Genomic DNA, 1,054,446 nt, shown 5'->3' on the forward strand with positions numbered 1-1,054,446 from the left:
AAAATAAAAATTAAGTTAAGAATGAACCAATTTCAATAATAATTGGAGGCAGGGGAGGGTCGGGGGCAGGAGGCAGACGGGATGTGTGTTGACAACTGTTCAAGGCGGGTGATGATGATGGGTGAAAAGGGGTTCGCCTTCCCATTCTCTCTACTTAGGTGTATCTTTGAAATTTTTGTGATGGAAAGATCGGAAGGAGAAGGCAAAGGAGGAAAAGCAGCAGCAGCTGGCTTGCAGACCCAGAGGAGGCCCCAGGCACAGGTATGAGAGACAGGATTGGGATACAGGTCTCTCTTCCTCCGGGTATCATCCTTCGCTGTGGCTGTGCTTCTGTCCTCCAAGCTCCTGTCCCCCGGAATCTACACTCGCCTCCACTCATTTACATGGTCTTCACGCTCAGACCTTTGACCCAAGTAACACCATCCCAGGCCCTGCCTCTTGAGTAATGTCCCATGTTCTAGAACATTCCCCGGGTGACAACGGGGGCCCCTCAGAGCTGGGCTCAACTTAACTAACCCGGTTGGCAAACCCTAACCCATGTGTGTGATAAGCCGCACACTGAGCTCTTCTGGGACATAAAGTCCTTGATGTTTCTTAAATCACACCAAGTAGAGTCCCCTGTGAGGAAGGATTTGCCACAGGTCCCAGGAGACATCTCAGTGGAAATGTCTCCGCTCCGGAAGCCTTCCTGTGGCAGGTGGAGGCCAATGCAGATCACCCTCTGCCCAGAAAGATTGGTTCCATTCTAAATGACCCCTCTGAGGATTCTCCCTGTGGCTGCGATCCTCCCATGAATCACCGCAATCGCATATAAACATTCATCGCACACAAAGCATTGTAGTACTTCCATACCCCAGTCTTTCCGAAACAATTCACAGCATCCACACTGGTGACGTCCACCCAGTTTTAGGGATAAACAAGCCTAGATCTTCCAACAGGAGACCTCAAGTTTCTCCGCCCCCTCCCTTCTTGTGCTGTCTCTTTCCTACTTGCAGACCATTAAAAGAATGATATTTGTAATGTAGATGAGGCCAGTCTTTTTGTACAATGTTGACAGACAAGAGGAAGATTCCAGAGAGAAATGCCACAGCAGCAAATGAATATAAATGATGCTTTTCCACTTTGTGCTTATAAAATGCCTTTTGTACCAGAATCTCAAAGCTCTCCAGGAAGCAAAGCTTTCACTGGCACTTTCACTCCGGGTAAACGTGAATGGTCAGAGCCACTCAAGTCATTTGTGATAAGAACAAAAGTCCAGACCCTTTTAAAATGCAATATCCTTGCCTTCTGGGTAGTAAACAGATGTATGTAGATGGATAATGACATCTGTGGATTCTGGCTTCATTTCCTAGAGAGGAAAAATGTAAATAAATATGTAAAAAAAATTGTCATATGTGGCTAACACCCATGGTTCATCCAGTGGTTTATCATTCAGCCCGACCTTTACATGCAGTGGATTCTATTACTGGGTGCCTTGTGACTGCGCGACGCCGAGAAAGTAAAATGCCCATGCGAAGACAAATACAGAAATGTTTAGTAAAAATGTCTGTCCCGTCGGCGGCTTTGACATCTGACACTTTGGCACTAAGTGATGCCTTCCTTCTGTTGTCTCCACTGGAAGGCTCCTTGTAAATGCTTAATAGCTCAGCGATTCATTAGGGTCTGCAAAGGCCAAGCCCTTAACTAGAAAGGCAGAGAGGGGGACCCACAGGCAGAGCCTGACTGAGGGATTGATTTGAAGATTCATTTGAGAATTCCTTCCTTCTCACGCTTAGCCGAGGGTACGTGCACAGCGGGGACCACCACTTGGGCTCCGGCCACCGAGTTGCCTGAACAGCAGATGTTTAGTGACTTTGAAACTGTTTCTAGGGTTCATTTAGGGCGACGATCAGCTTCGGAGGATAAAACTCACAAAGACTAAGAGCGTTCTTGCTGTGAAGGTAATACCTAGCAGAGACAACCTGCCCCTACAATCACTTGCATTGTATTCTGAAAGTCAAGACTAAGAGCTTACAAAAGAATTTGAGTTCTTCCGGTATCTAGAAAACCAACTCCTTCAAGTGCCATCAAAATGGTTTCCAAAGAGTTTCAAATAATTTGCCTAAATGTTATTAGTCTACAGAACAGCACTTAAATAATTATCACCTAAATTAAATAAGGTATCGTGTAGTTTTAACCAAGAGGGTCTTGCTATATTATGCTGGTAAATTGCACATCAAAGTTTGCATTGTCTTATACTTTAAAATTCTTCTACTCTTGTTAAAGCGTAAAGGAAAATACTGCATAGATCATTAACTTGATAACTATTCTTGACTTAAAGAATAGCTGGCAAGTGGTGTTTGGTACCATGGTGTGCCTAAACAGTCTTTCTAAAAACAGCTGTCTATAAACTTTCTTATCACACATTATTATTGGTTCAAAAAATGTTCTGGACGTGCAGCCTCAATGTCTGTGTATTTACTTACTTGTAAATGTCCCAGTCACAGTAGTACATTAACATGAAAACACAAAAGTAGAAAACAATATTTAAAATATTTGTGTTTTACGTGTTGACTTCAAACTGGTTCTGTTCCACTGATATTCTTTAAACGAGAGTAAAGTGGTCACACGATTTTATTTTTGTGCCTCTTGCTGGAAAACTTTGTGACAACAACCTGAAGTGTCCTTCTAAGTTCAGTTTATTTTAAAACTCAGTTGGAATGGCTGCCGTTACTTAAAATATCTCAAAAGGCAAGTAAATAGGAGGAATCACATGGTTTCAGAGCTTACCAAGTCCAACTGCTCGTTTCACTTGTAGCCATAGACGATGCAAACATTGTAGCTAAAATTTGGTTACACTTCCAACTTCTTTGGGTCCATCAGTCTCTTGCAAACCAATTACATGGTGTCAAGGAATAATTCAGATCTATTAAGTTAGTTGTTTTGCATGCGATTTGTTTACCCCTAGGTGAGGAAGAAAGGTCAACAGACTGTTGTCAAGGAGCAAAATTTAAAACAGGATGCATAAGTGAAAGCAGAGAGGAAGACACCTGCTGGCAGCTGGGAATAGTGAACTTTGCAGGCACATGTTTGGGGTAAACAAATCAGTTGGTGGCTGACAAAGAGGTCAGTCTGGGCATTCTAAGAATGCCAATGAGTGGTATTGAAGAAAACAATTACCACGTGGATAGGGTTTTCACAAGCCTTCAGGGTGTGCAGGGCAGGCTTGCGGTCTCTGTATGATGTCTGCTCTGCTGTCTCCCTTCTGTCCTACACCGCCTTAGGTAAAACAGATCCAAACCACTGTCCTCCTTAGAAGTCCTCAATACACTTGTTTCCTTTTCAAAAAAATGTTTAGCGTTTATTTTTTAGAGAGGGAGAGAGAGGGAGGGAAAGAGAGAGAGTCAGCGGGGAAGGGGCAGGGAGAGGGAGACAGAATCTGAAGCAGGCTCCAGGCTCTAAGCTGTCAGCACAGAGCCGGACGCAGGGCTGTACCTTGTGAAGCACGAGATCATGACCTGAGCTGAAGTCGACTGAGCCACCCAGGCACCCCCCTCAATAAATTTAAAACAAACTCCATTTGGAAGAGTTTTAAAGGAGGTGAGAAATTTCAGCTCTCAAGTTGACTGTGTGGAAATGAGTTTTTTTATACACAGTATAGGTCAGTTTTAGCAACAAAATCACATAATGTTGGAAAGATTTGTAAACATTTATTTTCAAAAATGCTAAGGTTTTTTTTTTTTTATTTATTTATTTTTTTTATTTTTGAGACAGAGAGAGACAGAGCATGAACGGGGGAGGGTCAGAGAGAGGGAGACACAGATTCCGAAACAGGCTCTAGGCTCTGAGCTGAGCTGTCAGCACAGAGCCCGATGCGGGGCTCGAACTCACGGACCGCGAGATCATGACCTGAGCCGAAGTCGGCCGCTTAACTGACTGAGCCACCCAGGTGCCCCTTTTTTTTTTTTTTTTTTATACCAATGACTTTTCTCACTCGCTGTTCAGACACCACCTTTATCTCGGAGGAATAGATGAAGTCTGTTTATTTTTGTGAAATTTTCTCCGAAAATATCCTAATGACAGCTATGTGCCATCACAGAAAAGGTGAGGAAATGTGGGACACTTTTTATAAAATATTGTAACTCATTCTTTAAGCTCGACAATTCTTTTTTTCTTTAATCTTTTTTTCTTAACGTTTATTTATTTTTTTGAGACAGAGAATGAGCGGGGGAGGGTCAGAGAGAGAGGGAGACACAGAATCCGAAACAGGCTCCCAGCTGTCGGCACAGAGCCCGACGCGGGCCTTGAACTCACGGACCGCGAGATCACGACCTGAGCCGGAGTCCGACGCTCAACCGACTGAGCCACCCAGGCGCCCCTTGACAATTCTTCTAAGTGTTGCAAGGTGATCTGTGAACTGTGTTTGGTACGTGAGATTTTCGAGATCACCCCTCATCACAGAATTCTGAAAAGATTCTCCTAATGGCCTTGTTTTGTCATGCTGTAGCACTATTCAACTGGCAATGCCCTGGGTCGAGGTGGTCTCTCGAAGACTAAACGTTACGTGGATTAGTGCAAGGAGGTCTCAAACTGCACGGGCCACACTTCCACTAAACATTTGGGACATTCTTACCCTTAAAAATGTTTTCACAGTTTACCTGAAATTCACATGTAACTTAGCATCCTGCATGTCGCTTGGGAACCCTGCTTGTAAGTCGCTACGCTCGGGGATCATTGGTTTTGGCTGCAGGACCCAATCTTACCTGACTGATACGTGGCCCAAGGAAGGCTGCCTGTGTCAATCTGCATATTCACTATCAGCAAGGCTTAATTTTGCCCTTACTTTCAGATTAAACGAGTACCAGTTCTTCCTGTGCCCCAGCAGGGTGTCTGTGGTCCTAGGCCCCGGGGGTCAAGAGACTGTAATCGTGCTGAAAATGCAGATTCTTGGCACTAGACTAGAATATGGATTTTGAATCTGGAGATGGCCGGAGACGTTTCACAATTTCCTCTGGAGATTCTGAGACAAATTAAAGGTCCAGGGGCCCAAGACTGCAATTCAACTTTCTCTAAGTTCGCATGGGAGTCGGAGACTCATCCTGCCTTTGCCGTTAAACTGGCTTGGTCTGATGTGCAACAAGTCAATTCCATTCTCCTGTCCAGACTGCGCTGCTCACATCTGCAGAGGGATGGGGTGGCCTCAGATAATCTCAAATCCGTCTTCCAGCTCTGAGAGTCCAGGACCAGGAGTCAGTAACCCAGGGCCTTCCAAGGTCCAGCAAGCAAAGTAAACGAGCGAGGGCGGGTAGGTGGAAGACACTGGGTCATGGAGGGACTGTGGCAAATTGAAGTGGTCTCTGTATGTTCTCCTCTCTGCAGGTGGAACTCCGAGGGCCCTAGGCACATCGGCCATACAGAGAACTGTAAACGTTTCTGGCAAGATTTCTAATTTTGCTTTGGAAAATACTGTGTGCCGTGAGTCACTAAGCAAATTTATGACTGGCGTTTCTCTGAAGTCATCATGTGTGCTGGGAGGATATTTTAAGTGCAGCCTAACCTACAAATTGAAATTTGTCTTAGAATGGAACAGACTGCGTGAGAATATGAACTTTAACAATTAATGGCTGACACAGCAATAGTTTGGAGACACTTCATTAAACATTTGTAGCTTTGATTTTGCAGATTAAAAAAGATAAAACTGGAGCCAACAACATTATTTCAATGTCTCAAACACTCTGATAAGCATTTTAAAAGCCTGTCATACTAGTTATTGTAACCTCTGTGGCCTAAAAGCTGAAACAGTTTAGTGTGCTGGTGCTATGCCTGGTGTTGGTAAGAACAGATGATCAGATGGGACACTAGCCCCCGAGGAGCTCACAGGAGGCAGGAGGTGTCAGGAGAGACTTCTTAGGGGTGATACCTGAGATGAGTCTTGAGGAATAAGCCAAGTGAGGAAGGGAAAGGTATTCTAAGAGGAGGAAAAGCACCAGTAAACACAGGCTTCTGGAACAGCTTGTTGAACAACTGTAAGAGGTTCATTCATTCAACAAACACTTCCTAAGTGGTGAAAGCATCGGGTACTGGGGAGCCAAGTAAACACCTGAGAGTGCTGATTGGTTACAAGAACTGATACCGACAAGGCAGAGCAATCCATAGATGATGAAGTGCACCCCGAGCTGGGCTGGGAGCTGGGGGATAGGGAAGGAGGAGGAAGGCCGACACTGATACAATACAAAACCAAATATAGATAAGCTTCTTAAAGTGTGAAATTCTGGAAGTAATGATCCATGTCACCCACAACATTAAATTTCAATCACTTACATCAGAAACAGTAACACAAACGCACACACAGATCACTTAAAGATGTCTGAACAGAGGAAAGAAGGCAATTAACAAGCACTCAGAGCTGGAAGAAGGATCCACCTTCTGTAACTCACGTGGGCCCCGTTTCTCCTGCCCTGAGGAGTCCCCCTCCCTGACTGCCCACTTCTGGCTGGTTCTAACCCTGGGAGGGGCCTCAGGAAATCCAGTCCCTCCTCCAGTTTCACTCCACAACCGGTGCTGAAAGTCACTGGTCCCCTCACAGCCTGAAGACCCCTTCTGCTCCCAGGACCCTTTTGGCAGCTGACCTCTCTATGCCGAATTTCTGGGTTTCTCTGTATCCTTCCTCTCTACCTTTTCATAGGCCATTTCCAGCACATGTTTCTACTAAGCAACATCACCAAGGGTTCAGGAACCTACTTCTCAAGAAGACCACAATATATTTGAGTCCTGAAAAAAGAATTGCTGCTGCCTCAGAAAAATCCCTTCTTACGAAGAATTAGACAGACTTAAAGATTATACAGAATTTAAAGATTACTGGAAGCTAAACTCTAAATGTGTTTAAAAGCTTAATAAAAATGGTATTTTATAAAATAATGCATACTCAGAAAGAAAATTGGAAAACAAAACTTTAAAGAATAAATTTTAAATCTCTTCATCTGATCTCTCAGACATGTGTTTATGGACACACAGAAAAAGACATGTTTTAAAAATTAGGATCATAATGCATATTTGCTTTCTAAAATGTTATCATTTACCATATCGTGCACAATTTACATGTTCTTGAACATTCCTGAAAAAGAATAGTTAAGCATAAGTTAGTGGTATTATATACCAAAAGAGTCACCAATCTTCCTAATGCTAGATAAGTTAAATTGCATCCAATTAAAAAAATTTTAATTTTTTAATGTTTTTATTTTTGAGAGAGCGAGATAGCATGAGTGGGAGAGGGGCAGAGAGACAGGGAGACACAGAATCTGAGGCAGGTTCCAGGCTCTGAGCTGTTAGCACAGAGCCTGATGCACGGCTCCAACTCATGAACTGCGAGATCATGACCTGAGCCGAAGTCGGAGGCTTAACTGAGCCACCCAGGCGCCCCAATTGTGTCCAATTTTTTTACTGTAACAAATAACAACATATTACCCTGCAAAATAGGACTACAAATACAAAAAACGATAGCCAAATCAATACATGTTGAAGTGCCTACAAAATGTACTATAATATCTAATTGTTAAATATAATTTGTAAGAATGTTTTCTTACATTTGAAAACAGTTTGTAAGTGGAGCTTCCTCAGTCAAGGACGTGTGAATATGCACATAACGGGTTATCAGAGCCTAATGTAAGCTACAAGTTAAGAGAGCCAAATAACCAGCAGGTGAAATTAATTTTTCAAAAAGCTTCCAGTATCTTACAGCAATTACGAAGGATGTGGCCGCATTTAACTACGCTTGATAGGACATTAGATGCGGAGTTTGAGCGTAAAAGAGCCTAGCATCTCCCAACTTTTCACAGGGCCCTAGCTATTTCTCTACCTCCTTGCTACTCAAAGCACTGGCATCGTCTCCTGTTAGTCCGTTAGAAATGCAGAATCTCAGGCCTATCCCAGACCTATTGAATCAGAACCTGCGTGTCCACAAGAACCCCACGTTGTTTCCTATGCACGTTAACGCTGGAGAAACCCTTGGATCACCCCAGAATGCCCTTTGCTAGCTCCCTGGGGCCTGACAAATAGCGTGCATTCCGCAGATGCTCCACGAGTCACTAGGCAAACGAGGGACCTTGCAAAACACTGGTGAGGTGCCATCGCCCTTGAAATGCATCCCTTTAGCAAAGGCGGAGGGTCGTCCTCCCCACGGAGCCCCGCCGCTGCTACACTTGGGGCTGCACCCACACCGGCATTGTGATGCTGGGGCAGGACGCCGAGCCCCTCACCTGGGCACCGGGTCTCTCCCTCACTGGGCCTGTCTGCCCCTCGCCTGGGCACCTGCTCTCTCCTTCCCTGGGGCTGTCAGCCAGTTTGTAAGCTGAGGGGTCACTGACGGCTGGAAAGGCGGGAGTGCTAACACTTGGCCACTTTATTTCACGGGAGCCGGGGTTAAACGGCCACCCTCACCTCCCCGCCCACGCAAGGACGACCTCGGCGAAACTGACATCCCAATGCCCACGTCCCGAGAACCGTTGGCCAACAAAGATGAAAAGCGTGCAAGGGGTGGAGCCTGAGAATCAGGTACCGCGAGAAGTGGTCTCCTGAAGAGGCTCCGACAAGCGCAGGCGCACTACAGCTCCCGCCCCTGCCGCAAAGGTGGCTGCCACTGGAGAAGGCGGAGCCGGGCCGCTGGCATAAAGCTCGCGAGATTTGGACGCGTCTCCGCACCTCCTTCCGGTCAGGAACCGGAAGTGCAGTGAGCGGGGCGTCTCTGGCGCTGGCTCTGCCGTGGCACCGCGCCGCTGGGCCCGGTTGCTGCCGCGGCTCCTCGGGTCCCGTTTTGCCTCGCCTACTCTGGGCCGAGGTGATGGGGGACTCCAAGGAGGCTGGGGCCGAGTCGCCGCCGGCCGGGGCCGCTGCTCGGGGAGGGCTCAGCCTCCTGTCCCAGGGAGAATCCGAGGAACCTTCAGCACAGGTGAGTCCGCCCTGGGGCGGGACCTGCCGGGCTCCGGGGGCTTCGGGCCCGCTTCGCCGGGGAGGGATGTCACGGTTCCCGGCGGCTTCGGGTGCCTTCTCCGCGCCTCCCGGGCAGTCCCCCAAACGGAGTGGAAGCCCGCGTGTCTGTCGTCAGGTATTCGGGTCTTTGCGGGCAAGTTACTCCTATCACAAGCAGTTCTGGCTTTCCACTCGGTTGTAACCGAGAAGTGAGTTAGAGACGGTCTCCGCTCTCAAGGAGCGAACCCGTAAATACGTGGTTCCAGAATGTGACACAGTCATGCAAAGCTGGAGGGTAAAGAGAGGGTGTCGGGGGCTGGGGGGAGCTCGCCGACATGGGAAGGAGATAATCCTGGAAGGGTTGCAGAGTGTCTGCCGGGCCGAAAAGGGAGCGCGTGAAAGGTTAGTGAAATCGGACACTGAGCTTGCTTGGGGGTGTGCGAGTGAAGAGTGTTGAGGAACCCCAGCGCCTTCCTATGAAGTTAAAGGTTGAGAGAGTGTGTGTAATGAACTGACGACTCAGTTACCAAACGTTTGCTTGAAAACAAACAAACAAAGCCCCAGGGATGCCTGGCTGGCTCAGTCGGTAGAGCATTTGACTCTTGATCTCTGGATTCTGAGTTTCAAGCCCCGCGTTGGGCGTAGAGCTTACCTAAAAAAAATGAAAACAAAAAAGCCCCAGATACCGTGTAACAAGCTACTTTCTAAATGATATTCAAGTGAAAGTAATACATCTTGAATAATGAGCAGAGATTTTATCAAATCTCACATTTCATTACTGTAACGCTATTGACTCTTCCTTGGTTCCTGCTTGACCACTGTCTTAGCTGATAACCGTAAACATTATACTCATTGACTTTTGTTTTTCTTTGAAATTATGTGAAAAACAGCTAAGTAAATGCTTGCGTTTCTTGCCATTAGAAACATGTAGCACATAGTCTTGTGAAGCCTGACGTGGTGGGATTTCTTTTTCTTTTTTTTAAAGGTGGCATTTTAAATTCCTAGTAGTGTCATTAAAGTTTCGTCCAATGTGTTAATTAGGGATCAGCTTTATTTCTTGGAGGCAATGAAGTGAAGAGCCGAGCTGTGGTGAAATACTCTTCTGCCCCTCCTCGAACAGCATTTGCACGCCTTGAAGAGAAAACAGACTTGAAACTCCCACCTGCCAACTGGTTGCGAGAGAGTGCCAAACTAGGGCCGGCAGGAACTACCATTCTTGGCAATAGTAAGAAAAGCAAGCCATTTTCAAGGTAAATATTAATCAGTGGCGTTTTTACCTGTCTCCCAGCAGCACCCCCCCCCCAACTCTAATATTTGCTTTTTCAGTTTAATTTGTAATGCTCGTCATCTTGGTGAGATTTCCCTCTAGGAAAAGGTTGTATTTGACTTTCAAAGTCCTCTTCCCCCTCCTAGAGAGCTTATGTTCCAGTCTGAACATATCAGTTGCGAATACTTCTTTCGGGTCTGCATCATGTTCTGAACAGATCTCCGTTTTAGCCACTAAAATTCAATCAGCCGTTTTATTTTTAGCCAATCTGCCTACCTTTTGACTGTGTGGATACCAAGCATCAGGGGTGGCACCTGAGGAGGAAAACCCTTAACACTACCTAATCTGTCCTGGGGAGTTTTCATTAAATGGTGCTGGATTATTTGGTCTGAAAAAGCCTGACGTAGAAAGCCAGCATGTTGGGTGACCTACACTCTGACACTTGCTGAGTCAGTTGCTGGAAATTCTGCTGATGGTATTTAAGGGAGAGAGTGGCCTGGATTCTTACAGAGAAACCTCTACTAACATGTAGACTATTTAATGTGTAGGATTCTCTTATTTTTCCTCTCTGTGATTGAACCTAAAATATGTCTATATAACATACAGCAAGAGCCATAAATGCATTAATACCTAATGAGTTCTGGGGCGCCTGGGTGGCTCGGTCAGTTAAGAATCTGACTTCCTGATTTTGGCTCAGGTTATGATTCCCTGGTTAATGGGATTGAGCTCTGGCTCCACACCCAGCCCAGAGGAGTGTAAGATCCTGTCTCCCTCCCCCGCCCCCTTTTGTCCTTCCCCCTTCTGGATTTCAGTCTCAGTCTCTCTCTCTCTCTCTCTCTCTCTCTCAAAAAAAAAAGAAAAAAGAAAACCTAATGAGTTAGTAGTTTAGAAATCATCCTGATGCCTCAGAAGGTAAAAGTTATGTTTGCAAAATGTTGCAGCATTATTTATACTAGCAAAAAGTTGGGAGTAGTCCAAATACCTTCCTCTAGGAGAACGACTTAATAAATTATATGTCAACACAATTAAATATTATGAAGTGATTTAAATTTTAGTTACATCGATTGTGTGCAAACAGTGCGTTGAGTACTTTATATGTTTATCTCCTTTAATTCTCAAAACAGCCCTTTGAGTTAGGTTCTGTTAACTGATTTTTAAATGGAAAAACTGAAGCTTAGAGAGGTTAAGTACTTGCCCAGCCTGCATGGTAAATCATCAGCATGTGAAATGAGGTGGTCCTAGGTAAGTATTCTGAACCTCTGCTGCTTACTAACTGAAATGTGGCGACCTCAGCTGCTGTTCAGACTTAGAGATTATCGATGTGCCTCACGTGGTACCTGACACAACATTTTTTTTCTTTTCTTTTTCTGGCTGAATTAGTGTCAGGTTCTGGTTTTTTTTGTGTGTTGTTGTTGTTTTGAAAAAGTAGTTTTGATTGTATATCCCTAGCAACACAATCCTAGAGACTAAAATCCTGATAAACATTTCTGTTTATATTTTTCTTATCTCCCCACCTAAAAAAGAATAGTATCTTAAAGTGGTTTTGCTTGGAGGTTTTTTGGGGATTTGTAATTACAAAAAAAAATAATTGTTAATTTTTTTCTAGATGTTTCCTATTGCTTCTAACAATTATTACTATATTCTATCAAATCTAAGACGTGATTCTTAAGTCGCATCATTGTTCTGTGTACCACTAAGAAGGAAAGGCTACTCCACTCTAATGGCTGTAGGCAGACTGATTTCAGAGATGGTAAAATGTGGAAAATGTGTATCCTGGGAGTGATGAAATACTGTATTGTAAACTCCTACTTATGTCGTCATGGGCATGACGGTTGTGGCCTTTGTTCCCCCCATTAGCTTTGGAATGGCGTACGACTTTATTGATTCTGTGGGAAATGATGTGGACGTCGTTTCTGACTCTGAAGTAAGTGTCTTTATTGGGGACTGTAGTTGGGGTGTTTATGCCCGGGATTTGTAGCATGCTGTGTTCCGTAGCCTTGAAAAATTACTGGTGAAATAAGGTACAGTTATCTGATTATCGAATATCTCTTTTGTTAATAAAGTCATGCTCGGCCACCTCTCCTTTCAGAAAGGAAGGAGCAGCGCCCAAAACACTGGCAGTGGCAATATAGTGATATTGGTGGTTGTATTTTTATAGTAGCAAGTATAGGTGATTATGTTTGGGATGATTTATATAATGTTACCAATTGAGAATTAAAAATGGTACTTAGAATCTCCCACTCCTTAGTTGGGCGGTTTTATTTGATAAGCTGAAAGCCTAGGTCCTTGTGAAAGTGTGACCTACACCCTTAACTTTAGGGAATTCTTTTGTGTAAAAATTAAATCTTTGTCATTTACATTAACGTAGCACGACTGGTAAAGTGTAGGTGATTGTGTTTGTAAAGCTCTGTCTTCTGTATGTTTGTATTTAGCTCTTCGTGTCCAGTACAGTTTGTATAACCTTAGGGGAATGAAGGTTATTATGCTTTCAAACCATGAAGATTTGAAAGAGCTCAAGTCACACTAATAAGGTCTTTTTCTTAAACTATGTCTTCTCTTAATTTTTCAAAGAACATAAAAAAGCTCCTGAAGATTCCCTACAGCAAATCCCACGTGAGCATGGCCGTACATCGCATCGGAAGGACTCTCTTATTAGACGAGTTAGATATCCAAGAGCTCTTTATGAGATCGTCTCAGGTAATACTTTTTTGTGGAAAAACAACCATTAAAGCATTATTTTAATCCAAAGAAAGGCTTGGGTGGGCACGCAGTCCAGCACTTCGGCAGCTAAGAAGTAAGATGTTGCACAGAATGTAAAGAAGCTTTACTAAAGAAAAAAATAGAAAAGAGAGTGAACGAAGAAGAAACTTCCTGGTAACTAACAGCCAGGAATCTTGCAAGGAAAAGGGAGGAACCCAGTGAAGAAAGTTGTGAAAAAAATGGAAATTTAAGGGAATAGTTAAAATTTTTGAAAGATCCTTTGATGTCTCCATTGAAGAGATTCTCATGAAACACGACTGCCAGGAAATGTGAAAAAGGTTAGAAGTTCTTCCAATGAAGACATAGTTATTGGAATTAATTGGTTTGCTGAAAGCAGAGCTTCTCAAACTATACCTTGATAAATGCCTATTCCCAAACCCCCCATGTGTTGATGGTGGATACTTTTTATGTAAAGCGTAATAGCAATGTTTCAGTTTCTCAAGGCTTGCGGTCCGTTTCTGTACTCGGACTGTTGGCCGTTCAGTCTGTACGTGTATGCTTGCCGCTGGTCAAGCTCTCGGGACGTGACAGTAAATCACAGTGGTCGTTTGCTGGCAGCTTAGAGTTTTGGTGTTGCAGACACATACACAGATAATTTCAGTGTGGTATACACACCGGGGCTTATTCCAGGTACCGAGGAACGTGTTACAAAGAAGAATCGCTTGTCTTAGCCTGGCTCACAGAGAAGAGAAAGACAGATTTCCCAAAAGAGGTGATGGACGTTGAGTCTAGAAAGATAGTGTTTGAGTATGTGTTTAGGAAGTAGCATTCAAAAAATAGAGTATTTCCTGTAAAAGAGTAGCGGGTGACAAGTTGTTTTGACTACAGGTTTGCTGTATTTCTCGTTTTCTCTTGTCACTCAGACCGGTGACTGGACGTGGCTGAAGGAGTTTTATCAGAGACTTATCGATCAGAAGTGGCAGAGGAAGAAGAAGAGCAAAGAGCACTGGTATCAGAAGGCTATTCTTTCCAAGTTTTTATATTACAGGTACTTGGCGACTTGTTTGCATTTCCCTTAAGGAAGGGGAAACTGATCCGAAATTTAATTTTAAGCTCGTAAAAGTAATAATTGAACTTTTGCAACTGGGGTATTGTTGACCTTGCAATGTCTTGTTTTCCTTTTTGTAACGGGATTTATACTTGATCGTGGACTTTGGGTTTTAAAAGCTGGTAGACCGTTCCGTGAGGTTAACTTTAGTAACAGTGCGATACTTTTCTTTTTGACTGGCCAGTATCAATGGCGATGGAGCTGCTCAGCCCGTCCCCTCTGCTGCGGAACAGCAGGGACCGTCCAGTTCAGATCAGGCCACTGACTCCGATGGGGCTTCCTGGCCCGCCCCCTTTGAAATGCCTTCTTCAGTCTCTGAGGATCCCAGTGCTTCCAGTCAGGTTAGTTAGTCCTTAGATGTTAATTCAGTAAACTCATTTAAGAAGACAAAACCGGTGATCTTGTTAATAAAAATAGATGAATGGGAGTAAAAAAAAAATGCTCTAGTTTATGGCCTAAAGTTAATTAGGAAAAATACTTTTTTTAGACTCTCAAAACAGAATCTACAAAAAATACTATGAATGGCTAGATCAAATTTTTTAATTCAAAAGATTTAAAAATTTTTACCAGCATTTAAAGTAGCTTACCAGTATGTTTATCAGTACCAATTATCTCCTGGAAGTCCTAAGAGTAGTGTGTAATCTGGTATATCTTAAACTTTAGATTTATAATAAATGCCTGTCAAATATTGAGACTCACAGGACTGTTTGTAAGTGAATACTGACCTTCTTATCTTAACTTGTAGATTGTTAAGTGTCAAACTGCCCTTAGGATTTCCTGGAGGAAGTTCCTGAGACTTAACCTGCGTTAACGTTGTAAAGCTTTTAGAAGGAAGAGAGAGTAGAGTGTCTGTTTTGTGTCTTATTTTCTGGGATTCTTCTTACTTCTTGTTTAGTCTTTTTTTACTGTGTCTTATCAAAGAATAAGGTAACTGCAGAGATGTAAATTGTGCATGTCTGTTTTTAGGAAAATGTACTGACAAGGTTGAAGAAGATAAAGTGGGATTTTTAACGTGGTAAATTGTGTTTTTTCTCTTGTTCTATACTGTCAGGTATTGAACGTTATTTGTCCAGATTGGTGCTATCCTCCCAAACTATAGGGTACAGGAGGCAAATAGATTTAACTTGATGTGAGTTTTAGTAGGTTTTGAGATGGAGAAAGCTAATTAAGCTATGTAACGTATTTAAGTTTTTTCCAAAGGCAGGCAAGCTATAATGAAAAGGAAGGAAATCATTACCGTGCAAGTTCACATGGTGCTGACCTCCAGGACGTGCGGGTGTTGTGTACATGAGAAGGGGCTGGGTGCTTCGTGCCAGCAGGGTCCCATGTTCTGACCTGGGTAATGATTACATGGATATTTTGTCTGAGAGTTAGTCCTTCTGCCATCGGATTTCGTTTATGCACTTTCTTGTATGTGACTGTATCACACTGACAGAGTTTTTAAAAACTCATCGAATGTCCCTTGACTTCAAACCCCACACGTTACAAAAAGACCACGTAACGGAAATACCTAATCTGCCACCCATCTGCTCGTCTCCCAGCCTCCTCATTCTGTCCTTCCCTTGTTTAAGGCTCACTGTGAAAAGTCAGGGAAACTTTTGAGAATCTACAGACTTGTGTGTGGAGGAAGCGAACCGGCATCTGCTTGATGCCTTTTACGCCGCGTGCTCTGTGCCGTGTGTACGTGCACATTTTTTTCATCCTTGGAGCTTTGTGTGTATTAAGCGTTGATGGTATCGTCTTACAAAGAAGTAAACCAAAGTTTGTACAAGAGGATGTTCGCCCGCGGTCACAGCTGGTGAAATCTGAGTGAGGATCTAAACCCTGAACTTTCTGACTTCAACCTTGCGGCAGCACCCCACACGGCCTCCACGCCGTGTGCTCCACGCGTGTTTAGAAGGGCCCTGGGAGCAGTAGGGTTATCCGATTATCCTGGCAACGGCACGGTCCTGAGCACTGCCAGCCTGCCATAAAGATATTCTTTGACAGAGCATTTGATACAATATTACACTGCCTGAAGTTCAAATTTAGAGATTTTTGTTTGTGAGTTCTTGTTCCCAGAACGAACCTTGCTAGTTTGAGGCCCGTGTTAAGCAAGGATGGAGCTAAATAGGTGTCTGGGTGGCCTTGGAGCCAAACTTTGATTGAGAACGTTAGAACCTAGAGCCCGGACTCCCGCTAACGCTACCACCTGACGAGTACAATTTGGGGATTTGGTCCAGAGGTTGGTAACTTGTCTGGATAAACAAAGTTTTGAAGTTCTTTTGGGACTCTTGAAAGAGATTACAAGACACAGCAAAAGCAGTGGAGGTTCTCCCCCGCTCCCACCCCACCCCAACCTCACTGTGCTTGTACTCGAGTATACGCACTGCCCGGGCAGGTGCTGAGCCGATGAGCACACACGTAGGTCAGGAGGTAAATTCCTAGAACAAGCCGTGCACGTGGCACGTAAGCTTTCCGATCTTGGGATCTGTGGCGGCATTGACGGTAATGCTTGAGGCAGTTGTCCCCAGTGGTTGAAATTTGAGCGGTGGACTGAGTTGCCAAAGGTTCCTCTGCCTTAAATTTTTTTTTTTTTTAAGAACATATTCCACAGATTGTATTAAGAATAAAACGTATTCAGAGATTAAAGAAGTTTGAGAACATTGGGTTTTATAGAGGGGAAGTTGATTTTTCTACTACAGAATCTCTTAGAGGCTTTTTTTTTACATAATAGGCATTGGTATTCTCCAAAGTCAAGCCTGTAGTGAGCGGCAGGCTTCAAAGCATCCTCTGGAAGTTCTTCACCGAGTATCCTAGGGACTCGTATTCTGTGAAGCACACATTAGACAGCAAAACTAGAGGCTGTTCTGATGACGATGTCTCCAGGATAATACGGCTGAGGGTCGCCTGGCTGGCTCAGTCAGTAGAGCATGCAACTCTTCATCACGGGGTTGTAAGTTCAATCCCCATGTTGGGTGGAAAGATTACTTCAAAAAAAGAAAAAGAAAAAGAATATATATATATATATGGCTGAGGGTGTTTTGTTGTTTTTTTTTTAATTTTTTTTTTAACATTTGTTTACTTTCGAGAGACAGAGTGAGAGCAAGGGTGGGGCAGAAAGAGAGGAAGACCCAGAATCCAAAGCAGGCTTTAGGCTCCGAGCTGTCGGCACCAAACCTGACACAGGACTCGAATTCACAAACCATGAGATTATGACCTGAGCCGAAGTCAGATGCTTAACCAACTGAGCCACCCAGGCGTCCCATATGGCTGAGGTTTCTTAAATACTTTAAATTCAGTAGAGATGGGGTGGGCTGAAAGAGCAGTGGTATTCAAATTTATCCAAAAAAGAGAAAAATGTTAAACCTTTGAAAGCTGCAAACAATCTTTAATCTTTATTTGAGATCTAAGTGTGATTGGCTTATTAGAATAGCTGTAATACTTAAGAGCTGAAGCAAGCCACCCAGTGGTGAGAGTTAATGATTTGTAGTAGCTTTAATTCACAAAAATAGATTTGAGGTTTATGTTTTGAATGTTTAGGTAATACTCTTTAGGCCGTTTGTAAGAAATGATGGCAGCGGAGTCACTCCTATCCTTGCACTTTTCACAGGGAAGTGAGCCTCTTGAACCCTCATACATAGTGGGGCATGTGGCCTCAGCACCCAAAGAACAAAACCTGACTACTTTATTCAATGACGGGGAGAACAGTCAGGTATGCTTTCCATGGTGTCCGAATCGAGACACCTAATCCCCAGTCTACTTTGCCATTTAAAAACTGGTCTGAATTGGAATTTGTAGGGGGAAAAAATCCACTCGATCCTGAAAATTGCTTTCTAAACATCTCTGTGATCTTCTAGCTCTGTGACTTTAATTTACTTTGTCTTCTTTATCTTTTTCTAGTTTTTCTGTGACTCATGGGGGGAAATTATGGATCTCTTGTTTACTATGTAATAGTCTTTCCCATTTTGTTTTAAATCAAAGGGTCTTAAAAACGATTTCGTCCGGAACATCTTATGGACATTTGAAGATATACACATGTTAGTTGGCTCCAACATGCCTATATTTGGAGGAGGCAGATACCCAGCAGTCAGCCTACGTCTCAGGTAAACCAAAAGGATATTCCTTTAGAGTCTGTGTTTCATCTGCTTTCACTAAATCTCTTTGGGCATTATCACCTTTCTCTGGGTTTTTTACCTTCCTCCTGGGCCCCATGAATTGAGATGGGCACGGTAAGGAAGAGGGGTGCTATCATCAGCAAATGCTGAAAGCCCTGTAGCTGGGTTTTCATTCCAGTCCTTAATGAGTGGAGTTGGAGATCTGTTGCACAGGCTTAGTCTTCTGTCTGAATGTATAACTTGTAAGAATAGGCTATCATTAGTTAGGGGGATAGTTTACCAGCTTCCTACTAACTGATTGTGAACACTTGAGTTAGTACTCCGGAGATATTTTGGCCAGTGTGAATTATAACTTGGGCATTATTACACACGGGTGGTTAGTCTTTCACCTCAGGTTGTATGAGGAGCATGCTGTAGGCTCACAGTCCTCTGCTATCGTATTTACTTCTACTCTTAATGAAAACTTGTATGGATTCCTGTTAGAAACTCAAGCGAAGCTTATGGAAAGATGTTAATACGCCGCGTGAGCTACATGTGTGTGTCTCATCAGAAAAGAAAGCGTATGTGGCATTTTTCATCTGGGGAGAAGTGGTGGAAGTCGGTCTCCGATGGTTTTATTATGGAACATCTCAAACTGAATAATCGGAATTGTGCATTTCTAGGGACAACAACAAGCCGATTAATGTGCTAACTGGAATTGACTATTGGTTGGACAACTTGATCTGCAACGTACCAGAGCTTGTGATGTGTTTCCATGTAAATGGAATTGTACAGGTAAGTAAGACACAGTGTGACTTTTCTAATTTTCTCTCAAATGCAAATGGGTGTGGAGAGTACCTTGCCAAATTTCCCGAGGCCCTTAAATACCAGGCTGTCTTTTCAGCAAGGAAGATGGCTGTAAATAAATGAATGAGCGTTTTCACCTTTGAGTGGGTGATAACAGAATTCCAGATATTACAGGAGTATAATTTTACAGGTAATTTGTGGGAAGGTCATAATACGTGGAAACCTACATTTGTAATCCTAGATCTCTGATTTTAACGCCAGGCACTCATAGTAGTTAATTACCTAAAAGTGTCTGTAAGTGGAGATATTTGTACACTGAACAGCTATCTACTTCGTATACGTGGAGTTTTAAGGAAAGACTCCAGCAATAGTGTGTAAAATCAATTGCTTATATAGCAGATTGTTATGGAGCTGGTGGTATTATGAGGCACTTTATCCCCATTGCAAATGTTGGGGGAAAACCACTACCCAGAAAGGTAAAATATTAATGGGAAATAGCAGGGTGCAAAGAAAAAGATAGGAGACCATCGATTATGTGTTCGAAGTGCAGTACACACACAGAAGTCTGGGTGATCGGGGAAGGTGAGATCACTTCTGTTTTGGTCTAAAAGAAAGACTTCCTGGAAGAAGTGGCCTCTCAACTGGGTCTTGAATGATAGCGTCTCGGAAAACAAGAGATGAATGTTCTAAAAGACAAATGTAAGGTGTAAGTAAATGAAGGGATTGATGATAAATACAGCTGGGGGACACAGGATTCACGTAGCAGAATGGCGAATAGATTAGAAAAGCTGGGGTCAAATGATGGAGAGTCCCGGATTCTGAGTTAAGAAGTGTGGGCTCGGTTCACTTAATAATCTGGAATCTGTGAAGGCTTTGTGTCTGGGAGGTGAAATTCGTTGTGTTGGAATCATAATTTGGAGAAGGCACGAGAAACAGACACAGAGGACTTGGAGACAAGACTGGGGAGCCTCGCGTTATCGCGAGCAGCAGGATGGACTTCTACAGAGGGAATACTAAGAAGTGACAACAAGAATGGCCAGCATTTACTGAGTACTTGTTTTGTTCCAGATGCCTTGTTAAATGCTTTACCTGCATTGCTCATTTGATCTTCGGTGCTCAAATACCATTATTCCCTCTTGATGAAGAGGGAGACTTGAGGATCAGGGCGCTCAAATGAGTCGCCCAGGGCCACATTGCTAGTAAGTGGTGGTGCCAGTATTTGAACCTGTGTCTGGCTGAGGCCATCCTTTTAACCATTGTGCTCCAACCCAGGGGCCTGTTAACACACTTGCTTGGGTCCCTTAGTGTATCGGGATAGGTGGGATCTGTGTATCTGTCAAAGAAAGGAAAAGAAAGGGGGCGCCTGGGTGGCCTAGTCGGTTCAGCGTCCGACTTTGGCTTAGGTCATGATCTCACAGTTCGTGAGTTCGAGCCCTGCCTCGGGCTCTATGCTGACAGCTTGGAGCCTGGAGCCTGCTTCAGATTCTGTGTCTCCCTCTCTCTGCCCCTTCCCCACTCATGCTCTGTCTCTCTCTCTCAAAAATGAGTAAACGTTATAAAAGAAAAAAAAGCAAGCTTGTATATGATTCTGATCTGCACCCTGGGTTGGGAAACACTGTACCATTATCCTAAATGGCAGCCTTTAAGGAGAGGCTGGGGCAGGAGGGGGAGGTGCGTCAGAGGGAATCCCAGAGCCTGGGGACTGGAATAATGGTGGTATCCTTGCCTGAGATGGGACACTGAATTGGTTTAGGTGAGGAAGGGGGTCTCTCTGCGATCGTGTGTTCTGCTTGAAGAAAGCATCGAAATGCCCGTGAGCATTTTGAAGTTGCAGGCTTTAGAGAAGGCGGGGCTAGAAAGAGAATCTGAGGCGCCATCTGCTTGGATACTGTTGAACTTCATCACCATGGGAATCTTCACCTCCAGTGTTGGAGCCTTTCCCCATGTGGGTGAAAGGGAAGGGGGCATTCAGAGGGAACGAGATCCCCAGTAGCACGGTATACAATCCAGGAGAAGAGCATCTTAAGGAAGGAAGTTACAACTTGGGGCTTTAGGTGAACGAGAGGGATGAAAACCAACCTTGGGAGACTGTTGGTCTTATTTTCCAATGGCTTTGGAGTTTCTTAAAGTGTGGTGAGAGGCATTTAGGGAAGTGTGAACAGAAGAGAAGCTAGAAACATGGAGATCCTCTAAAAGTCGTGGTAGTCGTGTCCACGCAGCCTGCGCTCTCACTGCCGCCTCCCAGCCCTGTCTCCCTGTCTGCAGAGGGGTAGAGTCTGTGGCCTCAGGGAAGAGGACGGTCTACCGAGGAGACTGTCCAGGGGAGTCCAGTGTCTGGGGGGGAAGAGCTTGCTGGGTGAAGTCTGCCTTGTCTACCACCCTCCCAGGTGAAAACCACTAGGTGGAGAGAAGAAAGGGTGTGCTATGAGCTGCTGCACGTGAGGACCGGAATAGGATCCCGCCTAAATCTGTGGTTCTAAATTGGTGGTGATTCTCGCTTGAGACTCACTCCTGCGGCAAGCGACGGCATTGCCGACAGGTGGGTCCCATTTCCTTCAGGACGCTGGAGCCATAAAAAGACTGAGAAGCAGCGCTTGGAACTCTTCCAGGCCGCAGAGATCTCTGACTGCAGGATCTATGCATTTGGTTCCTTTTTAGTAAGAGAAGTGTTGCCGCCTAGGTGTTTTCCTGAAAATGTATTCTGTGTTTTGCAGAAGTATGAAATGATCAAAACAGAAGAGATTCCCAATTTGGAAAACTCGAACTTCTCTACGAAGGTCATAAAAGACATTGCACAGAATATTTTATCGTTTCTGAAATCTAACTGTACCAAAGAAGGACATACCTATTGGCTGTTTAAAGGTAAACGAATTCTTGAATGACCAATAATGATTGAGCGACTCCAGTAAACTGAGGTTTGTTTTCCTTTTCAGCAAGTGGGAGTGATATAGTGAAGCTCTACGATCTCACTACTCTTTGTGAAGAAACTGAAGACAAGTACCAAAATCCGTTCACAATGCCGGTGGCTATTCTCTTATATAAGTGAGTGCTTGGAGAAGTAAACTGAATTAAATTTTAAGGTGTATGGCCACACTATCTAGGTTAAATCTCTTAAATACCCTTTCGGTTTTTGTGGGTTAAGAGACGAAGTATGTATATATGTATACAGACTCTGTCGCTGTCCACTTGTAGGGGGTGAATGCCATATTCAAAAGATACGGTAATGGTTTCTTGTATTTCGTATACTATTAGAAGGTAGGAGGAGTATGCTTATACTTGAGTCTCGCAGAGAATGAGGAATGGGTGTGAAATGATACAAATATTTTTCTAGGGTTGCTTGCAACATGATGATGAAGAAGAATCAAAATAAGAAACACTACGGGACTATTAGAACATTGCTTCTTAATTGTGTTAAGTTGTTGGACAAAAGCAGACATCCTCAAGTAAGATTAACATTTACGTGTTCTTGAAAAACAGCCTAGCACTCTGATAGAGAATTGTTGCCTACACATTAAAGCTGCTAACGCATAGTCTGAACTGCCCCATTACGGCAGCCCGTGACCACATGTGGCTGCTGAGCACTGAAAATGTGCTTCATCTGAATTGGGATGTGTCTTAAGTGTAAAATACACATTGAATTCCGCATGTTGTGTGTACACGTCGCATGTTGAAATGATCATGTCTTGTGCAGTGGAACAAATACATTAACATTAATTTCCCCAGATTTTATTTTTTATAATTTAGGCACTAGAAATTTAAAATTTCCTATGTGGCTGGCTTCCATTACATTTCTCTTGGATAGCCCTCTTCTCTAAATTTAGGACTCCCGTAATTTTAACTGAGTAGTGCTGTTTTTTTCCTTTTGTCTTACCGCGTCTAGAAGGCAGAGAAACTATTTTACGGTATCTACAGTATCTTTTAAAAGATCCATTTACACACGTGGACCTTGTTATCACTTTGTTGTGTAAATTAGGTTCGCACTCCATACTTAAATGTACACAGCCTCTCTCAAAACAATCCTTGAGCCGCGTGCCCCACGATTTCCCATTCTCCTTACCCTCAGGTGTCTGAATCCGACAGCGGCTTTGTGGTTTACTGCTAGTTGTATCCCATTTACATTAGAAAAAGTTGTGTCACATGTGCACTTTTTTTTAAAGGCCCAAGTTAATTGTCGCCACATCCAGTTTGACTATAACAGTTTATCCTAGAGACTAAACCAAGAGAAAACTTTTTTTGAAGAAAAGTGGCAAAATAATTTCTGACTTAAATATTTAATTGATGGAGGTGGTGATATTTTGTGGAAATTGGATAGTTTATGTGAAAGTTGGAAACTGGTGTTAAAATTATTGAATGTGATCAAGAATTAATAACAAATAATAGAGTGGAATAATGTAATACATAAACACTAATTTTACAAGATGCCCGGATGGACTTTTCCTTCATTAAGCTAGTGGAGGTTTTTTTCCCCCTAGAACCAAGGATCCTGTAACATGTATTAGTTGCTTATTAAAACCCTTATTAATTCATAGCTTATAAAGAGAAATTCTGGTTTCTCAGTTAATATGGAGTGTTCTCTTGCTAATACTTCAGTTAAAACACTACACATGTGAAAACTTTTGTCACCAGTTGCCCCCTTTTTTAAGACGGTGGGCTGGGGATGGAATAATTTCGGGAAATAAACATACCAACCCAGGAAGATTTTATGGCAGACCTTTGACTTGGGACCAGTTCTTTCTGAGTGTAACGGTCTGGTGGAAAAAGCCTGTTGCAGACCTCCAGAAATCTATTAGTACAGTAGTAACATTCATTCTGCTTTAGAATGCTCAGTTCTGATGATAATCACACATATTTCTTTTTTTTTTCTTTTTGTAAGATTATTGCTTCAGCCAATTACATGCTTTCAGAACTTTTTCAATTAGATGAACCTAAAAAAGAAGAAAGTTCAGAATCTCCTTTAAATGAAAATTCTGATGAAAGTTACAGTGAAGAGGAGGAAGAGCTGGCAGACAGCGATGAAAATGGATCCTATGGCACCGGTTCTGATCCATCAGATGATAACAAAGCAGTAGCTATCATTAAGTCTGTTGGAGAATTGTCAGTTCCGGAGAAATACAAATCCATTCATCAAATCCGAGTAAGCGTTTTTGTTAAAGTTTTACCAGTGGTTAATTGAATACAGCTAGCCTCTCAAAAGAAGGCATTACTTCGGGAGATCCTTTATGGTCCACGGTCAAATTTGTAATTGCCCCAGGGTAACTGATCCAACATGCAGACCGATGGCGGGCAACGTGCAAATCGCACATCAGTATACTAATTTTTATGTAGGAGACTTTCCTTTGCAGTGACCAGCAGGTAGTCCTGTCTCCTCACTAGGGTCTTCCTTCTCCGTTTCTGGGTTGCTGGGAAACTGCATATATTGCTTGGTGAACGTAGAATAAGTAGACAGGAGGTGGCTCATTGGTCCATTTGCGAGGAACCTGGTTCCTTATCCCAGGGCTACAGGACAGGACTTTTTCAGTGACTGGACCATGTCAGCTCGATTGAACATATCTCTGTCCTGGTCAAGGTCTGGTCGACTCAGTGACTGGGCCATGTCAACTAGGTTGGACATACCTCTGTCCTGGTCAAGGTCTGGTCGACTCAGTGACTGGGCCATGTCAACTAGGTTGGACATATCTCTGTCCTGGTCAAGGTCAGATAGACCCTAACAACTTCCCACCCTTGGATTTCTGGTGATGTGGATTGCATTGACTATTCTTCTACCGTCAGTCTTTCTCCAGACATTAGAATGAAGTTTCTCTTTCTGAATCATAACTACCTTCCAGTCCACCCTGTGATCAAATCCAAGTCAGCCTTAAAAGACACTGGCTATTCCCTGAACTGAGTTATGGTCCTATTTACAAATCATCTCTTAACGTAAGCTCAGAGTTTAAACTTTCAGGTGGAAACTTTATATCCGGGGAAGCTTTTAGAGGACCTCGCTGTCCCCATAAAACATTGCCTAGCTTTTTGACTTCCTGCACTCTCCCTCTCCTTTACCTTCCCCTCACCGCCTTTTTTCCTGCCTCGAGCTCGTCAGGATCATGCCCAGTGGAGGCATCTGCCGTTGCTTGTGCTCAGCACGTCCCGGAAGTTTGCGTGGTTGCCTTTCTCTAAGCCTTAAATCCTCATGAAAGTGTCGCTCCTTTCAGAGACCTAGACCACTCTGGCTAAAACCATGCTGTATTTTTCTGTCCTTCATGGAGGTAGTGATCTGTCCCTGAGGTTTGTGTTTGTTTTCCTTTCACTAAAACAGAAGCTCCCCGTAGGTATGGACCTTCTTGTGTCTCCTGTGTCTAGAACACATAATAGGTGCTCCGTAAATACTTGATTAAATGACTGTGGGAAGTTACTGTCCATCCGAGTTTTCGTGCACTTTCAGCTTGAACTCCACAGTAGAGTTGAAAAAACTGTTTTCTCTGATTGTAAACAGAACTTCTGCAATCAATAATTTAATGTATTTGGGGAACTGCGTTGTAAAGACCCTGGATTTATGGGTCTTTTAATTAAAAGATTTTAAGTAGGTGATAATTAAAGACGTAGTGATATGTTAGTTGACTTTTTTTTTTTTATACATAGACCGTGATTTTTATTGCTATCCGAGGCACTCAAAAATACAGTCATGGTATTCCTGTAAATGGGTCTTTAGTGAGCCTTGCCTTATAAAACGTACTGTTTGAAGTACAGTCAGCATGGCTTCCACACCTCCGTTTCAGCCTCCTGTGTCTGTGGACAGATTACTTCACATCTGTGCTCGCTGTAAAATGAGAACAGTGATTCCAGCCTTGCAGGAGTCCCCAAAAGTGACCTGCCTCACAGAGGCCCCTACACATACTATCACTTAGTAGATGTAGGTCGTTAACTGGTTCTGCTCCTACTTAAGCACATAAATTATACGCCGAGACCACTGGCGATCCTTGTTAACTTATTGCCAAATTGGGGTACTGTTAACTGCGTGTTGCCAAGTAGCCGTGCTGACCGGGGGCCACATTGCCCTCTGAGATGGGGTACGCGTTTACCTAAAACATTACGTTCTTGCTGTGTCGTAACAGAATTATGTTTAAAACTTTAAGAATTGAAAGTCACATACACTTGGGAAGATCTTTTCATCAGGCAAGATTTTTGTTGATGCTTGTATCAATTTAATGTGCGGTTAAGGCGGTACGTTACCTCACGAAGCTGAATGCGTAAGCAAATGTTGAAGTTATTGACGTGTGGAGTTTTAGTAATTCCCATGAGCCGAGAGCTGTGGAATTTGTCATGGGGGCGGCCTACTAATCACTTGAAATGTCTGTTTCTGAAGCCCAGTTGCACCTTTCCGGTTTGCCATGACACCGAGGAGCGCTGTAGACTTGTGCTCAGCTATGTTCTGGAGGTAGGCCTTCGTTCAGTCTTCACTGTTTCGGTGAACTTGCACTTGGTATGCACATGGCACTTGTTTGTTGGTGACTAAAGTCTATTTTCAGAGTGTAAATTTTCCTATATGTGTTCAGTGCCTTGTATCTCGTTGACAGTTGACCTTCCGTTATGTGTGTGATAACTGTTTCTCCTTGCTTAAAGGGGCTAAAATCTGTGGATAGCAGCATTAAAAAAGAAAGCGATCTTCCTGCAGCTGACCCCAACACCCCGATCCCATTAAAATATGAAGATGAATCCACAAGGGGGGGTCCTGAGGGTCTGGAGAAGCAGATGGCCTTGTTTTTGGACAAAAGTAAGTTGGATTGATGTGCAAATAAGGACTCTTCTATAGAATGGTGTACTAGTCCTTTATCGGTGGCAGACTTCTGTCAATTAAGGCATTCATTGAAAGGAATTCAGGAAAAGGATGCCATGTGAATGGAAAGTAGGGGGAAATACCGTTTCATTCAAAGTATGAAACAGAGGATAATTTTGATCCTTTATAGCTACTCCTAATAAGTTCTCCTTCCCCCTGCAGCAAAGAGCTGATGCCTTCGGCCCAGTAGGGTTCTCCTAAGAAATGACTTCAGTTAAAGCAGCTGAGTGTTGAAGAGCAGACTTAGGAACCAAACTGCCTTGCTTCAAATCTTGGCTTTGCTAGGGCAAGTTCCACTTCTTTGAGCCTTGTTTTCTCTCCAACTGGAGACAGTGGTGCCTGTTTTAAAGGGTTTTATATGGATCAAATGAATTAATACATGTCAAGTGCTTAGAGTCTCGGCACACGTGAGCCCCATAGAGTTGTTGGCTGTTGTTACCCCGTGGTTCTTGAATAAACCAGAAAGGTCACTTATACGTTGTCTGGTTGGTTCCTCAGGAAAGTCACTTCATGAAGAGCATGTGGACTTTTGAAAAGTCTGTCTTGTTTAAAAAATGTTTTGGAAGCCTGTGTGTATGAAATACCAAATGCTTTCCTGACTTTTCTTCTCTTCATGAACATAAGTTGTAGGTGGGGAAGTAAATTTATTTCCCTGGCGTTGATGTAGTGCTTGCTGTGTGCCAGGCTTGAGCCCCTCTGCAGTGAGAACACCAGGACTTGAGACATCGCTGCCTTTTTTATGGTATTTTTTTTTTTTTTTGAAATGCCTTTTCTTCCTTCCTTTCTCCCCAACTCAGCTGTTGAAAATCCCGTTGATGTATGTTCAAGATCTTTATGCTCCCGTCTAGTCAGAATTGATTCTCTTAACCACTTTGTCCTTGAGCACTTAATTTTGTCTTCTGCTATAGTTAGTTGTGCCGAATGGTTTTCTGCGCGCACACCAATATGGTTGTGAGCGAAAATTGTGTCTTCTTCATCTCTGGTGTTCTCGCAATACCTCGGGTGCAGAAAGTTCATGCGGTAGCAGAGGGAAAAGAAATCCATGCATTAAAAGAAACCATAATAGAGATTGTGCCTTCATTGCTTTGAAAGACTTGTGTCGTTGCTGATCGAAAAAAGAGAATCTTGAGGCTGAGAGACTGGGGAGGGAGGGTTCCTGCAGCCATTTTGTTTTCATCTCTGTACTTGCACTTAATCGATTTTGCTGTGGTTTATGTTAGCAGCCCGTCTGCACCTCTGCTCTGGGAGATCTTCAAGGAAGGAGGCCATACAACAGCATGTCACTGTTTCTGGTGCCTAGGACAGTGCTTGGCACAAAAAATGACCATTTGTTAGATGAAGAAGATAGTAATAGGCTGGACTTTAAGTAAAGAGTGTTCCTGGGAGAGGAAATAGTCCACTGCGGGGGGGGGGGGTGTGGAAAAAATAGGCCTCTGTGTAGGCAACAAGCAGTAACTTGACTTTGGCCGATGGGTAGTAGGGGTGGAATACCGCGGAGGAAGACAAAAACGTCCTGTAGGAAGTGGGGCTAAGGCGCATAGACAGGATTTAGTAAGAGGTGAGAAACCATTTCAGTGTTCTAGAACAGGGGTTCCACCGCAATTAAAGTTTGTTTTAGAAGGGTAAACTTTCTGGCCGGTTGGCATGTAGACTGGAGAAAGGACGGGCCAGTCATGAGTTTAGTTACATGTGACCCTGAAAGAGAATGACAGAGTTAACGGCTGCAGGGAGCAGAAAGCCTTCAGAAATCCCAATGAGGGTCCATTGAAACGCTGCCATTATACTCTATTGTTAAGTAGTAAAGCACAGTAGTTACCGGTCTTGTTGTAGTTATGCTACCTAAACCTGGACTGTTTCTGGCAAGAAACAAATTATTTTTTTATGGTGAGACTTAGGTTCAAATAAAACGTGTTGCCTTCTCTCCCCCTCTCCTGTCATAGTGGGCTCCCTTCAGAAGGGTAATTATTCCAGCCAATCTGGAATGATCCCTGGTTCTTGGCAACATAAAATGAAACTCCAGCTGATTCTCAAGTCATCAAAGGCCTATTATGTTTTGTCTGATGCTGCCATGAGTCTTCAGAAATACGGAAGAGCGTTACGATACATTAAATTAGCTTTGCAGAGCCACGGTAAGTCACTGTAAATTAATATGTTTAATAGGCATCGGGAGGGAGAACAGAAAAGGCATCTGAATCACAATGGAATTTCACTCCTGTTTCTGTTGTAAAACTTAATTTTGAAATAACTTTCTGTTCTTGAGTCTGTTACTCAGTATTTTATTTTCTGCTCTGAGTGGTTAATTATCCCTTCCTTTTGACACCTAGGAAGCCATATGTAACGTAAGAAACTTCGGTACAGTGGTACGAAGCTCTCAGCTAGTAACAGATTTTCTTAATAATCATTATGTTAATTTTTCACGCACCAGTGTCTTTTCTCTTTGCCGTCCTTTCTGCCTAGATACTTACTGCTGCCTCTGCACCAATATGCTTTCTGAAGTGCTGCTGTTTCTTTCTCAATATTTGACGCTCTGCGGTGATATCCAACTAATGCTGGCCCAGAACGCAAACAACAGAGCCGCACATCTTGAGGAGTTTAATTATCAAACAAAAGAAGACCAGGAGATCCTGCACAGCCTCCACAGGGAGTCCCCGTGTCAAGGTGCGTCGGCCAGGCCTGTGACGCGAACCGACCGGGGTGTGTCCGGAGAAGTGGCGGGAACGTTAGCGTTCCAATATTGCAGTTCTGTTGTTCTGCTCTCTTAACTTTAAAATCGAGTGTGATTCCGTGTGTATTTGTGCATAAAGTGGTTTCGAAATCGTTCTAGTTGTAAAATTAGAAATTCTCAAATAACGATAAAATAAGCTCTAAGTCAGCTGTGTTGACCTTTTACTCCTCTTTCCGTCCAGGTTTTTCTAGGTGACCTTGCAGTCCACTAACCAAGCCGTGATTTTCTTTTGAAAAGGAATTAACAGTTGGAAAAAGTGAATGAATTACCTTCTGAATGATTTCCAGGGGCTCAGATACAGAGATCATTTTTTAAACTTCATTCATAGCTGACTATCTTAGGGAATATATATATATTTCTTCTGGAGTTGTGAGATATTAAAGCTCTGAAATCAGAGTATTATTCCTAGCGGCTGTATCGCTGCCTCTTTCGGTACAGTCGTCAGCACACTGCAGTTAGGGCAGTAAGTGAGCCAAGAGATCAGTCCTTTTACTTACCATGGAATTGTCTTCTTTTGCTCCTGAAATGTTTATTACCTGATACCCACCTCCCAAAAACTTTTGGACATGTAATATCTAGAGAAGTACACTGGGGAGAAATGTAGTATTTCATTTTTTTGCCCTCTCTCTTCCCCTTCTTTCCTTCTGAGTTTCTCAAATGATCATTTTATTTTCATAGACGCAGTGAGAAAACCTTCAGTGTGTTTTTACCACTCCCATCAAATTAATTTCATTGAAAACACTTGTTTGTGAGCGTGGCATTCTCTCATGTTCCAGTGTTAACGGCAGTAGCACTCCCTTTTCCCTTCTTGAATGTTGAGCCCTGCACTTAAGTCTATTCCATTCCCACTCCATAGCATGTTTAAGTCTTTGAGCTCAAGTCTTTGAGGTAGTAGCTTCTTCAATGAGTTAAACTTACATCGCAAGCCATAATGTACTTAAATAGCCTCTGGTAGCAATCAGAGCTTTATTTCAAGAACTATTTCCATTGATTAAAAAGAAAAAAAAAAGATTTACTCTGTATCCACAAACAACTTTAGGCTTGTACCAGTAAGCAAGTGTACTTGGTAAAATCCAGGTCTTGGGAAGTTTTTGGTATTTTTAGGAAAATATTTCTTATTCAAACATTAATATCCCAGGAAAATATGGTTTTTTAAATAAAGGATCTTTCCTTTGAAACTTAATTTTAGTTGCATTGATTGAATCTTAGGTTTATACAGTATTAGATTTATTTTGTGGTCTTAAAAATGTGAGATTATGTAGATACTAAGGAAGAAGGGTTCATGTGACTCACGGTGATTTTTTTTTTTTTTTTTTTTTTTTTAAGGATTTGCATGGGCAACTGATTTGTCTACAGACTTAGAGAGTCAGCTTTCAGTTAGTTGTAAGTGTTATGAAGCTGCTAATGAAATCTTGCAATTTAGTGACTTAAAAAGCCAAAACCCAGAACACTATGTACAAGTATTGAAGAGAATGGGTAATATCAGAAATGAAATCGGTGTGTTTTACATGAATCAGGCAGCTGCACTGCAGAGTGAGAGAGTAGGTGAGTATCTCTTTGGAGTCCTCTTTATTGCCTATTCTGGTAGAAAATCATGCTGGTTTTGTGGTTTCGGCAAAGACTTGTGGCATTTGATTTTGTGTATAAAGGGGTGCTCTCTTAAAGAATCTTTTATTCTTAAGTTCTTGAGAAATAAAAAGCCATTGCCCTTTGAGAGTCCTCATTTCCATGTCCTCCTTTCTGCATCTGATCCGTTCAAAAGTGAAGCGCACAACCAGCCGGTGCTAGGCTCTCCCCTGGGTATGCAGCTGAAACCTAGTTTCTCTTCCGTGTCAGGAAGCCAGATAGAAATGTAAATCTTTGGAAAATGCCATGAGCACAAGTGCAGTCCAGAAGAGTGGGGACAGAGGTTCGTTGAAGGTGTGAGGTTCTTGGAGGGCTTTTGGGGAGAAGGTGGTTCGAGCAGGTTGGTACGTGATACACAGGATGTCGGCAGGCAGATACGGGAAAGGGGGTGCTGTCCACACTGAGTAGGCAGCCTAGAGAAGGAGCCAGAGGTGGCGCGGTCCAGTGGGTGGTGAGAGTAACGCGGGGGCCTTGTGTGATTCAGGCACAGGCTAGTGGATTCAGCTGGGCCCACACCGAGTTTGAGATACCAGCGGACATGTGAGCAGAAGGTCTCGCTCAGTTGTTGGTTAGGAACCTGGACTTAGAGCTATTTGGGATAGCAAGGCGCAGGTTGGGGAATCGCTCGGATGGAAGGTGGGGGGATAGTTGGAGCCGTGAGAATGATGGCAATGTAAAGACTGGACCCGGTGTGAGGAGGCGAAGAGCTGAGAGGAATGAGGACAGCAGGTAATCCGAGAGCGAGAGAGAGAGTGAGTGTGTGTGTGCGCGTGCGTGCGGTGGTCTGTGGCCTGTGCTTGGCACGAGAGATACAGAGGGTCCGCGCTTTCTACAGTGTTGCCGTATTGGGAGGTTTGGGTGGCTCAGTTGGTTAAGCGTCCAACTCTTGATTTCAGCTCAGGTCATGACCTCACGGTTCATGAGTTCAAGCCCTGTGTCGCTGTTAGTGCGGAGTCTGTTTGGGATTCCCCCTCCCCTCCCCCCCCCCCACTGACTTGCACTTGTAAAATAACTTTAAAATTTTAAAAAGAAAATGTTATTATATATATATTTTTGAATGTTTATTTTGAGAGAGAGCTAGCAGGGGGAGAGGGGCAGAGAGAGAGGGAAAGAGAATCCTAAGTGGGCTCCCGGCTGTCCGTGCAGAGCTGACACAGGGCTTATCCCGGGAGCCGTAAGATCATGACCTGAGCCGAAATCAGCAGCCTTAACTGATCGAGCCACCCAGGAACCCACATGCGTATTTTTGATTGAGAAGTAAGAGCCTGTGCTTTTAAGGTGCGTTTGGAGGAGGACGTTGGTGGTGAAGGAGCATCAAAGCGATAGAAACCTAGGAGGGTTGGATACAACACAGATTCCACCTCTCATAACTCCATGGGACCATGTGTTTTGAATCTTCATAACATCGTGCTTTGTCAGATAATTTTATTGGCTTGTTTTATTAAGAGTGAAGAAGGGCCACGTTTTCATATTGTATTAGTCTGCTCAGGCTGCCATAACAAAATAGCATAGATTGGGTGGCTTAAACAACAGAAATTGTATTTCTCACAAGCTGGAAGCTGGAAGTTCATTATCAAGGTGCCAGCAAGGTTGGGTTTTTCTGAGGCCCCTCTCTGTGGCCTGCAGATGGCCACCTTTTAGCCATGTCCTTAGTTGGTCTCTCTGTGCAAGCCCTGGTGTCTGTGTCTCCTCGAAAACCACCAGTCATGTTGGATTAGGGCCCATCCTATCCTCCTCGAGCTGTAGTTGCCTCTTTAAAGGCCCCATCTCCCAATACAGCCACACTGGGGGTAGGGCCTCACTGTGAATTTGAGGCGAGTGAGGACAATGATAGCAGCTCAGCAGCTCGCCGTGGTGACTCCGCTTGGCCGCTTCCTTAGCCGTCCTGTCCCTGCCCTCCTCCCCTCCCCCCCTCCCCCCCTCCTCCCCTCCCCCCCCCTCCCTCCCTCCCTCCTCCCCTCGTCCTTCCCTGGGACACACGGGGTTTACACTGATGTCCGCTTACGTGTGGTTTTTTCTTTTTTGTGTGAAGTGAGCAAGAGTGTGTCTACTGCGGAGCAGCAGCTGTGGAAAAAAAGCTTTTCTTGTTTTGAAAAAGGAATCCACAACTTTGAGTCAATCGATGATGCTACAAACGCTGCCCTTTTGTTGTGTAACACGGGGAGACTCATGCGAATTTGTGCGCAGGCGCACTGCGGTGCCGGTGATGAATTTAAGCGGGAGTTTTCACCGGAAGAAGGCTTGTATTATAATAAGGTAACACACCTGCTTCCATGTCGGACGTCATCCACTTCCGCCGAATCGGCCCTCAGCTTTGCCGTGGCTCCAGGAAAACACCATACATCTGATGAGAGCTGTGGCGATGGTGTGTGACGAGACAGTTACAAGGCTTAGAAACCGACCCTAGGATGTGGAGAATTGAGTATAGAAGCTGGCGTGTTGAAAAGACGATCAGTGGGTTGTGTTGGCATAACCAGAGAAGACATCAGGGGGCAGGCGGGGTAAAGGCTGACATGAAGGGAAACTGGGAAAGTGCCAGGAGAAGATGAAGGAAGAGCCTTTGGGATGGGACGGGACGGGACTTGCCTCGCACGATACAATAAGTAGGAAACAGAGTAAACGATGGACATGTGTAAACATGTAAAAAGAATGGTTTTTAAATGTATAACAGAAAGCAAAATTGAAAAGCACACCACAGTCTCGTGAAAATATTTGTAACCTATGACAGGTCAGAGGTTAATAAACCCTTCATATATAGGGAAGAGTTAAAAACCGTCGAAAATAGGGGCGCCTGACCGGCTAAGTCGGTAAAGCACGCTACTCTCGATGTTGGGGCTGTGAGTTCGAGCCCCACATTGGGCATGGTACTTACTTCAAAAATAAGATAATCATTGAGAATAAATGGCCCCAATAGAAAAAAAGGCAAATAATCTTGAACAAAAAATTGGTGCACGTTAAAAAAAAATGGTTAAGATGTAAGAAATTTCAAATTTTACATTTTTATGAAATTTAAAAATTGAGTTTCTTTTGTCTATCAAATTACCTGCAGCATAGGAGAGGGGGAAGGAACAGGCGCGCTCCCTTAACAAGTACTTCAGAGCTCTCGGAGCATGCTAGTGAAGCATGGTCACAGCATGCGAGGTTGTAAAGGGAAAGTGACTGTGTTTCAGGGGGTTTTTCCCACTTTACAGATACACAGAGAGTAGATAGTTACAAGACATGTAGAAATTATTGCCGGGCGGTGGAATTAAATGTGATTTTATTTGCTTAAATGTAATGGGCATGCCTTTCAGGCAGGGGGCGTGGGGGGTTGCTTTTTTATAGTCAGGTAGCAGCGATTTTTTTATCCTTAGACTCTTCTAGTTATTTTTTTTCTCGTTTACTAGTTATACAAACAAATTTTCGTTTAAGAAGGAGAAAAACGAGGGGCACCTGGGTGGCTTAGCCGGTTGAGCGTCCGACTTCAGCTCAGGTCATAATCTCTTGGTTCGGGAGTTCGAGCCCCGTCGGGCCCTGTGCTGACAGCTCAGAGCCTGGAGCCTGCTTCCGGTTTTGTGTCTCCCCCTCTCTGCCCCTCCCCTGCTCATGCTCTGTCTCTCTCTCTCTTTCTGTCTCGAAAATACACAAATGTTTAAAAAAAAAAAACTATAAAAAAAAAAAGAAAAACCAAAGGAAGAAAATGCATCCTCATGCATGAGCAGAAGTCAGAAAGCACCAAGGCTTAGGGACTTGCCATGGAAACGTGGACTGGCGTGCGGTCAGCCACTTTAAGTAGCTTTTCTTCAGTGAAACCGTTTCATAGATCGTTTGTTCCTTTCATAATATTGCCCTTCTGTAAATTGTCCCCAGATCAAATCAACATCTGGGTGACTTAAAAGGATGTTTTATTTGATTTAATTTTTAAAATTTTTTTTTTTTAACGCTTATTTATTTTTGAGACCGAGAGAGAGCATGAATGGGGGAGGGTCAGAGAGAGGGAGACACAGAATCTGAAACAGGCTCCAGGCCCCGAGCTGTCAGCACCGAGCCTGACGCGGGGCTCGAACTCACGGACCGCGAGATCGTGACCTGAGCCGAAGTCGGACGCTTAACCGACTGAGCCCCCCAGGCGCCCCAAGGATGTTTTATTTTTAGTATGCTGTTGGCATAGATTTAAACTGAGTGAGAACTGTGTCTTTCCCTCCCCGCACAGGCTGTTGATTACTATTTGAAAGCTCTAAGGTCCCTGGGAACGCGAGACATACACCCAGCCGTTTGGGATTCAGTGAATTGGGAATTGTCCACTACTTACTTTACTATGGCAACTCTGCAGCAAGACTACGCGCCATTATCTAGAAAAGCTCAAGAGCAGGTAATAATATTTGCTGGGCTAGAAAAGGAGTCTGCAACTTTCAGCCTTTAACAGATACTGAACATATTTTCCTTAACAAGCAGTATTTAAATACTTTTAAGATTATAGGCTTGTCATCGTTTTCTCCTCCCCCTTAAAAAAAACCCAGATTGAAAAAGAAGTCAGTGAGGCTATGATGAAGTCCCTGAAACACTGTGATGTGGACTCGGTGTCTGCTCGACAGCCTCTTTGTCAGTATCGAGCTGCGACCATCCATCACAGGCTGGCGTCCATGTACCACAGTTGTCTGAGAAATCAGGTACTGCCTTTCCGACCTCAGTTCGATGCCAAGTCCATTTAGAAGCGTTCTGGGTGTTGGTCTTCCATTTCAGTGTGTGTTTGTAATGCCGCGTGTTCTGTTAGCTGCTTTCGAATAATTTGGAGTGTAGGTAATTTTTCCCTCTCGCCTGCGCTGCATTTTTTCCTCTTACAAGTTGAGTGGGTATTAGTTGACCCAGTTAGGTCCCCTCTGTGTGCTCCCCCTCCCTGCTGAGTCTCCCTCCACACCCACCCAGAGTAACTGCCGTCCTGGACTTTTTCGTTATGTACCCTGTTGGACCACTTAAAACAGTGTGTTTACGTTTTACCTGGTTGTGAACTTTATAGATCAGATCATACCGTACACAGTCTTCTGTGGTTTATTTGCCTTTCCCTGGACGTCGTGTTAGTGACATTCCTCCCGGTCAGTGCATTTTCTAGTTCAGTAGCGCTCATTTAATGACAGTACCACAGTTTGTTTATCCTCTCTGTGATTCCTGAACTTTTGGGGCCTTTCAGTTTGAGGCTATTAGGAATAATCTGTGATTGTTAATTATTTATTATTTTTCATTAATTATTGAAAGCTGTGAACAGCCTGGTACATGAATCCCGGTACTCAGATGCATGTGTGTCTTAAGAATCCGTTGCAGCCCAGGTTGATGGTGCATTCCTCCAGAGAGGTTGTGTGGCTTCTACCAGGAATCTTGTGTTGGAAGATTCTCAGGGATGTTTTTTGTTTGGTTGTTCCCCCCCCCCCCCCCCCCCCCCCCCGCCTTTTTTAAATTTGTTTGTTTTGGTTTTTTTGCTCAGGACCAAGATAATTTGTCTTGCAGTCCCTTGGGCATAGGCTGCGTTCTGGGTACCCTCAGCCTGAGAATATTGTCCTTTTGAGGTCCAGCTTAACCACAGAGGATTTCTCTTCATGTTCCACTGCCCCTGGACTCTCTAGCCCTTGCCCCGGGAGGTCCTAATCAAAATTCAGGCGTGTCCAGGTGGCCTGATATCCCCAAGGCAGAAGCAAGCCTTAGCGTTCCAAGACCGTGCGATGGGGAAAGAATTTTCTTTTCAGCACATGGTGCTAGCACAGCTGGATGTCCACATGCCAGAAGAATGCACTTGGACTCCTACCTCACATCATATACAAAAATAAACCAAAAGGGAATTAAACACCTAAACGTAAGAGCTAACACTGTTGAAGACTTCTAGAGAAACAACACTAACGTTTAGTGATCCAGAGACTTAGTTAAGTAGTTATTGTGAAATAACTGAAATACTGTGAAATAACTCAAGGCTTAGAATTTGTTTTTGATTCTAGGTTGGTGATGAACATCTTAGGAAGCAGCACCGGGTGCTCGCAGATCTTCATTATAGCAAAGCTGTTAAGCTTTTTCAGCTTCTGAAAGATGCTCCTTGTGAACTCCTTAGAGTGCAGTTAGAAAGAGTGGCGTTTGCGGAGTTTCAGATGACCAGTAAGTCTTACGTTTTCATTTCTCATGTTTGTGGGCATCGACTTAGTGTGGGATCCTCTTAGAGTGAGGCAGACCCGGAGATCTCTCTTGATTATAAATAACGTTTTCTTTTTAATTTGCCATAGTTGATGACTTCGGGTAGGGGCCAGAAGTCTCTACACTTTTTGAAGTTTAGAAAATAGATTTGATTACGTTCAGTGACCTATTTATTTCATAGAAATAGTGAAACGTAGCCCCCGCTCCCTTATTTGAAAAAATGGGGCAAGTCAGTTGAGACCATCAGAGATTAAATCATCACGAACGACTTAGGAAGGGAGAAGCGGTGGTAACGGAGCGGTGAACCCCTTGAAACACGGTGGGTACGGGCAGCGGTGGATTGTGGCAGCAGAACCGTAGGCCCGCGCAGGGCACAGATCCGTGGGAAGGGAAGGGCTGGACGAAAGCGAGCGTGCCCGCTCTGTCCGGGCTCAGCCACAGCAGGGAGCAAGCTGCTGCCGCACACAGAGGGTGTTTGCCCGCGTTCTCTCACTCGCGCCCACCTGCTCCCTTGTGCAGAGGGGTCCCTGGAGACCTAGCTCTCGTGCGGTAGAGACCCACGTTCATTTGAAGTATGGCTGCTCATTTGGTTTTCTTTCAGTTGTTTTCTTGTATAAAATTAAAACAAACGTGCTACTTACCCACGTGGAGGACTCTTCCAGGGGAGTGTCCCCCGAAGGATGCACAAGGAAGTCGCGGCACTGCGGGCGGGGCGCGGGTGGCCGGGAGAAAGTCTCTCACCCGGCTCTGATTTAGACTTGGCGCATCTGTGAAAGCATGGCCTGTTCAAAGCCGGTTTTAAAAATCCTGTTTACTGAGAGTACGTCTGTTAACATTTTGCCATCCTACGGCAGGATTAACCGCCACACTCTCTGGGAGCGGGTTTTGGGTGACCTTTCTTGATTTACATCTTTGAATTTTCTGCCATGTTTGAATTCCTTCGAGAGAGCAGGCATCATTTTCATAAAAACAGTAGATAGTGGGAACAAATTTGCTGAGATAGGATAAGTATGGTTAATTTCCCTTTAAAAATTGAGTACCAAAAAAAAAAAAATATATATATATATATAGAGTGAGAGAGAGAGCGAGAGCGAGAGCGAGAGAATAGAATAGAAACATTTGCTTCCAGCTGGTTTCTTTGCCTTAACACTCAGGTCTTTCAGGGAGGTTGGGTTGTCACCCTCACAGAACCAAATGGTGCAGCAGGGAGACGTTGTGATTTTTGCTTTGTCTAGGGATAATTACTGAAAGCTGGATTGAGAAAACCTGTTGAGATTCTCATGAGCTACCTTTACGGGATTCGAAAATCAATGTTCAGTAATACATTGACATTGGAATGGTTTCTAGATTTATATTGAAAGGGATGATCATTTTGTGCTTCATACTGTAGGTCAGAATAGCAACGTTGGAAAATTGAAAACACTATCTGGGGCTCTTGATATAATGGTGAGAACTAAACACGCATTCCAGCTCATCAGAAAGGAGCTTGTAGAGGAATTTGACCAGGTAAATGGAGAAATATTTATCTTTGGTTTTTGTGTGCCTTAAGCTAAATGGTGAATGTATATAGTGGGCGTATGGTGGGGGTGAGGTATGTATATTGTGTGTGTATATGCATATGTAAATGTATGCATATATATATGTGCTTTGCGTAAAAACACATTAACAGTGATGTATTATATTTTCTTGGTGGAATTATTAAACTCTTTAAGTTGGAACTATACTTTGTGTTAAATACTTTTTTCTTTAACCACGTAGACCTTAGTAAGGCTCTGATAGTGTAACGTCTCTGTTTTCTTTTATGGTTTTTTTTTGTGTGTGTGTGTGTGTGTCTTTTTTATCATTGTTCTGGTTTTGTTTTGTTTTTTTTAAAGGAAGTGACTGGTTGTTGGGTTTTTTTTAAGTTTTTTTTGAGAGAGAGAGCAAGTGCCAGAGGGGCAGGGAGAGAGTGAATTCAGAGCATCCCGATGCGAGGCTCGAACTCACAAACCGTGAGATCGTGTGAGTCCAAGTCAAGAGTCCGACACTGAACCGACTGAGCCGCCCAGGCGCCCCTGTTGTGTTTGTTTTTAAGAAAGAGGCACGTAGCTCTTGTATAACTTCCGGTAAACTGCCAGGGAGCAGTTGAACGATGAATGGGCTTCAGCAAGCTCCTTGGAAAGCCTCTCTGGTTTGCCTGGCTTTCCAGCATTCATGCCACCTTCTGCTGGGGCGAAAAGCTTCCCCGAGTCCCCATCGCACGCCAGCCTGTCCAGCCCCGCTCTGTCACACCCCGTCGAGCATCCGTTTTCCTCCTGCTCTGTCAGTGTGCACTCGGGGGAAGTAGGTTTCCATTCAGGATTAATTCCTACATAAGTGCCTGTTAGGTGTGAGACATTTTTCTCGGCTTTTAGTCTGTCGGATGATCTCCAGGATGAGGGGCTCGTCAGGGCCCCTGCCACCGACGGGCTGTGCCTGGGGGAAAATGACCTCGGGTCTGCTTTTGGTTTGTTTTGTTTTTTGGCTAAAACGTTTATGGGGTGGACAGCACCGCAGCCCCATCCCTGGGTGCGGAGCCGTAATCGTCCGCTAGCTGAGGCGAAGTGACCTTTTGTCGTTGGTAGCCGAAGAGTGACGAGAGCGCTCCAGCCGCTGATCCTTCGCCTGGTCTCAGTCGAGAAGAAGTGATCAAGCTCCTCAGTATATTTGAATCTCGGTTGTCATTCCTTCTCCTTCAGTCCATCAAACTGCTGTCTTCAACTAAGAAGAAAACGAGGTAAATGGAATTGTTCTCTGGAAATTTCTTCTCTAGCACCTTACTTTGTAGAAAGGTAATTTCTACTGACCCCGGGAAAGGATAGGTTGTATTTGTTCTTGTTTTGTATGTGGGCGACCAGGGATTTAAGTGGTGCTGTGACCTGTTAAACCAGATGAGACTCCTCGCAGTGTGGCCTATGATACAGCGAAACTGTAGAAACAGATCTTGCTTCTAAGAGTAAATACCCTATTGGTTTTAATATTTGCCCTGAGAGAGATGAATGACCCTGGAATGAAGACCTCGACTGTTTCTAATAACCCTTCTGAGCATTGTCTTTAAGTGGGAAGTCAGGACTACAGTTTTGATACCTGGCACCAAATGCACCGATAGAAAGGAAGCAGATGACAGAATGTCAGAATCCTTGTAATGCCCAAGAACTTGGTGAAAAGAGTGAACGTCTTGGCAAAAAATGTTCTTCTACACCTGTATCAGCTTATACAATTCTGTTGTTTTACCAGACTTCTTATATTGGCATTATTAATTTAACTTGGAATTCTAGCAGTGAGTACTGGATCAGGAAGGTAACATAAATAATGTCTTTTTTTATTAATTTTTTTTTAATGTTCATTTATTTTTGAGTGAGAGAGAGTACGAGCAGGGGAGGAGCAGAGAGGGAGACACAGAACCCAAAGCAGGCTCCAGGCTCTGAGCTGTCAGCATGGAGCCCCGACGCGGGGCTGAAATCCACAGACTGGACCATGAGATCATGACCTGAGCCGATGTCGGACACTTAACCGACTGAGCCACTCAGGCGCCCCAATAATGTCTTTCCTTTTAAAATATACATACAATCTGGCCATATTACAAAATTTGGAAAATAAGGGGAAAAAATCATTCATCTTAACACATACGTTGTCAGTTATCCCATGCATGTTTTACCAATTTATAATCTTCAGATACAGGTAATTTTTGTCTCTATATTTTTTTATTATTTTTTTAATGTTTATTTGTCTTTGAGAGAGAGGCAGCAGGTGAACAGGGGAGGGGCAGAGAGAAAGAGAGACAGAGAATCTGAAGCAGACTCCAGGCTCTGAGCTGTCAGCACAGAGCCCATCTATATTTGTTTTAATTTATACATAGTAAAATTTACTTTTTTGTGGCATACAGTTCTTCAGGCTTTAACAAACACTTAGAGAACTGTGTCTCCTGCCAAAATCACCATCCGGAACCGCTCTGTCACTTCAAGAATTCTCTTTTGCTGCCTCTTTGTGGTCAGCCCCAGGATTTCAGGGAGAAAGCGTGCTGTCTTTTACCATTAAGTGTAGCATCAGCTGTGGGTTTTTTATAAATGCCCTTAATCAGGTTGCAAATGTTCTGGGGTGCCTGGATGGTTCAATGAATTAAGCGTCTGACCCTTGGTTTCAGCTCAGGTCATGTGATCTCACAGTTTTGTGAGTTTGAGCCCCATGTCGGGCTCTGCTCTAGCTGGTGGCACGGAGCCTGCTTGGGATTCTGTCTCACTGCCCCCCACCCCGCCCTTTGCCCCTCCCCCACTCACACTGTCTCTGTCTCAAATAAACTTAAAAAAATTTTTTTTAAGTTGAGAATGTTCCTCTCTGTTCCTAACTTTTATCATTAGTGGATGTTGAATTTTTGTTAGATGCTTCTGGTCTAAGCATTGAAATGACCACATTGTTTTCCTTCTTCAGTGTGTTAATGTGGGGCTCATTGAGAGTTTTTTTTTGTTTTTTTTTTTTTAAGGTTAAAGCAGCTTTGCATCCCTGATATACACTACACTTTGTTGGGATTTATCATTCTTCTTAATATCCCTGGGGTTTCGTGTACTAATACTTGATTTTTGTGTGTGTTTGTGGGGACGATTCTCTCCTGTTAGTGGTTTTGTCTGCTTTTGGGAGTAGAGCCTGCTGGCCTCATGAAATCAGTGTGCCCGTGTGTCCTCATCTGATTTTTAGAAGTGTAGAACTATTTCTTCCCTAAAGCTTTGTTAGAATTTACCAGTGAAAGGATCTTAACCTAGAGTTGGCTTTATTGAAAATTTTTCACAAAGAGTTTAGCTTCTTTTCATAGATAAAATTTTCTGAGTGAATGAAAGTCTTTTTGTCTGTTGTCAGATGTATAGGTTCACAGTATTCACTTACTATCCTGCTAATGTCTAAAGGTGTTTGTAGTGGTAGCTTTTTTTCATTCCTGATATTGGCAACTTTGATCTTTTCCCCCCCCCCCCCCTTGGTCAGTTTGGTTAGGAATTCATTGGTTGTATTGATTTTTTTTTTTTTAATTTTTTTCTAATGTTTGTTTATTTTTGACAGAGCATGAGAGGGGGAGGGGCAGAGGGAGAGGGAGACACAGAAACAGAAGCAGGCTCCAGGCTCTGAGCTGTCAGCACACAGCCCAATGCCGGGCTCAAACTCACAGACTGTGAGATCATGACCTGAGCCGAAGTCGGACGCTCAACTGACTGAGCCACCCAGGCGCCCCTCCCCCAGCAGTTTGAACCTGTTGTTCCTGGGTGTCTTGTGATGGTTTCTTCCCTCTTCGGTGTTTTTATTTCTCCTGCTCCATTGTCTCCTGTTTCTCCATGGTCCCAGCTGTTCCTGTGCCAGACTGATCTTCTGCATAGCTGTTATGAGTTCCCTTGCCTTTGCACCCTTTTTCGGGGCAGCAAGGGTTCAGTGTGATTTCTATTAACCTATCTTCAGGTTCGCTGATTCTTGATTTTAGTCCCTTACAGTTGAACTTGTTGAAGGCATTCTGTTTACTGTGCTCATTTCTGCTATTCTTACTGGGTTCTTTGTGTGGGTTCCACCTCTCTGCTGAAGCTAGCCAGTCTGTTCTTACGTATTGTCCATGTTTTCCATTTGAGCCTTTTGACACAGTGATCCCTGTCCTTCTAAATCCCCTGTCGGAGAGCTCCAGCATCCGTGTCCTCTGAGTCTGGTTCTGCTGTCTTACACGTGTGGTTTCCTTACCTTTCTACATCTCTTGATTGTGGGAAACTGGACATCTCAGACTGAGGGGCATCATTTTCATCTCTCAGGAGTTTTTACACCTTTAGGAAGGGGGGTTGAGTTCAGTTTCCTAGTCTGGAGCTGAGCTGTGATTGAGATATTTTTTTGTCACTGCGGTTACTTTTTCACGAATCACAGGCTTCAAGTTCTCGAGCAGTGCCTGGGCTTAGTGTGGAGCGGGTCTCCTGACATCTATCTTACCATCTACTCCACCTTTCGCTTTAGCATTTTCATGAGGAAGGTGTGTGGCACTTCAGAGAGGCTCTGTCTGCACCCTCTTAGCTCTAGTCCGGAGTCCTTGTTCCGTTCCTACTTGTTCTTCGGTGCGTCTAGTCTGTTGTGGCGGGAAGGGCGTTGGCCAGGCCTTCTCCTTTAGTTTGGGTAAACCTCTCTTAGGCAAAAACTGGGTCTCTGAGTCTCCGCGTTGGGCCTCACAGTGCCCCTGCCCCAGGGGAAGAGTGTGCCCACCCCCCCCCCCATTCACTGCTCTGTCTGCATCGACTCTCACCAGTGCCCGAAGGCTGACATGCCTTGTTGCCCTCCTCTCCCTCCTACCCGCTCCGACTCCACCCTGCAGATTAAGGCTTGCTTTTTTTTTTTTTTTTTGCAACTTGATTTTATTTTATTTTTTTAAATTTTTTAACGTTTCTTTATTTTTGAGACAGAGCATGAATGGGGGAGGGTCAGAGAGAGAGGGAGACACAGAATCTGAAACAGGCTCCAGGCTCTGAGCGGTCAGCACAGAGCCCGACGCGGGGCTCGAACTCACGGACCGCGAGATCGTGACCTGAGCTGAGTCAGCCGCTTAACCGACTGAGCCACCCAGGCGCCCCTATTTTTATTTTTTTAATACAATTTATTATCAGATTGGTTTCCATACAACACCCAGTGCTCATCCCAACAAGTGACCTCCTCAATGCCCATCACCCATTTTCCCCTCTCCCCCATCCCCCATCAACCCTGTTTGTTCTCTGTATTTAAGAGTCTCTTATGGTTTGCCTCCCTCCCTCTCTGTAACTTTTTTTTTTCCCCTTCCCCTTCCCCATGGTCTTCTCTTAATTTTCTCAGGATCCATATATGAGTGAAAACATATGGTATCTGTCTTTCTCTGCCTGACTTATTTCACTTAGCATAATACCCTCCAGGTCCCTCCATGTTGCTACAAATGGCCAGGTTTCATTCTTTCTCATTGCCAAGTAGTATTCCGTTGTATATATAAACCACATCTTCTCTCTCCATTCGTCAGTTGATGGGCATTTGGGCTCTTTCCATAATTTGGCTATTGTTGGGAGTGCTGCTATAAAGATTGGCCATTCCCTGGAGAGGAGGATCTGGGTGGGGTTGCCTGCCCCTCTTGTAGCTGTAGCTGGTCCCGTTGCCCAACCCACACGAAGGGCCATTTTTAGGACTCTCACCAGGTTTTTTATGTGAGCATCTGGTGGGGTCCTTGAAGAAAAGCCTATAAGGCCAGGTGACCTCATCCTATACCTGCAGCTCCCAGGGGCCCCAGGGGCCCCACGCTCCCTCACTCGGCCTCTCCCGGCTCGTTCGCTGTTGTAGCTAAATCCTTAGCAGTTTCAGAGTCTGCCGCAGGCCAGGAAGTACTTCTCCCTCTCCCTGTCTGTCCTTAGTCTGCAGCCTCGGTGGCCCAGCAACCCCAACCCTTTGATAGATTCCAGCAGTCCCGAACTCCTGATGTGGTAGTTTGTCCTGCTCTGTGCTGTTGGGTTTGTCCTAAGGGTGGGAATGATGCTCTAGCTGTCTCCGTTCTGAGCAGAAACCCCTCCAGTAAATGCTTTCGAACAATCCTCTGCGGCCTTAAGGAGAGCGTTTGTGGGGCGGAGCACTCAGCGTCGGGCACCTTCTCCGCCCTGTCCCTGCTTCTCAGCAGGGGGTGGTGGTCCGGGCAGCGGTTGGCAGACACCCCACCTTCTGAAGAACCAGAGAGGGAGAAGGCGGAGGGGACCGTGCATGTGGGGACACACGCAGTTGAAAAAGTTAGCGCTTTTCCTGTTTAACGGCAGTGGAAATTTTGAAATGTTTTATTGGTTTCCACAAGGTGGCGACATAAATATGTGTGAGAACCACCAGCTCTTTGTGGGTTTTCGCAAATTGGTGGTCTGAGTAATTGGCCAACGGGTGACAGTTCCGTCCTATGGTACCTTTTGTAAACATACCTGTCCTCTCCTCTGTGTGTGGCCTAAGTAGTTTTATTTTAGTGGAGGGTCTTCTGACCCGTCTTCTCAGGTTATTAATATCCTGTCAAAAAAAAACGCTTAAAGTTTTTGGGTAGGATGCATGAAGTCCTCTTGTGCTAACTTGTGTTAATTTTTTCAAAATTTATCGAAGACTGTTAAATGTGGTATTCGTGTGCATACAGTTAATATGTTGATAGGGCTCCAAAACAGACTGGTTCCTGAGTCCGTGTGTCTCTTGTGTGTCACTGGCCGGCACAGGAGATACACGTGACTTTGTCGCTAGGAGGGAGACCTGTGCTGTGGCCCTGCTACCTCACCAGGAGTCCAGGAGCGTTTCTGTCTGGAGTAAAAGGAGATCAGAGCTAGACTTGAAAAGAAAGGAAATGCTAGTAGGTTTCTGTTTTGTTGATTTTTTTTCTACCCACCCCACCTGTGCTTTAAAAAAGAAAAAGAAAAACTGAGCTTAGCAGTTAAAAATCTTAATTTTTTTGGGTGTCTGGGTGGCTCAGTTGGTTAAGCGTCAACTCTTGGTTTCGGCTCAGGTCATGATCTCGTGGTTTCATGCCCCACGTTGGCCCCACATTGGCTATACGCGGGCAGCACAGAGCCTGCTCAAGATTCTCTCCCTTTCTCTCTGCCCCTCCCTCACTTGCACTGTATCTCTCTCTCAAAATAAATTTAAAAAACTTTTTAAATAAAAAATTTTAATTTTCTTTGAATCCTCTTATGACAATTTCCTCTTATGACAACCATGTGGTTCTGTTAGAAATGCTTTTTTGGTGGGGGGAGTGGGGCTGGGGCCTGGGTGGCTCAGTCGGTTAAGCGTCCGACTTTGGCTCAGGTCATGATCTCATAGTTCGTGGGTTTGAGCCCTGCACGGAGCTCTGTGCTGGCAGCTCAGATCCTGGAGCCTGCTTCGGATTCTCTGTCTCCTTCTCTCTCTACCCCTCCCCTGCTCATGTTCTCTCTCAGTCTCTCAAAAATTATGCGTTAAAAAAAAAAACAATAAAAATGCTTTTTTTTTTTTTTTATGTTTGAGAGAGAGCATTTATGTGAGTGGGGGTGGGGCAGAGAGGGAGACACAGAATCTGAAGCAGGCTCCAGGCTGTGAGCTGTCGGCACAGAGCCTGACACCGGCTCAAACTCACGAAACTCCAGATCACGACCTGAACTGAAGTTGGACGCTTAACTGAGCCACCCAGGTGCCCCTATAGAAATGCTTGTTTTGTGTATTGGGTTGTGCTTTTTCTTTTTGGATTAAGAACTTATTTACCCTTGTACTGTAGTTTTAATACTCATTACTTTAGCAGATTGGAGCCTCTTGACCTTTTGGTGGCTTTGGGGTTTCCTAGAATTGAAAACTATGAAAAATTAATCTTTGAGGGTTTGGGAAGCTCTTGACCATGGTGCAGAGGGCAGATCTTTTAGATTTATGGGCTGTGCCTGGCCAGGTATGTACATTTTATATTTTGTTAATATTAGGGGCACCTGGGTGGCCCAGTCGGTTAAGGGTTCGATTCTTGGTTTCAACTCAGATCATGATCTCACAGTTCATGGGTTCGAGCTCTGCATTGGGTTCTGCACTGATAGTGAAGAGCCTGCTCGGGATTCTCTCTCTCTGCCCCTCCCTTACTTGCATGCATGCATATACTGTCTCAAAATGAATAACTGAAAACTTTTTTAAGAATGGCATATATATATATATATATATATGTATATATGCAAATAATATATATGCATATGTATTTGTTAAAATTATTAAAAAGGAAAACAGAGATGTTAGCTGCCTTTGGAAGAAAGATAAGCTTTTGAAATGTTGGGGCCCTTCTTGTCAGAGTTCATGGTTCAGTGAGACTATTGATGAGAGTTGATTAAGGATGGGAATCATTTGTAGAAATTGGATGATGATTTAAGATTCAGAATTAGGATCAGAACAAATCTCAGAGGGTTTTAAATATATGATCCCAGCAGCCATCTATTATCTTTAGGCACTCAGCTAAAGTGTGGCATCATTGTCCATGAAGAATTAATTTTTGGAGCACTGGTTCTGATTAAGTACTGTTGCCTTGATTTGTCAGAAAGGAGTTAAAATTTTGTTTTTAATGTTTTATATTTGAGAGAGAGCATGAGCAGGGGAGGGGCATAGAGAGGGAGACACAGAATCGGAAGCAGGCCCCAGGCTCCGAGCCGTCAGCACAGAGCCCGACGAGGGGCTCGAACTCATGGACTGCGAGATCATGACCTGACCCGAAGTCGGACGCTTAACCAACTGAGCCACCCAGGCGCCCCCAGAAAGGAGTTTAAATTTCTTGTAAGATTATCAGAGGTTTTGCAAATGTCAACCCCAGCCCAGAACTAAAACCTAGCCATCTTAGGCCCAGACTGTACATAGTGAATGCATTTTAAACAGTCGCTTTACTGTGCCATGGGTGGTTTTGAGAGGAAGAGAGATTTTCCCGATTAAAGAAGTTGGAATAAGAGGGAGAAGAGAAATGAGGTTCTACAGAGGGTTCTCCAGGGAAGACCTCCCCACAGTCGCGTTAGATGTGTGCTCGTTAACAGGGCTGAGGGGTGTCAGGCTCAGCACGGAGGAGGGAGGAAATCCTGGGTAGCTTTCCAGGCCCCAGGCTGCCCCAGGCTGGATTTTCGTCGTAGCGTATCATCGGACATGCTGTTTTCTTCTTGTTTAATGCACTCCCCCCTCCGCGCGCCCCCCCCCCCCCCTACTGCTACCTCAGTAGACCGAAGATGCCATGAGCACGGGGACTCTGCTTGGTGGGTCTTGTTCACGGCCACGAGCAGTTCCCAGTACATAGTAGGCACTCAGATATTTGTGAAGAGAATGAACCTTGGTTTTAATTGACGTATTGAAGTAAATATCTAAAAACGGGCCTGGGAACAGTGACTGCGAGAAGGTAAGCACGGAATAGGCCTTAACGGACCACCCGCTTCCCTGTGGGCAGTGACGGTCGGGGACTGCTTATTTGGGTTTCTTTCTGGATCGTCGGTGGACCTCACTGTGCACTTCTGTTTTGTTTTTGTTTTAACGCGGCAGTAATACTGAAGAGGATGTAGTCCTCAAAACCAACAAGCAGATTTACTCCCAGCTTTTGAGAGCTACCGCTAACAGAAACTCCACTCTTCTGGAAAGGATCGACGTCCTCATCCAGTTGCTGGATCAGCTTGCTCGCGGCGGCAGTGGCGGCCAGTGACTCGGCCTGAAGCTCCGTCCGCAGAGACGCTGTCAGTGCCTTCTGCTCTTGGGGGCCGGTTTGTCCATTCGGTGCTTCGTGTCATTAAATAGGAGGGAAAGCCTCTCCTGTCCCTAAAGACAGGCACAGCAGTGGAAACACAGTTCTCTTTTCCCGTCGCGGACACATCGCGGTTGAGTTCTTTGCTTCATTTGAAGTGAAGGCAGAACCAGACTGAAAGCCCCCGGCGTTGGTTTTTCAGAGACATACGTGGTGCCTCCGTGTTCACACCCTTGCTGTGATGCAGCTGCACTTGTAAACAGGTTTCAAGTCTGTTGGGCTCCATGGGTTTAAGACAGAATTATTTTGGATGATGTTACCGTGGTCAGGGGAACTTGGATCCAGATGCCTTTAGTGGTTCAGGTGGGTTCAAGAAACATCCCGCGTCTACGGCGCTTTCCGGTCGCACGGAAGGCGGCCCGCCCTCCCCCCGTGTCGCGGGCTGCGCGGTGTTGAGTTCGGGGCGCGCTCTGAGAGCGCCCGCTTCTCTCTGACTGGCTGGGACAGCCGATCGAGGATAGGTACTGCTCCCTCTTTCTTTCATTGTAAACTGGAAACTGTGAATAAGGTAAGAAAACTATTTTGAATAAATAAATTATTTATTTAAAATGTCTGTTATTTTTCCTGAATTTCACATTCTGCACTTTGAGTTTTGATTTGAACTGGTTTAATCAATCTTCCAAAGTGAAGATTAAAACATTAAAAATCTCTGCCATTCACCGCATCGTCACAGAACGGGACGCTGCTTACACCTGTCACGCACGGCTCTCGTCTGGGCGCCCGCGCGAGCTCTGCTTTGTCCGTGCCCACCTCGCGCTGCCTACCTGCCCTGGCACCACAGCCTCCGTTTCAAAGAAACAGAAATCGGGCAGGCTGTCTCCCGTCGGGTTGACGGCAGGGACGTGTAGACGGGAGCCCGCTCTGCTGCCACGTCCGTCCGGCTGGCCCCGAGTGTGGGCTCGGCCCCGAGTGCAGGCTCACCCCCGACCTTCAGCGCCTCCCGCAGCCCCTGCGCCTTGGTCAGTAGCCCCTCCGCTCAGTGGCCGTGCCCTCTGGAGGAATCTGAACCGTACCGGAAAGTTGTCTGGAATAAAGCTGGCCCTTTACGAGGTGCTTTCTCGAAAGCGCGCCGAGCTTTTCAGGTGTTTTCCTTGGCGGTGAGTTGACACCTGTCCCAGCTTGACGGGACCGTCGCTGGCCCTGTCCTTTGTCTACTTCTTTGTTATCTGGTTTGCGTTTCCTTGGGACAGATGTGCATCCGTTCTCAAAAACCACTGAAGGCATTTAAAGTTTTAACTAAGTCGTGAAACAGATGTACAAAAGCAGACATCGTCCGTCGGGACAGCTGTCCCTCCGCTTCCCCTGCGGCGAGTGCTGTCCTCACTGGTCCAGCCCGCACACTTCCCCTGAGAAGATCCAGTTTTGAAGTAAGCTGGCATCAGGATGTCGCGTTCCCGGTCTTGTCTCCTGGCCTCTCCTTGGCTGAACAGCCTTTTAGTCGAGGAATATTCGTCTCTAAGCAAGAAGATGGCAATTCTAGCCGTCTTCACTTGTCGAAACAATAATATGAACGTTCCCTACAGGGGGAGAAAAAAAGTCTGGCTAAATGTTGTAATTTGCCGATTTTAAATGAGTGCTTCTTCAAGTGCTTGAGCCTTGGCTGGTAGGTGGGCAGAATCGTGCTATTTGTGGCCTGATTGTTGAGACGACTTGCCTTTCAGTTAATTTCAGTGCAGGGATGGAGAGAAGGTGCCAGGGCCCCGGGGCTGGAGTCAGAGGCAGGGGTCGCCGGCAGCCGCCGCGTTGACCCTGCTGGGAAGGACACAACGGTGAGCTTCAGTTTCTAGGACTAGAAATGTGCAAAGTAGTGTGGGCCTTGGCACTCCGTCGGAGTTGTGAAGATGGAGAGGAACGCGTGGGGAAGCCTTCCAGATGCTGTCCGTGAGGGAAACGTAAGTTACCACGCCAGCAAGTGTGGAGCGCAGTAGTGGAGCTTTTCCGCTGAATCCCTAAGTTTTCAGGGCAGTAACACCGCTCCTGTGTTCAGGGAGCCGGATCTCCTTCCGTGATTGGATCCTTTGGCCACGGCTACGTCCCCATCCAGCCATGAAATCGGTACGGGGGTGACGGGTGGCAGGAGGACAGGGATGTGTCAGGATTTTTTTTTTTTTTTTTTAACCTTTCCTAAAAATGTCCTAAAATCATTTGGTAATTTTTTTTTTTTTTTTTTTTTTGGGCCTGTAAAACGGACTTCTAAACCAAGTATTTGAAAAGTTAAGGTAATAGCTTCTTCCACTGGGTTTTAGCCCTGTTTGTTTCGGTTACTAAAGATCTGGTTTATTTTCTTTGTAAAAGACCCGACTTTCTCTCAGAAGAGAAATCCCTTTCTCCACTTGCCTGTTTTTCTCCTTACATGTTCAGGGTGGAGGCATGGACGTCACAAATGTCAAACCACCTCCCTGAGATGGGCTGCTTTGGAAATAAGCCATTTGAAGGAAGCCAAGGCTGGTGCTGTTTGTCCTTGGCGTTAACCACTTTCCAGTACGCATTTCCTTTGAGCAAGAAAACGGAGTTGTGTGCGTAGGAGTAATAGGCTGAATCTATATTTCTGAAAGGATGGTTTTGTGGCTCTATTCCTGGAAATACCTCCGTAATCTTCATTGGATAAGAATCAAGTACTTGATTTCTGTTGACATCAAATGCAAACACCTGCAAAGCAAGTAAGAAAGTGAGACCGGCATTTCTGAAAACCATTGATTTTTAGATTAATTTTAGGAATGAGCTAAGTAAATCTGTAGCTTTGCACCAAATTCTCTGGGCTTGAATTTCTTAATTTTCCACATGATGGGACCCGCCATGGTCATACAGGGCCGAGGCAATTGAGAACAGCTTTTAACAACTTGGCCCTCTGACAAACCCCGGGGGGTGGTAGAAGCCACACCAAGCTGGAAAGCCTCTACTCACGAGGGACTCTTTGAAGAAGTAAATTAACTGTTTTCTTCGGTCATAAAAGGCAGTGTCCAGAGGACTTGGAATGCCAGGAAATCCTTCCGAAATCAGTCTGGGGTAGCTTCTCCCTTGTTCATCCTCTGTGTAGGCCTGATCCTTGTCGCTGTCATATCTCCAGTACTGATTTCCTGAGAGCCAAACAAAACATGCTTATATGGCTTATTACCATTTAATTATGGACGACGACAAAGAGGCCCACTTTCAATCTAGGGCTCTGCCAACCGTGATGTTTCGCCAGGACCCCAGAAGAAGGCAGGACCTCAGCATCTGAGTGAAGCCTCCACTCAAGTGAATGATTCTCCAGGTCTTGAATTACTTCTAGATCGGTTCTGACAATCATTGCCGCTATTAAGATGTTGGTTGCCTTTTGCAGGGCACGCCAGCCCCCTGGGTGCTCATCAAAAGCAAAAACAAAATGACAAATCGTACGGTCTTTTTCACATAAGCATCATCTTTTTTTTTTTTTTCCCTTCTTCCTATGTAGTCTCATGATCTTCCTTTTACGTGTTAGGATCCCAGGGGTGGCCGTGAATCGTTTTCCCACCATAATAAATATAAGCCCTCTTTTTACAGAAAACAATCTCGATGCTTATGATCAGGTCTTTTAAAGATTTTATTTAAGTAATCTCTACACCCGGGGGGGGATTAAACTCAACCCCGAGATCAAGAGTCACATGCTCTACCAACTAAGCCAGCCAGGCACCCCAGCTTTTTGTCAGGGTTGTAGAATTCTGCGGTTCGACTACCAACTCGGTTGTACAGATGAGGAAACCCGAGAAGCCCTGAAGCACTTCATCCGGATTCACGGCCCAGGTGGGACCGGTGCGGCCCGAGACTCCCTTATTCCACCCCGGCGACTCGACCCGCTGTCCTGTGAAGGCACAGCTCGTAATGTTGCTCTGTTTCAGTTCACGATCCAGATGCCTATTTCGTGCTCTGAAACAGCACAGGACTCTTCTGGACTCTCGTTGTTAGTTGCTCATCCTGAACCCTGGCATATGGTCAGCATAAAATAGAATAAATCTACTGAGCTAGAGGTTTTTGTGTTCACAACCTACGTCACATCACAGTTCCGTTCCGTAGCAGCCGCCCACGCGAGCTCCCTCTCGCCCTCGGCCCCTGCTTCTACCCCCGTCCCCAAAAGGTTTGCCTTTGAGAGAAAACAGTGACGTTTGTCCAGCCAATGGCGCAGTTCACTCTAACTGGAATATTTGAATTTAAAGTATTCTCGGCCAGTTAAGAGGTTTTTTACAGCTCCGAGACTGAAATACACGTGTTATTACAGCAGTCCCCCACGATGACCTAATTCTGTAACGAAGAGTCTTTGTTGCCCGTGGAAGCTCTCGTCCAGGACTTCTTAGGACCCTGAGAGATGTGCTTCCAACTCTGAGAGCCCTGAACTAGACAAGTCCGCCCTGGGCAATTTGTTTCTGTAACTGCACTCCATTCTTCCTTTGTGCGATGTAAAGAAAATTAAGGCCAGATTCATGCACTGGTTTCTTGCGGCAAAATCCGCACGCAGCTTCCTTTGGGTTTGGCTCTTGCCTCTCTGACTCCTGAGCCATTTAAGGCCAGAGGGTCCTATTGCCAGGGCTCAGGCAGACCGAGGGCACACAGCTTACCTCTGGGGCAGTTCGGGGAAGGGAAAGAAAAAGCAGCCACAGAATCTTGTTTGTGCTTAGACTCCGGGCATTTGGTTTGCAAAGAGCCAGCCTCCGTGACACGGGCAGAGGCCCCCGGGCAAGGCGGTCCTGGCCTGTCTTCTCTGCGCATCCGCTGACCCCAGACCCCCGCCTCGGTCTCTGCCTCCCAGCAACACACTGATCCTCCCTGCTCAGAAACTGCCACCGACGCCTCACTGCCTGCTGGCTGAAGTCCAGCCCCCAGCCACGGTGCTCGAGGCTCTCGGGGCTCAGGCTGACCCTGTCTTTCCAACCTAATCTCGTCCCGTGTGAGTGCCCTGCCCCTGAACCCCGCGGGTTCAGCTGACATCTTTTCCCCTCCCTCTAAAGCCTTGCTTCCGCTTCCTGTGTCTTACCCCCCACCCCCGTCCACACTTCCCCCATCACACCCCCACTGTCCCGGCGGGGCTCCCGGGGTCCCACATGGCCTCCGGGTCTGGGTCAAAAGCCCTGACTTCTGGGTGGCTCCAGCCTCTGGTTCCAGGCGGCCGTGGTCACCTTATCTGCTCTCCTTCACCACAGGCTTCTAGCGGGGGGCTTCTAAGGCTCCTCCTCTCCGGAGGAAGAGTTAGCTAAAACTGCTGTCGGGGGGGCCCTTTCTTACAGGTCTCGGGCCACCACCTCTGCCTGGCACAGCCGGTTCACTCATTCATTTGTTCATGTGACGCATTCGGCGCCTTCATACCCTGTGCTCAGAGCTTACAGTCCGGTGGGACAAGCCAGTCAGGTGAGTCATTGCAAGAGCACTAGAAGATTCCCTGGCACGGGGCTCGAAGCCCTCGTTCCGAGTGCGCCTGTGTGATACAAGAAATCGAGCCACCCGGGAGAACCTCTACCTTTAAAGAAATAGCGTTCGTCTCTTCTCCACGTCCAGAGGTGGACAAAAGCGTCTATGTTTTGTGTTGGGATTCCACGCCAGCCACTGAGGATTTGGATGGGATCCCCGTAGCGTGTCCGGCTGTTTCGATTTTCGTAAAGCCAGTACCAGGCGTTGCGGAAGAAATACGTGCTAAACCTCATCATCACTGCTCCGTATTGGTTTCTCTCTTTGCGAATCCAGTCAAATGCGGTATCAAACGATCCTTCACATGAACCTTCGAAAAAAAAAAAAAGTCCCTTGTCACCTGTGGCAAAAACCAACTGTTGCTACTTTCACGTGTGATTCAAATAGAGATCATTACAAAGCTGGAGTTTTCGATTAAACTTTTTTTTTTTTTAGCGTTTATTTTTCAGAGAGAAAGAGCGCGAGAGGGGGAGGAGCAGAGAGAGCCGGAGACACAGAACGGGAAGCAGGCTCCAGGCTCCGAGCTGTCAGCACAGAGCCCGACGCGGGGCTCGAACCCACGAACCGCGAGATCGTGATCTGAGCTGACGCTGGACGCTTGACTGACTGAGCCAACCAAGCGCCCGTCTCTTCAACGGTCTTAAAGCCAGACGCCACACGAGGCTGGAAGTAGGCCTGCCCGGAGGCGGGGGGGAGGGGGGCCTGCAGCCCTGCTGGCTCCCGTGGGCCGTTCCGGCTCATCTTGGTTCTCTCAGAGGTTCTCTTAGAGGCGCTCCCGGGCCTCTAAGTGTCGCCATGCGGATGCTGGTCATGTGATCACCTTCACCACAGCTGATGCCTCCTGACGGCTGGCCTGACCTCATTAGAGGCAAGAAGCTTGGTTCTGGGCACACACCAGAGTAAGACTGGCTCTGAGGGAAACACGTGCCGTCCTGGCACCGCTTACTCTCCCCGGAGGCCCAGGGCCAAGAACATAGGGTCCGAGTGGAACAGAAGGGGGTGGTCTCTGTGTTCGGTGGAAAAGGGGAGGGCAGCCCGCTTTCCCTTCAGCCTCCAGGCTAAGCCATTAGTCACTTCAGTTAACTAACCATTCACACCTTAGACTGAAAGTTGATCCTCCCTGCTCTTTGCTTTGGGACGGCGGGAACCTTCTCCCTGGGGCACCTTCTCCCTGGGGCTTCCGGGATCTGTAGCTCCCGGGGGAGGGGGGAGGCCACCCCTTGGGCGGCCCAGTGCTGTTTGGAAAACCGCCAAGCCCTGCTCCTTCCTCCCAGAGATGTGATGTAGCACGTGAAGCAGAGGCCACAGGAGGGAACATCCTTGCCGGTGGCCACCTGCATCCCAGAGCTAGAAGGCAGCTACTGCTGGCTGCTCTTGGAGTCGTACTGTTCCGTGCTCTTGGGGGGCCCGGCCTCCCGATAGGGAGCGGGGTCCTGTTGAGTGTCCTCTGGGAGGTCCGAGGATGATCTCCCAGAACAGTCTTACCGTACAGCTTCTGAATGGCTTTTCTGTCCGACCAGTCCAGCTCAAACGCAGGCTCCTGGGGAGTATAATTCGGCCGCATTACGGATCCTGTCCTGTACGTGTGAGGCAGGCCGAGTACGTGGCCGATTTCATGGACGGCCACCTAGAAGGGGACACAAACCACGGGTGCAGTGCCGACCGTGGGCGTCCGAGCGCCTGCCAGCGGCGGGCCTCGCCAAGGGGAAGGGGGACGATGGTGAAAATCGGGGAACCTTCCCAGAAGGCTGTCCGCTCTTCCCTGAACTCCAGCCCACCCTGCACCGCCCTCTGCCCGGTCACTCTCCGTGGCCCGAGACCACTTACTTTGAGAAGGCTGATGCCCGCATCACTGCTGGGAGGTGTGAAGTGCTCATCATCGTCAAAGTGGATGTCGCCCAGGCGCCAGGCATGTGCAAACTCCTGCCCGCTGCCATCAAAAACCCGGGGACAGCCCAGGTGCCGGCCTGGCAAGGGGACAGGGAGCACAGACACGTTCCCCAAAACGGTCACGGCCTCGAGGAGCTTGTAGTCCAGGAGCGGAAGCCACAACTCGCCTGCGCCACAGCGTTTTGAAGTCTAAACACTAAACACGCAGACTCTGTGGGAGCCCAGAGAAGGGTGCGGGGCATGGGGGTGCTATCAAAAGGCAAGATCCGAGTTGGATCCTAACAGCTGACGGGTCAGGACAGGAAGAAGGTGCAGCCCAATGATCACGTCCCCTTGCACGAACGCTGGGGACTTCTCACAGCAGGGAGTCAAGGGAGTCAGCAGGGCAGCCCCTAGCACCCCTCGATCCCAGCAGGGGCGCCTGCAGAGAAGTTACTTTGTCCAAACCCACCTGGCTAGGAGGGGTCAGTGCCCTGGCTCGTACCCTGCTGAGCTCGCTCCCTGCAGCAATGCTCACTGGGCTGACCTGCTCCAAGACCAGCAGTGAGGGGCCTTCACTGATGTCCCCATGTGACTCCCCCCGCCCCCCGTCCTGTGCAGGGTGGCGTGCCCGCACCCTTCCCGGTGAGCTGTACTGAAGCGCCTACACAGGGTTTACGACATGACCACGCGGCCGCCAGGGGCCGTCTCGGGACACCCCGGGAGGCAGCGGTCGTGGCACCGCTGGACAGGTGACCAGGGCGGGGCTCCCTATGCTAACCGGGCCCTGCCTGCGGCCGTGGGGGCCGGTGCCCGGGAGCCCAGGGTTGGCTCGCCGTCTTCGCCCTTCTCACCTCGTCCGAACCCCAGTTTTATGTCCACCGCGGCCCCGGGGGCGGCGAGGTCCTCCCGGAAGTCCAGCGGCGTCACCTCGCTCCACATCCTGAAGGCCAGGCTGAGGATGTGCCGCTGCTCGTCCACGGACAGCTGGCCGCTGGCGCCCTCCCCCAGCAGCCGCCACGTCAGCGTCCTCTTGGCGAAGGCCCGGGTGTCCCCGCGGGGCGCGGCGTCCTCGGGCCGCGGGCTCCGTGGCGGTAGCGGCCGCGCGAAGCGCTTGGGCCGCACCCGGGGCGGCGGGGACGCCGGCGGCCGCGTGTCGGGGACGCCGCAGCGCGGCCTGTTCATGGCCGCCAGCGTGGCCGCGTCCAGCCGCCCGCTCGCAGGCAGCGCGTTGACCTTCTGGAACCTGCGCACGGCCTCGGCCAGGGCGGCGGCCCGGGGGCCCGCGGGCGGCGCGGCGGGGCCGGGGGTCCGGGAGCCGGGCCCGGGGGGCGCGTCGGCCCAGCCGTACTTGGACAGGAAGCGCTGCGGAGAGAGGCGGCGAGCGGTGGGGCGCGGGTGCGTGGGGTTTACGGAATGGGCGGGGGGGCGGGGGGGGGGGGCTGTGTGTCGCTACGCGTGTCTGCAGCCACGGGGCGTGGTCACCCGTGTCGCGCGGCACGGCCAGCCCGTGGTTATGGGTCGTTTGCGGGAGGCCCCCCGCCCCCGACCTGAGGCGGCGTGGGTGTGCCCGCGCATGCATGTGCCCAGCTCTGCACGTGTCCTAGTGTGCACGTGCCTGCGTGTGCGCAGGCTTGCACGTGCACGGGTCCGCCTGCGCACGCGCCCCCGTGTGCACCTGCCGGCGTGTGCACGTGCCTGCGTGTGCTAGGGTTCACCTGTGCGCGTGCCCCCGTGCGCACCTGCCTGCGTGTGCGAGGGTTCACCGTGCACGTGGGCACGTGCGTGCGGCTGGTGCCGGGGCTCCTCCTACCTGCGCGGCGAGGGCGTCCGCGATGGGCTGGGCCCGGCGCAGCGGGGGCGGCTCCAGGTCCGAGCGGTCCCGGCTGTGGAACAGCGGCTCCGGCCCGGCGGCCCGGGGGGCAGCGAGCCAGCAGAGCAGCAGGCTCCGACGGAGGATGGAGGCGGCCAGCATGGCCCGGTCTGCGCGCTGCCCTCCGGCTTCGCTCCCGTCTCCCTCCTGCGGCCCGGGCCCCCGGGGATGCTTTTATAAGCAACACTTCCGCTCTGGGGAGCCGTGCGTGTCCGAGGCCTTCGCAGCCAGGTCTGAAGTGTGCCCGCCGGGAGGCCCTGGCCCTGCCGCCCTTTGAAGACCCCAGGAGTGCCCTTCTCGTTGGGGTGAGAATGTTTGCCCCGTCCTCAGGTAATTACATCCTGCCCTGGCAGCCTCGTGTGGATTCCGTTTCTGTGGTGACGCGCTCCCGGGCCGGCTGGCTGCCCCGGTGAGCGGTGGAATGTTCGCGAAGTCCGGGGGTCCTGTCGGTAGAAGTGCAAAACCTGGCCGCCAACCACCTGCTGTCGCTCACTGCACCTGCGGCCTGACTACCTGATCATCAGTTTGGTCACAGCGTGGGTCCTTTCTTTTCTTGGAGGGCCCGGGTTGCAGATCTTGTTTCTCGGATCTTTTCTTGTTCCTTTTTATACAAAGGATGCTTCATCAGTATAGGAAAACGTAAAATTAAAAAGTGCTGAGAATCAAGGAGGAAATCCAGTGATTCAGAGGGTGAACATTTGGTGAACATTCTTGCAGGTACACGTATTGTGTACGTTCACGGGGAAGTACGTGTGTATAGTTTTACGTAAACCGTGTTCTCTATTAGCTAAAACTCGGTGATTCGAATGTCACGGGCAGCTTCGGTGTTCGTGAACGTAGGCGTTTGTCTTCCTAGTCAATGGCTGTGTGGTGTCCTAGTCTGTGGGTCAGGGATTTTTATACGAGGGTAAACTAGGATCCCTGGAGGTTCTAGAACGGGCCCCTCTCAGTTCACCCTCACAAAGGAGTCTTTTGAAGGAGGGGAAGGGAGGGGGTGGAGGGTGGAGAAGAAAATATTACGCAGGGCCAGGCTCAGCTGCGTGGACCTCGTAACTAGTCACGTCTGGAGAGGCTGGGAGAAGTGAGTGAGGCCCTCCAGGCACTTGGCTGCAGGTGAGAGCTTCGAATGTCAGTGTCAAAGGTCTGAAAACAGCAAGTGTGCAGGTGTGGGGCTGGCCCTTAGCGACTCCTTCATCAAATCCTCATGACCGTTCTAGGGACAGGGAACCTGGAAATAAACGGGGTGGACCCATTCTTTGCCATCAGGGAACTTTTTTTTTTTTTTAATATATATTTTTTTAATACTCATTTATTCTTGAAAGACAGCACGAGCAGGGGAGGGGCAGAGAGAGAGGGAGACACAGAATCCGAAGCAGGCTCCGGGCTCCGAGCTGTCGGCACAGAGCCCGACGCGGGACTCAAACTCAGGAACCATGAGATCGTGACCTGAGCCGAAGTCGGACGTCAGACACTTAACCGACTGAGCCACCCAGGCGCCCCCACGGAACTTCTATTCTAAGTGGAGGAGACAGACAATAAACCACACAATGAATGAAAAATTCAAACAGTGACAGGGGCTAACGGTGTAAATCAGAAAAGCGAATGCTTTGGAGGTGGGGAGTCCATATTAAGATGGGCGGGAGAGACCTCTTGTAAAGATGAAATGGAAGCAGTGGAAGAAAAGAGAGACACTGTCACGTGTGACTGGGGATTCATGTGTGGTGTGGGCGAAAGAAAGGACAAGTGCAAAGGCCCTGAGGCAGGATCCGGCCGAGTAGCAGAGGGCCGGTGGAGGGTCAGTGAGGGGGAGGGGGAGGTGAGAACGGAAAAGAGAGGGTGGATGGGAAGATGACGAGGGACGTGGAGGTCGGGTAAATTGGATTCTACCCTAAGTTCAGTGGAGATCTTTTGAGCAGGAGAGTGGCTTTATTGATTCGTTATTTAAAGAATCCTCCCGGGGTGCCTGGTTGGCCCAGAGGACCAGGTGATTCTTGATCTCAGGGTTCAGTTCGAACCTCATGTTGGGTGTAGAGATTACTTAAATAAATAAACTGAAATCCTTCCAGTTGCTCTATGGAAGGTAGATAAAAAGGGGTGCAGCCCAGAGGCAGGTGTAGACGGCACCGGCTGGCCTGGCACTCCTTCCTGGGTGTTCCCCGCCCCAGCAGCCCTTCTGTGCTAGGTTGGTCTGTCTGATGGCCCTGCAGCCCGAGACCTGTCACGGGGCTCCGGGACACTGGCGTTCCAAGGCAGGGCACAGTACTAGGCTGTGACCCAGCGGGATCCGTTCCTAGTGAGGTCCCAGGAAAGGGTGTTTGGCCTCACACGGGGGCTGCGGCGGCGAGGCCAGCACCTGTGACATCAGGGTGTTGTGCTCAGTCAGCTCCGGTCAGCTCGGAGACCTCTGGGGCCGGCCACGCACCAGGTGGGGACACAAGAGCGAGCAGGGTTGGGGGGGGGGGACGTGATCAGAAACCCTCCCAGGGCTTCCCGGGTGTAATCGGAGACCCACCGAGGGAGGGTGACGGGGAGAGACGGAAGAAGGAGGCCCCTCCGGGTCGGGAGGTGGCAGTTTTAATAAGCGAAGGGAACGTACATTCCAGGTTCGTCCTGGGCGGCGGGCGGGACTAATGGATCCCTGCACCTGCCCGCTGGATCTTGAAAGCTTATCAAGAGGCTCTACCTGGGCCGAGTCCCGTGTACCCTGCGGGTGTTTTCAACCCCACGTCACCTTTCAAGGCTGTGTCCTCAGAGCAGCCGCCGGGAACGGGAAAGGCAAGAGGAACAGAACCCACGTTCCGGGGACTGGGAGGGGGTGAGGGGCCTCCGGGTGCCCGGTCCCGCTCGCGGGTCAGTCAGCAGTCACGTCTTTTAGATGACCTTCTCCAGCAGGGCCCTTCTGGTCACTAAGGGCGGCTTACCGTCAGCTGTGTCCACAGATCCCCCTCCCCACCCCCCCCCACCCCCGACTAAAGCCCTCTCCCCGTCTCCTACCGACGTGATCTCCCAGCTCCCTGAACCGGCACCACTGGGGTGAGAGGACTCGCGGTCACCCCTCTGGGAGGAGCCTGGCGGAGGGGAGGGAAGCCCGGGTCCGCAGTCAGGAGACAAGTGTGGTTCAGGGTGTGGAATTTCTCATTACCCTCACCCCCACTTCGCACACTCGGAAGCAAGCCCCAGGCACCTGTATAATTCTGTGCGTGAAGATCCTACTGGGGGTCTGCACAAGATACACGCGTTGGGAAGCAAAGCCAAGCATCATCCTGCCTTAAGACGGAGCGACAACCCTGTGTTATCACATTTCCCCGGGCAGCCTTCACGGTTTCAACGCTGGCCTCGTTCTCTCTTAACTTCTAAGTGGCCTTCCGAGCCGAAGGCCCATCCGAACGCTTCTGTAAAAAGCGAGGAGGGTGAAAGGCAGGCTCGAAATGACGCCAGGCGGCACGCAGGCCCTTTGCCCTTCCCACGTTGACTGCGGCGCCGGGGGGGGGGGGGGACGGAGCCGGGCGGCTGCCGGTCCCCACGGCCGCGCCCACGAGGTCCGCTCTGCTCCGGTGCGTGATTCCCACGACGGGCCCCGTGAAGCTCCTCTCCCCTCGCCTAACTAGACCTGGCCTGGCAGGCGCTCCGTTTCCCGCCATCAGGACCCCTGCCGGCGCCGGCGCCCCACTCCGGTGGCTTCTCACTGCGCGCTGTCCCGCCTGCCAGAGTTTTTGTCAGTTACGTGCGGGCGTGTGTAGAACGTATATAAGCACATACAGCAAACCCGTGGGTTGCGAGGCACTTGTTCGGCACCTGTGTCCGCAAGATGAGCAGACGTTTCGAATCGATTTTACCTTGATAAACGAGCGAGGTCTTGCAGTAGGAGTCCCATGATCACAACTGGGCCGGTGGTGGTTCTCTCTCTCTTGCTCGCTCGCTGTGGGATTATGGGTGATCATCTCCCACGCTCAGATGCTCGGTCTCAGGCTACAGCTTTTGGCAGAAATCGGTGATTTTTCGGAACATTGGAAGGTGCCCACAACTGGCGTTAGTGTATCTTTTTGTCACTTCAAAGCACCTATGGACGGTCCTTTGCTTTTCCAGACCAGAGTGAGCTGAGGCACGCTTTGCTTCACTCTAGGTCATAGGACAGGTTCCCTGTTAAAGTTGCGTGAAAACAAAAAGAACCCATTGAGCCAACAGACGGCAGTGATTCCGTTAGAGTGAAAGTCGTCCTACACAATAACCCTCCTCTCTCTTGTCCCTCTCACACCAGCCACGAAGGTTTTCAAAGGGAAGTGCAGGTTAATTTACTTTATATTTTGTGTCTTCTTTATTATTTTGTATTACGGTATCGCAGTCCTTTTTACCTGAATATTTTGGGGTTGTGGAACGAATCATCCGAGTTTCCTTTATTTCTGCTGGGGAAATTCGCTTTGATATACAAGTGCTTTGGATTACAAGCAGGTTTCCGGAACAAACTAGGCTCGCAAATCAAGGTTTCGCTGCGTGTAACCGTGACACGTCAATCACGTGTCCGTTTACACGTGTCCCTCATATTTATCAAAATAGTTCACGTGTCCATATATGGTGGACGGTGAACACACATCTGAATAAATGGCTACACAGTGTTGCCCGTGTGGCCAAAACCAAGCGTAAGGGCACTGTTCACCTTCCCACGTGATTGGGGTTCTTTTCTGTTTTGTTTTGTTTTTTTTTAATTGAAATCTCAAATTGTGTTTTCATTAGAAGATAAATCCTAAATGTTTTCTCTTGGGGAAACAAAAACCTGTGAAGGTACAAGATTTAGAGCAAAATGTTTCTAAATATTACGCGTTTCCCGGGAGGCTGACATTCTGAACATGGGACAGAATGGAGAACTCTGTGGATGAGTGAGTGCGGGTGTCCCGAGAGCTGATGTCACACAGCCTGGGTTCTGCGGGGTCAGAGAGACCCATCGGTGACTGTTCACCCAGCAAGCTCCGGCCGGAGACGGGGCATCGGAATGTCAGGTCTTAAAACGTGCGCGACAGCTGTCCGTGAAGATGACAGTGGGATCGTTAGGGCTTTCTGACGCAAGGGTCTTGTTCCGGAACATTGTTCTTTTCTGCTGTGGTGTGCGGTTGGCCTCTTGCGGCTCAGGGCCACGGGACTCGGGGATTGTTGCTTTTTCTCTGGGAGTGTTCCTCTCCCCGATCTTCAGAGCCTTTGAGTAGACTGACTGGCTTCGCGAGGCTCCCAGTGTTTGATTAGCTAAATCGCTTACTCCAGGTAAAGTGGATTTTGAGGAAATCCGTTAGCTTTAGCAGGGAAAGTGGCAGAGAAGAGCGTGCGATCTACAGTACAGACGGGCGGCGGGCTCCCGGTCGGTGCAGGGCGTTCCTTGTCTCTGAGCTGGGGGAAGGGTTTGGCTGGAGGCTTCCAGAATCTTCTGAAATGTTGAGATGTCGTGATCCGGTTGTCAGTGGGAGGACCGAAAACGTTTTTCCCCCTCAAGCATATGTCATTTACGAAATGGGTTTGCATATTCTCAGCACCTCACCCACCGCGTGGCATTTTGAAAAAGACCTTCCCTTCATTATTCCCATGGGAGATTGAAAATTTTTTTTTCCAATGTTTATTTTTGAGAAAGACAGTGCAAGTGGGGGAGGAGCAGAGAGAGAGATGAGAGACACAGAATCGGAAGCAGGTGCCGGCTCTGAGAGCACAGAGCCTGCCGCGGGGCTCGAACTCATGAACCGGGGAGATCACGACCTGAGCTGAGGTCGGACACTTAACTGGCTAAGCCGCCCAGGCGCTCCCTGGGAGATTTTTAAGCCTGATGTACGGTGAGGGGTCATTTCTGGCTCTGAAAGTGCATACACCTGTCAGGAGGCCCGGGTGTTTGGGAAACCAGTTGCGCGAGGATGGGCCTCTTGTGACTTAGCAGCCTGGGAAAAGGAAAGGTTCTTCCTGCTCCCCGACCTTCTGCCTTCCTGCTCTCTGCACTGGGCATTTCGGTCGATTTCCATCACGAATAAACCTTCTACCCCCATGACTGCCCCCCCCCCCACCGCCCCGCCAAGTTCACGCATGTCTTAAACGCATGGAGGGCTCTGCGGCTTGGGGCTCCTGGTTCCCCGGCCGAAGGGGGCGTGCTGAGGTTGCTAGATGGCCGCGTGGGAGGGAAGCCACGTTCACTGCTTGCCTGCGCTTCTCTGCCCAGGTGGGTGTGAGATGCTCCGAGATCGTGATGGCTATTGATTTGGAGATGATGATCGCCATCGGCGTCTGCTTACTGATGGCCGCCTGGGTGCTGATGTGCTGTTTCCTCTGTCTTTGCTGCCAAGTGTCCAGATCGCTGGAGTGAGTGGGAGAGGCGGAAGGGCAGAGAGGTATGTGTACTCGGTGGTGTGATGTGCCCTGCTGACGGCCTCCAGTTGTAAGAAACGGGCTTTAAAAAAAAAGACACCTAATCTCCCGTTTATCATAAAATCTCCGAAGGGAAATATGACAGTGGCATCGGCACAAAAGGCAGGTGACTTGGAGAAGGCCATCCGCGGACTTGGCTGTCACCCGGCTCCCTACTGTCCGGCTCCCAGCGACAGAGCCTCAGAGAGCGGTCCTATGGCAGTGGTCCGGAGAGGTGGCCTGGCCCGCGTCTCCCGGCCCCAGCCCCGTTGTGTGAAATACAGGCTGTCTGTGTTGAGCTCGGGTGCCTCTGACTCTGTTCTTTCGAGGGGTCTGCAGGCAGCCGTGCCGTCTCTGATCCCCAGGCCCCTGGGACTCAGGTGTCGGGCCCGTGACCAGACGATCACGTCTGCCATCCCAGCACCGCTTCCTACCGGATACGCCTCTAAACTCAGACGTAGCAGTAAGTGCTGAGCGGTATTATTTATGAGAATATGTGACACGCTGCTTATCCACCACCACCGTCAGCTCTCGAGGGAGCTCCACGGGGTTCCAGAAGCAGTTTTCCGAGCTGCGGGGGACACGGCCGGGGAGGCGGGAGCTCACCCCCTCCCGACAGCTGGGGAATTGCAGCCCAGAAGGCACGAGTGAGTCTCAGGAGGTGTCAGGCAGTACACGGGTGACAGGGAGATGGGGCTCCGAGAGGGTCACTCCGCCCCCGCCCCCCGCCGGGTGCCATGCTCCCCCCACCCCGAGCTTCCTGGACCCTTGGGACTGTTAACTTGCTCCCTGTCCCCGCAAAGAAGGCCAGGCACGGTCCATTGTGGAAGGGCTGGTTCCTGTCCTCACCTGGACACCCTACCTGAGTGGGGGCTCCTATGTGGCAACTTTGTAGGAATGTGGGGGGCATGGGGTCAGGGGCCGTGTGCACATGGGACAAGGGGGCAGGGCAGCAGGTGGGTCAGAGGCGGTGACGTCGTTTTCTGGTATATCGTGCAGCAATCTGGCGTGGCTGTGACCTCCAAGCACACGGTCAGGGGACCGCCTCACCCAGCCCGCACGACAGCCCGGTGTGGCACAAGCCGTGCCCTCCAGTTAAGGCGGGTTTAGCCAGCTCGGTCCAGGGGGTGGCGTTCCGTCCGAGGCTGGCCTCAGGACGTTGCCCCGGCAAGCCCGGCGTGGTTGGCACAGCTTCCTGGCAGCTGCGGGCGCCCGCACGGCCGGGGCAGAGACCTCAGGGAGGCTCAGTAGGCGGGCCTCGGGGCTCCTTGGCCACAGGGGCTCCCGGAGGGCACCACCGCGCTGCCTGGGGCCGGGCTCCTTGAGAATGGCAGGGATTCCGAACTCCTGACTCCAGATTTGACTTTCTCATCAGAGAGAAGCGGTGGGACAGATTCTGGCCTGTTTTCAGAGAAATGACTACAGAGGAGAACTACGGGGTCACCGCGGCACCTGCAGGATTCTTGTTCAGGTCACGCCAAGACTTAGAGAACTAGGTATTCCCGGGTTCATACTCTTCTGCTAAGGTGGCTCTGATGTGAGGTGGCTTACGAACGCGGCTCGTCTGGGCCTGCGTGCTTACGTACACGAGTCCCCTTCGTCCGCCAGTCGCACGCCAGCCGTGTGACCCTGAGCAAGTCCTACGATGCCCTGAGCCTCCGTTCCTTCCTCGGAGAAATGGGAATAATAGTGGTGTCGGCTCCTCAGGGCATCAAGAGGAACGGGGACGAGGGGCAGAGCCCCGTGTGCGGGGCTGTGGCACGCGGGAACCGCTCACTATCGCACGCCCTCCAAAGAGACAACGTGCGGGTAACGCAGTCCTCTTTCCTGCACCGGCTCCCATTACTGAAAGACAGACGGAGGTTTCATTCAACCCCGCCCAAGTTCCCGGCCAAGATTTTAAAAGCAGAAATAAAGTTGGGGGTAGACTTCTGAAGCCTCTCTGCGGGGCACTGTGCCTGCAGATGAACCCTTCTTAAATTTTTGTTTGTTTATTTTTGAGGTGGGGGGGTGGGGAGGGGCAGAGAGAGAGGGAGACACAGGATCCCAAGCAGGCTCCAGGCTCCGAGCTGTCGGCACAGAGCCCGACGCAGGGCTCAAACCCACGACTGAGAGATCATGACCTGAGCCGAGGCCGGCCGGATGCTTCACCGACTGAGCCCCCCAGGCGCCCCTGGACAAACCCCTTCTAAGTAAACTGAACGCCCCCCCGCCTGTCAGATGCCCGGCCTGACCTACGCTGCATCTGGTTTCCGAGGGAAAGAACCTCTCCCCATACGCGGACCGCAAGTGTCCACAGCGCACACAGCAGGAGCCTGAGGGTCCTTTTTAGAAGATGAATGAAACTACTTCCTACGCGGCAGATTTCATCATTCCCACCAGGGCTGGCGGATCTCAGGACGCGGGCACATCGGTTTCCTCGGCGAACACGGCTTTGCGTGAAAACAACAGGCAGCAAGTGACAACGCGGTCAGCTCGGGGAGCCGGTGCTTTATTTGGTTTCCTTCCTGCTGCCGGAGGGGCGCCGGCCAAGCCCGACGCCGGCCCCGGGGCCCACCCCGCTCCCGGTGTCCCCACGGGTCCGCGGAGGCACGAGGCAGAAGTCCGGGGAGCCCGCCGATGCCTGGCTTCCCCACAGCGGCGGTGGTGCGTCGCCCGGGTCCGGGACAGCCGCGCGGCCGGAAGTGCCAGTGACTCAGCAGCCGGGGGCCTGAAGCGCCAACCTGAGGCCCTTGGCCAGGGCTGGTGGCGTGGGGCTCTCGGCCGTGCAGCTCACAGGCAGGCCCTGGGCGGCCAGCGCACGGGCGGTGCTGGGGCCGATGGCGGCGAACTGCAGGGGGAGAGAGAAGGGGCCTCAGTGCACCTGCAGGCCGGGCCGGGAGCGGGAGGGCGGTGGGGCAGGGCCTGTGGCCTGTCCGGACGTCACTGCTCACTCGTGAGCTCCTAACGTGTGTGCTCACGCCTCCCGATGGGAATCCAGCCCCACACCCGTGCGATGCCTGGCCTGCACAACCTCCTTACAGCCTCCCCACCAGCCTGCGGCTCCGGTGCGGGGCCGGGGTGCCAGACCCCGGCACTGGTGCCCGCCGCCTTGGCCACACCTCCGCACGCCTGGGTGGGGCCCAGTGGAGCACAAGGTCTGGAAGGCACCCTGGGCACGCGGGGGCCCCGACGGGACGCCCCCAGGAAAATGGAGCAGTCGAGAGACCAGGCCCTGGAGCCAGAGGGGCAGGTTCCCATCCCAGCTCCGCAAGATCGTGGCCGTAGCAGGTGACCCTCCCTCTCTGGGCCTCTGTCTCTTCGTTTGTGAAACAGCAAGGTGAACGGGCTTCCTCGGCTGCCGTGAGGGTCACGTGGGGCAGTGTGTGTAACCACTGGCTCCCGGCACCAGAAGTGCTCAGTGACCGCCAGCGGCTGCCGGGAACCCTGGTGTTGTTCCAGACCAGAAAGTCCGACGGCATGAGCCCGTCGGGATGCCGGGTGAGCTGTGAAGCCGCGACGCTAAGTGAAAGAAGCCGGTCCTGAAATCCCACAACAGGCAAGTCCGTAGAGACAGGAAGTCGGCTACTGGCTGCCAGGCTGCCCAGGCACGGCTACCACGTCCGGGGGGGCGGTGTGGTGCAGGGGGACAAGAACCGGGGCGGCCCGGCACCCCTGCTTATCCCAGCCTCCAAAACGGTACCCGCTCACTCCGTGCCAGCCGCTAACACTGAGCGCTTGAGGGTCTAATCTTTTTAATCTTCTGTCCCCAAGAGTCAGACAACGTTCTCTTTCCCCAGCGGCCTAAATGCGAGTCCTGGGCCTCCCCGTAACTCACCATATGACTTTGGCAAGTCATTCAACTTCTCTGGGCCTCAGTTTCCTCGCCTGTAATAAGGACAAAAGTCCTGATTCTGCTTGATTTCTACCCCTGGAACGGTGTGAACATCCTACGAGGTATTGCCTAGAAGTGTTCCGTCAACGGGCCGTGGCTCATGTATCACCGAGGCCAACAACGTGGACTGAGGCTCCCTCGGTTCAAACTGCGGCTCTCCCTTCTTCCTGGGAGACCAAGGGCGAGGCGCACAACTCTGAGCCTAAGTCCAGCTGCAAAATTGGGAAACGGCGCCGGCCCCGCAGGTGTGCTACGAGACATCCTGTGATCAAAGGGAAGAGCCCTCACTCCGCGTGAGTTGGGACAGTGCTGGCGGCCTGTCCCGGGGCTCCGGGTCACCTCCGCCCTCTCCTCGGTCCCTCTGCAGCTGGCTCGAGAGCATTCCCATTACCGGCCCCCTAGGCCTGGTGATACGTGTAGACTCCTGACAAACAGAGTCCCTAGAAAGTGGGACTTTCATCCTTTGAGTTAAAAGACACGAAAAAGGGGAATGGCTTTTTGAAAAGATTCCAGGATGAATTCCAAGATGCTCAGATGGGAAAATGGGAAAGGATGCTCATGTGCGTGCCAGGCTCTGGCTAAGGACTGACTTGAATTTTCTCATCGAATCCTGAGACTAATCCATCAGGAAAACCCCTTACTCGGGGTTTTGCTTTCTGTGGTTTCAGTTACACACGGTCAGCCGTGGTCCAGGACCAGATGACCTTCCGTGTCCCGTGTGGTCAGGTCCGGAGTAACCTCACGCCTCCGTCGTTCACCCCCCTCTGCTCAGCACGTAGGCCTTTTCTCCTCTCTCGTCGTCACGAGAAGGGTGTGGTAGAGGAAGATATTTTGAGAGACCACGCCAATGTAACTTTTATTACACTGTATTGTTAAACTTTTATTGTTAGTTATTGTTGTTAATCTCTTACTGTGCCTAATTTAGAAATTAAACTTTACCACAGGGATGTCTGTGATAGAACAAAATCTAGTATATCAGGGTTCGGTACTGACCGCAGTTTCAGACATCTGCTTGAGGGTTCTGGAACGTACCCCCCACGGGGGGTGGGGACTACTGTATACATCTGTACAGGCCACAGAGAGATAAGCATCATGTTACAAATGAGGAAACAGGCTCTGAGAGGTTAAGTAACTTGTCCAGGAGCACCAGCCAGGAAGCGGTGCTTGGGAATTCTAGAACCCTGCCTTTCCAGTGCTCCAGAGCTGGCATCAGGGTGTCTCCTGGGTCAGGAGTGCTCTGACTTTACATGGAAGCTCTAGGATAATTAGTAAAAATTTTTAAAAATCTGAAAAGACCAAAAGCCCACTGAATACCTCACCTTGATTCGACCAATGTTGTCACCAGATAACTCTTGAATATGCTTGAGGCTGTGGGTGAGGCCAGAGGGGCTGAAAAACGTGATGCTCGCTGGGATGCCCTGCAGGGAGGAAAGATCAGTCTGTTGTCGTAGGTCAAGGGGAGAGAATGTTCCCCTAGTGCCGTAGCTGGGCCCTCGGGCCACATGAGGCAGACCCGAGGATCCACAGCAGGAGGGTCCCTGGGGGACGTGGCCTTCTCTGCTCCCTGGAGGCCGAGTTCACGGGAGGCGCTGTGTAGAGAGCAGGGTGCCATTGGGGAGGCTGGGCGCTGCTCCTCATGGTGCTGCCGGCCGGAGGACAGGGGCACTATGGACCCACATGCCCGGCCCAGTGGACAGTGTGCCTCTGCTCATGTGGCCAAAGTGGCACTGATCAATACGGCAGCAGGCCAGCCCGGCTCCCTGTCCGCTCTGCACCCCTTCTGAGGACGCAGAAGACAGGCTAGCTGCGTGGCCTTTTGGTTTGCACTAAGGGGACATCCAGAACCAGCAAGGCATCTAGAAGCCTGTCCTAGGAGAGGGATGGGAGGTCTTACTGAAAACAGGAGTGGAAAACCTTGACTCAAACAGGCTCCGCCCACTCTCCTGTCTGAAGCCTCCAAAGGTCCCTGTGACCTCCCAAATTCAACGTAGACCCCTCCGAGGGCTTTGTGGGCCTTCCCAGTATGGGCCCAGCCTCTGCCCCTATAGCTCCGCCAGCCCCCTGCACGACATCAAGGCCCCCAGCTGCCCAGGCTTACTATGTCTGGGATGCCATGCATATGGCTTCGTGTAAATTATCTCCTTTAATCCTTACAAAAACCTTGAGAGAGCGGTCCGGTCCCATTTCACAGAGGTGGAGATGAAGTCACACTGCTGGGGATGGGGGAACGACGCGCAGGTGCCCGCCCCGCTGGAGGTCTGCCGGGGAGCACCACGCACCTGCTGAGAATAGTAGCTGTGGAGGTTCACCTGGATTCCCGGGTGTGGGACCTTCTGATAGACGATGATGCTTTCCATGGGAATCCCTGGACACGAGCAGAACCAGGAAACGGGCTTTATTACACGAGGAAGGCAGCGGGGTCCCTGCTCTGCAGGGCGGTCCGTGCAGACGGGACAGCGCAACACAACTCTCCCGAACAAGCAGCCGGGAGCTGAGGTGCAGACCCGCCCGGGCGCCCGGCCGGCCCTCGGCAGCCCGTGATCCTGACCCCGCGGCCTAACGTCCTCTGCCATTATTCCCGGTAGCGTTCAGGAGACAGAGGACAACACCAAAGACACACGATCTCTGCTTTAACGCAAGGGGGATCGTTACTGGGTCTAAGATCCTCCTGGGGAATATTCTTTACGTGGGTCACTGGAGATCGAGGACAGAGGGCGGGAAGAGGAGAGCCGCGGCTCCGCGCGTTTCTTGCCTTTGGAGAGCCGGGCCTGGTGCCACCTAGCGTCACAACGGCCCTGGGCAGCAGGCTTTGTGGTTGTGCCCATTCCGCAGGCGGGGATGTGGACGCATATACCTCGTGTGACCTGCCCTTGCTCACACAGCTAATGAACAGCAGAGGGAGAGTTCAAACCTGGCTTAGTCTCTCCTGAAGTCTGCACTCCAACCTGCCGATGACCCTCTGCTCTCAGACCTGCCCGTGACAGAAGGTGTGCGGGCCACACCCCCTCTCCCCTGCCCCCCAGCTGTCCCAGCACTTGAGTGGCTGGGGCTGATGTGCCGCCGGGGCAGAGGGCTGGTCTCTAGACCGTGCCAGTGGAGTGGCGAAGGCTCAGTGACACTCTGTGGGCTCCTGAGGGGCAGCCCGCCCCTGCCCCCCACCCCTGCCGCGGCCTCCTCTCCCCAGGGGGCTCTACAGGGCTGACCACAAACACTGACCACGAAGGCTCCCGGTAGACCCGAGGAGGCGGACAAGGGAGGAGGTGACCACGAGCCCCAGTGCATTCCCATCACCTTTGTCCTTGAGCATCTTCGGCAGGATTTCCCCTTTGACGGTTCCACAGGGAAACAGGAGAGGCAATGCTGGTGACTCCCCTGCAGATAAATAACCGGACTTTGTGAACGCTTTTGAGAAGGGGGTGCGTCTGCACAGGGGTGGGGAGGAGCCGCTCCGGGCCACCCGGCATCTGAGTGGGAAGAAGCGCTGACCTTGCCGTAGGAAGATCACAGGACGTTTGGCCGAGGCGCTCAGAAAACGGGCGTCCCCACAAGCCGGGAGCCACCCCCCCCCCAGGCCCCTCCGGCCCCCCTGGTGCTGACGGGGCGCCTGAGCAGCAGGCATGAGCTCTGCCTGTCACTGGAGTCAGAAGGCCAGAGGCTGGGTGGTGTCGGCACTGCAGACGCCCCCCAACTCGGGAGGAGCCGTGGAGGCGACAGAGGTGGCTGCAGCCAGGGCTCATGCCCCCGAGGTGGCAGGGTTAGGGCAGCCACCCACGGCCCGGCACGCACCCCCAAACAGAGACAAGCTGCACGTCTACTGTCCCCGTCAGGACGGCGGCCACCCGGCCAGGGGCCCGAGGGGCCGCTGGGCGGCCATGTAGGGGCCCCGTCTGCTGAGAATGGCCCTGCCTCTCGCCTCCACTCCCCATCTCCGCTCCAGGAAGACCTAAGGGTGTGTTCAGTCCTAAGCTCTCTGCAGAATCGTGAAGATGGCGTGAAATCCAAACACCAACTCGAGACAATACCAGCCAAGAAACCAGTAGGTTGTCACATGTTAGAATCCTCCCCAAATGTGAACATTTTCATAGAACTAACCATTTCCCCCCATATCCAGCCATCCATCCATCATCCATCCAGCCATCATCCAGCCAGCCAGCCATCATCTATCCAGCCATCATCTATCCTTCTATCCATCCAGCCATCAATTGGAAGAGGTTTTAATGGCTGTTGCTTACGCACACTTCTATACCCATAGACCTCCCTGAACACCTCTTTGGAGACTGCAATTACAGGAGGGAGCAAAGCAAGTTCTTTCCATCTAGCACCATCTCCATGGACACCCAGTTAAACAACAGGAATAACTGTAGACTTCTTTTGAGTTATTAAATAATTATATATTGGTGAATGTTTTCTTTGAACTGTTCTGTAAATATCAGCACTGATATAAAAGAACATAAGGAATGGGGAAAATTTTAAATGTAGATGATAAACGCCCACTGATTTCTTTTTTCCAGTGTGAAGAAATGTTACATGCATGACACGTGAGATCCATAAAGGCATATTTTTAAAGCCACGTTCAGGTGCTATTTTCTTAACCAGAGCCCAGGCATCCCTCCAGCGTCGGTATCTCTGTGGGTGTTAGGTGCTGGGGCAGGATTCCAGGGGCCAAAGCTTTCCCACAGACCCCAACCACCTGTTCTGGGCGGCTTTGAGAATCCAGCAGGGAAACCACGGGCCCGCCTTGTCAGCAAGCCCAGCCCTAGCAGTGTGCAAGGGGCCTTCGGAAGATTCCAGAATCTGCCCTTTGAAGCATCTCTTCTGAAAGTAGCAGAGTATCGAGCTGCTCATATGCTTATTCTGTGATTCTTGGCCACTAACAAGGGAGATGGGAGCTTAGCATATGTGTCCTAGAAGAGGACAGACGCCTGTCTTTCCTCACTGCACCACCAGGGCCTGGAGGGCCAGGCTGCACAGGCCCAGTCAGCCCAGCTGCCCTCATGAAAACCTGAGGCACCATTATCCAGGGAGGAAGACCACCACTGTCCTGGTTGAATCCTCTCCTGCTGCTGAGCGGAGATCTACCACAACGATCCTTCCTGGGACCTAACCCCCTTGGAGCCAGTGGCAAAGAACTCATTCTTTTCGGGGGATAAGTTTATTGCCTGCAGAGTTTTAACACAAATAGGCCAACGCTAAGTAGGTTAACGCCGAAGCTGTCTGATTCCGCAGAGGCGTGACGTGTTTCCTGGGGCGATAAGGAGAGATGGGGCCTGGCAGGGGTCTCACCCGACACAGAAGACACAGAATGGGGACTCACACGGCTCCGAGGCTGTCCATCCCTTTAACAGGAAGAAGGCCGGACTGCGGGGCTGTGGGGGCTGAGGACAGCAAGGGTGCTGGAAATCCCAGGAGAGGGTTGTACGGTGGGACAGGGGACTCTGTAAGTAGTCGCTGTAGTGATTAAGGTAACAAGACTGATTTTTTACAAATGCCATTTCACTGGAGGACACACGCGTGACTATAAAGCTCAACAGTTGCGAGGTGAGCAGGGATTTCAGCCTCCTAGGCGCTGCTGTGAGAAGCAGGCCGTGCGGGCAGAGATGCTCATGGTGTGGAACCCGGACAGTGAGGCTGATGGCGAAGGAAGGAAGAGCCGGGCAAGTCTGCGAGGCTGCGGGAGCCGTCTGCCTACCAGCGCCGAATCCAGAGGACATTTCAAATAGCTGCGCTCCCCTCTGACTCAGGCGGACCCTCTCTCCTGCAGAATGTTGCAACTGTCTTCCCCCTTTTGCCATTTTAATTGCTGCTGTCTCTTCCACTAGAGGAGATACCCTGGGAGGGCAGAGTTTTCTATGGTAACAGTGAGCTATCTGGTACGCGTAGGTGGCTCAGTTGGTTAAGCGTCGGACCTGTGGTTTTGGCTCAGGGCATGATCTCATGGTTCCTGGGTTCAAGCCCCACATCAGGGCTCTCCACTCTCAGGGTGGGATTCTCTGCGCCCCCCTCTCCCTGCCCCTTCCTCTCCATCTCTCAAAAAAAAAAACCACACACAACAGATGAAATGAGTTCATAGCTTTAAGTGCTCACAATGGCGTCTGTCACAGAGTAAAAGTGTCAGCTAAAGTAAGCAATAACTATGAACTGGCCTGTTCACTCTAAATACTGGAAGTAGATTCTTAGCTTTTCAAATCAAGCTTCAGATCTTACTGGGGAAGGAAATCATTAATGCCTTGGTAAAACCAAGGTTAAAGTATTAGCAGTCAAGAAGGATTCTTATGTGGTATTCTAATTGCGAATTAAAAATTTATTAGGACACACAGGCATGCCGGTAATAAATGAGAAGTCACAAAGGCTTTGCAAAGAGTGTGGACCCGTGTCTGCCGAGATAAGGACAGAGTAGGCTCCTATCTACCCTCACGCCGTGAGGCAGTTAATTGAAACACCAGTGTGATATCTCAGAAATGACACGGATCCTTCCTGACTTGTGTATGCAGAGCAAGGAACACCAGCTTGATGGCTTTGCACCTGATGATGAAGAATGACTCAATTTCCCTCCGTCTCTTTCCAGAACTAGTGCATCAGCTGTGAGGACGGCCAGATCGTCTGCCCCAGGAGCAGGCGGCAGCCACCTGTTCCATTAAGGAGTAATTGTCGTGCCACCCACAGAACCCATCATGAGTCTTCTTAACCAAGGCACTTGATTCCACGGGGAATGCCAAGAGCTACCGGTCACAGTGATTTCTACATGAAGACATTAGAAGGGCTCGGTTACCACTTAATGGTGACCATAATCCCCTGAAAACATCAGAAATAAAAAGCCTGGAGTTGGATCCTTCTGGAACATATGCACCCACACTATGAACGGCTGGGGGAAGAACCCAATCGTGACATTCTTCTCGCCCCAGAAGAGATGAGGCTCAGTGACCCTCGAAACAGTGCCATGGGCCTGAGGACCCCGAGGTGCCCGGGACCGTGCTCACCCTTGGACCCCCGGCATAATTCCCGCTGGTGTTTCAACACCTGGCTGGGCAGCGGTGGGCAGAGGTGGGCAGAGGCACTCCCATGCTGATGCTAAAGGGCTTCTCAGCCCCGACAGGCCGGCCGGCATTGGCCAAGCCCTCCCCTGCCTCGCCCTCCACGTGCCCTCCCGTCGAGTTGGAACAGTCCGACAGCATTCGGCAAACGCCGCGTGGGAACACCTGTGTGCCGGGCCCCTTGCGGGGCTGGGGGGGCACCAGGGAGGAGGCGACACAGACCAGTGACCCTCACAAGGCCAGAGTGGGTTAAACGACAGAGGAGATACTAACGGCATGTGTACAGTGAGCGGGTGCCCGAAAGAGGGCCGGGGTCTTTGGGACAGTAATGTGTAGAAGGAGCACAGCCTATGGCAGCCCTGTCGTGAGGGGCTGTGCTTAACGGGAACTACACGAGGGACGGGACGTCTGCGGGCAGCACCGTCGGGGGGGGGGGGGGGGACAGGCAGAGGTGGGAGGGTTGTGCAGGAGGCTGGACGGGACGACGTGTCGGGAGCAGCCATGGGACCGGCCACTAGAGTCGTGGGCCCTCGACTGTCGTGTCTGAGAGCCCCCGAGGCACCGCGGTTCGGGTGGCGTGGTGGATCCCAGACCCGAGGCAGGAGGCCCGGAGGTGCTGCCCTGGGACAGGAACACCGTGCTGGGTGCCCGGTCCTCCTCCCCGGCCCAGGCCAGCACCTGCTTCGACCAGGCTTGGGCCCAAAGGGTCACTGGCTTAGGGTCACGTCCACTGTCCCCGGGGCTTTTGGGAGTGTCTGGGAAACACACTCCTTTAGTAAGAAGAGCGTTTCTCCAAACTTAGACCTCACCGAACTAAAGGGAAGAGCAGGGCTGGGGTGGCTGCGACCGGAGAGGAAGGGAGCACCCTCGGTCCTGCTGCCCTGCTCCCTGGCCCCCGGGGGGCCACCACACTCGCATCTGGCACGTGTTGTCTCTGCGTACCTAATACGTCGTCATGCTGGGCCCGTGACGTGGGGTGCTTATTCGACCCGCTTTTACCGATGGGGAGGGGGCAACGAGGGCGCAAGGGCAAGTGTCTGCAGCTGGGCTAGGCTGGGGGGCGGGGGAGATGGCGGGGAGGACTGCTCTGCGGGCACCCCTTAACCTTCCCGCCCCTCTCGCTCCAAGTTCCCCAGAAGCTTTACTTCCATCAAGGGTGAACCCCTCACGGAAACGCAACATGTCTGCAACCAGCGACACTTACTAACGGTGGCCACACGCCGTCCGGGGACGCGCTCGTGGGGGTGGGGGCCGCTCTGAGGAGGGGAATTCAGAGCAGGAAGCAGCCCCTAGGAGAGAGGAGGAGACAGACACAGGGACGGTGCCCGGCGGCGCCTGCCCGCCTCCACTCCCTCTAGAATCACCACAGATGGTCTCCCTGTACTTGTCGCCATTTTGTTTTGTGTAACGTTCGCATTGTCCCGAGTCCTTTGGTGGAGGGGGCGGAGAGACTCGAATCTCAGGCAAGCGGAGACACACATCGGGACCAGGAGCCTGGGGTCCCAGGAGCGGCTTGCACACGGCAGACCGACCCCCGTCACCACGGAGGATGCACGGGGGAGACGGGCCCTTCCCGGGGCGACGGTCGTGAGGCCAAGAAGCCAATGTGAATAAATGGCCTTCACTTGGGGGTGAGCCTTTTCTACTTACTGGAACAAATGTATTCTGCGAGCTTTTCTGCATTTCCACAGCTCTCTCCTTCTGTGTCCAGGCCAATTTTATTCACTGGAAAACAACCAAGAAATGCACGTTTTCACATGGCCATCGAAGACCTCTGTTCCCGTGTTGTTAATGTGCGAATACAAAGGCACGTGCTTTACGAATCACAGAGAAAGTCTCTCCTGAAGGCTGGTACCAGAGGCCCACGGGCACTGTCAGAGGTGAGGGTGCTGGGTTCTGGCCCCACCTTTCCTGGACGTGTGACTTTGGGTCATGCCCCCATTCGTCTGCACCCCACTGAGCTCACCTACAACACCAGACGCCAGCCACGTGGGACCTGCTTTAAGGAATCCAGGAGACGGGGGGAGCAGACCGCGGCCACCTAAGGCCTTTCTCATCAGCCAGTAGGCAGGTGGTGAGCATCTGGGGTTTATTACTTCTCACAGGGCAGAGACAGCCCTCCTGTTGTTAGGGAGACAAGGCCAGCCCCCCATCCAGAAAGGTGTCGCGGGCCGACGTGGCCAGACTGAAATGGAAGGGACGGCGGGAGAGGTTTCATAGTGACCCGCCGACGGGGACCCACGGCACCGCGAATGCAGGTCATCTGGGGCGAGGGGCATCCCAGCTGCTTTGAGAGACCGCTGTCACGAAGGGAGCAGAAGCAGACACCCGGGCTCCCCTGCCCTTTGCCACGCGGGGAACACTGGCCACCGCGGAGGATGCTGATGCAGGAGGGGCCAAGGGCACACCTCCGTCAGCTCCCAGTACCTGTTCACAGGGTGTGGGCCTTCCATTTAGGCCACGGACCACAGCTTTAACGTGAGCACCAGCAGCTTTTAATTTACAGGTCACTTCAAGTGTCCTGAGTCCGGGGGACAAAAGTCACATGCAGCTGTGAACTCTGTTCAGGAACAGAGCCCCTCTGAATGCTGCACGGCCAGCCCAGGCTGGGCCGCCTCCTCTGATTGAACTGGGGAGGTCTCAGTTCACCAAAAACCCTGAAAACCTCCCAGGAACTGAACCGGGACATAAGTACTTAGTGTCGACATTCATACGCTTTCTTCCTGAATTAACTAGACGAGAGGAACCAGACCCAGAACCTGGCCTCTCCCATTGCCGCCTGGCTGTGCGGAGCGAGGCCTGACGCATTTCGTCCCCGCACATCCCGGGGACGTCTGGTCCCGAGAGGAGGCGGCTGGGACCCTGAGCTGTCCAGCGCCTGTCCTGTCTCTGCGAGCACAGGGACTGGGCTGTGCGGCCTGCCTGCAGCCCACAGGGGCTCTCAGTAAAGATTGGGTGGGGAGGCGCCTCGGTGGCTCAGTCGGTTAAGTGTCCAACTCCCGATTTCGACTCAGGTCATGATCTCACGGTTCGTGGGTTCGTGAGATTGAGCCCCACATCGGCCTCTGTGCTGACAGTGTGGAACCTACTTGGAATTGTCTCTCTCCCTCTCTCTCTCTGCCCCTCCCGTGCTCTCTTTCCCTCTCTCAAAATAAACTAAAAAAAAAAAAAAAAAAAAGATTAGGGGAATGAATGTTTGCCAGAAGATCTCAACCCCTGAGGCGGCAGGGCTGGCTCAGCTGTCAGGGGTCCGAGCATTTCAGCCAGCACCCGGGCCAGGCAAGGCCACCTTCAGGGCCTCCCCAGGTGACAGGGACAGGGCAGCTTAAGCTTATTCACAGCGGGGGTGGAACAAGCCAGTTTGATCCCGGACAAACCTGCCATCATGTTCTTTACATTTAGGAGGTTGAGGCAAGGACTGCCACAGGGCATCCAGTCCGGGGGGAGGGGGGGGGGCTCTTGCAAACCAGGGGGTGAGCCCCCCCCCCCCCGCTGGCAGAGGCCTATGGCGAAAGGTACCGTGTGGTTATGTGAAGGTAAGACAATTCTTAGTGCGAAAGCACATCCGTAAGAGTCAGCAAATGGGCTTTGAAGACATTTTAACAAGGTTAGGGATAAGAAGACCTCAGTATTCTCCCAGAATGAGTGGGGAAACAAAGCAATGAAAAATACTAAAAAAAAACGGATAGGGTTTAAAAGTGGAAGGACATCTGCGTGCTTAGGCCAGTGGGTCATGGTGGCTTTGGAAAATGCAGTCAGGGATTTGAATGATGTCTGTACCACTTGCTTTTCTTTTTACACGTTTGTTTTTAAAGTTTATTTATTTATTTTGAGAGAGAGAGAGAGAGAGAGAGCATGAGTGGAGAAGAGGCAGAGAGGGAGACAGAGAATCCCAAGCAGGCTCCGCACTGGTAGCCAAGAGCCCGATGCGGGGCTCAGTCCCACGAACCACGAGAACGTGACCTGAGCCGAGATCAAGAGTCAGATGCTTCATCAACCGGGCCACCCAGGCTCCCCATCTGTACCACTTTGGAGGCGTGTGACTGGTAAATCACACCTCCTCTCTTAGGCTTGGTTTTTTTAAGTCAGGAAAATGGGCTTAATAAGACCTTCCTTGTGAAAAGACATACATAAAGTGCACGGCACAGTGCCTGACGTGTGACGGGGACGCAGAAATGGCAGTAGGACTTACACGAGTAGGTGTAGATGGTAATTCATTCCGACGGTGCACATACACACCTCAGAGTGAAGTTACCTTACACAGCGTCTGTCCGAGTCCTGAGTTGTTCAGTGCTAAGCTGTGTTCCACAGAGGAATTGTTCCGGGTCGACAAGGCCAAGTAATGAGGGCCACTCAGTGGCTCCCAGGTACCAGACTGGCAGTCAGATGGGGGAGCTAGGGGACCCCACTTCTGGGCGGCCAGGGAGGCGGCTTCCCCCCAGGGAGGCCGGCTGAGCCGCAGGGGATCAGCCCGCAGCCAACCAACGCTGCTTTTTCGATACAAATGGAAATCTTATTAAGCAGAAACTTTCCAACCAAAATGACATTCCCAGAGATTTTATGCAGACCAACAACAGACTTACAAAATAGTCTCCATCTATTAGTAGTTAATAATATCTACAGGACTGTGAGTCGAGTCAGTATTTATGAAGAGACACAGACACGTTTCCTTGATGGACCTTGACTGCTTGCTGCTCACCGGACCCGGTTTCCATTTCCACTGTGAGACACATCCCTACCTTTCCGTCTCCGGCCCTGATCCCCAGCTTCTGGGGGAGCCAGAGGGGCTCCTGTGAAAAGGCTCCCAGTCACCTCGGTGCTCACACCCCTGTGGCATCCCCTCCCCTTGGGTGTGGGCTGGACTGACTCCATTTACACAAAAGGAAGATGGCAGACGGAGATGGTGTCACTTGCAAGCCTGATTACGGAAAGACTGGCTTCTGGCTTGGATGCTCTCTTTCAAGCTGGCTCTTGGACTGTCTCCCAGCAGGGCCGGGAGGTGGCCCTTTAGAGAGGACCACGTGAGGGCTGGGGGGTGGATCCACGTGCAGGGTCTTGGAAGCAGAGCCCCCGAGTCAAGCCTCGAGGTGTCTGCGGCCTGGTGACAGACCCTGAGCCGGAGGGACCCAACTAAGCCATTCCCAGACTTCTGCCTCAAGGAAACCGTGAGCAATTAGATGCTTGTTGTTTCTAGCCACTACGTTTTGGGGCAATGGGTTACGCAGCAGATGATGACTAACACACGGGCCTGGATTCCTCTGGCTGTCAGTGTTTAACGTCCTCTAACTCTCCAGTCTCTTGGCTGAGCCTCAGGATCAACAGAAATGTCCAGGCGTTCAAGGAAGTCCTCTTCCCTGCACCTGCCAGAGAGAGCTCCTTGTGCACATCGTGTCTGCAAAGTGAACTAAGAAGGTTCCAAAGTTGGGTGATTGACTTCCATGTTAAGACCGATTGGTTTCTCCAAAGAGATTTTTTTTCCTTCTCTTTCAAAGTAATCTCTGCGCCCAGTGTGGGGCCCAACAGAGCCGGCCAGGGTCTCCTCTCCCAGGAGATTTTTCTACAGCTGCGAAATTCGAATTACATCTCTCCTCTGGTCATAATGTTTCTAGCATTTAGAACGCGCCCTTTTCCTTCACAGCTGAATGAACAGGGAGCAGGCCGGGGCCAGCGGGTCCCCATCGGACCGGGCCCTGCCGCCTGGGCCACAGGGGATGCCAGCTCCATCTCAGCTTTCTCTTCCCATGTCACCGCTTCCGCTGTGGGGTTTTCTTCTCACTTGACAGAACAGTGAGATGCAAAGCACGAGACCAGACTGGAGGCAGCACAAGAATCAAAATGGAACAATTTACAAACACACTGTCTTTGATGGTCGGAAATTGCCTCTATGATTTGCTTCCCTCTTCTACTTCAGAAAACAGCAAAAGAAGGTGCAAGCAAAGTCTTAACTGATTTGGGGGGGGGGAGTGGGGACGGTTTCCTTGGCAACCAAGGCCTGACTCCCCCTCTGCTGATCTGCAGGGCTCCCAGGCGCAGGTCGCACTGTACTGAAAAGCTAAGCATCAGCTCTTAATTAGACAGGCAGCTCGCAGCTGGTGTCCGCCTTACGTCATTTTGTTCTCTGGAAAGAGGGCTTTTCATTTTTAAACTACTTTCACTCATGCCGCAACTTCCCCCAGTGTTTCAAAATTCATTTGGACAAACTGAACTGTTTTGCAACAAAGCTGTACATTGATTTACTCATAATTGCTAAGCATTGTTTAATGCTTACTTTAAAAAAAATTTTTTTTTAAACGTTTATTTATTATTGAGAGACAGAAAGACACAGAGCATGAGCAGGGGAGGGGCAGAGAGAGAGAGAGAGATGCAGAATCCGAAGCAGGCTCCAGGCTCTGAGCTGTCAGCACAGAGCCTGACACGGGGCTCGATCTCACGAACCGTGAGATCATGACCTGAGCTGAAGTTGGTCACTTAACCAACTGAGCCACCCGGGCACCCCTAATGCTTAGTTTAAAAAAAGTTTTTTTTAACGTGTATTTATTTTTGAGAGAGAGAGAGACAGAGAGACAGAGAGAGAGGGAGACACAGAATCCGAAGCAGGCTCTAGGCTCCGAGCTGTCAGCACAGAGCCTAATGTGGGGCTCCAACTCTCGACAATGAAATCATGACCTGAGCCGAAGATGTATGCTTAACCGATGGAGCCACCCAGGTGCCCCAAATGCTGAATTTTTATGTTCATTTGTAAGGTTGACTTTTAATGATTCACTGTTTACCTCTGTGCTTTAAAAATAACATATGGGGTACCTGGGCGGCTCAGTCATGATCTCAAGACTCGTGAGTTCGAGCCCCGCGTCGGGCTCCGTGCTGACAGCTCGCAGCCTGGAGCCGATTTCAGATTCTGTGTCTCCCTCTCTCTCTGCCCCTCCCCCACTCACACTCTGTGTCTCTCTCCTTCAAAAATAAACATTAAAAAATTTTTTTTAAATAACAATTTCAAGACTGTTTGGATAAGGTTGAAAGTATTTTAAAAATGATAAAAACCATTGTAATACCACCATCTGGAGATAAATACCTTTAGTGTTTGGCTATTTCCTTTCAGGTTTTGTTCTTACGGTAGTAAAAATACATAACATAAAATTTACCATTTTAACCATTTAACTGAGTAAGTGTATAACTCAGCGGCATTAAGTACATTCATAACCACCACCAGTATCCACTTACAGAACTTTTTCATCCTCCCAAATAGAAACTCTACACCAAATTAAACAATAATTTCCTACTTCCCCTGACTCAGGCCTTGCAAACCTCTACTGCACCTTTGGTCTCTTTGAGTTTGACTGCTCTATGAGCCTCATATAAGTGGAATCATACGGCATCATTATCTTTTTGCATCTGGCTCATTTCACTTAGTGCAATGTTTTCAAGGTTCTTCCATATTGTAGCAGATGTCAGAGTTTCCTTCCTTTTTTTTTTTTAATGTTTATTTTTGAGAGAGAGAGAGAGAGAGAGAGAGAGCTCGAAAAAGGGAGGGGCAGGAAGAGAGGGAGACAGAGGATCCAAAGCCACAGTGTGGGGCTCAAACTCATGAACCATGATCACAACCCGAGCCAATGCCAGACATTTAACCAACAGAACCACCCAGGCACCCTTCCTTGCTTTTTATGTCTGCATGATGTTCTGTGGCCTGCATATGCCACATTTTATCTCTCCATTTATCTGTCAGTGGATATTTGGGTTGTTCCCACCTTTTGCCTGTTGTGACTGATTTGGTTACGAACATTACATACTCCGGCAAGTATCTCCGTGAGGCCCTGCTCCTTTCAGGCTCCTTGGAGGATAGAGAGGACTCTCTGGTATAGTATAGTCCCTGCATTTTTTGATTAAAGTGAAATTATATCAGATATCTATCTGTATTGCCTCCTGCTTTTTCCTTAGTGTTATATATTGTATCTTTCCTATGCTATAAAAATCCTTCAAAATCATTTAAAAAGACCCCCTAGCCTCTCTGCTCCCCCCGCTCCTTTTGAACGTTTCGGTCCGAAGGCCCTCAGGTGGGGCAGAGTAACGGGAGTGTCATTGTGGAGGAGTGACCGATGTGAGGTCAGAAACCCTGTGAGGGTGGGACCAGGGGAGACCGATTCCTTACAGGGACACTGGTCAAATAGGTAAATGTATGAGGTTTCTCCCTGTCAGAGATGGGGGCCACAAATATAAAAGTGAAAGACCCAGAATAAGCCCCGTGGTGTCGGACTGTAATTGGGGGTGGTGGAATAAACTCATGGTTTCCACTATAAATGAGGATATGTGAACATTGGGGTGTGTGTGTGTGTAAAATTATGTATTCCCTGTCTCTGTGTGCTGAAAATGACTGTGAGCAGTGAAGTCCAAGGGTGATGAATACACCGAGCAGCCACATGACGGCTGCTAAATACCCCTCTCCGCTGATAGGAACCCTGGTTCTTAGGGAAAGTGCTTGATTTCAGGGCTGTGACAGGAAAGACAGAACATACCGGGAACATCCTTTTGCACCAGCAAAGGAGGAAGTACTCAGAGAATGATGGGACGTGCCAAAAGGACACAGAAGTCACCTTAAAGGGGTTGCCAATGGCCACATCAGGGATAATTTGAGCAATAAAATAAATAGACTTAGTAATGGGTTGTAATCTTTAAACGAGGAAACCACGAATCCATACTGATATAAATAAGTAATTGAATAAATTGACAGTGTGATGACAATTAATCAGGGGCACCTGACCGGCTCAATAGGTACAACATGTGGCTCTTCATCTTGGAGTTGTGAGCCCAAGCCCCACATTGGGTGTAGAGACTACTCAAGAAAAAAAGAAAGAATACATTATCATATATTCTCAAAGTACCTCCCCACAAAGCACTTATTAATTTCAAGGGGAAAAACAGTAGCTTCACAGTGGAGAAGCCTCACATCACCTAAATCAAGGGATGACAAAGGACATTCCCAGTAAGAGAGCAAATTGGAATGATGGGTGAGCGTCAAGGAGAAAAACAGCATTGCTTGTGATATTCCTGCCAGACATATATAACCTGAATGAATGTAATGATGAGAAAAATATCAGACAAACCTGAATTGGGGGACCGTCTACAAAACAAATGGTCCGTACTCTGAAAGTGTCAAGGTCACAAAGCCAAAGACAGATGGAGGCATCGTTTCAACCTGCAAGAAACTAACAAGACCTGACGAGATGTATGACGTGATTCTGAACTTAACCCTTCAGCTATGAGAGATGTTAGTGAGAATTAGGAGGTACCAATATATGTGTGTTAATTTCTTAAATTTGATGGTTGTGGCTATACAGAAATGTCTTTGTGGGGAATCTACACTCAAATATTTGCAGGCGATGGGGGCATCATGTTGGCAACTTACTCTCCAGGAGTCCAGGAAAGACTGAGTTCTTTGTATTGTAAGTTTTCTGTGAATTTCCTTCCAAATAAAAAGTATGTAAAAGAAGAAGCTACATAATCATCACATAGATGATTACTGTTTCCCTATTGGGGGCTTTCCTTTTTTCATGACTATAACTAATGCTAGGATATAGTCTCACATCAAAACCACTTCAAGGGTACCTGGGTGGCTCAGTCGGTTGAGCGTCCGACTTCAGCTCAGGTCATGATCTCACAGCTCATGAGTTCGAGCTCCGCGTTGGTTTCCGTGCTGACAGCTCGGTGCCTGGAGCCTGCTTCAGATTCTGTGTCTCCCTCTCTCTCTGCCCCTCCCACACTCATGCTCTGTCTCTCTCTCCGTCAAAAATAAACATTAAAAAAAATAATAATAATAAAAACACTTAATTTCCCCTATTTTGGATTATTACCTTTGTCTAGATTTATCAGAAAAGGGATTAGTGGGCCAAAGGGTACAAACCTTGTAATAGAGCTTTTAAAATTTTTTCTTATTTTTTAAAGACTTTATTTTATGGGTGGGGGGATGGGCTAAATGGGTGATGGGCATTAAACTTGCTGGGATGAGCACTGGGTGTTATATGTAAGTGATAAATCACTAAATTCTATTCCTGAAATCATTATTGCGTTGTATGTTAAGTAACTTGGGTTTAAATTAAAAAAAAGAAATTTAGTTTAATTGAAAAAAAAAAATGAATTTCAATATGGGGACAAACCCAATGCAGAACGCTGTGTGAGTTTATAGGGTCCTGCCCTGGACCCACTACATAAGCCTAGTCAGAGTTTTCTGGAGCCAGGGTACCATGCCTCTTGAGCTGATAACTTAGGCACCAATGAAAAATTCAAAATTTCCATTGTAATAGAACTTAAGAACTACATTGAATAAATATTTAATAACTGGAAAAAAAAGATTTTACTTCATTTTTTTTAAGTAAGCTCTATGCCCAACATGGGGCTTGAACTTACAACCCTGAGATCAAGAGTCCCATGCTCTACCTACTGAGCCAGCCAGGTGCCAATGTAATAGAGCTTTTGATACATACTGATCAAGTATTTCTGAAAACATATGAACCAATTCTTAATGCTACTTAGCAATATTTGAATATATTTGTTTCACTGTACCCTTACCAGCGGCATTCTATACTTAACTAGTTATTTGTAAATTTAATAAGCAAAAAATCGTATTTTGAACTACAGTGTTTTTTTGTGTTTTTTTGTTTTTGTTTTTGTTTTTTTAAATAAACAAGGCTAAGTCATTGCGGAATGAAAAACCCTTGGTTTTCTCTCCTGTACTCTCTGCTACTACCATAGTCATGCTTTGGTACTCTGGTTAGCGAATGTGGGTTGGGTTGGATCATTTGCTCACAGAACTCAGGCAAATGGTTTGCTAACTATTGCCTACTTATTACAAAGGATATTTCAAAGGACACAAATGGAAGAGATGCGCAGAGCAAGGGGGGCGGGTGCAGAGTGCTTCCACACCCCCTCCAGGTGCACCACCCTCCCAGCACCTGTCTGGGGCACCATCCTTTTGGGTTTTATGAAGGTTTCATTACACAGGCACGATGAATTACATCACTGGTCGCTGATGATTAACTCAACCTCCAGCCCCACTCTCCTCCTTGGAGGTGGGGGAGACAGGAGACCACCCTCTCTAATCCCAAGGTTGGTTCCCCTGGCAACCAGCCCCCCCCCCCCATCCTTTGCAGTTTTCCAAAAGCCACCTCATTAATATAAACTCAGGTGTAACTGAAAGAGGTCTGTTATGAATAACTTCATCTTTCTTATCACTTAGCAAATACCAAGGGTTAAAACCTCCTCAAGGAGCTTTGTGCCAGGTACTGGGACAAAGACCAACAAATACATAATATCGCAATAATTCTGTGGCCTTTTACCTTTACCTGCATTGCTTACCTAGAGAAGAGGTAGCACTTCCAACCACGTACACTGACTTAGCATTCCACTTTTCTTTCAGAGAGTGTTTCCAGACTGTAAAACATGGAATGATATGTGAGTTGCAGATATCATGGTGGCCATTTGCACTGTTGCCCGAGGCTGCCTGTTCATCCTAAGACGCCTGTGAACAAGGCAAACTATTAATGACCAAATATAAAGAGAAGCACCTCGAACTAAAATTCCATTTTTATTCTGTTCGTATTCAGCAGGCAAATTTTTAAAAATCACCTTGGTAAATGTTTCAGTATGCCGTGAGTAAAATATTAACTCGTTTCCACAGTTGGCACTAGAAGCATTTTTAGTGTGTACCAGAGAACAAATATGACTTGAAGAATTGATTTGAAGGGTGACATTAAAAATTTAAAATCTAGGGGTGCCTGGATAGCTGGGTAGGTTGGGTGTCTGACTCTTGATTTTGGCTCAGGTCATGATCCCAGGGTCGTGGGATGCTCTCTTTCCCTCCTTCTCCTCCCTTACTCACAGATTCTCTCTTTTTATCTCTAATAAAAAAAATTTTTAATGTAAAAATCTAGACTTAATAAAAAAATTTTTTTTTAGTCACATCTACACCCAACTTGGGGCTCAAACTCATGACCTTGAGATCAAGAGTCGCATGCTCTTCTGAATGAACCAGCCCCTAAAAATTTAGACTTTTAAAGAAAAAGTCACTGGTCATTGAAAGGTGGCAACTTAATATCTAATAAAGCAATCCAACTGGTTTTATTTGGGACATAAATCTAGAAGCAGTCAAGAAGCTGTGATCTCCGAGGAGAGGACTCATGTTTCCATTAGGTCAAAGAAAGATAATAAATTTCAAGTTCATAGCAGACACACTTTAATGGAGAACACTACCATTTTACGACAAAAAGAAACATCTCTAAATGTGGATTAAAGAACTACAAAGAGAAAATGGGTTGTACGAATACATCAGGCCACTGGGGGTTCAATATTGAGCAGTGTTCAGTATTGAACACTTTTTTTAGAAGACAAGGAAATATGCGCTCTCCCTTCTTAGAATCCAGTTATGAGCAGAACTCTCCCTTATATTTAAGTGTGACACAACCCTTTGCACTCCCATTGGAAATCTCCTTTTCTTTTATTTACCTCTTTTTAAAGATTTTTATTTTTTTTAAGTAATCTCTACACCCAGCATGGGGCTGTTGGATGCTCTACCGACTGAGCTGGCCAGGTGCCCTGGGGGTAATTTCTTTTCAAAAAGTAACCGGAGATTGAGTTTCACCTTCTTTCCTCCCCAACCCATGTAAATAATGTTTATCTGAAAATTACCTATCGCATGTGAGCAAACCATTCTCCGAGCCTCGTAGCTGATATTTCTCTTTAGCAGGAGGTGAATGTGTATACACCATCAAGAAGGTGATTTTTTAGCTTATAACGGAAGCCTAATTAACTGTAGAGAGACAATAACCATTCACCACTGCCACTTATTCCCCACTAGCCTGCCATGTGCCAGGGAACATCCTGAATGCTTCTTTTTGGGACTCAGACTGGTAGCTGGAATCACCAGTCTACAACTTACAGACCCTGTGGTCTTGGCAAGTTTCACACCCTCTGCTCTTCAAGCTCTGGTGAGTCATATCTACCTCAGGGGTAAAGCATTTAGTATGGGGTCTGGCACAGAGAAGGCACTTGGTAAGTTTAGCTAGCTAGTAGTTAGAAGTGATGATCCTGGGGGCACCTGGGTGGCTCAGTCAGTTGAGCATTTGACTTCAGCTCAGGTCATGATCTTGCATTCATGGGTTCAAACCCCGCATCAAGCTCTGTGCAGACAGCTTGGAGCCTGGAGCCTACTTTGGATTCTGTGTCTCCCTCTCTCTCTGCCCCTCCCCTGCTCATGCTCTCTCTCTCTCTGTCTCTCAAAAAATAAAAATAAAACGTTAAAAAATTAAAAAAAAAAAGAAGTGATGATCCTGGGATGGAAGGATTATTTATTATGCCCACTTTACAGACAAGGAAAGCAAGGCTCAGTGAGGTCAAGGAACTCGCCAAGGTCAGAGTGGCCATCTGAACCCAGGCCTAACCTGCTGCAAAGCCATTCTGTAATGACCCCTGACTGCTGCCTCCACTGCTTAGAATAACTAGGGCTGGTCACGCCTGGGTCTGAAGCCTGGCTGTGCACCGACTGGTTCCATGGCCTTGGACAAGCGCTTCCCCAGCCTCAGCTTTGTCATCTGTAAAACAGGACCACCGTACATATGCCTCTGGCCAGCAGTCTAGTAATAAATGAGGTAACAAACGGAAAGTATTTAACAGGGCCTGGTACACATTAGGCACTCCATAAATGTTAGCCACAAAGTGGTCTGACTGCAAAGACTAACGTGGCTGTTCAGTTTGAAACCTGGGCCCTGTTCACATGTTCTGATGGCGAGAGAAGGAGGTAGGAAGAAGGGTTTAAGGGATGGTCCTGTCATTAAGTGCCTGGCATGCACGGACCATTTTCTCAAAGTTGTTGGGTCTTTTCATCATCCCCTTGAGGAAAGAGACTGCAACCAGTATATGCTGAGGACAGAGAGGATCACCTGGCAGGTGAACTACCCAGGGACTGGGGACTTCAGGAGCCAGCCCTGTCACCTGTGTCCCAAAGCAGTATCTGTGACATGGCACCACTAGGCGTAGTGGTAGAAGGCTACCGGGTTAATGTGTCACTTTGTGTGGGACATCAAGAGTCAGCTTATAAGGAGAATGGTCATTTTCTGCTTCCTCCAAAGTTTACACGAACGTGAAGTGACTTGGTACCTGAATACTTTTTTGAACTAAAAGTCACTGAGATTTTTCCAACCTGAAGGGCAGCTATTTCTGGAATCTGATATCCCCAGTGGGAAGAATTGGAGTAAATTCCAGTGGAATTCACAACAGTGTCTCCCCTACCTTCAGGTTTTGGGGTTTTTTTTTTTTTTTTTTTTTTTTTTGAGAGTGAGAATGCTAGCAGGGGAAGGGGGACAGAGAAGGAGAGAGAGAATCCTAAGCAGACTCCACACTCAGCACTGGAGGCCCATGTGGGACTTGATCCCACGACCTGAGCCAAAATCAAGAGTCAGGTGCTTAACTGACCGAACCACCCAGGTACTCGCCCTCCCCCCACCCCCACTTACCTTCAGTTTTATTGTCTTTCTCCAAACACAGTTCCACTGCTTCCACTGCTCTGGGGCTGGTAAAAATGAGGCCCCCATAGCCTTCAGGATGAGACAGCTGCACACCAAACAGTAACAAAGGCGTTTTACATAAAGATCAAATTCAACATTTCCCAGAATTCCAATGTTTTACAAGAATAAATTCCATCCATCCATCTATCCATCCACCCACCCACCGGTCCACTCAGCACCTATTGGAAGCTTACTAAATGCCTGGAACTGTGAACCATTCATGTGAATTCACCATTCATGCACTCAGGCGAATGCAGGTGAATTCACTGTTCATGGCATTTCCCTTGAGCAGCTCACGGTCTAGGGGAGGGACAGGAAAGAGGACTGTAGGGTGGCAGGTATGACAGGTGCAGAGAGGGACAATCTGGCCCAGCCTGGGCTTGGGTGGGGTGCAGGCAGGAGGGCAGATTGGACCTGCGTCTGTAATAAAACTGGAATCTTCACCATGTGAGATGGGTGGGGTTATTGTCATCTCCTAGATGAAGACAAAGCCTAAGGAGATGGCCCAACATGAGTGGCAGGGCCAGGGCTCAAGGACATGCCCGTGCCCCTCCTCGTTCTGTAGGGTGCTTCATGAGGGCTCTGGAAGGCCCCCAGGGAGCACGCTGGCTGGTGGAGATGGGAGATGACCGTGTGGAAACTCTGGTATCTGTATGAGCACGAGTCTAAGACGTGATCTCAAGCGATGAGGTCTTTGGTGCCTTTCAGGGCTGCTTATGGAAGAGCGTGCCTCTTGGGGCCCCGCTTACGTGGTTCCCTCAGCACTCAGCCCAGTGCCTTGGACGGAACAGATGCCAGATGGATGTTTGCCAGGTAAATTACTGAATGAATAATGCAGTATTCGGCCCAAATCAAAAGGAAGAAACATGCTTCCGTACAGAGCTGCTGGCAGGGTTGTGCTGTGCACAGCAGGAGGGGTGACCCTGGCGCTCACACAGGTGTGGGGCCCGGGAGCAGGGCTGGGCACCCCAGTCCCATGGAACCACCCTGGCTGTGGGCCCGCGTGTCTAGAAAGGAGCTCTGGGGGAGGCGCCCCGAAGGTGCTCCGCCCCTGGGGCCGGTTGCACACTGATGAGGTGGCCTGAGCACTGAGTCTTTGATGTGAAATGTTTGCGAGTCTTTCCTGAGGCTTTGTCCAGCAGGATCTACAATGGCATCACCGGCAGCAGAGTGGACGCCCTGCGCAGCAGCCTTCTTACTTGCTGGGGGCCTCGGCTGAGTGGCCCAACCTGGGGCCTGGCTCTAAAACGGGATGGTAACACCCATGCGGCGCGTGGTCAGGGCGGGCAGGTGAGTGGGAGGGCACACTGGAAGGGCCCCACTGCTGAGAGCCCCCTGCAACCTGCTCTCCCGGCCCCCACAGACCCCACCTCTGGGACAGGGAGGCTTTCTGGGGGAGCTGGTGGGGACTCACGGGCGGTCCAAGAGCCACCTCCCCTGGGGCCAGGTGAGGCTGGGCCACCCCTGTTTCAAGTTTGCTAGTGAAATGAGGGGATGGTGAAGAAATCCTTCCGGTTTGGGTGGGCAACGATTCTACAGAGACTCAGAAATTATGGTACTCGGACACTGACAGATCTTACCTTCTCAGAAAAACTGGAAAGAGACAAAAACTCAAATGATAAAACAGGGATCAGAGTGGCTTCAAGTCCATATAATCCTAGTTCCTGCAAATACAAGAATATAGTTCTGCATTGGCCAGGGTTGTGTGGAAAATAAGGAAAGGGTCACAGTCACGACTTACTTGGTGTCGGCCCCGTAGAGGGTTAGCAGATACCCCACCACCACCCCTCACCGTCGTAGTAAGACACTGTTAGGCCTCGCGGGACCAGGAGCCTCAGGCACTTACCCTGATATATGGATCTTGGCCACAGTCATCCTCCTTAGGGTCTTTTAGTAAAAGAACCTTCATTATCGCCTGGCAATCCTTACAGGGTGCTGTGACAGAGCAGGGAGACAGATGGATCCTAATTAGAGCTCAAGGACTCTTCCTGAGCAGTTATCGATGGGATAGAAGCAGGGGAAGAAGGTAATCAACTGCTGGCTGAGGGGACCTGTCCCTCGCCCACAATGACTTAGCGTTCACGTGCTTGTTCCTTCTGAAGACCCTGTCGCTGATAAGGCCAAGGGACAGCATGCTGGCACTTGATATCACTCGGAAAGGCAGATGAAAGCCATTAGGGAAAGCCAGTGTCCGGGCCACACATTTAAGGCTCATAAATAGAAGCGATACAAATTTGGGGTTGTATTGTCAATAATAGAGAAATTATTTTAAGGAAATAAACAATTACTTCTGTTTCAGGGTAAACATACTAAATAGTTCATAAGCTCTTTAGGAAATAATTCTATTGACCTTTCTACTTTTCAAATGATGGGTTATAAATGTTGTCAAATATTATGAGAAACCTTTCGAAAGTCATCTAACGACCTGGAAAAGAATTCGTTGATATGTATCAAGAGCCTTGTATATTTCATACTCTTTCTTCCTATAATTTCGCTTCTAAGAACAAATACGAAGGCACTACTCATAAATGTGTGCAAAAACTAACATGAAGATGTCCATCCTGGTATTCTTTTTTTTTTTTTTTTGAGATATAACTGACATAGGACACTGTGTAAATTTGTAACTGTCAGGTAGTTAGCTGTTCATTTGATACATTTCTATACTGCAGTGTGATGACTACAGTAGTGGCTTTACCATGCCTCCTAATTATCTCTTTTTTGTGGTGAGAACAGTTGAGGTGAACTCTCCCGGGAACTCTGAGGTTTATAATACAGTATTGTTGACTATAATCACCACGTTGTCCATTAGGTCTCCAGGACTTACTCCTCTTCTAGTGGTAAGATTGTATCCTAGTATTAACAATGGGAAACAAAGTAAATGTCCAACGTTGAGGGAATGGTACATCATTAGATGAAATCATTAGAAGAGTCATTAATAACTTAATTACATGGATCACCAAATAATGTTAAAAAAATAGGATGCATGAATAGTGTGACTTTATTGATCTTATATATACATATATATGAAAGGATATGCATCAAAATACTACTGATAATTATTCCTGGGGGGCAGGTTAGGGTGATTGTTTTCTTGTTCACCTCTTCCTGTATTATCCACATTTTTTTTTTTTTTTTTTACAATAGACATTAAATTCTTTTGTATCCAGGCGTAGGGTGGGGGTGGAATTTAATATGACTACCCCAAAGGCCTCAAAATAAATGCTGCTGGAGAACTGTGGAATAAATCCTGACTGAAATGTGGATTACTATCCCGTGAGTAGCATGAGGCCCACCAGTTACTTACTAACTACTATGCAAGTGGTTGGTAACAGTCAAACAGCACATATTGTTTCGAGCAGAAATGTGTTAACTTTGAGAGCCATTACTTGTTATTACTGAATAGGCTCTGGAACATTATAATATCTGCGGGGCGTCTTAAGGAAAATCTGGCTCAAAATGAATTGCTTTGTATCTAAGCAACCAACCCTGGGTGAACAAATAATAATTATGAAATCAAGTTCTAATTACTGCTGCCACTGAGCTGTTAGCTACAGAGACTGAGGAAGTAGGCAGTATTTTTTCTATTGTTTCCTGAGGTCGTTGGGAATGGGTCTGTCTTTTGGGAAACCGGGAACCCGCCTTTCTGAGATGGTCATGCTCACGTGTCAGCCCGGCTAGGATCTAGTCCCCATTTATTCACGAGCGCTGACCTAGGTATTTTGGAGACACAATAAAATCTATCATCAGGTGGCTTTTAGCCAGGGAGATTATCCTAGATAACCTGGGAGGGCCTCCTCCGGTCGGTGGAAGGCCGTAAGGGCAGAACCCAGGCTTCCACCTGTGGACACAGCTTCAGCTCTGCCTGGGCCGGCCTGCCCTTCTCGGAGGCTTGCGCCCTGGGTCTCACACTTGCATGAGGCAGTTGCTTGCGGTAATCCTAATCCATATCCCCCACCAGTTCTGTTTCTCTGCTTGAACCCTGACTGATGCCGATAGCCCCTTCTGGGGCTCCAGGAATCTGTAGGTCACTGAGTGGCAGGTAAAACTGAGCATTTTCTGTTGCTGCATACGTGTTTTCAGGCACACAGAACGAGCAACGATTGAGGGGCTTAAAAGATGGAGGCGTAATACTGTTGGAAGGAAGCCGTTCTGGGCCACCGACCTCAGCCCCAGCCCATCCCCGCCACAGTTGTAGGCTCTGGGATATGGGACCCCAAGTTTTCAAAGGATATGTTAGTGTTGCTTTCAGATTCGAGGAGCCAGTCTCTCACAAAAATGTTTCTATATTGTTCTCAGGCAGTGACGCCTGGAATCTGCCTCAGGGGCATTAGGTCTGCATTATTTACTGGGGAAGGGGGGACAAGTTCAAGTACTACCAAGTGCTGTAAGGTGATGTAGGAGAGGTGACCGGGTGCCGATAGCTGGTCGCCTCCCCAGGGCCACCTCTGAGATGGCGTCTTAGTTGAGATCAGAATGACAATGGCAGTGGGGAAACCTGTTCCAGTGTCAGGAAGGGGGCGGGCATGTCCCCAGGAGAGAAGGGTAAGTGTGGCTCCAGTGCAAAGCACAAGGCGGACTTGGGCCCCACAAGAAATGGGTCCACAGACGGGCTGCAGCAGGACCAGAAGCGATGACACTGGTTTGCGCTTCTGAAGGGTCTCTGGCTTCCGTGGACACTGGGCAGTGGCACCGTTAGGAAGCGGCTGGATCGGGGATTCACAGTGAAGACAGAGTTAACAGGATGCAGTGACGTAATTCAGGGTGAAACCATCGGTCCGCGGCCTGATGGTTGCCGCTAGGCGAAAATGTCTTTCTTCTTTGAATCCCACCTAAGCTTGAGGTGTGTTCAGTGTAATCCTATCACTGAGGCAACAACTATTTCTAAACAGTTACTGTGTACTAGGCACTGGGGATACAGTACGATTCCTGCCTCATCTTTACCGGAGGATAAAACCGACATTTTACACGTAAAGACGATGACAGAGTGGGTGTGATAAGCCCGACAAAGAAAAAGTCAAGATGCCATGGAGGCCTAACTGGCCAAGTCTTACTTGGAGTGGCAGGTGTGGCCAGCGTCGCCACTGGCTCCCAAATACCCAGTCTGCCCTTTTCTCTCATAGAAATGGACTCCCTTGTCGTTAACAGGGCAGGGCACGTGGTTGCCCCAAATGAAACCGTGCCTGGATGTGGCCTGGTGACTAGGTTCTGGCCCTCAGGACACAAGCGAAGGGCAGAGGGTGGGGGGTGGGCGAGGCGCACACTTTGTGGGTCCTGCCCTTAGCGGGAAGTGCCACGCCCCTACTCTCTCCCCCTGCCTCCCTGCCGGCTGGAATGTGGATGGGAATGTTCTGGACCTTTCCTTGGTCTGGGAGAAGTTGCAGTAATGCCATTCTCTAAACCCTGATGATGGGAGAAAGAAAGCCATTTGGACAGAAGCCATTCCAGGCACAGAAGTCATCCCCCACGTGTAGGGCAGCTGACGCCATGCACACGAGTGCCTGTGGAAACACGTGCACCTCAGCTGCCCCGTGAGCCAGGCCTCCCCCTGGTGACCATTTCCTCTGCTAAGGGCAGTGTCTGTCACCCAGTCCCCAGGCCTTTGCGGCAGATCCTTTGGCTCTGCAGGACCTTTTGGGACTCCCCCTGTCCACTCCCCTCCACCCCCACGCCCTGTAGACCTTTCTCTGAGCCCTGGGATTCTGCCCTGGGCCGAATGTGCTTAATATACAGTGAATGGTACCAGTCAATTAGTGGGGAATCTAGTCTCAAAACATGATCAACTTTAATTCTTAAATGACTAAGAAAATGAGTGATGTGTTAGCAGGACTATCTCTGTGCACTTATCAGGTGATGGGTTTCTCACTGAACTTGATGACATGGGGCGCTAGCCAGGCACAGAATCATCAGCGGTGGTTTCTCTGAATGTTGCATTAGAGGTGCTGTGAGCACGGGCAGAGAAGGAATAAGGGTAATAATCTGATTTTTAGTTCTCAAGTCCAGTAGCACAGCTCACGGAATCTCTTAATGGTTATTATCCTGGAGCCATCAATTTTATTACCTAAGACAACCACAGGGAAGAACCCAGAAGAAGTATTTTCTCTATTTGCGGTGGGTAGATGGGCTTTGCTTTCACGTGTCTGCGTTATTAATCTAAGCACTCTGTACCAGAGTGATACTTTTTATTTTCTGTTCTCCCAAACCCTGGGTGGGGTCTGCAAAGGATAGGAGAGGCAGCACAGCCTAGGCGTTGGGAGCACAGCCTTGAGAGCCAGCCCGCCTGTCTGTGAATGCCACCCGGCTCTGCCACTTATCAGCTCAGGGACTCTGGAGTTCTGTCCTCTCTACGGCAGCTTCCTCACCCATAAAACGGGCCGACCTCATCGTTTTCATACAACTGAAGCATTCAGTCAGTCTTTGGTGTATGGTAGGTGCTCAGTAAACGTGTCAGTGGTCATTGTTATGTCCTCTGAGTCACTTGGCACCCCGACAGCTCGGTAACGCAGAGGTTTGCCCCACTTAACAGAGGAGAAACAAGATCACATCGTGGGCGGTAAAGCAGCGTCAGATCCCTTGCCCCTCAGTCCTGCGCCTGCTCTGTGATACCACACTTCCCCGCCTCCTGTTACCCTGCAGGAGGAAAGGGCAAGCAGAAATGAGAAAGGGCCGGGAGAAGTAAATCCGTCAATAAGAACCTTCCCACTCCTGTCGAGATCAGATCCAAACTCCCTGATATGACCCAACGAGGCCCGGCAGGGTCCAGCCCCGGGGTCTCCACTCCCGCCTCTGCACTCCGGCCGCCCCAGACTTCTGTCTCTCAGGCTCGCCCTCCTCAGGGCTTCTTGTGCCAACTCCTACCCGCAGGGCCTGGGTAGGGGTTGGCAGGCGAAGTGGGGAGGCGTCCCCTCGGATGTGTTCTGAAGGTGGGGCCAACAGCATTTACTGGGGCTGGTGCAGGGTGGAGGAAAGAGGAGTTGGGTTTATAACCCGAACAGCCGGAGGATGGGAGCCCTGCCGGGGCATGCGAAGGGATGGGGACAAAGATTCGTTCGGGACGGACCATGTTTGAGGATGCCTGTTCCACACCCGTGCGCCTCAGCCCGTTCGTTCGTGTGCTGTGAACGGCTTACAGGCATGCCTGCGGGCTTGGTCCTCTCGGCCCCCGGGGCAGCTGGTGGGGCCCAGGGCAGCCAGAACCACGGCAGCCCCAGCCAGGGCCGGCTGCCTTTACCTGGGAACTGTATACCTCATCTGTTTACCACGACGTGCTGTACGAATGTTACAGCATTTACTAGGTCCGCTGCAGTGGTAAATGAGTCGGACAGTCCTGGCACCAAATGCCCAAATGGAGAAACTGGGTAGGCAGTTTGGGCTCCGGGGGGAGTCGGGTCAAAGGACAGGGATTTGGGCAGTGTCAGTGTGTAGAGGGAGTCTTCTGAAGTCCCGGGACCTGGGTGACAGGGGAAGGAGGCCCAGGTCAGAGCCCTCCAGCACCCAGGCAATGCCAGGTCAAGTTGGGCAGTGGGCAGGGGAGACCCTAGCAAAGGAGAAGGAAGGCACCTCTGCAGAGTGCAATCCCATCGATACCAGAATTCCAAAGACTCGGGGGGCTAAACAGCAGACATTTATTTGCTCACAGTTCTGGAGGCTGGGAGTCCAAGATCAAGGTGTTCTCACGGTTGGTTCCTGGTGAGAGCTCTCTTCCCGGCTTAGGGGCGAGTGCCTCCTGGCCGTGCTCACGTGGTCTTTCCTCTGTGCACAGAGAGAGACCGCTGGTGTCTCCTTTTCTGGTAAAGGACACCGGACCCACAGGATTAGGCCTCCACCTGGTGGCTATTGTATTAGAGCTTGACCTCCCAGTGACCTCATCTAATCATTACTGCTTTTTTTTTTTTTTTCCTTTTTTGAATAGGCTCCATGCCCAAAATGGGGCTTGAACTCATGACCCTGAGATCAAGAGTCACATGCTAGACCGACTGAGCCAGCCAGGTGCCCCTCTTCAATACCTCTTTAAAGGCCCTATATCCAAGTAAAGTCACATTGGGGATTAGGGCTGGAACATATGAATTGGTGGGGGCGGGGGGGGGGGGGTGCGGCACAATTCAGTCCATAATAGAGCAAGTGCCAGAATAAAGTAGAGGTAAAGACGTAGGTACAGGAAGGGAAGACGACTCAGTCTTGCTCTGAAGAGGAGAAACGAGGCCATCACTGGCAAGGCAGGCAGTGGGGTGGAGAGTCGTTGCAGGGGTACCTCCCCACCCCAACGCACACATATGGGAGATACCAGGCACCGAGCGGGCAGTTCCGGATGATGGGCAAGTCAAAGAGAACCATGCGATGCGCTTGGGGAGCAGCTGAGCCCGGTTCTTTGGCAGGACTTACTCTTTGGAGTTCCTGGTGTGCCGTATTCTGCCTTGCTCACCTTGCAGAAGCTCCTGGATTTTACCAACAAGGGGAACTAAGAAAGGACCGGCTGGCCTTCCAGGCCAGAAACGTGGCTCTCAACGAGACAGGGAGGGGCTCTGCAATCCTACTTTCGTTTACCCAAGATACACTGAATCTCTTCTGTGTGATGCTGGGAACTGGGTGCTGGTTAAGGGACAAATAACACTTAACACCCACTCTCAAGATGCTCCAAGGCTGGTGGGGGGAGACTGACAACCACAGAACTGTGAGCTAAGTGTTGACAGAGAGAGAGAGAGAGACTGAGAGAGACAGACACACACACAGAAGTACTGCCTACTGCAAACTGCCAGCACTCAGAAGAAAGGCTTTAAAAGTCTGCATCGGGGCCCAGGGCTCCTCTGATTCAGAATTCATACTCTGCTGTGGCCGATGCCTTAGGATGATGTGTGCACATTCCAGCTACTTTGTATGGAAGGTCTGGTGACATTAAAACAGGAGTCCAGCAGCGGATTCGTGCCGAACAGGTTGGAGACGGGTAAAGCCAGCTGAGATGCTTTTGTTGACTAGAGCCTGGAGTATTCTAGGGATTGGGGCGGCGAGGGGGGGCGGTTCTCAAAAAATGAACGATGCCCTTCTCGGCGATGTGCATCTCCACACAGGCTCCTTCAGTTGTTCCCATCAAGAAGTTCACATACCCGTCATCCGGTCGCTTGCTGTGGAGAGCTAGCAGTGAAATGGTAAATCCCTGCACTTGGGCTGTTAGGCTTTGAATCCAAGATTTATGTGTTGAAGTCCTAATCCTCATCCCTCAGAATGTGACCTTATTTGGAAACAGGGTCCTTGCCATGTAGTCAAGTTAAAATGAGGTCATTAGGGTGGGCCCTAATCCAATAGGGCTGGTATCCGATGACAAGGGGAGAGGCGGACACACACACACACACACACACACACGCACGCACGCACGCACGCACTGGGGGAAAGACCTGTGAAGATAAGGCTGAGATCGGGGCGAGGTATTGACAAGCCGAGGGATGTCAGATGGCCAGAAAGCTACCAGAACGGGGCGGGGGGAGAGGCACAGAGCAGATGTCTCCTGACAGCCCTCAGAAGGAACCAACCCTAATGACATCTTGGTCGTAGAATTCTAGTCTCTACCACTGACTGAGACAATATATTTCCACCGTATATACTGCCCAGTTTGTGGCACTTGGACACGGCAGCCTGGGGAGCCAGTACAGCCTCAGGAATTCTATTATCCCTGCATTTGTCCCGAACCAAGTTGAAAGCTCCCTGTTTGAAGAAACTCCTGCTAACCTGCCTCGCAGCAGGAATAGGAGGGAACCAGGAACAGGAAACAAGCGGGGCTATTCCCAGGCTTTTAAATAAGGAGGATTGTACCTGAGCCGCTCTGGACTTTGGGAAGAGGCTCGGGGGAGGGGAAGGGGTTTGCGCTGGGGGGCGGAGGCCTGTGTTCTGGTCTAGGCTGCTCTGCTCTTGGTCTCAGGCCCTGCGATCGTGCAGTGGACGGGACCCTCTGGACTGCTGGCTGTTTGACGGACTTCCTTCCCCACAGGGGATGCTCGGTAAATATTAGTTCACACTGAGGGAAAACAACACTTCAGATTTACCCAGCATCTCCGGAGCAGGGGAAATGATCTCTTTTCCTTACACAAACAGAGAAATGACTTGATCAAGACCACTTCGCTGCTAAGAAAGAGCCAGGTTCTCGAACGCACACTTTCTAGCTGTGTCCTGCTGCTCTCTCAACAGTAACAACAGCTGCCCTTTTATTAAGCGCTTACCCTGTGTTCTTTAAGGGGCCAAGCATTTTACATGGCAGGATCTCCACCCCCATTTAGACCAGCAAGGTAGGTATTATTATCCGTATTTCACCAAAGAGGAAACCAAAACTCTGAAGGACTGAGCAACGTACCATAGTCACACAGCACAGCTAGTGGCAGCGGCGGAATTTAAGCCAGGCCTACCATCTAGGCTCTTTTAAGATACTCTACACCCTGACCATGACCTCAACCCGGGAGCTAGTCTGAGGGTGCAAGTAAGGCTTTCCCCCCGATCTCTTGTCAAAGCCATGCCTGGAAACTTTGCAAAATACCAAAAAGTATAGGTCTTCAAAAAACAGTAAACGTAGAATTATCGTATGATCCAACAGTTCCACTTCTGGGTATATACACCCCAAAATTTAACAGCAGGGACCTCAACAGGTATTTTTATGTCCAAGTTCACAGCTTATTCACAAAAGTCAAAAGGTGGTGGCAACCCACGTGCCCACCAATGGTCAAATGCATAAACAAAATGCGACATATACGTACAATGGAGTATTAGTCAACCCTAAAAAAAAAAAAAGGAAATTCTGACACCTGCTACAACATGGATGAACGCTGAGGACTTTACACTCAGTGAAATGAGCTGCCACAGAAGAATACACATTATATGATTCCACTACAATAGCCCAAATTCATAAAGGCAGAGAACAAAGTGGGGGTTTCCGGGGCCCGTTGTGCGGAGGGTAGGAACTGAGGAATTACAGTTTAGTGGACACACAGTTTGGTTTTTGCAAGATAAAGAAGGTCTGGGGATGGATGGGGTGACTGTTGCACAATAATGCGGATATACCTCGTGCCACTCAACCGTATACTTAAAAATTACCCGTGCTGTCTGAGCGCAACTCTGTTCATACACTGGCACCATGCCTTCCGAGTCTTTTTTCTAATTTGAGCCTTGTGATAGGTGTTTTTTTTCCCCCCTACAGCTTCCTGTCTTGTACGTTACAGGAAGATGTTTTTGCACAGTTGTGGGGCCCAAAGGGGTCATTTTAAGCTACCCCATCAGATGTGAATTCCTGATACGCGGGTCTGCCAGCATCCATATGGTGGCCTGGTAGCGGAGACTCTCAGGAAAGATGAAACTTACAGAAAACACTCATGGGGACTTGGGCTCTGGCAACCCTTACGTCACCCTGACTCCCATTTCCTGCTGCCGAAAGATCACTGAGAAAGGGTCTGCTTAACCCTCTGGGCAGTAGCCACCTCACTACTAGGGGCAGTGCCTTCCATTTTTAGGGTCACAGCTCTCCAACCCACTTTCCTCATTTTACAGAGGAGAGAATGCTTAAACCATAGACCTTCTGCTCAGAAGGTGAGAAATCTGATTAGGAGCTGAATTTTATTTGGCACAGGTGTTAACAATCAGGATGGACCTTGTAAAACTCCAGAACCCCGGGGGGCTCTTGCCACGTAAAGATCTGACAGCACTGGGCGGGGAGGTCGACTGGGCCACAACCGGCTGCAGCAGCACCATAGTCCCCTCCACTCTCTATTCTCTCAAAGTAGGCTCTGGTCTGTAATTCAGATTTCCCCACTGGACCCGAAGCATTGAAGGTTAAAGACACTTTCGGGTCCAGAAATGCGCTTCAAGAGCGTCGGCTAGGGGCAGGGCTTAGGGGGGGATTCGTTCAGTCGCTGACATGGTTATGCCACTGACGGTGTTGGGGTGCCCCCTCGGGGCCGGGCCTGAGCCTGGCGCGCGGGCATCTGTACGCATCCGGCGACCTTCCGTTCGGGGCGACCGCTGCCCCGGAGGCCAGGGACCCCCGCCCAAGCCAGCAGCGGCCTCGGAGCTCCGCTCGCTACTCGTCACGCTCCCGCTAGGCCTCGGTGTCATCGTCGGCACCGTGGGCGGCGACACCTACCTCGCCGGGCTGCAGAGGCCCGAAAGGCTAGGGGCAGGGGCACTCGGCGGGCGCCCCGTCGGGGGCGGTATCTCGCGGTGCCAAGGAGCCGGAGATGCAGCTGTGGGAGCTGGGAGCCGGGTGGGAGGCCCCCTCACCGCGTGGCCTCTGCTGCCATGGAAACGGCCTGCGCGCGGCCGCGAGGCACCAGCGGCGCGGCCGGGGTCTGGGAGCCAGAGCAGCGCACAGCTGGAGTTCGCGCATGCGCACCGACGCCCAGGCCCGGGGAGGTGGGGCCGAGAAGGGTCGAACCACTGAGCGAAGGGGGTGGGGAGCGTAGTAGGGAGTAAGGGAGGATGGAGGCGGGGGAAGGAAATGCCAAAATAGGACCCCACACTGGACTTGACTCCTAGGTATCAGGGCCGTGGAATCCAGCAGGGGTTCTGAGGTTGACACCGACTCAGCGCCGAGGTTCTTCGTGATCTCTCACCCCCTCGGCTTGCATGGGTGGGTCCGGTAGGGCGGGTTGGAGGGAGTTGCGCAGGCGCAGTGAGGCTGGTATCATGGCGTCCAGGGCCAAGCGGCGTGCTTTGGGTGGTGGGGCTCCGCGGGTTCCAAGTGTTCCGGTCCCGCGAGACGAGGAAGAAGAAGAAGAAGATGAAGTGGAGGACGAGGACGAAGACGATGAAGACAGTGACGAAGAAGAGGATGAAGACGACGAGAGCGTCGACGAGGTGAGAACCACAGTCGACCCCAGCTTGGTTTAAGGCTGGGTTCAAACTTTCTGGCCGCCAAAGCCTTGTGACTGTGAGCTGCTCGGAGTAGCGACCTCCAGTACCTGAGGGTCTCTAAGCAGAAACTGGAGATGATAAACTAAGTCTTTTTGCACATGGCAGACACGGAAATTATTTTCAGACGTCCTACTCTGCCGGGTCGCCCCCCCCCCCCCTCGGAGAAAACCCGCCGCAACACTTCTCAGTGGCTTTTTTTTAAATTTAGTTCCAAAGCTAAAGCCCCAAACCCGCAGTAGACCAACAAGGGCCTGCAGTTTTTTTCTCTGCCCACCCTGCGGTCACTCCGCCCGGCTCTTGTTCCGTGGCTCACTCACAGCGGCCTTCTTTTCCTTGAAGGCCTTCTGTCCGTTCTACCAAGACCCGTATCAGAGGCTGGTCTTCATCCTGCAGTGTTTTCCATCCTTGTTTAGATCTCCCCTAAACAGTGTTTCTGCCTCCGGGGCGCCTGACCTTGTCCCGTTCACCAAGTCCGGGTGATGGGTTCTCCTAGAACTGGGTTCCTGTGTTTCAGAATAGCTCCTGCCGTGCTGCTGGACATTATAGGTACTTAATATCTGTTGAATGAGTAGTTAGGATTGAATGATCCTTAAGAGCACTGAATGCCCGATGGGTGCCTAAAACTTAGTAACGCCCAAAGCAGAATTTGCATTTCATGCTCCGGCTTCTAACCTTTGCCCTCTTTCTGTAAATGGCCCCCATATTCGCCAGTTGCTCAAACCCAGTAGTTTAATTCCTCCCTTTTGTCATCCTGCATCCAGTCTATCAGTAGATCCAGTTAGCTTTATCTTTGTCTCCAGACGCTTTTCATCATTGATTCTCCAGCATGTTAGTGCACACTTCACCGCCTGCCTGGACTCCTTCAGTAGCTTTTTTCCATTCTTGTTCCTGAACCGTCTCTCTCTACACCTGAAGCAGGAGAGATCTTTTATTTATTTTTTTGTACAAGATTCTAGGAATGCTAAGTACCGTATTTTGAAGTTTATCTTTTTTTTTTTTTTTTTTTTTTTAGTAATCTCTAAGGCCACGGGGCTCAAACTTACCACCCTGAGATCAAGAATCACACGCTTTTCCAATTGAGCCAGCCAAGCACACCCAGGGAGATCTTTTTTAAATGTAGGTCTATTCCCTCTTCCTTGTTCCGAATATTCCAGTGACTTTCCATTTCATGAATGAGAAAATCAGAAAGGCAGCTTGAGTGGCCACAACAGAATAATCAAGAGTGATGGGAAATCAAGTCAGAGATAAACATGAGTCAGAAGGGTGGATTCAGGGTTAGGGCTGAGACTGGCGTGGGTATATGATAAATCTTGAGTGAACAGAGCCTTCTCTTACGAAATAGCTCTTTGGCCCCTTGCCTTGAATGTGGTCTCACCTTTTTTCACTTAGAGCTTTAATTGGCTATTTTGCTAACTTTGGGTTGCAGAAATCAGTGCCTCTTGCATTAACATGGATAATCTGTTGCACTCTGGTGGTTAAAATCATCAATGTGGTAATCGTCATTGACATAGTAGCATGAGAAAATAGGCATTTTACATATACCATTGGAGTATAATTTGTTGCCTTGTCTTTGGAGGACAATTTGACGGTATCTATCAAAGTTTAAAATTGTTATGTATTCCCTGATTCAGTAATTCTACTTGTAAGAATTTATCTTCTGATAATAATGATAATACATGCTGTTCCAGGATCTGTATACATTGTATTAACTCATTTAACGTTTATGTCAACTCTCTGAAGTTGGGAATTGTCACCATTTAAGACTGAGGACACACAGAAAGTTTAAGACCGCACGTGTAGTGCAGTCTGTGTAGGGGAAAGAAGAAACAGGAAATAAATTTGATGATGTGTTGAAAACTTCCTGAAAGATTAACTTACTATTGGTAGTAACCTCTCAAGAGTAGAAGTTGGGGGGTGGGTAATAAGAGTTCAAGCCCTAATCTCTGTGGTCTTTGTAGTGTTTACCAATGATCTGTATCACTTTTTTGACTGAAGAAATTGTAAGGCTTTCAAGGGCAGTTCCGCACACTTAGTGGACAGAGTCCTTTATTTGAAGGCGGGGGGGGGGGGGCTTTTAGTTTCTGAGATGTTCACTATCCACAGCTCATTACTGTGATTAAGAAATCCATGGGAATTATTTTGGAAATTCAAAATCTGCCTTAGATCTGTTTAAAAGGAAGGAAGTGTGTGTGTGTGTGTGTGTGTGTGTGTGCGCGCGCGCGTGCGTGTGCGTGCGCACACTTGTGGGCAATAAGCCCGATTTAAAAAGCAGAGTGATAGGCTTTGAGGCAGCTGGCAGAGATAGAAAGTGGGTATGCGAACTTCAGGAAATGGGTGGGGGTCCTGAAAAGATGAGAAGAAGAGCGCTAGGCACGTTCAGTGCTCCCGGCCGTGTGGTTGGGGCTCTTGTTCGTGCTTATTCGAGACCCTCAGAGGGTAGCTTCAGCAGAAAGGGGAGTTTGTGGTAAGGGTGCAAGGGCATCGTAGACCTCCAAGGGCAGGAAGTAGCTGGGCTTCTGGAACCGGCTGGGGAGCCTGGGATGCCGTGGAGAACACGAAAAGTCTTTCACGTTTGTCTTTGCTTTACTGCTCTTTGTTGCATTCAAGATATTTGGTTCTTTTTCTGTTCCTACTCCATATAGCAGAGAACAGAAAATCAACAGCTTCTGAGATTTGTCGTATTTCGTCTTAATTCTAAATCCTGTCACTTGGGAGTGAGTGGCAGGGCTCTGTTTTACAAAGATGGCTGTTTGCCCTGAAACATGGCGGTTGGGGAGGCCGTTCCCAGGGAAAGCGGTGCTGGGCACATAATCCATCGGGTATCTGTGGCAGTGGGGCGGCCAGTAATAGCCTGGGACAGATGTCTGAGGCTTCTGTCCAGACGAGAAAATAGAAAACAACACCGGAAGGGTATTGTTTAGAGAAGTTATTCCTTTATAAGGAATACCTGACTAGTGATGAATTGTTTCGTGGTTTTGTTTGGAACACCCTCCTTCCCTCCGGGTTTTGCCGCTCACATCTGGCCGAACCTACCTCCGAGGGTCAGGATTTGACGTTTATAAACTGACCTTGATATTCAGCCCTTGGCAAATTTGAACAGCCAAGGGAATGCTTAAATATACGCACAGGCAGGGTGACTAGGCAAAGGCACGTGTGATTTTCCTCCGCGGCCTTCTCCGGCTAAGACCCAAATTCCAGAACCTGCTAAACTTGGAAGTATGGGGGAAAACACTATTTCATCAGAGCCCCCAAATAAGTGTGTCACTTAGCAGGCAAGGTATGACACAGGACTGACCTTGTGGCAGTTTTAAGTCTAAGCCTTCTCACTAAAACCCAGGCCTGATGTTGTCATTGTTTTGCAGAGGATCAAGGAGCCCAGCCACACACAGCTTCCTTTAGTCTCTTGCACTCACTCACCGGTTTCCTCCTGCCTTGGGGCCTTGGTGTGTGCAGTTCTTGGTGCCAGGAACTCTTATCCTCATGCCCAGCTCAAGCATCCCTTCTTTTTTTTTTTTCTTTTTTTTTTTTTTAATGTTTATGTATTTTTGAGACAGAGAGAGACAGAGTGCGAGTGGGGGAGGGGCAGAGAGCAAGGGAGACACAGAATCCGAAACAGGCTCCAGGCTCTGAGCTGTCCGCACAGAGCCCGACGCGGGGCTCGAACCCACGAACCATGAGATCGTGACCTGAGCCAAAGTCGGTCGAGCGTCCCTTCTCTAAGGGAAGACTTTGTTACCTGTTTTCCAAGCTGTTACGGCACCGTGCACCTGTGTTTTATAGCACGTATAGCTGCAACCTCACGTTTATTTGCATTAATGTGTTCTTCAAGTCTGTATTCCCCCCTAAACCGTACCCTCCACGAGGGCGGGACCATTCCTGCTTGCTTTGCTTACCTCTCCATCGTGAGTGCCTGGCACGGTGCTTGGTACGTGTGGCACTCGGTCAGTACCTGCCAAGGAAATGAAGCGTAGCCTCGGAGCCGTGGGCTGAACCAAACTGTAGGTCCTGCCAGGGACTTTTGAAGTGGTTGTGCTCTTCGTTCGCCCTTGCAGTCAGGTACATAATTTCTCCTTGGCGGCTGCTGTGGTGGTTTTCTGTGGGGCCGACTTGCTCTACTTTGAAACTAGATCACTCAGTTTTTTGTTTCTCAGGCTTTTGTGTCAAATGAGGAGATAGTGTGAAGGTGCTTTGTAACCTGTGCAGATGGCAGTCTTGGCACTTTTCTTGCCTCCTTAAAGCTCAGGCAGTGATAACATTTTCTTTGCGTCCTTTTTCTGGCATGTTCTGTAGATAGACATAGAGCCCAAAAGAATGGAGGGAGCAGGAGAAGAAAAATCTGCCAAGTAGAAAATAATGCCTGAATTATCTTAGGAAGTTACGTGTGATGACCTATTTTGTGTGTTATTTACAGGAAGTGAACGTTGAATTTGAAGCGTATTCCATCTCAGATAATGATTATGACGGAATTAAGAAGTTACTGCAGCAGGTATGGTCTCTGACTCTACACAGAACTTTGCTCTTCTGAGAAAATCCAGGCCATTCAAGCAACGCCAACTAGGTCAAATTCCATCCTTTATTTTAGAATTCCGTTCCTATTCTCTGGACCCTGCAGAGAAGGAAGAATGGTTTCCCTTCTTTTCCAAGGCTAACATACCCTGTTTTTTGCCTCATTAATATGTTATTAAGTATCTGTTGTCATAAAATCTTTTCCTTTTCATGTGCTAATTACTTGAACAACTCTTCTGTTTTTCTCTAATTCACATCCAAACTTGGTGGGGTAGAAGTTTTGTTTTGTTTTTTTTTTTAAGTTTGTTTATTTTTGAGAGAGACTAAGAGACTAGAGCAGGGGAGGGGCCGAGAGGGAGGGAGGGAGGGAATCCTAGCAGGCTCCACGCTGACAGCAGAGAGCCTGATGGAGACTAAAACTCCTGAACCTGGAGATTATGACCTGAGCTGAAGTAGGACGCTTAACCAGCTGACCCACCCAGGCTCCCCGGGGCAGAAGAATTCTTGCGGAAGAGTCTGTCCCGAGTGCACCAGCTGGTGCTACAAAATCCATGCTTGCTTCTGCTTCTAGTCTCCCTTACCCCGTTTAAGGTGGCTCCAGTGTCCTAGTCACATTCTTTGGCCTTAGGTCCTCCTCCTCCTCCTCTCTCTTTTCTGCTCTTTTGGCTTCTTCTCTCCCACACCTCCTGTATTACCACTGCCTCTTACATTTCAGTGCTTTTGGCTTGGATGCTCCTGGGCTTTTCCTTTCCTCCTGGGTTGTCTTTGTGGTCACATCGTGGATATTGCATTATTTGAATGTGGATATTAAAAGTTTTATTAAAATTTTTGCTTTGATTTTCATTTAAAGTAAGTATTTTTCCTCCTTTTAGCTTTTCCTGAAGGCTCCTGTGAACATTGCAGAACTAACTGATCTCTTAATTCAACAAAACCACATCGGGAGTGTGATTAAGGTAAGCGGGACGGTTGTTTGTTCTTATCAAATTAGTTCTTTGGCCTGTTAAGGTCCTCCTGGTGTTTAGTTGGCAGGCCAGGGGCTCAAATTGGAAAGAGGTGTAACTTCAGGAAGAGAGACTGGTTAGAAGCCATTCTAGTAATTTCCAAGATTATTGAATGCAGGGACCCAGGAGTGGCAACAGACGGTGAGAGAAGGGGGTGATTCGGAGGGTGTTTGGGAGATGAGATGAGATGTGATGGGGTTTCGTGAGTGGCGGGAAAGGAGTCGAGGGTGGCTCCCAAGCGTCCAGCTCGAGTGACCGAGATTGCAAACATGGAGGAGGGGCAGGTCGGGAGGGAACGCGAGCTTGGGAGTGCACCTGTCGTGTTAGGTCTGCCTGTGACACACGCACATGAGGTGTGAGCCTGAGAAGACTTGGCCCCTCTTAGCAGATGGGCGCTTGCCCGGGAGGGCGCGGGCAGACCCTGCCGATGCCGCCGTTACTCCCGAGCAACTGGCAGAGCCCGCGGAGGCGCCTCCGGTGGGGGCGGGGGTGGCCCGGGAGGGAGCATTTGGGGGACGCGCAGCGGGAGGGTGAATCCCGCCTGTGCGCCCAGCCCCTGGCGGTGCCTTCGGTTACCTGTAGCTGCCTAAGTGAAGCGTCCACAGTTTAGTGTCTTAGAATAGTAGGTCGTCTGTGTCGCCCGTTTGGACAGAGTTCAGTGAGGACAGGACACGCCTGCTCCGTGTCGCGCTAGCCCGAGAGGGTCAGCGGGGGCTGGAGGGCTCCCTTTCAGGATGGCCCACTCACACGACTCGCCCAGCCGAGGGGGGTCTGTAGGCGTGCTGACGACGCTGCCTCCGTCTTCGGTCCTCTGCCTTGTTTGCGCCTGCACAGTGACCTTTGGGACTGCGCGGTCTGGGCCCCGTGGAGGTTAACGTGCCCCCTGGCCGGAGTGCGTGAGGCCTTCTGGTCTTCCATCAAGGGGCGCGCGGAAGGCCCCGCTTTAGGTGACCGCCCTGTGACCTCCCCTCTGTGCCCCGGGCGCCGGACCAGCTGTAGGGTAAGGTCCGGGCTTTGTGGAGAATGGCTTCACCGCGTGAGATCGTTTGTTCACCTGATCCCTCGGACAGGAAGTTACCCAGAGCAAGACTCCGTAAGTGGTGTGGAGTGGCTTGCTTCGGTTTTCCGTCTCGTGTGCCTTTTCAGTCTGGGGGACACGTTACCGACCCTCCTCTACCTTCTGACCCTGTCCTGTGACCTTCCAACAAGCGGTCGCTTTTATCCTTGACACCGCTTACTGTCGGTGACGGGATTCAGCCCTCCCTTGGATGATTTCCCAAACGGCCCCATGGCTTCCGCGGAGGTACTTGAGGTGTCCCAGGGACAGAGGTTGGTGTCCTGAGGAGAGGACTGCCCAGAACTTTCACCGGAGCCTCTGGGACTGGGGAGTTGATTTAGACTCTTCTAGAGAAGACGGTCCGTCTGTTGGGCTGTGGAGGGAAAAGGGCGGTGGCGGGGGAGGGCCATGAGCTGCACTTGTGGGTTGTGTAGAGAGGCTCCACTTGTGGTGGAGTTGCTCAGGACTTAGGTGCAGAGAATTGTTTTGAACCAGGAGGCTTCAGGGGTGAGGGGAGGCATGGGGGGGGAGCTGTGAGTGGGCCAAGCAGACGGGGGGGCTCTTGCTGGGGGGGGGGGGCATGTGGAGGAGACCGAATGGGATTGGGACTCCAGCCCCACGAGAGGCACCCCCGTGTGACGTTGATGGTGGACGGCCTGTCAGGGAGGAACATTGAGCGTGCTCCGGGGAATCTTGACTGCTTATGAGCCCAGTGACCATTTGGGGGTGGTTTTTTTTTTTTTAAGTAATTTTTGTGCTCAATCTGGGGCTTGAACTCATGACCCCGAGGTCAAGAGTTGCATCCTCCTCCAACTGTGCCAGCCAGGTGCCCCCATTTTGAGGATTTCTTAGGATTTGACACTGAAGGTTCCTTTTTCGTCCCCTGGCGTTCCGTTGGTCGGTACTGCGTGTGTTGCCACGGTAGCTGGGAGACCTTGAAAAACGGTCTCGGGTTGATCTTAAGGGACCAAGGCTGGCATGCATACCCTTTTCTTTCTTTCCCTCTCTCCTTCCTGACCAGACATGGCCGGTCCTCTCACGGGCTGTTAGTGCCCTGAGTTACCTTCTCAGTCTCCATTAGCGTATCCACGTGATTACCTGAAACATCTCTCACCTTGGCATATAGTTTTATTTCCTAGGCCTTCGAGGCCTTACCTGAGCCACCACCCCCTTCCTTGTTCCCGCAGGATGAAACCGGTGGTCATTTACAGCCCGGGTCCGCAGGCGTGCGGGCCTTAAAGCCTGGTGGCCCCTTTGCCCGTCTCCTCCGCCCCGTTCAGCGTGGCCGGGCCCCTTTCAGTCACTGAGGTGTGACTTCCGGTGCCCACAGAGGCAGGTCCTGCTGTTCTCCACTCTCGCCCGGCGGCACCCTGCCACCGGCGGTGCGTCTGCTCCCTCGGCCTGCCCTCCGTGAAGTGGTCATGCTGAAGCGGGTGGCAGAGCCCTGTAAGCCCCTTCCCACGGGACGGTTTCCAGGACAGCGGGCAGCTGTGGGTCCCTGCTGTCCTTCTGGGGGAGAGCAGCAGCCTCCTTCTCATTTTGTTCAGCACGTGGTTCCCCAAGGACTCAGTCCGTGCCGGACCCCGCGCTCGGTACTGGGGATGCGCGGAGAGTTCGCAGCTTCAACAAACAAACAAGCAGCGTGAGGCGGTCCGTGTGGAGGGCGCGCTGAGGCCGGCAGGGGAAGGGCCGTCATCGAGCCGGGAAGTGCAGGGTAGAGGCCGGCATTTCATTCTTGGTTCTCAGTTCTTAATTCATTTCCCTTCTGGCCCTTCCTCTCCCGCGCGCGTGGTAGGCGTAAGTGGCACTCGGGCCTTGTCCTCCTTCACCGGGGCTCTGGAGTGTGGCTGTAGGTGAGCCAGTGTCGCTAGGGCTGGCTGCAGCTGGATTGCTTGGAAGACAGAGTGGCTTCTTTTAAGAGGCTTTAATTGTTCTGAGTTTTTTTTTTTTTTTCTTTTTTTTAACGTTTATTTTGGGGGGGATGGGGAAGGGGCAGAGAGAGAGGGAGAGAGAGAGAATCCCAAGCAGGCCTCTGTGCCGTCAGCCCAGAGCCTGACGCGGGGCTTGATCTCACGAACCGTGAGACCATGCCCTGAGCTGAAGTCAAAAGTCAGACACTTAACCTACTGAGCCACCGTATCTAGCATGAAGAAACCTGGAGCAGGAAGGGATCATCCACGGTGTAAAACAGGGGAACAGAATCGAGGGAGGTGAGCCGGTAGGGCCACGGCCACACGGTGCTTAGCGTGCGATGCTTCCCTACGGTGACGACAGCCGAGGAAAGTTTGTGAAAACCGAAAGAGGACTTCGTATTCTGCTGCTTCCCAAACATACAACTCTGATTTCTTTTTCAAACAGCAAACGGATGTTTCAGAAGACAGTGATGACGATGTGGACGAACATGAGATTTTTGGATTCATAAGTCTTTTAAATTTAACGGAAAGAAAGGTTAGTTTCACTGGATGACTGTTCATTAGACCGAAATCGCTTGTATTTAACACACGATGATAGTTTTTTATATCAAATAGCGATGCTATAAGGGTACAGACCCTTGTGAAATCTCACTGTAATCTTTTTTTAATACGAAAGTGTGTGTGTTACGAGTAATCTATGCCGTTCAGGGCCTTGAGTCCCTGTGAGAACCATCGGGCACTGGTGGCCTGGTGTCGGTACCGACACGGGAGCCGATGGCGCTGCTGTCCCTGCGGCCCTTGCTTTGACCGTGAGGCTTCGTTGCTTCCCGCCACGGAGGGCGCTTCGTCACCTTCGCTTGGGTTTTCATCCATCTCTTTGTTGACGGGAGTTCTGGCCAAAAAGGGAAAACCGGCTGTTTACGGAATCAGGTGCAGGTTACACTTCACCTTCAGGTTTTAGATGGACTGGAGTTGCCACGCCAGTGTGTGCGTGTCCGTGTGACCCTCTCTCACCGCTGCTCACGGCCGGTACACAACCCGGGTGGCGATGCTTCCGCAGTCAGCACTGAGGAAGCGTGGGAAACCGAGGACGTGGCGGGAAACCGCCTTTGCCGTGAGACAGAAGTCACAGCTCTCACTGTCACGTCGCCTCGTCTTTGCTTTGCAGGGTACGCGGTGTGCTGAACAAATTAAAGAGTTGATCCTGAGCTCCTGTGAGAAGAGCTGTGGGAAGAGCTCGGTTGACCAGCTGGACGCGCTTTTCAACGACGCCTCCAAGCCCGTGGGCTTTCTCCTCAGCGAGAGGTTCATTAACGTTCCTCCTCAGATCGCGCTGCCCATGCACCAGCAGCTCCGGTAAGAGACCGGGCCACGCGCCTCCGCACGGTTTTTCCCCGGTGGGTTCGGCAGAGCGATGCCAACCGTGTGTGTGGGGCGGGGGCAGCTGGAGCGGCCAGAGGGGAGGCCGTGTCCCGCGAGCCCTTGATTGCTTGTGGCCGTAGTCTGAACGGCCTTACAAGATTGACGGGGGTACAGGAACAGCTCATGTGGCCTCTTACCCGTTGGACTAAGGTTTCCCCCCCTCTTCCCAGATTTCTGTAGCATGGATGAGGTGCCAAGCGATACGCCAGTGACGAAAACTGGGTACAATTCCTAGATTCCACAGGGACGTTTTGTAACTAAGGAAGCGGTCCTGACACTGTGTGTCTGGCTTCTCAGGGTTTGTTGCTGTCGTGTTTTTATATTACGGGGTGGGGTGGGGGGGGGTTAGGTTTCCACCATTTTAACTGTAAGCAGGGCTCAGGCTCGGGATTGACTGGACCTTGAGGTAGAGCGGGGCGGAAATACAGACCGGCCCCCGTGCCGCGCAAACGCCCCTGCTCCGGGGCCACGGCGCTCGCGCGCTCCCGGTGGCGCTTGGTGGGAAGGGAACTGCCGGCCACGAGGACCCCCGGCTGCCGTGCGGCGGGCTTCTGCCGCGTGTCCTTTGCTGCGCTTCGCCTTTTTTCTGATCCGCTGGAGCTCGTGTTTGTTTGGTTTCACGGGAGGGTGATCTCCCTCCTGATCCTCTGTTAAGGAAAGCCAGAGGCTTTCCGTCTTTGTTCAGCCAGATGCAGAGGGACATTGTGGAGTTTCCAGAAGGAAAAAAGATTTAGGTTGCATTGCCACTCCACAGACTACTCTAGAATTTAGGGCACCTGTGTCCTACCGTGCCCTTTGTGCAGCAGGTCAGGAGTGAGTTCCAGACTCTAGTGCCGGGAGCCTAGTAGTCACCTGCTCCGAGGGCTTTGGTTATGGCTCTGTGCCTTTGTGGCTTTTTGTTAATATCTGTCCTTAAAAATGCACCTTCTTACATGTTGATGTCGAGTGAATTTGAGACTCGTTATTTACCGCGTATCCACAACTCAGCATCATCTGACTCCTCAGACTACTTACTATAAAACACTGCTGTAATTAATCGAAAGTGCAGTGGACTACAGAAATAACACTCGGTGCTTTAGAAGTGTCCAGACCTAACGTCGGTTCATTAAGCCTGTGTCAGACACGACAGAACCCACCGAAGAGGCCTCACTGCTTTTCTCTGTGCTCCGGTTCGTGGATTTCATGCATTTCACCTGACTCAGCAGGCAGACCTCTGTGTTACACCTTTTAGGAAAGAACTGGCAGAGGCACACAGAACGAACAAGCCGTGTGGAGAGTGTTCCTTCTACCTTCTGATTAGCAAGACGTTTGTGGAAGCTGGAAAAAACAATCCCAGAAAGAAACGGAGCAGCCAAGAAAAAGATGAGTTAATGTTTGCAAATGCAGAGGAAGAATTTTTCTATGAGGTAAGACTGGCCCGTTTTCACCTATTCGTTTAGATGTCAGTAAGGATCTTGACAATAAGCAGGATTTGTTGCTCTCCCGTTTATGTCAAAGTCCTTTGAGTATGGCCACTCTTCCTCCATACTGGCAGCAGCTGGCGGCTAACACAGGGCCTACACCTAGTAGGTTCTCAACAGGTTAAGTCGCCAGCTTCCCCCGGCCCCGTTGGTGACGAGCCTGGGGAGGAAAAAAGCTATGAACGCTCAGTGGTGGTCAGGCACTTACAATATGCTGACTAGAAGATGTTTAGTTCTAGAACCACTCCGTGAGGTAGACGTTAGTCCTGGTTTACAGATGGGGACGTGGAGTCCGAGGGAGATGGGAGCCATTATCTGAATCACGCAGCTGGTTGATGTGGAAGCTAGGGCAGGCCCATTCTCCGCCATGATGGCTCACACGCTTCTCCCTGCCCTCAGTCCTGGATGTCCTCCCGCTTTTGGGCTTTCTGGCACTTTCTTCCTGTAAAGGTATATTGTGCTACGATGGACCACCAGACACCAGAGAACGTGCTTTCTCACCCTGACCTCGTCTCAATGTTGAATCTGAGGGGTAACTTACTTTCCTGGATTAGAGGATATCCATCGCTATTAAAAAGACGCCCACTAAATACTAAAACACTACCAGATTCAGCACTGCCCTGGTTTTTCAGGAATAAATAGTGAAAATGTTTAGGCCTAAGCAGCACCTTAGACATTGTTTCAGGGAAGTATGTATGTATGGTTGGTTTAAGATGGCCTGGTTATGCAGACTTCCCTGTCGTCACACGACAGCTTTATGCCAAGGGAGCAGCCAGGACAGTGAGGAGAGACCAGTGTCTGAAGACCATGCTCATTAATTGTCAGATGTTAGGAGTCTTTCTTTCACTTTGCTGTTGCAAGATTATTTTGAGAATCAAATGAGATCATGAATACGAGCAGAATTATAAATACTGATAAATGATGGTGGCAGTACTCTCACTTAGCTGCCGTTCCCCTCATCGCGATGGGGCACCACTCTCCTCGCTCCTCCTGACTGCCCTGTCTGAGCTGTTTCTGTGTTCTGCTTCCGTTCGCCGTCATTCTTAAACATGTACCAAATACTATTCCTGGCTGCCACGTAAATGAGTTTTGCCTTTAGGTTGGCTGAATTTTTAACTTGATATATTTGCTTTAGAAGGCAATCCTGAAGTTCAACTACTCGGTGCAGGAAGAGAGCGACACCTGTCTGGGAGGCAGGTGGTCCTTTGACGACGTCCCGATGAAGCCCTTGCGAACTGTGATGTTGATTCCAGGTGACAGGATGGACGAAATCATGGGTAAACTGAAAGAGCATCTCTCTCTCTGACCCATTTCCCATGGGCAGCAGGGGGCTGGTTTTCGTTTTTGTAAAATTACCAGAAAACAGCTCAGATTACTGAAAAACTCATCACTTTATTCAGATTAAGGTCCTCTACAAAAAAGTAGGGTTCTGTCACCTGTGTCTGTGACACATTTACAAAATAGCTTTTTTTAAAAAAAAAATCTGGTCGAATTACGAATGGTTGATGAAGAGCTTTTCCAGTAAGAAGGAAAACGTGGAGTAGTAATTTAAAGAACTCAATAAAAACTTCCATTTTTTATTTTTAAATAATGTACAAAGTGTAACTCTTTTCGAGACTCTCTTGTGTGGGGTACGATGTCCGTATTCAAGTTGAAGGTCCTCACCTTGCTCCCGTGGATCAGCCGTGCGGCCCGGCTGGGGTACTGGCTGCACAGCACGCTCTAAGGGGAAGGTGCAGACGAGTCACTGCAAGGCGCACCTTTGCTCCGCGGTTTCCGGGCACTTCTCACACACGTTCTGTTCCTTCTTCATGGTTGACATGGGTGATAGGTGATCCATCACCTGGTGTAGAATATCCTTACTCTCACTGGGAGGCAGGTTACTGAAATAGTATTGTGGTGCCAGTTGCATAAATCTGTGGAAAACAAAGAGATGAGACTCCTTTCTTCTTGGGTGAGAGATACCAAACGTTACGAGTGGGTCCTTCCCACCCCCCGGAGAATCTACTTGTGGAACTGCTATTTAATTTGAACTCCTCAGTCTCAGTCTGCTTTTGGAGAGTAGATACTTCCTGTGGTATGCAGGGAACCCGTCCAGCTGCATTTCTAGAATCTCTTCTCTAGGGTTATGCCACACAGTGGAAGACGCCCACCGCTAACCACCGGGGGAAACCCGTACTCGCCCTAAGGCCCATCGTCACAACACGTCACATCAGCTGTTTGGGGAGCACTCTGGTGAGAAAGAGAGGGAGTATCTTTGCCTCTTCCTCTTATTAACTGATGCCGCTCCGCACCCAGCCACTGGCTACTTTGGGTTCCTGCCTCGACGTCACTGTGTCCGGGTCCAAGTGCACGTTCAGGTGGACCCAGCGTCTGTAGTAGCACCCGGGAGGGGATGCTACTCCTGCTTAAAACTCTCTAGTCGGTTCCTACTGCACTTAGGATAAATTCCAAGCTCTCGTGTGGCCCGGAAGCCCTCCACCTCTGGGTACCTGCCCGTCTTCCACCTCCCCCCTTCACCCCTTCCTTCCCCACTCGCTCCAGTCTTGGCACATCCGTTCCGAGCGGTGGCTCAGCCGTTCCTCCTCAGGTTTCCGCCTGCAAACACTACTTCTCTGCAGCTTTTTGTTCCTCTTAAGATACTTTATACTTTGTTTTGTACTTCTACACTGTATTCTTTAAAAAAAATTTTTTTTTAAAGTAATCTCCACACCGAACATGGGGCTCAAACTCATGACCCCAAGATCGAGAGCTGCACACTCCACCACGGAGCCAGCCAGGCGCCCCCCTGCGCTGTATAGTTTATGCTGTGTTCTCAAAGGCAGGAACGTTTAGATAATCATCCACAGAGACCTGCCATTAGTAAGTACTCTCCATGGAAATTCAGATTGGTGCCAGCATAAACTTCTACCTGAAAATGTAATAAAAACTAAATTTGTCATTTACTCAAGTAGGAGTTCAAAAGAACCCCTTTTTTGTCCGTTAAACTTACAGTTCGGGAGAGATTTCTGAGGTAATCCTGATGTAGTTGTTCTCTGCTATGCTGAACTTGTGGAAGAGAACCCACTCGGGCATCTTCTTGGTGATGGAGTAACCGGACCGGGGGTGCAGCTGGGCAACCTGCTTGTGGGTCAGCATCAGGTAGTTACCCGATCCGTCCACATCCCGAGCAATCTACAAGGCAAAGGTTTTAAGAACAAAGACTTTGTGTTAATATGGAGATTGACGGACAAAAATGTTTTCTTTTAAAGAGTCCTGACTATTTTGGGGCGCCTGGGTGACTCGGTCGGTTGAGCATCTGACTCTTGGTTTCGGCTCAGGTCATGGGTCTCAGGGTTCATGAGTTCGAGTCCCATATTGGCTCTGTGCTGACAGCATGGAGCCTGCTTGGGATTCATTCTCTCTCTCTCTCTCTCTCTCTGTCTCCCCACCTTCCTCTTCTCTCCCTCTCTGCCCCTCCTCCACTTACTTTCTCCCCTTCAAAATAAACTTAAAAAAATCTTTATGTAAAAAAATTCCAAAGTCTTTCATATAAAACAGTGAAAACTACAAATCTGCCACCCAAGTTTCCTCTTTTCAGATCTAAAAAATAAGCCAAAACTGTGTTTTGCCCCAAACTTTGAGACAGTGACGATACTAACTTTAGTATGGGCAGGGCAGTAGGTGAAAGACAGCAGTGCTACAAATGTTAAATGTTTGGGTCAAGGAGTAACCTTGCCGCGTGACGGGCAATGTACTCAAACGTCCGGTGTTTTGTGCCGGATGTTCTAGCTCATCTGACACAGTAACGCTGATGTAGGGCCTTTTCCCACACAGGTGAGGAAATCCACGTTGAAGTGCTGTGTTTTTTCTTTATGAAGACTAGAGTTTGAGTGGAAATACCCCAGTATTTCTCTTACTATGATGGGAAGAGCATGCTTACACCTGTAACGTGCTGTAATTTAGGGGAGCTACATTCGGCAGCCTTCATTTTGGAAAAGAAAGAAATGAGATGTTATCTTTATTTCTTTGTTGGGTATTAGTATCCCCCGTTAAATATGAACTAATTTGTGGGGCGCCTGGTGGCTCAGTCGGTGAAGGGTCTGACTTTGGCTCAGGTCATGATCTCATGGTTTGTGAGTTCAAGCCCCACGTCGGGCTCTGTGCTCACAGCTCTGTGCCTGGAGCCTGCTTCCCATTCTGTGTCTCCCTCGCTCTCTGCCCCTCCCCCGCTCACGCTCTGTCAAAAAATGAATAAACGTCAAAAATAAAATATGAAATAATTTGCAAACCGGTGAAGTGAGGGACTGTGTCTGATGTTCAGCCAAAAAGTGTTTTAATAACTTCCCCTCTGTAATGAAGAAAGACCTTTTGTCCTTTTGGACGAAGTGAACATATTCTGTCTTGGTCCTTAAGTTCCCTCGAGAAAATGTATATTTAAATATTAAATCTTTAGTAACCTAGAGGCTTCTCGGTTTTATTTTACTTTTTTTTTTTTTAATGTTTATTTGTGAGACAGAGACACAGCATGAATGGGGGAGGGGCAGAGAGAGAGGGAGACACAGAATCGGAAACAGGCTCCAGGCTCTGAGCTGGCAGCACAGAGCACGACACGGGGCTCGAACTCAACAGACCGCGAGATCATGACCCGAGCCGAAGTCGGACGCTCAACCGACTGAGCCATGCAGGTGCCTCTATTTTACTTTTTTAAATAAAATTTTACTTGAGAGAGAGAAAGAGCCTACACGCATGTGTGTGGGGGAGGGGCAAAGGGAGGGAGAGAGAATCCCAAGCAGGCTGTGTGCTGTTAGTATAGACCCCAGCGCTGAACCCACGAATGGTGAGATCACGACCTCCAACTCAAGACTAGTATGCTTAACTGACTGAGCCACCCAGGTGCCCTGGTTTTCGGTTTTAAAGTTAACATCAATCAAAGAATCATCCTAAGTGAGAGATTCCTAACAGAATCATGGGAGATTTGGTAAAGACCCAGCCCGAAGACGGCCCTCCCCGTTCTCACCTGCATGAAGTAGCCGGACAGAAGAGCTTTCTTTATGTTCAGAGCGTTTTCCTCGGAGCCAAAAGCAGGGTCTGCGCAGGGAAGCTCGATTCGCTTGACAATTTCCAAGAGTTCAGCTCGGATGACGTCCGCCATCCTGAGTGCGCAGCAGTTGAGGAAGTGGTCGTGACACCACTTTTCAACACAGTCTGGGAGGGAAAGAGGAGTAAAAGAAATGACTTGCCATAAGCGGTAAGAGCCCAGGCCAGGAACAAGGCAGGATCTCTGTGTCCTCTGGACTCCTCCCCTAAAGAGGCGGTCACCTAAGTGACTGGGAGGGAGGCTGCGGTGGTTCCGGGACCCCGGCGAGCTCCACGAACAGCATGCTGCTGGCACTGACCAGCGAGTGGGTCACCCTTCGTCTGCAGCTCTGAAGGGGCACGGGAGGCTGGCCCCGACTGACACCCGTCTTGTGTACACGGCAAGGATGAACGAGGCCCCAACGTTTGATCCAACTAAGGAGAAAAGCATACGGTAGAAGTCCCCTGAGCCGTGAAACTCTCTCTGCATGTTTATAAGAAAAGGATCACTACTGGGCCGAGCTGGAAATCGTGGGAAGCTCACCTTCCTGCCCTAGCTGCAAATTTGTATTGCAGTTCAGTCACCTGGTTCAGCGCGAAGTTCTTTCGTGCCACCTGCAGTCACTTAGGGTGGATCCGGCGTTCTGCCTTGCCCTGGTGGTGCCCCCGGCCTTGGCACAGTGGGCAGAAGAGCCCGGCGGTGCGCTCAGGCCCACTCAGCGCGACAAGAGCACGTACTTGGGCAGACAACGGCCACCCACCCCCCCTTGCTCTCAAAAGAGGCCACCAAACTCCCCGTATCTTTTCTGGCTCCACTGACAACTTTTCCTTGTCAGCTGTGAAAAATGAGTCCCCCGCTCTACAGAATTCTGCCATTCAAGCGGCTGTCCTGTCTTCCAGTTCACTTCCCATCCTATCGGAGCAAAGGAGGTATAAGACGCTTCATGGAAAACGAAGGTCCCCTTGCAGGAAGGGAACTCACCGGCTGCCTTCGGGGGCCCAGCCTTCACCACACCGCCCTGGCCTGTCGGCCCCTCGGGCGGCTCTTCCCGTCTTTATTAATGCCGAGCACTGGAGTCGCCCACGTACGTGTTTCCAGTTCCCTTTCCGCTGGGTCCCTCTCCTGGAAACCCACGCACTCGTCCTTTCACATCAGGACTTCTGCCTCCGCTTTCACACGCGCCCTTCTGCTCTTTGCACAACTCCCCTCCCTCCTTGACCGACCTGTGGCCTGGTTCTCTTCTCCGGCCTCCTGCGGCACACCTGTCTACTCTTCCTGTTATCTGGAGCGGGGATCTGTTCGGCTTTGCTCTCCATGTCTGTGTTCTCTCTCCGTCTAGTGAGTGTGCAAGTCAGGGAACGCACCAAGCACAGCTCTGACCCAAGGGCACTGAGAGATGGCAGTGCCCTTCTCCCCTCCCTGCACCCTGGAGGACGGGAGCTGTGCTGTGCAAGACTCTGGGTCCCCATGTCATCGTGCCCAGGCACAGCAGCCAGTGCACTTAGGGACTCGGGCGCCATCCGCTAGGTGACCAGCAGGGCTGGAGGAGGGTGAGTTACCAGCTCGGTTTTATCTGGGGAGGGAAGGGTGGAAATGAGTAGGTTTCTCAGAATCGTAAGCATTCACTTACGTTCACTGGTGGAATTCAGAGCCGTGTCCTGGTAGGCCTTGTAAATGTTGATGAGGGTAAAGTGATCTCCTTCAGGATGTAAAAATGTCTTCCAACAAGTCAAGGCAGCCTCCTCAGCTCCACGCGGCAGATTAGAAAAGCAATTGGGAGCTTTAAGACACAAGAGGTCACAAGGTCAGCAACCCTGGAGCCGCTTCATGACCTTAGCACAACGCAGAGGGAGGGGCTCGCCACTGTGTGCAGAACAGCTCCTGTCCGATCCTCTGAATAAAGGTTATTCTTGCTTACTTAGAAGTCAAGGGGATGTAGGGTGAGTTCTCATGAACGTGTCTCTCCCTTTTCACGTTTGTTTCCCGCAGGTCTGGTCAGCAGAGTTAACAGCCTGCTGGTATTACCATCAGAGCAGGGGCACCCGAGACGCTTCGAGGGCAGTGGCTAGAACAGGATGGGAACTTTGAGGTCTAACGCGGCACGGCCTATGGCCTGTTCTGCCAGTAGAAGAACGAACTAAGACATATAAACCAAGAAGAATGAAGGTGGTAGGAAATAAAAGAAACACCTAATTCTTTGGGGGAGAACACTCCCAGCAATGCATTTTTACTTCAATGTCTGATTAAGAAATTCACTGGGGTTTGATTGATTTTTTCATATCAAGATAATCCTTATAACTTTCTACCTTTCAAATCTAGCAAAATACTTCATTATCACTTCAAAAGGTGAAGTGGATTACTGCCTCCGTTAGGTACTTCATAAAATACTTCAAACGGACCTCATTTAACTCTGTCCCCGGGACAGCCTCACAACGCGGAAGAACAGCCCTTCAGGGGTACCTGTCACCATGGCGGCGATCGTCAGCATCTCCTCTACGCAGTCGAATTCACAGGACGCTAAGATCGACTTTGAGAGTTGGGGGTCAAGAGGAAACTCCGACATGATGATCCCAAACTCCGAGAGATTCCCGTCATTGTCCAGCGCCGCCAGGTAGTCCAAGTCTTCCAGAGCCTGCATCAGACTTTCCGGCGCTAGCAAAGAAAAAGGCAGCAGCAGCTTACGTCATCTACAGCCAAGAGGGCGTAACGTACTGGACCTCCCTTCCCGCACCAAACAACCCTACGGGGCAAAATATGTGACACAACCGTTTACGAGACAACGGACGTCAGGCCGTGAAGGACAGTGATTCCTGAGAGGGGGACGCTAATGAAGTGAGCCCCGTGGCTGCCCAGCTTAAGGCCTGGGGAGAGTTTCCCGCCTGCAGTGCCAGCGGGGACCCAGGTGGGGCCTGCCAGACTCCCTGAGTTATAAAGATGGTGCTGAGCGTGTGGGGAGACAAAGGCGGCCGGGGCCTGCAGGTGGGGGAACACCTGACAGGAGAGAGCCACAGACAGGACTCAGAAGATCTCTGAAAGGTCCCCTCGATGCATCGGCAGAGCACGTGTAAGAAACTACGTCAGGCCGCAACAAGAACCATCCAGACGATTAGACGGACGGTGCCTGATGCTCACACGGGATCTAGGATACTGTCCACTTCTACCCACTGGGCTGGGAAACCTCACAACTCAGGGGCCCTGGGCAGGAGACACGGAAGGGACGAACTACCCCCCCTGGACGTGCACCGCTCCACTCCGCCAAACAAACAAAACCAGGATCTGGAAGGATCATCCTGCAGCCAGGATAAAGGTCAGGCATATTTATAGGAATACAAAATATCCAATACCCAACACAGCAAAGTGCACAATGTCTAGCGTCCGATAAAAAATTATGAGGCATGAAGAACAGGAAGATCCAGTCCCATAATAAAGAGAAAAATTAAACAAATGAAACTGACCCAGGACTCGGATGACAGAAATAGTAGACAAGGAATGTTAAGAGCTATTTGCCAGTGCACAGAAGGACAGAAGGCTGATTTTTCTCTGTATCTATGTTTCCCCTTTAAGTTTATATAACGTCAGTAATGGTGTGGTCATTATATATGTTTAATCTCCACCGAAAAAGATAACCCACCTATTCAAAACAAGGTATTCTTGCCCTTGTAGAATAAGATTATATTAATAAAAAATACAGGTGTTTTTCACCTGTCTAGTAGGTGACAAAGCAATAAAAGCCGCAGAAAGAAGCAAATCACACACTATTAAGCTGCTATCCTGTTCTGTCCCCAAAATGGAAGGATATTTGAGCACGACTGGATAGCTTTCCTTTGTCTGAACTCCAGCATGTGCCCGCTGAGCAGGAGACAGACCATGGGGACCTGCGAAGCAACTTTAACCTACCGGATCAGGGAGTTCGAGGTAACAGACAGTAAAAATTTCCTTATTTGCTATTCAGACACTGCTAAGCTACTTGTCAGAATTTCAGGCAACTCGCGTGACCAACTCGGATTTGATAACGTCCCCTCTTTCCTAACAAGACACACTGAAAACACCGGGCGACACTACTGTGGGTTGGCAAACAGTTCGCTGCGGCTGCCCGTGGTTCAGCGCGTCTCCAGTCCTTTCACTGCAGAGCAGAGCAGGTGACGGGCCTGCTCTCGGCCTGTGCCACCCGGGCCGCAGGCAAAAGCAGTGGCCCCAGCGAACGTGCCCGGACCTGACACAGGTTGGAGCACAGTTTTCATTCCCAGCTGGGAGAAGAGAAGTTGAACTTCCCTGTTGGTATTGAACTCCGTCACTGAGACTGAACACGGAGCACAGCAGGGCTGCCCAGGAGGTCCCCCGCCCTCCCCGGGCCCTGACGCCTCGGTCACGCCTGGGTGCCGCACGGAGCCCTGGCGTGCTCCTCATCCGTTCTTGGGGACCCCCAGGCAAAGAGGAGACCTCGAGAAGACGGTCCCGGGAAGGAAACAGATGGGCTGTTGAAGGAACAAGTCCGAGGGTTCTGTCAGTGAGCCATGAGATGGAGGAACAGCTGACTTGCCCGAGAAGGTACGAGAAGCGGGAAGGGAAACAAGCCTCGCAGATTAAATGCAGCTGGAGGCGTGAGGAGCTCACTTACAGAAAACGGTGTAGGAACAGTTTCTATAAATCAGCGACACTGGTGCGTTGTACGTTACAGGACCTTCAGCAACTGTCCCTGTAAGCATCTGGCTTCATGACCAGGCTCTGTTCCCAAAGGGCACTGCTCGTCCCCGTTTTCATGCCCTGCGGTGGAGGCTGCACACAGGATTACCGGCAGAAATGACTTCTTAATTCTGCTCCCACCCTCACACCAGAAAAAGAGAGGGTGTTCCTGAGGCTTGATCATATTAGAAGCAACAAGTTAATGAATGTAGATTTTACAGGTGAAGGAACTAATAATGAACTGAATAGAATTTGCCGATATTGCATTCCACACTTTAAGACCTGTCCCCAGTGTGGCTCCTAAAATTGTCTTAGCTAAAGATCAGGCTTAGAAGAGGCTCTTTATGGCAGTGTCGCTTAAGTGTGATCCATGGGAAATACTGCTAACAGATGTCTCGGGCAGAACAGGGCAAGGAGCCTCTCCTGGTAAGCGGTCCCCAAAGCCAGGGCTGGTCCCTCTCCTCCCACCATACTCCTTACCCTGCTTTCTATCCGGTAAGGATATAGCATCAAAGTCCAATCGGAGTCATTAGAATTCAGAAGGATTTTCGAGACAGGGTGGCCTCCACTGGTAAACGGCAGAGACCCATTTTCAATGCCACACCCACTCCTTTCTGGCAGGAGCCGAAGTCTTCTGTACCCAGCCTTGCTGTGGCCGGGGCTTTTGGACAACGGCAGTGCCCGCCTGGCACCATCTGCAGCACGAGGCGGGGGCGGCCCGGCCCCTCCAAGCTGACCTAGCTGTGCGCTCAGACTTCTCGCACGCCCCCTCTGCCCCTGACCGTGCCGTGGAAGGAGACCCAGACCAGACAGCCACGGGCACCTCCGTCACTGCCACCCCGGCACAAGCCTAGGGAGCGACCACGAGGGGAAGAAAGGAGCCGAGGCTGCTCTGTTGGCTGTTTGCTGATTGACTTAGTCTCTTATAAGGATGACACTCAACTCATTCACTCCCTTCCTCCTAAGCCACTCATGGCTTCTTGTGCTGCTGGCACTTGCAAGGCCCTGAGGGCAGGTACACACGTGGACGGGCTCAATCGTGGCCTTCAGAACTGGCGGTCTGAGGAGGGACATCGACACAGAACCCAACAATCCCTTTCCAATGTGCTGGGAATGTGGTTTTACCTAGGAGTGTGCCTCCACTCCCAGAGAAGCATGTGAGCTGTACCGTGTGACCGCCTCCTACACTGCCACCAACCTGCACACAGGGCTGACCGGTTCAGGGTGGGCCCCTTCTCAAACAGAGCCGATGACTCTATGGTGGGAGTCTTAGGAGTCTGGACCCAGAGAAACCGGGATTTCCAAGGGCTGACTCGGGACATCCTAAGGCTCAAGGCAGAACACGGCCAACTTTCTGCCTTGTGGACTGAAAAGAGAGAGCAAAGGAGAAGAACCAAGAGAGAAGGATATGGTTCACGGGAGCCATGTTGGGCTCTGCGCGGAAGTGTGGAGCCTGCTTGGGGTTCTCTCCCTCCTTCCCTCCCTCTCTCTCTGTCCCTCCCTCTCTCGGCCCCTTCCCTGCTCGCACTGTTTCTCCCTCAAAATAAAAGAAGCAAGTAAACGTTTTTTAAAACTGTAGCTTCTGGTCCCAAGTGGTTTTAGGACTGGGACTTGGGCATTGCGTATGCTGCAAAGTCCACAGAAGGAAGAGACTGAGCAATCAGATGGCTCTGGGTTCACACCATAGACTCTCAAGTCAGGACTTTTAGGTTAAGAGTTTGATTCTGAAAATAGGAAGGAAACGCTTCTGCTTCCCTGAGTTTCAAAGGACATGCTCATAAAGCCTGGCATTTGCCTACTTCCTACCCCCTATACACGGCACTTTTGCATAATCTTATTTAAATCTCTTTTCCCCAAGTTCATTTATTTTGAGACAGAGCGAGAGCACACAAATAGGGTGGGGGGGAGAACCCCAAGCAGGCTCCACACCACCAGGGCGGACGCTGATGCAGGGCTCGGACCCGCGAACCGTGAGATCATGACCTCAGCCCAGATCAAGAGTCAGACACTTAACCGACTGAGCCACCCAGGCGCCCCCTCATTTGAACCTCTTTGTAACCCCCTGACACAAGAGGGCAGACACTGTATCCTCATGCTACAGATGAGGAAAAGGTAAGTGACCTGCCAAAGGCAGAGGCCTGAGCGGCCCAACTCGGCGAAACGAGGATGTGAGCCCAGGCCTCTGCACCTGGCAGCACGCCTCCTGGCTCCACGTCCAAGCTCTGCTGTGACCCACCGCGATTCCTCAGAGGCAGCCCGCTGCTGCCTCCCAACGCCTGTGGTCTGGTATCTGCTTTTCCCACCACGGAAACTGCGTGGTGTGCGCCCGTCCGCAGCTTAGGGCCCATGTGCCTGTCGCAGAGTGGGGGTAGGAGTCATGCAGGTGGTGACAGACATAGTATTTACCGTGTGCCTGTGCGTTTCTTTAAATTTTTTTTAACACTTATTTTTGAGAGAGACAGAGCAGGGACAGAGCTCATGGGCAGAGAGAGAGGGAGACACAGAATCTGAAGCAGGTTCCGGGCTCTGAGCTGTCGGCACAGAGCCTGATGTGGGGCTCGAACCCACAACCCACGAGATCATGACCTGAGCCCAACTCGGACGCTTAACCGAGCCACCCAGGTGCCCGTGTGCCCATATTTCTAAGGGCCCCATGCGTGGTAACTAATTCATCTTGACAATTCTATAAACCAATTACTCTGATTACATTCCCATTCAGATGAAGAAACAGACCCTGAGAAAGTGACATAATGCTGGATGTGACACAGCGAGCCAGGGGGGCGGGACCGGAGCCCTGGCAGTCTGCTCAGGAGCCTGAGCTTTCGGTGTCCCTCTGCCCTGGCTCCCCAGGGACGGCCCGCTCCCATGTCTCGTCCCAGCTTAATCATGCACCCTCGAACGCCCCTTTGACCCTCGAACGCCCTGGCCTGGCTAACAAGTCACTTGCTCACAGGACCTATGAAGAGCCTGATGCGGATCAAGAGCTGAAAATGCTTCCTTCCATTCTGCGCCTTATACAATCTCTCCCGTTCTCCGCTTCGCTTTCTGAAAAATTACTTTGTCGCTTCCAGCATCTTCCAAGATCCTCATTCAGCCGCCCCTGGGTTGTTCTACTTTATCTGTGCCTCTTTTTCCCATGCCCACCCGGCCACCTGAATACTGCAATAAACTCCGCGTGGCCTCAGACACTCATTCGGAAACCCACGCTGGGCCTTCCTGCCGGAATGGCCAGACCACCTGCTCACCTCTGGGGCTGTCTGGGGGCAGCGGGCAGCGGACGGAAGCGTCCTTGGCGAGGCTGTGCCACTGTGAGCATGGAGTCTGCAGCCCACACTCCCTCTGTTCTCCTCTCAGTACAGACTGTAATGTGTAAAGACCCTTCTGTGAACCCCGAAGCAAAATATCATGTGTCCAGGGACACAGAGACCTGCACGCGTGCTTCTCCAGTGGGCGCACGAACGGCTCTACCGTGGTGGCCAGAGTTCCAGAAGATCCTGATTTCTTGACGCCTGACTCCTCACCGCAGATCAACCCACTGCAGCATCTTCAATCCCTCTTTCTGCCCACACGGATGCTGGCCTCTGCAGCCCCGACTTTATTCCGTCCCTGCGTTCTCTCCCGTTTTCTTGAGCTCTCATCCTGCACATGATGTCTGGCAAGTCTGTGTGTAGGGGTTCATCTCTCCTAGATCATTCTGAAGCCAGTGGTCTGGCCACCCCCAAAATGGGTTCTGCCTCCTGATACACAGATGACCTCTGATGTAGCCCAGCGCACCGCAGCTAGTTTGTCTCCAGTTGCTGTGCGGGTGCCATCGCCTTCCCGGAGGAGGAGACGTGGTCCGTCGGTCCGACGCCTCCCGGTGCAGACTGCCAGTGATGGCGTCGCTCATGATGGAGGCCAACAGTCAGCACTAGGCAGGAAAAACAACTGGTTCTTTTTTTTCTTTTTTAAGAGATCAGTATCAAGGGAGTTCAGTGAATAGCCTGTAGCCTAGTTATGCCAGATTCATTTTCACATGGCTCATGAGGCCTGAAAAGGGTAACACGTTTGCTGCATTTGCGTATTTCAATTAGCAGCTGAATTAATGCAGCAGCTGCAAGCGTCATCTTTATTTCCTTCTAAAACGATGAGTCAGACTTAGTCCACAGTTCTCTTTTCCTCGAACACAGCAGAACACGGGTGTGTGCACGCTGTCAGGAGACAAAAAGGAGCTGCCCCACTAACCCTCTGTGCCCAGTTCTCAGCTCCAGGCAGCGCAGGGGGAGGCTGGCGGGAGGAAGTGGGGTCTGCTGCGGTTTGCCGTCTGCTCTTTGGAATCTTTGACGTTACAAAGCCTGCTTTTCTTCTCCCTTCCTGGCAAGGCCACCAGACACCTACCGTCTGGAACGGGAAGACACCCGGGGACCCGACACTTGGTGACTCTGGGGCCGGAGCGATGAGCGGCACAACTGGAACAGTGGTTTTCAGAAACGAAGCACGTCTCTGCAGAGCTCGGTCCCCAGAAGCTCTCGGCAGGGCTCACTGTGGCCGACGGGCTCTGACAGAAGCCGAGCCGTCTGAAGCTGAGGTCACCGTGAGAAACCTGAGAAACGGGGACGCGTGGCCCAGACCCTCGCTTGCTTCCTCAGCAGCCAGAGGAAAAGCCGGGAGAAGGACGGGTGGCCGTTTGACAGCCCCGGGGTGGAGGCTACCGGGATATTGTCCCCCGGCCCCGTCGGACTCCCCACGATTCCCGTGACCCCACACGGTCCAGTAAGGCAAGTGCGCTGAGCCGAGGTCGCCACACACACACTACAACCTTACGTCCCCAGAGCTCCTCCTGCCTAGGTCGGTGCACCCAGCAGACACGCATTCCTCGCTTCGGCCGGTGACCCAGGAGCCGGGCCCCAGGAACGCTCTTCTCAGGCAGGGAGGCCGGGAGCCAAGCAAAATCGGCTCACGTCCCCCGAGGCCCGCGGGAAGGTGGCGCCGCGTGGCCGCCACCCAGGTGCGAGCCCATTTTCCCAGGTACATCTCCTCGACGCACATCCTACTCCGGCTTCTTCTCTGTCCTGTCTGCGTCTCGGCTCCTCTGCTGCTCACCCTGGAGAAGGTCTTCCCGCTGCCCTGTGCTCTGACACCTGCATCCTCTAGGCCCTTAGGGAAGCCAGTCTCCCACCCAAGGACAGCCTCTCCGGGGGCTCCGTGCCCCCCCCCCCAGGTCATGGTGGCTTCCAGGGGCCCCGCACATGGTCCTGCAGACTTGGCACAGTGGGCAGATGGGGTAGGGGGGCATGGACACTGCAGAAGAGCTGTCCGCAGTCCTTCTTCTGGAAGGACAGAGAGCTCCCGGGAGGAAATGGCTGCAGAGGAAGTAGATGGATTTCAGAAGGAGCAGCTCGGGTCCCTCTCCCTCCTGGAGATCCCCCTGCTCCTTAGGTGGGAAAGTCTGCACTGAAAATCTAAGACCCCAAAGGGTTCCCCAGAGTAATTGATTTTTCACGGTGTTTACTGGGAGACTTTTGTTGTAAAACTCTGAAAGGCTCCAGGGAAGGACGCAACACTGGTGCAGAGCAAGGTGCACCTGCCGGGCCCTCAGGGTGAGGAAACTTCTAGAGATGCTCCTGGGGCGCCCTGAGGCGGCAGGTGCCTCTGGTCCCGCCCACGCCAACTTCTCGCACCCTCCGCACAGGGCCGCGCCACTTAGAAGGACAAGCTGTCTCCACTGTCGACTTTGCACCTGTCACCTTTAGAGCACCTTCCTCTTAACCCAGTCCAAATTCTACCAATCATTTTCGGAAATGTTTGAGAAAGAGTTACTCTAAAATAACGTACTTCTCGGGGTGCCTGGGTGGCTCAGTCAGTTGAGCATCCAACTTTGGCTCAGGTCATGATCTCGTGGTTTGTGGGTTCGAGCCCCATGTTGGGCTCTGTGCTGACAGCTCGGAGCCCGGAGCCTGCTTCGGATTCTGTGTCTCCCTCTCTCTCTGCCCCTCCCCTGCTCATGCTCTGTCTCTGTCTCTCAGTAATAAATAAACGTTAAAAAATAATTTTAAATAATGTACTTCGCAAGTGCTTGTAAATCCTACCAGCACTGCTGGGCAAAATGACAGAAAAACAGGAACAGAGAGAAAACATCCCAAACAAAGAAGAAATTCCACTGTTTCCAACTATGCTCTCTGCTTACACGATCTTTTGTGACTCTCTCGTGTGCATGTGATACAGAACCCGGATCAGTAGGTTGTCATCCACCGCCCCCCCCCCCCCCCCGCCCCCCACCTGCCACCGTCTGATACACATACTGAAAATTTCAACCACTGGCCTAAAGTGTGAAAAAAATTAAGGACGTTCTTTTTATCAAAGCACAAGTGAACTAAGTTATCAGTGAAGGGCAACCAATCCTTTCAGTCAGGACCCTCCATGGGGGACTCACGTACCCACTCTGTTTCGGTGAGGTCAAGCTGCTGGTCCGAGAACAAAGCAGCGGTTCCCAAGGTAAAGACGCCTGGACGCGGGCAGGGGCAGTGGGAAGGGGCTGCCTGTGGAAGAGACCTCTCTCGGGCCGGGACTGGCCACCCCTGCCCAGCTGCCCGGGCTCCAGGGTCCAGATCATTCTCCAGTGTCAGGGCAAGAAGTTCCTACAGGTTTGTCGAAAAATGACTTCAGAGGACATGTGCCTCTAACGGGGACAATGCTTGTACGACCAAATCCCCGCGCGCCTGCCTGTGCCACTGAGTGCCACCTGCTCTCAGGCCCGGGCCCGGGCAGGGGCACGCGTCTCCGCCACGTCTCCGCCACGCGCCCCGAGAACACTCGAGCACACAGCTACCTGGTCTGTTGATGAAGTCACAGTGGCCTAAGCCCGCGATGTCTATTCTCTTCACGAACAGCACCATGCTGGTCAGGTTCGCCTCCTGCATCTCAGCTGGCTTGAGCGGCCGCATGTCTTTGGAGGCGAACTCCTCAGAGTACAGACGGAAGAGTTTTCCTGGAAGAAACCAAGGGACATGGTTACGATGGCTCCCGGTTGCCTGCCTCTGGGAATTTGCGGCCGTGTTCGTGGCCGTGGTGCTACCTGGAGAAGACGAACCGACAATCTGCTTGCGTATCTCCGCTTGGCTTTGGCTGATGGGCTGCGTGACGAGTGAGTTCGCTCTGATTCTAGGGTTGTACACCTGTGAACGGAAAGACAGCATTTTTAGTGTCACAGCGCTCAAGATGTCGCAGGCTCGCCGGACCAGAGGGGACTGCGTGGTCCAGGGCGCTTTGCGAAACGCCCAACTACAGACTCGTTTTCTTGGGATGACATTTGTTATTGTTTCGCTTGCCCTGAGAGCGAAACTGCTAGTGGCTTGATAAATGGATTTAGAGACTGTCTGCTTTCAATGTAGGTTCAATAAACACAGGGCCTCTGCACCATCTCCCGAAATGCTGGTGGTGTCGCTTCTCAAAGCACGACCCTGTGAACGATGACAGATCGTCACATGCCACACAGAGGAAAGGATGATCACCCGCCGGTGCTGTGTCTCTTCAAGGTTCCATTCAAGTTGTGATCTCAGCGGTCTGACCTTGACAACATATGCTGAGCCCTCCCAGTGCTAGGGGCTCAGACAAAAACGGCATATGGCACCAAGCGGGGTTTTTCCTACGGGTGGTTTGAGGGGGAAAGTGACAGCCCTGGGTTCTCTGAATGGTGGACTAATTCAGTAAGAGCCCAAACCGGTTCCCAGGGAGCCTTCAGAACGGCTGGAATTGCTCTGTCACAGTAACATACTGCGGGGACCCAGTTTCCTAAAGGGGTAAAAGGTACGTAAACCTCTAATGATGTGAAATGGATCAATACCCTGGTACGTTTCTTTTCAAGTTCTTAAATGCTATGATTCCTTAAAAGTTCCAGTGTCTTTGAGAGCTTGAGATAGCCTACTTCCATTTTCCTAATTTTTTTTTTACTTAAAGGTAGTTATAAAAGTATTTTTAAAAATTTAGGATAGGATTTCATCCTGTCAACATTAAACCCAAAATCTGATAAAATTAAAGCCAGTGTACTCGAAACCAAATTCTGGTAAATCACCAAGAGAAGATGCTAATTACTTTGAGAAAGGGGGTCCCCCCAAGACACTCAGGAGGATGTACGTAGGAAAAGACTGGTTCAGGAGTCGGATCCTTTGCCTTGCTAGCACCTTAGCTAAAGAAAAACCACTGACAAGAAAAGCCATCACCTTTCCGCTTTAGTAGCTGTGTCTTTTCTCACAGCGTTTTCCTCTGGCACCTCAATTAGCGTGGGGATTACCGACAAGCTAACGAAAGGCAGTAGTGGGTAGGCAAGACTGGTCACCGGCCGCGATAATCCTCCTGTGTGCGCATGGGCAACTCAGAGACTCATCAGATCACAGAGTTCATCCTCACGTCCTGCTCGATACGATGGCAGGAACCCAAGAAATGGATTCTCGATGCCCACCAGCAGGCTATTTACGCACGTGACAAGAATTTACCTTTCTCCTTTCCACACCCACGTCGATGACAAATTTGACTGTGTTACTCCAGATCAAAGACTCTCCGGAGCTAGTGGTTAGCACCACTCTCCTCTGATAAACTTGGCATCTTTTTTCTGTTTCCTCATTTGGCTTGAACAATGCACATTTCTCTTCTGGGTACAGAGGAACCACCACCAGCTCCCCTAGATCTGGGTTCAAGTTAGATCCTTCTTGACAGACAATTTCATAGGCCTTTTCAATATCCTAAAGTAAAAAAAATAACATCATCCATGAGAATAAAATATGTTACAACTTCATCACTTTAAAAAAAAGATGTCTAAGTTAAATAAAACTACAGGCAAAAGGTACATAATGTATGCAGGGCAAGAAATACCTGTGTTGTTGTCTCTGTGAATCATTACATGAAAAGAAGACCCGACTAGATGAGTACATTTCTTTGGGGAAGTTAAATACAACTTATAAACAATTTCATTGCTTTTCATCCAAAATGGTCTTCCTCTTGGGAAATGTACTGCCCGTGCCTTTTTATGCATTTATCTTATTTTTCTAGATTGATGCAATTTCTCATATCCATTAACAATGACAGGTAAACAGAAGCTATCCTCATATTGATGGTGACGCATCACTGTGCTTTAATGGTGGAACAACTAAGAATTCTAAAACAATCTCTGGGTCTGTAATAAAAGCATATACACACCCATTCTGTAACCAGGGTTTCTGGGTCACTCTGACCCATTAGCCTTTAAGATAGTGTAAATGGAATGAAGTCGGCAGGAGACAGTCACTGCTGATTTACACACTGTGGCATGATTCAAGCATGTAGAAATATCCTTTTAAATTGTTTCACTGACAAATGTATTGGGGGAAGAAAAAGTAAGTTATTGCCCCTAAAACTACGCATAAGTAAGGGGGCAAAATGCTCCAAAGGCAAGGCACTTTAGATACTATTTTTCTTTCTTTTTTTTTTTTTTTTAACATTTATTCATTTTTGAGAGCGAGAGAGACAGAGTATGAGCAGGGGAGGGGCAGAGACACAGAATCCAAAACAGACCCCAGGCTTCGAGCTGTCTGCACAGAACCCGACGCGGGGCTCAAACTCACGGAGTGCAAGATCATGACCTGAGCCGAAGTCAGATGCTCAACTGACTGAGCCACCCAGGCGCCCCAGATAGTATTTTTCCATTTCTCAAATACAACTAGATTTTTAGGACCTCAAATAAAAGAGGTGTCATTTAATGTAACTCTTAAACCTTTGGAATTTATGTTTCTGAAGTTTTCTACTTTCTTCAGGGCCCAGCTAACAAACTACCGAATGGAAGAAGTCTCATTTCGTTCATCAGATTGCACTAAAAATCTACATGAAAAAGATGACTTCTCGTGACCACGAAGAGTTTTGAAGACCTAAGACCTATTCCATTTTCCAGTGTCCAGCTCGTTCTCCTTCCTTCCCTTCATCTGTAGAAGAGGGTTGAGTTGACTCATGGTTTTGTAGGGGACACATCTGCCTAGAAAAATGGCATCACAGGTCTCTAAGGCCGGGGGAGAGCTGTTTGAAAGTGACTCCCGGGCCTCCAGGAGGCCCCAGGAAGCAGGGCAGAGGCTTCCACGGGAGCAGCTGTCAGGGACACCCTCCCGTGTAGACCCCCTTCTTCCGCACAGAGGTGGCGTCCTTGGGGCAGATTTCTACCAAGCCAAGAGAGTACCTGCTGATCATAATAAATGAAAACTTGCCAGTTGGAGCACTCAGAACAAAATAATTTCTCCATATTTCTAATTCTGATCACATCACCATTCCACATGCGGACAGCCTATTAGAAATTAGCAGGAGGAGGACAGAGATGTGGGCTGTGTCTCCTGTCCCTGGCTGCTGCTCGGCCCCCCAGGACAGGCCCCATTCCATCCCTCCCGGATGACCCCCCCTCCCCGCCCCGCCGCTCCTGAACAGGCTGCCACAGGCGTTCCTGGAGCTGGAAAAGGAGGCTGATTCCAGCAGCCCGCTTGTGGGCAATTATTTTTCAAAATAAACCTTCCAACTGCACTCAAACATTTCTTATTCTCTTCGGATACTCTTTAAAAAGTGATTTGGGCCACTCAGTTTTTATTTGCTTCCCATTGCTAAAGCTTTGTGGTTGTAGGTGGGTTCTAAGGTTGAGTTTTGTTCTGAATGGAGAACGAAAAAAAGAAGAAAAGAACTCTTCAAAAGGAAAAAAAAAAAGCAGAGCAAAATAGACACTGACAGTGTGCATAGTGTAGGCGCTTCAGGCTCAGCTAACAAAGGATTTGAGGCCATAACCTTCAGAATTTGAAGGAAAAAGAAAGCTTAAAATACTGTTCACTTTTTTTTTTTTAATTTTTATTTTTGAGAGAGAGAGAGACAGAGTGCGAGCAGGGGAGGGACAGAGAGACACAGAATCCGAAGCAGGCTCCAGGCTCCGAGCGGTCAGCACAGAGCCCAAAGTGGGGTTCGAACCCACGAACCGCGAGATCATGACCTGAGCTGAAGTCGGACGCTCCACCGACTGAGCCACCCAGCGCCCCAAAATACTGTTTATTCATTTCCTTCTTACTCAATGTGTCTGTGCACTTACCTACGTGGGGCCTTCCTAAGTCACCTGCAAAGCCACGGAAAGCACGGTGACACATGCAGGGAGATCCCCGGCCCCAAGATGAAAAGGCCCAGAGTGACGCAAATACGCAGGGCATTTCCCAGAAAACCTTCCAGGCGACAATGCCGTCCTGTTTAAAGCAGCACAGCCATGTGGCTGCTGGCACCATAAATCCCAACTTCATTTTCTACTTCACGTATTTCACTTTTTTTTTTTCAGGTTAAAAGTTAAAGGATAAGGAACTATAAACACTGAGGGCTCAAAGTCTCAACTGAGTGTCAAAACACAGGACGGCCTGTGATGATGGGGATTAATTCACAGCAGGTTGAGGTGCTGAGCGAACGGTTATAGACAACGGGAGGTACCCAGTGCTCACCAACCCAAAATGTGTGAGGGCATTTCTACAATTTCCACTGTATCTCTTAAGGGGCGCCTGGGGGCTCAGTCAGTTAAGTGTCCAACTTCGGCTCAGGTCATGATCTCACAGTTCGTGGGTTCAAGCCCCGTGCCAGGCTCTGTGATGACAGCTCAGAACCTGGAGCTTGTTTTGGGTTCTGTGTCTCCCTCTCTCTCTGACCCTCCCCTGTTCATGCTCTGTCTCTGCCTCAAAAATAAACATTAAAAAAAATGAAAAACAAAATAAAACAAAATAAAAATAAAACAAAATAAAAATAAAACAAAGTAAAACAAAATAAAACAAAATAAAATAAAACAAAACAAAACAAAACAAAACAAAATAAAACAAAACAAAATAAAATAAAATAAAATAAAATAAAATAAAATAAAATAAAATGTATCTCTTAAAGGGCACCTGGAGGGCTCAGTTGGTTAAGTGTCTGATTCTTGATTTTGGCTCAGGTCATGATTTCACAGTTTGTAGGATCAAGCCCTGTGTGGGGCGCTGTGCTGACAGCACAGAGCCTGCTTGGGATTCTCTCTCTCTCTCTCTCTCTCTCTCTCTCCCCCCTCTCTCTGCCCCTCCCCTGCTTGCACTCTCTCTCAAAATAAACATTCAAAGATTTTTAAAATAAAAAAAATGTATCTCTTAAAAAATGACAGTGCATTTCTGTTAATGTACTGAACTGCTTGGATTTGCTTTCATGGGACATTTGACTGCTGTGGCAGGTTTTAACATTTTATATGGAAATCAAGAAAGTTTCAAATGGTATGGGGGGTGGGGGTGTGACCAACAGCGGCTAACATGGATTTCAGAGCAAGGCACATTTGTCGAAGAGAGAAACTGCGAGACCACAGGAGAGGGAGAGGCGTACCTTAATGGTAATCCTGGCAGAAGTGGTAAAGAAGAAAAGGGAAAAGTCCGGCAGGAGACTCAACTGCGTCCAGCCTGTTAGGTGGGACACGGGGACAAGCGAGCCCGATGCCAGCTGTGGAAGGCGGAGCTGGACTGGGAGAGAAAGCTGGTCCCGGCAGAGGTTTGCTGGAGCCAGCGGGACGCTGGCGACCCAGACCCGCCGTGAGCCGGTGCACCAAGAGGAGCCTGGCTCACGGGTTCCAGGGCTGGCCCCAGGTCAGACCCGCGGCACCTGCCCACCATCGTGGCCTCGCTCCCAGAGGCTCGGAACCGTAAGATCTGCACGCGAGAAGTTTTTTTCCAAAAATCAATTTTTGTCTACTCTGACTTGAAAGACTACTCATTCTATCAGTCTTAATTATCCTTCCTCCCTCCCACCCAGAAACTTATGTCTTCTTTTTCACCTGGTGACTGACCATTCATTCCGCCAATCTTCCCTTCCTCAGGCTTCGCCCGGTTACACTGAGAACCTGTCATCGTCCTCATGGATCCTTCCCCTGGCCGCCTGTTCATCTTACCACTTTCCTCAGGACTTTCTTGAATCATGCAGGCTTAGGAAATGATCACAGAATAAATCGCTATAATAGGGAGAAGACCTCCTATTGAAGAAACTGTATGGTCCATACATGAGAAATCGCTAAATCTATGGTAGTTATATATTTGAGATTCTGAATTACTTTCTTTATGGAAGCAGGTAAAATCTACGTTGTGAGAAGGCTGTCTGAAGTTCCCGAAGCCGGGAGGGCCCGTCGTCCTTTATGCTTTAAACATCAAGCCGCGTAAATACTTTGCAAGTAGTTTTGAAAGATGTGAGTACTTAAGGCTCTGAGGGAGAGCTGAGACACTTGTCTTTGCTCAGCTGGTGCCTCGGCCAACATCAAACAATCTCCCTTTCCCTTTGTGGTTTCTGCTTAATCACTGGAATCACTACGTACTGGGGTCATGGCCAGCTAAAAAGTAGCACTTTTACTGAGTAGGATGATGAGCAGGAAAAAAAGACCAGGAAATTAGTCCCTAAGAAGAAAGAGATAATCCTTGAGATTCTGGGGGCTTCTAGATTCAGCCAACAGAATACTACAGGGGAAGTAGGGTCGGGGCATAGCCACAAATAAAAACGAAACCCAAATCCACTGCAAGCCTGATGGCACCTTGACCCATATAAAAGCAGTAGCAAAGATTCAGTTACACATTTCTTTTTCTTTTTCTTTTTCTTAATGGTTTATTTATTTGGGGCACCTGGGTGGCACAGTCAGTTAAGCGTCCAACTTCAGCTCAGGTCATGAGTTTGCAGTCTGTGAGTTTGAGCCCGTCATCAGGCTCTGGGCCGACAGCTCAGAGCCTGGAGCCTGCTTCCGATTCTGTGTGTCCCTCTCTCTCTCTGCTCCTCCCCTACTCAAGCTCTGTCTCTTTCTCAAAACTAAATAAGCGTTAAAAAAATTTTTTTTTAAGTAATAAAGTTTATTTGAGAGAGAGGCAGCATGAGTAGGGGAGGGGCAGAAAGAGAAGGAGAGAGAGAGAATCCCAAGCAGCGCAGAGCCCCACGTGGGAGTCGCACTCAAAAAACCGTGAGATCAAAACTTGATCCGAAACGAAGAGTTGGACCTTCACGGACTGAGCCAAGCAGGCGCCCCTCAGTGATACATTTCTAATTACTCTTTTGAAATCACATTTTCCAGAATCCATGTGAGATCTTTCTCATCCTTTTTAAAAATTTTTTTTTTCAACGTTTTTTATTTATTTTTGGGACAGAGAGAGACACAGCATGAACGGGGGAGGGGCAGAGAGAGAGGGAGACACAGAATCGGAAACAGGCTCCAGGCTCCGAGCCATCAGCCCAGAGCCCGACGCGGGGCTCGAACTCACAGACCGCGAGATCGTGACCTGGCTGAAGTCGGACGCTTAACCGACTGAGCCACCCAGGTGCCCCTCTCATCCTTTTTTAAAAGGACCCCAGTGCAGGGAGAGAGTCCTCTGGGTGTGCTAGGCATTATACTTTCCCGCTAACACTGCGGTGACGACTGGAGGGGCATCCGTGGGATGGGTAGAGGCCTCCTCTCCGGCACACGCCCCCGGTCACACGGGAGACAGTGAGAGCATGACGGGAGTCGGCGTGCATCTTCCCTCCCGAGACCCTCTGGGGCAGACGGACACTCGGCCCGAGCCTGGTGTCAGCGGGTCAGCTCTGGGGACCACGGGCTGGAGGCCCCCAAGCTGCCCCCCGGGCCCTCCGTCCTCACCGCCTGGGACTGCAGAAGCACTTCTGTGCTCTCCTTCCAGAACACGTTTTGTTTGCCCTGCCTGCGCGTCTTCTCAAGTATTTAAAACAAGCAAGCGTTTCAACGGCGACTCAGCAAACTGAAACCCGGACGTTCACTATTAACAGCCTCGCCACAGGGTCAAGAGGCTCCCCGCTAAGTAACCCAGCTCCGCCGTGAGGTCAGAATATTACTTACTTGTTCACAGGCCAGAAAGACCACAATGTCTCCCTTCTCACCGGACTGGTGAATTTCAAAGATAAGGCGTAAAATGGACTCAAAAGACTCCTTCTGGGCCCCGCTCAGGTACACAACCTCCACGGGGTGCTGCTTCGTCACTTCTATGAGAGGCACGTTTCCGTAGTAAGAAATGAGTCTGCTGATCAGGTGAGGGGAGGAGTTAATTACAAGCTTCAGTTCGGGTCTCGCCATTAAAACGTCCTTAAGAAGGCCAAGTAACACATCCGTGGCAATGCTTCTTTCGTGGACGTCGTCTAAGATGATGACCCCGTAGCTACCCAGAAACGGACTGGACATCATCTCCCTCTGCAACATGCCATCGGTGCAGTACCTACAAAGAAGAGGCGGTCAAGTGAGCGGCTCTTGGGAGACACCAGACGACGACTCCTGCCGCCACCACAAACGCCTTTGCCGTCCCCTGACTCACTCAGGAGTTAGTGTGATAGAATCACCAGTTACTACTGACTCTCGTCTAAAAGCAAGTTATTTAAATCTATGCCTCTCCCGTCATGTCAGATGAATTATCCCCTTCTCAGCAAACTCCCTCCTCCAAGCACCGATCTTCTAGGAAGAAATGTTCCCGGCCAGGAGGAGGCAGTGTGTGGGTTTTGTAAATAATATCGAGGCTTAAATAAAAAGGGAAGATGGGGATTTATTTAAAACTCCACTGGACTCAGCAAAGCCTGGCCTTCCAGATTATATAATGCTAAAGGAACACTAAGGCTCAATCTTAAAGGTATACGGACCTTCGATTTTCCCTATAGCACAGAGATCTACTTCCTACCTTGCGTTCATAAGATCGCATATACAGTGCTTAAAAAAGCACTGTTCTGATGACTATGTAAAAATATATATTTGGACACTGTTAAAGTTTCATCAAATGCAGTTTATATTTAAATTCCTAATACAAAACTCCTGAAGGCTAAAAATGAAATCTAGAAAAGTTTTATTAGTTTCTGAAATGAAATATATTGCATTTGACCTTGAATGAAAATCTGAGTAATTCTTTTACAACCTGTGTTCTAGAGGGTCCATATTTGAAATTTATGTGTCATTCTACAGAACATCTTCATACATAGTTAAGAAAGACTATTCTAGGTATATAATATTTAGGTATATCTACGGTTTCAAAAAGGGCCACCAAAAAAGCCTAAAGAAGAACTAAATTGTTACATATAACGTGGGGGCGGGGGGGGGGGGGGAAGACAGTGGTAGGCATAAAGATTGTATTTACTAAGTGTCTATTACCTACCTAAAAGATTAGATACTAAGGGGTTACAAAGAAAGTGGAAAAGACCATACCAAATACAGGACCTTGCCTTCCATAATCGGTAGTTAACCTTAAACCCTCTCATTCAAACAGCCATTCACTCCGAGCTTATTAAAAATTATGGCTAGAATTAGATGTCCAAGGAAATGAATCTGGTTCCAATTTACCTTTGTAACGAGAAAGTCGCGAACACAGACAAGGGGCTTAAGCGTGTCGGTCACACGCGTGAGCTCATCTTGCCCCCGCAGCCCCCCTGCGAACAGGGAGAGCGGGCACCCCATCTCACGGACAGGGAAGCGTAAGCACAGAGAGGTTCGGGGGCTTGTGCGGGGCTCTGGTGAGCAAGTGGCAGAGACACGCATTTGACAGCCACGTCGCCTCCTTTTCAGAGCGTGGAAAACCGAGGGGGAAAATGGGGGATTGCTTTCTTTGATCAGAGGGGGCTTTGCAGTAGCTGTGGCCTCTTTGCTGCCACTCCCGCTCTGTTAGCCACAAATCAGAGTATCTGCTGACACCGCACCGGCTGGGGGCAGGGGGCGGGGGGGGGGGGGGGGGCGGCGGTCGTCAGGGTGGGAAAGAAAGAGCAGTCTCCCAGCAACAAGAAAAACTGCCAAGTGAGGATAAAAAGACAATGTGAGGGCCGGGCCCCCCAGCAAAGGCAGCAAAAGGGGGCCAAAGCGGGACCCCAACTCCCATCCACCTCCTGGATACACCTGCAGTTCAGCCCCCCTGCAGCCGAGAGCTACTTTCCAGAAAGAATGCTACATGCACGTAAGAACGAAACAAATGTCAACATAAGTTGTAGTTCTTCGTGCGGCCGCCAGGATTGAATGCTTGGGGGGCGGGGGCTCTGCCATAAAATAATCCCCTAGAAGCTACGTCCCAACACATAATAGACGTTTAAACAGGGAGATGGGTCTTCCACCTGCTCTGACAACATTGTTCGATTTCTCCAAAATTATTTATCTCCATGGCTTTCTAAAAAAAACAAAAAAAACCCAAAAAAAACAAAAAAAAAACTTAATTAAATTTACACTTGATCCATAAAAGATAAAAATACTGTAATACTTCATTTTGGAAGTAACTGTAACCGAGAGTCCCTGCCAAAACGTTTCCAGATGGCATTAAAGATATAAAAATACATACATTAACTTTAGAATATAGTCAGAGCTGTCCTTTAATTACTACCGCGAGCATGTGAAAGGCCACTTCAAAATGTGAAGGGTAAAGAATCAATCTGTCAAAGTTAGGGACCCTTTACTCTTTCGGGGACGTAGGTCCTGCCCTGTCCGCCACCGGCAGGGAGGTTTGTACCTATTTCATCTGTATCGTTTACAGACCCTTTGCATAATAGAGTTTATGCCTAGGTACTAATTTGAGGCCCTGGCTATCAAAGCAGAAGGTGACGAGCCTATCTTCGAGAAGTTCAAGTCATAGCGCTGTTGACGGAAAGATCCCTCCTGGTTTAACACTAGCCTGACGCCCTGCGTCTTCTGTTTTTGAAGATAAACACTTGAGGGGAAGCGGCTCAGTACCACGCAAATGAGTCACACGGGCTTTCTGAACGGGAGAAGTCCCCAGACTCTTGCGCTGGAGGATCAGGGCCCTCTGGCTGGCTCGGGGAGGGCACCGCTCCTTCCTTCCGCTGGCAAACTTGCTGATGTGAGATGCTGGGGAGTCCGAGGAGGAGCACACCGGGACCGCTGTCCCATACCACGGCACGGCACGGAGCACCGCGTGTGCACCCTCCCTGCTGGGGCAGATCTTCCCCCACGGTGGGCCCCACAAAGGAGTTACAGGTGTGCAGATACGCTGTTCCCAACACACTGGTCTCCCCGGCCCTCGGGGCGTCCAGGCCGCGCCTGGCTCGGCCGAAGCCCACGGGATGGCCAAGCAGCCTCGACCATGTCCTTGAGGTGCTGCTAACTACTTTCCACGTGGGCTGTGATGCAAAACTCCTTGAGCAACGCTGCCTCAGGGGAGGGCTCTCCCCCGACTTATCCTGTCTCTTGTCCCTTTTCCTCTGTGTGCCAAGCCCTTGGAGCCCCCGGGGCAGAGGATATCTCCCGATAAGTAGAGATAAGAAGAGGTCCCCCTCTCGCAACTCGTGGTGGCTGCTGAGAAGACTCTCTGGAACCGGGGAGGCTCCGACAAGTGCGGCCCGGAAAACGCCGGTCGAACCTGCCACGAGGAAGGCTGGAATCGAGGAGAGTCCGGCAAGCACCGAGCTTTCTAACTGACACTCCAGGAGCGGGAGGGAAGCCTTCCTGGAGGAGGTGACCCTTCGCGGCTGGAGGGAATCCGCCCCGCCGGGAAGAGGCGTGGGCATGCCAAGCGCAGGGCGCGTGGGCACACAGAGAACCACACGGACTAGGTCAACCTGGCGGCCGCCCAGGTAACTGGTACCGACCCGTCCCGGGGAGGAGCTCGAGAAGCATACGCCGGACGGTCTCTGGGTCCAAACTAACAAGGTCGTGGCCGTCCCCCGCGGGTTACAGGGCGACATGGGAGGAGTGGAGGCGGGGGCACAGCAGGGCAACCCCCCACCCCCCACCCCGACACCGACCTCAGGATGGTCTCGCTGGCGCAGCAGTTTTCAAAGGGGATCACGTAGCCGACTTCGTGCCCGATGTTGACGTCCATCTCGTCTGCCACCCGCAGGGCGAGCTGCACGGTGCTCTGGGGGCGGACCTGCGTGCACACCACGCCCCCGTGCTGGTAGCGGACGGACAGGCAGTACTCGGCGCACCACTGGGGAACCTTCAGCGGGGAAAGAGGACACGGGATCAGCCTCCTCCGGAAGGAACTCGCTCCCTCCTCCGCCAGGGAAACCGCTGGTCGTGCGGCGGGGCTGCAACGCACCCGGGTTAGGGACACTGAGCCATCGGTGCTGAGGCACAGGGTGATTCCTGGAAAATCACTGAATAGAGTTAGGACCAAACACGAGGTTGCAGGGGCTGTGAGAGTCTGACCTCTTCCGGATGGGGGGAGAAGAAAAAAAAAAAAACAAAAAAAACCAGATAAAAATAAAAGGCAGAGTTAAAAAAAAACAAACACATTTTTAACCTCAGCTGTGTTTCTGAAAAGACTAATGGATTTACAGACGGTCATTTTCTTCCAGTTGCAAGAAAGATCCATGAGACCTATGGCTTCTGGTATCGACTACTGTGTCTTAAGCAAGGGAAATATTAAATAGCACCTCTGTGACTCCAAATTAAAGCATTTACATTTAAGCCTAAATGGCTGTAACAAAATAACCAAATAAGCCTCAACACATCCCTGGTAAGAGAAGCTAAGGTACACTAGCATTTATCATACACAATGTAAAATGAGCCCGGGGAGCTAGTCAACCACTCCAGCCAGGTTTGGAAAGAGTCGATTCCGACGCTGCTGCTGAGTCATTTACACTAAAAATCCATTTACTGTATCAAGTTCGTTTGTGCGAGAATTAGTATACTAGAAAGTACCTGTTTCGGGGCGCCTGGGGGGTTCAGTCAGTTGAGCATCCGACTTCAGCTCAGGTCATGATCTCACGGCCCGTGAGTTCGAGCTCCGCGTCGGGCTCTGTGCTGACCGCTCAGAGCCTGCAGACTGTTTCAGATTCTGTGTCTCCCTCTCTCTCTGCCCCTCCCCTGCTCATGCTCTGTCTCTCCATAATAAATAAATGTTAAAAAATTAAAAAAAAAAAACAATAAAAAAGAGTGCAAGACTGACCACACACACACTGTGCTTAATGTAAGGACGTTTGCGGACATGGCCCAGTGACTAGATGAGCACAAGTCGTGGCTAATTGCAGGGAACCCCCTCAAACGTGGCTCTGACTGCAGACCTCGCACAGCCCCCTCGGAACAGCCACACGCAGGGAGCAGCAGTAAGCGACAGACACGCCGAGGGAAAGGAAACAGGGAATCATCTGGCCCGTTGTGTACAATTTCTCTGGTCCTACACACCTTCTGGATCACTCCAAGCCAGCTAGGGCTCATCGATAGGTTTGGTGCCTTAGCAAATTGTGGACATTTCATGATTTCAAGGCAAGAATACAGCTTCACAGGGCACGCCCGCCCGCCGCCCGCACCTACAATAAACCCCGTGCCGTTCCTGCCCGGATTCTGATCCTCGGGAAGTGGCTTTGGCTTTGTCCTAATATACCTTAGCCTCTTACCAGCGAAGTATGCACCTGTTCGAGATTTCATTTCTCTCTTCCACTGTTTCTCTGTGGGAGAGAGTCCCCCTCCCCTCCCCCCCTCCCCCCCCCCCCCAGTATTAAGAATGTATCTAAGTTGCAAATGCCAGAACTTGGAGCACTTAAGTACCTGCACCCTTCGATCCATCATTTGGCTTTACTCCTTCCAGAAAGAAACACTGAGTTCTAGGCCACTGTGTGCCTTAAGTATCCTTTTAGAACTTGGCATAAGCTGTGCAACCTGGTGAACAAAATAGGAACCTGCCCCTATGACACATGAATAGAAGAAAATAAAATAAACCCATCTACATTTTGATCTGGGAGTGTGGGCAGTAGACAACACCCAAATTCACGTATTTGGTCTAGAAACTCGCCCTACTAGAAATTACGACTGCAAATAGTTTCATTCTGAACTCACCGGACAACCGTTTCAAACTCCCTCAACCCAGGTTTTGAATGCCATTGCCCGGACTGCGTGATGTGCCACATGTGTGAAAGCCCGAGCCGGGAAGCACGTCTCCGTTCTGTCCCAGAGCCCGGCTGGGCCGCCTCTGGGCCGGGCGCGGTGGGCCATGAGTGCCGCAGTGCGCGGTGAGAACGTGCGTCCCCCGCTCTCGTCTCCTGCCTGCAAGGAGATCCCCGGGACGCTGGCCCGTGTGCGGCACGAGACTAGGTGAAAGGAGTCCTCTGAGTAACCAGAGTCTAGTCTACCTCGAGGCTCCATCAACGCAAGTTAGTAGCCGGACTTCTACGCTGTACAAAGTCACAAAGGGAAGAAAAGACACTCTGTTCTCCAGGCAGCAGGCACGGAGGCCGGTGGCTGTGACCTGGGAGAGCCGGGACCCGGGGTCCTCGGGGGGCCCGATCCGGCAGGCCCAGGACAGCAGCGGCAGCAGCATCCGTGTGCGGGCCCACGGCTGCCACTGTGGCGAGAAGACAGCCACGTGAGTTACATCCGTGGAGCACTTCCTGTCCTTCCACCCACTGGCAGAGATGGTCTCACCTCATCGAATGGACACATGCAGAAGTGAAGTGAGCCAGACACGGCTCTACCCCTGTTAATATAGCCTAGTCCCGAAGGCCTCCGAGCCCTCAGGTTATGTCACTCACCTGTCAGCGACAGCCTGGTTCCCCTTCTGCTCTGTAGGACCACGGAAGGCGCAGCCAGAGCCATGGCTCCGATCGCTCACTCTTATTCCAGTGCCAGAATCATAGGGACCCAGAGTTGAAAGGCACCTAGAGGACCTCCGATTCACCCCAAGGTATGCGTCCCTACAGAAACATTCCCGCAAAGTGACCACCCCTGAGCACGCTCCTAAGGCCACCCCAGGGGACCCACCATGTCGGGACACACTACTGAGGAGTGGGTCCCCCGCGGAATTAAATGTCACACGTCCCTGGATACCATAATTTGTACGTATCTCGACAGTGAGTGAACACAGGTAGAATGTACCAGCAGAAAATGGTGGACAAGTTTGCTCAGTTACTGAGGTGGAGATGTTCTATACCATAGAGTTTCTGAATTGAGGTTAAATCTCAGGTACATCACGCTTACATCCCTCACTAACTCGTCCACTTCCTGGGAAATTTCAGGACAAAAGCCAGAAAGCAAGAAGCAAAGAGAAGAGACAGTTCTAAAAATATTTCGTTCTCTGTCGGGCTTTTTCATAAAGCTGCCCCCAGAAAAGGCAATAGGAAAAGGTCCTATAAATGTATGAAAGGTTGTCCTATTTTCCCTCGGGCAGTCACAAAACGCCAGCCGCACCGGAGAGAGATGGAATTTTTTGGACCCTGCAAAATGTCTGTGGTCCTCTTTAGAAGGCTTGGGTCTAAAGACAAACTCTTGTTTGAAAGGCTGAAACTCTGAGGAACCAGAAAATCATCTCGGAAGCTAACAAAAATAACCGGGCTGTTTCCAGAACCGAGAAAACAACCGATGCTCCCGATACTTAATTTGGTTTAGAACAGGCCCACTTTCCCATCTCTTTAGATTTCCCATGCTACTTAGATTTCTCTCACCCCGAAGATACACACCGACTTCCCGATGAACAGAAAACAAGCATTATTTGTGAAAACGGTTGAGAAGTCGAAGACAGCATGAGAGACCATTGCTAGCTATCGACGTACCGTATTCCACGGTGTGGGGTGACAAGTCTTGGCTTTAGCGGTCGCAAATTCTAAAAGAAAACTCAGAGGGTACATATTTGGTGTTTTCCTAACAAAAGAGCGGGCTAAAGCAATTCTGAAACTACACAGAGCGTGCATTCCAGGACTGAACAAGTAACGATACCACATATCGTGATCACGTGTCAGGTTCCTCACGGTTAGAGAAGGGAGTTATTCAGAGGCAGCAAGACGGGCCACAGCGAGCCCTGTGCTGTGGAACTGGCATCAGAGGCACCAGCACGAATTCATGGTTTTGGAGACTCAGAGAGACAGAAATAAAGACAGAAATAGAGAGAAATGCAGAGAAATAGAGCTACAGACAGAGAAACAGTTACAGGGGGGAGACGGAGAGGTAGCACACATACCCACACACCTGCCTCCTAGCTCTGTTACCTGACGGGGCCTGGAAGCCACGACGAGCTGACGGCAATGCCACTTGGTGCCCAGATCTTGGTTTCTAAGTACAGTTCTCCACCTAAAGGGACCAGGGCTGCCTGAGGAAAACGGCTGTTTCTTTTTTTTTTTTTAATTAATGTTTATTTATTTTTGAGAGAGAGACAGAGCATGAGTGGGGGAGAGACAGAGAGAGAGGGAGACATAGAATCCGAAGTGGGCTCCGGGCTCCGAGCCGTCGGCACAGAGCCCGACGCGGGGCTCGAACTCGCGGACCGCGAGATCGTGACCTGAGCCGAAGTCAGATGCTTAACCGACGGAGCCACCCAGGCACCCCGAAAATGGCTATTTCTAAGACTGGAACAGGGAACACACTAGATGGGCCTGTCACGTGCTACGGGGCCAGAGAGCAAAGAAACGCGCCAAGAATGACAGGGACCGTCAGAAGGACGCAGAAGTCATCCCGCAGGCCACGTCGGGGACAATCCGCGCAACAAAATAAATGGGCTCGGTACTGAATAAGGAAAGAATTTATGAGTCCACATTGAAACGAATAAATGAGCAAATAAACACCGAAGAGGAAGTTCAGCTTTACAGAAGAATTCCGAATACTAAACGTAGAAGGAATGTCAGAGTTAGAAAAGTCACCACTTCAGTTGGCACCTGGCACCAGTGTCCTAATGTCAAACAGTGATCTGAGGATAGTAACACCAGCAGGTGCACGTGTGACGAGAAGCGTACTTTACATGGTCTCAAATTACCTCCTGTATCTTTTACTTCCATTTTTTTTTTAATGTTTTTATTTATTTTTGAGACAGAGAGAGACAGAGCATGAGCAGGGGAGGGGCAGAGAGAGAGGGAGACACAGAATCTGAAACAGGCTCCAGGCTCTGAGCTGTCAGCACAGAGCCCGACGCGGGGCTCGAACCCACAGACCGCGAGATCATGACCTGAGCCTAAGTCAGACGCTTAACCGACTGAGCCACCCAGGCGCCCCACTTTCATTTTTTTAAGTGAAACACTGACTTTTTAAAAATTCCATCGTGTAAAAACTCTTGAAAATATCTCTCAGAAGACTTATGCAAAATGCTCGTCACAACACTTGGGAAAAGCAAAATCCCGGAAGCAACCCAAATGCCCATCATCAGGAGAAAGGATATATAAACTGCGGTAGATTCAGGCAAGGGGCTACCATCAAAGGGAAAAGCAAATGAAGCCCAGCCATAAAGCATCAGGATCATTTGTGGTTCTCAAAGCTCGGTTTCGAGACCGTCAGCATCACCCGCAGGTTTGTTAACCATGCCAGCTCCCCTCCCCACACCTATTGGACTAGAAACCGAGGCCGGGCAGGAGGGTGGGAAATGGCAGGTGGGTTTTAGGAAGCCTCCAGGTGAGTCTGATAGGCTCAAGTTAGAGAGCCACTGTTGTGGATGTATGTCAGTAACACCTGGGCAGGACGGGCTGGTGTCAGAGCACAATAATATGTCCCTTTACAAGTGAAAACTGGGGACACCTGGGTGGCTCAGTCGGTTAAGCGTCCGACTTCGGCTCAGGTCACGATCTCGCGGTCCGTGAGTTCGAGCCCCGCGTCGGGCTCTGTGCTGACAGCTCGGAGCCTGGAGCCTGCTTTGGATTCTGTGTCTCCCTCTCTCTCTCTGCCCCTCCCCCACCTGTGCTCTGTCTCTTTGAAAAATAAATAAACCTAAAAAAAAGTGAAAACTGGCTAACCAGAATAACAGTGCTCATAACCAAAAAATATGGTAAATCTATAAAAAGAAAAGCAAGAAATAATGAATCCAAGTTACTCCATGGAGGAAAGAGGGTAAAATATGGGGAAGGCAGCCTCTGAGAACGACAGTGTTTTACTTCTTCAATTAGGCAGTGGGTACGAGAACCTCCTCACAGCTCTTTTTTTTCCCTGTTTTATTTATTTTTGAGAGAGCGAGCAAGCAGGGGAGGGGCAGAGAGAGCGGAGGACAGAGGATCGGAAGCAGGCTCCGTGCTGACAGCAGAGAGCTCGATGCGGGGCTCAAACTCACCAAATGTGAGACCACGACCTGAGCTCCAGTCAGACGCTCAACCGACAGAGCCCCCCAGGCGCCCCGCATCTCCCCACCTCCTCAATGATGGGGAACGATGGCGACTTTACAGTGAAGCACAAGACAGCCACCACCTTACCGAGGCACCAAACTTAATTATAGCATCAGGGACAGAACCGTTATGCCTCCGCAGAGGCTGCACCGAGGAGGCTGCCACAGCACCTCCACGGTCTTCTTGCCACAAACGCACAACTGGAATTTAATCCTAAGGAAACATCAGACAGACGCCGGCTGAGGGATGTCCTACAAGACACTCTTCCAAAATGTCAAGGTCAGGAAGGACAAGGAAAACCTGAGCCCTTTCAGACTATAGGTGGTTAAAGAGGAATGACCGTTGAGTGCAACGTACTTTGGATTCTAGACCGGAAAAATGTTTTGTTTTTTTTTTATAAAGGACATAAAAAAATGGAGGTGAGAGAGGGAGGGAGCCAAACCATGAGAGACTCTTAAAAACTGAGAACAAACTGAGGGTTGATGGGGGGTGGGAGGGAGGGGAGGGCGGGTGATGGGCATGGAGGAGGGCACCTGTTGGGATGAGCACTGGGTGTTGTATGGAAACCAACTTGACAATAAATTTCATATTTAAAAAAATAAACAAATAAAAATAAAGCACATTAGTGGGAAAATCGATGAGATTTGAAAGTCTGTAAACTAGAGAATCATGAAATGTCAATGTTACATTCCTGACTTGGATCATTACAGTGCGGCTGTGCTCTGTTTGTGCTAAATATTTGCTGAAAGATTTGGAGGCAAAGGGCCTCGGCCTCGTATCCTCAAAGTTTGAAGGGTTCAGAATAAAAACTGTGCGTGTCTGTAGGTGTGTATGTGTGTGTGAGCGTGTGTGTAGGTGTGGGTGTGTACGGGAAGAGAGAGAATGGAAAAGCAAATGTGGTGAAATATTAACATCTGGGGAAGCTAGGGAAACAACATGGGGAAAATCCTGGTCCTGTTTTTGCAAACTTATTCTAAAAATCTGAATTACTGCAAAATAACAACTTTAAATCACTTTTCAATTTTTTTAACGTTTATTTATTTTTGAGAGAGAGAGAGAGAGAGAGAGGGAGACAGAGGATCAGAAGCAGGCTCTGTGCAGAGCCCGAGGCGGGGCTCGAACTCACCCTGAGAACTGTGAGATCATGACCTGAGCCGAAACCAAGAGTCAGCCGCTTAACCAACTGAGCCACCCAGGTGCCCCCGATTTTAAATAATGTTCAACTTGCCCTTTGTCCACAGTAACCAGGAATATTACGCCCACTCAGTTTTCAGCAGGAGCTACTTGCCAACACGCCAAAAGCATTCATTGTAACAACAACTCACCCTAACGAGTAACAGTTCATAGCAAACCCTTGACATTGGCAGCCGAGTTAAAGAAAAACCACCTATTGTCCAGCCTTCCTCCCTTCAAGTTAGAACAAGTAAGCCCCAAAGGTAACAAACAACCTGAATGTGGCAATGTATCGTAGAAAGTCCTCTTATAATTCCAACTCAGAAAAGTATGTGACATTAGTTAGTCAAATTATTCAATCCCTCTGGGCCACTGTCAGATCATCTTTATGGTCTATTTTAATTCTCATTTTTCATAAGAATCCATGCATGAATTTTATAACAGAAATACTGCTTGCTTTATAATTTAAAGGTAAAATATAGATACCACTAAAATCAAATCTAGAAGTTCAAGCAGAACAACAGCGGCCTGGACAATAGACATTTTTCATGAACTATTTACCCTAATAGATCCCGAAATGTATGACCTCAGGCCAGGATGATATGTGACCACTTCCTTATTTCTCATAGTCTGGAAAATAAAAATTTTCTTGTGCTGTTGGATTTCTGGAGCTTAACCGGCTTCACCAACAAGCATGTCCAAATGCCTCGATCATCAGACTGCTGGACATGTAAACAGAGCAATTAACCCCCAAGTCTATGACAAGCAAATAACATTGATCACATCTTTTAAAATATGTGATGAGGGGCGCCTGGGTGGCTCGGTCGGTTAAGCGTCCGACTTCGGCTCAGGTCACGATCTCGCGGTCCGTGAGTTCGAGCCCCGCGTCGGGCTCTGGGCTGACGGCTCGGAGCCTGGAGCCTGTTTCGGATTCTGTGTCTCCCTCTCTCTCTGCTCCTCCCCCGTTCATGCTCTGTCTCTCTCTGTCTCAAAAATAAGTAAACGTTAAAAAAAAATTAAAAAAAAAATATGTAATGAAATAATTTGAATGGATTTTTATCTACCATTCTAGAGAAAATGTTGTGGTGCCCTAAACACAATCAACACCCACATACATAGAATTAACTGTTATTCAGCTGGCTTTAATAAATAAAACTAGGCAAGTCACAACTGCTGTGTCTGCATTGCTAATGCTTTGTTTTGTTTTGTTTTGTTTACATTGCGATCCAGGCCTATCTCAAGAAACAAGAAAAATCCCAAATACGAAATCTGACAGCACACCTACAGGAACTAGGAGCAGAGCAACAAAGAAACCCCAAACCTGGCAGAAGACGAGAAATAATGAAGATCAGAGCAGAAATTAACAATACAGAATTCACAAGAGCAGGAGCTCAATGAAGCTAAGAGTTGGTTTTTTGAAAAAAGAAACAAAATTGATAAGCCTCTAGCCAGGCTTCTCAAAAAGAAAAGAGAGAGGAAACAGATAGAATAGAGAAATCACAAATAGATAAAATCTCAAACGAAAACGGATTTGTCACAACCAATCCCTCAGAACTCCGAGCAATTATCAGAGGATACTGTGAAAAACTGTATGTCAACAAGCTGGACAACCTGGAAAAAATGGACAAATGCCTAGACGACCAGATTATTATTAAAACTGAACACCGTGCTGTGACACTATAATTACTTAAGTGACACAAAAGTACCACATAAAGCAAATGGTATTTCGTAGCGGCTACTCACCTGAGAGCTCTTGCCGCATTTAGCATCTCCTGAAACGATCACAATTTGATTTTGAAGCAGGTTCTCCATAAAGGAGTATTTTTCTTTCCATATTGGAAGATCCTCTCTTTCTTTTAGAAGTTTGTAATAACGTGACGAATAAGGCAATCCATCAAAAGGGTTAAGTTCCAAGTCCTCGCAGGCCAAAATCCCCTCCTCATCCCCATCGCTGGAATCAAGGGATTCTGGGAAATAGCGCTTCTCGGACGCAGAGTTGGGACCTTCCAGCTCTTCTTCTTCCATCTCGTCCGAGAGGGAGCTCAAGCAGCCGGCATCCTACATCGGGTTCCTCCGACAATCACCCGCCGCCAACAGGGTTGAAAGTCCACGGACGCAGACTCCGGTGTCCTAACTGCCAAGACTTCAGTCCGCGGTCTGGGCAAGTTGAGTGCCTCAAGTCTGCATCCGGTCGCCTCCGCTGGGTCCCCTACGGTCCCGGCTCGCGAAGCACTCTTGAGCACGTTAAATGACGGTCAGTAAACCACGCTACCAACAGACAGACAAAGAAGGAAAATCAGATACAAGGTGTTCAGGAGAAAAAGCACAGGTGTTCAAAACAAAGGCGTTAACTGGTTTTTTGCTCTTCTTTCCCGGGAACTGGCTACGGTCTGTCATTTCTGTGGCCTATTTGAAAGCCCAGGAATAATTCAAGGCTCGCTCTTCAAGTTGGGGCAGCTGCGGTTTCCTCCCCGCCGGCCTGGAGACGGTTCCACGCTGGACCTCGTGCTCTCGGCCTGACCTCGATCGCAGGCCCTGACAGCAAAAGCAGCAACCAGGGGATGCGGTGGCTGTTAGGCCCCACCACAGGGTCTCTAACGCCACTACGGGAGATGCCGGGCCCTGTAACAGGGAAGACTGTCAGGGCCCAGGGGGGGTGTTCCCCTAACACTGGTTACCAGACAGTCTCTATTTTTTTTTTTTTTTAATTAAGAAACCCTCTAGTTTAAAAGAGAGTATTTTTTTTAAAACTTCATTTTCCATTTGCCTGTGCCAGTTGACAATGTCAGGCAAGGGAGGTGGATTTTTTTTACACCAGTAACGTATTCCCTACCTGTCAGGTAAGTGATCTTCCAGTCAGGAGTGATTTTTAAAAAATCCACATCAACATTGCTGAAAGTAAGCGTCTTTTCACATTAAGCAGGTGAACACACGAAAAAGTCAGAAAAACTCAAGTAAAAAAAGAGCAGAGCATAAAATGCCATTCACGATACTGTCAGTGAAATTACTCTTTTTACAGCACTCCATTTACCGTAACTATTGCTTTAGACTGTTGGGGCTCAAAGGGCTAACTCCTCAACCTACATAATAAAAAAGGCTTCCCCACTGGTCAAGCCAGGCTCCAGGGAAACAAACACTCCAGAAGCCCCTGCTGAGTGCCTTCTCAGGGCCTCCATTAATAAACCAGCCATGAGACACACACATGAGGATACTTTTGGGGTCAGGACCAAGAGTTTTAGAACTCACACAAAAATAGGCCAAAAGAGGGAGAAACTAATAACCAGAGGTGGGGGGGGGGCGGGGAGGGGAAGGATGTTGGAGCTCCTCAAAGGTAGAGTTCTTCAAAATTCATTCTGGAAGCCACTGTTTCCAAATTAAACTGGAGTTACAACGATGTAATAACACAAATGTAATATGGATTAACGGCCCAGCTCTTTGCCACCCCCCTATGGGTGGCACAGAATAGATCCAAGAAACACGATGGCTTGAGATCACAGGACAAGCTAACGTTGAGAAGGCATCCAAGAATCAGAAAATCCCAATGCTTAAGAGAAGTTAACATTTAGTTTTATGTTCAACTTTTGCTTTATTCTGATTAGAGTCCCTTCTAGGGGGTTCTCATTTGACAGGTAAGTTAAATTGTTGCCATGACTGATGATTGTTGGAAGTACTATTTCTGAACTGTTTTACTTCAAAAAAGAAAAAAAGCACAGCTATTATTTTTACCAAATATACACCCCTGAAATGCTTCTCTTAGTTTTACAATACTCCTTAAAGATGAAATTATCCTGTACTCAAAGTAACATTTATAAAGGCTCGAGCACTTTGAACCCCCAGGGAACAGTCAAGTTTTCTGAAGAGTCATCTTTCTAGAGACCCCAGGCTCCCCTCGCCCCTTCACCACACGTACACTGTACAGCTGTATCCACCCATTTCTCTGTCATGGTGGATTCAAGATGGCGGCAGATGCTCTGCCCCTGCTCCCCTGGAGAGGCGGACTCTATTTCCTCTCCCTTTACTCTGAGCTGGCCCTGTGAATCTCTGCCATCAAAAGAAGGCAGTCAAGTGATGCTGAACTACTTCCAAGATATTCACATGCCTGAATCACCCCCGTGGGAGCCGGCTGTTATTGGGTGAGACGCCCAAGCCACGTGAAAAGGCCGCTGGGAAGAGACCAAAACTGGGCTTCTGCTGACAGAAAGCACAGGCGTGTCATGTGGGTAAGCCACGGATAGCGCTCCAGCCCAGTCAGGTCTCCAGATGCCCACGGGCCCAGCCAACACACCAGCCAGCAACAGCAGCACCCACAGGAACCCAGTCAACCCCGAAGAATTGTGAGAGGGAACACAGGGTCACCCACCGCTCCTGGAAGCTACTACGTTCCAGGGTAGTTTGTCGTCTTGCAGCAACAGATAACCAAAGCTCTGCCTACTAAAACGATCTAACTCTCTCTTCATGCCTCAGGGTCACCATTACGTCAGTTCCTAAACAGAACGATGTCCTCAGACTTCCCTTAAGCGTCCACGGGTCAAAGGCCAGACTACTGGTCTGAAGAGCCGCTTTTCTGCAGAGATTCAGTCCCCACGTCCCACTTTGGTCAGTGAGCTTGCCCCGTGAGGCCTCCCTCTGCTTCTCTAACCTGCTCTCCTACCTGGCATGTTAGAAACCAGTTAGGCTTGTTTGACAGGAAGACCTGGAAGGTCGAGTCCTCAAAGGGTTCTATATTGACTCCAGTAAGTCTGAGCAAAGCTATGAAGCGTGTGACGTCTATTTTCACTACTCAGATGCACTTCTTGCCGCTCTATAGTTCGGAGTTTGGGATTTTCGACGGGGCAGTGGCTGAGCCCTCCCTGCATTTATCCTGCAACTGACGTGAGCCGTGTCAATATTTTCTGGGATATAATTAAATACACATACAAGAGATCCATGTTTCGGCCTTCGGCAAATTTAATAATACCATCCTAAGTAAGGGAAAACAAATATTGTAGGTTACGTGCCACTCAAAATAAAATTTAGTAAAAAATGTTCTGTTGCCAGTAGAAACTACGTTGCACTCCAAAGAATCGGAAAGATTGGTAATTTGCTCCTTTTCAAAGCTATCTTACCTATAAACTGGGGACTGCATGATTTGTCAAGGGCCGCCCTTTGAAGTGAGTCTATTACAACTTTTAAACGAGTACTTATTAAAATACTACAGACCTAACGTAACACGAAACCACCTCAACAACAAAGAATCAGAAGTTGATGTAAGAAGAGCTACATCTTAGTCACTCAGATGCTCGGCTCTGGCGCAGTCATTCTAGAAACACAGTTCACAGAAACGGAAAGATAAAGTTTGCAAGGGGCTAAGTAAAACAAGGTCGTGAAACCTGTCCGGAGAAACTCTGGTTTAGGTTTCACAGTTCAATGGTCCTCTTCTGCATTTTTCTCCGTGTTCGATTTACTATAAATATATATTCCTCACACCGATCAAATTCTCAAATATACAACTTCAGGACTTCACGGAGATCTAAAAGGGCCAGTGTGGTCTCACCCGGTCTCACGGCTTCAATGCCATCCACACGTGGGGGACTCTCACTTATAGGTCCTGTTAATCCTGGCTCTTAAACTTCAGTCTCCTGTGTTCAACCACCGACTGGTCACCTCCACCTTGGACATTTGACAGGCATTTCAACATGTCCTAAACCGAGCTCCTGATGTTTACTCCAGAGCCACAAGCCGGGTCCTCCCCTTCTCGATGACTTCCTCCCTTTCAATGGCTCAGACCCAAAATGCTGAGGTTATTCTTGATTTCTCTTTATCTCAAATTCCCCTGCCTACAAAGATGTGCACATCCTAATCCCTAATCCCTGGAACCTGTAAATCTGTACTTTGCATGCCGTCTTCGTGAAGACGTCATGAAGTTACAGACCTCGAGACAGGGAGCCCATCCCGGTGAGTCCAGTGTAATCTTGAGTCCTGAAATCAGACGACCTCTCCCAATTATAGTCAGAGGGAGACAGGACTATGGAAGAAGGGCCAGAGGGATGCCGTGTTGCTGGCTTTGAAGATGGAGGGAGGGCCACGAGCCAAGGAGTGACGTGGGTGGCCTCTGAAAGCTGACAAGGAAGTGGATTGTCTCCTAGAATCTCCAGAAAGGAACACAGCCCTGCTGGTCCCTCGGCCTTAGCCCAGTGAGGACCTTGATGGACTTCTAACCCACACAACTGTCAGATCGTTAAGTTACCACTAACTACGGCCACTTGCCTGACGACCTGATCACGTCAGTCCTACTTCCAAAACGCCTCAAGCACTGTGAGCGGCTGGTCACCTGGACCGCTACGGCAGCCTCGTGACTGGCCTTCTGCTTGCACCCTTAGCCCCGCTGTCACTCCTCAACCCAGTCGCGGCGACCCCGTTCAAGTCAGCACGTGGTTCCTCTGCTCAAAGTCTCTACCGGCTTCCCAGCTCCTCTGACTCCAAGGAGAACCCCAAACACTTAACAGGACTGATGGGCCCGGTGGCTCCGCCCTCATCTCCGACCGTCCCCCTTGCTCCCCCCACTTCTAGCCCCGTGGCCCCCTCGGTGTTCCTCGGACACCCTGACGTGTGGGCCTGGGGACATCATGGCTGCTCCCCTCTCTGAAAGGCCCTTTCCGCAGGTGTCCCCACGGCTACCACCCTTTCTTCGTGAAGGTTTTCTCACACGCCCACCCGGCGAGGGCTCACCGGCCACCCTAAACTTTGACCCACCCCCCCCCGTGACCCAGACCCACTTCCTAGCCTCTCTTCCGGCTTTGTTTTTTGCCCCTTCATGCTCACCACCGTCTAACAAGGTATGTATTTGTACCTGTTTACCTCGTTTCTGGTGGAAGGCCAGCACCACTCAGCAGAGCTGTGTCTCTCTTGCTCACGGCCGTCTACGGCAGAGTCCGCGTGCTAAGCCTGTGTAAATATTGGTTGAGTGAATCATGTTAGCACTTCAGAGATATTTTTGTTCAGCTTCCCAAGTTGCCCCACGTTGTGTCAGGGACAAAGTCCTTCAAAGCGCCTCGGGATCTGGTTCCTCCCATGTGCCGGGGCCTTCATTTCACGCCGAGATGCTGGTGACAAGCTACTGTCACTAGGCTTCCGGGTTTCTAAAGGCTCTGGCCCGAAATGCTGGTGAATTCCCAGGTTCCAAAACTGAAACGTTTGTACGGGCTCTTGGTCTTCCCTTGAATCACACACCCACGCCACTGTTAACTCTTGTTTCCACACCGAAGGTGGGTTTCTCTCGAGCCTTTCAGAAGAGGCACCGAGCTGCCCTGAGTGGTGATGGAGGTGCACACCATGCTTGGGGCAGGCCCCTGACCTTCAGAGCTCCCGGAGATGACCAGTTCTGGGGAGCAACGTCCTTCCGGATTAGGAAACTACTCAACCATCTGTGCTTATTATCCTTTCCCCACGTTTTGAGTCTCTCTACTCAGACTGTTATCGGAGTGCTACCTACCCTCTCGGGTAATTTCCACAGTCTGAGCTCACATACAGTGGGTGCTGTTAGCGATTAGAGGCTGAGCAGATAATGACCGAATCGCTTTCTGTTCTTCAGGGATCTTCCACTTTTAAGACTAACATCTGTTTCATTACAGGTACTATTCATGATCTAAAAGGTTCGCCCTGTCCTCAGGTTTTCTCATCCTCCACGCCTAGATTTTTGGTCTTTCATTCACTTGTTTGGCCAGTACCTGAGGGCCCACCAAGTGTCTGTCCTGTAGACACAGTGGTGCCACAGAGACAACAGGCAGGTTTGGGTCCTGTCCTCAGGGAGCTCACCGTCCCTCGAGGCAGAGCACGGGGTGTGAAACACGGATGGTCTGGGACACGCGGACTTAGTCTTATGGTCAAGGAACTAAAAGAAGGAGGATGTAGCTGGTACCTGAAAGGAGAGAGAAGGTTCTGGTACAGTTGCGCTCACAGAGGAGACGTGGCCACGTCACCAGAGACTCGATGTGCTACAGAGATGGTGTTTTATTTTAAGTGCCATGGGCCAAACTCACCCGGTCGTTTCTTAACCCAAACTTTTATGTTTTACACTTTTGGTTTTCTTTATAATTCTCCTCCTAAATTTGATATATTACTCTATTTGTTAATACTAAAAATTATAATTTTCTTAAAGTCATTAGTGAATCAAGTTGTAGGAGAGCTGGTAACAGTTGAAGGCAAAGGGCAGGATGGAACAGAGAGTGGGGTTATGATCTGGCTTAGCAAGCAGGGCAATAAATCATTTTCACATAAAAAAAATCTTAAGATTAAAAACTAAATAACATCTCTTGAGCATTTTAAATCATTTTCCCATAGTCTATGAAAATAGTCTGTTCTGTGTGATCTAATTTACAGCCAGTCCCTTTCACGTCCACTCTTTAGAAAAAGGGTTGTGGGAGAAAAGGGAATGAACACACACACACACACACACACACACACACACACCCCTTACCTTTCAAAAAATTATTCTTTTTATAGGACTCCCAAATCTGTTGTGACCCTATTTGACCCATGAATTTTTCTTTTAGAATCAGTGTTAGTTTGTATCGAAACCTTAAAAATAGTTTAGTATCTATTTAATGTCTCTTCGTATTCTGTACAGCAGTAAATGTTTTATTACTAATATATTTGCATATAGGATCAAACAGAACCAGTCATAAAAAGAAAAAAAAAACCCTAAGGATGAATCTTCTATAAATACTAAGCTTCATAAGTTGTGCTTTTGTCATTTGTATCCCCAAACTCAGATATTCCCCAGTGTCCCAGATTTCTGGATCTCCTAGGAGAAACACTACCCTTGATAAAGTGAGCTCTGATCTCTATTATGATAGTCTAAGGGCTGAAAAATAAAAAGCATTAATTCTGGCCATTTACGGGAGCAGCATAGTAAAAGGAGACCTCTGTCTATGCGGAATCTTTGGAACCAAGCTGTAACACTAATGCAAACACTCAGAACACGCACTCAACACGTTTACTCAGATTTTCACTTTGCCCTCTTGCTCTAGGTTCACGGCAGACTTCCTAAAGTCAAGATCCATTTCCAAGCCCTCTTTACAATTCTATGAAATAAGACAGAAGGCTTTGTACAGACGTGATCAATAAATATCTGCCGAACTAATAAACAATATCCTTGTAACCCATAATTATAATGTTTAGAACACAGAAGGTTAATGAGGCATTACGAGTGACTAATAACTGTCTTCAGGATAAAAGGCTATTATTTTTTAGAGAACAGGATCACTGATCCAACATTCCATGCCAATTCTATTCAAAATGCTTATTTGTGGCAACATAAAGAGCTTGCGCCGCATGTAAATCAACCCATTGCTTCCTTCATTGAAGAAGTCTTGCTATTAAAAATGTCAGCTCAGCAGAACAGTATGATTAGTGCCACAGTCTACTGACATCTGGCACAAGCCCCTTATCTCACTGCAGACCAGTAACAGTCTGTGGATGGACACCAGTTCGCAGACCACACTTTGAGAAGCACGGTTCGATATTGCTACTAGAGTTGGACCAGTAACAATAATGGTAATGACGATAATTCTATCAATTAGCCTTTATAGAGCGTGCTTATTGGGTGCCAGATGCTCTAGGTACTTAAACACTTTGTATGGATTATTTCATTTACACTCTTAAAGACCCCATGAGGGTTCACTTTATTATTTCCATTTTTCAAGTGGGGACATGTAAGCCATCAGAGCTTTAGTTAATTTCTCCGGCTTCTAAGAGCTCGTCTGTGGCAGAGCAGGGGCGTGAAGTCGGGAAGTCTGATCTCAGCTTAACCTCAGTTAAGTGCAGAGTGGGTGCCTGACCGCGTTGGGCCACACTGCTTCCGGACTGCACACAAGAACACGGGCTCACGCCGGAACACTGTGGGCTGAAGAAACACTTGACGCTATGGGGGATGTCAGGCAGGGTGGTCTGGAAGAAATACCATACGACAGAAAACGTGTAGTTCCCTTATGGAAAGAAAAACGTTGAAGATGTTTGAAAACCATGGTTGTAATCACCCACGTGGAGTTACAAATATTTAACATGTAAACTTTATCTCCCAGGCCTGTTTTACTTTAATTGACACAATGGGCTTATATCATTACTAGGACTTTTAGAAGGTTACCCCGTTGTTTGCTTTTGTTTTAATTGGCTCGGAGCTCCCCAAAGCACGTCCCTTTGGTTTCTAGCATCTACTTGAAACCTTTCTTGGACGAGATAAAAGCTAAACATTTATTAAAAAAAAAACAAACAAACAAAACAAACTTTACTGCCAGACTTCTAACAAGTTGACTTTGTTTTGATCTTAAGTAAGCAAATTAAATCAACTGACTTTATTTTTTTTTTATTATTATTTTTTTTTTTTTATTTATTTTTGGGACAGAGAGAGACAGAGCATGAACGGGGGAGGGGCAGAGAGAGAGGCAGACACAGAATCGGAAACAGGCTCCAGGCTCCGAGCCATCAGCCCAGAGCCTGACGCGGGGCTCGAACTCACGGACCGCGAGATCGTGACCTGGCTGAAGTCGGACGCTTAACCGACTGCGCCACCCAGGCGCCCCTCAACTGACTTTAAAAACACGCAAATTTCAAAAATGATTCACTTTTAACTCACTATTGGTTCATTCCAAATACTGCTTGGGGGCGCCTGGGTGGCTCAGTCGGTGAAGCATCCGACTTCGGCTCAGGTTCATGATCTCGCTGTTCGTGAGTTTGAGCCCCGCATCGGGCTCTGTGCTGACAGCTGGGAGCCTGGAGCCTGCTTTGGATTCTGTGTCTCCCTTTCTCTCTGCTCCTCCCCTGCTTGCACTCTGTCTCTGTCTCTGTCTCTCTCAAAACTAAGTAAACATTAAAAAAAATTTTTTTTTAAGTTAAAAAAAAAATACACCTTGAATAACCAGTCCTGCGCAATTAATATAAGAATCCTATGTTCCACTGGTAATTTAAGTTTTTTTAGACTTATATACAGGAAGATCTCCCAAGCGCAATCAATACTTACATATCATAACAACCTATCACTTCTCATATGCAAATTCAGAAAGGGTTTTATTAGAATCTCAAATGACTGGGCCATTTCATGCTTTCAATATGGCTTTGTTTTACTGAATAATACTCTAGAAACTAATATCTGAGTAAAGGTCTGCTAAAATATTAATTTGGCTTATTTATGCAGTCTAGTTAGAGATCTGAGCAAACGGGTGAGATCTAGGAAAAGCTGAAATCTTAAGAATAGGTTACTGCAGCCTTCACTAGGAAGTTAACATTGTTATTTTACCTCCAACAAATACAAAAGGAACTTACACCCACCTTTTTGTAAAGACGGGATTTGTTTGGGGTATCACCCTAACTCCTGAAGCTACGTTTTGCTTGAATTATTCCAAATGGAGATTGTGAAAAACCACAAATATCAGGAAATTGTCTTTTCTTAACAAAGTAATGGATAGTCACTTTTCAGTAACTTGAATAAACCAATAATAGTTTGATAAACTGTGTCATGCATTCTATGGCAGGTGGAAGAGAAGAGAATTATTCCAGGCAATGCCAATGCATGAACCCCCTCAAGAGTAGGGATTCTGTTTTATTAATCCTCCCACATTTTGAGCTTCCTTTTTTGGCCACGCCTCTTTCGTCCCCTTGGGTTCTTCCACTGCACCCACCGCATGTCAAATAACCGTGCACCCCAGGGTTCCATCCTCGACTCTCTCTTCTCGTTCCACGCCCTCTCCCGGGGGAAAAATTGTTCATATTTTTGCTTCGATGACTGAATGCTTCATCTCAAGTTCTACCTTAATCTCAGACTTCTTTCTTTAGGTCCTGACTTACATGTCCAACTACTAGTTAAGGGACAGCCCCATTTAGAAGATGGGCATTCAAAGGAACTGAACTCATCCCGTCTGCACTTCTCACACTCCTTAAAAATAGAAAAGCCCTCTTTCCTTCTTTTGTGTTCTGGATTTCAACAATTAGCAGAACAATTCCCCCCATCGCCTGGGCATCAACCCTCTTCACATGGCTTCTGCCTCTTCACGTCCTACAGCCCCAAACTGGCTGTTCGGACCTCTCTCCCTATTCACGGCCCTCCCAACCGCCACTGTGATTTGACCATTTCTTCATGGGATTACTACAAAGCCTCCAACTTTGTTTTCTTCTGCCTCTAGTTCTGGCTCTCCACCAATCTGTCCTTCACATGCAGCCAGTGGCCCCTTTCAAATGGAGAAGTGATCACGTCACTGACCCAAATCCTTCTCATTACCTTCACGATAACAATCTCACTCTTTGGGTTCTTTCTGATTTAATGCCCCTCAACTCCACTTCCTTCTGTGCTCTTCTCGTAAGTTCTCTCTGCTCCAGCCGCAATGAACTCCTGCTTAGAGTTGCTTTCCTGTGCCTCTGTGCCTTTGACCAAGCTGTTCCTCTGCCCAGGAAGCCCTCACACAATCCATCAGTCATTTCCTAGTCCCTTTACGAAGGGCGATCCCCAGGAAGTACCTAACATGTTACGGATGTTCAATAAACGTTTGCTATACTCCTGCAATGACAACCATTTATGTTTAAGGAGTTCTTTACAATATAGGAGATATTTTCACTCATATCTATAATCACATTTAATTGACTTTGATTTTCAAAACTGGACCGTGAAGACAATCACTGCAGATCTCATTCTCCCCAGTTATCCACGAGGAAATATGGCTCCTAACTTTCCAAAGTGGCATAGCTCAAAATTAACGCAATCATCCCTGACTAAAAGCTTGTCCTTTTTTATTATTATCCTAAATTATGAGCTGAAAAGCCACGATGAGCTAAAAGGGGGTACTGGACTTAGCTCCCCAAATGTTTAATCAGAGGCACAGCCCCAGGCACATCAAATGACAGAATACTCTACAAGGGCGTATAGTACAGGGCCCGGTGCCAAACCGGCTAGTGCCCCCAGTAGGCGAGAGAGAAGTGCATTTTGTGAGCATTAGCCTAATCCTGGAAGACTTTCCAGATGCGGGGGCAGCAGCATGGGCCTGATGCCCAATTACACTACGAATGAGTCAACGCTGAAAGAGCATTCCTTGAATCCAACTATTTGAGTGCAGACCTCTACAGGTCTGAAGGACAAAGAGGAAACAAGCAGACTCGAATCCGTTTTCCTTGACTGAACTTTTGTTAAGCTTCAGAAACGAGTGGAGATGGGGGCGCCTGGGCAGCTCAGTCGGTTGAGCATCCAACTTGGGCTCAGGTCATAATCTCGATTATGTGTTGATTTTAGGGGATAGTGTGCTTAGGGGAGAAATAACTGACTGAGGGGGTGAAAGTGGGGGAGGGAAAGGTATAAACACATCTAAAGACGATTCGTGGGTTGGAGCCCTGTGTCAGACTGCGTGCTGACAGCTCGGAGCCTGCTTCGCATTCTGTGTCTCCCTCTCCCTCTGCCCCTCCCCAGCTCGCAGTCTGTGTGTGTGTCTCTCTCTCTCTCCCAAAAATAAATAGACGTTAAAACAACTAAGACCAAAAAAAAAAAAAGTGGAGAAAGAGAAAAAAGTACCCTTACTCTGGCAAAACAAAAAACAAACAAAAATCCAGTAACAAAAATGAAAACTTCCTCTGACTTATGATACTAAGGCTGGGAAACAGCAGTAATTTGCTTTTCTTTCTTTTAAAAAAAAATCATCCTATTTGCGTTAAATAACGTTAACTTCCTATGACAATTATGTTTACTTTGAATTGCTGCAGCTAAGAGATTGAAGTAAGAAAAAGAGAGGCTATGTCTGTCCCTTCACTGCCACCTTATTCCCTGGTGACAGTGCTTTGGTTTGCTATGTTTAGTTAAGCCATCAGCAAAGAACATAATGTAACTATTCTATCTAATTTGATGAGCTTGGCAATTTCATTAAAAATCAGGACTTTATTGTGTTTCACCTGGCCACCAATTACATCCTGAGCAGGCCAATGAAAGAAATAGAAAACATGTGGCCGGAAATCCCCAAAAGGGGCAACCAATACCTTTACCGTTCATCTCAACCCCTATCCCCTTAGCAACTTTCTGACCTCAGGATAATGAAACATATCCCTTTATCTAAAGCAATTTCTCTAAAACGCTCTTTTCACTCGTTGGACAAACACAAGGACACCGTACCAGGTGCTGGAGGGAGAAAGAGAAATGAATGTTGTCTTTAGATGTGTTTATACCTTTCCCTCCCCCACTTTCACCCCCTCAAGCAGTGATTTCTTCCCTAAACACACTATCCCCTAAAATCAAATGTGGCTTTTCACAGTTGCCACCTATTACCTGAAATATTTCAATGCAAGACTTCCTCAAGGTCAAGTTCGTAGCCACTGATAAAATCATTTTTCCATACCGCTAAGCATAAAGTACTTTCCCAACACACATTTCCATTTTTCCAACCTTAAAATCTGCACGCAACCACCAAACTCTTGAGTCCTTGTTACTTCAGCGTGGAGATCTACAATATTGTTTCTTCGTTCTTTTTAAATGCAAATACCGAATCCTTTCCCGCTTGAGAAAAGACAACCCTACCTCTTTTACGTGTTCATAAAGACCAGGTTTTTATGACTCTCTTGTCACTTTGATTATGATATTACTAATGGACACCGCTATGTTGGTTTCTTGGAGGAAAAGACCAATTCACGACGTTGCTAATGGTTTGAAAACTAGCGTTTGCAAACACGGGTACTCCAGAAGCGCTGTTGACCTTAGATGCCGTTCGTCTGAAAATGCATCCCCTGTCTCTAAGTTTCAGGGAACAGGTAATTAAGGTGCCGTGAAGTGTTTACTTTCCAATCTGAATTTATTACTTCAATATTTTAGTTCATGAGTTATGGGTTCTGTAGAGATCACACTGCTTGTCAATACCCACGCATAAACCTTCTTGCTTTGACAATTAATCTGAAAAAGGCCCAATAGAGTCCGAGAGAGGAACAGCCTAGTTTGGTGGAACATAATAAACGTCCATTCCCATCATAGAATATATGCTTCTCAGGTCCAATTAACCTCTGAACGATTCTCTTTCTAAGAGGAAAGCAATTTACCTTGGCGTCCTTGTCATCTACGGAGTGGAAATCTCTCTAGTGGCAAAGAATGAGTAATGGCTTACACGACCCAAAAAGGGCTCTCTTCATTTCCCTCCGGTGCTGTCTAGAGCAGCGGTAGGAACTGGCAGAGGGGCCATAATCGGCAGATACCAGCACGAAATCAATCATGCAGTTTCCACCCGCCCGCACTTGCCTTCTCAATCTTTTTCCTGCCTCTCCTCCATTTTTCTTCCCTCTTTAAGGCTGCTCGTTTTTCTTTTTTTTTTTAAATTTTTTTTTTCAACGTTTTTTATTTATTTTTGGGACAGAGAGAGACAGAGCATGAACGGGGGAGGGGCAGAGAGAGAGGGAGACACAGAATCGGAAACAGGCTCCAGGCTCCGAGCCATCAGCCCAGAGCCTGACGCGGGGCTCGAACTCACGGACCGCGAGATCGGACCGCGAGATCGTGACCTGGCTGAAGTCGGACGCTTAACCGACTGCGCCACCCAGGCGCCCCAGTTTTTCTTAATCTTTGACTCTCTCTCCTGGTTGTTTGCATTTTTACAACCTACCAGACACAACCTCCTGTGATCCTCAGAGCTTCCTTAACAGCACAACGGGCACCAGGACTTCAAAACCCACTTATTAGGATACTATTGTGTGGGGTAATGTTACGTTTGTTTAACAGCCCTCTAAAGTTTTGGTACAAAATATGTGGACTCCGCAGCTCAACCGAAAACGGGGAGGACTGAAATAAACAAAACACACACACACACACACACACACACACACACACGCACACACGCACACACGCACACGCACACACACACGATCCAACCGGAAAGATCCAACCCCAGGCCCACTGCCTGAAATGTGATACTTGGGATGACAGTGCAATGTGGGGCACCGGAATTCTCCTGGGTTTCATGATTCCAGGGACACATTTGGCCCACCGCCGACCACAGAAAAGGCTCTCATTGGCTTTACGCTTCCCATAAATGCGGCCCCGGGGGACCACCCTCCCCGGGCCCGGCCGACGCCCCGGCTGCCGAAGGAGCCCCTGTTAGGAGGGCTGGGGTGCCAGGGTTCGCTCCTGCCGCTGACACGCGGGCTGCGGGAGGCAGCAGCGGGGACGCGGCCCCCACCCGGGCGGTTCCGGGAGTGGGGGCGGGGTCGTCCGGGGCCAACGGGCGGGCAGGGGGGCCCGGGGCGGCGGGGGGCGCGCCGAGTCCCGGCGGCCGCAACAGGTGCGCCGCGGCCGCCCACCCGCCCCTCCCGCCGCCCGGCCGGCCTTTACCTGCAGCGGCGGCTCCCGAGTCCGGGGAGGGAGGCCCGGGCCCGGCCGCCCTTCCCAGCCGGGCAGGCCGAGCTCGCCGGACGCACGGACCGACGGACCGACGGACACCTCGGGAAGGAGACTGGGGGCCGGAGGCCCCCGCCCCGAAGGCCCGGGCACAGACCCCGCCGAGGGCGCGAGGGCTACTGGGGGGGGGGGGTGGGGGGCGCGACCGCCCGACCAGGCCTCAGGGGCAGAGTCTCCAGCCGACGACCGGGTCGTCGCCCTCGCTCGGGGCCCCCGGCGACGCGCGAGCCCTCGCGCTCGCCCGCGTTTCTGGGCGGTTTTGGTCCCTCCCTCTCGCCGTCCTTCTGGCCCCTCCTCCCCGCCCTCCGGGTTGTCAAGGCAACCCGAGCGACGCCGGCCGCGGCGGAGAGGCGTTAGAAGGGGCGGCGCCGGGGGCTCGGCCCTTGGGGGCCCGGGAGCGGCTGACCATGGAGCCCCAGAGTAAGGGGGCCCGGCGGGGCGGGCCGGGGCCTCTCGGGGACGAGGGTGGGCGCCCCGGGCGCGGTCCGCCGGCTTTTGACACGGAAACAACGGTTCTCCCCCGTCGCGCTTGCTTTTCTCTCCCGGAGGGAGCAGAGGGGCTAAAGCTGCGGCGGGAGGCCCGCGGGGTCAGGAGCGCCGAGGGAGGGCGCTGGGAGCCGGAGGGACGCGGAGCTGGGGAGTGTGGCCCGGGGGAGGCAGCGCCCCCGCGGCGTGCTTTCCTGAAATTGCAACCGAGCAAATCCGTGCACTCTCAGGACCACGCTCATTGTTGTCATTTTAGTTTAGTCCGTTTCGCTGTAAAGAGCCGTCCTGCTTCTAAAACGTCAGCAACTGAGCAGGCAGCGAGGCTGGGTCTGGCGTTTACGACGGAGACCCCGTCCTCCCCCGCCCCCTCCATCGTCGCTGATTTAAAGGAGAAAAAAATGGGGCTTTTGTCCAAGCTTATTCGATTCATTGCTAGGGGTCCTACGAGGTAGGACAGTCCAAAACAAAACAAAACAAGAATCCTTTTCCCGTTTCCCACATTGTTTGGCAAAAGGTGGGCAGTCTGGAGTGGCGAGATCTAATACGCGCTCCAACTTATCTGGGCTCCCCAGCCCCCAAACCTCTCTAGGGCCGTTGTGCTCTGTCCTCCTTTTCCAAGCTAATGCCTTGTTGCTCCTTTTGCTCTTAAAACAAGAACAGTGTTTTCTACGGACACTTGGAAGGCCTTACCTTTATAGAAGGATACATCCCGTTTGACTCTCAAAACCAAGTCGTCTTTTCTTGGACAATTTGAGGAATGGAAGTAATCAGACCAAATCCATTCTCTGGGAGAAAGGCTGGCATTTTAAAAAGTCATTAGTTTCCAGCAAGAAAGTTTTAAAGGTTGGTTTCCTTTCTTTTCACTCATTTTGCTGGGGCAAAGCTTACAAGTTGTGAGTTACAGTTGCTTGAGCTGAATTTATACACTATTTCTGCCATTTGCATGTATCTCACTGGATGCTACGTCTTTAACGTAACTTGTTGAAAGATGCTGAATGTGCGCAACAGTGCTAAAATGTTTGCGGTCAAACTGATGCTGGGCTGTGTATGTTCTCTGTTTAGGGAAGAGATGAAATGAAATCTATCTCTTAGAAACAGCCCCTCTATTCCTTCAGATATATGTTATTGTTTAAATGTGTGAAGTTTACATTTCAATTAATTCAGTGCTCACTGTCTTTATCCACTCACTCATTCAAAGTATCTATTATGTTCCAGACACGGCTCTGGAGATCAGGAGTGGGACGATGAACAGGGCAGTGGTTGGGTCATCCCCGGAAAACCCGGGAGAGACCCGGGGAACAAACCTCGCCTCTCTGAGGTCTGAGACTGGGGGAGAGGAGATGGGCAGAAAGCTTCTGGGAGGAAGTGATAGGAGGCCTGCAGAACGACCCAGTGAAGAGTAAGGAAAAAGGGTGGACGCAGAGGGAACCCCTGATATATAGGCCCTGAGACTTGAAGGGCGGTGTGGGTTTGAAACTCAAGAGTAGGAAGATGAGTAAAGCTGTAGCTAGGAAGACTCGGGCGTTACAGTGGCGTAGAAAAAAGAAGTCTGGAAAAGCCGACAGGAGCCAGATCATGAAGGCTTTATAAAACTATGTGGGAAATGTATTATGTGTATGAATTATACACTTGTATCCCATTGTATTGGGTTTTGAGGTGGGTGGAAAATTTTTAACTAATCCGTGCCTGGGGAACAACTGTACGTTTATTCCTTTCCACATATTCTTAAATGCTTTTATCAGTTTAATGCTTTTATGAATTTAATGTTATAATCCAAACAATCAACATTTACCTTAGGAAATTTTTTTTCTTTTAAGATTTTCTTTTCTTTTTTAATTTTTTTAATGTTTATTCGTTTTTGAAAGACAGAGAGAGACAGAGCACAAGCAGGGGTGGGGCAGAGAGAGAGGGGGACGCAGAATCTGAAGCAGGCTCCAGGCTCTGAGCTGTCAGCACAGAGCCCGACGCGCGGCTTGAACTCAGGAACCGCGCGATCATGACCTGAGCTGAAGTCAGATGCTCAACTGACTGAGCCACCCAGGTGCCCCAAGATTTTATTTTTAAGTAATCTCTACACCCAAGTTGGGGCTCTGACTTATAACCCCAAAATCAAGAGTCACATGTTCCACTGACTGAGCCAGCCAGGTGTCCCAGGAAATTCTTTCACAGTCTAATGAGCACCATTTTGGATAAATATTTACTAAATCATTTGCTGTTAGTTAATATTTAAAGGACACCATTAAATGAATTTTGTTTTTTAAGTTTATTTATTTTGAGAGAGAGAGAGAGAGAGGGAGAGAGGAAGGGGCAGAGAGACAGAACACAAGTGGAGGAGGGACAGAGACAGAGGGAGAGAGAGAATTCCTGACAGTGCAGAGCTTGATGCGGGGCTCGAACCCACGAACCTGTGAGATCATGACCTAAGCCGAAATCAAGAGTTGGACACTTCACTGATTAAGCCACCCAAGCACCCCACCATTAAATGATTTTTAAGGTTCCTTTTAACTTCAAAATTCGTACCTAACTTTCAAAATTCAGATTTTACCTGAAACTCACAATATTTCATCCTCTCAAAGATATTGGAGAGCACTGAAGATACACTATTAACAAGTACCGTAATTATAACTACAATTAAACTATTGTCAGTATGATATTAACAATATGTTGTCATTATCTAAGAAATTGTAAGCCTTGCGTTTACATGACACCTTTTGTTAGTGATGGGTTTCAAAGAACATTTTACAGCTACAGTTGAATGTACCATCAGTAAATTGATTGAAAGGAAGGATCCTTCTTAATTGCTTTAAGGATCAGACATATACCCAAGGACACCCCAAGGAACTGCGAGAGTCAGTCTTATCCATTCTGTTTCCACACACTTAGGTTTCTATTACTCTTCAGAATGACCTTTATTAACTGAATCATTAAAATCCAATAAACATAAACTCTTCAGACCTCACAACTGGTTCATACTCTGGCCATGGGCAGAGGAGGACAGGGGCTACCACTATTATACAGAATAATAATAAATCAATGAGCCGAGAAATGACTCCCCAGGGTAATGGCAAATTAAGTTCACAACCTTGGGCTGTTCAGAGTGGTTTTGGCTCTTGGCTTACACATTTATGTCTTTAATTATTTTCTTCCTAAACTACACTGTTGGAAAGATAACCCACATATGAAATAACATGGGAAATATACGTCAAATTTTTTTCTGGATTTGTTTTTAGAAAATATTGAAGTTCAACCGTACTGTCTCTTTCCTAATTTCCTAGTGAGTGACAATACCAAAAGGTAGCTTTGGGGTCTTTACCCTGGCTTTCGTGATCTTTCCTAACCCCACCAAATCACCCTAAGCAGACACACAATCGGTGTTTATCAAATGCAACATCAGGATAAGCCCCCAGCGCCCACTTAGGACCCTGTTGAACTGCCTACTCTCCGTATAAAAAAATCGGGGTCCAGCTTAGACCAGGCAGCAGCTGACTGACACATACCTGCCCTTGAAAAGAAGTGCTCAATGGGGATCTAAGTTCTTCCAATGACTAAGAGACTGAGGCATTCACTGAAAGGACTGAAGCCTTCTCCAGACCTGTTTTTCTACTGGTCTAACATCTTTGATAGGATTACACCATCTTCCCAGTCATTCCAGCTGGAAATGCAAGAGTCATCCTTTACTCCTCCGTTCCACTCACTACCCCTCGCGCCACCCCACCCACCAGCGTGCCTGTTTATCGCACCTTTAAAATACACCCGAACGTGCACCTTCCCCTCCCTGTTGGAATCACCGGGATTCCAAGCCACCATCTTGCTAAAGCCACGAACGGAGGCTTCCCTGATATCTGCAGTTCCTCTCCTCTGCCCCGTCTGTGCTCTACCCGGAAGCCAGAGTGACCTCTTCAAAATAACATATTACCTCGTGCCACTCTTCTGCCAAAAGCCCTCTAGAGTTGTTGTAATGATCTGGTTGCTGCTTCAAACTCACCAGGTGTATGATAGATAATGATGCTTCAAGCGATGGGTGTTTTACTCCCTTAAACATAACAAGCTCCTTTCAGGGCGGTGAGTCTTTGCACACACTTTTTTCCCCTCCTGTTCTGAGGGTGTTCCGACAGGTCTGACTCAACATCCTCTGGTCTAAGCTTAGCCATCTCCTCCTTTTCTTCTTCTTCTTCTTTTTTTTAAGATTTCTTTTTTAAGTAATCTTTATACCCAACGCAGGGCTCGAACTCAAAATCCTGAGCTCAAGAGTCACAGGCTTTACTGACTGAGCCAGCCAGGCGCTCTATAGCCGTCCCCTCATTGAATCCCTCCCTTACACCCTAAAGTAGGTAGTGCCCCCTTCCTCATGTTATTCCTACCTTTGTGGTTTTTCTCTTCCTGATCGCAATTGTAATTCTTGTGTTAATTTAAAAAAAAAAAATCTGTTTTCCCCACCAGATTGTAGGATTGTGGAAAAGGGCCCTGCCTGCCATTCTGGCCCTAGTGCCTGACGGGAAGTAAGCCCCGAAGAAGCATTTATTGAATGGCTGGCACGGCTGTTAACAGCTGAATGCCTTATCTAACTTTATTTCCTTGAGAACGAGGTGTAGTTAAAACCAAAAGCCATTTTGCTCTGCCACAGAAAGGGCTGTGCTCCAGAGGAATCTGAAGTGGAGATTGTTTCAGGTCAAGTTCATTCAACTCAGGCGCTTGTAAATGTTAGCTTGGTTACACACACGGCCTTCCTCTTCACCAGCCTCAAGGAGACGTTTCGAGAATCTCATTTTATCCAATAAAATTAAGGAAATGGGCAAGCCATCTTATTTTTGAGACCAAAGGCTCCCCAGATCATCCACCCAGCGAAATCTGCTCACTGCCATGAGATACTGGTGTGTTAATTACCTAAGAGACTGGTACGAATTTAACAGTAATTACATAAGCCCAGGATCGTTTTTTTAAAAAATCTGTTTAGCAGGGTTTTTTTTTTCTCAAGTAGTCTTGACCCCTAAAGAATATTAATTCTATCAATTAGGTTATAATTTAAATATTATCATTAAGAAATGCACATATCCCTCTCTCTCTGCCCCTCCCCCTCTCATGCTCTGTCTCTCCAAAAGAAAGAAATGTTAAAAAAATTTAAAAAAAAAGAAATGCTTATATAAATCAAGTTCAAAACTTAGGAAAAAACAATTTCAAAGCAACATCTTTTAAATAGCTGTAGTTTCAAATCCCCATCAAAAGGCTAAAATCATGGCAATCCTGACCTCCGGATGCTCAGCCAGCCCCGGAAAGGGGGCAGATCGACTTGATGGTTGCCACTGGGTCCCACCAGGAGCTCGGGTTCACCTCAGCATTATTCCTCGGCCAAGTCTATTCCTGCTAACTTGGATTTTACCTCCACTGGTTGGGAAAAGGGAGCGCTGTTTGGACGCGCCTCCTCTCCGGAGGACCCGCCCGGTCGCACCCAGGAGCTGGGCGAGCCAACCAGGCTCCAGGAGGGGTTTGTGCACACCCGCGTCAACCCGGAATGGCCTGAATGACTCATGGAGGACCGAAGGTGGTGCGAACTCCTCACCGAGTAAACAACTCACAACCCTGTTCTTGCATTTTTGTGCTCGCAGGGCTGGTGACAAGCCAGGGGCGTAGATGCTTATGGTTGGGAGCCTCCAGCTGCATTGGGGGGTTGGGGGGGCATTTCTCTCCTGGGAGGTTGAAGGAAGGGAGGAGGCATTCCTTTCTCCTAGACCCCAGGTGCCAGTTCTTGTAGCTGTGCCCTGTCCCCTTTCAGGTTGTCAGGGACCCTTCTCTGGTCTTGTGTCTTAGGAACACGGTCTCTCCTTCTCCTCTCCTGCCTCCCAGTCTCAGTCTGGAATGCACTCACTGCCCACCCACCTGTCTATTGGTTGAAAACAAGTCTTGGGGCCCCTGGGTGGCTCAGTCGGTTGAGCGGGGGACTTAGCTCAGGTCATCCTCTCACGGGTTCGGGAGTTCGAGCCCCACGTTGGGCTCTGTGCTGACAGCTCAGAGCCTGGAGCAGGTTTCGGATTCTGTGTCTCCCTCTCTCTCTGCCCCTCCCCCACTCACGCTTGGTCTCTCTTTCAAAAATAAATGCCTAAAAATAAAAAAAAAAACAGTGTTTATAAAAAAAAAACAAACAAGTCTTGCAGGGGCCTGGGTGGCTCAGTTGGTTAGGCATCCAACTTCCAGCTCAGGTCATGATCTCATGGTTTGTGAGTTTGAGCCCCCCACCCCCACCCCACCCCACCCCACCCCACCCCACCCCACCCCCGCATTGGGCTCTCTGTTTCTTAGCACAGAGCCTGCTTTGGATCCTCTGGCCCCCTCTCTCTACCCCTCCCCCCCCAAAAAATAAACATTAAAAAGAAAATTTTAAAAACGGAAAACAAGTCTTGGACCTCACTGTCTCTTGGAAACTTTGCCTATTTCCCATCTCCCAACCTAAATCAGAGTGACTTTCTCCCTCTTGGGTTCTGGGTCTGGATTTTATTGATACTTTTATTATTCTAACATGTTGTAACCGATATATATATCTGTTCAACTCTCCCATTAGAAGTTAACTTGAAATGGATCAAGAGATCAAACATAAGACCTGAAATTTTAAAATTCCTGGAAGAGTGGTGCTGGGTGGCTCGTTGGTTAAGTGTCCAACTTCGGCTCAGGTCATGATCTCATGGTTCATGAATTTGAGCCCCGGGTCAGGTTCTGTGCTGACAGCTCAGAGCCTGGAGCCTGCTTCAGATCCTGTCTCTGTCTCTCTGCCCCTCTCCTGCTTGCTAACTTGCGTGTGCTCTCTCTCTCTCTCAAATATAAATAAACATGTATTTATTTATTTTACATTTATTCATTTTTGAGAGACAGAGACAGAGCACAAGTGGGGGACAGGCAGAGAGAGAATGAGACACAGAATCTGAGGCAGGCTGCAGGCTCCAAGCTGTCAGCACAGAGCCCGACACGGGGCTCGGACTCACGAACTGTGAGATCATGACCTGAGCCGAAGTCGGACGCTTAACTGACTGAGCCACCCAGGTGCCCCAAGTTTTCTGTTCCTTTTTAAAAAGCCTTTGACGGGTGCCTGGGTGGGTCAGTCAGTTAAGTGTCTGGCTTCAGTTCAGGTCATGATCTCATGGTTTCTGAGTTCAAGCCCTGCTCAATGTAGAGCCTGCTTCAGATCCTCTGTCTCCCTCTCTCTACTCCTCCCCCACTCTCTTTCTCTCTCTCTCTCTCTCTCTCTCTCAAAAATAAACATTAAAAATATTTTTTGAGATAGATACTAACCTTATTGTTTTTCAGCCTACTTTTTCAAATATGTGCACTGAAGACTGTGAATTTCCCTCCAAGCCCAGATTTAACCAAAGTCCCCACGTTTTTATTTTTTGTGAAATTGTATTAAAGCATGACATGTGTGCAAGAAAGTGCCCGGTGTTAAATATACAGGTTGATGAATTATCCCAAAGTAAACACACCTGTAACCAGCTGATAACCACACTTGTAACCCAAATCAAGAGACAGCTATTAGTTCAAAGCTTGAGTCTCCTAATATTGCCTGTTTCTTTAAAGTTCATGCCGGATCATTCCGACACCTGAATCACTTATAGGTTCGTCTCTCTTTTCTGTTTTTCAGTTGTTTGGTCACGTCTCTTGGCATTCCTGGATTTTTTTTTTTTGTTGTTGTTGTTAATTGAACACTCAACTTTCTTTGTGAAAATCGTAGAGGTTTTGGTAGTCGTTATCCATAGAGGATTTCATTTACTTTCGTCATCAGTTAATTTAGCTGAGGGTGGTCTATTTTCAGTTTGCATTTATTCTTAGGATGTAGCCATTTCAGGGATCTGAGCTGAAAACTCGGGGTCTTTACTAGTGCCCTTGCCTTTCAGCAGGCCTTCTGGTTCATTTTGGCTCCCGGCACCCGACACCGCCCAGACTTCTGCTCTTCTGTGCTCGGCAAGTTCGTCAAGTGGGTCTCAGGGGGCTCACTGTCTGTGCTCCCTTTTCTCTAGGGAGAAACCACCCCTTAAGCCTTGGTTGTTTGGGGGGAATTCAACCCAGTGTTTTTGTCTCCCAGCTCAGTGCGCCCGTTCAAAGCTCTATGATATTGCTTTGTGTTTGTCATCCACGACCCAGTGATGATTCAGCAAATGCCAAAGGTCCAATGTAGGGGGATGTACGGCCAACTTCACTATGAGTTAACAGTGCAGAGCCTGCTTGGGGTTCTCTCTCTCTCTCCCTCTCTCTCTGCCCCTCCCTTGCTCGAATGCCCCTCTCTGTCTCTCTGTCTCTCAAAATAAATCAACTTAAAAGATGGGGCGCCTGGGGACTCAGTGAGTTGGGTGTCCGACTTCGGCTCAGGTCATGATCTCATGGTCTGTGGGTTTGAGCCGCACGTCGGGCCCTGTGCTGACAGCTTGGAGCCTGGAGCCTGCTTCAGATTCTGTGTCTCCGTCTCTCTCTGCCCCTCCCCAATTCCCACTCTGCCTCTCTCTCAAAAATAAATAAACTTTAAACAAAATTTAAAAAGAAATGAAAAGATCTACGTCCTGATTTCAGTGGCTCAGATAGTTGTAATGATAGGATATTTCAGGGTTAGCTTGTCCCCTCTGTGAATTATGAGGTGGGCTTTTCAGATTGGACGTAGTCTCCTTGGGCACTATAGCTACATGAATATGCACCTTGTCCTAACTTATGCTTATGCATTCTGTTCTGTGTGTGTATGTGTATGTGTATTTTTTTTTTTTTTGAAAATGTTCAGAGCCGTAGAACAGTTCAAAGTCATACAATGAACACTTCCATACTCTTCACATGGATTTGACTGTTTACATTATGCCAGAGTTGATTTTTCTCTTTCTCTTCCTTCCCAGATACACACACACACACACACACACACACGCACTTTTTGAACCATTTGAAAGATGCACACACCATAATACTTCAGTCCTCAACACTTTAGCATGTTTTTCCCAAGAACCAGGACATTTTCTTCTGTAACCACAATACCACAATAATACACCCCCAAATTTAACATTGATACAATAATATTATCTAATGTTCCGTCCCTATTCATATTTTCCCAGTTGTCTTAATAATGTGCTTTATGGTTGTTGTTGGGTTTTTTCTTTTTAAATGATTGGGACCCTTTTCAGGATTACACTTGGCATTTAATTGTCTTAGTCCTTCAGTCTTCTTTAGAGCAGTCTCCGTATTTTTTTGTTTCTTTCACGACACTGATATTTTTGAAGTGGCCGGGCCGGTTACCTTATAGAAGGTTCCATGCTGGATTTGTCTGATTGTCGCCTCATGGTGTTTTGAGTCAAATATTTGTACCGGGAATGTAACGTTACACAGACGATGCTCTGTCTCTTTCGATGCGTCTTATCAGGAGGTCCATGATGCTTGTTCTGTATCCTGATACAATGTCACTGCTGCCACTGAAACAGAAGAGACGAATGTTCTGGAATGAAATGTACTTAGGAGTTGGGGAATCTGTTAAGAAGACAAAGACTCGTTTCTCAAGGCTGCCAGGACTGATGCTACAGGAGCCGGTCAATTTGTATTGCTTAAGCCACAGCTTGGCTCTTCTTACAGGTAGAGGGTGGCAGGTAGTATGAAAATGAAGGACATGCCCCTCCTCCCTAAGGCACCTCCTAGCACAAGAGAGACGCTAACATGTATGAAAGAATTTTCCAGCGTGATGGGAGAGAATATTTTTCAGCTTAGGACTAGAACCCAGATGTGAGCATGGCAAGAATAGTGACTCAGGGGGTTGGTAATTGGCACAGACCCCACTCTCCATGTTTTTATTTTCACTGCTTCCCAGTATGTACTCACGATTCTCATTACATCTGTTTCCTCCTTGCCTTCCACATTCACTGTAGTCATTCACATTTCTATTCCCTCCCTCATGTTGACTCACCGGAGCCCTACCCTGCACTGCCCCGCAGGACCTGTGGTAGCCTGCCTCCAAGATGGCTCCCTGTGAGCCTTCCTGCCTCCTGGTGTTCTCACCTGTACCCTGCCTCACTGTGCCAGAGTCGGTCTGTGTGACCAATGACATATGGCAGAAGTGGTGTGTCACTTCCAAGATTAGATTATAAAAGGCTGGGGCTTCTGTCTTGGGCTGGTCTTCAATCTCTCTCTTTCTCCCTCCCTGCCTCTCTCTCTCTCTGTCTTCTTCTTCTTCTCCTTCTCCTTCTCCTTCCCTTCTCCTTCTCCTTCTCCTTCTTCTTCTTCTTCTTCTTCTTCTTCTTCTTCTTCTTCTTCTTCTTCTTCTTCTATCACCTACCAATTGCCATGTCATGAACACACTCAAGCATTCTATGGAGAGACCTACATGGCGAGGAACGGGGCCAAGGATCAGAGAGGACTGACTCCTGCCAAGAGCTCAGCGAGTGAGCTGGTGGGCAGATTCTCCAGTCTCAGCCAAGCGGGGAGAGGACAGCAGCCCCAGCTGTCAACTTCACCATAATCTCTGAAGAGACTGAGCCAGACCCACCCAGCTGAGGCATCCCAGACTCCAGACCCTCAAACACTGTGAGACCATTATTTATATATGTATATGTGTGTGTATATATATATATATATCATATATCACATATATAATCACATATACGAGCATATTATCTATACTACATTCCTCTCTGTTCTGTACTTTCCTTTTTTTTCACCTAACGTTATATTTTGCTTTCTTTTTATTACCATGGTTTCTCATACTTTAAACAACTATATAATATTCCATTGTATAAATTTGCCATAATTTATTTAACCAGTCCACCACTGATAGGCAGTTTGTCTTTAGTCTTTTGCTACTGTGATAGGGTGAGTCAAAACATGTCAACAGCTTAATCCCCTGAACCTGTGAATGTGTCCCCTTTCATGGCCAAATGGGCTCTGCAGCTGTGATTAAGTTAAGGGTGGTGAAAAGGGGAGATTAGCCTGTATTATCCAGGTGGCCCCCATGTAACCAATCACGAGTCCTTTTTTAAAAGGGAGGCAGGAGCTTGAGAGTCAGGATGAAGGTGTGAGCGGCGCTTCGGGTGATAGAAGGTTGGAACCAGAGAATGTGGGTATCCCCCAGAAGCTGGAAAAGGCTCGGAAATGTACTCTCCCCTAGAACCTCCGGAAAGAACAAGCCTTTGATTTTAGCTGGGCGAGACCCATTGTGGACTTCTGGCCTCCAGAACTGTAAGGTAATGAACTTGTGTTGTTTTAAGCAGCTATGTTTATGGGAGACGGTTACAGCAGCCGCAGGAAATGCACAGCTACTATTACGATTATAAACAGAGTTGCATTGAATTATCTCGTACGTTGCACATTTTGCATTTTGTGCAAGCATACTTGCAAGAGAAACGCCTAGATGCAGGATTGCCCACAGGCAGTGTTAGTTTGGTTCAGTCCCACTTCCAACGGTAATTTTTGTGAGAACGTCTTCCACAGCCTCTCCAATGAGTGCATAAACTTTTGGATTTTTACCGTTCAGCAATTGAAAAACGCTAATTTCTTTGAACGAGCTAATTATTACTACGTACTCCTCATCCGCACACCGTATTTAGAATCTCCGTCAGAGGTAGGACTAAGTCCTTGTTTCTATTTTATTCCATGCTGTTTGCCTGTGTCCCTCCTATTACCTTACATAGAGCGGGCTCTCTTCATAGAATGATAAAAGGATGTATATCCAAAGGTATCCATTCTGCAATAGTGGGCAAGAAACGTTATATAGAATTCATTTTACCCATCTTTCTATCCAACAAATACCACGTCTAAAAACATTTCCTCTGTTTTGGACAAAAACATCCTTCATGGTAACCGTTGCTGAGTGCAGAGTTAAGGAATGGTTGCCTGCCCTCATTGTGTCCCCTGCCCCCCCTTTTTGTTGCTGTTTGACTGATGGATGGAAGGTGGGATCACCCACGGGTGGCCTCCCCCTGCCTCTGTGCCCCAGACAGCTACCGCAGACCTTTCCCCTTTAACAGCAACACGATCCCCGCTCCTGGAGGTAGCCCATCTTACTGCTTATTTGCACAACAGCTAAAACTTGTTTGTGCCCTATTTAAGGATGAACAGCCTCGCCGCAGACTGTAACCTTCTGCTTTTCCGGTAAAGGATGAAACCTCTAGAAACTTCCACCTCCTTCCTTCTCTTAGCTTGGGAATGGTTCCTTAGGTTTCTCCCTATCTATTTACACTGCCAGCGCCTTTCCTGTTTTTGAGATCTTAAAACTTCACAGAACGAAAAAGCTGTCCCTTTTCCTAAAAAACGGTGGAGACTTTTCGTTGTTTTAAATTCGTTTCTTTTGTTTATAATGTAACCCGGTTGGTTTGAAATTTAATTAAAAACGTTGTTTGGCAAAAGTTCTGACCCGAGAAATCTCCTGGGTCATCACGTAAGCTGTTAGCTAAAACTTAACTACATAGCGCTTAGCCTCAATGAGCATCAGTGTGCACATTCAGAATTTTCAAAACTTGCAAGAGACCACAGAGCTTAAGTATTTTTTTTTAATGTTTATTTTTGAGAGAGCGAGAGGGACAGCGTGAGAGTGGGAGAGGGGCAGAGAGAGAGGGAGATAGAATCCGAGGCGGGTTCCAGGCTCTGAGCTGTCAGCACCGAGCCCGACGCGGGGCTCGAACTCCAGGACTGTGAGGTCATGACCTGAGCCGAAGCCAGACGCTTAACCGACTGGGCCACCCAGGTGCCCCACAACCTAAGTATAGTAAGTCCTGGAAAGACAAAACAAATCTATTGGCAATGAGCCTAATTATGAAACTTCTTTGGTTACGGACAGGGGTACAACAGGATGAAGCCTTTTTTTTTTTTTTTTTTTTTTTAATTTTTTTTTTAACATTTATTTGTTTTTGAGACAGAGAGAGACAGAGCATGAACCGGGGAGGGGCAGAGAGAGAGGGAGACACAGAATCGGAAGCAGGCTCTAGCCATCAGCCCAGAACCCGACGCGGGGCTCGAACTCACATACTGTGAGATCGTGACCTGAGCTGAAGTCGGAGGCTTAACCGACTGAGCCACTCAGGCGCCCCCAGGATGAAGCCTTTTAAGAGAAACCCATGACTTCCGTCCTCTTGTCATTCTGAATCGGTGGCTGTTAATACCCCACGAAGACTCTGAAGACAGACTGGTGCTTCTCCATCCTTTTCTGATCGCGTGTGCCCACTTTCTGATGGTCTCTTATTCCACATGAGACCTAACCGTGAGTCGTTTCGCGGTCCACCAACAGGAGGGCGCATTTGTGACGCACGCTGTCCGAGGGCCTGGCGCTTCATGTGCCGATTTGTTGATCATCGTGGGGTCGTGACTTGATGACCCACGACTGTAACCTGAGGTACACATGATGGGAACGTGGTTACGCAGGAGAACGTGATGACGCACGAGCACTGAGGCTGTTAGCGCGAGAGTCAGGTCTGTTTGTCCCAGCTGTTTCTGCTAGAGCTTTCTCCCGGTGATCGTGCTGGCAGCACCACTGCTTCCAAATGGCATCTCTTCAGCTTGAGTTAATTTTAGATAAAGATGAACTAATATCGGGATAAGCCCTGGGTGTTGTATGTAAGCCAGTTTGACCATCAATTATATTAAACAATAATAAAAAAAAAAATGAACAAATGTACAGACATGTGGTCGTCCCAAGGACTTTTAAATTAGCATTAGAACTAGTATTTCTAAACTCCCTACCTCCCCACTACAGTGTGGGACACTACTCTTCTCCCTTAGGAAATCAATTTCCTATGGACAGTATTTTTTTTTTTCCCCCAACACAGAATGTGTAACAGTCTAAACTTCCATTGCTTTTTCGTTTTCCAAAGCTCCACTATGCCTATCTTTATGCCTTAAAAAAACAACAACAACTCTGTAATCTCTTATGTGGCAATTTCCACACCCCACTCCCTGCCTCAGCTAGGTGGTAAAAGCCCCAGGAGTACAGGAATCACACCTGCCTGTTCACTGTGTCACCAGCATTTTCGCAGCGTAGACACTTCGTTAGGGCCTTAAGGATTGAATAAGTAAATGGAAGTGTGGAAAGGATTGAAAACGTCCAAGATGAGAGGAAACTTCTAGTGCTATGGATAAAGAAACATTGACCCAAGGCAGTGTTTCTTTACCATATTTTCATCATTTTTCCTCAGGGAGAAAAATGCTGAGAAAAATTAAATACATTGAAGGGAATTAAATATTCAGATAACGTTGAGCTTTGAAAGGCCACTGTAATAGCTAAGATCCCCCCACCCCCACCCCCACCCCCACCCCCACCTCCAGGAATTAATTTGGGACCTATTGTTCAAGTGGAAGGTCTATGATCTGAGGTCTGGTCTCCTATTTCTCTGTGGGCTTCCTTTTACTTCCTGAAGATTCGATTGACCGTGGAAGGGTAGGGGAGGAGGGTGGTTGTCCTCAGAAGTGTGGTTTGCGAGCTCCTGGGTTGGGTGAGGCATGGAGGTGAAATGAGAGCATTTCTGGCAATGAACTTGTATCCTATCTGCGGGAGGTTTGGTGAGAAGGAGCCAGGGAGACTGGAAGCGGTTGGCAGAACCTTGGGAAAGACGGGTAGATCGAGTTCTACCAGGAATCAATCCAGGAATATTAAACTTGACAATGATGCAAAAGCGGCTTTGCCCTGTGTGGGGAGAATTGCCCCTCTGGGGGACAGATTCATTTACATCCTCTGTTACCACTGGTTCTGTTCAATTTAGCGTGAACCAGGCTGTGCAAGACAAGACTGGAAAACCCGAAAGGGCGTGATGTGAACGTTGCATATTTTTTCCCACTGAAGCACAGATTTTTTTTTTTCCCCTATAATTTATAAGTAACCGGCATTTTCAAATTTTAGATTGCTCTCTATTAACTACACAGTTTGTAATAACTGTGATTAGCTGTTTGCTTCTTTCCTCACAGTTATACTATTTTGTTCCTCTGGGTATGAAAAAGGAATGAGAGGTTTCTAAATAAGATTTTTATCAATGGAAAGTAGGAGCTGTGTGCATTTCGTGGAGAAGGTAGTCTAGAGGACAACCTTTATGGACCCGGGGCAAACTATATTGATTGTGTAATGTGTATATTTGGGGGGGGGGGAGGAATCTATAGTTAAAAAAAAGCTTGCCACTTCATTATTTATAACAGCCAAAAGATGAACAACTCTGTTCATCATCAGATGAACAGATAAGCAGAGGGTTTATACATAAAATGGGATACGTTTCAGCCTTAAAAAGGCAAGCAGGCTACGGCCTGGATGGACCTTGAAGACCATACGCCAAGTGAAATAAGCCAGTCACAAAAGGATAAATGCTGTCTGATTCTACTGTCAAAGGACAAAAATAATTTAGGAATGCTTGTCCTTTGTTTAAGAGCAAATAAGCCACCGAGGGGGGACTACAGTGTCTCTCAAGCAGTGGGATACTCTTCCTGAGGCATTTTGGGCGAGAGTGAGTTTTATAGAGCTTTAGAGGAACCATGCAGGGCAGGGTGTGATTGGCTGGGGTGCATATGTGACCTTATTTAGAAAGCTCTAGGCGGAAATAAGTAGAGCCCAGAGCTGGCTCAGCATTTGGCATTTCTGGTCAAGTGGGAGCAGTTACTGGAACACAAAAGTTGGGTTTGCTGATCTGGCACCTGGGGCTGGAGTGCCTCTAACGTGGGCCTGGAAATTTAGTTCTTCTCTTCCCTAGAGCAGTCAAATCCATAGACCTAGAATGTAGAGTAGAGCTTGCCAGCAGCTAGGGAAAAGGAGGCGCGGGTGCTGTTTGGTGGCTAAGCATAGGATTTTAGCTTAAGATTAAAAAAGAAAGTTGTGGAGATGGGTAGAAGTGATAGTTGTTCAGTAACGTGAGTGTCCAAAACACCACTAAGCTGTATACATAAAACGGTTACAGCGGGGGCGCTTGGCTGGCTGAGTCGGTTGAGCGTCCGAGTCTCGATTTCAGCCGAAGTCACGATCCCAGGGTCATGGGCTCGAGCCTCGGGTCAGGTTCCACACGGGGCACGGAACCTGCTCAAGATCCTCTCGCTCATGACATGAGCCGAAACCGAGAGTTGGATGCCTAACCCACCAAGCCACCCAGGTGCCCCGACGGTGACTAGAGTTGAGATTTCTCAACCGATCCGGTCAACAGACAGAGGACGTTGAGACCATGTCTCAAAGTGCAGGGGAAGCGTATAGACTCGGGCGGTAACTGCTGCCTCTTGCACAGAACTGTGCTTTAAAGAAAAAAAAAATTCCCCTTTTTTATAGAAAATCAGGAAAATATGCGTAAAAAACTTTTGCCACTTAATGGGAGAAATTTAAGCTAAATCATGTTCAGCATCTTCATCCTTAAATGAAAAGATGATTTAAAAATCTCCAAGATTACTACTTTGTAATTGATCAGCACAGAACCGTTGAAACTTTGTTCAAGAAAAAAATTTTTAACTCCCTGTGTTTTGTCCCCTTGGCGAGGGGCGCTGGTGAACATAACAAGTGATTTCAGACACTGTGAACAGACTCGGTACAGGATGCAGGAGAAGAAAGCCGTACATTTAGCCTGTACGTTTTGCCTTTTATTTTTCTGAAATTCAAGTGCAGCCTGAACCTTGAAATCTCTGGCCTCTGAGTCTCTCAGAACCGCGGTGGTACGTTAGCTCAGTGGTAAAAGTGAGATGTGACTTTTGGGAAAAAGTGAAATGTGTCCTGATAGCCATTTTGATGAGACACCTGGATGAATTGTTTTTCAGCCCTCCCTATTCGGTAGATTTATTAAGTAGAAAATTTCAGGAAGGTTTTGTTTGTTTTTTCTGAAAATGTTTCCTGGGGTAAAACTTTGTAATCTTTTTTTCTGTCTCCTGGAGTAGTCCTAGTAATAAATGCAGATACTATGGAATGATTGTTTTTGGGCAGAAGGCCATATAAATACTTCGGGTTTTCTATGTGACTTATGTACAGGGTCCACAAACACTGTGAAGACCATCGTCCTAAATAGCAAATGTGTCCGAGTTGGGCTCGGCCACTGTGGTTGCTGTTGGCCCAGAGCGAGCCCTGGGAAGCAGGTACGCCAGGGAGCAGTGGTGCAAAGCTTCTAGCAATGGTTTTGCACACTGCTTGCCAGAACTCCAGTCTATCAGCAGATTAAGGCTTTGATATTAGGTGAGGCTTTTTGGTTAAGGCTTGTATGGGTTTATATCCAATTAAAAATCAGCTTTCAATGTATTAAAGAACCCTGTTTATTTCAAAGCAAATTTGGGGGATGTCCACTTTTGTTCTTTCGTGGTGCTACGTACTAATTTCACGGCCCATCTGATTATTTCCTCCATGAATCAGAAAATCCTTGGGTGCATCTCCCTGCTTCCCCTCTCTTGATCTTGGCTGCTCTTGGCCTTGTGCACTTAACTGCGAAGTCGATTCTAAAATTTGTATTTTCACAAAAGTTGTTGAGATTTCCATTGGGATTAAATCGATAGGTCATTCTTTTTTTTTTTTCTTTTTTTCTTTTTTTTTTAATTTAAATTGGTTTCCATATATCGATAGGTCATTCTGCGGAAAGCTTTATGGTAGCGAATTTTCCAATCTCCGAGCTTCATTTAGTTCCTCATTTCTTATGTCTGTGGTACATTCTAAAATGCTATGATTTTTTTCCATTAAGGCCTCACATGTTTCATAGATTGATTACTAGTTTCATTGCATTTTCAGTGCTATTGTAAATTGTTCGAATTGTTAATGTTTAATTTTTAAAAAAACGTGCATTATTTTGAGAGAGAGAGCATGCGTGTGCACGCAAGCTGGGGAGGGGCAGGGAGAGAGAGAATCCCAAGCAGGCTTGCATGGTCAGCACAGAGACCGACATAGGGCTCAGTCTCGTGAACCATGAGGTCATGACCTGAGCCGAAATCAAGAGCCAGATGCTCAACTGACAGAGCCACCCAGGCGCCCCCAGTAATTTGTCTTTCAAGGGGCTGATCCATTTCATCTAATCTGTAGGCTTTCTAAACAAAGTTCTTTTTAGTAGTATCTTTTATTAGTCTAATGTCTGTAGGGCCTGGAACATGCCCCCTTTCTTTATTCTGGCTGTTGGTAATCTGTGTTTCTCCCTTTTTCTTGGTCAGTCTGCCTAGAGCTTTAACCATTTGATTTCTTCAAACAACCAGCTTTGGATCTCGTTGACTTTTCCAATTTTCTGTTTTAAATTTTACTGATTTGTCTTCTATATAGTCTTCTGCTTGACTTGGGGTTTATTCTGCTTTTCTCTGCTTGAAGTAGATACTTAGATGATACTTTTCTGATGTAATAACTTAGTGCTATGAATTTTCCTCTTAGCACAAATTTGGATAAGTTGATTATGTTTGTTCAGCTCAAAATATTTTCTGGTTCTCCTTGAGATCTCCTCTTTGACCCACACAGCCTTTACAAGAACATTGTTGAGGTGTGCCTGGGTGGCTCAGTCGGTTAAGTGTCTGACTTTTCCCACCACCCCCCCCCCCAAATTTTAATTCAAATTCTAGTTAGTCAACATACAGTGCAATATTGGTTTCAGTAGTAGAATTTAGGGACTCTTCACTTGCATACAACACCCAGTGGTCATCACAACAGTGGCCTCCTTAATACCCGTCACCCATCTAGCCCATCCCCTGCCTACTTCCCTCCATCAACCCTCAGTTTATCTCCATGGTTCAGAATCTCTTGTGGTCTGTTTCCATGCCCCTGCACCCCCGCCCTTTTACACTATATACAAAATCCTAGAGGAGAACACAGGCAGCAACCTCTTTGACCTTGGCCACAGAAACTTCTTACTAGACAGGTCTCTAGAGGTAAGGGAAACAAAAGCAAAAATGAACTACTAGGACCTCATCCAGGTAAAAAGCTTCTGAACAGAAAAGGGAACCATCAACTAAACTAAAAGGTGGCCTACAGAATGGGAGAAGATATTGCAAATGGCGTATTGGATAAAGGGTTAGTATCCAAAATCTATGAAGAACTTAACACACTCAATACCCCCAAAACAAATAATCCAGTTAAGAAATGGGCAGAAGACATGAATAGATGCTTTTCCAAAGAAGACCTCTGGGAGACACATGAAAAGATGTTCAACGTCAGTGATCATCCGGGAAATACAAAACCACAATGAGATACTATCTCAGACTGGTCATAATGGCTAAAATTAACACGAGAAGCAACAGGTGTTGGTGAGGATGCAGAGAAAGGAGAACCCTCTCTTGCACTGTTGGTGGGGATGCAAACTGGTGTAGCCGCTCTGGAAAACGGTATGGAGTTTGCCCAGAAAGTTAAAAATAGAGCTACCCTATGATTCAGCAATTGCACTAGTAGGTATTTCTCCAAAGGATACAAAAATACAGATTTGAAGGGATACATGCACCCAGTGGTTATAGCAGTATCATGTACAATAGCCAAAGTATGGAAAGAGCCCAAATGTCTATCGACTGATGAATGGATAAAGATGTTGTGTGTACACACACACACACACACACACACACACACACACACACACACAGACACACACACGCTGGAATATTACTCAGCAATCAAAATTTTTTTGCCATTTGCGATTATGTCAATGGAGCTAAAGCGTATTAGGCTAAGTGAAAGAAGTTAGAGAAAGACCAATCCCACATAATTTCACTCATACGGAATTTAACCAACAGAAAAGATGAACATATGTGAGGGGAGGAAGTGTCTGACTCTTGAATTCAGCCGAGGTCTTGATCTCAGGGTTGTGAGTTCAAGCCCTGTTTTGGGCTCCCTGCTGGGAGTGAAGCCTACCTTAAAAAAGAAAACAAAAAGGGGGCACCTGAGTGGTTTAGTCAGTTAAGCATCCGGCTCCTGATTGGTTAGATTGAGACCACATTGGGCTCTGTATGGACAGTGTGGAGCCTGCTCGGGGTTCTCTCTCTCTACCCCTCTCCCCTGTTTGTGTGTTTTCTCTCAAACGAACAAACATTAAAAAAAAATTTTTTAATGTTTTTTTGAGAGAGGGCAAGTAGGAGTGAGTCAGACACAGAATCTGAAGCAGGTTCCAGGCCCTGATCTCTCAGCTGTCAGCACAGAGCCTGACATGGGGCTCGAATTCACGAACTGCAAGATCGTGACCCCAGCTGAAGTCAGACACTCAACCGACTGAGCCACCCAGGTGCCCCTGAATAGACACTTAAAAAAAAGAAAGAAAAGGTACATTGTTTAATTTCCATGTACTTGGCAATGTTCCAGAAATATTTGTTGGTTTCTGGTTTAATTCTGTTATCAGAAAATGTACTTGGCTTGATTTCTGTTTCAATTGTTTAACATTGTTGGGGTTGGTTTTATGACCTAGAATATAGTCTGTTGGTTGCATCCTGCCCTATTGGTAATTCTTCCACGTTTTGACTTTGTCTCAGTTTGCTTGCTACTTAATTTGCTTGCTATTTCCTTTTTAGGTCCTTGAGCCATTGCCACTTATATTTTGTCTAGAGTTTCTCATTGTAATCAGGGAGAAGGATGGGCTGTCACATGAATCCCACATCTTGGCCAGCACCATAAACTCTCAACACACTTTTTTTTTTTTTTTAATTTTTTTAATGTTTTATTTATTTTTGAGACAGAGCATGAGCAGGGGAGGGGCAGAGAGAGGGAGACACAGAATCTGCAGCAGGCTCCAGGCTCTGAGCGGTCGGCACAGAGCCCGAGGCAACACTCGAACCCACGAACTGTGAGATCATGACCTGAGCCGAAGTCGGACACTCAACCGACTGAGTCACCCAGGCGCCTCAACACATTTTAAAAATACCTTTTCATCCACATTGAATAACAGCAGGCCTATAAGTATCTTTTCTTACACTTCCCTTGTTGGGTTTTGGTATCAAGGTTATTTTTATTTTAACCTGATAAAATGAACTGGGGAGTGTTTCTTTTTCTGTTCTCTGAGAGAGTTCGTTTTTTTTTTTTTTTTTTTTTTTTTTTTTTTTTTTTTTGTATGTTTCATGGACCATTTTGGTGAAGCCATAGGAACATGGAAATGTTAAGGGAAGGTTTTGACTACTGATACAGTGTGTTTGCTATGTAGAAAATTTGTCAGTTTTTCTACCTTTTTTCTGGAGAAATTGTGTTTCATCTATACAATCTATTGGCATAAGATTATAATTGCATATTATCTTTTGGAAGTCTTCTGATCTAGAGTATGATCCTCTTTGTGTGCTGTTAATTTTTTTTTCCTTGCTAACTCTTGCTAAAGGTTTGTGAATTTTATTCTTCTTAAAGAACCGATAGTTAGCTTGGTTGATTCTATTATGGGTTTCTTTTGTATTTTGTTCATTTCTGTTGTGTTTGGGAGTTTATCTTTGGGAGTTTCTTTGGGAGTTTCTTTTGGAAGTTTCTTTGGGAGTTTATCTTCTACTCATTTACTGACTGATGCTTAGTTCATTGATTCTACTTTTCAGTGTTTTTCTAAAGTACATGTTTAAGACTATAAATTTACTTTTAAGAATGGATTCGGCTGTATCCCACAATTTTTAAATTTTTAAAAATGTTTTTATTTATTTTTGAGACAGAAACAGAGCATGAGCAGGGGAGGGGCAGAGAGAGAGGGAGACACAGAATCCAAAGCAGGCTCCAGGCTGTGAGCTGTCAGCACAGAGCCTGACGTGGGGCTCGAACTCATGGACTGTGAGATCATGACCTGAGCTGAAGCGGGATGCTTAACCGACTGAGCCACCCAGGCATCCCATACAGTTTTTGATATGTAGAACTGATCATGAATTTTCCTTGTAATTTGATCTTTGAACTATGGGTTACTCATAAGTGTGTGCCTCAATTTCTAAAATGCGGACCTTCTCATTCTTTGTTTCTCATTGTTAGCTTATTGTTAGAGATTATGATCTGTATTCTGCTTGTTTAAAATTTCTTTGCCACTGAAACGTGGTTAATTTTTTTGAAATTGTTTCACACTTACACGAAAGGAAGTCTCTTTCTGCTGCTGTTAAGATACTGTGTTCTATACGTGTCCATTGAGTCTTTTTTCGTAATTTTGTTAAAATCTTCAGTATCCTATTTTTTACTTTTTCTATTGCCTATGAGATGTTAAGTATCCCACTATGATTATGGATATGTCTATCTCCTCCTATTCTGTCAACTTTGGCTTTCAGTTTTGGGACTATATTTGGGGCATAGGATTTCAAATAATATTTTTTTTTATAATTTGAATTCCTATTTATTTTTTAGTGTTTATTTTTGAGAGAGAGAGAGAGAGAGAGAGAGAGAGAGAGAGAGAGAGAGAGAGAGAGAGAGAGACACACAGGGAGTGAGTGGAGGAGGGGTAGAGAGCAAGGGAGACACAGAATCCGAAGCAGGCTCCAGGCTCTGAGCTGTCAGCAGCACACAGCCCGATGCGGGGCTCGAACTCACGGACTGTGAGATTATGACCTGAGCCGAAGTCGGAAGCTTAACTGACTGAGCCACCCAGGTGCCCCTTGAATTTCTATTTAAATGTTTTTCTTATTTATGTATCTTGTCAACTGTGCAAATGATTAAAATAGCTACAGTGGCTTCAGCTGCACTCTACTGTGCGTATGTGTATGTTACATGTATATTACAATATTCTTCAACCCTCCTTTATCTTTATATTTTAATGTTTACTTATATTTGAGAGCGCGAGACCCCAAACGCAAGTGGCAGGGGGGCAGAGAGAGAGGAAGACAGGATCCTAAGCAGGCTCCAGGCTCCGAGCTGTCAGCACAGAGCCCATCATGGGGCTCGAACTCACAAGCTGTGAGATCATGACCTGTGCTGAAGTCAGACACTTAACCAACTGAGCCACTCAGGCGCCCCATGTATCTCTACATTTTAGATCAGACTCTTGTAAACAGTATGGGATTGGATTTAACAATTTTTAACTGAATCATCTAGTCAGTTTGCTTTTATTACCTATCCTGCTGTTTTTGGATCCTGTCTATGTGGTTGTGTGTTTGATGTGTATGGTACGTGTTTGATCATCTTGTTTTATGTTTTCTACTTGTTTCCCCTTTCCCCTGATTTCCTACCCTCTTTGGACTGGGGGGATGTTTTTTCTTCTCTAGTCATTTGGAAGTCCTCTGTTTTTTAATTTTTCAGTGGCTATCCTACTAATCTTAAACATGCATATTTAAGTCCTGAAAGTCTCAAGTTTACCTCCTGGGTGATACAAGAACTTTAGAATACTTTAATTCCTCTGGAGTTCTGCTATTATGGCCTATCTAAATTTATTTCTTCGCTTTCCTCTCATTTTGAGACAATGTAGATTCACATTCAATTGTAAAGAAATAATACAAAGAGATTCCTGCACTCTTTACTCAGTTTCTCCCAATGGTAACATCTTTCAAAACTAAAATACAGTATCAGAGCCAGGAAACAAACAGACATGAATGCGATCCACTGATTTTGTTCAGGTTTTACCAGGTTTACATGCACAGGTGTGTGGGTGTACTTTGTTCTCTGCTCTATCACATATAGGGCTATTGTCCAGATCGAGAACAGTTTCATCAGAAAGATCCTTTGTGCTGTCCTTGTTTAGCCACAGACCCTTGCTTCTCTAACTCCTGACAACCACTAACCTATTCTTCACTTCTAATTTTGTGTTTTCAAGAACTTGATACAAATGAAACCATGTAGTATCTAATCTTTTGAAATTGACTGTTTTCATTCAGCCTAATTTTCTTGAGATTCCTTCAAGTTGTTTTGATCTATTTTAATTTTACCATTGTTGTTTTTATATTTCGTGGGAAATTACTTTTATTGTTTTACACCCTTCATATTTACTTTTAGCCACACATTCACTGTTCTTTTACCCTGTTGCTCAATTCTTATATCACTCGGGATCTCTTTCTTCCTGCGTGAAATACATCCCTTAGTATTTGGTTTCTTAATGGCCTCCTGGGGAAAACTGCATAACTTTCTGTGCCTTGTAAGGGGTTTTTATTTCATTCGTGTAATTTTTTTTTTTAAAGGAACTTTTTAATTGAAATATAAGCTACATATAGGCAAGTGCATACAGTTATAAGAAACCTACAATTTAAGATGATGAAAGTACAACTGGGTGAATTTTTACATAGTTAATATAAAAGAAATGGAGTATTACCAGCACCCCCACAAGCCTCTTTTATATTCCCTTCCAGTTGCTACCTTCCTCTCTCCCCCACCCCAAATTCCCATCCCATCCCTATAGAATAGTTCTGACCATTTTTGCTTTTTATAAATGGAACTTTACTCTCTTTGTCGGTCTTCTTTCTGTCAGCATTAGCTTTGTGAGGCCCATTCATGGTGCTGTTCATAGCAATGGCTCGTTCATGTTGTATAAATTCATGTTCATTGTTGTATAAATTCCATTTTAGTAATATTCCATAATTACTCTGCTGGTGGTAGAGATTTGGTTGTTTCCACTTTGGGTCTGTTATAATCAATACTGCTGTGAACTTTCTTGTACGTCTCTTTTGGTGCACATGTGTATACTTCTGTTGGCTACACGCCTGGGAGTGGAAGTGTTGTTTTGGAGAGTACATTTAGGAGATCTTGCTAAATTTTTCCCACACTGGTTATGTCCGTTTATACTTCCACACGTGGTGTATGAATGCATCAGTTGTTTCCCATACTTCCCAATAATTCCTATTGTGTCAGCTTTAAATATGGTTTTAATTTAGTCATTCTGTTGGGTATGTAGTAGTGTCTCATTGACTTAGAATTTCCATGATGCCTGTATAGGTTGAGCATCTTTTCATATATTTTAATATTGGCCACTTGGATATTCTCTTTGGGGAAGAGTCTGCTCATGTGTCTTGTCTCAGTTTCTCTTGAGTTGCTGGTATTTTTAAGTTTTTTTTTTTTTAAATTATTTTATTTATTTATTTATTTTTTGAGCCAGAGAGAGAGCAAGCAGGGGAGGGGCAGAGAGACAGGGAGAGAGAGTCCCAACCAGGCTCTGTGCTGTCAGTGTAGAGGCCGACGTGGGACTCGAACCTACAAACTGTGAGATTGTGACCTGAGCCAAAACCAAGAGTGAGATGCTTAACCAACTGAGCCACCCAGGCACTCCTCTTTTTATTATTGATGTATGGGAATTCTTAAATATACTCTAAATCAAAGTCTGTTGGTTAGGTTTTCTTAGTGCTTTTTCATTCTCCTAACAGGTTCTTTTTCATAGAAATAGTTTTAATGTAGTCTAACTTATCAGTCGTTTTCCTTTATAGTTAATGTTTTTGGTGTTCTTTATAAATTTCTTTTGCCTCCCTGTTTTTAAATTATCTTTGTTTCCCTTCCCTTATGTTCATCTGTTTTGTCTCTTAAATTCCTCATATGAGTGAAGCCATATGATTTTTGTCTTTCTCTGACTAATTTCACTTAGCATGATACCCTCCAGTTCCATCCATGTAGTTGGAAATGGCAAGATTTCATTCTTTTTGATTGCCTTGTACCCATAAATACAGAGAACAAACTAAGGGTTGCTGGAGGGTTTGTCGGAGGGGGGATGGGCTAAATGGGTAAGTGGCACTAAGGAATCTACTCATGAAATCATTGTTGCACTATATGCTAACTAATTTGGGTGTAAATTTTAAAAAATTAAAAAAATTTTCTTTTGCCTAATCTAAAATTATGAATATATTCTGTTATGCTTTAGAAGCCTTTTCACATTTACATCTATAACCTGGGTTTTCATGTAGGGTACACATTTTTTTTTTTTTTTTTCATCTGGCCATTCAGTTGACTTAGCACTGTTGTATTAAAATGACATCCTTTCTTGACCATTCTTCAATGTCCCCTTTTTTTATAAATCAGGCACCATAGACCGAGATGGGTGCTTTTATGGCCTGTGAGACCTTTAACTGATTTGTCTGTAATTTGTTGTTGTTGTTTGTTTTTGTCCTGGGAACAAGAAGCATAAAACACAGGCCCTGCTCTTAAACTGCTGATAGTCTAATGTAGGAATCCCTTAAATTACTAGTTTCAACATGATGTGGTGTGGAAGCAAACCATGTTAAAACTGTACTCATGTTTATGTTTTTAGAATTAATCTGTTAAGATTCACTTGAGTAAAGAAATTCTATAGGAAGACTGTTGTCATAACTGAAAGGTATTTTGCATTTCATTACTTGGATTGTCTTTCTAGTGTACCATACATGAATATATCCCTAAACATACATTGTTTAGTTTTACCTGTTTGGTTTTACTGTGAAATGGCATTAGCCCACATGTATTCTGTACTGTATTTGTTACGGTTCAATTTAAGCTTTTAAGACTAATTACATTTTAGTGATAGAATTTCCAGCAGTAGGAAAAATTTTGTGCCAGATGGTTTCCATTAAATCGGTAGTTCCTAAGATCTCGTATACGGCATCATTGTAGATGGTATTAAGACCAACATTTAAAAATGATCACTTTATATTTTAATAGTGTCTGTTGGTTAAAAGCATAGTGTTGGTTTTCCAATTACTTCTAGCCCCAAATTTCAAGTCAGTGTAAGAACATTTAGGTCAATTTTCCAGGTGGTAGATACTTTGCTCTTCTTTGTAGCGTGGCAGAAATGTGGTGTGGGGTACGCTTGGATAACCGTGCCGCCTACAGTGCCTTTCCTGGCCCAGGGAATGAGGGAGGAGCATTCATCGTTGCCTCCTTTTGGTCAGGGCCACTCTGCAGTCAAGGCGAAGTTGCTTCCTGAAAGAAAGTTACCGTTGGCTGGGACAGCAGCAGCACACTGGGCAACAGCATGGAAGAGGTGAAGTGTGTGTCAGGTTCACTGCTCTTCTGCTGCGAATGCCTACTTGCCAACTCGGCATCTTGGGGATGCACGTAATTCAATGTCAACAAATCTATGATTTCTCGGATTATAAGGTGAAGTCCCACCCGTGTCTGGTGGTACCACCCATCTTCTCTGACAAATGGAAAGATAAAGGGTGGTATCAGGCGTGCTTGTTGGGGCTCTGGATTGAGAGCCTGGTGATCATACTATGCGTCGTATCCTGAGAAGGGCTTCAGTTCCAGAAAGAGTATGTAGCCAGGAGGGTGGGTTTCCAAGGGCAGAAGAGCAGCAAAAGGCAAGGCGTAGAGCCAGAGTTGGGGGTGGAGGCGAGTGAGCCTGGGGAATAGTCCTCATCCAGAGCGAAAGCGCCAGGCCACAGTACATTTTATGGTGGTAAGTGGGGCAGATTTTATCAAGTCACACAGTCCTCTGTCTCTGGGGAAGAAGCAGGAATCCACAAGACCTGACCGTGCCTGTGGGAGAAGAAGAAGCGCCGATAGTCCGGGAGAGTTCCACAGGAGTTCAAGTGTGGGAGGGTATGAGGATGAACTATCCATGACAGCCAAGGACCAGGCTAGAGGAGAGTTGATCTGGAGAAAAAGAAAAGTTCATTTTTTAACCTGTTAAGTTTGAGGAGACTGTGCAGGAGGCTGGGATGAACAACAACAGAAAAGCTAAGTGACCGTGCCAGGGGCATGGGGCCTTACCAGGCTGGGGACAACAGCCCAGAGCTGTCGGGGAGAGCGTGGGAGAGAGACAGAATGGCTGATTCTGCACATAGCTAAGGAGAAGGGCAGAGGCCACAGTTAGTGACGTTGCTGGTACAATATGGCCTTGTACGTAGCATTTCGTAAATATCTGTTGAAATATTTTTGAAATACCGGTGCAGACACTGGATGGCAGAAATTTAAAAGGTGTAGTGACATTTGAACTTCAGGAGGTGGCGCTTCTGGTACACTTCACCTTGGAATATGGTTTTATACGCGGAGGTAAAGGAAAAACTTGCAGCAGTCAGTCGACTTGAACTAGAGCCCAGCTCTTTACTTCTCAGCCTCCTACCTTGTATGGCTGCTGCTTAGTATATAATTTTTAATAAGCATGGCTTGAGTTCCCGCTCCCACTGTAAATTAGAAATCGGCAATGGCTGTTTAAAGGCTTATCAGTGCAACTGGAGGCAACAGCTGGCAAGCTGGCTTGGAGGGAGGAGACTGGAAACAAACTAAGTTGGTGCTAGAGTACCGTATGTTGCGAAAGAAACAGGCATCTTTCAGACTGTGTGTGTGGCGGGGGGGGGGGGGGGGGCAGGTGATACGGTTATATGTCCAGTTGCAGGATGAACAGCGGGCCAGGTCATAGCTGGTGCCACATCTTTCCCACAGTGTTGAGTAAAGGCTGAGAGAAACCTAGCCCTGAGGGAATCTAGCCATAGGCAGGAAGTATGGCGGTGGTGGGCAGGCAGCTGAAGGCCTCAGGGATGCCCGGCTGTTCGTGGGGATGGAGTTGTGGGCAGAATTCTAGTCTCGGATGAATCGAGGCTGATCCTAGAACTCAGTGGATGGAACAAAACTGACTAGAGGAGAAGAGTGGGGGAAGGGCCACAGGAGGACAGCTAGTACTGAGTTAGCACTTGTGTACTGAGCTCTATCCAGAGCACCCAGTAGCTGGAAGGTGGGAGAACCAGGATTCCATCCCAGTCTGTCTCCGGAACTCAGGCTCTTCACCCCCAGGCCACAACAGTGGCTGGAACTGCCCGCTGTTGCAGCTTGGGTACGGCTGATGCTGGCCCTGCAGGCACACTGCCATGGGTCTTACTGAGCTGTGGATCCCAGCACCATGCAGCTTCCCCCTCCGGGGCAGCTCAGTCCTGGAGTCCAGCTGGGCCGAGACCATTTGCCCAGATCCCAGGTGTCTCCTCTGCGTGGGCGTGTGTGGGCAGAGCTTCTCTCTTCTGGTTTCAGCAAAGACCACTTCTCTTCTAATGGAGATAACCTGTCATGGGGCATCCCCCTTCCCCCCCCCCTTCCCCCCCCTTCCCCCCCCCCCCCCCCCCCCCCCCCCCCCCCCCCCCCCCCCCCCCCCCCCCCCCCCCCCCGCAACACCCAACTCGTGTCTTTGCTAAAAGTCCTCCTATTTTACTCTGTGATTATCTTTTCTGTAACCTTCCTTTATTGCATATGTCCTCGTTTTTAAGGGGGGGATTATCCAATTCTTCCCTCCCTGCTCCATACAACTCTAAGCTTCATGAAGGCAGAGGCTGCAAATCCCAATTATACAAAGAATTGACACAATTCCATTGAAAGGAAAAAAAAAAAAAAAAAGCCTGACTAAAAAATGGGCGTTGCAACTGACTAGGACTTTTCTTAAAGAAAATATACCAGTGGCCGACGGTTCTAGGCCTACCTCGGAGATATTGTGGGTTTGGTTCCAGACCACCACAATGAAGCAAATATTGTAATAAAACAAGTCAAAATAACTTGGGGGGTTTCCAGCGCATATAAAAGTTATTTTTACCCTATATTGGAGTCTATTAATTGCAATAGCATTGTGTCTAAAAAAAAAAAAAAAAAAAACCAACAATGTACATAATTCAATTTAAAAAATACGATTGCTAAAAAACCCTAACCATCATCTGAGCTTTCAGTGAGTCTCAGTCTTTTTTTTTTTTTTTTTTTTTTTTTTTTTTCCTGGTGCAGGTCTTGCCTCAGTGTTTCTGGCTGCTGACTGATCAGGGTGGTGGTTTCCTAGGGTGGCTGTCACAGTTTCTTAAAATAGGACGATGAAGTTGGCCGCATTGGTTGACTCCTTTTCCTTTTACAAACAATCTCTGCTGCATGCGGTGCTATTGGACAGCATCTTACCCACAGGAGAACTTCTTTCAAAATTAGAGTCTGTCCTCTCCAACCCTGTTGCTACTTTATCAATTAAGTTTATCTTCTATTCTAAATCTTCTGTTGTCCTTTCAACAGTCTTCACAGCATCTTCACCAGGATCAGACTCTACCTCAAAAAACCACTTTCTTTGCTCCTCCATGAGAAGCAACTCTTCACCTGTTAAAGTTGCGTCACGAGATGGGAGCCGTGTAGTCCTGTCTCCAGGCCCCACTTCTAGTTCTGGTTCTCTTGTTATTTCCACCACATCCTCGGTCACTTCCTCCGCTCAAGTCTTGAACCCCTCAAAGTCCTCCAGAGGGTTTGAATCAACTCCTTCTAAACTCCTCTTGTGACATTTTGACCTCTTCCCATGAAGCACCAATGTGTTTAATGTCCTCTAGATCGGCCATGCCTTTCCAGAAGGTTTTCAACTACCGTTGCCCAAATTCATCTGAAGAATCAATGTCTATGGCAGCTATAGCCTCATGAACTGTATTTCTCAAATAACGAGACTCGAAAGTCAAAATTACTCCTTGACTGATGGGCTGCAGCACGGATGTTGTGTTCACAGGCATAAGAACATTAATATTGTCCATTTCCAGCAGAGCTCTTGGGTGACCTGGTGCATTGTCGAGGAGCAGTAATGTTAGGAAAGGAATCTATTGGTCTGTTTTTTTGAGCAGCAGGTCTCAATAGTGGGCTTAAAATATTCAGTATACCGTGTTGTGAACATGTGCTATCATCCAGACCTTGTTCCATTTATAGAGCACAGGGAGGAGATGTAGCACAATTCTGAAGGGCCCTAAGATTTTTGGAATAGTCAATGGGCATTGGCTTCAACTTAAAGTCACCAGCTGCATCAGCCCTTAACAAGAGAGTCAGCCTTTCCTTTGTTTTATTTTTTTTAATTTTAATTTTGTTAATGTTGATTAGAGAGAGAGAGAGACAGTGTGAGTTGGGGAGGGGCAGAGAGAGAGAGGGAGACACAAAATCTGAAGGAAGCAGGCTCCAGGCTCCGAGCCATCAGCACAGAGCCTGATGCATGACTTGAACCCACAAACTGTGAGATCATGACCTGAACCAAAGTTGGACACCGAACTGACTGAGCTACCCAGGCACCTAGCGAGTCAGCCTTTCCTTTGAAGGCTTTCCTTTGACTTCTCTCCAGCTCTAACACAAACAGTCCAAGATGGCATTTTCCTCCAGTAGAATGCTGTTTTGTCCGCACTGAAATTTGTTCAGTGTGGCCACCTTTGTTATCGTAGCTAGACCGTCAGATGAGTTGCTACATCGGCACTCACTCTCCACCTTGTACTTTGATGTTATGGAGACCGCTTCTTTCTTAAACTTCATGAACCAACTTCTGCTAGCTTCAAACTTTTCTTCGGCTTCCTCAGCTCCTTGTTCTGGAGTAGGCTTTGGCTTAGGGCGATGTTGTGGCTGGTTTGATCTTCTGTTACCACTAAAACTTTCTCCATGTGGGCAATGAGGCTGTTCTGCCTTCTTGTTATTCATGTGTTCATCAGAGTAGCACTTTTAATTTCCTTGAAGAACTTTACCTTTGCATTCACAACTTGGGTGTTAGGCTGCAAGCGAGGACTCTTGTGCCAATCTTGGCTTTCAACCTGCCTTCCTCATTAGGCTTAATAATTCTAGCTGGTTGTTTTTGTTTTGTTTTGTTTTTTTTTTTTTCAAGTTTGAGTAATCTTTACACCCAATGTGGGGCTCGAACTCACAACCCCAAGATCACACATTACATGCTCTACTCACTGAGCCAACCAGATGCTCTGGTCATTTTAGTTTTTGATTAAAAGTGAGAGATGTGGGGCACCTGGGTGGCTCAGTCGGTTGGGTGTCTGACTCTTGATTTCAGCTCAGGTCATGATCTTGCAGTTCGTGGGTTTGAGCCCCATGTCGGACTCCACACTGACAGTGCTGAGCCTGCTTGGGATTCTCTCCCTCTCTCTCTCTACCCCTCCCCTGTGCATGCATATGTTTTTCTCAAACCGGTTTTTAAAAGTGAGAGATCTGTGACCCTTCCCTTCACTTGAACACTTATGGAGGCTTTTGTAGAGTCGGGCATTAATTAGCCCAGTTTCAGTATTGCTGTGTCTCTGGGACTAGGGAGGCCCAAGGTGGGGGGGTGGTAGAGAGAGAGAGAGAGAGAGAGAGAGAGAGAGAGACAGACAGACAGACAGGAACAGCCAGTCATTGGAGCAGTCAGAACACACACAACATTAAGTTAACCTCAGTTAAGTTTGCAGTCTTAGATGGGCGTGGTTTGTCATGCCCCAAAATAAGTGTAATAGTCATACCAAAGATCACTGATCACAGATCGCCATAACCGATGTAATAATCATGAAAAAGCCTTAAGTATGGTAAGAATCCCCAAGAAGTGAGACACGGAGACGTGAAGTAAGCAAATGCTGTTGGAAGAATGGCGCTGATAGACTTGCCTGCCACAGCCTTGCCACAAACCTTCCATTTGGAAAGACCACCGCCTCCCCCACATCCCCCACCCAAACCCTCAGTATCTGCAAAGCACAATACGATGAGTTGCGCTTGTACGTGGAAAGGTGCTCAAAGTCACTACTCCTCAGGGACATGCAAATCGAAACCGCAGTGAGACAGCACCTCAGACCTGATAGATTGGCTGTTGCCAAAAAAGACCAGAGCGAGCAAGCATGGGCGAGCATGTGGAGGAAAGGGAACCCTGTGCCCGGTTGGTGAGGACATAAACTGGTGCAGCGACGATGGGAAACAGGATGGAGGTTCCTCAGATTAAAGGGGCCCCTGGGTGGTTCAGTTGGTTAAGCATCTGACTTCAGCTCAGGTCAGGATCGCACAGCTCGTGAGTTCGAGCCCCACGTCGGGCTCTGCGCTGACTGCTTAGCCTGGAGCCTGCTTTGGATTCTGTGCCTTCCTCTCTGCCCTTCCCCTGCTTGAGCACTTGTGCTCGCTTGCTCGCTCTCTCTCTCTCTCTCTCAAATAAATGTTGAAAAAAATTAAAGGAAAAAAAAAAAAAAGAAACAGGGCACCTGGCTGGCTCAGTTAGTAGAGTGTGTGGCCCTCAGGGTTGTATGTTCAATCCCCACGTTTGGTGTAGAGATTACTTAAAAATAAAATCTTAAAAAAAAAAAATCCAGCAATTTCACTGTTGTGTACATATCAGAAGGACACAGTATCACGATCTGGAAGAAATGTCTGCACCCCCATGTTCATTAGAACATTATGATAGCCAGACATGAAACGACATAAGCTTCCATTAACAGATGAGTGGATAAAGAAAATGTGCTATATATTTAAACATACAGTGGAATATTCAGCCATGATAAAGAAGGAAATCCTATCCTTTGTGACCCCATGACTAGACCTTGAGAGCATTTTGTGAAGTGGCATAAGTCCGAGAAGGACAAAGACTACACGATCCCACTTGTAGGTAGAATCTGAAACTGAACTCCCGGAAACAGAACAGGTTGGTGGTTGTCAGAGGCATAGAGCTGGGGAAATGGATGAAGGTAGTCAAGGGTAAAAACTACCAGTTAGAAACCCTGGGGGTGTAATGTAGAGCATAATGACTATAGTTCACTCTACCACATTGTGTATTTGGAAGGTGTTAACCTTCTCATCACGAGGAAAATTGTAATGATGGGAGATGGTGAATATGAACAATCTATCCATTGTACTCCTGAAACTAACACAAGGTGAGGTCAATCATATGCCAGAGAACTGGGAAAAAAAATACTATTTGATGAATGAATACATAAATGACTGTCTTCAATTAACTTTGATGAGTTCTTAGTTGCCATGTAGGTTATTCGATCACAGTCCTGTCTTCTAAACTGCATTCAGCATGGGAGGAGACTACAGGCTTGCTAGGAACTTAAGTCCCATTCCGGGGCAGACCTAGGTTTTGTGAGTTCTGGAGCTATTTGGGGGGCCCACTTTGAGAAAAAGAATGGAAGTTATAGTCTATGTGCTGCCGAAGTCAGCACCAGAATGGAAATTATGAACATGAAATTGGTTATGAAGGTGTATACTTAGAATGACAGAAAGCACAATTAATTAAAGATATAAAAAGCTGCCCAAATAAAAAATGCCATAGAAATCCAGAAGGAATAGCATTTTTATTAACTGTTATTTCTGTTGTTTTTCTCACATATTCTGGCTGCATGATAATGTATCACCTTTTTTGTATGACCGTGATCTTGGAGTTTTGTGACTAGAACAGAAAGATAAGTTAGTCTTTCCATTAATGTGGTTATCCAACTTCTTGTTCTAAAATCATTAGACTTTTTGCTTAATGCTCTTGCTATAACTGTGTGTGTTTGTTTTTTTTACCCTAATGAGGGTCACCAGGAGGAGAAAGTTTTGTATATTTTCTTTATCTTCTCTCATACACCTAGTAGCTAGCACGATTGATTGGCGGTAGGTTTTCAAACCACAGGAAGCCACCATGGTCCTTCTTCCTGGAGTAGCAGGTGTACTTGTATATACATTGAAACATTTTTATTGTTTAATATAAATTTTTTTTTTTGAGAGGAAGAGCAAGGATGATTGGGGGGAAGGGGCAAAAGGAAAAGGAGAGAGAGACATCTTAAGCAGGCTCCATGCCGGGCATGGAGCCTGATGCGGGGCTCAATCCCATGACCCTGGGATCATGACCTGAGCCCAAACCAAGAATTAGCCGCTAAACAGACTGAGTCACCTAGGTGCTCTGAAACATTTTTATACTAAAATAAAAACAGGAATATCATAGAATGGAATGAAAAATACATTAGTTTTTAAAGCTCAAAGACTAGATTTCATAAGGCTATAATTTTGAGTTCATATCTCAACACTTTAGAAACCCGATGACAATCTTAGATTCTCTTATAGTGCTTCCATTTGTGTTTAGATTTAATTGAATGTAGTGATTTTTTTTTTTTTTTTTTTTTTTTTTTTTTTTTACTTCATTACCTAACTGGAATTTAAGACCCACTTTTTATTGAAGTACGCCATAGACACAGACATTCAGGTTAAGGCTTACTGAATTTTCACAAAGTAGACATACCTGTACATCCAGCACTGAGGTCAAGAAACAGAACTTGAGGGGTGCCTGGGTGGCTCCATCGGTTAAGAGGCCGACTTCAGCTCAGGTCATGATCTCATGGTTGGTGGATTCGAGCTCTGCGTGGGGCTCTGTGCTGACAGCTCAAGAGCCTGGAACCTGCTTTGGATTCTGGGTCTCCCTCTCTCTCTGTTCCTCCCCCCCCCCCATCTTTCTCTTTAAAACAAAACCAAAACCAAACAAAAGAACTTGACCACCATCCCAGAAGATCTCCTTACAGTCCCTTGTACATACAACCTCCACTCCACTGCCTCGATTTCTAACAGTATGGTTTAGTTTTGCTTGATTTTGAACTTTAAGTAGAGCCGTTCAGTCTGTATCAGTTTGCCTCTGGCTTATTTCCCCCAACGTTATATTTATGACTCCTTTGTATTGCTGTGCATAGTAGCAAATCCTTCTTTCTTACTGCTGTTTCTTTGTCTGAATATACTACAACTTCTTTATCTGTTTCACTGTTGGGCATTTGGATAATTTTTGTAGCCGGGCTGCACGAATAAGTGCTATGATCCTTCTAGTTCATGGCTTCTTGTGAACATGTGTCTGTGTTTGAGTCTAAAACTAAGCGGAATCGTTGGGTCGTAGGGTATGCATGTGATCACCTTTGGTTAGACACCGCAGTCTACACACTCACCAACAGTGTGTGAGAGTTCTAACTCCTCCGCCTCTTCACTAGCACGTGGTAGTGCTTTCTCCCTCTCTAATTGTAGATTTTCTGGTACCCATGTAGTGGTGTTTCATCGTGGTTTCAATTTGCACTGCATCGTTTATAAAGTATCGATGGTTCAGAAAAGATTCTTCTTTACAACTTGTTTTGGTAATGTGAAATTTGCAGCATTGTTATCAGATTTGGGAAGACCTCTAAGTTTTATTTTATGCATGAACTTTAATATTTCAGGAAACTTTCAATACATAGATTCTAGATGAATAAACTGTGATACACCCACACAATGGAGTGCTATGCAACCATTTTTTAATGTTTATTTATTTTTGAGAGAGAGAGAGAGAGAGAGAGCGCGCGCAAGCCAGGAGGGGAGAGAGAGAGGGAGACAGAGAATCTCAATCAGGCTCTGTATTGTCAGTGCAGAGCCTGGTGCAGGGCTTGAACCCACGAACCGTGCTTAACCAACTGAGCCACCCAGGTACCCACCCCCCCTTTCTTTTTTTTTTTTTTTTTAAGAATGAGCTGTGTGAAATGATAAGGGATAATATATTTTTTTGGCAAATGTTAGGATTGTCTGCTAAAATAACATTATATTATACCTTATAGAAACTGAAGACAAATTATCATCAGAGTCTCACAATGTGGTTACTAGAAGATCAACCTACAAACATCAATGGCTACATTTCTATATACTAATAATAAATTGTGAGGAAGCATAATTTTAAAATGCCATTATTATATACACTTCAAAGAACCCTAGAAATACATCTAACAAAATATGTCCGTCTTATATACAGAAACTTTCACAACTTCATTGAAAGACTGAGACTCAAAAGTATAAAGACTTAAAGGTAGTTAGGCTGAGAATTGTAAAGTGACCAATTTCTAATCAAAATGGTGCTGGCTATTGTATCAATGCGTGTGGGGGGGGAATCCTATGAAATTGGATTGTTATCTCACTTTATATGTAAAAATCAGAACCAAATGGATTAACGGCTTAAATGTAAAAAGGGCAAAACTTTACTTTTTTTTTTCTTTTTTTTCTTTTTTAACGTTTATTTTTGAGACAGAGAGAGACAGAGCATGAATGGGGGAGGGTCAGAGAGAGGGAGACACAGAATCTGAAACAGGCTCCGGGCTCTGAGCTGTCAGCACAGAGCCCGACGCGGGGCTCGAACTCACGGACCGCGAGATCGTGACCTGAGCCGAAGTCGGCGCTCAACCGACTGAGCCACCCAGGTGAAAAAGGGCAAAACTTTAAAACATTTGGAAGAATATGTAGGAAGATATATTTCTAAGCTTGGGATAGGAAACAACTTCTTTCAGAAAGGTAGATCATAAAGTCAAGAAATAAGATACAATCTTGTAGAAATTCCACATTTGCAACATCAGACAAAGGATTAGCCTCCAGAATATATAAAGAATTTCTACAAATGAATTAGGTATAAGCAACCAATGGAAAAATAAACCGCGTATAGAAAATGAACATTTTGCAGAAGAGGGAACAATTTTTTGGCAAATAAAATTACATAGAGGCATTGAATCTCTTTGGTTAACAAGGAAATAAAAAGACTGTAATGAGATGCCATTTTACATCTATAGGATTGGTGATAATAAAGAAGTCTGATAACATGTTGCATAGACTATGGATCAACAATTCTTACACTTGTAAGAGCGGAAATTTTTATAATCAGGTTGAGAACCAACCAGAAAAAAGGGTGGACATTTATTTACCTACGGACAAGCAGACTTTATTCCTAGATCTCGACTCCTGAGAAGCTCTTGTATGTGGATACCAGGAGACCAAGAATGTTCATAGCTGGACTGTTTACAGTAGCAAAAACCTGGAAAAAACCATATGCCCATTGTCAGAATGGCTAAGTAAATTATGGCATATTCACATGATAGACCATAATACAGCAACGAAAAGCTATTCACAACTTGATAAATCATAATAGCAAAATTCAATGAAAAAGCAAGTTTTAGAAGACCATACAGTTTAATATCCTCTAAAGTTAAGATAGCAGCAAAACTAAGTAAGTAGGGCTTCATATAAACAGTGTTAAACAGATCATAGGGCGGGGGTGTCTGGCTGGTCAGTCAGTGGAAGATGCGACTTTTGATCTCAAGGTCATGAGTTCAAGCCCCATGTTGGGCATGGAGCCTAGTTAAATAAAAAAAAAAAAATCATAGGAATAACAAACACAAATTGGTGGTCTTATCTCTGGAGGATTAAGGGATAGGATGGAGACAGCACACAAGTCAATCCCTGGTATTTGTACTTTTCTAAGTCTTTAGCTGGTGGTTACTTTACAGCGTCTGCTTATGTTTATATATACTCTACATACTCCAGTGATCCCGAGTGTTACCATGATGAAAAAAGCAAAATTACTAAGAAAGATTTGGTCTTGAAATATATAAACCACCACCAATTAGAAGAGAGAATATAGGAAAGGAACTCCCTACGTGGCATTCCAGGAATAAATCTCATCGGAAACCTGCAGGATCTATGTGAAGACAATTTTGAAAGTCTACCGAGAACCATAAAAGGAGACCTGGAAATGGAAAGGCTTTTTTTTTTTTTTCTTAGAAAAACTTATTTCATAAAGGTGTCAATTCTCCTTGAGTCTATAAATTTAATGCTTTATGCAGTTTCTGAAGTTTTTTTTTTCTCAGCCTAGATAAGTTAATTCTAGAATTCATATGGAAACCAAAAATAAAAGTGACTAGAACTGAATAGAAAGCTTCGTAAATCTGCCTGGTACAGGTATATGAATGGACATAAAGGCCAATGAAGCAACCAAAAAGGACAAATAGACTATTTCTTGAAGAAATAATTATTATATGCTATATATAATTATTACCAATCGGGATGAGCTTGGGATTGTTCAATATGTGATATTGGGGGAACCAGATAGCCATATTTAAAACCTAATTTCAGGGGCTCCTGGGTGGCTCAGTCGGTTAAGTGTCTGACTTTGGCTCTCAGGTCATGATCTCACAGTTCGTGGTCTTGAGCCCTGTGTCAGGCTCTGTGCTGACAGCTCAGAGCCTGGAGCCTGCTTCAGATTCTGTGTCTCCCTCTCTGTGCTCCTCCCCCACTCATGCTCTTTTTCTCTCTAAAAAATAAATAAACATTAAAAAAATAAAAAAACACCTAATTTCAGAATGATCTGAGATTTAAATGTTGAAGAAGTAAATCTAGGAAAAAAAATAGGAAATTCAAAAATAACCTAGGAGTGGGAAAGATCTAAGCGTGACTGAACCTACTGAAGCTATAGATGAACTTGACTGTCTAAAGAGGAAGAAAATGAAACTGTGTAAAAATGGAAAGGTGGAAAAATGTTAGTTCATCTTATAAAGAACTTAATATGTGAAGGATTTAATTTGTAAATTGAATATGTAAAGAATTTCTACCATTAATAAGACCGATTATGCAATAAAATAGGCAGAGGTTTCAAATGGACATTTTGTATATTTTCTAAAAGCAAATGCAAATGGCTTTTAAACATCAAAAAACAAATGTTCTATCTTAAAATGTTCACTCTTAGAGAAATGGCAATTAAATAACAAGAACTGAAAAATTAGCAAATGAACAACCCAGTTAAGAAATGGGCAGAAGATCTGAACCGACGCCTCACCGAAGAAGATGCTCATGCTCGGATGGGGAATAAGCAAGTGAAAAGATGGCCAACATCCTTTGCCATTAGGGAATTGCAAATTAGAGTGACAATGAAGTAAAACCAAAACAAACCACTTCATACCATTAGAATGATGAAAATCCAAAACTCCAATAATACCAAAGGCTGGCGAGGATGTGGAGTGACAGAAACTCTCTGTCGTTACTGATGGGAAAGCAAAATGGTGTGGCCGCTTTGGAAGACGTTTTGGCAGTTCCTTATGAAACTAAACCTGCTTTTACACAGTCCAATCACGCCCCTGGGTATTTACCTAAAGGAATCGACAACTTATGTCCACGTAGAAATCTGCACGTGGATGTTTGGGGGAGCTTTGTATATAACTGCCAAATTTGGAAGCAAATCCATTCGGCAGGTGAATGGATAAATACGCTGTGACATGTCCAGACTATGGTATGTTATTCAGTGCTAAGAGGAAATGAGTTACTAAGACACGAAAAGACATGGAGAAACCTTCTGGGGGCGTGTTACCAAGTGAAAGATGCTGATCTGAAAAGACAAAACCATGGAGACTGTAAAAGGACCAGTGGTTGCCAGGGGTTGGGGGAGGGAGGAGGGATGAGGAAGGGGAGCACAGAGGATTTTTAGGGCAGTAAAACCGGCAAATCACTCTGCATGACACTGTAACGGTGGCTACGCTTCATTCTACATTTGTTCAGACCCACAGAATGTACGGCATCCAGAGTGAGTCCTAATGTAAACTATGGACTCTGATGACGACGTGACAACGCAGGTTCATCAGTTGTAACAAACGTACCGCTGTGGCACCAGATGTTAATAGTGGGGAAGGCGTGCACGTCTGGGGTCGAGGGTGTGTGGGAACCCTGTACCTTCTGCTCCGTTTTGCTGTGAACTTAACGCTGCTCTAAAAAACCAGTATATTTAAACAATGACAAGAAGATACCGTTTTGAACTCCTCTAAATATTTGACACCCTGTATTCCTGAGGGTAGGGGAGTAGGGATGACTTTTGCAGGGGCACAGAAGGAGTGTCTTATTGATCCAACTTAAAAATGTATAGCCTCTGACTTAGCAATTGCACTTGTAGGAATTTACCCTACAGACCCATTCCTAGGTGAGTGAAAATGTATACGAACCCAGGAAAGACATTGCGTCCGTATGTATAACAGGTAAAAGACTGGAAATGTTCTAAAAGTCCTACCCAAGGGATTGGGTTAAATACAGTACATTCATAAAATGGCATCCTTGTAGGTATCAAAAGAAAAAGTAGAAGGATAATTCAGTCTCTGGTTGATGGCATGAAAAATGTTTGGCAGAGTTTTAGCTCTGCCACGCGTTACTGGTGATGCCGCGTACGTTTTTGAGATTTTGCTGTCCGATTTGCTGTGATTTCCATCAGGTTTCCTTCCTGTAGAATCATTTCACCTTTCTGTGGGCCAGGGCAATCACAGATACTCAGTATTAAATGGTTTGTCCTCGGGGTGTTCATGATAGTAACAATTGTGAATTTCCTTTAAGTTTTTTTTAAAATGAGAATTTAGCAAAACATTCAGTATTTTCCCAATCTTCCTATGATTCACTTCTCTTCATTAATTGGATTATCAGAAATCCAGAACCTATTCACTTTATTTGAGATTTATCCCTGCCATTTAATCAACTGCTGTATTGAGATCTAAAAATTTTTCTCTTACAAGTTGCTTCCTAATGTCAAAAAAATTTCTGTTAATTTCATTGCTCCTTTTTAATCACTTATTTCATACTCTGATAATTTTATACTTTTCTTCTGTACGTAATGGATTGAAATCCTTCCTCTATGTCCAAATCTGAAAATTTTAATTTACTGAACTAGTCTAAAATGACTTTTCCAGATCGTAGTTAAGATGACATAGTCAACCTTTCTTAATTTTTACAGCCTTAAAATACTTAAAAATAATCTACATATCATAAAGTATGCCTTTCAAATGTTTATTTTGAGCGAGAATGAATGAATGAGTGAATGAATGAATGAATATATGAATCCTAAGCAGGCTCCGCGCTGTCAGTGCAGAGCCCAATGTCGGGCTCGATCTCACCAACTGTGAGACCATGACCTCAGCCAAAATCAAGAGTCAGACACTTAACCAACTGACCCACTCAGGTGTCCCTAAAGTATGCCTTTAAAAAAATTGTACAGTCCAGTGTTTTTTTTGCTCTGTCTCCACAGTTATGCCTATTCTGGACATCCCTTATAAATAGAATTATACAATACGTGGCCTTTTGTGAAAACTTTAACCTTTTGAATAAACTCATGTCTTGTTTTCAAAGTTTTCTTCTCATAGAAAATATATTTCAGAGTGGCTAAAATGTCCTTGTACTTTAAAATGTGCTGTAGGGTGGCTGGCTGGCTTGGTCAGTGGAGCAGGTGACTCTTGATCTTGGGGTCGTGAGTTCGAGACCCACGTTGGGTATAGAACCTACTTTAAAAAAAAAAGTTCTAAAATGTTGTGCTGCAAGAGTTCTCTGCTTTGTTGGTAATGGGCAGGTCATCTCACTTAAAAAAATCCTTAGACTTAAAAAAACAATCCAATTTGGCGTAGGTGTTTAAAATACTGCATCTAATATAAGAAAGAATAACTGTTGGAAAATCCCAAAGTAGTCAGCAACTTTGGGAATTGGGAGGACCTCTTCCTGATGTGATTTATGGATTAGTTTCATCCAGAATTTGTTGTAAATGCTTGCTAATGTTGTTGAAGAGCGCTTGAAACGGTCATCTTTCCTGAGAGTGACATCACTGATTGCAAATGTGCAACGTGGGTTACGGTGGTCCAGAGCTTCCTTGAGTCTGAGCGACTGCCAAAACTGCATTTGAATTCTCCTTGTGTGTGCCTTAATTCCGGAGGAATTTTGGCAGACAGGTTAAAATTTGGTTTCCTGCATAACAAAGTGGGGTTTTTTGTTTGTTTGGTTTTTTTTGTATCTTAGAGTAGTATACACATAATGGCATATGGGAAGCAATTCTCTACTGCAGAATTGGCATCAGTAGAGGGTTATCTGATGTCTGGGTTTTTTTTTGTTTTAATTTTTTAACGTTTATTTTTGACAGAGAAAGAGCACGAGTTGGGGAGGGGCAGAGAGGGAGACATAGAACGCGAAGCAGGCTCCAGGCTCTGAGCTGTCAGCACAGATCCCAATACGGGGCTCGAACCCACGAACTGCGAGATCATGACCTGAGCTGAAGTCGGAGGTTTAACTGACTGAGCCACCCAGGCGCCCCTATCTGATGTCTGGTTTTGATTTCTCAGTTCATTTTGTTCAAGTTTTCCCTTATTTTGATTTTTCGTGAGCTGTTTTGGATAAATAAGTCAGTGTTGTCCTTTCATTTTGATAGTTTTCCAAGCACTCGTGTGAAAATGGATCAAATCTAGCAGTTTGAGGATTTCCCCATATTCTGAAGGGCGTCACTTGTTACTGTCTCTGATGGGTAATCCTCTTTGATTTAACAATTTAATACCCTCAACTACTCCTTTTAGTATGTCAGAATAATATCATGTGTTCTTTCTTGTCTGTTCTCTTCAAGGCAATGGTAAAGCACAGTTTAGTTTATGTGTAATCCAAGGAAACATAGCCTCCTTGTGTTCTGTGACATCTGATTTCTGAGAGTTCTTAATATATGTAATTCTGACAACTTACCTGGTGTAGGTAATGGGTGTCTTGTTAAAAATATTTAATCTCAATTAAAAAACCCCTAATACATACATTCATCTGTTGTGGAACAGACTAGCCAAGATCTCATAACCATTTCATCTTTAAGTTTGTTTTAGAATACCTATCTGAGAAGCATTTTAACAGATTTCTTGTTTTGATTCTCTGTAAATTGAGATCAGGATTTGGCAGGCGAAAAGCTGGCATGCAGAGTATATATAGCAGAGGCTGAGAGTTCACGCTGCTCAAGGAAGTCAACACATTTATTCACGTGAGGCTGTGCTGACACATTGTTTTCTCTTTGGAAATTCTGTTTTGTGTTTGATTCTCCTAATCTTATCTATTCTGTTGTTCTTTTTATTATCAGGATTTTCTGGACTATTATGATTCTTTTTGAAATAATTTAAATGGGAGAGGTTGTTTTTTCTAGCATTTTGAACATCCTGCCAATTTTTTGTTAATGTTTGTTTCCTTTTGATAGAGACAGAGCACGAGTAGGGGAGGGGCAGAGAGAGAGGGAGGCACAGAATCCGAGGCAGGCTCCAGGCTCCGAGCTGTCAGCAGAGAGCCTGATGCAGGGCTCAAACTCACAAACCATGAGATCATGACCTGAGCCGAAGTCGGATGCTTAACTGACTGAGCCACCCAGGTGCCCCCAAGGTCCTGCCTATTTTTATTCTTTCAGTCCTCTCTTTAGTTTCCAGTAGGATCCTTACTTTCCAGTGTATTTGAATTTTGGAATGATCAATAATTATAGAAAATAGAAAATGTATCTGAAATTAAGGCAAACACAAGAGCAATACAAATGCACTTAAAAATTGCCCACCGTGTTCAATCGAACCCCATAATTATGTAATCAAATTCTTCTCCTACAAATAGTGAATTATTGATGGGATGTGTAGGAGTTTTTCACTGGAACATTTGTTTCTTCAGGCTACTTTGCTGTATTGGTGGCAATTTTGCATGCTGTTTTATCTGGAACTGTCAGACTCTGCGGGCGAGATGCCTCGGAGAAGTGGAGGTGTGCATAGCAATGTGCACAGCCTCCTGTTCAGTTCCTCCTTGCTATTGGAAGTAAGGCTTTGTGCTTGTGTCCCACAAGCCAAGAATGCTGACGTTTCGTTTCATGCGATTTACTGCAAAAAGAGAAAAGTATGGTGTGTTTATAATTTGTACACGTGGCTTATTGGGTATATTTCTGACAGGTGAAAACTTTGGTTTTAATTAGTTATCAACAAGATCCACATCCCCGGCTTCAGATTTTAAATGTTGGATGTTTGGGAGAGTTTTTCCGCAGACTAGCTTCTGGCTCTCTCCACCTCACCCTCTTTCCCTGAAAGGCCCACTCATAGGGCCAGCAGACCCACTCACCCTGAACTGTGTGACGGGGGGTGAGTCCCTTAAGTGCATCCCCGGAAGTGACCGTTCTGGGGGGTGGGGGGCTAGCATTACCACCTCACTGGTCCACAAGAGTGACTTTGAGCTGCATAAACACCTTCCCAAACCAAATGTGTTTCCAGCTCAAGGCCCCTTTGCTAGAAGGAATACCGGTCCCTGCAATACCACCAGACCCAGGGGAGGTGGGCAGAGGGGAAGTCGGAGTAGGAAGAGGGCGCTCTCCTAACAATTTGGAGTTCTGACGCCATTTGCAAATTTTACCAGAAAACGTCTTGCCGTGTGAACACATTGCTAAGACCCCTTGCAAGGGGCACATGTGCGTACGAGACCCCGAAGATTTAGGCTTCGTGAGCTTTGTAGTAAACGTCCTTCTTCATTATTTCATGGCTTTGGGACCCCCTCCTAGGTACTTAATAAATACGGGTTCATTTGGACAATGTTTGTCTGTTGGGCCCCCACCATGTGCAGAATCGCCAGTGTGAGCGTTTTGTGGGGGCCGCCTCTGTGCCAGGGAGGCTCTTTCCTTCATGCTGCCCCGGCCGCTGCAGTAGCCATCTGAGTCCGCTCCAGTGTTGGTGCGGTCAAGGTGCCTTAGCCCAGCCTGGGGAGCAAAGGAAAACCATTTTCTGTAGCCGGGGAAGCCCCTTCGATGACCGGATTCCTGGGTGCTGTGATTGTACTGGGTATAGCTGTGCCCCACTCTTGCATCTTGGTGGAAATCTATTGCCTCATGAGGACAAAGGTCCGCATCAAGAGTATTGGAATTTGGGGGCAGACCTTCTTTGGTCCTTTTTCCCCACTGGATCCAAACTACGGCTGATGACACACGCGTTTACGAAGGTCTTGCTCAGCTAAGAGCACTTTCCTGAAGCTTTCTGTACCCATCTAGGTAAACGGTCAGGCCCACTGGCCAGTAAGTAGGCCGAGAGCCGACCTTTCTGGCCCAAGGGCCCCACTGCTAACTCAAAAGCTGCTTTAAAAGAGGTTTGAGGGGCGCCTGGGTGGCTCAGTCGGTTAAGCGTCCGACTTCGGCTCAGGTCATGATCTCACGGTCCGTGAGTTCGAGCCCCGCGTCGGGCTCTGTGCTGACAGCTCAGAGCCTGGAACCTGCTTCCAATTCTGTGTCTCCCTCTCTCTCTGACCCTCCCCCCTTCATGCTCTGTCTCTCTCTGTCTCAAAAATAAATAAAACATTAAAAAAAATTAAAAAAGGTTTGAAATGTTTATACTCTGTGGATACACTGAAAACCTCTGAACTGTATGCTTTAGATAAATGAATTTTATGGTATATCAACTCAATCTCAATAAAGCTGTTTAAAAAAAGTTTAACAAAAAGTTCAGTCAGGCTGCTGAGTCGTGAGATAGTACCAGCAGAGACCAGAGGAGATGTCCACACGTCTCCAGAGTAAGTGCCTGATGAAGTGGGCTTGGCAAAGGGTAGGGTGATGGCCCTGGGGGATATTGGGCAACTTTACCTCCACAGAGATGTCTGTAGAAAATGCCAGGTTCTCGTCTCCTCAGCTGCTGTTTCAGGGCGTATCTTACCATCTATTTCTAGGGTGGTTCTGAGACTTGGGTATATGCTGGAATCACCCGAAGTCTGTAAAACTCTTGAGGCCTCAGCCTCAAGAGTTTCTGCTTCAGTAGGTCTGGGTCAGAACGGAGAATCTGCATTTCTCACAAGTTTCCAGCGATGAGCCGGGAACCACACTTTGGGACCCACTTGGCCTATGGCTGCCAGAGCTCACTGTCCTGAGGTGGGGGGTGGGTGGCTGCTAAGTCTGGCCTCTGCTGGGGCAGCTCATGGTTTGCATCAGGCTCTTGGTTGAGGTGGAATCTCCAAGAGGCCCCCCCGGATCCAGCGGACTGGTGGGAGCTGAGGGCTATCGAGTGATTTTCAAACGGCTCTTCATGCCCCTTTAGTAGAAAGGAGCTGCCTCGGGGCGCCTGGGAGATCTGGGAGGCTGTGTGGGTGGTCTTCAGACCCCTCCCTGCCTACTTTTCCACCAGATCAGCTCTGTTCTTATGCCAAGTGTACTGGGATCCTATAGATGAATTTGTTTGAAGAATGGGTTCCGTTGCATGGACAATAGTATCTACGGTAACAATCTGGATTCTGGGCTCTGGAAGAGGAGGGCTCTAGAAGATTCCTCTGAGGGCCGGGTTCCAGGGAGCCAGCAGGACCGGGATGCCCCTTGGTTGCCGACTTGTACGCACTTTTCCGTTCCACGTAGAGTCACGCCTCCAGATCCAACACAGCTTTGTGATTAAGAGCTCGAGTCGGACAGAGGAGGGTCCAGCCACTCCCGGTCGAGTGTCCTCCTACCTCCGGGAGGTCTCTGTGCCAGATCTAGTCTTTCTTTTGGGCAAGGATTCTGCCATCACCCACGGGTGTTTGTGAGCCCGAGATGAGACTTGCTCTAAAGCCCTCAGCACAGCATCTGGCTCAATGTCAACGCTCACACAAGTATGAGTACTGCCATACTGGTTTGGTTATGTGGTGAAAAGTATAACGTTATTCTAGAATCAAATAATTACACGTAAAATCAATATGGATTCCATATCACCGAAGAATTTCAATAGTTATGGATTTTTTTCCTCCTGTAGTGGGAAAAAATGGGTTTTTAGTTTTAAAAAATAGGAAAACTAATTACTAGAGCAACGGGTAAAAAATAGTTGAAAAGGAATAATTGCAGGGCACCTGGGTGGCTCAGTCGGTTAAGCGTCCGACTTCAGCTCAGGTCACGATCTCGCAGTCCGTGAGTTCGAGCCCCGCGTCGGGCTCTGGGCTGATGGCTCGGAGCCTGGAGCCTGCTTCCGATTCTGTGTCTCCCTCTCTCTCTGCCCCTCCCCCGTTCATGCTCTGTCTCTCTCTGTCTCAAAAATAAACGTTAAAAAAAAATTAAAAAAAAAAATAAAAGGAATAATTGCTTGAAACGATAACATTAGCAGAAATCACTCTGGTACTTTTTGTCACTTGCTCTGCTTGACAAAGGATTTCTGTGAAACACTCCTATTTGCTATAAGTATCTTATTTTTTTTTAATGATGTTTTAATAAAAACTCATGCTTCATCTCGAATGATTATTCAGCTCCCAGACAAAATTAAGTTCATTCCAAGTAAGAAAGAATATATGTTCTACAGCAAGGCAACGCTGGGGCTTGGGGACAGTTACTCAAGGAATATTCAAGGAATTTAAGTCTTGAGTTTTTTATTTAAAGGAAGTATGATCAATTATCCTGTCTCTGGCAGAGTGCCATGTGAGGCCACATTCTTATTTCTTCACATTTGAAATTCAAATCAGGAGGAAAATGGAGATACAGTAAAACCTTGGTTTGTGAGCATAATTCGTTACAGAAACACGCTTGTAATCCAAAGCGCTTGTGTGTCAAAGTGAATTTCACGAACCATTGGCTCAGTTGTGATCATGTGGGGTTCAGTGTGACGTCCTAGTCTATTGTGAGACATCACCTATTAAGTTAAAATGTATATCAATTTTATATATATGTAATAAATATATATAAATATAAAATATACATAAATATAAAATATAAATATAAATAATATAAATATAAAATAAATATATAAATGTAAGATATAAATATAAAATATATATAAATATAAAATATAAATATATATAAATATAAAATATATATTGATATATATTGTATATTATATATATATATATAAAAGTATTGGTTTTAAAATGTTTGTACTTTTAAAAAATGTTTATTTTTGACAGAGAAACACAAGTGGTGGAGGGGCAGAGAGAGACAGACACATGTGCGCGCGCACACACACACACACACACACACACACACACACACTCACTCACTCACACACAGAATCCGAAGTAGGCTCCAGGCTCTGAGCCATCAGCACAGAACCTGATACGGGGCTTGAACTCACGAACCTGTGAGATAGTGACCTGAGCTGAAGTCGAACCCTTCAGCAACTGGGCCACCCAGGTGCCCCTAAACCAGTAGTTCCATAGTACTTTTTTGGTTTGGAGGAGGGACATCAGCCAGGGTGAGGATTGAATATATTTGAAAGGGGATTCAAAGTGTTATTCTGTTGAGGATGTCACTGTAGAAAAGTGAAAAAAAAAATCAGAGGCTTTCTTTAAGTTTGTACAGAAAAGAAAATTCTTTGGAGATTTCTCTTGCCTGCTCTACTGTTGAGCCATCATCTATAATGCAGGTTGTACTAGCATAGAAAATGGGAACGAGTAGTCAGGTTGACTGTTATGTATGAGCATGAATAATCTTTAGTTTTCTTTCTTTCCCACTTCAGGTCAAGTTGAAATTTTTTACTCTAGACCAAAGGCCTTTGTCGGGTTTGCAGAAAATATAGCACAGGTGCATGGGCTGTGATATACTTACTGAATATGCTTGTAATGGTCTGAAGTAATTATAGCAATTTTCGTGTTTCACCCTTATGGTCAGGCCTTTTGAATAAATTTAAAGTGGTAATAATTACAAGGGCGAAATGATTGTGTGATAACCTGTGGGTGTGTTCATTTAGCAATTTTTTTGTGCCAAAAAATTGAAGGGACTCGCTCAGGTTCCTTAAGAAAATATATGGCACGCTAGAGGGAAGACGGTTCTAGTAAACCATTATGAAGGAGAAACGGGAACGCATCATGAACTTGTGTATCTGGGAGGCATAGAACTCACCAAAATCTTCAGGTTGCGCTACATGACATTATGGGTGGGAATCTTATGAGCTGTACTTCTGCCCCTGCCCTCTGTGCCGTCACAGCATAGGTTTGTTCTTCATGTACTGTCAACCCCACGAGAGAGACACCGTTGCTCACTTTAGGCAGATGATACATTTACCCACACGTGTGCCATTTTTAGCACGCTTTATTCCTTTGCGTAGACCCAGATTTTTGTCTTGTATGATTTCTCTTCTGCCTGAGAAATTTCCTTTAATGGTTTTTATAGTTCAGGGTTGCCGGTGATGAATTCTTTGAGCGTTTGTTAGTCTAAAATAACCTTGATTTTGCTCTTATTTGATAAAAAAATTTTTATTTTTATGTTTATTTTTGAGAGAGAGAGAGAGAGAGAGAGAGAGAGTGAGCGAGTGAATGTGAGTGGGGGAGGGGCAGAGAGAGAGGGAGACATGGAATCCGAAGCCGGCTCCAGGCTCCGAGCTGTCAGCACAGAGCCCCACCCTGGGGTCGAACTCATGAACCACGAGATCATGACCTGGGCCGCAATGGGACGCTCAACTGACTGAGCCACCCAGGCACCCCTTCCTTGGATACTTTCTATTTTGTGATTGCCTAGATAATTTCTGAGGAAAGGTCCTCTGTCCTTGTTTGTTCCTCGGGGTTGGTCCCCCACCCCCACCTCCACCTATGGCTGCTTTTAAGATTTTTCACTAAATTGCTGGGTATCTGGGTGGCTCAGTTGGTTAAGCGTCAGACTTCGGCTCAAGTCATGATCTCACAGCTCATGAGTTCGAGCCCTGTGTCCGCCCCTGTGCTGACAGCTCAGAGCCTGGAGCCTGTTTCGGATTCTGTGTCTCCCTCTCTCTCTGCCCCTCTCCCCCTTGCGCTGTCTCAAAAACGAACAAACATTAAAAAAAAAAAAAAAAAAAAAGAGATTTTTCACTGAATTTCAACCATTGGGTTAAAATCTACTTGGCACGGTTTTCTTAAGTTTATTCTTCTAGGGGTTCTTGAAATTCTGGATCTGTGGGTTTATGTGGGAGATCTTTGGCTATTATTTCTTCAAATAATTTTCTGCTTATTTTCTTTCCCTCTCCTTCTTGAACTGCAATTACCTGTAAGTTAGATGCTTGATGTTTTCCTTCAGTTCACTGATACCCTGTTAATTCTCAGGGTTTTTTCTGTCTACACTTCATTTTACCATTAAAAAAAAGTTTTTATTATTTAAGTAATCTCTATACCCAGCATGGGGCTCACAGCATGGGGTTCAAACTCGTGACCCCAAGATCAAGAGTCTCACACTCCATTGACTGAGCCAGCCAGGTTGCCCCATTTTACCATTTTCCAAATTGCTATGTCTCCTAATTTATTGATCTATTTTTCTGCCATGTACAATCCGCTGTAAATTGTATTCAGTTTATTTTTCATTTCATATTGTATCTTGAATTTCAAACAAGTCCAGTTAGGCATTTTTTTGGTCTTCTTTCTTCATCATGCTCGTGTTTTTATTTTCTTGAACACCTAGAGCATACTTATAGGTCAATGTACTGCTTATGAATTCTATTATTTATGTCATTTCTGGGTTCATTCCTATTGATTTTTCTCCCTCATTATAAGTAATAATTTCTGCTTTTCATATTGGTGATGCCTTTTTCTAAAATAACTTATTTTTTATAATCTAGATTTACAAAAAAAAAAATCACAAAGCTAGTACGTGGTTTCTACATAACCCACATCCAGTTTTCACTCTTAAAGTCTACACTTTATTTATCTTTCTTTAGTTTTTACCAGATGCCTTTTTTTCCTCCCATGATTCCATCCAGGATACCACGTTATATTTAGTCGTCTGTCTCCTTGCCTCTTTAAGTGGTGGTGGTTTTTCCAGACTTCTCTTGTTGTGGATGACCTCGGCACTTTTGAGGAGCGCGGGTGTTCTGTAGAATGTCCCTCGACGGGATTTATCCAACGTTTGTCTCAAGATTAGGTTGAGTTTATGGGTTTGGGGGCAGAAGACCAGGTAAAAATGCCATTTTTATTGCACTGATGTCTCACTGTTGATGTTAAGTGTAACCACCTGGGTGGGGTAATGTTTCTCAGGTTTTTCCATTAGAGTCCCCTTCGCCCCTCCTGTCCCTCCTGAACTTCACACATAACCAGGAACGAGGAGTTATATTCACCTCCTCCAGGGCAGATCTTTCACGTAAGTTATCTGGAGTCCTGCATGGAGTCCTTCCGCATGGGAGAACTGTTGCTTCTTTTGCATTTATTGATCCATTCGTATCAGAATGGACTCATGGGCATCTCTACTTTGGGTTATGGACCGGTACTTCCATAGTGTTGCTCAAATGTTCCAGCTTGAGTCATTGGGAGGTTTTCAGTTGATGCCTAGGTCTCTATGGCATATGCTCACCATTGTGGGCTCTTTGTTTTTAACCCTTAATTTAATTTCTGGCACTATAAGATGCTGCTATAAGGCTCATCTTGTATGCTTCCTGCCCCGTTGCTAGAACCAGCCCTTTCTCCAAGGGGTCCTGGTTTCCTTAATTGAAGAATGGCATTAGAAACCAACATCTAGGTGCTAACTATGCTTGTTGCTAATGGCGTATCGTTGCTTTTAGGACTTCTCAGCTGACAGAGCAAAGAAATCTATAGGAGCGTATACACACGCAAATATATGGACATCTGAGTTAAGCTACACGAGTTCATACCGATGTTCCAATTATAACTTAACATGTGGATCATTCCAGCCTCTTCTCCTTGCTTATCTATAAACTCTACCTTCAGTAGCGACACATATGGTTCTCACCATCTGCCATTCATTTACTTAACTGTTCAATTCCCCTATACATGCAGAGCAATGAACAATTGTGGGAAACCGTGTTATCATCTGGAGTATAGTGCTTGCGTGTGGTTTCTTTTCTCTTTTGATTTGAGACTCTGCATATTTCAAAGTTACCTAGGGTGGAACCCTTTCCCCCTACCCATCAATGAGGTGGTTTCATACATTTGTAACAGAATTAAAGACTGTTTTGTCATAGTCTGCATTCCACCTTGGGCATATCCAACTATCTAAATGATTAAAAGTGCATACAGGTGCATGTGGGTGGCTGAGTGGGTTGAGCGTCCGACTCTTGATTTTGGCTCAGGACATGAACCTAGGGTCATGGGATCGAGCCTCGGGTCTGCCTCTACACTGAGTGAGCCTGCTTAAGATTCTCTCTTCTCTCTCTTCTCTCTCTTCTCTCTCTTCTCTCTCTTCTCTCTCTTCTCTCTCTTCTCTCTCTTCTCTCTCTTCTCTCTCTTCTCTCTCTTCTCTCTCTTCTCTCTCTTCTCTCTCTTCTCTCTCTTCTCTCTCTTCTCTCTCTTCTCTCTCTTCTCTCTCTTCTCTCTTCTCTCTCCCCGTCTCCCCCACTCGCACGTTCTCTCTCTCTCTCAAAAAAATTTTAAAAGAAGAACGTGCATACGTTAAGCTTTGCTGTTCAGTAAAGTCCTACAGTTTTTGACAAGTGCGTAATATCATCCATCCACCTTTACAGATTCACAAAGAATAGTTTCACTATCCTAAAAAATCCCCTGTGTTTTACCTATTCATCCCTCCTTCCCTCCCCTGACCCCCCTGGCAACATCCTATGGGTGTATCCTTTTGGGACTGGCTTCTTTCTCTTAGCAGTATACATTTGAGATTCTTTCCATGGCTTGACGGGTCATTTCTTGCCTTGTTGAATAACATTCCCCCGTAGGGCTGTACCATAGTTCTTTATCCATTCCCCTATTGAAGGACCTACGGCTTCCAGTTTTGAGCACGAGTATACCTGTTATAAAGATTCTCACACACGTTTTTACGTTGACATAGGTTTTCAAATCAACTGGGCAATTACTTAGGCTCTTGATTGGTATGTCATATGGTAAGACTATGTTCAACTTTGAAAAACCCAAGAAGCCCACCCCCCCCCCCCCGCCCCCAAAAGCGCCGCCAAATTGTTTTCCAAAATGGCTGTACCAACAGCAGTGAATGAGCATTTCTGTTGCTCTAGGCTCGTGTGTAGTATTGTCAGGGTTTTGGATTTCATCTATTCGTGTAGGTTTATAGTGGTTCTTTTTAATTTTCAGTGTCCTATTGAGTGATGTGGAGCGTCTTTCCGTATGCTTATTTGCCATCTGTATGTCATTTTGGTGAGGTATTTTTAGATCTTTTGCCAATTTCGGAATTGTTTTCTTATTGTTGAGCTTTAAAAAGTCTTACTATATTTTGGATACGAGTCCTTTATCTGACAGGTTTTGCAAATATTTCCAAATGCCTTCATTTAAAAAAAAAATATGTAATTTATTGTCAGATTGGCTAACATACAGTGTGAAAATTGTGCTCTTGGTTTTGGGGGTAGATTCCCGTGGTTGATCGCTTACCTACAACACCCAGTGCTCATCCCAACAAGTGCCCTCCTCAACGCGCATCCCCCATTTTCCCCTCCCTGCCGCACCCCCGCCCCTGCCATCAGCCCTCAGCTTGTTCTCTGTATTTAAGAGTCTCTTACCATTTGCCTTCCAACGTCTCTGTTTGTAACTATTTTTTCCCCTTCCCTTCCCCCATGGTCTTCTGTTAAGTTTCTCAGGATCCACATAAGAGTGAACACATATGGTATCTGTCTTTCTCTGTATGACTTATTTCACTTAGCATCACACTCTCCAGTTCTGTCCACGTTGCTGCAAATGGCCAGATTTCATTCTTATTGCCAAGTAGTAGTCCATTGTATACATAAACCTTTGTATGTATAAAGAAGATAAAATCTTCTTTATCCATTCATCAGTTGATGGGCATTTAGGCTCTTTCCACAATTTGGCTATTGTTGAAAGCACTGCTGTAAACATTGGGGTACATGTGCCCCTGTGCATCAGCACTCCTGTATCCTTTGGATAAATTCCTAGTAGTGCTACTGCTGGGTTTTAGGGTAGTTCTATTTTTTTTTTAATTTTTTAAGAAATTTATTTATTTTCAAGAGACAGACACAGTGTGAGTGGGGGAGGGGCAGATAACAAGGGAGACACAGAATCCGAAGCAGGCTCTAGGCTCTGAGCTGTCAGCACAGAGCCCGATGTGGGGCTCGAACCCACAGATGACGAGATCATGACCTGAGCCGAAGTCGGATGCCCAACCGACTGAGCCACCCAGGTGCCCCAGGGTAGTTCAATCTTTAATTTTTTGAGGAACCTCTGCACTGTTTTCCAGAGCGGCTGCACCAGTTGGCATTCCCACCAACAGTGCAAGAGGGTTTCCGTTTTTCCACATTCTTGCCAGCGTCTGTTGTTTCCTGAGTTGTTTATTTTAGCCACTCTGACCGGTGTGAGGTGGTATCTCACTGTGGTTTTGATTTGTATTTCCCTGATGATGAGTGACATTGAACATCTTTTCATGTGCCTGTTGGCCATCTGGATATCTTCTTTGGAAAAGTGTCTATTCATGTCTTCTGACCATTTCTTCACTGGATAATTTGTTTTTCGGGTGTTGAGTTTGGATACTAACTCTTTATTGGATACGTCATTTGCAAATATCTTTCCCCATTCTGTCAGTTGCCTGTTAGCTTTGTTGATTGTTTCCCTTGCAGTGCAGAAGCTTTTTTACCTTGATGAGGTCCCAATAGTTCATGTTTGCTTTTAATTCCCTTGCCTTTGGAGATGTGTCAAGCAAGAAATTACTGCAGCTGAAGTCAAAAGGGTTGTTGCCTGCTTTCTCCTCTAGGGTTTTGATGGTTTTCTGTCTCACAGGTCTTTTATCCATTTTGAGTTTATTTTTGTGTATGGTGTAAGAAAGTGGTCTAGTTTTACTCTTCTGCATGTTGCTGTCCAGTTCTCCCAGCACCATTTGCTAAAGAGACTGTCTTTTTTCCATTGTATGCTTTTTCCTGCTTTGTCAAAGATTAGTTGGCCATATATTTGTGGGTCCGAGTCTGGGTTCTCTATTCTATTGGGCTATGTCTCTGTTTTTGTGCTAATACCATAGTGTCTTGATGATTACAGCTTTGTAGTAGAGGCTAAAGTCTGGGATTGTGATGCCTCCCGTTTTGGTTTTCTTATTTCCATATTACTTTGGCTACTTGGGGTCTTTTGTGGTTCCATACAGATTTTAGGATTGTTTGTTCTAGCTTTGAGAAGAATACAGGTACAATTTTGGTTGGATTGCATTGAATGTGTAGATTGCTTTGGGTAGTATTGACATTTAACAATATTCTCCCAATCCATGAGTGTGGAATGTTTTTCCATTTCTTTGTGTCTTCTTCAAGTTCTTCATAAGTTTTCTATAGTTTTTAGCATACAGGTATTTTACACCTTTGGTTAGGTTTATTCCTGGTACTTTATGGTTCTTGGTGCAATTGTAAATGGGATCAATTTCTTGATTTCTCTCTCTGTTGCTTCATTATTGGTGTATAGAAATGCAACTGATTTCTGTACATTGATTTTGTACCTTGCAATTTTGCTGAATTCATGTATCAGTTCTAGCAGCCTTTTGGTGGAGTCTGTTGGGTTTTCCTTGTAGAGCATCATGTCATCTGTGAAAAGTGAAAGTGTGACTTCTTCTTTGCCTATTTTGATGCCTTTTATTTCATTTTGTTGTCTGATTGCTGGTACGAGGACTTCCAACACTATGTTAAACAACAGCGGTGAGAGTGGACATCCCTGTCGTGTTCCTGATCTCAGGGGGAAAGCACTCAGTTTTTCCCCATTGAGGATGATATTCACTGTGGGCTTTTCATAAATGGCTTTTATGATGTTTAAGTATGTCCTTCTATCCTGCCTTTCTTGAGGGTTTTTATTAAGAAAGGATGCTGTATTTTGTCATGCTTTTTCTGCATCTATTGACAGGATCATATGGTTCTTATCCTTTATTACTGTGATGTATCACATTGATTGATTTGTGAATATTGAGCCAGCCCTGCAGCCCAGGAGTGAATCTCACTTGATCATGGTGAATAATTCTTTTTATATGCTGTTGAATTTGATTTGCTAGTATCTTGTTGAGAATTTCTGTATCCATATTCATCAGGGATATTGGCCTGTAGTTCTCTTTTTTTGCTGGGTGTCTGTCTGGTTTCGGAATCAAAGTAATGCTGGCTTCATAGAATGAGTCTGGAAGTTTTCATTTCTTTTCTTTTCTTGTCTGTCTGTCTTTCTGTCTGTCTTTCTGTCTGTCTTTCTGTCTGTCTGTCTGTCTGTCTGTCTGTCTTTCTGTCTGTCTGTCTGTCTGTCTGTCTTTCTGTCTTTATGTCTGTCTGTCTTTCTGTCTTTGTCTTTTTCTTTCTGTCTTTGTCTTTTTCTTTCTGTCTTTGTCTTTTTCTTTCTGTCTTTGTCTTTCTTTCTGTCTGTCTGTCTGTCTGTCTGTCTGTCTGTCTTGGAACAGCTTGAGGAACTGCTTTAAATGTCTGGTGGAATTCTCCTGGGAAGCCAGGCCCAGGACTCTTATTTGTTGGGAGACTTTTGATAACTGATTCAATGTCTTCACTAGTTATGGGTCTGTTCAAATTTTCTGTTTCTTCCTGTTTGAGTTTTGGTAATGTGTGGGTGTCGAGGAATTTGTCCATTTCTTCCAGGTTGTGCAGTTTGTTGGCATATAATTTTTCATTGTATTCTCTGAAAATTGCTTCTATTACTGAGGGATTGGTTGTGATAAGTCCATTTTCATTCCTGATTTTATCTGTTTGGGTCCTCTTTTATTTTTGAGAAGTCTGGCTAGGGGTTTTTAAATTTTATTTATTTTTTCAGAAAACACTTTTAGTTTCATTGATCTATTCCACTGGTTTTTTTTGGGGGGATTCTATATTATTTATTTCTGCTCTGATCTTTATTATTTCTCTTCTTCTACTGGCCTTGGGGTTTCTTTGTTTTTTTGCTTCTAGTTCCTTTAGGTGTGCTGTTGGATTTTGTATTTGGGATTTTTCTTGTTTCTTGAGATAGGCCTGGATTGCCATGTATTTTCCTTTTAGGACTGCCTTTGCTGCATCCCAAAGGGTTTGGACTATCCCGTTTTCATTTTCATTTGTTTCCATATGTTTTTAAATTTCTTTTTTAGTTGCCTGGTTGACCCATTCATGCTTTAGTAGGATGTTCTTTAACCTCCATGCATTTGTAGGTTTTCCAAACTTTTTCCTGTGGCTGATTTCAAGTTTCATAGCATTGTGATCTGAAAATGTGCATGGTATGATCTCAATTCTTTTCTATTTATTGAGGGCTGTTTTGTGACCCCACATGTGATCTATCTTGGAGAATGTTCCATGTGTGCTTAAGAAGAATGTATATTCTGATTTAGGATAAAAAGTTCTGAATATATCTGTCAAGTCCATCTGGTCCAGTGTATCATTCAGGGCCATTGTTTCTTTATTGATTTTCTGTCTGGTTGATCTGTTGATGTACGTGGAGTATTAAAGTCTCCTGCTATTACCATATTCTTATCAATAAGGTTGCTTATGTTTGTGATTGTTGTACATTTGGGTGTTTCTGTATTGGGTGCATAAACATTTATAATTGTTAGCTCTTCTTGATGGACAGACCCAATAATTATGAGATAATGTCCTTCTTCATCTCTTGTTATAGCCTTTAGTTTAAAGTCTAGTTTGTCTGATAGAAGTTTGGCTACTCCAGCTTTCTTGTGACTTCCAGTAGCATGATAGATAGTTCTCCATCCCTCAGTTTCAATCTGAAGGTGTCCTCAGATGTAAAATGAGTCTCTTGTAGACAGCAAATAAATGGGTCTTGTTTTTTTTATCCATTCTGATACCCTATGTCTTTTGGTTGGAGCATTTAGTTCATTTACATTCAGTGTTATTATTGAAAGATACGGGTTTAGAGTCATTGTGTTATCTGTAGGTTTCATGCTTGTAACGATGTCTCTGGTACTTTGTGGTCCTTGCGACATTTCACTCACAGAATCCCCTTAGGATCTCTTGTAGGGCTGGTTTCGTGGTGATGAATTCCTTCAGTTTTTATCTGAGAAAACCTCTATCTCTCCTTCTATTCTGAATGACAGGCTTGCTGGGTAAAGGATGCTCGGCTGCATATTTTTCCTCTTCAGCACATTGAATATTTCCTGCCATTCCCTTCTGGCCTGCCAAGTTTCAGTAGATAGATCTGCTACTACCCTTATGTATCTACCCTTGTAGATTAAGGCCCCTTTGCCCCTAGCTGCTTTCAGAATTCTCTCTTTATCTTTTCTTTGCCAGTGTCACTATGATGTCTTGTGCAGAAGATCGATTCAAGTTGCATCTGAAGGGAGTTCTCTATGCCTCCTGGATTTCAATGTCTGTTTCCTTCCTCAGATCGGGGAAGTTCTCCACTATGATTTGCCCAAGTACACCTTCAGCCCCTTTCTCTCTTCTTCTTCTGGAACTCCTATGATATGGATATTACTAGGTTTCATTGAATCACTTACTTCTCTAATTCTCTCCTTGTGGTCCAGAATTGTTTTCTCTCTCCGTTTCTCAGCTTCATCTTTTTCCATAATTTTATCTTCTAATTCACCTATTCTCTCCTCTGCCTCTTCAATCCGTGCTATTGCCACCTCCATTTTATTTTACACCTCACTGATAGCGTTTTTTAGCTCCTCATGACTATTTCTTAGTCCCTTGATCTCTGTAGCAATAGATTCTCTGCTGTCCTCTATGCTTTTTTCAAGCCCAGGGATTAATTTTATGACTATGATTCTAAATTCTTGTTCACTTACGTTGCTTATATCTGTTTTGATCAATTCTTTAGCTGTCATTTCTTCTTGGAATTTCTTTTGCCGAGAATTCTTCTGTGTTGTCATTTTGGCGAGTTTTCTGTCCCTTAGGTGTTTTAAAGGCTTGTTATGTGCCCTGCACCTGTGAGCACTGCTATATGAAAGAGGGGTCATACACTGTCCAGGGCCTGGCCCTTCAGGAGGTGTTTTTGGAATGTGTTACTTGCTCTCTGTTGTTGTGACTCTGGTTGCTTTACCTCCCTACTCGTAGTGATGTTTTGGACCCTCCGCCCGGTGTGCTTTGATTTGTTCCTTGAAGTAGCCCTGGAAAGGAAAACAAACCAACCAGAAAAAAAACCAAAAACACCAGCTGCAGCAAAATAACAGGGTGGGGGCGTTGTTCATGGAAGAAGCCTTATCCCAAACAAAAAGAGAAATGACAGGAGCAGGGGAAAACGAAAGGAAAATTGACCAGGCAGAGAAACTGCAGGACTTCATCCAGAGAGAGACAGAGAGAAGGGAAAATAAAGGAGATCTAGAACAGGTATAAAGAGAATAGATTAAATATGTCTGCTTACACAAACCAACAGCCAGAGTAACCAGACCAGAGGAGGGAAGAGATATAGAAGAAGAAAAGGAAGGGAGAATATATACACATAATAAGAATTGTCTGAGAATTAAATCAGGCAATGCGGCGGCGCTGGTCTGGAGGAGGGGCCTCTGGTTTGTCAGCATCAATTCCGCTCCTGTAGATACGCACTTAGCAGGTGCCGAGGGGTGTGGTTTGGTGTGGGCGGGGCCCGCCTCTGCTGTGGGCCCGCCTCTGCTGTGGGCCCGCCTCTGCTGTGGGCCCGCCTCTGCTGTGGGCCCGCCTCTGCTGTGGGCCCGCCTCTGCTGTGGGCCCGCCTCTGCTGTGGGCCCGCCTCTGCTGTGGGCCCGCCTCTGCTGTGGGCCCGCCTCTGCTGTGGGCCCGCCTCTGCTGTGGGCCCGCCTCTGCTGTGGGCCCGCCTCTGCTGTGGGCCCGCCTCTGCTGTGGGCCCGCCTCTGCTGTGGGCCCGCCTCTGCTGTGGGCCCGCCTCTGCTGTGGGCCCGCCTCTGCTGTGGGCCCGCCTCTGCTGTGGGCCCGCCTCTGCTGTGGGCCCGCCTCTGCTGTGGGCCCGCCTCTGCTGTGGGCCCGCCTCTGCTGTGGGCCCGCCTCTGCTGTGGGCCCGCCTCTGCTGTGGGCCCGCCTCTGCTGTGGGCCCGCCTCTGCTGTGGGCCCGCCTCTGCTGTGGGCCCGCCTCTGCTGTGGGCCCGCCTCTGCTGTGGGCCCGCCTCTGCTGTGGGCCCTGCTGTCGTTCTCTGAAGCCCCCCCTTGTTGGTGATGGGGAGTAAAATGGGGACACCCCAGTCTCTCCTCCACGGACTGGGTGTCCCAAACCACTCTGTTCAGGCCGTCCTCTCAGTGCCGCGGGGGCAAAGGAGGCGGTTTGTCCTGCTCCACTGACTCCTGTGCCCTCCTGGCGCTCAGCTGGGATTTAAGCCCGGATGCCTTAAAGGGTCCCGCTCCATGCACCCCGGTTCTGGGGAAGTGCCACTCCGTGCCACAGATACGTGGCCTCTGGTTGGCGGGTGCAGGCAGTCTTTGTCCTTTGAACGGTTATATACCTTCTTCCCACAGCACTCCAGGGAGGGGACTGCCCTCTCCCACTGGGGACTGTGCCTCTGAACAAGTTACCCCCCTCCTCCGCAGGTACCCGAACTGGGCAGCTGGCCGGGTCCAGAGAAAGCCCCACAGTTAGAGATGGGATCTTGGTCCATCCCCGTCCGGGGTTTTTCTCTTGTCCAGATACGGTCCTACGCTTCCCTCTCTTTTTCTTCCCTTTGTCTCTGCAGAAGGGGATCCCTCCCATCCATGCCTACGAAGCTCGGTTTCTCTCTCCCAGTTCAGAAGTATGCACTTATGGCTCACCAGGTTCTCCCTGTGAGCCCCTGGAGATGTCTTTGTCGCTCTGCAGACTGGACTGTTGGAATTCAAAGTCCTTTGGTCTCAACACTGCTGTGTTTGAGGGACGAGGGAACTCCCCCCCCCCCCCCCCCCCCCCCCAGTTCTCTGCCATGTTGGATCTTGTGCCTTCATTTTTTTTTTTAGTGCTTATTTATTTTTGAGAGACAGACAGACAGAGTGCAAGCAGGGGAGGGGCAGAGAGAGAGGGAGACACAGAATCCAAAGCAGGCTCCAGGCTCAGAGCTGTTAGCACAGAGCCCGACGTGGGGCTCGAACCCACGAACTGTGAGATCGTGACCTGAGCTGAAGTTGGACACTTAACCGACTGAGCCACCGAGGGGTCCCAGGGTATTTTTAATTATAGGTGGGGGCACACGGGGAAGTGCCAGGTCAGTCAGGAGGCAGAGGGAGTGAGGAGGACCCTGGGAAAGAGCCTTTATTGTGGTCTCTGTGGAGGAGGCACGACAAGGCAGAACCAATGGGTTAAGACGGCTGCTTTGAAGAATTCGCATGGACTCTGGGGCGTAGGGGCTGACCCTGGGTGGCTGGTATCTGACAGGTGGTTCGGGCAGGTGGATATTGGCCTAGAGGTTAAGAGTCTAGAGGAGGAGGGAGGAAGTGTGTGTTCTGGGATGGCTAGTTTTCATATGAAAGGTGCCCTGGGAGGGACCGTCTCCCTGGGGTCGGTGAGGGCCCCCCCAACCCCCAAGTCAAAACTTCAGAATGAAAAAGGCGTGCCTACTGCGAGGGTCCATATCCCCCCCCGGGTGGTGGCTTGCCTTCCTTTGAGTTTGCTGATCTTTGTTGGATCTTAAACTGCATGGCTAATAACTTGGGGAGTCTTTCCTTCAGAGAGCATTTGCCTCTGCCCTCAACATAGTTGAGGGGCTAAAAGGAACCAGGGCCCCTTTGGATCCCCTGGAGAGACTCCTTTAGAGCTGGAGAGTCCGGCCCCACCGCTGCTTTCTTGCTTCTCGCTGAGTCCAGAGCCCCAGCATACGGCGGCTGTATTCCTCTGGCCTGGTGGTGACTTTATGTGCTGCTGGCTGCAGATGAGGCCAACTCGGGTTCTCCCCAGTGCTCGGACTCCCTGCTTCTCTGCCTCTGTAGGTTCCTTCCTTCCTGATTCCTGGATATTTCTATGTTGGCTTTGGGACAATGAAGCACAGGTCTCTGTTCCTGTTGGTTCCTGATAGATCTGAGCCCTGTGCACATTTTATGTTCTTTTTAAATTGGGCTCGGGGTGAAGCACGGGGCTGTCTCTGGATAACTCTACCTCTGGTGAGACCAGCAGTGCCTCAAAGGGTGTGTCCCATCCTAGCTGCAATGATTGTGGAGTGGAGGGTCCTTCGGAGAGTCACGTGGGTTTTCTTGCTTCATGGCCGGCCCCTTACCTCCCTGGCGCTCACCTCCATCACAGTCCCGCCTGGATTACTGCAGTTGTCTCCTGACGGGTCTCCCTGCTCCTTCCCTTACCCCACATTGGTCTGTTTCCAATATGGTAGCCAGAGGGATCCTGTGAAAACATATATCAGATTGTGTTGCGCCTATACTCAGAACTCTTGAGTCACTTCCCATCTCATGCAGAACAAAAGTCAACGATTTTGCAGTGACCCAAAGACCCTGGAGATATTCTCTCCTGTCGACCCCCTCACCCCCACCGACTTCTCTCCCCTCATGCCTCTTATTCTTGTCTATGATCCTGTAACAGACTGGCCTCCTTGCAGGTGAGGAAGCATGCTGGGCTTGCTCCTGACCAAAAGGTTTTGCATTCGTTATGCCTGCAGACCGGAGCACCCTTCCTCCAGATGTTTCCATGACTCTGCTCTCAGCTCTCTGGGTTCTTGATCCTTGCTCAAAAGTCACATCCTCAGTGGAATCTTCCTTGGAAACCCCAATCCTTAGCTTTATTTTCTTCCTTAGCACTTAGGATCACCTTACATACCATATATATTTTTTTTAAATATCAACTTTACTGAGATGTAGTATATATATAATACAGTAAGTATACAGTTAGGTGTGTTTCAACAAATGTACTCACATGTGTAACCATCACGTCAGTCAAGATTTAGAAGCCAATTTGACAATAAATTATATTAAAAAAAAAAAAAACCTCTAGAGCATTTCTGTCACTAGAAAATCCCCCCCAGGTGCCTGTGTTTTCTTGCAGACACATTTCTAGGCCATCACTGATCTGAATACTGTCACTGTAGGTCTTTCCCTCTCCTAGAACTTCATACTCAATAGAACTTCACTCAATATGAACACATACATCCGGCTTCTTTGACTCAGCATAATGGTGTTGAGTTTCATCGGCTACTGCGTGTATCAATAGTACAATAACTATTCGGGGGCTCTTATGAATTAACTATTCCCTTTTATTGCTGGGTGATATTTCATTGTATGGACCTATCACAGTGTCTCCATTTACCCACTGGTTGGTATTTGGTATGTTTTTCAGTTTTTTGGTTATGAATAAGGGTTCTCTGCACGTTCATGTACACATCTGTGTGTGGACAGAAGTTTCATTCTCTTTGGATAGATACCTAAGGGTGGAACTGGCGTTTCATTGTGTAGTTTCTGTATTTCACTCGATCAGAAATTGCTGAACTGTTACACAAAGTGATCGTACGGTTTTAGATTTCCACCAGTAATGTAGGAGCGACAGTTCTGCATCCTTGCCAACACTTGGAATCCTCAGGATCTTTTATTTTTTGTCATTCTGGGCATTTCGTCATTTTACCGAATAGCCAAAGCAATCATGAAAAACCAGGGGCACCTGGGTGGCTCCAGTTGGTTGAGCGTCCGACTTCAGCTCAGGTCATGATCAGTTCGTGAGTTCGAGCCCCGCGTTGGGCTCTGTGCTTACAGCTCAGAGCCTGGAGCCTGCTTCGGATTTAGTGTCTCCCTCTCTCTCTGCCCCTCCCCCTCTCATGCTCTGTCTCTGTCTCTCTGTCTCTCTGTCTCTCTCTGTCTCTCTCTCTCTCTCTCTCTCTCTCTCTCTCTCTCTCTCTATGTCTCAAAAATAAAAAAAACTGGAGGCATCCCAATTCCAGACTATATATATATATATATATATATATATATATATATATATATATATATAATCTGTAACATATATATCTATATATATCTATACCATATCTATTTATCTATCTATAACAAAGCTGTAGTCATCAAAACAGTATACTAGCATAAAAATAGACACGTAGGTCAATAGAACAGAATAGAAACAGAATAGATAAACCCAGCAATAAACTCCCAATTATATGGTCTTTGACCAAGGAGGAAAGACTAACCTTTGGGAAAGAGACAGTCTCTTCAACAAATGGTGTTGGGAAAACATGCAAAAGAGTAAATGTTTTTAAATCTTATATATCCATACTAAAGAAATCTTTGAATTTACATTGAATTGCTAGTGGTCATCTGTGGGGAGGAGATGATAGGAGTAATTTTATTTCCTGTTTCAATATTTCCGTATTGCCTTTTTTTTTTTTTTTTTTAAACAATGAGTAAGTATTGCTTTTATATCAGAAAGAAACGCTATCACCATTTTTGGAAAAAGTGTGCTTAATCCAGAGAATTCTTTTCAAAAATTTCCAATATCTGAATAACTATCTTTTTGTTTTTTTGAAGGCAGTATGGCATACTTTATAAAACTCATTTGACTGGATGTTACTTTGCCTTTAAAAAAATGTTTTATTGGGGCATCTGGGTAGTTCAGTCGATTAAGTGTCCGACTTCAGCCCAGGTCATGATCTCGTCGAGGTCTGTGGGTTCAAGCCCCGTGTCGGGCTCTGTGCTGACAGCTCAGAGAGCCCGCTTCGGATTCTGTGTCTCCCTTTCTCTCTGCCCCTCCCCTGCTCATGCTCTTTCTGTCCTCAAAAATAAACATTAAAAAAAATTCATTCTTAAAAAAATGTTTTATCTATTTTTTAAAAATGTTTATTTAAAGAGAGAGTGCAGGTGGGGAGGGGCAGAGAGAGAGGGGGACAGGGGATCTGAAGTGGGCTTTGCACTGACAGGGTGATAGCAGCAAGCCGTATGTGGGGCTCGAACTCACGAACCCTGAGATCATGACCTGAGCGGAAGTGGGACACTCACCCAGCTGAGCCACTCACCCAGCTGAGCCACTCAGGCGCTCCTTTATTTATATTTTAAAAGTCTGCTTATTTGTTTAGAGAGAAAACACAAGCAGGGGAGGGGCAGTGAGAGAGAGTCCTAAGCAGGCTCTGCGTTATCAGTGCAGAGCCCAGTGCAGGGCTCCAGCTCACAAACCGTGAGATCATGACCCGAGCAGAGATCAAGCGTCAGATGCTTAACCCGCTGAGCCACTCAGGCGCCCCTATTTTGCCTTTTAATTGAGGTTATGCTTGAAGGCTTACACGTGCTAGTTTTCATTGGCAGGGTGAATTTTGTAATCTCTGTTTAGAAAGGGGATCTACATTTACATACTCTAGTAAGATGGTGTGAATGAAAGCAAAAGCTTGTGGTTGAAGGATAATTTCAAGTCAAGATCTTCTAAGCATTTTTTTGAAATTTAAGGGAAGAGTCGGGGTGGGGTGGGGTGTGTGAAGAAGGAAAGATGTTGAGGAAGGGTGCTGGCGAGGGTAGAAGGGGGAAGGGGAAAGCCACGCTGGAGGCTGGCCAAGAGGATGCAAGAAATTTATTTGCCTTCAAGCTGAGATCAAAGCTGTACATTTGTAACAAGTGAAGGGAGGGGAAGGAAATCTATTTCAAGCTGTTTCTTACACATTGGAGGAGACTCTTTGGAAGGACAACCATGGCAGCAGCTGCTTCTGAATTTTGTTTGCTGAACAGTGAACAGACTTAGTTACCGTTTACAGTGAAGTGTCTGGTTATGAATCTTGGCCATGGGCACCTGGTGGGAGCCAAGAAACTGGTGATCTGAAGAACCAGAATCACAAATCAGGCATTAATTACAATAATGGTCACTGTTCCTTGCATTTGTCAGAATAAGGTCCCGAGGTAGAAATCCCTTTCCCATTTCCCTCGTCTGCAATCAGCAGATTTCAATTTCCAATTTTCGTAAATTCGATTGCTGTGAAATCTTTTAATTGCTCTCTCTGTTTGTCGGTGGGGGGGGGGGGGAATAGACTTCATTGGCATCCTACGCCTGCTTTCTGAAAGCACGTAAGCTAAGCAGATGCGTGGGAACGATTTTTCTACTGCTACCATTAAAATATCCCGCCATTTGAAAAATATCCTGCCGTCGCACTCTAAATGTATCTGAGACTTCAGGGGCATGCTCTGCGCCCAAAGAACGTAAACAGCAAGTTGACTTCTCATACTGGGTTTGGGAAGACTGTGATTTTACAAGGATTCATTATTCGTCTCCACCGAAAAGCTCTGGAGCGCCACACGGTCCCACACGTGGGGAGGAGCACAGACTTCGGAGTTAAGAGACCTGGGCTGAGACTCCTCCCCAGATCCCAGGTTCGTGGCTTTCAATAAGGTGCTTTACCTCTTAGATCCTGTCTTTTCCTCTCTGTTCCTCACCTGTGCAGAGGGAGCATCGGGTCGTGGTGACGTTTAGATCCACCGTAGCTCGGCCGTCCGGTTAAGTGCCTTGCGCAGAGCAAGCCTGCAGTAAACCGTAGTGATCGTATTAGGCCAAAGAAATAGTTCTCCTATTTAGTCTATTACTTGTGACCCATATGGGATCCAAGCAAGGTTTCCACTTAGCAAAAAGTACAAAGTAAGTGAACATTTTCAGAAGCATTCCCTCTGTCTCATGTGGAAGCCCCTTCTACATTTTCAATCACTTATCGGTATTTCACGTTGTTTTTCTCTTCGTAGGAAACCCGAGAGGGAGGCAGGTGGGCATCCGTATCTAGCCCCCTTCTCCTGAGGAGGGACACCTGTGGTGGAGCCGGGACACGAAGCCGTGGTTCCTGATTCTTACTCTGGGAGGTTTTGTCTCGTTGATGTTTGTTTAGTTTTGATTTTTGTTTGGTTTCTCTTTTGCCCCCTGAAAGCTTATGAGCAAAGTGGAGAGAAGCAGCTTTAAGCAGTTTGCATTTCATATTATTGATCTTTTTTTTTTTTTTTTTTTTTGAGAGCGCCAGCAGGGGAGGGGCAGAGAGAGAATCTCAAGCAGGCTCTGCACTGTCGGCACAGAGCCGTGTGGGGCTTGAACTCACGAACCGTGACGTCGTGACCTGAGCCGAAGCCAAGAGTCACACACGTAACCGACGGGGCCACCCCGGTGCCCCTACATTATTTTCTCTTAGTACATGGTGTCTTCTCTGCCCACAGGCTGTGCTATATTGCCCCCCGCCCCTTCACACCTCACTCGAGAGCATTTTACTCCCTCTCCCCCACCCCCCAGATGCACCTGCCACCTATGGTTTGTGTGTGTTTGGCGTCCCTCCTCTCAGCATCCTCCCCCCTCCGTCTGGGTTAGGTTTGTGCTATTGGGGTGTAGAAGGTGTCCCACAAGTATGCTGAATGAATGGATGTAAAGTAAACTTATTCCTTAGAAGTAAGTGCAATCCAGAAAATCTGCTGGGCTCTAAAATGGTCAATAAATTGAGCCGGAGTGTAATTGAAATGTCTCAGGCTGTGAAGCATCTGCATTGACTTACTGGCTTACTTTTATCAGGCTTGTTTCTTCATATACATGTAAGCTCACGGACAGAGAATCGAGGCTGATAGTTGATCTTAACTGAATTTTGTTTTCATTAAGAGTAAGTGAAAATGTGCAATAGCATTTTGTGTTTTTTTTTCCACATGCAGTGCTGTAATGACAATAAAACTTACCCCCCAAATCAGCCATAATTCTGCTCTAGTTGCCTTTCATTTTTCTAAGTTTTTCTGTATATGTATCTGTATATTTTGTATCATTAAAATCCTTGTCTTTGCAAATCTGTATTCTTCCCTGAGCATAGCAAACATACTGACATTAGTCATATTCTCCCATGTGGCTTTTTAGTGGCTAAGTTTTCTTGCAGGTAAATGATGTACCACGGTGTATACAACGCATTTCATATTCTTGAACATTTAGATAATGTTTGTGGTTCTTACTGTTATCGATGATGCTAAGGTGATTCTCTTGGTTTTTATGTTCTCATTTGGGTATGTGTGTGTATATTTAAATGTAGGGAGGGGGTGCCTGGGTGGCTTAGTCGGTTAAGCGTCCGACTTCGGCTCAGGTCATGATCTCGCGGTTCGTGGGTTCAAGCCCCGCATCGGGCTCTGTGCTGACAGCTCGAGCCTGGAGCCTGCTTCAGATTCTGTGTCCCCCTCTCTCTCCAGCCCACCCCTGCTTGTGCTCTGTCTCTCTCTCTCAAAAATAAATAAACATGAAAAAATTATTTAAAAAAATGTAGGGAGGTAGTAGATGGTTCTAGAGAGGTTAAGGGGGCATGGCTCTGGTGTCGTGTGGCCTGGGTTCAAAGCCTGCCTCTGCTGCTTCCTGGATGCCCTTCCTGGCAAGTTATGTGACCTCCATCCACAGTCCATTTGCAAACTGGGGGAAATTCTAGGATTTCAAAGGGTTGTTATAAAGAATAAGTGATAGGTAGTATCCTCGATCCAGGAGATGAGATGCGATCTATAAACTGCTTAGAACACGGTCTGATACAGAGTGAGGGCTCATTAAATTGTGGCTATTAAGTAATCCAGGTGTAGGGCAGGGATGGAGAGAAGTGGGAGCACACACGAAATAAGACCGGCCATGGTCGTGCTGATAATTGACGAAGCTGGGTGCCAGGTGCGAGGGCACTGGGCTTTCTTCCCACTCTTGTATGTGTTTGAATGTATTTTTTTATTATATTTTTACAACATAAAGCAAAAAGCACGCACGATACAAAAACACTTGAGGTTCCAAATTGATTTTTTGGTTTTGGATTATTTTCTTTGCACATGTTTCTAGGAGAGGGGTCACGGGGGGGGGGGGTGTTTTATAATCCTTGTTGAATACGGCCAAATTGCTTTAGTGAAAGCATCGTTTACAGGACCATCCACGATCTGTAAGTAAACCAATTTTATCACAGTCTTAAAGAGTGCAGGGGTATTAACACTTCATTTTTTTTTTAAGTCAAATTTTATAAATAAAATGGTACCTTCGTTATTGTAACATCTCCCCCCCCTTCTTTTTTTTTAATGGACGGTATCGTTGACCCACAATGTTACCTTAGTTTCGGGCGGACAGCCTAGCGATGGGACAAGTTGATACGTTATGCTGTGCTCATCAGGAGTGTAGCTCCCAGCTGTCACCACAAATGCCGTTGCAGCGTCATTGGGTCATTGGCTATATTCCCTCTGCTGTGCCTTTTATTCCCGTGACTTATCCTTTCCATAACTGGAAGCCTGGATCTCTCCCCTTCACCCACTCGGCCCGTCTACCCCCTCGCCTCCGGCAGCCGTCAGTTTGTTCTCTGGACCCATGGGTCTGTTTTTGCTTTTTTGACCTTCCCTTTTTTGATTAGTAGTAACTTTTTGAACATTTTCATAACTGTATTTACTGGTGGTTATAATTTTTAAAATTTCTCTGCTTCTGTCCTTGGTCCTTTCATCTATTAGGGTTTTGTAAGATTCCATTTTATGAAAGTAATAGGATAGTTTGGTAGAACTAAGCTCATCTGGGCCGTCACAGTTCATTTTTAAGTTAAAGGAGAAACAGTCATCACTACGTGGCTATTGTGATATTTGATTGAAAAGTCCTTCTTCGGTATGTGCTCACGGCACACATTTTTGAAACTTCTAAAATCCAGGGTGTAGAAATGATTACGATCTCCTTGTCGTATTGATTTGGAATATGTTTTTGATTCATGGTTGCTATAAATATATGGTCAAGCCATGATGAATTGCTTCGAGGTGACAGCCTCCACAGTCGTTCTTTATATAGCGTCCCCCTCAGTGTGCTGTCATCTTCATTACAAACCATCTGCCACCGGAGACCAGGCTGCAGATGTCCCTTGTCAATGAAACTTGACCTCCGTAAATTTGCAGGTGTCTTTGGAAGGACAAGGAAATGACCATTCCGTTTTTATGGTATTCTGTATTTACCGTGAATATACTCCTGTCTGTTTTCTCCACCATTTTCTGCTGCCCATCCCACTAATCACAATTTGCCGATTCCAGTATGGACCCTGATCACTGGTTTTCTCTGTAGCCTTTTATTTATTTATTTTAATGTTCATTTATTTTCGAGAGAGAGAGAAAGAGCACGAACCGGGGGAGGGGCAGGGAGAGGATCCGAAGCAGATTCCGCACTGACCGCAGAGAGCCCGATGCAGGGCTCCGACTCATGACCCACGAGACCATGACCTGAGCCGAAGCTAGATGCTTGGTTGACTGAGCCACCCAGGTGCACCCCCTCCCCCCCCCCCCACTACCTTTTAAAACACTACCATGTGCCTCTCGTTGGGATACTAGATAATGTGATGTTTTTACTAATTCATCTTGTGAGTTTCTTTTTATAGGGCTGGCACATTTCTGTCGCATTATATGACTAAAAGCTTTTTTTAAATGTTTATTTTTGAGAGAGAGGGAGAAAGACCTTGAGTGGGGGAGGGGCAGAGAGAGAGGGAGACACAGCATCCGAAGCAGGCTCCAGGCTCCGAGCTGTCAGCACAGAGTCTCACGCGGGGCTCCAACTCGTGAACCGTGAGATCGTGACCTGAGCTGAAATCGGGCGCTAAACCACTCGAGCTATGCAGGCGCCTCATGTTGTGTTGTATTATTACAACCCATATCTAAAAAAAATTAGGATCCCAAGGCCTAATACTGTACAGCGGTTTACTTAAACTTTACAGTATTCTGTGTTAAAACCTATAATTTGTAAATGATAGCTTTTAAAAATGGATTTCTGGTGTGCTCGAGAGCCATATTTTATGCCGCCATAGGGACTGAATGGTGACAGCGTATGAAGGCCTCTATATTTTATGTTCATATTATTTATTACTTGACAAATGGCAGGAGGGGCATAAAATTGTTTTATTTGTCAGATTTGCATAAGAACTTTCTTATGAAGAGCATTTATGGCACATAACGCATACCTAAATCCTTATACAACTGTCCTTTGGCGGTCTGCCTTGTCTTTTTCCCTTTTCATATTTCGGAAAACCTTTTTTTTTTTTTTTTCCTCTTTTGTTTTTTCATCAAGGTGTAATTAACCTATAACATTAGTTTTGGGTGTACAACATACTGATTCGATATTTGTGATCCCCACAGTGAGTCTAGTTAACATCCGTCCCCGTACGTAGGTAAAGATCATTTTTTTTTTTTTCCTCGTGGGATGAGGACTTTTAAGATCTACTCTTAGCAACTGGGAAGTTGCAGCACGGTCTTGCTTCCTGGGGTCGCGGTGTGGTGCGTTATATTTCCATGACTTATCTTATAGCTGCAAGTTTGTCCTCTCCTCCCCTTTACCCACCCCGCCCCATGACCTCTGGCAACCACCAGCCTGTTCCCTGTCGGGAAGCTTCTCAGGTGAGATAAGTTTGCCACGATGGAAAGAACCTACCAGCTGTTGAAGGGAACCTCGCAAAGTCGAAGATAGGGTTTTTTCTTTCCTTCTTTGTTGGTATGTTTAGGAAAGTTAAAGTTTAAGCCTGAAATTATGACGTGAGATTACGTGATCGGTTAGATTTTGACCCTGGCGGGTGCCTGGGTGGCTCAGTTGGTTAAGTGTCCAGCTTTGGCTCAGGTCATGATCTCGTGGTTCGGGGGGTTCGAGCACTGGGCTCTGTGCTGACAGCTCGGAGCCTGGAGCCTGCTTCACATTCTGTGTCTCCCTCTCTTTCTGCCCCTCCCCTGCTCACCTCTGTCTGTCTCTCTCTCTCTCAAAAGTAAATAAACATTAAAAAAATTTAAAGAATGTTTGACGCTGTTTATCAGACTTAAACAAAAATACCTTCTAAAAGATCTGATACTCTTAATCAGGAAAAAGAGTTCTTGCTCTCTTTTTTAATGTTATTTTGAGAGAGAGTGCGAGCAGGGGAGGGGCAGAGATAGAGAATCCCAACCGTGCTCTATGCTGTCAGCGCAGAGCCCGATGCGGGGCTCGAACTCACAAACTGAGATCATGACCAGAGCCAGAACTGAGAGTTGGATGCTTAACCAACTGAGCCCCCCGCCAGGTGCCCCCGGAAGAAGAGAGTCCTAAAAGTTCTATATAAAAAGTAGCATCTAACACTGTATCCAAACTATGCTGGAATTAAAATAATAAAAAAGTAGCATCTAACTTGTGTCTCTTAATGTGTGTGTGTTCGTTTTATAAAATTTATAAAGAACAATTCCCCAAGTAGTGTTTCTTATGGTAGAAGAGAAATACAAATGTGGATAGGAACATCCCGGTTAAATAAACCGCAAAAAGGTGAGCTTTTGAGGTTTTCAAAAACGTTGATTTTAGTCACCTTCAGAAAGATGATTACTTATCATACCGCCGGTAGGTTAATCCTGGAGTAGAGTGAGCCGGGCCTGTGGTCCTAGATATGCTTCCCTCCCTGTGCAATTCTCGGTTCCCTGTAAAGCGTGGGGTGACCAAATGTAAACCTAGAGGAACTTGTTCACGTATTGGGAGTGAACTCAGGTCAGCACGTTTCTCCAGTAGGATGTGTGCACCTTGCCCTGGTACGAGTATTCATATAGGGTCGTCTCACTATTTAACCCGTGTTCTATAACCTCTTCTTCACCTGTTACTGCCCTCCTCCCACCCCACCCCCACCCCCACATCTCGTGCTGGACGGAAAGAGGCCCCTGGCCGGCTTCCTTCCCACACGTGTGGTGTCAAGGTGGACCACAGCCAAACCTCCCTCTGGTCTTGGTGCCCACTCCGGGTCCTGTGCTCTTCTTAGACCACGTTCTTTTTCGTGGACCGAGTTCCGACCCCGGTGCTGTGAGGGGATTGGCCTACTTCTCCCTCCTCTGTGCGCCCTCCCTGCACTGCGTTGAAACAATGATCGCCTGCCCTCGTCCACTCTTCTTCCTAATTTTGAAATTTCCTGGGGGATCAAGTTGGTTCACAAGTGAAACCTTATTTAAAAAGAATGGTTTGACCAAAACACACTTGTTTTTTTTGTAAAGTTGATTTATTTATTTTGAGAGAGAGATGCGGGAGGGGCAGAGAGAGGATCCCAAGCAGGCTCGGCACCATCAGCCCAGAGCCCGATGCGGGGCTTGAACTTGAGTCCGAAGCTAACCGACTGAGCTGCCCAGACGCCCCCAAAATAGACTCTTATCTAGAGAGAACAAAATGGTGGTCACCAGAGGGGAAGTGGGTGGGGGATGGGTGAAATAGGTGAAGGGGACTGAGAGCACACTTCTGATGAGCCTGAATGATCTCTGGAATTGTTGAACCATTACATTGTACGCCTGAAACTAATAGAACGCTGTTTGTCAATTACACTGGAGTTAACATAAAAATAGAAGAATGGTTTGAAGAAATCTGTAGCTCTAACGAATAGATTATTCACCCAGCTCTACATTTTATGTCTCTGCTCCCGAGTGGCAGTATGGTATAGGGTTGAGAGCTAGGGACCCTTGGGTGCCCGGGTGGCTCAGCCGATTAAGCAGCCTCTTGATTTCAGCTCAGGTCATGATATCACAGCTCGTGAATTCAAGCCTCACATCAGGCTCTGCACTGACAGCTCCAATCCTGCTTGGTACTTTCTCTCTCTCTGCCCCTCCCCCATTTGCATTCTCTCTGTCTCTCAAAATAAATAAATTAAGTAAGGGACTCCTGAGCCAGACTGCCTGATTCTGCCGATTACTACTGTGTGAACTTGGGCAAGTTCTTTAACTTCTCTGTGCTCAGATACTTAAAAACAATTTTTAATGTTTATTTATTTTTGAGAGAAAGAGAGAGAGGGAGGGAGGGGCAGAGAGACAGGGAGACACAGAATCCGAAGCAGGCTCCAGACTCTGAGGTGTCAGCACAGAGCCCGACGCGGGGCTAGAACTCACAAACCGCGAGATCATGACCTGAGCCGAAGTCGGACGCTTAACTGAGCCACCCAGGTGCCCCTGTGCTCAGATACTTTATAATGAGAATACTAAAATTCCTTGTAACATATAGTTGTAGTGAAGTTTAAACAGATAAGTATATGGAAAGCATCTATGAGAGTGCCTGGCACAGAATGAGCGCTATATAATTTTTGCTGTTCTCCCAGCCACCAGGCCCGTCACTTGCCATTTCTGACCGTTCTCATGCAGGCTCCGTGTTGACCCAGGCCTCTGTTCCCTTGGCATGTTGATGGTTTGCACTTTGGCTAGTGACGTGTTCGTATACATATTTTAGGATCCTAAAGCCAACATCCTAAAATATGTGTATGATCAGGTCACGACAAAAATACCAGAGTCTTTATCAAAGAGAAAATACAAACTACATAGTATGTATATTAATACATATGTATAAATGTGTAAGTATATATAATGTTGTCCCTTGTCAAATGACTGTAGGTTGTTCAAAGACCAAAACGAGCTTGCTCTCATCCGCTGTTTATTTTTGGGTCACCTGAAAAACCCTCAGGTCTTACCTGGCGAGAACACTCATTCGTATCCTGACCATCCGAGTTCTGTTTGGCATTAATCGCTTTCTGCCAAAAGCATCTCTTACCCAGGTTGAGATTTGCATCGTGGAAAGTTTTTATTGTTAAGCGAGGAAGACTTAGAATATCCCCACTGGTCGGTGCACGGATCTTCCCTGTTCTGGTAACTAAAGCAGGTGCAAAGTGACATCTCCATCGCAGCCCGTTGCTGCTACGACGGCCGCGCATTCGTGTGGGGGCAGTGAAGTCTGGATTGCTCCCCCCCACCCCCAAAAGGGGGGCAGCCCCTCAACTTTTCCAAACACCACACATTTGCCACTGAGCCAGATCAGGGGGAGGGCTGGCGAATAGTAGGGGGTCCTGCCCGTGCTGAGACTGTATCCGGATGGGGGCATGTTGCCAGGTCTGGTGGCCCTGGGGCCGAGCTCAGGGATAGAGGTCTGACCATCTGTGGCCAGCGCTAAGCTCTCGGATGGAGGTCTCTGGTTATTTGCCTGTGTTAATGATTCGCTTGCGTAACTGGGAATATTCTCTTTTTATTCCTGCTGTCAATTTGTGGCGAGCCATTTGGTTTTTCCATTTCGAAATTTGGTGTTCATTTAGGGTTTCTCACCCCAAAATCTTGATTTTTAGTGGGATTCTAAGCTGGGCTTCTTTGGAATAGAAGTATTATGTGGCTTCTACTTATTTGGGGGGTTATCCATAACAGCCTGTCAGTCCTGGTCTTTGGATGGTTTTAGAAGGTTCTGGAAAGAAAAAAAAAAAGAGTTACTCAACAATGGTGTCCTAACCTCAGGTGTGAGTCTTCAGGATATGTCAGGCGGCGTTGCTGGGATTAAATGAGATGCTAATACAGAAGGGCCATTGGCTGGCATGTGGAGGGTGTGTGTTCCTTTCCCCACAGATACTAACATACTAGTTAGTATGTTAACATTGAAATAGGTTTTTCTAAGGAAGCCCGGAGCCCCGTAAGAGTAACGTTTATCATTTTTATACTTTTTAATATTGCAGACATTTCAAAGTTATTGAAAATTGTATCCCCCCCCATATACCATATAGGTTTAAAACGCAGGCGTTTTGCCAAATATGTCTTAGATTCTCAAAGAACTGAAACCCTACAAATGTAGAGGTCAGTGTCCCCTCCCCATCACAGCTCTGTCCCTTCCCCAGCTTCGAGGTAACTCTACCCAGGTGGTAGGCATTCTTCCCATCCACGTATTTAACTTTTATGCACATGTGCGTATTCATAGATGATATCTAGTGTTCTAAACACTAACAAGCGGTAGAACGTAGTGTGTCCTTTAAGCTTGTGTTTTCCACTCACTGAGGTTTACGTGTGTCACATGTAGCACTAGTTTCTTTCAGGTGCCGTGTAGGATTTCATTGGACGAAGTAAGCCGGAATTTATGTAGCCACTTCCCTTTTTTAAAAAAAAATGTTTATTTTTGAGAGAGTAAGCGAGCAAGCGGGGGAGGGGAAGAGGGCGTGGGGGACAGAGGGTCTGAAGCGGGCTCCGCACTGACAGCAGTGAGCCTGATGGGGGGCTCGAACTCACGAACAGTGAGATCATGACCTGGGCCAAAGTCGGACGCTTAGCCGACTGAGCCACCCAGGTGCCCCTCTTGAGCTACTTACTGTGTTATTTAGTCATCACAAGAACACTGTGTTTTTGACTGTTTCAGAGCATGAACTTAAACCCAGGTTTATCCCATTCCACCATGCCATGCTTTTAATAAATATTAGGAAAATGAAGTCGAGAAACGTGAGCTTGCAGGCTGCCCTTGAGAGTATCTCTGGGAAGTAAAGGACTGTGGTGTTGTCTTCCTGGCCTGGAGCAGGCAAGGCCAGGGCAGCCCTGCCTTCCTCAACAAGGGCCACGCTGCCAGGAGGTCCCCCGGGTCTGCGGAGCCGGTGGTGGGTCAGCTACCCGAGGACTGGCTTAAGGGAAGCAAAAATCTTTTCTTAATAACAAGTGTGCGAAATCAGTGATACTTTGGAGGCCCGAAAGGCCCCGCAGGATGGGCAGAGGTCTTAGAAGGAGTTTAAGAACCCAGCCCTCGAAGAATTTAACAGTCTCGCCCGAGTGGGTGAAGCTAACATGAAACACAACCACCGAACCCTGACCAACCTGGTGTGTGCTGGGCCCCTTGTCATCTTTCATAGCAATGGGATAGTCTGTGTTTTTCTCTGCCTCTTGCTTTCTCATTCGGGAATACCTTCTGGAAATCCTCTCAAGGCATGTCGTGTAGAACTAGCTCCTTTTGTAAAGGCCATATTACATTCCACGCTATGGACACGTCATCATTTATTTGTTCCCTTAGAATCGGGTCATCTCTCTGTCTCTCTTGCTGTAAGCTGCTAAAAACTGTAGCACTTAATGCCCTCGAATAGGTGTCCCTCTGTGCTTTGATTTCTGCAGGCGTGGGATGGCTGGAGAGAAGGCTTACATGTCTTTTTAATTTTAATACATGCTGCCATATTGCTTCCTAAAAAGACTAGAATTCCTATTTCTCAACCACCAATGTGTGAGAGTGTCCCCTCCCTGCATTGTCACCACCAGTAGTTATGATAGGTCTTCTTGAGTGTCTGACTGGATATAAAGTTATACACCGTTGTCATGTGGCCAGTGGGGAATATGAATGTCTGTTTTGGACATTATGCTAGCTGTTTGTTTTTGACATTTTTTGGTGCACAGCTCATCTGTTGCCTGGTTCGTTATTAGCGGTTGGGTTTTCCCTTTGGTTCGTTTGTAAGAGCTGTTTGTATAGAATAGATACCAATCCTTTGTCATCTGTGCTACAGATACTTGGACCAGGTATATTTTTCTATCGGCTCTGTTAACCGGCCATTTCACTGATGGATTATAGCGGCATACTGAGTTTCATTAGCTCAAAAGCAACCTAATTAGTCTGGTATGTTAACCATCATCGTGGAAAGGTCCGTAAGTGAAATATGGTGTTGATGGGTAACGGTACTATCTACTCGTTCAGGTGTGGGGTAGCTCACTAACATCACCTGAATTTTCTGTCGCTTAAGCTTTTCAGATGTTCTCCAAGCAGGGCAGGGGGGCGGGGGGGGGGGGGAGATACTCACACGTGTGCTTGATGTGTGGGAAAACAGTCTGATCTCTGAGCAGCTATAACGCACTCAGAGGATCTCTGGTCCTTCCGGAAATGGAGTCCTGAAATTCTGTATCATTCTTTTTTTAGAAATCACACCATCCTCAAAGCCTCATCCACCTGTTGTGGGCAGAGTGACTCATCACAGCATTGAATTATACTGGGATCTGGAAAAGAAAGCAAAACGGCAGGGACCTCAAGAGCAGTGGTTCAGGTTCTCGATCGAGGAAGAAGACCCCAAAACGCACACTTACGGTATCATTTATACGTAGGTGCAGTGTTAAATTGCTTAACGTTTTGTTATGATTTCCTGATGAGCTGGAATGGTTTCTATCATTTCTAAAAGGACTTGTTTTGGGGCGCCTGGGTGGCTCAGTTGGTTAAGCGTCTGACTTAGGCTCAGGTCATGATCTCACGGTTCGTGAGTTCGAGCCCCGCGTCGGGTTCTCTGCTGTCAGCACAGAGCCTGCTTTGGATTGTCTGTCTCCCTCTCTCTGCCCCTCCCCTGCTTGTGTGCCTCTGTCTTAAAAAAGTCAATAAAAACTAATAAAAAGAGAGAGGCTTGATTCTACTCCTATTTTAAAAGGATTCATTTTCAAATGAAAGAAAAGAACGAGTCACACCATCTGCACGACTTTTGCGAATTATAGAAGCACGAATTTGTGCTTTTGGGAATTACAATTTTTGGAAGATAAGTGTTAGCACCAACTTTGAAATTAAACCTCCTATACCTTTGAGAGCTTCTTCGGCCTCTGTAATATTCTAATGGTATATTTTAAAACTCTGAAACGTAGAGACAGAATCAAGAGAATCTGAGAGGAGGTGCCGTCAGGCCGCTGGGTTTGGAGATGGCGGCTGGGCCCCCAGGTCTACCCTGGATGCCTTCTGGACCACCTGTCACATCGCTGTCCTTTGTTCGCTCTTTCCAGGCCATGCCGGTTCCCGGGTCAGGGCCTTTCTCATTACCTTTTCTTTGAAGGCATTTCCTTCTGTTCTCGTATGGCTGGTTCCTTCACACCACGCAAACGTCAGGTCAAGTGTCCCCTCCCCAAAGGTCATCCAAAGTGGCGGTCCTTCCACCCAGGCATCCCCTCTGTCAGGACTTGATTGCTTGTGTCTTATGACATTTGGCTCTGCTGGCTTTGTCCAGTTTGCATGTTCATTTTGTCTCCCCACCAGTATTTAAACTCCATGAGAGGCAGGAAAGATTTCTGCTTGCTTAACACCCTGTCCCCCAGTTCCTAGGCAGTGGAGCCCTGACACACAGTGGGTGCTCTAAATATCTGTCGCACGAGTTAGTAAATGAAATCCTTGGGGGCAATCAGGAAGTCCTTTTTCTCTTAGTCTGCATTTCAACTCTTATTCCTTTGACAGCTTTGCCACTTGCAAAATGACTATGTTAGGTATACCAAACATGAGATAATAATAGGGTCTGGAACTGAAATGAGTTTTGAGGTCATTGTAGATTTCGTATCCGGTCGTAAGCAGTAACACAGGAAGATCCTGTGTATCTCTGGCCCGTTTCCCCGGGGCTAACGCTATGGGAAACTTGAGCACAGCCTCACAGCCAGGATGCTGGCACTGGCCTGGTGAAGGGACAGACTGGCTCCAGCATGTTGCTGGCCTTTCCTCAAGGTGGCACCATGAGCATGCGAGGTATTCACAGAGCCTTCCACTGCCCTGAGTGATGATAGCCCAGAGATTTAATGAACAATTCTTTGTACCTAAAACAAAAATAAAACAACCCCCCTAAAAAACCAACCAAAAAAAAAAATCCCAGAAAACAACCCCCAGACGCATTTATCTGAAATGCAGTTAATCTGAAAATAATTCTTCGCCCGACTACTTAAAAATGTTCTTTTAATTATGTCAGGTCGTGTGTTATTCTCTATCAGGTAGTTTCCATCTAAAAGCATGAATTCTTTTTTTAATGTTTATTTTTGAGAGCAACACAGAGTGCGAGTCGGGGAGGGGCAGGGAGAGAGGGAGACACAGAATCCGAAGCGGGCTCCAGGCTCCGAGCTGTCCGCACAGAGCCCGACGCGGGGCTCGAACTCCCGAACCGTGAGATCCTGACCTGAGCTGAAGTCGGACGCTTGACCGACTGAGCCACCCAGGCGCCCCTAAAAGCATGAATTCTGATATTAGAAGTGATTCGTATGGAGAAGGGAAAAGACTTCATCCCCTCCCCCCCCCCCCCACCCCATTTCCCTCACACACACTTGCACTTGGGCAAGTGGGGCCCTACTGGATATGCCTCCACTTGCTCTCGTCTCCCTTGTGGGGTGGCCAGGTAGAGAATGTCCCCAGCGAGACCGCAGCCACGCGCCCTGGTTTCCAGGCGGAGGTGTCTGTTTCCCCCCGGGGACCTGAGTGCTGTCTGGCTGCGGGATTCACCAGGACGAGGTCCTGACGTTGCGGAGCTCACAGCGAGGCCTTCCGACCGCCACCCCCGAGAGCCTTCTGAAATGCTTGCCTTCCCTCGGAGAACTGATGCCAGAGCTTGCCACTAGGTGGCAGAATCAGACTGTGTTAATCTTGACCTCTTTTGCTCCATTACACTTTCTCTCGGTGTCCTTAAAACTGGCAAGGCCGGACTTTGAAAAAGCGGTTTCGAATATCTGACCTTGGAATGATGGATGTGAGAACTTCTTTTTGACTTGCCAGTGTCCGTTCCCGTTCACGGCCAGCCAATGCCGGTGTCCTCTTTGGCGTGGGCTGTCCTCACAGCCAGTCACCCAGTTTTGTGAGATCTCCCTTTGCAGATGCTCCCCCACCCCGCCCCTGCTTCCCCTGATGATACTGTGGCACTTCCCCCCCATGAGGGTGCCAGCTCTATCTCCTGGACCATTCATCTCCAGGTCCTACGACCATCTAGCACATTTGCTGACGGCACTGGCCTCTTGCCCTTTCTTCTGGCCTTTTATCCTTCCCTTCTGTCTTGCTACGTTAGCTTTGTTAATCTTCCTTTTTTCAAATTCCCTTCCGCGGAGTCTCCATTTCTGGAAGGATGAAGGTCCAGCTCTTCAGACGATGCCTTTCACAGTTGGCCCCGAACCTGCCTTTCTGGTTGTCTCTCGTTTCTGAGCACGAATCTTCCAGTGAGATCTGTTTACTGTCCTTTGAATAGGCCTTGACTTCTCCTGCATGCGTGGTCAGCCGGTTTCCCTGATCGGACCAATCTCCCTGCCCCTCCCTTTCTTCCCTGCGGTCAGACTCAACCTGGACTGAATAACTCTTTACTAGCCTATTGTCTACCCCTCTAAATTCCTATGGCAGCTGTGCATTTTGTTCATGAATCATTCATTCATGGTTATCATGCATTTCATTCAGTCAGTCAGCGTGTATTAATGAGTATCTGTTGTGGGCCAGACATCGTTCTGGATGCTGGGGATGCGCACTGAACAGAGAGACACCATTTCCTCCCTCATGCTCAGAAAAACAATAAATAAGAGACAGAAGTGAAAATAGAGGGTAGGTCAGATGGTGATAAGTGCAGGGAGAAAAAGCATAGGGGAAGTTGGGGGTTTGGAGCAGAGGTAAAGAAGGCTTCCCTGAGAAGGTAACATCCGGGTAAGAAGGGAGGGATGTCTGGAGCCTTGCGAGGATCTGAAAGAACATTCCAGGCAAAGGAAACAGCGAATGAGATGGGCCTGTGCCTGGTACGTACGTGACAGGAACACTGAGGAGCGGAGGGAGTGAGGAGAGCCACGTAGCACGAGGTCAGCGAGACGATGGCAGGTAGTCACCGGGGTCCGTGGGCCGGACAGAGCTGTGGCTTCTACCCCGAGAGACGGGAAAGCCAGCGGAGACCATTAATCTGAGGAGCGGCGGCCTGGCAGATGCTTTCCGACGATCACCCTGGCTGCTGAGGCGGGAACAGGCTTCGGGGAGGTGCTCTTGCCCTAAGTGAGGTGGGGGGTTGATGGAACAGAGTGTGAGCAGTGGTTGAACTCAGGATGGTTCTAAAGACAGACTGGAAGACTTTGCTGGTGGCTCAGATACGACATGGGAAGGAAGGAGCGGCTCCAAGGGGGCTGAAGCTGTGTCTGCGCCTCCGGGACAGGAGAGCTGTGCGGTGTGAAACCTCAGAACCTCTGTGCTTTGGACAACAGTTAATTTCCCCGCACGAAATCCCCACTGTGTCGGCCGTGGCTCCCCTCCACGCTGTCCTTCTCCCACATCCGCCTGGGCTGACGGAGCCGCCTCTGCCTGACTGTTGACAGTCACTGTGGCGGCGGGCAGAGGCCAGGGCACGCTGTTTCTGGAAGCTTCCATCCAGAATGACACGTTTCACTCCTGCTTCTGCTTCATTGCTCGAAGCAGATCCTACAGCTGTGTCTGGGTTCAGCAGGACAGGGTTACGGAACCCTCGGGAGGGCACCGAATATTGGGGAACAGTGATCCAGTCTTCTGCTGGTGGCACCGAGGCGTTGGGCCCGGGCAACTCAAATAACAAAGATGGGAAGACGGGGAGGAGCAGAGCTCAGTTGGGACATGGGCTGGAGGTGGAGACATTGGAGCAGCTGGGGGAGATGGGGCTGCGGGAGGGTCAGGGCTACAGAGATGAATTTCAGAATCGCCAACGGGAGACTGGATTGGAGCTGGGGTGGGGTTGGGGGGAGCATAGAGAAACGGGCAAGTCTGGCAACTGAGTCCTTAGGTGTTCCAGTATTTGGTTTCTTTTCTTTTTTCTTTCCTTTTTTTCTTTTCCTCCCTCCCCTCTCCCTTCCTTCCTTCCTTCCTCCTTTTTTTCTTTTCTGTTTTCTTTTCCTTTCTCTTTTCTTTTCTTTCTAGACAGAGACAACACGAGTAGGGGAGGGGCAGAGAAAGAGAGGGAGAGGAATCCCAAGCAGGCTCCGGCTCAGTGCAGAGCCCAGCACAGAGCTTGAACCCACAAACCGTGAGATCGTGACCTGAGCCGAAATCAAAAGTCAGATGCTTAACAGACTGAGCCGCCCAGACGCCCCTGGGATCTTGTTCCTCACGTTCCATGTTTGCTGAGCTGCTGTGTCAAATATTTGCTTATTGACTGATAACGAAAATACGGGCGTGCGTTATGCTTTCCGCTAGATTGTTTTGTCTGTTTAGGTACCGCGCCTGGGCTGTGGGAAGTTGTGCTTCTCCCACAGGCTTGCTGCGCGGCCTCTGCTAGTCCCCCCCGCGGCTGGGCTGCGGTCCTTGTGGAGTACGGCCGCCGGCAGCAGTGTCCCTGGGGCCCTGTGTGTGTCAGGTGCTCTCCTTGGGGTCCTCTCGATGGAAGCGAGAGCCTCTAGCCTTCCATTAATGTGCTCAGTAACTTCTGCTTTCAGAACAGTTGTGTAATTTCTCTTTCCAGGGGTTACGAAGGAGCTGCTCGCTTCAGGGCGACGATATTTGGCAACATTGGTTTTTTTTTTTTTTTTTTTTTTTTTTAAATTTTTTTTTTTTTAAACGTTTATTTATTTTTGATACAGAGAGAGACAGAGCATGAACGGGGGAGGGTCAGAGAGAGGGAGACACAGAATCCGAAACAGGGTCCAGGCTCTGAGTGGTCAGCACAGAGCCTGACGCGGGGCTTGAACTCACAGACCGCGAGATCATGACCTGAGCCGAAGTCGGACGCTTAACCGACTGAGCCACCCAGGCGCCCCAACATTGGGTTTTATCGGGGGCACTTTTGGCTTCATTTTGGCTCAACTATGTTGAGTCTTTGACCCTTGACATCGAATTCCACTGAAGCTGGGATATTATATTCAATTTGAGCTCCTAAAGGTCTTTTCATGTGCCACAAAGCCAGGGTTCATTTTCTGATTCACGTACCTATAGATATGGCTTTACGCTCACCTAATGACAAAATCCACTTAACTCTTGAGACCATGTGCCAGCCTGATACATTTTAGGTGGTGACGATGATGATCTTTGGACCATGCGGTTTTTCTGAATATTTACCTTGGTTTTAGAGGTTTCACTTTGATGGCAAATATAGTTATACCGACTTTCAACCCTCCTGTTTTCTTGGATTCGTAATTCAGATTTTTTTTATTAAACACATTTTTTTTGACGTTTATTTATTTTTGAGAGAAACATGGAGCGTGAGCAGGGGAGGGGCAGAGAGAGGGAGACACAGAATCCGGAGCAGGATCCAGGCTCTGAGCTGTGAGCACGGGGCTCGAGCTCACGGACCGCGAGATCACGACCTGAGCCGAAGTCGGATGCTTCACCGACTGAGCCACCCGGGTCCTCCCCTCCAATGTTTTTTTCTTAATGCTGTTGGTATCATTTCTTCACTGTCTTCCTTATCGTTTCTTCTTTGTTGATGTGTATCAGTTACCCCTTGCTGTGTAACAAACCGCCCCCAAACTTAGTAGTTGTGCTTAAAGCAAAAAAATCATGTGTTTGCTCCCGATTCTACGATTTGGGCAGGGTGGGGAAGGATGGATGCGTGACCTGTCCTTTGCCCTCAGGGCCCTCGCGGTCTAGCCTCGGAGACTGACCACAACCAAGACGGGGTTGTAGTAGAAGCAGCCCGTGTTCACAGAGCACCTCCGCTTGCTTTTTTAGGGACTCTCAGAGCGTGCCGATTCGATCACCTGGTATCATCATGACGCGTGTCTCCTCTCATCTAGGGGATATGCGACAAAGCATGTTGTGGAGGGTCTGGAACCATGCACGCTGTACAGATTTCGGCTGAAGGTCACCAGCCCCTCTGGAGAATATGAGTACAGCCCGGTGGTCTCGGTATCTACGACCAGTGAGTACACGCACGCGGAACTCATTTGCCTAAAAGTCAGCGAAGACGATAGGAGGTGCGGAGGGAAAAAGATCCCGCCTGTTGCCCGGCCTTCCTGGAAACAGACACGGGTCCACTTTCGAACACCGGGATGACATTATTTATGGGCCGGGCCTGGCCGGCGCGTTGAGGGAAGTCTCCTTGTGCTTTAACAAACGGGGAGAATCGTGCTGGGGCCGGCACCGCCCTGTGAGTGCACATTCAGTACAAAAGGGTGGGGTCCCCTGTCTTGGGAAATGGGCCGCAGGGGTGTGGGCCGAGAAACAGGCTGCCTGTTTGGGTGTCTTCAGCGGAGGAGGTCTCCAAAGCGGTTTGTCCGTTTTGGACAATTTCAGTTCTGTGTCTTGACACACACATCTGATTTCCGGCGATGCTGTGAGTGAGGAAAACTGAAGAGCGTGGCTTCCACAGGTGGGGTGGGTTGTGCCGCCTGTGACCAGTGCGTCCTTTCCCCAGGTCACGTTTGAGGGTATGAATATTTTCTGTGATCGGTGATTTTTTTTTTTTTATTATGAATGAATGAGTGAAGGAATGATTTTTAAATTTATTTTGAGAGAGAGCGAGTGGGGGAGGGGAAGAGTGAGAGGGAGGGAAAGAATCCCAAGCGGGCTCTGCTCTGTTAGTGCAGAGCCCCACACGGGGCCCGAACTCACAAACCACGGGATCGTGACCTGAGCCGAAGTCAAGGGTCGGAGGCTTAACCGACTGAGCCACCCAGGCGCCCCTCTGTGATTGCCACTTTAAAACGTTTTAAAGATGTGTGTGTGGTAAAGATTAAAATGGTCAGGAATGTTCTTCGTGGCCTGCTCGCTGAAAACACACATCTTTTTTGAGTTGCACAAAGAAAATCTTCCTCTTGTGAGTAAAGGTAATTTAAATGTATTCACTTAGAGAGCATGAGCAGGGAGGGGCAGAGAGAGAGGGAGAGGGAGAGGGAGAGAGAGAGAGAGAGAGAGAGAGAGAGAATGAACCCCAAGCAGGCTCCATGCTGTCAGCACAGAGCCTGATGTGGGGCTTGAACTCATAGGCTGGTGAGATCATGACCTGAACTGAAATCAAGAGCCAGATGCTTAACTGACCCACCCAGGTGCCCCTCGTAAAAGTTAGTTTAAAGTTTTAGTGAATATTGCATTTGGCATGTTTGTGTACACGCACACACACGTACGTATATATTATATATATATCATATCATATGTATATATGATTCAGGTTGTGAGCCTCTAAGACCTTCATTTGCAAACAAGGCACTGGGGAGTTGGGTCTTAGCTTGGCAAACTGAGAATTCAGCGGCAGCCGTGAGTCCTGTACCTCCCCCAAGGTGCTCCGCTCACTGCGAAGGCACAGAATTTCAGAGCAGACTTTGGAAGGGAAATGGTCAGTTACAGAGACACAGGTCCGGAAAGAGGGCTCGTCCTTAACGTGGTGGCCACGAAAGCATTTTCTTCATATGGGGGTCAGGTTGCTCCTGGAGCTTTTAGGGGAAAGAAAGGAGGCAGAGCGTGGCCTCTGCTGTGTTGAGGGCAGGCACGGGGAAGGGAGGAGCAGGGACGGGGGGAAGGTTAGCCAAGGAACCTGCTGTTTGAATAGAGTCTCTGTGGGGGATGCTGGGCCAGCATGCTCCCCGCCGTCCTCTCTCCCCAGCTGCCCACAGGCCACCCCCACACCCCACTGCCTTCGCCCCTGCTCTCTGGAGCGTTCCCACCTTGGAGCCCCCCGTTCCCGGCACCCCTTCCCCTCCTGCCTGCTGAGCCCGCTCCACAGGTAGAGCCTGGGTGGTTCCTCGTGCTCCCCACCGTCTGCCATGTGCCTCCCTCAGCACACAGCTTCGTCTCACCGCTTCTCATAACACTCTGCATCTTATTTTATGTATTTTTCATCCTCTTTGTCTCCCACCAACTTGTGTGCTTCTGAAAGGAGGCTGGGATGGGACGGTCATCTAGCATGTAGAGGCCCATCGCGCATAGTGAATTTTTTTAAATGTTTTTACTTATTTTTGAGACAGAGGAAGACAGAGCGTGAGCAGGGGAGGGGCAGAGAGAGGGAGACACAGAATCTGAAACAGGCCCCAGGCTCCGAGCCGTCAGCACAGAGCCCGACGCGGGGCTCAAACTCATGGACCGCGAGATCGTGACCCAAGCTGAAGTTGGACGCTTAACCGACTGAGTGCCCCCCATCTAGCATATTCAAAGTACCACCTGGAATCTTAGAAGTCCTGTCTACCCATCCAGCATGTAGAAGTCCACAACAAATGGGTGGATGGGCGGGGGGTGGAAAGGCCCAGAGGCAGGATTAGGATGAGGAGAAACACTAATTGTCTCAGTTCACACTCACGTCTCTCGGGAGATGGGCGTGTTTCCCCCCTGGCTGGGGCGAGTCCACGTGAACCGGCAAGGTGAGGGTGAACAGGACGCAGGACCTGCCACGGTGAACCTCGGGTGGCACTGGCATCTTTCGTCATACCACGTCAGAGTCAGGGCAGGGGCTTCTGGGCCTTGTGGCCAGAATTGACCGGGTGTTTGGGTACCATTGGGAGCTCTTTAGGAAGGGCAGAAACCTTAGTCCCTTTCAGCTGACGGGGATTGTGCCGCCTTCTCGCCAAGCTGGCTCCCGAGAGGCGGCCACGGAGAGCTGGTCCAGTAGTCCGGGGCATCCGTCGCTGCGGTCCGTGGCTTCCATGGGTCATTAGACAAGACCTGCTGCGGGGACCAGGCGTGACGGAGATGTGGTTCCTGGTGATGACCGGGGTACTGGGGCTTGCGGAGCACTCCTCTGTCAGGTCACAGCACAGTGCTGCGGCCCAGATGCAGCCTCAGGGGCTCTCCTGGGTGACGAGGGTCAGGTACCGTCTTCCTGCAGGCTGCTGCTCTCCTGCTATTATTATATTTATAACACCCACAGCAGACTCCCTCAAGGAGGGCAGATCATGCTAAACAAAGAATTACAAATGTGAATATTCTACAAAACCAGTAAAAATGATTCTGTGGGCTGATCATTTGCATTTAGCTTGAAAGTGTTTTAATGAGTCGCAAAAGCATGTACTTTGTTTGAATAAAGGATGCTCAGCTTTTTTTTTTTTTTTTTTTTTGAATTCCAGGTAAAGTACAGGAGACTCTTGCTTAAATGAGGCATGCAGTTTTAATCAGTTGGGCCCTTAAAAAGAGAAAAACAGCTGCTGCTTGCTAATTGGCAAATATCTCCTCCAATGAGCTCATCATTTATTCACTGCTTCTAATAGAGACTTAAATTCCACCAAGAAAGTTTTTCCCCCGTTGTGATATCTGCTGGCATACGTGTGGCCGAATGACCCTTTTACAGAACAGGGCGATGGCTTTCTGCCTTCTCCTCCTGGGTGGCCCCTCATGTGGTCCTGCCTGATGAGTTCTGTCCAGCGTAGGTGAGCATTCCCGGACATCCTCCCCACGGGCAGTATCCATTCTGTGTCTGTGTGTTTGTCATTGCAACACTCGGGGTAAACATTAGCTAAACAAGCCCACAGAGGCAAAGCCCGCCTTCTTTATAGTCAATTGCACTTGACTGATGGCAGTCCCTTGGGCCAGGCCCACAATGTCTTAAAGGATTCAAGGGTAGGAGGAGTGGAGATAGAACTGCTCTGCACTGCGAACATGAGCCTTTTCATTTCTGTTTGTCTGTCAAGTTCGCATAAACCGGGACTGTTCCAAATTCCTTGGTTGATTCACGTCTGGTGCGAACCCTCAGAACCTCTTTGCCTTCCTGGCAGTTTTCTGAGACGGGTTAATGAGTTAAGGCTGCGGATCATAGTTTTTTATGCCCCGAATGATGGTTCTTGCTTCCTTTTGCTGAATGAAACTCAGCAAGGAATGATGAACAATTATGCTGTGTTCCTTCTCTTCCATGAGACGTCCTTTTGTTTTCAGATCAAGTTACGAGGGCACTGGCTACCTCTTGCAGAAGCCGGACTAGGCGATACGTTCATTTAAATTATGTGCTACTCTCAAAATACTCCAGTCTTGGCTGCACGCAGCACTCAAGCTTCTAAGCCCAAAATGAGCTTCTTCCGTTTCCCGATATTTGCACGCTGCGGGGCTTTGTGGGTAGGACGCACCAGGGGGTGGCCCCTACTGGGACAGCTGTACAGGTCATGTCAGATGATGCAGATTGGAGGCGGTCGGTGCATAAATATGCTGGGATACCGCGAGTGCTTTTAGAGCTTTCTTTAAAATCTCAAGAAGTTAGCACTTTTCTGGAGCGTTTTAGTCTCTGGCATTCCCTTTCATCGAACACTTTGTGAGGGGGATCCTAGTTGTTTATTTAAGAAGTCTGCTTATATTCAAGATTTAATACGATTGGAAGCATGCGATGGCTTGGTCAGCTACCTCCCACCCAAGGAAGGAGCGTGGCCTTGTGAAAAGACTCGTTTTGAGGTCCGATGTTGCCCACTGGACCTTGGACAACTCGCTCAGCCTTCTCGGCTCTCCATTTTGTGTTCTGAAGAAGAGTCTAGGAAGCCTTGTGTCGAGTCCTAGGTAGAGCTTACTCAATAGGATTTGAGTTAGGGTGCCATATTCTAAAAGTTAGTAGGACTAGGATGAGCTTCCTGTGTTCTTCTGGATGAGTCTATGCAAATTGCTTGTTTTTGTATTTTTAGTGGGGATTGAAGTTTGAGAGTCACAGGAGGGGGGCTATTTGGTGGGGTAGCAGACGCACAGTTGCCCTCCTGCTCTTCTCCTCCTATCTGAAGAAGAAAGGGAAACCTTCCATGGGTTTGTCTACTCAAGTATGGATGGGTCACCTAATAGATCACTTGCAGTCCGTATTACTCTAGCCCAGAGTTTCTCAACATTGGCACTGTTGACATTTGGGGGCTGGATTGTTCTCGTCCTGTGTGCTGTAGGATGTTTGTCGGCATTCCTGGCCTCTACCCAACAGATGTGACAACAAAAAAACATCTCCAGACTTTGCCGAATGCCCTCTGGGGGCATGGGGAGGGTGTACAAAACCCTGCTCCCTTCCCTAGCCCCCAGGTGGAACCCCCAGGCTAGCCATGATCTTCCTGGGAAGGCCCGGGGACAGCGGTGGGTCCTGTCCCTTGACATTTTATCATGATACTTTTATTTGAAGCTTTTGGCCTAAAAATATGTGCGGAATGATGAAAAGGAAGTACAATGTGGCTAAAAAAATCTTTAGGAGATTGGCAAGCTCTAGCAGACAAAATTGTTATTTCAAAACGGTTTTAACTTGGCTTAACTTTATTTTTACCAGAAGAAAGGGTATCAGTTAAAAGGTCACTCTGATAGCGATCCCTACATTCTTCTGTCCCCGGTTTCCCAGCGAAAATCCTCCAAGGAAACCGGTAGGAAAGTGGCTCCAGTGCCCAGGAGCTGACATCCCACAGAGTTTTTCTACCATAAGGAGCAGGAGCAGGGAGTTTTACATCCCACCGGGCAGCGATGCGCAGGGGGCCTCTGCAGAGAGGGTGGTGAGGTGGTGGGTGGGCCCCAGGAAGCAGTCTTGGGGGCAGTGTAGGGGGTGGGTGTTTTAGGGTTTAGGATACTAAAGGGAGGGGAACGTGCCTGTCTTGTTCTCTCTGGTCAGTGTCAAGACCGGACGTGTGAGTTACTTAATGAACGTTTGTTGAATGAATGAATGAATGAGACCTTTGAGCTGCCGGAACTGGGGATTATCAACTCCGTACCCATCTGGGTCAGGTGCTAAGTGCGTGTAGGGGGCTGGGCGTAGGCAGAAGAGCATGGTGGGGCTGTGCCGCATAAGGGCAGCCGCCACAGCCTGATGCCACCAGCTCGACCACAGACCCGTGTTGGATATTAACCAGGTGCCAGGTGCTGTTCTGAGTGCCTCCCTTGTGTCTCATTGAAGCGTAAGTGTTCACACAATCAGGACGTCCATGTGAAACAAGTCAAGTCGTGGAACAAATGCCTTGAAAGATGGGCTTCCCTCACCTGGTCCTTTTTCCTCCCACTCTGCTCATTTCTGAACTTCAAGCCTTTTCTCCTCTCTGAGGAGTTCCTGTTCTCCAGCACAGACGGACGCCCTCCCTTCTGCCCCACTTCCTGTTGTGCCTTGAGTATTTTGCAGAACCCTCTTCCTCGCTCTTCTCCACTTGGCAGGCTCTCCCCCACAATCGGGCTTTCTCACGGCGGTCCCCCTCTGTGAATGAGCCCTTCCTGCCCCCGGAAGCTCAGGAGAGACCAGGCCAACCTGAATGTTACATTCTTGGGAAGAACTGAACTTTAGGATTTCAAGTATCAAAGCAATTTAAAGCAGATTTTTTTTAAAGGTTTTATTTTTTAAAATTTATTTTTGAGAGAGAGAGAGAGAGAGAGAGAGAGAGAGAGACAACCAACATGGGAGGGGCAGAGAGAGAGGGAGAGAGAATCCCAAGCAGGCTCCGCCCTGTTAGCGTAGAGTCCGACGTGAGGCTTGAACTCCCGAATCGTGAGATCATGACCTGAGCTAAACCCAAGAGTCGAACGCTTAACCGACGCAGCCACCCAGGCGCCCCTATATCGAAGCAATTTATTGTTTCTTCAAGCAGTTTAGTGACTCTTTGGCAAACAAGACCATATTGTGACGATAGTGGGGCTTTTCTTGGCTCATAAGAGGCATGTATTAAGTCTTAGGAAATCTGAAAGGATTATTTTCACATATCAAAACCACACTCACAAAGTAATACTCTTATAACTCGAGACTATCCCAGGTCCTTAGGACCATCTAAATGTTCTTAATCTATGGAAACAAGGTCTTTTTCAGTAAAAGAAGTTCAATAGGAAACCGAAGATCTCCTTAACGGAATAGCCAAGTGCCTTCTTGGAGGTGAACGTGTGAGCATCCACTCCAGTCCACTGGGTGGGGGGCGGGGGGGGGGAGGTAGCCAGGATGAATTTTCCTTCTGTGATTTTGGATGACTGCTTTCCATCTTCTTTGTTCAGGAGAACCCATAAGTAATGAGCACTTCCATCGAGCTGTCAGTGTGAATGATGAAGATTTGCTGGTTCGAATACTTCAAGGAGGGTGAGGGAAATCTGCCTTAAATTTTTTTTTTAAATTTTTAATGCCCAGCAAGTGCGTAAAATCACACTTACTTCCCCCAGATTTTCCATGCCTTCGACACTGCTCCAAAATTGATCTCCGGTGACTAGTGTGAGTTCAGCATAGTGAATAAAGATGACCTTTATGCCCCGTGTAAATCCTATATTTTATAATTATCTAATGAAAATTGAAGATGAAAATGAGAAGTCTGGGTGTCCTGTGTTCTTTCCCAGAAATAATTTCTGACTCTGGCTTCTCTGCCATCGCGTTTAGGCACCTTTCACCCCCAAGGTGCCCATATTTATCTAATTCCTGATGAAATTAAGGAATCATGACATCAGCTGTTTCTTATTCAAACGTTGGTAAAACGCTCAAAGAAAGGTAGCAAACACAGTGGCTACCGATGGGACGTTTGAGGCTGCCTCCTAATGCAAAGGGGACAATGTGACTTAGATTCTTTTTGAATATCAATAGTTTGGAGTGTGTGAGAAGACAGGTCATTTGCGAGTAGGGCTCTTAAGTTGGAGAAGAGAGGCATCCCACAAAAAGCCAAGGCTTCTAAACTGGTAGAGTTTAAGAGCTCTGCTTTCCTCCTCCAGTGGCAGCGTTTCGTGTCCGTTAGGTGAGATGGGAAATGCCTGTCTCCCCCAGTGTGTGCTCGTGGTGGACCAGTGTCTGAACCGAAGACCGTGTCCCCTGCTGTAGGCGGGGGAGGTACTCCTCACAGAGAGTTCCATCTGGGGGCATCATGGTTCTGAGTTGAAGGGACTGCTTAGTCTAAGTGAAATCACAACACTTTTCTCTCCTTGTGCCTTTGAATCCTTTTAAAGGACTAGGCAGGGCAGTGGAAGACCACAGAAACTTAATGGCCCAGAAGAAATTGGAATTTTTGGGAAAACGCATCATTGTAGCCACCTGTGCCCCGCGCGAGACATCAGCGGTGACTCTCCGGGGAGCCATGCCAAGCACGTTAATCTCTCTTCTCCGTGTTTTTCCCAAGAAACGTTAAGGTGGATGTTCCCAATAAGTTTGGCTTTACCGCCCTGATGGTCGCCGCCCAGAAAGGATATACCAGGTGGGGCTCCTCCTTTCGTATCTCTGAGTGGTTGAACCTTTGTCTTTCCCCAAGGGCTCCGGTCAGAATATGGGCGGGGAGGGAACAGAGCATGCAGGAACCCCACTCCTTCTCCCTTTTTCCAAAACTGTGCCGTGTAAGGGCGGAACAAAAACTAAGCTGTGTTTTTTTCCTTTTTTAACTTATTATTTTTTTCTTTTTTTGATGTGTTTTTTTATGTCTTTATGTGTTTTTTCTTTTTGTTTATTTTTGAGAGAGGGAGCATGTGTGTGAGCGAGTGGGGGAGGGGCAGTGAGAGAGAGAAAGAGAGAGGGACGGAGGGAGAGAGAGAGAGAGAGGTGGGGACAGAGGATCCGAAGCAGGCTCTGCGCTGACAGCAGAGAGTCCGATGTGGGGCTTGAACTCATGAACCGTGAGATCATGACCTGAGCCGAGGTCAGATGCTCAACCGAGTCACCCAGGCGCCCCTCAGCCGTCTTAATCACGAAGTTCTACAACAAGCAGGAGGCCATGTAAAAATGTATAAATCCTATGGTGAGGAAGAGAGGTAGCCACTTAATTGTATTTTGTAATATATTTTATATGTCCCAGGAAAACTGGTTATTGGAATTTGAATTTCTTTAGAAAAAAATAGAGCGGAAGGGATATTGATTCTGGAAAACAAACTTTCCTGATAGGTTGCTAAGATATAATTTTCACTGACACACTCCATTATCTCTATCCCACGCAGAAGCATAAATACGAATAGCTTATTTTTCAATCATGTTTATATTGAACTACTTAAGTGCCCATTTTGAAAAAAAAGACCTATATTTTATCAAATGCTGCCGTTCGAAAATCTATTTAAAAGGGTCATTAAAGTGGCAGTGGATTAGTTTGATAGTACAATGTGTTTCATGTGATATACTTTGTTTCCAATGAATAATTCATGTGAGGGATAGACACCCCCCCCCCTTTTTTTGGTGTTGAAGGGGTAGTTTTCTGGTTTAAAAACCTCCTGCCTTTGAAGCCAGCTGGCCTCTGAAGATAGAGAAGAAAGTATGGAGATGGGTCTTGAATGTAGTGCTGTTTATGGTTAGTGCATCGTTGTGGGTTCCTACCCATCAAAGCTACGGATCTAGTGACATTCAAATTTGTCTCCTTTTAGGCTTGTGAAAATCCTCGTTTCTAATGGCACGGATGTGAATCTGAAGAACGGGAGTGGCAAGGACAGGTAGGTGGCTAACGTGCCCTGAAATGTCCCCCGACTTGTGTGACTAGGCTTGTGCCCAGCGGGTTTTTGATCCAACCCAAATATTTGATGCAGCTTCTTTTGACAGGCCTGTATCCCAGCCGAAAGATGTCGATGACAAAGGCTGGCTTGTTCATGTGTATACTCACTCCTTCGTTCAGCAGGGTGTTTATGGGCCACAAATTATAACGCACGTACCCTCAGTCAAAGATACGACCCAAGAACTTTGTGCGGTAAAAGCTCGGGGTGCAGTGTGGGAGAAGTTTTCGAAAAGATCGTGCAACTTGGCAACCTATATTTAGAGAGATAAAAGAATGTTCTACAAGGACTTAAAAATAATCACTGTTCTAGCGATTAGGTTTAATTAACTGATTAATTCTAAGCAACCAGTATTTGTTGGGTAGAACGGCATGGAAAACGCAAGGGCTTTGCTCAAGGAGCTTAGAGTCACATCAGAGTGCAGCTCAAAGGTGTGTGCCCTACAGACTAGTGTCTAAGGGTGGCTACAAAACACTGGTCACCTTTGGTGGGCCACAAGGGAAAAATAGCAATTCCTAAGCTCAGAAAGCCTAACCCACTACAGGCTATGAACACACACAGTAATGGATTTTAAGGGATGCTTAAAACAATCCCTTAAAAATTTAAAAAGTTTTCTGAGTAACCCTTGGGTTAATTTGGAATTAAGCCTTCAACTCAAGAAGTTTGAAAAAGAATAATACCAACTTAAAGAAAATACGGACCTTGAGAGGTAGGAAAGAGGAAAGAAAAGGAGAAGTTGATTAGAAAACTGAAGGATTGTTTGGGGCACCTGGGTGGCTCAGTCACTTGAGCGTCTGTCTGATTCTTGGTTTCGGCTCAGGTCGTGATCCCAGGCTCATGAGGTTGAGCCCTGCATCGGGCTCTGCGTTGAGTGTGGAGCCTGCTTAAGATTCTCATTCTCATTCTCATTCTCATTCTCATTCTCTCTCTCTCTCTCTCTCTCTCTCCCCCCTCCCCCTCCCCCCCCCTCCCCCCTCCCCCCTCCCCCTCCCCCTCCCTCTTTCTCTCCCTCTCCCTCTCTCTCTCTCTCTCTCTCTCTCTCTCTCTCTCTCTGTGTGTCTCTCTCTGCCCCTCCCCTGCTTGTGCTTTCTCTCTAAAAAATAAAGTTAAAAAAAAAGAAAATAGAAAGATCATTGAATAACGTAAGAGCAAAAAAACGCAAGCTACTGCATAAAAAAAGCTACACAAGAAAATGGACCAATTTATTACAAATCTAAGAAAAATTAGAATTTTGAAATGGTACATAGCCATCGTTAGAAGATCTTTTGGAAATTTAAGAAGAATAAATAGAATTTTGGAAGGATCCATAATAGCGGCGATAGAGGAAATCTCCATGTAAAAAGAAAATGGTGCACTTGTGTCTATGTTAGTAGATTTGAAAATTTTCTTTTTCAATCTCTTCGATGATACCTTTTCTGAGAAAATTTACATGACCAAAACCAACCCTATCTATCTTTTCGATGATACCTTTTCTGAGAAAATTTACATGACCAAAACCAACCCAAGGCGCAGAAAATCTGCAACAACCAATACCCATGGAAGACATGAGAAAATTATTAAAGGATTACCTCCAGCACAGGTTCTGTGGCTTGATGGTTCTACCCATAAGCTTGCTCAGATTTTAGGTACCGATGACTTTGAACTTTTCCAGAGCAGAGAGGAAGTTGGAAAGTTACAGAGGATAACCTGACTGCTAAAGTCTGATACAAAGAAAGCTGCTCATGTGTTGATATGTACATAGGTATTGATGTCTCTTCCATCCCAACTCAGAGGATCATGCAGGAGGGTAAGGAGGTCTAAATTAGGAAATTTCTTAATATAATGCTTCCTGTTAGTAGACCAAAAGTGAAAACCTGTGTATGTGTAGACACAAAACAAAAATTTGGTGCAACTCGCCCCTTTAGTAGTTAAAGTATCTTTGTCTTTAAAGTGCAGGATGCTGAGGCGCCTGGGTGGTGCAGTTGGTTAAGCGTCCGACTTCAGCTCAGGTCACGATCTCATGGTCCGTGAGTTCGAGCCCTGCGTCGGGCTCTGGGCTGATGGCTCAGAGCCTGGAGCCTGCTTCCGATTCTGTGTCTCCCTCTCTCTCTGCCCCTCCCCTGCTCATGCTCTGTCTCTCTCTGTCTCAAAAATAAATAAGCGTTAAAAAAAAAAAAATTAAAGTGCAGGATGCTTTCAGTCCTGTCACAGCGTCTGGTACATGAGAGGACCTGCCTCTGCTGATGAAGTGAATCCTTTGATTCCATCACACCAAGTTGTGTATCGTGGAAGACGGTCAGCCGGTATCCTTCTCAGTGTTGACAGATTCCTTTTAAAAATTAGTAGTGAAGCCCACGAGAGTGGGTGAGAGCCAGATAGCTTGATGTCAAATCCAGGTTCCTCTATGTTCGGGGCGTAGGACGTTGAGCAGGTTACTTAACCTCTCTGACCTCAATTTCCCCGTCTACAAGATAAGGGTAACAGAAGTACTTCGAGAATTGTGAGCCCTTAACAAGTCAATATATGAAATGCATAGAACGGTGCTTTGGCATCTGGTAACTACACGTTATATGTTATTTCGTGATCGGTATTCCGGAACACCGATCAGTCTGGCGAGATATGAAATGGAGTAAGAGTCCTGCACCTTCCTTGCAGTCCCCAAGAGAATCAGCTTTCAAATACTTGGGACTTGATAAGGAGGTTCGGTAAAGGGGCCAGCTACAAGATAAAGGAAGAAATCGTCTTAAATAACAGCAATAACCAGTTAATAAATATAATGGGGGAAGCAAAATAGAATAAAACTATCTAAGGCAAGTGAGAAATTTGTATTCAAAGCCTATAAAAAGTACTGAGAGATCTAAAAGTTTAAAAAACAGGGACATATTCCATACGCTAGAATGGCAAGACTGAATCCTGTAAAATTTTCAGTTTTTCCCAGATTAATAATATATTGACCCAGTATAGCCTCACAAGGAATTATTCTTGGGAGCCCATCAAAATGGTTTTGTGATTCACCTGGAAGAACGAAGGGATGACAACAGCTATTAGCTTTGTTGGAGAGAAGTGTGGAAAGACTTTGGACAGTTATTAAAATGCCTTATAAAGTTATAGTAATTAATGTAGTGTGATCCTGGCATAAATAATTGGAAACAAAGATCTATAGTGTGAAATAGAAATAGGTCCCCATGGATGTAAGAAGTTTATGATGATGGGGGCAACACAGCCTAATGAGGAACATGTTAGAAAAAGCTATTTGAAGAAAAATTAAATTCTGGCCTTATATAGCCATGCACCCAAATAAATTCCAGATGAATTAAGAATTAAATGTAAAGGGCACCTGGGTGGCTCAGTTGGTTAAGCGTCTGACTTTGGCTCAGGTCATGATCTCACCGTTCGTGGATTCGAGCCCCGCATCGGGCTCTGTGCTGACAGCTCAGAGCCTGGAACCTGCTTTGGATTCTGTGTCTCCTTCTCTCTGCCCCTCCCCTGCTTGCACTCTGTCTCCCTCTCTTTCTCTCTCTCTCAAAAATGAATAAACATTAAAAAAAATAATTAAAAAAGAATTAAATGTAAAAAACAGAACCATAGAAAACACAGTATATATCTATCTGATCTTGCAATGGGAAAGGCAAAATCATAGATATAAGTCCCTAGGGAGAAGATTAAAAGCACCTAACACATTTAAAAAAAAGCTTAATTACAAAGTTAAGGATAGTCTGGGGGAAAGATTTGCAAATACATTATAGAGAAATGACTGGCATCTTTAATCCGGAGAAGATCCACATACAACCCCCCCCCCCCCCAAAGATACATAGTAGAAAAGAACAGTTTACACAAAACGGCAATTCATAGCAGAAAATATTAAAAAGCTAACATGCAGAACTGCTAGTAATAAAAATTACAAGCGTATTGTCATGTTGTTAATTAAAAAATGATAGTAGGGGCGCCTGGGTGGCTCAGTCGGTTGAGGTCAGGCCTCAGCTCAGGTCATGATCTCGTGGTCCGTGGGTTCGCGCCCCACATGGGGCTCACTGCCGTCAGCCTGTCCGTGCAGAGCCTGCTTTGGATCCTCTGTCCCCCCTCTCACTGCCCCTCCGCCGCTTATGTGCACACGTGTGCTCTCTATCTCTCTGTCTCTCAAAAAATAAAACATTAAACAAATGTTAGTAGTGCTGGTGTAGGTGAATTAAATGGGCTCGTGTTACTCGGATGCAGTTGACCAAAGTGTAAGTTGATGCACTCTCTGTGGAAAGCAATGCATCTAAAGGGAGCCCGAAACAGCTGCGTGAAGCATTGGCGGTCTACGTACTTGCAAGCACCGCGCGCCTTGGGCAGGTCAAGGGCCCGCTGGCTCTCTTCCGGGAGTCTCCGAGAAGTGAAGGCCTGCATCAGGATACAGAAGTGTGGACGTCTGGTTCCAGCCCAGCCTAGGCTTGGGTCTCAGAGCTGGACATTGTCTTTATCACTCAGAGACTTTGTAGAACTGCCCTCTTGGGAAGACCTTCCTCCCCCCCAACCCCCGCTCAACTCTTTATTTTGAAAAGTTCAAACATTTAGCGAAGTTGCAAGAACAGTGCGAATGAATTTCTGCATACTCACCACCTGGGTTTGGCAGTTGTTGAATCTTAGCCGTATTTGCTTCTCTGTCTACGCTTTTAGTAGCTTTTAACTATTTCGAGGCTGGTAGGCACCATAACCCTCCACCCCTCAATGTTTCAGTTGCCTAAAAACCAGGCCGTCGACCTGCATAACCTAAGACACTTCACACGAATTCCTCGACATCGCTGATGCTCCCGTCACTTATTCAGGTCTCCTCACTTGCCCTCCGAAAGGTCACCATGGCTTTATTGGGGAGGGGGCTATGGGGCAAGACCATGATCCAACTAAGGCTCATACATGACATCTGGTTGTCCTATCTGCTTAATCTCTTTTATTCTAGACTGGTCCTCCGTCCATGTTTTTTCTGGTTTAAATATTTTATTTTTCTCCTAGCAATGACATTTTGACCAGTTATCCTATAGAATGCTCTCTGTTCTTGAGTTGCCTAGTTGTCTCCTATGTGTGGAGGCAGCGTTCACCTTGTTCATTTGTCCCTTTATTGCCAATGAAGTTAAAATTAGGTTTAAAGGCTTGATGAGGTGCAGGTTAACTTTCAGAGCTAGTGTTGTGACTATCCATCAGGAAGTCATGTTGGCCCACAGTTGGTGATTCTGGGTTTGCTCATTTGGTTCAAGTGTAATGACTAAACCTCTTCTTTGTAAAAATGTGGTTTCCCACTGAAATCAGCAAATTATCGACGGGCTGATCATTCGGCATGGCGTGAGTGTCCTGTGCTCCCTTAACCTTTTACCCAATAATTTTGCCATCCACTGATGGTCCTTGCCCAAATCAATTATTTAATTTGGAGTTGCAAAAATGTGACTTCCTAATTCTGTAATTCCTTCCATGTTGATTAGCTGGCAGGCTTCTATGAAAAAGGGCTTTCCCTCATCAACTGAGGATAGTCTACATTTCATTCTACAAAGGCAGACTAAATGTTTAATTATTTTCTTTAAATACCAATATTTAGAGTATGGAATTGGCCAAATAGCCATCTTCAATAATGTCAAAGGAGTTATTTTCTCCCCTCTATTTTTTTTGAATATCTTCATGGACTCATGGATATTTTTAAATCTGATGTCTTACTCAGTTACAGTGATACTTTATTTTTTTGTAATTGCAATATAATTCACACACTCCTTTAAAATTTGGCACTTAAAGAATGTATTAACAAAGTTGTACAACCCCTGCCACTGTATAATTCCAGAACATTGTCAATCAGCCCAGAAAGAAGCCCTCTACTCCTTGGCAGTCCCTCCCCACTTCTTCTCCCCCAGCCCCTGGAAACAGCTAATGTTCCGGTTCTATCCCTGTGGGTTTGCCTGTTCTGGGCATTTCACGTAAATGGAATCATAAAATATGCCTTTTGTGTCCAACTTCTTTAGTGCAACGTCTGAAGGCTTTTTTGTATCGTGGCACTTACATCAGTTATTTTCCTTCTTTAGGCACAAACAATATTCCGTTGCACAGATCTGCCACCTTTTATTTATCCATTCATCAGTTGATGGACACAACATTTCACATGAATAACCTTCGGGCAACTGCACTTACAGCTAATGCTGCTTCTTCTATCTGTTGCAGTCTGATGCTTGCGTGCTATGCGGGACACCTGGATGTGGTGAAATATCTCCGAAGACACGGCGCTTCTTGGGAGACCAGAGACCTAGGAGGCTGTACGGCTCTGCACTGGGCCGTGGATGGAGGCCACTGCAACGTGATCGAGTGGATGATAAAAGATGGCTGTGAGGTACGGGATCTTCCTTGTCAACTACACCTGTGTCCTTAAGACCTTGAAACTCTGTTCCACGGGGTTGAGGGGAAGCAGAGTCTTATGTGGATGCCCTTGATTAGTTCAACTTAGAAATGCTGCAGAAAGTTCTCCGACTTCTCGGTGAGAAGGTTCCGGAAGCCTTGGGAAAAGAGATCACCGTAGAATTGATAGGATAGTGAAGTTTCAGATTGTCATGGAGGTTTGTCTTGTGTAGGAAAAAACAAAACAAAACAACTGATGAATCCAGAGCTGGACCTGACCATGCTTCCATTTTGGTTGTTCCTTTGTTCATTCAGTCATTATCTGTTCGCTCGGTCTGTCAGCAAAACTTTACTGAGCACCTGCCACGTACCGGAGACTCTCTTAGGTGCCGTACACACAGGATGTCAAGAACCCTCACAGCCATAGGGCTCTTTGTTGCCCTTGGAATTAGACTGTCTTTATTCTTGGGTTGCTTTAAAGATTCTTCATCACAAAACCCTTCCAAAGAGCAAAGGGATCATGTCACAAACAGAGCATTTCAGCTCCTAGGGCCTTTACCTTGAAGCGGGCGGGTGGGTATCCTTCTGGTATTTTCATGTTATCAGAAAGTACAAATTTGGTTTAGCAAATAGGATCGGCATTGTTTGGACTTCTGCAGCTGTTTGAAGGTCAAGAAGAAGGATTAGCTCAATCATGGTGATGGCTGATAACTTTGAGAACTTTAGCGCAAGACTGGAAAGAAGTTAAATAAAAATTTCAAGGCCTGGAAGTAAGGAATCGTGGCAAACAAAATGCTGTCCTCACTGAGATTGCCAGATGGCGGAGAGCACTGAGAACTGAAACCGTTGACCTGGAAAATAAACCCAAACTGGGAAAAGTCATGTCTCTTGGAAGATGTGGGCGGATTTGTTCTAGCTTGTCCCTGAAGCGTGTTTGAGGGAAGCCCAGGCCTAATTGTGGGGTCTCACTGGCCCCTGCTGATGCCTTCAGCGGCCTGAGGAAGGGGCCCCTTGAAGGAAAAACTTCAGTCGTTAAGGTAATTCCTTTTTATTACGTTTCTTGTTATCTTTGTTTTAGAAAGCTGCACAAGAGGTCGGAAGGATTAGCCTGTGGGCCTCGGCGGCAGGGCCGGGCCCCACCCGCCTTGTGTGGTAGTGAGAACCTCAGTCTCCTCGTTTGGTTTATGATGAACTCTGCTCATGCTTTGGTCCCAGTAAAAGTCTGTAGTTAAAAATGGAGGTTGACCTTTGCTGAAAGAAGGGCGTGTCTCCGCCATGATTCTTTAAATACTGTAGTTTTGGAAGCATAGGCTTTCTGGGCTTCAGATACGAGCACACTTATTGGGGGTAAATTTTCTTTCCTTAGCGCTGGAGTTACATGAATGTGTCCACTGAAGATCTCTACGTGGCTGGCGGGGGGCGGGTAGATGATGTCAACATGAGTGCCTCCGTGTTTTTGGCAGAGGGGTCACCCATTGTTTGGGTGACTTGGCTTTAGGAGGGATCTGGGAGCCAAGCAGGGCATTGGGGCCACCCTTCTGGAATATGATGATTTTATACCAACAGCGGCTGACTTGTGTGGGGAACCATCTCCGCATTTAATGAGCCATGTGACCTCGGGAAAGGCGTTTGACTTCTCGGAGATTTGGTTTCATCATTTGTAAAGCATCAATAAAAGCACCTACCCCTAGTTCACCCTCAGAACCAAACGAGAAAATGTGGGTCAACGTTCACCGGAAGACCGCATAAAGCACGATGTAAAACAAGGCGATTATTTTATTATTTAAACATAATGGAGTCTGTTGCTCCAAGGTTATTTGTTATTTGCATGAGAAAGAGGTGCAAATCCTAATGATGTTGCAGAGGATAATCTCATACATACAAATAACCTGCAGCGTTCCCAGGACTTACTGGCAGTTTCTGGTTATGTTATTCCATTCTAGTGTTTTACTAACATCTTTGTGTAATCCTTCCGTAACACAATTAGGGGTGTTTGTGCGTGTCTGTGTACACACACACACACACACACACACACACACATTTTTTTTTTATGTTTATTTTTGGGGGGGGGGAGGGGGGGGGGAGGGGCAGAGAGAGAAGGAGACACAGAATCCGAAGCAGGCTCCAGGCTCGGAGCTGTCCGCACAGAGGTCCGTGTGGGACTCGAACTCACGGTGAGATCATGACCTGAGCCAAAAAGTCTGACGCTTAACCGACTGAGCCACCCAGGCGCCCCAAGGGCGCTTCATTTTTTCTATTCCGTCTTTCAACCTTTTGAATGAAACGTAGATGAAGATACCAGTGAGAGGTCCCGGGGCCTCCCCGCACCCTGTACAGGTGCCTGAACACAGCACCTCACTGCGTGTGAGTGTGTGTTCTGTGGGCACGGTCCCCTTGCTCCTCTCCGTGTCTCAGTCCTCTCCAGCTCTCCAACTCGGGGGGGGGGGCGGGGGGGTTGGGTCAGTCACCATTCCTTTGTAAGTTTCTGATGAATACCTTTAGGGAAAAGAGACTGGACTCAGGGCAGCTCTTCCTCTGGCATAAAGGTAGACGCTGCGGACACGGGCTTGGGATGGACCCCGCTCATGAGGGTGTCTGCGGTCTCAGGAAACCAGAGGGTGGCCTCTCTGCTGATCGAAGCGGGAGCGGACGTGAACATGAAGGATAAAGACGGAAAGACCCCTCTAATGGTAGGCCACCCTTCAGAAAACAGCCCGGCTTTGTGTGCGCCATTGGGAGGAGAGCCGCTTCTGTAATTAGCCAATTCTTGTGAATTCGGCCGTGCGCGAGCCCTGGGCCTTGGCTGCCTGTATGTATTCCCCACCGGCCCGTAGTGAAGGCATGACAAGGTCACCACAGTAGTTTTGCTGTCTTCCTACAACTCTTTCCTTAAGGATTACCAGCCCCAGCCCCCCTGGGCCTTTGCAGGGTCCCAACAGATCTGTTAAAGCAAAGGACGTGCTGCTTTCTGTGCTGGTCCCGCCTGGCGTTTCTCTCTCGTGTCCTCTTCGTGGGGAGAAAGGCAGACTCTGCTTCCGTGTCCCTGGCGCTCAGCTTCGCCGCAAAGCCGCGGTGGCCCCGGCTGGCTCTGCCTTCCGGAGAAAGCGGCCGGCCGATTTTCCGGGCCCGCCTGCACGGGGTCCACGCTGACCGCCGGCCGCGTCCTCCGCAGGGAGGGCGGCCTCTCTCACACCCCGCTGACTTTTGTCTCTCTCAGGTGGCCGTGTTGAATAATCACGAGGAGTTAGTCCAGTTACTTCTTGACAAAGGGGCAGACGCAAGTGTAAAAAATGAGGTAAATAACTCCATCTTTATCTAAAGGCTTTCCCTGGAGGAGAAATATATACATATATACGCATATATACCTATATACGTATATACATATGTATATACGTGCACATGTATATATATACGTATATATGTACACGTATATACGTATACACACACACACACACACACACACACACATGCATACGTATAATCTTTGTTGTTTTCGCTTTCAGTTCGGCAAAGGTGTCCTAGAAATGGCCAGAGTTTTTGACAGACAGGTTGGGATGCTCTTGGTGATTTTCAAGGCTAATTTTGTGGTACTTTTAACATAAAAGAACCCGGACCCTTGGATTACCTTCATCTGTTTTTGTTTCTCTAGAACGTGGTCTCCTTATTAGAAGAAAGGAAAAGAAAACAAATGGCGAAGAAGCCCTCTGTCTGCTGAGCCGGGCCCCACTTAGCCCGACAGCCCCGGGGAAACAACGTCCCACGTTTGACTATTTGATTTTATTTCTTTGATTGGTTTGATTTTTTTTTTATTTGATTATTTATTTTCGTTGAAGGTTCACCGTGACTTTTGTAACGTACAACTGTTTCCCACTTTGAAATACATCTTTTTACCTACGCACGCGGGCCTGTGGTGTCCTCACTGGGCGTCTCCGGCATGGGGATGTTTTCTTGCACTTGGGCCTTTTGGAGTGAGACACGAAACAAAATATTTATGCACTGGAGCTGCACAAACATACATGGATCTCCCACTTTCCGCTTCTGCCCCCCCCCCCCCCCCCCCCCCCCCCCCCCCCCCCCCCCCCCCCCCCCCCCCCGGCTGTCCTCTGAGCCGCTCCGGGACCTTGTGGAAATTCTTCCCCTCATGTGTTTTCAATTATGACCTCCCCTCCCGACTCCGGGCCTTCCAGGCTGCGTGGTCAGGCTGGTGTTCCCTCCTGGAGGGACAGCTCCTCCCGAAAGCCCAGGAGGCCACGTGCAAAGCTTTCTCCTCAGCTGTTGGCCTCACATCAAAGCACAAAATCCATATTTCAAGACTCCGATTCCACTCTATTCGAGGTGTTTGGTGGAGGGTCAGTCTGTTTTAGAACAGACCTGTCTGAGAATGTGTTTGCATATACTTCGGCCCTGACAACGAAAGGCCCAGCCTGCTGGCACAGTGACGCCTCTGCCGAAGAGAAGCGTCTTACGTTCCGCCTTCAGAGCAGCAGAAGGGTTTTTGATGCCGCTCACGCGGTTGGGAGGCCAGTAGCAATGAACCGGAGGTAGGTGTGCTGGTTGGGAGCTTAGGCACGCGTGCGCGGGAGCTTGAACGTGGCAGACACACACACCAAGCGGGCCAAGTGGGCTAGCGGACCGCGTGCGTTTTGTGGCTCCGGGGACAAGCGGGTTAACTCAGCCCCGTGAGAAGGCCAGCTACGAAGGTCTGCCCAGGAGTGGAATTTTCTCTGTGAGGAAACACCGATGAAAAGGTAATTAAAGCTCTAAAGCTCTGGGGGGAAGGGCACAGAGAAAAAGCACGATTTTCTTGATGTTGGCAATGCTCAGCTTTATTCCACACAGTTTCTAGAATATCCACCTCAGGAATTGGATTCGTGGGTCATAGATCGTCCCTCTCCTTACGTACTTCATCAGTGTTTTACCTTTTGTACAAAAGCACATTCCTTTAAATTTGCCAGGTTAACTTTTTATTTTTTAGAGAAATCATGAGCTGGGGGGGGGGGGAGAGAGAGAGGGAGAGAGGGAGGGGGAGAATCTCACACAGGCTTCATGCTCAGTGCAGAGCCTGATGAGGGGCTTGATCCCACGACCCCGGGATCATGACTTGAGCCAAAATCAAGGGTCAGACGCTCAACCGATAAAGCCACCCAGGCGCCCCTGGATTAACTTTTTAAATCTCTCTCAAAAATCAGAGCACAGAGTCACAACTCTCCAAGGCCCCCGCGTTTCGCCCCCAGGATCAGTGTTGAAATTCATCTCCATTTCGTTTCTCAGTCTGCTGTAGATCATAGTCACAAGCCCCCTCTGGGGCAAGAGTACACATCCCTTCTTACTGACAAAACCTTGGCAACATCGTCCCATCTTCCTCACAGAAGCCTTGGCCACATAATGGGGTGACTTTGGTCAATGAGATGTTAACGGAAATGGCTCCTGCCCCTCTGAGCAGAAGTTTAAAGATTCCCCACGTCTCTCTTCTGCCAGGAGACCAGCTGTGACTCAGAGGGAGGCTGCACCATCAGCCCAGGGCCCCAAGGAGAGCAGAACTGGTGCAGAGACGGATGTGACCCGTGAGTAAGCAATAATCCTTGGGGTAAGTCACTGAAACTGACGGGTGGTTTCTTATCCCAGTGTAACTTAGCCGAAAATGACTGCTTCCGGGATCCTGTCGTACACTTGTGAGTTTAATTTTCCACAAATGACATTCGCATCTCTCAAGCCCTATGGTTTCTGGCCTTACTCAGATTCTTAAAAATTCAGGAATAGAAACTAAATCTTCCCAAATGTCTTTTCAGCGTCTCTGGTAACCCTAATAAGGCATATTTCCCTGAAGTCTGTCGATTTGGTGACTTGATTAGATCTTAAAGGATTGAACCATCCTTCTCTTAAAATAATCTCACTGGAGATTGCAGTGGACTGCTGGATTCTTCTTGCTGGTGCTTTGTGTCTTTGCTTCTTATTTTTTTTCTTTAATGAGATTAGTGACTTATCTTGTGTTTTAATTTTCCCAAAGAAGCAACATATGGCTTGTGTTCTGCCATTTGGAATTTATTTTGTGGCTTAACGTACAAAATTATATATATGTGTGTGTGTGTGTATATATATATATATGTATATATATATGAAATTTAATATATATAACATAATATATAATATTATATAATGTATACATAATAGTTTTATGTATGGTTCTGTGTACCTAGTTTTCCAGAAGCACTTTGAAAGAAGGCATATTCCGTATGTTTGAAGTATCCCAATTTGATATTAGTTTGATGACATTATTAACTGAGGTCTTCTAGGTACTTATTTTTTGCCTACTTGCTTTGATGTGGGTGAAAGGTGGTAAGAAAAAGAGACCCCTTGTTACCATTCTCTAGATCTATTTTTCTTTGTATTTTCTGCAGTTCTTTTTGAAGTTGGATTCTATTTTTCAAAAATTCATAAGTTTCCATTAAACTTAGGTTTTCCTTCTGGGTAAGTCTGACGTCTACATTTCTACCCCCGCATGCTTGGGTTTTTGAATTTCTCCCCTTTGTAAATGAGGTGACTTGAAAAAATTATTTTGCTCGGTTATACACTTTACATTGTTCAAAACGAGTGTCTTGTCCTCCTCCCCTCTGTGTCTGTTTAAAGACACCTTTCTTGTGCCATCACCGGACTGGTTCACGTAGACTGGCAGCACCTGTCCCCTGACCCCCCCCCCCCCCCCCCCGCCCACTCATTTTAGTGTCTTATGTACTGTTCCAGAATTTCCTTGTGCCTCTATAAGTGGGTGAGATTATAGACACATTTTTTTAAACTTAAACTTTATTTTTGAGAGAGAACAAGAGCAGGGGAGGGGCAGAGAGGGAGAGGGAGAAGGAGAGAGGATCTGAAACGGGTTCGGCACCGACAGCAGTGAGCCCGATGTGGGGCTCGAACTCACGAACCTTGAGATCAGGACCCGCCCTGAAGCTGGACGCTCCCCCAGCTGACCCATGCGGGTGCCCCTAGTCACATTTTTCCACACGAGGGTTTCCCTTTCCCCATTTTTGCAACGTTGTCAGTAACGAATGAGACACGTCTTTACGTTTACTGTATACCATTTATTGGATATAATATTCTTAACAAGAACTTTTTCTACGGAAATAGCAGGTTGTCACCTGTAGAGCCCCAATATGAGAACTGTGTACAAAAGTAACAGACTGTAACATAAAAGGTATGTGAAAAAAGTTAGCAAACCGAAGCATTATAAATGGATGAAGCACTATGAAATTAATGGACTGGTTTGTTGAGAAGCTGTAACTTTGTACTGTGCTGAACAGCCTATAGCCACGAGTTAAAAAGAGTTGGACTTAACGGTGTGCCACGGGCCTTCCTGACACCCTCCCAATCTGACCTAAGAGAAGGTCAGAGAACAATCTGCTCTGCCATCGCTTGTCCTGCTGGGACTGTTAGAGGGTTTTCTGTCTTTCTCATTTGATGCTTTTTTTTTTTTTCCCCCTATCACTGTCCTACTTAAGTACTTGCTTATAGGCCATGAACATAGATGTTTTTCGGTTTCCTTGTAAAACTAAAAAGATCACAAGGTATTTATTATTTTGCCTGGATTTGAACTGTGCTTCAACTGAGGACTAAATTATTTTATGGAAGGAGACCCACGGGGCGGGGGGGGGGGGGAGCCTAGAAGACATGTTTTTTTGCAGATGATGTGGAAGGTCAGGGTGGGTTCCAGAATATTCAACCTGAAAGAGCTGAATCCACTGAGCATTCCTTTCAGTGTGTGGTAAATCTCCTGGCTGTCACTGCCCACGATGGACTGCTGTCGCGATTTTATACGCACTGTTTCTTCTCCTAGGTTTTCCTCACATGAAACACTCTTATGGCTGGACTGGCTGCTGTCGCCGCTGTCCCAAGAGTAAAGAGGGGATTTTCATCCACGTGGAGGTAGATTGCTTCTGGAAGCATCCTCAGTGCCCGGAACTGGTTCTTAGCCCGGGGCTTACCACTCTTTCTTAGAGTGTTACTCGAATTGCTATCAGAGGTTCCAAAGTAGGTTTTAAAGGGACAGATGTCAATAGGGACTGGAGAGGGTGCCCAGGGAATCGTGCCATCCTAGACAGACGGATTTTCTGTGGCACGATGTTGCCTCGAAGGGGGACTCTTGCTGGGTTCAGAGCAAGGGGCATAGCTGGTGGGCTTGTGCCGTGCTGACACTCCGGAGAAGGCTGGGCTCGTGGGGGTAGTGACACAGTGTCACAGTCCCCGCTTTGGGTGACCTAAAGTAGCTATGACCACGGCAATCTGTCACCTTGGAGGGTCCTCTGGAAAAGAGGCTCGCCTCTGAGTGATGAGACGCAAACAGGTGGAGTAGCCTCCTCTGCCTTGTGTCCAGATGTGTTCGCGGGCCTGCTCCTGAGTCGTGGGGGGAGGAACTGTGGCAGCCTAGGGCCGGCCTCCGTGGGGTGGGGGGTGGGGGGCCATGAAACAATGGTACCTGCACTGTCCCCCGCCCGCCAGCCGTAACGTATGAAGTCTGCAGCTTGAGAATCACGCCTGGGGGTCAGCAACTGGCTGCGTGAGACTTCTGGGGAGGGTCGGTATGACGTTTACCTGGGTCACTTGTGGTTAGCTGGGGTCCTACCGATAGCGGTGAGGAGGGATCTCTGCCCTGGGCCGGCTGCTCCCAGAACACTGGAGAGGGAGCCCCGCCCCCCCCAGCACACGTTTTACATGAAATCAGCCTCACGAGGAAAGTGTGCGAAGGGGTCAGCTTGCACGAGAAGGCTGCGGCCTCTTGCCCAGGCATCTCGTCCTTTCCGTTGTCAGGGTCTCATTGGCTCAGAATGCTAATTTAGTAAACATGAACGGAGAGACGGCAGGAGGGGGCCGGGGCCTTCTCAGCTGGCCCAGCACCAGGGGGGATCACAGGCTCCTAAGGACAGTTTGACACTGATCAGAGCATTAGCTGCTTTTCTTTTAGGGGATGCATAGATATGTTATATTGATTTGCCAGAGAACAAGGGCCTATGGGTTCAAGCCTGAGAACTCATACTAAAGTTAAGAAGGCATAAAAATGTCCCCTCGGAGACCAGTGAGGAGCATTTATTCTCATGTAGTTTAATTTGTTGCTTTTGTGGTTTCTGTGACGTCATCCCACATGTGTAAGCTGGAAAAATTCACACTGGGAAGTATAACCTCCGTATGCATATTTTGACAATGGAAAATGTTATGCATTGTTTCTCTTGGTTGCTACCCATCTGATTCCATGTGTCAGGAAAACAAACTGTTACCAAAAAACTCAGGAGATAAACTCTTAAACAGAATGCCTGGAAGATTAGCCATCTATTTTCCAGTAAGTGGGGTCAGAGGACTACAAGTATAATGAGACAGGGGAAGAAAAGTGACCACCCTCAGGGCCTACTTCGTGTCTAGACACGTTGAATTTCTCAGTGACGGCCTTATAAGCTCACATCAACTCTTATTCACGCCTATAAAACTTTAAAAACATATTAAAAAAATAGACTGGCACTGAAATAGAAGTATTGATTTTTGTTGCCATCATCTATAAGGCTATAAAAAGGGGGGGGGTTCATCTTTCCCCCATCCCCAAAATACCTGGCTCTTTTCCTATGTTCTATTAAAATGGAAGTTATTGCTAAATATAATTCTGCATCTGGGGAATACTGTTCCTTTAATAATATCTGTATATTGTAAGGGGATGTTAGGTTTAAACAAGTATCCAGAAATAACGTGTATGGCTCTATGAAAGCAATTACTACTATAGAGATACAAATGTGTCATCAGCTGCAGCTCCTAAATGGCTATCGATGACATTGTGTAAGATCACAGCGTTAACCTTTTTTAATACCAGGCTATTCCTGGTTCTCTGAAATGGAAGCACAGGAATTACAGTTAAGGACAAAAAAAACAAAACAAAACCCCCAAAACAAAAAAACCCCAAAAAACAAAATTCACACCCTCTTCCTCCCATAGGAGGAGGGGCTAAAATGACAGATCCAAGGATTTGGGCATCTGTAAAGACAATACCCACATAATGCACCATAAAAATTCTGTAAACTTTTCACTAGCATCGGGTTTGGCCTTGATACAATTACTAAGTGTAATATCAGTTACCGTAATTCCGTAGGTACTCATCAGCAGTAACATTTTCTAACATGGCTTTACCTTTTTCAGAAATTAATAATTGTATGATACAGATGCATGCTGTAGGAGTTGGAATGTTTTAGCGCTGGGCTCCCTTTTGTGTGTTTGTGACATGGCTTTATTTAGTTTATCCGCGATCGTGATTACCATGTTGCCTAGATACGGTGGGGGAACACGGGGAGAGTTCAATGCAGTCTTGTTTTCTGGAAGGCAAACTGATTCTTGGTATATTTGGTCTCTCTGCTTCAAGGCCTGGAAAAACCGTTGAAATGACCCCAGTTGAAGTCTTTATCACAAAACACTCAGAGTGAATTACAGAACTGTTGTCAATTGCCTTCCAGTGTCAAAATGAGTCACATGTGACCCCTCTAGAAGACAGAGGCATAATGGCATTTTACCTCGTCTGAGTATTTTTGTCATTTTCATGCCATTAGACGCAGGCAGCTTCAAGATCGTGTGGAGAAATGGCTCCCCAGTCAGACATTTGAAGAGTAAAAGGTTAAAGGGGACGCGGCCCAAGAATGCATTTCATGAATATTTAGGATTAGGAAATTGATTTCCTCATCACCTTCTGTGCCGCTCAACAGGTAGGTTGCAAATGTTTACACTAAAAATATCTTTTCGAGATTCCTGCGGCCAAGCTGGGAAAATAGAATGCCCCCCTAAGTAACTTACGAGTAACTTAGGATTCTTTGTCCTAGACGAACGGTGGATGCAGCCTGCCTCATGGCATCCATTCGCTTGTAGTTTTTGCAGGCATACGGAGTCTGCCTAATTTTTAATAAGTTTGAACCTTGCAATGAAAGATTTTTATCTACAGGATTGATTCGCTAGATCTCGTTACTGGTTCGCAGCCGAAAATAGTTATGGTCCCAGGGAAAGCCTCATCCATCCGTCTGAACACAGAATCACTGTATTACGGTTGAGAAGACAAGGTGGTAATTTGCTCAGCGCCAACCGTACAGGGAGAGATGCACGTCTGTGGTGCCTGGGCAGGAGCCTCCTTGTAGAAACGCCACTTTTCCCCATCTAGATAAGACGCGGAGGCCAGCACCGTGCGGAGGGCAGTGTTTGTGCAAAGCCACCGGCTTTGCCTGCTCTCCAAATGTGCTCACGGCTGGTGAGCTCACGGTCAAGTTTCTGCCCGGCCTCCTGTGTTCCAGGCTCTGTCCTGGGACAGAGCTTAAAATTCCTTCCTGCAACTCGGGGTCTCTTCCCAGCTTCCTGGCCCGAAGCCAGATCCTTCCCTGCTCTCCTGGAAGCTCAAGGTGTAGCCGCTGGTGGGCGGGGCCAGGGTCTCCCCGACAGCCACACCCAGCCTGGACTCGAAGCCCCTGGCTCTAGCTCGAGATCAGGGGTTCCAGAGAATCACTCAGCATTCATTCTACCTGGGGTCTCCTGGGCTGTGTCTGTGCCATAACCACAGCCACGCATGGTTGGGGAATGGTTCTTCGATAAAGCCTCGATCGGAAAGTGAACCTCCTGTCCAGAAGCCCATAAAGCATGATATTTCAAGTTCACTACACTACTGAAAGCACACAAGCCTTCCTTCCGTGGAAAACTCAGTGATGGTAAAAATGCCTCCCACAGTGCACTGCACTGTAACAAGCATTTGGCATAAATTAATAATTTACAAGTACCTGAGCAAGTATACAGAGCACCATAGCACAGCACAGCACCAACGGCAGTAGCTCGAAGTTCTCAAAATAATGGTGTTTTAAACATTAAAAAAAAAAAAAATTCTAAAAGTTGGTACAAAAACACAAAACTCCCAACTGGAGTTGAAAGATAGTGCAAACTTCTGTCTTCACTGTTGGAAAAAGATGGCGACTTGCTTCTCACTTGGTGTAGGCAGCGTGGGTGGGTCTGGGCACTTGACGTGGGTGTTTCGGAGCGGGTCTGCAGCGAGGGAAGAGGAAACGAGAGGGTGGGTGGAGGCCTTGGAAATGGCCTTTGTGGGTATACAGATGTCTGCAGTTGGGTGTCTTTTCCTGCCCTTCACTGAGCCTTTGGGAGCAGACCTCCCCCCCACCCCCACAAAGAGGGTTGCAGGTCACATCCGGGACCTTGCTCAGGGCTGCAGGGTTGCTGGTGGTTTATGCCAGCTGGCCACCTAGGGGAGCCCTCACCGAAGCCATCCCTCCTCTCTGCAAGCAGACTCTAGAACAGTGCGCATTCAAGAAAAATGGGAGCCAGGTATGTAATGGAAAGTTTTCTAGTAATCACACGAGAAAAATAGTAAATGAAACAACGGGGCGCCTGGGTGGCTCAGTCGGTGAAGCGTCTGTTTCTCGGTTTCGGTTCAGGTCACGATCTCAGGGTTTCGTGAGTTCGAGCCCCGCATTAGGCTGTCTGTGCTGACAGCTCAGAGCCTACTTGGGATTCTGTCTCTTTCCCTCCCACTCTCTGCCCCTCCCCCACACATGCTGTCTCTCTCTCTCAAAAAAAGATGAAACAAATTTTAGCAATTTCATTTAACTCCATACATTCACAGCCGCAGTATTTTGATATGAAAAGGGACAGAGCACGAAGTCGTCCCCGTCCCGTGTCTGCCTGCGGGGACCCGACTGGCCCGTGCATTTCCAGGGAGCAAAGCCGGGCATGAGGGATCCCTCCCAAATGAATGTGCAGGACATTCTTCTCCTTCAAGAGCAAGACCAAGATGAGCTTGCCCTGGGCTCAGCGACTGGCAGAGGTGACAATGGGCCACTGCCGGATGGCCTTTACAAAGAGAGCCCTCCACTCGTCGTGTCCACGTAAAGCCGTGCTTTTCCCTTTTGAGCAAGTAACTTCAAGATGAGCACACGAAACCACAGCCAAATAACTAGGATGGTCTGCAGTCTTTCCGTATTTCTGCCCTCAAGAATTACACCACTGTTCTACCCCCTTTGACCAGAGTTATCTTTGGGATTTATTAGGCAGCTCTCTGAGGCCAAACATTTTTCCCAAGAGGGGTAATGACATCACGAACGTCTTCCCCTTTCGAGACACTGAATTATTGAGCCCAGGGCCTGGCCAACACACGACCTTTGGTTCTTTTGAGCTCATATAGCAAGCTTCCTGCCAAGGCAGGGCAGTGTATGTCCAAGGAGTGTTTTGGCTGTGGGTTCGATCTACCCACTGCGGGGAAAGAGGTGGGAGTGGGGGGGGGGGGGGTGGCCCATGTGTAGCCTTTGTCCCTTCCCACAAGCACGGAGGAGCTGCCTGGTCGCCACCCTGCATGGCGTTTCCACCGTCCAGAAACAGCTGCACGTAACCTCCAGAGCACAGTAAAACGTAAGAAAAAAATTGTGAGCATTTATTACATTTGTTTTCATCTAACTTCTATCATGAGAAGTTATGCATAACTATTTAAATAGGGGCTTGGTTTAACACCCAGCTCACAAAATTCCTGGAAATTGATTAGCTCTCAAAAAGCAGTGTGGGTCTGCCCCGGCCCACAGCCCCTTCAACCCCCCTGGGTCAGGAGGCTGCCTTCCCGTCCTCTGGGACAGGGTGAGCGGTGGCCACAGCTGGGGTTTCGTTAGTTGTGTGGAGAAGCTTCCCCCTGGGTACCACGTCTTTGGGAGCTAACGCCTCATGCCTTCCTTATTCACCTGGGCCCCTCCAAGCTCACCTCCTTTCTCGGGACTGCAGGGGTCGGGCAGAGTTTGTGCGAGTTGAAGACTGCGTTGGAGGCGTGCTCAGCCTTCGTGGGATCATGCCACTTGGAAGCCGTTAATGTGCATCCCTTTGGGGGACACGGCCTGGCCCCTATCCGGTTCCACTTGATCTTGGTTTAATCTCTTAGGGACACTGGGGCCCTTGCTAGAAGCCGCATGGGGATCCTGGGGAGTAGAAGCTCATGACGGCCTCCGGGTAACGTTCCTCTCTACCTTTGCATCGGTTTTATGCTGTTCCCAGGTACCAGAGGTAGAGAGAGCCCGGCCTACGCCATCAGACCCATGTCCTGACAGGGGGTGGAAAGCACCGGGGGGGTGTGGGTGCCCCACACGGTTGTGGGGAGAAAGAGGCCCGACTGTTACACCAACCTGAGCGGCACCAGGCAGAGCCCGGACTCCGGCTGCCCCAGGGCCCTGGCGGAGGGGCTGGTGAACCGGGAGGTCTTACTCAAAGGATCTGCAGGCAGAGGCTTCTGAGGAGGGTTTGGCTTCCGAGTTCCCTGCAATAAACCACAGAATTGTGATCATATGATCACCCGTCTCCGTGAACTGGGACACGACCTCGACCTCAGAAGTGGGAAACAGAGCGTGTAAGCAGGTGCTAGGCCACACAGTTCTCACGTCCAGAATAAACTTTCTGAACACCTTCTCTCCCCGTACAAGTTGTTGATCTGTGTTAATCTCCTTGCCAACATCTGCTCTGACATTTCAAAGGTTTAGCCACAGCATCGCATAGCTGCACGCACTCAAATGAGGGTCTTTGGATGCCACACCAGTCACAGGCCTCGGGGGTGCTGTTGACACTGGCGTTTCTGGGCCAGCGCTACCCGCAGGATGTAAGCTTTCCTGTGACCTTAAGCTTCCTTTCGATCTGTAAAGGCCTAAAATCAGAGATGGGTGAAAAATCTCGTTTAACGCCATTTATTTAAATTTCCCAGAAGTTGTAACAGAACTCCTTCAACTCTGGATGAAGTCGCCAACTTTTCGTCCGTCACTATGGGGTCCGAATAGCAAATGTTGATCCAGATTGCTGAGTGAAATGCACTGAAATTCTACCAAAATCCTTAGTTCAAAGAATCACAAGCTCACATGGGAAGGGATGCTGAGAAGGAAAATCCAAGACCGAGTGTTTTGAGGGACAAGTGTAACTCTATAAGGAAGAGAACAGAAAGGTGTCACATTGATCAGAGCCCAGCGAGGGAGCCAGCAATAGAAAAGCGAGCGTGAACTTGGGCATTACATTGGGTTTTATTCAGAGACAGATGCTTTGGGACTGTGTCGGCCACTTGCCAACTCGGAACCTATCTCAGAGCATTGCCATGTAGACTACAAAAAAAAAAAAAAAAAAATGCAGGGCACCTGGGTGGCTCAATTGGCTAAGTGTCTGACTTTGGTTTAAGGTCATGATCTTCCAGTGCATGAGTTTGAGCCCTGCGTCAGGCTCTGTGCTGACAGCTTGAAGCCTGGAGTCTGCTTCAGAGTCTGTGTCTCCCTTTCTCTCTCCGTTCCTTCCCTGCTTGTACTCTGTCTCTCTCAAAAATACACATTAAAAAATTTTTTTCACATAATGCCTAGGAAGCTCCCAGAACATAATTATTAATAACATAATAATGAGCCTTCCCTCATGCCACAAATCTTAAAATGCTTAAGGGAAATAATCAGAGAAACAAACAGTAAAACCAAGGGTTTTCAGGGGACTCTTTCCCTGGTTACCCCGAGGAAAGGGGGGACAGAGGGATACCTGGGGTGGGAAGTCATTTTAGGTGTTGACAGTTCCCTCCCCTTGGCCCGTGGTGGACACAGGTGCCGAGACACCTTCTTCTCTGGTGTTTGTGGCCTAGAAGCAGTCACAAATGCACCAAAAGCTTACAGGAAACTTTGCTAGGACCCAAGGGAGACGGGACATCCTAATAAGCAGATGATCTGCCTGACTGTCCTATGCCATCCTTCCAAGACCACTCCAGATGATTTAAAAACCCTCGACTTGAATTTCTCACAGCACCCATCCCATTAAAATGACGTTTCCTCAGCACACGGAGCTCAGCTGAATGCAAACGTATCACCAGCATGTAGCCTATCTTCGTAAGCGAAGGTAGCAACCCCAGAAGCGTGTGTGGAATCACAGCCGTATGGAAAACACGCCAAGTTGAAACGACGGGCAATGGGCCAGTGACCGAGGGAAACACTTGAAGGTGCCATTTCTACACCAGCTCACGTGAAAAGAAACAAACTAAAGCAAATTCCTTGACTAGGCATTAAGACCGTCTAACGTGCCTGAGAACTGGAGCACTGGAGTCAGGCCGGTGGTTGATTCGGCCAGGCTCTGCAAACGCAGGTGTTACTTAGCCTCTGGAAGTTGTGGAGAGGGGACGCTAAGAGTGTCTTCCTCCTGACATTGATGTGAGGAGTGGGAGACGCTACCTAGAAAGCAATCAGCACAGGTGCTACTGCTATGGCCTATTACCGATGGAGTCAATTGACCATCGAAAGGTACCGTCATCCTACCGCCAAACTTCGGGTAATGAACTATGGGAATAACGCAAGCCCCGCTTCCTGTAAGATGGCAGAAAACCACGGGCAAGATATCAGTGTGTGACGTACAAGTGAATGCACGCACCTATAAAACGGAAAGGCTCTGAGGTTTAAAGGCTTCATTCCTAAGTGACACTAGTTTTGCTGCTAAGAATGAATGAACGTCTGGTCTTGGTCATAAAGATAACGTCGGGTTTTTACGGCAGTGGCGGAGAAAAAGTGAGATCCGTGTTCTAATGCATCGTAATGCATTTGGTTCTATCATGGAAACTTAGGACATAATTAGCTTGGCCATTCATCCTGGTTTGTTTGGGACATTCGCAATTTACATTCATGGACTTAATTATTAATCGCAACTCTCAGGTCCTGGTTTAGAGGATAAATTGGATGGTCGCCATAGCGACCAAAGCCCAAACAGTGGAAATGCTGATTGAAATGTTGATGAAACCCTGGGGTCCGTGAGGCTGCAGTCCGCTCTGAAATCGGTCCCGCTCACAGATGCTGTCTAGGTGAGATGCCCACTTGTTACCAGGGCAAAACTGGCACAGGGGAACAGTGGAGTCAGTGCAAGATGAAGGCAGCCTCCCTTTTTAAGATATCTGAATATCTCTAATATTTGGGGGGAGGCATTAGCTGCACAGGCTGGGACCTTGGAGGGAGGGGTAGAATTCCCATGCTGCCTTTTAGGCATTGCTCTTCTTGCTGCCTTTACCTGAGCCTAGGTTTTCCAGAAAAGTCCAGTCTGACCATGAAGCATCATCAGAATGGAGTGGAGAAAGGACTCTAGGCCAGGTTGTACACACTCAGTAAACATTAGGTTTACTAATTGTTTACTAATGTAAACAATAGGTCCCATAGACTTATTCTCATGTCATTTTTAGAATTTTCTTAAAAATATTTTAATGTTTGTTTATTTATTTTGAGAGAGCGAGAGCGAGTGAGCATGAGCATGCAAGCAGGGGAGGGGGAGAAAGAATCCCAAGCAGGCTCCGTGCTGTTAGTGTGGAGCCTGATGCAGGGCTCGGACACACCAACTGTGAGATCGTGACCTGATCCGAAATCAAGAGCTGGATGCTTAACCAACTGAGCCACCCTGGTGCTCCAGGCCTATTTTCCTTTTAAACAAAATCAGGAATTCAGACCCCCATTTCTCTCCCTTTTCAACTTCCAGATACTGGAGGAAAATCGAGATCTGCTATAAAGTAGAATCGTCTCATCTCTCCATGTTTGCTCGTGTGTTAGCAGCAGCTACACATTTCAAAGTTTTTAGAGGGTTGAGAACAAAGTTTTTTTTTTTTTTTTTTTTTAAATTTTTTTTTTTTTTCAACATTTATTTTATTTTTGGGACAGAGAGAGACAGAGCATGAACGGGGGAGGCACAGAGAGAGAGGGAGACACAGGATCGGAAACAGGCTCCAGGCTCCGAGCCATCAGCCCAGAGCCCGACGCGGGGCTCGAACTCACGGACCGTGAGATCGTGACCTGGCTGAAGTCGGACGCTTAACCGACTGCGCCACCCAGGCGCCCCGAGAACAAAGTTTTAAATTCAACGGGAGCCCTCTGCCTTGACCATCATCATAAAGAATTCTCAACTGTTATCAACCTCCGCGTAAGCGAGAGTAAATGCATCCTGCATATCCGGAGACCTCTCCACAGGAAGGCCAGATGTTATCACAGGAAGATGCGAGAGACGCCCCTGATGCTGACACCGGGCCAGGGGCAGCGTCAACCCCACCATCCATACTCGGGCTCTCCGGCTCTGTGAGGAATATGCTTCAAGATGACTCCAAGGATAGCCGGTTCTCAGGAAAATGTGCAATACCTTTTCTTTCTTCAGAAAAAGCAGGGGTCTTGACAAATCTGCTCTCGACAGAACACGCTTACACCCGTCTGTAAGGTGACCCTTCTTTCTGAAGCTACCTGAGAACGGTGACGTAAAGGCACATAAAGGGGCAATACTCCATCTCCGAGGAGACCTTACAACCCCAAACAAATACATATGAAAAGGGTGCCAAGTGTCCAGCAGCCTAGGGTGAGCAAAGGCCAAGAGAAAGGAGAGCATGGCCCCCGTGGCCAACCTGATGGAGCATTGAGAAGAAAACCAGCTCCCCCTTGCTTGGGACGGGCGTGGGGAGGAAGCAGATACTGCGAAGTGTCCAGGGTGAATACGCAGCAGTGTAGACAGGCCCAGCCATCGGTGCAAGCCTGCAGCAGGGCCGGGGCCCGCACAGTCTATGCTGGAAGCAGGGGAGGCCAGACCGCTGTCATCCCGCAAAACCCTGAGCAGTGGCCTAGACTTCCCCTCAGTGGTCCTGCGACTGGTTTTCCAGGAAGAACTCCCCACCTTTCAGGAGTTTGGACACACTAGGAAAAGGACGACAAGCTAAGTCCCCACCCTGCCAAAATGTATCTGCACAGAAATGAAAAGGGAGGTGGTGAAACTCAAAAGAAAAGGGGAAGAGAAAAACAAAACAATGAAACCCAAGGATGAAGATTGTACTGAGCAAAGGGCTGTGAAGGTCCTGAGGGAAATGAAGAAAAGTTCAAGGGGGTTCAACAGTAAAATACAGACCATGGCAAAGGCTACACAGCATATATATAAATGGTGTCACTTAAGGGATCTGAGTAGAGATAGAAAAAAAATACCTAGATTTTGTAAAAACCTTTCTGAGAGAAAGAGTGTCAAATCTATGGATTAGAAGGGCACACCATTTCCCCGGGGGAATCGAATCAGACTCTTCAATATTAAGACACAACCTATTGAAGTTACTGGACAGCCCGGTACAAAATCATACCACTTAAAAGGGCAGAAAAAAGCCAGCTTCTGATTTCTCCAGGGAAGACTGAAGAAGCCCATGTGTAAGAGTTTGGGAAAAACTAAGTGAGATCCGTTAATTTTATATGCAAACTATTGCTGAAAAATGAAAGCAACAGTCAAATGTCTTTGAGCATGCAAAGCTTCTGAGAATACACTTTTCTAGAGCTCTTGTAGAAGGATGTACAACAGACTGGACACCAGCTAGCCAGGAAAGGAATGGATAGGTGGCACAAAAGATCATCACTGAGCATTGAATCCTTTCAGTGTAGACCCGAGTCTAACAAAATTGTGGCAATTATGGGTATCGAACAGAATGTCACAAACCAGGATAATGGAGACACTATAGAACTGACCACAGTTGGGAACGGAGTCTCCCAGTTCTGGTAACATGGCAGGCTGGTTATTTTGACCTATTCTCTCTCTAAAACCACTGATGTTGTTGGATGAAATATATTTAATTTTTTTTCTTTAAAGCAACAAAGAGCTACAAGATAGTAAGATATCAGCAGGTCAGCATCTAACTGGAAGCAGCAGCTAGGAGTGGTAAGTATCAGACAGATGCTGAGAAGGCATCTGCCAAGTTAGGAAAACCTAAGTTTTGATTTTGATACCCTTTTATGGTGAGGGATGCAGGAGTCAAAGGTCAGCACCAGCCCAAGTTTAATAGGAAACTATTCCCTTCCCAACCCTTCCACTCTAAAGCCGGGCTCTGCAAAGACTCTACCTCAGGTAAGAATGTTTTGGAAGTGAACGCACAGTATTGCTTATCCCTAGGAGACTGTAAGGAGGGTTCCCTTGGTGCTAGGCAGATCCATGTAGGAAAATAAACCTCTAACCACAAATTGCGCTTGAGGACCCGAAGTTGAAATCACATTACCTGGGTGGTCACTAAGTCCCCAGCCATTTAAAGGGACTCAAACTGAGAATGCCTCCAGGGCACCAGGCAGAGGCAAAATACATCCTCTCCAGGGGATCACACCTTCATCCTAGATCTCAAAGAACTCTCAGAGAGTTTTCTAGATAATTTTCCAGAAAAATGAGCAGCTCATAGTAAAAAAATTACCAAGCACGTGAAGAAGCAAGGAATTGTAAAGGAAACCCCAGGAGTGACACACTCAGAGACTTCAGATTTTGGAATTATTGGAACAAATTTTCTATGTTTAAGGAAATGAAAGACAAGCCTGAATATATGAATAATAAAGACAATTTCTAGAAACAAAAAAGTAAAATATAATTGTACCAAAGATAATAAAATACCTAGGAATAAACTTTACCAAGGAGGTAAAAGACTTGTACTCTGAAGACTAAAACACTGATGAAAGAAACTGAAGATGACACAAACAAATGGAAAGGTATACCATGCTCATGGATTGGGAAGAATTAATACTGTTTATAAAAATTTTTTATCTTTATTTATTTTTGAGAGAGAGAGAGAGAGGCAGAGTGTGAGCAGGGCAGGAGCAGAGAGAGGGAGACACAGAATCCGAAGCAGGCTCCAGGCCCTGAGCTGTCAGCACAGAGCCCGACGTGGGGCTCAAACCCACGAACCACGAGATCATGACCTGAGCTGAAGTCGGATGCTTAACCGACTGAGCCACCCAGCTGCCCCGAATTAATACTGTTAAAATGCCCATACTACCCAAAACAATCTGCAGATTCAATGCAATTCCTATAAAATTAGCAGTAGCATTTTTCACAAACTAGAATAAATAATACTAAAACTTTGTATGGAACCACAAAAGACCCTGAATAGCCAAAGCAACCTTGAGAAAGAAGAACAAACCTGGGGGTGCCACAATCCAAGATTTTAAGATCTACTACATCAAGCTATAATAATCAAAACCGTGTGGTACTGGTACAAAAATGGACACATTGATCAATGGTATAGAACAGAGAACTCAGAAATAAACCCATGCTTATCTGGCCTATCTATTGACAAAGGAAGCCAGAATAATCAATGGGGAAATGAGTCTCTTTAACAAATGGTGCTGGGAAAACTGGACCACTTTCTTATACTATACACAAAAATAAACTAAAAATGGGTCATAGACCTAAATGTGAGACCTGAGATCATAAAACTCCTAGAAGAGAACAAAGGCAGTAATCTTTCTGACATTGGTCTTAGCAATATTTTTCTAGATATGTCTTCTCAGGCAAGGGAAGCAAAAGTCAACTATTGGGACTACACTCAAAAAGTTTTTGCACAGCAAAGGAAACCATCAACAAAATGAAAAGGCAACTTACTGAATGGGGGAAGATATTTGCAAAAGACATATCCAATAAGGAGTTAATATCCTAAACATATAAAGAACTTACACAACTCAAAACCAAAAAAACCTACTAAAACTCGGGCAGAGGACTTATAGACATTTTCCTAAAGAAGACCTACAGATGACAAACAGACACATGAAAAGATGCTCAACATCACTGATCACCAGGAAAATGCAAATCAAAACCACAGTGGAAAAAAAACCCACGATGAGATACCACTGCACACGTCAGAATGACTAGTATCCAAAAGATAAGCAATAACAAGTGTTGGTGAGGATGTGGAGAAAAAGGAATCCTCCTGGACTGCTGGTGGGAATGTAAATTGGTGCAGCCACTCTGGAACAGTATGGAGGTTTCTCAAGACATTAAAAATAGAAATACCATACAAGGGGTGCCTGGGTGGCTCGTTCGGGTAAGCATCTGACTCTTGGTTCTGGCTCAGGTCATGATCTCATGGTTCGTGGGATTGAGCCCCACATCAGGCTCTGTCCTGAGAGCGCGGAGCCTGCTTGGGATTCTCTCTCTGCCCCTCCCCTGCTCATGCTCTTTCTCTCAAAATAAATAAACTTAAAAAAACCCCATATGATTCAGTAATTCTACTACTGGGTATTTATTTACCGCCCCCCCCCAAACCCCAAAACACTAATTTGTAAAGATATATTCATGCCTAGGTTTATTGCAGCATTATTTACAATAGCCAAGATAGGGAAGCAACTCTGTGTTCATCGACAGATGAATGGATAAAGAAGATGTGGTATACGTGTATGGTGGAACATTACTCAGCCATCAAAGAAGAATGAGATCCTGCCATTTGCAGCAACATGGATGGACCCAGAGGGCATGACGCTAAATGAAATAAGAGCGAGAAAGACATATACCCTGTGATTTCACTTGTGGAATCTAAATGTGGAATCTAAACAACAAATGAACAAAATGTGCAGAAACAGATCCGTAAGTACAGAGAACAAACCTGGTGGTTGCCAGTGGGGGGAGGTGGGAAGGGGGATGGGCAAAAATGGGTAAAGGGGAGCGGGAGGCACAGGCTTCCAGTTACGGAATGAGTGAATCATGTGGATGAAGGGCACCACGCAGGGACTACAGTCAATGGTGTAATGGCAGTGCATGGTGACAGATGGGGGCGGCACTAATGAACGTAGCCTGACATAGAGAGTTGTCGAATCACTCTGTGTGCACGCGAAACTAACGTAACATTCTGTCAACTCTACTTCAGTGAAAAAGTTAAACACAGTTGAACGTAAGTACAAACTGCGAAGCTAACGGTACCGTTTTACCATCTGTATAAATCGAAAAACATGGCATCCTATATGTTCATTGGATATCCACGTATGTAAAAATATTTAAAAGGGTCTATAAAAAATCAAGACCAACCTACAAAAGTGATTGCATCTGAGGCAGTCATGGTGACTTTGTACTGCTTTGTTTTTACTTTTTTTAACAAAAGGAAACGGTATGCGTGTCATATCTGAGACTTAAGTAGGCGCATGCACAGAAAAATGTAGCGATGACAATGGTTATTTCTATGTACTATAAACGTGGGTGACTCCTAGATTATTTTCACTTTTCTGTATTGTAGACATCTTGAAAATTAATGGCAACAAAAAGAAAAATACGTTCAACCTCTGGGCCAAAGTAAAAAACGAAAAGCGGAAGGCGTAGGTTATGTGAAAAATACAAATATGGAGAATGGTACAAATCAGAACCGATGAGCACAGATAAAAATGCAGGTTTGGAGGGAAATTCCTAGAATTCTGTGCTTATGGGACAGCGTACGAATAAAATAAACAATAAAGTATGAATAGAAATGGAGTAAGGGTCTAAAGAGAGAAATAAACCTAAAGAAAGAGGGAAATGATCGAGATAAATGGAGAAAATAATACATTCGAAAAATGGCTAGTTATCATTTAGCAAAGACGTATTACACAGGCGCACTAGTAATATTAGCTATTTTCATGTAACGATCCCAGAGCCCAGGGATGCAGGTGTGCTCTCTAGCATGTGCTGGGGAGCAGGAGGGAGCACTACCATGGCCTTGCGGAAGGCACACTGGCCCCGGGAAAGGACGAAGCAGCGAACATATGGGGTTGAGGGTAACTCAGGTGGCCCTCTGGAAAACGGGAGTTGGGTTCCTACTTCAGTTTATACACCAAAATCAGGGGCAGATGGATCAAATGTTTCAGTGAGGAAAAAAAAAAAGATCACGAAAGAATACGAAAGAGACAAAAATGTATTCTTTGGGAGGGCACGCCTTTCTAAACATGACCGTAAGAGATGGCAGAGGAGACGAAAAGACAGTTTACGAAAAAGGAAAATAAACACAAATGGATCTTAAGCCAGCAAAAAGAGGCCCAGTCTCATTTATGGGGAGAGAACCGTGGATAGCATTTATTGTTATTATTTTTTTTTACCTATCATGTTGGCAACGATAAGCAAAATCTCTGAACACCGCGTTGGTGGGGACTTGGGGAGTAGAAATCAGCGTGACTCCTTTCGAGACTGGTCCACCTCTCAGGTCACAGGGCCTTTGAACAGCAATCATGTTCCTCAGATGTCGCCCCACAGACATCCTTGCTCACCGGGCCCCAGGTCCCGGGGCAAGAGCGTGCCTCTTTGATGCAGCAAATGACTGGAAACAACCCACGTGGACCTCAGCACAGGTTCAATAACTTAAGGGATGGCTCCACAACGAAATTCGAGGTAGCCACTGAAAAGAATGAGGCAGACCCCCGTGTCATTGCCCGGGAACAGGTGAGTGGAGGCCAGGCCATGCCACCATTTGAGTTCCAAACAAGAATCTGCAATAAAACAAGACTGACAGCAAGCTGGCAGGTGCTGAGGGTGGCTGTCAGGCAGACAAGGTTTCTCTGCACTCTTTTCTCCCATCTTGCGTGTGTGAAAATTTCCGAATTTTCAATAATCCCTCTCTGCAGAGAGAGACAAAGTGGCAGTGAAGCTTTCCTCTGGATCCGAAGTTGTCTAGTAACAACGACTGCTTCTGAGAAAAGAAGCCTGGAGGCAGAGGTGGGAAGGAGACCAAGAGTTTGCCGAGTAACCCTTTGTACTGTTGGAATTTGTAATAATGGCTACACATTACCTATTAACAAATGCAAAGGGTGAAACAGGCATCCATTTTTTTTTATTTTTCCAGTATAGCTCGCGCGCTTATGGGAACAGAAATGAGTGGGGAACAAACATCCCTTAGAATACTGTTACCGTGTGAATGGCTTCCCTCTCAAGTTATTTCTCTCCAGAGCGAAATGGGTGCTTCTGCGTGCAAAAGATGCTTTGAAAGACATCTGATGGGTTTGTCGCGCGAAGAATTGGCGTGTGATATGAAACCAAAGAAATTTCAGTTAAGATTTCTGGAAGTACTGGGCGGGTGGTGGCAGGGGAGAGGTGAGCAGGAGTCCAAGACCTTGGTAGCTACATTTTAGACTCGCGGGAGGAAGGGACTCAAAGTTTTATTAAGTCATGACTCGTGGAGGATGGCAGGCCCATGGGAATAACGGATACTGTGACAAGGCGTACTTTTTACTATTTAAAATTCGCATCCATTCTGCGTTCTTTCCGACGCACCTACTGTGTTCAAGGGACTGGACGTGGGTGTTTCTGCAGGTGCCTAACTCAGTCCGTGCCTTCTGAAATGGGCCAGAGAGAGTATCGAGGGGACTCCAGGCTGAGGCAGCAGGTGAGCGAGAAGACTCCCGGGAAGACTGCAGGAAAGCTCAGGGCAGAGGACATCTGGGCCAAAGGGGGAAATCTGGAAAGCAGCGAGCAGCCATGGGAGGGCTCTTTCCAGCACGTTGGCTCAGCTATTAGCTTTTGGGTTGGGCCTGGTGTAATGAAGGCTTTTTATAAAGATCAGTTTCCTCGTATTTCAGCTCCCTTCCTTGGGAGAACATCTTGACAGACGGATTTCCTTTTCTCATTACACGTTGGCATTTCTGATGAGCAAGGACCTAAATCATCAGATTTCCAGGCCCCGTGAGTGCTGGTTTAAATCTCAGACACCCGCACAGGCCAGAAGGGTACAAGTCCTTATTCATTCGGATGCTGAGTTCATTCCATTGAAGGAGGACTTTGAAAGTCAGGGCTCAAGCTCTAAATTCATTTGTCTCGTGCACATCTGTATCCTGACAAAGCACCCACGAATGAGTAGCTATTGTTTACCAGCCCGTGTGAACCGTTCAGCACTCTGTTGGGGGGGGGGGTGGCTGGGGCGGGAGCGCCATTCGGAGCTTCTCGAAACAGGCCTCTCCTCCCTCCGCGGCCACTTGAGCAGAGTTTGGTTGCTTGGCAGCCTTTTCTCCGTCAGAAGAGACTGCACAAGGTTAGCTGTTCCCGTTTTACAAAACACGGCTTGTCGTATGTTCTACAGACACCGACAAGGTGTTAGAGGAGGAGAAGCGTCCTGCCAGAAACACCGAACCGGCAATCTCCACCGCCACCGAAAACGCACGCGGCCTTCTTCGTGTTCAACACGCAGCTCCGATGCCATCGTGGTCCTGAACAAGGGCTGGTTCCGGGAAAGACCAGCGAGGACAAGAAGGACCGCGTTGTGCAAGCAAAAGGCAAGAGAAACGCAGGATTCTCTTGTTGCAGACCGAAGCCTCTCCCCGCTGCCAGAAGGTTTCCCCCTTCCCCCCTGATCACCTTGTATCTCCGTGGCAAAGCGGGAGGGGAGATGAATGAAAGATTCCGGAGGTGCTCAGTGGTCTAAACTATGCAAACCAGAGCGGCCCTCACTGTGTAACCAGAACAGTCTCCGCTTCCTTCCCATCCAGCTACCCTCCGCTTTCAGACCGCAGGGGGCACGTGTGGCTTTGACAACGCACTGGCTTCCCCACCTCTGGGGGCCTCACTAGACAAGCTGTTTGGCCTCAGTCTGCCCCGTTTCATCCCCTGTAGAATGCGGCCAAGGAAGGCATCGGCTCCTCGGCTCCGAGAGAGGGTCAGAAATGCCCGTAAAATGCTTCACTGGGAGCACCAGCCATACATTTGGTGTTCAATAGATGTTTGCTATTTTAGAACAACTTAAACTACAAAGAGAAAGCTCCTTATGCCAAAAAACAGTTAGTAAAATAACACATTCAGACACAGACATGCACACATAAATGCATTTATACACTATTTGGTTATAAGAATAAAAACTGAAATGAATGAATCCCGTCATTGCCGTGTGGATGAAATTTGTGTCGTGCCAGAAACAGGGTTGGCAAATATTCTCAGGGGCCTAGCAGCAAAAGTCAGTCTGAGATATGGGTCCAAGCGTTCTTTTTTGGTTCCTATTGTTTTCCTAAAGAAGCTGATCTGGCTGGAAAAATAAACTCGGCCCGTCAGTTCAGTAATCTAATTCACCGATGAGACTGCAGGGAGGACAAGCACTGCCTAGCATTTTCCAGGAAACCAAGGACTTAAAATAAGCAAAAGTGACCTGAAACCAAATAGGACCACACATCAGCATGTATAGTTCAAATGCCACTTTAAGGGGCAAACCTTAAAATAAAATACAGACGATAAACGCTAAGAGAGTGATGCTTTCGTGAAGTTCTCGCTCTCCTGAAAAATGGCCCATCCCTGAATTGAAGGTGCCGCTTCTGCTCTCTTAGAATCCCGGCACGTTTCAGTTTGACAGCAGAAAATTGTGTTTCAATCTGCTGCTACTTAGCACAGCCCTCTCTAGCTGTAATTTTCTGGGAGCAGAAATCTTTTTTTTTTTTTTTTTTTTCAGAAATATCTATTTCTTAGATGTGACGTTGAACATATTTTTCTTTAAATCAATTCATTAAATTGATTCATGGGAATAAAGCACAGAAAGGATGTCAGGTGGAAATGTCTAGAAATCTAAGGGAAACCCCGAGGGTTTAAACGTCCCTATTGGCCCATCTTCTCTTCCAGAAGCAAAATCATACACACTGGTGTTTGGCAATTAAGAACAGGCGTGTCCTCATATTTTCTGCTCTTTTGAAGGTCACACTTATCGTTACGTTCAGCTTGAATGGCTGGAGGCCCCGTCTTATGGGACAGCAGGACACCCCGTCCGTGCCCAGACCCATCTTGGTTCCCCGCCTGGCGTCTCTGTTTCCGGCTGCTGCCTGCCTCCTCCCCCACTGGGCATCTCCGACCTGACCCTTCAGGGTGCTACTCTCTCCCTGGACATCAGCTTCTCCTTCATTCTCCAGCCTACTGGAGACTGACTCTAGGTCACAGTGGTGATGGTGTGTGTGCTTCCCTGAAGGTTTGAGGACATCATAGGGACCAGCCCGCAGAAGAGGAAAACACAAAACTTGGTGTCAGACGTTTTCACTCCAGGGGCCCCTAGCTCACCCCGTGTTTCTGGCATCTCCCTGTCTCCTTCCTGGAAGTCAGGTCGGTTGACTTCACGAACAAAGCCTGCAGTCAAGAAAGGGCTTCTCTGGGGCACCAAGGTGGCTCAGTTGGTTACGCACCCGACTTCGGCTCAGGTCATGATCTCGCGGTTTGTGAGTTTGAGCCCCGCATTGGGCTCCACTGCTGTCAGCATGGAGCCTGCTTTGGATCCTCTGTGCCCTTCTCTCTTTCTGCCCCTCTCCTGCTTGTGTTCTTTCTCTCTCTCTCGCAATATTAACATTAAAAAAAAATTACAAAAAAAAAAAAAAAAGAAACTGCTTCTTTCCCTGGATTATTCTGTGTACCCTTCTGCAGCCAAGCGCTGGTCTCTCCTCTCCCGTGGCTGGTGTCTGCTCACGCCTGCTGTCTCAAGCGGCTTCTTCCCCAGAAGGTACTTTCAGACTTCTGCTCAAGACCCACACTTGCTAGGTGCTTCTATCTTCTTCCCTTAGTACACATTACTCTTTGTCTTTAAAAAATTACCATAATGGTAGAATTGACTTTTTGCGGGGGGGGGGGGGCGGGGAAGGGGGCAAAGCGGATTGATTTTTCACACTATTGTAGTCCGAGAAAAACGACATAAAATATCTTCAGAACAACCATCACCAGAAGGTCTCTCAAAGCCGTCTGGGGTCCACCCACAGCCACCTCTGGAACTTCCCCTGTTTTTCTTTCCTCTTTCCTCCCTTCCAGAGTCTGAGATGAACCCTACTGGCAGCAGCAGCAGGTGCAGGAAAAGTCCCTTGCTGCTTTGAAAGATACGTGTAATATGCAAATGTATGCTGATTGGTCTGATCCCCTCAAGAATGTGTTTCCTTTAGGGCAGGGCGGACTCAATGCCACTAGAATGGGGGCATTCTAGGATGCTCCCGCCTACACATGCACACAAGGTGATCACACACCTCTGTGACCCCTTTGGTTTTCATTATTTTACCCTGTTCCCAAGCCCACTCTTTGCCTTTCGTGCTGTGGGGATCTTGGCCGCAGTCAGCTAGCTAACAGCTAGATGAACGCCCTGGATTAGTTTCCTCTAAAATAGCTGACAGGATGAAAAGGAAGCGAAAGGTTGTTTCCTTGATCAAGGCTGAGGAGTTAGGTAGAGAAGCCTGCGTGCCGAGGGCCATTACCCCGCGAAGGAAAGGGACACAGGAAGGGCACATTCGTGGACAAGAGACGGAGCTGATCCCAGTGTCTTACATTTGTAGAAATCAAATAGAACGTTTGCTGGAGAGATCCAGTGTTTTCTATAAAGAACTAATCCTTTCGATGGGGCGTACATATTACGTTTATGATAACGTTTTCCTTCTGGAAAGTTTGGATGGTAAGTTTGGACGCACGAGGCACGGCTAACCACAGTGTGTTGGTCAAGCTGCGTGGGGCAGGGCACGGGGACTCTAAGGTGCCACATGTCAGTCAGTGGATTCAATCTGTGATGGCCAAGTAAGAGCCACCTCCAAATATTCGCCACACCTGCATGGAATTAATTTCAGTTTCCTATGTGTGACGGGAGAGAAAGCGTGAGCTTAATGTCTATCATATGTCTCGGAAAAGCTCCAGACACACACCAGCCTGGAGTGAGAAATGTGGATTTTTCAGTTCCTAATGTTTAAAGGGTAACATTTCCTTGGTTTCACAAAAACAGAATGGCCTTTTTGGGGGGCCTGTCTTAAAGGAAATCTTGAGGGAGTGACTTCTGTAGGCATTCGCTGCTGTCAGGAAAAAGGGATTCCAGCAAGTAGAAATGTCTTGCCTCAGATCCCATGGTCTGTTAAAGACAGTCCCGGTTTGACATGGTGGACTGATAAGTTGCTTGAAGATACACGAAAAGGCTTTGTATAAGGGACTCTGTGGGGAAGAGGCTTACGGGCTCGGCAGAAATCTGAAATGTGCACACAAAATATTGAGGTGTGGCGCGTTTTCTGAAGGTTCAAAAGCTTTCATCAGATCTCGAATAAGTCCATCGCCCAAAAGGTTTAGGACATGCCCACTGCCTTCCACCAACGTAAATCCACGTCAGGTTAGAAAAACAGATGTAAAAGGACTCTCAACAGCCAACGAAACAAACAGAAGAAACTGGAGGTAGATCTCGAGTGGTATTGAAACGGAAGGGGACTTTGCAAGCACAAAGAAATGGGAGAATTCACAAATGGTGAATACATTTAATGTTCAAAGCTGGAAGTCCTTTTACAACCCAAAATATCATAAATAAAATTCAAAGATGAATTAGGGAAATGTTTATAATAAATTACCGGAAAAGGATAAATAGTCCTCATTAAGAAAATAAACTCTTACAAATCAGGAAGAAAAACTCTCTCACGTAGAAAAACATAGGCAAGGGGTAGGAACAGACAGTTCACAGAACAAATACAGGTGATAAATAGCAGCTGCGTGTTGGAGCCGCGGGTACTAGCCCATGTCAGCCAATCCCTGCTCCTCATTTAGTGACATCACGTTGATTGCTTGAAACTGGCCATGGTGGGATTTTTCATTATGGCAGAGAAATTGCCGAAAAATCAAGGCTTTTCGTGTTTTGTTTTGTTGACAGCAATGTAACAGCACACCATCGGTTAAGAGATGTATAAAAAGCAGTTCAAGTGTAGCAGTAATCAGAGAAATACAAAAAGAAATGAGGTCTGGACAAGATGAAATAAGCACACTACAACCTACACCTCCTGCGAATTACCTCCTGCACCTCCTGCGAATTACCTCCTGTACCTCCTGTGAATTACAACAAAAAAGTTTCGAGAAAATCCACAGAGCAACTTACAGAGACTCTGAAAGCTGGAAAAAAGTAAGCGGACTGCCTACAGACCTTAGAACCCACAGAACTACCCAATAGTGAGTTCTTGTTTTTGGTTTTGCCTTTTTTATATCCTGGCCTGGGCTCTGGAGAGGCTCCCAATCTGGAAATGCCAATGGCACCAGACCAAAAAGAGGCTCGAGGAAAGCCTGCTGTCTCTAGCCCAAAGATGTGGGAACAGGGTGACCCAGTAAGAGTGAAACGTTTTGACCATACCTCGCTCCAGGTGGGCACGCAAAAGCCATCCCCTCTGCCCCCCCAGCTGGGCACCACATCTTGGAGATGGTAGAGCCCTGCTTTCCAATCCTGTTTACGATACGTGGCCACATCTCTTCCCTGGAACAGAGATTGTGGGAGGAACTTTTTGGTAGATGTCTCGTCGCCACAGAGGCCAGAAGGAGGTGGAACAGCGTTTTTCAATTGTGGAGAGAATAGTCAACCCAGAGTTCTATACCCAGTGAAAATATCCTTCAGGATTAAAGGCGAGATAGACATTGGATGAAGGAAAAGCAAAAGAACTTGTCGGCAGCAGACCTGCTTTAACAGAATAGCTAAAGAGAAGTTTTTCAGACAGAGAGGAAATGATAGTAGAAACTCAGAATATCAGGAATGAAGGAAGAAGAGAAAGGGTGGATATATAAGTAGATGTAGGAGACCACTCTTAAGTTTCCAAACTTCTGCTTGATGGTCGAAAGCAAAATTGCAGTATCTGAGGTGGTTCTCAATGTACAACACGCAAGACATCGATGTGATAAAGGGAGGAAGGAGGCTAAAGACACCTTGAAGGAGGTAACGTTTTTCCACTCCACTTGAAGTGATAATGTACTAACACAAGTAGACTATGTTAAATTAGGCACATGTGGTGTAACCTTTAGAACAGCAGTTTTTCAGTGAGATGACTTTGTCTCCTTGGGGACGTCTGGCAATATTTGGAGATATGGTTACACATGCTACTGCCATCCAGTCGATGTAACCCAAGATGCAGCTAAACATTCTACGACACACAGGACAGTCCCATTCAACAAAGAGGTATCCAACCCCAGATGCCAGCAATGCCGAGGTTGAGAATCCTGCTTTCCAGCAAGTGTAGAGAAAACTATACGAAGACAAATCTCAAAGAAAACTAGAGATAAATCAACACAGAATACTAAAAAATGTTAGACTAATCCATCGGAGTTCAGGGAAGTGGAGCACAATAAACAAAAATCAGAGGGAACAATATGAAAGTGGTAGACAAATTCTAACATCAATGATTGCATTAAAAGTAAATGATCTAGACATCTGTTAAAAGGCAGTGACTGATGCAATGGATGACCCAACTACATGCGGTGTCTGAGAAACTCACTTCCAATAAGATGACAGGTACGTTAAGGGTAGAAAGGTAGGAAAAGATAAACCTTGCAAACACGAATCAAAAGAAAACTGAAGTGGATATATTAGTATGAGATAAAGTAGATTTTGGAACAAAGGTAATTACCAGAACTAAAGAGGGACATGACATAATGGTAAAAGGGTCCATTCACCAAGAAAACACAACAGCTCTAACTGTGTCTACCACAAACACCAGAACTTCAAAATACACGAAGGAAAAACTGATAGCCTGAGAAGAGACACGTCTATAGTTGAAAATGTTAATATCCCCTTTCAGTAAGTCATGGAACCACTAGACAGAAAAAAGAGATTTTTTTTATATCAAATTGGCAAAGCTTTGAAATGGTAATACTTAGAACTAGCAAAGTTGTGGTCTCTGTACTAATGTGGAAACATAAATATACAGAGTAGTCCTGAAAAAATATTTAGTTTCTGTATTAAGAGGCTTAAAAGGGTTATAGCATTTTTCCACCCAACATCTTCACTTTTAGGAATCTCTCCTAAAGGAATAATTAAAGTTTCCCAAATTTATCTGTCTAGACCTTCACAACAGAGCGATTTATCACAGCAGAACTTAGAGATGTCCGAAATTGCCCACTAATCGGCAAGTGCTTAAACAAAAAGTATTCTTTATACATGTAGAGTGCTATGGTTCAAATAACATTTCTAAGAATTTTTAATGCCATGGCAAATAGGAATGATTTTAAGGCAAAAAAGTAGTATATAAAGCACTGTGCATACAGCACAATGTAAATTATGTCAAAATACACATCATAGTTCGGTACAGAAATCATAGAAGTGTGACGATAGCAAAAACTTGCCAGGGATTATTTCTCTGTGTTTTTCATTTGCTTGTTTTTACTACCTGTTCCCCCATGAGTTTTCTATTGTTAAATGACGTCTTGTTCATGGTTATAACACACAGAAACTGTCGCTTCTGAAACAGCCTAAAAATGAGTTGATAAATAGAGGGTCTAATACCATGCTGTATCTGGTATGGAGAAACTCAGTGGGTGAATTCTTGCAAATAGTTTTGAAAATGAAAAATGGGGGCACCTGGGTGGCTCCGTTGGTTAAATGACTGACTCTTGATTTCGACTTAGATTATGCTCTCATGGTTCGTGAGATCGCGCCCCGTGCTGTCCATGCGGGGCCTACTTGGGATTCTCTCTCCCCCTCTCTCTGTGCCTTCCCTGCTCACAATCTCCCACTCCTCTCTCTCTAAAGGAATAAATAAACTTAAAAAAAAAAAAAAGAAAATGAAAAAGGGTAGGAAGGGATGCCCATTAATATTCCTAAAGTGACCATCTTCGTTTCATTGTCCAGGCCTCACTATTAGCAGTGGCCCCGCCATTCTCAAAAGTGTCACGGTGTAGGTGGTAAGTTGCATGGGGACCCTTACCATCCTGAACAGAAAAGTATTCTAAGGAAACGAGTACGTGTTGCATCAGGACTATACGTCAAGCCCTAAATGCTTTCTCTCTCAACCATCTGAGGAGCTGAATTATCTCTGATTCATAAAGGCCCCGGCAAGCTAAGCGACTAGACGTGGGCAAGTGGCAGGGTCTGGATTTGAGTGGCATCCATCACAGCAGCGGCGGAAGGCATACCTGGGCCTGCCGAAGAGCGGGGTTGGCCGGCAGGGGTCTGGCGGGGACGAGGGGTGCACCGGGAGCCTTCTGGAGAGGCGGGAGCACTCGCTGAGGCGAACTGGGCGGAGGGGCGGCGAGGGCTCTGAGGGGTCCGCTGATGTCAAGATTCTGACACTGTGGCCACCTCCTGGCGTTGTCCTGCAGGGACGGAGCAAAAGCCATGGTGTCATGGGTCTCGCCTCCTTAGGAGACAGGGGGGCTGACTGGTCCGCTATAGCTGAAGGGGCCGGCGGTGCCGTTGCACGAGAGGGAATCTATCATCATTTGTTTAAACGTCACAATTGTAGCAGAAGCACCCCTCCTCCCCAGCGTGGACTAGCAGGATCGATTTCTACGTGAACTGTAAAAACTGGTTTCATTCGTTAACAGATAGGCACAAGGCAACTAAGCAAGCACCAATGATTGAGGACACACACCAGATCTCTTGGAAGTGAGGAAGGAGTTGTTCAGCGAGGCGTAAGGATGCCTTCAAAGCTCAGGGAGAACTGAGGAAGCCCCTGGCAAGGAGGATGGAAGCTTCTGGAAGCTGAGGCGAGGGGCCCACACCTGGAGCATCATGTCGTACACGGTGCCCCTGCTTTCAGGGCAGACCCGAGCAGATGCAGTGTGGGCCGTGTGCCTCAGGCCCCGCCTCTTTTCTTCCTTTCTCTCTTTCTAAAAACGGCTTTTTTAAGGATCCATGGACATAGGGCTAACGGCACATACTGAAACCGGACAGCGTGGAAAACTGTGACACGTGTCCACACCGATGAAACCATCAAGATGTGCAAAATAGTGAGCGTAAAGCCGTCACCCCTCCCCCGCTGCCCTCCCTTGCAACTACTGGTATGCTTTCTGTCCTCAGAAAATAGTTTGCATTTTCTAGAATGTCTTACAAATGGAGTTAGAGGGTAGGTGCTCTTTGTCAGGCTTCTTTTACTTGGCATAATTATCTTGAGATTCATGTTGTGTATATTAATAGTCCGCTCTTTCTTGCTGCTGAATAGCATTCCATTGTGTAAATATACCAAAGTGTGTTTATCCTTTTACCTGTTGATGGAAATTTGGGTCGTTTCCTATTTTTGGCTCCTCAAAATTAAGCCGCTTTTTTGGCTCTCGCGGGTAAAGCTAGCTGTTCTTGCTCAAGTCCCACATTTGGGGCTGAGAGGTGGTAAAGCCTGTTAGGAACGACAGTCTCCTCTTTGGAGCCCAATCGTCCACACTTGTAGATCAGGTAAGACATGGGAGATGAGATAGTTTATTTATGGCTTACTGAATGTGTGACGTTAATTAAAAAAAAATTTTTTTTAATGTTTATCTATTTTTGGCAGAGAGAGAGACAGACAGACAGAGCATGAGCAGGGGAGGGGCAGAGAGAGAGGGAGACACGGAATCCGAAGCAGGCTCCAGGCTCCGAGGCGTCAGCACAGAGCCCGACGCGGGGCTCGAACTCACAGACTGCGAGATCGTGACCTGAGCCAAAGTCGGACGCTCAACCGAGCCACCCAGGTGCCCCACCGTGATGTTAATTTTTAAAATCATTTGTCATCAGAAATACTTGATGGGAAAACTAAATATTGGACTGAAGTCTGGTGGTAATTCATGAGGGAGCCGGCGGGTACTCTGGGTTAAGGAGCCGGTTCTTTGAAACCAGAGGGTCGACAGGGTGTCCACAGCCCAGAGCTGGAGCAAAAGGGGTCCATCCACAGGCTCAGCATAACTCCTAGAAATGCACCGGGAGGTACAGGGCCAAAGAAGTTCACCCAAACCTCCGCAGCGGCATCTGAAACCGTAGGAAGAGGAGGACCCAGGAAAAGGAAGACTGGGAACCTCCTTGGGAGGCAGACCCAGTGGGCTCGTCTGGGCGACTGGACGGACCATGGCTCACAATGTGGCACACACATCACACAGGGGACCCTGCCCCTAAAGGATCTAGTGGGGCATCCGTGGGGCACAGCGGGCCCCCTTGCGGCCCTTGACCATCACCTCACCAAGCTTTTGTGGAACTCAGTGTGTGCACGCTGCATTTCAGGGAACTGTTCCCGCTGCAGATCTATCTACAGATCTCAGAGATCGATTCCCGCTCAAGCTCTTGTTGAAAAACACTGAGATACAGGTGTCTCGCTGTGCACACCGACCTCTCACGTCTGTTTACAACTTACCTTCGACATATTGGAATGTGGTGGCTTCCTCATCAGGCCTTTGCTGAGGTGGCTGAGGTGAGCCTGGCCAGGGTTCGAGCCGCGCGACGGCCGAGAAGGGCGCACACACCTGTGAGCAGTCCCGTTAAGCGTAAACCAGAGCTTTTCTCCCTGGGTTGACTTAACTATTTTCCTCTTTGGTTCCCAGTCTCAAAAAACAACTTACTTACTTTAACTCAGTGTGGACAACACGCAAAGGACAAATTATCTAAACATTCTTGCAGGATTAAAAAGTAAATATCGATCCCCGCCCCCCACTCCCCGTCCCCCAAAGCCACTATTCTGTTAAATTAGTTCTTGCAATCCGCACATACGTGGCTTTGTGACACCTGGGAGATGTTTTATAGAAAGCTGGCATTTCAGCAATAATGCCTTTGAATATATTTGGGTCAAAAGCTACCCCGGCTGATGAAAATATTTTAACATCCCATGTCTTGTAAAAATTACTGAGGTAAGGGTGGGAAACAATACAGTGGGACTCATTAACACCCTGCTTATTTATATAAAAAGCAGCAAATCATTGAAGGCAAAGGAAGGGAGGCAGCTGGTCTGGCAGAGATTTAAAAAAAAAAAACCCAAACAACAGTTTCACTATCTAAACTTCTGACCTCTTCTTTGCTAAGGAAAACAAAGTGCAAAGAAGGTTGGTTGCATGTTCTTTCAAATGCCATTTCTGGAAAAGAGGACCCATCGCCAAGATACCTTAGCTTTTCGATGGTGGTTTTTTTATCTGTAAACAGCAGGCGTATTAGCGTCTTCCTTTTCAGATAAACTACAAATCCAGCAGCGAGAAGACACAGGATCGTCACCAGGACTCCTATGGTCAAACCTTGGTTGTCTGAAACAAGACGCATTGATTGCACTCAGGGAAAGAGGCCGGGAGAATGATATATGGGAAGTGTCAGATCGTGACATTTACGGCAACGCGAGCTTTGAAGGAAGGCACAGCATCGGAGTGAGTCCCTGAACGATGTGCTGATAAATTAGTCTTACTTCAAAGGTCACGCCTGAGGTTCTGTCCGTGTCGCCCTCGTTCATTTCTGACAACAGGAGCCTAGCCTGGCAGGTGGGACCGCAGCCCTGATCACACAGCCCTGCCCGCCCCCAGCACGGATGGGGACCCCAGAGGGGTGGCAGGGAGCCCGCACGTCCCCAACTGTGACCTTCCCAGTCCCCATCACAAATGCGCCCCTCTGGGCTCTCTTCTTCTCTCATTCCTTAGCGCTGAAGTCTGTGTTTTTGTTTTGATTCCTTGTATTTTTTTTTTTGAGACCAAGACTTTATTTCAGGACATTGTCAAGCTAGAAGGTGAAAACAAGGGGCGCCTGGGTGGCTCAGTCGGCAAAGCGTCCGACTTCGGCTCAGGTCGCAATCTCACAGTTTGTGAGTTTGGGCCCCGCGTCGGGCTCTGTGCTGACAACGCAGAGCCCGCTTGGATCCCCTGTCCCTCTCTCTCGCTGTCTCTCTCTCTCTCTCTCTCACAACTAAGTGACTAAATAAATAAGAAAAAACAAACCTCACCCAAACTCCTCGCTGAAAGGAAACACCCACAGGTTTGGTTTTGTTAGATTTTTGTTTGTTATGTTCGTTAGAGCCTCGAAACACAGCGTTTGGAGGCAAACCTCTCTCTCTGGGAGGGTGCTGCTTATTTTCTCTAAGGAAACACCCCCCTTTCTGTGATTGGCTCCCATTTTGTTCAGTACAAAGACACCGAGGTCCCTGGAGGGTGCGGGAGAGAAGGAAAAACCAGACTTTGAGGCTGGTTTCCGAGCACGGCCGTGTCGGGGGCTGCCCGGAGAAGGCTCTGCCTGCCAGTGTGGAGAGCAGTCGGGACCTGCGACAGTCGCTTGCCGCTCCCACTGCTCTGTGGCTTCCTCGAGAGCCGCAGATGCGGGTTCCTTCGTCCCTGTGTCCCCACCAGCGACAGGATGTGCTTCCCACAGCAGGCCACAGTCGCCTCAGGCTGCTGGTGATGGTGGCACCGGTGACGTCCCCTGCCCAGGCCCTCCCCCGCCGTACCCACCCCCACCCCCCGCCCCGGTCCCCTCATCCGGTGCAAGCACTGTGTCCTCGCGGCCGCCCCCGCGTCGGCCCTGAGTCCCACGGTCCCCCTGCCCATCGCGGCGCTCGCCAGGCCACGCTGGACCCCGGAAGAGCAGCAGGTGCACGGCAGGTGTCCCGGAAGCACTTGCCACGTGAACACCGGGCCACGGCAGGCTGGCGGGCCGTGGGGGCAGGGGGGCCTGGGACACGGTGCCCCGCACCTGCCTCTGGGCTGGGTGTTTAGGTGTCCTTTCATGAAGGGACGGCGGCAGTGGGTGGAGTCACCGCCCCACCCGTGCCGATCGATCGTTGTGGTTTGCTTACTTGCCACGGGGAACAGCAGACGGCCGTGAACCCCCAGCTTTCCTGAAGCCCCCAGACCCGAGACCCATGGGTCGTATGTGTTGACACTGCAGACAGACCCAGAGCGTTCCGGCCCGTCCTCTGCAACCCCCTCCGGGTGCCATCCGCTGGCCTGCCGCGGGGGGAGGGGGGCAGTGCTCCGTCGGATGAGAAGACTGGAACCCCGCTGGTTTTGCATGACACTCATCAACGCCACGTTAGAACGTGGACGCGGGGCGGCCGGAACGCCGCGGTCAGGGCGGAGAGGTTCGGCGAGGGCCGGGGACGCGGGGCCGGGCCCCGGTTTCCTGCCTCTGGGAGGGATGCTCACTGGAGGCCAAGACTTTCTGGGCCTTTCTGTAGCTGCTGCGGGGCCGGAGACACACCCGTATTTAAGCCGAAGGAGGACAGGAACTCACGGCCCCTCCTCGAGACACCGTCCCCACAGATGTGCCCACCGGCAGCTCCCGGGCCTAGCGAGCACCGCACTGGCTGCCCGGGCTGCAGCGCAAGGTCCTGTCTGTCGTCCAGGGGACTACGGTGACGCCACTGCCGGTCACAGCAGGACTTGAGGACACGTGACGTCCGCTGTCACCACATCGGCCACCATCGGGGGGGCCTGGGGCTCAGGCGAGCCCTGAGGTGTCCGCACAAGTGGGCTCGGGGGGGGGTGTGGGCCCTGTGGACCCCTGGTTCCTTTCTCGTCACAAAGGACACCGTTCAGACTTGCCTCTTCGCTGCCTGACAAGTGCTCAGACAGAACAGCAATGCCCCGAAGGCCATTTCCCAAGGTCATCCGGGGAGAAAAGAACTGGGGCATCGAGCACGGCTGCGATGAACTTTTTAAGGGGGAGACGGACGTGGTCTCCGTGATAGCTGTGTGACGCTGGGTAAGTGACTGCGGGTGAGTGACTCCCCTGAGCCTCAAGTCCTTTATGCGACGAACTCTGCCCTCAGGGTCAGGCAGGGATTCGAGGAGGTCGTGCATGTAAAACGCCCCGCTCCCGGGCTTGCCCCTGACAACTGCTCAATAAATAGAAGCAGTTGCTTTTACTACTGTTGCTGCGGGGACCGGGGACCAGGGACCGTTAGCCTTCACTGAGAGGAGGCGTCTCTCTAGGAAGGGCTTTAAGGGACAGTCGCCTCCACACCGCCTGGCCCCTTCACACCTCTCTTGGGAGGGAGAGGCTGGCCTTGACCAAGCCCTTCCGTCTCATTCGGGAGGATCCCCCCCTGGCTTTCCACTGCCCCCCCTCTCCACTGGCTCAGCGCCCACTCCCAGGGACGCCCTGGCCCCACTCACCTGCCTGCCGGATGGGGCCGCTGTCTGTGCTTCCCCCAAAGCCAAACTTGTCACAGAAGGGAGGCGCCCAGTGGGCCTCGCAGTGGCAGTTCTTCCTGTTGTTACACACCTGTCCGGGCAGCAGGGGAGAAGGACAGCAAGAGGGAAGCAGCATTAGGACCCACCCGGCACACGGGGTGGCGGTCAGTCTCTGAGCCCTGATCGGCTGCTGCACCAAAGCAAAGGCCCTGTGGTCAGAGTCCCCATCAGCCCTGATACAGCCGGGGGCAGAAATGTCGCTGCGAGCCTAAACCCCAAACGCAGCACAGGTGAGACCAGAGTCCGAGGCTGCAGATAAAACATGACCTGACTGGTAGGGGGAGGATGGAGATTATTGGGGTTCGTCCGCTACATCCACCCCTTTCCTTCTCAGTCAATTGCCATGTCCCTCTTTTGCAGTGCAGCACTCCCCCCTCCTCCCCATCTGACCATGATGAGGAGCCCCCTCTGTGGTGAGGAGTGACCCTGCTGCAGGGGTGCGGAATCTGAGGTCTTGGGCACAGCCCCGCTTCCTTCGGACAGCAGGCTCAGAGAGGCTGGTGACCTGCTCGGACATGTCGTGCCCGAAATGCCCATCTCCCTCTCGCAGGCTCCCAGCGGCCCCTCCTTGGCGCCCAGCCCTGAATGAGCACTGGGCACGGTCTACCAAAAGCTGGTGTCCTCGTGACATGAGAGGGTGGCCCTCGCCCATCGGGACAGGGGTGCCCGAGAAAGCGGGAGGGCGGGCGTTGCTCTGGGTGGGGGGCCCCTGAACGAGTAGCCTAGCTTGGAGACCAGAGCACTCCAGGGAGGAGCCAGCTCCGGCTCTCCTGATTAGCAAGGGTGACCGATGGAGGCTGGTCCCCAACCTGTCCTGGCTGTTCGACTTGCTGCTATCACACGTGGAACTCACCGAGCCACTGCATGAACCCGCGGAATAGGAGCACAAACCCAAGAGGATACTATTTCTAGAGACTCGGAGTGCATGCTTTGGGAACACGGGATACAGGCAAGTGGCTACAAAGAATTTCTGACCAGTTTGGAACGGGTGGGACAATTGGGAACGGCTGGGAATCGCTGGCAGGCCGGAAGGGTTCTGAGCTCAGATGGCTTCTGAGGGTCCGAGTTTCTCTTCCGCTCAGGGAAACAGACTTTACGTCGTAGATGATGCGCTTTGGGTGGTTTATAGAAGGAGGTCAGTGCAGAGCTACTGGGGTGCACACGCCCCGAAGGCCTCAGTCCTGCATCAAAACACTGCTGGAGGGGCCAAGTGCATATTTTAATATTTTAAGGCAAAAATAAAATGCTTGCAGTGTATGTCTTATTTGTAATGTTTCCCTGCTTTGTACTGATTTTTTTTTTTTTTGTGATGAATCAACCACCTGCCCCAATTGCTTAAAATAAGGCCAACAGTCAAGATAACCCGTGAGAAGCTGGAAAGTATATTCTTGATAAGCTGAAGCCACGCAGAATTAACTACTGAGTGGCACGGCCTGTGCCGGGTCCGAGCACAGATTACCGAGTCTCGCCTGTTTCTCAGCGATGCCGCTGCTGACGTAACACCCACCAGGATTCAGGCACCGTCCTGGCCACACCATTGCGCACAGTCTCCCAACGCAAACCAGAGTCGTGTGCCCTGTTTGCAGCTTGTAGTAGAGAGACCGCAACCGGGACACCCCACTGGGAGGCGCTGCTGGTGAGCCTGGCCTCACTAGGGGAAGGACCGTAGTCAAGTCATTCGTCACCAAGTCATGGCGGCTACTCCGCCTACCCAGAAAATATGGGCCTTTCCTCTCCAGATGGATGGGCCCCCAGGGCTGTTGCGAAGCGAGGAGTCCAGGGACCCCGCCCTGGCATTACTACGAACCGGTCATGCAAGCTTGGACAAGCACTCTTGCCACCTGGGTCTGGGCGTCTTCATCAGTAAGATAACAAGGCTGTACCAGATCATCTCTTACAGCCGTTAGAAAGAAATCTCTGATGCCACGAAGACATAAGAGGACTTCCTTTTACAGTGACAGTCAGCAAACCCATCTGACATGGCATCACGATCCTTTCCGGTTCCAACGCAATAGTAACTTCACGAAAACCCCCATAATTCTGTGTTAGGATCACTGGCGAGTGTGTGCAAGTTTTAAAAATAGAATTGGGAGCATGATTTCTGCAGAAAAGGTTTCAGAAAAACAAATGAACCACTGGCGTGGCTAATCAAGATTAATCGGGTTCCCTGGGAAATAATTAAGCCCATCAGGAAAAATAAATTCTGTTTGAAACAATTAGCGTCCTCTTCTCTCCTAAAAAACTCTCTGAGCTGAACTAACAGCCTTCTTGGGTTGAAATGCACACTGTACGTGATTTCAAGAACATGTGGTCAGTATGTTCTGTCTTCTTGGTCTTAATTCCTTCTGGAAGTATTTCAGTTCAGACACATATTCTGAATCGTGGTTGAAAGGAGGACAGCTCTGTTTGAAACGTTAAAGCAAAATCCTTCATGAAGGAAGGTTAGTTTTAAAATCATTTTGAAGATGACAAAGTCCTTTTTTAAAAAAAATCACAGGATGTTCATTTAAAAGATCATTACTGCTCAGTCTGATTCTCTTTGTTAAATAAAAGTCACATTTCTTATGCTATGTAAAGGGCAAAGAAAATTAGTATCTTTAGAAGACAAGATTGAGGTGACTGCTGTATTTCTTAGAAGTTAAAAAAATAGGGATTGCAGAGTCCTTTAAAATGAATGATTGAGTGCTTAATGTGGACTGGCTATAAAAAGGCAGTTCAGCCCACTCACCCCTCTGCTGTGGCACTGCTTGGCACATTCATGAACGCCGAAGACACTTATGTTTTGACATCGACGATTGAGGCAGATCTGCAGGAGGAGAAAAACACGGTAAATTTGTCAGCCCTTTTCCGATCACGTGCACAGGCACATATCTGTGATTTAAAAAGAGAAGGCAAGGAAAGCTCGCGGAAGACTCTCTCCTTTCAGTGAATAGGCTGTAGCACAAGGACGGGCTTTCCATTTGACTCTGACCTGGAGTCTGATGCCTGCCTCCAAACTCAGCACGTTTCAAGACTCAGGTCAACGTGACTCAGGGTCAGCGTGGCACTTTTATACGGTTTCAGTCAATTATGAGATTACGATAACTGATTTTCTCAGGGTTTTTGTTTAGGGCTTGCAGTGAGACGTGTGAATTCCAGCGTCCGTCGCCTCCCCTCCCCCTCAATGGCCCCTTCCGTTGAAAGATACAGGACGGGAGAAATGCACCAGCCCTTAACCTAGGGCCTGTGCAGACTCAGAGACTCCAAGAAATCCAAGGTCCAAGGACCTTTTGAAGGCGATATCGAAATATGGGAACTTTTCCAAATTACTGACTGACAAGTATTATCATCGATGACATAAACCATCAACAGAAATGCTCAGCAGAGGAAAACAGGCAGCTCCCTTGTGTTTATTAAACTTTGCAGAGGCAGTAATTTGCTGAATGACACCGGGTTGGTTGCGAGAGTTTAGTCTCATTTTAAAGGTGCATAATATGCACCAGACTCAAAGGAGCAGGCCCTTTATCTCCCATAAGATGTTACAAATTGGTGGGGTCAGAGGAAGAGAAGTCTAAGTTTTAGATTCCAGAAGCATATTTAATCGACAGAGCCTTCCTATGGGAAGTTCACCATCTGACCCCAACAGCTTGTGGAAGGCACTCAAGCGACACCCTTTGACAAAAGTGCCAGCTTTGAGCACCTCCAAAGGCTGGTGGGAAACCTGGCCAAGGGGACGGTCACATTCCAGCTGAGACAAGAAATCGTCTGAGGTTACAAAGGACACAGCAGGACCCTGGTCAAAATCTCCTCCCAACCCATGAGCAAAGGCAAGTGTGGCTTTCAAAGGACCCGTGTTCTGCAGAAATAAAGAGCAAAACACATTTCTTCTTGTACATGGAGAAAAACACTCATTGATGAATTGAGTCCTTGGAATTTCAGGGTTCAGATGCACCTGGCTCGGGCTGTTCGGGCTACAGTTTCAAAAATCAACTTGATCCTATCCAGGGTCAAGGCCAGAATATAAGCTAACGTGTGTGGTTAAGGAGACCCTGGAATGTACGTTGTGTTTCCTGGATCATCCCATTTCCTTAGAGATGAAGCACTTATGGGTCAGAGCAGATGGCGGAAAGGGGGTGAGTACACAGAATTCTTGCCCTAGGGACTCTGCTCAAGGGGCTGAATTCATATCTTTCTATTCTACTATGTGGCCTCTGTGTCAGTGAGTTCATTTCATCATCATTTTGAAGATGGGATCCTTTTCTTTTTTCATATTTTTGTTATTTTCATTTATTAAAAAAATTTTTTTTAAATATGAAATTTATTGTCAAATTGTTTTCCATACAACACCCAGTGCTCATCCCAACAGGTGCCCTCCTCAATACCCATCACCTGCCCTCCCCTCCTCCCACCCCCCCCCACCCCCCCATCAACCCTCAGTTTATTCTCAGTTTTTAAGAGTCTCTTATGGTTTGGCTCTCTCCCTAACTTTTTTTTTTCCTTCCCCTTCCCCATGGTCCCTTAAAAAACTTGTGGGGGTTGATTAATCTCCTTTCCTACCATGCTGTATTAACTTGCTTTCATTTAGCCTGATGAGAAAGTCTGGTGAGAAAAATCAACATGGCAGCATGTTAAAATCTCAATTTCACTTTTTTTTTTCTCATTTTTGACTTTATTTCTAACCCCCCAGATATCTCAGTCTACCTTCCCCTTGGTCTCTGAAAGAACTCTCTTTGGCTTCAAGCTGATCCTATCTCTTCCCCTCTCCTATTCTCTCGTTGGGGGTCTCTGAAAATACATGTGACTTCCCGTTCTGTCCAGGTGAGAACAAGCCCTCGCTGTGCCAGAAACCAAACCCACGTTTCCAAAAACAACGTAATACACTACTGCGTTTCCTTCCAAAGTAATTTCCTGGCTGGAAATACTCATGACACCCAGAGTGCAGAAATGACTTCTTCACACCTAAAGGCTGAGAAACCGGGCTTGATTTTCCCAAATCTGCATCTCCATGGTCTGGCCAGGATCCAGGATTTATTAACGTTTCCTTCTAGGTGCAAAGAATTGGATGCCAAAGTTGCAGGAAGGAGTGGATTTAGGAAAACAAACCAACCTCCTAAGTGGGTTCCTGGACAGGACGCTTCTCAACGGGCCCCCCTCCAGACTTATATTTATGATGCAAGAGAGCCCCGGTGTCTTACTTTTCCGTCCGCACACTTTGTGCCCGCAAGCACAAGCCCGGGGTCCGGCATGTCATTGCCCAAGTACACGTGGGTCCCACGGCACAGAATCCGCCCTCCTTCCTGCAGCGGGATATTCGTTTCGATGGAAACGGCATTGGTACCGATGACGGGCCGGCTGGCGCCTCCTTGACACTGGATTTTCCCGCATTTAGCATCTCTGGAAGGGCAAGAACAGAGAGTCCCAAAGAGGGAAAGTTTGGGAGCAGCCCTTGGTGATGGAGGAAGTCCAGAGTGATGGCGTGGTCCGGCCGCAGCTTCCGTACCTCATCTCGCATTTGGCAAAGGAACTCTTGAAGTCTTTGCCACAGTTGCCGTAAGGGTCCCCTGCGGAGTTGACTCTCTCAAAGCAGATCCCAGGGGCCGGTTTAGCACCTGAAACAGAAGCAAAGAAGCAGAAGATGTTATTTCTAGAAACGTCTCTTTTATTTTTTGATTTTTACAAATTTATTTATTTTCAGAGAAACAGAGACAGCATGAGTCGGGGAGGGGGAGAGAGAGACGGGGTCGGGGGAGAGAGAATCCCAAGCAGGCTCCCCGCTGTCAGCACAGAGCCTGATGTGGGGCTCAAACCCGTGAAACTGCGAGAACATGACCTGAGCCAAAACCGAGAGTCGGATGCTTACCTGACTGAGCCACCCAGGCGCCCCTAAACACGTCTCTTTCTTTAACCTGTAGCTGATTCCTTTTCATCAGCCAAGAGCAGACGTGATTAGCATCTCATTAAAACCCAACAAAGCAAAGCAAAGAAACAACAGACCCTCGCAACAGCTGCGATCAACACTGGGTTCAGACGTGGACCTCCACAGGAAGCTACCGGAGGAAACTCCCATTTTCCCGTTCTCTGTTTTTCAAAAACCGCGTTGAGCGGCCTCTCCAAACTCCCTTTGAAAGGCATTATCCCGAACTGGACACACTTCTCTGTCATGGAACAAGGCAAGGTCTCTGGCTCAACAGTATCACGTTCCTGTTTTTTTTTGTTGTTGTTTTTCTTTAAAGTTACTTCATGTTGAGAGAGAGGGGGATGTGGGGGAGGGGTAGGAGTGGGGGGAGGGGAGAGAGAGAGAGAGAGAGAGAGAGAAGAGAAGAGGAGAGGAGAGAGAATCCTAAGCAGGCTCCGTGCTGTCGGCGCAGAGCTGGACGTGGGGCTCGATCTCCCGAACGGTGAGATCACGACCTGAGCTGAAATCGAGTTGGACTTTTGACCGGCTGAGCCACCACGTCACGTTGTTCTTACAGCACCCACCCCAGAGGCCCCCTTCTGCCCACAGTGTGGTTGCGCCACTGACATACCCAGCCTCTGCCCGCTACCCACCTTCTCCCTTCTTCCTCTTTTTCATCTACTTACTGGAGGTCGGGGGATGGTAAGGATGAGTCTCGGCGTTGAGCCCGTACTTCGCTCTTAAATTAATCCTATTCGATGGCACTTTGATCAAAATACCTGGATCTAATTAATCAAAGCAGCTGGGAAAAACTGTCGTCTAAAATATCAACAACTCAACGGTTGTCTGCATATATGCGTGGGCCCTATCTACTTATTACTTGGCTGTCTGGCTTTGTCTCTCCTTCATTCTTCCCTCCCATCCGTCCTACCTGCCTACCAACCCAGCTGTCCGTCCGTCTGTCCACCCATCCACCCACCTCCCGTCATGTTGCAGACTTCAATCGTACACAGATTTATCCGGTACTTACTATCTGCCAGGCACTGGGGGTACAGCGTTGGCCCCATGAGGACAAGACTTCTGCTTGCTTTCAAATTGCAAGAAGAAAGAAAAGCAAACAAATGAACGCGCCTGAAGTCCAGTGGAGGGCAACGTGATGAAGGAAACGGGAGAGCGAGAGGGGCCAGGGGGCTGTTGTTCTAAGCAGACTGGTCCCTCCTCTGAGAGGGGGGGACCAGGAGCCAAACTCCATAACTCAATCCTACCAGGGATCCTAAGACGGAGGTCTCATTTTCCCATTTTATGGACAAGAAAACCAGGACTGAAGAGGTTAAGTATGTTGCCTAAAGCCAGACGGCGGGGCCGTCTGAGGGCAGAGCTCAGCCTGCCCCCTCCGGTGCTCTCAGGTGTATCGAGGCCTCACAGGCACTGGGCCCTGCATGGGCCTTGAGGACACAGGGCAGAAGAAGACCCCCTCTCCCCCACACTGCTGAGGGGAGCGACGGGCAGGTGCACACGGGTAACAGGGCAAGAGCCATGATACGCACTCACGTGCAGCCCAGGTGATCCCAGACGTAGGTGGATAAGGGGTTCAGCGCTACTGCCGTGTATGGAGAGGGCGACCAAATGAGGTTATGATAAGATGGCTTTGTTCTTCTCTCCCTGCCTCAGAACACCAGGATACAGGAGACCAGCAGTTTCCAGCAGATGCTAAGCCCCTGGAACTGGGTAGGCAGGGTTGATATCACTCTGCCATGATGCTGTTTTGATGCTATATAGGTTCTGTCGTTCTTACTATTATTAAGTAACTTATCTCCTAAGAAATGCGGCCACGTTAAAAACAAAAAACAAAAAAAAACCCAAACATTGTTGCAATTTGAATGTGTGAATTGATGAGTTAGTTTTCCTTATAGGGCAAAAAGAGATTTCTACACATATTAAAAATTTTTTTTAATGTTTATTATTTTTGAGAGAGAGAGAGAGAGAGACAGAGAGAGCAAGACAGAGAGCAAGCAGGAGAGGGGCAGACAGAGAGGGAGACAGGGAATCGGTAGCAGGCTCCAGGCTCTGAGCTGTCAGGACAGAGCCCGAGATGGGGCTCGAACTCACGGACCGCGAGATCATGACCTGAGCCGAAGTCGGCTGCTTAACCGACTGAGCCACCCAGGTGCCCCAAAGATTTCTATATGTCTATATGGCTGTATGTGTGTGTGTATAAACAGATCTCTGAGCAGTTTCAGACACATGAGCTTGTAAACAGGGTCACGAGGATGAGGGTTAGCCTGGGGTGTACAGAAGGTTAAGAACAAAAAGGGAGGAAGAGAGAGAAAGAGACGGGTGTCCACAATGATTTAAAAGAAAGAGGTAAGTTAGATGTATGAATACCAAACAAAGTGGGTAAAATAGGACAGGGAGTCAAGCAAAGGTATACAAATGGTATTTAAGCAAGTATGAAACATTTTCTAAGAGAGAACCGGATCCCTGCTGGGGAATCTGGACCCAGAACACAAAACTGGGTCTTCTAGGGTAGGGTGGGTTTGGGACTTAACGTCCCAAATGCCAATGGGCTGCCTGGCTTAGAAAACCAGGTGTCTGGTCAGCGCAACGACTGTAAAATCACGAGAGGCTATAGAAGCCACCGCACACGTAAGGAGAGCTGCCATTTTCCCGAAGAGAAAATCGCACAGGAAAGGCGATGGCCAATTTGAATGTGCACATTTGGAGCAACGTGGGTGATGGGGTCAAGAGTCATAGAACATATTGTCGGTTAACTTGATGAGAAATATCGAAAAGTCACATTTTAATTAAGAGATATTACTTTTTTCTTTTACTCTCCTGTATCGTGAAACAACACTCCCAGCTTGTTTACATTTCTCTTTGGTCTTAAGGTCTTTGGTCAACTGATCTTTGACCAAGGTGCCAAGAATACACAACAGGGTAAGGACAGTCTCTTGAATAAATGGCGCTGGGAAAACTGGCCATACACATGCAAAAGAATAAACGGGACCCTTATCTAATAACACCAGACACAAAAATGAACTCAACACGGAGTAATGACTTCAGTGTAAGACTTGAAACTATAAAAAGGAAAGAAGAAAACGTAGAGGAAAACCTTCCTGACGTTGGTCTTGGCAAAGATCTCTTGGGCAGGATGCCCAAAGCACAGGCAACAAAAGCAAAAAGAAAGTGGGGCCACATCAAACTGAGAGGCTTCTGAATGGTAGAGGAAAAAAATCAACAAAATGTGAGACGACCTACAGAAGGGGAGAAAATATCTGCAACCCATACATCTGACAAAAGGTGAATATATAAAATATATAGGGAACTTCTACAAGTCAGTAGCAAAAAATCCCAAATGACCAGATTAAAAGATGGGCAAAGGAACTGAATAGACATTTCTTCAAAGAAGACGTGCAAATAGCCAACAGTTACAGGAAAAGACACTCAACATCACTGATTATCAGGAAAATACAAGTCAAAACCACAATGAGCTATCACCTCGCACCAGTTAGGATGGCTGTTACTAAAAACATGAAAGATAACAAGCGTTGGCAAGGATGCTGAGAAAAGGGAAGCTTCATACCCTTATACCATACGTTGTAGGAATGTCAACAGATACAGCCTTTGCAGAAGACAGTGTGTAAATTCCGCAAACAACTAAAAACAGAACTACCATATCGCCAGCAGTCCTGCTCCTAGGTATACATCCAAAGGAATCGAAATCAGGATCTTGAAGAAATATCTAAACTCCCATGTTCACTGCAACATTATTCACAATGGCCAAGACATGGAACCAACCTGTGTCCATTGATGGATGAATGGATAAAGAAAATGTGGTATATGCATACAACTGAAGATTACTCAGCCTTAAAAAGTAAGGAAATCCTGCCCTTTGAGACAGCCTGGATAAACCTGGAGGACATAATGAATGCTAAGTGAAAGAAGTCAGACACAGAAAGATCAACACTGCGTGATCTCACTTACAGGTGGAATCTAAAAAGTCAAACTGACAGAAGCAGAGAGTAGAACGGTGGTTGCCAGGGGCAGGGGGGAGGTGTGGGGAGACGTGAGGAGGTATTAGTCGAAGAGTACAAAGTTTTCGTTGTGAAAAATTAGTCCTAGAAACCTACTATACAGCAGAGTCTCTAGTTAATATAAAATTTTGCCAAGAGGGTAGATCCTAATGCTAAGTGTTCGTTCTCTCTCTCATACACACGCACACACACACACACACACGCACACACACGAAGAGAGGTATGACCTTTTAGAGGCGATGAATGTGTTTATGGCATCCATTGTGGCGACGGATGTACACTCATCTCCAAGCTCGTCAAGTTGTACACATTAAATACCTACAGCTGCGTGTATGTCAACCACACCTCAATAAAGTGATTACAAAAAGTCTGTTTTCTGCAGCCCATCCTCTGTATTTCTAGCTCATGTTGATGCTGACCTTTTTACTCTGTTGTGATGTTGTCACTGGAAATCTTATTCTTAGGTTCAAGTACCCACTCCTCCAACAATGAGTCTTCTGATTTTACTGTTTTCTATTTGCTCAGAGGGTACATACTCAGGATCTCCAGAAGCTGATCATTTATCCTGTTGCTTGTCAAAGTGATCTTTTCAAGGATCCTTTACCAGAACAACAACAACAACAACAACAACAACAACAACAACAACAAAAGGCGGAGGCATGAAGTCACACCCTAGGAACAGTAATTAAACATACGACGAACGTCCCCGTCTTTTCGGAAACCCAATCTTGTCCATCAGCCTCAACCAGGCTCCTAAATAGCACTGATAGAGGCTCCCGAGGCCCGATGCACCTTTCCGACAGGACTGTGAGAGTCAAAAGATATGATCGAGAGATGAATAGGTCAGCAGTCAACCAAGCTTTCTGACGGATAATTTCTTGAGGGGGGGGAAACCATGCTTTATATCTGGGCATGTATGGGATCCAAGAAAAACAGTGACCGTTTATCGAATTTCCATTGCTTTTGGAAGGCCGCCTGCCTTCTCTGGTCTCTCTAAGCAGCCATGCTGCAGAGTTGGAAGGGCAAGAGACTTGGGCCTGAGAATAATGTAGGCTGATCTGGTGTCAACCCTACATACCAAGAGACCCGGTAACATGGGGACAAGTGCATCACCTGACTCAGAGGTGCTGTGAGACTCAGTGAGGCCCCAACACACGGCAGGCTCTCAGTCAAACTGAATTATAATAAGGACAGCCATCGATCACGGGGAAGGGGAAGTCTGGCTCCTGGACATTAAGAGTGGGAGAATGGGTGAGGGAGAAAGAGAGCTCCTCGTGCCTGGCCAGGTTTGCAACACCTACTTTACTTGCACTAGTTCATGGTTCTATCAACAGGGACTTGACATCTGTCTCCTTCACCGAGGATTGTCCCCAGTGCCTCGCACATCAGAGGAAACCAATGAAAAGTGTCGAATGACAGGATAAGTAATTTCTGAACCTACCTTGGGACATGAGGGGGAAGAGACTCTCCGAATCTGAAACACTGGGAAGTTTTGTACATACTCTGTATATTAAATAACAACTCTAGTCGCAGCTCAAGGACTTCAACTTCCCTACACCTCTCCCCTCCCGACTCATTTCAGGGAGTGAAGCTCCCCATGGCTCCACATCCCGTGGTCGTTCTGGGCGCCCTCCCAGCCTGCGCTGGGTGAGCCCCTAGAGCGTCATCTCACCGCACAGGCACTAAGCACCATCTTGAAAGAGGTAGTAGGAGATCTCAAGTACAGACATTTGGGTCTGAGTCATTTTTATACTCTGGGAACCAAGGTCATCTTCCCTGTAATTCCTTCCCTCGCCCTTAAACCAACCAGCACACACATTTTAAATGAATGAACGTATTTTAGATCACCAACATACCATCGGTTGAGTACCCCCACTATTGGGTATCGTGCTGGGTCCGGCACGCAGGATCTTTAATCCTTACAGCCACCCCTGTAAGGTCTACGGACCCCGCTTCACCGATTCAAACACCAAGGCTCAACTTGCTGAAGATGATAATGTTGGGGAGGTGGTAAAGCTGGACTTGACTCACGGATCCAATGCCGAAGCCCACGGTCCTTCTATTCAGCTGCAATCTCCCTCTTAGAAACCACCTAACTGGCAACACACTCCTCTCCCTGCGGTTCCTTTCTCTCCAGAACCACCAGATGACTCCTGTAATCTGTCCATCCTCAGGCTTGGCTGCATCTCCACCAAATCTTTTTCAGGGAATAACTTGACAGGCTGTGACACTGGCCACCCGTGCTTATTCTCAGGTAACGGTAATGAACGGAGTTGGGTGACATGCCCTTGAGTCTGAGCACACCAGTTGGGGCGGGGGTCTTCCTCCAAGAAGGGGGCAGTGGAGAGAAAGTCGGTAAACATTTTTATGTCTCTTTGCTGAATCTCTACTGACTCAGGAAAAGAAATGAAAATCCCTGACTCTGATAACTTGAAAACTGCTGCAGGCAGAAGTCAGTCCATAAAGAAGCAAAGCTGGGTAGGGCTTGCTCTACTCTGGTATTAATCTGCCCAGTGGCTTGAAAAATGCAGCTTTCTAAAAGTTAACTTTCCGTTTTTCCCAGGAAACCAATAACGGTCTAGATCCAAGACTTACTCATTTTAGTTCTCACCCAGAACTTGAGGGAGCAAGAAATGCCATGTCACACTTTACCACTGGTGTATCATCACCGGGACATGTCAGTGACATGGCTTGCTACAATGTGGCAAAGAAAACTCACATTTGGAAGAAAATTAGGTCATGCTTTCATCAGCTACGTGAACTTGGGGATGGGACGGATCTCTCTCTGTGACATCAAAGACCAGAACCCATACTCAATCCCTTGTCACGGGGCTTCTTCATCTGTTTATCTAGAGAATCAATAGAAAGCACATGATCATGTGTACTTCTTGGTCAACCTCCACGGATGAGATCTTTGGCATTCTCCATCCTCAAGCACTTAGGGGCTGACAGCTTTCGTCAATGCTCAGAAATGGCTGTTTTAATTTGGGTGGGGACATGGTGCCTGGAGGATGGGGCAGAACCCTGCTTCCAGTGCTTGTTCTTGGGGCGCCTGGGTGGCTCAGTCGGTTAAGGGTCTGACTCTTGATTTCGGCTCAGGTCACCATCTCACGGTTGGTGGGTTCCAGCTCCGTATCGGGCTTTGTGCGGACAGCGTGGAGCCTGCTTGGGATTCTCTCTCTGCCCTTCCCCTGCTTGCTCTCTCTCTAGCCCTCTCTCAAAATAAATCCATGAAACAAACTTAAAAAAACAAAAACGGAAACAAAAGCGACGCTTGTTCTCATCCAGTTGGGCTGGTCTTTCCTGCCCTGGGGTCTCTACGTTGGGATGAGAAATCGTGGCACGAGAAACACGGAGGTTTAAAGGCCAAGAGGTTTAAAATGACCGAAACTTATTTTAGAAGTACAAAAGCAGCTGGGACCGGATTCAGATCATAACATGCCCGGCCGCCGCCCCACCTGCCATTTCAGGCTGTAGGCGGGGCCGCGCGGGGTTCTGTGCCGCCTCCGGGGGCCGGCAAGCTTCCGGCTGGAGGCGGGGCACTGCTCGGCACCGCCCCTTCCAGCACAGCCCGCTGCACTGGGGCCAAACCCCTCCTGGGGAGGAATCTCTCCAGCGTGGGAGAGCCTGTGCCCACAGCACGGGAGGAGACTCCAGTCCGGCCACAGTGCTCCGTCCCACACGTCGGAAGATGGGTCAATGATGGATGATGGACCAAAGCCAAGTAAATCAGCGTTTTCCTTGGAACCTGCCTGCTGGAGCCCGTTGGAGAAGGGTCCTGGGCTGCTGTGTTCCTTCGCATTGCTGACTGTGTCCTTCCAGGCCTTCTCCCACCACCACCTTCCCGTGAGGCTGGACCCGGCCCTCCTTCTCTCGACCGTGCTGTGGGGGCTTCCCCTCCTTGCATTCGCCACGCTTGCTCTCTTGCCTCCTGTGATGTCCCAAGGCTCCTTCCTCCCACTGTAAAAACCCAGCAGACAGGGACAGTGCCTCAGGCCCGCACAGAGCAGGTGCGTGCCAAGAAGGAGTGCAGAGCCACAGGGAAAGCAATCTGGGGAAGGCACATCGTGTCTCAACTGCCTTCCCCAGAGGAAGTCAATTATGATTTCTGCCGAACAAGGCATCTCGGGTAAACGGATGCGGTCTCCTGGCTTATCTTTACTGTGACTCTGGATTTTCACTTACTCATTTACATCAAAGGAAGTATTACTGTGCGGTCGGACGGGGAAAGAAGATCTAAGGTCATCAAAAGACAGACATTTTACAAATACAGGCGAAGTAAGAAACCTTATCGGCGGGAAAACCGGAAAGGGGGCTCAGGGCTGACCTTGGGAACAGATACAGCTCTTGCATTAAAAGAAAACATTAAAAGCAGCAGAGTAGAAGACCCAAACCCCAGAGGCAACATCCCGCGCGCCCTGGCTGTGTGCAGACCCAGCAGAGACCAGTTCCGACAGCGGACCAGGACTCACCCAAGTGACTCTCGTGGCTTTTGTGTGCAAGTGGCCGTCCGGCATTTCTCTCAGAGCCACAATGGTCAATAATTTCAAAAGTGCAAATGACTTCTACCCACTGGTAAGAGGTTATAAAGGCACAGGTTTGGGTTCAAAGTTGCCACGCTTAAAAATATCTGTCTTCCCATTTTCACGAAGAGACTTCACGTCTGTCTCTTGAGAAGCAAAATGACAACCGTTTTCTTATCGCCACTCTATCACATCCATCTACAGCCTTTGGATTCTTAACAATGGAACACTTAGAGGTTCTGCCATTATCAAGAGATAAAATTTAGCCTTTCAGAGGGAATTCTGACATCACGCTGGTAGTTTACAATGACACAGAAAGTGATGGGTTTTAATTACCAGTCTTATCTTCAGAGTGATAAAACTTATATTTGGGATTGTAGTTTGGAAGTTTGACTGTCATTATGCCTGTTGAAAGGAGATGATGACATCTTGCATTAAGCCCACAATTTACTTGATCTAATCTCTTCCTTAAAATGACTTTATTACGCAAATGATCTTCTGCCATTTGGGCGGATGGGCTCCTCCCTCCCTGTCACTAACTGTCCCAGCCCCCTGATGCTCACTGCTCCACCCAGAGACAAAGGCACTCTTATAAGCAACTGAAGGTCCTGTTGGTCTCCTCGTATTTCTCCCTCTCTCTTCTCCAAATTGACCTTTGCGTTCAACGGAAAATGGAGCCCAAACGAACAAATCTTATCATTGCTTTCTCACGCAGCGGGACAGAAGGGAGACCTTCCCGACTCTTGGACGATAGGACTCTTGGCAAGAGCGTCTCTCGCTTCCCGTTGCTCGTCACCAGAGTGGTAGACGATTAGCAAATGTTCCGCTCCAGGTGTATCATCATAACGCAAACTCATTTAAACCAGCCTTGCAGATAAACACTGAATATCTACCAGCCCATAAAAATCGTCTGGCCAGCTCACACTGCATAAATCAAGCGACGCTATTTTCTGGTGAGTGATAAAATAGATAAAACGAACGTATTTCAGGACTCCCCTGATGCAAATTGTTTGTGGCTCTCGACGTGCAGTTATCTGTAAGATTAATTTCCAAGTCACGCTTTCAGTCACCATGGTTCAGATAGACAACACTGGCAAAAGTGAATTTTCTGCCCGAAGAAAAATACCCAGCTTATTTCAGAAGGAATAAAGGTCATCTCACATTGACAGAAAATCTTTGTGGTTATTAAGTCCAAACTGGACTAAGTGAGCTAAATACAAGTTACAGTTTGAACTGCAGATAACATTTCTGTGTTTGACACCAACATATAAAGTCTTGAGATGTAACATTTGTGGAAGAAAAATTGGGGACAGGGAAGAATTTAAGCTCCTCGCCAACGAGAACATTACCGACATTAATTAGGAAAGGAGACAAATGAACAAAAACCCCAAAAGGTATTCTAGAAGTATCTTACATTGGGGGCACCTGGGTGGCTCGGTCCGTTAAGCATCTGACCTCGGCTCAGGTCATGACCTCACGGTGGGGGAGTTCGAGCCCGGCATTGAGGCCCACATCGGGCTCTGCGATGACTGTTCGAATGCTGCCTGGGGTTCTCTCTCTCTGCCCCTCTCTCTCTCTCTCTGCCCCTCCCCCATCTTGCACTCTGTCTCTCTCAAAATAAATAAATAAACCTAAAAAAAAAAAAAAACAGAAGAAGAAAAGTATCTTACTTTGCTAGTTGGGGTTTGGAGGCATATGTTTTGAATTTTCTGTCATTCTATTTGCAGAAAGATTTGGAAGCAGGATGAATTTATTGAAATATGATGCTGGATTGAGAAACGTCCATTTCAAAAGGGAATAGTTAGCTGGAAGGCAGGGCTTTCTCCGGTCAGCGTTTGGGTAGCCAGGTCTGGAGGGTAATGGACCTCCTGAGCATAAATGGACACTTCCGGATGGCTCCACAGTTCAGTTGGGTCACTGGGGTACGCGTGGCACAGGCCAGGAGTAGACGCTCAATGAATCCTGGAGCTCTGGGCTACTGGGGCTCGTGGGGAGCCTAAAATGACCCTAATGCAAATATGCTTCAGCTCCCCAGGCATTTGCTAATCATGGTGAAACGAGATACGGCAAATGTGTCCCTGACAGTAAGTTTTACTCTTCTGAATGGTGAAAAGCTGATTCAAACCAGCCACTGTAACACGGCATTAGAATGTTCCCAGCCCGGTCCCTCTAGTTGGCCAGGGGCCTGGCTGAGGAAGTCACCCCCGCCCCGGGATTGTGACGGTCACACCCCGACTCCACTCCGGGTCCAGGAGATAGTGCAGAGGGACTGTGGGAAGTACGTCACTCTGGCAGACTCGGGCTCTTGAGTCAGCATCTTAGACTAGCAGGACGTTGATGAATGTTTAATAAATGAGAGGACGGGGTGAGAAACGAGGATCTCTGCTCTCCAGGTCACAGACCAAGCTCTGGACAAGCAGGGCTGCCTGAAGTTCCCTGGGGTGGCCCCTTTGCACCTTGACCGTCGCTGTTTCGTATGCAGGAAATACCCTTCCCCTCCCACCCCTGCCGAACGACTTCTCCAAGGCAACCGCATCTAGGACGCCTTCCTGGTTGGCTCCATACCACACTCCGGGTTGAGCCCTCTCTTGACCATGCCTCACCACATCACGGCACTCAGAGAATCTTGCTCACTAGTCCGTGAGCGTCCTGTGAGCTCAATCCCATCTTATTTGCAGAGTTCGGACTTCCTAGGAGCCACGCATCTAGCATGCTACTGCATGGGACACCTTACACATGATGGGTAACAGGCCGGGTTAGAGGATGACGACATACCCACAGGGTAGGCATCTGACAAGCCCCGTGTTACGGACGAGGCACAAAGTTTGAGTAGACCTGTCGAAGGTCACCTGGCTAGTAAGGGGTCTGTTTAGCACCTGTGGCAGGCAGAAAAAGGGCCCCCCAAAGGGGCCTGCCCTCTAATCCTCGGAACCCGTGAATATGTGACCTTACGTGGCAAAGGGACTTGGAAGATGTGATTAAGGATTTGGGGGTGGGGAGTCTCCTGAATGGTCTGAATAGGTGCAACGTAATCATGGGGCCCTTGTAAGAGGGAGGCAGGAGGGTCAGACTCGGAGAAGCTGTGAGCGAGGAAGGAGAAGCCAGAGAGAGACAGAGCCTGGAAGATTCGTGCCGCCGCCCTCGAAGATGAAGGAGGGGCCACGGGCCAAGGAACGCGGGGGCCTCGGGAAGCTGGCGGAGGCGCAGGGATACGCTCTCCCCTACGGCCTGCAGAAGTAACGTCGCCCTGCCAACATCTCGGTTTTAGGGTTTCCAACTCGCAGGGCCAGAAGACGACAGATCTGTGTCGTCGTAAGCCGCTAAATTTGTGGTCATTTGTTACAGCAGCCGCAGGAAACTCATACAGCGCCCTTGAACTAGACCACAAGACAGCTGCACTGCCAGGGAAGGGAAGGAACCCTCTGCGTTTACCCAGGAGGCGGTCAGAGGCCCTTCTGAGAAGGTCCCCGGTGTGGAGGGCCCCCGCTGGTTCTGGCACGCACGTCCTCCGCCCTCCTGAGGAAGTTGGTGCAGCGACCTGAAGTCCAGAGAAGGAGTTGGCTGGAGTGCACTGAACCCCTGAAGCCCCGAGCCTGAGGCGGGTCCCCAAGCTTGTCATTTCCAGGAACGCTGAGGCTCCCTGACGCCAGGAAGGCTCGGTCCATGTGCACTGACCCTCTCACGGCGACCGCGCCACCGCCCCGGCACAGGCCTCCTCAGCCCTCAGGGGGGCGGCAGGGGAGAGGGGAGGGAGCGAGGAGCTCCAGGGGAGCTGCCCTCCTCAGGAGCTGGTGCGGGTCCCCGGGGCCGCCAGGCTGCCAGCCTCACCGTCAGCCACGAGGATGCTGAGAAGTCTCAGGAGGGAACTTCCTACTGCTCTCGCTTTTGAAAAGCTCAGTCCGTGAGTCAGGCTGTCGGTTTGCCTGCCTGTCTGGCTCTCTCTCTTTCTCTCTCTCTGGTCAGGCAGCTTGAGAAGGCCTGATCCGATGAGATAAATACCCGCCTCGGTCACCAGGAATCTAAGGCGCGCAGCCAGCTGAGTCACACGGTGGCGATGGCTCAGAGAGAGCCGCGGAGTTCAAGCTGACCTCACTTTGGAAACGGGGCCAGACGCTGCAATACAGCGGGACACCGGAGAGCACATTGGACTCCGAAGGCTCCAAGTGCTGTGTGTGCTCTGGCCACAGAAGGCCGTTTTGGAAGGGAGCGTCCTGACTCCCCCTGTAACTCGAGAAGCGGGGAGACTGCTGAGTCCGGAGAAAGGCTGGGGAGGAGCGGCCACCAGGGATGCTTCAGGCCACGAGGATGTGGCCTGCAGTGGTAGCCGCTGTCCCAAAGTGACCTCGCTTGACTGAAAGGTGTCTGAAGTCACTGACCCGCTCAGAGCCCAGCCGGGCATCTGACGCGTGTATTTTTTTTTTTTTTTAATTTTTTTTAAACGTTTATTTATTTTTGAGACAGAGAGAGACAGAGCATGAACAGGGGAGGGGCAGAGAGAGAGGGAGACACAGAATCTGAAGCAGGCTCCAGGCTCTGAGCCGTCAGCACAGAGCCCGACGCGGGGCTCGAACTCACGGACCGTGAGATCGTGACCTGAGCCGAAGTCGGCCGCTCAACCGACGAGCCACCCAGGCGCCCCTGACGCGTGTATTTTGAGGGCCTCCCGCTTTGTGCCCGAGTGGACTCGCAGAGCCTGAGGAGCCCCAGGAGAGCTCCTCCCAGACATGGCGAACGGGCTGCACCAGCCCCCGGCTGCACCACGCCACTCCTTCTTGCCCCTCAGGGCCGTCCAAGTACAGAGGGCCATCTTCGGCTGGTGGGGCCACGGGCTCGACGACGGGACCCAATCCTCAGAAACACCGGTCCTTGCTCTCCCTGCTTGGCCACTGCTTTCACACCCCGCTGAACACCCGAGCTTTGATGACCGGTCACCATTTTCTGTCCTCGCTGACTGCCCTCATCATCCCTGAAACCGAAACCTCACACACGAAAGTCTGACAAAGACCCAGTATCGGATTTCCCTTCCTCTAGAGCTTGCCTGGCTCTCTGCCTGGCTGACCACGGTGGCCGTGCCACAGCTGGTGTCCCCGGCCAGCAGTGAGGTCACCTCCGCAGGCGGCGGGGAGGAGGGAGAAGGACAAGACGGGACGGGGGCCGCACTCTTGGAAAGTGCTCTCTGGGGGACTGGATTCGCTGCTGGAATCCCGGAGTGGGGGGGCAGAGGCAGCAAACGCTGGGGTGAGGAGTCCTCGGGGTCCCGGCTGCCCCACGGGGGCCCTGGACCCCCGGCCCCAGAAGATGGGCCAACAGAGAGCCGCGTCCAGGGGCCCGATTCTTCCTCCTGTGGCGTCCCAGCATCCGCTCCACCGCGGAGCTTCCGTGGAAGTTTTGTTCTAGGCCTGGCTCTTGGGCACAGCCGCACAGCGTGCATTACGTATGGCTCTTGGGTCCGTGGGCCTGGGCGCCAATCCCAGCCTTACGCCATCAGGAAGCTGACTTCCGGTCTCTGAATTCGAGCCGCACCTTCTCTGAACCGTAGTCATTTCCCCTACCTCTCTCCTGTCGGAGGGCTGGAAGGGACGAGTCATACGGAACATCTGGCCCAGCATCCTGCACACAGGAAGCAGGGAGTGGACAGCCCCTAACTGCCCCGGCAGCTGCTTCCTGGCCACCTGCCCGTCTGGGTGCCTTTTTCGGGAACGCACACGTCCGCCACTCTGCTTTTAGAACCCGGCTGCCTCACAAGGCTCTCCAACACCTGCCTCCACGTTCTTCCTCTGCACCCCGGGGTCCCGGCCTCCCGCCCTGGCGGCCCTTTCCACACGCCAGCTCGCTGCTCCCTGCGTCAGGAGTGACCCCTCCTTGTCCTTCCTGGTCACAGGCTCCTCACGTGGCGAGTCCGCCAGGACTTTCTCTTGCCCGAGCACCAAGAAGCACTTACGTGATCAGAGCGGGTAGGAAGTTCTATCTGTCTGCCCAACGACTGTTAAGCCATCTGAGGGCAGGGGTCACGGCTGGTCCTCCCCATCGCCCCACAGGGCGCACAGCAGGTGTTCACACATCTCTCAGTGGGCCGCGCTCCGGGCAGTGCCCCTTTCGGCGCGCCCAGCGCCCGGCACGGCCCCGGGTCTTCCAGGGAGCCAATCGCTCCAGCTGAAGGGAGGGAAGCTTTGCAGACGGCGCAGCGGCAGCGACGCTTACGGGAACCGAGCGAGCTCCCCAAGCCCCACGGCTCCGCGCCCACCCAGGGGCGGCCACATACCTGGTCCCCAGAGCGTGACGCACTGCTGCTCGTGGGTCTGACAGATGCCGTTGTAGCAGTAGCCGTCGACGCCCTGACACGGGTGCCCGTCGTGCAGGTACACGTTGGCCGGGCACTGGGGGCTGGCCCCCGTGCAGAACTCGGGGAGGTCACAGGAATTGCTGGAGTCCCTGCATGCCGTTCCCGCAGGCTTCAGCTGGAAGGAGAGGCTGTTTATGGCCCGTGCGCCGCAGGAAAGGGAAGCGGCTTCCCGGCAGCGCTCCTGGGCCGGAGCCGGGGCCGGGCCATCCTCCCGAAGCCTCACATCAAGGGGCGAGGATCCCAAGGGAAGAGAGAGACACGGACAGTCGTTAAATACACAGAATCTTGCTCTGGGCTCTGGGGTTTACCTTTCCACTAGGGAGGGGGGCAATCAAGAGCTGCCTCTTTTTTTTTTCAGTTTTTAACGTTTATGTATTTTTGAGAGAGCGTGAGCAAGGGTGGGGCAGAGAGGGAGACACAGAATCTGAAGGAGGCTCCAGGCTCTGAGCTGTCAACACAGAGCCCGACGCGGGGCTCGAACTCATGAGCCATGAGATGGTGACCTGTGCTGAAGTTGGACGCTTAACCAACTGAGCCACCCAGGAGCCCCAAGAGCTGCCTGTTTTTAATTTCATGCGACATTAGGGTCTTCTGATGAGGAGACAGGCTGGTTGGTGGCACCTGTCACCTCAAAGGAGGCATGGGCAGGGAGTACCGGTCGATGGGCTCCTTAATTCTGAAGATCTCTAGTCGCCACGTGTTTTAAGATGAGGTTTGCTCTTACAGTGTTAGCACTTGTGGCCAAGAGGACAAAAATCATTCCAAGGGCTCGGTGACAATTGTATTTCACTTTGTCATCAAATCATGGACTTGGAAACCTGTCTGTAGGACTTCACGGGGCGGAAGTGAAGCAAGGGAGCCGTAAAAGATGTTAGGAACCATCGGCCGATGCCTCACCTTTCTGTGGTTGAAGAAACCGAGGCTCAGAGTGGCTTGTCAGGGGCTACACGGCCAGCGACCTGCCCCACCCCCGCCCGCCCCCTTCCATGGCCAGCGGCTGTGTGCCCGGGGTGGGGGTGGTGGTGGTGTCACTTCCTTGAACGTCCCCCAGAAGTTAATCACGGAGAGAAAGGGAGGATGGATATTTTAGGCTGAACGTAAGATGCTGTAATGCACTTCTGAATCACGGGGCTGGGTGGGGAGCAGAGAGGGAGTTTCCTGCGAGCCGAATGCCAAGATCAATCGCTTAATTGAAAAAGAAAGTAAGTCTACCCTTGGAACCTTTGAATCAAAAGCTCAGGCTTCTCCTCAGTCAGATCTCAGCTCTGAATGACGAGACAAACAATGGAATTGCCCAAACAAATGGCAATCTGTCATGGCAGCAGCAATGACCAAAGTATCAAAGGGCCGTCACTGTTCGGGCTGGGTGGGCCAATCCTTGTGTTGGGAGGACATCAAGATCAAGGTGGTTACGTATATTCCCTGGAACGACCCGCGTGGCTTCTCAGCCCGGCAGGTAGATGTTCTTGGGATAGAGCGGAGACTGAGTGACCGGGGTGGAGACTCTCTCTCTAGCTGCTCCCATCATGGTAAGAGGACCATGCATCTTACCACCGTCCAGCAGCACAACTGGAGTGTGTCACAGTGAGCCAGAGCTTTGGGGAACAATTCCTTTCCAACCCGTAAATAAATGACTGATCACCGATGACTTAGCATTCAAGTGTGCATTTCACACGAAGATTGGAGGGGGCGCCTGGGAGGCTCAGTGGGCTAAGCATCTGACTCTTGGTTCCGGCTCAGGTCGTGATGGCACAGTTGGTGAGTTCGAGCCCCGAGTCGGGCTCTGCGCTGACACTGCAGAACCTGCTTGGGATTCTGTCTCCCTCTCTCTGTGCCCCTCCCCTGCTCGTGCTTTCTCTTCCTCTCTCTCTCAAAAAAAAAAAAAAAAAAACAGATACATAAATAAAGTGTGCATTTCACACGAAGACTGGACAACAGTGGGGGACACCAGCTTGCATGGTGAGGAGTTACGGTTTTCACGGTAGAGGGGCCGGGAAGCCATCCTGTTGCCTCGCTCGTCCTGTGTCATTGTGGAAGCACCTGAACCCCGGGGTGGCCTCGGGGCCGAGAGAGCTCACCCGACAGTCTTCACAGCACAGCCCGTGTGCGCACACAGCGTCCGGCTTCAGGGTACAGGTGGTGGCATTGCAGCAGACGTTCGTACATTCCTGGGGAGGAGAGCGGGACTCGTTTGACAGGGTCTCGTGGGGCAAGTACTCATGGAAGGCCCGGGCCATAAAGGGAAGGAGCTGAAAACCGGCCTGAGATTATTTTCACATCTAGCAAAGCCAAGCTTCTGTGAAGCTTGCCAAGGTCTGTGAATCCCTGGGAAGAGTGAACAGCACTCATTCCGTGCCTTTCACAGAGGGTAAGGGGAGCGTGCATAGGAAGGCGGGCTGCCCGATCCAGTCAAGTGGGCTGTGGCTGCGGGTCTGTGGGGAGGCCTCTGATTCATGATTCACGCAGGTCTTATTGTAGTGAACGGTCTCGGGATCGCCGGAACACTCTGAACTCACTTTAAAAATATACATAGGCATGTACAAACTCAACTCTTCAAATACTGACCCTTTTAATCTGGAGCATGCCGGCAGGGAATGGGGTCCAATCAATCGTGGAACCACAGTTCCCCGCCCTCCAGCCCAATGTGGTAGCCAAGACTCTTGCTCAGCACAGGTGGCTGTCTCACCCGGACAAGGCACCTCTCAGGTCCGAAACGCACATCAGAATGACCAAGAGGCCGGAAAGGAGGTCTGTGGGATGTGCCCATGGATTTGCAAGGGATTTCAACAGAGAGATCACATATTAGATGGACTGCTCTCTCTGAAAGGACAGAAAATGACCTCCTCTGTTAAGTTGTTCTTCACAAGTGCCCACGTTCTTCTAACAAAAGCCCTACAAGGGATGGGCACCTTTGCTCGGCTCTCCACAAAACGTCCATACATATTACCTACTGCATTTATGAAGTCCTTGTACTTTAGAACATCCCAATAACCTAGAGTTTACACATGTTAGAAGAAAATGAATTATCCGAAAGAAGAGTTCATGGGGTCATTAGTATTAACTCGTGTTAATTAATTAATTAATGTCCTTTTAGTATTAACTAATGCCCTTTTATTTAGGATGTGACATGAGCAGAAGAAGATATATACCATTAGAGTGAAACCAATCATGTAGTATTTTAATAGTATAATATTTTACTCCTGAAAACCATGTTCTGTTAATGAAGTTATCATCAGTATTACAAACGCAATGAATAAAATTTTGTGGATAATCCAGAAGATTTAGGACGATCCTGGATCTCTGAACTGTGTCCTGTGTGAGACTCTATGAATCATGCTCTCATTTGGTGTTTACGACTTGCTCCCATTATACATCCATCCAAAGTTATGAAATTTTAAATTTGCTCAAGGACCTTATAAACATCCGGAGCGTATAACATATACAGTAAGACAAAGTGCCAACCAGAAGTCATGGCTGTAACTTTGATGACAGGAAGGGTTTCTAACTCATGGACTTATATAAGTTTAGGAACTTGCTTTGTTTTTAAAAGGAGTCCACTGATCGATTGCGTTCCTGATCAGTGCCGTCAAATACACAGCAGTGTTGTCATGTTCACTGTGGTCTAAATGGCTCTACTAACGACATACTAACCAAATTACACATTTCCTTGAGCGTCTCCGTTAAATCAGCCATCTGAAAACTAGGTCCTAAGATTCTTTAAGAACCACCTCCTCACCCCCGACCAAATCACTAAAAAATATAAGCAGCAGTTCAAATGGAAATGCAGCCAAGTAGAATGGCTTTGACTTCAAAGGGGCTTGATAATGTGAGAAAGATAACTAAGTTTAAAAGATATTTGCAGGCTACTGTCATTCTATTGACTTTAAACAAGGAGATAAGGCTGCTTTCCCAACCCCGTTAGCTGGATGAATGAGTGAGTTGTCAGGATATCCTTATGGTTGATGTAAATCCAATGCCCTGTACGGAAGGCTCCAGAAATCACTTGCCTTTTTAACTACCCAGAATCTATTCCTTCTGCAGGACTATATGTATCAGAAGAGACAAATTCTTCATCTGTTGATACATATGTTATGTTAGTACTCAATAGGAAAGTTCAACAGAGCCAATGAACGCTAGTTCTCCAAAGAAAAAAGAGTAATGAAGCCGTTAGTGAACTCTCTGCAAAGGCCATGTCATTCTTGGGTTGTGGGCGGTAGATACAAATTCTTAATCACAATGCACTGAGATTAAGTCTACAATGCATCCTCCTGAAAACAGTGATTATTTCTGAGAGCAAGGGGACAGAAGAGGAATCCAGTTATGAGCTGGGGAAGTTCTGGTCCCGTTCGCTCCCCGATGTGGTGACGCACTGAGTCCCTCTGGGGGCCAGGGAACGCACGGGCTAACACGAAGCAAAGGCGTGAGGACTATTTCCAGGGCCTGAGCGCTGGGCAGGGGCCTAAAGAGCGCAGGTGAATTAAGCCCGGGGCTGACTAAAAGTTTTGGTCCAAGCAGTTTGGAAACTGGATATGGGTTGTTATACTCTTGGACACAATTTGAAAAGCAAAAACGAAAAAACTACAAATCGAGGTAAGAGGCTTGCCTAGAACGTTGAAAGATTGCTCAGACTTTGAAAGAAATGTCGATGGAAAGAATGAGAGTTGTCCCTTCGGATAGCAAGAACTTATCCTCTGAAACAAGGACCCAACCACAGAAACATACAGTTGGGAACTATATGCAAGCAGAACATGGCTCTACATAAGGAAGGAGTTTGACTGAATCAGTGCTGTCCTGCCACGACATCCTGCCTGGAGAGATAGCAAGCACCCCGTCAAAGCTGAATGACTCCTCGATGGAGGCGAAGTTGAGGACCGTGACATCAGTGGCTGGCAAATTTCAGGTACTCAAACATTCGTTGACCGGATGGTGGTGGTGATGGAATATGGAGCGAATGACTGCGGATGATCATTCTACACCTGAGAGTTCGTGACTCTAGGAAGAGCTGTCAAACTTATTTAGAGTAAATAAACAATTACAAGGAGTTCCAATCAAAGAGAAACCATTTTAAGTCCACATGGCCTCTCCTGAGAAATGCGGGCCATTTATACTAATTTTGTTTTTCTTCTGCAGGTAATTAACAAAGTCCCCAAGGACTCTCCCCTTTGTATCCCTCATCCCATGACAGTTTCAAGTTTTCCTCCACTAATCTTCAGAAGAGTTTCTATAACCCCATGCATGAGGACTGGCTCCCGTACAGCAATCACCCCCAACACACTGTGAGCAAAATTATCGCTGCCGTGGACAGTGCTGGTATCGCTGTTGAATCCCGGATTTGGAAAGGACGCACAAACATTTGATGGGACCACCTCTACTAGCCCCACCCCCCAGCACTTATTCACTCCTGAAGTTCTTGCAGAGCTGGCCGGACTGAGACCAAGATCGTTCCTGCTGGTATGGGAAAACGCAGCGCCTTGGGAATTACAAATATGAAGAAGGTTCTACAACCGGTTGCCTGTCCGACGAGCACAGGAATCTGACAGATATCCCGGGATCTCTGCACATTTCCTTCCACCTTAGAATCCCCTTTTTGGAGCAGCCCTCCAAAACATGCTCTTCCTAAGCCCTCACCAAGCCTGTCTGTGAATCTAGCCAAGCCCGCCTTGAACCCGTCTACCATTTCCGCTTGCATAAGCTCTCGGGGAGGGAATCCCACATGCAGACTGCTTGCTATACAAACTACTTGCTTTGATTTATTCTAAACACTGCCTCCTCCAAGCTTCCAGGAGACACCTGTTTTTACCAAGAGATCTCACTGTGGGCTCTCTTTCTCCTTCTTTCTCAAGATCATTCGGAGATTAAAAAGCGGCTGTTAAATAATTTTTTCTGTTGCTGAAGTTTATCTTGGGCCCTACAGGAACAAGACATTTGCCTGACACTGGCTGGAAAACAGGGTTAAATAAGCCCTTTGCTGGATACAAATGTTCCCTGCTTCCGCTTACTGCTTCTGAAAGCTAACAAGCAAAGAGGCAGGAGCCCAGAGCCTCGGGTTGTGCATACAGAGAAGGCTGAGGCATCAGGCAGTTTTTCTACTTGGGTGGGAGCTCTTGGTTAAAAATGAATGTTGCTTATTCAAATTCCCCTCTGGTTGCTCGCTTTGCAAAGAGAAAGAAATGATGCTTATTAGCCATTTGAAGCTAGCATTCCCAAAGCTTTCTTCTCTGTTAAACTCAAAGCTAAATGCTTTATTTATTGTTCTTGTCCTCAGCTGGCCTCACCTAGACCGTGTCCTTCAATAGAGAAGATGCTTTCTTTTTAAAACCAGTGATACAACTTATTCTGAGATTCAAGAGAAGGCCGCCCTGGCTGGCACAGCTGTTCAAGGCGGGGTGGGGTGGGGGCTCTTTAGGACTTTCCAAGGGGGGGGCCTGTTTAGGACTTTCCGTCGTGAGTTTCTAGCACTTTCATTCTGCCGCATAATTCTTCCAAGTCCCTACTCCTTTGCCAGCCACAGATGCAAGGCGGCGGTCCCAGGGGGCGTCTCTTACCTCCGGCCCTCCACAGTCACACTCCTCTCCTTGCTCCACATATCCGTTCCCGCACTTCTGGCCCCCGAAAGACTGCTTCACTTCTGGCAGGTTGAAGAGGCACATTCCCATGCCTTTCTCCAGGCTGGCCTCCAGGTCCTCCTTGCTGCAGCTGCTGAACACCATGGGGAACGGGAACCTGAGGAGAAGAGCTGAAACGGTCAGCCGTCGAGGCACAGAGTGGCTTCTCGAGCCTTTTCTCGCACAGAGATTCACAGGACTCGCTGACGAGCGCTGCCCACATGTCCACCCTTAGTCCCAGTGAACCGAGGCTTAATTTCCTGGCATAAAACGAGGCGCACTCGGCTACATCCTGAGATCTATCCCCATACAGCGCCCACGTTACCAAGGAAGAAGTGCTCTACCAAAAAACAAATCCTCTTCTGACCGTTTTCAAATCAACAAATTTGTACAGCATCTCATGATGGACAATCATGAACAGTTCTGCACGAAACGATAGGACCAAAAAAAAAAAAAAAAAATGAGTCCTTGGGACCTGCAGCTTGTAATACGAACGCACACCGGTGTCCTCATTGGAAAGCACAAGGAAGAGACACGTACAAATGACTGTGCGTATCACTTCCTCGGTTCCACGGACACAACCCCACTGTAGGTGAGGGCCGGCTGAGGCTGGCATTCGGGTCTATGAAGGGCAGATCACTGCTTCTGAAAGCAGAGCTGTAAGAAAACGCAGGGGACTGGAAGTGTGGGCCCTGCTCTTGCCTCAAAACACCAGGGCTACGGTGGATGTGGCAAAGTTGGCCAACCTTCCCGGCATAGTTCATGTTCCGCCTTCCATGGTCCAGAGGGGCTGCCCCACCCCCTCGCTCCAGGATGGGCTAGAGGACTTATTCTCGGCAATGGAACGTGAACAGAGGTGAATTGATGCGGAATGCTTCCGGTTGAAGGTGAAGGGACTGTGGCTCTTCAGGTCCTTTCGTTCCCCTCGGTCAGCTGAGCTCAGGGTATTGCAATGTCCTAGGAGGGGGCGTCTGGTCCTGACTCCCTGCTGGGAGCGAAGGCACCGGCAGCTTAGAGCCTCGGAGTGTCATCTGGGTGGGAAACCCACCTCTATTATGATAAGCCACTGAGAATTAGGGGCTTGTTTCCTACAGCAGTTAGTGTTACTCAACACACATAGCTCACTCTTTCTTCAGATGCATTTTCGCGTATCTTGAGGCAGAGATGGTTATGAGGGGCAAGGACACCAGAGACTCAGAAGGTTCGGCTATTTAGTGAGGAAGTAGGGCCTGTTGACCGGTGAGCCTGAACACCCTCTTTCCATGTGGACGTTTATGGGGTGACATTATGACCGGACTCTAATCAACTGGCCAAGCCAATGCAAGCTGGATGTATCCCTAAAGGTGGCAGACCAGCCACCACTCAATATCATTTGGCACATTTTGAGATCAGGATCATTTCCTGCGAATAAACTGGTAACACCGTCTTATCCCCCCCTAATGTGTTTTATCCATCTCGGGTGATTAACTCTGGAGTAGAATTCGAATCTACAAATCAATGAATAAGCACATGTCTTGCATTGGATGGAGAGGTAATAATAATAAAGCAAGGCTTACTTCCAGTGCTGTCACAAAGTTCCGTTCGAAATCTTTAGAACCTCCCTTGGCAGACAGATTACTCTTGATATCGAAATGACGCCAAATAGCTTCAAGTGATGATCACCTGAAAATTCTAATTTTATCCATTTAGAAGTGCTTTGTGTTGACAAGACAACGGTATGTTGTGTAGGGAATCGAGAGCCGTTCTCTTTGCAACGGAATACGTTTCATCAAGGCAAAGGATCAGACCTCCTTCTGTGTTGACAGTCCTAGGACACTTACGTAGCTCAGGGCCTGATCCAGACCCTAAACCTTGTTCTCATGTGCTATGCAGCCAGGTGTTGTGATGAACTCTTATCATTGCATTCTGGAAAGGAACGGATTTCTAGAATGTTTTCACAGTGAACTAGAAAAGACAGTAGGGTCACCGGTGAAGCTCAGGAAGGGTTGAGAGCAAGAACAACACTAGTTGAGAGAAGATCAATGAACCACCCTGTTTCACAAATGGGCGGAACGTCCACCAGTGTTCGGAGGCTAAAGGCTTAGGGGCCGAGGCCAGCCCCAGACCCTCCCGTCTCACTGTCTTGCAAAATGTCAAATGCATATTGGGCTTTGGAGAGATGAGACTAAAGAAGAGGGATAGACAGTAAGAAGATGGATGGGATTAGTTTAAGTCCAGGACTTAAACTTCAGAACGTTTGGGAGAGGAGAACAGATCCTTGTTGGCACAAATGCGTTCGTGTGTCTGCTAGATGCTCTCAGAAGTAGAGTTACCTGCATGATGGTAAATTTCTATTTCTCTTAGAAATGGTGGGGGGGGGGGCAGTGAACAAAGCATTGAAAAATCCTGATTATCATGGAGCTTCCATTCCAGCCGGGCAGGTGGGTAATGCATAAGGTAAGGGGGCCAATGAAGTGTGCTAGAAAGGGATGTTAAAGAGAAAAATTAAACAGGCAAGGAGGAGAGGATGTGTGTGGGAAGAACTGAACTTTTAGGAAGGGTGGTAGAGAAAGACATCACTGGGTGTGTGTGGGGGTGGCATTTGAAGCTCTCACCTGAAGGAGGTGAGGGACCACACTGTGGGTGCATCTGGAGGAGGAACATTCCAGGCAGAGGGAAGAGCTGCTTCAAAGGTAGATGGAGAGATAGGACTGGTCTAGAGGAAGGTGCTAAATAGAAGACCTCTCGGCCACCCAAATTCATGCTGATGCTAAGCAGACTACCAAGGAGTATCATTAAATGGCGGGGAGCTTTGCTCCGCACGGACCAGGTACTGATAATGGCTGAAGGCATTTTTCATAAGAACTCTAAACTCTTATTATTTTCCCCCTTTTCAGGAAACTATTTTTGAATGACAAGCAAAGGTATGCTCATCATCTCCCTTCTGCTGAGGTCCTGTCAGTTGTAAGAATGAGAATATTTAAAAATTATATCTAGGGGCGCCTGGGTGACTCAGTCCCAAGGTTGGGCGTCTGGCTTCGGCTCAGGTCATGATCTCCCAGTTGGTGGGTTCAAGCCTCGCGTTGGGCTCTGTGCTGACAGCTCAGAGCCTGGAGCCTCCTTCGGATTGTGTCTCCCTCACTCTCTGCCCTTCCCCCACTTGTACTCTCTCTCAAAAATAAACAAACATGAAAAATTTTTAAAAAATCATATCTAACCCAATGGCCCTTCCTCCAATAAACAGAATTTAGTGATGGTAAAGGATTTTAAATCTCAAAAGGAAATCTGATGGCACCAAATATTAGACTCTCCTAATTACAATACAATCCTGATCTATACATATTTGCAAACGTTTGACGTCCCAAGAACCACTGGTTGCCTAGCGAACCACTGATGTCTTGCCTTAAGAGCCAAAGAACAGTTCGTTCATTGGCATAAAAAATATGCCAGTGAACCGTGAACAACGTACGGAGTCTACTCCCCAGGACAGCATCAAGAACCCATGGGCGGGATCGATCAGCACGGCGATTGTTAAGATTGCTGTTTCCTCAATGGAGTCACACGTAAAAGGGGGTCACCAGAAAGTGTCACCCTCCTTTCTAACTTTGAAGGAGGTTAGGATGACAGAATTAAACCTTTTGTGTAGTGTGTTCACTACTCTTTCACTTGTCACCCATCTACTTACTTAGGCAAGAAGCAACTTTCCAGCATCTGTTACGTTCGAAGCTCTGAGGAGGATCCCAAGATGATTCAAATATGTCTTCCCACTGTTGCCTCATCCGACCTTTGCCCAAGGAACTACCAGACACGCCCATGCCCCACACTGCCTCTCCACCCATAGCAATAAAATATGGACACGTGTTTACTATGCATAAAATATACCATGCATACTCATCCAAATAACGTAGAAATTATATAAAAATATAAATGATGTTTAATTATAATGTATATATTTAGTTGACCTATACAGATACATATTTAAAAAATAACTATGTATTGAGAACTAGCTAGGTGGTATGGTGGGTGCTTTCTCACAGTACTATTTTTTTTTAATGCTTTTTTGCTTTTAAATTTAAATGTATACAATGGAATATTACTCGGCGATGAAAAAGAATGAAATCTTGCCATTTGCAACAACGTGGATGGAACTAGAGGGTCTTACGCTAGTTGATTCAAGTCAGTCTGAGAAAGATAAATACCATATGATTTGTGGAATTTGAGAAACTCAACAGATGAACATAGGGGAAGGGAAGGAAAAAGAAGACAGAAACAGAGGGAGTCAAACCATAAGAGACTCTTAAATACAGAGAATAAACTGAAGGCTGCTGGGGGCGGTGAAGGGGGATGGGTTAAATGGGTGATGGGCACGAGGGAGGGCACTTTTCAGGATGAGCACTTGGTGTCATACACAAGAGATGAAACCCTGGGTTCCACTCCTGAAGCCAAGACTACACTGTATGTTAACTAACTTGAATTTAAATTAAAAAAAAGTTCAAAGCAGTCTAGAGAGACAGGTATCGCTACGCTCGTTGTGCAAACAAGACGAAGGATTGGATCGAGAGTGTACAGTTAGGGGATGGCAGATGCTAGCTTTGATTCCAAGTTCAGTCATTTAAAAACCCCATTTTCGTCATTACTGATGTCAGTTCAGCGCGGCACTACCTGTAGCGAATGGCCAGAACGTGGGCAGTGATCAAGAAACCCTTGATGCACGGATGTAAACACGGAGGACAAATCCCCCCACCCAACAGATGCCTGGATGAGTGGTCCCCCGAGTGTGGCCCCTGCATTAGCATCACTTTGCAACTTACCAGAAATGCAAATGCCCAGGCCCTACCCAGACCTACTGAGTCAGAAAACCTCAGGGGTAGGGCCCAGTAATCTGTGTTTTCACAAGCCCTCCAGGTGACTTTTTACACCGAACTCCACACCCGAAAAACAAATGATCCAGTGAAGATATGGGCAGAAAACACGAATAGACGCTTCTCTAAAGAAGACATCCAGATGGCCAACAGGCACATGAAAAGATGTTCAACGTCGCTCCTCATCAGGGAAATACAAATCAAAACCACACTCAGATACCACCTCACACCGGTCAGAGTGGCTAAAATGAACAAATCAGGAGACTATAGATGCTGGAGAGGATGTGGAGAAACGGGAACCCTCTTGCACTGTTGGTGGGAATGCAAACTGGTGCAGCCGCTCTGGAAAACAGTGTGGAGGTTCCTCAAAAAATTACAAATAGATCTCCCCTCTGACCCAGCAATAGCACTGCTAGGAATCTACCCAAGGGATATAGGAGTGCTGACGCATAGGGGCACAGGTACCCCAACGTTTATAGCAGCACTTTCAACAATAGCCAAATTGTGGAAAGAGCCTAAATGTCCATCAACTGATAAATGGATAAAGAAGCTGTGGTTTATAGATACAATGGAATACTACTTGGCAATGAGAAAGAAGGAACTCTGGCCATTTGTAGCAACGTGGAGGGACCTGGAGGGTATTATGCTAAGTGAAATAAGTCAGGCAGAGAAAGACAGATATCATGTTTTCACTCCTATGTGGATCTTGAGAAACTTAACAGAAGACCATGGAGGAAGGTGGGGGGGGGGAATCGTTACAGAGAGGGAGGGAGGCAAACCACAAGAGACTCTTAAATACGTAGAACAAACCGAGGGTGGATGGGGGTTGGGGGGGAGAGGGGAAAATGGGTGATGGGCATTGAGGAGGGCACTTGGATGTTGTGAGGAATGTGGATGTTGTGGTCATCGAGGATGAGCGCTGGGTGTTGTATGTAAGCCAATATGACAATACATTTATTAAAAAATAAAAATTAAAAAAATTGGGGTAAAGCTCACATCATGTAAAATTCTCCATTTAAAAGTATACAGTGTAGCAGCTTTTAGTACGTTCATAATGTTGTGCAGCCCTCACCACAATGGAATTCCAGAACATTCTCCTTATCCCCCCCCCCCCCAAATGAACCCCATACCCATTAATTAAGTGGTCACTTCTCGTTCCCTCCTCCTTGCAGGACCTGTCAGCCACTCATCTGCTTTCTGTCTCTTTGGAGTTGCCTGTTCTGGGCATTTCATATAAATGCAGTCATACATTACGTGACCTCTTAGGTCTGGCTTTTTTCACTTAGCATAATGTTTCCAAGGGTCATCTGTGTTCTGACACTACCAAAATTAAGGTTTGGGAACAACTGACCTAGACTTAAAACTCAGATGTTGTAAAGATAATATAGGGACAAACCCACACCTACTCATGTTGAAAAATAAGAAACACAATCTAGGTGCCTCATTGGTCACCTGTCACGCACTGTTTTAAATTAGAAACAGTTCTGTTTGGGGCACCCGTGTGGCTCAGTTGGTTGAGCATCCAACTCTTGATTCCGGCTCAGGTCATGATCCCGGGGTTGTGGGATCGGGTCCCATGTCAGGCTCCATGCTGAGCACAGAGCCTGCTTGAGATTCTCTCTCCCTCTGCCCCTCCCCCACTCTTGTATGTACTCTAATAAAAGATATTAAAAAAGAGAAATGGTTCTGTTTTACACTGTGGTTCCATTTTCTAAGAAAAGCCCTACGTATAGCATTTTGAAAACGTGGTTAGGCATGTGCTAAAAATTCCATGAGTATCTGTCTTTAAAAAAAAAATTAAGTTTACTTATTTATTTTGAGAGAGACAGAGCCAGTGCAAGTGGGGGAGGGACAGAGAGAGAAAGGGAGAGAGAGAGAATCCCAAGCAGGCTCCGAGCTGCCAGTGCAGAGCCCAACATGGGGCTGGAACTCACAAAACCATGAGATCACCATGTCAGCCGAAACCAAGAGTCAGAAACTTAACTGACTGAGCCACCCAGGCACCCCTTTATTTTTTTAAGTAGGTTTCATGCCCAGTGCAGGGCTTGAACTCATGACCTAGAGATCAGGACCCAGGCTGAGATCAAGAGTTGGATGCCTAACCGACTGAGCCACCCAGGTGGCCCTATCTGTCTCTAAGAGCCAAACTCAAATCACGAATAAATTTTCAAATACCTATCAGTGTTATCCCAGAATGACCAACTACTCGTCAGATTATATACTAATTAAGGAGCCACGGAAGGTTCTGGTTGTGAAAAGTGAGGTTTCCGTCCTGAAGCAAGTTCCTTCCTCTTGCTTCAAACTCCAGTGTACGGGATTCTGCCTTCCTTTGGTCTATGCTGTTTCTGTCTCATTTTATGGCTGTATTCCCCGGAAGACTGATGGAAAGAACACTAACTGGGCCGTACAGTTGCCCACGACATCAAAGATCTTCTGCAGCCCAGGGTCGGTAGCTTTAAAAGACAAGCCTCTGTTTCTCCCATAGCTTTCAGGAAGTTCACCACAACATGCATTTTAATACATCTTGTACATTATCCCAAAAATGCCAGGCCAGCAGCTAATTGAATTGACAGATAGCAATGATAGACTGGGGCAGAGCAATAAAACAGGAGAATTAGACGAGAAGCCCTTCTGCAAGATACCTCCCCTCCGCACAAGCATGCTTCCAAATGATTGTATGTAAGACCCAGAAAAAAATCGCTGCTTCCCGCTCACGGGCAGATGCCACACCAGGGTGACGGGTCCTGCCCAGATGTGACCTCCTCCGTTACATTTCCGCCTTTGCCTCTAATATTTAACAACCAAGGACGCTTGGGGACAAATTTACCATGCAGAATGCAAGGTCAGAAATAAAACGTGGGTGAAACGGACAGCTGGGCGATTCTGGAAAAAAACAAAACACAAAACCCCCTTTTCCAAAGAGGAACGCTTCTCACGGTAAATGCAGCCACGGCTTAATATTTTAGCTGTCACAAAGCTGCCAAGTAAAACATTATTAGGGGTTACTTTTACGTTGACAAATCTGTAGTCAGAAAATTCTTTGCTTGCAGAAGTCTATTGTGAGATTCAGTGCTATATTCTTGGGGTGAACCATACTAAGCCAATTTATCAGCCTTGACAGTAGAAGTCGGGAGTTATCTGCCTTGCAAAAGCTCTCTGGGTATTATCTGGGGACAAAGGCCTTTCTTGTGGGAAAGGAGGCAGCCAGGGAAAGCAGGTGTAACCAGGCTGGATTCACGGGGACCACAGGTCACCACGCACCGGGTTTCCTGAGATGCTGTTGCCTCATTAATAAATGTGTGCCGGGTTCCCAGCTCCGCGCTCTGGGGGTGACATCAGTCTGTGGTGCTGCCTGCAGGAACGACACTGAAGTGACCCGGGAAAAAGGAGGGGGAAATGGCCTGGGCAGCCGCTGAGAACACCTTGGAACAGACGCATCGGTGTGACAGAAAAAAGCTAACGTCGCAGGAAACCAGGATGGATGGGAAGCCATCCAGATTTCTCTGTTTAAATCGATTGGAAAAGAAAAAAAACCCAACGAACAACAAACAGGAGCCTCGCTTCTCCCACAGCTGATAAATGATTAAGGCATAGCTGGTTTTGGAAAATATGTTGTCGACTTTCTGCTTCCCACCGATTTCTCTTTGCAGGTGACAGATTCCACAGGCTGGCGGGGTGGGGGGGGGTGGGCTCTTCACCTGGGCGCGTTGCACAGAGCAGGTGGAGAAGAATCGAACGGGGAAGCTGGAATCTGAGCACCCCATCTATCAAAACTAAAGCCAAGATTTAAAACCAAGCCTCAGTGGTCACATCTACAGATCGGGGTGACAACAACACCTCACACTCCACGGGTCAGGATCTGTGAGCTTGTAACAAAAATGGGGAAGTCGCGAGTTAACATCAAAGCATCGTGAGATGCTCGTTGCCAGTATTCCCAGAAACAAGCTGTGTATTTCTTTCTAAGAGTTGTGTCTTAGTGCCTTGAAATTACTGACAGTCAGTGCCTCGTACATTCGAGGACTTAGAAGCATTGTCCACAGGGTGCAGAATTCATCATCGATTGTGGCCCGTACGTAGCAATCGTTAAACTGTAAAACCACAAGTACGCGGAAGCTGGAGAGGAAGACGATTCAGGAGGCCCGGGAGGATCAGGCAGTTAAGTACCAGGCCTCATTTTGATACATACATGGTGTGAAAGGAGCAGAAAGATGCTCGTCAGGAATGCAAGGGCGGGGGCTCCTGTAGCTCAACCAGAACTTAGGAGCGTAAACAACTAACTAACACAAACAAAAAAGGCATCTGGACGACTCTTACCTGCCACTCGGTCATGGTTGTGATCAGTTCCTGGAAGCTTGTTCCAAGTCTCTCCCAAAGCGCACATCCCGTGAGCACATTCTACGTACCTGTCCAACCTTGGACTCCACAGCCGAGGCCAGGCCCCGAGCTCGGGGTGGAAGAGGACCCCAAAGAGAGCCGACCTGGCCTCCGTTCTCTGAGAACGCGATCGAATGGCTCATTCTCCCCATGAATTCCACAACGAGCCCGATGACCTTCTTTCAAAAACAACGCCTTGGGGCACCTGGGTGGCTCAGTCGGTTAAGCCTCCGACTCAGCTCAGGTCATGATCTCACGGTTCGTGAGTTCAAGCCCCGCGTCGGGCTCTGTGCTGACCGCTCAGAGCCTGGAGCCTGTTTCAGATTCTGTCTCCCTCTCTCTCTCTCTCTCTGACCCTCCCCCATTCATGCTCTGGCTCTCTCTGTCTCAAAAATAAACGTTAAAAAAAATTATAAAAAAACCCCCCAAAACCAACAACAACGCCTCAAATTCACCCAGTTCAGAGCTGACGTTCCGTGTTCCTAGTCCCTCCAGGAGCACAAACCCCACACGATCACCGTCTTCTCTTACCTCCTTTAGCATGAGGCCCGTTTACGGCGAGAGAGGATGCCCGAGGTCACCTTGGGGATGGACTTTACTCGGTCAAGTTTCAAAGCCCAAATCCTAGGGCCATCTTTAAACAAACCTTTAGGTTTTCCACAGTTATGCCCAGGAATGAAAACTTTCGATCACCACGTGCAGAATTTAGGGGCAGAGGAGGAGGGGGTGCTTTTGGGACCGGCCTGGTCCCCAGCAGCCTGGCAGGACGGAGGAACAGCTCAGGGAGGCCCATTTCAGGGGCCTGGGCTCCCTTTTGCCTTGCATGTCGGCGATAATGAGCATAATTATTCACAGCGGTTACCACTGGTCGGCGAGTCCCTGCTGTGGGCCGGGTGCTCGGTGGGCACTCTCACTCACCCAGCCCCGCCCCCCGTGGGTCAGAGGACATCATCTCTATTGTGCAGATGAGGAAACTGAGGCTCAGAGAGGTCCGGTGCCACGTCATAGTCGTCTCACGTGTGGAAACACTGCTCTCTGACCTGAAGTCCCACGTTCAGTGCAACCACGGTGCCTCCACGACAGTCACGAGGCCTTGAGAAGCGGCTTCCGGGAGGCACCCCCTGGGGAAGGGCCGCAGGGCAGTCTCAGGCTGGACCCGAGTCAAGGACGGGTGGCTGGAGTCAGGTGGAGGCAGAAGCCAAACCGGCCACACGACAGGCACGTTACTCCAAGGAGACCCTCCCGGCCCCTTCCTGAACATCTCCGGTGAGACGGGAAACAAAGGCCAGGTCTGGGGATTTATCCAGCACCTGAGGTCAAGCGCGGGCCGGAAGGCACCCACCTGGGGGAGATTGTGAGCCGGTTGGGGCCCCAACAAGCTGAGGGCGGAAGACTCCTCGGGGCGGTCGGGGGGTGGGGGGGACCGAAGGAAGCCCGAGTCTGCATTCTGCCCACCCGTGCGTGCACGGGGCGTGACACCAGGAGCACTGGCTCGCGCAGCGGAGCAGGACCCCGGGCGCCCGAAAGGAGTTCCTCCCGTCAACTCCGGGAACGGAAGGCGACCCAGCCTTGGGCCCCAACGCTGACCCAGCGGGCCCACCAGCTGGGCTGCAGAAGGCAAAGGAAAGGGCCAGGCCAGGCCCAACTTGATCAAAACCGTCCTTAGTAGGGCAGGTCCAGCGTTAATAGCAAACACCTGGGATTCAGAAGGACGCCATCTGCGGCCCATTATAATTCATGTTGCTACATGTGAACTTTGACCTCTGCTCCTCCTCCCTGGAAACCAATTAAAGCCCAAATGTAATTTCCCCGAATTCTCAATAAAGAAAGAGGCCCGCTGAGCTCTGGTCAGTTGAGGGGTGCGCGGGAGGTCTCTGGACGTTACCAGAGACGAGACCTTTCGCTCCTGTGCGCGGGCAGCTGTTTCCTCCTGAACCCAGTCCTGGAGGGCCCGGGGAGCGAGGGCGGGGGGCCCCCGGCCCATCAGGGGCCGGGTCTTGGCGGAGCTTCTCAGCTTCCTTACGAGAAAAGGCCTCTGTCTCTGCGTGGGGCTCGCCAGGGACCGGGCTCTGGCAGAGGCAGACAGATCCAGAGGTCAATGAGGGACAGGGAGCGCGTCCAAGATAACTCCGTTCTTTCCCCCGACCCTAGCAGACAGACCTGCGAAGATGATGCCAGTTGCTTCTGCTGACTCTGAGTCTGTAACAGGGACGACACGTTTCATCAAATGTGATAGAGGCAGGCGGTCACGGCCAGCCACCTCCGAGCCACCCAACCGGGGCTGAAGTTTGTACGAGCCCTGGTCTTGCCTCGCTGGGCTCCTTGGCACGGGAGTCGCCATCAGGGCAAGCCAGAACTCAAGAAGGGTGAAGGACTGGCCCGTGGCCCCACCCCCACCCCCGTGATTGGGAACCAAAGTCCCCTCCGCTCAGAGACACCCGGGGAGGTGTGAAGGAAGGGGCCAAGAACCGGAAGCTGTGGGCTGACATTAGAGTCCGGTCCTGACCCGCTATGGGGCCACTAGGCTCCTCAAACTTCAGTTTTTTTCATCTGTAAAATGGAGGCGATTGTATTTGCCCTTTCCTCTCAGGCACAATCAAATGAGAAGGAGACATGAAAGTTCTTTGCAGACTGGGGAGTGGCCCATAAAGTCTACAAGGCATTACTCTTACTACTACTTTCATTCATTCATTCATTCATTTATATTTTGAGACAGAGAGAGATAACAAGCCATGGAGAGGCACAGAGAGAGAGAGAGAGAGAGAGAGAGAGAGAGGACCCCAAGCAGGCTCTGCATAGTCAGCGCAGGGTTGAACGTGGGGCTCGAACTCATGAACTGTGACATCATGACCTGAGCCGAAACCAAGAGTTGGACTCTTAACTGACTGAGCCACCTTATCATGGGAGGCGTCCCTTACCACTACTTGTAGATTTTATATTTTTGTCCCGTCTCCTCTCACTTCTGCTAAATTAAGCAAAGGCTTTCAGGGGAGACGCTTCGGAAAGGACCCCACTGTTTGAAAGCAAATTGCTCTGGTCACTCTGATCTCCATGGAGCATGTACGAGAAAAGCGATGGACCCAGCCACCGATTTGCCACCCATTTCCCTGGGGGTTCTCAGCTCTCATTCTTTTTTATTTTTATTTTTCATTTTGTTTTTGCTTTTCTATTTATTATATCATATCTATTCTTGAAGCTATTATAAATCCACTGTAGAATGATGTGGGATATACAACAAATGAAAACGGCAGTGCTGTGAATGCTGGTTAGTGTAAGAGACCACAGGCTCAGCCTTCACCCCGGAGGTTTAGCCGTTACACGGAAGGTGGAAAGATGGCCTCACTCTGCATACATCTGATTGTGCTGCAACCACTATCCATCCATCTATCCGTCAGTCCACCCACCGTTCTCCCTTCCCTCCCTCCCTCCTTCCCTTCCTTCCTTCCCATCCTTCTTCCCCTCCCTCCCTTCCTTTCATCATTCCATCCATCCATCCATCCATCCGTCCACCCATCCTTCCTTCCTTCCTTCCTTCCTTCCTTCCTTCCTTCCTTCCTTCCTTCCCATCCTTCTTCCCCTCCCTCCCTTCCTTCCATCATTCCATCCATCCATCAGTCCACCCATTCTTCCTTCCTTCCTTCCTTCCTTTCCTTCTTTCCTTCCCAGCCTTCTTCCCCTCCCTCCCTTCCTTCCATCATTCCATCCATCCATCCATCCATCCATCCATCCATCCGTCAGTCCACCCACTGTTCTCCCTTCCTTCCCTCCCTCCCTTTTTTCCTTCCTTCCTTCCCATCCTTCTTTCCCTCCCTCCCTTCCATCATTCCATCCATCCATCCATCTGTCCACCCACCATTCTTCCTTCCTTCCTTCTTTCCTTCCTTCCCATCCCTCTTCCCCTCCCTTCCTTCCTTCCATCATTCCATCCACCCATCAGTCCACCCACCTTCCTTCTTTCCTTCCTTCCTTCCTTCCTTCCTTCCTTCCTTCCTTCCTTCCTTCCTTCCCATCCATCCATCCACCCACCCACACGCCCATCTATCATTCCACTCACCATTATCCATTCATCTACTGACCCATTCATCTATCCATCCATGCTTTGATTCAAGAAGTATTTACTGCACTTCACTATGTGCCAGGCACTGTTTTAGGTGCTGGGGATGAGGATTTAGCAAGAACAAAACAAAATTTCTGACCTGGTGGAGCTTGAAGTGAGTCCTGCTGGATATTGCTGGGTGGCAGAGAGGCCCAAAATTTACCCTTGACCTCATGTCGTGGCCTCCGTGCCATACGCCCGGGGCAGAGGAGGAAGCCACGTGTGTGTGTGTGTGTGTGTGTGTGTGTGTGTGTGTGTGTGTGTGTGTGTGGTGTGTGGGAGGGGGGAGGGAAGCACTGGCAGAATTTCAGCTGTAATGTTTTCGCACATGTTCTACCACAAATAAAATGCTGGATTAACGAGCAATGACAGGAAATAATTCTCTGCTGTTGTAATATAAGTTGAAGGAAGTTTGTAGAACTAAACGGTTTAAAACTGGGGCGGTTTTCCTGCCTCCCAGAAGTCGTGCAGGGACACTGCTCTCTACTGAGAAGGCTTCAGGCCACAGACGAAACCCAAACACGGCTGTGGCCACGTCCGTGTGGCAAACACACCGGTAGGACTGAACTGCACAGCTCCCGCACTTGCCCTCAGCCTCGATGCGTGGAGCCCAGCTGCACGGAGCTCCCTCGAAGCCTGCGGCTGGAAGGAGGCCCAGCAGTTTTCTCTGACCACCACCTCAGGATAGACGCCCTTCTCCTCTTCCTGAGGCTTAGCTGCTGCCAAGCAGTGGCATTTTGATTTGAGGTAAGTAACAGGAAAGTGGAAAGGCAGGGGCTTGGGACCTGGGGACTCAGCCTTATGTCCTGGGGCTTCCAGTTGGGTTGTTTTGAAAGTGTAGGCAGTACATTTAACTTTCTGAGCCTCAGCTTTCTTATCCTTAAAATGGGCATTTTAAAGATATGTGCGATACACGACAAATGACACCCAGGTTACTGATGAACGAGGACGGTGGAATCCAGTCCTTGAGGGTCAAAGTCAAGTTCTCCCATGTGCATTTCCCCCGAATGGGATATTTAAGGAGCAGTGGCCATGCTGACCCATCTCCCCAGCTTGACCTCTCTGTTTTGTGCCCAGCTTAAGAGAGGAGGGTGATTCTACTGGGCTCTTGGGCAGGGACGCTGAGTATTCCAACTCGGCATGAATTGCAGACAAAATTTCTGTATTTTACAGTGAGCGACACCCAATTACACAGAGAGGAACAAGAACGTTCTCCATAGTGATGCGCCCTCTTGAACTCTTTTCGAGAATCTCTCCTGCCAGTTCATTTCCCTCTTATGATAATGTTGGGATGCAGCCAACTAAATCACTCTGGCTGGGTAATTAAACTGGTTCTGGGCGGTAGTGTTTTAATGTTACTAGAGTTCTTCATTTTGTCGCTGTTCCCCCTTTGTCCTCTCCTTGAATAAAAATGTCCATGTATCCCCCTATACTTTGAAGAATGACGTGAAGCCTTTCCCAAACTTTTCATTGAGAAAACAATGATCACCTTTAAATGAAGAGACAATATGGGGAAATGATTTCCCACAATCCCCTTCTTACAAAATCCCCTTCTGATAAATGTGTTTCATGATCTCAGTTCCGCAGGGTTCGGGGGCGGGGGTGAGTTTTAATTACACGGATCCTGCACTATTCTTCAAGAAAGCAAGTTCTACATAGAGTAGAGACTTCCAAAATACATCCAATTTCTATCAGTTCCCACCACATCCCCAATTCTGAGGAATCTTTCACTGAGCAAGTTCATTTTAGTTCCTTGAAACACATTTTCAGAGAGAAGTCTCCTCAAACAGAAATCCAGTTTCCCAGCAATGTGAGCTAGAAATCCCCGGGGGGAGTCCTCCTGACCTCATTCAGTTCTTTAGGGTTCAGACTGGATTGTATCCCAGAATGTGTTCCCTGCCCACCATCCCTTCCAACTTTTTTTTAAAAGAATGTTTATTTTTGAGAGAGACAGAGAGAGAGACAGAGAGAGCAAGTGAGCATGAGCATGGGAGAGAGGGAGACACAGAATCCGAAGCAGGCTCCAGGCTCTGAGCTGTCAGCACAGAGCCGGACGCGGGGCTTGAATTCATGAACCGCGAGATCATGACCTGAGCCAAAGTCGGATGCTCAACCGACTGAGCCACCCAGGCGCCCCAGTCCCTTCCAACTTCTGGTCCCAGTTCACAATGAATTAGTGTTGTTGGTGGTGGTTCTCTGAAAGTGTGAAATGGTCTTATAGTTATGTTTAGACATGCCTCCTTATTTTGTACAGGCATATGCTTCTAGAAGAGGTGCCACGAAACCCAGGAGCTTATAAATAGATCAGATCAGGCGCCTCTGCGGTGAGCCTTACGGCACCAAAAACGTCCCCCGTCAGAGTCCTGAGGTTCTGTTATGTAATCAGCAGTCTACTTGCCTGTCACGAGTTCTTAGAAGGCAAGGTTCCTTCTGGGTCTGTGCCCCTACTCTGCTCCCTAGGACCTGGCAGGCACACAGGGGCACAGTAAATCCTAGTTGAGCAAATGAGTGGTTTCACTACGCTTGGTTGCCTCACCCCATTTCCTGGCAGCGGGCTTGTCCTGAGTCAGAGTCACGGGGGGAGGCCGAACCTGGGCGGAGGCCATCCAGATGTGCTACACGTCCAGACAGCTGTGTAGCGAGCAGGTATGCAGTGAACGTTTCCTGAATCGAATTAAATGGAATTGAAGGAGCCAATTATACAAACTGTTGAGGACACAGAACGGCAGTGCTTTGTGCTTAAACATGGTTATCTGATCCAGTTGTGGACGTTATTCCTGAACGTCCAACCTCAGCTTAATGTAAATCCTTTGCACCGCTGGAGAGCAAGGGGTCATGCTCATTTGAGTTTCTTAGCCTGCAGTCTCCTGGGTGCACACCCTGCGGCTCTCCACTCTCTGCTGGCAGCCGGGGAGCACATCCTTTGCTTCGGAGCCATTTGCCAGTCTGGATTAAACAAAACCCGAAGAGCCCCAAACCTCATCCTTACCATCAGCATGAAAACTCTGCAGTAATTCCTTTCAGATACCCACCCACGGAGTGTGAAAGGGCTCTTCCGTGGCTCTTTGAAGTTGAGTCCTCAAAGGATGCTTAGTGTAAGGAAAGCAAAGTGACATCCTAGAGAGAACAGCATTTTGTACATCACGTATGCAAAGCTGGGAGGCGAGAGTGTGGGGCGCACAGCCTGGGGTGCTGATGTAAGACGCTTCTCATTGAATCCCCCATGCCTATTAACTACAGCAAAATACACCAGACTTTACACCCTGTCGTGCTTACTTAGGTTTTCCAAGAAGCATGTCCTGCCTTTACAAAAATAGACACAAACCACTTAATTTGGCAAGCCATAATCGCTTGAATGCTAGTGATCTCAAAAGTGAAGAAATCTCGGGCTGCCTGGGTATCTCAGTCAGCTGAGCGTCTGACTCTTGATTTCATTTTGGTTCATGATCTCCTGGATCGCGGGATCGAGCCCCACCTCAGGCTCTGTGCTGACAGCGCAGAGCCTGCTTGGGATTCTCTCTTTCCCACTCCTTCTGCCCTCCCCCTGCACTCTCTCTCTCAAAATAAATAAATAACCTTAAAAAAAGAAGCGAAGAAATCTTAAAAGGTAAGTCAGATCATAGTTTTGCTTTGCCTAAAACCCTCCAACGACTTCTCATTGCCCTGGAGACAAAACCACGTCCCTGTCTGGTGGACTGGGCTTTGCTCTCTCGGCCGCCCCCCACCCCCTTCGTCTCCAGCAGGCACCAGCTCCCCAGGCCCCCAGGCCCCACCCCCATCCGGATCCAGCCCCACGAGCCCCTGGTCTCCGGTCCCCTCCACCCAACTGCACGACCTCCCCCCTCTCTGGGGACTCTCCATCCCTCTCTTCCTTTCGCTTTTTGCTTAACTGTCACCTCCAAGAGAGCTTTGCCCCAAGCCCCCAATAAAAGGGGGGGGCCCCTAGCCCACGCGTTTCCTTTCCACCCTCTTCCTGGTGTCCTTCAAAGCACTCCTTTTAACTTGTGATTTTTAATTTATTGTTTTTCAAGTCTGTCTTCCCCAAGAGACTGCAAGCTCCAGGAGGCAAGAAGGGGGTCTGTCCTGTTCACGGTTGTCACCCTGACATCTGAGCATCAGGGCATGTGATATCCCGCAGGAGCTGGGTCAGTATGAGCCTAAGACTTAGCTACATTCCCGCCATGAGAGGCTCTCTGACTCCAACTCTTTTTAACAGAAAACTTCCTGCAAAAAATAAAGGAAGCTCTGAGAGTAGGTTTTGAATGCCAATACTGCTTTTTTTTTTTTTTGGTCCACTCTGGGAAGTGACATTTACAACGACGCTAAGTAATCTTTTCCAAAAGTGTTCAAACTCTTCACATTTTTCTTCCTCCCATAAATGTGGCATGCTTTGTCCTCAAACCCTTTCAGACCAAATGCTCCACGGAGCTCATTAATGGATGGACTCAATTGAGTTTAAACTCCCACACGAATCCCCAGAGACTGCTTTTGCCAAAGAGTAATTTCCAAGGCAGGTCTTCATGTTAACTATCCACAGACATAAAACACATGCTCGCACACACGGCCGGCCTTGCAGTAATTAATGGTACAACCTGTAAGGAACCCCCCCCTCCAACTATCCTGTAAGATGTGACCCAAGTCATAACACCCCGTTGTAGCAGGACTGCATGCCAGCGTAGTTTTCCCAGGGCTTTGGGTCCCATTTGTCAATGACGGCAGGCGGCGAATGTTTCGGAGTTGGGATTCTGGAATGCCTCGATAAGGAATAAACACGGTATATCAAGGGTTGTGCTTTTTCCCTCGAAACCATCTGCAATACTTGGTTCTTTGTGATTCGGGAAGATCTGAGTATCATTAAAGCAGTCACCGATTCGTCTCTATTCGGGGCTCACCTTCGAGGCTACGACTCGAGTAACATTTTTTAACGTTTGCTGCCGGTGCCTGAATCAGTGGTGCAGAGGAAGTCAGGAGGAGGGCTGGTGTTTGGACGTGGGCCGGTTTACAACGAGCCATTCACAGAGAAACCGTGGGCGAGTTGCTGAGGGACCTTTAGTGGGAATGAAAGTGCTTTCCAGCAGCTGAGCACAGGGCTTCTGGAAGAGGCCCTCAACGTCTCGATGGTTCCAACACCCCTGTGAGCTAAACAAGAATAGCAATGCTACCACCGTGTATTTGTGGAGTGATTTACAATTTACAAAGACACGTGATCTCATTTAATCCACTCCGCTGCTCTCGAGGGGCCCCTGTGAGGTAAGAGAATGACCACGTTGAGATAATACTGCAGATTAAAAGCAGCCTGGAAGGTCTCCAATGGGTGATGGATGGCTGAGGGTTGCCTGGGCGGCTTGACCTCCCCCTCACTGTGGACTTTTGTGATTAATTCACCCACTTGCTTTAGGAAGTTTCTTTCCATCTGAGAAAATTAAAAACACCACTCTCTGGACAGGAATGTGGGATCATAAACGAGAACCAAATAGAAGAGATTTACGCAAAAGCACAAGCTCAGCAAAAGAGAAAACTGAGAAATTGCTAATAAGATATAAATCAAGTAAAGGCTATTAGCAAACCCCTGGTAAGGGGGGAAAAACCCTTTGAAATGATTTGCTGAGCTCTTAACAATAGCATTTCTACCTATGAATTTCGAGTATCTCCAGGGTCATTTGGCTCCTATCCTTAAACACTGCCACGAAGACTTTCTCAGTTGAAGGGGTTTACACAAAATTATATGGAGTATCCGAAAGTAGGTCTTGCTGTTATGCCTCCGGAATCATATAATTTTTAGAGCTATAGGGTTTCCCTCCTCTGTGTGTTCCCCATGACAATAGGCCCAGGGGTCAAAAATATCTGTTGACTACGTGAACAAGTAAGTGGAAGGATGGGTGGAGGTATGGATGAGATGATGAAAAGATGGAGAGATGGATGAATATGGATGGATGGATGGATGGATGGAAGAAAGGAAGAAAGGAAGGAAGGAAGGAAGGAAGGAAGGAAGGAAGGAAAAAGACTAACTCACTCATTTTCCTGATGAAGAATGGGAAGACAGAGGGGTTACCCATTTGCCTGTATTACCCAGAACAATTGGTATCAGAACAGGGGCTACCCCGTCTCTTCAATCTCAGTCCAGAGTTCCCAGTCTAGATTTTCCTCTCTTCCGTCTGCCAAGTTTATCAAGAGTTGTAAAACATACACAATATTAGCCACTGGAAACCACTTGTGGGGGGAATAGAGGCTAATGTTTGGTGCCTATTTGATCATCAGGGAAATTAAGGAAACAGAGAATTTTCTGTAGCCACTTGGAGTTCATCAGGAATGAGAAAGCCTGAAGACCACTCAGTTGTATGTTAATTTCCTACCAGCTTCCTTGTCTGAGATTCACGCAGCAAGCTGGCCAGTGATGCTGGGGTCTGTCTGGCCAGTATTCCACGGGAAAAAGGAGATACCTACAGGCCCCTGGCCCAACCTCACATCCTAAGAAGGAATTTTTTGCCCCAAATGCCCAGCAGTTAGTTATCTTGCCTCTGCCTGGACTGCTTACATGACAAGAGTCCTACACACTTTCTCAGAGAAGCCTGTGTCCCTCTTGGGGAGCTCCCTTGTTAGTATCTAGGGTTTTGCAATATTTCATTTCCTGTTGCTGTTGGCCTAAGGTACTAGCACTTTGGGCTCAGGTTCTTGGCTTCTGGTATCACAGACTCAGAGCAAGTTCCTCTACAAGGTCTTGGTGACTCCCTTGAGTCATGCTGAAGACAGAACCAGAGGCAAAAAGGATGCATCCCCGAAGGTTCCGTGCTAATGGCGGTGAAGAGAAGCAGTAACTTGCTAATAAGGTGACAAGGAGATGCCTCACGAACACTTCTCACGCAGGGATGATGTGCAGTGCTGCCCAGTCTTTGTTTCTGGGGGGAATGTGATGCCCTAGGAGCCAGCTGAGGAGCCCCCCAAAGCTGCTGCTTGCCAAAGCATAAGTGCATTTTGTAACAATCCATCCCTCTCCTGGGGCCTTTATGCCTCTGGCAGGTGTCCCCCCCCTCACGCCAGGCCTGGCCCCCTGCCAGTAGGTCTTCAGAGAGGCCAGTCTTTGGGCTGTAAGTCCGGACTGGCTTCCCATGGTAGTGCGGCCTTCAGCAAGCCCAGAGAGCGAGCTTCGCCGGGAAAGTGCCGTGAAGACAAGAGCTGGGAAGGTCTCATTCAGATATAAAAAAAAGGAGATGGTAACAAGTGCGTGTTCTCCTTTCCTAATGAAAATCTCCCCACATTAGCACAGCACTCGGGTTTGGGATGGGCTCGTGGAGGCTTCGGGATCTAATCAGAACCTGTACTCAATCACTCCACGTGATGTCTCTTTCCACCTCATTTGAATGGTACCTTAGTGAAACTATCTTCCTTTTTTCCCGGGTGAACCAAGTCTAGAGTTTCTGAAAGGCATTCCATGAGGAAGAAAGATGTAATTGACCGAAAGGGAGCAGTCACGTCATTGAAACCTCTCGGATCCAATAAAGTGGATGCATCAGATGTAGGGACGCTGGTACCTGTCCCCCCGCCCCCCCCGCCCCGGCCCCGTGCTATCGATGTATTTCAGAGACGTCATTGGGCCAACCCTGAGGGAAGAAACACTCCCCAACTAGCACGTTCTGAAGGACGTGTGACCCATCTAACCTTGACCCCTTTGCCCAGCAAGTTTCCAGGCCCTAGGATGGCCGGGGCACTGGAGCTGTGGGCTCAAATAGAAAACATGTGCTCAGATTGTAGGATAATGTCTCAATTTCTAAACAAAGACAGTGTCTACCCCTCCCCCACCCCCGCCACTTCTCAGAGAAGTCCATCCTTATGCCATGTGGCATTGCCATCCGGTTGCCTATGACCTTCTCAGAGGAGTGCAGTTCACTCTTGCTACTTAGGAAGGGACTTCTTTCTGGAAGTTTCCATGGGTGCTCTTGCCAGGAAACCAGGGAGATTTTTGCTCAGCAGTTTCCCAATATGCACTTCAACGTCAGGCCCAGCTCTACAAATAGAGAAATGTCGGTACTTGCCCGGTCGAAGGGTTCATGATACAGCCTCCTTTGTCAGCAGCCACACTGCAGCCACAGCCTCTTTCCAGAGTGTCATGGTTCATCCCGAAATTGTGGCCCAGCTCATGTGCCAGGGTCACAGCTGCGCCAAGGGGGCTGTCTGAATGGTCCTCAAAGCAAACACAAGAACACAATGTATAGTTCACATCTCCTTGGCCTTTCCCCAGCCCCTGTCTACTTCTCTCCCCTGCCATTGACCACTTGACCGACTTTTGTCAACACTTGACCGAATCCAATCCCCTAAAAGGAACAAATATAGAGCCCCATTATTTCGTTCAAACTTAAAAAACAATCTGACCTATTTTATTAAACCAGTTTGGGGTCCCTTCTGCAGAGGAGTGCCTACATCATGGACACATTTAGGACTCCTTATGTCTTTATGTGAAATACTCAAGGCAATCATCTCCATTCTGTTCCCCACAGTCTCTTATAAAACACCTTTCTTTCTTTTGAAAGTTTCTTTTGAGGGGGGGGGCACTGGGAGAGGGGCCAAAAGGGAGGGAGAGAGAAAATCCCAAGCAGTCTCTGCACTGTCAACACAAGCTCCAACTCCGGGCTCGATCCCACGAACCGTGAGATCGTGACCCGAGCTGAAGGTGGACGCTTAAGTGACTGAGCCACCCAGGTGTCCCTATACTTTGTGACATTCTAAATAAGACCTAAGCAGGTGTTACTGAGCACACCCCTCCTGTCTACTTGGTAGAGAAGGATACTTGAGGGGTGCCTGGGTGGTTCAGGTGGTTAAGGGTCCGACTTCAGCTCAGGTCATGATCTCGCCGTTTGTGAGTTCGAGCCCCACATCTGGCCCTGTGCTGGCTGCGAGGAGCCTGCTTGGGATTCTTTATCTCTCCCTCTCTCTCTGCCCCTCCCGTACACTCTGTCTCTCTCAAAATAAATTAACTTAAAAAATTAAAAAAAAAAAAAAAAGAAGGATACTTGGAAAATTCACAAGAATTCACACAAAAAAAAGCTAACCACATTGAATAATCTGAAGATTCACTGAATTAAGATGGAGACCAGTTATGCCTCTTTCTTGCTGGTCTCTTGCAGACTTTGGAAATGGACCGAAGCAGCCTTATTCTCTCACTCTTGCTTCCGGGGGTTCGTTCTACCCTTTGATGGGTTTTGGAAGGTGGTCTCTCCGTCTAGCAAGCATTGTATGGCCACCCCTATCTTAACGGAGTACGTGGTTGGCTTGGCTAAGGAGATACTGGAAATGATTGTTACTTACAGTATCGTTACTAAATTATTCAACGCTGATTATTAAAATATTGTTCCTTAACTTGAACACACGAAAACTGTTCATTACTAAATGTGATTTGCAGAAATTGGGCCCATCGGTGGTGTTTCTGAAAAGGGCTGCACATCGCAGAGCAAAGAAGGTCCCTTATTCAAATACTGCTTTGTGCCTCCCAGGAAAGAGATAAGGGGTTTTCCAAGAAACTGCCAGGAAACAGTGACACCGTGCTTGGGAGAAAGCATCATTCCTGACACAGATGACCTTTGCGGGGCCCCCTGTAAAGGCGTGCTCCTAAAAGATTATTATAGGTTCTTGCTTATAGCTGTAGCTGCCCCTTTTCAGCCCTGAGTCTAAGAAGAGAGCAGCACATCACGGAACCAAGTAATTCTTAGAATGGATGAAATTCCTAATAAATTACTTTGTTTAGATTTTACAGTTTCCTGTTGTAGGAAGCTTCACAAGTATGTTTCAGGAAATCAATTCTCAAGAATAACACAGGTTGGCAAAGAGAAAGTCGTCAACCTAGGAATGTGGAGGGCCACATTTCACATGCTCTGGCACAAAATTCAAGGAATTCGTCCTTTAAAAACGATTATTTGATTCTTTTGTATCACCAAATGGCCTGTGTTAGTTTTCAATTGCCAAATTGTTTTACACTGTCTCACGGATAGGTGATTATGAACAGAATTGTCTCTCAAGGGACCCTGACAAACGGTTTAGGTTTGTAATAAGAAAAAAAAAAACTTACTTCTTTTTAAATTAATTATTTTTAAAATATATTTTAAAATACTTTTTCAAGTTTATTTATTTATTTTGAAAGAGAGAGAGAAAGAGTGAGCAGGGAAGGGGCAGAGACAGAGGGAGAGGGAGTCCCAAGCAGGCTCCGCACCGTCAGCACGGAGCCCGATGCAGGGCTCGATCCCATGAACCGTGAGATCATGACCCGAGCCCGAAATCCAGAGTCAGACGCTTAACTGACTGAACCAACCAGGCGCCCCGCCTACCTCTTTATTTACGGCATCATCCCCAAACCTAGATTGTTTTAGTTCAGTTAGATACAAAGGCACGGCTTTAAGTTACTGAATTCATGATTTGCTCTATCTTAAAAAAATAGCGCAACAGTAGTGGAACTCGTCTTTTCAACTTGATAGGCATTCTTGCTTCTTCGCTACCTGATTTCCTTCCTCTTAGGTATTTGTGAGTCCTTGAAGCAGGCATAGTCACATGGAACACCCATGAACTTAATTGCAGAGACATAATAGGAGAATGTGAGTCTAGAAGTTTCAGGTCTGGCCAAAACATTGAGCTCATTTATCTCAGGAGTTTTATGGAATTAAAGGGGCTGTGGCCTTCCGTCCCACTTGACGCCTCTCTCCTAACTGGAGCGGACAAAGGATGTGTCTAAGGATGACCTTCACCGCCAACATGTAGGTCAAACATATTTCCTGTTGATGAACTTTGACCTTGACCTGATTGCCACTGCAGTCCACATATTTGCTTATATCTGCCACGTTCATTTTCATCCATTTGAAAAAAAAAAACAACACAGGCTTTTCTGTATGCTTTTTAAAGGAGGAATCTTGATCAAGCGCTTGTATGGAAACAGAATAAGGGATACAAACCGAAGAAAGCCACTTAAATATGATCAGAATGGTTATAAAAATGTTGAAACACCCCAAACGGCAGAGTCTGCTATGCTTATGAGGAATTCAGTTTCAGCTCTAAAAAATATTTATGCCCATTTTTTTTTTTTTTTAATTTTTTTTTTTCAACGTTTTTTATTTATTTTTGGGACAGAGAGAGACAGAACATGAACGGGGAAGGGGCAGAGAGAGAGGGAGACACAGAATCGGAAACAGACTCCAGGCTCCGAGCCATCAGCCCAGAGCCTGACGCGGGGCTCGAACTCACGGACCGCGAGATCGTGACCTGGCTGAAGTCGGACGCTTAACCGACTGCGCCACCCAGGCGCCCCTATTTATGCCCATTTTAAGTGGCAAAGTCAGGAGCAACTGACCATGGAGCCATGAAACAGAAAATTATTCCCTCTTAAAATTTTACAGGCTCCTCTGTAAAAATATAGTCAGGATCTGACTTGAAATTAACCTGGCACCAACAAAAAGCAATCTTTCCAGGGACTTCCATGGCGGAGAGCACACAAAGGGCTTGTAAGTTCAAAGAAAACCAGAGGGTAGCTTGTACAAGCCAGAAATCCAGAGTGACCACGCTTTTCCCAAAGGCCTCTCCGGCTTATATGTTCAGTGCATGTTTACAGGAATTAGCAACACTTATCAGAGAAGAGACAACATTTGTTATGTATGTTCACTAAGAAGATTAGGTCGGGCAGTACGGAAGGAAAATAAGAGTCAGCAGAACATTACTCCTTCTGCTCCTTAATACAATGGAGTATTCAGAAAGGTTCTGTTTGGAAAAAGAGTGTGGAGGAAACCATGGTTTCTTAGAAGGGCAAGGTTCTGTTCGTTCAACGGAGATGTCAGACTGGTCTCCGAGAATACGCCCTGGCTGAGGGCTGGTGCAAAGGGGCCGCTATATTTTCGGAAGAGGGACAGCACCAGCATGAGGTGAAACCTTTTCTCTAAGTAACGGATGGAGTGGAACAGGAGTCCCCTGTTGGGTAGCATATCAAAGCTCTTTCCCTCTTAAATTCGTAAGAAACAAGCCCCAAATACTCTTCCTGTTTTGCCCCCTTGTATAAACGTATAGAGCCCACATATGACAAAAATATCCTTACAAATCAATAAACCTAAGTATCTGCCTTCCAAGATTAATGTTATTATAAAGACAAATTGGACACAGGCTAGGAGGTGGGTCAAGCATGTGCAGTGGTAAACAGTTAAAAACCTCAGACTTTTGGCTGTTGGGCCTTGGACGCAGAACCATCAGAAAACCATTCTGCTAGTAATGTTTGGTGAGACCACAGTCTGTCTAAGAAACCGAATGAGGAGGGCAACCCCGTGTCCTGGCTCATCCCAATGCCGGGAGGCGTCCTGGGCTGAAATGCTTGGACCAAGACCCCAGCTGAAACTTCTTCTCCAAAAAAGGGGCAGACGGGCTTCCACTGAGTTATTTTTACACACTCACCTCACTTGTGTGTGACTTGGTGTTTTGAATAAAGAGTCCCTGAAACATTATGGGGTAGGGAAGATCATCAACGGAGCTAGAAAATAAGGTGGAATTACATCTAAAAGCCATTTAAGAAAAAGGCCTCATTTTACCGAGTCTGATAAAAGCGGGGCTGTCCCGAGACAGCGAGGGAAGTGTCTGGGGGCACCAACATCGGCTCCCCGGTGCCCTTGACTTACCATGACGATTCCTCCGGACTGCTCTGCTGTGCACATGCTCATGATGGGTGCCATGCCAATGGTGGTCCCTTGGAAATAAACCCCACTAGGAAACAGACAAAAAGCCACTCTTAAATTATGAGACAGAGAGAGAGAGAGAGAGAGAGAGAGAGAGAGAGAGAGAGAGAAACCCAAGCAGGCTCTGCACAGTCAGCACAGAGCCCGACGTAGGGCTTGACCACAAACCATGAGATCGTGACCTGAGCTGAAACCAAGAGTCAGACACTTAACCGACAGGGCCATCCAGGCGCCCCAGGAGCTACTCCTTTTGAACAATGCCTGCTAATGAAGCGCTGAGGCCATCACAGAGAATCACTGGTAACTAAATGAAATGGATGTGGTGGTTCATGAGACTTCCTGTTGTAGCTGAAGTTTGCTTTCCTGTGTGACGTTACAATTAGGCCAGAAACCCAAACTCTTTAAAGTGTGATGCTAACGTAGTTGGCAAAAGGGGAATCAGCAGAGAAATGACTGCTCCTCTGGAGTCAATGCAGAATAAGCAGCCACAAAGCCTTACTACACCAGAAGGAAGTTTCCAGGAGGGGACGTTATGGCTCAGGTACCGGCTTTCCCCCCCTGTGGATTCTTAACCTGATCAGTGAGTCCAATGACATCAAGGCTTGTTTCATGCAAGCGTTGTTCATTCGACCCTCTTGCGTTACAAATTAAACATTGTTTGTATTTGTCAGGGGTGCCTGCGTGGCTCAGTCAGTTAAGTGTCCAAGGTCATTCCCATCTGTTAGAGAGAAATGGCATTGTGGGGCACCTGGGTGGCTCAGCCGGTTAAGCGTCCGACTTCGGCTCAGGTCGTGATCTTGCGGTTTGTGGGTTCAAGCCCCGCGTTGGGCTCTGTGCTGACAGCTCAGAGCCTGGAGCCTGCTTGGGATTCTGGGTCTCTCCCTCTGTCCCTTCTGCCACTCACATTCTGTCTCTCAAAAATAAGTAAACATTAAAAAATTAAAAAAAAAACACCCCACATTGTTTGTATTTGTTGAATCTTCTTTAAGGGAATCTCTTTTAAATCTTTAAATGACTCACTCATGTTATCTTGGCCATGTACATACGTAGGTAGACACATACTGTTTGAAAAGCTAGTTATTTTGACAGCATTCAACTGGACAAAAGGGAGTAACTATATATAAAACCTCATCTGTGTATGTATGCATGTATCTATCCATCTGTCCATCCGTCCGTCCTATCATACTCATATGTACAGCAGTTGGGGTTACAGGTTTTGTATTTACATCCATATAGACCATTTTAACAGATACCATTATATATGCATATAAATAATAAGGTTATATAAGAGGCTAATTTATTTCCAGATGTTCAAGTTGGACAGACTCCGTTTGGGGAAAAAAATCAAAACAAAATACTCTGACTCAGAATATCTAAAATGTACTTTTAGTAGTTCAGGATTAATCAATGCATAAAATATGAGGCGACCACAAATATCCAAGGCGGGAAAAAAAAAAAACAAACAACCCTGTGAAAATGGCCAAAGTAAATTATCAGGGAATGCCAACAGCCTCGGTTTGTATGCAGGCATTTTCTAAAGTGAGGACGGGGTAAGAATGGCTTTTTAGCTTTCTATAAGTTTTTAAGAGACTAGATACAATTTGCCTAAGACAAGTGTCTCTGACCCTGAAGCTTTCCATTCAGTGAAGTGAGCTACATGAGAACGTAAGAATAAGGTTTAAGGGTCTTAATAAAAAGTTTGTCACTTTGGGAAAAACCCACTCCTTACTAATTCAGTTTATGATTACACTTTTTTCCCTTTAAATATAAAGGTGTCCGAATATCTTCCTAATATAGTATGTTACATTATAGCTGTGTTTTCCCTCATTTTATTATCCCCGTGACACTTAGCGCTCTCTGCAATTTCCTTGTTCGTTGTCACCTTCTCCCAACGGACTGGGGACTCCTGAGAGCAGGGAGCCTTACAGTACTGGTCACCGTTATGTTAAAAGCACCTCAAGGGTGCTGGCTTCCTGATGGATGCTCAGTCCACAGCGATCGAAAGAATGCAGACCGCTGGGGTCCTCTGATCTAGAAAACCAGAGTCCTAGAGAAACAGGAGGAGGAATGAACATTTCCTCTCTCCAGGCATCTGGCAATAATCATCCTAATACATCGTCCTCACATCTTGCATAAACATTTTTCAGTAATAATGAAAGAAAATGAGCTTTTTTTTTTTTTTTAATCGCCTACTCGGGACAATTTTATATCAAGACAAAGACTAGAGAAATTTGCATAGAGGAAAACATCCAGGTGATGGAAAAAGAAAATAAGACATCTCTTGGAGGGACAGGTTTCCTAGGGGGTTCAAAGGGAGACGTTCCCAACAGACCCACAGTTTGGTCAGGATGGCGTGTGCCCCGCTGCTGCGGGCTGGGAAACACCCTTGTACAAGCCAGTGAGCTCTGTAGAGAGGCGTGCAGCTTCAGCGACTGCCAGGACAGGGGGTTGCTGAGGTCACGCGTTCTTCAAGCAAAGAACAGATCACGAACACTCTACCTGATAAGCTGGGCGTTGTCATGTGATTTTCGAGGTAGAAGCTTCATCTTTCTCCAGTCCAGGAATTCGTGGAGGCTTGTGAACGGGTCCTGACTAATCGAGCATTTGTCGATGTCATTCCATACCTCGACGCCCACCAGCACTATCCGAATGTTCAGTGGTCTGTAAAACTGACCGAGACAGGCATCCTCTGGGGATCACATTCATAAGAACTTCAAACGAAGACTAGTACGTATTTGCATGTCGTGAGCCTCACTGACCCGGGTGAGAAAAATCCCTCTCTGCTCCCTTGTTCCTGTGGCGTTAGAATTTAAGAAATATTTGCAGTGTCTGATACAAAGTGATGTGTTAACTGGGTTTCCAATGTGGCTGGCCAGTTAGATGCCAACGTTAACAGGCTTTTTGACGTCTGCCCTTATTGGTATGGAAGCACACGTTTCACACAGTTCGCTGGTGATTTAAAATGTGCATATAGATGTGTTACTATTGCTAACATAGTCACGTTATGCCTAAAGACAGCCAGTTAACAACCACGGCAAGAAAAACAATGAGGGAATTAGGCTCTTCCAGACATTGCCAAGGACAATAATTTGTTCCTTTTAAGCAAAACGCTCTACCTACGAGTTGCTGAAAATGAATCTGTATTAATTTTTCAGCAAAGACTCAGACTTGGCTGACACGATCGCATTCCGTCACTTGGAACCAACCTAGAAGGTTCTAATCAAATGAACAAATCAATATCTTTCGGAATAATAAAGGGATAAGCAGAACCCTTCTTCTTCGGGAACTTCGTTGACCATTCTCCTCACAGCCAGAAGTCAGCTCACCAGAGGTGTCACAGGGAAGATCTAAAGGAAGTTCCTCTTTCACAGCCTTGTGATAGAAAGTCTTGGGTACCCTGCCCAAAGCAAGTATTGTCATTGCTATTCTGTCTCCCGTCTGCACACATCCCTGACTTCAACCTACAGCCCTCCCTCCACAAGCAGATCATCCTGGGTCAGAGGTAGGACGAGCAATTCTTCTAATGGCTAAGGGATAGTTTTATCCAGGGCGAGATGAGTGGTCAGGGCAGAGGGAAGAACTCCGTGTTGCCCCCAACTACTTTCCTGCCCCCTAAGTGGCAGGAGGTGGCTAAGGAGGTGGCTCTGTGCCCAGGACCCGGGGGGTGAGGACACGGGATCACCTGGCTGGCTGTAAAATCTTCCAACGCCCATGAGGGGTGAGGTGGTACACAATGGGAAGGTCCTCATCTTCTGAGACGCCTGGTAACCAGGCAGAAACAGGTGGCTGATGACAGCAGCCAAAGTTAAGTTCCAGGTGTGAGCTCGTCCCATTTTTCCTCTACCAGGATCCGGGCCAACAAGTAACACAAGTCGCAGAAGCTCCGCATTTGATGGTTAAGCCCCATTCCGATGTGGTGAGCCAGAGGGCAATCAGCTCCCCAAGTGTGAGCCTCTGACCCTGGTGCTGAACCCGCGGAGGGCAGGCTCGCCGTTTCCCCTGCTCGTCTCCCCGCGGTCATCTGGTGAGCACAAGGGTATGACTGGGACACAAGCTACATGGCAGAACGTCAACTGGGTCTCAAGCAGATGACAATTATGGGCATTACATTAATAAGTTCATGAGACAATGCTTCGACCTAAATGCTGCCCAACAGCTTGTTTTTAATCAAGAATTGCTCGGTCTGTGATATGTGGAATTTAAGAAACAAAACAGATGAACATATGGGAGGGAAGAAAAAAAGAGAGAGGGAAAGAAACCATAAGAGACTCTGAACGACACAGAACACACTGAGGGTGGACGGAGGGAGGTGGGTGGGGGATGGGCTAGGTGGGGGATGGGCAGGAAGGAGGCCACTTGTGATGAGCACCGGGTGTTGTATGTAAATGATGAACCACTGAAGTCTACTCCTGAAACCAATACTGCAATTAACCAATAGTTCATTAAAGGAACTAATTAGAACTTAAATTAATTAGAGAGAGAGAGGAAAAAAAAAAAAGCATTGCTTGGTCTTGTCTGTGGTATCCACTCGTAAGCTCCCAGCCCAGGCTTCCCGGGCTGAATGAAGTTCCCGGACTCCTCTGGAATCCTGACGGCATGCGTCTTGGCTGCTGCCTTTTGACAGAGGGACCACACTTCCCACTGTGTCAGGCACAAAGGTAACAGTGATCAGGAGGCAGATGGGTAAGAAGTCCAGTGCCGATGCTCACACCGCCTTGCTAAGCGACAACCTCAGAGCCAATGCCCTGTGTGGGCTTCAGGGTTGTCACCTGTGTTTTACTCCTGTGTTTGCCTCCGATGAGGGCTGTATGGAAGGGTCACTAAGGTCTGTATGGGACTGCGTGTCATTGTTTCTCAGAGCTGACGTTGGTGCTGGCCAACCAAGGAGCTTTTCGTACCGTGATGGGTTACCATTTCTGCTGGCTCTCTCGGGTCACATCCTTATAACAGACTTCACACGTCAGCATATCACACACGGTCCTTCCTCTCCAAATCGGCGTCACTGAGCAAGTGTCGTGCGTGCTACTCCTCCTGAGTCATCATACACAATCCTGCCTGCTGGGAGCGTTCTTCCCAGGCTGCTGATGGCTGATACCCATAACCACAGCGGACACTCAGCGAGCACTTACTACGTCCTCGGCGCAGCACTCAGGACTTTCCACGCCGCAGCTCTCTTAGCGTTCACGACAGCTCCATGAACCAAGAGTTAGCATTAACCCCATTTTACACTCAGAGACACCGAGACCTGGAGGGATCAGGCAACCGCTCAAGGCACGACTGGCGTGGCCGGGATGTGGACACGAGGAGAGTGGGCCTGGCGCCCAGATTTAAACCGCTATGTAGCACGGCCCCTTCTGCGCGAGTGCTCAGGCTCCCTTCCAAGATGACCCACTGTGACTGCAGGCCTGGGGAGACGCTCGACGGGGGCCTGGCGGCTGTGTGCCTGGCCCACGCAGCCCAGGACGGGGGTGGACACCATCCGAGAGCGGTGGCATCGATTCGCCCACGAACGCAGCGGCGACAAGGATTTGCTCGGCTCCTGCTGAGTGCCGGGCTCAGCAGTGGCACCAAGAACAAGAATGAGGGTTCCCTTGCCCTTGCTCAGAGGTCAGCAAGAGGCTCAAGGCTGGGGACTCTTGGCCATTAGGACAGTTCACTCCAACAGACTGAACTCCCAAGAGAGGGCAGAAACCAGGGATTCAGAGGGGGCTGTGCTTGAGGGCTCAAGGGAGGCTTTTTGGAAGAAACGGATCTGAAAAAAATGGGTGGAATTAAAGGGAAGCCCCTGCGGGGTCCGACATGAGAACTCGCATCCTTCAGGCAACCGGCCCGGGAGAGGGGGAACAAAGACTCCCGTGAGAGGGGAGGTACCTGCAGAAATGAAACGCACGGAAGACCAGCCCTTCCAGAAGTAGGTCACAGAGGGTCAGCGCTAATGGACCTGCGGCTGGTGCTAACTTCTTGAGAAGACGTGGGACAGACTGGAGGTGAGAGGTTAAAGAGGCGAAGCTTGGGCGAGCACACGTGTCAGGGCTCTGCCCTGCCCTGGGGAACATCCCTCGGCTCAGGACCTGGGGAACATCCCTCGGCTCTAGCGCCCAGGCCTCGCTCTCGCCTCTGAGCATCAGACCCGCCTCCTGTGTTTTACTTACGGGGGTGGGGGGTGGGGGGAGTGGCCTGGAGGTTTCAGAAGGTCACCTTTGCACTAAATCACTGCCTGGTCTTTCGGCCTGGGCTGTCGTTCTCCCCCTTCCCTTCAGGCCAATGCAGCCGGCCGGGCAGCTGTTAACGTGAAGTTGCCCGTGGAACAGTCGTCGTTTTGGGGCCGAGATGCTGTCACTTGCAGTGGTGCAAAACTGAACCTTGGAACACTGGCCAGAGCCCAGGGCTCATCAGTGAGCAGGTTCGGAGGCACAGAGCATCTGGAGGAGCCCGCGGACCCCCAGCAGGGGCCTCGGGGTCTGCTGGGGGCGGCCCGCCTACAGGTGCTCAGGAATTAAACTCTCCCTCGGCCAGAAACACAAGAACAGCCAGGCTGGCAAATCCCATGCAGTCCGTCAGGTCTTTTCCGAGGTATGTTGTTCTCTAATTACCGGTGCAAGTTATTAACAGCCCCCCAGTTGCCAAGGTGCCCGGGCAGCGATGCCTTTGGAAGCTTCCAGGCAACTCCAACGTGCAGGCGGGTGTGAGAAGCCGTTTTAGACCGAGAGCCAGCACCAGACAGCTTGATGGCTCTGTTCCGCGGGGTGCGTGGAGAAGGGCAGGTGCTCAGACAGCTTCACCCTCTGCTTGTGGACAGGTAGTGTAGGGAGTGTTGCTGAGCACACACTCCCGGGATTAGACCAGGCTTCTGGGGTCTCCTCTAGGTCTGAACCACCTTTGCCAAGGTTGGTTGCCAAAGCTCCCAACCTCTTTGAATGGGAGGGGGGGGGAGGGGAGATATTCCAACAGCTGATTGAACCGAAAGCCAATGGCCATGTCTCCGGACCTTGGAGCCCGCGTGTCCCTTATAAACGACAGCCTGCCCTCGGCGGGGAGGGGGCCCTGGGGAGCAACTCGGGGAGACCTGGGAGGAGGCGCACTTAGGAGTTCCCCAGAGGGTCGGATGCGTCCTAGAGGGTCGGATGCGTCCTACAGGTTTTCCGGCTCTGATGGAGGAGCGTTCCCCTCACACTGGGTCTCTGGCCAGAAGAGAGTCTGGAGGGAGATGTAGCCCCAGGCCACCGCGGTCCAGACAGCGTGCATCTCCTGTAGCTGTTCCACGCCCGGGAATTCTGTGCTCAGAGGAAGGGGAAGTCCGTGTTCCAGCCCAGGACCAGAGGCAGAACCGACCTCACTGCCAAGTCAGACGAGGTGTGCTTCATTCCCTGCAGCCCGTTTCTAAACATTTACGTGATTTGAGTGATTTAATTACCCCAAAAAGAACTCACCTTGTCAACGTGATTAGCGATCTCTATTAATCGCTGCTTAACTTTTTCCAGATCTTTTCCTTGCCTCTGAAACTTAATAATTTTAAATGTCAGCATTAATAACGGCAAGAATACCCATCAAATCTCATCTTCCCAGCTCCTGGAAATGTGAAGTCTTGGGCTTCACACACCACCTGGGGCCCTCCCCAGTTTACAGTGAAATGAGTTCCCATCCTGAGGAGTAAATTTCCCTGTCTGGGGACTTTCTGAAACTCCCTGAAATGTGCCCAAGCCAAGCGCTCAGGACACAGCAACTTCTGCGATTTTTCCAGCCTCCCAAATGGTGGAGGCTGTGACATGTTTTGGCGGAGAGAACAGACAGCGAGAAGGCAGTCCAAAGCCATTTTTCATATCATCAACTTGATTTTAACATCCTCAGAAATTTCCTTTATATTTGTTTTTAAAAATGAAACAGTAAAAGGAATAGAAGCTCATGGCAAGCAGTCAAACAAGGCAGAGGAGAAGGGAGAAAAGTTAATGAGGTCCCCTTCTCCCCTCAAATCTGACCTTCCTGAACGGGAACAGTTTTCTGAGAAACAGTCAAGCCTGTTTCATTCGTAGGTGTCGAGTGAGTTCACGAGAAAAAGTCACCTCATTCAGACCATGGGGCAGAGGTGAGGAAGGAATTCAGAGAAGATCATTTCAAAACAGCTCACCGGAAACCAATGAAAGGAAGAAAGCTAACGTAGCACCGAAGCACACGTCAGTTTTTCTGCCGTGTCCCTGCAGCCTGCATTCATTAATTCATTTTGGTTTGGGATGCGTCGGACATTTTTAAACCCAACTTTCCCCCCAAATGCTGTAGAATACATTCTCAAGCCATCTGCCATTTCCCCCAAATAGTTCTGTTTGGGGACCTTAGTCACAGGGCAGTCCTGCCTTTACTGCAGCCCTTTTGCCATTATTTTGGAATATCAGGTGCATTTTTAATATTTCATACGTTATGATACTAGGAAACCGCTTCAACGGGTTGTTTCCAATGCTTTTAAGGGCTCATAGAAAATGAGGTTAATCAGGGCGAGGGATAACTTGCTCAATATTTTCTTCTCCCTATTTCTGTTTTTAACCAACTGTACCGAGAAGTTTGATAAAGCTCTTACCTCTCGGTTGTCCGCGACAATAACCAGCTCTACGTACTTGGTCATCTTGAGGGTCTCTCTTTTATGCTGCCAAAAGTAAACACGGACTTTAATTTCCCATAACACCTCTCCGCGGCTTCCAGAACACTGCCCGTATCTCTGGACCCACACCCTTTAACTGAGGCGAGAGAATCCTCACCACCGCCACCGACCCTACCCCTGTCCCCTCTGAAGTTCACCTCCAACCCCGACAACCTCTGGAAAACCTTCTCCACATGGGTGACCGGCTTCCATTTCCATCCGGGAAATCCTTCAAGAGGAATCCCGCCTGCCCTCTGACTCATTGATGGCGGCGGGACGAGAACGAGTCAAGAACGTTATTACGCGAAACATGCACGTAGATGAGTCAGACCAAAGCAATTCTCCGGAACCCCAGCCAGCCGATGGCCATTCATTCTGAGCCACCTGCAGCACATCTGAAGGTCACTACAGAAGAAGATGCCATCCAGTGTCTCATGTGTGTCGCCTTCCCCTCTATGGCCTACTTTTGGGGGCAACACTGAATAGCCCGTTTCAGGCAGCTTACTCCTCGGGGCCGATCATGCGAAAATCTAGTTAGAAGCAAAGGATGAGTGGTCCGGACAATGGGGAACGGCCAGGCTGGAACAGAGTTGGGCAAGAAGGAGGTGCTAAGGGTAAAACCAGAAAGGATCAAGAGTAGAAAGAAACAGTGTCAAGAAAGGAAGAACGGAAAGACTGAACTCCAGGCCCTGGAGAAGGGGGTTTGGGGAGGGTGAAGGAGCGGAGAGGAAGGGAGAGACTGTGCACCAAAGGGCAGGCACGGAGGAGAGGGCGATGGCAGATGTATGACTAGTGAAGGCAGCCTCTGAAGTGGGTTACATTTTAATCGAGCTTCCTCAAAAAACATTTGCACTCTTCCATGAATTACTGGGAGAATCCCAAAGGCACTTTTAGGAGAAAAAGAGCAATTCCTGGAGGGTGGTCTCAAAAGCACACATGAAAAACAAAAAAAAAAAAAACCAAAGACTTCTGCTTCTGCAATGAAAAGCGGTTGGAGGAAACGGGGGTCGAGCTGGGTTTGGTCCCCGCGACGGACGGGCTGGTGTCTGCGTTAACGATATTGCTGCCCGGTTAAAGCTCTCGTGCTCTGGCCATGCTTTCAGACAACGGCACAAATGACCAAGGCATGCTTTGAATCAGCTTTCCAGTCACATAAGCCCGAGGGAAACATCTTTTATAAAACAAATCCCCATCAGTCCGGGATCTTCAAAACAGGATTTTTACAAGAAAAATGTTTGTATCATAGCAGTGTTCCTGCTCGCCGCCCAGCTGTGCTGATTCATGAATTTAGGTATCCCTCAAGAAATCTGGAAACCTTCTGGAAGAGGGAAAAGCAAAGCACCAGGAAAGGTATCATTTCTCATATTTTTACCACGTTATGAGAAAAGAAGTCAAGCTTCATGACCATGTGTTACAGGCAGGCTTTATGGTGATAGCTGTGGACTCAGACGGGAGAAAAGATTAGCCCCGGCCGTACCCGCTCGTGTACCCCAAATGCGACACCTTTGGAAGGGGTGAAGATCTGGCCCTTTTCCCTTATCGAGGTGTGAAAGACGCAGAAGTCTCCTTTTCTCCCACGACTCTGCGATTAATCATGAACAGATTCAGCGAATCCTCCAGGAGAAAATACAGCTCTATCACAGAAAAAATGAATTAATCTCCTGTTGAAAAACTCGCAGGAAGGGCCTTGGTTGTTCAGGCACTTACACCTTTCAGACCACGAAGGGGTGAAATGAATGACCAGGGGATTTTTCCAAGTGGCCTTGGATCATCATTTAGAAAATACACAATTCCAGATAATGAAAACAAACACATGAACGCAATTTTCCTGTCTCTGCAGTTTTCAGAGGAGTCCAGATTTTCTCATGAATTCAGAGAATTGCAAGCTCAGAGAGAAGCCTAACCACATAATAATAAAAAGCCATGGGGGAGGGGCCGGCTCATGGCCGCGAACATTCATTCCTCTGTCAGTGGCACACACAGAGAGGCTTAAATTACCTCCGCATGATTTCGACCTATCTGGGCCGTCCAGTTTAAAAAAAAAAAAAAATCGTATGTAAAATTTTTGATATGCAGAGCAACATTTGAAACTGGTTGCTTGATTGAATTTTCACTGTCGGGGTTATAAACAAAAGCCCTTCCCCAAACAGACAGGAACATAATAAGCCCCTGAACGTGGCCCAACAGTCTCGGTTCCAAGGTGGAGACCGAGGCGTTCTCGGAGTCTTGCTCAAGAGGGAACCAGTTCCTGGGCCTCTTGAAGTTGTCACAGCCAAGTTCCCGGAGACAGAATATCCCCCAACATGCTACAGCAAGAACTTTGGCCCTGGGGACTTAACCCAACCCAAGTCAGAAAAACAAGCTGAGATTAGGGTTTCGATAAACTCTCATCGAACCTCCTTCCCCATAGGGGCCAGACTATTTGTGTATCATTCCTCGCCCCACAAGTATTTACTGCAGCTCTGTGTTCGGCGTGATGTTAGGTGCTGGGGATACGGGGACGGACAAACAACCTAAGTTAGAGTGCTCACGAGGCTCACCTCCCAGGAGGGGCCGGGGGATGGGGTGACAATAAAAAGTTAGCAAAAATACAGCTGAGTCTGTGGAAGGTGCTGTCGCCATGAGGTTAAAGATGGGGGCGTGCGACTAAGGCGGCTGCGACCTAAGGAAGAGAAGTAGGTATGTGTGGAGGAACAGTGTTCAGACAGATGGAACAGCAACAGCAGAAGTCCTGAGGCTGGGAGACCAGGCGGTGTTAGAGCAACAGGCAGGACGTCTCCATAGTCTAGAGCGGAGGGAGGGTTGCGGATGAGACGTGCATGCGGCAGGGGCCACGGCAAGGAGGCTGAAGGTGACCTGAGAGCAACAGGGAGCCCCTGCGTGTGAGCTTCTAAAAATATCACTCTGGCTGCTGGGAGAACGGATTATTGGACGACGATGGTGGAAGCCAGGAGTGCAGGTGATGGCTGGGGACCGCTGGGACAGCAACCATGGAGATCGGCGAACGGCCTCCAGTTGACTGGGCTAAAACCACCACCAAGAGACAATAACAATGGATCCCGGGCCAGTGGCTCCAAGGGTGGCAAGATCGGCAAATTAAACAGATCAAAAGTTTGGTGTATCTGCCTCTGAGTAGAGAAGGGTCATTGTTGGCTCGCACGAGGCTCTTGCCTTGACTCCGAGGTCACTTTGTGAGTATTTAGAAGCTGAGCCCTGGTTCCCGCTGTGTGAGGTCTTCTCCTGCATCCTGGCAGTGACTTTCGTGGGGGTGAAGCACACGGACAGCGTGGGGCGACAGCCTCCGGGGCCCGGCCAGGACGCGGGCTGCAGAAACGACCAGCCGAAGAGGCGAGAAGCCAGAAGAACGGGCTCAGTCCGGTGAACTGAATGTTAACGGGACAAGTGGCGTTGAGTCCAAAACGCCAGTGGCACCAGCGAGATCTGTTATGTATTTATCCAGGGTCTTCATCGATTTGGGTCTTAACAGGAATCCACACCTGGAGATTCTGGGGGTTCGGCTCACACTGATGGATGCTCAGGACTCAGGGCCAAAGAAACAACTGTGGAACTGCCTCCGTTACCTACCAGCAAGATCTACGAGCGAACGACCAAGGGAGGGGTGGATATGCAGATGGTTATGTCAGAGAGGAATTACGTTACGCCCGCTGCAATTAGTGAGGTCACGTGGTTCTGGCCACTTCCGGAAACCCCACTATCCTTAGGCTCTGCGGAGGACGGGTAGGATTATTGCCGCTCCTGTCGCCACCGCAACTGTGTCTTCTACTAAACCAATAGGAGAGGCTGTCTAGAAATCAACAGCAGTAGCCCTGGCCCGTTTCCGAATGGCTACTTTTTTCTTTTTCTTTTTTTAATGTGTATTTATTTTTGAGCGAGAGAAAGAGCGTGAGCAGGGGAGGGGCAGACAGAGAGGGAGACACAGAGTCCGAAGCAGGCTCCAGGCCCTGAGCTGTCAGCACAGAGCCCGACGCGGGGCTCGAACCCACCAACCCCGAGGTCGTGACCTGAGCCGAAGTCGGACGCTCAACCGACGGAACCACCTGGGCGCCCCTGAATGGCTACGTTTGAGGAAACACGGCAGGGTCTCCCCGACCAGCTCAGCAGCCTGAGCAAACACTATTTGCCAGAGGAACTATCGCCTTTGGCATCTGACTCATAATTACCCACACTAACGGAGGGGAACCGCAGCACAGATAATCCCCAAAGAGAGGATAATTCAAACACAATTTACATGTGCCTTTGGGCCGTATTATGTGATTTTCCTCCTGTAGCAGATTTACCAAGCCTTCGCCTATAGCTTGCTGAGGCCGGTGTTCAAATGAGCTTGCATTCTCGAATGGCTGGTTGATGGGCAGGGAAGGAGGGCGGTGAGTCTACAGGACAGCCGAGCGGCAGGGGCTCCGCGGGTTGCGGGGGCGCGATCTGACTGCGAAGCTGTGAGACGGCCGGCGCCCTGCCAGGAGCAACCTGGGTCCTCACTAAAACCGAATGTAGAGCCTTGTAAAAATGACAAACAATACCTCAGGCTCACAGCATAGCCAGTGCAAACCCTGAGCGCTGATTTATTCCTGCTGCTCCGGGCAGGAAAACGCACGTATCTGCAGAAAAATCTCAGCCTGCAAACCAATCTTTGCAACAGTCGCCAGAAAATGCTGGGCGAAGCCGAGGGCGGTCACCGTAGTGCATACAGAAGAGGAGCAAGCCGCAGTGACATTGATTTTGTGGAGCATAAAATCAGGCGGCTGTAAGTGAGGCAGGTGAGCGGCACGTGCCTCGAATGTGCCCCTTTCGTATTTACCCGAGAGGCCGTCCCAAACCGTCGCGCCCGCCGTTCCAGTTCCCAAGGATTCCCCTTCTTTGAAAATGACGTTTTTGTCTCATTTTCATTATGTAGATGGACTTGAAGTCACAGACATTTTCTCTTCCATGAAAACAATCGCAGCGACTTCTAGAGCAAAACGAGGACGGAGCCTTCGCTTTTCAATTTAAAGGTTCACTTACACCCCAATACGCATTGTTAACAAAACAGCGCTGCTGGTCTGGTTTTCTGCCTTCCTCCTGAAGCCAGAAGGACTGGAGATTACGGTGCCAATCGCGGGTCGAGAGAGCCCTGAGCTTAAAGAATGAAAATGTGGCTGGCGGGTGGAGACCCAGGTCGTACTTCCGCACGAAATGGCAAACGTACTTGAGTGTCACTGACGCCGTCAGGTTGTAAATCTCGCAGCACGGGTGCCGGGGTCTCAAAGCAAAGCACCTCCAAAGCCAAATGCAAATGTTCTACTTGTTTATGACTGGAAGAGCTACCGAGGCATCACCTCCTCTCTGAGGTCCGGAATGGAAGGCAAGAGTGTCGCAAGAGTGAAAGAAACGTGCCCTGGGGACCACAGAGGCCAGACTTTGTGACTCCAGCTCTTAAATCTGTCACTCTACCGTGCGGAAGGGGGGGGGGGGGTGTGTGTGTGTGAAAAAGCAGGATGAAAACTCCCTGGAACTGCCGTAGGCAGGTGTGTGTAGGGGGGCGGATTTTTCAAGCTTTGCTCCCTGCGGGGGGGACGTTCGGTCTCCACCACTGAGTCTCAGTGTCAAGGTGGGCCACAGTCCCAGACAGGGGTTCTTACCCTTCTGCGTAATGCGCAAGAGAAGGAAGAAGAGTGGCAAGCACCTGTCATAGAAAATCTTGTGAGCAGGGGCTCCCGGGAGGCTCAGTCGGTTAAGCGTCCGACTTCAGCCTAGGTCATGATCTCGCCGTTCCCGAGCTCAAGCCCCGTGTCGGGCTCTGTGCTGACAGCTCAGAGCCTGGAGCCTGCTTTGGATTCTGGGTCTCCCTCTCTCTCTCTCCCCCTCCCCTGCTCATGCTCTGTCTCTCTCTGTCTCAAAAATAAATAAAAACATTAAAAAAAATTAAAAAAATAAACATTAAAAGAAAGAAAATCTTGTAAGCATATTAAAAATTTTTTTTAATGTTTATTTTTGAGAGAGAGACAGAGAGAGAGAGAGAAAGGTTCAGAGAAAGAGGGAGACACAGAATCCGAAGCAGGCTCTGGGCTCCACACTGTTAGCACAGAGCCCAACTTGAGGCTCGAACCCACGAACTGTGAGATCATGATCTGAGCCAAAGTCAGACGCTTCACCAACTGAGCCACCACAGCGCCCCTAAAATCTCGTAAGCATATTAAGAAATAGAGGATGTTAGGGTCACACAGGCAGAAGACCAGGATGGAGAGAATCAACGACATCAAAATGAAGGCGAGGGGAACACTCTCTAGTCACAGCTGCGAGGGATACTTTACGAAGGAGAAGAAATCGTTTAGGATAATGTTTACTGGTGGAACTCAGACAAATGGCTAGGAATGAACGAAGGGGAATGATATGTATGGAATGTTGAATGTTAAGCAGTGTAACATTCAAAGTCAGGAAAGACAAAATGTGCTGTCTGTTAAGTGGGACCCTGAAGAACATGTCCCTGGGCCATCTAATTATCACACATTTGACATCATATTTATGAATTCCTGATTTCTTGTCAAAAGAGGAACAGGAAAGCCAGAGATGAAAAATCAGGAAGTTGTTGACAACTTCCTATCCGGTTGTACTCATTGAAAGGCAGGGCCCCCAGCCAAATGTGGCTACCCTCCTCCTTTTTTAAGAGAGTTCGCGGGGTGCCTGGGTGGCTCAGTGAGTTAAGCATCTGACTTCAGCTCAGGTCATGATCTCGTGGTTCACAAGTCTGAGCCCCGCGTCGGGCTCTGTGCTGATGGCTCAGAGCCTGGAGCCTGGTTCGGATGCTGTGTCTCCCTCTCTCTCTCTGCCCCTTCCCTACTCACACTCTGTCTCTCTCAAAAAATAAACATTAAAAAAAATGACACCCCAGTAAAAAATGAATAAATTTGTGCATGTTTAAAAAAAAAAAAGAGTGTCCGCTCTGGCCTGTGGGGCCCGCATAATGCTGGACGTAAAAGGGTCAGGCAGTCATTTGGGGTGGAGGTTTCGTGGTATTGCACCACGGGCTGTTGAGGCCTCTGTGTTTCTGTCCACTTAGTGGGGAGGGAGGTTAGCGGCCCAGACTCCATCAGGCAACGACTCTTTCCACTTCTGTAGCAGAAGGAGAGACCTTTGATGAGCAGGCCCAGGAGCAGGTGGCCAGAAAACACAGAGAGCTTGGACGGTCTTGGGAAGGAAGGCCAGGCATTGGCATCACGGACCGGGCTAAGCAAGGCTCCTCAGCAGCCCTGCGTGGCCAGGACTCTGGTCACCTCTGCACGGGCACGCAGGCAAAGACCGGGAATGGTATGCAAATCACAATGAAGACCCTATTTGTAAACAGACTGGTGGATAAAGAAACCTCCAAATTGTCTTTCTCCCGTAGCAGCAGAACTGCTGGCCAAGGGCAGGTGAGGGCCTGTTCTCGCCTTGTTTATGGAGGCGGGTGCAACGGTGGGGGTGCGACCATGGGTCCGGGCCCCCGTAGGTTCAGACACGTAACGAAGGGTGATTTTGTCGGCCTCTGAGCCCGACCTTATCATCGGTTAATGACGCCGAGACTGACATTTGCAAAACAACGACGGAGGTTTCAGCATCTGGGTTCGCTCTGCACAGGTGATGGCAACCGCTCCAGATAAAGCGGGTAACTCCATCCCGCAGACACAACACCCAGACAGCAAAATTCCTCCAGACGCCCTCGCCCTGGGCGCCCCGAGCTGGAGTCCCCACGCCCCCAGGAGCACGGCCTTGGTTTCCCCTACCCTTCTTGCCCACGTCTGGGAGGGCGGCGGGAGCCTGGTCTCTGCAGCCGGGGCAGACGTGCCGTGATGTGATCCGCAGGACCCCCAGGTGCCTCTCAGGTTCTCCACCGGGAAGAGCTTGTATTCATTGGTTTCATTTTTCATTGGTTCCAAGAGATACGTGTTATTTTCAAATGTGATAAGTCCCCTGTTGAGAAAGAAAGAAGGAAAAAAAGTATATAATTTTTAAAGGTAGCTTCTTGTTTATGGCCAAGGCCCTGTTCTTAACAAGGGAAGGAATGGCAGGAGAAAGGCCAATTTATTTATATCCTCGGGTTTTAAGGCCATTTCTGTGCAACATGTTTGCATGGATTTTCTTCTTGCAAATGTTTTGAAAACAATCTGGGAAATTTTTTTGTTTCAAATATTTCATGGTAAAGAATAGACTGCATTTAGCCTCTATTTTTTTTTTTAATTTCAATTTACAATTTTTTTTTTTTTTTTTTTTTACTGGCAAAAAGAGTTGAGAGAAACGACGTTTCCTCTGCCTTGGACAATAACTCTATCTGAATTAGCAGGTGTGATTCAGGAGGGAAATCTTTTTCTTTAAAGGCAAATTCCTGCATGTGAGTTTTTCAGTCTGGTCCACTACGTTTCCTAAATATTTGAAAGGATTCTGATGTAAGGTTGAGCACCCACTTCTACTTATTTGTGGGAGACGTGTCAACAAAGGAAGCAGTGTAAGGGCACAGAGCATTAGGACTGCTTCCTGAAGGCTGAGGTCTGTGACTTGGCTAAAGGTGGATCTCTCTTTATAGGAGAGAGGACTGCTGGGAAACATCCTGGGCCTGAGGTTGACAAGGCGGCCTCAGGGGTCTGGCAGTCTGGGCGTAAGGTCCGGCTCTGCTACTTACTAATAGTGTGAACTTGACCTCTTTGACCTTGGTTTCCTTACCCGGCAAATGGGATAGTAATACCTATTTCTCTGGGCTGCTATGTCATCTAATGGAAACTTTTAGTCCTGTGGAAGCCACAGATCAGTGCTTAAATGGTAGCTGTCCTCTTTGTTATTAACAAGGGCAGGTCCGCGGTTTAGGATTCTTTCTATTAACGTGTTAGTCCAAAGACTGACAATTTCCGGAAGGTCCTGTGCTTTGATAACACATTTGCCCACATACTGGCCATCCATGACTCCCTGATAAGAGATACAGCATTAATACGATAAATACACTTCTACGAATGACAGTAACTCCTTAGTTACTGAAGTAACTTCAATACTTCAATACAAAGGAACTTTGAAGTAACTTTTCGATCTGGGAATAAAGGTATAAATTCTTTTAAAAAACAGACAACTTTGTTACCCATTCTCTGCCTTGCAGAGAGAGAAGGTGGCATCATGCCAGGGACCACGATGCGCGTCTGCCCTTCTGGAGCACGACAGAGCCGAGGCAACGTTCCGCTTTCCAGAAATGAGCAGCGCTAGCCTAAGGCGGTCAGCTTCCTTCAGGTGTTAGGGGAACACTGCCCTACACGATGGTTTCTGTTTCTCTCTTTTCCAGTGTGGGACGATAAAGTAATTTAAAAGGCTCTTCTTGGTGTCGAAAGAAGGATTTTCTTTGGAGAAATGGCAATTTGAGTAATAGTAAATTGGCAGCTTTAAGACTCTTCCCACGCAATAATGGAAGCTTCTAGAGACTTCCATTATTTAGCAAGGTAACCACAACCTCTCCGCTAGAGAAATGCCTAACACGTCATGTGAGATTTATCGCATTGTAAACAGACACGTCTGACAGAGTGAGCCCTAACCTTTTTGGAGACCTGAACCCTTTTATACCCTTCTCACAAAAATTCACATAGGCACATGTCTACGATATTTTGCAGGTCACGTCCGAAGATTCAGGACTATGGATGAGGTCCACAGGCTCAGGTTTCAGGCAGTAGTTCTAACACACAGTTCACACTGCCTCAACTCAAGGATCCGAGTTTGCCTCAGTGCTGAAAAAAGAGTTGAAAAGGCGCACTGCTCCATTCCCCTTCTCCAGAAAACCTGAGCCTGTCTCCACAAGAGGGACCTTAGCACATGTTCCGATGTCATTCATTACTGCTTATTTCGGCTCTTCGTTCGTGCTGTGCTTCTCGTTTCAAAATTTTAGCACGTGCGCTGTTAAAGCAAGGGCCATCTTATGCTTATTGATGGCCCGTTTATGGGTGAATAGTCCCTCTTCGAGTTGAATAGAATGACAGTATTTCAGTGCTCACATGGGATGGAAGGAAGAGGTCTGAATGAGTCACATACTTATGTTGAACACAACTGGTGAACAAATACACTCTACTCAGTTCATTATTATTCAACTGGTTTACTCCATCAGTCCAATGGAATGAAGTTATGGGCAGTGGGAAAGAGCAAGGTCATGTCTGGATGCTTGTGCCCCAATTAATGTCTTCATGTGTCTCCAGTAGACCGTACAGATGAGACTTTGGCCATCCTCTCTGTTGGGGCGGCATGTATCTCTCTTCTTAAAAAGTTCTTCGTGAAACAAAACTTAGGTTTTGAAGTTTGGAACGGGTAATGGGGGATTTTTGTTTGTTAAAGCTGATTTTAAAGAGCCTAAATTAAGACAGAGTACTTAAAAAAAAAATAGGCCAAGGGAATGCGGAAAACAAACACACTTGAAGGGAAAGCATAGATTTGCTGAAATACTGACTTTCTTGCCCCAAAACAAAGATGATCCCAACATTTCACTTCATACACCAACGTCTTCTATTTTGCATTAGAGTTAAATGAGCTGAACCCTCACAGTAAAACATGTCACCAAGTTCTAATCACGAGAAACAAATTACTGAAAAAGTTTTTCTACTTTATGGAAAAATTTTAGAAATTGTCTACTTAGTCATAAAAATGTTCTCATATCTCCTTTTATCTTTTAAGTCATCCAAGGGCCAGATGTTGAGAAACTGGGGTGAAGGCTTTCCCTTTGCTCCAAACAACTTGCAGCCTGTAATGCAGCTTAATTAAATAATTGCTTTGGGCTGTCTTGAGTATAATTAATCATTTAGCCCTAGAGGTTGCTGGAAACAACAGTGGACACAAAACTCAAGGATTCAGGGTTTCTGAGATGTAAAATTTTGATGTTCTCACAGCCCTTGCTGGCCCCGAGCTAGATAAGCGAGTGTAATTTAAGCTGAATGTCATAGATATTTAGTTGTAAACTTGGAGCTCGAAGTATCTCGGAGTATGGAATTTAAATCCAGCAGACTCTGAAATTGGGGCTTTTTTCCCCGGCCAGAGTCGGGGCAGGAAAATGAAGACCGTGGGTACCTTTTCCAGGGAAAGACAGGAGGATCCTGGACCGGCCTCCATGGTGGGGAGCGAGGCCGAGTTCTTGGGCAGTGAGTTGAGTATATGAACGGAGGAAAGCGGAAGAGAAAGGCACGGTTGGGGGGTGATGAGGGCCACCTGATGGCACTCTGTCTGGGCTGTGCTCATTGCCTTGACCACCCAATGGATCTGCACCCAGCTGTATCTCTGGCCCTGATCTTGACTGTCAAGGACACGCAGGTGGCTGGAGGCAGAGCTGGGACCCGTGGGCCCAAGCCCTGCCCCTCTCAACCCTCACGCCTTCTTGCTTCCCTCCAGCGCTGTTGTGAGGGGGAGGTGGGGCCTCTCGTGAGAAGCACGAGAAGGAAAAAGAGCCAGAGAAATGGAGTGGCTGCTTTGAATATAGGCAGCCTTCCTTAAAAGTTTAAAATCGTGGTGTTTTTCCTTCAACGGCAACAAAGAGGAAGCTATTAAAATTTTAAATTGACTTTGTTAGCTCTCAAAGTGAAAACTCAGGAGGCCTATATTTCCTCCAGATAAGTTTTTGTTTTTCTCAAAATTCAGTTTTTAATCTCCAAAGCAGTGGCGCATCAGGCAATAACACGGCCTCCTGCTGTGGTTCTTAGTACGATCTTTCTTACGACTCCCGGGCAATTCGGAGAGTGGTGCATGGATTTTGACTACCTGTCATAAGGCAACGATTAGAATGTGTGAGTTTTCCGGACCCGGTTCCATGTTCAACTGCTAATTGAATTTTCGTGGGGAAAAAAAGAAAGACTTCTGGTCTCAATATCAGGCTGTCAGTCATAAGTTAGAACTGCGGTTGGCATGAAATCTAATTTCAGTCCTTTCCTGGGGGAGCCCATGGGTAAAAGTAATATCCCACCTCACGCACGCTGGATACAGCGATCGCAGCGATGTTACCGAACACGCAAGCCCCGTTGGGCTTATTTCCAACGAGTAATTTCCATGAGAACGACTCATGTACAGTCAAAACAAATAGGCAGTGCCCCCTACTGCATGCAAAGCCCGGGCTAGCTAAGGTAGAACACACAAGGATATCTCACCCATGGTTCCCGTTTCAAATGTAATTCACGTCCGGGTTTGGGAGGCATGACAGAAGAGGTAAAATGTTAAACTATTATAAAAGATTTTAATAACAGTTGTGACTGGCACATCAGTAATAATAATAGCAGCTTACGATTTATGAAGAGACCACCCCGTGAGTCAGGCTCCTTTCTAAAAACAACAGCTTTATCGAGAAATGATTCACATACCATTAAGGTCACTCTTTTAAAGCATGCAACTCGATGACTTTTAGTACGTTCAGTGAGTTGTGCAAACATCACCGCTGATTCTAGAATGTTTTCATCACCCCCCAAAAAACTATGTACCCATCAACAGTCACTCCTTATGCTCTCCCGCCCCATGAGCCAGGCTTTTGAATCCCTCTGTTTTCTCTAATATTTAGAGCAATCTTTTTAGAGCAGGTATCATGAGCCCCTTTCACTAAGAGGAAGCCAATGATAAGAGTCCAAGGTCACTGTAGCGGGTTGAATAGTGTTGCCCAAAAAAGATATGTCTAAGTTCCAACAAAGGTACCTAGGAATGGAACCCTTGGAAAAAGGGTCTTTTCGGGTGTGATTTTGTTAACAATCTCAAGGTGAGCTCATCCTGGATTCACGGTGGGCCCTAAATTCAACGACACGTGCCTTTAGAGAAAAAGGAGAAGACAGGGACGTGGCGGGGAGGCTACATCAAGGTGGAGGCAGAAACCAGAGTGACACAAGCCAGGAGACGCCAAGGGTTGCCAGGAGCCGCCAGGAGCCAGGAGGGACCCACGGTGGACCCTCCCTCCAACACTGCTGACTCCTTGACTTCAGACTTCCGGCCTCAAGGACTGTGACAGAAGAAATCTCTGTCGCTCTAAGCCCCCAAGTTCGGGGTCTCTCGTCATGGCAGCCAGGCAACTCACCCAGTCACCCAGCTGGTCAGCGGCACAGCCGGGAAGCCCCAGGTGGACGTGGCTCCCAAACCCATCCCTCGTCCTTGGCCACACGGGGTGACCGGCCTTCTCGTCTCAGTCACCAAGGACTCGCGCCGGGGAGGCCACAGCAGAGCTCGAGGGCAAAGGCCGCCCACGGGATGGGTGGTCAGCCCGGTGCTGACAGAGGGAGGGGTCACAAATGGCCTGTGTGAAACACGGGGCCTTGAGGGGAGTCTGGGAGGATGGGGAGGGCTTGGAGGGCAGGTGAGTGGCCTCGAAGGAGCAAGAGTCGAGGGGAGAGAAAGGTCAGAGAGCGCAGGCGAACACTGAGGACACGGGAGGGCGGGTGCAGACGCACGGTGGGGGCCGCGGAAGGAAGGCGGGACCCACGATGCAGGCTTTGTCCTCTGCCTCCATCCTTCCCCCTGGCTTTGGCCTTGGCTGCACCACGGCCTCGTCACGTACCGGTCCGCACCCTCCGTGCGCACTACAGTGTGCCTCTAATACAGCTCCGGCCTCCTGCCCGCCAGGACTCTGCTCTGGCTGCGTGTCCCCTCTTTCCTCTGCCTGCCCCGCCCCCACCCCACGACGCTCTCTGCAGTGTAACCATTGGCGGCCACCCCTCTGACCTGCTGGGATGCCGGCTGCTTTAAGGCCCGGGCCATGTCCCGTTCCTCAGCGTCCCCACCCGAAGGCCTGTCACGGTTCCCGTGGCTGCCCTTGGCTGCAGTGACCTTCCGGGCTGACGCTTACCCCTCACGGCCCAGCCCAGCCAGACCTTCAGGATCGCCCGGCATGCTGGTCCCTTCCGTGGTTTCCCCTGCGGTTTTGTGGACGCCCCGCCTCACAGCCCTCGCTGCGCTGCGCGGCGCGCAAACGCCATCTGGCTGCTTTCCACGCCCAGGGCGTATCTTCCTCGTTTGTTTTGGTTTTCCTGGCCCAGCGCGGGGACTGGCATGACCAGGGGGCCACCAGTACGTGAGCCGGTGAGCAGCGGGCGTGTGCGGGAACCCTGGCACAAGCGCGGGAGGGGCGAGTGGGCCGCGGGGAGCCGCGTGGCTTTGCGTGCAGTGGGGTGGCAGGACTCGCGTCAGGCTCAAGCCGCGTTTTTGAAACACGACCTTCTGGAATGTGCAAGATGGCTGTGAAGGAAAGGGCGGAGGCAGGAAGCATGGGTGGGAGGCACCGAAAGATTTTTGGAGCAAGGGTTGATCCAGGGTGGGGACAGGGAAATGGGAACAGGAGACACTTTATGCGGAAGCGTGAGGGGACCATGAGCACGACGGGGGCGGGGGGGGGGTCATCAAAAGTCACCAGGGGCCAAGTTGAGGCACCAGAGGCGGGCTGGACCTTTCATGGAAAAGAGGCAGGAGGGGAGCCCATCCGGGGACGGAGGAGTTTGGATTTGGAGGTTTTGGAGTTTCGAGGCAGAGTGGAGCAGGGGAGAGCCCACACTTGACCTTGGGTGACCTTCGGGAGGGACACCGGGGCCGCCCTGCAGAGGGAGCGGAGGAGCTGTGACCCCAGCACTGGCTGCCACAGATGATCCTGCAGGACTGAGGACTCAATGTCCCCAGGGGAGGAGGAGGCAGGGACACGGAGAGCCCTGGTCTGCGACGGTAGGCGTGGCCATGGGGCGGAGGGCAGGCCGTGGAGGCCAGCCCCTAGAAGAAGAGTGAGCAGAGGGTCCCAGTGCAGGGCTCAGGGCCGGGTTGGCTTCACCTCCACTCCCTGCCAATTTCTCCGTTAACACGGCCTACTGCGCTCCAGAGATTTTTAAAACAATTTTGGACAGGCTAGGACTAAGTGTCACCGACCACTTGATGGCTTGGGGAGAGCACGTTTATGCCCCCAAAGGTGACTGGACACCTACAACAGGGCAGGTTCTAGGTTGAGCCCAGGGCCCTGCCTGCCTGGAACTCACGGTCCAGCAGACCGGAAAGTAAAGGCAAGATCATCTCCGCGCACCTGACTTCCTGGCCCGTTAGACCATTTCGCTGCAGGCCATTTAGGTTGAGCCGTGAGGTCTGTAAAAAGCCACATCTGCCCAGGTGAGTGGCCAGAGTCAAGCGACGAGGCGCCGGGAAGCGACGAGGCGGTGAGCACACGGCACCGGACGGGGTAGAGGCCGTGGCTCATTCCCAGGCTGCCTCGCTCCCTCCGTCTGCGTTTCCTCCTGAGATTCCTTTCCCTTCTCACCTCCTCAGCTGAGATTTCCGCTTCCTTTCTTCAAATGGGTCAATTCAACTTGTTTGTTGAGTTGCAAATAATAAAATAACGATTCCTCCATTAAAGCAGAGGGTTTGTTTTTGTTTTTGTTTTTTACAGTGTCTGTCTTTGCCTTAAATTGCAAATGCTTACTTTCGTTAGAATGGTTATTTCTGATTCCTTGGATCAAGACACGGTCAGTGCTGCCCTTTGAAAACTAAGTTGACTTACTATCTTTCGATAGCATGTGGCAAGAAGTATTTCTGCATTTCATGCTATATTTGATTTCATTATATAAAATCTAGTGTGACGATTTTATATCACATGGTTTAAAGGAACACAACGATGTGTGCGTTTATTGGGGGTAACACATAGACTTGCATCTGAATATTTCTATGGAATTGGATTTTTGAAAGCATTTTGTACTGTCTCCCCCACTGACGCCAGTGCTAAGAGCTTCAGGTGCTACAAGCAACGTATCAGAAATGTTCCCCATCCCGAAGGTCCTTACAAGGTATGCAAACGTATAGCGAGATACACCAGTCAACTATCAACGGAGCGAGGAAGGATGGGCGCTTTAAACACACAGATGTGAGCAGATATTTATAAAGTGTCGGCTCGCCCCTGCTCCACTCTCCCTCAAAACTCCAAAATGTCCAAATCCAAACTCCTGGGTCCCCGGATGGGCTCTGGGGTCGGGGCGGGGCTTCGTGAAGGAGGCATCATTTGACTTGGTGAACCTTCCAGAGCCAAATGGGAGGTGGGGAGAGAAGCACGTCCGACGCAGAGGGGCAACCAGGGATAAAGACGGCAAGATGTGTGAGGCATGTTTTGGAAACAGCTAGAAACCAGTGCGGCTGGGAAGGGGGAGCTTCCTCATGGTAGAGGACGACGGGGCTGCAGAAGAAGATCGGCTCCAAACTGTGCAAAAGGCTTAGCAGGACTAATATGGAACGAGGGGTTAGCCAGACTTGGGACTGAGGTGGTTTTGCTGGACGCAGCCGAGCGACCCCGGGACCCCACTTCTGCATCTGTCACCTGAGGAGTGTGACACCCACTGGCTCTGGTGAGCGTCGCACGAAGAATGCAGAGCCCTGCATAAATGCAGGAGATGCCTCCCTCCCTCTCTCCCTCTCTCTCTCTCTCTCTCTCAGCAGAAGCTGGGAGGAGGAAAGCGGGGACAGTGTCGTTTGCTGTGGGATCGGCAGCTCCCAGCCGGGGCGTCAGGACGGGGCCCCGGATGACGGAGCCTCTCAGCTGCTCTGCACCGTGGTGGTGATAACTCTGGCCTCCCCGTCGTGAAAGCAGAAACTGTAATGATGGACGCAGTCTGGCGTCCCCTGAATGTCACCACCACCCCACGGGATATGTGTGCATGCACATGTGTTAGTATGTGCGTGTGAGCATGCAAGTGTGAGCGTGCAAGGGCACGGGTATGACGGTGAAGTGTGCGCGCGTGTGCACGTTGCGCCCCAGGATCCTAACCCCCATGTCGAAGTACAGTTATTCTCATAACCAATGCTCGTCTGCAACTCTAGACAGCAGTTTCCTCATCTATCAACTGAACGGTGAGCTTGAGTTAGGTTTAAGCCGAATTTCAACCACCACGCCCGCAGGTGATGGCAAAACTCTTGGCTGATCCCCAAAGCGTGAGCCCCCAAGACTTGTCGTGCCAGACGCGAGTCGGAACCGAGCGGGCGGAGCGAGGGAACCGGAAATGGTGCCAGACGGTCCCTTCCCTCAAGGAGCTCCCGCTGCAGGCAGAGAGCAGGACGGGGATGGGAAGGTGGCATTTACGAATCAAATCAGGACACACGGGGGAGTGTGCCCGGGGCCGGGTGTCCGTGCTGGCAGCTTAGGGCCTCTAGGGCGGGAGCAGGGTTCTGTCCCCGGCAACGCGACAGCTGGGTCCCCGCGCTCTGCGGCCTGGAGGAGTCTCTGATGCTCATGGGGGGGGGGGGCCCTGAGGCAGGTGAGGTGAGGGGTGGGGGGCCAGGCGCCGAGCAGGGAGAGCAAATAACAGATCAGAACGTCAAAGGAGAATCCCGCATCTTCGCCCTGAAACTGCACCGACGAGGACGGGGCATTTCGGGGCCCCGTGCGATGTAGTAGAAAATTAACTTATGCCTGAACTTTGCACTTGGCTTGGAGTCCTTTCGAAGCAGGGACAGACTCCGCGGCCGCACTCACTTTTATGGCCTGTTTTCCGCGTTGCACTGCATTCCCCTCGATTAAAGAGCTCTTTCCTCTTTTATCCTGCTTTCTACCCGGATCTTTATGCTTCTCTCTCCTTATCGTCCTCCCCACTCAGCTTCAAATGAAGAAGGCTGACTTGGTGGCTTGTCCCCACTCTTCTCTGCTCCGGGACTGAGTTCTCCTGGCTGGCCCAGGTTTGATCGAGCCCTTTGGAAGCAGAGCAGGATGTTTCTTCTCCGCAAAAGCAATCTGCTGGCCTCCAAGTCATGTGTCCCCTAGGACATTTGAGTTTCCCTCCACAGGCCTCGATCTGAATGTGTTTTGGGGTCACACCACACTGAATTTAATTTTGAATCCCTATTTTCTTTCTCAGAATCCACCGGCTGGGGCCGTGCTAGCTGCCTTTCTCCTTTAGCGCCCGTCTCCATTGGTTCTTCCTCCAGTGAGAGCAGTTGATGGAACACAGCCTTTTCTCTGGTCTGATTCCCCACTTACGGGATCTCAAGGTTGACTACATGACTCCGGAATCTCTCTGTCGATGCACGGTCTGCTGCTTTTGTAACAACGGCACAACGATCTGGGAAGTCAAAATTCCCAGGAGCGCCATCCCCACTCGGGGCTCCCCACCGCCGCTCCCACCCCTCTTGGTGGTCGACCCCAGATGGCCCAGTACCTGCTCTTCTGACTTTTCCTGAAACCCCAGCCACAAGTATTTGACAGGGTTCCTCTTGGTCGGATGATGGTCTGTGCCAAGCGCCCGGGAGGGAACATTGTCCAAGTGCCGGAGACGAGGAGGGGTGCAGGCTGGGAATCGGACACCGCACAATCTGGGCAGAGAGGCTGACCTCTCTGTGCGGGAGGACAGTGACCTTCCCCTTTGGGGGCAGCCCTGGGAAGAAGGATGGGAGTTGTGACCGAGGGGCGTGGCCAAGCACAGAGGGCAGATTTATCCCATTTGAATATCACTCTGGGAAATACTCTCCAATTTTTCCTTTTCGTTTAAGAAAATTAGTTAATGTCACTGGTTAGGAAATCGTTTTTATCATAAAAAGGAGCTCTCAGGAATACCTTGGAGATGCCCCTTTTTTCTTTACCCATCAAGAGTTTGAGGGACGCCTGGGTGGCTCAATCGGTTGAGCATCCGACTTCGGCTCGGGTCATGATCCCACAGTTCATGGGTTCGAGCCCCGCGTCGGGCTCTGTGCTGATGGCTCGGAGCCTGGAGCCTGCTTCGGGTTCTGTGTCTCCCTCGCTCGCCGCCCCTCCCCCACTCACGCTCTGTCTCTGTCTCTCAAAAATAAATAAACTTTGGGGAAAAAAAAAAAAAAGATATCCTTAAAAAAAAAAAAGTTTGAGAAGCCTATGAAAAATCACCTGAAAATTATTATCAGACCGATCCAGATACGTCTGGACTTTGACGGTCTGAAACTTCTTCAGCAATGTGTGGAGGGGGCTCATTCATTTCCAAGGATCCTGGCCCTCATTCGTCCTTTCTCTGGCAAAAGCTCACTGGTTTCCCTTGATGCACGCACTCTCCCCACTTTCCATTCCCAGGGTTGGGGATGGCTCACCCCCAGGTTGGCTCAGGGAGTTAAACCAGAGCGTCATAACTACCACTGGCCACTGTGACTGCTTCAGGGATGGGCCTGGGACCCAGTTAGGGCCAATCAGCTGTGTTTTGGGGAACTCTGCTGAACTCAAAAGGCAGCCCTCACTCTCTTACCTGCCCTCTGAGGATGTAAGCCCGGAGCTGCCTGCTGCCTGCAGCCTCTCTGTGACCACAAAAATCAGCTGTGCATGAAAATAAAACCAACACAGAAGAAGGTGGAGGCCAGAGTAGAGACGGGGTGGACTCTGGTAGCATTAGTTAGACCCTGGATCCAGCCATGCCTGAAGCCACTCCTGGCCTTTTAAGTAGCATGAGACTACCTCCAACTTTTGCTTGTTTTTTTTTTTGTTTTTTTTTTTTTAAGCCAGTTGGAATTAGCTTTCCTGTTCTTCATTCACATTGGCCTTTATATTAACTTGAAGCCTTGAAGAAACACCTGGCCCTCAATAAATGGCCTTTAAACAAACAAGTCCATCTTTTACGCTCCAGAGAGAAGCAACGGTACATTTTGGACTTTCCCTTTCCACGTGTGTACGAGAGATTCTCCTTTCAAGCCTACTGGGTACCCCACAGGGCAGGGTGTCTGCGAGCCCCACATGTGATCTTTGCCACAATGGCCTTGCGGGTGTCCAACCCCGTTCCCTCAGGAAGAGCGCAGCTTTGCATAGAATGAGCCCAGAGGTACCGCGTGAGCATACCTCCCGCCTGGCCCGGTCCCCGAATCAAAGAACGTGAGACAGTCTCGAGAGTCTGATGGTGTTTCCACCGGCTGCTCGTTCACGGTCAGGCACGGGGCTGGCTCTCCTACAGGTCGCTGCATCTGCTTTCAAAGCCACCATTTCAGCCGGAGACTTTATCTCGATTTTCACACAAGGAAACTGGGGCTCAGAGAGGCCCGGTGACTTGTCCACTGTTGCACAGCTGGGTTCACTGCCCGGGCTGTTGTGTGCGAGGGCAGAAACATCTCGTGGTGGCCCCCGATCATCCGCCTTGACCTGGTCACCCCCCTTCGTCCCAGATGCCATCAGGTCTGACCCCATCCTGTCCTTCACCTCTGCTCACCTCTGTCTCCCCCAGGAGCCTGAGCTCTGGCTTTTGCATGAAGACTGGGCCCTGGCCCCACACAGCTCTTAAATCTCCTGACCCCCAGCCTCATTCTCTTTGCCCCTCGAACCTTCTCACTGTGCTCTTGGGACTCACGGTCCATCCCCAAGCTACCCTCCCCCTGACTCTCTCCTGAATATCCTTTCACCTCCCCGCCCCAGCTGAAACCTGGCTGGCACCACTTCCCCCAACAGCCTTTCAAGACAGACTTCACTGTTTGAAGTCCTTCCCTCGGGACCTCGGTGCCTCCAAGGTGAGCCATTGTCCTCGTTTCTGCATACCGTCACCTGCCACCGAGGTGCTTCGTCACCTCTACTGGTGCCCACCACGCCTGCTGGGCCCGCGCGTGTATGGCCGCCCCTGCCTCGTCAGTGACTTCCCCACGGCTTCCTCCGTCGTCACTCAGGAGCAGGGGCTTGGTCCTTTCGTGTAGCTGTGCCCCACGCCACCTCGGGGGAGCGAGACTCAGACACAGAGCACTTTCGGTGGAGAAGGCAATGGTCAGAAGTGTGCAGATGCTACAGTCACCAGCCTCTCCAAACCCCTGAAGACGTTTCTGGACGTCTCTGGACGTCTCTGGACTCTCGCACGTCTGCGGGTGCCGGCTCCGTCCAGGCCCCCGTCCAGGCCCCCGCCGCTCATCAGGATTACTGGGAATGTATCTAGCTGAGCTCTGCTCTCGCATGTACCCCCTACAGCCTGTTTTCAGTGCGGTGGCCACACAGTGACCTGTGGAAACGGTAAGTCAGACCTCAGCACAAGGTTCCCGTGACACCCGTTATACAGAAGAGGGAGGCCAAGGCCCCTCCCGATCCCGCCCTTCCGTTCTTCCTCTGACTTCAGCGTCTGCTGCCTCCTTTTCCTGCTCCACTCCAGCCACACCGTCCCCCGACCTCGGGCATTTTCCGGCTTCGGGGTCTTTGCGCATACTGTTCCCTCTGGCAGCAATGTGCTTCCTGCAGGCGTCCGCACGGCTCACCCCTGGCGTCCTTCGGCGCTGGCACGGGGACGCGCTCAAGGAACGTTTGCCGAAGAACGAGTAACAGCCGAGCAGCAAATCCAACAACAGCAAGATAGCTCTGTTCTCGTATCAGATCGGCGGGCGTTTCTAAGCTCCATAGCGTTACTCCGATGGGATACCAAAAACGCTTTCTAAAAGCAATAGTGCGCAGAAGCGTGCGTGCGTGTATGCCCTCCATGGAGCGAACCAAAAAGAGACTCAAGTCTCTGCCTCCTGACTTGCGGAGACAGAAGGATCAGGGGACAGAGCAAGCCGGAGAGTGAACTGTGTGATGTGACTATTTTAATGAAGATAGACACACACACACACACACACACACGCGCGCGCGCGCGCGCGCAGGGCTTTGCATGCACAGGACGAGGCCACAGCTGGCATTTTACCCAAGGGGGGGGAGGGGGAGGGGGGAGGGGGGAGGGTGAGCTTGTTTGTACATATTGTCGGAGTCCAGTGATAAACACTGAGTACAGCAGGTATTTCAGGGATGGGGGAAGATGTCAGGAGAGACGGCGCTCGCCTCCGACGGCCAGAGTGGAAAGCGAGGCGGCCACGTGGAGGAACAGGGTGGCGGGACTGTCACAACAGCACTCGCTCCTCCGGGGCCTGCGCACGGAGGCACAGAGCGTCCGAGCCCCCCCCCCCCCCCCCCGTGCAGCGCAGCAGCGTTTGCAACCGAGAAAAGCTGGAAACCACCTCCGTGCACATCGGGGAGCGGGCGAAGGGACGCGGCGAATTCAAGCGTGTTTGTCAAAGGAAGGAGCCAGCCCCACGTCAGCCGGGAAAGGATGGGTGTCAAACGAGCCAAACACAAAAACAAACTGCTGAGCGAGGCAGGATGCTCTCCGGCGACCTTCGTAAACTGTGCAGGTGGCCGGGGTCAAAAAGCGTGGGTGGCGGCTCGGAAGGACGCACGTTGCGCGTTAATGGAGGGCACGTGGGGGCGGGGACGGGACGGGAGGGAGAGAGGGGTGGGGTGGAAGGGGCCGCTCGGCTCTGGGCGCCTGACACGCGAGTGAGAGTAAGGGGCGGGCAGAGGGGACACCAGGGCGTGCGGCTGGCACCGGGTGCCCCACGCGGGGACAGGCACCTGCCAGCGTGCCCCTGGGCGCGCGCCGGGCCCCGGGTTCTGGGTCGCGCTGGAGAGCTCCTCACCGCTGCCAGTGTGGCCAGGAAGGCACAGGCCACCGCTGCTCTTTATTAGTCCAGGCGTGTTTGTTACATGTGTCCGGGTTAATGGAAGGCACCTTTTCTGAGAACACGCCCATTTCCCGTTAACGTTCACTTAGGCTCTGTCTTCATCTGCGGCTAACACCCTGACAAGGGCCAGTGTGGTCACCACCTCCCTCAGATTTGTGGGAGCTTGACTGACGTGTGTGTGTGTGTGTGTGTGTGTGTGTGTGTGTGTGTGTGCAGGCTCCCACATGGGACTCCCAGAGACGTGGCGTTACGGCTGACGCAGGACACAGCCCTGGTCTCACGGAAGCAGGCACCCAGGCCGTCCTCTCTCTGTCCCCGAAGGCACCCCGGGGCCCAAGCAAAGCAGGGCTTGGGGGATTCAAGCTGTCGGTTCACAAAGGCAGTGAATAAACCCAGGAAAAAGGCCGAGGCAGCTGGAAATTTGTCAGACAGGCTGGTTTTGCCGAGGAGCGCACGAGAGCCAGCTGGTGGCCAATGAGTGTGGTCTGGAAGGATGAGCTGTACGGGCTCGTCCAGCCACAGAAGAGAACGGTGTCCTGACACGGGCCACAGCCTCGTAGCAGAAGCCCCCACACCCCACGCCTGTATTCAGCTCACCTTGAACTCTGTTAAACTGGTGCCTCTGCTTTGTCTCTTAGCGACAGGAGGTCTGTGCCTGTGTACCAAGCAAGCAGCCCGAACGCCAATACCTGAGGTCCTACCTCTTAACACCAGGAATTACTGAGCACACGGGCCACATGAACGAAAGACAGTCACAAAATCCCAGGGTGGAGTAACTCCGCCGGTTCAGTGGCTCTCGACTGACCAGGCCCGTAGAACCTTCTAGAAAGAGTCTGTGGTGGCAGAGAAACTGAAGCCCCCGGGGCCCGCTGTGCTCTTGCGAGCTGTCAGGCGGGGCTTCTCTGCCTTTGCCATTTACTCTCGATGCTCGAGAAGAAGAGGTCGCAGTTGTGGGGCAGACCGGAGCCGCTTACCTGAGGCCAGAGCAAGTGCTGAGGCTGGCTGTGGAACCGGAGGATCCTTGCACGTGTCCGTGGTAGTAACAGTGACCCTGGAAGGAGGAGACAGGAGGCTCAGTCTCGGTGCCTTCTCGCCCGCTCACAACCGCCCCCAATCACCTTCACGCGTTGGCAGCTACAGGCGTCTCTTTGGCATGAAATATTGAACCACCGGTCTTAATATTTATTTATTTTCAATTCTATTTAATTTAGAGAGAGCGAGCATGGGGGAGAGGGGCTGGGTGGGGGAGGGAGGAAGAGGGAGGGAGGGAGAGGGAGAGAGAGAGAGAGAGAGAGAGAGGGAGAGGGAGAGAATCCCAAGCAGGCTCCACACTCAGCACAGAGCCCGATGTGGGGCTCGATCCCGCAACCCTGGGATCATGATCCGGGCTGAAATCAAGAGTCGGACGCTCGACCAGTAAGTCACCCAGGTGCCCCTTAATATTTCATGCTAAACCCAGCGTGATCCAGCCAGGATCTCTGGCACGAGACGCCTGATTTACTTCAGGATGATCAGTGGGGTGTTAGCTGCGCCCCAGTCCTGCTTTTGTCCGACACCCTTCGGGAAAGCCCTGACGCGGGGTGCCTCACGAAATCCGGCGGCAGGACAAATCTCACAGGCCCCGCCATTTTTACCCCCCTGTAAATTGTCTTTCGTGACCAGATGGGGAACCGCACGGGGTATTTAAGCACACTGGGAAATGTGATAAAATGAGGCCGAAGCCTAGGGCTTGTGAAAACACAAAAGCAGGTGACAGAGGAGGTGGAGCCCCCCCCCCCCCGCACTGCCCAGGCGAGAGCTGGGAGCCTCTCTCAGCAGGAAAGACAAAATAGGAAGGTCTCCATCCGTGACGAAAATCCCCGTGTGACATGCCTGCAGAACCCACGTCTCAAATAATGTCGCCGTTTGCAAAAAAGAGACCGCGGCACGGACGCTTCTTTACTGAGACGATATCCGTCCAGAATCAACAAGGCAAAGGTCATGTTGCAGCCTCAGCTAAGAGGCCGACGGGCAGGAAGTGCGGGGCATACTCAGCTGGCCTCATTCACGGCCTCCACGTGCCAGCTGCGGGGCCTGGCAGCCAAGGGCAGCGTCGTGGGTGGAGGAGGAGAGGTGGGCTCGTGGGCTCCAGGCCGTCCCTGCTGAGCCCACCTGGGCACGCGGCCCCTCTCCTCATGGCAGGCGGCCCGCTCGCTTTCCCCAGGGCACAGTCTGGTGGCCAGCCGTCCTGCCCAACAAAACCCAAAATTCCCAAGACCACCTTGACTTTGCTAAGAAACAGGACCGCAGGGGTTTGAGCGGCCAATGACATCCAATAACACTTCTTCAAAGGGGTCGAGTTTATCTGTCACTGAGGAGAGGACAAAATTCTGAGACTATCTGAAAGGCAGTTCAAGACGGGAGATGACAAGGCCAGCCACTTGCTGTCTTGACTTTTGTTATTGATTCTAGAAGTTCTCCAAAATTTCAGGAGGTTCATACTTGGCCTACTATTATTAACTTACGATATCTTTTGTTGTAGGAAACAGAAGTCTCCAATTCTTACAACGTCAAATTTTCCATCTTTCTCTTTATGAAGTTTGCGTATTGCTTAAGGAGACTTTCCTCAAGGTCACGCAGACGTCCTTCTTTATCGTCTATTTCCGTGGTCTTATACTTGGCTCTTTAATCTATCTGGAATTTAGTTTTTGAGGGGTGTGAGGTGAGAATCTAACTTTCCCCCCTAAACTAAGACCCAGTGCTCCTCTCCCACCGTTTGCCCTTTTCTTAGGTTCTGAGCTGCTACCTGCTATATACGGGATGCCCACACATGTACGGAGCCCTGCTTTTGTGTGCCACGGGCCGCTCCACTTGTGACAAACCTCCACTTGTCCCTTCCTGTGCCAATACCACGCTGTTTTAGTTCCTATTGTTCCATCATACATTTTGGTGTCAGGGAGAACGAGTTCTCTGTTTTTGAGTAAGATTAAATTCACATACCATAGAATTCACCTTTTAAAAGCATACGGTTAGTGTGTTAGCACATTCACAACGGGCAGTCGCTTCCCCGGGGCCTCCCTTCCTGTCTCAGCTGCCGGCAACCACTGATCGACTTCCTGTCTCTACGGATTTGCTCACTCATTCGTTTTGCGGAAGTGGATTCATACGACACGTGGCCCTTTGTGCCTGGCCTTCTTTCGCTCAGCATGATGTTTTCAAGGCTCCCTTAGCTGGGGAAGAAATGGGTCATTTCTTTTTACGGCTGAATAACATCACATGGTATGGAAATGCCGGATTTTGCTTATCCATTCATCGGTCAATGGGTATTTGGGTTGTTTCCACTTTTAAGCGAGTGTGAACAGTGCTGCCATGAACATTTGTACACGACGTTCTGGGTGGACACACGCTTTTGGTTCTCTTGGGTACATGCTATGATCTATGATTTGCAGATATTTTCTCCCATTTTGTGGGCTGCCTTTTCATTTTCTCGAGCAGGTCTTTTTGATTTTTTTGATGAGGTCCGTTCTTCCCTTTGGTTGTTTACGTGTTCGCTGTCATACCTAAGAAACCATGGTCTGACCTAGGGTGCTGAAGGTTTCCACCTATGTTTTCTTTTATTGATTCTACAACTTTAGTTCTTACATTCACACCTTTGATCCGCTTTTTTTTTAAAATTTTTAAAAATGTTTATTTATTTTTGAGACAGAGAGAGACAGAGCATGAACGGGGGAGGGTCAGAGAGAAGGAGACACAGAATCCGAAGCAGGCTCCAGGCTCCGAGCTGTCAGCACAGAGCCCGACGCGGGGCTCGAACTCACGGACCGTGATATCATGACCTGAGCCGAAGTCGGACGCTTCACCGACTGAGCCACCCAGGCGCCCCTGATCCGCTTTGTTTTTTAAAGCTTATTTATTTACTTTGAGAGACAGCAAGGTGGGGAGGGGCAGAGAGAGAGAGAGAGGGAGGGGGAGAATCCTGAGCAAGCTCTGTACTGTCAGCATAGAGAGTGACGTGGGGATTGAATTTGCAAACTGTCAGATCGTGACCTGAGCCAGAGTCGAGAGTCAGATGCTTAACCAACCGAGCCCCCTCCAAGGCTCGTTTTTTTTTTTTTTTTTGTATATGGCTTGAAGTAGGAGCCCAATTTCCTTCTTCTGCATGTGGAGATCCAGGCGTCCCGGAACCATTTATTCAAGGGCTGTCTCGGCAACCTTGTTGAGGGCAGGTTTCCTTTGGTTCTGTTCTTCGCTTCGAATGTTTCTAGGATATTATTGCCTATTTTCTCTTCCAAGTGAATTTCAGAATCAAATTTTAAGCTCTGTAGTAATCCATTGAGATTATATTGTTAGTATATTAATAATGTGGTTAAGAATCCATCGAAATCCATGTTTCCTGTTCATGTACATGGTATGTTTCCATTAATAAAGCTGTTTTAATGTCCTTCAATCTAGTCCTAGATTTTCTTGCATATTGCTGTTGGAAAGTTTTCATTAGGCTTATTCCAAGGTAGTGGGTAGATACCACAAATGGGATCTTTTTTCTATTATGTCTTATACACCTTTCTGTAACGTCTTTACATTATTTTTAGGTCAAGGAAATTTATTTTTAATAAATAAGTTTTTAATTTATTTTCCTTTAAAAATAAAGCAATCATTTTTATATAAAGGAAAACTTTAGTTTTTTTTTTAAATTGCCTTGTGTCAGATCATCTTACGAGCTTAGCTTACAGTTTGTATGAACCTGTAGCATATCTTGGATTTTTTAATGTTGTTGATGATATTGACTGGAAACAATGAAGGTTCTGTGGCTCTTTTTGGCCCCCAGACAATGTCGAGGGGTGGGGTGGCGAGGTGCCCAGGGGTGAAGGCAGGTGAGGGAGCTACTCACAGAGGGAAAGCACGTGCAAAGACAGGAGGCCACGGAGGAAGGGTTGGAAGTTCAGGGACAAGGGTTAGTTCTCCCTGGCTGGAAGATTCCAGGGCAGGAGCACAGCACTCAAGGCCATGGCGAGGCTGACCTCTCCAGTGTGCCCGTGGCTTGGGAAGGAATGCCCAGGGTTGGTGGTGGGGGGACACCTGCCCAGCCTGCCACATCAGGTACCCACCCAGACCTGCTGCCAGCTTGCCTCTTTATTTCCACATGAAATAACTTTTGAAAGGCTCCACGGTCCCCTCTCTCTAGATACCTGGACCTGTTACATGCGAAGGCATGAGAGCAATTCTGTAAACACGAGGGGTCTGTGTACCTGGATTATAATGCCCCAGGGCACCAGAGGGATCCCAGGGAAGGGATTTCAGTCCTGGGTGCCCAGCGTGCATGTCCGAGTGGAGAAGGCTCGGAAGACAAAAGGGCAGTAGATGACGTCCAGTTTAGGTGCCCGGGGCCCCCGGAATCTTCGTTTTTGTCTGTTACCCATCATCCATTACAGAACCTGCCTCGCTTTGGAGAATTGTGAAATGTTGCGTTGGCAGCTGAGTCTTAGTTAAACAGTGAAAAACCCAATAGTGACAATAATCTTAATTACTGACCTCGGAAATTTCAAACTCATTTGTTCTCAGTCTCCATTTATTTTGTAATAGAGTATTTATCAAACGTACTTTCAAATTAAACACCCAGAAACACAAGCTCATTAAAGCATGAGCTGAGAACAAATTAGTATAAAATTAATTTCCAGTTCACCAACGAGGTTGGAGTACCACTGACAGAAGAGGTAGGGGTGGATCCTCGCTCTCAGAAACTGATCCCCAAACAATCCCGTCTCTCAGTCACTACCAGAGTTAAGAGCTTATTTCTTGGCGCTAAAACTGCTTTCGATTAACCTTGGGACAGCGATCAAGCCTGCTGTTCACCGCTGACTAATCTAAGAAGTAGTTACCTTCCTCGATTACCAGGCATAATTACTAGCACCCCAAGTTGCAGATTCTCCAGGACAATTATAATATCACGAAGTCTTAATTTTTTTCAGCAGGTTCATTACATACTCCGACAAATGGGGTATCATTTTTATGACGCAGTCAGTCATGTGGATAGACTCACAGCTAAGAGAGACGTGCCCATCATACCACGTGCCACGTAATTGGCTGGGAATGTGATTACAAAGAGTAGGAGAGAGGTGGCCTCCTGCTCTCTGGGGGGTTTTGCCCTCGGTGGCCGAGGTTGGGGGGGAGCTGTGCCTGCTCAGGTATCTCCAGGGGACTGTTTGCCCCCATATCCATATCCAAGGGCCATGTTGCCTCCCATCGACGGATGCTAAGAGACAGGAATCCGCCAGGCCTCGTGGACTCGCCAACACTTGGCCGGTTGGATGTGAGTGTGGCCACACCAGGGAGAGACCCAGCAGGCGTCCATCATGCCCAGGGAGGTCCTGGGTTCCTCCTGCAGCTACAGGATCCCAACGCTTCCCCTTGCAAACATCCCCAAAGCATCCCCTTTCAACAGCCTCAAGATTGTCAACTACTGTCTCCTTTTATCGCACTCTTGTCTATAAAGGCGTCGCTGAACAAGACATTGTCCCATTAGCACGTCGTCTCTGCCTGTTCTGCTGATCCCATGCATTCTCTTTCTACCAACAAAACATGACATAGAAAACAGTCCCAAACATGCATAACCACAAAATTACATCTTTTCCTTTACAAAACCTCTAACCATGTATTTTATATACTTATTACTTAACCTAATGCGTTTCCCCACTCCAGTAAAATAAATTTTCCTTCTGTTTAATCCTATCAATCAAACGTAATGGTGGGTAAGAGGAAGATCGAGTAAGAACCCTTGAGCTCGAAAATAGTAGCCCTCAACTCTCTGCCATATGGGAAGTGAAATCCAAATTCTGTTATCCAACTCTCAGTGGACCAGAAAGAAAGGAATTTTATCTGCTAAATTGCTAACAAAAATGGCCTGACCTTGTGATTAAAAAGGACTGTGAGCAGACAGTCTGTTAGGGAATATGCTGAGTGAAAATTATTTTCAATGCCTCTTTTCCTTGGGAATTTTATAGCATCCCCCCACCCCCACCCTGCACCATATGCAATGGGCCAAACTATCTTGATTTAGTGTTTGAATCACACAATGTTCTAGTCGTAAGGGAGCTTCAGGCCGTCTAAGGCCAGTCTTCCTCTTTTAGGCAGCCCCTTTCCCGAGCAGATGTGGAAACTGAGGCCCTGACTGGTTAAGTGACTGCCTCAGGCCACAAAGTCGGTCGGTGGCATGACAGGAACTGGAATATAGGCCTCTTAATTCCAGGCCAGACGGCTTCCCCCCGTGTCCTGTTGCCATGAACATGTGCCCTCGTGAGTCTCTCTTTTGGAGAGAAAAACTACCACGTAAAGCCCAAATGTAGACGCACGGCCTTCTCAAGGTCAGCAGAGGCCACTGCAAAAGGCGTTCAGGGAATCCTAGGAAAGTGAAGTCATTTCCAAACCCGCAGACAGTCCTGCAGACGGAAGGGGTACGAGGGTGAGTGTGTGTGTGTGTGTGTCCGAGTGGAAGCACGTGCACACGTGTGTATGTGTGTGGGCATACGTGTGTGCGCACGTGTGTGTGTCTGCGTGAGTCGTTGGCTCGCATTTCCGCATGGCCGTGGTCTGGGCTTTGCTCTCTCGTGTGGAACATCAGGCCCCCACATACCACACGTTAGCTTGAGACTAAAACAAGGTGACAGCGCGTTCAAGCCAAGGAGAAAGTGATTTTGCAGCCCCGCGTGTCTCTCTGGCTGGGCTATGTTACGCTTAGCCTTGAGAGCGTGCGGGACGGGATCGCAGAGAAATAAGTCACCACACCCACACTCCCAGGGCTACCTCGGCTCTCAGCTCTAACAAGAACCACGTCTGGTTAAACGACTATAAAGGACGGACCTCAGGGGCCATTCACATTATTTTGCTGCGCTGGAATTCTGCATCAGAGAACAGCACATGCTTAAGAAATCATGTTCACGTTCCTCGGGACCTCCCAGCCAACTGGGCCTGGAAACAGCATGTCTGCAACAGAGAGAGCACGAGATGGCTCTTGAGTTGCAAGTCTGGGGATTTGAGACTTAAGAGGCTCAGTTTTTAATCTGCAAAATGGGAGTGACCCTTAACTGCCCAGGGTTTGGGGGGATCAAATACACATTACACAGGGAAGCAGTTTGAAATGGAAGGCACCGTGATAGAGCTCGACTATGAAAATACGTATTTGAAACCCATTAGGCCATTAACTCAATTTTCCACTGTGCTAAGCCCGAGCTCTGTGTGTTTTTGCTGAATGAACGTATGTGAGAACAACAGACACGACGGACAGAAGGGGGCTGATTTTCCGCACGGGTTTCTAACTCTCAGCTCCAAATCCGCTTGCATGTTGTGTGGGACTTTACAGAACACAGGAAAACGAGCAGAAGGGGCCTGGCGAGAGCCAGGGTGGGGAGACGGAGGGGCCGGTGGCCACTTTACAGGGACACACGCACCTTAAGATCTGTGCTCAGCACAGCACAGCACATCCCCCGCCCTTCCTGCCTGCAGCCCGCAGTTCACTTTCTCATCCCGCTATCACGATATAGAGGGACTTCCAAAGGGACATATGGTCCAGGGTGGTTACGAATTGTTGTGGATCGATCAAAACAGAGCAGTGGCTGCAGCTGGCTCGCTTTCCCAAAGGACTGTGTGCCAGGGTCAGTGTCTGTTTCGTGTTCAGATTCACGGCCGGTTAAGCGCTACAGCTGGGATTTGAACCTGGGCAGTCTGCCTCCCTGGCTTGTGGTCCTAACCTTGCATATACCACCTCCAGCCAGAAGGCCTCGCTCAGAGCCTTCCCCTTCGGACAGCTTTAGCAAAGGAAAGTCACCCAAACCTGGGATTCCTCTGGGAACTCATTCCAGATTCCACATGGATTTGGCTCTTCCGTTGTTTGGCTCCTGAAGTATCCTTGCCATGAGCCCATCATGTCATCTGTGGTCAGACTCTGTGCTCCCTGAGGGCAGGGATTGTGTCCTCCTCCCTTCTATAAACTGCCACGAAGCACTGGACCTTTACTGATCTCGGTTCAGTCTGGGCTTTGAAGCGATGCACTTGGCCAACGCCCAGAGGGCTGTTGGGACCCGTCCTTCTCCCACATTCCAGGACTCTGGGCCAGCAGGACATCCTCTGCTCTCCCCCAGAAGCCTTTGCTGGGTGTCTCCTTGCAAATGAATGCTAGTCCATGCCCTAATCCACTTGCTACAGCTTTACAGACTGATTCCATTGCAACAGACGTCAGAGCCAGGAACGCATAACAGAGACCCTCCAACGTTCCAAGTGAATCAGAGGCAGTTGTATCACAGAGGCTAGGAGCTCAGATGCTAGAGTCAGACCACGTGGGCTTGGGCCTTATTAGCCGTGGGCTTGGTCTAGTTACCGAACCCCTGTAGGTCTCAGATTCCTCATCTGGGTATAAAAATAGCCAAAATTGATTTATTGTGAGGATCAAACCACAAAACACATGAAAAGCACTTTATACCATGCCTTGTGTATTGCTGGGCCTTCCTCAATGTTAGCTGGCATATCGGACACTCAACACACATTTGTTGTTGAGCAAGCATATGAATGAATGAATGCATGCATGCATGCATGAACGAACTCACACACGCAGAAGAGGAAGGTATGTCGCCATTGATGAATGTGAATACTGGTCTAAGAAGTTTGGCCTTGAGTGAAGGAGGATTGGGGAAGCTATTGGCGATTTAGGGTCAAAGTAAGTGCGACAGGGAATGGTATACGGAGAAAGGTATTCTAGAAGGACTGATGAGGCAGGAAGAGGGGCCGGGTTGAACCTAGGTGAGGCTGGGAGTGAGGGGAAAATGTCAGGTGGCTCTGGCGTCTTCCGGCAGAAGGCAGGACCTATGCTGGAAGAGCAGGAATGTCCGTGGACAGGGAAAGGGTGATAGATGCAGTGGGGCAGGGTCACCATGGGATGTGGGCGGCACCTCCATCGGTGGGAGAACAGAGCAGCCCTCTGGGAGACAGGCAAGTCGGGAAGAGTGGATGGATGGGATGAGTATAGAGTTCAGCGAAAGCAGGGAAATTAAATCCATTTCAAAGCGTTTCTTGAGAGCCCGATAACGAGCCCTGCTCACACCTGCTACACTTACGGGATGTGAATGACCTGGGACTTCCCTCCTACATCCAGAATCATCTCTTCATACATGTCTGCTGGCCTCTGTCATGGAATGAGGTTGACTCCTGACATGCTTAGTCCAAGCCAGAGATTCTACCCCTTTTTGAGAGGAAACATTTGCCATGGAAGTGGATGGGACGTCACCCAAATGATCCTTCTGACCAAAATATTGGATTCCACACCTATCTGATGCCCAGCCTCAGTTAACACTGACTGGTCTCCCGTTGGCATCTGCCGAGCAAATGTTTTCATAAGTTTTTCCAATGAGAAACACATACAACAAATGGAATCTTTCTGGGTATGGCTCACGAGTATAAGGTCAGACATTTTCCCTTCTCCGTCTCCATGGTCCCGGCCCCAGCGGCCATCTCCTCTCCTCTGGGCTTTAGGCTTTTCCACAAGAACAGCTGCCTGATCTTGCTGGATCCCTGCTCCTGCTTTCTCTGAGGACCTCTTCATGTTGCGGCCAGTGGGTCCCTCAAAGCCTGCACTGGTCATGACACCCCCAGGGTTGAGATCTCTTATGGCTTCCCAATGTTCCTCCATGACAAACAAATATATCACCGTGGCCTCCAAGGCCTCCACAGTCTGGCCCCTGTCGCTTTCTAAACACTTCCCCGCCTGTAAGTAAAGCTCAGCATCACACTGGAATATCCTTCCCTCTCCGGTCCCCCCCTGGTTCGTCCCTCCTCAACCTTCAGATCTCAGTTCACACGCTCCTTCCTCCATGAAGACTTCCATGATCGCTTAAGACCAGATGGAGACCCTCAGCCTTCCCTTCAGCACACTTAGGGAAGATGTCGATTAGGTTTGATATGCTTAGAAAAATATCAGTCTCCTCCCTCCAGCCCCACGTGGGTCCCCTTGTCTATTCTGAACCCTTGCTGTACCCTCGGTGGTGGTCATAGTGCCTGGCCCAGTGGGGGTGCTCGGTTAGCACACGTGCAGCAGCTGGGTGCATTTCTACAGAACATTCAGGAGGCTTCTGCAGGGCTGTTCTGGCCTTTCCCAGAGTCTTCTGGGACGCAAGGGCACAAATGTCGTGTGCACAGTCCCTCACAGCCCTTATTAAAAGTAACAATATAAAACATAATCTTCCCTCAGATGTGGTCAACAAAGGATAAAGCCACAAATATTTCATCCTGTCAGGGCAATAGAGAGATAAAAGACAAGCGATTAACTCCAAAATTAAAATCAGCCCCTACTCTGCCTGTCAACCAGCTTACACTGATGGTTGAGAGATGAAATCTAAAAAAAAAAAAAAAAAAAAAAGACGGTACCATGGCCAAGAGTGGTTCTTATTTTATGTATAATCTTAAATTTAGGTAAATTCATTGTGTGCTGACTTTAGGGGATAAGAAGATGAGTCTGCACATTTCTTTTTTTGTTTTGCAGCCTGATTAAAAAACAAAAAAACAAAAAAACAAAAAAACCCCCAAAGCTGTGTCTGTCTCCTCACCATGAAAGACAAGACAAGGTCATGGACTCTCCTAAAGGGGTTTCTGCTGGAATGGCCAGCTGTCTGGGGCTGTGGGTTCTCTTTAGTGGCTAAGACTGTTCACTCCTTATCTCTACAGTGACGTGGCTGGAGGCCCAGGATGGGATCAAAGGAATGGGAGAGAGGAGATGCTCGATTATAAGACAGGCCCTTCTTTTTCTTTTCAAAAAAATTTTTTTTAACATTTATTCATTTTTGAGAGACAGAGTACAAGCGGGGGTTGGGGCAGAGAGAGAGGGAGACACAGAATCCGAAGCAGGCTCCGGGCTCCGAGCTGTCAGCACAGAGCCCGACGAGGGGCTCGAACTCACAAACCACAAGATCATGACCTGAGCCGGAGTCGGACACCCAACCGACTGAGCCACCCAGAAGCCCCAAGTCCTTCTTTGTCTAACTGTAAAAGCAATACTTGCTTGTTGTTTCTGGAAGTCTGGGGTGGGGGTGGGGGTTTGCCAATTGACCTCTGGTTGTGAGATCCAAAGAATCAGATGAAGATCAAAATATACTTCCGGCTTATTTACCTTCAACAAAAGGGGCTTCTGGTATATTCTGTTAGAGGATACTGCTTAGGTCTAGGTAGAACTGAGGCATTGTGCGATTTCCAACGTTCATCCCTACCACTCTGTCCTTGCTGGCCAAGCCTTGGGGCCCATCCGGAGGAGGGTCTGGGTTGCACAATACTGTTGCTGAGAACACTCCATGGAGGAGGGGGCGAGCCTCAGCCACCATGAGGGACTAAGGGAAGACAGCAAGACGAGTCTCATGGCCCTTCCAAGCACGGGCTCCCCTGCTCCCCAGTGAGCAGAGACCAGGGTTCTCAGGCCTGCTTGCTTCTACTGCCCTTTCCTTAAAAAGAGACTTCCAGGGGGGCTCAGTCAGTTAAGCGTCTGACTCTCGATTTCAGCTCAGGTCACGATCTCATGAATTGTGGGTTCGAGCCCCGTGTTAGGCTCTGTGCTGATAATGCAGAGCCTGCTTGGGATTCTCTCTCTGCTCCTCTCCCTAAGACCCTCTCCCTCCCACCCTTTCTCTTTCTCAAAGTAATAATAAAAAAGGACACTTCCATGCAGAGGAGCGAGGGGTGCGTAGAGGGATGGGGCAGACATTTGCCCATCTATACAGTGACCTTGTAGACAAATGAGAAGAAAAATACAATCCCTCCCCCATATACACACAACAATCACAGAAAACAGAAAAATGCACTTTCCCCCTAGAGAGATGACTACTGTTAGCATTCTGATACACCACCATCCAGCTAGTCTCTAAAATGCCTACATTCCAAGCTTTCTGCTCCCACCCTCCGAGTCCCTAACCAACCTGGCAGCTGTCAGGCCCTCGTTCTTGTTGTTGTTTTTAAATGTTTATTTATTTTTAAGAGACAGAAACAGATCACAAGTGGGGGAGGGACAGAGAGAGAAGGAGATACAGAATCCAAAGCAGGCTCCAGGCTCTGAGCTGTCGGCACAGAGCCCGACGCGGGGCTCGAACTCACAAAGCGCAAGATCATGACCTGAGCCGAGGTCGGACGCTTAACCGACTGAGCCACCCAGGTGCCCCGTCAGGCCCTTGTTTACCTAGTCCTGTATCTCTCCTTCTCTCATAGCATATTTGCCTTCTCAAATGAGAAGAAAGGGCAAAAAACTGCCTAAGAATAGGAAAATTAGGAAGAGATTGAAACTAAAACCACCAAACTGGTAAAATAATGTTGGAAGCATATCTCACACACTCTGGGTGTGTCCATGTTAGCTGAGTACCGCTCGCCCTCATACATGACGGATGTGTGGAGAACTCAAGCCTGTTGCCACGGTATTTCTAAGCTCTCTTCTTCCTGCTTCTGTCTGGAACAGCAATTATACTGTGGGGATTGCCTCAGAGATAACTACAAAAGCATGTTTTAAATGAGAGCATCCCAGGAGAAAAAAGAGAGAGAAAAAAAGAGAAAGTCAAGTGTGAAGTTATGACACTAATTATTACTTATATCTGAGGTCAATCCTCAGGTCTTCTTCATTTTTGACCTCCAGCTTTCTCCTGGACTCCAGATTCATGAACACCTTTACTTGGCTGTCCCACGGCCAACTCAACAGGGACAAACCCATCCTCATTGGCCCCTATGCCTTCCCAAGCCAACAACTGCTCCTTAATGGTGCCAGAGAAAATACATGGTGCAGTGGAGAGCCCAAGCAGAAGGGAGCAAGCCCTGTTGGTGACACCTCCCTTGTTCACTGTCACCGGATCTTGCCTCTTCAAGCTTTCTTGCCTTGAACCAGCTCCATCCATCTGTCGGCGAAACCTTCATCAACCACCTTAGGCCCCTAACAGACTTTCTTGCCTTCGGTCTGCCAGTAATTCTGCCAATCTTTCTTCCATTCAGCCATCAGAGAGCCTTTCTAAAGCACAGAACCGAACAATGCCATTCCCCTATATGAAAACTTCCTATAGCTTCCAATCTTCAGTAAGATAGAGTCAAACCTCTTTAGTACCAAAGGGTTTCATCCAACCTTTCTCTTCTATACTCGTTCTCAGAGAGTTAGATATCATTTCTTTAGTGAAATCGTCTCCAACGAGTTAAAACTAACCATGGCCTTGCCGAGGCTCCAGTGGTATTTTGTACATACCTCCTACGGTAGCAATTATATTAAAGCATAAGTATTTTCACATCTTGTAAACACCCTACCTTTTGAGTAGAATTTATATGCCAAAGAGTATATTTTATTCAACCTATATCCTCATACCCTAACAGTTTCTGCACACAGAAGGTGGTTAATAAATGTTTGCTGAGTGAATGAATAAATGAATGAATGAATCGTTTTTGGAAAGTCTGGTCTATGTAAGATGATGTGTGAAGCTCTACGGGGTTAGAAAGGAGATACAAGAAACATTCCCCACCCACGAGAGCTCTTATAATCTACATAATAAATACCATGGATTATATCTGAAGAAATATATCAATCATAATAATATTTTTCATCTGAAGATAATAATACATAAAACTGTATTATTAGATATACTGATATTGAACTATCTTTGCATTTCTCGGATAAGTACCATTTGGTCATAAAGTATTTTCAAAAATATGTGCTGGACATGATTTGTAAATATTTTACTTAGGATTTTTGCCACTATGTTCATAATTGAAGCTAGTCTATAATATTCATGTTGTGGATGCTCTCTTTCTGATTTTCATAGTTACTCTCTTTTCCCTTAAATTTTTTTTTTAATTCTTAGTAACTATTTGTTCTTTATAGGTTTGGTAAAAGTTACCTGATAAAATATTTGGGCTTGATATTATTTTGGGGGGTGGGAAGATTTAAAAATCATTTTTCTCTTTTAGAGGGCCAGTGAGCAGGGGAGAGAGAAAAAGGGAGATGGGGAGAAAATCCCAAGCAGTCCCTATGTTCAGTGTGGAGCCCAATGTGGGGTTCGATCCCACAACCCTGGGATCAAGACCTGAGCTGAAATCAAGAGTCAGATGCTCAACTGACTGAGCCGCCCAGGCACCCCCAGAATTTACATTTTTAAGAAATGGTTAGTATTGTGGATAACATTCTTGTGATTCTCAAAATGTCTGTACGGCAATAGTTACATCCTTCCTTGTGTTGTTAATACCGTTGCTTGGGAATTCTTCTTTCTTCTTGATTAGATTTGGGTTTTGTTCGTTTTATTAATATTTTCAAAGAACCACCTTTTGGCTTAAATGATTCTCTCCATCCTTTTGGCCTTCCTTCTCATTAATTTCTGCTCATCTATTAAAATCTTCATTTCTGAGAGAGGTATATTTAAATCTCCCTCTCTGGTTGTGAATTTGTCAGTTTATTGTAATTGTTTTGATTATTGCTTCACATGTTTTGAGGCTATTTTATTGGTATATGTAGTTTCACAAGTATTTTACCATCCTTTTGAATGGCTCCTTTTATCATTAAGCAATCAGTTCCTTTATCCATAAGAATGTCTTTTTTTGGCCTTACGATCTAGGTTGCCTGATGTTACTGCTACGACAGTAGCTTTCTTTGGGTTAATATCTGTCTACTATATATTTTCCATTCCTTTCAGAACCATGTTGTATTTTGAGTGTGAATCTTGTAAAAATTATGTAGCTGGATTTCATTTTAAGTTCTAAGCAGATAATCTGTTTTTACTTTAACAAACAGATTCAGTCTATTTACATATAATTAGAGTAATATGTTGACTCATTTTTAGCTAATTATTTTGTGTTTTATATTTACTCTGCTTTTCAAATCCTTTTCCTTCTTTCCTGCCCTCCACTGAGCTGATATACTATTTTTGTGACCATCTATTGTTTGGAATTATACATTCTGCTTTCCTATTCTTTTAGCGGTTATACTTAAATTAGCAAGATACATATTTATCAAAATCTCAAGTTGATCAGTGTCTCTATTATTCGCCAGTACAATACAAATTCTTAAACTGTTCTAAATGTTTGCTCATCTTGTCTTAAAACATCCAAATTTAGTCATTATTGTTGTAATTATTATCTTAAATAGCTTACTTAGATTTACTCACACGCAGTGGTTTTGTTTCCTATTGCCTCTAACGGCCTATCCTTGGCTCTTGTGTTCTATTTCTTTCTTACTGCAATATTCTTTGTTAGTTTTTCCTTGGTAGATATTCCTTGTGAGAATCTGAGAGCAGCGCATTCTCTTTTTTTGTGTGCAAATGTATTTTCCTATGATTTTTGTAATTTTCCCGTGGCTCTCTGAATTCTAATTTTGTAGTTGCTAACGAGAAGTCTGTTGTCGGTGCAATTGTCATTTTGCACAAGTGTCTCTTTTCTCTCAGGTGGTGTTATGATTTCATCTTTAGGGGTCTGCCGTTTTACTACAAGCCATCCTGGAGTGAGTCTTTTTGTTCTTCCTACTTGGGGTGCATATCTTTCTCCAGTTCCAGAACATTCTCATCACACCATTTAAACATTGCTTCTTTCCTATTTTCTTTCTTTCTTTCTTTCTTTCTTTCTTTCTTTCTTTCTTTCTTTCTTTCTTTCTTTCTTTCTCTCTCTCTCTCTCTCTCTCTCTCTCTCTCTCTCTCTCTCTCTATTTTCACTCTGGAATTTCTATCAGGCCTATTCTGTTCTCTTTAAAAAATTTCAATTTCCCCTAATTTTTGTATTGCCTTGCATTCCCTGAGGTGCTGATTCTCTTGTTCCCCTTGTCCACTGACACTCACTCACCATGGCTTTTCTCACTGTGTGTTTTGCAATTTTGATTTGGGGCTCATTGCTAATATTTTTATTATTCTTTGTTTTTGGCATGGGCGTCTCATGTGATCGCGGCTGTAGACATATCTCTATTTCTACTATTTTGGCTTGGCTTCAGCTTGGGCCCAGGGGATCCAGGATTACTGATTTGGGACCAGTTTGGATGTTAATGTACTGACCGGGAATTGCATTTCTATGTAGGCGTCAGACATATAAACACCAGTCCACTCCATTGCAAACATACGCTTATAAGGCTGGCTGGGCTCTCAATTCTCTTTTTCAATTCAATTCTCTTTTTCAATTCAATTCAATTCTCTTTTTCAATTCTCTTCAATCCAGGATACCCTGAGACAGTTCTTTCTGTTGTCCCTTCTCCAGACTAGACATTCTTGTTCTTTCCCACAGAGGAAGCCACTTCCTGGGGGCCCAGCTTTTGCAAAACCTCTCAGTTGTAGACACCCACTTCTCTTGTCCCCAGTCCCAAGCACCAGTCCCTCTCTCTGGACCTGAGTAGCCCTTTGAGGTCCCATGACCCCAACTCACCAGTCTACTGCTCTGAGCCTATACCCCTTCTTTGTCTTTGCCTCTTGGGGATTTCTTGGACTCTCTTCTAAACTTGACGAGGTAGTAACACAAGTTCATACATGGTTATATTATATCCAGGACTCCTATGTGCTTTCTGCAGGCTGGAAGGTCAGTGTCGGGTTATTCTACCAAATCGCTGGGGGTCTCAAGGCATCAGTTTGTAAGTGCCACATGCACACAAGAGATAAAGAAAGGGGGAAACCTGGCAGGTCGACAATGGCTGCTTGACGACACTTCAACTGCAAATGTAAAGTCTTCCTCTAAGCTAATTCTTGTTAAAACAGATATCCACAGCTTTTTGGAAAAAAAAAAAAAAACTAGCTTTCCCAGTCCTCAGAGGGCAGCAACTCTTTTTAAATGCCAATGTTCACGCGGGCTGAGCACACAGAAAACACAGCAAACACTTGTTAAAGGAACAAATAAATTTAGCATCTTTTCCAAGATACACATAAAACTTCGAATACCGGGAAAGCTAAAAGTGATAAACGTCATATGATGGTAACCACCATAATATAGGATCATAAGTGTTTATGGTGGATTTATCATTCATATAGATAAATGGCTTATACATTTATTTCTGGTGGACACACCTATAATAGGTAGGTTACATTTATAATAGGCAGGATACATTTATAGGTTAAGCAGAGTCAGTTTTACTTCGAATTGTTTTTAAGGGACTTAAAGTATAACACAGCTAAATTCAGCCCAGGGACAATTGCTTTCCAAGCCATCTTGAAACGTGGCTAGGTTTTCTAGAAAGGATTTGCCCAACCGAGCATCCCCTAGTGATTGGAAGGTGGTTTCGAGGTCGGCCACATCTCCAAGGACTATCCTGGCACAAAGCTGGCCAAGGCCAAGTTCTCCTGGAGTTATAATGGAATGCCTAAAGCCTAAGTGATGCATAGGTGCCTTATGGTCCCTAAGTGTAGCCTCTGGGCATGTGGCTTCACTTAGGATAAAACAGCCACAAAGTTTAAGCGCAGACTTGACGGCGTGCGTGGTGTTGTGGTGGCCTTGCCGCCGGACTTACCGTGTAATTTCGAGTGAGGGAGACATCGGTGCCATCCAGCAGATAATGGGTTTCTGTGAAGCTGTTAGCGATGAGGCCTCTGTGGAAAAAGAAAGACAAATGAGATAAGAGGATGAGTGGAGAAGCGTACGGATATGTTGCAAACAAGGCAGCCAGCAGCTGACCCGCCCTTATGTGACAGGTGACCCCGTGAGGCTCCCAAAGGACCTTCCACCTATTCGGGAAGGAGTCAGGAGGAGACCCAGACAGGCAGGACTCAGACACGTGGGCCTTGAACAACAGCTCCCACGGTACACGTGGAGCCCTCACCCATCCCCCCTCACCTCCTTCTTCTAGCACACTCCAGGCGTGTGCGCCCAGGGACCCAGGCCCCCACGTGCACATGCATGTGGGGACACACACACAGGCACACGCTCTTCTACGGGGAACGAGTCCTACACGGAGCCTGCGTTGTATCTGCCTGGGCAACGTGTCGTTGACTTTATTTTATTTTATTATTATTTTTTAAACTCAATTTAATGACATTTAGTTATTTATTTTGAGGGAGAGAAGGAGAGTGGGCAGGGGCATGGGGGAGGGGCAGAGGGAGAGAGAGAGTGAGAATCGCCAGCAGGCTTCACGCCCAGCGAGGAGGCCGAGGGGGGGCCTCATCCTCACAACTGTGAGATCACGACCGCAGCCAGATCAAGAGTCAGATGCTTGGGGCACCTGGGTGGCTGAGTTGGCCGAGCGTCCAATGTTTGATTTCGGCTCAGGTCATGATCCCGGGGATGTGGGATCGAGCCCCGTGTTGGGCCCCTGCACTGAGCATGGAGCCTGCTTGAGATTCTCTCCCTCCCTCCCTCCCTCTATCTCTCTCTCCCCCTCTCCCTCTGCCCCTGTTCCCCCCCCCCAACCCCCAACTCACATACACACTCTGTCTCTCTCAAATAAAAAAGAGTCAGACGCTTAACCGACTGAGCCACCCAGGTATCCCAGAGTTGCTGTAAATACTGGACTTCGCAGGGGGCGGCAATGACTGGCAGTGGCTGTCTCCTCCTCCCCAGCCCCCAGAGAATGAGCCTCACGCCATTGGCTGGGGGTGGCCCCGTCTCCAGTCCAGAGATGAAGCAGGGACCCCAGCTGGCCAACCACAACTCTCCCCTATGGCACGCTGTGAGCTGGGGCTTCTGGGGAAGAAGTCTTGCCTCTCTGTTCTCAGAGCTCCAAGAACATGCTCACGGGGGTTCCCTCAGCCTGGTGCCTTGCTTTAGAGGACGCTGCCCAGACACAGCCACCACTCAGCCCCGACAAAGGGGACAAAGGGGGAGACTTTCCACATGTGCTGGGGACCCACTCTGCCTCTCCCCTTCCTCAATAGCCCCCTCTCCTTCACTTCAGTTGGCGTGAGTTAGGATTTGCATCCAGGGTGCTGACAAATGGATAGAGTCGAAACGGAAGTGGGAGGTTATTGATGTAACAGGCGAGGAATACTTTCCTCATAATCGATTTCTTTAGCTCCTCTCCCAGCCAAGTCCAGAACTGAAAGCAATTTCCCCGTTTTACATGGACTTCAATATATTTCGGAAACGCCTGGCTTAAATCAGTTAGACCCTCACGGAGGTCTGACTTGTGCTCTCCTCACCAGCGACGGTGGAAGAAGATTGTGCCAAAACATAAAACAGATGATCTCTCACACTCACTGATTAAGGTACCAGGATCCTCCCGCCCCGCCCCACCCCTCCCTCTGCTCAGGAATACACAGATCATGCTGGAGGGGGCCAGCCTCCGTGTTGCTTTTGGTCTCGAATCCCCATCCTCTACGTGTCCCTCCTGTGAGCTTTCCCAGGGTCCTCTGGGCAGGTTCACCCAGGTTCGCCCTGCCGGGATGGGCAAGGGCAAGGCAGGGAGGTGTGGGAGGCTGGCGGCCTTGACGGGGGCAGCTGCAGGGGAGGCCGAGGGGATGGGGACAGAAATGGTCAGTGCGTCTTTCCAGACGGTGGCTCTAAAGGGAAGCAGAGAGATGGGAGGTGAAATCATGAGGCAGGGGCTGGAGGAAGTGGAGGGGCTGGAGGAAAATGGGGCAGAGAGGGGGTGAGACAACGCGGTGGGGGGAGCAGGCAGAAGGACTCACAGAGCAGGGGAATGGGGAGGAGGAGTGGGAGCCCTGGCTACACGAGGAAGGGCCTGGAACAGCCTCAGTGCTCCTGGGGAGAGAGGGCTTGGTCAGCTTCGAGATCACAGAGGAGAAGATTTAATACAATTCAAGTTAGATTGTTATTACTTATATTATTTACTGTTCATTCATAATTTTATTACTTTGCTTATATTTTGTTAACACTTTAGTAGTTCTGTGCTTAACGGTGCTGGATCCTTATATTTTTTAATGTTTATTTATTCATGAGAAAATGCAAGTGGGGGGAGGGGCAGAGAGAGGAGAGACACACAGGATCCGAAGCGGACTCCAGGCTCTGAGCTGTCAGCACAGAGCCGGACGCAGGGCTCAAACTCATGAACTGTGAGATCATGACCTGAGACGCTCAACCGACTGAGCCACCCAGGCGCCCCATGGATCCTTATTTTGAATGAACCTAATACTAAGAGGAGTAACACACATAGGAATTTGTAGAAATATAATTTGTAACACAAAGTGTAGAGATATAATTTGTACCACAAAGAGATAATACTTTAAGGCTTTCTAACTGAAAGCTAGTTTAGATGGATGTCCAAGGAGGAGACTTGCTTCATGTATGGGGGACATGGGAAATCCACCAGGAAAGCCAGGAATTGGACAATGAACTTTTGGTAGAGGACAGTCAGTAAACTTGTGGACAAGAGGAATAACAGATGGACGAGTGGATGGATGGATGGATGGATGAAGGACTGAATTTCGGGCGAATGCTGTAGGCATATTCTTTTTGTCTAGGACTGTCCCCTCTCAGCTTGGGTAACCCATGCCCCATGTCTTTCCCAGGGACCACGACTTGTTGAGAAGCCATGGCTGAAACTGAGGGTGTGCTCACTTGAGGCTTTCTCAGATGTGTGTCTAATTCATTTTTATTTTTTTTAATGTTTATTTATTTTTGACAGAGAGAGAGACAGAGACAGAGCAGGAGTGGGGGAGGGGCAGAGAGAGAGGGAGACACAGAATCCGAAGCAGGCTCCAGGCTCCGAGCTGTCAGCACAGAGCCCGACGCGGGGCTCGAACCCACAGACCGCGAGATCATGACCTGAGCCGAAGTCGGACGCTCAACCGACTGAGCCACCCAGGTGCCCCAGACGTGCATCTAATTTAAAAGGGGCTAGCAGTCAAAGGTCCCATGAGAAAAGAGCAGAGGTGGACAATGGCCATATTGGAAATGGCACAGCAGGGGACCCAATTCCTTTAGATTTCCCCAAGGAGAAAAATCCAATTAGATGGATTCTCTATGCCAGCAAATGAAAACAGAAGGTGAATGCATAATTTCATGAGAACATTCCTTTTCTCTGCTTATTAGATTAGCTGATCTAACAAGGAATTCTGTTCCTCCTTACACCAGAAAATAAAACGCCGGGAGTTGATTTTGCTCTTTTCCATATGTTTGGCTATTGTAAGTGACACCTCGGTATTCTCTCATTTAATATTTATTGTGCTGGACACTGGGAATAAGACACCCCCCAGGCTCATCATCTGGTGAAAGACAGACCCAAAGAGTGATGAGATTTCCATGATACAGAGATGCCCAAAGCACTGCAGGAGTTCAAGGAGAGGCTTCTAATCCAGAAGGCAGCCTGAGGGAGGTGGTACCCAAATGGATTATGAAAGATGGACAAGAAGAAGTCACGTGTGAAGGGGTGGTGAGGCAGGAGATGGAGAGGAATGAGGAAGAGATGATTCCAGATAGGGGTGCCTCCATTCTCAAAGGCATGGAATGTACAGGAAGAGCATGCTAGTGGGGGCTGGGCACCGGAAATGTGAAGCCCTGCTGAGTTCCAGGTGTTGGGTGTAAAGTTTGAAGCAGGGCAATGCACCGTTGCTCAGAGAGGCATGCCGGGGACTAATCCACCAAGTCACCAGCATTGCTGACTTTACTCCGTGTAATGGGAGCCATTCAATGTGGCAGTGACCCGAGCAGACACAAGCTTTGGGGCCAAAGGCCGCTCTGACGGCCACGTAGATAAGACTTCGGGGGCAAGAAACAACTGCAGCAGGAGGGCTAGTTAGAGGAAGCCGGTGTGAGCGTCCAAACAAACGGCCAGACCAAGATATAAGCCTTTGGGATGGGAAATACAGATGGGGGGACAGAATTAGGAACCTCAGTTGGCACCCAAGATGGGTGGTTCATCCAGGAGGGAATGGAGATGGTGAGTTCCACCTTGGCCACGTTGAGTGCTGGGTACCTGAGAGACATGCTCCTGGATGTCCGGCAAGCAGCTGACTCCACGAGTCTAAGGTCAAGGAAGTGGCTTGGGGTGAAGACAGAGATGGAAACAGACAGCACACGCTTTCTTTACGGGGGAGTAAGAACATTTACGTCCCCAACTTGGCAGAACCCGAATATACACACCAATAAATCACAAACATAAAGTCAGTGATAATAACACAGTAACAGAAGAAGACTTTAACACCCCACTTACCGCAGTGGGCAGGTCATCCAAGCGGAAAATCAACGAGGAAACAATGGCTTTGAATGACACGCTAGACCGGAGGGACTTAACAGATCTATTCAGAACATTTCGTCCTAAAGCAGCAGGATACGCATTCTTCCCGAGTGCAGAACCGATCACATACTAGGTCGCAAATCAGCCCTCAACAAGTACAAAAGGATCAACATCACACCGTGCACATTTTCAGACCATGCTATGAAACGTGAAATCAACCACAGGAAAAAAATTTAGAAAGACCACAAACACTTGGAGATTAAAGACCACTGTACTCAAGAATGAACGGGTTAACCAAGAAAGCAAAGAGGGAATAAAAAAGTACACGGAAGCCAATAGAAATGAAAACACAACAGTCCAAAACCTTTGGGATGCAGCAAAGCGGTCGTAAGAGGGAAGTAGACAGCGATCCAGGCCTTCCTAAAGAAGGAAGAAAGGTCTATAGGGCAATAGGAAGAATCTCATCCTTTCCAGCCAAGCACTGTATTTCTAATTGCAAAGTCTTTGGGTGTATGTGACTAGAAATGATCATTGATGATTTACATTAAAACACTATGATGTAGGGGTGCCTGCGTGGCTCAGTCGGTTAAGCGTCCAACTTCGGCTCAGGTCGTGATCTCGAGGTCTGTGGGTTCGAGTCCCGCGTCGGGCTCTGTGCTGACAGCTCGGAGCCTGGAGCCTGCTTTGGATTCGGTGTCTCCCTCTCTCTCTGCCCCTCCCCGAATCACGCTCGCTCGCTCTCTCTCAAATAAACATTAAAAAATGTTTTTAAACACTGTGATGTAGATAACATTTTCCCTTATAAAATTTCTTACATTTCTGAAATGATTTGCGTTTGAAATAAAAAAAATCACCCCCCAATTGCCCTTTTAAGTCAATATTGAAAGGACCCCACTCCAAATTTGCTATTATATAATTTAGTTATATTGTCTGAGATGGATTTCATCAAAATGAATATTTCATTCCCCCAAACATAGGAGAGCAGAAAGAAACACCTACTCATTTTCACCTCTGGGATCCCTTTCTCCATTCTCCTTTCATTAATGTTTCCCTGTGCTGTGCCAGGACTCTGTTACAGGACCTGCCTTCTGCTCTACCTGGTTTCTTGGTGTCTTGTCTTCTCCCACCCTGGGTTGAGCTAAGGGGCAGAAGCTACGTCCCTAAGCTAGCAGGATGCCTCGCACACAGGAAGCGCTTAATAAATAAACAGACGACAAACACGGACTCATTATTATAGAAAAGCAACCCAGTTGGGATAGAATGCGTTCCAACAAACTGGATCAATTAAAAATAAAAAAAACGTGGTTTCAAATTGTGGTCACTGATCCTGGAGGGGGTCTGGGGAGGGGACAGTCACATTCACTCCCTTGTCATTTCAAGAATTCTCAATGCTGTCAGGTCCTCAAGACCAACGCTGACAACTTGTCCTCAATTTCAGAACTGCTTAAAGGAGGGAAATAGGGAAAAGAAAGCTAAGAGTTTGGCATCAATTATTTAGAACATAAAAAACTCATTGATGATATGTCAACTTTTTCCTATTATTTCTTTGAAGAGTATACATATGGTTTAAGGGTTTAATTATTCTGTGCAACATATTCACGCAAACACATCACAAGACGGCTCTTATGTGTCAGTTACACCAGAAGGCACCACGGATACTCTCTGCAATTAAATCACACACGCACTAGTGATCTCTCTAGGAAAGCCATTTGGTATTCAGAGCATCCAACCCAGTTTTCTGCCGAAGATTGACTTCGCTACAAGTTATTATTCCACAAATTACCAAGTCATTCATATATAAATTTGGGTAATGGTTTTCTTTACAGGAAGTTGGAAATACAGCTATGAATACGTTCATATGAGGGATAAACCATCTGGAGCTTCAACAAAACATAACACATAATAAAAAGCGTAATTAAAAATCATGATCAGGATTTTCCTAGTTACTAGAACGAAGATCCTTTATTGAAAATGGTCTATTCCTCAACCGGAGCTAAATAAATATAGAGAAAAAATCGAGAGGAAAATCAATATGTACCCAGACTGGATGCCTCACACACTGAAAGAACTCCTTGTGGTTTTCAGTGAAAACTACACTGGCTGGAGTCAGGGGACTCTTCACCCTCGTATCATTGGCTCTTCTGGGCTCTTCTACAGAGAGATCAGACAACTGAATAATTCTCTATAAAGACAGTGCACTGAGGTATGAAATGAGAGAAGGAAAATGAAAAATAAGAAAAAGAATCCAAGATCTGGCATTTTCTACGGCTCAGCCTTGTTTGGACTACTTTTAGAGCTTAGCCCTTGTAAATATCTATGCTTTTTGTTTTCCCTATGGGGAAAGTTATCCTGGTAAACGGCTTATGCTCTGGGTTCGTGATTTGGGGAGTGAAAGCAACAGCCACTCCCTATCGCCACTACCATTTATGACTTGTCTTCATGACCCGGATGCCACCTCCCTCCTATTATTTGCCAGGCCCTGGGACACCTGCCTTTCAAGTGCACTTTCAACCTTGATGTTGGTGGAGACCCTGTGGTGTAGGGACTGTTACCATCTATCTGCTTAGAAATGAAGAGGGAAACATTCAGAGAGGTTAAGGGATTTGTCCACCGCCACACAGCTGAGCCAGTGGAGACTGAACTTGCCTCCATTTGGCTCTAAAATCTACCTCATCCCAACCACTTGGTCCACACTGCCTTGCCAGGAAGAAATGTCAGCACATGGCTCTTAAGGTTTGAAGATAAGTAGCAGCAAATCACATTCCAACTTTCCCCGAAATAACTTTTTCCACCCTGCAAAATGGGGCTTACGCTGTCTCCCATAGCACTCAATTCAACTTGGCTACAAAATTCAAATTATTTTTGGTCGTAATTTCGGTATTTGGGGATCCTAACTATTTAGAACTGCGCATCTGTAAGAACAATGAAGCATTTACATTCAATTTTCTTTTGTTCTCCTCTATTTGCTGAACTACTCGAAACGATTAAATAACTTCCCCCCTCCCACAATAAAAAAACAAGTTCCTTCTCCCCAGCTCTTTCTCATTTAGTTTCACAAACTGTAATACGTAAAACCGTTGAGACAGCATCTTGGGAACTATAGGGGACACTTAAGTTCCCCCGCAAAATAATATCTTAATGTACTGCTTTCAAATATGCAGAATTTTGGATCAAATCACGGGCCATTTCCACTGAAATATGTTACCACTGTCGTTTGGGGCTCTTCAGATGACCCCATCCCGCCACAGAATGCGCGGATCACACGTGCCACCACAGACAGTTGTAAACTTGCTAGAAATCTGTGTGAACACAGCGGGGCCATGTTTGACAGCCGCCATTTTCCAGGTGAGTCGTAAGAGCAGGTGAATAAGGTCGGGTTGCTGCCACTGACACCCCTCAGCTGTCATTCTACGTGGGCTTAAAGCTTTAGGCTACTCTCTCCCCTTTCAAATGACTACCTGTAGTTTCCAAGTCTTTTGAATGTGGGTTTCTAACCGTTTGAGGAGGTTCTCAGTGGAATATGACTGTCTTCCTAGTATGGGATTTGCCAAGTTTAATAAATGGAAATGGATTATATCCCGTAAGTAAATGGAAACCCAACACACCATTCATTCCAGAGGTCAATAAAGTCCCAGAGCCACTTTCTGTAGATGCGACTGCAAGAATAGAGTTTACAGGTTAGCTAACGCTGTCCTTCCTCTTCGAACATTTCTGCCAACACAGGTAAAATGGCTATGTTTTCTAGGCTTCAGAATTTTCTTTCTTCTTTTTTTTCACCTCTAGGGTTATTTCACTACCTTTATTTTATTTTATTTTATTTTATTTTATTTTATTTTATTTATTTTTATTTATTATTATTTTTTAAATTTATTTTTACTATGATTTATTGTCAAATTGGTCTCCGTAAGCAATAGTAGAAGCAGTTGCTAACATTCGTTTGAACCCCTACTAAAGCCAAAGCACTTCAGGTGCATTATTTTATTTAACTTTTACAATAACCCTAGTGGGCTGGTGCCCGTTTGGAGGTGGGGAAGCTGGCATCAGAGGGGTTCAGTACTTGTCTAGGGTCACACGGCCGGTACTGGGCAGACGGTCTGATTTCAGAGCCCAAGATCTCATCGCTAGGCTTACACTTGCCTTTTCTGCTCGTCTCTCTTGCAAGGGACCCTATGTTTAATATGCCAGTTCCTGCCTCTGAAAACAATTAGAAAGCAATTGCAGTTTGGGTTGGGTGGGTCTGTTTCCCCTTTATCGCCAGAGGTTCAAAACGGAAAGGACCAATGAGGAGCAGAGTGCGAATCAGGTTCTGTTCACCTCTAGAGTGAGGAATGATCACCCAGGAGTGGCTATTTCATGTGTACTGGCACAGAAAAGGTTGTCATTGCTCGGCACGTAAAGGTGAAAAGGTGAGCAGTATAAGCGAATGAGGAATGAAACCCACTGAGATGTTTCCACTGGTGCTACACATCACCCGAAAACAATCGGGTGTGTTTGACCCCAGAAGCCAAGTCAGCCTTTATTCATGTTCTAATTACCCACAGCGCCCCACACCGCAAGTGGTGTTTCTGTCTGCAGCTCACTGAGCACCGCGAGGTCTACGATGAGGCAGGATGCGGGAGGACGCGTTACAACGAGTGGCGCTTTAAGTCTTCACGACGACCATTTCGTGTAGGTGAGAAACTGAGGCTCAGAGATGTCAAGTGGCAATAGGGTGAGGTTGTTAGATGCTAAGATGCCTTATCCTCTGCCTTTGCTCATCACCTGTATACGGAAAAACATGCTTCTGTTTCCTCCAGCCCGACAAAATTCTTGGCTGATTGTTTTATTTATTTATTTATTTTTAAAAAAATTTTCATGTTTCTATTTATTTTTGAGAGACAGAGCACAAGCGGGGGAGGGGCAGAGAGAGAGGGAGACACAGAATCGGAAGCAGGCTCCAGGCTCCGAGCTGTCGGCACAGAGCCCGACGCGGGGCTCGAACCCACGAACCGCGAGACCAGGACCTGAGCCGAAGTCAGACGCTCAACCGACTCAGCCGCCCAGGCGCCCCTCTTGGTTGATTATTTTATTTTATCTTTTTTTAATTTTTTTTTCAACGTTTTTTATTTATTTTTGGGAGAGAGACAGAGCATGAACGGGGGAGGGTCAGAGAGAGAGGGAGACACAGAATCGGAAACAGGCTCCAGGCTCCGAGCCATCAGCCCAGAGCCTGACGCGGGGCTCGAACTCACGGACCGCGAGATCGTGACCTGGCTGAAGTCGGACGCTTAACAGACTGCGCCACCCAGGCGCCCCCCCTTGGTCGATTATTTTAACAGATGCAGGTCCTGAGGGACCAACTGAATACGGCGCACAAGGGGATTACAGCCAAGGGAAGTGCCTTCGAGGGCTGCGAGGGTTGGGGTGGGCCCTCCTTCTTCGCTTTCGAGGCTCCTTCTCCTGGCCAGTTCCTGGCTCCCAAAAGGCTTCCAGGCAATACCTGCAGAATGCTTGGGCTGACATTTCCAAGTAATAAAAATTCAGACGAGAAGACAAATCTACCTTCAACATAGCTCTGTGGCGGGCAGTGCAGAAGCGGTTGAGAACAAACCCGGTTCCGCTATTTTCTTTTTTGTGACCTTGGGCATGCCATTTGACCTTGTGGGATGAGAGGTTTCCCAACCAAAACAGGGATAATAGTACCTACTTCAGAAAGTTCCTGTGAAGACAAGATGTGCTAAATGCTGAACGTACGCGCCTGGCCCAGATTACGTGCTCAGTAAATGTGAGCAACCAGGACCGTTAATGAACCCCTCAGCTTCTGTCCCCCCTCGCCCCCCATCTCCCTTTTCCAAGACATCGTTTTCTCCGGCCCGACCTTCTGTGACAGCCTCCACATCCCCATCCAGTTTCTACACGACAGCCAGAGTCAAATTTCTGCGACAACAGTCAGGCCCTGTCATTCTTCCACTTAACACCCTACACTCCCTTCCTACAGAGCCAGGAGGGAGAGCAGTTCAAGTCCGGGAGTGTGGACCGGCCCTGCCTCCCTCTCCACAGGCCCAGCTAACCTCACTTAGGCTCTGGGGCCCTCTTTTGGTTTCTCTCCTTTCTTATCTCGGTCTGGAACGCTCTTCCCCCTTTTCCTGCCTGGCCAAACAGTGGTAACCCTCACGCTAAATGGCGTTTTCTAGAGCAGCCTTCTCTGCCTGCCCCTTTTTACATCTGGTTCTCCTCGTAGCCTCCGCTGCAGGGTCCCGCCCTGTTCCTGTCGTTCTCGCTGCCATTGGTGGCTTATCTGCTCTGTGACTTGTTTGAGGCTACACATCCTCCACCAGGGCAGAGGCCTCATCCGTCTGATTCTCTCCGTATCTTCAGCCCTTCGACTACGGCCTGGGACCTAATAGGTATTCCACAGACACTTTTTGAAGGAATGTAAAAATCGAGAACGAGAATAATACATCGAAGGCACTCAGACACAATACACCTTCATTACTGATTTGCTGCACTTCTGCTGTGTGAGGAGGTTCCTCCTGCTCCAAAAAACAAAGCCCACCACCACCACCCAAAACACACGAAACCCGATAGACAAAAGATGCTTAAAACTTCCGTCACCTTGACCGGACCTGGCCTTTCGTCCACGCTGTGGAGCAAATAAAATGCTTTTTTTCCCTTTCAGCCTTCAAAGAGCAGTTTCTCAATTTTTAGCATTAGAACAAGTCTAGCCAGACTTGGAACCACCAAATCAAAACACCTTTTAATCCTTGGACAAAGGGCTTTAAATGAAAAATAAAATGACCGGTATGCATGTACCGTCCTCGCAGCGGCGGAGGTTTGAGAGGCTGCTGGTGTTAGCCAGCACTTTCTACGGAGCCCAAGGCTGGGGGTCCAGCAACCCTGCAGGTCTGATGACCTGGTAAAGCTGTTTCACAGAGAGCTGGATGCATTTCAGCCCATTTGCCTCACCCCCACCGCTCGATGAAGAACTTTTATTAATTGGTGCTCTGAGGCAAAAGAGGGAATTTTCTTGGCCTCGGCGGAAGCCAGCCAGCTCCCAGGCAGACTTGCAGACTGGCCAGCTGGGCTCTCTTAAAAATTGACCTACATTGAACCAAGCTCGCAGAATGTGTGTTAGATCAAATTTGTTCCCTTCTGCTTACTCAGAGACAGTTCTGCTCTGCAAATTTCCACACCACTGCTGCCAGGAGACAGATGCCAGGAGTGACCTATGATGGCAGGGCAAAAAGACCCCAGCTTTCTCAAGTTTTCTCAATCAGCCACCAGACTATCCAGACCTTCTTGTTGACACTAACAAGTGATGTGCTGAGGTTTTGCAATGAATGTGCTGCTCCCTTTTTAAACAAACAAACAAGGCCCACTGGCCGTGAACTTGGGTGTGCAGAACTGTGGTCAGCAGAAGCACACCCTCGTGCCCATGATGGCCCACCGCCATTGCCTGCTCATGTCTCCGAGCCTGGGTCACAGACATCCTCCCCAAAAGCCACAGATTTCTGCCAGCACCAACAGGCACCAACGTCTGCGAGAGATCCGGTTTAAGAGAACGGATCTTTGGGGGCAATGAAGGGTTGTAACATGAAAAACCGTAAAGTGAAACCATAAGTCCTATCTGAATTCGGGTTGCTGCGTTCTTCATAGGAATATTCTGCTTTCCCACTTTTTCTTTTTAAAGAAACCACAATATGAAGTACCCGTAATACCCAAGGTGAATGTTTCTGATTCCCAGTAACTGTTCTTTCAATGCTTACCTGGGCTTTTTTTTTTTTTTTTTTTAAATATCTGGAAGGGTTTTGCATTTAAACCCAATGCTTTTGAGAACCCGCAGGGAGGAGCCAAAGAACAGACAATGGACCATGTTGGGGACAATGGACCACTGATGGATTTCTCTCCTGGACAAAGGCCATCCTGATCAATATTCCCCCAGCTGGGCCTTTGAACTACCTGCCTCCTCCACATGGGTTCTCCAGGGGAATGAGCACTTTCCATGATGCCTTGATCTCTTATGCAATTCCAGCCCCCAGGTTTATGAAGAGCTTGGCTAATTCTAACCGCTAATTTTCCATGAGCACTTAAATGGTTTCGTCTGAACGTGGTTGGGAATATTGGTTACTTCCAGCATTCTTAGGGTGGGGTCATAGGAATTACGTCGTTGATTTCATTAACTACTACAACACAGGACAAACGATCACCCGGGGTCATGAAAAATCGAGCTCTTTGGTAAGCATCGCAGTCTCAAGTTGTAAAATGGGTTAAAAGCCACGGCGGGGGTGCTGAGTTGGTTTCGGATTTGACTGAAGCAGTGACCCACGACGTTTATGGAAACTTCGGGGCTCACCTGCCGTCAGTATCCCAGTGGATTACTTGCTTGGTGCTATTTGAAAAAGCTGCTGGCATCACAGCCGTGACAACGCTTAGAGCACGCAGCTAAGAGAGCTTTTCCCCCGGAGATGTACCTTCCGTGCTGCTATGCCATCGAGCTGTCCTGGGCACAGGGCAACAACGGATACCTTCTCCGTGCACCGGACCCAGAACATTACTTCCCTTCTCTGAACAGACTTTGGGCTGAAAAAAGACAAATATGCTTCCAACATTTCTGGCTTCCCAGCCACGAATCTGTTTCTCAGATGACAATATTGTGGTTTCTTAAAAAAAAAAAAAAAAAAAAAAAAAGGAAAACAGAAGAATACTTCCTATAAAGAACCCAGCAACTAGAATTCAGATGGGATTTATGGTTTCATTTTTCCACAACAATCTTGCACGCAAAGTTGGGAATTGGGATTACATCATGTATGCTACTAAACTCATATTCTAAAAACATGCTCCAGAAAGGAGTTCTTCATTAAAAGCTGAAATCTTTCCATGTGTCTGGGGAAAAAAATAGCAAACTATATTGAGGAGGAGGAAGGCACAGCTTAATGATTAAAAAATGTCATTTACAGTGATCTGCTTCAGTAATCTTTCCCAAAGAGTTTCATGGAAAAAAAAAAAAAGTCCTAGAGTCACCTACAAGCTTATTGAATTAATCAACACTTCTCTGGGGTCAAGAAACAATTATGTATCCTGTATGGTAGAAGGCTGTGGAAACGGACCAAACTAGGAAATGGATAACATGTCAAGTCAGTGCTTTCTACTTTTCCCGTAAGGGTGGATATTCCTAAAGTGAAACAATCCCACTGCGGCTCACTGGTGGTAAGAGCTCTGTCTGGCCCAGGACATGGGGATCGGGACGGGCTGTTATCTCCCCCAGGCCTGGGGGATTGTTATTCATTTTGCTGGGTGTGACGGCGGCACCGTGGTCACATAAGAAAACCCCACATTATTTTAGAAATGCAGATTGACATGTGGATGGGGGAAATGTCGCGATATTGGGTGTCGGTTTAAAATGACCTCTGAGAAGGGGCAGTGATAGAAGAAACAAGTGTGGCAACGTGTTGAAGCTGACCGAATCTGGGTCGTGGCCATGAGGGCAAGACTCTCAAGTTTGGTCCTGTTGACAGGTGGCACGAGGTAACTCTGTGGTGAAGGCGGTCCTGTGCCTGTAGGATGTTCAGCAGCATCCCCGGCCCCTACATGCCAGTCACAATCCCGAGTTCTTTCAACCCAAACTGTCTCCAGCCACTGCCCCGCCTTCCCTGCAGGGCAGGGCCCCCTCAGTCGAGAACCACTGATATGTGGGAGGATTAATACGCTATTTTCTCTCCTCTTGAATACATTAAAAATGTTTTAGAATAAAAGGTTTATAGAGTTAATGGAGGAATAAAAGTGTGAAAAATCATGGTGCCGGGTCAGCCTCTTGGGCTGTTTGGAGAACATTCCTGAGAAATGTGACCACAGAAGTCTGGGGCCCAGACACCAGGGAACTTCTGACTCTGGTCCTGGGCCTCAGCCTCAGAACCCACCAGGGGCATGGGCCCATCTCAGGCCAGAGGGTCAGATGCTGGGGGTGGGGGGGAACCTTGGCCCAGGAACGTGCATGTTAAAAAAAGCAGCTTTAGTCTATTGTTACATTTCATTCCATTTTCTTTATCCTTTGTGCATGTGCTTGCTGGGGCTCACTCTCTATCTCCACCCAACAACCCCTTATATATATATTTTTATACCATCTGAGGGGAAATGACACACATCATCGCCTTTCACCCCATGTACTTTCAGGGTGTATATCCTGTGAACAGGCATGTCCCCCATGGATGACGATGCAGCTGTCTGCTGTGATGTCACCAATGCGATGCCCTTGTCCACTCTTCCATTCATGTCCTCACAGCCACAGCTCGCTCTGCGATGCCCTTTGCTCCGGGACGGGCTCCAGTCTAGGATCAGGTGTTGGACTAGGTGGTCACGTCTCTCTGCCTCTTCTTACTTTTTATTAACAACGCTGAGAAATAACTCACACACCGTACGACTTACCCACTCAAAGTGCGATTTTTAGCATACTCCCAGAGCTGGGCAACCACCCGCCACAATCTGATTTCGGGACATTCTCCTTCTTCCTCTGTCCTTGGCCCTGTCTCGTCACCCCTAGCCTCTTTGGATTTAGAACACTAATACGGCTTTCCTTTTAGTGTTGTGATGTTTTAATAAAATGCTCCTCGCTTGCGGTTTGTCTGATATTTCCTTGGGATTCCACGAGGTTCTCGCAATAAAATCCGTCCCATGTGATGCGATGTCTGTCTCAGGGTGGCCCGTGTGGAGACCCGTGGTGGCCATCTGTCCCCCCCGTGCTGATCATCCGGTCAAGGTGCTGCGCGATGTCCACGCTGTATAGTTAACCAATGGGTGCTAATCTAGGGGGAGATTTGGAGGAGGAACAAGATAACCTGTGTGGTCTTTTTAAGCACCTCCACACAGACAGCTTCCGATGTGCAAGGAGAGAAAACCAAAGGCTCCAAAACTTCCCCAGAGGCCCTTCACACGTGGGAATGAGGACCTAGCAGGCCGGCCTGGCCTCACGACCGATGTCCCTGAAATGCTCAGCTCACCTGTGTGGAGCCCGGGCCCCCCGCCTCCAGCGGCTTCCGCTTCTCGTTTGCTTTGCTTCAGGCCTTTCGCCACATTCCTGAAATGTCCACAGCAGGAGTGGAGGCCCGCAGCGGGACGACTGGCTGTCTTCTCTTCCAAAGGGAGAAGGTGGCCGCAGGGAAGGTGGTACCGAATCAGCCCTGGGTGGCCTAACGGGGGGCAGGAAACTGGCTGTGGAGGAAGGGCCCCGGATGCTTCCTCTGGAACGGCTTTCTCTCGGGGCCAAGGCAAACCCTGTCCCCACTGTTTGTTGTGCTTGACCCAGATGAGCTCCATGGAATGGGGGCCTGGCCCAGGCGGGCAGGGTACCTCTGCTCAAGAAGGGTGGGTGTGGGGCGACGGGGCAGGGCGGCAGGCAGGGGTGGGGGCCACCTTCAGTGCCAGAGTCCTGCCAGAAGAGTCGGGAACACGATGGCATGGCCATCTCGTCACAAGGAACCACGCAAAGTAAACAGAACGGCACACACGAGGAGATGGCGTGTTTACAGATGGGAAGGGACACCAACCAAATGGCAAACGCGACCTTCGGGAGACCAGTTGATACAGAGGCCATCGGGCCACACAGCCAGGTGCCGAGCATTTCAACTCTCCTCGGCCCTGGCCTGCTGCTTGCGGGGCAATGTTAAAGATATTACTATTATTTCATTGTAACGATAACAATTGCTCAAAATAAAAACCAAAACAGGCAAACCATTAGAACACCAAGAAGAGATTTCTAACGCTTTTTTATTTTAAACATATGTTCCTAAAGCCGTCGGCGGAGAGTGCCAAAAACACAGTATCGAGTCTATTTTCCTTTTTCTGTGTACAGGACTGGCTTTGGAAACCGCCTATAAGTGCCCTAAAACTTCTTCCCTCATCAAAAACAACTGAGGGACAGTACAAGGAGTTCTGAAGCATTATCAACTTACTTCGCTCACGGGGAGTGAGGGAGAAGTGACGTTCGCGCGGCCTGGACCTAAGTTGTAGTGGGGAGACATCGGGACACGGCTTTGCTCATCCCCTTGGATGGCACAGGTGAGGCACCTTGTACCGCGTCTTGGAAAACCAGCCCCACCCATCTGGCTGCCCTGAAGGTTGGTTGTGGAGGGAGAGGAAAGGCTCTCCCTTCCCATCCCAGAATTCCACGGGGGCCATGGCTTCTTGCAAGGGACCCCAGCTGGCATTCAATCCCCAGAGTCCGGCAGCAGATTCTAGTCCCTTCTTTTGGCATATGGGCCCTGGAAGGTCTCTCCCCAAAGCTGTGTGATGAGAATCCCCATGCCCTGTGTTGAGCTGATGGGAATCCACACACTCCCTGGGTCGAGCTTAGCATAAAGAATTGGCTCTCCTCACCTTCACCCTGCAAGCCACAGGGAGCTTCTCGTAGGGAGTTAGTTCACTGCGGTCCTCAGGCCTAGGGTTGGGGAACTGGGTGGCTAAGAAGATGAAACAGACCATGCACTGAGTTGACTCAGTGACGCCATCGCGCACGCGTAACCATTGCCGAACAATCCCGAGAAAGCAAAGAGTATTCTTGGGGACTCCGTCTGAAAGCATCATGACTTAATGTGCATTCAGGGCCTCTGTGGGCCCCCCACCCTTTGCTTCAAAGATTCACAACCCAAGTGAGAAGGGTAGACAGTGCTCTCTGCCCAAAGCCACGATTCAAAATTCTGGCTTTGTTATCCTTCGGTGTGGGATTAATTATCACAAGGCCTTGTAGGGGACTCACTTATATATGATATAAAGTAGAGTTTACTGTCATTTTAAATAAAGACACTAGATGAAGTTGAAGCTATATAGAGAGACTATAAAACCAGAAACAGCAAGGCAGCACAATTCTGAGGAGATCTGTGACTGGTGGTCTAGGACACATTATGTCTGGTGTTCAGAATAAGTAAATAGCTGTTAAGTACGTCCCATATTATTTTATTTCAGGGTAATACAATTCTTTTGTTTCTGCCGTATAGGAAGCAGTTGTGTAACTAAAATACAATAATCATCTCTTGGTCTAAATAATGATGACCTTATAGACAATAAATTGGAATAAAAACTGAACTCATAAGGGCTTTTAACAAAATCTCTCACTGTCTCCTAAAGTATGGAGACTTACATGGGTACACATAGGTGGCTCTTCAGTGTGATGTCAACGGACCATAGAATCTTTCCTCCAAAGGTTTACCACCAAAGCCCCAGAGTGGAGAAAGTATAGAAAGAAATCTGCAGTCGTGGCTCCTAATATTTCAGAAAAGGGCTCCCTTCATTTAAGTAACAGCCACCATATTTGTGTAATGCTATAGTGAGTCTGTCATTGTATCATAGTTTTAAAGTAGGGGTGTGCTAAGCAGAGAGAGAAAGAGAGGTACAGAGGTTGACGGGGGGAGAGAGGAGAGAGAGAGAGAGAGTGAAGGCGGGAGGGAGGGGGAGAGAGAGAGAAGGTAGCTTGGTTGAACGCACAGATGCATTGGCTCTTCATTTAAGGCTGTACGTTTCTGCCATTGCATTATGGGAAATGCTTATGAGAGACTTTTATGAAAGGGCAGGACAGGTTGTTAAGAAACAGGAAGAAACATGTAGAATTACTTTACCTGGGAGGAAAATTTTTAAATAACATTAGGTTTAAAAAAAGAAAGTAAGAAAGAAAAGGATCAGAAGGTAGGAGATTTGATGCTGGTGAGGTGTGGAACATTGGTAATTACCGATTATTAAAATATTGTATAATGATACTGGACACTATTCACTGAACTCCTACTATGTGTTATGAAGGGTGCTAAGCACTCTCGTGTTTACTACTTAAAGGGCCTCATAAGGTCCCATAATTCTGCCCATTTTACAGAAGAGATAACTAATGTACAAAGAGTTACATAGTTTGTTTGTAGTGAACAGCAGACAGAGGATTGGGAACCAAATTAATCTTTAAATTTTTTTTATGTTTATTCATTTTTTGAAAGACAGAGAGAGACAGAGCACAAGTAGGGGTGGGGTGGGGAGAGGCGGGGCGGAAACACAGACTCTGAAGCAGGCTCCAGGCTCCAAGCTGTTAGCACAGAGCCTGACGCGGGGCTCGAACCCATGAACCGTGAGATCATGACCTGAGCCGAAGTCGGACGCTTACCCAACTGAGCCACCCGGACACCCCGGGAACCAAATTAATCTGACTCTAGACCCCGTTTCAAGATTTTCTATGAAGATTTGAGACTCCAACAGGAACAGGGTTTCTTTTTTTTCCAACTGATTATTTAAAAGACAAAAGTAAATAACATTTTGGCTTAAGAATACAGGAAGGAAGTCTGGAGAGAACCTAGATAGAAATCTATGAACAAACAAAGCGTAAATACAATGCAACAAATGAAATAAAATCTCAAAGCCGAGAGCTCCTCGTGCTGGATTATATTGCAACAGAGGATCGGATTCCGTTGCTGCATTAATTCTTCTTCAGCACCAGGCTTTTGGCCAAGAAGGAAGGAATGTTTTGCACTTAGTGGGAGGTACTAGGCTTCAAGCAATGTGCCAGTCAAGTCTTTGGTATTTTTTTTTAATTTTTAAAAATGTTTTTATTTATTTTTGAAGGAGAGAGAGAGACAGAGCACGAGCAGGGGAGGGGCAGAGAGAGAGAGAGGCAGACACAGAATTCGAAGCAGGCTCCAGGCTCTAAACTGTCAGCACAGAGCCCATCGTGGGGCTCGAACTCATGAACTGTGAGATCATGACCTGAGCCGAAGTTGGACGCTCAACCGACTGAGCCACCCAGGTGCCCCAAGTCTTTGGTATTTTAATTCAGATTCATTGAATAAGAATCTCTGTGTTCATTCAATTTAATTTATTAACCTTCATTTGAATAAAATTTTAGTCTTTAATTTTGGTAAGTGTTTTTGCTGACAATAATTGGGTAAACTTTTGTGCTCTATGGTTATCACTGACATGAAAAATGGCTTTGTTAATATCTCAGCATCTATGCTAGACAAAGTCAAACATTACAGACATATCAAAAATCTTTTCTATATAAATGGGATCTACTCTCTTATGTAGAGAATAAGCATAGTTTCAAACATCAAGAAACTCCTTATCAGAGGGTTTTTGTTCATGATAAGATAGTACTGTTATCAATTCGTGTTTTCGTGGATTTAAGAGATTTTTAAAATTCAAATTCAAATCAATCAAACAGTTTAGAAAACCTGAGAAATACTCCTTATGCTTCTCTTTTGGCTTTAGTCAGTCCTTATTGAAAGACAATTTTTTTCCCTCTATAAACATCTTCAAGATGTTTCTGTAAACAGCAATTGAAAACTTACACAAGTGTCAGAGTCTCTTTTATGTACCAGAACAATAAAAAAAAAAAAAGCAACACATTTCTCTGTCTGCTCATAAAAGTAATTGTTTATTTCTTACTCTTTTTTTATGGCATCAAAAGTACTAGAGCGCAACAAAACCAGGGGACAGGCAGAAAAAAGAAATTAAAGGACATAAGAAGGTGAAGTCAGAACATTTTACAAAGCATGTTCCTTTAGGTACCTTGTAGAAAAGCAAAAGCAAAAATGTGTCCATTGCATGTGGACTGGAAAATGTGACCTGCGACTGTCCACATCCACTCAGGCGGCACCCAGTCAACACGACTGGATATAAGTGGACTTATTTCATGGATATAAGTGGAGTGTGTGGGAATCTTTCATTGTCCCCGCCAAAAATTCTCATAGATACCCAATAAAAATGTAGCAGTTCTGAGAGGGAAGTGTAGAGTGATAAATGCATATACTAAGAAAATACGCCTAAAATAAACAATGGAACTTTACACCTCAAGGAACTAGAAAAAGAATAAACTAGCCCAAAGTCAGCAGAAGGAATGAAATAGCAAAAACCGGAGTGGAAATAGATAAAATAGAGACCAGAAAAACAACAGAAAAGATCAACAAAACCAGGAGCTTGTTTTCTTTTTTAAAAAAATTATTTTTAACATTTATTCATTTTTGAGAGACAGGGAGACAGAATGCAAGTGGGGAGAGGGAGAGAGAGGGAGACACAAAATCCAAAGCAGGCTCTGGACTCTGAGCCATCAGCACAGAGCCCGATGCGGGGCTCGAACTCACGGACTGTGAGATCATGACCAGAGCTGAGGCTGGGCGCTCTACTGACTGAGACACTCAGGTGCCCCCCAAGAGCTCATTTTCAAAGAGACAAACAGGCACCTGGGTGACTCAGTCGGTTGAGCGCCCAAATTTGGCTCAGGTCATAATCTCATGGCTCATGAGTTCCGGCCCCACATCGGGCTCTGTACTGACAGCTCAGAACCCGGAGTCTGCTTCGGATTCTGTGTCTCCCTCTCTCTCTGCCCCACCCCCGCTTGTGCTCTGTCTCTCTCTGTCTCTAAAAATGAATAAACATTAACAAAAATTTTAAAAAACGACATAGAAAATTGATAAAACTTGAGCTAGACTAAGAAAAAAAGAGAGAAGCCTCAAATAAAGTCAGATATGAAAGAGGAGACACGACAACTGGAATACACAGAAATATACAGGAAATACACAGAAATACACAGGAAATACACAGAAATATACAGGAGCATAAGACACTGCTATGAACAATTATATGCCAACAAATTAGACAAGCCAGAAGAAAAAGATAGATTTCTAGAAACCTACAACCTACCAAGACTAACTCAGGAAGAACTAGAAATTCTGAATAGACCAAGAATGAATAAAGAGATTAAGCCAGTAATAAAAAATCTCCCAATACAGAAAAGCCTAGGACCAGATGGCTTCACTGGTGAATTCTCCCAAACGTTTAAGGAAAAATTAACACCAATCATTCTCAAGTTCTTCCAAAAAATTGAAGAGGAGGGTACACGTCCAAACTCATTTTACAAAACCAGCATTACCCTGATACCAGAGCTAAAGCCAAATACCAGCTAAGGACACTACAAGACAACTATAGACCAAAATTCCTGATGAAGACAGAAACAAAAATTTTTGCCAGAATATTAGCAAGCTGAATTAAACAGCATATTAAAAGATTCTACCATAACCAAGTGGGACCTATCCCTGAAAGGCAAGGGTTGTTCAACACATGCAAATCAATAAATGTGATATACCTCACTCACTACTAGAATAAAATGAAAAACCATATGGTCATTGCAATAGATGCAAAAAAGCATTGGACGAAACACAATGTCCTTTCATGATAAAAACCCTCAGCAAATTGGGTATAAAAGAACATACCTCAACATAGTAAAGGTCATATGCAACAAGCCCACAGCTAATATCACACCCGGCAGTGAAAGTTTGAAAGCTTTTCCCCTAAGGAACAAGATAATGACGACCAGTGTGACTACTCTTATTCAATGTGTCCTGGAAGTCCCAGTGAGAGCAATCAGACTAGACACAGAAACAAGGCATCCAAACCAGAAAGGAAGAAGTAAAATTTGTAGGTTATATGATCTCACATGTAGAAAATCCTAAAGATTTAACCAAAACATTGTTGGCTGAATCCAACAACTGTAAAGTTGAGGGATATAAAATCAACATTTGGAAACTAGTGATGTTCTATACGCTACCAATGAAATATCTGAAAAACATTAAGAAAAAACTATCACATTTACAATGCCGTTAAAAACAATAAAATACCTAGCAACAAGTTTAACCGGGAAGTAAAAGATCTATGCAATGAAAACTACAAGACTTTGATGAAGATATTTAAGAAGTCACAGACAAATGGAAAGATGTTCTGTGGTCATGGATTGAAAGAATTAGTATAGTTACAATACCCATACTTCCCAGAGCTATCTATAGATTCAATGCAACCCCTGTCAAAATTCCAATGGCATTTTTCACAGAAGTAGAAAAAGTGATCCCCAAATTTGCATGGAACCACAATAAACTGAAACCTGATTGCCAAAGCAGTCCTGAGAAAGAACAAAGCCAAAGATATCACCTTCCTGATTTCAAACTGTACTACAAAGCTATAGTAATCTAAACAATACAGTACTGGCATAAAAATAGACACATAGACCAATGGAACAGAAGACACAGCCCAGAAATAACCCTCCACATATACAGCCAACTAGTATTTGACAAGGGATCCAAGAATGCTCAATGAGGAAAAGATAGTCTCTTTAACGAACTGTAGTGGGAAAACTAGGCAACCATGTGCAGAAAAATGAAATTGGACTCTTACCTGATACCACTCACAAAAATTAACTAGAAATGGATTAGCAAGTTTAATGTAAAACTGGATACCATAAAACTCTTACGGAAAAACGGGGAAAAAACTCCTTGACATTGTGGCCTTGGTAATGAATTTTTTTGTTTTTTTTTTTTTGCTTAGGATACCAAAAGAACAAGTACCAAGCAAAAATCAACCTGGGGGATGACATCAAACTAAAAAGCTTCTGCACAGCAAAGGAAACAATCAACAAATCAACCTTCAGAACGGGAGAAAGTATTTGCAAACTATGTATCAAAAAAGAGATTAATACCCCTGATATATAAAGAATTCATACAACTCAAAAACCAATCTAGTTTTAAAATGGCAGAGGACCTAAACACACAGTTTCCCAAAAAAGATATCCAAATGGCCAACAGGTACATGAAAAGATGCTCACCATCCCTAATCACCAGGGAAATGCAAATCAAAACCACAATGAGATATCACCTATTGGGATGTCAACCATTTAGAAGACAAGACATAATAAGTGTTAGCAAAGATGTGGAGAAGAGGGAGCCCCTGGGCATCGTTGGGGGGAACGTAAATTGGTGCAGCCACAATGGGAAATAGTACGGATGGTCCTCAAAACATTAAAAATAGAAATACTGTATCATCCAGCAATTCTTTCATTGCAGTATTATCCACAATAACTATAGAAACAATGTTAAGTGTCTATCAGTAAATGGATAAGGAAGATATGGTACACACACACACACACACACACACACACTGGAACATCACTTAGCCATGAGAAAGCCACAAGAAGGACATCCTGTCATTTGTGACAACATGCCTTGAGGGCATTATACTAAGCAAAATAAATCAGAGAGAGAAATACAAATGCCATATGATCTCACTTATATGTGGAATCTAAAAAAGCTGAACTCCTAAAAACAGACAATAGAATGGAGGTTACCAGGTTACCAGGCGCTGGGGGTGGGGAGAATTGGGGAGATGCTGTTTAAGGGTATGACTTACAGCTAGCAGATGAATAAATCCTAGAAATCTAATGCACGGCATAGTGATTAGAGTCAACAATACTGTGTTGTGAACTTCAAAGTGACTAAGAGACTAGATCTTAATGGTTCTCACTGCAAAAAAGAAATTATAATTATGTGACGTGTCGGACTATAAAAGTAATTGTACTGTGATATGTAAATATGTCACATCAACAGGTTGTACACCTTAAACTTACACAATGGTCTATGTCAATTATATCTCAGTAAAAAATGTAGTGGGCTTAACGCCGTTCTTCTTTCCTCTTTGCTGCTTTCTTTGGCACGACTGTAGTTATTATAAGGGCCACCGCAAGTCACTGTGCCATCCATCTGTCGTTGCCCAAGTTGTTTCTATTCTGGCCTTTTTGCTGTAATCAAGTCATTCCACAGGATACAATCAATCAGCACTGCCTTCTTTATCCACTGGACTCAAAATGAGCTGGTTGGTTGGGGCGCCTGGGTGGCTCAGCTGGTTGAGCGTCCGACTTCGGCTCAGGTCATGATCTCGCGTTCTGTGAGTTCGAGCCCCACATCAGGGTCTGTGCTGATGGCTCAGAGCCTGGAGCCTGCTTCGGACTCTGTGTCTCCCTCTCTCTCTGCCCCTCCCCTGCTCATGCTCTCTCTCTCTCTCTCTCTCTCTCAAAAATAAATAAACATTAAAAAAAATTAATAAAAAAATGAGCTGGTTGAATTGGTCAGAATCAAATTAAATCTCTGAGTCTTCTATCTATCAAATGTGGCAAGGATTGTGTGATAGAAAAAGAGAAACCACTCCTAGAGAGAAAGCTGAAGTGAACGGGAAATATTTTGACCTTGTGGGAAAAAGTAGATCATAATTTGAACGAACGCTAAAAAATGTCGTGTTGCACGTACACACTCTGTCTTTTGACTATGTTCAACTGTAGGTCTGAATTAATTCCACAGATATCGAGTGCCTTCGAACGCCAAGCTGGATGCTGGGGTTACAGAGATACAAAGATGAATCAGATTAGTTCATGTACCCAGGGATGCTTCTAGTCTAGTGGGGGTGACCTAGATGTATACAAATATAAATGAAACGTTGCGGAGGCTGGGCGAGCAATTTATGCACGGCACAGCAAGGCTGGAGAGAGGAAGGAGCATCATGTCACTGGGTAGGATGGGGGCAGGGATGCGAACTTGACCGTGATGCTCCTTCTAAGTCTGACTGTTTGCCTTCAGAGATACTCTTTCAAGATATTCTACAATCCACGTATACAAGTTCTTCTTCAAAGAGAAATATTCTTTAGGTTATAAGGTCCACATGATCTTAGATCTATCCATCTAAATAATACAGATGTGATACAGAGAGTATTATTACAAATAGGAGAAATTCTTTGGGCTGATTTCCATGTCCTGGGTGCTATATTAAGCATTTTTAAATCCTTACAATAACCCCAGGCACTATTCTTACCCTAGTTTACACATGAAAACTCACGCTTGGAAAAGATGAAGAGTGTTCTAAAGGTCATATATCTAGTAAGCGGCTGAAATAAGATGAGAATCTGAGTGTACTGACTGCGGACTTGAAGATCTAAGCCGCAGCAAGGCTTGTGGTAGGGAGAACCTTCCTGAGCGTTCTGCAATCCAATAACCAGGCTTTTTGAATCTGGAGGGACATGCCAGCAATCAACCCCAGGCATCGTTACATGGGTCTGGCATGTATAGATGTGTATGTATGACTGTACATGGGTGATGTGTAACACTGATCATCATACTCGGGAAAAAGCAAAGATAAATCAATGAAATGTTAAACGGGAAAAGTAGGGCAGATCTGAATATAAAAGGGAAGCTTGATAATTCCTACAGTGTGTGTCTTAGTCTGTTTGGGCTGCGATAACACAATACCACAAACTGGGTGGTTTATAAATAGCAGAAATTGACCAAAATCATAGTTCTGAAGGCTCTACGTCCAAGATCGGGCTGCCAGCATGGTTGAGTGAGAGCCTCTTCCCGGGTCATAGCTGGTGACTTTTCATTGTGTCCTCACTTGGTGGAAGGGGCTAGGGAGCGCTCTGTGGTCTCCTTTACAAGGACACTCATCCTGGGGGCGCCTGGGTGGCTCAGTCGGTGAAGCATCCGACTTCGGCTTAGGTCATGATCTCACGGCATGTAAGTTCCAGCCCCCGTTGGGCTCTGTGCTGAGAGCTCAGAGTCTGCAGCCTGCTTCGGATTCTGTCTCTATCTCCCCTGCCCCTCCCTGGCTCATGCTCTGTCTCTCTCTGTCTCTAATATAAATAAACATTAAAAATTAAAAAAAAAAACCCACATGAATCCTGTTCATGAAGCTTCTACTCTCATAACCTAATCACCTTGTGAAGCCCCCTAACACCATCACCTTTGTGGGTTAGGATTTACACACAAATTTGGTGAGGATGCAAATATCCACAGCAATATGTATCGATCTTTTTTTTTCCTCTTCAAAAAAAGATAAGCCCCACTATCCATCTGTCTAGCACCTGGTCCAAGAGGATTTAAAACAAAGTAGCAAAGTTCCTCACAGTCCTCATATAAATATTTATGAAGTTTTAATTTGCTTTGGCATTGGAAGTTATCGATCCTTTTCCCTATCCGATTATAAAACCTTATCACGTACAAGGAAGCTTCTCAGAAAGAAAGTTAATGAAGAGTAAGTTTGTTATTTTGTTGGTTTCCATTTCCCAGTGTGGGGCTGGAGTTCTGGAGAGAGGGCCATTGTTACTGTAATCATATTAAGCACGCCTGCATTGCCCAACAATTAGCCAGCCACATTCTGGAAGAGGAAGAAGTACAGACACAGTTTGAAGGAGGAAGTTTCAGATGTGACTTTGGGCCCCATCATTTAAATCATGGATGCTACTTTATGAACAAAGCTATGGTAGCTTATGAACATACGAATAAACAAAGCACCCAATAAACATCAAAGCAGACGGTGCCATATTGGGATTGTAGTCATGGTCTTACTAATTCCTCAAAATAATTCCAGGAGTTATACTGACTTACGTACATGGCACCTATTCCTACTGTTTAATCAGTTTGTATGGTATTTGCATGCCTAGCCATCCATCCGCTTATTTATCCAAGAACCTTTAAGTAAGTGCCACTGAGTATCAGGCGTTGCGCCGGAGAGTGAAAGCCAAGTCGACTCAGAGAAGAAACAGTCGGAAGTAGAGGAGAGCCAGGAGAGAGATGTATTGTGGAGTTTTTAATCCCTATTTCTTATTTGGTTAAAACTGCAGCTTTGTGTTTGTCTTAACTGACAGTTTACTAATTCACCCAGAAATTAGCCGGAAGCTTTTCACAGTCAACAGATATCAGGCCGTGAGCGGCAGTCCTTCCGGCTTCCTGAGTTGTAAGAACGTCTGCTGGTTTGGAAGGACGTGAGGTCCATGGGGGACCTTTAATTGCGTCGCCTGGCCAGTGACCATCAATCTGCTGCTCACAGAATGACTTTCTGGAGCAGCAGCAGAGCATAATCCTTCAGAAGGCATTTAGAGAACTTAATTAGGGAAAGAAATCAAGACGGAAATTCAGCCTCACAAGATGCTGACGATGCAATTCATCCCATGAAAGTGATGGCTGGCTGGCTGGCACGCATAGGAAATGGCGGCCATATTGGGACTCACTAATCTGCCCGTTGACTGACGAGTTTCCTTGGACATGGCTTGTCAGGAACGTTTCCATTTCAAAAAATTGGAGGCAAAGTGCATGAGACAATCACAAATCTGACAGTTAAGTTTGAAGTAATATCATAGCAGAGAGTACTTATCAAGTGTCTAGAACATAATAGACATCTAGTAAAAAAAAAAAACAAAAACAAAGTCAAAGAGACTGAACCCGCTTTCGTATATTCTGGTAGAGACAGAAGATCTTTAAAGGGATTTCTCCAGTAAAATAACAAAAAATGCACTCCACAAATTATTCTCCCACATGTATTCACTAAGTTAATGAGGACTGACTGAACTCTTTGTCTTTCCAAAGTACACCTTTCATGTGGATGGGGAGGAAACAAAAGATGTAAAAAGATCAGATCTTGTCTATGGGAGGTTTAAAATGTCAATAGAGCTGCAAGACCTATCATCACACACATGAGGCAAAGAGAGAATCTAAGCAATGAAGAGCCCAAACTTTATGCAAGTTGCGGAGGGGATTCGAGGTCAGTGTTAACCATGGAAGGGCAGAAACCCTCAGAGGCCTCTACAGGGGCTTGGACGAATGCACCAGAGGGATCTTGCCCACACAGCATCTCCTCTACCAGTCTGATTTCTCAGGACAGCATGGATTTAGGTAATCTCGGGGCAATTCAATCCACTACCCAGTGCTCTAACCCTCATATCTCTCGGGGCAATTCAATCCACTACCCAGTGCTCTAACCCTCATATCGCATGAACATGATGTTCTAGCCTCTGCTAGAACACCACCATATACAATCAGGGCTTTACATGTTCATTTCAGCTGTAACTGAGGTATAACTGACAAAGAAAATTACAAGATATTTAAAGTATGTGATGATTTGATACACATATACACTGGGAAAGGCTTCCCGCATCAGTTTAATGAATGTATCCATCATGTCACAGATTTGTAAACATCTACTCTCTTTGCAAATTTCAGTTCATGATACCGTGTTATCAACTAGAGTGAACGACGTGTTATACATTAGATCCTCAAATCTTATTTATTTTATAACTGCAGGTTTGGACCCTTTTACCAACCTCTCCCTATTTCCCCCTCCTCCCCATCCCCAGCTCCTGGAAATCACTTTCCTACTCTCTGTGTCTGAATTTGACCTTTTTTTGTTTGTTTGTTTTCAGATTCCACATGTAAGTGATACCATGGAGTATTTGTCTCTCTCTGGCTTATTTCATTTAGCGTAGTTTTTTCCAGGCTCATCCATGTTGTTGCAAATGACAGGAATTCCTTCTTTTTAAGACTGAATAATATTTGCTCTATATACACACCACATCGTCTTGGTCCATCCATCTCCCAAGGGATACTAAAGTTATTTCCGTACTTTGGTTATTATGAATAATGCTGTAATGAACATGGATGCTCAGAGATCTTGTTTGATTGAGAAGAGCCATCCTAACAGCTCTGAGGTGGTACATCATCATGGTTTTGATTTGACTTTACATTTCAAAACACCTCACCCCAGTCCCGGGATGTGACTTCAGACAGGATAGTTTGGCTCCTTGCCCTGCCATTTAAACACGCTGTTAGCAAGGCAAAATAAAGGTGAAAAAGGCATTTGGGGGTACACGCTAAAGCAAGGCTTTCCGAAGATGTATCCAACAAGTATGTGACATTCCCTACACTTACACATTCATTCCAGACTTTTAAGAAGTCTATTTTTATTAACTTCCTCAACTATTTCTCGGGATGTCTCCTCTGTTCCCACATACTATCCCAAGTGCTGAGGACGTGACAAAGATAAAGAATAAGATGTGGTTTCATCTTCCCTCAAGTGGTAGAAACAAGAGTGGTCCTCCCAGAGCCTATAAGACAGGCATCCAGCAAAAGTTCAAAGAATGGATGGATAGGAAAATGAATAAATGATGGCATGTTTTGAAATGCAAATGGAGATGTTAGTTACATGTACAATTTACAGGTAACTGCAGAAGAATCTAGTACTGAGTCTTGTGACTAACATTGAAACACTTGGCATTACAAAATGTCCCTAAATCCACATTTAAGAAATGACAGGATAACATAATGAATGATATGATATTCGTTCCTTACATTATTGCTATCCTTATGTTACGCCTCCCTTTTCTCCAAAACGTCCATGAAATCTTTTTTTTTTAATGTTTACCTATTTTTCAGAGAGAGAGAGAGAGAGAGAGAGAGAGAGAGTGAGTGCAGGGGAGGGGAAAAAAGGGAGAGACACAGAATCTGAAGCAGACTCCAGGCCCTGAGCTGTCTGCACAGAGCCCTATGCAAGACTCAAACTAAAAACCATGAGATCACAACCCGAGCCGAAGTTGGACGCTTAACCAACTGAGCCACCCCGGCATCTCGGGGCAATGAAATCTTTATTGAACATTATAATCATGAGCCAGGGAATCTGGATTTAGTCCTACCAAATCTATCCCAGAACCAGAACTCTGTCCCACGGAAGGGACACGTTTCAGCTCTTTCCGAGATTTACCCTCCCCCAGCACTTCCTCAATACCCTCTTGATCCAGGAAGAGCAGACTTGAACTACCAGGTACAAGCAGAGTTGCTCACCTATACTTCCGTGCCATTAAACTGGTTTGTTACATCAGCAACTTTTAGATAGTACCAACAAATTAACCTACCGCAGGCTTTATTATTTTTCCCAAGTATTGAACGGATTCTCTACAGAAAACCCACAGCTCTTGAATGTTACACAAAAGTGGTCTCAAATTTTCAATATGACACAAAGCTTATTAATCCTGCTCGGATTTCATGCTTCAACATTCATTATTACATTAGCCTTCCAAATAGGATTTATTTAGACTTAAGTACACCCAGTTTTTATGAAGAGCTGGAAAATGCTGTATCATATTTCACAAATTACGAGTGGCATTTTCTGAATTGGAACGAAGGGGTTCAGCACGGGACTTCAATTTTATAGCACGTGGTTTTGTCAAAAGTACGGTATTCAAAACCCAGTGACCTTTCTGTTGGTCACCGCGCATCAGTGTTGTCTCTCCAGTATCTGTGCCTTTGTTTCTGCAGGAGAAACAAACCCCAGGGCAGCGCTGGGCAGCACAAAGTACAGAAGATCCACCCAGGAAGACCAGAGTTCAAGTCCTGCCCAGCCACCTCCCCTTCCCTCTGCACAATGTACAACAAGGATAACAAGACAGCATCATCCTGGATCCCTCCAGGGTCACGTGAGGATCAAAAACTCCATGTCAGTGACCAACACCATCCTACCTGGTGGGGGGTAGGCAAAGAAAGAAGCCTCCTGAAAGATTTACAGACAAAAGCGCACAGGGCAGCCTGAACAGAATCTCCTATCGGCTTTGATCCCCCCTCATCTAATAAGGCACGACCTGGATTCTCATATGTTCTCTCTGAGCCCTACGTCTTACTCAGGACTGCCTTACACAATGGTCTGGATTTCACAATGCACAGCTGAGTCCCAGCTCACGTCTACGGGTGATGATGTAGGATTGCTGTGGGGGTGCTGGTTTATCTGTCCTCTGTGTCATAAAATACCATGTGTCCAGAAATACATTCTGGTGTCCATGAAGAAAGGTGTGACGACCACACTGCGTTTTCAAACGTACTTCCTTTCTCAACAATGGTGCAAAATGAAAAAAGTCTGAACTTACTCTTGGCCTTTCATGTTTGGAATCTCTGTTTGCCAGACGGGGCTGTATATACCTTGGGGTGTAAATGAAATGGCTCTGATAGAGAAGCAAATGATAGCACCCTTTTCTGCACACTCTGCTCCCATGTGGTAAGAGCCAAGGTTTGCTGGAGCATCTAGGGTCTATTCTGGTGTGTTTTGCAGGACAAAGGAAAGGAATTTTTAGAAAATATAGAATGGAGCCCACTGTGCTCTCTTATACGCTTAATGTGAGTACCGCAAGGGGAAATTATCGTGTGGGCCGTCCCAAAAGGTCAGACTGATGCACAGAACGTGCTGGGGGGAGAGCGTCTGCCGTAGTGGAAGGACCAGACATCATCTCGTGAAGGACAATGAGAGAAACAGAGAGAATGTAAGTGACAAAGAGCAGAGTCCAAGGGGGTGGGAACTACACTGGCCCCATCAGTTCCCCTTAGGTGATCATTTTATCAGTGCTGCTACTGTCTCATGAAACAGGCCATCTCAAATGAGAGCAAGCTCCCTGTCTCTGGGATGGATGAACCCTTGGAGGGAATGTTTTAAAAGATATCCACAGAGTGGCCAGGGGAGTGAACCGGGTCGCTGTCAACATCCCCTGTAATTCTGAAGTTCGATGATGATGTTTTGTTGAGACGCTCTGTCTGGATTTTGCCCCGTAATGGCGAGCCACCGACCTCTGTCCGGAAGGTCGCTGCTCTGGCCCCAGCAGAGAGGAGGAGCCCGGAGACGGCTCGTGTTTCTGCCCTGACTTCCCACCGATCCCGGCAGGAATGACAGTCTGTTAGCGGGACACCAGCCAGGCCTCTATTGGGAAACTCATCTCTACAACTCTGTCTTGTTGTCTACAACATCTCCCTTCCAATGGTCGGTGTGCAGCGTGCGGCTGGTGGATCTTCCTGCTGTAATCCTCTTGAGACCGCAAAATTCTACTCGTGTACTTAGCCACCATCACCTTTGGGCAGTCATTGTGCCAGTAAGGAGCGAACCAACACCTATGCCTGGAGAGCAGTGACACAGTGCTTTGTCAATGGAGAAGTTAAGTGACGTGTCTGGCTGGGCAGTTATCCGAATGAAGGAGAGTTGACTTCCCTAGAACTGCACCTCGAGCTCTTTAAATGGAATCTCAGTAAATGAGCTGACATTTTGATAGGAGTGACCACATCCATGCACTTTCTTCCACGTATTATCTTCCTCTCATCTCCAAGACAGCTCCGAGACACAGGCACCAACATCTTTGTTTTATGGATGGGGAAACTGAGGCTCAGTGGGTAAATATGTTTTCTGAAGGCCACAGTCACCGGGTCTGGGCAGATCAATGCTTGGCTTCGGATCCCAAACTGCATGGTCTTCCCATGGTACCAATACCTTTCCGGTCATGGTGGCTTCTCCCTGTGCTGTTTTCCAGCTAATTATGTGAGTGATATAATAATCAATTACTTCATTCGTTCTAATGTGTAGGTGCTGTTGACATGTACAAATCTTTTGCATCATGGGAATTGATACATAGGTAAACTTTTTTTAATGTTTATTTATTTTTGAGAGAGAGAGCGAGCGATCAGGGGAGAGGCAGAGAGGGAAGGAAACAAAGGATCTGAAGCAGGCTCTGCACCGAAAGCAGTGAGTTTGACATGGGGCTCAAACTCACAAACCACGAGATTATGACCTGAGCCAAAGTCGGACGCTTGACTGACTGAGCCACCCAGGCACCCGCTACATAGGTAAACTTTTTGTATTTCATCTCGGTTTGCAGGTAGAGCAAAGGACAGGCATCCCCTGGTAAATGGTTATCTTTGGGAGATAGTCTCTACATGACTTTATTGTTCTAATTCCTTCTCCTTTTTTTCAGCTCCCCCCACCCGAGAAGGAAATGAAACAAAAAAACAAATTTAAGTCTGTAAATGAAATATCAAGTGTCTTTTTGCTGCTTGGGGGCACTTCTGTAAATGATCTTGACCTTCCTTCTAGCTCCTTTGAAAGCCAAGGAAACCAGAAGGCATTCAGGGGCTCAGCCAGTGGCTGTATACCCTTCTGTACACAGAGCCTGTGGCAGGTGCCTGAGGGACCTCCTGCAGGAAGGCCCTGGCCAGAGACTGTACCCCTGAGGCAACCCTCTTCTGGCTCTTGAGGGCAGTGGCAAAGCCACTAGCCCTCAGCCATTTCAAAGTGACTTCAAAGAGACCATCTGTAGGAGGGGAGCTGCTCCAGGCACACAAATGAGGGCAGCAGGCGGGAATAAGCCAGATGTCGCACACCTACCAGTGTCATGGGTTTTAAGTTCTTGCTGGAGCTGGTTACAGGTGCTTTGAAGACCCCTCACTTCCTGCTCCTCTAGGGCCAGAGTAAATGTTCATGCAGCAGTTGCACTGTACCTGGGTCCAGCGGATAGCGTCCTCAAAGCCCGTCACTCCCCGTAACGGCTGGGGCAGCCAGGTGAGCAGGGCAAGCATCCGAGGAGAAGCATCCATCTGATTTAACTCAGAGACTGCTCAGCTCTGCTTAGGCATCTAAGGAAGGTGGGTCAGGTCTCCACAGAGGAGTTTAAGGTTCTGAGACTGGTGTCACTGGACACACCAGACTAGGAAGGGGCCAGTGAGTAGAGCTTGGCTGGCCCCACGTAGCAAAAGCTATTAGATGAACACTGTGATCTGTTCTCAGTCTTCTCTGTCCTCTTCTTTCTCCTGACACAAGTGGTTTCTTTTCCCTGACCAATCTGGCTCATAAGGAAAAATATGTTGGAGTCAGATTCCAAGAGCCAAAAGTGGAATTCTAGTCTAAGTTTACAGCCCAAATCAAGGCCCTCTTCTGTGGACCTTTGTTAGACACCATATATATCACTAAGCGTGCCCAAATTTTCTTGGCTGCATCACTGCTGAAAAAGTCTTCAGGATTCAGGGTGATCTCATATTGCTGCACACAACAAAATGCGTATTGAAACTCCTTCTCATCCAAACTTGCTGGGTGGGGCATCAACACGTCAGTATGTCCACCCGTCTGTCATTTAGGGTTACTTTAGATGTATTATGTGTCAGGAATTCTTCTGGGAAGAAGACTGCCCAGGCCTTGCCTGGGTGTGACCTTACAGTTTGGTACTAAAAAACATTCTTATTTTCCAACTTCTATTTCAGGGAGCTTAAGCAGTCATAAGCATCTTCTGTGTATGGAAGTACTTCTCTTATATTTGATCCCATGACATGTCTTTATATACCTTTTAATCTCTCATTCCATCTTTGGGTTCCTTTGTTCAATACTTGAGTTTTCATCTCTATTCCATCCACCACCTATCTATCACCCATCCATCATCTATCCATCCCTCATCTGCTCATCCATCATTTAACCATCCATCTCCTATCTTCCATCCATCCATCCATCCATCCATCCCTCATTCATCCATCCATCCATTCATCTACCCATCCATCCATCCATCCATCATCCATCCTCCATCCACCCAACCATCCATCCACCATCCAACTATCCATCCATCCCTCACCCATCCATCCATCCATCCAACCATCCATCCATCCATTTATCTTCTATCCTCCATCCATCCATCCATCCATCCATCCATCCATCCATTCATCCCTCATCCATCCAACCATCCATCCACCATCCAAATATCTATCCATCCATCCCTCATCCATCCATCCAACCATCCATCCATCCATCCCTCATCCAACCATCCATCATCTATCCATTTCTCATCCACCCATTCGTACATGTACATGCTCTATGAACCAGGTGCAGTGTGAGCCCAAGTTGCACAAAGGTCCCTGTCCTCAAGAAGCCTGCAGTCTACAGCAGGGAGACACACATGAAAACGCAGGGGGTGCTTTAGGAACACTAAGGAGGGAGCCCCTGGACTTACTCCAGGAATTTGGGAAGGCTCCACAGACCAAATGCCATGGAGAAGAGTCATGATGGAGAACCCACTAGTGTAGAAGAGTGAGTGGGAATGGCACACACCAAGGAAATGAAGCAGGAAAGAGCACAGAGCATTCAAGGAACGAGGGGTGCTCGGTTGGGATGAAGCACAAGGTCCACAGTGGAAGGTGCAACTGAGGCCAGAAGGACAAGGTGGGGCAGAATCTGAGCAGCCTCAATAGCCAGAGTCAGTCTGCACCCACGGTCTTCCTTATCCTTTCTGTGATCCTAATTTTCCCATTGTGACATCCGCAGCCATAACCACGTCTGTCCTACTCTACTAATACCACCAAATATTATGACTATTTTTCAAGTGCTATGAGCCAGGCATGGGCTACACATGCGTTACCCATTTACTCCTCTCAATAGCCTATGGGGTACACACTATACTCATTCCCCCTTTAGGGTTGACAAAGTGAGGACACATGGGGCTCTCTGTCCTAGGCCACGTGGCTAATGCCCAGTGGCACTGGAACCTACCCATGGCAGGCCTGCTGCAGAGCCCACTGGTTAGGCTGGCACAGCTGCAGAACCTTCCTGAAGGTGGCATCATGGTGATTCCCCTCCTCTGACTGCCTGCACTGCATGCTGGCTCGTTTCACTCTGTATTTCAGGCACACGCTCCCACTCAGCTCTGAGTATCCTATAGGCTTTCCTCTGTCTTCATCAGATGGCCGCTAAAGGCACGGCATTCTGAGTCGGGCTGCCAGCTCCAAAGGGCCTATGAGAGCAGCGGCCGTGCCAGGCGGGCACTGAGGACCTGGGTCTCGCCTCCCCCCCCCCCCCCCCCGCAGCTGATCCTCACTGGCATGGATGCTCTGCCCACTGAAATGTGGTGTGTCCACTTTCACGTCCTACCCAGCTCATTCACTTAGCAAAAACCACCCACGTGCCCACTGTGTGATGTATGCTGGGGGAAGGGAGGTGGAGTGGAGGGGTGGGTGAGGAAGGAGAGGAAGCACACAAGGGTTCCCGACGTTGATGCTCTGGTGTGAGCAACACTGAGTCGGAGAAGACTGAGCTGGGGGCAGTGGGGGCCCGCTGCCTGGGTTTAAACCTTGGATCTGCTAACGACAAGCTGTGTGTCTCTGGGAAAGTTGAATAACCTCTCTGTGTCTTGCTTTTTTCATTTTAAAGAGAAAGGCAATCTTTTTGTGGTCCCTATGAGGATTACATGAGTTGATATATGCAAGGGACTTAGAAAAGGGCCAGGAACACACGAGAAAGGGCAACCCAATAAATGACAGTTATTATTATTATTAACAGACACAGGATGAGCCCCACTCTGCACGAGGTACCCTGTTCTGGGCGGACACCAGTTTTACGTTCAAGGGGCTTACATCCTGTTAAGGTAACAAATACATTTGTGCATCTGATATATCTTCCGTTACTACTTGGTAGAGCCAGTGGCCACTTATCAGAGGCAAAGAAGATTATCAGGATTCCAAGCAAAGCATGACAAGGGAGTCAATGCTACTAATCAATAGCTGTCTATTCCCGTCTCATTCACTTGTTACTTTCCTGTCTCAAACCTCCATTTTGCACTTCAATAGATGTGATCCCCCTTGGAGGAGTTTTTAAAATGCCCTCCTCCAGCTGTTGATCCTGTGACTTCTGACGTGGTCGTGAAACCTTAAAAAAAAAAAATCCGATTGAAGCAAGGAGTCCAGCGGCGATTTGCTCCATATGACAAAGGCCCATTTCAGCACGTGACTATCCGGTCCTGCTCAAACAGCGTTAACTTTACTGATCTAGAGCTATGGGTTTGCCCCACGTAGCTCTGCAAGAGGCAAGAACATTCAACCTACTTCCAAAAGGAAACAGTAGGCAAACTTTGCTGAAGGATTTACTGTAATAGTTTACTGTAAAAAAAAAAAAAAAGAAAGAAAGAAAAGAAAACAAAAGGAAGGCAGAAGATACACTGTCTACACGATCCAGTAAATGATTCCAGGAGGCAAGGAACTCAGGTAACCAGTCTGACGATTTCCATTCATTTGCAAAGTCGCTGTTACTCTGACAGCAATGAAGGACGTACCTACCTGATTCCTACCATGGCTTCATTTCAGCAGGAAAATGCACTCGCCACATCTATTGACCGCGCACGATAAAACTAGACGCTCGGGACAAAACTCGGTCATGAAACCCAGAGAAGGGACAGATTCTTTCAAAAGACGAAGGCACGACGATGGCATTAACATATCTTAGGCCTGTGGGAGATGCCAGAAATGGGAAGCCAGTGTGGAAGGACTGATCTGGAAGTGGGGGTGGGGTGGGGCATCGGGGGTGGATTGTGCTGTTGCACGGCCTGAGATGCCTTAAAATCAGTGCTTCTCTTCCTGGAGAATTTACATTTGTGAGAGGAGGAGAATACTATTTCATAAGTGCACGAGGTGCTTATCAGAAGAAGATTAAAAAAAAAAAAAGTCTGCGGATGCAGAGTGCCATGAGAGCAAATGTTAAACGGAACCTCAGAGTGACCCAGTTTCGAACAAGGAAGAATCCTCTGCCAAAAGTTGCAGACGCCTAGTAAGAGGCTCGCACGCTCGAGAAAATGCTTTCCGGAGGCTGTCGGCCCATCTGTGTGAAGACTGGAAAGGAGTGTTTTAAGTTTTCAGGGACAAATCAAAGACAAAGGGGTGGGAAGGAGACATACACCTCGCCATTTATCGGGAAACAGACTCAGGTCATTTTGCTGAGCCAGTGACAGATAAAACACATAGCTGATTGCGGTATTTCTCACACGTAGAGAAAGAGTCTCCAATTTTAAGAGATGACCCCTGATGTTGACTCACGTTATTTTTACTCTAATGATATTTAAATGCGTACAAGCATAAAACAAGGTATAAACGTTTGCTTATAGCTCTTACCCCAACCAACACAGATTTATAGGTTGAGTAACTTCTAAAGTTTCGCTCTTACAGTAAATCTTTCGGCAAAGTTTGCCTACTCTTTCCTTTTGGAAGTAGGTTGAATGTTCTGGCCTCATGCAGACCACCAAGAATACTCCAAGAATACTCCATTGGACAGTATTGACTCAACCTAACGAATAATGTGGTTTTGTTGAAACAAAACTGCTCCCGCTAAGTTTCAGGAAAAAAATCTGACCCTGGTTCTGGTTGTACATGTAACTTTCTGTGTTTGATTTGAGTAACACCCTTGCACACGGCAGTCATTTACATGCTTATGGGATACAGAACGATGTGAAAATCTTGAGAGCTTCGTTTGTCTGAATAGGATATTCAGGCCTCATCTGTCTCTGAAATTCTGCCAGTAAGTAGTCCTTGAACACCTATGCCGTGGATGTGGAATCTGATCCCTCTGTTATCTGAAGCTAAGGCTGCATGACTATAGTGTGGAAAATCTGCATTAAATATGGACCCACCTTACATACTGTTGGACTCCTGGGAAATCCTTCTTCGTTTTTACTACCCTACTGACAAGCGATAAACTTCCGGGAACTGGGATCTAAAAAACGGAGGTCCAGGAAAGCGTTAAGAACAATGACCTAAAACTTGGGAATAAGGCAAAAAGCCGGCCATGCGCACTTTCCAAGTCAAAGCAGAGCACCGCCTGGCAAGGCTGCCCGGGACTCATGTGGCTAACTAGGGCAGAGACCAGCAATCTGCCACTCAGGGGCCCGTTTCTGGTCAATAAAGCTTTACAGGGACACAGCCATTTACACGTTCCCGACGGCAGCTCTGTGCTATGCCAGTCGAGTAATAGTGACAGGGGCTGAACGGTCTGCAAAGCCTAAGGTATTTACTCTGTGGCCCTTCATGGAAGATGTCTGCTTGACCCTCATTTGAGGGGATGCTCCTGGGTGGATTTACTATTTGCTCTTGATTAGGGACCAGATTCTGTCAAGTCAGATGCTAGCCTGTAGAGGGCTCATAAATTACAAGCAGTTTCATCAGGTAGAAGAGATGACCCCCTGAAGTTGGGGGGGGGCACTGACCTGCAGGGCGAACGCTGGTTTTACGTCGAAGCCAGTCCCTCAACCGCCCGTCCCCATCCCCGCCCTGTGGCCTCCCTCCTGAAGGAGCCACGCCCCCCTCGGACCGATGCTCGCTGCACATTTCTTTTGAGTCACGTCTTGAACCTTCTGGAATGTGTACTTTGACCTCCCTTATGTGTTCATACTTGATCAGTGAGCACACACTTACTGACCAACTCAGGTTGGTTCAACAGCCACCGGAGCCCTTTCTAAGCAGGAGTGTGGTGTCGGGTGCCGTGCGGGATACAAAAGTGAGTGAGGACTGCAGTTGATAGAACGGTGTGAGAACGAACTCATCAATTCCAATAACTACTATACCTCAGACGTGCGTGCTCAGTAAAGACGGTGTGTGGCACAAGCCATGGCTAATTGTCATTGCTCGGTTATAATGAGTTACCGGAGGGTGGGTTATAGGTGCTTAAAGCTTTTCTCTGTGTACCTGTGAGTTTCTGTATGTTCTGGAAAGACCATCTGTTGCTCCTTACAAAGTGTTTTAAAGGGAGAGGGGGGAAGAGGATTTTAATTTTATAAAACTTTCGGTTCAAGGGAAAAACACAAGAAGAAAGTACTAGCAAAACCACAAAGAGTTGGCTTCGTTTCAGTGGGGGAGGGCGGGGAGGTGACTTGTGTTCTTAGCCAATCATGGAAGGCTGAGGAGTTTCAGGGGGGAGATTAGGAGGGCAGAGGAAAAAATCAGACAGAGCCTGGCAGCCAGACTGTAGAAACCTTGGAAGCCAGGCTGATGAGTTTGACTCAGCATCTTGGGTTAGATGAAACTATAGAAGCCTTAAGATCAGAAGGAAGAGACACGGGTAGGAATGTGTTGTGCTGTCCAGGCCTGAGGCGAAAAGGGCATATTTCTGGGCGGAGGCAGGGGTGTAGGACAGATAAGGATAGTTGAGGAGCTATTTCTTTCTCTTTTAAAAAAAAATTTTTTTTAATGTTTATTTATTTTTGAGAGCGAGAGCATGAGCAGGGGAGGGGCAGAGCGAGAGGGAGACAGGGAATCCGAAGCAGGTTCCAGTCTCTGAGCTGTCAGCACAGAGCCCAGCGTGGGGCTCGAACTCACAGACCGTGAGATCAGGACCTGAGCCGAAGTCTGACTCTGAACCGACTGAGCCACCCAGGCGCTCCCCCGAGGACCTATTTCTAAAGACAGACCTGAGAACGGCGGAAGATGCTCTGTTGATGGGCTGGTTGGGAAGGATGCGTATGGGGGACGGGAAGGGACAAGGCGACTCTTGGACACACCGAGTTAGAGATGAAGCCGACACATCCGAGCGGCGCGTCCTCGGGAAGCCAGCAGCATCTCATCCTTTCTCGAATCCCTGAGGCTTAGCTCGGGATCTGGAATGTGACACATGCTCAGGAAGCACGTGCCGGGCGTGGGCAGCAGGAAGGGAAGCAGAGGGTTTGGGTGATGCAGGCTACAGGCCATGTGCTGTGAGGAGGTTCAACACCGGGGAGCGGGGATCCCGGGGGCGATCGCGGTTTTCCTGCTGCTGTTGGGAGAGGGAGGGAAATCAGCCAGGGGTCTGAGGAGAAGCATCAGAAAGATCAGACGAGAACTAGCACAGTGTGGCAAGTGCCTTGTGAAAGGCCGGCCTGTTGAGCACCCGGGACAGAGGTGTCCTGGGTCGGCACGAAGGACCTGCCTGGCTGTATTTGGCATCTACACACCCCTGGTGCCCAACGCAAGTTCGATCGGTGAGCTTGGACACTTGTTCCTTCATGTAAAAACCATGCGCCGAGCGTCTGCTATGTCCTAGGCACGGGGAATACAGCCGTGAACAAACAAGTGACCGACCGCTCGGTCTGCGTGGTGTTTCCGCTGCAGCTGGGGAGCCAGATAATCAGAGGAAGCCTGTCTGTGGCACAAGGTGGTGCGTGTTACGGAGACGAAGAGAGCCAGAAGGGCGAAGGGATCGCGGGCTGGGGCGGGAGAACGGCTCTTTCATGCAGTGGGATCGGGGACAGCCGCTCTCACGGAGGGACACTGCCCCAGGGACAGGAAGAGTGAGCTACGTGGACCTCCACGACAGGACTCGAGTTTGCTCTGGGCGAGGCGTGGCACCGGGAGTTGTCGATTTGTCTTTCTCAGGCTCGTGCTGGCTGCTGGGCTGGGCAGAGGCCACGGGGGATGGCATCGTGGGTGGTGGAGGGTGTGGTGCCACCGAGGGGAAGGTTGTGGGTCCCAGTAATAGGATATTTAAGATCGGACTGATGGATTCGCCTTGTGAAGGGAACAGAAAGAACTCAGAGATGTTCCTGGAATGTCGGCTTTGATGACTAAATACATAGACTTGCTTTCCACCGAGCTGCAGAAGACGCGAGAGATGAGGACTTGTGTTTGGGGCCTTTGAAGGTGGCGATGCGTTTTCCTGGTGCAAATGGAAAGGCCCAGTAGGTCCCTGGACGTGAAGCCTGAGAGCCACCCACCGGCTTCGAGCTGGGGGTACAAGCTGGTAGCTGAAGGAGGTCACGAGGCAGCCAGGGTACAAAATAGGAGGTTGGGGGCTGCAGACTGAGGTCGGGTGCCTGCGCCTCAGGGGTTCTGGAAGCCAGGAGAACAAGCAGGCGTGCTGAGGACAGTGACAAGGGCAGATGGTGAGCCAAGAAGCCAAGTGAAGAAAGCGTTTCTGAGTCATGGTTTAAAAAGGTCAGGACTGAGCACTGACTTTTTCATTTAACTACTCAGAGGTCAGCAGCGACCCAGTTAAGAGCTGATTTGGTAGAACGATGGGGGTGGAAGAGAAGAGGAGGAAAGGAATCATCAAGGATTGAGACAAATCAGGCATTAGGCTCTAAATGGGAGCCATGGCTGAGACGGAGGTCAAGTGAAGGGAAGTTTCATTTCTAAGATGATGGGTTTCAGAGCACGAAGAGCTGCTTAGAACAGAACCGACGCCTGGTGACGCTGGAGGGAGTGGGGGGTGGGACGGTAGTCCTGCAGGAGGGAGAGGACAGGTCCCAGCACACGTAGCCTGGCCTTGGACTGTTGCGCAGGTGGCACACAAACCAAGGCAGCAGGGCTTCCGGACAGAGAGACAAGCAGGGCTGAACAAGGAGATGAAGCTTGTAGACACGTGGGGAGGAGCCTGACTGGCCCAGGAAGAGGGGGGGCACCTGGAAGGCCCCGACGTTCTCTGCCAAGCATGAGATGACATCACCTTCCGTGAGCTACCGGACGAGGAAGAGAAGACCCTGGGGCCTCGGGGTGCTGGTGCAGCTCACATGTGACCTCGCTGGTTCATGAGAAATACAACGATGCAAATGAGATATCCCGGCCCGTGACCGGCCAGCCCTAAAGCAAGACGGAGAGCGGGACGAGGACAGTGGGTTCAGCTCCGGTGGGTCTGCAGCCCTCCCTGACGAGCCCCCGCTCACAGGGCCCACCCACCGGGGACCCGACAGGGCTGAGGCCCCACGATGCCCAGCGACAGACACGTTTCAGAGACTCTCTCTCAGCCCTGCCACGGCTGCGAAGTCACCCCCTCCAGAGCGAGGTCTAACGAAGTGTCAGATGATAGAGTCTACACGACCAGGAGAAGGGCCGGAAGGGCCGCTGACTGTTCCCAGCGCCTGTGAGGGAGCCGCCGAGGGGCCAGATGTTCTGGATCTCACTGGCTCTCGCAGTGGAGTGCGTGCCATCTGGTTTGCTGCGGCGAAGTCTGCAGCCGGGACAAGCACAGCCTCTGGGCTGGACACGAATCCCCGTTGCTCGTGTTTCTGGGGCCTGAAGACCAGGGTCCCCCCCCCCCCCCCCCACCACCACCACACACACACACCGGGCTGCACGCACCCCCGCGTTAGGGCCGAGCGCCTGGCATCCGTCCTCGCAAAGCAAATGAACAACCCATTAGAAACAAACTCGTTTTTTGTCTCAAGGTACGTCTGGGCTTCAACCTGACAATATGCTCTTTCAATTCTAATTTTCTTTAAACCCCACCAAAATTCATGTGTGTTTGTGAATATACTGTGGCTGCCAAATTCCTGGCGATTTATTCACATTCAAAACTCCCAGCTGTGGCGAGAAAAGAGGAGCACGTTTTTCAAGAGGGGGAGAAATGACTTTTCCCAGTATATCAAAAATACGTCCCACTTTATTGCCTGAGATCTGATATCAAAGAGCAAAGGAGGCAGGGTGGAGGAGATGGTCTGCAGGTTCCGGAGTTTTCCTTCAGGGGAGCCTGCCCCTTTGCACAGTGAGCTTTTGTCCTTTCCTGCCCGAGGAAGAAGTCCGGTCCTGTCTCACCTACAAAACTACCTCCTTGCCGGGCGGAGGACCCCAACATGCTCAGACGGAGCGCAGGAAGGCTTGGTTTGGGGCGGTTAATCTGGACGATTCGATCCAACATATGAAAATGTGACTTCAAGGACCCGGATGATGTCAGTAAAGTGAGGCAGTCCCGTGACACTGGCAAAGCATCCCACTCACCACGGCCGTGCGGACAAGCAGAGAAAACTCTGCAGGTGGAAATGAGCCACGTCAGGGTGACGCCAACCAGCTGGTCTGCTCTCGCGGGAGTCTCGCGGGAGTCGTTTTAGGTGCGAGGGCAGCTGGCCAATCTCTTTAATGACTACGGGTGACTTAATGTACTGTCCAGTTCACAGCCTGTTCTGGCTTCCACTGGACACGCTGGCACACCACTGGATGCGGGGGAGGTGCATTTAAATCCTGCCTGCGCCTACCCACCCCCCTTCCCCGCCATAGGGGCCCTTCCCTTCACCACAGGAAACCTCTGCCCCACAGGCTGTTAGCAGCGACACGCGTCTCATGTATCATAAGACCCTCTGTCTATGGGAAGGTACCGGCACTTCATATAGTCCCAGCACACGGTACGTTGCATATGTGTCCGGTAGATCTAAACCGACTCATTTCATTTTTGCACTTTGATGAGTTATTTTTCACTAAATCAGAGAAAACCCAGTATCTTAAATTATAAATGAAATACAAAAAAATTAGCATGACGTGTCTCTCTACCTGCCACTAATATTTCCTGGTAACAAAATGATGGGGATGCATTCTTTTTTTTTTTTTTAAGTTTATATTTATTTTAAAGAGAGACAGCACAAGCAGGGTGGGGGCAGAGAGAGTGAGAGGGGGAGAGAGAGAATCCCAAGCAGGCTCCGCACTGTCAGCGCGGACCCGATGCGCGGCTCGAACTCACAAACCGCGAGATGGTGACCTGAGCCGAAACCAAGAGTTGGACACGTAACCGACTGAGCCACCCGGGCACCCCAGGAATGCATCCTTTCAAAATAAAGTGTACTCCCCTTCTTCTAGCGAATGGAGATTGTACGTGATATGGAAACAAGAATTAAGGCTTGTTCTGTCAACGAACATAGGCAGTGACCATCTAGGAATACTTTGTGGTCAAACAACTGACTAATAAAAACAGAAGTTCCGCTAACCCTACCCTAGCACTAAATGCAGGCACTTGACGGGGCCACATAGGATACATGGCTCAGGTCTTCACGCACGTCATGACCCACACCATCCGTCAACAGCAGGACTTGTAATTGGAACACTGTCGCCTATGAGACACTCCTTAATATTCGTTCTTCTATTAATTAAGATATTCTGCTAATTGGCACTTCCACGAGGGGGTCTAAGCTGAGTCACAGTGAGATGGGACAGGTGCAAAGTGTTGGCTGAAAGGAAGGCCAGCTCGCAGGGACCGGATGGGCTGGAGGGGCCGGGAGAGCCCGGACCTCCTGGGTCTTCAGTTAACCCAAAGCTTGTGTCTTTTGAAAAGTCCGAGCAACCTACTAAGAACCATCATGTTGATCCTCAAATAAGATCGGATCCCTTGTGAATCACCAAAGACTTCTGGTGCAGTATCACCACTAGAGAGCTCATGCTCTAATTACAGAAATTAAACCCAGCACATGGGAAGGTCACTGGCACCGGTGGGAGCCGGTGTGAAGGTCAAGAGTGAGGCTCTGGAGTCAGAAAAATTTGGTGGGCCTCCTGGCTCCACCTCTCACGAGTCTGTACGATCTTGGGCAACGTGTTCACCTCTCTAAGCTGCACTGTTTTAATCCACAATGTGGGGACATACACGTACTTTGTGGAACTGTTGCAGGACTCACATGAGATAAAGTGTGCAAAGTGCTCGGTCCATGCCGACTGAGGTCTCCGAGAACATTGGCTATTTACAGTAAGAGCAACACCAGCATCATTGAAGCACTAAGTGAGAAGCTCTAAATGGTTCAGAAAATTCAGAGAGAAGGATCTCCCAGTGGGTGGCAGTCCTCAAGACCCCAGAGAAAGAGACCCCAGGGTGTGGCTTTGAGACAGACCTTGGAGAGCAGCTGGGACTTCGATGTGGCGGGATGGGGGAGGGGGGCATTGGAGGTAGTTCATTCAAGGCAGCAGGGAAGGATGCCGTGAGCAAAGACACAGATACTACAAATGCATGTGCAATGCTCTGGAGACAATAAATAGATCAGTCTGGGCAGGGCATAGGGCTCTCCAATGGGGATGATGGGAAGGAAGACTGGAAAAGTGGGCTTGGCCAGGTTGGGGAAGAGTATGATCACCCGGCTAAAGTAGTCAGAATTTTTCCCATAGGCAAGAAGGTTCTGAACAACAGAGTGATAGGAAGAGGGGCATTTGAGAGAGAAGAACATGGTGGATGCTGTGGGTTCGGTTGTGTCCCCTGAAAAAGACAGGTTGAAGCCCTGAACCCCAGTATTCGTGATTGTGATCTTATCTGAAAACAGGGTCTCTGTGGATGGGCTCGAGTGAAGATGAGGTCAGGTCGGAGTAGGGTGGGCCCTAACCCAGTGACTGGTGTCCTTCTAAGGAGACAGAGGCAAGCGAAGATGCTTCTCTAGAGCCTTCAGAGGGAGCGAGGCCCTACCGGAAATCAGAAGCCCTTGATTTTAGAGTTCTGGCCTCCAGAGCGATGAGAATAAATTTCTGTTATTTTAAGCAAAGTACCAATTTGTGGTACATTCTCACGCCATCCCTGGGGGATGAATAACCGTAGGTCTGTGCATGTTAGGGCAGACTGAGAGCCTGAGCATAATAACCAGGTACGATGGCGGCAGTAACAATGGGCAAGAATGATGGCAAATCAGCAAGACGTCAAGACTTCACAGCCCCGTGCAGAAAAGGAGAGGGAAACAGTAAAGATCCAGAGGGCCAAGGGGACACCACTGATGGGAAGACCAGGAGTGAGGGCACTGCTTCTGTGAGCTGGACCAGCCTTGGACCAGGGCCTTGGGTCCAGCCCTGCCAGGTGGGTGGTGTTACACTGGTTTAGCGACTACGTAATTAACCTAAAGGACATCTGGGAGAAGGGGTGGGGGGATGGTCCTCTGGATTTGTAAGGACAGAACTCATCCAGTCCAGTGGAAAAGCAAACAATCCGTCTGCTGTCTAAGCATCTCCTGGCCTCCCACATATGTCCCCTCTTGGAATGCGACATGGTAAATCACAACCTCCAAACTTCTTGGTTGAGCTCTTGTTTTGCGGTGGCTAGAGATCTACCCCATGTGGAGAAATCCAGCTCTAAAATGCACTCACGTGGGTTTCCAGTTATTAGTACCTGTGGAGAATTTTGCTTTATTTCAAGAGTTTTAGAAAAATAAACAAGGCCTACCATAATTGTTGGTTAATTTGTTTTCAGTTAATTGATTCCAGATTTGGGGCTTTCTGACTATTGCCACTTTTACCCCTTTTGGCCCACCCTTAAGTTCACTGAACTGTAATTTTGTGTAAATTTAATGACTATCAAATGACATTACGAAGTCTGCAAATCTTCCTTTTGCATTTTGAGGTGTCCCACCCTGTGATCCAAGGGCTTGAAAAAACCCCAAGTGCTCTCTTTCTTCTTCTCTCTTTCTCTGTCTTTTTTAACCAGGAGAAATAAAGGTCGTTCCCCAGTCCGAATAATTACTAGCGTGGAGAGAAGATATTTTTAAAAACTTTCTCTCAAAATTACAGATTTAAGACGACAACGAGAGTGAAATTGCAGCTGAACTCCAAAGCAAAAGCTTCAACTAAAAATACAAGCCACTCGCAACGGTCCAATTTGGCTGGGGCCAACAGGCAAGAAGTACTTTGCTTCCACAGAATTCTCATCATCTTGGAGTGTCTGCAGAATTCAAGTGGCTTCAAGTTGTATAAGGTCCCCAAGTGACTGGGGGTTCGCATACCTGGGTGTCTCTGAGATGTCGTCCTAACGTTTTCCCGAAGGTCAAATTGACAATCTTCAAACCACCCTAAAGAAAAACATGTCTCCACGCGAGACGCTTTCATTCCACGCGCTGCAGATAGTAGAATGCAAGGGAATTATGGGTAAACTTTTGTCTTGGTTCCTTTTAAAGGTGCCATGGTAAATGGCAACTTGAAAACCTCTTAGCCGAACGGTTCTTGCCCTGTGACATCTTTCTTTAAAAGTTTTTTTTCATGTTTATTCCTTTTCGTAGGACAGAGACAGAGCATGAGCAGGGGAGGGGCAGAGAGAGAGGGAGACACAGAATCCAAAGCAGGTTCCAGGCTCTGAGTTGTCAGCACAGAGCTCGACACCGGGCTCGAACTCACAGACCGTGAGATCATGACCTGAGCCGAAGTCAGATGCTCACCCGACTGAGCCACCCGGGTGCCCCAAGCCCTGTGACGTCTTTAACTAGACATCTTTTGTGTTAACTGGTACCCAGTGATAATCAGGTAAGGGGTGAGCGAAGAGAATGGGTATATGGAGATAGAGACAGGCATGCCATTAATGTAGCAAAGAAACCACGCGGAACATTCATTTCTAAGTGTAAAGCTCCTTACCTTAATACCTAACAAGAAAACGAATCTTATTTAATCTGTAGGAATCATAACAGTGGTTTCCTATAAGGAACAGGAAAGCATTCTTTGTTTGATACGTACATTAACGTTAGGTGTAATCCTCTAACATGTACTCAAAAGAATTACAGTTTGAGGGAGGAAAAATACCTCGGTTCAATTGTAACTAAAATCACATTTAAGGTAAATACTGCAACAGACGTTTTAACTTTACTTTATAAAAAGCAAGTATAGTAGAATTCCTGTGTGGAATGTAGACGCTCCGGCCAAGAAAAATTATGTTTTACAGATTTCAGACGTTCTTTTTTGAACAAATATAGAAACATAAACATGCGGAAACGCAGAAGTCAGTGAGAAAAAATGATTTAGGCATAAACTCTATCAAAGCATCAAATGCCGTTTTACTGAAGAGCCATTCCATTTTTCTATCAGAAATCATTTTTCACAAACATACCCTGAATATCCTTTACTTATCTGACAGGATCTGACCAAATATCTTTCCAGGTATAATTTTCCTTCCCACTCCCACAAATTCCTCAGAAACTATTCAGAAGCACTTAAAAAAGTTGCATAATTTGGGCGGCGAGAGGCTCTGCCCCACTGTGCTATGCCCGGCCCCTCTCTTGGGAGCCTGGCCGATCCTGATGGGCCTTCCTGTCTGTGGTAGATGTGTTTCCAGAAAAACTGAGTAAATCAGATTATTTTTTTTTCTTTGGTGACCCAAGTCATCTTCTCAATGCTCGCCGAGTTTGCTCAGGGACTGAAGGAATTCCAGAATGAGGTCCTTGCAACAGAAGCAGCGACTGCACCTCGGCCTGTGATGGACGCCGGGCCGGGCTGTCAAGCTTCCAGCTGCTAGTGTCGGCCTGCCTTCCTCATGGTGGAGCTTCCTCCTGCCTGTGAGGCTGGAGATGGTGGTCTCCCCACCCCTCTGATCTAACCCTGGTCAGCGTTATGCTGTGAGGGTTTCTGGAAAGGCTTTCTCTCCCAATGGAAAGGGCAATGCAAGGGAGGAAACATGGCTTCCTTTTCTTTCTAACCATGAGACGCCGCTGGGTGAAGGTGTGATGCTTAGAGCAACAGCATCACCTGTAACTACGAGAAAAATCTCAAGAGAATCACCGAGTGGCCACCCCGGGTGGTGGTGGTGTTCACTGATTACAAGTGCCCTGTCTGCCCGTTTACATGAGATAATAAACTCCTCACCGATGAAGCCACTTTGGGTTGGGACCTCTAGTACATTGGAAGGGACATCCCCACTTTGTGCTCTGTCTTCATGGACGAGGGCTCCCAGAAATCCCTCTCATCCCTCAGGGCTCAGCCAAGGATCCAGTCGAGGGAGCCTCGTCTGACCCTCTGAGGCCGGGCTACTTACTCCTTCCCTGGAAACCTGTGCCCACACGTGGCTTCGGCTCACGGTGCTGAGATGACATTTTGCTTCCCAGCAGGACTAGCTAGGAACTTGCGTTCTCAGTGCGAAGGGAAATGTGGTGCCCCTTGTTGACAACTTCGTAAGAATTTCAAGACAAGAACAGCAGAATATTAAACCAGGGTGCGGCCCTGGGGGACTACTCGGTTTGCACACCCATGAACTTGGCATTGCTTCTGAGAAATTTTTTTTTTTCTCTCTCTAAACGTCCAGGCAATAGGTATTTCAGGCTTTGCAGGCCACGCGGTCTTGTCACAACTGCCCAAGTCGGCCCCGGGGAAGTGTCAAAGCAGCCACAGGTGATACACAAGCGAAGGGGCAGGGCTGTGTTCCAATAAAACTTTATTGAAAGTTGGCCCAGGGGTCCTTGCTGGCTAACCACCGTTCTAGACCAGAGCCTCCTAAACTTTGATGTGCTCCTGAAGACCACCTAACGTGTCACCTGAGGATCTTGTGAAGACAGATTCAGCAGTACAGAGGGGTTACTGTAGCCTGATCTGCCTTCACGAGCTCCCAGGCGGGGCCGATGCTGTAGGCCCTGGCACCACACCCTGGGATGCACGTCAATGTGTGAGAAACACTGGCTTAGCCCGGAGGGTGGGACCATTCAATTCTCTCTGTGATCAGTGCCCTTCACGGAACGCCCGCCCCGGTCTCAGCGTGGAGCCCAAGTTCCGTGACGGCAGGGACCGGACCTGTTTTGTTCATCACCCCCATGTAAGCAGCACCCAGAACAGCACCCGGCATGGTTAAATATATGTTCGGAAATGCAAATGAACTACAGGAGATCCATAAACATTTGCTGCGTAGATTTACCAGGATGCGAGTTCTCAAGGGGCAGGAATGATTCCTTATATTTCTAGTATCTTCTAGACTTCTATCTTCCTAGGAAAGAGCCTCCTGCATTACAGATTTTAAATAAATGTTGAATATCTTCTAGCTGTATCTTATCCAGATTCCTTATTTATTTAAACATTTTTAAAATGTTTATTTTTAAGAGAGAGAGAGAGAGAGAGGGGGGGGGGAGGGGGAGAGGGGCGGGGCAGAGAGAGAGGGAGACACAGAATCCGAAGCAGGCTCCAGGCTCTGAGCTGCCCGCACAGAGCCCAACGCGGGCCTCAAACTTGCAAACTGTGAGATCATGACCTGAGCCCAAGTGGGACGCTTAACCAACTGAGCCACCCAGGTGCCCCTATCTTATCCAGATTCTATGTCTACATTGCCACCACTGCTGTTCCTGTCATCCTTTCCCACATCCCCCACCCATCAATTCCTCCCCCTTTGGCTGGCACCATAACCCCCACTCCTGTGGATACTCTATGCTAAGTGGATTAGGTAGGACGCCACCCACAGTCACAGACATGGGCATGAAAACCGAGTTCCCACAGAAACCCCCATTTTGAAGCCGCGGTGATTGCACAGGGGACAGGCACATGATGAAAACCCAGCCAAGTGGACACCACCTCAAGATTTTGCCACAGGTTCCTGAGAGCTAGTTTCATTTGCCTGCAGTTCCAAAGCTAAGAGTGTAGGGGTCTGGGGATGCTGGTGGCCTTCTGGACCGTCATAGCAAGAGAGCCTGACCAAGAGACAGTCACAGAGACACAGCCCTCACGACATTCTGAGCCCTTGGCTCCGGCCGTGCCCGAAGCAAGTTGTAGCTTGCTTTCCAGTTGTGTGCTGCAAAAGCTTCTTTACATTTTCAGTAAGCAAACTGACCGGTGTTCTGTCACTTAGAAGCAGAAGAACCCCAAGTATATAGGAAGAAACTCCCTCTGTACTTTGGACCAACTCCATTGCTCTTACGTGAGATTAGTTTAATCACAAGAACCCACTTTACACAGGGTAGCTAAAGATTTGATTCAATGTCAGTAATCACTAGACAACTAGAAATAAGTGGGACCGCCCACATCCATAGACTTGTTACCATTTCCCGAAACCCGACTCAATCCATACCGGTTCAGGATCAGTCTACTTGTTAAACATGATCTGGCCTTCATATAGAAAGTCCTTCTGAAAGAGACAGGCTTTCACGGGTCAGGTGGACACTGGCATCTGATGGGTGAGAAGCACACTCATGCTGTACTTTCCAGAAGGGAAGACAAAGCCCGGGCTAAGACATCTTGTCTCAGACTTTGCAAACTCCTTGAATCTCTGCCCTCCTATCACTGTTGACTATGCATAAATGTTACTGCTTGGGAAATGGTTGTTCAGTATGTTGTGATTTTTTTTTATTGTTGATATTTTTAAAAAATCTGAAATATTCTGGTCACTAGATGATCAGGTTTATGAGTAAAAACATCACTGGTATCTGGATAAATTCTGACAACACACATGAATACGTACACTCATCTACATTTAAAAAAAACCCAGTGCATCATAGTCTAAAAATTTTGGTGGGACGGCTCTAATCTAGACTTCCCAGCAAGATTTCATGTGTCCAGAGAAATGCCCATTTTTTCCCTCCAGCAGCACCTAAACAAATGACCTTGAGTTCAGCCAAACAGGATCTAACTTGAACTCAAGTAACTAAACGTCAGAAATCTCCGCCTCTGTGTTGTTGTTAAATTTTCTCGAATGGGGGGAAATAGAAGGCAAAACCAAGGTCATTCTGCAACTTAAGACCACTAGTCTGTAGAACAAGTACATGGACCTTGAATTTCTTTCTCGCCCTTTTGAAAAGTACTTGCCATACGTACTCCCAATGCTGACCCCAAGAGACATCAAGGCCCTAAATCCCAAAACAGCTACGTGCCATTAAATTACACTCAGTGGAGACACTCTCCTACTGGTCTAGGGAGGCAGGCTCATCCATTTTTAACAGTTTCAAATGCAAGCATTAAAGTAGAAGAGTTGACTCGTTAACGCCGCCAGGGAATTAAGTTAATCGTAACATCTTGTGAATAAAGAGAAACACGGTCTCCTGCCTTCCAGAATGTGAATATTCCTATCTAATATTGACAAACACACCAATTTGTCCATTATCCAAAAAACTGTATCTTTTCCTATTACGGGATGTTTGTCTGTATCTGCTAAGACTGAATACTGGATAGTTATGAGGTTATCTGGCTAACGCCAAGGTTTAAAGAAAGAAACAGCAAGAATCATGTTCTAACTGTGTTCAGTATGTGGGCTTCCTTTCTCCTGAAGGGCTTGCAATTCTCGGCAGACACAGAGGAAGGAAAACGGGGACGAAGAATATAAACCAAAAGTCATTGCAGATGGACATTTTCCGATCTTGGGTCAGAAAGCCTGGGGAGGAAGAGGAACGGGGAGAAAGCACCCAGAAAAGGGAGAGGGTTTCTGACGCCTCTTTGTCCGCAGAAAGCTGCCGTGTGGTGCCACAGATCTGAGCAGAGTTGACAGACTTTTGGTTTCATAAGAAATAATGACGCATTAGGGTCTTTCCTTACAGTCTATGCTGTGTTACAGCAGATTACGTGAATTACTGTAGCGCGGTTTGAGGTTAGATATTGAACATGAAACTACATGGAAATGATAATTTAAGAAATGGTTCTCAAAGAAGAGGTCAATGTGCGTCTGTGTACTTCAAGTACCGTTTTAGCAGATTAGAAATGCCGTCGGCATTTTAAAAAATCTTTAAATCGGTGGTTCTCAGTTGGGGCGATTTTGCCCCGCAGAGGACATTGATAATATGTGGAGACACGTTTGGTGGTCACCATTTAGGGGACAGATTTTGTCTAGGCTCTTGTCTACCAATAACAAACCCAATATAAACCACGGTTGCTTCCACGCTAATTATACTGGCTCACATGGCAGCTGGTTACTAAAATATAATTTCTTCTGTGGTTCTCTCATATTTTTGTAAACCTCTCCAAGTTTATACCGCTCTAGATTATTTACTGATACTAAGAGGATGATAGTTGTGGTTACTGAAATGGTTTCTCAGATACTGATATTCTTGTTCCACTCATCTTTTTATCACCATCCCTCAAAATTTAGAGATTAAATTCCAGAATATGTTGTTAGATAAGATTACAAAAATATACAAGACCCTTACATAGTTTGCCATGAATAACAGTAAAAGGAAAAACAGTGGACACTGAGACTTCCGTGTAAGTAACAGATTTCAATGACCTCTGTGAACTTTTTTTTCCTGGTAATGTATGTTTTATATAAAGACAGTTAGGCACAGATTTGCATCTTATGTGTGGGATTACGCAGACCTACACACTCTGTGTTTCTTGATGAGAAACACAGAGAAATACCTTCTAGCTGTGGACTGAGACCAAGGAAGAAAACCCATGGAGGATTTGAAGAAGCTGCCTTTAAATCCCTTATTTTACATCATCAGTTCTTGGGGCGCCAGTCAGTTAAGTGTCCGACTTCAGCTCAGGTCATGATCTCACAGTTCGTGGGTTCGAGCTCCGCATCGGGCTCTGTGCTGACAGATCAGAGCCTGGAGCCTGCTTCAGAATCCGTGTCTCCCTCTCTCTCTGCCCCTCCCCTGCTCACACTCTGTCTCCCCCTGCCCCCCCCCAAATAAACATTAAAACAATTGTTTTTAAAAATCTTTAAATTGGTGGTTCTCAGTTGGGGTGATTTTGCCCTGCAGAGGACATTGATAATATGTGGAGACACGTTTGGTTGTCATAATTTAGGGGGCAGATTGTGGGCAGAGACCAGGGATGCTGTTAAACATCCTACAATGCACAGGACAGCCTCCCTCAACAAAGAGTTACCCCCCTCCTCTGCAAAAGTCATCAGTGCTGAGGTCCAGAAACCTGTCCTTGCATCATCAGGCTCTAGTCCTTGGTCGGCTGGATGGTTCTCAGAGCTTTCAAAGATTCATATGTGGGGGCACCTGGGTGGCTCAGTCAGTTAAGCACCCGACTTCCACTCAGGTCATGATCTTGAGTTTCTTCAGTTCGAGCCCCGTATCAGGCTGTGCTGACAGCTCAGAGCCTGGAGCCTGCTTGGGATTCTGTGTCTCCCACTCTCTCTGCCCCTCCCTCACTCATGCTCTCTCTCTCTCTCTCTCTCTCTCTCTCTCTCTCTCTCTCTCTCTCTCAAAAATAAATAAACATTAAAAATGTCTTTAAAAAAGATTCATATGTGGTTATGCACACAAACAAGTAGATATGGGAGGTGCAGGAGAGGCACATCATACACAATTCTTAATAAAGTTGCAGCAAAAAGAAGGACATCAAACAGGATTTTCTCTTTGCTTTTCAGTGATAGGTGATTAGCCGACAGGAAATATGTGAAGTGTTTACTGGGGGATAAAATCAACACCTCAAATGCAGAGAGCAGAAACCAGCAGCTTACAACACAGGAAGACTGAGCAGAAAAAGACAACAGTCTAAGCAATCTGGCTAAAAGTGTTCCTTTGTTGGGGCACCTGGGTGGCTTAGTCGGTTAAGCGTCCGATTTTGGCTCAGGCCATGATCTATCTCATGGTTCGTAGGTTCGAGCCCTGCATCAGGCTCTGTGCTGACAGCTCTGAACCTGGCACCTGCTTCGGATTCTGTGTCTCCCTCTCTGCCCCTCCCCTGCTCATACTCGCTCTCTGTCTCTCAAAAGTAAATAAATGTTAAAAAACAAGTTAAAAGTGTTCCTTTGTTGCAAGAAAAGTCTACGAGGCCCAGTGGGATGGGTCAACTTCTCTGAATCTCTATTAAGCTACACTGCAGCTTAGAAAGAGAAAAGGGAAGAGGTTCTTTTTTCCCTCTGCTCCCTCCCACAACTTTCTCGGCGATCACGTCTGCTAGCCCATACAAATTGAGCTTTTCCTCAATTACGAGCCAACTTTTTGTCATAAGACTATTCTCTGAGAAATGTCAAACGACAGAACGTTTCTTTTCAAGAATTAATGAAACTTTTCTATTACTCATTATGCTGCTGTCAAAAGTGAGAGCAGAGAGAGAGCAATGAAAGCTGGAATTCTGAAGGCAAGAACACTGTCAATCCGCACTCGGGAATTCTGGCACAGAACCCAACTGCTATCAACAGAGGAGGCGCATTTTTCATTCTTTAATTGCCTCTCATGGCTACTTCCAGAAAACGTAGACTGTTCTCACCTTGATGAAGAGGGTGAAAAACGAACGCAGCTTCTGAAATCTTTATTACGGTAGCAACCCTGGGTGTAAATTTCTTTAGACACCTCTATAAAATTCTGCTGGACGTGTGAGAATCGTTCCAAACGGATAGAAGTGAATAGAAATTACCTGATTGACGGTGCTGTTCCTTCCTGGTCTTGGCATAAAAGACAAAACTGTCTTAAGCTGTGACTATTCTTTAGAATACATAAGGACAACTGATGGTGATAAATACTGGGGTGTCCCATTTTCACCTAGAATTTGTGAGGACTTGACGTCATGATACGATGATTTGTCACACCTTTGACTGTGACCAATGAAGCAGTCAGAATTTTACAGCTGGAGAGTTTCAGATAGTGGTCATATTATTATCAAAATCATCCAGATAGCTCAACTGCATTCTGTCACAAGCTAGTCGAGAAGTTTTCGGGAAGAGGATGACGATACAAGGACGGTCTTGTCACACTGGGTGCAGGTCTTCGGCCAGAGAGGATCCAAGGCACAGATTTTATAAAACAAGCAGCTCTTTCCACTTGCCTTTACGATGGCTTCCAGGCTTCCAGTCCAGTTAGCATGGAGCTCGATAGCAGAACACACGCAATTCAACACATTTTGGGGGCTGGATCCATGACAGTTCAGAGTACAGTTAGTTAGCTATCCTCCTGAGCACCCGATGTCACCGGTGGATATTCTAAAATAACGCACGTGTAACGTATTCCTTAATGCCTGTATTAATGCGTAACTACGTCCTGGGATTCTCCGGACCCCGACATCATTTGGAGGCTCGATGCTCAGTCTTCCCTGGCTACGATAGGAACGCTTTGTCTTCTCCCCACCTGCCAGGGGTATCCGTGCCTGCTGGCCTCCTCCCGGGCTGACCTGCTGTGGGGAAGGTCCTTCCCTTCATCTGGGCCTGGTGAACTCCATTTCGTCCTTCCAGAAACAGCACATGACAGAGCTGACATGACAACAGCTGATGCTGACTGACGCTTTCCTCAGGATCGGGGCTGTGCTGGTGCTTTACAAACAATCTTGCCTTTTATCCTCCAGTCCTCGCCCAAGAAAGGGAGCCCGTTCCTTCCTCCCGCTCCTGGGTGCCAGCCCCACTGAGTCACCTCGCACCTGCCCCTGGCAGGTCCCTGTCTAATAGAAGGCCATGACCACACGGCATGCCACATGCTAGACGAGAAAGAGCGAAGTGTGACGGGGGAGGGAGGGGCATGAGGGAGAACATCCTGGAAGGTGTTCTGGTGACAGGATGTATAGGGTGGGTCTCTCTTAAAGGCTGAATAAATGAGTCCGGCGAAGAGGATGATGGAGGACGTGCATATTAAAAATGACTGGTGTGGGAAATGATGGCTAGGACACGAAGGGCACCGGGGACGACATATGGACATCGGTACGAGGAAGAGAGATTTCTCTCCATTAGTTAACTCTGCGCTTTGGGAGGTGGGGTCGATCCAGAGCTACAGCTTTTCTGAACATCAGGGGTAGGTTGACAGGGAGGGAGGAAAGCCACGAGAGGTCAGACAGCCTGGGGGCTCACGGGAAGGTTACAGCGGGCGTTTGTGGATGACTTCCAGGCACAAGGTACTCTGGCCCCTGTTTTCCGCCAGTGGGTCACTACCGTTTTCCCACTCTCAGTCAGTATGGTTTTGTGGAATCCACTCCACCAACAGTGGATCTTGAGGCACTTTCTGCCCCCTGTTGGGGGGCTGTGGTATCACAATGGGAGACGTGAAACTGAGGCCGCCATTTGCAACCACATGGGGCTGCCCAAGGAGACGTTTGGACAGAATGGGGGTGGAGCGGATTCCCCAGAAGGCACCCTGGCCAGAGGAAGAGAGTCTACCCCCGTGACATCAGGTCACTGCATCCAAACCTTCAGGAAGTACGTTTCCTCCCAAGCTCCCTTCACAGATGAGGGGGAGGGGGACTCTTGCTGTGGTCTTACTTCCTCTCCACCCCTCTTTGCAGGGTGAGACGAGTGGTTAGCTTATCTTCTAGGCAAGGGTTGAGGGACCATATAGGGGTACATGCACACCTAACCCAGGGCAAGTTCCCCAGGCTAGCCGTGCAGAACACCCCACCGTCCTGGGCTCAGTGAGGGGTCCTCAAGGGGCGGGTTCCCCACCGATTGTCACAGAGACTGTGAAAGAGAGCTGACATTCTCAAAGGAGAAGGGATCTGAGACCACATGACCCTGGACCTGCCAGCAGCCCTCCATGCTTTCTGTGGCCAGGTGCACGCTCATGATGAAGCTCCCAGAGAGGGAGGTACGGAGCCAGGGAGGCCATGTGAGCTGAGGAACACGCTTTGCACACAAGCTATTTTGAGTCAGGTTTTCTGTTATTTGAAACAAACTAACCCAAATAACACTCTCAGGCTGGAGCAGTTGTGAAGTCCAATGTGCAATGCAGAATTCAGGGGACAGGAAAGGAACAGGAGTTATCTGGGGCTTTGCCTGTGTCCCTAGGAGATGGACGTTGGCTCCCATGTGCTCCCAACCCCACCCTGACGCAGCTCAAGAGCCTGGCTACGTATCACGATGGCCGGCACCGGGCTGTTGATGAGGATTCAGGCTCAGATTCTTACCTTCCAAACGAGGATTCTCTCCTCTTTGGCGTGTGTTCATCCACAGACTTGAATTTTTTTTTTTTCACACACAGCTGTGAAAATTCAGTCTGAGAATATGGTGTCAGTATCAACGTAACACAGCTTTGGGCTCGTTAATGAGAATTTTGAAAAAGCGATTCGTTCTAATAACGGTCAGGATGCTGCATTTTCCAGGTGACTAAATTCTACCAGCTTCACCTTGAACTGAGGAATAAGAGGCATGTTCTGGATGCACGTGTGCAAAATTAAGGTATACTTGTCTTGATCAAGCATTAGTTTATCTTTCGGTAACAATCCCCAAAAGAAAATAAAATTAATGATGGAAAGTTATGTGGCAGCTCTTCTCACTCTCTCTTTTTTGGGAGGGGGGGGGTTCGTGTGCTGTTTGGGCCAATATATTCGCTTCCCCTATATATGAAAAAATCTGGGTTTCCTTGGTGTCTTGCTCAGTCTCAGGCTAGTTTTGCTGATCTAACTGTATCCACCTCAGGGACTGATATACCGATCTCCAAAACATAAGCATTGGGGGCCTTCTGAACCGAACTGTGGTCTTGATTACGGAGAGATTGATTCTTTTCAATTTTATTGCAATATTAGGCAACGGGATTTTTTTCTTCGGTCATGACCAAATACTTACAAATGTATTTGGGTCTCTGAGGTCAGTCCTACCATCTGCTTCCTGTGTATTTTCCCTTAAGAACCCAGAGGGATTTTTTTTTAAATAACAGCATTATTAAAATATAAACTCACACACCGTAAAATTCACCTCTTTACAGTACACAGGTGAGTGATATTTTAGTACAGGGAGGGATCTTTTTTTTTTTTTTTTACAACCCATGCCAACTCTCATCCCCAACCTCAGAGCCCCTCAAAGCTCTACGAGATTTCAGGTCTTACCTTTTCCCCCCTGCAATTGTTTAGCACATTGGCAGATAATAGGTGCTCAATAAATACTTGTGGAAGGCATATATCCATTATTTTAGAGGCAGGCTAAGCTCAAAGATATACTACAAACAGAAACTCTTGTGTTCTGGTAATGGTATTATAAGTCAGAATTTTATAAACAGTAAAATGCCATGGGTTATTCTTTGCCATTTGACAGTATCTTAGGTTGGATATGATGTGATGTATACGTGCTTTGTCCTTGAAAAAGAACACACTCCTTTGTCCAATTTCAGACTAGGGAATTTCAGAGATGATGCCCAGATGAGGTGGCCAGGGGGAATTAGTTGAATATCACAGATTCTTTTTTTTTTTTTTTTAAGTTTTTTAATGTTTGTTTTTTTATTTTTGAGAGACAGAGAGACAGAGAGACAGAGTGCGAGTGGAGGAAGAGCAGAGAGAGGGAGAGACAGAATCCGAAGCCAGTTCCAGGCTCTGAGCTGTCAGCAGAGTCCTACGTGAGGCTTGAACTCACAAACCCTAAGACCATGACCTGAGCTGAAGTTGGACGCTTAACCGGCTGAGCCACCCAGGCACTCCAAACATCACAGATTCTTAAGTGAGTGTTTCAGGCACATGGGCAGGAAAACAAAACAAAGCAAAACAACAGCCAATAATTGATCAAATATTTGCTTCAACAGGACTTTGTGGAATAATATGCTGCATGTTACCAAATAAATAAATAAACTGCCTACTGATTACACTGAAACATTTTTCTCTGAGGGTTGAAAAATAATTGCTAAGTATAAAAATATGCATGGGCTAAATTACCCACCAACACAAAACTGAATATTTGTTCTTAATATTAAATCTCCATGTGATGAAAACTAATTATGGTTATGATTGGTAATCCATATTTTGAAAAGCTCCCAGGACACCAAAAGCACTCGGATGGAGGCAGAGCCCCACGAGGGCGTCTCGACAATGTTCTTAAAAGTTTCCCTGCCAAAACACCAGCAGGAACTCTTGCTGGCTTACCGCTCAAAGGAGAGACCATCTGTTGCCTCTACTTTCCGTGGATATAGTAAAAGCAATTTAGAGCAGGTTCCTTCTTCCAAAAACCAGCTTTCTGCACTGAGGTGACTGTTCGGTTCAGTGGTAAGCAGCTTAACAAACATCTCGTTACGACGCTTAAGAAAATAACGCAGCAACTACAAAAATCCAAATTTATGACTTGACCCAATGAATCACTGCGAAAATATGATGAAATCCGAAGACTGGAAACAACCTACATGCCCATCAATAATAAAAGGAAGCTGGCTGGGGGAATTTGAGTTCATCCAGCCCGTGGTGTGCCACACAACACTAAAAACACAAGCACAATTGCGTGGCTGATCACAGGGTGACCACCAGCAGGTAAGTGCAGGGGGCCAGATGCCAAGGGACCAGCAGTGGGCAGTCCCATCTCTGCTCTGCCCTCCAGCAGCTGCGTGACTCAGGGAAGTCACTCCCTCCTCCGTTTCCCCATGTGTAAAAAGGGGGGACAGTAACAGTTCCTCTCTTAGGGTTGCTAAGAGCTGTTTCGAGAAGACGTTTGCAAAGCACTTAGAATGCCGCTGCCTGACGTAAACACCGCAAGTATTTGAAGCTCTTCTCGTCCCCACACACAGGCGTGTTAACAGACGCACGGAGTCTCTCTGGAAATGTTTACGAGGGGCTGCAAACAGGGGTTGCCTCTGAGAGAAGGTTCTGGAGGGTCTGGGAGGAGGTGGTCAGAAGAAGATACAGTTATTTCCAGCACCCTTTTTGGAACGAGTTTCTTTTTACTGTGGGCATTTGTGACTTAAATGAAAAGCCTTATGTTTTTAAAAAAGGAAGCAACAGGGCCCCTGACAGGAGCAAATATTTTTGAGATGAGTATCTGTGACGTTCACAATGATTCAACTTGGACTCCTACTTGAACGCAGGTGGCCACGCAGAGGCCCCTGGATCAGCCAACTCCCAGGACCGGTGCCCTCAGTCCCACCACGGGCTGTGAGCCCACTTTCTGTGGCCACCGCATGGGTGAGGCCATCGCTCTTCAGCCGGCCCGCACTTTCCTACCCCTTCCCCTCATCCTGCCAACTCCTGTCTGCCTGAGCGACTTCTCCTGAAACCCTCTACTGGGCCATTTTCCTGCTCAAAACCCTTGTCTCTATCTCCTGTCCCATGGTACCAGGTCCCGACTCCTGAATCCACCTGTGGAGGTCCCCTGGCTTGTCTGACTCCTCTCCATCTGTCTAGCCAGACATGCCTTGACCTTCTGAACAGGCCAGTGCAGGCCAGCCTCACGTGTCTCCTGACCTTACCTTTCCCACCAGCGCCTTCTGTGAGGGACCACGTGGCTCCCAGTTTGGGCACAGGCCACCTGCATCTGAACATCGCCCAGCTGCAGGCAGATGTGGCTGTCCGACCTGGGTAAGTGCCTTCCCCTTTCTGGGCCTCCGCCTCCCCAGAGGGACACAGGGATGCCACCAGCCATGGGCCCCGCTGGCTGGAGGGTGAAGGGCGCTTTTGAATCTCTGGCTCGGGGACAGTCCCGCAGTGTTCCTCCGGCTCCCTCCCTGGCTCTGATCGCCCCTCCCCTTCTCCTTCTGTTGACTCTGGGTTTCAATCTATGCTACACATGTGGGGGAGATCTCAGGACAGGGCCTCCCCCTTGAGGGGTGTGCGGTTCAGTTCAGGTTCAGTGAAGTGATTGACTGAGGGGGCTTAGGTTTTGGGACTGCACGGCAATCACCAGGGAGAGAGGAGGACGAAGGCCCCGGTGTTGGGGAAGGACCAGCTCGCAGCCCACAGCAGCGGGTCGACCAGGACGGAGCCAGCGGAAGGTCCCCCATCGGCAGGCACTGTGCCGTGCTGTCCCTGGCGGGGTTGGGACTCAACGGGCGAAAGAGAGGACTCAGCTCAGGCATGGAACTCAAGTGCATGACAAAGGTCCAAAGTGCTCGTGTAAACAGTACAGGTTGGGTGTATCACCCAAGGGCCACGGCCTCCACGAACACATGCATCTTCTGACCGGTGAGGGCTCACGAGCTGCTCTGCTTTTCTGCCTAATGCCCTCCCGCTACTGTTCGTCAGAACACCGGCAGCCTTGCCCAGAAGGGACCCCACCTGCAGGCGGCAGCAATGACCACATCCCCCAGGTCATTCCATTTCGGCCTTTTGTTGTCCCCTTCCCATGCTTGCTCTGCTGTTTGGTGCTAAAAATATTTGCTCACAGCCTGTTCTTTTAAACAGTTTGGATGATTATAAGGGCTCCTGGGTGGCTCAGTCAGTTAAGTGTTTGACTTCGGCTCAGGTCATGATCACACGATCCGGGAGTTCGAGCCCTGCGTCGGGCTCTGTGCTGATGCCTCAGAACCTGGAGCCTGCTTCAAATTCTGTGTCTCCCTCTCTCTCTGCCCCTCTCCTGCTCACACTCTGCCTCTCTCTCTTTCACAAATACTAATTTTTTTAAAAAATTTAAATAGTTTGGATGATTAGAGAGAACAGAGCGGCACCCCACCCCCAATCACGCACTGATGACTCCTGGGCAGACATGTCTTCATCCGTCCCGCAGAAAATTCCAGTCCTCACTCCATCCCCCACGCCCCACCCCCACCAGTGTTCCAGCACCGATTCCGTGTGAAACATCGGGCGGGACTGGGGAGCCGAGGCTTGTCTCCTCCCAACGAGGACAAGGCGGCCTTTCCTGAAGTGGTAAATCCCACTCAGAAGTTAAAAGGATTCCCACGAAGATGAAAACGCAAACTCTACGCAAGCACAAGTCAGCTTGATGAGGCTGAACCACGGTGTCCCAGCTCTTACACAGCCTCGCCTCTGACAAGGTGCGTTCCGTCAGCGCTGGCTGCATAAATCACAGCTCGTGGTGGGCCTTTTGCTTCAGCCTCAAGAAACCATTAGGCTTGAGCGGCTCCAGGAAAAGGGCTTATCCGCCAGGATTATAAATCTCCTCTTTCTACCGTAACGTGAAAGGTATCGCACCGCGCAACTGTTACTTCGGGCCCGTCCTTTATTAACCAGGCCTTTCGTTTCGACCATTCGGAATGCTGAACGTGTACCAAAAAACCAGAGGGCTCCGTGGGTTGGGGAGGCAGCCTCCCTCCCTTCCTGGAAGCCAGCTGGGCCGCCAGGACGACCCTGGCAGGAGGCCAGAGGGCACTGCCTTGGGCCAGAGAGAGAATTCCAGATTTTGAAAGATGAACCTCGAGATGCCCCCAGAGGAGTTCTGGGTCTCATCCACATCCACACCCTGCAGATTCGAGCCTGCCTTCTCCCTGTAAGTTCCCATCCACTGCGTTGGCACCTGAAATGCAGTGCAACATGAGGGAGAAGATTTGTGTTTCCCCTGTTCTCCTGGGGCTCTCTTTTCAGACTCTGAGCTCAAGAATCAGAGATGCTGGCAAACAAATCTTTGTACCTGAGGGGAGCTCAATTAATAAAATAATGACAGTTAAGTAACAATATCTTTTACAACAGAGAAGAATGAAGAAGATTGCAGATTTCTGATAACGGCTATCAAAGGCTACATGTTACGTACCTAATGAATGTCCTAAATACATGGGATCTTTCTGGGTGGCTTTAGTAGGTTAAGTGTCCAACTCTTGATTTCAGCTCAGGTCACGATCCCAGGGTCGTGGGATCGAGTCCCACAACAGGCTCTGTGCTGAGTGTGGAGCCTGCTTAGGATTCTCTCTCTCTCTCTCTCTCTCTCTCTCTCTCTCTCTCTCTCTCTCCCCCCCCCCACCCCCCGCCCCTCTGGCCCTCTCCCCTGCTCATGTGTGCATGCACGCACTCTCTCTCTCTAAAATAAATAAAAATCTAAAAATTAAATGCATGTGATCTTTGAAAAGACAGACAAAATTTACCCAGAAGACTGCATAGCTTCCTAAGAAAAAATAATTAGTCCCATTGCTTTCTACAGGAAGAAAACCCAATGCCCCCAATCTACAAAGCTATCATAGGAAAATAGCAAAAGCTTATGTCTTTAGCACATTTTTTGATCCACGCAAATCACCATATTTTCTAATAAGAAAAATTAGAAGTTTTTCATTGCATGGAAGCATAATACAAAAGGACCTTTTTGGGTTTAGCAACATTATTATGATCATAATCATCAGTCATTGCCAATAACCAAAGCAGAATCAATTGTTGGGGTATCCGTATAGTTAGGGTAACCGCCATCCAATTTGAGACACCCACAAGAGCACAAAGGACTATCATTAGTAAACACGACCTGACTATATGCATAAACCGGACCATCGCAGGCAAACCCGGACACGTAGTCCCCCTGACTGTGTGATCCTCTGACACACTATGTGCATCTTGGTGTTTTGCTCTGCCAAGGCAGAGCACATGAGAAAACTCTCAGGCTTCATGAAAGGGTCCAGGAACAGGGGCGATGGGCAGGGGGCACGAAGGCCACTGGGCAAATGGGGCGCCTTGCTGTAGACATCGTTCATTCACCCCATAGCCCTGGGTCTGGATCTGCTTGTTTGCCCTCTGTTCCAACAACACCCTTATCCGACGTTTGACTGGACATAAACCCAACCCCGGATATAAATCCTCTAAAGGGAGCATGTCCTGTTCTATCCTATTTCCCAGGTGTCACTAGGAAGAGGATGGCATCCGCCGCATGAGGATCAGCGGAGATGGGGGTGGTGATGAAGAAAAGCAAGTAATTGAGACATTCGCCGTAAATGTTGCTATCAACACCTTCCATTAATTACATGCCTGCTCCAGGCCTGGCCTTGAGCCTCACGCTTTATAGACATCATATTCAACCCCCTCAATCGTGCATGGGAATGTTATCACAAATTTACAGGTGAGGAAAGTGAAATGTAGACGTCACAGGGCTAGGATGTGGTGGCGAGGTCTGGAAAACTCCAGAACCCATGCACTTTCCCCCACAATTGTACCACCCAAAGGGCTCAGCCTGTTTGGGGTTGGCCCTGAATGAGAAAGAAAAAGACGAAAAGCAAACCCATTGCCGCAAGCCTCCAAAAGATTTATCAGTCCAGATGTGATGGCCGGGATGACATTGTCCACGTTTTGTAGAGAAAAGGAGTGTCCGTAAATCCAATTGTAAGTGGTACTATGGTATTATAATTTAAAAACTCAGAGGAGTCTGGTGAAAAATCCTTATAGCCTTGGTCAAATACAAGAGCTTATGATAGAAACAGACACTTGAGATTTTCAGAGTCATCCTTTCTCACGCAGCTCTGGGTTCCAGGAGATAATCAGCAAATATCAGTTAAACCATCAATGTACCAGGCTCGATGTGTCAATTAACCCCACCTATTAACAAAACGTTTTTCGGTGGACTCTCCTTCCTGCCGCTATTACCAGACAGCTCTGGGTAACTGGAGCGTTCTTGTCAGTTTACAGGCAAATCAGAAATAGGGGTTTTGCACTGAGTTGGTTAATCGATGGGAACGGACCTGGATCATATCTGTCAGAACTGGGCCATGGGGAATTGGAGATAAGGCGAACAAATGGAGCGACAGGAGCTTGATAATTCTGGAATTTGCCATGGTAATAAACCATATCGAGCAGGAGGTCTGCAAGCCGTGGCGGAGACCAAGGCGAAGACTAAAAGATAGGACGACGCAACACATTTCTATAGAAGCTCTGAAAGGGGCAGATAAAATAACAATTATTATGCTTAGGTTCTTGGCTCATGGGCGATTTTAACATGGGCCCGTTTCCACTCTTTTTATAACGTTACCACATGTGGACAAGGTTAAAATACCTGAAATAAACTCCTCGCCATCTGTCTTTTCTCTCTCACTGACGGAAAAGGAATTTGGCTACGAGTGGCTGCTCATTGTTCATACCCAACGCGAGCAGAGAGACAGGTGCCAAAATCCGTCGCGGGGGGAGAGGAAGGGGGGGCAGGTCTGAGATTCGAAGACCCGGAACCTCGCCCTTCGCCAGGGAGATCCCACCGAGCACGTGGGCTGAGCCAGGTGCTACGAAACCCTACCAGGTTAAAGAGGTACCCGATCACCGACACCGTCGCCAAGCAAATGCGAGAAGTGGTGGCATCTTTACTCTCCCCCACGTCAGTGTTTATTTCTGAATTACCGAACACACAGAGATCCTCAGAGCCAGAAAGCCAGACCGGGTCTCAAGAGGTCGTCTTGTCCTGGGTGACCCAGTGGACACCCCACCGTCCGGCAGATGTCCCCTCCTCTAGAGAGGGCTCTCAAGATCCTCAGCAGCCGCGTTCAGCCTCTTTTGAGCTGGGATGCTGGCTAACCCAGCACCTGCACACAGCCGCGTCACGCGGAGTTGTGGGCAGTGCTATTCTTTCAACTAAGTTGGGGGGGGGGCACTCAGTTACAGGGATGGCTCGCAGGCTCCTAGCCCCCAGGATTACGGATTGTGTATTCTGGGTTTCTGCACAAAGCTTTAGTTTGTAGAGGGGATGCCAGGTTTGGAAATCTCGGTAGCGCAGCAGTCTCCCTCTTAAAAAACAACAAAACAACAAAACAAAACAAAACAAAACAAAACAAAACAAAACAAAACAAAACAAAACAAAACAAAAACCACTGCATTCAGGATAATTTGCCAGTCAAGTCTTCTAAGAAATTGAATTGGCCGGTTCATAAGGAGGGGCCCCAGGCCTGTGTGTCCTTGTGCAAATCCCATAAGCCTCTGTGAGTCTGTGTCCTCATCTGAAAATGCAGACAAGGCTAGCGTTGGTCCCACTGTGTTTTTAGGGGGAGAGCTGAGGACAGCCCCATTCACAGCAAATGCTCAGCACACAGGCTTATGAAGTCTCTTCCAGGCAAAGCGCCGTTCCCAGGGTCCCGGCCACGGAATGGGCTGGTGTCCTACAGGCTACAGCCCTGCGGTGGGTCTGTCCCATGTGCTGACCTCGACACTCCCCCGAAGCTTCCATTTGGGAGCTCTCGGCTCGCATTTTTGGGTTGTTTTCTAACCATAAAGAAGACAGGCATCGTGGTAGCGACTTCAAGTTTCAGGAACAGTCCGTGAAGGCAGAGGCTGTTGAGAAGCTACAATTTCACACCTACAGTGACGGAGGCAGAACACGCACTAGCCAGCCTAGTCTTCCCGTCTGCCCGCGTTCACCCTCACAAGGATTTCTGACTCTCCTGAGAGACCTCAGCCTTTATTCCATGCATACTCCAATTCCTTGGGAAATTAGACTGGCAATGGGAAATTTGCCATCATTTCACACAGGGACAAGGGAAAAAAGCCCTTGTCAGCCGATTCATCATGCCTGCTACTTGTCCCTCTGCTTCCTAGCGATTCAGAAACAAGCGCTACCAAATCGACCACAAATGCTTTACTCAAATAAAAAATAGCTTTCGTGTTGCCTGTCATTTTCTTTACCAATTCACAGTTTGTACGTTTTCATGAGCCCATTTATCTATCTCATTTTTTTTGAGGGGTCATTGGCATTAGTTTCAGGCATACAACATAATTATTTCATATTTGCATGCATTGTGAAATGATCACCGTTAAGTTGCCAGAGTTAATATTATTGATTATATTCCCCATTCTGTACATTCTGCCTCCATGACTTAATTTATTTTATAACCAGATGTCTGTATTTCTTGATCCCCTTCATTCACTTTGCGCCCTCCCCCAAACCCCATTTCTCCTCTGGCAACCACCAATCTGTTCTCTGTGTCTATGAGTCTGGGCTTTGTTTTGTTTTGTTTTGTTTTGTTTTAGATTCCTCATACAAGGGAAAGCATGCGGTATTTGTCTTTCTCTGGGTGATTTATTTCACTTAACTCAAGGCCTGTCCATGCTGTCACAAAATGGCAAGATTTTCATTTATTTTTTTTATAGATGAATAATATTCCATTGAATATGTATGCCACATCTTCTTTATCCATTCATCTGTTGATGGGCACTTAGGTTGTTTCCATATCGTGGCCATTGTAAATAATGCTGCAATGAACGTAAGGCTGAGTATTTCTTTTCACATTAATGTACCCGTTTTCTTCAGATAGATACCCAGTAGTGGAATTACTGGATCGTATGATAATTCTATTTTTAATTTTTTGAGGAATTCATATGGTTTCCCACAGTGACTGAACCAATATCCATTCCCACCATCAGTGCACAAGGGTTCTCTTTTTTTCCACATCCTTGCCAACACTTATATTTCTTGTCTTTTTGATAATAGTCACTGACTTGATCATATGATTTTTATCTTTCATTTTGTTTATGTGGCATATCCCGCTGATTGACTTGTAGCTGTTGAACCATCCTTGCATCCCTGGGACAAATCCCTCTTGGTTATGATGTATCATCCTTTTAATGCATCATTGAATTTGGTTCTATGATATTTTATTGAGTACTTTTGTATCTATGTTCATCAGGATATGTATTGGCCTATAATTTTTTTTTTTTTTTTTTTTTTTTTTTTTTTTTTTTTGATGATGGTGTCCGCAGGTTTTGGTTTCAGGGTAATGCTGGGCTCATACGGTGAGTTTGGGAGCGTTGCCTCCTCTTTGATTGGAAAAGTTTGAGAAGGATAGGTATTAAATCTTCTTTAAAGGTTTCATAAAATTCACCCACTGAAGCCATCTGGTCCTGGACTTTAGTTTGTTGGGAGATTTTTGATTACTGATTCAATCTCCTTACTAGTAATTGGTCTACTCATATTTTCTATTTCTTCATGATTCAGTCTTGGAAGATTATTTAAGTTTATAGGAATCTATCCATTTCTTCTAGGTTGTTCAGTGTTGGCATATAATTATAGAATGGTCTTTTTTGATCCTTTGTGTTTCTGTGGTATCGGCTGTAACTTCTCTCTTTCATTTCTGATTTTATTTATTTGAGCCCTGTCTCTTTTTTCTTGGTGAGTCCAGCTAAAGATGTGTCCATTTTCTTAATCTTTCTAAAGAACCAGGTCTAGTTTCATTGATCTTTTTGATTGTCTTTTAGTTTTTTCATTTATTTCCACTCTGACCTTAATTATTTACTTCCTTCTACTAACGTTGGGCTTCATTTGTTCTTTTTCTAGCTCCTTCAGGTGTAAAGTTAAATAGTTTATTTGGGATTTTCTTGTTTCTTATGGTAGGATGTATTGCTATGAACTTCCCTCTACTTTTGCTACATCCCATGGATTTTGATATGTCATATTTCTGTTGTCATTTACCACTAGGAACTTTTTAATTTTTTCTATGACCAAGTAGTTTTCTCGGTATCATGTTGTTTAATCTCTACATATTTTTAGTTTTTAGTTTTCCTCTTGTATTTGACCTCTAGTTTCATACCACTGTGGTTGGAAAAGATGCTTGACATGATTTCAAACCTCTTGAACTTTCTGAGATTTGTTTGGTGGTCTAACATGTGATCCGTTCTGGAGAATGTTCCATGTGCATTTGAGAAGAATGTGTATTCTGCTGCTTTTGGATAGAATATTCTGCATTTAACTATTAAGTCCATTGGGCCTAATGTGTCATTTAGGGTGAATGTTTTCTTACTGATTTTCTGTCTGGGTGATCTATCCATTGATGTAAGTAGGGTGTTAAAGTCCCCAATTATTATTGTATTACTGTCAACTTCTACCTTTAGATCTGTTAATATTTGCTTTGTTTATATTGGTACTTCTATGTTGGATGCATATTTATTTATAAATATTATATCTTATTGCTGGGTTGATCCCTTTATTATTATGTAATGCTTATCTTTGTCTTTTATTATAGTCTTTGGCTTAAAGTCTATTTCATCTAAGTATAGCTATAATAGCTTTCTGTTTCCATTTGCATGGAATATCTTTTTCCAGCCCTTCACTTTTAGTGTTTGTGTGTCCTTACTCTGAGGTGAGTCTCTTGTAGGCTGTATACAGATGTGTCTTGTTCTTTTATCCATTCAGCCACTCTGTCTTTTGACTGAAGAATTTAGTCCATTTACACTTAAAGTAATTATTTAAAGGTATGTATTTTTTGGCATCTTGTTAATCGTTTTCTGGGTGCTTTTGCAATTCCTGTTTCTTCCTTCTTTTTCTCCGTTCTCTTGTGGTTGGATGATTTTCTTTAGTACTACATTTACATTCATTTTTCATTTTCTTTTGTGTATTTACTAGAAGTTTTTACTTTGTGGTTACTGTGAGGTTCACATATATCACCTTTTGTATACAATGGCCTGTTTTAAGTTAATAACAACTTAAATTTGAACACTTTCCAAAACTCTACATTTTTCTCCCCCCTCCTATTTTATGTTTTTGATGTCACGTTTCACATCTTTTTATTTTATGTATCCCTCAACTAATTATGGTTTCAGTTAATTTTAGTACTTTTGTCTTTTAACCATAATAATTGCTTTATAAGTGATTAATCCACTACCTTTACTATGTATTTACCTTTACCAGAGAGGTTTTTACTTTTGTGTTTTCTTGCCAATTCTTTTAAGCTTACCCAAGTACCTTTAATATTTCTTTTAAGGCTGGTTTGGTAGTGATGAATTCCTTTACATCCTTTAGCTTTTGCTGGTCTAGAAAACTCTTTATCTTTCCTTTGATTTTGAACAATAACCTACAAAGTTTCTGCTGAGAAATCTGCTGATAGCCTTATGGGGTTTCCCTTGTACATAACAATTTGTGTTTTTTCTTTCTACTTTTAAGATTTTTTAACTTCAGACATTTTTAATTATAATGTGTCTTGGTGTGGATCTCATTGAATTCATCTTCTTTGGAACTCTCTGGACTTCCTGAACATGGATATCTGTTTCTTTCCCTAGGTTAGGGAAGTGTGAAGCCATTATTTCTTCAAATAAGTTTTCTGCTTCTTTCTCTCTCTCTCTTCTCTTTCTGGGATCCCTATAATGCAAATTATGTTCTCTTCTCCTTCTGGGATCGCTATAATGCAAATGTTATACTGCTTGGTGTTGTCCCATAGTTCTCTTAAGTTATATTCATTTTTTTAATTCTTTTTTTCTTTTTGTTACTCTGTTTGGGTGAATTCCATTGCTTTGTCTTCCAGCTCATTGGTCTGTTCTTTCACTTCATCCAGTCTGCTGTTGACCCCCTGTAGAGTATTTTTCAGTTCATTACTGTATTCTTCAGCTCTGTGACTTCTGTTTGGCAGTTTCTTATGTCTTTTATGTCTTTGTTGAAGTTCTCACTGTGTTCATCTGTTCTCCTAAATTCAATGAGCATCTTTAGAAACATTATTTGAATTCTTTATCAAGTAGATTACCTATCTCCATACCTCCATTTCTGAGGTCTTGTCTTGTTCTTTAACTGGGAACATATTTCTGTTTCTTTATTTTGCTCAACTCTCTGTGTTTTGTTTCTTTTTTTTAATGTTTATTTATTTTTGAGAGAGAGAGAGAGAGAGAGAGTGAGAGAGAGAGAGAGAGAATGAATATGGGGGAGGGGATGAGAGAGAGGGAGACACAGAATCTGAAGCAGCCTCCAGGATCTGAGCTGTCAGCACAGAGCTCTATGTGGGGCTTGAACTCATGAGCCCATGAGACCATGACCTGAGCTGAAGTTGGATGCTCAACTGGCTGAGCCACCCAGGTGCCCCTCTGTGTTTTATTTCTGATAGGTGAAACAGCCACCTCTCTCACTCTTGAAACAGTGGCCCTGTGTAGGTGATGAACCTTCTCATTAGACCTCCCCTAGTTCTTGGTTGTCTCTTTAACCTTTGTGATTGTCTACACTGATTCTTAGTAGGTCCCCACTACTGACGATGTGCCAAGACCTGTCCATGCTCCGAGGGGAGGAATCTCATTTAGCACCTAGTTTTAGGTGGACTGGAAGCCAGACCCTTGGGCAGCAACTTGTGATATATGCAAATATATACACCCAGTGAGATCATAATCCCTGCTGGCCTCCATACCGGGAGACCTAGAGGTGTCCACTGAGTGACAGTTATAAAAATCGGGACTCCACATGACTGTATAAGCTCCTTTCTGGGAGGTCTTGTCAAGCTGTAGTGAGGCCAAGGCAGTGAGAGAGGACGGTGTCTCTTGCTTATGTTCTCTGCCTCCTTAGCCTGCAGATATGTGGGAAACCTGAAGCCTGTCCCTCAGGAAGCTCCTGGCTAAGTAAATATACTTTTTTTTTCACAGGAAGACCAGGGTTGTGTTTCAGTCTGTTGTCTGTGCAGTGTCCTGGCGGTGGAGATCTGTTGAGAACTATCTTTCTAATTGTTACTTTCCCAGGGGAGCTCAGGAATGCCAGCCTTCTTGGTCACCAGGGCCAGGAGATCAAGGGGCATCCTCTGTGTGGACTGCACGTACATGGAGGCTTTAGCTGGGCAGCAGGAGAATGTAGAAGGTGGGGCACGCTCCCTGGCTCCAGAAAGGTGGTGGGAAAATAAATTCCCTGATGGCACACGTGCCCATAGGCTTTAGGAATGCAGTGGGAGAGTGGTTTGTCTGTGAGATGAGACAGAAGGATGCTACCACCACCGCTTACACTCGTCAGCCTAAGCCCAGGGATCGAGGGAAGGGTCACACGTACCCAAACTGGCCGACTTTAGCTAGCTGACGGGAGGTTGCATCAACCCTTGATACTAACCGCCCCAGCCAGGGGCTCTCTGGCTTTGGAAAGGCGGTGGGACGGTACCACAGCCACCTGCCCATGCTTCACTCAGCAAGGTGGCGGGAGGCTGCCACCTCCAAGCTCGCCAGCCTCTCCATCTCCAGGGAAAGTTTCAGCTATTCCCTGACCCTGCAGCGGATGCTTTTGGGTTAGCAAATGACTTTTCCTTCACACATAATCCAGGTGCTCTCCCATCTGCAATTTTTTCCGCTGGGTCTTTGGGCAAGTGAGACCACCGGCAAGCACTTTAAAAGGGGAATCTCAGTGTCCTGTAGCACTTTGGGTCTCTTGGACATCCGCCCCATTGGTTTTCTTTTTTTTTTTTTTAATGTTTATTTATTTTTGAGACAGAGACACAGCATGAACAGGGGAGGGGCAGAGAGAGAGGGAGACACAGAGTCTGAAGCAGGCTCCAGGCTCTGAGCTGTCAGCACAGAGCTCGATGCGGGGCTCAAACCCACGACCTGTGAGATCATGACTTGAGCCGAAGTTGGACGCCCGACCGACTGAGCCACCCAGGCGCCCCAGCCCCATTGGTTTTCTAAGCCAGATGTTTTGGGGACTCATCTGTCTGGTGCGGGTCCCAGGGGTTGGAGATGTGGGGTACCCACCCCTCGCTCTGCTCCTCCAGGAGAGGCACCTGTTCTACCTCCTGGTCTGTGACATCCCTTCTCATTGCACACCTCTACGCTGGGGGTGAGGTTTTGCTGAGACCACATCTCTGCCCTTTCCACCTGTCTTGATGTAGTCTTTTTATCCTTCGTTGTCGAAAAAGAGCTCATCCACTTTTCAGCTCTCTTTCAGAAGGAAATGATCCGTGTGTGGCTGCAGGATTGGTGTGTCCATGGGAGACGGTGAGTTCAGGACCTTCGTAGGCTGCCATCTTGTGGAAAGCCCCCAAGTCCCTCCCTTTAGGTAGGACACAGTTTACGGGGAGGTACTCTGCCTATAATAAGCACAACTCGAAATAACCTCGTATGATTCAATCCGGTAGTTCTTGCTTCCCTAGTCTAAACTATAACCCTCTGGCAGAGTGAAATTTGATTTCAACGAAGTCTTTCTCACCTTTCAGCTTCTGCCTGCCACATTCTTCTGTTCTCCCAAATCAGTCAAGGTTACAAGTACCGGGAATCTGAGCACTAATCGAGGCTGGGTGTTATTCCTCCACGGAAACCACTCCCTTGTCTACCTTTGCCATACACACCGCGTCCAACAGAATCAAGAACGGCCTTCCATTTTAAACGTCCTCGAATGTTGGAGTTGAGAACCTCTTAGGTAGCTACATAAGATTTTTAAAGGGACACAACTCAAATCTGAGAAAGAACAATAAAAGCGATTTTAGAAGGGTTTCTCCAGCAGCACCAGAAGACCTGTACCCCACACATACAGAAAAGCAGCCCACAGGTTCCCTTCTTAACTCCGTTACGGTGTCGGCGAGTGGCCACGTCAGGCCCAGGCACAGGTGCTCGCCGGGCAGAAGCAAGGTGGCCTCGCACACGTCCCAGGCAGGCCGCTGCAGCAGGAGAGAGGGAAGCAGCTGTCGGGGGAACTGGGCATCAGGGGATGTACCAGAGGCAAGCCAGCCCCTGCCAGCCTCCCTCTTCGCAAGGCTGGCTTTTGTTTCGGGCACAGGTTGGCTTTCCACACCTGTGAGTCAGGCGTGGGGGTAAAGAGCAGCCCTTTATAAAGGAAGCACCCCCCGGACGACGTGGGGAGGCATCTCATCTCTCTTCGTTCCCACTGGCTGAGGCAGAAGCTTCTCTGTGGACCGGCAAGCTCCCGGCCGTTCCCATCTCACGCTATCGGCCTCTACCCCCCGGGTAAGGGAGGAAGAGAGCCGGCTGCATTTGGTAAAGCACAATTCCCTTGTTACGTGCCACATCCCAAGGTTACAAAGCATGGGAGTGGAGGTGGAAATAATCGGAATTACTTAAAAATATGTCACATGCTCAAGGACTCCGCTCGGGCAGTCACAGAGTTTCAAAGCTGAATTGATCTCTGCATGGTTTTCCAGTTAAGTGCCTTCGTTTTACAGGTGAGGACGCCCAGAGAGGCAAAGAAACCTGTGTAAGGTCACACAGCAAATTCACGTAAGGTCAGCACAAGAGCTCCCTGGGTCCTTGGGTTATCTTGCCTGATGATATGGAGAAGCAGTGGGCTTTTCCTTTTCACCTGGGAGCCGGACTTCTCCAAATAACTGGGGGGAGGCACGCGTGTTTCACACACGGGGTTGAGAAATGAGCATATGCATTCGGGATGCGGAGTGGGGGTGGGGGAGCCCCCTTCACAGAGCAGGCTGGTCTTGTCTGCCGGCCTGATAACCAGCTGAAACCTCAGGACACGCCATTCTCAGCTTTTAGCACCCAAACGAGCAAAGGCTTCAAGGGGAGCCACGGTTTGTGGAAACACGGCTGGAAACACCACTCCTCTCTGAGCTCTGTGGAATTGCAGCTGGGAATTCCCAGGGTCCCAGAGCGACTGTTACCATAACCTCCCAACAGGGTGTAAGAGTCCACTGCACGATAATTCTGGCTGCCTCCCAAATGGAACGATATCGAAGCTTTTCCTAACCTTAACAGAAACGGGGGTGTGGAGCGAAGTTCCCCTCGAAACCTGACATGGTCGCCTCGGGTGTGGCCCGAGCACCTTCAGACGAGGGCAGCAGGGATGAGCATCCTGTTGCGAACCAGCCATCGAGCCAGGACCCCGGCACAGACAGTCCCTGCAAGCCAGGATCACGCTCTGCGCACATGCACAGAGGAGTTAGAGATGACGGCCGGATAAGGGAACAATAATCTGTGCGATTCCCGGAGGTCTGAGGCTGTTCTTTCAGCCCCTGGATGTCTGCCTGAACACATCTCTCCAGGACAGAATCAGAACCATGTGGGAAGGAAGGATGAGTTCAGGGACAGGAGCAAAGGGAGGGCCAGGGTGCACGCGGGTGTCGCCGACGAGAACTCTGGTCGGAAGATGCCACATGAAAGAGGAAAGTCTTCCCACCTGCTGACCACATGGGCAAAGGTTTTGAGGGTCCCTTGGGCAAGGCTGATGCACACTTGGTGGCAGTCCTCCTCCCAAATCCTTACGTTATCACGGCAGGACCAGGAGGGCCCGGGGGAAAGGGCTTGGGCCGCAGAATCCGATGGGCCCGAGTTTGAATTCGGCCTTTGCCCCAGCCCATTGAGTGACCTTGGCCAAGACTTAGTTTCCACATCTGTAAAAGGGAATTCACAGTCACACCCTCCCAAGCCTGCTGTGAAGGTAAAAGGAGAAAAACACATGGGGAGTGCTTGGCATAGAGTAAGTGCTCAGCAAATGAAGACAGGAGCCAGGATTTATCGAGAGATTACTATGTGCCAGGCACTTTGGCCAAGGTGCCAGGACACGGGGATAACAAAGACTGGCTCAGTATCTGCCTCTGGAACTTACAGTCTAAAGAACTTGGGCTGGCTTGCAAGCCGTGCTACATTCCGGGGCATCACTATGAACACATCTTTACTGGTCAATATGAATGAATTCCTGCGCTCTGTTTTCCTTGATGCTTGCTCTCGGAAAATAACCCCTTATCCTGTGGCAGAGCCGACAATGTTATTTCTATTGAGATAACCGTTTTGTGCTATTAGCCTCATCACCATCATCACCACAGCTCATTATTAAGCGCTTACTACACACCAGGCCTTTTGCTCAGCCCCTTACATGGATTCGTTCATCCACTTGCGAGAGCACCATTGCTGTTCAAAACATGGGCCAACCAGCACCTGTGCCTCACCTGGGAGCCCGCCAGAAACACACGTTCTCGGGCCCCACCCCAGCCCTACTGATTCAGTATCTGCATTTCACCTATAATACCCCCAGTGGTTCCTAGTCATGTCCAGGTTTGAAGAAGCACGGATTCATGAAGGCGACCATCTCTTGGCAAAAAGCGGGCTGGTTTGGAGAGATGTCCAATCATCTCTCTCAACTCCTCCTTCCCAGGACGCCACCGTATAATCCTGACATGCTCACAAGGCTAAGAAAAAAACCAAAGGGACCGGAAAACAAACATCACAATACTTTTGGGAGACCAAAAGAGAGCTGGAAGCAGGGAAGGGGGCGAAAGGGAAAAGGCCCAGGCAGAGGGCTGACAGCCCCCACACGGCCCCACCCTCAGCACGTCCCCGAAGCCTCGAGGTCCCTGGAGGAGGTGTGGGTGGGCGCCTTCCTGTGGTGACATCCCTGAGTCAGGGCTTGTGGTCTGGGAGGAGAAGAGCTTCCACAAGCCAGGGGAGGGAGGCCAAGTCCTCACTCGAAATATAGACAGAAGGATGCCTACCAGGGACTGCCCGCCAGCTGGCCACTCGGGGGCCCCGCACGCCCCGACGCTGCCCAAGTCCTCTTGGCAGATCAACATTTACCGCAAGTTCACAACGTCTTGGGAATGCCCCAATGCACCAGCAAATAATTGCTGTTAATAAAAGCTTAACACTTAGAATGGGAGAGTTCTTGATACATGAAAGTGTGCCCTAGGGTTTCTCCTCCATTCAGCTTCTATTAAAGGCATGATTCCCAGAGATCATTTCATTCAAGCCCAAGATCTGGCAGCTGTAGGAACAGAAGCGAAACAGATTTTCTGAAAGTAACTTCAAATGTACAATGTTGGGCTCAGATAGAAGGATTTAATTTTTCTAAAACCCTGAGAAGGTTTAGTTATATTTTTTAAACACATGTGTTTTGGAAATACTTAAATGGAAACCATCCTACTCCTAAGTCTATTTCATACTAGATGATTAGAAGTCATGTTTCTGGTAGGTATTTTTACACTCTAGAAATGCAGGACAATTTCATACTAAATGAAATACTTAGTTACACATATTTGTCCTTCCCCAGAGCACTTTCAAGTTCTCATTATCAAGAGGAAGGGTGAACTTTATATTTGTTTTTCCGTCCATAAATCACGATCTACAGTAAAGACAGGTCCCACCCGCACACCATCTACTCTGCTGTGTCCAAGCCTCCTCTGTTCCTTAAATGAAAAAGGCTGCTTTCCTTTCAAGTACATAATAAATCTATTTGTAAATCCAGTGATTATGTGAAGTGAGATTTTATGGGATATTTTTAGGATATAAAATCTTATTGGCAATGCACACAAGAGTTGTCAGAGGCAATAGAAAAGTGATGGGTGTAGGAGGAAAGAAAATGCAATAACTTTTTGTGATTATCCTGTTTGCCCAGGAAAAAAAAAACAATCGAGGGTGACCACATGCACGGAAACACGGGGCCCAGAGGTTTCCTTATTCAAGTGATTGCACATGTGGATGTCTTTGGCTCATCCCCCCTTCCCTGGACGCAGGTAGAGATGGGGTGGAAAGAAAAGTGTGGTGGGGGGGGGGCAAAAACTATTAACTGATCCATAGGCTCTTAACTTTCCTTTTGAGAAAAGCCTGTGGAAATCAAATCCAAGTCATTTTTGGTTTCTGTGCCTTCGTGGCCTCAGTTTTGGGTTTGTTAGGTGCTTCTTCATGGCGTAGCAGGCTGAAGAATAAGTTACGTTAGATGCATTAAACCTTTTATTCATTTTAATGAAGTCCTAAGTAGTACTCGTTAAAAACATTTTTAAGATTATAAAATTAATATATATTAAATACAGAAAATTATAAAAGAGACATTTCAAGTTCCTAATAATGTACTCTGGAGAACATGATTTAGCATTTTTATGCCTGTCTTTCCTTCCGTTCTTTTTCTATATATGTGCATCTTATACCTTCCTCCTTCCTCTCCCCCCTCCTCGCTGAACTTCCCTCCCCTCCCCTCACTCTCTCTCCTTCCAGTTGCAAAGCTCACCTTTTCCTTTGGGAGCTACACCCCTTCTCACGCCCAAACCTCTGGGTGAGGTGGAGTTCTACCTTCTGGTCTAGTAAATGTGCTGAGATGCGACTTCTAACCTCTTGCAGGTTTCTTTCTTTTGCTCTAATTACTGAAGGGCAAAAGCAGGCCTTCCACAGCCTTCAATGCCTGGTTCCTGGTTCCCACAATCCCAAGATGCACGGCGCCCCACGGCTTATGGTTCCCCAGCATCGTTTTTACTCCCAACATGGCAGTCTACATCCTTGCCCCTGGCTAATCCCTACCTGTCCTTTATATGTGGCTAATTCTTACCGACCCTTCTCCTCTTGACTGAGATGTAACCTCTTCCAGCCTTCTCTGGATGCTCCCTGCTCCTGCTCCACCAAGCCCAGGGCAGGTGTGTGTGAGCTCTGGGTGAGCCTCCAGTCCTCCAAGCGCCTGTGGCACTTGGCTGTCATGGCTGACTGACCTATTGGTACTAAGATACCAGGTGCAGAGGGAGGGAGGGCAAGGGCTGGGTCTGTTCCAACCCCCCCTCCCCATTATCTCCCCTGGATCTAACACTGCTCCCAGCTCTGAGTTGATATGCAATAAATATATCTTCAGTGAATATCATAACCTGACTGCAATGGATATACTTTTGAATACACTTTGGAATACACGAGCTACTCTCCTTAGAATAAATCCCTGCTGTGAAATTGCTCAACGGGTATAAAGATGCTTAATATTGATTGCCAATCTCCCAAAGGGTGAACAAAGTTTCATTCTGCCAAACTGGGCGGTTCAGAGTCTACCCGCGTTCCTGTGGCCTCATCAACACTGAAGAGGGGTCAGGGTTTTCCTGACACAGGGTCTCTGTTGATATGTTTTTATGTTTGCCAATCTGATAAATGAAACACCGTCCCTCATTGGAATGCTCATTTTAATACGAATCAGCTTCAGTGCCCACCCTCCTCTTCATTAGTCATTTGTACTCTGTGATCATCTTAAGCCAGTCTTTATTTTAGCGTGAACATCTTTTGCTTCTGGGTTTAGAAAAGTTCTTTCTACATTGTCTATATTTATGCTGACAATAATTTTTCCAGTGCGTCATCTGCTCTTTGTCCTTGGCTTTTATATGTTAAAAGCTCTGAGTATCAAAACTTTATTGAATTCAATGTTACACTCTTACCCTTTAGCGTTGTTTTTTTTTTTCCTTTACTGTTACTGTTACGTTGAGGAAGGACATCCGAACAATGTTAGTGGATTCTGTCCTACGTAAGTTGCAAAAGATAACATTTTAAAAGACTGCAAGTTGGATTTTAGCAACCAAAATCATTGTATTAAGAACGTAAGGCATCAATTTAAAAGGGATTGTTGGGTGTATTGTTCTGTAAATGGACGCATTCTTCTGTGAGTCCCTTGTGACTTTTGCCTGCCACATACAGTAAATCTGCATATTCTTCTATCTTAATAGCTTTAGCTTTAAAAAAAATGATTTCTTCCACCTACTAGGGGTTGAGTTTTGCTACGAGAGCACAGTCTCTCCACTACACTGTGGCCACTGAATGTCTGCAGGACACTTAAGTCACCACACCTGCTTCCCCCTCTTAGAAAATTTGACCTCCTTCTCTCTGCATTTTATAACAGCGAGGCTTTTTCAGAAACTTAAAAAAATCTTTGGAAGGAGGAAAGAGGGGAACAGAAACAGGAGGTCAGTAGCAAAAGGCAACTCGGGGCGCCGGGGTGGCTCGGTCGGTGAAGCGTCAGACGTCGGCTCAGGTCACGATCTCACAGCTCATGAGCTCAAGACCCGCATGGGGCTCTGTGATGTCAGCGCACAGCGTGCCTTGGATCCTCTGTCTCTCTCTCTCTCTGCTCTTCCCTCGCTCGCTCTCAAATATAAATAAACATTAAAAAAACGAGAGAGAGAAAAGTCAAGTCAAGCTAATAGGTCCTTCCCCTCATGCACTTGTGCCTTCATAATACCCACGGTCTAGGCGAAGGTCCTCTCCTCCAGCTCTAGCTCCCACCCCATTCACAGGGACTCTGTCCCCTTTGCTATACCTGCTTCCTCACCTTTCATTCTCTGCACGTCTGGTGCAGTGGGGGGGGCGGGGGGGGGAGGAGTGCTGCTGCTTCCACTAAAAGGGCGCCGAGGTCACTAATTCGCCGCCCAGCCAAGTCTGGGGAGCACTTCTCCTTCACCTCCTTGCAGCACTGCCTTCCGTCCCGATCTCCTTCCTACCTCACTGGCTGCTTCTCTTCCTCCTTTTGTGGGACCTTCGTCCTCCTGCCAACCTCATCATGGTGGGGACACAGAGGGATCTGAGGACTCAGGCCTTGACCTGCTTCTCTTCCATATCATCTCTCCTTCAGTGCCTCAATCTAGCCTTCATTTATATTCTTTTGATTCCCCAACTGTTTTTGTCCAGCTCTGAATTCCAGATTTACAACCAATTGCCTTTTGACATCTCCACTTGAATGTCTAACAAACACTGGAGACTTCATAGGGGTAAAGGAGCCTCTTGGTATGGGTACCCCTCACCCCCTCACCCCACTATGCCCCGTCATAGGCCGAATCAAGGCCTCTCAAAGATGCCCACGTCCTGATTCCTGGAAACTGTGGATATATTACTTTTCCTGACACAGGGTCTCTGTTGATATGATTAAATTAAGGGCTTTGGGATGGGAGAACCCATCCTGCATCCCCTGGCTGGGCCCAGCGTAATCCCAAAGGGTCCTTGTAAAAGACTTGCAGGAGAGTCAGAGCCAGAGAGACTGGAAGGTTCTACACTGCTGGCTTTGAAGAAGGAGAAGGGGCCAAGAGCCAAGGAACGTAGGCAGCCTGCACAAGCTGGAAAAAGCAAGGAAAAGGATTCTCCCCTGTAGCCTCCAGAATTAGAGGATAATAAACCTGTGATGTTTCGAGACACTAAATTTAATTCGTTTAAGCTGCAGTAGGAAACTCATACGTCCACCTCCCCCACAAGCAGAACAGAACAAAAATCTGCCCCCCTCCTTGGTCTCAGCTAGCACCTGCATATTCCCTCGGCCACACAGGCCAACAGCGCAGGTATCAGCTCTCCGCTGCTGATGATGGCAAAGCAGGCTGGTCACGTGAGAACCACCCGCACTGCGGTTAGGCAGCTATCAGGGTGGTCCCAGGGAAATCTGCTGAAGGTCAGAACTAGGGAAACTGCAGCAGGAGCGAGAAGGAGGGAAAAAATACTTATGATGTAAAATCCGAGGGATGTCAGGAAATGAGAGGTCAGAGGGCCGAGTGGGTGGGTGGGTGCCGGGATCCGTGGCGGAGACACAGAACACAGAGGAGGGTGTCTGCGGGGCAGAGCCGTGCAGTCCAGACATCTTCACGCTGCATTTGCGGTGCATGTGGGAAGCACCCAGGCAGAGACCTCAATGTTCTATTCCAGAGGCCTGGGGCTGAGCTTCCGGGCTGAGCTTCTGGGGGGCCCAGAGATGTAGATTTGGGCTCCATCAGCAAAGCGGTGGGGGTTCACATCATGCCAGAGGATGTGTCTCCCCCAGGGGTCATTTCAGACCTGAGAGGAGAAGGAGCAGCCGAGGAAGAGGCAGGAAAGGAGTCCTGTGGGCGACCGGAGGGAACTAGGAAAGCCCCAGGGTCACGGAATCAGGTGAGGAGGGCACTGAAGAAGGAGAAGCTGAGGGGCTGTGCCAAACACAGATCACAGAGGTCAGCACCAGAAAATTTCATGGGGGTCGAGTGAGCAGAAGTAGCAGAAATAGAGAATAAGGGCCGGTGCGGGTGAGAAGGGAAGAGAGAGGGACGGTAGGACGGAGGAAGGCGAGCTTGCGAGGGGGCACTGCAGGATCCGTGGGTGGGTAGATGGGGAAAGGAGGCACGTTTTCAAGGCTGGTGTATTTTATGGGCTACGTAGGAGCTGGCGAGGAGAGAGAGGGTGGAGACCCAGGAGGCAGACCCACCACGTGACGAGAGATATCGGAACGTGAAGCTCCACGAGCATCTAGAAGTCTGGCAGAGAGGAGAGCATCCTGTAGTTACCGAACATTTGTGAGTTCAAGGTTCCCAGCAGGGGGAATCCCTTCACTAGCCTGTTGCACGGTGTGCCCCACCTGCATCGGAACCGCATGAACGCTGCGGTAAAGCTTTCCTGGATTTACGATCACAGACGAAGTGGCAACGGCATTTATACACTGCACTTGGTATTCCGTGTCCTTGGTACACACAATTCTGTATCCCAAAGGTTCCATAAAGGAAAACGAGAAGAGATTAAGCCGGGGGCAATATATCATTGTTGTCTTTGCATGCATCAGAAGAGAAAATAAATACACCGATTCTATGGTAAAGAAAGTGTAAGCTGCCGTAGCTATCCCTCCTGCGGGAAATAGTGACGGGGTTGGTAACACACAGCAGGCTGAACGCAGCAGAAATTCCCCAGCTAATCGGGATGTGCACTAATCCTACCCAAGGAAAACCGCGAGTCAAAAACTCATGCACGTCACGGAAAAAAGACTGGAAGGAAACACACCAGAAAGGGATGAGATTATGTGCCATTTTTTTTTTTCTTTCTTGCGTATCTGTGTTTTCTGTATTTTATATAGTTCTCATGAGTCGCGTTTATAATAACAGCAGTTATGGTAAAACGTGCATGTCAGTAGAAGCTGAAAACTACTCTTTAAGCAGACAGAAAGCACCTGAGCGATGTTTGTTTCTTTGAAGGCAGTTAGACGGCTGTTGCCAATTCTCAAATATACAAATGCGGAGAACACTTCGTGAAGGCAATCATCTTGACAGATATTTGCATGTATGAAGGAAAAATGCACGCCTGTTTCTCTTTTACTCTCCCACAACTACCACACTCGCAACACTCCTGATAGCAGATATGTGGGGTTTTTTCCCCCACAGATCAAACAACCAGCTGGGTGTCCTTCAATTCAATTCAATTCAATTCAATTCAATTCAATTCAATCCAATCCAATCCAATTCAATTCAATTCATCCACAGGTGATGAGCTCAGGCCCATAAGACTGCCACCCACCTCCGATGCCAATCACGAGCCACGGGTCCCCAGCTTAACCCCCAACTTGGGTCCAACTCAGCTACAAATCAGAAGTTTCCACAACCCCCCACCTTTGGATTCATTTGCTAGAATAGGTCACAGAACTCAGGGAAACGCTTACTTATGCTTACCAGTTTTCCGTAATAAAGGATATGATAAAGGGTACTGATGAACAGCCAGATGAAGAGATACACAGGGTGAGGTCCATAGGGTGCCAAGTTCAGGAGCTTCTTCCGTGTGGTTGGGGTGCATCACCCTCCCAGTACATGGATGTGATCACCAACCCAGAAGCTCATACAATTGAACCCTATACTGTCGGGGGTTTTTTGCAGGGTTCATCATGTACTCACGATCGATCAATAACTCCATTTCGAGCCCCTCTGCCCTGAGGGGTACGGCTAAAAGTTCCAAGCTTCTAATTGTGATTTGGTCTTTCTAGTGGCCAGCCCCCATCCCTGAGTCAACACACAGGCCCCTCATTAGAACAAAAGACATTCTGGGACACCTGAGTGGCTCAGTTGGTTAAGTGTCCGACTCTTCGTTTCGACTCAGGTCATGATCTCACGGCTTTGTGGGTTCAAGCCCCACAACAGACTCAGCACTGATTGTGTAGAGCCTGCTTGGGATGCTTTCTCCCTTTCTCTGCCCCTCCCATACTCATGCTGTCTCTGTCTCTCTCAAAATAAACAAATAAACTTAAAAAATAAAAAAAGAACAAAAGATATTCTATCACCCGGGAAATTCAAAGAGATTTGGGAGCTCTGCATCAGGAACCAGAGTCAAAGACCAAGTATTATAACCAACGATGTGTCTAGCACTCTTATCACTTAGGAAATTACAAAGGATTTAAGAGCCCTGTGTAAGGAACTGGGGCAAAGACCAATATAAATATTTTCTATTATTACACAGCATGTAAGCCACATGATCCAACACACAAACACAGGCTTAGACAACAGATCAAATTGCAACATTTATAGTTCAACAATATGATTCTTTCATTGCTTATGAAATAGCTTAGTGCCAAATAATGAGCTGAGTGCCACGAAGGATATAAAAACACGGGACAGTATCGAAACTCAAGATGTGCCTGGTCTCGGGGAAACAGAAACACACATAGGTATCTACGCTTCTGTTGGCCCACTTGGATGGTTAGTCTTCAACGTATAGATTTGTACGTGCCTCCATCCATGTAAATAAGAAGAGAGATCCAAGATTGGTGGTGAGTCAGCTAGTTCTGGAAAACAGGAATAATCCCCCAAAGAGGAAGGGTTGATGACATCAATGTTCATACCAGGAAACAAGCAGGGATAGTCTGACCACGGGTTACCCGGGAGGAAGCCCCCTGACTCAGGGGTGCAGAGCCGTGTGTCTGGCCCGCTAACTGTAGCGGGACATTAATAAGGCATCATGCTGTGGGTGGGAAATTCAGGCAGGGCTCCTGTGACTAAGGCCAGAAGGACATGGGAGGAGAGGGAAACGGTCACCAAGGAGTTGGAGGGGGGGATGGGAAGAGCCAGAGGCTCCATCCATGCTCCATGGGGCCACTGAGTCCAGGCCAGGCTGCCATTGGTCAGTGGTCACAGGCCAAGGGTGAGCCTGAGGAGACTGTCACCTCGAGGGAGCAACACAATGGCAGTGCAAATGCGGTCAAAGGCAAGAGAAAACACACCTGGAGGGAGACAGGACAAGCTCAAGAAGCGAGAAGCATCGGACGAGGGCGAGGAGACCCAGCCCAGGGCGAGGGGGTGCCGTGGCTCTGCTCTCCCTACCTCTCCCCTTCCTCAGGTCATCTATGCCCCCCACACAGTGTAGTGTGGTCCTTGTCTGTGAGATGATATCTGCCACTTCACGGGGCTGCGGGGTCCCAGGGGAGCCGAGGCCCAGAGCCCGAGTGGCATAGCGACAAGCTCGGCTCAGCCTCAATAAACATGCAACTGTTTACGATTTACCTCCTCCCTCTCCTCCTCCAGCCTCTTCCTCAGTTCCTGCTCCCTCCCCACTTTATGCTCTGGGTTTCCCTTGAAGGAAGGGACTCCACTGGTTTAAAAACGTTTAAAAACAACAGGCTCGCGTGAAAAATAATGGAGATGTTCGACCAGGGCGGTGGCATCAGGAATGAGAGAGTGGGATCCTAGGACCTGGATGCTTGCGGGATGGGAGGAGGTACAATGTGGAGGCAGGGAGGTTCGCGGGAGCTGAGCGATGCGAGGAGGTGACAGCCACCCTGCACGGTGGCGGGACTTGGCCAGATGAGGGGCCGTGGGGAGTGTGGTACAAGCAGGGGCTGCCCAGGGGACGGCCCGAGTTCAGGGTCAGGTAGGGAGGGGAGGGCTGGGGCGCAGGGGCTCAGGCGGGCTCTGAGTGCTGCACCAGAGGGATCAGTGTCATCCTGGAGTGGCACATGGCCTCCCTCAGGGAGGAGGAAGAATACTTTGTGTTCAGGAGAGAACACTTTTGTCCAGGGTGGAGATAACCTGCAGGGTTAACCTGTCCAGCTCCCCGAGGAGGGGGGCAGGTGGGACCAGCGAGCAGCAGCGGAGGCGAGAAAATCAAAGGAATCAGGAAGATGTGCCGAAGCCGGCATCGGCACGCCCTGTGCACGCAGGTAGCACACCGGGCGATTCCAGAAACTCTCCAGGGTCTGACTCTGGGCCGCTGGGTGAGTGGCAATGCTGGAGCCTGAGATGTGGAGCCCCAGGGACAACGGGGGTTGAGGAGAGCAAAACTACAGCTTAGTGTTGGATTTACGGAGGCTGAGATCCTGTGGGACAGCTGGGTATGGGCAATCCGGTTTCCAGAAAATACCAGACTGATCTGGAACTCCAGAGAAATCAGAGCTGGAAACACCAGTCTGTCTGCAGGGGGGAAGGGTATGTGGGTGGGGGGGGGGGGAGCACCGGCAAGGAGGAGCCCTGGGAAGGGTCTCAGGAGCGATCAGATCACTGAGGACGGACAAGAGCCCTGGAGGTGGCATCACCCAGGCAGAGGGACGGCCCCTAGAGACAACGGTGGCGGGGGCAGGCAACACGGGGCCTCCTCTGCAGAGAATCTAAGACAACGCAAAACTGAGCACAGCCCGTCTGCATTTTATCACCCATGCGTGTGGGCAACTGCATAAGGCATGAGGGACAGCACGTGGCCCCCACCTGCGGCTGCATTTATTAACACATTTCCCAGCACTCTTTAAACAAGTACCCTCTTGGGCTATTTAATTTGGAGATTTTCGGGGCGCCTGGGTGGCTCAGTCGGTGGAGCGTCCGACTTCGGCTCAGGTCGTGATCTCGCGGTTGGTGGGTTCGGGCCCCGCGTCGGGCTCTGTGCTGACATCTCAGAGCCCGGAGCCCGCTTCGGATTGTGTCTTGCTCTGTCTCTGCCCTTCCCCCACTTGTGCTCGGTCTCTCAAAAATAAAGAAATGTAAAAAAAAAAAAAAAAAATTTGGAGATTTTCTTTAAAGCCACTATGCCTCCTTTTCTGGATGATGAGAGATGCAGAACCCACTACCTTATTCCTCGTTCTAGTAAGAACACTAATAGAGACGTTTTCCCCAGGGTTGTTTGCTGGTCTGCAAGGATGGCCATTGGCCACACAAAAAAAGTCATCCAAAAGAGTCCTCTGAAAAAGTCATTAAAAGGGTTTTCTTTGTAAGAATTCAACTTTCGTTCTTTTTGACGAGCACATATGTTGGGGAAAACGAGGTCCCCCGAACTCTTGCCACCATGGTATTTTAAGTTAACTCCTGAGAGTTTAAGCGATAAGTCTAAAAATTGGTAGAACGTTCTAGAAATTAACACAACATGTAATATAATCTCTACAATAGGAATTGGTGTGGTATGATGCTTAAATATCTATGTCATTACTACTTCCAGTCAATAGATCCTAAAAGAAATCCATAGTTATGTGCTAAGAAGCCTCGAGAACCAAAAACTCATTTTCTCTCTCAAAATCTTAGCTTCCAAGGGCAAACCTGAAATTTTACCGGCATTTATTCTGGTCTATTACGTACCCCCCCTTTTTCTTTTATAAAGAAGATCTGCTTCAGAGGCTATGCAGACAAATGAATTATTCATTGACAAGGAGATAAAGGAGAAGGTTTCAGGGACTTAAATATTTAGGCCTCAGGTTCTATGAGTTTGATCACATTGACTAAGTGGGCACCTTGGGAGCTGAAATAAACCAAAATTAAGAAGTGAAAACTGTGTCAACATTTTATTATTTTGTTGTGGGAGTAAGGGAGAACCATTTCCAGCAAAAATGTCGGGGTTAAAGATTAACTTTTGAGGCTGAACTAATTCAAAGAGCACTGCATGTATCTATCATTTGTCCATGTTTTCTAACTGGAGGTATGAAAATTGCGGAAATAAAAGGTGTATGGGAAAAAAGAAAAGCACACCGTTTCCATGGACCTCTGACATAATCAGCGGTGCCCTATTGAGAAGGTAGGTGCGGATTCAGCCCTTTCTGTGTGACACGACTTAACAGGGAATCTGCTGGAAATGTCACCAGTGCAAGGTCAGCAGACTTCCCCTCACTGCTTTTGCAAAACTCTCTTTGGACTTCTAACCACCAACCTTCTGAGTAATTGGGGACGTCTAGCCCAAAGCTTTGGTGCACGGAGAACGAATCCTACCTTTCTAAAATAAACGACTGTATGCAATGACATGCACTTTTTAGAAATCAATTTAAAGTGTAGAGTATTTATTCAGCTTTGTATTTCCAACAGGTACGATCTGATTCTGGATTCATGCTTCTCTTATGGGAATGGGTCCCAGGGACGTAATGTGCAACAGGATCGACATAACTAACTCTGCTAGATGACATGTAGGAGCGGTGCTCTCTCAGGGGGCCTGGTCGTTTCGTTTCTCAAAGAGGTGTGTCCTTTGTGCCTGCGAGTCCCCACGAGTTCTGTTCTCTGCCTGGAAGGTTCTGCCTGCCAGGACCGTCTGCCTGGCTGCCACCTGTTCGGCCTGAATGTGGAGAGTGCACAGCTGACCAGCCACCCCTCCCTCTTTCCTACCGCTTCCTTCCCTTGTGTTAAAAGTACATTTCTCACTGATAACTGTGTGTTTATTGTATATGTGTGTGTCCACTCATTTCCTGTGGGTCTCCTCCTCCATCCCGAACCACCATGGACACAATAAACACACAGCAAGAGGCTGACGGTGGGAAGGTCTCTGCCAGGAGTTTCCATGTTACTTCTCGAACCACAAGAAGCCACTGGAGATCTGGCTGCTAGACGGACGATGGCCCATGTTTGCTAGGGGCGGACTCAAGCTTGCTGGTTTGCTAATCAACCTAACCCTTTGGAACGAAATTTATCGTGGCATCAAAATCATTCAGAAACTGATGAATGGAGGGGCGCCTGGGTGGCTCAGTTGGTTAAGCGTCTTGACTTCGCCTCAGGTCATGACCTCACAGTCCATGGGTTCAACCCAAGGAGACTGCCTTGGAACCATGGGTTCAAGGCTCAGAGCCCGAAGCCTGCTTTGGATTCTGTGTCTCCCTCTTTCTCTGCCCCTCACCTGCTTGCGCTCTCTCTCTCTCTCTCTCTCAAAAATAAACATTTAAAAGAAATAATTAAAAAAAAAAGAAACTGATGAATGGATAGGCAAAGTGTGCCGTTTCCATACAAGTGGAATATTATTAAGCCAGAAAAAGGAACAGGGCACTGACACCCGCTACGACGTGGACGGACCCTGAAAACAGGACACTAAGTGAACAAAACCGACACAAAAGGCCACATGTCGCATACTTCCATTTATAGGAAATGTCCAGAATAATTGGTAAATCCATAGAGACAGAAGGATTAGTGCCTCCCAGGGGGTGGGGGCAGGGAAAACGGGGACTAGGAGGTGACCTTATCACATACGGGGTTTCTGGGGATGAAGGAAATGGTCCAAAACTGCAGAGCGGCGATGGCCGCACGACACTGTGAATCTACTAAAAACCACAGCAATTATACACTATAAAATGGTGAGTTTTAGGCCAGGTGAATTATACCTCAATTAAAAAAAAAAATCACAGCTAGGAAATAACAGCGACTTCTAAAAAAATGTCATTCAGTAAATTGTTTCCTCCAGTCTCTTAGAAAACGTGCCTTCGATCCAAATCTCTGTCTCGGGCAACAGCTCTCCCTCCTGAAAAGCATAACATATATGTTGGGCCAAGGTTCCGTCTGCTGTTTGAGGCCATGGCCAGAGCTTGGTCCCTGCAGCCTCTCGCTTGCCTGGGGGACGCTGGGAAGGTGTGGGAGAGCAGGTAGGTTTAAGGCCAGGATAAACTGAGTGAGCTCTGATGCTGTCCCCCATCGGCCGCGGGGCCCGGGCTGAGCTGTGGAAACACTCTGAGAATGTCCCCCGTGTATCAAATGGGGGGAAGAACGCTTGTAAGATTACCGTAAGGAGTGGAGACAATATGTGTGCAGGATAAATATAAGCAGCAGATACCTAGTAAATTGTGTTATTAACAGTCTTACTGATACTCTCTACAGCGTCTTGGCAGTCAGTGCATTTTATAAACGCTCACTGGAATCCCCCATGGCAAAGAGAGCCGGTGGGATATACTTTGTAAAATGCATTTTTTTTTTTTTTTCAAATCCAATAATCATCTCCTGACATACATGTTTGGAATCTTAGACTGATTTCTCCCCCACTTACATGAGTCAGTCTGCTTGCCTCGGTTTATGCTTGCAAGGCTATGTTTCTGAGAAGTTGCATGCAAATCAGATTTTTACAATTCTGATAATATTTTCCCATTGTTCCGCGTTATACGCTCAGGGGTGATTTATCTTCATTTGTGATTCATTTTCAATTGGCGGCAGCAACGAGCACTTCAGTTTTAAGTCTTTTTTCTCCCCAGACTCTGTCAAGTTGTAAAAACATACTTTAAGATACCCTTGACATTGTAAGGAACCCCCCACTCACCTATTTTATAAAATCAGACTTGTAGTGCTAAGGCTTTTCTACGCAGGGGATAGAGTTGTAGCTCTGGTTCAGCAGTAAATACTGAACAGCCTTGCTCATTCTCCATGGAATCCCCCAAGGGCTTTCAAAATCAAGGCCAAATGATGCAGAATTAAGCACGATGTAAGCAGCCTGGCATTGCATGGGGGACGGGGGAGGGTGAGACCCTGGGAACGCAGCAGTTCACAAGTCATGGGCTCTTCCCCCGCCAGCCCACTGCGGGTCCCCGCAAACCCTCTGATAACACGCCGAGCAAACCCGTTTAGTGGGGATCGGCCCTGCTTCACTTGAGTGGGAATCGGTGCAAAAATTCCCGCTCGCGGTTTTCCACGCACACAACAAAGAAAACCATGGCTGGGGTCCCAGGTGCCTCAGGACGCCTACGTTTGGGAAGAAACAAGTAGATGCGGATCGTCCCAGCTCTGGCCTTAGACACACGGAGAAGGAGCCTCGCTTTGACATCGGTCACAAAGTGTCATGGACTGGTATGATCTCACGGAAGGGCCCCTTCCTCTGCTCTCCACATGGAGGCTGCCCACCCCCACCCCCAACCCCCAGCGAAAGGGGTGTGACCCAGGCCACCCATCCTCCCATGTGGAGTGGGGCATGACGTCATCCTTTTTCTTCTCCCGGTTGACATTCGTCCCGTCTCCACACTGCAGAATGTCGCAGGAGGAGGCCAGCGTGACCGCGTCACTCAGCCCGCAGCTGCTGAACAGGCAGCATCCTGGCCACCCTCTGTCGCAGAGGAGCCCGGGCCTGAGGTCCCTGCCCCAAGGAGCTGCCACCAACAGCCACCAAGTCCTTGTCAGCAGACTTGGGCCCAGCTCTTAGATGTTCAAGCGACGTAAAAGGACAACTGGTGACAGTTTCGAACTGCAATCCCGAGTGTGGGATTATAACCCAGCTGAACCTCTATGGATTTCTTACTGTGTGCCCCACATTGAGCAAAGCTCTTTTTGTGCTCATCTTATGTACTTCTCTTGGTTCCTTCCGAGGCAGGGACTAATATCACCCTCGGTATAAACAAGTGGGGAGCAACTTTCTGTGTCTGTGCGTTTGGGGAGGTCATCCAGGCCCAGCTGAAACATTTAAAGGACGGGTTTTTGTTGTTGTTGTTGTTGGTTGGTTTTTTACTTTCAGGGTGAATATGTTTTTTATGACTTCTTTTTAGGGGGATAAAAGTGATACTTTTACAGATACCGGCTTTATGAATAGAAGAATACTAATTTTAAAAACACTCCGCTTCTTAGACAAACATCTAGGCATTTCTGAGAAGTAGTGAAATGAAAGCAGACTCCAGCATCTTTTGTCCTGGCATCAGACTCTCGCTACTCTGCAGAGCTCAGAGGGCTTCTGACGGGCCCAGGACACTGCAGACGTGACATTGCATAATTCAAGGCTCAGCGTCAGAGACGGTCCCCTACATGTGAGCTCTTTTCAATTCTAGAGCAAACTGGTTTAGAAGAGATTTGTGGCTCTATTAAAGTCTAGTGAAGGGAACACTACCAACTGAATCAGACTGGGGGCAGGAAGTTTCTCTATTGCTGAAATTCTAGTCATTTCCAGACTCCTACTCATGTTTTGGCAACTCCGATTAGAGCATCAGGGTTCAGCCTTTAAACTGTGACGCTGATGGTCTTGAATACTTGGAAATGAACTATGAGATATCTAAACAACTCATCAAGTATTTGATGTACAGCTATGTGCACGCCATGAATCCAGATTCGGTGGTGTTCAAAAAACCGTCTAGTGTGGCCTCTGTCTTCATTCCGCTCACACACGATTCTGGGAGATAAGACAAATTTAGCGAAAGACAGCTGGAGAACACGTTCAAGTACTTGACCGTGCAGGGTACCGGCTGTATGTGAACGGTAACGGTAGACCGCATGGAGGAGAGGAGGGCAACAGACGGCAAGGGAGACGGACAAGCTCTGGAGGCAGAGAAAAGGGAGGGCACACGCCTCCAGGGTTTTCTGGAGAGCTTGAGCCGACTGTGTGTTGGAAAATCAGGGTAAGTATGGTGCAATGCCTGCCCTTGGATGAGCCAAGTCACAGGGACCCAACCCCGTTTTCTCAGCAGGAAAGTGTCACTTAATGTTTCATTCAGTCGGTGTTTATCGGCATCTATTAACTTCTAGGTCTCGTGCTGGGGATTCAGAGAGAAGATGCCATATGTCAGATCCCAAATAGCTCCCACTCCATAAGTATAAGCAGACCGATGAATGGATTTAATGGAACACACACGTGATGACAGAGTTGTAAGGGAATAAAGAGGAAAACTCGCTGAGGCGGGGCAGGGGTTGGGGAGCAGTAGATTGTGAACAGGAAAAGCTTGGAGAAGATGACGCTGGGATTGTACGTTAGAACACGAGTGGCTGTGAATTCACTGTACGAGCAGGGACGTGGGGAGGTCGGTGTCCAGGGGTGTCTGAGATGAGGGATAACTACATGTCGGTGAAACCGAGGGTGCGTGATCTGGGCGGGGGCTGCATGGAGGAGGAGGGCGGTAAGCAGCAACAGATACAGACAGGAAGCTGCCATCATGACATAGGGACTTATGAGCTACCCTGAGGCCCCAGGACTTCCGCTGCTCAGAAGGTGAGTGAACAACCGGGACACGCTCCAGGCTGCTTCGGCAGACACAGCGAGGGACGCGCCAAGTCCGGTACCCGAGTCTGGCATCTTTGTAAGGTGAACTGGTGGCGGGAAATTTCTAGAAGCTCATCTAGGAGCCTCGGAATGCCCTACATGTGCACAGATGCGAAATTGGAGCCGGGCAGGGACACGCCCAAGAGAGTCTCTGCAGGAAGAAACAAGGACGCAGACCGGATGTGGACGGCGAAAGGAGAATGGGGTCCTGTCACCCCGAGACGGCATGCAGTTGGGAATGGAAGCCGAGGAGGGCAAGGGGAGACCAGGAACTCACATTTGGAGAGGCTGGTGTTAGGGGGACATCCCTGGAGGACTGGAAAGTGGGTGAAAGGTCAGAGCCAGAGGCACGCATTTTGGAACCCGCAGCAGTGGGAGGTAGGCCTCAGAGAAAGCCTAAAGAAGTAAGGCCCTGGGGCCCAGGACTGCATGCCCTCGCACCTACCCACACGTAGAGGCTCGAGGAGGAAGGGGATGAACAGTGAGATAGTTTGGGACACTAGGGAGAAGGGCACCATGGAAGCCAGACAAGGGCGTCCCTTAAGGTCAGGATGATAGTGCCAGAGGGCAAGGAAGATGTGGACTGAGAAAAAAGGCTTTGGATTTGACAAGAAAGTGGCCCTGCCTTGGAGGTCTCTGAAAGAAGAGGGCGGGGAGGCGGGCGTTGGAAGCAGAAGAGGGTGGGCGACAGGACCCCAGTTATACACAGTGTGGCTGCGAGAGGAAAGAGCAAAATGCGACGGGGTGGATGGACAGGTGCATGAGTAGATGGGTGGATGGATATAGACTCTTTAACGATGGAGAGGTCAGGGCGCATTTAGAGGGAAAGGAAGGAGCAAGCGGGGGAGGGCCCAGGAAAGACGGTAAAGGCAAAGAGAATAAACCAGGACACAAAAATCCTGGAGTCCTGGAGGAGAAAGTGATAAATATGATAGGCAAAAAATAAAGTAAAAGAAAAGAAAACAAATAAAATGGCCCCAGGGACAAAATGGTACCCCTGTTCCTCAGACAGTGGGAGACGGACGAAAAGACATCCACGGGCTGTTGATCTATCAGTGCGAAGTTGAGAGTGATTGCTTATTCGTCGCTTTATATTTTTCTTTAAATTTTTTTTGAGAGATAGAAAGAGAAGGGGGGGAGGGGCAGAGAGAGAGAGAGGGAGAGAGAGAATTCCAAGCAGACTTTGCACTGTCAGCTCAGAGCCTGACGTGGAACGCGAACCCACGAACTGGGAGATCAGGACCTGAGCCGAAATCAGGAGTCAGCGGCTTGACTGACTGAGCTACCCAGGCGCCCCCAACTCCTTGCTTTATCTTGAAGGTATCATAAATTATCCCAGATTTAACCGTTCAGAACGTCCTCAAGAAAATGCCCATGGACAACCCCAACGTAAACTCTGCTAATATCCGGCCATCCAGGCGGGTACATGTTTAAGACTTTACTTTCCTATGGCAAAGAAGTTTTGCACTTAATATTCCAGGGAAAATCCTTTCAAAAGTGTATAAAATCATTTTTCTTTGGAAACTAACTCCAATCACCCTTTAAGAGATCTGAAAGTGATTCCTAAGAAAGCCCTTTCTGTGGTTAGCCTCAAACTGTCCCTCTCAAACCACACCATGCTGCATACGGAGTCAGAACGGAAGGATGCTTAAGGAGAATCTGGCGTGTGCTCTATCTAAGCATTACCGTCTTTGGAGACGGTTCTAAAATATCACCATCTAAAACGCGTGTGTATAATATTAACTCTTCTCACCCTTTCTCCTAGACAAAATGGCTTTGATTCCACTCAAGTACGATGTCAGCAAAGCCAGCAATGAGAATAATTTCACAGCAACAGAGTTGGCTATCCGAATTTCACTCACGTATCGACAGCAGAAACAGGAACTCGGAAGCCCTCGTCCCCTTGACAGATACTGTGAGATATTCAGGGGAGAGCCTGCCGTCCGTGACACATGGGCAATCCCGGGGTCTGGATCGGTCCTGAGAAACTCACGAGCTTCCTGGCCCTGAGTCATGGTGTTCCATAGCCAAAGAAGAAAGCGAATTACTTAAGACAAGCCTGGGCTCTGACCTTGAGAATAAGTCACCAAGCAGGAATTCTTTGTGGCTATCTAGTTATTGGCACCAATAAAAACCCCCAACCATAAATAACGAACGCGTGACTCTAAAAATCCCTCTCAAATCAGCATGGTGGCAACGAAGAGACAAAAGAGTCAGCACACAGTGGCCGTAACTTCACCTCCTTTTCTGTCTGGCCATTCAGGACAATTCCCAGAGATACAAATGGGGCCTGCTTCCGGAGCGCCCGCAGTGATCCAGTGACTCAGCGACGGGCTCTTGGAACTCGGTCATCTCTTCAAACCAGAGACTTGAGAATCAGAAGCGTCTCTGAGGGCCGTGAGGTCGGCAGGCCCTGGGGGAGCACGGCAGGAGAAGGCGTCTGACGTGGGTTCGAGTCCCGGGCCCTTACCCTCTGCTGGCCCCAGAGCGCATCACTGACGTTACTTGGGCGATGTACCGTGCTCCTCCAGGCTTCATCTCCTCATCTTCAAAATGTGGATGGCAATCACAGATCCTACACGTCATCGGGTTACGGAAAGAATCGAAGCCCAAAATTCAGGCATTCTTTTTCGAAATAAGGCCTATGCTGTGTGCCAGGTTCTCACCTACACACCGGGACTCACACGGATGGGACGAGCCAAGTTCCCCACGCGAGAGCACTCACACAGAGGCCGGCACGCGGTAAGTGATCACTTCTGTCCTTCCTTGTGCTTCTGACTCTCACCTAGCACACACATGCCACTGCATCACCATGGGGCCCTCCCGGATGCCTGCTTTGGCTTCCCCAACTGTACTCCATACCTTCCACCCGCTGGCCCATCGCTGCCCTCTGGGGCCAACTGGCAGACATCTCTGCCCTCTGACCGGCTCGCCAGCATGCAAAGGCATGTGAGTGTTTGGGGACGTCATTCAGCACGTTCCACAAGCTAGGTCGTGCCAGGAGTGCTTCTCAGGTGTTCACCTATTTCACTCCCAGAACCGCCCACTGAGTACAATTAACTACTGCTCCATTTACGGTTTAAGGAAACTGAGACACAGAGCAGTTAAGTAATCTGCCTGAGACCACTCAGCTTCTGTGTCTCCTGAGTCCTGACTCCTGGCCTCCTCTCTTTCCAGTTAGCTCTGGAAGACATTCCTAAATCCTGTAACCCATTCCTCCTAAAATCTCGCCACGTCTGATGGTTAATAGAGTCAAGTGCAAACACCCAGGTCTCTACTGCCTCTAAACCACAAAGTGGGTGTGCCAGCTAGTGGTGGTGGTTGGGGGCACAGTGTGTTTAACTCTACAAGGGGAAACGGAGCTTACGAGTCCGTAGAGGTGCTTGGGAAAACCAACCCCAGTATGTAGCCTTTGCCTACAACATAAGTCAAACTGCAGGAGCTCGAGGTGTTTATACGGCTGCATTAGCTTTTTTCCTCCTGAATTCATCCAGCACTTAGTTATATGCCCAGGACACACAGACCCACTGCCTTGACTGGTCATACTGGAGCACTTATGGTGACCCTCTACCCGGCTGTAAATTTCTTCAAGTTGGGACCTGGATCTTGGTGTCCATTCTGCTTAGCACAGGGACTCCTGCCCAGTAGATCGCTGATAAATGTCAGCTGCAGGAACCAGAAAGAGAAAGAACGAATGAGCGAGAATCTGGTGCGGGGCCAGATTCCACCGCCACCAGGGCAGGGGCTCCAGTCCCTCCAGGAGGACCACAGAAAGCAGGAAGCCAAGCGTGCGGACCACAGGGCTCTTCAAAGGGCCTGGAGGAGGTTCCTTCTTGCAGCAGCATCGCAGAATGTGTAAACAGGAATTCAAGGACTCAAGAGACCTAACGAGACCCTCACGAGCTGACACTCGCTGTAAGCGAAGGGGCCCACCTTTACTTAAATAAACTGACATTTTGGAGAAAAGACTGGCGGACAAACAGCCCTAAGATAAACTACCGGGGACAAGCCAGGCTGATGTTTTGTTCACGTGTTTATTGGGAGGGCGGTGCGTATGTGTGTGCTCCTTGAATGTCCAACAAGGAGGATTTTTAGCAAGGGAATATTCTGGCCTGGCCTTGCACTTTTGTTATATCCTATGTTTTTCTCAAATGCTTAAAAATAATTTTTAATCCTGTCAAGAGTCTTACATGTAAACAGCTTTTTTTTTTTTTTTTTCCGGGAGGGGGTTCTTTTGGTGGGGAAGGAGGGTGTGGATGGGGAATTGAAGAAAAAAACTCCAGTGGGGACAAAAAACTTCTTAGGATTTGGGAGTAGTTAGCTTTCTTCTTCTTTGTGTTTTTGTTTGTTTTCTTGCTAACTGAAATTTTTATCGAGATCCTTGTAGAAATACACGCAGGTGTCAAAAAGTCAGACGGAGAGATCCCTCTGTACAACTTGCCCAGTTTCCCCAACTGGTAACATTTTTGCAGACCTCTGGGATGATAAACATCACCACCAGGCTGTTGACATCGATGCAGTCCGCCGGTCTCATTCCGATTTCCAATTTCAATTGTACTCATTTGTGTGCGTGCATCATCAGCTTCTTACTTGGAGTAGCTTGTATTATTGACCTGCTATCCATCATTCCATGCATAATGGTTAATACACAACATCTGATTTTTCAGCTCTTGCCATGTGGCGGGCACAGTGCCAAGGACTTTACATGCATGATGTCCATTAATCCCCATAACATTCTTGCCTCCTTCTTCTGGTAACAGAGGCCCTGCCTCCCCCACCGGCCAAAGTAAGTGCCTTGTTTTCCTCCAGCCAAGAGGTGGGGGCGTGTCTAAATGGACCTACCGGATACTCTCTCCAGGATTTGACCCCGAAAGAGGACACAAGGACCGGCCTTATCAGACCTCGATGGGCTCGTCCGCTGGCTCTTCCAACAAGACCTGAGCGGCCCTCATCCCATCTGAGACCTGGTGCTGCACACTTTCTTCTCTTCTCGACTCCATATCCTTCCTGTAGATCCCCTTTCCGAGGTCAGCAGGGTCTGTTCCTGCTGCCTGCGACCAAGCCCACCCAACGAGTGGGTGCTGGGATCACGAGTCTCTGTTTAGAGCAGGAAGCAGGCTGAAGGAGTCGGGGGACTTGCCCAGGCCACCTGGCTGCAAAGTGGCAGAGCAGGGACACAGAGCAGCTTGCCTGTGTCCAGAGCTGATGGCTTAGCCATTGGGCCACTGCCTCCTGCTGCTCGTAGGGCTGGAGAGAGCTGGCATCTGTCACCCCACGGTCCCTTCTTTGGGACACGTCAAGGTGGTGAATTCATCCATGTGCTGAAATGCGTTCTCAGGCCTCAGAGCGGACATTCTGCCCGGGGGCTATTTTCTCAGGACAGGACAAGCCTCCCTAGGACTGATCCCCGTTTCTGATGCCATTACTTAAGTACCGTGCCAAAAGGCATCTAGCACTCGCTGATGAAACGCATCCCTCCGGATCCGTCCTTCCCTGAACCTCTCTCCCAAGGGTCCGAGCACAGGAAATGTTGTTTTACCACTCGTGACATTTACTGCAGCAATGTCTTGAAAATAAAGGGGGAGAGAGACAGAGCAAGGGGGAAATGCATACATTAAACTTTTGGGTCACCACCACGCATTTCTTTGGCATTACTCGTGCTTTCACAACTGGTCTTCATCAAAGGGTTTTCATCTGCTCGCCAGTGTGTCATCTGTCCTAATGACTCACGATGAGGGCTCGTTCCTTTCAGCATGATTTATACTAGCTTATCATTCCCTTGTTCTCCAGGGGGAGGCTGCTCACAAGCGAGCTCAGCTCATGTAGGAACAACCAGCCAACTTCTCATGTTAAGGAAACCAACGAATATGCTGTCCACAAATGAACCCACTGGAAGGCTAGGAGGAGACACCTGTTTGCTGTCACACAGTAGACTGGATAAGCGGGGGACCTCCCGCCCCCAAGACAGAACTCTGGGTCTCCCGAGAGCCCTTGGACTCACTTTCCATGGGAACATCTTTGGAGGAGGGGCGCCTGGGTGGCTCAGTCGGTTAAGCCTCCGACTTCAGCTCAGGACATGATCTCGCAGTTCGTGGGTTCAAGCCCCACATCAGGTTTTCTGCAGTCAGCCCAGAGCCTGCTATGGATCCTCTGTCCCCCTCTCTCTGTCCCTCCCCCACTCTCTCACTCTCACGCGCTCTCTCTCTGCCCCTTCCCCGCTTGTGCACGCGCTCTCTCTCAAAAATAAACATTAAAGAGATTTTTTTTTTAAAAGAACACCTTTGAGGGAAGGATGATGGGGGTCTTCACATCCCACCCAGGTCACCCTTGTGGAGGAGCTCCTGGGCGTCGGGCACTAGATGGGGGCTGGGCTAAGCCTCAGCCTCCCCCGTTTCTTTCCCCAGCAGGTCCACAAGCCCCCCCACATCCTGCCCTTGGAGCCATCACAGGGCACAGCCAGAGCTGAGGCCAGTCCCACGGGGGTGAGCCCGACCCAGGGCTCTGCTCAGGGGGAGCTGTGGGGCTGCTTGCCCACGGCTCCCTGGGTCCCTCTGCCACCCTGTCCTGTCTGCGGAAGCGCCGTTCATCGTGTTAGTGTTGTCCCTTCCCCTGGGAGACTCCCGAGGGATGGCCACGCCTCAGCCATGAACACAAGAGCGGCCAGGGCCCTGCAGGCTGCTGGCCTGGGTCTGGGCACCGGCTCTCTCACTTAATCAGCTGTGTGACCTGGCAGGAGTCATTCAATATTGCTGTGCCTCAGTTTCCACCTCTGTGCAATAGGGACGGTGCCAGCACATGCCTCACGGGGGTGAAGTAAGCACTAAATGAAGGTGAAAGTGCTCAGCAGAAACGACGTGTTCCGGCCACGTTGGCTGCTTCTGTTTTCTTTAAGCCCCAAGGCTGGCCTGCAGGGCCCACAGCCGTGACCCAGCCACAGCCCCCCACTCCTGACAGTGGCTCCTTCCCTAGATGTGCTCTCAGCCCCTACCCTCACCTTGCCTGGGGGTCCGCCTTCGAGGGCCCGCTGCCCAGTGTCCATCTCAGACTCGCCCGGGCCCTTCCTGGACTGCTGTCATTCCTTCCCTGGGCTGCAGCCACGCCCCCAGGCCACCTGCAGCCACGCCCCCAGGCCACCTGCAGCCACATTCCCAGGCCACCTCTGAGCCGCGGGGTGCACAGTCATCTCGAGGGAGCTGCCCTTCCCTCGCGCAAGTTTCCGGACACCGACAGAAAACTGTGTCAACGCAAAAATGTCCCCGCTGGGTAAAACCATAATTAGATGCAGCCTCTCCTCCCTGGCTTGGGTCCCCTCTCACAAGGCACAGAGGGCACGCATCTGGCCAAGACTCACCCTGTCCGCCAGCCCTCATGGCGTTTGGAGAGGTGGCTGCCGTCTGGGCATTCTTTGGCCACCAGAAGTGGGGACCATCTTGGGCAGCTTCGGGTGCTCCCTCTCTGAGCTCATCTGGGAGCTTCTCCGGCAACGCTTCCCTCCGTGGGGCTCCCACCTCGGAGTCCAGGCTCAGAGCGCTTGGCCAGAGGCAACATGGAGGGCAGCGGGTGTGGTTCGTGGTTCACTCCCCGTGGTTCCTTCGTTGGGCTCAGCAAGGGTTTGAGAGGCCTGATACGCGAACAGACTTGGTTCTGACTCACAAGGAAGTTAGATGTTGCTCGTTTGTATCCCAGGAAGGAACCTCAGGTACGTGACCACTTTGGATGGGGTCTCGAATGCTCTCATCTGCATTCGGTCCCAGTTCCCTGACTCCTACCCTGACCCTCAAATCACACACACCTGCCCTCGAACCTCAGTCCCTTTATGACAGAGGACCCAGAAGGTCCAAAAAGGCTCTTGAAACTTTGATAAGGTGTGGATGGCCATGCGATTCACTTTAAGAAAACAAATAGCAAAGGTGTCCAGGAAAACCGGTTTTGGTACTGTTGGTATTAACAAATACCCAGACGTGGCTTCCCTTGCGTAGTAAGAGCCCCTCAAGATCAGGGCTTCATCTTATCCTTCTCTGGGTCCCCAGCAGCACCTGGCTCCGGAAGGTTTGTGTCTGGGGACAAGGGAGAGACACAGTCTGGAGAAGGATGAAGCTAACTGCCCCCACCTGAAGCTCAGTGAGCGGTCTGCACAAAGGCAGAGGATGTCTGGGGGCAGACGGGGCTGAGCACGGTGGCATTGTCTCTGCCACCTCCACCAGGAGCCAAACCCACACAGTGCGGACTGTCCAAGGGCATCCTGAGTCAAGGGCACAGTGGGGGGCGGGGTGGGCACTGGCAGGCTCCATTGGCTCTGCTGCCTCATCAAGTCACCTGAATACTTAAAAAAAAAAACAAAAACCCACTGATACAGAGAGAGGTAAACCGAATCAAGGATCTGACCTAGGGATTCTTTTTTTTTTTTTTTTAAGGCTTTCCAGGTGATTCTAATGGGCAAGCAAGGTAGAACACCACTGGTCTGGCATAGAGCAATCATATTTTCCAAATGAATGAAGGGAGAGGCATTGAGCACTGAGTCCCATGACCCCGTTAGAGTGGAATCACAATTCCGATGTATTAGTAAACAACAACTCTGGGTTTGTCGTCTAGAGCTCTGTGTCAGTTTCCAACTTGACGCCCCCCCCCCCCCATGTGACCTCGGTGAACTTGGGCACGTGCCTCTCTGCTCTTCAGGGCTCCATCTGTAAAATGGACGACTTGGACCAGATGACCCTTGAGGTCCTTGCCGCGAACGTGCACTCAAGCATCCAAAGCCATGAGCACCCACTGTGGTACTGGGTGCCGGGGATTCAGCCAGGGAGCCAGGGACCGGGCTGGCACCTTGTCCTCCAGGAGCTTAGATTCCAGGAGACATTCTCCCTTCCACCCGCTTCCATTTCGGAAACGCTCCAAATCTACGACTCGACTTCATTTATCTGGAGAATAGCCCGGTTCACAGAAGCAGAGATTATACCAAATTAAAAAAAAAAAGACTAACTGGAAGCCAGTGTCCCCTCGAGTCACTGGAAGGCTGACGGAGATGAGGGTAAGTAGGAGCTGCCGGGCATGGGCAGAATGGATTTACCCAGAAGCCTCGTTCCTACTGATACCAACACTGCAAAGGCCAGTTCAGCCTAGCAAGCCCTGCTCCTGTGGCTCTGAGGTCGGAAGGACAACGGGCATAAAGACACTTGTGTGGCTTTGCCCCTTCTGTTTTGCAGAGCCCTCACCGGCTGGCTGTCGGCCGCTGTCCACCGGCTGTCCCGTGGCTCCCAAACTGCTTCCCAGTCCCTGTCCAACCCCCGGCCCACGGCTCGCATGCTGCCCCTTCTCCCCCCAGCCCGCCCACCTCCCGCACATGCGTGGCCGGAAGGGATTCTCCTGCACTCGACGGCAGCCACCTAACCCTACACCGTGTCTGCAAAATGCAATGACCCGCGACCTGATGGCAGCCTCCGCAGACAGACCGGGAAGGACTAACGTGAGACAGGGTGCCCGTTGCTCCCGCTGCAGTGTTCCCACCACCACTTCCTAAGTAAGAAAGCCCTGAGCGTCCTCATCATCCACGGTTCAGGGATCAAAGGGGGCCGTTTTAGGGGCGCCTGGGGGCTCAGCCAGTTGAGAGTCCGACTTTCGCTCAGGTCATGATCTCACGGTTTGTGGGTTTGAGCCCCGTGTGGGGCTCCGTGCCAAGAGCTCGGAGCCTGGAGCCTGCTTCAGATTCTGTGTCTCCCTCTCTCTGTGCCTCCCTCACTCGCTCTCTCTCTCTCTCTCTCTCAGAAATAAACATTAAAAAAATTATTTAAAAAAAAAAGGGCCCTGTGAATTGAGGTGGCCTCTTCGCCGCTGAGAGAAAGCAAGAACCACACCGACATCAGCAGCGGTAACTCTTTTGGACCCAAATAAACCCAGAACCCAGAAAACCTTCATTACGCACACGAGAATCCATGATTAGAAACCAAGTTTCTCAGGTGCACAGAAGTGGTAACGTGCTTCTGTGCTGCATAAAAAGAAATTTTTTTTATTGACTCTTCAAATAAAACTCTATGCACAATAATAAAAGAAAAATGGGGAAATATGACCTGTAGTGGCAATCACGAAAGAATTTACATCTCATATAAAATACTAGAACTGCTTCAACGAAATAACTTTCATCCATCGACTGTGGAGATGGGCAGGGAAATAGCACTGTCCTCATTTTACAGAGCTGAGAACAAAGATAAAAATATATGAATGCATAGGTTAGAATAAAAAGGAATCAGTCCTTCCAAGGATTCAGGCAAGACTCAGCTGAGCAAATGATGCCGGACATTGATGAGCAGATGATTTTTTTTAGCCAAAAGTCATGGATTTCTGGTCAAAGGGAAGTGTCTTTATGAGTGCCGTGTCTGGGATAGCTAGCAAGTGAGGTATCTGTCATATTTGCTAAAGATAAAGGCAATCCCAAAGAGAATGGCTTCTCAATTTTCACAATGAGAAGATACCAGAAGGATCTTTGGCCATATATCTATACACAACTTATATAAATATACACACAACACTGTGGACATAGTCAACTGTTTACTTATGATATTTGTTAGTTCGGTTACATATTTAAGATGTATTACAGGGGCGCTTCAGTGGCTCAGTCAGCTAAGCATCGATTTTTGGTTGCAGCTCAGGTCATGATCTCACGGTTTCATGAGTTCGAACCCCGCATCGGGCTCTGGGCTGACAGTGTGTAGCCTGCATAGGATTCTGTCTCTCTCTCCGCCCCTCCCCCACTTGCACTGTTTCTGTCTCAAAATACAGCTAAAAATTTTTTTAAAAAAGATGCATTATCAAATTCATTTATTTTTTAATGTATTTCTTTTCATTTTTTTACGTTTACTTATTTTTGAGGGGGAGAGAGAGAGAGAGAGAGAGAGAGACAGAGTGAGAGCGGGGGAGGGGCAGAGAGGGGGAGACACAGAATCCAAAGCAGGCTCCAGGCTCTGAGCCATCAGCACAGAGCCCGACACGGGGCTGGAACTCACGAACCGTGAGATCATGACCTGAGCCGAAGTCGGACGCTCAACCGACTGAGCCACCCGGGCGTCCCATAGGGAGTCATTTTTAAAGCACACATTTCATTCCGTCGGCATCCCATTTCCAGCCTCCCGTGGCTCTGCATGGCGTGCGGGACAGAGCCGGGACCCGTCCGAGGCTTGGTGGGTGTGCTCTCTGTCCGTCCTCAGCTGGTGCCAGGTCAGCCTCCAAGCCTCCTCCTGGCCCTGTAAGCCACCTGGTGCCCCCCGAACCCTTCCCTCCTCTGCACCTGGCTCCTCTCACAGGTGGCTGTGATTCGGGCCTGCCGGCCTCTCCTGACGGACACCCACTCCCTCCTTCCTCTTGTTCGCGCTCTCTTAGGTGCGCCCAACGCTCATCACCGCCTAATTCACTGTTGGTAACCTCCCCTCTTTGACATCTCACGACCCCACCAGGCTGCAAGCTTTCCGGGGCCAGGACTGCATCTCCTCCGTCCCCCACTGGCCCCCAGTGTTTGTACGATGCTCGCTCCGTGGTAGGAGGTCAGAGATACCGAATCAATACCAGCAGCACCAGCTGATGTTCAAGGGACACTCCTTGCGCCTCAGGCTCTACACTGACTCCTTTCACGGATTATTCATTTAATTCCTAAAACAACAGGATAATCTTGAGGATCCCCATTTTACAGACATCAAGCCAAGGCTTCGAGAGGTTAATTCCTCAATTCACGCGGCACAGCCTGGGCTTCATCAGGATGATCGCATCCCAGCCCGAGGCTTCCAATGTATCTAGTAAAATAAATAACCTTCTTGGATATCTGAGCATATGTGACACGGAAGAAAAATACTTTTTACCAAAGCTCGCAGAGGATCTAAGCGGACAAACCAAGCTCTGCAGAGTCGAACAGTAAGTTGTTAAAATGAGCTGAGGTCCTTTAGTGGCTGCAAAATCCCTGTTTTCGAGAGTTTTGTAAAGTTTGTTTACTGAGAGAGGTAGCCCGTGCTTTCCTTCACCACAATAGCACTAAGTCACTCATATATATATAGATAGATAGATAGATAGATAGATTTTTTTTTTTTTTTTTTTTTTTTTTTGGTGCTGTTCACTTAAAAGTTCTCAGGCACATGATCTGCTCGGAAATAGCTAAATATTGTGCTGTGGGAAAACGCTATTCCAATACTTGACTTTTACACGCGACTGTGACATCCTGATTTCTTCTCTTGTCCACTGCAACGGCCCTGAGTGCTCGCTGGGTACCTTCTACACAGAGGTAAGAGGTTGGCGCCTCTTCCCCGGCTCCTGCGGAAATAAAGTCGCCCTCTGAGAAGCGAGCCGGTACAAGTAACCCAGCTGGCTGACGTCTACTTGTAGAAAAGGTTTGGAAACCCTCATAGTATGGCTTGATGGGCCAAACACCTAACTTAAATATTTTTTAAAAAATAAAAGTGAGGGTGGGGCGCCCGGGTGGCTCAGTCGGTGAAGCATCCCACTTCGGCTCAGGTCGTGATCTCGCGGTTGGTGGGTTCGGGCCCTACGTCAGGCTTTGCGCTGACAGCTCGGAGCCTGGAGCCTGCTTCGGATTCTGTGTCTCCCCCTCTCTCTGCCCCCCCCACCCCTTGCTTGTGCTCTGTATCTCTTTCTCTCGCTCCCTCTCTCAAAAACAAATAAACATTAAAAACATCAAAAAATAATAATAAAAAAATAAAAGTGAAGGATATAGAGCTGGCCCATTAGCAATGGCAGCAAGTGGGGACATGCCACAGGGAAGGGTCCCCTTAAGAACACAGATATAAAGGAAATAGACATTCACTCTGCAGGTCAAACTAGTAAAATCTATGGCAAATGTAGACAGTTTGGTGTCTGCTGCCTTCCCCCCTAAACAACGAGCTGTCTCCTGGGTCTGAACTGGAAGGTGAGGCCGGAGACCTCAGAAGCTTGGCTAAAATCAAAGGCCAGCAGAAGTCCGGTGGGCATGACCACTGTGGCCCGAGGAGGAGCCTGTGAATAGAAAGGGCTTCTCTAGGGGCGCCTGGGTGCCTCAGTCAGTTAAGCATCCAACCCTGGCTCAGGTCATGATCTCACTGTTCGTGAGTTCGAGCCCCGCATCGGGCTCTGTGCAAACAGCTCGGAACCTGGAGCCTGCTTCGGATCCTGTGTCTCCCTCTCCCTCTGCCCCTCCCCTGCTCGCACTCTATCTCTGTCTCTCTCGAAAATAAATAAACATTAAAAGAAAAAAAAAAGGGCTTCTCTACCCGGAATGCAGAAATGGGATGTCCAGTGAAACAAACAAGGAGTAAGGGGGTTTATCCAACATGGCTGAGAAGAGAAGAGCACTGGATGTGGAGGCCACCAAGGTTCTGGTCCCGAGAACAGATGTATTTCTTTTCATTATTTTTTTAAAATAATTATTTCATCTTATAAAAATATTTTTTTTATGTTTAAGCATCGAGACCAATTAGATAATTCCTGTGAGAGCCAAGCTTTCGTATTTAGCTGTATTTTAGTGAACCAGGAAACCCTGAGTGAGTAGCTCCTTCCGTGGGGCTCTGAGCTCTGCTCCCTGGAGAACTAAGCCTTCTGTTCTGTTGGGAGATTTAAATAGGTAAGGTTAACGTATCTGAGGGAGATAAGTGTGCTCAGGGGAAGCCGATGGCCAACCCAAGAGAACAAGCATGGAATACCACACTGGGATGAAGACACGGCAGGAAGCATCACGGTGCGGCGGGAATGGTTTGTTGGCCTTCTTCCGCCCTGAATTGAGTAAAACTAATACACTGAGCGTTGTCGCAGGCCCAGCACTGGGAAAAATCCAATCTACTCAACTTAAGTAGGTATTATCCCCATTTTGTAGACGAGGAAACTGAGGTGTGGAAAAAGTCAGCGTTTGACTAGCATCTCACAAAGCATAAGTACTGTGGAACCTCAAATCTGATCTTCTCACCTCATGGCTCCTGGACCAGTCAGTGACTGTCCCCCCTAGGCCTCTCTGAACAGGTCACCCTTGCCCTTCCTTCTAGTCTGCTTGTGGACATGGCTGTCCACAGCTGTTGAGAATAAAGTTCTGGATGCGATGTCCACCACAGGTGAGTTTGGCCATTGTGATTCAGGCCTCTTGGGTTCCGTCAGGAATAATTTCTGGATATGCAATTACTGGATGACCTCCCTGAGGTCAAGACCCTGACTTTGAGGCCAGCTGCCACCCTAGGTGACCAGGTGACACCTGGGTCCCACCGTCTACAACGGCACCAGCAGTTCTGAGGTACGCATGTTGTCTCCACACCCCTCTCCAGATCTGTCCTGGGAATGCAGGCCAGATTCCCGGGAGCCAGCGCTCCGAGCTGACTGCTCAACCGTCTGCACTCACAGGCAAACCTGGATGCAAATTTGCATTTGAAAAGTTGATCTCTGTTCCTGCCTGGGATTCTCATAAATCAAAAGTGGTCAGTATTTACAGCAGAGTCCAAAGGGAGAACTGCTGGGAGAGCCCCAAACACTTAAAAATTCTATATGGGAACCAAGAAAACTTCATCTGAAGACAGGAGATTGGAAGAACTAACGGGCCCGCTTTTCATCTGCTTCTCATTTAGAAAAATTGGACTACTGGGGAAAGGGGTAAAAATAAAAATTGGAAGCAAAAAAAAAAAAAAAAAAAAACCTTGAAAGGCAAGCAGATCACCCATTCGGAAACACGTAGAGTTTGATACAACCCTACCCTTTCCCGAAGGCCAGTTAATTGTTCGGGTAACTTATCAGGCCGTGGGGGGATGTGACCCAACACGGGAAGCTGACAGAGGGTTAGTGATGACGGCCACACTGCCCGTGGGAAGCGGTGTCATTCAAAAGCAGAGGCCGTCAGTCTTAAGACAGATTGAGTTCGCTGTTGCAGCATGACAGGGACAATATTTGCCTCTGTCATGGCACCACGGCAGCAACAGACCATCCATAGGCTGCCCTGGGAAATATATAATTACATGACACTTAATGGGAATTTAGTTATATGTTTATGCAGATACAGACACACATGCGTATACACATGTATACACAAACGTACTGGTGAGTGTAAACCAATTGGATTATTCTTAGAAAAAGGCAAAACAAACAAACAAACAAACAAACAAACAAAGAACCTCAATTCCTTGGAGAAGAAGGCAGGGCAGAGATGGAAAGAGGAAGAAAAGTGTATCACTTACCTAATTTTTCCCGTTACGTTAATTGGAGATCTTAATTTACCAATACCCCTCAGGGACTATTTGTCTTAAATCAATTCAGACGAGCCGATCCCTTGCTGGTCTATAAAATGGAGGTGGGGGTGAGCACTGTCAAGAATAGGAAACCCGTACGACCTATCTTTGCATCTCGCTCCCCGGCACAGTGTCTGAAACACAGTTTGTTCAATGGATGAACAAATGAACAGATGTGAGCAAGACAGCAGAATGTTTGATGTGGAAATCAAGTCCCTTGATGTCAGGGCGCCCGGGTGGCTCAGTCGGTGGGACGTCCGACTCTTGATTTTGGCTCAGGTCATGATCTCATGGTCGGTGAGTTCAAGCCCCGTATCTGGCTCCGCGCTGACAGTGCGGAACCTGCTTCCGATTCTCCCTCTCCCTCTCTGTGCCTCTCCCTTGCTCATGTGCACACCCTCTCTCTTTCTCAAAATAAATAAGTAAAGTTTTTAAAGGCTTTAATATCAAAATGTGAAAAACAAAAATGGCAAGACACATCGCGGATCAAAAGTTCTTTTGTCCAATAAAAAGGACTGGTATTTTTTAATACTCCTCATGGAAACGTTCGAAGGAATTGACATTCAACTGTTACCTTCTAAGGAGCCCTAATTTCTGTGTTTAAATCAAGACCTACAGACTATTTTCAGGGCATCAATCAAGCTTGCACTGCTATAGAATATTTTTTGATGAGTCACTGAACTAATAGTCTGAACTAATAGGTTTTTCTAAACATAGTATATTGGTTACCAGTTCAACCTAACGAAGTCAACTATTGTGTGCTATGATGACTGATATTTACAAAATATCATAACTACATAATACATTAGGAGACATCTTTCCGTATGTTCATGTCTGTATAGAAATTGAATTACAAATACATTCTGGGAAATCCCACTGTTTATACAATATTTGTTTTGGCTTTCACTATTTCCACTGCTAGGAATACCACGCCAATGATTATTTTAAAATACGATATTGATTCACTGAAATATTTATCCAGCTCCAGTCATTGGCAGCAAAAGGTACTCACTTTCCAATGTCATTCCTATGGCACTGTCCTCTGCTAATCAATCAGAATTTCTATCCAAGGAGGTCAGAGGGAAAGAAGAAAACAAACAATGAGGTTCAAAAGGACTAGTACAATCGCTCTTTGTGGACAAAAGGAAACGGTGTTAGGTTCTGCCACAAAAAAAACGGTGTTTTCTTTTTGTGACCTATAGTGCATATACGAAAGGTTGTGAAAAAGGAACACTCACGCCCCCATCCTTTGGTTTAAGAAACAGAACACAACTGCATCCTAGAGGTACCTCGGTGCCTTTCTTCTGTCACCACGTTTGTTTTAAAAACTATTTTCAAAGACATGAAGGGGGTTAAGGTGATGATCATGCATCATTGTGTGACAAAGGTTCTCCCACTTCTAACAAACGTGATCTATACCTCAGGCCCAGGGTTGATGCTTCCTGCCGTGTCTTCATCCCAGTGTGGTATTCCATGCTTGTTCTATTGGGTTGGCCACCAGCTTCCCCTGAGCACACTTATCTCCCACAGATACATTAACCTTACCTATTTAAATCTCCCAACAGAACAGAATGCTTAGTTCTCCAGGGAGCAGAGCTCAGAGCCCCACGGAAGGAGCTACTCACTCAGGGTTTCCTGGTTCACTAAAATACAGCTAAATACGAAAGCTTGGCTCTCACAGGAATTATGTAATTGGTCTTGATGCTTAAATATAACATGCCGTACATGATTCCTCATCTAGTATCATGAGTACAATTTCTCCCAGTATTGCCAGTTCAAGAATCCCTCTGGGACAGGTAAGAATGCATTCTAATTTAGGAAATTACGGAGGCCATGGATCTTAGAGGGGAAATGTGCCCCTTGGCAACTACCCAACCCAGTTTCCAAGCTGATAAGCCATTATTATTATTATTATTATTATTTTTAATTTTGGGAAATATAAGATTTTAAATTTTTAAATTGAAGTACAGTTGACATATATAAATTCATTTCAAGTGTAGAGCACAGCGATTCAACAATTATATACATTATGAAATGTTCACCATACGTTACAATACTATCAACTCTATTCCCTATGCTGTACTTTACATTCCCGTGAATTACTTAGTTTACAACTAGAAGTTTGTACACTACACAACTGGAAGTGTGTATCCCCTTCGCTCATTTCAGATTATAGATAAGAGAAATCAGGACTAGCGTGGTTAATTCATTTGCTGAAAGTCACGAAGCTTAGAGATACCAGAAATTTCATGTTTCCTTCTTGATTCAATGCTTCGCCCCTATACCATACTACACCTCTTTGCTCTTGGTGGGGGGTGTGCAGGGAGAAAAGGAGAACAACGATAGACATACATCCTACTTCCCTAAATGCTCATCCTCGTGACTTCTATCGATATGGATTAGAATTGCTGCTCTGGAAACAGAGTGAAACGCAGAAGCATTAGTTGGTTGGTGGTGGGGATAGCCTATACATCTAGAGGAAATCAACTGATTAAGTTGTCAGTTTGGTTTTTTTTTTTGTTTTTTTTTTTTTTTTTAGCAAACTTGAATCTTTTCTGGGATACAACAGAGCATAAACTGATTAATTAGCTAATTAATAATATATGGCCATCTACATCAGTGATTGCATTTAAATTTTACATGCAAAGGTTACTTTGGAGAAAGCATCAGTTCTGAATAAGTAACTTTGCAAGCAAAAAGAGGTTTGTGGAATGTCTATGCAGGTAATTTATGGTCCACTGTAAAAATACGGACTTCTGATTGAAGAAGTAATCAAAGAGCATAAGAAGTAATGTAATCAAGCCATCAGCATGACCCTATTTGGTATGGTAATAAATTCGATCCAAAATTTCAGTGTATTTCATTGTTTACTATGAAATTTATTGTCAGTTTGGTTTCCATACAACACCCAGTGCTCATCCCAACAGGTGCCCTCCTCAGTGCCCATTATCCACTTTCCCCTGAAAATTTAAGTGTATTTCAAATGCATTTCTTAAAGTATAGGGATAATGCTATTAGTAAGTTTCTAAAATCATTTTTTTCATATATACATAAGATGTTTAATATCTATTTTTTCATTTAACCAACTTCCTAATATTCTATATATTTGGTCAATATGAATGTACAATACCACCAGGACTTTACTAAAAATGTTACTAATTCATTACCTTGCGAAAACCATGCATGAAGACCATATCCCACAACTCCTGAGGGAATTTCTGTGGTATTGAGATTTGTCACCTGGGCACTGCTTGGTCACTAACACAGCACAGAGGGAATCTCCATTGGAGAATGTCAGATTTTTAAAGAAAACCAAGAAACTGACCAACAAAACCCTCGGGCCAGTGGAGACCAAAGGGGTAGCCTTAGAAATGCCATGAAATTAATATGATGCGTAAACAAATGGTCTCCCAGAATAAGTCTGCTGTGAGGGTTCCTCTTATATCATCTTCTACCTGCCCACTTGTTTTTCATAAGGAAGAAAATCTTGAAAGAAAGAAAGAAAGAAAGCAAGCAAGCAAGCAGGAAGGAAATAAATTAATTCTGTTCTCCACTTATGTTTAGCCCACTTCAACCCACAACGAAATCCACCAGTACACTGATGGGAAAGAAGTGCCTGTTTCATAACATTTTTAGATAAAAGCCCTTCTTCTATTTCTGTCAGCTGTACTTGCACAAGTGTGGCTGGCGTGTCTTTTTGGGCTCTGGGTCTTTGAAGAATTTACTGCCACTTCCTTTTTGTCTGACTCAGTCTGCTTGCCGGTGACACAGTTGCCTTAATTTGCCATTGTCGTTGGCATGGAAACAGCCCTTGAGGGACAGGTGAGGCCTGGACTCCAGTTCAGAGCCCTCGTTTTCATGCCAGCAAGGCTCAGACCAGTTCCTGCTCTCCTATTCTGACCCCCAAGTATCTACTGCCATGGAGGATGTAGGGACATGTTCGCTTTAAAAGAAAAGAACATTAAGGTCCCTACAGAGGGGTTTCAGAGTCAGGCTTATAGTCTGTATCCCATCAGCTGCTTTAGGGACAGGCTCTGGTATACCTCTGCACCCCCAGGGATCCTGGCATGAATGCAGGTGACCATGGAGTGAAGCCCCAAGTGTGAGGTGCTATACTTGAGGAATACAGTCGCCACCAAGAGGCAAAGGCCAAGCCTTTCCCTCAACTTCAGGGTAACCAACAGTTGATAAGGGAAAGTTCTTCTCTGTAGAAGAATTCCAGGTAACAAATGAAGAAAGAATGATAGAATTAAAACATCACCTAAAGAAAGAACTGATCTAAGAAGTTGTTGGTGATGGCCACTGACCCTGGAGGGTAAAGGCTCAAATTGAGCTTTATGACAGAAGCCTCAGGATGAGCCCTGAACCCAACGTTCAATCCAACATCACAAAATTCCCGATGTGATGTCAGAGAAGGACACAGAACCACCCATGATGTAGTCCTACCAAACCAAACCCAGAACCTGAGTGTGCTCAAGGCTATAGATGTAACGCCTGGTTAACACAAAACCCAGGGGCCAGAGGAACAGGCTAGATGACACCATGGGGATGAAGTCAGCAAGCTAGCATATGAAAAATTCTACTGGGCAAGCAACCCGGTTTCATTCACAAGGATTGCAAGACTTCAAAGGTAAAAATTAAAAAGAAGGACCAGGAAAAAAGACTGACCATTAAAAAAGCCGCACAAATGCAATGTGGGGGTGTGTGTTTATACACTGATTCAAACAATCCAACTGCCAAAAAAGGTTCCGAGCTTTCTGGAGAGTTAGTCTTTTTGTCTTACCCAATCAATGAGGAGTCATTATGTCACGTAAACAGAAGCACTGTGGCCTTCCTATTGAGGATGTGTCAACTAGAAAAGGCAAGGGACCAGCCATGAATACACCAGTCTGCACAGCATCCACGTGTCACCACACCGGCCACGCTGCAGGGGAGGGGCGGTCAGATGGCAACCATGACAGCAACCCTGGATCACCCCCTAGGCACCAGAGTCCACCTGGACATAGCCAAGGCAATTATCCATTTGGGATGCGGTGTCCTGGAAAGGAGCCCTGAGGATGTGCCAGATTCTCGTCAGAAAATCATAAACCTGAGGCACAAGAACCAAAGGACTGGAAGTGATGTAATTAGACTTGGAAACCCACTTCCATCTCAAATGACCTTGTCAAACCCTTCAAACTTTAAAGAAGTCCATTCGAGGATGCCATCCTCTCAAACTGGAATTGTAGAGGGGCACCGCTTTGGAAAGGTTGAACTTAACCAGCTCAGGCACGTTAAAGGTTAAGTCAGGCTGGGGAGCCAAAAATTCTAAAAATGGTGGGCTGACCTTTTCCAATGTCTGTATAACTTCAAAGACTGAGATGAGGAAGGAAGTTCAAGGGGATGCAGTTCTTACCCAGCAAACAAAATTTAGCCCAATTAGAAAGAACTCTTAAATGTTAAGAGACTTTAACTTAATTCAGAAGGGGTTGGGTCTAGTTAGAAGACCCCTGAAGTCCATCAACTGCAGGAGTCGACAGTCATGGGCAGAGGATTTTCCACTGTCCTTTCTCCACCTCATCCAAGTGCAGAGGCGACCCATCGGGCACAGCCCGAAGCTGCAAAGCAGGGGATGGAACATGCCATACTGCAGGAATCAGGTAGCCTGGAGAGGTGTGGTCACTCCCTGTAGGAAAGACCATTCCCGTGGGCAATGCATCAGCTAAGACAGGGACCCCAAACTAGGAGGATCTAGTGGGCTGGCATTTCCCTGCCCACCCCAGCACCTCCAACACAACTTTCAGCCATAACGGAAATGTTCACACAGCTCTAAGTGGCAATGAGCATGTGACCTGTGGCTGGTGTTACCAACTAACTGAAGTTTGAGTTTTATTTAAATTAACGTCAATAGCTTCCTGTGGCCGGTTATGAAGAGAACTCCTTGAGGAATGTATCCCAAATACAATCCCCAGGCCCTATAACTGGCGATTCTCGTTCACTAGAGAGACACGGGGCCCGGCATCTGCCTTGGGAACAAGCTCCCCAGGTGATCCTCGTGCTGGTGGTCCCACGAAAACGCCCCAGGCAGAGTTGAAGGAGGGTAAGGTTGCCTGTAGGCACTCCTGGCAGAGGGAGCACCCGCTAGATGGAGACAGACTATAGGAAGGATGTGGAATAGGTCCCGGAGCAGGCCTCGAAGCTACAGGCTCGCCCCACTGTGCTCCCACCCAGATATCACAGGAAACACTGACAGTGCCTTGGGTTGTGACAGCCACCCAGACACTCTCAGGGTCATGGCCAAGGCCTCACGATGTCCCATCCACCGCAGGCTGGTGCACTTCAGCTCACAGCCCCCGGACATTGCTATACTTAGGCCAGCCACAAACATCCACAGATCCCAAAGAAATGTCATGCCCATTCCACATGATAACCTTCCACAGGTCACCTCCCGAGGGGATTCTGTTAGGCGCAAAAGTCCACGCTTCTGCAAGACTTTAAGGACCGTGCCCACCACGATCCACGTCTTGGTGTCCCCGGCCATTGCCCAAAGGGCGAGTTTTGGGTTCTTTCCTAGGGTTCTCTATTCTGATCACAGATCATCAATGTTCTAGCATTTCCTGTAGAAGAGTCGCCCTTTCCATTCCCCCGGGCAGCCAACTGCTCATCACTTTCTGCCCATTCTCGCCACTGAACGTCTCTCATCTACCCCTTTCTGCGGACTCTCTGTTGCTTGGAGTCATTACCTGCTCCTTCCTGTGCACCGGCGATAAACAGCCTCCCATCCAACCCCACTCTTCAGCTTCCCCAACCTCACCTTCACTTGTAGCCAGAATGCTATTTTAAAAACTGAATTTTATCACGTCATTGCCCTACTTACAGGCCTTGATTCCACGAGGCACCACTGTCCCTACGAGAAAACACTGAGGTCCTTATCACAGAGCACGAGGTCCCGCACGGGCTGACGTCCACTTCTCTCACCGTCTCCCTCTTGCCCAGTAGCACACCGACTCTTAGTTTCTGAAATGCTTCAAAGCTCCTTCGCCCCTGCCCCACGACGTTTATGCCAGCCCCTCCTTCTCTGGGAACCCTCTACCCTCTGCCCTCCTTTGCCTGGCTTGGTCCGATTCATGTGTAGTTCAAAATCTGCTTCCTCACATGCCTTCCTTCCCTAGGCCATGCCGGGCCCCACACTGTCTTCCTCGGCTCTCAGCCCCACTCGCTGTCTTCCATTACTGTTTTGTGATGACCTGTGTAGCGTTGGGCTCCTTGACTGGCCTCCAAGAGGACAAGGCCTTGACCTTGTTCACTCTATCTCCAGTGCCAACCCCAAGTGTCTTGGTACTAAATAAACATTTGTGAACAAATGACTAAGTGAACAAAGAAATGATTTCATTGATTTATTATTAACTCATTATCAATCATTTGAGTTAATAAAGATTTGTAGATGGTGGAAGGGAAGCGGCTGAGAGACAAAACCAGGCAAGTAGACAGAAGACTTTCTGAGATATGGTTTTGTCCCTGGTACTTGAGTCAGTAATTAGACACCCGCCCCCCCACCCTGGCAAATTAAAGCTGGGGGTTCTAATAGGCAGGCTGGGCTTCCTCTGCAAGAGTAGAAATTTTTTAAAAAACAGCACTCGGCGCACCAAAACTTAAAAATTTTTAATTCCTAAAGATGTCAAGATTGTGAAATTAAAAGCCAAAAGCTTAGCACGCTAATCCTTTCCAGCTCTTGTCAGAATCAGGCTATTTGGCTATCATCAACTCTCACAGGCAAGATTAGGCATGATCTGATCTCCACTAATTTAAGAAGTTTGAAGTAGATCATAGTTTCGGTGAACCCAAAATATACTTAGGCGAAGTAACAAATATCGCTGGGTGCACAGGAATGGGTCACTGAGTCACCCAAACCTGATCTCGAAAACCAACACGAGCTCAAATCTTTTAGTGCTGAGCGTGCACAGACTCGTCTTCCTTCTTGCAGATGAGAAAACAGAGAAGGTAAGCTTGTGGCTGGAAGCAGAGCTGGGTTTCAAAGCCTGGTTTCTTGACTCCAAGCCCTGTGTCTCCTTGAATAATTAGTTTCTTACACCACCCAAGACAGACCCTTAACCTCCTGGTGACTCACTTCTGGCTTGGTCCGGACTGTCCGCATTCCGTCCTTCGCTCACACGGTAAGTACTTAACAGGTGCCCACTACCAGCCAGACCCTGGGGACGCAGGTGGAGGAGGAAGCTGAGACCCTGGCCTTAAGGACATCGTGGAGCGGCACGGGGGGGGGGGTGTTCTGGAGGGTTCAGTGATCCGACAGGGTCACCGCGCGGCAGGACAACAGCCACTCTGGTTTAGGGCCACGACACCCCTGCACACACACGGGTGGCAATCACCTTAGAGCAGCCACACGGCCTCAGGGGCTCATGTCGAGTTTGTGGGTCTCATTCATGAGAACTACGAGTAAATTTCCTTCTGAACTTACGTTTGTTTTCCGCTAACCCAAGCATAGGACTTTACATTTATCCTCATTAAATCTCACCTTGTTGGTTTTGGCCCATTGAGCCACACTGCTGAAATCTCTATAATCCGGATTCTGTGATGCAGAGCAGTTAGCCCTCCAGCCTGGTGTTGTTAAGAAGTGTGGTCAGTGCACCTCTGATGTCTTCATAGAGATGGCTCAGGAAATTGCGGGCCAGGACGAGGCCTCGGACACAGCCCCGGGGCCACTGACCGCATCTCAGTCCGGCTGTCCAACATGGTTTGGGTCAACACGAACCATGGATTCGTATCCTCTGGGTGACTATTCAGCCCACCCCTAACCTATCCGACGCTATCTCTGCACCGGCCACATCTCTCCCTCCTGCATCAGGATGCTCCAAGAGATGTTATCAAATAAACACCTGCCCAAATATTTACTCCCATGTCTGACAAATTTAAAATGCCCTTTCTTCTACCGTTTGAGTGAATATTAATTAGATTTGCCCCTTAAGAGAGGTCTGGAATTATTCCAGACGGAATAAAAGCCAATGCCAGAGTTCCCCTAGCTCGAAGACCGACAGATATAAATTCAGTGGGCCGTGGACCTTCCCGCAGCACCTGCCTCCAGTCAGTGATGGGCCAAGGCCTAAAAAACAGAAAGCTCGGTGGACCTGAGAGACGGGGGGAGTGTGATCTCCCGCCATCACTTCTAATTATCCTAAACTGGAAAAACGGATGTCTAAGCTGGCCAGCCTGTCCAATAAAGCATTTTGATCAAAGATGCAGTTGCACAGAGCACCTGTTTGAGGGATGGCCCGAGAGCCCACGGGGACCCAGGAGAGTTATGATAAGTCATAAAGCGGTCCCCGCAGCTCTGTAGGCAGACAGCATCACTGTGAAAAATGCTTCTCCAGGGAAGCTTTGAGTTTCTTTAAACATTCAATTATGGCTATACAAACACAGATTTTAAGTGAACAGCATCCAATCTTTGCACAAATTAGGGATGCTAGGAGGCAAATAAAAGAGATTCCCTGAAACAACTATTGAATACAAATTCCGCCCTGCTTCATGTAGAATTGGTGTACGTGCTGAGTTTTTGAGGAGGGTTAATTAGGTGACCCTCTTTTAGTATTAGCTTTGGGTTATATGGCTCTTATGAGTTGAGACACTGAGGCTACCTTTATTTTAGTTATGATTTCCAAGTCGGTTTTTAATTAAAATAGATTTCTGAATACTTAAAGACCCAGGATTCGATGAACAGAGCTTTGTAGCCATTTGAGAGTTGCTGGAGGCCTTTCTAAAACACAGCATTTCCTTTTTATGACTAATAAATACTCCAATATTCTTCTTTTCAACCTTTAAGCTTTTACAAATGTTTTTCCTTCAATATAAAAAGTTTTCCTAATTTTAACAGTAATATTTTCTTGTTGTAAAACATGAATAAAGTAAATTTCTTCCATAATCTTACCGCTCAGAGCTACCTGGGCATGTGTATAATTTTTAAATCAAAACTGAATAACACCATGTAAAATATTACCTAACATGCTGTTCACATTGATTACATCGTGAATGCTTTTTACAGTAAGAAAGATCCCCATCGTCACCTTTAATTGCTGCACAGTTCTCTATTTCATGGCTGGGTCCTAATTTATTGCATCAATCTTCTCCTATCAATTTAGGTAAAATATTCTGCAGTGAACATCCCTGCACGCAAGGCTGATTCCCAGCCTGCAGGCATGATACAGGGTACTGACAGGTTACCTTCTGGTTAGCCAGGCTCTCTACTGTGCTGGTTAAATATTCACATTTATCTTGCGTGAACATTTACCTTTGAGTTCTCATAGCTTCATGTGGATAAACTCTCTAATTGGATCTATTGGGCCAAAGGCTATGTGAATGAAAAATTCTACTTTATCCTGGACAATGGATTATATTTTGTGTCTAACAGCATCAAGGGCTGGAAAGATGCAAGCATTTCGCTCTGCCTAAAAAATTGCAGAGTTTTGGTATTATCTCAAAAATGAAGTCGACATGGAACAGACATGTAATTTTTCTCAAAAAAAAAAATATTACTCGGAAGTATTTCAGGGAAATGCAACTTTCAAATGGTAATACTGGCATGCTCTAATTATGAAAATGTTATTTTTAGTAGAACAGAATCTCTACGATTGTATTAATAAGTGGTATAATTAAAATAAAGCTGTAGAATGTTGTAGAAACATACCCAACACTCTCCATGTACTTTCTAAAATGTCAGTTGACAGGGAGGGTGGGAAGAGAGATATCAATCAAGAAGCGATCATTTTGTTTTCAACTTTTCTTATCTTGAGATTATTTTGTGAAGGGCCCAGAATTGGAAGTGAACAAATGAAGGCTCCCTTCAAAATGATCTTTTATACAAACTAGCCACTGTGCCACAGTCACTGCATATCATACTATCCGCCTTAATAGCCAGTGAATCATTTTCAAAAAGAACCATGAATGAGGCTAGTGAGCCACTTACGGACTCAGAGAACCAGATGGGCACTAAGGACTGCATTTCTATATGGAAACGCCCATTATAAAGCTAAAGGAAGAAGTACACAGACTACGACATCCACCAAGAAGACAAAAAACAAAAAAAAACAAAAAAACCCTAAAGCCTTATTTATAAGGAAGAAAATGTATTTGAACAACCCTTGAAATATTAATCAGGATTGTGTTTGGTAGTAGAAGTATTTTATTTTTGGCTCTTTGTTCTTTTTTTTCTCCTACAATTTTCAATTTTCTACCGTGGACATGTATCCCTTTTAGAGTAAAAACAAATAAATTAAGGTTTTTATTAAGTGGATTTCCATTCTCCTATCTGGAGTCCTACCACCATCTGAAGGTCTGGGATGGGCGCCACTCACACTGTTCCCCGCATCTCCCAAAATTCTGACAAAAGGAGAAGCCACCAAAAGCCAGCAGCAATCCTAAAACCCCACTGAGGACACGATCACCACCAGAAGCCTTACTCTCTTTTGCTCTTTCAGGGAATGCCCAGTTTCGTCCATTGAGATAGTTGGAAACCACCTACAAAGAGCAATTTACAAAACTTAAAATGTCTCATGGCGTTCTTACATGGAAAAAAAAAAAAGGTAACGTATTTACTTCGCTAAGAGAAACATAGCAAAGGCAGCACAATTTTCTGCCCGGCAACCTGCTCATCCAAGATGCGTGCCCGAACCTCTGCTTTAAGGTCACCAAGTCACAAGGAAGGCTAAAAGCACATTATCTACTGCTAACCAAAGCTTTACCTTTTTTAAGTCTATTTCTTTCAATGCTTATTTTTGAGAGAGAGAGAGAGAGAGAACTACGAATGGAAGAGGGGCAGAGAAAGAGGGAGACAGAGGATCCGAAGCAGGCTCTGCACTGACTGCAAAGAGCCCGATGTGGGGCTCGAACTCACCAACTGTGAGATCATGACCTGAGTGAAGACGCTCAACCAACTGAGCCACCCGGACGCTCCTTTACAAAAGCTTTCACCCCATTTAACGGTGAGGGGTAAACACACAGAAAACATGAAGAGGCAGGTCGCAGGTCCCCACGAACAGCCCATGCTATCCTATTTGCTAGGGACCCTCAAATCAAAGCAGGGAGACAGTAAGCGATCTGACCTGCTCACGTGGAGACACAGAGTCAGATTTTTGCGACACGTGTCTCTGGCAGAACTCGTTCCAGGGAGGCTCTCTTACCTACTCTGTCACTGCAGCAAAAAGTCAGCACTTCACTGATACGTGACGAATAGGACCCAGTAATTCTAGAAGACAGAAACTCCTTTTTGAATAATGCGGCACTTGGTAACTTGATTTACAGCTTTAACTACAGATTGCTTATTAGGAACACACAGATCTTTCCTGGTACTAATCAAATAGCATAGTAAGGGGTCCTTTGGGTCTGAGGAACCCATGGGGAGAGCCAGGGTATAAAGGATGACAGGAACAGGGCTTGTGTTACTTTATGCCTTGAAGTAGACACAGTTTTCTACTGGGAAGCCATACAAAATATGTAATAATATTCATGTGCTCCAGGAAAAGAAATAGAATACCATTTTTGGAAATTCATATAATTTTGCAAAAAAAAAAAAGGTCAAATTTTTAAACAAAAAGATAAAATAAATACTTTGTACCACTGGAGACAAGCTCTGAAAGATAAATAAACCCTTGGTATTTCTCAGGGAAAAAAGAAAAAAAAGAGATTCTATTCATTTGAAGCAATTTCTCCTTATATAAGCCAGGGATTGCCAAAAGCCAACTAATTATGGAATGCTGTTATTTGAACAGAAGATGCTTAAATTCTACCCTTGACAAATCAGGCTCTGAAAAAAAAGGAACATCAGAACTCAGAGAAAACCCTGCTGATTCACAGACTTCTTTCTTAGAGTGATACAATTCTTTTGTTTTTCCATTGGAATCACGTCTTCAAGTTAATTCCAGCCTCGGATGCAAACTGGATTATGAACCCATGCATTTCACTCTGTTTCTCTAAATGCCAAGGCGGGTGACACAGCATGTTGAGCCCACGGCTCCTCGCTTTCTCCTGCGGCGCGGCAAACAAGAATTAACGTGACTTACTCGTTTCTTTCCAGGTTTACGATCAGCTCTTTGCTTTCCAGTTGTATTCGAATATTCAACACGTCCGGATGATTCTGAAAGATAAATAAGAGAAGTCAGCCGAGACACGTTTCACATTCACTTGTCAACGTTTGACTCTGCTCTGAAGGCATATGCCACGGAGGCAGAGAAAAAATACATTTTCTTCTTGGGACCGGTCTGAGACCCCCCAGTGGAGGAGACCAGGTCAACCAGGACCAGAGTCTGGAGGACGCAGCGCCTTCCGGGACAGCGTGAACATGGCCCGGACCCCTTTCCTTTGGCCACATACCCTTGAGACCCTTCTTCACTCTCCCCACTTCCCACGATTAAACTCCTTCCTCAGTTTCCCTGTCTCCATAAAGGGCATCTTCATTTCCCCAACTGCTCGTGTCAGAAAGGTGAAGACCCGTCTGAAACCTTCTTCCCTCTCTCTAGTTCCTCCTACTCCATGAAGATCTCCTTCGGGCTGCCCTCCAAACTGCAACTCCTGTAACACCTTATACACCTCTCCACCCCTCTCCAGGTCAATGTGCAGTCACTCTCACCGGGATTCCTGCAAAGCCGTCCTAACCTGGGTCCGTCCACCTCTGCTTTCTTCCCATTCATTCTCCAATGGCAACACGAACGTGTTTTGAAAAACACCTCCTCATCAACCCACCCCCTTTTGCAACGAGCCCGCACTGGCGCTGGGACTTTAGGGTCTGTATGGCTCTCCTCGACCACCTGGCTGTCACCACACTGGCCTTGCCAGCCCCTCAGACACACCGAGCTCCTCTGCAGGGCTCATCTTCGTGCATGCTGTTCCCGCCGCTTGGAACGCTTCCCCTCAGCTATTCTACTCAGTTCCGGCTTAAACGTCGGCAAGTGGAGGAAATCCTACCTCACTCCTCAATCTCATTGCAAGCCCATCTTTCCCGGTAGGCTTTCTTCTAGCCTCCTGCCCTTTCCCTCCCCGTAAGGAAGAACTTCCTTCCTCCTTGCGATAACTCAGTATGTTGACTCCCTCTTACTTATTATGTCCACAAAAGCACCAGAGAAATAAAAGAAGCCCAGTTAATAGTTGGTGAAGGAAGGAATCAATGAATAGGGCACACATCTGTGCCAACCTCTTCTTCTTCGAGGCAGACACTCTCCTCCTCTGGGCTCCAGGAAACCCAGCTCACGTGTGCCCATCTATCAGTGGGGGGCAGGCACCTATGTTCTCTGTTGTGTCCCAGAAATCCCAATGAGTTTCTTGCCCTGCCCTGAGAACGCACCTGTATGACAGTGTCCCTTAACCCATGCCCTGCCAACCCAGGGCGGTCACGTGTGCCACAGTCTTACTTTTGAGCCCAACCATTCAAAGTCCTTGCCCAAATCAAAATTTATTTGCTAACTCAAAGGTATTCTATGAAGCCCCTCTGTGCTCCTTTCCTGCTGTGCATCCTTAGAGATTCTGGTACAGTCACTTCCAACTCCCCTTTACCTAGGCCAGCATGTCTCAAATGGGGGGTTTACATAGCCATGGGGCATTTCTCACTGGGAGAATTTAAAATTCTTTAATTTAATTTTATAGAGACAGAGGGAATGGGGAGAGGGGCTGGGAGAGTGAGGGAGGGAGAGTGAGGGAGGGAGAGGGAGAGGGAGAGGGAGAGGGAGAGGGAGAGGGAGAGGGAGAGGGAGAGGGAGAGGGAGAGTGAGGGAGGGAGAGGGAGAGGGAGAGGGAGAGGGAGAGGGAGAGGGAGAGGGAGAGGGAGAGGGAGAGGGAGAGGGAGAGGGAGAGGGAGAGGGAGAGGGAGAGGGAGAGGGAGAGGGAGAATGAATCTTAAGCAGGTTCCATGTTCAGCATGGAGCCCTATATAGGTCCCAATCCCACGGCCCTGAGATCATGACTTGAGCCGAAATCAAGAGTCAGACACCCAACCAACTGAGCCAACCAGGCGCGCCATCTATGTTGATTTAAAAAAAAATTTTAACATTTATTTATTTTTGAAAGACAGAGAGAGACCAAGCTCACATGGGGGAGGGGCAGAGAGAGAAGGAGCCACAGAATCCGAAGCAGGCTCCGGGCTCTGAGCTGTCAGCACAGAGCCCGACGCGGGGCTCGAACCCACAAACCGTGAGACCTGAGCACGAGTTGGACGCTTAACCGACTGAGCCACCCAGGCGCCCTGTCTAATATTCCAGTTTTAAAAGGCCCTATCATAACTCCAGATTTCAAAAGGCTGTTCTTACAACACAGCATTTCAGCTACACTGTGGATTAACTAACCACATGTTACTATGTTACAGGAGAAAATGGATTCTAAGTTCCAACATCCAACATTAGTCAAAATGAAACAAAACACTCGAGTTTTGGGAAAAAGTTAAAACATGCATTCACTAGTGCCATGTGACTGGGATAGCATCATAAAGGGTGAAACAATACGTAACTTTATTTTCAGGGCTGCCCTTGGCACATGTGGGTAGTTTCCTACTTCGAATATGGTCGCCATTAGCCACATATGTATTTAAATGTAAATTAATTGAAATAAAATTTAAAAATCAGTTTATCAGTCTCACTGGACTCATTTACATTTAAAAAAAAATTTTAATGTTTATTTTTGAGTGTGAGAGAGAGAGAGACAGAACGTGAGCAGGGGAGGGGCACAGAGAGAGAGGGAGACACAGAATCCGAAGCGGGCTCCAGGCTCCGAGCTATCAGAACACAGCCGGACGCGGGGCTCGAACTCGTGAACCACGAGATCATGACCTGAGTCGAAGCCGGACGCTTGATGGACTGAACCACCCAGGCGCCCCTTCACTGGACACGTTTTAGACTTAACAGCAAGATGTGGCTAGTCACTGCCACCACTGGACAGCAGAGCAAGAGAACGTTCCTACCTTGACAAAAAGCCCACGGACATTTCCGTCTTCATTGAGCATCTCTGAGTCAGTAATAAAGACCTAAAATTTGCATCATTCAATTGCTGCCCAAGCAATAGACGATTGTAAATATTGGTGCCTCAGGGGATATAATTAGGTGCAAGTGTTTTTGTTTGTTTAAGTGCACATTCAGAAAGCTCTTCTCGATTTTAATTGATGAGTGATACCATTTTTGAAGAAGTTACTTAAGCTTGAGAGTTAAAGTGGTAAATTTCCATGTAAATGAAATGCTTATATATATTTTCTGGGTTCAAACAGACCTTGTTTTGTACAGATTCATTCCAGCTAATGATGAAATAAACATCTAGCGATGTTGTAAAAATTACACGTCTTAACTGATGTGTTTTGACACTATCTGGTGTTCATAAGAATTGTATGGATTTCTGAGTGTTTGCTGGACTTTTACTTTTTTTTTAATTTATTTTTGAGAGAGAGAGAGAGAGAGCGCACGAGACTAGGGGAGGGGCAGAGAGAGAGGGAGACACAGACTCGGAAGCAGGCTCCAGGCTCCGAGCTGTCGAGCCTGATGCGGAGCTTGAACCTACAAACCTGTGAGGTCAGACCTGAGCCGAAGTCAGACGTTTAACTGACTGAGCCACCCAGGTGCCCCTGTTTGCTGAACTTTTAAAATTAGTATTCCTATTCCAATCTTATGCAACATTAAACACACATCACTTCTTTAGATTTTAATACAGTGTGTAAAAGTGCTTTTAAGTCTGTCACGGGGATTTTTGCCTAAATGTTCCTATATTTTCTGACACTGAGATTTAATTACAAATATGCATAGAATGTGCTTTCCAGGGCTTGCAATTTGTACTTCTCTCAGAAAATGGAATTATTAGTTATGTTTACAATAAAATATTAGAACAAAAATACGTCTCAATATTTTGTCAACATGTCCCCAGCGTATGTATGTCTATTGGCATGTATTTGATATATGTGTACGTGTAAATAACTTAGTTACTTTAATTATAAATTGTCTTTGCCTAAGACATTGACACATGCATCATATTTTAAAGGTCAATTCTGACAATTATATTTGTGAATAAAAATAATATGTTCGCAGTCCCACTTTTTTCCTTCCCCCAAATTTAACTAGCCTCAACATTAACATTTATACTAATTCCACATGAAGGCTCTACAGGAGCTGTTATAACATTCCTATGTCAACATCTTTCAGATGAATACATTTTTCCCTAGGGAGGCAAAAAAAAAAGATCTTTATGTGTACATTTTAGTTGAGATTTGATGATACAGGAGAAATCAATGGGGAAAAAGAACAGAGAGCTATTTTCATGCAAAACCACTAAATGCATTAGATTGCTTAGCTTAAAAGCATGTATTCATTCCATTTTCTTTTGATTTTTATGCACTGGAGATAATGAACTTAGTGCTGGTTAAATACAGCATCCCTTTTCTGAAAAATGATATATTGATTACCCTAATGGAACTGTGTCTTTTATTGAATGCTTCGAGAACTACATTTGCTGAATAAATCAGTTCGATGCTAATTAGTAGGGGCCAGAAATGTTTTGACCGTCCCCGTAATTCCACTTTTCTAATTGGGAAGAGCATATCCAAATGGGTATATAAAATGTACCACTACAATGTTAAAAAGAATAAAATAGTTATTCGGGTGCCTACCCCTCAGCTGCAAAGTCAAAATACTGCCAGTATCTTAGAAGCCCCCTGTATTAGTTTGTGAAGGTGGCCGTAACAAAGTACCACAGACTGTGTGGCTTAACCGACAGAAATTTATTTTCGCACAGTCCTAGAAGCTTGAAGTCCAAGGTCAAGGTCAAGGTGTCTGCGGGTTTGGTTTCTTCTGAGGCCCTTCTTCTTGTAAATTCCTCTCGGAAATTGGGCGGCTCCCCCACATGCTGTGCTCGGGTAGTTCTGCAAAGTAAGGCGCCAGCCAGAACAACACCGCCCTGGTTTTACGTATCCACGGGCATTTCTCACCAGGAGAATTTAAAATGTTCTCGCGGTCGGTGAGTTCGAGCCCTGCGTCGGGCTCTGTGCTGACAGCTCGGAGCCTGGAGCCTGTTTCAGATTCTGTGTCTCCCTCTCTCTGACCCCCCCCCCCCTTTCACGCTCTGTCTCTCTCTGTCTCAAAAATAAATAAATGTTAAAAAAATTTTTTTTAAATAAATAAAATGTTTTTATTTTATTTTATTTTTTATTTTATAGAGAGTGGGCGGGGAGGGCTGGGGAGAGGCAGAGGGAGAGAGAGGGAGAGAGAGGGAGAGAGAGGGAGAGAGAGGGAGAGAGAGGGAGAGAGAGGGAGAGAGAGGGAGAGAGAGGGAGGGAGAGGGAAGGAGAGGGAGGGAGAGGGAGGGAGAAGAAGGGAGAGGGAGAGAGAGAGAGAAGTCATCTCTTGAACCCTCACTGTTGCCCTATTCTCTCTCTGAGGTCAACCACAGTGCACCTGCCCAGCACACTGTACTTAACTGTTAAAATGAACAGATGTCTAAAAGTGACTTGCTGATTAGCTACGGTTTCTTCCTCGTTGGCATTATCCACGCTGTGTTGCCTTTCTTTTAGCTGCGTGATTGGGAGCTCACCCAAACTTGAATTTGGTGGATACAAAATATCTCATCAATAAATGTAGCTTTCCATGGATGCAGGGATGCCACCGACTGCTTTTTCTCTGATGGACGGGGTGATACACAGCATCATCTCCTTGGTGTGTCTATGTCCTTAAAAAATAGCCAATTTTTAGGGATTAAAAAATAAATAAGATGGCAGGGAGACACCAGAAGGAAGAGAATCACATGAAAGAAAGTATCCAACGTAGGGTCAACAGCCAAGTCCTCTCCCATCCTGGCTTCTAGGTTACCCTTTCAAAGAGGATGGTCAGTTCTTTTTTGTTTTTTTAATTGTTTTTTTTTTTTTTTTTTTACATTTATTCATTTTTGAGAGACAGAGCGCGAGCGGGGAAGGGGCAGAGACAGATTGGGAGACACGGAATCCGAAGCAGGCTCCAGGCTCTGAGCTGTCAGCACAGAGCCCAACGCGGGGCTCAAATCCACACACCGTAAGATCATGACCTGAGCCGAAGTCGGACGCCTCACCGACTGAGCCGCCCAGGTGCCCCGAGGATGGTCGGTTCTGACCCAAACTCACTTATCTCAACCGTTGTTACTGGAGGCACAGAGGGATCTAATTTTTCAAGCAGGATGACAGTATTAAAATACTGCATTTGAGGGACTGTGAAATAACTCGATCCCTCTCCAGCACTAAACAAATGCTTCAGACGACAGCCCTGGCATTCATGGGGCACGAGGGAGTCATTTATTGCTACGAATATTTAGAGGCAATCTTGATTACCACTTTAATATTAGTGGGCTGGTTCCACAGCTGGGAAGATACGCACACCGTGGCCTGCGAGAGGACGAAATCGAATTAACCGCAGAATCGCAGAGGAAGGAGTGAAGGCATTACAGTGCCATAATGGGGCGGGGCGGGGGGGGGGTGCGTGGCTTGGGTCCTTTTACTTATTACATAAATGATGATAATGTTTACTCATGAGTCATTGATCTTTTTTTTTTTCCCCCCGATGGAAACTGACCTTAGCAAACACCTTGTTAAAATGTGCTGAATGGCACATATTAATCTCAGGTAAAATCCGCTTTGGAAATACATGTAATGTCATTTTTAAGGTTTTCGTGGGTTAACATGTCGGATTATTTTTAGCACAGATTCTTCTTAATGTGTGTCTGTGACGTGACGGGGTTTGCAGATTTGCAGCCTCCTCCTCCCTTCCCGCCACAAAAAGTCACAACCTCGCGCGCCTCTGGCGTGGGTGATGCTCAGAGTTCAAGCTCTTTATCCTGTTGCTGCTGGACTGATCACTAATGCTTAAGTTTGCAGCAAACGGTTTCGATTTTCATTTTAGATGACGTCAGCGATACAGCCAACCATCTTACGAGCCTTATTGATCCACTGAAATGATGCCGGTCCCCGCTCCGGGCATCCGTACGCAAGGGGTCTGCAGTCCCCTGTGCCCAGTGTCTGGCTGGGGACAAGGGCCGATTCCGAAGCAGACACAATCATCTGCCCCCTCCTGGAGCTCACCGTTGGGTTGTAAGAGGACAGTGACAACATGACTTGACAGAAAGCAATCTGGAAAACGCCACGACGCAGGTTTCTCGAACTTACCGCATCTCAAATTCAATTTTTATTTTACGGCGCCTCCTTCCATTCCAAAGAGGAAGGTGGGAAAGATCAACGCTCCCTCTCCACCAGGACCAGCCCAGTGACCACACTCTCTCTTAAAACCCTTCAATGGTGGCCCATCGTACCCAGAATAAAACCATGGCCTTTACACCATGCGGGGTCTGGACTCTGCTCACCACCATTGAGCTGGCCAGGCTCCAGCCAGCTTCCAGGCCTCTCCACCTGCTGACCCTCTTCCTAGAGGTCCTCCCTGGGCTCCACTTGTCACTGCCTCAGAGAAGCCCCCCGCCCCCCATGTCCCTGGGGCTCTGAACTCACAATCCCAGGTCCTGGCCTGCCTCGTGGACTTCCTGTGTTGTGATCACTTACGGGTGTGTTTATTTCGCTTGTTGACTGTCTATCATCTCCTAGTAAAACAGAAACTCGGCGGGGCGGGTGGGGAATTTTTCTGCCTCATTCCCCATTCTATTGCCAGCACCAGAACAGGAGCACCTAGAAACATCTGTGGGATGATGGAATCAGGTACAAAGCCTGTCAGAGATGGCAGAAGGAAGGCTGTCTGAGGGGGCCGTGAAGGAACCCCGAAGCCATAAGTGTCAACTCAGGGGGCATGAAAGGGACATCGGGACTCTCCTCCCCAGTTGGATCTGTCCCCGGGCAGAAGGCGACAGTCTGTCCCTCTGCCCTCGACGGGCTGCCTGCCTCAACCCTGGAAGCTGATGTCCACCGTGGACACAAGTGACCACACAGAGGACCCCCTTGACACCGAATTAGGATAATAACTTGTGTTCTGTTCCTTTAAAGAGGGTGGGAAGGGCTTGCCGGAAGCTGAATTCTTCACATCTGTTCTCGGGACTGATAAAAACTTCCAGGGACTCCCCGCTCCCAGCCTGGCTCCCAGCACCCCCTGTCCCTCCTGCTCAGTTTCTTCGGACCTCAGTGATAAAGAATCTAAAACAGGGCAGAGAGGTGCAGAGCGGGCGGCAGGAGGAGGAGGGCATGTGGGGGAGTGTAAATCAATGTGAAACACGGGGCAGACCGGCAGGGTGGGGGGTGGTAGGGAGGACCAGAAATCAGAGCCACGTCCGGATGCGGAAGGTCAGGGTAGGAGAAAATTGAGGAAGGCCCATTTTACCACTTACTGGTTATTAACTGCCCCTGGCTTGGGGAACCGTACCCTGGACACGTGGTGACACGGTGGCCTGGGGACAAGACGGTGTGGTGGCATGGAGGCCTGGGAGCAGGTGCCATGCTGGTGAGATCACGTTGCTGCAACTGGCCTGTGACCAGGGCCCAGGGGACACCCGGCCCCACGTGGGTGTGGCGCCGCGTCCTCAGGTCTCCGCTGTCTCCCGGCCTCTCTGCCTTCAGACATCGTTATTGGAAGGAAGGAGAGAGAACCTTAGCTTTGCGCCTGGGTGCCTGCCGGGGGCTCAGGAACATCAGGGCGCGGAAGGCAGGAAGCCAATGGCTACGATGGGACCCTGCCATCAGCCATGTACCCGAACGACTCACACGACTGCCCCCCACCCCGCGCGCAAGGAAATGGCTTCCGGTGAATGTTCAGCGTCAGTGCGGGCTGCACCTCCATAAAACAGGTCTTGGGATGGGGGATGCTGTCGTGTGGACAAGGCCTTGGCTGGGTACCAGGGCCCAGATTCACGTTGGCATTGTCACACCAGCTCCGGCACCCTGGAAGGACGTCATAGAGCCTTTCTCTGAAGGGCATCCTAAATTGGAAGTTTGTGCACCCGCAACAGTTTCTCCTCTTCTGACTACAAAGAGATAATTTTAAATAAAAAAATGAACTACTTAATTTCATCTTGGAAATAAGTGTTTTTCCATTGAGGAGGCTGTGCCCTGGAAGGGGTGTGGAGAACTCAGGCTGGGCATCTGTCTACAGACTGGCTGGACGCTGCCACTCAGATCGCAAAACTGTGGGCCGGAGGCCACGTAACTCTGCTGGGCCTCAGTTTCCTCACCGGGAAAACAGGGCTAACTGCGCTTTTCCTGTCTCTCAGTGTGGTCAGCAGAATAATGTAATGGGTCCTCAAAGATGTCCTTGTACCGATGCCTGGAATCAGTGAACATGCGGCTTTAGTTGGAAGAGGGGACTTTACACGTGTGATTAAAGGCAGGGCTTTGAAACAGGAAGATGACCTTGGATTCTTCAAATGGACTCAATGTAATGATGAGGGTCCTTAAAGCAGAAAATACTTCATCGCTGGGGTCAGAGAGATGTGACACGCAGCGGCCTCTAGAAGCTGGGAATGGCCATCAACTCACAGCCAGAAAGAACACTGCTACCTGGCCGTCCGACCTCCAAGAATTCCGTCAACATCTCAAACGAAATAGAAACAGATCCCCCCAAAAAGGCAGCCCTGTGAACAGCTTGATTTTACCCTGGTGAGGTCTGGAGCACAGGACACAACCAGAGGCTGTTGGTCACGGCAGCCACACAACACTGATATAATCAGGAGCAATTGCCAGGAGGTTCAAATGGGATAACGTCTGTTTGGAAACCATCATGCGTGATGAAACGAACACGCATTTCAGTGCTAGAAATCCAATCACAGGTGAAGCCGCCACTTTGCAGCATGACATTGACAAAATACCAGTCGCTTATTATTTATTGCCACGTACCCAAACAGCTATTCTTTGAGGTTTTCTGTATTTAGATCGAAATAAGCATAATAATTTTATTTTTTATTATTATTATTTAAAAAAAATTTTTTTTAACGTTTATTTATTTTTGGGACAGAGAGAGACAGAGCATGAACAGGGGAGGGGCAGAGAGAGAGGGAGACACAGAATCGGAAGCAGGCTCCAGGCTCTGAGCCATCAGCCCAGAGCCCGACGCGGGGCTCGAACTCACGAACCGTGAGATCGTGACCTGAGCTGAAGCTGGACGCTTAACCAACTGAGCCACCCAGGCGCCCCAAGCATAATAATTTTCAAGTTAACAAGTTTTAAAAAAGAAACATTATACATTCATCAATTGGAGGCCTATCTTGGGGAGATGCCTGAAGGCGCCTAGCTCTTCCCTTCCATACGGAAGAAGATCTTACACCTGTCTGATCAGTACCGTAGAAGGAAGGGAAGAGTCTGTGAGACCCACGTGGCTACCGTACAAGATGGTGAATGCGCTTCATTGTGACGTGACATATACTGAAGGAAATACTTCCTGAGGTTTGCTTACTGCTATAATCAGCGGCCAGATATTAGAAAACAGCACAGAGCATTGCTTTTTGGGGAATGACTCGCCTCGTCTTAAAAGACACAGCCGTAAAAAAACACGCACTGTGTTTATTAACTGGAAAGCTTGGCTTTTCAATTCAAAGTTCATTTGTCTAACTAATTTGACGTCTGGAAACATTCGTGTACCATATTTGCCTACAACACCATTTCAGAACCGTCAGTCGGAAGAAGCTAATGACGTGAGTTGCTAGTTTGTTTGCATCCAAGCTGTCTTCCAGAGAGAATATCCCGCTCATATGTTCACTAAGGGCCATTTATAAAGCATCGTTGTAATCTCTTTGAAATAAACATTAACAGGATATAATAAGCCCTTTAAAAAGTAATCCTGCTATCGATCGGAGCCACTAAGTCACTGTGTATTAACTGAAGCCCAGCGCAAACACGTTTTCCTAATACAAACAGAATTACAGCTAATTACCAACTTTTTATGAAACACGCTCTAAATCCTCCATGAAAACTCACGCTAGAAGCTTCACAGAGACGTCAGAGAATTCGTGTTTCGAGCGTGACTGTCATCAGCGCTCCCCGTCGTTTGGCCTCTCGTGTGGTTTCTTGGGGTGTCTGAGCCTCAGAATCGGGAGGAAAGGGGAGCACCGGAAGGAGCACGGCTGGAGCAGGAGCTCCTCCCAGTCAGGAGAAGGAAGGCGGGGACAGGCTAGGGGCCCGGATGGTGCAGCCCAGTGACCGAGGACTCAAGGAGAGCGAACCAGGGACTCAGGTGGCCTCCCAGGGCCACCACACAGACCCTCACTTCCCGAGGCAGGCAGGACCTGACACGCCTCGAGGATATCGTTTTCTATCTTCAGCCTGGCTCCATCTGGGACAAAGAGGGCCTCGACTCGTACCCTTTGCTGAAGGAAAGTTCGAGTCCAACTCTCTTCCTGTTAAAATATTAGGGAAACCAACCAGTCATACATCTAGTGACACGGCAGACTTTGTCCTCTGCACTGAAGATTCCCGATTACAAATCCCTAACTCCGCTCCTTCTCTTGAGCCTCACATGGGTTGCAAATGCCCCCCAGGTCACGTCCGATGAATATCTTATCGGCAACCCTAACGTGCAGGTTAAAACTCAACTTACGCCTCGCATCTCCCCTGCCGAGAACACTCCCTCAAGTGACCCCCCACCCCCCGCTTTGTATCTCTAGTGTCATCGTCAGCCTCAAAAGTCACACCGTCATCTGCCTCCTTCCTTCCTCTCGGCCCCATGTTGAGTTAGTGGTCCAGCTCTGGATTCTTCCCCTAGAGCAGCTCTGCGGCTCTGCCTGTGTCTGCTGTGTGGTCCCCACCTGCTCTGCAGGCTCTCACGACAGCCGGTCCCCCTCACTGTTCCCTGGCTGCGGGGCTCAATTATACTTCTCTCCTCCGGCCTGGGCATGACACGGAGGTTCCCCGGCGTCCCCAACTCCCGAGTCTGCCCAGTCCCCCTTCACCCCCCACTCACAGTGTCAGAGCAGGCTGACATTTTCTGCAAAGGGCCAGATGATAAACAATATATATTTTAGAGAATAAATAGTGTCAGCTATGGCCCCTGTCCTGACGCTCCCACTTTGCCCGTGCAATGCAAGGACAGCCAGAAACAAAAGGTAAATGAACAAGCACGGCTATGGCCAGGAAAACCTTATTTATGGAAACTGAAACGCGAATTTCATATCATTTTACGTATCATCAGATATCATTCTTCTCTTTTTTTTCCCCAGCCAATAAAAAATGTAAACAAAACAACATGCTCGAACCTGACTGAGCCCCAAAACCACCTGGAAGGCTTGCTGAAACACGGACTGTAGGGCCCATCACAGAGTTTCTTACTCAGCAGACCCGGGATGAAGCCCAGGCATCTGTGATTCTAGCAAGTTCCCGGGTGGTGACGATGCAGCTGGTGCAGGGACCACGTTTTCAGCACCGCTGTGCCAGGACGCAGTGTGGTTTCCCAGGGTGGCAATTCGTGAGGCCCCCTCGGCCTGCAACCATCGACGGTTTGGCCCCAAGTGCATGCACCTAGCGCCATCAGGCTGATTTAGTTGCTAACATGAAGAGTCAGGAGAATCCTCAGACAAATCTGGACGCGGAGTTCTCAGCGGGGAAAAACAGGAGGAAACCGGCAACCCTGGGCTTGCCCATCAGGTGGTAACGATCGGCCAAGATGGAACAGAAGCTGCCAGCTCTCCCGGCCCCCACCTAGTGGGTCTGCCCATAGCGGCTGCAGGGCAGAGGTAACGTACCATCTCACGCCCGGCCAGCCTCACTCGTTCATAACACCAGCCTGGCTCCTAGTGGCATTCAAGTTCACCAGAATCTCTTGTCTAAAGTTAAAAAGGATGAGGACAGAAATAGGACGACTGTAAACATACACAGAAGGATGGATGAGCACACCTTTCCTTCTCTCACCTTCCCTGCTACTTTGTGAGCTGCGCCCCATCCCTTAGGGTCCCTGAGACGCTCCCCGCTTGGCGGCTTAGGTAGCACTCTCCTCTCTACGCTTGAAGCCACACATCCACATTCTGCCGGGGGTAGAGTTGGTTCTGTCCGCTGGCTTTATGATCACAGAACTATAAGCTCCTTGAAGCCTGAGCCAACTTTGAAACCCCATCAAGATGCCTCGGGCACCGCCTTCTTGTAGGTACGAAGCACAAAACCAACGCTTATTGCTTTGATTGCCTTGATCGCTACATTGAAAAAATATTGCTCACACATTCCTTCACCAATTATTTACATGCCTTAAGTACAGGCCGTCTGTCCTGCTAACCAAATTTGCCCTTGGCTACAAAGCTCAAATTCATCACCGTATCTTGGTTTGCTGAACAAATGAATATATTGGCTATTTTGCCGTTGATGCTGTGTTGACAGAGTTAGGCTTAATCTCATCCTTGATACAGAAAACAGTCTTTGCGGAAGCATCACCAAATCCTTAGCCTGTTTTGGGCCTCCCTGGGCTAGCCTGTCTTAAACTAAACCATGGAAGACGGCACTGAAAAGGGCCACTGGGGAAACTGTAGGGTTTCTACAAGGACAATACTGGCTGCCTTCAAGTGGATATGAAAACTGAACTTCACAGTCCGTCCTGTGCCTTCACTTCCACCACTGACACTGGCCATGGCTTTGCCTTTGGGATGACAGCCAAGAGCGCACAAGGGGCTCATTCCCGGTCCTACGGGAAGTGGAAGGAGTGGCTACATTTCTATGAACAACAACTGTGCAAAACTGGACAAAGAGTCAATTTACCTGGACTTTAAAACTAAGTAATGTTGACTTGACAAAAAGTAAAAGAGAAAAAAAGAAGACAACTCAGCTAACAGACCAAGCACATGGAGTGTGAATAATTTATGACTGACCTACAAGATTTTTAACCAAGGAAAGCCAAAATCCCATTATTTTCTAGAGACAGAATGTCATACAGGGATACCTGAAACCCTGCTGAAAAATCTCTTATTGGTACCCCAGAAAATAGTTCAGAAAAGATTTCAGATGAGTTACTGGTTAGAAGAAATTTGGTACAAAATTGTGTGTGTGTGTGTATTTTTCTTAAGTATAAACCAGTGTCTTACCTTAAGGTGCACTGAAATAAGGAAATATATAACTTGCTGCACGGTCATAAGGTTTAAATTAAGGTTTTCCGGCTAATTCTGATAAATAGAAAATCTACTTAGTGGAAGATAAAGGGGAGTGATCAGTTAAGCCCACCAGCAGCTTCACGCCGAACTAGAACTCACTTTTTCATTACAGCCTCCTCAGCTCCCCCAGTAAGCCAGGCTCACGCAGACCTGAGGTCAAACCCAAGCCCCATGACTAACTACCTCTGTGACTTAGTCCTAGTTAGCCTCTCCGAGCTCGTTTCCTTGCCTGTAAATCATAGTAATACCAGCCGGGAGGATCAGGTGGCATGGTTTATGTCTGTATCTGGGCAGGGCTAGCACATGGGAGGCACTTAGCGTGACTGACAGTAAGGAGTACACTACACCGACATTCGTACTGAGCCAACCTCCCTCTCTGTGGTCTACAAATATATTTTTGCCCCCCGATCCAGCAAAAAATCCCCATTCTTACAATCCAGTTTCCATCTTGTTAACAAAACAGAACATCAAAATACACGGACACACATATTTACTGTCATTCTTCTGTTGGAACAGTTAGGAAAAAAGAATTATTCACAAGAACCTCATCCAAATGGTCCACCATAGTTTTCCAAGAAAAGAAGGGCCAATAAATCCCTTTGCAAGAATTCTAAAGGAGTCTCTCCCTCCTCACAAAAGCATACACATACTCCTGCTCTCATTCCACGTGTACTTTTTTTTTTTTGCCTATCCAAGAAGGGTGCTGCTTGTAAAGAAAAAATGGGGGCATCTGGATGGCTCAGTCAGTTGAGCATCCTACCCTCAATTTCAGCTCAGGTCATGATCCCAGGGTCGTGGGATCAAGCTCATGCTGAGCATGGAGACTGATAACAATTCTCTCTCTCTGCCCCTCTCCCCTGCTCATGCTTTCTCTCTGGAAGGAAGGGAGGGAGGGAGGGAGGGAGGGAGGGAGGGAGGAAGGGAAGGAAGGAAGGAAGGAAGGAAGGAAGGAAGGAAGGAAGGGAGGGAGGGAGGGAAGGAAAGAAAGAAGGAAAGAAAACAGAACCAAAACATGGACTGTGGAGAAGACAGAAGGCAAGCCAATCTCTCTTCGTCTGACAATAAAAGGTAAAAATAAATCACTGTGATGACGCACTGAACAATAGGGACACATGCACGTGCTCTGTGGCGAAATCAGGCATCTACACACCGTGTCTGCGAGAAACAATTCAAAGTGCTGGCAGGCGGGTTTCATGAGAGGCAGTGGCTGGAGAGAACAGCAGGCTCATATCCATTCCTGTTGATGGGATCTCTCAGGAAATGTGCACCAGAATGTTTTTTTAAAATAAAATGCTTGGTCGGTAACCTCTTTTTCCTTGATTTTGAATATGCTGTTGAAAAGAACTACATTTTCAAAGTCATGCAAAGTCATCAGTCCCTCCCCCAAATACATCTTTTGTGGGAACTACACACCCCTGTCCCTTCCACTCCTTTCTACCTGGTACGGTTATAGACCATTCACCATTCTGGGACCCTATTCTGGAACCATGTCAAGAGGATCAGGTTCTTAAAACCCAGCTGTGGTTGCATTATTTCAGATACAAGACACCTAATTTAGAGTTCAGTGAGACTCCTTCTCCTCCTTGATCTGTACCTTCAAGGACTATAAATTTGGCCCAGGATTCCATTGGCTTTTCATCTACCAAGATCCCGCCCCCTTTATCCTATCAATGGCTATTATCCTAGACCTGCTTATTTTTTTTTTTTTGAAACGCAGGCCTTGTTATTTTACTTACCGATTTATTTTTATGACTTTTGACCCATTGTTTCAAATTACTGAGAACTTTAAGAGCCATAACTCTTTGCCTAACCTGGTAGCTATTTGGGGCTGTGCCAGGCTTATTAAAGTAGGGTATTCCAGTGTTGGTGAAGTGCCAAGAAATGGGCACTTTCATGCACAGCTGGTACAAGTGTAAATTGGTACAGCCTTCCCTGGAGCAATCTGGAAATAGTTATAATACTTCTCTAAATTATACATATATTTGATTCAATAATTCCTCTCCTAAGAATTAATCTAAATGAAATAACCAGCAAAGTAGGCACAAATAGAAACTGAAAGACACTTCGCATAGTTCATGTCGAAAAGTCGGAAAACACCTACATGTTTACCCCAGGGGAATAGCTACAAAAATGACACCGGAACCACAGGAAACGATATTACAAAGTTACTAAGTTGCTAGAATGAGAATAGGGAGGTTCTGATTCTGATGACGATGCTCTGAATAATTTGGACTCATCCCCCCACTGAAAACAACTAGAAAAGGTGGGCAAGATATATATAAATTCTATTTAAAGACAACATAGAGTTTTCAGAGTAATGAAGAATTATGGGACCATTACCCAGGTAGAAAAAGGAAACCCATGGTGTGATACCAGAATTGGAGGTTGACTTTTCCACCTTGGGCATCTGAAGAAGCAGTTGAGAGGTTGAAACCTGAGCAGAATTTCCACCAGATTCACCAGGGTGAAGGGGACAAAGGAAGGATATCAGAGTCTGCTACAAGGTGGTACTGATAAACCCCTTGACTGTGGACTTTGGGTTGGGATTTTGAAATGCTACACTCTAGGAGAAAGGGTGAGTCAGAAGTAGACTAATCCTCACAGAGATTGAAACCAGCTCAGTTCCTGATCACGAGTGCCCCAGCTTAGACATAAGTCATATCCAGTGTCTCAAACTATTTCACAAATTCACACACAATGTCTGACACATAAAATAACCAGGCCTAAGTGGACACCAAGAAGAAGACAGCAAAAAGCAGAAGAAACAACAGGAAAGAGAAACTGATGTATAGGAGATTCAGCTAATGGAACCAACAGAAACAGACATTAAAGCTATGTTGCTTAAAAGGTTCAGAGAATTAAAAAACAAGCCTTTCAGGAAAGAACTAGAGCCCCCTGGATATTCTACAGTTGGAAAGTATAACTCAATGAAAATGTTCTACAGCAGTTTCAACACAGCTGTAGAGAGAAATGGTAGAGTGGAAAACAGGTCAGAAGAAAATATGTAGGACTAACGTATAAAGGGACAAAGGGATGAAGCTCTTGAGAAAGGAGCTAAGGAGACACACAAGATCTGGTGAAAGGTCTGTGTGTGTGCAATCAGACACAGAAAATTAGACAGGAGGAAACACAGCGGAAGCAATACTTGAATAACACATAATGAGGAATTTCCCAAAATTGGCAAAAGACATCAAGACCCACATTTTAAAAAACACCATGCATCCAAAGCACTACAAATAAAAAGAAACACTGCATCTTAACCTAGTAAAATTTCTGAAAAACTGAGATGAAGAAAAAAAATATAGTATTTTAAAAGGAGCAACAATTGGCAGATGATATCACAGAAAACAATGGAATATATGATAGTGCTTAAAGAAAATAGTTTCCACCCAAAGTTCTATATCTCATGAACTACCCTTCAAAATTGAAAGCCAAATAAAGATATTTTTAGACAGATAAAAATTGAGAAAATTCAAACGCAATAGAGTGCGTTAAAGGAATACTCGGGGCTTTTCTTCAGGTGAAAGGAAAATTTACCCTTGACGGTTGCTTGGAGATGCAGGAAGAAATGAAGAGGTAAGAGTTAAATAAGATTTAGATAAGAGTTAAAGCTGGGAACCTTTAAATGAAAATTAAAGGCAGTTTCCAACAATAACAAGAGAGAGAGGAAGTATCTATAACCCGGTCAATGAGCACGTAGGCGTTTACACGTTGCTCACGTCCACTTCCGATCGCTGTCACTTCTAGTGACATATTATTCAAGTGGAAGAAGCCCCATGATCCCAGCCCTGGGTGTTCCTGTTCAGAACTGCATCACTAGAGATAGAGGCCAGACGTCTTTTGGCTGCACCTGTTTCTTTGTTTTCATGTGTTCATTCAACAAATCTACAGAGAGTCTATTGTATGCCACGCACTGTGCAGGCACAAGGACCACAGAGATAAAGACGCCCACTTTATGGATGAAGGAGAAACCCTCCGGGAGATTAGGCAACTTGCTCAAGGTCACCAGGCTCGTTACCGGCAGAGCCGAACTCTGGTTCTATTTCTTTGGCACAAATATATATATACATATATATTTTTACAAAACAACCCTGACTCTTAATAAAAAATAGCACATAGATGAATGCTAGCTGGAATTTATGCATGGTCTTCTTTCTAATATTTTATTGCTGTTAACACACGGCTTTTTTCTCTCCTATCCCTCCATCACTGTTACTCTCTTTACCAACTTCAGATTATTCCCTTTAACTCTGTTTCCTATTCTCCAGGCCTTTGTTGTATAAAATATTCTGAATTTATTCATGAAACGTGCAGTCTTCTGTTTCAGATGTCAGCATGCCGCATTCCGTGACTGGAGGAATTTTGCTAGGATCTCTAACCACTGAATGCTATGCACCATATACAGCTGCTGTCGCCTCGCTCTGGCCGAGAGCTGAGGTCAGGTCCAAGGTGGCCTAGAGAAGAAAGAAGGAGACTGCTGCTTCCCTCCGCCTGCCTGACCCCATCCCACCCCATTAACCTTGGTACGGTGTTGTGGTGATACAGCCGAGAAGGTCAGTGCTTCTGCTGTCACTGGGGCCCCTTCCCGCTCCCCGTTACCACTTCAGTAGCTCTGAGCTAAGAGTTACCCCCCTTGACCCAGGCAATAACTTCTGCACATATCTGTATCACAACTTGGCGGGGAAGATCATCTTTATAGAGCAATGATCGATCACATGTTTATATATAATATTTGGTCGACACACACGTTTAGAACACTGAAATTCCACTTCCGTGATTCTAATAACGTAGACTCTGACTTTAGTTACTACAGAACGTATTAATAAAGCATCTCACATTTTATTAATAGGAAACACAAAAAACTGACCTGACTGGAGAATCGAACTCTAAACAGACAAATAAAAATAGCTTTTGAAAGCCCTGACCTAACAGTCTCTGCAGGTTGCGTGAACAATTCTTCTCACACATCTGCAGAGGAGGTGCTTGCTGGTCACATACAGAGGCTGCTGGCATATTTCATGAGGGTCCACAACCTCAGCGTGACGAAAAGGGCCAACTTCTGAGGGGGCCCAAACGTTTCCTGCCAATAAGTCCTTCCCTCTCCATCTGCTGGATAAAAACCCAGTATTCAAAAACAAGCAACTGCTTCAGCAGGTAGGTTGAAATCAGTGGTTACAGACCCGGGGTGATTCTGTCCCCAGAGGACATGTGGCAATGTCTCAGGACAATTTTGGTTGTCATGACTAGGTGAGGGGTGGTAGAAACCAGAGATGCTGCTGAACATCCCAGAAAGCACAGGACAGCACGGCCCCTGCCTCCCATCGAAGACTTCCCCTGTCCAAAATGTTAACGGTGCCACAGTTGAGAAGCCCGGGTATTATATTTTTCTTCAGAAATAGCAGTATTTAACCAGACAGTCTATAACTTAGTAAGTACTAACAAACTCCTCGACTACATAGCACTCTTTCTCATTATTTTATTTAAACATGTAGACAGATGTGTTACGTATTTTTAAGACCACCTTTGAATGGGAGAAAGCTGACCAAAATACAGCTACATTCAATCTACATCAGTGTGAATGTAGATTCACACGGCCCTAGAAATGACGGTACATTGGAAAAGAGACTGATACGTATTTAATCCGGGGAGGTTTTCTGTAAGAGACAGTCTTCAGTTCTCATGAGGGCGTGCTGGGGAGGGAGGAAGGAAAACTTTCATGTTTCTGAGTCAAATGTGCAAATCCTTGGAGACAGTCAAAAGGAAGGGGGGGGGGGTGAGGAGTCGGGTGGTTGATATGGCTGGAACAGTGGATTTTGGGAGGGGGAGGTGTATTTTTTTCAGATCAAGACTTGTAGGGTGTGACCATTTGGCAGGAAGATTTGAGGGCAATCATCAAAAGTTTGTATTTAATCCTGAGCAACAGAAAGCCGGGGGCCACCATGGGTTCACTGAGAAATCCTCAGAAGAGGAAAACACATTGGTCGAGTCTCTTCTCATCCAAGTAGATGACATCGCCCTTTGTAAACACTGTGGTCTTTCCTAATTTCAAGGAATAGTTAATACTCTGCCTCTTTAATCCTAGTTCATACTCTGTGACCCGGGCCTAATCACTTAATCTATTTCAAATTTAAGGAACGTACGTGGATACCACGTATCATGACCATGGGACAGCTTGAGCCACTTAAGAAAAATTTCAAGTACAAATCGTGTACAAAAACATCCTGGCCTTATCTAAAATTTCAACATTCTCCGGAGAAGCAACAATCTGTAGTGTGTTCTCCAGAGGGATTCTCAGGGTCATCCAATACTGATGCTTAAATCAAATAATCATTTGGCTTAATTCTTTTATTATTCTTCAAACCCGACCCCCACATGCTTTCATCTTTCCAAACTCTTCATGCTGCCTCACCAGGTTTGTTTCTGTGCCAAACTCGGCAAGCACAGCCTCCAGCCTACAGACTATCTTTCTATAAGATGGGGGCTCAGATTAAATCCTCACTAACTTCTTATTGCGATCACAGATGTTCTTCTGGACCCGTCTTCCTTTTGCATGCAATCTCATGCACTTTGGGCTGAAGATAGAAAGTCAGCATTTTTTTAGAAAATAATTGGCCTTTTATGATATTTTGAGGATGACGAATGAGTTTTAGCACAAACAGAAATTATTTTAATGAAAAAGAACGCAGATAGATGGGAAGAATTTACCCCTTGCATGAGGACACTTAGGACAATGAGTAGAGAGGCCTGAGGTACAGGAGGGCAGAAGAGGTCTTAAGAGTTTGAAATGATCTCTACCAGTGTGAGTAAGAGCACAGTTGTCTCCTGTCTAAAGTCAGTTTGTATTCAGTTGTTTTTAAAAAGGAAACCACCAATGAAGAGAATCCTGTTATACTCAATTATAAATCACCAATGAAAAGTGACTTTCAGGGGTGCCTGGGTGGCTCGATCGGTTGAGTGTCCGACTTCCACTCGGGTCGTGATCTCGCCATCCGGGAGTTTGGGGCCCCGCGTCGGGCTCTGTGCTGACAGCTCGGAGCCTCGAGTCTGCTTTGGATTCTGTGTCTCCCTCTCTTTCTGCCCCTCCCCCACTCATGCTCTGTCTCTGAGAAATGAATAAATCTTAAAAAAAAATTTTTTTTTTAAAAGTGACTTTTAGAAACAAAGAGAAAGGTTTTTAAATAGGCAACACACACCATTACCAAGGAACAATCTTTCCAGAATTGTAAATGTCTGAACTGTATTTTTGAGTCTCAATGCAATGAAATCCTCATAACTTCCTAATTCTACTAGTTGAATGCACTGGCTGTAATGCTAGCAAAAGAGTGATCGATACAAGAGAGGAGGGAGGGAGCGGGGGACACACCTGTGGAGCAGGCTGGCGCTTAAGGATAAAAGGAGAATATAAGCCAACGACAGAGCAGAGTAGAAAAACTGAGGGCTCGGGAGGGCACTGATGTGTGGCAGACATAGGGGTGTGGGAAGGGGGGCTGATGTGATAATTTCTTATATTTGATGTGCGAAGCACTTTTACATCCGTGAAATTAATGGTTAAGCACAAGGGGACCACTGCTGCATCAGGCAACATAGATATTCCTTTTCACATGTTGCTTGATCAAATCCCCATTCATCACGGTGTGCTTTTCATCCTTTTGGTCTTTCCAGTTGCTCATACTAACCTATATATGTCCCTAACAGAAGAGAAGCTGTTGTCATTGTTTTTGGAAAAGGGCAAACATCTTTGGGCAGCTTTTCTAAGCAAAACTCTCATTTTCCCCCTTATTAAATTAGTCTTGATTAGTGGCAACAGTTATATAACTGTAGAAATCTGATTAGACAGAGTAATGTGACAGCTGATACAAGGGTCCCAGGTCGTTTCCCAAGACAGGTCATTAAATTCCTCCCTAAGACGAGAAAATCCACATACAGCACCTTCTGCTTAAGATACTCAGGACAATTAAGAAGGTCTTACCCTATTCTTAGTTTTTGGGAACATTCTGAGGTAAGGTATAATGGTTTGAGCAAAACCAGGGAACATGGGAAAGGAGATTATTTCTATCCAGCAGGACAAGGAAACAAGAAGTTTGAGTACTGGCCTCTACACACACACACACACACACACACACACACACACACACACACACTTTGAGACAGACTCATGGTGCTCAGCAAAGCATCTTTACCCATGGTGGCTGGTGTTCCTTAATTAACTGCAACATAATGCCTCACCTTGCTTCTCCTAACTAGGCGATCACCATTACATTATACTTCAAATTGGCTTGTTCACAGGAGGGTGAAGACCCTAGACCAAAGATAGACTTCATTCTCCCACCATGGTATAATATTAGACAACAGACTATAAATACATTAAAGATGTATATTAGTAATTCCACAGGTTTTCTCAATCACACTTCCTCCAGAGATTAAGTTGTAATGCCGTCAGATATCCATTATCCGGGATGAATTCACTTCTCTCCTCTACACTGAGAGTGGTGCTGGTTATGCACCATTCTTGGGAGAATTGAGAAAACAGACACCGAACTCATTTTTTGTCTTCTGTGGTTCAGAACTGTGAGAAAGACTCTGTTTCACATAAACGCCAAAAATGAATAAATAAGGCAATAAACAAATGAAGACAAAGAACTAAGAAACCAACCGTGTAGAAACATGGAACACACACACACACACAACAAAAAACATGCCAAAACTCTACATTAATCTAAAACAAAGTAGGAAAAATAAGCATAAAACCAAATGGAGAAGTAGAAAATAAATAGCAGCTGCTACAATAAGAGGCAGAGGTGGTCAGACTGAAAGAAGCAGGACTTAACTAGATGCTGTCAGCAAGAAGTCGACTTTAAATATAAAGATAAAGATAGGTTAAAAGCAGAAGGATGGAAAATGACAGACCATGGAAAGTGAAATACTATTATTTGATAAATTGGGTTTCAATTTTTAACAATTCTTCTCCTTGAAAGACATCATTAAGAAAACAGATTTTCTCACAGGGTGTGAGAAAATACTTGCAATGCAAAGATTTTGTATCCAGGCCACGTAAAGAACTGTTACCACCCAAGAGGAGTATAAACAACCCAGTTAAAAATGGGCAAAACACTCTGAACAAACATTTACCTAGCATTCCCTCAAAAATATACTTGAATGGCCAACAAGTGTATGCAAAAATGGTCAGTTCCATTAGACATTAAGGAACGAAAACCACAATGAGGTACAAATATTCATCCATTAGAATGACTGCAATTAAAAAGACTGAGAATACCAAGTGTTGGTGAGAACTGTATCAACAGAATGCACGCACACCGCTGGTGGGAAAGCAAAATGGTGCAACCACTTTGGAATCCAGTGTGACAACTTCTTAGAAATCGGAATTTCCATTTGAAATGAGAATTTCACTCCTAAACGTTTTCCCAAGAAAATATGTCCACACAACAATTTACATGGGGATAATCATAACAGCTTTTTCCTGATAGCTCACATCTGCCCTTTCAAGATGTCTTCTCATTTTCTTCTTGCTAGCATATTTCCATTCAAAGTCAAATGAAAGTCTTAATTTTGCTCCTTTGAAAGTCTTTTTTTTTTCCCCTCTGGATGTTTGAAAGATTTTCTTGCACTTTAATTTTCAACAGTTCTATGGGCTTTACTTTGTATTTATCTTCATTGGAACTAAGCTTGATTGAGCTTCTGGCAAGTATGGGCTGATTCTCATCACTTCTGAAAAATTCTCAGCCATTATTTCTTTAGAGGATGCTTCTGTCCCAACCTCTCTCTCCTTTCCTTGTGGGAAACTTCATACATGCAAGTTGGACTTTTGGCTGTTCCATATGCTAAGTTATTTTCTTTCCATTTGTCTTTATCTGTGTTTTATTTTCTTGTATTGCTCTGTCTTCAAGTCCGTTATTCTTAACTTCCTCTGTTGCATTCTGCTGTTAAACTTCCCAATGAATACTTTAGATAGTGCTTTATTCAGTCAAAGGATGTCCATTTGTTTTGTGTACTCCAAACTGTTGAATCTCTACATATTTTTCTCCATTTTTAGCTTTTTCTTTTTTAAACCATACCAATCCTAATTATTTTTAAGTCCTTCTCAACTAATTCTAGTATCTGGATCATTCACTACACTGCTTTTATTACTTGTTTTTGTTTTCTGATTGTCAGTCACAATTTATGGCTTCTTTTTGCATGTCTAGTCAATTTTTATTTCATGACAGCTATTGTATATGAAAGTACCACGGAGGCTCCAGACGATATTTTTCACCAGGGAGAGGGCAGGTTGGACCAATGAAATCAGTCCCTCACCTGCTTGGAAGTTGAGCTGGGTCAAGGCTGGGTTGCACTCTTAATAAGACCCAGCCCACCTCCAGGGAGTGCCTATGCCTTGAGAGTGACTCTCCTAGGCTTCTGATGGAGAGTCTGGAGGTCCTTACAGACCCTGAAAGACTAGAAGAGGTTCCTTTCTATCTTTTGGAGTTTTGAAGCTTACTCTTTAGCTTCCCTATCTGTGCAAATTTAAAATCTGGCATGAGAGGGGAAACCAGTCACGTGATCGTTGCAAGCCTCATTGCTCTTGCTGGATCTCATCCCTGAAGCATGGAGGATTTTACCCCGCCTTCCCAACCCCTTTTAAACCCCTCCTAAATTTACGTGTAAGTTTATACTACTGAAGTCAAGGAAACTTGACAACAACACAGACCTTTTCCTTGACTACTTTAAACACCCCCAGTAGTGAAATCTTACTTTCACTACTGATTGACTTAGCATTTTTAACGGAGAGTATAAAAGTGAGCTTGTATACAGTCATGGTTTAAAATTAATTTGGGTGTTGAGTAAGCGCTATTTTGACTACTTTTTCCAAATGTTAACTTTCTATGTGAGGAAATGCGCTCAAACTATAGCCTAGAAGTTCAACAATACCCTCTGCAAAGTGACTGATGCCTGGTGTACTTTATAATGGGGTGACACTGGAACATCTCTTCTCAGATAAGAAGTATTATCATCTCATAGTTAGCAACCGAAAATAACAGCTGTGACATGTTGATGTCCTTCTAATATTATATCCATAGCTGAAGGTCAGACCTCATCACTTATCAGCCCAAGAATGATGCACGTCAGCTGTCATGAAGCCTCATCTGGGACAATCGCAGAGATGCATTTATATAGTTGAGTAGACGCTTGCCATTTTTTCCTGCTTCTCTTCCATTCTCCTCTCACACAGTCCCAGAACCCAGGGTTCTTTTGGGGAATCACCACTCTCCCGTTCAGTCTTTGGGATTATGGTTGACGATATCCTCCTCCCCATGCCAAAGGTGAACATACAGCCCAGGCTTTATTTGTCACTTATTCCCTGCTTCTGGTTACACTGATCATTCCCAATGTAGACACATAACCCAAATTAGTTCGCAGAGACTCAATCTGAGGACTCATACTTTGCAAAGGATGAGAATGTCTGCAGCTGGCATTGCAGAGAAGGGGATACAAGACTGGAGTTGTTGGAAGTCATCTTACCACTATGAACTTAAGGTCTCTCTCAAAACAAAGCTAACAGGAAGGCGCTAAGAGATGTAGAGAACAAATGCCAACCTTGAGGACATTGGTCGAGTCCCTGGATGGAGCCTATCATGGCTGAAGCCAGGACATGCCCCAAGACTTTTCAGTTAGGGAAATAGAAAAAAAAATTGCTGTTCAACATAAGCAGGCTTTAGTTGGTTTTCTGTCACTCGTAACCAAGAGTCAGTTTGTTCATCAGGTAATTTGCGACAATGGATCGTCCTTCTCAGCTACAGTCCATTCTAAGCTAGAGGTTAGATGGCGAGCTGGGTTCAGAGGGTGGAGACATAGTTAAAGGGCTCCTACTGTATTACATGAGGTGGGAATCCATGCTTAGGAATTGGCTGTGTCACAAGCCAAATATGGGCTTCAGCAAGCCACTCAGCTTTCAAGAGGAAACAAACAAACAAACAAACAAACAAACAAACAAACAATTCACTTCTGAGGACTAGCAGCTAGAGAGAATGGCGTAATGTCCAGACTGAAATGATCTAAGACAATCGGAAATACGGACCTGAATCTTGCAGAAGATCAGGGCTGGTGGTGAGGACTTTGTCACAATAAAGGTGAGGGTAGCACCCCTCGAGAAGGTGAAGGGTTCTAGAGAGAGAACGCCATGAGAGGAAGTAGGCAAAAGACGGGACCTCGTGAACTGCACAGATTCAGAAGGCTGGTGGGGGGAGAACAGGAACAGCGAAGGAGGTAGGATGAGAATAAGGGAAAACCAAGAGCCAAGAAATCCAGGGGGCAGTAGTTGGAAGAGACAGAGATCAGCAACTACAAAGACCCAAGAAGCTAAAAATCCTACAGACTATGAGAAGGGCAAGGAATTCACCGACACCATTGCCTACCTTGCCAAAAGCTCTTCCAGGCAAGTGGTAGGGTCAAACCAGGCCGCCACAGTTACCCAGCAAATCCAAGGTGAAAAGCAGATTTCAGGAGCCACAAGCTGCTTCTGAAATGGCTAGTGGCTGAGGCAGGGGCAGAAAGGCAGGGATGTAGGGTTAACTCCACAAAATAGAAATGCCTTGACATTGCCTTTGATTGTAAATCACCACTGGGGATGCCCTGTCTCGTTTTCAACAGGAAGCTATAAAAAACTGACTCCATTAATAAAGGTGTAAGGCTATGATGCAAAGTAGCACATGCCCAGGAAATTTATCAAGAGCTGAACTATGTCTGTTTGGGGAGAAGCGATCAAAATATGAAACTGTGGGCTATGACGAGAAGAGCTACTACAATTTTGCTCAGCAGCTACTGTGTATCCTAAAAAGATGAGGTTCCTGCCTTTAGGGGGTGTCCATCCACACTGAGGTTCACTAAAAGACAAAAACCTCCAGGAAGCCTTCTCCGAGCTGTATCCCTGCAATATTACGATCCCACGTGCACTGGATTTTGGGGTCCTTCTCGTTCTCCCCATGCTGGGTGTGGTTCCAGCACAGTCGTAGGAGAAGTGTTTTCTTTAGGCAGGTTGTCTCTTCCACCGGGCTGACAACCCACGGGGGAGGGATGACATTTTATTCATCTTTATGTCACACAGTGTGGCACAGAGCGGACGATAAGGCTTGCCAGATTTAGAGAAAAAAAGACAAAATAAACACAATCTAGTTATATATGGATGGCAAATTCAAATACCTCATGGGACATACGTTTAACTCAAAAGCTATTTGTGGCTTATATGAAATTCAAATTTCACCAGGCACCCTGTGTTTTATGGGGCAACCTTTCACATTCTATCCATGTTTGCTGAATGAAGGTAGCAGCGTAACCGGAAAAGGAGAGATGGAGAGAGGGCAGTTCACTCCTTCTGAACCCATTCTCCAAAGACGCTGATTCAAAAAACAGCACAATGCTAGAGGTAATACACTGGCAGTACAGTTAAGACCACAAGAAGAACTGGGGAGATTGGGTGGCTCAGCTGGTTAAGACTCCAACTCTTGGGGCATTTGGGTGGCTCGGTAGGTTAAGCATCCGACTCCGGCTCAGGTCATGATCTTGCGGTCCGTGGGTTCAAGCCCTGCGTCGGGCTCTGTGCTGACAGCTCGGAGCCCGGAGCCTGCTTCGCATTCTGTGTCTCCTCCTCTCTCCGCCCCTCCACTGCTCATGCTCTGCCTCTCTCTGTCTCTCAATAATAAATAAATGTTAAAAAAAAAAAAAAGAGTCCAACTCTTGATTTTGGCTCAGGTCATGATTTCACCGTTGGTGGGATCGAGTCCCAAGTGGGGTTCTGCACTGACAGTGTGGAGCCTGCTTGAGATTCTCTCTCTCCCTTTCTCTCCGCCCCTCCCACACTCTCTTTCTCAAAATAAATAAATAAACATTAAAAAAAAAGACCATAAGAAGAAGATGTGAGAGAAGGACCAAGAAACCTGTAGCAGGAACACCAGCTGGGGGACCCCACGATGGGTGGAAGATGGGTACTTGGGTATACCTGCCCCCCACCCCTCCACCCCCAGGAGATCACAACTCCTGATGTTAGAACCCGACTGTGCCTCTGGATGAATGTGGCTGAATTTAGAGCATGGTCTCCCCTCAACACACAAACACTAACACTAAAGGAGAAGCACTATGTGCAGCCAGGTGGTCTTGGCCACGTGGTTGAGGGATTCAGAGACTGTGGGGTCAGCAGAGCCTGGGTGGTCAGGGAAGGCTTCAGGGAGGAGGCGTGCCTGTGGTGAGGCCCGCGAGAAGGAGGGAAACACACACACAGAAACCTCTTCTTAGGTTCTAACTCTGAATCCTTTGTAATTAAATCTAAAAAATAAGCCAAACATGAGACCAAGATCGCGGCCGCCTTCCTTAAACACTAGGTTTGTTTGTTACTTTAGCCTTTCCTCTGCCTCAAGAACAAGCGGCTTTCCTGTCTTCTCCCAGGAGACGATAGTTTCGTCCACCCTGTTGGGATCGGCGCGACTTAGTTTCTCACAAACCGTGAACCGCGCCCTCTCGTTGCAGGCCGCGTTCACCCGCACCTGCACCTGCGTGGACGGGGATTTGCAGTCGAGGCTTTGGACTTGGTGTTGGCTTTCTTCCTTTCAGTGGACGCTTTTCCCCCAGTTCCCCGCCTCCCTTCTAGGTGGGAGGCGGCCGCTTTCGTTCAGTTGAAGTCAGCATTCTAGCTTGCTACTTGGCTTACAGTTTCTGTGGGTAGAAACTTGGCTCAGCTCAGCTGAGAGGTTCTATCTTGCGGTGTCTCAGGAGGGTGCAGCCGGAGGCCAGCGGGGGCCGCCGTCACCCGAGGGCTTGACTGGGGCTGGAGGACCTCCCGCAAGGTGACACGCTCACACACCCGGCTGTTGGTCGTGCCCGTCGGCCGGACGACCCACCCCTCCACAGGGCCGCTTAAGTATCTTCAGGGCGTGGCAGCCGGTTCCCCCCCAAGTGAGAGGTCCACGAGACCAAGGTGGAAAGCGTAAAATCATATGCCGTCACTAGCACCTCATTCTATCGGTGACACAGACTAACGCCGACTCCGTGGGGGAGGGGGCTTCAGAAGGGCAAAGATAATATGGGAGGTTGGCTCTCACAAAACCAGTTCCGGAAATTCAATTTGGAGAATTCAGAAGATGCTAACTGGGGCCAATGTCTCCCTCCCTGGAAATAGGAGGACATTAGGACCTTGTAAGGAAGGGCCAGATGCCCAAGAAGACGATGCAAAAGGGAGGCAGAGAACACAGGGGTCTCATCAACACCATCTGCTTCAAGGGGTTGGCCCTAGCCACCCCCACCTATTCACCCTCCACCCGTCTACCCCCCATCCCTCATCTACCCACCCACATGGCATTGGTACTTCTCACACAAGCTTCTGTGGTAGACTCTGGGCAACAGTGGTGAGCAAAAGAGAGAGGTCTCCACCCTCTTGGAAGAGACAGTCTTGTTGGGGAGGCAGACATACAAGCATATGAATAAAATGGCGAGGCACGGTGTGAAAGAAACAGAGAGCAAGGACAGCAACTAACCAAGTTGGTACCTACTTACATGAGATGGTCGGGGAAGCCTTCCCTAAGGAGGTAGTTTTGAGGCAGGGCTGAGGAAAGGCTCTCCCGGCAGGGATCAGATGGGTGATGGAGGGCCTCACGCATGGAGGCCAGGAACGGCCACTCACAGGAGGGCTCCTGCGGCTCTTACGGATGGAATCCCAGAGGAAAAGGCAAGTGTGGAAGAGGAGACCATCAACTCTGTCTTAAACAACTTCAAATAGAAGGGCTGGCGTTTGCAGCACCTCCTTGGGGCCACTAGAGGAGAGGTGGGTAGGGAGGGAGCCACGCTTGGAAGGAGGGGGGGGGAACAGAAGTGCCAGGAATATGGAGGGGGGAAAGCTCGTCTGATTGCTGGAGAGGAGGCCGGATGTCCGAGCGGAGGCAAAGCAGAAACCAGGCAAGAGTGGGGTGAGGACAGGATACGGCAGGAGGCGGGCACTCTAAAGGGAGTTTTCAGGCAGACGGAATAGAGCAGGGAGAAGCATGAGGGCTGCAGGCCAAAGCCTGGCTTCTGTTTAGAGCATCATCTCAATGAGGCCACACCGGAAAGGGCTCTGCTCTTCATCCTGGACAAACTGGGAGCACCACCCACTTACAAACCGGGGCACGCCTGAATCAACCAAGAGACACGACATATAGATTTCCGGGAAAAGCAGACCTGCCTAAGAGAGCATCGTTTATACCAACATTTTCAAGCATTTGAAAATGCAACTACCTGAGGGAGATCCTTGACTGTGAACCTATCTACGGAAATGATTTTTTTTTTAATCTTTTGTAGCCTTCGTCAAACCTAAATGAAAAAGCACTAGACCAAAACAAAAGTCAAGGTGAAAGTAAATGAAATGGAATAATTGAAAAATAAGGGACTCTTAAAAATAAATATTAATTCAAACATCTCTGGGAACCTACTATGTGTCAAGTACCAACAGACTCTGGAGATACTGATATGAGCTGTGCACAGTATCTGCCCTTAAAGATTTCACACTTTGCCTAGGAAACCAACAAGAAAATCAACTGTTATGTGTGGATAGCACACACTATGATGGGCATACTGCCCGGGTGCTAGGGTAACATAATCCATGATGGGGGTACTGACTGCTTGGGTAACATGCGCCATGATGGGGGTACTGACTGGGTATCTGGCAGCTAACCAGAGGGTGACAAGGGGTTGTGTATGTGAGTTCAGGAAAACCACTGTCTTGGTCTGCTTTACAGACAGGGGTGCTTAAACAACAGATATCTATTCCCCACTGTTCTGGAGGCTGGAAGTCCAAGATAAGGGTGTCAGCATGGTCAGGGTCTTGGCGAGGGCTCTCCTCCTGGCTTGCGCATGGGCACATTACCACCGCATCCTCACAGGGTGGAGAGAAAGTTCTGGTCTCTTCCTCTTCTTATAAGGACACTGATCCCATCCTTGGGGCCCCAGCCGCGTGACCTCATCTAAACCTAATCACCTCCCGCAAAGGCCCACCTCCAAAGACCATCGCACTGGGGGTCAGGGCTTTAACATGCAAACTTTGGAGAAACAAACATGCAGTCTGTGACGCCAACCAAAAAAGGTAACTTCTGAGATCAGTCCAGGAACATGGAGACAAGACGTGGTAGGGGAGGCAGGGTCCTAGGGCAGGGAAGGAAGGAGGGTGTAGAAATACTGTGCAGAGCAGAGGCGGGAAGCCGAGCCTCTGGGGAGCCGTCAGGGAGTTGGAGGCGAAGCGCAGTGCGAGGAAGACGGAAGGGGCTCAGATCACGGACAGACGCGTAGGCCCCCCATTAAAGGCTTGGGTCTTCTGCCGAGAGAAGTGGGGGGTCACTGACGTTTTTTAAACAGTTCGAAGACACAGTCAGATTTGTGTTGAAGAAACACTCATTCTGCAGAGTAAGGGTGGATTTGAGGGGCCAGAGGGTGAAGGATCCACTGAGAAGCTACCCCGGCACGTGCCATTAGAAACCAGGTTTCTGAGAACATTTCATGGCACGGGAAGTATAAACAACAAAACGGCCACCACAGCGAGTCTCGGGATGTAGCACATACACAGTTAAACACCACCTTTGCAATAGCTGTCTCAACTAGGTAGTTTTTAGGGTTCCTGTTTTTAATGGGGAAGCGGAGGTTCAGAGAGGTCACGTAACTTGCCAAAGTCACAGAGCGAGGACGACCATCCTGTGAGCCGTCAGCTCTGACAGCCTCAGTGCTGTGGACACGGCATGCAGAAGACAAGAGCCCCTAAACCAGCTCTCGCTCTGGTCTCCTCACAGGCCTGGCACACGCTGACTCTAGCAGGATCTACCTATAGCCTTGCCACCACTTGCCTCCCTAAAACGGATCCTCTATCTCAAATCGCTTCTAAAACTACTGTCCCAAGTGTCACCTGACCGCCCAAGATCATAGGCGGCTTCCCAATGCCTTTGGAATGGAGTTCCCACCTTCTTAGCATGGCATTCAAGGCCCTGCTTCATCTGGAAACCCCAATCCAGATAGTGCCTTAACTGTTACAGGTGTTTAGGAGTCATTTGCAGGGCACCTGGGGGGCTCAGTCGGTTAAGCGTCTGACTCCAGCTCAGGTCATGATCTCATGGTTAGTGAGTTCAAGCCCCACATCGGGATCCCTGCTGTCAGCACGGAGCCCACTTCTGATCCTCTGTCCCCCCCTCTCTCTGCAATTCCCCTGCTCTCTCTTTCAAAAATAAATAAACATTATTTAAAAAAAATTTTTTTAAGGAGTAGCTTGCAAAAACAAACAGAAAACTTCAATTTGCCACCCAACATGGACGATGCAGAGCAGGTTTCCAAATCTCAACCAGGATCTTCTGGACAGAAGGACACAGAGTCGCGGAGGGTTTCCACGGGCTGCCTCAGTTTGCACAGAAGCTAGAGCCTGTCACTTCCTGTGTCTTCCCATGTGATTCAGAAATACCAGCAAGGAAATCGCAAGGCGAGCTCCTCCAGCCTCGGCGGCTTCAAATAAAAGAGCTAAATCCATTTGCCGTGCCGGCTGTAGGAATTTCTTGAGAGGGGGTGCCTCCGAGGTTAATGCGTAACATCTCCAATTTCCCGTCCGTTGTAACCGACAAAAATACACTCGACGTTCTGTGTGTGACTTCGGGACGCTGTTTCTGTCCTTCCCCACTGACAACCGATGCTGCTTGGGCAACTGGGAGCGAGATGGGAATCTTGGTGTCGCCCTCGGGCCTCGGAGGGCGACGGCCCATTTGTGGTATATGCCCATTGCAGGCATTTTCCTGTGGCAGCTGCCTTCCCAGAAACGTGTCCAGACTGAATGAGACGAGGCCCCGATACCTGCTAATGAAACAGCAGGCTGGAAACACTCGGCTCCGGGACTCCCCCCGAGGCTGCTCTGGAGGTGAATCTTAAAAAGCTCCCTTCTCCCCTTACTTAGGCTGGGAGACAAGGGGGTCTACGGACCTGGAAAACCTCACTGTCCCTGAACAGCCCAGACGTGAAATCTGCAAGCCCACCAACGCCTGCTCTCCGGGCTCCAGATGAGCAGGGACACGTACGGAGGCGGCCAGTGCCAGGCCAGCCAACAGGTCCCAGGCCAGCCAACAGGTCCCGGGGATCCGACGGCTTCCCATGTAGCCCGCCTAAGACCAAAACCAGCGAGAACTTCTGGCCATGCACACACATTCCCGTCAGCCGAACAGGCATGACCAGAGATCATATATATGCTCAGTGGTCTTGTTCTGAACTCTAAAAGAAGGGACTCGATTTCAAAGGAGCCACGAGAGAATTCTCTACCCCTTCGTGGGCTCTCGATTCTTAACTTACGCTTCACCTCCCAGAGCTCTGCTTGAGCAAGCTTCCCAGTAGCTCTGCCAGGAAATTGCCAGTTTTTAACACATTTTTTTAAGTATCTCCAGCACCCAGCATGGGGGCCTGGAACGTGAGGGTTTCTCAATAACTCCTTGCTGATTAAATGAGTATACGGAAAGAACTCAGGGGAAGACGATGTTTAGTCGGTAAAAATTTTTCCCCTCAGAAGTGAGACGTCAACAAGTCTTAGATGGAATTCTACCGGATGGTGCTTGTTCCTGGCTGGGCCACCGGGCTCGGCCGCCAAGCAGATGGACTTTCACTCCTCAACTCTGGGGATCCGATGGCCCCAGCCCCCCTGCAAGTGAGGCAGGGCTTAATTTGCACAGCTGTGCACAGCACCCCTGATGAGGTGCTCAAGGAGCATCTATCGGAGGGAGAAAAGAAAGAAACTGTGAGAGGTCTTCAACTGTTTTCAAATGATATAACGTCTTCTCCGATGACAGACGGACGCATTTAGAGAGGTACACAGCACACTTTTCATTCCCGTGCCTTTTATGTGGTTGCGAAAACAATCAGTATATCAAGCACGAATAAACTGTGAAGTGTGGCTGTTTCTCCAACTAGGCTGAGATCTTTCGTGTAGACAGTGGGTGACCGATGTTTGGGAAACACAGGTGTGAAACATGTCACCTGCATATACAAACGTAGCCCTGGTGCCCCAGCAGCGATGGGACACAGCATATGCATAACATTTTCGAATTTGGGCTGTCTGCCCTCATACCTTCAGGGGTGTCCCCTGTGAGATGCCATGGGGCTAATGCATGCCAGGAAGGCCACGGAATGGAGCCCAGCTAATGGCTCCCACGGGAAGGGGGAATCCTAACAGACATAATCTACAACCCTGGGCTCATTAGCTGTGCTCTCACCAACTCCGTTTGGGTTTATGACCATGTCTTTAAATTACATGCTCGGAACATTAGTGGGTTCAAGCAAAAACAGACCCTTACTACCTTCAGTGAGTAAAACTTGCAAATGAAAACGGTTACGCCTGTTGAATAAAATCTTTTTGTGCGCCACTTTTAGGAAAAGGTCAAATAAATTTCCGATAATTAGCAGAAAGACGGCCTTTGAGGCAGGGATCAACTCAGGGAATCTGAAAAGCCAGAATTAGGTCAACTGCTGGAGAGTCGGGCATTAATTTCTTAAAATAACATTTTAGGGAAAATAACTTAATGATTAGGTTTGATTCTCAAGGATTGATTGAGGTTACTGAAAACAGTCATTCATCATTTTTGGCTGCGTAGGTATAGCCACAAAAAGCCAAACTCCTGGTGTATTTTCTCTTATGTAACTTTTAGAATTAAAACTCGAGCACCTGGGTGGCTCAGTCAGTTGAGCATCCGACTTCAGCTCAGGTCACGATCTCACCGTGTGTGAGTTCAAGCCCCACATGGGGCTTGCAGCTGTCAGCCTGTCAGCACAGAGCCTGCTTCAGATCCTCTGTCCCCCTCTATCTGCCCCTCTTTCACTTGTGCTCTCCCCCAAAATAAAGAAATATTAAAATATATATATATATATATATATATATATATATATATATATATATATATATAGTGTGAAAAGGTATGGTGTGTCCCAGTCTTGACCCAGAATTTGAAGTCTGTTTCCTAAAAATCTAGCAGGAACACACACAACTATTTCCTTACTCTGTCAGCTGAGAAGACCAACAAGTGACACAGCAGTGCAGCTGAGCACACCCAGTGCCCAGATTTTGATGTCTAACACCATTCTCCACGGAGCCAGGGCTCCTTGGGGAAATGGCTGATTTTAGGACTGGGCAGGAAATACAGACTCGGTGCTTCTTGTAGTGACAGAAAGTTGGGGAGTGATAACACACACACACACACACACACACACACACACACACACACACACTCTCTCTCTCTCTCTCTCTCTCTCTCTCTCTCTCTCTCCAGGGAGCATGTCAAAGGGACACAGGAGCCAACTGAAAGTGCTCCCAATGGCCAAAGCAGGGACAATTTGAACAATAACATAAATAAAATAGTTTTGGATTACAAACCAGACTATAAATATCCGTGAGTCCACCCTGATACAGAAAAATAACTGAATAAATAAGTAAATAGGGAGAGGAGATAAATCTCCCCTGCAGGAGAATTAGAGCTAATTAATGCAGTCACTTCACCCTCTAGGGGGTGGAGCAGAACTGCTTTGAGCATGAGATGTGCACAGTGACGTCCTTCCAAAGAATCCGGTACGTAAAGGAGACACAGCTGACGAACATGACCTCAGCCAGACGATCAAGGTCAATAGCGACAGTCATAAGGCCCGTCGGTAGCACTTGCTATGGTGTAACAAGAATAGTACTTGACTTCTGGGGTCTCCTCCCCAACCTAAGTAAGCCCAGCTCAATCATGAGAAAAAGATCAGACAAACCCCAAGTGAGGAATGTTCTACAAAATCCCTGACCAGTACTTCTCAAAGCTATCAATATCGCCAAAAACGTAAAGTCTAAGAGACCGTCAGAACCAAGTAGCAAGATGATGAGTAAACGTAATGTGGTCTCACAGAAAAAGGACGTTAGGTAAACAACTAAGACAATGTGAATAGGGTACAGACTTCAGTTAGTAATAATGTACCAATATTGGTTCTTTAATTGTGACAGATGCACTGTAACATGAGATAATAGTGGGGGGAACATCGGGTGATGTATGTGGGACCTCCGTACTCCCTTGGTGATTTTTCTGTAAATCCACGACTGTCCTCACATGAAACACTTACTTTAAAAAGTCTAGCAAGAACAGACTTTGAGAGAGGGAGAAGTCAACTTTTCTTCTTACCTGCCCCAAATCTCCAATGGGCAGATTGCTGTAAATACATGTAGTCTGGGGAGACATACATTTCCTTTTGCCCATTTACGGATGGTGCCCATCACCTGTTCTCAGTAGGTGGCTATTGCCCTCAAGGGGACAAAACTTGGTCCTTGGGGTAGGGGTTGAAAATTCGTAGATATTACAACAATTTGTTTCCTTCTAAAGCTTACCTCTAGCTAACAGATCTTGTTTCTTAGCATTTCATTTCTCCCAAAAGAGAAATATAATTTAAGGTAAGCTAAACTCAATTAAGATTAATTCAAATTAATTTTTCTCTTTAGTCAGGCAATAACAACAAAACAGTTATAAAATACTGGTGTATACCACTCAAAAACACATACCTGACCCTTGCAAGGAAGCGTGCAAGAAATGGGGGCGTCCAGAGCACGTTAAATCAATACGAGAGGAAAATTTCACACAAGCTCTCTACACAGTTATTATGTTACAATCACAGCGCTGTATTCAGTTGGTTTTCACACGATTTTACATACTTGGTTGTAGGCATTCTTGTGATAGGTTTAAAAAAACCTCTCACTTTTTAAAGACAAATAGAATTAAAAAAAAAAAAATCTGTACTTTATGGGCCGCCTGGGTGGCTCAGTCGGCTAAGCATCTGACTCTTGATTTTGGCTCAGGTCATGATCTCATGGCTTGTGAGTTCGAGCCCCATGTCGGGCTCTGTGCTGATAGTGCAGAGCCTGCTTGGGATTCTCTCTCTTTGTCCCTCCCCCAACATGCGTGTGCACGCATGTGCACACACGCACACACACTCTCTCTCTCTCTCTCTCTCAAAATATATAAGTAAACTTTAAAAAAAAAATCTGAACTTTAAACTTTGGTTGAACGAACCATCATCACCAACATGACTGTTTCCTGAACCACTAGGAAGGAACCACCATCTCATTGGTTAGGTTCCAACTTCCGAGAAATTCCAGAGTAAACGCATAGTTGAGGGCGTCTTCAGTCGTCACATGATATAAGACCATTAAACACAACATTAAGTCTCTCTCGGGGAGATACGCTCTTTAGTCTAAACTGTGATTTAAACATCATCAGCCTTCCTCTGGGCACCTGGGTGGCTCAGCTGGTTGAGCATCTGACATTGGTCACGATCTCGTGGTTTGTGAGTTCGAGCCCCATATCGGGTTCTCTACCGCCAGCGCAAAGCCTGCTTCAGATCCTCTGTTACCCTCTCTCTCTGCCGCTCTCCCGCTCACGCTCTTTCTTTCTCTCTATCTCAATCTCTCAAAAATAAACATTATAAACAAACAAGTCATTAAATAAAAATAAAACATTAGCCTTTCTAGACATTTTCTTTTCTTCTAACTGTCCTCCAGCCCCAGAAACTTTCCTTTTAGTGAAAGAGTTCAGGTTAAAAATCTAAAAAGGCCATACGTCATGAATTGTTACAGATGTGTCATACCAATATAAATGGGAATCACAGGGAAAGTGGGTTGTGGGGTATATGGGGCTGTCTGTACTATCTTTGCAATGTTTCAGTAAATCTAAAATGACTCTAAAGTCACTTGTTTTAAAAAGCACGTATCTCTTATTAAGTACTTATTTAAATTGATTATAACTGGTCACTCATCTGTGAGTTTCTTAAGGGCGGACAGAGGCTCACCCATCCTTGTACCACAGGAAGTTGACCTGGGACCTGGAACACAGCAGACACTCACATGTGCTTGGATGAAGGCAGAAAAACTGAAAACAGAACTCGTCAGACTCCTTTCCTCCTCATACCAAGCAGCTATATACCCCACCGGTCACTGAAACATGGAGAGTCTTACCTAAGAACCATAAAGCAAAAAGAAATTTGTAACTCTGTTTAAACAATGCAAAGCACTCCATCCCCTAATATTACCTAAGCTTGTTATTTTCTTTTAAGATTTATTTATTTTTGAGGGAGAGGGAGAGACAGAAAGAGCACGAGCGGGGGAGGGGAAGAGAGAGAAGGTAACACAGAATCGGAAGCAGGCTCCAGGCTCTGAGCTGTCAGCACAGAGCCCGACGTGGGGCTCGAACGCACGAACTGCGAGATCGTGACCTGAGCCGAAGTCCGACGCCTAACCAACTGCGCCACCCAGGCGCCCCATAGATTTGTTATTTTAAAAACATATTTTCAAAAGTCCCAGGTCTGTGATGATGCTAGAGGTCTGAGGTGGGGAAGGCGGGCGGGGGGCGGGGGGGGAATCGCAGTAACTATAGGGATACCTGATTCAACAAGCCAATTTTAAAACAAATGACATTAGGGCCTTGCTAAGAGGGCACAGGAAATAAACGAGCTGGCAGTGAGCCACGTGGAAATGTCATCCCAGAGCCCCTCCTTGACTGAGAGGTGTGCTCCCAAAGGTGGTGGCGGGGACACAGGTGAACCAAGCACAATACCCCGGTTTGCTTCGTCCTTGTTGTGTGTCAGCTGCAGGATAAGAGTGCATAAAAATGCCCTGGAGGGTTGGGAACAGCACTCACATCTCGAGAAAGTCAGAGCTTCCTTGGTGGCAAGACAGCAGGGGAGAACACCTGCCCTCCAAGCCATGCTTTCGGAGTCTGGATTTATGAGCCAGTCCCGATACGAAGCACAAGAGGAAAAAAAGCTAAAGATTTTCCTGGGGGGGCGGGCAGCAGGGTGCTAAGGAAAGAACATAAGACTTCGGAATCTGACCGACTGGGCTTGGTCGCCAGACGGGCTACTTCCCGTTCCAAGTGCTTCCGCACCCTGGTCTGCAAACTTACCCAACACCCACCCTGCCAGGCCACCGGAGCACCCGGTGGGAAATATCTATAGTATGGACATCTAGCTCAGGGGTTGCAAACTACAGCCTGTGGGCCAAGTCCAGCCCATTGCCTGTGAGCTAAGAATGGTTTTACGTTTCTAAATGACTTTTTCTTTTCTAAAAAAAGGAGACTATTTCGTGACACGTAAAAATTCTACTAAATCCACATTTCAATGTCCATAGATAAGTTTTATTAGAACTGGCCATGCCCGATTGTTTAGGCATTGTCTAGGGCTGCCTTGAAGCTTCAAGGGCAGAGCTAAGCAGCTGAGACAGACGGCGTGGGACCCACACAGCTGAGTTACTGACCGTCCAGGTCTTCCCAGACAAGGTTTACTAGCCTTTGGTCTAGCTCCATCCGAAGTCAAGGGAAGGTTCTTAGTAACTGTCCTTATCCTTCCTAGTCTTTCCCCCAGTGCAGTGGCTCTTAAGGGCCAGGTGTCCACCACCTCCCCCCGCCCCTTCAGAGGACATTTGGAGTCGACATGAATGGAGGGGAAGGCACTACCAGCATCTAGTGGGTACAGGCCAGGGACGCGAACACCCTATGGCATGCAGGACACCCCCCTGCCTGTACACACACAACAAAGAGCGACCCAGCCCCACTGGCAATAGTGCCGACGTCGAGAAGCCCTTCCGGAAAGCCCAGAATGAGTTACGAGAAAGGAAAGAGGCGGACACTCAGCGTGCCGAGCGTGCTGGGTCAGGCAGCAAGGGACACGTTCACATCTCGCTTGTAGATAAGGAAACAGAGGCTCAGCCAGGGCTAGTCACTGGTCCATCATGATATGGCAACACAGGAGCCGGAATCCATTGTCCCTCCTCTGCTTGCTCTCTGTCTCTCTCCCTCTCAAAAATAAATAAAGATCAAAAAGAGTGAGAGAGTGAGAGTGAGAGTGAGAGAGAGAGAGAGAGAGAGAGAGAGAAGGTATAATTCAAGCTGGGGTTTCAGGTGTCAGGGACACAGCATATGCCAAGGATAGCACATTTAGGCAGCAGGCTGCCCTGCCCGGATGACCTCGATGGCTGGGAGGTAGAGTGGGGCCTTTGGCATCAGGACAGCCCCGCCTATAAAGCATCTTGGGCATCATCAAGAAACCTGGATTTGGAGTCAGAGATCATGGGGAGCTTCTGAAGGGGCTGGGAAGCAGGAAAGTGACAGGCTAGCTCTGTGTCTTAGACAAATCACTCTGCTTGCATTATGTATGTCTGTAGCAGTAAAGGACTAATAAGCCACGGTGGGGAAGGGGCATGTGTTAGACATACTGGGCCAGGGGACTCGACAGATGTCTCCAACCTCATGATCTGAGGGGGGGCAGGGGGAAGGGGATGACAATGTTATCCTCTAGGGGCTATTAAATAAAATAGAGAAGATTGACAGGGGCTGTGTCCACTTTGGGGCACAGCGCAGTTAAAATAATTGGGAACTTTCAACCGGAGGCTCCTGGAATCCACTGGATGTCAGGCCCAAATCTCAGAAATGAAGGCAAGGGGAGTGATGTGGGTTTTAAGTCCATATATGTTAGAGAATACGTGCTGGGGTCATCATGTGAAATGTTTTCGGCAGGGCACTTCCCACCCAGCAGGAGTTGAGGGGCGGTGGCTAACGTCGCTAGAGTCATTCCTGTGAACAGCCCCCCACGCCGCTCTAGGTGGACAGTGAGGCCACAGAAGTGAACGGCCCAGCCAGCGGGAGCCCTCAGTCAGAAGAAAGTCAGCGGAAACCAACCGTTAAAGGACAAAGCCAAAAAGAGGAATGAAAAGCAAGAATTAAAGACATATGGGGAGAAACAAGAGAGAACAGGGTCTTGGGAGCCAAAGGAAAGTGAGAATTTCAAAGGAGGGTGAATCACTGTCAAGATAAGTAAGACACAGAGTGAAAGGAAGGGCTGGCTTTGGAAGTTGGGAGGCTACCTATGACCTTGGCAAGAACTGTGGTTGTGACGAAGTGCTGGGTGGGGGAGGCTGCTACTGGGGGGGGGGGTGGGAATGAGGGGGGGTGGGGTGAACACCCTGCCCCCCACCCACGTGAGGAGCAGTCTCCCCAGAAGGGCTGACACAGATGGTTATTTGAAGGAGAAGCAAGGCTCCTTTCGATGTATGGAGCGGAATCTACTTCTGCCGTTTTAATTAGCTGCCATTTGATATTTGATATTTGAGACCCACAATACGCAAAGGGAAGCTTCGGTTGCACGTTCTAATCTGCTTGCCTTTCTATTTTCCATTCCACACACTATTTCCATACATTCGTTCTCATGTGAGCGGGCTGGTGGTTGGACATTTCCTGGAGCATTCAAAGGCTGAGCTCGACGCAGGTCATCTCCCGATCGGTCACATCTTGACATGCCTTCCCCGGGCTTCGTTTCTTTCAAGACGTGAAATTGGAGACGGATCCCTAAAACACTTTGTACTGGTAGTTTCACCTTCCATTTGTGTAGCGGGTTTTAGTTCCCCGTGTCATTTTGCAGCCATTGTTTCATCGCGCTCATTCCTATAACAGCCCTGAGACGGAGGGAAAGCAGACAGGCTTATCCTCCTGTTATAGACCAAAATAACAGCAAGCAGACAAATAAAATGCCAGAAGCTCTCCAACGCAGGCAAGGTCCCGTTCTTTCCCAGCCTCGTCTCCATCAAGTAAATTATCAGTGGCAATGATGGCTTGGTTCTTCATTTGAAAAGGACCTAATAATATCCCATCCAGGTATATTTCAATCACAGCGGGGAGAAGGAGGTGTGGAATGTGACAGGACTTCTGCCTAAATCAGCTCAGTCGGGTTGACCAGCACTCCAGCACTTTCCGACAGTGCAAGGGTTCTAATCTTGTGTGCTCATGAGAAGCCCCTAGGAGCACTTTATAAAAAGGAAGATGCCCGGGCCTTCCCCAAACTAAGCACACTCTCAGGAAAGACACTGGCTGAACAGAAAGATACAGGAGAGCAAAGAATAAAAGAGCAGAGCAGAAAAGCAAGAATCTAAACCCACAACTCCATATTCTCAGGCACGGCAGGCAGGGGTTGCGTGGCAAAAATATTCATGAATGTAAGTTTTGCATACCTGAGGATGCACTCTGTTAGTGTGAAATGAAATGAAAATGAAAATGTCTGACATGAAAATGTGGGCAGTCATATCTGATAACAAGGAAAGACACACACATACACACCATTAGTCAGAATCCCTATTCTCCCAACAGGTACACGCATCTCCCTCATGGAGAATTATGGCACGCATGTACGAGCGTGTCGTAGGCGCCCTTTTTCATGCAGGCTCTTAGTGGTTAACTACCACATATGGGCACACATCGTAATGACAGAGCCATAAGGCTGATTTCACGAGTCCCATGGCATTATGACAAAATGCTGTTCCCCAGATCACTTAAGTCCCTATTCCCTTAAATAATGTTGGTAAGGCGGAGTCCTTTGAGCATCCCACGCATGTGTCTACCACCTGCATGGTTCTAATCTGGAGGTACAATTGCAGAGGAGCTGAGACAGTCATCAAATAATAATGGTTTTCTCCATTTTCTCTAAAGATGGTGCGGGTGCCCCATAGTCATCGGGTTGTAAGCTTGGCCAGAAGCCGAAGATGTGCCGCCGTGCCTCAGGATGTCCGCAAGATGGCTGGCTGGCAGGAAGGATGAAGCTGGAGGTCAGGAACCAGACCCCACCTGAACTGGTCCATTCCAGTGGCGTGCCAAGAACACTCGTCAGGTTTTGCTCTGATACGCACCCCAGGTAGGGTTGCCAGACAAAGGGCAGGACACCAGTTAAATGTGTATCTCAATAAACAACAATACCCCAAATACTGCATGGGACAGATTGAAAAAAAAAATTCTCTGTTTATCTGAAGTCCAAGTTTACGGGGATATTCTCTATTTTTATTTGCTAAATTTGGCAACCCCCACCCCCCAAGCAGGGAAAGCTTCCATAACGGCTTCTACCCCCCAAGAAACTTTAGATGGTTCCATATTTTTGTATTATTAATTAGCACCTATAAATATTTTATTTATTTTTTATTTTTTTAAAATTTTTTTAACGTTTATTTATTTTTGAGACAGAGAGAGACAGAGCATGAACGGGGGAGGGTCAGAGAGAAGGAGACACAGAATCCGAAACAGGCTCCAGGCTCTGAGCTGTCAGCACAGAGCCCGACGCGGGGCTTGAACTCATGGACCGCAAGATCATGACCTGAGATGAAGTCAGCCGCTTAACCGACTGAGCCACCCAGGAGCCCCAGCACCTATAAATATTTTAAAGGCATACTTTCTGGTATAGTATGCTTCTCTTTTCTGCATCTATCATAACATCTCTAATTTTTCAGATTAATGACACAATGAAATATTCTTTAACGTCTTAAGTTTTTCTTCCAGGAAACACCATCAATACCACCGCAAGTGACTTATCCGTTGCCTGTTAAATTTGCAACAGTTTCCATGAAACAGAAAAATCCAAAAGAGTAGATTTGGCATCTGGATCCTTTAACCAAACCTCCTACCTTTCCGATTGCTCACTTTCAACCAAAAGCTTCTTTAGAAAATAAATTAGTGATGTAAATCATATTATCATTACTCACATTAAGGGGGCCCACTGCAGCCCTTTCAGAAAGCCACAGAGGATTTTCACCATCTCAACTGTTCTTAAAAAAAAATCTGTTTTCTATTATGAAAAATAATCTAAAAATAGTTCCGCATAACACAAGGACAAAGCCATCTGTGTGATCTCTCCAAAGAGCTCATATTTCTATAGATTTTTATCACTCTCCAACTGTTCCAACAAGTTCTGAAATTTAAGAAAGTCGCGTAGATTTGGCACCTAAAACTCATCGAAATATCAAACTTAATCGCTAATGGTTCAATTTTGTATTGTTCTTTTACATCATAGAAGGCTCAAATCAAATATGTATCAAAGTAAACAAAGCACAAAACTGCATTAAAACTCATTACAAACTTTTTTAAAAAGTCACATTAACATGTTTCTACCAATAATCGATAACATCAAAATGTTGATGAAATACACATGAATATAGAAAAATACCCAGCCCTCGAGTAACACACACACAGAAACTGTATACCTGGACACGTTATCACCTGTGTGTGTTTGAAAAGTAACTTTTAGCAGACGTAAATGACGCTGGGCCCCTCATCAAGACTGTCCCTCTACAAAATTTCACTCTGTAAGGATAAAGTCAACATTAAAACAAAGACAAAGCTTGGACCAAAGAAAATGAGTGCAGTTGATGTGATTTTCAAACTTCAGCCATCACACAGTCAAGAAAACGAGAAGAGACAAGACAACTGACCTTTGAGTGGATGCTCTCCGTGGGGTCCCAGAGGGCTCCGTTCAAGACAGAGACCTGAACTATTTCGTAAGCTCCTCCCCGGCCCCTTCTTCCGGCCTGCTGGATGGAAGGTGCTGATTTGCTTCCTGGGTTCACCCCTGCGTCAGAAAGAAAACAGCCCCATTCTTCATTCTTGTCAGGAAGAGTTTGGCATCAGAAACTCATGACATAAACAACTCCACGAAAATATCCAGAAGTTGAAGGAGACCAAAGAAACAGCATTCTCTATTAAGTCACGGTCAGTGTTGCAGGTGATGAATTCTCTGTCAATCTGACCCAACGACGTTGTGACTCAAACGAAAGCTCATTTTCCCCTCCAAGTCCTATGGCATGTGCTAGGTGATAATCAAAGTCAAAGTATATATAATTCTGTCCTTCCACAAGCAACCAAAACACAGCAAGTAGTGACTTTTTAAATGATGAATGAATGCTTTGCTTAAGACCAGCTCTCCATTAAACATCTCAAGGCTTTAGCTGTATTAAGACTAAAGCCATTTACTTAAGTCCCAGTGAATCAGCTCAACCCAATGCCGAGTCTCCTCTCTGTACTTACGGGGGCTAATTTTATATGCTTCAGTGAGTGATTCTATAGACAAAATTAATTTGCCAGTTCAGACTGACGAGACTGGTTTATGTAAAAAAAAAAAAATTAAGTCATTCAATAAACTATTATATGATCTTGTTTCTTGGGGTCCTGTCGAACCAGTTAATGTCCCGACACAGGTTCAATTTAGCGCCATATCCATAAACAATCCTAATGGAAAGTATAACATTTTTTCTCTTCTGGAGTGTGTATCACTTTCTTAACAAGTACGGTAATTTCTCTGGGCTCGCTCTCCGATGAGGTCACATTCCTGCTATGTGGCGCAACCACAGTATATCCCTCATGGTAAAGGATGGGAGCAGATTCCCTCACATGTTATTCCCATTTCTTCAACCAGGACTCATAATTTTCAGACCTGAGTCATAATAGCACTGTTTTAAGTTACTAAGGAGTTCACATTTATTGGGCACAAATGGTATTGAAATTTTAATCCTAGACATTTTACAGTTCCCCAAATACTTTTAAATCCACACCATTTTATCATTCTCAGTGTGGAAGCCTGCAGTTATATTCAGGTTACAAAAGGATTACTACTTGAGTATTAACTGTCTGACACAGCCGATCAGGAAAATTCTCAAGCTGCTCACAAGGCATTTAAAACTCCCACTGGTTGAGGGACCACAGGAACAGGGATGAGCCAAAAGTTGGGGAGATGGCCAGCGGCAGAGGAAGTGAGTGGGCCTGGTGGCCACAAGCGATGTGTGGGGCGGGGAGGACCATAAGCCACGTGAACAAGGAGAGGAAATCATGTGGTGCTCAGGGCTGAGATGAGCTGAGTTTTTGGGGATGAACCTGCATTCAAGTGATGAGGGTTCTGGCCATGCACCCAGAGGGGCCACTCCAGGTGGTGACATCTGTGGACACTGGTGGAGGGCTGGATGGAAGTGGAAAGAATTGCTACCCAAAGGGAAGATTCCAGAATCCCTTCTCCTGACTGCAGAGGGGGCAGCCACTGGCAGCATAGAGATCATGCATAAATGACCCTCGTCCACCAGCTTGATTTCATGCCTTTCGATTTACTCCCTGGTAGTGCCACGTCACTACAAGTAGGGGCTTGGGGACAAGACATACCCAAGCACCTGTACTGACCCTTCCATGTTATCAGCTGTGGGTCTCTGGTCCAGTTGTTTGCCCACTTGTTGGCTCGTTCACTCACCCGCTCATTCAACAACTATTTAATCCCTGCCTACCTTCTGATGGGCACTCTGATGTCTCCCATTCAAAAAGCCCATTGTTTCTGATTTGGCCCAATATGCCCTAATGTCACCTAGAGTCAGTCCCTCATTATGAAATGAGGGGGACCTTCGTTTCATAAATGTAGCTTCACTCCAGAAGACTCAGTTCTCTATCCCGTGCATCTAAGAGAGGGACATGAATACGTGTTCTTGCATTGAAAGCAAGATGAACAGACAAGACCATTTCAGAGAGCAGGCAGGTCAAAGAAGGCACAGGGCTACAGGGGCTCTGTGTAATCCCTGTGCCACTCCTGCAAATCTGCAATGGTTTCCAAATAGAAGGGAATAAGAAAACACGAAGTGATGGTAGAGCGGTGGGGAGGCCTACTCTTGACGGATAGGTCAGGAAAGATCGTTATTTGTTGGATGCATATAAGCCCAGCCGTGAAGATGAGAATATTCCAGGCCCACACAGAGCCATGGGAAGAACAAGTCCACAGAGGCACAGCAAGTTCTCTCCCTTTCCATAAAATGAGGCAGAGCGCGGCGAGGCTAGAAGGAGAAAATACACATGAAGCATAGAGAACGTCGTCCACTGGTGACATCGACATCACTCTCTAAGCCTTGCCAGGACCCAGGTCTCTTGCTCTGGACCCTCGGTGGGATTCCCGAGTTGGAATTTACTTGAAAGTGTGTGTTAATCTAGTTATACAGCTCCTGCTGAACCAGACTACAGAGTGCAATTAGCTGAATTTATCTTAAGAGAGAGGTGTATTAATTTGAATTGGACTAAGGAAGCTTTGAAATACCAGCAATAATGGAATAAAAACGGGAAATCTGTCTGAACTTTCCCCTAAACTGATGAAAGCCATGCCACATGCCAAGAGCCACTGTGGCCGTTACGTTAATCTTTTGAAAAGTCAGGCAAAACTGTTAAGAAAGTGATTGCAAGCATTGAAACATTTTCTCTACAAAAACAAACCAATTTGATTAGAAGCTTCTCCAGGCAGTTACATTTCCAACCCAAGTGAGTGGTTCACTTGAGTAGTCAGTCACAAATCTGGTTGTCCAAGGGCTCGTTAAATCCAAAACAGGAGTTCTGCCTCACCCGCCACCCACCACCCAGCCACAGGGGGGAAGACCGGATGCTTTCCAGGGTATTGCAGCCACACTGCACAAAGACCTGGAAGAGATCTTCGCCCAGCCCCAGACACTTGGATGACAGTCTTTGTGTGTGACAGAACGCACTTGAGAAGCCATACGTCTGGGAAGGAAGGAGACGGCGCCACACAGCCCAGGTCTCCTGGGTGAATCATTCGCGAAAGTTGGCCAGCAGGGGAGCAGGAGGGGAGCAAGTCCACACCCTTGATTTGGGGGAAGCTGGGGAACCTTGTGGGGCCTCCTAGTTGGTAATCACGCTGAAGCTGCACAAACCAAACACAGGAACATTCTCAGTCCTCTGCACCTCTTTCCTCCAAGACCCTTGGTAGCAGAGAAAGAGAGTTATCTACTCTCCTGAAGGCAAAATGTTCCAACCACCGAACATTTCCCTTTTCACCTACATATTCCATCATCTTAATCCAAAAGAAGTCCTTTTTGGCTGAACCGTTTTCGTCTACGAGGTTCTATTTCTAAATATTCCGAGGAGAATTTAGAGGCAGGCTCTGCCGGCACTAGGAGAATGTTGTGCAACCTTTTTAAGAAATTGAGTAACGGCACTGTTTGCTGTGCACGGTATTTATTGTCTATGCACATGGATAATGAAGCCCTCCCTCCGCTTTTTAATTGGTTGCACAATATCCCCCCAGCAGTATCTGTAGGCAGAAGACCGTTTCTTATGAGCTTTGCTTATGTATTTATACACTGCTCTTTCTTTTAGACGATGCAAATAAAAATTTTATTTGTGCTGCATGGATAGACAGAATAAATTATACACAGCTGTGAGATATCAGAATGTATTTTATGGAGTGATCTTGTTGACAAACCATAAAAGCAGGTCCTGAATGATGCGTACATTCGAGTCCTAGAAACCCAGGGGAAAAAAAATAGGACCTTATAAAATAGACAGTTTGCATACATTTTGTTTTTCCTAATATTTAGGCATCAACAAAACTCGGTTGCCTAGATAAAAAAATAGGAATAGCTTACAGTGAGGAGGGACTTCTGGCTTTTTGTCTGTTGGGTGACCAGACACACTGCTGGCCAGGTTGATAAAATGGACAGTTTTCCTCGGTCTCGTGGTGGAAAAAAAGGATATTAGATAGTTTGGTTCCTCACACAATTATCTTCTGCAATAACACGTGTGTTTGCTTTGCTTGTGTCCTCGTCTGAGGTTTTCATCTTCAGACCTGACTGTGGCCGGTCAAGAGGGGACGTAGAAGACCCGATTCGGCCAGCAAGGAAGAATCTTCACAGGGATGGGTTCTAAGGTCTTGGAAAAAAACCAGTAATGAAGACTACCCCCCCCACCCCCCGCCCGCAAAGTGACTTTGGATCTCTCCCCACCATGTGAGTCACCCAGAGCCTGGCTGCCCGTGGCCCAGCCTCCTTTGCCTGCTTTGCTAAGGGAACAACTTTCCGATGGCCAACCAAGGGCTTCAGCTCCGCAGAGGTGGAGACAGAGACAGAGACGGAGTTGTGAGACAGAGAACAACAGCCATCTTGGAGCAGCAAAATCCGGCCCTGAGCTTGAGTTCTCGCACCTCTGCTCTCCAGGCCTGCCCCTGAAGTCCTGTCTGCCCTCTGCAGGATGGGAAGCACATTCTCTCCCTTCTGGATTCTCACAGGGTTGAGGAAGCTCAATGCAGTCAAAGAGCTTTCAAAAAAGCTTATTGCATGAAGTCAGTTTAGGATGTCCAAATCCATGTTTCTAGACTTCCAGACGGTGTCTGACCAAACCACCCTGACGGCAGGGAAAATGACTGTGGGCTATCGATCGTTAGAAAATGCTGGGTTTAGGGACTGGTGGGGATCCGCTCAGGCCGCCCCTGGGCCGCTGGGGAAGCAAACTCAGATGAGATTACTAGTCAAGGTAAAACTTAAACATCACACCTGGAGTTCTGCCTTTCCCCTACATGGACCTAAGAGAGAAGAATTGATCTGAGGCACTAAAAATAGCATTAAGATAAATATTCTTTTGAAAATCTAGCTGGGGGTGGGTGGGGTGGGGCAGAGAAAGGTCGAGGTGGCCATTATGAGCTGCGTAACAATCTGGGGACACGGGCTTAGGAAATTCGTAATGCATTTTCCTTAGCCCCAAACATGTGAGAGTTAAAAAAAATTTATAGAACTGACTGACGTGCTCCTTGCTGCAGGCAAATACAGTGGCAACATTCCCATAAAGCACAAATATATTTCCTTGGTTCAGATCCCTATCTGCAGCCTTACCGAATAATACTGTCACTCTTGCGTTTCATCTACAGACTCCCTGGATGGAAATTAGGAATGTGATTTTAAACCTTTTTTTCCCCTACGTTTATTTTATTTTCATTTGGGGGGAGGAAGAGAGACAAGAGAGGGAGAGAGAGAGAATCCCAAGCAGGCTTGATGCTGTCAGCGTGGAGCCCGATGCAGGGCTCAAACCCACAAACCGGGAGATCATGACCTAAGCTAAAACCGAAAGTTGGATGCTTAACTGACTAAGCCATCCAGGTGCCCCAGGAATGTGATTTTAAAACGACAGCCCAGGGATGCTCAAAAGAACAGCCCATGGCAAAAGTCAATCTGAAAAGAGTAATTTTAGATTTTAAGAATTACAGGAAAAACCTGAAAAAGCTACTTTAGCCAGAGGATCAAGGGCAAATACAGTCCCGTCATGTTGGTGGCATGTACGTTTCATAAGATGTGATAAAAATGACACTTTACCTCTGTAGTCTTGCTCTCCCAGACCCATGACCCCAGTCTGACCTGAGACACATGCCAAAAAAGGTGCATCCTACGATATACGTAACCAGCACACCCCGAAACTGTCCAGGTCATCAAAGACAAGCACTCTAAGAAACCTTCACGGCCAAGAGGAGCCCAAGGAGGCAGGACGACTAAATGTCATCTGGGGCCACATGCTGGGTGGGATGGAGAAACAGAAAAGAACGTGAGATAAAAAGTAAGGAAATCTGAAGGAAGTATGAAGTTCAGCTGAAAAGCTATCAATTTTGGTTCATTAGTTGTAACAAAGGTACAATTTTAACTTAAGATGTTTATAACAGGGGAACGTGGAGGTGGGGAAGGTGTAAACAATCTACACGATCTTCTCCATTTTCCTACAAATCGAAAACTGTCCTTTAAAATAAAGTCTACTGGGGCGCCTGGGTGGCTCAGTAGGTTGAGCATCCATCCGACTCCTGATTTCGGCTCAGGTCACGATCCCCAGGGTCATGGGATCGAGCCCTTCGTCAGGCTCTGCACTGAGCGTGGAGCCTGCTTGGGATTTTCTCTCTCTCTCTCTCTCTCTCTCTCTCTCTCTCTCTCTCTCTCTCTCCCCCCCCCCCCACCCTCTGCCCCTCCTCTCCGCTTGCTCTCTCTCTGTACATTAAAAAAAAATTAGATACATAAAATAAAAACAAGTCTACTATGTATCATTTTTAAAACTTAATCTGAATCTCGCAGGAATAATGTCGTTCTGGAGAAATTCAGTATCAGAAGTTCAGAGACGCCTGGTCACCACGGAGGGCTCCAAACACCGCTGACCAGAGTGCCTGCCCTTGACTGTTACATTGCTCTTCGTTCAGGCGGAAGACGAGGCAGCCACAGTCAAGTGAAAAGCGTCAAGTAATTGACAAGGTCTCCCGGAGTATGAAAAGGCAGAGGGCTGTGCAGAAGTAGTTGATCCTCAAGCAATTGAAAGGCCATCACAGGCCACACACGCATGACCTTGGGCGAGTGTCCCCTGCTCGACACTCAGATTCTTTGTGTGTCCGGGAGGCGACGGGACCATCGCCCACCACAGAAGGCTGGCAAAAGGACCAAGTGAGATCACAGATGCAAAGTGTACATGGGTGTCATTTAGCTTAGTTTTTGTTTGCGTTAAAATCAGTGTTTGGAAAGAAATAAACCAAAATGCTCTTTCAGGTTTTTTTCTGGGTGTTGGGGCTATGAATTCGCTGTTTTTCTTCTTTATGTTTTTGTATGTATCTCTGATTTTTCTGTAGTCAGCACATATTACTTTTATGATGGATAAACTTTTATGATGAATAAAAAAATCAACTTAAAAACATCAATCATTCAGACTCATGACAACAAACCGACTGTTTGCACATTTTACTTTCTTACCAGCTTTCCTGGCATCACAGATACACAGACTTAGGCATGCCAGCCTTAGGCAGCCCATTTGGAAATAAAAGCAACCAAGCACTAGGGAACAATTACAATTTTGAAAAGATGTTTTATACGTCATTTCAAAACCCAAAGAAAGCTGGTTATAGCTTCCCATAAATGCTTCAAATGGATTCATACCCAAAGCATCCGTTGTCTCCACTACACAGAAAAATGATTCTTCATGCCCATAGTGTCTCCCTTCCATGGGGAGCAAAATCATTTACAACATTAACTTCTTTTTATACCCTTTGCTGGTCAGTGGAAGCTAATGGAAGGACCATTTTACAAACGGTCAGGCTGAACGACACGATTATTCTTAATGCTGCCTAACAACAAATGGCAGAATTAATGGCAAAACCCAAGCCCTTTGCATTTCCAATACATTCATTCACTTTGCCCTTCACCCCAGGAACAGATACGTGCTGCAGGAATTCATTTGATTACTTTTGGGGGCTGGGATGGAGTCAGAATTTTCCCAAATTTACTTTGCAAGAAATGATCTAAACGGAAACGAATGGAACCAAGGGTTACAATCCATACTCTAGAAGCCATTTTTGAAAGTTAACAGCAAAAAGGACAAAAGTGAAAATGAGTTTATTCCACCCACTATCGTAAACTTAGCAAACGGAAGTGTGCCACAGTGAGGGAGCGGTCACCTTACATCTCTGCTAAAAGTTCTGTCCCATCTGAGGGCTCTTTCTCATATCCTTGCTGCACCATCGGTCACCGCGGACCATCTTCTGCTAGCATAGACACTGACTCGGCAGCCCCCGAGTGCTCTCTGACCAGGTCTTGCCTTGCTCCACTCATCCCCCATTTCTCCAGCCTTCCTCTCTCCCTGGGGGCCTTGGACAGTCCCCAAGTCACAGCTCTGGGCCATCTTCCCTCTCTACTCTGTCCCCCACAGCACTCATTAATGTTAAGCTGATGTTGCCCAAATCAATATTTTCCCATCCGACCAACTCAGCCAAGTGCAGTCTGTAATTTTAATTCCTGTGTCTGATTGCCATCACCTTCTCAAATTTGGCACGTTTAAAAAGCAAAGCTTTCCTACCCTACGACCCAGCATTTGCTCTACTAGGAACTTACCCACAGGCTACAAAAATACTGATTCAAAGGGGCACGTGCACCCCAATGTTTATAGCAGCGCTATCAAAAATAGCCAAATTATGGAAAGAGACCAAATGTCCACCGACCGATAAATGGATAAAGAAGATGTGGTGTATATACACCAGAGTACTACTCGGCTATGAAAAAGAATGAAATCTTGACATCTGCAACAACGTGGATGGAACTAGAATGTGTTATGCTAAGTGAAGTAAGTCATGCAAGAGAGAGACAGTTACCATATGACTTCACTCCTATGTGGAACTGAGAAACTCAAGAGATGAACATAGGGGAAGGGAAGGAAAAATCAGATAAAAACGGGGGGGGGGCAAACCCTAAGAGACTCTTATATATAGAGAACAGACTGAGGGTTGCTGGAGGGGAGGTGGGGAGGGGGATTGGCTAGATGGGTGATGGGCATTAAGGAGGGCACCTGCTGGGATGAGCATTGGGCGTCATATGTAAGAGATGAATTACTGGGTTCTACCACTGAAGCCACAATTACACTGTATGTTAACTAACTTGAATTTAAACTAAAAAAAAAAATCAAAGGTTTCATTCCATTCCCCAGTCAGAAAACAAGGCACTCTGTGTCACACGTCTTGCCAATGCTACCACCATTCAGTGACCCTTAAGTCTCATGGTCACATGGCCGGGTGATCTGACACAGCCCTTTCTTATGACCCTCAGTCAACAACAAATCCAAGGAGCTTCTTTGTGCTTTTTCTCTCTTCGTCTTCTAAAAACTTTCCCACTTCTTAACTGAATCCTTCTTGGTAGCCTCATCACCTGCAGGTCTCCCTCTTCCAATCTTAAAGGAGGGGGACCCTTGAGAAGAGCAAAAATCTACAGCATGGTCATCCACCAAGAGATATCTGAGCCCAAAGGGAAGGCATTTTAGAGTTTTTAAGCAGAGTAAATAATTCGCATCGGAAACATTCGCGACGCGAGAACGGAGAGTATGAGGGCTGGAGAAGAACAGACAACCGAGAACCATTCACAGGACAAAGAGGCGGCGTTGAGCTGCAGGTGACAATAAGCACTTATCGATCGCAAGGGTGAATGCTAACTGAGCTGCTACGCACCAAGCCCCACACGAACCCTTTAAGGTTTGGCTTGTTTAAACGGCACAACACCCTCTGATGCTTACTGTTGTTTAATACATGAGAAAACAGGCAGAGAGAAATTAAGCCCCGCGGTCAAACACATCGTGAAGCCAGGAGGTCACCCGCACAGCCACGTTCTGGGATCCGCGCTCCATACGTTAACAATCGCTCCGGCCTAGAAACACTTGGAATGAGTTCAACTCCTTCCTGTGTCCTAAAGCTCCATCCCTGATCCCTCCATGTTGCTCACTCTGTGGCGACCACACCGACCACCCTTTCTACCACCTCCATGCGCCCGGCTAAGTCGTACCTCGTGTGTTCTCCATTCGCTGCTCCCTCTGCTGAACACGCCAGCCCTGAAGCCTGTGCATGTCCCCAGATCTCATTACGCATGTCTCAGCTCAAACGTTACCGCTTCAGAGAGGCTTCCTCCCGACCCAAGATCTTCTCCAGACCATCATTCTATGTTTTCCTTTCCCACAACTGTTAAGTACCTAAACTTGTTTTATTTATTTATCCTTTTGTTCTGCCCTCACCTCCTTGACCCCCAATCTAAAACCTCGAGAGGCTGGGCGCCTGGGTGGCTCGGTCTTAGGTTAAGTGTCTGGCTCTTGGCTTTGGCTCGGGTCACCATCTCAGGGTTCACGGGTTCGAGCCCTGCGTCAGGCTCGGTGCTGACAGCAAAGAGGCTGCTCGGAATCCTGTTTCCCCCTCCCTCTGCCCTTCCCCTGCTTGTACTCTATCCCTCTCAAAATAAATAAGTAAGTAAATATTAAAAAAAAAACCCTCAAGAGGTAGGTGCCTGGTTTGTCAAATTCACTCCTACATCCAAGTGCAGACAGGTATTTATTTCATGGATTATCATCAAACAAATGAAAAGTTCCCACAGCCTTACTGTGATCCTAATGACAAAGGGGAAGGGGCCAGGTCCTGGTTCTAATCTCGGAGGTTCTGACAGGTGGTGTTGAGCTCACCCAGCAATGTCCAGGCCATTGCAGGTCAATGCACAGAACCAAACCCACATATGTCTTATTTATAAGCCAGAATTCCAATTTACTTATTTATAAGGAGAAAGAACTGGCAAGTCAACGCGAATCCCCATCTAAGGCATTTTGCTCATGATCTTCCCAGCAGGAGATCTTCCTTGAAAAGCAAAATTAAGATCAGAACAGAGAACTGAGGGAGCGTAACAGAAACTGTGATCACGAGAGCCTGATGTTTCCTTCTCTCCTCAAGAGCGTGTACCTGCCATCGAGCCAGGGGAGAGCTGTCCCTCAGCAAGCATGCCGAACACCAAAAATAAGCAAAGCACAGGCTGATTATCCGAATGGGATGCTATTGACTCTAGCCGTTCTCGAAGGCTGGCTCTCGAACACTTACTAACTCATAATGTAGTTGACTCTTCTCCCACCATTTGAAACGCTTCATCTTTTTTCGTGAGAAAAAAAAAAGCACTTTGAGTTTTAACTCAGGTAATGGTTTATAGACCTGAAACCCCACGTGTGTTCATGAGAAAATATGTTCAGAATTCCAAAATGCGACACCGGGGGCACAGCCTATGCCTCGTGCCCCTACTACAGGAACTTTTCCTCCCCCTCCTCTGTCTGCTGGACACTCAACCGTAGGGACTCCTGTGGCTCAGGCAGTTTGGGGGTGGGGAACGCGCAAGACTGGGAGTCCTGTGCCTGGAGGAAGTAAGGACGGGAGATGGGTGGGAATCAGCCAAGGAATTCCTGCCCAAATCCCAATGACCAAGGCAAAAACGTGGCTATCGGGAGGCAGGCGCAGACAGTATTTTTACAACTTTTCATCTTCCGGTTGTTGATTTTGCCCGTTGAATTTGAGGGACCCAAATGGGAATCCTAATCTAAATGGTCAAACAGGATAAACAAAACTATTATAAGACAGGGTCAGAGCCCTGAGTTTGGGCAAGTTTTAATTCCATGCAACTTGACAAATATTTAGTAGGCATACAGAAATGACTCAGGAGCATTTTTAACCGTTTCAATTAGAAACCCTTCTGTTCTCAGTTTTTGAAACTGAACAATGTGCTTAGTTATCTTTAAATCCTGGCCTCATCTTACACAGAGAAAGCCAAAAAAGCAAAGAAAATTGTCCAGTTTAGGAACTTTTAAACAATTTCCTCCCAGTAATACCCATCTTTAGTCTGATCTATTCCCACAAGACGACAGAACTGGCCAATCTCTCGTAAGGGACAACAAGTATCTTACCGGAGCGAGTGCCTTTGTGGGTGAGTGCCATTGCGCTGGTTTAAAATTCATACTGATGCTCCATTAATTGTTCTAAATGGACTCTTGCCCCTCTATAAAATCAGCACTTATCCGCCATCCACGTGGCATATCCTCTCACCACGGGCGTTACTGGAAGCTTGCCTCGTCTTTCCCCCTCCAGGATATCAACAGTGGCATCGACAAGAGGAGACACAATGTTCCGTGGCCTCCCTGCTCAAAGGAATCCTGGAGACAGGGGAGAGCATGTGGGGAGCGGACAAAGGCCCCCCGACCTTTGCTGGACATGAAGCATGACTGTTTTCTGTTTATCCAGCCCTGGCAGGTTGACAAGTCAGTAGCCAACCATAGCCAAAAATGCTCAGGAGCCAAAAGTTCTGAAAAAGCCCTCTAAAAACCATGCGAGCATTTGAAAACAAACAAACAAACAAACAAACAAACAAAAACACCTCACAATCTCTTGGTTGTTTCAATGTGCACTTGTCACTGAAGTTAAGCTTTTTCATATTTTTATCAGTTATTTTTCATTTCTTAATTTGGGGATTATGTTTTCACATCTCTTGCCCATTTTTAATTGTTCTAATTTATTTATACGAAACTTTATGTGTTAAGAATATTAAACAGGCTGGGGAGCCTGGGTGGCTCCGTCGGTTGAGCGTCCGACTTCGGCTCAGGTCATGTTCTCACGGTCCGTGGGTTCGAGCCCCACGTCGGGCTCTGTGCTGACAGCTCGGAGCCTGGAACCTGGAGCCTGGAGCCTGGTTTGGATTCCGTGTCTCCCTCTCTCTGGCCCTCCTCCACTCACGCTCTGTCTCACTCTCTCTCTCAAAAATAAACATTAAAAATTTTTTAAAGAATATTAAACAGGCTTCTTTCTAAAGCGAACAAGCAAACAACTACCGAGCCAACCAGAATCTTCCCCAGTCACCTCCAGTGAGTGGTGATCTCCCGTCTGTGGCGGGGAGGCGGTGCAGGGTAGCAGCCGAGAGCACTGCATCGGTCCATGTGAGTCCAGACCAAGTTCAACCTCTGCCTCTCTGGGACTTTTCTGACGTACCTAACAGAATACACGATGCTTAACCCTTGTCAGAACGGAGAAAATTGTAGAAGAGGATTCATGGAGAGAAAGGCTTAACACCTAATCCATGGCAGCGCTCAATCTGAAGCAGCCGTTTTGGAGGGAAGAAAAAAAGTTCTTCCGTCAGTTTCCTGACAGCTTCCATGCTGTGTGTCCTTCCTCCTATCAGACTTGATTCTGCCTTCATGGAGCACAAGGTCTGCCGAAGACAACTGGAAAGGAAAGCAACTATAAGAGTGCTCAGAGCTGAAGGAGGAAACTGACCGCAGTAGAGATGGCCCAGGAGTCTTCGCGAAAAGGGTGCCAATTATCCCAGGCTTCGAACAGGTGCGACCCGGGCATTCGCATGTGGGGGGAAGCGGGGGTGTAGAGGGAGGAAGGCTGGGAGGGAGAAGGCGGCTTCTCAGACCACATCCCAGGTCTGCCTGCACAGCGAGGCACAAACAACAAGGACAGCAACTGTGAGGAAGGGGACGCCCAGAAGGAGACAAAGGTGTTGTCTCGAGTCCAATCGGAAGCACATCCGACTCGCTCTATCGGTCCGCTCTTAGACTTTGTTCTAACAGACATTCGTGTTTATCCTGTGGACCGACACCGTCTCCGTCGTCTCCATTCCCCACGGGCTTTCAAACTCACAAAACCTTCATCGCTGAGGAATTTTCTTTGACAGCCACTGTTTATGAGAACTGACAATAAATCAAGATTTACGCAAAGCTGCCAGAAGTAGCAAACAAAAACGTGCCGTCCAGTTCGATCTGAATTTTAGATCAACAAGCAATGACTTTTTTTTTTTTTTTTTGAAATAGAAGTATGTGCCCTGGAATATTGGGGCCATACTTACACTAAAAAATTATGCGACGCTGATCTGAAATTTAGACTGAACGAGGAGTCCTCTGTTTTATCTGGCAGCCCTGAGATCCAGGCTTCTTGAATAGCTAGCTCACTGGCCCCAAAAGCCAAAACATGTCAATCAATTCTTAGGCACACATCCTAGTTTCAGAATTTGAAGTTAACGCAAGAACGCCAGACGTTAATTATTGTCAATCAGTTCAGACTGAATGACTGCATTTACTGGGGCACAAAGTTTGAGACCAAACAACCCAGCGGCATATTTCGAAGGGGAAAGAGGGATTGCAAGCTCCCTCGAAAACACACCTCTTAAGTAACTGGATCTTCTTCATCTCACAGCCTGCCTACCCCAGCTGCTGGAAGACAAAATCTATACACAATAAAGAGTTTCATTCAGGGGTCCACATGAGTCCATCCATCACTAAAGCACATGTTTGGCACGGATTGAAAGCCAAAAGCAGCCTAACAAATATTTCAAAACTGAATTTATATCTTTCTAACACATGGTTTATATACGGATGTAATACCTAGAGAGCTTTCAGTTCTCAAATAATATCCTGGCTAAACTACAAATGATGTCTGTAGCAGACCACAATACCAAAATTATTTGCTCTTTAAATATGTTAAAGAAAGCTAAGTTTATGGGGGGCGGGGGGGGGGGGCGGCTGCCAGAGATGCCTGCTTTAGTATGCAAGTGTTATAAGGGAGCAGGATCCAGATCTATCCACCGTAAGCTAAATATTTGCATCATTCCTTATACAAAGAGGGAGCTCCTCTCTGAAGCCCCAGCTTTAGGATGAAACTAGATGCCTAACTCATATTTTAAAAGTTCTGGGGGCGCCCAGGTAGCTCAGCGGGTTGAGCGTCCGACTCTTGATTTTGGCCCAAGTCATGATCTCACGGTTCATGGGATCGAGCCCCGCATCGGGCTCTGCGCTGACAGCAAGGCGCCTGCTTGGGATTCTCTGTCTCCCTCCCTCCCTCTCTTTCTCTGTCCCTCCCTTGCTCGTGCATTCGCTCTCCTTCTCTCTCAAAATAAACAAACAAACTGAAAAGTTCTGGATATGTCCTCCATCCAGGAAAGCCACCTGACCATCACCTCTGTGACATATGTTGTCTCCTCCTTCTATATCCCAAGGCAGAAAAAGTTAGCATAATGGCTTTCTCTACCTGTGAGTGAGCTCGGGTATACTGGCCCATTCTAAGTGGTTTTCCCTGGAGACACATTTCCAGATGCAAACCAAAAACTATTGAAAGACAAATATTTGGTTTTCAGCATCAAGAAGCCACATGACCATAGACTTTCTGGTCTTCGTCTTTTCCTTCCCTCACCTACCTGATGGCTGCAGACGCAGACTCAGCCCATCAGAGAGCAGAAGGTACGTGCCACTGGCTGGCCAGCACATCCCTGTAAAGACTTCAGTACCCTCTGTGCTCCCAAGAAGAAAATAGAAAAACTGAGACTAACAGGAAGCAGGGTCCCCACGCTGGCACATGCTGGAATTCTACTAACTTTTCCTGCGTGTCCCCGAAGATTACTTTCCGAGAGGAGGGCTGGGTGGGGAGCAAAGAAATCATCGCATCGATTTTCTGTGGAAATAAAGGAATTTATATTTTTTAACTCGAGAGTATCAGCATAAATCGGAGCCACATGGAGCGAAACTCTCCTCCTGAAAATACACGTGCGCACGTACGCACACACGTGCACACTTTAGAGCTCTAGAAGGCAGACTTTGAGAAAGGGAGGGGGAGAAGGGACAGGAATTCAGGCCAAAGACAGGGATAGCTGCCTGTGGTGTCATCCCCACAGCAAGGCTCACCTGCCCCTCCCCAGGTGACCGGCACGTGAGGAAGTTCCCGCCACGGGGCCTGACTGTGCACATTTCTTGAAGAACTGTGTATAGTGGCCTCGGTGTAGGAGTGTGTGTGTGTGTGTGTGTGTGTGTGTGTGTGTGTGATAGATGGCAGTCTTGTATCTGATGTCTCCCAGCAGTCGGCATTTTACGGTTCACAAAGTGCCTTCTGCGGGTTACCTTACCCAACTCAAATTGCCGCGGCCAGTTGTGTGCACCCCATTCTCCCGACATGCACGCGTGGGATGGATGGATGGAAAACGAGCCTTGGGGAGGCCAGGTGCCTTGCCAGAGCTCACACCCCCGGCAGGTGGCAGAGGACAGGCTCAAATCCACCCGCCGCGGTCACCTCAGACCCAGAGTCCCTCAGGGCCACAATCCCGCTCCGCAGTGGCATGATCCAATCAGGGGCTCCGGTTAGACGGAGCGGGGCTGGAGGCAGGCAGTGGTCAGGCTCTCAGCAGAAGCTGGGCTGTGACAGGGCACATCCTGGGCCCAGCCCCCACTCTCAGCCAAAGCTGGCACCAGGCAACCTGGGCCCACTGACCCTTCGCTCTGCCCCCCGGTCTCCCCTCTAGCTTCAGGTTTCCCATGTGACCTGGACCCCACCAGATGTGACCCGGTGGTGACCAGAGCTCCCGGCAGCCCTGCCCCACCCAACTCAACAGGGCCTCCAACTTGCTGCACAGCCAGTTCTCTGTGTCACTGGAAGTCCCTCTGCACCCTCCAGGTACAACAGGTCCCTGTCCCACCTGGAGCGCTGCCCAAAGCCTCCCACAAGGCCCTCCTGGTGCCGTGTGCACTCTTCCTGACGTGGAGCCTTGTGCCATGGCATGTGGTCATTACCTGGCCACCGGGGGCTGGCCTCTTGACAGAGGGGCTGCGTGTTACCCTGAGCCCCCAGTCCTAGCCCTTGGGACCTACTACATGCCAAATAATCGTGTTGAATGGATGTGATAGAGGGGACAAAGTCCAGAAGGTGTCCCGTGAGATGCATGAAAATGCCCTTGCTGAACTATCAACAATAGCCAACTCACAGAAGGAGCCCAATGTCCATTGACTGACAGACACATAAAGAAGATGTGGTGTATATATATATGCAATGGAATACTACTCGGCGATCAAAAAGAATGAAATCTTGCCATTGGCAACAACGTGGATGGAACTAGAACGTTTTCTGCTAAGCGAGACAAGTCAGTCAGAGAAACATAAATATCACATGGGTTCAGTTGTATGTGGAACTTAAGAAAGAAAAGAGATGAACATAGCAGAAGGGAAGGAAAACTATAAAAACTGAGAGGGAAGCAAACCGTAAGAGACTCTCAAGTGCAGAGAACGAACTGAGCATTGCTGGAGGGGAAGTGGGTGGGGGGATGGGTTAAACGGGCGGCGGGCGTTAAGGAGGGCACTTTTCGGGATGAGCACTGGGTGTTGTATGTAAGGGATGAATCACTAAATTCTACTCCTGAAATCATTATTACACTACATGCTCACTAACTTGGATTTAAATAAAAGTTTAAAAATATAAAAAAGAAAGAAAATGCCCTGGCTAAAAGCGTGGGTCAAGGGAGAAAATGCCAACCTCCTCATCAACAAGACAACGCCTGCACCTGCACACTGCTTTCCCAGCAGCTTCCCCTCCCCTCCGGAGAGGGCACTAAGCCCCCAGGGCTGCTACCCGGTTCAGGTGTCATTTATGTATCCCCCGATTCAGGCCTTAACCCTCACCTGGCCTTTGGACTCACATCCAGGAGTGCACAGTCAAAAGCACTTCATGGCCACTGGAAGGCTCCGGGCCTCCTCCCCTCTCCTTGAGATAAAGGGTCACCAAAGCATTCTGGGATCTTCACCGAAGGAATCCAGACCTTGAGTCTCTCAGGACCCACACACATCAGCACCCCTCGACGTCAGACCCAATGCTGGGTGGGAGTGAGATGCTCTAGGACAGGACACTGGTCAGAGGGGACAAGTTATTTCTTAGACCCCTTCCAAGACCTTGAATTAGGGCGATGGGCAATGTCTGTTTGGTGTAATATACCTAACACCTCCTCAGCCACTGGCCACCCTTTTCCACAAAGGGGGCAGGGCTCTAGCTCAGGGACATCAACAGGAACTAGTGTCTGGCTGGAATTTAATCACACCGCTTTGGTTTCCTTCCATTTATTTGTATACTGTTTGTGACAAGTGATATTGGCCTTCTGCTTATAATATGGAAGCACAATTGCCTCCTTAAATGTAAGTAAAATGTGTATGCATTGGCTGAAAGGAAACTTTAAGATAAAGTAAGAAAAGATGCTATTTAAGTAAATGATAGCGCGGGTGATACACGTACATAAAAATGTCATGAAGTTCTCAACGCCAAGTTGGGAGACTTGGGAGTTTCCTGGGCTGCTCGGATCACAGCTGGTCTACACTGCTACGTGCTGAATTACTGAAGCTGCTGGATAAATAAGCAGGTCCCCATCCCAGCAGAGAGAAGATCCTGATTCGGAGCACAGCAACAGGTGGGGTATGAATCTGTACTCGCAACGAGCCCCATGGATGATTCTAATGCAGGCCACCTGGTAGACCAATGGGTCTCAGAGACCCTGGCCTCCGGACCAACAATCCCTGAAATCAAAGCACAAAGCCTGCTCCTACTGCGGGCATATCCCTGATGGCTGACTTCTATTGGAGTCAAAGCAGGCTTCACTCTACTGCTCCGGAACAGCCATCGTTTCATCCACGGGACAATCGAGCATCTCCCACATACCACGTACAGCCCACAGATTGGAAGGGAACCACAGCTCACTCTCCACGTTCAAACGGATGCAACACCTAACGAGCGGAAACGTATGAGACATAAACTGGTAACAGTAAGCTCACACCATCATGGGGCCATCATCGAACCCACCGGCCTTTACTGAGCACCTGCAATGTTGGCAGCCCCCTTGGGGTTCGAGAGTCAAAGGTCACAAGTTCAATTATGAAAGATTTCAGAGTATAAAGGGGAGAAGACAATGGTGTCAAGACCAAGATGGCGGAGCCCCCAGGGAGAATGCCTCCCACAACTTGGAGAAAAGAACGGAGGGTGGAGGTAAGAGGACAGTGGCCAAGGAGGTGTCCTAAGGGACAGGGGTTCACAGGCACAAAGGGGAGGCACGCAGAACAGCAGCCAGGGCTGAGAAAGCGACATATGTAGGAAGTAGTCACATGGATGATAAAACCCGGTGGGGGGGGGAGTGGGGGGGGGGCACTGTGATTACATTAGCATATCATTGTTTCCATTTCACCTGCAGAAGGTCTCAACCTGTTTCTGAAAGAGCTAAAAGTTCTAGGAGGGCCTCCGGTAAGCTAAATGAAGTAAATGAGAGATTGATGAGGTCTAAGCTAACCGCCGCTTGTCAGTGGACAAAGGCAAGGGCGTCCAGGTCTAGCCTGGCCCTGCTCGTATACCTTTTGGGACATTTCATAAGGAGCCTGGAGTCCCTAAAAAGAATGGGAACCTGCCCTCTGTAACCAACCGACTGCTCTGACACAAACAGCCAGCCCTAGGCTTCCGACTGCTCTGCTTTGGGAAACACACCCCCCCTCCCCCAGGGGTAATGTTCCTTTTCAAGCCTACAGAATCTTGACCCCAGCCAGGGGAATCATGCTCACGGCACACTCTGCATGCCTACACGTAACACCAAAAAAAGGTAGTGCATTTAAATTTAAGATGACACATTTTAAATACTTCTGATACTGATTTAAACAAAACAAAAAAAAAAGCTGTTTTCAAAGAAAAATATATTTAGGGCACCTGGCTGGCTCAGTTGGTGGAGCATGCGACTCTCGATCTTGGGATTGTGAGTTCGAGCCCCACGTTGTGGGTAGAGATTACTGAACAGAAGTTTTAAGAACAAAAGAAAAAAGATATTCACGTGTATTTACTTATTTTTCCATCGATACCCCATCTGTGCCTCCATGAAATCCCTGCCCCTTCACTAGGTTGGTATCTCTCTTTGGACAAGTCACTTGACCTTCTCAGGCCTACCTTCCTCATCCGAAAAATGACAGACTGATGGATCGTCACTCTGGCTTTTTGGCGTTCCAGGAATGTAGTATTATGGTTTTAGGAGCAAAATCCCCAGAATGTGTCCCATCAGAATGCTGGTATATGCGCTGGACTCCTACCCTCCATCAACCCTTGGCTTTTAAGTAACTGGCGGCCCTGTGTTCTGGGAGGAGGGTCGAGGGAAGAATCAGGAGTGACCGCACACACACACACGTGGTATCAGGCACGCGGTAGGCACTCCGTGAACATCTATCGAGGGGAGGGGGAAGAGGGTAGTGGCCGCACAAGGGGGCGGGCTTCTGCATTCTCATGTTTCTCTAAAATCCTGTAATCCTTTACTTCCTGTATAACTTACTAGCAATTATACATGCAAATAACATTTAAGTGTAGGTTGATTTTTTAAAAAAAATTCCTTAATGGAAAAGACGTGTAATGCCAAAAACAAAATTGGTTATTTAAAAAGAAAGCTTTGAGGGAGGAGTCTTTGGGGAGAAAAAGTGCTCAGGAATACCCAAGTCTTCCAACATGTCCATTTGCAATGCGAGCACCACGGGACAGTGACAAGATCTCAGGTAACTACCGCTGAGACATTTTGTTGCTTTTTTTTTTGAAAAAGGAATACTTAAAAAAGATGATCAGGGATACCTGAGTGACTCAGTCAGTTGAACATCCAATTCTTGATTTTGGCTCAGGTCACGATCTCACTGTTCGTGAGTTCGAGCCCCACACCGGGCTCTGCGCTGACCACACGGAGCCTGCTTGGGATTCGCTCTCTCTCCCGCTCTCTGCCTCCCCACCACTCACGCCCTCTCTCTCAAAATAAATAAATTAAAAAAAAAAAGATACTGTATCATTGAAATTCTAAAATACCTTTTTAAACTGTATTTATTTATTTTGAGAGAGGGCACAAGAGGGTGAGGGGCAGAGAGAGGGGGAGAGAGAATCTCAAGCAGGCTCCACACTGTCGGCACAGAGCCCAGTGTAGGGCTCAAAGTCATGGATGATGCCCTGAGCCGAAATCAAGAGTCAAATGCCCTGCCCGCTGAGCCACCCAGGCGGCCCCCCCCACCCCCAAGCAGCTATGTTTCTAAATCTACACTTTTTTCATTTTGGAGTGGTGGCACCGTAAGAAGTTTTTCACATATTTATAATAAAACTTGCACTGGTCTTGGAATTCACAGTCTTTCACAGAAAACCTGCACCACAAGAGGTCATATGTCAATCTTCAAACAGCAATCTTCCCCAGACAAAAGAAACATTTTTAAAGTAGAAAATGTTTTAAATTCTGTCTCTAGAATACTACCCAACAAAATATATGGGAGGGAGGCAAAAATGTAGTAACAGGAAAATGTACGGTTTTAGATGTGTTTATTACCAAAATGTATGAATATGAATGAACTAGAAGAAAAACCAAAGCCAATAATGAAGAGAGGAAGATGTTAAAAAATAAAAAAATAAATAAAAGGAAAAATTACTACCTTAGAAGCCATAAATACAAGCAATAGATTCGATTAATAAATCCAAGGCTTAATTCTTCAGACAGACCAAATCCATATCTAAAGTTCTGAGAAGTTCCAACAAGGAGAAAGATCAGTTGCAGAGAACGAGAATGGGGCATAATTATGGGTCCAAAATTTAAATTATAATCAAGTACTACACATTCTTTTTACTAATAAATCTGAAAACACGGATAAAAGATTTTCCAGGAAAAGATGTTACTAAAATTGGCTCAGTAAAGAAATAGCAAAACCAATAGCCATGTAAGTCGTTGGAAAATCTGTAAGAGATTTATGTTCCATAGAGATTCTGGGCCCAGATAGTATTCAGGGAAAGTTTTGAAAGCCCCAAAGCTAGATTATTCTCATATTATTTTTACTGTCCCAACATACACACACACACACACACACACACACACACACAGTCAAAAGCAGGACAAAGGGAACTTGAGGACTATGGCTGCTTGCTGAAAGGGCCCTAATATTTCACTCTCCCCCTGTTGGGGCCCCAGTCAGCCCCTTTGCTCTAGGGCTGGGATTTAGTATTGCAGCTCCTCTCTCCAATCCCACAAGCCTTGATTCCGGGTTTGGCTACCTGACGTGGTAATGAACACTAGCTGGTCAGACCCAAGCAGAGGCTAGAAATGGGCTTGATTGAGCATTAGGGCTTCTTGGTGCTTGTATCTTCCCTCCCTACGAGAAGGAGCCTGGGCTAGCCTGCTGGAGAGATAGGAGAGACTCGTGGAGCAAAGTCCAGTCACTAGATCGACACTCAGTGGGCCCGCAAACAGATGAGCAGGCCTCACTGAGTTCAGAACTGTCCAGTGTATACCCCTGACTCAAGACTCAATAAATGCTTTATGGTTTTAAGCCACTAAATTTGGGGCCAATTTATTGAGCAGTATAGTGTCAATAAACAACTGAAGACCACTTTGCCTTCTTAACAGGGATGTGAGAAATTGTAGTTACAACACTAGAAAATTAAATTCAGCAGCATATTAAAAACATACACCTTGACAGATGTCCCCCAAATGTAAGGATGTTTTGATACTGGGAAACCCATCAATGAATATTAAGTCCTACCCTCAGCAATAAGACAACACAAAGAAATAAAAGGCATTCAAATCCAGCAAGGAAGAAGTCAAACTTCCACCCTTGGCAGAAGACATGATACTCTACGTAGAAAACCCAAAAGACTCCACCAAAAAACTGTTAGAAAGGATACACGAATTCAGCAAAGTCACAGGATATAAACTCAAAGTACAGACATCTGTGGCATTTCCACGCACCAATAATGAAGCAGCAGAAAGGGAAACCAAGCAATCGATCCCATTTACAATTGCACCGAAAACCATAAAATACCTAGGAGTCAACTTAACCAAAGAGATCTATACACTGACAACTACAGGAAGCTTATGAGAGAAACTGAAGAAGACACAAAGAAATGGAGAAAGCTTCCATGCTCATGGATTGGGAGAACAAACACTGTTAAAATGTTGATAGCACCCAAAGCAATCTACATATTCAATGCACTCCCTATGTGAAAACCAGAAACAGACTCTCCCTTAAAATAACAAACTTGCATCGTAAATCTACAGTCAATATCACAATCAATGATGAAAACACCAGGGGCCTTTCTGTTAAAGTCCACAACATAAAGAGAGATTCCTTCTATTTGCACAAGTTTTTAAAACTTCTTTATGTTTGAGAGACTGCAAGAAAGGAATAAAAAATTTCAGAGAAATAAATGTAAGAGAAATTATTTATAGGTGATATGACTAGTTACCTAGGAAACCCGAGAAATCAACCGAACATCTACTAAAACCAGCAAGACATTTTAATAAACAGGCCAGTCCCAGGATGTATATATATAAATCAATACAAAAATACTATTACTAAAATAAAATTGAAAATTGGATCCCATTTATAATGACAAGAAAAGAGAAATAACTAAGGGAAAAATAATATCCAAAAAAAGTCCTTAGTAAGAAATGATAATGCTGTTCATCCAAAATTATGGCTCACAACAGGACAGTGTCATAATATATATAAGCAGCTGTTAACAAATCATTAAGAGAAGACAGATACCTCAGTAACAAAGTGACCCAAGGATATGAATGGGCCACACACACACACACACAAAGATTCATAAATTGTTGATAAATATAAGGGGAAAAAATTCAACTGCATTAGTAGGTACTTAAAGAGAGTCTCCTTCCCCAATTCTTCCGCCCCAGTCTTGCCCTTGCTTGTGTGTGGGGGAACTTACTCCTGGCCTCCCTCCGTGCTCAGCTCCCCTAGGGAAGGGACAGTGACTTCTATGATCCAAGAAACTAGGAAGAGGAACCTGGCTGGTAGGGCTCATTTCCCTCCAGGCTCTCCCTCTCTTCCTGGATCTGACTACGACACATTCCTTCTGGCCTGCCCTGTGTGCCGTGTCAAGGGTAGTGGCCCTTCGAGGAAGTGAAATCACAGCAAGCCCACTCAGCCACAGGCCAAAAGCTCAATTCTCCCACCAGCTTCCCAGTCATAACTGATTGATCCCCAATGTTCACCCTCCTGGGCAATCAATTAGTGAATCTAAGAGGGGAAGAGTGTGTTGCTTATTAGACTTCTAAACCCAGCAATGCGTGAAGATGTGAAAAGCCACCGCCTGGGTGGCTCAGTTGGTTAAGCGTCCAACTCTTGATTTTGGCTCAGGTCATGACCTCGCGGCTCGTGAGTCTGAGCCCCACGTCGGGCTCTGAGCTGCTTGGGATTCTCTCTCTCTCCCTGGCTCTCTGCCCCTACCCTGCTCATGCTTGCTCGCTCGCTCTCTCTTCCTCTAAAAAATAAATAATTAACTTAAGAAAAGAAAATGTGAAAAGATTTTAATCTAGAAAATTGGCCAAGAAAAGGCGATGGTGGTTGATGACAAGAATGCTGCTGCTCTGGAAAAGGAAGCAGGACACAGTCTTCAGGAAGGCCAACCGCAAAGCTCGGCACCAACTTCGTAAAGTGTCTGCTCCCCTGTGAATGCATCTGCAATTTCGATGCAATCCAGTTCACATGTACTGTGATACAGAAAGAGTCGGAAAGAATTGCGTAAGGGGCTTCAGATCTATCACACGTCAGAATCATCAGGCAGCGATCACTCAGCGCACGGCACTAGTACATGGCAAAGACGGGTCAATAGGAGCGAATACAAGTGAGGAGATCAAACCAAATACACACAGACATTCCGGACATCATCAAGGTAGCGTTTCAAGTCCATTGAAACAAAGTAGCGGCCGCCCTGGGCGTCCATCTGAAAAGGAAATGGATCCCTTTTCTCGCTCTACATCAAAATAAATGCTAGATGGACCAGTGACTTCCATGTAAGAAAAGCAAACCTGTGAAGCTCCCGGATGAAAACACTGGCACGGCGCTAACCTCATGAAGCCTTTCTGGGTCTCAAAGCAGGGGCTATGCTCCTTTCTAGGACCCCCGTGGTAAGTGCAGTAAGTGAAACATAGGTATTCTGTTCCTGTAGCAACCTTTAACAACATAACCATAATCCAATTAAGAAATACAGCCTTAAAAATGGAATATGAAAACTACTCCATCCAAAAGAAAACAGGAAAAGTATGTATGTGTTGGGCCTGTATAAAAGAAATAGAAGGATAATGAATTTAACTCCCATGTGAATAATTAGATTAAACGTAATTAGATTAAGTGTTCCGTTTTAATGGAAGAGACCTTCCTCCGAATGGATTAAAATGCAACTAGTTACTGTTTACGAGAAATGCACTTTAAATATAAATACTATAGGGGCGCCTGGGTGGCTCAGTCAGTTAAGCGTCTGACTTCAGCTTGGGTCATGATCTTGCCGTTCCGTGGGGTTAAGCCCCACGCTGGGCTCTGTGCTGACAGCTCGGAGCCTGAAGCCGGCTTTGGATTCTGTGTCTCCCCCTCTCTCTGCTCCTCCCCTGCTCATGCTCTCTCTCTCAAAAATAAACATTTAATTTTTTATTTTTTAAAATTCACATCCAAATTAATTAGCATATAGTGAAACAATGATTTCAGGAGTAGATTCCTTAATGCCCCTGACCCATTTAGCCCATCCCTTCTCCCACAACCCCTCCAGTAACCCTCAGTTTGTTCTCCATATTTATGAGTCTCTTCTGTTTTGCCTTCCTCCCTGTTTTTATATTATTTTTGCTTCCCCTCCCTTATGTTCATCTGTCTTGTCTCTTAAAGTCCTCATATGAGTGAAGTCATATGATTTTTATCTTTCTCTAATTTCACTTAGCATAATAAAATAAACATTTAAAAAATTTTAATGTAAATATTATAGACAGGTTGAAAGTAATAATAACAATAACAATAATAATAACGGAAAAAGGTAGTCCATGCATACCTATGTATCATTAAGCCTAAGAAAGCTGAGGTGGCTGGCTGAATATCAGAGTGGACCTAAAAGAATTTCTACACAAGATACAGAGGAGATTTTGTAATGATAAAAGGACCTAAGCAGACGTAACAAGGTGTAAAACCTACTGAGAGTTTCAACATACATGAAAAAAAAAAAACCCAGATGGAACAAAAGGGAGAAATAGACAAATTGACAACACTAGCTAAGGTCACACTACTCTCGCAGCAACCAACAGAAAGGACGAACAACAAGCCAGTGATCTTCTAGAAGATTCGATCGCACTGTCCACCAACTCTGCCATGTGCAAGAATACTGCTCCATCCAACAGCTGCAGAAAACGCTTTCCTTCCCACCCTGCTTGTGGAACACTGGCTGATACAGACCACGCGCTGGGGTACAAAACTCATCTCAACTGACGTAAAGATCAAAACCGTAAACAATGTGTTATCTGATCACAAAAGGAAACTAGAAACTAAAAACAAAACGATAGCTTCTCCGGTTCTCAAACAGATAGAAATTAAGCAATGCATTTCTACATAAGCCATGGGTCACAGAATTAAATTACAGGGGGAAATGTAAAATATTTTTAGCTAAATGATAATACAAACATAGCCCTTAAAAATTTGTAATATGCAGCTAAAGATGTGCTTCCGGGGATATTTACATTTCTAGACGGTTCTGTGGGAAAAGAAGAAAGGTTTTGTGTCAGTAACCTAGGGATCTGCCACAAGAAGCTAACAAAACAGTAAAATCAAAAACAAAGTAGAAATACAAAAGGGTAGACAGAAGGCTGCCATAGAAGACAAAAGATCTTTGAAACCAAAATTGCTTGCAACACGGATAAAATTATTAAACCCTTAGCGAGGTCGAAGAAAAAGCGAAAGAAAACACGACTTAACCAATTTCAGGCATGAAAGAGACTGGCATTACTATAGAGAATGAGGGTGTTACAGTGAGAAAATACTATGAAAAACTGTATGCCCATAAATTGAGCTCAGATGACATGGACAGTTCTTTGGAAGACACAGATGATCCACCTGTCACAGAATGAGAAGTATCTGTCGGGTCCTGTATTTGTTACGGAAACAGACTTCACCATGAATGCCCTCCTCCCAACACGCCCACACACCCACACTCTCCAGGCCCAGAGGACCATGCCGACGGATGCTATCAGACATTTAAAAGGGACATGAAAATAATAATCCTACCCTCTTTCACAAACTACAGGAGGAAAGAAAACCTCCCTAACCCTTATTATAAGGCCAACATAACCCCTACACCAAAAGCAGACAAGAATATAATGAGAAAAATATTATAAACCAATATCCCCTGAACATAGACTTAAAATCTTTAATAAAGTATTAGGAAATCACAGTCAGTACTTTCTCTTTACCTACAGACACACACACACACACACACACACACACACACACACACACACACAGGAAAAGAATGGGCAGCTCATTTGTGGACCTAAATTGTCCATATTCCCAGGACTATACCTAATTAGGCCACCCTGTTCTTATTTATTTAAAACGCTTCAGCCCACACGGATTTCACTATTCCTTTGATAACCTACTTCAATATTTCACGGGCTTAGCTCTTAAGCTATTTCTACAAAAGACTGGTGGTGAACCACCAAGAGAAACATGTATTACAAAAATAAATAGGGCACAACCTTAAGAAATGTACTTTTAAAATTACTGTGAGTTTATCACCAGTGAACTTTGATGTTCTCAAACAGTTGTATATAAAACTGCCTTTACCCAAACCGCTGAAATCATCCAGTGTGCACATAAATAAAAGAGTACCCAAGGTCAACGTAAGGAGACGATATGAAACAGAGTAAAATCGGCAAATTAGCCTGATGTGAGGCTTTAGGTTTTTCGTTGTTGCTGCTTTTACAGTTGCTGTGGTTACCCTCTGTTTCAGAGTCATTTTATCCTCCAATCGAATTTTCTCTTCAAAGGTTTAAAATGGGGTAAGAGAGCATGAAAAGAGAAATGTGAATATACAGCTGAGATGATCTTCACGAGCTAGTCACTAGGTGATAGCTAGAGAAAAACCCCAAACCCAATGCAGCACACAGTCATTCACACCCACCCTTCGATCTGGCTGCTTTTCTAGGGGGTCACAGGGACAAGCTACAGCAGTGGAGACCTCTTGTGAATTTTATTAACTGATCGGCTCATGTCTTCGTCTTCTATCCAACACAAAAATAACATTCCAAGTCGAAGTTCATATATTCTCCAGAGATATTTCTTTTGCAACAACTATTAGGACACGTGGTCTTTTTATTTTTTTTTTTTAAGAGACAGAGCACAAACAGGGGAGGAGGAGAGAGAGAAGGAGACACAGAATCCCAAGCGGGCTCCAGGCTCTGAGCTGTCAGCACAGAGCCCGACGTGGGGCTCGAACTCACGGACCGCGAGATCATGGCCTGAGCTGAAGTCGGACGCTCAGCCGACTGAGCCACCCGGGCGCCCCAGGACACATGGCTTTTTTTCAAAAAAGATTTTCCAAATGTGCTGATTCCTTTACATGCAAAGTTGGGCGCAGACCAAAAGTCTAAGGAGAGGGTAGAGCTTTAGGGAACCGCGTTTGTGGAAAAGAAAAAGCGGCACGTGAAGAGGGGCCGTTGGCTCCCTGTGTCAGTATTTACCGAGCAGCTGTGACACATTCGGCTCGGGGGACAGCGGCGGGTAAGGTGGATGCGGTCTCTGCCGCCCTGGAGCTTAAACACTGACCAGGAGGACAAACAGGTGACACAACGTGAGGAGCCCTCGGAAGAAGTGGCAGTTGGAGCGTGCTCGGCAGGGGCGTCGCCCCGACCGCAGGCGGGTGGCGGGGACCGAGGACCGGACGCCCTGAGAGGCGATGTTACGGCTGGGTCCCACGGTGCGGGAAGAGCTGTCCGGCAGAGACGGACGGGCGCGGAAGGTCAGAGAACGAAAGGGCAGCAACACAGAACCACCTCCCTAAGGACACGCGGCTACCGATGCTGATGCCCAACCTCTCTGCAAACAAGCTGCTGGCTGTCAAAGCCACACCAGATTTGAACGAAGCTCATTACCATCTAATGACCGTGTCGCGGTCGACAGATGGTTAAGGCAGCTCCCCGTACTCACATCCTGGTGCCAGCCCTCCCCGGGAGAGGGGCCTGACCAGGCCTACTTGCTTCTGACCAACAGAATATGGCAACACTTCCGCGATTAGATTGCACAACTTGTGGCTTCTGTCTAGCGGTCTCTCTCTCTCGCCTTCTGAGCTCGCTGGCTTGGGTGACGCTAGTTTTCGTGCCGGACAGGGAAGGGGGGGGGAGGCCTCCTGCCAAGGGCCAGCGAGGAACTGACCCCCTCTGTCCAACGGCTCTCGGGGAACCGAAGTCTGCCTGTAGCCACGTGAGCTTGGAGGCCGACGCTCTCCCAGGGCGACCTTCAGATGGGCGCCTGGCCCTGGAGTACGGCCTGTGACAGAAGCAGAAGCGGAGGGCCATGCCGTGTGCCCACATTCCCGACCCACAGAAACCGTGAGGTCATAAACGCGTGCGGCTTGAAACCACTGACCTGTGGCCACTTGTTATGCGGCAACAGGTAACTGATGCAGGTGTACCTATAGTTCAAATAATTTTTACAGCCATCGTGGATAAAGGTGATTAGGGTGAGTCCTACATTTGATTTGTGACAGAGAACAGAGGACAGATAATTATTTTTTTTAAGTTCATTTATTTTGCGAGAGAGCACGAGCAGGAGAGGGGCAGAGAGACGGGGGGAGAGAGGGAATCCCAAGCAGGCTCCGCGCGGTCGGTGCAGAGCCCGACGCGGGGCTCAAACTTACAAACCGTGAGCTCATGACCTGAGCCAAAACCAAGAGCCAGACGCTTAACTGACTGAGCCATCCAGAACAGCTAAATATTAAACAGCAAGCTTCCCTGGCAGAGAAAACATATTTGGGCTGAGTCCACACATGTCCTTTTACTGCAGATATAAAGTGTCAAAAATGCCGGACCCAGAAAATGGGTCCCTAGCCCTATTTTCCTGCCAGTCCCTGAGGGTCAGGACCCACCCCAGGGGCAGTCCCCAGGATCGACACAATGAACGTCTCAAGCATCATTCTACTCAGCGTCTTCCTGGAAAGATGAGCTGCTATCTCCTCAAACTCTGATCCCCCCGGGAGAGCTCTGAAGGGTTCCAAACCTGGAAGGGCACTTGGGAGTCATGGCTCTTTCCAGGGTAGCCACATAGTAAACCACCGTGGGCTCTGAAATCAACCATGTAGTATGGCTGGGGCTGAGCCTCCGAGCCTCCCAGGAGACAGAGGAGAGGCAAATCGCAGGCGCTCTGTGCTTCAGTCCCTTCCTCTGTAAAATGGAAATAATTACAGCACACCCCTCCCAGGACTGTCGCGAGACTTCGATGAGAGAATTCCCATGAAGGGCTTAGCCCAGCAGGTGCTGAATGTTAGGCTCCGTGCCAGGGTCATCACAAGGGCCGGAATTAGCGTGTCAATTTCTTTATTGCCTATTTGGGCAGTATTTCCTGGGTATAATCTTCCTGTGCCACCTGCTAGCTGTGTGACCTGGTACATCTTGAACTTCCTGACCTTGGCTTTCATATCAGGAAAAGAGAGTGGTCAGAGTATCTCCTGCCCAGACCCATGGTGATACACAGAGGATGTGTATACGCTCTTGGCTCAGTGCTGGCACACGGAAGTTACAAAAGCAAATACGCCTCTAAGAAATTCCTTAATTCTGTCTGTCTTCAAAGGTAGAGCAAGGACCCTCAGGAAACAGGACTGCTGTCCAGGTACGTAGGTAAAAGTGGTCCCATAATGTGTTAAACTAAGACTAAATGAACATATATATATATATATATATATATATTTTGAAAATTCATTTGCTTCTTTGCAACTCAACGGAAAAGGTAGCCAGAACCAACAGTTTAAGATGCAGGAGATAAACAGTCTTGGCAGTGAGGGAAAACATGTCTTTCCCTTTACTGATTTTTCTTCTACAAATTGGGGCAATACCGGCCACATTCAGTCTTAGGGTGGAACATTTTTGTCAGAGTCTGGAATGTTCCAAGTTGTAGTGACTAGAAACGCAAGGATGCAGGGCCTCTAACTGGCTGTACTACTGCGATCACATAGTCTAACTGGTAATTAGCACAAAAGTTAAGAGCTTATATATACGCTTCACCCACAAAATGAGAAAGATTTCTATTTCTACAGAAACGCTACAAGCACCTGCCCAAGCACCTTGATAAGCGCTTTGTATTTTGCATTTATTTTCCTTGTAATTCTACTCTCAGTCCTCCTCCCCAACCCCCTTCTCCACACGCCAGTGGAAGGTGAGGGCGGGGAAAGTCATGCCCCTGACCTGGGTCCCTGACATCACTCATGCTTCCTCCAGCTCTGTTACTGAGCCTGCAGCATGTCCCACGCAGTGGAGAAAGAAACGGGGATGATCGTTTTGTTTGCTCTAACCAAACGGTATCTGACATTATTAGGACACTCTCAGACGGTCCTCGTTAGCAAAGAGATACCCCAGCCCAAGACCGGGAGAAACAAAGACTGAACCGGTGTGCCTGGGTGGCTCAGTGCGTTAAGCGTCCAACTTGACTTCAGTTCAGGTCATGATCTCGTGTTCGTGGGTTTGAGCCCCCGTCGGACTCTGTGCTGATGGTGCAGAGCCTGCTTGGGATTCTGTCTCCCTCCATCTCTGCCCCTCCCCCACTTGCTCTCGCTCGCTCTCTCCCTCTCAAAATAAATAAACATAGGGGCACCTGGGTGGCTCAGTCTGACTTCTGCTCAGTCACGATCTTGTGGTTCACGAGTTCTAGTCTGGCATTGGGCTCTGTGCTGACAGCTTGGAGCCTGGAGCCTGCTTCGGATTCTGTGTCTCCCTCTCTCTCTCTCTCTGCCCCTCCCCACTCGTGCTCTGTCTCTCTCTCAAAAAAAAAATAATAATAAATAAATAAAAATAAACTTTACCAAAAAAAAAAAAAAAAAGACTGAACCATGAAATTTAAGACTGGAGAAAAAGAAACAGAAGCATCCTGCCCTCCCAAACCTCCGCTGCCCCTGTGTTGACCTCTGGGATTAACCTGCACACACATCTTCCAACAGAAGGAGGGATGGGGGCGGGGGCCACAGAAGCTGAGCACTTTGTGCCTCCCAAGGCGCGACCCCAAACCTCCATCGCTGAACTGACAGTGGTACCCTGTGCCCCCCAATCTAAAAAAGAACTCAAGTCCCAAAACTTTCGGCCCAACCTGCCCGTAATCCGATGCTCACAACAACCCAGCAAGGTAGGCTGTGTCCTGATTCTCCCTGGACAAATCGGGAAACTGAGGTTCGGAAAGATTCCCTAGTTTCCCCAGGTCACATGGCTGTAAAGAGGCCAAGCCAGACCTGTGCAGTCCAAGTCCCAGGTCTGGCATGGCCCCGGATACCTGTCAACGTCATCACTGCAGTGCGAGAACACACAGCACCCTCAACGCACTAACCCCGCATGCAAGTGACATCAGGGGAGGGAAGTTAAGATCTCTCTTTACCTGATGGCATTTATGCCCATAAGAGGAGCAGAAGCGTCTATTAGGGATTTTTTCATGCTATAAGACAGTTGTCTTGACTTGGCCTTTCAAACTCTGTCCTGTCTAGTCCCTCCTGCCACTCCTTTGAAACCACTTTCCTACTCTGTCACCAATGCTGTGGCCCTCAGCTGTGCTAAGAAAGAAAGTTGAAAAGCACTTTTTCAGGGTGGGCAGAGATAAGGAAAAAGAGAGACGCTGAGCCACGTGTCAGTGGGACAGGAAGTTTCAGGAGGACACCTACTGCCGCTGAGTAAACTATATGCTCCAAGGAACCGACTCTCCCTGCTAAGAAACCGGAAGTAAAACTTCATGAACCGAGTACACGAAATCCAAATTTTAGTGACAAACCAGGCATCTGATTTCTCGAGCTAAATCAGTAGAGAAGTCATTCTGCATGGGATCGTATTATTCATGGCAAGAGTTACAAAGACACACAGATGAACGTTCCAATCACCGGCTTACCCCATTATACGATCCGCTCTTGATATGAGAACTTTAAAGTATGGAACAAATTCAATATACGCTCCTGGACGGCTCACATGAATGGAATTCTGTTGACACCTCTTCTGGCAGAGCAGCGGCTTCTGGGAGTGTATTCCGGCCTCGTTTCCCAGCTGTTCGCATTCTGCCTCAGCCAGAGGGAGACGGGAACAGCTGACGGCTTCACCCCCAAAGCTCAGCCTGGCCCCATCATTAGCACATCTCACCCCGGCAGCTGCCAAGGCAAAGACTAACATGCCAGCAGGAAAGCAGCTGACTTGCTTTTCTGACCAAGCTTTGGAGTCTTGGAAGCTGAGAAGCAGGGCGCCAGGTGGGCTCAACTCATTTTCTGCACATCTGTAGGATCCGCTCGCTCTATGTGCCAGGAGGTGAGCAGCTGTGTCTGTTTTTCTCGCCATCATATCCCCAGTTCCTGGCACAAATCTGAGATCACTGTAGGCAAATAAATGTGATGACTAAGAAAACCAAAGACTCAATGCTGGGGATTCCCAGTTCTGAAAGCATGGTGGACCGAGAAGATTCAGAGAGAAAACTTTCTCACTACAAACACAAAACTGTGAAATCAAATGTGGCATGTCTGCAGTATAGACATATCTAAACTGGAATGAAAGGAAAGGAAATTGTCAGGATCCATAAATTAAAAAAAAGAATTAAAAAAGAATACCCAGAGCATTCAAACACTGCCAACGCCATTGATGCCACAAAGACTCAGCAGATACAGGTCTTTAGTCTAGGACCTGTCAGGTTAATGACAGGCAGTATGATTGCATACATAGGACATGGGGAACCAGAGCTGGGACTCCTGTGTAAAGCCAGGATCCTTCGGGACTGCTCTTCCCAAGTTCAAGGGCCTAGGAGAACTCTACCAAATGCCCTAGGGAAACTACAAAGTGGCACATCTACCCAGAGAACTCGTGAAGGTTCGGGGGTGTCCCAGGAAAAATCAAAACCTCAAGCCTTCGCCACATGGGTGTAAAAACCAAAAAGACAATCATCGTATGGTACACAATGCCCCAAATGAGAAATTAACATAAAAACTGAGCTCAGATGAGTGAAATCTTGAAATAGCCATCATAAGTAAATAAACCAGCCCACTAGACCCTTCATAATCCCAGGTGCAATGGACTCTCATGGAAGCAATAGTCGTGGATGTGAAAGACTGAAAAGGAGCTCAAAATCTGAAATTGAAAGCCACTGGAAGAGATAACTCATGACAATACAGATTCAGCACCCTAGGAAACAGAAATAATAGAATAATCTAAAAGGGAAGATGGATAAATAAATACATGTATATATTTTGTACATTTTATAAACACACACACACACCTAAAATCTCCACCTCTCCAAAACTTTTAAAGACACAGAATACACAGAAACCATAATAGCATAATAGAGATAATGAAAGGACATTATTGAGAAATTATCTGGCAGTTTAAAAAAAAAACAAAATAAATCTATAAATGAAAAATTAAAGGCCTTGGAAAATAAAAGTCAATCCATAGACAATTTCAACAGCAATATAGACATTGCTTGAAAGAGAACCGGGAAATGAACTTTAGGCCTGGAGACATCACCCGGAGTATAAAGCAGAGCGATACAAACAAAGAAATTAAAAGCAGTATGACTGAATAATAAGGTCCCATTACATATACTAGAAGTCCAAAGAAGGTAATGGAGAAAATAGAGACAAGGCAGTAATTGAAGAGACAATGGTGAAGAATTTTTAATAATTGACTGGATTCAAGACACACATCAAGGGCAGATATACACAAATTAAAAATAAATCTGTATCAAAAATCCTGATCATAAAAACTACAGAACCACAACACAGACAACCAAACAAACAAAAAACCAAAGAACAATCTTAAAAGCAACCAGAGAAAACCTTAGTGCAAAGGAAAACAATCATTAAAGACTTCTCAACAGTAATAGAGACCAGGATACAATAGGTAATATCTGTTAAAGGACAATAACCATAACCTAGAATTCTATATGTAGCTAACATTCATGAAAAAGAGAAAAAAAAAACATTTTTCAGGCAAACACAGAGAATTTGCTACTCATGGATCTTCAATGAAACACTACTTTCATAAGAAGCAAACTAAATCCGGGAGGCAGAGGAACTCTTAACACTGGACTAATCAAAATAAGTCAGGACTATTAAAAAACAAACAGCCTACCACCACCCTATGACATTTTTTGATAGTGTGTTTCAATATAGTAGAATAAAATGCTAGGTAAAAACCATCAGTGGGAGAAGAGATGAAAGGCGTTAAGCATTCTTAGCCTGTAGTACTATGTGAGAAGAGGCTAGAGTTATTGACCACCTTTACACTTTGGTACCTGAGGTGCAAATGTTAAAAATTTAACAGTACTACTAAAATTGTGGAAATGGAATATATAACCTCTAAATTAATGGAACCTGACAGAAGTAGGTGTAAATAACCCTTCAGTCATATAATATGATACAGGAAAAGAAAAGTATCTAAAAATAGTGATAGTAAATAGAAAAAAAATGGAGGAAGAGTCCAAAATTATCAAAGCTACAATAAATGGAAATGGATAAAATTACTTGGTTAATAGGCAGGAATTACAAAATTTTAAAAATCCAGGCATATTTTGTTTATGATGGATACTTGTGAAATATAACATGGAAAATTTTAAAGTAAAGAAATAGGAAAAAATATACCAGAAAAATTTTAACCAAAAGAAAACTGATATAGTAATTTTCTCTTAGACAAATCTGAGGCTATACACAGTTGAATGGACCAAAAAAAAAAAAAAAAAAAAAAAACTAACCTCCAAAAGGAATAATGCAAAAATTGACAGAATTACAAGAAGAAAAAAAGAAAACTCATGATTCTATTGGAGTTTCTAAACCTTTTTTGAAAACAGAAATACTGAGCAAAAAAAAAAAAAAAACCTATTTGTCATAGTATGACTTGACATCAGTTAATAAGCTTAATTTAATTGACATTTCTAGAACCCTATACCCAATACATTATTTTCAAACACATATGTGATTTTTCCAGAAATTAACCATGCATGAGCTCATAAAGAAAACTTCAAATGGATGAGAATCGATAGGACACAGATGACTTTTTCTGACACTAGTGCGATAAAATCAGATAAATAACAAAGAAACTACCATTCTTCAAGCATTTGGAAAGTAAAAGACAAACACACCAATCAAAACATATGTCTAAATAACTTAGTAATAAAAAAATCCAAAAAAAACCCATAATGCAAGTTATAGACCATTTTGGATAGGATGATAGCACAAAACTAAAAGCAAAATGTGTGCAACGGCAAATGCAGCAATCAGAAGGAAAATTTTACCCTTTGTGAATACAACAGAAGAGACAGATGGCTGAAAGTGGAAAAGCTAATCTTTCACAGAACAGTGTAAGTTCCAAGAAAGTAGAAGAAAGGGATGCGAATTTAATGAAACGGAAAACAAAAATAAATCTATAAAAGGAAAACACAACAAAGTTATTTAAGACGGAGAAAATGCGAATAGCACTTCATCCACTGAGGAGATTAAACTGTCAAATTTCTCGTAAAAAAAGCACCACACCCTGATATGAAGTGGCAACAACGTTCAAAGAAAAACTAACCTTGTATATATACCTAACCTCTCCTAGGAATTGAAAAAGAAGCAAGGAAGGCATGCTAATTCCCTTTCTAAGGCTAATGGCAAAGCTTTGAAATGGAAATTAAACATATTTACAGAAAGGAAAATTAGAGACTAAAGTTGGTTATGAACATTGCTCTATAAGGAGCTAAAGTCTTAAATAAAATATTAGCAAATAGAATCCAACACTGTATTTTAAAAATGCATCAAATCATAGAGGACTTGTCCTAACCATTCAAGAATGGTTTAACAACATAAAATCTATTAATACAATGCATTACACTAACAATAGAGGAGAGGAGGGAGGAAAAATCAACAACACATAAACAAGTGATCAACAAATGCTGACGAAAAGTTTGAATAAATTAAGCAACGATTTATATATGTTAAAAGGAAAACATTGTAGCAAACTAGCAGTATAGGGAAATGTACTTAACCTGATAAAATCGTATCTAATAAAAATTCACAATAAATATATTAATGGTAAAAAGCAGCTACAGTTACTTTCACTGAAGTTGAGAAAAAAAAACCCAAGGACATTTGCAATCACCATGTTTGTTTATCATTGTAATGGGCAATGCTAGTCAATGAAAGAAGAAAACTAAAAGAGGTAGAATGCATAAGAACTGTAAAGAAAAAACAAAATTTACCATCATTTTCAGATAGTAGTTCTTTTAGAATTTTTATGAACTCAACTTACAAACTATTGGAATAAAAATCAAGCAAAGTCTCTGAATTCAAAACCAAAACACAAAAATCAGTAACATTAATTTATACTGAAAAGAAAACATCAATGAGAACTCTTCTGGTGAAGGGGGGAGGGGCAGAGAGAGAGGGAGAGAGAGAATCTTAAGCAGGCTCCACAACCAGTATGGCTCAATTTTACCACCTTGAGATCATGACCTGAGCCAAAATCAAAAGTCAGATGATCAACCAATTTAAGCCACACAGGCAACCCATGAACTTTTTAAAAAGAAGTAATTCCACAAATAAAACAAGAATAGTCATAAGCTGGTATTTGTAGAAGCTAAATAATAGAATTAGACATACGTGTGCTCATTATACCGGTCTGTCTACTTTTGTATGTGTTTCACATTTTTCATATCAAAAAGCTAAAACCTAAAAATAAAAATAGGGATACCATTCAGAATAACAAATCTATTATGTACCTCAAAATATATCTCACAAAGATATGCAAGAGCTTTAAAGAGAAATTAATTAAAACTTACTGAATAACATTAAAAAACACATGAATGAAGAAATGACCACATTCATGAAGTAAAGCTTTGATGTCACGAGGTAGTCAATTCTCCCTCAAATTAAGCTGTAAGTCCCCATAGGGTATTTTGCAGAACTTATCAAGAAGATTCTAAAGTTCATATGAAATATTAATGTTTCAAGAATAATCAAGATAATTTTAAAGTAGAGTAGGGAGAGGAGGAGGGGAAATTAATGTTTTCTGAGCACTTAGCAAGAGCTGTCCAAAGCACTTTCCATGTATTATCTCATTTACTCCTCTTCACACCCTTTTAAAAGTAGCACATGCTATTATTATCACCATTTCATAGAGGGAAAGACTGGGGGAAAAAACTGCACAACTTGTGTGGGGTTTAGGGTGACCAATCTTCATGGTTTGCCCAGACCTAAGGGCTTCCTGCAACACAGGATTCTCAACGTGAAGACTGGGAAACTCCCGACAATACAGGATATTAACCACCTTTCCAAGGTCACAGGTCAGTAACTGGGTGACAGAACTGATATGTAAACAGTGGTAAGCTGACCTCTGTGTATGTCCTCTATACACTATATGCCAACCAACCTAAACACTTAGGACTGATTACAAAGTACAGAAAATTGAATCCAGGAGGATGCTGGAAATAGGATAAATAAATGTGCAACAGAACAAGGAACCCAGAAGCATATCTGTCTATACTTGGTATTTTACCAAAAGAGAGAAAGGATTCAGTAAATGTTAACTAGGATGATCGGTTATCTATATGGGAAAAAAACAGATGCTGGCTTCATACAATAAATAAAAAATAAAGTCCAGTTATACTAAAAGTGAACAGCAAAAAGTTAAAATTTAGAAGAACTTATTTTTAAACCTCTATAGGAGCTTAGTAAAGAGAAAAAGATTTACTGAACTCAACCTAGAAAAATGGGCAAATGATAAGAATAATTCAAAGAAGAAACACAGAAAACAATATAAAAAGACTCTCAGAGTGTCTAGTAACCAGGAAATTGACAATTAAAATAATGAGATATTTCACCTCCAGCTTAGCAACATTTAAAAGTCTGAAATTGCCAAGTATTTGCAAAACCATAGGTAACCAGAACTTTCTAACAAGTAAGCATCTAAACTGGTACAACCAATTTAGAAAGTGACAGAGCAAAACATAGGAAAGTGGAAAATGGCCATACTCTACTACTCAATCCATTTGTAATAGAGTCCCTAGAGCTCATACCTATATAAGGAGATAGGTACAAGTATCTTTGCACCATTGCAATATCAAGAACTGGGAAAAACAGATATTTATCAACAGGAATGCACAATTTATGGCTCATTCAATTAAAAGGAATGAAGCAAGCATATGTACCAACATGAATATATCTTTAAAATATTGATTTAAAAAAAGTAAGTTGCAGAAGCCTGTTGTATATAGTTGGGTACCGTTTATGTGATGTTTCAATATAAAAAGTGTGTGTGTGTGTGTGTGTGTATTTTATATATATATATATGTATATATATATATAAATATATTTATATATATATATATATATATATATATATATATATATATATATATATAAAATCAGAGTAGCAGTTGTTCCTGCAGAAGAAGGAAGAAGTGGATGGGTAGGGAGAACAGGGGACTGATATAAATAGATCTTGAACATTTTACATCTTTAAATTTTCAAAATTCTGAAGCACATATAGTAAAACCTGCTGGGATGAGCACTGGGTGTTGTATGGAAACGAATTTGACAATAAATTATATTTAATATAAAAAATTAATAAAATAAAATAAATAAGAAAAACCCTGGTTGATAAGAACATGGGTGTATAACTTATTCTGGATCCTTTTCTCAACTTTTGAAATATTTTACATTTTATAAGCGAATGGATGGTGGGGAGGAAAAGTCTTTTTCAATCATCTTTTTCATGATCACAACTTATACTGAAATTGGCTGAAAAAATGATTTCAGTTTAGAAATTTTACTTAGTAGGTCACACTTCTGGAATGCATCTATCCCATCAACCTGAGTACAGTTGCACTTTAAGATATAACACAGACTCTAACTTCTAATGCAGGATAGGCTCTTGCGAACACTACCAAAAAATCCAGGATTTAGAATCAAAAACAACAAGGCAGAACCAGGTTCTCAGAGACTGTTCAGATTCATGTGAACACAGAGTTCATGGGAAATGCTTAAATCCTATTCTGGCTTTAATTACAAACATAGCAAAACAGAAAACAAGGAATCTATTGGTCAAACTACAAGCCAGTGCTCACCGTACCCTGCTGAGCAACCTCAGTAGTTCTAAGAATGGATCCTCCGAACGGATGGGGGAAGCCAAAGCTTCCAGGAGCAGGTGAATGGATGGAAGGTCCAGGGTTGGTCCAATGAGACTGCCCAATTTTTTAAATAGTTGTCTAGAGCCTGAGCTCTTAACGTAGCCTTGGGAGGACATAAAAGCTGAAAAGATGAAAGATACCAATATGACGCTGAATTATTCAGGTTCTCCATTCCATCATCTGTCAGCTGGAGGCCAGGCATACTGGACGTTAAATAAAGCACAAGGATGCAGAGTGAAAAATGAGCTGGAGGAAGTATGAAGATTGAGATGGCAGCCTGTTGGAGAGCATGACGTTCGATCCAGTTCAAATAAAGTTGATTCGAACTGCATTACCATTCTGCTTAAAACTAAGCTAAACTGCAATCTCATTGCTATAGATGTTATTATTATTCCAAAGACAGAGTACATAGACTACCAAACGTTCGCCAGGGCTAGAGGAAGACCTCGTCTCCATCACGACACAGCCTAGAGACTGCCCTTGCACCCGCAACTTCGGAAGCCACGGTCTCCTTCTCTGCCGAGTGAGGGTAGCGGCAGGAACGACTGAGAGATTCTCACACGAGAAGGGTATGAGATGGGACATGCAAAGATCTTAGAACTGCTCCCGGCACCAAAGCCCTCAATAAATGCCTTTTTAGGCAACTACGTGCTGGTATAAAAACTTCTGGTTTAATAAAATACTACACAAACACAGAAAGACATAGCTGCTAAAAATGCACAGTAACGATTTCTTGAAACGTTCGGTCCAGATTATATCAACTGCACTTTCTCAATCCCAGGGAGCTGATAATTGAAGAATCGTACATACTACAGAGTTGTCTAATACAGCTCCCAGTGGGGACATGGCTAAAGGGCTACAGGGCTGGCCAAGTGGTACGGAAGAAACATCTGAAAATGTTTCTCATACCTGTCTTTGTAAATCATAGACGCTGCAGGAACAGTTCGGCTTAAAAAGGCTTCTGGAATGCAAAACAAAAAATTTGTTTGGCAGTTGTAATGAGTTCATTACAGCATCATCTACACCCGGAAGAAATATGTTTAGCATCTTTACATGATGCAGTTGCATTGCTTGAAAAAAAAAAAAAAATCTTCAGTTTCCACAGCTGTAACATCTACCTAATTAGGTATATACTGACTTCAAGCATTTGTAGACTTTAAAAAGAAAGTTTTAAAACATTTAAAAATGGATGTAATTTTTGTTTCCACAAGGAAGGAACAGGAAGAGCCAAATGGCAGTTAAGAGAAAGAAAGCATGTCTACATGTAGGGTGCGGTAACAGAAGCCATGGGTGGACTTCTGGATGCACACAGCAGACCCACAGGTGTTTATCTGCACTCTCTCCAAAACCCCACAATAAGGAATAATAACACCAGTAATTTAAAAAAAAACCAATGCATTGGAGACAACAGGTAAGAGAGCAACAAAGCTTTGGAAGATGAAAGAGGATAGATGAGTGGTTCCCTACTTGTCAGAGAAGAGAAAGTGGGAAGCCTGCTGCTTAAAGAGGAGGGAAGCCGCTGAGAAGGTGAGATGGATGAGAAAAACCTGTACGTGCTTGGGAACAGGAGTCATGGGCACCTCTAACAGCCAATATAGGCTGGGCTGAAATACTGTCCAAGGAAAGAGCCCCAGATCCCTTGAGAAGCCGCCATGGGGAAGGGATGGTCCCTTCCTCTCTGATAGATGAGGAGATGTATCTTCTGGAGAGACCGAAGCAGGGAAGTTCTGTGCTCAATGACCCCAGGCATAGCTGAGGGAGGGAGGGGAAGCAAGGTGTCAAACTGAAAACAAAAGAGTTAAAAAAAAAAAAAAAAGCAAATCACACTTAAACACCTTAACCCTATCCCCCTTGCTCAGTTCACAGACCCTCTAATCAGGCTTCAATCTCCTCAACAGGAGGGTGCATGGTTCTCCTTCGGAGAAACGGACCAGCCTAAGAAAGGAGCATAGTCAGGGATGTATGAAGGTCCCTGCAATAAAGCTGTGCTTTGGAAGCATGCAGAACTGTCAATCAGCCTCTTAGTGTCTCATTATGAAATGGAAACAACCAAAACTCAGACATTTGAAGAAAGTCAGAGACTATAACAAATGGGGGTGGGGAAGAATCTCAGAGCTAATGAGGAGAATGAAGTGAGCAAAAGAATGCTCAAAAAATAAAAATTAATACACTCCAAGAGTTTGCTGAAATCTTACATATTTTACAAAATAAAAAGGGACAGAGCACGAAATAACTTGAATAGCGAGGTAAAGAAACTCTCCCAGAAAGCAGGACACAAATGCAGAGATGAAAAATAAATAACAAAATTACAGAATGTTTTTGGGAGGTTGGGAGAGCCAGCCGATAGCAGTGTCATTAAAAGCACGACAAAAACCAGTGATGAAGAAAATAATTGAAGAACACAAGGAAGTCGACTAGAATTTTATAGCTTGAGTGTTCAAACTGAAAGGGTATACAGAGTCCCCAGCACAATTGCTGATAAGAACTTAGTTAAAGCAAGTCACCATGAAATGTAATAATACTAGGGATAAAAACGATGGTAATAGGTTCCAGGGAAAAAAAAGCCTACATTTAAAGGATCGACAGAGTGCCATCAAGTTCTCAAGCAGCAATGGGCATACAGACAATTAAGATCTGTCTTGTAAAATACCGAGGAAAGAGGATTTTCATCTTGGAATTTTATACCTAAACCAACTAGCAGTCAAGGGTGGAATATACATACATCTTTGTACACAAGGTACGGCAGGCACACATTTCAACCTTCTTTCTTATTCACATGTTTGCGATACCAGTGTGTACAGATAAAAATACGTACTTACCTATTTTCCCAGGCAGTTAGCCATGGCCCTGTGTCCTACATCGACAAAGAGAAAATCTGCTACGAAGGCGTCTGAAAGTATCCTTATTTTCCTGATAAAAGAGACTTGGCTGGCTCTGCTTTTTCCCTCTTCTGCCCTATCACTGCCTAGAATTCAGATATAATGCTAAGAGATAGAGCAGCTATCATGAGACCATGAAGCAGGAAAGGCAAAAATCAACATGTAAGGATGCCAGTGACAAACAACAGTAAAAGCTTGGGTCACTGGTAGTCTCGCAGACCCACTGTGCCAGCTACTACATGGCTTACTTCAAAAGTGTGTATCATATAAAGAAAAAAAAAAACTAAAGAAAAAAAATTCTGTAGTCAGGTTTTCCATTATTTCATGCCGAAAATATTCCTAACGAGGTATCAAATGGTTTTGCCTCCCACACACCCTTCCTCAGAAAGTTACTGGAAGGTGTGCTCCACAAAAATAAGGAATAGATTAAGAAAGACAAAGTTATGGTGCTCATTAAACAGGTGATCCAACAGAGGAAGGGTGCAGAAAGAAATGAAAGTATCTTAGTACTACGGGTAGTCTTGAGACACCAGCCGCACTGTATGCTTAAAAGTAACCAGTTCATATTGGAACAAAAGAATAAAGGGCTCCAGGAGAGAGAACATCAAATAAAAATAAAGAATGGATAGAGCACCTGTACCATCTTGTTGCAAGAAATTTAATAGCTCTTCCAGAAAGTTTGGGAGGTAGAGATTGGTACACCAGAAATAAAGCAAAAGAACAGGTTTGGTTGTTTTTTTTTGTTTTTGTTTTTTTTTTTCAAAAAAGCAATTATTAACTCTAGGAAAAACAAAAAGTTGCAAGAGGTATGAAATGCAGTCATAGGACACCGCGTGGCTCAACTGTGAACAGTATTTGCAAAACCTTCAGAGTGCAAACACCGAATTTTGTTTTTAAAAAAAAATTACGGCAACACTATACTGGAACGTTGGAAAGAAGGGATGCCAGTGTGGCTGGAGTAGAATGAGTAAGGGGGGAATGGGGGTATGGTAAGAAAGGATATCACAGAGGAAAACAGGGATTAGGTTATCCAGAGGTTCGAATTTTCTTTGCTAAGAGCTGTAGAAAGCCACTGGAGAGTTTTAAACAGGAAACCAGCATGATCCAACTCATGATTGAAAATGATGACTTTGGCTGTAGCACTGGGAAGAATACACTGTGCAGGGGCAGGAAGGAGAGCCAGCAGGCCCGTCAGGAGGCTACTCTAGCAGGGATAAGAGGCTCCTGCAGAAGACAGAGAAGAAGAAAAGGAGGGCTGGGTTGCGGAAGGCACACCTAGGAAGCGAGGGCAGAGGGTAGATGGAAATATATGTTGGAGGTTGGTGGATTTTAGGGAGAGGGATGGCTTTCTATGTGTTAGTGTGAGACATCTGGAAAAGGCAGAAGGTGTTATCACTGAGTCTGGAAGAGTGGGGGACGAATGGATTCAGGAGTAGGGGGTCTGGGGTCTAGGGTTCTGTGTTGGACGTGTTGGGGGCTAAGATGCCACTAAAGAGCACCCAACAGGCAACTCTTCTGGGGCATGGGGTCCACACACAGGGAGACAACCCCCAGGATATACTCTGCCTTCAACAAGCAGTAATTTCTCCTTTTCTCTTGCCAACGCAAATGAATGTTTTATTACATGCTTGGATTTTTAAGCAACCTCAGTGCTATGATTTGGGGCACGGATTGATTTAAGAATTGATACTGAGAATCCAAAGATAAACAAGCAGTGAACCCTGGGATATCACAACATATAACCCATTCAAAATGTTTAGGTCTAACTGGTTTTCTAGCTGAGTCATCTCTATCCCAAGGAAAAATCCCGTATTTCTCTCTAACAAGGCGGCCGTCACAAAATAATAAAAGTCCCCCATTTCGCGAAATAATTTCCCATTATTATTTGATTTAGTAAACATTGTCTTCTAAAAAAATGTAATATTATCCACGCTCAGTGGATTTCTGTCTACGCGTATAGAGCATATGCAAGTTAAAGACCACCTCGGGCACACTTTGAGATTCTGTAGGAGTTTTAAAAAGTTCTTTCCCAATAAACATTCAAAGGGACCAATTTGTACAAAAGTCTTTCAAAAACGCTTTTGACTACCATGATTTTGATCTGCAGGTCATAGAGCCCCTTAAACAGTCGGCAGAATTCTGCCTTGGCTTCCACACTGCTTTGTGCAAGCCTTCGATCTAATCATTACTTCCCAGATTGGTCTTCATTACTGTGTGGATTTTAACGAGAGCTGGGTTTTAGCCACATTATAGTAGACGTGGAGGGGGTGGAGGATAGCAGTGGCAACTGCAAAATAAAACGTACCATAAAGTGGTAACGGCTCGTGATTGAGGCCAGTTGTTGAAAAATAAATGCCTGTTACAGTAGAGAACCATAGACACTGAGAGTTGGAGGCCAAGGCAAGTCTTTCATTGGTAGGCCGACAGCGCCTCTAGCGGCAGAAAGACCGCGGTGGCGGCGTCCAGGGGAAGCTTCCGAATTTGTAACAAGGCACCTGCTGGGTGAGCCCTCATTAGGCAAAAACAAAGGACTCACAGGTGCCCGGCGTTAAGGGGATGCGACTCGACGACACGCAGGCCTATGAAACAGCCATAATGCCTACGTCTCGGTTTGACTTCGAAGTGAGTTGTCACTTTACACAGGTTGATTGAAGGATTATTTACAGCCCAGAAAGTCACGGAGTGGCGGGAGGAGGAAACATTCTGCTAAAGTTTGGCCGCCGCCGCCAACTAACGGAGCGATCCGGAATAAAAAAGAAGGAAAGGAAACTACAGAAGTAGGTGAAGAGGCAATTAAAAAAAAAAAAAAAAAGAACGCTGTGGCACGCAGCACACCTGCGGAGAAGGGAATGGCTCACCTGTGTGGTTACTGCGCACCCCCCAAGTTTAGGGGGGCAGGGCTGGAAAGGAACAACCCCCCCAAGTTTAGGGGGGCAGGGCTGGAAAGGAAACTTCACGGAGGGTTGACCCAGAACCTGGGGAGGGTGGGGAGTGGATTCGGTAAAGGGAGAGGGTCCGTAAGAGGACGCGACGCATGCACATCATCCCCAGCGACACGTGTAACTGTCAAGACCCACACCTTGGCAAATGACACCCGAAAGGGGAGGGAGGGGAGCGGCCCCGACGCTGTGCCGTCCGGGCTACGCGCTGGCGTCTTCCGGGCCCCGAGCCAAGTGCTCCCTCTCCCCCCCCCCCCCGCCCCAACCTCCCTGGAATTGGCACCTCGGGCGGCGCGGGGGGTGGGGTCCCCTCCGCGCCGGGAGCCGGAGCCCCGGGGCTCTGCACAAGCGCCCCCGCGCGCCGCCCGGCCGCCAGGCGTCCCCCCCCCACCCCGAACCCCGGTGCCGCGCGAGGTACCCTCCGGGGGCGGGGGCGATCCCCAGCCCGCGGAGGGGAGCGGAGGGCGGGAGAGGAGGGCCGGGGCCCGGCAGGGGGCCGCCTGGGCTCGGCGACTTACCTCGGGCCGCGGGGGGCGCCAGCAGAGCCCCGGCCAGGGCGAGCAGGAGGGCGCGGGCGGGGGGCGCGGGCGGCGGGCGCGCTGCCATGGTCGCCGGCCTTCGGTGCAGCAGCTCTCGGGGCCCGGCGGCGAGCGCTGCACCATCCCACGCGGGCGCCGAGCGGGGACCCGGGCGGCGCGACCCGAGGGACTTCCTGCCGCCGGGAGTCAGCGCCGGAGCCCTCGCGCAGCGCCCGCGCCGCCGAGGAGCCGGTCTAGGCTTTCATTTTTTTTTTTTTTTTTCTGAAAGTTTTGCCCCCCCCACCCTCGGTGTGTGCGTGTGTGTGCGCGCGCGCGCGCTGCGCTGGCACGAGCCAGCCTTGACCGTTGCAGTGAGTGAGCAAACTGTCCGAGTTGGCCCGGGGACGCGGAAGGTCGTTAGGGAGAGGAGGCCGGCCTGTGAAATGGACCCGCGGCCAACAGTCACCGTTCTCATTACCTCGGAACAAATTATCGTCTCCCCCGCACCCCCGCCCGCCGGCGGCGTCCCGCGGGTCCTAGAGACCGCTCAGCGCCCCCCCCCCCCCCGCCCACCATCCCACGCCGGGGTCCCGCCCAGAGCCCGCGCTCGCCCACCCCCGGGGGCGGCTCGGGGCCCGGCGCCTCGCGGGCCGCGCGCCCCGGCGGCACAGACGTGGCTCGGTGGCGGCGCGGGCTCCCGGAGCGCACACGTCCCCGCCCCGGGATGATGTGGCCGCGGGGCCCCGGGCGCCCGGCTGCCAAGAGCACACGCGGCTGCACGGTCCAGCTTTCCAGTCTGAGGCTGGAAATGATGACTCCGCCGCTCGCTTCCCGGCTCGCCGGGAACCCGCGGACCGCCGGTAGCAGGTCTGAAAGGCTGTCTGTCCCGCGCCCGGACGGGCGTCCCCCGGGCCTGTCCCCTAGGCCCCCACGCGGACACCTCGTGCCTGGGAAAATCATCTCGGACTCGCGGGCGCGCCACGTCTGGGCAAACATTATTACGCTTTGGGTGTATCGCTTTAGGTTTTACGTTGATAGAGGTTGGCTCCCGTGTCTTTTCCTACGGCATGGACCCAGAAAAGGGTGCACTGTGTCACAGTCTCCCAAACTTTCCTGGGCGCGAGAAGCCTCTGGGTTTGTCTCTTAGAAATGCAGGTTCCCCGGCGCCCTTCCACGCCTTTGGCACGAGACTCTCTGGGCCGCAGGAGAGCGCCTGGGGCCCGCGTGCCAAACACCGGTAAAGTCAAGGGACGGCCTTACCTTGGGTCCTGGTTCTTGGCGGCCTCGCCCCTTCCACCAGACAGACGCACAGAGCCTTGATGTCCCTTTTGGTGACCCGGCGGGCTACACTCGCTGAAGGAGCCGGGTGTAGCAACGATGGTTGCCACCCTAGGAGAATTCTGTCCTGTGACTCCCCACCAATGCCTGACAGTGTCCCCGTCCCAAGAGGCCTGTGGCTCATGTTGGAGGAAACTCCCTTGACCCTCTTTTGCTACAGGGAAAAGAGGGTGAAGGGAGTCTCGCAGCGTTCTCCAGAACCAGGTCAACCCTCTCAACAAAGTACAGGCCTTTTTTAAAAAAACTGAAAGGGAGCGGCAAGGGCCCCTTCTCTGCCCCCCGGGAATGGCTCGACGCTCCACCTGGAAACAAGGCCCCTGTGGAAGCCCCAGTTTAAATCCAGCTCCGTTTACTGCTTATCCCTCCGCAGAACCTCTCTGTTCATTCATTCGCTCAAAAAGCAATTGGCAATGCTGTGTTAGGGACCTGGGAAGCCAAACTAGTGAGAAATGCCTTTTGCCTTCAAAGACTTTTCTGACTGGTAGGACAAACGGATAACTCGGGACTATTGAACAGTGTTGATTGGTTACTTAACCTATTTTAATCATCACTGGGTTGTTTGTGAACTACGACGTTATTTACGGATGCACTTAATGTGATCACAGTATTGTGCTAAAGTAATGCGGCCATTCAATTTAAAGTCCCGAATCTATGGAGGAGGAAACTGTCGTGTATAAAGGTTAAGTGACTTCCGCATGGTCACAGGGCAAGAGGTGGGTCAGAGCCCGCACCAGATCTGTTTGCGAATACAGCCTGTGGCTTTAACTCTGACTCCTAAGCTTTGGGTTCAGCATCTGTTAAGTGAGAGTAAAGCACAAATCTCCCAGGTGGTAGTGAGCACTAAATACGCTAGGAACAGTGCTTCCCTAACCCATGGGATTCCTGGTGTTTGTTAAGATTTCAACTCCCTTGGTATTTGCACTGGACATTGTTATTTGGAAGGTCTGGGAAGTTTTGTCAAGTACTCAAGTGGTTCTGAGTTCCCAGAACTTTCAGAAAACGCTGTGTAAGAGAATTAAAAATTGAGTCCTTTGAAGTCAGTGGGACAGCCTAGTTTTAGGATGAGTCTAGCTGCTGGCCTCTCGAATCTTTCAGACTGGGCAAATTTTTTATTCATAACGGACCTCATCTGTGCTCTGCACTGGGCTAGGGGCTTTTTTCTCTTCTCATGATTCATTTCTTTTTTGTTCTTTTATATTCAGCTGTTACTCTTAACTGTAGAAATCCTGTGTGTGTGTGTGTGTGTGTGTGTGTGTGTGTGTGTGTGTGTTTTAACCTGGAAGTTGCAAAACTCTTTCCAAAGGGCTAAATGTACCCCCAAGACTGTCCTTGCTTTGTTTTTGACTGAATGAAAGAAAACAGCCAATGCAGGGGTGGGGGGGGGGCGGGGAAGAAAGACAGGAAGGAAAATCCTAGCCACAGCCCTGGTTTCTTAACCATTTAATTTCCCATGTCTGTGAAGCAAGGAGTCTGGACTGACACTCTATCCATAAAGACTCCGTGCCCATCCATAACAGCCAGCTAGGCAGACAGAATCTTACGTCCGGCAGATGGTTGGCCTTTGGATGGGAACTCTGCCTCCTCGTTCACAGGAAATGGAAACCGACGTGGCATCCAGTATTGGATTGTTAGGTCAGGGTACGGGGTCAGAGGCCAGGATCTGCTCATTAAAATTTCAGATAGATGGTTTCTTGTCCCTTCCTTTCCAGAAGAACTGACCTTTGCAATACCGTTTCCTGTGTGCTATTTTTGTTTAACAGCCTGGGCATTCATGAACAGGGCACTTATTCCTTACCCAAGCTCACATTTAGTTCAGACCGCTCTGAGTAAAGCCGATGAGAGATGGAGGCAGATTTTCCTAAGCCAGGATTTTACAGGTCGCCACTCTGACTTCTGTGAAGGGTCAGCCTCCTCGCAGCTCGACCTATTGATGGAGCTTCAGACACAGGCTTACAGAGCAGCTTTTATCTATCCAAGCACAGCTCCCCAGGCTTGCTGCAAAAGCAAACAAACACAGTCACCCCACGATTAAGATTCTTGGAAACCTTTTTAATTCCATCTCGTGGCGGGGGCTTGAAACTCATGACTCTCTGTCTGCAATAACGTGGAGTCTGTTTTCTTTTCATAGGTCTTGCTTCCAGAACCCATGCCCCACCTCAAGAGGCTGCTCCAGTTCTCACTCAAGAGCACTGAACAAAGAATGCTTTGGTGGGGGGGGGGGGGTGATCAGGGACTCAAGAGGGCTCCGGGTCAGAAGGGACATGGAAGGTCATTTGGACCAGCTCCCTCCACCCCCATCTACGCTCATCTGCAATGCCCAACCGACCATCCACGACTTCCTTGAATACCTACTGTGACGGCGAACTCATTCCTCACTACTCAAGAGAGACCATTTTAAGTACCCCAAGTGACTGACAATATCCAGGAGGGACAGAGAGCCACCCCATGGCCAGAATGCCAGCTGCTGAGACGTCCCCCTCCACCCCCACCGCTGTCCCTTCCCAGTGTCACTGGGCCAGGGTGAATAAAAAGACAGCACTCAAGAAAAGGTAAACAGAGAATCTCAAAAATAAACACAAACTCACGAGAATGACCAAATATTTGAAGGTCCTCCTTCATTCAAGAAATAAAGCTTAATCCCCTTCCCTTTCCGTGTGCGCTGGGCTTGGAGATTCGTTCTAATGAATAAAATATGGCCCAAGTGCCCGTGCAGGAGCTCTGAGACTATAGCATGAAAGGCTGGAGTGACTCAGGTCGCTCACTCCGAAGAAAACCAGCTGTCACGAGGACTTTCCAGCAGTCCAACGGGGAAGAACTGAGATAGGAAAGGGAGGTCTCCTGTCATCAGCCACGTGAATGAGCCTTCATGGAAGCCATCTTCCAGCCCAGTCAAATTTTTCAATGATGGCAGGCCCAGGGCAGTATCTGAGGGACCCCACGGCCCAGCCACCCCCAGCCACAGACACTGCACGAAATAATGGACGTTTATTGTTTTGAGCCACTTATTGGGGGGGGTGGGGGGGAGGGTGATTTGCTGAGCAGTAATAGTTAATCGGCGTTTAACAAAGCAAACATCCCATTTCTACTAGAAAGGATTTCACTATGAAGGGCACCTCCCTTGTTTGAGCTTTGAGTACAAGTTACAGACAGATGGCCCCAGGCCTCAGCTAAATAGCAGCATGACTGTCGAAGTACCTTCCATTTACTGTCACAGGCGACCCAGTTTGTGAACAAAGTGTACCGTCATCCCATCTGTAGATTGACACGCCTTTTATGTGGCAAGAGGGCGCAGGAGGGGGAGGCGAGTGCACAAGCTTGGTTCTACAGCTTGACTCAGTTCCTTCTATGAAGGACGGTTGAACGTGTGATTGAAGCCACAGCGACGGACGGTATACCCACCAGGACAGCCATGACCAGCAAAGCACGCCATCCAGGGGTGTGGAGTTTCACCAGCTTCTCGGAGTATTTGCGAATCAGATGGCAGTGATCTGATCTAAACAGCCACTTTCCGGAAGTTGTGATACATTTTTTACCAGCTGCCTAAGAACCTGCAGGCGTTTGCTGTCGACGTGTCTTGAACACATCAAAGAGAAAATGAGATGAAAAGGTCATGCTTGCTCTGGGATGGAGGGACCCATCAGGAGAAGCACAAAAGGCTCCCACCCGTCAAGGCGGGCCACTCCCTCCTCAGGTTTCTGCTCTGGAAAGATGCATGGGTTCCCAGAAGCCAGGCGAGCTGGGATTGGTGGGGCCTCTGGAGACAAGCCAGGCCCTCCATAATCAGTCTGGCCTAGTCCCCAGTAGGCTTCCTCCCAGGGAGGGGCCGGCCCTATTTTACAATAACCCCAGGGAAGGCCATTCCAAGACGTGCATATGTTTCTGAAACTCCTCCTTTACCTAATCTCTCTTGTGGCAAATTAGGCCGTTTGCCTCTTAGTCTGTGCTCTTGAAATTGGAAAATAACTGGGCACCGGCCCCCCTCTATGTATTGGAATACAGTCCCCCTTTCGTCTTTACTGTTTGAGGCAAATCAACCCCAATTTCTTTAACTCGCCCCATGGGTCCTATCCTTGCTCTCTTTAATCATGTTTTTTGCTCTGCTTTGGAGCCTCTCCAGTTTCCTGATTTCTCTTAAACTGTGGAGGCAAAATGTGGCCACGGAGCTCCAAGACGGGTCTGCACGGGGCCGCAGGGAGCGGAGGCTGGTTTATTGTGTCGGCTTTACCAGTGGTGGGGTCTCTCCTCTTCGGAGCCGGACTATTTTCTACTTTGGGGGTGAGGAACTATTCCGGGCAGCACCGGGGAGGCCGGCTGCTCTGATGTGGGTGAGGCCGGCCCTCCATCGCATCCACGGCATCCCTTGATTGTGGCAATGCAGCCCTCCTTTTCACTGTATCTACTTCAGCCAGCCCCCTGGATCTCAGTTTTCTATGCTTCTTTGAGGGGCCTCCTTCTATGCGGGCCTTTCTCCCATTAACTACTCCTCACGGGACTCATGCAGAAAAGCCCACTCAGAGTTGCAGGGCCTGGGGTCCATTGTTCTTCCTCCCGCACTGAGCTCTGGTCTAGGATCTGATGGAGCTTTAATTTTGTAGCAGTTACCCAGCACTTGACATTTGTCATTACCGCCGTGTCCTGGTCCAGGAGCAGCCAGCCCCACTGCCCCAAGCCTGCCAACTTAGTTCCGTATCAGTGAGAAAGTGCGCCCCGGCCTCCCTGTATGAACACTGCCAGGTTTCCTTTCCCTGAGTAGGAATATCGCCTAATATTCTTAGGCAATATTCCCGAGGGGGTATTCAGCTGTCTTTGTCCTAGGCTGAGCTGAAGAATAAAAAGTAGTTAAGCAAACATCCCCAGAGCTCCTTCTGTGTCCTGTGCTGGAGGCGAGGGACACAGACAACAGCCCCCACTCTCCTGCCCCCCCAACTGTGTGACAGAATGGCTCTGAGCCTACCTAACATAGTCGTAATGGACAGCCTCTGTCCTGCATCTGTCTGCTCTGCCCCCTGGCCCCCAGGATCTCATCGACCCCAGAGTCCTATTCATTACCCTTCTTTTGAAGGAGGAGAGGGAGGCTCTGAGGAGTGACTTGGTCAGATTTAAAAGCAGTGCAGCTGGGATAGGAGGCCGGGTGTGTCAGACTCCAAGGATACTCCATCTCATTTCCTCTCTGCCGAACCCTTTCTTTCTTCCTCTCTCCCTCAACCACACCCTTCCAATTAGTCATAAAGTCCCATCCACTCAGCCCCAGGAATCGCTCCTGAGTCCGTCACCAACCCCCCCTCCAGCCCCAGGGCCAGATAACCATGGCGCCTCCCCTGGATGACCCCAGGGCCAGGTAACCATGGCGCTTACCTCTGATGAGGCTCATAGTGCTTCCCCTGGATGACCCCAGGGCCGGGTAACCATAGTGCCTCCCCTGGATGACAGTCTCAGGCCCCTCGAGCTTGATTTGCTCTCATTCCAGCTTCTGCTATTGCAAAAGCACCTTTAAAATGAAAATCAGACAAAACTTCGCTGAATCCTCATGGCCTTTAGTAACATCAAATCTCCTTCGCGGGATACTCAAGGCCAGTTGGGATTTGAGAACCGCCAGAGTTCCCAACCTCATCTCTCTCCTCCCCCCACCCCCTCCCCGGCCCCATCCTTTAGCCACGTGGGACCACTGGACGTTTCCAAAGTGTTTAACACTTCATGGCTGTCCATGCTTCTCTTAATGTCTGAATGCCCTTCTCCTCCTTTCTGATCCGCCCTTCAAAGCCCAGAGTGGCGCCATTTCCTCCGCATTGTTTTTTTCTACTACTCCAAGCAAAACGGAGACTTAACTCTCTTTCTGTGTCTCCACTGCTGACATCAGGCTTACCACTTTGTACCATAATTATTGTTATGCGAACCTGCCTGCCTTACTGGATGGGGAGCCCCTCAGAGGTAGGGCCCCTTGACCTGTTGCTATTATATCTGATATGCCCATGCCTCGCCCAGGGCCTGGCAAAAAAAAAAAAAAAAAAAAAAAAAAAAAAGAAGGCCCAGCAATTTCTGGTTCAGTGGATAAATGAACCAATGTGTGACTGTGTTCCCACTTGGGTCTTTAAGACTTTTGCTCTCCATACAGCCTGCCAGGCCAGGCTCAAGGATAGTGACTCCATGTAAGCATATTTATTGCTGAGGTCCAAGAAGATAAGTAGGCAATATTTCATTTCTTTCCCAAGCCATTCCCCCAATAACCTCTGTAATTAGTCCAGTTAAGGCCCATTACCATTGCAAATCAAGTTAGGACTGATTTCCACAGTGCTAGCAGTCTGTATCAGGACATGTTTTATTTTCTCAAATCTTCCACTTTTAACTCAGTCTGTTACTTCTGGGGCTGTTTTTAAACGTAAGAGAAAATCAAACCGTTTTAAAACCCCAAACAACCTCAAACTGTTTTGTGCTAGTAATCAGACAATGGATAAAGATTGTGGTTATGTAGAGCTATTGCCAACAATGGAAAAAATAAATAACAGCATGAGTCAGAATAATTCGAAACCAGAAATGTGTGTTGGTAATAACTCAGAAAGTCACATGGAAGGGCCTTGGTCACAAAATCAAAGTTGATGTGTTTGTTTTTTGTTTTTCTTAATTATGATCCATTAGAGAGCCCCTTGTACCTGGTAGAGTGCCAAGAAACCTTACAACATCTAGTATTGGGAAATCAAACCCCGGCACCTTCAGGAAAATGCTGTCTGTCTTGGGGGCAGGATGCAGACAGTCTTGTGTGCCATATGGAAAAATGACCCACAGTGATGAGGAAGCAATGTATCATTGAAGAGGGGACCATTAAAGTCAGGGAAAAGCCATTGCCGCAGCCTAATCCTTCTAGGCACATTTCCAGCAGCACAGGGGGAACGGCAGCCTCACTCTGGGTGGGGGTGATGTGGAACCGGATCCCATGACCAACTGCACTGCATGGGAATACCAGAAGCATTACCAATAGTGTGGTTTTGCTACTCAAAGCCAGCTGCTTATCCACCTTCATGGAGGCAAGAAAGTACCCCGCTTCATCATCCCCCGAAAGAATGTTGTCCCCCGTCCTGTGTTAGGCATCCTAATGACATCAGGCTTCAATCTGCCGGCTTGGTCCCCATGACCCGTGACCACGATCTCCATCCTAGAGGTGGCCATCCTGGAGAAAGAAAGCAATGGGACAACAGAGTGTCAGTGTCACCCTCCCACCCCCTAAAGGGCGGTCCTTCAGGCCTTAAGAGAAACAGGCATCAAGGGTCTAAACGTGCACCCTCTCTAGAGCTGAACCCCACCCCCTTCTTCTGCTTCGATTTACGGCAACTGACCTATTTCACTGCTCCTTTACCGACCTACTTTGGAGTTCTATTTTGGAGAGTGACACAAAAGTCTCGTGCATCCCCACAGAAGAAGAAACGGGCGCACGGGCACACGCGTGCACACAGCCCAGAAATCAAGGCCGGAGCGGTCTTCCACACAGGAGCCTCTGCTTCCTGTCACAAAAACGCTTGCCAGCACTTTAAAAAGGGTCAACGGTGCTTTCAGAAGTGAAAATACAGACATGGTCATTTATTAGATGCTTACGTTCTGGGAAAATACCTTCGGGGCCATGTCAGTGCGTGTTGGTGGAAAGCCTCCTGGCCCGAACAGAAGCCAGCAACGGATACCTGAGTCGTGGCAGATCTGGATGCGAATGCCCTCCCCGAACGCGCCCTGCTGAGTGTCACTTGAATCGGAGGCTGTATATCTGAGCTGTCACCCCGCCGTAACTGGTGGACTAAAATTACGTATCTGTTCTACGAAGGAGAATTATAGTCTGGGTAGCAGATGACCAACATGTGGTTCCCCAAGTGCTAGTTGTGGGTCCGCTGACAACCATCTATGGTAAGAGCCATTACCATTTGCTGAGCGCTTCTTGTGGTCCAAACACCTCACCTGTATTATATATAAACCTCTCTACTACTCTGTGAGGTATGTTTTAGTGTCCCATTTTTACAGATGAAAGACTAAGGCCCAGTGACACTAAATAAGTCATTCCAGACCTCCTAACCACCAAGCAGCAAACCCAAAGAAGGACCCACACCCAGGTCTGCCCCGTACGAACATCTGCATCTTCTTCCCCTAAACCAGATTGCTTCTTCTAAAAGCAGATTCCACCCAGATTTAGAGTTAAATCCTGTGATCATCCCGCGGCCAGTAAGCCATTTGGTTTCTGTCCCTTACCACCTATAAAAATGGGAGGGCTCTTTAACATTGATAGATTTTTAGGTCAATTAAAAATGGAAAGATATTAAATGCCATGTGGTGTCCTGGATCACATTCTGGAAGAGAAAAAGGACATTAGTGGAAAAAACTAGCGAAATCCAAATAAAGGCTGGAGTTTAGTTGATAGTAATGTACCAGTGTTGGTTTCCTGGTTTTGACGAATGTACCGTGTTATTTTAGGTGTTCATAATAGGGAAAACTGTGTAAAGAGTACGTGAGAACACTCTGTACTGTCTTTGCAGCTTTTCTGTAAGTCTGAAATGATTCCAAAATTTAAACGTTGACTTTTGTAAAAAGGGACATCTAAATAAATAAAAGGAAAAGAAGGGAGAAAATAGTAGTTCTCTTCCTGTGGTTTCTGACTGTCGAGATTTGAACCAAGTATTTATTGTAGGCTGGACAGACGTGTGGACTGACACTTTCAGCTACACATCAGTACTCTCGGATTAACACAGTTATTTAAATAAATTCATTTAAAAGTGCCACCAAATGCATTGTAGTTTCTTTGTCCTTGTAGATTTTCTTAACAAGTTCCTAAGGTGGAACCGTTTAATGTAAAGATTTTTAACATTACAAAGTGATCTCAAAGGCTAAGTGGAACAAAATGTGCATAGCATGTTACCATTTATCCAGGAAGATGTGATATGAAAATATGAGTATGTGTAAAATGTTATGCTATTATTATATTGTTTTGTAAACAAAAGGATAAACCATAAAATCGTTTAAAACTATTCCACATAAGGGGAGAAAGGATCATGACAGAGAAGGAGTAGGTTAGACTTCTCCAAATATACTTTGGTTTGTACATCTGATTTTGAAATCGTGAAAATACTTACACAGTTATAGAACAAATTAAAATATTAAAAAAATCAGTCCTCAAAAGTCGAAAGCAAAGTGAAACAAACTTAGCTATATACTGATTTGTGGCATGACCACAAAGACAGAAACTAATCCACGTGACTTCAAACATGAACTTGACTGCACACCCTTCGTTAGACACAGACTAAGAACAAAAGAATGTGCGAAAAGGAAAAACAAAGGGTTTTTACTGATCATGTCATGGACTATAGGGTTAGGGTTGTTATTCTGAGATTTCCAATTGATGGGATCAAGTGAAATGCCCCTTAAATTCTAATTCAAAGTATTCTTAGAAACTCATTATACATTGTGTTTTAAAAAACATATCTTCCAGGGGTGCCTGGGTGGCTCAGTCCGTTAAGTGTCTGACTTCAGCTCAGGTCGAGATCTTACAGTCTCTGAGTTCAAGCCCCTCGGGCTCTGTGCTGATAGCTCAGAGCCCGGAGCCTGTTTTGGATTCTGTGTCTCCCCGTCTCTCTACCCCTCCCCTGCTTGCTCTCTCTCTCTCTCGCTCAAAGATAAAGATTTAAAAAAATTTTTTAAACATACCTTCCAGCTTTATGCACTGAAAAGGTCTGGAAACAATGACCATCCAATCACTAAAGAATGTGTCCAGTGCCTAGACTATGGTCTCCAAGGGCCACGTGCATTAAATGCCACCAGGGCTCCTTGGAGAAATGGTGGACTCCAGACCTGGGAGAAGGATTATAGGAGGTGAACCCGGAAAATCTTGTCCTATCATAAAAGGAAGCTATCAAACACCACTGGAGTCAAGCCAAAAGGAACCAGGAGCTAACCTGACCAGGCCCCCATTAGTCAAAGATAAAATAATTTGAACATCAAAAATAAAAACTTAGTGGAACGCCTGGGTGGCTCAGATGGTTAAGTGACTGACTCTTGGTTTTGGCTCAGGTTATGATCTCACAGCCATGGGATCGAGCCCCGTATCGGGTTCTGGGATAGGTGTGGAGCCTGCTTAAGGTCCTCTCTCTCCCTCTCTCTCTGTCCCTCTCCTCAACGTGTGCATGTGCGTGAGTGTGTGCTCCTGTAATCTCTCAAAATAAATACGTAAACTTTAAAAATAATAATAATTGGGGCACCTGGGTGGCTCAGTTGGTTAAGCAGCCGAGTCTTGATTTTGACTCAGGTCATGATCTCACAGTTGGTGAGTTCAAGCCCCACTTCGGGACCTTCACTGTCAGCACGGAGCCTCCTTGGGATTCTCTCTCCCCCTCTCTTTCTGCCTCTCTACCTCTCTCTCTCTCAAATAAATAAATGTCAAAAAAATTAAAAATAAAAATAATAATAACTTAGTAAACTGAACATAAAAAACACATTTGTGTTCATGAATTCATTAGAATAGATAAAAACAAACAAAAACCACCTCTCTGTTTGCTCAGGACGCTAGGGAACCAACTCACTATTTTGAAAATGGGTTAATGAAGACAAAGATTATCCTGACTGCTGTATGAACTCTCCCTTTGGGTGTTGAAATAGCTGATGAAGGGAAGTTTGTGTCTAGAGAAGTAGACAAGGTAATCAATGAAAAGGGGACAATACAATTAGAGCATCACTGGTTTTGCAACCCCCAATGAAATAGCAAATCTAGGAACGATCATGGCTGCTAACGTTTCCGAGATGACCAGACATTGTGCCTCCTGATGAAAGGATACAGTACTTTGTCTGAATCCAGCGTGGATTTTAAAAAATATAATGAGCAGAATGGTGCCTGGTAGCTCAGTCGGTTAAGGTTAAGTTGGTTAAGGTCCGACTTTGGCTCTCATGGTTCATGGATTCAAGCCCTGCATCGGGCTCTGTGCTGATGGCTCAGAGCCTGGAGCCTGCTTCGGGTTCTGTGTCTCCCTCTCTCTCTGCCCCTTCTCCACTCACGTTCTGTCTCTCAAAAATAAATAAACATTAAAAAGTTTTTAAAAAATATAATGAGCAGAGAAAAATACTCAAAGACACCCTGGGGATGCAGCTAGCTAAGTCTGGACAGTGGGCAACCAGGGCAGTGTCATCCAGCAAGGGTTCCCAGGCTGGCAATCGGCATCACTGAGGAGCTTGTGAGAATGCAAATTCTCAGGCCCTACCCCAGAACTACTTAATCAGGAATCTCTGAGGCTGGGCCCAGAGATCTGTATTTTAACAAGCTCTCCATGTTTGTTAATTCTTTTGCATGCTAAAGTGTGAGAAGCACTGATATCCAGGGGAAGCAATCTGATTACTTCAATAAATGAACTGCAAAAAAACCAAAAAAACAAAAAAAACAAAACAAAAAAAAAACAAGAAGGAAACTTCTGGATTTGTGAAGATTTTTTAAAAAATCAGCAATATGCAGTATGTGAACTTTGTTTGGCTCCTGATTTGTAAACACCGACTTGATATTTGATATTAAGAAGTTATTGTTCATTTTTGAAGGTACGATAGCGGTCTTGTGGTTACATTTCAAAGAGTCCTTTCTTTAAGCAAAAATGTACTCATATGTTGTGCATGAAATGATGTCAATGTTTTGAGATTTGTTTGTAAGTGATTCTGGGGTGGGAGGAGGGGAAACAGGCAGCGATAGGCCAGAAACAATATTAGCCACGTCTTCGGAACTACTGAGGCTGGGGGTTGGAGGCATGGGAGCTCCCTATACGACTCCCTCTCTCCCTTTTTCAATATTTTTCAAGCTTTCTATAATAAGATGGTTTTTCAAAAAAGGACTGGCTCAGGAAAATAATATAGCAAATATAACAAAATGTTACCAATTGTTACCTGGATTGATGGATGTATTAGGGTGGTTATTACATTTTTTTCTGTACTTTTCGACGTGCTTGAAAATGCTCATAAGTCAATAAAAAAACTTCCCTGGAAAAAAATCTGAAGTAGGTGCTCATGCTTAAAAAGCGGGCATCACTGTAGAAAATTCACATCACCGCGCTGTGTGCGAGACGAGCTCCACGCGGTCTCTGCCCAGTTCCGGGCCCTTCCTGCTCCTCTGCCTTCTGGAACCAGAGCATCTGAGAAGAAAATCTCTGCCCCAGCCGATCTGCTCCTAATTCCAACAAACGTGAGGGTCCTTTACGCGTCCTGGGACGTTAAGTGGTAATGTTCTGTTCCGTGTATTTGTTAGTTCGTTTGGTAGCTTCGTCTTTATTGCTGCATACGATTCCATCGTAGGGATATACCTCAAATTATTTAATGGAAACTTGGGTTGCGTCCAGTTTTTAAGTGTTGTGAGTAGACCGTCAACGAGCATTCTCGTGAGTGCCACACGCCGGGCATGTGCACACACCTACCTGGGGTGTCCACCCAGGAGTGGGGTTCCTGCCTCGTGGGAACATCGTGACCCTATATTTACCTTTAGCAGGTACCTGCCAACGCAGTGCCGAGGTCGTGGCCACCGCGCCTCCCGCCAGCAACGCATGGAAGTCCCAGCTGCTTCCTCTTCGCGGTGACACCACTGCCACCGTATTTTGCCATTCTGTTATCACCCTGGTTTAGAAGCCCCCCTCAAAAGCGTCCCGTGTTCTTCTGCAGAACTGGCGCCCCTCCTCTGCCTCCTCCCTCTGTTGCAGCTCCTAACGTCTCCGCGGAAGCATCTGGTTCCTGAGTGTCACCTGTCATTAGAGTCCAGACCCCTCAAGCGCAGGGCACCGTCTTATTCCTCTCGGCATCCCGGGGGGGTGTCGGCCCGGCGCACAGTCCCGGCTCAGTTGTTTGATTCAGTGAGGAAATGAGTGGATTCGTCGGCCAATCCGTCAACGTTCTTAAAAACCTAAAAGCCTCTTTACCTGGCAGGACTTGGTACGCCTTTCATATAAACAACTAAACTCTTGGGGCCACGTGAACCTGTTTTCCATAGCTATAACACACAGGAAAATTTGGCCTGAAATTCAGAGGAGTCTCAGGGATCGGTCGTGTTTTCCCTCTCCAAGGCCTCCCGTGCACCAGGACTGGAGGCACGGAGAAACAGGGCTCACCGGCCAGAAAGGTGCTGCCTTGCTTGGCCCCAAGCTTCGATAGCGTGGATCCCCCCGGCCACCATCCTGCCACGAACACAGAAAACAGCATCCGCACGCTCACGTCTTCAGTCCTTGCACCGACCAGCGATCTTCTCTTCGTGGAGGTTTAACGACGCACCAACGCTATCCCGCGCTGACCCCGGCTCTGAGTCCAGGAATTCTCGGAAGCGACCTCATGGTCCAGACGCGCACGCCAGGAGGAGAATGATCGCGGAGACGCCGTGTGGGTCATGTCCGACAGACACGTGCACGTAACGGTTGCCATCGGGCGGAGGGGGGTGGAAAATCCATTGCCGGGGGAATACCCCGTGTAGATCGTTGTAACCACCAGCCACGAAATGACAGAGCCCTTCTCCAGGCCACTATCTGGCTTTCGTTGAACTTCTGCAAAACGATTACACCAGTGGGCTGACCCCTGCCACTTGAGTTGTGAGCGTTTCTGTATGTAGAGGGTGCTGCAGAATGGGAAAAACATCACGGAGACCGAGTGCTGACAAAAGCAGAGCCAGGAGAAAGGTTGCGGAGGTCAGAACGTGTGACCTGCATCCCCTCAAGTCACACCAGCCTGGGGGGGGGGGGAGGGGGGAGGCTGCATCGTCGCATTTATCTGCGTTTCCACTGCATTTGCAATACCGGCTCTTGTGCCCCTGAAGGCACAAGACTCAGCCCTTTACTTCCAGGTGGCTCCTAAGACTGTGCGTGTGTGATCCGAGCAAATGCCCTTGGCCTCCACTGGCCCCCTCCCCTCCCTGGTGTGGTCCCCAGCCCCATCTTCCTGCAGCTGCGCACAAGAAAACACCAGAAGGGCCAGATGCCCTGTGCCGGCCCCAGCAGCATGCGCTGCGACAGGTGACCCCAGTCAGGCCACCTCGTTTGCAAATATCCCCTGGGGATTGTAGTGTCAGTTCAGGCTGGAAAAAAAAAAAAAGGTATGGCGGTGGGAGTCTCCCCATACTTACCTGCCCTGTTCCCCCAAGGAAAGCAGGCCCTGCATGGCTGGCCCTCGTTTCTCCGGCTTGCTGGGGTAGCTTACTTCTGCCGGGCAGACTCCTGGGCTTTGTGCTACAGGAGGAGAGAATGGGCAGAGGAGAACTGGAGAAAGGCCAGCAAGAGAGGTGACGGCTTCACCTGAAGCCTGTGACAGGGACACAGGGGAACATCTATGTAAGAAAGCTGGGGAGTGGGCGGAGCTAAGGGGTTGGGAGGGTGCAGCAAAGGTGCCTGATTTGGGAGGCAGAGGACAGCTGAATTGGGGGAAGCAAAAATGGGGACTCCAAATAACGGGGTGAAAGTTCCTGTTATGATTCAGAGCCCCCAGAAGGACTGGACTTCCTACGGATTCGTTTGTGGCTTTGAAACCATACTCCTTGAGAGTGACGCCAGCTGTGGCCTGAGTAGGGCACATCCACAAGGCATGTCTCTTCCTAGGACTCAGATGTGAACAAATCTAACCACGGGGCGGCCTGCGTACTCAGCCTGGCCCGTCCTCTCAGATCTAAGCCAAGACTTCCTAGGAGACCTGCAGGCTGATGGACCCTGTCCCCCGCCAAGGATGATTCTGGGCAGGAGGGCTGCCCCCACCCCCGTCTGCCCACCCAGGTCAGTGTCCCCTCAGTGAGTAAGGCTGGGGGTTAGGCCAGAACAGACATAAACATCCAAGAAGGGTTTCATCCAGCCGCTTTTCTTGCCCACCTGGGCTGGGCCCTGCAGCCCTGGAAAGAGCCCTTTCCCAGGAAGGCCAGGGTCACAAGAACTGTTCTCTGTCCTTAGTGACAAATTTGGCCAAAGCTCAAGCCCTAGTCAATTATTCAGATAAATTCGAACAACATCACATGGGCAGTTAGGTTTAGTTGTTTTTTTTTTAATGTTTATTTATTTTTGAGAGAGACAGACAGACAGAGTGTGAGTTCGGGAGGGGCAGAGAGAGAGGGAGACACAGAATCCGAAGCAGGCTCCAGGCTCTGAGCTGTCAGCACACAGCCCTATGCGGGGCTCGAAGCCATAAACCGCGGGATCATGACCTGAGCTGAAGTTGGACACTCGACCAACTGAGCCACCCAGGCGCCCCAGGATTTGTTCATTTTAACCCAATTAGGCTGAATATTTATGCTGCTTGGATTCATAGGTACACACACCGATGAAGGAACGTAAATACATGACTGATGGGAGGGAGACTGTGGTGTTTGAAAGGTGTTTCCAAGTCCACGAATGTCTTATTCAATAGCCAATGACACAAAATGATACTAGCTAGTAGTGATGGGGGGAAAAGCAAGACTTAAATTACATATCACATAAATTCTGTGTTTCTATTATTGTCCTATTTCCCTCTTTTTCTTTCTCTCTCTGGAGCCATGTAACCAACTGAATATGAAAACTGAGAGAAAATACACCAAAATATTCACACTGGTTACCTGGGGTTGATGGAATTGTGGGTGACTTTTGCTGCCCTATTAGAATTTTTTGCTATTTCAATTTTTTCTTAAATTCTATTCAGTTAGCCTTTGCTATATACCAAACTACTCCAAAATGTAGCCGTTTTAAAACAAGGAACAAGAGGGGCGCCTGGGTGGCTCAGTCGGTTGAGCGTCCGACTTCGGCTCAGGTCATGATCTCGCGGTCTGTGAGTTCGAGCCCCGCGTCAGGCTCTGTGCTGACAGCTCAGGGCCCGGAGCCTGCTTTAGATTCTGTGTCCCCCTGTCTCTCCGCCCCACCCCTGCTTGTGCTCTCTCTCTTTCAAAAATGAATAAACAATAAAAACATATTTAAAAGTAAATAAATAAAACAAGGAACAAGAAATGTTATTCCTCATGATTCTGTGGGCCGGCGGGCTGGTCATTGGGTGCGGGCCAGCTTGGTGTGTTTCTGTAGTCACCCATCAACGAGGCTGGGTCGGGGTGGCCTCGCGTGACCAAATTCGAACGTCTGGTGATCGGCAGGTTGGTTGTTTTCAGGGCTTGAGGTGGGTCGGGCAACCCTACATGGAGTCATTGCTTATTTTCCATGGGCCAGCCGGGGCTCGTCGTGTGATGGTCTCAGGGGTCCAAAGAGCAGGAGGAAAGGCCAAGTCCTACTGCCAACACTCTTTCCAAGCTTCCTGCCTGAGTCACGCTTGCTCCTGTCCATTGGCCAAGGTAAGTGACACGCCCGCCTAGGATGGCAGGGTGAAAGAGACCCTGCCCCAGGCAGCAAAGGCCAGGCACACGGCGGGGGGAGGGAAGCCATGGCTGTGTGGCAAGACATGCATGACCTTTGAAATCAGGAAGAAAGAAGCTCATTCTTACAGAAAGGATAGAAGAAATTTTTATCAAGAGATTTGGAATTTTGGTTGAGAGTTCAAGAAGCCAGGGCTTTCTAAGGAAATGAGATGCTCACAGAAGTAGTGAGTCATTTGTAGGCAAGGTCAATTACCATTTACTTTCAAAAGACATGGCGGACACTCCTTCACCTCGTTTAAAAGGATTCCTTTTTCAAGGACTTCTTCGTCATCAGTTAAAAAGAAATGTTTTTGGGGGGCGCCTGTGCGCCTCAGTCGGTTGACTCTTGATTTCGGCTTGGGTCATGATCTTGTGGTTCGTGAGTTTGAGCCCTCGGGCTCTGTGCTGACAGCAGAGAGCCTGCTTGGGGTTCTCTCTCCCTCTCCCTCTCTCTCTGCCCCTTCCCCACTCACTCTCTCTCTCTCAAAATAAATATACACTTAAAAATAAATAAATAAATTAATTAATTAATTTTAAAAAATGTTTGTGGGAGGCAGGATTTTGGTCCCCCGTGTTTATGCCTGTGAATAAGTTAAGTCACAAAAGGAGAGAAGTAAGCTTGCAGAAGAAAGTAAGGTTGCTAATTAGCTGACCATGAAATAGTGAGGTTATCCTGACTATCTGGGTGGGCAAAAGAGCCCGAGAGATGCGAGGGGAGAAGAGGCAGGGGGGATTTGAGGTTTCACGGAGCTCCGATTCACCGTTGCTGGATCTGAAGACAGAGGAGTGGCCATGGGTCAAGGAGAGTGAGTGAGCTCGAGAGCTGTCAGCTGTCAGCTGACAGCCAGCAGGGACGCGGGGACCCTAAGGGAGCCCGTACGCAAGAAACTGACTTCTGCCAACAGATTGGATGAGCTTGGAAGTGGGTTCATCCCCAGAGCCCCCAGAAAGGAATCCAACCTCGCGGACGCCTTCGTTTTCTCCTGGTGGGACCCACACCAGACTTCCGACTTACGGAACCGCCAAATAATAAATTTGTGTTGCTTTCAGTTTGTGGTAATTTGTCGTAACAGCAGTTGAAAACCAGAGCAAGGTTCAGGACAAAAATTTTAGAAACTATCTAAAAAAGCACAAAGAAAAAAAAAAAGCAAGACCCCCCCACCTATACTATTGTTACAGTGATCACATTTGACTTGAGATATATTTTTATCTATTTAGCTATCTTAACCCAGTTTGAGAGCATACTGGACATACATCTTATAATTGATTTTTTTTGTTTTTTATTTAACAGATATCAATAGTATCTTGTGTCAGTAAGTTGCTTTTTCCATCCCTGAAGACAGAACTGTCATCAGATACTAGAAGCATCCATGTGGAGGTCACACAGGATGTGGGAACTTAGCAGTGGCGGCCAGGAGCTGCTTTCTGGAAGAGAGGGAGGTCTTGGAGAGTGAGTAGGAGTTTGGTAGGTGAAGACATTTAGGGTGACTTTCCCAGTAGGAGGAACAGTGTGGACAAAGATTTGGAGGAATGAGCCCAGAGCACGTTGCCTGCAGCTTGCCCTTCTAGTCTAGAGGGTAGAGAAGGGGCTGGGAGGGGCAGGAGGAAGGCTGGGGTCAGACCACCCCCAAGCCCCTTGACACTGCTGTGCTTAAGCTCTGGGAAAGCAACACCTGAAAGACCATCCTGTTACCTGGGTCCTGTCGCTGTTTCCTTCAGGAGATGCCTTGTGGACGAGTGACTTCGGACTTGGCCTGTGTAAAAGGGCTGTAGGTGGGGCGTCTGGGAGGCTGTCGGTCAAGCGTCCGACTCTTGACTTCAGCTCAGCTCGAGATCTCACCGTTTGTGGGTTCGAGTCCCCCGCACTGGGGCTCTGCGCTGACAGCATGGGGCCCGCTTGGGATTCTCTCTCTCTCTCTCTCTCTCTCTCTCTCTCTCTCTCTCTCTCTCTCCCCCCCTCGGTCCCTCCCCCACTTGCGCACTTGCTCTCTCTCTCTCTCTCTCAAAATAAATAAAAATAAACTTTAAAAAAAGAAAAAGAAAAAGACCTGTGGCTGTTATTCCAGGGACGATCTGGGCAAACCGGGTTTTCCTGGAACGACACTCCGACACCAGCAAACTGCATTCAGTGACGGCGGCTTCAATACGGTTCTTACCTTGCAGCCTCTTTGGAAAAAGGGAGAAGATTCGAATCCCTTCGCACCAAGTGACTGCAGAACGGGGATCGCTGCCAGGGACAAAAGCACGTGTGATTACCACCAACTTACAAGCGAGCTTTGGCAGACAGACTTCATCGGGTGCAGTGTGCCCACCTGACGCGTTCCGGAAGCGTTGTGGCGGGGCGTGTTTTCTGGTCTGGGGTTTGCTTGTAAAAACTCTCGGCTTCCAAGCAGCTGCTGAAATGGGCAGCAGACGGTTGTGTGGGGAGCCCCCTTGCCCTCCTCGGGGACACAGGGAAGACGGGCAGGGACCCTCCGCAAATGTCCCCTCCCTCCCAGGCCACCCCTGCCCAGAGCTTGAGCGCTGGAGTTTCACTTCTTGCTTGTTCGCAAGCAGAAGATGGGAAGAACAGGGACCGCTCCCGAAAGTTCCGAGACTTTCTATCCTGGAAGAATGAAGTAATTCCCACTCTTGTCTCCAGCCAGGGCGGGGGGGGGGGGGGCCGGGGAGTCTTGTGAGCCGCCCCCTCCTGCGTTTCCCCAGCACGGCATCTTCCCAAGCAGGGGAGATGACTGAGGGTTGCCATGGCCCTGGCTTTCTCCGGGGCCCCCAGCGTGTCGTCCACATCCGCGTGTCACCATGTCTGCAGACCCAAGCCTGAAACACAGAACGCGCTCTCCCGGCCTCTTCCCCAAACTCGCCTCCCTCCTAATCCAGCCCTAATTCCACCTGGGCACTCCGTCTGCTGCCCTTGAAAACATCAAAGAACAGCTGCTCGCTCGGACATAATGGTTGTCTTTGTTACCCCTTGAAGGACTGGAACCTTTAAAATGTCACTTCCCCGCAGATTTCACTCGGCCAAAGTGAAACTGATTTTAAAGTTACAACTTGCACTTGGAGGTTTACTTGCTGGGGGTTGCGTCCCTTTCTGCCTTTCAGCTGGCTCGCCCCTTGGGGCTGACACAGACGTACAGGGCTCTCTCGGAAACCCTAAAACGCTTGCAGTTTCTAAATCTTTCCTCCCGGAGCTTAAAGAAGGAGGCACCCCCAAGGATGTCCTAGAGCTACGACCGAGCACTTTGGCATTAAGGACATTTGGTATTCTTCCTGACTTCCTTGTCTCTCCAAGCGGCAATTCTGGTTGTGTTCGTCTTAGAAATGACTGCTTTTGTAAGACTGGACGGATCATCGGAGAGAGTAGCCAATTCCTTTCCTGTCCTGGCCTGGCATGCTCTTTGGGGCAATGAGCTCAGGCCGTCGTCTGCTCAGGACGTAGAGACTGCATTTATTCTGGATGCCGGCAAGAAGGCTGGCAAAGAATCGCATCCTGCTTTTCCAAGTCGAGGCTAGGTCCTGCCCCGCACCCCCCCACCCCAGGCTTAAAAGCCCATGAGCCTCCATCTGCATTTTTTGCCTCCAAGGCTTGGCTCAGGGGGGCCCCTAGGTTTCTTCATAAGGTCACTTCCAGATGGTGCAGTGGCTTCCAGAACGATTCCGAGGGTGCACGTGGGCTTCATAGGAGAGAAGGCAGCCGTTGGTTACGGAATGGCCTTGGGCATGCAACGGGGAGAAAGTTAAGTCCTCTTTGCAGGCCCCCGAGGAGTCTGTGCTCCCTGTCCCTATTAGAGGGGTCCTCTGGCAAGTAGTGGTTGAGACTCCCGGGGTCTGGGCTCCCTCTTCTCAGCAGGAGAGGTGACCTTGGCCCACAGACCAGCTGGCTTCCCCATTTAATGGGGCTTCTTTCTCAGGGGATTCAGTGACGACCCCCCCACCGACACCCCCATACACACATCCCACCCACCTGAACCCTTAGTCTACAATATTGTTGTTCTTTCCCAGCGGTAATGAGTACTTCACACACGACCTCTTGACAGGCGTGTTAAGATTTCTTCAAACGGCTGTACGGGTTTCCATAGCCATTTCTCTGTTGTTGGACATTTGGCTCATTCACATTTTTTTTTCCTCTTAAAAAGAAGACTGTAGTTAAATTTCTTTCATAATGCCCTTTCAAAACTTTAGAATGTTCTAGAATTCTAGCAGTAGGATTGTTAGTTCAAAAGCAGCTTAGATATACACGTTTAAGTTGATTTCAAAAGAGTTGTAGCAATGTATTGCCCAGACAGCAATTTTTTTTGTTTTTATTTGAGAGAGAGAGAGAGAGAGAGAGAGCACACAAGTGGGGGAGGAGCAGAGGCAGAAGGAGAGAGAATCTTAAGCAGGCTCCGTGCTGAGCGTGGGTTCCATCCCACCATCCTGGGATTACAACCTGATCCGAAATCAAGAGTCCGATGCTCAACCAACTGAGCCACCCAGGCACCCCCAGACAGTAATTTTTAAAATTACTTTCAGAATTTGAGAGGTAAATAGTTGTGATTTAGATCTTAAGATAACATAATTTGTTGTTTTCATCTAATTACAAAGGTAGAAAAATTGGAAAATATTAAAAAAACATAAAAACGTACGAAGGTCATATTTCCTGGGAGAAGATGAGTTCTGCAACATACTATCAAATCGTTCAGAAAAAATAACATTTAAAGCTTTACATGACGTGTGTGATGCGACAGGTGTATACGTCATGTTATAAATGTGTGTTGTGTGTATAACATGTATGTTATATATGTCATACATGTGAAATACAAATGTTACACATTATATATATATCATGTGCAATTATATCTAAATTACATAATTTATGTGTATATACATATTATGCATAATATAAAATATTTTATAGAGAGAGTCACAATTTGTAGTGTGTGTGTGTGTGTGTGTGTGTGCGCACGTGTGGAGAGGGAGGGAGGGAGAGAACAATAAAGAAAATGTGGCAAGATGTTAACACAGTTGGTGAGTCTGGGTGAAGGTATGTGAGCACCCTTCGTATTATGCTTGGAATTTACCTCTAATTGTGATTCTATTTTAAAATATAATTTATAGCTTTTGGATAATATACTTTCTGGGTTTTTTCCCCTCTGCGTAAGAACACTGTTTTTCTGCCAATTTTGGGTTCATGTTATTTAGCTTTTTTAGCAGCAGCTTCCTCGCCTCACACTCTACCATAAATATGTTGCCATGACCTCGGTACATCATCTTATGGATGTAAGCAATTTCCTTCCTGTGGAACTTTTAAGTTGTTTCCAATTTTTCACTATTAAAAATAATATTTCAGTAAGTGTCCCTGGACACAGATCTTTAATCACGTCTTTGGTAAACTTCCCTGCTGGGAAGGGCTGCTAACACAAATTGCCAAACGCCGCTGGACGGGTTGCGCTCATCCGCTCGGCCACTGGTCATGCAGGGGCACAGCTTTGTCAGGTGCCAGAAACAGAACCCCGTTCTGAGCAGCTCAGCGGGGAAGCGGGCTCTCCTGTGGGCCTGTGGAGGGTTTCAGGGGCTCCAGACGCAGGAAGCAAAGCCTGGCATTGCGGACCTGCCTGGAGTGTCTCCGTTTTGCAGCCATTTCCCCTGCTTCATCCACTCTCAGCAGGCTGGTGGCTTCTTTGCAAAGCTCTGAGTTCTCACCCTCCTTCCCTTCCACCAAGGGAGACTTTGATTCCCGGGGGCGTCGGCTCTGGCTTCAGACCACGCACTTGAGGGGCTCTCCCCGGTTTAGGCAGGTGGGCTAACGTGCGGTGGGCGCCGTGTGGACAGAGGACAGATGTCCTACAACTGACCGGGACCAGAGAGGCAACGGCCCACACTTCGAACTCACACTGTTCCCTGTGCATTTTACTACAGTTTGCTTTCACTCGTACTCTTCAAAAGAAAAAAGAAAAAATGGAAAATTGGATAGATCGAAATGTTCCATGATTTTAAGTGCATTTATTTGAATGCTTGTGCACGTTTGTTGACCATTTATCTTTCTTCTGTGAAAGGCTTGTTCATGTCCCGCCGCCCTATTTCTACTGAACTTTCTTCCTTCACTGACCTGTATCGAGCCTTTATAAAAGACATTTTCCTTTGTCATAGAGTTCAAGTATCTGTCCCACTTTGCTATTCAGCTTTGTACAGTGTTTAGGGTATCTTTTGACATTCAGCAATTTCTCATTTTTGGGTAATCGAATCTAAGTGGGTTTGCTTTGCTTTGTTTTTTGCTACAGCTCAACATTTCTAGAAATGCTTCCTCCTTTGCTTTCGCTACAAAGGTTTGCCTTCCGCGTGTTACGCGCTGGTGTTCCGCACCACCTCTCCTCTCGCTCCACCCACACGGTACCAAGCACAGCACCCCAAGCAGGTGCCCAATCGATATGTGGTTGCTGTTGACGTGAGTGAAGGGTAACGAAAACTCTTTATGCTCTAATGATTTTGAGCATTATTTGCAAGGCTGCAAACGGGAATTCAAGAAGCAATGTCCTAAATGGTACCCTCGTGCCTCTCGGAGGATCTGGCAAATTGAATTCAAACCATATGTGGGGGCTGCCTTTCCCAGGACAATACATTGCTCAGAAGGCAGCGGAGATGAGCTCCCTTTCCATGGCCTGGGAGTCCCATAACAGGACCAAATGAAGGTTGAAATCGACATCTTCCTTCTCTCCCTTCAGAGATTTGGAGGATGATGTGTACCTTCTAACGTTAATGATTTCTGAAAATTCATAGAGCCGGAACACAGGGCTCATCTGCGAAGAGTAACACAAGTGCCTTGTTTTAAAGTGGGAAGCGGTGTCCGCAAGCCCGAGGCAACAAACTGACTGTTACCGCAAATCTGTTCATGATGTCTTTAAGCACATACATGGAGACAACAATGAAATCATTGCGCAGGGCCTCCCAATGGCTCCAGGACTTTGGATCTCATTTTAGAAAGTGCCCACGGAAAACAAAACAAAACAAAACAAAACACCACATAGTACACATTTCTAAAAACAAACCCGCTCCCACAGCGCCCCTGTGCTTTTTCAATTTGGGGGGGCAATCTCTAGTCTGAAATCTTGCGTTTTTGACAGAATCATTGATTCCGTGTTGACCCCTGGACTACAAGATCATGAACTCTCTTGGTCGTAACAAATCAACATCTGTAGAATTGTCTCTTTCACCAACGTCAAGAGAAAGGGAGCCTGGGTTTTCTAAGTAAAGTGTCCGGAGAAAAATGGATATGATTGCACAGATTAGGTCGTTAATAATGCATTTTTAGACGAAGTTAATATTTTATGGGCTGTTAATAATATATGCGTTTGGGGAAATGCAGATATTCTATAGAAGGAAGAGAAAGTAATAAACTTTGAATCTCACATCTTTGTATCACACGGTAGTTGTGACCTATATTTGATGAAAACTTGTCGTGATTTTGTATCGAGAATAAAGTTTGATGCAACCTGGAAGGTTCAGAATGCAGGTTCGTTTCTGCTTCTGGCTGAGATTGCTGTCGACAGCACCCCTCCCCTCCTTACCCATCATGCACTTCAGTCACAGCACTGAGCACAACTGCCAAAACGTGGGCTTTGAGGCATCAAGCTGGGGCACGTGAATGGCACTTACCATGTATATACATAAGAAGCCTTTCTCGCCTCTTAGCATACGATTGACCCTTAACGGCAATTCTTGCTCAAAACTGGAAAGGGTCTGTCTCTCCCATCACCTTTGGGTTTGAAGAAGAGATGACTTAGGCGATGTTCGCTTTCCCAGATGGAGCGAGGCACAGGAGGAGGACAAGTAAGGGAAAGCTGGTGAGGCCCAGATGTAATGAAAACCTGGCTGGTGACACTGAGATGAGGACATCCTGACACCCGTGGGTGCCAGGCTCCCTGCCAGTTGCTGAGGAGGAGAAGCAGAGCACGGCTGCTGCCCCCCGGGGGTCCTCGGTCTAGCTGGAACATCACATTATCCCATGATTCTCACGTCAGGAGAAACCTACTTCGTTCCTCCTTATTCTGCAGCACCTGACGTCTCGCTGCGAAGGGTGCGAGCATCCACGGCAGTTGTTTTCTGATTTTGTTTCCCTGAAGCTTGGAGCTATCCTGTTCCGTAAGTTAAGTCTGATGGAGCTGAGAACACGCAGTCTCCAAATACGGCTTCCGACCATATTTTAAGCGTATGTTAAGCGGAAGGAATGTGAGAAAAGCAGGTACAGGAAACACTCCCTGACCGCCCCCCCTTCTCCCTGAAACCGTCGTAAGACCCTGGTGGGAGAGGTGCTTCCCGGGACCCGGAAGAAGGGAGCAGCCTTATCTCAGGGGAGGAAGGACACCAGGAGGATTCTGGGTGAGCAGGTCTTGCTAAGTTTCCCGCCCTTTAGTACCCTGAGCTCACACTACCCTTGGTGCCGCCATGTTTTCCCATGACAGCACACTCTCCATCAGAGCTAGGAGAAACACACTCAGGCAACCATTTCTTCAAGCGGTCCTTCCCTGACGACGGCCCCCGTGTCACAGCACATGTATCTCAAGTAAACGAGCCTGCTTGTCTCCCGTGAATCCGTTCGTATCGGTTTCCAGGCCCAGCCAAGGGACCCCAAGAGGGTGGAGGACAAAATTTTCCCCCAGAGGGCACGAGTCTCTTCAGTGTCAGTGAAACGACGTACAACATTAGTGAGACTTCATCCGAAAGCACGTCTTTGCTCCTTGGCGCATTCACACACGTGCGGCACGGGCAGCATAGAGGCTTGGGGTGGTTCTGGAAGGCGACAGGTATGGTTTCCACCTCAGCCCCAACCACCCACCCTCCCCGGGACCGCGCTCCCTCACACCGAACGGAGCTTAGTCCGTGGGTCCCGGCACACTGGCGCGCTTCTCCCAGTACAGACAGCGGCTCCGAGACAGGAGCGGCGGGAGGAGAGTCACCAGCATTTGGGGATGCTCACCTTTCTGCTCTGAGCACCTGCCCTGCAGGAGGACCAGATGGGAGACGGGATCCACGATCCCTTGCCTCGCAAAGTACAGCCTTCTCTCTGTGCTGAGTGGGACTCTGGGATCATAAAAGAGCACCCGGTCCCCCAAACAGGCCAGTTTCTTCATCTGATGAAACAGTCGATCTGTTTCAGAGCTGCAGGAAACCGACCTTCACCGAGACAGGTTAGTCTGCCTCAAGGTGGTACCGAAGGGCTTTTCTCAAGAGTGATCCTGACGTGACAATATTCCATTCTTATCTGACCTAGAAGCTCTTTCTTTTCCCTACACCCACACGCTGCAGCCCTAGCTCCCATTAAGAGGAAGCCGGTCCAGAGCCTATCTACCTCCTACCTCCTAGGGCTATTCTGAGGGTAAAGAATGTGAAATGGGCAGGATTTGCAAATGGGTAGATTTTTTTGCCTCGGGAAGAAGAAAAGACAGGGGGAGCTCAGAAAATGAAAAGAGACCACTGAACAGCTTGGAATCGTAAAGCCCGCTCTCTGAACCTCTCTCATGAGACAATGGTCTTGAAGCCACGCTTTGTGGGGGAGAAGGAAGTAACTTTCTAAATTCCTCGAGTCTCACGAGCACATTCAGTACTCTGCCTAAGGGACTAGATCCCGCAGATTATATGCCAGGGACAGAGAGAATCCAGGATATGAAGTCCACTTCCTCTAGGTTAGACAGAGGAAGGGTTTTCATTTGCTTCTCCGCTATGTTTCCGGGCCTGTCCAGGAGGCATGCAGGAAGTGTGAGGAAGTCCTGCTACCCTGTGCCTGAGAACAGGAAAGCAGAGCCCAGGCAGCAGGGAGAACGAGCAGACTCAAGTTCAGAGAGCGCACCTGCTGTAGACCCGGGTAGCTGGTGCCAGCAGCGTGGGCAAGGAAGGGTGTGGCTGCAGAGGACGGCAAGGGTCCCGTCTTCGTCTACTCGGGCTGCCACAAATACCACGGGCTGGGAGCCTTACACAACAGAAACGCTGCACAGTCCGGAGGCTGGGAAGTCTAAGATTGAGGGGCCAACAAGCCATGTTTCATTCTGAGGTCTCTGCTCCTGGCTTAGAGGCAGCCACCTCCTGGTTGTGTGCTCAAATGACCTCTTTGTGCACTTTGGGGGATGGAGTGCAAGCTTTCTGGCGTCTCTTCTTACAAGGACGCTAACCCTGCTGGATCGGGGGCCCATCCTCATGACTTCGCTTAGCTCTAATTACTTCCTTAGGTGCTCTATCTACAAACACAGCCACACAGGAGGTTAGGGCTTCAACATGTGAATCTGGGGGAACACAAACATTCAGTCCGTAACAGGTCCTTTGCGGTCTGAGGACCCGGGAAGCTGATCTGAGACTGGGTCTTACTGCTCCCAGAGCTTGTCTCATGTGCATAGATGAGACATGAGATACACAGATCGATAAACTTCCGTTTGTCTTTCTCTTATTGCCTTACAAGCCTTAGATGAGAACCTAGGACAGAGTGAGGGAAATCTCTCCTCCCCTACAACATAAAGCACACGGCACGTGTGTGCCATGTGGTTAGCACTCAGAAGAAAAACATTCCAAGCCATTATTTTTAGAGACATTTGAACTGGGTCCCACGCTCAGCAGGTTTCTGTCCAGGTTTCCTTCTGTTCGGAGGCTGCTCATGACCGAACAATCAGAAACCGCTTCGTGTGCCGGGGGGCTGGGAAGTGGGGGAAATCTCACCCAGCCGCTGAGGATTAGGGCTGAAACACCCCACTCTGAAACAAAGACTTCATCACGTTTCACAGATCTGAATCAGTTCCACCATCTAGAAGTCCCGAGGCCCACACATCCCGGTTTCATCTACGCAAAAATATTTGTTATCGATTGGAGAGGCGCAGGCTCAGCCTTGCTAACGAAACGTCACGGGCTACCAAAATCCCAGCAAGCTATCCTGAAGCATTTTGTCATTTTGATTTCACAAACGCTCCGGCTGCGAGAGCAACACTTGGAATTATAATTATGTCAGCATAGAATAATTAAACCCGCCTAACCAGCCTTCACCGTATACTTTTCAACAAAAACAAGCACAAAACTTCTCTACAGGCACTCAACAGATTTCAGCGTTCAGGACAGATTTGGCAACACGGAATCGTTCAGTGGACCATCACCGCACATTCCTTCGGCATCCGTGTAATAACATCAGTCACAAGGAACCACAGTGGATACGACACGTACTGTGGTTTTATTTCCTTATAAATCGGCAGCAGTGAAAAGATTTATATTTTCCCTCTCACTGACATCAGTGGGCAAGGAGGCAGGCAGCCTCGTTGGCTTTGATGAAAGGGTATTACACATCGTATGTACTTAACATGGGTGACGGTTGTAATATCTTTTCCCTGATGTCAGTTACAGCTGCTGTCCCATTTCAGGCAGGTCAGGAAAGCCCAGACACCCAGCAAAGGAAGCGTGCTCTGAAAGTCATCAACAGGATGCTTTTTTCCCCTATGTCTTTTACTCTTGGTGCCGTTTCATAAAAAAAAAAAGATTTAAAGAAACGCATGACGGTTTTTCTCAGCTGCAGCTTGGACCATAAACTTTGCTCTCTTCCACTGTAGGCTTGGGTGAGACTAAGCCAGCATTTTTGAAGATCCCAGAGGCAAGAAGGGGCTCTCTCTCTCCCCCCTCCTCCCCTCCTCCGAGCTCCCGATGTGCTGAGATCTGAGAGAAAGGCCACGGTTAGGCTGCAGCCTGGCAGGTGACAGCAGCATCCAGAATGTGGACGTGAAAACCTTCTGAGGGAAGCGAGAAAAAAAATGGCACTTTTTCAACGCCTCCCCCTCTAAGACCCATACCCCAGACAACTACCTCAGACAGTCTCTTGGGGTCTCAGGATCAGAACTGTGCCTGAGGCAGCCGACTGGCTCGAAAAAAAAAAAACAACCCTTGATTCTAGGGGAGACTTGCCAAAGTTGTTGCTAGGTTCCATGTGGAGAAAACATTTGCGTGAAGGAGCCCGCCGCTCCCGGACGAGCAGCCCGACGGCGAGGAGAAAGGAGGGGGGCCCCCGTGGAATCCCGGGGAATTTTCGGACAGCCTGGCTCTCCCGATGAGCAGGGAGACGTCCTGGCAGCCGGGGACAGACAGAGAAGGAGAAAATCTGGACGGATTGCCAGAGTGTTTCAGTCCTTGGTGCGCTTCCCAAAGGCTCCCGTTCAGAGAGACACCGCGGGCAACTCTCAAGCAACCGCGCAAGTGCGCGCAACATACAAACGCTGCTGATAGACTCGTTTGAGTCACTTCACAGATCATTTCCTTTGCTTTTAAACGGGCACGCCAACGCTCCCACACGAAGCCACCGTGAGTCACTTGTGCGCCTCGTTCTCACGTCCTTGACCCACGACGCCTGTGTCCCCGCCGCCGGGCATCTTCCTGCTCATCTTGTCCTTCTGCATCCGACCTGCCTCCTACGCAGACCCTTGGTCATTTGATACAGTCGGAGACCGGGTCCGCTGCCTGCGATTTTTACCCCTAGCGTCGAAATTGGAGAACTGCCTAAGGAATGGGGTTTTCAACCGCTCTTCAGCAACTGGCGTTTCACAAATAGTTCTTTCAAAGAGCCTCGTTTCATCTGAGCAAGCATTTGCTGACTCACTCGGGGAGCACACAGCTTCCAGGAAGTTTGGTTGGCAATAGATGCTGGCTAAAAAAACCAAGGCAATTGTTTTTCCATTATTCCATTACCAGCTGGCAGAGAGGATAAATACCGAAATAGGAATTTCTCCTTCGACATGAAGTCATGGAGACCACAGTGAGACGGGCTGGTCCTGTTACCGTCTGTCCCTCTCAAGTTATTTCCAGTGCAGCTTGGTTCGAGCTCACGGATATCGGCTACGAGTCTTCAGCTCCTGCTCCCTGCTGTATCACTGGGAAGCAGTTCCATGCCAGAACCCAAAGTACGCTCAGCGGTAGAGACATCAGCTCCAGGGGCACCTGGGTGGCTTACTCGGTTGAGCGTCCAATGTTGGCTCAGGTCATGATCTCCCGGTTCGTGAGTTCGAGCCCCAGCTCGGAGCCTGGAGCCTGCTTCGGATTCTGTGTCTCCCTCTCTCTCTGGCCCTCCCCTGCCTGCACTCTCTCTCTCTCTCTCTCTCCAAAAAATAAATAAATAAACATTAAAAAAAAAGAGAAAGAAATCAGCTCCAGAACAGACTGGATCACTGAAGATACAAAGGTAGATGCTACTTAGAATTTCAAAATCATTAAAGTCTTTCCTGAGGTCTGATTTTAGTAAGAGAACCCAGAAAGTGAGCAACCCATTCTGAGAGAAATGTAAGGGATGGCTGTTATGATTCAAGCCTTTACGTCCATATTTATTATAACATGATTGTGTTTCCATTATAACCTTATTAGAACAGAAAGGAAATGCTGGATATCTGAAATTTACTCATCAGCTTTACAAGACAAACAAAAACAAAAGGAAAAAATAATTCAGTTCAGCAGAAACCGGGACGTTTTTATGTAGCCTTGTCCTGAGCTGGCTGTCCAGAGAAAAGATCAGCTCCAGCCAGACATTACAAATTCCTCAGCATTACCCAGAACTCCACCTCAGGCTGCTTAGTTAAGAAGTGTCCTCAGAAATACCTCATTCAATGGCATTCGATCCCAAGTTGACTTTTACTTATTGTGTGTATGTATGTATGTGTGTGTGTGTGTGTGTGTGTGTGTATTTATATACATTACATGTTTAAATATATACATATATATTTAAGTTTATTTATTTTGAGAGAGAGAGAGAGAGAGAGCAAGCAGGGGAGGGGCAGAGAGAGAGAGAGGGAGACAGAATCCCAAGCAGGCTCTGCACCATCAGCTCAGAGTCGGAGGTGGGGCTCAAGCTTACAAACGCAAGATCATAACCTGAGCCCGAGTCAAGAGCTGGACACTTAACCGACTGAGCCTCCCAGGTGCCCCAAACTTACTGTTTACATTTTAAGACTTGGCATCAGGTTTGCAGAGGGGGTAAGCTCTTCATGGGCAACTTTTGGAAGGTGGATCCACCTAGGAACTCTGAGATACTTGGTTGTTAGGTGACATAAACCCAGTTCTTAGAAAGTGTCGGAGAACAGTCTAGAAGTGGTTGGACCCTGAATTTAAATTTTTGGCTAGGAAAAGCTTTGGAGACTCTCTGGAGATATTAAAGGAAAACAAGAAAAGGTGCGGCAGGATCTTTACCTGAGAAAGACTGTCCTGAACTAATGTAGATTTGACCTAAACTATTTAAAAGAGCACTAAATGTGAATAGAAATTCAGTGTACCATCTTGGAAGTTCAAGGAAGCCGGAATTAACCTCAAGGGTAAGCATCAACCACACTGTTGAAATTGTTTCTAAGGGGGAGAAGAGCGTGAGAGAAAAAGTAAGCTTGCAAAGCATCCTCTTCGTAGGACTGACTGTTGCTGCGGCAACCCACAAAGTTAACGGTCTTTCCCACACACCTTAGCGCCAAGCTGGGGCATGATGGGAAAGAACAACTCACGGCCCCTGCGCCCAAGGTCTCCACTTCTGCATCCACGAGACAGGACACACTCGGGGTATGCTTGCTTCGGGTCGGGCACGCTTCGCTTCCGAGCACCTTATTCCCATGGATGACTCCGTTCCCATAACGACCGCGAGGAGGTGAAGTTTTCTCCGTTTTATAGGTGAGGAAACTGAGGCTGGGCCAAGGAAAGTGCTGGGCCAGCGTTCGCCTCTGTCCTCTTGCCCTCGCAAAGCTGCCCTTCTTGCCTGCTCCGTTGAAGTGAATCTGGGCCCTGTGTTTTCCCTCCGCTCGCGGGCACAACGCTAAGCTTTGTCTGTAAAGGAGACTGAGACACTGTGGGAGAGAAGGGTGCCGCCTTCTAGGCCTGGGGCAGTTTGCTCAGCGGGCTCCTGCGGGTCAGGCTGCGGCTGCTTCCCCAGCACCCCCCCCCCCCCCCCAGGCAGTACCAGAGCAAAGTAACATGGCTCTCTGTGCATCTTAGAGATCCGGCTTCTGGAAAGTTCCAGAGGGAGGATTTTCAACCAGATCCATCAGCAGGGGCATCGCAGGAATGCCTGTCACCTGCGGAGCCACAATCATCCCTCTGCATCCTATCTGCTCCTTCCAGGACACTGTCGCTGCCACCTGCACACTTCCGAGTTCCCTTGACGTCTCACTCACCAATCCCTCGTTACTCCAGTCCCGTCATGGTAAACGGTTGTGGATATCATGCTTCCCCGTCTGAGTTGCCGTGTGGTTTCTCTCTCCTGACTGGATCCAGACCGACACCCTTGCCTAAGGGCACAGACCGGGGAGCAGTGCAGCCAAGACCTGAATCTGGAGTCTTCTCCTGACCGTGTTGTTCGATCATCTCCGGCTGGTGGCTCCTGATACAATGCCCCCAAAGGACAAAGCACCAATTCATCCCGGAGGGCAGGGCAGAGGGGAAGGTGTCAGGAGAGAATCTGGAGTTTTTAAGCAGTTTTCTGGCAGATACAGAAATGAAAGGCGTTCCAGAAAAAGGGATGGTCTATGCAATATTGGAGGAAGGATGGGGACAGGGGTGCCGGCAGGGCCTGGCTTCTCCCAAGCCTGCTCTCTGGGGACGACCTTCCTCCCCCGGGCATCAGGAAGCACGGGGCTCCTGACCTGGGTGCTGGGGCAGTAAGAGGAGCAGGTCAGAGGCCATTTCTCACCGAGTGTCATCCGTAGAGGCTGCTCGGTTCATAAAGCGGAATACATAATAGCGATACTTTAATTTTTGTAATAACTGCATTTATTTCCATTTTTGATAAAAACTAGTTAGGTTCTTAACTCCCCGAACACACATTTATAAATATTGAACAATGTCAACTGTTGGAAGGACAGACGGCAGAGCTGGAGCCATCGGGCCATTTTTGGCGACCCGGCCGGCCTTTGTTTGGGGAGGAGGGGGCTTTGTGGTGAACACTGAGGTCACCTATAATTTTTTTCCCACCAATTCTGCTCTCCTGGCAGGCAGGAGAAATAGAGTCTGTGGAAATAGAGTCTTTTTCTAGAGGAGCACTCAGAGCGGGGTGGGGTAGTGAGGGTGCCCTGGCCACCCCAGGTCACAGAGGAGCAGGCTGTGTGCCCCCTGGCCTCTGGCAGAGTGCCCACTACCTTCCAAGGTCAGCTCCTAGCATTCTGTGGCCCACACAGCCAGGGAATTTTGAAGAATAACGGGTGCTAACCTGGCGTTTGCAGAACTGGCAAAAGTTGGGATTGATACTTAAAAAGTGATAGATTTAGGTCCCAAAATTTGATTAAAAAAAAAAAAACCAATAACCCCCCAGGATCTAGGCCCATGTGAACGGATAAGGCCTTCCCCCCCGGTGGGATTTGGCTGACACTCCAAATCTAAAAGTAAGTTCCAAAGGGGAAAAATGAAGGGACTGTGTCTAGAGGTTTGCATCCCACCGGTCACCCCTCTAGAGTCTGGGGACCCATTTCCTCAAGGGTTACTTGTTCTTGAGTGGTTTGGGTAAGCAACTCGGGAAGCTAGGTTTTCCTTTCTGAAAAAAAAATCCAAAATAAAATAAGTTTTCATTTCATGAAGATGATGCTACGTTTAATGGTTGATCCAGCGTTTGAAGTCATCTCGGGTCCAGGTAGGGGGTCAGCGGGGCGGCCTGTGTTTAGACCGCGTTCCTTTGAAGCAGCTGGTCCAGTAATTGCTAGGGAAGCAGGAGACAAACATGTTAAGTTCAGGTTCAGCATCTGTGAGCCACACACACATCACACCTGCTGGGGCCAGGCCATTACCTTTTTGAAGACTTCAGCACGGAGTCTGTTACTCTGTAAGATCACTCTTTTCTTTTGTTCTTCTTTTTTCCTTTTAACTTCCGGCAAGTTATTATAGATTCTGAAACAGATTCAGAAAGCCTGTGGAATGGTAGCAAGACGACGTGTGCCTGTGGGGGAGCTGTGTCCTGTCTTGTCCGCAGGCTCTCCCTCTACAAAGAGGAGCCCAGCTGCAGAGGGGCCGTCTCGGAGCTGGGAGGCGCCCGGACCCAGCGCTGCCCTACCGGCTCTGTCTCCAGAACAGGCGGTGGAAGCTGGGACATCACCAGTGGGCAGCCCCCCGCCCCCGACCCGGGGTCAAAGCTGAGAAGCCAGCTGTGGGAGTGACCGTCCCTTCTTTGCCACCTCCCCCTCCCGCTGTCTAAGACATGCTTGTTTAAAGCGAGAGATTCCAAACCTACTGCTTTGCCCCTCCGTGTAAACTTGCCCCAGGGACCATTTTCCTACAATTTATTTTTACCTTCCTGTGACTTAGAAACAGAGCGCTGAATACATGGAAATAACAGGAATTGTGCTGGAATAACACACACACAAATGTGTATTTACCCCTTAACCTGATGCCTTCCTAATCAAACTGCTTCCAAATACGTCTCAGGCATACGTATTATGCTCTTGTCCTGGTGTAAAATGAGGAGTTTTCAAGGGAAGTGGGGCCCAAGAGACCTTCTTCTGGACCCTTCCTTCCTACCTCCTAACGGGAGCTGTTTGCATACTGACACCAAACAATATTTCTGCGAGAATCCACAGACACAGTAGAGCGGCTGCGCCCGGGCTCTTGGGTTTTGCTAGATACATGGCACGTGGATCAACACCTTTTTGTCATGTTCTTTCATGTCTGAAAGCCAGACAAAATTTGTTTAATCGGTTCCACTGTTAAAATAGTAATTGACGAAGTATAAAAATATTAATGATGACAAAATTAGCGGGTGACGTCATCTTGGTTTCTGAGCACCGGGCTGACCACCTGACGTGAATGTTCTCGATCGTCACAACAGTCGAGAGAGGCACGCAGTGTCCTGCTTCCATGGGAATGAGGAACCCGAGCCCCGGCGAGGCCGGGAGACTCATGTAAAGTCCGTCAGCTGGAGGATGGGCTGGGCTTCGAACCTTGGTCTGTCCATCTCTACACAGCACTGTCCCCCGACCAGGTAGCAGAAAACGTCTGGGAAAAGCTTATGCCGTTGACACGGTTTGAATGAATAAATGAACACACGGTTGCCATATCCAGGAACTATTCTAGAAAGGGCCAGGGAGAGGACTGTAGGGAATTAGTAGGCAAGCTGAATGTCCCAAAGTTCCATGGTGGAAATCCCTTCAGATGCACAGAGACCGTCTTCCTGACACCAACCATCTGAATCGTGTGGGCAATTTCAGATAAAAATTCCGGGTCTCACTCCTAGGAGCCTGGATGCAGTATTTTGTTAAAAGGACTTTCTAAATAACCTACGGTATATCCATACGATGCACCATGTGGCAGATATTTAAGTGAATGAGGAAAATCATCCATAACTGTATCTTTTGACATAGAAAGACCCCGCAGACATAAAGTGAAAAAAGGCTATGGAAAAAATATATATAATATGATGCCCTTTTATGGTTAAAAATTGGACAATTGTAGGGGCGCCTGGGTGGCTCGGTCAGTTAAGCGTCCGACTTCGGCTCAGGTCACGATCTCGCGGTTTGTGAGTTCCAGCCCCGCGTCGGGCTCTGTGCTGACAGCTCGGAGCCTGGAGCCTGCTTGGGATTCTGGGTCTCCCCCTCTCTCTGCCCCTCCCCCACTTGTGCTCTGTCTCTATCAAAAATAAATAAAATGTAAAAAAAAAAAAATTTTAAAAATGGATAATTGTAGATGTAGAAGTAAAAGTCTATTTTCAGGCACAGAAAGGATACACAGCTGATAAGCGTGGGTCTCTGAAGAGAGGCCTGGGTGCAGGGACGTGATGTGGGGGTAAGACAGTTGGTCATGGGGGACTGTAGCTTTATCTCCACTGTTTTGAGTTTTTAAGATAAAAACTACTAACAAAGAAAACAAAAGAAAAGAAAGCTCTGGTGCGACTGAGGACTGAGGGCCAGGGTCAAAGCCCATTCAGGGCACAGAGTGAAAACCCCACCACTGACTCCTTCCAGGGGAGGCACCTTAACCTGGCTTGTGTGTCCTCTCTGAACCTCAGTTTCCTCTTTAGTAAAACGATAGGACGATCCTGTCCACCATGAGTGCTGCCTTGAGCTCTATCATTTTAATTGCAAGGCTCCATAATAGCAGTTTTGGGTTTGGAGACTGGGAGGGAGAGAGTTGGCTGAATTTTTTCACTGAATTGAAAAAGGAATACTTTTGGCCTGAGGTATACACAACCCTACACTTCTAAAACGGCAAGTCTGAAAACCCAGTGGCCCTATAAACCCCCAGCTAGAAGACGGTGAACCAGGTTGCTAATGGGATGGCCCCCTTTCTCCTCCCTTGCACTTTTTCACTTACAAAGGGGTTCCCTGCAGATGACCGAAGTTGGCTAATTATCACAGAAGGGATACAATCATGGTAAAACCAGAAATGCTGTGCCTGGGCCGTGGAGAAACATATTCTTCCTATTTCCGTAGTTTCTCTCAGCACACTATCAGTTTGGTTTAATTATTACAGCTCCTCCCAGCGCTAGATACTTTATGATAAACTGATGACATTTTACTGGCATGACAGTAAAATGGCCAACACTTGGCCAACACTGCTGAGTTATAACATTTTGGTGACGAGGCCGGGGCTCAGAAAGAATGGCCCCCTTTGTGTGCAGCAGGTGGGTGAGAATTAGTAGGGGTCTAGGGCAGCAACCAGGCACACAGAACAGGGAGAGCTAGCTTGTGGACAGCGAGGCCTCCAAGCCCGCCCAGGATGCAACAGCGGGAACGCCCAGCGCGTGGCCCTCTGTGGCTTTGCAGGCTCCCACACGCCAGCGGCCTCCAAGTTTGGACTCTCTTCGGCAGGCTCCGCCACCGTCCAGGCCCTCAGGAGAAACCACCTCTGTCCTCCTCCCGAAATTACCTTCAGAGGTGCACCGCGACCGACGGCTCCTGCCCACAGAGACGATGAGAGTGTGCAGAAGCGCTCCCATTACAAGCCTGGGGATCTCTCAGAGACCAGTTACCGGATCAGTTCAGAAGCCAAGACCCACCGCTTTCCCAAGGCTTTTCCAAGAACGGCATTAACGTTCCGAGGTGCGATTGGACAAACGCACTTCTTTCAGCCAGCTTCTCAAATTCACGGCCAAGAAGACCTCAGACCTTAGAGGCAGAGCTGACGACAATGGCCGCTCTGGACGGCACTTGGATGCGTCGGCCCCCCCGTCCGCCATCTTCCCCCACAACTTCTTGACCTCCAACCACCACCAAGTACCTTTTAGATCGCAGGTGCATCTCCTTCTCCGAAATGTACCTTTCTTTGGGTTTGAACAAGTTATCTGGAAAGAAACAGAAAGATTAATTTCAGAAGCTATGGCTACTGCACATTTCTAGAGAAACATTACAGTGGGCCCGGGACGCACTTGGTTATTGAGCCTCAGTCTAAGCCCCCACCTGTCACAAACACGGCAGGGCTCAGTGGACACTCACATACCATAAACGGACTGAAACTGACAACCAGCAGGTTGGTCTTGATGACAGTTAAATGCGGGTGTGAAGTACAAGGTCAGCGTCTAACATACCTTGTAGACAGTGACTCCTTTGTGTGCTTCATCTAGCAACATTCCTAGGGTGCGGGGGGCAGTGCTACGGTGGCCCCAAAATGCCTCAGGGTCACCTTGGGTACGGGTGTCTGGTCATTTCACCCACAAAAGATCTCCACACTAGGTTTTTGGTATCTCTGAGGACAAGGAAGTCTCCCAGCTATCGCTAGAGCATTTTGAGAGCAGGGGTTGATACTCATAAGTGGGCCCCCCCCCCAGGGACATTCAGCCTCTGAATCCATTCTCATGGTGGGAATACCCCTTTTCAGAGTCAGAAAGGCAACGGACAACAACATAGTAGGAACGCCTGTCTAGGGTCCTTTGAGAAAGTGCACCCTGACTGAAAATCACTATGAGTCTGGAATGTTTTCAGTGTAAATACATATTACTAATTACAATGAGGTTTGTAGATTATAAGTGGTACGTATTTATTTAACGGTTTATTTATTTTGAGAGAGAGAGAGCGCGTGCGCACGCAGGAGGGGCAGAAAAAGAGGGCGAGAGGGAGATGCCCAAGCAGGCTCTGCACTGTCAGAACACAGCCCAACGCAAGGCTCGAACTCACAAACCATGAGATCGTGACCCGAGCTGAAAGCAAGAGTTGGACGCTTAACCGACTGAGCCACCCAGGTGCCCCAAATTAGCATGTATGTTTTCAAAACAGTGTATATGTACCTTTGTGCAATAACTTAAATCCCCACGATGCTCTCCGCCCTATGGATTAACCAAGAGTCGGTCACGCAAAAATACTCTTGGGGTACGTGTTATATGGAGTTACAGCTGAGAAGCTGCCACGCTTTCTGAAACACCTAGACAGTGACCAGTTTACCCCTTCCATTGAGCAAAGCAGGCACATGACGCAGCATCCTAGCTAAGTGTCACAGAGTTGAAAGGGGCTCCTTGGGATCCCCAGCAAAGACCCCATGTGTCTCTATTAATCTCCACGTGGATCTATCCCCTCACTCAGTAGAGCCACGCAAGACTTCTCGGGCTTACAGAATTTTCCATGAATATACACGAAGGGGGGTGGGTAAAGAGAGGGATGCTAACAAATTTGTCCCCTCTGGAGAAAGAAAACACTGGTACTGATTTACAAGTTGGAAACAACACAGTGGCTGAGCTTGTAGTCTGTCTGGTTACTCAACGCAAAAGAAAAAATGGCACCATTGCTAAACTTCAAAGGGAAGACTCAGAGAAGACATACGAGAGGGGTCAAAACAATCAGAAGAATGTTCCCAGCTAGAGGGAAATGTCCCCAGTGTTTGGAAAGGTATGAGAAAGGAGCAGCCAACATCACCGCGAAGATCTCCAGGGTGCCTCCCAGCAGCCCACACCTGGCCTTCGCTCCAGGTAGGACCAGGCCAGAGTGGAGAGCCTCAGACACAACCTAATCACTTTCCCAAGGAAATGGGGTGGCACCTCAAGGTGGGCACTTATGCTCTTGGGTGAGCACTTGTATGACTGGTTGAAGACCCCCACTCAGGCGAGGAGAAGGAACCTCTACAAAAAATTAGACTCAAACCTGGATTAGCACTCGCTCAGGAGCCGCTCAAGAGTAGAGGGAAGTCAACCCAGACAGACAGACGGACAGACAGACAGTGTTCCAAGGGAATACGAATACAAATTGGAGTTGTGACTTTTTTTTTTTACAATCTTAATCCAATTGTACGCCGTCTCCTCTGGGAAATCAGATTTTTTTTTTTTTAAAGTTTGTTTCTTTAGAGCACCTGATACCACAATGGAGCTTTGGTTTTGTTTCCAAGAGGAAACAAAAGCAAATGCGAGCTCCTTGGCACCTCCACTGTTTTGTTTTCTGAACTCTTCGTGGCCTGCTGTGCCTCAGCGGAAATTTGAATTCGGGGCCCAGCAGCCCCGTTAGGTACAAAAAACAAGCAGGGCTCGGTCCAAGAGGGCACGCCCCAGCTGGTGGGCTCCACCCACGCTTTGGGAAAGTGTCTGCTCCTCGGCTGCTGACTTGAGTTTTCCTAATAGCACCAAACACATCGGATGAACGGTGAGACCTTTTGTTCTGCTGGGGAGGGAAGAGAGAGGCGGCAGGTCTATGCCCCTGGAGGAAGTTGTGTGAAATAAAACAAGGGTGTCGTTAATGGCTCCCAACCTAACCGGGGCGAACAGAGCCCGGCCTGGCACTTTGAGAGCCGCGTGTCACATCCGAGGGGTCCACGTTGTGATTTATAGCAGGACCGCTAGGGTTCACTGGACGCCTTCCTACCTGATCTCCCCTGACCTGCACACCAACCCTGTGACATGCGCGTGATTTTTTTGTGCTTTAGCGTCCGGGTAATCGGACTTCAAAGAGCTGGGTTTCAGCCCGAATCAGTCCAGCCCCGTCCACACAGGCTCTTGACCTCAGAACACTGCTGCTAATTTGTACTGCAGAATCCATATTTTGGGGCGTCCTGATGAGTGCCAGCTCCCTTCCCATGAGATGCACCCAAACTTTGTTTCTCTTATCCTCCTTCCTCCTACATCTAATGAGCAACTCCTACGTCACCAGGGGAGGCTCAGAAGAAAACAAAAGTAGGTAGGATCCTGCCACCATGAATTTCATTTGTGGAGGGGGGAGGCCAGATAATTTACAAACTGGCCACAAAGAATCAGGCAAGTGCTCTGATGGCCGCATGGTAGAGGTGGGCCGGGGCGGTCGGGAGGGCCCCTGGGGGGAGGAGGTATTTAAACCACAACCCAAATGACCACAAGACCGGCAGTGGGGAGGCCTGGTGGGAACCAACGAGGGAGGGAGGAGGGCACGAGGCGCGAGGTGACGTCAGGCCAGTGGCTGGCCCAAGATCAAAGACAGCAACATTCTCCCCTCAGGTCACCCCTGACAACCACCAGGGGGCTTTGACCACGATGCCCGCACGTGGGCATTGGAAACGTGAACCCCAAGCTCCAGATGATGCTAACGTGCACACAAACTGGGAGGCATCCGTACTGTGCTCTGCAGGCCTGTTTTTAGGGGCTTTTTCTGCACAGTGAGAGAGACAGAGAGCCACGTGGGGTTCACACAGGAGATCCGACGTGTGTTGTTAGGAGACGACCGGTGGCTGTTCATACGCAAACCGGGTGGAGGGGGTACAAACAGGCCGAAGGGAGGCAGATCAGGCACCTGGGGGGGGATCCTGGAGACGGCAGTGCTCCCGGGGCCGGGAAGCAGGTGGTCTCCAGCCTCAGGGACACTGCCCATGTGCAAAGTGAGGTGTGGGCCGGGAGACAGGAATCAGGGTGACGTCCAGGCTGTGCGCTGGACTGGCCATTCATGTGATGACTGTTAATGCTTTCACCTCTTTGGCGCTCTGGTGAGACACCCGGGGAACTAAGCCCAGGGTGAGAGCCAGATAAATGAGGCCTTTAGGGGCCAGAACCAAGGGTCTGTGTGGGGTCCAGGGCTCTGGGGGAGACTTCCGGGCAGCAGACAGCTAAGCTGAATCTTGAAAAAGGAAGAGCTGTCCCCAACGGTGGAGAGGAATGAGGCAGCCCCTCTGGGACCCGCCTGCAGCCAGAGATGGTTTTATGAGGACAGGTGCAGGGGACCCGTCTGGGACCTCATTTCAGGGAATAGAAACCATCCTGCATGAGCTTTGCTCAAAAATACAGCGAAATCGCATCTATCCATTCTCTTGGAATGAAAATTCTGCCTTTATGAAATTAAAGTGACGGGCGAGAACAATTTTCAGCCTGCTTACTGGTCTTTTATGGATTTTCCTTGAAGCTTTGTTGTTCTAACTCACTGATATAGAGGAAAGAAAACCATGGCTGTAGTCACTTCTCATTAACATTCAGATCGAGGAAGTTTGGGGGTTGTTTTCAGTTTTTTCAATAAAATGACTAAGGTAAATTGCCCATTTCTGTATTTCTAGAAAGTCGTGCCCTGCGCCCCCCCCCCACTCCCAATCTCTTGTGTCTGGCTCATTACCGTAACCGAGCCATAGGGCCTGTGTTGATCATTTAATTTGCAAGGCCAGACATGCTTAAGCCCTTGCCTGTTTCAAAGTCAGCCAATAACCAGCTACCAAGATTTTGGTGCTTCGGAGGCTGCTCTGGGAGAGCAGCTGAGTAAAAGCTGAGCCCCGATACCCCGTCAATCTCTATAAATACCTGTGGGTGTTTATTACAGCCCTCACCTCCTACATGTGAACACACACACATACACACACACACATATACACACACATACACACAGATGGGTGGACTCCACATTCAGGGGGCTGACAGTATTGCCAGGAGGCAGCAAGGATCACCCAGACGCCAGCAGATTGGTTGTTTATGGGGCTGAGGTTCTTTTTCCTCTGCGCACAGAGCCCTTATCTACCGCTCTGATTGCAAAGCTTCATTTTCCCTATTGAACAAGTAATCTAAATGATAATCAAGTTCACACTGGATTTATTACTACAATGCCCTCCCAGAAGCTCATTTTCTGCAGTCACCCTGAGCACTTTGAAGAATCCTTCAGGCACTTGCTTCCCCTATCTTAGAAACACCAAAACCAAGGGATGCCTGTTGGAGAGAATCCAGCAGGGAGCCAACAAACCACTTTGGAGTGTAGACACCAAGTCTACACCTCTCAGAATCTTCTATTAGAGACAGGGCCTCCCAAAAGGAATGAAAATGGGGTGTGTTTGGGGGGAACATCTCTGAGGATGTTCTCTAAAAAAAGGCCCCCCAAATCTCGTGTTCTGAGATCACAAGGCTGCTCATTTTGCCAGTGAGCTGTTCAGAGCCAATGAGCAGCTGACCATCCGGCCGCTGGAATAATCACATGGTGGTTTTCAAGAGTTGAATCTCCTTACTTGCGCCTCATTTCTATTCAGCTCCCTTCAATGGGACCTCTAATCTGCTTGACAGAGGCAACAGCAAAGGGGTCTCGCTTGGACTAATTAGCCCTCCAGAAATTAAATGGTACACATCACACCAGACAAAGGCAAGTGGAAAGACTCTTAGGCCGCTTGCTTCCGAAGTGCTCTTGAGCTGATGAAGTCTTGGGCTGGATAACCGTTTCCCATTTTTCTCGGATCTGTTCAAGCCTTCGGTGGAATCCTGCTCTGAATGACAGTTCCACACCGTGAACAGCCTGCTCTGGGGGCCCGGAAGGTGGTGGACGCGGCCCAGATGCTGGCATTTAAGTGAAAGTGATGCTCGTCCCAATCACCACCCGGCCACACAACAGAGAGGCTGCTATCAAAGTGTGCGAGTGTAGTGAGGCTCTCAGATCCTTCTGGCGAAGGCATACAACATTCAGAAATGAAAAATAAACCAGAGGTCTCCGGGGATCATCCGTTTCTCTTTGCAGGCTCAGTGTGAGGAGCAGAGTACGAACCCTCCTGGTTAGAGAAGACTCACTCGTTCCCTTCACGGAGAGCTCAGCTCCTGCACAGAGATTCAACCCCGAGTTCAGAGCCTGGGTGCGGGGATGGTGCGGTGATGAGAAGGGCTCACCAAGAACACAGGCGGATCTTCGTAACTGAACTCTTTTTTTTTTTAAGTTTCTTTTCTTTTCTTTCTTTTTTTTGAAAGAGTGGTAGAAAGTGAGTGGGGGAAAGGACAGAGAGAGAGGGAGACAGAATCCCAAGCAGGATCTGCGCAGTGCAGAGCCCGATGTGGGGCTCGAACTCACCAACCGGGAGATCGTGACCTGAGTCGAAACCAAGAGTCGGACACGTAACTGACTGAGCCACCCAGGCGCCCTGTGATGGGAGAACTCTTGACCCAGCATGGTGCAGACGGGGCCTGGGGACCACAGCTCCAGCTGAAGGAAACAGATCCCCAGGTCAAACATGTCTACTAAGAACAGTTTTGGAGATAAATGGAGTCTTTACGCAATTCCCTGGTTAGATCCTGAACTCAGACCAAAAGCAGCAGCACAAGCCCTCAGGGGCTTTTCCGACGTGGCTCTAGACTTGGTTTACAGCTGTCTGCCAGACCAGCTCTTTCCCCAAGTGGCGCGAAACCCCTTGAGGACAAGGGGGGTGGATTTCTTCTACTCTGTTTGCTTTCTCACCCCCCCCCAAACACCCCTGCTCCTTTCCATCCACACTCCATCCCTGCGGCCAAAGACAAATTTCCATTTATTACTTAATCACTCCTCAAAGACCCAGCAAAGGATAAAGGGGCCCAAGGCTCTCTGTTGGCTCCCACAAAAGCCACGGGGACCACAGAGGAAGGCGAGACTGTGTCCGCGAGGTCTCTCCCCTGCATCACTCCTGTCTGAGCTCTTGGTATAGACAAGCCCCCTCCTTCTCCCATTATGTCACACGGTCACGCTTGTGACATACGTTCCAAAGGGACTACCTGGCTCCTCTTGTCTGATGGACATCGTGCTGGGTACCAGCATGATGGCATTGGTGCAGATGCCAGGGGAACCCTCACGGTCCGGGCAGGGCCTGTCAACGCACAAGCATCCAGTGGGGCAAAGCCGAACACAGACTGCGAAGCCGGCACCACAGTCTGCTGCCCAGAGGCCCCCACGGCCCTCCACCCTTGCTTCCTGGCACTGCTAGACCAAAAGAATACAAGCAAGGAGGGTAAGGCCCCCTTCCCGCCGTCCCAGGTTGCTGTGGGAAACGGCAGACTTACACTCTGGTTGGGGTTTCCTTAGCAAAGCATAGTAGATCTTTCTATAAGCAAAGATTCCTAGAACAACATTTCCAAAGCGAACTCTCAAGAAGTAGATCAAAGCATTCCAAGGTAAAAACAAAACAAAAAAAAAGTTTAGGGAAAACATGGTTAAACAAATGTAAGCAGTCTTCATTGGTGCACAACTTCTCAGTGCCTTTAACAGTTGTAATGCTGTTTTCAAAGTTATTATTTGCAGCTAGAGGATTTAAACTCTATTAGAAAGAAAATCTGGTGTACTTGCCCCCACGTTTTCTTTAAAAGGTGTGTGTATTCAAAGGCAAGTTTAAATTACTCATTTATTTATTTATTTATAATATTTATTTATTTTTGAGACAGAGAGAGCTACAGCATGAATGGGGGAGGGTCAGAGAGAGGGAGACACAGAATCTGAAACAGGCTCCAGGCTGTCAGCACAGAGCCCGACGCGGGGCTTGAACTCACGGACCGCGAGATCATGACCTGAGCCAAAGTCGGCCGCTCAACCGACTGAGCCACCCAGGCGCCCCTAAATTACTCATTTAAAGGAACTTTAACAATGGCTCAAATCACACTCTTCACCATAAAACAGCAACAGTTGGTGAAAGTCCGAAAGATTAACTGTTGATACGAGAGTCATTGTTTGCTCCAATTCCAGGGTTTCCCAGGATTTTTTTCGAGAACCACAAAATATGGTGATTTACAGATGATGAATAAACTTTCCTTCTCATTGCCAAGTAGATTTATGTCCTCAGTGTCACTGCAAGGTTTACTACTGCACTGCATTGTGGGATAAGAGGGAAATCATTTGGAAAATAAAATCCAGGCAATCGAGAAAAGGAGTATCTCTGAACCAGGGAAAGAGTCTTTTAGCTAAATCATGCTCCTTGTTCTCTTTGCAGGCTGATGAAGTAACAATTACTTTTATCTGATAAGCGCATTTAAAAACTCCTTTGTGAGTAATGGCGGGAGAACTACCCCCAAATATTTATTCAGATGTCTTATGGAAAAACATTCCCGAGATCAGACCAGGCAACAACGTGGGACCACGGGGCTGGTGCTCAGCTAGCTGCGTGATGAACAGCACATTTTTATTACTGCGATGACTTCCCCAGCCATCTCATATCTGCTGGGTCACTTCTCCAGCTCGATGCTCTGGGAATGCAAATTAATTTTAATGCTCGCTCCAGCCAAGAATCATCACTGAAGGCAGATCTGCTGGAGAAGGAATTCTGCAGCGCCTTCCGGAGAATTCCGTCCCTCTGCTGGTCCGTGATTTGAATGGCTCTGACTTGGATCACCTTGGGAAGTGTGGATAACGCAATTCAGATTAATTCGGGTGCGGGAGGGCTGCCCAGAGTGACTCAGGGTGGCAGGCGCGCGCCCACCGGCATTTACAATCCAGGGCGATTTGACTAGCACGCCCGCAGGACCGTAATCCAAAGTGAAGACAGTCAGGAGGGTGGGGATCCAGAGAGGTGCAGGAGCCACGAGCGCTCAAATGGAAGAGGGAGGGGGCAGGGGAGTGGATGGGAGTATCAGGGAGAGCTTCATGGAAGAAGGGGCTACTCCTCGTGGGTCTTCTACACATTCACGGGTTGCGGGGACAAGCTGGGAGGGCCACAGCCACAGCGATTCAGAAAGAGCTAAGTGCGCACCACCACAGGGTCCAGGGCGGCACGGCAGGAGGCAGAAGGAAGAGCCCTGGGGGCAAGAGATCAAGGAAGAGGCTGGATTTTGTAGGGCAGAGACAAGTAGAGACAGATAAGCCTTCTACCAGTGGGTTTAGGGACCCTGAGGCAAGGAAGGACAGCCAATGAGACCAGCTGAGCAGGGTTGGGTGCAGGGGGTCAGAGTCAGGCTAGGAGGGGTCTCGGTCGCAGGGGTGAAATCCAGGAGGCTCTGGGCTGGGTCCACAGAGGATAGTGAGGGTTGCCGCCGACTGAGCACCTACGAGCTACAGGTTCTGTGCTGTCTATACCTGTGGGTGCCAACCCACCTACCCCACCCTATGTCTGAGGTCGCCATACCCGATGCTCTCGGTTCGTCCCGCCCCAGATTCATTCTGCAAGGGGGAAGCAGGGACTAATTCTGAAACATTCCAAATCCCCGGTGAGGGTCGGCCTGTGAACACGACCAACCCCCGGGACCCAGGGAGCTGCATGGGGATGATGGTCCACAGCCTGGGTAACCATGGTGATGTGGGCAAAAGAGCCCTGACGGGGGAAGGGAGGGGGGAGGCCCTTAGACGGGAGAGTCTGTACCCTCAGAGGCCGAGAGCAAAGCATGATTCCTGCCTTCCTCCTTCGGCTGCTTCTCTTAACTTCTCTCCTCCACACTTCAACAGTCACCGCAGTGTATCCATTCTGCCCAGTTGCCATCATCCCGCATCCCACTGCCCTGCCCTGGGACTGCCTACCATGACCCGCCTGGGGCTTCCGACCTCGAAATGAGGTTCAATTTGGAAGCGGCATCTATGGTCACCCCCGCTCGATCCGCACCCCCACTTGGCAGTCTAGTCCTAGCCAAACTGAGACCCTGACAGTTCTCTCTGCTGTGACGTTATACCCTCACCCACCCCCACCCCGCACCACCGTGCGCGGTCTCTACCTATCCCAGCGCGGCTCCGAGGTCTCCCCATCAGAAGGCACCCCCAGCCCCAAGTATCGCCTGCACCCTTTCCCTACGAGGTGGGGAGGCCCGTGAGACCAGGGACTGTACCAGGCACACAGCGGGTTCTCAAGAAAGGCTTACTGACAGGTGGATGAAAAGGCTTTTCATGTCACTTGCCAAAGCCCGCCCAGAGGTGGCCCAGGAGGCTCCCGGCGAGCAAGCGGACGCGTCCTCACTTTGAGAATTCAAACTCCAGCTGGTGAGACAGTAAAGACAGGCCGGGCTGTAGGCAGGGCCTTTATAATGCCACTTCCTTGTCGCTCTCTAGTCTCAGCTGTCCACGAAAATCCCCGTCTACAAAGAGGGAGCCCCGATAACGCTCACACACGTGTGCACACACATGCACGTACACGCTTGTCCCCGCCCCGAGCCTTCACAACTGCTCAGAATCCAAGCGTCAACAGGAAGCCGCGTTGGCCCCCCCGGCCTTCGCCGTAATAGTCCCTGCAGGTCAGGCGCTTCCTGGGGCGGCCCCTGCCGGAGCAGGTGTCTTTCTGCCAGCAGAGCGCCCACCCGCGCCTCTCCGGTCTGTCCTGGGCAGACCCCGCCGGGAGGCAGCGACCCCAGCTCAGAAAGCAAACCCGAGTCCTCCTTCTAACCGCCGTCTTGAAGCCGTAGCTGGAGTTCGTGCACGCATATGACCTGTTAACTAATTTCGCCTGTAAGAAAACCATTTTCATCTCACTTTTAGCATCTTGCCAGCGGACAGGCTGAAGGCAAGATGTGCGCTGGAGACTCGTTTCATGGGGCTTAAACACTTCCTCTCACTTGCCCCAGCTCACACGAGGCTCTGGTTTCAGAAGTTGTCTGATTTCACTGACCCAACACAAACAAACAGGAGCCTGAAGCTCTCATCGACACATAAATACCGCAGGGACGGGCAGAACGGCCATAAAATCCATGCCCCAAAGTCCTGCCCACGGCATCCTAGCTGCTGGGGCGAGCTCAGAACTGGGGGACTTCAAAGGGTGCTTCGGTGATTTAAAGCTGTGGACTGGGTCCGATCACCTTTTATTACATATGATTTTAAAATGTTCCTGTGAATATTTAAATATATTCATAAACGTATAGATTTAAAATTATAAATATATTTTGAATATTTGAATATTTAAATGATCTAAATATCCTTTAAAGGTTTCATTTAGGGGCGCCTGGGTGGCTCAATAGGCTGAGCGTCCAACTCTTGATTTCTGCTGAGGTCATGATCCCGGGGAATCTTGGGATCAAGCCCCACATTGGGCTCTGAGCTAAGCATGGAGCCTGCTTAAGACACATTCTCTCTCTCTCTCTCGCCCCCCCCTTCTCCCCCCTCCCTCACTCGATCTTTCTCTCTAAATGAAAAAGTATATATATTTCATTTAATGTGACCTTGTAAGGAGACCTGCTTAGGGGAAAACACCACAGTTGGATACTGTAGTGGGTAGAATTACGTCTCCCCAAAAATATATGTTCAAATCTCACCCCCCACCCAGTCTGTGATTGTGACTTAACCCAGAAATAGGGTCTTTGCAGAAGTATGCAAGTGAAAATGAGGTCATACTGGATTAGGGTGGATCCTGATCAAGTGACTCATGTCTTTCTAAGATGAGGAAATTTGCCTGAAAAGACACATAGACAAGGGGAGAAAGCCATGTGAAAATGGAGGCAGAGAAAGCAGTGATGCATCTGTAAGCCAAGGATTGCCAGAAGCCACCAGAAGCGAGGACAGGGGCATAGCCATGAATTCTCCCTCTGAGCCTCCAACAAAAACCCAATCATTTTAGACACCTTAATTTTGGACTTTTGGCTTCCAGACTCTGAGAGATTAAATTCCTATTATTTTAGCCAACCAGCCTGTGGTCACTTTTTTAAAGGTTTTTTTTTTTTTTTTTTTTTTAATGTTTATTTATTTTTGAGAGAGAGAGAGCACAAGCAGGGGAGGGGCAGAGAGAAGGGAGACGCAGAATCCCAAGCAGGCTCCAGGCTCTGAGCCGTCAGCACGGAGCCCGACGCGGGGCTCGAACTCACGAACCTGAGATCATGACCTGAGCCGAAGTCGGATGCTTCACCGACTGAGCCGCCCAGGCGCCCCCGGCCTGTGGTCACTTCTTAAAGCAGCCCTAGGGATGACCAACGGGCATCTCCCTAATATTTGAGATGATGGTGATTCTAGACCATTCGGCACCCACAGTGTGGCACAGCCAGTAGGTAGCTGGCCCCGAGGATGAGAACCCCAGCTCTGCTGCTGCTGAACAGCCCCGCCCAGAAGAAGCTCCTGAGCGTCTCTGGCCTTCCATCTCTTCCTACGCAAAGGACGGGACTGATTAAAAAGGAAGCTGATCGGATGACATCTTTTGTATGTGGTTCTGTTGAGCTCTCCAGTGGCGTTGCTCTATGTTTGTTGGCAACATATTTGTTAACTTAACCATTTTGAACAAGCAGGATCTTCAAAACTATCAAGGCCAGCCGGCCCGCACATCATGAGCACCCCGGTGGCCCTTCTCCAGACAAGGGGAGACGTCAAAGTCCCCAGGGCGGGGGTGGGGAGGCTCCCACTGGTGGCCGATGGCTGGTTCCTCGTAGTAACTTGAGAAGTCTGCACCGAACCTAGGTTTCTCTCTGTCGAGCCAGAGATTCTGGTCCCTGGGGGAACACGCCCAAATGCAGCCTGGATCTGCCAGGCAGCTTGAAAACGTGAGACACATGTTCAAAGAGGGGAACTTTCCGCACATTCATTTTGTCGACTTTTTTTTTTTTTCTCTTTTTTTAAGCACACTGGGAAAGAGCAGCAGGTGTTTTCCTGAATCCTCTACCACAAGAAGGATGCATCCTTGCCTGGGTCTTAGGACCCGCAGTGCCCCGGGTGGATGAAGGAGATAGCCTGTCCACGGGGACTGCGGAGGTGAGCAGGGATTCTGGGATAACACCCTGTGTCCTCCGTCGCCCAGGCTCCCCTGCAGGATCTTGGTAATGTTTGCGAAGCTGCATTTTATTGAATATGGTTATTTCCCTAGAGGACTTTTATCCAGATTTATATGCATGATTTCACACCCCTGGTGTCCTGGGGGCCAGAACATTTTCCTAGGAAGAAAGATCTTGTTCCTCTATCCAAAAGAATAAAATGGAGGCTTCCCCAGGCCTCCAGATTTTAAGATTTGAGTTGGCAGGCCATCAGTATGGGCTCCGATGTCTCCACTGTTGCCCTCAAGCCTTCCTGTTATTCTTGCTGGTTTAATAGTCTGTTTATAAGCTCCGTGAAGGAAGGACCAAATCTAGTCTGGCTCACTGTGCTATCCCCACCTCCCAGCATGGTGCCTGGCCCAGAGAAGATTCCGGAGAACCCCCCGTCTAATGAGCGTTCGAGTGCCGCCCCTCACGGGGCCAGCCTGACACTGGCTACACCGTGGGGGGGGAAAGCTGGCCATCCGCGCTCTGCGCTCACAGCAGGAAAGGGGGTTTCAGGATGACAAATGTTGATGTAGACAAGCTGGAGTCAACCTCTCACCCTGAGATCTGTTTTGCAATCTACAAAGGGCAAAGGGGATCTCTCGCAACTGTCTGTTAGGAGCCAAGAATTTGAACTTGCTACCCTGGCTGCTAGAGTTATGTGGCTTCCTTCCCAGCTATAGTGGTAAATTTGTGTCCCAAGCTGGTTCTGCTGAATTCAGCACCCTGTATCAGCTCCCGCCACGGGCTGGCTCCCAGAGCAGGCTGCAGGACAACACCGAGGTTTGGATGTGCAGCACAAACCCGCGTCCTGTGCGTGTCAGGGGTATCACGTGCATCATCACCTTGGATGAAGGTCCTGGTCCTCCCAGACCACCCGTCCCACCTGCCCCGCCCCCCCAAGCCACCTGCAGCTTACCGCTGAGAGGGTGGGGAACCGTGAACTGCTTCTTGTTGGCGCGGACAGGAAAGAGACTCTGCTTCTGCGCTAGGTTCTCCTTCCGCTGGGCTTTTCTCTGCTGGATCATGTGTTCAAGCTTCTTCAGCCGTTCTTGTGAGCGAGAGATGAACTGGGGTTTACGGACCTCCAGCGCTTCCTAATTGCAGCGAGAGAACATCTTATTGTTAAGAGAAGTGACCCAGAACGGCAATATATCCTTCTGATTTGGTCAAGAACCTGATCAAAAGTACAACACTCGGGGCGCGCCTGGGTGGCTCAGTTGGTTAAGCACCTGACTTCGGCTCGGGTCATGATCTCACGGTTCATAAGCCCAAGCCCCGCATCAGGCTCTGTGCTGACAGTGCAGAGCCCCCTTGGGAGTCTTTCTCTCTCTCCCTCTCTCTCTCTGCCCCTTCCCTGCTCTCACTCTCTTGATCAAAAATAAAGGTAATAAATAAACTTCCTTTAAAAAAAAAAGTACAATGCTCAAAGACCGATAGCCCCAGCGTGCAAGCACACCACAACTTTTTTCCGGGGCCTCGTGTAAAGACCGTCACAGACGTGTTGATGGTATAGGGCCTGGTGGTCAGTCCTGGCCAGCGTCAAGCATGACCGCCACCCGGCAGTGAGGTTGTGAGTGCAAAGGCATTCCTTCTCCCTGTCAACTCATTCGCTTTCCAACAGACCCAAACCTGAGGGCCCTAAACTCCATATTCCATGGGTGGGGAAGGAATGAAGGCATTATGAGTCACTTGCTTCTGCTGGGGGTTGGAAACCTCAGGCACAGACCTAGATCATCCACCCAGCGTGAAATATGTGCCTGTTGAGCAGAAACAGTAATCTTGGCTAACGGGAACAGCGTCTCCTTCCAGGAAGAAAATGTTGGCAAGGTATCTTTGCCTATGCAAAACGGCCCCGCAAGCTCCAGAGACGGGGTCAGCGTGCCCACGTTTCCAGCTCGGCCACATCCCTCACTGTCCTCCCAGCTCCACACGTGCACTAAGCCACCTCCCCAGGTCTGCTGGAAAAGAGTGACCACCGCCGCTGCATTCTGATGGTTGATGTGGCTTCACTGTGTCGGGGAATCCCCACATTGCTTCTGAAAGGCAGGGAATATATTCCCATTTGACAGATAGAAAACCTGAGGCTCACCGGCGGATCCCACAGTGACCCTCAGCTGAGAGACCCCTACGTTTTTCCCACGCTGCCTTTTGTGCTCTTAACTTGCTACTCCTTGATCACTTCGGTTCAGGTGGTTCCTGGGCCTGGAGTAACACGCCAGCCACGCCCGTCAGTCAGAGTTCCAGCCGCTGGGGCTCCCCGTTCACCCTGAGCATCGTGGCACTTCACAGACCGCCTCGTACAAGTGATTTGCACACACCGCTGGCCATGCTGGGCCGTGAGCTCCTGGAGGGCGGGGGCCGTGTCTTACCCCCACCGTATCCCTCGCAGCCGCTACCCTGAGCTCTGCACATAGTAGGTTCTCAGCAAAGGCCCTCGGGACGTGCTGCTGTGTCTGACCCGTTCCTCTGCCCGACTCCTCCTCTGCCCGGGTTCCTGGGGGAGGGCAGCTCAGGTTCCATCTTTGTCATGGATGTGGCCCTGGCAGCTGTGCCCGGGAAGGAATCTTCTCGGCTGGTCGTTCTCTATGACGCACCGGGGCCTGCAGAGATAGCCTCTGGGGACAGCTTAAGGGCCCAGCGTGGCTGCTTTGGGGGCATCCAGAGTCTCCCGCCATGGACCTACCGAGGGCCCCAGGGGTGCAGGGACCAGCCGATGGCACCATGTCCACATCTGCAGGGAGGTTTATAACGTATCAAGTGCCTGCCTAGAAGGTGTGCCTCACTATGTGACGTGCCGTTAACAGAGGCTTTCTGTTATTTGTGTGCCCTTCTCATGTTCATATCTCTAATTCTGAACTTTAAAACAAGCGTACATATTACTTCGACGACCACAACCAGAAAGAGACACCAAAGGAAAGCTTTCATATCCTTGAGCCTGTGGCCGTGTGATTTAGAGCAACCTCTTCAATCTTTCCAAAGCCGAATGTCCTCACATGCAGACGGGATTGTAGGGACCCCTGCTTCATTAGGGGTGCTGGGAAGATGCCTGCTCAGCGTCACTCAGAACCGCTCAATAAACGCAGTCTTTGCTGTGACCATTGTCACTGTGGATATTATGCAATCCTCACTCTAGCCCAGGGGAATAGGTATTGTTTCTCCATTACTCACACCGTGAAACGGAGGCCCAGAGAGGTTAGGGGACCTGGCCAGAGTCATAGAGCCATTATGAAGGGGTGGGGTCAAGGCTCCAGGGTCAGAAGCGAAAGTAAGATTGGGCCCCCCACGCACTCCCCGGGGAAAGGTCTGTCCTTGGTGGGGATCAAGCCGGGGTGCACAGAAGGCCTTACCTGCAAGGTCAAGGAACCTGCAGGTGTTTGCTGATACTCAGAACAGTCTTCTGACAGGTCAGGGGTCTCTGGTTGCTCGGGGGGCGCTGGCTCGGGGGGCGTTGGCTCGGGGGGCGCTGGCTCAGGCTCCTCCCTCTTCCTGCACTCCTTTATTTTTACAACCAAGTCGCAGCACTTGTAATCTCCTGGGAGAGAAGATTGAGAATTCCATTTAGAGGGGCAGCAGGATTTTTGCCTGGCTTCTCGGTGCCATTAGACACAGAAGACAATTTCGAGAAGAGAGACACCAGTAGGTCACTAATGGGCCTCGTGAAGCTGACGAGATCGTGCCTCCCTGGACGCCCCCAGCCGCCCTGGTCACAGGGAGGAAGGTCTCTAGGCAGCCAGACTTCACAACCGGTTAATTACCCCATGGAGGTAGTCCCCTGGCTTCCAGGGTTCAAAACGCCTTTGTTCATAAGAAAAAGAAACTTTTCCACTCTGTGCTTCACATTAAGTGTGTACAATTATCACAGCTCAGTCATTTGGGGGCAGCGTATTAATTTATCTTCTGTTTGCTACACTAATGATGTAAGACAGAAAAGCGGTATTCAATTATTTATCCCTCCCCCTTCATTTGCCAGGGACTACCACTGGCTTCCCATTTATAATTGGAATTATCTCTCTCTCAGTGCTGGATCTGGCCACCTCCTCCGGCCCTTTCGACATCCCCCCTGTGGAAGAGGTCAGGGGAGGCCTTGATTCACAGGGCGGCCTCTGGCGTGGGGAAGGAGGGATTAACGTATGTTCACCGAGCGCTCACCGACCAAGGCCGCCGCCAGGGACACAACGCCCCTTCAGTCTCGTGCTAGGCCGCGCTTCCTGTGTGAGCTCCCCCACCCCCGCCACACTGTCCCCATACACAGCCCCCCCCCCAGACCTCCCCAATTCTGAAGCTCTGCAGCGTCTTACTCGCTCCTCACCCGCACCCCCTCCTACGGCCACAGAGCCCCTTTGATTCTGCACCCAGTGACCTCCGACCTCCAGGCTGAGCCCCAAGCCTTTACGAAGGCCTCCTCTTCCCAAGGCAGGTTCCATCCCCCCAACTCTTGTGTTCCCGCAGCAAGAACATACTTCACACACGGGGGGCAGCACGGGTGGTGGGGTGGGGTCATGACAGCATGTTTTAACCCCACGAGCCTCTGACTTCCTCAAGGGCTAGACCGGGTCGTCTTCACCCTGGATCTCTCCCCGGGGGCAGCCCAGGTGCCCAGGAGGAGCTGGTTCTGTTGGGAGGGGAGAGGCAGCCATTGGGAGACTCCCCCGTGGCCACAGGAGGCATCTCCATGGGCCCTGGAATCTCTCATCGGAAGCCCCTGTGGCGTCCACCGTTCACGCCTGGATCCTCTCTGGCCTGGACCCGCTGTCCTCCCTCTACTCGGAATCCACCCGTTCCCTAAAACCCGCACGTCCTGCGGGCAGATCAGACTTCGGTAGCTGGCTCCTGGCGGGCGTTCCACTTCCAACGATTGCCTTTGATTCTCGACCAACAACACACTACTTAGCGGCCCTCAAGTCGTTCTCTCTCTTGCTCTTTCTGGAGGATTTCCTTGTTGCAGCCCCCTTCCTGCTTTAGGCCTCGCCGACCAGCCTGGATACCCACCCCACCCCGTGGGAGGTAATTATGCCTTCCACCACGCCGTTCCCATTTCTGGCTGTGAACTTCCTTCTGGCTCACCCCGTCCACAGGGAAGCCACAGGGCCTCACACCCGTCCCCACCTGCACCCCACCCACCAGAGCCAGCAACCCGAGGGTGGGCTGGGCAGGCCCATCTTTCTTCCAGAGAGCTCACCAGAGCGTTCTGTCCACTGTATCTTGAAAACCTTCTCCTCCCCAGGGACAGTCTCTGCTCCTCCCCGGTAGGGCCTCAGCGGCCCCAGCCTGGCCCTCTCCCTTCTGCCCCCCACCCACTGTCCAGGAGAGGGTCTCCTTCAGAGCAAATCTAATTAGATCTCTGCCCCTTCAAGGGCTTGGCCCCGCCCTCAGATCACACTCCCTGGGTGGGCTTTGAGGACTTTCCAACTTGGGACTCACACTCGGCCCCTCCCCCCTCCCCTGTACTCCGGGCCCCTGGACCCCAAATCGACCATGCTCTTTCCGGCAATCCTTGGCTTGTATGTGACTTGCCCTCAGTCTGCAATGCTCTTTACCCTTAAGTCTGATCTGTAAGCCTCTAATCAGCTTTCACGCCCCTGCTCAGAATCATCTTCCTTGAGGAAGAGGGCTCTGTCCAGGCCCTCCCGGGGGCACCTGTGCCCACCTGCAGCTCCCTGGAAGTTCTGCCACACATAGGTCTCCAGCACTGGACTGACGGTGCTGGGAGGGCAGGAAGCACCGAGCACAGTGACTGGCACACAGTAGGTGCTTTAATAGATGCTTCTTTAATGTATTAATGAAGAGCTAGGGATTAACTTGGCTCCCAAGTGATATTATTTTCTACCAATTACAAAACCCATTTTAACCTTCATATCCCAAAGCGATATAACCCAGTGGGTTTCCTTCCGTCCTCTTCCATAGCTGTTCCGGAAAATCTCTAGTGATAGGAAATCTAAATTTTCCCACTGAACACCGGGCACCACAGATCTCTTTTCTATTCTATTCTATCCTTATACTCTTTTATATTTCAGTGCTCACGGCCGCATGCGTAGGGGTCAGCCGCTTGGCCTTTAGAGAAGGGATGGCCTGGTTGGGATTCTAGGTTCCCTCATCTTCGTGAGGCTCACATTGGGAGTTGCCTGGCCTCGTGCTTGTTGGGTGCCGGGCACATGGGGGGCCCGCACCCCTCAGACATCATCCTTGTTAGTCAGTCACAGGGGACCACAGGCAGCCTGGGGGACCTCAGAGCAGCCACAACAGCATCTCAACCCTTCCTTAGCTAAGCCCGGGAGGCTGCCCCACACCCGGGAGTGGCTCTCCTCCTTACTGACCTCACTCATGCACAGTAGGGCTGGAATGCCTGACCCACACGGGGCTGTCTTCTCCACGCTTAGGAGGGAGAACGCACCCACCACAGAAACCTGCTGGTTCTGCTTGTTCTCAACTCACATAGTGGAGAAGGGACAGCTTTGTACGGTGAGCTCGCATGAGCCAAGGCTCAGGAAGACGTCATACCATTTTCCGTATGCATATCAAGGAGGCATCGTCTCAACCCTGCCTCCCTTGCTCCTTACCTTTGGGGAACTCTCTTTCTACCTGAACACCATTGTCTTCCTGTGGAGAGGTGCATACATCTTGCAAGGGGCAAAAAAACCCAGGAAAAAGGATTCTGGATTTCAGGACGCTTTGCTGTCGACTCTCTGAGGGCTCAGAGAAGTTGCTAGATTGACAGGTGTTGCTTAGAGAGCTACACCCCTCGGGAAGGAAATCTTTAACCAGCTTCTGTGCCACCGGGGGAGCAGACAAGGTTGCACGTGCTTCTCCTTGTTGCTTCTTGCTGCTTCCAGAAAATACTTTTGTTTCTACTAAAAATAAAATGAGAGCTGTGTTCAAAACATCTGACGAGGGGCACCTGGGTGGCTCAGTCGGTCGAGCTTCTGACTCTTAATTTTTTTTTTTTTCAACGTTTTTTATTTATTTTTGGGACAGAGAGAGACAGAGCATGAACAGGGGAGGGTCAGAGAGAGAGGGAGACACAGAATCGGAAACAGGCTCCAGGCTCCGAGCCATCAGCCCAGAGCCTGACGCGGGGCTCGAACTCACGGACCGCGAGATCGTGACCTGGCTGAAGTCGGACGCTTAACCGACTGTGCCACCCAGGCGCCCCAATCGAGCTTCTGACTCTTGATCTGAGGTCATGATCTCACGGTTTGTGGGATCGAGCCCCGCATCGGGCTCTACGCTAACAGCCCGGAGCCTGCTTGGGATTCTCTCTCCCTCTCTCTCTGCCCCTCCCCCACTTGCATGCGCGCGTGCTCTCTCTCTCTCTTAAAATAAATGAATAAACTTAAAAAAAATTTTAAAAACCCACATCTGACAAGTGCACATCAAACGTATTGGCTTCTGCACACCTTCCTCTTCTGGAGACAGGGACATAGGCTGCAGCACTGCCTCGGGAGCCCCGGAGCCGCCGGTGGCCAAACGTGCGTGTGCTTTTGTGGGCACCTAGCGCGTGACCACCATTCCGGGTAGGACTTCCCCCCAACTCATTGAAGAGCTCAAGCATATACACCAGCCTCACGCATTTGGTCTAAAGAGACTGCTCGCTAGTGCCCTTCAAAACTCAAATGTCTTTCTCCACAACAGGCACAAGAGTGGGTGTCAGTCCCCTGACTGTGGGGCCAGAGCACCTGGGTCCAAATCCTACCTGTCCTCCGGATAAGGTATGTGGCCCCATCTATAAAATCGAGGTAATGCTATCATAAGGTATAACACTAAGTATGATTTCATCTGTTTTCATAGTAAGTTCATCTATGTATATTATGAACCACACATTTATACAATTTACATAATTTTTATATAATATATTAATTAAAATTGAAATTAATTAAAATTAAATAAAATTCATTAAAATTGAGGTAATACAAAGAAATCATGATCCATGTAAGGTGTTTAGTGCCAAACCTGATTACAGCCAGCACTTAACAAATGGCAGCTCCCATTATGACTACAGAAACACTTATGTAGGTTGTGTACTACGGCAGGGACACAGGTAGGAGGTAATTGATGAGGTCACGGGGATACTTCTAATAAGGCAGAGGATGGAAAATGTGTACCACATGGTGCTTGTTGCCACACCATAACTCCAAAAGTCTGGAAATCACCTCATGCCCCTCAACAGGGGACCGCTGAATCCCCGTGCATCCAGCCTTCGTAGCAAGGGAAGAGAACAGGGTAAAGGCTCTTGTCTAGATGTGGAATGGTCTCAGAGATACACAATCAAGTGAACGAAGCAGAACGCAGGACGGGGCATCAGGCTGCCGCTCGTAAGAGCGTACATACTCAGGACATCCCTGGAAGGACCCAGAAGGTGCGGGAAACCTTGGGAGAAGACAGTGCAGGACCAGGAACAGCGAGTGGGGGGAGAGACTTTCTTTCCACCGTTTGCCTGGTTTGTACTCTCGGTTTTTAGTTTACGTCTTTGCTTTTGGAATACCCTATACATTTTCCAAAGGTATTCATCTCACATAAGGCAATGACTCTTCCGTCAGGCACCAGCTCCTTGCTATGTGAATGCCCCCCAAGGGGCAGGGCCCCACCTGGGCGAGGGGGCCCCTGCTGCCAGTAACATGTGTCCAAACCTCCTTGTGTACCAGGGAGAAAAAAAAAAGTCCTAGAAACCACTGGAGTAATAAGGACTCTTAGAAGGTTCTAGCAATATTTTCTCCAATGTCATACACAAAAAGGAAATAAGGCCATGACTACCTGGAACTGATTAGAACGGGGACCTCTCTTAAAATATCTCAGTTGTCTGTAATTCGTTCCAGCCCCTCGGTCCCCGAGTCCTGGTGTCCCTGGCAACGAGAAGAGGTTGAGCGTGGTGATGCGGTGTAGGGCGGCGGGAAGAACACAGGGCACAGAGGGTCCCCTGCGTGTGCTCCCTGGCTCTGGCATCTGAGGCAAGCGAATCAACGGGGGATGAGGCCGGTTTTCCGTGTTCTCACAAACAAACGGAAGGAAGTGAAGCACCCTCCTGGGTCCCAGCACATTGGACGTATTAAGAAAATGGCAGTTATCGTCAGTCCTGTCGTTTGGAGAAGACATATGGCCTCCTCTGGCAAAGGTTGGGCTTTTTGTAATTTGTGCAGAAAGTATCTTTCTGAATGTTGCCCATTCTGTTTAAGTATGAAATGTCATAAGCAAAGAGTCTCAAAATAGTTACTCCTTTCCACATTGCTTCCTTTCATGAGAAGCTCTCTTAAAGAACCAAGAACTAAATCAACGCTCAGCAGTGTGCTTCCCAATCTGCTCCTTTCATTCTGGCATCTGGCTCTTTACGGGGGAATGACCTACCTACCCACCTATCAGTTACCTGTCTGTCTGGCTTAATGTAAATTCTTTTTATTTGTGTTTGAGAGACGGAGTGTGAATGGGGGCGGGGCAGAGAGAGAGGGAGACACAGAATCCGAAGCAGGCGCCAGGCTCCGAGCTGTCAGCACAGAGTCTGATGCGGGGCTCGAACCCACGAGGCTTGAGATCATGACCTGAGCCAAAGTCAGACACTTAACAGACTGAGCCCCCCAGCCGCCGCTAATGTAAATTCTTATGTGAACCATTCTGTGCAAGTCAGGTGGTCCACTTGTGACCTGAAAGAGTTAACGCGACTCCCAGAAAATAGAATGTAGTTGGTTTACTGGAGAAGAGAAAACTACGCAGCCAAAGAAGGACCCTCCTGACAACTTATTGATCAGATCTCTTTTTGTGGATTCTGAAAAGTACAATCAATCAGCAGCCATGAAATTGTCCTCCGGTGGGCCTTCACAAAGCAAGGAAGCACACGCCGTCTTTTTTCTGTCTTATGCCCTGAATGTGGGTTGGACTGAGAGCTCTCGATTCACGCCCCAAATTTTAAACTCTATCACCCCAGTGACGACCCACGCACTGCAGACTCTGCCTGTCTGAAGAGTCTTAAGAGAAGCATGAAGAAAGCAGCAGCCTCTTACAGGCATTTCTATTTCTTGGACCCAAACTCAAAGCCTCCTTCCTGAGCCTGAATTTGGAAGAGCTGGGGTATTGCAGGTTCCCTTGAAATAGTAACGTTCCCTCTGTTCCCTTCCCTAAAATGCATTAGCCTGTGGGTTGATCTTCTATAGCTCAAGTATCCCACAAACTCAGCTATCCGGAACCGTGCCATGCTCTAGGAGGTGAACGGAAAGTAACCAAAGATCCCGCCCAGGAGTCACCAAGTCTTGCCTAGGATTTGTCCACCCGTGTCAGTATCCATAAACAATACATCTCCAATACCAATAGCAAGCTCAAGGCCGGCTGTTTTCAGGTTGTCATAGCACCTGTTACTCAAAAGCTTCCAGGAACAGAGAGATCAGCAGGCTGGCTTGGCCACAGCTTCCCCGAGAGCTAATGGGGCAGGATTCTGGGGGAGACAGAGCTAAGCCACGAATGAGGACGGAAGACAAGGGGCTGACCGCAGCCTGGGCAGTAGGCAGGGCTGGCCGGCAGGGAGAGGGCCAGGGGAGTGAGCTGCTCTGGACTTTGTTTCTGCCCGCCCCCTGTGTCACTGTGGGCCTCAGGGGGAGTTACAGCAGGATGCCTCTCGGATGTGGGCTCTGAGCTGACCCAAGCACAGGGCAGGCAGGGGAGCGGGGGAGCCTCACGGACACACACAGCGTCACGGCCAACCGAGAGACGTGAGTCTGGGCCACGGTAAGGGTGCCACCCGCCCCTGCAGGTACACTAGCCCGTCCTTAGTACAAAATGAAGAAAAGGTGTCCCTTCCCCAAGGCACTTTACCTCCACTGTGCAGAAAATATCACAATGAAGCAATTTGATAGAACAAGACACTCCACTGGTTCTTTCCAAATATTTAGGCAGTACATACTCTTTTATGCTCTTAGATGAGGCCCCATTGAGCCACTGGCCCCCTGTTGCATACAATCCTGTGACAACTGGGCTCACGACAGAAGCTAGAAAGTGGACAGTGGTTGCTGAGGAGAAGAACCAGTATAGCAGCCAGATTCTATCAGTGAATTGCAAAGGAAGAGTGAAAAGACACGAAAACACACACATGAACCAGGGAAGATAGCTGTCCAGGGACACTGCAGAGCCCAAGGCTGGTAAGTCACACACACAATACGATTTAGAGTCCTTCATCTCCAAATTAGTTTAGATTTTGTCTGAGGTGTTTTGGGGTGGCAGGTGGAACCCAGCTCCCAGCAAGGTCCTCTTGAAGGGTTACCTCTGCACCCATTCCTGCCTTCTTCAAACAGACTGACCCCGCCAATTAACCAAGGAGACATTTCTGGACAAGGCCGGCTTCCCTGAATCCGAGGCATGCCTTTCCTCCCCTGTTGCGACGTTCCTGGTGGTGATATTTCTCCCCTCAAAAGTTGGACCATATTACAAATGACTCGGTCCTAGAAATGGAGTAACTGAAGCTCGTGTGGATGTTTCTGGGTCACTGACATAAATATGAGTCTCTAAACTCAATGGCCGGGCGGGCCTGAGGGTCTCGTCAAGGACAATGTCATTTGCACTGTAGCCTGGGCCGCCCTCCCCCATCACCACCTTTTCAGAGCCCTTATGTCTGCATTTTAGGTACAGTGAACCGAGCTCACCTTCCTGCCTCACCTGGGGGCTCTCCTCCGGCAAACCCGTGAGGCCGCATCTCACTGGAAATCAAAGAAATGAGCTCAACAGGTCTGTGCGTCAATCAACTGGAAAGCCACCCTGAGTGGCACCGTGGGGTCCATCTCAGACTCTCCTCACTTCAAGGTAGGACACTGCTGTCCCCAGTGTTGGCACAGGGACCCAGGGGGCTGCTGCTGAGGGGAACGACAAGGCATCCTCTGCATTGACGCATGCTAATTTTGGGACACAGAGACTGTTACAGAGAGAGGGAGGCAGTCCCACAGGCACCCAATGGCACACAACTTCTCCAGCGAGTGCTTTGTTCCTTTCACGGGAGAGAGGAAACCTCCCCCTACGTCCAATTACAATGCGCAGAAGGGGAAATGAATGAAAGTCAAGTCACTTGCTGGCCCACAGAGACACTACCAAGGGGGAAAATAAAGAACGTTCTGCAATGAGCAAGGCTGGTGGATATTTTCTCGTTTTTACGGGTCAAGGCCTCACCTTTTGGCTGCAGGTTCAAGTGGCCATGGGTCTCTACGTGGTACCCAGCATCCCACCCAATCCAGACTCGGGTTTCAAAATCAGCGAATAATTGTTTCTGCGAATTTCTGGTAAGTTTCTGTGGGGAGCCCTTGCAGCCCAGGAAGGAAGTCAGGAGGGGGAGGGGGAGGGCAGCAAATGCGATAAACAGCTCCCCCAGCGAGGGTGGGGGTGGAGACAGTCCACACCGCAGGAGCCCAGCCAGCGCTGCTGCCTTGGGGAAGAGAAAAGGGAAGGAAAAGGAGAGCCCAGGAGAACAGACAGCAACCTAAGACTCAGAGGGCAAGGGTGAAGGGTGTCCTGAGACAGCTGGGCCAGAGGAAACACACGACGAGGAACGAGCCCTTTCCTTTGCCGGAAATGAGACTTCCTGCCAAGGTCAGCCCTTCCTAGACAGTCAACAGTCCCCTCTGCTGTACGCATCAAACATCAGAACCCTGTCTCTCCCCAAAGAAGTAGACAGAACGGGGCAGAGGGCCGCAACAGAGAAATGCAACTGACTCCTAAGCCGGAGGCAACAGCTCCCAACTATGACAAGAGCCTTCCCTTTTTGGAACATCCGCACACAGAGGGGGAGGGGAGAGGTGCTGTTCCCTTACGATGTCCATATGATGTCAGAACAAAATATGCCCGCGCAGGCATCTCTGAAGACCTCTGTATTCAGAGAACAAGGGGAAAACACAGTATATTCATTACGATTGTTCTAAGGTCAAGTTTCAAAATACCACGTGGGGAACTGTGCAGGCAACTCTCACCTACAGTGAAGGCTCAGATAATCGCTGCAGAGAGAAATGACTGATAGCCCCCCTCTCCCAGAGACTAGCTAGAAAGAACAGCGGATAAACAGAACTGTTTTTCCAATTCTGTCATAATCCTAGAGGTCTTAAGGCTGATGACCAAAAGTCTCTCAGTACCTACAAAAAGTATCTGGAAGGCAGAAAGAAAACAGACATGTGCACACACACGTGCCTGCACACACGTAACGTGTCTGTTATCTGTAACACACAGGTAACACATCGCAAGTGATGACCAAGAGACACAAGTCCCGGGTGATGATTCGACCACACCTTTCTACCCTACGCTCAGGAAAGACAGCCCCAGGTTATTGGATTGTCCTTACTCCTCTATCCCAAAGCATGACTCTGGTTCCTGAAACACAGGTCAAGCACATTTTAAGCTTTTTCTTAAAACTTGATGTTAAATTTCCCCAAAGCAACCGTCTGGGAAGATAATTTTCTCACCAAGGCACATTTCCTTTAAACAAGGCTTTTGCCAATTTACAAAAGCAACAAATGATCCAATTTGAAATATAGGAAAGCATATAAAAAATGAAAGTCACTGACAAGCTGTCACTCAAAAATGTTCACAGTGATTTTCTCTGGGAAGTGTGGCACATTTCTAGGGGAGAAATACACTTTTCCCTTTATTTCTTTCGTTTCTATTATGGATCTCACTTATAACCAGACAGGGATCACCCACTGCTACATAAAAGTACAGGTTCATTCACACAGTATTGTCTGGGGGTGCGTAGGGCTGTCGATGCCCACTCTTTCTGTTTCGCTTGTTAATTCTGGCAGCCTTTCATCTCACTTCCTCCTCTCGCTTTTCTCAGGGGCTCTGACAATTACCAAGCAGGTAATGCTGCGTGTTAAAAAATTGGTTAGAAAAAAAAAATCTGGCTGATCTGCCAGGTGCCAAAGGGAACCGCAGAGGAGAATCTCAGCCAAGGCTCCTGCAGAGAAAATGCCTGCTGGGTGTGTGTGCGCTTGCGTGGGTGGGCACACGTGTGCGCGTGCGCGGCGGGGCTGGGGGCTTCTAGGTCAGAGTCCCACCGCATCACCTTCATCTGGGTCTCGAGTACTCCAGAGAGGAGAAAGCAAGGTTTGTTTACAGTCTTTCCTGCTCTCCAGGAAAACGCCCGACCTCTTTCTCTTCAACAACCCTTCACTGAGCACCTGCTACATGCCAGGCACTGTTACAGGGCACTTGGGATGCGGCAGGGAAAACAACCAAATTCCTGCCCTCATGCCAAGGACCATCCGTGTCAGCCCCCCTCCTATAACCAATGACCGTCACCGTCCTCTTCCATAACCAGTGACATCACGTCCACTGCAGCCACCCCTGTTACAACCACATTCCAAACCTGGAACGTATCTGCACCCAGAGTGCCCTGCTCTCTGACTGCATCCACTAACTCTCCCAGCTCACGGAGCACTGCTCCCTCCACGCCTTTTATTCTTCATTACCGAGACCTCAAGTCCCCACCATCTCTGTGGCAGACATGGCTGGCTTCCTACCCAATCTCCATTTGGGTCTTTCTTCTTAGAGAACCCTCATTTTGTTCAACATGGCAGTGAGCCCAGCGAACACCACGATTTTGGTGTCATAGGCTACTGCTCTGGCCAGTGAGATACAAGCCGAACTCCTTTGTGAGAACTCCTGTAAGGTCTCAAGAGGGGATGCTCAGCTGGCATTTACTGGGGATGTGGATGTGATGCCTGGAGCCCTGGCAACTATCCTGTGAGTGTAATAATGAGGGTCAGAGCTGAAAGAAGGTAGAGCAGAGAACCAGAGGCCTGGGCTCCCGATGACATGGTCAGCCTGCCAGACCTGCCCCGGACTGCCCACCTCTGGACTTCCTTTACCACAAAAATAAACCCTTACACTTTAAGCCACAGCTTTATGGACATCTAATTCCTCAAAGCTACACATGATACCACCCCCATCTCTCAAGTATGGGTCTGGAGTGGCTGGTGGCATGCACATGAGCCACGTGGAAGTCTTGCTAAAACCCAGAATCTGGGGCCCGGCTCCAGGGTTTCCAACCCACCAAGCGCAGAAATGTGCATTTCTGAGTTCGCAGGTCATACTCAGGCGGCTCCCCCACGAACCACACTTTGAGAGCAACCAGATTAGGTTATACGGAAGCGAAACAAAAAAACACAAAAATTCGTATGGCTCAGCACCTGGCTGCTGAAAATGTGGTCAAGGAACTCCATCATTGCTGACACAGAACCTCCCACCCTGCCTCTAAATCTACTGAATCAGCATCTGCATTTGAATTGATTCTCAGGTGGGTGCAGCACAGTCACAAGCCGAGGGCCAGCCCCGCGGGCTCAGCCCATCGCTGTCCTCTGGAAGGCTGGGGGACACCTCACCTTGACATCTGCTTCATGGCCACTGAGGCTGGGAGAAAGGAGGGTGGGCAGTCTGCCCTGGCCCATCAGGAATTCTACTCACAAGCCCTCAAATCACTCAGATTTTTAGCCAAAGCATAACGTCCAAGTGGAGGGGCACGTGGTCCTGCCACGTGCCCATAAGAACAAGAATGTGAGAGGGGTGCCTGGGTGGCTCCGTCGGTCAGGCCTCCGATTTCGGCTCAGGTCATGATCTCGCGGTTTGTGGGTTCGAGCCCCGTGTCGGGCTCTGTGCTGACAGCTCAGAGCCTGGAGCCTGTTTCAGATTCTGTGTCTCCCTCTCTCTCTGCCCCTCCCCTGCTCACGCTCTGTCTCTCTCCATCTCAAAAATAAATAAAACATTAAAAAAAAAAAAGAAAAAAGAACAAGAATGTGAAAGCACAGTCTTAAAAGACTCCCACAGTCAGCCTCCTGGTTTCTCGGCCTTTCCTACCCACCTTCAACTATTCTCAGACCAGGGACTAAGGACATTTTAAAAGTCACAAGTACAGACGTAACCACCAGGACAAAGATATAAACCTTCTTAAATACTCCCCAAATATTATAAACAAAAGAGCCAAGAGTGTATCTGAGAAAGAAATACAGCAAATATAACAAAATGCAAATTACAAGATTAGGAAATTATGACGGAGATCCCATCAAACATCAGTCATATCAATAAATGCAGAAGGGTTCAACTCCTCTATTAAAGGGAAAAGACTTCCAACACAAAGACTTGAAAAATGGGAACTTTAGCAATGCCCAACAGAAGCACATGTGAACTCAACCTGCGGCCTAGAAATCCCCCCACTAGGAAACCGCTCTAGGGGGCTCATGAGACGGGTGTGCAGACTTCTCCTGTGTCGTTGACCCATTTGCTCTTGTCTGATCGCGGCAAGCAGCCCAGGGCAGGCGGGACAGATCTCAGGGAATAATGGCCCTGCCATGGTAAGGACAGAGACATCGCTTGGATTCGCATTTGGGCGGACCATGGGCAGATGCCCCGAACAACCAGATCCGACGCCAGCGCTGAGCTGAGGGTGCGATCACCTGTTCTGAGAAGCCCAAACGGACGAACAGTGCACGAGTTCTATATGTGGCAGCTGGGTGACAGAGCCCCCAGCAGGGTCTTCTAGCGAATGAACATGGTCAAAGTGCTGTGGGAAAAAAGACACTGAAAGCCAAAGGCAGCAACACTCAAAACATCTCTAATGATACTAACACTTCTAGGCAGTTCAGGGGGTGGTGGGGGGATGCCAGTGAGTGAGTGAGTAATCTGGCCTCAGCCCCTGGCCAGTCCATACACAGGCCGATCTCAACAATCCTACGTTGAAAAATAATTTTTTTAAAACATTTATTTATGTTTGAGAGACTGAGAGAGACGGAGCACAAGCGGGGGAGGCGGAGAGAGAGGAGACACAGATTCCGAAGCGGGCTCCAGGCTCCGAGCTGTCAGCACAGAGCCCAAAGCGGGGCTTGAACCCACCAACCGTGAGATGATGACCTGAGCCAGAGTCAGATGCTCAACCGACTGAGCCACCCAGGCGCCCCACGATCCTACGCTTTAGAGCCCCCCGTCACAGCTTCCATACTTCGATGCCTAATGCTGGCAAGCAGAAGACACACATGACCTCCACAATGTGAGGCTGCCATCGGCATTCGCAGAACGGTCCATTCTTGTTTGGACTTGCTGTTTTCTGGCCATAATCTGAATACGTACCACATTTTCCCCTTCTTTACGAAAAGGCGTAGAAAAGGAACCTGCTTAGGACTCATTTAATACAACGATCACGAATATGGACGCCATCAGGTCCTGGAAGCAGCAAATCTTTAACCCTCACTCTGTGGTCACTGGACTAAAGCCAGAAACGGATTGATTTCGCGCTGAGTTGTAAAGGAAATAAACACAATTGAAGTGCCAGTTTGAAGCGCTCCATATATATGATGAAGGACCGGGACAAAAGTGTGGGATCCAGTTAGAGGTCTGCCTGCAGAATCCCCTTCCTCGAGATGCTTTCCAGTTTCTAGACAACTGGCACAGGAACTCTCGGGACACCGGCTGTAAGGAATCCCTGCTTTGCTGCTCCGTGGGGTTGGGGCCAGGAAGGAGCCAGGCTTGCGTGATACACGACACCTCCGCTCCCTGCCTCTCCCTGTCAGTCCTGTCCCTCCCTCCAACCCCAGTCAGACACTCGTTTCCATTACAAGGTCTGGAAACATCATTTGGGGAAGATATAAATACCTCCAAGGATTCCATGTCAGGAAAGGAAGTGAATTCCAAGATTGCAGGATTCCCGTGGAAAAGGCTCTGGGTTCTACTTCTCAGTGCTGGAGGCACTTCCTTGCCTGGCTGACATCATTTTTCTGGTTTTCTCAGACACTCTGTACAAACCTCAATCATGTCAAACCAAGCTCAGTTGGAAACACATGGTCCCATATGCATCTTCTTCTAAGAATGCTGTGCCCTTTGAAGAACTATTTTTGAAAATCAGAATTGGAGAGACTCCCCAGGGCCTCTGAAGAGAAGCACATGGCACCCGAAAATAGTAACGAAGGATAAATCAAGCAACACAGAGAGCCTGAATCAGAGCTGGCCAGACCGCAGTCAATGCGCAGAGAGGGAGACCCGGATGGCGGCTGGCTTTCTCTGCCTTCCTCTCCCGGGTTCAAGGCTGACGCACTTCACTTTCGGTCCCAGTTCCCTCCCGAATGGCCACTATCGCCCAATGAAATAAACAGGTGGTGTCACACCAGACAAATGCTCTGTCTTCCCATTCCTCCCATTTAATGTGGATTTCCTGAGTTATTTATTTCTTGACTCAGAGAGTAATTCATAAGAAACAAAACACAGTTAGCTTATGGGCTTGCCCCAAGAGATCACTTAGGTACAGAAAAATGGAAATATGTTTAACTGTTTCTCAAAGGCTACAGTGAGTATTGGCAGCTAGTAAAAACACATCTTCTTTATGCCCAAAAAGGGGAGGGATTTTTTTTTTTTTTTTTTTTTGGTAAAAAATAAACTTAGCATTGTCTTATTAAAAATTGTCATTTTGGAGCAATCTGGGCAAAATCGCTAAAAATATGCACGCTCTTCTGAGCAACGTCTGACGTACGAGCCTGGAGAAAGCAGAGAGACCCCATGGACTTTCATTCTTTCGGTCTCATGTTGGTGAGGAGAGAAAATAACTTCCTTCTGACCATTTCAAATGTTCAGCTAATACGGCTGGGCATTGATTGTTTCATATACACTTGCACTGTTGGCAGTGAATTATACCGAATTTGAGTGGGATGCACGCTTTTTTTTCCCCCCATACCACCTCCTTCCCCTCTCTTTTTGGTCAGGATATTCAACTTATTTTTTATTTCAAAATATGAAGGGAGGAAAAAAAAGATGCACCGATTGGTTCTTGTTGGACTTTTAAACTTCTAAGCATGCAACCAGGCTTTCCAAAGCTTCTCATAGGAAGGGAAGTCTCATTTCCCACGGGTTCCATGCAGTTCCTACAGGCTCTGAGCTATCTTTGCTTCTCATCCTGATGCCTTTCGAGGAAATCTTTTGGGTCACGCTTTAAAGTAACTAGTAGCCTTTAAAAAGTGAGTCTTCGGGGCGCCTGGGTAGCTCAGTTCGTTGAGCGTCTGACTTAGGTTCAGGTCATGATCTCGCAGTTTGTGGGTTCGAGCCCCGTGTTGGGCTCTGTGCTGACAGCTTGCTCAGAGCCTGGAGCCTGCTTCCGATTCTGTGTCTCCCTGTTTCTCTGCCCCTCCGCCACTCAAGCTCTGTCTCTCTCTCTCTCGCTCTCAAAGATAAATAAACATCAAAAAAATGATAAAAATTAGAAAATAAAAATAAATTATTTTTAAATAAAAATTTTAAAAATCGTTTTCTAAAATGGTCCTTGTTAACATCTTACCTGTTAGCAGTAGGGGAAGCAGGGTGAGCTGTGCAAGGAAACTCTAGTCTATCTGTACCGTTCCTGTAAGTCCAAAGTTAGCTTCAACTTAAAATGCTTTCAAAAATGGTCATTTGTGATAGGTTGAAAAACCCTCCAGAGCCGCAGTTTTTCATAGAGTTTAAAGTCATTTCTCACTCCCTCTGTAATGTGACTCCCTATCTATTTGTTGATGTACCAGAAGCGGCAGAAGTGTGTTTGTAAAATCCTGTTCTGTATTTATTAAAACATCCTGATGTGTCTCAGCACAGTTTACAGTTGCCAGCGATCTGTTGGTGAGTGGAGATGAGACATCAGCTACTGAGAATCCCCCAAAGGTCAGCTCTGTTAACAGGGTAACTGCACAGTTCCTCGGAGAGAGCATGGCATAAACTCTCCCAGGATGGCCAAGTTGGCAGCATGACATCATTTCAGAGAAACAGAAGGCATTTGGAATACAAATGACAGGAACAGGGGTGCCTGGGTGGCTTAGTTGGTTAAGTGTCCAACTTCAGCTCAAGTCACGATCTCACGGCTCATGAGTTTGAGCCCCACATCGGGCTCTATGCTGACAGCTCAGCCTGTTCCGGATTCTGTGTCTCTCTCTCTCTCTGCCCCTCCCCTACTTGTGCTCTGTCTCTCAAAAATAAATAAGTGTAAAAAAGAATTTTTTTTAATATTAACAAATGACAGGAATAATACAGACCATACACCAAAGATCTGTGATCTATTCCAGCTTGGTTTTGCCTCCCATTAACTGGGTGAATATGCAACAGATCACCCAGCCTTTCTGGCCTCAGTTCGCTCATCTATACAATGGGATAATAACCATCCTGCACCATGAGGAGGAAATGGGGCAGTGTGCAAACTCTAAGAGAACAGCGCACTGTGCAAGGGTGAGCTTTGGTTACGGTGTGCCCAGCCCTAAGGAGGCCCATGTCTAAGGCACAAACTTAGCAGTGACATGGATGCACTTTGTCCTTTATCTCAAATCTAGGGGGGGAAATATACACCCAAGGAGACAGAGAGAGGCAGGAAGACAGCTCAATCTTTGACCCATGTCCCACCCTCTTGCCCAGACTGCTATTTCCTGCCCATTGTGCCAAATTCACTAGAAGGCAGCCAGCGAAGGTCAACGTGCATTATGTTTTGTGGTCACTCTATATGGTGGGATAAGAGTTGACCTTGGGTGGGGCAAACTCAGCCATTTTCTTGGGCCTGGAGGGGCTCTGGAGGAAGGGGCTGTGCTCTCCAGCCCCCACTGACCTCGGCCATGCGGCCATTCCCTCCCCTATGCCACATCGGGAGCTTTTCTGCTGGTGAGCAGGTGAGAAGAAAGGATGTGGAACCACCCGCAGGGGCTGGAGAAGATCTGAGACTCTTGGGCGAGCTTCACATGAAAAGCAGGTGGAAGGAAGGACACCAGCCCCTGGCCCTTCTACACCTTTCCCTTTAATCTTCTCACCTGCATAGATGCCCTGACCACTTCAGTCGGATGCAGCTGGAAACAAACACCTGCACAGAATGGGGACAGGGGAGAGGAACATGCAGGGTTCGTGCTGAAACCTCTACCCGACCCAGGCACTGAGAAGCAACACACACAGTCTTTCAAGGTCGACCCGTGCATAAAAATATTTGGAATTTTTCAGAAAAGTCTAGGCACAACGGGACTCGCCCTGGGGTCACACAGGTACGCCCTGGAGTTGAGGAAGAGAAAGCACTGAAAATCAGCAAGGCATGGGCTTTCCCGAAAGATATGGCAGATCCCACCCTGCCCCGATCTGGAGGCTTCAAGGGGGCCCCAGAGGAGGCGTCTCTGAATGCTGAGCTCCCAACAGACCCTGATGGTTCAATCCCGGCTCATCCCAAGTAGGGTCGGACTCGGACAGGACCGGCCCCCAAGGACACAGCTGATGATGTGTGCTGTAGTGAGGCCTTTCTGTGGCCCTGGGCTGGCTGTTATTCATGCACTGTGTGATGATTCTTTTCCTTCATGAAGATGTCTTGCTCCCATCAAAGCTAATGGGAGTCATGTGGCTGAACTGAAGGCATTTCATTCTCCAGATTTTCTAAAAATAAAATGTGGAAAAGGGAAACATATGTATTGTTTCTATTTGGGATTACAAAAACACAAACAAAAAGGAACCAGAGAGATTCACTGTCCAAGAGATGCAGTTCTTTCTTGATTACAATAGCGAAGGGGTTGTCATCAAATAGGTTTAGATGTGAAATAATCTGAAATCCTGCTCAATTTATTAGATGAGCACTGTGTAACGAATGCCCTTTTTATCCCTTGAAGACTACCTCCCATCTCATCTTGGATGCACTGAAAGGCCCTTCTTAGCTAGCAGACTACGGGATGGTCCTACACTACGGTTCGAAGTAAGATTGCCGTAAAGAAAATGACTAAAAAGGGAATTTTGCTTTCCTAATGGGTTTCATTATTCACTTGTAATTACTTACGGTTAAGGGTGAAAAAAAATACCTCTTGGATATAATAGAATCACACTTAAAAACACAAATATCCTTTTAAAGTTATAGGTTTAAGAAAAAAAAAAGGTGGTAATGCTCACAAAACAGCGACACTGAAAATGAACTTCCGGTCTGCCTTGTCTCACTAAGGGGAGTAGTATCTAAAATTGGCTACATTTGCTCAGGCTTCTGTTGGCACGAACATTTCTAGCTTTCCATCTAGGACCCCTTCTGTTTGTTTTGCTTTCCCCATCACTTGTTTGCAGGCATCTTGAAACATGGCCGCACCTCCACGCACAATTTGGTCCAGTGCTTGCAAACCCCAATGTCTGCCTGGCAATGAAGGTTTTCCCCAAGGGGTGGTGAACGGACAGCAGTTTGCTCACTGTCTCATGTATTTGAAAAGAATCAAGTGGGACCTGAGCCAGCCATCCTGCCGCTTAAGACAGTGAGTTATTTACTCCCAAATCTAGGCATTTCCTTCTTTCCTCCTCCCTCCCTCCCTCCCTTCCTTCTTTCTTCCTCCACAAGGAGTCCATCAGCGAGTCCTCTTAACTTTACCTAAAACACCTCGAACCATCCATTCTACTCCACCTCTGCTGGTGCCACTCACTCGTTGACCCTTGCTCTACGACTTTTCTGCTTTCACCTGAGATTCTGGGAAAATGTAAGTCACATCATGATGATCCTCCACTTAAATCTCTCCAATGGCTTTCCTCCCATCTAAAATAAACCACAAACTTCCTCCCAACATAATATGTCTTTGGCCTGCCTCCTTGAGCCCATATGGCTCTCTCCCACACCCTCGGCACCCCCACTGGCCTTGGCCTTGTCCCTCACCAGCTCCCCCACTGGCCTTGGTCTTGTCCCTCACCAGCTCCATTCTTTATCACATCAGGGGCTTTTCATCAGCTGTTCCTTCTGTCTTCTCCACCTTCACAAAGTAGGCTCCTTCTTATGCAGATCTTGGCTGAAATGTCACTGACTCAGAGATGCCTTCCATGACCACCCCACCTGAAGGAGCCAAAAGGCAGCCAACCCCATCACATCACCTGATTCCAGTGCTCTGCAAAAGCTCTTAGTGCCCTTTGAACTTTCTCATGTTGAACTATCTATTTGTCGTGCATCCCTAACCACTCAGTAGGGTGAGCCCCATGAAGGCAGGGGTGTTGCATCGCTTACTGCAATGCCGAACATACCTACATGGTACCTGGCACCCTCAATAAACCTTCATCAAGTGACTCACATCATGTAAGTGATGGCTCATGTCCACGAGGAGCCCAGTAAAATCCTGAAGACTCACTTGCCTACCAGATAATAGGAGATGATGGAAGAGATACAGAATCTTCACCCAAAAGTATCATCAGGGGAATTTTGACAGTTTCTTAGCGGGGGACATTAATTCAGTAACTTGATAGTATCTCGTACCCACTATGGTCTGGATTCCTATTATGAATAACAGATAGAACATGAACAGAGACATAGCTACTGGCCCCACAGCGTGGCCAAGTTGGGGTATTTGTGACAAAAGGATAAATGCCTTCAACCTGAGGACAGTTCATTCCATCCACACTCTCATGGCAACGAAAACATGTAATGCTAGAGGACCCTGGGTCCTCTCAATTTCAGTGACCTCAAGGAAAGGAAAACTTGTTTGGAGACTAAGCTGAATATGTGAATGACAGAGCCATTTCTGCACACTTACAACCTTTTTTTTTTTTTCTGGAATCGTTCGCTCTACTCAGAAGGGTGCGGAAGCCTTGTTTCACTGGACCACCCTATCGGCAGGTACCGCAAATCCGCACGGTTGAAAGGGAAGAACGGAGAACGTGGTGGGTCTGCCTCCCAGGCCAGTAGGACCTGGACATTAGCAAACATGCGAATGTCCAGATCTCACTGTCACCACGTCATCATGGCCAACAATTCCTGCCCCTCTCTACTCCACAATTTAAAAGATAAACTCAGTGGCAAACTTGACCGAATCCAACCTCACAGTCTCTCTCTGCACACGATCCTAGCGGAAGCACAGATGATAGAGAATTAGACCAAAGCCAAGTGGGTAGAAGAGTGGAGACAGAGAAGCAAAGAGCTCAATTACACTCTGACTGCAATCATGTACTTCCTCAATAGCGAGGAGTTGTCGCTATGGCTTTCCCCAGGATGTGAAATTACACATTTTCCATTTCTGACATGACCGCCAGTTTAGCCACGTGAGGGCCATTTTCAGGAAGGAAGCAGCAAATGGGCTTGACAGGCCACGTAGACCAGACAGCAAAGCCTGGTGTGTCCCCAGGGAGAACAAGATGGTGAGACTTTGTCTGAGATTAGCAGGGGGGAGGGCATCTCCTTGCAGGAAAAGGAGTTCCAATTTTAAGGGGAAGTTTCTCTTCTGGAACAGGAGTTAAGGAACAACTTTGGTTTGGGCGACCCCTTAATTTTAAGCTTCCTGCACCTGTTACATTAGGCACTCTTGCCGAATAACCTGTAGCAACACGCAACAGTCAGAAACTCACTGCATTTTTAAGTTACCGTCTGGAAGATTGTGCTAGCTGAAATGACACAGGACAAGACAGTTACGGTATGTGGATTATACCCCAGTGAAGCCGTTACTGAGTAACTCTTTTTTAAAAAGGCAGGACTGTTCACCATGCTGATAGGCACGTGGCTGGCGGGTTTCGAACAAGGTGGGGACGGCTGGGAGTTGCCCCATATTAAAGTAAGAGCATTTCATGCTTCGCGGGTGGGGCCCGAGCGAAGTAGGCTGTGGTACGCTTAGCATTCTGGTCTTTGCTAGTCTTTTGACTTGTAGTCTAATTTCTTTGGGTTGAAGAACTAATTCAACTCAGCTGCAGCGACTCGGCTTTTTGTGCTTTGAGTTTCGTGATGTAATTAACAATTCACATCCAATTACATCATGTTAAAAACCCCCTTCCAATCCTTTCTCTACTAATCCGGGACTCTGTGTCTGTGTATTGACTTGATCAAGGCTCAGGAGGAAAGCAGAAGGCTCATTTGCAAGCACAGAGCCGAGTCTGCGATGATCTTAAGTGATATTTTGGTCAAAGTTGTCTGAAAATACACGCGTGCTTTAAGTTTGTGAGTTGAGATCATCGGACGTATCTTTATAAGAAAATCCTTAGGAAACAGGCTATCTTCAGAATAAGGCTTTACATCAGCCGTATAACCACGGCTTCCATACCAACTGGATGCAGGTATTTGCCATGTCACTCTTTGTGGCCTTGGAGAGCTTCGCGGTGCCCCGGGAGTGAGGCCTGTGATTTCTGCCGTTGATTGCCCTCCATGCTGGGGCCTGGACTTCTTTTCCATTCCCATAGCCTGCTTGCAACCCATCAGGCCCCCAGGGATCCGAGTACATGTTCTATTTGTCATTATGCAAGGCCTGAATTGCTGTGTCTGCTGTATGCCGCTTTCCAGCCTCTGGGAGGTCCTTCCCCACCCCACCAATGCCAGGTTCCCCCGGAAACTCTGCTAGTCCTCTCGCCGGAAGCCAATCCCCCTTACTCCGCAGGCTCAGCACAGACTTTGACTCGTCTTGCATTTTTTGTACGTCTCTCTTTCCCACTAGCCCGTGAGTATCTTGAGGCAGAGAAAGTTCTCTCTCTCCCCGCCGTGTCACCGACAGCACCGAGCACAGTCATTCACCTGTACTCCGTTCTCAGCAAAACTTTAAAATGTGCTATTTCCGGTCTCTTCGTGCACGTGCCAGTTGTCTGAAAACCCTACCGGTATAGCCATTTCAATTCTCTAAAGACAAAGAAGTCAGAGTACAATAACGGGACCGTTAGAAGTTCAAAATGACTGAGGGGTCACAATATGCTGGCCCAAAGGGTACAGGCTAGCCATCGTGGTCTGCGTGATGTAAAAGACTTAGTACATTAAAGGCTCCTAAGGGGAAGCCCGGGTGGCTCAGTCAGTTGAGCGTCTGACTCTTGGTCCCACGGTCCTGGGATGGAGCCCTGGGTGGGGCTCTGTGCTGAGCCTGGAGCCTGCTTGGGATTCTCTCTCCCCGTCTTTCTCTCTGCCCCTCCTCTGCTTGCTCTCTCTCTCTCTCCCTCTCTTTCTCTCTGCCCCTCCTCTGCTTACACTCTCTCTCTCTTTCTCCTTCTTTCTCTCTGCCCCTCCTCTGCTTGCACTCCTCTCTCTCTCTCTCTCTCTCTCTCTTGAAACAAAAGAAAAAAGAAAAGAAATGAAAGACTCCTAGGAAACTCTAATGCTCAAGGAGCTGATGGGGAGACAGAATACAAGTCAGTTTCCAAAGCAGGAAATATACATGGCCAATAAATAATTCTACCTAACTTGAAATTAAACAATTTGAAATTAAACATGATTAAGATACTATCTTTCACCTATCAATTTAGCAAAGCATAGGGGCGCCTGGGTGGCTCAGTCGGTTGAGCATCCGACTTCAGCTCAAGTCATGATCTCACGGCTCGTGATCGAGCCCGCGTCGGGCTCTGTGCTGATGGCTCAGAGCCTGGAGCCTGCTTCAAATTCTATGTCTCTCTCTCTCTCTGCTCCTCCCTGGCTCATGCTCTGTCTCTCTCTCTCCTTCAAAAATAAATAAAAACATTTAAAAAAATTAGCAAAGCATAAAAATATATGCACTCAACTCTAGAGAGAATATAAGGAGGCTGGTTCTCCCACAATGCTAACAGCAGCACAATGCAACATTTTTGTGAAGTAATTGGTAATATGGACTCAAAAGTCTTAAAAATGTCCAACAATCCTCCTCCCAGGAATATAGTTAAAGAACACAAGCAGAAGTGTGGCCAAAGAGGCACACACACAGATGAACAGTAGGTATTAAGTATTATTTATAGAGGTGAAAAATTAAGAATCTGTGAAATGCCCAACATTACAAATATGGTTAAAAAATTTATGTCACTATATGATCTGAATATTAGACTAATATGTTCCCAGAGAATTTTTAATAACATGGAAAACAAGTCACTGTGATTCATAGCTTGAGAAAAACCATAACATTAGAAAAAGCCTAATAAGGTCATAAAAAAACTCAAACATGATGTAAGTCTACTTGTGTAAATGAAGAGGCCCATGATATGCATGCGTCAAAAATTAGTATTGTAATAATGACCGTTAAATTAGTCTATAAATTTAATTTTTAAAAATACCCCAAAATCCCAACATGTTTTTTTATGGATGCCCAACTTAAGAAAATTCTGAAAAAAAAATGAAGACGGTCCTTTTATTTCCACGACATGGTAAACTAGATACCCAAAACACCCTTATGCTAAAAAGCGACTAAAAACCTCAGAAATAGGGGTGTCTGAGTGGCTCACTCAGTTGATTTTGGCTCAGTGGTTCAGGTCATGATCCCAGCCAGGGTCATGCGATCAAGCCCTGTGTTGGGCTCCACACTGATCATGGAGCCTGCTTAAGATTCATTCATTCATTCTCTCTCTCTCTCTCTCTCTCTCTCTCTCTCTCTCTCTCCCCCCCTCTCTCCCCCTTTCCTTCTGCCCCTCCCCCACACTTGCATGCACACACACTCTCTCTCTAAAGCAACATACACCTTGGAAATAAACATAAACACATATTCTATACATATGGGTCAGCTTGCAGGTGAGTAAGAAAACCCTTCAGAGACAAAAAACAAAAAACAAAAAAAAAAAACAAAACTGGAGACCAATCCACCTTCTATAAGGCCAACTGCTGGTCTCTGGTCATCTAGATCTTTGGATTTAAGGGCAAACAGAGGGGAGCAGACAGACCCTGGCAGCTGGGAATGTGGGAAGTCAGGCTGGAAACCCCTGCGTGATCCCCTCTCGGGCTGAAATCCACCCAGCCTGCTCGGTGCAAAGAGCCGCAAGTTAGAATCTTAGCATAATGTGAGCCCATGTGATAGAAGCAGGAATATCTCTGGAGGCACTTCTGTCCAACTCAGGACTTGGAATGTCCCCAATGCACATGTGCTCAGAATCAGAGTAACCCCATAGGAACCATATGTGGTAACTATGGTTACCATAGTAGCCGTACATGAACCAAAAATCACAACATATGCAAGAAACCACCACCATTAGCGGAAGTCAGCGGATAAGCCAGGCTAGAATCTGACTCACATATACCTCAGATATTAGAAATATCAGACACAGAATATAAAAAAGAAACTGAAATGTCTGAGGGAATAAAAGAATTAGTGAAAATTATCAGCAGGGAATATATAAGAGTCTATAAAACTGACCAGAGTGATTAAAAACAAACAAAAAACAAACAAAAAAACACTAAAAAGCACTCCCCACAATGAAAAACGCATTAATTGAAATTTAAGACTCAGACGAATTTAGATAGCGCTAAAAACAGAACAAGTAAAGTGGAATACAAGCCTAAAAAAAGTTTAATGACTGCATCACAGAGTCAAATAAACGGCAATGGTGAAAAGTAGGCTAGGCGGAAAGAGGATGGGATGAGACAATATAAAATCCATTTGATCAGAACTGAAAGATGTTAATAGGGGAAATGAAAGACAAGAAATAAAGAAATGGCTGAACAAATAAATAGAACAAATAAAAAGAATCGTCAGATTCATGAAGCACAACAAATCATGAAAATAACAAAACGGAAATCCACATCTAATAACATCATGGTAAAGCATAATCCCAAAGACAAACAGAAGATCCTAAAAACAGCTCAAAAAAAGGACACAGAGGTCAGCTATTCGACTTCCAGCTGCCTTCTCCAACTGGAAGCCCAAAGCTCTGGGATAACATATTCAAAGGGCGGAGAGAAAGTAATCATAAACATAGAAGCCTGTACCTTGCAAAGTCTTCTTTCAAGAATATAACAAAATAAAGATGTTTTTAGAATTCCCACCTTCCCTGCCCACAAACAGATTTGCAGTTTACCACCATAAGTCCCTCCAGTTTGATGTGCCCCCCAAAAGGACATCTAAACACATATTTTAGGAAGACGGAAATTGATATCAGCAGCAAAGACCTGACATACATAAAGGAAAGGGGAGCCCAGGAAGCGGTAAACATGAGATAAATTAAACACTGACTGTTTAAAAGTAACATTTGATTGCAGGAGTCACAAAAGAAGACAGAACTATAACATATAATAGAACTAAGACATAATAACCGATCTGAGAGGGTGATGGGAGGTAAGATTCTAAGTTGTTTCAGAGAGGATTAAAAACATTAACTTTCAGCTCTATTAAGTTCATGTTACAATCTCCAGCAGGTCAAAGAAAGAATAAAAATAAAAAGTACAACTTCCAAACAGCAGAGAAAAAAAAATAGAATCGGAAGTAATTAATTCATTGCAAGGCTACGAAAGAGATAAGAAGAAAGGGCAGGACAAAGAGAAAGCCTAAACAACATGACAGAAATAAATGCACAGACACCAGTAATCAACATAAGTGTAAATGGAGCGCCTGGGTGGCTCAGTCGGTTAAGCATCGAACTCTTGTTTTGGCTCAGGTCATGATCTCACGGTTCGTGGGTTTAAGCCCCGCCTCAGGCTCTGTGCTGACAGTGCGGAGCCTGCTTGGGATTCTCTCTCTCTCTCCCCCTCTCTCTCTCTCTCCCCCTCCCCTGCTCATATGTGCACTTGCTCTCTCTCTCTCTCTCAAAATAAATATTTAAAAAATAAGTGTAAATGGTCCAAATTTTCTAGTTAAAATAAGTAAGAATAGCTAATAACATTTTGCCAAAAAAAAAAAAAAAAAGGAGTAGGGATTGTACTCTTGCCCTATCAGATATTGAATATCATGAAGATACATGAAACAAAGTGATATTGGTAGAGTGTATGCAGAAAATATTTTGAACTGAAGTACAGTAAAAAATGTGTATCAGGATTAGAAGGCAATTCATATCTTGAAATAATTATATGAAAATATTTGATATGAGAATTTGATCTAAGCCTCCCCCTTAGGCTAAAAAAGGAAAAAGGAGAAGGAGCAAATTCAGGACAGAGTAAAAAGACACATGGAAATAATAAAGCTAAAAGCAGAAATCAGTGTAACAGAAAATTCACAAACAATAAAAAAATATCAATGGAACAAAACCTAGATCCTCGGAAAAATGGCAATAAAATGGATAAACCTCTAGAGCTAGATTGATAAGGAAAAACAAGACACAAATTATGGATATCAGAAATAAGTAAGGAAACATCATTACAGATCCTATGGCAGTAACAAAATATTATGAACTTTATGGCAATAATTTCAAAAACTCTGATGAAATTGCAAACTTCTTCAAGGATACAAATTACCAAATAGACTCCAGAAGTAGTAGAAACACTGACTAGTCATATAATGATTAAAGAAATTGAATTTTTTTTTTTAATTTTAACGTTTATTTATTTTTGAGACAGAGAGAGACGGAGCATGAACAGGGGAGGGGCAGAGAGAGAGGGAGACACAGAATCTGAAACAGGCTCCAGGCTCTGAGCTGTCAGCACAGAGCCCGACGCGGGGCTCGAACTCACGGGCCGTGAGATCATGACCTGAGCCGAAGTCAGATGCTTAACCGACCGAGCCACCCAGGCGCCCCAAGAAATTGAATTTGTAATTAAAGCTGTCCCACAAAGAAAACTTCAGGCCAAGATGACCTCACTAGTGATTTCTACCAAACATTTAAACGAACAAATAGTATCAGCCCTCCAAGTCTCTTCCAGAAATAAAGAGAATAGTTTCCAGTTCTTTGTACAAAGCTAGTATTTTCCTGATACCAAAAGCAAAACATTTCTTTTTTTAAAAAGTTTATTTATTGGGGTGCCTGGGTGGCTCAGTCAGTTAAGTGTCCAACTTCAGCTCAGGTCACGATCTCACAGTTTGTGAGTTCGAGCCCCACGTCAGGCTCTGTGCTGACAGAGCCTGGAGTCTGCTTCGGATTCTGTGTCTTCTCCTGTCTCCGCCCTTCCCATGCTCATGCTCATGCTCATGCTCTCTCTGTCTCTCTGTCTCTCAATAATAAATAAACATTAAAAAAAAAAAGTTGATTTATTTATGGTGGGGGGAGGGGCAGAGAGGGAGAAAGAGAAAATCCCAAGCAGGCTCTGTGCTGACAGCGGACTTGGACATTTAACCAACTGAGCCACCGAGGCACCCCCCCCCCAAAACCAAACCATTTCAAAAAAGAAAAGGACATATCACTGTTCCTTAAGAACATAAATGAAAAAAAAAATCCTAAAAACATTAGCAGATAGAATCTAGCAATAATATATTTATGATATATATTTATGATAAACATCGTAAATATATATTTATATTTAAAAGTATAGGGGTATCTGGGTGGCTCAGTTGGTTGAGGATCTGACTTCGGCTCAGGTCATGATCTCACGGTTCGTGAGTTCGAGCCCCGCAGCAGGCTCTGTGCGGACAGCTCGGAGGCTGGAGCCTGCTTCGGATTCTGTGTCTCCCCCTCTCTCTGTCCCTCCCCCGCTCACCCTCTAGCTCTCTCTCTAAAAAATAAATCAACATTAAAAAAAGTAAAATAAAAGTATAATGCATCATGACTAAGTAGAGTTTAACCTGGAAATAGTTAATTGATCGTGAAAATTAATGTAATTCCCCATATTACAAAATAAAGGAGAAAAACCCTATTATGATCCCAATAGGTACATACAAAGTATGTCAGTATTGAACAATAATAAAAAATTGTATCAACTTAGGAATGGCAATGATGAAACAACCCATAAAAAATGGGCAAAGGAAGAGACATTTCTCCAAAGAAGACATACAGATGGCCAACAGGTGTATGAAAAGATGCTCTACATCACTAGGGAAACATTAAGAAGACGCACATCAAAACCAGAATGAGATACCGCTGCATGCCCACCAGGATGGCTATTACCAAAAAAATCAGAAAATGACAAATATGGACAAGGATACAGGCAAAGTAGAGGCCTTGTGCTTTGCTAGTAGAAATGCCAAACAGTACGGCTGCTGTGGAAAATGGATGGTGGTTTCTTAGAAACCAGCATTCTACTTCTCGGTAAACACCCCAAAGAATTAAAGGCAAGAGACTCGAAGGATGGTTTGTACACCCATGTTCACAGCAGCATAATTAACAATAGTCCAAAGGTGGTGCCCATCGACAAGGTGAATCGGTACACAAACTGGTCCATCCATACAATGGACTCTTATTCGGCCTTAACAAGGAAGGAAGTTCTGACACAGGCTGCAATATAGGTGAACCTTGAAGACATTATACTATGGGATAGAAGCCAGCCACAAAAGAACAATCACCGTACAATTCCACTTACACGAGGTGCCCAGAGTGGTCGAATTCCTACAGAAAGTAGGATGCTAGTTTCCAGAGACTGGGGGAGAGGGAATGAAGAATTAGTGTTTTACCGGGCAGAGTTTCAGTTTTGCAAGATGAGGAAATCTTTGTGGATACACAGTAGTGATGGGTGCAAAACAATGTGAATGTTCTTAATGCCACAGAATTGTACACACAAAAATGGTAAAGGCAGTAAATTTTATGTTATATATGTTTTAGCAGAATAAAAAAAATAAGGGAAAAATATGAATAGAATGAATCTTTCTCAACCTGGTAGAGAGAAACTACCTACCTACCTACCTTCCTATCCATCTACATTTTTAAAACCCTACAGCTAACAAGGGAATGATAGAAGTCAAGGATACTCACCCTCATTACTGCTATGCCACATTTTAATGTTAAGTCTTATCTCATGCAATAAGGCAAAAAAAAAAAGGAAAGGCATCAAGATGGGGACAAAAGTAAAATTTTAATCATACATAATACTATTGTGTACACAGAAGATCCTAGGAAATCTACGAAAAGCACTTCTAATTATTAAGTGCCTCTAACAACATTGCAGGATTCGAAGTCACTATACAGAGATCAATTATATGCCTATGTGTAAGCAAGAAAGAAAAAAGGAAATGAAATGTTTAAAAGTCACGATCATCCATCTAAAGTAGCATTCAGCCTGTGAAATAAGGAGGGATGCATTTAACAAAATACAGGAAAGATCTTTTTGTGAAACGTACAAAACATCATGGAGAGAAATTCAAGATAGATGTCGTGATGTGGAAGAATTTTAAAAGCATTAGTCTAAGGGGAAGAAACCTTCCACAGAGAAAGCCTAATCTGCTTCAATTATATAGAGTCTAGAACAGGGACAGAAGGAAGGTGGGAGGTTTTCTGGTCCCAGGGGCAAGGGGAAGACTGGAAAGAAGCCAAATATTCTTCTGAGGTGAAATATTCTGTATCCCGCTGCGGTGTGGGTTACGCGGGCACATACATTAAACGCGTGCACTTTAAGGTAAGGAAGTCAAACCTCCATATAGCTGATTAAAAGCAAACAACAGAGTGTGGGATCAGACTGAGAGGGCTTTCTTAAAATACAAAATGAAAACTGGAAACAGTATGACGGCAGCCAGAGCCTCTCCACACTTGACCCCTGCAATAATGAGATATCTCGCATGCCAACGGGACTTTACACTTCGGACTATCTGAAAGATCCCCCATCTTTCAAATCCCTAGGTGGTAAGAGAGCAGCTTCTGTGAATCACATACTATCCAAACAGCATGGAAATTTCTACAAGGAAACTGCAGGAGTCAGGGAAATCCTCGTATAAACACAAATTCGATTATAGGATTGGCATTTCCAGCCAGTAGAGGAATGGATTATGTCATCAATAGTCCATAGACAACTGGCAACCGATTTAGGGAAAATAGATCCCAAGCTTATACCATCCGAGGAAACGCATCCACAGGGATTACAGACTTAAAGAAAGGAGCAGGAGAAGAGTGTAAGGTAAAGGAGGCTTTCGAAGCCTGTCGGTGACACAAAGGGAAAGGGCTTAGGAAGATAATAAAAACGAGTGAATGTCAAAAATTACCATAAACAGACATGATGGTCACAGGCAATGTGGTATCCTGGATGGAATCCTGGAACAGAAAAAGGGCATGAGTGGAAAAACTGGTGAAACCAGAATAAAGTCTGGAGTTCAGTTACCAGCCCTGGACCAATATCGATTTCACAGTTCAGGTCAGTGATTCTCCACTGGGGGTGACTTTGCTCCCCCAGGAACACGTGGCAACATCCGGAGACATTTTTGGTGGTACAGCTAGGGAGACAGGGGGAGGCCAGGGATGCTGCTCAAATCCTGTAACGTACAGGACGCCCCACAACCAGGAATCTCCCAGCCCCAGTGCCAACAGTGCCCAGGTTGAGAAACTCTGTCTTAGAGAAAGGTGCTGTGATTACGTGAGGTGGTAACATAAGGAGAAGCTATGTATATGGGATATACAGGAACTCTCTTTACTACCTTTGAAACTCTTCTGTTAATTTAAACCATTTCAAGATTCAGAGTTTAAAAAGTTATGATAAATAGCATTAAAAATACAAGAGGATGTTTTAACATAAGTAAAAATTCAAAAGAGAAAAGACCAAAGTGGCCAAAGAAAATACATAGGTAATTCACAAAAGAATAGAGGTATATCACATGGCAAAATTTCACCACCAAAAAATATGCATTAATAGGGGGCACGTGGGTGGCCCAGTCGGCTAAGTGTCCAACTTTGGCTCAGGTCATGATCTCACAGTTGATGGGTTCGAGCCCCACATTGGGCTCTGTGCTGACAGCTCAGAGTCTGGAGCCTGCTTCCAATTCTGTGTCTTCCTCTCTCTCTGCCCCTCCCCTGAGCTCGCTCTCTCTCTCTTTCTCTCTCTCAAGAAATGAATAAACACTAAAAAACTTTTTAATATGCATTAATATGTTGTAAATATCATTTTCCATTTATCAAAATGGCAGGGAAATTTTTGTAACGCCAATACGGAATGCCTGTGTGTGTTCGGGAAGCTGGTATTCATGTATTGATACTATAACTTCGCATAACTGTTGCATTGGAGCTCTTGGAAATCTACACTTAAAAGCTTTAAAATTGTGCCTATCCTTTGACCCAGAAATTCTTAGGAAACTGGGTTAAGGAAATCATACGAAATGCCCACATCGATTTCTATACAGGGACTCTTACCGACACATTGTTACAAAAATGTAAAAATGTTAATAATCTATTTAACAAGAAGGCTTAAGAGAAAAAAAAAAAAAAACAGGCAAATCCAGGCAATGAAAGCCTGGGCAGCCATCACGTGATTAACCGGGATACTGTAGCACATGACAAGGAACTTCACAGTCTAATGCTGAGAACGAGAAGTCTCCTAGAATGATGATTTACAGGGTTCCCCTTTTCTGCTAAAAGGGCCACCTGTGGGTAGTAGGGTTATGGTTGCTCTTTATTTTTCCTCTTTCTGCTCGTCTACATTTTAACTTTCACAATGTGCATTTTTTTTTTAACAGGAGGGAAAGAAAACATTACACAAGCAGAAGAATTGAAGGAGAAACGTTACATTTACAGCCTTTTCTAAGCATGTACGTGGGAAACGTAGGCAGACCTGGGGAGGAGTCACAGGGCTCCCAGTAGTGCCCACAGCCAAGGAGGGCTTGGGGCTCAGATAATGCCAAGGGGCTTCGTCACAGTGATTATATCAACACACATTCTCCCTGACGTCTGGGTAAGCCACACCTCCCAAACGTACAAACCTGGGACCGTCCAGGCGTTCTAAGGACCACCTCTCCCCAACTCTGCTGGCTGGGGTCTGACACACTGTGGCCTTCCGCGCACACGTGTGTCGACGGGGATTCGGGACAGGATCCCTCTGGAATCCAGCGACAGTTTTCCCCATCTACAAGACCACCCAATCAAAATCACCTCCACGCAGTCCACGTTGATGCAAAAATGGATAAGCCTCTGTCTTCATAAAATACCTCAGTCTTTCATTTGCTGCGTATACACCCATCTTGTGAAGCAAGCCCGGGTCTTCCGTCTAATATCCCACCCAGGGAGGGAGCAGATTTTAAGTAAAACTATTATTTTAAGTAAAAATGGTTCCCCTCATTTCAGCCAATTTAGATATCTGTCCGTGGGAAAGATAGGACAAGAAGCCAGAACACCAAATGCTTCCATAAGGTTCTGTGTACTTAGGAGCGATGGGCCTCGAAGTTATCAGGATTTTCTGGTACTGTGGGAGGAGAAACATCAGGGCCTACGTGGACCAAAGGCCCAGAGAGGTAAGAGTTGCTCAGAAGACAGACAGCCCTGGGAACAGGGAAAATGGGGGTGTTATTCTTTGTGGGGCCCACATAAATGGCATTGTCTGATATGAATGATCCACCCCCCTTAACGGGGGCTCATGACCCAACACACGAAATTCATAATGAGGACAAAGGCAGCTGTACCGAAGAATCAAAATGATGCAGTCCTTGCATCCAAACGTTTCAACTCAGAAAACCTAGATTTTTGTAACTTCTGATTCTACAGACAACTGTCACCTAATGGGCCAATTTATACACTCCTCGCCCAGGAGTTTTACTGAGTTTTACCGTTCCTACAGGGCATCTATCCCAAGAATGGGAGTGGGCAAGGGCAGGCATTTGGGGGGGCAGCTTCTAATTGTACTTGTTCTGTAAAAGAGAATACTTGTTCTGGGCACCTGCCCTTCAGACAGGTGAATCTCTGCCTTGAAGAGTTTGGCCAGTACCCCCTAAAGAGCAGAGGGTCAAGATGCACAGTCGAAGGGACATGCTGTCCTCTAGACAGAACTGTCCCTGAAAGGTAGCAGCATAGGCCACCCCCAAAGATGCTACTTTGCATTAGAATTATTTTGAGCTGAAAGCCACTGAGAAAAAAGCAGAGAGAAGCAAAGCTGTCTGCCTTCTCCCTACTTGCCCAAAAGCAGGACATGTATTTACAAAGATCTCCCTCCTCCCCTCTCCACCAGGAAGGACAGAACTTAATCACCAGAGATAAGTGTAGACCGATCAGCCTGGAGACAGCACCAGGTGAACGGACATAACAGACGTCGGCCTTTATCTCTATCTGCGACTGGTTTCCCCTCATGTATCCACCTTCCTGCTTTGCCGACCTTGGAAGCCTGAAATTGCTTTCTTTTGTCCTGTCATTTCTTCACAGAGTCATCGTTCTTGGTGAAGATCTGTACAAGGTGGGATTCTAAGCCACCGTCCAGAGTCAGATTTCCCTGCGGACTTCCTGACAACCATTTTCCCATGGACACGTGTTAATAAACTGATTTGCTTTTTTCTTGCTAGTCTGCCTTTTTGTTATAGGGGCCCCAGAGAGCACTTAGGAGGGGGGAAGGAAAATTATTTTCCCTCCCCTACATCCTCCAGCAAAGGGCTCTTAACCAGGGAGACACCGGATTCCAGCACGGAATCCAGGGTGGGCATTTTGGAAAAGTATCCCTGGTGTGTGTGATGCCCTCCCCTGGCTAAGAACACAATTTTCACACTCCAATGGCAGCCCCTAAGCCACGTACGATCACCGGAATGCCCCCACCCCATGTGAACTGTGTGCTTCATCCAGAGTAATGCCCTCACGGGGCTGTGACCTGACCTAGGAAGTAAATGAGCCCGTGTCACAACGTGGGAACAATTTCTGCACGACTAGGGCAACGTGGCTTAAGATGGCTTTCCACGCTGGCCCTACCACCTTCATTCATCTCTCCTTTTCCCAAACTTAGTCCGTAACACTGAAAATAAAGTTACAGTTTTTAGAAAGATCTGAGCTTCTGTGTTCAGACAATGGGGAAAATAGCAAACCTCATCCAGCCAAAGGAGTTAAACATGCCCCCCTATTTCTCATATTCCTTCTTCCCCTTTTCTCCGGGTCGTCTGTACCTGGACCATTTTTCCCTACAGAACTCACTGCTGTGACCATTTCTTTTTGCGAGATCACGTCTACGTGGATTTCCTACAGACAGCTCAGGGGGGCGCCGAGGACGACAGATCGTAACAAAATGGACTGAGACCCCCCTGCACCCACACAACGCTCAGTGTCCTCGGGACACGAGGCCAGCACCTAGCAGAGCCGGGACTGAAACCCAGATAGGTCTCACCCCCAAACCCACGGTCTTCTGCTAGGTCTCCCTGACGATCACCGTTTCTCATGCAGGCGCAGACGGTGGCTTTGCAGCCTTATAATTTTAACAGATCGGACCATAATCCCCTCATCGCGCCACCGCCCTTAATCCATGTCTCTTAATTGATCCCTGGCCAACCTGAGCAGACGGCCCCTGAGAAGGACCGTTTCCTAAACAACACGGGGATGGGGACACAACCCACTCCTACCACTGAGAGAGTTACTCAGAAAAAAAAAAAGCCCTTTTTCCATAAAGACAGCTGGGGTTGCTGACATGAACCGCTTTTAGAGATCGTGTACACTCGGGGGGATGATCTGAACATCGTATTCCAAGATTATGGGGAAAATGATAAAATCTCGTCAAGACTTAACCAAGAACTAAATGAACAGACACACACACACACACACACACACACACACAAAACAAAAACCCTTGAAAATGTTTTTGCAACACTGTCCATATGTTTTCTCTTTTAACATTAAATTTGGCCATCTGAAGGATAATAAAGTTGTTCCATGACAATACTTACTGAGTTCTTGGAGGGAAACAATAGCTGGAAACTTTTTCCCCCTAAATTCTGAAACTCAGTGGGAATGCTATAGCTTTCACTTTACTTTTTCACAACCTACCTCTGGACAGCGAATCTCACATGGCTCCCCACCCTTTCCTGGCCAGAGAGGTTTCTGACAGGACCACAGGGAGAGGTGGTTTGTGGAAAGACAAGACAGCTGGCTCCTAAGTGACCCTGACATCAGCAAGGCTTTGTTGGGTCATCCGACAAAGGACCTAGCACACAGGTCCTGAGCCAGGGCTCTGTACTCTGTGGCTCTCTGCCGGTCGTGGAGAGGTCAATGCCAAGACTCAGGCTTGGATCCTGACCTCAAGGATCATACAATCTAGAGGAAGAAAAGGGTCCTCACAATGTAGCAAATGCATCACCTGAGAACGACCTAAAAGTCCTGGGAGCTGAGACTTGAGAGAATGAGGCCGGAAGATGCACGGAGACCGTGGCATGGCCTCGTGAGCAGGGAGGGTTGCTGAGAAGGGTGGTCCACAATCACAGTGGGCTGTAGCGAGGTTTGGGCATGGTCTGGGCCAACGGTTCTCAACCAAGGGTGATTCTGTCGTGCGCCGCCCCCCACTCCCGCCACCAGGCAACGTCTGGAGATATTTGTTTGGTCACAATCAAATTGTTGTTCGCTGCTGAACACCACACAATGCACAGACAGCCCCCACAACAGAGAATGATCCGGCCCCAAACGTCTGGCTGCTGAGGCCTACCGAAGGCAACAGGGGGAGGGGCACTGAGACAGCTCCAGCCGAGGTCAAGGTGAGAATCAAGAACAATGAACACCTACCAGCAATCACAGAAATACGAGCTCAGACCACGAGGCTGGTTTTTTTTCATCTTGGAATTTGCAGAACTCAGCAGATGGACACCTCATCTTGGCCAGGCGCCTACAGCAAAGGCCTCTGCGACGTTGAGGAAAGAAGTTTTCACCTCGGCCTCTCCCGGAGTCTAATTTGGTGCCGTGCCTCAAGAACCTCACAAGGATTGATCGTCTCTGACCCAGACGTTCCAGTTAAGGGATTTTTTTCCAAAAGACAATAATACAGCAAAGCCTATACACCAAGTGCTCACATTAATATTATTCCAAAAAGTGAAAACGGAGTACCAACTTGAAGGGCCAAGAATGAAGAAATAAATAAAACTACGATATGGCCGTAAGACACACCCTTTCAGTCAATAAAATTTCCTTTGTAAAGTACTGTTAATATCAGGAAATATTTATGATATAGTTCTAAGTGGCAGAGACCCAGAGGGAAATTACATCTATAGCAGAATCTCAACTATTTCAAAGAAAAAATAAGTATGCATAAAAAACAATGGAACAAATACACCAAAGTATCAGCCATGATTATTAAGCTTTTTATTCTGCTTTTTGTTATTCTCAGTTCCCTATAATGTATTCGTCTCATGGTCAGAAAAATAAATCTGGATATAGAAATTCATGGAGGCAGCATGGCTCAGTCGGATGGGTATCTGAGTTTGGCTCAGGTCCTGATCCCGTGGTCTTTGAGTTCAGGCCCCGCGTCAAGCTCTGTGCTGACAGCTCGGAGCCTGGAGCCTGCTTCGGATTCTGTGTCTCCCTCTCTCTCTGCCCCTTCCCTGCTCGTGCTCTGTTTCTCTCTCTCAAAAGTAAACATTAAAAAAAAATTTTTTAACGGGCCAAGACCTTAACAGACATCTCACCAAAGGAGATACACAGACGGCAAATAAGCATACGAAAGGGGCTCCATATCCTTCGTCATCAGGAAAGTGCAAATTAAAACCACAACGACCTACTACTAAACACACCTACCAGAATGGCCAAAATCCAGAACACGGACAACACCAAATGCTGGTCAGCCCGGGGAGCCACAGAAACTCTCGGTCGTGGCTGGTGGGACCGCGACATAGCACAGCTACTTTGGAAGACGTTTCGGCAGCTTTGTACAAAACGAAACATACTCTGGGAAGGCTTCTTGTAAAGGCAAACAAACCAACAAAAACTAAACATACTCTTGTCATGGGATCCAGCAATCACTGCCCTCTGGTATTTATCCAGCTGGGTGGACAGCTGAAAACTCCTGTCTACCCAGAAACCTGTGCCCAGATGTTTATAGGAGCTCTGTTCACAACTGCCAAAACTTCGAAGCCTCCAAGATGTCCTTCAGTAGGTGGTAGGTAAACTGTGGCCCATCCACACGATGGATTCTGATTCAGTGCTCTAAAGAAACGCGCCATTAAGCTGTGAAAAGACACAGAGGAATCTTAAATGTGTATTACTAAATGAAAGAAGCCAATTTGAAAAGACTACATACTATGTGATTCCATCTATAGAACATTCTAGAAATGGCAAAACCGTGGAGACAGTAAAATCAACGGTTGCCAAGGGTTAGGGGGAGGGAAGATGTACGGGTAGAGCACAGAGGATTTTTAGGGCAGCGAGACCATTCTCTAGGATACTATAATGGTGGATACATGCCATTATACGTTCGTTGCAACCCATAGAACATACAGCCCCAAGAATAAACCCTAGAAGAAAGCCTTTGTGTGATTATATCAATGTAAGTTCGTCGTGTGACAAATGTACCACTCAGGTGGGGATGTTGATAGCAGGTGAGGCTGGGCATAGGTGGGATGCAGGATATGTGGGAAATCTCTATACTTTCCTCTCAAATTTGCTCTGAGCCTAAAACTGCTTTAAAAAATAGTCTCTATAGGGGCACCTGGGTGGCTCAACTGGTTAAGCGTCTGACTCTTGGTTTCGGCTCAGGTCATGATCTCACGATTCTGTGAGTTTGAGCCCTGAATCGGGCTCTGCGCTGACAGTGCGGAGCCTGCTTGAGATTCTCTCTCTTCCCCCTCTCTGTCCCTCTCCCACTCCCACTGTCTCTCTCTCTCTCTCTCTCTCTCAAAATAAGTAAATAAATAAAAGCAACAGTCTATATTAAAAAAAGAAAACAACAATATCATCTCTAGATGCTCAAGCCAGAAATCTGGACGTCCACCTTGCCACCTCTCTGGCTCCCTCCTCCTGAGCTCACCAGTACTCAAGGCTTGTGAGCTCCGCCGCCAGACTTCTCCCACCTCCCCAGCCTCCACGATGGCTCTCACCTACTCCCCAGCGATGGTCTCACCTGCTTCCACCTCTCAGCCTCTGAGAAGCAAGACAATCTTCCGAAAGCGTACGTCACATCATCGCTTCTCGCTGCACTTAGGATAAAATTGTAAATCCTTATTCTGGTCTCTAAGCCCCTCACCCTGACCGTGACTCTGGCTCCAGCTCACGTCTCCAGCCTCACGTGGCACCACTTGGTATGTTGCAGGGGCACCAGCCTTCTCAGCAGCTCACCATTCAAAGCTTTGGCACACGTTGGTCCCTCGACTCAGGCTTCAAGAATCGACTTAAAAGCCTCTCCGGCAGAAAGTCCTTGCTCACGCCCCTCTTCTGAACAAAGCCAACCCTGTCAAAGTCTCTTGTGGTCCTCACCACCCCCCTAGAGCACTGACCACAAGCTACAATTACACACGTATTTTAGGGGTATCAATTGGATGCCTGTCTTCCCACCAGACTGGAACCTGCATGTAGGGAGACCACACTAGGTTCCATTTCAGCAGTGTGGAATGATAGCCTCACCCAGGGCCTGATACCATGGCTGACACAATAAATGTCATGGGGGTGAGGGAGGGACACTGGTCTGGCACTAGCAGGGGATGCCAGCACTGGACGCATGCCCAAACCACTCACTGACACGGGCAGGTGGCACAGAAGTACCTGATGCCAAGGTCGAACCTCAGTGGCACTTGTATCTCTGGTGGGGGGGGGGGCGGGGGTTGGAAGAGTTAAAGAAAGCCTGGAGGGGCGCCTGGGTGGGTCAGTCGGTTGAGCGTCCGACTTCAGCTCAGGTCACGATCTCGCGGTCCGTGAGTTCGAGCCCCGCGTCGGGCTCTGGGCTGATGGCTCAGAGCCTGGAGCCTGCTTCCGATTCTGTGTCTCCCTCTCTCTCTGCCCCTCCCCCGTTCATGCTCTGTCTCTCTCTGTCTCAAAAATAAATAAAACGTTAAAAAAAAAAAAAAAAAAAAAAGAAAGAAAGCCTGGAAGGTCCTGGTCAGAAAAGGTGGCAGAGAACCCAGAGTCATGAGGGCGCTGGAGGTCCAGGATGAGAGAGCTCCTCCCTTTGACTCTGAGCACCCTTTCTACACTCTGGGAATTACCCTGAAAGCTGGACTTCTCCAACCAGCTTCTGCAACAGAAAACTACGCCAGAACAATACATGAATTAACAGGCTGGCAGAGAAGAGTTCAGGACGCCATCTGTCCACCTCCCTCCTTCCACAGGTGAGAAATGGGAGGCTTTGGGGGCAAAGGACCCGCCAGCGTCCCCCAGAGAGCTGGTCCCTGAGCAGGGAGCGACATACTCTTCCTGTGAAAGCCCAGAGAGCTAATACTGTAGGCTTGGTGGGACACGGGTCTCTGTCCCCACCATCCAACTCTGCTGTCCAGTGAGGAAGGAGCCACGGAACGGCGTGCGGGTGAAAAAGCAGGGCTGTGTCCCAGGGAGACCTGATTTGCAGACACAGGCGGAGGTTTGAGTTTGCCCCCCACCCCTCCCCGGGCCGCAGTTTGCTAGTTCCTTCTCTCCATCTGCTGCTAGATACCACAGGTCCCAGTTTAGCTGCTCATTCGCCAGCTGACTCGATCACCTGCTGCCTTAGTTCACTGTTAACCATAAAACAAAACACAAGGGGCTCTGGGGTGACTCAGTGGGTTGAGCGTCCGACTCAGGCTCACGTCATGATCTTACGGTTCACGGGTTCACGCCCCACGTCGGGCTCCGTGCCGACAGCTCAGAGCCTGGAGCCTGCTCCAGACTCTGTGTCCCCTTCTCTCTCTGCCCCTTCCCCGCTTGTGCTCTCTCTCTCTCAGGAATAATAAATGAATAAACTTAAAAAACACACACACACACACACAAAAGCTCATTCCACCCGATTCTTCTTTTATAGCTTCACAAAACGTAAGAAGACATGATCCAAAGACTGTTCACATGGTCCTCAACCACATTCCTTCAGCACGAGAGTGTGCGGCCACAGTAGATATGTGGGCCAGCCACTGGGAGACAAACTTCCCATCCAGATGGCGGAGGAAGCCCCTGGAGACCGCAGAGGGCTGGGCAGGCACTTCCGGTCACGGCAACACCACCAGCGCACCTGACCATCAGCCACCCTGTGGGCTCTTCCTCCCAAACAGCCCCACCCCTGACCAGCTCTCAGCACACCCACCAACGCCGCCTGGTTCAAGGTGCCGCTCCCACACCCGCAGTGCCCAGCCTGCATCTGCTGAATGAGTAGACGTCAAGGGTCGGGGGAAACGAGTTCTCCCGGTCCTCTTTGGACAGGGGCTGAGGGCCACGCCCAAGCCTACGTCCCTACCTCACTGCCCCCGGGCCAGCTGTGCAAGATCCCCGAGTTGTTCTGGAGAAGTATGAGGTCACAGAGGGGCAAGGGAGATTGAGCGACATGCACTGTGATGCCCTCCACCCACCCCGGCTGCTGGGAGTCCACCATGACTGTAGCAGTTGGCGGGTACAGAGTTGCCTCGCCCACGGTCACATCCCCTCCCCGAGGGGAATAAAGGCACAGCCCCCTTGCCTCGACTCGGAATAGCTATGATGGGCCATCCCAAATTCAGAGTTCCCTAAGGCCTTCATTACAACTGCACCGCAGAGTGACTTCTCCCTCTGCCCATTCCTGCTTTTTTCCCTTCCCATCCGCGGATGCCAAGACCACTCCCTAATGAATGTCCACCAATCTCCATCTCGGAGTTGGGTCTCCCAAGGATCCAACACGCAAGACTGGCAACCAGGGTGAAGTCTGTTTGGGAGGATGAGTGACTCAGCGTCAGCAAATGGCAGCCAGTAGGGCCCAATCTGGTCCACTGCCTGTTTTGGTAAATAAAGTTTTATGAGGACACGGCCACGCTCGTGTATGCATGCCTTGTCTGTGGCTGCTTCTGATCTACAACAGCAGAGCTGAGTAGCTGCTGTGGAGACCATCTGGCCCTTTGCCAAAAAAAGTTTGTAGACCCCAGCTCTAGATCATTAAAATAAGGCCTCCTCAAATGTCTTCTGGCCCCTCGAGGAAGCGGTGCTCACGGGACTGAAGGAGCTGAGCCTGATGCAGATTTCTCTGGCACGTCTGGCCTATCGGCATACAGCCTGTCATTTTCCCTGAGTGACGGAAGAGCTTTCGTCATGCCCTAAACCCCACTCACTACCCACGTGTTAGATTACAGCAACAGAACAGTGGGAGACACAGCCCTCACCCTGTGACCCGGCAGGGATCCGGTCGCTCCTCTCCACTGAATCCCCTCCAGACATTCACACCTTTGATCACCAGTGATGCCGAGAAACACCGGAGACGTCTCAGACCAAGGCCCCCAGCAGCCTGAGCACGGACTGGGGCACGCTGAGGCGGAAACTCCACCACAGAGCATCAACCTTTGGGACACGTGAAGAAAAGGACCTTCGTAAGTCTCTTCTCCAAGAACATCTAACAAACTTCGACGGATGTCTTGGGAACAGGGGAAAGCTTCAGATCTAGGCCACAAATGCAAAATGAAACCGGCAATGAGTTATGGATCAAAGTCAATCCTGTTTCAGGCAGGCAACACCCGGCAAAGAGACAACTACTCAGATCGGCACTGTAGACCCCAAGGAACACCACAAGGAAGGGGGTTTCAGGCTGGGAAGGACTTCTGAGCCAATAAATTTTCACTGTACCAAACGACGTGGTTTATTACATTTGATTAGAAATTAACTGCGTAGCCCCCTCTCCTGTTAGGTTCTGGCCACCAGATACTACTACTCTGTATGTCCGTGAGTGGTCTTCAAACATCCCCTTCGCGGTGACAACAGAAGATGGCGACTGCCACTGAGAGGGTTCCCCACCCATCCGACTCCTCTGCCCCGGGCTGCTGCTGGGAGGATGCGGGGCGGTGGGGAGCCAAGTACCCAGGACTGTTCTCGGCTCTGACATTTCATTGCCACGTGGACTTGGGCCTATCATTTTATTTTCAAGACTCATTGGTCCTACCTAATAGGGATAGCGACAGGGAAAGTGATACTGTCTTTACAGAATGGTTTGAAAGATTCCACGATGGATGTCGGCCAGGGCCTGGCACCCAGGATGTGCGTGGTACCTGCCGTGGTTGTTGGTAGGATGGCCTGCTGGTGGCAGTGAAGCCTTCCTTACGGCGGGGCAGGGAGCTGTGCCACGTCCATCTAGTGGGTGCCGGCAGGAGACGCCCCGACAGCAGAGATACAGGGAATAAACCCACAGGGACTGAGGAGAGAGGCAAAGCAGGAACCCATTCCTAAGCCCCCAACCGCTAGAAAGAGAACAGGTCCCCCTCTGTCTGTTAGAACGTGATGCCCCAGTAGACATGGCCTATCTGTACCGTATCAAATGTCTGCAAGTCTCACAGTTTCTCTCATCTTGGCCGTCTTTCTGGGTGCGTCCGGGAGGCTCATTCTAGAATACAATTTGGAGCACTTCCTGTCTGATGACCTAACCACTGGAACCGAAGCCGCCTTGCTTCTGTTTGCGGAATCTCCCAGGCCGTGCCTCCCTTGAGGCTGAATGTCACTAAGGCGGCTCGAGAGGACGCTGCTCACCTGGGATTTGGGGATCCTTCAGATAAAAAGAATCAGATTCAGTAACTATGAAAACATGAAGACCGCTCACGGCAAGTGGAGCCACAGGGGGCCGTCGAGAACGCCCCGGACAAGATCCCAGTTGGGGACAGGAAATACAAACAGCTCCTCAGAGTTTTAATGAGCGTTGCCCCTGTCAGAAAACACTTGCCATAAGGCTCGAAAAGCTCTGTCAAGACGAAGGTCGGCGAGCTCCCCCTCGAAGTGCTGGGTAGCTTAGCACACGACAGACTGTGATGGTTACAGCCCATGAGTGGTGCTTATAAATCTCAGGCAAAACTGCAACAGCCTGGACAAGAAGCACATTCTTGGCACCTGGGAAGGCATACGCTCCATCGCAAACTAGGTTCTGAGTGCAAACGTATGAAAGTACGGGGCGGGTCGTGTGTGTGAATGAATGCGTGTGCCTATGTACACGTCTGAGGCGTGTGCCCAGAATGGCGAGCTCAAGGTTCTGTGGCTTTGAGCTTGATGACTGAGGGATCCAGAGTCACAAGGACACTCTCACTCACAGATTTCACCTCAGGAAAATAGAGCAGAGGGTTTTTTTCCAAGCTAGAGGGGACCTTCCAGAACACCAAATGCCCCTCTTCTCTAGCTCCCCAGACGCAGAAACAGGCTCGGAGAGCCAGGGCGGCTTGTCTACATTCCCTGCGCTAGAAAATACGAGATCGGTAACTCTAAAAAAGGTGATCTGGCCTCCGTGAAGATCTTTCCTCAAATGATCCAATGAGACCACGTGATTCAGAGCCACTCAAATCCTGCATGTGGACTCTCTGGGATATGGAGTTGTTCTGAGGGAAGTCGGCCCACAGGAAGTAGAATTCGTTCATACTGTTGGCCTAAGAATATCAGTTACACGAGCAGCCATTCCACAAAGTCAAAATCAAATATCTTCTCTGCACCAAAGCCAAAAATAAGTTGGGGTGGGGGGTGGATTTTCTCTGTTCATGCTCCTCTATTCCGAAATCAATGTTTGAGACCTCGCTCTAGTGATTTTTAAAGACCCTTTTGCGAAGGTGCCGTAAATCCGAATGATTATTTCACACCATGAGACACAAGAGACACAACCTAAACACCCGGATATGCTCTGGCGTGGGGGTGGCAGGCATATAACAATGTGGATTGTACATTTCCAGTAATCTGTATCAACAAGGAAAAGGAAGTGGTTGACTTGAACAATTTCTTAAAACACTAAATCGAGGCCCAGTTTTGCAACACTGAGACAGGCTTACATTTACTTTTTGCAGTAAGCCTGTCAGACTCAGAGGCATTTCAATGGTCTAATCAACCTGAAAGCCATGTCAAATTGCCTTAAAAATCTCTGAGCATTCAATATATACACTCTTGTTAAAATTAATTACATCATTTACCATTTCTACGTGCATTATTGCTTAAAGTGTTTTACAGCCATTTTTATTAATTAATAAAGCTTTAATGGACAAAAATTACACTATAAAATTATGGTGCGTATGCTGCATTTCCAATTTTACTACTATTATCTTTAAATATTTTCCCCAAGTGGAAAGTCACTAATTCATAAATCAGAGTCGCTCGCAAAAAGTAAAACTGAAAATTGGAAGTTTGTACAGAGAACGAAATCTGGCCTGGGGCTAAGACCTGCTCTCCTCTTCCCTGATCTCCTAAGAGAGGTGAAAGGTACCCAGGGCGGCTGTCCTTGGGAATTCTCCCTGGCCTTCGCAGTGGCAGAAATAGCAACAAATTTTAGCCGAGTTGCCCCAGAAAACACAACCAAGGAAGCAGAAAACTGCGGTTTTTGCTGTTTCGCAGGTGGAATCCCCAGTGTGGTTCTTTTTGAAAATGCCCCAGAATTACTAATCTCCCCTCACCACACACACACACACACACACACACACACACACACACACACAAGAATTCTAAGACCAGTCCATAAATACCAACTATCTGATTGAAAGACAAGAAGTGCAGCCCTCTAGACGCCTCCAAACCCTCAGATGTTCAGACCAGAGAGACAAGAGCCTCGGGGAGTAGACAGCACTTTGCCCTCTTCACCCTGTTTTGGAACATCATGGACCTAAATTAACTTCATTTGGGGGCTATCGCCTCCTGCTCGTTACATGGCAGGGTGTGGCGCTACCATTGGAAACAAAACTCTGAGGGAAGGTCTCTTACAATCTAGAAAAGTATCTGTGCATATCTAAGGAGGACATCAACACCGAGCCATCAATCGCCAGTTGAGAGCCGAGCAGACAAAGCAATGCTCCTGAGAACCGCTTTTTGGAATAAGTTACGTAGAAGAAACTCACTATCCACCTTGGCAGGGCACTTGCATAGATTACCCGACCGATGGGGACCTGTCCTTGGCGGCCCCACCTCCCGAGGAGGGGAGCGTCCCTCACCTGCTGTGTAGCTCCAGCCAGGAATGTGAATGGACAGCTGGTTGGCACCATCACCGGCGTGTCGAGCTGCGCAATCCTCTTTCCCTTTTCTTTCAGTGACCTGGTTGGCTCCCACCTCCGAGAAGGCTGTATTTTCCAACAGAGGTGAGCCACTCCAGGGACAGGCGCTGGGCCGCGAATGCACCTGCTCCGGCAACGGGTTCTCCTTCAAGAGACTTTTGTGCAAACCTGGGTTCCAGCGGGGGCCTAGGAGGGTCTGGTTCCCCTCCGTGAGCTCCGGCTTCAAGGCTCTGCTCATTGGCCCTCCGTTCTCTGTGCCATCAACTCCATCTGGTGTCAATCTGTGTGAACTACAATTTAGGTGGAGCGACAGGACCGACCTGTGCATTTTAGGGCCAGCAAGTTGAGGTTGCTCGATGGGGACAGAGAGGGACCGGTCTAGATAGTAAATGGAATTCGGACACTGCTGAGACACCCTGAGATGGATGCAGGAGCTGAACACCAGCGGCCTCTTTCCCGACCGCGGGGCCCCTGGAGGAAAACCGTTCTCTCGGTTGTCCACATTGGTGACCCAGCACTCGTGACCCCCGCACGGCCGGGGATGGGTCTCGGGAAGCTTCAGCGTCACCACAGAGCAGTTTCTGGAGAACTCCGTGCAAGCGAATGGTCCATGGTGCGGGCGGGGATAGGTACCCCCGGCCGGAGCAGAGGGGTCCCCGAGCAGAGCGCCCTGGACCGTGCACTTGGTGCACAGAGGGTCCCCCACGGCCTCCCACGCCAGGGCGCTGGCTGGGGGGCCCACGCGTCTGGCCGTGATGGTGATGGACGCAAAGCCCCTTTGGGGGCCGCTGCACGGCTTCTCATTGGACGGCAGCTCGGGGTCAGGTCCCGGCTTCCGCGCAGGTGTCTGGATGGCCCGCTTGCCGGGAAGGAGGGCGAACGCCCGGCTGATGGAGACCCCGCTGCGGGTCGCCCGAGATGGCTTCGCGGGACGTGCGTGCAGAGCGGGCGCGCAGGGCGCGGGCAGCGCCGCCCGGTTTGCCTTTGATTTATTCTCGTCAATCAGCTGTGAAATGACTACGGAGGAAATCATTTTTGGGTTTTGCGATGCCAGAGTCTCCTGCAAATGGGAAAAGACGGCAATTATTCAAGCAGTCCATCGTAACGCAGGCAGCGCACTCTCTTTCAAGGCCCAAGAGGACGTCCGGAACCGTGTTCTCGTCCAAGGCCATCTGCCCCCACACAACTGACACCACCTCTGCGTGCTCAGGAAGGAAGAACACCCAGATCCATTTATGAAATGGTTATACCCTCTGGAAATCATTCTTCTGACTGGGGAATGGGTTTTCTCTGCTGGGTACCTAACCATGTTTGTGTCCCTGGGTATCCTCGAATTTCAATAATTGCTTCCACCAGGCCCAGGAGCACCTGAATAGAGGCTCACAGCCTCATGGGGGAGGCAGGACCCAGTTCTAGAGCCGGGCTGGGACTTGGGGGCACCGGTATGTGTGAGAGAGGAGTCCTCCCTCCTCCACGGGGAGCCCTCTCCCTGCCTGGGTCCCTAACCCCCTAACACAATCTTCTGCCTTTACTAGCGTAGACTGCATTTCAGTGGTTCCCCATGCATGCCATCATGGGGGTCAAATCCCAGACAGCAGAACAAGAGAAATCAGACACCCAAGCTGGACAGTTACCTAGACTAACACAGCGACCGTGATAATCACTTATCAGCAAGGGGAGGGGCACTGAACCAGACAGGTGGAGCTTTGCCGCATGTCAGTGCCCAGGGGCATGTCAGTGCCCAGGCACGGTTTCTGTCCGGTAGAGGGATCAAGGTGTTCCATGCTTCCTTACCAGCAGATCTACGTCCAAAACGACACGCTGAGATTTTTAAGAAAGCATCTGACCAGGTCAACACCAGGCGGAGGAAGCTCTCCCGTCCCGGTTTTGTTTTTAACATGCGTATGCGTAAACCATTGCAGAAAGCTACGTGGGCGACTGCCTGCAGGGTCACGGGCCCCCATTTTGATGCTCGTTATCCCACACGATTAGAACAAACCCTTGCCTGGAACTGCACAGGACCCCAAATAATACGGTAACGACTCAATTCCCACCGCGTGCGGAGCCTGGAGGCTTAATTGGTGCTGAGCAGGTAGGCGGCAATTTCCAAGCTCCGAGGGGCCTGAGAATCACCTGGCCTGTTACAACTGCACGTTCCCCAGGCTCTGGAGGTTCGGACGGTGCGGGTCATGTGGGCCCAGGCATCTGCGGCTTCACCAACACCCCCATGAGCCTGGGGTAATTGATCCGGGGAGCACGCTTTGAAAAACACGAACAGAGGGGCACCTGGGCGGTTCGGTGGGCTAAGCCTCGGCTTAGGCTCAGGTCATGACCTCCCGGTTCGTGAGTTCGAGCCCCGTGTCGGCCTCTGTGCTGACCGCGGGGAGCCTCCTTGGGATTCTCTCCCTCCCTCTCTCTCTGCCCCTCCCCCCTTCAGAATACACATTTAAAGAACAAAAAAGAAAAACACGAACAGACCGTGAGACTGCCAGGCTTTTCAAGGATGGGAAGCCCTTGTGTTTGATGACAGAAAATGTTTCTCTTTCCCTACGATGTGATAAGAAAGCACAAAACTTCCTTTTCTTCAGCAGGATTAACACTCATTTATGCAACTAATGTAATGCTTTCCTCCACCCGGACTTCTGACGAGGGGCCCAGCACGTGTGATCTTAGCACCCCGGGCTCATTGCATTCTTACTGTTCGACGCGGGAAGACGGTCCGCTTCTCTTTCCTGGTTTTTTTCTTTTGTTTTTCCTGTTTCCCAGGGCAATCTCTAGCACCTTACCCATGATTCGATGTGAAAGATACATGGGAAGTTGGACATTCAAAAGACCACACCAGACAGGTGACGAACACACAGAGCCGCCTTAAAATTTACTTCGGTTCCCTAAAAATCAAAATATCACGGCTACCTTTTCCCAGATGGCTAATGGGAGCTCTGCCTGCGGCCTCATCCTCAGCGCTTCTCAGCCCACATTGCCCACAACAACCCGGGAGCTTGTAAAAACCCTCAAGCGCAGGCCGCATCCCCGCACCGTGACGTCAGAATCCCTGGGGGTGGGGCCCAGGCATCAGCGTTCTTGAAGTTTCCGGTGTGATTCCAGCGGGCAGGGGATGCTGAGAACCATTGCCAGATGCTTCTACGACCCCTCTGTCTCTGCTTCCAACGGCGCCCCCTCCATGGCTGTAGTTTGCATACAAGAAAATTGCAAGGCCCCTGGTGCCTACTGCATGTGGTTTGACACGGTACGAAGCCCCTCCCACTTGACACTTAGTTCTGATAATAATTGAGCCTGTGCACCCCACCCAGGGTATAATCATCCCTACTAGGAATTCCTCTGACAACAGTCTCTGGAGGAAAAAAACCAAATACTCAACTTGGAAAGCGTGCTGTATTGGTCTGATTTTAGACTTTATTGCAATGTCTCCCAAAGTTTGGGCCAGTAACCACTTGCATAAAAAACACCTGGTATTGGTGGGGGGGGGGGGGATTTTAAAAATGCAGACTTCTGGGGGCACCTGGGTGGCTTAGTCGGTTAAGCATCTGACTTCGGCTCAGGTCATGATCTCATGGTTTGTGAGTTCGAGCCCTGTTCGGGCTCTGTGCTGACCGCTCAGAGCCTGGAGCCTGCTTCGGATTCTGTCTCTGTCTCTCTGGCCCTCCCCTACTCGCTCTCTGTCTCTCTCTCTCTCTCTCTCTCTCTCAAATATAAAAAATAAAACATAAAACATTTTTTTATAAAAATGCAGACTTCTGGACCCTTCCCTCCCCCTCTCTAGACATAGGTGAATCAGGATCTCTGGGTTAAGACCCAGAAGCTATGTATTTTTTGGTTTGTTTTAAAGCTATTTACTTATTTTTTAAAAACTTTTTTAACACTTATTTATTTTTGAGAGAGAGACAGAGCATGAGCAGGGGAGAGGGGGAGAGAGAGAGAGAGGGAGACAGAATCCGAAGCAGGCTCCAGGCTCTGAGCTATTTGTTAGCACAGAGCCCGACATGGGGCTCGAACTCATGAACTGCGAGACCATGAGCTGAGCCGAAGTTGGACACTCCACCGACTGAGCCACCCAGTTGCCCCTATTTACTTATTTTTTTTAAGAGCAGGGGACGGGGAGAGAGAGAGAGAGAGAGAGAGAGAGAGAGAGAGAGAGAGAGAATATCCCAAGCAGGCTCCTCACTGTCAGTACAGAGCTGAACTCAGGGCTCAATCTCACAAACTGGGAGATCATGACCTGAGCTGAAATCCAGAGTTGGATGCTTAACCCACTGAACCACCCAGGTGCCCCCAGAAGCTATGTTTTTAACCACACATATGGTGAAAGGAATGCCAGGCCAGGACTCAGACCTCCTGGGGCCCATCCTGAGCACACACTGGAGGGACACCCTGGGGCTACCCTGGGGGTGGCAGGTGCCACTGTAGGAGGTCCTAGAAGCCCAGGAGGATGGGATAGAACCAGCCGCCATCTCGTTACCTCGGGCCCGGCAGACACAACTGCGACTCTGGGTCCACCAAATGCAAACGGACGAAGGAAGAACAACAACGACTGGTGTGAATTTGAACTTAATTCTGAAGCTGGGGCATCGCTCGGTATGTCAGAGCGATGCCTGACATACCGCTGTTCCTGAGGGAGAAATGCTAACAGAAGTCCAGTCCAAACAAAAGTCTGTTTGCCTTCTCTACCTTACCGGGAAGTTTGGGACATCAAAAACAATGACAGATGTGAAAGTATACACCTGAAAATACGAACATGTTCTCTAACTCCAGGGTATGACTTTTTCTGTGATTTAGCAGAAATCAGAGGATACCTGAGGTACTCAAACCTATGGAAGAATGAGGGGGCATGGGGGTATTTATGAGGAAGGCGTTTGCATTTATTGGAATTACATAAACGGAAAGAACCCGTTACGTACCCAGTACACTGCAGTTCTGTCAATGGGAATGTAGAATGAATGAAACCTTTTTAGATGTAAAGTCTGTCATTATAACATAGGGTCGCGATCGAACCCTTTATTAACTCATCAGAAATATCTACTGATCATCTACTACCTGCCAGGCTGAGGACACCTCTTGGCCCCATGGCGTTAACAGACTGGCGATAACACCAAGCAGGTAATCCAATTGTCGGGACTGCGATTATTGGTTAAATCTTACTGTGTTTTTTCAGATGTTTACACTCCGCTTTGACAAAAGCCCCAATGGAAAGACTGAGAAACGTTAAAAACGAAACACTATACTCTTTGCCAATTAATATGCATCCTAGACTCATATGGGAAGTTCTCTCTGTCAGATCCTATTTTCTCATGAAGATCCATTAAATAATTAAAGTTGAGGTCCAACCTCTTAAAAAGTCGGGCTGTCGGGGGTGCCTAGGTGGCTCATTCGGGTGGACGTCCGACTTCGGCTCAGGTCATGTCTCACAGTTTGTGAGTTCGAGCCCCGCCGTCGGGCTCTGCTCTGACGGTGCGGAGCCTGGAGCTTGCTTCAGATTCTGTCTCCCTCTCTCTTTGCCCCTCCCCTGCTCACGCTCTGTCTCTCCCTCTCTCAAAAATAAAATAAAAACGTAATGAATAAATAAATACCCGGACTGCTGTAACAAAGCATCACAGTCTGAGTGGCTCCAACAACAGAAATATTATTTCCTCCCAGTTCTGGAGGCTGGAAGTCAGAGGACAAGGGGTCAGCAGGGATGGTTCCTTCTGACTCTTCCCCCGCGCCCCCACCCACCACATCTTTGCATTTTCTCCTTTCAGTGTCCTAAATATCCTCCTCTTACAAGGGCATCAATCATATTGGATAAGGCCCACCCTCATGACCTCATTGAACCTAAATTACCTCCTGAAAGAGTCTGTCTCCAAACACAGTCAGACCCTGAGGCACTGAGAGTTAGGACTTTGGCACATGCATTTGGAGCTGGGGGGAGACACAATCCGGTTCATAACAGACTACAATACACCACTTTGTGTCCAGATCTTCTTCCGGGGCTGGGAAACCAAGAAAGACAGGACACACAGGTGCTAGTCGATGCTCCTAACTTGGCCCACTGCTTTTAAATCAGGGCAACTTCTCAGAAAAGCAATCCCTTCTTTCACATCAAATATCTTTCCCAGTGAAGCTATCCCAGGGTGCCACTCCACTGTCCTTTATATTGGGTTAACTGAACACGGCTTTGGGGAAAAAAAAGGTATCTTTTATCTAAAATAAGATTAACTGATGTAAGATTTGATTTGAAAAGAAAATAATCTTGCATTTAAAGTAGAATGTTCAAGGTCAGAGCAAGGTCGAATGAATAGCTGTGTATCGCGTCTTGCTCTGGCAATAAATCACCCGTTTCCTGACCATCCTCACACAATACGGGCATCTGTACATTTTCTTTCTCATAAATGCAGCTTTAAGACATTGATTGCTTTTAAATGTTTCAAACATGATCTTGGAGGGCTGGTAACTGCTTTCCCAGTTTTATTCATCTTACTGACTGCTTTTAACTTTATATTTATGCCTTAAGGCATATTGCTAAGAAAGGCACCATCTCATAAACCGAAGGAAGAAAGAGATAAGTGGCGGATGGTCAGAGACATCGGATCCTGAACCGCTGGAATGGGGATGCTTCCATTCTTGTAGCAATTTATTTCTCCAAAGGATAAGCATCTAATCCAACCTGTGGCTTTGAAATCTATATTTTCCTCCACTTGACAATTCTTCCCTTTTCCAGGGTTGCTCTGCAGCCTACAGCTATGCTCTCCAGATGGATTCTTTAGCCCCGTATCTGCACGGATACACTCCACAGTCACCTCCGTGCTAGCCGCAAGCATGCTTACTCCTATTTGGTGGATCCAGAATCATCACCACCAAGTCCTCTGTCAACCTAGTGGTGTTTCGTCAGGGACGTAAGAGTGTTTTCAAACACATGAGTTCTCTCTGGCATGTAGCAGTGGGGAAAGGCCGTTTTAAGATAAATGGAAGAAGTGGAGTCTTCTCCATTTCCGTCCTGAAACTTTTGTCTTCCCACGCACTTGCAAGAAACCAAAGGACTTGGTACAGTGTAATATACAGCAGTGAAAAGCTGGAAGGAATCCAAATGTCTTGCTTAAAAGGGGATCGGGTAAGTAAATCATGGCAGGCACAACTGCATCGTATTCTGTAGAAATTAAAAATAAAGATTACAAAGAATTTAAATGCCACGGGAAATTGCCTGTGATAGAATGTCATGTAATAAAAGAGAGCTATAAAAGTTGATATGCATTATAGTTGTACGTAACAAAAAATTGCACGGGAAAAAGAAGGGAGCGAAATATATATAAATATTTTCTTACGTATTTCTATATTTTCCTAAGTGTCTACATGGTGCTGCCATTGCTTTTGTTATCAGGAAAATTTACACGTTGTTTTTTTAAAAGAAGAAAACTCTGTTCCATATTTCATTCCTTTTAAATAATCACTTGGTTGAAGAAGTGCCTGCATATCATTTCTACAGCTTCGACGAATTTTGAAAGGGAAAGTGATCAATCTTGTGCAGGCTCGGGAGGAGAGGCGGAGATTTATGGCAGTTACCAAGGAAGGGCATCCGTCGGGAGTATTCCGTCATGCACACCGCCCTTATAACAAACACACGGGGACGAGCTTTAAAAGCTCAAAGTTGGGAGGGAAATTTGAAAGTCACGCTACTGATCTGATCAAAGTAGATGGTCCAGATCGTTCCAAAGCAGAGGCTTAGAAGGTGTGATTTCTGAGTTCTTGAATTCTGTCACAGATAACGACCGTGTGTGTGTGTGTGTGTGTGTGTGTGTGTGTGTGTGTGTGTGTTATAGGGATCCAACCACATAGCCCCAATGATCTATATCACTGATAACCAAACTGATTAATTTTAGCATCAGATGCTGGAATTTGCCAGCTCAGTGTGAAAATCAGGTGGGAAAGATCTTCAGCTGGTATCTTTCTTCAAAAGAGTAGCAATCGACTTGATCATTATCTTGCCCTTCTTAACTGGGTACCTCCTTTCAGGGATGGTTCTCAATGATCCACTGTTCCTCCTACTCATTTCCCTCCCTGCAACCTGAGGTTCCGGCTCTTGCTTTCCGGGAACAAATTAATTATAGCCAGGCATCTTTACATCCTCAGACAGCGAGCTCGGCGCTTCCACAGAGAAAGGGCTTTCAATATTGATGACTAGATCTCAGCAGCCAGAATAGCATCCTTTCTCCATTGTGTGGGAGTTCAGGCTTGGGGTCTCTGAAGGAAATGTCAAGTTTCGTTACAGGCAGAATTAAATCAAAGGATAATACCAAAGACAAGCATTTTTGGGGGAAAGATATTTTTCACAGATACCCTTCTTACTTTAATGTGTCATGAGACATCGATTCTTATAATTCCACAACCTCTTAGAATTACAAAAGTTCATGGCAGAATATCCACTCATGAAAGAGAACAGATGCCTTATAAACGAACCCTTTGGATGACGATTCTTTCAGGCAGGAAAGTCCATATTTTAAGATGTGTTAATTGGAGGGGCGCCTGGGTGGCTCAGTCGGTTGAGCGTCCGACTTCGGCTCAGGTCATGATCTCGCGGTCTGTGAGTTGGAGCCCCGCGTCGGGCTCTGTGCTGACAGCTCGGAACCTGGAGCCTGCTTCGATTCTGTGTCTTTCTCTCTCTCTGCCCCTCCCCTGCTCGTTCTCTGTCTCTCTCTAGCTCTCAAAAATAAACAAACATTAAAAAAAAAAGTGTTAACTCGAACGAGTCTACCTTTATGGCCAGCCCTTTAGAGCAAGGGAAGAATAGAAGCCTGGAGCCAGACAGCATATGAGGTAGGAGATTCAGGGCAAGTCAACTACTGGAGCTATAGAACTTTAGTTTCCTCATCTGCAAAATGGGTATAATAATAATACCTCCCTCCCAGGATTATGGGAAGGATGGAATGAGTCCATCAATTAGCCAGAGCCTGGTCTGTGATACATTGGTAACATTAACCCTTGTGTACAGAGTGCTTTGTTCTCTAGAATCGGAAACATATCATCTTATAAATATGACCTCTGATTTTCTCCCTATTTCAGATTCCTGATGCTTTTTGCAGTTATAATGATGTGTACTAGAGCTTGTTAGATTTCCAATTATCTCTTCTCCACCTTCAAAATGCTGCACATCATTCTCTCTCTCTCACTCTCTCTCTCCAGCAGATAAATTTTGGTTTAAAATTGAGATTCAATCACCGTACTCTCCTATGATACTGCAAATTTACCAATTGTTGGTGAAGATTATAAAAGACTGATTAAATAGACATGGCATACTTTAAAATTTTTTTAATGTTTTAATTAATTTATTTATTTTTGAGAGAGACAGAGTGCGAGTGGGGGAGGAGCAGAGAGAGAGAGAGAGAGATAGAATCCAAAGCAGGCTCCAGGCTCCGAGCTGGCAGCACAGAGCCCAACGCGGGGCTCGAACTCACGAACCGTGAGATCATGACCTGAGCTTAAGTCGGACGCTTAACCGACGGAGCCACCCAGGCGCCCCTGCCTTAATTCAGTTTTGACTAAACTAAATAAAATGCAAACACATCATAAGTAGGCTCACGTTTTATAGTTGGCTGCATTTTACTGGCTGGTCTAGAAGTTAGAAACATGTTACCTCGGTGAAGTCAGATTTCTTCTCTGTAACATCAGACTGAAGATTTTTAAGGGCAATTTGATGATTTGAACTGTACTGGCTGTCCCGTAATCCTAGGCAAAAGGAGATAATACGGCTACTTTTTAGTAAATGAGAGGATATGATGGAATCTAGAACTCTATGGTTTCTTGGCACCCCGTCAGGTATTATACTAGCCAAGGGTGTATCCAGTATATTCTGACTCGGGATGAAACCTTGTACATTTCCTTCTTTTATTCCACCCCCTCCATTTAGGCTCTCTGGCTTTATTATTATTTAGTTTATAATTAGGCTGCAAGATTCCTTCTTCCATGCTGTTGTTTAGGGTCCTAGATTCAGTAATAATTGAACAAGTTCGGACCGCTCACATTCTCCCTCATCCTGAGTTTACACCCAGCAGGAGAGAAAAACACATATAAGGGGTTCCCAGCACCACCAGAGTCAAGAAAAGGCTGAAACTGTAAGACCAACTTTTATCCAATCTCTTAACACCACAGTGCTCGAAGGAGCTGTGAGTGGCCCAGACGCTGACTGAAACTGCTTCGGACCGGCTGAGGATAATACCTGTGACACCACGGTGGGGATAAGTAAGACACTGTGGATAGCCCTCCACAGACACACCTGCCACACTGAGAGCAGAGCATATCATCAGAGCCAAGGGCACACGGCAGGGGGCCGAGAATCGTGAACCTGGGTTCCAGCTGCCCCACCAGCAACGGGCTTGGTAGCTGTGGACAAGTCTGTGGAACCGCTCGGTGGGATTTTCCTGTCCACCAAAGCCGCCCTGCACTCCTCCGCAGCACCGAACGGGATCCACAACCCAGCACCGAACAGGATCACAACCCAGCACCGAACAGGACCCACAACCCAGCAGCATTATGATGCCCGCCTGGGTGCCTGTTGCTAAGTCAGGAATGTATACCAAACACAGGAAGGAGGGTGAAGAGAAGAAGAGCCTGCGTGGTCCAGTCTCTGCAGCCCAGGGAACAACGTCGCCCTCACAATACAGATATTCTGGGGAGAGTGATTTTTCCAAAGCCTATGAAGAACGGTTCCCCAACGGCTAGTGCTGGTGATGAGGTTCTCTAAGTTAGAGAAGAGGGAGAAGCGGCTGTCTTCATCAACTCACGAGAAGGGCTTATTAAAAATTTACAATATAATTGAAATAACTCGCAGAATTGCAAGCATTTTACGGAGAAAATGGTACACTATAGCACTTTTAATCTTGGCAGGTTTGCAAGGGGATCATGGGAATTTCAAGGGCCACCACTGACCCATCCAAAGCCTGCTCGCGTCCCCTCTCATCCTTGAGTGACGACGGAGCCCCCGTCAGCTCCAACGCAGATGCGTGGCTACACCTCCATCTCCTTCCGTTACTGAGGGACACAGATAGTCATCCAAGGTGACGTGCACAGACCACTTTCCATGAAGCACAAATATAAGACCTGAAAGATCTCAAGGATTTCTCTGCAGGGTCGATGCATCATGATGAGCTGACAATAAAGCTGATGAAGAAGGAAATCTCCTGGCTCTAGTCATGTGGCCTCGTGTTAAGAAGTCTGAAGTCAGCACAGGCTTTGGGGCCAGCTAGACCCAGAGCTGCAGCCCAGCTCAGCCCCCAGCTCACCTGCAGCAGGTGAGTTACTTGGCCTCTCTGAGTTTCTCCAGCCATAAAATGCAGAGACGAACATCTCTCGCCCAGCCTTGCCATCAAGGCCCTGAGGGCAATGTATGTAAAGGACTTGGGCCGGTGTGGGATCTGGGGTTAATGTTTGATAACCCGCACTGGTTATGACTCTTAATGAGTCTGACCAAGACAGCACCACCTCCCATCCCAGCCTAGATGGTCGCTAGAGTCAGACCACAAGGTCCCAGGATCTCTAGCTACATGCGTGGCTTTGGGAAAGTAACTCCGCATCCCTTGGCTCCTTGTTGTGAAATGGGACATAATAATGGAGCCTACTTTAGAGAGGTCCTGAAAGAGACTGAGTGGCCTACCTAACCTGCTCTCAGCACAATGCCCAGAACATAATGACATGCGATAAACATGAGCTACGGGGGAGGGGCATCACCCCTAGCAGGGAGGAGGGCCAGAACTGGGCCCAGACAAGCAGGGACTGAGTCTCAGCACTCCGCGGCTGCTGCAATATTGCCCACCAACTTCGGGGCTCAAACAGCACAGATGTGTTATCTTCCAGCTCTGGAGGTCAGACGTCCAGTGCAAGTCTCACGGAGCTACAGTCAAGGGACTGGCTGGCTGCACTCCTTTGGGAGGCTCCAGGGAGAATGTGGTTCCTTGCCTTTTCCAGCTTCTAGATGCCGCCGGCTTTCCTTGGCGTGTGGCCGCACGTCACTCAAGCTCTGTGTCCATCATCACTTCTTCTCTCTCTGACCCTCCCGCCTCCCTCTTATGGGGACCCTTGTGCTTAGATTGGACCCACAGATAATCCAGGATCACGGTCCCGTCTCAAGGTTCTTAACCACATCTGCAAAGTCCCTTTTGCCATGAAAGGTAGGATGTCCACCAATTCCGGGGACTAGGATGCAGACATCCTAGTTGGGGAGACTGAGGTAGATGCATTGGATGAAATGTAGGGCCTTTAAAACAACAAATATAAGGTCTATGCAGCAACACGGGTAAGAATTCACAATGCACTGTTTATCGAAAGAAAGGGCTCAAAAACTCACGAACCACATGACGATCAAACATGAAGACCTACGTACGAGAGTTCACAAAACTGGTAAAGTTGGAACTTATAGCCACGAGCCTATTTTGGAGTGAAAATGAGGTAAGACTAAAGCCACAAAAGACGATGTCTGATACGATGACCTCAAAGGACACGAGGAGGTGAGTTACGAGAGTGGTTAAAAGCATAGAATTTGGGAAAGAAAGACCCTGAATCAAATCCGTGTCTGCCACTCACCACTTGGTCAATTTAAGTAATTTGGGGGTAAGTTGGTTAAATTGTCAGTCTTGTTTTCCCAAGTGTCAGAGGAAACGAGACCCTGTAAGAAATAATGGGATGATGAATAGCAAGGCTGTTAGCAGAATGCCTGGCGTGCAGTGAGGACACATCCCCTGTGCCTTCCCGCTTGACCACGGATGGAGGCCCCCGCCATCGGGTGACCCCGCGCTGGCATCTCCAAGTAAGACAAAGCCGGGGGACACGTGGGGCAGGTTAGCAAGAACTGCAGTAAATGGGAGTTTTGGCTTTTCCAGTAGCTGGAACCCATGAGTTTCATGGGAAAGGGGCTCACGTCTCCCATACAGAAGATGCATTAACCAGACCAGATTGCACGTGGCCTTGGTCTTGCTCCTGGTGTGAGGACAGGAAGGGGCCAGGCCAGTCTGCTCCTCTCCACAGTGGGAGCTGGCCTGGCCCAGACCTCCCCCAGGGGCCGGTTGAGTCCACTCCGCATCAAGAAATCCTCCTGGTTAAGAGGAAACTGGCAGACGGCGGGCAGGCCCTGTGCACCTGCGGGGCATATACACCAGCGCAGGTGCCATCCCAAAAAACTCGCAGCCCGGGGCCAAATTCCAGCTGTGCCGCTTTGTGTAGTGTACATGACCTCCCTGACTCCGGTTTCCCCCCTGTGACATCAGACCCGGAGCTGTCTCCGTTCGTGCCCTGCTGTGGGGCGCCGTCCCATCCCCCAGCTGTTGGGAGGGTAGCTGTCAGTGACTCACAGCTTCACTCTTCTCTGAGAACAGTCCTCTGTGGATGCTGCACCTTTCTGTATGTTGGCCCACAGCCAGGGGTGGGACACAAAAGAGGTACAAAAGCCAGGAAAGCTCTATTGTGCATGCTCCAGAGGGTAAGCCAAGGGCCAGACTGTACCCCGTCAGGCCTCCCTAACTCTCTCACAGTCCTTTCCTGGGGCACACCCTCGCCCACATGTCTCCCAATCCCTACCTCGGGCTCTGCTTCTTGGAAACCCAATGGGGTCCTACCGCACAGCGCTGTTTAAGACTGACAGCTTTCAGAGTGGCGCTCCCGGACCACAACCTTCCGCGTCATGGGCGAACTTGCTGGAAGTGCCCATTCTCGAGTCCCACCCGCCCTCCCGCAGATCTACTAAATCAGAGAGTTGGGTGGGACTTAGCCGAGACATTTTAGCAAGCCCTCCAAAACATTCAACGCAGCTCGGGTCCGAGAACACTGCCGGTCTTAAGCCAACACGCTCTTCTACAAATGATAAGTTTAGGGCCCTGGGAGGAAACCACATGCTTTTGATCGCAAAACCACACCATGGCTTTTGGAAAACTGTATCTAGGGGGATCTAAATGGGACCCTTAACCACTTACTTCCACTAAAATGAAGCCATCAACACCACCAGCATCCTGACTTTTATTTTGATATTAATTTAAAAATCAGCCTGACTAGGGGTGGGGTCCGACTTCGGCTCGGGTCATGATCTCGCAGTTCATGGGTTCAAGCCCTGTGTCGGGCTCTGTGCTGACAGCTCAGAGCCTGGAGCCTGCTTCGGATTCTGTGTCTCCCTCTGTCTCTGCCCCTCCTCCATTCTCTCTCTCTCTCTCAAAATTAAATAAATAAACATTAAAAAATTTTTTTTAAAAATCAGCCTGATTTCAGCCAACAATCCATTGTGGGTTTACGGATCAGTTGTGTGGTGCCCAGCGCTCTGGTCCTCTGGGCCCCAGGGAGGGTGTCAACGCACTGGCATGTCTGAAGAAGTTTCCTCTCCCGAGATGGTTGGAAGGTCTGTATATGCTTCTGTCTCCATCAGCCTTAGCCACTCATCCAAGGCCATTCACCCTCAACTTTGAGCCCCTTTCCAGAGCCCACAAGCGCCATGAGCGACATTAAGTGAACACATCAAGAGACCCTAAGCCAGACACTCCTGGAATTCAGATTTCCTCTCTGGAGGAAGGTGTGCTTCAGGCACAGAGTCCAGGGCAGGAAGTTATGTAGCACTCGGGGTGTTGGGGGCCCTGGACTGAGGCAAAGGCAATGAGAAGCTCTCCCGCCCATGGCTCTGCTATCCCGGCCTCCGCGAGCCACGGACAGAGCCCTGCCAGCCAAAGGGACCCCAGCAGGGTTTGGGGTGAAATGGCCCTACAGGATGGGGTGAGTTTAGACAAATATAGAAGTGGGGTGGACAGAAGGTGGCACAGCCTGAACAGAGGTGTAAGAGAAGGTGGAAATGGCTTAGAGTACAAAAAGCAGAAAAATCCAGCATATTTGGAGACCGGCAGGTAAGCACAATGGGTGAAGCACAGGGTAGGAGCAAGGAATCACCCACAATTCCCATACAGCACCCAACAATGCTCGAGGCGTCGCTACGAAAACAGCGGACGAGCACCGCCTGATGAATCACTCCATCAAAGTCATGTGGAAATGACGTGCCCAGCCTTCAGTTAGTTTGGTGAGCACACGTGTTTGCATTCCTCCATCATCCACATCATGGACAAGAAGGCGCATCCAGATTCCCACTTCTGGGTCCATAAACGCCTCTCCTCACCTACAGCCTTAACAGGAGCTTCCGCCACGTTGAACCATACCTTACGAAAGCATTTCAAAATGGATGTTTCTCAGAACTACTTCTCCAATTTAAGTTAAACTAATCATCTCTGTGGGGTTTGACCCTGTTAGCTACCCAGTGTCTCTGGGAGATCTTTCCATCTTTGACTTCTGGAACAACGGGTCTTCTGTCTTCCTCCCTTCTGGCTACTGTGCCTTACTTTCCTTTGTGGGTTCTCTCTTTGACCATCCTGTTCTCCCTCTGGGCCCTCGTGCCGAATCTCAGACACACCGTGGCCTCTGCTCACTTTATAAACCAATGCCAAGGAAAGACCCAGATCTCCTCTGTGAGCACCAACCCCTAGAACCACCTAGCCTCCAAATCACCTAGTATGAAAGGGAACCAACCAACTCTCCCCAAGCTGCCTCCTCTCTTCCTCCTCCTCTTCTCCCTCCTCTTCCTCCTTCTCCTCTCCCTCCTCCTCCTCCTCCTTCTGCTCCTCTCCTCCTTCTCCTGCCAAACCGCACCCATTATTTTGGCAAGTGGCCACCATCCACCTATCGCCCACAATAGAAACTGAGGCATCCCTTCCTACCCCCCTCTTCCCCTCTAATGTCCAGTGGAAAGCCAAGGCCTGTTTTCCCTTACGAGATAGGCTCTGTTCCGTCCCATCTGGTTAATCCTACCAGTACTGCCTGCTCCTGGCGAGGTCACAGTCAAGCCGGTGACCCCACACCAGACTCGTCTCCTGTCTGGCTCCCCCCCCCACAATCTCCTTGACATCACCAGTTTGTGACCTTGTGGCTCCCTTGAAAAATCTAACGAAAGGATCCCCAATTTGCCCTCCCCTCCTCGAACAGGGCGTGAGAAACATACACATAAAAACCTGAGCTCCTGTGTTGGGGCCCTGGGGCTCTAGGAGACTAGGCTAAATGCCCTTAAAAGAAACCTGCTGCTACTTCCCCAAGGTGGCAGCTCCTGCGTCTCTGCGATCCCGGGTGCCACCTTTCCGATCTTCCCGTGCGGCTACCTCCTCGTGCTCTGAAACAGCTCACGACTGTCTCCTCTGGGGAGGGCTCCGTGGCTGACCCTACCCTGCATGCCCCCGGTCCAGCATGGCACCCACGTACATTTCCTGGGGCTGCCGTGACAAGTTATCACAAATGAGGTGGTGACAGGAATTTATTCTGGACGCCAGCGATCTGAAATCAAGGTACTGGCCGGCCATGCCGTGTCTGAAGGACCCGGGGGAGCATCCTCCCTTGCCACTTGCTGAGTGCTCGCGGTTGCTCGCCGTCCTCATGTTCCTTAGCATGTAGCAGTGCGACGCTCATGTCTGTGTCCATCGTCACATGGCCATCCTTCCTCTGTCTCTGTGTCTGCAAATCCCTCTCTTTACAAGGGCACCAGCCACTGGCTTTAAGCACCGCCCCCCCTCCAGTCCAGTCTGACCTCATCTCGACTCGATCTGCAAGGACGCTATTTCCGAATACGGTCACATTCGCAGGTATCGGGGATTAGGACTCCAGCGAATCTTTTTGAGGAACACAATTCAGCCTGCATCTATGCCCCTGACAGGCTGTCACTACCTTCTGTCCTCACTACACTCTTCTGTAATGATCTGTTCACGCGTCTGCCTCCCCAAGCGGACTGAGGTCTTCAGAAGACATTCTCCTATTCATCTCCCTCCTCCCGTGCCTCGTCCGGCACCTGGCCAGCTGGGGACACTCACTGCATGGTGGCTGAATGAGCAAATTATTTTATATTTGGACAAGAGTTACACCTGTGGGGCAAAAAATCACAACGTACCTTCCTCAGGCACTTTTATCGTACCTTCCCCTGGCGTTTCAAAGACATTTTACCCTGTTTCAAAGCTCTGTTAATGACAAGGAGGTGTTTGGCTAAGAAAAAAGAAAAGAAAGAAAGAAAAACCCAGCACGGTTTCCATCGGTAACTACTCTTGGAATGAGGCAGGTTCCCACCTTCCGCCTTAGGCTGGAGAACCTCTAAAGGTTGTACTTGTGATGGAGTCACCAGAATGTGTACACGGCAACCAGGGGCGGGGCAGGGAATCCACCTTGGCTTCGACAAGGAAGGAAAGTTCTCACGACCACCATGTCGAAGCTTTCCAAGGAGCACTGTGAGGTGTGAGACAAGAAGCTGTTTCACCTACTGCCTACGGTCAGATACCCATTTCTGCACCTCCTCCCCAGCTTCTCAGTACTTTATTTTTCGCCTGTTTTTGACGATGCTGGTCCTCTCGCCAAGCACCATTTTTGCCGTTTAAAAGCGCCCCGACTAGGAACGTGCATTCAGAAAACATCACAATGTTCATGTGAATAACCTGTTTTTAATACGTGACCAAATTCCGCGAGCCAGTTTATCTAAAATATTGGGCAATGTAACAGTCGGTTTACCACGCAAGCTATTATAAGAACAATCGGTTTTCATACAATTTAATAAAACACCTTTGACACTAAATTATAATGAACGTTGTTTTATCATTTATGCCCAACCACATCTGAGGTAGCTTATAATTAGCAACGAGGATTTTTGCCAAAAGATAGAACATGCAGGGGCACCAGGATGGCTCAGTCGGTTAAGGCATCTGACTCTTGATTTCGGCTCAGGCCGGGATCTCACGGTTCGTGGGATCGAGCCCCACGTGGGGCTCTGCGTGCAACGACGGTGCAGAGCCCGCTTGAGATTCTCCCTCCCCCACCTCTCTCTGCTCCTACCCCACTCTCTCTTTTGCTCTCTCAAAATAATTAAACTCCAGAAAGGGAGAACTGTGATAAACGAAGCAAGTGGGGACCTGGAGAAATCACCGAACCATATCGCCTGGACTGAAGGTGACGCTGGTGCAGATGAATCGCAACCTAAGGGCGAGTGTGCAACAGCCAGGTCCACGGGGGGACACGATCCACCGACTGCAGAACTCCTTACTTTTCAAATGAAATATGCCGTTTCATAAGGAAAGTGGTTTCATCCCTGGAGACAAGGCATTGGCAGCGTGGGTCTCTATGTAAATGGCCAGCACCTTGGTAAGCCTTTTCACAAACACCAAACCAATGTAGATTTCACTGGCTGATCCCAAGGGGCGTGGAGTCCGGTCAATGTCACTGGTACATCTTCACGCCCAAAATTTATTTTCCCCTCTTTACGAGACAACCCATGCCGGTCACAGTGTTACCTCCTTTGATGCTCAAAATGGCTTTATGAGGAGGGCATGGTTATTACCCCAGTTTTACAGGTGAGGAAGCTGAGCCTCCTTGAAGAAACCCACCAGGGTCACCCGACCAGTAAGCCTCAAGCTAAGACTCTGCAATAATTAACGATCACTGTCCCTGCAGAAAGGGTAGAAATGGGACAGGGTCTGTAGACCTGGTAACATCTCTGAAGCGTGAGAAAGTGCCTGGGCTTTGGTGGCAGGGCCCCGGGTGACACCCCAGTGCCACCGTGTTCTAATGCTAGAACCTTGGACGAGCCACACAACCTCCAAGCCCGTGTCTGCTCCTCGGTCTGAGAGGCATACTGACACAGGCATTGTCGGGCTGGGACGTATGAAATGAGCTGAAGGAAGGTTTTTGTGGGCTCGGCACAGCATCTGGGACACAACGGGCCCTCGAGAAAATGGACCGTGTTATCAGCCCCAGTTTTACGTCTAACTTTCATCTCAGAAAATCAAGGCCATAGAGATGTTTTGAGAGCCTATCCGTGGACCTTCCAGCCATCTTACAGCTGATTTCCGACAGGCCTGGAATCTGACGCACCGTGTCTCTGGCCCTCGGTGTCTGGGCTGGCTCCCCTGGGGGAGAGTGCAAGGGCTGGGCGACCAGGTGTGATCGGGTGCACACGCCAGCGTTCCGTAAGCCGCGATGCCCGCTCGAGCGCACGGTATTCAGTAATCACACCGCGACCTCGGTGCAACAAACGTTTAATGAGGACCTAACGTTTTGAGGACCCAAGTTAGGTGACGGGGTAACGAAGATGAATAGGGCATAGGAGTCCCTGCCTTTGAAAAGCTGGTAGCCTGACGGGGGGGTTGAGGTACAAAACAAGGCCTCTTTGAATGCAGCATGGATTTGATCATTTGCCCTCATGGGCTGTCTTCTGTTGACCCCCTCAATTGCAGTAAAACACACATAAAGGTATGATCGTCGTCACTTTTCAGTGTCCAGTTCTGTGGCATTCGGTATGTTCCCCTTTGTGAAACCATCAGGACAGCACCACCCCTCTCCAGGACCCTTTACCTTGTACACCTGAAGCTGTGCCCACGAAAGCTAACTCCCCCATTCCACACCCCCGGGCTCTGGGCGACACTATTCTACTCTCTGCCTCCCTAAATGTGACTGCTCCAGAAAGATAACATAAGCGGACTCACACAGCGCTTGTCATTTTGTGACTGCCTTGTTTCACCGAACGTGTCCTCAAAAGTCACGCGTGCCATAGCCAGTATCAGCATTTCCCTCCTCTTTGTTTTTTTTAAAACCCTATTTCTTTTTTTTTTAATTTTTTTTAACGTTTATTTACTTTTGAGAGAGAGTGACATAGTGTGAGTGGGGGAGGGGCAGAGAGGGAGGGAGACAGAGAATCCGAAGCGGGCTCCAGGCTCCGAGCCGTCAGCACAGAGCCCGACGCGGGGCTCGAACCCATGAGCCGTGAGATCAGGACCTGAGCTGAAGTTGGACACTTAACGACTGAGCCATCCAGACATCCCGTCCTTCCTCTTTAAAGCTGAGTAATACTCCGCTGTGTGTATAGACCACATTTTGTGTATCCATTCACCTGTCGGTGGATGTTTGGGTCGCTTGTACCCTTAGCTATCGTGAATAATGCTGCCGTGAACCCAGCCGTACAAATACTCCTTCGAGTTCCTGCTTTCAGTTCTTTCTGCAGGTTATCTTGTGCCTTTCGTTCTGAACTCCTGTTGGTCTTATTAGCTAATATTTTCTTAGCAAACGCTTGAGTTCTTTTTTGAGGAGTAGATAGGGCAAAGAGACACGTGGATAGATCATTTTAGTAGCCCTCTTAAAAGCATCTCTGAAAAGTAATCATTCCCTCCACCTTTTGTTCCCCTATGTACAGGGGGAGGGGAGAGGGAGGGGGGTCATTTTAAGTCCCTCATTTTAAGTCCATGACAGAGGTAAGCAAGTAAGCAGAAGTGGCCTCTGTCGTGTAATCCAAATCCCTTCAACGGGGGCTCCCCTCTCAAAAGAGAGTCTTGTGAGTTGGAGGGCAGCCCAGGTCAGCGGAAAACCGGGGCCTGGGGCTGGGGGGACAGGGGTTCTGCCAGGTTCCCAAGGAATGTGCAGCCTCCCCTAAGCAGGGGGCCTGGGTCTCGGCTGCAGGGAGGAGGAGTAGGAGAGGTTGAAAGAGGGCACTGTTTCCTCCTTTCTTTTGGCTTCAAAAGGGACACAGCGTGGGGCACCTGGGTGGCTAAGTCAGTTGAGCGTCCGACTTCGGCCCAGATCATGATCTCACAGTCCTTGAGTTCGAGCCCCGCATTGGGCTCTGTGCTGACAGCTCAGAGCCTGGAGCCCCTGCTTCGGATTCTGGGTCTCTGTCTCTCTCTGCCCCTTCCCCGCTCACACTCTGTCTCTCTCTGCCTCTCAAAAATAAAGAAAACTAACTAACTAAATTAATTAATTAATTAATTAAAGGGACACAGCATGATGTGGCCTGCAAAGCCCAGACGGGCAGCAAGGACGTTGGGCCCAGATCCCACCTGGCCACTCAGCTGTGACCTTGAGCCGGTCAGCCCCTCTTCCCGGCTCAGCTTCCCCATCTGTGACACGTGGACTGTGCAGGGGCCTGCATGGCCTCAGGGACACCGTCTAGGTCTGCCATGCGGCCCTGCCCCAAGACATCAAGGGGTGTCAAGGTCACCAAGGAACATCAAGGTCACCAAACGAGCCATTATTATCTTGTGTCGAGAGTCACAGGGTGGTTTGATTTCAGAGGGGCCATTTCTGCCTTCACAGGTGGTGCCAGCAACCTGGGACCCTACTCTGGACACCAGTGAGCAGAAAGAGACCCCTACGTGGGCGTCCCCCCCCCACCCCGTGTGCCCCAGGCTGCAACGGAACGCACTCAGCCGACTTGCAGCCAAGGCAGCGTCCTGCAGGATGAGCAAGGGGGAGTTGTTTGTTTGCTTTTAGTTCAGGCCTGGAGAGCAAGCACCACGCAGGGCAGAAAACCGGGCGGTCTTCGAAACCTCCTGCAAAAGGACCCGGAGTGACGTCCGGCCCAGCCGTAGAGCCACACGCTCCACGAGACTAAGACAACCTGTCGGCTCAGGGCGCGTTACGCAAACAAGCCGCAGGAATATTTTCATGAGAGGTCAGCGTGGGTTTCCTCTCCTTCCCGAGGAGCAACCTGACTCCAGTCTGTGGGTCTGTGCGGCTTCTCGTTTCTCGCCCTGCGTCCGCCTGACCTGGCAGGAGCCCGCGGAGAGGGAAACAGGCTCCCCCGTGAGCTGGACAGACGAGGGTGGCGCAGCACCCAAGGGCGCCGGTCGTCAATCTCTCATTTAGGTAAATGGCGTGTAGGAGCCATTGGGCGCACACTGTATCTCGGGGCCCTGTCGGGGGAGAGAGCTGCCGGCCCTGACCCAGGTCCGAGAGACCAGGCTCGGGGATGCTCACGCACACTCGGCCCTGCTCCCGGGTGTCTGTGCAGGAAGCCGAGTGGCCCCTCATCTACACATCTCCCTGAAAGCTTAGCAGCTGCGCGGGCCAGATAGACAAGGTTGCTGTGTTCGCTGGGCACTGTTGGTTTTGAATGGTGTGGTTTTCCCATTTTTGTTACCACTGATGCTCCTGTTTAATGGGGCAAAGATCCAGAGCCCCATGTTCCCTGCCAGTCCCTCCTGCTCTAACAGACCCTATACGAGACCCAGGAAACCCACCCCCTTCAACGTGGAGGCACATAAGGAGAAAGGCTGCCGCAAATATCAGCTCGTCCACACCGGCCGCTTTGCAAGGAAAGGACACAGAGGCTCTGAGAGGGGCAGGGCTTGCCAGAGCAGCTCCAGCTGGGGAGCGGCAGAGTCCGTCGGGCTCCTGGGAAAGAGCCCTGCTCTCCAGCTCTCCTTGTCTTCTAACTCACCCCTCCCGGCTAGACTCCCCTCTCTGCAGCTGACTTTTTCTACTTTATTTTTAATTTTTTTTAACATTTATTTATTTTTGAGAGAGAGAGAGAGAGAGAGCGAGCACTCACGAGCAGGGAGGGGCAGAGACAGAGAGAGAGACACACACACGCAGAATCCAAAGCAGCATCCATGTTCTGAGCTGTCAGCACAGAGCCCGACGCAGGGCTGGAGATCACGACCTGAGCCAAGGTCGGACACCCAACCATCTGAGCCACCCGGGTGCCCCATTACTGTCCATCTTTCTGACTATAGGGTGGGTAGTGCCATCTCATTGTGGTTTCGATTTGCATTCTCTTAATGACTAAAATATTGTCTACTCTTTCATGTGATTGTTGGCTGTCGGTGTATGTCTCTGAAGAAACGTCTATTCAGACCCTTTGCTCGTTTTTAAATTGGGTTACTAGTCTATTTATAGCAACTGTAAGAAAAAGATGTGTAATGATGCCTCCCTTTCCCCCACCCCCCTAAATGTGTAAACTGAACAACAGTGATTCTCAGACTCCCATAGACAGGGTTTCACATTAATGGACCTTCAGTGAGAGAGACATTATTTCATGGAAGCTAAGAGAAGGTCCTTTGGCGTTCCATAAATAAGAACTTGAGTTTAGTTTGACCACTTAAAATGTGTAACTTCGAGAGAAAAACAAAAACATGGGGCGCCTGGGTGGCTCAGTCGGTGAAGCGGCCGACTTCGGCTCAGGTCATGGTCTCGCGGTTTGTGAATTCGAGCCCCGCGTCGGGCTCTGTGCTGACAGCTCAGGGCCTGGAGCCTGCTTCGGATTCTGTGTCTCCCTCTCTCTGCCCCTTCCCTGCTCACACTCTGTCTCTGTCTTTCAAAAATTAATAAATGTTAAAAAAATTTAAAAAAAGAAAAGAAAAACAAAAACCCAGACTCTTAAATACATAAAACGAGTGGTTGGCAGAGAGGGAGTGGGGGAGTAGGGGGTAGGTGAAATAGACAAAGGGGATTAAGACCTCACTTAGCGTGAAGAGCACTGAGTAATGTATAGAATTGTTGAATCACCTGAAACTAACATTACACTGTATATTAATTATACTTCAATAAAAAATAAATAACAAAAAAGTTTGTGACTTAGACAAGTTCCCGAACTCTCTGTGCCTCAGTTTCCCCATCTGCAAAACAGGGATGATGGTATCTGTTTCACTGGGTTATTATGAGCGGTGAGAGAGAAGACACACTGAAAACCCTTAGGATGTGGCTTGGCATATAGAAAGCACTCGATAAAATTCATTTATTTCTCCAGGGAATATTTATGTATCACCAACCCTGTGCCAGGCACTAGTGTAGACCCTGAAGTCACGGCAATGGGCAAAATAGACAGAACATCTCTGCCCGCGTGGAGTTTATATGCAGCTTAACATTTTAGCAAAAGTTAATGATTCTAGTTATTATTATAATTCAACATTTTTACTCTTGATTGCAAAATAAGTACCAGCTCATCAGAAACCAGAAACTAGAATGACAAGATAAAGTTTCACTAATGAACTTGAACTTTAGAGAGAGCTGAAGCATTAGCTTCAGTAATTACCGCTCTCCTGCCGGCTCCCCGGAATAGCCTTTCCTTTCTCTCTACTTGCACAGAGACACAAAGGAGCGGTGCCTAAGGAGGCACCCGGCCGTGGGTCCACCGGCTCTTAGGAAGGTGAAAAAAAAGGAGCAAACACCAGGATTTAGCACTTTTAGGTGTCTGAGCAAAGAGAGGGAGAACACACCAATCTAAGGGAATTTTAGAAGCGTAAGAGCAGATATTTTTTCCAAATAGGCTAGAGACGTAAATGAGAAGGGTAGTTGGGCAGAAAGAGCAAAAGCAGAGCAGCTCCAGCTTCTTGAAAAACAGGTCAGGTGGGGCCGGGTGGGGCTGAACCTGAGACCGAATGAAGGGTAACACTGAGGAGCTCGTCTGGGCATGAGATGCACAACTTAACCCGACTAAGTTGGGGCTGCACGATCACAGGAAACCCTGCTTTGTGCAGAGGGCAGTGGAAACCCATGAAACTGACCTGCACTGAAGGCCAGATTCACCATGGACTAGCCATGTGAACCGAAAAAGTCATTTGCCTTTTCTTAACTTCCTCATCTGAAAAATGGACTATCAATCCCAACCTCATCCATCAGGTTAGATTCTCAAGTCCTTCTAAGAGAATATTCCCACCATCTGGGATGGGAGGCTTCTAGAAGCACCTAGTTGTCGATGCCCAGCTTCCTGTGGGACTCTCTAAGATGCCCAGATGACCCCAGCCTCTTTGTGTGTGTGAGGGGAGATGTCAAACCTAAGAGGACAGGGCTATCAATAGGCTGCCTTTGGAAGACAGACACACAAATAGTCAGGGCAGAGGAATTTTCCCTATCAGATATCAAAATTTAAAAATGTAGAGAAAATGTCAGTGCATCGCTATAGGAATAAACAAAAAAAATGACTAGTGGAAAAGAATAAGGAACCCAGAAAGAGACGCTCCCATATATGAAATGTGAAAAATAATGAGGTGGCACGGATAAAAACAAACCATAATAAACGATGCTGGGACAATTAGTTGTCAGTAGTTTAAAAACCAAAATCCATTCCCTACACCCTCCCATGCCCACAAATCTAAAAACTTAAATTGGAAAGGTAAGGCTTTGAAACTGTTAAGAGATAAAACAGTCATGACCTTGGGAAAGACATGATACCTTTAAAATGTCCCCAAAGCAAACATTACCAAATAAAAGTTTGATGAATTCAAGTATTTTTAAGAACTTCTGACCACTGATAGATGTGATAAAAAGAGGAAGCTATAAATTAGAATAAGGTATTTGCAACCCCCCAGAGAGTTAGTATAACAAGAAGAAAAAAAACTTCCATAAATTAATTTGAGGAAGACTGGCAACCCAATGGAAAAAATAGGCAAAGACAGAACATACATTTCTCAGAAGAGGAATGTTCACTGAACAACCGAACTGAATAGATAGATATGGATACATATATCTGTTCGTTGAATAACCTCATAAGTAAATAGAGAAATGGAAATAAAATCATAATAAAAGACTGGTTCATATCTACCCAACCGGTAAAAAATAACAATGCTAAATATTGGTAAAGACACAGGACAACAGAGACTCCCATATTTGGCAGACAAGCATCCGCTGACACAACCGCTGTGACCGTGACCTAGGGAAGGTGAAGATGATCTCGTTCTGATTTATAGTATTTCATCAAAATTCAGCACTTCGTTGAGTATAAGATGTACTATTCTCTTATGTATCACCACGAAAGAAAAAGCTTCCAATTATGCTCTGAGATGCCAGGAATTTTAAGACACATTCCGATTTCAGACACATTAAGATATAAGAAATTATGTGTCTTAGAATAAATGACATATGGTGTGTGTATAAGAAACCTGCTCATTGACACCAGAATTTCCAAGACTGTCCACAGCACCATTGCTCTTAATGACAAAATCCTGAAAACAACCACAATGTACTCTGATAGGAGAACTTATAAATAGTGAGAGAGTCAACAGCCTAGCAGTGAATATAAATAAATGACAGCTGCACACATTAACATGGATGACAAAAAGCAAATGAAAATAAGAGAAGAAATGAATGAAAGCACAGGAAAAAAAATGAAAGAAAAATTAGCAAAACCAAAACTGGGGTTTTTGAGGGAAAGAAAAACTAACAAAACCAATCAAGAAAGCCATGAAAAACACATACAAGTAGCCACTTCCAGGAATGGAAGAGGTGTTAAGACGACAGGCATGAAAAGGATAATGAACATGTTTTATGGGAATAAATTCAACACAGAAAAGATGCACAAATTGCTTTTAAAAAATACGACTTTACCAAAATTGACGCAAGATAAAACAGAAAGTCTTAGGAGTCCTATAGCTCTTATAGGAATTCAGTCATTATTAAAAACACCTTTTTATAAAGAAAACTCCAGGCACCGATGGCTTCACTGGAAACAATGAACAGGATGAGACAGCAGAAAATCAAATCTTAGCTCAGGCAGCCTGTAGGCATATATCGCAAAGATGAACTTCAAGAAGAAAGATAAGGCCAATACTACGAGACTCTTGGGAAATTAGAGGCGGCCAGCACAACCTACCACAGACTAACAGTAACATCTGATAAAGACGTTATAAAACATAGAGAGGAGGTACGAAAACTACAAATCAGTGTCCCTCCTAAACATAGACCAGTGGTTCTCAGCTGGGCTAATTGCCTCCTGAGGAATATTTGGCACTATCTGGAGACATTTCTGGTTGTCATCACTGGCGGAGTAGGTGCTGCTAGTGACTGCAGATGTTCCCTTCCAAGAAGTCACAGAGCTGGGCTCCAAAGCCCCCCTCCCAGGGGCTGGCATCACGGCTACATCTTTGTCCCATTCATCAGCACTTGCCTTGGCCCCAGGAACTCTCAGACCCTGAGGCTGGAGCCTTTACTGGGTTCCATCCAAGCTGGGTCACCCTGGGTCAGCCCCCAATAAGTGGAGTCAGGACTCATATACAGAGTGAGCACAAAGCAAGCATTCTGGAAAGGAAGGGGAAGGGGAAGGGGAAGGGGAAGGGGAAGGGGAAGGGGAAGGGAAAGGGAAAGGGGAAGGGAAGGGGAAGGGGAAGGGAAGGGACAGGGAAGGGACAGGGAAAGGAAAGGGAAGGGAAGGGAAGGGAAGAGGGGAAGGGAAGGGAAGGGAAGGGAAGGGAAGGGAAGGGAAGGGAAGTGGAGGGGAAGAGAGGGAAGGGAAGGGAAGAAGGGAAGGAGAGAGAAGGGAAAAAGGGAAGGGAAGGAAGAAGGGAAGGGAAGGGGAGGGAAGGGAAAAGAGAAGGGAAGGGAAGGGAAGGGAAGGGAAGGGAAGGGAAAGGGAAGGGAAGGGAAAGGAAGGGAAGGGAACGGAAGGGAAGAAGGGAAGAGAAGGGAAGGGAGGGGAGGGGAAGGGAAGGGAAAAGGGGAAGGAAGAGAAGGGACGAAGGGAAAGGAAGGGAAGGGAAGGGAGGGGAAGAAGGGAAAGGAAGGGAAGGGAAGGGAGGGGAAGAAGGGAAAGGAAGGGAAGAAGGGAAGGGGAGGGAAGGGAAGAAGAGAAGGAAAGGGAAAGGAAGAGGAGGGAAGGGAAGAAGGGAAGGGAAGAAGGGAAGGGAAGGGGAGAGAAGGGAAGGGAAGAAGGGAAGGGAAGGGAAGGGAAGAAGGGAAGGGGAGGGGAGGGGAAAGGGAGGGGAGGGGAGGGGAGGGGAGGGGAGGGGAGGGGAGGGAAGGGAAGGGAAGGGAAGGGAAGGGAAGGGGAGGGGAAGAGAGGGAAGGGAAGGGAAGAAGGGAAGGAGAGAGAAGGGAAAAAGGGAAGGGAAGGAAGAAGGGAAGGGAAGGGGAGGGAAGGGAAAAGAGAAGGGAAGGGAAGGGAAGGGAAGGGAAGGGAAGGGAAGGGAAGAAGGGAAGAGAAGGGAAGGGAAGGGAAAAGGGGAAGGAAGAGAAGGGACGAAGGGAAAGGAAGGGAAGGGAAGGGAGGGGAAGAAGGGAAAGGAAGGGAAGGGAAGGGAGGGGAAGAAGGGAAAGGAAGGGAAGAAGGGAAGGGGAGGGAAGGGAAGAAGAGAAGGAAAGGGAAAGGAAGAGGAGGGGAGGGAAGAAGGGAAGGGAAGAAGGGAAGGGAAGGGAAGAAGGGAAGGGGCGGGAAGGGAAGGGAAGAAGGGAAGGGGCGGGAAGGGAAGGGAAGAAGGGAAGGGGAGGGGAGGGGAGGGAAGGGAAGGGGAGGGGAGGGGAGGGGAGGGGAGGGAAGGGAAGGGAAGGGAAGGGAAGAAGGGAAGGGAGGAAGAAAGAAAGGGAGGGAGGGAGGAAAGGAAGGAAGAAGGAAGGAAGAAGGAAGGAAGAAGGAAGGAAGGAATGAAGGAAGGAAGGAAGGAAAAACTTGCCACTGTATTGCTAAACCCCATTCATATAAACCCAGAACCCAATAGTGTGATTCTGGAGTTAAGTCCCTTTCAACTCAGGGCAAATCTGTCTTATCATGTAAGGCCCAGCTCAAACTATTTCCCTCTGGAAGCTTCTGCCCCCAGAAAAACAAACCGGCTGCTCTGGTAGCGGTCAGCGGTTGCTGGCCCGGATAGATGGGCTTCCCAGGGGCAAGAGCCTGATCTGGCTCCTGGGGAGACAAAGCCACGAGAAATGAGCTCGGACGTCGGAGCACTGAGAGCGACTGTGACTTCAGCAAAGTCAACCTGTCACCGTGTAAGAGCGAATGAAAAGTTTGCTCACCTGGGCCCCATTACAAGCACCGGTTTCTCCGGGGGCGGGCCCAAATCGGTGTGTCCACGTGGGACCTCTCCTGAGAGGCCAGGATCCCCAGAAGAGCTGGGACCAGATTAGACCAGAACCCCCAAGGGTGGTTCTGCATCTAAAGAAGAGGGAGGAAGGAGCACCTGGGGGGGGGGGGGTCAGTCGGCTGAGCGCCCAACTTCGGCTCAGATCATGATCTTGTGGTCCGTGAGTTCGAGTCCCGCGTAGGGCCCTGCGCTGACAGTCGGTCAGCGCAGAGCTGGCTTTAGAGCTCTGTCCCCGTCTCTCTGCCCCTCCCCCGCTCACACACTCTCTCTCTCTCTCTCTCAAAACGGAACATAAAACATGTTTTAAAAAGAAAAAAGAAGAGGGAGGGAGAAATGCAACGATTCTCTGTGAGCAGGCAGCCTCTGCTCTTTCTCCCTCCTCATACCCTCGCTTAGAGCTACGAGCCACGGTGCCCCCCTCCTGCCGAGGGGTTTCCTTCTTGCCCCCACGAGATCCCCTTCCCTGGGGAAGACCTGCGCACTGTACCTCCAGGTGCAAGTCCTGTCCCACCGGCCCTCCTGCCCCCATGGGACTCCCAGGTCCACCTGCTTGGGCAAAATCCACTTCTGTGTGGTACCTGATCACCCGTGTTTCCAGCGCAGGCCTCCCTTCAGCGCTTCTCTGGTCTTGTCGCTGGAGAGTTTCCCTGTCATTTCCTTTCCTTTGGTGTCACATTTGCCATTCTCCACGGCGCCTGCCCTTACAGTTGTCGCGAGGCATGTTCCGCTCCGATTCTCCCAGTCCTCTGGGTCTGGCCGGAAGGCGTCCTCCCCAACAGAGGCCGCTGCCGTGTTTGGGATACGCGGTCCCTCCTTTCACGGCTGTGTCAGTCACCGGTGTCATAAACCAGGACCCAGGAGACATAGGCAGCCCTTTTGTGATGTCTCCAGAGATGGCTTTCCCGGGCCCCTCATTCGCCCCCAAGGGAAGAAAACATGATGATGCCCCAGGATCCCTACAACCTTCATTTTCCTACTGAGAAAGATCGAAACCGCTAGAATGAATTCCAGGTCTGTTTGTTCCCGTCATGTTCTCACTCAGCTTCCCTCCTCCCCCAGCAAACTGACAGAATCGGAGACATTCCTGGAGAAGCTGGAGACTCTCAGCGAGCTCCCGTCCACCTGCCACACACACACGGTGGGAACACGGTGCTGCCTCTCGACACCTGGCAGGGTCTGCACGGGGCTGTTGGCCATGGGGAGTCTCTGTGGACTCACCACCGCCCCCCCCCCCCCGCCTTGCATCGGCTCCCTGGGAGCAGAAACCGGCCACCCCCACCTCGCCCAGGAACGGGTGCTCAGGTGGCTTGCTCGCAGCACCTGAGGTCACGCTCCCACGAAGAGCTGCGTATTTTCACGTCGGACCCAGGAAGCTTTCAAACAGATCTCCAAACCTCTCAGACGTTCCTCATAGGTTCCTGCGGCCAGACTGCGGAACGTGAAGCTGTGCTCAGACCTTTACACATCCAGTCGTATTGTTCAAAATCCATGGATGTAAAGGAAACGGTGAGAAAAATATTTACAATTGAAACCCACAGCAGCAGGGATTCAGATTCTCTCTCTCTCTCTCTCCATATATATATCCATATATATATATCCATATATATATATATCCATATATATATCCATATATATATATCCATTATATATATATATACATATATATATCCATTATATATATATATATGTATATATCTCCATAATATATATATATATATTTTTTTTTTTTTTTCATTTTCCTCAGAACCTCCGTGTTAGGGGGGCAGGGCCTGGACCACCATGAGCCATACAAACCCCCGTGGGCGGCATACCTGCCCTCGAACCTCCAGTGTGCACCGACTCAAGCCCACATGAGGTACCAACGCTGTAATCCCTGCTAGGGGTTCCTCTTCAAGAACAATCTGAGCTGTCACTGCAGGGACCACGAGTAAGTGACAGGTGGAACAGGATCTTGACTCCCACTCGTGCTCCCATTGGTGTGGAACGAAGCTGCAAGCCCTAAAGAGCCATCTGGGCTACCGGAGGCACACGGTTACGAGACAAGCTCACCCTTTGCATGTCAAGGGTTCCCCAAGGGGCCCCTTCAGGGGTGCGGCGCTGGGAGTCGGTGGGCACTGACCTAGGAACCCGGTCTTTGGTCTGGAACAAGCGGTCCCACTGTGGGACACAGAACATCCTCCATCGATGGATGCGGGCGGCGGAGGGGGGTGATGCAACCTTGAACCTGGGAAAGGGGCGGCTGGGGCGGTGGTGGTTTGAGGCAGCGTTCACTAAACGCTCTTGGGCAAAGACACCAAAGCCCATCTCGTTGCGCCAGCCTTGATTCCGCCCGAGACCTCAGGAAAGAGTGAAGATTGCTCCTGCTTCCTGAGCGCGGCAGGGATGCGAAGCCCGTCCTGCCCGACGTCACCCCAAAGCTCCCCCACCAGGCTGCACCGGCTTCCACCTGTGCCCTCCACACTCAGCCCGCCCACCGCAAAACGACGCATGAAGCCAGAGTTGTGTTCTTACAGACAAAAATGCCCTTGACTTCTTTCAGCGCCCTGCCCGAGTCTGATAAAAATGTCTGCTGCTCAAAGGTAGCCCCGAAAATCCTGCAGCAAGAAGTCTGGCCAGGTGAGGAAACTTGGGGTCCTGGATCACCAGCCTCGCGTTTCCCCTGAAACAAAGCTTCCAAGGGCTGGATCTGGCAAGTCACCCATTCTCCTGCCAAGTCCTCAGAATAAAAACACCTGACATTCAACAAACAGAGGGACGTAAAAATAAAGAGAAATGTAAGTGGGTTTGGTGCTTATCTGTCTTTCCAACAAAAGATAACAGGTAATTGCTTTTTTATCACCAGCACTTGAAATTTGAAAGTAAAGAAGGAGCCAGGCTTGATATCGCACCTAAACTTGGCAGTCCATTGATCCTTAACTTCCACTTCTGCTGAGGACCAAATAGTCAGACAACCCAGATGCTCGTAGACGATTCAATAAGAAAAATAGCCAAGAAGCAGCAGAGGCAATGTCAGCCGCGTCGTTTCCAACAGGAGGGCTTTCTGTTTAGATTTTGTTAACTGATTACGTATATGCATGCCCCCCCCCTCCCTTCACCGCCACCCCTCCCACCGGAAGTTCTAAAATGTCACCGATTCTCTAAATCCAGCCTTTCCCAAAGAAGAGACATCTGAACAAGGGGAACAGGATGCTTCATACCTTCCCCAGGAAAGGAGAAAGCTGTCACCTAGCAACCCGGCCCCCCAAAATGCCCTCCAGTTACCTGGCTCTTGTGAAAACTGAGCATCTTTAACAGACACAGCCACTGCCTCAGTTGTCACAGCAAAGCGCTTTGCAGGGAGCACCCCTCTCTCCTCTCTTTCCGCCCCCCAGGTAGTGCCACAGAGTGAGCCAACAAACCTCGTGTCCAGGCTTCCCGGGTTGTCTCCCTCTGAGATGAAGATCCCCCGATTCCTCCCCGCCTAAATCTCCTGCAACTCAACGCAACAGAAATGTACTTTTTTTCTGTCTGAAGAATTCTCTGGATGCTCAAGAAATTGCATGGCTCAGCAGAGAATCGTGGTCTCTTTCATCTGGAGGTAATTCTCCAGGTTTCAACTGGTTATTCTTTATTGAACATTTTTTTTTGAAATCGAAAAGATTTATTGAATATTGTCATGGGTTAAATGGTGCCTCCCCCCCACCCAATACCTATGTTGAAGTCTTAAGGTGATTGGGTTGAAATGAGATCAGTAGGGTGGCCCTGATCCAATATGACTGGTATCCTTATAAAAAGGGGAAGTTTGGACACAGACACACACACACACACAGACACACACACACACACACACACACACACACACACACAGACCATGTGAAGATAAAGGCAGAGAGCAGGGTGATGTATGAATGAGCCAAGAAATGAGAGACGGCCAGCAACCCACCAGAAGTGGGGAACGAGAAGGACGGAACGGATCGTCCATGCGTCACAGTCTCAGAAGGACCCAACTCTGCCAGTGACACGTTGATTTTGGATGTCAGGCCTCCGGAGCTGGAAAGTAATACGTTCCTGCTGTCTAAGCCACTCTGTGTATAGTCCTTTGTTTGAGTGTCCCAGGAGACCCTTCCTATGATTCCCCACATGTCATATGCTGCTACGGGTGTCACTCCCTTTCTCATCGAGCCCCCACGGCTCCCCACGTCTGATTCACCACGGTTAGCACACAAGCAAGCCGGGGCTTGGTGAAATGGTGCGAACTTGCCCAACACCCCACAGCTCCCAAGTGCAGGAACTGGAATTCCCGCTCAAGTCAGATGCCCCGGGAGACCACGCTCTGAACCTCCTTGCTGTTCTCCCTCTGCTCCTTCTAGATGTAGCTTCCTTCACCCCGCAGACTGGGGCTTCCCCCAGAAGTAACTAACAGCGAGGCTAACTGCGAACCAGGACAGGGAAACCCGAGAAGACCAAGGTGGCTATGAAATATTTAACATGTCGATGGGAGGCACATTGCCAGCTGAACTCCAGCCAGGAATGGTCCTTGGCTGACAGGCAAGAGATTTCTGCTGTAGCAAGATGAGCCGGGAGCAAAGTTAGCCTTGAACTTCATTAAACCTCTGTGTCTCTAGGGCCACGGGGAGAAAGAGCCCGGAGCGGGCCCTGCAGTCCCAGCACTGAGCAAGGTGGTGCAGAGGGACCTTCCCACCGCGGTGGCAGAGTAGGGCACTTCCGGAAGTATTTTCTCACATTTGCAACACTCAGCAATTCTACTGTAGCTTGGATTCGTGCATTTACCACGGACAGCAAAACATCTACCAGGGAAAGCAAACTTTGGTGAATAGAGGAAAACCCCACAGTAGGGCTCTGTTCCACGACAGAGAGGGGCTAAAATTACCACAGGCAAGTGATGGCGAATTGGTATCCCCAACAAGGTCACCATGTTCAGAAAGCTAACCGCGTGGGCGGGTGTGTGTGTGTGTGTGTGTGTGCCCGCATAGAAGGATTCTTTGTTGTTTGTGGAGTCTCTGCAGTAGTATTTCATGACCTGGTGAAGGTTTCCCATCAAAGAAGTTGCCTCCGTCTACAACATTATGTAAAGGGTCAAATCATATAAATAAATGCATTTAAAAATTTTTTTAATCTTTATTTATTTTTGAGAGAGAGAGACAGACAACAAAGACAGAGACAGAGTGTGAATGAGGAGGAACAGAGAGACAAGGAGCCACAGAATCCAAAGCGGGATCCAGGCTCCGAGCTGTCAGCACAGAGCCCGACACGGGGCTCGAACTCACGAACCGCGAGATCATGACCTGAGCCGAAGTCAGACGCTTCACCGGCTGAACCACCCAGGCGCCCCTGAATAAACACATTTTAGTGATTCTTCCAGTCACACAGACCTTCAGCCAAACTGCTACAGAAATAAATTTGTTCAGTAAATATAGCACCCAGGAAATGATCAAATATTAAAATTTGATTAAAATGTTTTAATGAAGCAGAAGAAATATAATGCTTACTTTGTGATTTTTATAAAATGGGCAAAATCTCTAAGACCACTATATTTGGAAAAGCTTACAAATTAAATTTCTCCAGCATGTACTTATTAAATAAGTACATAATTTTTTTTTTAAAAAAAAGAGATTTCTTATGATAAAATATGAAGTTCCAGACAAGGAAACCTTAGGAGCTGGGAACAAGGCAAGCATTCCCAAGATCGCGGGGGCGCTGCTGACACAGTAAGAAAAGGAGGCAAGAGACAAAACTCTCACAACTTCAGACGATGTGACTGTCCACCTGGGAACCCAAGGGTCTAAGCTGAAAACCATTAGAACCAATGGCAGAGCTGAGTGGTTAAAGCACAATCAAAAACTACTTCCAGGGGCGCCTGGGTGGCTCAGTCGGTTGAGCGTCCGACTTCGGCTCAGGTCACGATCTCGCGGTCCGTGAGTTCGAGCCCCGCGTCGGGCTCTGTGCTGACAGCTCAGAGCCTGGAGCCTGTTTCAGATTCTGTGTCTCCCTCTCTCTCTGACCCTCCCCCGTTCATGCTCTGTCTCTCTCTGTCTCAAAAATAAATAAACGTTAAAAAAAAAAATTAAAAAAAAAAAAACTACTTCTAAGCATCACAAAGAACAGCAATAATCAATTACAAATCATCAGGAGAAAAAAATTAACACTGGCAAGAAAAGGAATGCATCTAACATGAAATCTGCTACACCTAGGTCGAGAAAATCCTAAAATTATACTCGAGGAGACAAAGGAAAGGCTAGGTGCGTGAGGAAGCACACGTTTCCAGATGAAGAGGTCAAAATTGTAAAGTCAACACCGTCCAAGTTAATTTATATATTCTAAACTTAATTAAAAATGGACAATAAATAAATATTAGATAAAACTTCAAAGTATGATTCATAAATGTATGTGGAAAAGAGAATACATAAGAATACCCAAGTCAATTTTGATAATACATAGTAAAAGTGTGATATTACCATAATACGTATCAAAACTTATTCAAATGCTGTATTAATAATTCAAACAGTGTGGTCTCAGCAAAGGAAAAGATGGACAGATCAGTGAAATAAAACAGAAAGTCAGACACCCTTGTACTATCAACAAGATGTTATAAATCAAAGGGACTAGGATTGGTATTGATAACCCATTTAGGGATAAAATAATGCTATGGTTCGTATTTGAACCCATTCATGGGGCGCCTGGCTGGCTCAGTTGGTGGTGCGTGTGACTCTTGATCTCAGGGTTATGAGTTCGAGCCCCACGTTGGGGGTAGAGATTACTTAAAAATCCTTTAAAAAAATAAAGCCATTCACAAAACTAAATTTAAAATAGATCAAAAGTGTAAACATAAAAAGTGGAATTTAAAAAAAATAAAAGAATATTTTTTTTAAATTTTTTTAACTTTTTTTTTTTAATTTATTTTTGAGACAGAGACAGAGCATGAACGGGGGAGGGTCAGAGAGAGGGAGACACAGAATCTGGAACAGGCTCCAGGCTCTGAGCTGTCAGCACAGAGCCCGACGCGGGGCTCAAACTCATGGACTGTGAGATCATGACCTGAGCCGAAGTCGGCCACTCAACCGACTGAGCCACCCAGGCGCCCCAAGAATTTTTTTATAATATTGGAAGTCCTCTTAAAGAAGACAAAATATCCAGAGCTCATAAAAGATAGATAGCCAAAGTGTAAAATAATGAGTAACTTGTATACGACGAATATTATTACATACAGAATTAAATGACAAGCAAAAAAAAATTAAATAACAAGCAACAGATTAGAAGAAACATTAAAAGGATACATACACAGGACATAATATTAACTTCTATGATTATATTAGAAGAACATACTTTATAAAAGTGAGTTAGTGATTTGAACACGGATTTCACAGAAAAACAAATACAATGGGACAATATTCAATTAAAAGGTGCCGGAGGTTTTTAGCAATTGAGAAAAAATAAATTAAAACAATGTTTAAAGAAAATAAAATAATACCTTCTGCAGTAAAGGATATCATCAAGAAAGTGAAAAGACAATCTACAGAATGGAACAAAATGTTTGCAGATCATATACCTGATAAGGATCCAGAGGCCTGCATATATAAAGAACTCTACAACTCAACAACAAAAAGGCAAACAACCCCATGGCCCAAGAACTTGAACAGACATTTCTTCAAAGAAACTATCCAATGGCCAATGAGCACATGAAAAGAATCTCAACATCCTCAGTCATGGGGGAAATGCAAATCAAGACCACCATAAGACACTACTTTATATCCACTACTGTGGCTATAATTAAATCTAAAACAAAACAAACATACAAAAAAAAAAAAACAGAAAAAAATTGGTGGTAGTAAGGATGGGAAGGAATGAAACTTCCCATACATTGCTGGTGGGACTATAAATAGTATGGCTGCTATGGAAAACTGTTTAGAAGTTCTTCAAAGAGTTAAACATAATTACCATATGACCATGTTATCATATATGTGTATACACATGCATGCATTTATGTATGCATATACAGATACACACACACACACAAAAGAACTGAAAACAGGTACTCAGATAAACACTTGTATGCAAACCTTTGTATCAGTACTATTCACAATAGCCGACAGGTGGAAACAACCCAAATATCCACCGACAAATGGATAAACAAATTTGTACATTACACGAGGGATTTTATATATATATATATATATATATGTACCTAGATACAACGGAAATATTCAGCTGTGAGAAGAAATGAGGTGCTGACACATGCTACAACATGGATGACTCTCGAAAACATCGTGCTGAGTAAAAGGAGCCAGACACAGAGGATCACATAGTATATGATTCCCTTTACATGAAATGTCCAGATAGGTCAGGCCACGATGATGAAAAGTAGATTAGTAGTTGCTAAGAACTGGGGGGAGGTATGAGTAGGAAGGGCTTTCATTGGGAGTGGCGAAATGTTTTGGAACTGGAGAGAGGTGGTGGTTGTATAACATCGTGAATGTTCATGCAGTGCACGCTTTAAAATGGATACATTTTTTTGTTATGAGAATTTCACCCCAATGAAAACAACAGCGAGATACCTTACCTTTTTCTTAGTTTGGAAAACACACACACACACACACACACACACACACACCTATAAAAATGCAGTATTAGGGGGCGCCTGGGTGGCTCAGTCAGTTAAGTGTCCGACTCTTGATTTTGGCTTAGGTCATGATCTCCCAGTTCGTGAGATTGAGCCCCATGTTGGGCTCTGTGCTGACAGCAGAGGACCTGCTTGGGATTCTCTCTCTCCCTTTCTCTCTGCCCCTCCTCTCTCTCTCTCAAAATAAATATAGTTTTTCAAAAAATCCAGTCTTAGGGTGTGGGAAAGTGGGTTCTCTCCACACTTGGCTCAAATATAAACCAGTAGAGCACTTTTGGGAGGGAAATTTGGTGATATGTATCAAATTTCAAATGTATATACCTGGGACGCCTGGGTGGCTCAGTCGGTTAAGCATCTGACTCTTGGTTTCAGTTCAGGTCAAGATCTCACGGTTCCTGAGTTCGAACCCCGAGTCAGGCTCTGTGCTGTTGCAGAATCTGCTTGAGATTTCTCTCCCTCTCTCTCTGCCCCTCCCCCACTTGTGCATGGTCTCACTCTCTCTCTCAAAAAATAAATAAAATAACCAAAAAACCCAAAAGTATATACCTTGTGACCCATCAATTTCACTTCTAAAATTCAATTCCACACATGCCCCAAGATAGATGTATATGTTCGCTGGTGCTTAGTTGTTTAAAAAATAAAACAAAATTAAAAATCTGGCAAATGGGTGTCGTTGGTTTTGTTGAGAGCCTCAAAGAAGAAACTGAAGGACCGTTTCGTCTCAAATTGCCCTTAAACATCCCTTAAATCACCCATAAATTACATATATGTGATTCGTGTAAACAACTCTGTACGGCAATAAAAATGTACAAATATACAGTTTACACTGTAATGTATAATCTCTAGTTCCATAAAGTGGTCGTAATAAAAATTAAGTCGTTCAAGTGCTACACTGCTTAGACACACTTCAACAAATCTGTAAGTCTTCAAACTTGCCGGCTCCGTCTGCTGGTGCATAATGAAGTGTCCCTGCATTTTGGTCTTCTCATCTGCAAAGTAGGGATGACACACGCCTACCTCAAAGGGCCGCTGGGAGGACACGCGGAGTTAATTCAGATCAAGTGCCCGCCACCGTATGCGGTGCACCTTCAGCCTGCGGTAAATGCGGGATGTTATCAGGCAGTCAAGGGGTTGACTTTCTAGAAGGGAGGTAGGTGAGTCACAGATAATTTTATAGGCTACAAGATGAAGAGGGTTCGGACAGCTGCGGGCACAGAGCAGGGGCACTTGGGGCAGGCTGCCCACACAGAGGGGCCTTACCCACCACCTCTCAGTCCATTTGGAAGTTGGGTATGAACCCATTTTCCGAGACTGGAACCAATGGCGCCTAGGACCAACACCACCATGCTCTTCCCTGGCGATCACAGATGGTACTTCTGCATGCCCGTGCTATCGGCCATTAGCACCTGTGTTTAAGAATTCCCTGTGTTTGTTCTCGGGAAAATAAACTGTTAGAAAGGAAAATCAATTTTCATTAGCAGTGCTATTCCTTTCGAGAAAGTCCTTTCTCAAATAAAAGTGGTGGAGGACACTCCGAAAGCTGGTGTCACCTTGACATTCTCTACAGGACTGAGTGAGCTGCCGACTCCGGCCTCGGGGCTGTCTTCTCCCCTCGGCCCTAGGTCAGCATCCCGGATGACCTGTCCACAGAAGCCACAGCAGGTGCCGTGGAAGCAGAGAGCGGGCTGGGCGGGGCTGGGGTGCACCGAGAGCCTCCCCTCAGGCCCCTTACTTCAGCTCATGGGAACAGGAGTAGTGTTGCCCAACCCAGTTTTTTAAGAGAAACTCGATGCCTGAATTTTTAGTTAAAATCTCCCAATTTTTTTAATATTCAAAGTATGCAAAGACACTCTTGGGCCCAACCAAATACTTCTGTGCGATGAATCTGGCCCAACGGCCCTAATTGGTGGCTTCTGTGACACACATTTGGCCTTGCAGGGTTGAAACTGTGCATCCAAAGGAGCTCACGAGACCATGGCTATGATGTCATAGGAAGATGATCGGCCGTGTTCTTTGGATCCGGCCAAGCCCATCGTTGGATGGGAGTCAATTTCCCACCCCCAGCCTGTCAATCAGCTGCCTCCAGGATTTGGCCCCATTCTCCCCTCCACACCGCGTCCCCCTGCGGGGGGTCATCCTTTGAAATAATACCTGTCACTCTGTGCAGTGCTTCAGACACACCTCACTTAACAAAAGTAAATCACAAGACACATTCTCTGCCAAGAAAGCAAGCACACCGAGTTTGATTCTTCGTTTCCACTTAAAGAGTCAACAGGATTTGTGCCGTTCAGCACCTCCCCTTTGTCAGTGGAGCTTTTAGAAAGATTATCTTAAATGAAGGTAAAGAGAAGGATGGAATCAGGGAAGGGAAGGTACAGAGCCACCAGGCAATGCCAGAGCAGAATCGATTTTCCCTAAGTGAGGGGAGTGAGCGCAAAGCATGGCCTGGCAGAGTTACTCGGAAACCCGCTCTTTCCCAGATGGTGGGATGCCCCCGCCTTGCGCTATTGATCTCACCGCATGCACGGCCAGAAGACAGGAAGACCTCTGATTATCTGGTGATTTTAGTATCTTTCCCTCCTTCCTGATCAGCAGGGTGATGGGTTCTGAAGACAATTTCTTTATTTTTTAAAATTTTTAATGTTTATTTATTTCGGGAGAGAGGGAGAGACAGAGCATGAGTGGGGAGGGACAGAGAGAGAGGGAGACACAGAGTCCGAAGCGGGCTCCGGGCTCCGAGCCGTCAGCACAGAGCCCGATGCGGGGCTCGAACTCACGAACGGTGAGATCATGACCTGAGCCGAAGTCGGACGCTTCACCGACTGAGCCACCCAGGTGCGCCTAAAGACAATTTCTGGGCTTGATTTCTCGTATCCGGCGTGGGCAAAATGACTTCTAAAGAACACACTCATCTTTAGAAGAGATAAATGCTGACCCACTACGTAAAACATGTGGCGCCTGCCATCCTGTGTCTGAAAGTGACTCAGAGCCTCGCTGAGGTCACGCACAACGCACCTTCACCTCCACCTTCCTCCCACGTCATGGAGGGTGTGACTACACTCCTAACACCCTCCTTCATCCACCCAGTCACTCCTGGCCCTCCTCTGATCTCTCTCACCCAGAGCCAGGTCCCAGCCCCCAGGGACCCACGGTAACTGACATGACACTGAGCATAGTAAAACTCTCCCATAAATTACCATTTGAGTACAAAGTGTACAAGCTATCGTTGGTTTTCCAATATCCCAACTCTTAGTTAAGGGGGAGAGGGGGGTCTCTGCGGCCTTAATTAATTCCTTGTCCCTTCCCTTTTATTATGTCAAGGAAGGTATCATGACCTGTATACCTGGCCAAGTGAATGACACCAAGGCCTCACTCTTTTTTGGTCACTGATAAAGCAACCTTTAAAATTACTCTCATCAATATGCTATGACTTCTTCCTGCTGAATTCTACCCATTGCCTATGATCTCAAGATGGCTGAGAAACGTGGAGGCAGAAATTTCTCACAATATTTACATAGCACTCTCTCTTTTTCTCCCTTTGGTAAATACATTTACTGGAATCCCTAAAACCACGGAGAGGAAGTGACACGCTATTTTTCACGTGCCAAAAAAAAAAGAACTTTCAACCCAGAATCCTATATACCTCGGGAAAATATCATTCAGAAACGAAGGGGAATATCAAGACATTCTCAGATAGAAAAAAGAAAAAAACTAAGAAAATCTGTGGCCAACAGACTTACCCTAAGAGAATGCTAAAGGTAGTTCTCTCTAAACAGAAAGGAAAAGATGAACGAAACTTGGAACATCAGGAAGGAAGGAAGAACACAGTGAGCAAAAGTATGAATAAATACAATAGGTCTTCTTCCCCTCTTGAGTTTCATGGGTTATGTTTAATGGTTGCAGCAAAAATCACAACACTATCTAACGCGGTTCTAAATGTACATAAAGGAAGTATTTTAAATCCTTACATTATAAATGGGGGAGGGTAAAGGGTTGTACAGGGAGGTGAGGTTTCTGTACGTCACTTGAACTGGCAAAATGATGACAAGAGACTATGATTTTATACGTGTAGCTACTTAATATGGCTAGCTGCTCTCCTTCAATTAATGTTTGCATGATCTGTCTGTTTCCATCCTTTTACATTCAGCCTGCCTAGATTGCTATATTTAAAGTGAGTTTCATGTAGATAGCAAGTGTTTGGGTCTTGTTTCATAGTCTAGTTCATAAATTTTGCCTTTGAATTTATGCATTTGCATTACATACATACATGAGACATACAAATACATAAATATACACGTAAATATATGTTATAGATCACGTATATATCATGTATATATAAATATATATCTCAGGTAATTTTATGTAAATAGTATGTATACATGATATAGTTCATATACGTATAGTACATGTGTGATATAAATTCATATTATGTGTGTATATATATCATGTATGTATATATGTGATGTATGGAATATTACATCTAATACCTCATCCCTAGAGTAACCATCAAAAAAGCTATACAAAGACATTCTGAAAAAAATTATAGTGAAATCACAATGAAATTATAAGAAATGTTCAAGTAACACACAGGAAGGCAGGAAAAGAAAACAGAGAAATGAAAAACCTAAGAAAAAGCGGAAACACAACAAATAAAATGGTTGACTCAAGCCTTAACTTCTCTATGATTATATTAAATGCAAGTGGTCCAAATACACAAAGTAAAAGACAGAAGTTTGTGGAGTGGTTTATAAAATATGACCCGACCATTTGCTATCCACAAAAAACTCACTTTAAAGATAGCGAGTAGGGGTGCCTGGGTGGCTCAGCCAGTTAAGCATCTGATTCTTGATTTCGGCTCAGGTCATGATCTCACATTTCAAGGGATCAAGCCCCGCGTCGGGCTCTGTGCGGGCAGCATGGTGCCTGTGTGGGATTCTTTCTCTCCCTCTTTCTCTGGCCCTCCCCTGCTCGTCCTCGCTCATACACTCCTTCTCTCTCTCTCTCAAAATAAATAAAAAGTTCAATAAATAAATAAATAAAGCAATAGAGGCAGGCTGAAAGTAAAAGAATGGAAACATTCATCACAGGAAAGGAAGAGCAGCTATGGGAATATCAGACAAACAGACTTCAGAGCAAAGAAAATCACCAGAGTAAGGGAAGGACAGTGTATGATGATAAAAGAGCCAATCTACCCAGGAGACAGGAGAATCATAACTGCGTATGTCTCACACAACAGAGCTGCGAAATACGTGTGGCAAAAGTGGATAGAACTGAAAGACAAACCCGAAACTATCCTAGGAGATCTTCACGCCCCTCTCCCAACTGTGGACAGAAGGGACAGGCACAAAACCAGCAAGGACACAGAAGAGCTGAACAATACCCAACAACCACGAGGAGCGCATCGACATTTATATACCACTGGGTCCACCGACAGCAGAACGCACATCACTTCCAAGTGGCCACAGAACATGTACCAAAATACACCACGTCCTGAGCCATAAAACAAACAGCAACACATTTTAAAAAGTCATAGTCATACCTAGTGCGTTTTCTGACTAGAGCGGGATCAAACTAGAAACCGGTAACAGGAAAATCCCCAAACACTTAGAAACTAAGCAACGTACTTCTAAATAATCAATGAGTCAAAGAGGACACCTCAAAGAAAAGAAAAAGGGAAGGGAAGGGAATGAAAAGAAAACTACAACATATCAACGTTTGTGACACAGCTGTGGCAGTGCATTTATAGCACTAGACGCCAACAACAGAAAAGAGGAAAAGTTTCAAATCAACACTCTAAGCTCCCACCTCCAGCAGCTAGGCACATAAGGGCAAACTAATCCCAAAGGAGGCAGCAGGAGGGAATTATAAAGGTAAAACAGAAATCAGTGAAGTCAAAACCAGAGAAACAATAGAGAAAATCAATAGAACAGAGCTGGTGTAAATAAAGTTGACAAACTTCGAATAAGAGAAAGAAAGAGAAGAAACAGATTACCAATATCAGGAATGAAATACAAAGATATCACTACAGACCTTACAGACATTAAAAGGATGATAAGTAAATACTATGAACAAGCCTATACGTGTAAATCTGACAACTGAGATGAAATGAACCAATCCCCTGAAAACGCAAACTACTGCAACTCACCCAATATCAAGCACACAATTTGACTAGCTCTGTAACGATCAAGAAAACTGAATTTATAATTAAATCCTCTGCCCCCCCCCCAAATTTCCAGGCCCAGCTGGTTTCACTTGAGAATGCTACCAAACATTTAATGGAGAATTAAACATCAATTCTACAGAAATTCCTTCCAGAGAAAAAGAATACCTCCCAGTTTATTTTATAAAGCTAGTATTTCCCTACTACAAAAAACAGACTGGAAAGAAAGAAATAAAATTGTCCTTATTTATATATGACATGCTTGTCTACCTGGAATATCCCCCAAAATATCTAAAAAAAAGCTCCTAGAACTAGTAAGTTCAACAAGGCTGCAGGAGACAACATAAACATACAAAAATCAATTGTGTTTCTTTATTTTTTTATTATTTTATTTTATTATTTTTTAATATGAAGTTTATTGTCAAAGTGGTTTCCACACAACACCCAGGGCCCATCCCAACAGGTGCCGTCCTCCATGCCCATCACCCACTTTCCCCTCCCACCCCCCATCAACCCTCAGTTTATTCTCAGTTTTTAAGAGTCTCTTATGGTTTGTTTCTATATAACAATGAACACATGGATACCACAAGCTCAATTGCAATCCCCTGTTATAATTGCTCAAAAAAATCAAATACTAGGTGTGGCTCTAACAAAACATGCACGGGACTTGGGTGCTGAAAATGGCACAGCATTAACGAAAGGAGTCAAAGAAGACATAAATAAATGGGGAGACGTTCTCTGTTCATGGATTAAAAGAGTCAACATAGTAAAAGATGTCAGTTCTCTCTAAATGGATATATGGGTTGAACACAATTTCTATCAAAATCCCAGCAAGATTTTTATACAGACAAAATTATCCTAAAATTATATAGAAATAGAGAGAATCTAGAGTAGCCAAAACAATTTTTTAAAAGAACCAACTGGGAGAAACCAATCTACCGGATTTCAAGAATAATTATATACCTTCAGTAATCAAGACCATGAGGCACTGGCAGATCGTTGGACACCTTATGAGTGCAACAGAATGAAGATCTCAGAAATAGATACACACAAATATGTCCAACTGATCTTCAATAAAAGTGCAAAAGCAATTCAGTGGAGGAAAGATATCGTTTAAACAAATGGTGCTCAAGCGATTGAATACTTACAGGTCGAAAAATTACCCTTGAACTCAGTCTCACAGCTTATATAAAAAGTAATGCAAAATGGGATGTCACTAAATGTAAAATGCAAACCTATAAATGCTTTAGCAAAAACAAAGTAGGAGGATATCTGTGGGATCTAGGGCTAGAGAAAAGAGTTCTCAGACTTGATACTAAAATAATGACCCAGTAAAGATACCTCGATAAACTGGACTCCATCACAATTTAAGTATTTTGCTCTGTGAAGACCTTGTCCAGAAGACGAAAAGGCAAGTTACAGAATGAGAGAAAATATTTGCAACCCACGTAGCCAGCAGAGGGCCAGTATCTAGAACACATAAAGAACTGTCCAAACTCAGTAGTAAGAAAAACAAACAATCCGATTAGAAATTCGTCAAAAGGCGTGGAGCTACATTTCACCAATGAGCACATACAGATGGCAAATGAGTGTGTAAAAAGGTGCTTCACAGCATTAGCCATCGGGGACATGCCAGTTGAAACCACGATGAGATACCGCTATGTTGCTATCGGAGTGGCTAAGATAAAAAACAGTGACAACACCAAATGCTGGCCAGGAAGCAGAAAACTCCATCACTCATACGATGCTGGGGAGAACGTGAAATGGTGCGGCCACTCTGGAGAATTGTTTGGCAGAGTGTTTTGAATTAAACATGCAGCTACCATACAACACGCCATTGCACTCCCGGGCACTTATCCCAGAAAAATGAAGACTTGTGTTCAGACGCGCACACGAGCTGTGCATGAGCGGTTCCAGCAGCTTTAGTCATTAGAGCCAAAAACTGTGGTACATCCATATCATGGGATACTACTCAGCATGAAAAAGGAATGAACCGTTTACACATGAAACAACCTGAATGAATCTCCAAAGAATTCTGGGTGCAAAAGCCCACCCCACGCTGTTCGATTTCATTTATGTAACATTCTTGGCAGACAAGAGGAGAGAAACGAACAACAGATACATGGTTGTCAGAAATGAAGGAGGGGTGGGAGCAGGAGGGAAGTGGGTGATGCTATAAAAGGCCAACGGCAGGGACCCTTTATGGGATGGAAATTCTGTGTTTTGACTTGTACCAAAGCCTGCATGCTAGTTGTGATGCTGCATTGTCTGTTTTGTAAGATGTTGCCGTTGGGGTAAAAGGTCCATGGTATGTCTGTATTATTTCTTAAAACTATATGTGAACCAGGGCACCCGGGTGGCTCTGTCGGCGAAGCGTCCGACTCTTGATTTCGGCTCAGGTCGTGATCTCCCAGTTCATGAGTTCAAATCCCGCGTCGGGCTCCACACTGATGGTGCCAAGCCTACTTAGGATTCTCTTTCTCTCCCTCTCTCTCTGCCCCTCCTGCTCATGCTCTCTCTGTGTCTCTCAAAATAAACTTAAAAAAAATAAAATGAAATGAAATATTAAAAAAAAAACTACACGTGAACCTCCACTTATTTCAGAGTAAAGAAGTTTAATTAAAAACACCTCCCATGTTACCGCCTTTCTCTAAATTAGAATTCATCTGGCCCCCCTCTGTTTTCTCCCTCTTGGGTTAAGGGGCGGGGAGGGGAAGACAGAGCCAGCCTTGCAGCCAGGTGGTCCTGGATTTAAGTCTTTGACCTTCACATGCCAGCCCTCCAAGCCTCAATTCTGTGAAAGAGGGATAATTAAATCTACTTTGAAGGGCTGCCCTGAAGTTAAAGGGAACATTTGCAACATGCAAATGGGGTGCCTAGTGCATAATAAATGCTTACTAACTAGTCACTGCTTCTACGGCAGCCACCACCTCTATGTGGATTGATTCCATTTTGCTTCGTGTGATAGTTGATGGTATATGGGTTCCTCCAAGAGTAGGTTGGAAACTCTGCACAAAGTACTGAGTGCTAGTCATTCATTTTCCCCCAGTACATATCATAGTCTGTCATGTGGTAAATACCTCATAAATGCATGCTGAATTGAAATCATGGAATAAAGTATTAGAGGGGAGACCTGGGCAAAAAAAAAAGGGGGGGGGGACAGAAAAACCAAATATCAATAAGAGAATGGAAACAACCTTGTTCAATACAACCTGCTGTATCTCAACAGATCCCAGGGGCATAAGATTCCTACACCAGGCACAATTTCTCCAAATTCATGTCTCAGGCCACAGGCTGCATTTGAAATCATTTATATAATGCCTACAGGAAAAAGGCCCAGGAGAAGAGAAACCAGTGCTTTGCAGGATTAAGTCCAAAACTGATTTCCTTATTGATAAGAAGGGACTTGGATCGTTGCCGAAGGCAGTTTTGAAAAGGTCTGCCGAATGCTGATGAGGACAGCCGTGTGTGTCTGTTGGTGGTATAAGCACAAACAATAATGCCTAAATTGACTTCATCCACTAGAAAAGATAGGACCCACTGCCTTTCCAAGGCACATCAAGCTGCTCCTTCCACTTTTTAATCTTTGGGGATAAAGTGGAAGTTACTAGAAAATGGAAACATTGGAAGACTGCCTGTGGTTACAGTCTGGAAGAACTGGGTTCTCAAAATGGCCGTGTGGGTGCAGACGCTTCACAGAGGAGGGAAGGAACGTGCTGGAGTTCAACTGATCTTTAAACAGAAAAAGCTTCTGGATCATCGGCCAGAGGCACCTTTACGACAATATTCTCCTCTGAATGTAACCTCCTTGGGAATAGGGGTTCCTGTCTCTTTTGCTCACTGCCATTTTGCCAGTGCCTGGGACCACACAGTATACACTCAACAAATATTGTTGAATGAAGGGTTCACCTTTATTACCCCCCAGGTGTCTCAGGGTACTGATGGTATAGCACTAAATAGAGTCTGCCTTTGTCTTTGCTAAATCCAGTCCCAGGACAGAAGCATCCATCCTGACATCTCTACACGGGTTTTGTTTCCACAAAACTGGAAGAAACACAATGGCAATGAAACTGACCATGCTCAGTCAGGGAAGTCTTTGCGGCGTGTAGGGGGAGACTGGACGAGTGGTCCTTATCCAGATGTCTCTCTGCAAGGGTGGAGCCCAGCTATACCTTCAGGCTGCTGAGCCCGAAGAAGATGCTTCCTCAGGATGCACATTTACCAGCGTTCACTTCTCCAATGTTGAGAAATCACCAGGTCGGCTTTGACCTGAGTCTGGGCTGAGCCCTGCCAAGAGACACTGTCTGTAAAGGACACTCACCTGAGACGTGCTGATGCAATCCATTCACCCTGCACCCTGATTATGTAGTGTTCTCTGCTCATTTTGTCATACCATTTACCCAGCATGGAAAGAAATGCAGGACCAGCATGTGTTTGCAAAGGCAGAGAGGGAAGTTCTAAACCCTGAGCCCTTGCTGCATGATCAGGATAAGTTATCTAATCTCTCTGTGTCTCCTGTTTCTCATAGGTGTGGTAGGGATAGAACCAGGAGACCTATTTGGGGGTTATTACAAGAATTCAGTTACAGAGAACATGTGAAACAGTATACCACTGAACTGTAGTAGTGGGACGAAACTATTTCCGATAAATGGTTCTGGTCAAATGGATACCAGTTTGGGGGTGGGAGGAGGGGAACAAGCAAAACTTGATCCCTGCCTCACACCATAAATACAAATCAATTCCAGATAAATTGTAAGTCTAAAAAAGAAAGGTCAGACTATAATGCTTCAAGAAGAAAGCATAGGATAATACCTTCATGACTTTGGGGCAGGCAAAAATTTCTTTCAAAGGGTACAAAAAGCTCTAATTTTAAAAGAAAAGATGGACACGCTGGACTTAAAAAAATCAAGAACTTATTCACCAGAAGATACCATTAAGGGAATAAAAAGTCAAGCCAAATATGGAGAAAAGGTATCTATAATACACATACCTGTGTCCTGGATATATAAAGAGCTCCTACAAATCAATAAGAAAAAGATAGAAAACACTATTTTGAAAATTGGGCAAAGGATTAGCAACAACATGGATGGAACTCGAATGTATTATGCTAAGTGAAATAGGTCAGTCAGAGAAAGACAAATCTCATATGATTTCACTCCTATGTGGAATTTAAGAAGCACAACAGATGAACATAGGGGAAGGGAAGGAAAAATAAGATAAAAACAGAGAAGGAGGCAAACCATAACAGACTCTTAAATACAGAGAACTGAGGGTTGCTGGAGGAGAGGTGGGTAGGGGGTAGACTAAATAGGCGATGGGCATTGAGGAGGGCACTTGTTGGGATGAGCCCTGGGTGTCGTATGTAAGTGACGAATCACTGGGTTCTACTCCATGAAGCCAATACTACACTATTCCAATTCAAATTTAAAGAAATGAAAAGAAAATAAATAAAATTGGGCAAAGGACTTGAAAAGGTAGGATATCCAGTGTCTCGCAAGCATATTAATAGGTACTCAGCACCGTTAGTCATCAAAATAACTAAACTAAGAAAATATTTTTGAAAAATTGAAAATTTAAATATTTGATGGTACCGGGACACCTGGGTGACTCAGTGAGTTAAGCGTCCAACTCAATTCTTCTTCAGGTCATGATCCCACGGTTCATGGGATTGAGCCCCACATGGGATCGAGCCATTAGCAGAGCCTGCTTGGGATTCATTCTCTCCCACCCCCCCACCTCACTCGCTCGCTCTGTCTCATTCTCTCAAAAATAGATAAACATTTAAAAATAAACAAATAAATCAATGTTTGACAGGACCAAGGGTTAAAGATCATGCAGAGTGACCACAACTCCTATATATTACTAGTGTGTATGTAAATTGATACCAGCACTTCGGAAAATCGGTGGATATTACCCACAAACCTAAACAAACAGACAAAATCCTATGCTGACCCTATGATGCGGTCATTCCACTTCTAGGGTATACATAGAAAAGAAACGGATGGGGGCGCCTGGGTGGCTCGGTCGGCGAAGCGTCCGACTTCGGCTCAGGTCACGATCTCGCGGTTGGTGAGTTCGAGCCCCGCGTCGGGCTCTGTGCTGACAGCTCGGAGCCTGGAGCTTGCTTGGGATTCTGTGTCTCCCCCTCTTTCTGCCCCTCCCCTGTTCATGCTCTGTCTCCCTCTGTCTCTCAATAACGAATAAACTTTTTTAAAAAATTAAAAAAAAAAAAATGGATGAACGTGCCCACTGAAGACACAAACGAGAATATTTATGGCGGATTTCTTCATAGTAGCAAACGCTGGAAACAACCCAAATGTCTACCAACAACAGAACAGATAGTCAAGAGCGGTAGATTCATACAACAGAACACTGTGGGGCTATGAAAGAGAGCACTACTAAGACACTGAAACACGGCAGGACATGGCTACATCTCCAACATGATGTCAAGCAAAAGAAGACAGACACCAACGTATAGGTTGCCTGACTCCATTTCCATCAAGTTGATTGGGCAACGGGAGTCAGAATAGCGGTTACCTTGGTGAGGCAGGCACAGAGAGGGTAGGTATGGATGCAGAGGGGACGTGAAGGAGCCTTCTGATTTACAGGACATGTTCTATCTTGGTGTCGGTGGTGGTCATAGGAGCAGATACACGTATAAAAATGTCGCACACCTAGCATCTGTGTCCTTCACTGCATGTGCGTGATATCCCACTAAACATGATAATAAAAATCCACTCAGTACAGCGCAAGACACAAAGTAATCACTCAAAAATTTAGTGACGTACATTTATTGTGAATTTTCCTATCATAAAAATAGATCCCTTCCCGACCCCGTTCCCTGCTACGAGATTTCTTCAGAAACACTGCAGGAGCATAGGGTAGATCTATTTTTAATTTTTTGGAGGAACCTCCACACTGTTTTCCAGAGCGGCTGCACCAGTTTGCATTCCCACCCACCAACAGTGCAAGAATTTACCCAAGGGACACAGGAGTGCTGATGCATAGGGGCACGTGTACCCCAACGTTTACAGCAGCACTTTCAACAATAGCCAAATTTTGGAAAGAGCCTACATGTCCATCAACTGACGAATGGATAAAGAAGTTGTGGTTTATATACACAATGGAATACTACGTGGCAATGAGAAAGAATGAAATATGGCCTTTTGTAGCAACGTGGATGGAACTGGAGGGTATTATGCTAAGTGAAATAAGTCATTCAGAGAAAGATACGATATGTTTTCACTCTTATGTGGATGCTGAGAAACTTAACAGAAGACCATGGGGGAGAGGAGGGAGCCAAAACATAAGAGACTCCTAAAAACTGCGAACAAACTGAGGGTTGATGGGGGGTGGGAGGGTGGGGAGGGTGGGTGATGGGCATTGAGGACGGCACCTTTTGGGATGAGCACTGGGTGTTGTATGGAAACCAATTTGACAATAAATTTCATATTAAAAAAAAAAGAAACACTGCAGGAACAATTACAGTACCATTTAAGCTTTAACCTAGTGGTTTCTGAACTACTTCCCTTTTCCCTTTTGTCTCACAAAACATGTATGAATGTCAAGACGCCTTTATTTCAAATGACTACTCCTGCTGATTACACCTCGCTGAGATACACTGCAAAGTGAGCAGCACAATCAAGGCAGCACGAAGACTGGGAAGGAAGGCTGCGGAGGACACTGGTTACCAGGGGCATCGAGGAACCCAGGACTGGCAGAAGCTCTGAGCTGCTTGCTTAGCTCTCATGGAGCTTGCCTTCCTTGGCAGTCTTTTATTTTTTAATATTAAAAAAAAAATTATGTTTATTTATTTTTGAGAGAAAGAGAGTGTGAGCGGGAGGGAGGGCAGAGAGAGAGGGAGACACAAAATCCGAAGCAGGTTCCAGGCTCTGAGCCGTCAGCACAGAGCCCGACGTGGGGCTGGAACCCACGAACCGCGAGATCATGACCTGAGCCGAAGTCGGACGTTTAACCAACTGAGCCACCCAGGTGCCCCCTTTGGGAGTCTTAAAATTTTGGAAACTCTCCCGCTGAATATCCCTTTTATTCAGGAAAGACAATCTGACTGCGATCCACACCAAAGAAGCAACCTCGTCCGCCCAAGACTCGTCATCTGCCCATTATCATAGGACTCCACCTTAGAACCAGGAAATCAAATAGGGCAGGTTGAGGTGGTGATAAGCCAGTCCGACCAGATTCATCAGCCTTTCATTTCTTATCAATTCACAGCCTGACTTTGAGTTAACCTTGAATGTGTACAGGATAAATGGATTGGGCTTTGCGGGGGAGAGGAGGTGGAGGGTGGTAAATAAAACATAAAATACAGCAACATCCAAGCACCAGCTTCCCAGAAACGGGATGGCAGAGGGTGACACATTAGCTTACGTGTCTCATCATACGCTATTGAAAATAAGCTAATCCAACCCTCGGATTCACACTTGGGTCAACGCAAAAGCAATCAGCATCACGTAGAAATGCCAACGGGAACAGGCACACAAGTCTCTCTCCACGTGAACGGTTAGCTCCCTTCAGAAGTTGCTCCCTCTTAGAAATGGAGAGAAATGATTCCATTCCACAAAGATATCACTCTGTCTATGCCTGAGTCAATTTCACATTTTAACCTGCCATAAAACTTCCGTGGAATTATACAACTTTGGTGAATGCCTGTAAATCTGTGAAGTGAGTCGTCCTCAGGTTAATGCAAATCGGTTGAAAATGTCTGGCTCAGCCTGCCTCAGATCAGAAGTGAATCTTTGCTTTCTGATATTATCGAAACCAGCTGGTTACCTGGCACTTAGTCAAAGCAATGCATGGGCCAAAATGACAATACGAATAATTTCAGGTCCCCTGTCACGATAAAGAAATGACACCTGACTTGCGATACATGCTAGGTGGCAAAAATCGACAGCAGGTAGCAAAGAGGTACTGAAATGGAGGGAGCAGGGACAGAGAGGGGAGACTCTGCAAGGTGTCGGCAAAGGGAACCAGGTGACCTCATCTTCTTTTACCCTCAAAGGAGAGCACGGATGGTTTCTCCTCACGGTGTTCACACCTTGATGTTTTTCTAGCCACAAACTCATGAAATGATCCTTGAAATTGTATTACCAAGAGAAATTTTCCTTCATTGCTTATTTTGATATAATTTCGATAAATGTACAGTAGGTGAAATTATGTCGTCATTTCATCCTGGTTCTGGAAATGAAATCCAATTTAGGAGCCAGTCTGCGGAACACCAGCTGAGCACAACACAGCAATAGCACACTGCTACCAGCAGGACTGGGTCCCGAGGCAGTGCGTTTTCTTGCCTAGGGCGGAACAGCCCTTTAGAGGCAAGGTGGTCTTCAAGGTCATTCTCAGTGGGTTGACTCATGGATCGTGGATTCTTAATCACTAGTGGCAACTCAAACACTCTATTTCTTCAATCTGTTTTGTGATCTCTGAAAAGAGGACCATGAGAGATCCCACAGAAGACAAGAGGGTCCAACGCCAAGGACGCTTCCGTGCACCCCTCAGCTGTGACCCCAGACAAGCAACCTGTGTGCAAGCGATAAACTCTGACCTTGAGGTGGGCAGGCTGGGCTGTAGGGCTTGAGTATCTCTGCTTAGGCTCTGGATTAGACAGGAGTGCAGGGTTGTTCCTAGGGATATGTCAAAATGGTGGTCTGGGGTAATGGGGTTTCTGATGACATTAAAAAATTATGACACAATTAAGGCATGCAGAGGTATAATGAATAACAAATTGTACAATGGCATAATCACTACTGCTGAAGAAGTAAATGCTATCGAAACAGTTGATGTTTTGTTTTTTTTTTTCCCGAATGATGTCTTTCCCCAGTTACACCCCCTTCTCCGATAACACCTGAATTCGGTGTTAATCTTTCCCATGATCTCTGTTCATACAAATGTATGATTCCTTTAGCAGCGCGTGGTTTCGTCTGGAATGTCGTCAAATGAATATAGATAGTATATCACGCCAGCACTTGCGTTTTTGCTCAACGTCTTAATTGAGATTCATCAATGTTAACACACGCAGTTCCAACGGATTTCTTCTCACTACTGTGTGGCACCAACCGGCAACCTCTCTCTGCTCCCCTTGTGTTTTGTTTTCCCTTCCCAGATTTCCGATGTCAGACAGGCGTGACTTTTACCCTCAGAAGAGAATGAAGTTTGACAAGGGAAGACAGCTTCCCCAGGACTGCCTCCTACCCGCCTCCTCCTTCCAATTTCTCCCTCGGGGAACAAGAACAGTGTTGGAGTCTAGAATCATCCTCCTCGCCCCCAGCCAATGGCCAGGCCTGGGGTGTGCTCCTTCCAGCACCCCCGGATGCCTCTCCTATCCTGCCTTTTTTTTTTTTTTTTTACATCAGGAGCCCGCCCCTCTCACCTGGATTGTGGTGATGTATCTGCCCAGCCTCCTCCTTGCTCTGCCCTGGTTCAATCCACTTCTATTAACAGGTTTCCTTCGTCTCCTGCTTGTGTTACTTTACCAGCTTCATTACCGGGCTCCTGCCTCTGGTTCATTGCCAGAAGTACCTTTTTGTAAAACAGAAACTTGAACCCTATCAAACTATCCCCTCCACCTTAAAGATCCGTCAGTGACTTCTCATTGTCTTTGGGATGAGGTCCAAACACTGAAGCATGACGTAGGAGACTCCTTGTAATGCAATCTTTGCCCATCTGGCCGGTCTCCTCTCTTCCACCCCAAGGAGCTGTTGAAATTCTCCAGACAGGGTGCACACTCTCTCACTTTTCCTGTGGTTTCTTCTGTCTGTGCTCTCTCCTCTCTTTTCCAGTGCTGGCTGCCAGCACTCCAAGCAACGTCAGGACATCTTTCCTCAGCCCCTACTCCATCCGCGTGGGGTCGCCCCACCCTGTGACCCTGGAGTCTTTCCCATTGTCTCTCCACGATGGTCAGGACGCACACGGAGCTGGGGTCCAGGGCTGTGCCATCAACCCTGAATCCCCAAGACTCAGCTCAGCCCACACCTGGGGACGGGTGATGGACACGTGCCTGCAGGGACCCTGAAGGAATTATTGGGACATGTGGCACTCTGAAAAAGAGAACTTCCTATATACCTGAAATTCACCCCTTAGAACCAGAAATACTTTTACTTGGGCACTTATTTAGAAATTGTTCTAGGGGCGCCTGGGTGGCTCAGTTGGTTAAGTGTCTGACTCTTGGTTTCGGCTCAGGTCACAATCCCATGGTTTCAATGAGTTTGAGCCCCTCATCAGGTTCTGCGCTGACAGCTCAGAGCCTGGAGCCTGCTTTAGATTCTCTCTCTCCCTGCCCCTCTGCCGCTCACACTCTGTCTCTGTCTCTCAAAAAAATAAATAAACATTTAAAAAATAAAATTTTCAAAAATGATATAGGCCCCTGATACTTGGCCCATATCTCTGGTACACTTGGACCAAGTTGTCTCTAAACACCTTTATTCTCATACATCAGTGCCTGTGCCCAATAGTCATTAAATATTTTGAATACTCACTCCTGATTTATTTCCTTTCTTGAATTTTTTTTAAGTAGCCAATAAAGAGATTTCCAACATTTCCTGATGCTCCATTAAAATGAGCCTCCAGGGGCACCTGGGTGGCTCGGTCGGTTAAGCGTCCGACTTCGGCTCAGGTCATGATCTCGCAGTTCGTGGGTTCGAGCCCCGCGTTGGGCTCTGTGCTGACAGCTTGCTCAGAGTCTGGAGCCTGCTTTGGATTCTGTGTCTCCTCCTCTCTCTGCCCCTCCCCCGCTCACGCTCTGTCTCTCAAAAATAAATACATGTAAAAATTTTCAAAAAATTTTAAATAAATAAATAAATAAATAAATAAATAAATAAATAAAATGAGCATTCATTCTAAAATGGTGAAACCCACACAAGGCCTTGTCCCTACATCAGTGGGCCCCATATGGCTGAGCTTTGATATGGACAGTTGATATCCCTTCTGCCAATGGCCATCGCTGTCCCCTGTCACTTCTCGGTCAATAAGAGAATGTCCTGTGCTTGCATCATGCCTCTCACTGTGCTGCTCAGAACTGCCCTGGGAGCAACCAAAGGGCAGCAAGGAAAAGCCATCCACGCTGGCATAGGTGTGGGTCCTCTCCACCATCCCAGAACCCTCCCTTCCTCTCCTTCTGCCTTCTGCCCAGAACCTGGCAGTTTTGTAACTGCCATACCGGGCCAGTGCCCAGTGGGACCGATCTAAAGGTGGGTCCCAGGGGGAGGTGGACCACCTCTGCTGCATCTAAGCACCAGCCCGTTGGCTGAAAATCCCAAGCAACCAACCAACGAGCCTTACCTCATTCCTCCATGACACCAACTTGGCAAAGTGGGGATATTTGAGCTAACAGCATAATCCAGACTTGATTTCCTGGAGCAAGCAGGTCAGGAATATTTTTCTTGGAGTTTATTAACAACTCCTGGTCATACTTTAAATACATGGTGGGAATTCTACTGAAATTCGACCCTCAACAGTTTCGGGGGAAGTACAGCCTTATGTTACCCACACTCGATTAACCATGTGAAATTAGAACCGTGTGATGTTTGGATCGTTAAAGTTCTTGGTCCTTGTCATGCTTTCTCACGATAGCAGCTTATATGAAGTTAGGTTGTCTGAAGGTTAAGTTTATAGTATTTGCTGTTAACAATCCATGTCGTATGTCTATACGACCAGTTCATTTGATTCCCCCCAGACAATCTCAAGTTTGTCCTTTGAGCAAAGCCACACATAAAAGAGAATTTTCCCCTTCTCATTGGACAGTTCTCATTGGCCAGCAAAAACCACTTTCAGCATGAAATAAGCAAAGCCCTCCCCGCACCAGACAAAGTGGGTAAGACTCAGCCTAAGATGAAACATACCAGTGAGTAGAGCCTTCATTTTTAATTTCTGCATTTACTCGCAACAGGAGGAAAACCGAAATTAATTTTCCACTTTAGTTCATTGGCAAACTATTTTTCACTTTGCTGAACGTTCAAGGCACAGTGATAAATGGCAAATAATAAGCCTCCAGCGCTCTCAACGCATGGTTGGAGGACGCTCAACTTAGCCTTAATGGACACCAGTCACGTGGCCTTCTGTCTGGGATGAGACCTTGCTACTATGTTTGGCTCTGCCTTGCAATGGCCTTCAGTGACACCAGAGGACCAAGGTCTCGAGCCAGAGTTACTTCGTGGATAACCCCCCAAATACAGCTCATCACTGAATAAGAGACAGCAGCCCAGCCGATGTTTGGCGACAGCTGAGGGACCAAGGCCATGCCCACCTAGGCACCTGCCCTTCCATACTGGGGCAAGCAAACGATTTCTGCCAAGGGTCAGAGGGTAAACATCGTAGGCTTTGCAGGCCACACGGCCCCTGCTGTAACTACAGCTCTGTCACTACGGCACAGACGTGGCCGTGGACAGTGTGAAAACCGATGGACCTAGCTGGGTTCCGCTAAAACTTTATGGACACTGAAATGTGAATTTCATATAATTTTCACATGTCACAAAACACTTGTCTCTTATTGTTTTTCAACCACTTAAGAATGTAAAAAAAAAAAAGTTCTTAGCTCAGAGAGCTTACAAAAACAGGCAGTATAATTTTCTAGGACAGGAGCTACAAAGCCTGTGTACAAAGTGCATCCCTCAAGCCCTCTGGAGTAAACTGAACTCTGGCAGATAATTTAGGACACGCGCATGATGTACTGGCTTTTACTCCGGCTGCTCTCAAAAAAGTGTTCAGAGTGGACAAAAAAAAAAAAAAAAAAAAAATGAGTCAACATGTGTAGTCAAAGATATCAGATCTGCCGGGGAAAAAAAATCGGGAGATGTGGAGGGAAGAATCTGAAAAGTACACTGAGAATATAATTCATAGCCTGCCGCCGGTTCCAAAGGGTGGGCCTCGCCCTCTAATTAATCTTAACGGCAGCACCGCCTGCTTCTGCTCACAGAACCGCGATGAAAATTCACCGTGCGTTTCACCGAAGCCTACGTGAGGCTCCAACACCCGGGGAAAGGGTGCTCTGCGGGGAGGCCAAATTGCCAGTGGCCAGCTCGCCAGGAGGGACTCCGCGGCGAGCTCGGGGAGCACGGTCGGGGACCCGGCAGGCGATTGCCCTCTGTCACCGCTGTGCATGCCGCTGCCGGGTTCATTAAGGTCTGCGCTCCGGATGGGGCGGTTGGGACTGTGGCATTTCCGTGGTCCCGATGAAAACCGTAAAAGCAAACATTCCCCCTCTGTGCTACGGAGAAAACCGCGGTGTCCGCAGTGCGACGAGGCTTGGATGTGACTGGCAGATGTCACCTCCTGGAGCCTGCCCCCCCCCCCCGCCGCCCCCACTGGGCATTAAACACCCCGAGAATCAATGCCTGGTTGCAAGCGGGAGAGAAGGGCAGAAGGGCGCAGACCCAGGCCAGGCAAGCAGCAGGCAGAGATGTCTCTGGATACAGATGGGGAGCCAGGCCCCTCCCCCGGCTCCCGCTGTGGCCCCGCTAAGCACCCATCAACACCTCCAGATAGGATGCCAGGGAGCCCAGAGAGGTGTAAATTTGGAAGTTAAGTGAGAAGGAAACCCCTACCGAGAGCTGAATTAGGAGGGTAAAAGCTGTGACGAGGAAGGTCCCTGCAATTAGGAAAAGCCCTCAGGCCTGGGATGAAGCATTAATTCCTGGCAGGGAGGAGCCAGAGGGCCACCCCCCACCCCCAGCGGAGGTGCTGGCAGGCTAAGTTGCAGGTGGGTGGTGGGTGCCTTCCCAACAGTGCTGTGCAGAGCACAGCCCAGAGGGGCCCTGAGGGCGGGAGGGGAAGGAGGCCCTTCTCCCCACGGGATGTTCTGCCCGCACCCACAGCTTCCTGGACCCAAAGGGGTTTGCCCGGTGGCCAGCCTCCCCTCCCCCGGCACAGTGACCGCGAAGCCCAAAGGCCTGGCACACCCAGGACGGACAGCTGCCAGGGACAGGCATCTTTAACGGACGCTCCCTGCATTCTTCTTCCAGAAGCTCCAAAGGGCTAGCCCAGGACCGGAGCCCCTGGAGACATTCTTCTAAACAGAACCCTCCTGGGTCTCTGCACGCCGCCGCAGACCCACCAGATGGGAATTCTGGCTCCATTAATTGCTACCTGTGCCACCCCGGGTAGACTGGGCGACCTTGCTGACCTGCAGAGTGGTCTACCTGTCAAATGGGCACAAAGCAACCTGCAGGAGCTGTTCGCGGTTCCGCCTCGCCCTGCAGACAGGGACTACTTTAGGTTCAGAAGTCACCTCCAGTGCTAACGGGCATCAGTTGCATGGTTACAGCCAATATGCTGAGAGCCTGCCGCAAGGAGCCCTATAAGCCATCTGAGAGCCAGCACCATCCAAGGAACAAAGCTGCCAGAGGTCCCCAGTGAAACCACCAGGAGCTTCCCTCCTTTGGTAATTTACCAAATGCACGTGACGCCATCGCCAACGTGGGGCTGCGGTTTCCTCACTTTGCAGAAACGGAGACTCCCAGGGACTAGGACGTCTGACTCGGCTCCCTCCTCAAGGCCACTGGCAGGGCGTCCCACGGACGAGCGGCTTGCGAGACACAAGTGCTGCAGCTCTCCCCCCCCGGCCCCCCACCAACTCCGTGCTCAGTGGCATCGTGTGGACGTTTTGGAACCTGCCACGGTGGGAGCGTTTGCACCACAGAAAGGGCAAATACTACGATTCAGGGTGACTCCTCCTTCTCGCTGGTTGTTGTTACGGAGGGACCAGCCCGCCACCGGACCTGCCCGGGCACTGCGGCATACTCCGTGGAGACAGCAAGCACATCCAGTAGCCTGGCTGTATGGGGCCAAACACAGCAGACCCTGGCCCACAGCACGCGTGCCACATATCTCCCATCTACCATATGACAGGATTGGCCCCGAGGCCCCAGCTCCCACTCCAAATGGACAAGTGGATCCAGGGCAGCGCAAGTAGAGATCTGCTTTGGCTTTACTAGGGTTTTTACCAGGAGCCACAAATGGCCAAACGCAAGTGCTCACTAGATGTACAGCTGTGGACAGGAGAGCTGTGACCTCCCGAGCCCACTTCCCCGTCTAGAAGAGGGGGACACTCACGGTCCCTTCCTCAGAGGGCAGTTGTGAGGGTTAAATGCGACCACTTAAGTTGCAGCTGTGCGGCTGGCACGGGGCCCCGTGCCCAGCGCACACTGATGGGTGTGGCAGAGGGGGGCTGTGGCGACAGGGCGCCTTGCCAGCCTGCACTGGCGTCAGCTTGGAACAGGAGGAACTCAGCCCAGGCCGTCCTGCTGAACCGGGTCTCTGCTCGTTCGCCTCCAGTGACACTGCTTGGTCCTGAGACCAGAACAGCCGGCCGCAACAGCTGATCCGCTGACACGCACACTATCAGTCATGCCGCTGACACTTGCCAAGGGTCAGCGAGATACAGTCCCTGCCTTCAAGTGACTCACCATCCGGCACAGGGGCCAGAATGCTGAAGTCAAGGACAGGAGAGCTCAGAACAGGCCTTGTCCACCGCGCCACTGCCGACCTCTGGGCCGGAGCGTTCTCTGTGCGGGGCCATCCTGTGCACTGCGGGGACTCAGCACCATTCCCGGCCTCCACCCACTGGATGCCCGTGGCGGCCCCCATCCACCCCAGTTGTGGCAGCCGAAACTGTCTCCAGACAACGGGAAACTTGCTCCGATAGAGAGCCGTGGTTTAGACAGACAGCTGTCTGCTCCAGGGGCAGTGGGGACAGGGGTCTAAAGCACCAAGCTCCACAGAGCTCTGTGCTCAGGAGAAATCTAGAAATACATCATCGAGTGTTGGTGGTGACATTCCTTCCCACACGGAACATTTTATTTTATTTATTTATTTATTTATTTATTTTTAACATTTATTCACTTCTTGAGAGACAGAGACAGAGCGTGAGTAGGGCAGGGGCAGAGAGAGAGGGAGACACGGAATCCGAAGCAGGCTCCGGGCTCCGAGCCGTCAGCACAGAGCCCGACGCGGGGCTCGAACCCGCGAACCGCGAGATCATGACCTGAGCCGAAGTCGGACGCTTAACCGACTGAGCCACCCAGGTGCCCCTCAAACTGAGCATTTTAGTATCATTGGGCCCCTGGAAACATCCATGTGACTAACAAGGTTGAAACCCCTACCAGACTGCGGTAAGCATAGGAAGATGGTCCAGAGGTGATGTGGGTTCTAAAGGCCAAGACCTACAGGCAGCAAGGGTGGCCTCCACTGAGGTAGCAGCAGGGACAAAGTCCCCTCCACAGGGGCCATTCCCCTCCCTCCATCCCAAACACAAGCCAAACAAGCCTCAAAACTGTCAGTGAGCAAGAGGCCTGGCTGTCGGAGGGGACGGGCCTGTCCCAGCAGCAGGAGGGCTGGGTCCCGTCAGGTTTCGCGTCCCGGGCGCCCGCCAATGCCTGCCTTGCTGTTGGCACACCAGCGGTGTTCGCTAAATGAATCCTGCCACCCTTCCTTGCTCAGCAGACAAGGAAACCACGGTTCCCAAAGGGACTCTCCCAAGTTCTCGGAACACGTCAGCAGCAAACAAGGGTGGGAAGGGGGACAAGAACAGCGACACCCAATGGCCACCTCCACCAAGCACGCACCAAGGGCTGGGGCTGGGCTAAGGGCATTGAAAATGTCATTGTACCTTGTCTCCAAGGCCCCCTACGAGTTAGGCGTGGGGTTATTCCCTCCACCGTCTGTGGTATAAGTGAGCTGTCAACGTCCCACAGACAGACAGAGCCACAGCTGGAAATGAGACGTCAGCAAAGCCCGCATTCCTGACTCCAAACCATATATACCTTCCCGCTACGGAGGAGGCGATGGACCCGTGGTGCCGGATGAAGGGGAAGGCTCCCCAACCACCCCTCACCCTCACCTCTGCCGGAAAGGCCTCCTTCCTACACACACTCGGAGCTCTCGTCTCCAACAGGAAAGAAAGGGTCTGCCTTTTGCAGCCTGGAGGAGTCGGCTGGTGGAAACCATAGCAAACCTCCCCCATCTCACGTAGGAACGGCCAGGCCTGTTCCACATCCACTCTGGCACACGACTGGCGTTGTTCTCGCTTTCCTCTGCTTCCCACTCGTGTGTGGCGTGACTGCTAAGTGGTCTCCCCAAGTCATCCAGTTCAAAGTGAAGATAACTGTGTATTGTCTCAATTATGAATTTAGGAATAGGAGCCTAGACCCAAGGTTTAAAAATACACACACACGCGTGCGCGCGTGCATGAAAGATGTATATACCTTTCAGACTAAGTGCATCAATCAATTTACTGTCACTCCCCCTAAAAACAGGGCCCGTGTAAGCAGCCCCAAGCTCTGCTTTAAAAAATGTCCTTCTGCATCAGCATCTGGAAAACTGGCATGTTTCCAGGGAAACGGGAAACTTCTCACCACTCAGCGCTCCCAGGCCCTGCACTGGGCTGCTTTAAGGCACTTCAAAGCTCCTTGTCATTTGAACAAATTGGAAACAGAAAACAAAGAGATGAGAAAAGAGCCATCCCCGTGCAAGCAGTCTCCATTCCGAGGAGGAAGCAGAGTCCCGGCAGCCTTTGATGTGGCCCTGTGGCCACATTCCTCCCTGAAAGCTCCAGACGCGGGTCCCTGCAGCCTCCCCCCACCCCCCACCCCGTCCTTTGAGCCCCGCCAGCCCGGCAGACACTGGCCTCAGCGGTGCAAGAGGAACTGCGGCCACGAAGGAGGCTCTGGTGAAAATACGTCTCGCCCCTCCATGCCTCCCCACCATCTCACGCCATCTCAGCACCCGCGTCCAAGGCCATTTCCCTTTCTGTGTCTCTGCGCATCTTCATGCTCCTCAGGAGTCATCGTCGCTAATTCCCCTCAATAGCCTGCGCGTGGATGAGCCGGCCAGCCAGATGCAGGCCTGAGAGACGGCCCAGAGCCAGAACGCCTGCCTTCGGGTCCTGATGCCGGCTCCGGAACGCAAGCAGGCGTGACCTCGGGGAGATTATTTCGCCCATTCCGGTCTGGTTTCTTCACCTTTTAAATATTCATGATCATAATACCGACGTGATGGGCTTACTGAGCGGCTCAGGTGGAATAACTGTGCTTGAAAGACAGCAAGTCAACAATTGATGTTCTTCGTTACTTTTTTTAGTTCAACTACTATTAATTGAGGGCCCCTATGGGTCAGGCATCGTGCTCGGTGCTGAGACAGAATCGCGAAGGGATTGGAGTGAATCCATGCCCTTCGGGAGGCAAGAGGAAAGGGGGGAAAAAAATGGGAAAACGTGAGAATTACTGTTAAGACTCGGAAAGTTCTATGACGGAAATCCCAAGGGGCTGAAAGAAAGGCTACGAGGCAGCCTCGCAGGACCAGAATGGGGCTGGCCTCTCTGAAGAGCTAGCTGAAAGGCGGGATGGGCTCAGCCGGAATAGAAAGGGAGCACATGCAGGGAGGATCGGAGGGGAGGAGGGACGGATGACCTCCAGGTTCCCTACTGAGGCAGGAGGCTGGAGAGAAGACTGCAGGCAGGGCAGAGGGTGTGGGAAACGCCACTTGGACATACGCAGACCGAGGGGCGTATTACCCAACCTAAGGTGGCACCGAGTGCAAGCAACGGCAGCCCAGAGGAGAGCCCAGGGGGACAGAAGTACCTGGGAGTCTCGGCAGAAAGGGGACACGACAGCCACGGGAGTGTGTGAGAGACACAGAGGAGAACAGAGTCAGGGCTGGGTCAAGGAAAGGAGGTTGACCAGCAAAGCGGACCCCAAAAGCAGACCCCTTGGCGCCAGCGAAGTGAGGAAAACCAACCAGGAGAAAGTTTTTTGAGCCGAAGGGAGACTGTCCTCCGCAGCTAGGAGGTCAGGTAACCCCGGGGCCGAGTGGTGCCGCATCGCCGACCTCGCCAGGGGCAAACGCCAGACCACAGCAGGAGGCGTGTGCGATGTGCACTTCTGCCCAAGGGGAAGCAGAGCACCGGAGTGGTTTCTCGGGAGAGACGTGTGGTCAAGAAAGAATCTTCCTCTAAATGGGACGTGGCCGTATGCCGATGGGGACAGCCCAGGAGAGAAAAGATGAGTGGTGTATGAGCCATTGTAGGAGCAGCGGCAGGAGAGACCCTCCTCACAAGGTGGCGGAGAAGCCAGGCGGAGGCTTAGGTCCCAGAGGAGAGACGGGCAGATTGCCCCGGCCACGGAGAGAACGCGCTAGTTTTCTGTCGCTGTGTGACAAGTAAACACAAGCCTAGGCCTCAGAAGGGCGGTGTGTTCCCTCACGGTCACCTCAGGGCAAAGTTGGGCAGAACCGACCGGGCCCTCTGCTCGGTGTCCCAAGGCTGAAGTCGCGCTCAGCCAGAGCTGTGTTCTCCTCTGGAGCCAAAGGCTCTCCCATGCTGAAGAGAAAGGGCTTCAGCCCCACCCTCCCATGCGGTAGCAGGACCGAGGTCACCGTTGGCCGGGGGTCACTCTCAGCTCCTGAGGGATTCTCTCGGGGCCTCGCCACGATGCCCCTTCATCTCCAAAGTCAGCGAGGAGGCGCTCCCTCACATCAGAATGTCTCTGACCTCAGGGAGGGCCTGAGCTTTTTAAGGGTTCGCCTGATTAGGTCAGGCCCATCGAGCCACTCGAATTCAACTGACCGGGATCCTAATCACGGGCGTGACGTTCCGTCTCGTTCACAGGCTTGGCCCACACTCACGGGGATCATCCAGAGCATATGTCCAGGAGGCCGGCAGTCTTGGTATTCTGCCCACAGAAACAGGGAAAAGGTGGGGAAGGGCAGCAGCGTATTTGGGGGCTTGGAGTGGGGAAGAGGGCGATTTTGCAGCTCCCAGGGTCTCTTTCCCAGTGCAACACGAAGCACGTTTGTCTGTGAGGAAGGTGGAAGGATGCAGCGGCCCCACTGGCAGGACGAGGGCTGGGGTTGGTGCCGACTTGAGGGTGTCACGGGTGCCGTGGGTGCTGGCAGCTGGAGAAAGGGATGCGTGGCCAAGCCAGCGACAAGCACTTCACTCTGGTCAGGCTTTGCAAAGAGGGAGGAGAAAACCATCTGGGAGGAACAGTGGGGCACAGAGGGGTCCCCAGCGTGGGCGATGGTACACGGGAAAAGTCACGGCTATGGGGGAGCAGAAGGACAGGGCAGCCACGGGAAGGAACAGGGTTCTGGAACTGGTAGCACTTGATGCAAAAAACAACAACAACGACACCAAAAACAGCTCTTCCTGGCGTTCACTGAGATTCCTGCCGCCTTTATGACAACACGAGTTCTGACAATAAACCGTTTTTGTGTGAAGGAACCTGAGTGGGTTTCTGTTTGTTCCTTATCACCCGGAAAGCCCGCCCACCCTGGCCCACGCCAGGCTTTGTGTCGGGCACAGAGGGAACGGAGCCACGGGTCCTTCCTCCGAGGATCCCACAGCCTGATGCAAACTGACCTCAGATAATCATTGTGCTGGTCAGACCAAGACAGAGCACGACGGGGTATGAACCAAATATGTATCCTGGCAAAAAGCTGTGGGAAAGGGCATGAACATAAGAAGTCAGGGTGAGCGGAGAGAAGGGTGTGTCTTGGGAAAATGACAGGCGAGGGGAGCTTAGTGGAGGCTTGGAGTCCCCTGCTGCAGGACAAGCTATGGCCCACCCATGCTAGTGGCTGACCGTGACAAACACGGCACCAAGACATTACAATAGATGATCTTGTCATTGTCCCCACGAAAATCAACCCTTGGCACATGGAATCCAACTTTAGAAGGAGCCCCAAAACTCCTGAAGTATTTCTGAACCACACAAAAAAGCAGGTATGTGCCATTTCCAAGAAGAAGAAGAAGGAGAAGGAGAAGGAGAAGGAGGAGAAGGAGAAGGAGGAGAAGGAGGAGAAGGAGGAGAAGGAGAAGGAGGAGAAGGAGGAGAAGGAGGAGAAGGAGGAGAAGGAGAAGGAGGAGAAGGAGGAGAAGGAGGAGAAGGAGGAGAAGGAGGAGAAGGAGGAGAAGGAGGAGAAGGAGGAGAAGGAGGAGAAGGAGGAGAAGGAGGAGAAGGAGGAGGAGGAGGAGAAGGAGGAGAAGGAGGAGAAGGAGGAGAAGGAGGAGGAGGAGGAGAAGGAGGAGAAGGAGGAGGAGGAGGAGGAGGAGGAGGAGGAGGAGGAGGAGAAGGAGAAGAAGGAGAAGGAGAAGGAGAAGGAGGAGAAGGAGGAGAAGGAGGAGAAGGAGGAGAAGGAGGAGAAGGAGGAGAAGGAGGAGGAGGAGGAGAAGGAGGAGAAGGAGGAGGAGGAGGAGGAGGAGGAGGAGGAGGAGGAGGAGAAGGAGAAGAAGAAGGAGAAGGAGAAGGAGAAGGAGAAGGAGAAGGAGAAGAAGAAGAAGAAGAAGAAGAAGAAGAAGGAGAAGAAGAAGAAGAAAGGAAAGGGAAGCTTCCTTCTAGGTGGCAACCCAGTCCATTGATGGTGGCCGTACTCAAAGAGTCACTGTAATCCTTGTGAACCAGAGGCAACAGCATGCATCTAAAGAAATATTTCTTTAAAAATTAAATAAAGCAAGAGCTCTCTGCGAGTATTGGTGTTACCCTGCGTGCCGAGCTCGGCACTAATCATATTCTACTTCATTGCAGACCCTGGTTTATGCTGCATTATCTCCCTTATTTTAATTCCTGGGCACAGCATACTTCATGCCCGCAGACTCAGAAACTCCTCAGGGCAGGGACTTCATTAAGGTTTGTGTCAATCAAGGGAGAGTTATGTGCATTTTCAATAGCACCGTGAACTGCCTGCCTTTCCTCCTGTAACTTCCCACCATGCCCATTTGTCCTTTAAGATCCAGAAATCAGATGCATTGAAATGGACCCCCAGAAGTTCATATATTATTACCCAGTTAGCACAATTTCGTGGTACTATAATATAAGGCTCAATGATTTTTAGGCCATAAAAGGAGTTACTTTAAAACTTAATTAGGAAAATTTAGAGAGTATGTAGGATTCTTACTGAATTTCTGAAAACTTGGAAGCATGCACTGATATTCCTGAGATTTATCGAACGGAAATCCCGGAAAGGGTTTTGTGAGCTGTTGCAAGATCATTCTCAAGCGTGCTATTTCTTACGGCTGCACCAAAGGCATCTTGCTAAAAAGAAATAAGAACCCGAACAAGAAGCTCCGTTCCCCCGAGAAGGGAATCCATATTACTGTCTCACTCCTGCGGTCTTCGGGGAGGTCCCTGCGCATCGTCTATGTTTCATTACACCGGACACAGCTGTGTTCTTCTCCACCCTTCCATTTCTCTCTTTCAAACGAACGTGATCTCATTTAAAAGGAAAGAAAAGTAAAACTATTTGAGCCATAGAGGAATCTTTACCAGGACCCCAGAAACGTCGTGGTCCCACTGGATCTTGTGCAGGGAAGCCAGAGACCGCAGCTCCAATGCCATTTCCATCCCTTTGCGCTACACAAACCCAACCCCGGCCCACAGCTTTGTCCACTTGCATTAAAATAGACGTGCCTGCCTGCAGGAGATTGTCAGGGGAATAAGTGTTGGGTTTGGCTCCAGTCCCTCTGAAGGAAGTCAGATCAGAAATGGAAAGGCAATTTGAAGACGCAACCGGTGAGCTCAAGGCACCGGGCTCCAGACCCGCAACGTCCTTCTGGGGACACTGAGACTTAGAAGCAAGGGTGAGTGATCGCTTTTCAGAGACAGAAATCCTTCATTTCACCCTGAAGGGGCTCCCACAACCTCACTGCAAACCAGGGAGCGGATGAGACTCACCAGGGCGAGGGCTCTCTCAGGAGCACTGGGACCCAAGGCACCCAGGACCGGGCCAGACCAGATGCTCCTGCTGCAAAGACCCTGGGCAGTGGGGCAGGGAATCGCCTGTGTCTCAGCTCAGAGGAGGCCCAGGTGGGAGGCAGCACATGAATAATGAACAAGCTCCGCCTCCCAGGATTAGCATTCTCTTCAAGCCACGCAAATCAAGTATCCTTTTCTCTTCTGGGCTTGAAAGGAGAAGGGCAGCCTCTGCCCTCTGGCTGGAGATGAGCCAAGGCACCTGGGATGGCAGGAGCCCACACCTGGGTTCACCCTCCACCCACCACACCGGTGGTTCACCAACAGCCACTTAAAAGGAACACCGCCACGGGGGTGGAGGTGGGGGACTTGGGACCCCGGGCACGAATAGCCCCCACACTTGAAGCTTCTGTCTCCCAGAACAAGGGGGTGCTAAGCACATCCATCAGGACAAGTAGTCAGGCCTATGTGCCAGCACCTAGAACCTGTGTCACCTCAGAGAAAGACCCGTCTTAAGATGGTGGACAGGTCAACCTCAACTGGCCGCGTGAGTAGTGCCCTGATCTGGCCTCTTTTGTCAGTAGCCTCGGCTCCAGAAATACCCCACAGCACCTACATTCACACTACGTGTTTGCCCACCTCTGAGCACACAAGGGACTTCCACAGTCCTAGTTTGCCCTTGCCTTCATCTCCCTTCCATGGGCATCTTCTGTGCAGATTCCTGCTCCCCTTTCCTGGCTCTGAGGAGTCTCAGGGAGAGTGACTCCGTCCAGAATTCCCCATAGCTTGGCCCAGGAACCTCTGCTGTTTGCCCGCCTGTCGTCAGTACCCAACACCAAGTTTACACAGAAGCACTTAGAAAGTATTTCACAAGTAGGGGGTACCTGGGGGGCTCAGTAGGCTAGCGTCCGACTTCGGCTCAGGTCATGATCTCACGGTTCGTGAGTTCAAGCCCCGCGTCGGGCTCTGTGCTGACAGCTTGGAGCCTGGAGCCTGCTTCGGATCCTGTGTCTTTCTCTCTCTCTCTGCCCCTCCCCTGCTCGTGCTCTATGTGTGTGTGTCTCTCTCTCAAAAATAAATATTAAAAAAAAATTTTTAAAAGAAAGTATTTCATAAGCAGAAGGATGTTTAAATGTTGCCTTTCTAACCCTTAATAAACAGTGGTTGCCATTTTGAAAAACGTGTTCAAATTCTACCTGTCGGAAGCAGTGTGTGTGTGAGGGTGGTGTCATGAAGAAAACAAATTCAGTCCTGTCCTAGGAGAACTTATTTCATTTTAGTTTAGTTTTTTAGTTTTTTTAGGTCCAAGTATACCGTAGGTCACTTTGTTTTAGCGAAAATGCATTATGTTCCTTGTTCCATACAAATGTTACTCATCAAAGACTTCAACAGTAAGAAATGAAGCCTTACAGGTATGAAAAGAGGAATATTTTAATAATCCGAGAAAGAACACCCTTCAAAGCTAGACCCCAAATCTGAAAGTCATGAAAAACTGAAAACTTGGACTATGTGAAAAATCAGAATGTTCTGCAGCATGGTGACAAAAACACACACTATAAACAAAGTCAAAGGATAAATGACAAGCTGGCAGAAAGATATTGAACATTCATATGTTAGGCAAAAGATTAATTTCCTTAATGCATAAAGAGGTCCTACAATCAATAAGACAGGGATCAAAACCAAAGAGGAAAATGGACAAAGGACATAAATGGGTAGGACATAAGTGGGTAGTTCACAGGGAAGAAAAAAATTAGAAGTGGCTCTTAAACTTATGGAAATATGTTTAACCTCACTATAAAAAAGAAATACACATTATGACAGCCTGAAAAGCATATGACAGGACAAGAAAATTAGAGAGCAGTCTTTCTCTTGAACATAAAATCAAAAATCGTAAACAAAATATTAGTAAATCAAAGCCAGCGATATGTAAAAAAATATATAAAAATACATCAAGATCAAGTGAGGTCTATTGCAGGAATATAAGTGTGGTTGAACATTTAATAAATCAATCTACACTTAAAAATAAAAAATAAATCTACATAATATACAGCATTTGCAAAGGAAAAAAAAGAAAAATAACACAAAAACCTTGAAGATGTAAAAATAATGTGACAAGTGGTATAAAAACATCCAGACCAAATTTCATTCTTGATGGCAAAATAGCAGAAGCTTTCTTTCTCTCTGAGTATCAGAATGAGATAAATGTGCCTCCTACAGCCACCTTTATTCAACATGGTACTGGAGGCCCAACTCCATAAAAGAAGTCAAGAAAAAGAAATAAAATGCAGAAAGATTAGAAAGAAAGAAAACTCCACTTAGAGATAAGATGGCTATATATATAGAAACCTAAAAGAATTTAAAAAAACTATTGGAATTAATAAGTGAAACTAATAAGGTATCTGATTGTAAGAGAGCAGGATACAAAACTTGATTGCATTTCTATTTACTTTCAATAAAGAAATAGAAAACAAATTTTTTAAATTATGTTATTTATCATAGCATACTTTTTAACCCTAGGAATAAATCTAACAAAATCCGTGGAAGACGTCTGGGCTAAAAACTTTTAAATATTATTGAAATAGTGTAGACGCTAATAAATGGAGAGATATACTATGTTCATGGAACAGAAGACCCTATATTTAAAGATGTCTATTCTCCCCAAATGGACCCCCAAATTCATCACAATCCCAACAATATTCCAGCAAAATTCCAGCAAGATTTTTTTTGTTTTTGTTTTTTTGGATATTGACACACTGATTCTAAAATTCATAAGGAAACTTCAGGTAATCTTGAAGGACAAAACTCTATCAGACATAAAAACTCATCATAAAGTAACAAAAATTAAGACAGTGTGATACTAATGAAAGAATGGGCAAACCAGTGGAGATGAACAGTCTGGAACCTGACCATCACCTGATTTATGACAAATGTGGTACATAATGGGGGAAAAGATGGTCTTTCAGTAAAAGGGACCAGGTCAAATGGGTATCCAAGCAGGTTGAGTGAATGTATCTGGACCCCTATTTCACACCACACAATCAATTATATCACAATTATATCAATTCCAGATGGTCAGGACCTTAATGTGAAAGGTAAAAATAAATAGAGCTCCCACACAGGCAATAACATCTTGGTGACATCAGAGTAGGTGAAAAATGTCACAAACAAAAAATAACTCCATTATTTGTAATGCATCCATAATGCATAAGACGTTAATAAATTGAGCCATATTAAACTAAGAAGTATTCATGAGAAGACATCAGTAAGAGGGTAGAAATACAATCCGCAGAATGGGAAAGGGTATTTATAATACATATATCCAACAAAGAATTCGTGTCCAGAGTATATAAAGAATTCCAACAAATTAGTAAGAAAAAGACAAACGACCCAATTTAAAATGGGCAAAGGACTTAAGCAGGCTTTTCACAAAACCAAATATCCTAATGGCTTGTAAACAAAGGGAAATGTGCTCACCTTCATTAATCATCAAGAAAAGGCTAATCAAAACCACCAGACACCCATCAGAATGGTTAAAGGAACACAATTGCAGAATGCCACATGTCCATGGGGCTATGGAGCCCTTGGGATTCTCGCACAGTGATGCTGGTTGTGTATATGAGTAAAATCGCTTTGTGGAATTCTCTGGCATGCCCTATGAGCCGCCTTACGTCTGTTTAACCAAAGACCTATATACATGTATAAGTGTGTCCAAAACGGCCCCAAACGGGAAACTATTCAAATGCCCAGCAACAACAGAATGGATAAATTGTACATTTGCACAAAGAAATCCTACTCAGCAATGAGAAGAAAGGGACCACAACAACATACAATAATATGGATTATTCAAACACGGTGTGTGAAGGAGGCCAGACGCGAAACGTACACACTGCTAAATTCCGTTGGCACAAAGTAAAAACAAGCCAACCATCCGGCCAGTGTGTTGATCCCAGGAAGGGGACACAAGGGAGCTTCAGGGAGGCTGGTCAGGTTCTACGTCTTGATCTGAGTCCTGGTTCCATAGGTGTGTTCATTTTGTGAAAATTCATGGAACCGGATGCTTATGATACGTGCATTTTTATATAGAGATAGTGCACTTCAATGAAAAGTTTTTAACAAGAGTCAGTTCTGCTCTTACGGGCAGGTGTTTAGTGCCAGCTGCCCGGGTAGCGACCACACACATTGCGTTCTCTTCTCTAAGGAGGCAGTGCCACTGGGTCAGACTTATCAACCGCTCACATACAGGTGTTTCAGCGAGATTTCATTCGGAAAGGGTTTCACAAATCTATATTTCACGATGCAATTTTACACTAAGCAAATTTCACTGAACTCTGTTCAAAGCAAAGACTGTTTGAAACTTGGGACAAGTTTAGCATGTGTATTATTCACCGCCAGGAAGGACAAAAACAACACAAAGTTTTTTCAGGAGTAGTCTCTTATTGAAATCTACCATCAATGGATTGCAAACTCTTTCACATACAAGTATATGTCAGTGAAGTAAGGGGGAAAAGAGCCAATTCTTACCATGCACTCATACGGAAGGTGTGGTTACAGGTACTCGCATGTGTGAACCCACAGTTGTCCTCAAGACAACCCCATAGTGTAGGGTTATCATTAGCTCCATTTTACAGATGGGGAAGCTGAGTGGTTACGGTTTGTTTACAATCACAGATCTCTGACAGGAAGCCGGTGAGAACCAAACCCAGGCGCCTGGCCCCTGTACTCATGATTCTACCTGGGAATAATCTTTACCCACAAAAGTGAGTCTGTGGGTCTTGGCACGCCATCAACACGCCCCTCCTGGACCATGGCAGATTTCCTAGGAGGGGACACCTGATCAGTGGGAACTGATCCATTCGCTGGCCAGCGTCCCTAATCTGATGTCAAAGCTAGCAAGTAAGAGGAGAGGGGGTGAGATGCGTTAAAGTGAACGCCTACCTGAATTCTTACTGCTGGGGTCCCAGGATGCCCTAGCTCTCTTCCCAGGACCTGGATTTGCAACTTTTCTTTAGATCCTAAGAGATTTATCTTTTCTAATAAACCTCTTTGTCCAAAATCTAACTCAAGTTGGTTTCTTTCACTGCAGTGGAAAGAAAGAAAGAAGGAAGGAAGGAAGGAAGGAAGGAAGGAAGGAAGGAAGAAAGAAAAAGAAAGAAAGAAAGAAAGGAAGGAAGAAAGAAAGGAAGAAAGAAAGAGAAAAAGAAAAAGACAAAGACTATTGAGAGGCTAATCCTCTACTTGCCCGTGGTAGAAACAAGAAGTGGGTGTGTGAGTGTGCATACATGAGTGTGTGTCCGGGAACGAGTACTTCCGGACAGATTTCCGCCCTCCCTCCATCCCATCCATTAGGAGCCAGTTCCACTGTCCATCTTCTCCCACATGTTCTCCATCTTGTTTTTCCGACAGTCATGAGTGGCATTTACAGGTGTCACAGGAGGCACTGATGGTGAAACTACAGGTGTCCGGCCAAAGAACTCACTCACAGCTTGGCTGAGAAATAACCCGAGCTGCACTGCAGAGTGAAAACCCTGAGAATACGCTGAATCTTCTGCTCTTGCTTAACTAGGACCATCCCAGCTCAGCTTCCCTCCTCCCTCCTCCGCCTCACTTAGTTCCTTTGGCAAAATGAAAGGGGCAGGAATATTCACGTGGGTCATTTTTTTTTTCCGGAAGAACTCAAAGGAACTGAAAGGAAAAAGCCCTATTAATGGTGGGAGCTCCAGTCCCAGAGTTCCTTTGACCAGCAGGGGTGCACCAGGGGAGAACAGACAGACCCACTGGCCGTTTTCCCGGGAGCACATCCTTCCGTTGGCATTTCCAGGAGAGAGGGCTGTAGAGGTCTGTCCCGGGGTGCGGAATCCCAGGCCAGCCGGTCTGGCCCCAGAGCCTTCCGTCTGCACCGTGTAGCCCTGTGGGTGGTCTGGGGTGCTCTCCTCAGGTGCTCCTTTATCGTGTCACTCATATTTCCCCTCCCTCCCTCCTTACAGGCAGATCTTTGCCCTGTGTTCTTTCACAGGATGGTTTGATCATCCTCTTCATGGGCACAAAACTGACGGCCAGGGTCGAAAACAAACAGGAGCTCACATCTGCCAGTGTTACACACGGACTGGCGGACAGCTAGCCCATGTGGCAGCATAACATAGGATCAACACCTCCTTCAAGTTTTGAAAATTCCCCACGTGGTCAATCCTAGACTCATTGCATGGAACCTTACTACAGAAACAGACGAAACTACATTTCCCAGCATACTTTGCTGCTAGGACGCAGGCATGGGACTCGGAGGGCCACCAATCAGATCCATCCCTGCAGGACCTCGGTTCAGAAACCACTACAGATGGAAGCTCATGGGGCCTCTTACTGGGACACGGGGGCAGCATCCCAGTCTCAGAGGGCAGCGTGATCTTGAGGTTGGCAGACGTTGACAGCCAACATCTATCTGTAGCAGGGACAGTGAGCTCCGGGAGGGAGGGAGCCGGTGGCGGGGGGGGGGACACAGCAGCTTCCTGGCTCAGCTGCGTCTCTTCTCCCAGGTTGTTCTTCGGTGTCTGGGGAACTTGTTCCTGGAGTCGGCCTGCAGCCTGCTGTCGGGGCTCCTCTGGGGATGTCCCTTAATAAGTCCCCTGAACTGGCCGCGGGGGACTCTGTGGTCTGCAACTGAGAACCCTGGCCGATGCCCCAGGTGTGTGCTAAGGTGCTTTGAAAGGATGGGGCTTCTTCCCTATTCCCACGTCCTCGCCAGCTTCTACCCTTTTGACTCGAAGCATGCCGCTGACTACCTCACTCTGCTTCCCTAACTGATCGCTTGTGATTTTCCTTTATCCTTTTCAGTAATTCTGATGAAATCTAAGGACACCTACTAGGGCTTCCATAGAAGGTGTGCAAAACAACAGGGTGTAGACGTGCATGTCTGCAACCTCGTGCAAGACACCAGCATTCACTGTGCAAAGTATCTGCTGTGGAATAGCAAGGGGGGGGGGTGGTACTCCTTTCCAGAGTTAAAAGTGAGACAAAGCCCTTCAACTCACGTGAGAGAGGGGAGGACACAGGTATAACAACGTACCTATGGAAATGAATGAGGAGATGTGCACCTTCTGACCTGCTACTCTGCTTTCTTCTCATGGCTGTATGTCTTTCCTATTTTCTATACATCAGAAAAATGCCATAATCAAGGGTATCCCGTGGTACCTCCCGTGATCTCCGGGAGTGAGCCAAAAGTCTTGACTTAACAGGTGTACTGGACCACTTAAAACTTGAAAATACGACCATGTACAACCCTTAGGAAGAGGGGCTGATACCACAAAATCACAGATCAAGAGACTGTTCCCTCAAACAGTTCAATGTCATTCTACAGGAAGGTTTCCCAACCTTGGTTGACATTACTGACATTTTGGGCCGGATAACCCTCTATTGTGGGGGCTGTCCTGGGCACTTGTAGAACATTTAGCAGCATCTCAGGATTCTACCTACTGGGACCCCACCCCCTAACTGTAAAAAACAAAGACATCTCCAGACATCACTGCCCCAAAGCCCCTGGGGACAAAATCACCCCTAGTTGGGAACTACTGCTCTAAAGGCAGAAACAATAGGCCACTTTGCCAAACCAAAGTATGGAAATGTGTGTGTGTGTGTGTGTGTGTGTGTGTGTGTGTAGTAACACAAGTGTTTGAGCTCAAGGAATAATGTTTTTCATCCAAAAACCCAAGAGTTGCACATTAAATCTCAAGGTAATTTTCTTTTATCCCTGAAACATTTAGAGAGAAAAAATCGTTATGAATTCTAATACAAAGAGCTCAAAAAATCTCTCCACCTCAAAGTCATCTCCCTCTAGTTGAGACTTTATGTCGAAAAGAGATTCTGGGTTGTTAAAAAGACCCCTTATCCAACTTTACATTTCAGGCTTAAAAGCATCGAATTTCTATTCTTAGATTTCATTCTGTTTCATATTTATAAGGCTAGGCATTATCAGTTCTGTCCTTTTAAATAATCACTTCTTGGCATTATGCTGCTCAGGCCGGAGCCTGGCACGGCGGGCAGTCTCGCTCGGCGTCTGCAGGGAGTGGTGGCCTGTCAAAGCGTGAGGCCTGTAAGGACAGAGGACTCGGGCTGGCTCCGCATCTGAACGTGCCGCAGCTGGCCAGACTGCCGCACGAGGTCCCCCCCGGCTCTTGCAGCCACGATACCCTCTCAGGAAAGACGGTCCAGGTGCGTGCCTCCCTGGTGCCCCACGGACTGGAGGAAACGATCAACCACACGGAAAACCACTCAGTGCTCTGCCCCAGAAGGGAACCCACCCCCACCCTCCAGCAACTACGGCCACCCTTCTCTAGATCTGTCCACCATACCTGGTGAATGTCTCCACCTGCCAGGTGAGGCCCAGGACCAAGAATGGAGTCACGCGCCCGCCGTGGCCGTGCTCGGTGCCCTGTGGGAAATGCCACACGAAGCTGCCTGGACCTGTCTGCCCGTAGCAGCCGTTCACTGCTTTTGTTTGCCCCGAGTTTTGTCCCTCTCCTGGTGGTAACAGTAGAACAGACCCCTGCAGCCTGCTCTCAGAATCCAGCTGACCTGGGGGTCGCGGACACTCCTGGAACCCAGGGATGACGGTCAAGGGTTATGACTGCTTTTTAGAAATCTAGAATTTTAGGGGCACGTGGGTGGCTCAGTGGGTTGAGCATGGGACTCCTAGTTTCAGCTCGGGTCATGATCTCATGGTTCATGGGTGTGAGCCCCACGTCGGGCTCTGTGCTGACAGTGTGGAGCCTGCCTGGGATTCTCTCTCTCCTTGTCTCTCTGTCCCTCCCCTGCTCTCTCTCTCTCTCTCAAAATAAATAAATACACACAAAAAAATTTTTAAGAAATCTAGAATTTTATTTTATTTTTGAATTTTAGAAGAGTATTGCTTTTTTAAGAAATTTTTTTAAGAAACCTTTTAAATGTTTATTTTTGAGAGAGAAAGAGACAGAGCACAGCAGGGGAGGGGCACAGAGAGAGGGAGACACAGAATCGGAAGTAGGTTCCAGGCTCCAAGCCGTCAGCACAGAGCCCGACATGGGGCTCGAACTCATGAACTGTGAGATCATGACCTGAGCCAAAGTCAGACGCTTAGCTGACTGAACCACCCAGGTGCCATCTTTCTTAGAATTTTTTATAATTCTCATGACCATTCATCTCAATCCCTGAGAGACACTGTATGATGTTTGTGCATTTGGGTCCAACAAGACATCCCTTACCCCTCCCATCCTGTACAGGTGCGTGCACGCGCACACACACACACACACACACACACACTCCCCCCCAGGATGGCAAACATTGCCTATGGCCAAGGCAGCCCCTGGAGGAGCCTGAGCAGAGGAGCACATGTGGTGCTGGATTTCTACCCAGAGGTGCTCCTCCCAGCAGAGGGAGGGAGGTGGGGCACCAGACTGGAGGCAGGACTGCTGCTGGGATGCTAGACTCCAGCGGCTCAGGAGAAGGATAACAAAGATAGGCATCAGGGTGATGTTTCAGTCTTTGAAGGTGGGATTTGAGCATAGGAAGGAAGGAAGGAAGGAAGGAAGGAAGGAAGGAAGGAAGTTGAGGAGAAGGGAAGGGAGACAAGGAAGGAAGGAAGAAGAAAAGAAGGTGAAAGACAGGGAGAGGGAGCAAGAGAGGGAGGGAGGGGGGAGGGAGGAGGAAGGGAGCGAGAGGGAGGGAGAGAGGAAGGAAGGGAGGGAGGAGGGAGGGAGGAGGGTGGGAGGGAGAGAGGGAGGGTGGAAGAAAGGAAGGGAGGGAGGAAGGAAGGGAGGGAGGGAGGGAGGAAGGAAGGGAGGAGGGAGGGTGGGGGAAGGGAGAGAGGAGGAAGGGAGGGAAGGAGGAAGGGACAAAGGGAGGAGGGAGGGGGGAGGGAGGGAGGAAGGGGGAAGGGAGAGAGGAGGAAGGGAGGGAAGGAGGAAGGGACAAAGGGAGGGAGGGAGGGGGAGGGAGGGAGGAGAAAGGGAGGGAGAGAGGAAGGAAGGGAGGGAGGAGGGAGGGAGGAAGGAGGGAGGGGGAAGGGAGGGAGGGAGGGAGGGAGGGAGGGAGGAAGGAAGGCCGGCCGGCCAGAATCAACACGTATGGGGCAAGTACAAAGGCCAGGGAGCACTCCATTTGACTGAAATAAAGGATTCATGAGTTGGAGACCATCTGGTTTGGAAAAGCAAATGGGGGCCAGATAAGGGGGAGAGTTCAGCACGGGGTAAGGCACTGGAACCTTCTGCCAGAAGCCGGCGTTTCTCCAAGCCGGGTCCCCAGACAGAGCATCAGCGGCAGCTTCAGCAGCCCACCCCAGCAAGCAGATAAAAATGCCCATCCTCCAGGGACCTCCTCCTGTCTCCAGACACCCCAGCCATGAGGCCCCGCCAACTGAGCCTCAAGAAAGCCCCCGGGGAACTCTGAGGCCCAACAGAGCTGGAGACCCGCTGCCTCAAGCCATAGGGAATCAACCGAAGGGTACTGAGCACATGAGCAGCTTAACTCCGTCCTAAAAACGGAGGCAACTTCCTTCTCTTCGGCCTCTCAAAACATGAGTGGCAGGTTCAGAGCGCAAGGGCGACCGTGCCCTGATCCCCCAGCTTTGCCTGCAGCACATCCGGCCTTCACGGGGTCAGGGCCGGTGGTTCTGCTACCACAGTGTTTTCAGTGTGGACCCCACCCTTCTGGAGCATGATCCAGGTACGATGGTGGAGAGCCACGGGAAACCAGGTCGAGGAGACCAGATGTGAGGATACCGTCTCGACACCCAAGCCCTCGGCATCCCCCTGGCTCCTGCAGCCTGCGAGACCTTGGCTTTAATTAAGCAAAAGAGGGCTTTTGTGGAGTGGGGCTGGGGCGGCCCCGCGAGGCGCTGACACGCGAGGTCAGGCACGCGAGAAAATCGGGCAGAAGGTGCCCCGAGCAAACAGGACCAAATTCAGCGTTTGCGCGGCCGTGTGTCTTTGCCTCACGTTCTGCTCACAGAATAACAGGGCAAAACACCAGGTCGGGAGTTACTGCCCAGTAGCTGCAAAACGGCCATGTGCATCTGTTTCTTTCCTGCAGGCCTTCAGTTTCACAGGCTGCCCGGAAACTGCCCCTAGAACATTCTCTTAACTGGGTCGCCTAATCACCAAGTTAGGAGGAGGAAGCACCAGGTGCGGAGGGTGAGACTCTGGAGACCGCGTTCCTGGGTGCAAGAGGGGAGAGGGTAAAACATCAAGACAGAGCCAGAAATGCTGGCTCAGGGGGAAGGCTCTTCGATTTAAAAGATGTCCTGCTTTGGGGGGTTCTGCTCCTCAGTGATGTCCCATTGCCACCCCTGTCGCCCCACACCTCGGGGATCTGACTCCAGACAAAAGTCCAAGAGGAAGGGGTTCTCAGAGGCCAGTAGGAAGGGACCCCACACGGCTCCTTGTCTATCAACAGAGGAGGCATCCGGGCTTCAGTAGCATCAGAACAACAGGACCGATCCAAAGGTGAGTCTGTAATTATCCCCTCTATACTCACACCGCCGTGATGGCTAAAGAAGGGTTGGTTAGCTGTGAGCTTTCGTGCCTACCGATGATGGAAACCACCCGTCTGGGACCGCTGTGATGTCACAGCCCAATGACAACAGCAGTGACATCAGGGAGGCCTCACTCTTCCTGGCCCTGTTTATGTTTTATTGGATAATTAGCATTTTAGAGCATGGAGGGGATCCAGGATGTCTTAAGACCTGCGTGAGTCACGTCCCAGGAAACATAAGAAAATGCCCCCACCGAACCTTAAGAGTTACATGGAGATGTGGTTAATCAGTTGACACGATGTGATATTTTGCAGACATTTCATTAGCCATTAATTATTTTAGACTGCTTCTTTTCACATTTTGGAGCCACCAGAATGTGGGTTCTTTTAAAGGTTTTCATTTTCTTTTCGAGAGAGAGAGAATGCAAGCAGAGGCGGGGCAGAGAGAGGGGGACAGAGGATCCAAAGCGGGCTCTGCACCGACAGCAGAGAGTCTGATGCGGGGGCTCGAACTCACGAACCGGGAGATCACGACCTGAGCCGAAGTCAGACGCTCAACCGACTGAGCCCCCTGGGTGCCCCCAAACTGTGGGCTCTTTTAGGCCCCAACCAATTCACAGATCTCTGAAAAGCAGTCGGCTGAATCGACGGAGGCTACAGAATGTAAGGAAAGGCCCTCGTGAGCTGCGGTTGTCAGGTGCACGTTACACACCCCAGTCCCCAGTCTACGCAGGAAATGAGTTACCAAGAGGACGGACAGAGGATTTCCAGGGAGGAACAAGTGACAGCAAGAGAAGAGCTATGTGCTTCTTACCCAGGGACCCGGAAGGGGCTGAAGAAATCACAGGGTAGGGGGAGCTCAAAATCATCAGGACTATGGTGTTTTCTAAGCTCTATGTCGGGTTTACTCATTTCCTGCCGTACATGGGATTCTCTGCTACTTTGTAGTCTGAAAAAAATCCTTTTCTGTTTAAAAACACTGTGTTGGGGGCTGGGGGGGGGGGGGGTGGCGGTTATAATATCTAAGTTCTAGAAGTAGCCTCCTTGTCATTCCGGGCCAGATATCGTCCACCTTGATTCTGCGTGGGGAGGGTAGGAATGACCAGAGTGGGGTTGGACTGTGAATGAGCTTCCACAGGGAAAGGTGAAACCAAGCCAGGGAAGGAAGCGCCGGGGAAGTTCGGGAACCCCAGGTGCAGAAACAGCCCGGGCGCCCTTGGTAGACGGATAGCAACCCAATCGCGGGAGACCAGGCAGACATTACCAAGGACGAGGTAGGTCTCTAGGTGCTCAAGTGGATATAATTCTCTGAGGCACATTCCTCGCGTCCAGCTACAGGGCAGTTTGGATGGAAAGGTCGCATTTACATAAAAAACAAGAAAAGAAGCCCCAAACACACAAATCGTGTATGTGTCCAATAAGAAGTATGTATATACGTATGTAAATGTCCACAAAAGGATTAGGAGGTAACTCATGAAAACGTGAGCAATGATCACGGCTGGGGAGGGGGTTTGGATTGGGAAAACGAGGGCTGCGAGTGGGTTGTTGGCTCCTCTACAGCAGTCGGCACACGTCAGCACCTCGCCTGTGCTGGCTACCGCTGTTGCTGCTGGGTACGGAGGCCAGCCAGATGGAGAGGCACCCCCCCTCCGGACAGTGATGTTCACATGGGAGGAGACAACAAACACACACACAAATGGGTAAAATCGGGCGCCAGTCAAGGCTACGGAGAGAACAGAGTAGGTGACGGAGAATGGCAGGTGACGTGCGGAAGTCCTCTCTGAGCAGCTAAAGGCCAGTGAGGTCCATGGCAGGTTCAGAGTAAGAGCATTTCAAGCAAGAGGGTCAACCAGAGCAAAGTCCTGGGACAAGAAGAGCTCACCATGTTCAAGAGATAGAAAACAGACCCAAGGGCAGGGAGTAGTGGACAGAAAGGTGGGCAGAAAACCCCACAAGGTAGACAGGAGGCTTGCAGCACGGTCAAGGGCTTGGACCGTAGTCTCAGCGACACGGGAAGGCTCTGGAGAGTTCTCAGGTGGCGAAGAAGAGACACGATCAGGTTTGTGCTGAGGAAGTTCACACTGGCGGCTTCCGAGGCTGGGGGACAGTCCCGTGAGGAGAACACCCCAGTAGCCAAGGCAAAGGAGTGACGTGGTTTGCCGAGGGGACTGGCAGTGGACATAGTATAAAGTGGTCTTCAGAACCTATTTCTGAAGGACAGCCTGGCAGGACTTACACATGCACTCAACGCGGGACGCGGCAAAAGAGAAAGATGGACTGGGCTCTTGAACGACGGCCTGATCAACTTGGTGCAAGACACTTTCATGGTTGAAACTCGTCAGACTGGGGAGGGAGGGGCAGGGAGTGTGGGTGAGATTAGGAGGGAAAATGGACAGAAGTGCCATCCGAGAGGAGATGCTGGGGGAGGTCCTGTCGACGGGGGTGGGATACGAGAAAAGGCTCAGACGGAAGCCATGAACGAGGGAGGCCGTCCTCAGCCCCAGAGGGTGTCCCAACTGTGGGCTGAGATGATGTCACCCGGAGGGACAAAGCAGGTGGATAAGAGAATGGGGCTCAGGGCTCAGGGGCATGCCAAGACCTAGAGTCTGAGGAAAGGGAAGAAGCCTTCAAGGAAGGCAGAGAAAGAAAAGGAGCCTCAGATGACAGAGTAGCCTTGAGGGCTAGAGCAGAAACGAGCCCAGGAAGAAGGAAGTGACCTGTCCCTGATGCTCCTGAGCCTGGGAGCATGGTGAGGCAGCGATGTGACAACACGGCTGTCACTGGTGCCCGGGACAATGGTGGGTTCGGTGGTGGGAGGGGAACGATCTGGGTTGGAATGGGTTGCAAAGCGAGCGCATCATGTTCTCATCGGCCATTGAAAAGCCCTCATTAAGGGCTCCCAGAATTCTCTGGCCTTGAACTACTGTGCTTCTGCCTGCACTTATGGTTATTAGTTAGGCTGCAAGAATACAGAGTCTTTGGAAACCCAAGCGGATCATTAGGATGTCAGGCTGCATTTCACAGAGTGGACCAAAAAATTCTAATTGATACCCACGAAGCTGACCTCTGCTCCACATTGATTGATAGATTGGGCACTTCCACTAAGATCCAGAATGTGCTTGCATAGCCTCTGGACGGCCGCCACCCCTCCTGACAAACCCATCGTTTATCTGCCCCGCAAGTGACAGCACCAGAAAGAGAGGATCTAAATTATTTAGCTTTACGGGCTGCCCGTTTCCAATGTTTGAAATGCTGAAAAGGCAATCTGAAAATAAGGGATTTTGTGGAATCTCTAGCAGCTCGGAACTGGGCGCAGCACGGAGGCAGGGAAGGGGAAGGTGCCTGGTAGGCGGCAGGAGGCGGCTAGCCTCCAGATCCGGTTCTGGCACAGACTCACCGGGGCAAAGCACAGCCCTTCCCCATCTTCTAACTCAGGGAGTAGACAGAACTCTCACAGGGTTAGATGTGGAACACTTGGTTCAAATGAAACCCTATGCAGAAGAGCAGTGAAGGCAGGGACAAAGGTGGAGGGATCACAGTTGGGACTGGAGGACAATCCAGGATCCCCCAGACCTAGCCCAGTACCCCTGTCCACGGACATCTATCCCAGCATGGTTCCCAGTCTGGAGCCCTGGGAGCCCTCAAGCTCACTGGATGGTTCCATTTAAATTTTTTTTTTTCAACGTTTTTTATTTATTTTTGGGACAGAGAGAGACAGAGCATGAACGGGGGAGGGGCAGAGAGAGAGGGAGACACAGAATCGGAAACAGGCTCCAGGCTCCGAGCCATCGGCCCAGAGCCTGACGCGGGGCTCGAACTCACGGACCGCGAGATCGTGACCTGGCTGAAGTCGGAGGCTTAACCGACTGCGCCACCCAGGCGCCCCTGGATGGTTCCATTTAGAAAATAACCCACCGGACTAGCCATTTAGGAAAAAAAAAAAAAATGAGCCTTACCCCTTACTTCACACCGTACACAAAAATTCATTTGAAATGGATTATAGATCTGAATATAAAAGCCCAAACCGTAAAACTTACAGAATAAAACATAAGAGAAAATCTGAATGCCTTGGAGTGGCAAAGATTTCTTAGAACTCCAGAAATACTGGCCATAAAAGGAAAAAAAAATGATAATTGGACTTCATCAAAATCAAAACCTGTTCTTTGAGAGACACCATTAAGAAAATGGAGAGGCAAGCTATAGATTGGGAGAGAATATCTACCTTACTGATATCTGGCCAAAGACTTCCACCTATATTATGTAAAGAACTTGTATAACCAACTCAATACGAAGACAACTCAATTTTAAACTCTTCATAAACAAAGAGATAAAAGCGAGCACATGGAAAGATGCTCAACATCTTTCGTCATCAGGGAAATGCATTTGATATCCCTAAACATCTATAAGAAAATGGCTTCAACTAAAAATACGGACCATGTCAAGTGTGGATGAGGATGTGGAGAAATGAGAACGTTCATACGTTCCTGTGGGGAATGTAAAATGGTAGAGTTCACTCGGGAACGCAAGGATAAACGACAAAGGCTCCCTACACAACCCGGAAGCTTCAATCCCAGGGATTTCTCCCCCTCCCCAAATGAAGACATTTGGGGTCCACACAACGACTTGCGTCAAAATGTTTACGACTGCGTTAATCACCCCAGTGGCCCATCCACACATGGAATATGACTCAGCAACGAAAAAGGAGCAGATGGGCGTTTGAGCTGGCAGCGTGGGGGTGCTCAGGAGCGGGAGGTGGGAGAACACGGCGGGTTGTGGAACCGCATGGCTGGGGCCGAGAGGCAGAGGACAGCCAGGAGTCCGGGAGGAGGCTGGTACCAGAGGCCGCACAGCCTTGGGAAGCAGCGCTAATTACCCGGATTTGTTCTACGGGCGGGAAAAGGGCTACGGCGAACCAGCAGACTGGCATTTTTAAAAGACAGTTGGCTGAAAAGGAGAAAAAGGGGAAGGGGACAGGAGTAGAGGAGCAGAGACCCGCTGAGCAGACACCCGATGACCAGGGCTGGGCTTAAGTGGCCATCCAGCACGTCACTCAGCACATAAGCAATGCCTCGCAAATCTGATCAGGGACCGTGTCATTGGAGTCACTGCCACGATGCTGAAACAAGACAAGGCAGGTCACAGCACGAGAGACCCCCCCCCCCCGGCCTCCTCCAAGTGGGGCTGGAACAAGGCTCTTTGCTCCTCCGTGAATCCACCCAGACCCCATTTCCTTGCTTGTCCCTCAATATCGCCAAAGACCCGGTCAGAGGCCTACAGGAGCATCAAGATATTTCCCTTTCGGGGCATTCCTGCGGGCTGCTGCTCTCGTGGAAGCATATCGGAGAAAGAGGAAGGGTAGGCTAATGCGGCTTGGTCTTTTGTAAACTAGCCCAGCACCTCCAAGGACTTGCCTGCGGTCTTGGAGCATCATTACTGACCAGAGGCAGGGCCCGTCCCGCACACAGGACGCCGGGCACCACTCGCCCCTGCCCCTTCTCCAGCACAGAGATGACAGATCGGGCAGAACCGGCCTTTGACCCTTCTGTGCGCTGAGCTAGAAACTCGGGTGAGCAATTACGTCCAGGGTGCTCTTCTTGGAAGAGAAACAGACACCAAATATCCCAAATACCACCAAATGCTTCCTTCCCGAGCATCCCATAATCTGACCGTATGGGAACCAATATCTCCAAACCCGAGTCCACTGGAAGCAGGTATTCAGACCAAAACCTACCCGGTCCTCCAGGTCTGCCATCCAACAGGTTATGATGTAAACATCCAGCACGCCTGCACGACTTCATACCCCTGGCCTGCACTCCCCGGGTTCTTCCACGTTTTCTGTGTCCTCCCCTGCCAGACCTGGAATTAAGCCACTGTTTCAGCACACTGTTTTCATTTGCAGCTGGCATGTGAGCCGGTCTTTAGGACGGAAGCCGTTATCAGCTCATGGATGGGCTTATTCAGTGGTGGCATTTCTGAACGGATTGAAGCAGGCTGTCAAAACTGAGCGAAATTAATGAGTTTACCAGGGAGCATTCCCAGCTCTGGCACCGGGGGTGGAGGGGAGGGGATGAAACTAGGGCCTACTGTTTCTCCTTTTTCCTTCCCTCTATCCCTCTATCCCTCCCTCCTTCCTTGCCTCCTCCTACTCCTCCTCCTACCCCCCCTCCTTTCCCTCCCTCTCTCTCGCTCTCTCTCTTCCCTCTCATTAAATGATGAAGAATTTGCTCGTCGTGGCTGTCTATAAATTCAGTTGTGCTCTATCTTGGAAACCAACCTTCACGTGTATCTACTGGCAGACTTCAAGTCCCTACTTTGTTGGCCATTAGCTTAGACACACCAAGACGTCTCTGTTGGGGTCAGTGGGCCTCTGCTTAAGCCTGTTTCACAGGTCCCCGGCCTCTGCTCTTTCTGGTAAAAGACCCCTGCGTGAGAAGCAGAACTGTGTGCACAAAGAGATAGGATGCTGGGGCCCACTGGAGCTCCACTGTTGGGAAGCCATGGCTCGGAGCAGCTCCTGGAGCCGCTCAGTAGACAGAAAGGCAGCCTCCTGGAAAGACCAGGAGACAGAGGCTGGCCGGCAACCATGCACACTCCTCTGAGCCACCGGGGAGAAGCACCACCCTGGTTGTCCCCTCTGCTTTGTAGGGTTTCGAGTGCTTCCCTGAGAGCTGCGTGCACAATTAGAGTTGGATTCGAAAAGCTGGTAATAGGGGATTTGGCACTAATCCCCTTACAATTGTTAATATTAATTAAAGTGCTTTTCTTTCCCCCTTCATTATGCAACAAACACTCATACTCCTTTAAAAGGACGAGCCAGAGAATGCGGTCTGGGAGGGTAACACTGGCTCGGTTTTTCCATCCAGGAAAGCATTATGCACTTGTTTTCATTCTCAGAACAAAGCCGGGGGACGGATGTGAAATACAGGAGGAGGAAGAGAATACCGCTCTCTTTTCACCATTTCGTAGATGAGATATTTTTAAAGTTCCAAGACGTAACTGCCTGTCACCTCCCCTAAGAATTGGCCACTGCAGTCAAGTTATTTGGATTAAAGCACAGGGAGGGCTCAGCTAATGGGAGGCCGGGTGTGTGTTGGGGGGCGGGGTGCGCAGGTGGGCGACTTTCCTCGCGGCCGAGGGGGCCAGCAGGTATACAGCTGGCGTGCCGAGTACAGACGTTCGGAGCCGTGTGGGTCTTCGCTCCCCCAGGAAGATGCTGTGCAAAGTCCCAAGGGCACTATTGTCCTCTCCTCTTGTGGCCAGACGGATACACCCACCGAGCCCTGGCGCGTGCAGGAACCTGTGCTGTGTGCGGGGAAGACATACTCAGGGAACAAAAGGCAGGTGCAGTGAGAAGCTCATGGGCGAACTCACAGCAACCAAAGCAAAGCCAAGCAGCACCTAGACTCAGGAGGCACCAGGAGAGGCGAGAAACACCCCCTCCCCCCAGCTAGGGAAAAATGCATCTCACTCACAGAATTTCAAACCAAGAGAACAAAAACAAACAGAAAAGATACCTACATCCTCCTTTCTGTTCAAATCAGAAAATCTATAAGATGCAGGCCCAGCGAGACACTAAGAGAGAGAGTGTATGTGCGTGTCTGTGCTTAAATGCAATGTCTTACATTTATTAAGGGACACTGATGTTAGGAGCTGTGTTAGTATTTCTCTCCATTTCTTCCCCGACGCATCATATACAACGTCTGACCTCGAGCAACCGGTTTCTTGCCATTTTGGTGCATTTATGCACTAACTATCTCGTTTGATTCAAATGACTGATTTTTTACGGCCGCCTGGGTGACTCAGTCGGTTAAACGTCGGACTCCTGATCTCTGCTCAGGGCATGATCTCACGGGTTGATGAGTTCGAGCCCCGCATCGGGCTCTGTGCTGACAGCATGGAGCCTGCTTGGGTTTCTCTCTTTCTCTCTTTCTCTCTGCCCCTCCCCTGATCATGCTGTCTCTGTCTCTCTCGAAAATAAACTTTAAAAAAAAATTTAAACAACTAATTTTTTAAAATTTTAATAAAATAAGAGGACTTTTCTAGTTACACCCCAGAATTCAGAGGTTGAATAAAGTTCCAGGCCCTAAGGCTCCTACCACACATTTGAGCGGGGGGGGGGGGGGGGTCCCAGAATAAGCAGCAAGCTGCCCTCCTCAGGAACCACAAGGACATGTGACGATGCCAAGGGGGGGGCATCTCACCCACCAGGCAGGGGAGCAGCCTCAGCGAGCTTTGGAAAACACACTCCACTTTCCCACACCCCAGCTCTCCCTCGTGTGTAACCACTCTCAACTCCACATGCCGCAAAGTATCCTACAGGACAAATAGACACGGAGCACGCACCTCACAGAAGCAAAATGCCAAAATGCATCGCTAAACAGCCATTTCTCATGTTGCTAGCAAATGTCCTCTCCACGGTCAGCTTCCTCCAAGCTGGAGAGCAGATGTGTTCTTCTCAATGAGGCCCACAGACCGAGCTCCAGGAAAAACGCCCCCTGGACTGTCTGCTCACCTTCCAGGACGAGCCCTTTTGATGAATCACATCTCTGGCAGAGGTGGACGCTGTGTTACTAGTCGCCCTTTCCTGGGTATTGAGCTGCAGCGGGAGTGCTGAATGCACCTGCTGGGAAACCCTTCCCTTAACCCCTGAGCGTCCACCGTGGTGAGCAAACAGCTGTGAGCACTAGCATAAAACAGTAATGAAAACGAACGTTTAGGGAGCAGTTCCTCTGCTCCCAGCGCTGTGCTTTTCTCAGAATATCTCACCTCCTACCCACAAGGGGGAGCCGGGCAAGGGCAAGACCCCTGGGCTCAGTGGGCTGTGAGATGGCTCACCTGGATCTCAACGGGGGTGGGGGTCTGGCTGCAGACCCCAGCTCCTACATGCCTCCCGAGGGCACACAGCAGGGTCCCAGGAGCACACAGCCCCTTAGGGGCCTAGCCAATCACTGCTTCCCCGGTTTGTCAGGCACCGTCCACACAAGGGCTTGGGGGCGTTAGGTGTAAACAAATTAGCCCAAATTGCTGGAAGCAACTGAACCTCTCCCAAGTCCGAGGGATGGTGTGTCAGAGTTGACATGTTTTTGGTTTTCTTTTCTGGTCTTTCTCAGCTGCGCATACAAGAACAGTGCATCTCACCATCAGTGGACCTTGGATTTGAGGAAACATGGTAATGTCTAAATCAATGCACTCTCAACGGGCAGTTTTCAAGATTCAGAATAACAATCGCTCGGTGATACGAATGCTGCAGCACTCACAGAGCAACAACTCAGGGAGAGGGCCACAGCGGGGGCACCAAAGAGAGGAAGCAGAAGATGGGCGAGGGGTGGTGTTTTATATCAATCAGTCGGAGAAACAGAGGAGAGCTCCAGCCTGGAGGCGGAAGTCAGGGCATCAGCTGTGTCCTATGTCTTGCCTAAGACAATATGCCAGAGTTTGCCTCCTGGCTGCCCCCCCCCCGCCCCCCGCCCTGCCGCTGACCTTAGATGAGCTGCTTAAGCCCTCTCTGCCTCACTTTCCCTTATGTGTAAAAGGGGCCTAACAGTTGTACCTGCTTCCTAGGCTAGCAGTGAAGGTTAAGTAAGTGCTGAAAACAGCCCTCAGCAATTATTCCTAGATGGTATCCATCTGCATTTACCTTTGAAAAAAATCTTATACTAGAAAGAAAGAGAGAAAGAAAGAAAGAAAGAAAGAAAGAAAGAAAGAAGAAAAAGAAAGAATGAAAGAAAGAAAGAAAGAAAGAAGAGAAAAGAAAAGAAAAGAAAAGAAAAGAAAAGAAAAGAAAAGAAAAGAAAAAGAAAAGAAGGAAGAAAAAATAAAAAAATCTTATACTGCTTCCAGACCTAAAAGGCAGTCACAGAAGTGTGGTTGGATCCATACATTATTAGGATTTGGGGGAAGCTTCTGCTGAACGCCAGAAAGAACTGGACACAGAGGAAGATGCCAGAAGGACAAGAAGGCCACCCATGAAAGCCTGACATCAGAGGCTGCTTCAGGGCTGTCCTCTCCTTTGGATTCAAAGTCAGGCAGGGGGGCGGGGAGACACAGGTTTGTCAAGGGCAGGTGAATACAAAGACTGAGATAAAATTAGATCGGATAAGCTTGAGAAGAAATGCTTGTGTTCATTTTCCCTGAACATGGCACTCAATTCCTTCATGATGTTTTTATCTCCACCCCTGCCCCTGAAGCCAGCCCAGGCTCCTTCCAGAAATGCAGATTCGGAGAAGACATCTGGCCTGTCTCAGCTCTCCTGGTGGCAGCCTGGTCCTGACCTTCTGCCTGACTATCCCTTGACATCTAAGTAAAATTGAGCCACGAGGGAACCATGAACCTTCTGTGTCACCCGGAGCCCTCGCCTGTGCCCCATTTTCACAATGGGAGAATAAAAAAAAAAAAAGCCTTCAAGTAATGTATCCAATGTTTCTTGCCTGGGTATTCGGCTGTCTTGATCCTTTATTTTCTTTCTCAGACTTGATCTTTAGTTGGGGGGGGGGGCGGGAAACCCTGGATATATGCACGTTTTTAAAAGAGAAAATCGCTTGAAGAAAATGTCTCTGGTCTTCAGGGAGAACCTCATCTCTCCTATTCAAGTCAAGAACGATACTCTATAAAACACAGAAATGCAGATGAACATGTGGTATCTTCCCCTTTCCCCAGACTACTAGCCAAGTTCGTTTAGGGCGTTTTAGGATTTTCCTCAGAAGCCACAGAGTGAGACAACTGGTTTTTGCCACCCAGCTCTACTTCCTAAGGGTCAGGAAGGCTGGAGTTCTGATAATAGACCCAGATTTTGCTGAGGTAACAATTTATCTACACTTCTCTGCGAGCACCACCAAGCTTGAGTTTCTCTGGATCCATGAATCCATTTTAATAAGAGCTGACAGTTTAATCAGGTAAGATAAGGCACATTTTCATAATAGGGCACAAGAGGTAGGCATACTTTTCCATTAATGGATCTCGGGATTTGCTCACATAGACTCTGCATAAAACGTAGACATTTCACTCCAGTGTAGCCTTTTGATCTGGTGCCACACCAGGAAACCTCAGGAAAAAAAGGAAAAACTGGCTGTAAAGGACACTTGATAATAAAATGGATTGCACACATTAAAGGGAACTCGACTTTCAAATGAATGTTGTTCCCTGACTTCAGTCACGCTGATCACTTAATGGCCATTTTTAACCTTATAACCAAGACATGAGGGGGAAAGAAACCCTTCATCCTGAAAAACGGCTTCATATTTATTCTAAGTAGGGACAGAATTTGGGCCAACAAGTCATGAATATGGATGAGTGTAAACACCCCCAAAGAAACACGCACCCTGAGGGGCCAAACCAGAGGCAATGCAGAGGAGGGAAGGCATTTCTTGGACTCCAGCCCTCTCCCCTCCAACTCCAGGACAAGCGCGGAGCCCTCCGCTCAAAGGCCCCGCTGCTGGGCCTGGGGGAGGGGCAGGGCCAGCCCGGCAGGGTACAAGGGGAGGTTGATTGTGGGAGACCCTGGAAAGGTCCCAGGGTTTCTGTAGTCATGATGTTCCTGCTCCTTGGCGATCCCTGGGTCCCTGATGGGAGTAGCCTGTGTAAGTGGCCCTGGGAAGACATCCAGAAGGGAAAAGATGGGCTGCGTCCCCCCAGATCCCAGCCCTACCCTAGCTTCTGTAGCCAAGGAGAAGTAGGCTCCCAGGTCTCCTCGTGTCCTGCCGGTGCCTTAAGAACACCTGCCCTTAGAGCTGGAACCCACTGAGCATCCTGCCACCTCTGGGGCTCTGAGCCTAAAAATGATTAGGACCTGGGGCGCCTGAGTGGCTCAGTCGGTTAAGCGTCCGACTTCAGCTCAGGTCACGATCTCACCGTCTGCGAGTTCGAGCCCCGCGTCGGGCTCTGGGCTGATGGCTCAGAGCCTGGAGCTTGCTTCCGATTCTGTGTCTCCCTCTCTCTCTCTGCCCCTCCCCCGTTCATGCTGTGTCTCTCTCTGTCTCAAAAATAAATAAACGTTAAAAAAAAAATTAAAAAAAAAATGATTAGGACCTGGAATGGGAGGACCCAACAACCCAAGAAAAGAGGAACCGCCAGAGACCCCGAAAATGTGGCTCCTTAAGAAACAGAGCTGCAAGACGATACAAAGGGAAACTTAAAATAATAAAGTTCAATTGCAGTATGTATTTTAAAAAGACTTTAAATGTGATCTTTGAATTTAAAAAGCCCATCTATAAATTGAAGTACAGTGGCCCCTTCTGAGACCCAAATTAGTAGCCTTGAAATTAAGTGGAAGAAATAGCCCCAACTACAGAGTAGCAATTCAGGGGCAACGCAGTTTCGGGTTAGAGTATGTGAACATTGGGCCCAGGGGGACCGACGGATTCCTAAGAGTTCTGCCTGCAGGTGCATAAAGCAGCTTCCAAGACAGGAGAACACTCACCAGGGATCGTATCGATGTCATGATTAAAAGAATGTCCTTTGAGACATGAAATGAAATTAAGAAATGAATAATGCCACTCTTGTAGGTTATAATCAGTATGAGAAATGGTTTTGGATTTTCAGACACGTAGGGGAGAAAACAAGTGTAGCCCGTTACCATAACATCATCGGGCAGGCTGGTTCGTATTAGTGGCTGCGGGCTGCCTCATGTTGTTTGCAACCTGGGACTATCTCATCTGTCTCTTTGAGCAACACGATACTACAGGCCATCCAGGTCATTTCCGAAGGTTATTCTGGAGCGGGATATCCAATATCAACTTTCTTGGCAAGTAACATCGGGAGACCTACCACTACCAGGAAAATAAAAACGTCTAGGCATTCCACCTGCTATAAAGTTTACCCCCAAGAACATTGAGAGGCTCTAAGGATTTGCTGTTAGGATGCAGATTAGCAACATGATATCCTTTTAGAATCTGGGAGTGAGGGGAGAGAGAGAAGCAGAACGACAGTTTGCATAATTCCTAGCTGAATCGGGTTCAAAAATTTCAGTGACGTCACTGTTCTGGTCAGGGAGTGTATCTTGAACTCTTTGTACACATCCTGGAGAAAATCCCTGCGTTTCTGCGATGAACCCACAAGAACCAGAGAAGCCACACAGCTCCTGGATTTCATTTTCCAAATCTCATCTTCAGCGACATGATGAAGAACATAATCCGGGGAGAGAGCCATCAGAATAGTCAAGGCAATGACCTAAGTGCTCCAAGAGGAACTGCTTGAAAGGAGGTCTCTCTTAAAACTGTGGTTCTCAAAACTATGCGGCTCCTCATGATCCCTTTAGAGTTCCACGAGTTTAAATTATTTAAATTGTTTCTATAATATTACCCAGATGTAGATGCTATTTGCCTTCCCCACTGAGTAGACATTTGCACCGACGGTCAGAAGTAATGGCGGCAATCACTGTATCCTTCAGCACCTCTCAACACAGACTCCTAGCACGAAGCCAAATGCAAAATGCCAATGTCCTTTGGCATGTTTTTGATGAAACCAGAAAATTACTGATTTTGTTATGTAGCTACCCTTGGGGACTCACTTCTTAGTATCCTGTGTGACAAAATGAGCTCACTTGAGCTACAGTGCATTGGTCATCCGAGGGAACGCACGTGGGCAATTGTTAACTGTCATATTGCAAATGGAACTAGCCACCATTTTCGGGAGACGCCATTTTAATTTGAACGCACTACTGACTGACAAACTATGGCTTTTCAGACACAAGTATTTATAAGTTTATTTACTCGAGAGAGAGTCAGAGAGCACAAGCAGTTAATGGGCAGAGAGGATAGAGAATCCCAAGCAGGCTCTGAGCCATCAGCACAGAGCCCGATGTGGACCTTGAACTCACGAACAGTGAGATCGTAACCTGAGCTGAAACCAAGAGTCGGACACTTAACCAACTGAGCCACCCAGGTGCCCCCACCTTTTTTTTTTTTTTAATGAACAAACTTAACCTGTTACTTTAAGGAAAACCACTGATAATCTTGGTTGCCAATGACAAAATTTGAACTCGCAAGTGAAATTAGAATGTTGAAAACTTGTACATGCCTTCTTGACCTCGACCGCTTCTCAATAATTAAAGTTTTCTGATGAAATCAGTGGTGTTATCGATGAATTCGTTTTTTCTATTGTAAAACAAAATGTGCCAACATTTAAAAGATCTGTATACTCACAATCAGTATTTTCCAAATCACCCATGCATGATGTTATACAAAATCATATGTGAATAAAACAGCCATTCAAGTATAAGACCAACACATGTGTTCTAAGTAACAAAGTGGGGCGTTTCAAAGACAGTTATTTCTTAAAAAAATTTTTTTAAATGTTTATTTATGTTTTGAGAGAGACAGAATGCTAGTGGGTTAGGGGCAGAGAGAGAGGGAGACACAGAATCCAAAGCAGGCTCCAGGCTCTGAGCTGTCAGCACAGAGCCTGACGCAGGGCTCAAATTCACGAGCTGTGAGATCATGACCTGAGCCGGAGTCAGACGTTCAACCGACTGAGCCACCCAGGCGCCCCTCAAAGACAGTTATTTTTAATAAAAAATGTTATTATGCCAACATGTAATAGATGTATTACTGTTCTGTTAAATGAATCAGTGAATTAATGTTTTAAATTTTTCTTAGTTTTCATTTCTAATTCAATAAATACAGATGGATATAGCCTTCACAAACAAAAGGGGTCCTTGATAATTTTGAAGAGGGCAGTATTAGCAGTCCTAACCCAAAACTTCCAGAACTACTAGCTTAAAAGATTCTGTCTCTGCCACTATACAGACTGAGTCACTTTGGGCAAGACACTTAATCCTCTGTGCCTCAGTTTCCTCATTTGTAAAATGAGGGTAATAATAACACAATGCATGTAAATCATTTAGTGCAGCACCTGGCCCATAGTAAGCCCTCAGTGGATGTTAGCTGTTACTGTTTCCTCAGTAACTATTCATTAAGCATCTACCAAGTTCCAGGACTGTTCTGGGCACTGGGAAAACAATAGCAAACAAAAGAGACAAACATCCCAGCCTTATAGTTCTCACATTCCGCCAAGAGAAGCAGACAGTGAACCAAATAAATAGGTGAAAATGTTGAGTATGTGTGATAAGGGAGGGAGGAAGGATAGGGAATGTCACACAGAGCAGTGGTGCAGGGCAGGGGGGCAGGGAGCGTGTGGCTGAGAAGTAGGTGTGATTGAAGACACAGAAGGCAAGAGATCAAACCAGATGGCTCCTGATGGCCCATGTGGCTACAGCACGGGCAAGGGAGCCAAGAGCAGGGGACCAGACCCGAGTGGGAGGGTATGAGGCAGACCACAGAGGGCACGGTAGGCACTGGCAAGACTTTGGGTACATTCTGAGCAAGACGTAAGGCTTTGGAGACGCTGAGGTATGATGTGAGCTGATTACCCATTTAACAAGCTCACAGCGTGATGCGTGCCCCAGAATTGCCCTCTTTGCCTGAGAAAACCTTTCAAGGACTGCTCACCTTGGACCTTGACTTGGGGTCTTCTCAGAAGCCAAGAAATATGTGAACTCTTCATGTCCATGAGCCTTAAAGATCTCAAGTGTGTGGGTGAGAAGCGCGGCCTTCTCAGCCTTGTGTCCCCGATGCTGGACGTCACCCATCCACCTCTCCAGATCCACTCCATCCTTCTCTGCCTGTGCTGTGCCCTGGCAGGCTGACTCATGTGGACTGTGCTGACGGGATTCCCTTCCCTCTGGCTTCCAGGTGGGTTCATCCATAAGGGACCACAGTGGGATGTAGAAAGGAGAGAATCTGGGGTATTGACCCCCTGGCTCCTCCCTGGGGGCCCTTCATGGGCCAGCTGGGTTCAGTTCCTGTAGGTGGTCCCATCTCTCCACCATCTAGAACCTGGCCTTGCCTCACCACTTCCAGCAGGAAGAAGCTGCTAACACAGGTCCTAGGGTTCTGCACCCTCCCCTGTGCACATGTTATAAATGGCCCTTTTTAAAACTCTCCTAAAATTACCCAAATGGAGTGTGCTGTCCGTCTCCTTCCAGGGCCCTGACCAATGGACTCCCATGTGCAGTGCATGGGTCCAAGCCGGCACCTTGAGTTTGGATGGCCCTCAGCGAGGGCAGGGATCTCCTCTGTCCTGTTCATGGCTGTTCTCCAGGGTTGAGAAGAGTTTCAGGCACAGAGGATGCACTTACTAAATATTTGCTGGATGAGTGAATGACAAATGAATTTTCATTTTCATTTTGTCCACATATTAAATCAAGGGCCTCAAAAACACTTTAGATTAGGAATTAATTGCCTCTCCTAGTCATTATTTTAATCCATAGCTATAATCAAACCTCTACCCACCCACAGTTAATAAATGAAAACCGACACATAACAAGTTAGCAGACAGAAAGCAGTTAGAGAGCTCAAATGAAGCGTCATCTGGAAATCTCTCCGAGGATTCTGCACACACTCTTGCATCTGGGGGAGTGGGGGGAGTCTCCATACTTTTTCTGTTTTTCTTTGCTTGATTCCATTTGCCCTTTAATTTCACTTATGATATTTTTAAACTGTGTTTTAAGTTTACTTATTTGAGAGTGTGTGTGTGATTGGGGGAGGGGCAGAGACAGAGAGAGAATCCCAAGGAGGAGGCTCCGTGCTGTCAGCGCAGAGCCCGATGTGGGGCTCGATCCCATGAACCATGAGCTCATGAGAACCATGAGCTGAAATCAAGGGTCAGACACTTAACCAACTGAGCCACCCAGGCACCCCTTCATTTACGATATTTTTAAGTACAATAACTTGATTAGGATATAATCCACATGCATTCACACACAATACAACCCACCCATTTAAGCCTACACATCAATTGTTTTAGTATAGTCACAGAGGCGTTCAACCATACCCACAGTTTTAGAACTTCTTTATCATTCCCAGGACAAACTCCACACCCATTAACAGTTTCTCCCTACTTACCTCTCACCCCCCCTCCCCCACCCAGGCTCTAGGCAACCACTGCCTATATCTGGACATTTCATATAAATGGAATCCTACAACATGTGGTCCTTTGTAATGGCTTCTTTCACTTAGTGTAATATTTTCAAGAAGCATCCATGCTATAGTATGTATTGGTACTCCGTTCTTTTTTATTGCCAGATAATGTTCCACTGTATGGATACACCACATTTGAGTGATCCATTCATCAGTTGATGGACATTTGAGTTGTTCCAACTTTTTGGCTATTACAAATAATGCTGCTAATGAACAGTGTACAAGGTGTATGTGGTTTACATGGGTTTCCATCTCTCTTGGGCAGGATTGCTAGGTCATATGGTAACTCTATGTCTAACCTTCTGAGAAAGTGAGGGACTGTTTTCTAAAGCAGCTGCACTATTTTTCATTCCTACCAACAGTGTATGAGGCTTCTAATTTCTCCACACTCTACATATTGTTATCTTTTTTTTTTTTTTAATGATAGCTCTATATTTTTTCTTAAACACTTCCAGGAGAGGGGATTTTTGTGAAATGTGGCTTCAATCAGCTCTCTAGGCCCCCTCACTGAAATGATCCTGTTTAAGGTGCTGTTCCAGAATTGCTTCCCCAGCACAATTTCTGGAGTCCTATCCAGGCTCCAAGAGCAGTAAGTAGATGTGGCCCCAGGTAGCACATGGAGAGTCCAGACAAACTCCACAATGGCATGAATTCTCCATGCTCTAAAGCTGTCCTGTCCAATATGGTCACCACTAACCATATGTGGCTATTCACATTTAAATTAATTAAAATGAAATGCAATGAAACATTCAGTGCTAAGTCACACTGATCACATTTCAAGTGCTCAAGAGCTGTACTGGACACTGCAGATACAGCACATTTCCATCACTGTAGAAAGTTCTATTGGATGGCACTAAAGAGGAAAGACAAAAGACACTGCACATCACTACTCTGTGAGAAATGTTAACCGCAGTGGCTTTGTCTCCAGACCCCCTTCGCTGAAACACCTCGTGACATATACTCCCATTTCGCCAGTCAACCAAAGAAGTTCAGAATTCTTAGAACAGGGATGTGGACGTGTACTTTGATGTAGAAATGCAGAAATTTTGACCTTGAGACCTTATAGGTGGACTACCATGTTTCCCAATCAGCTCAACAACTTCAAGCTATTCTCTTCTTTCCTTAGGGTCCAACTATCCAGACCTCAATGACTCAGATGAGAAATATTTAACAGCTGAAACGATCTCTTTCTGAAAACTCTTCTGTAAAGGATTGCCGACATCCACGCATTTCGAAAACAAAGAATTTGCTGCGTATGTGCTATTAATAATTTGCAGTCAATTAACACTTTTCAGCTTCCAGCGTGTTGAAAATGTTAACCAAGTGGTTCATAGGAGAAAAACTTGCCCTCGAAGCAGCAATGGCGTGTTACATACTAAAGCAGAGTCGGCCTTGAATCCTGGGGGCTGGTATGTGGTGGGGCATACCAAATGCTGCATTTCACCCATCTTTACTATTAGTAGTATTCAAAGAGTATATTCATTATACCTTGGGAGGCAGGCAAATACTCCTTACTCTTTGGATATATCAGTATCTCTACAGTCATAATCCTGCACTTTGCCACAAGTTCAATGATGTCCAAGGACCAAAGCTATAGGTGAACATTTCAATCCACTTATACAAAAGCTTGCTATTACTAATTCAATTCTGAAAAACTCCACAAAGCAACTTAAAAGTCAAGTTCTTCACAGAGCTTTCCTCCCCTTTAAACCACTGAAGGCAGACTAGCTCTTACCAGGTCTTGTTTTAAGGAAGCAACCAGTAACTTCTCAATCAGGATAAATCAGATCCACAACGATGTGACCTTCAAGTAAAGACTGAAGGGCGTCCGGGGAACTCTTTCTCTCTGGATAGGAGCCTCCAGTTTGCACATGAGCCAAGGTTTTCAACATTTTACATCTGAACAGAATACGTGGTACCCCATGAGAGGCTGCTGATTGTCACAGCCTGACATCCACGTTCACTTGTTCAGCAAAAGTGAACAGAAAGCCTAGCACTGCGCTCTCTTGAAGGCAGTCAGGAGATCATGGACTCCACTGAAGCCGGTGCCATCGTCCTTCCTTAAAAGCCTAAGTTTTATATTGTACACAGGCAGGTCCCGTGGTCCCATCACACATCTATGCTCTTTGTGCTGTGGGTCCCCACAGCAGCTGCAAGCTGCAAGCAGACTCAATGTAGTTGTGAAGCGGGCTCAAGAGTGGGTGCAGTCTAAAGTCTTTTAGGGACGGAGAGAAAGCTGTGAGACTGTAGAGGTCATTTCACTGGACGCCCATGGCTCCACCTGCCCACTGTTGAGGAGGCAGGGTCTTACCATCCCCACTTTACACAGAAGGCCACAGAAATTGAATGACCTACTTAAAGTCACTGGGGTGGGATGGGAAGTGAGGCATCTGGTCACCATAAAGGGAATGAAAACATTCACAAAATGTGGCAAGCACCTCCAAGAATATTACAAGGGCAAGGACAGGCATAGCTTGTGTTTGATGACTGGATCCAGGGCCAGAGAAAGGGACCTGAAGTCTGTAGAGCCTTGTAACACCTTCTGCTCAATCCCGAGGCTAGAGTATCAACTCCTTCCCATGTTGGGATTGAGGTTATCGTGTGGGAGTGGACATGGGCCACTGGGGATTTGGATAGAACACCAGTTGTCCCATTCTTCAGGTGGGTCCCAGCCTGGTGCCCCTCCACAGTTTCCTACCCTCAGCTCAGCCTTCTAACGTCAATGAAGGTTCACACTTGATGACCATCAGTCAGTAGGAAGGAGCATTGCTCAGTGACATGCAGGCCATCATTCCTCTAGAAGGCGTGACATAGAACCAGAAAGAGACACAGCATTAGCTCCTATTTAATATATTTACATGCTTTGATAGTATCTGAAATCATCTGTGAAACAGAACAGCAGGAATACTGTTTTTTTTACGCCAACTATTGGGCTCGATTCTGTATGGCACTTCTGGCACCACAAAGTGCTACAAAACTCAGGGTCCTGAAACGATGGCGTATTTATGATTTCTCACATTTTGTGTATTGACAGGATATGCTTCTGTTCTTGGCTGGCTTGGCAGAGGTTCTATGGTCTAGACTGGCCTCACTTTCTTGCCTGCCTTCTCAGATGGGATCCCGGGGCTCTCTCTACAAGTGTTTTCCTCTAGGAGGCCACACTGAGCTTCTTCACACAGAGGCACAAAAGTTCCCAGAAACTAGAGGGCATGAGCCCCGCTTCACAAGGACTTTGCAAGTTCTGTTTGCATTACAGCTGTTAATGTCCTCTGGGACAAAGCAAGTCACATGGTCCATTTCACAGTCAGATGGGAGGAGCTACCCAAGGGCGTGGCTGAAAGTGTGGAGCCTGCTTGGGATCCTCTCTCTTCCTTCTCTCTCTGCCCCTCTACCACTTGCACTGCTCTCTCTCTCTCTCTCTCAAAATAAATAAACTTTAAGAAAAACACTAAATACAAAGACCTGATTTGACTCATACTTTTAATTTCCTTCTATTTTATTCTCTAACCAAATCTCCTTAATATTTCAGTTTTCTGCAAATACCTCTTTTTCCAGTACCTATGATGTATACGGCATGGTGAAGATCCAAAGATTAGTGGAATATGATCTCTCCCCCACTGGGAGAGAGAGAGTCTCTACCCAGATCACTGTAATATTTATCATAAGAGAGAAGGCAAACATCTCAAGAGAGGCAGAGGAAAGTCCACACGGAGTCAAGCTCAGGTTCGATGTATACCTCGTTGTTGTAACTTCATGAAATTCCTCACAATCTTCATCTAATTCCAACTTGGACGCGTGCTGGGGACCTCCCATCAGGGCACTACCACCTTTACTGGCTTCAGCGATGGGGGACTTCCAAGTGTTCCAGACCACTGGACAGACGGTTGTCCTCTGGGATGGCAGATGTGGGGCTGAGCAGTATCTCAGGGCACCAAAGAGCACTGGACAACTGAATCGCAGGCCCCCCACTGCGGATGTTTGTGGTCCGCCAGAAGCTGATAGTCCCTTGGTTTTGTGCTCTTGTCTGAATGTGCCCTCCTTCAAAGCCTGTAACCCTTTTATCTAATCTGGGAGTGGAATAAACCAGCTCTGTAAACATGCACCCAAATCTATCTGCTTCACACTTAAACCAATGGCTACGGAACCTAATAATCAAGTATTTGCCACCATCTACATTACTGTTTCTGCAGTGGCCCTCTTCCAACAAGCAGTGGGTGACCCATGTCTAGCTGTCCTCAGGGAAAGGTTTTCGGGGCTCACCTGAAGGTCCTGGATGAGCACAGGGGTCGGAAGTGGGGGGAGACACACACCATGTAATGCTTCCAATATGATCCCCCCCCAACCCACAGAATCCACCAGAGGGTCTTCCACACAGCTGTCATTTGTTCAGGTAGGAGGCGAATTGTGAGCTGGGCCTTGGGATGGTTTCAAGAGGCAGGAAGGCACTGTAGATGGCAAAAAGGCACAGAGGTGGTCACCCAGTACGAATTCTCTGGCAGTTTCTAGGAATCCCTTGGGAGGCAATATGGCAGCTCTTTGTCCGCTAACTTCACTCTGGAGGTCAGGACAGGGCTTTTAGATATTTGAGCTTTGTCTTCCTGGTCTGTACAATCCATCTCCTTAATTAACAGCCATTCACGACTAAAGCCAAGCTTGGGGCAATCTGTGCCACTGGAAGAGCAAAACCTTTGATCTTTGCTCTTTGCTTGTCTCCTCCTAACCGAATCTCAGGCAGAAAGAAAAATAACTGCATGCCTCCCCTTCTAGTACAGTGACCTTCGGTGCCCCGGCAGAGTAGGGCCTACAACATTGACGTGACTCAGCCTCTTGCTTTCTGCAGCTCCCTTTCCTAACCAGAGCTATTTAAGCGAACTCAAAAGACAATGGGAGACGTAGATCCCTGATGGTGTTTCTGCTAAATCTGTCACGTACATTTGCTGTCAGAAAACTGAACTGACTTCATTCCTACCCATAGAAACTTCCTCTTGTTTCTCGTAACCTAAAGAGGGAGAAAGTTAAAGACACACCGCGTAATTAAATAGTACAAATCTCTCTGTGTACAGACCTCTGCCAGGCTAATGTCCTTTCAGCTACCTCCTCTTTGACGTCTCCCAAATTACTCTATACGTCTACACCCAACACCAAATGAGAAAACTTGGGGTGTTCCTTCCAATTTGATCTCCAACCAGGGAGTGACATAAGGTCTCCACTCTGTTCCCCAGGGTGCCAGAGAAAACAATGTTCTGCTTGCTGATCGGCAGAAACAAGCACCCCAGCAAGACAACACCACCAGGTCCAGACACCGGCACACAGACGCTGTGCCTTCCACTCACAATGACTGGTTTGGATTCTTCTGCCATCATGATAGGCTTGGGTTCTTGCACTTCTCCAGCTCAAAGGCAGTCTTCTTAGCAGGTGCAACATTCAGTCTTTGAGTATGAACACGCATTAATACACAAGCCCTTGCATTCATTCTCTGCAGGAGAAACATTCCCCAACACTGCACCTCCTCTGCGTGAATGGCTTCTGAGATCTTTGCTAGACAACAAGCTCTGATATGAAGACTTGTCCTTGCTCTGTCCTGGGCACCTCTCTGTCTTCCGGACTGATCTCCCTCATCCCACCCTCTACCAATGCACAGGAAAGCATCATCCACCATGGGCTCTCCCTCTGTTCTACCTTGGTGGGGTTTGCCATTATGAACGTGGATTATACAGAGAAGGAGGGAGAGAGAGAGAGAGAGAGAGAGAGAGAGAGAGCGATCGTTAAGTCACAAAATCCATGAGCAATAAATGTTAACGTATGCCAATTTTTATTCAGAGCTGGCTGTGGGCCACGGCCGATGCTTAATATTTATTGAGTGCCTATAATGGATGAGGCCCCTTCTGACCCTCATGGGGAACAGCCCTCGGGATGAATAGAAAATGCTTTCCTAAGGGAATAAGCCTCCCTCACTGTGAGGCTCACAAGGGAATCTTAAAGCTCGAAGGGGTTTTATTACCATATTTCATCAAATTGAAGGTGCCTTTCAATCTTACCATCTTACATTGATGTGCCATTATTTCCTGGACCTAAGAAAGACAGACACGACCATTAATTGCAAAGTGCCGTGGACTCCACGATGCATCTAGGTGTCAGAAATGTTAAAACGTGCATCTGAGAATCAAATAAATAGTTATTTTATCTGGCTTTGTTCGTGACTTTGACATGGAATCTCTTTGGTGCCGTGACACCATTTGTTTCACCCTTGAAGACTCTAGGACAGAGGACTCCCATCTGCCCACAAACCATTACTGTATTTGATCAACCTTATTCTCAACAAGTCCTTCTTGTTGCCTGGTGAGAGCCTCTTTGACTTTTACTTATACTTGTTCGATTTCCCACTCACCTGGCCATAAGCCAGGTGATTTTAAATACACCTCCCTGATTTAAATTCCCCTCCCTGATTTTAAATACAACCCTGTATTTGCTTAAAGACAAGAATCAAGCACCCCAGTCTTCCCTCCTGTAAGTCAAACAGTTTCAATTTCTTTTTATAGAAGTATGACACACACACACACACACACAGCACAAATCACAAATGTATAGCTTGATAATTTTCACAAAATGAACACGTCTTGTAGAATCACCATTCTGGTTTTTCAAAAGGATGAGCCTCCTCCTTTTATGCCTTGCCCTTTCGTCCACCCCCAAGTTAATCATTCTGACTTCAGTCAGAACCAGCGATTTGTTTGGTCTGTTTTGAATTTCATACAAATGGAAGCATTCGGTAGACAATCCTTTGCGTTTTGTTTTTTTTCTTTTTTCTTTTTTTTTTTTGGCTTAACATTATGCAAACCAGTAGTTTGTTGCTTTTCATTTCTACAACATATTTAACCATTTCACTCTTGATGGACATTTGGGTCATTTCCCACTAATGCCTGTTACAAATAATGCTGTCATGGATATTCTTATCAACACGTGAGCACTCCCACTGCTCCAAACCCTCACCAACACTTGGTCGCGTCTACTTTTTCAGCCATGCTGGTGGGGGATATCTCATTGCACTTTTAATTTGCATTCCCCTGATGATTAATGATCTTGAGAACCTTTTCATATATTTTTCGCCCACTGGACATTCTCTTTTGTGAAGGATCTTTTCAAGTCTTTGGCCCGTTTAAAAATTGTGTTGTGGGGCACCTGGGTGGCTCAGTGGGTTAAGCGTCTGACTCTTGGTTTCAGTTCACGTCAGGATTTCAAATATTATCTTCTAAAATCTACTTGTGTTGTCTGTTACATTTAGGTAAAACACCGTACGATCCACCTGGAACCGAATTGGTATATTTCCTCACATCACTGCTGTAGCCCCTTTGTCACTCCTCAGGCGACCGTGGGATTATGTCTGCACCCTGCATTCTGTCCTTTTACCAATTCCAAACTGTCTTAACTACTTCAGCTTTATTGCTTTAATGAATAAAAAAAAAATTAAACCACATTAAAAATGTACGTTATAAAATTGTCACCCATGTGATTCATCCCCAGGACAGTATCTTGATCAAATGAACACTGTCCGCTGAAACTAAAAGAATTTTAAAATAAGGCAACAACATGATTTGTATTTCTGGAGCACCTTCCTCCTCTCCACCTCAGGCCACTCTCCTATTTCCCATTATAGAAGTCAGAAGAGAGAAAAGACCCTCCCTGGAGGACGGAGGGGGCAGAAGGGAGAAACATTCGGCAAATCTATAGTCTTTTGACTGGTTGTGGGGGGAGGAAAAAGCTAGCGAGACTCACTGTTAATCATTTGTTTTAATTTTCTTTGGTTTTCAACTTACAGAAGCCATATAAATATTTTATAAACTTCAGTAAATGAAAGGAGGGGAATAATCTATATCCCCAGCGAACTCAACAATTACAAATTCTTTCCAGTTTTATAGGGAAGTAATTGACATACATCACTGTGTAAGTTTAAAGTCTATGCCATAATGACTTGATTTACATACGCTATGAAATGATCACCATGATAGATTCAGCTGACATCCATCGACTCATATAGATACAATAAAAAGAAACGAAAGAAGAAAAAAATTTTTTTCGTGTGATGAGAACTCTTAGGATTTGCCCTCTTCGCAACATCCCTATACGTCATCTTGCAGGGGTTAGCCATAGCCACCCTGCACGTTACAGATCTGTCCCTTATTTATCTTGCAACTGGAAGTCTTTACCTTTTGACCCGCTTCCTCCAGTTCGCCCATCCCCTACCCACCCCCGCACCTTTGGTACCCACAAGTCCGATCTCATCTTCTATGACTTTGGTGGTGGTGGTTGTTTTATTCACACACAAATAAGATCATACGGTATTTGTCTTTCTCTGTCAAGGTCCATCCATGTTGTCACAAACAATTATAAATGTAATGTATCCCTGCTTGGTCTTTATTTCACGTGCTTAATTAGTCATTGCTTTTTGTTGCTGTTATTGTTGTTGTTAATTTTTTTTTGAGACAGACATAGAGCATGAACAGGGGAGGCGCATAGAGAGAAGGAGACACAGAATCGGAAGCAGGCTCCAGGCTCTGAGCTGTCAGCACAGAGCCCAACATGGGGCTCGAACTCACAGACCACGAGATCATGACCTAAGTAGAAGTCGAATGCTTAACCGACTGAGCCACCCAAGTGCCCCTTAGTCATTGCTTTTTAATTTGACCTAGGCATTCTGTTTAATATTTATTGAGTGTCCATAATGGATGAGACCCCTTCCGACCCTCGTGGGGGAACAACCCACGGCAGGGATAGAAAATATTTTGCATGTTTTACACTACTGCAACTCATTCATAACTTCTATTGTAAATTACCGAAACCTACACGATCTTTTCCCTCCTCTCAAGGCTGCTTCTGGTTTTTCTTAGAATAGATAATACTACGATGAACATCTTCAAGTATATGGTTGTTTCCTTTCTGTTGAATTACGCCTTCCCAGCTGGGTTTACTACTTTATGTGACCACAGGCAATGTTCAGTTTTACTATACACGTTGTGCATTAATTTACGTTTTAATGGGGTGGAATATTTCTCTATGTATTTTTTAGCTTCATCTCCCTTTATGTCCTTTTTGCATTGACCTAGTGAGATCTTAACATGCTCCCTTTCAATCTGTGCGACACATCTCTGGACGACAAAAACAGTAGCTGCCTTTTGTGTAAACCTTGTGCTCCTGTCAGGTCAGGGACAGTGTGGAGTTTATCTACGTATGTTCAGTGGGTGGCACATTCAGGCACACGGCATGTGCTTGATCAATATTTGCTGAGTGAATGAAGTCACATTTGTTTCAAGCATTCTTCCCTATCTATTGTTGCCATCTGTGCTTTGTGCATGGAAGGAATTAATAAATGTTGATGGTTTATCATGATAATGATGACATATGGTGTATTTCTTTTTAGTGGCATCTGTCATGAATAAGAGTCCCCCATTTAGTTACTTCAGAATGGCAATCTTATGGATTGTTTTCTCTGAGCCCATTTCACTCATTCTTGATATTGATAAAAATCCCTGCATATGATTAATGTAGTAAAAACAGGAAAAGCTAGAGAGAATTCTCTGACTTCACTTTAACTCATCAAGACCCATCTTTTCATACTCTACAATTATTGGGCACTTCAGTGATATTGAACTACCTATAGTCCTCTGAATGAACTACACTCTCGCTCCTTGGCCTTAAATGTGCTGTTCTCCACCATTTCGGCCACCCTGTCCCATCTCCATCCCCTAATTGGCTTATGCTCAGTTCCTTCAGATTTCCAGTTTAGCAAACACCCTCCCCATCTCTGCCCCATGGGCTCACTGGGGTGTGTCTCCCCATTTCCTCCTAGAACTCTCTAGTTTCCCCCTATGATATCATAGGGGGGATTATGTCCGGTTCATTCTTATACTCACTGCAGGACTGTGTCTGGTTCGTTCTTATACTCACTCCCAATTCACCCTTGAACCCACATAGTCCCTGGGACATAGTAGCAATCGGCTTTATTGCTAAGTGAATGAAAACCATTGAAATAAACTCCATGGATGTCAACTTTCTCTAGCTCAGCTGATGAATGATTTTATGAAGGAGACCCAGAGCCTACTTTCCACTCTTTATGGAAAAACAAATCCCAGATCTCTCTATTAGTGTTTTTTTTTTTATTTTTTTGAACGTTTATTTATTTTTGAGAGAGAGAGAGTGCTAGCATGAGTGGGGGAGGGGCAGAGAGAGAGGGAGACACAGAATCCGAAGCAGGTTCCAGGTTCTGAGCTGTCAGCACAGAGCCGGACATGGGGCTCGAACCCACGAACTGGGAGATTATGACCCAGGCTGAAGTCAGACGCTAAACCAACGGAGCCACCCAGGCGCCCCCTATGAGTGTTGTTTTTAAGTCTTAACCCCCTATAACAGTGGTTTATGGCTGGGGCCATCTTACTTCTAGGAGACAGTTGTCAATGCCTGGGGACATTTCTAGTTTTCATAATTGGGGGAGGAGGTGCTGCTAACATCTGGGGGGCAGAAGCCAGGAATGCAGCTAGCATCCTCCAATGCCAGGATGGCCCCCACCACAGAGAATTATCTGCAACAACGTTTGTGGTGCCGAGGCTGACAAGCCCTGCGCTTGAGAAATCCTTCCCAATGATTTCAGCACCCCAATGTGCCACCACTCAGCAGTCTCCATTTCCCTGAAGCCTGAATGACAGACAGGATTTCACTAGGGGTGGCGAGAATGCCCCGGCATGCAGCTATGGTCCCTGGCACCGACAATGCTAACCACGCTCTTCGAAAGGTGCACACACTCCCATTATGCAAAGAAACCTCAACAACCCTTCAGATAGCTACTTGACATAAAATTATTTAATTTCCATGTGCAAGCACATATTTTCATACACACTTATCATTGCCACAAATTAAGTAGCAATATTGGAAAGGCTCACATGAAACGTTAACAACATAATTTGATTTCAAAATTCACTCTGCAATTGTCCTCCATGGGAGACACAGAAGTTAGAGCCGACAGCACAGCCCGAGGCCTCGGGCCCTATCCCTACCTGACCAGCAAGTCCAAGGGCTGTTGGATGAGCTCACAGCCGGATGTCACTGCAGACCTTAGAGTAATACTTTTAAAACCCAAGTCGAAGCACGCCCTCCCCTACTTAAAACCTCCCCTGGGCTCTTGACTTTGACTTGAGTCACCACGTGGTTCCATCAGTGACACCACCCCCCACTCTCCCCTTGTTCGTCAGCTCCTCGGTGCCATTCTCAAACTCTCTATACATGTCCCAGACTCAGGATTTCGTCCTTCGCCAAATTTCTTACAGCTCTCTTCTTTCTTTCCTTCATGTCTCTCAAATGTCCCTTTATCCCAGAAGTCTTCTCTGACCATCTGTACAAGGTAGTGCACCTCCGTTCTTCTCTACCCCCTTCCTTCATTTTATAGGACTTTGAAGAGCACACCATCACCGGGCAATTTTCTCTCTTTGTCTGTCCCCAAGGAGGACAAGGGCTTCCTGTGGCAAGGTCTTTGATTGTTCGTGGCTATAGTCCCAGCCCCCAGGATGGTTTCTAAAACAGTGTTCATCTAATAAATGTTTGTTGAATGAAGAACTCCATTATTGCACTTTTAGGTCTGCCCCCATAACACAAAGAGGTGAGGAACTTCCCTGGTCAATTCTGCAAGTAGCTATTAAAATCTTACTAGGTGTTTCGCCAGCGCAAGCCCTGGAGGATGATTACAGGATGAATGAAGCTGGATCCTCTTTTTTTTTTTTTTTTCCATCCAGAGTTCTCACCGGGAATTGCCTCTGGCTAACCTAAGCCAATGGCATTTGGGGAGCTCACAGAATTGCTGAGCGAACGTGGACCGTGGCAGGAACTAAGTGGCTCCAGGGGACTAAACAGCAGAGAGAGTCCGGGATGGTTTCATAGCTGGACACACATCAAGATAAGAACTTAGAGCCATGTGACCTGTGATGGTTTCTCTTCTGCGTATGTTTCTCATTCCAGGGTCAAATTTTTAGGAAAGAGCATCGGGTGGGTCACCTTTAGGATTTATGCTAAAAGTACGGAGCAGGAAGAGGAAGTGTCTGGCAGGCAATCTGCCTATAGGGACCACTTGAGCTTCCACGGTGGGAAACAGACATCCACAGTTATTCCCAACGAGGCTGAGTGCAATGGCTTACGGCTATCCCCAGAAAGAACATGGCATGCTGGTAAGAGACAGAAATGGACCTTGGGCAGCCAAAGATGGACAAACACCCAAACACCTACACTGACTTTGCCCTCAAGGAGCTTACAGTTGTTTGTTGTTCAATCACAGGTGACAGATGCATCAAGGTCAGTGGCCCAATGGTCATGCTGATGCAGAGGGTGTCAGGGGTTCCCAGGAGGGTGCCCGATGGGACCCTAGAGTCTCCCACCCACACTCTTCCTTACTGGAAATAAAGAGATTATATCTAAACAGACCCCAGTCTATCCTTTCCCACGGGGCCTCAGGGACTAGCCTTCTAGGGCAGGCATGCAGTCAATGTCTCGGGAGCCCTTGGGCCCACCAGCACTTCCTAATGCACGTTCCGCAGGACACTTGTCCTGCAAGATGCTCACCATGCAAAGGTCAAGCAGGTTTCCAGAGCGTGCACAGGTATGCCTTTGGCATACTGGGGGCCCTAAAAGCCCTCATGAAAGAAAACAGCTCACCTTAGTAACCCAGTGTTTCCCAAGTGAAGTTGACCTAGTGGTGTTCTTATAAAATACAACAAGTATTTAGCATCCTACTTAACTGGTAACCAATGGAACACCACTTGGGACACTTGACCCAGAATACGATGGTCTTGTAGGCCGTGTCTCCCCTATCACTCATCTCACATATAATTGGTTCCAATGTGTTCTGAGAAATAAGAGAAATTCAGAGGGCAGGATTGGGGGGGAGGAGAGAGTATTGGGGGGGTATTGGAGAGAGCTGGAGCTGGTACACATTCTTTTTCAGTAGGCTACCCTTGTCCGGGGACATCTTTAATTTCTCTGAATGTATCAAGGACTCAAATGAAGTAGGGTGCTCAAAGTCGACATTAACTTGAGGATGGAAATTCAATCACTTAATGTCTTTGCTTTGTTGGCCAGAATTTTTATTGCAATCTTTAATTCCTACACCAAATGGTTTTGAGATTGGCGACTTCCCACGGAATGGTGGATTACTTCTCAAAGTGTGAGAAGGCCTCAGACGCCTTTCTCTTCCTGCTATACAACCCACTCTTCTCTACCCTTCTCCTCTGTAAAGACAGGTTACCATGGAAAGTGGATCATTCCCTCAACCTCCCTGTCTGTTCCACCCCCCTGCCTAGCCCAGGCGAATCCTGCTGAGAGCATCGGCCTCCCAGAAACCCCAGCTGTCCCAGCAAGGAGGGAGGGACAGAGGTCACCTGGCTGGCTGAACTGCTGATTGTGGCAGCTTTGGGTAAGCTCAGGGGTGTGGCTGCTTGGGTTCAGTTCAGGAACGGATGAGCCTCCTACCTTGCCTTGCCTGGGAAAGGCTCATTACTATGATAATAAAGCCTCTTCCTGGCTTTAGATAGGTTCTTCCAATTTAAGAAAGGATCACTGCATCTTTGATATCACAATTAAAATGGATCAGTAGGAAGAAGTAATGATTGATCCTTGAACTATTGTGCTGATGTGTTAAAACCGCTAAAATATGCCTTGAGCGGAAGCCCTGAATCACCGGGATCAATAAACTGAGTTATATTGGTGCCACTGCCAGGCTTCCCAGATAGACAGGTGCTGGCAATTAAAGAATCCGGGCTGACTTTAAAACCACTTCGCCAGGAGTATGTAACCTTGATTTGTAGGTGAAGGTGTAATTGTCCTTGGGGTTGTCAACACCTCCAAACTTTTCTCTGGCTGTCTGCAAGGACATTTCCATCTAGCAAGCGATCTTGGCTGCCATGACAAAGGCCACCTTGCTAAACCGAAATCAAGGTCAGTGAACCAGGTTGGCCCTGCAAAAGCAGTGATTTTTTTTGATAATGGAGATACACCAGTTATATTCATTTCTAAGGAGTAGTTCCACTCTATGATACCTTGTAGATGATCAGGAAAACCGCACGGCGGTCCACGTTGGTGAAATGTCAACACCAAAGCATCTCATTTGCTCAGGGTGCTGCCTAAAGCAGAACAATGTGTCTATGTGGTTCATGCCTCCAGTCCTGAAGCCAGACTTAAACTCCAGAATTTTGGCTGCTCCGTGGTTAAGGAAAAAAAAAAAGAAAAAGAAAGGGTAGAGGGAGAAGGCAAGGGGTAGAGGGAGATCCACTATTAGACAAAAAATCACTGCTAGTTCATTTCTGTGTTTGGCAGTTACGGGTAAGAAGGGGGAAGTCTGACAGGCTCAGGTCATGTACTCTTATTATCTCTTGGGACCCCCAACAAAGAGAAAGCTCAGATCCCAGCTGCTTGGCAGAGCATGGTTTCATGTCAACATGAAAATATCTGGTTTATTTCTGAGCATGCTGGGCCAGTTCTCTCTGAATAGGGGGGCCCGCTCGTTCTCCTCGTTCAAACAAGCAGTGGTCTCTCAGAGAAATGTTTGGAATTTTATCCAACCTACAGAGCGCAGGTTTGTTCTTATCATGAAGACGGGCTCCTCATTGTGGTGCATGAAGACGCCTTCAGCCGGCAGTTATAAAGCCTGAAGCCCAGCCCAACCTGATTGCTCGCTCACTCATCTATTCTCTGATCAGTTTTCTCATTGGTCAAACAGGGCAAGGAGGTCCCCAAAATATCTCTTCGGCTTTCATGTTCTTGGGGTCTCCAAATGTCCATCTGTTGTAGTAAATTCAAAATACCAAGGTCTGTGTCTTATTTATGTATTTTCAGGAACTTTCACAAACTTGGTGCCTATTAGATGTTGGGGGGGTGGGGGTGGATGGAAGGATGGAAGAATCAAAGTTTGGATGGATGGATGGATGGAAGGAAGAAATGAAGGAAGGAGGGAGGGAGGGAAGGAAGGAGGGAGGGAGGGAGGGAGGGAGGGAGGGAAGGAAGGAAGGAAGGAAGGAAGGAAGGAAGGAAGGAAGGAAGGAAAGAAGAGAGAGGGAGGGAGGGAAGGAAGGAAGGAACAAAGGAAGGAAGGAAAGAAGAGGGAGGGAGGGAAGGAAGGGAAGGGAAGGAGGGAGGGAGGGAGGGAAGGAAGGAAAGAACAAAGGAAGGAAAGAAGTGAGAGAGGGAGGGAGGGAGGGAAGGAAGGAAGGAAGGAAAGAAAGAAGAGAGAGGGAGGGAGGGAAGGAAGGAAGGAACAAAGGAAGGAAGGAAAGAAGAGGGAGGGAGGGAAGGAAGGGAAGGGAGGGAGGGAGGGAGGGAGGGAAGGAAAGAACAAAGGAAGGAAAGAAGTGAGAGAGGGAGGGAGGGAAGAAAGGAAGGGGGAAAGGGAGGGAGGGTTGGTGGAAAGAACAGTGTTGGGTGACTAGATGCTTTGTCACTATTTCACTTGTTCATTATTTGCGGAGAATTCCAGCACTCACAAGGAGCCCTTTCCTGGAGTTTCGACTGTCACTGGGAACACTGAGCCAAGCCGAGGGGTGTTGATCTTGCTGCAGGTCAGCCTTCAGGATGAGGTTCATTGGCTCCTGCCTCTCAGCATTGAGAACTGTTCAATAATAAGTAATTTGCGACCGATCTGCCGAGTGGACAGTTCTAAATACTTGGCAGTCACCACGCCTACACTGGGTGTGTCCTTGGCCATGCAGCATCACCTTCCTGTCCTTCCTCTGGCCCCTGGGGCTTCTCCAAGACCAGGCTTCCCCACCCAGCCCTCACTCTCCACTTCCCCCACAGGAGGGCTGGGCTGTGGCCGGACGGGGCCTTACAAACACTGAGTTCCTTCCGTGTCCCCCCACCACGACCTTACAGGTAGCAACACCCACCATTCACCCTTCGCTGCACCCTATGCCGCACCCGGGCCTCTGAAGAGACCTGCAGTCGGCCCCTGTGTAGGAAGCCGGGGCCTACACAGGACTCTCTGCGACACCGCCGACACAGAAATTAAGATTCCAAACGCAAGCCGGTGTTCCGTAGAGTTACATCCTCATTGAGATCGGAAGACAGAGGCAGCCTTCTGAGGTGGCATTTAGGGCCCTAACTGCTCATGAACGATGAAGGCTGATTTCTGCAGCATTAATTTACCATCATTGACCTCTTCCTGCATTAATTGCGAAGGGTGAGAACTTTTATGACGACAGCTTCTTAAATGCTAATTCTGTCTTTTCAGGGCGGGAAGACGAGCCCAGCTTATCCCGGCTAATAGGACGGTGCAGGCAGACACCCTCCGGCAGAGACGTCTGATGGACACGTTCTAATGAAGGGAAAACATCTGGCCGGAGACCGTCTTCGGCATCCTCAAACGAGACCCCCGCTCTGTGCACGACACATCTCAATTATCAGGGAAAGCCAGCCCAGAGACAAACGGCAGATGGTAACACCAAGACCAGGAGACGCGGCTTCCAGCTGCCCGACAGATGCAGACATCTGAGGGCATCTATCCTGGACGCAATGGCTTGAAAGGGGGGAAGTTTTCAAAGTAATTTTAAATTCCACATACTTAAAACTTTTAGTTAAACTTCATCAGAAAAACTGATGCCCACAAGGCACGAGAAGCCATTTGTAGAAAAATGGGCTTATAAATAATAGGGCTCCGCAAGCTTTGTATTCTTGGCAGATAGGACATCCTTCCCCATTAGTAAACCCACATACTTTGTATTCAGGAAAGAGAGGAGACACCAGCCTTGCAAGGCTCTGTCCAGGGACGGGGCCAGGCAGTGCAGGGTTTGATGAATGCCAGGTGCAAGGAGACGTGAGTGGGGGGAGGGTCTCAGACCCAAAGACTGTCTATGAACTTCACTGCTAGAGGGCCTTCCTTTTGCCTTCACCAACTTCTCTTTTTATTTAAAAAAAAATTTTATTATGTTTTTTTATTTCTGAGAGACAGAGCACACGCAGGGGAGGGGCAGAGGGAGAGGGAGACACGGAACCCGAAGCAGGCTCCAGGCTCTGAGCTGTCAGCACAGAGCCTGACGTGGGGCTCGAACTCACGGACCGCGAGATCATGACCTGAGCCGAAGCCGGACGCTCAAGCGACTGAGCCCCCAGGTGCCCCATGATCTTCAGACTCTATTTCCAACACCTATCTGCCCACCACCCTCGTCACACACTCCCTCCTCTGGACAGCTGCCGTGGGCCTTCAACGTGTCTCCCTGCAATCACCCCTGCCCCCCAGCCCACGCCACCAGGGGGCCCCAGCTGCAGGCTCGCGGCCCAGCCGGACACCCTCCTGCATCTCCAGCGGGGGCCCCGGCAGAACAGGTACTTGCCGCTGGGTACCCCATTTCCCAGACAGGTTTGCCCTGCGCAGGTGGCCTTCTCACAAAGCCAAACGAATCAGGATCCGTAAGTTTCAACCCCTCAGCTGCTTCCACCTTACACAGAAGGCCACCCTTGTCCCGCCGGCCCTCGGGGTTCTGCCTGATCGGTCTCCCGGGTACCTTCCAATCACGCCTCCTACCCCTGCCCCTTCCTCGAGCCACGCCCGCTTTCCTTTTCCCTCCCTCCCTCAGGAACTTTGCACATCCTGCTTCCTCGGCCTGACACAGCCCCCCCCCCCCCCACCACCGCCGGGGCCCCTGGTGGGCAGATTCCTTTTCAACTTTCCTGACCTGAAGCAGGTGTCCTGTTTTTTCTCTCTCTCATCTCCTTGTTACAATAATTTTTCTCATTTGTTTCCTTGCTATTTGTCCGTCCTGAACCTCTAGAATACGATCTCAGGACGGTACGTTCCCTCGATGTCGTGTTCAACAATGCGTACCCCGGGGCACACAGCAAGGGCTCCGCAAAAGAGGGGGCTGCCACCCTGATTTACCCGATCTCTCTCTTCCAGGGCTCTGAGATCTCCGACCTTCCTTGATGGCAGGGATCTGAACAAGGAATGATTGAAATGGAGGACAGGCAGCGTAAATACCAAGGCCCAGGATGTATAAACAGGAGCACGAAGGGTTTGAAACCGTCTTGAAGGAGCCTCGCGAGGTGCAGCTTCCTCTGCAGACCAAGGACTGAGCCACTGCCTCGGGGCAAGAGCAGCTGGGGCAGGCATCCTTGGGGACCATGCACTGTCCCTGTAGCTGCAGGTGCCCCAGGAGAGCTGGAATCTCCAAGGACTCTAGGGAGCAGCATCCCCAGGCATGTAAACTGGCAAAATGCAAAGCCGAGGATAAGAACCAGCAGCCTAGATCATCAACCCGTGCTTCAAGAGCTAAAGAAACGCTGATGGTTCTATGAGCCGCTGAGTCTGGGACATGGTGTGGTTTTTGGTGTCATTCTGGCAATGGCCATGAGTGCCATCGCCGGTCTTCACACCTTATCCCCTCCAGGTCCCCTGACAAAACGGCATTTCTGCATCTACCGGAGCCTGGTCTCACTCCAGGACCTGCTGCAAACATCCAGATGTGGCCCCCACCTCGGCCGCCCACAGGAGGGCACCTGCCCAGAGGGCTCAGCACCCGAGCTCCACAGCCATCTTCTATCATCTCTCCAATAACTGCCCAGAGACTCACGAGACCCGTGAGGACCCACGAGGGATTCTGCTGATTGGGCAGGAAATGCAGAAGTGGGGACGCAGGACATTCCCCAAGTGGCTAGGAGATTCCCCGGGGAAGGCCCGGCAGTGTCTGCCTGTCATGCAGCGGCACAGGGCAGGGAGGTCAGCAGACACCTGCCCAAGTGCTTAGAGCACAGGCCAGAGGGGTAGCCTGACCCAACCTGGGGGTGGCCTTCCAAGGTGGCCAAGGGCAGGGACAGAGTCGGCCACTGCAGGGCTCCCGGCCAGGGAAGGTGTGGGATAGAAGGCTCTGTGGTAAGCTGGGAGGAGAGCACCCCTTGCCCGGGATAAAGCTGTGGGGATAAAGAGGAAGGAAGGCAAGGGGACAGGCTGACGGGGGACCAACTGTGTGTGTCACGCATGGAGAGCAGCCGCCCACTGGCCAGTTGTGAGCCCACGGGGCGTCTGGCGGGTTGTCCCTTTGTCCTCCTACTCCGCCTCAATCCCAACCCCCTTGCTGTCCCCAACCTCACCTCCTCTGTCCTCAAGCAGCTCGAATAGAACGCTCCAGAAAGAAAGTAAGAGCCTAACCTGTAAGCATCGGTGTATTTCTGGCAGTGGGGGTGGGGAGGGGGCATTGATAGCATACAATGCTGATTTAGACGTCAATGACTGAGATTAGTCCCTCCTCATCAGGGAAATGCAAATCTAAACCCTAATGAGAGATCCCCTCACACCTGTCAGGTTGGCTGTTCCCCAAAAAAGTAAAGTAACACGTGTTGGCAAGGACGGGGAGAAACTGGAAAGCTTGTATCCTATTGGTGGGAACACAAAATTGCGTAGGCACTATGGGAAACGGTGGGGTTTTTTGTTTGTTTTTCAAAAAATTAAAAATCAGAATTACCGTGTGATCCAGAAATCCCACTTCTGGGTATTTATCTGAAGAACTGAAATCAGGATCTCGAAGTGATATCGGCACCCCCCCCCCCCGCCCCGCCCGTCCCGGCCACGCCACTCACCGTAGCCGAGACGTGGAAACAACCCAAACCCTGCCTGACCCCACTGACATGAGGTGTGTACAAACGGGTCAGCTTCCTAGAATCAGAGATCGGGATGGTGATGGCCAGGGGCTCCCGGGAGGGGGTGCTGGGGAAATACTCATCAATGGACATGACTTTTCAGTTAAGCAATTGCTCTCGAGATTTGCTGTACAACATAGTATCCACAAGCAGCCACAACACCACAATAAAATAAAGTTTTAGAAAACGGTTGGGACTAGCGTCCTCTAGCTATTATAACCACTCCTTGGAACAACGATGCAAGGTAGGTATTACCATTCTCAGTTTACAAATATGGTGAAACTAAGTCTCACGGCGCTCAGTTATCCAACGTCCCAGGGTGAAGGGTGGAGGAGAGGGATTGCCCAAAGCCCTCCAGTTTCGCCCCATAACACTGACTCCAATCTCGTCTCCGAGGCGGGAAGATTATCCTCTGATCCAAACTTGAATTCACGCTCAAGCAGCCCGTGCTCTGAACCCCAGCGCCCCAGCCTTATCACCTGCGGCACGTTCTGGAAGAAAGGCCCCTTGACCCCCCCCCCCCCCAGCCCTGCCTGTTTCCAGAGGGAACGAGGCTCGCCCCCTCCCCAGGCTGACGTTCTCGGTGTTGAACCACCCTCAGAGACGGTCTCCTAAGTCCCGTAAAAAGAACGAATCAAACCAAAGTGCACGCCAGGCATTAGAGAAAGCCACGTTCGGAGCTGAGTGAGTAGCTGGAGTCCCGCCAGGGCCCGTAGGAAGGATCTGAAAGAAACTAGGAGCTGAGGGTCATTAAAGCAAAGCCATTTAATACCGGAAAGGGAAGGGGATTTTAAAAGCACAGTCCTATTATAGACTCTGTTCCATCCCATCTTCCAGTTGAAACCCAGGACACGTTCCCACCGCTTCTCCCTCGGCGGGACCGGCAACCGCCCCCACCCCCCCACCCCACCCCCGCCAGAGAACCTGTCGGCCCCAAGCTCAAAGGCGCCTAGAGAACCTTCAGGAGAGCCCTAAATTAAGCGGGATTTAGGAACTCAGGGCCGATCAATGAGGAAGCAGGGGAGGGGGGGGGGTCTCTCGGTGCAAATGGACTCTCTGCCCACGGGGCATTCCACAGGGCTCCGGGTTAACTGTGTGAAGTCTCCACGTTCAAAGGGAAAGCAATCAATGTGTATTCAAACGCTCTGGGCTCTCCCTCCAGTCCTGCCTGGTTTTCAAATCCTGCTCGGTGGCCCAGAACTGCAAAGCCCCCCCCCCCGCCCCCGGGGGGACGGGGTTCCCGGAACCTGAGCGCCCAGGGCCCCTTTCCAGCCAGAGCACCTCTGCTGTCTCCCAAAAGGGCTTCCCAGACGATTCCATCTTATGCAAGAGTTCCCTTTAAAAATAACATGAGCTGCTCTAAGGAAACTCAGCTCTCTGTGGTCCAGGAGAAACTTCTAGGCTGAAGCTCCGAAAATGAGATGCAGGAGCTGTTATCCTCAGCACAGAGGTCAGGGAGCAGCGACGTCATATGCCAGCCTAAGGGGAAAACGTTCCAGAAGGCTGTACAAACGTGAGGTGTCCTCCTGTGCCCAAGGCAGGCATATGACAGGAAGCTCAGTCTCTTTAGGAACAATGGCATCTTTGAATGCAGAAGCCAGATCTCACCTGTCAAATTGCTCAAACACAGAAATGCAGTTTTTACCAGGAAAGGAGAGGTCTTTGCGCTCCCCAGGGAGCTGGGAAAGGGTGTTGGCCCTAATTTTCTTTTTAAGGTTTATTTATTTATTTATTTATTTATAGACAGAGGGAGGGGGAGAGAGAGAATTCCAGCAGGCTCCGCAATGTCAGCGCAGAGCCCAACGCGGGGCTCGAACCCACGAACCAAACTGTGAGACCATGACCTGAGCCGAAACCAAGAGTCGGACGCTCGACTGACTGAGCCACCCAGGGGCCCCTGGACTTAGGTTTCTTAATGGCATTCCACCAACAGGAGCTCCTTTCCAGCAAACACATCCAGGAAGGGAGAGAGAGACCACTCTTGGGAAACAAGAGAGGAGGAGGCAAGTCAGGAGATAATCTGCTCAAAAGAAGATGCTTTATGGGAAGATCTCATGGCCAGCACTGGGGTTTCCACCGAGATGTGAAATAAGCGATGGGGGTGGACAGTTTTGCTTTGTTCAGGGGACGTTTTACTCTGTGTTCTTGTCCCCTCGGCTCAGCCCCTTTACAGCGGCCGGAGGGATTCTCCTCTCGTGCTGGCAAGCCGGACGTTAACGCGACCATTATATTAAATAACACGATAAGCTTCAAAACTACGTTTAATTCCACGTGTCACTTTCAATTTGTGTTTCCTTTGTTTATATACTTTTCCCTTCCAGAGAATCTTATCTTCACATGGCCAGCTGGGCACAAAGCTACTCAAAAATATAACACTTCAGCTCTCAAGCAAGTTTATTCTCTCTACGCCCTATTGACAATATTTCACCCAAAGAGCAACGCTCTGAGCGGTAGGGCTCACGGAGTTTGGGGTTTGCCTTCTATTTGCAGCCTTTCCCCAATGACATCAACCTTTGCAAGGAGTGTGTGACTTCAACAATTACCGGTAAGCGTTCTTTTCCTCTCAGGGGGGCTCTGGACGCACAACTAACAATAAGGAAGTAGAAACCGATGAGTCTCTTTAACTAAACCAGCTTAAAATCACACCAATAATAATGTGTAAGCTCTGGGGCAGGCCATGCAACTAGGAGAGGGGTTCATGAAGTTCAAGGAAGGAGCATGAGAGGCCCGAGGTTGGAAGGGGGGGGTCATAGCCACTCAGAGAGGAGAAAGAAGACAGGGCAGAAAGGGGAGTGCACCCAGCGTCCCAGGGGGCCATTCAAAGTCCTTCTGAAGTCATGGGGCGCCTGGGTGGCTCAGTCGGTTAAGCGTCCGACTTCGGCTCAGGTCATGGTCTCGCGGTCTGTGGGTTCAAGCCCCGCATCGGGCTCTGTGCTGACAGCTCAGAGACTGGAACCTGTTTCAGATTCTGTGTCTCCCTCTTTCTCTGACCCTCCCCTGTTCATGCTCTCTGTCTCAAAAATAAATGAATGTTAAAAAAAAAAGTTAAGAAAAAAACAAAACAAAAAAAAACAAAGTCTTCTGAAGTCAGCCACAGTGACGAGCCCGATCCCGTCCCCATGGCTCTCCAGGCTCCACGGGTGACTTAGCTCCTTCCTCTACCCATCCGGCTCATTCCCCCAACAGCTGTTTCCGGAGCACCTGGCTTGGTACAGGGGCTGGCAAGCAAACTCCAAGCTGTCTCGCAGCTTTCAGTCTGGACCAGAATGCAGATGTTTATCAAGTGCAAATAAATGTAACGTTATTGTGACAAGTGCAGCAAAGAAAAGGAAAGTGGACTCCAGGTGCCTGAAGTGGGGATTGGTCTCGAGATCAGGGATGTATGGCAGAGGATCTGCGGGGCAAGTCAAGGTTACTTAGGGGGAAGGGGACAGGTTCAAGCAAGGAGATCAGCTTGTACAGGGACCCTGTAGCAGGAAGCACATGGAGAGCATGGGTGGAGCAGAGAGAGGGAGAGAGAGAGAGAGAGCTCAAAGACCAGTGCCCCCAGAGCCTCTCAGACCATAGTAAGAATGGTCTTTAGGAGCAACTGAAAAGTATGGAAGGGTTTTAAAGTAGGGAATGGCCTGGCCCACACAGACCAAACAGAGAAAACACGGACTATTGCAGTAGTCAATAGCAACATGGCAGCAGGGATGGATCCCAGAATTGATTAGGAGGAAAATCAGAGGGACGTGGTCATGGATTGGAAAGGGGGTGGGGTGGGAGAGGCAGAAAGATGTCTAGGTTCCCAGCTTGGCCGGCCACGGGGATGGTGGTGCCACTCCTGGGATGGGGACGGCAATCCTGAGCTTAGAGAGATGCTTCTCATGCCCATCTAGAACCCAATCTAGAACGTGGGTTTCTGCCTTGCTGGGGAGTGAGTTCCCGGCTTGCACTGCATTCCTGTACCTGATGCTGGACCTCAGGCACTCTGGACAGGACCTATCCTGAGTCAGATCCAGCCACACCACACTGCCCCTCCCTGCGTGGCCTCTACTCTACACTCCCAGGCACCCAGACGTACCTCCTCCATCTGAGGACACGGTGTCCTCTAGCCACGTGTCCCTGACACTGACCTCATGCCTGGTATCCACACCTGGCTCTCACCGCACCTTCGGAAGCTGAGTCCCAAGCTCTCACTCTGTTCTCCCCGCCCCAGCGGGCGTGTTAACCCCCCAGGCCCCCGACCACCTCATTGTCCTCATTCCTCCACATCTCCACTCTGTCCAGGCCAGGCCCTCATGGTGTAAGGCCTACAGATAAGACCCCCTATCACGTGCTGATGTGACATCTGGTGCAATCCAGAGGGCTTCATCTGGCCAAACTGCGAATTCCCCTCCTATCCCCGCCGATAAGATCCCCCGGCCAAATGACCCTCCTCATGATGGGGTCCAGGAGCAGCGCCCGCGTCTCCCTGAGCGGTGGGCTTCGTTTCCCTTCCAACCCGTGGAATTACTCGAACGATCTTGCTACATCCTCCTGCAGGAGCCAGGGGTCGCCCCACCCTCCCAATATTACAAAGCCTACCTCCACTGCTCCCACTTACGCTGTTCTTGAGTGCAATCCTCACGTGGCCCTGCAGGGGATACGTGGCAGATGGTGTGCTGCTCCCCAGCGCTGTAAGCGTCTGTGACTCACAAACCGCTAGGGACTCATCTGTCCGGGGTCAGGTGTTGTGCACGGCCACCCCCATCACCCTGGGGCGGGGACCCCTCCATCACCAACAGGATAAAGAGGAGGCAATTACAAGAGCCCTCTGAGTTAGGGCTCTATGCTGCGAAACTCCTGGGGGTGAAGGAATGACCATCGTCTTTATTTCGTAAAAACCCAGCCAACTCCAACAGACCCACAGCGGCGGCTCCGACAAGGGATGCCCAGGACAACTTCTTGGGCTCCATCCCCATAGACTCTGACGCTGTGGTCTGGGTGGAGCCTGGAGACGCTTTCCGTTCTAGGATCCATGGGTGATTCAGATGCCCTCTTCTACCTGGGGACTTCTGCTAGAGCAGAGCCATTTTCCTTACACTGTGACTTCCGCAAAATCTTGTCTCCAGGCTGGATGGGCTAGGATTGCTGCTCAGCCATTGGACTTGGGCTTCTTTTTTTTTATTTTTTATTTTATTTTTTGAGAGAGAGAGAGAGAGAGAATGAGGAGGGATGAAGGGCAGAGGGACAGAGAGAGGGGGCACCCCAACAGGCTCCATGCTCGGCATGGAGTCCAACACTGGGTTCAACCCCACAAGCCTGGGATCATGACCCGAGCCACAATCAAGAGTTGGATGCTCAACTGACTGAGCCACGCGGGTGCCCTGGACGTAGGCTTCTTAAAGGCATTTCGTCAACAGGTGCTCCTTTCTAGCAAACGCATAATGTTGGGTGTCTGTCTCTCAGACTCATGCCCTTTGTTCAGGTCAAAATACTGACCCCCAAAGAGCCCACCCTGGCACCCATGGACGGTAGAAGGGCTCATAGGCTTCAAGGGAAAATGAACGGAAATTGTGGGTAGTTCTCCCTACTCCACCTCTGAGAACGAGATGCGGTGGCCCTCACGGACTGCCGACCTCATGTCCGCCCCGGCATCTGATTTCTTCACTTCGAAGACAAGAGGCAATGACTAAGCTGCCATGCCTTTGAGAGGAGGCAGCTAAATCCGGCTGGATGCATTTCTTTCCGATTCAAAGCTACACCGACTGGGGAATCTTCAGCTGTGCTGTTTGCCTAGCACATTATTCTACCAATCATTTTTAAAATTAGATTACATACCAGGTGATGGGCAAAGACGAAGCTAGAAGCAAGAACTCACAGAAGGGGGAACGTTGCTTATTGCACTGTTTACAGGTGATTGCAACCAACCTGAAGGTCGAGACCCAGGCAGCCACTACGCAGAACTCAGGAAGGGCCGTGCGCATAAGGGTCATCCGTTAGACAGCAAACAGGGAACTGTCACATGCCCCTGTGACAAAGCGACGCGGTCTGTTTTCTTTCCAGTAATGTTCTACGCCAGGAGGCCCGACAGACCCAAACACATCTCTTTACATCTTGCGCAGAAAGCGGGAATAAGTGTTCTCTCTTCTGGGGGCGGGGGGGGGGGGGGGGTGGGGTCAGAGAAGTTATGCTGCCTTTTCCCACCTCCCCTCTTGCAGAGCGAGGTGCACACTGGGCAGAGCGAGCACCCAGCAGGCTCACAGGAGCCCCCTGGGAGGAGGCCTCTGTCCCCTCAACAAAGGAAGCCGAGTAACAGGACAGGTGTGTGACACGCAAAGCAGTTGGAAGGGTCTTAGAAAAACCCAAAGGGAGGTGCTTCCCCCACAGGCTCTCGAGTGCCGTCACGCGATCCGATTCCCAGCCTGCTCCGCGGGCTTGCCTGGGAGAGTCAAGTAAGATCCCCGGATGTACACTTGGTTCCACACGGTTCCTTCGGACGGACAGATAATCCTGGGCAGTCTAGTGAATACTCCTGCGCACCGGTGTCTAACCTTGGGAACAGAGCGAAACAAGGTCCCTGCCCTTCGAGCCAACGGTCTTGAAGACCACAACCCAAGACAAGCCCACGAGGGAAACCAGGCAACGCAGGAAGGAACGTCCTGTGAAACCATCAAAATCTGAAGCCAAGGGTGGGCAGGTTGAATCAGGGAATGTGTCCGACAAATGGGAGCATCTTCACAACTGAAACACACAGAAGGTGGCTTCAGGAGGGTCCCCGGGGGCCGGGAGAGGGACAGGTAAGGGCAGAGTCAGATGCGGGCTGGCCCCAGATGCTGTGCCGTGGAGTTCACACTCCGCCCTCTCTGAGAACTGGTGGGAACGCAGAGAAGTGGCGTTGATCAGAGACACTCTTTCACACTGTCCAATAGATGAGCCTCCTCACGGGCAGGGAGGAGCCTGTGAGAATGAGGCAGGTGGCAACGTGGCACAATGAAAACGGCTTCTGTATAAAAAAGGATCGTGCGTCTCCGCTTCAACAATTAGAGCCGGAATAAAACAGGGCTTTTGCCGTGCCCGCTATCTCTGGCTCGTAGAGAAACTACAATTACAAGTGACTTCTTCCAGCAGAGAAAAGAAACACAACTCACATCAGTCTCAGGGTGGTTTTTAAGGGACGGCAGACCAATCCTTCCGTGAAGGATGGTCGGGCGTATGTGTCGTGTTGGGGCCACTGTCTCGGCACAAATGAAACCAAAACGAGGGTTATCGAGGAAGTGAACCGCCGCTCTTGTAAAAGTTGGAACGGAGACACGGTGACCCTCAAGTTTTAAGTGAAATATAATAACTTCAACCCCTCATCCATCAAAGACCCACCCTTTAAAAACTGCCAGTTGTAAAGGTCAGGCTTAATTGATCAGGAAGGAGAAAATTTCATGCCGCCCCACCTTCCTTCCTAAGCCAAGTGAATTAGCAATTAAAAATTCCAGGTGACCCTTCATCAATTACCTTTCCATACATTTCCCATAACTGATGGCCCAGAAATGGCTTAACTAAGCACCAAATCCTCCTAATCATTGCTAAATCCTCAGATTAAGCAGTCTCCTCTGCAGACAGGTAGCACAGCGATGGGGGGATGGGAAAAGGAATCTTTTAACAACACGCAGAATGGAAATTTGAAACGGACTTCCTACCGTCCACCGATTTTGAAAACGGATGCGAGTTTGGACAGATACAGTCACCGTTCCCACGTTTTTTTCTCTCTTAGTGTTTGGATCCTATGTCACTGTAAACTGAAGTTTTACCCAGGCCCACCGATTTCAAAGGGCTTCCCGATGGGACGATTTTACCATAAGATATCCGCCCCTGTCTTTCCCAGTCCTGGGATTTCCAGGACTGAGGCAGTGAAGAGTTGCTGTGTCCAAGTGGAAGAAGCAAAAATAGAAATCCGGAGATGATGTGCATTTCCAATTTCGTGCATGAGCACAGGGTCCACTCTGCCTGGGCCAACCACTCCCCTGGTCTAGCTTCTGCAACAGAGGCTCACCACCCACAGCGCTGAGCTCTAGAGCAGCCGGTAGACCACCATTGTCCTAAATCACCATCGTCTGAGAGCAAAATAAGACCTGGGCAAGTGGAAAGACTTACCCAAAGATAAAGAGCTAAGTGAGGTCAGAGTCAACCCTAGCACTAAAACCTCACCTGAGAAAACAAAACCCCGATGCCGGGTCTGTGGTTCCTTTTACCACCCCACCCCCCACACCCAGCCGGCACTCCATACATGTGGGTCCTTGGGTCTTGCAGCCCACCCTCGTCCCACCTCACACATTTTCTGCTGCAATGATCTCAGCTGTTCTCATGGCTTCTCACACACTGCCTGTAAATGAGAGTCATATTGATAAACGTGTAAATATTGTAAATGATGGTCATATCTATGACCCTAACCTGTCTCCCGACGTCAACACCACCCTGCCGCATGCTTCCTGGACATTGAAGGCAGGCGGCCTCTCACAAGTAGAGGGTCCAAACCCCACAAATTCAGGGTCCTCCGACTAGCACCGCCCCCCTCACTCCCTGAGCCTCCCGAACCTTGAATTCCCTACCCGACTACTGGTAGCTCTGCCTGCCCAGAAACAACTTTAAACATCCCCCTTATTGCAACCCCTGAAAATAACTGGGTCATCACCCAGCGTCCCAGTGACTCCAGCACGCCCACCCCTGCCCCAGAGGAAAGCGCGCCATCACCTGCCTGAGTAGCACAATGGAGTCGCCTTCCTAGAACCCGGGACCAGATGACACATTCTAACAAGTCAATATGTAACTGTAACAACTCTTTGGCGTCTCACTACAGACTAAAAGCAAGTGAATAAGTTACTTTATTTTGGCTCAACATGATCTGAAGGATTTCTAACAATTCCGGCTGTGTGAGCAGGTCATGAGCCCCCTGCCCTTGGGGCTTCTGTGTGGTCAGCTTACCCTGCAGAGGCTTTCCCGCTGCTGCGTGGAAATGAGTAGGAGGGTTTCAGACAGGAGACATTGGGAAGAAACTGGACAAAGTGACCCTCTGGCCCCTCCCAAACTTGAGATACCGTGAGCTCCGTCTGCCTGGCCCCCTGGACTCCTTCTGGAAGAACTGTCCCGCAAGCCGGGTACCCACAGGATTAGATCCTCTGAAGCCACGTCTCTAATACCTGACCTTGCTTCCTGACCTGAGATGACTGAATCAGGATGGAGCCTGAGAGGTTAATTGACAGACACAAGAAAATGGCTCCTGCACTTTCTGTAAGCTGGTGGCTCTTCCTTCCGTGAAATTCACTTACAATGGTTTCCCTTTGTGTGTTTTTGGTCCTTCCGACACCAACTTGGAACTAAAACTCTGCTCTCTGGGTCTCCTGCCAAGGCCAGGGACAGGATTGATGAAGATTTCATCGTGTGTGGACCCTTCCCCTTCTTGGGAGTGTGGGGCAGGGAGTCAGATCCTTGATCCAAAATGCTGTTCCTCCCTGAGGCAGTGAACCAGGACCACAGAGGTCCCTGAGGGCACAGGTGGCTTCCCAGGCCGGGTTTTCAGAGAAAAGATGTGTCTTGAGGCCCTCCTTGACCTAACTTTAGTCAGGCTCCTCTGAGCGCTTTTCCTAACTAGGCCTCATCCTGGGCCTGCCTTTGGTGGCCTGTCAGGCCCAGTTTTAGCAAAGAATCCTATTGGGTCTGGATTTAGGGAGAATCCTGCTGAGCTGGCTTAACAAGACTTTCCCCAACCCTTGACCTCTAATCACATTCTTTTTTTTTTTTTTTTTTTTTTGAAGTTTATTTATTTATTTTGAGAGAGACAGACAAAGTGAGCACGGGAGGGGCAGAGAGAGAGGGAAACACAGAATCCCCCAGCAGGATCCGGGCTCCGAGCTGCCAGCACAGAGCCCGACGTGGGGCTCGAACCCACAGACTGTGAGATCATGACCCGAGCCAAAACCAACTCAGACACTTAACTGACTGAGCCACCCAGGCACCCCTCTAATCAAGTTCTTCTTGGTAATTTTCTCTGCCCCTAATCCCTCCCCCTGCCATTGGTTATGAATCCCCAGCTTCCCTGACGTAGTTCTGGATTAGGGGACTCCCTTCTACCACAGGAACTCACACGTCCTGCCATTTTTAAGCAGTTGATAGTGCCTTTTCTTCTCTTTCTTTTTTTTTAATACTTATTTATTTTTGAGAGAGAGAGAGAGAGAAAGAGAACAAGCAGGGGAGGGGCAGAGAGAGAGGGAGACAAAGAATCCGAAGCAGGCTCCAGGCTCTGAGCCATTAGCACAGAGCCTGACGCGGGGCTTAAACTCACGAACTGCGAGATCATGACCTGAGCCGAAGTCGGACGCTCAACCGACTGAGCCACCCAGGCGCCCCAACAATGCCATTTCTAACAGATGGGAATGACCTTGCAGCAAGACGCACAAAGCCAGGTGACCCCTTCGAGAAGCAGCCATCAGGGAAGTATTATGCTCCTCGGCCATGAATTCCTCCTTTCCCTTATATTCGGAGTTGAGCCCAGACTCTCTTTCCTACTCTAAGACCTCATGTAGTAGTCTCCCTGAATAGAATCTGCCTTATTCTCTTTAACAAGTGTCATGAGTGATTTTTTTCTTTAACAACTTCTTGCCTTCTGGGCGAATACCCACGGTTTCAGACTATGTCTAAAATATCCTTCCATAATTAGAACTTGGAAAATAGGGAAAGAAAGAAAAGAAAAGAAAGGAAAGGAAAGGAAAGGAAAGGAAAGGAAAGGAAGGAAGGAAGGAAGGAAGGAAGGAAGGAAGGAAGAAAAAGAAAGGAAGGAAGGAAGGAAGAAAGAAAGAAAAAGAAAGAAAGGAAGGAAGAAAGATAGAAAGAAAGAAAGAAAGAGAAAGGAAGAAGGAAAGAAAGAAAGAAAGAAAGAAAGAGAGAAGAAAGAAAGAAAGAAAGAAAGAAAGAAAGAAAGAAAGAAAGAAGAAAGAAAGAAAGAAAGAAAGAAAAAGAAAGAAAGAAAGAAAAAGAAAGAAAGAAAGAAAGAAAGAAAGAAAGAAAGCAAGCAAGCAAGCAAGCAGGCAAGCCAGAATCTATGCGTCTCCCTCCTCGCCCAGGCTTGCTTGGGCTCATTCCCCGCAGCCTGGACCATTAACCTCTGGCCTCTGGGCAGCATGTACGGGTTTCTAAGTCATTAAACCACTAATGCGAGCCCCACTGCACAGGTGCCCGATCAGGCCCATTTCAAGCTAAGCTAGTCCTGGAGAAAAGCGGACTGGCGGGTCCACATCTAGGTCACGCAGGCCAGACTGCGCTCACTGCCACCTCCGAGCGCTCTGAGAAAAACCCGGCATTCTCCTCCACGTCCCCAACCTCCCCGCGGGGTGCAGGTGGCCAGACGTGTTGCATGAGACCTGCCATTCATGCCACCAGGAGCGTCTGTCAGAGGATTCACGTTCTTACCACAAGCAATTTCTGGGCTAGGTTTTTAAAGGATCCGGTTAAATATCTGCCACTAGTGAAAGAATAAGCCGTAAGCCATGCTTTGGGGCTCCAGAAAGGACGAACTAGGAGAGCTTCTTCCAAATAATATATTTGTCCTGGGCTGACAGCGTCCGTTATGGAGATGAACTCAGGTCCCTGATGCCTTTGGTAGAGGTGAGCGGCAAGGGGAAAGGAAGAGAGAGGCTACAAAAGCATCTGTGTATAATCACACGCAGACACACGGACACACATATATTTTTCTCCATAGATACCAATTCATCTATCCCATTTACAAACTGAAATTGAGATGAGGATTCAAAACTAAAATTTGCCGGGGCGCCTGGGTGGCTCGGTCGGTTAAGCATCCGGCTCTCGATCCGACTCAGGTCGTGATCTCACGGTTCGTGGGATCGAGCCCCGCGTCAGGTTCTGCGCTGACAGTGCGGAGCCTGCTTGGGAATCTCTCTCTCCCTCACTCCCTGCACACCACCCCTCCACTTGTGTGTTCTCTCTCTCTCTCAAAATAAATGAACATTTAAAAAAATAAAATAAATTTTGCTACATGACAACATGCTTTAAAAAAAAAAAAAGTCCGTTTAATTGAAAGTCAGTTAAGTCGGACACTGAGCCAACCAGACGCCCTGAAAACACGCTTTTAGAGCTTATTTTCTGCTAGAGTCTCTGAATCGAAATATGCTAGCCTCAGAGTCTTATTACAGAACCATCAGAAAAGGTGAGCGAAACCCATACAACTTGTCTCCCGGAAGGGAGAAAAACAAACTGGTTCCCACACCACTTATGTTAACAAACTTCATAAAAGTTACCAACTGTAACCACCACGCCTGGTGTTGTTGTTACAATGCAGGGGCCGGGAACTGAAGCTTCACGAGGAATGATTTATGTTTGCACAGATACCAGGCCTGTATTTAAATCGCGCCTGCTCCGTTGCGAGAATATTCCACATGTGTCCCATCACTCATTCCTGGCGGAACCCCGCACCACGCTGGCCCGAACCCCTGCCATCTGCGGGACCCTTGGCTTCCAAATGCACTACCTGAGGCAACCAATATTTCTTGGGCATCGTTTCCTTTGTCAGGGACTGCTAACCTAAAAGCCTGTGTGTTTAGAAATTCTAATCAGCTTCAAATCTTGTCAGAGCCACTGAGCTAGCATCATGGGTCGGGGACGGTGGGGGGAGACGAGGCTCCAAAGCACATCTCATTATTAATAAAAATAAAGGAGAGAGATAGTAAAAAAAAAAAACAAAAAAAAAACAAAAAAAAAAACAGGCTTGAATGGGACCGTCACCCGATCAGCGCCCAGCTCTTTACCTGCTTTGAAAGACCTTCATTTCTTTCCCAAGCAGAATGATCTTTGGGGGACGAGAAGAAGAGCTGGCTGTGAATCTAGAAGATAAAGAGAAACCTTCCCAGTCTTTTATTTTTATTTGCCAGATATATAATCTTCAATAATGTACATTATTATTTTTAAAGAACCGAGAAATGTCCCTAGAATCTCTCCAATCTCCCAAGAAAGAACTACGGATTTTAACGAACACACATCTCCATTTTCTCCCGTGCTACCTCTGCACGTGAATAAAGAGTAGGTTTCCGATGATTTCAAAATGCAAGAGGCGGCAGAGGGGGGAGGGAGAAAAACCAATCGGCTAACATGGATTTTGCCATGGATTTTGCCAGTAGAGCAAAGAACCACATCTAATGTTTCCTTTCTATCCCATCACAGTGCCGAACGGGTGTTGAGCTGAAATCGGACATTCAATAAATATTGATAAATTGATTAACCACAAGCAATCAGATTTCAGGAATCAGCCTGCAAGGCCAAATGAAAATGAGATTAATAGATACAAAAGTGTCGTGCCGTCTGCGAGGATGATTACGATGCCGGCTCTCTCTGCCTAGAAGGCAAGGGTCGGTTTCGTAAGTTTATTCTGAAAGCCGTTTGCTGTGGGCCAGACTTTGGGTTTCGATTTATACATTTAGAATCAGACTCCAGAGCACCTCGTTCCACACTGGGTCTGCCCTGTGGCCCCTCGCTGACCCCAGGGACTCTCCCCCCAAACTGAAGAGTGACTTTTCGGACACGCGTGCTATAAACACAGCGGGATCGGAAGAGGCAATGGCCTCACCGTGGACAGGTCATAGGGAATGCTGGGTAAGACACGAAAGCTTTTCAGGAAGGAAATAAAAAGTGCAGCGACAGGAGACACGGGCATGGGACATCATTTAAATCCCAAATTCCGCAGAAGGAGCAAGCTACCTCCCTGCCGCTTCAAACACAACCAAGCAGGGGGGTCTGGAACCTGCCTTGGGGGTGGGAAGGGGGCGCAGACGTGCAGGGAGCCGACCGAACAAGGATTCTAAGCTTCCCCGTTTCCTGGGCTGTTGTCTTGTGTGACTCTTCCAAGAAAGATATTTACGCCTGCTTTTCGAAGTAACTCCGCCGAATGTAGCCGGATAATTAACCTGGGACATGACAGCACAGGATTCATTCTGACCCAGCAGATCCCTCCTCACACCCTGTGCCGTCCTAGTCGAGAGCCCCAGCCCCACGGCGAAATAACAAATACCCAAGTGCACTGATCTGGACACGGGACTGTTCCCCTCTCTCTCGGGTCCCAGCATTTGGCAGCGAATGGCAGGCCGAGTAGGCTCCAGAGCCGCCTGCCTCTTCAAAGCCTGGAACCATCACGGACAGGCTCTGGGCACTACAGGTCCGAGAATTCCCAGTGGTGACTCAGAAATCTCTATCGTCGACCCAGGTCTCAATCCAATAGTGACATCCTGGGAAGGCTTGGCTGTGACTCAACGTGCTGCTGGTTGCTCACTGTACTTCCTTTCTATAGAACAGCAACACTTTTCCTTGCCCTGAGAACAAAGCATCAAGAAAGCCCTGTGTGGTCTGCACCAGGTATTCTCTATGGCATCCCCAGACGCCTCTCTCCAGGCCACATCCTCTGTATGAGCTCCTCTCATGCCCTTGAACACAAATTCTCTTCCCCACCGCAGGGCCTTTGCACATGCTGTTTCAACCACAGAGCATGCTGTTTCTTTGGTCCTCCTCTGGATCTTGGCTCACATGACCCGTTCGTGGGAGTGTCCCTGCAGACACCAGCCTCAAAACCAGGTTTCTGATTTATAAGCTCTTACAGAAGCACTACTTTTCAGCACACTCACCTTGAATTATAAATCCACAGGGACTCATGTGAATGTACAGGTGATGGCTGCTCCTCCCCTAGAGTCTAACCGCTATGAGAAGAAAATTATTTTGCCTTGCTTGCCAATATATTCCTAGCTGCTAGTATGGGGCCAGACATAGAGGAATATTTACTGGGGAAATATTTACTGGGGAAAATATTTACTGGGGGAATATTTACTGGGGAAATATTTACTGGGGAAAAAAGGATGGAATGAATGACTGAATGAATGAATGAATGAAAGCAAAGCCTCTTCTCCAGGGTAAATTACGCACAGTGCCCTTTGGTATCTACTCTCCTGTCTCCTCAAGATCCCTGCTCTCTCCTCGGTCTTCACCTCTGCCTTCCTCACATTGCTAAGTCCAAACCTTTCTTAAAAACGAAACCAAAAACCTGCCCCCCCACACACACATTACCTTCCTCCCTTCACCTCACCACTTGCCGCAAACCTTCTGGGAGGAGACGGCCACGCTCTTTCCGTCCCATTTCCCCACCTCCCATCAGTCCTCCGTTTGCCGCAATCCAGACTGAACCACTGTGATCTGTGCCTCTGAAGCTTGTCACTGTGCGATCCAGTGGCCACCCCGGGGCCAGCCCCAGCGGCTGTGTCTATCAACAACCCCTGTTGGTTACGCTTCCTAAATATCCGCCTCTCCCCACCGCCTTAGTGGAAGCCCCCGTTCTACTTGTCGAGCCCACAGCAGCCCTCCTCATCCTCAGGCCCGCAGCCCCCGGACCCCACCTCATCGCCAGCCAATGTTCCCATAAAGCAAATCTGGTCATGTCCCTCCCCAGCTTGATACAATCCTTGGGTTTTTAACTCATCCAAAATACAACTAAAGCTATATTCACAAAGACATTTTTTGCAGCATGGTTCATAATGGCAAAACATCGGAGGGTTCTGCAATACCCAACGCCAGGGAATAGCTCTGGAGGTCAGAGCGCATGTGTTAATACATCCATTAACATCATAACCATGTTCGTGGTCCAAGCTACTGTCTCCACAGCTACAGACTATCACAGAGGATCATGGGCAGCCTTGAATGCTATGCTAATGTGGATATTATTTCCTAGGTGACGGGGAAGCTTTGGTGATTTCTGAACAAGGAGAGCGAGTGCTTAATGTTCAGTTATGTGTTAAAGCACACACCTGTGTACATGTTTGATTAGAGCCTTGCCTCTGCAGCCTTTACTCACGGGCTGGAACCGGTTGCCGCCCGTATGTGATGCAACGTTTTGCAACTCCGTTTTACCAAGCCTAGTGTGGGACGCGGATTTCTTTTTTTAATTTTCACTTTCTTACTGGAATAAAATATACTTAACATAAAATTTATCAACGTGACCATTTTCAAGCAGGTGGGAGCTGGTGTTCAGCACATGCCTCATGTTGTGTAACCATCAGCACCACCCTCCGTAACTCTTGTCATCTTGCAAAACTGAAAACTTCCTCCCTTCCCATCTTCCCCCAGCCCGTGGCAACCGTCATCCTACTTTCTATCTCCGTGATTTTGACTACTCTCAGTACTTCGTGTAAGCGGAATCATGCAGTATTTGTCTTTTTGTGACTGGCTTATTTCCCTTAGCACAGTATTCTCCAGGGCCATCCCCATTGTAGCCCGTGTCAGAATTTCCTTCCTTTTTAAGACCGAATATTCTAGAGCGTGGGTATGCCACATGTTGCCTATCCGTTCATCCTTCGAGGGACACAGGTCAGTTGCTCCCATGTTTTAGCTATCGTGAATAACGTTGCTATGAAATGATTGCGGATATCTATCTCTTAGGCCTCCTGCTTTCAATGATTGGAATTATTATTCAATTATTTCGATTATTCAATTACACCAAATAATTGAATTGGTGGATGGATGGCTGGATCACATGGCAACTCTACTTTTAATTTTTTGGAGAAGCACTACACTGTTTTCCTCAGAGGGTTTGCCATTTTGCATTTCCACCAACAGTGCACAAGTGTGTCCATTTTTCCACATCCTCACCAACCCTTGTTATTTTATGGGTTTTTTTTGTATAGTAGCCATCCCAATGGACGTGAGGCAGCATCGCACTGTAGTCTGATTCGCAGTTCCCTACTGATGCGTGATGTCGGATATCTTTTCACATGCTTATTGTACGTCTTCTTTGAAGAAATGTTTCTCCAAGTCCTTTGCCTTTTTTTGTTGTTGTTCTTACGCTTCGATTCTCTGTATATTCTAGTTACTAACCCCTTAGCAGATACTATTTGCAAATATTTCCTTCAACTCTGTGGGCTGCCTTTCTTCTCTGTTGGGACGGTCTTTTGGTGCACAATTTTTTTTAAATTGTCATTAGTTCCAGCTTACCTACTTTTTCTTTTGTTGCCTGTGCCTTTGGTGTCATATCCAAGAAGTCATTGCTAAATTCACCATCATGAAGCTTTTGCCCTGGGTATTCTCCAATGAGTTCTGGGGTTTTAGGTCTTACATTTAGGTCTTTGATTCATGAGAGTTAATTTTTGAATATGGTAGTAGACAAGGATCCAACTTAATTCCTCGGCACATGGATATTCAGTGCCCCCCCCTTTTTTTATGGTGCCAAACCCAGCATCGTTTGTTGACAAGACTATCCTTTCCCCATTCATTGATTTTAGCACCCTTGAAAAAAGTCACGTGACATATATGAGAGGGCTTATTCTAGTTAACTGGCCTAAATATTTGTCTTTATGCCACAAATTTAAAGCAAATACCACACTGCTTTGAATACTGTAGCTCTGTAGTATGTTTGCAAGTCAGGAAGTCTGAATCTTCACCTTGTTCTTCTTTTTCCAGATTGTTTTGGATATTTGGGATCCCTTGAGATTACATATGAATTTTAGAATGTTTTTTTTTTAATTTCTGAAAAAAAAAAAAGTCATTTGGGATTTTCACTGGGATTGCATCGACCCCATAGATCGTTTTGGATGGTATTGATATCCTAACACTAAGTTTTTTGATCCGTGAATATGGGATATGTTTCCATTTGTTTACGTCTTCTTTATTTTCCTTTAATTTAATTAGTTTTCGTTGTGCACGTCTCTCACCTCCTTGGTTAATTCCCAAGTATTTTATTCTTTTTGATGCTATTATAAATTGTTTTCATAATACACTTTTCAGATTGTTCGCTGTTAGCGTATAGAAACACAACTGATTTTGTGCATTGCCTTTTTATCCTGCTATTTTGCTGAGTTCATTTATTAGTTCTAACAGGTTGTTTGTGGGACCTTTAGGGTTTTCTACACACCAGATCATATCATCTACAAACAGACATGACTTTACTTCTTCCTTTACAGTTTGGATACCTTTTATTTCTTTTTTCGTGCCTCGCTGGTCTGGCCAGGACTTGTACCACTATGTTGAACAGAAACGGTAAAAGCAGTCACCGTTGTCTTGTTCCCAACTTTAGAGGAAAAACTCTCTTTCACCAGCGAGTATGATGCTCATGGTAAGTTTTCAGACACAGCTTTTATGCTTTTGAGGTAGTTTCTTTCTAATCCCTGTTTGTTGGGTGTGACACATATTTATTGATTTGTTTTCCCCTAAAACGTGAGTGGCACATAGCAAGTTCTTTGCTCATTGCTTTGATAGTGACCCTCAGAACAGCACTGGGCCCACAAGATGTCTTTGAAAACATGTGCTGAATGACCGGGTGGGTGGAGGGCTATGAAATCACATGAGTAAATGCACGTGCTGGATGTTAATGCACCACATGACCTTGGTGGGTGTCCACTAGGATTTATGGGAGTTACGGAATTATGGAAAGAAAGAATGGAAAAAGCATATACAAATCAATACATGCAGCACTCCTTCCACTTGCAAAAATGCATTCCCTAATAAACAAAAGGTACTGTTGAAGTTCTTCGGATTTACCACCCACTGGGAGACACTGATCGGCCCCCAGCTATTTCTTTTGTGATCATTAGGTGGCTCCTGAGTCAGCCCTTCCAAAACTTTGTCTCTCTTAGGTCTCTGAAGCCATTAGTATGCTATTTACTGAGTGGTGACAGTAACTGACCTAAGCCATACAATGGGGCTGAGACTCAGACCCTGTTTTCCAGCTCTGTTCCCAGAGGCTCCTGGGTCTGGTTCAAGCCTGGGATCACACAAGGAGCTACCACTGAGGCCTCACTGCATGCAGGCAATTACCTCGCTGGATCCTACAACAACTCTGTGGGAGAAAGAGATTTAGTATTTCCATTTTACAGGGAGGGACACTGAGGCACAGAGAGGTGAAGTAACTTTCCCAAAATCACACAAACCTACTAAAACAAGTAAAGGAGCCCAGACTGGAATCAAGGTGATTAAGATCACTTACTGGGGGGTGCCCGGGTGGCTCAGTTGGTTGAGCGTCCGACTCTTGATTTCAACTCGGGTCACGATCCCAGGGTCCTGTGGTTGGGCCCCACTTTGGGCTCCTTGCTGAGCATGAAGCCTACTTGGGATTCTCTCCCTCTCCCTCTGCCCCTCTCCTGTTCACAACCTCTCTTTCTCTAAAATAAATAAATAAATAAATCAAAAAATAAAAAGATTAGTCCTTGAAGATAGAAAACTGTGATTAGGATCAAGGACATTCAAAGAAACATGACATCTCACAATCCTAGGAAATGCTCCGATTTGCAAAGTTCTCTTATACACACTCCGTCATTTCCATCTTCTAAAGCCCGAGAGGTGTCTGAACACATACGGTTCTTAGCTTATAAGGAAACAAAGGTCCAGAGAGAGACATAAGTGCCCATGGACAAAACCATGGGCCTCTGGCACCGGCACCAGCCCTCCTGACCCCAGTCTGGCACACCACCCACGCCATGTCACCACGGGCTACCTTACGGGGTCCATCCAAGCCTTACGAGCCACGCTACCGGCAGGAACTCTGTGGTCAAGGCTGCCACCAGCTAGGTCACTGATAACACGGACGAGAAAATCATCTGTGGATTCCACTCGGGAGCCAGGAGCTGTGAACCAGCGAGATCTGAACATCGTGGGGACAATAATACTAGAACCTGTAAACTAGAATTTACAGAATTTACAGAAGAATAAACGCTTCACAAACCACGCTTGACCTCCCAAGTCCTGCCGTAAGAGTTGGGCCCTGACGAGCAAATATGCTATTGCTTTTTGCTGGTTTTGTTGTTTACCGACTCTCCCTTCAAGATACCTGAGTACTCATCCTGGATCCATAATCCCTTATCTGCAATTCTAAAATCCATAAAAGCTCTGAAATTTGAGAGTTTTTTCTTTCCTCTGAGTTTGTAGGAAACGAATCTGACAGGCAAACCTTACCTCAGCTAACCTGAGGCTATTTATAATATTAATTTATTCCATTTAGTGTGAATATTCATACATTTTATTACAAAAACATCAGTGAGCTTAATTACAGGGTGCTACCTCAGATCCCACTAGAAATGTTGTAAAGTATTACTTTCCTGAAATAAAATTAAGAAATCATCGTTGAATCACATTTGGCCCCAAGAGTTCTGGATGGAGAATCGCGGATCGGTACGACAGACATTTAATAAGCTTACCAGTCCCTGGGACTGGGTTTTCCGTATACCCCCCTCGTCCAGTCCCAAGACAGGCAGTATCTCTGCATTTGATGGACACGGACGCTGGGGCACGGAGAGACCTAGTAATTTGCTCTAGGTCACAGAGCTACTAAATGCCAGAGCCAGGACCCTCTCCAACTGGAACATAGTGTTCTCAGCATCCGCCATATTACCGTGTCTGTTTGCATGTTTGTACGTGGGCACACACACGTGTGTGGAGTGGGGGATGCTTTGTAAAGCCCTGAGCAAGTAAAAGAGGGACCCAGCAAAAGTAGAGAAGAGAGAGAGCAAACATCTGGGAACTCCTAGGCCTACGCAAACCCTCCCTGCCTCCAGAACCTCTCCACTCTGCCTCTTCTGAACACATGCGTGGTTTACAGAGAAAACAGAGGGGAGATTCCAAATCCACTTACATCCCACGGATCAAAGACCAAGGGTGGATTTTTTGGCTGCGTCTTCTCCTTAGGATGATGGCAGACATTGTCAGAGTCCAAAAAAAGAGAAAGCCATTTCTTTTCAGCGTCCAGGGTCTTCTCCTGGGGATGTCGGAGGTCTCGCCAGAAGGCTGGAGCTGCATCTCAAGGAGGATTCCAGCACGGACTGACGAGGGGTTAACACAACCTATTTGGGTGCTCGGATACAGTCTCCATGGTTAATCTGGGTGCATGATTGATCTTTGCCAGAATTGCATGTTTGCATTCAACCTTCCGAATTCTCTTCTGCAACAATAATTAATGTCAGAGCAGTTTCTGGATCAACAGTGTATTTTCTGGCGAACGCAACCCTGTACCTCTAATAACTCAAAACGGAGATTTACCACTCTGCCAAGATTCCTTCTTCAGGCTTCATCTCGTCATGTTTACATCTGGTTTAACTTTTTCTAATCTAAAATAAATCAGCATGAAAAGCATTAGATTTTTCATTTAGATTCTCAATTGCCTTTGATTATGGAGATAATATCCCTTATCTGATTGCAAATGGCGGGATGGTTCCCTTGTTAGGAGCTGAACAGAGATGCCTCGGTCTCTCCTTGCTTCTCCTTCACTTTTGTTAAGGGTGGAGTCTGGCGGGGTTCTGGTTTCAAAAGGAGGCAAATCAGGATGTAAGGGGGATGCATGATTTCAATCATTCCTCTTCTTGTGAGACTCACAGAGGAAGGCAGCCTCCCCTGCCTGCCTGATGAGAAGTGGTCTACAGAGATTTCCCACTCTGTTTTCCCACCACGGTGACTGCAGACCCTGTCTGTTTGCAGGGATAAATGAGAACAGCAATGACGAAGCACTTGGCTGGAGATTTCCACGCAAACATCAGGCGTGGGGGGAAACTAACACCGTCATAGGGGCATGTTAATTACCCAGTTACAAAGTCAAATTTAGCCGAACTATTTTGTATATCAAAGAGGTAGATTTCCCCTGATTCCTTAAGTATTCCTTTCAGCATGTTCTATTATGTTTCCTATCATTTGCAACAATTCCTCTTCACTATAAATGTGAGCAGAGGATTCCAGAAACTGAATTCATTTCTTGTACCAGGTGGAAACTTCTCTCCCCAGCAATTGTTTACTGTCATTGTCTACTTTCCCTCAATTAGAGTCCTGGACGATCCCAAGTACTTCAGAATCGAATACAATGGAGTCACCCTGACGGCAGAACATCTCAGAAAGTTCTGAGGATTCAACCTCCCACTCAACCCTACAGCTTTTAATTCCATTGCTCGTTTTTCTTCTTTCAAAAGAAGAGAGACAAAAAAAAAAAAAAAAAGAAGACTAGGGTATTTCCTGTTCTTTGGCTCACCTGTTCACACGGAACTCCCCCCCTGCCCTCTCCCGGGGCCCTTGGGAGAAAAGCCTCACTATCTCACACTAGTGGCTGCTTTCTGTAGTTGGGTTTTGTTTGTTTTTTTTTTCCCACCTAGACTGGCAGCAAGCAGTCTAAATGGAGCCCTTTCATGCCTTCTCAGAATTAGAGAAGATGATGACTTGTACTTAGTGAGGAATAGCAAACTAGGGTCCTCGACGGCTGGAGAACAGAATAACAACAACAACAACAAGAACCATAATAATATACAACAGAGTGCTTAACAAGTGCCAGGCGCCATGCTCAATGCTTCATGGGCGTTGTGGGATCTCCATGGCAACAGCAGAAGAAAGGTACCACTGCCATTCTAGGGGTGAGGAAACGCCATTCTTAGAATTCTGCTTAACGATGGCACCAATAATTGTAAGATAAACAACGAAGCGTTACTGAGCCATCTCGACGAGCCAATCTCTGCCCTCAGCACTTTTCGTATATACCACTTTATTCAACCCCCACAAAGGCACCAGATGAAGGGACTATTATCGACTTCATTTTGTCTATGAAGGAATCCTGGAGCAGGTAAGAGTTCATGCAAAGTCAGAATTAAGCAATGGCAGTCAGGCTAAAAAAATCTACATTTACCTGAGTCAGGGCCTCAGCCCTCACCTCCCTGCTGCCCCAAGAGAATATCATCCATTTAATGAAGATGCCAGAAGTTGTAATGGAAACTTACTACGGTCACACACACACACACACACACTGACTGATTTCAGTTACAGACGAACCAGACTCAGCAAAAGTAAAGTGGCAGAAAGCAGATCAGTGGCTGCCCAGGGTGGAGCTGGGGGAAGGTGTTAAGCACAAAGGGCACGAGGGAAGTTTCTGGGTCATGATTTGATGCTGGTTACATGACTGGATGCATTTGTCAAAACAAAATGAACTGTACACGTATAGAATGTATGAATATTAATGTATGTAAATTGTACGTAAGGCTGAATTTTTTTTTTAAGTATCACGAATAACCTCCAATTTAGCTTAGAGTTTCAAGTCAACACAGAGTGAGTGAGAGAAAAAGACAGGGACCCTGACCTCAGAGATCTCATCTAGCGACAGAGAACCATCTTAATGCATTTAAAAATACAAGTTAGGGCAGGGGCAGCTTCACAGGCGTGAGACCCAGGCAGCGGGCACAGGGACCTACACTCAGAAGGGCCACATGTGGCTTTGATGTCACCATCTTGAATTTCTTTTAATTGTGGTAAGATATACATAGCATAGCAAGCGCCTAATTCAGCAGAACTAAGTACGTTCATCAGGCTCTGCGATCATCACCACTGTCTGTCTCTCTGCAGAACTTTTTTTTTCATCCCCACAAACTGAAACTCTGTGCCGCTAAACAGTGATTTCCCACTCTCCCCTCCCCACGGCCCTGGCAGACAGCTGTCTACTTTCTGTCTCGGCGAATGTAACTATTCCGGGTACCTCGTGAAAGGGGAGCCCATCGATACGTGTCCTTTGGCAGCTGGCTTATTTCACTTAGCGGAACATCGTCCAGGCCCATCCGTGTCGAAGGCGGGGCTGCCTCTCGCTGTGTTGATGATGTCCTTTGATGTACACAAGTTTTTCATGTTTGATGAAGTCCAATTTATCGGGTTTTGTCCTCTGTAGCCAGTGCTTTGGTATCGCCACCTTGAGTTTTTAAATAATTTTATCTTTGAACTTGTGTTTTGTAAATGAAATCCCAAGGGACGGGGGAGCACACGTGGGAGCAGAAGACAAGTCAAAGGTGTGTGTTTCCTCATTTCCTTGCTGCCCCGGGCACAGATGGGACTCGGGCGTCCCTCACGCACAAAACTCTGGTGACCCCTCACTCCGGTCTGAGCGGCTAAAGTGAACAAATCAGGAGACTACAGATGCTGGCGAGGATGTGGAGAAACGGGAACCCTCTTGCACTGTTGGTGGGAATGCAGATTGGTGCAGCCGCTCTGGAAAGCAGGGTGGAGGTTCCTCAAAAAATTAAAAATAGATCTACCCTATGACCCCGAAATAGCACTGCTAGGAATGTACCCAAGGGACACAGGAGGGCTGATGCATCGGGGCACGTGTACCCCAATGTTTATAGCGGCACTTTCAACAATCGCCAAATTATGGAAAAAGACTAAAGAGTCCATCAACTGACGAATGGATAAAGAAGTTGTGGTTTATATACACAATGGAATACTACTCGGCAATGAGAAAGAAGGAAATCTGGCCATTTGTAGCAACGTGGAGGGACCTGGAGGGTATTATGCTAAGTGAAATAAGTCAGGCAGAGAAAGACAGATACCATATGGTTTCACTCTTATGTGGATCCTGAGGAACTTAACAGAAGACCATGGGGGAGGGGAAGGAAAAAAAAAGTTAGAGAGGGAGGGAGCCAAACCATAAGAGACTCTTAAAAACTGAGACTAAACTGAGGGTTGATGGGGGGTGGGAGGGAGGGGAAAGTGGGCGATGGGCACTGAGGAGGGCAGCTGTTGGGATGAGCCCTGGGTGTTGTATGGAAACCAATTTGACAATAAATTTCATATTAAAAAAAAAAAAAACTCTGGTGACCCCACCATGCATGGAAGTTCAGCTGACCGCCCCAAGAGGCCACACTTCCCACTGCATTCCCCAAATGTGGAAAGAAGGCAGTGGGTTTCTGGGAAACACGAATGACCAGGCAACCTTATCATATCCTTTTTTTTTTTTTTTTAATGTTTATTTATTTTTGAACCAGAGAGAGCACTAGCGGGAAAGGGAGAGAGAGAGAGAGAGAGAGAGAGAGAGAGAGAGAGAGAGAGAGAGAGAGAGAGAGAGAAGATCCGAAGTGGGCTTTGCACTGACAGCAGAGAGCCCCATGTGGGGCTCAAACCCACAAACCACAAGATCATGACCTGAGCCAAAGTCAGACGCTTAACTGACTGAGCCACCGAGGCGCCCCTCTATCATATCCTTTCTTACTCATGTTACGTCCCCGTGTTAGCCACCTGCTTATGCTGGAGATGATGGCTCCCAAGGAGAGGGAGAGACAGAGCTCCGATATGTCCCTTTTCTCTCAGCCCCTCCTCACTCAGCAGACAACTGGAGGAGTGTTGGTCGAGTGAGATTATATCACGGAATGAGACAAAAATTTGAGTTGATTTTTGCAGTGTTTCCATTGTTCTAGTGAACGTGAGATAGATACATACATGCATGTGTGAGATTAACACAATAAAAACCGTGTCATTTCAGTGATTCCACGTATGAGTGAAGGGCTTTTCTATTTGTGTTAGAAATGGCATTAGGCAGGGACAACTGGGTGGCTCACTCAGTTAAGCGTCCAACTCTTGGTTTTGGCTCAGGTCATGATCTCAGTGGTTCCATAAGCTCGAGCCCCGCATCGGGTTCTGGGCTGACAGCACAGAGCCTGCTTGGGATTCTCTCTCTCCCTCTCTCACTGCCCCTCCCCTACGCTTGCTGTCTCTGTGTCTCTCAAAATAATAAACTTTAAAAAGAGAGAGAGAGAGAGAGAGAGAGAGAGAGAGAGAGAGAGAGAGGGAGAGAAATGGCATTAGGCCATATAAAGATGAACATTAAAATTCATGGAAATAATTTAAAATCTTAATTTTTCTTCACTTACGCCAACATTCAAAAGCACGTTAAAAACCATCAGGGCAAATCAAGAGAGAGACAATGGAAGGAAGGAAACAGACATACTTTTGCACCCTATTTCCCCCCGCTGTTCTAACATAAGGACCACGCATTCATTTTACCCTGGCCCCCACAAAGTACATAGTCACACCTGAGAGAGTGGCCATATACCATGGAACTATTTCATGCAAAGTCTTCATATTCTTGTTTCCATTTGCTCCTAGGCCCCTCTTTGCACATCCATCAACCGAGACCCCGTCCCTTCGGCACACGTGGCCCATGTACCACCCCCTATAACAGGTGTCTTCCAATGCTATCCCAGAACCAAGTGCTGAGAAGCCAGCAGTGGCCAAAACTCATTAGTGAGGAGTTGAGCACATTTGTAGCTAAAATGATGGGTGTCGTGAACTTTCTGTGACCAGAGGGCTGGATCAGAGGCATCTGACCCCCATCAGAGAGCAGCCACTTAGCACTAACCCACTCGCCGCTGGAGGCAGGCTGCTTTGCTGGGAAGATGCTTCTTGTCTTCAACAGAAAACGGCAAGTGATCTGTTGTCTGCTTGAAGGAAATAATTCCCCCATCTGTCTTCAGCCCTATTTGTTTCTCCAGCAAATTATTATTCCTAAATTCTACATGCTTTCCAAGGTACTTATTTTTGGAGCTGTCTTAAAGTCCGTTCTGGATGGAGAAGGAGATGAATTAGAACCCCTGAGAGAAAAAGAATTTCTCTATTTGGAAAAGGGTGATGAAACAAAGGACCTCCACTTTGGACCTTCACTCGGGCTACCTAAAGCCGAGGTCTGTCGGTCTCTGCAAAATGAGCGAATCTGTAAGGAGCCCAACAAAGGAGATTTTCTGCATCAGAGAAAGACCCTTGCATGCACAAAGCCCTCACCTGTCACCTACTCTGGCCTCAGCTTTTCATCTCAAACGCATCTCCTGCATTTTTGTTTATCCATTCACCCTTGTGCCCATTCAGTCAGTCGCACAGGGGTCCCACAATATTCTACATGACCTGGTGCTGGGGACACAGGGCCGACCCAGAGCAGATCAGAGACACCTTTCCTCGTGGACCTCCTCCTAGACAGAGGCTCCAACCTATGTGCCTTCAATTCCAAGGCCTCCTTCAATTTCCTTTTCTCCACAGATACAAACATTTAAAATATAGTGTAGCCAGAATGCTAAGACAGCCCCCAAGATTCCCACACACGTCCCACACATTCTCTTTCCTTTCAGGGTGAGTGGAGTCTGTGATCACAATGGGTTCTCACTTCCACAGTGAAGTTATATTATATGGCACAAAGGGCTTTGCAGGTAGAATTAAGGTTGCTGATCAGCTGACGTTGAGTTAATCAAAAGGGAGATTATACCAGGTGGGCCTGACCTAATCAGGTGTGTCTCTAAAAGCAGTCGGAGAGATTCAAAGCAGCAGATTGTCCTTGTATCCACGAGAAAGCAAACATGTTGTGAACTGCCTGTGGCTGCAGCCACGTGGCAAGGACCTGAGGACAGTTTCCAGGAGCTGAGAGTGCCAGCTGACAGCCACCAAGAAAATGGGGACTCAGCCCTACAACCACAGGGAACCGAAATCTGACAAGAATCAGTGATATCAGAAGAGGCCTCCGAGCCTCAAATGAGACCACAGCCTCGTGTGACATCTTGACTCAGCCTGGAAAGACCTCGGTGGAGGGGCTGGCCAACGCACCCCAGCACATCTGATCGACAAAACCGTGAAATAATAAATAGGTGTCATTTTAAGCCACTTGTGTGACCATCTGTTTTGCAAGAATAGCAAAAATAATACAGATAGCATCTGTCAGATAGTTTTTCCCTTTCCTGATAGCCCATCGGAGCTGAAGCGATCCTACACTGAGTTGACATTATCTCAGCCATAAGTAAATAAGCAAACTGCCTCAGTTAATTACACGTGGTGACCACAAGGAAACAAACACATCCCTTGCACTGGAGAACCCTGATTGATAATGCTGTGACCACCACTGGGAAACAATGAAATATATAGTATTTATCAAGGCATGGGCCAGTCTTGATGATCTGGCCTCTGCTAATACGTATACCTGACAAGCAATGCGCTGACATGCATCCCGTTAAAATTGGAAATTTTTCAGCCATTATTTCTCCAAATCATTTTCCTGCTCTCACCCCCTCCCCACTCTGAGATTCTAATTGTATGTGTGTTGGATCTCTTGATATGGATGTTATCCTGTAGGTCACTCAGGCTCTGTTCTCTCTCTTTCTTTCTCCCTCCCTCCCTTCCTCACTCCCTCCTTCTCTCCACTCATTTTCTTCTCTATAAGTTCTGTTTGGTTCATTTATTACCATCTATTTCTCTCCCCATAAGTTCTGTTTGGTTCATTTTTTACCATCTATTTCTCTCCCCATGATGTGACATGTTTCCATAAACCCCTGAATTTAAAAGCAAAACAACAGACCATGACTGAACCCCACATCGAGCTCCTCACTGAGCATGCAGGCTGCTTGGGATTCTCTCTCTCCCTGTGTCCCTCTCCCCAGCTCATGCTCTCTCTTATTCTCTCTCTCTCTTTCAAGTAAAAAAATAAATAAAAATAAAGGGAAAACAACAGTCTTATAACAGCTTTTTAAAAAATCCTTGCCTGTTAATTCCATCACCTCTGTCATTTATAAATCTGTTTCTATGAATCACGAGGTCTCCTGGTAACGTATCATGCTCCCCTGCTCCTTTGAATGTCTAGTAAGCTTTGTCTGGATGCTAGATATTTTTAGTGTTATATTATCACTTGCTGAATTTTGTCATAATCCTTTAAAGAGTGCTGAACTTTGTTCTGGCAGGCACTTAGACTGCTCGTGGAGGAGCTCAAGAAGTGCTTCTAACATTGTTATAGGGTGGATCTAGACTAGCCTTTACTCCGGGGCTAATTTAGCATACTTTGAAGGCCTGACCCATCTAGGATCTCTACCGAATTTACCCTGTACTCCGTGAGGTCTCTCCATACTGGATGGTGAGGAACTTAATGATCCATTGCCCTGAGTGAGCTCCAAGAAGCGTTCATCTTCTAGCTTCCCAGTAGCTGTTCCTTCCTTGTGAGCTGTTCTTTGTCTGGCCTCATGATTTCTCACAGCACAGGTTAGTTTTCAGCCACAGACCCAACTTCCCCAACTTCTGAACCTCTTTCTCTGCCTGGCTCCCTCCTCTCAGGAACTGTGCCCTGCAAATTCTAGCTGCAATTCTAGACCACTGGGCTCTGCTTAGGTGTGGCCCTCCTGTGCCACTATCCAGGAACTGCCCATCTTTCAGCCTGAAATGTCTTCTCCACCTGTGCCCCACATTCTCACTCTCCCTACCAGTCATAGGAGACGCCCAACCTTCCGTGAAGAACATGCCCAAATGTCTCCTTCCCTGTGCATCCTTGCTGAGTTCTCCGGACCCACAGCTCAGTGTAGACACCCTGACTCGGCACTCACTGGGGTGGCTGCCTCCCTCGCCAGCATGGGCAGGAAACCTGCCTTCTGGACCGCTGTGTCACCAGCACCTAGCACAGCTCCTGGCACAGAGTAGGTCCTCGATAAATATTTTTTAAAGCAGATCAGCCCAATATTTCCTCTTAACCCACCGGAAAGGGACCTGACATGGGACAGCACAGAGAGGAGTGAGCACCCACGAGGGACCGAAGGACCAGAAGAAAGTGCTTGGCGAAGAGCTGTAGGAGGGGAAGATTCCTATAGCAGAGGGAGAGGTGTATAACTGCCTCTTACCGCCCAATCCCAGCACGGTTGGTTTTGTCCACGGTCAACCCTGAAAGCCCCTGGGCTCCCACCCTCTGCTGTCGGGACAAGCGCAGCTCCCCCATATCCCCACTCCCCAACACCACGCCGGAAGCGCAACCTCAGAGTGGGACATAACTGAGGTGGACCCTCCTTCCGCCTCTCCTGTGTCCCCGTGCAGCCTGCATCAGCTACCAGGGCTCACAGAACTTTCTCTTTGGAAAAACATGGCTCATGTGCCTTACACAGCTGTGGTTGAGGATCAATGAGGCAATTCAGGGACCAAACAACGGCCCCTTTTGTTCCATCTCTGTCTCTCGGTGATCCTGGCACACAGCGGCCCAGCCGCTCTCCTCTCGGACCGTGCCTCCCCTCCCCCACTCCGTGCCCCTTCGCTCCTGCCTTCTCAACACAGGCGAGTCCCTTGGACTTCTTGGTTGTTTCCTTGGTTCATGCGGTTAGAAAATAACAGTCTGGACATTCCAGATCACAATTTTAGACCTGAATTGGAATCACCTGGATTTCATGTTAAAAACAGAGGTGTTTCTGGACCCCACCGTTCCCAGAGCCCAGGGATATACCTTCCTAGAACATTCTCCCGAGGATCCTGGGGGACACTAAAGTGTGAAGGCCATTCAGTCCTTCCTGGGGTGGCAAACTCCTTTCCCGCCTTGCGGATCTTCTAAGGGAGGGTGCAACTTACGTGGAAAATGCCCTGTTAATCCTTCTTGCCTCAGCCCCGGCTCGATCGGGCAGGAAGCAGATGTGTATGGACCCACATTCTCAGTAGTCTCTGGTCAAAGAGGGAATTTGCAGCTGACCGCAGAACTAGGTGGGTTCTGAGTAGAAACTGTACATTCAGCTCAGGGTCAATTTGCTGACTGATGTCTGAGTTGCTTGGGGAGTGGAGGGTACCCCGAGCCAAGAGCACAGAAGGTCCCAAGTCCCTGTTCACCTGGCACTCTGAGCGTGGGGAAGAAGGATTGCGGGTATTCACCCCAATGTAAACAGGACTGCTTGCCAGGAGCAGCATCCTCAAAGCACCGGTTACAGTTAGGTTGGTCCCAGGGGCCACGTCTTGGTGCCGTGACCTTGGCGCAGGGTTGGGGATGGCAGAAAAAGGCATGTTGGAACTTGAACAGCCACAACTCACTTGTATGGAATGCTGCCTCTCTGCTAGACCGGAGGCTTAGCCCTTTATATAACCTCTTGTAATCCCTACAGCAAACCTATGAGGTAGATCTCCTCATGGTTCCACGAACATAGATGGGGAAACCAAGGCTCAAAGATGTCAACAAAATTTCCAAGGTCACTCATCTTGCAAGACCCCAGAAAGACTCAACCCAACGCCCTGACACTTAGCCACACCACCCCGTTCATCTTCCATCAGCCCACCTTTGCTTTGGCTGAGACGTGGACGTGGGGCCCCACCCATGCCCCATTTCCTGAAGGACGCTGGCCACAACAGTGTCAGATCTCAAGAGACTGCAGGTGTTCTGGATCCAGCTTCACATCATCGATAACAAAACATTCAGAGCGAAGCTAGTTTGGAGACCTCATCAGCACATGTGCTTCCTGATGCAACAAAACTGATTTCAGCCCTCGGACCCCTTGTACCTCCCGAGAACCTTGCCCTCTGACGTGCAGCCTCCCATTGACATATGCAGGGAGGGGCTGGAAGGGTAGGCAGCACTGAGACCCAAGGGTGGTCGCTTCATCATTTCCCTCTTCCTGCATTTGAACGGAGACTACCAGCCACTGTCAGTGGAGGTGAGTCGTTGAGGCTTCCGGGAGGAGCACCAAGGATGGGCTCGGGCAGGAAGCGGGTCCCGGAGATGAGGCAGGGGGTCCTGATCTGTCGATGGGGTGGCAGAGCTAATTGAAATGTTTATTGTCCTGGGGCACCTGGGTGGCTCAGTCGGTTAAGCATCCCACATCGGCTCAGGTCATGATCTCACGTTTCATGGGTTCAAGCCCCACATCGAACTCTGTTGATGAGTTAGAGCCCCACGTCAGGCTCTGTGCGGACAGCTCGGAGCCTGGAGCCTGCTTCGGATTCTGTGTCTCCCTCTCTCTCTCTGCCCCTCCCCTGCTTGCGTTCTCTCTCTCTCGTTCTCTCTGTCTCTCTCTCTCAAAAATAAATATACACGAAAAGTTTATTGTCCTTTGTCAAATGGCCTTTTCTCAACCCTTTTTACATGGAGAGTTCAGTGGCTTCACTATAGCCAGAGCCACCAGCAGATTAATCTGGCGAAAATCTCATGTGGAGGCCAGGACTACAGGAAGAAAAATGAGATTCTGAAGACTCCAGTCTGCCTACACCTCTCCAGCTCGGTTGGGAAAAGGTAAATCATTTTGCCCCCTCTGATAACTGTGAGAAGAAAGGGAATGTTTGTTTTACTTCCTGTCTTATCTCGCTGACTGCTTCATTCCCTAAAGAAAGTGATCTTGAAGCCCAGGCACTGAAAACTTGAGCATTTTCATCTCCTATGACCTACGGGTTCACCCTAACCACTGGAAAACATTCAGCAAAGCCCAGAGTGGCATTTCTCGAAGCCAGTGGGACATCAAAACCACCCAGGGAGACTCTGCTTCCAGCCACGATGGAGTAAACAGACAAAAGCTATGAGGCAACATTCAGACACTGGATACAAAGCAATGGGGGTCTGCAATCCTGGATGGAGGGGACGTGAGAGCAGGGAGCCCTACGACTGTCCCCACCCAGAGGAAGCTTCCAGGCTGCAGAGCAGAAAGGGGAAACTTAAGAGAGCCCAGGAGCCTCACTGAGTGGAGGAGGCAGAGATCAGGACTCAGAGAAGCTGAGGCAGCCAGAATTGGGGGGCTAAATACTGAAAAGGAGTGACCTGCAAGGAAAGAAGAGTTCTGACAACCAGCAATGGGTCCCTCTAGCCTTTGGCCGAATACCGGTCTTCGCATGCTTGAGGGAAAACTTCACGAATCCAGAAAAAGAATTACCAGGAAGTAGTAGGTCAGACACTTCCGGGACTTAACCCAGAGCTGGAAACAGTTCACATTCCTACTGGCCCTGGTGGAAAGATCTCGCATACACAGGGCATTAAGTAGAGTCCTTGACAGTGGGGCTAAATTAGCCCTAGACCAGGGCTGGGCAATTCCTCGTTGGTGTTGGCAGAAGACTGTCCCAGATGCTGTAGTACATTTAGCAGCATCCCTGGGCTCTACCCAGAAAGTACCAGTGGCATCTGCCCCAAGCTGTCAAAACCAAAGCGTCTCCAGACTTTAACAAATATCACCCAGGGGAAAATCATTACCGAATGAGGACCAATACTCTAGACTAAAGTCTGCTGAAAGTAAGCCTCAAAAGGATCTGACCGTTTTCAAGTAACTTGACCTCATGCCAGAACAAAGTTCAATGCTCTTTAAAGGAATACAACAAGATCAGACACCTGTGCTGGGTCACAATGGCCTTGGCTGGGCTATAGACATGTGTAGTTTCTTAAAGTTTACCAAAAAGATAAGCTAAAGAAGCTGTGGTATGTATGCACAACGGACTATTACTCAGCGATCAAAAAGAATAAAATCTCGCCATTTGCAACAACGTGGATGAAACTCGAGTGTGTTATGCTAAGTGAAATAAGTCAGTTGGAGAAAGACAAGTCACATGTGATTTCACTCATTTGTGGAATTTAAAAAACAAAACAGATGAACACAAGGGAAGGAAAAATAAGGTAAAAACTGAGAGGGAGGCAAACTATAAGAGACTCTTAAGTACAGAGAACAAACCGGGGGTTGATGGAGGGAGTTGGTTGGGGTGATGGGCTAAATGGGGGGTGGGCATGGAGAAGGGCACTTGTTGGGATGAGCACTGGGTGTTGTATGTAAGAGATGAATCACTGGCTTCTACTCCTGAACCAGTATTACACTGTATGTTAACTTGAAGATAGATAGATATAGATAGATAAGATAAGATAAGATAAGATAAGATAAGATAAGATAAAATTAAAATTTAAAAAGTTCACCATAAAAAAATAACCCAAACGTCTATTGACAGATGGACGGATAAAAATATGTGGTATTTACATGCAATGGAATATTATTCAGGCGTAAAAAATGAAGACAATCCTACCATTTGTGACAACATGGATGAAACTCGAAGACATTATGCTGAAATAGGCCCGTCACAGAAGGACAAATGCTGCATGATTCCACCCACATGAGGTATCTAAACTAGTCAAACTCACAGAAGCAAAAACACAGGATTGTGGTTGCTAGGGGCCGAGGAAGGGGCAACGGAGAGGCTGGCTGAGAGGGTAGAAAGCTCCAGTTATGCTGGACAGTCCGTCCAGATGAGTAAGTGCAGAACTCTGCCATGCCACGCTGCGCCCGTGGTTAACAGCGTGGCATTACACACTTCATGGTAAAAGAACAGATCTCACGTTAAGTATTCTTACCAACAAAAAACAACAAACAAAAAATTAACATGCAGAAGAACACAAGGAAATATTTCGAGGTGATGGGAGGTGATGGGTATGTCTATTACCTTGATTGTGGTAATGGCGTCATGGATATAAACATATGCCCCAACTCATCAAAATGTATACATCAAATGTGGGCAGGTTTTGCATACAAAAAAATCAGTTTGCCATGATTCTTATATGCAGCCAGAATTGAGCATCACTGCCAAATCCAAAAAAAAAAAAAAAAGCTAAGTAGGAAGATAAAAATAATAGAGGTTTGGGAAAATCTTGAAAAGTATGGCCAAAAGGCGATTACCAAATACGGAAACTTTCTCTGGCTCCTCTAATGATTAAACGTAAGAAATACATTTACAGGATGAGACTTGGCTTGCATGCCCCAGCGTGTGTCTGTCATCAGAAAGTTCTCCACAACCAATTAGAAGATACAAGCACATCTCCGAATTCCATATGGTTCCCTTCCCCAATCAAGTGGAAACCATCCATGCTCTGCTTTTGCAAGGACTCTCAGTCAGAATGTGGCCGTGCCTGCAACACTGACAGCAACCAGAGCTCAAATTACTGAGTTCTGGCTATTTTTATGTCTGAAACTTACCAGGTATCTAAGCAGGGAGAGAAGGACCCTCTGTGTTTTTAATAGTTTGGGGCATTCTGGAGTCAGCAGGGACCAAGGCTTTGCAAACCAGGATCTCCAGCACCCTCACCGCCATCTGCTTCGCATCCTAGTTACCTTTCGGACAACGGATCGGGTGTTTGTTCCTATTACAAGGCAGATTAAGTAAGGGGATGAGTGGCTAGACCATCGCTGGGACAGAGCTAGGCTGATTCACCGCTTATCTCGGAGGAGAGGCAGCGTCTCCAAGCATTAACACAGCCAAGACCAAGGCCACGGTTTTAAGGAAATGCCAGTTTCAGATGTTAAACTCAGCTCCAGCAGACTTGTGAGTCATCACTGGAGGGACTTGAAATCCACGAGGTTTTTGCAGAAACAAAATTTCCAAAACTCATTTTTACTGGAGAAGCAGCTAGTTTATTTAACCTAGTGTACCTTTGTGCATGGAGAGCTCATTTTAGTGACCCTGTTCATCTCCCCCCGCCCCCACGAGGTACTTTATGGTCACAGTCCAGGCAGATTAACTGATGGCCTTGGAGTTGGCAAGAGAGAATGAATGGGTGACTGGGGCCAAGTCTAACAGGGCCCAGAGGCTGTTAATTGGGCTCTCTCATCAGTTCAGCTTGGAAATTGAGCAAGGAAGTTGACTTCTTCCTGGATCTCCTAAACTAAATGATATTGACATGCCCTAGTGCCTAGTGGGAAAAATATGAATAGTTCAATGGATGTGGAATATTTTAAATTGTGCAGTGCTTGCTTCTAACAGAGCAGATCTCGGAAGTAAGAAGGGCAGGAGGCATGGATCCTATGTTGGTTTTCAAACGTGGCCTGCCCTTGAACAAAGAGGGCCCTGCCCAGACCGCTTCCCAAATCATTCTAGACACAGTGAGGACCACCCAGCTGAACAGCCTGCTGGCTGTGGGAAGATCTCGGACTGAGTTTAATGTAAGATTTCAGACTCCAGGTTACTCCCGAGCAGTGGGTCCACAACTTCCAACTGTTGGCTGTCACTGGTAATTGCAGGAGGGGAAGGCGGGGGTTGTTGGGGCCACAAAAAAGTGGCGGCTGTGACTGTCAGTATACTTAAAGCGTTCTACGATCTCCTGCAAAGATGTACTTTTCCACATTGTTACCTTCAGCGTTGCTATAGGAATAAATGAAGTTCTATGCATAAGAAAATAGGGACACAAGAGTTGCTCTTTGTCATTTACGGTTTAAACTAGAGCCAGGAACACTGCTGTAAAATGCATGAGGATATCATTCAACAAGTTTTCCTCTCTCTGGAGGACTGAAAAATAACCTCAATGAAAATCATACAATGATAAAATTCTGTCCCCATCCGATTAATTACTTGTGAATAATAATATCTCTGCTTTCTTGCAATTATATTCTAATTGCACACCTTTTGCTCTGGTTGATTGGGCGATGAACTAATGAACAACTATTACTGAATTTAATTAACACCATTATTTCTGTGGCCTTTATATCTCTGTTGTGAACATGGAAATTCACAATCCCAGGGCTGGAACTGGAAGAAGCCAGCCTTTCACCCTGCAGAACAGGTTCTCGCATTGCCCTGGAATAAGGAAGCCCAGGGTGGGGAACAAAAGATCAGGGGTATTTGCCAGCATTCATGGGCAGGCCTTCCTAACAACAGCATCAACATTCAGAAAGGCTACCGTTTGGTAAAACATTAGTAATTTGCATACTGCGTTTATCAAAAGAGGTAAGTAAGCTCTATAGGAGTCAATTACAATGGCATTCGTGATGTATTCCATGTACAATAAAGAGCTGTCAGATTTCATGCGTGTTTACTTTCTGAAAAGATAACCGCTCGTGGCTTATACTAGCTTCGGAATGCAAATATGTCCCAGAGCGATGGGTCTGTCTCACTTTGACATTCTAAACTCCAAACTTCTCCTTTTTTTTCCCCCCACAGAGTAGCTTCTGTTTGAAAATTAGATCTCACCCTGGGAAAAGAAAAGACCATTCTTACAGGCCTAGCTTAAATCATTCTATTTTAATTCGACTGAGGCAGGTCAAAAGATGTTTTTCTGCATAACACACAGAAAACAAACAGGAATCTGTTTTTAAAGACAGGGGATTACTAACTCACAGAAATGTACCGCAGTTTCTAGACGTGGATACAAATGAACTCGGTCACTATTAAATGTTGGCAAATGCGGATGTGTGTCCTGTGTAAATCACACTCATCCGATACGCGTCCCCCTTTCCCAAACTCAAAGAGATGACCGCCTCTTCTCCGAATTTGCTGGGGAACACTACGGACAGATGATGAATTTATTAGACCAGATACAGCACCTGAACTGTCTGCTGGGGAGCACCTCCAGGTCCTCCAAATTAGGTTGTGTGCCCACCTTCCCGCCCAGGTTCAGCCATACCTCATATCTGCCAGCTGTCTGCTCAGCTGTCTTCAGGCCTTGGTACATACGGATGACGCAAACTTTGGCTCTTCTCTGGGAGGGGAACCACTTACTCTTCACGAAATCCATGACCATCACATGGTTTTTCAACTCTGTACTAAACGCTTTTATCTGGAAGGTCCGATGCACGGCCTCTTCCCCGTGGCGGGTGGCAAACCCCTTCTGATGACTTTTGGTAGGAATTCCAGAGTGCTGCATGATACCCGGAATCTTGTGACTTCAGCTGGCGAGCCTGGGAAACACAATTTTCTTTGTTTGATCCAGGTATCGAGAGCAGCAGGAGGGACTCGGGAAGGGCGCTAGCTGGGACCTCTCCCGGTGTTTCCAACTCCAGAGCTGGTTGTGCCCAGATCCCAGCTGCCAAGCGTGCGGGATGTGTATGTGGAAACCTTGAGGGTGACCTTTACGTGCCTTAAAAATACTCCGTCTGGCTGCTGTCCATCTGTCTCCGGTGCCTCTACCTGTGTTCTCAGGTCACTCAAAGTCGTCTCTGATTTCAAAGACACATTTCTCTTTCCCGCTGGATTCAAGTTCTGCGCGCAGAGCTCGCCGGTTACTGCGAGGTTCAATGTGTTCTCAGCGTCAGACCCCTCAAGTCCAGATGAATTATTTACAGGACTGTACAAAGGACCCAGGAGTGATCGCTGCTGCTTTTTAGAATTCCTGCCTTGTCTTACCGGGACCAAAAGGAACGAGTGCAGACTCCTGCCGACACAATGAGTGACCTCAGCCCTGGAGAAGATAAGAAACACGTCCCGGTGAAGAAGAGAGCCGGGCACAGAAGGAGCGACGGCTGCAAGCAGGCATTGGAAGGCAGTGCTCTTGTTAGGAAGCACTGTGTCCCTGGGGAGGGGGGGTGGTGCACTAGCTTAGTGACGGCTCTGGTCCCAAGCCAACCACGCAAAGTCCCGTCACCACCCTGAGCCTCAGTCTCCGGTGAGGAAAATTGGGATAATCGTACGTGCCACTCACAGGGATGCTGGGAGGCTCAGATGGGCAAGATCGGGGGACAGAGCAGTGGGTCACAGAGTCACATAGGCTTCATCTCCAAAGTGTGGTTGCGTGCTTTCTGCACAGTTCTCTCTGTACATAGAACGTAGTGAAGGTTTACATGATGCTGAGAATCATTGGCTCGTGAATCATTTGGCAATGCAGGTGTACAATGTAGTCCTTTTCCATCTCACTTCGTGTTTTGGGACCACTTCTGTTAACGCAGTAATTCAGAGGTGAAAATTACAAGCCTCGGATCAAGTGTTGGGCCAGGAGAAAACTGATGACAAGCACGGTGGCCGTGCTCCATGCACAGCACCCTCCTCTGCAGGGGACTGACTCCCTCTTGGTTTTCAGCACAGATGCCCCTTGAACAACCCTCCAGCCCCACCTGAAAGCTGTGGGGGAGGCCGAATGCAGAAGTGACTCCAAATGCCTTTCCTGAGACAGAGCATCAGTCCCTGGCCCAGGACCACACCCCCTTCTGCTGCAGGCAGGGACTAGCACTTAGGCTGGGAATGCCAAACATCCACCTTTTGAGGCAATGGGAATGTGGAAGCTGAGAACGAAAACAAAGGAGAGGGAAAGACTTTAGAGATAATGGAGTCCAACCTTCCCCTTTGAGTGTGAACATAGCAGACCTGCAGACATTCACTATGATCCACACGGTGAAGTGGGGTTTACTGTGCCTTAAGCAGAACACTGTGGGTTCTCCCTGTGGTCCTCCCAAGGACATCGATAAGATTGTCCAGTCCCAACTGATGGCAGCGTGATTCCCACGCAAAGTGCCACACGCCAAGATTCAAGCCTGAGAGTCATGCTGGACAGTCCCCAGTGAGTCACGCCATGGGGCGCCATCTTAGATTTGGAAGTTCCATGATAAAGACAGCCAGGGAAGAAGTTTGAGCAATAACGAAAGAAAACTAAACAAGGGCAGCAGGGGAAGAGGGCATCTGCTTAGTTCTCTGGGGGCTGTGAAGGCCATTCCTAGGTCCAGACAGTCACCATTTGAACCTGCTCGTGCTGATGCCTATCTGCTCCACCCAGCCATTCTCTCAAGCCTGGAAGTAAGGAAGTGAGGAGGTGAGGAAGGAAGGAAGGGAAGGAAGGGAAGAAGGGGAGGAAGGAAAGGAAGGGAAGGATAAAAGGAAGGAAGGAAGAAAGGAAAAGGAAGGATAAAAGGAGGGAAGGGAAAGGAAGAATAAAAGGAAGGAAGGGAAAGGAAGAATAAAAGGAAGGAAGGGAAAGGAAGAATAAAAGGAAGGAAGGGAAGGAAGGATAAAAGGAAGGAAGGAAGGGAGGAAGGGAGGAAGGGAGGAAGGGAAGGAAGGGAAGAAGAGAAGGAAAGGAAGAAGGGGAGGAAAGGAAGAAGTGAAGGAAGGGAAGGAAGGAAGGATAAAAGGAAGGAAGGAAGGAAGGAAGGAAGGAAGGAAGGAAGGAAGGAAGGAAAAGGAAGGAAGGAAGGAAGGAAGGAAGGAAGGAAGGGAGGAAGGAAGGAAGGGAGGGAGGGAAAGGAAGGATAAAAGGAAGGAAAGGAAAGGAAAGGAAAGGAAAGGAAAGGAAAGGAAAGGAAAGGATAGGATAAAAGGAAGGAAGGAAGAAAGGGAAGGAAGGGAAGAGAAGGAAGGAAGGGAGGGAAGGGAGGGAAGGGAGGAAGGAAGGAAGGAAGGAAGGAAGGAAGGAAGGAAGGAAGGAAAGAATAGAAGGAAGGAAGGAAGGAAGGAAGGAAGGAAGGAAGGAAGGGAAAGGAAGGATAAAAGGAAGGAAGGGAAGGGAAGGGAAGGGAAGGGAAGGGAAGGGAAGGGAAGGGAAGGGAAGGAAAGGATAAAAGGAAGGAAGGAAGGAAGGGAGGGAAGGGAGGAAGGAAGGAAGGAAGGAAGGAAGGGAGGGAAGGGAGGAAGGGAGGAAGGAAGGAAGGAAGGAAGGAAGGAAGGAAGGGAAGGATAGAAGGAAGGAAGGGAAAGAGGGAGAGGGCAGGGGGTGGAAAAAGGGGAGGGAAGGAGGAGGGAATGAGAAAGAGTCTTTCCAGGAGCACAGCATTCCAAAGGACCCTGTGTGATGCAGAGGCCACCGAACTGCCCATCTCACGGCCTTGAGACCAGCAATGAGAGGTTTGCTGTCTTCCCTGGGTCCAGAGTTGTCTGGCTCTAGTGACAGCCGCTTGCCACAGGCAACGCTCCCTGGGGCCCTAGAGACTCCCAAGATCTCCAAGGCCGGCGGTGGCTCTTACGTCCCCCAAGGCCACAGGCAGGATCTGGGCTTCAACCTGCCACTGCAGCCACAAGAGACAGCAGTAGCGTGACCTCGTGCAGGTCTCCAGAATTCCTGGCCCACAGCCCTGGCAGGAAACCTCAGGACCGTCAGATCCGAACCCTCCTTACGCGGAGCAGGAAGCAGAGGCCCAGAGGGAAGGAAGGAGCACGGCTGGGGGATGGGCCCCCAAACTAGCATGGGATTACAGACAAGCCCCCTCCCAACAGCCTTCGGTCCCTTCGTCACCGAGCTTCCCGGCTGCTGTGGCTTCGCTGCAGGTGAGGGCCCAGGGATCCAGACTGTCTGTGGACAGAGCAGAGAGCCGCCCCCAGCCCGGGACGGGCCTCCCCAGGAAAGGTAGCGGGCGCTCTGCAGAGGGAGGCCTCCTCCCGTCTGGGTGCTGAGCAGGGTTGGGGAGGGGGGGCTCACACCGCCCTGGACCCTTGGAACCAGCATTCTTCATCCTCACTGGGCCCCTCCCCGAAGTCGCCACCGCACTGCCCAGAACACGGTCTCTGTGTCAGAAGCCCCCCCCACCCCCCGCCCCGGGTCACTCGCAGCGCCGGCCCCGCAACCTGGGGAGCACAGCACATCACCTCTGCCTCGGTGTCCCCATCTGTTTAGTGGGGTCACAACCGGCCCTTCCTCTTCGGGCTTCTGTGAAGACAGAAGGAGCCGGAACACACAAAGTGCTCGGGACAGCCTGGCGCTGGACCTGAGCTCCACAAATACCAGCCGTGATCGCTGCGAGAGGGCAAGTGCTTTCAAAGTGGCCAAGAGCCAGGCACCGTCTTTTACCCAGGCGGGAAGACCGCTCGGGGGAAACAGGACGCCAACCGGACACGGGAAGACCCACATTCCAGGACTCGCTCCACCAGGCGGCCCCGATTCGCCCAAGCGGGGAAAGGAGGGAGCATCCCCGGGGCAGACCCATGTGACAGCACCGCGCGGGGCAGTCAGAGGTGTGTGGACACTGTGGAAAGTGTGCGTACTTGGAAGCCATTCAGATGCAAGTGTGTCGTGAAGGATGAAAAAACAGCGGAAGGAAGAAGTGCCAGGCACAAATGCGCATGGAGCTAACTGTCGCCCAAAGGACAGAGAGCCAGTCACATCTAGCATCACAAGAGAAGGACATCCGACAGTGTGACGCCGTCTCACGCGCCCGTGTGGCCCAGAGACACCGGACACTTTGGTCTGCCCAGAGCCCCGCGCCATGAGCTCTCCCCCCAGCCCCCACCCCGCAGGAGCCGGCCCGTCTAAGAACAGCGTGTGTCTGACCTCAGTTGACTCGCTCAGGGGTGTGCGCCAGGCCAGACGGAGCCAGTCAGAGTCTGTCCTGGAGAGTCTTGGGTCCCGGAACCGAATAAGAGTGGTGGCTGAGGCCACAAGACGGCCCACATCAGCCACTGCTGGAGGAGACGGCAGGTGTCCAGATGGCTCTGGAGCCCTGGTTCCCGCCTATGGGTTCACTGAGAATCTCCAGTATCTTTTTGCTTTTTAAGTTTATTTATTTGCGAGTGAGACAGAGAGAGCACCAGCGGGGGAGGGGCGGAGAGGGAGGGAGAGACAGAGAATCCCAAGCAGGCTCCGCACCGCCAGCGCGGGGCCCGACGCGGGGCTCGAACTCACGCAACTGTGAGACCACGACCCGAGCAGAAACCAAGAGTCGACTTGAACCAGCTGAGCCGCCCAGGCGCCCCGAGACTCTAGTACCACTGCACTACCTTCTCCGTTAGGCTTAAGCTATTCGAAGTGAGTTTCTGTCACTTACAACCAACAGAGTTTGGGTCAAGTCTTGGAAGTGAATTCATTTATTAAACAAACGCATGCGATGTGCTTGCGTGTGCCAGGTTCCAGACACAGGCAGACAAAACGACTGCACAGGCTGCTGTTTCGAGGAGCTCGCTGCTCAGCACCCAGACAGACACCTCCACAAGCAGTTCCTCGTGGTCCCGTGAGCGCTTGCCAGGAGGGGAGGTTTGCACCACGCTGATGGAGACCCAGAGAAGCCCTCCCATAGGGAAAGGTACGGCACGAAGTCTTGAAGGAGCAGGGATGTACCGCTAAACCCCCGTGGCTGGCCTTACGTGGGCCAAAGTCAACTGCAGGACATCACTTTTCACTTTTAGTTCATACGTCTTGTCATGAAGCACATGGCCAAAAATGGGGAAGCACTAACTGAAACCATATTTACTGCAAATAATCCCCCCGCTCTGGAAAAATGACTTTCTGAGTCTTTAGCTGTGTTGTTTCCTAAACCAAATAACTCAGTCAACTATAAAAGTTAGATCTCTGACCTTATTAATGTCCTGCAGAAATTCTATTTAATTTCCCTAAATTGGTCCCTGGGGTGACTAACTAAAACTGAAACATTGTTAGCAATTGCTATCCAATGACACCAAATCAACATAAACGAGCCTTGAATGTGTTTAGTGTTGAAATATATGTGAAATTAATCTCTTATTTCTCCCTTGCCCCTGATACAGCATATGCAGGGCTGCAGAGGATGTGCAGTGAAGTATTTAAATAATGAATTATTCAAAAAGAAAAGGAACTGCAGGTACCTGATGCCAGAAATTCATGCCTGTGAATTCTTAATCTGTTCTCCAATGGGATTAGCATTTACGACTATGAAAGATGTCCTAATTATGCAGAGTTTCAGAGTTGATTTTCTGCAGGGCCTGCGCAGATCTAAAAAGCATTAGGCAACAATAAAAACAGATGACTATGAATTTCTGAATTCATAATTTGGTTTCCCTTTTGGGGGAAATGGCATTTTTATTTATGGGTGCTTCACTCATCAGGTGGGAGCTGAAGTTTTCTCTCTTCTCAAAGGCGCCGCGCCTGCTCTAAGCGCATCTAAACCACCGTCTTTTCAAAACGGATGTGTGCAATTCACAGGGCTGCCGTACATATGGCTGATGCAGGGTGTCTCCTCTGATTTCCCATCCGCTGGGTTCTAGGACAAAACAGAAGGTCTGAGAACGGCTGATCATGGGATCTTGCGCCTTTTAACCCAGTTAGGAAGGGACGGCACGTTGGCTTGACGAATGTCATCCCCTTGCCACATCACTCAGCTGGCTGGGCTGGTCACAGCACTGTGGACAGCGGTGGAAAAAGTGTACTCATCTCAGCGATCAGTGATCGGTGCCCGATAAATATTTGCTCAATGGATGAATGAAATGACAAGGTGCCAGCTACCTTTTCTTACATGCATCCCTTTTCCTTGTCCATAAATGGAAGACATTTTTTTTTCTTCTCCTTCTGTAGACGATGCTGGAAACCGCGGTAATTCGATAGGTCTGCCAGCTTTCTGAGGTACGGTGGCAAAACCAGGGAGGAAACAGGAGCAGTGGCCCAAACCATATTGCCAGTTCCCCCACAAGGCTCACCTCCTCCCCCTTCAGCAAGCGATCGGTAATCATTCACTTGGTTCAGCTCTGCGGCAACTGCCCTGATTACGCATTCAAAGCCACTTCTAAAACCAAAGCAACCCACCTTCAGAGAGAAATCATATGTCCCTCCTTCAAGCTCACTGAAAGGGGTACATTATTTGAGGACAATGAATGGCACTGTCACGTTTTGTCTCCGATGTCTGAGCAGATTTTGAATAAAGGGAATCAATGACTTTGTTGGAAACTATGCTTGATTTCAAAGCAATATTTTGGCAAGCAAGAGTGGGGGTGAAGATTATGGTTGAGATTTTAAGGAAGCAGCAAACTCAATTTGCTGTTTACATCCTGGGGCGATTTTACCCAAAAGGAAAACCTGGAGTGTTGGCCACCTGTCACTGCCCTCCCACGAGAAATGGAAGCCAGCTGGGGCTGTGGGCAGCAAATGGCCGAGTCTACGGCTGTGACCTGAGTGCAGACACTCGACTTTCTCCATGGGTACTAGTTGCCAATGCACTCGCTGTTATTCTTGGCCATGTTTCTTTCCTTGCATGAATTAATTTTTCAGTGAATGTGTTGAACAAATTCTTGAAATGCAGTATTTATCAGTAAAATCCCCAAGCCCCAGAGGAAACCACAGGACTAACACCCACCGATAGTACAGTTTCGGCCAAACCCCCAGATTTGCCCAGATCCCCCCCTGCCACTGGGGCAGCGGGTAAGTGGCTGCTTGGGTGGCATCCAGATTCTCACCCTTAATGGAGAGTGGCAGGCACCTGTGGGCACGAGGCCCCAATCCCAGGCCTCAGTTGGCACTCGTTGAAAGAGAATGGCCTTCTACCTGCACACCCACCTGTCAATCAGGCTCATGTCCTGTGCTAGGCAGTCCTGTCCTGGGCAGAGGAGGGGCTCTCTTTGAGCCCCCAGAGAATCCACTCACTTGGGACCAAGGTGGTTCCCTGCCTGCATTATGGAGGGAATACATGTGGCCAGCTGGGTCATCCTCAAACACCAAGACCAACAACCAGGATGGGCAGGTTACGGATTTCCCCAAACATTATAAAAATTGGTTCTATCTAAATGATAGTTTGTGCATGCGTGTGCACGCATGCACACACACAAAGATGTGTACTATTCCGTGTGTTTTCTAAAAATAAAATAGGCCCAGTACAATTTACCTTTTAGGTCATTTCATATAAATAGAAGAATTTTCTAGCCACCTCACCTGTCAATAAATGCATATGAGGTCAGCAAACTACGGCCTGGGAGCCAAATGTGGCCCACAGCCAGCAGGTCCGCCATGGCCAAGGGTGGTTGGGGGCTGGCAGATCCCTCACTTCACAAGGCTCCATCTGCAAGGCCCACGATGGAACATTCCATGCCAGCGGTGGCCGGCCTCATAGCGTCCTGGCCCGGCCTTTCCACCTTCCCAGTTTCATTCGCTCCGGTGCCTGGGGTTCACTTTCTAGGTCAGCTGCTACCCCAAGTGGTTTCTCAAATTCTGCTCTCGGGAGAACCGAGGCGGAGCCCATTTCCAGCCCCGCTGTGGTACCCCCTCGCGATTGCTCTTCATCGAGTTCCAGTTCCTCCCTTGACGTTGAACGCTAATGCCCCAGACGCTTCGGTGGTGCCCATTCTGCTCTCAACGGGTAAGTATCAGAATCTCCACTAGGTCCTTCTAAGGTCCCGCTCAGTGCCTTGCTCATAACAGAATCCCAATAAATGTTTGCTGCGTCCAACAGCAAAATCACAAATGCAGCCACATATAGGACTAAGAACTAAAGCCTATGTATCAGGATCCTGCCAAGGGCCACGAATCAACCCAGGACGTTGAGTTAAGCACCATTTAAAGCAGCTGGTGTGACTCAGAAGTCAAGGAACTCTTTCCATGGACCCACCTGAGGGTCTGTGTCACTCTCCCGGAGGCATCCCAGTGAAGGACTGTCAAAGACTCAGGCAGATTACAAAGAGGCTAAATGCCACGCTACAGGCTTTCCTCTGATTCCAACCTGTCTTCAAGGGCACATAAGCCTGATGAAATTTCACAAGGTGTTATGTTTAAACACATGCCAAAGGAGTATAAGGCTATCTTCTGTTGTATTCAAAAGCAGGTGAAGGGAAAGGGTGAATATAGACCAAGCAGCATTTGCCCTAGTGGGCATCACTGTTGAGCATCACTGTGGGCCATCAGCCAAAAAAAAATGGGCTTGTGGGGCACCTGGGTGGCCCATCCAGTTGAGCATCTGACTCTTGGTTTCGGCTCTGGTCATGATCTCACAGTTTGTGGGTTCAAGTCCCATGAAGCCTGCTTGGGATTCTCTCTCTCTCTCTCTCTCTCTCTCTCTCTCTCTCTCTCTCTCTCTCTCTTTCTGCCCCTCCCTGGTGTTCTCTCTCTCTCTCTCTCTCTCTCTTTCTGCCCCTCCCTGGTGTTCTCTCTCTCTCTCTCTCCCTCTCTCTCTCTCTCTCAAATAAATAAACTTAAAAAAAATGGGCTTCCTCATAGTGAGCTCCTCTCCCCCACCATTTCTCCAAAGCCTGCAAGCCCAGGTGCCTCGAGCCTTTTCGAGGCTCACCCCTACTAGAAGGTGGGCACAGAAAGTGTCTGTTGAATGAATGATGCTCCCCCATTACAGCAGTCTCCTTATTGGGGCAACAGGTCTCTATTAAGAGGTTTGGATACGACTCGGCAAAGCGCACACCTCTTCAGTAGAAGATTCCATTTCTGTGTTGTCTTTGAAAGGATCTCACTGCGAGGATGCCCACAAGGACTCCTGAGTCATCTCCTCAAGTGTGCTCGCTCTCTCTCTCTCTCTCTCTCTCTCTCGATCACCTGGTGGGCCAAACTCCCCCAGCCACTGCCAGCAACTGTCTTCCAGGCCTCCAGAGAGGCCGCCGCACCCAAAGAGCACAAAAGAATTGTGGCCCCCACCTCAACAGGAGAGTGAAACCAGCCGGACGAGTCTGTCCAGGATCTGTGTATGGCACACACTATCCACCTTCCCCACTTCTGTGCCCAGACACCCCGCCATGGGCGAAGCCACCTGCCTGTGCAAGTGTGCTCTCTCCCCCCCGGCGGCACCCCCCCCCCAGGTTCTCAGCCCTGTGGCTGTTCATTCTTAGCCACTCTGCCCGGCCCGTGTCCCCAGCCAGCTGCTTCACCGAGGGGAAACAGACCTCGGATTCCATTTCTCCTCCCTGAGGCCTGACCACAAAGTGCACCCTCTCAGGTTTCCCGCACACTTTCTCTCGCTCGGCTTTGGTTTCCCTCTGCATTTGCTAAGGTTTCTCTGGGTTCCTCACCCTGCAGTTAAAATTCGAATCGGATAACAGCCCTATTTTTAAGCAAAGGAAAGAGCCTTCTGTTGGGGAACCAAAGTGAGCAAGGAATACAGGGCCTGACCAGTCCGGTGCCCTCTTTGAAAGGAAGAAAATAAAAATTCCGAGAGTTTTGTTTTTTTTTTTAACATGAAGAATTCGTCCTGCCTGCCCACTGAAAGAGCTAAAATAGTTTTAGAAGTTATAGACAGAGGCCTCTGACAAAGGGACACTCTTGGTGTCTGAGCTGGAAAATGAGTTAATTCGGCGTCCAAGACCGGGTCCCCCTGGGCAGCCGTTGGTCGAGCTTCCTGTTGACCACGGAGCCCAGACTCTCCCGCTCCTGCCCCTGTCTTGTTCCTGCTGAAGCCGACACAGCTCACCCCCTCGAGCCCACCGGATTCTCAGCGAGGCCTTTCTTGCTCGTGCATGCGCTCCACACACACTTTCTGAGCACTCCATGTCCAGACGACAGGTACAGTTCCAGGCGGTAGGAATACAAAGTCAAGTGAACACAGCTTCTTGATTTGCACACTGTAGGCGGGAAGGTAAATGGTGCAGCCACTGTGGAAAGCAACACGGTGGGTCCTCAGAAAAGGAAGCACGCAATCACCCTGTGATCCCAAGAGCAATTCCACGTCCGGGCATGTACCTAAAAGAACCGAAAGCAGGATCTTGAAGACATCGTACACGACGTTCACAGCAGCAGCATCCACAAGAGCCAAAAAGCAGAAATAACCCAAGTGTACTCTCGTGGATGAAGAAATAAAACGTGGGTGGAGTATTACTCAGCTACGAAAAGGAATGAGGTTCTGACATGTGCTTCAATATGGATGAATCGTGAGGACATTATGCCAAATGGAGTAAGGCGGACACACTATGAAAGATACGCCATAATTCCACTCATCTGAGGTACCCGCAGTGGTCAAATTCATAGAGACGGAAAGTAGAGTGGAGCGGAACGGAGCTGGGGAAGGTCGGGGAGGGGAGTTATTACTAACAGGGAGTTTCAGTTTTGCAAGATGAGAGAAGGGCTCTGGAGATGGATGGAAATGATGGCCGTACCACGATGGGAACATACTTACGGCTGCTGGTCTGTACACCTGAAAAGGGTGCAGATTGTAAGTCCGATACTATGTGTATCGTACCACAATTAAAAATAATTAAAAAGGGGCCCCCGGGTGGCTCAGTCAGTTAAGCATCCGACTCCCGATTTCGGCTGAGGTCACGATTTCACCGTCTACGGGATCGAGCCCCACGTGGGGCTCTGCACAGACAGCGCAGAGCCTGCTTGGGATTCTCTTTCCCTCACTTTCTGCCCTCCCCATTCATGCCCTCTCTCTAAATAAATAAATAAACATTTAAAAAATATTTTAAAAAATATTTTTTTAAAGAAGTTTTTTAAATGTGGTCCCTGCTCTCAAGGCTCTTAACATCTGCTGGTTCTGGGACGGTGGTCTCCAAAGCTGGTCTAGGCATTTGCACAGATATTCTGTTGTCCACAGGGGAGGGGAGGTAGCAGATGAGATTGCAACTTGATGTGTGCTGACTTTTGTCTCATCTTTTAAAATATCTTTACAGAACTCATTCTATAAAGAACTATATTAGTACAATATAGTTCACGGTCACAGTTTATAGATAAAAACTGGGCCTATCTGGAATGCCCTAAAAATTCCTTACTGGTGAGGATGATTGACCGGACGCTGTCTGGAACCCACTGTCTTAAAAGATGGGCCTGGGGAGCCTGGGTTACTCTGTCAGGTGAGCATCTGACTCTTGATTTCAGCTCAGGTCATGATCCCAGGGTGGTGGGAGCGAGCCCTGTGTTGGATTCCGTGCTGAGCATTCAGCCTGCTTGGGATTCTCTGTCCCCCCCTCTCTGCCCCTTTCCCCCCCACTCTTGCTCTCTCTACAAACAAATGAATAATTAACTCATTGAGAAATAGGCCCTTGCACCTCAGCAGGGGGCAGGTAGACCCTTCCCATAATTGGAATTGTTTCTTCCTCAGGGCGGGGTAAGGGTGGTAGCAGGGTAAGAGTGTCATAATCCAAGTTCTGACGACAACCACAAGTGGCAGCGGGATGTGGCCCCTGCTCACCAGGCCACCAAACCCAATTGAAAAGGGCAGTCAAGGTTTCAGCGCAGTGACCCTCTTCTCCCTTTTCTCCAGGGGAGTCCCGGGGAGTTTGTGCACTGTTCTTTCTGGGGGCTTTTTCTGCTATTCCTGGGACTGTCACCCTGCAAGACTGTGGGCAGCTGAGCCTGGGAGACCCGTCGCTACGTCACCGCCAGCTCTGTCCCTGGGGCCAAGCTCTCCCATTTGCCCCAAGGTGATGGGGTGCTCTCTCAAGCGACCAGGATCAAAGCCTGCCATTAGGTGTTCCGCTGTGGTTGGTCTTCTTACGGCCCCTACTCTCGGGGAACGTGCACCATGCTCCTCTGGGACCAGGGGGATGGCACTCCCTGGGGCTGCCTTCAACACGTGCCTCCTGCCAGCCCCAACAGCATCTTAGACCCAGCCACTGACCATCTCCTGTCTTGGGTAAATCCCAGGTCCACCCTGAAGGCAGAATTTTCTGAGACTTTCAAGAAAGATGCTCATCCCTGATCTGGGCATGCCGGGAGACACTTGTTCCCGGTGCATGGAACAGGAGGGGGACGTGAAGTTTGGAACTTCTAGTGCCTTCTCTCCCCTGGGGTCAAAGCTGACAGCAAGGGAGCCGTTGCAGACACGCAGAGGGCAATCAGATCTGGACGACGGGGAGCAGCCAAATGAAAGTATCCCTGACGACCACCACACTCTGGACTTGCCAGGCCCATACGCAGACACTGTTTAACTTCAGTCTGAATTCACGACTGCCACCCAAAAGCATCCTAATTACGTGATCTTTGATTTGGTCCTAGCTCATTTTTATTGCTGGCTTTCATAGACCAGGGGACTCTTCTTGGACTTTACTCCGCCTGTTACCATGTCCAGTAAGCAACAGTGGGGCAGGGAGAGGGACATCAGCTTGGGTGCCCCACCACCTCTCAGGAGACACCCTTGGTCGTGCGGTCATTACTGGCCCTTCTGATTCCACCACCGTTTCTCCCCACACGTGGACCCAAGCCCAGTCGCAAAAGACAACAGGAGGGAGGGACAAACAGGACCCTGTGTATTTACTTGGTGCGGAGGTAGGGCGGATCACCGTGACTTCAAGCGTCTCTATTGCTGTCACTCAGTTCCCCCACAGTTGTCTCATTTTCTTCCTGTCTCACTTGTCTATTAGGGGACACAGGGACATTTTTATGTTTTCTTATATCTCAGCCAATTGTGCTCACAGGACGCTTCCTACCCTGTGATCTTTAATCTGATTAATAGGCTTAAGCCCCATTTTTATGTTATCTTGTCTTGTCCTGCCTCTGTTCTATCAATCACATCACTGTGTAGAAAGCAACCAAACTTACACAATAGAAGCTTATTCTTCTTACCCAACTTGTTTATCCTGGTCTCATTCGTCTTGCTGTTCTCTTTCACCTGACTTCTTTCAGGGATTACATGAACACTCACATGTGTTAAATTAGAAAAGTCTACAACCTCGTAAGAGGGAGTTAACGTTTGCACAAAATACTGCCACCTGACAGCCCCACAGGCCGCTGTAGATAAGGCAGGGCTTACGCGTGAAATTCAGGGGCAATGAGGAGGGCACCTGTTGGGATGAGCACTGCGTGTTGTATGGAAACCAACTTGACAATAAACGATATTTAATATAAAAAAAAGAAAAAAAGAAATTCAAGGCTACCGTGCCATACACAGCAGATGTCCTTCCAAGAAAACTCACTGTGCACCAAGAATACTGTACCAATCTTTTTTTAAATAAACTGGTGATGAGTTCTTTTCTACAGTTACGACTGTTTATGGTAATGCTAATTACTTGCAAAGTTTGTTCCAAGTTTGTCCTTGCAACGTTCTCTCAAGCAGGTTCTAGCCAATGGATAATTTCTCTAAAGAGAGCTCTTTAAATCACATGACCCTACTGTCCACAGATGATGGGGTAAGGGGTGGAGCCTCGATTCAAGCTTAGCCAATCAGATTGCCTCAGAGAAGCTTAATGATCAAAGACAAGGAGACAGAGCCAAGTGGACAGGAGTAACCGACTAGAAGAGTGATAACACTGAGGGCCGCCATTTTGGATGAGACACAACCATGGGCATGGGGATGACCAGAGAAGTAGGGATGCACAGAGCATAAAAAAGCAGACTGGCAGCAAAGATGAAAGGGGAGAAAAAGATGCCAGGACACCCTACTCAGGCTTGCCTGTCCTTACTTAGGATCCAAGGAATACACTTTTATTCTAACCATAAATCCCACTTTTTTGCTCTTTCACAAGTAGACGCTTGTACCTTGCAGTCAGGCAATCACACTGGCTAGGATGTGGCACGAACATCTGGGGGCCTCTCATCAACCCCTCTTTCTCAACACCAGGGGTTTCTCCCAGGCAGTCAGCTTCACACACTCTGCCTTCTTTTCTCTTTCTTTTTAATTTACCAACTGTTCATGAATGGCCTCTGGAGAGGGCTTCAGGGACACACTGCCAATTATCTTCCAAGAAGAAGCCCAAGTCCTCATGATGGGAACTTCCAAGGCTTAGTGCACTCATGCTTTGGTTATAACTAATAGAATTTTCAAGTTGAAAGGAACTGTATATTAAAGAACCATATGGCCCAAATTTGCAAGATAATCCTGATTCCAAATATTCTGTTCAACGTTCAGCCAACCTATTCTTATTTTAGAAAATGTTCTCCTTCCTTCTTCTGTTGGAGTCAGAGAATAAGTATGGCCCCAGTAGCCAATCTCAAGGAGTCACAGTCTAGTGGAAGGTTAAAAACACAGTGTGTTAGGATTCCTTGGGGCTGCAAATGGCACAAACCTCCCCCTACCCTCCTACACCAGGCTGGACAAAGTGAGAAACCCAATGGCTCAAGGAATCCTAGGATAGATTAAAAAAATCAAACTGCCAGAAGGATAAGGATTTATTAGAAATCAGGAACAAGTGGATCCTCAGCATGGACTCTCCTACTGCCTACTTACTTATCAATAAAGCAGAAGGATAACATCTCTCATAGAGGGCTGGGACAAAAGATTAAATTTTAAATATGTCAGAAAAATGCCTAGAACAAGGTAAGAAAGTTGGGGCACCCGGGTGGCTCAGTCAGTTGAGCGTCCGACTCTTGATTTCAGCTGAAGTCATGACCTCAGTTCGTGAGTTCAAGCCCCGCATTGTGGAGCCTGCTTGGGATTCTCTCTCTCTCCCTCTCTCTGCACCCCCCCCCACTCCTGCTCTCTGTTTCTCTCTCTAAATTAAAAAATAAAAACTTAAAAAAAAAAGAACAATGTCAAGAAGGAGCTCAATCAATTTCCCTATTTCCCCTTACAGATGTCTCATGGCAGTTACGAAACAGTGGGGACCAAAATGGAGGAAAGCCCACCAACATACAGCTTGTTACCTGACATGCCTTGGATGGGGTATAATGGAAAATGGAAGACCGAGGGAAACAGGGGGAAGCAAACAGAGATAAAGCGGCTTTTGAACGACAGGGGAGAATCTCCCAGGCATCTCCGAGTCCAAGACATACACTCTTTTCTCAGCCAACCAGAGAGTTCTCCCCCTCCCAGGACAGTTGCAGAAATTATCTTGAAGAAAGTGTTATCACTAAGGAAGTCACACCTCCTAATTTTCCAGCAAACACACAGATACATAAAGTGTTAACATGTAACATCTAAAGATAGAAAAATAAAAACATAATGTGCATGGAGCTGATTCAGAAGATCTCTGTAGATTCAAGGATGAATTCGGACTCACTCAGAGAAACTGATACCTCTCTGGAATTAGCATGTAACTATTGATTTGAAAAATAAGTGGGCATTCTCAAATCAACTGGCATGGATGGATGCTGATTAGATTTAAAATACAAAAACTCAAGGAGACAACAGAAGATACAAATGGACCCCCAGATGGAACTGCCCTCGCCCTGCTAGTTAAGGCTGTAGCAAGACCATGCTGAGGAGAGATCCAAAGGAAATAATCTGAAATGAGGAAAAAGAGTTCTATTTTCAAGGGAAAAAGTACTAACGATGACATGGAAAAAGAAACAACTGGGATGTCTAAGTAAAAACAACCAAATTGGAAATCATATACCAACACCATACACACACACACAGAAAAGCATACGAAGGGAATATGATAAAATATTAACCGTGGTCTGCTTGTGACCCCACTGTTCTTACTACTTTTCTTTTCAGTAACAAATACGCAGTGTTCTTCAGTAAAGCCAATTTTAGGAAAATTTTTCAAAATAACTTCTCTTATTGAAGAGAGGTACTTCAAAGATCGAACTGAAGTTTGAAGAAAAATAGCCAGAGCAGAAGTTGGACGGTGTGAGGCCAATAGTGTGGCTGACACTCACCGGGCGTAACGGTGTGTCCGGCACCATGCAGAGAACTTAATGCAGAGTAGTTGCTCACAACCAACCCAGGTGGACACCACAGTCCACCCCCCGCCCGACCTTGACAGCAAGGTACAGTGAGTCAAGAAAGAGAACGACACGTTCACGGTCACTCGCCAGGGCAGGGGCCCAGCCCGGAGGTAGACTGGAGTCTGACTCTGAGCCCACCCTGTAAACCTCTAGGGAGGCAGGCCACCTCATCAAAGCCCCTGCTCTTCAGATAAGACACTCCACGAAAGCTGACATAGAAGTTGCTCATGTAGTTTTCATAAGGGTCCTGCCCAAGGTGTAGAAACCAGGTCTCAAAAGAAGGCACACAACTAAACCACAGCCACACAGCTGGTAGGAGGCACAGGGCAGAGACAGCTTTCCTGACACCACGGTCACACTCCTCAGCGCCAGGAGGGCTGGGACCCCAGCTCTGCTCTTCTCACCTCTGGTCTGGGTTTTTCCAGGAAATTAAATAGTACATTCAACAGGTGTTCATGAAGTACTTCCTGAGGCTCAGAGACAATGTCCCTCCCTCAGGGAACACACATCCACTAGGATGTGGGCATGTGTATGCTCACAACCTGTGACAATGACTACAATGGTGGTAGGTGTAAGATTCAGAATCTCCCGTGGAAGAGCCAGGGGGATTGTCTGCTACAGGCCTGCACGAGGAGATTAATTCCCCTGTTGAATTGAGGCCAGTCACTCTTGACTCTGAGACTGGGGCACCAGTGAGAGATTCAGCTGAACACAGAATCCAGAGGTGTGTCCTACCTTATCTACCTCCTATCATCCCCTGAAATCTGGTTAGCAGCTGTTGATGTGAAGTTCTCTCATCAGTAAATGCATTATAGGCTGCATGTCATGTCCAATGCTAAGCTGGGACACAAGCTGGGGAGCCAACCTTTCTGCTAATGATCAAACTCCCCTGATGTTGCTGAACCTGGCATCATAGAAGGGCCCACCACAGCCATCACTCAGGCTATGGAGTCAGATCGACTGACGGCCCACAGTGAGCTGCCGCGGGCAGGCAGAGAGGAAAGAACAATCCAAAGAGGGAGCTGAGCCCTGATTCCAAATTCTGTCCATAATTGGATTCTCTCCCCTCCCTGTATCTTGTCCCCTCTTTTCCGCAGTCGGTGGTCTTGAATACTAGACTCACTGAATTTTATAACTGGAATTAGCCTTAGTGCTGGCTGCCTCCAAGAAAAGGCCAAAGCACGAAGGAGCTAAGCAACTCGCTCAAGGTCACATCGCCAACTAATGATGCCCTTTCTCTTTATGATAAATGGAAGCCATTAGGGATCATCTTAAATACAAGTTAAAGGCTCCACCCTGAAGATTAATTCCAGGAGCAGAAGCAGAAACTGGCTAAAACTGGCTAAATCAGCAGCTTATGGAAGCCTGTCATTAGGGACACCCGGAGATCAAAGAAGGATTTGTTTTCTCCTTCTCTCCCCTCCCTACCCTTTCTGGGATGGGTGCCTTTCCCCCTGCACAACTCTAATGGGGTTTCCCAGACACACAGAGAAAAGTCAAGTAAGGAAATTCAGACCTCTGACTTGAAGGGATAAGGGTAAATTGTGTGGTCTGCAAAGCCAGAAGTCAGGGCCCTCTGGCTCTAGACCCAGTACTGTCACGTGCTCAGTGGAACTGAACACCTGGGGCCTCGGTTTCTCTTTCAGTAAAACAGGGGCACTCTTTGCCTTGCTCACCTTAGACAGTAGCAGTTAAAGCAAAACTGCTCTGACACTTGTTACAACAGTAAGGAAGACTTTGTTCAAGGCTACTGCAATAGAAGAGATCAAGTTCACCTCCAAGTACAACAAGGACAAGTGGAGGATTACAGTGACGGAGCAGAGAGAGGGGCTCAGTGGATGGAAACTTCCTAAGACAAGACCTCAAGAGTCCGGGGGATTCTTGCCAAAGGCAGCCCAAGGTGATCAGATATCAAGGGGTGGGAGATTCTTGCTAAGATGGGCTGGGCAGGCCAAAGATAGGGAAGGGGCCAAGGCAAGACCTAGAGGAAAGGAGGCATCAGAGGAGCTTGAAGGGAGGCCAAGCAGAGTCTTTTCAAGTCACAAGAATCAAATGAGACACTATAACCTACGCATTTGGGAACCGTAAAGAATGATTCACACCACTTTATGTTTCTATGCTTTATAGTCATTTGCTATAAGACTTATTTAGGAAAAACTTGTGTTTAATAGATGATAAAAAAAAAAAACACACAGTTGGCATTGGAAGTCTACTCAAACAAAGCACATAATCTTTAGGCTTCAGAAACCCTGAGAAACTAAAAAAAAAAAAAATTCACACAAAAGTCACCACCTGGCTACTCTTTGGTCACCATCAGCATAGGTAATGGCCAAGTAGCCAGTGAGTCACGGGGGGCGGGGGGGCTGTCCTACCAGGCGTCTGAGGGATGGGCCCGGCCAGTCACCTGTAAGACTCCTGGATGGCCCTAAGACCCCTGTACAGTTGGGATGTGGCTCACAGTTCAGTCCAGGGAGGGCCATGCTGGTCAATCCTGCACTTCTAGCCCAGGAGAAAACACAAGCAGAAATAACTCTGAGAGGAACTTGTTCATTGTGAATCACGTCTTTCTGGTCATTTTAAAGACTGCTACTTACTATCTGCCAGGATTGGGGGAGGGGACTTCAAATTGCTCCACAGATCTGAAAATGTCAGTAGGCAAGATGTTTGGATGGCTTCCTCTGCAATGCACAATTTACACGGACTTGCACCTATCCAGGAAGCTTTGGTATGTCCCCAGAAGCACAGCAGCAGATGAACTTGGGAGGGCCCAGAACCAAGGACCCGGCGAAGCAAATTAAATCTGACCAAGGGCAGACCGGTGGAGGCAACATTCCAATACAACCCAACATAGACCACGCGGATGTGAGTGTGGGCCACAGCTGAGCCCGGGGCCATTCTTCCTCTGCCCAGTAAGCCACATGGTTTCTTCCCTCCAAGGCTTCTAGCTTATTCTTCCTCAAACATGAACGCCTGGTAGAAACAGAGCTGCCTGTCGGTACATCACTGGGGAATGAAACATCATCACGGACTCTGGACGCACTAACTCGCATTGCAAATTACCTTTACAAACACATGAGGTAGAAAGTAAGGCGTTACCCTAAACGAAGCCCTCAATGATTCCCAAACTCAGAGCTTGCTCTCTCTCACTCAAGCCTCTGATTCTGCAAGCTCTCTTTAAACGCATTTTATTTGTTTTGTTCTGTGGCTATTTCGGTCCCACCTGCCATATTCTACCACCTCCCTTGAGGACCTTTTGAGACCTTTTGAGTCAATCAAGGCATAGGTTCTACTGACCCTGGACACAGCCTTACAATCGCCAATGGCACCCCCAGGCAGACACAGCTGGTGGGCCAGAAATGGGAAGTTTAAATCATTTAAATGGGAAGTTAAATCTATTTGTTGCCATTCCGAGTCTAGACAGAAGGGCAGAAAACACTCTTATTCACCCTGGTTTCTCCCTCCTGTGCTGAATGAATGTTTCAGCACTTAATTTCCCTGCGTTCACCTTTTGCTCTCACCCGCATTCAAATAAAGTGAGAAGCCGAAACCCTCTCACCCAAAGCAAATGGGGGTTGGCGATGCCCCAATCCTGTGCCCTAACCTTTCAGAGAAGAGAGAACGTAGATGTCGAGGGGCCCACATGCCGCGTACCTTTTTCTCACTCCATCCCCGCATGACCCGAGCAACTGCTCTCAAGAGGGTGTGGATATCACACCAGCCACTCCAATCAACCCGTCAAGTGTGGTCAGCCTTTGGGAGGCCCCTGCCAGAATCCTGCCCTTGGCAGACATCTGGTCCTATGAGTTACAGTCTCTCGAAGCCTTCAGAGATCGGAGCAGGGAGGGCTCCCGCTTATCCTCCAGAGCAACACTGGAGGCGATCAAAGCCAAGCTTCAGAGGTACCTGATGTCTTGCCCCCCTCACTCCTGCAAGGATGAAGCCCCGGGCATTCCCTCTTGGGAAAAGCCTTCTTCCTTCCGGATGCGAAATTTCCAAAAGAGAAAATGTGCTCCCGCCCTGATGGGCAAGACTGAAACCCTCTACCCAGTCCGTTGAAGGATGCATACTCTCTGTGCTGAATCAACTGGCGGGGGCCAGGGGCCACTGGTCCAGCAGTATCAGAGTCACTGGGGGAGGTAGAGACCAGGACAAATGAGGGATATGGTCTTTGGAATTGTTTTGAGCACGAAAGATCTTATTTCTTTCTGCACAAAAGAGCAGAAAGTACTCTGCTGAGTCTAATAAAAGGGACCCCTCTTCAAAAAGAGGCAACACAAATATTTATACAAAGGGAGAAAAACCCGTCCCTGGGGGGAAGCAGGCAGTAAGTGGGAGACGTGGTAAGTGAATGTAAAAGACCTTGTGCCACGCTCAACCGTGGGGGTGGTTGGTGGGCTCCTCCGGGCCCCCACGTCTGGGTTTCTAGTGTCCTCTGAGTTCCAGAAGCCTCAGGCTTAAAGTCCACCCACAGACTGTTGAGGCCATCGGGTTGTCCCTTACAGTCGCAGAGGACCTGGTCAGAGAGCACCCGGGGCTGCTGCCGAGACCACATCAAGAGTCAAACAGGCAGAGGTGGAGTCTGAGCGGGGTGGGCTTGACGACAGAAGCGGGGGCCGCTCCAAGGGCAGAGCCAGCAGGGCCAGGCTGGGAGGGGGCCAGAGATAGAGAAGAGCTTACTGGCAGGGCCACCGAAGCTGCTGGGCTGGTACTTGGCTAAATCCCTGCGACCTCTGTCTCCTAAGACCAGCGGTTCACGCCTGGGGACCATTCTGTCCTTCCTGCTCCTGGGGAACAGGTGGCCATGTGTGGGGACATTTGCGGCTGTCACAATGGGAGGACGTGACGTGGCATCTGGCGGGTAGAGGCCACGGATACAACTACACCTCCAGCAATGCGCAGAACAGCCCCCGTGACCGAGGATTATCCCGCCCCACGTGTCGGCTGTGCTGGGGCTGGGAAAGCCTCCCCGAGGCCGGCAAGGAGGACATTTGACGTGTCAACTGCAAAGCGGTACCGTGCTTCTCTGTGGTTTGCACACTGCTGGAGGTGTCTGCCTTCCTAGGATCCCTACTTGGAATCTCAGATCTGCCGACAAAGCTTGCAAAGCTCTTCGTCCTCAGTCACACCATGAACGAAGCGATCTAAGGTCCACGGGGGCCCGAGAAGGGCCGTCGCCGTTCTACCCAACCAGGCGGTTTTCTCAGAAGTGTTCCTTTGTAGGGGGGAAGATACCCTGAAGAAAACCAATTTAGGAGAAATGAATTGTTCCCTCCTCTTGCAATGAAACTGGAAAGCTGCCATTTGAATAAACAGGGGTCATTACCCTTTGAAAGATGTCTTTCCTTTTGTCTGATTCAAGCTAGCCATTTTTCATGTAAAATATAAGCTAACTGGGAAATTACATTTCTACTCCTTTATAATACAGATTAGAAAGATGAAGAAAAATCTGCCATAAACAATAGAAAAAGCCATTATTCACATGAAGAGTAGCCTGCAGGAGGCCCTAAAATCTGCACACGGCTCCAGCAGCAACTCTCAATCTTGGCTGCACACTGGAATCACCTGAGAAGTTTTGAAAAACTCCCAACGATCAGGCCACGGCCCCGACCAATTACATCAGACACTCTACCATGGTTCTCAACCGTGCGCTCCAGCATCCCCTGGAGACCTTCTTCAAATCCAGGCCCCCACCCCCAGAGTTTCCAAAGTCTGCAGGTCTGGGGGGGGGGGGGCTAGCCTAAGAATCTGCATTTCTAACAAGATCCCAGGTGGCACCGCGGCTGCCCCTGGAACCACCCTTTGAGAACCACCGCTCTCACAAAGGACCCAGGTATCCCCAGGTGTGCAGCCAGCCAAGCGCTGAGAATCACTGCCAGGCGCCTGCCCAGGGACTGACTTCACCAAGGAGGGGGAAGCGAGGAGGAAGTTAGGTGGGTCCTTAGCCAATCAGTGCAAGCCTGAAGATGAGAATCCTTTACCAACAGAACATGAAAAGGGAAAATGGTGACTGTAGAGCGGCCCCACTGGGAGACACCAACTCAACCAAAGATCAAGGTCAACATGGCCAGTGATGAATCATGTTGTGTCAGGTGCCCCCTAATATGATGTGACAAGGAGGGCACATCACCTTTGTGGTGTTTGCACCCCAAACCCGTAACTTCAACCGAATAGGGAGAGAACATCAGAGAAACTCCAGCGAAGGGACATTCCACAATATGAAGGATCATTACTCCTCAAAAGTATCGAGATTGTGAAAGTCAAGGGAAGACTGAGGAAGTGTCACAGATTGGAGGAGGCTGAGACATAAGGGCTCAATGGCACCTGAGATCCTTGATTAGATCCTAGAACAGAAAGGACATTAGTGGAAAATCCAAGGAAACCCAGATAAGCCCATAGTTTGGTTAACAGCATTGGACCAATGCTAACGTCTTAGTTTCAACAAACGTTCTGTGGTTTTATAAGACGGTAACACCAGGCGAAGCTGGGTCAAAGGGACCCTCTACTATCTTTGCAACCCCTCTGTATGCTCAAAAATATTCAAAATAACAAGTTAAAAAATGAGAATCCTAGGACTATACGATTTGTTTGACTCATTTCATAATTTGGAATTTATGAATAGATCCATGCAGGAGATTGAGGGAGTTACAGACACATCATTCCCTAACTCAGTCCCCACTGGCTGCTGGGGACATGAACAAGATGGGGGGAGGGGGGCCTCACAGAAATGGGGGAAGTCCATGAGCAAATGTTTTCATTTTAGTGCAAGGTACTTGACTATTAGGGAAAGTGATTACCAGGATGTAGGATTCTGAAAATACTGAGAAAAGAATGTGGGAGTGGCACAACTTGTGGAATTCAGACATAATGCAGAAAGCTGTGCACTCCTGAGTGGGTGCCTCAGTTTACCCAGCCACACAATCAGGGCCTGAGACAAGATGTCCTTGAAGGTCCTTTCTCAAGTTCACCAATTCACATGTATGTGGGGATTTTTTAATAACCAGCTTTTTCAGAATGTGAGGCATGCCTATTTCAAACACCCTGAGAAATTTGAAGGAACATCTTGTGGTTATCTTTAAGTGACACTATTGGTGATTTAAGTTTCTTCTTTTTTTATTTTTTTTTTAAATTTTTTAAAAAATATTTATTTATTGGTGAGAGACAGAGGGAACAGGGGAGAGGCAGAGAGAGAGGGAGACACAGAATCCGAAGCAGGCTCCAGGGTCCGAGCTGTCAGCACAGAGCCCGATGAGGGGCTTGAATTCACAAACCGTGAGATCGTGACCTGAGCTGAAGTCAGATGCTTAGCCGACTGAGCCACCCAGGCACCCCTTAAGTTTCTTCTTTATACTTTCATGTCATTTCCCCAATTTTGTAAAAGGTGATATGTTGTGCTTTTGTAAATCAGGGAAAAACAAACGAAAACACACAAACAAATATAAGAATATCAGTGTTTTCAAGACCCACCGAAAACAAATCACATATGAGAAGGCCACTGATGATTTGGAAATGCTAATGATGCTCTTGGCTGGGAGATCTCACAAGTTGATAAAATGCGTGAATATGAACGCCTGAAGGCTCCACGAGATGCTAAAAGAAATGAGTTTATTCTGTTTTCCACAAGACAGAATTGATTTTTCTCTCGCCTTGAAGTCCCAAATTATGCTGTTTTGAATCTATTCCACCCACATGTTGCCAGGCTGTGGATGTGACCAAGAGTTAAAATGCACAACAGTCCCATCGGAATGCAGTGCTTCCGAGTGTTAAATAAAAACTAAATTGAGACCTCCATGCTTGGCCATGATACAGCAACTGCCCTCAGATCCCCCCGTCTTGCTGCGAGGAGCCGTTACAGACTGATATTTGTGGCCTCCCCAAAACTCACATGCTGAAGCCACCCCAACGTGATGGTTTTTGCGGGTGGGGTCTTTGAGAGGGAATTAGGTCTAGATGAGGTCCCGGGAGGAGAGCCTCCGTGGTGGGATCAGAATCCTTATAGGAAGACGAAGGGACAGCGGGGCCTCCTCTGTCCACGCGTGCAAAGAAGAGGTCACGCGTGAGCACCCCAGTGCCCCTGGAGCCGGGTACGGCCAGCCGCCAGGAGAGGGCGATGAAGGTCTGGAGAGCAAGCAGAGAAGCCGTGGAGGGTGCCGCCTGCGTTATGGGTGGCTATTTGCCAGCAGGGCCAGCAGTCGTGGGGGGCGGAAAGAGCTGGAATAGGGCGGGGAAAGCAAGGAGTAGCCGGCACCCGCCGCGCCTCCCAGCTGCGACTCCTGGCCGTCACCGAGCAGAGACTTCACTTCTCCCTGCTACGGTCACCTGCAGAGGCAGATGGGCCCCGCCCCCGGGTTTGGTTCAGATGTCAAGACTGATGATGCCGCATTCACACCAAGGGGACACGGAAAGCCCGATGACTCACACCACAGAGGTCTCTCTAGGGGAGGTGGCCGACACGGTTTGGGAGAACCAGGAAGGGAGGCTGGCCCGGGGCTTGGGGTGGGGCCAACCTGAGGGTTCCTGAGCAAGGCAAGGGCTTTTGTGGCTCTGATCTCCCACCAGCACCACTAGGAGGGGGCACCTGACTTTCTCATCAGCTCGCCCTGACGTGGAGCAGAGGGTGAGGCAGGGGCGAGGCTCAGAAACGGTCAGCGGTCAAATATCAAGACACGGAGTCAGCTTCCTCGTCGCCACCTTCCGGTCTCGCACGAATGTTCCTCGACCAACCCTAACTTAGGATCACGCGGGAGAGTGTGGAAAGCCACGCCCCCGTTAACACCATGCAGCAGCACCAGCAACATCACACGGCATCTTTAGGATTCACTAGACCCAATTTTGTGAGATGAGCAACATTTCTGTGGCCCGTGAAACTAAAACCCGCCCTGGCAACGAGGATGACAGGGACGGGGAGAACAGTATCCTGGGGCGTGGCTCTTGAAACGCGAGCTCTTCCTTTCATCTGCCACACAGAATTCTACGGTCCACTTCCTGGCTGGGAGACACTCTGGCCTCTCCCCTCTCTGCTTCTTACAAGGAGCCCCGTTTTCGGTAACCGAGATTTGTGGGGAATGCCGGAAAGAGAGGACGAGGCAGCCCATCCACGCCTCAAGCTTTTCCAAATTTTACTCCCACGTCAAGTCAAGCTGATCGGGGACCTGCACACCTGGCCATTGTCTGGGCCCCTGCAGTGGATTAAAAATGGCCACATATTTGTTGCTAGTTCTCCCGTCAAGAGGGGAAGTCAAATTCCCGTTCCCTTGGAACTGGGCTGGCCTTAGGATCTGTTCTGACAAATAGGACGTGATGGAAGTGACCTTATCTAACTTCCGAGGCTGGGCTTTGAGCGGTCCCCACATTCCAAGATGTCTACAGCTTTCCCTTCCCTCTTAGAATGGTTCTCCTGGGAGCCAGCTGCCGTGTTACGAGAACCGAGCCATCCAAGCCAAGAGCCCAGCTGAGCCCCCAGCTGACAGCCAGCGCCACCAGCAGCCGCGTGAGGAAGCCACGTTGGAGGCTCTGGCCCCAGCCAAGCTGGACACGACATCGCCACTGCCCAGCTGCACCCGATCAACCCGGAGAGATAACAAATTGTGGTTGTCGTGTCAAGTCACGAAGACTGGGGTGTCTTTTGTTTATTATTTTTTAATGTTTATTTATTTTTGAGAGAGAGAGAGGCAGAGAGACAAGAACACAAGTGGGGAAGGAGGAGGGGGAGACGGAGACACACATACATACACACACACACACACACACACACACACACAAACACAGACTCCAAAGCAGGCTCCAGGCTCCGAGCTGCCAGCACAGAGCTGGACGCAGGGCTCGAACCCATGAACCGTGAGATCATGATCTGAGCTGAAGTCAGATGCTTCACAATCTGAGCCACCCAGGTGCCCCAAGTCTGGGGTGTTTTAATGCAGCAAGAGATAAGTGAAACACTCCCACCCCCACCCCCTTCGTGGTATCTCTCGCAGAAAGATGCTTTGGTATTCGTCATCTGCTCGCGTTAAGGGATGCTGTGTGAAACTGGTGTTCATACAAAGGTCGTTTATAGGGTCCACGAGCGCTTTTTCCCAAGGACAAAGTTTGCAACAACCAACACTGTTGCTCGCGAGGACCCCTGCAACAGAAAGTCTTCTCGTATGTCAGCCCCAGAAGAGGCTGGGCATCGGCTACAGGTGGTAAATGTCACCTGTATTTATCTTACTGATAGGCTGTGTCACGAACCCTGCTTCTCTCTCTGCTCTGAGGGCCAGGATACTTGCGGCCAAGTTCATGAACCACCTCAGTCAGCAATGAACTGACTCTCTAGCTTCATGCTTCTCCTACTTACAATGTCCCCTTGTATTTCCTGCAACTACTGATTCCAACATCATGCATTACTTGGCGTTTCTGGAAGTTACATCAAATCCTCTGCGGACTGAAGCAAAATATGAATCATATGGGCAGAGCACAGGTAAGTAAACATCACAACATACACTTCTAAATTTGCCATTCCACATTTTTCTGTAGCTATCATAAGGTGGCATTAAAATAAGACTGTAAAATAAAAACGAATCGTTGTCTTGTCCAGCATGAGGGGCGGAAAAAGCAATTCCACGATTCTCTTTGCAAACTTGCATCCACAATCATCTTTCTCAAATGCTGACATGTTACTCCTCAGCTTAAGAACCTTCGGTGATGATAAGACACAGTGGAACGAGGGCCCCCAACCATGTTCACACTGGGGTCCCCAGCACCTGTGACTATGTTAAGGTCCATGGCAGAGGGAGTTAAAGCTGCTGACGGAATCAGTGTTGCTCGTCAGCTAATCTTAAAACAGGGAAGTTGTCCTGGATTATCGGGCGCACCCAACACAATCACGACAGTCCTTAAAAGTGGAAGAAAGAGTGAGAGAAGCAGTCCAAAGAGGACCCACCGCTCCTGCTGGCTTTGAACATGGCGGAAGGTGTCAGGAGGCTAGGAACACAGGGCAGCCTCTAGAAGCTGGGAGAAGAAAACAGACCCTCCCCTGGGGCCTCCAGAAGGCATGCAGCAGCCCTGTGCACACCTGATTTCAGCCCAGTGAAACCCATTCTGGATTCCGACATCTAGAACTCGTAAGATAATAAAACCATATTGCTTAAGCCACCAAAGTGCCGGTAACTCGTTATGGCGGTCTTTGGAAAGGAATACACAGGCTGAGGAACATTGCCTAGGAATGTGGCCACGGTTGGCCTAACTTTTCCATCTCGTCTCCAGCATCCAAGCCCTTCCGTCTCCAACCCTCCCCCACCCCGCTTCCCACCTCCCTCTCCCCAGGCAACATCCCCTGGCCCACAGGGCCTGGAGTACTCCCGATTCAGGCACCGGCACTCCTCCACCAACCCGTCCATCTGCTGATCTCCCACGCATCAATCAAGGCCCAGCTCAATGGTCACCTCCTCCCTAGGGCCCTCCTTGATTCCACTCCTGTCCGCCACTGCTCTACAACACACAGAAAGGGCCCCTGGCTGAAAACACTCATGCGTTGCGTTGTCCCTTCAGCACAGGTTTGTTTTCCTACAGCCCTTTCCAGAACCGACGCCTGGAAGGCAAAGACAGCATCTTGGCCACCTTTGCCTCCCCAGGGCCCAGCTCTTAGCAAATGCTGTCCTAATAGCATGGAATTGGACACAACCACACTGACACAACCGCATCGCCCACACCAGCAGATCCTTCACCATCTGTAAAAATTCTGTGTCAACAAATTGGAGGCAGCATGGGGTCAAGAGGCTGGCTCTGCCACCGGGTTCCCTGGACTCCCTCCAGCTCTGCTGCCACCAGCCGCCTGACCGCGGGCAGGTTCCTGGAGGTCTCTGGGCCTCCCTTTCCTGACCTATACATCCCGGAGCAGGGTAGCAAGCGTCTACATTTCAGAGATGCCAGGACAAAATGTAAGCTTACTCACCCGATAAACGCTATATATTATTTATTTGTTACCCATGAAAAGAAGCCTCCACGTTTACTGAAGCCCAAAAATGACACCGGAGTTGCAGCCTTTGCCAGGAATGGAGAACAACGCGTTTGCACCCTACAGGCCCACCTGGCTGCTTGCCCAAGTGCGAGGGCCCTGACTAGGCTCTCACCTCCCCCATCCCACCTTCCGGCCTCCATAGCCCCTTGTGTCTGGACGTAGTTCCCCTCGACGTGGGCATCCCTGGGACATGATCCTTCCGACCAGAGAGGAGTCCTCACGTTGCTCCTGGAATCAAAGAGCTTGAAGGGCACGCTGGGTCCAAGATGAAGTTTGCAGAAAATGCCCAGGGAGATGGTCTGGCTTGCACTCCGAGCCCACTCAACCCCTGAGATTCTGCCCCCGTGGGAACGAGCTCCTGGAGCATCCTGATGCCTGCATCCAGGGAGCACCTTAGGAGACGCCCTGGATCAGGATCCTTAAGTCCTTTCTCGCTGAGTGTCTTGACAGAAGTCGTACAGGAGGGCTGCACGCGTCCTGACTAAACGCCGAAGGATTTCTGGGTAACACTCACACATGCAGAGGACGACAGGGGTGTTTGCCTGCCTGTGCCCTTCCCCTCCTGCTGCAGGAACGGCTGCACTTGGCCTTCGGGCAGCCCTCCGACGTAGGGTGCAGCGACGGTGGGATTGCCGGTCGAGGCCCCCAGCCCCACCACCCTGCAGCTAGCACTGGGTGTCCTTGCAGAGACCGCCCATCCGCTTCTGCTCTCCAGTCGGGCACGACAGCCCCTCTGAGGTGGGATCTTCAGCCTTTCAATTGTCTGGGAGCCACCCTGCCCCCTTCCAGCAAATTCCTTTCTTGGTTTTATGCCAGCTGATGTTAGTTTCTGTTGCTTGCAAACAAACACCTGAACCACTGCTCTGGCTGTGACCTGGTCCCCAGCTCAGGCACCACGGGCAAGAGCGTGACAGGTGTTTCCTAGTAAGGGCTGCCTCCAAAACAGGAACGGAAGAAAGACACCTGCGTCACGTTCTAGGTTTCTACAATAACAGCTATCGATATTCATGCTGCTTCCAGATGATTTAACATGAAAAGAGCAGCCCTCGAAGGCAAAGACCTGCCCCTCGTGAGCAGCATTTTAAGAGGATGAAAAGCACCCAGAGAGCCCGAGTGAGGACGACAGGCACTGTGACACGCAGCTCGACCAGCAATAAGAGAAACCCAAGGAAACAAAGGGCAGCTTTCTGGGCCAGCTCTTCAGCAGGCACGGGGCACATTAGAGACCACAGGACCTTTGCAGCATTGAGATTTCACGTTCAGCAGGTCGATGCCCACTTGGCGACTGCAGGACGGGACCCCGGATGGAGGAGACACCCAGGCTGGAGACCCCAGGGAAGAGCTACCCTTGCTCACAGGAAGGGACGGGCCTCTGCAACTCTGTGGGAAAGGGTGGAGGAGGGTGACCGTCCTCAGAATCACCCATGCAACTCAGAGAGTCTGATGGAGTGCAAGGTGGCCTTTCGTGGACCAAGTTGAGGGGAACGATGATTTGTTCCTTGGGAAGATCCTTCCTGAGGTCCTCGTGCCTGCTCGACAGTATCCTGAGACCTGGGGGTCCAACTGTGCACCTGCCCATCACACCCCCTAGGTTAGCTATAATTTTTTTGAGCATGTGGATAGTAAGGGCAGATGGGGATGTTGAGGATAGAACCCTTGTCTACTGCCGACAGGAATGTTAAGACAGTGCAGCCGCTGCGGACAACAGTCTGAGGGTTCCTCCAAAAGCTAGACACAGAATCACCCTCTGCCACAGCAATTCTGCTCCAGCGTCTATACCCAAAGGAACTGAAACAGGTGCTCAAACACAAACTTGTACACGAACGAGCACTAATCACCAGAGCCAAAAGGTGGAAACACTCCAGATGCCCACGAGCAGATGAACGGATAAATAAAACATATTCCTACAATGGAATATTATTTGGGCATAAAAAAGAAATAAAGTGCTAATGGAGGCAGCAACAACATGGGTGAACCCTGGTAAAGTGCTAAGTGAAAGAAGCCAGTCACGGAAGGCCACACATTGTATGACTCCATTTATACGAAACGTCTAGAATACGCAAACGTATAGGGATGCTTGGGTGGCTCAATCGGTTGAGCCTCTGACTTCAGCTCAGGTCATGATCTCCGGGTCTGTGAGTTTGAGCCCCGTGTCGGGCTCTGTGCTGACAGCTCCAAGCCTGGAGCCTGCTTCGGATGCCGTGTCTCCCTCTCTCTCTGCCCCTCACCCCCCTCAAAACTAAATAAAACATTAAAAAAGTTGTTAGAATTGGGGCGCCTGGGTGGCTCGGTCAGTTAAGCATCCGACTTCAGCTTAGGTCACGATCTCACAGTTCGTGGGTTTGAGCCCCACATCGGGCTCTGTGCTGACAGCTCGGAGCCTGGAGCCTGCTTCGGATTCTGTGTCTCCCCATCTCTCAGCCCCTCCCCTGCTCATGCTCTGTCTCTCTCTGTCTCTGCATGATAAATAAACGTTAAAAAATTAAAAAAAAAAAAAACCAGATCCCTACCAGCCAGAGTTATGGTTTAAGGAGAGCAACAAAGAGAAGCTAGCAATGACGACCTATGTGATGAAGGCATCAGAGGGGGAAGGTCAGATACTATGCCACAGAAAAGGGGTTTTGGAACGTGGATGAGGAGAGGGTGCCAATATGGAAGACTTCCTGGAGGCAGTGATATCTCAACTGGGAAAGGACATGTTGGCATTAGCCAGACCTGGACTTGGGGATACAGGGTGGAGGTGTGAGAGGCCTGTGGGCATAGAGGGTGGGGAGATCCCAGCAGGTGCAGAGGCCCAGAGGCACAAGAGTCTTGGCATCTTTGAGGGGGTTGGAAGGGCAGAGGGTGAGGTGGGGAATGGTGAGGAATGAGTCTGGGGAACAGAGGCCAGGCAGAGCACAGCTCTCAGGGCGTAAATGCCCTCTAGAAGGGATTATACCCGTCCACGTTTGGCCATCCTGTCCCTGCCAACCTCGAAGCAGAGAACGGCGGGGGGGGGGGATCCCGCTGACTCCGTCTTCAGCAAGAGCCCAGAAGAAAGGTGTGCAGAAACCGAGAGAACATTCTGATCTTCCCAGTACCTCTGTAGCCCCCATCGACACCCGCCCACCTCCTGTCCCCATGCCTGGGCCCTTGTCTGAGGGGACAGAAGGCAGGAACAGGAGTAGTGGAGCCCTCTCCAAGGAGCAAATTACAATGACATTCAAACCTTGGTTGACGCTGACTCTCCTATGATACCATCTCTGCTTTAAAAATTTTTTTTTTAACGTTTATTTATTTTTGGGACAGAGAGAGACAGAGCATGAACGGGGGAGGGTCAGAGAGAGAGGGAGACACAGAATCGGAAACAGGCTCCAGGCTCCGAGCCATCAGCCCAGAGCCTGATGCGGGGCTCGAACTCACGGACCGCGAGATCGTGACCTGAGCTGAAGTCGGACGCTTAACCGACTGAGCCACCCAGGCGCCCCACCATCTCTGCTTTAGAGAGAAGGAAACTGAGGCTCGGGGATGTTACACGGTTTTCTCAGAGTGGATGGTGCGGGGACAAACCCAAACAGCCTGATCTCAGTCCTGTGCCTAACTCCACAGCCAGTGGGCAAGGGGGACGGGAGACAAGACAGCCTCAGAAGTCTGGACAGTGTCTGGGACCGAGCCGGCACCTGGGACTTCCTGTGTGTTCTTCCTAAGGGCCTCTGCTCTGTGCTCAGTCCACCCCTGTTATCACCACCCCAGACTCACAGAGCAGATGGCAGAGACCCTCCCCTTTGATCCCACCCCTCCAGAAATCATCCAGAACCAGTCAAAATTCCAACTTCCCCTGTGCCACCTGCCGGCTGCCTCACCCGGCCAACGTTCAGCGTCTGGCAGGGCCCGGCCCACGGCGGTCATCTCCCCTCCTCTCCCTCAAGCTCCCGCCAGGCTGGCCCACCCCCATGCCTGCTGGCAGGCCTGTCTCTCCACGCACTTGTCAAGGGAGTGCACCCTCCCCCCACCCCCAGAGTCCCAGGGCGCTGGAGTGAAGGACCTTGCTTCTGGGATCAGGCAGGAATTTTCCAGGTCCCCCATGATTTCCTGCTGCTCTGGGCACAATCTGGTTAGTTAAAAGCAGCCAAACTACTCCGCTTTGCAAGAATCTGCTGCTGTTGGGATCCCTGAGACAACGCATTATGCATCACTGTTCCCGGGCATCATACCGGATGGCCTCAAAATGTTAACAGTTTCTGAAGGTCATGGAGAACCTCCCTCTCTCCTGCCTGAGGCAACGCCTGACCTCCTCTGCCTCCCCACAGACAGACACTCTGGGCTCAGCCCGGATACGTTATCTTTATAAGACAGGAGATTGTTGTGAATCTGCAGAGGTGTGAATGGAGTTAAAATAATGAGAGCTGCCATCATGCCATAATTATTTAATTAGAGAAACTGAAAGTTAAGAACCTTTATCTAACACTTGAAAACAAGAACCAGAAATCCACCCCCAAGTATCAGGCAACTCAGATCCCCACGCTCGTGGGAGAGGCTCCAGCTGCCCTGACCGCCCCGTGCTTCTGGAACAAAGCACCTCTGTCCCCTTGCACACGCCGTTCTTTCCTCCAATTCTCCACCTCCACCTGCCGCCGGATCCGGCTGGGAAAATTCCATTCAATTACCAAGGGCCAGCCCAAACGGCCTCTCCTCTAGGAAGCCTACTTGGGTTTCCCCTAGCGGAACTGGTGGTTCCCTCCCCTGAGCTGCCTCAGGACCATGAACACGTCCTGTTACCACGTTTCCTGAGCTTTCTTATTGCCAGCTACCTCTCTGGCTCCCCATGAAAGTAAGCCCTTTTTGGGATGAGCACCGGGTGTTGTATGGAAACCGATATGACAATAAATTTCATATTAAAAAAAATTAAATTAAAGGAAGGAAGGAAGGAACGAACGAAGAGAAAGAAAGCCCTTTTGCAGCAGAGACCTGTTCATCTTTCACTTCTCCTGTGCCCGGGCACAGCCTAGGAGAAGGTCCCATGCATGACTCTTGGGGCGAACAAAGCCAGGTCTCCTGAAGAAGAGAGCAAAGATCTTCCAGCTCCTAAGGAAGCAATTTTGGAGCCAAACACTGAGCCCAGCTGTGTAATTCTAGTTCAAAGCTCTGGCTTGACTGTCCTAGGCAGAATGGCCAGACTTGCTGGGGAAGGCTGAGGAGTGCCACGGGACTAGCTAAGCAGGGGCAAAGCAGGTTCCCGTCTGTAAGGAGCTTCCGTTCCCTTGGACGTCAGGCAGGAAAACATGCATTAGAATTTCCGTAAGGGAAAAAGCGGCCACGTGCGCCAGGTCCCACGTAAGATACAAGGATAGAGAAGTAACAGCCACGCCCTTACCCAGACGTTATCATCAAAGCCGGATTACAAGAATTACATGACCCCCAGAACCAAACTTTTCAAGCGACAAACTTGGGCACTGCGTGAAGGTAAGACTGGTTTGTTTGTTTGTTTGTTTTTTTCATACTTGAACTGAATTTCTAAAATTCTATTCACCAGCGGCGGGAACTTGACTTCAGATCACGCAGGGTAAGCCCAGCCCACGAAGGCTCCTCCTTCTCCCTGCTTTGTAGGGTAGGCTCTAAATTGGGGGAGGGGAGCTTATCTTGTGTCCAGCAGAGAAGTAGGGAGAGATCCCTGGTGCCACGTGTCTGGCTGTGAGGGTAGGGCTGTGGGCGAGGATTAAACAAGGGAATGACACAATGGATCTGCGCGCTTTGGAAAATGGCTTTGGCTGCCGTGCGATGACTCGATGGGAACACGGGACAGGGGAAGCGTTCGGGAATAAGAAAAGCAGCTTACAGACCATTGCAGAAGTCTTGGCAAAAGATAAAAATAACCTCACGGGGGAGAGAATGAGAAAGAGTCCAAAGGGGAATGCATTCTGAAGTTAAAGCTGACAGGAAATGCTGATGGGTCAGGTCAGGATTCGGCGGTAAAAGGAAAATCAAGAAAGACTCCAAATGATCAACAGGTCTATGAAAAGGTGCTCAGATCACTAACCATCAGGGGAAATGCAAATCACAACCACCTGTTAGAATAATTCTCCTCAAAAAGACCAGAGATGGGGCACCCGGGTGGCTCAGTGGGTTAAACATCTGACTTCGGCTCAGGTATGATCTCACAGCTCGTGAGTTCGAGCCCCACGTCGGGCTCTGTGCTGACGGCTCGGAGCCTGGAGCCCGCTTTGGATTCTGTCTCCGTCTTTCTCTGCCCTTCCCCGCCTCATGCTCTGTCTCTCCCAAAAATAAACATTAAAAAAAATTAAAAATCACTAAAAACAGGGCACCTGGATGGCTCAATTGGTTAAGCGGCTGACATCGGTTCAGGTCATGATCTCGCAGTCTGTGAGTTCGAGCCCCGCGTCGGGCTCTGTGCTGACAGCTCGGAGCCTGGAGCCTGCTTTGGATTCTGTGTCTCCCTCTCTCTCTCTGTCCGTCCCCCGCTCATGCTCTGTCCCTGTCTCTCAAAAATAAATAAACATTTAAAAAATTAAAAAAAAAAAAAAAAAAAAGACCAGAGATGAGAAGCGTTGGCAAGGATGTAGAGAGAAAGGGAGCCCTAATGGGAATGTAAACTGGCTCGGCCACTTGAGAGAAACGTACAGAGGCCCCCAGAAAATTAAAAAATAGAGCTGCCATATAATCCAACAATTCCACTTCTCGGTATATGTTTAAAGGGAGTGAAAACAAGGTATTGAAAAGCGACCTGCACTCCCATGTTCCCTGCAGCATTCGTCACAATAGCCAAGACACGGAAACAACCCAAGCACCTGACAACGGATGAACAGATAAAGAAGAGGGAGACACACACACGGGCACACGAACTGTGGAATATTATTCAGCCACGAGAAAGAACAAAATCCTGCGATTGCAACAACATGGATGAAACGTGAGGGCATTACGCAGGTAAAATAAGCCAGACAAAGAACGACAAAGGATGCATGTTATCACGTCTACGGGGAATCACAAAAACAGTAGAAACAGTGGTCACCAGGGGCTGGGAAGAGGGGGAGGTGGGAGAATTTGTCTAAGGATACAACTTGCAACTAGAAGATGAATTGGCGGGGCGCCTGGGTGGCGCAGTCGGTTAAGCGTCCGACTTCAGCCAGGTCACGATCTCGCGGTCTGTGAGTTCGAGCCCCGCGTCAGGCTCTGGGCTGATGGCTCGGAGCCTGGAGCCTGCTTCCGATTCTGTGTCTCCCTCTCTCTCTGCCCCTCCCCCATTCATGCTCTGTCTCTCTCTGTCCCAAAAATAAATAAAAAACGTTGAAAAAAAAATTTATAAAAAAAAAAAAAAAAGAAGATGAATTGGCTTGAGATTTAATGTACAACATAGTGATTAGAGTCAACACTGCACTACGATATACTTCCAAGTTGCTAAGAGACCCGATCTCAAGTGTGCCCATCACAAAAAAGAAGTGACGATTATGTGACGTGACAGAGGTATTAGCTACTGATACAGGAGGAATCATACCGTAACACGTAAGTGTATCAAATCGACGGGTTGTACACCTTAAACTTACACAATGTTACATGTTAATTATATCTTTAAAAAAAGGGGGGGGGCGGCGCCTGGGCAGCTTAGTCGATTAAGTGTCCTGTCCGACTTCGGCTCAGATCGTGATCTCACGGTTCGTGGCTTCGAGCCCTGCGTTGGGCTCCGTGCTGACAGCTCGGAGCCGGGAGCCTGCTTCAGATTCTGGGTCTCCCTCTCTCTCTGCCCCTCCCCTGCTCACGCTCTGTCTCTGTCTCTCAAAAATAAATAAATGTGAAAAAAAAATTAAAAACAACTGAATGACTCCACCATGCATTTGATCTGAGCAAAAGGAAGACGAATCATACCATCTTCCGATATTTAAATAAAATGCACGAAAAGCACTTAGCACAGCGGCTGCCATATAAGCAATGAACATGCTATTACCGTTGTTCGTCATAACTATCATTCATGCTTTATTTTTTGAGAGAGTGTGTGCATACACACATGTGCGAGCAGGGGAGGGGCACAAGGGGAAGAGGAGGGGGAGGGAGGGAGGAGGAGTGGGGGGAGAGTGAATCCCAAGCAGACTGCACGCCCAGCATGGAGCCTGACACGGGGTTTTTACCTCACGACCGTGAGATCGTGACCTGAGCCGAAATCAAGAGTCAGACTTGACTGTGGCTTCACCGACGGAGCCACCCAGGCACCCCTACTTTTATTACAACCAAACAGGGAGCTTATGACAGGCTCTTGGGCAGCCTATGACAGGGCTGCTGGGCTCTGTAGTCCTGTACCCACACCCCCCAGCCCTGCCCTGGCCCACTGGGGCCGCTGACCTCACTCCCCAGCTGCTTGGCCGACCCATTTTGCTGTCCACAGCAGGGCATCTTTGTCACCTGAATCCACCGGCGGCAGGAAGTCGGGCTCCGTGGCCACACCTGGAGGCCATCACCTACTGGCATCCCTCACACTAGCCCGCCCTGGTTGCCCATGAGCTTGGCTGCAGCCCAGGTGTGCCTGAGCGAGGCGTTAACTGTCTCAGCTCAGAGTGCTCCCTCCCGGTTCCACGTTAGAGTCGCCTGGAGAACTTTTAGAACGCACTGATGCCTGGGCCATTTCTGGGATGAGTTAAATCGGACTCTCTGGGGAACGGGACCTACTCACCCACGCTGCAGCTCGTGAGCCTTCTGGGTTGAGACGCACCCAGACGGGACTGTATCTCTGCCTTTGAGACGCCGGGGTTATCGCTTCTTGGCCTTTTGGCTAAGATCAAGTGAGACGCCGGGGTTCTAAGCATCCCCTGAAAATGAGGCAGAATTCCCACCAGGGAAACAGAGTGCTTCCGGAGGGTCCCGAAGTGGACCTGCCCATTCAACTCAGCACTGGCAGTGGTAGTGTGAGCGATGAGAACAAAAGCCAAGCGGCCGAATTTTAGGTGACTCTTTTTTAGCACGGTCAGCTAAACTACAAAGATGCTGGAGAGAACACAAAAGTTGAAAGACATCAAGCCCTCATCAGGGCCATCCAGACGAATCCTCAGCAGACGATGGCACTCGGTGAGCGTTAGTGACCACGTCCACACACCCTCGTAGACACGCAAGAACTTGTGGCAGATGTTTTAGAAGTTTCCAGGTCATGGGGCTTAGAGGTCCCTGTTTACAAGGACCTTGTCCCTTTTACCTTTCTAGAGGTCCCTAGAAAGCAGGACCCATGGGCTTCCCGGGGACGCCTACACCAAGCACATGCCAGGCTTGCTGAATGGAGGGAGGAAGCCCTTGCCCCCCACTCCTCTGACTCTCTACCAAGTGATTACGATTTCCACAGTTGTGACAACTCAGCTGGGCGCCTGTTATTCTTCTGAGGGACATCTACTAAGAAATGACTGGTGTTCAGGGGCACAAACCTGGGGGGCTCAGTCGGTTAAGCATCCAACTTCAGCTCAGGTCACGATCTCGCGGTTCGTGAGTTCGAGCCCCGCGTCCCGCTCTTTGCTGACAGCTCGGAGCCTGGAGCCTGCTTCCGATTCTGTGTCTCCCTCGCTCTCTGCCCCTCCCTCGCTCACATTCTGTCTCTCTGTCTCTCAAAAATAAATAAATGCTTAAAAATTTTTTTAAAGAATAATTGGTGTCCTAGATGAGCTCTACAGGTAAGAGAATATGGTCCAATGAACTCACAGGGAGATTTTCGGAACCTGGCGAGCTGGTGCACACCTGGGGAACCTCTTCAGGCTTATTCTTCACCTATGAAGTCAAGGGCTTCTTTCTTCTGCGGAATGCAGGCGAGGCCTCTTCCAGAGAGAAAGGGAGAAACTTTCTCTTTATGAAAAGTCTTTCCACATGCTTCTCACAAGCCATCGGGGCAGTTAAAAATGATGTCACCCAACCACCCGTCAATTCAAAGTCTCAGCAGCAGGAAGGGGTCACCCATGTGCACCCAGCAGGGGTAAGGTGCCAGCAGGGGTAAGGTGCTTGGGACAGAAGTCAGGGCTCCCTCAATGCCACAGGCATTTTAAAAAATCATTCATGGAACACCTGGGTGGCTCAGTTGGTTGAGCATCTGACTCTTGATTTTGGCTCAGGTCATGATCCCAGGGTGGTGGGATCAAGTCCCACACCGGGCTCCACACTGAGCGTGGAGCCTGCTTAAGATTCTCTCTCTCTCTCTCTCTCTCTCTCTCTCTCTCTCTCTCTCTCTCTCTCTCTGTCTCTCTCCCTCTGTCCCTCACCCCACTGGCACACACACACCCTCTCTCTCTCAAAAATAAAATAAAAAATAAAATACAGTAAAATAAAAGATTCACAAAATGTTTCTCAAAGAAATGTCGTCTGCCCTCTCCTTGTCCATGTCCTTCCATCCTTGCTTTTTGCTTTAGCCTCTAGTTCTATTCCGCTTTTCCAACAGTGAAATACTTGGCCCCAATATCCACTGAACTATCTAATTTTCTTGTTTTTCTTTACAGCTCCTGCACTGGGTTGAACAGAATCCCCCTTCCCCCCCCCATTCATGTCCTTCCTGGAACCTCAGAATGCAAGCTTCTTTGGAAATAGGGCTGTTGCAGATACAATTAGTTAAGGTAGGATCATAATGGAGTAAGTTGGACCCTTAATCCGATAGGACTGATGTCCTTACAAGAAGAGAAGAGTCACAGACACAAACACACAGAAGGCCGCCATGGAAAGAGGGAGGTAGAGACTGGAATGATGTATCTACAAGCCAACGAAACCCAAGGGTGTCCAGCAACCACCAGAAGCTGGGAGGAGCAAAGAAAGATCCTTCCTTTGAGCATTTGGAGAGTGCATGGCCCTCCTGTCACCTTGATTTCAGACTTCTGACCCTAGAAACGTGAGAGAATAAATTTCTGTTGTCTTAACCCACCCTGATTGTGGCAATTGGTCGTGGCAGCCTAGGAAACTAATATCAAATGGCTGAACGAATGACAAGGTCTGATTCATTCATTCATTCATTCATTCATTCAATCACAGTCCCTACCTAAGAAGCTCACAAGCCTGAGGGTAAAACAGGCATTTAGGAAATAAATACACACTGGGAAATCTAGTTAATTCCTATCATAATGAGCACAAGAAAAAAAAAAGCACAAGGTTTCGCACAACTACGAACAGGGACACCTGAGATATTTGCTGACTTCTGCGTTAAATATCAGGCATCGAGTAGCTCCCCCGCTCCTTTGAGGCTATCCAAACCCAAGCATGTGCTTGCTTCCTTTAGGGCCATTTCTGAAGCATGAGTGAATGGCAGAGTAGCAAAAAGCAGACATTCTAAACTTTCTGTATCTTAGACTGCAACATTCACTCTATAAAAAAACCGAGAATTCCCACAATGAGGCTACTGGCACTAAAACCACAGCCATCCACTACATCTGGAAGTAGGGGAAACGATAATATTATAGAGGGAAATTCCCCCTGGAAGTCTCCTTGCCCCGCTCCCCCCCTCCCCAGACATAAGCACGGCTAACAACTGCTGGGTATCTCTCTACTTGGCACTTGGAAACCTCAATCTCTACATATGGAAATACACAGAATTCTTTCTTACATAAACACTGTATTGTTTGCCTACAAGGTGCCTTTTCTTTTCCTCTTCACAATATGCCTGCGAGACCTTCCCCCATCGGTAGATATGGGATAAGACCCAAGAAGCAACCTCATGGTCACAGGTGGTGCATATCTTAATTCTGAAAGACCATGGCAACTTGACCTCCAAAAATCCCAAAGGACAGAAGTAACAAAACAGCACTGAACTCTGGCAAGCCACTCAAACTTCCCATGCCTCAGTTTGCTGACTTGTTGAAGGGTACTTAGTAAGCCATCCCCTGCCCACCTCCGAGGATGCTGGTGAGAATCAACTCAGACTGAGTGAGGGTCCACACTGCAAACCACAGGGCAGGGAGCCCAAGGCTGGGGATTAACGCAACAAGGGACTTCAAAGGAAGCAGAGCCGAGAGCTGCAGCCCGCTTCCTCCCACTGCCTGCCTTTGAAAGTCACAGGGCCATTTGTCACTGGTATTGTTAAATGAACACCAACCCATCCTCCTCAACTGCAGAAAGCAGGAGAGAGATCGTAGGCTCAGCCAGGCATACAAATTACAGGGCTTCCTTAATATATTCAGAGCATGTACACTTGGCATTAATTTAAAATCATTCATTGCTCTTCTTATCAGGGTAAAGGACATTGGTGCATTTTAGTGTTATCTTGAAGTTAATTTGAGGCTTTAAATATTTAAGTGTTTGATAGCTTGTAGGCTGGAAGGATGAAACACAGAGAACCACAGATTGTATTTATTTATCTGCAGGTGAGATACAGGACACTTTCCCCTCTTGAAAGAACACTGACTTTTTTAAATGTCGTTTTAAAAATTCATTTTCAGGCTATTGATTCGTTCAGCATGAAGATGCTCGATCCAAGAGGAAAAGAAATAATTTCTGAATAGCTTCTCATTCCACAGAATATTTGGGTTGGAATACTCAGTGATCTACACAAGTGGGCAAGGATGTACATTTGTAACATGAGCTGTTGGCATCTGAGAACCCAGCCCCGGGACTTCTGTCCCTTCGGCAGAGCATCACCCACCACAGCATCACCGTCATGAAAACAGAGGTACCAGGGAGCCGCTCCTTCTGTTAGAAGGCATATCTTCCGCTGTTTCCTAGGATGAGTGGTGATTTGAACAAAACACTCGCCACTTCCCAGTCAGGTACCCTTTGCACGATTCATTCATTCATTCCTTCCTTCACTCACCCACGAAGTCTACAACCAACAGCTGACAGCACAGCCTGGTGGATAAAATCTCCCCACCCAGGTTCAATCCCAGCTCTGCTCCTCACCAGTTGTTTGACCTTGGGCAAGCCTCTCCTCCACTCACAGCAAAATAGGGATTTCTAAAAAGCACCTTCTTCACACACTCTTTGAAGACTAATACGATGTACCGAAGCACTGAGCACCCGGTCAGGCACCTGGAAGTGTCCCATGCACCCTGGGCACTGCTGTTAATAGTCTGAGCTGAGTGCGAGGTCGAGCAAGGCACCGGGGGTGGGGGCTCCAAGAGGAAGAACAAAACTGCACCTACAGCCTGAGGCCCGGGTAACTGCTGAAATGTGAGAAAGCCGTGACATCCCTCAGAGGAGTTTCAGAATGTAGACTAGGAGGCGGGCGGCACTGGGAGACCCCAACAGCCAAGGCTGCACCGCGTGCAGAGAAGTAACACCAGCCGCTGAGACCCTGGAGGACACATCCCTGAGGTTTCCCGGGAACAGAAATTAAGTTTAGAGGAACTGGAACCAGGGATCCACGGAAGGGAATATGTGGTTTTGAAACGTGAACGGGCACCGTGCGGGACACTTTCACAGATGCTGCCCCATTCCACAGAAAGATCAGTTGGGACCAGAGTGGGTAGCACCATAAAGACCCAGCAAGGCATGAGGGCGAGATTGGGTTAGAAGTGGGACCGCTAATGGCTTCTGAGCAAAGCAGGCAGTGATGTAATCAGAGCTGGGCTCCAGGAAGGGTAATCTGGCAGCAGTGTGAATAACAGGTGAGAAAGCAAAAATGGGGAAGCAGGGAGACCAGGTGGGGCCTCACAGGTCGCTCACGGCTACGTGATGAGAATGGGGCTGGTTACATAAATCACAATCTGATGCTCCTCTGTCTGTGGGACCATTTCCAGCAGCCCTCACACATGCTATCTAGGTCTCCATGGATGGGGGTGGGAAGAGACCCATTTGGCTCAAAGGAAAAAAAAAAAAAAACGTTAGAGCAATTAGACAACAAACAGATAGAAAAATATAAAAAATGCACTTTTGATGGGGCAACCTAACATCAATGAATCAGTTTCAGGAAAACATCGTCACCTGTCCTAATGCTGCTACGATTCGAACTTCATCTGTACTCTGCCTGGACATCGTCAGTGTCTAGAAACGAAACAGTAGGTTCTCAAAGATCCTATGCAATGGTTATGTTCAAGCGAGAGCTAACACAAGCTTGAACCCAGGAAAGGCATGGAGAGGGCAGAACGGTGTGATATCTAAAGATAGCAGCACCAGCAGTATGTGGGCAGGCACGAGAGGCTTTGGGGACAGAGAAACAGGGATGTGGTCATGTTTCAGCAGACATGTCTGTGCGCTGACTTCATGCCCGTTCACCACACCGGTGCCTGGGGACAAGGAGATGAACAGTGGATGGTGCAACCAGACCCTAAGGTTGTCAGCATCATGAGCGGAAACATAGAGCCCTGGAAGAGACCTGAGCTTGGAAAGGAAAACAAGGAGCCCCCTCATGAAGCACCACATTTGTAAAGAGGGTCCAAGCCACATACCTGGGAAGGCAGCCAGAGCTCAGAGTTGGACTCTATGTGTTTGAAGCCCTTACTCACCAGGCAGGACTCACTGCTTACACTTAGCATTGACAAAGCGACCGCCATATTGAATCCCAATTTAGGGTACAAGACTATTAACCTGGAAATGCCTATCTTCATCTTCTCAGCCCAGTAATGGAGCATGAGAAATGGACGGAATTAGACCTGGACAGTGACGTCTTTCTTCTCGGGAAATCAAACTTGTCCTGGGTCCCTGATGATACCCTATTACACACACCATTATCTACACATTCAATCTAAGAGACATTTCTCTTCTATTTTAAGGAATCATGAGAACTCATTATGGAAAAGAAAGAAAAAAGATCAGGCACACTTCATTATGTGTTCTCCCTCAATTAGGTAAGGATCTCAGGGGATTAATATTCAGAAAGATGTAGGTCTTTCTTCTGACCTAGATTTTTCTCAATACTAGGCAGGAGATAGCAAGATAAAATCAATGATACACAATAAACAACCACATGCATTACTGCATTTTCAAGTTTCCCCAAGACAATTGTTTTAGCCATAGTAACTTGATCAAAATAAAGAACTTCCCTGTACTGGTTTTTAATGATTTTCTTCCTAGACATGTGATGGGTAGGATAGAAACAGTCTCAAGATTGGTATAACCAGCTTGCTTCTGAAACTAGCAAGTCATCTGATCCCTATTACTCATTCTCTCATCTGCAAAAATGGTTAGAATGATAATCACTTCCCATGCTGTCATGGAGGTTAATAATGTACTCTACAAAATCATTATGACATATTCCAGCAAGAGCAATTATTACTTGTATTCATGTGTTAAGTAAAAGAGTTTTAGTTGTATAAATGTATTATTAAAAATAATTGTCTTAAGCTTGTTGTAACTACTAATTACACACATTTTCCTGAAATTCCTGCTAAACAACCTGCTTATTAAAAAAAAATCCAACATGCAAATCATATTTATTTTCCTAAATGGCCTTAGCCAATCATTATTACCACTGCTCCCCAAATTTTGTAAGTGCCTCCATCCATTGTGGGAACATCCCTGATATGAAGCTCACATTTACCACATGCCTGGTCAATTTTTAAGTATTTTATATTCTTTGGTGGGAAAGAATACATAAATAAAATGGAAAAGCAAGAACCTATCCAGCAAAAGCACAGACATCTACTCATGAACAAAGTCTCCCTGGGTTAAGCTGAAGCTGGTCTAAGAACTCGGATTCTAAGGAAGTGGGTTTTCTTTCATCCTGAGCAAAGGGTTTCCATGCATCCAATTTTGTCTTAAAGCAGAGCAGCCCAACGTAGACAAAGCAGACAACAAAGCCGAGTGAAGACGTTTGGGACAGTATCATCTCATCAGTACTCAGGGCCAGAAGGACGATGGCCTGAGGATGGGAGGACTTTGGTTTTTTTCCACCACATAACTCCCACGCACTTTTCTGGAGGAACGAGCTTTGTGCCCCGAGGATACCTGCCTCTTTTTCTCCGCCTTAACTCCTCCTACACTTCCTTCCTTCCATCTTGTACTACCCTTCCCGCTTCCAAAATTTATCCTCCAAAATGCCAGTGCTTCAGAGAAGAATTAAGGGTTGGTAGGGAAGGGGGGTGGGGGTGGGGGTAGAATTTTGAGTTGTTCCCATCATTCTGACATTTTTATTCATTGTTGTGGATATCTTCAGATTTTATCCATTTTCCCACTGAAGTCCCAGCTTCTGAGTTTCTCTTCTCAAAAGGTTGCCATGCATTTGCATTCAAATTATCTACACCTTAGCAAAATGTTCATCTTTTATAGTGACCCTCTTGTCCTTGGCCTTCATACTAAATGCAGGTGAGGATTAAAATTCACCTCTTTCCGCCACTGCTTTCTTTAATGAGAAAAACAAAATTGGGTTTGAAGTAGATTAAACAACTCGTTCGATGTCATTCGAGGTGAAGCTGAAACATGAGGCATTCACTAGAAACAAATACGTGTTTTTCACCATTTAAATGTCCTCAGGGTTTGAATCATTTAGCCTTTGGTGACACGCTGCCCCTGTGACTCCGTCCATCAGACTGGACGCTGAATACTCCAAACTTGCTATTATCTCTTGTCTCATTCCCACCATCTATAGCACCATGTAGGGCCTTTGGAAATATCCACAGATTCCTAAACTTTAACGTACTTGAGAATCATCTGGGAGGTTTGCTATAAGATGCACACTCCCCGGTTCTCCCCCAGAAAAGGCCTGGGGGCAGGAGGTAGCCACCAGAATCTATTTATTTAACAAGTTCTGTATGTAATGCTGATATGGATGGCCCACAGAAAATACTTAGGAAAATACTGAGTAATGGAGGGAGGCATTTTCTAGTTAGGGGTTCTCTTCACCCACCCTGCATGATCAGTGCCTTAGAAACATTTCATGGGGCCTCTGGGTGGCTCAGTCAATTGAGCATCTGACTCTTGATATCAGCTCAGGTCATGATCCCAGGGTCATGGGATCGAGCCCTGCATCAGGCTCCATGCTGAGTGTGGAGCCTGCTTAAGCTTCTCTCTCTCTCTCTCTCTCTCTCTCTCTCTCTCTCTCTCTGCCCCTCTCCCTCACTCGCTCTCTATTAAAAAAAAAGTATTTTGGGGGGGCGCTTGGGCGGCTCAGTCGGTTGAGTAGGTCTGATTTCAGCTCAGGTCATGATCTCACACTCCGTGAGTTTGAGCCCCGCGTAGGGCTCTGTGCTGACTGCTCAGAGCCTGGAGCCTGTTTCAGATTCTGTGTCTCCCCCTCTCTCTGCCCCTCCCCTGCTCATGCTCTGTCTCAAAAGTAAATAAAAACATTTTTAAAAAAGTTCAAGTATTTTTTTCAAAAGAAACGTTTCATACTTATGATCGATTTATAAAGAAAACAAACCCAACACAAAGAGAACTCAAGAGCATCAGCTCTTTCCAGGTTTTGAACATTGCTATTATCTTCCTTGCCCCATACTTCATTACACAGGACTTGACGTATTAGATTAATATCATACACATCTATTTATTTCATCCCCATACAAATTCCTTATCAGCACTTCAGAACAGAAGTGAACTAATTTTAGTAAATCACTCACTGTGTGGCTAAACCATAATGTTTGCCTCCCAGTCTGGCTTGAGAACATATGAAGGAGAGTGACAATTAGCAGGTCCAAAGCACATCCAAGGTGAAGCTGAATTTAGGCACTAGTCACATCTACAACTCTGGGGAGGGAGGGGGTCATGGCTCAAAAGTGGGGAAATTTCGGCTTGGAAAATTCCCCAAGCAGATGTGATCAGCCACTGTCTCAAATATTAAATCAGCAATATAATTTATAATTGTAGAAAAGTGTATTTGAAGTATATTGAGTTTGACAAATCCTTTGGTTGTGCTTTGTCATTTGTTAGTATTTCCCGAGCATGTTAATGTAATACATTTCTGTTGGGGGCCCAGAGAAACTTGCGCTCAAATCTTTGCTTTGTCGGTGACTCACTGTTGGGACGCCCAAGGCTGTGGGTTCCCATCACTAACCTTTAGATGTCTTTCCCATAGTGGTTCTTGTTCTTGACACGTTTTTTAAATGAAACTGATGTCCATGTGGAGTGGTTGGTTGCAATACAGTTACTAAAAGAAGAGCATGCAGTTTTGAAAAGCCCATCAAAGTTGCCTCTAGTCTGAAACTTTCTTGGTGTTGTTGACAGAGGATTTAAGAGGAAAAATTAACCAACCAGCTCCTAAGCTGCTACCTCTCAAGATGGAGATTCACACACACTGAACTGGCTTCTGCTACAGCTGCTTTTTTGTGCACTCTGTCTTTCTTGCCGTCTTAACCAAAAGGAATCCCTACTGCTCTCTTTGAATGTCAGGACCACCTTGATCTAGGGCCCCATGAGTTCTTGTTCCTCTTGCGAGAATGACAATCATCCTTTAAACAACACACCAGAAGATCAAAGATCTATGTAGCACTCCACTAAAACCAGAGTGTCGACTCCTGGGGGCATGAAATACACTTTTCATAATTCCTACTGACAACATTCCAACTAGACGATTTCGTCCTTGCCATCCTGGTGGATTTGCTGTAGGAGAAGCTCCTGAAAGCAGAACGGATGGGCCACCTGCTCAGTAGAGACAACCCCCATTAAGGGTATTGGGCTTGAATGCATTTGCCTGCAAGATGAGTCTCTCAAAGTGGGATTTCACTAAATCAGCATTAATCCCACTTATGTAATCCGCTACTGGGGCTTTCTGGAAACAGCATGATTTAGCAAACTGTTCTGGGATACGGAATGGGACCCCTGTGTGGGGGGGAACTACTGGTGTCAGCCTCAACAGTGGCACCTAAGAACCTTTCCCTAATGAACCTTCCACACACTTACTCCTGGGCAGGTTGACAGCTGAGCAGGGTATAGAGGAGATTCACTCGACTACAAGGCACATACTCAAAGCCTACAAGGCACAGAAGTAAAATAAATGAAGAACGCTGACCTGTTTGGGGCAATAGCAAACTCAGAAGGACAACTCTTATCCAAAAGGATGCCCAGCTATGGAGCTTCATCCAAAGCTCCCAGGCACGGTGACAGCCCTGAGCTGGTATTTCGAAAGAAGCCAGATGTCCGTGTTTTAGGTGAAAGCCACTGCATTTTTCTTAATCAACTTAATGCATGCCTATAGTTGGAAAATCAAAGACTTAAAAACTACAGAGGCAATGAAAAGATTAGTTCCCAGGAGAGAGGAGTGGGAGTTGAACAGGCAGAGCCCAGCGGATTGGCAGGGCAGGGAAGCTACTCTCTATGACATCATAATGGTGGATACATGTCACCACACATTTGTCCAAACCCTTAGAATGCACAACACCAAGAGTGAACCCTAATGTCAACCACGGACTGCAGGTAACTATGACGGGTCCATGAAGGATCATCAGTTGTTACGTATATACCACCTGGTGGGGGACGTAGATTGTGGAGGAATATGTGAGGGTGGAGGGTATGTAGGAAATCTCTGAACCTTCTGCTCAGATTTGCTGTGAACCTAAAACTATTCTAAAAAAATCAAAAGTGGGGTGCCTGCATGGCTCAGTCGGTTGAGCCTCCGACTCTTGATTTCAGCTCATGACATGATCCCAGGGTTGTGGGATGATCGAGCCCCATGTCGGGCTCCGCACTGAGCGTGCAGCCTGCTTAAGATCCTCTCTCCCTCTCTCTTTGCCCCTTCCCCGCTTGCACACACTGTCTCTCTCTTTAAAATAAAATCTCTTTTAAAGAATAACAAATAAATTAAAAAATTAAAAAATCAAAAGTAAAGAAAAACTCAAAAAAATCAAAGGCTTATAACAACGGCGGCCCCTGTCGTGGCCCCTCCACCCACCATTCCCATTCCACGACCACCACTTTTAACTATTTCTTCTGGTAGCTTCTTCCATATTACTGAAAAGTATGCTTATTCAGCTGTTTTCTAGTTTCATTATTTCCTGCATTCACAGAGGTTGAGGATTTTTTTTTTTTTTTAAGCTCTCACAGCACCCAACCTCTCCCCACATGGCCACATCCTTTTTCAGTGACCTCGGTCTCCCCCCACGGCACCCCCAGGCCTCCTCCTGGGCTGGGTTCCCTGTTTTGGGGTTCCATGTTTTTCTCGGTTGTTGTTCTGCTGAAGCATATTTCTGGTTGTTTCCTAAAAAGGGTGCTTGAGAGGTAAACTGTTTGAGCCTCACATGCTTGAAATGTGTCTCTTCTACTGTCACACTCAATTGGGAATTTGGCTGGTATAGACTTCTGCCTTGAAAACCATATTCCCTCAGAATTTTGAAGGCATCTCTCCATCATCTTCCCATTTCTAAGACTGTGTTAGATAAATCCGATACTCTCCAATTCACATGCCTTTGGCTGTGTCCCACTTCTCTGTCTCTTCCTGCAAACGTTAGGGTCTTCTCTTCAGGCACGGTGTCCTGACATGTTATGGTGACACAGGCAGATGTTGTTTAGAACACTGGGGCCCAAAACCCCACAATGCCATTTATGAACCATGTGATCCTGGGCACGTAACTTAATAGTGTGTCTCTTAAAACAGGCATGAGTGTCCTTCTTGCAAGGCGGTTGTGCAGATTAATGAGATAATACATCAGAGCCCTCAGAACAGCACTTGGCACATAGTGCAAAATCAGTAAATATTGGGTTTTATGACTATTGATAGTATCGTCGTCACTCCTGATTCTGCTTTGGCTTTTTAGTAGAGCGGTTCATGTCCTTCAAATCTGTTTCTTGAGTTCTATCTTCAGTAATTCCCTCCCTCCATTTTCTCTCTTCTTTTTTCCTGGAATTCCTATGAATCAGATATTGGACTCCTAGACCCACTCTCTCCTGCCCCCACTCTTACATATTTTCCATTACTTTTAAAAAAATTTTTTTAACATTTATTTTTGAGAGACAGAGTGTGCGTGGAGGAGGGGCAGAGAGAGAGGGAGACAGAATCTGAAGCAGGCTCCAGGCTGTGAGCTGTCCGCGCAGAACCCAATGCAGGGCTCGAACCCACAGACCACAAGATCATGGCCTGAGCTGAAGTTGGACACTTAACCAACTGAGCCACCCAGACGCCCCTCCATTACTCTTTTCTTAGTAGTATTTTACTTTGGGAGATATTTCCTGGATTCTTTATTGTCCACTTCCTCTAAGCTCACGGATAGCTACCATATTTTCAGTTTCCAAGAGCTCATTCTATCTCCCTGAGGATTCCTTTCCCATTAGCCCCTGCTCCTGGTTTCTGGATGCAGTGTGTCTCTGATCTGAGAATAGTAAGTAAATTGTGAAATTGTTTGCTGATTCCTACAATCATGTTTCCTTGGGATCTCTTTCTTCTACTTGTTTGCTGGTGTCTCTCACTTTCATGGTGCAGGATTTCTTCCTCAAGTTCTGGTCGTCCTCTGCTGTTTGTTCATATCCAAGAGGAAGGTCTGAAAAGGCTATACCTGAGGCTTGTGATTGTTGACCAGTGGGCTTCAGCCCAGGGGATCAGGGTCTTTTCTCTGGAGCTCTTCCTACACCCCTACAGTAGAATCCTCTAGTGTCCTCTCTGGGGACACAGCCTGGCTGCAATATTCCAGAGAAAGCTCCAGACATAGACTTTCACGTAATCCCTGACGGCCAGCTCTGTGCCTCAGCCCTGCTGTCTGCAGCCTAGATATTTTCCACCCCAGCTTCTTTAGAGAATGAATTTCCTAGCTCTCCATGGATCCAACTGCTCTCAGTCAATCCCAATATCCCACCCTGCCCCTCTCAGAGCCTCAGCTCTTCCAGTCCTGAGCATCAAAGGGTCCTTAGGAGCACTTTGGCTATTTCTCTAAGTCACTTTACACCCTCATCCACTTCAAGACTCAGGAAAACAAAATCCTGATCTTTAAAAGTTGGTAACTAACTCAAATTTTATTATATTCTTTGGAAGGTAAGGGGGAAAGAACGTGTCAGGAGGTCACAAGCAGCCCCTTGGCCAGTCGTCAACCTGGGACGTCCCCACCCCAGCCCAATGGTAATAAGAATGACCTGACATGTTAAAGACACGGATTCCTAGACTCCATCCCAGAACCACTAAACCACAAGCCTTGTGGTTGGGGCCCAGGAGTCCTCATGTTTAACAAGTTTCCCTGAGAGATTCAGATGCAAGAATCCTGCCCTTTGTCAAATTTGGATGAACACTATGCAGAGGGGTCAAGTCTGGAGGCCCCACCAGAGGCCAGAGGGGTCAAGCATGGAGGCCCCACCAGAGGCCAGAGGGGTCAAGCACGGAGGCCCCACCAGAGGCCAAAGACTGCTCACCTGTATGCACAACTTGGCTTCCCGGTTAGTCACTGCTAGTCTGTGGCCAGTCAGCCATGATGTACTGAGTGTCCACTTGACATTGACCTCACTGGGTGGTTCTCATGCACTTTATTAACTTTAAGGCCCAGCCCAGGGATGCAGTGATTCCACTGGAGCAGCCAGTGGGGGTCTCATCAATGTTCTGCACTGGGAGATGTTCTCAGCAGATGCAAAGATAAGTGCCATCTTCAACGGTGCTCTCCATATAGGTGAGTGCACCTATGGGCAGGGAGAGCTGGATGGACCTCACCTAGCTACAGGACCACGTTGCTCCAATGGCGTATTTTTCAGCTCTGAGAACACAGACTGTCTTCACCATCTCTGTATACTGAGCACTTCACCCTGTGTGGCCCTTAGTAGGCACCCTATAAATGGTTTCATCGACACATCAATTAATTAAGCTTTGTCAGATACCATTGAAACTGACTGCTCTGCCTTCAACTTTTCCTGTTGGTGTCATGCCATTAGAAGGTGCTATCTTGGAAAGCCATTTTAGTTCACTGGAAATGTGGCATCAGGTCTTACAATTACAAAAATGTGCAAGTGTGAGATTATTCAGGCCTTTTATGAGGTGTAAGATAGGATGTTTGATGTCACGACCCCAAGATCAAGAGTCACATGCTCTGCCAACTGAGCCAACCAGGCACCCCCTAATGAATCTTTTGCAATTAAGGGGGTGGAAGATGGGTCTGTGGACGTGTAATGTTTCCCATCGTAAGCAAAGGGAGCACACTGCAGATTCCACCGTTATGGCTGAACAGACACCCTTACTTACCCTAGCAGGCCAAGAGGCCACCATTTTCCTCCTTTGCCAGTAGGACCAGCCTCCCCTAGCCTGGCACTCAGCAAGCCCAACCCACTGCTTCACAGTCACTTTTCTTGGCATTAAAACTTCTCCTCTTCAAAATTCCTCTACTGAGAATACATTGGGACTGCTTTGGTAAGGCCTCGTACCAGTAATAATGCACAGCAACTCCATGCAGCCAAAAGTATTTGCTTTGTTTACAATGGCAAAAAAACTGGAGACCTCCTAAAAGCCCACCCATAAAAACTGGTCCATAAATTATGATACCCCCCCCCCATGCTATGGAACTCCATGCAGCAGTTAAAATGAACAAGGTAGCTGTTTCTCTCACTTGGATGGGCACCCATGCCTGGTTATTGGGGGGGGGCGGGTGACCACTATAGAGAATTTATACACAACTTTGTTAAAAAACAAAAATTAAAAGAATATGTACCAATGCATAATAGATGTTTCTATGTGTACAGAAAATGTTCTGGAGGAATACACACTAAACTATGAATAGTGATTATACCTGGAGAATATAATTGACAGGTAGGGGATAATAAAGGAGATTTACATTTTTTTATTAGAACGGACTAATTTTATAATTTTTAAAATTCCTAAATCTCCTATTAAAATGCAGATCTCTATGGAAAGGGTCATCCCATGCTGAAGTCCAGTACCTTGACTGGAAACTTGGTGAGCCATGGGAGGGAGCATTTATTATATAATCTGCTAAGAACTAGCCCAAGGGTTTTGACAAGAAAGGGAGTGGTGCAGCCTAGGCAGAATCCACACGGTGAGGGTGCCCTATTCAGGGCAATTCCCCACCGACAGACCAGAGCACCATGTGTCAAACAGCAGGACTGGTGGAGTGTTGCCCAACGGCATTGCCTCTGTTCTTGGATGGACAATGACATACCACTGGCCAGTGCCAGTCATCTTGTGTGATGTCTTTGCCAAGATTTTCCTTCCTCAAAGACGTTGCCCATGAACAGAGTGTGAAAAACAATGGACCAAATTGTGGCTGAACTGGCCCATTACACATCCCCTGTCTTCCTTTCCATAACGTTCAAATCACATTATAGTTTTAAACATCAGAGTCTCTAATCCCATCTTGGTCAGAAGAATTTAAGCCAGTTACATAGGGGCTGCTTGATACAAGAGGTGATGGTAGTTCCCATTACGTAAAGGAATCTTTGCTTTCCCCATCTTGGGCTCTAACTCCCCTTCTAGTCGACTGAGCTTCTGACACCTGAACACTATATTTAATTAAAATCAACAAAGGCCAGGATGGCCTAGGGTTTTGCTTCTGATCCCAAGCAATCTTGGGAACTTTCTCTGACACCACTTATTATATTTTAGTGTTGGAATCAGTTGAACGGCAGATTCTAAAGAGAGCCCCTGAATGCATTTGTGCTTTGGGAAAAGGCAGCCTCAGCCATCCTCATCCATCATTGGTAGGTGGAAGGGGAAAATGCGTCAACGTGGCTCGTATCCTTTCAACTGCAATATACCAGCAGAGCGCATAAGGATTCTATAACATGCAGCAACCACTGTGATTTATCCTCACAAGGCAACGTCTGGGCCAAAAGAGAATGTAAATCTCAGAGAAATCACCTTTCTCTGTTGCGAAAGTGGCTGGGGCCATTTGTCCTTCAGGTACCAACCACTAAGGGTCACAGTGCCCTCTGGTGGTGGCTGCTTTTTCCTGCGCTGGGCACTGGCCGACTTCTCTGGTTGGCCCCACCCAAGAACAAGGTAACTCTGATCACTGATGGCACTGGAAAATGGGAGGCCCAGTGGAAGAGTACGTGACATTGAAAGTAAAGCAACCAACATGTCAAAATGGGAATGGTCGGTCCAAGTCTGGCTCCTGGGTGTCATACTGAGTGCTGGCACCTTAGGCGAGTCAAAAGGCTCTATAAGTTCTGCTGGCCTCTCCAGATCTGCTGGGAAACTGTTCCCAACACTGCCCAATGGAAGAACACAAACTTGGGGGTCAAAGAAGCTGGGTGTGGGAACCTGCCTGGTCACTTACAGGATGAGTAACATAGGGCAAGTCATTTAGCTTCTACAGTTTGCTCATCAGTTTGCTATCTATGAAATGGGGAGAAGACATCCTACCTCATGAGGTTAGCGTCCAAGCCAACAAGACAGTATGCATCATGGCTTACGTCACAGTGTGGTCCCACCATGGCAAGTGTTACTAAAGCGTGTTTGTTTTAGGTTCTTCATGCAATCTGATGAGATTGCAGGAGACAAGGGACGTCTTTAAGTCACAAATGTTATAAGTTGTGGCCTCTCTCCTCCAAAGATGGAGTCAAAAACTATGAAGAATCTGAGCTGAACAATCATGGATGTTCTGCACTTTTCCTTCCTCAGTTTCCCCACTGCTTCTTGTCCCTCAAAATGAACAGACCTCAGTAAGTCTTTAAAATCTCTCACAAATTACTTCTAAGTCAGAGAGTTCTTAAACAGCTGTACTTGCTCAAGGTGATCCAAAGTCTTTCAAGGAATCGAGATCATCAACAACGTGCCCACCAATTTTATTTTAAATTACAAACAGGTAACTGGCCTCTCTGGCCACAATATTCTCATCAACTGATCATTATGTAACCTTGCTTTATGCGCTTTTCTGTTTAAAGATACCTCATTTAATATATATATAGTTAACTCACATTGAACTCCTGGGCAAAACACTTTATTTCATGCCTGAACAAAACTTATCTAACGTACATATTTTCTCCAAAAAGCACATCACAGCCTACTTGTGCTCGGAAACACAAGACCATACTTTAGCACTACACTTGGGGGCCATTTTAAACAGTGAAATTAACAAGAAAGAGCACAAAACTAAAAGAAAAGAACTAAATTAATTGCATAAAGGATCCCTGTTTATGGTATAAGCCCCAAAACAAGAAGGCAGAGTGTCACCTTGTCCCGCCTCAGCCAGGAATGTGCATATCGAGCCACTCATATTGAAGCCACTATGGGCACGTGCTTGTCCACAAACAGCCACAAACATGCCGTGAGTACTGGCTGGGAGTTAAATCTCAGTATGTAGATGAACTCACAAATATTGAAGCCATGAATAACAAAGACCAACTCCACCAGCACCTCACCCAGTGGGGTCTGTGGACCCCTGGGTGTGCTGAGGTTCTTTCAGAGAGTCTGCGAGAGTAAAACAATTTTCAAAGTACTACCAAGATACCATTTACGTCTTCCTCTCTGTTGACATTCGTGCTGATGGTGCAAACAGTGGGAGTAAAACTATTGGTGCGTCAGCAACCAGTGGTCGTATGGCACCAAACACCACCACTCGGCACTGTGTCGGACACCAGCAGCACTCAAAGAAAAAAATAAGCCAGTTTCACCCAAAAATGTTCTTGAAACAGTAAAGATGATTAATTTTGTCTCTCCCTGTAAGAACACATCTTTAAATATCCCTTGGGGAAAATGTGGGAACTACATATCCCCAAGGATAATAGTTGTCTTGAATAAAAGTTCTCAAATAATTATTTGAGTTGCATGCTGAACTAGCCATTTTTTTTTCATGGAACAGTTTCTACTTGAAAGAGCTTCTAACAGACTATGGTCTTCAGACTTGGGTAACTGGCAGATATTTTCTCTGGGGTGAATGAAATGCACCTGTCACTTCAAGGAAAACAACTGATACTCTTTGTTGCCAATAATAACATTCAAGCTTTCAAGTGAAAATTACATTTTGGAAAACGTGCATATGCCACCATGAGATGGAGAGCCTTCCAATATATTTAAACACTCTTCTGATGTGATTGGTGCTGATATTAATAAATGTAATTCTTGACAGTGTCTAATGAAATATATCAACATCCAGAAGAACCGTCTAACTAGGTGAGCCAACATTTTCCAAGTGACCAGTGCACCGTGTTACAAAATCATGTATGGGTAAAAGATCCATTTAAAGTACAAGATAGAAAAATGGATTTTAACATAACAGAGAATGAACAGTTCATTGATATCATTCCACTGCAACTAGCTTTTGAGAAACTACCTTCAAGTTTTGACATAGAAGAATTGCCCCAATTACTTGTAAAGACTATTAGAATAGTCATCTTTTTTCCAGCTATTTACCTGTGTAAGTCAGGTTTTCCTCATAGGCGTCAGCCAAATCTATCACATGAGGCTCTAGCTCTCACTCCTCAACAGCAAAAGGGAGCAGAAGTAAGCTGGGTGCTTGATGAACTTGGGACCCTGAAAACAAGGTGGTAGCCGTTACAGATTTCATGCCACATGGGCTTTGCTTTTTCTGAGTCAGCGCAGAACACGAGAAGATACACATCAAAGCACTTCGATCAAGCCACGGAGAGAACAAGGATCCTCCCAAAGATGCAGCCTCCACAGAGTCATTGACAGCAGGTCCTCAAGGATTGGTGGCTGGAGCATTTGCCGAGCATGAGATCCCTAGGCTGTGTCCTCACCTGGAGCCGTGTCGTCAACTCATGGACATCCAACCACCGTCCACAGCAGAATGTCTCACCCTATCTCTGAGAGGCTGTGAGATCTCTTCCAGTTACCCCAGTAGAGATGTAACAGCAACAAAACGACAGCCAAAACTTGAAAAGCCATTTTGGTGGTTAGTGAAGGCTCCCAAGTGCGGTGCAAATAAGGGAACCACATTGCCTAGCTTTGTCTGGGAGGATTTGAATTCCTTCCGAGTCCCGCCCCTCTGGGTGGCTGCATCCTGTAAACCTCTCCCCTTTCTCTAATTTTTCCTGTGCATCCTGCCCCCCCACCTCCCCCCTAAAAACCCTTCCAGCCCATCTTGGCTTTAGGCATCCACCTTTCCTCCACAAATCTCTCTCCCATTTTCTTATATAATCAATCTAGCTTTCCTCCCTCCTTCTCCACTCACTACACAGACGAACACAGCAAAGACCCACACACAAAACATCAGGATCCCCCTTGGAAGGGGACAGGACAGGCTGAAAATACTTTTGTGCAAACGGTTTTGTACAAATCACTTTCTTTTCTAACAGGCAAATGGCAGGCAGTTCCAAAGTCTTTTATTTTTATAGGACAAAGAGGTACCCATGAAATGTGTTTCTAAATTTGGAGTTCTTAAACTAAATCAGCCTTGTATTAGAATTTACTGAGGATTTTGCCTAACAGTATTGTTTCTTTCCCTCTTCCTGTGCAAATGAGCCCTTGGAATTTTCAGGGACAATGCTTTGTCATTAACGTATTGTCAACACTGCCTTGAGTTGTTGTGGTCGGTAGTTGCTATTATTCCATTTTAATTAGAAATCTTTATTAGTTTGAGTTCATCATTATCACTTTAATTTCTTACAAGCTATTTGGTTTGCTATATAATGAGATGCCTATTAGCACCCATAGCATTTTTGGCCCATAATTTTCCAGTGCTCAGATTTAGGACAACGTGTAATGGTACAAATATGAACCCCTCAGACGCCTATCGCTAAGTTTTGTGAGATATTATAATCATATAATCATAAATATGTGTATTTTGTTATTATATAAATAATCTCAGAATGTCTTTAGACAGGGAAATTTTGCGATTATTACAAGTGTTTCTTCGACTGGAAAGGTGGAATGGGGCAGCTTGTGGCCCCTGTGTCTGTGTCTCAAATAACTGCTGTCAAAACTGTTAAAGATGCAACGGTTTGTAACATCTGCTGATAATTTCCAAATCAGAATCTCTAGCGCATATTTTTTCCTAAGCTCCGGTTCCATGTACTCAACCAGGTTTCACAAACAAACTCATCACTTCCAAAATAGAAACCACCCCTCCTCTCGCGCACCACCCTTGCTCCTTGTAGCTCCTCCAGCCTCGGGAAACGGCGTCGCTGTTGACTTACACAGTCTACAAACCTGGCTCCTCTGTCTTTCCCAGGACAATTTCCAAGTTCCATCAATTCTGCTTCCCAGCTACTTCTTAAATCTGTCCTTCTCTCCCCATCCCCACTGCTCCCACCCCAAGGCACTACCCTCTTTCATCTGGATTTTTCACTGCTTTATTCTCAGCCTCTAAAACCATTCCTGGCACACAGTAGGTACTTGTGTCCGATATCTTGTGTCTGCCTCTTTGCATCCACCTTCCTCCTGCTCCCAGTCCCTTTGTCCTGGGCCCAGGAAGCTGTCATAATGGACAATCTCAGCAGAACGGCCTGCCCTCTGCCTTTTTCAGCAGTGCTGTTCCACAGAAATAAGTCAAGCCACCAACGTGGGCCAGGTGTCATTTAAAGTTTTCTAGTAGCCATATTTTTAAAAATAAAACTCACAAATAAGACACAATTTTTAAAAAGTGAAAATAAATGGGTGACCTTCATTTTAAGAATACATTTTATTTAAGACAACATACCTAAAACATTACCATGTCAACTTGCAATCAATATTTTTAAAAAATGCTGATGACGTATTTTACAATCTTTTCTTCCTAAGTCTTCACAACCCAGGGTGTATGTTACACTCACAGCACATGTCAGTCTGCACTAAACACTTTTCAAGTGCACATTAGCTGCACGTGGCAATGGCCACCATACTAGATAGCTCAAAGCGAGCAGGGGAAAGGAACAGGATCAAAGTATTTAGGCCCCTGACTCCCTGCCTCCCAAGGTCCCCACAGGCTGGCAGGCCCCAGCTCTTGTGGAGTAGCCTTTCTGTCTTCAACACCCCGTGTATTCCTGTGCTGAGGCCACTGTAATGAAACCGTCACACCGCAAGTGGCTTATAACGACGGACAGTTAGCCTCCCCAAGTTCTGGAAGCAACAAACCTAAAGTCAAAGAGTTGGCAGGGCCACCTTCTCTCTGAAGGCTCTAAAGAATCCTTCCTTGCCTCTTCCATCCTCTGGGGGTTGCTGGCCATCCTTGGTGTCCCTGGTTTGCAGACACATCACCCAACTTCTGCCTCCATTGTCACACGGCCCTCTCTCCCGTGTGTCTCTGCATTCCTTCACACAAGGATACCAGTCATGTTCACTTAAGGGCCTACTGTAATCCATAGGCTCTCATCTCAACGAATTACATCTGCAATGACCCTATCTCCAAATAACATCACACTCTGAGGTTTAGGGAAGGGCATGAAATTTGGGGGAACAGTATCCAATCTGAAACACCCTGTAATCGCAAACTCCTCTAACCAAAGAACTAAGAAGTTCTGAGGACTCTGGCGTGAAATCCCATCTTTCTCAAGCACTAAATTTTCATATGCTAGTGGGCCTATTTCCAGATTTTTCTACTCTGTTCCATTCGTCTAGGAATGTGCCAACCCCACTCTGTTTTGGGTATAGAAGCTTTATGTCATGTCTAAGTCTTTTAATTCTAGAAGCTTCATAGCGTGTTTAACCTCTGGTCCTCACCCCTAGAACTCACGTCCCACCAGTTCTAGTGAATGTTCCTCATTTGTTGCTCTAAATAAACTTCATACATGACCTGTCTCGGTCCAGTTTAAAAAATCATCACTGAGTTTTCTGAGATTACCTTCGCCTTACAAATTGACCTGTGAGGAACTGACCATTAGTGGAAATGAGTCTTCCCATCCAAATCATGGGACATTTTCTCATTTGCTCATGGCCCCTTTAGTATCCGCCAGCAGGGTTTACACACTCCATGCAGGTTTTGGACATTTCTCGCTAGGTGTACATCTACACATTTCATTGTCTTTCTCACCGTTGTAAACGCAGTCTTGTCTTCCATTATGCCCTCAAGTTGGTTTTTGTTTACATACGAGACATCTGTTGATTTGTGTGATTTTATCCCTTGTTAATTTACTAAATTTTATTACAATTTTATAGCAGCTTCTCATTGGCTCTTCGGGTTGTCACATAACCATATTATTTATAAATGAAAATATTTTTCTATTCCTAATATCCATGCTGCGAGTGCTTTGCTTTGTCTGATTGCATTGGCTAATAACAATATTAGACAGTAAAGACAATGGACATTATTTCTTGTTCCAACCTTTGGCAGCAAAGCCCCAAGTGTTTTTTTCCCATTAAGTAAGAAGCTAACTTTGGTCTGAGGCATATATGTCTTACCTGTGATGAAAGCATCCATCAGTGCCTATATGACCATAGGGATAATTGCTGATAAAGCAAAGGAGTATTTTATGTGCTGAATCATGGCCCCCCCAAATTCATATGTTGAAGCTGTAACTCAGTACATCGGAATAGGACCATATTTGGAGGAAAAAAAAAACTTTTAAAAGGGTGACTAAGTTAAAATGAAGCCATGAGGGTGGGTCCTAACGCAATCTGACTGTTGTCCTTACAAGAGGAAGAAACTTGGACACACCAAGAGGCACCAGAAGTGCATGCACACGTAGGGAAGGTGATACGAGGCAACAAGGAGGACAACATGTACCAGCTAAGGGAGGAGGCTTCAGAAGAAACCCCCTCTGCCAACACCTTGACCTTGAACTTCCAGCATCTGTAAGTATGAGGAGGTAACTACCCAGACCATGGTCCTTTGTTGTGACACCTGTAGGAGCTACCACAGGTATTGAGTTTTGTCCAGTGCCTCCTCCGTATCTACGGAGATGGTCATATGCTTTAGCCCCTTAGCTCTATGGCCAGTATGGCATAGCAATATATTTCCCAATACTGGACCTTCCTTGCATTCTGGAATGAATCTCCTCTGTTCTTAACACATCGTTCCTTTAATGTGCTATTGGGTTCTTTTGGATACCTTTTATTTAAAAACTTTATCATCACTATTTATAAGCAAGATCAGGGGCGCCTGGGTGGCTCAGTCGGTTAAGCGTCCGACTTTGGCTCAGGTCACGATCTCGCAGTCTGTGAGTTCGAGCCCCACGTCGGGCTCTGGGCTGACAGCTCAGAGCCTGAAGCCCGCATCGGAGTCTGTGTCTCCCTCTCTCTCTGACCCTCCCCCCATTCATGCTCTCTCTCTGTCTCAAAAATAAACGTTAAAAAAAATTATAAGCAAGATCAAATCAGAAGTTTTATTTTTCAACGAAATCTTTTCACATCTGAGGATTAATGACAGGCTCACTTTACAACAAGGTTTTCTTCATTTTTTACCCCCTAGAACCATTAGGGAGGTATTGGGATTATGTGAACTTGCAAGGTGTTTTTACACCTGGTGCTTCTTGGGGAAGATAATTCTTTATTTTTCTATTTCTTCTGTGGTAATCATTCTGTTGAGATTTAGTGTCTTTCCTAGGTTAAATTTCAAGAAGTTGCATTTTTCTACAGATTTTCACATTTTATTTACGTTTTCGTATTTATTCCCCTCGAGGTGTAAGAAGTATTCTCGATTTTTTTATTTTTGAGTTTCACCCTTTGTCACTCCTAGGTTGTAAATTTCTGTTTTCTCCATCCTTTTCTTAAGTTGGTAAGTGGGTGGTTTGTCCATTTTGTTGGTTTTTACTTAACGAAACCCACTTTTGGATTCCCTCATGATTTCTATTGCTTTTCCATTTCCTGATGTACTGACTTCTTTATGTTTATCAAACCCTACCTTCCCCTCTCTTTTAGTCTGTTCTTTTTCTAGCTTTTTGCATTGGTGCCTAACTTATTTATTTATTGCCATGCTCAGTTGTTTAAGCATCTGACTCTTGATTCCAGCTGAGGTCATGATCCCAGGGTCTTGAGATCAAGCCCTGCATTGGGCTCCATGCTGAGCAAGAAGCCTGCTGGGGATCCTCGCTCTTGCTCCCTCTGCCCCTCCCCTACTGGCATGCGCATGTGCACACGTGTTCTCTGTCTCTCTCTCTCAATAAATAAGCATTTTTTTGATAAAAGATTTTTTTTACTACTACTGCCATATGGACTTAACGCAACAAGTTTCCGCTGGTAACTATTTTTGCTATGTCCCATAGACTTGAACAGGTCATAATTGTACCTGTACTTACCTTTAAGAACGTCTCCGATTTCATTTTGCATTTTCCCTTTGACCGAAGAGTTGTTTAACAGAGGACCTTTTGATTGTTGTTTTGGTGACGATGGTGGGGTTTTTGTTGATGTTGTTGTTTCAGTTATTTTGTTTATTAACCCATTATCAGAGAATATGGTTTGCAAGTATTTTCTCCCATTCTGGAGGATGCTGTTTCAATTTGTTTCCTTTGCTGTGCAGAAGGTCTTTAGTTCAGTGCAGTCTCACCTGTTGACTGTAGCTTTTCCTGCCAGTGCTTGTCATGGAAGGATGTTTTGGTTTGTTAATGCTGTCAACTTCTAGCTTTTTGTGGTCAGAGAATCTCGCATTATTTCTATTCCTCTAAATTCATTGAGATCTTCTTTGTGGGCTAAGAGTCAATTCTCTTAATTTTCCATGTGTACTTTCATTTTTTTTAATGTTTACTCTTGAGAGAGAGAGACAGAGACAGAAAGACAGAGTGTGGGCAGGGGAGGGGCAGAATCGGAAGCGGGCTCCAGGCTCTGAGCTGTCAGCACAGAGCCTGACGTGGGGCTCCAACTCAAGAACCACGAAATCATGACCTGAGCTAAAGTCCAATGTTCAACCAACTAAGCCACTCAGGTGCCTCTTCCCTGTGTACTTTAAAGGAAGGCATCTTCTTTTACCTTGTTCTTTAGGTCATCCATAAGATTTACCTCAATGATCATGCTGATTGGGTCTCCTACAGTCTTACTGAGTTTTTGTCTACATGGTATTCCTTCAGTGGAGAGAAGTGTGTTAAGTTTAATGTTATCATCTTTGATGACTTCTCTTACAATCTTTCATAGATTCTATGTTATAAGATTGTTGCTGTGCAGTGCCTGGGTGGCTCAGTCGGTTAAGTGTCCAACTCTTGATTTTGGCTCAGGTCCTGATCTCACAGTTCATGACACTGAGCCCCATGTTGGGCTCTGCGCTGACAGCGTGGAGCTTGCTTTGGATTCTCTCTCCCTCTCCGTCTACCTCTCTCTCTCTCTCAATAAATACACTTAAAAAGGAAATTCTAAAGATAGTTGCTGTGTAACTTGAGACCTAAATACTAGTAACTATAGTATCTTCATCGTGAACTGCAGCCTTGACATCATAAACTGTCTGCTCGGTCTTTTAACATGCTTTCTGATCTGGATGCTACCTTCCCAGACACCCAGGTTTCTTTCTTGCGTTTTTATCCTTTTTATTTTCCTTAATCATGATTTTGCATACTAAACGTTTGTCCATTCTTTAATTGTTAACCTCCCTAGATCTCTTCTCTCTCTCTCTTTTTATTTTAGGAGCGTCTCTTATAGGGGCACAGTGTTAGATTCTCCTTTGGCAGCCAGAACTATAAAGCCTTCTTTTGATAGGCTAAACCCATTTACATTATAATCAACATATTTTGCCTCTTCTTCATATTGTGTATTTGTGCATTTACCCACGTGTATATATACCCCTATATACACATAGACACGTATATTGAAATATATATAATGGTCTTTCAATATGTGATCTCTCCGTTTTTTTTAATCTTTCTATTCTTTATCTTTTGGAAATTAGGAAGGCTTGTGTTTTTGCAAAAGTAGCTACTTTTATACCAATATTGTTATATAATTTTTAATTCCTCCTCACTTAGAGCTCTTGTCTATTGACCCTCTGCTACAAACAGTATCAAAATTAGCTAGCAGGCCCTTCTTCCCACTCCGATGCTTCTCCCAAGCATCTAATTTCAAATTGTATAATTTTATTCCCAGTTAATACCAAGAAGGTAACTAACTTTCGAATTATCATCTAAGGTCATCAAAGTTAATAATTCTAATTTCTGTTCAGTGAGCTACTTTAAAAAAAATGTTTATTTATTTTGAGAGAGAGCGAGTATGAGTGAGGGAGAGGCAGAGAAAGAGAGGGAGAGAGAGAATCCCAAGCAGGCTCCGCACGATCATCTCAGAGCCTGACATGGGGCTCGACCTCACCAACCATGAGATCACAACCTGAGCTGGATGGAAATCAAGAGACAGATGCTCATGAGCCACCCAAGAGCCCCAGTAAGCTGCTATTAACTGAAAAGTCCTGTCCTGCAGGATTTATCCAAATCCCCTGTATCCTGAATTATTCAAGGCATGATGGGCAAGGGCTGTCTCTTAGGAGCTTCAAACATTTTAAATGGGAGATGGGGCTCCCGGGTAACTCAGCCAATTAAGTAAATGGCTCTTAATTTTGGCTCAGGTGATGATGGCATGGTTGAGAGATCAAGCCCCACATCAGGCTCTGAGCTGGGTATGCAGCCTGCTTAGGATTCTCTGTCTCCCACTCTCTCTCTGCCCCTCCCCTGTTCATTCTCTCTCTCTCAAAAAAAATTAAACATTAAAAAAAAAACATATAATACACTACAGGAATGATTCCCTATATGCCTGATGGCCACTCGGTCCTTGGAGCTGTGTCTTTGAGCATCTTCAAACAGTGGCAAAATCAGTGGATTTTATTGAGTGGTCAATGTAGGCCCAGCTGGGGACTGTGCTGGGTACATATAAAAAATTAGTTCTGTGTGAGTAAAGGGCATGGGACAATGTCTAGCACAGAAAATCACCATCATCGCCACCACCACCCTGAACAGACATCAAAGCCGACCTCAAGACATCCCGAGTGAGCCTATCCTGGCATATCCTGTTATACACAATCAGCCCTTTTGACGTGACCTCCTGAAATCTATTCTACTTTCCTTTCCATCCATACCTTCACTTCCCTCTGGGAAACCACCTCTACCAAGCTCTCGCTCCTTGTTGTTGGACAAGACCCGGCCTCCTCCCAGAGGATAAGCTTCGATGGTGAAGCACGTGAACAAGATCTGAGGCAACCAGTGCATAAGTCACATTCCCTTTGATGCACTGTATGGTCCAAGGACATGCACGTGACCAGTCAGAGGGAGACTTTCTGGGAATATCCCAAGAAGGACACACTATTTTCTGCTGCAAAATGTGAGGTCTGGAGACGTTGCGGCCCTTCTGTAATCATGAAAAGAAAGCCTGTCTGGGAGGAAGCCCGTAAATGAAGCCAAGTGACAACATGTAGAGAAATAGGGTTGGGCCATATTTTTGAGCTGCGTCTAAAGGTACCCTGACTTTTCCCTTGAGTAAAACAATAGGTCTCTCTTATCCTTAGCTGACTGTTGGACTTTGCCACTTCCAACCAAGAGTCTTAAGTGACACACGATCTGATCTTTTCGTTGTACTGTCATTTATTTGTGCTTCGTAATTTTCCAAGTACTTGGTTTTGTCCAAACGAATCCCTTTCTCTGGGATTCCCTTTTGCCCACTTCAAATATCCTAAGTGTTTTCATTTCTTAAGATACAGGTCAATGCTGCCTTCCCTATAAAGAACTCCCCTAAGTATTCAGGGAAAATGAGCATCAACTCAACAATGTCTTCTCAAATGGTCCAGGAAGCCAATGCTCTTTGTATTCTTGCAACTTCTGCACAACTTTGTAATTATTTAAAAATTTTTTAAGTTAAACATTTAAAAACTCCAAGCTCTTTGGTGGGCTTGTCATCCGTAGAGGCAACGTGACAATGGTATTATTAGTAACATTCTTCTGGTTGGGGTTGATCGCCCTAACTGTGTCCGATCTCTTCAACAAGGTAGTTGCACCCCTTGCCAGAAGGGCCAATGTACCCAGGATTTAGCCTGGTTCCTGGCATGTGGTAGGTGCTCTGCAGAAGTTTTTGGAATGAGTGAGTAGACACGGATGGATCCTGCACACAGGCATCAATGTGCTGATGGTACAGAAAATCCACAGAAGATTTTTCAATATTTTATGTGATGTTAGAAAAGATTATTAGTGTTCTAGGGTCTTATTCCTACCTAAATAGTTAGGAGAGTAAAAAGGAGATTTGCCATCGGCTGAAATAACTTTGCTTCCCACAGACTGTGTAGCGGGATAATTGAAGGTTCACGCAAGACTAATGGATTCCTTACCAAAGGAATGGAGGCATGAAGGGGACCTGATGTCGCACAATGACAACAGTAACAGCTATTTATCAGAAAAATAGATTGGACTGACTCGCTTGTGGCACTGCCCCCAGTGTAATGCTAAGTACACGTTTGGCACAATTTACCTCCCTCTGCTCTGCCTTCCCCTTATTTGTGGGCACTTCTTCATCAGATGGTGGATTTGCGTGACCCTGTATATGAGTCCAATCACGTACACGGTCGCAAAACCTGCCCAACGCCGTCGTGAGCATAACACCTGACAAAACAAAAGTCCCACTCTTCAGAGTAATTAGTAAGAGAACATACTCAGCCTGACTGCTGCAGGCCTGACCCCAAATCCTAACCTCAACCTGAAGGCCTGGACTCTCCTGTCTCAAACCTGAGCACCAGAAAGATATCGAGTGTGACATCTAATCGTGCAACTCATGTTACAGAAAGAGAATTACATCAAGAGTCCATTCCTGGCCCCAGCTCAGTCCCTGTGTGACTGTGGTCAATCACTCAATGTCCCAGGTTCAGGCCACTGGTCAGACCAGTAGAGACAGTAACTGCCCTGACCTCCTCATACAGTCATAGCGAGGAGCAAATAAATAACATGTGGAGGAACTATGAACACAAATCAGTTTCCAACACACAAAAAAATATCAATATTTAGATGCTAAGGCAGGAGTTAAAAAGATACGAGGCATCAGAGCAAAAAAGAAAGTAAAATGGGGGACGCCTGGCTGGCTCAGTTGGTTAAGCGTCCAACTCTTGATTTCAGCTCAGGTCATGATCTCAACAAGGTTCCTGAGTTCGAGCCCCACATTGGGCTCTGCGCTTATGGTGTGGAGTCTGCATGGGATTCTCTCTGTCCCTCTCTCTCCCAGAATAAAGTAAATAGGCATTTAAAAAAATAAATATTAAGAAGGTAAAATGGATGAAGGAAATGTGTCCAGTCTCCAGGTGGAATGCAATGCCCGACTTTCCCCTCAATGATGAGGGCCTTCCACTCTACCTGGGGCTGACGGCATCACCAGGTAGGTCTACTGGTCAGACACAGCCACACACCGCAAAGCCTTATCATCTTAGCACACATTAATTCAACCCACATCTCCAGGAGATGACATCTGTGGCACGTGTACGGCAAAGAAAAGAGTGTTTATTCAGTCACTCAGATAGATGTGGCCTTCTCACCGGCATCTTCTCCCACCTGCTTTTGCTTTCTGCTCCACCATGGATCTCCCACTCACACGTGTATGTTCTTTCCTCCTAGCTCCCAGCCACAGAAGCACTTAGACCTCCCAGAGCAGAAAATACTTCCTCTTACTGTGTGGTCTTCCAAGCAGAGGGTTTTCTTCTCTCTGTCTCCCCCAGCCCCATACCTCCAAGCGGAAGGGTCTTCTCTCCTGTCTCCTAGTGAAGATCCAGCTCCTGACCCATGTCTTTCCCATCTGCCCATACCCTCTCTCCTTTTCTTTCTGCATGACCTGGGTGCAGCTAACCCCTCCCTGTGACTCCAGAGGCCCCCCTCTCCCGGGTACCGGGCCCATGTTGTCACTGTCTATGGGATATCCTCACCTGAATGTCCCAGCAGATCGTCCTGTTCACTCCAGACCCAACAAAATCTTCACCTCCCTTCTCAAACCACCTCCTACTTCAAAGTCCTGTAACTCAACCAGTCCAGTCATCCAGACTGGAAACCTTGGCATCACCCTTGAATGCTTCCTCCTCTTCCCTGCCAGCCCCTATAAGCCCTCTCCATCCTTTCTGCTGCCACCTTCTCTCAAGTCATTATTGCGTTTCTCCCAGACACGAGCCTTCCCCCTGCCCGGCCCCCCGCCAAACATCTCCTCTCCCTAGCACAAGTGCCCAGTGGTCTCCCTAAGTTACAGCATGCAACCCCAAATGTACAAGGCTCCAGCTCCCAAGCCCACCTCTCACATCGCTTTCCATAGAGTTCAGTCCCCTCAATGTGGCCTTTGAGTCCCTTTCTGGCTTCGTCCTGGCCAGCACTGGCAGCTCTGTTTCCCAGTCCTCCCTCACTTGTACTTCATATCCCCCCATAACCAGAGTATCTGCCACTACCCAAGCACGGCCTGGGCTTTCTCCACTCTGGGCCTTTGCTCACACTGGCTCTCCTTCCTGGAACACCTTCCCCACCTCCCATCTCCCCTTGGAAAAATCACTTGAGCCCCAGCTGTAATCCACCTGCCAGGAAACTTTCCCAGATCCCTGATATTCTGCCGCCTTTATTAGAACCATGGGCTTACATACCAATCCTCTCTGCTAGATCATAAATTCCTTTAGAGAGCAGACTCGCTCATTGATGAATGCCACACAGCATCTATCCACAGTAGCATGCGATACTTATTTGCTGTGATAAATCCATTTGTTAAAATAAATTCCCCAGCAGTGGATTCAATACCTCCTTTGAAAGGAACCTGGTTGCCTTCTGATGTCTTCATCCTCTTGAAATGTTCAGAAACCTGTTCTTCGACTTGGGGTTTCTCTTTTGAATCATCGAGATAGATTTGCTCAGCCAGCAACCACAACGCTAATCTCGAAACTTGTGAAAGAGCCGTCATCCGATTCTCACGGAATAACGGAAGGATGCTACATAAGGGTCTGTGTCTACGAAGTACAAAAATGCCCAAAGAAGAAAGAAGTATTGCTTGAATATTTAATTAGCAGCGACGTAAGAAAACTGAAGCCAATAGAAGGAAAGTCACTCCTGATTTCTCAATTCCTGGAAAGCTTGAGCGGGGGCTGTTTTCCATGGCCAGGAGGGGAGACACATTTTGTTTCCGCGGCTGAAACAGAAGATTTTTGGAAGTAGATTTGGCAAGCCTGGAAAGGTCGACAGGGCGGAGAGAGCCGAAACGGGGTCTGAACTGTTCTGACTTCAGGGGGGTGCACTCCAGCAGCCATGCAGAGCCCCGCGCCCAGAGCCCTGAGCTGGCACATAAATAAGCACTGCTCTAGCCATCTTGCCATTCCTTGTTTTTCCACAACGAGCCCCACAAATTATGAGGCTGGTCCTGGCCTGGAGCCTCTGAGGTCGGAGGAGCCGCGGACAAAGAAACACCAGGAAGGTGGTGACATCAGCGAGGCACCACATGTCCAAGGTCACTTGATTGGCAGGGAGGAGAATGCATGTTCTAGCAGAAAAAGTCCCATCTTTGCAGGAAAAGATGATACAGGATACTTTTCTCTCCTGCAAGCCAGTCTCTGAAGGCATTTGTGGACATTTTTTTCGGTCTAAAAGAACGGGAAGTAGAACCTCCCGTGAAAATTTCCAACTAAAGGTTTCCATGCGGAATCACCAGACCAATTAAAAATTCTAATATGCAAATGTCTCTGGCATATATGCTAATGAGTAGGCTTACAAATACTCCAGGGTGGCACGTCTTAACTGCAAATTATGCAGCTGCTGGTTTTCTGAAGTATGTTTCTAATTCCCTTTTAGAAGACGGCATTACATGACCATAAATAGTTTATAACCACAACTTGAGAGTTTTCTTAAATGGAGTACCTTGGTAAGGGATCATATTTCTATCACACCTAAGAAAGAACTCCTCTGTTAATTAGAAGAACGAAGAAACCTATATTTTGTAGGCAAATGCCTACACTGGAGGAACTATAGGGTTTAACTACAATATTTGTCTTGTGGCTCATTTCGGCTTTGACGATTTGACTACAGTAATTATCGCTTTCTCAGGAAATATTTAACGAAGATAATAAGATTATCACATGCACTGCTGCACTTCCTCATTGAATCTTCTCAATCGATTATTTTAATTATAGAAAAATATTAATTTGTTACTAGCCTAAGCTTGAATTTTCAGACATGTTATCAAAAAATGTACTTTACCATAAATAATTTTAAAGCGCAGATATCTGCATTTATTTATACAGTAAGGTTTTTAAAACTGTCTTAATGGAAACACCAACATTCTTTTAGGGAGAGCGGTTGTTCCGTTTATTTAGGAAGATACCCTGATAATATACTGATGAGGCTCAAAGGCAGAACTCTCCCCCCCGGCCGGAAACAAGTCAACGAAAGTTGCGGTGAAACTGCTCTGCATTTGGGGGCCAAGGAGAGGAGACAGAAAGACTGAAGCAGAGGCTCCCAGAGGCTTTTAAGAACACAGCAGGTGACACTTAATTGTGATCCGCAAATCTGTGCCGGCCCCTCCACCTGCCTTCAAGCCCACCGCCCACACAAATGCCTCATGTGCAGAAACCAAGGGAAGGGGCAGCTATCCACTCAGGGTGGCAGACAGACCGTGGGTCTGACAGAAGCAGAAGCTGAATGTTCCCAGCAGGAATTTACCCAAATCACGGGTGCACTATAAGAGGGAGCATGGTGGTCCCCTCGGTGGCACCTGGGGATGCGCTTCATTTACGAGCCTCTATTTTGGGGGTGCCTGGGTGGCTGAGTCAGTTAAGTGTCCGACGTCAGCTCAGGTCATGATCTCATGGTTCGTGAGTTCAAGCCCCGCATGGGGCTCTGTGCTGACAGCTTGGAGCCTGGAGCCTGCTTCCGATTCTGTCTCCCCCTCTGCCCTGCCCCACTCACGCTCTGTCTCTCTTTTTCTCAAAAGTAAATAAACATGAAAAAATTTAAGCCTCTTTTTTGGCATGACCATTAGTTTTCTTTTTCTTGTTTTTTTTTTTTTTTTAATGTTTGTTTCTTAGAAAGACAGCCAGTGGGCACAAGTGGGGGAGGGGCAGAAAGAGAGGTGGGGGGCGGGACAGAGGGTCCGAAGCAGGTTCTGGGCTGACAGCAGAGAACCTGATGCCAGGCTCAAATGCATGAACCATGAGATCATGACCTGAGCTGAAGCTGGACGCTTAACCAATTGAGCCACTCAAGTGCCCCACCATTAATTTTCAAAAAGAAACTTCTTTTCCCTAGGAGGTTTTTCCCATACAAATTTTTTCCTCATTTGGGAGATTTGCCATGACTCTCAACAAAGCATCTTGCTAGCCCCCCCCCCCCCCCCCCCCGCCACGATCCCTACCTTGTCCCCTGAAAGGCTTTGCTTTGGGCAAGGCACATAAAGAGCGAACAATGAAGTCCCTGCTTCTTCTGTCGGGTGTTTCTCTCACTTTCTCAGTATGAACTACAAGGTGTCAGATGTCCCAGCCCTATGGAATCCTATGGAATATTCTCTTTTTTTAAAATATTTATTCATTTTTGAGAGAGAGACAGAGTGTGAGCAGGGGAGGGGCAGAGAGAGAGGTAGACACAGAACCTGAAGGTCAGAGAAGCAGATGTGATGCAGCCAAGGAGCCTTCTAGAAGGTAGAAAAGGTGATGAAACAGATTCCCCGCCCCCCCCCCCCCCACCGCCCCCGCTGAGCCTCCGGAAGAAGCACCAGCCTGGATTTTAGTTCCCTGAGACCCATTCTGGACTTCCCTTGTGAGTACACTAAGCCCACCCGGTTTCTCCAGGGGAAGCTCCCCATGGTTGAGTCTTTCTTGTGTTTTTATTTAGTTTTGAGAGAGAGCACAAGCAGGGGAGGGGCACAGAGTAATGCAGACAGGGGGTCCCAAGCGGACACTGCCCGATGCAGGGCTCAAACCCACCGACGGTGAGATCGTGACCTGAGCTACGGTCCGATGTTTAATCAACCGAGCCAACGGGTGCCCCCACGGAAAGCAACTTAATCACATCAGCAAAGTCCCTTTTGCCACGTAAGAGAACATGTTCCCAGGTTCCAGGGACGAAGGCAGCACGAGCCTTAGGGGCACCATTCAGCCGACCACAGCCTTCTTCCCGGGACCTGAGTAAACAGCAGCAGCTCTCTGCCCAGCTTAGGAGCCCACTCGCGGGTACAGCGCCACCAGGGGTGGGGGCAGCGGGACCCCAAGTTGCAGGAGACCAGGGGTGGAAGGTCAGGGAGGGCTCCCCAACATTCTTTCTTTCAGATTAACAACAAATCATTTTTAGTAAAGGCAAAACCCAAATGTTTCATGGAACACACTTACGCTAAAAATTATTCATTGTTTATCTGATATTCACATTTAACTGGGCAGCCTGTGTTTTCATTCGCTAAATCTAAAAACCCTTGAGGAACTCACAGAAGTAGTTTCACGGCATCTGGAAGGGAAAGTACTTTGAGGGAGCTAATGTCCTACAATGATGCCCTCAGAGAGGTTTGCTACTGCAATTACAGTCCGTACAGAACTCATTGATTTTATAAATTACGATCAGAACCCCCTTAACACTTTCTTATTTCCACATTAATACTTCCCTGATCTCAATTTTATTATCTTTTCTAATGTAGATTTTCTACATTTTTGAAACTTGGCCAGTTTTTCCCAGGTAATAAATATGTATTTAAAAATGTTATTCTGGGGCGCCTGGATGGCTCAGTCAGTTAAGCATCCGACTCCGGCTCAGGTCATGATGGTACAGTTCGTGAGTTCAAGCCCCGCGTCAGCACAGAGCCCTCTTTGGATCCTCTGTCCCCCTCTTTCTCTGCCCTTCCCCTGCTCGCGCATGCACACGCACACTCTCTCTCAAAAATAAACAAACATTAAAAAAAAAATTCCCAGAGGTCTTTTGTAAAATGCTAGAACTCTTCAAACAGCATTACAGGCTAGGCATTAAAAAGAGTTTCAAGTAAATGGCTGCAGCATGGAAGCTTCCCTACGCGGTGGACAACGAGAAGTGTGAGCAAGCCCCAGGATGATTTGGCATCGGTTCTGAAGATTGTATAGTGTTGCTTGAACAATGACCTGAATAGTCTAGACCATCCCTGTTCAACAGAAGTAATCTCAGTCACACAGTTATAAATTTTCGGGTAGCCACACTTAACAATAATAAGAAACAGGGCAAGTTAATTTTAACGATATACTGTTTTTCACCCATCATATCCATAGTGTTATTCTTAAAGCATATAATCAACATAAGCAATCTTAATGACATATTTTTAAATTCTTTTCCTACTAAGTCTTTTAAATCTGGAGTATATTTTATACTTACAGCACAGCTATGGGGAGGGGAGTAGCCTCATTTCCAGTGCTGACAGCCACACATGACTGCTGGGTTCCATATTGGATAGGACATCCCCACAGTATCCTAGACAACCAATCACATTAGGTTTCCTAAACGTAGAACCCCAGCGACTCAGGGATGGTCCACGCTGATGGACAGCGATAGGGTATTTCTGGACCCCCACGGCACCAAGGAGTGTTTTTTTAAATACCAAACAGCCACCCCATTTGTTTCCACCATCAATCTTTCAAACATAAAAGACAGTGCTCAGACACCCAAAGGGGATTAGCTGGAATCAAGCAATTAGTAGAGAGCTGTATGTTAATGTATTCCTTGACACCTACAGGAAAGGAGAGACGGTAAATTTAACAGCTCAAGGCTGAGGACCAGAAGGGTCGTCAGCTTTCTAAAACAGAGCAAGTTTCTGAACCTGACTCAAACATAAAATGATTTTCAATCCCGTGAAGAAGAGCTGTGACATTTTAAATCTTCTAGAATAAACTGAAGCCTGGGGTCCTAGGGCCGCTGGACTCCAGGGAAGAGGCATTCAGGTGAATCGTGATCTTTCTAGGCAAAAGCATTTGGAACTGGGAGTCCCATGGGCTCTTGGGAAAGATGAAGGGACTTTCAGACCCTGTGTGGTGGTGAGCCTGTGGCCCTCCCAAATAGGAATGAGACCATCACCCCCTGCCAGACACCCGGGGGGACTCCAGGCTGCAGCTGGAGAGGAGAATCTGGGACAGGTGAGGCATCATGGAAACTCCTCTATCACAGAAGACCAGTGGCCCCAGTCGGTCCCACCCTTGGAACTCTCTGCACAGCCTGTATTAATGGTGTCCACCCACCTGTACAGGATGGGGAGGAAGCTGGCGCCCAGGTGAAATATCAGGTTTCATTCCTCTTTGGGACTATATATAAGAACTCACCGATGTGTCCAATAAATGCCTGGAGTCTACAAGTTCACATGCTCTATTTCTGAGGTTAACAAAATATACGTTAGGAGTTGCAATTCTTTCTTTGGAGCATAAGATCTTAGGGCGTGAAGGTTTTCACCACTTATAAGACCACCGTGAATAGACGGAGAATTGCATCTGTCCGAACATTCATACGATGACAATGGGAGCAAAAGTCCCAAGTCCACATTGGATGCAATGGCCACGTTTGACAGAAGGGAGGCTGGTCTAATTTTCCAAACCCATTTTCAGCCCCAGGGACTTGTGCTCCCGATCGGAATTCCTCTCGCCAACACGTGTGACGCTTTGGCCTCTCACCCAGGGAAGAAAATGGATGCAGCCAGCAGCATCGTTCTGAATATTAAGTCTTCCGAGCACCAACTGTGATTGTGCCAGGGGCAAAGAGCTGAGGATAACTAATGCTACAGCTCCCGGCTCACATCCTGCTCTAAAAAGATCTACAGGTATCAGCATCTGATGATAATGGCTGCGTTCTACTCAAATAATAACTTACGGGAAGCGGAACTTCTCACCCAGAAGACTCTTTGGCACCAAATGCCATTTCCAGGTCCCTGTCTGTACCAGGAAGAGAGGCTGATACCGAACCTCTGAGACTAATAAACTAAAATAGACATCTTCCTTTTGGAAGATTTGTGTTGAGGGAGATTTTCGGAAGAAGAAGTGTGAAAATATGATGCCCTGACTCTAGGCTGCTTCTTAGGACAACATAGGTTCCAAAGTCCACAGAGTGACTGTCCCTTTGCTGGTCCTTCTGGGGCGTGGAGACAGTCACAGCCTCACAGATGTCCTCATCTGGCTTTACATCATCCTGACCTTGGGGAGACCTGACTCACAGTGTAAGCCCCCTCAGGGGTGCCAGTCACTTACACATGTGGTTTTAACAACCCCTGGGGGGGCCTAAGGGAGCCACTGTGGCCCAAAGGGGATACATGCCTTGTCCTCCTGCCACTCCAGCTGCAACGCACCTGTACCCGGAAAAGCTTACTCACCAGACACCAGGCTGCTGCTTCACCCAGGAAACCAACCAGTTCTTAAGGGCATTAAATACAAAGCTGGAGAACGGGCATAGTCGGAGCCATGCCAAGTGCAGGCCAGCATCAGTATCGCCTGGGCGGTAGTTGGAAACACAGGGTCTCAGGGGCACCTGGGTGGCTCAGTCAGTTGAGCATCCAACGTCTTGGTTCCAGCTCAGCTCATGATCTCACAGTTTTGTGAGTTCGAGCCCCACGTCGGGCTCTGCACTGACAGCACAGAGCCTGCTTGGGATTCTCCGTCTCCCCCTCTCTCCGCACCTCCCCCACTCGCGCTGTCTCTGTCCCTCGCAAAATAAATAAACTTAAAAAAATAAAATAAATAAATAAATGTAGAGTCTCCGAATCCACTCCAGACAGGCACAATCAGTTTTCACAACTCCAAGGACTCCGATGCTCGCTGACGTTCGAGATGCCCTAGGCTAAGTAACAAGGCTCACGGCGCTAGTCCGGAAAAAGTTAAAGCCAAATACAGCCTCCTCCAACGAAGAAAAGCAAACCAGGTGTGCTTCTCTCCATTTATTCACTCAAGACTCAGTTGGCTACCACTCTGTTGGACTCTGCTGGGCCCTGAGATGCGGCGTGGAGCCCACCGGGCTCACTCCTGCCTTGTTTATGTCACCTTTGTCCAGTATCCTGCAAATGCCACCCTGTCCGTACCCAGTGATGGCCACACAACATCATGAACGCATGTCCTGCCGCTGAATTATACGCTTTAAAATGGTTACACTTGAAAAAAAATTACAAGGCAAAGACAACACCAAGAAAAAAACACAGCCTGAAGAGAAAAAGCAAGTATCAGAACCAGATTCAGGTGTAACACAGAAGCTGGAGTTAGCAGAGAATGTAAAGCAGTTACCATTAATATTTAAGGGTTCTAACGGAAAAACTGGACAACATACAAGCACAGATGGGAAATGTAAGCAGCGAAATAGAAATTCTAAGAAAAATTGAAAGGTGATATAAGAAATCAAAAATTGTAACAGAAATGAAGAATGTCTTTGATGGGTTCATCAGCAGAATGGACGTGGCCAAGGAAAGAATCAGTGAGCTGAAAAATAGGTCAGTAATGGGGTGCCTGGGTGGCTCAGTTGGTTAAGCATTCAACTCTTGGTTTCCACTCAGGTCATGATCTCATGGTTCATGAGTTCAAGCCCCACATCCAGCTCTGCACTGACAGTGTAGAGCCTGCTTGGGAATATTCTCTCTCTCTCTCTCTCTCTCTCTCTCTCTCTGCCCTTCCCCTGCTCTCTCTCTCTCTCAAAATAAATAAATTTAAAAACAATCTTAAAAAAAACCAGGTCAGTAGCTTTCCAAACTAAAATGCAGAATGAGATAAACACAACATCCAAGAGTGACAGCACAATTTCAAAAGGTGTAACACATGTGTAATTAAAACATCCTCAGAAAGAGGGGACGGAATAGAACATTTGAATAATGATGGCGAAGAACTTACCAAAATTAATAACAGATACCAAATCACAGTTCCAGAATTTCAGAGAACATTGCGTAGAATAAACACTAAAAAATCTACACATAAGTAGTCATGTCATATTCAAACTGGAGAAAACCAATGAAAGAGAAAACTCTTGGAAGAATCCAGAGGAAGAGACACAACCACCTCACCTACAGATGGCCAAAACGAAGAATTTGAGCAGACATTTCATCAGAATCCATGCAAGAATGAGACAATGAAGTGAAACATTTTCTGTTAAAAGAACAAAAAACACCAATCTGGAATTCTGTATTCAGAGAAATTACTCCTCAAAAGTAAAGTGAAAGATCTTCTCAGATCAGCATAAACAGGAAATTTATCACCTGTCCAGTAAAACCCGTTAAGAGATTTCTCACACAGAAGAAATGACGTAGGTCAAAAACATGTATCTACATACAGAAGTGCACTGGAGAAGGAATAAATGAAGGTAAAGCAAAATCTTTTTTATTATTCTTAATTGATCTAAGAGACAACTATTTGCTTAAAGTAGGGTGATTACCACAAATGGATAAGTAAAACGGGTGACAGCGATGTCACAGGATGAGAGGGAGATACTGGGAATTCCCTTTTATAAAATAACCTCAATATACATAAAGTGGAATAATGTTACTTGTAGGTAGACTTAAATTGTTTAACAACAAATGCTGTATTAAAAAAAGAGAGAAGACTGTAACCTCTTAAAGCAACCATTAAAAAAAATTTAATGTTTATTTTTGAGACAGAGAGCACAAGTTGGGGAGGGGCAGAGAGAGGGGGACAGAGGATCTGAAGTGGGCTCTGTGCTGACAGCAATGAGCCTGATGCGGGGCTCGAACCGACAAACCACGAGATCATGACCTGGCCCAAAGGTGGACGCTCAACCAACTGAGCCACCCAGGTGCCCCAACCATTAAAATTTTTCAGAGAAGTATAATTGATACACTAAGAGAGTAGATAAAATATAAGGACTTGAAATGCTCAGATAAGACAAAAAGGCTGTGACAATGAGTGGGAAACAGTTACAAACACAGTAGATATTAATATGAATCCAAATACATCAATAATCACATTAAATATGAATTGTTTAAATACTATAATTGAAGACAGAGATTGTCAGAGGAAAATAAGACCCAAATACATGTGAAACTAACTATAAAGTTCAATGGAAAAGAATGGATAAAAAGACCACATTAATCACTATTCTAGGGGTGCCTGGTGGCTCAGTCCATTGAGTGTCCAACTCCTGATTTCAGCTCAGGTCATAATCCCAGGATCATGGGACTGAGTCCCACTTTGGGCTCTGTGGTGAGTGTGGACCCTACTTAAGATTATTTCTCTCTCCCCCTTGGCCCCTCTCCTCCACTGTGCTCTCTCTAAAACAAAATATTAAAAAAAAAAAAAAAAAAAAAGAAACTATTCTAAAAAAGCTATATTAATTCAAGTTAATAGCTATATTAATTTCAAACAAAGCAGATTTTAAAACAAGGAAAATTACCAGGGGAACTACATAATGACATAGGAGTTAATTCTCTAAGAAGACACAACAGTCCTAAAGATTTATGCACTTAACAGCATCAAAATACATGAGGCAACATTTGAAACAACTGAACGGAGAAAGACACAAATCCACTGTTAAAGTTAGAGCTAAACACTTCCCTGTCAGTAACTGATAGACCAAAGCAGACATAAAATCAATAAGGATATAATAGACCTGACTAATACCATCAATCAACTTGATCTAATTGCCATTTATATCCCACAACAGCAGTATGGACACTCTTCCCAAGGTTGTGGAGAATATTCAGCAAGGTGGACCACATTCCGGGCCACCAAACACATCTTAATAAACTTAAAAGAATAAAAATCACAGGCCACAAAGGAGTTTAACTGGAAATCAATAACAAATATAACTGGAGATTCTCAAAAATTTGAAATTTAAGCAACACACTTTTAAATAATAAATGCATCCCAGAAGAAATGTCAAGAGAAATGTAAAAATATTTTTTTAATGTTTTTATTGTTTCTTATTTTTGAGAGAGAGAGAGACAGAGAGACAGAGAGCAAGCAGGGAAGGGGCAGAGAGAGAGAGAGACAGGGAGACACAGTATCGGAACAGGCTCTAGGCTCTGAGCGCTCAGGACAGAGCCTGACGCGGGGCTCGAACTCACAGACCGCGAGATCATGACCTCAGCTGTAGTCGGCTGCCCGACTGACTGAGCCACCCAGGCGCCCCTAAATGTAAAAATATTTTGAACTGAATTGACAATACAACTTATCGATATTTGTGGGATACAGTGAAATCAGTGCTTAGAGAAAAATACACAGCCCTGAACTGTACTTATTGGAAAAGAAGAAAACCATAATAGCAATAATCTATCCATTCATCCTAAAAAAAAAAAAAAAAAAAAAAAAACTAGAGGGGGCGCTTGGGTGGCTCAGTCAGTTGAGCATTCAACTCTTGACTTCGGCTCAGGTCGTGATCCCAGGGTCATAGGATCAAGCCCCATATAGGCCTCCGCGCTGAGCATGGAGTCTATTTGGGATTCTCTCTCTCTCTCCCTCTGCCCCTCTCCCCTGCTCACATGCTCTCTCTCTAAAATAAAAAATAATAATAAAGTAAAAAAAAAAAACAACCCAGAAAATGAAGAGCTAGTTAATCCTAAAGCAGGAAAAGAAAAGAAAAAATAAAAAATAGGGCAGAAATCCATAAAATTGAAAACAGAAAAATAAGAGAAAAAAATCTATAAACCAAAAGACCAATAAAATTTCTCAAGCTTTCCTGGCCCCCTCCTCCAGGGGCGTGGGGAAAATGGCAAAGGTCAACTGGCTACTTCCCCAGGGAATAGGGATGTGAGTGCACTCACTAGGGGGCAGGGTGCTGCTGGTTGGGGGGGGGCGGGGTTGGGGGGGAATGGTGGTGGAAGGAGATAGAGACGCAAATGTGTGAGACTCCAGCCCCTCCTCCCGGGGCCACCCCAGGGGGTGGGGGAGGAACCCCCAGTGTCCTGCCACAACCTGCCTCGTATAAGCATGTACATTTTTTCATAACGTTTTCAACAAGGTTCATATTGACTCAAGTTTAAAAACAAAAAGTGTGACTGAAACATTTTTACAGGGTCTAGTGCACCAGTGCTGATGTGAGGGGTTGTGTATGCGAGTGAGAAAAAAGTGTGTATTCTGGTGGCCTGAAGCTTTACTGGACGAGGATGTGTGAACGTGCAGAGATACATTTAGTGACACAGTGTAGAGAGGCGAAAAAAAGGCAAAAATTCCAAATATATATTTTTTCTTAGTGCCCTTTCCTTGCCCCCAAAATTATCACTTCCTGTTACTGTATTACCCTTGTTATTAGGAACTCTAAGCCATGTGGACCACCATCCTTCCCCTTCAACCGTAGATGCTGCCCTAGGTCCGTTGGCCTCTTGCAGTGACAGACAACTCCAGCTAAAAGTGTTTGGTGTTCTTAGCTTCATCCTTTTTCCCACTTTGCTCATCCTCATCCTCAGACAGATGCCTCTTGCTTTTTTTTATAAGTCGGATGTAACTCTATGATTTAGGGTTCTCAGTCTCTGTAAAGGTAGAGACCAGAGAGAAGGAACTGAGCCAGTTGCTCTCCTGTTGAGCGATTTGGATGAGTCCACCCGAGGCCTGATTGTATGGCCCATAACTTTGAGTCTTCCCCAGCCCTTGAGGCAGTGTGTGTGGATGTGTGTGCGTGGATATTTATATATGTACCCTGCACTCGTGAATGTATGAACTGGAGAAGGGGTTCTTAATAACAAGGTCTGCCTCGCATGAAGCATTTAACAATCTCTCACCCTTTAAAAATATACGCTTTTAGGTGGCCCCTGGGTGGCTCAGTCGGTGAAGCGTCCGTCTTCGGCTCAGGTCATGATCTCGCGGTTTGTGAGTTCGAGCCCTGCGTCGGGCTCTGTGCTGATGGCTCGGAGCCTGGGGCCTGCTTCATAGTCTGTGTCTCCCTCTCTCTCTGCCCTTCCCCTGCTCATGCTGTCTCTCTCTGTCTCTCAAAAACAAACATTAAAAATTAAGAAATAAAAAAAATTAAAAAAAATAAAAATATACATTTTTATAAACTGAAAACCATAATAAATGTTTTGAATATTAAAAAAAATTAACCTACAGAAGAAAATTAATGGAGAAAGCGATTTGCCTTGTTCTGTTTCCACAGTTGCTGCTGCTGCTGCTGCAAGTTGTATGCCTCTCTAGTTCAGCTCTTGCCCATGGGACGTGCATCAATTAGGTTTTATCTTTATTTCTCTCCTCTACCCCCAGAAACAAGCCTGTTAAATTTGTTTTTCCTTCTCCTCTGGCGACTGTGTGGTGAATCCTTTCTTGCGTGAATAAATAAATACATAAAATAAAATAAAATAAAATAAAATAAAATAAAATAAAATATAAAATAAAATAAAAAATAAAATTGCTCAAGCTCTAGGCAAGCTAATCAAGGAACAAAGAGAAAATACAAATTATCAGTATAATGTATTTAAAAGATTTATCACAACTGATCCCATAGACATTAAAATAAAAGAAGAAATAAAAGACTCTATATGCCTACAAATTTGATAATTTAGATAAAATGTGGCAATCCCTTGAAAGACACAAACTCACACAAGGAATATAAACAACCTGAATAGTCTTATATCTTTTAAAGAAATTGAATTAATAATTAATACCCTTCCAAAAAAGAAGCATCAGATCCACGTAGCTTTATGGGTGAACTTTACTAAATATTTAAGTAAGAACTAATGCCACTACTGCACAATATCTTCCAGAAAATAAAGGCGGTGGAAACATCCCCAAGTTCATTTTATGAGACCAGCATTACCCTAACAGCAAAATCAAATAAAGACATTACAAGAAAGGAGAATTACAGACTAATATCCTTCTTAAACATAGACTCAAAAATCCTCAAAAAACACTAGAAAATCAGGCCCAACAAGGCATAAAAGTATTCTATTCCACCACCCAGTGGTATTTATTGCAGGAATGCAAAGCTGGTTCAACATCTGAAACTCAGTCAATGTAATCCACCACATTAACAAACTAAAGAAGAAAAATCATATCATTTTATCAATTGACACCAATAATGCATTTAACAAAATCCAAAACACATTCGTGATTCAACAACAACAACAACAACCTCTCGGCAAACGAGGAATAGTAGGAAAGTTCCTCAGTCTGGCAAAGAACATCTACAAAAACCCTACAGTTAATATCATACTTAATGTTGTGAAACGGACCAATTTCTCTCTAAACCAGGAATAAGACAAGGATGTTCTCTCTCACCATTCCTATTCAACATCACACCGGAAGTACAAACTAGCAAAATGAAATAAGAGAAGGAAGTAAATGGTATGCAGATTAGAAAGGAAGAAATAAAACTCTCTGTTCTCAGTAGAAAATGCCAAACAACTAAACAGACAAAACAAAACAAACAAAAAAAAAAAACCCAAACAACTCTTGACATGAATAAGAGAGTACGGCAACATTACAAGACACAAGGTTAATATACCAAAGTCAATTCCTCTCCTTATACCAGCAACAAACAATTGGAATTTGAGATGAAAAGCAAGATAATTTACAATAGCATCCCCAGAATGGAATACTTAGGTATAAATCTAACAAAATATGTGTAGGATCGATATGTGGAAACCTACAGATTTTGTGATGAAAATCAAAGATCTATCCAATTAGAGAGATTCCACATTCGTGAAAAGGAAGACCTAGCATTGTTACGACGTAAATTCTTCCCAACGGGATCTACAGATTCTGCTTAATCCCAATCAAAATATCAGCAAGCGAGTTTGTAGATATCAACAAAATAATCGTACAGTTTATAGAAAAAAGCAAAAGACCTAGAATAGCATACACAATAGTGAAGGAGCACAAAGTTGGAAGAGTCACACTACCTGATTTCAAGAGCTACTTTACGGCTACAGTAATCAAGACAGCGTGGTATTGGTGAACAAACAGGCATATATGATCAGTAGAACAAAATTAAAAGCCCAGCAGGGTGCCAGGGTGGCTCAGTCGGTTGAGCGTCCGACTTTGGCTCAGGCCACAATCTCAAGGCTCGTGAGTTTGAGTCCCATATTGGGATCTCTGCTGACAGCTCAGAGCCTGGACCCTACTTCAGATTCTGTGTCTCCCTCTCTTTCTCTCTGCCCCTCCCCCACTCATTCTCATTCTCTCTCTCTCTCTCTCTCTTTCTCTCTCTCTCTGTCTCAAAAATACATAAACATTAAAAAGAAAAAGCCCAGAGACAGACCCACACAAATAGAGTCAAACTGATCTTTGACAAAGAAGCAGAGACAATTTAGTGGAAAAACATGGTATTTTCAATACTGTATGCAAAAATGATAACCCAGACACAGACCTTACACTTTACACAAAAATGAACTAAAAATGCATCATGGACCTAAACACAAAATGCAGAACTAATTCAACTTCTTGAGAACACATAGGAGAACATCTACATGACTTTGGGTCTGGTGCTGAGTTTTTAAACACAACACCAGGGGAATGATCTACGCAATAGAAAAAGTGGTAAGTTGGACTTTATTTTAATTAAAACATGCTCTGCAGAGGACACTGTTAAGAGAGTGAAAAGATCAAGCCACCGACTGGGAGGAATTATTTTCAAAACACACATCTGATAGAGGATTTGTATCCAAATATGCAAAGAACTGGTGAAACCCAACACTAAGAAAACAAACAACCCAATTAAAATTGGGCCAAATAGGGGCGTCTGGGTGGCTCAGTCGGTTAACCGTCCGACTTCAGCTCAGGTCATGATCTTGCGGTTTAGGAGTTCAAGCCCCACGTCAGGCTCTGTGCTGATGGCTCAGAGCCTAGAGCCTGGAGCCTGCTTCGGATTCTATGTCTCCCTCTCTCTCTGCCCCTCCCCTGCTCATGCTCTGTCTCTCTCTGTCTCAAAAATAAATAAAACATTAAAAAAATAAAATAAAATAAAATTGGGCCAAAGATCTGAACTGACACCTCAACAAAAATGATATACAGATAGCAGATGAGTGTATAAATAGGTGCTCAATATCATCTGTCCTCAGGGAATTGCAAGGTAAAGCAATAACCTATGTGCATACCTATTTGAATGGCTAAAATCCAAAAAAAAAAAAAAAAAAAAATGACAAGACCAACTACCGGAAACAATTCAGGACAACAGGAACTCTCACTCCTTGCTGTTGGAAGTACAGAATGGTACCACCCTCTGGAAGGCAGTTTCTTACAAACTAAACATTGTCTTGCCAGAACACCTAACAACTGCACTCATAAGTATTTACCCGAATGTTCTGAAAACTTGTGTTCGAACAAAAAAACTGCAGACATGTGCTTACGGCAGGTTCACTCACAATTGCCAAAAACAGAAAGTGCCCAAAAAGTCCACTAATAGGTACATGGATAAACACACTGTGGTACGTCCATGCAATGGAATATTATTCAGACCTATCGAATCATGAAAAGACATGAATTCATTCCAAATGCATACTGCTAAGTGAAAGACGCTAAGCTGAAAAGGCTACGTTCTATAGGATTCCAATTCTATGATATTCTGGAAAAGGCAAACTATAGACACACTAAAGAGATCTATGGTTGCCAGGGGTGCCGGGTGGGGGTGCGAGGGTTGAGAAGATGGAACAACACAGGGTTTTTATGGCAGCAAAACTATGCTGTCTGACACTGTCATGGGGAGTACAAGACAATAAACACTTGCCAAACCCATAAACCGGACAGCACAAAGAGCGAACCTTAATGTATGCAATTGGGCAAAATTATAAAAAAAAAAAAAATCACAGGATGTTGGGGTATCCGGGATGGAAGGCAGAATGTGACTGAAGAATCTAAATGTAGGAAAAATATATGAAATGCGGGGCGCCTGGGTGGCTCAGTCGGTTGAGCATCCAACTCTTTTTTTTTTTAATTTTTTTTAACGTTTATTTATTTTTGAGACAGAGAGAGACAGAGCATGAATGGGGGAGGGGCAGAGAGAGAGGGGGACACAGAATCGGAAGCAGGCTCCAGGCTCCGAGCCGTCAGCCCAGAGCCCGACGCGGGGCTCGAACTCACGGACCGCGAGATCGTGACCTGAGCCGAAGTCGGACGCTCAACCGACTGAGCCACCCAGGCGCCCCGAGCATCCGACTCTTGATTTCAGCTCGGGTTGTGATCTCACAGTTCGTGAGGTTGAGCTCCGAGTCGGGTTCTGTGCTGACAGTTCAGAGCCTGCTTGGTGGGATTCTCCCTCTCTCTCTGCCCCTCCCCCCTCAAAATAAAAAAATAAGCATTTAAAAATATACACGAAACAAGCTCACTGAATGGGGTGAGCAATAAGGTATGGATCTAGAAAAGCCTGGAAGTGAGTAGAGGCTGAAGACCAAAGACAAAGGCAACCACACATAAGAACCTAAGCTGATAAAGCTGTTTGCCATGAAGGTGTGTGTGAACAATCCCATTACACATTTGGGCACACTGTCCCTGTGGGAATAATTAAGGCTGGAGACAGGCATTCAGCTTGATGCAGACGGTTACACAGATATTTATTGCTGTGTGTGTGGGCATGGGTTAGCATACACACTTCTATCTGCTGCTCTGGCCGCTGGGAGGATCTAAAAGAAAGCCCAGCAGCAACGAGCACACCTAGCACCCAGATGTTGGTTTCTAAAACCATTCTCCAATAAAAGAACACAGGGCTCCTTAGAGAGATGGCCGATTCTTGGGCTGGGACAGGAAATCGACCACTTGAGCCTGGAGAATGCGGTAGTGCAAGGAAGTGCTTTCCTTTCTAGAAACGATGGCTAAAATTAACACCTCAGGTAACAACAAACGCAGGCGAGGATGCGGAGAAAGAGGAAACGGCTGGTGGAAATGCGAACTGGTGTGGCCACTCCGGAAACCAGTCATTGTATTACCAGGTAGTTATCCAAAGGATACAGGTGTGCTGTTTTGAAGAGACACGTGCACGCCGATGTTTACAGCAGCCATATCGACAACAGCCAAAGTATGGAAGAGCCCAAGTGTCACTGACAGATGAATGGATAAAGAAGATGTGGTAGGGGCGCCTGGGTGGCTCGGTCGGTTAAGCATCCGACTTCACTCAGGTCGTGATCTCACAGTTCTTGAGTTCGAGCCCCACGTCGGGCTCTGCGCTGACAGCTCGGAGCCTGGAGCCTGCTTCGGATTCTGTGTCTCCCTCTCTCTCTGTCCCTCACCCACTCACACTCTGTCTCTCTCTGTCTCTCAAACATAAATAAACATTAAAAAAAAAAGAAGATGTGGTATATATACACAATGGAGTATTACCTGGCAATCAGAAAGAATAAAATCTCACCATGTGCAACCATGTGGATGGAATTAGAGGGTGTTATGCTAAGCAAAATTAGAGAAAGACAAATATATGACTTCATTCATGTGTAATTTAAGATACAAAAAGATGAACATAAGGGAAGGGAAGCAAAAATAATATAAAAGCGGCGGGGGGGGACAAAACATAAGAGACTCTTAAAGCTAGAGAACAAATTGAGGGTTGCTGGAGGGGTTGTGGCTGGGGGAATGGACTAAATGGGCGAAGGGCATTAAGGAGGACACTTGCTGGGATGAGCACTGGGCATTATACTTAGGGGATGAATCACTGATTCTACTGCTGAAATCATCATGGCACTCACTCTATGCAAACTGACTTGGATGTAAGTCAACAAATAACAATTTTTAAAATTAAAAAAATGTTTTTTAATTGAAACAAAATAAAGAAATGATGGAGCACGTCAAAGGGATACAGGAGCCAACTGAAAGAATTCCCAAAGGCCCAAACTGGAAAAATCTGAGCGACGAAATAAAGTAGTATTAGATTATAACCGGAAGTAGAAGATAAATACGTGGAGTCCATATTGATAAAAACAAATTAGTAAATGAGTAAATAACAAAGAGGAGACAAATCTTCCATGCAAAAGAATTGCAAATAATTCATGTAACTATTTCACCTTTAAGAAGGGGGAGCACAGCCCCCCCACCCCAAGTGTGGGCTGCGTATGGTGACTTTCTTCCGAAGAGCACAGTAGGGAAAGGGAGAAATAGAACCTAACTTTACAGTGCAGAGACAGCCAGCATGACCTCAGCCAGGTGGTCAAGGTCAACATCCACAGCGACGAGTCCTGCGGAGAGCGTGTACCCTCGATATGACATGATGAGAACAGCACTTCACCTCTGCAGTCTTCCTCCCACAAACCCATGGCCCCGGCCTGATCATCAGAAAAATATCATACAAATCCCAATCCAAGGACATTCTGAGAAACATACAGACAGTACTCCTCAAAGCCGTGAAGGTCATCGAAAACAACGGAAGTCTGAGAAACAGCCACAGCCAAGAGGAACCCAAAGACGGAGAATGACTAGACGTGACATGGGGTCACGGAGGGAATCCTGGAGCAAGGGAAGGGCATTAGGTAAACACTAAGGAAATCTAATAAACTATGACCTTTAACCAATAATAATGTAGCAGCATTGGTGCAGGAATTGTGACAAATATCCCGTACTAAGATGCCACATTATCAACAACGGGGGGGTACTGCCATGGGTATTTGGGAATTCTCTGCACTGTTCTGGCAATAATTCTATAAATCTAAAACTTACTATAAAAGTTGATTTCTAAAAGAATCAAAGGGATAGGAAGCAGAGATCAAAGTTGAAAACACTCTCAAAACTCTGAAATCCAGGCACCTATTTGGAAAAAAATAATTTAAAGTCTACCAAAATGTCCATCATAACAATATCATTGGTTAACCTAACTCGGTTCTGGGCTAAGCTAATTGAATTATATCCAATTATAGACAAGATTCAGATACCTACCAAACTATTCAAGAGTCGGATGGGCTGGGGATAATATCTTAATAGAATGAGTGGCTTATTTTTTAAAATGCTAAATCAGAGCATGAAAAACCAGACCTGCATGCTGGCTAAATCCACACAGAGATGGGCAAATGGAATCTCAAACACTGTCCTTGCTCATTTGTGGCATCCTTATAACTAAATTGGGCAGTTGAAGAGCACCAGGGAAGAAAGACAAATAATAAAAATGGCCCTAAGGAGATTATAAACAGAGCCAGAAAATAAGAAAATGAGATTCCAGCTGGATAAATGCCAGGTAAAGCATCTGGGAAAAATAATCCCAAACCCAGATAAAGTCGCAGGGAATGAGATGCTTAAAAATGCCAAAAGAAATCAAGCAGTGAAAGATCAAATGCGATATGAACATGGTGTGTTAAACAGAGAGCATGTGCCTCTTCTGGGTATACAGGTGTGACAAGTCAGTGGCTCTCCTCCTCTGGAAGGTCAACTCTCTGGTCCTCCGGGAAGCTGGGGAGGCATGGATGTGGGGCCGGCTTTTCCCAAAGAACAGGGAGCTAAGGGATTCCAGTCTCTTAAAATTCTTGCCAAATGAGAAGGTGGTTTTCATAACTGAGCACGCACAAAGCAAGCCACAGAACACGAGAGTTGGAAAGGTCTCATGAAACCCGATGTCAGAAAATTTTATGACTCATGATGACTGGAGCACCAGAGGTCACTGGTAGGTGACATAGCTTAACACCATTACTTTCTTTTTCAATTTTCTCAGGTTTTATTTTTGAGAGAGAGAGAGAGAGAGACAGACAGAGCATGAGCAGGGGAGGGGCAGAGAGCGAGGGAGACACAGAGTCCGAAGCAGGCTCCAGGCACAGAGCCCGACGCGGGGCTCGAACCCACCAGCCAGTGAGATTATGACCTGAGCCAACATCGGACGCTCAACCGACTAAGCCACCCAGGTGCCCCTTAACACCATTATTTTCAAAAAATAAAAATAACCAACAGCATTTCTTGAGGGCTTACCATGCACAAGCTTCTTTGATGCATGGTCTCATTTAGTCCCCACGACACCCTCCAAGGGAGGAATCGGTATTACCCCCACTTTACAGATGAGGAAGGGGATGATCAAAGAACTTAAGGCACTTTCTTGAGGCCCCCAGGCAGCCGATGGCAAAGCCAGGACCCTACCCCGAGCTGCACGGTTCCCGAGCCTGTGCTCCCAACCATCCAAAGAGGTCGTCCCCTGTTGAGTAAGTGTTCCAAAGTGAGCCCCACTACATACAAAGCCCCACAGGGAGGGGTCTAAAGACCTGAGTTATTGTTGGGCTGCAGACAGCGTGTTCCAGGATCGGGAAGTCCCTGGGGCAGAGCAGGGGAGGGGCAGTCTTCCGGTCTCCTTTGCTCTGCTCTCTCAAGAAGTGTGACAGAGCAGCGCTTGCCCTGGGGTGGGGAGAAGACCAGACGATGTCCATACAGCAGACGTGGGGATCTCCCTGTGGCCGCACGCCTGAGCCTGTCCTCTTACTGTTTATCATCGGGAAACATGACATTTTGATTTCCATTTGTCTGACTCTTCCAGTGAAGAGTCTTTCCCTTCTCTCCCAGATTCCGTCAGGTACCAGGCTTGGCACACAGCCAAATGAGTGCCGCCGCTCCCCCAATCCGGTTGGCTGCTCTCTGCTCCAGAGAGGGGGCTCCACCAGTCAGGGGACATTTCGGCTCATCTTTCTTGGACATCAGTCCAGTGCTCGAAGGGGTCCTGGGAACAGCCTCCTTGCTGGGAGAGTCTCCACTGAAGGTGGCAAGTCCCTGCACCCCACCAGAAACATTGATTCAAGCATCTTGTATGTGCCCAGCGCTAGTCTGACACCTGCACAATCAAGAAAAGCGATATATTGCACCTGCTGCAAGAAAATCAGTCTGGCAGGGGCCACCTGGTCAACAAATAGTGAGAGGGAGCTCTCTGTACAGAAGTAGGGAAGTAGGGGATGGCCTCACCAAGACGAGAGGATTTTGTGTCCACGTAAACATGGAGAGACATGATAGAAAATAGGATCAGTAGAAGGAGGCGAAAGTAATTGGGTCCAGACAGTAAGAGAAAAACAAAGAAGGAAATGAAAACCCAAGAGGTCATGTGAGCTAGAGGGTCGGTGAGAAGGCCGCAAGCAGCAGCGAGACTTGGCCACCTGAGCTCTAGGTAAGCCTGGATCAAAGGTATGGATGGGGTTCCACTTGGGGAACGTCAGGGAGCAGCCCAGAGCCTGAATCAGAACCGCCGCGGGGAGGTTTGGGAGAGGGTGGAGGACAGAAGGTCACAGACAGCACCGTCCAGGCCAAAGGAGCATCAGAAAAGCGGGGAGAGGCCAGGTCGGAGCAGGCACACCTATCTACTCCGAGCTAAGGACCCTTGCCAGGTACCCAGGTGGGTTCTGCTCCTGAGCCGCCTTTCAGTGAGACAAGGGCAGTCAGGATGTGCCAGAAACGTCAGGTCAGTTCGAGGGAAAGGTAGGAAGTACCTTCCCCAGCCTCCGGGGCCCGCTGTGCAAAAGAGCCTATGCAAAAATCAGAGCAAAAATAATTCCACCTTAGATGTGATTCTTCACGGGGCCCTAGAATCCACCTGGAGGGGGGCCTTCTAATGCAGACACATAGCTACTCCCACAGAAGGTGGAAACGTTCCTGACAGTTCTATAAAGTGACCAACAGAAAGACAAGGCACTGCCGGCTCTAAACTCTGGCTCTGTTCTCAGGCACATTACCCAGTGCCAGCAGGTATTTGGGGGGCGAAGGATCTGAAAGTGAATAACACAGACAAAACCCCCTGCCCTCACCGAGTTTTTATTCCAGTGGCGTCTATAAACTGTGGATAACACCAGTGCCTCCCTTACAGAATTACAGGAAGTCCGAATAAAGTTCTATATTGAATTCAATGATTGTCCCACGGTAAAAGAAACATTCCCCTGAGCCTGGAGCTTGACAAATAGAGAGCAGGGCATTGGAGCCTCCCTGCCATGTCCCTGGACGTCCCCCCAGGGCTGAACAGGCAAGAACTAGCCCAGCCCCGGAAGCAGGTGCACCCACAACTATCACCACCACTACCAGCCATGAGCTTCCAAGGGCTCCTCTCCAAAGGCACCCCAAGGCATTCTGGGAACCTCACAACCACATTCTCAGCCGGCCTGCATCCAAGAGCACCCGTGAAATATTTCTTGGTCAACCAAAAAAGGAAGCAAATTCGTTTTTTGCCCAAAACGTGTTATTTTTTTTTTTTTTTAGTAGTCTTCCTCTACAGATGCTTCTGTTTACACCCTGTAGGTTTTAAGCAAAGATAATTAAGCGGATCTTTCAAGGCAAAGACCAACCGGTGAGTCAGAACATTATACTTAAGCACATGCTTCTCATTGAAACCTGCAACTTAACCAAACAGACCGAGGATTTCCACCTGATCTGTCCCAAAGCCCGCAGCTGCAGGTTCGACTGTCACCATGAAATGCGGTAACCGGACAGCTGAAGGACCCCTAAGCGAGCCGCAAGGTGATCCTATCTGCCTAACTTTGGGGCTTTCCTTCGAGTACCACGCCTTCTTGCTTTGTTCTCGGACGATACTGGGCCTAGGACCACGGTTCTGGAGAGAAGGGCTCCAGACAGCAGAGGTCCGGTCACCGAAGCCACGTGCACAGGTGACAGGACAGCAAGACCACAACACCCACCGACGACCTGCCGCTTACCTGGTGCGCGGCTGGCTAAGTCCTCCAGCCCAGGTTCACGGCCGGCCCTTCCCCGCTGCAGCGCTTTCCCTGTGTCTGCTCGCGGCGGAATGTTCCTGAGCCCTGCGTTCTGCAAGACAGCGATGGTTCCATCCGGCTCCCGCCACCCTTCTGTGTTCGCAGAGTGGCTTCCTGCAGAGAACCACCAGAGAATTCCGACCAGAGAACCCCCAGAGGGGCTTAAATAACCTTCAGAATAAAACTGCAGCTCTTTTACCAGCAAAAATGGTATTTTCAGTCCGGAATATGGGTTTATTCGGGAATAGCAGAGAATTGCAATCTGGAACAGGCAAAACCATAGGCAGCTTCCTACAACAGAGAGGCAGGCTCCCTTCTAGAGGAAAACGGGATGTTGGGAGGGTTGGGTGGGCTGTCCCTAAAACAACGAGTCCCCTGGGGTAAACTGGGAGTTCCAAGTATGGTGGCTTTTCATTGGCTGAGTTGCGAAGTCTCTCATTGGCTGGGCAGTTGGGAGGCGGGGAGAAAGCCTTCCTTTGCTGCTGCGAAGGTAAACTTGTCACCAAGTGCAAGGCCCCTCTCTCCCTCTTGGATTTGCAATTGAGGACGGTGAGGGCTCCCCTTATTAATATTCACAACTCCCAGAAGACCCCTTGTTACCTACAACAAGGCCAGCTGCTGACCCCTCTCCTCCCCCTCAATTCCCCTTCTTTGCCTCCTACATGATTGGCCCAACTATTCCTCGCAGGGACCAATCTGGACAAAAACACCTGCTAACCTGACTTGACCGAACTCCCATCAGGCTCTCCCCTTCCCTAGGCTCCTGCATTTGTCCCTGAGCATTGGGACAATGCACAGCTACTCGGGGGCCCCTCCTGAGCATCAGCCGACCTCAAGGAGAAAAAACTATCCCCTGATCCACTGTCTGGACCCCCTCTCCTCTGAGTCCTGTCGTTTCCAGCCTGTTTCCTCGTCCCTCCGAAAGGAAAGTCTTTTCACAGGGACCTTGGAAAGCTTGCAGCTCTCAGGGTCCAGTGTTCTCCTTTACTGCCATGGCCCCCTCCCCTACCCCATCGCAGTAATCCTTTCAAGCAAAGCTTCCCCAAACCTAAATCCAGATCCATTTTTACCCGACGCTGCCAACTCCGGCCTCAGGCACGCCCGCTCAGTCTCCCCGCTCTCTCCTTGGTGACTTGGGAAAGTCCCACGCGCCTCTCACACCTCCTCCATGGAGCCTTCCCGGACTCTGCCCGACATCCACCGGAAGGCGGATGGCGTCTGCCAGCCCGGCTTCAGATCCTTGCATTTCTGCAGTAGCCACACGGCCTCGGGCAGATTCCTTCGCCTCCCTGAGCTGAGTTTGCAACTCTGGCAAAGCTGTTGAAGATTCTTCCCTCCCCAGGGCGGGGCTGGGGGGTGCAGCGCAGGCAGGGCGCCCAGGCGGTGGAAGCCAAAGCCGGCATACACGCAGCGCGTGCGCCCCGGCCCCGCTCCAGCACCCGAGGTCCACCTCACCGGCGGGGCGCAGCGGTCTTGCCCTGCTGAGCGGTGGACGGGGCAGAATCACTGCGGGGCTAGTTTACTGCTGGAGAGAGGAAACCAGCCAGGGCAGCTCCCAGAAGCCAGGCTCCCTATTGTCACCAAATAAATGCAAAGCCGCAGACACCTCTGGGCTCCCGGCGCTTCCCACCTAGCGGTTCCCGCTGGGCCGAGTCGGACAAGGTGGTAATAGAGGTCTGGTCTGTTTCCCGCGTGCTTCTCTGGTTAAGGCTACAGTCACTCATTAAAATACTCATTTTTAAAATGGCTTTGGTTGGTTTCCTAACAACTCCTTGTGGTGGTATTGACCTGCTATTTAATACATGTGCTTTGTCCGCAAAGTCTTTCCCAAAGTGGGGAGGAAAAGTCCTGGAAGATGTCCTGTGGCTAAGGCCCTGAGAATGTTGGGGTGGGGGGCGGGTGCCACGTTGAGGGGCAAGAACCATGGGTCAGGTCATTTTCTTGGCCCTCCACACAAATCTTGTTTTTGGTTTGCTTTCAGTTGGGGGAGCTGGCCATTCAAAAATACATTGTCTGGGGGCCTCTGGGTGGCTCAGTCGGTTAAGCCTCCAACTTCAGCTCGGGTCATGATCTCCCGGTCTGTGAGTTCAAGCCCCGTGTCAGGCTCTGTGCTGACAGTTCAAAGCCTGGAGCCTGCTTCGGATTCTGTGTCTCCCTCTCTCTCTGTCCCTCCCCCCACTCATGCTCGCTCTCACTCTCTCTCTCTCTCTCTCTCTCTCTCTCTCTCAAAACTGAATAAATGTTAAAATTTTTTCAAAAATGCGTTGCCGCCTTTTGATCACCACCCACTGACTCATCCCCGCCAGATTCCCTCAGGGGTCAGCTGGATCCCGTGGACACTTTATTCTGTGACTTCAATCAGGTCTCCTGCCTCTTTGACCAGTGACTTCTCTGTGACACAGTGTCAGTGGCCAACTGGAGACTTCAGCTGTTCTTCGGGGGGCGGGGCTTGGCCCCAAGTCTGCCTCCCAGACCAAGAGAACCCTTCAGGTGATCAAGAGACACATTCAAGAGCCCAAGACTCAGAAACCTCATTTATGTAACTTTGAAAGCACAATTTTCCTCTGACCTCACTTTTCTATTTCTAGAAACATATCCCAAGGAAACGTGGTCCAAAAAAAAAAAAAAATTGTATAATATTCATCATGGCACTGATTTAATACCAAAAACTTGGTAACAATATAAATGTCTAGCAATACAGCATTAATGTATAATTAATAGTGAGAAACTATATAGTCTTTAAAAATTGTGTGTATGCTCTAAGCAGATATTTGTTTACTAACCTATTCATGGCATATAGTTTGGTGAGAAAATTAAACATCAGCTTGCAATGGACCCCGTTTACTTGGTCCCCTGATCTCCCTTCACCCTTGGGACTTTGGCTGCTGCCACTATGACTTATTCTCCTGACCCTGCCTGCCTCAGTCTCCCCAGGCCAGAGCTGGGCATGGGCTTGGACTATGGCCCCGTTGCTCTAGCCTCCGGGTCCAAATCAAAAACCCACGCGGGCCATCGCATCTCCCGCCACTGCCAGGCCCTGAGCTGTGGGGTGGGACTTGCTTTCTCCAATGGCTACCTGTAGAGCCTGGTAACAAAGCACAGAGATGCCGGGAAGTTGATGTCCCATGGGGCATAATTTCCCCAGTGGGGGGCAAGAGACTAGAAGGAGCCCTCAATTAAACACCTCTCCCTTCCAAACCTAACAGATTCTTCTGCGACACGGCAGACAGCCAGCTTTGTTTTCTTAGGAAGCTCTTGATAGCTCAGTAAGGGGCGCCTGGGTGGCTCACTTGGTTGAGTGTCCCACTTTGACTCAGGTCATGATCTCATGGTTTGTGAGTTCAAGCCCTGTGTCAGGCTCTGTGCTGACAGCTCAGAGCCTGGAGCCTGCTTGGAATTCTGTGTCTCCCTCTCTCTCTGCCCCTCCCCTGCTCATGCTTTCTCTCTCTCTGTCTCTCAAAAATAAATAAACATTTTTAAAAAGTTTAAAAATGCACTACTTGATGTTTGGTTTTTCTCCTTCTCTGTCTCCTTCCCTTTCCTTTATTGGTGCTTTCCTGTGGTTGCCATTCCCAGGAAAGCCTTAGGAAATAAGCTAGGTACCTGGGCTAGAAGAAAAAATAACAACTCTGTGTGTGTGCTTGTGCGTGCTTGCTATGAGAGAGAACTGTGGTCATGGGTGATTTTCACTTTCATACATTTTAAACTCTCTGTGATTTTAACAATGAATACTATTACATTTATAACCACTCGACTTTCTTTTTGAGAGTGTCGTCCAATGAAAATTTTAACCACTCCTGGAAGGACTAGCCAGCTGCCAGATTGGAGGGCGCACTGTCTGCCCTCGCTTCTGACACCGACCGCAAGTCCAGTGGGGCGAGTTCCCCAAACCACCTTCAGGTCTGATAACTCACTAGGATGATTCACAGGACTCACTGAAAACTCATACTCGAGGTTACGGTTTATTACAAGGAAAGGATGCAAATTAACATCAGCCACGGGAAGAGGCTTGTGAGCAGAATCCAGGAAGATACCAAATGGAGAGCTTCCGTGGTCCTCCCCCTGCGGACAGCATGGCTTTCCCCGCATCAGCGTGTGACAGTAAGCACAGTGTTGCCAACAAGGGACGCCCACCAGAGTCTCAGTGTCCAAGCTTGTGCTGGGGCGCCACGAGGTAGCCGTGATTGACAGCAGTTGGTGCTGACTGGTCACCAGCCCCTCCAGAGGCCAACTAATACCATGTGACCCTGAGTCCCCACCTTCCACTGCATTGTTACCATCCTGCTTGGCCCAAGGCACCCCCTCCCCGGGAAAACAAAGACACTCCCATCAGGCAGGACATCCCCAGGGCTTAGAGATTACCTCCCGGAAGTTGAGAACAAAGGCCAGACCTCCTTTGGGGCAGGGTTGAATTCAAAAAAAAATTTTTTAACGCTTATTTATTTTTGAGACAGAGAGAGACAGGGCATGAATGGGGGAGGGTCAGAGAGAGAGGGAGACACAGAATCTGAAACAGGCTCCAGGCTCCGAGCCTGACACGGGGCTTGAACTCATGAACCGCGAGATTATGACCTGAGCCGAAGTCGGATGCTTAACTGACTGAGCCACCCAGGGGCCCCATGGGCAGGGTTAAATTCTTTACTACACGGCCCTACCGAATTCCTCACTGGTCCTCCACGGCCCTCATGGTACCACCAAACCTTCGCGAACCTCTTTAAGATCTGGAAGCTGTTTATCTCCTTGGCTGCGTTCGTACTTCCCTCCTGCCACATGACAGGCACACGTGCCTGCTGCTGTCTTTCACCCCAGGCCCTCGCGCTATCTCCTCTGCCCGGAGCATCCGGCCAAACCCACCCGGAGCTTGGACACGCTGAGCACCTTCACCCTGAGCCTAGGAGTCTTACACCCACAGAGCTTTCCTCTTCCCTATGGGCCATCTCTCAGGCAGCGGCTCTCCGAACGTTATCCTTTTTAAATATTGTTTCTTTGGGGAAAAATAACACCAGAAGGAACATCAACACTGGTGATGGGAGTAAAGCATCTAAGCAATGATGGTTCTTGGCCAGAAATTGGAGGTTTGGGGTGGATTAGGGAGTGAAATGTCAAAAATGGCAGAGCTTTGTATCTCTGCCTGTCATGATTTCAGCCTCATGGTTTTAGTCTGTCTGGAAAAGCAATTCTGGAGTCGATTCCACGAGCAGTCATGCCACTGCAGAGGTTATACACTGAGCTAAAGAGAAAACTTCAGCGATGTTTGGAAGGACAGTGAGACATGCTGTGTCAACATGCAGAGAAAGCATGTAGCCATCAGTTAAGTAATTTATTTACTTGTAAATAAATTTACAGTTAAGTAATTTATTTACTTCCTGGGTCGAGTATGTCCCAAGCCTTCACAAATAACTATTGAATCCTCTTAACAATCCTATGAGGTCAGCTCTATTATCATCCTCCATTTACCTGGGAGGAAACAGATACCCAGAGAGGCTAAGTAACTTGCTCAGACTCACGTAGCTCACAAGTGATGGGGCCAGGATGGGCATCTGAGTTCTGATTCTACGGTAATGCTGTAATACACTAAGGTATAAGCTCCAAGACACCAGCAACTGAGATCGATTTGCTCGCTGCTATATTCCCTGTTATTAGCACAGTTCTCAAGGCCTAATAGGTATGCAACAAAGGTTTATTGTTAATTGATTAATTAAGAAGACTAAATATGTTTAAGTGTCCATTAATTAATTAGTCACAATGAGTGTCTAATATGTGGAACATTTAATGGACGTTTGAAGACATTAAATGATCTGCCCCGGCAGAAGGACTATACTTTGGGGAATGTTTTGTGGACTTGTGAGAGAGCAAATGAGTTAGAGACTTGGGGAGGGGATCCATGGAAAGAAAAAGCTTAAGAGCTGTCTCCTAGCAGATGACAGCTGGCAGATGATTTTCTGGAGTGAATGTAGCTAAGATACAATTAAATACATTTGTTGTCGAATTCTTGAGTATACTGTCAGGTTCGTGAATCGGTGCCCATGAGGCTTAGGTCAAGAGAATCACAGAATTTCAAAGATAGAAGTGACCTTAGAGGCATCAAATTTAACTTTCTCATTTGCCCGTGGTTTTCCTAAAAAGGAACCAAGGGACAACGTATTCAAGTGGCTCACTTACGGTCATCGTTCCCCTTCCGTGGAAATCCCCTCCCTCCCCACCTTGAATGCCCTGGTCTGATACATTCTCCAGGGGTCTGCTCAACCCCCGCCCACGCCACACAGTCTTTCGGGAGCCTTCAAAGTCATCGGAAGCCATTGTGTCTCCTTCTAACTCCTGTAACACCCAGTTTGTCGTATTCCCGAATGCTTAGATTTTTTAGCAGCTGACTGTGTGTTTAGTGTCCCAGATGGGCATGGAGCCCAACAATTATCTGTTGAGTGAGTGAAACCACCCAGCTCCACAGTGGCGGACACAGCGGCACACGCCTGGTTTCACATGTCATGGCACAACCAGCCCAGAGGCCTCCCCAGGGAGGGGGCCCGGGGAACACCTGTGTGTCCAGGCACTTTTACCGTCTAGGAGGTTGGTTATCAGAGTGGCTGGGGTCGTAAGCTTCAGAACCTGGGTTCGCTTCCTTTCCCCATCACTAACAAGCTGAATTGCGTAGCCATTTACCTAACTCCTCTGTCCTCTTTGTCTGTAAAAGGAGGATAAAAATAAGCCATACTTCACAGGGCTTTCGTGAGGATTAAAGGGATAATGTTATGTAAAGCATTCAGAATAGTGTGTAGCACAAAGCATGTATTCAGTAGATGCTAACAAATGTTGATTTCTTATTATTGTGCCTATAATGAAGCCCGGCATATAGTAAGTGCATAAGAAATGGTAACTGTCATTCGTACCGTTGGCATCTGGAACCTTTGTCGCTGCCTCTAACTACACTTCAGAATAGAAAGTTTCGAATTATGCGAAGAACAAAGAATTCGGAATAGACTGACGCTCTACCCCAAGCAGCAGTCAAATAACCAGGGAATGGTAATGGTAGGAAATGGTAGACAAGCTTATCTGTGCAGCAAGGAATGTGTATAACTACTACCGACTCTTAAAAATTCCATAAAGTTGCATGAGCAATTAAAACACGTTAGGGACCAATTCCATATTTGCTCCCAGAACCAAATAGGGTAATTGTGTCACTGTACTAATATCCTCATTTCCATTTAGCTGAAAGAGTTCTCAGGCCATAAACACAAGGGTTTGCTTTCTACCATAACTGATTTCTACGAGCGTAATAGAGACCTCACGACCCAGCCAGCTTAATCAAGACAAGGAATCTCCTCTCTAGAAGCTCTTGTCCCTCACACTGTGGGGTCTAAACCTAAAAATCATGGCACAGCCGTGGCCCAAGACAATATGTGTTCACCTTTACGGAGCTCGTAGCTTGGAAGATTTCAGATATATTGGGCCAAATACTTTGAATTCAGGGAGAAAAGGGTCTCCTCGGAGTTCAGTCACAGGGCGATAATAATTACGAGGCATTATTAATTAACCTTCCCTGCCCTAGAACCACACTGCACGGATGGTAAGGAAGGATGGCGCTTTCTGCCCTTGACAACAGTGTCTCTGCTCTAATTTTAAATATTTAGTCTCAGGTTCTTGTAACCTGGGGTAAAATGACAAGGTGCCCGAATTGCATCATGCATTTTCATCATTCTTGTATGTCCGACATTTGGGCAAGTAGCCGAAATATCCAGCCACAGCGATCCACGGCAATCATGGGTGCGGCCCCTCCCTGAGCTCCAACAGGCTGCCGCCGTCCTGTCCTTTCCTGCTCTGCATCAGCTGGGACAGAACAGGTAAACCTGCGACTTTAAGAAGGTCTCCGTGTCCACGTTTATAGGTCTGCTTGACATGTGAGTGGCACTCACAGCCAGAAGATGGAAACAGAAGCCCTTGTCGGAAATAGCTTCAAGCAGGGCGCTTTGTGAAAAGAAATGAGGCCATTTAATCCCATTGTTAGTTAGGCTCCACTGTAAGAGTTACTGCCTTCCTGCTCTGGGGGGGGGAGGGGAGGTGGTGGGGGAGGGGGGGAGGTGGTGGTGGGGGAGAGGTGGCGGGGAGGGGGTGGGGGGGGCTTCATTGTGAGAGACATTCTTGATGTATTTCCGTCTAAATTTTCTTTGGAGATAATTCTTTTGCACTTGCAGGATGTTTCTTTGTTCTTCATTGAAAAAAGAGCAGGCCAGAAGCCTGGCCATGGTGTGCCGTTCTTTCTACACATGGGGGATGCCATCTCTCGCTTTGGACTTTCCTAGGGACCAGAAAGTCCGCGGAATAAGATAATTAGAAGGACACAACCGAAGAGCGAATGAATCGAGACCTCATAAGGACGTATCAGCATGAACTGGCTACACAAATGATGGCATTTGCCACAAAGCTATCTAAAAGAAGGAGGCAGTTCCGAGATTGATCCAGAACGTTCTCCGATACAACTATTATTAACTGAAAGATGCAGGACCATGAAGAGTGGGTAGAGGGCGCTGCAGTGTGTGGAGGCTTTCGTGAAAGGAGACACATAGCCTTGTACTTACAGGTGCACACAATTTCACAGGAAGAACCCACTAGAAATATGTAACAGGTGTTTTCTCTAGGGAGGTAACTAGAGAACTAGGGTACTATGGTGAAAGAGATATGCTTTTTTACTGCATAGTCTGTACATTTTTGCAGAACCATGATATTCTTTTTAGAGAGAGAGATTTACATTTTTTAAAAGAGAAGGATGTTCCTATAAATGACGTTAGAACAATTTTGCATCCGTACGCAAAAAAATAAAACTTGACCTATATAAAGATTAATGCAAAATGAACCAGAGAGGTAAATATAACATACAGATGATAACACTTTTTAGAGGAAAACCATCAAAGCCTGCATTAGACAGACAGTTTCTAGAAATAACCCAAAGCATGATCTGTTAAAAAACCAATTGACAGGACAACAGCAGATGCTGGAATTGGAGGTCTCACGCCCTTATCACCCTGAGCAACAATAATTTGGCAGGAATCCACAGAGAAAAATTTTTAAAAATTAGCAAGTTGGATTTCACTAAAATTTAAGGCTGTTGCTCATCCAAGGATGCTATCAAGAGAATAAAGAGACAAGCTACAAATTAGAAGAAAATATTTACAAATCACATATTTGATAAAGGACTTGTATCCAGAATATATAAAGAACTCTCAAAACTCAACAATAAGAAAGCAAGGACCCGAGTTGTCCAATGAGAAAAGCATTTGAAGAGATGCTTCACCAGAGACTATAGGAGGATGGTAAATAAGCCATGAACAGATATTTAACATCATTAGCCTTTGGGGGAAATGCAAATTAAAAACATGATAAAATACCACTATAAGCCTATTAGTATAACTGAAAAATTTTTTAATGCTGACCATACCAAAAGCTGCCCAAGATGTAGAACAACTCAAACTCTCATATATTGACAATAGGAATACAGATAGGTATGGGCACTTTGGAAACCAGTTAGGCAATTTGTTATCAAGTTAAATATTCACTTATCATATGACCCAGCAATCCCATTCCTGGGTATTTGTCCTAGGGAAAAAAAAGAGAGAAAGCAAACTTAGAGTCACATAAAAGCTTGTACACAAGGGGCACTGGGTGGCTCAGTCTGTTGGGCACCCGACTCTCGACTCCTGCTCGGGCCATGATCCCAGGGTCGTGGGATCGAGCCCCTGCTTGGGATTCTCTCTCCCCCTCTTTCTCTGCCCCTCACCGACTCGTGCTCTCTCTCAAAATAAATACAAATTTTAAAAAAAGAACCTGTGCACAAATATTCATAATAGCTTTTTATGTGACAGCCAAATGCTGGAAACAGTCCAAATATCGTTCAGTAAGTGAACTGATAAATAAAGTGTGGTACATCCATACAAGGGACTATCGCTTATCAGTAAAAAGGAAGAAAAGGAAGAACTTACTTATACATGGAACAGCTCGGGTGGTTTGCGACACGCTGAGCAAAGGAAGCCACCCCCAAAGGCTAACATACAATTCCATTTCTTCAACATTCTCAAAAAGATGATACTATAGTTGTGGAAAACAGATGAGTGGTTGCCAGGAAAGACAGATGAGGGGACGGTGTCACCGTGGAAGGACGGCATTAGGGCACTTGGCGGGTAATGGGACTGTTCCATATCCCGATTGTGCCAGTGGTCACTAGAAGATATGCACACGTCAAAACTCATAAAAGTCGACACCAAAGAAAAACAATGAATTTTACTGTCTGATTTAAAAGAGAAAAAAGGAAAGGTAAGCTATAGCTTGCAGCCATAGAACAGTAGATTCGTGGAACTAGGATACTGTTATAACGTTCCTGTGTTATACGTAAGGTAGTAAAATGTTAAGTCGAAGTTGACTATGGTAAGTTAAAGACACATAATGTAATCCCTACAGGAACCACTAAAAAAATAACTCAAATAGATTACAAAAAAAGCCTAAGGAAGCACCAAAGGAAATATTGAACTAACTCACAAGAAGGCAAGAAAGGAGAAACAGAGAAACCAAAAGCAGATGAGACACAGAGAAAACAACAGCAAAATGGCACAGCTAAATCCAAATGTATCAGTAATTATTACACTGATACAAACATGATTATTAAATGAACTAAAGACTCTAATCAAAAAACATAGACTTTCAGACTGAATTAAAAAAAAAAGCTGAGACCCAAGTATATGCTGTCTACAAAGAGTAAATTTAATATTTTAAAAAGATACAAATAGGTCGAAAATAAAAAGATGACAGGGCACCTGGGTGGCCCTGTCTGTTAAGCATCTGACTCTCGGTTTGGGATCACATCATGATCTCATGGTTGGTGGAACCGAGCCCTGCGTCGGACTCTGTGCTGACAGCAAGGAGCCTGCTTGGGACTCTCTCTCTTCTCTCTTTGCCCCTCCCCTGCTCTCTCTCTCTCCCTCAAAATAAATAAATAATCATTAAAAAAAAAGAGAAAAGAAAAAAATGAAAAAGGATATACCATGCAAACACTAATCATAACAAAACTAGAGTGGCCACATTAAAATCCAACAAAATCGATTTTAGGACAAAAAGTATTACCAAAGATAGAACGAGACATTTTATGACGATAAAACAAAGTCAACATGCAGGGAGGCATGACATATTTATAACTGTGTCCCTAATAGTAGAGCTTCAAAATCCATGAGGCAAAAACTGATAGAAATAAAGGGGAAATACACAAAGCCACAGAGCTGGAGATTTTAATACCCTTCTCGAAATAATAGATAGAACACTTAGAAAAAAATTAGCAATGATACAGAAGAATTGAATGACACCATAAAACCCCTAACCTAATGGATGTTTACAGAATACAGCAGCTAATAGCTACAGAACACGCATCCTTTTTAGAGGTACATGGAATGTTCATGCTGTAGACCATATGCTGGCTATAAAACAAGTCTCCCTAAATGGTAAAAAAAAAAAAAAAAAAAAAAAAATGGTAATCTTAGAGAGTATGTGTCCCGGCCAAATTGAAGTAAATTATAAATCAATAAGATACGTACATAAGTTCCAAGTGTAGGAAATTAAACAATAAACTTCTAAACAAACTACTAATCCGATAATAAACCGGAATGCTTATATTAATTACTTAAGTTTTCACTTAAGATGAGTAAACCCAAAGTAAGTAGACAAAGGACATAACAAAGAAAAGTAAAAGCCAATAAAAGAGAAAAAACAGGGGCACCTGGGTGGCTCAGTTGGCTAAGCATCCAACTTCGGCTCAGGTCATGATCTCTCGGTTTGTGAGTTAGAGCCCCACGTCAGGCTCTGCGCTGACGGCTCGGAGCCTGGAGCCTGCTTTGGATTCTGTGTCTCCCTCTCTCTCTGCCCCTTCCTTGTTCACACTCCGTCTCTGTCTCTCTCAAAAATAAATAAACATTAAAAGAGAGAGAGAGAGAGAGAAAACAACGGGGAAAATTTTAAAGTCAAAACTTGGTTCTTTGAAAAGTCATATTAGGTTGCTAAATCCCTAGTAAGACTACAGAGAGAAAAAAGAGAGAAAGCCAATCATGGGCCACAGAAATAAAAGAAATGATATCACTGTGACTCCTAAGGACATCAAAAGGGCAATAAGAAGGTGTGAACAAATTATATCAATAAATTTAACAGCTTAGAAGAAATGGGAAAATTCCTTGAAAAACAGAATTGATTAGAACTGAAATTACATGAAACATAAAATGTGATTAGCTTTTTTCATTCAATAATTATTTACTGAATATCTACTATAGGCCAAATACGATACTAAAAGTTTATCTCTACTGTGGAAAACAGATATAACAACAAATAATAACAGCATCCACTTTCTCTGTTTCAAAACAGTGATTAGCTTTTATCTAGTCAAGAAAATTACATTCGTTTCTTTAAACACTCACCAAAAAGAAAATGTTTGCCCGGATGTTTTCACTGGTGAATTCCACCAAACATTAAAGATGAAATAATACCAATTTCACATACGCTCTTTCAGAAAATACAAAAATAAGGTACACTTTCTTTTTTTTTTTTTCTTTTTGAGAGAGAGAGAGAGAGACAGAGTGCAAACAGGGAAGGGGCAAAGAGAGAGAGAGACAGAATCCAAAGCAGGCTCCAGGCCCTGAGCTGTCAGCACAGAACCTGACTCAGGGCTCGAACTCATGAACTGTGAGATCAATACCTGAGCCAAAGTCAGACGCTCAACCAACTGAGCCACCCAGGTGGCCCACTTTCCAATTCACTTAGTAAGATAAGCATAACTTTGATTCTGAACCCTAACAAAGACATCGTAAGAAAAGAAATTTATAGCACAATTTTCCTCACAAACATAGAGGCAAGAATTCTTAATAAAATATTAGCAAATCAAAGTAAACATACATATCATTGTATATTGCTATACAAGATAGCATGTAATATAATGATGATATGGAATTACAAATATAAATATAGACTATGTAGATATTATCATAATAATCATATGTTGGAATTCATATGTGTAATATAATTATGGTATATGTAATATTGTGGGGTTTTTTTATCTTTATTTTTGAGAGAGAGAGAGAGAGACACAGAATGTGAGCGGGGAAGGAACAGAGAGAGAGGGAGACAAAGAATCCGAAGCAGGCTCCAGGCTCCGAGCTGTCAGCACAGAGCCCGATGCGGGGCTCAAACTCATGAACTGTGAGATCACGTCCTTGGCTGAAGTCAGACACTTAACCGACTGGCCACCCAGGTGCCCCGATATTGTTATATATAATCATATAGCGTAGTAATTTTGTTACTATATTATATGACAATTGTAAGTATAATAATTTAACAAATAATAAAATCATTGGGGATATAACACTCATTATAATTATAAATTGTATATTATACTATGGTGGTTTAGTCACATAATGGAATACTATTCGGCAATAAGAAAGAACAAACTACTGACATAAAACAAGGTATGTGAATCTGTCCTACATTATGTTGACAGAAAGAAACTAGGTACAAAAGATTACATACACGAGTCCATCTTTAGGAAGTTATACAAGAGGCAAAAGTAATTTAAGGTGGGGAAATAAATCAGAACACAGCTGTCTCTGGGGGGGCAGGGGAGGAACTGACTGGGAAGGGGCCCAGGGGAATTTTCCAGGCAGACAGAAATATTCGACATCGTGTTAGGCATGCTGCCATTATTGGTCTATCCCTTGGCCAAATCACACAGTGAAGATTTGTGTGCTGCAAAGTTTATAAATTTTACCTCAGAAGAAAATTGTAAAAATAAGTGAGAGGAGAGTGGGGTGATGGAGAGTGAGTGGAACTACTAATGAGAACAATTATGGATGAATGTTCACAATCGTTGAAACCAGGTGATGGATAGGTATATGGCTGGTTCACGCCACAGTTCTGTGTACTCTGTATGCATTTAAAATTTAGCATAGTAAAAACTAAAATGTAAGTTTAGGTCAGGATATATGGTCTTTCATGGACAACGAAAAAGAATTTTTTAATGTTTATTTATTTTTTAGAGGGAGAGAGCAGGGAAGGGGCAGAGAGAGAGGGAGACACAGAATCCGAAGCAGGCTCCAGGCTCCAAGCTATCAGTGCAGAGCCTGACCCGGGACTCAGACTCACGGACCGGACCGTGAGGTCATGACCTGAGCTGAAGTCGGAGGCTTACCCAACTGAGCCACCCAGGCACTCCTATGGACAATTTTTTTAACTTCACACACACACACACACACACACACACACACACACACTGTCTCTGATGGTGGTTCCACAGCAATAGCACGTCCAGGGAACAGTGGCACACGCCTTTATTGTTCTGTGTGTCTCTTCAGACCTTCTCACTCTCTAGGCACACCAAGTGCAAGGCCACTTCCATAGGATTCTCCGTATCATTCCCCCAATCTCCCCTTCTCCTCCACGTGGTTGAAGGCCGCCATGACTGATGCCATCGTACTGCCCCCCCAGGGACTTCTCCACCCACTCAGCCCACTTCACCCTGCGGGGTTGTTGCCCTTAACTTTCCATGACACTCACCTGACAGCATATATTATCCAGCAGACTTAACTTTCTTCATCAAATCTAATAGTTCAAACATGAAATGTAGTTGTTCAAAAAATGGACACAAACTAAAAATTGTCAGAATCTCCACATTCTGGGTAGAAAGGTGGAGTTTTGTTTTGGCAAACACACCGGGGAAGGCACACCCTTAGGCCAAGATAGCTCCCTTCCATCGATACTGCAGGGGGGAGGTTGCCATGTAGGGGTTAACGAGGAACAGGAAGCTACTGCTTCCCCTAGGTTAGCCCTCCCGCTGTAGTGAAAGTGCCCACGCCACAGCTAGGGAATGGAGGGGGGTGCCCTCAATGGTTGTGGGGGGTGGGGGGAAAGAGCAGGAAAGAGATGGCCAGGACGTGTCTCAGAGTTCCCATCCTTGCTTTCCATTTCCGAGTTTCCCCTTCTACTTTCTGGGACAGCTAAGCTTTGGTCAAAACAGTTTGAAGCCCCCATTTCTTTTCTGATAATATAAAACATTCCACATGGGATCATAAAATACTGATCACTCTAACTTCTGAAGCTGACCTACGCATCAGGCTTTTCCAAACATATTTGGAGAGCGCCCTTCGTTCATGGATGGTCTTCAGCCTCCGCTTAGCTTTTGGAAACAACAATAATAGTACCCAGAGAAAGAAAGAAACATTTTTAAAAAATGTCTTTGAGTTTATTTATTTATTTTGATAAAGGGAGAGAGTGCTCACACAAGTGGGGGAGGGAGAGAGAGAAAAGAAGAGAGAGAATCCCAAGCAGGCTCTGTGCAGTCAGCCCAGGGCCTGACGTGGGGCTCGATTCCATGAACCGTGAGATCGTGACCTGAGCCGAAATCGAGAGCCAGACACTTAACCTACTGAGCCACCCGGGCGCCGCAGAAACATTGTTTTTTTTAAGGAGGCTTCACGCCCAGCGTGGAGCTCAGCGTAGGGCTTGAACTCACAAACCTGAGATCAAGACCTGAGCTGAGGTCAAGAGTTGGATGCTCAACCCACTGAGCCACCGAGGCACCCCAGAAAGAGGCATTTTTACTGGGATCCCTTCATGCCTTAAAAAAAGATACAAAATGTAAGGGAAAATACGGAATACACTTACCGTTTTCATTTTAAAAACTTCCCAGAACGTACGGGCAGTCCTCGCTTTGTGTGGTGCCGTGTAATTGAAGTACATGCAGGTGGGGCCACGCAAAATCAAGGATGTCTGCTTTCCTGCTTACTGATTTATGGCTCCTTAGAATTGGGAGCCGTTGCTTTCTGTCCGATTGAAGGCAGGTGAGTAAGCCTTCTTCTGTCGCTCTTTCAAAGCTACCCCAATCACAGGAAAATGGAAGGAAAACCTCACCCTCAAAGGGACAGAAAAAGAGCCATAACTCCAAAGTATCTGTGAAACGTGGTGCAGAAGAGGGAAACTGCCAAGAGATAATAAGACCTATCTTTAGATGTGAAGCTAGTCACAGATGTCCATAATGGTTAGTGTCACGGGCCTGAAAGGCCACTCCGGTCATCAGCCTTTGATTAGATGTGTGAATAGGACAGGCCGTGTGAGAAGCAAGCTGATCAATGATCAGAAGAGGTCAATTGCCAGAGAAAAAGGGGAAGGGGAGGAAGCCATGGCCAGGTCACAAAACAGAGGCGAGGACTGAGGACTTTATAAAAACTCTGCTGATTTTTTGGCTGCTGACAGTTTAGACATTATTCTTCCTTCATCTCAAGTATATCACAGCTGCAATGAACCGAGTGTTTCTGTCCCCCCCTTTCCCCAGCCGAATTCAGGTGTTGATGTCTAATCCCTAAGGTAGTGGGATCAGCAGGTGGGGCCTTTGGGAGATGCTGGGGACATAAGGATGGAACCCTCACAAGGGGGAATTAATGTTTTTATAAAAGAGGCCCCAGGGAGCCCGCAAGTTCCTTTCACCACATGAGGACACGGGAGAAGTCACCATCAGTGACCCAGAAAGTGGGTTTGCCCCCTCACTGAACTGCCCCACCATGATCTTGGACTCCCGGCCTCCCAAACTGTCAGAAATAGGTGTTTGTTGCCTATAAGCCACCCAGTCTATGGTATTTTTGTAATGGCAGCCCAAGTGGACTAGAACAATAGGCAACCTGAAAAGAGTTCCAAAAAGAGACGCAAAGATTCAAAACAGATACACTAAGGCATCAGAAAAAGATAAGCAAATTGCAAGATCTAAGAAAAACCCTTTTAAAAGCATTTAATCATTCAAATGTACCGGAAACAACCAAAATTATTGTTCAGAAACATAGCAGGGGCAAAACAAAATGCAAAAAGTCGAGCTGTAAACTTGTCAAACCAAGCCTCATGCTGGTTATAGGAATTATGAACTCTGGACAAAATCTTTAAGAAATAATGTTCGAGGGCATTGGAGCACAACCAAATTCAAGCAGAAACTGGAGGTAATTCAACCCTTGAAAGAAAGGAATCGCCAGGTGTAATCCCTGCTTAATTGCTTTTCCTTCTAGAACACTCCGCCAGGCATGGTGAGGGTCACGTAGATCTCGAGGAGAGGAGGTCCTATTGGCAGAAGGAATCAGAGGAGAAATTGGGGGCTGCCAGGGTGACTAGAAATTAAGGAGGAAATTCAATAAAGGAGGGAGGCACAAGGAAGGAGCCCTGGCATCTGTGGCTAATCTCCCCTCCAAATCACTGACTGGCCCTGAACAACCAGTAACGCGCCAAGGAAGTTGAGGGGGACAACAGGACTCCAAAGAGCAGAGCAGAGGTTTCTGCTGCCACCATCCCTCAGGGAGACAGCTTGGAACTGGAGTCACCAAGTTAGGAAGACTGTAACCACCTGGCTTTCCACTGAAACCCCAGAAAGACCCCCCCTCCTCCCGGGAGGATAAAGTCCTTATCCCAGGACTAAGAGATTTGCTCTTAGACTAAGGGTAAAACTGAAATGATTTGCTCTAACAAAATCTAAAATCAAGCCTGTACAAGTTCCAGGTGGTCTGTCAGAAATCTAACCGCCTGCTGTCGCAACAGCCAGCACCCTTCAGAGAAAGATAGGAGAACCCAGCCTCTCTATAACATGCAAATCACGGTGTCCAATGTGAATAAAAATTTAGTAGACGTGCATAGGTACAAGAAATGTGGTTCACAGTCAGAAGAGAAAAAAATCAGTGAATAGAATCTGCACATGGGGCATCCGGGCGCCACAGGTGGTTGAGCGTCCGACCCTTGGTATTGGCTCAGAGCATGATCTCACAGTCGTGAATTCGAGCCCCAAGTCCAGCTCCGTGCTAAGTGTGGAGGTTGCTTGGGATTCCCTCTCCCCTTCTCTGTCTGCTTCTCCCCGGCTCATACATTCTCTCACTTGCGCTCCCTGTCCCTCTCTCTCTCAAATTAAATAAATAAACATTTAAAAAAAAACTGCATAAAAGCTCAAAGGTTGGAATTAGCAGAAAAGCGGCTCAAAAAAGCTAGGATAAGTATGTTTCTACATAATTTATATTTTACATACCTAGAAACAGGGGTTTTTATATATAAACAGGATATGACAGTATATACTTAAAAGTATCCGTAAATTTAGATATGGAGAATAAGATCACCTAACCTAAAACACAAAGAGAGAACAAAATTGCAAAAAATGACCAGAGCTTCAGTGACCTGTGGGTTAGGACCATACTCACTGAAATTTTTCCAGGTCTGATCAAAAACAGCAATTTGCCAATCCAGGAAATTCAGTGAATCCCAAACACGGTGAATACAAAGAAAACTACTCTTAAGCAAAGTCACAAACTACTGAAAACCATAAGTAAAAATGTTTTTAATCTCAAAGGCTTTTTTTTCAAAGTTTATTTATTTATTTTTGAGAGAGATGGGGGGAGGGAGTGTAGGTAGAGAGAGAGAGTGAGGGAGGGAAGGGCAGAGAGAGGAAGAGAAAATATCCCAGGCAGGAGATTCGACTCAGGCGTGAATCACAAACCTCAAGATCACAACCTGAGCCAAAATCAAGAGTTGGATAGTCAACCAACCGAGCCACCCAGGCACCCCTAATTTTTTTTTTAATCTTAAGAGAAGGTAAAGAAAAAAGACCTATTATATGCAGGGGGAAAATGGTAACAATGACAGCTTTTCAGAATTAATGGAGGCCGGAATACATTGGAATGACATCTTTAAAGAGCTGACAGGAAAAACAAACTCTCAAACTAGAATTCTATGTCCAGTAGAAATATCCTTCTGAAATGAAGGTTAAGGGGTGCCTGGGTGGCTCAGTCGGTTGAGCGTCTGACTTCGGCTCATGATCTCATGGTTCGTGAGTTCGAGCCCCGCGTCGGGCTCTGTGCTGATGGCTCAGAGCCTGTAGCCTGCTTCGGATTCTGTGTCTCCCTTTCTCTCTGCCCCTCCCCTGCTCATGTTCTGTCTCTCCCTCTCTCTGTCAAAAATAAATAAACATTAAAAAAATTTTTGAGATGAAGGTTAATATAAAAACTTTTTCAGATGAGGAAAAATTGAGGAAACTTGTCAATAGCATACCTCCCAGAAATACTAAATAAAGAGACTAAAAGGAAATGAAACCAGAGAGAAATTCAGAACTTTAGTCAGGAATACAGACTACAGGAGGCAGTATTACATAGGCAACTATGGAAGACTCTTTTTGTATTTTCCTTCAATTATTTAAAAGTTAATTTAGTGTTTATAACAAAAATTAAAATAATGCATTGGGGGATTTTTAACATAGGTAGAAGTAAAATAAATGACCATATTATCTCAGTATACAAAAAGATTAATACTGTTATATAATTATACTGTTTTGAGGTTCTTCCATTATATCTGAAGTGCTATGGTCAGTTAACATTGCATATGGTATTTCCTAGAACAAGCACACAAAACCACACTTTTCTAGATAGAGGAATAGCTGAAAAGCCAATAGAACGAGGTAGAATTTTAATGAACGCTCTATAAATACCAAAAAAAAAAAAAGATGGTAAAGAGGAACTAAAGTGGAAAGAACAGAATCAACAAATAGAAAATAAGTAGATAATTTGTAGATTTAAACTCAATCATATCAATTAACACATTAAACACTAAGTGTTCTAAGTAAAAAGCAGATTATTAGACTGATCACAAAGCAAGACTCCACAATATGTTATAAGAGACGAACTTTATTTTTTTTATATATAATTTATTGTCAAGTTAGCTAACAGACAGCGTATATGGTGTGGTCTTGGCTTTGGGAGTAGATTCCCATGATTCATCGCTTACATATAACACCCAGTGCTCATCCCAAAAGGTGTCCTTCTCAATGCCCATCACCCATTTTCTGCTCTTCTTCGCCCCCGCCCCCATCAACCCTCAGTTTGTTCTTTATATTTAATAGTCTCTTATGGTTTGCCTCCCTCTCTGTTTGAAACTATTTTTCCTCCCAACTTTAAACATAAAAACACAGAGATTGAAAGTAAGAGGGTGGGAAAACATCCAGGCATACGTTACATATATGAAAGGCAGCAGAGCTCTATTAATGGCGGACCTCAAACCAAGAAGGATAACCAGAGACAGAGAGAGACATTTCAAAATCTTAAAGAAGCCAATTCATCAAAAAGCCATAACAATCTGAAAAACTGTATGCACTTAAAAACGAAGCTTAAGGGGTGCCTGGGTGGTTCATTCAGTTGAGCGTCCAACTCTTGATTTTGGCTCAGGTCGTGATCCCAAGATTGTAGGATTGAGCCCTGTGTCAGGCTCTGAGCTGAGCGCGGAGCCTGCTTAAGATTCCCTCTCTCTCCCCCTCTGTCCCTCTCACCTGCTCGCAAGCATGATCGATCTCTCCCTCTCTCTCTCTCTCTCTCTCTCAAATAAAAAAAAGAAACAGAAAAAGAAAAACAAAGCTTACATCATATGAAGCAAACATCGATAGATTTAAATGGAGAAAGGACAAACCCACTCTGATGTTTTCCTTTTTCAGCCCATCACTTTAAGCCACATCCCATAACAAGCGGTAGGGAACAGTACTGAAATCTTTCTTTGTCCAAAGGGTCTTTTTCACATTTTCTCCTCCGTTTTGCTAGAGTGCTCATTGGGCAGTAACCCTTCTAACAACCCTTATAATATTACCCAGTTCAGGCCGTTTGTGCACATAGGTATTGGCTAAATACAATGCATTGGACCTCATGATGTAACTTTTCCCTTAAATGGATTCTATTTCCCCTACTAGCACATGAGCCAAGATTCCTGAATATGAAGACCTATGTCCCCCCCAAATCATTCATCTTTTTATCCATCATATAATTTAATGCGCCACCTGGCACATCTTAGACCCCTGAGGGAATTTCTTTTTTTAAAGGAATCTCTACACGCAACGTGGGGCTCGAACTCAAGAGTCACACACTCTACCGACTGAGTCAGCCAGTTGCCACGAGACCCTTAAGGGTACTTGACCCATTGAGTATCACTGCCTCCAACCAACCTCCCAGGAGGAATCTAATTCCAGCCCAATTTAAGGAAGAAGGGAGGCCAGTAGCTCTTGGATTATAAACTATCACTCGCTGGGCCTGACCAGCAAGGGGCGCTGTAGAACACGGTAGATGACAGGCTGACTTTGGTCTCAGGAGGACAAGCTGCTGAGGAGGGCTTTCCTGAGATGGACCTTCACCATCCCTCCCTACTCAGGCACAGGTTCGTTGAACCCGAAGCACGGAGCACTGTGTCCAAAGGCTCTGCCGAGCCTCCGTGGAGATGACAGCGAGGACAGCCACACGTCCAGAATCGGCTCCAGACGCTGTCCTGCTGATTCTCCCACAGCTGCAGAGTGAATGCGGACGGAGAGTCACTGAAGCGCGGAACTAATTAAAACACAACTAGAAATCACTTTACCGATAGGAGAATGGTTAAATAAATTACGAAACAGACGTAAAATGGAACGCTATGCAAAGATCCCCCAGATATATTATTAACTGAAGAAAAGCAAAGTGGAGGCCGTTTTTAGGATATAATCATTCTTGAATAAAAAAGAAAAGATATACATGTATATGATTAAGATATATATATATATGATTATATAAAATATCTCATGTTTGCATATTCTGGAATGTATAAAATGATTTCATACACACACACACACACACTATATATATATAGATAGATAGATAGATAGATATAGATATAGATATATAGATATGTAGATATATAGATATATATGTATATTCCACCAGGATATATAGAAAAGTATACCTGTAACAAACTGGTTACTTTGGGGGAATGGGGGCTACGATCAATGTAGAATAGAGACTTCTCGTCGCAAACTCTCTTTAATTGTTTTTCTTATTCGACGTATGTTCTATTTTCACAAGTTTTAAAAGTTGAGTGAATTTTGTCACAAACAGTTTAGCTGGAAGAACGTACAGAATATTCTAGAACAAACCCATTGACTTGAGGTAAAGAATAAGGCAACTGGAACTCAGGAATTTCAGTCATCTGTCCAAAGTCTCTGAGGCAGTTAGGGCAGAGCTGGGCTGAGAACCCACATCTGCTGCAGCACAGTTCAACCTTTAAATATCTGCTCCTCTGAAGATAACATTCATTAAGTGTAGGCAATGCCCACGGGGGTTTCTTTAAACAAACAAAATAGCGGTGTGAACTTAAAATGGTACAGCTACTTTGTTTTCATTTCTTTACGTTTTTATTTAAGTAACCTCCGCGTCCAAAGTGGGGCTCGAACTCACAACCCCCAAGATCAAGAATTGCACGTTCTTCTGACTGAGCCAGCCAGGCGCCCCAAAATGTAGTATGGCCGCTTTGGAAAACAGTAGCAGGTTAAATATGCAGGTACAATTTGACCCAGCAATTCCACTCCTACGTTACACCAGCGAGAAATGAAAACTTTTGTTCACACAAAAACTTGCACGTGAGTTAGCAGCCTTATCATGGTCAGAAAGCGGAAACAGGGGCGCCTGGGTGGCTCAGCCGGTTAAGCGGCCGACTTCGGCTCAGGTCATGATCTCGTGGTCTGTGGGTTCGAGCCCTGCGTCGGGCTCTGTGCTGACAGCTCAGACCCTGGAGCCTGTTTCAGATTCTGTGTCTCCCTCTCTCTGACCCTCCCCCGTTCATGCTCTGTCTCTGTCTCAAAAAAATAAATAAACGTTAAAAAATATTTTTAAAAAGAAAGCGGAAACAGTGCAGATAAGCCAAATGTGGTATCTCCATATATTGGAATATTATGTGGCCATAGAATGGAACAAAATGCTGATACGTGCTACAACATGGGTGAACCCTGAAAACAGCAAGATAGAAAGCAGACTAGTGGTTTCCAGGAGCTGAGGGAATGAGGGGACTACAGGGGAGAGTGATGGCAAAGGGTGTGGAAGTTTCTTTGTGGGGTGATGGGAGCGTTCTAAATTGACTCTGGTGACGGCAGCACAACTCAGAAACATGCTAACAGCCACTGAATTATACAAGGGCTTTGGATGGGTGAACGTGAAATGTGGTATGTGACATCTGTGACAATAAAGCTATTAAAATAAAAGTCTTGGGGGCACCCGGGTGGCTCAGTCAGTTCAGTGACCGACTCTTGATTTCAGATCAGGTCATGATCTCATGGTCACCAGATTGAGCCCTGAGTCAGGCTCCGTGCTTGGCATGGAGCCTGCTTAAGATTCTCTCTCCCTCTCCCTCTGCCCCTCCCTCTTGCTTGCATGCTCTCTCTCTCTCCCTCTAAAATAAAAATAAAAATAAAATAAAATAAAATAAAATAAAATAAAATAAAATAAAATAAAATAAAAAAACAGAAGTCTTGGATCTGTAACTTCCCATGGGCCTGGGAGAAAGGGCTGAATGTGGTGATTCTACCAGAAGGGGGTGACTGGCTCAGAGCAAGGCCCTGAGACTTTGAGGAGTGGCTCCACCATACTCCTTTCTGCTCTGGGGCATGGGAAAGGGAGTGAGCATGAGGGGAGCAGGAGATCCACTGACCAACCACTGGAAAGCTGGTCCACTGGGGGCTCTAGTTCCAGGCCATCTACTCAGCGACGGAGGTCAAAGAACAAGGCTGAAGCCAGCTCAGAAGGTTGACATGCAGCCTCCCACCATGGCAGGTTCCAGCTGCCTGGGCTTCTGTCACTGACGGGTCTAGGTGGACCATGTAGCCCCACTTTTATTCTGGAACCTTCCTCCTCCGGATGCAGGGACTTCCCTTTACTGTAATACAGTCTCATTATCCAATCTCTAAAACCCAACCACTTTGCTCATCACCTTTTCCAAGAGCTATTGAGTAGCTTCCTGTTCCAGGCCTCATGCTGACTGCTGGGTTTCTTCCAGCTAGTTCTCTTTAGCTCCAAGCTTTGCTTTTGGATCCCCACATGCCCCCCTCCCCTGCCTCCAACCCGCTTCTGACAAGACATGGTCCTCCCTTGGCCACTCAATGATATGTCCTTAAACGCAGCCTGAATTCTTGACAAGGGCAAAGCCAGACTTTAGAACATGTGGTTAAGGTTTGCAAGACGTGTTGCCTGGTGGCATGTGTAAATCCAAGTCGAGACAAATACTGTTACATAATGGATGGGTCTGCTCTTCCGTGGGGCTTTGCCAGAATTGTTATTTGCTCCCACAGATACATCTTTCCCATTAAATACCAATCAACTGGGGATCTTTCCATGAATTGTAACACTATTTTTGAAATGTCTTTTTCTGTAATGAGTACAAAGAGTAGAAGGACGCTCTGGAGCTTTCTGAAATCCAGCTGATCTCATGACTTTCAAATGTGTCTACATGGCTTCACTTCTAAGAATCAGAAAAATATATTTTTCTGAGACAACCCTGACTCATTCGTTAACTCAAATATCTGTGCTCTGTTCACAAGAGATTGATCTAAAATGATACAAGCCACACTGGTCAGAGTGGCTAAAATTAACAACTCAGGAAACAACAGATGTTGGTGGGGATGTGGAGAAAGGGGAACCCTCTTGCACTGTTGGTGGGAATGCAAACTGGTTCAGCCACTCTGGAAAACAGTGTGGAGGTTCCTCAAAAAATTAAAAATAGATCTACCCTATGACCCAGCAATAGCACTGCTAGGAATTTATCCAAAGGATACAGGAGTGCTGATGCATAGGGGCACATGCACCCCAATGTTTATAGCAGCGCTTTCAACAATAGCCAAATTATGGAAAGAGCCTAAATGTCCATCAACTGATGAATGGATATAGAAGATGTGGTTTATATATATGATGGAATACTACTTGGCAATGAGAAAGGATGAACTCCTGCCATTTGCAACAACATGGATGGAACTGGAGGGTATTATGCTAAGTGAACTAAGTCAGTCAGAGAAAGACACATATCATGTTTTCATTCCTATGTGGATCTTGAGAAACTTAACAGAGGACCATGGGGGAAGGGAAGGAGAAAAAATAGTTTCAAACACAGAGAAAGGCAAACCATAAGAGACTCTGAAATATAGAGAATAAACTGAGGGTTGATGGGAGGGGGGGAGTGGGGGAGACGGGAAAATGGGGGATGGGCATTGAGGAGGGCAGTTGTTGGGATGAGCACTGGGTGTTGTAGGTAAGCGATGAATTACGGGAATCTACCCCCAAAACCAAGAGCACACTGTATACACTGTCTGTTAGCTAACTTGCCAATAAATTATATTTTAAAAATATTCATAAAGAAAGAAAGAAAATGCTACAAGACAAATATTAACTTAGCCGTGTGACCTTGGACAAGCCCCAGTTTCTTCTACGAAATGCGAATAATAATGTCACATACTTATTAGAGGTGTTAAAAACAAAATGGGGAACGTGTATGAGCATTTCGCCCATGGCTGGCGCAGCAGAATCACTCAGTGAAAGCTAGCGGTCTCCTTACGTGTATTGTCATCCATCTCCCTGCGTAGGGCTTAGGGCAGTAAAGGGTGGAGATTTGATCACAAGAATGCCCAACCTCAGGGCTCGGAACTTTGTTATACTTTCTGTAGCACCTAAAGTCCTCAGCCCAAGGCCTAGTGCCCAGGAAACAACCTAAAAATACTGCTTTAGAATAATGAATGATGGCCCCTTCCATCCCCCTTCCCTTAATTTTGTAAAATTAAATAAACCCATTATCATCAATAGCCAAGCTATGGAGAGAGTCCAAAAGTCCATCATCTGATGAATGGGTAAAGAAGATGTGGTCTATATATCTATACACACACAGATACATGAAATATTACCCAGCCATCAAAAAGAATGAAATCTTGTCATTTGCAATGAAGTGGATGGAACAAGAGTGTATTATGCTAAGTGAAATAAGTCAGAGAAAGACAAACACCATATGATTTCACTCATATGTGCCATTTAAGAAACAAAACAGATGAACATATGGGGGGGGAAGAGAGAGGGAAACAAACCATGAGAGGCTCTTTTTTTTTAATGTTTATTTATTGCTGAGACAGAGAGAGACAGAGCACGAGCGGGGGAGGGGCAGAGAGAGAGGGAGACACAGAATCCCAAGCAGGCTCCAGGCTCCGAGCTGTCAGCACAGAGCCCGATGCGGGGCTCGAACTCACAAACCATGGGATCATGACCTGAGCTGAAGTCGGTCGCTCAACTGACTGAGCCACCCAGGCGCCCCACCATGAGAGACTCTTAAAGACAGAGAACAAACTGAGGGTTGCTGGGGGGAGGCGGGTGGGGGATGGGCTAAATGGGTGATGGCCATTGAGGAGGGCACTTGTTGGGATGAGCACTGGGTGTTGTATGCAAGTGATGAATCACTGAATCTACTCCAGAAACCAATAATGCACTGTATGTTAACTAACTCGAATTTAAATAAAAATCTGAAAAAGAAAATAAATAAAATTAAAGTAAATAAACACTTGGAAAGAAGGAAAGAGAGGTAATTGCTGGTGATAATCATTGTTAGTGCAAATGGGGCATTTTGGAAGGCGTGAACATTCTTGGAGATAGTAACAAAATGGTGATACCCCAACGGAAGCCAAGGGGAAAGTCAGGTATTTGGTTCAAGTCCACGACCATCATGATTGTAACAGGCGACCTCTCTTTAGATAAGTTAACATCTAAAACAATGAAAAAAGAAAACCCAACAATTTCTGCCCACTTTTTTTTTTTTTGAAAGATCGAAAAGTGCACCAGTTTGGAGGCAACAATCCTAAAGAATTAAAGATCATTTTCCGTGTTTTTTTACGGAGTCACTATGGCCAGCTCTCACTCACAGTGGACGAGAAGGAGGCCTTGTAAGCAAAAATAAAATGGATTAATACTTAAAAAAAAAATAGGTTAGCTCCCTCAAGGCTCAGAACCAACAGGTTCCTGAAACTGAGGACCCCAACAGCATAGGTCACGCCCCTCCTTGTCTCCAAAACCCCCAAACGCTTCCCATTTCTTGACACGTGTCTAGCACCACATGGTTACTGTTCACTGAGAGCTTGTTGGGTGCTAGGTAGCCACGGTGCTAAGTGCTTCTCTGGCATGGCTCCTACCACCCGGTCACAGTCATCACTAGTGCCAGAGCCAGCAGTCAGACCCAAGCTGCTCTGATTCCAACATGGGGACCTTCACCTCCACCCAAGAGCCGCCGCTTAGCCCCACTTCCTGTTATTACATCTCACTTCCTAGCAGCATCCCACACTTCCCTGCCTCCATCTTGTTGTTTCTGTGGTTCTCTCAGCAAAAATGCCACGCCCCCTCAGTCTGTGGACAGCCAATCCTCCTTCAAAATAACGCTCACAGGCCACATATCTCTCCCCCAAGACACTGCTGCACTCCCGCCCCATCCCCACACCCCTCAATCTCCCTAAACTGTGCCCGTATCTGCCTTTCCACACATATTATACCTGGCACCTCTCCTAATGACACCAGAAGGGTATATGGAGGCCCATGGTCCTAGAAAGTGCTTGGACTTTCCCACCAGACTTTGAATCCCAGCTCTGCTTTCCATTCGCTACATGACCTTGGATAAGCTCCTTAATTTCCCTTCTGTAAAATAGAGACAGCCACCCCCACTTGGAAGAGTTCCCATGAGGGTTTGGTTGGATGACCTGTGATAATCCCCTGATTCCTCTCCCTCTCTCCATACAGCAGCCCTCTTAGCTGGCCCCCACCCCCGATGATGAGCTGGCATTTCTCTTGCTACCTGGTTAAGGTGAATGAGACATGCCATGGACCGTGTGTTATTGATCATGTGCTTCCTGCTCAGCCCAACACACAGTAGGGTCTCTACAACGACCTGTCAAACTGTAATGCGCATCTCCCCCAGAGCACAGAGTAAATACTTAGATTTCCCTGGTCTATTCGGCCTGGATCTCCTAATACACAGTTTTAATGCAATAAGAATTATTCAGAGTTATTAACTTTTAGTAACAGCCTTTGCAAAGAACATCTAAATCTTTAGTAGGAGCTGCGTTTACATAAATATGTATTGGTTGTAAGGATTCCAGTGTATATTGTAAGCAACACTTCCAGGCATAGTTCCTATTGTTATTTGCTAGTTTTCCTACGCTGTTCTTAGTTATTAAGGACACGTCACCCTGCCCTGGCGTCTCTGGAGCTACCAGCATGAAGAAGCAAGCAGAGAAAGGAGGAGAGGATGATTCCAGGATTCTCGGTCAGCATTATCATTCACCAGCTGTGGGATCGTAGAGGACCCAATAAATTCGTCCCAGCCTCTATTTCTCATCTGTAAAGTGGGGGTAATGCTAGCATTGCCCTTGCCGCAATGTTAAAAGAACCCAGTTGGAAACTGAATGCACAAGGTGCCTGCTATAAACATGAAAGAAACACGATGTGAGTCACAATTCTTGGCACTTCACCATCGCCGCTGTCCACCAGGCATAGCTCTGAGCTTCCTGGATATCTAGTCACAAGGGAGAACCACAATTTATATATTTAATAAGAGAAAGCTTAACGTTTCTTTCGGAAAGAAACTCTGTCCTCGGGGGAATATGCCTTGCTGATACACACAGGAGACCAACAATTTCCTAATGAATGGTACGTTTGGGGCTATCTTGGAAGGAACAGAGACCTTCTTTTGGGGAACGATTCTCACAGTGACGCTTGAAAAAAGTTGAGAACATAATATCAGCTTGTCACTAAGTGAAGGATTTCCTGGCAGCTGAATTTCCTGCTCGTTGCAAAGCCTTTCTCGGGCTTGAGAATTTCTCAATATCAGAGCGTGACTTCATTATCTGTCGGCCCTCCGCATGGCACAAAACAGAGAGAGAAAGAGAGAGAGAGAACATTCTTCATCAGGTGTCAGTTTCACCTACTCAAAGGGCAGAGAATCCAGGATACATGGTTTCTTATAATTGTCTCATTTGACAAGCTAGAAAGAGAAGAACATCTTTACTAAGACAGAGTAGTTCACAAAGAGAAAAATCCCTACCTAAAACACTTCCTCGTCCCAAAGGAAATTATTAAACCACAATTTATCACAATTAGCACAATCCTCATTTGAGAATGCTCAAATATTCAGCAAATGTGTACTGGGCACCTATGATAGGCCTAATAACATTATCATTGATAAAAGCATGTAATAAACATAACAGCAAACATTTACCGAGTGCTTTCTACAAGCCAAGGAACAATTCTGGACAGTCATGGTCTTAATTTTTCTTCTAATTTTAGAGAGAGAAAGAGAGAGAGTTTGAGCAGGGGAGAGGAGCAGAGGGAAAGAGGGAGAATCTTAAGAAGGTTCCATGCTCAGCATGGAACCCAATGCAGGGCTTGATCCCAAGACCCTGGGATCACGACCTGAGTCAAAATCGAGAGTCGGACGCTTAGCCGACTGAGCCACCCAGGGGCCCTGACATTCATGGTCTTGAAGAAAACTGGGCCACGGCCCTGGAGAAGCCAGACCTTTCCTCCCCCCATCCCAGGACCTGGAGAGCAGGGGCCCTGGTCTGCATCCCGGGGGAGGGAGCAAGGAGAGTGCTGGAGGCTGGGTAGGTTACCTTGAGGACGTGAAACTACATTTTACAGCAAAGGATGGGGAGACCCAGTCTGCAGGATGGAAAATCCCTGCACATGAGGCAAAACACATCCAACTACTTCCTTTGAGACGAATACAGCCCTCATATTTTCCATGTAGGTACACTGTGTATTTCAGAGGCTCCTTCCTCATGAGGTCTGAAATAACCACCCATAGGACAATGTAATACATATTCTGGGCCCCAGGATTTGAGGTTGGTTTTGGCTTTTGCTTTTTGGCCACATTTACGAAACCAAGTGACTTTCCCTTCAGTGGCTTATAGTTCAGTACAGTCTTTCTCACTGAGACCACAAAACATGGACCTCTCAGAATTTTGATGTGGAGCATTCACCACAAGTGAAAATGATGCAAAGGCCACAGCTTTACCTGCAATCCCCTGAACCTACCTCCCCTTCTCCACACGCCCACCACGTGCTCCAGGGATCTGAGCCTCCGGAGCGGGACTCAATGCCAAGTTTGCTGAACTGACAAAATTCACTGGGGATCTCAAGGGAAATGGAGAGACTTGCGCTCTGAATATGGTCAAAAAGTCTAAACAGAAAACACCAACGATGCCTTGTTTCCACACAAAACGTAGCCCCTCGGGAAATTACACTTGGGTGATTTATAGAACGTGGGTCTTTAGCTGTCTTACACTTTGCAGTGCCGACAAAGACAACAATAATGTATAATTGATTCCACTTGGATCTCAGTGAGTCAATAAAGAACTTTGTTTATACATAATTTTGTTGGGCAAATCTCCCAGATGGTACTGAAATGTTGCATTTTTAAGAAGTTGCGTTTGGTCCAGGAGGATCATAAATTATAAAGATAATGTGTCTTTTGTATCATTACAGTCATATAATTGTAATCACCATTAGAGTCACTGTGAAATCTAACTACTTTCTATTCGAGTATCACTCTCAACATTTTTAAAGCTTCATTTATTTAAAAGCCAAAAAGTCAAAATAAGGTCCCCAGAACCCCAGAGCTCCTCCTGCTAATGCAAGGGCAGTTTTATAAACTAAGACCTATCATGAAAATAAAAATTTACTATTCTTATAATAGGAATCAACAGCACAAATATATAAACTTCAGTGGGTTTAGGTTAACTTTCTCACTCTACGGAAAGAGGCTTTTCAGCTAGGTTCCTGGAAAACTAACACTTTATCTCTGCGATAATTTTCTACTCATCAAAACATGTAATTTGTGCTTTTATTAAAGATTAAATTATATTTCTCTCTCTGCTGCATCACACAAAAACGCTTGAACAGATTATTACAAAATTGGGAGGAGAGGTTTGGGACCGCAGAAGATAAAATACAAGGGTCCGGCTTATGCAATGCTTCTGGGGGCCCCTGGTGGGTGCACCTCAAAGAACCTGGCAGGCGTCCCGGTGTAGCTGAGACCGGCCCCCCAGCACGTCCCACGTGATCCTCACCCAAGGGAGCCCCAAGCCCCGCATACAGAGGCACCGTAGACGGGGAAAGCAAGCGGTAGTTTCAAAAATGAGCCCCCGAATGCAAACGTACCCAGGCAGACGCTCGATTGGGGACACTCGCTCCTAATCAAGCCGCTTCTCCCGAGGGCAACGTGACATCACCTGCTTCGGGTGACAGGCCTCAGGGATTTAGGTACCAGAGGATAGTTAATGATTCTCTCAAGTCATGGCAGGAAGCCCGGCTGCCCTCTGCGCAGATGGGAAGAGATTCGGGACAGGGGAAGAAGCCTTGGAGAAGGGACTAGAACCTCAGTTCTCAGACTTAAGGGAACATCCCAATCAGCGGTGAGATACTCTGATCACAGACGGCAGGCCTGCACCCCCCAGCGACCGTGACCTGAGGATGTGCCAGGGGGCCTGAGTATCTGCGGTTCTAATGAGTCCCCAGGTGCTGCTGCCGGCCCAGAACCCACGCGCGGAGAGCCCAGGACCCACGCGCGGAGAGCACCGCGAGGGAGCCAAGCCACACGGGCGGGTCCACCTGGGGCCCTGTTAGAAAGGCAGACTCTCAGACCCGCCCCAGACCTGTTGATTCAGGATCCGCAATTTAACGAGATTCTCCAGGTGGTTCGAGTGCTGGTGAAAGTTTGAAAAGCACCATGCTGCGTGATATTTAAGGCACTTTTGGTCCCTGGGGTGCGTGTGCTCCCGCCTGCTGGGGCACAGGTGTTTGTTGTGGGAAAGGGAGGCTGTGGTTTACTTTTAGCCCCTGGCTGACTTCCCACTCCCTCTCCCCTTGGAAACATACTGAATAATGTAAGGTTTTTCATCCGCCCTCCCAGGTAACCAGCGGGTGCAAGTATAAAGCTCATAATTTAGCCCTGAGCTGGCTGCACCAATCATAACACCATGACAACCGCTGTCTGACCTTGAGATGCACCCTGACCCTGTGCCTGAGGGCAAGGTGACAACTGTCCTGGCTCCTTGGTCCCGCCGCAGCGTGGTCTAGGCCAATAGATGCTGGTGGGTTGACAGAAGGGTCGCTGGCCAAGACATTAAGCACCTGTTTGTGCTGTAATAACCCTAAGCCCTCCCCAATCCTACCCCCTCCACCTCCACACCTAGCCTCCCTCACCCCCAATGGCCATGCTGAGCACAGCCTTCTTGCCCCAGACTCTCCTGACCCCCCACTTCTCTCTGGAAATGCTTTGGTGCTGATGCTTAGCCCCTGGAACCTGGATGTTGGGGTCACAGTGTAGAGAAGGAATGGACAAGCTTTTTCAGTAAAGGGCCACATGGTTAATATTTTAGACTGTGGGCCACACAGTCTCGGTTGTGCAACTTCTTAACCCGAGTTGCTTAAAACCAGCCATAGACAATATGTAAGCCAATAGGCATGGCCACATTCCAACAAGACTTTATTTCTGGGCACTGAAATTTGAATTTCATATAGTTTTCATGTATTACAAAATATCGTTCCTCTTTGGATTTTTTCCAACCATCTCAAAATGTAGAAGTTCTTATCGCATAGGCCATACAAAAAAACAGGAAACAGGCGGCAAGCTGGATTTGGCCCAGGGGCCATTGTCTGACCTCATCTAGAGGTCAAGCACAAGGTTGAGGTCAAGTCCTGGCTGTGTGTCTGACTGTGTGGTATTAACCGGCCCATTTAACCTCTCCCTGCCTGCCTCAAAGGGCGGCCGCCAAGGGGAGACGAAAGGACACAAAGTCTCTGCCTTAGTAAGTGACCAATAAATGGCGGTGGTTATTGTTGTCGTCACATCTAATGGAGGGGCACCTGGCTGGCTCAGTCGGTAGAGCACGCGATTCATGATCTCAGGGTCATGAGTTTGAGCCCCACGTTGGGTATGAGGCCTGCCTAGTTAATTAAGCCAATGGAAGCCAAGTTCAGGTAAGACCAAGATGCTGCAGTCAGGAAATAGGCCCCCATTTATTAAACACCAATGAGAATATGGACTCTTCAGAGGAGAGTGGGGTCTCTCTGTGGTGCCCCAACGGCAGGGGCTTTGTGGCCGGTGAGGTGCCTACACAGGGGTCACCAGGAAGCCACACTAAAGCATCCAGCAGCTACCTGGGACACGCCGGAAAGTAGGGCAAGGGAAGAGAGGGCCTAGAGTGGCCAGGACAAGCCCTAACCCAAACCTGACCCAGAGGTGAGAGAGCCAAGGAGTCTCCAGAGAAGTTGGCAACAGGGTTTGGCTCTGCCCTCTGTGAGCCCTGTGACAACCCGGTAACTCAGTCCCTTTGAGCCTTGGCTGCATCATGTATCCTATATTTGTTAGTTGGTTTGACAAATATTTATTGAATATCCACTAGGTACGAAGTACGGTTCTAAGTGCTATAGAAACAAATGTAGTAGAGGCAAAAAATATATATGGATGATGGATTTGTAGATAGGTAGATAGCTAGCTAGATGGATAGGTAGACAGATATATACACAGATAATAGTTGGATGGCGAGATAATAAATAGATTGGCAAATAGGTAGATAATAGTTGGATGGCTACATAATAAATAGGTTGAGGGATGGATAGATAGATAATATTTGGATGACTAAATAATAAATAGAGGGATAGATAGATAATAGTGGACGGCTAGATAATAAATAGATTGAGGGATAGATAGATAGATGGATAGATAGATGATAGATAGATGGTTAGACACTGACAGCTGCCATCAGAACCACCCTGTCTTAGGAGGATAATTGGATTAGCCTGTTGGGTTGTGCAAGGTGAGTCCCAAAGGCCACAGGGTCAGCCTGCAGGGGATTCTCTAGCTGGCTCCTGCAAGGTGACAGGGTGACAGCACTCTAGCCAACTGAACAGCAAGGACCCCCTTCAAGGGACAGACTGCTTTACCCAGGAAGGGGTCCCCATTTTGCCTGATTGTCCAAGTTTTCAAAAGAAACTAAAATTTTGGCAGTGTGCCACTCGTTGAATATTGGACTCTTAATCAAAAATTTTAAATGCTGTGGTCCAAACAAAGCACCCGTGTCTGCTGAACATGTCTGGCCTGCAGGCCACCAGCCTGTGATCTCTGGTTTAGGAAGAGGCAGCAGAACAGAGAAGTTGCCAACCACGCTCTAGAAAAGCAGATCGGTCGGGCAGAGGGGGCGCGGCAGGGGAGGGCGAGCTGGGAGGACAGACAGTGGAGGCTAATGGGGCGCGTCCAGGGCACCGTGGCCAGCAGGCTCTGAAGGACAAAGATGTCGCAACACGTCAACGCTGTGCCGTTCCCCTTGTGCCACCAACTCCCTCGTCCCTGGACAGACCTCAAGTAGATCTGTCTCTTGTGAGTGTTTCCGGAAGAGATGCAGGAAGGGGGTGGGGCGCCTGGCAAGGCCAGGAACCCAGAGGCCGCTGGGAAATGGCAAAAACAGCCTGGATGTAGGATAGGGGATTGGGGTCCACTTAGGTCTCGAGGCCAGGGTCACACCAGCCCAGCAGCTGAGTTAGGCAGAGGAATGCACAGCCTGGCCCCGTCCTCAAGGGGTCCACCCGGAGAAACAGACAACTAACTCTGCTGACCTCATGGGGCGCAGGAGCTGATTTGTACGGAAGGAGGCGCTTCCCCGGCACCTACACCTCAGAACATTTGGTCGTCCGGGTTCTCGCAGGGCAGGGGAAGAGTTTTAATTTCCACATGGAAAGCAAGGAGCAGACAAGTGGACCGTGTGCCCACAGTCGCAGAGTAAAGCGCACCTTCTGGAATCCTGCCCCGGTCTGCCTGCCACTCCCTCGAGCGTGATGCCGTGTGTATTGTGTTGTGGTGCTCCTGTTGAAGCCCAGCACCGTGTAGAGAAGGGAGACACCGGCACAGGGACCCAGAAGTTGGGGGAGACCTCACAACGGCTTCCGTGCGAGCGTCTCCCAGCCACGCCGGCCTTTTCTCTGCCCCCTGTCACTGTTGCCGAAGGCCGGCTGGCAGGCCGGGGCGGGACCCGGAGGCTGAAGCCCCCTTCCACTGGCACCTGTTCAGACACGTCTTTCTTTGAACCTCTCAGGGCCTCGGGGTCCCCATATGTGAAACAGGAGTGACAGCATCCCTATCTCGTCTGGGAAGGATTGGATGATCGAGAGCATTCCGGCCCTACGCAAAAGACGTTCTGTGCTTGGGCTGGGTTGGGTTTCGTTAACGGTGCCGGGTGAACTCCTACAGCATCCCGCACCCCCGGCCACGGAAAGGGAGCCCTGACTCTGCCATCGTCATGAACCACCTCGTGCGGCCCGACTCGGAATCTGTCGTGTGACTTGTCATCACAACATCGGGTCCCCTCCCGGGGGGACCCATCGTTGGCCTTTCGGATCCACCCGAAAGTCTCCTGGGCCGTAGTGCCCCGCTGCGGTGGGCGGGGGCTCCCAGGGCCCAAGAAAACCGGAACCGTTTTGGAGGACGAGGCATCCAACGGTCGGGTCACTCAGTGTTTCCGCTTCTGCTGAACCCCCCATCTTATCCCACTTTGCTTCCAGGTGGGCCTCTGCTCTCCTGGCCAAAATGCCCTGCACCTCCCCCATCACCCTCTACCCGTCCGGGGTCCTGGTTTTCACACGTTGGAGCACCAGCATGACCCCGTGGAGCCCTGTGTCGTTCCGTAAGCCTCCCGGTGGGCACATTTACACTTCTTCACCCGGCGGGGCCTCTGCTGTCTGAATTCGGACGATAACTAGCGGTGGAATCTGAGACACAGGCCTGAGGGCCACTGGGCTTGTTCTTTAGGGGCTCCGCTTATAGGTAGGGTTCCCTCCAAGAGCACGGTTTCTGCAGACCAGGTTCTGACTCTGAGCAGGATTCTTACCGCAGCTCCTGGTAAGCTGCACACGTAGATAGATGCTCACCATCGTAATTCCACGTGGACTGACAGAGAGAGAGAGAGAACACGAGCAGAGAGGGACAGAGACGAGGGACACACAGAATCTGAAGCAGGCTCCAGGCTGTGAGCTGTCAGCACAGAGCCCGACGACGGGCTCGAACCCATGAACTGTGAGATTACGACCGGAGCTGAAGTTGGACGCTTAACTGACGGAGCCACCCACACGCCCCTAAATATACCTGTTGTTTTTTTTTTTTTTTGACTTCTCACTTTGTTTTTACTTGAGTAGATTCACTGGCCCTGGACTTCATGGCACATTGCAGCCCTGTCCATCCCGTGTTGAGTCCTGGACAGTAGGGAGGTGACCAGTCCCAAGCTCAGCGACTCTCATGCTGGGAATTTCTCTCAACTCCAAAACCTTGGGAACAGGGGCCAAAGTGTCTGGGTCCCTGTTCTCATCCTGTCCGTCGTCTGTGACGCCAGGAGCGGCCAGCTCTCCTCACACGTGCGTTAACCGCCTCCGACGTGAGGAATAAAAGGTACTCGTCTTCACGCAACCTAAAAACGTTGCTTCTCCTAATTTTGTAATTTAGTAAAAAAAAAAGTAATCAACTTTGCTTGGTACGATCCGTCCTTTATAGACCAAAGGGATTGACATTACTGCTTTAAATTAAATATAATTTTGAAATGTGCCACCTGGATGCCACCCTCCCCTAAGCCCTTTAAACTATATTGTCTTGGAAACAACATGACATTTGAGATGCACACAGTGCCTTTTTTTTTTCCAATTGTGAATGAGCATTTTATGTCCTGCAAAAATCAAAAGGATATTTTTGCTGTTATGATTTTATTATGCCACTTTATAGTGTCGTTTGCTTTTGTGAAGTTAAAGAAAGCAGCGAAGTGGAAACCAGTAACAAATAGGGCATATTGAAATCGGGCTCCATAGTTTAAAGTTTCCATTCATTTAATTGGGGAGAAAAGTGTGTGTTTGTTTGGATATCTAATTATTGGGAAAGGAGAGGTTCATTTGTCTGAGTTAATATCCCTTAACCAAGTTAAAAATTAGCATACATCTCTTTAATTACACCTTGGAGTGACAGCATTGTGCATCAGCCACACGCACGGGTCCATTTGCCACAGTTCCTGTTCGTCTAATCCCCGAACAAGGCTGGGGAGGGGATGTGCTGACCACCTGCCCCCCATCCTGCAGGACCTGGGGACCTCCCCAGGACATCAGGCCCCCTACCCGGGAACTTCCAGCTGCCCATTGGCCATCACCAGCTCGAAAGCCAGCATGGCGCTGGGTGACCAGCCTCCCTCAGCGTGCTGGGCCAGAGTATCCTCAAAGCTGCACACTGCTCAGTGCAAAGATGTGCACAATCACTGTGGAATGAATGAATGAGTGACAATTTAACAGATGCTTGTAGGCCCTCCTCTGTGGCCTCACGAGGCACGTGGATTAATATTGGCCCATGACGCCAGGCTGTGATCGGCCACGTGGAAACCATCCTGGCGCCCGAGCCGCTCCCCCTGGAGGCTGAGAAGAGAAGGGCCTTTCCTGTTGCGGTCCGTGTGTTAATTTCTTAAGCGCATCATCTGGGGGTTCTGTTCATTGACTCGCTTGTTATTGTCAAAAACAAATGACCTGTAGCTTAAATGTCCAGCAATTGAGAGACAGTTGAGGAAATAACAGAACTGCAGGGCACGAAGTTACTATTTAAAATGATGTTTATACGGCCCTTACAATAACACGAGAAATGGTTTGTGATCTGATATTAATAGGAAACAAAATAGTCTGTGCCATATAATGTTATACGAGGACTATTATGGCAAATGCATTTTTTTTAAATCAGAGAATTCTAATATGATACCAGACAAAAATGGAAGGAATGGGCGATGAGTTTATGATGCTTCCTCCCCCTTTCTGCTTCTACATAGAACATCCAGTGCTCATTCTGACCAGTGCCCTCCTTAATGCCTCTCACCCCTTCAGCCCATCCCCCACCCAACACCCCTCCAGCAACCCTCACTTTGTTCTCTGTATTTAGGAGTCTCTTATGGTTTGTCTCCCTCTCCCCTTCTATATTATTTTGTTTCCCTTCCCTTATGTTCATCTGTTTTTTGTCTTGAATTCCACATATGAGTGAAATCGTATGATAGTTGTCTTTCTCTCACTGACTTAGTTCACTTAGCATAGGACACTCTAGGTCTATCCACGTTGCTGCAAATGGCAAGATTTCATTCTTTTTCATCGTCGAGTAATACTCCATCGTATACAGAGAGCACATCTTCTTTATCCGTCCATCAGTCGATGGACATTTGGGCTCTTTCCATACTTTGGCTATTGTTGATTGTGCTGCTATAAACATGGGGGTGCATGTGTCCCTTCTCATTAGCACTCCTGTATCCTTTCGATAAATGCCTAGTAGTGCAATTGCTGGGCCATAGGGTAGTTCTATTTTTAATTTTTTGAGGAACCTCCACACTGTTTTCCAGAGTGGCTGCACCAGTTTTCATTCCCATCCATACTTACGAGATTTTCTTTCTTTTTTTTTTTTATCCAAACATATTTGATTTTATTTTTTTTCAATATATGAAATTTATTGTCAAATTGGTTTCCATACAACACCCAGTGCTCATCCCAAAAGGTGCCCTCCTCGATACCCATCACCCACCTTCCCCTCCCTCCCACCCCCCATCAACCCTCAGTTTGTTCTCAGTTTTTAAGAGTCTCTTATGCTTTGGCTCTCTTCCACTCTAACCTCTTTTTTTTTTTCCTTCCCCTCCCCCATGGGTTTCTGTTAAGTTTCTCAGGATCCACATAAGAGTGAAACCATATGGTATCTGTCTTTCTCTGTATGGCTTATTTCACTTAGCATCACACTCTCCAGTTCCATCCACGTTGCTACAAAGGGCCATATTTCATTCTTTCTCATTGCCATGTAGTACTCCATTGTGTATATAAACCACAATTTCTTTATCCATTCGTCAGTTGATGGACATTTAGGCTCTTTCCATAATTTGGCTCCTGTTGAGAGTGCTGCTATAAACATTGGGGTACAAGTGCCCCTATGCATCAGTACTCCTGTATCCCTTGGGTAAATTCCTAGCAGTGCTATTGCTGAGTCATAGGGTAGGTCTATTTTTAATTTTCTGAGGAACCTCCACACTGTTTTCCAGAGTGGCTGCACCAGTTTGCATTCCCACCAACAGTGCAAGAGGGTTCCCGTTTCTCCACATCCTCTCCAGCATCTATAGTCTCCTGATTTGTTCATTTTGGCCAGAGATTTTCTATAGTGAGCATATAATAACACTTTTATTGTATAAAGAAATCACAAAGCTTTTTTACTCTAAGTGAAGGGGATCTCCAGTCACCTCTCTGCCCACAGCCAGCTTAGATTGCTATATCTGGTTTTCCTGAAAAGAGGGTTCTGGGGACATCTGTGTGGCCAGGAGGCTTTCCCAAACCTGAAGGGCCTTGGGGTCTGTGCCTCAGAGGAGTCCAAGGCCCATGCCTCCCTGCAGCCTCCCTTTCTGGGGATTAAGGACTGAGTTTCCAGATAACAGGGTTGGTAGAGGAATGGAACCAGAGCTCCCACCTCTTCTTTTCTTGTTAATTATTCAGGCCCATATGCCACACTGCCTCCCGCATTACATTTCCAAGGTGCTTTAAAATCAATAACTAATTTATACACAGTCCTCTAAGAAATTGTTAGGTGGTATTTTTCATCTCATTAAAATGCAACCTGGTTTAAGCCAGGACTGACTGATGCCGGATTCGGCTCTGGGTGGGGGCTCCCGGGAGGAAATGACCAGGGCTTGAGGGTGAGTTGGGTCTGTAGATACCACTGGTGCAGGGAAAGAGGAAGGCAGTTGGGCAGAAAGTCCTAGGTCCCAAGAGCTAAGCCACTGCAGTCACAGGGGAGGGAGGGACCGGCTGGGGTCTCACTAGGAAATTTCTCACTCTACCACGTATGAATTCACTTTAGGGATTCTGGTGACCGTTGGTAATTATGTGTGAAAGTGTGTGTAGGAAGGATTTTTCAGGGGACCTATTAGAAGTGGCAATGGCATGTGGACATTATTGTGCCCCCCCCCCCAGCATTGACATATATTGTGTGCCCAGGGAAACCAGCATACACTCACATACTTCCTCTAATGTACCATTTGCATATAAAAATCTTTAAGGTTTTATTTAAAAGCATCTAAAGCATTGCTGTCATGGGGACACAATCCCTTTTTAAATTGCTTATTGAAACATTTGTCATTTGAGTTCACAAAGACATGATAACAATTTTTATCACAGTACCATTTAGCTATGAAGGCACTGGAATCCATCAACCCCCAAATTTTCACGACACATTTCCTTTGGTTCATTGGTATTTCTCTCTCTCTTTTTTAAGTTTATTCATTTATTTTGAGAGAGAGAGAGAGAGAGAGAGAGCATGAGAGCGGGGGAGTCAGAGAGAGAGGGAGAGAGAGGATCCCATGCAGATTCCACGCTCAGTGCCGAGCCCGACGCGGGACTCCAACCCACGAACCGTGAGATCATGACCTGAGCTGAAATCAAGAGCGGGACGCTTAACCAACTGAGCCACCCAGGCGCCCTGATTCTTTGATATTTCTGAAAGCCAGCAATCAAACTTGCTTGAATAAGTGGCCACACACATGGTCTGGGTCGTTGAGTCTTCTCTCCACCTAAATCCCACCATCCTGTACACTCTGCTCTGATGGCACCTCCTCTTGTGTCCCCAGATGATGCCGGGGGCCGTGTCCTCTGGACGTCTTGGTTCTCTGTCTTCTTGGACCCATTGGCTCCCAAGATTCCCCGTGCGGACCCAGTACGTCATCCCTCCTCTACTGGTGTTTCGCGACAAGGGTGTCCCCATGCCAGTTTCTGGGAAGAGGAGAGGAAGAGAATGCTAATGTTCAGGAAATGGACAGTGAGACCACGAGGTCGGGGAAGAAACTGTAGGAGGGAGAGGGTGTGATGTCATTCTACAAAGAGAACGGGGTCACTTCTGAACACCCTCGAATGCATCGCCAAGGCACAAGTACTGCATTCTGCAGGCAATAGGGAGCCATTGATGGTTTCTAAGCATAGGCGTGAGATGGTCAGAGATTTGGTCTCTGAAGGTCTTGCAAGAAAGATTAGAGCTGGGAAAAAAAACCCACCCCACCGTCCAGCTGGAAGTCAGATTACCCCCTTCCAGACCCCTCCTTGTTTCTTCCATTCTCTGTTTAGGAAGATTCCTTTCAACCTTGTGGCTCAGCGTCTCTGTCCTCCTGAGTCTCCCCTTCCCGCCATCTGTCGGCATCTTGCAGACCAGGTTCGTGCCAGATGTACGTTCCCCAGGTGCTGTTGGGATGCATACTATCTCCGCTGCCTATCTCTCTGCCTGATTTCAAACCTGCCTTATTTCAAAAAAGATTCTGGAGAAGTTGTTGGTGGCAAAGCAATTAGATGAATGTACAGATAATGAACAAATGAAGGCACGAACAAATGCTTGAGGGAAGGCCAGCTTTCACCGTCCTGCTGCTCCCGCAGCCCGTAGGGACCACAGCTGGCCACGGCCCTGGAAACCTCCAGCATTCAAAGAAAATGATATGAAGGTGACTCTGGGACTCCTGCCCACATGTCACTGGGCACCTGCCTCTTGCAGCCGGCCTTCTGGCATTCTCCCTCCACACCCTCTTCGTCCTCCTAATCATATTCCTTTTAAAACGTTTTTTGTTTTGAAGTTTATTTATTTATTTTGAAAGGCAGAGAGAGCAAGTGAGGGAGGGGCGCAGGCCGAGGGAGAGAGAAAATCCCAAGTAGGCTCCATACTGTCAGCGTGGAGCCCCATGCAGGGCTCGAACTCACGAGCTGTGAGATCATGACCTGAGTCTAAACCAAGAGTCGGACCTTTAACTGACTGAGCCACCCAGGCTCCCCCCATCTTATTCCTAAGGATAGAGGCCTTCTCTACCACCAACTTTTGCAAAGATTATTAGAACAGAAGACCCTAGTCATGTCAAACCTTCCTCATTCACTCCTCCTTGACCACACTCCTTTAGATAAGTAGAAACCCATATTGCTTTGGCTCATCAAAGCGGGGTCCACAGAGATGCACACAGTTCTCTGCCAGCTAAGCCTCTGTACTGTGAGTTCACCCCAGATCTGCCCACCTTTTCCAGGCGAACTAGACCCCTGGGTGAGACAGCATTTGGTTAATTTCATCTTCATACAAATATCATTGAAGAAACCGAACGACAGTGCATTGGAAAGATAAGTAGATACGGGGTCTCCAAGTTACGCATATTTTTTTAAAAGCCGGTACCCAAGGATCTTTATTTACGATATTGAAAAGCAAACTGTTTGGAAAGCTATAATAACTTTAACTACAGCATAAAGGAAGGTACTATGTAGCATGATTTGCTTGCCATTATGTTATTTGTACTGTATAGATACAAATTTTCAGAATCAGATGTTTTATGGGAAATCATTACAATTCGGAAAATGTGACTGAACTTTTCCTAAATATATCAAAACTGGAACAGCTTGTGAGCATACATAATTGAAAACAAAGTTTATGAGGCAGTAGATGTCTACAAATACCAACAGAAATTTAACAGAACTCTGTCAAAATTTGTATTTTGTATATTACACTCAGAGAAGCACTCCCCTGCACATAGCCACTGTTTGTGTAGTGGGTGGCATTGAGCCCACTCACAGATGGGTAAAATGATTTGATGAGAGGGTCTATGGGACTTGAGACTGCTGGGGCTGCCATGGGCAGCCATGTAGGTTGTGTACTGAACAATTGCAGGAGACCCCCTCCAACATAAGCAGTGACATAAAAGGTACTCCGGGAGCTTCATAGTGCACAGCCCATACAGCTGCAAGTTCATGAGACGTCACCTTGAGGGAGAAGCAGAATCCACCTGTGTGCCCCTGAAGAACACAGCCAAGAAGGAAAGCAAACTTGAATTCCTATTTCAAACAAAAATAAAAATCTCTAAACTCTTGTGCACTCTTGGTGGGACTATAAATTGGTGCAGCCTCTATGGAAAACAGTATGGACATTCCTCAAAAAATTAAAAAATAAGACTGTCATATGATCCAGCAATCCTATTTCTGGGTATAATTCTGAGGAAACCAAAAACACTGACACTAAAAGGTATACGCACCCCATGTTCACTGCAGCATTATTTACAATGCCAAGAAACTGAAACAGTCTGAGTGTCCATTGATGGATGAATAGATACAGAAGTTGTATATATACATATGTATACACACACACACACTGGAATATTATTCAGCTATGAAAAAGAATAAACTCTTGCTATTTGCAACAACATAAATGGGCCTTGAGGGCATTATGCTGCATGAAATAAGCAGACAGAGAAAGACAAATACCATATGATCTCACTTGTATGTAGAGTTTTACAAAAAAAAACAAAAAACAAAACACAGGGTGCCTGGGTGGCTCAGTCGGTTAAGCGGCTGACTTCGGACCAGGTCATGATCTGCGGTCTGTGAGTTCGAGCCCCACATCGGGCTCGGTGCTGACAGCTCAAGGCCTGGAGCCTGCTTCGGATTCTGTGTCTCCCTCTCTCTCTGTCCCTCCCCGAGTCATGCTCTGTCTCTCTCTGTCTCAAAAATAAACGTTAAAAAATAAGTTTAAAAAAAAACTCATAGAGAGAACAATTGGTGTTGTCAGAGGCAGGAAGCAGGGTGTGAAATGAGTGAAGGAAGTTACTTCCAGGGCACCTGTGTGGTTCAGGTTGAGCGTCTGACTCTTGATTTTGGCTCAGGTCATGATCCCAGGGTCGTGGGATTGAGCATCACATTGGCTTCCCACCGGGCATGGAGTCTGCTTAAGATTCTCTCTCTCTCTCTCTCTCTCTCTCTCTCTCCCTCTCTCTCTCTCTCCCTGTGCTCCCTCTCCCACTTGCACACTCTCTCTCTCAAAAAAAAAAAAGGAAAGAAGGTACAAACTTCCAATTATTAAAAAAAGGAAAAGGACTCTTTAGCGATCAGAACCACCTTCGATTCTTTCATTCACTCATTCACTTGTTTATTCATTCAGCTCTTAAAGTTGTGCATCCCCCAGGGATTCGGGTACATTCCAGCATCTATCAGAGATCACAACCCCTAGGCCTGCTCTCACTCAGGGATCCATGACCTCCCCAGCAAGCCGAAGGTTTTTCATCCCGTGTTCCTGCCCCTGGGTGCATCTTTCTTTGACCCCAGGGCTTGTGAGTTGGAACCTGTGTTGCCTTCTAACAACCAGGAAGGTTATTTTTGCCAGTTTGGGATTTGTATTTGAGAAAAGGCTCAACCAGCCCCTCCCCTATCATGTGCGATGGGTTACTAACTCTACCCAGGAGAACGTGAAATGGTTTCTCGAGAGCTGTTCAGGCTAATAAGCTAGAACAGCTCCATGAAGCGTGGTCCCATTTTAGGCCCAGAAAAAGCAATTTCATTCCAACAAATGATTAGAGCTGACAAAAAAAAAAACTCTCACAAATAAAATAGAAATGAATAAGCAATGAGTTGGCACCTGTTATGGCTTTTAAACTGTCCACTTGGGTATGGATAGACTCTGGAGCTACCAAAGTTTGCAATACTTAGAATATCTCCTTGAAGAAGATATTTGCAAATGACATATCAGATAAAGGGTTATTATCCAAAATCTATAAAGAACTTACAAACTCAATACCCCAAAAAACCCAAATAATCCAGAGAAGACATGGGCAAAAGACATGAATAGACACTTTTCCAAAGAAGACGTCCAGAGGCCAACAGACACATGAAAAGATTCTCCACATCACTCCTCATCAGGGAAATACAAATCAAAACCACAATGAGATACCACCTCACACCTGTCAGAGTGGCTAAAATTGACAACTCTGAAAACAGATGTTGGCAAGGATGCAAAGAAAGAGGAACCCTTTTGTACAGTTGGTGGGAATGCCAACTGGTGCAGCCACTCTGGAGAACAGTATCAAGGTTCCTCAAAAAGTTAAAAACGGAGGGGGGGGGGCCTGGGTGGCTCAGTCAGTTGAGCATCCGACTTTGGCTCAGGTCATGATCTCCCAGTTGGGGAGTTCAAGTCCCACGTTGGGCTCTGCACTGACAGCTCAGAGCCTGGAGCCTGCTTCGGATTCTGTGTCTCCCCTTCTCTCTGCCCCTCCTCCACTAGCACTCTGTCTCTCTCTCTCTCTTTCTCTCTCTCTCTCAAAAATAAATAAAAACATTAAAAAAAAAAGTCAAAAGTAAAATGACCCCGGGTGCCTGGGTGGCTCAGTCGGTTGAGCATCCTCTGACTTCGGCTCAGATCATAATCTCACGGCTCATGGGTTCAATCCCTGCATCGGGCTCTGTGCTGACAGCTCAGAGCCTGGAGCCTGCGTTGGATTCTGTGTCTCCTCTCTCTGCCCCTCTCCCACTCATGCTCTGCCTCTCTCTGTGTCTCAAAAATAAATAAACATTAAAAAAATTTTTAAAAATAAAAGTAGAATGACCCTATGACCCAACAGTTATACTACTAAATATTTATCTAAAGGATACAAAAATGCTGATTCAAAGGAGCACATGTACCCCAATGTGTATAACAGCACTACCAACAATAGCTAAATTATGGAAAGAGCCCAAATGTTCATCGACTGATGACTGGATAAAGAAGATGTGGAACATACAATACAATGGAGTATTACTCGGTGACCAAAAAGAAGGAAATCTCACCATTTGCAATGATGTGGATGGATCTAGAGAGTATAACGGTAAGCGAAATAAGTCAGAGAAAGACGGCTATCATATGATCCCACTCATGTGGAATTTAAGAAACACAACAGATGAACATAGGGGAAGGGAAGGAAAAATAAAATAAGGTAAAAACTGAGAGGGAGGCAAACTATAAGAGACTCTTAAGTACAGAGAACAAACCGGGGGTTGATGGAGGGAGTTGGCTGGGGTGACGCGCTAAATGGGGGTGGGCATGGAGGAGGGCACTTGTTGGGATGAGCACTGGGTGATGTATGTAAGTGATGAATCACTGAATTCTACTCCCGAAACCAATACTACACTAGATGTTAACTAAGTTGAATTTAAGTTTAAAAATTAAAATCTTTTAAATTTAAAGACCCAACTCTGGTGTTGGGTTCTTTTAGCCCTGGAAATTTCTTTGCCGATTCTTTCCTGCCTAACTAGTATTTAATACTATCCCCCACATTAGCACGCATTGAATAAACGCAAGAGCTTGAGTCTCTTCTGGAGAAAAGAAGCTCGGGTAATTTCAGAGCTAGAAAATACGACCTAAGAGGAAAACAGTTGATGGGATTAGGACAATTTAACCCAGGAAAGAAACAGACTACATGATGGGTCACTAATTCCGGCAAGTTTATTAAAAGTTATTTCATATGGGATACCGACCATCTGGTTTCCCTTTCCTGAGCACGGAGAGGAAATGACTTTCAATTGCATCAGGAAGGATTTAGGTTGGAAAATAAGGAAGGATTTCCAGATGCATAAGGTTATTAAATACTGGCTGTGGAGAGACCATAGCATCACCTTTTGGAAATGATTCAGGGACGCCAGCTGCTAAGGGTCCAGGCCAGTTTAGAAGCAGTCCAAACGGCGGATGCAGGACGAGGGAGGTGATCTCTCTGAAATGCCTTCCAGAGTGATCTGTTGTACTAAAAGTGCCTCTTTCAAGAGCACGCATAATTTCTAGGCGTCCAAAACATTCTTACTGTCTGGATTGCAGAGACCCTTCCTAGAGGCAGAAAGGTGGGAGGTGGGGAGGGTGGTATCTGGCCCTGGCCCCACGTCTATGGTGGGTGGATCATGGCACCTGCAACACGTCCGGGTCTCTAAGCCCCAGTTTCTTGTCCAGAGCTGTCTTTGTGGAGGCAAGCGCTTTAGCGAGCTGCCTGGTGTATATCAGCTGTCACTTTCATCCCAGTGACACTCTCTCCCCTGCGCCTAGATGTGGAATCTGCTTCCCTAATTGCAGGGGAGGGCACCCAGCCCAGGTTGCCATCCCCTATCCCGTCTACCGTGACTGGTCTGGAGTTGCGTGTGTAGCCTGAGGCAGGTCAGTCAGAGCTTTGCCCAGAGTGTTCTACCTGAAGGTGTTGGGGAAAGGCCCTTGTTCCCTTTGTGGTGGCAAAGATAGGGCTCCATGATACCTGAAGCCCTGTCTTCACTACCTAAAGGAAGCTGTTTTCGTGAAAATCCCAGAAGCTGGGAGGCTGAGAGGAAGAACGTGGAGAAAACTTTGCTCCAAGCCTCCAGAGAAGCCTCCCCTGCCATTTCCACCTGAGTTCTTTGAGTCAAGAGGATACTCTCTTTTTTTTTCCCTTAAGCTAATTTAAGTTGGGTTTCTGATGTTTGCAACCCCAAAGTCCTAATGAATATGGAATAGGAATGAGGTCCCCAGGATGTGGGTGCTAGCAAGAGCCAAGGGCACAGAAGACAGGGCCAAGTTGTTCTGTACTAGAAATACTCATTAGCAGTATCTATTCACACCTCTAAGGAAGAGGAGAGGAGAGGAGAGGAGAGGAGAGGAGGGGAGGGGAGGGGAGGAGAAGGGAAGAGAAGGAAGAGGAGAGGAGAGGAGAGGAGAAGAGAAGAGAAGAGAAGAGAGAAGAGGAGAGGAGAGAAGAGAAGAGAAGAGAGAGAAGAGAAGAGAAGGAAGAGGAGAGAAGAGAAAGAAGAGAAAGAAGAGAAGAGAAAGAGAAGAGAAGAGAAAGAAAAGAAAAGAAAAGAAAAGAAAAGAAAAGAAAAGAAAGGAGCCAGGAAGAGGGCAGAAGGCAGGGTACTACCCTGGGTGAACCTGCAGAGGGTCCAGTGTGCTCTCAAGAACAGAGGACATGATGGAGATTTCCGAACGTTTGCTGCATTCTGGGAAAGTGAAGGCTCCCTGTGACCCAAATACATTCGGAGGAAGCTCTACCTCATGGAAGCAGCCTATATTCATGGTAGTTGGAAGATGGGTGATGGATCCAGAAGAGGGGGTGTCACAGTTGGGCTCAGCATATGGAGCAGGTAAAGAAAAACCACAAGAGGAAGAATCTGGAAGGAGAATTCTTTAAGGCAGGAAATCAAGAATTCTGGTCTGACTACCTCAGGAGAAAGCAAGCCATGGACCATTTGCAGAAATCTAAGGGCAGGCGTTTGATTTCCGGGGCGCCCAAAATGGGTATTTGAGTCACTATTATCCAAATGTCATGGGGTCTAGAGGCCGTGAGTTGCAAAGGAATAGGTCTTGTTATTGGTGGAGACATGAAAATATGGACCGGGTACCCTCTTCAGGTGTTAGGATTTACTCTAAGAAAGGCGAGTGGAGGCAAGAGGATAAAATGTTTTCCTCTCATAATAATGTTGCAGCAATCCAGGGTCTATACATGAGCACCCAGTAAGCCAGACCCTTTGTTCCCATTTGCCCGGAGCATTTTATAAGCAAAGGATGGGGGCAATAAAGGAAGGTTTTCCCAAGCCTTTGGGGGAGCTGAGCAGAAGCCAGCATCAGACAGAAATTGTGAACAAGATAACGTCAGTAAAGCCAACACAATTATTGCCCTTAAATTGTGAAATGGAAGGAAGTAACGTTCAGAATGAAATTGATCTGGGCTACAATTACCGAGCACACTGTTTTAAGGAACAAGCCACCTTTTTTAAAATGCTAAGCTTATTCCGAAACTACTTTACCATTACATTTTAACAAAGAAGATTTGATGTGAGAGAAGCTAAACTTCCATTTAGTCATTTCAAACACCCCCGATTCATATTTACTAATAATGATGATTTCCAAAAGCTCATTCCTGCAGCCGAGAGCAGGAGACTCAGCAGGCGTCACTGTGTGTGCAGCAGTCTCCGTGAATAATTGCCTGTCAGCATCGCATATTAAAGAGAAACAGCAAGCTTACGAGACAATGCTTTGGTCTGATTTCTAACTTGAAGACACAAAGCAGAAAACTAGGCTGGAGGAAAATGCTTTTAGATTTTCCTGTTTACATCGAATTTGGGAGTCTTAACCCCTAGAAAGGGGCTTAGAGGGATCAATGGATGCCCCAAAAATGTGTACCAGACTTTTTCTGTATGTCTATATTGTGTGCCTTTTCTAGGATGAGGGTCGATAGAAGGAATATGATCCCCAAACATGTAAGAACCACTGAGTAAATGTACCTTTACTGGTGCTGATAGAACTTTCTGGAATGATGGGAATGTTTTCTATCTGCGCTGTCCAGAATGTTAGCCATTAGCCATGACGTACCGCTACTGAGTGCACGAAATGTGGCTAGTGCATCTGACAAATGAATTTTGTATTTCGTTTAATTTTAATTGATTTAAATTCTAAAAGGCAAAATTAGAGAAATACAAAACAGATCAGTGGTTACCAGGGACTAGGGGTTGGGAGAAGATTGACCATGAAGGAGCAATGGGGGGGATATCTTGTTTTATTTATTTTTTAATGTTCATGTATTTATTTTGAGAGAGAGAGAGAGAGAGAGAGAGAGAGAGAGAGACCGTGAACTGGGGTGGGGAAGAGAGAGAGGGAGAGAGAGAATCCCAAGCAGGCTCCACGCTCAGCACAGAGACCAACATGGGGCTCGATCCCACCACCCTCAGATCATGACCTGAGCTAAAATCAAGAATTGGATGCTTAACCAACTGAGTCGCCCGGGGGCCGCCCAAGGGGACATTTTTAAATGAACGAACTCTTCTGGGTCTTGACTGTGGTCTCTTGACTTTATGCAGTTGTCGAAGCAAAGGAAGCATACACCAAAAACATTGCATTGCATTTAGTATGTTTATCGTATGCAAAATTAAAATTAAAATTTTAAGGATTTAATTGCTACAGTGGTTAGTGGCTACCAAGTTGGACGCTGAGCTCTTGACTGTCACTTAGAAAGGCCTACGTGATGAACATGGGGGAAGGGAAGGAAAAATAAGATAAAAACAGAGATAGAGTCGAACCATAAGAGACTCTTTTTTTTTAATATGAAATTTATTGTCAAATTGTTTTCCATACAACACCCAGTGCTCATCCCAACAGGTGCCCTCCTCAATGCCCATCACCCACATTCCCCTCCCTCCCACCCCCCATCAACCCTCAGTATTTAAGTCTCTTATGGTTTGCCTCCCTCTCTCTCTGTAACTTTTTTCCCCTTCCCCTCCCCCATGGTCTTCTGTTAAGTTTCTCAGGATCCACATAAGAGTGAAAACATACGGTATCTTTCTCTGAATGACTTATTTCACTTAGCATAATACCCTCCAGTTCCATCCACGTTGCTACAAAAGGTCATATTTCATTCTTTCTCATTGCCACGTAGTATTCCATTGTGTATATAAACCACAATTTCTTTATCCATTCATCAGCTGATGGACATTTAGGCTCTTTCCATAAATTGGCTATTGTTGAGAGTGCTGCTATAAACATTGGGGTACAAGTGCCCCTATGCATCAGTACTCCTGAATCCTTGGGTAAATTCCTAGCAGTGCTATTGCTGGGTCATAGGGTAGATCTATTTTTAATTGTTTGAGGAACCCCCACGCTGTTTTCCAGAGTGGCTGCACCAGTTTGCGTTCCCACTAACGGTGCAAAGAGGGCTCCCGTTTCTCCACATAAAAGACTCTTCTTGAACACAGAGAACAGAGACACCTGGGTGGCTCAGTCAGTTGAGTGTCTTACTTAGGCTCAGGTCTTGATCTCAAGGTTCATGAATTTGAGCTCCGCATCGGGCTCTCTGCTGTCAGCACAAAGCCTGTTTCAGATCCCCTGTCTCCCAATCTCTCTTTCTCTCTCTGCTCCTTGCATGCGGGGCTCTCTCTCTCTCTCTCAAAAAGAAATAAATATTAAAAGCAAAAAGCAGAAAGCAAACTGAGGGTTGCTGGAGGGGAGGTGGGAGAGGGGATGGGCTAGATGGGTGGTGGGCATGAAGGGCACTTGTGGGCAGGAGCCCTGGGTGTTGTATGTACGAGATGAAATCACTGGGTTCTACTCCTGGAGCCAAGACTATACTGTACGTTAACTAACTTGAATATAAATGAAGAATAAGGGGGGGCCTACATGCATATGCATCAGCAATGATGTGACTGAGTTTACCTGCCCGGCAGATTCATTAGCTTAGAAACTGTTCCCCAAACCATCGCTGTAATAAACTGCATTCCTGACTCACTGATAAGGGCCATAGGCTAAGAGCAGGGTGTGGACTCCTGTCCCATTCCCTCCATCCCTACTGAGCGGGCCCGACCCCTTGGCCACCACACAGTCAGGCAAAGCAATTGTCACAAGCGTCCTGCCACCGTCCCAGCATCCAGTCTCCAGTCTGGGGGCTGAGCTCCTCTTCTGCACCACCCACAGATCCCCGCAGGCAGAGAGCAGGTGCGGTGGCCTGAATGCACAGCGAGGGCCTGGGGAGCCTCCACTGGCATCACCACGCATCTTACTCAGAAGCCATCCCAAGCGCGAGGGCTCGTGCCCACCCCGACAGACACGGCCCAGCTCTTGCCCTCACGTCCCCGCGCCGCCCTGACAAAGCGCCACTAACCGGGTGGCTTAAAACAGCAGAAACTGATTCTCTCGAGGAGGCCAGCAGTTTGAAATCGAGGTGTCGGCAAGGTTGGCGTCTTGAGCGCTCAGCGGGAGACCCCGTTCCGCGCCTCCCTTCCAGCCTCCAGCAGCTTCTGCACATCCTCCGTGTTCCCTGGCTTGTGGCCGAAGCGCTCCGATCGCTGCTCCCACCTCCCGCCTTCACGTGGCATTCTCCTGCCTGTGTCTCTCTGTGTCTCTGTGTCCAAACTTCTCTTTTCTCATACGGACACAAGAAATTGGTTTGGGGCCCACCCTAATTCGTATACCCTCAGCTAAATTTCACCTGCAAAGATCTTTTGTACCCAAAAAAGGTCTAATTCCCAGGTAACAGGACTTCAGCGTATCTTTTGGAGGGGGACACGATTGAACCCATAAGAGATTCCAACCACCGTTGGGACAGAATCCCTTCCCCACAGTAGAACATTCCAGGCCAGGTATGGCTTCACCTCTGACTATCTTCGACCTCATTTGCATGTGTGTGCGCGTGTGTTTTCCACTGCAGTGTTTTTCCCATCGTGTGAGTGTCCTGTTCGTGGCACAGGGGGTGGTGCCAGGCCAGTGTCTGCCCTTAACGTTCAGGAGAAACTTCCCTTCGTTAACCAAAGGGCAGGCCCCCAACACAGAGACGTGGCACATCCCAGGTGGGTGGCCCTTGAGCTAGTTGGCCGAACTCTGGGCGCATCAGCAGGCATGACACAGTAGAACACAGAACCGGAACTGATTGTACAGCATGCTTCTTACAGGTGACCTTGAGTTACTTCACTTTTGAGCCTTAATTTCCTCATTAATCATGTGTAAACATAATGCCTACTCCTTGGGTTGTTTGGAGTGTTAGATAATATACATATTGGGCATGTCGGGGCTAGCAGATAAACGTTACCTCCCGAGTCCCTCCCTTTCTGTCTTCCTTTCATTCTTCCCACACACATAACGCCTTATAATATAAAAATAATTGTCATTTAATATAAAAATGAAGACAAATAAAAGGAGCAAATTAAAATATCTGTAATCTCCTCACCCAGATATAATTATTATTTAAATGTTGATGTATTTCCCTTACAGTCTTTGTTAACACATATATTTACACACATATTTCTGCAAAATTGGTTTCATTCTGTACATATTTGTTTTGTAACCACTCTCACTTAACAAGATAGCACATTTCATATTTAATTAAATGGTCTTCTAAAGCCTGGTTTATGATGACTGCAGAGCAATCCATCATGGATAGAACATCTTTCTTCAATTAATCACCTTTCGCCAACCGTGTTGGCTGTTCCCAATTCTTTGCTATTTTAAACAATATCGTCGGGGACATTCTTTAGGGTCGAACGTCACGCGCCTCTGTTCATTCCTTTTAGAAAAGTTGTAAGAAGTAGAACTACATCTTAAACCCACTCGGTAAGTGATCATTTGCTAATTTCTCCTTTCTTCTTCCTTCTCTTCTTCCTCTTCTTCATCTCAGCCGGTACCCTGCCCTGGGTGTTCCACTGAACCAGCAGAAGCCATCAGAACAGGCAAAGTTCCGCCCTTCCCCTCGGGGGCTGACCTCTCTGCTCCTCGGGGATGTTGCTCCTAGAACCCCCTTGCCCTCCTGAACCCCCAGATCTCTACTGGATCCAGGTCACCCCAACCCCATGCAAACATGCTGCTTACTTCCTGTATCCGTCTTCTATGCCTGCTATGACAAGTTACCGCGAACTTGGTGGCTTAAAGCAACACCAATTTATTATCTTACAATTCCCGGATCAGAAGTCCAAAATGGGTTTTCCTGGGTAAAGATTAAAGTGTCAGGAGTTGCATTCCTTGGGAGGCTCCCAGGAAGAATCCGTTTCCTTCCCCTTTTCAGCTTCAACAGGCTGCTTATATTCCTTGGTTCATGGTCTTTTCTTCCACCTTCAAAGCCAGCAACGTATCGTGTTCAAATCTCTCTCTGACTGACCTTTTGTCTCTCCCTATAAAGACCCTGTGATTACTGTGGGCCCACCCAGATAAGCCAGGACAAGATCCCCATCTCAAAATCCTTAACTTGGGCGCCTGGGTGGCTCAGTCGGTGAAGCATCTGATTCTGGATTTCGGCTCAGGTCACGATCTTACAGTTTGTAAGTCTGAGCCCCGCCTCGGGCTCCTCGCTGACAGTGTGGAGACTGCTTGGGATTCTCTCTCTCTCTCTCTCTCTCTCTGCCCTGCTCCGGCTCACGTCCTCTCTCTGTAAATAAATTTAAAAAACAAAACCAAAACCCTTCACTTAATCACATCCGCAGTGGCACCTTTTGCCCTGTAGGGTAACATATTCACAGGCCCCAGGGATTCCTGTGTGGACATCTTTGGAAGATCATTATCCTGCCAACCCCATCTTGCATCTTTCTTCCAGAACCCACTCCAGTTGGACCTTTATCTCCAAGTGTCCTGCTCCTGCTATGTCACCTGTGGTCACGGTGCCACATCTGGTGCTCAAGTCTCAGCCCTCCTGTGCCCTGATGTCTCTGATACATCTGACCAACTGATCATTCTTTCCTTTGTGGAACTTCTTCTTTAGCTTTTAGGATGCCCGGATTTCTTGGTTTTCCCCTTATTTTATTGGTGGCCCTTTCTCAATCCCTCTAACTAAATCCTGTCCTTCCCCTTGACCACTGTGTACCTCAGGACACAAATCTTTATCTGCACTGACTCCCCAGGTGACCTCCTTTGGTCCTATGTGGTAGGATGCTACCTATTTACTGATGATGCCCAAAACTATATTCCCAGTCTTACCTCTCTTCTGAGCTTGTGGACTCAGAAAATTCCCTTTGAATTCTTTTTTTTTTTTAATGTTTATTTTTGAGAAAGAGAGAGAGAGCAGGGGAGGGGCAGAGAGAGAAGGAGACACAGAATCCAAAACAGGCTCCAGGCTTCTGACACAGGGCTCAAACCCACAAACTGTGAGATCATGACCTGGGCCAAAGTCAGACGCTTACCCGACTGAGCCGTCCAGGCGCCCCAATTCCCTTTGGATTCTAGTAAAACTCTTGAATTTGACAAGTTCACGACTGCACTCAAGTTCCCTCCACCTCCTCGTGCCCAATGTGTTATTCTCAAGTCAACTAATGGCACAGTATACCCAGGTGCTCAGACAAAACAGCATGTCTTCGTCTTGATTCTATTCTTTCCCTCAAAACCAACGTGTGGTCCACTGGCCAGTCCTGAATGGGCTACCTTTCCCACGTACCCCTGGATGACCCCTTCCATCCCTGCAAGGCTCCTCATACTTCCCCTCTGTCCTCGGTCACTGCCGGTACCTCCAAGTTACCGGGATTACTGGTCTCCTTGCTGTGAATCCTGCCTTACAATCTGTATCCCATGCAGAATCTGGAATCAGATTTAAAATTTTACATCAAATCGTGTCATTCCTGTGCTCAAACTCTCCAGTGAGGGGGTGCACAAGATGGGGATGGTAACAGTGGTCCGTGAATCTTGGCCATGGAACAAGGGGCACAAGCGAACTGCGGATGACCAGAGAGCAGGCAGAGGACCTAGGCATCACTAGTCCTGGGCGGGAAGTGAGCTGCCGACAGGTGAGGAAAGAATGAGAGCACTCTCCAGAAGAGCTGCACATCCCAGTTTAACATTTCTGAAAAACACCGTAGCCATGGGCAAAATTAAGAGACGAGACAGATTGGATGTTTGCAAATCTATAACTGACCAGGGGTTTAAAAATATATATACATTTAGAAGAGTTCCAGCAAGTGGCCAGGAACCCGGGTGTGCGGTGAAAGCAGCTCAGGAGAGTTTTGACAATATCGACGCCTGGGTCCTCCCCAGATGACCGATCAGAACCTCTGGGTGCCAGCATCAGTACATTTTAGAAGCTCTCCAAACAATTCTATCAGGACTGAGAACATGGCAGGGGTGGATACGGTGAGAAGGAGGAGGTAAAGAACCATGAGAATGAGCTGTCGGGATGATCATTTAGGTGGCTGCTGACGTCTCCACAGAGCTACAGAGCAAGAAATCCAGTTCTAATCACAGATGCTTTCTTGGGCTAGTCTCCCGGGGATTTGGTGGAGCTAAGACGGACGGCCTGTAGAAATCGTAGCCGGGAGTGTGGGCTTAGCAGGGGCACGTGAGCCTCTTAGGGTTTCCCTCAAATTCCTCTGTGGGTGGTGTTGAGGCCCGGCAGTGGGATGATCTAAGTAGCCTTCGATCCTACATCTAAGTCACCTCGGACTTTGGGGGCCTCTGTCGTGTCTGTGGCAGGCAGAATAATGGCCCCTGGAGTGAGTTAAATAAAACCCCCGCAAAATCCACGTGTACCCTGAAACTCAGAATGAGACTATTGGGAAATAGGGTCTCAGCAGATGAAGTTAAGATAAGATCATACAGGGGCGAGGTGGTCCTTAATGCCAATGACGGGTGTCTTTTTTATTTTAAATGTTTGTTTATTTATTTTTGAGAGAGAGGGAGCACAAGTGGAGGACGGGCAGAGAGAGAGAGAGATTCCCAAGCAGCCTCCACACTGCCAGTGCAGAGCCCAATGGAGGGCTCGATCCCACGAACCGTGAGATCATGACCTGAGCCAAAAATCAAAAGTAGGATGGAGGCTTAACTGACTGAGCCACCCAGGTGCCCCAGTGACCGGGGTCTTTATAAGAAGAAAGGACACAGGAGAGAGGGTAGCCACGTGAAGACACTGGCAAAAATTGAAGGGATAAAAGCTACAAGCAAGGAACAGCAAAGATGGCTGGAGCTGCCCCAAACTGGAAGAAACAGGAAAGGATTCTTCCCTAGAAACTTTGGAGGGAGCATAGCCCTAGGGACACCCTCTAGTCTCCGGAACCGTGAGAGAATAAATTTCTCTTGTTCTAAACCACCCACTTTTTGGTACTTTGTGAGAGCCGCTCTAGGAAATTAATAGACCCCCCCCCAAAGATGTCCGTGTCTGTGTCCCCAGATCCTACAAAGGCATTATGTTTCATGGCAAGGGGGAATTAGGTTGCAGGTGGAATTAAAGCTGCTAATCAGCTGATTTTAAATTAGGGAGATTATTCTGGATTATCCAGGTGATCCCATTAGAGTCGTAAGTGCCCTTATAAGTGACTCAGTGTCAGAAAGTTGGAAAGACTCAACCGGCCATTGACGTCAAAGGTGAAGATCCCATGAGAGGCACGGATGCCCCCACGCCCAAGGAACACAAACACGTAGGCATAAAAATTTGCCATCATTAGGAACCTGCCATGATGTCAAGCCTGCTGCAGCTTCCTCCAGTGTGTAGCAGGAAGCAAAGACCCGATTTCAAGAAGGGTTTTTTGTCCCACTAACGTGTCCCATAAGCAAAAATTGCAAATATAAAATGGAAGGCTTGTATTCCCTCAGGCCAAAGTTTTCACCTCTGGAAAAGAAGGGAAGAAATCTCTTTTTCTAAAACGGATCCAGGGGCGCCTGGGCGGTTCAGGTGGTTGAGCGTCCGAGTCTTGATTTCAGCTCAGGTCATGATCTCTCTGTTCCTGAGATCAAGCCCCCACATCGGACTCTGTGCCGACAGCTCAGAGCCTGCTAGGGTTCTCTCTCTCCCTCTCTGCCCCTCCCAAGCTCATCTCTCTCTTTCTAAAAAATTAATAAAAATATGGGGCGCCTGGGTGGCTCAGTCAGTTAAGCGTCCCACTTCGGCTCAAGTCGTGATCTCACAGTTGGTGGGTTCGAGCCCCACGTCGGACTCTTTGCTGACAGCTCAGAGCCTGGAGCCTGCTTTGGATTCTCTGTCTCCCTCTCTGTCTCTGCCCCTCCCCTGCTTGTGCTCTGTCTCCCTCTGTCTTTCAAAAATAAATAAAAATGTTAAAAAATTTTTTTAATTAATAAAAAAACTTTTTAAAAAGTGTGCCTAGGTATGTGCCTTAAACAATTAAAAGCAAGGGCTCGGCCTTGTCCACCAGTGTTCACAGCATTATTCACAATAGCCAAAAGGTTACAAGTGAGCAATCAAAATGTCCGTCGACAGATGAACGGATGAACAAAATGTGGTCTATCCACACAATGGAATATTATTCAGCCTTAACCAGGAATGAAATTGTGACACAGGCTATAACGTGGTTGGTTGAACCTTCAAACTGTGATGCCAGGTGAAAGATAAACCAGACACAGAAGAACAAATATTACACGATTCCGCTTGTATGCTGTGCCTGAAATAAGCAAATTTATAGAAACAAAAAGTAGAATACAGGTCCCCGGGAGCTGGGGGGAAAGAGAAAAGGAAGAGTAATGGTTTAATGGGCGCAGAGATTTAACTGGGGGTGGAAAAGTTCTGAACGTGAACGTGGTGATGGCTGAAAAACCATACGAACGTGACTGAAGCTACTGAACTACACACTTAACATAATTAAAGGAGTATTTTATGTTGTGCGTTCCCCATCGTAGTCGTGAAGAAAAAACATAGTACTCCTCCCAGGACTGTCCTAGGAAGCCCTAGGTGGAGAGGCTAGCAAAGACCTAAAATAACTTTCCGCATTAATACGCAATATTTTTTAAGAAGGGAACAAAAACGTTGGGACTAAGAAATTGTTGGCAAATAAAAGCGCAGAATGACCCAGTTGCTCTGCGCTGCTCCTTTGTTGATTTATTCACTCCTTTAACAGCTATTTACTGAGCGTGCGCCACCTTCCGGAGGCACCCCGCAGGCAAACACGCAGGTGTAGACGCGCTCCCTCCCTCCTCGCAGATGAGAGGCTGGAGGCTGGAGGCTGGAGGCCGGAGGCCAGGTACCCCGTCCGGGCCCCCTCTGGAACCACGTCACCCTTTCTCCCAACTACTGGAGATGGTGGCTCTCAGCGGAGTCCCTCCAAGCATCACAAGAGCTGTCGCCAGGCATCAAGATCATGCATCCCCCCCCCGCCAGAGACAGATGCATCCAACGACCCGTCCGTGATGGGTGATGGTGTGCGAAGGTCCAGCTGAGGGCGTCACCCAGCTCCAGCGCCCCATGTGACGGGCTGAGGCCGGGGTGGAGATCAGCGCCTTCCTTTGCCAAATCTTGCTTCCTCCCCTCTGCCCTCCCCCCCACCCTGCAGGAGGTTGATCTGAAAGATTCAAAACTTGCCGCACACAAATCTCCTTCATAGGATCTGTTTCTCAGAACTCGACCTAAGACGGAGGAGAAGCAACGCCACTTCGTAGATCATGAGAAGACGAAGCACGAGTGATCCTCACGACAAGGAGAGAGAAAAGTGCCTTCCTGCTGGATGGTCAGGTTGGTCTCGTCCGCGGGGGGAGGGGGAGGTAAATTTTATCTGCAGTGTGAAGGATGGAAAGGGTGACTGGTGGCCGCAGACGGGAGGGCATTCCACCTGAAGGGACAGACACGGGCAAAGACAAGGAGGCAGGGAATGCCTAAAGACGACGGAGAGTCTGCTGAGGCTGAGCCACGATGTGCCAAAAAAAAAAAAGAAAGAAAGAAAAAGAAAAGAAAAGAAAAACAAAAAGAGCTCAGAGAAATTATACGTACTGACTACGGATGTCTGAGAGGTGGGAAAACTTACCTGATGAGATAAACTGTGTAAACAACATTAACATCTAATTCTCATGCTTCCCTTTATAAGTTCCATGTGGATACATACAATGACCTGCAAGAAAAAAATGGTAGGCATTATTTCTTTTTAACTTTTTTCTTTTTGGGAGAGAGAGAGTGCACAAGCTGGGGAGGGGCAGAGAGAGAGGGAGAGAAAGGATTTCAAGCAGGCTCCGTGCTGTCAGCACAGAGCCCGACGCAGGGCTTGAACGCACAAACCCTGAGACCATGACCTGAGCCGAAGTCAGATGCTTAACTGACTGAGCCATCCACGTGCCCCAGAAGCTATGATTTTTAACACTTCTTTTTAGAGATGGTGACTCAAAGACATAGAGATTAAGCAGTTTGTCTAAGGTAACGATTTGTAGAATCTATTCTTCGAGGGCCGTTAGGGGAGTTAGAACAGCATATTTAACACTAACATTAGTAGAATTTATGAATGCATAGACTTCTGGGACCTTTAAGGATTCTCAGAAATAATCCATCCCATTCATGTAGCAAAGAAGAGCGCTGAGATCCAGGGGGAGTCAAATAGCTCACCCAAGACCAGAGCTTTAGACTGGATCCCAGTTTGCAGGAATCCTTAGGACTGACCAGCTGTGGAAAGTTTTGCCAACAACACAGTGGAATTTGGTGTTGAATCCTCCTTTGGCTTCAGATCAGCTTTTTTTTTTTTAATTTATTTATTTTGAGAGAGAGGGCACAAGCAGGGCAAGGGCAGAGAGAGAGAGAGAGAGAGAGGGCCCGATGCAGAGCTCGAACTCATGAACCCTGAGATCATGATCTGAGCAGAGATCAAGAGTCGGACACTCAGCTGACTGAGCCACCCAGGAGCCCCAGACCAGATTTATAAGCAGCCCAACAGAGAGTGCACTTGGCTAGGTCCCTATGACTGGTGAGCAGGAACTCTAGAAATTTCTTACTTCTGCATGCTCTACTGAGATCCAAAAAAACTTTTTAATGTGTTCCACTCTTGAATGAGATGGCAGCAAAGTACAACCTTCACAATGTGACGTCTTGGGGCTGGGGGCCCTTTCTATAGCATATGGGCCTGTCATTATGCCAGGTCACTCAGCTATCCAGCCTCATCACACCGTACTTTGTATGACCTGCCTGGGCCCCAGCAACATAGACCCCCCCACACACACACCATCCCTAAGCCCACCACATGGTCATAGTGTCTCTGCACAGGCCATGCATGTTTCCTGGTCTCTGCTTTCCTCTGCTATACCAGTGAAATCTTACTTCTTCCAGACTCATCTTTATTTTTTTAATTAATTTATTTATTTTGAGAGAGAGAGAGAGAAAGCACGAATGGGGGACGGGCAGAGAGAGAGAATCCCAAGCTGGCTCCACACTGTCAATGCACAGCCTGACATGGGGCTCAATCCCACGAACCATGAGATCACGACCTGAGCTGAAATCAAGAGTCAGATGCTTAACCAACTGAGCCAACCAGGCATCCCAAGACTCATTTAAAAAAAAAAATCAACACTCATGTCTGTAGTAGTAATATTCACTATGGCCAAATGGTGGAAACAATGCACACGCCCATCCAAGGATGAGTGGATAAACAAAGTGTGGTACTTACATACAATGGAATAATATTCTGCCTTAAGAAGGAAGAAAATTCTGACATCTGCTACAACATGGATGAAGGTTGATGACGTTATGCTAAATGAAATAAGCCAGACATTAAGGGCAAATACTGTATGATTCCATGTCCATGAGGTCCCTAGAGGAGTCAAATCCACAGAGACAGAAGGTAGAATGGTTGCCAGGCACCGGGGAGGAGGAGAGAATGGCGAGTTATTGTTCAATGGGTTCAATGTAGGAAGGTGAAAAAGTTCTGCAGATTGATTGCACAACAATGTGAATATGCTTAATACTGAACTGTATACTGAGAAATGTTTAAGATGGCAGCTTTTCTGTTACGTGTATTTTACCACAATTTGGAAACAACAAACAAACAAACAAACAAACCCATCCTCTGCAAAATCTTCCTTGAGTCCCTGCATGGGTGATCCACTTCCACTCGTATCTGCCCAAGGTCCTCTGGACGCACTTCCATTGATGCACAGGCACTGTCGCCATGTAATTACTTTCTGAGGTGCTTCCTTCAGCAAACGAGGGACCTTTTAGGAAGAGGATGACCTGATTCCTTTGGTCTCTGTAGCCACAGCCCCTACGCAGTTGGCCGCACGCGGCCGGGGCTCTGCAAGTGTTTGCTGATCCAACTAGGACCCTAAGTAGGATGTTACCGTGATGGTCAAGTCTTCCCAGCTTTTTGATGTGATCACGGGCCCATGGAGACTCAACCTGATGCCTCTACAACTGACAAGTCATTTATAAAGAAGTGGCCTGACAGATTGAACACTTTCCCCTTGAAAAATGGAGATGAATAAGAAAATATTGAGCATCCTGAAGCAATTGGATGATTTACAGAGACATTAACGAGGGCCGAGCCCTGCCCAGCTCAACTTTGCATTGTTGTCATCCAATGCACCTCCATGGCCTTCCTCCCCTTATCGAGATCTGCAATCCACAAGCCTATAAATATTGCAGGAGCATATGACCAGGGGTGACAGAGATGTCAGCCGCGGTGATAAAAGCGTCTATTGAAGAAGCTTGAGGGTGCATCCCGGTGAAGGATGGACCGGAGACAGGCCGTGGCGAATGTTAATTACAGGGCTGGGTTTGGGATCTGGGCACAAAGGCAGGAAGGAGGAGGGGGCTGAGGGTGTGCTAGGCCAGCGGTTGTCCCTGGGCCATTCCTCCTCCTCCTGAGTAGTTGGCTGCTCTCAGTGCTAGTGTTTTGGGCCCAATCTTGGGGTGTTATTGGGTGCAACATGGGCCCCAGGATGTTTTCATAGTTCCCCAATCCTTATGCTGCCTCCACGCCATCCAAGGCTAGGGATGTGAGGAGGAACCAGCTGGATGGGGGCAGGTGTGCCTTGGAAGCGTGAGAAGTACACCCAGAGATTTGAGAGGAGAACGGGTGGGAACTGGGTAAAGGGGTTGGGGCTGATCGGAAATGAGTATCTCAGAGCCAAGGTTGCTCAGAGGGTCCAGCAGGATTCATACAAAACCTCTGGGGAATAAGGCTTTGAAAGGGGTCTGAATGCAAACGGTAGTACCCACACACAGGTATGTGGTTTCGCTGATTTGCAGTAACAGTAATAACTCACATTGGCTAAACACCTACTCAATGTCAAGCACCTACTCAATGTCAAGCTATGCAGTTTTAAATGGACTATCTCATTTAGTCCTCAGGTAACTCCATATACATATGGATATATTCCGTATCATATTCTCTATGGATATGGATAGAGATAATGGATATATTCCATTGTCTCCACTTTCCTGTTAAGGAAAGCGAGGCTCTGAGAGGTCAAGTGACCTGCTCTGGGACCTGTGTGATGTCTGGATAGGGACGAACAGGGGGAGACTGGACGGGACCCATCATAAATCAAGATAAAGAGCTGCAACCCGGAGGCTGGGTCACTGCAAAAACACATGCCGGGGATGTGCCAGCGATTGTAGGCAGATGGTCAGAAGCTGGGACCGAAATACCATCCAGGTGCCAAGCATTGGTGTTAATGAGAGGCTAGATTGATATTTCGATAAAGGGGCCGTAGAGAAAGTGGGAGCGAGATGGGCTGGCTGCCGCTACCTCGAGACAGTGAGTCCCGGGCAGGGAGACCCCGGGCTGCACACAGGATGCCCTAATGACACACAGCAGCTATGCCAGTGGGGAAGGCAGTCTCCTGCCCCCGGGGGTTCACTCACACACACTCCGGCAAGACCTTGGCGACACATGGTGGGTGTCCCGACCCGGCGGTTCGTTGACGTCCACATCCCCGGAGACAAGGAGAAGGCAGTCCCTCGGCCAGAATCCCCAACCTGCCCCTCCTTCAAGATCCGTAATGAGACCTGCCTGAAATTACAGACTTCATTTTTCATGATCACTCAGTAGGACTTGCCGTGAAAAAGACCAATCACATTGCACAGCAGATACGAGGGGAAAGACACTCCCTCAGATTATTCTAGCGGTGGGCATGTGCCACGTGAGTGAAACCCACACCGTGTCTCCCACTCTGCACGCATTTAGTTGATCCGGCTTGCGCCAGGTGCTGTGCTGGGCTCTGGGGTTACACCGGCCAATAAGGCGTGAGCTCCGCCTACAAGGTCCCCGCCTGGCCCTTTCAGGGGCAATGACGGTCAGTCGGGCTGCAAGGTCACGAGAAGCCCCCTGATGGGAAGTGATAGGCATGCACTTGGGGCTCTGTCGGAGCACAGCAGGGAGTTGCCACTCGGTTTGGATACATCTGGAAGCCGACCTTGAGGCTGGAATTAGCAAGGAGCCGCTTGGGAGGTGCAAAGTATGCTGCTAGGAGAGCAGGGGACAGGTCAGGGGAGGGGAAGCACCCGGGAGTGTGCATTCTCCAGCCATCCCCCCCCCCCCGCCCCGTGGGATGAAGGTGCTTCGTGGTGCTGGGGAACAGGAGCCAGTGTAGAAGGCCCACCTGGGGAGGACGAGGCAGCCGGGGCATGTAGGCATCCGCTCTCAAGGGCTTTCACTCACTGGCACTTGGGACCTGCCACACCTGTGAGGTGACAGACAGCCGCACTGGCGAGCAGAACCCCTCGGGGGCTGCCGGGGAAGAGCTCATGCTGGCCCTGGGACTCTAGCCAGGCTGCACTGGAGGCGGAAAGGTGACGGGACATGGCCGGGACACTCACAGTGCCCAACCGAGGCTGCGCGCCTCCCAGTGGCTACTTATAAGGGGGTCTGTCTTGCCTCTCACGGTAAAACATAAACCCATCCGGGGGACCTGGGTGGCTCAGTCGGCTGAGCATCCGCCTCTTGATTTTGGCTCAGTCATGATCTCATAGTTATGGGTTCAAGCTCCAAGTCAGGCTCTGTGCTGACAGTGCGGAGTCTGCTTGGGATTCTGTCTCCCTCTCTCTCTGCCCCTCCCCACCCAATAAACTTAAAAAAATAGGGGTGCCTGGGTGACTCCGTCAGTTAAGTGTCAACTTCAGCTCGGATCATGATCTTGCGGTTCTCGAGTTCTGTGCTGTGCTGACAGCTGGGAGCCTGGAGCCTGCTTCGGATCCTGTGTCTCCCTCCCTCTCTGCCCCTCTCCTGGTCATGCTGTCTGTCTCTCTCTCAAATAAATGAACACTTAAAAAATTAAATAAATAAATAAATAAATAAATACAATATAAGCCCACCCAAAGACAAAGGCCAATCACAATCTGGGTATCCAATCACAGAATATTGCCACGCCTGTGCCCTGCATCAGACCAGGAGGGTATAATTCGTAATTGCCCCAGAGGACTGTGCTGGGAGATCATCAGCTGTTTTACAGAGAAGGAAACAGACTCAGGGCCGCTGCCTACGGGCTGTGGGTGTTGTGCAAGCACACCAGGGGTTGCTATTCATGCAGACTTCTATATGGACGGAGCCTTCTAGAGTTGTGCAGTGTGCAGCCTGTGCAACATATTCAGGAGGCCTATCTGGGCAAGGTTAAGCTACTTGCCAAGCATTCCGCTACTAGGCGTAGGCAGCGTGGAACCCCCACGTGTCTGTCCCAAAGCCCCAGCTCCTAGTCCCTGCCTCTTTCCCTCCGCAGCCTGGGGAAGGCACTTCCTAAATGCCTCCAACAGCACATCTTAACTCTCCGGATGCTGCTGAGTCAGCCAGCTTCAGGGCCTGAAGAATTTGAGCATGGCAACAAGAAACCGGACCCGGCCAAGGGGTGGCATGAGTCGTGATAGGCAAAAGGAAAGAAACAGGAGCAAGAAACTAGACAGGGGGACAGGGCAGAATCAGCAGAGCTCTTCAGAAGACAATGAAGCAGCCTAAAGAGGCAAATGGACGCAGGAAGAAATGAGAGAGCTTTAGACCAGGGCCTCGGAGCCCCGCTCATCCCAGGGGTCTGCGATCCGGCTCCCAGGGCTTATTCCTCCTGAGGCGCCAGGGCCAGGATGGGTGCTGTGGTCAGGGGCTTCACCCCATGCTGCTCATGAGGCACATCTTCCAGACGAACGTCGGGGCCCCTGGGACACATTCGACCAACGCGCTTTCCTCCTTCTTAAACCCACGGTAAACTTCCCAAGTGCTTCGCTTCCTAACCGTCGTCGGCTGGGAGCATGTTGCTCTGGAAGGAGCTGGGTCCCCCGAAGTACCGTGGAGACAAGTCATGGAGGCTCTGAAACAGGGCCCTGCCAGAGAGTGTGTGCCCCCCCCCCCCCCGCCCAGCCTACAGATGTTATACTGGATTCCCGAAGGCCCCTCCTGCTCACACTGCTCCTAGGATGCCACCTTCTGGGGCGGGGGGGGGGTCTCTCCCAACTCAGTGAGAGCCCCCCTGCTCTGGACCCCAGCCCCCTGGTTACAGTAAGGGCTGGGCTCCTCTACCCCTTCTCCTGCTCCATCACTTTCTTCCCCACCAGGCTGCACACCTGCACTTAAAATAAAAGTCTACGCCCTCTCTCCTGTTCCTGACCTCACTCCAAACAGGCCCCGAGAGTTCAGTAGAGTTATTTGTTTCAAGGTCGCGCAGAGCTCCACATGGCCATGCAAATGGGCTCTCCTTTATTCCATTACCAGCTTCTCAGTGACCTTCACAGCGGGCTGCTCCTTCCTGCTGAAACACCACCTTCCTCTGCCTCCTAGGGCCCCACTCTTTCTGGGGTGCCCTTTGGATCTTTCTGGCGCTCCTTCCCAGCTCCTGGCTCCTCCCCCCCTCTTACCCTGACAGCATACCCAGGGTCTGCTCTGGGCCCCCTTCTCTTTCTCTCTGCACATTGTCCCAGGTAACAGCACCTTGTCTCTAGGCTCTGAGTGCTGTGTGTTTGACGCCCCGCTACCTCCTGCTCTCATCTCCTCAAGGAATTCCAGACCCCTTGATCCGACTACTTAGTGACACGGCTCCTTGGATGCCTCGGAGCTATCTCAGACTTAACAGGGCAGACAGAATTTTCTATTTGCTTCCCATGAGGGGGTTCCCTTCCAGGATCCCACCCATCTTTATAACCCAGCCTACCTCACTCAGATTTTCAAGCCAAAAAATCTAGGAGTCCTCATGGGAGGCCCCTCTGTTCCTCACTCACTCCCCACTGGCAGCCCATTACCGGGTCCTGCCGTACCCCCACTACCAGCGTAGGCCAGGACACCTGGTCCCCAGAGATCTTTAGCTCCTTCTAGTGAGTCTTCCTGCCTTGACTCTTGGACCCTCTTCAAGCTACTCCCAGCAGAGCAGCTGGCAGATTAAACAAACAAACAAACAAACAGCCACACTAGATTTGTTGCTAGTCTCAGCCTAAACGCACAAGGCGTGCCACCACGTTCACAATAAAACCCATCCCGTCGCCCTTTCAGCCCTGATTTACTCCATCCTCCATTGATGATGCTTCGCCAGCCACAGGGTGCTGCCTGTTCCTTGAACACACCAAGCCCACCCTTCCCGCTGGCTCGTGGCCCTCCCCAGTCCCAGTCCTCAGAATGTGCTCCCCCCGTGTAGGCATCAGGGGGTTCCATCTTAAAGGTCTTCCAGTCTCTCTTACCTCCCCACCTTGTCATTGTCCTCAGGGTCTGAACCCATCTGCTTGTTTTCTTGTTTCTGTCTGTTCATGGTCTATCTCTGCCCTCGCTGATCATGGTGGTCCTGAGAAGCACTCGAGTGGTTAAAACGGAGTGAACGTTTGAATTGATCCAAAGAAGAGGAACCAGGCTGTGAAGTCTCTTTCAAAAATGGGCATCCTCAAGAAGTCTCCTGAGAACTAAGTGTCCTACAAGAACAGTGAGATTACCGTTCTTCAGATCCCCAAAGACCAGCAATAAATGAAATTCATGCCCAGAAGTCCGGACAAACAAGGACACTTCTTTCTAATTCTCCTCTAAATCAATCTCATCATTGCAATTAGCACATTTTACGTTAGAGTCAACCTGAGCTTGATGGTAAGTCAATGACACCAAGAACAACAGAGAAGAAATGGGCCCCTTGTACGACCCTCAGGCTCAGAACTTCAAAAGAATGTTACTTCTACATTCACCCTTGACTGTTGGAGCTGGCCTCTCGGTGCTGTGCAGTGAGTAATAGCTTTATAATCCTGCCACGGATCAACCTCCTGTGTTCTCTTTCACTGGGATTTGGATTCTGATCTGTCATTTCTCTATAATTATATGTCAGGATTATATTTCAGGAAAGAAACCTGTTTGAAGCCAAAAGTATAGATCTTAAGTTTAGACATTTAAAAAATGCACCCACACAAGAAAGGTTTTGTGAGCCTCTATCAGATAAAAATCTAGAAGCCAGAGCAGCCCACAGCTGGGCAGAGTCAAAACTTAATGCTATGGGGGTATGGGGGGAGGGGAAAGTGGGTGATGGGCACTGAGGAGGGCACTTGTTGGATGAGCACTGGGTGGTGTATGGAAGCCAAGTGGACAGTAAATTATATTGAAAAATGTTAAGCAAAAAAGTCTTATCCCCCCAAAAAAAACCTTAATGCTATCATTGCTCAAATGTGCAAATTCTTTTTTTTTTAATGTTTGTTTATTTATTTATTTATTTATTTATTTATTTTTGAGAGTGAGAGAGAGAGACAGCACAAGCAGAAGAGGGCCAGAGAGAGAGAGGGAGAGAAAGAACCCCAAGCAGGTTCCACTCTGTGAGCCCAGAGACCAACACTGGGATCAAACTCCTGAACCGTGAGGTCATGACCTGACCTGAAATCCAGAGATGGACGCTCAGTTAGAATGAGCCAAAAGGTGCCCCAAATGGACAAATTCTTTAGATGTGGTTCTGTGAAAGGAAGGTATATGCAAAAAGATCTCAGAAGACCAAAAGAGCCATGTGACTGAAGGAAAAGGCCAAGAAGTCCAGCTTGATAAAAGATGGTTTATGAAGGGGACACGCAGACAACAGAGGGTGTTGTGGACAGGTCAAAACAGTAAATCTCCATGACCCCACCTTGTGTGAGACCTATCTTTATGGCCCTAGAGGCTGGCGAGTACAGGGTCTTAGTCATATCTCCAGAGCAGGTCAAGGATGTTATGCCCAAGGGTGTACTTGAGGGTGTGGTTAGACAAAAAGAGGAGGGGAGATGAGGAGTCCGGGCTCCAGAAGGCTTCAGGTCACAGAGCAGTCATCATGGCGGATTTGTCCCAGGTGGCCCCAGCCTGGTCCACACAGATGTGAAAGGAAGGCAGTATCATGAGGAAAGAAGGCCTGGGCTTATTATGTGAAATATGCAGGGCTCTGTCCCCCAGAGGTGAGTCTTGCCCTTTGGAACAGTTGGCGCTCACAGACCCCATATAACATATTGTTAGACTTTCACATTAAAATTCTGATTTTAAAATCTGAATGCATTTTATAATGTGTTGGCTTAAAGCCTGAGGAAAATAACATTATTTGTGTTATATTAAGTTCTACTAATCAATCTCTCAATACCATTGTCTTCTAGACGTTGGTTCTGTGAAGTAAAGGTGAGGGGTGAATGGAGCCACCCTCCCTCCCCCGCCTGTGTGAGTCCTGCCTAAGGGCCTTCATTGGTCAACAGCGGGAGATCTGTGGAGACACCTCAGCTCTTTCGTGGTCTCCTATCTCACCTCCCATCTGTTCTACTTCTACCCTTCCCTGCCCGGGGTCAGGTCTAGAGCACTTCTCCCCTGGTGAGACTCCACTGCTTTACTGCCCAGACTCCTCATCCTCCAGACAAGCATCTTGGGCCCAGCCTTCCCCCTGCAGCCCCTGCCTCTGTTCTAAAGAACAAATCGAGTCACAGTGATACTCACTCAACACGGAGAGGTGCATCCAGGGGAAGCCATTAGCGTGAAGTACCAAATCCGCCATAATGGTCACCTCGCCCACCTGACCTTTACCCTTCCACCTTTCTAGTTCATGCCCCCCCCCACCCACCCTTCTGGCTCACTCCACACTCCACCTCTGCTAGATCCCAAGTGGCTTCAGGGTTAAGCGGCTTTATTCACATTCATGTTTTCTCTTCTTGAAGGGTGTTTCCTCCCCTGTCCAGCTCACTTTTACTTTTCCCCCAAAGGGTAGTGTCACCTCTGCTGGTGAGCCTTTGGGTCTTCAGACTTGGCTCCTGGCCTCTCCTTGGTCTGCCCACCATCCCCAGTGCATACAATGTGTTTCCAATAAACCATTTACTGGTCCACTGGCCCCACTTGACTGTGATCTCCTGGAGGGCAGGGTCAGGGAGCTTTAAGGGGAGGCTGCGTGGCTCAGTCGGTTAAGTGTCCAACTCTTGATCTTGGTTCAGGTCATGATCTCGAAGTTCATGGGATGGAGCCCTGTGTCCTGCCCTGTGCTGACAGTACACAGCCTACTTGGAATTCTCTCTTTCTGCCCCTCCCCTGCACACATGCTCACGTACTCTCTCTCTCTCTCTCAAAAAAAAAGGGGGGAATGCTTTCTGTCATATAGCAATCATTCAATAATGTTAATTGAATGAATGTTGAGTAGATGAATGGACTGAATGGATGGACCGGGCCTGTTCTTTTAGTTTCACCCAAAGCTTTTTTAAAAATGCCAGCACCTTGGGGCGCCTGGGTGGCTCAGTCGGTTAAGCGTCCGACTTCAGCTCAGGTCACGATCTCGCGGTCCGTGAGTTCGAGCCCCGCGTCGGGCTCTGGGCTGATGGCTCGGAGCCTGGAGCCTGCTTCCGATTCTGTGTCTCCCTCTCTCTCTGCCCCTCCCCCATTCATGCTCTGTCTCTCTCTGTCTCAAAAATAAATAAAACGTTAAGAAAAAAATGCCAGCACCTGTCCCCTGGGCCAAGAGGAACCAGAAGAGAAGCCAGTGTCCCAGCCTGAGACAGAACATTAAACGGAAGGTAGATTAGATCGTAAGGGCCATCATGGGGGTGGCCACATGAATTGATGGGAGAAACTGTCCTTGTGATGCAAACATGGGAGGCTCTAACTCGGGTTTTCACGAGGTAGACAATTTTCCCAATATGGATGTTTGCTCAAAGGCACCATGAACGGAAGCAAACAAAAGGATTGGAAAAGGAATTTGAGAACCAAGATTTAAAGAAATCTGGTATTTAAACATAATAACTGAAGGGGCACCTGGGTGGCTCACTTGTTAGGTGTCTGACTCCTGATCTCAGCTGGGATCTTGATCTCAGGGTTGTGAATTCAAGCCCCGTGTTGGGCTCTCTGCTGGGCACGAAGCCTACTTAAATAATAATAATCATAATAATAACTGAATGAAAGGAGGGGGCCTGAGGTAACTGAACAATGTATTCCCTCAACACATGACTGCTGAGGAGACATGCAGAGACACTTCAGTGCAGTTGCTTTGAGCAGGCATCCATCTCTGGGAGCTGGGGGCACGGGCTTCCCCCTGGAGGAGTGACAGGAGGAATCTCCATCCATCTAGTTTGCCTTCGTGCCATCCTGGGGATCAACAAATCACTGATGTCTCCAATTCCCTGCTGCACTAGCAAAGACAGGCCAGAACTATCACCTAGGAGGCCACCACATGCACCCACTGTACCTTGAAGGGACATGAGCCAGATATGTTCTGGCTGAGCTCCCCACATGCCAAGTACAGGACATCAACCTTGCAGGTCCAGAAACTGAATCTAGGGTTGATCAGACATAAGAACAAAATTCACGTTAACAAAAATTTCCAAGAAGTGAATGTATAGTTGGGAGCAGTGCAAGGAATAAAATGCTGAGTTGCGTCTGATGCTCATGTCTGTAGATCTGTCTCCCTCAAGGGAGAGCACTCAGGGGAAGCTCCAATGTCAAGTGAAGGGCCCTGGGGAACAGAGTCCAGCAAAGGCTGCTGGTTTGGTGACCCTAAGCCTATGGCCAGGGGACTCTACCAACGAATGCCCCTGTCTCCACTGTAAGATAGGGTCTCACCTACCCATCAGAAGCTTGTATTTGAATGGACTTTTTTTTTCTTTTTTTTTGCTTTCTGCCTGCACTTCTTCTGGCCCCTCTCCCTTCCTCAGAACAGGCATAGGGGATTATAATTCCCAAATTGGTTGATGTCATAGTCTGGAGCTCCCAAAAGCAGAGACCATAAGAAAGCCTTGGGTGAGGATAGTGTTTTGGAAGGTGATGCTTGGAAGCATGTCTTCATAGACATGAAGAAAGTGAGCCAAGGAAGGGAGAAAAGTCAATGAAGTTTCCTCAACGATAAGGCAGTTCCTTGGTCCCCACTAAAGTCCATCTGAGACAGCGGGTGAAGCATGCCCAGTAGAGCTTGTACCCACCAATTCCTTTCTCCATTGGTTACAGTTTATCCCTGGAAGCATTGGCTATCCCCTGCACCTCCAAGCTGTGCCTGTGGGCGCCCATGCATGTCTCAAGTGCCAAAGAAAGCCTTCGAACAGAGGGGAGGAGAGAGAAACCAGAGTCCAAGTAGGAAGTTGTCAGGCGCTGGGAATTGTCTGCGGGTGCCCGTGAGTTCACACGTGCCCATGGAAGAGGTCTCATATCCCCCGAGGCCACATTCACAATCAGCTAAATTGGTCCACAAATGGCTAATTGTCCGAGACTTGATTCTTTTTTATTCCCCTTGAGGAGTAATCTGCCAATGACCTTTGTTCAATCACTGCCCTGGGCTCCCGGTCCCACAGTGTTCAGCCCAGGAACTGAAGCTGGAGAATAAAAATGACACTCCATGAAAAGATTGTTCTTTTTTGTCCCCAGTGTTTTCATTTACCATGAACTGTAAGTGATTCATAACTTGGATTTTCCCCACTTGTCACAAAACATGAATTTTCAGTTCATTTTAAAGATAAATTTTTAGGGGCACCTGGGTAGCTCCATTGGTTAGGTGTCCGACTTGATTTTGGCTCAGGTCGTCATCTCCCAGTCCTGAGACTGAGCCCCGGGTCAGGTTCTGCACTGGGCATGAAGCCTGCTTAAGATTCTCTATATCCCTCTGTTCCTCTCCCACTCGCATGTGCATGTAGATTCTCTCACTCAAAAAAAAAAAAAAAAAAAAAAAAAAGATTAATTGTTAAAGTTAAACCAGCCCCTGAAAAAGTAGTGATATTTAAAATCATCTTTCAGTTAATTTCTGTTGTAATACAGAGACTACCAGACTAATTCAAGATTTAAGATTTTGTCTTTTTACTCAATTAATATCTTAGAATTAAATATTTATTATTGATATTGAGAAAAACTAAAAAAAAATATATTAATTGCACCTAAATTATAATCAAGCCAAAAATTTCCAAATTAAGATGTAATACTAAAACACTTATCATTCCCTTCAACTCATGATATAATTACAAAGTCAACTTACTATTTATCTAGAGTATTTATTCAGCCACATTATAAACCACTAATTTTTAGGGAAAGTTCAGTTGCCAAACACCCTTGGCTTCTGCCACCTAGAGTACGATCTCCATTTTTCCTCCAAGTGTGATAACAGGTGGCGGCGCAGTGACAAAATGTCTGACATCTGCCATGTCTAGCCGAAGGGCTACAATGAAAGAAGTGGTCCATAATTAAAAGCCATCAAAAAGCAAAGGTATAGGGGAATTTTGAGAAGGGCATTTGAAACCGGAGTGGTTTTGCCCCTTCCAACAGCTAATGATTGCAAGGGGCTCTGGGGAAGAAGGTCAAAAGGGGCTGTAGCAGCGCGGGCCCTGTGAACTCTCAAAATGGCCCTGCCAAGGCTTGCTTCTAGAACAGGGCACACACAGAAGAGAAACCTCAGGAAATGAATCAAAACTGACCAGGACAGGGGCAATAGAGACAAAGGTAAGAGAAGATCCAGATCACAGTGGGGAAGGGGACTGGATCCAAGAAAGTTTGCTCAGAAAGCAACGTGAGAAATAAGCCCACGAACCCAACCCAAGGAGGGACGCAGATACTGGGAGCACAGGGAAGGGAGGCTTTAATCAACGTTCTTGCAAGAGTGGGCGTCCTATGGGCAGGCATGCTGGGGGCAATGTGCATTCCCTGAGGTGACGCAGACACTTCAGGTGTCTTGCAAAGTCCACAAAAAATAGGCCCCCAAAATGGAGAGGGGAAGAAGAATCAGGAAGTGAAATGTCCAAGGGTTTGGGACTCCATTGTTGATGGGAGTTCCTACATATTTCCAATAGGTTGTAAACCTGTTGTTAAGTAGACGGTACAGCTTTTATTTGGTATTTCTGGAAATGAATCATCTCACTTCTCACAGCAAGGTGCTGTATGTTTTAACAATACACAAAAACAACAGAGTGGGGAGCTCTATGGGGTTAGAAAAGCTTTTCTTTTTTTTTAATTTTTTTTAATGTTTTATTTTATTTTTGAGACAGAGACAGAGCATGAGTGGGGGAGGGTTAGAGAGAGAGGGAGACACAGAATCCAAAGAAGGCTCCAGGCTCTGAGCTGTCAGCACAGAGCCTGACGCGGGCTCGAACTCACAGACGGTGAGATCATGACCTGAGCCAAAGTCGGAAGCTCAACCGACTGAGCCACCCAGGTGCCCCAGAAAAGCTTTTCTGAACACTGCCTGAATTGGAAAGTTTAGGAAAACGAATTCCACTTAAAAACAAGTGACAGACATGCTCATTTTAGCAGCACATATACTAAAAGTGGAATGATACAGAGAAGATTAGCATTGCCTCTGTGCAAGGAAGACACGCAAATCTGTGATGTGTGCCATAAGAAAACAAAAGAAGAGTTAACAGACAAATGTTGAGGTCAAATTGCATACAAAATGACTGTAAAGAAAAGAGTAAGAAGCAGAATAAACATTCCTAAAGACTATCAAAGCATGCCAGAAAAATGTGACAACAGAACAGATCAGAATTAACCTATTATCTCAAAATAAGCTAAAATGATATAACATATGGGTAAAGAACATTTAGGAAAACTCAGAAATGGAATAACAGACTTCACAAAACAATTAGAAGTGAAAGAAAAGTTTCTATCAAATTAAGTCTAAATTAGAAGGAACACAGTAGTGAATAGACAAAAATATTGCCTGAAAAGAAATATCTGATTAAAGAAAAAAGAACTTTAAATAAAAAAATTCAAAAAAAAGGTTTGAGAAAAAAATAGCAAACATTGAAAACAGGCAAAGAAGATTAAACATGCAGATAGGAAGAGTCCATTAAGAAGACAAAAGAAGCAAGGGAAGAAAAATATTAAAAACATAATTCAACAAAAATTTCTGGAAATTAAAAAAAAAGGATATGAGAATCCATACTGAAAGAGCATACCGCACACCTGAGACTTCTGACCTACAATAACCAACACCGAGATACTGCTTAGTAAAATTACTGAGCTTAAAAAATAAAAACAAAAGAAAAAAAAAACCAATTTGGGCATGTAGAAAAAAGGACATGGCATTTGTAAGGAAAAGAAAATTAGATCACCTTCAGACTTTTTAACTGGAATACTTCCTGCCAGAAGAAAATGGAGCATATGTTTAAGAAATTCAAGGAAAGGGATGGTAAGCCGAGGATTTTATAGCCAGCTAAACTGACTCTCAAATATAAACACAAATTATTATGGACACAGAAGCAATCAAGGAATAATGTTCTCATGAGCTCTTCCTGAGGAATTTAATAGAGAATGAACTTCAGACCACCAAATATTGAGTCATCAGCATAAGGACAGGTGGTGAGCTTGGAATATACTGTTACTTGTAGAACTAAGTGAGGAGGAAGGGCAGGAGGTCAGACAAAGTAATGAGGATGGGCTGTAACAACACAGATAAAGGCAACTGCTTTTCTTTTCCTTTATTATTATTTTTTTTTATTTTGGGGGGTGGGTGCAGTAACAGAGAGGGAAAGAAAGAGGGAGAGAGAGTGAATCCCAAGCAGGCTCCACGCTGTCAGCACAAAAGGATGGAAAAGGAACCCAGAGATTAAAAGAGACGTTAAAGATAAACCTTTTTTAAAATAAGCTCTACACCCAACATGGGGCTCAAACTCACGACCCCAAAATCAAGAGTTGCACATTCTACCTGCAGAGCTAGCCAAGTGCTCTAAACTTTTAAAAAAAAAAAAATTAAAGCGTTTATTTATTTGAGAGAGAGAGAAAGAGAGAGAGAGGGAGAGAGAGAGAGAGAGGGAGAAGGAGAGAGAGAGACAGAGACAGAGACAGAGAAAGCAGGAGAGGGGCAGAGAGAGAGGGAGACACAGAATCTGAAGCAGGCTCCAGGCTCTGAGCTGTCAGCACGGAGCCCAACGCGGGCTCAAACTCATGAACCATGAGATCATGACCAGAGCTGAAGCTGGATGCTTAACCAACTAAGCCGCCCAGGTGCCCCTAATGTAAGACTACAGTTGTAGCATAACAAGAAATATGTTATCTGCTCTGTACCCATTCCTGGCATAGAGCTAAGAGTCTTGGAATCTCCTGAGTGCTAGGAGTGTGTGGGGGCTGGTTGCCAGATTAGAGGGTAGGAATTTCAAACCCCCACCTCCTTCCCACCCCAACCACTCCACCAAATCTCCAGGGAGGGCAGGAGGGTTAGGGAGTGAGTCAATCACTGTGGCCAATGATTGAATCAATCGTGCCTACATAGCAGAACCTTCACAAAACCCCTAAATGATGGGGTTTGGAGAGCTTCTGGCTTGGTGACCCATCCATGTGCCAGGAGGATGGTACATCCCAAATTCCAAGGGCACAGCAGCTCCCGTGTTTGGGACCCTCCCAGACATCACTCTCTGTACCTCTGGCTGTTCATTTGTACCTCTCATTAAACCCTTTATAATAAGCAGGTAACAGTATACAAAGTGTGTCTTTGAGCTCCGTGAGTGGATAAAGGAAATTACTCAAATTGGAGCCAATCAGGCAGAAGGGTGGGTAACCTGGGGACCTGCTGCTTGCAATTGGCATCTGAAGTTAGGAGTAACTTTAGTGGGACCGAGCTCTCAACCTGTGAGGTTGGCACTAACGCTGGGTCATTAGGGTCAGAACTGAATTAAATTGTAGGCCACTCAGGTGGAGTCGGAGAATTGGAGAATAGCTTGATATGGAGAATCTGCACATTTGATGTCAGAAGTATTATGAAAACCAGTTTTCCTTTAATAGTGGATAGGGATGCGTGTTTGGGTGATAAAGATCCATTTAAAAAAGCACAAGAAGGGCGCCTGGGTGGCTCAGTTGGTTAAGCATCCAACTTCGTCTCAGGTCATGGTCTCACGGTTTGTGGGTTCGAGCCCCATGTCGGGCTCTGTGCTGACAGCTCAGAGCCTAGAGCCTGCTTCGGATTCTGTCTCCCTCTCTCTGCCCCTGTCCCGCTCATGCTCTGTCTCTCAAAGATAAATAAACACACACACAAAGTTCTTTAAAAAAAAAAAAAACATAAGAAAGTTACTACCATAACAGTCCATATAATGGTCACTTTAGGGGCCACAGGAAGGGTTGTGGTTAGAACAGGGACTGGTAATTGGATGGGGCTTCTGGGGTTACTGGCAAAGTCCTGTTTCTTTCTTTCTTTTTTTTTTTTTTTTAAAGTTAATTTATTTATTTTGAGAGTGAGCACAGGAGGGGCAGAGAGAGGGAGAGAGAGAATCCCAAGCAGGCTACACCCTCAGCCAGACTCAGGGCTGAATCTTACAAACCATGAGATCATGACTTGAGCCAAAATTAAGAGTCGAACGCTTAACCAGCTGAGCCACCCAGGTGCCCCCAAAGTTCTATTTCTTAACCTGATGGCATCTGCCTTGAAATAATTTGCTAAGCCAAGGATTTGATTTGTGAAGTTTTCTGTGTTTGTGATTTATTTTACAATAAACGGATTTTTAAAAGCAAAGACAGAAGCTTAGCCCATAAGGACACGTTCCTTTTTGAAAGCTAAAATCTGACTTGTCTCTTCTCTATACACTAAGAGCTAACTATTTTGATAAAGCGAAGACATGTATAAACCCTCTCCAGGGAGGATGTGGAGAAATGGGAACCTCTTGCACTGTTGGTGGGAATGCAAATTGGTGCAGCCACTCTGGAAAGCAGTGTGGAGGTTCCTCAGAAAATTAAAAATAGACCTACCCTATGACCCAGCAATAGCACTGCTAGGAATTTACCCAAGGGATACAGGAGTACTGATGCATAGGGGCACTTGTACCCCAATGTTTATAGCAGCACTCTCAACAATAGCCAAATTATGGAAAGAGCCTAAATGTCCATCAACTGATGAATGGATAAAGAAGTTGTGGTTTATATACACAATGGAGTACTACATGGCAATGAGAAAGAATGAAATATGACCCTTTGTAGCAACGTGGATGGAATGGAGAGTGTGATGCTAAGTGAAATAAGCCATACAGAGAAGACAGATACCATATGTTTTCACTCTTATGTGGATCCTGAGAAACTTAACAGAAACCCAGGGAGGAGGGGAAGGAAAAAAAAAAAGAGAGAGAGATTAGAGTGGGAGAAAGCCAAAGCATAAGGGACTCTTAAAAACTGAGAACAAACTGAGGGTTGATGGGGGGTGGGAGGGAGGGGATGGTGGGTGATGGGTATTGAAGAGGGCACCTTTTGGGATGAGCACTGGGTGTTGTATGGAAATCAATTTGACAATAAATTTCATATATTGAAAAAATAAAAATAAATAAATAAATAAATAAACCCTCTCCAGGAACTTGCACCGAGTACCTGAACGAACACAGAATTTTCCTCTTGCTTAGTTTCACGCGGGCTCAGAATGGCTTTTCTAGCCTGCAGAATAGAGAAACTGACCCACACAACTCCTGCTTCCAGTACAGGATTAAGTCACACTTCCCCATTAGAACAAACACGTACTTCTCTATTACCTGCTCGACAGTAACCGAGAGACAGTCTGAGATCCTAAAATTCCCTTAGAAAACTATCGCCTGGTTTGGGCACTTATGGCCACCCATGCCCCTTTGAACTTGAGCTAGCCAAGGACTCCCTGCCTCTAATGAATAAACACCTAGGCAGCTACCAGCAGAGACTGCATTCCGGGGATGTCTTGGCTGTGCCTGAGCCTCCCTCTCATGCCCTTAGACTGGGTACTTTCATTGGCACCTTGTTCATATTCCAGAGTCAGTCACTTAGCAAACAAAGCCAGCCACCTGGGCTCTTGGGATATTGGGCTTGAACTTTGACTCCGTAACCCCACTGCAGAAGTCGAACGCTTCCCCATGCCTTTCTCAAGGAAAGGGAACCAGCAGACGGGCATGATAAAGGTTTGCCTGGTCCATAGCCCCTTCTGCATTTGTGCTGAGCTAAACTCATCCAGGCAGACGTGGTGGTACCTATTCAGGTGACCTTACCTGCCGGGGCAGTCATTTCCCAGCTGCTGTGAGTGTGGACGTCAACTTTAAATACGACATCTATAAAGATTTCTAGGAAGTGGTACTGTACCTTTAAGATGCCCCCTCAACAAGGCTGGGGAGCCAGGTTCTAGGAGCTTCCGGATAGCGGAAAAACCCAGGTTTCCTGCACTCCCAGGCCCCCAGCTTGCAGCACAAGCCCCGCGTGGCAGAGGGCCTCATGAATGACAACACACAAAAATATTTATATTGTATTAGGTTTATAACGTACGCTAATATAGTCATATAAGTAAATGATCGTACCTACCACTTAGTAATTTTAGGGCTTCTGCCCTGGGCAGGGGGTGCATGTTGGGTTGACAAGACTCACACACATAAAAGAAACAACTAAAAGCTGAACTATGCCCCCTGCCCCTCCCCCGCCATCTCTGCCCCACCTTCCACCATCTGATGTCAATCTCACGCTCCATGGTTTTTTGGATCCTAGCAGCCAGCAGGTGTGTTCCCGCCTCAAGACCTTCGTACTTGCTGTTTCCCCAATTCTACCTACTCTGCCCCCAGATTTCTGCCAAAAAAAAGAAAGAATTCAGGTCTTGGCTCAAACGGCAACCTGTCCCACAGGCTTTCCCAAAAGCCTGTCACCTACCTGATTCGTTTGCTTACTGGTTTATGTGCTGCCCCTCACTAATTATAAGCCCCTTCGGAGCACAAATCCTTGTCAATCGAGTATCTTGAACATCCAGAACGCTACCTGACTCCAAGAGTATTCAGGGGCCCAGATGGTGAGGGTGGTGCCCGTTCTTCGGTGTCCCCATCACCATGTCAGGGACCACCATGCTGTCCAGGTCAGCGCTCCTCACCCGGCAGGGCCTGCAATGTTTCCCAGAACAGGCAGCCTCATGCTGGTAACTCTGTGCCCCTAAGTCTCTTCTCAGTCTGGAGGACCACCCTTCTGTCCTTGATCCTTCCTATCCAGGACACTGGCCTCCTTTTTTTTTTTTTTTTTCTTCAACGTTTATTTACTTTTGAGAGAGAGAGAGAGAGAGAGAGAGAGAGAAAGCAAGGGCTGGAGAGGGGCAGACAGAGGGAGAGAATCCAAAGCAGGTGCCAGGCTCTGAGCTGTCAGCACAGAGTGCCAGGCGGGGCTGGAACCCACGAAGGCCAGATCAGCTGGTGTGGGTGCGGCTCCTGAGCTCCCACAAGGGCGGGGAGGGGGCAGCAACGCTCCCAAGGGACAGGCAACACTCACAGCCACTGCAGTTGGGTCACCTGGCTCTTGAAAGCAGCCTCTGCTTCCTGCCCCGGAGCCCCCCCGGGGCAGCGCACTGTGGAGAGGGCCTGAGCCCTGCCCCCTAAATGGACAGTGCGAGAACCGCGCAGGGAAGAACCCGCAGCCGCATCTCCACGGTCAGGCAGTGGGAGCCAGCGCGCAGTGCGGTCGCTCTCGGGTAGGTGCGCCCGCTGCCATCCTGCCCTCCCGCGGGGCCCCACGCCCGCAGAAGCTGGCCGCGCAGAGTCCGTGGCCGTGACCGCGGGGTGGCATGGAGAGCGGGGTGGGGGAGACCTCTCCCCCTGCTGGGCCTCTGCCTGTGTCACCTCCTTCACCGGTTCCTTTCACAAGTGGCGGGGGAGCCCCAGCTATAGATTTTATAGCCTTAGGAGGCCCCCCTTCAAGTGGTGCTGGACCGCAGGATTTCTCCATGACTACGTGGCTCGAGGAAAGAAAAGAAGAGACTGGCGCACGCCTAAGAGGTGCTAAGAACACCTGTCTCTTTTTTAATAGCAAGTTATTTTATTTTTAAAAATTGTTGGACGTTTATTTATTTTGCGAGACAGGGAGTGAGCGGGGGAGGGGCAGAGAGAGAGAGAGAGAGAGAGAGAAAGAGAGAGAGAGAGAGAGAGAGAGAGAGAATCTCAAGCAGGCTCTGCACTGTCAGCGTGGTGCCCGATGTGGGGCTTGCACCCACGAATCCCGAGATCGCGACCTGAGCCAAAACCAAGAGTCGGAAGATGAACCAGCTGAGCCACGCAGGCACCCTTTAACAACTTATTGTTTTAAGTTATTTATTTATTTACTTATTTATTTGTTTATTTTGAGAGACAGCGCGAGAGCAAGAGGGCGGGGCAGGGGCAGAGGCAGAGAGAGAACCCCAAGCAGGCTTCACGCTGTCGGCGCAGAGCCCCGTTTGGGGCTTGAACCCACAGACCGTGAGATCATGACCCGCGGTGCAGTCGGACGCCTAACTGACTGAGCCCCCCGGGTGCCCCAGGAACACTTGTTTCTTAAAACGGTTTTATCTTGCTGATTACAAATGAATCGTCTTCTTCAGAAAACGGAGATGCCTTTGAAAGCTGCGTTCACCGGAATATGAAGTCCATGCATATATGATACAATTAAAATAGCCTGAAGCTTTACTTTTACACGGCATGATAAAAACCAGGCAGATCGACCCCGGAAGACATTCATGTGTCCACCAGCGGTCGGGAGGTGGCCGGGGTGGGGGGGGGTGTGTGTTTTGCATCTTGGAGTTCAAGTGGAGTGTGGTGGGTGCCAGAACCCTTCCCAAAGGCCTGCTGTGAGCATACCTAACCTGGTCTCCCTCCTATCTGGGACACTGGCCTCTTGCCGGGGCCCCCGCAGCCAGGTCAGAGGGGGAGCTGGGGGCCAGGAGAGCCCAGCAACTGTTTCTTCAGGGTGTCTTCTCCCCATATCCAGAGATGCCAGGTTGTGCTGGGGTGCAGCATGGTGCTGGCTGTCTTCTGTGTACTGAGAAGGACGGGAGAGCTGGGCATGGCAGGCCCGGCAGCTGGCAGCCCAGCCTTGGCCTCGGGCAAACCCCACTCCTTCAGATGCAGTCTGCCCCGCTTTCTGGTCCTGCCCCCCAGGGAAGCAGAACGGCTCTCTAACTCCCACCTTATCATGCACACCACCCCCCATTGAAAACTCCCAGGCTCCACCTGTTCGTAAGACAGAATCCCCGAGTCCCAGGTGGCCTCCTGACGTCCTCGAGGTAAGCACGACTCCACACAGCCCCCACCCTGTGAACATTCCTGCTAGGGCCTGAATGTTTGTGTCCCCTCCCCCCCATTTAACTGTTAAATCCTAGTGCCCAACATGATAGTATTAGGAGATGGGGCCTCTAGGAGGTGATTAGTGGGACTAGTGTCCCTACGAAGAGACCCCAGAGAGCTCCCGCACCTCTTCTGCCCTGTGAGGACACAGCCAGACGATGCTACGGACCAGGAAGCAGGCCCTCCCCGGATAGGTCTGCCAACACCTTGATCTTGGACTGCCGGCCTCCAGAACTTTGAGAAATAGTGTCTGCTGTTTACAAGCCACTCCGTCTATGGTATTCTGTTATAGCAGGCCGAATAGACTAAGACAGTTCCCCTTAGGGAGTCCTAGGTTGTTTTCTAGCTCACACAGACGCCCGTACTCGCCCCCAGGGGCTTCCCACCGCCCCTGCGCCCTATGCTTCCCCTGCTGGTAGATTCCTCTCTTCCTACCACAGCTGCTCTAACTCATCTGTTACCTCCACCGCCCCCATTTCTGCTGCAGGGGGGGTCCCCCTCCTGCTCCTGGAAACCCTTCCCCTGTCCCCTGTGCCCATCAGCCCTGCCTCCTCTCTGGGGGGGGGGTGGGTGGCAGGAGCTGAAGCTCCCCTGAAGTTCTCCTGAAGGGAACACCGGGTGTCCCAGAGTGTGGGACAGGAGGGGGTTTGAAGTGGACACACGAATGAACACTTCTTTCTCAAGGTGGTTAAGCTTTTGTTTTTAAGTACCCTTTTTTTTCCTAACGTTTATTTATTATTGAGAGACAGACACAGAGCATGAGCAGGGGAGGGGTAGAGAGAGGGGGAGACACAGAATCCAAAGCAGGCTCCAGGCTCTGAGCTGTCAGCACAGATCCCAACTCGGGGCTCGAACCCACAAACTGCGAGATCATGACTTGAGCCGAAGTCGGACACTCAACCGGCTGAGCTACCCAGGTGCCCCAATTTTTAGTTACTTTCTACTTATGGCAAATAATACTGGTTCTCCTCTTCCAAAACGTCTTACTTTTTTTTTTTCTTACATTTTTTTGATTAAAAAAATATTAAGGGGCAACTGGGTGGTTCAGTTGGTTAAGTGTCTGACTTCAGCTCAGGTCACAATCTCATGGTTTGTGAGTTCGAGCCCTGCAACGGGCTCTGTGGTGGTGGCTCAGAGCCTGGAGCCTGTTTTGGATTCTGTCTCTCTCTCTCTCCCTCTCTCTCTCTCTCTCTCTCTCCCTCTCTGCCCCTCCTCTGCTCATGCTGTCTCTCACTCTCAAAAATTAATAAACATTAGGGGCGCCTGGGTGGCTCAGTCGGTTGAGCGTCCGACTTCGACTCAGGTCACGATCTCACAGTTTGTGAGTTCGAGCCCCGTGTTGGGCTCTGTGCTGACAGCTTGGAGCCTGGAGCCTGCTTGGGATTCTGTGTCTCCCTGTCTCTCTGCCCCTGCCCCATACACACTCTGTCTCTCTGTATCTAAAAAAATAAAATAAACGTTAGAATTTTTTTTTTAAATATTATGAAAATAACAGCACAAGAGGTGGTGGGTGTGGACAAAGTCATCAGGGTGGCAGGAGAGGGTGTGATCTCAGGACCCACGGCCCCAGTTTCCGTCCTCTCTTGACTCTGTTTCCTAGTCTGTCAGCCTCCAGACTGTGTGGTTGTGACGAGTGGGGACATCTCTCTCGGCCATCGCTGTGTCCCCAGAAGCTGCACTGTGTCTGGCAGGCAGTGGGTGCTCTGTGCACGCTTCCTGCCCTGAGCTGAGCCCTGTGTGCTCCCAGACCCCCATGGGCCTAGGATACAGCTGGCGGGGCCCAGAGCCACTTCCTCATTGTGGTTCAGGTCCTTGGGTGATGGCCAAAGTTCCTTGGGTGTGCCTGCCGGCATCTGGCTGTGGCCCTGTCCCAGAGGCTCTTACCCACCCTACCGCTGAATTCTGCTCTCCTGGGGGCCCCACAGAGACTGTTCCAGGGCCCAGGAGGGAAGAGTACTTAGTGCTGAATGTGTTTGCAGGCTCAGGCTTATCTTCTTCTGGGGAGACAGTCTGGGACACTGGGCCTTCCGTGACGCTGAGCTTCAGGTGTTGTGTGCAGGTTCAAGAAAAAGTTAATTGGGATTGGTCCTGTCCCCACTGTCACTCAGCTGTACCCTTGCAAAAGCCAGATAGGTTGGTGCACAGGCCAGGGACCTGAGCTTGTATTGCTCTGACAGTCCGTGCTGTAGGTGACTCTTGCAGAAGGGAGGCTGAGTCGCCCACGTATTCACTCATTCGTTCATTCATTCATTCACACATTCAACAAACGGCGATTAATAATAGTAGCTAACATTTACTGCACACTCTCTCCAGGCAACGCACAATATGCTTCCCACACAGTTCTCCGCAAATGAGAGGCTGTAATTAAGTGAGATAATGCATGAGCTCAATAAGGGCTGTCTGTTTGTATTATTATTACTCTCCTCTCACTATTATTAGCCCCAAGTGCCGGGCTTTGCAGATAGGATGCATAAGGCTCCCTCCCAGCCCGCGGGGCGGTCACTGATAATTACAGGATCGGGTCAGTCCAAGTAAATGCTGTCTCAGAGGGAAGGGCTTCTGGGTGCCCTCCGGAGGGAGTGACCAACTGCCCGGAGGGTGGAAACCCTCACCTTGCTGACCTCTGACATGGGTTGGGATGGCATTAGCCGTGGCCAGAAAAGGAAATGCGGGGAGGTGCGGTATTGGCCTAGGAAGGCTTCAGTTTAGGGGGACTCTATCAGTGCCGGAGGGCAGAGCAGGCTGTGTATGTCCAGGGACCCGGAGACAGCAGGTGTGGTTGGAGCCAGGTGGACATTTGGGTGGACGTTGAGAGCACCTGGTTAGCACTGTGCTTCTGTGGGGGCAGGCGGGCTGGGGATGTGCCCGTGGGGTGGGTGGTGAACTGGGAGGTACAATCTGGGTGTGGAGGCGGCCCCAGCAGGGCTGTCCCCGGCCCAGGCCACACCGCGCCGAGAAGAGCCAGCTGGCTGCCCCGGCAGGGCCTGGATCACCATCCAGTCATGGCATCGGGACCCTGATGATTGCATCTTCGGGCAGTTTGAATCTCACTCGAAAGACACATGCCACTGTGTCTAACCCCTTCTAAGAGGACGGGGATGTCCACTGGGTGTAGCGGTCCAGGCGGCCCTTATGTGGTCTGGGTGATGGGGGTCCATCGGCCTCACTGTGTGCCTTTGGGCTGCTAGGGCCTGGGGGCAGGGAGATCCAAGGGGCACTGGTCCCTGAGGACTAGAAGTCTGGGGGCCTGGCTGCAGCCCCGCACCCCTGTCAACCTCCTGGTCTGCACGGCAGGCATAAGAACGAGACCTGCCATAGCAACACAGCTTTGCTGCCCTAGTTGGTCACGGAGTTGGGTAGAAGCCTGGGGTCTGATGTTCAAATGATTGGGTTTAGTCTTGACTCTACGGCCATTTAGCTGTGAACACCAGGCAAGTTACCAAGGAGCTTTAGGAGCGCCAACTTCTTCGTCTGTAAGATGGGGGTAACCAGAGCACACGACGCACAGGTTATGGCGGCGGGGACTAAATGCTCTCTGTGCATCAGTGGGAACATTCTCAGTGAACTGGCTGTGACCGTGCATGTGTTTAATTTGTGAATGTCAGAAGTCTGAGAGTCTTCCCAAACTCATCAACTTCCCCCCTCCACCAACTTTCCTAGACCCGGGTTCTCCCTTCCCCAGTCTGTGTCCCCTCTGCCACCAGAGTGAGCTCCCTAAGGCACAGGTTTGGATTGTGCCGGCCCCTTGGCTTGGCCGTCACAGCCCTTCCCAGCTGACCCCATATCCTGCCACCACTCTCCCCACAACCCTCACCCTCCTGTCCTTGGTGCTGAGCTCCTGCCCCGCCTGGGTTCCTTCTCACACTGATTCTTTTGCCTGGAAGGATGTGTCACCGTCCTATGTCACTCTCTCCCTGGATTGTTACTTCTTTGTCTGCTTTCTCTGATTCTCCCAGGTACTACAATTCTCTCTTCCTTCCAGACACCGCTAAGCCTCTGGAGGCAGGAGTGTGGCATTTTGTGTGTGTGTCTGAGCCCTGGCATGATGTCCCTGGAGCCCGCCCACGGTGGGCCTTCTGCAGGTTGGCGCTCACCTAGATTCCTCCGGGGCAGCTGGGAAGGGGCCTCTGGGCCGAGGGATCCTGCAGTGAGGCTCCTAAGACAGAGTGCCGTGCTGCCTCTGCAGATTGAAGGTCAGATGGCAACAAGACCTTGGAGCAGGGCCGGCCCTCAGGGCTGCGGCCCACATCCTGTCCCTGGCTTTCCGGGTGACTCTGGGTGAGGATGTAAGTCAGTAGGAAGCTTCAGCCACTGCTGTGCAGGGAACTGCTATAAGCCAAGGAGGAGACATTTATTCTCATGGTCCTGCAGCCTGCAAATCTGAGATCAAGCTGTCGACAGGTTGGTTTTTCTCCGTGGGCACTTTCCGGGCCTTCCCTCTGTGCACACGCATCCCTGATGTCTGTCTGTGTGTACAGATTTCCTCCTCCTGGGAGGACTCCAGTCAGGTTGGATGGGGGCCATCCCTAATGACCTCATTTAACTTAATCATAGATAGATTGATCGATTGGAGTATAATTAACATACAGTGTTATATTAGATTCAGGTGAACAATATAGTGATTCAACAATTCTATACATTTCTCAGTGTTAATCATGAGAGTATACTCTTTTTATTGTAATTTGTTTAATGTTTATTTATTTTTGAGAGACGAAGAGAGACAGAGCATGAGCAGGGGAGGGAAAGAGAGAGGGAGACACAGAATCTGAAGCAGGCTCCAGGCTCTGAGCTATCAGCACAGAGCCCGATGCGGGGCTCAAACCCGTGAACTATGAGATCATGACCTGAGCCAAAGTCAGAAGCCCAACTGACTGAGCCACCCAGGTGTCCCGAGAAGTATAGTCTTAATCCCTTTTATGTATTTCACCCATTCTTCTACCCATCTTCCCTCTGGCAATCACCAGTTTGTTGTCTGTATTTAAGAGTATTTTGTTAGTCTCTTTTTTAATTTGTGTGTGTGTGTGTGTGTGTGTGTGTGTTTTAAGATTTTTATGTTTAGGTAATCTATACCCAATGTAGGAGCTCAAACTTACAACCCCCAAGATCAAGAGTCGCATGCTCTGGGGCACGTGGGTGGCTCAGTCCCCTGAGCGTCTGACTCTCGGTTTCTGCCCAGGTATGATCTCACAGTTTTGTGAGTTCAAGCCCCATGTAGGGCTCTGTGCTGGCAGTACAGAGCCTGCTTGGGATTCTCTCTCCCTCTGTCTCTGCTCCTTCCCTGGTTGGGCTATCTCTGTCCCTCTCAAATAAATGAATTAACTTTAAAAAAAAAAAGTCGCATACTCCACCAGCTGCACTAGACAGGTTCCCTTGTTTTGTTTCTTAAATTCCACGTATGGATGAAATCATATGGTATTTGTCTTTCTCTGATTTATTTTGCTTAGCATTAGATCCTCTAGATCCGTCCATGTTGCAAACGGTTATGGCTGAAGAATATTCCATTGGATATATATGCCATATCTTCTTTAGCCCTTCATCAGTCAATGGACATTTGGGTTGCTTCCATATCTTGGCTATTGTAAATAATGCTGCAATACACATATGGGTGCATGTATCTTTTCGAATTGGTGTTTTCCCTTTGTTTGGGTAAATACCCGTAGTAGAATTGTTGGATCGTATGGTCGTTCTTTTTTTAATTTTTTTGAGGAAACTCCACACTGTTTTCCACAGTGGCTGAACCAGTTTGCATTCCCACCAACAGTGCACGAGGGTTTCTTTTTCTCCATGTCCTCGCCAACACTTGTTATTTCTTGGCTTTTTGATTTTAGCCATTCTGACAGGTGTGAGATGATATCTCATCGTGGTTTTGATTTGCATTTCCCTAATGATGAGTGATACTGAGCATCCTTTCATGTGTTTGCTGTCCTCTGTGTGTCTTCTTTGGAAAAAAGTCTATTCAGGTCCTTTCTCTGACCATTTGTAATGGGAGTGTTTTGTTTTGTTTTTTTTTTCCACTCTTTTTTTTTTATTTGCTGTTGAGTTGCAGAAGTTCTTTATATATTTTGGATATTAACTCCTTATTGGATGTGTCATTTGCAAATATCTTTTTCCACTCAGTAAGTTGTCTTTTTGTGTTGTTGATGGCTTCCTTTGCAGAGCAAAAGCTTTTTATTTCGGTGTAGTCCCAATAGTTTAATTTTGCTTTTGTTTCCCTTGCCTCAGGAGATATATCTAGAAAAATGCTGCTAGGGCTGATGTCAGAGAAATTACTGCTTGTGCTCTCTTCTAGGATTTTTATGGTTTCAAGTCTCACATTTAGGTCTTTAATCCATTTTGAGTTTATTTTTGTGTATGGTATAATAAAGTGGTCCAGTTTCATTCTTGTTTTTAAAATTTTTTTTAATGTTTATTTATTTTTGAGAGAGAGAGAGAGAGAGAGAGAGAGAGAGAGAGAATGAGCAGGGGAGGGACAGAGAAAGAGGGAGACACAGAATCCCAAGCAGGCTCCAGACTGAGCTGTCAGCACAGAGCCCGACACAGGGCTCCAACCCATGAACCGCGGGATCATGACCTGAGCCGAAGTCGGATGCTCAACCAACTGAGCCACCCAGGTGCCCCCAGTTTCATTCTTTGCCATGTAGTTGTTTGGTTCTTCTCAGCACCATTTGTTGAAGATTCAATCACCTCTTTTAAAAAAATTTTTTTTAACGTTTATTTATTTTTGAGACAGAGAGAGACAGAGCATGAACGGGGGAGGGTCAGAGAGAGGGAGACACAGAATCTGAAACAGGCTCCAGGCTCTGAGCTGTCAGCACAGAGCCCGACGCGGGGCTTGAACTCATGGACCGCGAGATCATGACCTGAGCCGAAGTCGGCCGCTTAACCGACTGAGCCACCCAGGCGCCCCTCAATCACCTCTTTAAAGACCATCTTTCAAACAGGGGCGACTGGGTGGTTCAGTGGGTTAAGCATCCAACTTGGGCTTAGGTCATGATCTTGCGGTTTATGGGTTCGACAGCTCAGAGCCTGGGAGCCTGCTTCAGATTCTGTGTGTCTGTCTCTCTCTGCCCCTCCCCTGCTCACACTCTGTCTCTCTCTGTCAAAATAAATAAAAAGACATTAAAAAATTTTTAAACACTATCTCCAAATACAGTCACATTCTTAGGTACTGGGGGTTAGGGCTTCAACATATGAATTTTGGAGACACAATTCAGCCAAAACAGTGAGTCTCCAAAAGATAACCAGCACGGTGTTGTCCAGAAAAGGAAGGGGGGCAGACAAACCCAACTGATGCCCACTGTGATTCCTGACCACCTCTTCACATGGCCGAGACGCCCTGTGCCCCATGCCCACAGCAATGAGCATGTGTAGAACCAGAGACAGGAAGGATCTCATTTGAATAAGTTTAAAAGGAAGAGTCTGTAAGGATCCCAGAATTTCCCAGCTAGAATAAGGTACCTTAGAGATATCTGCCACCATGATACTAACAGATCCCATTTCTGAGTACCTACTCTGACTTTATGGTCTCAGTTTTTTTCTTATTTAAAAAAATTTTTTTTAAATGTTTATTTATTTTTGGGAGGGAGGGAGAGAGGGAGAGAGGGAGAGAGGGAGAGAGAGAGAGAGAGAGAGAGAGAACAAGCTTGAGCATGGGCAGGGCGGAGAGAGAAGGAGACACAGAATCTGAAGCAGGCTCCAGGCTCTGAGCTGTCAGCACAGAGCCTGATATGGGGTGTGAACTCACGAACCACGAGATCACGACCTGAGCCAGAGTCAGACACTTAACTGACTCAGCCACCCAGGCGCCCCCAAATCAGACTATTTTAAAGATGAGGAAACTTAGAACGGCCGGGTAACTTTCCCAGAGTCAGACAGCTGCCAAGGTCTTGGCCGCCATGTCTGGTGACCACTATCCCATACTGCTGGAGGAACTTGAGGTTCATGGGGTGGGGGGACTGTGAGGGCATCCAGCCTCCAAGGCAAGGCCTTGACTGCCTTGCCATCCAGACCCAGGGCTCCTTTGAGTTCAGGACACGCCGCCTCCTGCGGGTGTCCTGGCCCCCAGCTCCAGAGCTCATTTCCTTGTGTGCTCAGGGTGGGAAGGACTGCTTGCTGTGCATTTATATTCATAGTCACATTTGCCCACAAGGCCCACTGGTTCGGCAGGCAGCGTCCTCTCCCAAACAACGTATTTGCTCTACGGAGCTGGTTGAAGTTTAACACCCAGGGTCTGCCTTCATAATCTCCGGGCAGAATGCTGAGCAGTGCACCTGGGAGACTGAGCAACCAGTCTGAGCTGTCAGAGCAAGGCCAGTCCAGGCTACTGTTTCTCAAGGAGGGTTTTAAATCTCAAGTCTGTCCTTTCCCCCATTTTGAATTTATTTTAGAAAGATTTCAAACTTACATACAATTTTTTTAAATGTGTTATTATTTATTTTTGAGAGAGAAAGAGAGACAGAGTATGAGTGGGAGAGAGGGCAGAAACAAAAGGAGACACAGAATCTGAAGCAGGTTCCAGGCTCTGAGCCTTCAGCACAGAGCCCGACGTGGGGCTTGAACCCATGAACCATGAGATCAGAACCTGAGCTGAAGTTGAATGCTTAACCGAGCCACCCAGACGCCCCAAAGATTTCATATGTATATATATGTGTGTGTGTGTGTGTGTGTGTGTGTGTGTATATATATATATATATACATACATACATACATATAAAAGTGGAGATGAAACACTCAGAGACCTATCACTGAGATTGAACAATTTCATCTTTTTTTTTGTTTTTGTTGCAGTATTTTAAAGTCAATGACTAACACCATGACAGTTCCCTTTTATTTTTTTTTAATTTTAGAGAGAGAGAGAAAATCTTAAGCAGACTTCACATTTAGCACAGAGCCCAAAGCAGGGCTTGATCCCATGACCCTGGGATCATGACCTGAGCTGAAATCAACAGACACCCAACTGAGTCAACCAGGGGCCCCAATGACAGTTCACTTCTTTTTTTTTTAAATTATTTTTTAATGTTTATTTATTTTTGACAGAGAGAGACAGAGCATGAGCAGGGGAGGGACAGAGGGAGAGGGAGACACAGAATCCAAAGCAGGCTCCAGGCTCTGAGCTGTCAGCACGGAGCCCGACGCGGGGCTCGAACTCAAAGACCGCGAGATCATGACCTGAGCAGAAGTCGGACGCTCAACCGACTGAGCCACCCAGGCGCCCCTGACAGTTCACTTCTAAACACTTCAGCATACATCTCAAAAATACAAGGGCAGTTTTCAACACAACCACAATATTACTATGATCACATCTAACAAAATAAATAAAAATTTAAAACTATTATCTAAGACCGGATCATAGTTAGAATCCTGTCTTTTCCTTAACGTCTTTTAGAGTTGGTTTTTTTTTAATGTTTATTTATTTTCGAGACAGAGAGAGACAGAGCATGAACAAGGGAGGGTCAGAGAGAGGGAGACACAGAATCTGAAACAGGCTTCAGGCTCTGAGCTGTCAGCACAGAGCCCGACGCGGGGCTGGAACTCACGGACCACGAGATCACGACCTGAGCCGTAGAGTTGTTTTTTTAAAAGTAGTATGCAGTTGACGACTGTGCCTTGCATGTGAATGTCACATTTCTGTTTTGTTCTGAAGACCTAATCGACTGTATTCAATTCATGAATCAGGCAGCAGCCTACCTACGGGGGTAGAGGGGAGCTCCCTTGAACATTACATTTAAGTCTTTCAAAATCTTGAATGGTTCTTTCCCATCTACCCATTCTTTTCCCATATAGTTTCTTGTTGGTGACACCAGACCAGTGTCCTATAAAAGGTCCCACCTTCTTTTATATATTTTGTTTGAGAGAGCACAAGCAGGGGAGGGGTAGAGAGAGGGGGACGGAGGAGGCTCTGCGTTGATAGCAGGGAGCCCAACGCGGGGCTAGAACTCACAAACTGTGAGACCGTGACCTGAGCTACCCAGGTGCCCCGAAGGTCTCACCCTCTATCTTTGCCTGTCTTTCATGTAGTGTCATTTAACTTGTTTCTTGTCTTCTCTGTGAACTGAACGTTCCATGTAAAGTCTTGAGCAGACCTTTTTTGTGCTACGTGACCTTGTGCACTGTGACCACATGCCTGGTCATCCACTACGGTGCGGAGATCTGCCACTGGGTCAAAGGGGCAGCAACTAGACGCCTCACTGCAAGACCACGTTCCTCCCCTTTCAAGTGACAAGCAGTCTGTGGTCCAGCCCCTTGTGGAAGTGTGTAAAACCCCCCAACATCCAGGTCCTGCTCTCATCTGTATTGCCTGCCGCAAAGAAACATCTCCCCCTGATCCCTGAGCCTTCTGGAGTCTCCACCAGGCATCATTTTGCTGAGTAACTTCCTGCGTTTGTACTGTAAATATGGAAACGTTTTTCAAATTAAGAAAGTTGCAATTTAATTTGCAAAATATAAAACTGCAACACAGATTACGCTTTTTTATGACTCGGCCTCAAGATTCTGCCGTATCTTAGGAGGAGGTCACTAGTCTGAACCTCCACTGATGCTTAGGACTGGGGCGCCAGGAGTTCCAGTGCTCTTGGGTAGATTACACCTACAAGCATGACCTAAGTCCGCACGAGGACTGGCAGGTGTGGCTGCGATCTGTGGCCCAGACATGTGGACTCAGGAGTTAAAAATGCCAACCGGCCCCAGCACGCAGGGCTCCCGGTTCTGGGCATGTAGCCAGTCCCGAGCTCACGTAACCACGGGGCAGAGAGCCAGGGCCACGGACTTGATCTAGAACCACAAGATGAGACCACTACTGGGGTCAGCCAGGCAACGCTGACAAACCTTCTGAGAGCTCGCCACATGCACAACGTCGCGGCCAGGCTCGGGCACACTTTGCGATAATGGGACCAAAACCTCTGTGTCTCAAACAGGTGGTTCCATGGTCCATCTGGAGTTCAAAAGGTCTGATTTAGAAATTCATTTATATGACAGTTTCACAAAAGCATGTAAACATCAATCTATTTATATATTCCGTGGGTCACCTTTATCAGAGCGAAAGTGGCAATTGTTCTAGAAATTGTGAACCATGAGGTTATCAAAGAGCCTGGAGGCAGCATCAGAGGAGGAAGCCAACCATGGTTCCAGCATCTTATGTGTGCGGCCACATGTTCTCCTGTGATCCTCAGAAGGCCCACGAGGCTGGTGTTATTGCCCCTAATTTATATGTACGAAGATCAGAACCCTAAGGTTCAGAACTTCTGGAACAATGACCAGAAATAGGAGAACGGCCACACAGCTGGCAGTGGCTAGGCCAGGCCCCCTGACTCTGCGTGACTGAAGCCCCTGGCCTTTCACTACAACACCCATCTTCCCCAATGGGTAGCCACAGGAACAGAACTGAAATTGGGCCTAAAACAGAAGGTAAGAATCATTAGCATTTGTTTGCCAGGTTTTCTTTGGAGAATGTGAATTCCTAATGGGACCCTTTGTCTGCAGGCTCATGTTGTGTCCCTTTCTCCTTTTCTTTATGCTTCAGTCTTTCAGTTCCTTGAAGGATTTGTGTTCCACCCCAGGGCCTTTGTACATGCTGTTCCCTCACGTGTGATTAGAGCCCAGGCCCTTTTCCTCTGCGGGATTTAACTTCCTTGTCAGTTAGAGAAAGGACTATAACTTTCTATGAGCCTGTGGTTGATATGCCAAGAGCTCTCAGGTCACGTTATCTTCTCATTCACGCAAACCAAAAAGCTCCTAGGACGTTCCCAAGTGTATTTAATCCGCATTCTGGGTGGGATGCTGAGATTCCCCCCACCCCCTCCAGAGTGGCCCCAAGGGCAGGCAAGGGCATTCCCTATAGCACGATGGTGGCCCACCGGGCTTTCCCCAGGCCCCACTAGCTCCCTGCCCAGCTCTGCCTCCCAGGTCTCTTCCTACCCCTGAGAAGGAAGCTTTCCATCCATTTCACCTCCCTTCTTCCAATCCTTGAAGGCTCCCAGGCCCACTGCCATTGTCACTGGTTCTTGGGGGCAGGAGACAGGAAGGCGGCTGGTTAATATTCCAAATTAACTCCACTTACAGATCTGTCTGCATTCTGAGGATTTCTCCTTCCTCCTTTTCTTGGTTTTCATCTTTTCTGAAATTATGGTAAAAATAAATAGATGT

At 47.6% G+C, this 1,054,446-nt stretch overlaps 8 protein-coding genes, 7 long non-coding RNA genes and 1 other non-coding gene across 39 annotated transcripts; 8 read left to right on the top strand and 8 right to left on the bottom strand.

Annotated features, from left to right (window-relative positions):
• The first annotated feature begins 8,250 nt into the window (after positions 1-8,250).
• EDRF1 (erythroid differentiation regulatory factor 1) lies at positions 8,251-54,053 on the top strand. 8 transcript variants are annotated; one of them, XM_042960010.1, is made up of 26 exons: positions 8,251-8,923; positions 9,985-10,193; positions 12,068-12,134; positions 12,782-12,907; positions 13,834-13,958; positions 14,203-14,359; positions 16,735-16,953; positions 17,611-17,712; positions 17,982-18,103; positions 18,778-18,889; positions 21,616-21,763; positions 21,835-21,943; positions 22,233-22,344; positions 23,775-24,035; positions 26,244-26,315; positions 26,501-26,651; positions 28,655-28,843; positions 29,172-29,372; positions 30,766-30,984; positions 33,098-33,321; positions 35,258-35,416; positions 35,565-35,714; positions 37,029-37,182; positions 38,609-38,724; positions 39,822-39,973; positions 53,731-54,053. In XM_042960010.1, the coding sequence occupies exons 1-26, from the start codon at positions 8,816-8,818 to the stop codon at positions 53,924-53,926; spliced, it is 3,960 nt and encodes a 1,319-aa protein (XP_042815944.1). In that variant the 5' UTR covers positions 8,251-8,815; the 3' UTR covers positions 53,927-54,053. The 8 variants fall into 8 exon arrangements, with proteins under 8 accessions (XP_042815944.1, XP_042815945.1, XP_042815946.1 ...); XM_042960011.1 differs by lacking the exon at positions 53,731-54,053 and adding an exon at positions 48,235-49,046; XM_042960012.1 differs by lacking the exon at positions 53,731-54,053 and adding an exon at positions 48,238-49,046.
• On the bottom strand, positions 50,678-57,752 carry MMP21 (matrix metallopeptidase 21). The gene is made up of 7 exons (XM_042960018.1): positions 57,591-57,752; positions 56,632-57,142; positions 55,736-55,875; positions 55,394-55,535; positions 53,961-54,218; positions 51,398-51,570; positions 50,678-51,142 (listed from the first exon to the last, which is right to left on the bottom strand). Exons 1-7 carry the CDS (start codon positions 57,750-57,752, stop codon positions 50,843-50,845), a joined length of 1,686 nt encoding a protein of 561 aa, XP_042815952.1. The 3' UTR covers positions 50,678-50,842.
• Positions 57,753-62,576: 4,824 nt separating this feature from the next.
• Positions 62,577-64,320, top strand: LOC122231975. Its single transcript, XR_006209293.1, has 3 exons — positions 62,577-62,903; positions 63,838-64,006; positions 64,116-64,320. It is a non-coding gene; the product is annotated as an uncharacterized LOC122231975 (long non-coding RNA).
• A 2,172-nt stretch (positions 64,321-66,492) lies between these two features.
• On the bottom strand, positions 66,493-101,820 carry UROS (uroporphyrinogen III synthase). 5 transcript variants are annotated; one of them, XM_042960383.1, is made up of 11 exons: positions 101,586-101,820; positions 92,268-92,323; positions 91,320-91,408; positions 91,054-91,137; positions 89,423-89,519; positions 86,271-86,345; positions 76,578-76,652; positions 71,188-71,268; positions 70,176-70,261; positions 69,216-69,314; positions 66,493-66,852 (listed from the first exon to the last, which is right to left on the bottom strand). In XM_042960383.1, the coding sequence occupies exons 3-11, from the start codon at positions 91,380-91,382 to the stop codon at positions 66,718-66,720; spliced, it is 795 nt and encodes a 264-aa protein (XP_042816317.1). In that variant the 5' UTR covers positions 91,383-91,408; positions 92,268-92,323; positions 101,586-101,820; the 3' UTR covers positions 66,493-66,717. The 5 variants fall into 5 exon arrangements, with proteins under 5 accessions (XP_042816317.1, XP_042816316.1, XP_042816315.1 ...); XM_042960382.1 differs by having other exon boundaries at positions 92,169-92,323; XM_042960381.1 differs by lacking the exon at positions 92,268-92,323 and adding an exon at positions 97,108-97,222.
• Positions 101,821-102,100: 280 nt separating this feature from the next.
• On the top strand, positions 102,101-115,302 carry LOC102962334 (BRCA2 and CDKN1A interacting protein). Of its 2 annotated transcripts, none has more exons than XM_007079701.3 (7): positions 102,101-102,298; positions 106,767-106,841; positions 107,734-107,814; positions 111,278-111,367; positions 112,001-112,188; positions 113,486-113,660; positions 114,850-115,302. In XM_007079701.3, exons 1-7 carry the CDS (start codon positions 102,128-102,130, stop codon positions 115,018-115,020), a joined length of 951 nt encoding a protein of 316 aa, XP_007079763.2. In that variant the 5' UTR covers positions 102,101-102,127; the 3' UTR covers positions 115,021-115,302. The 2 variants fall into 2 exon arrangements, with proteins under 2 accessions (XP_007079763.2, XP_042817226.1); XM_042961292.1 differs by having other exon boundaries at positions 114,853-115,302.
• Positions 115,262-166,114, bottom strand: DHX32 (DEAH-box helicase 32 (putative)). 4 transcript variants are annotated; one of them, XM_042961289.1, is made up of 14 exons: positions 165,935-166,114; positions 157,326-157,516; positions 156,457-156,543; positions 151,363-151,887; positions 142,180-142,373; positions 138,302-138,674; positions 131,928-132,173; positions 130,511-130,610; positions 130,265-130,423; positions 121,234-121,425; positions 120,404-120,553; positions 118,714-118,901; positions 116,707-116,888; positions 115,262-115,630 (listed from the first exon to the last, which is right to left on the bottom strand). In XM_042961289.1, exons 4-14 carry the CDS (start codon positions 151,642-151,644, stop codon positions 115,459-115,461), a joined length of 2,238 nt encoding a protein of 745 aa, XP_042817223.1. In that variant the 5' UTR covers positions 151,645-151,887; positions 156,457-156,543; positions 157,326-157,516; positions 165,935-166,114; the 3' UTR covers positions 115,262-115,458. The 4 variants fall into 4 exon arrangements, with proteins under 4 accessions (XP_042817223.1, XP_042817222.1, XP_042817224.1 ...); XM_042961288.1 differs by lacking the exon at positions 157,326-157,516; XM_042961290.1 differs by lacking the exon at positions 157,326-157,516 and having other exon boundaries at positions 156,449-156,543.
• Positions 166,115-166,346: 232 nt separating this feature from the next.
• FANK1 (fibronectin type III and ankyrin repeat domains 1) lies at positions 166,347-269,952 on the top strand. 3 transcript variants are annotated; one of them, XM_042961293.1, is made up of 11 exons: positions 166,347-166,420; positions 243,669-243,846; positions 250,187-250,311; positions 257,280-257,361; positions 258,380-258,454; positions 259,602-259,667; positions 265,884-266,049; positions 268,601-268,744; positions 269,272-269,349; positions 269,558-269,617; positions 269,704-269,952. In XM_042961293.1, the coding sequence occupies exons 1-11, from the start codon at positions 166,408-166,410 to the stop codon at positions 269,767-269,769; spliced, it is 1,053 nt and encodes a 350-aa protein (XP_042817227.1). In that variant the 5' UTR covers positions 166,347-166,407; the 3' UTR covers positions 269,770-269,952. The 3 variants fall into 3 exon arrangements, with proteins under 3 accessions (XP_042817227.1, XP_042817228.1, XP_042817229.1); XM_042961294.1 differs by having other exon boundaries at positions 269,558-269,602; XM_042961295.1 differs by lacking the exon at positions 269,558-269,617.
• On the bottom strand, positions 175,457-212,670 carry LOC122232132. The gene is made up of 4 exons (XR_006209493.1): positions 212,053-212,670; positions 210,007-210,316; positions 203,576-203,685; positions 175,457-175,911 (listed from the first exon to the last, which is right to left on the bottom strand). It is a non-coding gene; the product is annotated as an uncharacterized LOC122232132 (long non-coding RNA).
• Positions 269,953-273,176: 3,224 nt separating the features above from the next.
• Positions 273,177-620,294, bottom strand: ADAM12 (ADAM metallopeptidase domain 12). Its single transcript, XM_042961006.1, has 23 exons — positions 619,806-620,294; positions 573,866-574,002; positions 529,617-529,690; positions 408,450-408,528; positions 390,991-391,067; positions 375,400-375,586; positions 367,583-367,648; positions 366,444-366,515; positions 361,513-361,682; positions 358,957-359,041; positions 354,355-354,503; positions 332,954-333,131; positions 328,487-328,576; positions 326,328-326,523; positions 311,113-311,221; positions 310,808-311,006; positions 308,362-308,439; positions 305,556-305,664; positions 302,570-302,705; positions 301,829-301,937; positions 299,646-299,825; positions 280,226-280,356; positions 273,177-278,093 (listed from the first exon to the last, which is right to left on the bottom strand). The coding sequence occupies exons 1-23, from the start codon at positions 619,891-619,893 to the stop codon at positions 278,033-278,035; spliced, it is 2,760 nt and encodes a 919-aa protein (XP_042816940.1). The 5' UTR covers positions 619,894-620,294; the 3' UTR covers positions 273,177-278,032.
• On the top strand, positions 357,796-366,237 carry LOC122232013. Its single transcript, XR_006209326.1, has 6 exons — positions 357,796-358,215; positions 362,169-362,515; positions 362,861-363,037; positions 364,834-365,000; positions 365,274-365,586; positions 366,151-366,237. It is a non-coding gene; the product is annotated as an uncharacterized LOC122232013 (long non-coding RNA).
• Positions 444,780-447,545, bottom strand: LOC122232014. The gene is made up of 3 exons (XR_006209327.1): positions 447,451-447,545; positions 446,878-446,960; positions 444,780-445,127 (listed from the first exon to the last, which is right to left on the bottom strand). It is a non-coding gene; the product is annotated as an uncharacterized LOC122232014 (long non-coding RNA).
• A 33,687-nt stretch (positions 620,295-653,981) lies between the features above and the next one.
• Positions 653,982-918,220, bottom strand: CD2H10orf90 (chromosome D2 C10orf90 homolog). Of its 7 annotated transcripts, none has more exons than XM_042960022.1 (10): positions 917,943-918,220; positions 916,989-917,081; positions 870,631-872,221; positions 718,510-719,629; positions 676,723-677,010; positions 673,513-673,697; positions 671,082-671,259; positions 657,625-657,688; positions 654,204-654,303; positions 653,982-654,115 (listed from the first exon to the last, which is right to left on the bottom strand). In XM_042960022.1, the coding sequence occupies exons 3-10, from the start codon at positions 870,868-870,870 to the stop codon at positions 654,077-654,079; spliced, it is 2,214 nt and encodes a 737-aa protein (XP_042815956.1). In that variant the 5' UTR covers positions 870,871-872,221; positions 916,989-917,081; positions 917,943-918,220; the 3' UTR covers positions 653,982-654,076. The 7 variants fall into 7 exon arrangements, with proteins under 7 accessions (XP_042815956.1, XP_042815955.1, XP_042815961.1 ...); XM_042960021.1 differs by having other exon boundaries at positions 676,723-677,013; XM_042960027.1 differs by lacking the exon at positions 676,723-677,010.
• LOC122231739 lies at positions 691,045-708,538 on the bottom strand. The gene is made up of 3 exons (XR_006208981.1): positions 708,500-708,538; positions 703,771-703,819; positions 691,045-691,510 (listed from the first exon to the last, which is right to left on the bottom strand). It is a non-coding gene; the product is annotated as an uncharacterized LOC122231739 (long non-coding RNA).
• On the top strand, positions 856,122-861,161 carry LOC122231740. The gene is made up of 2 exons (XR_006208982.1): positions 856,122-856,323; positions 859,623-861,161. It is a non-coding gene; the product is annotated as an uncharacterized LOC122231740 (long non-coding RNA).
• Positions 918,221-918,305: 85 nt separating the features above from the next.
• Positions 918,306-936,088, top strand: LOC122231741. Its single transcript, XR_006208983.1, has 3 exons — positions 918,306-918,346; positions 930,365-930,521; positions 935,899-936,088. It is a non-coding gene; the product is annotated as an uncharacterized LOC122231741 (long non-coding RNA).
• A 98,456-nt stretch (positions 936,089-1,034,544) lies between these two features.
• On the top strand, positions 1,034,545-1,034,651 carry LOC122232206. The gene has a single exon (XR_006209551.1). It is a non-coding gene; the product is annotated as a U6 spliceosomal RNA (small nuclear RNA).
• Positions 1,034,652-1,054,446: the final 19,795 nt, after the last annotated feature.

The sequence above is a fragment of the Panthera tigris genome, chromosome D2, assembly GCF_018350195.1.
Source record: "Panthera tigris isolate Pti1 chromosome D2, P.tigris_Pti1_mat1.1, whole genome shotgun sequence".
NCBI lineage: Eukaryota > Metazoa > Chordata > Mammalia > Carnivora > Felidae > Panthera > Panthera tigris.

Coding starts and splice junctions, on each gene's coding strand:
- UROS (XM_042960380.1), bottom strand. CDS start 91,382: ATGAAGGTTCTTTTACTAAAAGACCCTAAGGAGGATGACTGTGGCCAA. Junction 86,346..89,422: donor GAAAGACAATAAAACTGAAG/GTAAGTGGGGGT, acceptor CATGTTTTACAG/TCTGGAAACACTCTCTGAAA. Junction 66,853..69,215: donor ACAACATTGGTCGAATCAAG/GTGAGGTATTCA, acceptor CTCCCCCTGCAG/TTCGCCGCCATCGGCCCCAG.
- MMP21 (XM_042960018.1), bottom strand. CDS start 57,752: ATGCTGGCCGCCTCCATCCTCCGTCGGAGCCTGCTGCTCTGCTGGCTC. Junction 55,536..55,735: donor CGGGCATCAGCCTTCTCAAA/GTAAGTGGTCTC, acceptor GTCCCCTTCTAG/GTGGCCGTCCATGAAATCGG. Junction 51,571..53,960: donor CGAACGCTATTTCTTTAAAG/GTAGAGGTTCTC, acceptor TTTGGCTCTCAG/GAAATCAGTACTGGAGATAT.
- EDRF1 (XM_042960010.1), top strand. CDS start 8,816: ATGGGGGACTCCAAGGAGGCTGGGGCCGAGTCGCCGCCGGCCGGGGCC. Junction 24,036..26,243: donor AATCCATTCATCAAATCCGA/GTAAGCGTTTTT, acceptor CTGTTTCTGAAG/CCCAGTTGCACCTTTCCGGT. Junction 38,725..39,821: donor TTGTAGAGGAATTTGACCAG/GTAAATGGAGAA, acceptor TGTCGTTGGTAG/CCGAAGAGTGACGAGAGCGC.
- CD2H10orf90 (XM_042960021.1), bottom strand. CDS start 870,870: ATGCAGCACTCTGGAATTCCTACCAAAAGTCATCAGAAGGGGTTTGCC. Junction 677,014..718,509: donor TGGCTGGAGCTACACAGCAG/GTGAGGGACGCT, acceptor TTTTATTTTTAG/TAGAAACAAAAGTATTTTCT. Junction 654,116..654,203: donor GTGCTGAAGTCTTCAAAAAG/GTAATGGCCTGG, acceptor CTGCTTCCCTAG/CAATTACTGGACCAGCTGCT.
- FANK1 (XM_042961293.1), top strand. Junction 259,668..265,883: donor AACGGGAGTGGCAAGGACAG/GTAGGTGGCTAA, acceptor TATCTGTTGCAG/TCTGATGCTTGCGTGCTATG. Junction 266,050..268,600: donor TGATAAAAGATGGCTGTGAG/GTACGGGATCTT, acceptor TCTGGCATAAAG/GTAGACGCTGCGGACACGGG.
- DHX32 (XM_042961291.1), bottom strand. CDS start 151,644: ATGGAAGAAGAAGAGCTGGAAGGTCCCAACTCTGCGTCCGAGAAGCGC. Junction 130,611..131,927: donor TGGGTGTGGAAAGGAGAAAG/GTAAATTCTTGT, acceptor TTCCGTTCACAG/GTGTACAACCCTAGAATCAG. Junction 116,889..118,713: donor TGTCCGGCTACTTCATGCAG/GTGAGAACGGGG, acceptor TTTGCCTTGTAG/ATTGCTCGGGATGTGGACGG.
- ADAM12 (XM_042961006.1), bottom strand. CDS start 619,893: ATGGCAGCGCGCCCGCCGCCCGCGCCCCCCGCCCGCGCCCTCCTGCTC. Junction 311,007..311,112: donor TTTGCCAAATGCGAGATGAG/GTACGGAAGCTG, acceptor TTGCCCTTCCAG/AGATGCTAAATGCGGGAAAA. Junction 301,938..302,569: donor ACCACCATCGAAAAGCTAAG/GTATCTTGGCGA, acceptor GACTGCTCACAG/GTGTGTGCGCCCTTCTCGGC.
- LOC102962334 (XM_007079701.3), top strand. CDS start 102,128: ATGGCGTCCAGGGCCAAGCGGCGTGCTTTGGGTGGTGGGGCTCCGCGG. Junction 102,299..106,766: donor ACGACGAGAGCGTCGACGAG/GTGAGAACCACA, acceptor TGTTATTTACAG/GAAGTGAACGTTGAATTTGA. Junction 106,842..107,733: donor TTAAGAAGTTACTGCAGCAG/GTATGGTCTCTG, acceptor TCCTCCTTTTAG/CTTTTCCTGAAGGCTCCTGT.